Source organism: Castor canadensis, chromosome 2, assembly GCF_047511655.1.
Source record: "Castor canadensis chromosome 2, mCasCan1.hap1v2, whole genome shotgun sequence".
Taxonomy (NCBI): domain Eukaryota; kingdom Metazoa; phylum Chordata; class Mammalia; order Rodentia; family Castoridae; genus Castor; species Castor canadensis.
In genome coordinates, this window is record NC_133387.1 from 20,675,217 (window position 1) to 21,809,833 (window position 1,134,617).

The following is a 1,134,617-nucleotide window of genomic DNA, read 5'->3' on the forward strand; positions in this document are numbered from 1 at the left end:
CTTTCTTATTATTGCTTATGTCTTCAACAAAATTGGAGAAGAGGGCAGAATAGGTTCTGACTGGGAGCGAGGTGGAGGAGAGGGAGAGAATGTGTGTGTGGGGGAATGGCACAAACAATATATGCACATATGAATAAATAAAAAAATAAATGAAGTACAGAAAGCCAAACTTCTAGAAGGCAAATGCCTATTCATAACAGCAATTCTGGAAAAAAAAAAAGCTAAGTCAGCACAGGCCTTGTTTTGTTTTGTTTTGTTTTATTATTCATATGTGCATACAATGCTTGGGTCATTTCTCCGCCCTCCCCCGTCCCCACTCCCTCCCTTACCACCCACTCCATCCCCTCCCTCTCCCCCCAACCCCCTCAATACCCGGCAGAAACTATTTTGCTCTTATCTCTAATTTTGTTGAAGAGAGAGTATAAGCAATAATAGGAAGGAACAAGTGTTTTTGCTAGTTGAGATAAGGATAGCTATACAGGGAGTTGACTCACATTAATTTCCTTTGCGTGTGTGTTAACTTCTAGGTTAATTCTTTTTGATCTAACTTTTTCTCTAGTTCCTGGTCCCCTTTTCTTATTGGCCTCAGTTGCTTTTAAGGTATCTGCTTTAGTTTCTCTGCGCTAAGAGCAGTAAATGTTAGCTTATTTTTTAGGTGTCTTACCTATCCTCAAGCACAGGCCTTATGAGTGCTTTCCAGAGAGGCAACCAAGCAAAAGACACTGAGTTCCTATCTGTAAGGAGAACCTGAGTGACATTTGACAATACACAAGAACTTAGATTTCTGTAACTAATATTATACATGAGTGTTGTATAAATAAAAACCTCTTGCTGGGACAGTGTTTGTCAGGTACTTTGTGCAAGAGTAAGAAAAAAGCTGTGAATTTTTTCTTGAATATAAAAAGAAAATTGTAAGTGTTTAAGAAGTAAGGCTGATTAAAATTATATTTACAGCTCTCCAAGAATCTTTTAGAGATGATCAAATTAATGTGCCTTGGGAGTCTTTCAGAAAAGTAAATACCACTTAAGATAGAAAGGGAGAAGAAATAAAGCAACAAAGCATTGTATAAGCAATGAATAAAAAATGAAGAAATTGATTGTTTATTAAATTATCTAAATTTATATCTAATTATGATCATATTCATAGAAAGCATCTTATACTGATAAAGTATTAGATTTACTATCAAGAAACATGATGTTATCAGACTTTTTTTCAGACCTGAAGAATAAAGAAATTCTTGGGTATTTTTTCCTAACAAGGGAAGTCATTTGGGTTCTAGAATAAACACCCAATGACCCTAGGGATGAGAACAAAACGCAACTTGTCAGTACATTTGGAGTTGGTAATACTGAGGATTTTCATGTTCTAATTAGCCCATTGCTACTCATAGAAAGAAGACAACAACTAAAAGGGCTAGAGATACATTGACCTCATTCCACCAGAGCAAAGAGATCAAAGGATCTGACTACTAGAGAATTCATTCTGCAAGTTCAGAGACAAGGTCTATCTTGTTCTAGTGTATAGAGCGAAGTCTGCTCAGCAAATAACTGCTCCATACTGAAAAGGCAAGTCCATGTCCTATGTATATGGTAGGAATCCAACAAACACAGAATGGGAAGACAGAAGAATGAATGAGTAAATGGGAGGGAGGTAAAGGGAGGGAGGGATAGAGGGAGAAGGAAGAAAGGGAGGGAAGAAAGAAAGGGAGGGAGAGAGGAAGGAAGGAAGGATGGGAGGGAGGGAGGGAGGGAGGGAGGAAGGGAGGGAGCAAGGAAGGAAGGAAGGGAGGGAGGGAGGACCTTCAGCATATGAAGAGGATGCTTGTTAGAGCACAGGCCCTTCCCAGGCTTGCTAAAGTAACATTAACATAATGAACTTATCCACCAATAAACTATCACAAAGACTAGTAATGCTAATCCTTCCATACCTGGCCACGTTTTTCTTAAGGAATCATTCTACTTTTCTCAGATTTATGTCCACTGGGTCTCTCAGCCCTTCATAATTCTCACCTAATCTAGTCTATTACTGGAACTTGGGTACCTCATTCTCCTAAAGTCCTCTATAATAATCATCTAGTTGAACCTTGGTCTGGTTTTGGTTCCAACATTACTCTTGGATTCTGCCTCATACATTAACCTTGATTTTCAAGTTGCAGCCATGAAAAAATCCTATTCAATTGCACAGACTGAATGGGTAACACACTAAGGCTTCTCCAGATAATGATCAGAAAAAAGTGGCATTCATTTCACTATATGAGGAGGCCTCCTAAACCCCCAAACAATTGCCAGCCTCCCTCAAGTCTCTCAAGGCCCCTTCAACCATCACCAGGTTCTTCCCACTGCAAAGATAGGAACTCTTTGACTTGTAACCACTTCTTTACAGTTTTATTATCTAAAATTGCTTCCCTAAATATTATAGTTTAGTATAACCTGATTTTTAGTTGTACCTAAATGGAATCAGTTAGCCTGTCTTGAGTCAGAATTCTTTGATTCAACAGCATGTTGGCAAGATACTCAAAGAGCAAAGTTTGTTCATTTACATTATTATACATACTTCACAGTATCATTAGCAAAATTTTACTTAGCTTCTTGTTAGTGGACATTTGAATTTCCAGTTTAGGACTAGTATGAATAATGCTACTATAAACATTCTTGTACACCTCTTTTGGTGCATATCCCTCTCTTTTCTATTGGGTATATTCTCAGGAATATCTCAGGTGAGCCATTGGATATGTATATGTTTAACTTTAGTAAATAATGTCCAACTTTTTCTAAGGTATACCAATTTAACTTCCCATAAATTTTCTTATAAGAATTGTCATTGTCACATGTTAAAAGCCTGTGTTCATAATTTTACCACTTTTAGTTTATTATTATGGTTATAATTTGCCTTTTCCTGAGGTTGTACATATCTGTTCATATGATGGTTGGCCATATGGATATTATCTTTTGAGGGGGGATTTTATTATGGATTACCTTTTTGTTCTTAATAATTTATGAGTTCTTTATATATTCTGGGTATAAACACTTTGTCAGTTATACTTATTGCTAATATCTTCTGTATATGGTTTGCCTTTTTAACTTTACTACCATTTTGATAAACAGAAGTTCTTAATTTTAACGTACCTCAATGTTTTAAAATTTCCTTAGTAATTAATGCTTTTTGTATTTACATTTAAGAAATCTTTCCCTATCTCATAGTCATGAAAGGATTCTCTTACATTTTATTTAATTTTACATTTTATGTTCTTTTTGTTAGCACATATTAATTGTACAAAGTAATGGGTTTTATTATGATATTTTCATACATGTGTATTTTGACCATATTAACCCATTACAGATCTTATCCCCTTTCCACTTGTCACCTTTCTCTTCCCAAACAGCCTCCCTTCTACTTTCATGTCTATTTAAAAAAAATTTCGATTCTATATATGAGAGAAGGCATGCAACATTTGTCTTTCTAAATCTGGTTTATTTCACTTACATAATGATCTTCATTTAAAAATTTTAAATATATTTAAATTTGTTACTATTATATTGAAATCCAACTCATTTTTATACACTGATGTTGTATCTAACAGCTCTTTCAAATGCATTCATTATTTCCAAACTTTACAGCATTTATTATGCATTATTGCACTGGCTAGCACTGCCGATATAATGCTGGATTTATTTCATTTCATTTCTTTTCCCAATTAGATTAAAAACATACATTTCTTAATCTTCTTTTAGTGCCACTCTACAGATTAAAACATGTGTCCTTGAGTCATCACAGTCTTATAGGTTGATATTATTACATTTACCTACATCCTGGAATTTAGATGCAAGAATTCTAGGACATTTCATTTCCCATCTTTATTTCTTACAACTGTTGTACATACATTTCAATTTATTTAAAATTTCATGTTATACATTTTATGTATATTTAAGGACAGGTTATTATTGCTACATACAGCCAACATGTCTTTAGATTCACTAGCATATTTACCCTCTTACTTATTCTTCATTTTTTCCTGTATTTCTATCCTTCTCTATTTTAGATCATCTTCATTCCATCTAAAAAACAGTCTCTAGTGTTTTCCATTTATATAAGTTCCCTGTTACAAGTTCTCTGTTGCTTTGCCTGGAAATATTTTTAATTTATTTCCCATTTAGAAGAATATTATCCCTGGTACAAAATTCTAGGTTAATGATCTTTTTTTTTTATCACTTTCAAGATATTTTTCTGTCTTCTTGATTCCATGATTTCTTTTAGAAAGTCAGCTATCAACCTAATTGTTATGCCTTGAAAAGTAATCTTCTCCCCTCTGACCATTCTTTGTACTTTTTCCTTTTCCTTTTTTTGTGCAATATGATTTCAAAACAAATGCGTATCTAAGCTGGGTTTTTAAGATTTTTTTCAATCTGTGGCTTTATGACTTTCATCAGATTGTAAAGTTTTAACCATTATCCCTGTAAATCTGTCTTCTGTTCCATTTCTCCTCTTCTTTTTGGATTCACCAACAAGTGTTAGAGCTTCTCATTGCCTGATGTCTCTTTTCCTTTTCACTGCACTTTCTGTCTTGTCTAAGGTGTATTTTTCTTACTAATTTTCCTCACCACTAATCCTATCTTCAGCTGTGTTTAACTGAATATTAATTTCAGTTACTGCCTCCCCCAGGGCTTTATAAATCACATTTAGTTATTTTTTGCCTCCACCTTTTTAATGAAAATTTTATCCTGTATCTTGGATATTTCAAGTCATATCAAATGAATATGTGATATCATATGAATTTGATATCATCAACACTTGGAGGTTTCAAAATGTATGTTTTCTAATACCAACATCTGGAAGCCCTGTAGGCCTATTTCGATTATCTGTCATTCTGTTATTTTTAGCTCATATTTTCCCATGTTCTTACGTGACTTATTATTTTTTATTGTGCAGTTAGTTGACATTGTATTTCCAGAATGGCTTATAGGAATTTTTTTCTGTCAGGTACCAGAAGACATCTTGTTCAAGGGAGAAAGGAGTAATTTCACGAATAAGAGTACTTAAACTATAGTTCCTATAAAGTCTTGAATGCTTGTTGTTCACACCTACTCCAAGCAAGCACAGTTCACTTGATTTCTTCCTTGGAGGACCTCAGACTTCAATACTATTGTCTTAGTTCCACAAGTCTGTTGAAAGTGTCAATTTAGTCCTCAACCATGCCTATCTCAACTGGCAAAGATCCACACAAATAACTGACTTTTCTTACCAGGCTTACCTGTCAGGATCATCTTCCCTTAATTCCTGGTCAGATAACTTACTCTTGTGTTTGTTCTCTGATGCCTTCAACTAAGATTTTTTAAAATTCAGCTTTTCTAATTGTCTTAAGTAGGCCTGCTGTTCATGGAAGCAGAAGTTCAGTAAGCCACTTTCCATGGATCTGAAAGTTCTTGATGTTACAGTGATGTTAATGATTCCTCAAAGAAGAGCTGCTGTTCTTGAACATAAAGGAATACAGCTGAGGGCCTTAATGCCCCATCCCTGCCAATCATCATCACCATAGCAACAACTAACATTTGTTTTATAGTCAAAATTTATAAAGAAGTTTCATATGCGTTTAATACAATGACATTTTAAGATAGCTATTATTATCTCTACTTTGCAGAGCAGGAAATGGTATCCCATGGAGGGTAAGTGATTTTTGTAAGATTACCCAGTAGGTAGCAGGACTATCACACAAGTAAGTGCATTTTTCTTCTTGGGTCAAAGAGTCAATAGTTCAATGGAGGCAGAAATAAGCACAGACCAAAAATGCACATATAAACATATATATAGTCAACTAGTTATGGTATGTGCCATATGTAACTACCAAGGAATTAGACTGGTTTCCATAAGTCACACACAAAACTGGCCTCATTATTTTGTAGTCGCACCTTGACACATGTATACCCAAGGAAAGAGCAGCATATTAGAGGATATATGCTGAAAAGGCCTCTTTACATGGTGAGTTTTGAGGTGGATTTGAGCAGTGGAGGAAGAATGCAATCCTTGATGTGAGTGGGAAATATGTTTCAGAGAAAGAAACAAAAAAAATAGAGATGGGAATTTCTACTTTGTCCATCACTGTCGAAGACTTTCATTATAGTTCTCAAAAGAACATATGAACACATTAAATCAACAGTTAAGACACCAAAAAGCACAAAAGTGCCTGCCACAAAACATAGAGTTTTTGACAGAAGAAGTTCTAATTACTTTCTCCATTCCACTAAAACGTTCCAAAAATGCATGGAAACTTATGTTGAACAAGGAAAATGAGGAAAGTAGCATCTCCTTAGAGTTGCAGAGAGGAATATGTGAGATAGTCTACATGACAGCTCTTTCTAAATTATAAATACTGTGGAAAGGCAATTGATGGTCTCTAACATAACATTGTAAGGTGTCACTGAATTTTCTGTTGTGATCTTAAAAAGTTATATTACTTGTTCTGTGGCATTATATCCACTGTGCAAAAGAGAAATAATCTGTGAGCTCTTCTAAAATTTGATAAATACTTTGAAAGTTTCAAAATAGCATTGACTTCATAATCTTTTGTTTTTTGGTCATGTAATGGGGTTTTGAAATCAGGGCTTTGTGCTTGCTAGACAGGATATCTTCCACTTAAGCCATACCTCCAGTCCTTTTTGCTCTGGTTATTTTGAAAATAGGGTCTTGCTTTTTGCCCAGGCCAGCCTGGACTGTAATCCCCCTGATCCCAGTCTCCCAAGTAACTAGAATTACATGTGTAAACCACCAGTACCCTGCTTGAATTCATAATCTTTAAAAGAAAAATGAGGCACCAAAAATAATCTCAGGTGAATTTGTCCATATATGTGACAATAGCAATTTATGATGACATTTGCACTAATTTCTCAAGTGAATTGCTGGTTCTTGAGGGAATTGATTTGCTTTCCTATGAAACTCCCCTGTTATACCACATTTCCACCTATACCACCAGCACTGAGAGGCAAATGTGCCAGAGCCTTGGGGTTTGTGCCCTGCTGCCATCATGGATCAGTAACTGGCACCTGTTCCCCTCCCCGCTCTGCCACCACCAAGGTGGCCCCTTCTACTTTCACACAGCCTTTTTTTAAATCACACCTTCTCCTCTCTGGGCTTCTCTGTACTGTTCATTAATTTTATAATAAAATGTTAAGAGATGAGAGCATGGTGTCAGTTTTTTTTAGCTGTGTTCTCCCATTACCAACTCCCTATACTTTAGCACCCTTGGCCAGAGCAAAGCTGTCTTTAATAAGACCTGAACGTTTTCTAATAGATAATACTCAGATTGGACATGTTTAAATAAACTGTGAATACCCACTCACTGCAGAAGGATGAAAATCAGTGCTGCATGTCTGTATGTATCACATTACATATCAGGACAACCCCACTGGGGAGTAAGTCAGGTCAGGTTGGCAGGACACACGCAGGCTCAGCATGAAGGAATAAAAGTGGCTAGAATCTTGTGGACTGGAGGTTTGAATTCTGAGTAGCTCATGCTCTCGAGGGTGACTGAAGAATTTGTATTTGAAAGTCTAAGCTCTTAGAAGCATGAGGTGATAACATCTAAGAAGGCCAGGTAAGGGCAGATGAGGAAACTGCAGACTTACTTGGAAAAACCTGAGTCTCAGGTCTGAAGTAACAGAGAGTGATGGGCACCTCATGTTGTGAGGGAGCCTTGCCTGTGCATTTCCACCTGGCACACTAGGTGACAGCAAGATCACAGTAGCAGGAACTAGACAAAAGGTACTAGTAGGAGAGGAGAGGATGTGGAACCACTTATGGCTTGAAATGGACTGCAGGATCTTACAAAAGGAACATGGTGGTTTGGAACCCACAGGCCCTTTTGCACATTTCTAGAATGGTGTATGCCTTAGGATTCCTGAATTTAATACAAACATGGCGTGTGATCCCCATTTTTAATGACTGGTACTTGATATCTCACAAATCCTGGTATGTGGAAATAATTCTAGATTTAATTTCTTTTGGATAAGTAAATATAACTTTCCTGCACTCCAGATCATGGCACCAATTCATATTATTTATAGATGCTTGAAATGCACCTGGTGCTGCTTCTAAGAACCATAATCTGTACCAGGCAGCCCTGCCTTCTTCCCACCTCAGGGGACTGCACAAGCAGTCAAGCAGGGCCAACCTGGGCCAATTAGATTCTCTTGCCTGCAACAATGTGAATTAAAGAGACTTAGGAAAGTTTCTGAGAACAATGGGAACAGAGCCAAGAGGTCATGGAGAATAGGGACCAGAGTTAGTGGGAGGGGAGCCTGGGAGCGATTGGAAGAGGCCTGTCAGTATAGAGAGGGAGGACAACAGAACATACAGGAAATGGAAGCAGAAACATTAAATTTCCTGCACCTAGCAAACCCAACAACTATTATTACTTAAGAGTCAAATGCACAGCTACATCTGTTTGCACCATAGCCTGATGCTTTTCTCACAACTATCTAGTAACCAGTCTGATTCTTTTGACCACTGCCTATGGTTCTGATTTGGCAGATGATGTGATTATTTGCTTAAAACTGCCCATCTTAAGAAAACACAGCAAATACTTAAAAAGCTAAACACTGATCTACCTTTTGATCTAGCAATACCACTCTTGGGGATATATCCAAAAGACTGTGACACAGGTTACTCCAGAGGCACCTGCACACCCATGTTTATTGCGGCACTATTCACAATAGCCAAGTTATGGAAACAGCCAAGATGCCTCATTACTGATGAATGCATTAAGAAAATGTGGTATTTATACACAATGGAATTTTATGCAGCCATGAAGAAGAATGAAATGTTATCATTCACTGGTAAATGGATGGAATTGGAGAACATCATTCTGAGTGAGGTTAGCCTGGCCCAAAAGATCAAAAATCGTATGTTCTCCCTCATATGTGGACATTAGATCAAGGGCAAACACAACAAGGGGATTGGACTTTGAGCACATGATAAAAGCAAGAGCACACAAGGGAGGGGTGAGGATAGGTAAGACACCTAAAAAGCTAGATAGCATTTGTTGCCCTTAACGCAGAGAAACTAAAGCAGATACTTAAAAGCAACTGAGGCCAATAGGAAAAAGGGACCAGGAACTAGAGAAAAGGTGAGATCAAAAAGAATTAACCTAGAAGGTAACACACATGCACAGGAAATTAATGTGAGTCAACTCTCTGTATAGCTGTCCTTATCTCAACCAGCAAAAACACTTGTTCCTTCCTATTATTGCTTATACTCTCTCTTCAACAAAATTAGAGATAAGGGCAAAATAGTTTCTGCCGGGTATTGAGGGGTTGGGGAGGAGAGGGAGGGGGCGGAGTGGGTGGTAAGGGAGGGGGTGGGGGCAGGGGGGAGAACTGACCCAAGCCTTATATGCACATATGAATAATAAAAAAAAAGAAAACACAGCAACAGTTAATAACCAAAACAAAGTTCTGTCAGTTCTGCAACTGCAATTACTTTAGACTCTTTGCATTTCCAGATCATCTCGTAAAAATGATTCCACATGAGCACAATCTAATCTAAATGTGGGCTCCATTTTGCACTCGACACTGTGCATGCTAATTTCTTGCAGTTCCCAGAGAAATTAGCTGGGAGCAAGTTACAGGACCAATTTAAATAGTGCTGTGTTAAAAAACACGGACTCCTTCAATGAACTTGATTTTCAGGCTTAGCCTCCAAATACTCAAAGTTACATCCTGGCTACACCATATTTTCCCTTGAAATACATATTTTACTACATTAATTTCATTGTAGTGTTTTTCTATTCCTGCAAAATATAAGAGTTAAGTGTCAGAGTTTTACTAAGAGTCTGAGGGAAGATATGCAAAAAAATCTTACATTTAATATTCTATTTTTAGAACCAGTATCTATTTTTAGAGATGAGATGAGATGAGATGAGAGAGAAAGAGAAAGAAAGAAAAGAAGCCCTGCCTTCAACCCACACCAAAGAGAGAGAATAGTTTTGGGGGGGCTTATTAGTATTCAAATATAAAAGCCTCCTTTGGCCTGACATTGTATAAAGCTTAGTTGTCTCTTTATCCTCTGTCCCTCCCTTACCACTGGTGTTTTTTTGGCTGAAAGTTTGGCCCATAATTTAACAAAGTAGTTTCTGTTCGTAGAATCCAGGAAATCACCCACATCCACAGCAACAGACTTCTTAGGATGTCCTTCAGATATTAGATGAGATGTAGTAACATCTAGTGGAAAAAACAATAAAATTTAAAACAAAAGGGATAAAAGAGGGTAAGAGAACTTCCTGAGGTGATAGAAATGTTTAATAGCTTTTATTGGTCAAACACAAGAAATTATATAGTCTGTGCATTTTAACTTGAAAATAAAGCAAATAAAAATATATACTAAAATAAAATCATAATTAATATTCATAATAAAGTTATCACATAACACCTAGAAGACATATCCTAGTAGTATACCTAGTATTTAATCAATACAGGTTTATGAATGGAGCAAAAGGATATAAAACATGTCAAAAACAATGGCTTCTAAATGCTTAATTGAAAGAGTTACTTTCCATTTGACAAATTCTTCTAAAAGGCTAAAAGGAAAATCAAACATGCAATGCTAAGAAGAAACTTTGAATAGAATGGAATAAATGAAGTTACTGTTTAGCAGAATTTATTACAAAAAAATCTTTTTTTTTCCATGGTACTGGGGCTTGAATTCAGGGCCTACACCTTGAACCATTCCACCAGTCCTTTTTTGTGATGGGTTTTTTTTGAGATATTGCCTGGGCTGGCTTTGAAACACAATCTTCCTGATCTCTGCCTCCTGGGTAGCCAGGATTACAGGCATGAGCCACCAGCACCTGGCTAAAAAATCTTTAACATATTCTCTTTTTGAATTTTATTACTTTATTTTATTTTAGACAAGGTCTCACTATGTAGTTTAGGCTGTCTGGCCCAAGACTGGCCTTGAACTCACAATCTTCCTGCCTCAGAGTCCCAAGTGCTGGGATTAACAGGCATTTACCACCATGTCTGGCACATATCCTTTATAAAACATAAAGAGAGATCCAGAGATTTAGAATATAAAATATAAATTTCTATTAGTGTTCTTCCATAGAGGACCCAGATATAAAAACATTTAGAGAGATAGGATCATCAACACTTTCAGGAGCACTGCTTTTAAAATGCCTAAATAAATAATTTCCACATGCACCTTAGTCAATATAACTGATTAAACAGATGTGGAAAGCTACCCTAATTCAAAGGCAAAAAAAATTAATGTACAGCAATTTGCTTTATTTTTAATATCTAGCCAGGCTGAAACCAAGAAAGAAAAATTTCTAGGTACAATAAGTGAAATGAAGACTCCAAGTCAGAGGAGAGGGAGTCAATGTCAAGAGGTCAGAGATACCAGGGCTGAGGCTTAGACACCTAGACTGAGAGGGGAGACAGATTACAGTGCCTTTGAGCCTGGCAGGCAAGACCTGGGCTTTTTGATAAGGTGAGAAGGTACAAAAGTGGTATCTGATGTACCACTACTGTTAAACTTAACATGACTTGTGAGGATTACATTCTAATGTTGGAGACAGAGAAATAATACATTAAAAATGTCAGGTTATGAGAAGTGCTATGAAGCTGAGTAAGGGGAAAGAAGATAGCATGGCAGTCAAAATATGTCCTGGGTAAGGTGGTGGTAACTGAACAGAAATTTAAAACATGAAGAAGGAAAGTATTCAATTATCTGGTGGGACTGGGGAGAATGAACATCAAGAGCCAGATGTAAGGACTTTGACTGAGCACAGTGTCACTCGGACTGAGTCTAGAAACACCTATAGGAAATAAGACCTATATCTCTGTGCTGTGTGCTGATATGGAATCTGAACTTGACTTCCTATGAAATTGTACAACAATTGCAAACCAGTAACATAAGATGAAAGTTGTTGCAGAAAAGTGAAAGTATTTACTAATGTTAGGGAGGTCTAAAGCTCTACAACCCAGCACCTGTCTTGAGAGCAGGAAAGAAAGTCAACAGATACAACATATGGTCAAGACATGTATTCAAGGAATTGTATGTAACACAGCAAAGTAATATTGAAGTACCCGTGTTTAGTACTACCAAAGTGACTAAAGGAGACAACTGTGTGTGGAACATTCTTTGTTATATTCATAATAAAAAGTCATGTTTGTTGAGCACCTATTATGTACTGGATGTTGCTCTAGAAGTTGGGGATGCAGCAAAAGACAAAAAGCTCTTGACTTGTGAGGATTATATTCTAATGCTGGAGACAGAGAAATAATGCATTAAAAATGTCAGTGAGAAGTGCTATGAAGCTAGGTAAGGGGACAGAAGATAGCACGGTGGTCAAAAGAAGTCCTGGGTAAGGTGGTGGTATCTAAACAGAAATTTAAAAACATGAAGAAGGAAAGTATTCAAATATCTGGTGGAGATGGGGAGAATGAACATCAAGAGCCAGAAACATGCTTAATGTGACTGTATCACTGCTGAAAACTCACTGTAGCTGAAGAGAGAGAGACAGTAGATTCTGTGATCTAATTCTTACTTTTTAGAAAACACTTGTCCTATTGAACAGAGCATTATGAAAAAGACCATATGAATCTGAACAAATTGAAATGAAACAAAAATTACAAGGCTATATCCACTGAAATAATTTCCATAGAAAAGATCATATATATAAATATATTTACACATACAATCTTTCAAATATAGTTTTGTGGCAGTGTTCTTTTTTCTAGCATTCCAAGACATAAGCCATCTGTACTATGGTGTAAACGAACCAAATCCAACATGATGATACAATGCAACTACAATTCCAAACCACTGCAATGTCTTCATGGTTTCTTGGAAACAAACATTTTGGGTGAAGACAATGTGTTTATATTACTATTAAACTACATTATAATGCTATCACTTTAATAACATCAACTCTTATAATGGTTTCATATAGTTCTTAACCTAGTTTAATGGACTACGATGCAACAATGGACAGTAAAGACACTCTATTGGCCCAAAACATGACACTGATGACTTTTCAATATGAAACTTTTTAAACATTTAAATAAAACCTTGTAAAACATGTACCCACACTACAGTTTATCTCTCTTTGAAAGAACTTAAAAATGGATACTTAGAAAAATAGGCTCTAATTTTTAGACAAAATTCCTCAGATAGCTAGATGGCTTCAGAATCATCTATTTTTCCCCAGTCAAATGAGGCATTTAAAAATATTCAGTGAGCTTTTTTAAACAAATAAGACTATTTATACCTACCGTGATTAAATGTATATATGATATAAACTATAAATTCCTACAAAAGAGTCTCCATTCTGAAATATGAAACCATGAAAAGGGTTTAAAACAAATTAAAACACAATAATATACTACAGAATTTTAAATATTTATTTTTAATAGAATAGTTATACAATTTGTTGTGGAAAATAAAGGGAAAAAATTAGTTCATTACAAAGTGCCATCGCAAAACTGAGGGTACCAAAATAAAACTATTTTCTAACAGAATTGCATCTTAAAAGTCTCGCCTATTTGTGCTTCTAAGAAAGGAATAATAGCAACTAGAAAAATAATAACTTCACATAGCAACCATGATAATTTTCCATAGCAAAATAAGCTTTTACAGTAGAAAGCTTTAAGTCCAAGGAAATGGAGTAATGATATTCATGTTTCTATGGTAAAATGAGTACATTTATTAAACTATTCTAACAATGGAGTGCTATACTCTTCAGTGTCCAATCAAAGGAATAATCAGGTATGCAAACAGAAACAAATTCCACACCAAGAAAAAGGAAAGGATGTGAAAATATAGTCACACACAGAGAAAATGAGGCACAAAAACATTTCTTCCTACAAGACTTCATCCTTTGTAAATGCTTTCAGTAGAACTGAACTGATGGACCAACATTTGGACATTGCATCCAAAATGTTCCAATTAAAACTTATAACAATACCCAGAAATTTTTTCAATGGGTAAGCTTATCACAAAATAGTTGATATGTTGGAGTGAAAAGTTGTTATATAAGATCTGTATTATCTAGAAAAATGGGGAAAGGATAGCAATGACTGGTAAGAAAGGACATAGAAAACTTCAGAAACTTCAATGCACATTTAAAGTTTCCTCTCCATTGACAAATACATTTGAGTAACTGTATTTCTGATGTGACTTCCACTCAACCCCACATTGTCACCTGTACAACTGTGGTGTTTGCTTGCTAAGGGTTTGTCTTTTTTTTACTCAATTGACTCTCTTGTCTCAGCTTCCTAAGTAGCTGGGACTAAAGGTGCCTAACACCATGCCTGGCTAGGATGCATCCTTGAAGAACTTTTTCAAAAACCTTATTTCATTGATCACTTTCTCCAGCAAAGACTTTTTGTTTTTCTTCACTTTTCTTTTCTATTTTTGTTCCTGGAAATTCAGGATTATTAGATATGGGAGTTTTAAAAGCCAGTCTTTGTCTCAACCCATCACAAAGAGAAAACAAAATGTCTACTATCTGGACAAATAACTTGACAGCAATTACTCTTTAACCAATGGAAAACCCAGAATGTACCCAACCTTGATTTTATCAGTGATGAAATAATAACAGTAAAAACAATACATAGCATTTATTGAGCATGTACTATGTGCCAGGTATCATTCCAAGTGTTTGGTATGGGTATCACTAGGAAATTCAGTCACTTTGGAATTGATGCTTTCCTATTCTTGTCCAAGCTGTAGGGCTACCTGTGAACACCTGTTGAAGAACCTCTTATCTTAGGAACAGTATGCCGAACCACCATTTCTTTCTGATATCATTCTGATTTTGTGTGAGCTCCTTAATTCAATTGAGGCTGTTCAAGGTTGTACACGGATTTTCAGAAAAGTCCATTTCATTTATCAAACATTTCTACCTAGTTTGAACATATACATTGTCCTCTTCCAATTCATGATAAAATGCAAAAATTGTTTGCTGCTTACATGGTAATACTAAGTAACATTCATCCAAGCAGGCATTTTTTAGGTGATTTTCAATATGCTAATTCATTTAATCCTTACAGAAACCTTGTGGTAGGTATTATTATTTCCATTTTATACGAGAACTTTGTACCTTGCCTAAATTCACATGGCTAGATTGTAGAGGAACTGTGGTTTCAAAGGATTGTTTTGACATTTAGTGTCATTTGCAATTATGAATTTCTAAGGTTACAATCTTTAAGAGAAGGTCGTCAACTTTTGCTATTGATGACAGTCCTTCCACAATCAGATTTAAGATTAGGGATTTTGCTCTTCTAATATTATTTATCAGTCATCAACACACAAAAGAGAGGGAACTTTTGCTTTCTTCTTTGAATGTATTTGTCAATACAGAAAAGTGGTTTGTAGAATTAGTTTTTCAAACTGAACTAAGCAATTAAATTCATTTATGGACATACTATCTCAATAACACAATTATCTCAAGTGGAATTTGGAGGATCTTTAATGGTAGTAAGATCATTTTCAGGGTTGTCATGGAGCAAAAGGCAAAGGAGCCAGCTAAGTATTTAGTGGCAGAAACACTATCAAGATTGTTTTTGAAATGTTTTTTAAAGCTTTATAGAACCTTAAGCTTTAAGAAATTATTACTATGCAAATGAATTTTGGATATATCTTATCCTGAACCCGAAACTGACAAAAGACACAATTGCCAATCCACAGATCTTCCTCTCAGAGAAGAAATCAGTATAAATGAGGACAGCCCACCCAACCTCACCTGAAGTCAGCCAGAGCATGTAGGTTCCCTGGTGAACAGGCTTCTAAGGACAGGACTATCACAAAGCTCCAGAGTGCTCAGTGAAGGGCATTTCACACTGCAGGTCAAAACTTCATTATGAAATCAATTTAGCCCTATAGAAACTATCACAGTGTGTCTCCCTCCTAAGAGTCGCATACAATGTTTCATTTCCTATGTATGTATGTGTTCACTAAGTCACAATGTTATAAAATGGATTTATAGCTATAAGCTTGGTCAAAAGATGTTTCAAAGCCAGAATATTTCATGTAAGTGCATGCAATATTCTAATCCTACACACTATATTTAATGATACAGACAGCTGGACTCGTCATAGCCAGCAAGCACAGCCAACTGTAATAAATAGATCATAGATCATAAAAGCAAACTTAAATTTCATCCACTCTAAGAAATAACCCAATACATGAGACTTTTCTAAGATTCCCATCATGGGAATTTTGGACAAGGCCTGTTTCTCTGCAAACTACCTCTTGACTCAGAAAGCTCTTCATTATGCCAAACTGAAATAGACCATAAAGCTGCTGCTTTCACATGACAGCTCATCAAAGTGTGTGTGTGTGTGTGTGTGTGTGTGTGTGTGTGTGTGAATTTAATTCTATGTCCTTTTTCTGAATAAACACAGATTCAATGTAGAAAATTTAGAAAATACTACAAAGCATAAGTGAAACAATAAAAATTACTTACAATCTAAGCACCCAGAGCTAACAAATGGAGCCATACCTCCTTAACCCACTTTCTCCTCAATATGTAATGAATATTTTCCTCTTAAGTAAAGATTTTATGACATGATTATAATGATAACACAGTATTTTAGCACATGGCTTTATCATAGCTTATTTTTAAAATTCCATTCAATAGCTAAATTATTTCTAGATTTTATTATAAAAGTTTGATCAGAACATTCTTGCACATAAATGATTTCCTTGTGATAATTGTGGATCTAAATAACCAGATTAAAGGCATGCAAAATTTTAACTGCTGGACAGATATTGGAAAACTGCTCCCCCCGCTCCCACAAAAGGTATGTTAATTTACTATCTCAGTGATGACACAGAAACTATATCCAAATAAGCATTAACCTGTTTGGCTAACTTGGTATCAAAAACAAAGCCTCTTCTGTTTTAACTCATAATGAGGTTAAATACTTTCTGACATATTTATTGGACATTTTTATTTCCTCTTGTGAATTGAACAATTGTGCCTTTCTCTAAATATCTTTTAAGGTCTTTAACTATTTGGAGAAAGCTGTCATGCCTTATGGAACTACTTTCTGTTTATATGAACACTAGGTACCAGGCTTCTTTAAGAAGCTGAAGATGAGCTGGGCGTGGTGGCTCATGCCTGTAATCCTAGCTATTCAGGAGGCAGAGATCAGGAAGATTGTGTTCTGAAGCCAGCTCAGGAAAATAGTTCATGAGACCCTATCTTGAAAAAACCCATTACAAAAAGGCTGGTGGAATGGCTCACGCAATAAGGACAACTGCCTAGCAAGCATGAGGCTCTGAGTTCAAGCCCCTGTGCTGCCAAAAGAAGAAAAAGCTGAAGAAGATAATATGAATATATGACTTTTAAGTGGACAATGCTTTTCCCCCCTAAAGATCACTTTGCTGAGAAATATATCAAATGGAAGCGATATGAACTTTGCTTTTAAATATAGATGGGAAGCAAAAATTTTAAATATTTATATTCTACACTGAAAACTCAAAAATTTTCCTTACATCAAGACAAATCAATAACAGCAGTAAAAACCTCTCTTCAGAGACAAACTGATGATCTTCTTATCAGATCACAAACAAAATGTCCAACTGCACTGAATCTGAGTTATTAAAAACAAAAGCAAAAAACATTTAATACTGTTATCAACTCTAGGGAAAGGGAGCTGGGGCTTCCTCGACACCTAATGGAAAATTTGCTTAGCGCTTCCAATTCAAACTCAAATTAAAATGCAAGTCTAAATACTTCCTAAATGTTGCCAAACAGGAAACCAAGTACATTCCTAAAGAGCTTCACCTAAGTGAGGCATTGACCCTGCTAAAGTGCCCCATACACGGCTCATAGAAGATAAGTAGTTATCCTTATTTTCTTCTTTATAATCTACCCTCTCTCAATTCAATCTACTCAGTGGATTTGACAATCCCTGTACCACTGCTTTATTTTAAGCCCTCACCATCTTGTCCCAACTACTGCCATGGTATGCCAGTCATTCTTCCTGCCTCCTGTATTGCTCTCTTTATCTTTGTTTACTGTACGTCTCCAGAAAGATGTCTTGAAGGTATAAGTCTAACCAACCATTCAGGGGCCCCTGTTGTTACAAGATGGGGTTTTCTAAACTCCTAGCATGGCACAAATCTATACAGGCCTACAACTCTCCTGGCATCGGGGTCCTTAGGAGACACTAGCTGCTCACACCTCTGTGCTTAGGCACATGCTGTTCCCTAAGAAAATTTCCCCTCCCCCATCAGTCCACTGACCAATTCTGCAACCTTGAAGACTCAGCTGAAGGAGGAACTTCTCTTGGAAGTGTTTCCTGGTCCAATTCTCCTATCCCAGCCTGAATTCAGTGACCTTCCTTAGTATTCCATGACAGTCTTGAAGAGTAATTAAATGTCTGTGGGATGCCAAATACAGCACATGCTATGGAGCCTCCAGTTGCCCCAGCTACATGGTGGGTCAGTGAATTTTCTTGTTTGCCCCCTTGATAAAAGAGAGAGCTTCTTGAGGGACCTCCTCATTTCACTATACCTAGCAATGACCATAGTGTCTCGCACATGGGAAATGCTCAATAAGTGCTTGCTGGATGAGTGATTAAATAAACATAAATTATATGTTTTTTAAGTCACCCTATAATTTTTATTCTTGGACATGCCAGATAAATCAGAAGATAATTACTAACATTATAAGGTTATAAGATGGAGTTTGGTTTAGAAAAGGATTCCTGCATCCTGGATTTTTAAAACATCAATTTCCTCTATTGCACTTGAAATGACATTTGATAGTCACAGAGTTTGTGAACACATACCTTTTGTATAGGACTCATTTACATAGGCATTTAGTCATCAGTCACATTTTTAAAATAACAGAATGCCAAACACAGACAGCATGTTGCCATTATTCACAGTACACACTCAATAACATCCTTTTTGTTTGTTTTGGGTGGTACTGGAGGTTGAACTCAGGTCCTCATACTTGCTCTGTGAGTTCTCTATCACTTGAGCCATGCCTCCAGTCCTAATATCTTGTAACTTTTTAAGAGTAGAACCTTGGGGTGGCTGCTTTGTTCACAATTATTCTTTTTTCTGGGAATATAGTCTCCATATGTAGGAACAGGCTTCATGGGTTATGTGGAAAGTTAACCCTGCCCTGGCCAGAGTTGATTGGTTTAAACATGGGTGCCTAATCCAAGCTGGACCAATGAGTTTTTCCTTGGATTTTTTTTTTTAAATCATGGGATCAAGGATGATTCAAATTAATCCCTTTATAGTAGTGAAAGCTGCTAGTGGTAAAATCAGATGTAAACATGAGAACTATTGGTGGCCATGTTCCTTGCCATAAGAGAAACTGACATTCAGTCATTTGTAAGAAGGAAGCCAATGTGGAGAAAGAAACAGAGGAGAATGAAGCCAGGTTCTAGACAAGAGTTCAGAAGACAAGGGTCTTGGAGATGGCAAGCATCCTCAGTGATGTCCTGAGAACCTGCTGCACCCCTGCCCTCCTCATAGTTTGCTTGTGTGAGACAGACACACACACACACCCTTCTAACAGATTCCCATAAATTGGCTCTTGTTGGACTCTGGTCATTTGCCAGCAATATAACAGAATAACATGAATCAATAAATGGAAAACTGGTTCACCTGAATGTTCTCTCCACTAATTCTTTTAACTGATTCAACCAGATGGTTTGGCATAATGAAGGCATGGTCTAATTTACATGAGATTCCTATTCAGATGGAGGAGGAAGATATTCATTTTGAAATACATTTCCAACAAAAGAAAGTTTCAAGCAACATATGCCAATGCAGAACTGAAGCACTGATCACAGTGTCCTGCATGCAAATATGTGTCCTCTTCCCTACAGAAGATCCTCGCAAATTAACTAGGTTGGTAATCTACAGAACAACATGGTTTCCTTTTCCCAAGTTCTTTTTGCTTTGAGTCCCCTTAATAAAGCAAAAGGCCTGAAAATTTTCAAGTCTAGAAGTGAATTTTCAAAAGGAAGGGAGCAAAGCTTAATAGCAATCTGGTCTTGTTCAGTCAGAGTTGGAGACACTCTTCCAGAGTGTCATAATTGTTGGCAGCAACCCACCTGGCTACCTCGTTCTGCCATGGCTCTCTGCTAGGACTGTTCTTTCCACTGCAGTGGTGAGGCACAGAAAAGCAAAAACTGGATGCCTTCTGGGACACCAAAAGTACAGGGAGGCTCTGCCACATGTGGTTGCAGGAGGAAGCCAATGAGTAACCCAGTGCCCTAACCATCTCTTTGCATTCTGTGACAGCACTGCTTCCAGGGCTCATAGACTTTGATGAACTGGTAGCTTGAGAAAGGGCTTACACCTTGGTGCTCTGGCTGCCTCTGGCACGCCGTCTTCCTGTTGGGTTGCCAGGCTCCTCAGCAGACGCCTGATTCTGGGGAGCAGCAGGGTCTCTGTCCTGTGGCATGTCCCTATTTTTCCGGGTCTGTTTTTCTTTGTTTTGCTGCTTGGAAGCAAGTGTCCCTTTGGACAGAGCTCTCTCTGATCTGACTGGTGCTTCTATCACCTTGTGTCTCTTTAACAGGCTTCTGGGTGGCAGCCACGCTCTTCTGTTCTAGGGGTTTCAAAACAACCTCTTTCTTCACAGACCTTCCCTTTTTATGAACCTGTTCCCTTCTCCCTGGGCATCCCATGGGAGCAGAACCACCCTGCAGTGACTTGGCAGGACCCTCTTGGGTGGTTTCATTTATTGGAGATAACCCTTTAGAAATCTCTCTTTTCAAAGATGGTTCCTTATTTGATGCACCTACATTCTGAGCCAGATCATTTTGGGGGAGGTTGGTCTCAGTCTTTTTTCCAGAATGATGTACTTTTCTCCTTTTCTCTTTTTGGGACTGGGAATTGCTAAGCAATGGTTCAGTGTGGGATAGCTCAGAAGTACCCAGCTCATGGGCTTCTTGTCTCTGCTTCTGAGGACTTAGGGAGGGGCTGGGGTTAGGAGGGCCAGACTTACTATGGGATGTCAGCTGCATGGATTTCTCAGCGCTTTCAGGTGGTGCCTTTTTAAAGTGTTCTGGCCCTTTAATCATCTCTCTTTGGATAGGGAAGGGTTTTTTCCTAGCTACCATCTGTTGCATGGACTCTTGGCTGTGTGGTGAGGCCTGCATCTCTGGAATCTTCTTGCTTGAGGAGTGGCCTACTTTGGAAGCTTTCCTTTCCTTTGTAGGCTTTGAATTAGGATGTACCTCCATATTCTGAGGCAGCTGAGGTTCAGTGAAGGGAGTAGGGATGCGAGGGAGATGGACTTTTGGAGCCTCTTCTTCCTGGGATGGGTTGAGGGTGTGCTGAAGGGCTTGTTCCTGGATTGGAGGACTGATCATAGGGAGTTTCACCTCACTGACTTTCTCTTCTGGAACTTGTTGAGGACTGTGGGCCACGTGGGGGTTCAGACTTCGGGTGGGTTTTGAATGAGGAGGGCTGATGGGAGGAAGCTTGCTGGTGTCCCCTTCCTGAGTTGGTAGAGACCTGGGAGATGGATTCAGGGTTTGATCTGAGCTGGTTCCAAAAGCCTCTTCCCTGCTGGGGGAGAGGAGCTTAGGTGTGGGCCTCCTGCTCTGGAGGGGAGCCAGGGTCTGAGGCTGGGGCAGCCTGGTAGGAGCCAGTCTACTTCTAGGCAGGAAAGTCATCCGCTGTTCCCTGTCCTGCATCTGTTTTGTGTTTGTGGCTGAGTCTTGGGGAGGTGGCAATTCTGGGTAAGGAGTACTGACCCTGACAGCTTCTGCTTTGGAGGTTTTCTCCTTTAGAGGTGGCTGAGAACCTCCAGCAAGTTTCTTCTCTGAGTCAGGATAGGGAGGGTCATGATGGGAGCTGTTGGGTGGGGGTTTGGCTGACTCAGTTTCCTCATCCTGGATTTTCTCAAGACTAAGGGAAGTTGGCTCAGTTAGCTGTGGAGGCTCAGAGAGGGGAGGGCCTCCAGAGGCTACCTTTGCCTCCCCTGACTCCTCATCCTGGTCTGACTGAAGGCTGAGGCAGGGTGGGTGACCAGGAGTCTGAGGCGGCCCTTGGGAAGTAGAAGTGGGAGATAACCCCGCTTCATCTGCTTTCACCTCAGGTGACTGGGCCTCCTCTTCAGGAACATCCAGCTTAGTGGCTATTGTGTTTGGAGAAAGATCTGATTGCTGACCATCCTCTTCCTCTATGTTTGGGGATATGTCTTGGGCCTTCTGAGGAACACCAAGTGCTGAAGAGCTGAGCTGCTGCTGAGGCTCTGAATCAAGATGGCTGTTGGGAGAAGGTTCTTTCTTATGGGCCTCATCCTCCTGAGTCAGCTCATGGTTCGGGGAGGGAGCTGGGTTCTGATTTTCAGGGACCTTTGCATGGATCTGCACTCCAGAAAGATGTTCTGTTACCTGGCCATCTGCTTGCAGTTTTGCCAAGCGTCTGGGGGAAGGGACCAGGTGTGCTGGCACACCAGAGGCAGTCTTTTTGCTAGAGGGCACTCCTGCTTTGATATAAAAAGAAGTTAGCTAAAAACACTCTAGAAATTAATCACAAAAATTTTCCTTCCCTTTTGTGATGCACAGACCCTCTTTGAAAAGAATAAAACCACATATAAGAGAACTTAATCTTCCCTTGTCCTTGGGGATATTGAGTATGTACAATTCTCTTATTTAATAGAACTTAGAACAACTTTAGTCAACTGAAAACATAAACTCTAATGAATAAACATAAAGAGGCTTATCCACAGAATCAAGTTCAGGTCTATGGATGGTAAGGAAATTTTTCAAGTGAGTGAGATTATAAATTTTCACCAGTTTAGAGCTCAATGCTCCTTTTGACTGTAGAGACTAGAAGATGGACATCATGCCAGACGAGGTCCTGTCTGTTTGTTTCCTTATTCAGTGGATGTCTCCTTAAAAAAGCTATGACCTCTGTGAACCATCATGTCTGTTTACTGATACATGCTAGGACCATGGAACTCAGCAGGAACTCAGTAAGTAAGAGATGAATGGAAGAAGCTAGAGAAGATGGATCCATTGAGATCGTAAGGCACGTGGTCAGAGAAGCTGCTTCTGATGATCTATGGTCTGAGCTGCTATCCCCACCTCCACCCCATCCCAGATTTCCTGTGAAGTCTACCCTGACTTCAGAAATGGCTCTCAGATGCCGCCAGCAATGTGGCACTGCTTTCTCCAATCACCAAAGGAGCGAGTTCTCAGAATAAATCTGGTCTTCTGGACACAATCACCCCAGCAGGCACTTGCTTATGATTGGAAGCCCTGATATAGTCTGGTAACCTAAATCTCATCTTAACTCCATCCTTATGCACATATGAATAATAAAAGAAAAATGAAAAAAAAAAAAAAAACTCCATCCTAAGGACATGGCTCTGAAATGTGGAGGGGTCAGAGGTGACACACCAGTCTGGAACAGCCTTGAAGAAACTAGTCTCAACTCACTTTGAGGGAGACCTGATACGTAGAGACTGTAAACCTAATAAGACCTCTAAGGTGGACCCAGAGTGGTTCATCCCTGGCAACAAACCATTCCTCTGAAGCAAAATGGCTTGTGCTACCTCTGGGTTCACAGTGAGCCTCCTAGTCTGGCCCTCCTTCACACCTGATCAAATCAGATCTCTCAGGGGGGTGGGAGGGCAAGGGTTTCTAGTAGTATGCACTATTCATCATTTTTATTCTTAGTTTATCATAGGTGTAAAGTAAAACACTAATTTATATAAGAAACAAGTTAAATTAAGATGTAAAATAGTGAACAGATTAAGCAAATTCACAGAGAACAGAAAGTAGATTGGGGTCACCAGGGTTTAGGAGGAGTTATTATTTAATGGGTACAGACATTCTGTTTTGGGTAATAAAAAATTTTGGTTATACAACATTGAGAATGTCAAAATTAATGTCACTGAATTGTATACTTAACACGGATAAAATTGCAAATTATGAATACATATGCACACATGCATAGATACGTAATACATAAACATATGTTTTATCACAATGCAAAAAAGAGAAAAATATAAGAACATTGAAAACAAATGCTAACTAGGTGCAGTGACTCACTTCTGTAATCCCAGTCACTCAGGAGGCAGGGGATCACAGTTTCAGGTCAGCCTGGGCAAAAAAGCTAGTGAGACCCCATCTCAATCAATAAGTTGGGCATGGTGGCAGTGCCTGTGATCCTACCTATGTGGGAGGTCATAGGCAGAAGGATCACAGTCTAAGTCCAGCTCCAGGCAAAAACATGAGACCCTGCCTACAAAGTAAGTAAAAAGCAAAAAAGGGCTGGGGTCATGGTTCAAGTGGTAGACTGCCTTCCTAGCATGCAAGAGGCCCTGAATTCAAACCCCAGTACTACCCCCCGCCCCGAATTTTCCTCTATAATAGTATAAACAGATATACAGAATCTTTCCTCTACTTTCATGAAGTAACAATTCTCATAATTTGGTAAACGATGTCATACCCTTTATTAAAGATAAGGGTGCCATTTATAGGCTAGTAAAATGATCAGTTTTCCTCTGTTTGAACCTCATTAAACATTAGTCTCATTATTATTCTCTATCATTAGTCAGAATTCTGAATAATATAATTTCTTTTATTTTTTTTGTGGTACTGGGGCCTGAACTCATGAACTCAGGGCCTATACCCTGAGCCACTGCACCAGCCCCTTTTTTGTGTGTTAGGTATTTTTGAGATAGGGTGTTGCTAACTATTTGCCCAGGCTGGCTTCAAACTGTGATCCTCCTGATCTCTGCTTTCTAAGTAGGTAGGATTACAGTCATGAGCCGCCAGCACCCGGCTTCATTTCATCTTTATTGCAAGAACCCAGGGCAATACTTAGTTCAGACTTCTAAAAGTTTCATTAAAAGCACTTATATTATACAGAAATAGGTTGTCCAGAGACCAATGGGAGGTAGAGACATTCCTTACACTGAATTGCAAATATGGCGAGTTTTTCCTTACTTTATAGAAACCATATTATTTACTCAGGTTTCTTTTAAGTATTCATGCTTTAGAAAGAAATGTTACCTGAATTACTATTGCAAAAAATAAGATAATTCCATCCCTAAATTGCTATACATTTTTAATTTGTGGCATATCTAAAGATCTCAAGAGCTTATCATCACTCTACTTAAAGATACTATTTTATACATGCATTAAATGAAAATTTAATTTGTTCCCTGGAGAAGGGTTTACATTTCTGGGTAGGCTGATGGATACTGTACTAAGAACTGACAGACCTTAGGCTTACTTTTATCACTCTGTTTCACTCTCATTGTCAAGAGTAGAAATTATCATTGCATTCTCAGTTACAAATTAGCAGCACATAATTACTACAGATAAAGCTTTGTGTCATTACTTCAAATATTTCAGGATTATCTTTAGTTTGCTTTGACACAGGATTACCTCTTTTAGAAAGGCAATGCTGTTGGCCTTAAGATTTCTGTTTGTACTGAGGCTTAAACACATAGATAATCCAATTCAACTGGGAAAAAAATCTCAACTCTAGAAGGCTAGATTCTAATAATGTCCTGTATTACATAGTTTTCTTTCTAAAGTAAAATATAATATTCAAAATCATCTCTCTTCCAATTAATGATTACTGGTTAGACTTAGAATAGAAAAAGCTTTTATATATTAAAATCACAGTTTCACATTTCTAGTCCAGTTTTCTAATTGCTCAGGCTATTCTTTCATAGAACCTTAAATATTTTTTATTTAAATTTCCTCCCTTTGACAGCTCAATTACTTAAAAAATAATTCCACTATACTAAAATTATTGTTTTTCATTTCTAGGGGTCTCATTTATATAAGTAATGTGTTTATGTAAATATACCTAACTGTAGATCTTAAAATCAGAGTACCTAGCTCAGATCAGAGGCAAAGAGGTAAGGTGCCCACCAAGCCTATGATGATGACTGTGCTGGGGCCTGGGACCCTTCTCAGAGAGTCTCAACACTTTTTTTTTTTTTTTTTTTTTTTAGGCAATTATGGTTTGGCTCCATTTTCCTGCACTGAACCCTATAAACATGTGGCCCATGCTCCTTGGCACAGACTTCAGTCTTGAAATTCAAAGAAGCCATTGGTTCAATTTCTGGGGCCATTAGAGATACCATAAAAGCTTATTAATAAAAACTATGCTCATTAGAATTTTTAAAATACTCCCTTGAATAATGTCTGGCTTCTACAATGTCATTTTATGTGCAAGTTTATCCTTGAAGCATCAACTGAAAAAAATTAACTCCCTCCACAAATTAACTATATAAGTAAGATAAAGTATTTGGCTTAAAAGAATACATTCTTTTCCAAAATATTAAACCTGCCAGAAAAGCAAAGGTCTGTTGAAGCCAGTAATTTGATATATTAATTGCAATCCCTCCTATCTACTTCTTCAAACTGGAATCCTATTAGTCAATAACTGGATGGCTCAGTTTCATTTATTAAATGTATTTGAGAATGATAACATTTTTATAAATTCTATAATTCATGCCTTTCATTAAATCAGATAGGCCTAACCTAATTATTCCAAATAAATAAAGTTTTATTATACCCTTTAGAATAGGAATCCACTTTCCTACACACACATTATTTGGTCTATTAATTTGCCAAATGGCAAATGCACCCAGCAGTCACTGTTCCTGATCATTGTAAAATAAACAAACATACAGAACACAGAGATGGAATCCCACTGACTAACAATACAAAAAACACATATTTCTCAGGTACTCAGAACTAGTCAGACTCAGGGGACTGATTTGTGTTTATCTAAACCCACAAGAGACTGATATAGAAGCCAGCATACCAATTTATTAATTTCTGATGGGAGATGGGTCCAGCTCAGTGATCAAAGCAGGGTGTTCTAACATAAGGTACAGCTCCCACAGGGGCGGGTCCACCCAGGGGACCAAATTAAAAGAGCAGAGGTTGCTTGGACAGCAAAGAATTAAAACAAAAGGAGCCAGATTTCCTCAAGAGAAAGTTCTATGACACTCTGGAAGCCTTATTAAGTAGACTTCACCACACTGCTCGATGGTCTTGGCTTTCTAAGGAAGCAATGCCTGATACAGAGGATCAGAGAGGGCTGGATAAATACACTGATGAGCACCTAATTCAACCCCTCCCCCCATTTGTAAAAGGAGCACAGTTCTCCACAATTCCAAACAGATGCCTGCTTTGACAGGCCAAACTTTCTTCAGGTACTTTTCTATTGGGTGGTTATACCCTGGTCACTTCCTCTCCTATGAGACATACATAGAAGGAAATTCTCAGCCATTATCTGTTGACTTTTACTGGTATCACACGGAACTCATTCCAAACTACCAGGGACACCTGACTTGGGAAAAGTGTGCAAAATTGCACAATTAGCTTGAACTCTGGCAAAATCACACTCTGGCCTCCCTTTGTCAGCCAGAATGCAAATGGGCAAACAAAATCGTATTTGGGCAAAGAGTTACAAAGGCTAAATCACAAAGCCTCACAGCATCTACAAAGCAGCATAAGTCTTGGATTAACATTTTGGAATATACGATGTATGATTAGAGTTTCAGTCCATTGAGGGACCTTTTCAAAAAATTCTTATTGTAGTAAAACACATATGATTTAAATTTACCATTTTAACCATTTTTAAGAGTACAGTTCAGTGTCTTAAGTACATTCCCAATGTTGTGCAAGCATCACCACCATTTCCAGAACTTTTTTTATCTTTTCAAATTGTAACTCAGTACCCATTAAACAATAACACTCCATTCTCCCCTTCCCTTCTACTGACCATCACCCTTCTACTTGTCTCCATGAATTTGATTACTGTAAATACCTCATATAAATGCAACTGTACAGTACTTGTCCTTTTCTGACTGGCTTATTTCACTTACCAGAATGTCTTCAAGGTTTATCCATGGTACAGCATGTGTCAGGATTCCCTTCCTTTTTAAGACTGAATAACATTATATTGTATGTATATACCACATTTTCTTTTCCATCCATCTGTCAATGGATTCTTGAGTCCAACCTTTTGGCTGACATGAATAATTCTTCTATGAACATGGGTGTATGACAATCTCTTCAAGATCTTATTTTCAATTGTTTTAGGTATATATCCAGAAGAAGAATTTCTGGGTCATATGGTATTCTATTTTTAAATTTTTTAGGAATTCACATACTATTTTCCATAGCAGCTGTAACATTTCACATTCCTACTAACAGTGCACAAATTTGTAATTTCTCTACAGCCTCAGCACCCCTTCTTTTCTTTATAGTAGTCATCCTAATAGGTTTGAGGTGAAAGGGAGAACCTTTCACATACACCTCAAAATAGATATGTACCAAAATTCTAAGTTAAGGCATTAGAGTTCCTAGATTCCAAGGAGATGTTCTCTTATTTAGACTCCATCATGTCTGCTCATGATCCCTGAGGAGGAGGGGAGCATGAAGTCCACACAGCAGAACAGTAAACTGAGGCTCAGAACAACTCAGCTCCTTCCCAAAGGAGAGTAGGACCAGGACCAGGATCATATGCTCTGCTTAGTGCTCTTTCCACTATACTCTACAGTACAATGTTTTGAGGACTGGCAATTTAGAAGAAAAAGGAAACTCTTGGACTAACAATGAACCTGCTGAGTAGAACACCTCAGTCCCATAATGGCATTTCTGGAAGGCTAGGTTCTGAACCATACGATCAACCCTTATCTATTGCCCACTTCCAATGCACTGCCTAGTGGGTTCACAAAGCACAGGGACCTTGCTTGAGTTCTATTACAGACATGAAGATAAGCAGAGCTACAGGCCCAGAGGGCTGATTCACACAGCTTGTTTATGGAAACAATCACCCCAGAAGAACTACAGGCATTGAAGAGTTAGTGTCAGCTGTAGTCTGGCTGATGAATACCTAAATAACAGATATGTTTCTTCTCCATGAAAAAAAGAATTTGGCACAAAGGAGATTAGATAGTACCTGCAGTTGGAGCCAAACTCTTAGTAGGTTCTTCAGTCAATCCCAGGTATTCTCTAATGAGCTGACTCAGCTTTTGGTAGGCAACATCCAGATCATCTACAGTAAATGAGATAGCACTTTAATGCAAGTGGACCATATCAAAATATAGTCAATGTTCAACTGCTGGTGGTTCTGATTTCGTCACTACATTTAATTTTATGATACTGTGGTAGGTAGGATTCTAAGATGACCCAAATGACACTAGACCTTTGTATTATCTCCACCCCTAAAGTATGCGCTGAACCTGTGGAGGCAATGAGAGATCATGCCTGTGTTTATTACATTATATGTATAAAGCAATTTTTCAGATGTAATTAAGGTTATTAATGAGTTTGAGCTAATCAAAAGGGAGATTCTAGGTGGGTCTACCTAATCGTACAAGTCCCATAAAGGAGCCAGTTTTCTCCAGGTGGTGGAAGTAAAGAAAGTCAGAAACATGAAGGATTGAATGTGCTGTTGCTGGCTAAAAGATGGCAGGCACCACGTGGATAAGACCTGGGAGCAATCTCTAGGAACAAACTTTGGCAGATAGCCAAAAAGGAAACAGGAATGTTAGTTCTACCAAGCCTCAGAAAGTGCATTCTGCCAACAAGAATAAATTTTGGAGCAGAGTTTCCCTGAGTCTTCAGCTGAGTCCAACCAACACCTCAATTTCAGCTTCTTGATACCCTGCGCAAAGCAGCCAGTTATGTTGTTCCAGGCTCCTAACCTAGGAATGACACTGTGAGCTTGTGAATGGGTATTATTTTACCACTAACTGTGATCATTTCTATGCAGTAATAGAAAACCAACATGAATATGCAATGAATTAGCATGTTCAGAGATCAAACACTATTAAGATGAACCATATAAAATTGTTGCTTGCACAGTCCAGATAGTTGAATATAGCACTTTCATATGGCTTAGTTTAATATTCCTCATCTGCTCAGTGTCCCACCAACAAGGTATTCACTGTAATGAGTTTGTTTGTTTTTGTTTTTTGAGGATTCGTCCAGTGACAATTTTATGTAGTACAAAAAACCGCAATTATATAATTATTTTTAATGTAAATGATGGCATACTATATTTATTGTTATGAACCTGGCCTTCTGTAGGAACAGAAGCATAAAGATATAAATATATATCTTTATATATATATATATAATATATATATCTTTATATATGTATATTATATATATATATATATATATATACACTCAGTGTTTGCTCATTCTTTTTTTATGGATGTATGATTTACCATAGTTTTAAAATATATAAAAATTTTCATATTTCAATAAATTCTCCCTCTGACTACTGTTCCAAATAAGTGGCCATTTCTAAGATAGCTTTTGAAAATGTTTGTTTTATAAATATTTTCATGCTTAGACAGTTTTAGTAGTTGAGTTTTTATCTACAGGCAGATTATGATAAAACAATGTTAGTTTCATATGCCTTCCTAAAAATTTAAGTGTGTCTTTCATATTATATATTAAATAACTTTGCTCTCACAATCTCCTCTAAGGAAGAAATTATTGCATGCCCATTTTATGCCAATTTTACTAGTTAAGATCTTAAGGAATAATAAAGACAATATGCTGGTTAGAACAGTGGAAGGTTAGAGCTCATGAACTCTTATCCCTTTTTGTAGCTTTTTGCAATTCACTGTTTTAACAAATAAATCTTTTCCCTATGAATTTTCTTTCCATGACACAAACTTTTAATGCAATGACCTTATACCTCAAAAGTAAAACTTTGCTGAGGGTTACTGACCTGCATTGATTACTGCATCAAAATATCCTGGAAATTTCTGATTAATTTTAACATAAAGGTCCACTCTAGAGACAGCAAATTCAATTTCTGCACGACTGAATAACCCTTTTCTCCGTAAGTATCCCTCATATTTTTCCTTATTCACAGGTACCACCAAGATATATCGTGGCTCAAAATAGGAATATTTCAAACTTCTTACACCCTAGGCATTTAAAGAAAAGATAATAAGTTGGAAACAGATACATGATTTACAAATTGTTTTGGAGACATCTGACAACATAGGTACAATAAGTAGTATTATATTGAAGAATTTATTTTATCTGTAGAATTAGCCACTGTTTTTCTACAAATATTTCAAGGTTGGATTACTTTTCTTTCTTCATCAAATGTTAAATAATCATTGGAAATATTAGAATTCATTCCACCTAGTTTTCCTCTAATTAATCATTCTAATGAATGTGACTATTAAAAAAGAAAATTGCTAAATATAAAAAAAGGTACATTCACAGCTTTATTACTGAAAAGTAGTATCAATTCCATTATTTCAAAAATCTTCCCTAGAATACCAGAAATAAAGCTCTTACCAGGTAGAAAAGTCTCCTTCTACCCCTCTGTCATCACCTTGGGACCCTTCCTATTCCTAAGCCAGGAGCCTGGTCATTGGTTCCAATGACATCTCACATCCTCTATCCAGAGCCAGGAAGGCCAAGCTCATGGAAACCTACTAACCAGGAGATCACAGCATGAAGCAGTGCAAGATACAAGCCTATGAACTTGGAGAGCTTAGTTGTGACCCCAGCTCTCCAGCTCCTAGAGGCTCTGCAAAAATCCCCAAGGCTCTCTGGGTATCAGTTTTCTCATGGGAGGAATGAGCTATTCTAAAGTCTAAAGCCCCTTCCATCTCAATTCTATCATCATTAATTTAACCCAAGTTCAAAATCTTTCTTTTAAAAATTCAGTAAGAAGAAATACAAGCTCTTTTTAAAACAGTTTCTGGAAGAGTCAACCACAAGAGCAGTTTGGAAAAATACTTCAGCTGGAGAGAACCAGGGGCATTATACATGGTTTATAGCTTCAACCTCCTGGAAATGAGTAGGAATAAGCTCTGAAGGAGGAAAAAAGGGAAAACATCACTTAGATAACTGCTGAGCTGAATAAAAGGTAATCACAAAAGAATGGAGTGTTTTCTACACCCAAAAATGCATTAATTTTTGTTTCTGCCTTGCCCAACGTAGAAATTTTTCAGAGCAGGTCTTTTTTGTTTTTAACTAATTAGCATAGAAACAAAGAAGACCCCTTTTAAAGATACAAAATCAATCAACTACAGAAAGGTGAGAATGGAAAGACTATACAGAAAGTTAAAGAGCTGGAGGAAATGTGACCAGTTTTGTTGACCCTAGGGAACACTTAAACCAATACAAGGAGCCAAAAAAAAAGGGACTGCAGTCTTCTACTCTATAAAGTTACAGACCAAAGCACAGGAAGACTGAGAGTCAATAGGAAAGGAATACTAGCCTTGCCTAAGTTTTTCTTTACTATAAGTTTGCTTCAGTTATTTTTATAATTTGTTTTCTTGATTCCAAGTGTTATACTGCTCAGTGAATGTAACTTGAAAAAAAATCAGCCATCTTTAAAGATTTCAAGTATTTAAAAAAGCTGTATGTTTGTAAAACAAGTGAGTAGGAATTTCATGATTTTATGCTGAATCTTAATTTTAGAAAAATGTCTGCATAATCTAATTTCAGAAGATTGTTGGTAAAAGACGTGATGTGTGGCAGAGAGAAAATTCCTGAAATCTGAAAGTCCAAATTGTTGGAAATATATAAATATTGCACCCAATGAGCAACTGCAGTTAAATGACAGCATGGCCCACACATATCCTATGAGGAACTCAGGCCTGCCATTGTCCTGAGGAGACAGACCCTGCAAGAATCAGGCTTTATCTAACATCACTTTCTACAAACAGAGACCACGCTATGAAAAGAAAGAGGATAATTTAGTGAGGAAACAAAAGAAAATGAATCTCGACTGGTAGTTTTACTCATTCTATATGTGCAATTTCCTGTTTTATAACCTAATTTCTGTCACTTAGCTTTTCACATGTTTTATCTCCCCCATATTAAATATACCTCACATTTTTGTATGCATTTCTCTTGTGCCTAGCAGTGTGCTGGCTGCTCACTGTAGCCTGAACCTAACACACACACAAAATTGATCGAATGAAGAACACTTACTTCTATTTCCATATGAATACAGCTTGCTAATCCATCTCTTGCAATACCTTCTACAGTGTCCCTGTTTAATCCATAATTGTGATTACCATAATTAAATGTTAGAATGAATTTCCCCTGGAATTTGAAAAGTACAAAGATTTTCATACAACAGTGACCATAATATAATTTAATATAAGTAGAACAATTTGATATATTTTTACATAATTCCATAACACTTAAAAATATTAGCAACTATGTAATGAAACTTAATATCAAACTGTGATAGAGAAATTTATTCAGAATTCTCAGCTGACCAAAAAAATTAGGTTTTAAAAATAACCTGTTAACAAAATGTTAGAGGAGGGTTTAGGACCAAAGCTTATGGTAGAACAGATCCATTGGGCTTACATACCCACTTCCTGCCAAACTTGGAACACAAACGTTAATTACTGAGAAAGCAAAACTAAGAGCTTGCCCTTTGCCTCTGCATTTTCATCTATGCCAGCATCCTAAGTAGTCCAGAATAGGATCCCACTCCCCAAAGCCTTGCCATGAGTTAAGGGGTAATTCCTGAAGGCTATGAATTACAGGGGCATCCTAAAAGCTTTGAAAAGTATACCCATCCTGTTTTTCCTCATAAATTAACTTTTAATTGAAACGGCCCAAATGTTATTTAGCAGAATGGTTGCCTGCCCTATAGTTATTTGAACTATAAATACTGCCCTACCTCTGTATCATAGAAACTCATTTCCTCCAACAGCTGTACTCCTTTGCCAAAAAAAGAAAAGAAAATGCACCTAAAAACATGCCCCTCAAATTGTCTATGACTTTTTCTTTGACAATATTATGTTTATTAAACCACTAGGTCTCATCTAAACTGGGAGGCTGATGATAGCAGAAGGAATAAAAATGTGGTTGGCCTTGGTTAAGTATGACTTCTCACATGCATGGTTTCAAAATAAATTATGAAGTGAAAAACTTCCAGGGTTGCTTTGCATTCCATCAGAGGGCAGAAGCTTCTTTGAGAACAGCAGCAGGTAAGAGTCTATTGCTGCCCTCCTGGCCCCAGATGTTCTGGAGATATGGGTGACTGTGGGTTAGGTTGTGTGATCTGCTGAGCATTTTCCTGCCCTTGATTCTGTAACATTCTGCCTCCCAAAGAGCAAATGGTACTCCCAAAGCAAGGTAAACAGTTAATGTGCTTCAAAAGATAAAATGAAATTTTTAGGTATGTTGAAAGGTGTCATGTCTTTAGCAGAAGTTGGACAGTGTTATGGAAAAAATGAATCAAGCATCTGCACTACAGTATTAAACTGAGCATTTGTGGTTTTTCCTCTATAGCAGGCTCCTTGGAACAGTATACCCATGGATACCAAGGGTGTGGTATGTTGTGTGTGTGTGTGTGTGTGTGTGTGTGTGTATAGATAGATAGATAGATAGATAGATAGATAGATAGATAGATAGATAGATAGATAGATAGATAAGATAGATAGATAGATAGATAGATAGATAGATAGATAGATAGATAGATAGATAGATAGATAAGATAGATAGATAGATAGATAGATAGATAGATAGATAGATAGATAGATAGATAGATAGATAGATAGATATAGATGTCTGGCTCTCCTTTCCAGTATATATATATATATATATATTATCTTGTACTGTTAGTGATGTTTACTTGGTGTTTATTTTTATGTGTCAGCTTGGAGTATGTTTGGGGGTGAGATTAACATTTCAACTGGTGAACTCTGAGGAAGCACATAGTACTTCACAGTGGTGGTGGGCTTTATCCAATCAGTTGAAAGCCTGTACAGAACAAATAAATGAGTCTGGGCTTTACCCATACCATGGCTCTCCTTGGCCTCCAGGCTGCCCAGTCCACACTGCAGATTTGGGCTTGTCAATCTTGCCAATTTCTGGTTCTAATTCTTTTTCTGCATACACACACACATCCTATTGGTTCTGTTTCTCAGGAGAATTCTGACTAATATTCTGTCACCTTCTTTTTAAAAAATGACTACATATCTAAATTACTTTTTAGATACATATATTTATTTACTAGTATATACAAGCACCTTCTTCTGTGGATCCTAAAAACATTTCTGAAAGGATATGGGGTTGGGAGGAGTCTTGCATCGCACATATATGTATAAAAGAGATTCCATTAAAACGACTTATTAATCACTGAGATGACTCACTCCTCCCCACCTCCACCTAGTTCTGCTGGTCACACTTTCCTTTCCCTGCTACATGTGGATTTCCCAATAAATAGCAAAAGTCATACTTCAAAAGACTCCAGGCCTGCAGTTTCATTTCAACGACAGGGACTTTCTGCAGGAAAACTGACCTGGACATGTGACAGTAAAGAAGGGTCATGTGTCTGCATAGATGTGGGGGAAATGATCTGTAGGTTGGGAAAGGTGTTTGTTGGAGGAGGCATGTAGACGTGGGAGGGTTTGCATGTCTATGTGTTGTCCCTGTCATACCAGGTAGGTGTGACTGTCCACACAGGTGTGTGGATAGAGTATTTCAGGGTGTCTGAGAGGGGCCAAGCTGTCTAGGTGAGTGCTATGTGGAGAATTGTTCTATGTGCAGAGGTCCCAGTGTGTGGATATTATTGGCAAAGCTGACATGTCATAAATTTACAATCTCTAGGTTTATCTCTTATCATGAAACAGCCACACACATTAAAGAAAAGGAGGCCAGAGGCAAAATCCAAGATGAAGAAAATTACATTATATTGAAGTAAAATATGTTAGCAGAACAGTAAAAAGGAGTACTTCTCAAGCACATGAGGATTTTTTTAGAGGAAGTAAAACCATAAGGAGGTTAAATATGGTACAGAAGTGCAGTGATTTCTCAGACTAGGAATTGAACCAAACTGACTTGATTATAGACTTGATAAGGTCTGGAACATCAGAGAAGCCTCTGGCATGTACTGAGAACAGATGAACTGAACTCAGTAAAAACCTCTTATTTCAATGGGAGAAGACTGACATCAATGTTGGCAACTAATTGTCTTTTTAGTATATATTAATTGTACAAAATAACAGGTTTAGTTATGACATTTACATACATGCATGTAATGTACTCTAGGCATATTCACCCCCTTGCTACTCTCTTATCCCCCTCCTAATAGTCCCCTTCCTCTTCCCAAGTTGTCCCCCTACTACTTTCATGTCTTTAAAAAAAATGTAGATTCTGTATATGAGAGAAAAAAAGAAATGTCTAACTTAGCATTTGTTTGCCCTCAACACAGAGAAACTAAAGCAGATACTTTATTTTTTTTTTTTCATTTTTCTTTTATCATTCATATGTGCATATAAGGCTTGGTTCATTTCTCCCCCCTGCCCCCACCCCCTCCCTTACCACCCACTCCATCCCCCTCCATCTCCCCCCCAACCCCCTCAATACCCAGCAGAAACTATTTTGCCCTTATTTCTAATTTTGTTGTAGAGAGAGTATAAGCAATAATAGGAAGGAACAAGGGTTTTTGCTAGTTGAGATAAGGATAGCTATACAGGGCATTGACTCACATTGATTTCCTGTGTATGTGTGTTACCTTCTAGGTTAATTCTTTTTGATCTAACCTTTTCTCTAGTTCCTGGTCCCCTTTTCCTATTGGCCTCAGTTGCTTTTAAGGTATCTGCTTTAGTTTCTCTGCGTTAAGGGCAACAAATGCTAGCTAATTTTTTAGGTGTCTTACCTATCCTCATCCCTCCCTTGTGTGCTCTCGCTTTTATCATGTGCTCAAAGTCCAATCCCCTTGTTGTGTTTGCCCTTGGTCTAATGTCCACATATGAGGGAGAACATATGATTTTTGATCTTTTGGGCCAGGCTAACCTCACTCAGAATGTTCTCCAATTCCATCCATTTACCAGCGAATGTAACACTTCGTTCTTCTTCATGGCTGCATAAAATTCCATTGTGTATAGATACCACATTTTCTTAATCCATTCGTCAGTGTTGGGGCATCGTGGCTGTTTCCATAACTTGGCTATTGTGAATAGTGCCGCAATAAACATGGGTGTGCAGGTGCCTCTGGAGTAACCTGTGTCACAGTCTTTTTGGGTATATCCCCAAGAGTGGTATTGCTGGATCAAATGGTAGATCAGTGTCTAGCTTTTTAAGTAGCCTCCAAATTTTTTTCCAGAGTGGTTGTACTAGTTTACATTCCCACCAACAGTGTAAGAGGGTTCCTTTTTCCCCGCATCCTCGCCAACACCTGTTGTTGGTGGTGTTGCTGATGATGGCTATTCTAACAGGGGTGAGGTGGAATCTTAGCGTGGTTTTAATTTGCATTTCCTTTATTGCTAGAGATGGTGAGCATTTTTTCATGTGTTTTCTGGCCATTTGAATTTCTTCTTTTGAGAAAGTTCTGTTTAGTTCACATGCCCATTTCTTTATTGGTTCATTAGTTTTGGGAGAATTTAGTTCTTTAAGTTCCCTATATATTCTGGTTATCAGTCCTTTGTCTGATGTATAGCTGGCAAATATTTTCTCCCACTCTGTGGGTGTTCTCTTCAGCTTAGAGACCATTTCTTTTGATGAACAGAAGCTTTTTAGCTTTATGAGGTCCCATTTATCTATGCTATCTCTTAGTTGCTGTGCTGCTGGGGTTTCGTTGAGAAAGTTCTTACCTGTACCTACTAACTCCAGAGTATTTCCTACTCTTTCCTGTATCAACTTTAGAGTTTGTGATCTGATATTAAGATCCTTGATCCATTTTGAGTTAATATTGGTATAGGGTGATATACATGGATCTAGTTTCAGTTTTTTGCAGACTGCTAACCAGTTTTCCCAGCAGTTTTTGTTGAAGAGGCTGCTATTTCTCCATCTTTTTAGCTCCTTTGTCAAAGACAAGTTGGTTATAGTTGTGTGGCTTCATATCTGGGTCCTCTATTCTGTTCCACTGGTCTTCATGTCTGTTTTTGTGCCAGTACCATGCTCTTTTTATCGTTATTACTTTGTAATATAGTTTGAAGTCAGGTATCGTGATACCTCCAGCATTGTTCTTTTGACTGAGTATTGCCTTGGCTATTCGTGGCCTCTTGTGTTTCCATATAAATTTAACAGTAGATTTTTCAATCTCTTTAATGAATGTCATTGGAATTTTGATGGGAATTGCATTAAACATGTAGATTACTTTTGGGAGTATCGACATTTTTACTATGTTGATTCTACCAATCCATGAGCATGGGAGATCTCTCCACTTTCTATAGTCTTCCTCAATCTCTTTCTTCAGAAGTGTATAGTTTTCCTTGTAGAGGTCATTCACATCTTTTGTTAGGTTTACACCTAGGTATTTGATTTTTTTTTGAGGTAGACACCTGGGCTGACGCCATAACTTGGCCATTGTGAGTAGTACTATGACAAACATGGGTGTGCAAGTATCTCTATTGCATGCATGCTGACTTTGATTCCATTGAGTATATATCCAGGAGTGGTATTGCTGGGTCATAAGATAGTTCTATTTTTAGTTTTTGAGGACTATCCATATGGATCTCCACAGTAAATGGACTAATTTGTTTTCCACTAACAGTGTATAGGAGGAACTAGCTGTCTTTCAACCTAGAATCCTAAGAGAATGCATCTTAGTAATATGAAGATAACTCCTCAAATCTCTATTAAGGCTTTTGGAAATACGAAATTCCAGAACACTCTTAATAAATCAAACTAAACTGCCAAAATATAGTCCTAGGAGAGAAAAATTATAATGCCTAAGACGTTCCTTTGACAAAGTTACAGAGAAAGTTGCCTTAGGAGTATAGAACTTTCTCATTTTTGTTTCTCTGTGACTACAAGAAAGTCCTAAAATCATGCACCATATATAGAGCTTGTCATTCAAAATTGAGCAAATGGAAACTGAAGCATGTATGTTTAAATGTTCCATGACTATGTACATTAGCAGTATAAGCCAGGTCCATTATTTGGGGGGTAAAGACTGAAAAGGGAAGGAGGAAAAAGAGGAGGGGAGATGTAACTGTAGCAGTATCACTGGCTGGATGGTGACCTTTCAAAGGTAATAACATAGATTGGTCCCTCTCCTGGTCCCTCAGTGGTATAAGATTCACTTGGCAATAGAAAGAATAATAATATAAACAAAAACAAGACCTACGGTGAAGAAAAATTAAGAGGTTTACAGATTTATTAATAGTGATGATATGAGATATTCTCAGCTTAACTGAGATAGATGAGTAGATCTGTACTGACATTAGCATACACTTTCAATGGCTAAAACATAGTAGGGTTGTGAGGATGCCCTTCAAATATGAAGATCAGAAAGGAACAAATAAGTTGTGTTCATGAAAATGAATGACTAGATTATAAGGGGTCCACTAAGTGCAAAACTCAAGTTAAATAAGATTTAGAACAAGCACAAAATTTCCCCTTTTTAAAAATCACCATTTCCTAATATTTCTGACAGAGAATATATACTGCTTGTACAACAAAAATAGAGGAAAACATTCTTACCATGTTTAGCATTTCATCAAAAACCTCTTGAGAGATAAAATGATAATCAACTCGATCCCCTTCTCCAAAGTAAGGTGGTCTTGTGGTGTGACAGGCTCTGAAATCATAAAATAGATAACCTACTCTATTTCTATTAACTTGAAATTCAAAGTGGAAAAGCTTTCAGTATAAAAAAATGTCTAAAAACTGAAATTGATCCACAAACCATAAATCATAAAGTAATATAATTGTGAAAACATTGTGGTTTTGAAGTGCTAGACTTCATTTAATCATTATAGTCTATACGGGTTATATAAAAAATTTGGCTTATCAATATCAAATTTTTACTCACTGTTATTTATCACCTTCTGAATCACCCCCTCTGCCATCACATAGTAATACTTTAAGAAGTATAATGATATTGGTTATTTGTCCAGCTGCTTTCCTATTCTCTGTAATCTATGAGCATTTTCTGCAGGCACAACTCTTCTCCTTCCACCTAGTTGGTCACCTGTTTTTCAGGACTCAATTTAAGTGTCACCCACCCCAATCTTTTTCTGACCTCCTATGGTGCATTATACATCTCTTCATACTCCCATACCTCAGCCTGCATCAATTGCATCTCTATTGTTCTTCAGGGCCCCATCTTTTCTATCACTTGAGGTAGAGACAACTCATTCACCCTGCACTGCGGGCCCATATCAAATTGGACATAAACCTTCCATGGGAATCCATGACTGTAATATTGAGTGGAATTCTCAACCCTACCACAGAAGCCTTTTCTAACCACTTTTCTAGCTTGAAATAGCATTCCTACTCACCACTCCCCCCATTACTCTCCATCACTAGAACTGCCTTCTTTCATAGTTATCTGATTTTCCCAGCTTCCCCAGAAGAACACGTAAGCAGGAATGGAGGACTTTGTCCTGTTCATCTTGTTCACTAGTACAGTCACAATGCCTAGCACATACAGGCCTTCACCAAATATTTGTAAAATCAAAAAAATAAAATGAAGCATGTGAAGCAGATAATAGTTGCTAAGAAATCTACTGTACAGATGACTATAAAAATGACTGTCCAAGCTCACACTGCAGGTTGGTGTCAGTCCCAGAACCAGAATATAGGGGTCTCAACTCCCCAGGACTCTTGATTTTTGCCTTCTCAATGCTCAGTTCTGGGAATGCAAACTAATGTTTAGATTATCCTACAGTTTTAAGATAAATGAGAATAGCTAGGCACTTGAAAAATTATTTTATTTTTTCTCAAAAAAAAAGAGACAGATATTATTTCTTATTTTTATTTTCTAGATGGTGAAACTGAGGCACAGCAATTACATATGTAACTAAATAGAAGGCCAGAATGACTCTAAAGTTAACATTTTTTTAATATCACACTAATTAAGAAGGTAACTTTGCAATCTCAAAAGCCTCTCCATGACCAAGTCAAGGGCATATAAATATTTATAATTCATGTGACTGTTTGCGTTCTAGTATAATCAAGAATTAACTATACTAGGAAATCTTAACATTACATTTAAATTGTATACTCAGGAAAGAGTGTATGTTCTAAGAGAAGACTGTCAAAACACTGACATTTGTTTTGTTGTTGGAATTCACTGGCATTTCTCCCCATGCCTTGGCAGAGACCTGAGGCCCTCTGTCTACTAGTGTACCTGACAGTGAGGAAAGATAACTCTGTGGCCTGGCATCCAGAGCTGCAAACCCTTAGTGCAGTCTTTACACGCTACACTGAATTTACATTTCCCAACAAAGGAATTGAGCAGCAGGGAGTTTTTCAGAATTTCTTAAAAAAAAAGACAAAACAAAGAAGCAATTTGAAGCACGGAGGCCAGTAAACAAAGAAGTGAATCCACTGATGTGGAGAATGCTGATGGCAGACCTGTGACCTCTGTGGAACTTTCTATTAAGAAGGACCAAAGATGACCTGTGGGTTTTCAAATCTGTCATCCAATTTTCACTTACAGAAACGTCTGCTGTGTAGAATGCTGCCCAAATACAAACATCTTGAAAAGGAAATTCTTCACAGTAAAACCAATGCTACACCAAACTTACTTGGGAAAAAATGGTGCCAAATTTTAGACAAATAAATTTGCTTGGGCCACCACTTTCGCTATTCTTCCCCTCCTCTGCTTTAGTTTTTTCATGACTTTAGTATTTACTAATTAATTTACTAGATAAGTCATAGTTTGTAATGGGAGCCATCCTGCCTGTTAGTTTCACTTTACAAACAAAAGGACTGAGATGAAAACTAACCCCAGAATGCTCCTCTGGTTGTAAAGCCTGAGGGTGAGGAGCTTTGACATTCTAACAAGGCTATCATCCAGACTGCTAACAACCCAAGTCCATGGAAAGGAGACCATCAGGAGAGAAATGAATCTGGATGGTCAGGCCAAACAATGGAATTCTAAGATATCCAGGGAAAAGTAATAGGAAGAAAAGATGTCTAAGAAGAGCTAGCAGGTAGATGAGGAAGAGGGGTTTTTTTAAAAGTGTGATTCAAAAGTATTCAGCCACAGAATCTCCAATTCTAGACCAGATGGCCTCAAGAAACAATGGGCTTCTTGTTACTACTTATATTGAGACAGAGGCTTGGCTATGAACATACCTGAATTCAAGAACATTACAACACCTCATACTGTTAGTAAGAGAGCTCTTTCAATGGGTATCCTTGAAAGTCCAGGTATTCCTGGAGCATTTGGTAGGTAAATTAAATTGGTCTTAACACCCAATTTAAATATGTTACTAAATTGATAGACACAATTTAAGGAAATGTGACTACAAGGGATTCAACACATCCTGTGTCTGAGAATTGGATTCCATGAAGCCACTACTCTGCCCACGTTTCTGTAACTGCATGCAACCTAACTCATTTTAACTACATTCTAACTAGTAGTCTCCAGCCTTCCTTCCCAACACGTCCCCAAATGCCCAAAGAGTATGTTTTCTATAACACAACTAGATTCATCCTATTTCCTGATTAAAAATCCTTGTGATCAGATCCCTGTCTATCTTTCCAGTCTTGTCTTTTGCCCATCTCCTTTCATAGTTGAAGCTTAGCCTTTGAGCTTATACTATAATTTGTACTTTCACTTAACGAAACGTGCCTGTTCTCTCCCCTGGGCATGCATCCTTCCAAGCCCCACCTTCCACTTCACTTTTACTTCTATCACAAAGCTCTTTACTTCCTTCATAATGACACCTATCAAGCTATCTTGTCAGATAGGATTTCCTCTTTTAAATTTTATCCTAGATTGATTGCAAGCTGCCAGGAGGCCAAGAGCCATGTCTGTTCATTTCAGTTTTATTACTAGCACATGCTAAGGACCATGCTTAATAAATATTGAGTGAAGGAATAACTGAACCATTCTATAAGCCTGTTACATTTGTATAAATGGGTACATTACGTAAGACTGCACATAGGTTGCTATAGCTCATGCTGTCTTCCGTAGCTAAGTAGCTGTGGTCTTTTATTTCACATGCTGCTAAAAGTAAAATCTATTTTGCAGTCAACATGATGAGAAAGTTGTAAAAATAGAGACTGCTATAAAACAGAGATGTAAAGAAGAATAAAGTTTTACTTTTGAGACTATTCAGATCACTAGAATGGCCTTAAATTTGGAAGAAAAACAGGCATGCTGGAATTGTTTTGTGTTGCCCTCATTATCCAGCACTTTTCCATGAAGTCACTGATTTGTGTGGTAATATAAAGTTAGAAAAAAAAATAGACTTTGAAAGCAGTAAACACATATCTCCAGGCCACCCATAACTAACACAGGTTAAAAAAAGAACATTCACCTATCTAAAAACAACAACAAACAGCAAAATCAAAACCTAAGACTAGAGTAAATCTCAGTCACAGCACTATTTGCTACACAACTGAATTATGTTTCTTATTTATATTTCTTGACATGCAACCTAGCATATGAAAATTTCACTGAATTTCTTGCTTTTGGGTCAATATAATTTAAAAACGAAGGAAAATACCAGGAGAAAATGAAAGAAATAGGGAAAGGAAAAGATTCAAGTAAATAGCAAGGAAACCACCTGTGTAAATCATTGATGTTTTACCACGAGACTGTATTATAGCTGCTTTCATTTAATTAAAAATCAATAAAACTTATGTTGGACACAGAATAAAAGAAAAGGAGATGTAAACAAGAACAGTGACTTGTCCCTGAAGTGTGCTTTGGTTCTAGCTTTGGTTTTAATTAGAAAGTTGCTGCATATATGGTAAAACTATCTAACTTTCTCAGTAGGAAAATTACTAGCTACCTAATGTCCTTTTTAAAAATCCAATGGCATAGTCTTACATCCAGGTCTTGATGGAATTCTTAGAATGATATGCCACTGAGCCAGCCCGGATCTCTGCTGGGGTAGAGATGCATGAGGTAGGTAGATGAATGAGGATGTATTTGGTAGAGGTAGTCAGAAGTGTTTGTCCACTTGCCACTCATTCTAGCCCAGAGGATAAAAGTTATAGTAGCAACACTAATAATAAAAGACAAGTTCATTTTAGGATTTTCTGTTTTGCCATCTCATGTCTGCACACAAAATTTACACATCCCTAATTACCTAGAGTATGAGTTCTCCACTAGATTTTAATTTCATGAAGACAAGGACCTCACCAGTCTTGATCCCACTGTAACCTCATAGACTAGTTAGTACTGGGAGGATCTCCAAAAATATTTATTGAATGAATGAATCCATCCAGTTCTCCATATATGCATCAGGAAAATCATCTATGCTTCTTATCACGGTCATTTCTACTAAACGTTGCATTTATTGCCATTAATTCAATCATCAACTTACTCAACCAGTTAGACATTTAACAAGTACTTATCACACATGCATTAAGCACCTGACCATATGGTGGGCACTGAAAACTCAAGGCTGACAAAACTCCTACTCTCGTGGAGATTCAGACAAGCAGGGAAAACAGACATATAATAAATCAATTGAAGCATGGTGGATAAACATTATAATAAGGAAAATACAGGATTTTGAAAAATGAGTAATTGGAGGGCCTGCCCAGGAAAGAATGCAGGGGCAGATTAGACTAGAATCTTTTAAAAAATCATGTTATTCTTGTTCTGAGGGTATATTGTGACATTTACAAAAGTGCTTACAATAAATCTTAGTCAAATTCACCCCCTCCATCATTCTCCTTTATGCCCCCTCCCCTCATTCTAGTTTCAGCAGGTCTCATTTTTTCCAATTTTATACATGAGTACATAACATTTCCACCACATTTCACCTTCCTTATATCTTCTGTATCTTCCCCTCTCCCATTGTGACACCCCCCACACAGGACCTGTTTTACCTCCATTTTTGAAAAAAGACATTTGTGTATGTTTAAGGTATCTACGCAGAGAGTTTCGCTATGGACTAGAATCTTGATGATAAGTCAATAAAGATCTCCGAGAACACATGGGGCCAAGCATGTGTTGGCAGGAGCATATCACCAAAATAAAATGACCGGAAGACCTACTGTTAGCAACGTAATTACTATCAGAGATGTGAAAGGAGCCAAAGAAAGCCTTGGCTCCCTACGTCACTTTGGTTCACTAAAAGGTTCCACGTGAGCACAATGGTTAACGCTCTTTTCCTTAGTTTGACCCTTCATTCACCGTGTTCAGCTTGATCTTTTCTTTAATGTCAATATACACTTTTATATAATATTTCATGCTACTACTTCATAGTATGATCACAATCATTTATATGTAGATGTATATATGCTGTGAATATAAATAAAAAGAAGACAGGATCAAAATACGCTTGAAATCTGCACTATTATCTAAGATATAAAAAAGTGCACAGACACCATTACTAACAAGGATATATGGGATAGAATGATAGTTCTGGCTATTTTATGAGTTACAGCATGATATTTCTTATCTCCAAAATAAGTGGCCTTAGGAGGCCACTGTTCTGGACTGGCTATTAGATGAGGTAGGTCAGTCTCTACCCTCAAACACCAGCTTCCCCATCTTTATTTTATTATTATTATTGTTGTGCTGGGTGGGGGGTACATTGTAGCATTTACAAAGGTTCTTACAATGTATCAAAATATATCTTACCTGAATTCACTCCTTCCACTGCTCTCTTTCATTCCCCCTCCCCCAATTCCTGGAACAGTTTCAACAGGTATCATTTTTGCATTTACATACATGTGTATCATTATTTGCACCATATTCATCCTCCTACCCCTTTCTCCGTCATCTCCCTTTCCCATCAGTGCCACCCCTATCCCCGCCCTGGGCACAACCTGTTCCACCCTCCCCCTCCCTCCCGTTCTCTGATTTTGTAGAAGAAAAAACATAAAAGATAATAAGAGAAACACCGTGTTTTTGCTAGTTTAAGATAAAGATAGCTACACAGGGAGATTCCTTGTGTTGTTTCCATGCATATGGTGCTCCGCATATGAACATAATGGCACTCTTTATTTTAATGTTAAAACTTTTAATTTTTTTACTTCAGAGTATTTAAACTATGCTAATCAAATTATTCTATAGGGTTTGTGTCCTAGAGTTGTCCAAATGTGGGTTACAATTTTTTATAAATACAAATATTTGTTTAGTTTTATACATGTATACATACATATGTATACATACACATTTTATACACGTACACATTTTACATGTATACATATACACATATATGTGAATATACTTTTTAAATTTTTGTGTCTCCTCAAAAAAATAGTATCTCTAGCAACAAGAAGCCATCACATAGCATGGCAGGGGTAGGAAGTATATTTCTGCACTTGAGAACTGTCTCCCAGGTACACAGTCCAGGCCTAGGTAGGCTGACCAGGGTCTTCCAGGTCATCCCCACACCAGAACGGTCTCCTACCTCAGACCATGGAGGGCTCATAGAAGAGGAGGAAGTATCAATTTTTAAAATAGTAAGAGTCCCAGGGCCTCTCTAGCTAACTTTAGAAACAAAAATATAATTTTAAATATCTAAATAAATGGAACTGGTTAAAATAGTAATTACGCTGTGTGAACATGTAGTATATAACAGTATTAGAAAATAATCTGTACTTATTTTTCTTGCTGTCCTATATATTTTTGTAGTCATATCCTCATCTCACTGATAGACACCACCAATGTAAAAGTAATTCTAAAAGAGAAAAGCATTTTAAAAGACCACAGTTCAATTCTAAATCTGATTCCCAGAAACCTCTAAAAAAAAAAAAAAAAAAAAGTAAATCCAGTGGGATGGTTTCCTAAGGTGGTTTTATCTTTAGTGACCATTCACCAAAATATTTGCTTCAGAAAATTTCCATTGAACTGAGTGCAAACCCGAAGGAAAGGACAGGAAACACTTTTGCTGCCCCTTCTCTATCCTTCCTGCTAAAATGTGCCTACAAAAGGAAGACCTGTCTAGAGACACGGAAGCTCAAGTGCTGCCACCCTGTGTCCCGAGCGGAACTCTGGGAGGGCCACACATCGCAACTCTGTGGTTCATGCTGCCACATCGCATGGCAAGAAAAGGATCCTGCCTTTTAATACCTCTCTGTCCAATCAAAGAGATGAGCGAATGTGGGCTGAGGCCAAGCTAACTTAAACAAAATACAGTGTATACTGCAGTATCATAAACACAGACATAACAAATAATAGCAAAAACCTGAAGACCTTTTATGGAAAGGTGTCTTAATGGCATGGATGTGACGTATTTGTTCTTTTGTTCAGGCAGCAGTCACTGCTATGTGTTTAGTCAGTTTCAAAACAGACAAAATATTTTGTTTCCTCCTATTACTTATTATTTTTTAAGTAGGAGTATACTTTAACAATCATCTTTACTACATTAATTAGGATGCCACAAGAATCAATACTCCTAATTGTTCCAAGAAAAAACAGTCATGTTGATCTGATCTTATCAATCAATGACCTTCAAGGACTAACACTCTCACAGAGCTCTCACAGTCCTTACCAGGGCTTAGTATCTATTGAATATTCAATTTACTTACCACTTTTAGCTCTGCTGTAAAATGTTATTTAAATAAGGTGTTGTAGAGATTAATGAACTTGCTTAAAAATTAACAGCAAACTTAACATATCTGAGAATTTGGTAGAAAGAATTTCCAAGTTCTACATACGAATAAAACAAACTCACCCATATCTGAAGTATGTATTAAACTGTCTGCAGAGGCGGTGGGCAAGTTCTCGTTTCCCACAAGCTTGAGGTCCAGCTAGTACCAACATGGGATAAGGGGCATCCAGACTGGGGAGGGTGCTGAGACACAGAGCAGAGCAAATTACTGTCCTACTCCCATCAGAGGTGCCGTGTATTAATTAGCCACACCCATTAGGTAAAACTTCTGTGTCACAGTCATAATTAACAAGCACTTGTTCTAATGTAGACACTATAGAAGGAAGGCCCTATTTTGCAGAAACAAGTGGATTATAAGATTCCAAAATAATGTTCAAAGCATAAATAATAAACAAGGTAAAATACAAATGTATGTACATTTATCAAGCTTTTTAAAGGAAAACTATGGTAAGACACATTAGTTCTTGATTGACAAAGAATTCACACCAGAATTTATGACAGAAAGAAATGAGTACATGCTGAGTGCTCAACACCCATACCTGCTGAACTAGAACACAGGCATGCAAAGCAAACCACAGGAATGCTGAAATGTACCCGAGCAATTACTATGTTCCAGGCACTGCTCCAGAAGTTTTACCTGTGTTCCCTCATTTGATAACCATTAAAAACGTTTCTGTCTTTGTCCCCACTTAACACATGAAGAAACTGGAGTACAAAAAGGTTAATTAATTTGCTCAAAGGAAAGGAAGACCTGATATATGATTTTAGGCCTGGCTTCCAGATCTGAGGGCTGGACTAAAGAATGAATTTATGGATAAAACCTCTTGCAACACGCTGAGCTGATGTGCCTGAACTCTACTCATGAAACAAATGATAGAAATACAGAATAAAATAAAATATTTTTAAATGCATGGCTGAAGTGTGGATTTAGTGAAGATTGCGTGAAAACTAAGAAATCGCATATTTTTTCAATTTCTCTGACACCCACAGAGAAATAGGAAAAACCTGAAAGCAAAAGCCCGGGGAAAACATGTACAACAAAAGCAGATGAAAAGGTATCTAAAGGAATACAACCCCACAAGTCTACATGGTACTGGGGTCTGTACAGGAGTTAAAATGGAGCACTAGTGTAGCATCTGACAGAACTGAGGACAGGGATTCCCCAAACAGCCACTGGATATTCCCTGGAAGCAGACAGGCTGAAAACATGCATGTACAAGAACCTGTTTGTGCATGTTCGTGGCAACTTTGATAGTGGTGCCCAAAATCTGGAATCAGCCCAGCTGTCCCTCAACAGGTGAGTGGTTAAACAGAAAGTGAGCTAGCCATACTGTGGAATACTGCTCAGCAATAAAAAAGAATAAACTATTGATGCATGCAACAACTTCATTTATTTTCCAGGGAACTATGCTGAGTTGTGGGAGCAATCTCAAAAAGTTATTAATGCATGATTTCATTTACAAAATATTCTTGAAATGACAACATTGAAGAAATGGGGAGAGATTCATGGTTGCCAGGGGTAGAGGACAATGAGAGGGAGGGAGGGCATTTACAAGTGATCCTTGTAATGAAAGTATCCCGTATCTTGCAATGGTGCTGAGATAAACTGACACATATTAAAACTGCACAGAGCTAAGTAGAACTAAAAAGACACAAACTGGTGAGATCTGGTAAGTTGGTGGATTTCCTGGTCAATTTTCTGGTTTTGATGCTCAATTAAAATTATGCAAGATGCCACTATTGGGGTGGGGGAACTGGGTGAAAGATACACAGAATTTCACTGTGCCATGACTTACAACTGCATGTGCATCTACAATTATCTCAAAATAATTTTAGAAAAATAATTACAGAAAAAAATGTGAGAAAGGAACAAATACTGAGAATAGGCAAAGAAGATATTCCTGAAGAAGAAAATTAAAGCAAAAGAACAGGAAAAACTACAGGCTAATTTGAGAAAACTTTCCTGGAAAAAAATATATATATATGTACACATTATACTTAAAATAGGCCAAATACCAAATTACTAGCTTTTAAAAGAATAAGAAAAAAGAGTTCAACTAGAAGAAAAGAATGCTTGACTTACAGGGAAAAACAAATTAAATGGTGGAATTGTGACAATGTCTCATGCCCAAACAATGAAGTATACTGTGTTTAATATACGTAAGAGGAAAAGGTGACACATGAATTTCATATTTAGTAGAAGTTACTTTCAAACATAAAGAGTACAAACTATTATCAACAGGCAAGAATTCAAAGGTTAACAACCCCATAGCTCTTCCTAAGGAATCAACTAGAAAAGAAACTTCATCTCACCAAAATGACCTGAGGCATTGAAATAAGGACTGGTAGCAGGTAATATAGGTGATACATGTGCAGTTGCTCCCTGAATTAAGAGTAAATGAGCATAATGAAAGCTAGCATAGTATGAGATGGCTATTCTTACAATAGAAATATAGTACACTGTTTTTAAAATGAGGTGGTGGATTCCCTTTTGAAATATATAAACAGGCAAATTCATAGAGACAGCAAGTCGAGTAGAGGTTAGCAGGGACTGGGAGCAAGGAGAATGGGGATTTGCTGCTGAATGGGTACAGACTTTCTGTTTCAGATGATAAAACAGATGGTCACAATGGTTACACAACATTGTGAATGTACTAATGTCACTTAAATGTGACACTTAAAATAGCTAGAGTGGCAAATATTATGCCATAAATATTTTACCATAAAAAATGAAGAGGGGTTAAACAGGTAGAGCATTGACAAAAAATGTCTTTAATGCTTTCCAGTGATCATGTTGGTGATGATATTAGCATTAGTATTCTGACCCTCATGGTATGAGATTTTTTTAATGAGCTATTATGGGATTTTATAATTCCATCCTCCTTTGTGCCATTGAGAACCAGGATTTTTGGTTGGAGAAAAAAGAAATATAGATATAATAGGAGGTTAAATAAAAGCATAACTCTAGTCTTGAAATTTAATAATAATGATTACTATGGATTCAGAAGCTATTTAACCCATCTATAAATATAGATAAAACTTTCTAGAATAGATAGATTGCATGGATGTAGTTAGATACAGATAAATGGACAGACTAAATGGATGGATGGATGGACAGACGGACAGAGAAAAGAAGTATGTTCCTAGCATTTTCCAATAAAAGACCTAGAAATAACAACCAACCCAGTAGTAATAAGCATCCCAGTGCCCAGATTGGAACCTGGAAATACCATTTCTCACTAAAATCAAGGCATCTTAGAGAACTGGTTAATTCCAGATTTGGGACAGAATGTGTTTAAGATGTGTCTCGGGAAGTTTGTTGTATCAGAGAGCAAGAAACCTATTAATCAGTCAAGGCCAGTCAAGATTTGGCTGTGTGTTTACCATCATTTGAGAATTTTTAAATGCCTTTGAAATATGGGGCATATTTTTTGTATAGATTGAGTGATGCAAACCGTGCTCCTTCAAGCCCTGACTTTCTTCTAGTCTGAGAAAGGATCGCAATCACTTGCACAGTGAAATCCCATAATGGGTTTTTGATGACTAAGGAAATCTGCTGTGATTTCCCCCTCGAAACACCAAACAAAGTATAGAATATAAGGCTGCTTTTCCAAGTAATAACTGAGGTGAGCAGCAGACCAAACTTATCATTTTGAGGAACATTCTAACTTAACGGAAGGCTATTTGACATACTCAATGTGTGAAATTTTCATTGTTATAAGGGTAATTGGAAGCACTGTTTCAATGGTCCACAAACCCCAAAGTCTATTTTGTGGGTATCATTTCTCTATGCCCAGACTTCAGCACATGTTCTGAAGAAAGGAAAGAGGAAGGAAGTTTAATTTATTAGTATTTTATTAAATAACAATGGAACCCAAAACAAAAAGATTTGACTGTGTCATTTTAATAAAGTATCCCTATAACGCCAGAAAAAGGAACAGTGATTCTCCAATACAATTGGAGAAAATCCAATTCACAAGGCCATGTCAGGATTCCTCTCCTGGAATCTGGCTGCTGGTGCTACCAGAGAACTGTGTGCTGGCCCGGAGTGGGAAAGGGAAGAACTAGGCTGCCTACCAGCTTACTGAACTAGAATCATGAACTTTGCTCCCTCCTGGAACATTTGGGCCTGCTTGCTGTTTGTTCTTGCTTTCCCAACAGCCAGAAGTGACCAAGAAATATATGTTTATCAAATATTGCTACAAATTTCTTTGATACATGTTATTATATAAATATACTTTAAAGCATAAAACAAGTACAAAGAAATACAATGAGGACAAAAATGCCCTTCTTTCAAATCAAATGTGCTTTGCCAGATGTATGCAAATAAATGATAAATCATTTCACCTAGAGGGCTCCCATAAACATATAAAACTATCAGTATCTACATTATTAAGTTATATGTAAAAACCATGTCTTGGGTTGTAAAATAAAACATTTTTGCTCTCTGTGGGAAAGCAACCATGTGAAGAACAGGAGCAAATACCACATGGGAAGAGAAGTCATTTATATCCAAGAGTTTTACAAGTATTTTTAAAACGCCTTTGGATATTGGTAGAATTTCTGCATTATACTTATAGCATAAATGGCCATCTGCTTCAACAGATTGTTTAAAAAGAAATGGGGATACCATGGTAGATCTGTCTTCAAATTTAGAGGTGAGAGACTCTATTCATGTGTTCAGCCAGGCTGGGTGACTCCTCCCTGCTGGGTTGATTGCAGCTCAGTGCAAAGACTATTTCAGGTTTCCCTGAGGCTAGCTGGGCTTCCTTCTAGGGACTCCCTAATAATCTGAATTCACAGAATGCTCTTTGGCAGGAGTATTTAGCATCAGCTCACAGCTAAGAGAAGATTTACAATGAATATAAAGGATCACAATTTTCTGTTAATGAGATTAAGGTGTGTGTTTCTACCCTAAGGCAGAAAGGTTGACAAACTTCATTTTAGATTTCACTATCATTTGGCTCAAGCTAGCCAACATACAAGGGGCCAATGATGACTGAAGATGAATCAGCTCATCATCATGTTTGGGAAAACACTGAGAGAGCAGTACATTCAAGTATGAAACAATCCACCAAATAAAGACTTGGCCACCTTCCCTCAGAGAAGTTGAGAAAGCAGCATTAATCCCTACAAATAGTGAATGAGTCACAAAACAGAGGGCTACAGAAAATGATGAGGTTATTTTCTGCTTGCCCACCCTGAGCTCTACCTGTGGAGTTCTAATAAATACCTGTCAAAGATCCTCTGCGGCTGCATCATGCTGTTGACAACATGGGTCAGGTGATCTTGGGATGCCACAACTTCAGGGGGAGGGTCATATTTATTCACTGCTGAAACCTTTTCCAGAATTAGAAAAGTAAAGGGGGAAATGTTTTGTTTCTGAAAAGAAGATAAGGCTTAGATTTTCTTTAGTGAAATTTTCTAGATGTGCAACCAGATGTACAAAACAATTTAACACATGCCCATGAACCTTTGTATTCAGTCTTCACATCAACTTTAACTCTCCTAAGACTAAACAATGATAATATAAAAAATATTGAGTGGAGTCCTTTGAATTATTTCTTTATATTCCCTAGTTTGGGAATGACAAAAGAAAAAAAATAAAAAACTTCTGAAATCCTTGATTACTGTAAATATAATAAGCATTCCAACTTTTGAGAAGGAATAAAATTAATTGCTCTAGATTCCAAGTAGTTGTTACCAGGGAATTTGTTCTTCATGCCCTCTCACCCAGAATTATTCCCACGACCTCACATTCCACCAAAGCTTTTTTCAGTCTTTCTCCATCTAAGGATAACCTTTTTCTCAAAATGTACAGTTCTCTATCATTGCCAAACTTCCAAAAACATTACCCTCATCTACTGAACCTTTACTTAATATGTGGTTTTAAATTTTATTCCATTTGCAAACCGTTAAAGGAAAAGAGAAATCTACTCTGTGCCTTGGATTTGAGAATAATAGGGAGTACCTATAACTATTTTTAGCCTAGATTGCAAAAAAAAAGGCATTTGTGAAATGGAGTATGTGCCTCTCTACATATTTATACCTGCTTTCATTCCCATCACAAATTTACATCCGATGTAAGAAATCCCTCATTAGTGGAAGTTCTAACACAGCTTTGGTAAGGATGGAGATAGATGCTACCATTCAAAGTCTGGTTACTCTGGAATTGTGTGACCAGATGAATCACTATTTTAAAAGAGCAGAATTAAAGGAATTAAAATACCCAAGTAGTGATGTGAGTATCTTCTGACTATATGCAATGACATTATAATACATTTCTAAAGTAACACAGAGTCATACTCTCCAAATAGGAGTTATCCAAACTGGTAGCCTGCCACAGCTAAGAGGAGGGTTGCCCTGTGTTCCTCACTGCCAAGCTTTCCATTAAACCAGTGCCACACTTGTCACTGCATTTGTTGATGTCCAGCTTTGTAGAGGGTTCAACTGACAGATTCTAAGACAAGGAATTAATGTACCTATTGTTATGCATCTCACTGATTGATTATATTGGGCCTGCAGCAGACAGCATGAGCTCTTGAGTATATTAACCCATAAATACATGAAATTATATAATTACATACCTTTTCTTCCACTTTAATCTTCTTCTGATCTAATTCTGTTAATCTCAGTAGCATAAATATTACGAAGAACCAGTACTCGGATTTTTCCTATTTAAAATATCAAGAGGACTATTTAACTTCCATCTCCTCCCCAAGTCAGCAAGCACCAGCATTCTGCTCTCATAGGTTCAGGCCTTTCTTCTGCTACCTTCTGTTGTCCCCCACCCCCTCATAGGTCTCTGGATTTTCATGTCTCCTTGTATTGTATTTTAAGGCACAGATACAGGCTGTGCCTTAAAATAGCTAAAGTCCTTCAAATGAGTAGATCATGTTAATCTCCCTGTGAAATAAGCAAGGCAGGCAGGATTACCCTGATTTCTAAAGAGAAAAACAACAAAGCTTCAGACCAGAAATTCAAACCCTGTCTTCTAACACCAAAGATTTCCATTACTGGAAATAATGAAAGTTCACCATTCCTTATCATGTTATTATTTATTACTTGTGTTCTTTGTATTAAATTTGTGTCACTCATTATGAATTCCTCTTACAATAACAAAATAAAATTTGCTTATGAAACAAATTCCTTCTTACTCCCTACCATCTGCTATGTTAGGATTATCTGCCTTTTACAAATGTAATTGAGTTTTTGGTTTAAGAAGCTACATCTCTTTGAAGGGCAAAATAATAGTAGATGGTCTTTCATAGCTGAGAATGAACATAAAATAAATAGACAAAGGTATCATTTACTTAGATTCTCAGCACAAAGAAATAAAATGGAAATGCTAATCATCCTGATTTGGTTCATGCTGTATACTACATTCTCACACTCCACCCTGTAAATCTGTACAATTACCATAGACCAATTAAAAGTTTCTCTATGCACTTTCACATGTAGCTGTTTTGGGAGGTTTTGTATATAAATGAGTCAATGTACATGAAAAGACTTGTGATGTTTACTTACCCATTTGCATGAACACTTTCCATGGATCTGAAATTGAGTTGTGATGACCACTTTAAGCACTGCCCCTTACTTTCCTAGAGATATTTTTAAATCATCTGACACTATTCCGACATCTGCACTTATTTTTATTTTGGTTTTTCACTTTTCCAGACATATTCATTAAGTTACACAGAAAAAAAAAGGTACTCAGAAATATATACACAGTTGAGAGAAATATAATGAAGGCCAGATGGACAAGGAGGGAGAAGAGGCCAGGAGAATGAATCTATCAATAGAGGAAAAAAGAGGAACTGAAAATTTTAAGAACCAGAGAGGTTCATAAATCCCAGAAACTAAGAGTCCCTAGGAAAAATATTATTTTGTTCTATAATTATTTTACAACTATGCCAATTTCATGGCTATATCCAAGCAAATTACGTTAGGTATCTAATCTTACACTTTCTTTCCCCTGTTATAAAATAGGAACCATATTCTATCTACACCTGTGGAGTCTTATATTCTCTAATGTGAAAGAACATTGCTCTACAATCTCATTAGTTCCTTTCTGTAATTTTTAGTGTCAGCTGGGATGAGTCATAAATGACCATGCACAGGAGGTAAATGACATTCAATTTTAGCCTTTATTTTTTACTGAGAGTGGTGTGACAGCTTACTAGTCATGAAAGAAGATCTATTTTTTTAAAAGAAAGTTGTTTTAGGTGCTACTTTACTTATCCCTTCTAATTGTTCCCAAAGAGGCAGAGAGTAAAGATAGACTTTATTCACATTTCTAATGTTCTTTATCAAAAGTACCTTGTGAAGAAGAAAAGTTCCAAGACTATCTTATTCCCCTCCCCTCCGGCTCCCCTCTCCTGATGTAAATGACCTCTCACCTGAATTGGATTTCTCAGAAGATTGAGAATTCTAAGGATAGGAAGATTTTCAATGTATTTTATCTCACTCAGCTCAGTGATCTGTTTAATAAAAAAAAAATTATCAAGAGGCAATGCACAAAGACAATAGGAAGCACAATAACGGAGACAATACCATTGGATTCTTAAAATTCAATTTATCTCAAGTTTGCTCTGTTGAATATTCAGTTTTTTAATGAGAATTCCACAAAGCTATGCAGAACACAGGAATTACTACGTGCCTCTTCAATAAATATGAATAGTAAGTTTCCTCCTCTTATCCATGTTCATTTTAAGTAGAAATTATATAGTGTGCAAAGCAAGAGAAATAGTACAGCCACTCCTGTTCTAGCCCTTCACCAACCCCCACAACTTCCCTTCCTAACCCTGCCTCTGCTCCCCTGCTCATGTGTGACTGGCTAAGCCTTCTTAGTGCATGGACATGTGTGGCTATATCACTTTTTCCACAAGAGAGAATTATCTAAAGGAAAGGTGAAAATGAAATTGTACATTGCTTGATAAATGTCCACTGTTTAGCTTTAATTTTTTGCTAAGCCGTACACTGATTTTATACATACTTTTCTGTATAGGTTATATTTCATGATTTTAAAAAGTAAGGGAGAAGAAAGACTGTCTTAATTAAACAAAGGATAGAGCTTGGGTTGCAGTAGGCCTGCATTATCCACCGAACTAAAGAAAGATAGCTTTATTTAAATTTTCTACAATTAGCTAAAATGCAATTTTGTTTCAAGTATAGATGCTGGACTTTTGCAATAAGTTAATAATCACTTTTTCATGTCTACTTTTCCCACATCATTTCTGGATATCAAGTAAAAGCACCTCAACAGCACAGTCACCAAGAACTCCTGAGTTATCTAGCCACGAAACATAGCTAAAATGTAAATTAGTCCCAACGCTATATGCACTCTGTTCAAAGATGTAATATGAACAGTGAACTCCAAAGTTATAATATGCAACCTACACACATTAATCTGGCAATGTTATGCTATTATAAACATCTTTTTCTATAAGATGACTAGACCATCCATTACACTGCTATTTGGATCATCTATAAGAAAAAGAAATCAATTGCTTTAAATTGTGTTATTCAGGAGGGTGAAAAATAAACTTGGTTCATACTGTTCCAACAGAACTTTTGAGAAATGGATCAATTTCTGTCTAGCACACAGCTCTTGTTCTTGGACCTAAGACAAATGTTAAGAGGAAATGTGCTCCTGCATTCATCAGGTCTCACCAACACGGTCTGGCTACATGCACCTGCAGACATTGCTGGTAAGAGTGGAAATTGGCAATTCTTTTTAAAGGGCAATCTGTTGTGTTACATGTACATGAGCTATGAACCAGCAATCCTACTTTAAGAGGTTTACACTAAAGAGATTATCATATTGGCAAAAATTATATATAAAAACGTCAGGCTAACATTATTAGTAAAAGTAAAAAGGTTTTAATTTTTTAAGAACTCCACCATAATGTAAGTCAGTCAAAACATGGCATTATAGTAATTAGGAACACTGTACACTATTTTTAGAAGATAGTGGTATCTGTGGTGATTAACATGGAAATATCTTGATATGTTGTACATACTTTGAACAGAATGACCATGCACAATATACACTTATATTAACACTAAGATGTCACCTCAGAGAAGCAAAAGTTTATTTTGGAGAATAAAATACAAGGGATACAGTTTTCCTCCCAATTCCTTCTAAGGAAAGGATGAGGATGACAGAGGGGAGTTACCATAGGATAGCCTGGTTTCAAGTTCCCACTTCTGGGGAATTAGCAAAGTTCAATAGATACCAGTAGCCTTGCATGCATTCTCCTCTCCTACACAACCTCAACCTGCACCAGACCCCACTCTCATGTCTTCCATCTACAAGGCCACAGACCCAATGTTGTGTATGCAACAGACTTTTACAGAGGTGCAGATATAGTGAAATTCTGCCCAAAATGTTATGTTCTTATAGGAACTTCTGCCATCTGCTACCAAGAATGTCCTACTGGCATCTTCACTAACCTCCTTGACCCCTAGAAGCCACTCTCAACCTCCAGAAGTCTGCTTACTTCTTTTTTGCCATTTCCTTCTTGGCCATGCTCTGTAAGCTTCACTATTCAGACTAAAGGCGCGTGTTCAGGCTTCTTCTTTTAAAAAATTAATATGCATATACTACATATACTACCTCTCCTTAGGAAACTATTTGGAACAATGATAAAAATATTTTCCCACTACTACACATATAAAAATCTGTGCAGAAAAACAGTGTGTTTCAAACTGTGAGGCTCTGTCAATTAGATGACAATAGTGATGACGATCACAGATGCATTACAGAATAAGAATCAAGAGATGAACATTATATTTAAAAAGTGAGCCACAAATCAGCAAGAAAATTACTAGTTAGATTAGTTAATCAATAGGAATTATTTGTCATAATGCTGAGCCCATATAGTGAGTACTCAATAAATATTACTTGTTATCACCATGTTACTATTAGATATTAGGAAAAAAGTAGATTTAAACCTTTCTTTCAACTATACTACAAAATAAACTATGGACTATTATCATTCTCAGGTAAATAGATGGAGCTGGAGAACATTATCTTAAGCGAAGTTAGCCAGGCTCAGAAGGCCAAAACTTGTATGTTCTCCCTCATACAATTTGTTTTAGACCTAAAACAAATGTAATATTATTGGACATGGGTCCCATGCTAAGAGAAGAACACATACATGAGGAATAGGGAAAGGTAGGAAACCCAAAACTTGAAAGTGTTTATGTGTCCACTGTAGAGGAGTTAATATAGTAACCTTGAAACGACAGAGGTCACTATGGAAAGGTGATCGGGAAGTAGTGAAGAGGTCAGGTAGAGATGAACCAATTCGGGTTGTAATACACATATGCATGGAAGCAATGCTAGGAATCTCTCTGTAAAGCTATCCTATCTCAAACTAGCAAAAATGCTCTGTCTTATTACTGCTTGTGTCTTCTCTTCAACAAAATTGGAGAAGGGGGCAGAACAGGTTCTGCCTGGAAGCAAAGGGGCTTAGGGGTAGAGGGACAGGGCGGGGGGCATGGGGAGAAATGACCCAAACAATGTATGCACATATGAATAAATAAATTTTAAAAAAGAGTTGAAGGTAGTAGGATTGGGGAGGCATGGTTCAAGCAGCAGAGTACCTGCTTTGCAAGCACAAAGCCTTGAGTTCAAATCCCAGTCCCACCAAAAAATAAAAGTTGAAGTAGTTAAAAAAAACAAACCCAAAAAAGTTTCATTGAACATCTATCAGATTCAGAGTTGAAAGAGACTTTATAAAGAAATTTTAAATAAAAAAGGAAGATATGAAAGGTAGAAAGATCTCCCATGCTCATGGATTGGCAGAATCAACATAGTAAAAATGGCTATACTACCAGAAGCAATCTACATGTGCAACACAATTCCCATCAAAATCCCAATGCCATTCATCACAGAGATTGAAAATCTATCCTAAAGTTCACTTGGAATCACAAAAGACCAAGATTAGCCAAGGCAATACTGAGCAAAAAGAGCAATGCGGAGTTATCACAATACCTGACTTCAAACTATACTACAAAGCCACAGCAATAAAAAGCAATAAAAACAGCATGGTGTTGGCACAAAAACAGACATGAAGACCAGTGGAACAGAACAGAGGACCTGGATATGAATCCACACAGCTATGCCCACCTAATTTTTGACAAAGGTGCCAAAAACATATGATGGAGAAAAGAGCCTCTTTAACGAACGTTGCTGTGAAAAGTGGTTATCTGCCTGCAGAAAAATGAAACTAGATCCATGCCTATCAGCCTGTACTAGTTTCAACTCAAAGTAGATTAAGGACCTTAATATCAGACCTGAAACCTTGCAGTTAGTACAGAAAAAAGCAGGGAATACACTGGAAGCAACAGGTATAGGCAAGGCCTTCCTCAGTAGAACCCAAGTGGCTCAACAACTAAGAGAAAGGATTGACAAATGGGACTACATGAAATTAAAAAGCTTCTGCACAAAGAAAGAAATGGTCTCTAAATTGAAGAGACTACCCACAGAGTGGGAGAAAAATATTCACTGGCTACACATCAGACAAGGGACTGATAATAAGAATATAAAAGGAGTTCAAAATACTAAACTCCCCAAAGATCAATGAACCAATGAACCAAGTGGGCAACTGAACTAAATAGAACTTTTTCAAAGGAAGAAATCGAAAAGGCCAAAAAACACATGAAAAAATGCTCACCATCCCTGACCATAAAGGAAATGCAAATCAAAACCACACTAAGATTCCACCTCACCCCTGTTAGAATTGCTACCATTAAGAACACCAACAACAACAAATGTTGGCGAGGACATGGGGAAAAAGTAACCCTCAAACACTGCTGGTGGGAATATAAGCTAGCACAACCACTATGGAAAACAATATAGGGGCTTCTTAGAAAACTAAAAATAGACCTGTCATGTGATCCAGCAATACCACTCCTAGGGATATACCTGAAAGAATGTGACTCAGGTTACTACAATGGCACCTGCACACCCATGTTTATTGCAGCACTAGTAACAATAGCCAAGCTATGGAAACAGCCAAGATGCCCCACTACTGATGAATGGATTAAGAAAATGTGGCATTTATACACAATGGGATTTTATTCAGCCATTTCAAAGAAGAATGAAATTTTGTCATTCGCAGGAAAACGGATGGAACTGGAGAACCTCATCTTAAGGGAAGTTAGTCAGGCTCTGAAGGCCAAAAATCACATATTCTCCCTCATATGCAGATTACAGACTTAAAACAAATGCAGTAATATTACTAGACATGGGTCACACACTAAGGGGAGACTGCATATGGGAGGGATAAGGAAAGGGAAGGAAACCTAAAACTTGAATGTGGTTAAAGTGCTCACTGTTTAGTGCTCACTGTATAGGAGCGAATATAGTAATCTTTAACTGGCAAAGACCACTATGGGAAGGGGACTAGGAAATAGTGAAGAGGTCTGGAAGAGATGAATCAATGTGGGCTGTAATACACATGTGCATGGAAACAGTACAAGGTATCTCCCTGTATAGCTATCTTCATCTTAAACTAGCAAAAATGCTATGTTTTCCTTTTTATCTCATATATTTTTTTCTTCAACAAAATCAGAGAATAAGAGGGCAGAACAGGTTCTACCCGGAGGGGTGGGGGAAGGTGGCCAAAACAATGTATACACATGTAAGTAAATGTAAAAATGATAAAATAAAAAGTTTTTTAATGAGAAAAAGATATGAATGAAAATATTCATATACTTTATAAATTATTTTAATATGTATATTAAACATATACTTTAAACATAATGAAAAGCAAAAAAACAACTGTCATAAAATAAATGATAGTTAAGGGTGTGAACAAATAACTCTTTTTTTTTTTTTTGGTGGTTCTGAGGTTTGAACTCAGGGCTTTGCACTTACCAGGCAGGGACTCTACCACTTGAGCTACTCTCTCAGCTCTTTTTGCTTTAGGTACTTTGAGAATAGGGTCTTCATTTATGTCCAGGCTACCCTGGACTGTGATCCTCCTATTTATAGTTCCCATACAGCTGGATGACAGAAGATGATATACCAAGACTCAGGGAGGTCACCTCCAGAAGAAAGAGTGGAGGTTATAATAGAGTTAAGAGTTTGGAGTAAGTTTTAGATGCCACCATGATTTAAAATCTAACATGGACTACATACATAGTGGAAGGTAACAAAGGTCCCCAAATCACCAGCTGACAGTAAACATTTGCAAAGGAAAGAAGGTCAAATGACCACATGTAGATGCTACCATACTTCAACAACTAAAACCAAGTGAGTAATATTGATAAAAGTGCCACCCCTAAAACAATATTCCTAACATCAAATTAATCATAGAGGAAGTAAAAGTTATGCTATGGTTCTTTTATATCATAAATTTTCCATCCCTGATACACAGAATTCTCAATCGTCCTAAAGAAATCTCTTGAGGGACTCTTCGAATGGCTCAAAGGATATTTCAGAGTGCTGTTGGTTGCTCCCCAACCTGCCCAGTGGGGAACCAGGGAATTGTGTTATCATCACAGAATCAATTGTTACCAATGGAGCCCCCCTTTGGGACATGTAGCCACTTTTTTTAGTAGAGTCTTTTTAACATTTGAAAATCATAAACTCCTTTCTTCACTTGTATATAACTCTTTCCTCCTTAAACTTTATCAAATGTTATCTGAATAGTCTCTTGAAATAGTAGGGAACAATCTATTTGTGAGGTGTTTCTAGACCTACACTAGCCATTATGGCAATTAGTAGCCACATGTGCCTAAGTGTAAAATACATACCCAGAGTCAGAAACTCAATCTGAGACAATAGAAGGTAAAATATCTCATTAATAACTGTGGATTGTGTGCTGAACTTACATTATTTTTGGATAGTTTGAGTTAAGTAAAATGTAAAACTAAAGTTAATTTCACCTGTTTCCTTTTTCCTTTTATTGTGGCTACTAGAGAATTCTAAATTGTATCTGTGGCTTGCATCTATGCCTCAAGTTCTATTTCTACGAGAAAGCACTATTCTCAAGCATTATCCTACACCCACTTCTGTAGGGAGGACCACTGTCTTTTCATTTATTGTATTACACTGCAGAGGTTAAGCACATTGATTCTGAGGCAAATCATTCTCTATTTGAATCCTTGTTCTGGGGCAAGTTACTTAGCTTCTCTGTGCCCCAGAGAAAATAGTACATCTATAAAATAGTAATAATAATAGGTCACAACAAGGATTAAATGAAATATGTAAAGTGCCTAGCATATTGTCTGGTGTATAGTTCTCAGAAAACATCTCTCAAATATTTTATGCCTGTAATTCTTATTATCTCCATTGCCATCACTTCTTTTCCTAAGCCCTAAAATGCACTGAGTTGGGATTTAATGAGTATATTCTACCTTTTCAATATCCCCATTATAAGTGTGATAACCATTTTCAGTAGGAAATTTTTTAAAAAATCAGTCTTTGATGGCAATTTCAAGAAAACCACATGAAACAGAGATTTGCTGACTCTGCAAAGACACATAGTACAGGAATCAAAACAAAAGTCACTAGCTAGAATTAACTAACTTGGTAAGTCACTAAAACAACTTAGTAAACAAATCAAGTGAGATGAGAGTAAAGAGTTTTGTCTAAGATTAAAAACTCACTTATTCCCAGATCTTAATGATTGGCTTTTCTTGATTTTTTTTACAATCTAGCAGATGAAACAAGCTTGTTGGAGAAAAGGACATCAGGTAAAACTGACAAGCACCATCACAGCAGGATAGAACAAGGTCGCAGAGAAGCATCACATCTTGCTACAGCTAGCACCAACAGTCTCTTTCAGGTTCTTCCCTACTTTTCCTTTTCCAGAAGAAATAAACACTCAACTGTCTATGAAAATTTTCCCCCAAAAATTGGATAAAGTACTCAACACAAAATAATCTTATAGACCATACTGCACATAGTCAGCTATAGATACTGACTTAATACATCATGATCAGGAACACAGATGATTTACTAAAAATAAAATGTAATGAAGAGTAAAAGTCAATTTTTATATCATTTTTAAGATAAAGCATACACTATATAAATTTTAAAGTAAAGCCAAACATGAAAATTTGAATAAATCTAATCACTAATCCATCAAAGCAGATTGGAAACACAGATTATTATTACCAATAGGATATGAGAATTCACTTTCTATGCCCTTTATCTTTATTTTTTTATAGTTAAATCTTTCCTAGGGTAGCTACATTTTTTTAATTACAGATACAATCATATGTATTCACCATGCACAGCATGATGTTTTGAACTATATCTACACTGTAGGATGCCTAATTCTAGATAATTAACATATGTATTATTTCCTAAAGTTTTATTTTTGTGATGAGAACATTTAAAATCTACCCTCTTAGCATTTTTCAAGAATACACTATATTATTATTAACTTTAAGTAGTATGTTGTACAATAGCTCTCTTGACTTTATCCCTCCCATACAACAAAAGTTTTAAATCCTTTGACCAACATGTCCCCAAGCTCCTTCCCCCAACAATAACCCACTCCTCTCTGAATTGAGGCAAGGGGCAACACTAGCCTGAGGCTCTTATATCCACTTTCCTTGCTCTGACATTCCAGATATGCCTAGTGCCATCTTCCCACAAAAGTGTTGCACGAACACATCTATTTTGTAAAGTTATCCACACACATTTGTAGTTTAATCCTTTAAAACAGTGTAATTAGGAATCACCAAATTTTCAAAAATTATGAATTGTAGTTATGTTAAAATACAGACCTTCTGCAACTATTGCTCTACGAAGTTTACTAGAATAACATTTCTAAGCTGCATTTCATGAGACAGACCTTGGAAAACCAATAATGGGGTAATTGTGCTGACTCTCTAATATGTCCTCTTATTTAGACACTGAAGGCAAGACCTGAAAACACATTACCTTGTTATCCTCGAGGTTGATCATTTCCAGGAGGTCATGATTCTCTAAGCCCTGAAGGCTACTTATCTTATTGTGAGACAGATCCAGGTTCTGCAGGGTTTTCAGATCTTCTAAACCTGTGATCTTCTCAATCTCATTATTGCTCTAAAATGGACAAAATATACTTAATGTTTTAAATCCAATCACAGGAAAAGTTGTAAAGGTAAGTGTTCATTTGGATACTGCCCTACATCTCTTCAAAAAACAAACAAGCCGTTCTTGACTGACTCCATTTTCATCATTCACCTATCTAAACACATACATACATACATACACCAGAAAGAAATCCTTGTTTTTCAACTGGAAGATCAGAACATAACATTTTCATTTAGATTTTAATATTTTATTTTGAAAATGAGTATTCAGATCAGTAGGAAAGACAAAAGCCTTTTTGTGTACCTAAAGCTTAAATAGAAGCATAACTCCATGTTTACCTCTAGAAACATGAGTTTAATACAATGCTTTTACCATCACAATGAACCACTTCAATATTATAATTCCCACCTACACTTTTTTTCCGAAACATTCTAATTATAACCACATTATATCATGAGGGCTGGGATCATCTATAGTCTTGGCACCTCAAATGAACCATGCTCTTGTGCAGTTGCTTCCTCTTATATCTAGGCTGGCCTATAACTTCCTTAACCAAAAAAATATGGCAGAAATGTGCCAGTTTCAAATCTAAGACTTATGTAGGCCAGACAGTTTCTGCTTTTGGGTCTTAGGACCTCTGAAATAACATGTAAGAACTCCAGCTACTCTATTGCACAGAACTTGTAGCGAGACCACCAGGATAAGGAGAAATCACACAAAGAAGTCTGAACTAAATAGAAAATCCAGCCATCCAGTATCCAGCTGAAGGAAGCACCCACCAAATATGCCGGCTGACTGAAGCAAGCCCTACAGAAAAACCATCCATCCAAACCTTGCATGCTTTTTCTCCAAGTTATTACCAGTAGGATGGCTTGCTATACAATGATAGATAACCAAACGAAGTTCTTCAATAATCCACATACAAACATCTTCTCAGATAAGAATAGAATGAAGTTTCCATATTCAAGTGTCCTCTTTCTCAACTTCCACATACCCATAATAACAAGAATGATAACAATAATTTGCATTTTTTGCCTGTTTTTTGACACTTTATCTTTTTACCTCTTAGTCTTGAGGAATAGGAAAGTGTCATAGCAAAATTAAACCTTTAGTTTGAGTTGAGAATTACAATAAAGAATAATTTGAAGTTTTAGCTAATATGTTGCATTCATCCTTAAACTTTCAATATGCATTTAAGAATTGAAACTTTAAACTACAGTATTTGCTTCCATCTACAATATATTTGCCGGTACATTTAATAGTAAGAGCCCATTTTCATCCTATTTTTCATAAAAATTTCACTTCAATAATGAGCCAGATCTTTGTTCATTTAGCATAATTCTATAGCTCCTTAAAACATGTTAATAGAATGTTGATAATCTATAAAGTTAGGTTATAGCAAATGAGGGTTTATTATACCATTCTTTTTATTTTTATGTTTGAAAAGTTCCATAATAAACAGGAAAGAAATATTCATAATCCCGATTGCCAAAGTGACAGATTTTCTTCCGCTCAGAGTTTAAAAAAGGTACAGAAAATATAATAGAGAAGGGGAAGAAAAAAACTACACTAAACATCCTATCCATATCAACTTAATGTATTGAAATACGACCTCAATATCCTATTCAAAAATGCCCACATATCAAATTTATATATAATACACATTTTCCAAAAGAACTTTGAAAATCTTTAGATGTGTTAGATAGATTGTAATTCTTCTTCACAGAGTCTCTGATGACTTTCAAAGTGGTAGATAATATGTGCAGAGTAAAGCATAGAAAAGTTTAATTAGATAGCCTATGGTCGTAAAGAAAAGCAGAACTGAGAAAATTTCAGAACCACAGAATTTCTGAATTGAAAGTCAGCTAGTTAGAGCCTTCATCTAATGCTGAAAAACTGAAGGGTCACTCCGAGATGTGGACATCCAGTTTCTGCATGAATAAGTCCTCCTGCTTGTTTTATAATGATTAGCAGGCAAAACACTTTTAGAGAGAAGCTATTTTCTGAAATAAATGAAACTAGAAACATTCTTAATCTACCAATTTGTGAGGGAAAAAATAAGTGGCTCTTTTTCTGACAAAATGAAGTTTAAAGTTTGGAATACCTTGTCATTACTTGCTAAGAAGTTGGGTGACAGAACAGCCCATTAGTGAACCACATTTCTCCCTTTTTCAACTTTACATTTATTATAAAAGTTGAAGGTCAAAAATTAGCTACTGGTTTGTTCTTCCTACTCTAAATTGTAAAATGAATTCTTTTCAACTGTAACTAAACAACTGTTTTTCTGATTCCAGGAATTAAAAATAAAAGCATTAAAAATTGTTCAAACAAATGTTTATCATTTTATATTATGAATTCTATTGAAATTTGTAAAAGAAAGTTTTTCCTATTCTGAAAAGTATTAAGGAACATAAGTAATAGCATATTATATACTTTCTAGTTCATTTTGAGAGCTTGTTTGGAGGTTCTAGCAGGAGAGCACAGCTACTCCTATACCCTTGACCGAAGACCGGTCCTCCTCTATCAGGGATGGTCGTCCTCTTCAACCGAGCACGCAGCTTTGGGAGGGATGCACACGGAGCTGTGAGGGAGGAAGGGGACAGCCGCCTAGCCAGCCAGATCAGCAGAATCAACCCTGGCGATCAATGGGGTGACAGATGTCGCAGCCAGATCGCCCTCACATCCTCTAGCTCCTTTTGGATGATGGGGGAGGAGTTTGGAAACAATCTACCTAATCTATTTATAGAAAAAAAAGCACTTTATGCTTTTTCTGAAAGGTACTTGAGACACAACTGTCAACCTGGATTACTTATGTAGTTAATAAAACAAACTCAGGATGTAAGTGCTTTGTGTTAATTCTTATTAATAAGTTCAGTTTTTATTCCCTTAAGCACACTTCCATATCTCTTTCCACTTATCATGATCCACTTAAAATTAGTGGGAATGCCAATACAGGCAAGATATGTAGAGAAAAAAAAATAAGTCTCTAACAAACTATGAAATAAATGAATAATATAACAGTCAATAATCCCTTAGATATCATAATTTTTAAATGTGACTTTCTTTTCTAACTTAAAATTTTCAATCCAATTTATCAAATTCATTTTCATTTATGCTTTGCTAACATACCTTGTTAGGCAAAAAACATGAGACCTCAAGTAAACTACTAAACTTTTCCATCCTTGATTTCATGCTAGGTACTAGAATGCCAGTACTCTACACTCAACCTAACTCAAGTTAGAGATGAAGGGTCTTAAGAAAGCACTGAGAGCTCTAAGTTTGGGGAAAGAAAGATTATCTCATAGCCAAATTTTGGTGATCCATGGCTAAATAAGACAAGACTAGTATATTGTATGTGTCAAAAATCTGCAGCTAGCCCAAGATGTCATTTCAAACAATAGTCAAATGCCTTCCTGTGAGGCAGTTCACATAAAATATTAATAAGATATGTCTTGTGGCTTGAAATCTCCCCTGTCCACTCTCTGATGGATGTAAGACAGAACAGCAAAGCTATCTCAGGGTAGACAGGAGGAGGAAAGGAAGAAGAAAAAATTCTGGATATTAAACAAATAAAAAAAAATTACCAACCCTCCGTATTAACATGACATACTATTGTTTTTTAAAATAGAATGCGTATCTTTGGGATTAATATGATCCTGATAATTTTGGTAAATGATCTCTATTTTCACTGAGTCATAGTCACAAGGTGTCACAACAGCACAGGGCTTAAAAACAATGTTTCCCACACGGAAAAAAAAAAACTAAATCAAATTTAACTTTCTGGTTGGAATTATTCATTTAGTCACCGCACCGTTTCTGATTTTCTAGAATGGGAGACTAGTGTGTATTAATACAGGAGGACTGCCAAAGTTCAATGCCTAGAAAACATATTGTGGTTCATTTGAAAACAATAAAGTGTGAACAGCAATAAATACTATGCTTAAATATGTTCAAATGCTATTTTTCACTGATAAAATATTGTAAAATATTTTAAATATCTGTTAAAAGTACATCTTTCTTTTCCAATATAAAAAAGTTAATCTTCTAAAAAAACTGAATTCAGATACCAAATTAGAAGATCATTCTACTTCAGTATAGAATATTGATCATGTACACACAAGCACACACACACACACACACACACACGACATAAAAAGGAACAAACTAGGACAGTAACATTTCATTATGGAATTCAATCTTTATACACTTAAAAAGTCCCAAGTAACAGTAACTCATACATTTACTAAACATCAACCACTACTTCTACAAAGAATAACATTTTATTGGACTCACCAAGCGAAGTATTTTGATTGGTAATGAGTTTAAACCATTAATTGTTGTGATCTTGTTGTTGGCCAAACTAAGGTGTGTTAGATTGCTGCACCTCTCCAGTCCCCTGATTTCTTCTATCTCATTGTCTGTGCATCACAACTATGTTTAAGGAAAATGTTATTGAAAGCATTTTTAAGAACAAAATTAGTGTTGAAGTATCCCTAAAAAAAATCAGTCAATGACTTAAAGACTACATATGCCCAATATAGGATGAACACTAAATCCCAAGATATATTTTTCAAACAGAATATGCCATATTCTATATGAAATTAAAATTTTAAAGGCATAGCTTCTGAGTACACTCAGTAGTGTTTGCATTCACATGTGACTTATTTAATTGATGTGGTAAGAAATATTGCAGACGTTCGGAGCTGCATCCTCAGCGGCACATTTCCCCTCACTTAGTTATCTGTCTATATTGGCTTTTCTTCTCCTTTTAAAATAAATGAGGCTTAAACTCTGCCTTAATGTTTCATCTGTTGATTAAGTTTCTCTACTCATTGGTAAAATTACAGCATTTCATCTTGTGTCCCATCCTTGTAATCACTTAAAACTACAAACTTTAAGTCACCAATTCCACTCAGCTCTCTCTGTCCTCAATCTTTTAACCATTTTCCAGGATTTAAAGTCACTGCCCCAATAAAGCTCAGTTTTGCCTCTCAAGTAGCCTGTGACATCACCATTTCTCAGCCACTCATCATCTTCAGAGCATCCAATCCATCACCAAATGCTGACACTTTTGCTTTAAGACATCTCCTTAGTTATTCCCTTCCTTTTTATTTACTTCTCTGCCAACTTAACTCACCTTTAGCACCAATGTGTACCTCTAATACCTAGTACTTCCTGCCCTTTACACACTGTAGTTGGGTTAATTTTTTTTTCAAAATGTTGACTGGATATAATGCTTCAAATAGAAATTCTTATAGCATGGATTCCAAACCCCTCACTCTGGCATAGAAGGCCCTTCACTGTATCCATTTCATCTCTATTATAATTCAATGAGGATTCTCCATATCTGCCAATCATTATGGAATATACCAAGAACTTGGCAATGTCTATCATAATTATAAACATGTCACAGCAGTTCCATTTCTTCATATTCAGTGTAGACAAACCACGTCTTTCCCAAAGCCCTTTCTGTTCAACTTCTAACCCCAGCTATCTCCTTCCAATTAACCAAAGACCAGAGAATTTTCTAAGAAGGAGAGAAGCAGTCAAAAATATCATATTAATTGTAATTATCCTAAATCTTCTAGTTATGTGACTTCTCTCTGCTCAGATTTTTCATAGGAATAACAAGCTGGCATTAGGTCAAAAGTTAAGTCATCGGAAAAAATAGAAAATGGGGGTGAATGGACTATACCTCACAATTATAAGGCATTCATGTTGTTACTAAATTACAGTCACATGAGTTCAAAGAATCATGTCCTCTATCAATATTGGCCAACAGCAAGAAAACAGAAGACTGAATACTAGGGCTGAATTAGAAAAGAGGTAGGCCAGAGAAAGAATAAAGAAAGTAGAAATGTATATTTCAGAAATGTGTATTTCAGAACTGTTCCAGAAATTCCTAGATTTCTCTCATTGGTTTCAGATTCAATCCATAGGCAGAAGCACAGTTCTGCTTTCCTGCAGGACTTACCTCCAAAGCCAATTTGCATCTGCCAGCCTACTTCCACAGAGCTCTACAGAATAGCCCTACAAATAGACATTAATGCTTACAAGCACCACCCTTTCTGCTTCCATTTTCTTTGGTCCATTAAAATAATTATTCTGAATCTAGAACAAAGACCAGATCTTGGTAGATATGGCTTATAATGTAAGCTGAACATGAAATATAGTAAACGGGAGATTAAACTATCTCACACAGCAATGGCTGAAATAAAATACCCTTGGAGCAGGCACTCTTTGGAAACAAAAACTGAGCCATGAAAACTTCAACTGGCTATTTGTCTTAGTGTTGCAGATAAAGCAGTAATATTTAAGCCCTTTTTCAAGAACACAAGTGTCCCAGTAACTCTACTACAACCAAGAGTGAGATGCTCTGAATCATGGCAGAGTAAACAGATGCTTGTGGGTAGCTGGGTCAGGAAACATTCCCATGGGAAGCAGGCAAGGGTCAGACAGCTAGAAGACAGGAATTCTGACGGGATCAAGAAGTATCAAGAATTGAAAGCTTGTAATGGGCTCGTGGTAATTTTCCCAGACATGTTCCCAGAGTTCCGTCAGTTTCTTCCCAAGCTTTGACTGCTACAACCAGTCATGTTTTCTGAAATAAGTATTAAAAAGGAGAAGGAATATGGATGCCTCACTGTAATCATAGACATGGTTTCTGCAGATTTCACTGCAATCACTCACAGTGCTAGGCAAAAGGTAAGGAATTCACTGAACATTCCTGTTGAGAAGTATGCTCATTTTAGGAAAAAAAAACCTAAAACTGTCTCCTCCCATTTCCCAACTTTCAAGGAATTTCAGGCACTGTAAGCTAATTAGAATCTCAAGTAAAAGGTACAGCTGGTCCTGTGCAGCTATCCACAGGTTAGACATGCTTGTATTCAATTAACCAACCTCAGATTGAGAATAGTCCATTAAAAAATCACATCTGTATTGAACTTTTATAGACATTTTTCTTGTCATTATTCCCTAAATAATACAGCATAATAATGATTTGCATAGCATCTACATTATATTAGGTATTATAAGTAACCTAGAGATGAATTAAAGTATATAGAAATGAATAGTTTATATGCAAATCAATATTACATCAGCGTATTTATATGGTACTTGAGCATCCACAGATTTTGGCATCTGAGGATGTCCTGGAATCAATTCCCCAGGGATACCAAGTAATGACTCACTTTTTACAGTAGCACAACAGCTTTTCTTCCCCAGTCACTCCAAAGCCACATATGTGTCACTGCCAACAACAATAATAGTCAACAAACAGGCCATATAGAGTTGTTAGTTTGTTTTTCAGGAATACCTTTATCTCTCCAATATCCTGTTTTCTTATTCCAAGAACCTTCACAAATGTTATTTGCCCTTTATCCTAACATTATTCTTTCATGTTTTTTCTTAGGTCTTGGGAATTACTGATAAGAAAAAAATACAATCTGATAAATCACTACTACGATGAATTAGCTTTCTGGTTAATCTTCTTAGGTATATTTATAATATTAAAAGATGGCTATCTGGAGAAAGTGACTCAGAGAACTGAAAATCATCATATTGAATTTCAGCTTTAAAGTTTTAGCATTCTGTGAATAAATTTTTTGTGGTGGAATTTCAGAACCTTGTGGAAACTGAGTGAAGGAACTCTGTAGCACTTCGCATTAACTTTACAACTAGGGAAGAAACCTAACAATACATTTTTACATTTTGGCATTGCTGTCAGTAGTCCATAAATGCTTGTCATGAATTATTCACCAGCTCAGTATTTGCTCTTACTCATTTGTCTACAATCATAAAATATGGTTTGGGTGTATAGAAAAAAGTTACTGGGAAATAAGTAGGAAATCCATCACAATTCTTTTAGTGGCGAGAACCACAATGATGGCTTTAATCAAAACCAATCCTGAAAGATCTATATCACCTTACCAGTGAAAAATGGTTTTCACTGTAAGAGTGAATCTCTCCAAGAAATGAACCATGCATATAGTTTAAATGGCTATGTGATAAAAGCAGTAATTACTTGATGAGTTGCCACATGGGAGAAATTAATGGAATTCAGGCGAATAATCTCAGGTCAACCATTTACCAGATAATCTCAGGTTTGTTGTTGACCGTGCCTAGGACCCAGGCTCCTTGTCTATAAAATACACAAAATAACAGCACTAGATGAACTCCAAAATCTTGTCTAGATTTAAAATTCTATGAACCATTTTTTTAAAATTCCACAATTTTATAATCCTGAAATACATTCTAATCAACAAGACATCAATGCTTGTACATAAAGAATAAATTGCATTCTTATATCATAATAATACATTTGCTTAACCTTGACAAAGTTTATCACCTTGAAATTTAGGATGATTCTCAATTAATTATCAGTTATCCACATAAGAAGGGACAAAATAGCCCAATAAAATAAGCTAAAAGATTGACAATTTGTTCTGAGGTATTAATAAAATCTACTATAATTACATTGTTTTACTAGCTTGATTAACTGACCGATTTAAATATCTTCAAAGAAATTAATTCAGAATTTTCAGGTTTTTAATTCTTATATAAAAATTAAGCTTAATATTTGATTCATCATTGGCCTGATTTTATTTATTTTTAAAGTATAATGCAGGGGTTGGGGTGAATGAAGCACAGTTGTATTGCCTAGCATGCATAAGACCTTGGGCTTGATCCCCAGCATGAAAAAAAACATCAGTGTATGTGTGTGTGTGCTGTGTGTATGTGTGTGGTGGGTGTGTGTGTGTGTGTGGTGGGTGTGTAGTGTGTGTGTATGTGTGTGGTGTGTGCATGGTGTGTATGTGTCTGGTGTGTGTGTGGTATGTGTGTGTGGTATGTGTATCTGTGTGTGTGTGTGGTGTGTGTATGTGTGTATATGTGTGGTGTGTATATGCATATGTGTGTATGTGTGTGTGATGTGTATGAGTGTGTTGTGTATATGTGTGGTGTGTATGTGTGTGGTGTGTTTGTGTGTGGTGTGTGTATGTGTGTGTGGTGTGTGTGTATGTGTGTGTGGTGTGTGTGTTTATGTGTGTGTGGTGTGTATGTGTGTGTGGTGTGTGTGTATGTGTGTGGTGTGTGTGTTTATGTGTGTGTGGTGTGTATGTGTGGTGTGTGTGTGTATGTGGTATGTGTGTATGTGTGTGTGGTGTGTGTGTATGTGTGTGGTGTGTGTGTGTGGTGTGTGTGTATGTGGTGTGAATGTAGTGTGTGTGTATGTGTGTGGTGTGTGTGTTTATGTGTGTGTGTATGTGGTGTGTGTGTGTGTGTGTGGTGTGTGTGGTGTGTGTGTGTGGTGTGTGTGTATGTGTGTGGTATATGTGTGTGTTGAGTGTGTGTGGTGTGTGTGTGTGGTGTGTGTGTATGTGTGTGTGGTGTGTGTGTATGTGTGTGTGGTGTGTGTGTATGTGTGGTGTGTGTGTACATGTGTGTGTATGTGTGTTTTGTGTGTGTGTAGTGTGTGTGTATGTGGTGTGTGGTATATGTGTGTGTGTGGTGTGTGTGTATGTGTGTGGTATATGTGTGTTGTGTGTGTGTTGTGTGTGTGTGTGGTGTGTGTGTGGTGTGTGTGTATGTGTGTGGTATATGTGTGTGTTGTGTGTGTGTGTGTGGTGTGTGTGGTGTGTGTGTATGTTGTGTGGTATGTGTGTGTGTGTGGTGTGTGTGTGTGGTGTGTGTGTATGTGTGTGTGTGGTGTGTGTGGTGTGTGTGTATGTGTGTGGTGTGTGTGTGTGGTGTGTGGTATGTGTGTGTGTGTGGTATGTGTATGTGTGTGTGTGGTGTGTGTGTGATGTGTGTGTATGTGTGTGGTGTGTGTGTGTGTGTGGTGTGTGGTATATGTGTGTGTGTGGTGTGTGTATGTGTGTGGGGGGTGTGTGTGTGTGGTGTGTGTATGTGTGTGGGGGGTATGTGTGTGATGTGGGGGGGTGTGTATACATTCTTGAAACTACTCTCACTGCAGCACAAGTAGAACATTGGCAACAACTTAAATCTACCTCTACTGAATCCGTATTGTCCAAGTCTCAGAGATAATTACTATACTGAATTGTCTCTTTCCTCCTCTCTTCCCCCTTTAGCCTAACTATATTTATCAAGATTCATCCTTATTGCTGCATGTAGATATATTTCATTCATTTTCACTACTACACACTATGCTATTGTATAACAATAGCATAGCTTTCTCTTATCAAAGAGCATTTGGGCTGTTTCAATTTTTTTTTTGCCATTATAAGCAACACCATTATGAACATTCATATACAAGCCTCCAGGTATATATATGCTAAACTTTCCATAAGGAGGAATCAAAGTGCTAGGTCATAGTGCATTTAGACATTGACATTTACAAAACAACATAAAATTATTTTGCAATTTTACACCCACAAATTTCATACCCACAAACAACATAAAAAGATACTCTCTTGCTCCCCATGTGCTCCAAAACTTGGTATTTTTAGATTTCTTAAATTCTGTTAATGGATTTGGATATAGTATAGTATATCTCATGTGTTCCTGAGCTCCATTTCTCTGAAGGCAAATGAGACTGACACTTTTTATATGTTTATTGGCCTTTTCTGTAAAGTTTTTTTGCATATCTTTGCCCATTTTCTTATCCAAGAACATAGGATATATTTCTCTTTAATGAAGTCTTCTCTACCTTTTAATAAAGTGTTAGTATGTTCCTCCCACAGGTCTTATTATCTTTAATAAGATTCATGCTTGCTGCTCTTAGAAGTGGTGCCTCTTTTTAAAATTATGTTTTTTAATTTCTTGTTACTGATATAGAAAAATACAACTGGTTTCTGTTTATTGAAGTCATATCCACTCACCTTGTTGAACTCTCAAAACTCTATTATTTCTAGTGGTTTATTGCAAGATCTTTTTTTGTAATCTCATTGCTAAATGTGCCATTTGCAAAGGAAGACTTGTATTTTTTCCTCACCAATTTTTTTTTATTTTACCACTTTTACATTTACTCACATGTGTATACATTGTTTGAACCCCACTTCCCCCACCTCTCCTGCTTCCAGGCAAAACCTATTCTGCCCTCTTGTTCTCCGATTTTGTTGACAAGAAAACATAAGAGATAGTAAGAAAGACATAGCGTTTTTGCTAGTTTGAGATAAAGATAGCTATACAGAGAGATTCCTATCATTGCTTCCATGCACATGTGTATTGCAGCCCTCAATGGTTCATCTCTACCTGACCTCTTCACTACTTCCTGGTCCCCTTCCCATAGTGGCCTCTGCCAGTTTAAGATTACTATCCTGGCTCCTCTACAGTGAGCACATCAACTACATTCAAGTTTTAGGTTTCCTTCCCTTTCCCTATTCCTCCTGTGTATATTCTCCCCTTAGCGTGTGACCCATGTCCAATATTACTGCATTTGTTTTAGGTCTCTAATCCACATTTGAGGGAGAACATGCAATTTTTGGCTTTCTGAGCCTAGCTAACTTCACTAAAGATGATGTTCTCCAGGTCCACCATTTACTCGTGAATGATAAGATTTCATTCTTCTTCATGGCTGAGTAAAATTCCATTGTGTATAAATACCACATTTTCTTAATCTATTCATCAGTAGTGGGGCATCTTGGCTGTTTCCATAACTTGGCTATTGTGACTAGTGCTGCAATAAACATGGGTGTGCAGGTGCCTTTGCAGTAACCTGAGTCGTATTCCTTCAGGTATGTCCCTAGGAGTGGTATTGCTGGATCATATGGCAGATCTATGTTTACTTGTTTTTCATTGTTGTTGTTGTTGTTTTGTGTGTGTGTGGTACCGGGGCTTGAACTCAATGCTTACACCCTGAGCCACTCCACTAGCCCTTTTTATGCTAGGTATTTTTGAGATAGGTTCTCAAACTATTTGCCTGAGCTGGCTTCAAATCGCAATCCCCGGATCTCTGCCTCCTGAATAGCTGGATTAAAGGCTTGAGCCACCGGCACCCAGCTATGTTTAGTTTTTTAAGAAGCCTCCATATTGTTTTCCAAAGTGGTTTAACTAGTTCATATTCCCACCAGCAGTGTACAAAGGTTCCTTTTTCCCTGCATCCTTGACAACATTTGTTGGTGGTGGTGTTCTTGATGATAACTATTCTAATAGGAGTAAGGTGTTAGTGTGGTTTTGATTTGCATTTCCTTTATGGTCAGGGATGATGAGCATTTTTTCATGTGTTTTTTTCTTTTTTTTTTTGCCATTTGGACTTCTTCCTTAGAAAAAGTTCTGTTTAGTTCAGTTGCCCACTTCTTTATTGGTTCATTGATTTTGGGGGAGTTTAGTTTTTTGAGGTCCCTGTATTTTCTGGTTATCAGTCCTTTGTCTGATGTTTAGCTAGCAAATATTTTCTCCCATTCTGTGGGTGGTCTCTTCAATTTAGAGACCATTTCTTTTATTGTGCAGAAGCTTTTTAATTTCATGTAGTCCCATTTGTCAATTCTTTCTCTTAGTTGCTGAGCTGCTGGAGTTCTATTGAGGAAGTCCTTACCTATACTATTGCTTCCAGTGTATTCCCTGTGCTTTCCTGTACTAACAGCAAGATTTTGGGTGTGATATTAAGATCGTTAATCCACTTTGAGTTGGTACTAGTACAGGGTGATAAGCATGGGTCTAGTTTCAGTTTTCTGCAGGCAGATAACCACTTTTCCCCGCAATATTTGTTGAAGAGGCTATCTTTTCTCCGTCATATGTTTTTGGTGCCTTTGTCAGAAATAAGGTGGGCCTGACTGTGTGGATTCATATCTGGGTCCTCTATTGTGTTCCACTGGTCTTCATCTGTTTTCATGCCAGTACCATGCTGTTTTTATTGCTATAGGTCTGTAGTATAGTTTGTAGTAGGGTACTGTGATATCTCCAGCGTTGTTCTTTTTGCTCAGTATTGCCTTGGCTAGTCATGGTCTTTTTTTTTTTTGCTGTACTGAGGCTTGAATTCAGGGCCTTCACCTTGAGCCATTCCACCAGCCCTTTTTTTGTGAAGGGTTTTTTCAAGATAGGGTCTCACAAACTATTTGCCCAGCTGGCTTCAGACCATGATCCTCCTGATCTCTGCCTCCAGAGTAGCTAGGATTATAGGCGTGAGAGACTGGTGCCCAACTATTCACAGTCTTTTGTGTTTCCAAATGAACTTTAGGGTAGATTTTTCAATCTCTGTGATGAATGTCATGGGGATTTTGATGAGAATTGTGTTGACATGTAGATTGCTTTTGGTAGTATAGTCATTTTTACTATGTTGATTCTGCCAATCCATGAGCATGGGAGATCTTTCCACTTTCTATAGTCTTCGATCTCTTTCTTCAGTGGTTTGTAGTTCTCTTTGTAGTCATTTACATCCTTTGTAAAGTTTATTCCTAGGTATTTGATTTTTTTGAGGCTATTGTAAATGGAATCATTTTCCTATATTCTTTCTCAATTTGTTCATTGTTGTCTCCTCACCATTTTTATACCTCTAATTTCTTTGTTGTTTTCTGGTGCTGCCTAACACCTCCAAAGCATGGTGGGTAGAATTCACAATGGTGGGTATCTCTGCCTTGTTCCCTATTTCAAAGGAGAATGCTTACAACATGTCTATAACCTGATAAAGTTACTTTCAAATATTTTTCTAGACATTCTCTATTAAGCAGAAAAAATTCACTATTACTAGTTTTCTGACAGTTTTATTGTGAAAGATTGCTGGATTGCATTAAATTTTATACATCTATTGAGTTTCTGTGTGTAAGAATCACAAAGTTTTCTTTCCTAAATCTGTTAACGTGGTTAATGACATTTCTACATTTTCTAATATCAAATTACCCTTACGTTCCTGAGATAAACCCTACTTGGTTATAGTATTTATCATTTGAATACATTGTCAGATTCAGTAGCTACTATTTTACTCAGGGTTTTTACATTTATATCATGAATCAAATAAGCCTATCATTTTCCTTTCTCTTATATATAAGGTTTTGTTATCAACATAAACTCGTGAATATGCCTCCTATTTTTGTTTGAAAGAATTTGTCCATATTAAAAGATTTGTTCTTAAAAGTTTGGATCTGGGGGGGATTTTGTGGAAAGATTCTTAATTTATTAATTAGTTCATTTTAATTTGTAATGAGTTATTTTTATAGTTACAGGATTACTCAGGATTTTTATTTCCAAATCAGTGTTTTGGTATGCAATATTTTTCTAGAACTTTGTCTATTTCATCTATGTTTGTAAATGCACAAAAGGTTTTAAAACCTTCTTATCTTTTAAAATAATTTTATCCAAGTATTTCAGTCTTTTCAAAAAAATAATCTAGGGCTGGAGGTATGATTCAAGTGAGAGCTTACCTAGCAAGCACAGAACCCTGAGTTGAAACTCTAATACCATGAGAAAAAAAAAAAATCAAAACATACTGAACCTAACCAAAATAATAATAATAATAATAAAATATAATATAGTGCTTCTTTTTTCTCCAAATGAATTCATTTATAATCTTATCAGATGTATTCTTAAATTACAGATGTCCAGAAAAACTTATAAAACTACATTATCTGCATCATGCACAATTTGATATGCTTGAAGAAAACAAAAGAGAAAGGAGGCATATTTAGTACCCTTTAGAAACCAGCCTACTATCTTCTCAAAACTGAGATAGCCATGCTTACTTCATTAATAGCCTACAAAGAGTAGTTTGCTTTGGCTACTTGTCTTTGCATTTTTTTTTAAACACAGGTGAGTTTCACTCTACTTATATGCTCATGCTCTGAATTTCAATTAGCTCTGATGTAATAATTATAGCTCTTTGTACTTCAGTGATAAGATTCAATTGCTACATCTAATGTCAGCTTTTTTAAAAATCTAATTCCTTTCTTCATGATGTTTGACATTTACAAAGTTATGATACTTAATTTTTTACATGAAAAGCTAAATTTATAAAGAAATGCAAACTCTCATGAAAGAAGTATTTCTTAATAGTGTCTCCCATTTTGAGTTCAGAATACTGAGGAGTTTTTCCTTTTGTCAATTCCAGGCAGCATACAGAATATTTTTTTGGAGTCAGGGCTCTTCATGCCAAACTCCATGCTGCTGCAATTTCTGGGTATCCTGAACAACAGGAGGGGGCTCGGAATGCTGAGTCCCTCTGGCAGGCAGGAGTTTAGGAACAGCCGACTTCTAAGCCAGTGCTTCTTAGGCTTAACCTTACACTCAATCATCTGTGCACCTTGCTAAAATGCAGGTTGAGGTTGTTGAGGTCGGAGTAGAACCCAAGAATCTACATTTCTAAGAAGTTTCAGGCTATGCTAACGCTGCTGTTCTTGGTCAGCACTCTTTCGTATGACCTGAGAAGAGGGGATTTCTGAGCCAGATGGCTTCTGAGCAGTCAGAATCTGTCTGCAAATTCAAAACAATGATAGTCGAGCATGAAGTGGAGGTTCCAAGAAAAGATGCTGTAATATGTGGAATTCTGGTCTGTCACTGGAATGTTTCATTTAGATTATTGTCAGATTTCTCTATCAGGCTATAATCAAGACAACTTGTTCATGTCAGGAATCCACCTAAGTCCACTAATTGCTCATTTTCACACACAATTTCTAAAGGGAGTGATGCCATGTTCTCGCATTCCTTTTAAAGAATAAAGGGTTTATCTATGAAATTTGTCTTCAAAAAAATGTGCCTTCTGTAATCTCATCCTTATTACAAACAAGCTGCTGCCACATTCCTGGAATAAGGCACTCAGGGGCAATCAATTCATGCTCTACTCTGCCCCGAAAAATTCTCAGGTGGATAGAAAGATACTTACTGAGAAAGAGAAGACACTGCTCCCTTATTACCCAGAGAGCATCAGTCTCTAGTGTAAAGAGGAGACTCAACCTCATTAAACTCACAGATCTTCAATTAACCCGTTAGGCCCCAGACGTTGGTTACAACTTTAATGGAAGCCTGAATCAGTAAGAGATATATTCCTTAAGTTGGCTGTAAACAAAAGTTGTTTTTGTCTTTAGTGAAAGCATATTTTAAATACTAAAGGGGCTGGAGGTGTGGCTCAGTGATAAAGCACTTGCTAGCTAGCATATGCAAGACCCTACGTTTGACTCCCCCATACCAATAAATAAATAAGAACAATTTGCTTTATTAAATGAAACGGTATGAATTCTATAAAATAAATATTAATTTTCTTCATGATTTTCAAATACTAACTATATATAAATGGGGTACAAGTTTAAGTAAATTTGAAGAAATGTGTTCATTAAACAGAATAACTCTTCTGGTTCTAGAATTAAGAATGAGTTTACAACTAATCGGAATTGTCACTATTGAACCCCCTCCCCCAATAGTGAATATATCCTAATAAAAAATTTATTTTAAAAAAAGAATAAGTTTACATCTACTGGAAGAAGGACTATCTGGCTTGGCGTTCAGGAGGTAAGATGCTCTTGGCAAGCTTTGGCTGCAGCTTTTGGTAAATAAGCTATCTTCTTTCCTCTTTTTGTGACTACCAAGTTTTTGTTATTTGTTTTATTTTGTTTTTTTGAGACAGGGTTTCACTATGTAGCCCATGCTGGCCTCAAACTAGAGCTCCTCCTGCCTTAGCCCTCTAAGTGCTGGGATGGCAGACATGCATACACAATACCTGGCCTGCAACTCTGAATTCTTAATCATTTAAATGAGTCACACATTTCTAGTAAATTGCTTATCTGGTACATATTCTTAAATAATGCTATTAATCAAATCTTCCCCTTAACTTATTCAAAGGATACTGTCCAAAATTAGTTTAGTGAGAGTATTGTATGCCGACAGATCACACATTTCAGAAATTTGGTTGAAGGAAAAATCCACCTTCTGGTGAAAAAAAGAGAACAATATATTATCCATTATTTTTCATTTGGATTCACCACAGTAATTGCTTGCACAAAAAAGAAGATACTTCTGGATGTGGAGTTAGAATTTGTTACTAAAAGTACACTAAGGCTAAAACATGCATCTATCTCCAATCATTTTCTAACCAGAAGCCTGGTCCATCCACATTGAGGGATGCTAAGGAGCACAGCCCTTACTCTAGGCACACAGGGCTATCCCCAAAACCTAAGTGCTTTCACTACCTACAGCTACTCTCTCCTTTTCAGTATTTATTTGAAACTTTCTTGGTCTTCCTCACTTCATTTATTCACGTATCTTATTTCCCTTTTCTTCACCTTTTCTGTTCCTATCTCAATATAGTCTCCCCTGTCACCCCTAACTGCCAGAATAGTCTCTGGCCACACCTTTTCAACTTTATATCCTTTCTCAAAATTGACTCTTTTAGGAAGCATTTTCAGAAACATCTGTTGTTCCTAGTCAAAAATGTGAGAAAAAATGGAAACATTATTTAATAATTTCAATTCATTTACTGGCAAAAGATAAAATTTATTTTAAAAAAAAGGAAAAAAAACCCAAGATGTTTGAAACAATGCATTGATGACTTACAGAGAATGTTGCAATCATAGTCTGCAAAGCTATCAAGCAGTTATATAATAAACACTATTCTTACCTTCTCATGCACTTTAAAATGGTGATTTCACTCCCTCAAATTTACTAAACTAATAGTTTTATATACTAAATACCTAAAAAGCTAGAAACAACTCAAATGGCAAGAGTCAAGTCAATTACAAATATAACAATGGGGCTACAGAACCAGTAAAACACAAGTTGATAAACCATATGAAGAAACAGAAATGTGCAAATAAAATGGTGTCAAGTAAAAAACTCTGAACAGAAATCTGTGTACAAATGGCAGGTATATAAGATACATACTACAAAATAAGTCAGCTAGACATGATGTACATGGAGTTTGACACTTACATTTTCTTTCTTCTATTTAGTAATGATAGACTAAAAATAAACTTACCATATCTGGGCTTTACTTGTAATTGATACTTTTTCATCAATGCCTTTCATTCTAGTACTATAGCATGATATCTATGTAACTACACCTCTGTGAGAGTTATTTGCCAGTACTGTACCTGTGGTGTTTGTTTGTTGAGAAATTTTAAAGGGTTATGACATTGCTCTGACTCCCATTAGAACTCAGAGCTTATAGGAAGAACCCATCAAATCAAATTAATATTTTTCACCTACTGAGGTCACAAGTATTTTAAGAAACACAAAAGGAAGTACAAATCCTAGCACTTTATAAAGGAAATGAGTGCTCTTTCTGGTTGGTGGTATAAGTCTCCCAGATCTCAAATACAAAACAAGTTGATCTTCTCATGAAGCAGGGAAATAGTTTTTCTCAAGCCTGATTTGTAGGAAAGGTATGGGGTTTAGGGTCTCAGACATTAGTTTAATCTTAGTTCTTCTACCTCCCTGCCAAAGTATAAGTAAAATATTTAACCTTTCTATGCTTCAGTATCCCATCTGTACAATGGGACAGTACCAGCTGGCTCACAGCTTTCTTGGGAGGATTAAATAAGATGATGCAATGAAAACACCAGAAGGCCTCAATCAAGCATTCCCTACAGAGTTCTCACAGGATTGAAACACCTCATTAGGGCAGTCTGGCACTTTGCAAGCACTTACTCTAAAGTTAACAATATATTTGCTCTTATTTTTTCAACAAGTTGAAACCTTAAAGAAGGGGTATATGATTTGTGTTTGTTGGTTTGTGGGGTCTTTGAGGAAGGTCACAAGGTAGGGATGATTCTAAGAAACTCCATGGAAGATTTTTCCAGGAGTCATGCTGTTACCATGACTAATTGCCCTGGGGCTCAGAGCAAGATGAACAGGGCAGCAGAGGAAAATCTAAACTGCTCTGCAAATACGAGTCTTGATAACCTTGAGACTTTACAGTCCCTCGCTAAGTACAAATAGGCACTTAATGTGGCTTATTTGGACAAAGGGATAATCACCCTAGGAATAACTAAAACATAAAAAGAGAAAAACACAGGACTGATAAAAATGGAATGATGCGAAACAATAGAAAAAATTAAAGTGTTTCAATGTCAATGTGAAGAACATCAAATTCTTGGTTTCAAATAGATTTTCATATTTGTGCAAGCCTCAGTAGAATAATTTGGATTTAAGTTAACTGGGTTTGTAAAAAAAATAAAAAGATAATAAAAGGTAATGGCAGATGTTCATTTCTTAAAATAACTGTTTAATTAAATATTTGAATCCAACAGAAGGAAAGGAATCATAAACTCTGTGGCAATGGTTCTCAAATTTGTTAGCACATTAGAGTCACCCTGGAGGACATTTACAAGTCCAAAGCCAAGGCCTTACCTTGAACCACTTAAACTAGAGTCTGGCAGTGGGATCCAGACCTCAGAAGTTCTTATAATTCCCCTAGTTGATTCCAATGTACAGAAAATTTGGGAATCACCACTCCATGACCTCTCTACTAAATATGATCCAAGCATTAGCAACCACAACATCTAGCTAGACTAGAAGTCATAGTCTGAAGCTCCCTTCCAAACTGCCAGATCAGAATCTCATTTTCTCAAGAACCACAGGTGATCGGTATATACATGGAAGTAGGTGACATACCACCCTACAGCTAACTGTTCCTCCAAACCACTGTTCACATTTCTGCTTCTGAATTACAAAAGCAAGTGCAGAGAAGAAAAAACAGATCTGAATGTACCATTTTCTTAAAGAGTAAAGACTGGATAAAACAGAGGACAAAGTTTAATCTTTCAGATAAAATTGTTCTGCTATAACAAAAGAAATGCAGTAGTGATTTCTATTTGAATATGAAGAAGAGAACAGAAAGACATTACTTCTTTGAACACTAGGTTTCAGCAAAGCTTCCTAAAAAGACTATTTGATAGACCATCTCCTTTTTCCAAAATAAATGATAAACACTTCCTTTTTATTTCAATTCAAACACTTATACCATTTACCCCATGTCTTATTTTCTCTGAATTCTAATGTGCTATCTTGCTTATTTATTGTACTTTGAAAACCACTTAACATATATAATTAGTATAGTGATAAGGTGTACCTTGAGATTTTTGGGTGGCTTGAAATCAAAAAATGTAGTCAATTTATTTTGAGAAGCATTAAGTTCTAGAAGATAAGGCATGCTACTCACACAAGACAAATCTGGAGGGAAGAACATAGATATAAAACAGGTAAGTCAATTAAACAATTAGAAAAAGTCATTAAAAGCAGGGTACACTACATCACAATATTTTTAAATTATGCCAGTTGCAAGTATATCTTAAATATTCCAGATGAGTCAAATTAATAAAACCAGGAATGTGTGAAATTAAGGAAAACACAGCGTAGAAAACTCTCTGAGCCAATAATATGACTTTCTTCCGCAGGGTGTGCCCACCTATTTCCAGGACAGCAAGTAACCAATGGCTAAGGCCTCTTGCTTGTTCCCACTCATTCTCCCACGATCTACTAATGCCTAAAGGCTTCAAAAATTGCGAGCTTCAGAGTAAAGGATGAGAAACTAAAGCCTTAGATAATCCTCCTGATAATTAGCCTCTAAATGACTGAATTAGGTCTTTTTAGAAGATTGGAAATGCCACAATTAGGGAACTCTCTTTGTTGTAAATTTAATTTTGCTTTAGTGAGATTTAATCCTAAATCTCATTAATTATTTGAAGTGATTTAGATCATTGCTATTATAGTACTTTGACTCTGGATTGGTTCAAAATTACATTTGAATTTTGCATTTTACCATAAGCAAATACCCTGAAATTTGAATAAGTAAAAAACTATGTGCTCATAGAGCCTCAGAATAGAATTACATATAAAACATAGAACTTGCAAAACACTGTTTTGCCTTTCTCTGTAACTTTATAGCTGATGCACTTTGGGGTAGCAGAATGAATGAGGAAAAGAAGAGATCAGGAAGAATTATACAATAAGGGTTACAGCCTTGTCACTACCAATAATTCATTTCTCCACCTGATAATAATAACCACAATAGTGTCTTCCTTTATCTCTCATTCCAAAGCATAGCAGGAGCTATTACAACCCCTCAGAGGATGGGTCCTAATGGGATAATGGAGCTTCTACACCTGAAGCCAAGCAAAATGCTTCTACCTTTCTCTAGGCAGCACAGACACATACAGACAAGACACTCCAGGGCATGCACTCCATGGGCAGCAGGACCCTGGCATGGCGTAGGTGAGGAAGGCAGTGTGAGAGGGCCTCCTGGCATCTTTCTTTCTCAAGGCCCCTGATGCCAGAAAATCCTGAGTGATTTCTATTTTATTTCTCTGAACAAAACCATATCCTAAATGTACATAGTTCTAAGACAGACAATACAATTTTGGCAGAAATTAACAAAGCCAATCAAAGTAGACTCCCTGTGAGAGAAAAAAACCTAAGAAGAAAAGAAAGGCCATATGGTTTATGTCTGTCTCTCCACTTTGAGCTCAGCTGCTGTTTGTCAGAAGTAGTCTCAACTCTATCAACTTCCATTGGGCCCCAGGACCTCTGTTGGAGCCCACCTTTTTGTGAGCAGGCAATGCAAGTACCGTGGATATCTGTCTTAAAGCAGAAGAAGCAACTGGTACTTAGCTAGTACTAGTACCGAGATGGTGAGTATATGTCATACTTTGTAGACAGCCGACATTTTAAAATCACGACAGAAATAATCCCTGGTCTGGGTTGCTAGACTTCTCTGAAAAGTCCAAACTCGGTGCAGTGACCTTTTTGTCCACCAGATGGCAGGAGCACCTCGTGTCTACATCAGAGGTTTTCAGAGTGTGGTCCTGAACCAGCGGATCCAGCCCCACCCAGAAACTTATTCCAAATGAAAATTCTTAGACCCCACTCCAGATCTATTGAATTACAAACTCTGAGGGTGGGGTCCAGTAATCTGTGTTTTAACAGACTCCCTAAGTGATTCTGATGCAAGTTAAATTTGGTCTACATCAGAACATCAACAAGGCTGCCAGAACAAAAAAAAATATACTGTGCCCAACATATAGTAGGCTCTCAAACACCTGATGATTAATAAAACTGATCACATAGGACTAATGAAGAGGGATCCAGAAGAGGGAAGTTTCAACCACAGATTGTGGGCTTGTTGCTCAAGTGGCATGGATGGGAAGCCAAGTCTCTTTCCTTGTTAGTACTAAGCATTGTCAAAGTCTGTCACTATGCTGCAATTTCTTATCCAGTAAACAAAATAAACCCTGGAGGTGGAGAATGGACACAGTGCTCTTGTCAGTAACTCAAGAAAATTCTTTCTGATGCTATGAACATCATAATCTGAGATTTTCTTTAAAATAACCCTGGGGGAGGAAAACAGGGCAGTATAGATGAAACAATATTGTCCATGCACAATTTGCTTTTGAGCCTCAATATTCACTGAATTTATGTACTTGTTTCTCATTTTCTAAAACAGTGTATAAAACTAGAAAAAAAATTAAAGTCTTTAAAAAACAGTAGCATGTTAAGAATTAAAACAGGTTAGAATGCTTCTTAACCATTGAAAGGAGTGAATTTTAATTATTAGAGTTATATGGAGGGGATCAGAAAAGGAAACAGAGACACCATATCAGCAACATTTGTCATTTTTAAAAAGGAAGGTAAAAAAAGTGAGTAGAAAGATAGTCAGTGGAGAAAGCAGGTCAAAATAATGATTTGCTCACTTCTCTAGAAGTCTAATATGCATATTAACATCAAATAAGATCAGAAAATCAGAAATAAGAATCGAGTTTTGAAGAAAATGTGAGGATTGTAGGACTAATTTCATTAAATGTGAATGAGGAATCATAACAAATATATAGAACTAATAAATACACAGAAATAGTAAAAAAATGTATTTATGATTCCTGGTGCTCAAATAATAACAGAAATAGAACTGGAATGTAAATGTAAAAGTAAAATAAAGGATCCATTAGAGGAAAAAAAGACTAATTTATCTTCATAAGATACTTTTTTTTTTGGCAGTACTGGGGTTTTGAACTCAGGGCCTCACACTTGCTAGGCAATGCTTTACCACTTGAGCCACTCCACCAGCCCCTAATTCATCTTCATGAATGAATCATCAAATGTTTAGGAAGTAATGAAGAGCTACTGATCAATTTCTTAAACAAAAAAAAAGCAAACATTCCATATAGTACTTTTCAATTTCATTGAGTGAATCTCAACCACATCATAATATTGCAGGCTTGGACTTTTTTCTTCACTCAATTCATTGGTTTCCCCCACCCACTACCCCGTTTGTTTGGGGGTTTTTTTGGTATGGAAAGTAAAGGATCAGTATGTAAACTGATCTACAAATCACTTATATCAAGTTTGGTATTGTTAAATTATGTTACATAATGAAACACTTAAATTTGGAAATAATTCAGTGATCAATCTACCAGAATACTAATTACATACCTTCAATTTTATTCACTGAAAGATCCAACTTCTGTAGGTGAACATATGTACACAGAATGCTAATGTCGATTAGATCACAACCCTAAGAAAATAAAAGATGAATAACACTTTAACAGGTTAGTACTAAACCTTCTTGCAACATCTGGAAATAACAGTTGATGGAAAGAAATGCAGAATTTCTTTCAAGAGTATAAAAGAAGAGAACAAAAACTGAAGCCTACGCTAACAGGATCTCAAAACAGACTACAGACCCCATCAAAATTAAAAATGCATTCCTTTGAAGAAAATGATAGCTTAGGAAATTAGTGTTGTTAGCAAGAACACATAAAACATGAAAAGGCAAATTAAAGCAGTGTTTGTGAAGACCTTTAGAGCAGGGTTTTATATAAAAAATACATAATAGCAATAAAGACAAAGCTTTTATCTACTAGAAGAAAAAGAAAATGTCTAGAATTTAAATGAAGTTTTAGAGCATTCACACTTAATCAGGAGATCATTAGTAACAATGCTACCTACACTTGCACATGGCTGATTTTCAGAGCTCTTTCATGATAATCTTAGCAGATCAAACACAACTATGAGATCTGTAGGGCAGATTATCCTCAACTCAGAGATGAAGAACACGGAATTACAGAGAGTTATGAAAACAGCCTGAAGTCACTGACCACCTGAATCCTCATCCAAAAATCATTCCAGAAAATTTTGCTTTGAGAGAAGGGAGTTAGGAAGGAATTTGATCCTCTGAACAAAGACTTGCACTACTGAAGCTGTGTTGTGAATTAGAAAAAAGCCAATGAGTGAAGAGTCATTATAAGTAAGTTCTCATATAACGTACTGATGATTATTCAATGATTTCAGCAATGATGAATAACAATAAACAAATACTGAATATCTACTATGTACAAAACAGCATTGTGCTTGGGGTGATGAAATGGAGCTATATCATGCCCTTAAGAAATTTATGACTTTGGTTAGAAAGAAGATATGTACAAAAATAATAAGAGAAAGTAAAATACAACTTGTAACATAAGTAAGATAACAGAGGAAAAAAAGCCACTGAACCAGAAAGTGTATTCAGTAAGATTGGTTATTAAGGCCAAGTCATTCAACATGTAATATCACAAATGTAAGAAGGTCAGTGGCAAAATAAGCTAAAATCCAATCCCTCTGGCTGAAATAAGATTTAAAGATTTACATTTTTTTTTTGGTAGATCAATTTAAGGCACAGTACTACATACATAAGGAGAATATTGATTGAAAGGGACTTGTGTGGGGATGTGTTAGCTTCTGGAATTGTACCATTCCAATGTCTAACACAGTGCAATATGCACAGGGTGCTCCCTGCATGTTACTGCCTGACTGGTTGAGACATCCATAAAATGTTATAAAATGACAAGAACAAAAGAGTATAGCCTTTTGTGCTGACCTTGAAAAACATGCCATGAAGCACAGGTGAAAACAGTTTAACATTCCTTGAATAGTTCACTAATTCAAATCCAAGTCAGACATTCTTTTTTTTTTTTTTTTTTCATTTTTCTTTTATTATTCATATGTGCATACAAGGCTTGGTTTGTTTCTCCCCCCTGCCCCCACCCCCTCCCTTACCACCCACTCCACCCCCTCCCGCTCCCCCCCTCAATACCCAGCAGAAACTATTTTGCCCTTATCTCTAATTTTGTTGTAGAGAGAGTATAAGCAATAATAGGAAGGAACAAGGGGTTTTGCTGGTTGAGATAAGGATAGCTATACAGGGCATTGACTCACATTGATTTCCTGTGCGTGGGTGTTACCTTCTAGGTTAATTCTTTTTAATCTAACCTTTTCTCTAGTTCCTGGTCCCCTTTTCCTATTGGCCTCAGTTGCTTTAAGGTATCTGCTTTAGTTTCTCTGCATTAAGGGCAACAAATGCTAGCTAGTTTTTTAGGTGTCTTACCTATCCTCACCCCTCCCTTGTGTGCTCTCGCTTTTATCATGTGCTCATAGTCCAATCCCCTTGTTGTGTTTGCCCTTGATCTAATGTCCACATATGAGGGAGAACATACGATTTTTGGTCTTTTGAGCCAGGCTAACCTCACTCAGAATGATGTTCTCCAATTCCATCCATTTACCAGCGAATGATAACATTTCGTTCTTCTTCATGGCTGCATAAAATTCCATTGTGTATAGATACCACATTTTCTTAATCCATTCCAAGACAGACATTCTTGCAATGAGCTAGCCAAGTCACGAATGAGGCAAGTCATGGTGTTATAGTAAAATTTCAGTGTGCTTTTTCACTTATGTAACTACATTTACTCTGGGGATCTAGAAGGAATATTTAATGCTTTACAATCTAAGGAAGCAAAAAGAGTTCAGTTACTTTTCTAGAACTACTGGGAAGCAAAAGAAGGTGGACTCTGAGCAGTCTGCTCTTAAGCCTCTTTTATGATAAAATTGGAACCAAGATTTTGTGCTACTCTATGACTAAGATTGAAATCTTGAAAATTGATAAATAACAATAGATTTATTTTTTCTTCAGTGACAGCTAATTTTTGGAAAGTAAAATACAGCTCAAAGCTACTTACTTCTTCACATACTTCAAGGGGAAAGTCAGTACCAATTTATCTTGGATTCAGATATAAATTTTAGTGCTTCTTTCACTGATCAGAGAGAAAATTCTTAAAGGTTTTTGACTGGTTTTACAGAATCAAATTCAACCTCCTGGAAGCAAAGCATTGATTACTATAATATAGACTACAGATGAAGGAAATAGAGTGTGAACAGAATGGAAACAGGAATTTGGGGGGCTGATTACTGTATTAGCCAGTGCTCTCTGAAGTCTAATATTTATATAAAGCTCTCTAGTCACTAGTCTCCATCAAATGCAAGGCCCTGAGGTTTGCTGCCACTACAAAAGTAATGAGTACCAAAGGAAACAGACACAGTCTGGCCAATTCAAGATATAGCCGGCCAATGGTGAACAAGTAATACTCACTGATAAATTTAGGTTGAGGTAGACTTGCTCAGTCCCAGGGCCTGAGCGCCCCAATTTATGGAGTGCCTCAGCCACAGCCTCTTCTCTCAGGACTCCATCAAATTCCTCCTGCAAAACAAAACAAAACAGAGAAGTGAACAAAGAAAGGACTCCCATTAGGAAGTTAATGTTTTTATTGCCACTGATTTTTCAGGTGGCCACTTGTATTAGGTATTCGAAACTGGGTGAACACAGTGGTTACAGAAACATCAGTATTACTTGCAACTGCTACCACTGATTGAATGCTTCTCCATTCCAGGCACCGTGTACAAGCTCTCAATGAATCAACTCATTAATCCTTCTGACAGCCCTGAGGTAGGTATTCTTATCTCCATTTTACAGATGAAGAAACTAAGGCTTAGAGGTTACCCTGCTTAAAACTACATAGACAATATGTGATAGAGTGTAAAGCATGAATGAAAACCCACATGTGTCTGACCTCAGGGCAATTCCACATTCAACTACTTACCCATGTCCAAAGGAAGGCTACATCAAATAAAGGCAATTATTTCTCTAAAACTGGTATTCTTGTTGGAGAAAACAGGCCCTCAGTTTAATTCCTACTGGCTAATTTTGCTAGATTCCTATAATTTACAAGACTTATTAAAAGAATGATAATCATTTCCATAAGGAGGTTGGTTCTTCTTGGTCTATAGATATCCCATGAACCAACAGTAGCCTGACATGCCCTTTCCCTAATAATAACAGACAGAAGACAGTCAGTTTGTACTCTTTCAACTCCACAATGACCAGCACATTAACACTGACATCAGCATGATGGTAGCAAGTACAGTAATCATATCAGTCACCACTGATAAGCATATGAGTCATAATGGCAAAATATTCTCTTTCCAGGACTTCTGTATCAATCCAACACCAGTATTGCAGCTCAGGCCATTGGTACTGAGGATATAAGTAAGTAGGCTGGTGCTACTCTAACAATTTCTTTCCCTAGACAATTTCCACTAGCACAGGGAACATTGTCAGCATGGGGCTAGCACAAAAACTTTGGGCAGACTTGGTTTGAACCTCAGCTCTGCCGTTTTGGATCTGTGACTTTGGGGAGGTAAATTTTTCTCTGAGCCTCATATCTTCATCTATAACTAGGAAATGTTATTTTCTTTGAAGGAGTTCTAGACACACCATTCTAAAATATGCTGCTTTGGTGTACTGATTGCTTTGAACTGAAGACACTTGAAAAACAGCAAATGTAAGGAAAGGCTTTCTCTGAACTCCTTTTATCTACTGAAAGACAGATCCTCCAAAAGGAAATGAATTGTCATAAATCCCCTCCCTGGGAGTTTCATCAACCAGCCAGGTTGACCCTTATCATAGTAGAGAAGAGTGGTTGACTCTACACGCAGACAAACTTTGCCACAAACTATCATCTTTCTAAGACGCTACTTTCCCCTAAGTAGCCTACATCCCTTCCCCCTTTCCCTGTTAACATGGTAAAGCTCTCTAATCTCACTGTTTCATGGGGAGAGGGCGAGTATTCACACATGTAACTTTTTTCCTGCAATGCCGCATGCGTATAATAGTAAAAATTAATAAATATGTATACTTCTTTCCATGTTAATTGCCTGCTTTCAGTTTATTTGACAGACCCTGCTATTAAAGCTGTATAGGTAGAATCTTCCCTCCCTATATTGTCTTTTAGTGTTTTAGAAAGAATAAAAAATAATGTCTATAAAGCTCTTAGCACAACACCAAAGTGCTTCCAATAAGTGAGAGTTACTGTGCTCTGATGATATTAGAAATTCCACATCTGACTGTTTCACTCATTCACACAATCAGCCTGTTCATAGAATAGGAAATATCTTTACTTTTCTAAAGTTAGGAATGGAGGTGGAAGAGCATTCCCTTCCCTTCCAAATTTTCCATCTATACATCTGAAGTTCACTTATGCCACCCAACCCCATTTCCTAGAAATAAGAAGACATTCCATCCTTACTTATAGTGGGCATGCCTGATTTCTAACATAGCTACTGACAGGGAGTCAGGCCACACTGTCAGCATTTTCCCAGATCCCCAAGGCAAGACTCCATACAGCAAGCCCCTCCTGCCTCCCTTGAAGTTCCTGTCATTTGGCAGTATTGTCGCCTTCAAATAAGCAAAGTGAATGAGAACTTTTCAGGCTTCTTCCCACTTAACCAATTGGCAGCAGAACACATTTCCATGTTCTTGAGACTCTTTCTTGCCCTGCCTCCCCACCAGACAGCTCTTCTTTCTTCTCTTACTTTTCTGACCAGTTCTTCCCAGTTTCCTTCCCTGATTCTTCTTCATCTGCTGCCACTGAAATACCTGTACCCTTATGGCTCTGTTCTTGGTCTTCCCCCTTCCCTGTTCTTCCTGGCTGACTTCATAGGCTCCAATGCTAATGATCTCTAGGTTTCCCACGCTGAGACCCCTTTCCTTATTTCCAGGCAAATGGTTTCTATAGCCAATTCCTTAACGCACAGCAACATCTGTCCGTGGTTCCTATCAGAGATAATAACGTAAGACTCTCCTTCCCCTGTCCATGGCATAGGCCTGTCATCCTAGATTAATATTCAATTAGCAACTGTTCCATTCTAAATGTTTTTAAATGTTTATCTTTAGCTTCTTTTCCATTCCCACTGTCACTGTCTTCAATCAGATTCTTTTTACTCCCCTCCTTTAGAAATTGATAGAACCTTTTCACAGTCTTATTTTCCTCCCATCTGACTCTTCCTGGCCATCAGAGCAGCACCTGAAGTCCATGCTCCTGCCCAGCACAGTCTGGCTCCTACCTCGACTGCCTTTTCTGCTCTCACCTGTAACTCCTGAGCAGGAAAGGTTGCCATCTGCCTGCCCATACACCATTCCCCACCTAGACAAGAGCCTACTTCCCATGATCCTCGCAATCAAGGGGTCATCCATATGCATCTCTGTATATATCACTACAAGTGCCGAATTGCTGATTTACTCACATTCTTTGACAGCAGGAACTGTGTATATCCTCAATCTTGTTCTCATCTTCTCCTATCATCAGTGTTGCTATTATTTATTATATCTATAAATTTTTGAGAGCCTCCTCTTTACTAGACACTATATTAAGAACTTTAGTACAATCTCTCATTAAATTTGATGTTCATAACTATCCCATCAGTAGCACATTAAGTTGCTGGCACAGAATGATATTCATGAATCAGATTTGGGGATCAGACAGAGTCAAAGAGTGCTTCCTATACAGCAATCATTCCATAAATTTGTTCAATGAAGTCTAATCAAAATTGCTTAATGAGCTGCAGTTAGCAGATAAAACATGTAAGTTACTATTTGTTTTAGTAACTTTATAGCAATATATTACACTAAGCATTTTACACAGAGGATCTCATTTAATTCTCACAATTCTCCACATTATGGATGCATCGTAGACACGTCAGTCAAGTAAACTGTTCGAGATCTCACAATTAACAGGCAGAACCAAGTCTCAACTACAAATCTTTCATTCCAAAGACAGCGCTTTTAACAATTGGTCTATACTAACTCCCTCAAATTCATTAAGGCTTCTGAAGTTTGAGGCTAACTGCACTGTAGGCACTCAGTAATCATTATGACCATCAAACTCTTAACCAGGCTAAGACATGGAAAATAAATCACTAAACATGAATGTCCAAATTTTTTTAAACTTCTCAGTTTATTCAGCATATTAAAACTTAATACTATGAAAAGCTAAAATATTGTTTAAATAATATTAATATTTTGAATGTGAATGGAAGAAATAATGAACTTTTTCTACACACATCCTACCAGCCAGAAAGGAATCTCTAATTCAAGCCAACCCTTCTATGGTTTGCTAATGGCTTACTGAAGACAGATTAACAATGATACTAATGAACTCCGTAGCCAAAGAGCATGTGTTAATTAGAATAATAACATATACTGGTGGTTCATTTGTGAATTCCTCTGGGTGGAATCTGGTGGAAACCATATAAACATTTCAGAGTTGCAAAAACACTGCTACAGTTTTGTGATAGTCACTGTTAAAAACAGTAAAGTAACTCAACAAATGATGAACAAAATAAGTAGTAACTTTCTATGGCCAACTTTAAGCAAAATTAGAGTGTAGACAAGGAATGAAAAAATGAAGGATGAGGGTGGGAACAAAAGTGGGCTAAATGTTGGAAGTGAACAAAAAACATTAGAAAAGAAGAGGAACCCAAGTATAGGAGAGTGGAAGTAGTTAATAGTAGAAGCAGAGTAACAAAAGATGTTGCAAGTTAGAAAGAGGGGAATAAGGCAGCCAGAAAAGGAGCTTGTGAAAGAAACAGACATAACAAACAGCATATCATGTTTGGCTTCAAGGAAGAAAGGTGACTAGGAAAAGACACAAAGATGCCAAGAGGTAAGGCCAGTGAATACACAGAACAGGGGGATATTAAAACATTTTATTTCCACCTGTTATATCTACTTCTGAAAAAAATTTGAAACAATTTATATTTCTAAGGAAGAGGAAAGGGAAGAGAAAAACCTAATATAAAGGAAACTGTGAGATTAAGACAAATATTGATTCTGAGCTTCCTGGTAGCCAACAAAGAGGAAAACTTAACTGTGTATTGAAAAGGAACAGATCAACTTATGGTTTTGAAAGAAGGTAAACAATGTATTAGAAGCTAAAAGAAGGAAGTGATGCAATGAGAAATGGAAAGGGAATAAGAGGAAAGGACTGCAAAGGAACAGGAAGATAGTAAGTGTGAAAAAGAAGTGGACTTGGGGTGGTGGACTGAGGTTAGAGGAAGTATTGCAGAAAATTGGAAATTCGTATTAATGTGAAAGGTGAAGCCACCATCCCAAGTAGCACAAGTGGGAATGTTGGGAACACTCCTGACATCCTGAAATATTCCTGCAGTGAACTTGCAGTTTGAACATTCTGTTGCTCCCTTCTGGAGTGTGTCTGCGTTGCTTACCTAAGGCATATATGAAACTTAAGTCATTCGGTCTTTGAGGGAACACTTAGATTATTCAAGAGAGTAATTTTCCCCCTGGAAGAAGGAGAATGAAGACAGGTGCTGGGGGATGCCAAAGACAAACTCTGCCTATTGACTATAAGGTAATAATTGTATCAAAATGTAATTTTGAAGACCTTAAGGCCCTAACTCCCATATAAATACACAGATACTTTTCCTAACGATGCTGTGTATCGTTAAGTTAGTGAACCAGAAAGGAGGTATTTGGACATACTAAAGGCAGGAGGTGAAGAAACGCGGCACAGAAATTGGCTGCAAAAAGGGGGCCTCGGAGCCCTCAGGAAGGGGCGCCGGGGCGAGGGTTCACCCTGGGTGGGAGTCCAGTGGGGGAAGGAGGGCCCGGCGAGCCCCCGTTGGGGCAGCAGGGCCAACGGCTGGAACGGGGAAGCCAGGGAGTGAGGGGGAAGGGGAAAGCACACCTCCACGTTCAGCATTTCGGACTCTGAGGACTCTGAGGATTCCAAGTCGCCTCCGTGCGCGTCCCAGTCCTGGTGGCGGTGAATGAGCTGCTGGAGCAGGTAGGAGGAGGCTTTGCTGAAGCTGCCTTTTGCCCTCGGCCCCATGGGACTAGACCAATAGTGACGCTCTTTATCTGAGCGCCACTGCATCGGCTGGGTTGCAGAACGTGGGATGTACAACCCTTTCTGGAGACAAAACATTCTCCATCTCTGGAGACCTTTTTCGGGGGCTGCCATCTTGTTTAGCGGGGTTGCCCAGGAGACTGGCTCCTGGGGAGGTGGCGCCGCAAGGGACATTGGGAGCTGTAGTCCCGCTCCTCCGCGCGTGCTCGCCGTCCGTCGGCGCCGCTGCAGGTGCACGGTGTTGCCTCTCTTTTTTTTGTCTGCTTCTGTGATTTTTCTCTCTTTAGTCAGTGCAGTCGCTTGCTTTGTTCCCACTTGCTTGTCTGTCTCATTTTCATCTCTTTTCTCCATTCCCTTTTCTTTGGCTCCAGCTGTCTTTTTCCCTACCTCGAGGCCCTTCTTGGAGGTTTTTTGCATCCCGCACTTGATCACACGTGCACCTCGCGCCCCGCTTTATTCACTAAGGGATTTTTCCGCAGAGTCGTGCTGTGGAAGGGTTTGATGTCCCTAATGCTGGCTGTCTGAAGGCTAGGAACACTGGAATCTAACGGTGCAGAGCGTGCTGCGAGATAAGGGTGTGCATAAATGACATAGAAGGCATGGCTCCTGTCTGTATGATTTAATTGTGGATAATAAAAAGGAACTACCTGACGACTTCTGAGAGCTAATTTGCAATTAATTTACATTCCTCCCCCTCCCCAATTGATAAGCCTTGTCCTTGGGGAGAAAAACTGGCAATTCGGGGGTGGGGGAAGAGAGGAAGGATGTCAAATTGACACTGTATCTGAAAGCCTCTGAAAAGCTATTAGCATCCCATAAATAATTGTATTAGTCAAGTGACCTGCATTGGTAATTATGTTCATCTTGTTGCATAGGTTTGCTTTACAGTTTTATAAAATACTCTTGCAAGATTACAAAGCATGATTTTATGCTAGTTTGATTTTATGTGACCCAAAACTCCATAGCCTTAAGCTCCTCAAAGTAGACACTCCATAGAAAAGCAGAATGAAAATTACAGTGACTATTATTGCCATAGCAATGACAATAGAAATCCTCACAGAGAAGTCACCCTCATCCTTCTGGCCTTACAGGGCCTTTTCTCCACGCTTCAGTGAGAGCAGTTGCAAATACAAAATGATCTTGTCAATGACTGTCAGGGGAGAAGGAGAAAAACTCCTTATGGACACCATCCATTCACTATTATCTTTCTCAGTGCTTGAGGGACCGTTAAAACTGACATAAAGCTTTCAGAATTACCTTCCTTCATTATCTTGCTAGTCATAAATGTAAAGGCTGCAATGAAAGTATCTCTTTCTGCTAGGCTTGTCTTACTTCTTGTGTGTTTCTTTTTCCAGTAGGTAGAGATTCTTCCAAAAGACTTCTCCCCACCCTCATTCCCATAGGGCCTGGCTCCAACTAAATGGCATTAGGAAGGCTAGACTGCTTGCTGTCTCCCTGCAGAAAGTATAAAAATGTAAACCATGTGTGTGCGTATGCATGTGTGTGTGTGTATGTGTGTGTGTGTGTGTGTGTTGGGGCAGACAAAGAGATCCCAGATTTCTGGGACCATGGAAGTGGAGTGTGGCAGGCAAAGGCTGGGATATGAACTCCCAGCAGATCAGGATCTTCTGTGATAGTTCTCAATCTTTATCACTCGGAAAGGAGAAAATACAGCAGTGGTACCATGACACTCAAGAGTGGCTCTCCTGTGAGGACATCCAAGACAGAAAGTTATGAGGGAAGAACCAAGGGAGTTTTGAGCTTAAGTTAGAAAGAAAGTGCCAACTAACTACCAACTTTGGCTAGTACCGACTCCTCCTCCTAACTTTTCTGTTTGTAACTGGCATCTTCTCCCCATCTGGAGGCAGCCCTCTGATGTAAGACCTTACCTTATTGAGGGTGGGAAGAAAGGCAGGGTGGGCCCTCTGTTGTCTACATTTGAAAAGAGACCTGCTTAGGAATTGAACCCTGGGCAAGGCACAGAATGTGTCCTTTCCCCTCCGTGTACTTGCACAGTGAGATGGCAGCACTTTTTATTTGTTTGTTTGTGGAACACTATAATTTTATAGAATGCCATGAAATGGGGAGGAGGGAAGATAAGCAGTCAAAAGTATCACTGATCTAGTCATAACCATTGAAACACAACCACACTAATGTTTATGAGTAATTACTATGTACCAGGCAACTTTCTAGGTACTTTATATATTTCGGCTCATTTAATCCATACAGGAATCCTATAAGGAAAGACATATTATTATTTTCATATTACAGATGAGAAAAGAGAGAAAGGTCATATTCAGCCCATTGTGTCAGACAGTGACAGGTTTTCCAGCCTACTTCCTTATCAGAACACTGTACTTCTACCAACTCTCTAGTAGAATTTTATGGGGGGGTGGTCCCTTAAATTTGAGATAATTTGATACATTAATTTAATGTCCTTTTATATTTTCTTATCCCTTTCTATGAAGAAGGGATGATTCTTCATAGGAAAAGAAGCTTATCATCTAACAAAAGCCTAGTGGATCTACAGAAGAATTACACAAATAATTTGCTTTCAGTTATCATAAGGGCTAAAAGAGGAAAATACAGGAGTTGGGACGGTATCATCTTGGACGTTGATCCAATATGGCAAGGAGGGATCCTTCAAAATGGCATGCAAAATTTGTGCTTTGTAATGTGTATAAGGGAAGTTGAGAAAAGACAGTACAATAAAAAAGTAATTCATTTATTACCCTTGCAGAAATCAACTGTATTCAGATTATTATTATCATACTTAATTGGACTAACAGGACCTGATACAGTCCAGGCAGGACTTTGAACCAAAGGTTATCTGTTCCAGCAGATATTAAAGATATTTTTGGGGGAGTGCCCCACTAATAGATAACCTGGATCAGATACTGGTACTGAAATCAAAGATAAAAATTGCAGTCTGGGAAAAGATCATCTTCAAAGCTTAGAGACAGGCAGAAAAGTCAAGCCAATGATGAATTTCTGCAAAGGAAGTGCAAGTATCAATTTGTGAATAAAATCTAAGCAAAAGGACTTCATGGGGATTACTGAGAATTTCTAGCTCAGATTACTTTAGCCCACAGAAAACTGGATTCCATCAGGGAAGGCACAAAGACTAAGGATCAAAATGATTAAAAAGTTGAGAAAGGATGGGTTCAAATATTTTGGATGAAAAACTGAGGGCTTAAGGATGTTATACTGGGATACTCAGAAGATCAAAGACCAGGAGGAATTCAGGAAGAAATCACAGGAGTGCACTATGAAACAAGAGCTTAAGAGATACTAGGTTTAGTTTAATAACCAAAGCATTCCAATAGCACTGAATAATGAAAAGGGAAGGAAGCTAGGCATGGTGGTTCATACCTGTAATCTCAGCACTTGGGAGAATGAGGCAGGAATATCATAACAACTTAGAAAGACCCTGTCTCAAAACCTAAATAAATAAATAAAAATTTAAAACAAAAAGAAAAAGAAGAGCAAATGAAAGACAGGGATGGAGTGGGCAAGAAATCCCATCATAGCCCACCCACTTTGGAAATAGCTACATGCTTCATTCAGTTAAGAGCAAGCATGGAACAGTGGTACTTTGCAGTAGAACAAATCATGCAGGCTCTAATGGGACTCCCAGGTCACCATTATCACCAACTGGTTACAACCTAGAAAGCCCTACTGTGTAGAGAGTTTGTTTCAGGCACTGTAGATACAAGAAAGGTTAAAGCCTTCTTGGTCCCTTTAGTATATTTATTCATTTATTTATTTTGTGGTACTGGTGCTTGAACTCAGGGCCTACACCTTGAGCCACTCCACCAGCCCTATTTGAACTCAGGGCCTACACCTTGAGCCACTCCACCAGCCCTATTTTTGTGAAGGGTTTTTTGAGATAGAATCTTGTGGAACTATTTGCCCAGGCTGGCTTTGAACTGTGATCCTCCTGATTTCTGCCTCCTGATTGGCTAGGATTACAGGCGTGAACACCAGTGCCTGGCTCTGTCTTAGTCTGTTTATAAGAGAGATTCACATTATAGTTGGGCAGCAATTGACACTGACAAATAAAATTACTCAAAAGGAGTTGAATTCCTCTTGACTGGTCTGAAGTTGTGTGATGGGCCCTCAAGGAGGAACTAATTGGAGCCCAGATGCAGGCCACCACTTCCCATTTACCATGCTCAGCAGACAGGGCTCACTGATAGACTCAGATGAAGCAATGCCACAGACCAGTCCTCAGGCGAGAGAACATCTGTCCCAAGACAGAGCCACTCTAGAGCTTCGTGGACAGGTGAGAATTGAGGGAGGCCCTCAGGGAGGAGGAGGGGTGGGCATGCTGAAAGGGAAAGTGGCATAGATGAAGGCACAGGGGCTGGCTGGGATGTGCTTCAGGAAATCACTGCAAAGTAACTAGTATGGAAATACAACCTGCTCGTGGGAAGTTGGGGAGAAGGAGGAGGGTGCTGCCTTTCCTAGAAGAAAAGAGACTTGAGTGAGGAAGAGGATGAAATTGCCTCATGTGGCAAAATGTCTAGGCAGAATCTAGGACAGGAGACTTGAAGGAAGGAATGGGTATAGACAGAGGTCCTGACAGCCATGAAAAGAAGGCAGGAACCTTATATCTTAGTTTTGAATGAATTCTGTTATTCACAGATGACAATTCCCCATGAGATTGACAGGAGGCTCTCTTGTCTCTGATACACTGTAAATTTTAGGCAACTTGTACACCTTCCATTTCTACCAGATGGCTGAATTCCCTCAGTCAGCTTTCTCCACTGAGGTCTTCTCTTTCTTGCAGAAAGTGCCCTGTACATAGTAGGTACTTCATAAGCCTGAATGGTGGCTTGACACCTTAGCTTTACTATACTGAATGCATCTGTACCTCACTCATTCCTCCTGACTGAAATGACATCTGAGAGATGAGCTGAGATAAGATAGCAGACATAGTGAAGGACTCCCTAGTCTCTGAAGTCTCCACAACCAGCATTTATAGGTGGTAACAGAGCTTCTTTACAACCAAACTTAATATGTAATTCAAGCTAGTCCTAAGGCCCACCTCAGAAGATTTGGGAAGAGCTAATGGGTACGAGTGTGACATTGGTAGAATCAGTGTGGTAGATTGCAAATACAGCCACCAGTTCTTCTCATTGCTGTATGCACATCCCATGCAAGGGAGCTTCTTCCCCTCAAGAAGAGGTGGAATCTATTTCTTCATCCCTTGAATCACTTAGGGTAACAGAACAGTAACAAATGCGGCACCACCAGAGACGAACATGCTTGGGCACTTTTCTCTTGCTGGTGGGAATGCTATGACCACCTTGTGAAGAAGCTCTGGTCAGCCTATTGGATAATAAGAGACACCGGGTCCAACTTTCTCTATGGTCTTAGCCATCTGCCTGTCATTGCCAGGTATGAATGATGTCAATCTAGGTCATCTAGTACTAGCTGATTTGCCAACCAACCCAAGACTCATGAGGGAGCACAGCAAAGACCAGCTGAGCTGACCCAGGCCAGAAGAGCTGCCTAGGCAATTCAAAGTAGTATGTGATTGTTTTATGTCCCTAAGCTCTGACAGGGTTTTAATGGCAGCAGAAGTTAACTTATACACACAAGATCTGAATTGCCTTTAGTCTTGCCTAGAAATAGATTGAGGTTAGAATCTTTATTTTCTGACTCTCTCTGAGATGACTAGCTTCATGTTAGCCTTTCCTACTGTTAAGTACTGTCTTCCTTAATAAACAAATTTTTGCTGCTATCAAGGTCAAAAGAGAAGCTTCAGATCTTTCCAACAATGCAAGTGTATTAGTAGTCAGGGTTCTCCAGAAACACAGAACCAGTAAGATGTGTATCATACACACATCAGACATATGTGATACACAGACAGATATAATAAAAAATTAGCTTATGCAGTTATGAAGGCCAAGAAATCCATAATCTGTAACTGGCAAGCTGAAGACCCAAGAGAGCAGGAGGTACACTTTCCAAATCGATCTAAAGGTCTGACCAGAGAACTGGTGGTGTAAATTCTAATCCAGGGGCAGAGAAAGATCAAAGTCTCAGCTCCAGCAGTCAGCAGAAGTTCCCTGCTACCCAGTCTTTTTTTTTTTTTTTTCCTATTCAGGCCTTTGATTGATTGAATGAAGTCTTAACATTAAGGAGGGCAATCTGTTTTCTTCAGTCCACCAATATGGACTCTTATCCTGAAACACCCTCATGGACACACTCAGAGTAATATTTCACCAAATATCTGGGCAACCCATGGCCAAGTCAACACATAAAATTAACTATCTTAGCAAGTCTCTAAGTAAATGACACAAAGGAAGTTCCTTGGAATCTATGAAGGGAATAAACGTCACATTCTTTACTAATGCTGTAGCACGCTTCCGGTCCACCAAGTGGGCCTCATGGATGCTCTGCTAGGACACCCTTCCCCATTTCTTGCACCATGTCTGGATAGAATTCCTGCCTTCTTTCAAGTCTGTGATGTTGCAAACCATTAAGAATGTTAAATGGCCTAGGATATACACAGAAACGATGATGGTAGTGGTGATGATGATAATCACGTCAGCATGAAAAGCATAGGTAGATAAAACCTATGCTTTTGAAATTCTTTCCCCTTCATTAAGATTTCAAAGTAGAAGGAGGATGGTATAGAAGGAAATCATGGTCCGAGTCATGCCACAGGGCCTCTGGTGAATCATGGCACACTACATTACCAACATACATTTCTGGAGAATTAAAATCCATAACCATCAGAATAAGACAGAGCCTGGCCTTTGCTCCTCCTTGCCCTTCGATATCCAGGTAAGCAAATTTGTGTTTGAATTATTTATCTGATTTATAAAGAGCCTTGAGATACAAAAATCTCTGTGTATGCATAATATTTTCATTATAAATAACTAGAGGCTTAGGGCAGTTTTCAAAGTTCATTAATTATTAAGGTCCCCTCAAGCAACTCTCTTTCCCATATTTTGATTTTTGTTCCTGACCAAATCAAGCTACTCAAGAGTCCAAGAGTCCATCTTGACTGTGAACTCCTTCAGAAAGTGATTTATGGCTTTTACAAAAACCTTTTGAATAAAAATCATTTTGGAGAAATTTGACTTTAACTCTTTAGGTACTAAGTTGCTCTTAATGCTACACTTTTTTTTAAAAGTGGGATAAAGTATACATAACATATAATTTACCATTTAGCCATCTTCATGTGTGCACGTGCGTAGCGTTAGGAAGTACATTCTCATTTCTGTGCAGCCATCACCAATACCCATCTCCTCAACTTTTTCATCTTCCCAAACTGAAACTCTGTGCTCATTAGCAAATACCTTCCCTTTGCCCTCACTCTAGTTTCTGTCTCTATGAATTTGACTTCTTTAGGTACCTTATGTAAGTGGAATCATCTAATATTTGTCTTTTTGACTGGCTTGTTTCATTTAGCATAACGCCCTTAAAGTTCAATCATATTGTAAGCTGTGTCAGAATTTTCTTCCTTTTAAAGGCTGAATAATTTTCCGTTGCATGAATATATCACATTTTGTTTGTCTGTTAGCCTGTCAATAGATAATTGAACTGCTTCTACCTTTTGGCAGTTGTGAATAACAGTGCTATGATATCGCTTCAAGATTGGCTTTCAATCCTTTGGTGTATATATCCAGAAGTAGAATTGCTAGATCATATATACTTCTACTTTTTGTTTTTGTTTTTTTTTTTTGAGGAACCACCATACAAGTTTTCCATAGAGACTGTGCCATTTTTTGTTCTCAGCAACACTGCACAAGATTTCTGATATTTTCAGATCTCCAGCAACACTTGCTATTTTCTGGTTTTTGATAGTAACCATCCGAATGTGAGGATTATGAAGTTGTATCAAATTGTGGTTTTGACTTAATTTCCCTAATGAGTCTGAGTGCTGGGCATCTTTTCTGTGCTTACTGAACATTTGCGTATCTTCTTTGGAAAAATGTCTATCCAAGTATTTTACCATTTTCAAATTGGGTTTTTTTTAAATTATAGGAGTGTTATATATTTTGTGTACTAACTCCTTGTCAGATTTGTGGTTTGCAAGTACTTTCTCTTATTCCATGGGTTGTATTTTCACTCTGTTGATTGTGACTTTTGAGGCACAGAAGGGTTTTTTAGTTTTTGTTTATTTGTTTGTTTTAGCCCACTTTATTTTTACTTTTATTGCCTGTGCTTTTATTGTGATACAAAAAAATGGCCAAATTCAAGGTCATGAAGCTTTTCTTATTTGTTTTTCAGCTTTACTCCTATGTAAGTAACAAAAATTGTATAGAGTTCAGGCATACGACTTGATGTTTGATGTCAGTATACATTGTGAAATGATCACCACAACCAAGATTACTAATCTATACCCTACCTCAAGTACTTTTCTTCCTTCCTTCCTTCCTTCCTTCCTTCCTTCCTCCCTCCCTCCCTTCCCTTCATTCTCTCCCTCCATCTCTCTTTCCTTCCTCTTCCTCCCTCCCTCCCTTCCTTCTTTTCTTCCTTCCTTTTCCTTTGTGTGTGTGGGGGGGGTATGTGGTATGTATTTGTGTGTGCATGCATGATGAGAACACTTAAGATCTACCCTCTTAGGAAATTTAAATATACAATACAGTATCTCTAAGTATGGGCACCATGCTATATATGGGAACTCATTCATCTTGCCTGAAACTTTGCACCCTCTGACCAACATCCCTCCACTTCTCCCTGACCCAAAGCCTGGGAAAACCAACATTCTACTCTCTGTTGCTAGGAGTCTAAATTTTTAAGAGTCTAGTATGAGATCATGCACTATTTGTCCTCCAGTCTCTGGTTTATTTCTCTTCGTAGTGTTCTCCAGTTTCATTCATGGTATTGCAAATGGCAGGATTTCCTGTCTTTTTTAAAAAACAGTAATATTCATATACATATGTATCATGTTTGCCTTCATCCATTCAACTGTTGATGGGAATCATTCAGGTTATTTCAGTGAACATGGGAGTACAAACATCTCATCAACATCCTTTTTTTTTGTTTCCTTTGAATATATAACCAGAAGTGAAATTGCTGGATCATATGGTAATTTTATTTTTAAATTTTTTTTTTTTTGATGGTACTAGGGTTTAGACTCAGGACCTTGTGCTTGAGCTATACCTCCAGCTCTTTTATTGCCTTAGTTATTTTTTGGATAGTGTCCTGCAGTTTTGTCCAGGCTCAGCCTTGGACAGCAATTCTCCTACCTTTATTTGTTTATTTGTTGAGATAGGGTCTCCCTAACTTTACCCAGGCTGGCCTCAAACATGATCCTCCTAATTGCTGGCTTATTTTTAATTTTTTAAGGAAACTCAATGCAGTTCTCCAATCCCTATCCAAGACTGAACAAGGGGTCCCTTTGCCCCACACCATTGCCAATACTTGTTTCCTGATGAATGATAATGTTGAGTGCCTTTCCACATAACTGTTGACTGTTACGTTCAAATCCTTTGCCCATTTTTTTCATTTAGATTTTTTTGCTATTAAGTCAGATTAATTCCTTATAGGTTTTGGATATTATCCCCTTATCAGATAAAATGGTTTACAAATATTTTCTCCATTTAATCTGTTGATTGTTTCCTTAATGTGTGCAAGCTTTTTAGTTTGCTGCAATGTGTGCAATGCTTTTTAGTTTGCTGCAATGTGGCTTGTCTATCTTTGCTTTTTTTGAGCGGGGAGGCACTGTTCTTTTGTGTTAATCAATCAGAAAATTCATTGCCAAGACCAAAATAAAAAATAATTTCTCCTAATAGTTTTATTGTTCTAGGCTTTTTATTTAATTATTTATGTATTTATTTTTGCTAGACTGGAGTTCTGAACTTAGGCCTTTGCCCTTGCAAAGCAGACTCTCTGCCGCTGAGTAACACCTCCAGTTCATTTTGATCTAGTTATTTTGGAGATGGACTGTTTGTCCAGGCTGGACTTGAACCTCAATCCTCCCAATCTCAGCTTCCCAAGTAGTAGGATTGTAGGCATGAGCCACTGTCACCTGGCTAGTTCCAGGTCTTGTTTAAATCGTAATCCTTTGTGAGTTGATTTTTATATTTGGTGTGAGATAGGGGTCCGTCTGATTTCCTTCTTCTGCACGTGGGAATCCAATACTCCAACATCATTTGTTGAAAAGACACTACTGCTTAAAAAAATGTTTATTTCTCTTGATCCCTCAGTTTCCTGCTGAGGCTTTGTTAGTTCTTTAGCCCTGACCTTACCTCTGTAAAAATAGAGCCTACGTTAAAGTCTCTGCAGAATTCTGGGTAAGCCTAATGTTCCTGCTGGGCCCCTGCCTGATAGGAATGGCCAACAAAAATAATCACAACCACATAAAAGGAGCCAGAGAAAGTAATTAGTCCAGAGATATATTTACCTTGGTACTTGACATCCTGTTTGGAAATTGAAAGTTGAATGAGAAACTCAGGAATCACATCTCTTGCCTCTTTATTTTTTTGCATGAGGGAGGGAGGAGCAAGAGAGAAGAGTAGGGAGGGGTGGGAAATTCTCCTGCTTTTCTTTGTAAAGGCCAAGATTTAAAAGTGAAAAGTTGATATAAAAGACCAACATCCCCTGCTGAGCACTGATTAAAATAGTTTTTGTAAGCAGACTAGTAATGGTTTTATACTACCAGCACTTTAAAGCAATCACAAAGGTTTCTACATCTCTCCAAACAGTAAAGAAATATTGAACTAGAGGATAGTTCAGTGGTACAGCACATGCCTGAGGTCCTGGGTTTAATTCACAGCTAAAAAACAAAAAACAAGAATTTAAGCATTATTTATATCACATAGCCACAGAAATATGTTTACAGTTTGGGCATAAGACGCAAACCCAGGACTGGATTACATTAACCAAATATTTATCATATTGGAAGTTAATGAGAGAGATAACATCAATATCTCTCAATACTCAGACCAGGTCTGCCTCGATTATTGACTTATTTTAGTTTGGAAGGCCCCTCTACCATCTGAATTTGAATTAAATCAGAATCAGAATCTTAAACCATAGGGGTAAATCCTGAGCACACATGGAGTCAGAATTACAGCACTTCCTACACCTGGCAGCTACCCATTGCTAATTCAATCATGAGGTGCTGCTTTCACCCTTAAAACATCCCCATCACCTCCCAACAGCAGCAATTAGCAGTGCAGGGTTAAGTTGAGGCCTGAGATGGAAATAATCAATGCACTATGTGTGGGATATTTTGTAAGACCAACTTATTCCAGGGACAATAACCATCAACAATTTACAAGGTTACATGGCTAATTCCTAATCTTCTGACATCTTCAAGATTACTCATTCTGTAAAAAATTTAAAACCACGTCTGTGGATCATAATTTAAAACATAGATAGGGAGCTCTTCACCCTGACCAATCAGCTCAAATGCACACAAATAATGACTGAAGCTGAAAGAGAGGACTTCTGAATTTGATTCATAGCTCCCCATCCAACCATTTCTCAAAGAAGCTGCCATGTCTTCTTAGATAAATCCTAAACAATATTTTATATTTTCATTATGCGTGTTTTTAAAAATGAAAGTAAAAAGACAAAGTATTTTTCACCCTGGCAATAAACCTGCACGGGCAGAGAATTAGATGTCAGAATCTTTAGTAGCAGCCACATCATTTAGCTGATGAATTAACAGGAACTTGAGGAGAGGAGGTAGGATTTAAAGTTAAAGCTGCATAACAATTAGGTTTTAGTGTCATTAAAATTCCACTTTCAGCTGCTACTAATTTTCTTTTGACCACAAAAGACATTAGTTTTTCTGAGGAAAGAGGAAAGAGATCTATATTGTTTTACAACAGTATCCACCAAAAAGGCTGCGGTAAGAAGTTGTCATTTGAATTGCCTATAGACAGGAATAGATGAACAGAGAGAGAAGATAAGGAAAGACAAGAATGCACTGTGGTTAGAATCTGGACAGCATGAACAAACTCAGCAGTGCTGTTTCCAGTGATAAGAAAACAGATGAGAGAAAGTAACAAGAAAGAACAGAATCTTAGCGTGGTTTTAATTTGCATTTCCTTTATTGCTAGAGATGGTGAATTAAAACCACGCTAAGATTCCACCTCACCCCTGTTAGAATAGCCATCATCAGCAACACCGCCAACAACAGGTGTTGGCGAGGATGCGGGGAAAAAGGAACCCTCTTACACTGTTGGTGGGAATGTAAACTAGTACAACCACTCTGGAAAAAAATTTGGAGGCTACTTAAAAAGCTGGACATCGATCTACCATTTGATCCAGTAATACCACTCTTGGGGATATACCCAAAAGACTGTTACTCCAGAGGCACCTGCACATCCATGTTTATTGCGGCACTATTCACAATAGCCAAGTTATGGAAACAGCCAAGATGCCCCAGCACAGACGAATGGATTAAGAAAATGTGGTATCTATACACAATGGAATTCTATGCAGCCATGAAGAAGAACGAAATGTTATCATTCGCTGGTAAATGGATGGAACTGGAGAACATCATTCTGAGTGAGGTTAGCCTGGCCCAAAAGACCAAAAATCGTATGTTCTCCCTCATATGTGGACATTAGATCAAGGGCAAACACAACAAGTGGATTGGACTATGAGCACATGATAAAAGCGAGAGCACACAAGGGAGGGGTGAGGATAGGTAAGACACCTAAAAAACTAGCTAGCATTTGTTGCTCTTAATGCAGAGAAACTAAAGCAGATACCTTAAAAGCAACTGAGGCCAATAGGAAAAGGGGAACAGGTACTAGAGAAAAGGTTAGATCAAAAAGAATTAATGTAGAAGGTAACACCCACGCACAGGAAATCAATGTGAGTCAATGCCCTGTATAGCTATCCTTATCTCAACCAGCAAAACCCCTTGTTCCTTCCTATTAATGCTTATACTGTCTCTACAACAAAATTAGAGATAAGGGGAAAATAGTTTCTGCTGGGTATTGAGGGGGGGGAGCGGGAGGGGGTGGAGTGGGTGGTAAGGGAGGGGGTGGGGGCAGGGGGGAGAAATGAACCAAGCCTTGTATGCACATATGAATAATAAAAGAAAAAAAAAAAAAGAAAGAAAGAACAGAAGCCTGTGCGATGGGCACATGCCTGTAATCCTAGCACTCAGGAGGCAGACGAAGGAGGATAGCATGTTTGAGGCCTGGGTTACATAGCAAACCCTACCAAAAAAAAAAAAAAGAAAAACTGCAGAAGGTAGTACCCAGGAGGAGAATGCACTGGACCCAATGTGGGCCTGAGTCAGATATTACTCCAAAAAGGGTCAGATGCTTTGGAAGGGAAGGTTGCAGATGTCATGCAAGCCCAAAGTCAAGTCCACTTAACCCCAAATGACAATGTGGCTATATTGGCTTTAAGCCATTATCGAGATATTGGTTTATATTTGGAACTTACTTGGAGATATGATGGGTTTCAGAAAATAATACCCCCAATGTGGCACCTTGGTATAGTGAATGTTTTAAGCTGAAGAGATATGAGCAACCCAAAGAACCAGGAGGTCACTATTACCTGTCCCTACTTCTCCCCTGAAGCAGGTTTTAAAACCTAGGAAGAATTTTCTGTCCTCCACCTAAAGCAGGTCCTAAGACCCTCATTGGAAAGATGCCTTCCCAATACTTGGAGGAAAGGAGCATCAAAGGAGATACCAAGAAGAATCTGAACAGGCCCTTCTTACTCTCCCTAGTTTATCCGCACTAGACCATCCCTTTTTCCCCTCTTACATGACATAGAACTTGGGTTTGTAACACAATTATGCCTTACCCTCTCACCTTCCTTCTCCTCTCCCAAACAACTTCGGGTCTACTGTTCGGGTCATCAGGGCTATCCACACACCTTATTCCTAATTACAGATAATAAATGCAGCAACTAAATACATTTCATTGTTAAGCAGGCCCATTGATATATTAATTGAGAGCAAAAGAGCACGAGCACTTCAATTAAGTGACAAATTATAGAATCTGAGCTATTGGCTGTCATAGTTACAATTCTGAGCTCAGCCATCCAAAAACTGAAGCCTCAAAGATGAGGAGATATCACAGCATGAGGAATATGTGGAAATCCAAAATAAGCATAGGGCCACCACTGCTAAAACTTAAGACCATATTAGAAAACGAGACATTCTTCATAAAGCAAGTCTGGCAAACACACAGCTCCTGGAGAAAAGCAGCAAATCAAAGCAAGCTGAATCAATAAATTTTGAGTCACTATACTAGAATAGAGGAATATGAACTCCCTCTCAAAGAACAAGAGTTAAAAAGAGAGCTGCCGGGAGAGGTTGCGCTAAGAAAGGAATGACTCAGCAAAAAAGATGGCAGCTCCTTAAAAATGAAATGTGGATCACAGCGTCAGCCCTCCCTCGCCTTCCTAATGGCTCCCTGGAGAGTAGCTCTGTTAACTTTGCATCCATCCCTTAAAGACAAGAGGAAACTAAAGTTATGTGACCTCACCACAGCACTAAAAGGGGTCACATTAAGTTGGAAAATGGCAGTCTGTCTTTTCAATTTACATACTAAACAGAAGCTTCTAGATTCCTGGAATTTTCCTTAGGAAGACAAAATAAGTAGGAAGAGGTGCTTAGGCTAACGCGTAGTCTCGTAGGAGAAACCGAGCAGAATCCAGATGTTTCATAAAGATGGGTGGGCGTTGTAATACAATGCAGTGAGTGCTAATAGCGAAGCTAGGGAAAACAGAGGAAGTGGTGACTGGCTAACTGAGCCCTTTCAACCCAATGATTCCATAATCATTGAACAAGTAGAGTGCCAAGACATAGAGATGAGAGAAAGAGCATGCCTGTTTTTCCTTTTCTTGCATCTCCTAATTTTCTAGATGGGCTCAACATGCCTCCTTCCCTCAGTATTTATGAAAAATACCTCATTCTAATAGTTTTATCTGTGGATTCTATGGAATTGCAAATTATTTAATGTGTTTTCCTGATAACAAATCAATCCACTAGCAAAGTGGCCCATAGAGGACTGCCACCATTTCAAACTTAGATGAAGTAAAGGGACTTCACAGGAAGGGCACTTGCTGTATTCCAGGTGTCATGCTGCATTCTTAACATAGTTTCTGGTTCCTAATGGTCACCAGGTGGAAACTATTAAGAAATGGAATTTAGGAAGGTCTGGTGTCTTGCCTACACACATACACTACTATTTGGTGATGCAGCAAAAAAGTTCACATCCTCTGAACTCAAAGCCCATAGTCCTGCCATATTCAGGACATCCCGTTGTTGGGTTTGGAGACCTAAGGCAGATGAGTGCGTATCCCATCCCCCATGGATGGGCAATATCATTCCTACATCCTGAGGAGATGGAGGCATCCTAAAGGAGAGATACAGATGTGCCACAGGGCTGATGATTGTTTCCCCTCCCCCAATAAAGGTGAAAAGCAAACCAGTTTACCTGAGAAAGCCCATGAACCCATGGCCAATGGGAAAAACCCACCTAACCCAGAGTTAGAACGTCCATAAAATCCCCAGCCTTCACCTGAGCAGCGAGCTACCAGCTTCCAGGCTCTGCTGAGCTTCTCTAGCTGTAGCCTTTCCTTTCTCTCTGCTAAATCCTACTTTATACACCGGCTTTGGCTCATCATTCAACTGCCTCACGAGCCAGTTCTCTGGCCTGTGAAGGCAAGGACCCTCGACACCCGCACGTAACACCATGAAAGACTGAAGTCCAATCAAGTACTACTAAAATTTTTTAGAGTGGGAAAGCTGATCTATCATTAGCTTAACAAATAGAATTAAACGCTGAAACACTAGAAACCCAAGCTGGAGCACACCTTGATATTTAACAAACTCACTTCTATTCCTCTCACCTACACTTCACTCCTTCTTCCTAAAAAAAAAGGCTCAACTCCCTTTAGGAACCCCACCTTCCAATGACCCCACCCAGCTACAACCCCTTGATTGATGTCAGCTAATCCAAGTGTCCCATTTCTGGCTACTGATTGGTTTACCATAGTCACATGGCACTTTTCTGGCCACCAATAAGTCTATGCTGGTGGGGCTTCTGGGAACAATTTTCCTGATCTTTTTTAAAGGCAGATTCACAGGAAGAGATAGATGGTCTCTTCTTGGATGGATTGATGACACTTGCGCATAGGGTTCTTCAGACCGTTCCAGCCTCTTTGGGGTCCCAAGACAGGCTGGCAGGAGAGAATGGTGTGGTGACAGGCACAATGTATCCAGGCATGTGTCTTTGGATATGTTGATGAGTTTTCTTATTTGCAATCCTGGGTCTACCCATTGCTGGACTTTCTGTTATACATATGAACCATCTTCTGTTCTGCCAAAGTTACTGGCTGTTAGTTAAAGCCTTGTCATCTATTTACTGTGGCTCTGCTCTTTGTTTTCTTTTCTCTAAAGCAGGGCATGATACCCGCTCTCCAGCTGCCTGGGCTTTATGAGTTCAAAGGGTTTTGAGCTTTGCTGAGGAAACTCAGGAGAAATTACTGAACAATTTCAGGATTGCAAGGCTTCCCTCCTGCAGGGGATTTTCACAAGCAGATTACAGCAGAATCCCCTTGTTCTCTCTGGTTCAGTAGTATGGATTCTAAACTCCTGAAAATCACCAGCCTTCTTAGCTGCATAAAGGGATTGGGGGTCTGTGGGAGGGAGGCTGGGGTTCTGAAAACGGCCCCCTGGACCCAGGCCAAGGACCAGCTTTAGTCTTTCATTATTTCCCTTGGTGGTAACTGTCTTCGGATGTTTCTAATAGTTAAATGGTTACTTAAGCTATTTTTCCTTTTTTTGGTAGAATCCTGAGCATTGTAATAATTTAGAGAGCTTTCTTTGTGAAATGCAGAGCAGTTTCACAGGAAGCCATAGGAAACTTCTCTCCCCCTGTTCCTTTCTAAGATCATACAGGTACCTGTCAACAAAGGGCAGTCATCCTGTGCTCACGCTCTTTACTGTGATAATGGGATAATGCCAGGTCTCAGATTTCTCCTGGATTCTTCCAGGGTCTGTGGACTGCACCCTGCCTGTACTCTTCTCCCAATTTGGCTCCACTTAGTATCCCCTTCCCTCCTCAAGTTCCAGTGTGTTTCTCAGTGGTCTCTGTGTTCTTTGTACTCTTAACCCCTTAAATTTACAGGGCACCCAGACATTTGTCATTCAATTCACTAAATGCTATAGAGTGCCTACTATATGCAAGGCATAGTGGTAAGGATAGTGCAAGATACAAAGCAGAGAAAAAGTCATGTGTCACCCTTAGGTAGCTTGTACGTCAGTACAAGTAAAGTAAGCATAAAGTACAATCCAAGGCTCCATTTTTGACCAGGTGAGGCAGAAAGGGCAGGAGAAACAGGGAAGAATGGGGCAGAAGAGGGTGAGCAGCTCCTGTCACCCCCTTGTCTAGTCTGCAGTGATCTACAGACCAGGTCTCAGGGACCTACTGTCTTTTTTTCCACCACACCCTGTTGATGGTTCCCTTAGCCTCAGTTTGCCCTTTCACTGTAGAGGAGTAAAGTTCTTTTTCTTTACCCATGACTGAGGCCTCTATAACAAAAGACAGATTAACAAGAGAAAAATGTACAGACTTATTTAACAAGTTTTATGTGATATAGGAGCCTTATATGGCTCTAATGGATCTAATGTAATAAACTGAAGGCTCTTACCAAGGCTTGTTGGCTCAGGTTCTTCTCTGTGTCCCTGTGTCTTCAAAGATAAGGGTGTTTGTTTCCTCCAAGTATAGGGAGGGCACCTGTCCAATGAGGGACTTGTTACTTGCTTCAGGGAAGTTGAACAAAATTCTTCCTAGTTTCATGAACTGCTTCAGGAGATAAAGATAGGCGGTCAGTGAGTGGCCTTCCTGCTTCTGTGATTTTTTCAAATTCTTTCAGCCTAAAATATTTAATACACCAGGGTACCATACTTTTTGGTGTGGGGTGGGGGTGAGGGAGGTGGGCATTAGTTAGAATGGGTCCAGCACTTTAAGTTTCTACATAAATGAATGAAAGCCCAAAATAAACAGTAAAACAAAATTAGAGATTTGGCTAATCAGAATCCACCAATTAACCTCTAACTAGGGCCTTTCTACTCTTTACTTCTTTTTTATCAGTACTTGAGTTTGAACTCAGGTCCTCATGCTTGCTAGGCAGGTGCTCTTTCCACCCTAACCAATCAAATACATTTTCCTTGTGTACTTCTGTGTCAGCCTATATGAGCTCCCTGCCCACCTGCTGCAACAAAGTTTGACAAACTCCTTGGTTCTGAGTGCGGCCTGATTCATGAATCATTCTTTGTTCATATAAATTCTGTTATATTTATTTTGTTTTCTCTGGTCAGACGTAGAAAAATAAAGATCACCCATTTAGAAAATGAGGTTTGATAGAACAATAATGTCGCCATTTTGTGAATCAGCCAAAATGGCAGCCCCGCCCTTAAACAAATTCCCTCGCTCTAAGACAGCCCCACCTCTACCAGAGACTACCACGCATGCGCCAACTTCCTTACCCTCCCCCTTCTATAAAAGCCACTGCTCGCCCAGGCTCGGGGCTGCGTCATCTTCCCCACCCCGCCCGGGTCAGCCTGGCAGTTTGGGCCTGCCATTAAACTTTGCTCTATGGACGTGAGACTTTTCTCGTGAGCTTTCTTTGTGAGCGGCGTTTTTCCTAACAAGGTTGAATTCAGTAACTAAAGAACTGCTGTGTACAGATAGTTTAACAAGGACTGACGTCCCCCTGCTCATTCTGTGCTGCCAATAGGTGGCCACCAGTCACATGGGACCATCAAACTCCTGAAACATGGCTAGTACAATTGAGATAAGCTTTAGGTATAAAAAAATACACTCTGGATTTTAAAGACTTCATACCCACAAAAAAATAAATTAAATAATGTGATAATTTAAAACTATGATTGTGTCTTGAAATGGTGCTACTTAGGACAAATTAAGTTAAGTAAGAGCATAGGTAAAATTAATTTCACCTGTTTATTTTTACCTTCATAATGGGGCTATTAGAAAATTTGAAGTTGGACGTGGCTTACATTCTAGTTTCATTGGATAGAACTGAGGTAGTGAGTGGTTTGGGTGAAAAGCCATTGTGTGTGATCTTACTATTGTTCAACTTAACAAGCTTTTGTGACAAGAGATAACTGGAGATATTACTCACATGTACCTGACTTAATAAGTACTTAAGCATAGAAGGAGTTATGGTGGGGTATGAATTAGCCATATTCCTGACCCTTTACTTTTGTTTAACTTAACCAAGGCTTTTCTTACTCAGCTTTAAAGAAATGACTTTCTGGTGCTAAAAGCATTCAAGGTCTGCTCAAGGCTGCTGCTTTTGTCCCTTTCTTCCTGATGCATCAATTAAGAATGCTTTGATGATCTCTGCTTCCTCTATTTCAGAGTGCTCTATGCTCACCCACTAATTAACTCTCCAAAGAAAACCAGGAGCTGCCATCATCTCAAAGTTTCCACTTCCACTTTCTGCTGGAGAGTTACCAGAGGATCACACATTTGAAGTCCTGCTTTTATTTTTATTTTTTGGGTTGAGAGACAAACAAGATCACTCTTTGCATGACCTCATTCTTCCATAGAGAAAGGACTTCTTTTACTAAAAGCAAGGTTCATGTAGTTTTTGCCAGTGACCAGACTTTGCCAGTACTTACACACACACACACACACACACACACACACACACACACACACAATTAAGTAGAACAGCTTGTAAATGGATTAACAGAGTATGTCTCCTCTTGTTTCATTTCATTTGTTTCCTGAAGAGTAGAACTGTTATTTTTTTAGCTGGCTTCAACTATTCACTTCTTTTGTTGAGATGAATGATGTATTTTCTTCCAAGTTCATCTACTTGAAGGAACCACAGACACTTCCAAGTCAGTGTATGCAAAAGGAAGCCCTCAGTTCTGTTCACAGGACCAACCTTCCTCACTAAAGCTATTCATGCACTACTGTCCTTCTGGTCACCAGGCTCAAAACATTGACAGTGTTACAACAGTACCTCTCTCCTTTGCACTTCAACAAACCTCTGCCAGGTCAACATATAATTCTGCCACTTGTTCTCTTCCCTTCTTCACTGTTTTCCTGATCCAGACCTTCTTTGCTTCTTTTTCAGATGAATGCCATAGCTTCTTAGATCGGAGGCTTCTTGTCTCTCATTTCTCCAAGGAGGAGCATCCAAGTTCATCCTCCTGTGCAGGCACTGATCAAGCTGCATCCTAGCATTCAGCCTGGGTCCCTGTGACCTACATCCTCAGCCAGCCACCTTAAAGCATTTAGGCCAAGGTGTATATAAACAGATAAAAACAGGAAACAAGCAAACTCCCCTAGATAAAAAGTCAGATGAAGGTAGGCTAGTAACGGGAAGAAAAAAGCTGCCACGGGAGGATCCACCTCAGCAAAAGGTCACTCTGTGCTGAATTCCTCCTTGTTTCTGCACAGTGCCTTCCTCAGACATCCCCTCTAGTGTTTAGGATTGCAGTTGTAAATTCCTTTTCAATTGTAAATTCCTTTGTAGTAGTAAGTTCCCCAAAAGATAAGGGAGTCTCTTGGCCAGTTCAGACCAGAAAATGGCGCATGTCTGGTCTTGGAAAATGGGTTCTCAATGTGACCTCTCAGGAAAAGCCCTCTACTTGAGACCTTATGAATATTGGTCGCATCTCATACAATTAAAAACCTGGGAATCAACATAAGCACATGCACAGAATGTCCTCATGTTATTAGCAAGATCTTATCAGCTGAACCTGCCGATCACCCTAGCCCCTCTTGCAAGGAGTGCCAAGGACCCAGATTTTCCCGCCATTTTCCCTTACAGCCTATAAATTGCCCCTTGAACAAAAGGTTGGGGCTTCTGTGCCATCTGGCCAGAGCCCACCATTCATTCTCTCTTGCAGTATTTCCTCCTGTCTATACTTTCCTCTCCCTTTCTTTCTTTCTTTCTTTTTTTTTTTAATTGCGTGGGGGGGGGAGACTAGAGTTTGAACGCAGGGCTTCACCCTTGAAAAGATGGCACTCTACTGCTTGAGTCACCCTTCTAGTCTGTTTTATTCTGGTTATTAAGGAGATAGTGTCTTGCAAACTATTTGCCCAAGTTGACCTCGAACCTCAATCCTACTGATCTCCTCCAAAGTAACTAGGATTACAGATGTGAGCCATCAGTACCTGGCTCCTTTCACTTTCTTTTTATTTTATTTTATTTTATTCATATGTGCATACAATGTTTGTGCCATTTCTCCCCCCTTCCCTCACCCCCTCCCTATCCCCCCCCACCCCCTACAACTCCCCCCATCCCCTCGCTACAAGGCAGAAACTATTTTGCCCTTATCTCTAATTTTGTTGAAGAGAGAGTATGAGCAATAATAGGAGGAACCAAGGGGTTTTGCTAGTTGAGATAAGAATAGCTATGCAGGGAGTTGACTCACATTGATTTCCTATGCATGTGTGTTACCTTCTAGGTTAATTCTTCTTGATCTAACCTTTTCTCTAGTTCCTGGTCCCCTTTTCCTATTGGCCTCAGTTGCTTTTAAGGTATCTGCTTTAGTTTCTCTGCGTTAAGGGCAACAAATGGTAGCTAGTTTTTTAGGTGTCTTACCTATCCTCACATCTTCCTTGTGTGCTCTCGCTTTTATCATGTGCTCAAAGTCCAGTCCCTTTGTTGTGTTTGCCCTTGATCTAATGTCCACATATGAGGGAGAACATACGATTTTTGGTCTTTTAGGCCAGGCTAACCTCACTCAGAATGATGTTCTCCAATTCCATCCATTTACCAGCAAATGATAACATTTCGTTCTTCTTCATGGCTGCATAAAATTCCATTGTGTATAGATACCACATTTTCTTAACCCATTCGTCAGTGGTGGGGCATCTTGGCTGTTTCCATAACTTGGCTATTGTGAATAGTGCCACAATAAACATGGGTGTGCAGGTGCCTCTGGAGTAACCTGTGTCACAGTCTTTTGGGTATATCCCCAAGAGTGGTATTGCTGGATCAAATGGTAGATCAATGTCTAGCTTTTTAAGTAGCCTCCAAAATTTTTTCCAGAGTGGTTGTACTAGTCTACATCCCCAACAGTGTAAGAGGGTTCCTTTTTCCCACGCATCCTCCCCAACACCTGTTGTTGGTGGTGTTGCTAATGATGGCTATTCTAACAGGGGTGAGGTGGAATCTTAATGTGGTTTTAATTTGCATTTCCTTTATTGCTAGAGATGCTGAGCATTTTTTCATGTGTTTTTTGGCCATTTGAATTTCTTCTTTTGAGAAAGTTCTGTTTAGTTCACTTGCCCATTTCTTTATTGGTTCATTAGTTTTGGGAGAATTTAGTTTTTGAAGTTCCCTATATATTCTGGTTATCAGTCCTTTGTCTGATGTGTAGCTGGCAAATATTTTCTCCCACTCTGTGGGTGTTCTCTTCAGTTTAGAGACCATTTCTTTTGTTGAGCAGAAGCTTTGTAGTTTTATGAGGTCCCATTTATCTATGCTATCTCTTAGTTGCTGTGCTGCTGGGGTTTCATTGAGAAAGTTCTTACCTATACCTATTAATTACAGAGTATTTCCTACTCTTTCCTGTATCAACTTTAGAGTTTGGGGTCTGATATTAAGATCCTTGATCCATTTTGAGTTAATATTGGTATAGGGTGATATACATGGATCTAGTTTCAGTTTTTTGCAGACTGCTAACCAGTTTTCCCAGCAGTTTTTGTTGAAGAGGCTGCTATTTCTCCATCGTATATTTTTAGCTCCTTTGTCAAAGACAAGTTGGTTATAGTTGTGTGGCTTCATATCTGGGCCCTCTATTCTGTTCCACTGGTCTTCATGTCTGTTTTTGTGCCAGTACCATGCTGTTTTTATTGTTATTGCTTTGTAATATAGTTTGAGGTCAGGTATTGTGATACCTCCTGCATTGTTCTTTTGACTGAGTATTGCCTTGGCTATTCGTGGCCTCTTGTGTTTCCATATAAATTTCACGGTAGATTTTTCAATCTCTTTAATGAATGTCATTGGAATTTTGATGGGAATTGCATTAAACATGTAGATTACTTTTGGGAGTATCGACATTTTTACTATGTTGATTCTACCAATCCATGAGCATGGGAGATCTCTCCACTTTCTATAGTCTTCTTCAATCTCTTTCTTCAGAAGTTTATAGTTTTCCTTGTAGAGGTCTTTCACATCTTTTGTTAGGTTTACACCTAGGTATTTGATTTTTTTTGAGGCTATTGTAAATGGAATTGTTTTCATACATTCTTTTTCAGTTTGCTCATTGTTAGTGTATAGAAATGGTAATGATTTTTCTATGTTGATTTTATATCCTGCTACCTTGCTATAGCTATTGATGATGTCTAGAAGCTTCTGAGTAGAGTTTTTTGGGTCTTTAAGGTATAAGATCATGTCGTCTGCAAATAGGGATATTTTGACAGTTTCTTTACCTATTTGTATTCCTTTTATTCCTTCTTCTTGCCTAATTGCTCTGGCTAGGAATTCCAGTACTATGTTGAATAGGAGTGGAGATAGTGGGCATCCTTGTCTGGTTCCTGATTTTAGAGGGAATGGTTTTAATTTTTCTCCATTAAGTATAATGCTGGCTGTAGGTTTGTCATAGATAGCTTTTATAATGTTGAGGTACTTTCCTTCTTTTCCTAGTTTTCTTAGAGCTTTTATCATGAAATGGTGTTGGATCTTATCAAAGGCTTTTTCTGCATCTATTAAGATGATCAAGTGGTTTTTGTCTTTGCTTCTGTTAATGTGGTTTATTACATTTATTGATTTTCGTATGATGAACCACCCCTGCATTCCTGCGATGAAGCCTACTTGGTCGTGGTGAATAATCTTTTTGATGTTTTGTTGAATTTGGTTTGCCAGTATTTTATTGAGGATTTTTGCATCAGTGTTCATTAAGGAGATTGGACTATAGTTCTCCTTTTTGGAGGTGTCTTTGCCTGGTTTTGGGATAAGTGTAATACTGGCTTCATAACATGTTAGGCAGTTTTCCTTCCCTTTCTATTTCATGGAACAGTTTAAGGAGGGTTGGTATCAGTTCTTCTTTAAAAGTCTGATAGAATTCAGCAGAGAATCCATCAGGTCCTGGACTTTTCTTTTTGGGGAGACTCTTGATTGCTGCTTCAACTTCATTTTGTGTTATAGGTCTATTCAGGTGATTAATATCCTCTTGGTTCAGTTTTGGATGATCACATGTATCTAGAAATCTGTCCATTTCTTTGAGATTTTCAAATTTATTTGAATATAGGTTCTCAAAGTAGTCTCTGATGATTTCCTGGACTTCCATGGTGTTTGTTGTTATCTCCCCTTTTGCATTCCTGATTCTACTAATTTGGGTTTTTCTCTTCTCATTTTAGTCAGGTTTGCCAGGGGTCTGTCAATCTTGTGTATGTTTTCAAAAAACTTTTTGTTTCATAATTCTTTGTATGGTGTTTTTGGTTTCTATTTCATTGATTTCAGGTCTTATTTTTATTATTTCTCTCCCTATTTGTTTTGAGATTTGCTTGTTCTTGTTTTTCTAGGAGTTTGAGATGTATCATTAGGTCATTGATTTGGGATCTTTCAGTCTTTTTAATATATGCACTCATGGCTATAAACTTTCCTCTCAGGACTGCCTTTGCTGTGTCCCATAGGTTCCGGTAGGTTGTGTTTTCATTTTCATTGACTTCCACGAACTTTTTAATTTCCTCTTTTATTTCATCAATGATCCATTGTTCATTAAGCAATGAGTTATTCAGTTTCCAGCTGTTTGCATGTTCTTTGTCTTTACTTTTGTTGTTGAGTTCTAATTTTATTGCATTGTGATCAGATAGTATGCACAGTATAATTTCTATTTTCTTGTATTTGCTGAGGCTTGCTTTGTGCCCTAGGATATGATCTACTTTGGAGAAGGTTCCATGGGCTGCTGAGAAGAATGTGTATTGTGTAGAAGTTGGATGAAATGTTCTGTAGACATCTACTAGGTCCATTTGATCTATTGTGTATTTTAGATCTAGGATTTCTTTATTGATTTTTTTGTTTGGATGACCTATCTATTGATGATATGGGGTGTTAAAGTCTCCCACAACCACTGTGTTGTAGTTAATATATGCTTTTAGGTCCCCTCAGGGTTTGTTTGATAAAATTGGGTGCATTGACATTGGGTGCGTATAGGTTGATAATTGTTATTTCCTTTTGGTCTGTTTCCCCTTTTATTCCTTTCTCTTTCAATAATACTTTACTACTGCTTTGCAATCTGTATCTCTATTCAATTCTTTGTTCAGGCTATGCAGGGACCTGAAACTTCTCGACCAAGGTCTTCTGAAAGACCGCCTTCTAGTGACAAGATGTCTTCCTAGCATTCAAAGCCACTGTTGGTTTGCCACATTATCCCTTCCTACTACTCGTCGTCAACTCTCTTACCAGTAGAGCTGAACTATTAAATGTTCTCAATGTGCTGGTTTGTGCTTAAGGAAGGTAGCACATGCGCGTGGGAGTCTCTGTCAGGGGTGGGGCTGCCGTTGGGGTTGAGGTTGCCTGGAGGAGGCTCCATTTCTCAAGAAGTGAGGCCTGAGGATAAAATGGCTGCCAATTCACAAAATGACGACATTATTACTCTATCAGTATCTACAAGATCCTACTTCCAAATAAGGTCATGTCCTGATGTTTTGGGAATTATGACTTCTACATACAAATTTTGGGAGGACACAGTTGAACCCATAACACCATCCTTTCAGCCAAGCCCAAATGTCATGTAACTTCTGGAAAGATCCCTGACCCTTTCCTCATTTTCCTACCCCAAGCTTGATAAAATCTCTATTTCTCCCTGGATGCCTCGGGCCTGAGTAATTCTTATAACTTTTCCATGCTTTATGACACAAAACACTGGCTTTGCATCTGGTTCACCTATCTGAGTTGGCTCAAGGTACTTTCTGAAGGGAATGTTCACCCTGCCTGCCAGGTCTCTAATTCTCACACCTATGTCTCATCTTCCTTGGAGGATGGAGAACAGAAAGTACAGCTGCTTCAATAAAAGCTCTCCTCGGCCCTAGAACTTTCCATATGTGATGAGGATATGTTCCATCACTCATGGCAATTCTCTGCCATGATAGTTGTCCCCAGAACCAGTACTGCAGTTTTAAAGACAGCCTAAGGATTTTTTCACCTCCAACCCCGAAAGCACAGTGATTGCTATCACTAAAAGCTGAGGCTGTTCCTGACCATCCCGATCCACCCTCCCCTCTCCTTTTCAGGGGCCAGAACAGTTAATCTTCTATTGAAGATGCAGATCTTGATTTCTTTTCAGTTTCCTCAGCTACATTTTGTGGTTTTGATTAGGAGACAGTGCCCTGTGTGCAAGGATTGGGTCGGGTCACACCATTTAATAAAGCTATCATGACTGATGTGAGTGCTACATACAAAAGGCAACAGGAGTCGCACAGCTGTACTCTTTGTGGCATGAAATCATGCAGCTTGCACTTGAGTAGAGACCTTTTTGATGTCACAGGGTGAGGGATTAAGTCATAATTATGTAGATCTAAATTACCTTCTAGCAAACCCACTGGCGGTTCTTCATTAACATCACAGCAGGCTTTAATTCCAGCATAAGACTGATCATCCTTCAGCTGCCTGACATCCAGCCTGCAGAATATGTTTGGAATTAAGCAGGGCCCTTGGTTGAAAAGAACATCAGGTGCTGTCTCTCCACTCTTGTCTCAGGTTTTATGTTGATTAATTTGTGTGAGCCCTCCTTTCACAATGTGTTTGGGATGTGCGTATGCCTGGCCACGCATGTCTGACTTTGCAGCTCTGTGCTCACAGCAAAGGAATCAGAGGATCCAGTAGTTACTGGGATGTTGGATAAAACCAATCATCTGAGTTTTGATCAGAAGGCAGTGCAACTCTAAGCCAGATTTTATTTTCCCAGCAGTATTTATAACTAAGATAGTCAACTGATATTACCATGAACATTTTCTAGGCCTCAAATGACCTTTAAAATTTCAAACCAGAGCTATAACATCTTAGTGCCTCTCCCTAGGAAGGCTGAGGTCGCCAGAAGAAGGGGCTTATGGAAGAAAAGGATCATCTGGTATCTTGGGTGTTTCTATTTCATGTAACGTTGTGGAGGTAGATAGATCCCTGGTCAAAGTGCAAGAACCACTGTTTTGGGTCACCCAGATGCTTGTCTCAGCAAGGATAGCCTGTCAGGTAAAATCAACCCCCTCCATCTTCCATTAGGATGAACCAAGGCTGCCTCCCCTGCAATGCAGAATAAAATAATCTTACATTAGGGATTGGCAAGGCAGCCCTTGTGAACAACAGTGAGTTTTGCACTTGATCATTAAGGAAGGAGCTAGACTCTCACACTTACCTTCTGAGATCCCCTGCCCAAGGACTCTTTTCTATTCATAAGGAGGAACCTTCAGTTTACCTTGAGGTGAGTAATGTAACAAAGCACAGATGAGATGGCAAAGATTGGGACAGCCAGTCTGAGCCAGTAGATGTCTAACCATAATTAGCTAGGGGACTTAAGAATGCACGATTTTCTCACCAGACACATTGACTCAACATCTCTAGATGTTAGGAGTTGGATTTTCTTCTTTGAGTTATCATGAGGCTTGCTATTAATTGCTGCTACTCTCCTAATTCCTCAATGTTGTCTCTGCACTCTGTTTTAAAATTTTTATTATTTTTAAGACCAGGCCTCACTATGCTGTCCAGGCTAGTCTTGAATTTTTGTGCTTAAATGATCCTCCCACCTCAGGGACATAAGCACATGTACCTGCACCCTGGTTTAAAATAATTTTTTTTGGTGGGACTGGAATTTGAACTCAGGGCTTTGCACTTGCAAAACAGGAGCTCTACTACTTGAGTCACACCTACAGTCTATTTTGCTCTGGTTATTTTGGAGATGGGTTCTTATGCACTATTTGTCTGGGCTGGCCTTGAACCACAAACCTCCCTATCTCAGCCTCCCAAGTAGCTAGGATTACAGAAGTAAGCCATTGGCATCCAGCTAAAAATATTTTTAGTCTTAACTTTTTAATGTATGTATTTCATAATTCCAAACACTTTAATTTTTTTCTGGAAAACAGATGGCTTTCCAGAAAAAAACTTGAAACAGAGGTCATCATGTCTGTTGAAAAAAATCTCCTTGACACCAGAGAAGAAAATCACATTCATTATCCATGATCGGTGGCCATCTATATCTAGTGAAAATCTTCAAGTGACAAGCATCAAAACTGCTTTAAAATGGGACCTATTCCATTGTGAGCTGTTCTGCCTACATGCAGTTCTTCCTTGTGTTAAAATTAGCTGTGTGGTAATATTTTCCTATTTAATTATTTCCTTTGATTGTTTTAGAGGATTTTTCCACTTAGCATGCATTAGTTACTATTGCTACATAGCAAATTATTCCAAAACATAGCTGCTTAACAAAAACACAGTTTCTGTGAGATACATAGCTTGTGAAGTTTAGGCATCAAGAGCAAAGGACCTGTGTGGATCTCGTTCAAGGTCTCTCATGAGGTTAAGATTAAGGTAGTGATTGGTGGGGCTTGGTTGAATCTGGAGCACTTCCCATGGTGTGGGAAGGAGGCTTCAGTTCCTTATTGGCTCTTGGCAGGATGCCTTGGCTTCCTGTGCGTCCTCATGACATGGCAACTGGATTTCCCCAGAGTTGTGATCTAAGAGAGAGCAAGGAGGAAACTCAATGCATGTTATGACCTAATCTGGCCATATATTTTCACTTCTGCCATATTCTACTAAGGAGAACAGAGTCACTAACTACAATTCAATGCAAGGGGAAAGAAATTAAACTCCATTTCTTTTGCTTTTTAAAAAGAATTTCAGTCTCATTACTGACAGCCCCTATTTTTGTGAGGTATTATTATGTTTCTCTCCAATTTTGTAGACATGGTTTCCTTTAGATCTTTGAAAATATTTATATTAACAGATTAAAACTTTTTGTATAATAAGCCCAATATGTAGGCTTCCTCTGTGACAATTTCTATTGACTGTTTTTGTTTTCATTTTGCCTGTGCATGGACCATGCTTTCCTGTTTATGTGTCTCAACTTTTTGTTCGTGAAAATTGGAGGTTTATTTCCTAATTTTGAAAGATACGTCAGCGTATCTTTAAACAACACATTGTACACATGTATGAAAAGGTCATAATAAAACTCACTTAAGAATTGCAAGTAACATAAAAAAAGGTGGGACTTAGGGGAGGGGGAAAAGAAAGAGTAATAGAGGGGTTGAAGTACATTTTATGAATGTATAGAAATATTACAGTGAAATTCCTCATATTATACAATTAATATGCCCTAATAAAAAACAAAAACAAAAAAATTACACATAGAATTCATTGGATTGTAGAACACTCACAGGTTGCGCAACTATCACCACCATCTAACGTTTTTATCACCCTAAAAAGAAACCACATCCAGTAGTTGAAAAGTGGACATTTAGCATGATGTAAAGTGCTAATTTTGGAAATTAGATACCTTCTTCCATTCAGGGTCTGTTGTTGCTATTTTGCCGATAGTACTGTTGTTTGCTTAGTAGCTTTTCTAGCCAAATTCTGTAAAATAAATGTTCTCTGTAGTCTCTGCTCAGTTAAGTAATGATGATAATGACTAAGCAGAGGTTTTCTTAAATGCCTTGAACCTACAAGTCCCCAGGTTTTTCCAAGGGGGCATGGTTTGTTGTATGTTGGGGTACACTTTGAATCCTCCAGTTTACAGTCTCCTGCTTGCATTTAAGGTGAGCCAGAGGGAGAGGTTCTCTCTTTGGTCTAATCTGACCATCCTACATGTGCCCATGGCCTTCTAGAAGCCCAGTGATGTGATAGAGCTTTTCAAAATGTCCTGTGAACATCTCCCTACCAACATCTTCCTTTTAAATGTTTGGTCAGGCTCATGTTTGCCCTAACTGGTATCATAGCCTCAGGTAGCCACAATGCTGAAATTTTTCTATTGATTATTGTTGACAAATGCCCTGAGAATGTCTGTCCCTTCCTCCTATCCCCAAAATGCTTTGAATGAAGTCAAATAATAACAACATCCTGTGAGTGGGGCTTTTCCAGGGAACTGCAAGGTAAGTTATGATAGTAACAAATTCTGCTGGATGTGCATTTGGGGGAGCTCTAAACCCAGTCTGCCCCTGCTGTAAGTTCTGCTTATTTTCATGCTAACGTGATCGCAAAACTGCTGGGTTTTGAGGCTACCACAGAGCTGGGGTGAGGGTATGGGAATAAGACAAGTTAAAAAAGGCCACAAAGTTTGTGATTCTTACCAAGATTCAGCAGTTTTCTTGAGTAAAATCGAAGTGCTTAGTTGTGGTTATTTTGGCCAGCATTCTTACTGTTTTTATGAAGGGGTGGATTTTCAGAAGCTTATGACTCTTACATTCTGGAAGTCTCCAAGCTCTGCCTATTGAGAGTTCTCAAAGAATTTGTGGACATAATTTAAAGCCATCACACAGCACCTGTACCCAGAACTGAAATCCAAAGTCTCTCCTCTTAACCTGGCTCAGAGTTGTCCTTAACAGTTACAAAACTTAGCAGTGTAATCAAGGGTGCAAGGTGATCAGGCCTCCACTGAATGCTTTCTGTGTAACTGAACCCATGCTTTTCCAGGACAGCTTGGCCACTCTTTGCCCAGTGGGAAAACCTGTGTCTTCTCCTACCACCTACCAATGTCTTAGACAGCCTACATTCAGAGAAACCTGACCCAGATTCACCCAAAAGCAAGATAACACAAGGGGAGCTCAGGTAACAAACTAAGATCAGAGGACCCACCAGCATCACAAGAGCTTCTCTCTGACCAGCTTTCCCAGTCGCTGCCCAGTACTCTGAGCAGCTCTTTTTGCCTGGATGGTGCCCCATCAATTGGTGGGCACATTCTCACTTTTGTCCCGTTCCTTAAGAACTTTTTGTATGCCCAGGTAAGAGATTTTATGCTGTCTGTAACACTGTCAAGAGACAAGACTCTCTGCTATTGGAAAAAGAAGTGGAAAAGTTTTTATAGTTTCCACAAGAGTCTGTGGGAATTATAAGTTAGGCCTGCACATTTAACTTAGAAGCAGCTGCCTTCAGAACGGTCATTTGTAACTGGCCGCCAAGTGATAATTGATCAGTAGAAATTCCCCTCCCTCGGCTGAGCCACGTTTCCAATAAAGGACTGCTGAGGCCTGACTGATTATATATGTTTTTCACAGTGAAGAACCTTCTCCCTTCTCAGGAAAGCCAGATAGTCTTGGTTTATGTTACACATATGTATTAGTGAGATTATAAGGAATCCTTTTATGTTGCCTATAACAAGCTTTGTTTTCTATGGAGAAAGAGGTGGAGAGAGTTTCACTTTGCAAGACACTTGCAAGGAGGAATTGATCCACATGGTAGAAGAGTAGAAGGAAAGTAACTTGAATGAATAGGCCAGCTCTTACACGCCTGGAAATCTTGAACCAGAGAGTGTGGTAGACTGAAGGTGGCTGCAAATCCATTGGCGTTACTCCTATTGAGAGTTGGATCTATGACTGGTCTGTCCCTTTTTGATTGTCAGAGTATGGCCAAAGTGGTGCTATGTTAATTTTAGGGCTACTCTTTACAAGGACCTGTAGCTTCTGCTTTGGTCTCTTAGAGCCATGATCCATCATCTAAGAAGTCTAATTGCTCCCCTGGAGAAACCAGTTGGAGAGAGAAAGAAAGGGAGGGTGGAGGAAGGAGAGGGAAAAGAGAAGAGAGGAGAGGAGAGGCTTAAGTGGTAGGGGGCATGCCTAGGAAGCTGGAGGCCCTGAGTTTGATCCCTACTATCACAATTAAATTAAATTATATATGATATCATATGGTGATAAAAAGCTATAGAGAAAAATTAAGTAGAGGAGGGGATCAGGTTAGAGGGAGGGGCTGCTGTTTTAAATAGATGGTCAGAGACACATTTAGAGGATGAAATTCAAGCAGAGAGGTGAGAAGTTCCTCAAAGGAGGTGAGGGAGTGATCATGTTTTTAATATTTACTGTATCTCTTCACTTCTCTCCATCTGCTGTGCCATCGCCCTAGTTTCAGCCTCTGCCACCTTTCTCCTGGAGTGTTGGCTAGTCTTCCTGCCACTCACCTTCCAGCTCATTGCCCATCCTTTCCTAAAGTCAAACCTTGATACCCACCTATTGCTTAGAACCATTTAGTATTTGCCCCCAAATTCCTCAAGGCAAAAAACTTAAACTCTTTAATATCTCCTAGAAGCCTCTGTGTCTTTATCCCACCTCATCTCTCCCAAGTCCCCATTTAGTTTTTTCAATAAGCATAGAGCTGAACTTTAAAATATGACTTCCTTAAGGTCTTTTCTTCTCATTCCATAAAGAAAATAAAAGGTCTTATTTTTGCAATTGGTTGTTTTTTATTTGACTTTAAGATGTATTTTAGAGAACCTGGCTCTCTATAAAAGAGTCATTCATTCAGAAAGGGTAGATTTTGTGACAGGATGAAGCTTTCTAATCAGGAAGGTAAGAGCTAATCATGCAGATGAGCGATGCTTGTAGCTTAACTAAGTCAGGGGCTGTGGACATACATTATTAATAAGCTGGTGGCTGGTGGTGTGGCCCTGGCTATTAATAGCAAAAGCTAGATGGACTCAAGTCTTGACGTGATAAGAGTACCAAGTTTTTCACCCTAAGTGAAGGAGCATGTTTGCACAGACATAGGAGTTAGGTGTTTGGGGGGAGGATTTGCACCAAAGCTCTCTAGATTCTAGTTCATGGGATCTCCAGGTCAGGCTTGCCAATTGCCAGTGATTAGAGAGTGAATCAGAGAAACACTGGGCCACTGGGGCAAATCATGGCCTTGTTTCTGGTGGAACTTGCCAGTGTCTTTGTGTTCTGAGTCAAGCTGGGACTGCATCTGGATCCTGCACCCTGGGTCTTGCCTTGCAAATCTGAGTTGTAGTTTCCAAGAGCATGTGGACTGCTCAGTGCAAACCTGGACCCACAATGAGGACAGTGATGTCTAATTGCAGAGATTAGAGGAACTGATGCTGCACCTGAAGGGTGGAAGGACAGCCTAAGCCAGCAGCTTCCTGGGAAAGTCTGTCCTTAAAGACCAGACTCATGAGCATCTTCCAGAACCTACTCTCCATAGGTACCATGGCAGATTTCTCCAGGACTGCCATCTTAACCGGAACAGTACAACACGATTAGTTAATTAGTATAAGAGGGGTTAGAAAGGAATGTGAAATGTGTTTAAGATATGTGATTAGTAAGATTTTGGGGGCCTTGCTACTTTTTGTGAATGAATGAAATTAAAAGTCAGTGAATGAAGGATCACTCCAGGACCCCAACCCCCCCATAATTAACGGAGAGCTCTGTCTTCAGATCTGACTAGAAGGTGGGTCTGATCCTGCTGACAGAATGTATTGTGTTCACCTTGGAGTGAATGTTCCATTAAAGTGCTAGTCAAAGAATGGGAGCACAGTGGGGACATCACCAAGCTCCCAGAGCATGTTGAAAGATGACTTTTGTACTTGCTTCCTAATCAATGTTCTTGTAGACTGCTTACCTTATAGCTTACTACCTGCTAGCAAAATTGTGAATAGAAAGCTTACTCCACCTACCTATTCATATGGTAGAATGCTATGATATTCATTTACCAAAGGAACCTGCCACAGAGATGTCAAATTGCTACAGAAAATCAGCCCTTCCTGGAGGGGTGGGATCTTGGAAATTACTTAGACATTTTTCTTCCCTTTTGAACTCTGGGACAGTGTGTGAACTTCTCTTACTGGGAAGAACTAACTGCATCCGAGAATTGATGACAGTTAATGAGAGCGCCAAACATGAAAAATTCTTAATTTTGTTTTTTCTCTTTTTCCATCCTTCCTTCCTCCCTTCCTTCCTTTCTCCCTCCCTCCCTTCCTTCCTTCCTTCCTTCCTTCCTTCCTTCCTCTTTCCTTCCTTCCTTCCTTCCTCCCTCCCTTCCTCCCTCCCTCCTTCCCTCCCTTCCTTCTGTCCTCCTTCTTTCCTTCCTTCCTTCCTTCCTCCTTCCCTCCCTCCCCCTCCCTCCCTTCCCCCTTCCCCCTTCCTTCCTTCCTTTCTTCGTCCCTTCCCCCTTCCTTCCTTCCTTTCTTCCTCCTTCCCTCCCTCCCTCCCTCCCTTCTCCCTTCCTCCCTCCCTCCCTCCCTTCCCCCTTCCTTCCTTCCTTCCTCCTTCCCTCCCTCCCTCCCTCCCTTCTCCCTTCCTCCCTCCCTCCCTTTCTTCCTTCCCATTTTTTTTTCGGTACTGGGGACTGAAACCAGGGCCTCACAAACGCTAAGCAAATGCTCTACTTCTTGACTCATACTCTCAATCCAAATGTGAGAATTTCTATGATGCCTATGAAAATAGTTTGCTGTATCACAGATGAGTGAGTTGCAGCTCTTTAAGTACCAAAGGCCTAGTACTTTGTGCTTTATTAGTGTCTTACAGCTGGCTGAGTTAACAGTGTTTCACTTTATGTCTCCTCATTTTAAAATGGCAACTTTAGATCTTGTTCAAAACCAGTAACATTTACTTCCACTAGGACATCAGAGAAATACAAGGAAGGAGGTAGAAAAACAAAAAAAGTGGATCTTTCTCACAGTATTTTTATGTTTGATGGAGGGGAACTGGGCTGTCAGAGGCTTAAAAACAGTTCTGAGAAGTGGTACTAAATGCTGTGTAATGGAAAAACCCAAAACAAAAAGGGGCTGGCCCAGTGAGATTATTAGAATTAGACTTTAGGAGCAGAGATGTGTGGCCTCTTGCTGGGTTTTTAAAGCTTTAATAACATTTAATTATTATAGTTTTTTCTATTTATATATTGCATTTCTATAGAAGCTTTCCTAAGAATAGTTAGAAATACTGAACTAAGACTTTCAGAAACACCCTTTGAGTTAAAAATAAAGGACGGAGACAGAGAAAACAAAAGACATAAATAAACTGAGGGCATTTATTTTATTTATTTTAATGTACTGATCTGTTTTGGCTAAGGGATGCCCAAATGGCTGGTAAAACATTTCTGTGCCTGTGTGTGAGGGTGTTTCTGGAAGACATTTGAACCAGTTGACTATGTAAAGAAAACTCACCTGCACCAACGTGGGAGGGCACCATCCAATCTGTTGAGGGCCTTGATAGAACGAAAAGGTAGAGGAAGGATGAATTTTCTCTCTCTCTTTCTCTCTCAGCTGAGCCATCCATCTTCTCCTGCCTTAGACATTGGAGCAGTTCTTGGGCCTTTGTATTCCAGGGCTCAGATTAGAGCGCTCCACCCCATTGACTGGGAGATACACCATTGGCTCTCCTAGTTCTTAGGCCTTCACACTTGGACTGAACCACACCACCAGTTTTTGAGGGTCTTCAGCTTTCAGGTGAAAGATTATGTATAGTCTCAGTCTCCATAATCACAAGTCAAACAGTAAACTCTCTTTTTAATCTCTCTCTCTCTCTCTCTCATGCTCTCTTGTCCTGTCTGTTTTCTACCATGTGATGATTCAACAAGAATACCCTGACCAGATGCCAGCCCTTTGGTTTTGGATTTCCCAGCCTACAGAACTATGAGAAATTAGTTTCTGTTCTTTATAAATTTCCCAGTCTCAGGCATTTTGTTATAGCTACAAAAAGAGATTAAGAAACTTTTCTCTCTTAACAAGTTTTCAGCAGTACACTCTGCCAAACATTTCCAAGTATTCTTTTGCTTTACATTCACACCTTGCTTTATTTTTTTTTTTAAATTGTGAGGGTTAACAAAATGCAACCCTTTATCTCAAGTTCTCCCATCAACTGCTTAGCTCCACATTTTCCTCAAGGTAATGTCACCTCTTGCATTACCTTGTTTTTGCTAACAATGGTCTACTTCCACTATTCCTTTTTCAGCGCTCCATAGGCATTTAGCTTGAAGCACAACATGAGCTTTCACTGGTGTGGTGGCTGTAGTGTTCCCTAGTTGATTCATGTTGATTGCCCTGTTCTTCCATGTGAAGGTCATGTCTGAAGGCATGACCTCTACTCTTCTTATTCTTGCAGCTTAGCAGTGAGACACTTGCTAGGATTCCTTGGCTGTGGTAGCCAAGAGATCTGGATGCTGGTCTTGGCTCAGTCATTACTGAGTCTCCACTCTCATCTCTTGGGTCTCTTCATTTTATTGCACTGACGTTTCATGGTTAGGACAAAAGCTCTTCAAAGTCTGTCTTGCTCTTTGTATCCACAGCAGGGTAAGTTAGTGATATAGTTTGGATTTGAAATATCCTCCAAAGGATATTTCATGTGTTAAAGGCTTGGTCCTCATTTTGTCACTGTTGGAAGATGGTGGAACCCTTCAGAGGTGGGGCCTAATGGAAGAAAGTTAGGTCACTGCCCCCAGTGGAGGGGGGATGAAGGAGATATTGGGATCTCGATGTCTTGCTCTCCCTCTTTGCTTCCTGGACACCATGAGGTGAACAGGTCTCCTTTGCTGTGTGCTCCACCACAATGTATTATGCCACCACAGGCTCAAAGCAACAGACCTACACAACCGTAGACTGAACTCTCTGAAACCATGAGCCAAAATAAATCTTTATTCCTTACAAGTTGATTTATCTTGAGTATTTATTATAATAATGAAAAACTGATAAATAGTTACTGAGAAAGTAATTTATGTGAATCCTTTACCATGAATTAGAATAAAAGGCACCCCTTCCCCTGGCTCCTTACAGAAAGATTATCTGGGGATTGTGCTTGAAGTCTACTCTACTTTCAGGGTTGGATTAACAAACTTCCTGTTTCAGGGTAGAGAAAAAGGAAGAGGGAGAAGGAAAAGGGAAGGAAGGGAGAGAGAAAGCTTGCCTTCTATTGAGGGAACTCTAGATTTAGGCCTAGGGAAAGGAAACTTGATCATCTTAGTGGCAAAAGGAAGAGACTTTGGCCTTTGGATGACAGAAGGAAGAGCTGTCCAACACGGAGTGCTGGATCCCTAAAACTGAGAAAAGAGAATCCATGTAGCTCTACCTGTGCTTGGCTTACAGTGCTCACAGAGGCTGTCTGTGGAGGTTGGACACTAAAGCCTGGAGGTCACAGATTAAGCCTGGGGACACCGAGGGTGCATGAATAGTAATGGCACCTGAGGACAGCACTGTGTCACATGAGGAGCAGGGGTAACAAAATGATCAGGATGCATTGATGACAACATTGTCTTCACCCCAAACTCCCTGACCTGCTTCAGCAGTGGGATATTGCCACTTCCTGGAGAGGAAGCAACAAAAAACTATTGCATTTGGACTTGTTCTGAGAATGGTAAGCAGGAGCTCAGAGCTAAATTTGATTTAGGAAATAAGTGACGTTCTTTCTTCAATTTCATAGAGCATTTTGAGAACCTATTAGAAATCCATGATCTGACATTCTTCTGTATAGGTGGGAAGACTAACAGCAAACTCAGAGCTCAGGCTGAAGGCCATCAGGCCTGTGAAGAGGCCTGTTCCCTACAGGGCACTGAAACCCTTAGAGTTAATGAGATATGCTTGAATACAATGGCAGTCAATGAGATGTAAAGCCCTCACTAACAGATAAAAGGAAGCAAATTTGAGGAACCAGGCATCCAGGACACTGCCCTGTCTGGGGGAGAAAACTCAACTGAGTATGTAACAAAATCAGGACATCTGGTTCCATTCCCATCCAGTGAAGGCTTCAGGTATCCCTACACACAACTAGCTGTCTGGGGTCCCTTGAACCATAACTAGACCTTTCTCATCAAAGTGATGAGAAAGGTCAGGGTGGTTGTCCTTTTAAGCCACTTCAAAGAGCAAGGTGTGTCACTATTGGGCCAAAAGTCCTCAAAGAAACAAACAAGATAATGATAATATTGATTATGTCCATGTAGTGTTTATTACATGCCAGGCAGTGTAGTGAACACTTCATACAGCAATGTTGTTGGGTAGGAACTGTATTATTATTATCCCATGTCCCAGGTGAGGACAGGGAGACTTGGGGAGTTTGATAACTTGAATTTCAAACCACTTTTAAAAGGTGGTGGGGTTCAGGACACACTAACCACAAATCTGGCACCCTGAATTTTCTAAGCTGAAGGATCTGAGAAACAGAACATTCAAGAAGGGCTCTCTGACCTTCCCCACCCTTGTTCCCTAGAGCAGGTCATAATACCTAGTCAGGTGTTTTTGACCTTCTCATGATGTAGGCCACAAGACCAACTGTGAGAGCTGCAGCCCTTACCTGGAAGGGGCTTCCTTAGCTCTGAAGATGAAGGAGGACACAGAGAACAAGAAGAACAAACAGGCACTGCTAAGTTTCCCCGAGTTGACTTACACTTTTGGTTCTACCATTTCTCTACAACTCTCCATTCATCATACTTATTATAATCAAAACAAAAAAAAACAAAATAAAACAAAACAAAGCATTATTTAACTCTTTCTTTGGGTCTTCCTTTCCTAATGAAGGAATGTCATGTAAAATTGAAACAAATATGTACGTTTTCCTGTTGTTAACCTGTCTTTGGTAATATGAACCACAGCCAAGCAAGGTCACATGAGTAGAAGGAAAAGATTCATTTTCCCCCACTTAGAAGGCTAAGGTGGCTTCTGAGCCAAGGTATACCAGTCTCAAATCAAGGCCCTTAACTCCCTGCTCTCCTGGCCTTGCCAGCCTTTGATCCAGGTGTGGGCGTCTCTAGCCCTTAGGAGGTTTGTGTTTCCGAGATTTATATAGCTGTACTGACCACAGGGCTGGGCTCAGGCAGCTGGAAGAGGCAGCTGGGAAAGGCAGGGAGGAGAGTGGGGAATAGCTGCCCCAAATTTGGCACAGAATGGCTTCTTCTAGGCACCACAGAAGAGGGCAGCAGTAATGGAGGAGCCAAACTATCAGAGAATGTCACTTGGAGCTCGGAGCGTGTGAGGTCCCCTTTCTTTGCCACACTAGACAAGAGAGTTTGGCTTAGAATAAAGAACATGAAGAGGAGCGCCTAGCTTGAACTCTTGTTAAGCAGTTGAGCAGGGCAAGGCCACTGCCAGATCTGGGGCAAACTGCTTAACCCAAGCCTTGGTTTCCTCTGTGAAGTGGGGGTGAGTATCTGACATAGGATTACTGGGGGGATTAAATGAAGCGATGTGAAGCATTTAGCACAGCACCTGACACACATTAAGTATTCAAGCAATGGGGTTTGAACTAACATAATAGCAATCATAAAATAAAAACAATAAGGAAACTCAGCTAGTAGTGGTTTTCTGATGTCTCAGTAAATAAATCCTTGCAAAAGAAAACTTGGCCTGGTTTTTGTGTTTGGAGTCAGGTTCCTCTTAGAGTATCTACTGCAGAGTCAGCAGGAATCTGAGGCCACCCTTTTATAAGGGGTCATGTATAATGGGAACTCTGCTCACCTAAACGAGCACTGCTTCATCTTTGTCTGCTATTCTATGCACACACAAACTGTATATTCATTTAAAGATATACACGCGCAGCTTTCTCAGGTCATTGCTTTCTTGGGATACTGGGGTCTCCTGCTGCAGGTGTGTAAATGTCCTGGTGATAGTTTTGATCTCACACACATCCTTGGCCCACGTAGGTTACAGCAACCCTTCCAGTCGCAGGCATTTCATCACACTCGCACCTCCCTACGTTAGCAGAAATGCTTTTCTGGCTTATGTATCCTAGTTTACTTTTAAAGAAATTTCCAACAGCCCCAGTGGCTTTTGCATCTCATTATATTCTTGATAATTAGCTCTCTTGCATTACCCCCCAGCCCAGGTGGAACAGGATTAGTTGTTTTCAGATACAGACCTATGGTGTGTATCTTACTACACCTCTTCAAAATTCCAGGCAGGCCTTCTGCTTCAGCCAAATTAGGACAACCACTTCCAGCTGCGTACAGTTCATTACCACTTGCATTTTAGGAAAAAAAACTCCATTGGATTTCACATCTGGTCATATGTTTATTAATTAAGTACCTCTTATAACAACTGTGTCTAATTAGGACAGAGTTGAGACCTTTGCAGAATCTAGTGATTCTTTATGTTTTCTTGTTCTTGGTACCTCATTACCTTCCCTGCAAATTAGGTCCAATTTGTTTTACATCCCTGCCATATTAAGACAATTGCTCTCAGGTGTGTGTATTTCCACATACACTGCTTTTCAAGCAAAATTTTGTTGATCACGACTTTCCTGATTTCATATCCTGTAGAAGGACAGCCTGTTTTCTGGATTTCTGATCACATTTGCTCTGAAGTGAATCCAACTCCAGCCTCCTGAGTCCTGGGGTTGGATATAGCTCTCCTTTGTTCCTTGTTGGGAAATTTCTGTGCCTTCATCCTGGGTAGGCAATCACAGAGCAAGAATCCTGAATGTAATGGCCTTAGTCCATTCATACAGTGAGGTGGGAATCAATTTGTTCCATCAAGAAATGGCTAAGGGTGAAATGCCAGGCTCTGCTAGCTAGCAGAGGCACAGTGAATAGTGATAGTCTGGAACTTCCAGAACTGGGTAACGCTCAGAGGAGAGCAGCAGGGGGTCAGGCTGAAGATTTCAGTCCTCAATCCTATGTAATGTCTTTCTAAATGAAATGTTAGTCTTAGAGAATTCAGGGGGGAGTATGGACTCCTATAAGAGCAAGATCACAGTGGAAGTTTTATGAAGCCAGTGAAAGTATAAGCTCCATGTCACAGGAACTGTCTCTTTTGCTTTCCATTGCATGAATCCCACATCACCCAAGCTATAACAGGCAATTATATCTTTCTGACTGACTGGATTAATGCATTAGTGGTAAGAAATCATGGATATGACTTGACAGTAAGAATCATCAGGGTTTGGTTGCCAATTTGACTTGTCTGTGTTGAAGCTTTTCTTCCCAAGTTGTTTGAAGCATAGAATAATGATTGTTGGGCTCAGAAAACATTCAGGTAAGAAAGAATATAGTCTTGGAGAGGGGCTGGGACTTCTGTGAGTGAGGTCAGTCAATGGAGGACTCTGATTTCAGGAGGAAGGTCCTAGCAAAGATTCAATGAGACTCAAGCATATAGGCAATAGATGCGTAGGCCCCAGTTTGCTACTAAATTGGAGCTGATATGGACTACACAGAAATAAGCTTGTTTTTCAGAGCCTGGTAGCAAGAATTGTCCTTTTTGGGCAAGAGCAACATGAAGAACATATCCTTGCTTAATCATCAGGGGTGTTATTGACTGTGGGGGGAGAAAGTTCTAGTTGGCAATAAGATTAAAAAAACCCCATTGTGAGGACAGAATAAAAACACTGCACTGGGATGAAAGCCCTGGAAGAAACTATTAATAAGACAGGCTACTTAAATGAGTGCTCCTGGAGTGGAGGGAACAATAGTACCTGAAGAGCAATTTTGCTTATAATTTAAAAGATGTTCTGACAGGTCATAATAAAATAGCTAAAAGTAACATAAAACTGCAGGAGAAACTACTACTTGCAATTCTGAGAACACAATTTGCCAATACATATTGAGAACTGGATCCCATCTGTTAAATTTGTTCTTTTTCAAGGAATTTATTCTAAGGGTGGCTAAGTTGGGAAAGACTCTGCTATTGTAGGTTCTGGTCCCTTGGGCATGGTAGAAAGGAAAGAAGATCTGTTGCACAAGGTTGTTGTGAGGACAAAATGGGATAACCTGTCAAGTACCACAAAGTAGATGACAGAGAAGGGACATAGCTCTCCCTGGACATGGCTATTGCTTGTGCAGCTGTTTTCGAGAACCAGAATGAATGCATAGCCACAAGGCCCTACTTCATGGTCATGTTTATTGTCCATCTCAGGACCCATTCTAGTCCTGTGAGTCCTCTATGACTACTGCTGCAGACAGTATTCCACATGCCATCATTGCTTGGTATTTACAGGGGACATGAATACCAAAGTCAATGGATGCTTAAGTCTCATAGAAAATGGCATACTACTTACCGACAATTTATATTTTAAATCATCTCTGGATTACTTGTAATCCCTTATTCAGTGTAAACATTATGTAAATACATTGTTATACTGTTTTGTTTAGGGGATGAAAGGCAGAAAATCTGTTATGTGTTCAGTATAGGTGCTTTTTTTTGGAGATAGGATGATCTTGTAGCTCAAGCTGGCCTTGAACTCAACATCCTCCTGTCTTAGCCTCTTGAGTGCTAGGATTATAGCACTGACCACCATGTCTGGCCCCAAATGCATTTTTAAAAAATATATTTTGATCCATGTTTGCTTGAATCTGTGGATGTGGAAGCCATGGATATGGAGGCCCGTTTGTTCCTTTGTGTAACAATGAAGAAATGGTGTGCTTTGTTTTCAGTGACCTCCTGGTGAGGCTTACTTTGTTGGCCTTTTTAGCTGTAAGAGCACATTTTAGGGAGTGCTCTTCATGGTAGAACACTAACTGTTGTGGCTACATATCCATGTGTGAGGATGGTGGATCTTACCCTTAGCAGACCCTCATTCTCTTTAGCACTTCTGGTTATGGCTGTGAAAGGCACAAAACCAGACTCATGAAATATCCCTAAAGTAGACCCATACCATGTAGAAATCTTAACTGGATCTCTAATGATAGATGGTTTTGAGGTGGCTGTGCCATCTACATCTGTATCCATTCCACAAGTCATAGAATGTGTCACTGACTATTCTAGACCTTTTGAAGAACAAAGACTGATGTATGAACCTTCAAAGAACTATCTCTTGAATGATGTGGACAAGATCCTTACAGCCCCTCTTCTGTGCAGCACTGACATATTTCAATCCCCTCATTGTCATAAGCAAAACAGGGATGACACTCTCCTAATTGCTTCCCCAAAGTGACTCATTTGCCAAGAGACTGCTGGATCTCTGTATTTCTTGCCATTGTAGACCCACAACCCTTTCCCAAGCCAGGAAAACTATCTTGTGCACTCCCTTGCCCCACCTCTGCCTTTCCTGGCTCACTGTCACCACTCAGGACTCTCCTCCTGGAGTGGACAGGAAGGAAAAGAGAAGGCATCAGATCTAAGCTGGGAGGCCGTGGCCACCACGAGGAGGCTTCCAAACAAAAGTGTTCCACTCTAATGCTCCCACTCTTGCTTCTTGGGTATACTACTTCTAAGGACCTTGTTTAGGGCACTATTTTTTTCCATGGTTGTCTCCTATACACATTCAACTTCTTCCCAGTCAGGCCTCTGAACCACACAGATCTGCAGCATTCCTTCCTCCCAGAAGCCCCTGGAGGGCCACTATGCTGCTTCCTGCTGGATCCTGCACAGCTGCCCCATCATCTGGACTGATTTCTAGCTCAGGTCTCAGTGTGAATTTGTTGGGGATGGGGTTCTAATCTAGTTCCTACACCCTTACATAGTAACAGTGTCCTCTGTATACGTAGCTGCCCCAAGTGTAGTAGCATTTGGCACATGTCAGGCCCCCTGGAAATGTTTGCTGAATAAATAAATGTGAGAAAATAGCATACAATATTTAAGTTTCTCAAAACTTCTTAATTTTCTGTTTTGCTCATCAAGACCAAAGCTGTTACAAACAGGTGTAAAAATTCCGATCATCAAGGCATGCATGGCCTGTGACCGTGAACGGTCCCACTCCTTCTGGCTCTACTTTCCATGTGTGTTCAAGGTATGTCTCAGTCAGTGAACTGCTGCCTCCTGCGACTGTGCATCATGGATAGCAAGAGGACTTGGAGTCTGGGGATAGTGGTGAAGTCTAGTGTACTAGGAACACGTGGGAAGGCAATTAAAAAACAGGCCTAGCTGGTGGCTGCACAGAGGAGAAATATCCTGGCTGTCCCATCTTCCCTGCCTTCAGATGAGCAGACCTGGGCTACTTTCTGAAGTGACAAAGACTTAGGTGCTCATGGAAGGATAAGTGAGTACTTCAGAATCATTTACTCCCATGAAGTTTCAGGCGAGATAGAAATTCTCTAGCCATTATTTACTCATGGACCTTAAAGGGACAAATGAAGCAGAGGGTTGAATCACCTTTCGTGCTCCCATTTTTGTCACTAATTTTATGGCTCTTGGTTTTGATACAGCAGAAATAAAATAAAAAGTTAACCAATCGACCAAAACTTACGTATAAGCTAGTGCACATCAACTCTCCCCAGAGTTGGGATAAAGGACTTTCCCCCCTCAGACCTGAAGAGTTCCTGTTTTGGCAGGGAAATTTGTTCAAAGCTGCAGCCAGGTGAGAAGTCGTTTATTTGATTTTAGCAATAGACTTAGAAAGCAATGCACATACACGTGTTTCACTGGAGTGTAAACTGATAAGGTCAAGTGAGTGAAGATCCTACTGTTTATGTAATAGAACCCTACTACGTAGTTTAAGGAAGGGACTAAAACTTAGCTGTCTGCTTTTCATGCTAGAATTTTATATATGTTGGGCAATAAACAAAACATTAATTAGTCATTCATTTGTTTTCAGTCTCCCCATCCGACCCTAGCCCTCTGGGTAAAAACTGCTCTAAAGCAGTTGTTACACCGAAACATTCTGTACTGCAAACTTCCTTTAAAGTTCATATGAAAAGCCTAAACTACAGAACATAATCTTTACACCTTTTTTTCCACTAAGCATCAGCATAGACAAAAGTAAACCAGCTTGAAGTATACCAAATAACATAGCAAAGAAAGAAGTGCATCTGAGGAAACACCCCACACTGCAGTGGCCCCATTAGACGGTGGTTATTTTCTTGTCCTTGGTGGCTTGCTTGATGGCAGCCTGCTCACAGATGATCTCCTTCAGCCGCTGCAGCCTGGTGTTCTGGGTGGTCTGGTCCCCCACTCCGGTCTGACTGCGGTGCAGCAGGGTCAGGGCATGGATATACTCCAGTTCTGTGTACTTCACACCCTGGTCCACCACCAGGTTCAGGAGCTCATCAGCTGTGTTGTACAGCATCTCATAGTACTGCCTGGGGAAGGAAGAGAAAACCCTGCTCAGTGCCTCCTCCATCAGCAAGTGGCAGCTTAGTGGGAATGAATGTGCTGTTCATGAGTGAATTTGTTTGCTTTCCCATAAACAATTGTTTATCATCTGACAGGCAGGTTTTGTCCCATTCAGTCCCTTGTGCTTTCACTCACTCATTCTTTTATTATTGGAGACTCTGGGAAATATATAGTTTTCTCTTCCATAAAGGATAATAATAGGTGTCTTACCTCAGGGTAATCGGAAGACGTAAGTTAATACATATAAAGTGCTAGAATGGTGATGCTTCGTTAAGATGAGGAGGGTATGGGATAGCCCTTTGTCAGGCAGGGCTTCCAGCAGGGAAATTCTAGATGGAGGGAAGAGCTTGAGCACAGGTGGAGAAGACTGGTCGGTTAGACTGGGGAGTGCCCTGGGAAATCATAGGTGAAGACAGGAGGTAGCACCTGAACATTAGGCTATGACTTTAGGCCTATGTAAGTCAATAAAGGACCTTCCTCCCCTACAGAGTCCACAATTCAGTCATGCTTCTGGAAGATAAACGTGTCAGCAGAACGTAGATCCTGGGAGGGATCAGTTATAATTCTAGTAAAAAAGAGAGACTTTGAGAGCTATTTGTCTGTGAGATCATTGGCTGGGTAGTTGAAAGGAATACCTACAACAGAAACACTCATTAGGATGGATCTTCAAAGCACAGAGAAGATGAAGGTGGGAATCAGGTGGGAGAGAAGGCCACTCCTTGCCAACCCTAAACCCAACATTGCCACTACTGGACTCCCAGGCTGTCATTTGCATATCTCTCAAACACCAGCTTTGAGCCAGCTTTGCCACCCAGTTTGTTAGCAGACAGAAGAACCTTCCCAGACATGCTTCACCTCCTTCTCTTTTTCTGACATGAAGGGAGCTTTGTCAGGATAGAGGGACAGAACTGGGCAGTAGGTTCAGAGCAGCTCTTTGGGGTGAAGGGATGAAAAAAAAATATCCTATGGGAAAATAAAGCCATCCTTTAGGTAAGGAATACATTCTTGGAGCTTTAAAATTCAAGAATATTTTATAATTTGCAGCTGCAAATTATATACTTCTGGAATGTGATCCAGAAGTATTTCGGAGTCTTTCTATAAGGTTGGTTTCTTTTACTATTCTGCTAACCCTACTTTTCTAATTAACATACTGTTTAAAAAAGAGAAGAAATGATAGCCTTTGTGAATATTCTCTACATAATGGCAGGAACGAAAGTGATCATTTTAGATGGATAATTTTATGAATGTCTCCTGGGAGCAAATTGTTCAGCACTGCCATGCCGAGGGTCCTCTTGGGGCTCATTTTCTGTGGTAGTTTCAAGTGAGTGTTCATTTGAGCCTCACAGAACCAGATATTTAGGAACCACTGATCAAGAGTATCCTTGAATATGGACAGATGTACTTCTGAGAGGAGAGGGGAATGAACTAATTTCCAGGGGTCTAGAAGCCCAATATCAGTTGTAGTCAGCTGCATGTTTCACATAAAACCCATGTAAGTTTTGCATCATACTCCTCAATATATCTAACATAACTTAAAAAATATTTTAAAGAAAACTTATGCTGTAGGAAGGTATACCATACTTGTCCTATGATTTCACATATAGCTTCCTCCCTGTCATGGATCCTTGTTTTGAGAAATGAGGCCCTCTATCATCTACTTCTGTTCCCCTTACATGCACAGGTGAGAGAGAAAGCTGTCTATTTAGGAAATTTCCTGAGAATATACATTGTTAAAATTGCTGAGGAACAACACATGTACAAATGTAGATTTACCAAAGGGAGTGAGCATTTGAGGCTCATGATTCTTTCAAAGCTAGAAGGGCCTTGAAAGCTGCAGTTTCTATACTACTGGTTCTCAAACATTGGAGTACCTCACTAAAAATTACCTGAGAAGCTTATGAAAAGTGCAGAGGGCTGAGGCCCCTACTCTAGACACTGTGATTGTCAAAGGTTCTGAGCCAGCTGGGACTCCGAGCCAGAGTCTGTTAGGGAGGGGAGTAGTTATAGAACCATTTAATTTTCTGCAGCCCAAGACCTAAAAGCACAGAAGGAAACAGAAGTAGTTAGTGGCTTGCAGTGCCTTTCACTAAGATTAAACTAAACAAAATTGGGGCTCTTTGCAATATGATATTGGTATTTTCATCATTTATCTTAAGAAGTAACATTGAACTGATCAGCCCAGATAAAATTGGATTTCTTTTGAAAAGTCTGATGAATTGTCTTCAGGGATACTACTTGTTCTCTACAGAGACTGTTGTTCCATCCTGGGAGTGAACAAAACAAAGATGCCTGGATTTCAAGTCCTGGATCTTCCAGTGTGATAAGTGACGAGGGGCATGCCACCTGAGTACTTAATGTTTCAATGTCCCCTGTGCAATGAAGACCTATATAAATCCCAAAATGACACTCTGAAGTGAACTGGGAGACTAAAAGAGTTCTCAAGAGCTTCAGATGAACAATGCGCCAGAATTGCAAAGCTGAGTTATTAAACAAAATTGACAGGTAACTGATGGTGTATTTTCTATAGTTAGGGAAAAAAATTCCTCCATAACCATGATGATATATTAGATCATAAAGGAACATAAATATTTAAAGACAGAATGAAATTCATTTATCTTTCAGAAAGATACCCAGTAGCAAAGACTAATAAATCGACATAGCAATATTTAGACGTAGAGGTGGGCAAAGGGTGCTACAAGATGCCCTAAAGAGAAAGTAGGAGAATGCCCCAAACGATGCAATTAGAACAAGCTGCCATGATAAACAATGACAGACTAAAATGACATCATGTAGCCCAACAGGGATAAATAATTGATCACTGCTTACTGAGGCCCCAGGATAATGAAAGTTTGGTCTTTATCATCAAGCATTAACAGAGCAGCATGGCTGCGAGGGCACCACGGTGTACACTAGATGGCGCAGTGCTGTCTGGTGGTATCAGGGAACACACTTTTGATTTAGACGTTTTCCAGTTTATGACTTGTGGAGTGAGCCTCTTCACAGTCCATATTATTCAATTGCTGGATGTGGACAGAAGATCCCATTCTGAAGATCACCTTGGAGGATGGAGCATTCTGAGGAAGTGGGTGCCTTCCTGAGGTGGTATACCTTTGGGAAGCAGTACCCAAAGTAGCAGAAGTAGAGAAGGCAAGGGGCTGGAGTGATAAACAGTGGTATGATGTCACACTACCTGGCCTTGTGGTCGCAGTCTGTAACATGACAACATTGACACTCTGTTTTGGTGCAAACAGATACTTTTCTATCTTCCTCATGTTTGCTTTATCAACAACTGTTCTTCCAGTGGTGCTGGGGATTGAACCTAAAGCTTCACACATGTGAAGCAAGTTCCCTATTACTGAGCTACACCCCTTACTTCATTTTAATGGCATTGCAGTGGCATTCCTCCCCCCTATTGATTTTTGTCTTCAAATTTTTACACCAGTTAAGGATATGAAGGGCATTTTTGGTAAGGTGGCAGATTTTTAAAAAGTTCTATAAAAATATATTTTTATATATTTTATATAAATATAAATATATATTTTTAAATCTTTCTTTGATTAAAAAGTTCATACATGTATCATATAGACTAGAAGAACCATACAGGAAAAAAAAAGATTACTCATGAAACTCCATCACAGAGGCTACATTTTGACATACTCTTTTATAGTTCTTCTGTCCTACCCCATGAAGTGTTCTAGTCAATTTCTTTCCTGAGGATAGGTTTCTGAAAGCAGAATTAGTCAAGATAAGTGTATTATTTAGGGAATTTGACAACACTGGCAAATTTGCGTTTTGATTTTCAGTGTACGTAGTTGTGTATATATATGTAAACAAACTATTGATTCCTTTCTGTTCTGGGGTATTAGTGCTTTTTCAACCTTTCTTTTTTTTTTTTGGTCTTGAAACATATCATTTAATATAATATAATCATTTTTCCTTTGAGAAATATCCTCCAATTATTTTCAAACAGTCTTTTAAAAATGTTTCCTTTTTATACTATCTTTTTATTATTATTATTCATTTATTCACATGTACATATATTGTTTGGGTCATTTCTCCCTATACTAATCTTTTTTTTTTTCATTTTTCTTTTATTATTCATATGTGCATACAAGGCTTGGTTCATTTCTCCCCCCTGCCCCCACCCCCTCCCTTACCACCCACTCCGCCCCTTCCCTCTCCCCCCCCCCAATACCCAGCAGAGACTATTTTGCCCTTATTTCTAATTTTGTTGTAGACAGAGTATAAGCAATAATAGGAAGGAACAAGGGTTTTTGCTGGTTGAGATAAGGATAGCTATACAGGGCATTGACTCACATTGATTTCCTGTGCGTGGGTGTTACCTTCTAGGTTAATTCTTTTTGATCTAACCTTTTCTCTAGTACCTGGTCCCCTTTTCCTATTGGCCTCAGTTGCTTTAAGGTATCTGCTTTAGTTTCTCTGCGTTAAGGGCAACAAATGCTAGCTAGTTTTTTAGGTGTCTTACCTATCCTCACCCCTCCCTTGTGTGCTCTCGCTTTTATCATGTGCTCATAGTCCAATCCCCTTGTTGTGTTTGCTCTTGATCTAATGTCCACATATGAGGGAGAACATACGATTTTTGGTCTTTTGGGCCAGGCTAACCTCACTCAGAATGATGTTCTCCAATTCCATCCATTTACCAGCGAATGATAACATTTCGTTCTTCTTCATGGCTGCATAAAATTCCATTGTGTATAGATACCACATTTTCTTAATCCATTCATCAGTGGTGGGGCATCTTGGCTGTTTCCATAACTTGGCTATTGTGAATAGTGCCGCAATAAACATGGATGTGCAGGTGCCTCTGGAGTAACAGTCTTTTGGGTATATCCCCAAGAGTGGTATTGCTGGATCAAATGGTAGATCGATGTCTTTCTTTAAGAACTTTCTTTAAGAACTTTCCATAAATTTTCATAGTCAAGAAGCTAGGAGAGTTTTAATCTCTCATCCTTGGTTCCACCTCCCATTTTTGCATATTTAGTGTAGAAGTTACCACTACATCTCCAGGAAGTTACTGCAAATAGTTTCAGTTTTCTTTTCTGAGGACTGAGGAAAGAAAGCTCCATGCATTCCCACCCACGACAACTATCCTTCATATGCCTGTAGGCTTGTCACAACATTTGGGTGTGGGGGAGACAGAAAGGCTCTGACTGGGGAACTGACCAAAGGCCCTGGATAAGCCCTGCAATCTGCCTTCCTTTACTCCAAAGAATTCAGACTCTTAGAATCTGGACTGGAAACCACTTTTAAATAGCCATCATCCCTAGGTATTTGTGGGGACCCATTCCAGTTCCTTGTATAAAATGGCCTAGTATCTGTATGTAGCTACACAGTCCTCCCATATATTTTAAACAATCTCTAGATTACGTATAATACCTGACACAATGTAAATATAATAAAATAGTTATGAAGGGTGGACTGCAGGAGGTCCATGTGTTCCCCAAAGATGTCTATTAGCCGGGGGAGAAATACCCCGTGTCCTTTCCAAGAGACACCTGTTTGTGCCAAAATCTTCATGCTGTAACATACTCCTCCCATTGGCAATAAAAAACTGTAAAACCTGATGTCCAACCCGACTTAGGGGACTACCGGATTCTGGGTCCCCCCGTGTGCCTCTCTGTGTGGCCTTTTCTATGGCTTCTCTGCAAATAAAATTCCTTTGATCTTTGCTTGAGTTCCTGCCTTTGATTTCTATCTAAGCGTGGATCAAGAACCCTCACCACCCGAGAATTCCAGTGCATCATCTGGTTACCATGAAGGGACACTTCTTCACCTGAGGTCGGTACAGGTTACACCAAACTGGAAGGGACTACCTAGGAAGTGGCCGTGATCATACAGTACCCCAATGGAGCCTGCCCTCCAGGAGGGTGCCCCCACCATGGCTTAGCTATGGTGGAACCCTCAGGCTAACTTCTCTCTCTCTCTCTCTCTCTCTCTCTCTCTCTCTCTCTCTCTCTCTCTCTCTCTCATTAAGGAGGGCTTTTCCCTTGGGATGTTGGGGAAAAAGTTCTGAGCTCACTACAGCTGTTAGGCAGGAACCCAAGAGATTGGGGTCTGGCCAGAGGCTTATCCCGGACTGCCAGTGCTACATGAGCAGAGCTGAAACCGCAGTGCACCAGGGCTTTTCTCTCAACTTTTGTTTTTCTTCCTTGTTTTTTCTTTCCTAAGTAGATCAGAAGGAGTTGCTATGCCTTCTGCCCTAGGCAACAGTGGATCTCCTTCTTTCACCGGATTTATATTGAGACTACGCCAGTCCCAACCCAGGAGGTACTCATTGCCCGATTATGTCCCTGGGAGGATCCCTGTCACCTTTGTAATCCCTTCTTGGACTGGACTCATTTGCTCAAAGGCTTGCCTCATCTCCACTTTGTGATATACATTAGACATTTGACAGAACATCCCCTGGCACCAAGCGTGCAAGCTGGGAATTGGGCATTTTCTGGGTTTCTCTGTGAGGCTGTTCCCACAGTGGTCTTCTTCTCCTTCCTTGTTATCAACATAGGCCCATCCCATCCCTCCTGAGGTTAAAGTTCACCAGAGATATCTTCTATGTGGGAACAATGGGGTGCTACAATACAGCCCCAGCCCCACTAGAGTCCTCCCCCTTTGCATGCTGGCCCTTTTGGTTGCTATGGACCCCTTCTGTAAGAGAGTCCTTTTTGAGCTAAAAGCCTTTGCCACTGGAAGTGGATCTGGTACCTCAGTCATAGAACTATAAAAAGAAAATTGATCAGGGTCATGCCAGTACAGTGGCTGCAACCCAGATAGACCCAAATGTCTTCCCACGACCTTAACCATAGGTGGCAATGGCAGGAGTGCATGGGAGAGAGATCTCCTCACCTGGGGCCACCTGGGTAGAAGGAGAAAATTCCTCTTAGGGTGATCAATTTTCCTTGTTTCCCTTTTAGATGGGGAATCAAGCTTCCAGGATCCTGGAAGGATCTCCCCTTGCCCACTTACTAAAACATTGGAAAGATCTATCTTGATCCAGAAAGTCTTCAATAGAAGCAACTCAAGTTTTACTGCACCCAGGCCTGGCCCAAATATCCTCTGGGAGGTCAGGAACAGTGGCCAGAAGTGGGGAGCCTTAACTACAATACCATTCTTCAGTTAGATATGTTCTGTAGAAAGGAGAGAAAGTGGACTGAACTCCCATATGTCCAACTTTTTTTTTTTCCTAAGAGATCACCCAAAGTGACTGAGCAAATGCAGGCTAGATACCCAGACCATGGTGACCCTTTGCAAAAAGCCCCCAGGCTCCCTTGAGGAACCAGAACCCAAAAAACCATCTGATACCCAAGGGCCCCTATAGTGTCAAAGAGGCCCCGTGACAGAAGTCAAAACTCAAGGGGAATCACAGGGGATATATCCCACCCTGAGGAACTTGGTCAATGCTCCCACAGCTCCTCCTCTAGATGTCCCCCAGGACATCTAGACTCACTGGTGAGCTGGTCAGGCCTCACAGCACCACCAGAAACCAAGGCCTCTAATTCCTTCTTACCAAGCAGGGCCCTGACCACTGGCCCCTCCATCAGCAATCCCTTCCAGCCAATACCCCCTTATCCAGACAACTTGTGCCCCTGATATTGTTCCACAGGACTCTACCCCACTAGTTACTTCCCAGAGGGGATAGGGCTCATGTTCCTTTTAGATCAAGTGAGGTTAAGAAAATAAAAAAGGATTTAGGAAGTTATACTGAAAACCCAGATCAGTACATTCAGGCATTTAGGGAAGTCAGTCAAAATTTTGAGCTGAGCTGAAAGATGTAATGATACTACATTACATCTCACATCCCCGGAGAAACAGTGAATACTAGATCAGGCAGTGGCAGCTGGGGACGATTATCACCTAGATAAATGTGGCCCTATGGGCCTATCTTAGATTGGGCCCTCAAAGGAGGAGGGGGAAAGAGGACAGAGACACCGGATACCTAAAGGGAATCCTGATTCCCAATTCCCACAGGGGATCAGGCAGTGCCTAGATCTGATCCTAACTGGGACCCTGAAAGTGACAAGGATGAATGGACCCGTAACCACTTCATCCACTGCATTCTTGAGGGACTAAGAAGGGCCAAAGTGAAACCCCTTAATTACTCCTAAGTCACAGCTTTACATAAAGGACCCCTAGAAAACCCAGTAGCCTTCCTTCAGAGACTTAAGGATGCCCTACAAAAACATACCAACATTGTACCAGAGTCACAGGAGGAGGAAGTCATTCTAAAGGATAAATTCCTCACACAAAAAAAAACTGGTGGCTGAAGGGAGTGGAGATCTGGACCAATTGGTCCATACAGCCACCTCAGTATACTATAGGGACTTAGAAAAAGAAAAAAAGGACCTGGAGAAGGAAAAGAGAAAGGATAAACAGCAGGAAGCTCTGCTCATAGTGCTGAGAGGTTCCCCCAGGGCCCAGTCCAAACCCACGGATATGTTTTCAATGTGGACAGGAAGGCCACCTTAAGAGGGAGAGCCCCTGGAGAAAGCCACCTCTGGGACCCTGCCCCATCTGCTGGGGAAATCATTGGAAGGCACTCTGTCCTTGGTTCCCAAGGGGACTGAGACCAGAGCCTCCCACTCAATGATGGGTCCCACGGTCTCCCATCCAGGCTCCTGTGACCACCTTAAGGCCAATGGCTGTACTTACCATTGAAAAGCACAAGGTCAGCCTCTTTATAGATACTGGAGCCATATTTTTGGCTAGCCCTTTCTCTCCTGGACCCAGGTCCTCCAAGAAAATTACTGTTTGGGGCATATCAGGCCAGCCCCTAGAGCACTATTTCACTCAGCCTCTAGCCTACTCCTGGGGAACTTTCTACTTCTGTCACTCCTTTTTAAATGTCCCGGAAACACCTATACCTCTGCTAGGGCAAGACCTTCTATCTAAATTGGGGGTCCAGTTCCTTTAACCCCCAGGGCAGTACTTTTGCTTGCCCCTGATAGAGGAATAAGGAGACCCCATGGTGTGGACAGATGTACATACTGCAGGACAGGCACAGATGGTGGTCCCAGTCCTAATTCATCTCAAGGACCCCTCTCAGTTTCCACATCAAAAACAATATCCCTTAAGAATGGAAGTTAAGGAGGGGCTAATTCCCATAATCAAAGACTTAAAGAGACAGGGATTGATAATAGAATGCTCTAGCCCATATAATACTATTCTCAGGGTCATGAAGGAACCTAACAAATGGAGTCTAGTCCAAGATCTCAGCCTGATCAATGAGGCCCTAGTGCCTCTCCACCCTATAGTTCCAAATCCCTGTGTGCTTTTAGCCCAAATAGCCCTGGGTACTGCTTACTACTCTGTCCTGGACTTAAAGGATGCCTTCTTTTGCATTCCCTTGCACCCTGAAAGTCAACCAAGCTTTGCCTTTGAGGACCCCACACGAAAGGCTAGACAGGTCACCTGGACTGTCCTCCCTCAGGGATTCAGAGACAGCCCCCACATCTTTGGGTTAGCTCTAACCCAAGACTTGGCCGAGTGGCAATATCCACAAGCTACTCTGCTACAATATGTAGATGACCTCTTGCTCTGTGGACCAAATGAGCTTGCATTTTATGAGCCACTAAATCTTTACTAAACTTCGTAGCAAATAGAGGTTATAAAATCTCTAAAGAAAAAGCCCAATTGTGTCAGTCTAGAGTTACATATTTAGGTCTTGTCCTGGAGAAAGAAATGGGCTCTAGGAGAAATAGAATCTGTCTGATCCTGATGTTTCCTCTACCTAAGACTCTAAAACAATTGAGGGCCTTTTGGAGGGTGACAGTGTAGTGTAGAATTTGGATCCTGGGATATGCAGACCTAGCCAGGCCCTTATATCAGATATTTAAGAAAGTACAGAAGAATCCCCAGCCTTTTATTGAATGGGATGACAAGTTGGAAAGTACATTCCACAAGTTAAAAAGGGGTCTATGACAGCTCCAGCCTTGGGTCTCCAGGTACAGGACAAGTTTCAATTATATATCTATAAGAAGGGAGGACTGGCCCTGGTAGTGGTGACTCAGCTCCAGGGCAGCCACTCCCCAGCCAGGGAGCTAATTAAGTAAGGAATTAGTTTAGGTAGCCAAGGGATGGCCAGGATGTCTTTGGGCACTTGTTGCAGTAAGCCTTCTAACGCCTAAAGTGCAAAAACTTGTCCTCAGCAGGCCCACACAACCTAGGAGGAATTTTAAACTCTAAAGGAGGACTTTGGCTGTCTGACAGCTGTCTACTTAAACACCAGACTCAGCTGCTGGAAGGGAGGGATGGAAATATCTTTAAGGACCTGTCAGAGCGTAAACCCTGTATCCCTTCTACCAAAAATGGGAAGGTGGGGGGGAGGAGGGGGATCCTGAACACTCATGTAAGGAGGTGCTTATGGAAAATCATGCTGCCTGACTTGACGACCAATCCCCTTAGAGGACCCAAATCTAGAATTATACACCGATGGTAGCTCCTTTGTCAAGAATGGTGTCAGACATGCAGGGTTTGCAGTTGCGACAGAATTTGGCACCCTCCAATCAGGCTCTCGTCCTCCTAATATAAGTGTTCAATTGGTAGAATTAGTGGCCCTAACAGGAGCCTTAAAACTGTCAAGAGAACAGAGAGTCAACATCTATGCAGATTCTAAGTATATATTTCTGATCCTGCATGCTCATACAGCCATCAGGAAGGAAAAGGGAATCTTCCATTAAACATGCTCACAACATACTAGCCCTCCTACATGCTATTCTATTGCCTAACGAGGTCTTGGTGATTCATTGCAGAGGTCACAAAAAGGGGAAGATAAGAGAGGAAACAAAGAGGCTGATGAGGCAGCTAAATGGGCAGCCAGGCAGGAATATATAGCTGGCCCTCTTCTCTGGGAAGGGAATCTCCTCTCCATGGAGAGGCCACAATATCAGTAAGAGGAAAGTAAACAAGCCTCAGACCAAGTGTACCAGTTGGATCACCTGGGCTGGTGGTGTCCCCTGAAGGAAAGCTATAGCTCCCTGAGGCATTCCAATGGAAAATCCTTAAGACCCTCCATCAAGTTTATCATTTGGGCTTAGATAATACTTTAGTTTTGGTCAACAAAACATTTGGGGGTACTAAATTAAGGGACACCACCATACAAGTTATACAGGGATGTGAAAAGTGCTAGAGAAATAATCCCAATAGTAAAAGACTCCACACACCGGGGGCACAGAGACAGGGGTCCCATCTAGGGGAAGACTACAATTAGACTTTCCTCATATGCCAGGGGTATCTAAATCAAAAGTACTGTTAGTATGGGTGGACATGTTCACTGGATGGGTAGAGGCCTTTTCTTGCAGTAAAGAACCTGTAGGGAGGTGGGCCGAGTTCTAATCACAGAAATAATCCCTTGCTTCAGTCTTCCCAAAAGCCTTCAAAGTGGTAACAGGCCTGCATTTAAAGCAGAAGTAACTCGGACTCTCTAGAGCAGTAGGCATGTAATACCATCTCCACTATGCCTGGTGTCCCAATCAGCTGGAAAAGTAGAAAAAGTAAATAAACTTTAAAAAAGACACCTGGCTAAATTGGCCCAAGAAACCTACTCTCCCTGGACCAAGCTCCTCCCTATTGCTCTCATAAGGCTCAGAAACACCCCAGGCAAGCAAGGACTGACCCCTTTTGAATCTCTTTATGGCAGGCCCTTCCTAACCAATGACCACCTTCTTGACCAAGAGACAGCTCAGTTAATCTCTAATGTCATTCAACTTGCTAAATTCCAGCAAACTCTCAGAGATCAAACAAGCCACCCCAGGGAGGATATAAAGGGACCTCCTCTCTTTTGCCCCAGTGATCTAGTCTTAATAAAGTCTCCAAATCCAACCTGGAACTTAAACAACCCTCCTTGGGAGGGGCCATATCTAGTCATTCTGTCCACCTCCACAGCAGTGCAAGTGGCTGGCCTGTATTCCTGGATCCATCACTGGAGAATCAAGGGCTGGAATGCCCCTGTGACCATCTCATTTCCATCTCCAGACCCAGAATTAGAGCCTGCCTCCCTCTCGTGTGAATCTTTGGATGGATTAAAAATGCTGTTCAAAAAGAAAACACCTACATGAGCCCTCTTGATCCAAACCTCCAATACCTCCTAATCAGTCTATTCATTTTGTTTGTAATTACTTTGGGAATGGGACTAGCCACTATAGCCCTTTCTAATTCAACTGGAACTCAAAAGGCAGCATTAGCATGTTTCTTTTATTTGCTATTGCTATAGGGCTTGGTCTTCTGGGTATGCTAGTACCCCTATCTGGGAAGAGCTACAGCCCTTCATGGGAAGCCAATGGGTTTTTAAACCTCTCTTGAGCATTTGCCCTCCCAAAATCCCCACTTACAGGATTGCTGGGCATGGGTCTTATTAAATTTTACTCAGGGTCCTTTCCCTTCTTTGATATTCAGGCCAGATAACTTCTCCTATGCCATGGTTCCTCTTACAGGGGTCCCATGGAAGAACCAACCTACTATGTCTCATTCTTGGTTTGGGTTCATTTCTCAGACAAAAATTTGGATATTTAATGTCTCTGTCCCAGACAGCTATATACCAGTTTGTCATTCATCACATAAATTATCAATAAACCAATACTCCAAAGAAAGGACATATTCAACTTCACCACCCTTAAAGGGGACTATCATCTGGCAACCAGCTGATGCTGTATGAATGACTCTAAGGACCTCGCTTTTATGGGTCCCAATGTGTTTAGGGCTAGTGCTTGTAATAGAAGCCTTGTCCACAATCTGACCAAGTTCTCAAACCTCACTGGTAAAAATTCTTATTGTGTATTTGCTACTGGTTATCAAAAGTATATTAACAAAAAATACAAAGGTGTTAAAAAAAAGTGCATAATGCTATCTTGCCATCCCCTGTGCCTCCATCTTTCACCAGCAGTCTTAATGTCTCCATCTACCTGTTTCCAGGAGATACCTCTCAGGCCCAGGCTAACAACACCCAAGTGACTTTATGCCTTGAGGAAGGATATCTCTTTGTGGGAAAGTCATGAAAAAAGGACTGGGTATGGGGACTGCCATGTCTACATCCAAATCATACTTGAGGAAATTGGGCATTTTCTCAACTTATACCCAACCTTGAGCATATCTCTTTTTGGAATAATACCATAATATAACAGACTGAATTTTCCAAATGGACTGGAACGACTTCCCCTAGGGATAAGAGAGGGGTTACACTAATGGTTTTAGGGATAACCGCATTGATTGCAGCCCTAGCTGGAATAAGATATGGAGTGATCACCAACCATGTAACTGCAAAAAACCTGACCAAAGTAGTAGAGGGCACCTCAGACCAGGTTGGCCTTGCCATTAATGTCATGCAAAGATCTTTGTCAGCCCTTGCCTGTCAACCCTTGCCTGGTCATGGACCACTGCCTAGCCCTAGATTTTCTTTTGGCTAAACAAGGAGGGGTGTTTGCCATCACCAATACTTCCTGTTGCATATAGATAAACACTTCAGGAATTGTAGAGGAACATACAGACTACATTCTCCAATGGCTAAGTGGCTCCAGGAACAGTCCCTCAAAACTCAGGTGTCTACCATATGTATGGGATCAAATAAAATCCTGGCACCCCTCTACGACATGTTTCCTACCCTTTCTGGGTCCTATAGTTGCCATTATTCTGTTACTTGTGTTTGGGCCTTGCATTCTAAACTTATTTGTCAAGTTTGTTTCCTCTTGCCTACAATCCATCAAACTACAGATGCTGATGGAAATAGAGGACCTATTATCATGGTCCCCTTGATAACCGTTCTCATGGTCAACCCTGATGCCTTGTGCCTCTTTGTCACTCTTTCAGCAGGAAACAATGAATAGTATTTGTTGTCCCTGTTCCTAATGGCAATTAGGGTGATCATTGAGAGGGGGGACTTGAAGGGTGGACTACAGGAGGTTCACGTGTTCCCCAAAGATGGTGCTTAGGCAGGGGGAGAAACATCTGGTCTCCTTCCCAAGAGACACCTGTTCATGCCAAAATCTTCATGCTGAAACATACTCCTCCCACTGGCAAAAAAAACTATAAAGCCTGATGTCCAACCGACTTAGAGGACTACCGAATTCCAGGTCCCTATGCATGCCTCTCAGTGCAGCCTTTTTTATTTGCTTCTCTGAAGATAAAATTCCTTTGATCCTTGCTTGAGTTTCTTCCTTTGATTTCTATCTAAGCATGGAATAAGGACCCTCATCACCCGAGAATTCCAGTGCACCAGTAATACCATATTGTTTGGGGAATGATGCAAGAAAAAAAATCTGTGCATGTTTAGTATAGATGAAATTTTTTCTTGAATATTTTTGATCCATGGTTGGGTAAATTCATGGAGGCAGAAACCATTGTTGAGGAACCCATGAATAAAGATGGCTAATTGTATCAACCATGACTCATGCCGGGTTTTATAGGCTGTTTTGATTGTAGTAATAGTAATAATAATGTTTTTCCGGTGTGTCAATTTATTTGACCCTTTGAAATAGGTGCTATAATTATCCACATTTTACAGATAAGTGAACTGAGTTATAGAGCATGCATGATTTGTCTTAAGATCTCAAATTTAAGGACTTTGAGTCTTGTACTCACTCCAAAGCCACCATGAAGCAGGTATTTGTAACTGAAAAAAGCAAAAGTACTAATTGCAAAGATTTATATAGCTAATTCATTTTTAGTTACAGTTTTGGAAATATAAATGAAATAAAATACCTATACTAATTCAATTTTCTATCTTCCATTATAATGGAATGAGCCAGTATTATGCCAATTCAAATTCATTTATACAAACTTTGCAGTTATATTTGAGTAAGGGTAGATTTGATCTGGAAGTTCAGTGCTCCAAGCTTAAACGTCAGCATTTAATTCAGGAATTACAGGAAAGATTTTTAGCCTTTTCCTTTTGTCACCTATCTTTTTTTCCTATTTATGTTGGTAATGGATGAGACAACCTTTCTTTTTGACAGTTGGCTGCTGTTCTGATTCATTACTTCCTTGAAGAAGAAGCTATAATCAAGTATTTTCATTGTAAAAACTTTTGTTTCTGAAGGAGGAACTCATACACTGTTGTCAGGTATGTAAAGTAATTAGTACAACCATTGGAAAACACTACAGTGTTATTAAAAATAACACAAACATATGATCCAGCAATTCCATTACTGGGTATGTATCCAAAGGAAATAAAATCCGTTATGATCTGATATCACTAGAACTGAGCTGATGCAGGAAGCATGCCCTTGAACTTCTAAAACTGTGAGCTAAATAAAGCTGTTTTCATAAGTAACTTGCCTCACATAGTTCATTAGTGTAATGAAAAGCTAACAACACCTTCTGCACAGAACCTGAAGGTCATTTTATACAATATTTCTAGTGAGCCTGCATTATGACTACAACTTGTCACATGAAGTCAGGTGTAGAATTTTTCACTTGTGGCACCATATTGGTTTCAGATTTTCAGATTAGGGATGTTCAAGCTGTAGCTGGGCATTTTAAGCACTTTAATAAAATCCAATGGCAAAAAGAGCGACTAGATTATCAGGTGAAACATTGAACTCCTGTTTTCTCTGCCTCCCCGGTGATATATATATATATTTATATATATATAAAATAAGCAGTGGGATGGAAAGAAAGAAGAGAAAAGGGCTGCATTATCCACAAACTGGATAATCATCCCATAAATAACTGAGAGTGGTTATGGCAGAAAGACTTAGAGAAGTAAACACTCAGAGGTCAACTAAACTCATGTTCTGTTTTGGTCTTTCATTTTACCCTAACTAGCTACATGACCTTGGGCAAATGCTGTTGGCCCTTTGGATATTTATTTCTCCTATAAAAACTACAGAGGGTACAGCAGATGCTATTTAAGCACTGGTGGCATTTTTGAATTTTACTAACCTTACAGCATCCCCTGTTTGTTCCTTTAACATTGTGGGTCTTCCAACAGAACCAGCTAATGCTGATTTTCACCAAGCAATGGTAAGCAAATAAATGCATCAGTGATTGATTTGGAAATACTCTGAGCAAGTGTAATCTTAGCTCAGATGTACTTTCCAGACCAATAATAAAATGGAATGGTAATCCTGTGTGTCAGAAGAATAAATTAGTTTATTTAAAAATATAATATAATTGCTTTTATTTGTCTTCCCCTTCAAAGAGCTCAGGATTTATTATGGACATGATCGAAAATTCTAATTTGAAATGAGTTGAAGTTATTTCCATTTCAGGAATCAGAAACTAAAGTAGAGAAAGCTAAATAATTTTCAGAGTGTCAGTGGTAGAATTAGATGAATATTCTTTACTGGGATAGCTTTTAACATTCCTCATAACAGATGGTACAGGTTGTTATTCTGGGCAGGACACTCTAGAAGAAAAGAATGGTCTTTAGAAAAGACCTCATCTACATTCCCTTAGTTGGTGGCAGCAGAAAATCATCCCAGAGGTAGAAATAGCCTGGAAGGGAGTGTGTGCCTTAAGGCTTGCTCAGGCTCCTTGGGTTATCTACTTACTTCTCTTCATGTCACGTGACTCCCCCTCCCCCACCCACACCATCAGTGGCAGTTACCAGGCTGGGGATGTAGCTTAGTGATAGAGCATTTGCCTGCCATGTATGAGTCCCTGAGTTTGATCCCCAGCACCACCAAAAGAAAGCAACAACAACAACAAGGTAGTTATCTATCAATAGCCATGATGCTTCAGCATTTCTTGGGGTATCTCTCCTGGGGAGGCTTTGAAAGTTAAGGTCAGCTGCATTCATCCTCCCAAGGAACACATCTTGACATTTTTGATAGTCAGCATCAGCAAGAGCCTGGCTTTATTTTTCTTCAGAAAATTCAATTGCTCAAAACAAAGAAATTCCTCTGAGAGGAGAAGTCCCTATCTCCACTCCTAGGCTCCCATTACAGTCACTGGGATGGGGAGAAAATGTCTTTCCTTTCCTTAGCTCGTTAACTTTGCCTTCTGTCCACCTTTGGAGTGCACTCTAAATTTATAAATATCTATAGCTGAAATTTCTACTTCAACAACTTAAGGATTCATAAGTCACTCTGTGCTACATCAGATAATTTGGTTTTCTACATCAGGGCTAGAGGACAATCTGCATTTTAAATTCAGTACAATTAAAACTGTGTCTCTTTGGTCTGGCGCTGCCTTTGGTCAAAGCCCATTTGTGTGAATAATTATTCAGTCCATTAGGAAGTCTGCTCAACTCCTTCTCCCATTTTGAAGGTTTTAATAAATATTGATCAGGCACATTTGTGTTTGCACTTGCCAAAGCAATTCTGATGGATTCATCTTCTGATGTTATCAAATAATGAAATATGAAAGAGTGAATAGAATTACCCTCTTGTTCTGTGATTTTTTATTTAGGTCCTTCATTTTACTTTCATAATTGTGTTTGTCTCATACCTCTGTAAATGCTCTTTTGATTATCAAAAGGTGAGCGTGGGTTAAGGAGAGTATTTTGTACTGAATATCAGTTTTGAGTCTTTTCAATTAAAAAAATAGTTTGTCGAATATCACTTTAGGGAGTCTTTTCAAGTTTTGAAAATAATTTATCTATTATCACTAATCAGTGAAAGGATTATGCCCTTTGGTGGACACAAAACTACATATAAAACTCTTATGCTATATATTACCTATATTTCCAAGATTATAAATCTAGAAATAACTGGTGAGGTCTGCTGAATAAAAACAATTCAGAGGCCCTATGGCTTTTTCAGTTTTAAGTAATGAAATGGAATTACTAACTTTTCAATAAATAATGCAAAGTATTTCTTCAAAGGGAAATCTAACATTGTTATTATTATTAATGTTTAGGAAACTCCAATATCATTTAATTGATAATATAACACAGAAAACTTCTTTTATTTATTCTTTAAAAAATATCCAGTCCAGGCCCAGATCCAAGGAATCTTAAGCAGGAGGCAAATATTTTAATCTAAAGTAAAACAAGGCCAGGACTTGCCAGTCTGCCTGCCTGTGCATTTTGCTCCCTATTTTTTGGTACCTGGTAAAGGGTAGAAGAGTTGGGAGGGCCCTAGACAAGGGATAGAAACCAAGTCTTGGCTCCAGTAACAATTAGAGCTATTGATGGGATGGGGACATGAATAGGCTTCTTCACTGATTGATTGATTGTGGAGCTGAGGATTAAAGTCAGGCCCTCTGCATGTTAGGCAAGTTCTTTACTAATGACCTATATGCCCAGCCTGGTTTCTGCATTTGTAATATGGGGATCCTGCTTACCTGAACATCTTTAGGGAGAAAGATCAGTGGGAATAGGCCTACATTACACGGCTTTGTCTGAAAAATACTCTCATTAGAGCATCATGCCAAAGAGGCCAAGTGATGGATTGATTCTAGTAGATGCCAGTTATAGTAGTTCTGTTCTGTGACCATGGACTGCACCCCTGGCCAGCTACCTCACAATTGTGTCAAGACAGGAGCTAGATGAGGTTGATTGGATGGATCATTGCAACCACTATTGCAACATTATCACTGTTGAACTGCTTCACTATCATTTGCCTGACACTCTGAAACCCCAACTTTTGGCCGTGTGATCCTATTTTGTAACCCTAGTACATGTCTCAAAATTGAGGAATTTGGGACAAATGACCACATCTTTTAGGATGGAAGAGGTAGAAAAGAAAAAAAGATTGATAAAGGAACCAAATAAAAAAAAAAAAAAAGAAAAAAAAATCACTGGCTATTTAAAGTGTGAAAGCATATGCAAATCAGCAGGTCCCAATAGCAAACACTTGAGGGTGTATTAACTAAGCCCTTAGGTTATTTATGAAAGAGAGAAAACCTAAATAAACCAAAGCTACAAAATGGGCCACCTGAGACTCAAGGACATGTGACTCAGAATGGATGTCAATTAGAAAACTAATGGAGTAAATAGGAAGGAGCTAATCAAAATATGTACAAAATCCAGCAGGGTTTAATTAAAGACCCAACGACTCTGACAAACGTGATGGATAGCTGTGGGAGCAATGTGAATTTGGTGGAAGAAAAGACCATTGTGTTTGATACATATTTGGATGTCAGTGAACCATTTGATACAGTACCTCTAAAAAATATAACAAGCAAAATGAATTTATTCTGAATGGCTACCCCTGAAAGGACATAGGCTAAAAACCAAACAAAGGGTGATAATAAAGGTAAACCAACAGATTCAGAGGAGAAAGCATCTAGTGAATGCTAAGGACCCTGGCGTTATAACTGATCTCACTTAATACCTTAATTAGTGTGCAGGAAGTTACAGAGAGCAGTAGAAAGGGCAAACATTAGTAAAGGAGGCAGGGCTATGAATAGCATCAAAGAAAGAGAAATAACGTAAAGGACTCCAGAGAATTTAGAATTATGGGAAGCAAATAACAAAAGGAGATTCATCTTAGAAAAATCCAAGTGACTGTGTTTGGAAAATTCTAACCACATGTATTTGGTAGTTGGGAGAAACCTTAGGACAGCAATGGGTGAAATGGTCCATGGGGGTAGGGGGTGTGGGGAAGGGCCACAAGCTAGAGCACTAGCGATGATAATCCCTGTCTTTGTTGTACTTCAGAGACCTTTCTTGCTTTATATACCATTTGAAATAAAATCAGAAAAAAGAATCAAATGGGATTGAAGAGACAGTGGGTCGGGGAAAAATAGAGGAGCAAAAGAGATTGAGTTGAATGTTTGTTCAACTCTCAGTATCAATAAATAAGGTTTTCCCAATCCTCTTATTTAAATACCTGCTCCCCCTTTCAAGCTATTCTTTTACTGGGCTTTAATGTTTTTAGCATTCATTTCCATCTACAAAACTATATATATGTCCAAAATATTTTAATGTATATTTTATATTATATATTTAAATATATGTATACATAAAATTAGAGGCCTAGCTTCATATACTAGTTAAGATCATGGACTCAGTTTCCTATTCAAACCCAGTTTGAATCTCAGTTCTGTTTCCTACTATTTGCATGCTGGGCAATTTATTAATCTTTCTGTGCCTTATTTTCTTCATCTGAGATGGGAAATAGTAATATGGATTGTCACTAAGCTTAAAAGATTAGAAGCAGTGGCTGGATAGAATAAAATTGTATAAGCATTTATTATATAAATAAGTGTAGTGCAGAATACAGGCTCTATGAGAGCTGGGTTAGATTCTCTCATTCATTGCTGTTCGCCCTTGTGAAGAGAGTACCTAGTGGGTGTTGAATAAATGAAAAGGACTGAATGAACTTGAGAGCTGAAGTCTGCAAATTTCATTAAGTGGTGAAGCACAATATAAAAGTCATCTGTGATACTCTGATCCTGGGAGGGGGGAACTATGAATAAAATATTTGATCCATGTAAAATGCAAAGGGGTACCCTGACGTCACTATGAGAAAGACATGTTTGGGATAACTGGTTGCCAATGGAAAAGGGGAAGATATAGCAAGAAGAGATCCATTTTTTTTGCTTATCTGTAATTCTCTTCCACTTCTCATTTTCTGGCAGAGTTCATTTGAGAAGGGAAGTAGTGATATGGCTTGTTACAAAGCTTAAAAGATTAGAAGCAGTGGCCTCATCTTTTGCCTAATGTGTATGATTTTGGAAATTCCTTAACCTATCTTAACTTAATTTTCTTTATTTACACAATAGGATAAATAACATTACATTGCTGGTTAGGATGGAGGATTAGGTCAAATGACACGATAGAACACCTACTATGTAAACGAAGTACAAATAACAGATAACTTTGAATACTGTAGGTTGAGTATCCCTTATCTGAAACCCTTCAGCCCAGAAGTGTTTCAGATTTTGGACTTTGAAACATTTGCATGTAAATAATGAACTATCTTGGAGATAGGACTCAAGTCTAAATACAAAATTATGTTTTATGTATACTTATACACATAGCCTGAAGATAATCTTGTGTAATATTTTAAATAACTAAGTGCACGAAACAAAGTGTATACATTGAATTACCCAACTTGTGGTGTCATGTTGGTGATGAAAAGTTTTGGTCTTTGGAGTATTTTGGATTTTCAAATTAAGTATGCTCAAACTGTTCTATATATTCTTTATAGCCACTGATTATGTATACATTATCTCTTTGAATCTTTTCCACAATTGTATGAGGTACCATGTCCTCTACCCTAAAATGTTGTTGCTGTTTTTAAATTAATCTTTCCTTTTGAGTCAGAAAAAGAGGAATTTCTTTTTTTGTTGTGGTTGTTATTGCTGTGCTACAGATCAAATCCAGGGCCTTGCACAGGCTAGGCAAGCACGTGACCACTTTGCTGTATCTCAGGCAAATCATGTGTTTGTCTTTTCAGAGCCTCCATTTTGACTATAAAAAGGGCCACCAATGACATCCTAGTGATGTCAACACAGTGGCCTTAGTCCTCTTCCTTGATGTTTAACTCAATTCTTTTTGAGCTACATTTTTTAAAGTACTTCTCCTAGCTCCCTTTCACTTCCTTCTTTGATTCCTTTGTTGGTTCTTACTCTTCCCATTGTGAGAATTCCTCTCAGGCAGGTGGTGACCTTGCTTTTAAAACTCTTATCTATGCAAGTGATACTCAGCTTTATCTCTTAAGATCTGGTCTTCATCCATTTCTGCCAGAAGCTTTATCAGGAGGACTCTCTAATTTTTGGATCTGGCTCACTCTCACTCTTCACTCTCTTTCATTCCTTTCTTTTGTTTTTGCAGTACTGGGGTTTGAACTCAGGGCCACTCTACCACCCTTTTTTGTGATAGGCTTTTTCAAGATAGGGTCTGGGGAACTAGTAGCCTGAGCTGGCTTCGAACTGCGATCCTCTTGGTCTCTGCCTCCTGAGTAGCTAGGATTATAGGAATAAGTCACTGGTACCCAGCTCTCTTTCATTTCTTTTGTCTTGATCACTAATGTATCAGGTCTGTCAATGTGACATCTTTCATGTTCATATCTTTTTTGCAATCTCATTATCACAGATTCTAGGCATTTCTCCTTGGACTATTGTAAATTGACTCTTGGCTGTACTCTCTCTTATTCCTCCTAGAACACCCTCCAGTTCTAATTGGATCACATCACTATTATGTATTAAACAACAACAAAAACCTTGTGTGTTCACAGTGCTAACAGGATGAAGTTCAATCTCCCAGCACTGACACTCAAGGTTTTATAAAGATATAGCTTCTATTCCACCTTTTCTTCCACTTCTCCCTGGCTTCAACCTTCCATTCAAGTCTAATGGAACTATTTACTGTACTTAAATAGTACTTAGTACTGTTTGGCTCCAATTATCCAAAGTCTAACTCCTCTTGAATATGGAGGAGGTATCTTCGATAAAGATATTCTGAGCAATTTATTCTTTACTGACGCTTACTGAATGGTTTACCCATTTAAGATACAACATTCAAAATCATCTCTGCTTTTAAAAAATTATTAAGTTTTGAATTGATGATACAATAAAAAAGAAACTAGTGTATTTATTAGCTGTGTGAACCTGTGAAAGTTACTCAAACTTTCTAGGCCTCAGTTTCTTCATTTATAAGATGGACTATTGATAGTACCTAGCCCATAGGGTTGTTAAGAGAATTAAATGAGCTAATATTTATAAGGTGATAAAACTGAGTCTGGCCCCAAATATGTATGATATAAATTTTTGTTAAGTAAGCAAAAGAAAAGGTATAAAAAGTATAAGATACAAAGTCTCTCTCCATCCTTGGTTCTCAGCTACACACCTTGTTTACTTTCCTAGAGCAAGTCACTGCTACTAGGTTTCCAGCATATACTTCCAGACATACTTATATATACATACAACTATTTTTTTAAGTCTGTACACACATGCATATTTAAAGATAAATGATGCTTACATGCTGTTTTGCACCTTGCCCTTTCTGTATAACTATGTATCTTGGAGATGGTTCCATTTCAGTGCATATTGACTTGCCTCATTCTTCTTAATGGCTATAGAGCAGTCAAGTGTATAGATGTGCCATAATATATATTTATTAGCTTCACTCAGATTGCAGGCTCCTTGATGACAAAAGTTATGTCTTATGTTTCTTAGTATCATTCTCAGAACTTATATAGTGACTTTCACAATCCTTTTTAAATCTGTTCACTAGCTCAATGAATATTTAAGCATGAATTATGCACCAGGTGGTACATAGTAGGTACTGCAGATACAGAGATGAGTAAAACATAGGCCCTACTCTCTGGCAGTGCAGTCTGGTGTGAAAGTGGTTATGGTACAGAGGAGATTCCCTAAGATAGTAGAGATGAAGGGTTGTATGCTTCTCAGAGTTGCCAGGGAAGGCTTATTGGACACTGATGAGGCAAGCATGGTGGGGGGTAGGGAGACCTGCAGAACACAGTAAGTGGAATGTGTGAACTGGGTGGGAAAGTAGGAAGATTAGTGTTGGCAATAATGGCGCCGATAGGTTTTGGTTCTTACTGCACCCTTAAGCTTCTGTTTCCCAAGGTCACCTCACGGTCCTGCCTCAAGTCTAGCTTGAATTCTCCTTCTGCCCCAACCTCCAATCAGCATGAACCATAAGATCCTAACCAATCAGATCATGCTGAGTCTCACTGAGGGGTATTTAAGCACCTGCCCTTCTCTCTCTCTCTCTCTCTCTCTCTCTCTCTCTCTCTCAGCTCTCTCCCTCTCCCACCCAGCAATAAAGAATCTCTTGGCCAGATCACTCCTCTCCGTGTGGTCACATTTGGTGCCATGACTCGATCAGGTCTCCCCACTAGGACTCATCCTCCCGATTGCCCTCGCTCACATCCAACACCGGACATTCTTTGGTGAGTCCACCTACCCTTCTTGGGCTCTCCCTTCGGTGTCTCTGGGGTTTAGAGCATTTCCTCTGTTTCGCTATCTCTGGGGCTCAGACAGTAGAGGGGGGTTCCCCTCCCTCTGTTCGGCTTGGGTCTATTTTTGTCATGGGTCTCAGAGACCCCTCATCGAAAAGCCCGGCACCGGGTGACCCACAGCCTGTGGGCCCCAGAGGCCCTACAAGCCACTTGAACGCAGTGATGGACTGCTTCTCATGCACTGTTCTCAGGATATTCGAGCCACGTGGGGACGCCCCGTGATTCCATATATCCTTCCAACCGGCTCCCACCATGGGGGCCACCTCCTCTTTGCCGTCTGACTCCCCTCTGAAATGCCTCCTCAATAATTTAGACACTTTGGATTTGACCCCAAAAATTTGATCCACTTTTGCACTCACATCTGGCCCACTTATCCCTTAGACAACCAAAGTCACTGGCCCCTTTTTGGGTCTTTAGATCCCAACCTTTTACGGGACATATAACTACTGCGAATGATCAGGACGATGGGGAGAGATTCCATTATACCCAAGCTTTTCATACCTCTGTCTAAATCTGGTTCTCTGCACCACTTGCAAGCCAAAACATGTTCTTCAAACCCTCCCTCTGTACTTTCTGTTCCCCTGCGCAGATTCTATTAGCCTGTAAACCAGTTTCTAAATCAGCCAATTCCTCTTCCAAACCTTCTCCTTCCCCATGTAAACAGACTTCTTGCACTGCTTACCATATCTATCTCCTCCTATCTTCCTGAAAAACTTTCCCTGTCATGGAGTTAAGCAAGCCACTACTTGCCAATTCTGGCCTCAAGGTGGTTCCAGGTCTGGGAGAGCTCATGCTCCCTTCCTGGGGGCTGAGACCAAGCCCCAGATTTATTTGGTGACCGGAGAGTGGAGGTTTCGTTTTGTTGAAAGCCTGCCAATACCAGTCAATGGGAGCAACCTGGAGGCACAGTTGATGGCTAATCCCTCAAGCGTGTGTCATGCCTCCAGGCTCTGCCTTCCCCTCCCTTACCTAAGATGTCAGCACACCTTTTCTGCCTCTTCCACAGTCTCACCACATGTCCTTTGTTTCTGTCTGCCTTCTCCTCCCTGGGCTTACTGGGACCCTGCCTCCCATGAAAAACCTGTAGCATGGTACCTTATGACTTAAGTTATTCCAACGAGTTTGCCAGGCCTCTCAGTCTAAAGTAACTTTAAATCAGTTGCTTTACAAAAGCGCTTACAGAAAACTGCAGCTGCCATGCTTATGCTCTAACTCTGCCCCCCCAAGGGGAGGAGGGAAAGCAAACAGGCACACTCGTGCACAGGGATGCTGGCTCCTGGACACAGCAAAAACGCCTGCCATAGCTAAGAGAATCCATAGAGAGGACCCAGCACATCCTGGGCCACCAGCCACACATGGCGATGCCTGCAGCCCGCCGCCACTTCCCCTAGAATAAACACACATAGAGTACACAGGAAGGGGGGAGGGGCGACAGGCCACAGGATCAGGCCTAGGCAGTCAGGGTCATTTGTCCCAGGTGTTTGTGGAGGGAATGGCACCTTGCACAAGTCCTGCTCCTAGCCCCACCTCAGACCTCAGGGCATCAGACCCAGCCCTTGTAAGCCAATTATTAGCTCAAGGTTATAGTTCCAGAAATAACAAAATGGACATTACTGTGGTCTCTAAACTTCTCATTTAGAATTTTTATACCTTTGGTCTCAACATAAATTTTTCCCTCCAAATATTAACACTAGTTGTCCTGTATGGTACTGTTATTGGCCTGAAATGCCCTCTGAATGCCCTTCTCTAACTTTAATGTTTTGTTCTTTCTAGATGGGACCTGCATCTTCCAGTCTTTGGCTGGTAGATGTTGGAAGCTTTGTACTGAGGTCGGCCTCAGTATGCCTTGGGTGACCAAGAGAAGTGGCCTTTACAGGGTTCCTTAAATTACAGTACCATACTCCAATTAGACCTTTTCTATAAAAGTAAAAGTAAACTGAGGTCCCCTATACAAATTTCTACCTTCTAAGCCACTCCAATACTCAGAACCTCTTAACGAGTGCTTCTCTCTTCAACAGGCAATGGTAGGAAGAGGGCAGGTCGTATGTCCCCTTCCAGTTACCAGATCTAAGGGAAATTTAAAAACATCTAAACAGCTGTACTGATGCCCAGACAAATACATTCAAACCTTTATCTCTGTGATCTAAACCTTTCAACTGACACGAAAGGATATTATGCTTCTACTAGACCAGACTCTTATCTCATTAGAAAAGCAATGGGTTCTGGCCCAGGCCACTCAGGTTGGAAATGATTATGTGGCTCAAGCAGTAGAGTGCCACTTTACAAGCATAAAGTCCTGAGTTCAAGCCCAGTACAGCCAAAGTAAAAAATAATAATAATAATATTTGGGGCTGAGGAAGTAGCTCAATGGGAGAATGTCTGGCCAGCATGTGCAAAGCCCTGGGTTCAATTCCTCAGCATTACTAAAAAAATAAAAAATGGTAAAGAAGATAAGTGGCATTAATGTCACTTCAGCCATCTCATAGTGGAAAAACATAGTTTAACCTAGACCAGATCCCTCATTCTTCAAGTGAGGAAACCGAGGCTCAGAACAGTTCAGAGACTTGCTCTCCAGAGTGTCAGGTGTTGATGTAAAATAACAACTTTACTTTACAGCAACAACCATAAAAAAGAAAATCCTCTTACCTTTCTACAGCATCTTAAGGACGCTATCAGAAAGCATACCACAATGGACCCAGAGTCACAGGTGAGAGAGGTTCTCCTCAAAGATAAATTTCTAACAGTCAGCCCCAGATATTTGTAAAAAACTCAGACTGTAGCTGAAGGGAAAAGTCACTGAACCAAGTAATACAGCTAGCCATGTCTGTATTTATAGCTTTGTCTGTATGTCTGGGACCTTCCTAACAGGAGAGACAAAGATAAGCAACACCAGGGCCTGCTCTCAGAGAGGGCCTCACCCGACTGGGGCCTGTATCCTGAACTTGCTAACATGGTGGACAGGAGGGGCACTTCTGCAGAGAATGCTTAAGGGGGGACAGCCCGGGAGACAGCCCCGCCCCCAACCGGGACCCTGCCCTCTGCAAGGGTAACCACTGGAGGTCTAAGTGCCCCCGTCACCAGATGGAAGGCGAGGTGCCTCCTCCTATGGATTGATGGGTCCAAGCCTCCTATCCACACTTCACTTCTTGGCATCAATGTTGAGGAGCCATAATGGCAGAAAAACAAAAGGTCATTTTCCTCTTAGACAATGGAGCCTGTTTCTCTGTTTTACCTTTTTCTCCTGGTCCCTGGTCCTATGACAGAAGTTATCATTAGGGGCAAATCTGGCCAGCCCTTAGAGCGCTAGTTTACCCGGCCTCTGGACTGCTCTTGGGAGACCTCGTCTGTCACTCTTTCCTCATAGTACCTAAAACTTCAGTGTCCCTGCTGGGACAGGATTTACTATCTCAATTAAAAGCTCAAATTCTCCTCCCCCCAAGAAGCCATTTCTGCTGCCCCCTCCTTCAGGAACAAAGAGATTCCACAGTATGGACTGATGAGATGAGTGTAGGGTGAGCCAGGACGGCCCTCCCTATTCAAATAAAACTCACAAATCCCTCACAGTTTCCACACCTAAAACAATATCCCCTCAAGCCTGAGGGAAGATAAGGCCTTATGCCTAACTAGGGCTACTAATTAGTTGCTCCAGCCCCTATAATATAATAAATTTAAAACTCTTATAAAAGTTAATTTTAAAATACAAGTTACAAAGTAAACAACTGGAAAGGATATAGACAGGTAATAAATGTATTTTTTGAGAAGTTAAAGGAAAAAGGAATGGTTTTTGGATGAGAAGGGATTTTGTAAAGCAGGGTTTGTCCTAAAGATTGTTTCAAATAGGAAGGATAAGGACAAACCATCAAAGGGTTTAGTATGTTGTATGAAGGTCTGAGTAAGTTTGAAAAGTGTATAATAAAAGCTTCGGTGTGTGATAAAGTTAAAGTTGAATGTAATCTAAGAGTTGCCTAAAAGATTTTTAGGGTCATGTCAAACTAAAATCAAATCCTTTATGTCTATGAAATAACAAGGTTATCTTAATATTGTTCTGCTCTGAGTAACATCTACAAAAAAACCATTACAGAGAAAGATTTTATCAAAGAAATTATTTGTGTTTTCTGCTGATCTTGTCAAGCTTTAAGTACTACAAAATCAGAGTTCATTTACATATTTGCTTATGTGTCTTAAATGACCATCTTGTAATAGTATTATGTTATACTTTGTCTAAATATGGTACAAACATTTAAAAAGTTAAAAGTGTCAATTTATATAAAATAATGAGCTAAAGCTCTCTTTTATCCAAGAGTGTTACATTTAAATCCTGACAGCCCCTGCCTCCCACAGGTCACCTACCTAGGTGTGGCCTTAAAGGGACAGACTCACTCCCTGAGACATAAATGCATCAACCCAATCTTCCATTTCCCAACCCTCATACCATAAGACAGCTTACAGCTTTTCTGGCAGTTATAGGATTTTGCAGAATTTAGATCCCTAGGTATGTAGTCCCTGAACAGACACCTTTTTATGCTCCTCCTAATAGTCCTATTTGGGTCTTAGATAATGTATGGCCACTCCTTTCTCTTAGAAAAACTTGCCTCCAACAGACTCTGCTCCTCTGTCTGACTACCTGCCTTCTCAGGGAACTTCTCAGAGAGCGTGCAAACCAGATCCTGCCCCACCCTATAACAATTTCTGTTAAACCAGGGCATCTTGTTCTCCAAAAGGATCTTCTACCCTCTCCATTGGGACTTCGATGGACCAGCCCTCATCTGGTCATTCTCATGACACCCACTGCTGTCAAGCTCAATGGATTCCGCCAATGCCCATCCTAATGCCTGTGTTCTTGCTCTCCTATTCTTAAGCTTCCTCCCTTGTGTCATACTGCATGTCTGCTCTTGCTAATCAAAAGTTTAACCAGTTGTACCTCCAGGGATACCAACCTCTCCAAAACGCCAGGATAGTTGGCTGATACCCACCATGCGGAGGTCGGAGGATTGGCTCGAGACTCTTTACGACCTGTGGCTACAAGGGACCTTCATCAACTTCAGGGAAGAGGAAATCTTCATTTTCAGAGCCTGGGTGTACGCCATCATGAGGCTCAGCACCCCAACATTGTTTGCCAACTAACCCTCCCTTCCCCTATGCAGCCCCTTGCCAGCTCAAAGAAGCCAGAGCGAACACAATGACCCCCTTTCTTAACAAACAAAAAAGGGAGGAATGTTGGCAATAATGGCGCCGAAAGGTTTCAGTCCTTACTGCACCCTTAAGCTTCTGTTTCCCAGGGTCATGGTCCTGCCTCAAGTCTAGCTTGAATTCTCCTTCTGCCCTAACCTCCAATCAGCATGAACCATAAGATCCTAACCAATCAGATCATGCCGAGTCTCACTGAGGGGTATTTAAGCACCTGCCCCCCCCCCACCTTGGCTCTCTTCCTCTCCCACCCGGCAATAAAGAATCTCTTGGCCAGATCACTCCTCTCCGTGTGGTCACTTTTGGGGCCTACAAATAGGGTGTTGGGGGCGGGGGAACTATAAATGGTCTCTTCCTCTTTGTAGTGCAAGAGGGCTGTGAAAGGGGGAAGAGGGAAAAGAGGTTAGTAGTTGGGGACAGATAACAGGCCTGTAGATCATCCTAAAGACTTTTGAATTTTCATGAGTAGATGGAAAGGGATGAGCAGGCTGACTTAATTGTTGTTAATCTTTTATTTTGCCTAGGTTATTAAAACAAAAACAATCTTACTACTTGTTATTACCAGGACTTAATAAGTGAAGATATTTTAACATTTCTAAATAGAAAGAAAATTCACAATGAAAAGAGTAAATGTTTCATTTTATGAAAAACTCACAAACTCACTACATTGTCATTTTTTTCCTTAGTCTTCCTATTGATGAGAACTATCTGGCTGCAGCTTCAGAATTTCCTGTAGCAGTGCTGTAGTAGATAGGGGAAGGAAGCTGAAGACAACTGATTTTAGAAAGAAGTCACACATGATGACAGATGTGCTTCAGACAGACTTCTTCAACTGCAGCATGGATGGGGCTGAGGGGCAAGAGAGCTTCAGACTGTTGGACAACCCAGTTTTGCCCCAGATCACTCAACTTCTTTCTTTAATCAGACCCTACCAATCTTCAAGGTTTCCTCACAAGTCTAAGTCCTCAAACTTGGAGTTCAACAAAATCAGCAAAGAGGGAGATGGGTGCTATCACCTCCACAGAGAACAACACATCTAGACTCTCATTTCCAAAATCTTTCATTTAGTCAGTGCTGGCCTGGGACGTTACAACACACACACCTGGCTGCAATGAAGCAGAGGCTGTGAGGAAGTGGAAGGCTTATAGTAAGAACACAGGAATAAGGGGATACTTTCTCAAGAGTACCTTCTATCCCTACTCAATGGTGCTGTTTGAAATGTATGTGAGAGGTACCTAAAATGCATAGAGTATAAATTAGGAGAAGGATCACTATCTCATTTATTCTCTGACAACCACACAATAAAGGTTTGATAACCTTAATTTGGTGAATAAATAGAGTCAGAGAAGAAGGTCACAAAGTCTTCATGTGACTGATGTGAATTCAGAACCTGGTCAGTCTGATTTCGAAGCTCACGCTTCAAGATGTTCTAAAGTCATGAAGGCGTTACACAGCAAGAACACACACTGGGGTCTAATGGAGTGTGAGTCTGGGGAGGTTATCTGGAGGGAAATGAGATAGAGCAGGATAAAATTAACCACAGGAAAATACATCCAAAGAATCAGAAGAAAAAAATATCAGCACCGAGGAAGAGAATAGCAATCTTTAAAAAAAAATGAACTTTTCCATACAAAAAGACTAATACCAAGACTGTTCAACAAGATTGCTCCTAAGTCTATATATATAAAGAAAAGGGCCTTTGATGGGAAAAATTTATATAGCATTTGCATTCTTTTTTTAGAAAGAAAAAGTATCTCATTTGAAAAACCTCTCAGAAAGGGCAACCTTATGAGAGGACGGTCTTTGAGCAGGTTTAATGCCTCTATTTAAATGCTAATGCTAACCTATAGCTCCAGACCACACAAAACTAAAGTTTTTCAAAGACCATAAAGTGAATTTAAAATGAAACCTTAATTTCTCTAGGAAGTGATTTTTTATTTGTGAAGAGGTAGCTAGCCCATGGCATTTCATAACAGGAATACCATTTTGATCAGAGTAAAAACGAGCTGGTGACAAAGCAGATGAGGTGACAGCAGAGACACCTCAGCATCTGGTGTGCAGGGGTTGCCTCTGCCACAGTTTCTTCTCCGTGCATTGGCCACATACCCTACCCTGATGGAGGACAGAAGTTGATGTCTCCCTATAATCTCAAATGTTTCTTGTGATGATCTGTGCTTAAGAGAGTACTGGTGTCTGGAAGGAAAGCAGGAAACAAAAGCAAGAAGGAAACATAAAGGCCTGGGAGCCACTTGGATCAGAATCCTGAGGTCACAAGTGCACTTAAAGGGCTTTTGAGTGTTTTAGTGCAGCTTTATTTCCCCTGGGAACCAACATTAATGAAAGCAGGTCAGGCTGGAGTGCTGGGAAAGATTTACTTCAAGTTGGAACAAGGCAGCGGGGCTTGGGGGGTGTGCACTGCATGTGGATGCACAGGGAAACAAAGGCAGAGTAGTCAGAAAACCAAACAAAACAGGAAACAAAACAGGTGGAGTGATGACTGGGAGGGGATCAGAGGAAGATTCTGGGGTGATTTTAATATTTGATATTTTTATCTCGGTGATGGTTATGAGAATTTATTCTCTCTGTAGAAAGTAATTAACCTGCATACTTAAGATTTATACAGTATACTTATGTATTTTATATTTCAATAAAATCACATTATCCAAGACTGAGTGTATAGCTCAAAGATGGAGCCCTGGTTGGCATGCACGAGGTCATGTTTCAATCCATAGCACCAAACAAAACAAAACAAAACCAAAAAACAACCAGTCAACCCACCAACTAAGTAACCAATCAAAACAAAACAAAGCAAAACAAAAACAGCCCTCACTCCCACAAAACAATAGCGAAATACATAGGGCTGGGGGTATGGCTCAGTGCCCTCGGTTTGATCTCCAGGATCACAAAAAATGACAACAGGAACCCATGTTACCTTCCTCCTCTCTATCCCCCTCAAAAGTGAAAGCAAAAAGAAAAGCAAAAGAGCAGGCTGCAGACCAGGTGTTGGGGTGGGTATCTGGATTTGTATTTTTAACTCAGTCTCATACCCTAACTTTAAGAAATTTTATAAGCTTTAAAAATGTTTTACTAACTGAAAGAAACTACTTGCAAAAGATCACATATTGTATCATTTCATTTATGTGATATATCCAGAACAGACAGAAAGTAATTAGTGGTTGCCTGGGGTGGGGCTGTGTAGAGGAATTGGGGAGTGGTGGCTAATGGATACAGGGTTTCTTTGGAGGGCAATGAAATGTTCACAAATGAGCTGGTGATGATGGCTGTACAACTCTGTGACTACACTAAAAAGCAGTGAAATGCACACTTTAAAAGGGTTAATGTTTATGGTATGTAAATTATAACTCAATAAAGCTATTATAAAAATGCAAATGTTATGAACTAGAACCCCCATTTAAGTATACAGAAGACATTTGTCCATAGGCAATACTGTGTGAGGATTCATCCATTACTCAGGACACTTGCTGCAGCTTTGCATTCCCCTGAGATAATTGCAGAAAAGATTCTCTAAGCTGACAGATAGGAAGATATTTTCACTAAGTGCCCCTGGAATGTACTGAAGCCATTTCTCAGGACTGCATATTTTTGTAGGTTAAGTGATCCCCAGTCTTTTGCATTAAATACTACTTTCAAGAAAAACTTATGACAACTAAAGAATTACCCTTACTAGAAAAAAACAGGTTGGAATTGGGAACAATTCTATGTGTATAACTACAGAATAATAGAAATTGAGCCAAAGGTCCACTAATGATTGGATTGATGTTCATTATTCAGAAGGAATATAATTAAGGGGGAACAATTAGCATTTAACACTTACTATGGCCAGGTTCTTTACAGGTATACTGATTTAATCTACAATAATCTTAGGCTCATAAAGTCTAAACACCTGCCCAGGGTGACCTAGCTGGTTAAAAAAAAACACCATGATTGAATTTTCTCTCTTTTTTTCCTTCAGAATTAAATTCTGACTACCAAACAATATATTTCCCACCCTATCTCCTCCAGATCATTCCAGGAAAATTGCTGAGTAGGGTGGATGAGAGAAGTTTCCAGCCACAATCAAGCTTCAGAGACAGAAGTGTTTACTCATCAGAAGACCCATTGAGATCATTTTGAGGTAGCCCTATAGGAGCTGTAAAGTGCTATGGAAGGTATGTGTGTGGCAAAAACACATTGATGGGAACTGGATGGGGAAGCCAGCAGCTGAGGTGTAGATGACTGCTCAAGTGTGAACTGTGGTGCTACCTTGCTGAGTCACTGGCAATTGTCTGCTGTTTTGCATAGCTGACCTTCAGCTCTTTACTCCTGGTCGGAATGACTGTTGACAGTTGGATTGAGGCTGTACTAGAGAGGAAGGTAGAAGACTGGATGACTTGGGTTCTCAAGAAAAAGTATGCTGATCCCTAATAGGAAAAGGTAGTTATTCAAAAGGCCGCAAAAATACCCTGGAAATCTGAACCTACTTCTTCTCAAACACAGCAGCAGAATGCAGGAGGCAGGACAGAGCAGAAAGGGCTTTTTCCATTTCCTTTACTCTTGCAACCTTCACAATTGTAGTCCCATCATTTCTAGTGCTTTCAAAAACCTAATGAACTTTCTCAGGTACCACTCATGTTCCAGCAGGGATGCCTGTGAAAAGGACATCCCCACTGTAGCCTCTCGATTCCTTCCCCCTGGCTCAGAGGAAATGATACTCTCATGTCCTCCAGATCAGTGGGAAAACACTAAATGAGGGAAAGGTGTGACAAGAAGTCCTTGACCAAACTTTGGTCAGAGCCTTTTTTCCACTAGGCCTTGTCCAGGGACGGGATGCATTATGTGAAGTTATCCATGAGCTGGAAGTAGATTTAGGATTCAACCCAGGTTTCCTGGACTCCAAATTCCTGACCTCATCACTAGACTATGTTCCATCAGGATCAGGCTACCTACAAACCAAGATTAGTCTAAAGTACCTGCCTCAGATTAGGATTAGTGTGTTGGAGGTTCTCAGGGCATGTCAGCGAGTATGGGGAAAAAAGAAGAAAACTAGTAGGAAGCTTCAGTCTGCCCTATTCTATAGTGGAACTGCTCTGGCCCACTTCCAGTCTCCTCCCTCCACACTTCTCAACAAATATTCTAAATTAATAGCCAGAGGAAAGGACTCACCTGCTATCCCCAAAACTCACCACAAACCATAGCACCACTCAATATATATATTAAAGTTTAAAGGAAAAATCTAAGGTGATGCTGGGAGGTGTCAACTATCCCTAACGGGCCAGCAAGGAGCTGCTATGCCTGGGGGTCCCTAAATGTCCCAAGACAGGTGGCTGGGGTGTACCTCCCATTCTAGACTTATATTCCTGTTGAGAATGTAACAGCCTGTTTTACTGGCAAACATTTCTAATGTTGTCAAAGAGAAACATTTCAAATGTGGTGGTGAAACAAACATTGGTTTGTGACCCAAATGTTTCTGCAAATGTTTTCTCAGGCTAGGGGGTGTAAATGTTTACAAACTGTTTGGGCAGAAAAACTGCAGTGATGTGTTTCAGTAATAGCTGCTTGGGGGGAAAAAACTCCCAATGCTACTGCCAAGGGCAGCCAGGAAGCCTGTCCTTTTATATGCCATGTGACAGTGCAGGCAGGACGTGACGTTTCTGATGCTATTCAAGTCCATGCCCTGCCACTAGCTAACTAGTGACCATGATAATGCTATTCAATCCCACTGTACCTCAGTTTCCATACCTGGAGACTAAATGGATTGCTAAAAGAGGTATCAGCTGAAAACCGTCCCAAGCCAGTAGGAGGACTGGGGTGGAGGGAAGGGACAGAATTATCATTTTCCACTTTCTAGGAGACAAAGCTAGGCTTGGTGAGATGGAGGGAAGAGGCCCCAGGTCACACAGCTAATCAGCAGCAGAGCTTTGACTTAAATCTGCATCTTCCAAGCCCAAAGCCTGTAGCCTTCCACTACAACACATGGGCTTTCAACAATTTATCTGCTTCCCTGGCTTCCTTGGGGCCTCTGTACTAAACGACAGTATGCCCAGTCATAGACAGCCCACATTTGTTATTTGTCCTTTCACTTTCATTATTTTTCTAGCATGTATTGTGTCACTCAGTCTGTACTAAAAAAAAAAAAAGTGTGCTTTTGACAAGAGCATTGAGCGCACTGAGAAATGTGGTCCATGCAGCTTTATTTCAGTGTATATTCAATTGAATGTAATAGCAGCTTCATTGTAATAAAAAGCTTTATTGTGCTTTGTAATGAAGACACAAAGCACTTAGCTGAAATCACAGTCTTTCAAACTAATCTGCTTTATACTCTTTCACAGTGATGCAGATACCAGAGAATTCAAAAGTGGTTTCTACAAAAAACTGACTCAGAGAAGCTGATTCTCTGAGTGGGCACCTCAGTTTTGACCATACTTTCTTATCTTTTCTCAGGGTTGGGCCAGGGTTTCTGATCTGTTCTCTTTTCCCATCATGTTTGGCAGGTGCTCCCTGATATTTCTATTCTATTTTACTTGTAAGGACCATTAGACTTCTTAACAAATACTACCATGTATTATGTGATTTCAATCAGGTGTACTACCTACATGTGCAAACTTATCGTGCATGGCAAAACAGAAGACAGCTCAAGGAAAATAGAAGCTAGCACTCAAGGGAGCAGAGGGAAATGAGCTTAAAGCCTTTAAATACAGATCGTTACTGTTGTTGGACTGCACAAAGACACAGGGTAATTAAAAAGCTCTTCAAAGAATGGACTAAGTCCATTAAATCCAGTTAAATAATTTTTTCAGAAATACTGCAAGAGATACTTCTTGCTGTTTCGTTCTCTCACAATGAACTGAAGGAAGAATATCTCATTTTCCAAATGGAACTTTATGGAGTTTTCAATAAGCCCCCTCAGCACTTATCTAAATCTTTAATTAGTTCTATAATATACTGATGATATCAAGCCTAATTAAATTTATATAGATAAGGTGCAATGAAATTCTAACCAAGTGAGCTGGAAAGCATATATTAAATAGTAAATTTAATGGTTCAAGCTGATAACTACAATTTTATATCAAAAAATTAAATTCAATTTACATGTTATATTCAAATTGATTTTGGGTGTGCAAATTATTGGGAAAAATCTCTTAAATATATCAGTAAAATTGCTAATCTTGCCTGTTTAAATATCAGTTATTAATGTCTGCATTTGCACATAAGCTGCACATATTTGCATTTTTACTGTATATAGTAAAAAATTATCTAAACCTTATGCTATTTTAATGAGAATATTAAGTGACTTTTCTTTTAGCTTTGTGCATAAATCAAGGAGGCAAAGAAATGACTATTGGGTCCAAATAAGAAAGAATCAACATTTAATATATAAGGCAAGATGACATATATATTTGCTGACTAAAACAGTTTATGTTCTACTTTGGGAACAGCAATTACAATGGTAAAATTCAGAACCATCTGCAAATATCTGATGCCATAATCACAGGAAGAGGTGAGCATATGCAAATTTGGTGGTATTGAACATCAGTTTGAGGAGGGAAAAGGAGATGTATGGTGATGTTTTATCAGAGGGTGAAGATACACAATTGCTCATTACAAAGAGTAGGCTTGGGAAGCTATATTAAATATTAACCTGATTAGTTAAAGAAAAGGCCCAACCACCTATACCACAAAATGTGATCAATCATAGAACCATTCTGGGGTTCCACAAGTGATTGCCTTCCCCTTAGAAATATTAGCTTTAAACATACTTATATCTTTTTCTTTGCTGACACATACAGATTTTGAAACTATTATAAGGATTACTGAATTTTCATGACCTCAGAGTTAACTATGTATTGGCAAAAATTTATGCAGTGATTTTTCTGTCATTATCATTATATGCTTTCTCCAGACATACCTTTATTACTCTTGGATTCCACTTATTTGAAAATTGTTTTTGAAATGATCAACTATTTAGTAAATAGATATTATAGGGTCATGTGCCTGCATTATGGGGGACACAAGTAATAGGCCAATGATTTCAGAGAACAGAAAAATGAGGGTCAATTGGAGTGGTTGATCACTCCAGAAAAGAGGAAGGAGTGCCATCTGTTTTGGAGGGCTGGGGGTTTAAGAATGTCATCAGGACAGCCAAAACAAAGGCATGGAGGTTGGATTCTATGCCACACGTAAGGAGGAGTGTGAGATCAGTGGGAACAGGAGATTTCAGAAGAAATAATAACAGAAGAAACTAGCCAGTTAAGAAAAGACAGCAACTAGGTGAATTTTTTATTGATGCATAATAGGTATGAGCTAGACAGAATATTTATGAAGATGTCATTCTAAGGATTGAACAAAAATTGGTTTAAAAGAAGTAAGATTTGGGGGTGACTATCTCAATGACATCACAAAGGATGGCTAAAGGGAAGAGAATGAAAGGCATGGACCTCTGCTGAGGGATCACTGCGTTATTACAGATATAGTAGTATGGTAAGAAGAGTGTGACAGGAATGGAACTGAGAGCCATTTAGAGGAAGAAACAGCCAACAAATCTTTGTGTTTAACTGATTATAAGAGGATGACATGACAGAGAGGTGGTAGTAATTTTGTAATATAATATAAAATCTAAGACTGAGGATGGGGAGAGGAACTAAGGTACAGATCTGGCTGATTTTGAGACTGCTTTTACAAAGAAGCAAAACCAAAGTGAATGAACCTGTTTGTCTGCTAGTAATATCTGAAAACTTTGAGGAAGAATTGCTAGGAGCAAATGAGTATAATGAAAGAGCACTGGAGTCAGCAACAATCCGGAACTTCCTCCTGAATGGAGAATGGTGTCACTGTTAGACATGGGGACTTACTTTATGTAAGAAAATGGTGAGCTCTTTTTTATGTAAACTCTTCAATGAAGGAAAGCCTTTGTGTTCTGAGGCTCTATCCCATGGTTTTCCATTCTCTTGGGTTAGCTAAGCAAAATGATACGAATAGCTGGAGAGCAGTGGGCAGTTGTGAATGGAGGACTTGATGGAGGGCAGTGGGAAGGAGAGCATACTATCAGGTAAGGTTCCATCACTCTAGCATTTGTCCTATTGCCTATTCTGATTCCAGCTTTTTGCTCAGAATTCCAAGAATGAGAGAAAATACAGAGGGCCAAAGAGAAAGGATTTAGAATCTCACTGTACCTTTTGAAAATTTGATAAAATAATGGACAATCTTGCCAGAAAAAAATTGACATGTATGTAAACACAGATCTTGATATATAATTTGCAGGTGTTTATGGACCATAAACATAAACATTTACAGTATGTGATGGAAGCTCCATCACATACTATAAATTAGAGTTACATTGTTTACACACTACGCATTATACATATATACATACAAACACACATATGCATGTATTCATATAAAGACTCATCTTTTCTACAGATATAAACTATACTTATGTAAGTACATATTCGCTTCTAATCTATCTTCCTACCTATCTATTATTAAAGCTTCATATAGCACTATCTCACTCACTTCTATATCTGATTAATCAGAGGTTTTGTTCAGACCAGAAGGAAGAGGACAGTGGAGCAACGTCCTGGAAGCAATGTGGATGACTCTTTCCATGTCACAGCAAGCAAAATGAAGGACAATAGAGGAACATGAGGTAGGAAATGGGAAGAAATAGCACTGAGATGAAAATGAGTTAAAAGGCAGAGATTAGGAACTAGATGCAGAATGAGAAGGAAGTAACAGAGAATAAAATTAATGTGTTATAAGAGATTTCTCAAAAAAGATTAATTTACCCACACATATACTTTAGTTCCATACTGTAAGGCATTTAAAGGATATATAAAACAACCTAGAGGCCGACCACCTCTAACACCTGACTGTATGCAGTGGTTCCCAAAGAGCTGACACATAACTACAGATTGCTAGAGTATCAGCACAGCACTTGGGGAAAATATTTGTATTCTGTAATGCTGAGCATATCCTAGGACTAGTAAGAGCTTAACTCTTTTTATGTGGTCACTAGATCTTGGGAGAAATCTCAGGCTGGTGCCTCTCAACATGTTAAGGACCCAAATTTGTGCGTGAAAGTTCAGCAGTGCCAACCTGCCTCGTGTGGATGCATTCAGACAGTCCCCATCTGCCAGGTAGGTGAATTCTCTGCAACCCAGACTACAGCCCCTTAGCTGGTGCTTCTCAGCCCTCCTCAGTACATGTGATGTCTGCCTATAGTGTGGGCCATGCTAGGAAAGGGAAGTCTAAAGGTCCCTGGATCTTGTTCCCATCTTGAGTGTTTAAATATTGACAGTGGAAAGTCAAGTTGCCTATTTCAGCTCCTTGTTATTCATCATGCTAAAGCACTCTCTAGGACTTTAGCTGGTAAGTAGTCAGGTGTTCAGGATTACTATTTCATAATTGGAGTAACAATTTGCGCTTTTGCAAGAACTCTTGGGCTATCACTGGGGAATAAAAACATGCAGAAAGTCACAGGGAGTCCTTAGTTTGTCTTCTTGTGGTATTGTGTTCTGCAAACTGTTTGAACCTAGACTAGCAAATGTTGTTAAGGGCGTCCAGAGAAGAAACTGGAAAGACAACTCTCAAGAAAGCCCCCAAGGAGGGATGGGAATAAACCACCTCTAAATTGTGCCTAAAATGTTCATGGTAAAGCTTATAAAACTACAGAGCTGAATCTACAGAAATGTTGGTCCTGCCTCATGGCACTGGTGAGATGAGAAGTATGGAAAAGCCTAACATCAGGCCTGGTCTCTATCTATACATATTGTGACCAATTGAGATTATATATTTGAACTTCTTTGTGCCTCTCCAACAGGGAAAAATGCTAATGATGATTACTGAATTATAATTCTATAAAATATTTTAACCATCATCTAATACTTTTTGATCATCTGATTTCTTTTTATAATTCAAAGTGTTTCTTTCAGTGAAGAAATAAAATCACCCTGGTCTCTTTCTGTGAGGAAAGCACTCCACTGAAACTCCTTCAATGGAGCTCTGCAGGATCCAGCTCAGGGCAAGGTGGTTGCAGCTTGCAGCCTTTGATGGAGAAACTGTAGTGGGTGGGAACCACTGAGATCTTCTCCCTTTGGTCTCTATCTTTGCTGCTTTTCATCTCTCCTCTTGTTGCTATATTCATGTTTCAGTGAGAGTTAAATTCCTCTGCCTTGCCCCCTAATTTGACTCACTTTTCCATAATATCAGCCTACAATCAAAAATACAAAAATGGGGAAACTAAGAGCTAGATAGCCTCTTGCAAGTTACAATAGGAAGATAAAGGCTGAACAATTACTGACCTCCTCCTTGTGTTTGTACTGTATACTTCTAGCTGCAGTTTTATTTTAATCCTTACAACTTTGCAAAAGTAAAAACAAATCATCTCCATTTTATAGAGGGTAACAAAAGTATTAAAAGTTTAAGAAACTACTGGGTGTTATGTAGCTACTAGCAAGTGGTACAGTTGGAATTCAAACACTTTTGTTTCTGTTTTACTAAGTTGCACAACAAGGAGGTTTTGAGAAGAGACACGGAGTCCTTCTGTCCCAGGGATAGGGATGTAGCTCATGGTAGAACATGAGAACAGGCATGTGGAATGTCCTGGTATCCAGCACCATAATGACAAAATGAAACAAAAAAAAGAGTCCTATACTCTATAGCATCTATATAGCATGCAAATCTGTAGTAAAGAGATGAAGAATCTTTATATAAAACTTTTTTTTTTTTTTTTGGTGGGACTGGGATTTTGAACTCTGGGCTTTGCACTTGCAAAGCAGGTTCTCTATGGCTTGAGCCACACCTCCAATCCATTTTGCTCTAGTTATTTTGGAAAGGAGGTCTTATAAACTGTTTGCCCAGGCTGTCCTTATACCATGATCCTCTCAATCTCAGTCTCCCAAGTAGCTAGGATTATAAACGTGAACCACTGGTGCCCAACATAAAATTGTTTTAATCAAAGAAAAAAAACCATCCATTTAGCAGCCTCTGAGAGTCTTGAAGATCCTAAGTTGATACATTAGCAAGAAAAAATGAAACCCTGTTTCTATATCTGAAGGGAGAATTTATGAACATGAGGCAATGATCGTAGCCTTTTCTTCTGAAGTATGTCTGAAGTTGGCAAGGATCTGAGTTCTTAATGACATCAATGGGCTCCTGAATTAGACAGTTTTCAAGCCATCGTATCTTGGGACTTCACATTGTCTGAGAAAATAATTTTTAAAGAGCAAATTTTTTAGCCAAGCACCTGTTGGCTCAGCTACTGAGGAAGCTGAGGCAGGAGGATAACTTTAGTACAGAGTTTGAGGCTCAGCCTGGGCAACACAGCTGGACTCTATCTAAAAAATAAATAAATAAATAAATAAATAAATATTTTGCAGCACTGAAGTCAAATGTCTCCTAATAGATGAATCTCTTGATGTGAGAGTTATGCTTACCCATACTACTGCTCTCCTTTAGTATTTTATGATTTTAGAGTGTAATTTAAACTAACTATCCAAACTACCATGTTTAATTCAGCTCATCTCCTATCTGCCCCAAGTTTAAGATGAGGTTACTAATTACTTTTTAAAATCTTTTTTCTGTTTTTCTCTATTGTCCATCCTTCCAACCCCCAACCTGGCCCCCTACCTTCTATTTTCTCTCAACTACATTTTCAGTCTTTTTGTGTGAAGGTAAATATTTATGCACTGTCCTGCAAACATAATGGAATCCTCCATGCTTTGTCTGCATGAGGATTCTTGTTAAAAAAAAAAAAGACTTATATCACCATGTGCCCATGCATACTGGTCAGTGCTCTGCCAGGTACTCTAAAATTACATTCCTTTCTCTACTGGTCAGTCACAACCCTCAGGCCTATCAGAGAGGATGCTTCTAGAGGTTTGCTTTGTATGAATTTCCTCTACAGTTTTTTCCCTTGAACATTTCCAATTGACTCTCTTTTCCTACATTACTTGTATTTATCATACTTTAAATTTTTTTTCTCCTAATCTCCCAATCATACTATTTTCACAAATCTTTTTTCCTCCCTAGAGACCTTTCCACAAGAGAACTGTGTCCTAGTACTCCAATTTGGATTGGTTCTTCTTTAAGCCTGCTTCATGGCTATCTTTCCACTGTATTCCTAAGTGTTTTTTAGATACTGACTTTTCTAATGTCTTGGTTTATGTCCTTGCTTTGCTTGAATACATCCTTGCCTAGTTCCCTAGGAGGAAGAACATGAGAAGTGAACTTTCTGAGTCCTTATGCATCTAGAAAGGTCTATCTTGCCCTCAGAATTGATTGATACACTGTATGGATAGATAATTCTAGGTTGAAATCTTTCTTCCTCAGAGCTGTGAAGGCATCAGTTTATTATCTCCTGGCACTCAGTACTATTTGATCACAAGTCTGATGCCAGGTGATTTTTCAAAAATCCTTTCTTGGAGCTTTTCAGTAACTCTTCTTTACTTTTGGCGTTCTGAAAATTCTTTATAAGACTGGTTTAGGTGTGGCTTGTTTTTCATTTATTGCCTTGGTACCAAGTCTTTTAATATGAAGATTGTGGCCTTCATCAGATTTAGAAAAGCATTTCCACTATTCCTCAGTGATTTCCCTTTCCCATCATTTTCTGTTGTGTTTTTCTGAACTTGAATTCATTGGTTACTGGGCCTCTAAGTATAGGCAGGATCATTTTCCTCAAACGCCTCTGCAGTGGGAGTATGTGCTGGGTGGTACAGAAGGCCTCAGCAAGATAGGTTTTTCTTTGGGGGAGCATGTGGGATACCGGTTGTTAGGGAAAGTTCTTTCTCCAGTCCTAGAATTCTAGGGCTCCAACATCCCCACCAGAAGCCTTGATTACCTCTAAATATTTCCTAACATGCTCTTTCAAAAATAAATTCTCCAACATTTGGGAGGGGAGAATGAAACAGTGATATACACTTTCACTAATACTTCTATTTTCAGTTTTTCTTGGTATTTCCTCATTTTTTGAATTGTTGATTGTGAACCTGGAACTTCTCTGAGGTTCTCATGGCACATTCCAGATTGACATTTTTCCTGCTGGTTTATCTATTAATGGTGTCCCATATTCTTCTGGTTTTCCAGAAATCTGTGAACATCTTCTGGTCATTGGTAGGCCATTTTCTATTTGTTATCAGTTGTAGATTTATTCCTTTGTGTTTCTCTGTGATAGTATTTAGGGTCTGCATGTTGTATTTTACATATTATTTGAGATTCACAGGCTTTGTCAAAAGTATTAGAGATGACTCACTAGACACCAGTGGCTCATATCTATAATCCTAGCTACTTGGGAAGCTGAGATTGGGAGGCCAGCCTGGGCAAAAATGTTTGTGAGACCCCATCTCAATAGAAAAAACTGGACATGGTAGCATACGCCTGTCATCCCAGTAATGGTAGAAATCTTAAAACAGGAGGATCTCTGTCCAGGCTGGTTTGAACAAATGAGATACCCTATCTCCAAAATCATCAGAGCAAAAAAGGGCTGGAGGAATGGCTCAAGCAGTAGAGCATCTGCCTAGCAAGTTAAACCCCAGTACTATAATAAAAAAAAAATTAGAGATGAAGCAGGACATTGTCAAATAACCCTCAATATAGGGTACTCATCTCCCCAGTGTCAGGGAGGAGAGAGCACAGTTTACCCTTCCACAGGCACATGCAGAGAAGAAGGTTGTTGAAGCTGTCCTTCATGCTAGACAAAATAGTTTCCCAATTGTTTTCATCTCCAGAAATGAATAAGAAGAGACCTTTTGGAGTGTGCTATGCCAGTCCCTAAGAGTATAGGATTCTTTGAGTCCACAGAACCAGTCTCATTGAAAGCCTACCTGCTTTCACAGGTAGCAAGATGACCACCACAGGCCCTCTGCCACAAGCCAGTCAGCCCAGGCTGGGCTGGTCCCAGCAGGTGTCATTGCTGGGAGGGTGATAATGAGCAGTGGCAGTAAAAGGTGTCAGATGGCTCTGAGCCTGGTAGGGTGACAGCATCTGCACCTTGATGTGGTATGGAGAGGTGCCAGTCAGTCCTATTAGCAGCAGAAAGATGGTGGCAGGGGCAACAGCTTGTATGTGATGGTGTTGACAGCAGCAGTGAGTTCAGGCTGGCAGCTGCCACAAATGCCAGAGAGGCAGACACTGGACAGTGACAGCAGCTACAACCACAGCAGGAAGTGTTGACAGACCTAGGGGGCGATACACAACTAATACTTTAATGTAATGAAAATCACTTTCAATACATAAGATACTGCTTTCTATGTAATATGATTATAAGAAAAGACTTTAATATGCTTAAAGATGCTCTGTCGAGAGGCCTCTTTCTGATGTCAAGGTCGAAAGGGCTTATAAAAAGCCTCTGTCACCATCTCTGTGTCACTGATCTTGAATTTCAACTCTCAGGGAGTTAATTTGCTCCTAGAAAGGCTGCACTACTGGGGCAGTGCTTGTTGTTGTCATCAGTTGGCAATAAGCGTCATAATTTATACTCCCGGATAAGAGGGGTTGCTATAGAGGACAGACGTATAGTATTTTAAATACTGACTTTATAAACTCACTGTTTGTTAAAATAACCACAAATGAGAGATTCAGCAACAAATGAAAATTTACCAAACAAAAATTTTCACCACAAATACAAAACAAATAAATTCAGTTACACTTCTTTAGCTGGTCTGAGCTAAAGAATTCCTTATAGTTGTAAGGGAGTCTTCCATTCATTTTCAGAAAAGTTTCCCTCTTTTTCGAACCCATCCATCCTAATGTCGGAATTGCTATTTCTTCAGTGCTAATTGCAGCAAAGCTCCTTTATTAATGGAAGAAGGTCTTCCAGCTGGATGGACCTGTGTGCCAGACTTTGAACTAGTAATATCTATCTCCACCCTTATAAGAATAATCTACCTTTCCTCTAGCTGGAACTTCCTGAGTCCTAATTAGTTCTGTTATCAACTCGTGATAATAAGAGTATTAATACTAACAGGACTATTAAATGTATTCCTTTACTTTCAGACCCTGTATCTGTCTTTCCTAAACCATAAACATTTTTCCCTTTTTTTAGGGCATGGGGTAGGAGCTCCTTATTACTCTCAATTTTTATTAGTTTTTTAAAAATAACAAATAGATTTATTGAGATATAATTCATATAACTACAACTTACCCATTTAAATCATACAATTCAATGGCTTTTATTTTATTTTTTAATTCAATGGCTTTTAAAGTGCATTTTATTTACAGACATGTGCAGTCATAACCACAGTCGATTTTAGAACATTTTCACTGCCTTAACAAGAAACCCTGCATCCTTTAGCTACCATCATTCTATTCTTATGCAAACATTAACATACGTTCTGTTTGTGCAGGTTTCTCTATTCTGGACTTTCTTATGAATGGAGTCATAGTACACTGTCTTTTTTGATTTGCACCTTTCACTGAGCGTAACGTTTTCAGTTTTTCCATGCATACACACATGTGTCAGTACTTAAATCATATTATGGCCACATAATACAGCTATGCCATGTTTTTAAAGATCTAGTCATCACTGGTGGACATATGGCTTATTTCCACCTTTTGGCTATTGTGAATACTGTTATTCTTGTACATATGTGCACAAGTTTCTCTATGCATATATGCTTTCATTTCTCTTGGGTATATACCTGGGAGTGAATCTTATGAGTTTTCTTAATTCTTTCTCTCTCTTAGTTCTTATCACACTGCACTATTCACATTGTTGTGACTATTGTACCACATTGTAGACAAGTGGAAACCATACCTTTGTCCTTGCCACCCCAAGAATTAAGTGATTAGCTATAACATACCTTTAATAGATAGCTGATGTACAAACAGAATGACTGATCACTCTGTCATAACCACCACAAGCAAGTGGGTTCTTTAGGAACTGCTTCAGACATTGAAATAGTTTAAGTTACATGGTTATGCTTGAGCATGGCTATACTTGTTAAACAAATCAGTTAAGAAGTTTCCAATGGTAGATAGTTTCAAAGATATTAGTGCCTGAGAATGGACTACTTGAAAAGAACCATCAAAGTTCTACAGTGAGGAAGGAGCTTAATGTACAATCAGTGAGGAACACATCAAACAACATGTTTGGGATAATGGGGGCTCATCATCTCTCAACATAAAAAGACTGGATGAAGATCTTGGTCTAGACATGGGTGCTTCTTTTAGGATACTAAGAAAAAACCACCTGTGCATATCCCTCTGATTCCTCCTAACTCTTCAGAGAGACAGCTTGAAGGGACTAATGGTCCTCTCATATCTATACATTAGATTTGGCAATGCAGCTGAGAACAGATTTTCACAGAAGCCAGCGGGCATCCAGATTAGACCAGGGAGAGAGAAAAAAAATTGCAGATTATATGTAAGTGGCCCCAACGCTAAACTTCAGTTCTTTTCTAAAGTGGTTACAGATTTTCCCTTCACCTGGCATTTTAGCAGGGGAGGGATTTCTACCTTATGATCATAAGCTCTGGGGCTCAGTAACAGAGCAGGTAGCACGTGACAAGGTAAGTGGTGACATTCACATTGCAAGCTTGGGCGGTGGCATCATACCCACTGACAGTAACAGAGTCTTAGCCGCCCTCCACACTGGGCCTGAGAGCTCTGTGCTCTGCTAAAGAGTTGACTTGCCACTTCTTCACAGCAGAAAGTCTCCTATGAGCTTCCATTTTCACATGATCACAGTTGTTATATTTTGTTGTGACTTATAATTTAGTAGAATTTACATAGTAATTAACTGTGGTATAGGTTCTACTTTAATTTTCTTAAGAAAAAGATCCAAATTGATGTCGACAGAACAGATATTTATAGCTAAGAGCGAACAGCACAATATCAATATCAAAAGCTAATCAAACTAATATCTGTCTGCATTTGCTAAGCAACAAGGACATGGGCATGTGTAGACAGTGAACAGAAGTCAAAATTATTCCATCGGAAATTTTCTTTTTAAGGAAGTGTCTGCAGAAATACCTACTCCAGTATTAGAGAAAGCAGACAGCATGGTTGGTGCGGTTAACATGACACCCTTGGGAGAGTATCCCTGTCTCCCCAGGTTGCCTGTCACTAGTCTAGAGCATCACTGTTTCTGAGGAGAATGTGAAGAAGAGAGAGAGAGAGAGAGAGAGAGAGAGAGAGAGAGAGAGAGAGAGACAGAGAGAGAGAAACTGACTTGATGGCATTACCTGAAGGTCCTATCTAATAAAGACCTTGTAGGTTTGGATGGTATGATCTAAGTTATCTGAGCCATTAGCTCTGCCCTTCTGCCCTCTATTGCTTTCTCCTTCACCAATTCCATGAAAGTTATAAAGTGAGTTCAGTCAATTCAGGCTGCTTTTCTCCTCTTTCTGCCTACATAGCAACTGACTAAGAAATGGACAGAGCTTATCAAGATCTTTTAGTCTGAAAGACACACATACACACACACACACACACACACACACACAGAAAGAGAGAGAGAGAGAGAGAGAGAGAGAGAGAGGTAGAAGATTAGTTTACTTTCCTTCCTTAACTCATGAGAATGGGGCTAAATTTCATGGAAACCTTTGGCTCCATAGGAGGAACATGAATGTAGGTGACTATTATTTCTGGTAATTTCGACATGTATTGTTAATCAAAGTGACAGAGGACAATAAATGAATCTACGTTTTAAAAAGACTTGTTTTGATAGCAATTACCTTGAAAGTTTTAAACACTAAAACATTCAGGGTTAAAAAATATATTTTTTTCTTGGAACCAACTAAAACTGAAATGATACAGTAGAATATACTATAGTCAACATACTGTCTCTTTTTTGATGGTACTGTCTTTGAATTCAGGTTTTGAACTAGACAGCAAGCACTTTACCAACTTGAACCACAATCTTAGCCCCACCCCCACCCCCTCCTTTTTAGTTTATTTACAGATAAGGCCTCATGCTTATGCTTGAGCTGGTCTCAGATGGAGATCCTCCTATCTCTGCCTCACAGGTAGCTGGAATGACATCCAGCCCCTCAACAAAAAGTCTTGATTTTCTTGAGAGGTCAGAGCAGAAACATGCCAAATTATACTTTGGAACCTTCTCTTTAATAATACTTGGTTTTGGGGAAGGAACTCCTCTGCTTAATGTTTTCCTTCTTTTTAAATCTTATATCTTTCAAAGTACAGATCAAAAACTGCTTCTCCAACATGTTCCTTAATTACTTCAGTGGCTCTGAATAGTGCTCTAACAGTATCTCTAACATTTTCCATAAAAATGTCTTTCTATAAAACAATTGTTTTGAAATGTCTCTTCTTTGATATATCTTAACTCAGTAACTGTTTATTGTTTGTACCACACATTTATTACTTAAACTGCTATTGGGAAGGGCTAGTGGAGTGGCTCAAGTGGTAGGAGTGCTGGCCTAGCAAGCATGAGGCGCTGAATATTCAAACCCCAGTGCTATCAAAAAAACAAAAACAAAAACAAAAAACCCCAAACCAAAAAACTGCTGTTGGGTATAGTGGCTATGTCTTGTTTCTGTTTCTCCAGCACCTGTCCCTCTTTTTTTGGTAAATGAAACTTCCTGACTTCTGGAACATGTTCTATGAGGTCCAGATTGGACATTAGCCTTGACCATGAATGTGGACAGGTAATTTGGATTGTCCCATTAGAATTCTTCATTCCTCTTGGCCACGGTAAGTAGCTCAGACATGGACAGAGTCCATCAGGGGTCCCTCCATGAAATTTGCTCTATACATTTTGGAAGATAGAGGGTCTCTTCCTAAGATTTCCAGGTATGTACATGACACAAACTTGGGCTACTACTTTGCCATCATGGGAAGACAAATAATGTCAAGTATATGCAAATAAATGCAAGAGATGAAGGAAGAAAAAGAATCCTGGATAAAAGTAAGTCTAAAATCAACTACCTCTTGAAAGATAGTTTTGTGGTTCAATACATTTCTTCTTTTTGATTAAATTAGTTTGAATTAGATTTTTGTACCTTGAAACTGAGTCTTCACAAACACATTGGATGTATACTGTATCAGACACTGAGTTAAGTGTATCTAACCTAGAGCCCATCTAAAGATTAGTTCTAACAAACTATCCCTCCTGCTATTCATGGCTTCACTTGGGTTTCTACTATGTTAACCTTGGCTAGCCCTGTGACTTGCTTTAAGGAAGTGGCAGAAGCTAGGCAGTGGCTCACGCCTACAATCCTAGCTACTCAGAAGGCAGACATCAGGAGGACAGAGGCTCAAAGGCAGACCCAGGCAAATAGTTCGAGAGGCCCTATCTTTAAAAAACCCTTCACAAGGGATTGGACTTTGATCACATGATAAAGCAAGAGCACACAAGGGAGGTATGAGGATAGGTAAGACAACTAAAAAACTAGATAGCATTTGTTGCCCTCAACACAGAGAAACTAAAGCAGATACTTTAAAGCAACTGAGGCCAACAGGACAAGGGGACCAGGAACTAGAGAAAAGGTTAGATCAAGAAGAATTAACCTAGAAGGTAACACACATGCACAGGAAATCAATGTGAGTCAACTCTCTGTATAGCTATCCTTATCTCAACTAGCAAAAACCCTTGGTCCTTCCTATTATTGCTTATATTCTCAATTCAACAAAATAAAAGTATCACTAATAATATTAGCAATAATAAAATAACATCAGATAATTATTTTAAACAATTTGTTGTTACTATCTATAGAAAAAAATGAAATGTTATGTCAGAGTTAGATAGATACAAAAACTCCAGATGTCGAAATAAAGGAACATATAGGGATACAGTTAATCAGATATCCTTGCCTATACTGAGATATTGCATTGAATCACCACTGTTTTCAAAGACAAAATACAGAATTTCATAATGCTACAACAATCCTATGTGCAGTAATATCTCTCCTCAATGACAGATAGGTCTCCTACACTCATGGCAAGCATCAGGAACCCCATAATATTACAACGGTAAGTTATAGAAGTGCCAGTCAGTGTGACTTTCTATGCAGAAGAATTATTGCTAACCAACTCTCACTGTTCTTACATTTGGTTCTAAATATAAGTAATAGTCCAAAGAAAGAATAGATTAGAAAAGGAAGCTATTGTTTTAAGAAAGGGCATCTTGGTCTAGGAAATTAAGCAAACTTTTGAAATTAGGACTTAATTCACCCACTGATCAGGAATGGACAAGATAGATTAGGCAGAATAGGAAAATGTAGTATTAATTAGTTGAACTGAAAAATGTAAATCTGTGTAGTTCATATGTCTATGCAACAGGGTGTCTATATATGATAATATATCATGCTATCTAGTGGGTACACCTCAGTGTGCATCCTCCTGGCAAGGAAGGAAATATCTCTCATTGTCCAGTTGAGAAAACAGAGGTAGGTATTATCCAAGCAGCTCTGAACAGGTAGTAGTGGAAGGAAAAGACCCCAGGAAATGAGCTATAGCTGCTATTGAAAACTATATATTTGTGAGGTTGTTGTTTTTTTCTATTTAATTTTTAAAAAGGGGAAAAGAGCAATTATAGATTGTGGCTTGAGGGCCCATAATTTAAACATATGCCATTGATGAGAAGGAGCCTCAAAATGCCCAAGAGCCAATTTTTCCCTCTGTACAACACACAGTAAATATTTAAGTCTCATTAGATAAACTGGCAAATAGCTGATAGCCAATAGCTACCAAACGTAAGTAAGGCAATCAGCTCCCTGGCAGACATATGCTTCTCTTGTTCAAATGTTAGTTACGTGCCATTATCATTTCAATACTTAAGTCCCTGGAGAACTATGAAACCAAGAAATAAAAAAAAGGCAAATTTCTGAAAACTGAAAAATAAAAATTCTTCTATGCTCTATAATTAAAGTTAACAAAAGAAACAGACAGACTGCCACATACGTGGAGCAGAGAGAAGCCGAAGCTTCAAATGACTGATTTGCCACAGCAAGTAATTACTTTATGTTTTTCACAAACATTTGAAACCTATTATTACTTTCACAGCGGCACACATCAACAGAGGACTGTCACCTAAGGGAGAAATGGGGAACTGGGCTGTAATTAATTTCTGGTCAAATATATCATGAAGCCTTTAATGTTGTCAATAAAAGGCTCTAGTCACTAAAAATCCCCAACCTCTCCCTCCCTCCTTCATCCCAATACCACCAAAATGTTTCATCAGCGTCTTTGTGAAACAGATTGCCTACAGGAGAATGAGATGCAGTGCTAATGCCTGCTGAAAAGTTGACGCATTGATCCACTCCTCCCCTGACCGTGTGTATCAAGAGAGAGAAGTCAATCAAGCCCTGGTTTCTCCTACCCTCATTTGATTTTTTTTTCTTACTTGACTCCATTTGCAATTGAGGAAAATAGAAAGTGCACAATTCTTTGGAGGAATTTAAACATGCAAATGCCTGGCAATGGAAATCATTATAGCAGCAACTGAAGCCTGTATCTTTAAAGGTTAGAACACAAAGAGTAAGAGTGCCTCCAGGAAAAAGCGAAATGGCTGATCTGAATAAAACCTTTCCATCAACTGGAAAAGCACAGCACAGCAAAGGAGATGAAGCGCTACAGCAGATGTGACATTTATGGTTTTGAGTACCTACATGTTTATTTTTTGAATTACTGTTCAGAGCCTTCTAAGACCTTTATAGGTCATGCACAACAGTAGCCAGCATCTATCTTTGTCTGTCTGTCGTACTCTTCTGCACATGTGGAATGCTACAGGGATGATCTTGACTGTGAAAGGAAACAGGCCTACATTACTACATTACTTCCCTCCTCATTTGTTTATTCACATGCACATGTGTTAGTTGTTTGGCCAGTAAACAAATATTAAAATGACTATTATGGATCTTGGAAATCTTTACAGTCTCTATAAAATTGGATGTGAGCTAGTTTCCTTTCCTTTCCTTTGAAAATCTTTCCTGTGACAATCTCTTCTAAAAACTAGAAGTGGAGGCACAGGGCTAATCCTCTGAACATCACCTCTGGTACTACATGGGTGAATCAAACTACAAGAGACTCTATGGCTGATGTAGTCAAACTCTTTATTTTATAGGTGAAGAAACATTAGCCAACAGACCTGAAGTGACATGCTCAAGTTTACACACAGATTAAGGGTTAAATTTGTTGATTAGCTACCAACTAGACAAATGAATAAAGATGTTCCTTGAGTTATAATGAAGCTATGTCCTCACAAATCAATTGTAAGTTGAAAATATTGTAAGCTGAAATGCATTTAATATACTTAATCTACAGAACATCATAGTTCACTTAGCCTTCCTAACCTACTTTAAATATGTTCAGAACACTTATATTAGCCTATAGTTGGGCAAAGTCATCTGACACAAAGTCTGTCTTATACGAAAATGTTGCATATGTCATGTAGTTTATTATTAATTGAAAGTGAAAATCAGAATTATTGCAAGGTCCAGATTCAATCCCCAGTGCTGAATTCCGTTGGTTCCCAATACCTTCAGAAAATTGAATTGTTGGCTGGATACCCTTTCTCACCATCATAAAATTGAAAAATATGTCAAACTATTGTAAGTCAGAGACTTTCGGTTCACTCCAATTGACTCTGCCTCAATTTCTACATATGTAAACTGAAAATAATAATGGTGATTACTTTGGAGGCTACTTTTAATGGTAATTCAACTTAATCCAAAAAAGTGCTTTCAGATTATTTTTACTTTCACTGCTTGCAGTAGGGGGGAAAACAAGAAAAAGAAGAAGATTAAGAAGCTGAACCAGAAATGACTTGAATACTGCATGCACCTCAAAGGATGTGAGGTCAGTATTTCAAGAGCATCCATGAGCTACCAGCAGCAGGACTGTCTGGACGCTCATCACACTGCAGATGCTTAGACCCCACCCCCTAGTCAAATTTTTAGGTAGAGTCAAAGAGTTTCCACTTAAAACAGCTCCCCAGGAAATACTTACGCCCTCTTGGCCTCAGGCACCACTTGATCAAACTGCTAAAAAGTACAGGTGTATGTGTTTGAGATTAATACTGGAGTTGCTCAGTGACACAGGTGATCAAGTGCCAGTTCTCATTTGTGGTGTTGAGTTGAGTGGTGGTCTCAGGTGGTAGGTAATTCCTATTACTCTACAACAGGCATTTTTGAGCTCAGCAGAAGACCAACAAGCAGCACAGAGCATCTGATCACTGAGCAACAGTAACACCATGACAGGCCAGGGTGGAAGGAACCTGTAGAGCCCTCTACAAACTCTGACAAAAGTTATTACTACTAGCCATCAGAGCTCAATGGAAATGAAGGTCAGAAAAAAATAAAGGAGAAGAAAATGTTTGAGAGCTAAGAGTCTACTTGAAAAATGAAGTTATTATTTTAACTAAAAAAAGCAGAGATCCAATATTTTCCAAAATGATAACCTTATTTCATGTGATTAAGAGCATTCATGGACTTTGGAGTTGGGGTGACCTAAGTTTGAATCCTGTGTCTATAGTTATATAAACTGGGAGTTTCTATAACTTCACCTCTTTAAACTTTCACTTTTTCTTCTATGAAATGCAATAACAATAGCTGTATATAGAATTTTAATGAATAAGCAAACCAATGGGATAAACAATTTCTTACACTTCTTGTCATGTACTGAGCTCAATTATATACTAACAATAATTACTCTCACATAATGGTATATGTCACCATCAACATATCATCAATGATCATGATTATCAATTAGTTACTAATTTTGGCCTCTAGGACAACTTACAATAAAGTTATTTGTCTTTTAGTCTATAAACTGCAAAAGCAGTTTTAGTCAAAGAGTTATAAGGCTAGGTATAAAAATTATTTCTTGGCAATTTATTTGTATTTAACTAGGGATGCTCTCTGAAACATATATGGAAATCCAAATACTCAAAACATGCTTTGAAGCCCAAATTACATTTATAAATTCTTTAGGTTGTTATGAGCTTATTATAGAAAAAGGAGAGAAAAATGAATAAACTATGAATATCCAGAAAATAAAACACACAAAATACAATCCTGGTAACCAGTCACAAGAACATTGTGACTAAGTGAGGAGGGAGAACAGGCTAATAAAAATGAGAGCAGTAAGCTGGGCACCAGCGGCTCACACCTGTGATCCTAGCTACTCAGGAGGATTGAGGTTTGAAGCTATCCCCTGGCAAATAGTTCATGAGACCCTATCTTGATAATACCCAACACAAAAAAGGGGTGGTGGGCTGGTAGAGCACCTCCCTAACAAGCATGAGGCCCTGAGTTGAAACCCTAGTACTACCTACAGAAAGGAAGCAAGCAAGCAAGCAACAAAATACTAAAAGATGGAAAAAATGAAGAACAATTCAGCACATAATGAGGTATTAATTTCAGAGTATAGCAATTATAAAATAAGAAAAAGGATTATAAAGAGAGAAATGGATATGGGAAAGCACACTAATGAAGGTGAGAGCAAAAGGACACCACACATAGTGCTCCTTGCAGCCATATGGCCTCCCTTGAGCACTCTGGTCTGGTCTTCCTAGATTAGTAAAGAGTGTTAAGCAAAGCAGGAGGCAGGAATGGAGAGAGGTGCTTCCTGTGCACAATGGACGTAGACAAGGCAGGAGGAGCTGGGCAGGAAGGCTGGCAGTGACATAGTTTTTAAGAGGTTGTAGTCTGCGTTTACAACTACTGCAACTGTGCCTGTTTCCTATTTTTAAGCATCCACATTTCAATATTGCATGTCATCTTCCAGGCTCAAGTTTTTCAGTTAAAATTCTAAGATAATCAGTAAATGATCATTCTTGGGCATTATTCACTAAATAGGCTTAATGTCAGTGCAGTGTAAGTCAGTCCTTCCCTGGCAGAAAAACAGCCTTATTGAGTTGGTTAATTTAGTTTCCTAACTATGATGACTACAGAGGTATTACAGTATATATAAATAGCACAATTTGATAAGAGATTTTGGACAAGTCACTTCTGATTTCTGTTTCTTGGGATCTGTACTGGATAACAATAACCCCTGCCATCTATGTTAATCTCTGAATAATTCCAGTTCCAGAAAAAGTGCTACAAAGAAAAGGCTGCCACTATCTGTTACTAATCTTGAGGAGCCCTAAGCTATCCATTGACATTATATATGTACAAAGTATGGTGACACTAATTGAGCACAACCAAAAGAAACCTTATTTAATGAAAGCCTCACACACAAGTTATGTTTACAGGATATCAAACATCAATTACAGACAGGTATTTTTCTGAGAGGCCTATAAGTACTCATTGTTCTAAGGTGCTCTGTGGAGGATATTTAGGCTTGTAAAGCATTCTAACCTGCATTCAAAGAGCCCTAATTAAGCAATTAATTAGAGCTCAATTAGTAGTTACAATGTATGGAACCTACTTTAAGGGTAATAAACATAGAAAAAAGGAGAACAGGAGAAAGTGGTATGGGCAAAAGTGGGGTAGCAAAGTCAAATAAAGGTTTAATTAGAGAGATGTAATAAGATTTAGAAGGCCTTTAAGAAAATTATCTCTGAGATCAAGCTATTCAAATTTTTTACTCTTAAATTTTATGAACAAGCACTTTTCCTTCTACCAGGCAGAAAAAGCTATGTAACAGATCACATTTACTAATTTACTCTGTGACCTAAGAAAGTCATGGCTAGCCTTTTATAATTATTAAAATTCAAGAGATTTATCAGATTTTTTTAGGGGACATCATTATAAGAATTGTTGGCAGCAGACTAATGTCTCTTACAAAATAAATCATAAATCTACACGCTTAATCACCGTGAGTCAAAACTCTAGAGTATTACATACAGGTAAAGCTTGCAAAAGGGGTAGGTTACCCTGTATTGGAATGGCAGGTAAGACTTATGGCAGAATAAAGCAGGGAAAACAATAAACAGCAAAAAAGAATGTGGAAAATATTTTGTTTCTGAGAAAGAAACAAAATGACAAGGCAGTCAAAGGAAATTTTGTTTGAGAGATGGGGGAATCTCATATTTTCAGCTAAATCACTTGGGAGTCTCCTTCAGGAGGAGGAATACTCTTGATTCAGAAGACATGGGGATTCAGATCACCATGATCATCCAGATCAGTCATGTCTGGATGTCTTCGGGTGTTTCCAGTAGGTGGCAGCATGTCATTGCTAATCCCCCTCTATCAAGCTACACCCTGGTCACTCCAAACAGGAAAACTCATAACCTTTCCTGCAGAAAACAAAAGTAATGTTTCCGTGCAATAGGTCTGTAGGAAATAAGGGTATGAAAACAGCTCCCCTAGGAGGAATTCAACATTCTTAACCAGGCCAGAGATCATTCCTGCTTTAGAGAAGGTAGAAGGTCAGGATAAAGCAGGGGTCTGAATTAGTATGTTCAGTTTCTAGGCTGGGTTCCTTACTCAGTCTGTCATCTTGGGGAAGGTGTCTGGATAGTTTACCTCAGAGAGGAGTTGGAGGAGTTAAAATGAGAAAAAAAATTCATTTATTGGGAAGGAATATGTTATGTCATTTTGTGGAAAAAGTAGGATTTCTGTGCAGACAGCAATGGGGCCATATACTCTCTTGGCTTTTATGCACCTTGTCTTATGGGAACCTTCTGGCCCTTGTCCTGTACTATTTCTTCCCCATCTGCTTTAGGAGTTCCTCTTCCTTTTCAGGCCCTTCACTGTTGGGTCTTCCCCAGAGGACTGTTCTCCATCTATATTGGTTATCTTCTCTAAAAGTTTTAAACAACTCCATGGTGATGCTTCACCAAGTCTGTTTGTTCAATTTCAGCCTCCTCTTTAAACTTGCCACTTAAATATACAATTGTGTATTAGACATCTCTACTCAGAAGTTCCATGGGTATTTTACACTCATCACAGCCCCTAATGAGCCTCCCCCTATCAGATATACTTCTCTCTCATAGGCTTATCTTTCTTGATAGTGCTGTGGCCAGTTAGGTACTCATGTCAGACTGAAGGATCAGCTTTGACTTCTCTTTATCTTCTTCTTCACACTTCTCATATTTATCTACTCTCTACCTGATAGCACTGAACTGGTTCAGGCCCTACACATTCTCTTAGCAATTACCTTCTAAATGAGGGTATATAACTGCTAAACTGATCCATTTGGAACACAAATGTCATATATAACTGCTAAACTGATCCATTTGGAGCACAAATATGACCATTTCACTCTTAAGTTTAAAATCCTGCAGTCACCTACAGGATAAAATCCAACTAACTGTATCACCCTACAGATATTTATTGAATGTTTACTATATGCTAAGCACTGGTGTAGGCCCTGGGACTATAGTTTAGAAAAACCCATGCTCCCATTCTATGGGGGGTAGACAGGCAAGTTAAAAACAAGTAAATATAAATACAAAATATATTAGGCATATAAGAAAAAAGTAAACCAGGAAAAGGAGAAAGGTTAGGAAGGTAGACATGTTTTGAAATTGTAGGAGAAAAGGTGGCATTTGTAGCTTACTTTAGGTTAGCCCTGCCTTCCCCATAGGGCTCATCTTTCACCACTCCTTTCTTTCAACTATATTGTCTCTAGTTCCTCTGAACTATATTGTCTGTCTGAAATGGCTCCTTTCCCACTCTGGATAATTCCATTTAGTATTAATATTAAGCATCACCTCCCTCTCCAAATATTTCTTCCTGCTCACCTACTTTTGAAGATGAATCAGGGGAACTCAAAAATGACCAGATATTTCCTTTACAAAAATCTCCCAGTAATATAAGTGTAAAACTTGGGTTATTCATTTATTATGACATATCATTTATGATTTTTAAAGCTCAACTATTTTTAAAGGTCAACATATTGTGATGAAATTTACACACCATACAGTTTGCTCATAAAAAGTATAATTAAAGGTCTTATAGTATATACACAGGGCTGTATAACTGCCCATATAACCTATTTTAGAACATGTTCATATCCCCAAAAGAATGCAGGATTCATTTCTCCATTTCCTCTTAGCACCCAAACTCTGCCATTAATCCATTTTTGTATCTCTATAAATTTGCCTATTTTAGACATTTCATGTAAATGAAATCACATGGTAAGTAGTTTTGTGATTAGTTTCTTAAATTTAAGCTAATGTTTCAAGGTTCATCCATGTTGTGTTATGTATCAGTATCCCATCTTTTTTTATGGCTAAATAATATCCATTGTATGGATTTACTACATTCTGTTCATCTATCATTGATGGACATCTAGGATGTTCCTGCTTTTTGAATAATATTGTTATGACCATTTGGGTATAAATTTTTGTGTACATTCATGCTGTCATTTCTCATGGGTAAATACCTAGGAGCAGAATTACTGGGTCATAGGATAATTATGTTTAACTTTTTGAGGAAATTATAAACTTTTCTAAAGCAACTACACTATTGACCTTCCTACTAGCAACTAATGAGGATTTTAGTTTCTTCACATCCTTGTCAACACTTTTATTGTCTACTTTGTTTTGATTATTGCAGTCCTGGAGGGTATGGCACTCTACACCCTTATTGTACTTTTGATTTGCATTTCCCTAATGACAAATGATGCTGAACATCTTTTCATACTAAAAATGAACTACTTACCTATATATCTTCATTAGATAAATGTCTATTCAAATCTTTTGCCAATTTTTTAAATTAATACTTTATTTTTTAGAATAGTTTTAGATTCACAAAAATTGAGGATCTAGTACAGAGTTCCCATATAATTTACACCATTTCCCTTTTATTAATATCTTACAATAGTACGGTACATTTGTCACAACTAATAAACCAAAATTAAGGGACAATTATAAAGTGCACAGTTTATTCAGGCTTACTTATCTTTTACTGAATGCTCTTTTTCTGTCCCAGGACCCCATCCAGGATACCTAATTACATTTAGTTGTCATGTCTCCTTAGTTCCTCTTGGATGTGATAGCCTCTCCAACTTTCCTTGTGTTTGATGACTTTGACAGAGGAGCATTGGTCTGGCATTTTATAGGACGCTCCTCTATTAGAGTCTTTCTATTGTCCTTCTCATGATTAGATTGGGTTTCTGGGTTTTGGAAAAGATGATAAGAGAGTTAAAGTGCCATTTGCATCACATCACAGCAAAGGTACTTGTTGCCAACAAGACTCACATGTGTTGATGTCAACCTTTTATATATCATACTACAAATACTCAAATTGCATTTTTGTCTGCCCTAATTGAATAAAACCCTACTATAGAATCGAAGTGTGATTAGTTTGTTTGAATTGAAGCTGGTTCCTACTTTAAATAAGTTGTATAGTGAAAAACAGAGGAATTCAAAGTAAAGCATTTTGGACCTCTTGTCAAAGCCTACCAGCCACCAGTTCTCTGTCTTCAGCTAATTTAACCTATCAGTAGCATTTGACAGAGATGAAGACATCCTCCTCTTCAAACATTCCACTGGGCTTCCAGGACTTGATCCTCCTTTTTTTTTTTTTAGGAGCTCTTTTTTTTTTCTTTTATTATTCACATGTGCATACAAGGCTTGGTTCATTTCTCCCCTCTGCCCCCACCCCCTCCCTTACCACCCACTCCACCCCCTCCCTCTCCCCCCCACCCCCTCAATACCCAGCAGAAACTATTTTGCCCTTATTTCTAATTTTGTTGTAGAGAGAGTATAAGCAGTAACAGGAAGGGACAAGGGTTTTTGCTGGTTGAGATAAGGATAGCTATACAGGGTATTGACTCACATTGATTTCCTGTGCATGGGTGTTACCTTCTAGGTTAATTCTTTTTGATTTAACCTTTTCTCTAGTACCTGTTCCCCTTTTCCTATTGGCCTCAGTTGCATTTAAGGTATCTGCTTTAGTTTCTCTGCGTTAAGGGCAACAAATGCTAGCTAATTTTTTAGGTGTCTTACCTATCCTCACCCCTCCCTTGTGTGCTCTCGCTTTTATCATGTGCTCATAGTCTAATCCCATTGTTGTGTTTGCCCTTGATCTAATGTCCACATATGAGGGAGAACATACGATTTTTGGTCTTTTGGGCCAGGCTAACCTCACTCAGAATGATGTTCTCCAATTCCATCCATTTACCAGCAAATGATAACATTTCGTTCTTCTTCACGGCTGCATAAAATTCCATTGTGTATAGATACCACATTTTCTTAATCCATTCGTCAGTGGTGTGGCATCTTGGCTGTTTCCATAACTTGGCTATTGTGAATAGTGCTGCAATAAACATGGATGTGCAGGTGCCTCTGGAGTAACCTGTGTCACAGTCTTTTGGGTATATCCCCAAGAGTGGTATTGCTGGATCAAATGGTAGATCGATGTCTAGCTTTTTAAGTAGCCTCCAAAATTTTTTCCAGAGTGGTTGTACTAGTCTACATCCCCACCAACAGTGTAAGAGGGTTCCTTTTTCCCCGCATCCTCGCCAACACCTGTTGTTGGTGGTGTTGCTGATGATGGCTATTCTAACAGGGGTGAAGTGGAATCTTAGCGTGGTTTTAATTTGCATTTCCTTTATTGCTAGAGATGGTGAGCATTTTTTCATGTGTTTTTTGGCCATTTGAATTTCTTCTTTTGAGAAAGTTCTGTTTAGTTCACTTGCCCATTTCTTTATTGGTTCATTAGTTTTGGGAGAATTTAGTTTTTTAAGTTCCCTATATATTCTGGTTATCAGTCCTTTGTCTGATGTATAGTTGGCAAATATTTTCTCCCACTCTGTGGGTGTTCTCTTCAGTTTAGAGACCATTTCTTTTGATGAACAGAAGCTTTTTAGTTTTATGAGGTCCCATTTATCTATGCTATCTCTTAGTTGCTGGCTGCTGGGGTTTCAATGAGAAAGTTCTTACCTATACCTACTAACTCCAGAGTATTTCCTACTCTTTCCTGTATCAACTTTAGGGTTTGGGGTCTTTGATCCTCCTTAAGTTCTCTTCCTTCTTTGTTGGCTGTGTCATCTCAAATTTCTTGGCTGATTCTTCTTCAACATTCTAGAAGCTGGGTACTGAATGCTCAGACAGCCTCTCTTTTCCCCACCCCTATTGTGTTCTCATCGAGATTTCACTTCTCATCCTTTCTTATGACTTTAAATCCCATATATATGCTGATGATTCCAATATCTCTAGTCCAGGCTTCTCTTCTGAAGTCTAGATTTCTATATTCACTTCTTTCCTCTTTATCTCTATTCAAATCTCTTCACATTGTTTCCACTGCTCTTATCTTGGATTGGATCACCACTACTTTTCACCTAGATTAGTGCCACAATTTCCTAATGGATCCTTTCATTTCTGCTTTTCCCTACAAACTTTCCTCCCCAAATCATCATTTTTCTTTCAACATAGCAGACAGAGTGATTCAGATTATGGCACTCCTCTGCCTCAAACCTCTTAATAGCTTTCTATCTCCCTTAAAGTAAAATACAGTGGAGTTTAAGATCTTAGCTCCTAGAACATCTGACCTATTTTCTTCTCCTTGCTGGCTCCATGTACATTGGTCTTTGAACTGATTTCAAATGTCAAGCATACTCCTTTTTCTGGGTCTCTACCCTCCTGTTATGTTCTTTCTTTAATATCCTTATGGCTTGCTTCAAGTTTCAAGTTTTTCCTCCAATGTCACCATCTCATTAAGGACTTCCATGAATGTTGAAATATCAGATTACCTCCATTATATGCTGGCACTTCCTATCTTCCTGTGCTTAGTTTTTCATCAAAGCATACATCATCACTTGACATAGTATACATTTTACTTATTTATTAGTTTGTATCATTTTTATCTTGACCCACAGCAATGCAAGTTCCATAATGGCAGGACCAATAAGTATTTGTTGAATGAAGAAGGAAGAAAAGGGCGAGGAAGTTTTCTTGTGTTAGAACTGGTCTTCCTGAATCTTAGCTTTCATTTATTTACCTTCCTCAGATTTAAGAACGAGAGACACCAGTCTAAAGAATTCCAAAATGATCTGAAAAAAAATCAAGGCGCAATGAGTCCTTGAAGGAAGAAAGCAGGAAGTAGAGTCTTATGATAGATAAAAGGAAAATGTGAGGCAGCTGTAATGAGAAAGACAGGTAGATAGAAAAGGGCACCTCTGAGAAAAAAGAGAAAACTCTGGATATTCTTTTTGAATAATGGTTTCATTTCAACTATAAAGACTTCCATATATACCTTGGGGACTTCTGAGTTCATTCAGATCTCTTGTTATACTCCAATCACCTGGATTCCTAGGTGGCTTTGGTGACTTACTTTTAGAACCACACACTGCAGCTCAAGTTAAGAAGTTCTGTAACAGAAGGAACTAAAAAACCACACTTAGAAACTCCTTCCACATTTTAGTTAATCTATCATGATTTTCCTGGACAAAGCATCTGTTTGAGTCTGAAAATGAACAATGGGGTCAAAAGGGTCAAAACCACAGAACTTAAGAGATCATTACCATAGAGGAAAGGACTCTAGTAACTGTGATAGTGTTACATTGTTGCCTTGATTCTTTGCTCTCTCAAGATTTATCCTCCTACAGATATTAGTTAAGAGTACAGGTGTATATAAAAGAGGCAAACAACAATGCCACGAGCAGAAGAATCAACACAAATGGAATCACTCTAGAGCCCTCATTTCTTGAGTTCAAAAAGGTATTTTCCACTAGCCAGGAAGGCTATGGAAGTTAAAAAAAAAACAACAAAAAACCCCACAAGCACTATGCAACTTCTTGTTAAAATAAGTTTTCTGACATGTGGCAACTAGTGATTAATTACCATCTTAGAAAATAAGATAACATTCCTATAGAGATTTGCTGGAAATACAGATGCTGTCCATGCTTGATTACACACTGCTTAAGGAATGCTAGGGCTTATTGCTATAGTCTATTATTTCCGGCTATTTTGGTATTGCTGTTAAATTTATTTTATATAGCTTCAATTGTGGTAGAATTGATGGAACGCATTTCACAAAACCTGTCCCTACCAAAAACAAGGGGAAAAAGATAAGGTGATAAAAAGTATGTCTGTGTAAGAGCAAGAGAAAATGAGAAAGAAAGATACTATGAATGGTAGGGATACATGGTTACTTCTTGTAAACTTTCTGCTTTAAGAGAAAGAACTGCAAGGGAGATGCTCTGGGTTTTTTTGTTTGTTTTTTTGTGAGCCTATAAGAAAACTGACCATGTCAGTGGTTAAAACCTTCAGGGCATGAAAAATAAACTAAACTGCCTTTGTCCAAACCCTTCATCAACACCAAAATAAGCCTTGATTTGACACCTATTTATTCATTCATTCATTCAACACACAATAGTGATCACTTATTCTGGTCCAGGCAATGACAAAATTGACAGTTTGTCCTCTTGGAGCTTACCATCTAGCAAGAAGATGGCTTCTGAACCAGGATGAGAAGGGCATAATCCTCCAGTGCTATATGTTTATTCCAGCTACTTCCTTTAATAGTCCATTTAAGAATAATGAGTAATAGAAGAAGTACCTTTCTCAAGTGCTCACATTCAGCTTCTACTTACTTCCTTGGATACAATTCACAAACCCAAGTATGAAGGGAATGACTTGTACATCCTGCAGAAATGCTTCATTGGAATATGGCCCATTGATGCCAACCTCAGCACTTTCTAGTCAGCATTTCACAATTCAGATGACAGGATTTTTTAGTGCAGACAGGCCCCATATGGTCTGCCAAGAACTTTGTTAATTTACTTATTTCAGCTAAATAAAACAAATCATTTAAAAAAGGATGATTGAATTTAGGAATTATATTCCCCAGAGAATTAGTGATGGTTCTTTGTATCCCTCAAGCCCTCATGTTCTTAACTTCCCCTTGTCAATGTTATTATGAATAGACTAATTCAATAATGAGATCGTATCCCATGAGAGCGGCCAAATAAATTCTGCATTCAGTCACACCTGGTTTCCCTAATGTGAGCAAGGAAAGCTTTCCACCAAATTTAGCCTAAAACAGAGACTTTAATGAAAACACACACGCACACGCACATGGTTTCCTGCAAACAGGAGGAAAAAAAACAGGGAGAAAGAAAAGCAGAGGAACACTGTTGCAATGCAACAGAGTAAGAGATTGGGGAAGAAAGATTAAAAATGAACATTTACTGGTCATTTTCAAAACAGAGATTATAACATGTATGTGTTTATAATTGTCAAATTTACATAGTATTTTATAATTGCATTAAATACTTCAAAAATTGTTTTAGTTTTTCATGAACTTCTTCTAAAGGAATCAAAAAATGAAATGAAAAGACACAAAAAGTAACAAATAGACAGGAGCATTCTGTACTATCCAAAACAAATGACTTCCTAGCCAAAAAATCTTTTGGAAAATGAAGATGTTTACGAAATAATCCACCTGGGTATAAAGAGCAACAGAGGATGGGGGGTGGGTACCATACTTATTATCCATCCTCTTCAAAATGATTTAAGCTTCTATTGAAGCACCAAATTTGATTATTGAAGATATAAATGTTGAGATTGAATGACGAGAAAACAAAATAACTCTTAAGACTGAAAAAGTATCTTATATGAAAAACACTAAAACTTGACGTCATCAAACCTAGAAAGGACAGTGATGAGTAGCTATTCACCTCCATGGAGACAAGAGGAGATGGGTTTCAATTGGAACAAAAGTGAACAGGGACAGCATAGGTTCGTGTAAAACTAAGTCCAATACTTGTTGTTTACCATGAGAAAAACAAATAGAAAATACAAATGATATGGTTCCTTTATACCACAGAGTATTGTTCGGGCATTGAAAGTAATGTTTTTAAGAAATATTAATGAATGTTGGAAAAATTATGATTTCAAAGAATACTATTGATATGAGAAAGCAAGAATAAAATTACATGATGTAGCTCCAATTTTGTAAAAAGAGAAATCATATGCAAGTCTCTGTGCAAAAAGTCACATATATAACATGTGCACCAAAAGCCAGTATGAAGTATACCAAACATCCTCACCTCTAGATCAAAGGTTTATAAGCAGGTTTATATTCTTCTTTTTATATTACCTTACATATTTTATGCAAGGAGTGTATTATTTTATACTCAAAAAAGTTATTAAAGCTTTCTAGTAAGAACTTAGGTTTGGCAGTGGGAGAAGCTACCTTTCAAAGGGATGTTAGACTTATAGAATTTTGTAGGATTACATTCCCTATGATCTAAGAACATTTACTGGTCATTTTCTCCTCCCTCCTTCCCTCCCTCCCTCCCTTCTTTCCTCCCTCCCTCCCTTCTTTCCTCCTTCCCTCCCTTCTTTCCTCCTTCCCTCCTTTCTTTCCTCCCTCCCTCCCTTCCTTTTCTTTCAAATAAATTTTTTAAGAAGCAAGAATGCATTTAAAAAGAACCAGCAATGAGCTTTGGTACAGGAAACTGAGCCCAGCATCCCTTTATACCTTGCAAAGTCCAGGTCTGCCTCTCGTGACATGGTGATGTTGGTCAAGTTCTGCTGAAGGACAAAAATGTTCCTACACATTTTCTTGATGCCGGACTCACTGATACGCCTGAAGTACTGAGCACCATTAATAAGGATGCAGGAGATGAGGTGTCCCAGGCCTGAGGGTCAGCACAGCACAGGAGAAGAAAAGAGAAGACAGATTAGTGGCAACTGGCAGAAACTCGCACACAGGACTGCTCTCTTCTAATCCTCCACAAATTTAAATGATCAAAGAAAACATGTCTACTGGTTACATCTGATAAATCTTACAGTAATTTAAGAGTGTTAGTAGTTACAAGTGGGAGGACTTTATTTCTAAAGTATGATTCAGAACAAGGTAAAGTATATAGGTTACTTTTTTCTAAAGTTAGATTTAATCGTAAATATTTTAAATTTAAATTTACTGTAAATTCTAAATAGTAAACATTTCTTCCTTCATTTTTTCTTTATTATTGCAGAGTTGGAAGGACTGTTTTTTTTTCAGAACTGTACTTCCACTCCAACTAGTCACAAGCAGTTTACAATTATTATTTCCTTCTTCTGGAGACAGAGTTCCTTCATGGCAACTACAGCTCAGATCAGAGTACAGGGCACATCTTCAGGTTCACTGTCTTCAAAATGAGTTTCCTCTGAACTGAGATAAAAGTAGGAAGGGTCTAGGAAGATACATTCTCTTGCTTCAGCTACACTCATTCAACATTGCCGCAAGACCACAAACATGTCTGTGCTACTAATTAAAGTGCAGAAAGAGGATTTACTCAAAGAAAAATGAAACACAATCATGGATTGTACATTTAAAGCTATATCACATCACTTATTTATGTTAAAAAATCTACCTAGGTCAAGTTGCGGCATACTTCTCTTGAACCGATAATTACATCAAAATCAGGTATAGCTTTATTTTGCCATGGAATAATGTGGTCTGCCCACACGTAGACAATGAAAACGTGCATCATTTGTAGAGCATAAGAAATAATAACTTGTAACAAATATATTAAAGAAATAAATTTTATCATATGAACAAAATGAATGTTGATACACAGGACTCGGAAGAGCCACAGTCAAGAGCTGTGCTGTGAGGAAAAAGTAACTTGTCAGATGGCCACTGAAACATCAATCTGCAGAGGATTTCAGATGTCTCAAATTCATAGTGCCATCAGGCTATCTAATGCTAATCCTTTCATTGTTTGTAATTTTTGGTGAATATCTCTTACACAATACATCTCTATTCTTATGACTTCATTTTTATAATTTAATGGGAAAATAGGGCTTGGAGGATCCAAATTTGCTGTAATACAACTGTCTCATAAAGCAAGCACTGGCCGTGCAATGACACTTTCTCATCTTCAGTTTGTCATAATCTTTAGATAACGTACCTTCTTAATTGTCCTAAATGATACTGGTTTAATTCTATGTGAGAACACAAATACTTTTAGTACCCAGGTCTATGCTTAAATAAATCAAAATAAGAAAACACAGTTAAAAATCCTAACAGAAGTCTCCTACAGTTTGGATAACTGTCTTCCAAAAGTTTATGTGATGAAAGCTTGCAATACTGGAAAGTGGTAGAACTTTTAGGAGATGGGATGTAGTGGTAGGTTCTTAGGTCATTGTGGATATGCCCTCAAAGAGGATTGTGAGATCCCAGCCTCTTCCTCTTCCTCTTTTGCTTCTTGTTCGTAAGTTGAGCATTTTACTCTGCCACTGGCTACTTACTTGCCATTACTATCCAGCATTCCAGACAGAGGTGTAAATACAATGGGTCTACCCAATCATGGAGTCTCTAAGACAGTGAGCCCAAATAAACCTTTTCTCAGAAGAAAAGAATGATAGAGAGTAAATAATATAGAGATACATACATCTGTAGGAACAAGACACAAAGAAATGCACTGAAAACTGTTGAACAATACAGGATAAGGTGAAAAGGGTAAGGAAGAGTAGTAGAGGAGGTTAGACTGATTTAAAGTACAATATATTTACAAGCAAAATACTAAGAAAAACTCCACTGAACAATGAACAGACACTTAAACAATGCAGGACATGAATGTAAAACAGGTCATGTTAAGGGGAGGGTAATAGCAGGATGGGGAGGACAAATGAAGAGTGAATATGATGGAGGTAATTTCTATACATGTATGAAGAGTGAACACTGAAATCTATTGAAACCTATTGAAGTCAAACCAATTGAGTGGGGGAAGAGGGAGAATAATGGAGGAGATGACCCAAACAAGGGTGCAATAAATGTATATAGGGAAATGTCACAATGAAATTCCCTATATAACTATCATATAAAAATAAAATTATTTAAAAAAAGACAAAAAAGACCGTTTCTTTTTGCAAGTTAATTATCTCACTATTTTATTATAGGGTCAGGTTCCTACAGGTATAATTCAGCCTAGAAAATTATTTGTATGAGACCATATTTTTAAAAAATTTGAAGGCAAATGTCTTTAGATGGTACTGCCTTTCACATCCTTCTTTGCCTATCTGCTCCCTAAGGCAATGGTGGATTTAGCCTTCTGAAAAATTGCTGTTAATCATAGGCTTTGTTCTTTTTAGATGAGAATGCGTGACAGAAAATTTTCCCTTCCAGTGATAATGTTAGCAATGAAAGGTGTTTCGGGGTTCTCATCTCATTGTGTGTTTTCTGTTTTGGAAATGAACTTATCTTGAGTTAATTTGTGTCCAGTCCACATATTTATTTACCCTAGTCTCATGAGTGGCATGTCAGGTAGGCAGCCATCTGCATTGTCTTGGATTAAATCTCCCTATCAACCAGAAGCAGATGGCAGCTATGATCTCTACCTAGACATGCACGGAGAGGCTAGGTATTGTAGCTCTAATCCAAAGAAATTAGCAAATGACTTTTTTTTTTTTAAACAAGTTTTGAAACTTCAATAAACCTTAACCCTTCCTTCTTCCCAGGCTCCCAGAGACAGAAGCAGGGTCTGACCTTCAAAGATGTACTGGAATTTGTGCTGCTGAAGGCTGACGCTCATAGCCTCTTCAATGGCGCTAATGTCCTTGTTGAGCTTGACCACCAGAGGGTCATAATCCATGCTTTCTACATTGGCAACAATGGCATAGTTCCCCTCCTTGGCAAGAGGAATGAGATAGTGGAAACAGTGAACTCTGAAAAAGAGAGATAGGGACAGTGGTTAACAATAAACTTTCCAGTGAAGATAATGATCTTTATAATAGAGCACCAAAATATTTGAAGCAGCAATGGCCTCATAATTTTTGTTTACTCCCCTGCCAACCTATTTTAACCAGAATGTCATCTTAGTTATTATTCAGAACTACTGAGTGATCTGGAGTGAGTGGGCTTCTATGATCTTTGCTTGCTTAATACGTACACTCTTGGTAAGGAATACATGAGTTCTAAAGGCCTTTCAATGCCAGAAGTGTATGCATAGTGTGAAAGCATCATATTTCTGAACAGAATGAAAATGAGAGGTAGAGTTCATATATCCTCAAAATACAGGGTTGGGTGGGAAACTACTGGTTTGGATTCCTAGTTCCAATACTTGCTAGCTATATGACTTTAGGCAAGTCCCTTTATTTCTCTATGATTCAATTTCCTTATCTGTGATATGGGGATGATAAGAGCTACTGATTATCATGTGGAACTACTATATATAAAGTGTATTGCACAGAGCCTGGCACAAAGGAAGTGCACAGTATAAGTGTCGGCTATCATCATTAGTATTACATTTATTACTTAAGGAAATCACTTACTGAACATCTATGAAATTGTTAGACACTGTGCTATCCCTGGGAATATAAGACAGTTTGTACCCTAAAAGACTCCATAGCTTAGTGGAGCAGCCTAAGGAAAAAAATGACCAAAAGAGGACAGCATCTCACACAAAGCCCACGGAAACTGTCCATGGGTGTCAGGAAAGGTGCATGACAGGAGGAGATACTTGAGTCTCAAGAACGCATATGAATGAGTTTGAAGAAGGAGGGCATTTCTGGGTGAAATAGTCTGAGTCGGTTTGGTCATGAATATTTCTTAGGTTCTTTTTGGTTGGTATTAGCATCTGCCAAAAATGTCTGAGGTCAGTGAGGATTGGCTACACTTTCACAGTTCGGGCTGTAGTAAAGGCAAGTTGCAGTCCAAATTCTATTACATGAACAGGCATTTATTTAAAAATAAAAAAAACCAAAACCAAAAAATAAAAACCCTCAAACCAACACTATGCATTGGAAGGCTCAGTTCAGTCTATTTTGTAAGCTCAGTGAAGTCTGAACTCTGTTGCTTTAGGAGATCTTCTGGGATTCACTGGAGTTGACATGAGGTTAATCCAGAGTCAGGGTTCTACTATCCAGAGAGTCAGCACCAGATAACAAGAAATGTTCCTAGAGAAAGGACTGCGAAAGCCTTGAGCATTACCCCCACTGATATACCCACAGGCTTTGCCTACCATCATTCATTCTTTTTTTTTTTCTTTAAAGTCACATTTTGTGGTTAATGATTTACAGTAAAATTTTCTCTTTTTAGTATACAGTCACAATTGCCTATGGCTGTATAACCACCACCGTAATCAAATTATAGAACATGACTATCATCCCCCAAATTCCCCACGTGTCCCTTTGCTGCTGACATCTATTCACTCAATGAGTCTTTGGCAACCCCGGATCTATGCTCTGTACCTATAGTTTTGTCAGATTGTCATATAAATGGAATCATATAGTATATAGCCTTTTGAGTTTGATTCTTTCACTTTTGCATAAAGCCTTTGGGATTCACCTACATTGTTGCTCATTCCTTTTTATTGCTGAGTAGCCTTCCACTGAATGGTAGAAGGTTGATCCATTTATCTACCTACCAGTGGATACTGAGATTACTTCAAACTTAGAAATAATGAATAAGTTATGGATAAAGCTACTTCATATACAGGCTTTTGTGTAAATTTGCAATATCATTTCTCTTGTGTAATGAAGTGGGATTGCTGGATCGCATGGTAAGGGTATGGTGAACTTTGTAAGAAACTGACAAACTGCTGTCCAAAGGAGCTGTGTCATTTTGCTTTCCTACTAGTAATACACAGGAGTTCCAGTTGCTCTGCACCCTTACCAGCAGTGTGCTAGTTAAAAAAAAAAATAGCCATTATCATAGCTGTATTGTGGTTTTAATTTGCTCTTATTTTTATTGATTGATTGATTGCAGTATTAGGGATAAAACTCAGGGCCATGCACTAGCAAGCATTCTATCACTTGAGCCGCATACCCAGTCCTTTTGCTTTTAGTTTCTTTTTCAGAGAGGGTCTCATGCTAACTTTGCCTAGGTTGGCCTCTCAACTTGATCCTCCTGAGTGAACTTGATCCTCCTGAGTAACTGGAATGTCAGACATGTGCCACCGTGGATGGCTAATTTGTATTTTTTTAATGACTAATGTTGAGCATTTTTCACATGCTTATTTTCCATCTATCCATCTTTGGGGACAGAGCAGGTCACATCACTTGCCCAACTTTTAAAAACTGTGTTGTTTGTTTTCTTATTAAGTTTTGAGGGTTCTTTTGTATTCTGGATATAAGCTCATTAGGAAATATAAATTTTAAAAATATATTTTCCTAGTTCTGCATTATCTTTTCACCTTAACAATGTCTTTCAAAGAATGATTTTTAATTTTGATGAAGTTCAGCTTATCATTTTTTTCTCTTATGGATGGTGCTTTTGGCATCATATTTAAGAAAGTTTTTTTTGTTGTTGTTGTGGTACTGGGGTTTGAACTCAAGGTCTTTACCTTGAGCCGCTCCACCAGCCCTTTTTTTGTGAAGGGTTTTTTGAGATAGGGTCTCGTGAACTGTTTGCCCAGGCTGGCTTTGAACTGAGATCCTCCTGATCTCTGTCTCCTGAGTAGCTAGGACTACAGCCATGAGTCACCAGCACCCGGCAAGAGAGTTTTGCCTAAACAAAGTCACAAAACTTTTCTCTAATATTTTCTTCTAGATGTTTTAGGTTTTTTTGTTTGTTTTTGTTTTTTGGTGGAGCTAAGAATCAAACCCAGGGCTTTGTACATGCTAGGCACACATTCTACCACCAAGCTATACCACCATCTTCTATCCATTTTGACATGAGTTTGTATAGGATATATGATATTCTTATAAACTGTTCATTCAAGGGAATCCAAATAGCTTGACTGCTGTTCATTTTCACTGATAAGTGTTCATCTTAAGAGCTGCTAATTACTAATGACTAATTTCACCAATAAAAACTCATTTGAACATTCACGTGCTAATTGGCAAAGGATAGTTTTGATCAAGATGTCGGTAATGGCACTGTTCACAGCCTCCTCTCAAAGGTGACTTCTCTGATATAATAGAAGGCGACCAACCTTGGAGTGGGATTCATTTCTAGGGCAAATGATTGCTGCTGCACAGAAATGAAAATGAGTAGCACTTAGCTGAAGAGAAAGCATCTATGTTAAAGTATTTTAAAAGTAAATTACAGTCAGTATAACCTCAGACAATGGGAGACCATGTGAGTAGGCATGAAGATGGTTCTGAACAATGGTGAGTGGTGGGTTTCTTTCAGCTACACGCAGATTACATGACAAAAGCATGAGGTGACTTGGGAAGATGGGCAGGAGCATGTCATCATAGGCTGTAGAGGCCATCTAAGGAATCTTAGATGCTAGAAGCCATAAGGAATCTTACTAGAAGTTTAAGAAGTAAAATGATATAATCAGACATGAACTTTTGGAAGACTAATTTGGTACAATGTAAGAGTAGAGTGATGGTAGAGAATGGATCCAGCTGCAAATAGAATGGTGAGGAAATTCCTATGCACTGGAGGTAAACGCCTATGAGATCCTAAAGCTAGTGGCAGAGAGGAAGGATAATCACTATTTAGGTATATCTTCCTCTTCCCAAATGATTACAAGTGAAAAGAAATTAAAACAGTCATCAATGAATATCCAATTCAGATAAAAGTTTCACTTTTTTTTTTAAATTCTGGCTTGTTGTTGCTGACCTTAACCTGACTTTGGCATTAAGGTTTTTGCAAACATTGCTGATTGCACAGCAGGATGGTTGATTTTCAAAAACTGCACACTTAGGATCCCAACAGTGACAGGGAGCTGCTGTTGAACCCACATCAAGCCCTCCTGATGGCAAGGGAAATCAGCTGATAAAGGTGACATTTTTGGCATCTTGGACTCAAATGGCAACTTAATTTTCTTCTTCTAAAAGTTCAAATATGAAAAAAAAAAAAAAACCTCAACAAGTTTTAATGGTCTCACCACGTCTTTCATATCTTGGGGATGTCATCTGCCTTATGCCTCAAACTGTATAAAGGGGCTGCCTTGTGGTTGAATGTGACCTACAATAACACAGGTAAAATGTTAAATGCTCTTTGGATGGGTTCTTCAACACAGAACCTGCTGGATATGAGAACATTTTTTTGCTTTGAAATTTAACAATATTAAAGAAAAACAGGGGCTATGGACAGAAGGATATTTTTGGGACTAAGACAAATTTTGGCATTTGAAGTTGTTCTGGATTTCTTTCTGGCTGGTATAATCCATTAATATTTTTATGTGAATTCTGTTGTTTTGTTCTTCTTGTCTCTCTATCTTTCTCTCTTGGCAGTACTAGGGCTTGAACTCAGGGCCTTCCATTTGCTAGGCAGGAGCTCTACCACTTGAGGCACGCAGCCAACTCTTCTGACTTTACTTTTCAGATACGGTCTCATACTTTTGCTCACAGCTGGCCTCGGACCACAGTCCTCTTACCTCTACCTCCCTCTAGATGGGGTCACATGTGTATACCACCATACCTGACTTGGCTTGAGACAGGGTCTTCTAGCTTTTTTTTGCCTGGGCTGACCTCCAACTGCAATCCTCCTATCTCTACCTCCCACATAGCTGAGATTACAAGGACATCCCACTGAGTCTTCATCACACCAGATTTTGGAAACAAGGCCTTAGTTCTAATTCTCTTTCACAGTAGGATGGGAACAAAACAAACTTCAATTAACTATCACAAAGATAATGTTGGTCACACATTCTCTGTACCTCATAGATATGTGCAGTAGACTTCTAAGTGGACCGCTATGTGAAAACACAACCTATAAACCAATTCATTTTTATTAAGAGCAACAGGTTTTGTTTGGGGAACTAGCACTCGGTTTATCTGGATTTGGTTTTAAGTAAGCTAATTCTAAGAATCAATCACATTTTCACTAACCCCCTACTATGCAACAGGAAAGGTTCAGATTCTGGGGTCATTCATAACAAACAAGGCACACTTGGAGGAGCTGGTGGTCTCGTCCACAGCTTGGGTCCCCACATTACTTGCAGTTGTCTCGATCCTAGCACTGTTGACGCTACAGTGTGATGATTAGTTATGAGGTCATTTTGTATCATCCCTGTGTGAGCCCATTGTTAATGTGACAGGACAGGACAACGCATATCAACACTTACAGTATAAGTTACACATGGAGTGAGTCGCTAGTTTTATGAACCAAACTTTAAAAGGAATAAATATCACACAGAATATATTCATAAGAAAGCAATCTGAATGTTAAAATCATGTGAAAATTTAATTTAGAAAAAATAAACATGTTTAATGTTGTCAATCAAAGTCAAGAAAAGGTAATTCTGCATCCAAGAATCTAAAATTCAGTATCTTTTGTTATTCAGTTTGAAATTATGTTTTTCTGTTTTTAGACTAATGTGGAGGAAGATAAGGCAATGGGTATTACAGCACTGTATGGTTCCTTGTAAAGTTAATAAATAATGACTAAAACATGTTCAACATTATAAAAAGAGTATTGCCAAGATGTACAAAAATAAAAAGGACACAACAGAGGTTAAGGGTTTAAAAGATTTTACTTGAAAACGTGTTGAAAATATCCCAGTTGGAATTAACTATACCACAAGTAGGTAATTCTGAATGTAGAACATGTCTCACCACTACACAATCAATAACAAATTCCAGGAGTTGTGAGAGTAATTAATTTGATGATTCCTTGTTTTTCTTTGCAACCCAGGTAAGAGATGTTTCAGAATATTACTAGGTATTTTTTCTCTTCTGCCCTTTGAATTTATCTACTCATAGAAAAATGCCTGATTTATTTTACTACCAGCTTGAAAATAAAGAGAAAACAAATCTAAAAATTAACATAAAACAAATCAGAAAACATATAGCATAGCCTTTATTTCTAGACAGGTTAATGTAAGAAATAAAATCAGTAATAATTCTGAGTAAAACAGATTCCAAACCTGCAATGCTACTTCTTTTGTTCTACTCAGAAGGTGCTTATGAGCAATAAAGAAGTAACTCATTGGGCAAAGTGAAGAAGAATGTAAAAGGCAAGTGACACAAAGAAGTGGCATTAACACACTGGAAAGCTGTCCAGGTTCTAACTGCACTCTCAATATATTCCAAAGATTTAACTATGAACCAAAGTGTGTTTACATGTTTAAAACCTAGGTCTAGTAAAGACTTCAGGTGAAAACAAAATATTCTATCAACTTTAATAATGATAGAAAGTAATACAGAAGAAAATGTATTGCTATACCATGCACTTTGTTACTCTGCTTGTCCTAAAGTTACAGAAGGATATATCCAAATGTCCACTTGACATTGCTATCCAGATGTTTAGTAAGCATCTCAAACTGAACATACCAGAAATGGAGCTCTTGATTTCCACCCCTTTCCTCACCCTTCTTCTCCTACAATGTCTCACCTCAGTTAATGGCCCTGGCTCAGGCCGCAAACTGGTGATTTTCCTTGAGTTCTTTCTCTCACTTCTGCCAGCCCCTATATCCAACCCAATCTGTCAACAAGTTTTGTCTGCTCTATCTTTAGTACATATCCCAAGTCCAACACTTTTCCTACCTCTGCCTCTGTCACTATGATGCTCATAACTGGTCTCAACTGGTCACCCTACTGTCATTCATAATCCTTTCTGTAATCCTTTTCCATATAACAGGCAGAGCAAACTTTTTAAAATGTTAATTAGTTAACATCTCTCCCCTGCTTCTTATGGCTTCCAATGAACCATTAAGAACCTCCCCATGGTTTCTGAATGCACTTAGGAGAAATCTGAACTACTTACTCGTTCTGTAAGACCCTCCAATGTGTAGGTGTCATGATCCCACATTACCAACCTCCAGCCTGTCTCTTGTACCTTATTCTAGTCCTTACCATCTGCCCTGTTCATCAGGCTACAAACACATAAGATTCCTTTCTGTTTCTCAAAACTGCCAAGCTTAATCTTGTCTTAGAACTTTGTGGGTATTACTGTCTCTGTCTGAAACTCTCTTCTCCTAGGTTTTATGTAGATGCCTCTTTCTTGCCACATTTCCTTTGACTATGTAAAAAATAAAAGGTGCTTGGTGGCTCATACCTGCAACCTAGCTCATGAGACCCTGTCTTGAAAACCCCATCACAAAAAAAAGGGCAAGCAGAGTGGCTCAAGTGGTAACAGCAATATCTAACAAGTGTAAGGTCCTAAGTTCAAAGCTCAGTACTGCCAAAAAAAGGATTAAAAATGAAACAAAAAAATCCTGCCCTCCTGCCAAAAATCCAAAACAAAACAAAAAAAAAACTCCCTCCATAAGCCCCATACACCCTGCACTATCTAGTATGTACTGGCTACTAAGCACTTTGAACTGAGACTTGTCCAACTTATGCTATAAATGCAAAATAATACAGATTCTAAAGGCTTAGTACAAAAACACATAAAATATCTCATTAATCATTTTTATGTTAATTACACGTTAAAATGATATACTGCATATACTGGGTTAAATAAATCATATTATTATCATTCATTTTACCTTTTTCCCTCTACTTTTTTCAAATGTGTCTACAGGGTTGGTTAGTCTCAAATGTTTAGGACCAAAAGCTTTTTGGGTTTTGGAATATTTGTATGGACTTTACTGAGTAAAAGCATCCATAATCTGAAAATCCAAAATCTGAAAGGTTCCAAAACCTGAGGAGCATTTTTGAGTTTGGGATTTTTGGGTTAGGGATGCCCAGCTGTACTAGAAAATTTAAAATGATTCCTGTGGTTTCTATTTACAGTTCACCTTATCTTTCTATTGAATAGCACTGATTGGTATGATTGTTATTTTATTGCTTTAGTAGTACTTAACTGAAATTATCTTTCTTATCTAGTAGTTGGAAGACAAAAGACTACCACTAGAAGATAGTTTTATGAGAGCAGGAACCTTGAATGTCATGTTCATTGCTGTATTCCAATTTTTAGAATACTGACTGGCACAAAGAAGGCACTCAATAAATATTTTTTGAATAAATGAATGGACAATTGAAAACTTTCTAGTCTTTCTTCCTCTCATCTTCATCTGTATAATAATAGAGGCTACCAAAGCTAATCAGAGTGTTCCACACTTCAGGGGAAAGACAAAGAGGCCAAGAATATGGCATCTTTGAAATAATTTTTTTGCATTATTGTTTAATTTAATGTTTTCATTTGGGTTTTAAGTTCCTTGAAGGTGGGGATTGTGGTTCTTTCTTCTGTAATTCCCTTCTTGACTTTTTTTACCCAAGTAAAAATATCAGCCAGGTACTGATGGTTCTTGGCTGTAATCCTAGCTATTTGAGAGCTGAGATCAGGATTGTGGTTTGAAGCTAGCTTAGGCAAATAGTTCACAAGATCCCATCTCCAAAATAACGAGAGCAAAATTGACTGGAGGTGTGGGTCAAATTGTAGAGCACCTGCTTTGCAAGTGTGAAGCCCTAAGTTCAAACCCCAGTTCCCTACTTCCCCCTAAAAATCAATGACAACAAAGTCACCATAATTGAAAGCTACATTTTGAGTATTTACTGTGTGGTGGGCATTGTGATAATTATTTGCAATTTTATTTATAACATCTCTGTAAGTTAGGCATTACCATTTCCATTTTTAAGAAGAGGAAACTGAGGTTTTGTAAAGTTAATTAGCTAGCTAGTTGGTATGGGCATTCAAATCCATGTTTTTGTATTTTTTCTTTTTGGTGGCATTGGGGTTTGAACTCAGGGCATCATATTTGCTAGGCAGGCACTCTTACCACTTGAACCACTCCACCAACCTCCAAATCCAGGTGCTTCTGACTTCATTGGCTACACCAACTCTGAATTACCACATTCACAATATAACACGTGCTCAAATTCTTTTACAGTGACTGAATAATGCTAAAAATCATATTCACCATAATAAGGACAACAGCAACAATAAGAACCAAAAATAAGCAGGTGATTTCTGAATCACAGGACACTGACATCACAAATCCTATGCTTGGTTGGGTTATACCTCACTTCCAGGTGCAAAACCAGCAAGCAGCGGTCAGCCATATCCTGGAAGGACTTGGCAAGTTCACTCAGCGTCTGCATAATCTGCTCGGACACTGGAGGCAGGTCCATGTTCACATGGCTCTCTTGAGCAGGAGAAAGCACTGAAGAAGAGAGGAAGACAGAACACCAATTATTTTATTAGCTGTTTATGGTTTTTTGGAACACATATTATTTTGTTGTTCATCTTGTTTTTAGTAATTAGGTTAATGTTAGTGTTGGCAGCATTAGAAATCTAAGATATGCTTGATAATTTTTATACTAGATTAAACATTAAAGTTCAGCTGATTGTCTTGAATCAATTCATTGAATGATTGAAACAGACCCTCACAGCTGGAAGAGCCCTTAACAGCACTGTGGCCTAACTGCGTGGTCTGTACTTGTGTCTCCTGTACATTTTCAAGTGGCTTTTCAGCTTCTGGTTGCACACTCAAACAAATGCTTGTGAAAGGAAACTCAGTACCTTCAGGGGAAGTATATTCTATCTCTGAAACATCTCATCATTTTACAACAAGCCTTTACCTGTCTCCTTAGTTTTTTTTTTTTTTAATTAAAAAATTATTACTTAAAAATTTTTCAGTTTTTTAAATTATATTATTGTTGTACTGGAGTTACACTGTGACATTTACAAAAGTTCTTATGATGTGTTATAGTTGCATCAACCCTCCATCATTCTCCTTTAGCCTTCCTCCTCCCCATTCCCGGAATAGTTTCAACAGGTCTCATTTTCCCACTATCATACATGAGTACATAATATTTCTACTACATTCAGCCTCCTTCATCCTTTCCTTACATTCTCCCCTCTCCCACTGGTACCAGCTCCTAGACATGACCTGTTTCATTATTGCCCAAACATCATTGGTCAAAACACTCTAATTGTTCTGCATCTCCGTTGAAATGGCCCAAGTAAAGTAAATACTCCAGATGTGCTTCATCTGCCTAGAAATATTAATCACTTCCTTTTCTGTAGATGTTCTGATGCTTACACTAAAGACTAAAATCTGAGGATGTGGTGTGTGTATGTAGAGGGGTGGAAGGATGGAAGTGGTAGTAGGCTGCATTCCACCTTAATTCATATATAGCTTGTGGTCACCTATATCCTCTAAAAGATCTTTTTATAAAACTATTAGAGCTACTTTCTATATCTTTTCAAAATAATTTATAAACATTTAAACACTTGAACACTTTCTTTAGGAAAATACTGAACAGCAAAATGTGAACAACATTTGTTCATCTCTAGAGTTCTGTTGTATTTCAACTCCCTACAGTTTTTCAGAGATCACCAATAATAATTTGGCAATCTTGTTCAAAATTTCTCTTAGTCCTCTACATCTCAAATGCTAACTCTGAGTTCTTTCTACCACTTTACATGACCAAGATCTATTTACTAAATTCTCTCTGTCTTAGTTTCCTTCATAAAATGGGGTTAGTAGTACCTATACATCATGAGCTTGAATGGATTAATATATGTAAAATACAATTATTAGCATATGAAATATAGTACTTAATGTTCATATATATCAGAAACATAAGCAATAATTATTATCCTTTGACCTGCTATTTGTCCATGTTAAGCCTTAAGATTAATTATAGCTATAGGATACTTATAAAATAATTCCAGCAATCTTAAAAGCTCAATTTCCAGTTGCCAATATTCTTTGCTTTTCTGTGTGGAAATCCTTCTCTCTATCAGAGAATATAGAGTCATTTGGAAGAAGGGCTTTCTGGACTTAGGGAATATTTGATTTGGTGAGGCATCACTAACGCAGGAGGCAGGTTCACTTACAGGGTAGGGTGTCAACATCTGCCTGTAGCAGTGTATATAGTTATATACTGTCACTGCTGTACCCGTTCCTAGACTTTGAAAGTTCACATAAGGGCCAAGATAGGTAAACCAGATGTATAACCTAGAAGGTTAACTTTTCTTCTGTGGAATCAGACTCTAATAAATTAAAATAATATGGTGTCAACATAAAAAAGTGAATGTTATTCAAGGGAACTGATGCTTAAGGAGGAAAGGAAATGTAGCAGTGTAGATTTAAAATTATTATCAGCCTTAGTATCATCCTAGATTTTCACTAACTCAACTGCTGGAGCCTGGGTGTATGGCATTGTACTCTCCCTCTAATGCTAACATTATTCATGTTGTCTGACCACAGAGAAAGATCCCTACCTTAACAATGTTTCATGTGACAGGCTAGATGAAAGTAACTGTAAGTAACATTCTTAGAATATTTCAAAGCTTTTTAGGGCTTTTAAGTCCCTGGATTCCTTTGCTATGTAATACTAACTGTGGTATGGAGTCATCTATGCATCAACAAGAAGCAGAAATAAGTCTCTGAAATCTTACTCATGGTCTAAGATCCAAACCTATACTAATTGACCAAATTCTGTTAAAGACAATTTTGATTAAAATCCAATAAGAAAACAGAAAAAAAATTTGTCTCCTATTATACGAATATATAATTTCATCATATGGTAATTGATCACTGCCAAATTATAAATGCAAAAACAATCCAAGTAGAGTAAGTCAACAGCAAGTTGCAACTGCCAGGTAAAACTTACAATGAGCAAGGTAAGGGCAGTTTTGAATTGTGAATTTTATTGACTGTGATCTATACCAAAAACATTGGCATGTGATTAAGGCAGCATAGAAATTGTGCCCAGAGTCCACCGAATAGCTGGCTTGTGAATTCCTAAGAGTTTACTGAAATTTACAAAGTTTTCTTAATAAGATGGAATATATTGAGCAAAGAAATGCTGAGCATGGGAAAAACAACATAAAATGATTAGCTTTCTCTTTAATATCAAATGGAGATCTAAGGAAAGGCAATGTTGACAGACTCTGCTTGGGAGAATTCAGTCAAGAAATGAGGTTACTGGATGTACACACACACACACACACACCCCCACACCCACACACATATATGTGCACATCAAGTGCATACATCCTTGTATATTGTATATTTATCTCATGGGCTGTTCCTTTAATTAGTACAGTCCTCAAGTATTGAGTTTTAAAAACATTAATAATTGGACCTAGGGATTTGACTCAAGTGGTAGAGCACTTGCCTAGCAAGCAAAGGTCCTAGGTTTAATACCCAGCACTACAAAAAAAAATTTAAAAAAATTAGCACTTGATCACTTTATTAAGATATACACTGTGAGCACTTTTTCTAATATTGGGGGTAGGTGATATCAGATCATTCATAATATCCTTGGTCCTATTTTGAATATTACATACAAACATGCATCTTTAAGACTCCCAGCTAGCCATTTGTGCCAAGGTAACTGTGGCTTTCTGTACTAAGTTGATTAGTCTATATAGGACGTTGGACCTTGGACTCTGGAGAGTGCACTGCTTTTTTTGGTGAAAGAATAGATATCTCCAATTCCTTTCTTATTTACTTCAGCCTCTGAAAAGTGCGCTGTTTTCAGAGTGCACTGTATTCCTAGTCCTGTTTATAGCTAGAAGTGGCCATGTGTCAGTCAGTCTGGCTAGTGATCCCCTAAGTATCTTCAGTGGCTTCTGGGAAGGTTTTTGTTTTTCCTGATAAAAAGAGAGTTTTAAGGCTGGTGCCCCTCCTTTCTCCCCTGTTCCCTTTTTCCTGACTTGAGTTAAAAAGATGCAGAATCAGAGAGGAAGACTTACTGTTGAACTGCTGATCAATACCAGCAACTGTCTACCATCAGATTTCTTGCTTTATTAGAAAACAAATACATCTTTAAACCACTGGAAATTAAAAAAATAATAACTTGCTGACAAGTTAAGTTCTGTTTTCAGCCTCTGAAGTTTTAAGTTCTAGTATCATATTCTGAGAGTAAAAACTTCTCTTCTTCCACTCTCTCACACCTTTGGTTCCATTAAACCTGCCATTCAACTTTAACTCTGCAATCCCTTCATTTTCTCCTGACAGATTAGGTTCCATTTAAGGGCCTCAGCATGAACTGATCCTGCTGAGCTACTCTTTTACCAGAATCCTCAATTCCCTTAAATCCTTCTCTTATATTATAACTGCCCTAAACCTCCATTTAATACTGGGTCAACTCTACAACTCATCCTTTGACAGGAAAACAAAACAAAATGAAAGTGCAGATTGTTGCCCCAAAAGTTCTGGATTTTAATCCCCCACCTCCATCTCAAAGCTTTTGATGCCACTCAACAGCCCTTTCACTAGTGCTTGATTAGCTCCCAACCGGTTCTCAGTGTGGTTCTGTATTCATGCTACTCTTTTTAGGCCCCTCTGTCTAACCACCTCCCTGTTACTTCTCTCCCAAAGACCTCAGGTTTTAATTCTCTCTCTTCAAGAGAATTGTTGACACTTTCTTTCTCCACAGTCCTACCTTTCATTTCTCTTTAGAGCGCCATAATCTGATTTCTGCCTTTATCTCTTTATTAAAAATTTTTTTAAGATTGATCAATGATATTCAAATCATCAAATCACTGGGTGATTTTCAGTTCTAATCTCATAAAAGCTCTCTGTTACATTTGACATCACTGATCATTTACTTCTTGAAATTATGTCTTTTTTTGGCTTATATAGCATCATACTCTTCTGGTATTTCCTTCACTGAATCCTCTTCCTTCAGTCTACCCACAAATGCTGGTGTTCCCACATGTACAGGAAAGCAATGCAAGTCAACTCCCTGTATAGCTATCCTTATCTCAACTAGCAAAAACCCTTGGTCCTTCCTATTATTGCTTATACTCTCTCTTCAACAAAATCAGAGATAAGGGTGAAATAGTTTCTGCCTGGCAGCAAGGAGGGGTGGAGGGGAGAGGGAGGGGACGGGGCAGGGGGAAAGAGAGAGGGCGGGGGGAAGGGGGGAGAAGTGACCCAAACATTGTATGCACATATGAATAAAAGAAAAAAAAATGCTGATGTTCCTGAGGTCTTTTTTTCCTCTGTTGGTATTCCTTATTTGCTATTATGTTCTGCATGAGCTCATCCATTTTCATTGTTTGTACTTCTGTATAGGAAATGGTGACTCCTAAATTTCATTTGATCAACTGTTTGCAAGATGTCGCCAACTGTACATAACTAAACATGTTTTTGTTCTTTGGCATCTGTTCTTTATTCTGAATTCCCTTCCTACCAGAGACATATTGATTTAGAAATCTAAGCTATACAGGAGTATACTCTTTGATGTTCTCCCTTCCATCAAGGACTAGTTTCTGCCAATTTTATTTACTAAATATTTTCTTAACATTTATTTATTCAATACCTATTGCCACTTTCTTGGTTTAGGCCTCATCTCTTCTATGAACTACTGGCAATAGTCTCCTGACTGGTGTATTAATCTCTTGCCTGACCCTTTTTTTCATTTAATTAAACATAAGTTAGTTAAATAGAGCTGTTTATCTAAAACACAAGTATGATTGTGTTAATTTCTTTTTTATAAATCACATAAATGTTTCCCATTGCCTATATGATCAAGTCCAAGTTCTTTAGCAAGGTTTCCCATGATTTTTTGCAGAGTTGGATATTGAACCCAGAGCTTTGGGCATGCTAGGCAAGAGCTCTACCACTGAGCTTCTCCCCCAGCTCTCCATAACTTTTTGATCTCTGCTAACCTTCCAGTTTTTCTCCATCTCTTGCCACTTTCTTCTTCCTCTTCAACTTGTCCCCTTCTCAAATCCTTGCCCTTTGACACTTATAAAGTAAATTTCCTAATTATATCATGATGTTTCATGATTTGATGTCTGTAATGACTTTTTAAAAAAAAGACATTTGAGGTTTTAATTTTAATAAGGTAGAAAGAGTACAAGTAAAGTGTGTAGAAAATGAAACTGGAGGATAATTATGGGCTGTATTTTCCAAAGATAGTTACACAGCATTTCTATTCTTACATGCTACCCTCTTGTGAAGAATTCCTCTTGCCTTGAATCTGGCTGAATCATAAAATCAATTCAGTTTCATCTTGTTCACTGTGATGACTCTTATTCCTCTTTTAAAACCATGCTTTCAAGGACAGACTCTTCTAGATGTCTCACCCTCACTCTCTTGTAGAGCAGTTATCATATTACATTAACATCATTTGCTTAGCAGTGTGTCTCCCTGCCAGACCATTAATTCATTCATTAATTCATTCAGGGCAAGGCTCATATATAAGCCTTTTCCCATCATCAAAGCAAGCAGAATAACTGGAGGCATTTAAGGAATTCAATGAACGGCTTTTTAAGAAATTGAATTAAGGATTTTAATTGACCAATATAACATGATAAAGAATTCACATAGTAACAGATTGATAAGGTCCAAAAAAAAAAAAAAAAAGGAACAACTTGCCATTTACAACCATACTTTCTCCTTAGTTTCCTCAGTATAATCTAGGGAGAATGGGGGTAGGGGAAATAGTTCAATATAGCTGGTTTCCTGGGCTGTTCAGGAATTTTACAGATACAGAGTTTAATATAATTCTAGTTAATTCACATAGCTCAAATACTTTCCCTATACATGGTGTTGTCTTTCAAAGCCTCAAAAGACAACAAAGGCTTGGGGGCCTCTCTTTTCCATTAACATAAAATCCTTGGCATGTCAAATATCCAGCATCTCTCAAGGAAAGCCAACATACTAACTGTCATGGAAAAGCAATCAGTTGAGGACATTAGAATGTCTCAAGTGGTTCTACATCCTAATATTAACCAGACTGAAATCTGTTTAGTTCTTGAAATTAGTCAAAATTGGACTCATTCAGACCCAGAAGAGCATCTGTTTTCAAGGATGCAGCTGCTACACTTTCAATGGCAGCTTACTGTGACTTCTTCAATGGATTCCTATGAGGATGTCCTTGCGCATCTGCAATATTATCTAAAATTGTTACAATATTCGCTTAGACTGGTATCAGTTGTCAGGAAAGTGATAAACTGAAGAGGGAAAGATAGTTATCACAGCAGGAAAAGAAAGGTTAACCCTGCGAATTCAAACTTTTTGAAGATAGAAAAAGACAGAGAAGAATTATCCCATGAGACTTTCTCATTGGAAACATTTTAGGAGATCAAATTTCGGTATAATAATTATTTCTTAATCCTGTTCTTATTTGTACAGAGGTGACAATGCTATGTGAAGATCTCTGCTGTAACCTGACATAAAATTAATTTCCAATCTTCAGTTTTCCAATTTAGAAAATTGTATTGACAGCATCTTTCTGGCAATGTGTTATTAGATCTTATAAATAATTTTGAAATTCTTTGATGTTACCGGACTGAACACATTTTAAATAATAAAGATAAATGCTGATGAGGCATGTGATCTTAAGAGTGGGAGTGGGAATGAGGGAGAATATGGTGGATGTATTTGTTATTCATGTATGAAAATAGAATAATGAAACCCACTGAAATAGTTCTAAGAAGGGGGGTGATGAGAGAGAACGATGGAGGGGATGAATCTAATTAAGACATATTATAAGCACATATGTGAAAATAACAATACATCCTCCTGTACAATTATTGTATGCTAGTGTAAAAAATAAAGGAGATTCCCCACTCCTATGCCCAAATAGGAGCTCTCTGAATATAGAGTGAACACTTTCTGTGTGGATGTGAGGCAGAGACCTATTTTCTCTTCTGTGGTGCTATTTGGTATTTCAGTAATCATGTGCTACATCTCTTCCTCTATTGATCATAAGACTTTGGACAGTGTAACTTCTCTGTGTCCCATAGAACGTCTCCTCTGAAAGGTTATTTTACTCTAACTACAGACAGAAATGCTCTGGGGAAGAAAGGATATGCCTGTCCCACTTACTACCCAGCTTAGTGTCTCAGATGTTAAATAATATTTATTTGAGAATGTTTGATTACGATCCCTGCATTTTTCCCCTACCCCCCCTAAAAAAGACCAAAGACTAAGCTCTTCTAAAGAACTTGCATTTCATATGAAGGATGCTGCTTAATACCATACTCTTTTCTTGCTACTTCCCAGAGGCATAGAACGTACTCTTTCACTTTCTACTACCTCTAGAACAAATTTCTTAACAACTCTAAGCTCCCTTTCCCTCATATACACAGCTCAAAGAGTTACTGTGTGGGCCAAATGGAGGGATGTGGTTCTTTGCATTGCACTGTGCCTGCCAAGGGCCAAGAGCCATCCTTGGAACTCCAGTAATATACTGCCTCTCTCCTGTGGATTTGGTACATTTCATCTTGCACTTTATTTGCCTACAACATCCCTGGTAGACTCTGAGACCTGTGATAATAAACAGGATAACTTGTTCTTCCCGGCATCTCTCATAGTATACAGCTCCTCTTATACTCAGCAGATTGTCACTAATGCTTGCTGAATTTCACCTTCAAGTTTAAGGACAAATCAGAGTTGTATACTGATTTTCAAAAATCATATCTACAATGCTTTTAACCTAATGTCTTCCAAGTATCTCATTGGTCTGGAACATCATTCTGTTTCAGGGTAGAAACTAAAGCTCCAGAAGACACATGAGCATCTGAAACTGAAGAATTATTGCACATATTAAGCTACACAGAACAAAGGAGACTCATTAAGGCCCATTCTGAAGAGCCAAACAAAAATAAGAGTCAAGTAAAAATGGATAGTCGTTCCATTCCCTTAGGCTACTGCAGGATACAAGGTGGTATGCACTCCATGAAACAAGTTCTGTAGAGACAATAACAACCACTCAATCATAAAATAGTGCTTGATGGTATCAAGTCTGAGCAAGCCCAAGTCCTCCAAGCATGTACCTTTAGGGTCCTGTCCGCATACAGTGCAAAGGAGCACAGACAGATGATTTTATACCTTGGGATTGATAATGCAGACCTCAGTCTCTTTCAGTCCTGGGGAAAACATTAAGATTGACTTTTTTTTCATTATTCCAAATAATCTTCCCAGAGGCTTGGCAAAAACCTCATCACATACTAAAAGGCTTGTGGTGTGGCCAATTCAGCTCTTGGTTGACACTAAAGAGAAATTGGGGGTGGGAGGAGGAACTAATGAACAGTTTGGTCCTTCTGCTAAAAAGCACTATTATTGTGGGGTTGTATTAGATTTCCGTTACTTTATGAGCCTTTTGTGATTATGTAAAACCCCACATCACACAGCATATTAAAGCATTAAATACTTAACCACATATTTTAGGAGAATAAGTGACAGTTTTAAGTTTTAAGAAAATTTTTGAGGCAAAAATATTACATGACAGAGAAATAACATTTGTCTGTGTTCAGAAAGGATCTTTCTAGCTTTATCATTTGTAAATCTTCCAAACAGCCTTAGGGGATGGCTTATTCACTAAGCAAATTAGAAAATTAGGCTCATTTACAAATGGTAAAACTGAACCAAACAGCAATGAAGCATGCTTTCCTACAGGACGGGCAAGCAAGTGCCACAAATGGGGATAGGACTAAAGGAGTGAGTTCAACCTGGCATGGACTCCCTCTTCCATTTAACTTTTCCAGTTGCCTTTTGCAGTCGTGCACTACTCATAAAATTGGTCTTGAAATGGACCAATTATTATTTTTTTAAGGCAGCATTTTACTATATAATCCAGGCTAGCCTGTAACTTTCTATGTAGCCTTGAGATCAGGATCCCCTTACCTCAGTCTCCCTGGGATGAGAATTACAGGTGTGCAACACCAGGCCCAGCTGGTATAACTTCACTTTCATCTTTGTATATTCAGTATATAATGTGGTTCCTGGGACTGGGAAGTACCAAATGAATGGAAGGGGCTCTTTAGAGGCAGGCAGACCTGTGTTCAAATTTTGACATTCTCATGTACCATCTGGATGGCCTTTCTCCACAAAGATTATCCATCTGTGAAAGGAGGTTCACCATACTTCCCTCACAGGATGGAAGTGATTAAATGAGAAGATGCATAGAGGACTGGAAGGGCATTTGACACCTAAGTGTTTACTGCATAGCAATCACCATTCCTACTACTACTATTATTTATTCAGGGAAGCTGCACTGAGTGAATAAAAAAATCCCAGTATCCTCCTCCATCTATACTTTTATGTAGATATTGAAGCAATTAGACTAGCTTTATACACTTGGTGGCAAAACCTGAGAGAAACTGACTGCAGAGGAAAATAACCAAAATCCAAGAAAGTTGGTCACTCTGTTCCTAACTATATGGACAACATGTAGACAGCTGCTTCATCAGGAAGACAGAGCTGTCCCTGACACAAGAACATAGACCATCACTGTGACTAGCTATGTATTCAGCAGGAGCTCCTCTGAAGCATGTTGGAAGTAAGAAATACAGTGAGAATTAACTTTCTGGCCACACAGTGCAGCATTTGCAAGTATGAATCTTGCTGAACAATTTCTCTTCAGTGAGGACAAGTGTGGCTACTTCTCCTGTATACAGTAAAGATAACAGACAAACACTTCTGCTTTAATCTCTGCTGGGTCAGACAGTCCCTGTATTGGTACCATGCACATGTTGACAAATGCCTTGTGAAAGTTAATAATATTTGAGCATATTTCTGTCTCTACACATTAGTAACACATGAGTACTGTTCACACATTCAGTCTAGTTTTGCCATATAATCCCTAGAATAATTAACAGTTCATATAGAATTAGCTTTTGTAAAAACCAAAAAAAAAAAAATACCATTAATATAAAATAGTACTAATCTGTGCTTACAATCTTCATAGAGAAGCAATTATTTATCTATCAGCTGGTTTTATAATTCCAAGATATTGCCTCAAAATTTAAATAACTTTTAAGTGCAAGGATATGAGTGTGCTCATATTGACTGTGAACCAAATTTCCCCATCTATAAGAACATTTTTGTTTGTTTGTGGGTTTGAACTCAGGGCCTTACACTTGCTAGGTAGTTGCTCTACAAATTGAGCCATGCCCCCAACTCTTTTTGCTTTAGTTATTTTTTAGATATGGTCTCACGTTTGCCTAGGGCCAGCCTTGGAGTTGGGACTACAGTTATGGCCTACCATACCAGGTCTTGTTTGTAGAGATGGGATCTAGCTAATCTTTTGCCCAGGCTGGCCTTGAATGGTGATCCTCCTGATCACTGTCTCTAGAGTAGCTGGAATTACTGGTTTGTACCGCCACACCTGGCAACACATCTTTTTGATTGACTACCATTTCTTTGGAATAGCCCTGAAAGCTGTGGTTAAGTTCTGATTCAACTACTTGCTAACTGAATATCCTTGAACAAATCCTTAAACTCATGACTCAGAGGGACAACATTTCAGCCTCAGAGGGTCATTGTAAAGATTCAGTGAAATTAAAAGCATTCAGAACAATAACCACATTAGTAGATGCTCAGCAAATCTAAGTTATTATTGTTAAACCTCCAGGTCAGAAGAGTGAGAATCTTGGACTCATTCTCTTCCTAACCAAAAACCTTGGGAAAAATCTGAGAACTCTGGGTTCAGTCATTCTCAGGGCTAATGGACAGAAAGGAAAGGATACATAGATGCTTTAAGTCACTAATACTGCACAAAATCATATTTTGAACTTAAAATAATGAATTATCAAACTATGAGAACAGTACAGAATTCCAGTACTGTTCAAATCAGAGACATGCAGGAGAAAAAGAGGATTGTGGGAAGCAGGTTAAAATTTACCTTTTCTTCTATGAAGTAGAGAGTGATTTTTCTTCTTAGTTACTAGCTCAGTGGTAGAGATGTCTCCATCGGAGTTATTTTAGGAATTCAAAAGAATATTGAACAAAGCTTTGAAATTGTTCATGTGCTTGGGCCTGCCTCACTCAAGCAGGACCTGAAAGGTCATGAAGGTATTTATATTTTGAATCAGCATTTATTTAGTGATCAATGCCAAAGCCATTATGAGGTGAGAAGAGAAAGAAATCAAATGGCTTGATTCCATGTGGTGTAGGTAAAGCAGTTATGATTATGAGTCTAAATAGCCATTGCTGACACCTATGCAATTTTGATCTGAAATGATAAATATTGTGTTATTTTCATTTGAAGAGACAGAAATTAGGTTATAAGTTATTTTAATATGCACATAAAGACAATGACAAATCAGTCTTCTATTAAGGCTTAAAACAGTTGAATGGGGATTATTTGGAGAAGATGCTTTTTATATGCACTACCACAGGAGTCTTGTTATTTTATTTGCTCTCTTGGAAACATCTTCACCTGCATATTACCCCCAAATTTACTGTAGAATCTGAAGTGGAGAAATTCCTATGCACTTCTTTGTTGTCAATGTGGTTGCCTTTCTGGAAGTATAGAACCATTTTCCAACTTCTTGTTAGCAGGGGTTTGGGTTTGGATTCCACCACTAAAAGCTGTGGAAAAGATGTGTAAGGCATAAAGAATGAGAGACGTCCTTCTCTTGCAGTGGTAGCAAGATGCCTGGGCAGCTGGCAAAGGAGAGGCTTACAGCAGCTTTTAGGAGGACGCCTGCAAACAGCTGCTTCCTCGCTGTAGGTAGGCAAAACTCCGAGTGGCATTTCCTGATTGTCCTGAAAGCCCGCAGCTACTTTCCATGCAATTTCCTTCCTTCCAACTGTTTCCTAAGCCCTTTAAGCAATTTTTAAAACATCCTGTCTTGCCTGAAATATCTAAACTGGCTTTTGTGTTACTCACTGAGCGTGGATGAAAGAATACAACATTCTGCTAGTGACGTATTTGTGAGCTATGGCATATTTGGAGCAGGAAGGAGTGGGATGAGGGGTCACCAGGAATCTCTGGGCTCCTCTTTAGTGGATGCTGTAAGCCCCAAGGCCAGGATTTTTAAAAGGTGCTCTGACAGGTTCCTAACCTCTCAACCTTCATTTTTCTCTACCTTGTTACTTCCCACCTTAATCAGGGAAGCTCCACTTTTATTTGTTATTCAATTAAGATTTGGCAGTCAAATTCTGCTGGAAGACAGCATTCTACTGCTCACAACCAAACCAAACCAAAACAAACCAAAACAAAAAGAACAGGTTTCCATGACCCTCCATTCTCTAGTTGCCAAAGTAGAGATGAAGGTCAAACATTTAAATTAGGGCACAACTCCTATAGGCTGGGTCTGGGTGGCAGGAAAATCTACATGAATATTATTTATTGTAAACACGTGGCTTGTCTCTCCTTTTTCTTTATTATTTTAGTTACATGATCTTCTGGTGTTTTATGTTTTTGTATATTCTGAGTACAAAAGAAATTATGAATTACTCTTATTCTCAAGTAGATTCTGCCTTTCCTTCAAAAATTATTTCACAAAACCATTTTTTCTATTTTTTTTCAGAAAATTGTGTCATGGATTTCTCCACTATTTTCTAAATAAATCTTAGGTTGAGGATGTGCCTTGATGGGCACATAGGTTGATTGCATATCTTGGATATTGTGAATAATGCTCCAGTAAACATGGGTATGTAGGTGTCTCTTCAATACATTGATTTCATTTCCTTTGGATGTCTACCTAGAAATGAGATAGCTGGTTCATGTGGAAGTTCTATTTTCAGCTTTTTGAGGAACCTACATACTGGCTGAATGGATAAGGAAAATGTAGGTAATTGAGTCTATTCTACCATAAAAATGAAATCCTGTCATTTGTAGCAAAATGGATAGAACTTGAGGATATTATATTAAACAAAATAAACCAGACACAGAAAGACAAGTACCATGTGTTTACTCTCATATGCAGAAGCTATAACAGTCTATCTGAATACAGAATAGTGATTACTACAGGATGGGAATGGGGATGTGGGGGTAGAAGGAGGCTGGATAATGAGTACCAAAACACAGTTAGATAGATGAAAAAAGATCCAGTGTTCCACAGCAGTGGGGTTACTAGTTCACAGTAACCTATGACATATTTTATGAAGAGCTCAAAGATCCCAAATAAAAATAAGTGAGATGAAAATACCAGTTACCCTGATTTGCTCAGCACACACTTGTATACATGTATTGATATGTCACACTGTACCCTATAAATATATGTAAGTATTACATATATAATAATATAATACATAATATATAATACATAATAATAAAAGTTGTAGACTTCAGCAAAACATACTTCAAAGCAAGGGCACTCAGTTTGGAGTTGCTTTCAATGATTTTACAAAAGCTTCAGCTTAATACTGAGCATGTCTTCCAAATAAACTCCTTGTTCATGAGCACACTAGGTATGCTGCAACTTCTGGGCTCTATAGTCTATACAGCAGCCCCTTGGCACTGGGTTAAAGGCATGACATTAAGAAGAAATCACTTATTAAAGCAGAAAAGCTTAGTTCTCTTTATTGTCAGGCTCATTTACCAGAAAATTCAGTTTTAAAGAGTTAACATAAAATTTAAAAAAGACTGTTAATAGGCTTGAGTATTCTTTATCCAAGATGCTTGAGACCAGACATTTTTCAATTTCAGATCTTTTCAGATTCTGGAATATTTGTATAAACTTTACCAAATCCCTCTTCTGAAAATCCAAAATTCAAAATGATTCAGAATCTGAAACCACTTAAATATTATATTGTCCATCACTTTGTATATTATAGTGTTGAGTTAGGAATGCTCAACCTGTATTCTTAAATTTTTATATCTTCTGCTGGACTAAGTAGAATTAATTTTCAGAGAAATGATGTGCTGATATTGGTAAACTTTGGTTTGATAGGTTACAAGAACTAAGTTGAAAAATATATTCATGCCTATTTGGATATTAAACATGGATATTTGAGATTGTGGCAATACGTAGTCTCTGATCACTAATTATAAAGGTACAAGCCTAGTGTCTCTATTTACTCCTTGTAAGTTCCACCCAGTCTCTTCCACCCTTGGGCACTTGTGATACTTTTCTGTTCCTCTTGTGAACCCACATTGGCTCCTGGCACTCATCACATTCTTTTCTCTTGGGATTCTTTTTCTTGGGATCATTGTCAAACTTTAGTCTATAGTTTCTAGAATTTCTTCTTTCATTGTTTTGAGAATAAGAATATCTGCTATAATCTTGGGTCCTGACATCTTTCAACTTCAGCAAATTTCCTCAACACTCTCAATAGTTGATCAATTTGAGGTTTATTTTAAAGAAGCCAGATGGCATCCTATACATTCTTCATGAGTATTCTTTTTTTTTAAATTTTATTTATTCATTTTGAAAAAAAAATTATTTTATTCATATGTGCATACAATGTTTGGGTCATTTCTCCCCCTTTCTCCCACCCCCTCGCTACCTGGAAGAAACTATTTTGCCCTTATCTCTAATTTTGTTGTAGAGAGAATATAAGCAATAATAGGAAGGACCAAGGGTTTTTGCTAGTTGAGATAAGGATAGCTATACAGGGCATTTACTCACATTGATTTCCTGTGCATGTATGTTACCTTCTAGGTTAATTCTTCTTGATCTCACCTTTTCTCTAGTTCCTGGTCCCCTTCTCCTATTGGCCTTAGTTGCTTTAAAGTATCTGCTTTAGTTTCTCTGTGTTGAGGGCAACAAATGCTATCTTGTTTTTTAGGTGTCTTAGCTATCCTCATACCTCCCTTGTGTGCTCTTGCTTTATCATATGATCAAAGTCCAATCCCCTTGTTGTGTTTGCCCTTGATCTAATGTCTGCATATGAAGGAGAACATATGGTTTTTGGTCTTTTGGGCCAGGCTAACCTCACTCAGAATGATGTTCTACAATTCCATCCATTTACCAGCCAATGATAACATTTCGTTCTTCTTCATGGCTGCATAAAATTCCATTGTATATAAATACCACATTTTCTTAATCCATTCATCAGTAGTGGGGCATCTTGGCTGTTTCTATAACTTGGCTATTGTGAATAGTGCTGCAATAAACATGGGTGTGCAGGTGCCTCTGGAGTAACCTGTGTCACATTCTTTTGGGTATATCCCCAAGAGTGGTATTGCTGGATCAAATGGTAGATCGATGTCTAGCTTTTTAAGTAGCCTCCAAATTTTTTTCCAGAGTGCTTGTTCTAGTCTACATTCCCATCAGCAGTGTAAGAGGGTTCCTTTTTCCCCGCATCCTTGCCAACACCTGTTGTTAGTGGTGTTGCTAATGATGACTATTCTAACAGGGGTGAGGTAGAATCTTAGTGTGGTTTTAATTTGCATTTCCTTTATGGCTAGAGATGGTGAGCATTTTTTCATGTGTTTTTTGGCCATTTGAATTTCTTCTTTTGAGAAATTTCTGTTTAGTTCACTTGCCCATTTCTTTATTAGTTCATTAATTTTGGGAGAATTTAGTTTTCTAATTTCCCTATATATTCTGGTTATCAGTCCTTTGTCTGATGTGTAGCTGGCAAATATTTTCTCCCACTCTGTGGGTGTTCTCTTCAGTTTAGAGACCATTTCTTTTGTTGAGCAGAAGCTTTTTAGTTTTATCTTCATGAGTATTCTTATCATGACTTGTCCTGTTCCTTGCATTTGAAGAACAGTTCCCTTCCTAAATAAGACAGAAACAAAAGAGAAGTAGAGTGGTATACTTTCTATGAACATTATATTCGTGACTTTCCTAATCAATGGGCTTATCCATTTCATGTGCTCTCTGTACCTCAGCATGGCCACATACTTCATGAGTGAGTCCTAACACCGTACCTATAGATTCCACTTACATTTGTATGCCTACTATGCACTGGTCTGTGATTGCAAGTCTCTCATTTAAGTTTTTAGACATTTTTCTATGTGAGCTCATCAGAGAGTTCTTAGTGTGATAGTTAAAAGAACAGATGGCAAAGGCAGAATGAATAGGTTTGAATTCTGGTTCCACCACTTAAGAGCTCTGTGTACTTGGGTAAGTTATTTCATGTTTCTCTATTTCACTTCCTCAGTATGTAACAACTGATAAAATTACAATGTCTACTTCATGAGTTGTTGTGAGGATAAAATGAGTAGTGTGTGTGTATGTATTTTAGAATACCCTCTATCATAAATCTATTTGCCAATATAATTTGAAAATCCCTATTTTGAATGTCTGAAATCTGAAAGTCTACAAAACCCAAAACTTTTCAAGTCCCAACATGCCACAAATGCAATATTTTATACCTCTTCTAACATGATGGGTTGCAGTCAAAACTCAGGAGCACTAAAAATATCATACAGAATTACCTTCAGGTTATGTAAATAAGGTGTATATGAAACACGAATGAATTTTGTGTTTAAATTTGGGTCCCATTCTTAATATATATATACGTGCAAATATTCCAAAATATGAAAAGTTCTGAAGTCTGAAATACTGCTGGTCTCAAGCCTTTTGGATAAGGGATATTCATCCTGTATTATTTTTGTTAAAATCACTTATCACTTTTTTTGTGTTGCTGGGGATTGAACTAGGGTGTCACACATGCTAGACAAGAGCTATACCTCTACTCCTAACATTACTTACTAGTTCAAAATTTATATTGTATAGTCACCCAACCCTCACCATGAATTATAGTTGGTGAATCCCCAGTATCTACAAGGATTGGTTCCAAGGATACTCCTTGGATACTAAAATCTGTGGATGCTCAAGTCTCTTACATAAAATGGTGAAGTATTTGCACCAAACTTACACAATCCTCCTATAAATTTTAAATAATTTTTAGATTATTTATAATACCTAACATAATATGTTATGTAAATAGTTGTTATGCTGTATTTTTTAGAGAATAATTATGAGGAAAAAATCTCTGCATGTTCAGTTCAGATGCAATTTTTTTTTCTGAATAGCTTTGATCTGGGATTGACTGACACCTGAGGATATGGAGGGCTGACTGTATTCTGTTGTAGCAGCACAAAGCAGACCAGACAAATCCTTCACTAGCTATCCCTCACATGAATGCATCAGGTTGCAACTGATCTCTTTGCCTCAAAATTATTCCTCTTCAATTCATTTTCCCATAGTCTTACTGGAGATATCCTTCCAAAAAATCTCTTATGTCTTGAATCTTTCAATAGTTTACACTATTTTCCAAATAAAATCTCACTGGCCTTTGCCCATGTATGTATAGTTTCACTGGTTGGTGGTCCCCTAGAGTGAGTCCTATGTTCTAGCCCTATGAATACATGAATTATCATGACTCATCATATTTTCTTCCTCTTCATAGCCTTTTCTTTTCTTGTTTTATTTAGTTTGCCCTCTATAATATTAATGTCTATTCTTTCTTTGTTTGACTAATTGTTATTTATCCTTCCAGTCCCAGATCAGAGGGCACCTTCTCCAGTAAGTCTTTTCTGATACTTGATATTCTCCTAAAGACACATTCTTTATATATCCCCCACAATATGTTGTGCTTTCTCCATAGATGGCAAATCACATTATAGTATAACTATGCTCATGTCTGTCTTTCCCTTGACTTACTAACACTCTGCAAGCAGAGGCTGTGTCTTCTTCACCCCTACAGCCTAGCACACAGCTAGTACTATTATTTGTTAAACTAAATTGATCCATAAGTATTTACTGAGTGAATTAATATGGTCCCATAAGATAGTGCTTTACTGATCTAGATTAACCTCTGTTTTAAGTTCCATAGAACTCAAGATTTATGAATCCCCAGCTATGCATATAACCATTGTGTCTATCAGGCTGATTGACTAAGTGTCTGTCTTTGCTCAGTCTGAAGAAGGCAGATAGCAAGGCAACTAGAAAAGGCAGAGAATATGATAGAGGAGTCACAGGTCAAAGGCAAAAATAGAAGCCAAATTTCTTTTTCCAAGTAATACCAATTTCAGCACTTCATATTCTCTGTGACTCAAAGAACACACACAAAATTACAAAAAAATTCTCTAATGTATAGAGTGAAAATCCCCAAGATTTTGCAAATATAGTGTTCACCTAAGAGGTATTTGATTTAAATATAAAGATGTAAACAATACTCCTCTTAAATGCCCTACTCCACTGTTACCACACTTAGAACTTTGTGAAGCAGTTATGATATTTCAAATTGGTTAAAAAGTCATTATAGCTGCCTTTATGTGGTAAGAAAACACCGTCAGTGATAAAGATGAGGAGTCAAGGACTTTCAAGTCCAGAAAGTGGAAATCACATCCAAGAATCACCAACACATGTCTAGAAGAAAATGTATCTTTACTGTGTACTTCCAACGGAGGACTGGTAGGAATTTCTCTGACACCTCAGAAGGTGGAAACTGTATGTGCAGTGGATGGACTAATTGTTTAAAGGTGGGGGACAGAAAGGAAAGTATGGATCCTAAGAAGGAGAAAGAGAAGCAGGTTAAACTCTCATTTTACTTTAATGAGGAGTAATTTGGCTTTCAGATCAATAGTCCACCTCTATAACCGGTTAAGCACAGATACATTTTGAGCTGCAGTTTTTCTCATTTGGAAAGTGGGAATAAAGATACTAGCTTTTTAATTAGCTCTGAAGGTGGTTGTGGTGATTTGCCAATGGATGACTACAGTAAAATGCAGAGGGCAATGGAGGTTTGACTGGGGACACATCAGGAATTCAAAGAGAAAGGGAAGAAAATTTAAAAATTGGACACAATAACTTCGTTTCCTCCAGACCCCAGGACTGCTGGTTTTGAGGAAGAGAATAGGGATGTCCAGTGAAGCTCACAAAGTGATGCAAACTCATTTGAGATGAGCTATGATAAAGAGGCCTGACCATGGTCCCATCAGTTCAGTAAACACTGAGGATGGAGACAGTGCAGACTGCTACTGGTGATAAAGAGCTAGCAAAACACTCGATTAGTTTTTCATCTTGTGAATTAATGTCCTTCATGGCGTGTGTACACTAACCAGTAATGAAGTAATGAATTGTTTCCTTCCAACTGCCTAGGGTACTCTTCACTGACTCTGTGAGAAGGCATAAATTTCACATGGAAATTAGCACTTTTAAGGAGACAATCATTCCTTTAAAGAGAGTTGTTTCTGTTAGTTCCTGTGAAGACCCTGCCCTAAGAAAATTTACCTCTTTATAAATTATCCACTTATCTGTCTGTCTAGTTTGTTTTATGAGTTGAAGAAAAAAGAGGCAAAATAATCCTTCAGTAGAGCTATCAATTAACTGATCAATTGATCCATCCATCTACCCATCTTACATAAGAGCCCAAGCACAAGATGAGAATATATATTTTTTAAAATTCAACAACTCTGAACCCCTACTTACTCTTGTTCTGTAACAATAAAGAAAAATCAATGTCTCCTAGTGGAGTCTTACACATCAACCCAGACGATTAAGTTCTCTCTACTGCCAATGTCTAAACTTTCTCTACCCCTGCAGAACTAGACAGTCAAGCCCCGGCCTGTAATGTTCACATTTCATTTCTCTGGGATGTAGGACCTCTGTATCTTACAAAGGACTGGACAGTCAAGTGAGGTTCCCTTCTCAGCCTTTAACCAGCTTCTCTGTGGGCTCTTCCTCTGGAAGACATATCTTAAAGGCTCAAAAGTGATTTGGGAATCATTTTAAGGTCTGAGAAGTCAGTAGAAGAAGAAAAGGGAGGCTGTTCTGGGGAAGGCTGGTTGGAAACTGGAATCTCCTGGTGATACTGTTTGCTTTATGGCTGATGGTCTTGAACCAGTAAAGAAGAGACTGATAAAATAAAGCTCAAAAGCCTTTGAGAAATATATGTTGTTTCTTCAACTTGTCTGGCTTTCTTTTTTAATATAAAAAGTTATGATTTGGAGATAAAGAACTAGACAAGGAGCCAGGAGGTCTGAGTTCTATGACTGGTTTTTTTTTTTTTTTTGCTGCCTTTTTTAGGAGGGTTGGGATTAATTTTCTTCCTTAAAGATTTATATACTGCCTATTTTCCTAAAAACTCGAAGTTCTTTCTCATATATTACCTCTTATTAGCTTTATGGATTTTAATTAAAAAGATTTCACAGGGGCATACATACATAATAAAAACATTCTCATAAAATATATAAGACAAGTTCCTATTTCTGTACTTAACATTCTTAACATTCATCCCTTTAAGATGAACTACCCCTTGGTTCTCTCCACAATCTTCAATATTTCCTAGGTAACCACATTAAAAATAAAACAAAAACCTCTGCATTGATTTAACTATGTTTAATGCAGATAATGGCCCCACGAGGCTGTAAGCCCCAAAGTGCCCAGGACCATGAATCTATTGTTTACCCTTGAATTCCCCATGAGGAACCCAGTCCTGGGCACAGAGTTGGCTGGCTGACTGAAGAAATACAATGAGTGAAGGAACAATATCCTTTCTTACTAGGTGTCAATTTTATCTTCCTCTCTCCCGTCATGGGATTTCTCATCTTCTTCATTTTGACACTGTAATGTCATGGGTTATTCTCTAAGAATTTAAATATAAATCAATCTTTTCCCTAAATCCTTGATGCTTCAGTTAACCTAGAAGGCTCTGGTGCCCATAACATCTACTATTTTGCCACTTTCCTTTCACTGTGGCCTTGCTTGTCAGAGATATGCCATACTTCCAGCATGTCTTTCACTCTTGGGCTGTCTATAGTCTATAGAGAAATTCCTAAGGTTTCAAAATTCCTGTGTGTCACTGTGGGATACACTTTCTAGTTCATTATATCACAACAGTACATAAGTGAAGATGATGGTTTCATTCTTAGTCAACTATCATTTATTAAACACTTAGTCTCTGAAATATACTGAAAGCATTTACTCTTTTGAAAAAATTTATGAGCAGTTCAAAGTTCTGAGCACTTTAAGCAAGGGTACCTTACCAAACAAAAATAGAAGCCCTACAACAACCTTCTGTGATACCTGACCTGGAAGAGTAACAAGAGGCACAACTGCAGTGAAAGGACAGACAAGGCTACCTGGCCAAGTAGAAGAATGTTGAAAGGTAGGCACAGGCTGCTGTGTACCCTTCACTTGGATCAACTCTTTTTACAGTGCTTGCTATCGTAGCATCTCAAAGGCATCCCTTCATGTACAGCATGTGAAAACATATTGAAATCCTCTTCAGATCACAATACATCTGTTCTAAGAGGCTGAATGGGAGATGCCAGGGGAACATTAACTCAGAATTTCCTAACTTGAGTGCAATTAAAATCTCTGCCACAGTGCAGAATTAATGTAGCCCTTTGCATTTTAAATACACATTCTAATTAAATGACACCCATCTGTAGAATATGAGACTGCATTTTTATTGAGGATTTCAAATGATATAATCTCTTCCTATGAAGCATAAATGGCTTGGTTCATGTTTCCAGAAACCTCAAAAGAATTAGATAGATCTGGCATAAGCACATGTGGTGACGCTCAATTTTGGGTAAATTTAAATGTTTAACTTGCATGATAAGTGTTGTTTGTGTGTAAGATTGAGATTGTATACAAAGAGTGACAGAATGTCTTGAGTTGTGTCTCCACAAAGGCAGCTGGGGAGAAACAGAGGTGGAAGCAGCACTTCTCTGCTCTGGTTATAGTGAGGTTCCTTTTTGAACGAACTTAGCCCAATCTAAGGTGAAGGTACATAATAATAACATAATAATAATGAGCCTAACTAACAAAATACAAACAGGACAGCAACTTGGCAATTTTGGAGAGGCAGGGTCTTGCTGTGTAGCCCAGGCTGGCCTCAAATTCACTATGTAGTCCTGGTTGTCTCAGTCTTGCAATTCTCCTGCCTCAGCCTCCCCTAGAATGACAGGTGTGTACCACCATGCCTGGCTACATAATCAGTTTTGACAGAAAGGTTTTGGGCTTGTATAAAATTTCTCAGGATACACAATTACAGCAGCAAGGAGAAAGCAACTGGCATTTCAGGCTGTCACTTAATATCTTTGCTTGACGTAGTTCCACACTAATTATGTTCTTTAAGACGATAAAGCCCCAGAGAGCAGGAGGTGACTTGGGTTCTATGCCTGACTGAGGCACCACCTGGACATGTACCTTGGGAATGGCAGACATTTTGGCACTCAGCTTTCTCATTCATAAGCTACCAAAGGATAGCAAGTAACTGTTGAGATTGAGGGCCTGGACACTGGAGTTCAACTGCTTTAGCTTTCAGTCCTGCCTCCAGCACGCTCATCTACAATTTCCTCCTCTGAGAAATGACAGCAACACTCCCTCTCTCACAGATTGCTGTAAGGACTAGACAAGATGACGCTAGAGTGCATAGGCAAGAGCTTGCTTCCTACCTGGTTGGTGTGTAGTAAATGCCAGATTCCACTGCAGTCAAGAGTCTGGGCTGGGAGACATGGTGTTCTAGGGGCCAGCCCTGGCTTTGCCACCTACTATCTCATCTCACGGTTTTAGAAAAGTTATTCAATCTTTCAACTTTATTTTTGTCACGTGAAAAAAATTGTGGCAAAATACCTACTGTTTTGTTTCCTATTGCTGCTGTGACAAATTATCATATATTTAGTGGCTTATTATCTTATTGTTCTGGAGATCTCAAGTTAAGCATAGGTCTCACTGGCCTAAAAGTGTCCAAGGTCCTAGTGTGAATCCCTTCCTTTGTCTTTTCTGGCTTCTACAGGCTGTCCACATTCCTCACCTTGTGGCCCTCCTTCCATACTCAAAGCCAACAATGATGAGTTGTGTCTCACATTGCATCATTCTAACCTACTCTTGTCCTCTTCCACTTGTAAGGACTCTTGTTGTTTACACTGGGTTTACCTGCATAATTCAAAATAATCTCCATATTTTAAGGTGAGTTGATTGGCAGTCTTATTTCACCTTTACCTAACATATTCATTGATTTTGGGGAGGAGGGTGTGACATTTTTGAGGGACCATCATTCTGTCTACCATCCTTATCTTACCCTCATAGGGTTGTGAAAATGAGATGATAGTCTAAAGCCCTCTGTAAAGAATCTTGTGTATAATAAATTCTCCATAAACGGCAGCATTCATCATTGGAGCTGACTAGTGGCTAAGGTCTTGCCAAACTTAGAAGTGTTATGATCTTATAATCATATAGCTAAATGTTTTGCTAAGAATTTTATGTTTTGATTAGGAAAAAGAATCCAAGGTCTGACCATTTATCTGTAAACATTTGTCTGTGAATAGCCAGAATATTATAGCAACACAAGATCTGGCTCTCTGGTTGATCTGTTCATGTTACTTTGAGAGAAGTTAAATCTCTTAGATGATTATTCTATCCCTAGGGGGATTTTTCTAAAAAACTATCAAATTGCTTATATGAAATATCTTCACAACAGTGACTTGGTTATAATATTATTTATGGGGAGTACAACATTATATCTCCAAATACTAAACATACATGCATTACTTATCAAATTTTCTCATATATGCATTTTTCTTAATTTATGTATGCACACATGTTATTATGTAGACTCACATTTCTTATTATACTTTTAAAAAACCTAAGTCAAAATCTTAGGGTTCTCCTGTATCTCTTGTAGTAATGCTGATTGGCAGAAACCAATTCCATTTACCCTGTTAGGCACTCTATAGTATAGAGGCATGCTCTAATGGTTTTAGCTCTAATTAGTCCTTTTTTTTGAGACAGAGTCTTACTATGTAGCCCAGGCTGACTGTGAACTTGCTGTCCTTCTGTCTCAGCTTCCCAAATGCTGGAATGCTAGGATTATAGGCATGTACCACCAAGCCTAGCTGCCTAACAATCTTTATGAAATCAGAGAACATATTAGCCAAAAGAATGTGTCCATGACCAAGGGAGAATGTAGAAGAAGTCACCTGGGATCTTATTAATTAATAGATAATACATTATAAATATTATTATGATATTATTAATAGAGAGTAGACCTTTTATCATCTCATCTAATCTAAGCAAATAAATTATTCTGTTCAGATTAAGGCTGGTGATCAATACTAGAAAGGAGGGTAGATTAAATTTAAATTAACTTTTCTATATTAAATTTATCAGGAGAAATTGTGAAAGTCCAAATTGCAAATGATATTTTGAAGGTCCAATTTTCCCTAGTTTTTGGATCTCAGGAGGACTGACTGCAGCTTTGTGGATAACAGGCTCTTCCTTGATTTGGTCCATCAACATATGTTCACCTCATAGTATAAACTATTAATTAGAATTAAGAACCTAAAAGTGAGCACTCAGGACTTTTTACTACTGGAACCACTTTTTACTTTAATCAAAGATTAAAAGATTATGCATATAGATTACAGTCACATAATTTTCATAAGCTTTTTTACTACAAAACAGAATGGTCAGTTTTTTCAGTTGAATTTTTTGTTTTTTTAATCTTTCATAAAGAACTTGCCTATTACATTACTCTTGCAACCTGTGCGAGCTTGTCCTACGAACCTAACTGGGGGCGACGGGAGATGCAGAAAGGACAAAAGACAGAAGACAAATATGCAGAAAGCTGGGTCAGGTGGGCTGGGTGCTTGCTGGGGATACACAACAGCAGCACTTACTTCTTTTCTATTCTTTCCTATTCCTTTACTTCTTTTTGAGTTCCTGTACAAAATCTAAAAACTGCATTACCTTAACTCTCAAAGTATTGGTCCTTAGACTCACACTGTCCCATGTTTTCTTTAGCATAGCTTTCTTAAAGTCTATATCTAGAGTTCTCAGTGCAGAAAGCTGGGATGGAGACACATAACCACTGTCAGCATCAGCAGCAGCCACCTCATCCTCCTTCAGCAAGTCTTTCACATACAGTGGCAAACAAGGTGGAGCAACAGTTCTGGGGGAGGGGTGTGACATTGGACTCTCTGAATGTAAACATCTTAGGAAAAGCAGCTGTGCTGCATTCTGCCCTTGCCCCCTTCTGTGGCCGGGGCTGTGCCAACTCAGCCTGCAGATTATTGGGCATTGCTGTGCTTATGTCAAGTTCTTACAGTCTTCTCATACTCCACTCCCCACACATTACTTTGTGGTTTTCAGTTTTAGTGTTTATTTGTTGGCCTACCACCATGAAAGATGAGGATTTAATTCTGCTTTACATACGTACATTTCCATAACCCTCTCACTAGAGACCTCTTCTAACTTTGGTTAAATCACAATCTCATGTTTACATGGCTATGATAAATTCAAATAACATCTAAAGCTATGTGATGTTCAATAACTTTTCTCCTTACAACACACTTGCTTTTTTTATTATGTTTGTAATAGTCTTATTGGCTGTTTGCTTAGTTTTCTATGTTCTGAGGGGTCATTCAACTCAAGCTCTTCCTGGATTGAACAATTCTTTCAATACATGCAGGTATTCTATCCACATCAGTTTCCTGAGCAAAGCTCTCCTGAGACCTGACATGACGTGTTCCTTCTGGGTTATTTCCTCCTGAGGCAGGTAGCAGGGCTCTTGCAGTGGCATCTCCTGTCCTCACCCTGGGGAGCATTCTTTTTCTGTGAAGATTCTAGAATTTCTATTTCTTGTAGCCCCATGTTTTCCTATTTTTATGTGAAATCTGTCAACTGAATTGATTCTGTGGAAGATGATATGGAAAGATAGACCTCTTGTGTGTCTGAAAATGTCTGTTTTCTTCTCATACCGAATTGGTAGTATGGTTAGATATATAATTCTAGATTGAAAGTATTTTTTCTTAGACTCCTGAAAGCAAAAAATTTCTTTTGCTGTCTAACTTCCTGTATTGTTTCTAGAAAAAAAAATTTTTTTTTGGCAGTTGGATTTTCTCTTTATCCTGAGGGTTCTACAATTTTATAATGACTGCCTTGGTAAGGACATAGGCCTGTTTTTAACCACGTGGGCCTTTCAGTTTGAAAATTAATTTGTTTTCCTTTTTTTTTTTTTTTTTCATTTGAGGAAACTTTCTAATATTTTTGGATGGTCCTAACCCTTTTATTTTATCTTCTTTCTCTTTGTGATTTTATTATTCAGTTGTTTAATATCTTGGGCTGTTCTATAAGGTCTTATTTTGTTTTTCTAAAAAATTTGTCTTTTCGTTCTACTTTTTGGAGTATTTCTTCAGTTTTATGTTCTACCCTTTCTTCTGAGATTTTTATTTCACTTTCTTACTTGATATATCTAAGATTTTTTTCTGAATGTGTTCTTTTCGTACAGTGAACTGTTCTTGTTTCATTGCTGCAATATCTGTTCTTTCTTTAGGGATATTAACTATAATTTTCTTTCAATTTTTTTTCTTCCTAGATAGTAAGTTACTTTTTCTGTTTGTTCTGGTCTCTTTGTTTCATATTAAATGTTTTCTACAAACATCTACTATCTTTGGCTGCTTAATTATATTTAAGAGGTGCTGAATAAAGTTTTGTATCTGGAGATGAGGGACTAATGGACTGTGGTCATCTTTGTAGGTGATCTGATTGGACTATTCTACTGAGGAATATTGATGATGGTGATTTGGGGTCCTTATTTCTCCCTTTCTGGGGCTGATCAGATTGTTCTATTCTCTTGCCTGGAGTTATATACCTAAATGCCAGACAATAAAGAAATGAAGGAAGGCTCTCAACAGTCATTAATGTATACTTGCCAATTTCAAAGTTAGGCATCCCGTTGCTCAGCTATGACTTATGTCCCTGGATCCAAGGAATAGCCATTCTACCAGTTTTAGAGACTAAACCACCAGGTCTTTGTTAAGATTTTGATACAGGCAGTGGCAAAACTAGGTGAAGTGGAGGGAAAAAAATCTGAGGTTACATATCTTATAAAATATATTTTCAACTTGTTTCATGGATGCAATGTCTTTTCTTCTTCTAGGGATATTACCGACATTATTACAATTTTTTTTTTTTAATTCTGAATGATCCCTTTCTCATCTGAGTTTAGCCTCATCTTCATTTTCTCTTTCCATGGCAATTAACCACCCCAATTCATTGCCTTTTGGGTTAAAAAAGAACTTCTGGAACATAACACAAATATTAGTCAGTGAGTAAACATTTGTGCCCAAGTAGAAACTGAAGGTGTGTGAATGAAGACAAGTCAAAGTAGAACATCAGAGTGAACATTTTCAGTAAATATAATCCACATTTAGCAAGGGATAAAACAGGCATAGAACTTAATATATTGCTTCAAATCAGTTAGATGACTAAAATACTATGGAAATTCAAAGGTAATCATACTATTTAATCCTAGGACTAATTCTTAGCAAAAATGAATAGCTGACAAGAGAAGGACCTTCCTGTGCTACAATTGTTACTTAATTGTTACTTAAAATATGAGTGGAAGGAAAGGAATGGTAGTATTTGTGAAATTAAGAAAATTCAATTTTGCAGCCAGTTCTGCAAATGGAAACATGGTAGTGAATATCATGCTCTCAGTGGAAGCATTTTGTTCATTTAATAGAATTAAACACTTGATAAGACATTTTCTGAGTATCTGCTACATTCAAGGAGTTATGCTGTGAACTGGTTTTATTATAGATACTGAGAATCATACTGGCCCTGTGAACATTCAGATAAATGGGAAGCGTCAAGAGGCCCCATGCAGCACACTCAGGTTGGCTGTGATTTCAACCAAGTACGTTTGGTTCACAATCTAAGTTAATATGAAGTATTGAGGAAGAAAAGGAATCTTAGTGCTGACTGATCTGGCATCAGTGGATGGATTGTGAAATAATTCACATGACTACTTCCACATAAGAAGCAGAATATTAAGTGGATTGCAACATGGGTAACTGACCCCTAATGAATTCAAGCTGAATAGCTATTTTCACTATTCTTGTTTCCAAGAACATTACTGGAATACTGTTGACATGTTTCAAAGAGTGCAACTGAAGCTAATAAAAGCTCCCGATAATAAAACCTCTTGTTGTTTCATGATGTTTGTGAAACCTTAAGATATAATCCTTACTAAAGGGTTGATATACACAGGAAATCATGGAATAATCCATTATCCAAATTCAGGATACAGAAAATAACTCATTAACATTCAGGAATCTTGTCTTTCTAATCTAAAATCCAGAATAGCTTGAACTCCTTGGATCCTTGTCAGAAAAATCCCAAATTAGTTTAAATTATGTTTTCCACCAGGAGTTTATTGAAGACTGAAGATTATAGTTATAAAAAATTAAGTACATGGACGTTATGGTAGTTTTAATGTGTATTTATTTTAAAACTTTCAGTATATATGACATTATTGGCTTGTCAGTATTCAGTGAATCAGGGTCACTCAGATATTCAACAGTCTATAATGATTCTGCCTTTCTAAAAGAAAACTATTTATAAGAAATCTAACTGGAAAAATCCCTATGAATAATCCTTTCAATGAGACATGCTACAAGTTAATCTCTAGTGAAGAAAGGAAGAAAAGCTTTGACTTTAGGGAAATACACTTGTTCTGAAAACTTAATTCAGTTAATTCTAAGCTGTGAATATAAAGACCATTTTGAGCATGCCATTGAGGAATACTAAAAAGTGGAATCATTTTAACTGTATGTTTTAGTTTCTATAGTCAAAAAGTCAAGTGCATTAGCAGATCAAAAATACAATGTTCTTTTAAAAGAAGGAGATGTATAGAAAACATGTTCTCTGTATGGGCCAAAGTGACTAACTATAAATAAGTAACACATCTTTCCTGGGATTATTTCCTCACAATTTAACAATGTGATAGAATAAATATGCTCATAATTCTTTGCAGCTTTTTCTACGAGGAGGTAGTTTTTCTCATCTCTTGACTCTTGACTGGCTCTCTGGCTTACATTGACTGATAGGATATGGTTGAACACTTTTGATAAGCTCTAGAACCTGGGCTTAGATATTTGCCTTCTTGGAACTTTACTGAGTCTTCTGCATATTGAAGCAGACCAGGATAAAATACCACACACAGAGAGGAACTCCATTTTCCCAAACGGTGCAGCTCTCAGCTGTGGTGCCAGCTGAACAGTGGCACCTGAGGAGCTCTGACCAGAAAAACTGCCCAGTCATCTAACTGAATTGGAGAAAATATCTCGGTTGTTTGCTTCATAGTAACAGGTAACAGATGACTGAAAGACCAGGATTCTCTACACCCACCAACACCTTCTTTTGTTTGTTTTTTGTTTTGGCCATGGCATGCTTTCTTTGAAATGACCAAAATATATGTGAGAGCTTCCATAGAGGAAGAACTGTTGCTAATTTCTTCCTTTCTGTCTAAAAATTCTTTCTTATTTGAGTCATTTCCATCCTTTACTACTTACTTTAACTTATGTGAAAAGAATGTAGAGGCTAATAAAGTCCTAATTATGTCATATTTTCAAGACAATTCACAGTGCTCATCTATTAACAAAACAAAAACAAGAATACAAAAAAGCTGTGGCAGTGCTGGCCTCATGGTCCCATAACAGCTCCCTTTGGACAGTACCATCCATGGTGATTTCTAAACTCCTGGATTACACATATCCTAATAGCAAATTACTTGTGAACTCAGATCACTTATTGGCATACGTACGTTTAGTTATTGATAAATTATACACATTTATTATATTACTAGTATACACATTTAACATAACCAGAAAAGAAATACATAACAGACAAGTAAAGATGGAACAAATGATGTTCTTAAATGTTTTCCCAATCATGATAGCTTCAGACTGATGTTAACTAATATCTCAAGGCACATACAAACTTAGGGCAAAGTTCATGTTAAGCACTGTAGATAGAAATCCATATTTCAAATAGTATTCTTAACAAGTTCAAGTTCTATTTGCCAATTTTTGGTCAATTGATTAGATTGTTATTACTTCTCAAGTACATTACAATGTGACTGATGAAAAGCCCTACCAGGAGCAAAAGGTCAGTGTTGGTTCTGCCATTTTTTCATTGCTCATTCTTCTTTATATCTTTGATCTGTGGTTTCCCTTTTAAGCCATTAATGCATCATGTGAAGGTGAGTTTTCCCTCAGGATACTGCCCATATAGTGCTTGACATATGGCCTGAATGAGGGGTTCCATGTGATCTTCTATATTAAGTATTCGTGAAACTTATACTGTTTCTGATTGTTTCAGTTTAAAAGAGTATAAATAGATATTCTCATGTTTTCTTCCCATGCCCTAGTGTGGTTTTTTTTTTACCTATTCCCTGAGGGTGTATATAGTTCTCACTGAAAATAGCTTAAGTAGAGAATAGAAGAATAAGCTTAAATTTTAATTGTAAAATTTGAATTTGCTAGAAGTGACGGCAACATCTATGGTTTTTAATGTTTTTTCCTATCTTAAAAGGTGGTAAGGAATAGTGATTCCTGGGAAGACAGCAGAGGGTAGGAGGCATGTACTAACTCTACTACTTAAGACCAGAAAAATGAACCTCACAGGTCATAAATCAGGAAGATTACATGGACTACTATAAAGATGTAGGCATGCATTATCATTATCATTGCTATTATGTAACAAAAATGCTAAACTTTTCTTCAGATGATCAACACAAGTGATCAGGGAGTTGGGAAGTAGTAATGTAAAAGCACAACTTGTCTCAAAATACTAATTTATACAATTTTACTTCTGAGTATATACACAAAAGAATTGAAAGCAAGAATTCAAACAGTAATTGTATACCCCTATTCATGGCAACACTACAGTAGCCAAAAGATGAAAGCAATCTAGGTACCCATTGAAGGATGAATGGAAAAAGAAAAGTTGTATATCCATACAATGGAATATTATACAGCCTTACAAAGAGAGATGTTCTGATACATACCACATCATGTGAAATGAAATAAGCCAGTACTAAAAGGACAAATACTGTACAATTCCACTTGTATAGAATACCAAAAGTAGTCAGATTCACAGAGACAGAGAGTAGAATGATTGCCAGGAGCTGGAAGAAGGAAGGAATGAGTAATCAGTGTTTAATGAGTACAGGGTTTCAGTTTGCAAAGGAAAGAAGAGTTTTGCAGATCGATAATGTTGATGATTATAAAACAATGTGAGTATATTGAAGCTCACTGAACTTACTTTCCATTAAAAATGTTACAATGTTAATTTTAAAAGGATATTAATTTCATTCCTAGCTAATATTCCTAAATTATGAGCAGAATTTTGACTCCCAGAACTTCTGTAGTAGCTAACAGGATCATTTGTTAATCTGGTGGGGTAGGTTCCATTGAAGCTTTGGGATATTTTGATCAGAGCTATTCCATAAGACTACTTCAATACATAAAGAATTTCTCCATGTTAAAAGGCCAGAGAGCTCCAATGCTACTAGAAGCTCTATAATTATATGGTCTGCCATTTTTGTTATAGTCTTTGCTGATACCACAGTACACCAACTTCTTCATTTCCATATGTCCTGATCAATGAAGTCCAAGTTTATGAGAAAGTCATTTCATGAGAGCTGCAGGTTTAACCTTAAGCTTCACTTATGATTCTGAATAAATATAACCTTACCTTGTGTACCAAAGTTCCAAGGCAACATGGATTTTGGAAGGCTCTTAAACTTAAGAGCTCAAAATTGATTTTCAAATACAATATATCAAAGATCCCTTGACAGTGAAATTAAGTTATCAAGTTGAACAGCCCAGCCATTAACAGGGAGGATGTGAGGTAGGGAAAACCAATAGGAGGTGACCTGGGAATTTCCTATCAAATACCACTATGAGCAATGCTGCAAAAGGGGAGTGTCAGAAATAAAATAGGGCTTGGTGGGTTTCCTTATGTTGTCTTCATAGGTGTATATATAGTACACTCCATCCTCTGCACCCTTCAGTATTCTTTTCTTTCACAATGTTTGAAAAAGGGGGGAGGGAGGAAATGGAAATATAATGGAGGGGTAAAATTGTTCAAAGTATACTGAATGCATGCATGGAATTATCACAATGAAATCCTCCCACATTAGTAATACGTGCTGATTCAACTTAAATTTAGAAGGAAATTAAAAAAAGAAATAAAAGGGGGGGGGGAAGAAGGGGGATGGAAATATAATGGAGGGGGTGAACTTGTTCAAAGTACACTGTACACATGTATGGAATTATCACAATGAAATCTCCATGTGTTATTAATGTAGCTAACTCAAAATTAAAACAAAAATTTAAAAATAGCATGGGGATGGCTAAGAATGAGGAAAAGAGCTTTAAAAAGAACCATCAGAAGAAAGAAACTACCATTTATTGTGTTCCCTGTTTGCTAGGCACTGTACTAGGTATTGTGTATACACTGGTTGACTTGATCCTCCAAACATCTCTAGGAGGAATTTAACATATAGATGGCACCTTCAACAGTGTTAAGTACCTTGGTCCAACTTCTCTGTTGAGCCATGCTGTTGCTGAGGAACAGAAATAAAGCAGAAGTGTAATGTTAGATGTTGAATTAGCTTCAAAACTCCCAGGGTAGAGCTGGACCAAGGCAGAGAAGCTCTAGGCTTAGTGATGAAAAGAGAAAGCACCTCTCCCCACTAGTTCTGTAGTAATAGGAGCAGGTGGGAGGAGTTGTGGCTACTGGTGATGCTCCTGGCAGCCATCTGTCTGTCAGTGACCCGTGGTCTGCTTCGTGGAGAGAGGCAGATACAGCAGCATATGCAAAACTCTTGTGGGGGTGTATCTCTAGAACATTTCCAAGATTTCTGTGAAAAGCAAAAAGTCTGCTGGCTTGAAGAAAAGCGTTAATTGGGCTTGTGGTATCATTAAACAAATAATATAATGGTGGAATTTTAGTCATATTCCCTCTTTTAGAAATAGTCATGACAGGAGTTCTGAGCATCTCTTCTCTCTGGGTGTAATTGGCACAAATATTTTTCTTCACAAAGCCAATCCTGAAGGATAGTGCTTATCATTAGTCTATGATAGAAGACTCCAATGTTATTTTTATTTGTTGCTTATAATCTATAAATCTTAAAATTAATATCTTGGTGAAATTTTCTCTTGCATAATCTCTTTTCAGTATTCTGATACCATTACTGAAATGATTACACCCACAAGATCTTGTCACCAAACTTCTTCAACGAAGTTCTATCATTCCCCTAAAAATGTGAGAGAATCTTTTAGACAAGTACACAGCAGAGAGCTCCCAGTGGAGGAAGACATGTGGCCATTTCAGTCTGTTTCCTTGTTCAGGCTGCCTCACTTTAAATCTCCCAAGGATTGACATTATCAAGAGAAGAGACTCATTCTTAGCTAGACAAGACCTTACTATATGAGAGTGCTCAAGACAAAATCTTGAATAAAAGTAAACCTAAAAGTATGTGCTCTAGATTGGGTCCAAAGCTCAGGTAAAGTATATAGAAGTTTTAAAAATAATCCCTCTAGAACCACATGTAGTAAACTCTTTCAGTATGAAAATGGTTAAAATTCTTACTAATAAGCTATAGATAGAAAGAGATGTTGTTTGAACTGGCATCTCTCCCCCAGGTGTCAGGCTAATGACTTTATCATTTTTCTTTCAGGAAATTTTTCATATAAAGACAGTCTATGTTTACAGAAAGATCCACTTACATTGCTTATCACCACCTTGCTGAGGTTCTATAATATAATAATTCTGATAATACCTTCTTGCCTTGTCATCTAATGACATCAGGCTCCATAATACCTGATCTTTGCTATACATTGAATGTTTTTGCAGAATCAGGGTAATCCAAAGAATATGGGATATGCATAACATTGGAAAAATAAAAAGAATGAAAAAGAGGGAAAACCCCAAACGCAATTAAAATGCAGTAGTCCTTCACTGCACGTCCCAACACTAGTTAATACAGACATTTCCAGTAACTAATCTTTAAGTGGTGATTGTTGAAAAAGAAATCAAGTTTGCGTTTCTTAAAAGACAAGAGGGAAGAAAATGACTTGTCATATCTGGTTGGTTTGGAAGTATAAAATCCAATTCTGAAGAAGCAGAGATAAGAAAGTGTGGTGGAAGTGCCCTCAGCTTAGCAAACACTAAATAATGAACAATACAGAGACTGTCCAGCATGATAAAATACTCCATTAGAGGGACTGTTTTTAAATGAGTGATAATTGTGGCACATCCACAGTGAAAGGTTATTGAATTTTTATCTGTAGAAGAAGCTTTTGACAGACTTGCTAAAAAAGTCACCTACAAATAATACCTTCTTTAGATGAATTTGACCAAAGGGGTTTTCCAGCATGTAACATCTTTCTGACATTTACAGAATTTTTGCCTTTCTGAAGAATTGGATCAGATATTTTTGGTTTCTATAAAGGCATTTAGTTTTTTCATCCGTCTTAGAGAAAAGTCCCCATTATTCTTCCTTTCATAACAATTGAATTAAGTTGTTAGTTACAAACCCAGTTGGAGTCTTTACTCCGATTTCCTGTGTGGGGAGCAGGAAATGTTTTTCCCTTTTTTTCCCCCCATTTCTCCCTAGTTCATCCTTTTAGCTAAAATAAATCTTTGCTAAAACTTAAAAAAAAAAAAACAGTCAAATCTACCCAAGATTGAATGACCATTTGCTTAAAGATGTTAGTATACAAAACTAACTGCTATTGGGGCTGGAGGTGTGGCTCAAGAGGTATAGCATCTGCCTAGTAATCTCAAGATTCTGAGTTCAAACTCTAGTATTGCAAAACAGAACAAAACAAAACAAAAACTGATTGTTATTAATAAACAACATTGTGTCTTAATGACCTATATCTGATATATACTTGTTTCTCATAGGAAGAGGGAGGTCTTTTACATTTTTATTGAATAATTCATAATATTTAACGTTTCTGTGGGAAAACAGAGGCTTGGTGTCTGAGGCACACTTTTAACGGGTGACTGTGACTGTGTGTTTTTCTAGGTATTCTGATCTGCAATCAGAATAGTTGTATTTAGTCTAGATTTTGTCACTAACTCCTTTTGACCTTGGGCAAGTGGCCAAACTTCTGTGTTTCATGATGGTACTTTGTAAAACAGAGAGAATAAAGGCTGGCCTGTCAGCTAGAGCTTGAGGCAGGGATAAGCGATTAAGAATAATGACTGTAGAGATCCTTGAAGGTATGAAATGTAATCTAACTGTGGAGCTCCATTATCATCATCAGGGAATCCTTTGGGACTGCTACATGTACACACATTTACGCAGAAGCCCCTTGCTACACTTTCCTGGGGTTGGCAGTCTGGCAAAAGTCCTTATGCACTATTGATGAATAAGTAAGATGTCTGCAAAAGCACACTCAGTTTACATTTAGAACATTTTTTGTAAATTTAATCTTCCCCAGGTTTCTTCTATGAAACCAGCCAGTCCTAAGCTGGCAGAATGGCTCAAGTGGTAAGAGTGCCTTCCGAGCAAGGATGAGGCCCTGAGTTCAAACCCCAGTACTGCCAAAAGAAAAAGAAAAACAAACAAACAAAAAACCCAGCCAGTCCTCCACCCTTAATTGGTTGCCCTATCGGAATTTGTCACTCCTCACCCAGTGCACTTTGCAACATACTAAAGATAACGTCAAAGGTGAAGAAATGAAAAGACACACTGTTTCTTTACTGAGGAGTTCATTGAGTCACAATTTCACACTGGTCTTTGGGCTTACCTCAAGTTTTAAAGCATAGAACTGACTACAGGCTTTCTAGATGAGAGCTGAGATTTCACAGTACAATCTTTCACTGCTCCTCAACATATGACGCTTTCTATTTAGCAGCTAGATTGGTTCCCTCAGGTTTCTTGTTCACGTCATGTAGCCAGAGCAGTCATTCCTTCCCAATGTTATGCAGGGGGCTAAGGCAATTCTGTATTTCCATCTTTTCCTTAGTCTGGCTCTGCAATTTCTCCATGCCATTTGAGAGCCCTCTTTTGCTTTCCAACTTCTTCTGCTTCCTGAATTTCTCAGAGATTTTTATTTCTGTTTATTCTTCCAGCTTCTATTTTATAGCTTTGCTTGCAGATACGATCATTCAGCTGGAAGCTCCCAGTCACCACACTTAAGTATACATGATATTATCATATTTTAATAAAATATTTCCCTTATGGCTACAAGTGTTGGCACTTTCAAAGAAACAGCCACATAATTCTTTATGGGCAGATACTCAGAACTCCATAATTACATTAGGAAGCCCACAGCACTAGCCTTCCCTAGCTCTGCAATTGATAATCACCTCCTAGCATAGCGGGGGTAGGAGGGGAAGGTGCTGCTTTCTAATCAGAACTCAGCACAGGACAAAGAACTCTACAGATGACCAGCAGATTGGCAGAATGTTTGGATCTGGCTGAGCCTGAACAGGAAGGTACTCTGGCTTCTTAGACCTGTGGGCTCTTAGATGTGGGCCACTCTCAGACAGATACATTCTGGTAGACTCAGAAACTGGTAGACTGAGAACCATAATTTGCTACAAATGATTCAGTAGGACAGATGCTAACAAAGTACCCAGACCATCACACAGCTTAAGATAAAAGAGAAGCCTGAAGGGGTAAAAGAAGGTGAAGCCCCAGTATAATGAATGAGAGCTCCAGGGATAAGATTCATATTAGGAAGCCCAGAAAGCTATCATTGAGCACTCACTGTGTGTCAGACTGCCAAGAACAAGTTTACCATCTCATGTAAATGTTACAGGGACCCAGTGCATATACCTCATTATTTCTAGTTACTATGTGAGGGAAACTATTTAGGTGTATCCCTATGGAAATACAATGATTTGCTTAATTTGTCCTCAAGTGTGTCAAATATGTGCTCGGTGCCCCTAGAACAAGAAAGAAGAGTGGAAAAGAGTATGAATTAAGAGATAGACAAAGATGAGTGAGGAGAGGCATGATTTGGGAGTGCTAGGAAGTCACTCGATGAAAAGAAGAAAACAGTGGGACTCTTTAAAAGGGGAGTATCCCTTGGGAGTCAGTGCTTAAACTGTGCTCAAAGCAAAGGAACATGGGGACCCTGTTCAGAGCATGACCCCCTGTTCAGGGGTCAGCCTGAAGCCTGGATGTTAATTGACAGTCATAGGGTACAATGCATCAATGTGGAGGAGACAGAGGGGTCCTTGTCAGTGGTATTGCTTAGAAAAAAGTAGCACCTCTATTTCTAGAAACAATGTAGCTTTATAAGACTCCTAAGGACAATCAGGTGAATGCCCTATAGCAGCTTCAAGTTTTTCTTCATTATGAAAAATTTCAGTGGGTTTATAAATATCAACAGAGTATAATTAAGACTGAAAATGAACAAAATGGAATCATCATGAAATTACCAGTTGGTGTTTTGTTCCTACAAAACATGATTTAGTTGTGAAACTGGGTATAACATAGAAATACATTTGGGCATTATTTTAATGAAAAAGGCTCACCTACAAATACAAGTAGATGTCGATTAGATAAGACAAAAACAAATTCAGAGCTGGACAGCAGGTGGGAAGCTTATGAACAAAATAGTAGTTTAATTTTCCAATCAATGGTAATTTGATTTTCTTTGCAAAAAGCATGACCAATGACAATAAATTTGGAAAGTATCACCAATATAAGAAGAATGATAGGACTGGATTGATAGAATAAGTCAGCTTAAGAAAATGACAGCTACTCATGTATGAAAATGGAAAAATCAGACCTATTGAAACTATTCCAGGAATGGGGGGGGGGAGGGAGACAGAAAGGAGAATAAAGGAGGGTGTGAATTAAACTATGATATATTATAAGAATTTTTGTAACTGTCACAAAGTACTCCCAGTACAATAATATGATAATAAAAGGAAAAAGAGAATAACAGGTACCAAGACCAAAAACTGATGAAGAGACTAGAAGGCCTATCCACAGAACGATGATTAAAGAAACCACATGTGCGGAGGTAGGCTGAGCAGCGCTGAGGAGAAACTGATAACAATCTACAAATATTTGAAGGTTGTAAATACCAAAGTGGGAGAGGAATTATTACACAGAGGTCTAATTAAAAAGAACCAGATGAAATTATGACAAGGCAAACTCTGGCTTAATGGTTTAACAAAAGCAAAGCTGAAACAGGGCAGTCCCCTGTGAGGTCTGACTGGGAAACTTTTATTTTCATTTGTATCAAGGCAGAAAAATAGCATTTTATTTTTTATTTACCTTCAAGGTACAAAAAGTCCAAGACAGTGAGCTTTAGTATGAAGGAATTAAAAATCCATCTTTAGAAAATGTAAAATCATGGTAGGCAATTCATAGGAAAATTTGGTCTGCCACACAATCATGTCCTTGGGAGATGGAGAGGTGGTGGGGGTGGGGGCCGGCCACCTGTGTCTTTTCCACCATTATTCTCAAGGATATAATTGACTGGTAAGCACTTCCATCTTTATCCAAGAGGCTTGGGAATGGCAGCCTTTTATGTTAAGAGAAACACTGATTCCACACTCTCCTCATTTACCAGCTTGAAAAGAGAAAGAGGAGTATTTTTATTTTGAATTGCACTTGGGCAGCAGTTGGGGAACAACTGCTAAGGGGCAGTGGGTTAGTGAGCCGCCTCAGGCATGGACAGCAAGTACAATATGTGTGGCTGGGATGCTTGTCCATAAAATGGGAAATCATGTCAACCCCATGCTTCAGAGAAGAGAAGAACTGGCAAAATATTCCCTAAATATAAAGAGCTACAGAAATTGAGGAAGCAATTTTCATGGACTCTAGTCAGTGGTTCCTAACCCTGGGTGTTTGTCGAAATTGTCTGGTATGATGTTAAAACACAGAGGTGATTTTCATATGAGCCAAGGTTCCGAACTCACTTTGAGAGCTATAGTTTTCAGTTTTATTTGAGTGACTTGGGGTGCAGCCTGAGACTCAGGCCCTACCTTGGAATAATTAAATCAAAATCTCTGGAAGTAGGGCCCGACCCTCCAGCTGATTCCAACTGATGTGCTGCCAAGTTTGAGAACTGCTAACCCAAAAAGGATATAGCTCAGAAAGCAAGTTTAACTTGTAAACAGGTTTAAATTCAATAATTGCACATTAGAATCAGTGAAAATCAGTTTAAAATGATTTTCTCTATTGTTTTTGGCTGTAGTAGGATTTTGAACTCAGAGCCTTGCACTTGCTAGAAAGCTACCTACGCCTCCTGCATAGCTGATATTACAGATGTGAACCACCATTCCTGGTTTGTTCTTTAATATAGGATCTCACTAAGCTTTTTGTCTGGACTTGCCTCATACCTGAATCCTCCTATCTCCACCTCCCAAGTAGCTGGGATTATAGGCATGTGCCACATGGTCCAGCCTCTTGATTATTTTTAGTGAAGAAATCTTAACATGGTTTAGTTTGAAAGTAATATAGTTGTGTGTATTTATTATGAGTTGTTTAGATGGGATTGGTCTTTTCCCTTTAAGACTACCACCTCAGAGAAAAATTTACTTCAAGTATTGTCTTCTCTCATTTTTAAGGTGTTTCCTTTGTTGCTGGCCTATTGTCCAATTGGGTTTCTCTTTTTGCTATTTCAGACTTAATTAGATAAAATTCCCCAGGCCAAAAGAGACCATTATAAGTAAAGCAAGACTGTTCTTTTAGATGGATCACAAAGAAACACAAACAGTGGAAGGAAATGAGGAACCAAAGGCAGGAAATAAGAAAGCAAGCGCTATACTAATTTCCCAGTCACTAGAAGAGCAATTTTAAAGTGACCCCACAGATTTACCGAGCTTGTGGGCCAGGAGGACATTCCCCCATTGACCTATGCTCAAGGTTTTGACCTAGGTTCAAAGTTTTGGACTCTGGGGAGTGGGGAGGGAGTACCTTGCTTGGATGATGACAATTGGTTCTCTTCCTTTCTTCCAGTATAGGGAGGATGTCTCTATTCCTGTAGACTCATTACTAGACTGCATTCTTTATAATGTGGTATGGACAGCTTACAATGGACGGCCAGATCAAGTCTTTCCTCAAGACAGCACTCTTACTTGATCTTTTCTGACAAAGTTCCTCTAAATGGTCTGAGGTCCCCTATGTCCAGGTTTTCATAATCCTCTCATAGGATCTCAACCTGTGGGAAGGTTGTGGGATATGTCTGGCCTCTCCAAGACATTTTAGATGATCCCTAGAGCTCTTTTGTTCCATTCTACTGCTATACATTCCCTGGCCTTCCTCCTTTTTTTCTAACAGTAACTGTCTATGTGGTGTGGTTTCTCCTGTCTATCTTATAGGACTTGTTTGTCACTAGTCATTGTCTGTTTCTGTGGAGACCTTCTCCACATTTAACAGTCCACAAAGGTCTGATGGATCCTCTTCTGACTCTCCAATATGTCTCCTGAGGAATTAAACCTCCCACACTGTGCCTTTACTGCCTAGTCTCCTGAACAGACTTTTCCATTCCGCTCTCTGCCCCAAGAGAAAGTTTTTTGCTCTTCTCAGACATTTTTGTGCTGCTGGTTAAGGTCCAAGTTGATTCATAATTCTCCCATTTGCCTTATCTCACTTTCCATGATATCCTCTAATTTGGGAGGACTTCTTCAATTGGTTCTACCTTTTGGAATCTGGAGGCCCAAACAAAAGAAAAAGGGAAATTTTGTTTGTTCTGTGTTCAGTGTTTATTTTTGTTTGTATGTTGTATATAATATGGCTTTAAGTTTCATCTAAAAGTCCTTTGTAAAAACCTCATGGTTGTGGAAATGCCATTCCCATGACAGGGCCACTGTGCCTCCTCCATTGGCCCAACTCCATAGCTGCCATCTTTGTCATGATGATGCTGGGATAAGAGACATGAGGTCTGTACATCTTGTTACCAGGGAAAATTGTAATTAACCTGTGGCTAACAGATCTAGAGTATTCTAAATTAATACAATTGTGTAGCTGTGTGTATTAGTCTATCAAGCATTGGGCAAAAACTTCTTTCACCCCCAGAATTCTAGAAAACAATTGGATAATTACTTTGGTTGATCTTTCAGGTTTTTTTTTTTTTCAAGTTTTGTATGTGCTTTGGTCTTGGCATGCCCAATTTAAAATTTTTGTGTCTATGTGTGGATACTATAAAGCTAATATGCAAAGACTGTTGCCACGTGCAAAATGGTTATCTTTTCTCAACCAGGTCTAAAATGCTGGCGCTCAGGACTTAACTCTCAGGTGCAAACTAAAGGAAAAACGTGGCTATTTTAAAATCAAAGTGGCAAAAGGGATCTTAAAATGTGGCTGTTTGGATAAAAAGATGCACTAAATTGGCTGTAATTTAAAGGGTCATTTCAAGATTTAATATGATGTAATACTAACACTCAATTCTCTATAATAATAAGGCTATCTTAAATGTTGTTCTGCTCTTAGTAGCATTTGTTAGAAACTGGTTTAAAGAAAAGATTTTTACTTTATACTCCAAAGGAAAAAGCTAAGTTAATGTGTATATGATATCTGTGTAGATGTGATGCTAATTGTTGCTAGATTCCTTATATGTTGAATGTTTTTCCGTACCCCAGTACAGTTTTTTTGTTCCCTTCTAAAATACACAGCTTAGGGAAACACTTTACCAAACTGTTGCCTTCTAAATTAAAATTGTTAATGATGCTAGCCCCTTTGCAGGCTTATGTCTTAATTGCAACAAAGAAAACTTAATGGACTCCACGTAAGTGCAGCCTAGAAGCTACTCCTAAATTTCTTTGTTGCTTAAATTTGGCCAAAAGTGTCTTATTGGCATGGACTCCCACATGACCTGCCTCTTCTAATGTGGAATTAAGTCAGACAAACAGGGACATTTTATTCAGGCAATAAGGAAAGACCTACAGAGACATGTCTCAGTGACATGGAACCATTTAGAGACAAACAGTTTAGAAAACTGTTCAGATGAGGGGAAGTTCTTAGATTCTGAATGGAGTCACTTGTCCAACCTTCCAAAAACAACTAAAGCAGAGAGGTTGAGAAGCATGATTGCCTGATGTCCATGCCTGTCTGCCCATGCCTATCTTCCTTACAACTGGAAAAAAACTTTGCCTTTTCATCACCTGCAATAGCTATAGCTTCAGGAGAAATCCAGATGTGCCTTATTAAACCTTATATTAATGTTTTAGCCAAGTGTGTTTCCTCTTGCCTCTAGGCAAAAAAATATAAATGATACCACTAGAGGTAAGTCTACTAACCTCTGCGGATAGCTCCTCCTCCTTGAACATGACTATGGGTGGTTACAATCTCTAAGGGATCCCAGATGTCCCAGTGACAGATAGCAAGGACTAGAGATGCTGAACTTATGCCTACACACCATTCTAGAATGAACTTGCCAAAGGCTGACTTCAACTTTCCATTCACTGAAAGATTTCAGGGTCTTCTGTCCTTAAATGGAGAATATGAGATAGCAGCTAGCCATGAGCAATGAGGATAGCAAAAGAAAACTAAAATGGAGGATTCTTGAAGGCCTCTGAGAGAAAAACACTTAACATCGCCTGTTAGGATCAAAATAGATCACTAAGGTCATGGGGTATCACAAGATGTTTTTGAATCACCAATTCTAACATGGGTCAACATCAGTTCTTGAAACAATAGATCTTTTACTTAACAAAACAAAGGCCTGGGCATGTAAACCAGACCCTAAGGATCAGGTGGACCCAATAATGGTACACTGTAAATCTGTAGGCCTACCCTAGCCTTATGACCTGGTCCTAGGGAGAGAGTTAATCCTTCAAGCCTCTTTCACCTCAATAAAAACTGGTGCCAGGGTAAAAAAGTTGCCATTCCCATTCCCTCTCTAGAGATGGCCCACTTTTTATCAAAAATGTATTCCTTTCCTAATGAACTTTACTATCACTTTCCCTACCAAAAAAAAAAAAAAAAAATCACCCCCAGAACATCATCAATGATAAATTACAGTGATAACACTCACTGCTGATCGATGAGAATGGTGTTAAACCTTGTAGTTTTCCTTTCCAAAATCCATAAACCCACTCTAATCATGAAAAGACACCAGAAAAACCCATATTAAAGATATTATACAAATAACCAACAGCAGCATTCCTCTACTTGTCAACATCATCCAAAAACAAGGAAAGTCTAGGGAACAGTCACAGACTAGATGAGCCTAAGGAGAAATGGTGGCTAAATACATTGTGATATTCTGTACAGGCTTCTAAGACAGAAAAAGAGCATTAGACAAAAACTAAGAAAACAAACAAAATGTAGACTTCAGTTAATAATAAAACATCAATATTGGCTCATTAGTTGTGACAAGTGCACTATCCTAATGTACAATATTAGCAATAGGGGAAATTGGGCATGAGAGACACAGGAATTCTTTGTACTCTTTTTCAAGAATATTATAAAATTAACTTTTATTTTAAAAAGCTCAATCCTAGGAGATCCATAATGGATACATTAGCATTGTTCCATGAATTGAGGTGTGGTGTTAGAGGTAAGAGTAGCTAGAATCTTTGGCAACTGTAAGGAGAATGCAATGGCTGAGAGAGGATCAATACCACAGTCAAATTTGAAACAAACAAAAAGAGAAACCATAGCCACTAATTATTGGTTGACTTAAAAATTTCTAAAATAACTAAGCAATCAAATAATAAAATAACCAATTGCAAGAGAAGTCATCTAATGTGCAAATTTGTCATTAATATGAAGTTAAGTTCCTGCAATAGTGGGACATTTGTGCTTGACTGTTGTTGGGAGAACTAAAAGATGCTGAACAAATTATATGAATATAGTATTGGACTGTGTAATACAGAAGTTGTTTTATGGGGAAAAAGTCCTATGAGATCCTCTGGGACAAGAGAATTCCAGTGAAAAATGAGTTTAAGAAAACTGTACTATTGCTATAATTACCTGGTTAGTATATTAAAAACTTTAGAAATGTTAGTGTGTAGAATTATATGTAATGCTTATTACCTTAATGTTTTTTAAAAGTTTATTTGATCCCTGAACCTTTTCCTTCTAGCATCTGTAAACATCAATAGAAAAACAACTAGATAATGCTAAGCTTTTAAAACACGCATTTCTGTTAGAAGGTAAATGCAATTTGGAGACTGGACAACTAAAATAGTTATCCATGCTTTGGTGTAACTAGGTAGATATTTCAAGTATGCATAAATGGCTAAGTACATAGACTTGCATCATTTTAAATCTTCATTAATGACTCAGGAGATAATCCACAGCTGTGTCCAATAGAACACTCTGTGACAATGAAAATGTCTTATATTGTCTAAGATTAATGTAGGCGCCACCAAGCATTTGAAAAGTGGCTATTGTAACAGAGGCAATTAATTTCACTTTAAACTTAAATTGCCACACAAGGCCAGTGGTTAGTATATAGGACATGCAATATCTAGACTATATACAGCATAATAAGACAGGAGGAGTTTCTAAGTGGGAAACTAAATTTAGCACAAAATAGAAGGTGACAAATTAGAGAAATGTTTCATTACAGTTCAGATGAAATTCAAAAGATGTGTATGCAATAATTCCATATATATAAGACACAGAAATTCTGGTGAGGCACAAAAAAATGAGGATCAGAATAATTACGGTGAACCGCAGGCATTAGAGTGGCTTGAATATCCTTCTGGAATGGTTTAATAGGAAGATGGCATGAAAACCACCTGCAAGTGACTCTAGTCCTGATCAAGATCATGATAAGGTAAAGAAGAAATTACACTGAGATTTGAGGACTTGCTTCTGTCCCAGTTCAGCATGGCCATGCAGAGTGACCATTCTGAGGCCTTAATTTCCTCATATATAAAATAACTAAGTTGGAGTATGTGATTCCTAAGATCATTAGCAATAATTCTCCTTCAAGAAAGAGATATATTCCTGAAACAATCCCAGGGATGAAAATTATGAGGTTATCTGCTCTGGCAGGCAGAGGGAGCTAGTGGTTTCAGTCTGAGCACAGGCAGGAAAGGACTAAAATATGACGTTTTATTACTTCTTATTATCCATGCATCCATGGGTTCAGCAAGAATTTCAGGGATGAGAATGAGTGAGCAGAGGGTAGACAAGGCTTGGGCCAAAGAAGCCTATTCTCAGGCCCACGTTCAAAAGGTAACAGCCGAATTGCAGTGCGAGAGAGTGTGAGTGAACTTGGGCCTGGGCTGGCTTCCTAATCCTTCTACAACTGGGTGCCTTAACTCAGAGACTGGGACTTTCAGGTCAAATGTCTTTAAATGGGAAGGTATGGGTACAAAGAAATGTTTTTAATACATTAAATCATCTTAAAAAGAAAATATTCCACATTTAATTTCTGAATGGAGCATAACAAAGAAAAATGTTCAGACTAAGGCGAAAGGGGCTTTAATAGGATCATATTACTTCCTCAATAGTAAGGTTGCATAGATACCAAAATACAGTATGTAATCAAAGAAGTTATAGAATCTAATCCTAGAGGTTTTTATAAAATCCAAGGTAGAAATGAAGGCCTCCCAGAGAAAGCAATACAGGCAGAGCAAGCCCTTTAGCTTCTTATTGGGTCTATGTGATCTCTTTTAAAAACAATATGTCCTTATAGAGAAGCATGCATTTACAGCTAACTGATTTTCAACAAAGGTGCTAAGAACACACATTGTAGCAAGGACAATCTTCAAAAACTGGTGCTGGGAAAACTGGGTATCTATATGCAGAAGAATGAAAGTAGACAACTATCTCTCACTAGTTACAAAAATCAACTCTAAATGAATTAAATGCTTAAATATAAAGTTGGGTGTGATGGTATGCACCTGTAATCACAGCTACTTGGGAAGCAGGGATCAGGAGGATCATGGTTCAAGGCCAGCCTGAATCAAAAGTTAGAGATCCTATCTGAACAAATGATCTGGGTGTACAGGTACATTTCTGTAATTTCAGCTATACCAGAGACATAGGTAGGAGGGTCATGGTCCAAGGTCAACACCAGGCAAAAAAATGAGACCCTCTCTGAAAAATAAGTAAATCAAAAAAAGGGCTGGGTGCTGGCTCAAGTGATAGAGCACCTGCCAAACAGGTGAGTACAAAATTCCAATATGGCCAAAAAAAAAAAAAAAAACCTTAAAATATGAAACTAGAAGAAGAAAACATAGGGGCTGGGGATGTTGCTCAGTGGAACAGCACTTATGCAGAAGAAATGCCTCAGGATATTAGAATGGGCAAAGCCCTGAAAGCACAGGAAACAAAAACAAAAACTGACAAGTGGGATTACATTAAACTAAAAAGCTTCTGCACAGCAAAGGAAGTAATCAAGAGTGTAGAGATAAGCTACAAAACGGAAGAAAATCTTTGCAGTCTATACATATAACAAGGAATTAATACACAGAATATATATGGAACTTTAAAAACTCAATAGCTAAAAAACAAATAACCTGATTAAAAAATAAGCAATAGATCTAAATAGATATTTCTTAAAAGAGGACAAGTGGCCACAGATATATGAAAATTACTCAACACCACTAATCATCAAACTCACAGTGAGAATTCACCTCACCCCGTAAGAGTGGCTATCCTCACAAAGACAAAAGCCAGCAAGTACAGATCAGAAGCATGTCTGAACCTGATGATATTTTCTCAGCATCTGGGTCCAGCTACACCTGAAGGCCTTTGATCATCAGTTTTAGGAGTCAATGCTTTCTTTTTATTTCAATCAGCCAGCGATTTACAAGTGAAAGAACCTTAAGGGGAACAGGCTTAGCAAAGATTGAGGTGGATGGAACAGTAAGCAAGGGCTGTCATAGGGCAAAAGTAAGAGCAGTGCCTGTGTAGTCAGGATGAGGAAGAGGAGACCCAGCTGCATAAGGCCATAAAGTGACATTTGGGTAAATACTACAAGAAACAGAAAAATTCCCTTTGAAAATATCATTAATGTTCTGGTCAATGTATGACCAATCATACCCTGCCACTGACATGCCACACTTTCCTCAGGATGACATGAAGTGTTTCAGTGGTGGGAATCCTACCAAACTATCTCAAGAGACATTCTGCCGTGAAACTAACTTTTTGCAAACTTCCTCTAGTCCATTACATCTATAGTTTTAAAGTTTAATGCAACATGACATTTACCATACCAAATAGTTATCAAGATGTGGAACAAGAAATAAGTCTAAATTCTTATACAGAAATTCCCATCTTATTGATCACCATGAGTGCTGGGTAAAAGACCAGCCCTTCCTCATGCTGTCACCTCCAGACATGGTGATGCTTTAGTAGCTGTAATCATTTCATCCACTTTGCAGAAGAATAATAAAGGGCTGTCCCTTACTCCCTTTGTACAGTCACACTGACATGGAGCAACTGAGTAACCCATTAACAGAGAATCCCCCGCTTTGTTCAAATTATAAACATCACTGAGCATCTCTCCTGGGAATTCACAGAACAGGCAAGTGTGGGTGAGCTGGGTTGGCTGTTAGCAAGATAAACCCCGCCTGCTTGATGCTTTATTTTAGAAAAGACACCACAAGTAGTGATTACAGTTCACTGGGGTTTTGCACTGATCATCAAAATGCTGACAGTTATTTAAATCACTCACTGGGTGGAATAATCACCCTGAGAGGGCAGAACTTATTTTACAAAATGGAACTGAGCACATGAGACAGAGTTAACGGGTGTGGTAGAAGAGATCTTTGTCAGAATAACAGAGATGATTAAAGACATGAATTAGACATCATCTCTGCTGGGTACTCTTAGTGACACCAACATAACAGCTAAATTGCACAATTACAAAGTTAAGCATGACTCGAAGAGCATCTTTCTCCTTTCTAAAACAGTTGATGCCAGCGAGGCTGCCTGAATCACTCAGTGGCCTGCTATGGAGGCTACAAACTATCCTGTCGTGTGCAGCCTTGTGAGAATGGACAGAATACAAATTTGGAATGCCACGCCATTTGAAATGAGAGTCTGTGTTATTAAATATCAGACATTGGTGGCCCACCAAGTGAAAGGACCCCAGTAAACATTACTAAGACACCTACCTGTATTTGCAGGAGCCAAAGAAAAAAGAAGTACCTGGCCCCTTTTCAGAGTTGTTCATTTGCAATTAGTAAACAGAAAATTAGCTCTTTCTGACTTTTGTGGAGGGAGGGGGAATGGAGGGTCTGGTATGAAAGGATAATTTTGACAACTGCTTGGGATAGAACTGCTTGCTATTGTGGGATTATAAATTGGAAAGGCCTTTGCAAGCACACCTCCTTAAATTGAGTCTGTCTTTAATAGGTACATACATTTTCTATTCTTAGGGATTTCTGACAGTAAACATGCAATTTTATCACCAAATAAAAATAGTATTTTAAGTAAAATGTATAGGAATAAAAGTATTACAGTCAGGCATGGTGGCTCATGCCTGTAATTCCAGCTACTCCAGAGGTGGAGATTGGGAGAATTGTTTGAGATCAGCCCAGGCAAAAATTAGCAAGACCCTATCTCAACAAATAAGCTGTGTGTGGAGATATGTACCTGTAATACCAGTTGTAAGGGAGGCAAAGGTAGGAAAATAGTGGGCTGAGACCAGCCTGGGCAAAAATACAAGACCCTATCTGAAAAATAACTAAAACCAAAAAGGGGTAGGAGTGGGGCTCAAGTGGCAGAAGGCCCTGAGCTCCCTGAGCTCAAGCTCTAGTGCTGGCAAATATATATATGTATATATACATATATATATATAAATATATATATACACACACACACATATATATATATACATAAATATATCTGTATATGTGTATATATATATTTATATATAAATAAAGTACTTAAAAACCCTTGGGAAAGGGATGTAATTAGCATGAATGAGCATTCACAGGACCTCTTGGACTCTGGCTAGGGGGCCTGTATTTCAGGGAACAATTTACCCCTGCGAATTTCATCAACATGCTGGAATCATGGTTAATTAAGTAATAACTTCTCAAAAGACAGTGATGATAAACAACTCACTCAAGTTCCCAGTCCAAATAACATAAACATTTCCTTGTTAACAATTATCTAGCAGCTAACCCCCGTATGAAATTCAGAGATGACTTTGCTGCTTTCTTCTTCCTACAGACATATTGCTCCTTGTTGTCCTGTTTCCATCTCTCCATTCCTACATCTAAAGCTGACTTTTCCTTTCTTCCTTCTTCACATCAGTTTTTCCTGGCCTCTATTTTAACTACATTGTACATACTCCCGAAGTAATGTTTTGAAAAAGTATTTATTTTATAGTTATTAAAATTTGTTTGCCCTAAAGTTTTCAAATTATTTTTCTCCAAATCACAGGTAGAAAAACAGGTTGCCCATTCCATTCTTTTTTCTTTTCTTTTTTTTTTGGTGGAACTGGGGTTTGCACTAAGGATTGTGCCTAAGCAGATGCTCTACCTTGAGGCACACTTCCAGTCCTCCCATTCCTATTTCATGCTCTACTTCTTACTTTTTTCCCTATAATTGTATCTTTCAGCCACCTCTTTTTCCAGAATAACTGTTGTCCTCATTACCTCTATTTTCTAGCACCATAATCACTTCCATTATTCTCTTTTCAGACTTTTTTATTGGCTCTATATCAAGTTAAAATGAGAATGTAGCTGTGCACTCAAGTCTGAGCTCTGAGACAGTTTCTACCCTTGAGAAGTTGTAAGGAGGGCAAAAAGTATTGCTTTCTGTTCTTGAGACACAGTGGTTCGATCTTACAGGATTTTATGTTTCTAGGGTTTAATATCAAGCCATGTTAACATAAGTCTTTCCTGGCTTCCCACATCTCATGTAGGGGAAATGGAGATTAGTTCCTGCCCCAGAATCATAGCGTAGCAGAGATGCAACACAAACAGCATGCTTACCTGACTCTTCAGGAACTTTCAGACATGTTCCATATGGCTACAGGTGTGTGCACTCACCTTTCAAATGAAAACACTCAGACTTGCTCCTCAGTTGTCCCCCAAATCATTGTCCTACTAGAAACTTACTCTGGGATGTAGAAAGATTGGAGAAAGCTGACTTTGTTCGGCCTGCCAACCATTCCAGGCTTTCATGCATATTGGCCAAGGCTTTGAGGTCACTGACGTCACGGAGGATGTCTTGTGGAGGGATTAGTTTATCACCCAGGTTCCCAATTAGAACCTCAGACTCCTTGCCAAAGGCTGCCCTGAAAAACAAATCAGTAACACATTTCAGTTGTAGCATGGCTAAGAAGGGGCAGGAAACACTTTTTAAGCATGCAGAGAGAATTCCAAGATGGTGGCTAGAGGGAGGAAGAAGAAAGCATGCCTCCTAAAGTAAAATCTTGGAGAGACACTGGAGATACACCTTACAGGAAAAACCACCCAGAAGAGGCAAAACTTTGACACCTCCACACCTCTAGCCTGCACATAGCATCTCCACTTCACGTTAAATGGAGAAACCAGGAGGGCTCCCACACCACCGCCAGATGCCAGTGCCCAGACGGCCTGGGAAGATGCGGACTAAAAGGTGAGCTAAGTGGTATGTGGTACTCCCACAGACAATCCTGGGCCAGATCAGCATAGACCCCTGGACAGAACCCCCACCAAGGGAAAAAAAGAGAAACTGAATAATAAGCAATAACAACAAAAAAGACACGTAGCAAAGAGGGCAGGGCACCTTGAGCGGCGAAGAGTGGGGGAGGGGAATCCCTCACAAGCCAGATGGAGAAGGTAGGAGTGGCAGCACATGCCCAGCAATCAGCAGCAGGAAAGCTTGTAAAAGCAGCGGTGGGAAGAAAACTCCTCAGGAGAGGTGGGGAGACCCACTTCCCACGTGAACTGTAAATAAACATGCAGGCCTGAGAAAGCTGGTGCAGTGTCACTTCCCCCAGTGTGTTTGGAAAGGGGAAAGCTTGTAGCAGTGGCATGGCACCCAGGAGAACTCTGAGTAAACAAAAATCTAGAGAAATATATTCCCATACACATGCAAGAGACCTCCAGAACACCAAACAGACCAGATCAAAATAGAACTACCACACGGCATATCATCATTAAAACAACAAGTACAGAAACTGGGAAAAGAATATTGAAGGCTGTAAGAGAGAAAAAACAAATAACATACAAAGGTAAACCCATCAAAATCACAGCAGACTTCTCAACAGAAACAATAAAAGTAAGAAGAGCTTGGGGTGAGATCTTCTGGGCACTGAATGAAACTAACTTCAACCCCAGGATACTCTACCCAGCAAAACTATCATTCAAAATAGATGGAGCAATAAAAGTCTTCCATGATAAGCAGAAACTAAAACAGTATGTGACCACAAAGCCACCACTACAAAAGATTCTTCAAGGGATTCTGCACACAGAAAGTGAAACCCAACATAACCATGAAAGGGCAGGCAGCACCAAACTACAGGAAAAGAAAAAGCAAGACAGTAGAGAGTAACCTCAACTTAGGTACACACAATCAAACCTTCAAACAACTAAGACAACTAAATGACAGGAATCACCACATACCTATCAGTACTAACACTTAATGTTAATGGACGTAATTCCCCCATCAAAAGGAACCATTTGATGAACTGGATTAAAAAGGAAGATCCAACAATTTGTTGATTACAGGAGACCCATCTCACCGACAGAAAAAAGCATAGGCTTATGATTAAAGGCTGGAAGAAGATTTACCAACACAATGGCCCTCGAAAACAGGCAGGAGTAGCAATACTTATCTCTGACAAAGCAGACTTTAAACCTACATTGATCAAATGAGATAAAGAAGGACATTCCATACTAATAAAAGGGGAAATAGACCAAAAGGAAATAATAATCATCAACCTGTATGCACCCAATGTCAATGCACCCAATTTCATCAAACATACGCTGAAGGACCTAAAAGCATATATTAACACCAACACAGTGGTTGTGGGAGACTTTAACACCCCATTATCATCAATAGATAGGTCATCCAAACAAAAAATCAATAAAGATATCCAAGATCTAAAATATACAATAGATCAAATGGACCTACTTGATGTCTACAGAACATTTCATTCAACTTCTACACAATATACATTCTTCTCAGCAGCCCATGGAACCTTCTCCAAAATAGATCATATCCTAGGGCAAAAAGCAAGCCTCAGCAAATATAAGAAAATAGAAATTATACCATGCATACTATCTGATCACAATGCAGTAAAAGTAGAACTCAACAACAAAAGTAAAAACAAAAAACATGCAAGCAGCTGGAAACTAAATAACTCACTACTTAATGAACAATGGATCATCGATGAAATAAAAGAGGAAATTAAAAAGTTCCTGGAAGTCAATGAAAATGAAAACACAACCTACTGGAACCTATGGGACACAGCAAAGGCAGTCCTGAGAGGAAAGTTTATAGCCATGAGTGCATATATTAAAAAGACTGAAAGATCCCAAATCAATGACCTAATGATACATCTTCAGGGGTTTATAGTTTTTCCTGTAGAGGTCATTCACATCCTTTGTTAAGTTGACTCCTAGGTATTTGCTTTCTTTTAAGGTTACTGTAAATGGAATTGTTTTCATATATTCTTTCTCAGTTGCTCATTATTAGTGTACAGAAATGCTAATGACTCTTTTATGTTGACTTTATATCCTGCTACCTTGCTATAGCTGTTGATGGTGTCTAGGAGCTTCTGAGTAGAGTTTTTTGGGTCTTTAAGTATAGGGTCATATCGTCTGAAAAAGGGATACTTTGACAGTTTCTTTACCTATTTGTATTCCTTTTACTCCTTCTTCTTGCCTAATTGCTCTGGCTAGGAATTCCAGTACTATGCTGAATAGGAGTGGAGATAGTGGGCATCCTTGTCTGGTTCCTGATTTTACAGGGAATGGTTTCAGTTTTTCTTCGTTAAGTATAATGCTGGCTGTAGGTTTGTCATATATAGCTTTTATAAAGTTGAGGTACTTTCCTTCTATTCCTAGTTTTCTTAGAGCTTTTATCATGAAAATGGTGTTGGATCTTATGAAAGGCTTTTTCTGCACCTATTGAGATGATCAAGTGGTTTTTGTCTTTGCTTCTGTTAATGTGGTTTATTACATTTATTGATTTTCATATGTTGAACCACCCCTGCATTTCTGGGATGCACCAAGTAGGTGGAAACCTACTTGGTTGTGGTGAATGATCTTTTTGATGTGTTGTTGAATTCGGTTTGCCATTATTTTATTGAGGAGTTTTGCATCAATGTTCATTAAGGAGATTGGCCTATAGTTCTCCTTTTTCGAGGTGTTTTTGTCTGGTTTTGGGATAAGTATAATACTGGCTTCATAAAATGTGTTAGGCAGTTTTCCTTCCCTTTCTATTTCAGTTTAAGGAGGATTGGTATTAGTTCTTCTTTAAAAGTCTTATAGAATTCAGCAGAGAATCCATCAGGTCCTAGACTTTTCTTTTTGGGGAGACTCTTGATTGCTGCTTTAATTTCATTTTGTGTTATAGATCTATTCAGGTGATTAATTTCCTCTTGGTTCAGTTTTGGATAATCATATGTATCTAGAAATCTGTCCATTTCTTTAAGATTTTCAAATTTATTTGAATATAGGTTCTCGAAGTAGTCTCTGATGATTTCCTGGACTTCCATGGTGTTTGTTGTTATCTCCCCTTTTGCATTCCTGATTCTACTAATTTGGGTTTTTTCTCTCATTTTAGTCAGATTTGCCAGGGGTCTATCAATCTTGTTTATTTTTTCAAAGAACCAACTTTTTGTTTCATTAATTGTTTGTATGGTTTTTTTGGTTTCTATTTCATTGATTTCAGCTCTTACTTTTATTATTTCTCTCCTTCTATTTGTTTTGGGATTTGCTTGTTCTTGTTTTTCTAGGAGTTTGAGATGTATCATTAGGTCAAATACCTAGGTGTAAACCTAACAAAAGATGTGAATGACCTCTACAAGGAAAACTATACACTTCTGAAGAAAGAGATTGAGGAAGACTATAGAAAGTGGAGAGATCTCCCATGCTCATGGATTGGTAGAATCAACATAGTAAAAATGTCTATACTCCCAAAAGTAATCTACATGTTTAATGCAATCCCCATCAAAATTCCAATGACATTCATTAAAGAGATTGAAAAATCTACTGTGAAATTTATATGGAAACACAAAAGGCCACGAATAGCCAAGGCAATACTCAGTCAAAAGAACAATGCTGGAGGTATCACAATACCTGACTTCAAACTATATTACAAAGCAATAACGATAAAAACAGCACGGTACTGGCACAAAACCACACATGAAGTCCAGCGGAACAGAAGCCACACAACTATAATCAACTTGTCTTTGACAAAGGTGCTAAAAATATACGATGGAGAAAAGAGAGCCTCTTTAACAAAAACTACTGGGAAAACTGGTTAGCAATCTGCAAAAAACTGAAACTAGATCCATGTATATCACCCTATACCAATATTAACTCAAAATGGATCACGAATCTTAATATCAGACCCCAAACTCTAAAGTTTGTACAGGAAAGAGTAGGAAATACTCTGGAATTAATAGGTATAGGTAAGAACTTTCTCAATGGAATTCCAGCAGCACAGCAACTAAGAGATAGCACAGATAAATGGGACTTCATAAAACTAAAAAGCTTCTGCTCAACAAAAGAAATGGTCTCTAAACTGAAGAGAACACCACAGAGTGGGAGAAAATATTTGCCAGCTACACATCAGACAAAGGACTGATAACCAGAATATATAGGGAACTTAAAAAACTAAACTCTCCCAGAAATGACCCAAGCATTGTATGAACATATGAATAATAATAATAATAATAAACAAAAACAAAAAACCTAAATTCTCCCAAAATTAATGAACCAATAAAGAAATGGGCAAGTGAACTAAACAGAACTTTCTCAAAAGAAGAAATTCAAATGGCCAAAAAACACATGAAAAAATGCTCACCATCTCTAGCAATAAAGGAAATGCAAATTAAAACCACACTAAGATTCCATCTCACCCCTGTTAGAAAAGCCATCATTAGCAACACCACTAATAACAGGTGTTGGCAAGGATGTGGGGAAAAAGGAACCCTTTTACACTGCTGGTGGGAATGTAAACTAGTACAACCACTCTGGAAAAAAAATTGGAGGCTACTTAAAAAGCTAAACATTGATCTACCATATGATCCAGCAATACCACTCTTGGGGATATACCCAAAAGACTGTGACACAGGTTACTCCAGAGGCACCTGCACACCCATGTTTATTGTGGCTCTATTCACAATAGCCAAGTTATGGAAACAGCCAAGATGCCCCACTACTGGTGAATGGATTAAGAAAATGTGGTATCTATACACAATGGAATTTTATGCAGCTATGAAGAAGAATGAAATGTTATCATTCACTGGTAAATGGATGGAATTGGAGAACATCATTCTGAGTGAGGTTAGCCTGGCCCAAAAGACCAAAAATCGTATGTTCTCCCTCATATGTGGACATTAGATCAAGGGCAAACACAACAAGGGGATTGGACTTTGAGCACATGATAAAAGCGAGAGCACACAAGGGAGATATGAGGATAGGTAAGACGCCTAAAAAACTAGATAGCATTTGTTGCCCTCAACGCAGAGAAACTAAAGCAGATACTTTAAAGCAACTGAGGCCAATAGAAGGGGACCAGGAAGTAGAGAAAAGGTTAGATCAAGAAGAATTAACCTAGAAGGTAACATACATGCATGGAAATCAATGTGAGTGAACTCCCTGTATAGCTATTCTTATTTCAAGTAGCAAAAACCCTTGTTCCTTCCTATTATTGCTTATACTCTCTCTACAACAAAATTAGAGATAAGGGCAAAATAGTTTCTGCTGGGTAGCGAGGGGGTGGGGGGGAGAGGGAGGGCCGGGGGGGGTAAGGTAGGAGGTGGGGGCAGGGGGGTAGAAATGACCCAAACATTGTATGCATATATGAATAAAAATAAATAAATAAATAAATAAAAGCATGCAGAGCACAATGACCGTTATAATCACTATTTCACAGCATACCCCTTTCAAAACTTGCCTGCTTAAAATTATTCTCCTAGGGGAAAGAATACTTGGAAGAAGAACCAAGTAGCCCCAATGGCTGTCCCTCCAGTAGGAGCCAGCATGGGCCTGCACTATATTTAGTAACAGTCTCTGGGGATGGTTTATGCCTCTTCTGTGGGTTATTTCCTTGCTTCTTGTCCAGTTGTGGAAGCTGATGTTCAGCTTAGGAATGGATTATCGTTTATTGTAGCAAAAAATAAAACAGCAAGTGAATGTGTAGCTGGAAAATATTTTAAGATACTCAAAAGCAAAGACTCAGTCTCTTTTAAGAGAAAAGGCTGAAGCTGAGCTGGATGACAGATTTCATTTATACACTTATTCTAGAAAGGGTCTGAGGCAAATAAACTGTAAGCACTAAGGTATTTTTTGGGAAGAGAAACCAAAAACAAATAAACAAACAGTGCTGGGATCCCTGTACTAACTGAAAAAATATAATCAGGTGGGTTTCACACAGAGCCCCTATCTTTAAAATGTTCTGAGGGGTTGACAAATCAAGCTATGTGCAGTTACAAAGCATAGATCTGGAAGGGACTCTAGAGACCACATGCTACAGCCACTGCCGAGATAAGAAATGGAGTTTTGGGAAGTAAACTGCTTTGCATCCATGATGCAAGCGTGGCAAAGCTGGGACCCAGGCTCCCTAATTTTCACAGCTTTTCTTTAAAAAAGAAAGAGGTTGAACATGATGTTAAATGCCTATATTCCTAGCTACCTGGGAAGTAGATAGAAGGATCATGGTTGTAGACTGGCTAGGGCAAAAGCAGGAGATCCTATCTGAAAAACAAAATAAACACAAAAGGACCAGGGGTGTGGCTCAAGTGGTAGAGAGATAGCCTAGCAAGTGTGAGACCTTGAGTTCAAATCCATAGTACTGCCAAGACAAGGAAAGAAAGAAAGAAAGAAAGGAAGGAAGAAGGGAGTGTGAGATTGGGGTGAGGGAGGTAATGAAAAGATAACTGAGAATGGTAGGCAGAAATACCTGCCTTTTCAGGAAAGTTACACATGGCAGATAAACAGAGCTGGGGCTGTAGGAGGTTGAAACAGGCACCTGGAGTTTTCTGTAAGTTCCAAGGCTTTTAGAACTCAAAACCCTTAAGTGAGATGTAAAGGCTTTATTTAAGTAGTATAACCCAAATTAAGTTTTAAGCCAGCATTACCAGTCACAGGGGAAATACAGTCAGAAGGATGTTCAGCTGACATATAGGCACTTAGTACTTAGCACCAGAGATGTTCAGAGTTGACAGAAACTACTACTGCAAATAAAATGCTTCTTAAAAATGTTTATGCTACCAAGTCAGAACTCAAGATTAGCCTTATCTCAACATATATTGTGACTGAGCTACTGATTTGAGTAAGTTGTGGGTCCTGGGAAATAAAGTGCAGTGGACTGAGTACATGAAGCTTGAGTGTGCTGATGATCTTACCTGGGGTCTTGTCAAAGGTCTTGTGGTGGTATCCCAAATTCTGCATTTCTAGCTAGGTTCCAGGTAATGCCCAAGTCATTTTCCTTGAGCAGCAAAGATTAGAGCACAGGCTTCACAAGCAGGAAAATAACCTGGGTTTGAATCCTGAATTTGCCACTTGTTCACTGTGGGATGCTGCTTAACTTCCCTGAGCATTGCTATCTGGGGGCAGTAATACTGACTTTTCAGAAGCAATGTAAGGATTAGATAAGGTGATTTAAAAAACTTTTTATTGGGAAAATTTCACTAATTACTTAAGTAGAGAGAAGAACATAACAGGCCCTCACATAGTTCCACTATCAGAAACTCAAGTTGAATCTTATATCCTCTGCTCACATCTGTATCCCTTTCCCACAGAGTATTTTGAAGCAAATAATTCAGGTGATTATTTTAAGTGTGTAACACAGTGCTTGCACCTTGATAAAACCTTGTAAGTTGCAGTTATTATTATTTTGAAGTCTGTTGAGACAGAGTTATTTAGAGTCAACCCAAGGTATGTGTTGATGAATAAATTTAAATAAGTAAGGGTGAGCAGCATGAAATAGTCTAGAGGGCTAGTCTTACAAATGGAATTTATAGCACCTTAGGATATCTCATTGTATTTCACAGAATCTTCAAGGGGCGAATTTTGTGACAGAAACCACTAGTTGCCTACCCAGTACTCATTATCCCACACCTTCCTGGAAAAAGGACCCTAATATTATTGGGGTCCAGCCATGTGACCAACTTAAAAGCAAAATGAAACAAACACCAAAAACTCACTAAATTTCCCTGCCCCTTTTGCAGATGTGGTAGTATGTAAACTGAAATCAGAATTGCTTATGAGAAAGCTGTCTCCAGTGATCCTAGCTGGCAGCAGCCTCTTTTGCCTTCCCCCAGTCTAGAATGCAGCCATAGCAACTGAGCTACAATAGCTCTTCCCAAACATCAGGTGACCTTGAGAGTGGAAGTCAGTACTGAGAATAATGGAGCCAAAAGATAAAGAGAGCACCAGCACACTGGCGACATCATGGAGCCATAGTGCAATCCCAGACATTATGCTTCTGGGCTACACGTCATAGGAGAGAAAATGAAACCCTCTTTGTTTAAGCCACTGTTATTTCAAGTTTCTGTTACTACCTGCTAAAATGCAATTTCTAACTGACACCATCATCTAATTAGCATAAGTGATATCATCCTCAGAAAACTTTGTCTGAATTTAGATGTCCCTAACATCTAGTTACTGGGAAAAGCAAAACCATGTCTCTTTCATGATTCGAGTTCAGAAGACATCTATAATATCTTCCCTTGGGCTGCTGCTCAGTCAAGTTGTAAATATTTAGTTTTCTTAATCTGCCCTTATAAATCAACTCTTTCAGCCCCTTAATCATCTTTGATAGCCATAATGCAAAAAATGCCTCTGAGCTGGGTAGTTAAAAAGTAACAGGGGAAGCAAACAGCTTTGAAAGCCAGGCTTGGAGCCATTTTTATGCATGTAGGTGTCACCCTGGGTGGAATGTGACAATCAAGACAAACGCATTTATGTAGAAGTCTAATCCTAGCGGGTGGGGATCTGTGGGCCCCAGGCATGTTTGCTGCGTGCTTCCAGCACTGGATGCTGAGCCCACTTCCCTTTGGCTCACTGAGATTTGCTTAACCTCCTCAGACAGGAGAGCAATACACTGAGAAAAACACAAACTGCCTCATGTTGAATTCATAGCAGACATCTCATTTGACAGGAATCCATAATCACCCCCAACAACCTGGATTGAGCACGGAAACCATGACATGGAGACTAACTGATTGACAGCTATAACCATTTCACACACAAAATCATTCCTTTAAGGATTTGTGTGCGCGTGAAAAGAGCTTGGTGGAAGATTTTTTTTTTGTTGCAGTAACCTTAGAGGCATGGCTTTAGCTGCTTGCCTACAGATTTTTTCCCTAAACCCTCCAATTTATTAAATTATAGTATATCCATGCTCTGAAAACTATGGAATCATTAGAAATTATATAGAAGAGAACACTTGCTATCCTAGGAAAATGTTTGGTTTAGCTTTTTTTTAGCCATGATAAACAGTTGAGTAAAATAAACTATTATTAAACTATTTGCACTGCAGGGTAATAATAAGAAAACAATTATATATGAACTGAAAAAAGGTTGGCTTTCTATATATCAAAAATGTCAAATGTGTGATTGGACCATACTTTGTGCTTTCCTGTACTTGCCACATTTTCTTCCAAAGACATGTTTACTTTTTAATTAAAAGAAACACTGAAAAATCCCACTCAAGATGAGAAAACATTCAAATGGCCAGGTTAAGAATTCCAGGATGGAAAACAGGAGGACATGGGTATTTGCTGACACTAAATCCAAACTCAGAGGTAATGGCAGTTGGTCTGAGGCTGGTCTGGAGTTATGGCTGCAGGTTTGGTTTGCTAAAGATGTAGTCACTGTCCCCTGCCAGTATCTCACTGAAGAGCAATGACTACCTACATCTAGGTAGTCATTATTTTCTTGTTCTAGGTCTGGATTTTTATAGCTTTTTATCTTCTCCTTATTACAAAAATACATCATTTAATGAAGAAATTCCATATTTTTGAATGTCACGTACAACAGAATAATCATTTTGAGAAGGTGAAATAATAAAAACTCAGAAGTAATAGGCACTTGGTCATTGCCCAGAGATTAATGACACAACCAGAAACAGAAAGGACTCAACTCAAAACTTGTAGGTTTTGGGTACTGAACCCCATGGAAAGAATCCCATTCATCATCAGCAGATCAAGAGCCCAAACACAAGCCTATGAAAATGAAGAGTGTTAAGCTTCTTAATTTTAACCACACATTTTTGTTAATCTTGAAAGAACCTGATCTGACAAAAATTCATTTAAGAGAATTTTGCCAAGAGTATTAAACCTGTTTAATTTTACCATACAATTATAATCTATAAAGAAGTCTGACAAAAATTCATTTAAGAGAATTTTGCCAAGAGTGTTAAATCTGTTTAACTTAATTTTACCACACAATTATAATCTATAAAGTCTATCTGACAAGAATTCATTTCAGAGAATTTTGCTGAAGATGCACAAAATTGGCTCCCTTTAGTCTTTAGATAATTCTGTTAGACACTGAAAAGGAAAAAAAGTCTGCAATTTCAGCAGACTAAATGAAATTATGAAAGAATCATAAATGGCCTCAAAATGATTGATTTACAGATTTGTGGTAAACCTAATCACATGACAAATACACTCAGACCTATCCCTTTCTCTTTCCCTGTCCTCACCCCCAAATCTTCTATTGCATCCTATTATTGGCCCTGCTCTGGGGTAACAACTCCATGAGCCTCGAAGCCTAGGACATATGCATGAAGAGTGACACAGAGAAGTCTGGAAGGGCAGGCTCAGCTCAAGTGGTGAAGCAGCAGACTGACTCCTCACATCTTGGAGGAGCAGTGCTGTATTCACATGTAACAGGCACTCTGAGCATGGACTTGCCTGAAATATTGCTTGCCTCAAAGATTTCTGTCAGTAGATCTAAACAAAGTCTAATTCACAATCACAGTATCCCACTCAACAATGTTTCTGACTAAGAAACTGATTTTGTAGTAAAAGATGTGAGCAGGGCCCAAACTCTTGGAATTCTCCTTCCCTGTTGAACAGTCATTTCTCCACATGGAACTGGCCCTACAGGGATGAAATGGCTTAGGCAGATTTCAGCTACGGCATCAGCTGGGAAAGGACTTCCAAGTATGGTGTCCTGGGGCACTGTGACCTGAGACCAAAATATAGTGCGAGTTTTTCCTTCTGTTTTTCTCCCTAATAATAAAATGTGAGTTTGGGAACTAAGGATTAAAAGTAGGAATGACTCCTACTCTCATTACTAATACTACTCATGGAAATTTGACAGAAGCTTTTTAATTTGATGTAGTCCCATTTGTAAATTCTTGTTCTTATTTCATGATAATTGGAGTCCTATTCAGAAAATACCTGCCTCTGCCTGGATCTTCTAGTGTTTTCCTGTAAGTTTCAGTTTCAGGTCTTAGACCTTTGATCCATTTTGAATTTAGTTTTGTACAGGATAAGAGATAGGTATCTAAGTTTAGTCTTTTGCATGTAGATAACCAGTTTTTCCAGCACCATTTGTTGAAGAGGCTGTCTTTTCTCCACTGTATGTCCTTGACTCCTTTGTCAAAGATCAGATGTCTTTAGCTGTATGATTTTATTTTTGGTCTCCTATTCTGTTCCATTGGTCTTTGTGTCTGTTTTCGTGCCTGTACCATGCTGTTTTTGTTACTATGTCTTTAGTATCATCTGAAGGCCAGTATTGAGATACCTCCACATTACTCTTTTTGCTCAAGATTGCTTTGGTTATGCTTCCAAATGAATTTTAGGATTTATTTTTTCCCTGTATCTGTGAATTACACTGGGATTTTGATGGGGCTTTCAATGAATCTATAGATTGCTTTTGGTAGTATAGCTATTTTCACGATATTAATTCTGCTAATCCATGAGCATGGGAGGTCTTCCCAACTTCTGGTGTCTTCTTTAATTTCTTCAAGGTTTTATAGCTTTTGTTATAGAGGTCTTTCACCTCTTTAGTTAGATTTATTCCTAGGTTATTTTGATTTTTTAAGGCTACTGTGCATAGAATTGTTTTCCTAATTTATTTCTCAGTCTGTTCATTGTTGGTATATAGAAAAGCTAGTGATTTTTTTGCATGTTAACTTTATATTCTGCTACTTTGCCAAAGATGTTAATCAGATCTAGAGTCTTTTGGTGACGTTTTCAGGGATAATTTGACTTCTTCCTTCCACATTTAAATTCCTTTTATTTCTTCCTCTTACCTGATTGCTTAGCCAAGAATTCCCAGTACTATACTGCATTAAGGGTGGGTACCATTATCTTGTTCCTGATTTTAGAGAAAAGGATTTCAGTTCTTCCCCACTTAATAAGATGTTGCCGATAGGTTTGTCATAGCCTTTATTGTATTGAGATATGTTTCTTCTATTTCTAGTTTCTTCAGAGGTTTTATCATGAAAGGATATTGAAGTTTTTTTATTTTTAAGGATCATTAACAGTACCAGGGAGTTGCATTGTGAAAATTTTATAGATGCATATAGTATTCTTTGAATAAATTCACCCCTTCCATTATATTCCTTTAGCTCCCCTCCCCATTCAAAGGCTTTTCTTGCACCTATTGAGATGATCACGAGATTTTTTGTTCTTGTTTCTGTCACCTATTGATTTGTGTATGTTGAACCATCCTTGCATCCCTATAATGAAACCAACTTGATCATGTTGTATGATCTTTTTTATTTGTTGTTGAATTCAGCTTGCAAGTATTTTATTGAGAATTTTACATCTGTGTTCATTAAAGAAATTATTCTACAATGTTATTTTTTTATTATGTCCTTATCCAGTTTTAAACCATCTTAAAAGGTACAATTCAGTGGTATCAAGTACATTTACAATATTGTGAAACCATCCATTTCCAGAAGCTTTCTACCTCCTCAAACAGAAAACTCTACATCCATTAAACAAACTTTCTATTCCCTCTTCTCCACAGCCCCAGGTAATCACTACTGTACTTTGTGTCTATAAATTTGCCTGTTTTAGATACCTTAGGTAAGTAGAATATGTTTTTGTGTCTGGCTTACTTCACTTAGCATAATGTTTTTGATACTACGTCTTTGCTGTAGTATAGTTCAGAATTTCATTGTTTTGGGGGGACAGGGTCTTTCTATGTAGCTCAGACTGACCTTCAACGCTATCCTCCTGCCTCAGCCTCCTAAGTGTTCGGATTACAAGCATATACCACCATCTCCGGGGTTCATTCCTTTTTTTATGGCTAATAGCCTACTATGTGTACATATCACATTTTATTTATCCATTTATCTGTTGATAGACAATTGGGTTGTTTCCAGCTTAGAGCCTGTGTGAATAATGTTCATAGGAACATTGGTGTACAAGTATCTATTAAAGTTTCTGTTTTAAATTCTTTTTGGTATATACCTGGAGTGGAATTGCTGGATCATATGGTGTTTCTATGTTTAACTTTTGGAGGACCACACAAATTGCTTTCTGTAACCTTTTATATTTCTGTCAACAAAGTACAAGGGATCCAGTTTGTCAACATCCTTGTCAACATTTGCTAATTTCTGTTCTTTGTTTGTCTATTGGTTTTAAGTAACAGTCATCATAACAGGCACAAAGTGGTATTTCCTCTACTATTTTATATGAGCAGCATTGGTAGTGACTAAATTCCAATTTCAGACATTACCAAATAAACAGAATCATATCTAATCTAAACTGGAAAGCTGTGGAGATCCCACACTTGGGATGATTGCAGTGACCGATGAGACTTTTGCATTACAGGGGAAAAGGAGGGAATGTCTTTATATGATGAACAGTTATTTTGTATTAAGCAGAAGCATGAACTTCTAATACATAGGTATGGTGAGAGTGGATGCAGAATAACAAAAGGTGTGAACCCAAAAATTCCTACACTGCTTTGCTCTAAGATTCATAGCCTAATCCTTCTGGGTGTTCTCTGGGTCCTGACAATGAGAGGCCTTAGTGGAAAACTGAAGGGCCAAAGGAAAGGAAAAACCAAGGCATTTATCTTTTTTGTCTAGGAGATGTCTCTAGCAATGGCTCCATCTCCTCCATGCTTCTGGCTCTTATGATGCCCTACCTTCCTTCGGTGTTTTTTCAATAAAATTTTTATTAGGATATATTCATTATACAGGGGGGATTCATAGTAACAATTCTGATTGATTTATTATTGTACATTATTTCCATTGCCCCCATTGCCTCTCCTCCTCAACCTCCTCTCTACCCCACTTAAAGCAATTGCAAGAGGTTTCTTAGTTCTGTTTCATATAGGTATATGAAGTCCATCTACTATATACTGTCACTTTGTTACTAACATGCCTCTCTCCTTGGCATTTCAGCCAAGGACTGGGGTGGTGGTGGTAGTGATAATGGCCTCTACTGTTGGTAATTTGTTCGTAAATCTTAATGTCTCCTGTGTGATGCTCAGGTCCTCATTAACCAGTGTAAACTATTTCCTTCATTCAAATCCCTTTGAGGTAAATACTTGAAGTGGGTTTTTCTTTTCCATGTTAGATGTTGCCTAATATAAGACCTAACAATGATATTGATTATATTTAATGCTATTGAGAATTGATGAAATTCTTTGGCAAGGGGATTAAGGTAGTTCTCCTATATAAGTAGAGAAACTGAAACATGTTAAGGCAACCTGGTAAAAACCACTTAGGCATTATCTGGCAGAGCTTAAACTAATGAAGGTTATAAAAAGGTTAGGTCACCTACCTGATTCCTAATAATACTGACTCATTCTTATGAGATGTAACAATGACACCACTGTTTAGCACTTCTGTTTTTTTTACAACTGCTCAATCTTCAACCCTTTCAAACCTGTCTAATTTGTCTGTGTCAAAAATAATGGGGTAGTAACATTCCGATGGGTTCTCTAATCAGGTTTTCAAAAATTGTTTCTCTAGAATGATTTTCCCTAAACCCTCATAAACAGAAAGTAATAAAACTGTCTGGCTATCTTGATTACAATATTACTTTTTTCTCCTAGAAACTGCTAAAACTCATTTCTGAGTCTATCCTTTAATTATTTCCATGCACATGCATTTCATTACACACTATCATGTGAGTAGCTGTTTTTCCTATTTAATAAGTAATTGCTCCTCTCTAAAAGTTTGTTTGTCTCCTCCTTCATTGATCACAATCAAGGGTTTTTCATTTATATTCTATACCCACTTTTCTTCTACCTTTTAGAAACTCATGATGCCTTAGATTAGCTACCCGAGGCTATGCAGCCCCACAGTGCACAGAGGCAGTCTTGGTTAGGAGCAGGTGAGATCCTCAGTGTGCTCTTTGCAATTGAGTTGTATATGGGAAGACATCAGCAACTCTTCTCCCACATTCTGCTGGAGACTTAAAACAATATAGATTTTTTTTTCTAGTTGAAGGGAAATTGGAGTTTCTGGTTTCTACACATTCAGAGATGACAGCCAGAGAAGTTAACCATGACTGTCATTAAGGTGTGGGTGCGGGGCAGGTACTTCTTGTCCCTTTGTGCCTTTAAGTCATCTTGTTCACTGTGATAGACACAAAACATAGACTTATGAATTTATGATGTTCTATTAAATTCTCATTGGATGCCTATTAAGTTCCACATTTATCCCCAATGCTCAAACTTCTACCCTAAGTAACTAAGAATTGACTTTCTGTCTTTATGAATTTCCTCATTTTGGACATTCATGGATAACTCCTATTTATATTCATAGAATCATGCAATATTTGATCTGTTGTGATTATCTTCTTTTACTTAGCATATTTTTAAGGTACATTCATGTTCAAGAATGTAGCAGTACTTTAAGTTTTTAAATTACCAAATAAGATTACATCATATGGTATACCACATTTATCCAGTTATGGACATTTGGGTAGTTTTCACCTTTTACAATTGCAACAGTGCTGCTATGAACACTTATAAATAGTTTTTGTGGGGGATGGGGAAGGCAGGGTCCTGCTATGTAGCCCAAGCTGCCTTTGAACTCTTAATCTTCCTGCCTTAGCCCTTGAGTGCTGGGATCTCCAGCTGTGAGCCACCTTTGTGTATAAGTTTGTGTATGCATGTATGCTTTCACTTATTTGGGGTATAATATATATCTAGAAGTGGAATTGTTGAAATATATGGTAACTTTATTTTTAGGCTTTTCAGAAAATACCAAAATGTTTCCCAAAGTAACTGGACAATTTTAGATTTCCACTACAGATACACAGAGTTCTAAGTTCTCTTTGTCCTTGATAACACTTGTTATTATCTGCCTTTTAAATTATAATCAGCTAGTGGGTGAAAGTAGTACTGCATTGTGGTTTTCATTTGTACTTTACTGATAATGATATTTTCATGTGCCCATTAACCATTTATATATCTTATATAACTTTCTTAAAGAAATGTCTATTCTGTTTGTTCATTTTTTAATTACTGAGTTATTTATTCTCTAGCAGGTATTTATCAGGAAATTTGTCTTTAACCAGGCCCAATTCTAAATCTTATGGTAAATTCAGAACAACCAAGTAGTTATGCTCAGATTTTAGTTTCTAAATAACAATCCTTAATAAAAGAAACCAGGTTCTTAGCAGAAATGGCTGATTCTATGTTTGGAAAGGAAAAAATACAAGTGGGCTTCAGCTATTTTGTTGTACTAGAAGTGATCAAAGATTAGTGGGGTTATGTCAAAAGAAAATAAGATTCTCCCTGGCTATATCTGAGAATTTGATTCTCTAAAAATGTAAAAGTAATAATGACTTTGTTTTCAGTCATGACGGAGGAGCCGGTATTGAATCAGTTCTCATGCCATGGGCCAAACATAAAACTGGACAGAATAACTAAGTAAATGTTCAGATGTTGAATAGGCAAACAAATGAGCAACAACAAACAAACAAACAAAAAAACTAAGCAATGCCCTTTCTCCCCTCCCCCAAACCCTGACCCTTGGAAGAAGGAAAAAAAATGGAGTAAACAATATCCAGCTTACCATACACTGGCATTAATCTAGAGTATGTGCATACGTGTGTGTGCATATATTCAAATATAGATATAATGCAGAAATTCAATGTGCACATATATTGTATAAAAATATTGGCACCATATATATATAATACATTGTGTATTTTTTGTGTATATACATACAAATATGTATCCTCCTACCTAATAATTATAGATTATATCACTGAACGAGAGAAAAATACACATTCATTATAATTATACCTGGAAGAGTAATCAAGATAGACAATATTTCAAGCATTTTACAAGCATAATACACTTAAAATAGCTGAATTCATTTTAGTGTATCCCTCTGTTTATAAAAAAAAGTATGCTACAAATCAATAACAAAAATCTATCTGGAATATTTCTTAATGTTCGAAATTTAAGCAACATACTTTTAAACAATCTGTGGTTTTATAACAGAAAGAGAAAGTATTTTGAATTAAATGATAATGAAAACACAACATGTCAAAATTTGTGGAATACAACTAACACAGTGATTAGAGACAAATTACAATTCTAAAAACTTTATATCAGAGGAGAAAAAGTGGTTTAGACCAGCTTTTACCTGAAGAAGCTAGGAAAAGAAGAATAAATTAGATGAAAAGCAAGCAGAAAACAAATCAGAGAAATGAGAAACAGCTAAAGAGTAGAAAAAAAATCAGTAAAACCAAAATTGATTTTTTAAACATATTTAATAAAATTGAAAAACTTAGGGGTTTAAAAAGTTGATAAAATCATATTGGTAAGCTTTGGTCTACAGGTAAACTCAGACCTTTTGCCTATTTTTGTAAATTAAGTTTTACTGGATCACAGCTACTCTCATTCATATATGTATTGTCTATGGTTGCTTTCATACTACAACAGTAGAGCTCAGTGTCTGTGAAAGAGACAGTATGGCCCACTAAGCCTAAAATATTTAACTCTGTCACTTTACAGAAAAAGTTGGCCTAAATAAACTGATCCAAAACAAAATTACAAATATTAGAAGTTAAAGAGGGAACACTACCACAGATCCTACAGACATTAGAAGGATAATAAGTAAATATTTTAATTTTGTGTCAGTAATATATATGAAATGAACACAATACTTGAAATACTCAATTTAAAAAATGGATACAAAAAATAATAGGAAATATCAATAGCCATATATATAGTGAAGAAATTGAGATTGTATAAAATAGCATCTCAAAAAGAAAATGCAGGTACTGATGAGTTCACTGTTAAACTCTGTCAAGCATTTAAGGAAGAAACATACATAAACTCTTACAGAAAGTTAAGAACAGAACAAAATGTGGACAAGGATGTGAACAACAAGGACTCTCTTAGTAGTTTCTTATAAGGTTAATTGAATACCAGTCCAATGACCCACCAAATTCACTTCCACATAACTTTCCAAAAGAATAAAAACATATGGAGGCAAAAATATTTTATGAGAATTAATGAGTAACACAGAATCACTAATAGCAATTTTATTTATGAGGAACTGAAACTAAACACAACCCAAATGCCCACTAATAAGAGAATGGAAAGTGAATTGCTACATGTGTGTATGAACTTCTCAAAACTGATTCATGTGAACACTAAGGCCTTTGCATTTCACTGCATTTAAATTATATCTCAGCAAAAAATTATGAGAAAAAAGGTGGTCATGATTATATTAACTGAATTAAAAATGCATGAGAACAACATAATAAATGAGAGAATATGTGTGTGTAAGAGAGAGGCAAAAGAGAGAGAAAGGGTAGGGAGGTGGAGGAAGAGCTGTCTTTTCATATAAGAATGTCAGCTAATAATGTTTTGGAAAACATTTATTAGTGAAAAGTTGTTCAAGAAAAGGGTATCATGCCATAGTTTATTAATTAATAACAAAAGGAAACAAAAGACCTTTACATAGGGGAGATATGGCAATCACTACCTTAACTAAATGGTCAAGCTTGGCTTTGCCAGCAGCAGCAGCACAGCCAGGCTTCAGGTGAGGTGATGCAGTGGGAGATATAAAATATATGTACGTGGTGCTTCTGACAGAAATACTCATGCAGGATAAAATCACAAAGAAACTATTAGAAGAATTCAGACCTCCACTTGATATCTGGCCTAGACTCTTATCCAATGATTCTGTGACATGCAAAACAGAAGGAACTGATGAAACCGTTGTAGATTAGCAGAAACTAGAGAGACATAGTAGAATGTGTGAATTTTGATGAGATCTTGTATTTTAAAAAACCTAGGTGACATTTTGATGGCAAAATTGGGGACATGTGACTATAAACTAAATGTTGAGTAAAGTTTTGAATAATGCTTGATGTTGTTAGGTGTGGTTTAGTGGGCAGAATGATGACCCTATGAAGATTTCCAAATCCTAACTGCAGGAACTGTGACTATGTCACTTTAAATGGAAAAGGAACTTTACAGGTGTAACTAGGTTAAGAATCTTGAGATACGGAGATTGTCCTGGGTTACCTGGGTATACCAAATCTAAATGATATGGTCCTGCACTGTGGTCAGAGAGGGAGATGTGACCATGGAAAAAGGGTCAGAGAGATGCTACATTGTTCACTTTGAAGATGGAGGAGACCTCAGATCAAGGAATGAGGTTAGCCTCTAGAAGACAGAAAAGCAAGGAAATGGATTCTCTGTAAGAACTTCCAGAAAGAAATGCAGCCCTAAAGACATTTGATTTTAATCTAATAAGACTTGTGTTGGGTTCTGACTTAAAGAATAAGATAATGAATCTGTGTTGTTTTAAGCCACAAAGTTTGTGGTACTTTGTTAAGGAAGCAACATAAGACTAATCTATATAATAAGGATATGGATATATAAGAAAGTGTCGTTTGGGAGGGGATGCATGTGGGAGTGTCAAAGAGTGAAGAGTCATTATATTTTCAGCCTACTCTTGGATGCTCTGGCAAGAGGGGATAGGTGTATATATTTGGAGAGAGAGTAGAGTGGGTATGGCAAGTGTGAAGAGCAGATTTAAGTCAGTGTATGATCTATCTATCCATTGCACTATTGTTTCAACTTTTCTGTGGGCTTAAAACTTTTCAAATTTCAGCCAGGAGCTCATGGCTATAATCCCACTACTTTAGGAGGTACAGATTGGGAGGATCTCATTTTGAGGTCACCCTGAGGGAAAACAGTGAGACCACTATCAACCAATAAGCTGGAAGTGGTGGCTTGCACTTGTCACTCCACTATGTAGGGGGTGTAGATATGAGGATCTCAGAACAGGCTGGATCCAGCAAAACCCGAGACCTTATTCAGAAAATACCTAAAGCAAAATGGGTCAAGGGTGTGGCTTGAGTGGCAGAATGACTGCCTAGTAAGGCCAAGGCCCTAAATTTGAACTCCTGTATCGAGAAAAAAGAAATAAAAACAACCCTCCCCCAAAAAACCTTTTTTTAATTAAAAAAAGCAAAAGAGTTTAAGCTTAGGGAAATAAGAAGTGAGAAATGAAAGGATAATTGTTGGGCTCTTCAAAATTAGCATGTCTCCCCCTCTAAGCTAGTTTCTCAGTCAGAAGTCTCCTGGGAATTGCTTCCTAGGTCTCCTTGGCAGTGCTCTGTAAGTTTCTAATGTGTGTTGGGTTTCTTAAAATGAAGTTTTTATATAAGGCATAAAATTACATGTCTGATGAGAAGCTGGATGCCCTCAAATTAAAAACTTGAACACTATTACTAAAGCAATCAGAATTCTGCAAACTGTTTCTTTCCTTCTCATTTCAGATCCAGAGAGAAAAAATATAGAATGACAGTTATGTTTTGACATTTTTAATCCATGAACACATAAATGCACATTTTCTTCTGTCAGTCTTTCTGCCCTTAAACAAGCATTTTGGAGTGGTTTATGTGTTGTGGTCTTTTAGTGAGCACAGACAAAAACTATTGTGCATAATTGAGTCTTTTCTAGGGGAAAAAAGGGCTGGAGTTGGCAAGGCTATGGGCAAAGGTCTTGAGGCAGCAGTCTGCTGAAGGCAGCACTGCCACCACATAGGTTTTCCTTATCTAAAAGAAAGATGCAAAAGCAGATTCCTTATAGAGCTGAGCTGGTGACAAAGCACTAAGGTTCAAATAGCTAGTCTCCAATTAGAGGCCAAGATTTTAATCACAGGTCAATGTAGGTAACTATGTGACAAGTTCAAATGCATTATTATGGGAGATTCATTATGTTGAAAAAGTTCAGTTCCTATTTGACTCAGAGCTGCATCATTTATACGAGAAGAAATTCTTTTAAATTTCTCTATAATTACAGTTTTAACTTAAGCTGCCATTTTCTTCCCTAGCAGCATAATTTTTGCTCTTTTGTCTATATTATTAACAATATATTCAATATTTTAATAGTTAACTTTTTTATTTGTGACTGATTTCCAATTGCTAATGTAAAATTGCAGCTCAGATGTTAGGTAAAAAGCTAAGTATTTGTACTCTATGTATAAAGATTGCTATGTTACTTAAAAGTCTTTAATCGTATAATTAAGCAGAACATGAATGCAGGCATGTGTACAATCAACAAGCATTTAATGAGCAACTGTTGTTGGCCCATTGTATGACTGTCATTCAACACTAGCGTTCTAATGCAGTGATATCGCCTAGGCCCTCTGGGCATTAACACTACCCCTTTGTCATCAGTGTTGAATCCTGATTCAATCTAGAATTTTTTTATGTATTTATTCATATGTGCATACATTGTTTGGGCCAGCTTTCCCTCCTGCCCCACCCCACCCCCTTCTTTTCCCTCCCCCTCACCCCCTCGATCTAGAACTTGATGGTTTCAAAACATATTTCTGCTTTTATGACAATGTTTTTTGAAATCTTTAATTACTATTGAAAAATAGTAATTAATCATCAAAGAATTAACCAATTTTTTTTTATAAAACAGCTTTATAATGGAAGGTTTTCTAGCTGAGACATCAAATGACAAATGTTTCCAAGAACTATGTCATCATGCAAATGTATTAAAACTAGAATCCTACATAGTTACCAAAAATAGTAAAATTATATTCAAAGTTTGACAAAATGGGCAGAACACACTAGGCATACTCAATATACATGGAGTTCTAATCTACTTCAAATTGTAAAAGCAAGGCATCAAAGCACAACTTCACTGGACCTTAAGTATGATGCTAGTTAAAATAAGCAAATACACACATAGTTATTATTTTAAAACAATAGCCTATAAGTTCCAGACTTGAAGATTGTGGCTCACAGATGAAAAGAGAGAGGAAGTGAGAATTGAGGTGACACACAGAGAATTAGTGGCAATGGGACAGGAGCCCCAGGCTTAGTACCAGGGGTTCCTGATACTAAATTTACATTTTGTATGCCCCTTTTTTGATAACAAGTACATTAATATATTGATGTATTCCTGGATAAAGATAATGAGAAGTTCCATGAAAATATATATTGATAACAATAGGTAAAAGGCTAATTGTGAAATAGCACATTATTTAGAGACTGATGGCATTAGCTCAGAGTTACAGTATAGAGTCTCAACTTGGAATGAAGTTGCACTGACATGCTTTTTTTTTTTTTTTAAAGCTAATCTACTCAATTAAACCATGATGTTTCCTTCCTAGATGATGTTAAGCAACACTAGATATGAACAATGAAGTTCAAGTTGTTTCTTAGTTGCTAGGACTTCCAGAGGCACATAGTTTTTCTGTCAAGAGCAACTGTAAGTTATACATTCTTGCAAATACAAGAATACAAGGAATACAAGAATATGTCTTCAGCTTCAAAACATTAGTAGTAGATGATTAAAATAATCAATAATCACTTATTGTAAGTTGGACATAAAATAGTTTGGGTTTTCAACTACAGAGAATGATTATAGGTTTAAAAGCCAAATCTGAAACAGTACTGAAAGCTCCCTCTGAGTGTTCCATCTTATTGATTATTCTGGTTATTTCTCTAATTGTCATACAATTTTCTTTTGAAGAATCTAAATCTGTTCAGAGCAAAGCCACTAAACAATTGATCTTAAGCAAAGGCAACTAAGTATGAGGTATCAAGTCTTCAAGGCAGTTCTCTTAGAATAGAAAGGGAGAAGGGATGAGAATGAGTGGCAGCAGGAGTCTTAGGAGAAAGAGAAGGGAACACTGGTGACAAAGTGAGATACTATAGGGAAGGTTTTGGCTAAACTTGGCAGAAGGTGAAGATGAATTAAAATATTTCTTTCATGGATAAAAATGTTAGAATTAAAGTGTATCTGTAGAGAATTAGTTAACTGGCAATAAACAGTCACAGGGTTTGAGGATAGAATTTTTTTAAAGCAAGTAAAAATTTTAAATGAAAGTAAAGTTACCAATGGTTAAATAACCTATAATGATTAGCAATGACTCCCTGTCCCACTCCTGCCCAGCTTCTATCCTGTGCCCTAGAAAAAAACTACATATGGCATCTTGAAACAATTTATTTCTCTAAATTCTTGCAATTATTATAACCATCTCACTAAATAATCTGTTGAAACTTGATACTTGTTGATGATTTTTGACATTTTATTCTGACCTCTTGCTTGATGAATGGATGAGGATTTAGTTAACTTGTTGCCTTCTCCTTGGCCTCAATTCCATCCACTTCCGTTCCTAGTGTAGTTATACTATGATTTTTTCATTTTTCTACTGGTGTCTTTCTCATATGTTTTCCCTCTAGCAGCTCCATTCCCCACACTATAAAGAATCTGTTCACCTGTGTGACTCTATCCAGACAGGGAGCTTCTATCCCAAGTGGAAAGTAGGGTAACTTGTGTGTTGGGGGTTTCTGGGAGGAGATGCTGAAGGAGCTGATACATGAGCTGAATTGAATCTTGAAAGCTGAGCTGAGTAGGCACAGGAGGGAAGGTGGAATGGTAAGGTCCATCCCAGGAAGGAGGGATGGGCATGGCATAGAGGGAAAAAAGCACAGCAGACTGGGAAAGAAAGACAAACAAGTGGTCTTCATCACCTGGCAGGAAATTTAGCCTGCAGCAGAGGCAGAACTGGGCAGAGCCTGCAGCAGGTATAGGTCCTTGCAGTGGTGCTTCCTGTCTCACCACTTGTCCTCATCCTACTGTCCTACCCAGCTTCCATCATAGGCATCGCACCTACCACCAAGACTGTACAGATAACATTATCAGCCTTAAGGGCTAAGATAGACTAAATTAGAAGGATTTTTCCCCTTTTATTAAGACGCCAACTGAGAGAAAGAGAAACAGTATTAAATGTATAGCTAAATGAAAAATAGTAAAGAATTCCTTAATTAAATTTAAATAAAAATAAAATGTAGAAAACAACAATTTATTGTGCCTTTTGAATGACACCAACAAGTCTCAAATAACTGTCTAGAGAGACTAGTGTTTATGCATCCTGTAGGGGAGATTTTAAATTTGTGGGGTTTTTTTCCCCTTCCTTTACTGCCAATCTTTTGCTAGAGAGACATATCATTTTGACAGAATAACAAAGTGCCTAATTCAATCATCTTGAGCACTAACTGATATGTTTGTATTTGAGACTACAGTTAATACCTTGATTTTTTGGTTTAACTTTGAGATTTAAGTCTGCTCCTCATCCTGACTTGCCTGGCAATGTCCTACACCCATGTATGAACTTCATCTTGTTTAACTGAAGGAGGGAAAAAAAAAATTAAACCATTTTAGTAATGCATTTTCTACTCCTGCACTTATTTAATATATTCATGTTTTCTGATTCATATTTCCTTTTATAATTACATTTTAAAAGTCATATTAAGGATCCAGAGATAGTGAAATAAATGTCTCCATTTTAATGAACATTTTATTCAAGATAGCTGAAATCTTTTTTTCCTGTATCACCTTCTAATTTATCAAAAGATTCTTTAATAGCTGTCGTTAGCTGGGACCTTTTAATAGTGGCTGTTGGGAACCTTTTAAATTTCTAAGTGGAACTTTTTGGGCAATCATTAATGCTCTACTTTATTCATATCATTTCTGTATCTAAATATATTCCTAGCCTTGACAGATTTCTGTTTCTCTTAGAATTGTCTAATCTGAACTTCATGAAGAAACTAAACAGGTATAAAAACCTATGGAAGGAAAAGATAGCACAAACTAGTTAAAGGTAGGACTGAGGACTGCAACTCAGGCCTGTGAGCTACAAAAGGGAAAATGTTATGCATGTAACTTTCAGGGAGGACACTTAAGGCATTTTTTTTTTCTAATTTGAGGCATCCCCATCCTTTATATTGTATGCTTTTCATCTGAAGAATAGCCAATACTTTTGATTTTTAAAATAAGTTTCATCCACTCACATGCTGAAAACTGTTAAACAACACAGGGTAATGGGGGAAAGGGAAAGGAAGTACAGTGGAGGGGGGTTACATTGACTTAAGTACAATGCACACACAGGTATAATAACAAGACAAAATTCCAGTGAGCAATGAATAGACACCTAAACAATGAAAGACAAGAATGAAAAACAGGTCATGCTAAGGGGAAGACACTAATGGGAGGGTAAAAGAAGGATCTAAAGAAGGTGAACATTGTTGATGTACTTTCTATACAAAAATTAGTATAGAATTTTTAAACCTGCTGAAATCACCATGAGAAAGAGACTAAGGTAGAAAGGAGAAAAATGGAGGGGATGAACCAATTCGGGCTATAATGCATATATACATGGGAATGTCATAACGAAACTCCCTGTACAGCTATCTTAAACAAACAAAAATGTCTTTTTAAAAAAAGAATAGAGTACAAGAAGGTATAACAGGTCCTGTCTGGAGGTTGGAAGTAGTGTGTGTGTGTGTGTGTGTGCGTGTATGTGTGTGTGTGCGTGTGCGTATGTGTGCGTGTGTATGTGTGTGCGTGTGTGTGTATGTGTGCGTGTGTGTGTGCGTGTATGTGTGTGTGTGCGTGTGCGCGTGCGCGTGTGCGCGTGTGCATGTGTGTGAAGGATATAAAGGAAGGGTGTGGGAGGTGAATATGGCGGAAATATCATGTACTCATACATGAAAATGGAAAAATGAGACCTGCTGAAACTTTGTAAGATGGGGAGGAAGGGTGAAGAAGAATGATGGAGGGGGTAAATTTAACTAAGACATATTTTAAGCACTTTTGCAAATGTCACAATGTGCCCCCAGTACAATAATATGAGAACAAAAAATCAGATTCATTCTGTTGTGTGCTACAAGAAGATCTTTCTGTATTAATTCTTACTTTTTTCATTAAACATATAATATAGAATCCATAGCAAATAAAAACAAACATTTGATCACAGAAAATAAATAAAAATAGCTAAAAATGTCTTAAGTCTCTATGCCTTATTCAGGACCACATCAGTCTCTATGTAAAAACTACGTAGTTTATTTTATACAGTCTCTAAGTATTTCATTCCCTTGTATCTTCCTTCCCTTTCCAACAATGATTATTTCTATTTTTTCTTTGTTTTGAGTAGGCAAATATATAACTCAAAGGAAAGTAAAATTTTAAAGAACCTATAATCCTGTTTTCAGTACATTATTCCTACTAGATATACCTGGGTAGGTACTATTTAACCACATGTTACGGGCAGGGAGAGAACCTATAAGAATATATTAAATAGAACACAAAGGATACCAAAAATATCAAAAACTAGACTCAAAGTACCTACACGACATTAGCAGGAAATTATTATTTTTTTAATCAGTCAAGAGTATGATGACCAGTGAAAATAAAGGAATAACTCAAAAGTGTAAAAATAAAAATTCCTGATCCATTTTAGGCTGTTTGACCATAGTGTAGTAGCTCTGAGAGCCAGACTATGTGAAAATTCTAACTCTATGTTAAAATTACTTAATGGCTCTGTGAACTTGGACATGTTACTTACTTTCTTTGTACCTCAGTTTCCTCGTTTGTCGAATGGGAATAATAATACTTGGAAAATCATACTGTTGCCATACATTTACAGGCACTGATAACTCTTTGTTAGGATTGTTAAAACAGATTGCACAATTGGTCTAGAGATTTTATTCTTTACCACTCATATCTCTGTTTGCTACAGTTCAAGACTAGTTTGTAGGTTTTCTACACTCTTTGACCTTTATCATCTGAGAACTCTGGTCCTGCCAATCACACAGAATTTTCAAAGCAGGCTCTAAAGAAATGATACTTATTCTTTGAAATTCAGGGGACTCTGAGTGAAATGGGTGACAGGTTTGCGGGGAATTGTTTTAATAACACACATAGCCTCCCTGACTCCTAGAGAACTCCTCCCTGTCTCCTTTACTTCTGCCAAACACCTTCCTCCATTTGTTAATTACATCTCCAGAAAGCAGGGCTGTCTTTTATCAGTGGATACTCACGATCTCAAAAGGATAAATATATACATATATATGACAGGTGCAAAGACAATGGACTAGAGAGCCTGCTTTCAGCTTCTTTGGGAACAAAAGGTATTTGCTATTTTTCTTTTTTCTATTAAAGCCCTGGCTTGACCTACTTTTTCCCTTCTTTTCAAAGCTAAACCTGGAAATAATACATTTTATTTTTTAGTAAAAAACAAGAAAGAGAAAAGGGTCTCGTTCAGTAATGAAGGGAACATAACCTTTATTCAATGCAAAGGGCACTGGATTCTATATTCATCTCTTTGTCAAATAGCCTTCTGAGCTTTAAAAACTAATTATAGTAGGAAAGTGTGACTTTTCAGTCTTTTTGGCTCATACCATGTTCTGTGGTGCTCTAATGTACTACAGCAAGGCACTCCATCAACTCTACCATACCGGAATATCAATGAAGAGCCCCCTCTCCTACTTACATGCTTTCAACTTCTAATCTGGATAAAGAATGTGACAGGTTTAGAGGAAAGAATCAATCACATACAAACAGACCTAAAATTTTATTTCTCTTCTGTTAAAGCAAATATAATTTGTTTTTCAAATGATGTCCATGTGCAAAAACATGGACAAATCTCTCAAGCATAATGTTCAGTAAAAGAAACCAGACACTACAATTAAATTTATGCAAAATTTAAAGACAGGAAAAACTAAATTATGATGACAGAAGTCAAAAAGAGGGTCAATTTGTGGGAATATCTTTTGGGGACACTAGAAAAATTATTTTAGTCTGGGAGATGGCTACATGGGTATAATCATACATAATACCTCACTGAGTTACATAATTAAGATTATACTTTATTTCATGCAGAGTATTCTCAAAAATGAGAAATATTTGTATAATTTGTCTTTTCTTTCAATTTAAGGTGGAAAATTGTGGAATTCAGTTAGAAAGTCAAGAGTAAAGAAAGCCTAGCTCCTCCAATTCAGTATAAGGTGGTACCCAGAGGTCAGCATTCTCTGTTTTGGAATAGAACTAGAAACAGTTTCTTTTAGCTCTAAGCTATTGAAGATAACTAATACATCTGATTAGAAAATCTTTTGGAAGGAGAAAATACAACTAAATAGTTAAGCAATATAAGCTGAAGAACAAGACACACATTCATTTAAAGTAACTTGCAAAGTTGGGAAGAATAAATTATCTTCCTAAATATTTATCAGCAAAAGGACTAATATATTCAAAGAACTCTTAAAACCCAATGAGAAAACACATACCCCAAATAAAAAGGACAAAAGATCTGAACAGATACCTAATCAAAAATATATAGATCAGAATTAAGCATATGAAAAGATCCTCAACATCACATGCTATTAGAGAACTGAAAATTAAAATAATGAAATTTTACCACATACTTATTACAATGGCCAAAATCCAAACTGCTGACCAAACCAAATGCTGGCAAGTATGTTGAGTCAGTGGAGCTCTTATTTATTGCTGGTAATAATCAAAATGATATGGCTACTTTGGAAGATAGTTTGGCCAATTTCTACAAAACTAAGCATACTTTTAACTGTATGAGTCAGTGATCACATTCCTCGGTATTTACTCAAATGAATTGAAAACTGACATCCATGCAAAGACCTACAGCAGATTTATTCACAATTGCCAAAACCTCGAAGCAGTCAAGATATCCTTCAACAGATGAATGGATAAACAAACTATGGTATACCCATAAAATGGAATAAAATAGAAAATTATTCATAGATAAAAGAATGAGCTATAATCACAAAAAAATACAAACAGGAATTTTAAATGTGCGAAAGAAGACAATATGAAAAGGCAAAATACTGGCTGGTTCTAACTATATGGGGGAAAGTAAAAAGATCAGTAGCTTCCTGAGGTTTGGAGGGATGAATAGGAGGAGGGCAGTGAAAACATTACTTTGTATGATACTGAGATGGCAGGTACATTCCTTACATTTCAAATTCATATGTATAAACAAAGAGTGAGCCATAATGTAAACATAATGTAGACCTGAGCTAATAATAACATATTAGTATTAAGTAACAGACATAAAACTGTAACAGACATAAAACACTAATGGAATATAAAAAATTGGGAAAATGGGGTGAGGAGTGATGGATGCTATACTTTTTGTACATTTTTTTTTACAAACCTAAAACTCTTCTTCCCAAATTAAGTCTACTAATTAAAGATGTCTGTGAATAATAAAGAATATAAACATAAATCATGTTTTATGATAAATTACATGTAAACTTTTAAGATCCACTGTTTTGATAAAGTTTAATACCATAGAAAATTTTCATAAAATATTGGTAAGAATATGGCACTATAGGGCATAAATGTAATTAAGTTTATGACTTATTTATCTACAATTGCAATCCACATCTGGGAGAGAGATAGAGATAGAGATAGAGATAGAGATAGAGATAGAGAGAGAGAGAGAGAGAGAGAGAGAGGGAGAGAGAGAGATAGAGAGAAAGAAATGAGTCAATAGTTTTATGATAAACTGAAAATAAAATATTGGCCATTACTTCTTTTATTCCTTTTCTGGTCTTTGCTTTTTTTAAAGTGTTTTTTACTTTATTTTATACCATTTATTCCTTCACTTGGACAAGCAAAATACAACAAGAATGAGCCTAGTTTAATGTGACAAAGTATTGCTATCTTCATTTATCTACTTTAATAGTTCTAAGATGATAGATACTTCACTGTGGCAAGTCAGTCCTGTGAAAATGAGTAGCTTTATCAAATTCCATGGTTAAATAAATAATTTAAATTGTACACAGGTAAATGTTAAGTAACAAAGTTGAAAGAGAGACTTTACTTTTGTCAAAACAAGTAGAAAATGATCAGACAGTACAAACTGCATCAATAAACATGGGCTGCACATTTGTATTTGACAGAAAGTCCAATTAATGATTTTATGGGCTAAAGGACATGTTAAGAACAATTGTGACATGCTTTGTATTAACAGGAACCCTATCTTACTGGCATGTTTGTAGGATAATAGGGTCAATACAGCTTTACTGAAAAAATGAATGAACAAACAAATGAATTATATTTTCTCAGAAGGGAAGAATGGTCTATAACTTAAACTGCCCAGTTTGGCAGTGCTCCAAATTTTGATCTACATCAATTCCTTCCTTCTAATATTTTGAGCTCAAAGCATAGGAAATGAGGTGAGACAGTATGAAAACAAATTTTCAAGTTTAAGTCATTACTATTTGATATTTATAATTGCTAAAATTTCATATAAGAAAGGATTTGTTAATACATGTATGTGTTTTTCCTCTCTTTGTTTAATATAACTTAGAAAATAGACCTTTACCTTATAAAATCTTCTTCCTCTTCTCTTTTGGGCCTCAGTTGTTTGGGCTGAGCCATATTAATCCAGTTTGGTAGTGATTTCAAGAGTCTGCTGATATCGTCATCTTTTGCCCAAGATGCACTAATGACAAGTTTTTCTTCTGACTGGACAATGCCCCTAAAAACAGTCAATAGAAAAGAGACAATTTATAAGTATTCAGGGTTATCCGAGTAGCTCAAGTGATAGAGCACCTGCCTAGTAAGCATGAGGCCCTGAGTTCAAACCCGAGTACTGCCAAAAAAAAAAAAAAAAAAAAACCTAGCGTATAAGTATTTAGTTAGCATTTTTTATCTAGCTTTGCTGCAGAAAAGAGATATTACATCCACCTCTGTTCCTAACATAATCTATTATCTGGGTTGGAAGCAGTGGTATCCATGAACAGGTGACATTACTGGGAAAGATCACTTCTAGATTTCATTTTTCGTTTCTTAATTGTTGAGCAACTGTGAAAGCTGCTAATACTAATTAGTCTCTCTTATCATAGTTAATCCTTTAGGATAAAGAAAAATGTATGGTAGGTTTTGGGGAGAGATTTTTTAAGAAAAATTCAATAAATAAAAAGTAGTATAACCATATTTTAAAAAATGGCACACAAAAGGTGACAAAGTGTTACAAAAGGTTGTTCTCTGGCTTCTTGGTTTAAACCATCAATTAGTTTTGAACTATGGACACCCCTCTATTCAAAGCAAATCTACCATCATAAAGAAATCCTCTGCCCCTGATGTCAGTCAGGAAAAGCCTTTGATTATTGCTAACTCCAGTGGGGTTTGGCGAGTGACCTACAGTTGACAGGCTTCAAGTTCTTTAATACAGCCTACAGGCTCACTATTAACCCTGCTCTTATCAGAATGTAGCTGTAAATTCACCTTAAATGTTCACTTTCAACTTAATTAAAAGCTTCTCTTTCTACTCAACATCTCTGTCACTGTCACAGTTTCATGGTCTAAATATCCTCATCAGCAATACTAGTGACAGAAATGACATTTACTTATGAAGGGAGGTCTAATTAGCTGGATACCTATCTGAAGATGACCAAGGTTCCAGGAGGTTCCCTCTATCACAAGCAGGAATATATTTTGGCTTAAGAGCCATATTGAGATATTTTATACATCTTAAAATAAATATATGAGGTGCACATGCATTATAATAAAAGCTTTTTGATCCAACAGTTTAATGTTTATAGCTAAGAGAAGTTAAAGCTACAAACCTTGACCCATGACAGACTGACTGAAGGTAACACTGCTTCATTCTGTAGTGAGCAATATTGCTTGCTTTTCTTAAAGTAAGTTAGAATAAGTAAGAGAACTATGAGTGATTTCAAAAATTTTTCTAGCTCACTCCAGGCAGACATCTTCTAACAGTAACTGTGGTTAGAGATATAAAATTTTGACTATAGCACCTTTTTCTGTCCATACTTTCAAATTACTCTCTAGTACCTTTTATTTCCTCTTTCCTCTTGCTGTTGCCTTGCATATTTTCTGCAATCTTTATGGATTAATCCAACAACCTAACTTTTGCAAGCTTCCATGCGCACTGCTGGGTGGATCATACAGAATAGTACCACCTCACATTTATGATATCCCATTGCAGATGTGCCCCTGATGCTTTGGGGCATTTTTTAAACATGTCTTTGATCATCGTCCACTCTTTATTTCCCTTAGTGGCTATTTTTTTTAAAACTTTGTTCTTTTTGTCTGTTCTCATGGTTTATCCCTACAGCCTTTCTATTTGACAGAGAGAAGAGGGGATATATTATGTACTTTAAAATATTCTGCCTCTGACAGACATATATTATGGTCTGCTTCATCTTCATTCATTTCTAGGAATTCCTATACTTAGGCTCTTGGGGGTCTCCAATTATCCCCTCTTTACTGTATTTTTATTATTTCTCTGTACAATAGATTCTCCATCTCTCCATGCTAGTTTTTCAAATGATGAATGAATAAATGATTCTCTTCTTTGATCCAGCATTCCTCTCTACCAAAGCTCTTCTCTGTTTTTCAAAGATGCTCACCAAATGATTGCCCTGAGAATCCAGAATTTTCCTGGTTTGACTCAAAGATGGAACAGTCCCTTGGATAAATTCTGATAAAGCCCCCTTTGTCCCTGTCCTGCAGATGTTAAAATGCCAGTCCATATTTGGCATTTCACACCTCTATATGAGGTGTGATACCTTTGCAGGCCTCTCAACTTGATTTGCTTGTGTCTATGGGTTTTAATTCATGGCACCTGGAGAGATCTCTTTCTTTCCTTTGCATTTGGTTTCCTACTTCAAATACTTTTAACTTTATAATTTTTATCTAATCTGTATATGTTGGCAGCAGGGAAAGGGCTGCTTAACTCTGTTTGCTCTACATTTTTGACAGCTAGTTAAAATACAGTCTTAAATCAATTGCCATAGGGTTTTAGAACCAACATTCCAGTGATGTTGCTCCATGAACCTATGGGTGTGATTTTATTCTTCACACTCTATTATGAAGCATCCCATTGGTTTTTTTGGTGGGACTGGTATTGGAACTCAAGGCTTTATACTTACAAAGCAGGTTCTCTACCACTTGAGCCACACCTCCAGCCTGAATCTGATAATTTTGATTGATCTTTTCATGAAATATTATTCCTTTGTTTTCTACGATGTCATTTCCTCTTGGTTTTATTCCTGCCATCCTAACTTCTTTGTTAACCAAACTGATGGCTCTTTTCCTGTGTCCATACCTTAAGTGTTGAGTTCCACAGGACTCTGTATTTCTTACTTGGGCAATCTCATCTTCTTGCCAGACTTGATTTGCCTATATTATGATGATTCCTAAATTCATACCTCCATGGTAACATTTTTTCTAAGTCTTGGACATGCATATCCAATGGTTTCTTGGAGAACTCTACTGGATAGTCCATCAGCATTTCAAATTAAAATAAGCCAGCCAGATGTGATGGTACATGACTGTAATCTCAGCATTTGCAAGTCTGGGGAAGGAGGACTGCATGTTCCAGGTCAGCCTGAACTATATAGTGAGACCCTACCTCAAAAAGCAAAACAAAACAAGCCCCCCAAACTCCAAAAGAAATAAAACAAAAAATTAAAATGAGTTAAAAGGAGTTTATTTTCCATCTCTCACTCCTACTGAATACCCAGTGTCCCCTATTAAAACTATTCTATTACTCAAGTCAGGAACAGAGAGTCATCCTAATCACTCACAGTTACCAGATCCTGCCAATTCCACCTCATTAATATCTTATAAATCTACCATTTCCAGTTCAGGTTCACTGGCATTAACCAATATTTAAGCCCTCATCATTTCTCCTTTGGATTTGGCAATGACTTTGTAAACTGGGCTTCTTGCCTGAAACTACAAGACCATTAGTGCAACTCACATTAGTCAGAAGACTCATATTTCTACAAACACAATCATGTTATTGAACTCTCATCTTAGAACTCTTAGTGACTCTTAATTCCATGTAAGAGTAAGGCTGGTTTTTGCAAGATATGAGCATCTACATTTTCAGCTACACCTCCTGCTATTGCTTTCCTCCTTTGTCTTTGTTCACTACTCCAGGCCACACCTCTGTGCTTGTTGGTTGTACATTCTTATCTATAAGAAGTATTTCAAGATTCTCAAATTGGATATACTGTTACCTGCATCTATGTGTTATAATTGCCTAGAAAGCCTTTTTTTTTCTTATCCTCCTTATTTGCCTTTATTCATCAAGCATTATGTTGGCTCCTTTCTTACCACAGTGGAATCCTCTGTATTAGCATATAATAGTTGTACAGGGGGATACATTGTGATATTTACATATGTGTTTACAATATGTCTTGATTAGATTCACTCCCCCCATTGTTCTCTCTCATTCCCCCTCCTTACTTCATAGAACAAGTTCAACAGATTTCATTATTCTATTTTCATACATAAATAACAAAATACATCCACCATATTCACCCTTTCCTTATGCTCTCCTCTCCTCCACTGGTATCTACCACCAGAAAGCACCTGTTTTACCTTCCTGTTCATTTTTAAAAAGTATATACTTACAATCCAAGAGAGTTTCTCTTTGTTCTCCTTGGCATTTCAGAGCAGTGAATTAACTCCCTGCTACTTACTCTTTCTCTATCACCCTGCTTCCCTATTATTCAATAGCTTACAGTGCATTGTTATATTGTCTTCATACATAGATGAAATGTTTCAATATGAATGGCTATCATCAACACAAACAATAACAAATGGTGGTGAGAATTCTGGGGAAAAAGGAACTCTTATACACTGTTGGTGGGAATGTAAATTAGTGCAACCACTGTGGAAAGCAGTATGGAAGTTCCTCAAAAAACTAAAAATAGAAACATCACAATATCCAGCAATACCACTTCTGGGTATATGCCCAAAGGAATGTGCTCCAGGATATGATAGAGCCACTTGCATACCCATGTTTATTGTAGCACTATTCAAAACAGCCAAGCTTTGGAAAAGCCCAGATGCCCCATAATTGATAGGTGGATTAAGAAAATGTGGCATACATACACAACGGTGTATTATTAAGTCATAAAGAAGAATGAAATTATGTTGTTTGCAGGTAAATGAATTGAACTGGAGAACATCATGTTAAGTGAAGAAAGTGAGACTAAAAGGGTCAAAGGTCACACGTTCTCCTTCATATGTGGCAGACCCATAAGATAAGTGAAGAGAGAGAGAGAGAGAGAGAGAGAGAGAGAGAGAGAGAGAGAGAAAGAGAGAGAGAGAGAGTAGACATGAATGTATTAGTGGTCTGTCTGAGGGGACTATGGGAGGTGGGAGAGGGAAAGAATGTTAGCAAATGAATCCTTTTTTTTGTTTCCTATCACCCTAATACCAGAAGTTTTCACCTTTGACTTCACATTAGAATTACTTGAGAGAGCTCTTTTATAAACTAGATGCCCAGGTGATCCTCAAGATCAAGCAAATGAGAATCTTGGAGTGGAGGGGGCAACAGAATTTTTTAGTTTTCCAGGTGATTCAAAAGTGCACTCAAAGGTAATCACCACTTCCTTACACAAACCACTCTTCTCTTTGGTCCTGCCATGGTTTTTTAAAAAAAAAATTGGGATCCCAAAATGGGTAGGTTCTCTCAGGGTGATGTTGATTTCTTATTTGTTTTTGTGTTCCCAGTGCCTAGTGTAATATCTGGTGTTTGGGAGGTATGTTAAGAACTGAAGTAGAGATAAAAATAAGGCCTCTTCAATAGGAAAAGGGGAACAGGTACTAGAGAAAAGGTTAGTTCAAGAAGAATTAACCTAGGAGGTAACACCCACGCACAGGAAATCAATGTGAGTCAATGCCCTGTATAGCTATCCTTATCTCAACCAGCAAAAACCCTTGTTCCTTCCTATTATTACTTATATTCTCTCTACAACAAAATTAGAAATAAGGGCAAAATAGTTTCTGCTGGGTATTGGGAGGGGGAGAGGGAGGCGGCGGAGTGGGTGGTAAGGGAGGGGGTGGGGGCAGGGGGGAGAAATGACCCAAGTCTTGTATGCACATATGAATAATAAAAGAAAAAGGAAAAAAAATAAGGCCTCTTTAGTTTTAGGACTCTAGATAAGTTATTGACTAAAACAATTTTAACTGGTTCCCTTTACTTCTTTGCACTAAATCACTCAGATGATATACTAAATTTGTTTGATATTCAACCAAATCACAGATCACTCTGTGCCTCTCTGAATTTAATACAAATCAGAATAATAAATAATGAATGCAGTTGTATTCCCCTCTGAACAAAATCAACAGAAAAAACTCTTGACTCAAAAAACAAAAGAAACAAGGAGTGCATGTTGACAAACCTTGCCTTCTATGTCACGTACTCCTAGGTAGTCTATTATTGGAAAGCCTCCTCAAAACCTCACTTTCTCTGTGAAGAATTCATTGACCATAATTCTTTTAGAGCTACATTACAGGTTAAATTCTGTTTCTCAGAGTTAGAAGCCCAAATCCAACTCATTTTCTCAGTATCTAAGTCTGAGCCAGATGTAGTTTTTCTTAGGGTTCCGAGAAGTACTTTGGGCCTGTAAGTGTGAGATGGTATTGTATACTTCATGGGCTATAATTTTCTATTAGTACTTGATGGAATAAAATAAAAAGCAGTTTAGTTGAACACTATGTTAAAGATACCCATATTATTTACTTAGGAATTTTAAAAAAATATTGCCTTGATTCAAAAATTCATTATGCTACTACCTAATATCACAAATCCCATTTTACTAAAAGTTATTAATTCTACTTAATTGAAATGCTGTCTATACACTGCTCTCAACAATAAATACATTAATTCACATTGGAATGAAGATCAATTTCAAAAGTAATTCCAAATATTCTAACTTGAAGTACTGACATCAATTAGAATGCAATTACCCTAAAGGAACAGTTTCATTCAAGAGGAAAAGTTTTCACTCTGACCTCCTCAATTTTAGAAGTCTAGACAACTTATGGTAAAATTGAGTTATTAGTTTTTGGTTTTGTGACAAACAGGATCATGTGGGTTACAAAATTCTAGGACATATTGAAATAGTTGTAAAAGAAGTGCTATATTCCCAACAATTATTCTATAAGAGGAATAGGGTTAATCATACCTACCAGAACTATAATCTACTAATCAATTCACAGCTCAATGGGCACACAGACAGAGTCATCTGTGTAACTATTCGTACTCATTCCCAGGAGGAAGAGGAAAATAGGTGTATCTCCTGAAACAGGTGATGAGGCTGCCATGAAAAGGGTCCACCCTCTAGACACAGCTGAGTGGCTTTCATTCAAAAAACATTTGCTAGTGTCAGCTGGCTCTGATGTGCATTGCTTCCTCACTGGAACAGTTGGGAAGTCAAATGTGCATAGTCTCTGGACACAGCTGGGGGGATGAGTCTTTCATTAGGTAAACAACCAAGGGCAGGTGGGGCTAATGGATTCAACTGTTTGGTGACAGCCAGGGCATGATGTTTACTTTCCCAGACTGCATCTTTCAGACACTTTAAAACCTAGGAACCAAGCTAGACAAATGTACTCTGGACAAGGCTGATCCAAATAAACTACTGTGGTCCAATTTAGACTGTGAATGATTGGGCTTGCAGCAGGCCAACTGCAATGCAATGTCCAGCAGCCAAGTGATAATGACAATTAGGAACATGAAAATTACCATTAGGCTGCTGAAGAAAACAAAACAGAAGTGAAAAATCCCTTAAAATAAGCTGGACAAGAATACATAGGAAAAAAGCAAAGAAACCACAGCTCATCTTTGGCATCACAGCCAGCGCTATGTGACAATTTGTACTTGTACCCAGGAGTCACAACTTAAGAAACACTTGACAACTCCATAGACGATCTATGGGAAATAATTCAAGAGGACCCTAGGGTTTGGAATCCGAGAATTTTCAGAAGGTAACTCTTGGGGATAATTTAATAACAATCATTAAACAGACAAGTTCTCAGAGGAAGTCATAATTGTTTGACATTTAAAAGCCTAAGAGGAAAAGAATTGTACTGTAGCACAGGCAGTGGACCAAAAATTAATATAAAACCTGCCTTAACTGTCAATGTTCAGATTTTTCTTATGATAAGCAAATTTAAATATATTCTGTGTTAGAATATCCTTAAGATCTTTATAAAAATATGTTAGACCAAAGAATTCTCTGTTTAAACCTTGCATGTCTTCCCTTTCTACTTAGAATAGAACTTAAATTCTCTGGTCTCAAGATCTTTCATCAATGGTTCTTAATCCTGGCTGCAAATTAAAACACTTGAGAAGCATTTAAAGAATATACCAATTTCACAATCTGACTAGGTAATAAAGCCCTTGCATAATTCTCGCGTGACCTCACTCACCATTCAGTGTCTTTGCTCAACCTGTTTTATTAAACTAACCTGAATTCATATAAGCTCTAAGGTAGTTCCTATGTTCTATCTGCTGCTTCCTCTGTCTGGAATGTTTTTCCCCACAACTCTGCACGGTCCCTTCTCATCCTTCAGAATCGACCTCCAACATCACATCCTCAAGTGAGGTTTTTTCTGACACTCTCAGCACCCAGAAACTTTTTTGGTTTTTAAAGTCATACCATCATTACTACTGAGAAAATTACTTTGTTATTTTGTTACTTTATTATTTTCATCTCTATTCATTAGAATGTAAAATCTGTGAAGGCAAAAGCTTGCCTAGCTGATTCGTTTCTTTATCCTTAGCCCTCAATAAATAATAGTGCATTTACTTAAAATTTTTTTATTTCTACATTATAAATTGACAAATTATGCCTGTGTATATTTAGAGGGTTCAAGGTGATGCTATGATTTATAAATATGATGTGAAATAATTAAGTCAAGCTAGTGAACATCACAGATACTTATTATTTTGTGGTGAGAAAATTTTGACATTTTCTTAATGATTTTGAAACAAAAACTATTTATTGTATTAACCATATGCACTACATCCCAATGAAAAAAAGCTCTTTTCTCCATCTAATTGAGGCTTTGTATCCTTTACTAACCATCTCATCTCTCCATCTCCCCTTCCTCTAACTGCCTGGTAACCTCCATTCTGTCCTCTGCTTCTTTGAATTTGATGGTTTTAGGTTCCACATGTAAGTGAGGACATGAGGTATTTGTCTTTGTGTGTTATTTCACTTAGCATTGTATTTGTCAATTCCATCCATGTCACAAAAGACAAAATTTCTTTTCAAAAGCTGAACAGCAGCCTCTCATGGTTGCCATCATGTACATTTTCCTTATCCATTTATCTGTTAATGGACACTTGGTTGATTCCATAACTTGGCTATTGTGAACAGTGCTGCAGTGAAAATGGGAGTGCAGACATCTTTTTTGACAAGCTGATTTCCCGTATTTTGGGTAAATATCTAGAAGTGGGATTGCTGGATCATATAGCAATTCTATTTTTAAATTTTTGAGGAACCACCCTTTTGAGTTTTTCATAATGGCTGTACTAATTTACATTCTCCACAATTGTATATATGGGATCTCTTTCCTCTACACCCTCACCAACACTTATTTTTTGTCCTTGTGATTGTTTTTTTCAGCACTGGGGTTTGAACTCAGGGCCTCATGCTTGCTAGGTAGGCACTCTACCACTTGAGCCACTCCACCAGTCCTGTCCTTTAGATAATAACAATTATGACAAATGTAAAGTGCTATTTCATTATGGTTTTATTTTTAATTTCTTTAATAATTAGTCAAATTAAGCTTTTGTTTATTCATGTATCTGTTGGCCACTTGTATGTCTTTGGAGAAATGTCTATTGAGATAGCTTTATTTGTTTTTAATTATAATTGCTTGGTTACTCAGGGTTTTTTATGGTTCTCTATGAATTTTAAGATTGAGTTTCTATTTCTATGAAAAATAACATTGGAATTTTAATAGGAATTGTATTGAATCTGTAGGTCACTTTCTGTAGTGTGAACATTTTCACATCATTTTTTTCATAAACACAGTTCATTATGCTCATTTGTGCCATTTTTCATTTCTTTTATTAAAGTTTTATAGTCTTCTATGTAAAGGTCTATTGTCTCCTTGGTTAAATTTATTCCTAAGTATTTTTTGGTAGCTATTGTAAGTGGGATTGTTTTCTTGATTTCTTTTTCAGAATGTTCATCATTAGTACACAGAAATGTTATTGAGTTATACACGTTGATGTTGTGTCCCACAACTTTACTACATTTTTAAATTAGTCTTAATAGTTTTGGTGGCATCTTTAGGCATATATATGTACATATGTACATATATATGATTGTGTAATGAACAAATAGCAACATTTTACTTCTTCTTTTCCTATTTGAACATCTTTTTCTTTCTTTTGCCCAATTACCTAGCAAGGATTTCCAATACAATGCTGAATAGAAGTGATGACAGCAGGCATCCTTGTCTTATTCTAGATCTTAGCAGAAAGAGTTTCAATTTATCACCTTTGAGTATCATGTTAATTGTGGGATTATAACTGTGGCCCTTAATGTATTAAAAGTATATTCTTCTATATCTCATTTTTTGAGTGCTTTTTTTTTTTTTCATTTTTGGCGGTGCTGGAGTTTGAACTCAAGGCCTCATACTTACTAGCAGGCACTCTACCACTTGAACCACTCTGCTAGCCCTGTTGAGTGTTTTTACCATTAGTGGATGTGCAGTTTTGTCAAGTGCTTTTCTTTTATGCGATGATCATATGGTTTTTGTCCTTCACTTTGTTAATGTGATGTTATCACTTTTTTGATTTGTGAATGTTGATGCATCTTTGCATTCTAGGGATAAATCCCACTTGATCATGGTGAATGGTCCTGTTAATGTGTTGTTGAATTTGATTTGCTAGTATTTTGTTGAGAATTTTCACACCAAGAATATTGGTCCATGTTTTTCTTTTCTTGTGATGTCTGTCTTTAGTACCAGGTAATTCTGACCTCAATTATTGCTAAATAAATAAATAAATAAATAAACAGATTGAATGATGGAATGATACATTTGAAGCACCAAACATGAGGGAAATAACAAAAGGCATAAAATATATTTCTTTGACATAAGGAAATATCAATATCATCTATGAATTATTTTTAAAGTAAATAATAATAAAATAACACCAATAGCAGCAACAATAATCATATTTGCTGGTATTTATTTGGTATTTACCTTGAGCTACCCATTCTTATAAGCACCTTACATATATTAACTTTTTAAAATTGCTGTGCTGGGGATACAGTGTGGCATTTACAAAAGTTCTTGTAATATATCCCCTCCATAGCATGACAATAAATAAAAAAATTAAAAAACAAAAAACCCCCCAAATGTCAAATATATCATACTTGAATTCAACCCCTCCATCATTCTCCTCATATATTAACTCTTGGTACAACAATCCCATGTGGTAAATACTGTCATCATCCCATTTGATAGATGAAATACCCAGATATAGAGGTTAGGGGACTGGTTAACATCAGAGCCTGAACTGGCCTCCTATCTGCTGTTCTGGAGGAGTCTGTGCTCCTTATTCATATACTATCTTCCCAAACCATTTGAAACATTTTCTAGCTTTCTGTTTCTTCTCTAATTTCATTGCCTTTTCCTTACTCAGACAGTAAAGCTCCTCATACACGCATTACAACTTCCCCACTCTGTGGCCCTCACCACATTAGTAACCTTCTGTTTTCTCATCTGTAAGGTAAGGAGAATCCAATTTAGCAGAATTGTTGTGACTGAGTAGATAAGCTAATGACTGTAAAGTCCTCTGCACAGTGACTATATAATTTACTGAGTGTTTATTTCCTCTCTACTCCAGGACCTTTTACTGAGCATCAAGGTTACTGCAATAGACTCCTATCTGATCATACTAGACTGAGTTAGACAGGACAAATGATTGCTATGGAATTTGCAGGACATGTGGTCAGGGGTCAACATGGTCTTGCACTTACCACTTGAGCCATGCCTACTTTGGGTCCATAGTAAAACTACACTTGCCCCAGCCCAACTCTCAGTGGGCCTAATCTAAAGAAGTGTATCTTAAAATTTCTTCTAATAACTCTGAAGTGAACCCACAGTTGAAAAATGTTCTAGAGAGAGAAACACATGCAAGCCAAAAACTGATCAAATAGCATACAAAAATTTAAATTGCAATATAACAGGATAAATACCAGAATAGAATTATACAAAATAAATTAGGGAAGCACATAATAAAAGCTCACTTGCTGAATGTCTTCTACATATTTTATAATGTTCATTTGTATCTCTTCAATATTTAACAAAAGCGAATATATATCAATGTGAGGAGGCAGAGAAACAGTTTTAACGGGAGACCAGAGTTTAAGCTTGTGTGGGGCTCACAGAGGGTTCCTCTGGTATATGACTTTGGCTCTTCTCATGTTTAAAGTTACTTAGGTCAGCAAGGACTATAAGGCAGGCTCAACTTGGCTCTCATTCCTACAGGACAGTAGTCTCTGGTTTCACAGGAAACCTGAAGTGTTTCATGAGCCACCAGGGCCCCTGATGTCTAGTTTCTGCTAATTAGCACAATGGAGACAGAGATATCTTTGAGTGTCACTTTGATAATGTCATCCTCCTCATCAAAACCTGTGGTAGTATTTACCCAATATGGGAAGATTTCAAAACTCCCCTTTCCTCCCTCTTCTTACCCAACCACACTAACCACTTTTTCCCCATACATCACATCCATCCATTATTGCTCTGCTGCTTGCTCATCCTGTTCAGTCTGGCAGGCAGCAATCCCCTCATTCATTCAATAAATACACCCAGGGCCAACAGAGTGCCCAGTTCTCTTGGACCAGACCTGGTTTCTGCCATGAGGTTGAAAGTGTATCCTTTTCTGTTTTTGCAGTGCTGCAGAAGATCCAACCCTGGGCCTTGCACAAGCTAGGCAAGCACTGTACCACTAAGACACATCTTACTTGTTCCAGCATAATTTCTACTTTTTCTATGAAGAAGTGGTAAAAGGTGAGGCCTGAAGATGGTGATGCTTCCCCCCAAAATAATATGCTGTGTCTTATATCAATTTAGCCTGCAAGAGTAGAGGTCTTATTTGTACTCTCTGCAAGGCCCGATATTATTGCATTGTGGGGGGTGGGGGGTGGAGTGGGGGGAAGATCTGTACCAGCCTCTGAAAAAAAGATAATGAACTGATACTAAATTAGAACCGATAAAAACTTCAGAAAACTGATTTCAAATGATTAAATTACTATGTAGAGACACATGAGTTGCTGGTTGTATATCAGAGCAGAGAGGACAAGCAAGGAGAAAGAAGCACTCAGCTTGGAAGTAGCAGAGTAATGGACCAACTGCCTGATTGCTAATGCAGTGCACTGCAGAATTCACAGCTGCATTTTCCTTTAAGCTCTAAGGGGTGTGACTAATTAAGGACAAGACTTTTAGCCCTTATTTCCATTTTAGGAAACTTCTGTATGCAAGTATGCAACATGACATCATTACAGAGTATAATCTTTCTTTCCAGAGTAAGGTGCTCACAGAAAGGTAAGATGCTTCTGACCTTTGCTCAGATTTCCAAACTCCCAAAGACTGCTCAGGCTGTCATGGTAAACTTGGAAGACAAACTAATTCTCAGCAGAGGGCATTGTGAGCCTGTGGATTTGATCACTTCTGAGAATCATGTGGGAGAAAAATCAGATTGCAATGTTTTCCTGCTCCCCTCCTCCTTCCCCAATGTTATATCATTTTGGATCATTTGAATTGTATATGGCTTTCTATTTAAGTCAGTCATTTTGGCAGCAAAACTAGAACATTTCCTGTTTTCCCTCTCACTGTAATCAGGATTTGGCTGTCCAAATTAGGACTGCCCTAATTACTCCTCAGCAGGTGCCAATCCGGGGTGGGCAATAAATGGGAAGAGAGGAAGTAAGGACACTGTATCTTCAGATTCATACAACAAGAAAACATGCTTTCCCTAAAACTGAAAAACCTGATTAAATAACAGGCAACATGCACCATGGGTTACACATTGTGTGTGTGTGTGTGTGAGTGTGTGTGTGCGCGCATGAATGTGCACTGCTGTATAACAAGCATAAAGATGATTTTCTAGTATTACCCATTGATGTATCACAGAATTGCTTTTCCCAACCTGGAGATAAATTCAAACTAGGCCTATAATTCAGCATCCATGGTAGATGAATCACAGATATTCCCATGGATGGGGAATATCTGAGAGTGATTACCAACCAAGAAGTAGACACATTTCCAGAGATTTGCCTAGGGGGTATCAAAGTCGCTCAGTCTCTTGAGGGAAGAAATCAAGACAGTTTTGATGACCACAACTGAGAACCAAACGCAATGGTTCTGTTCCAAAGGAAGTAGTACACAGGTTCCCTGTGAAATATAAATGCAGAGAAGTAACTCCATTCCTACAGGTAGGATAAACCAGTGAACAAAGCTATCCTCATTTCTTCCTAAAACCAATTGCTCCACTTGTGCATTAGATCCCATCCATACCTCCTGCCAAAACAGATCTTCAGTGATTCTTTTCTTCCTACCATTTTTTCTCCCTCCAAAATCTTCTTCAAATACAGATATGCATTTACTCCTCCTATCACACATCGAATAACAAAAAAGCCCTTCATGTGACCTCACTTCTTCAGCTATTATCCCCATTCTCTGCTCTCCCTTGCAGTAAAACTTGCTGAAAAAGTTTTGTCTATAATTAGAATTTCTCAACTTTCATTTTCTTTTTAAAATCCACACCAGCCTTGTTTCACTCCTAATATTCCATAGAAATGGCTCTTATGGGTGAATTCAAGTAGGATATATTTGATACAATGTAAGAGTCTTTGTAAATGCCACAATGTACTCCCACCCAGCACAACAATAAACAAAACAAAACAAAATGGCTCCTGTGATGGTCACAGAAAACCTCCACATTGCTAAATTTAGCACTTGGCCCATGCTCAGGTCTAGTGACAAACTAATGGTAGTATTTCACCAACCTGATCAGCTCTCCCTATCCCTTTACTTGGTTCCACGACATCACATCTTCTTGATTTTCTTTCTACTTCACTGGCTGTTGCTTCTCACTGTTCTTTGTTTTGCCTCATTTTTCAGATTTCTTAAAGTCCATGGTCCTCTTTTGTGCCCTATGTATATTCACTTCCATGGAGATTTCATCAAGTTCCATGGTTTTAAATACTATTTATATACTATGCATATGTTGATGGCCAACAAGTATCTACCTCCAGGCCAGAGTTCTTTCCTATTGATGCATATATCCAAATGCCTACTGCATATCTCCACGTGGATGTCTAATAAACACTCCAAATTTAAATCCTGCTCTATCTGCCCCCAAACCTTCAGTATATTCCATCTCAATAGCTGGCAACTTCAACTTTTCATTGCTCAAAAAAAAAAAATGACTCCTAAGAGTCATTTTTGACACCTTTCTTTCTCTCCTACACTATATTCAATCTGGCAGGGAATTCTGTTGGCTGTCATTTCAAAATACAGTCAGCATTCAGTCAGTGCTCATCATCTCTGCTGTTACCAATGGTGTGAGCTGTTTTCATTTCTCACCAGACTACCATGATAACTCTTAATTGGTCTTCCTGCTTCCATCCTTGTCATTCTACAGCCTATTTCAAATGTTTGTATTTTAAAGTATAACTAAGATCATGCTGTTTCTAGGCACAATTCTTGCAATGGCTCCCTATTTTACTTAGAGTAGCCCTTGACATCCCTGTTTCCTCCTGGCCATCCACAATATTCACTGCCTTGTTTACTTAACTCAACCAGGATGGCTGCCCTGCTGTTTTTGAAAAGTGTCATGTTGAATCTTTCCGTAGGTCCTTGGCTCTCTGCCAGGACACTCTTTTCCTAGATATCTTGTTGAACTCATGCAACTCTATCCAGCCTTTCCACAAACCTCAACTCTACAGGTCCTCCTTGAAATACCCTATTCAATAGCCATCATCAGCAACACCACCAACAACAGGTGTTGGCAAGGATGCGGGGGAAAAAGGAACCCTCTTACACTGTTGGTGGGAATGTAGACTAGTACAACCACTCTGGAAAAAAATTTGGAGGCTACTTAAAAAGCTGGACATCGATCTACCATTTGATCCAGCAATACCACTCTTGGGGATATACCCAAGATGTCCAGAGGCACCTGCACATCCATGTTTATTGCGGCACTATTCACAATAGCCAAGTTATGGAAACAGCCAAGATGCCCCAGCACTGACGAATGGATTAAGAAAATGTGGTATCTATACACAATGGAATTTTATGAAGCCATGAAGAAGAATGAAATGTTATCATTCGCTGGTAAATGGATGGAATTGGAGAACAACATTCTGAGTGAGGTTAGCCTGGCCCAAAAAACCAAAAATTGTATGTTCTCCCTCATATGTGGACATTAGATCAAGGGCAAACACAACAAGGGGATTGGACTATGAGCACATGATAAAAGCGAGAGCACACAAGGGAGGGATAAGGATAGGTAAGACACCTAAAAAACTAGCTAGCATTTGTTGCCCTTAACGCAGAGAAACTAAAGCAGATACCTTAAAGCAACTGAGGCCAATAGGAAAAGGGGAACAGGTACTAGAGAAAAGGTTAGATCAAAAAGAATTAACCTAGAAGGTAACACCCACGCACAGGAAATCAATGTGAGTCAATGCCCTGTATAGCTATCCTTATCTCAACCAGCAAAAACCCTTGTTCCTTCCTATTATTGCTTATACTCTCTCTACCACAAAATTAAAAATAAGGGCAAAATAGTTTCTGCTGGGTATTGAGGGTGGGGGAGAGGGAGGGGGCGGAGTGGGTGGTAAGGGAGGGGGTGTGGGTAGTGGGGAGAAATGAACCAATCCTTGTATGCACATATGAATAATAAAAGAAAAATGAAAAAAAAAAAAATACCCTATTCAAAACTGCAGACTCCTTTTCTCACATTCCTGAGTTATCTACCTTACTCCAGATCTTTTCCCCAGAGTACTATTATCTTCTAAAATTCTTTATAATATGCTTATATATTATTTATTTCTCCCATCCTCAACAGACTGTAAGTCCCACCAAGGAAGATATTTAATCTGTTTCATTCATGACTCCACAAACTCTTGCTTAAATACTCCAAAAACATTTACTGAATGAAAGAAATTCTAGAAATCAAGGAAATGAACTGTTTTAAGAATAGAGTATCAAGTATGTTAACAGTTACTGATATCAAAGAATATTCTGGCAGATATAATAAATTTAGGCAATTTACCTTGGGCTACTGAAATAATTGAAGGCACAGGATCATAGAACTACTTCTGATAATCTTGGGGTCTTCCTGCTAGATAAGGAAAAATGTCTGAGTGCACATTCCTGAGGTTCATAAAAGAAAGGAAGATAAAGAAATGGGGTGAATTTGGAATTATAGGCAAAATTCTGAACAGATTCTTAAAGACATTTTGTGAACAATTAGGAAGTGCTACTCACTAGAAACTAGGAAGATCTCACAAAGAACAAGTCATGTGACTTTGTTCCTTTCCTAACTGACTTAAATGGAAGAAATGGTAAGTTTTTCTCTTGGTTGTCTTGACTTTGCACCCAAGCATAGTTTGAAAGTAGCCTAAGATGAGAATGCTTAAGGAGTGGCTCAGCAGAGCATGGAGAAGTGGGTCCTAAAAGTAAACAAATGGGAGTATGACCACAGCAGGCTTGCACGTGATCATCCTGGGAAGACATGGGGAATAGGTGTCTACATTAAAAGGGTCAACCCTAGGAACACAGCAGCAAGAAAACTTATCGAGCAGATGATGGAAAATAAGGGGTGTTATGAGTAGTGGTAAAGGTAATCATCACCATTGCCATTGTCGTTATCAAAACAGCAGCTATTTTTTTTTTTTTGTAGAACATGCTATTTTGATAAAAAGTTCTAGAAGACTGACATTCAAGGAAAGACTACTAATGTTCCCTTTTGGGGGATAAGGGAGTTAAGGCAGAGAGACTGAGCAAGCTGTTCAAGGTCATATAACTAGTAGGTGGAAAGCTGGAATTCAAACCTAGACTGCAGGGCCTGCTCTTAAGCCAATGCCCAAGTTCCTAGTTAGAAAAAACATTTGAGCCCTGAAGCACTGTGAAATATATACATGTCCCTCTGAAAGGAAGTCTCAAGGGGTGTACCCTCACATTTCTCAACCTAGCCTTATTCTGTTGTACAGTTTTTTTTTTAAATGACATATATAAAGAAACTGAAAGATTACTTCTAAAATCAAGGAAGACATGGATTTGAAGGAATAGCAAAGATTTTTTGATGACAGAATAAAGATTTAAAAATATCTCAATAGACTGAAATGAGGAGTTAAAAATAACATTGCATTTAATGGGTAAATGTGACATCTTCAATTTATGTTTAAAAAGTCATCACAAACAGAAACAATGATGATGATTTCAACCAGTGTTTATTCTTCACATTTTCTTACCCTCTACAGCTAACCAGTAGCCAAGTCTCATAAATGTTACCTCTTTAATGTCCCTTGAGCTGTCTCTTCCCCTCCATTTTCCTTGCATGTCCCCTAACTCAGGCATTTAAACTCTGTCCCCTCTACCTCCTCACTCTTGCTTTTCTAATCTATCTTACACAAAACTCAGAAATCTGCAGTTGGTACTCTCTGCTCACATACCTCATGACTCCCCACTACCTAATTAAAAAAGGCTGAGCGCCTGGAGCCTGACATTCAAGACCCTGCAGTTTGACCCCAGACTTTCTTTAAAAAACCCAGACATTCACTCACTTGTTCTTCCCTTTCCAACTCTTCTCCACCTCCTTGACTGCACTGTGGTTCCTTTCTTCCTCTTCTTAAGCCTCTCTGCCTAAATCTTCCTCATTCCTTAAAGAGTCTGGTTCACATTCTTCCCAAGTCTTTCCTGTCTTCCTGGGGGAGCATGGCACCTTTCCCTGCTATTCTGTTTTCTGGCATAAAGTAATGCTGCAGATAAATATATTCTATTTCTCTGTCCCACATTCCCCTTTCTATCTTTCATCTAGAATATAAATTCCTTAAAGGTGTAATCTGTGACTAATTAATTTCTGATTAACTTCTCCACACACTCACATAGTTCAATAAATATCTGATAAATGTAATGACCTAGCATTTGCTCCTGCATGAGGCAAGTGATGGTGCTGCTGTGATACCCAGAGCACATTTGGAATGCTGGGCCAGGTTTGGGGGATTCCTTTGTAAGATGGATACTGTCAAGCTAATAGGCATTGGAAGCATGACTGGGATTGTTTGAAGACCCAAGCTACATCAGAAACTAGGAATGTTAGTCTATGGAAGAAAAAAAATACTCAATGGACTATGACAGCTATCTTCACAAAACTGAATTTTTTTCATATCCAAAACTGGAATGATTTAGGATCACTAGAAAAAAAAACATAGGCCAATATTACTTCAGAATAAGAAAAACCTTCCATATGGACCCATTCAGCAATGGCCAGCCTGCTTTGTGGAGTCAGTGGTGCTATGGTTTGAATATAGGTAATGTCTCCCACCTCAAAGGCTCATGACTTAAAATCTTGGTCCACAAGTGGCACTATCAGGAGATATTGCAGATCTTTAGGAGGTAGAGCCTGTTGGGTTGTCCTTAGAACACTGGGGATGTGGCATGAAAGGGAATTGTGGGGCCTTGGCCTCATTCTCTCTCTCTCTCTCTCTGTCTGTTAGTTGGTTAATGATGTAAATGGTTTGTTCACCACGTGCTTTTGCCTTAATGTGTCACCCTTACCAGAGGCTCAAAGCAATGAGGCCACCTGATCTTGGACTGGAACCTCCAGAACTATATGCAAAAATAAACTTTTTCTCTGTATAACTTAATTGTCTTCAGTATTTCATTATAGTAACACAAAGCTGATAAACACACAAGGGCTTCCAATTCATTCATGTATTGAAAGGATCAAAAACCATGAGGAATCCCAGCACTTAGTAGGCAGAGGCAGGAGTTTGAGGCACAAGTTTGAGGCCAGACTGGTTTCTAGTGAGACCTTGTCTCAAACAAACAAACAAACAAACAACCCCATAAGGTGCCAAGCTATAGGAATTTGAAAATTTTCTGTTTAAGTAGTTAGAACAATAATATTATAAAAATGACTATCAGTGGGATTTTGATTCTACATTTTCTTTATCTGATTATGGTCAGGTTGTATAACAATTCCACTATAATTATCATTCATCAACATTATTATCCGGTGTCCATAGTCAGACAGAAGAAAGAAGGCATGCTCAACTTTAAAAAAAAAGATTTTAATGAATGTTCAACATAAACATAAAAGTAAATTTAAAGTCTAATGTTATTAAATTAAATTATTTAAAATATTTTTATTATATAACATTTAAATTTTAATATTTAAAATATGTTGTTCAATTCTCATTTGGTAGGTGAGACATTGGCAAAACCACTTTGGAATTTGGTTTTGAAAACTGAAAATACAACACCTATAGCCTAGCAATTTCAGTCTCACACAACCATCCTACACTAGTGGCTTTTACAATTGCTAAATTGTATCTCCTAAAATATGTCCTAAAATAATTTTGAAAAAAACCTGTATTTTCCATCCTACATTTTAAAGTTGACATTTAATTGTTTTCAGTATGAGTTTAAATAGCTGCAAAAGACATGATTTTTGGCATGAGTATTGACACTCTAAAATCATTATTTAAAAATGTATCCAATGGCTAGGGTCAGAAATATCACATGTTCTCAATTACATGCATAATCTAAAAAAATCCAAGACTAGATACAGTGGCTTACACCTGTAATTCTAGCTACTCAGCAGCCAGAGATTGGAAAGATTTTGGTTCTAGGCCAGCCTGGGCAAAATGTAGCCAATAACCCACCTTAAAAAAATGTGGGCATGGTGGGGTGCACCTGTCATTCCAGCTACACAGAAAGCGTAAGTAGGAGGATGGAAGTCTAGACTAGCCTCAGAATTAGAGGGATTTGATACCTCCATTACATATTTGCAATATATATGAAAAAGCTCTTCTTTAACAGTTGGATACTTTCCCTATTTCTCTTTTAAATACTTTACTATATAAATTTTATTTCCTTATTGAATTTTACTCTAATGGAATATACTTTTATGCTTTAAAGTATTTTACTGATTATTCTATTATAATTTTGTGCAGAAAATTTGTATCAATTCAAATATAAAAATATTAATCTGTTTTATGTTGCCACAAAAATAAATTGTAACTTTTCTGAGTTACCATTATAATTATTTAGTACATAACTGATTTTAACAAATATATATGATTTTAAGCTAAAATATTTTTTGATGAATAACCATTGAACACAAAAGCAAAATAATATTAGAAGTGCATCTCAGTGAGAGGGTTGGATTTCTTTTCTTTAATTGACCTATGTGGCTAGGGATAAATACTACTTACTGCAGGAATGAGGGAGGTTAAACATTAATCTATATTGTTTTACCCTAAAGGACTAACCTTTCCAAAACATTGCTTCTTGGCTGCCTTAGAATGACTCATTAGTATACACACTGAAACTTCCGAATCTTATTTTTTAAGACCCTTTATTGGTTGGCACCACTTTTCCTAGGCAACATTATCTTCTACTACCTTCTATCAGGCACTACGTTCCAGTCTAACTTCTTCCTCATGGCCTCCTCCAAATACCAGGCCACTATGTTAGTACCTCCCCTCCACCCTGCAATACCTTCCTTCCACCCCGTAAACATTAGCTATCTAGCACATACTCACCTTCTGCAAAATCATTACAGGATTCAATCACACTTTTCTCTCCTTCTCCTGTTTTTCTTTTTCCCTGATAATCTGTATCATATAGGTAGTACTGTACCCTTAATTATATCCTTAATTATAGGTCACATATAATATAGTATTTTATTATATATTTTATTCTTCTGTAATTATTTCATGTCTTGTCAACCAGATCATAATTTGTTCCTATTATTAGCCTTCTATGAGAAGTACTATGATCTTTTCCACAAGCCTAGAGAGATTTTTGAACCCAGAAAAAGGAAATCAGGGGGCTAACCAACAGTTTTCAAGTTCATAACATTGATTTTTCATTCCCATTGATGCTGAAAACAGGTGGATTGACTTTTTGTGATAGTACAAAGGCTGTAGATCAAATATCAGGAGGAATATATTTGTACAGATGAAAAACAAATACCTTATAGATCAAATTAAGTATTTCAAATGGCTCAGTTTTCAAGATCTTCTCACCCACCAGATAGACTAATCAAGATCTAGAGTTTCCTTGAGGAAGACAACTCTTAGAAATCCAGGTTTCCAGAAAAATCAAGTCTGACACAGCAAAGCCACTAAATGACAATCTCAAGTCTCGTCCCTTTCATTCCCTCGGTCAGTATGACTATGCAAGGACCTAGGAGACTATTTCTGTGACCCATGTTCTCTTCAGGTGCATTGACAAATTCAGGAGTGCTTATTTTCTATAATGTTGGAATTTAGGCAGTGAATCAAAAATACTACCAGGTTTTGCTGTGAGTCTGCTAGCCCTTAAAAGAGCTCTACCTGTAAGCTGCAGAGCAGGTGTCCTTGTATTCCTGGAGTTTCACACACACCATGTTGAGGAACTGATCCGAATATGCACTCAAGTCATGCATCAGGTTCATGAGGTCTTGCACTGTTTTTTCCACAATGATTGTACTCTGGAAATGAACAAAAAAAGAGAGGATACAGAAACTCATGAGAGTTTTTTACTCAAGAAATGTGTGGGATGAGGAAGGACAACTGAAAACATGTAATAAATGAAGACACTTAAGTTTTCCTGAAGAATTTAAAAATACGGACTAAAAACACCAACAAAATAAATTATCTTATACAGTGCTGTACTTCTTAAGACCTAAGCTATTTTCCCTGGAATAACATAGCATAAGGATTTTCAAATTGATCTCATGGAATTCTTGGTATCCACAAGATAGATCTGTGGTTCATTAATTAGTTAATTAACTTATTTATTTATTATGATGCTGGGGATGGAACCCAGGGCCCTGCACATTCTAGACAAGTACTCTGTCCATGAGCTACATCCCCAGCCCCTTCCCCCCTTTTTTTCCCCTGAGATAGGGTCTTTCTATGGAGCCCTGACTGGCCTTGAACTCACTATGAACCCCAGGCTGGCTTTGAACTCATGATCCTCCTGCCACATCCTTCCAAGTGTTGGGATTACAGGTATGCATCACCATGCTCTATAGCTTTTCAGAAGGAAAGAGCATATTCATGAGGAGCCTCACTTATCACATTCAGGGCTCTATTTTGAGAATAGGGACCTATGATAGGCAGTGCAAAAAAAGACAGTCTTCTATGATTTATCTTAAAATTTCAAAACTATCAATCTATTAAGAACAACAGCTAGCATTTGTATTGTATCTTACAACTTGCAGAATGTCTGCACATACACAGCATATGTTGTCTCATTTGAGACTCACATAATAATTATCACCAACATTTACAGGGTTCTTGAAAGTGCAAGGTACAATGCTAAGCACTGTGCTTGTTTTAGCTCATTTAATCCTCTTATGGCCCCTACCTATCAGGTGGATCCTATAATCACCACAGTTAAAAGATGAGTAAAGAGGCTTAGAAAGACGAAGCAAACAAAGCAAAGGCTCCAGGCTTTGCTGTTTTCACTATGCCATTCTGCCTCAGAGCTAGGTCTGAGCCTCCTGCCCAGAGCCCAGTCACTTTCTCATTTGCTCATAGTAGTTCATACTTGTGTTGGTCAACTTTCCATGACTTAAAAAACTTAGATAACCAATTTATAAAGAGAAGATGTATTCTGGCTCACAGTTTAGAAGTTTCAGTTCATAATTGAATGGCTTTCTGTTTTGGGCCTGTGGTGAAGTAGCATATCATGGCAGAAGTGCATGGTGGAACAAAACTGCTTATCTCATGTCTGGGAACAAAGGAGAAAAGGACGGTGGCTGAGGTTCCACGGTCCTTTTCAAGCATATGCCTCTACTGGCCTGAAGACCTCCCATTAGGTCCCCCTCTTCCACCTTCCACAACCACCCAACAGTGCTACTCTGGGGAACACACAGGCATCTGGGGGATATTTCCAATCCAAACTATATTACTACTCAGCAGGGTTCAAATAGACTCGGACATATTTTAAAACTGAATTGAAGAACTATCTAGAGGGAAAAATAATAAGCCCATCTTAAAGCTAGAGGTAGTACTGTACAACAAATCAGTGTTATATCTGAAAAGAGACAACGTATTCAATAAACTCTAAATCTTTGATTTAGAAAAGACTGGGTTGTTTTAACCATTAGTTAATTCCTATTTCAAAAAGGAGTAGAATTTTATTGGAGTAAATATTAATTACATGCTTAGCAGTCTAGAATCCTTCAGTCAACAACTAGTACGCTGAATATTTATTTATATAAAATTACATAGGCTATAGTATAGTTGACCATAAAAGTAAACATTAAAAATATTTTTTTTCAGTCTGACAGTGACCTTGAAAGAATCAAGGATATTTTCTTATGCTTAAATACAGACTATGGCACACAGCATTTTGATTAATTTTTTTTTCTGAAAATAAAGTGAATGGATGAAAGTGCATAGCTTTTCTCAACACAAGGGAGGTTTAGCTTGAATTATGAGTGACATTTGAATGCTTATTCAAGATGATTGGGTTGTAGTGCTTTCTATCTTCTTTCCCTTCTCCTCCCTTTTCTACCTGCAGTAAAATAATTAGGAAAGAAGGAGGGAGCATTATATTCTGTGAGGCAAATCTCTTAGGAAACCAAATTATAGTCTCTACAGAATCCCCACAAGTTCAACTTCCTTTTCTGTATTGATTTTAAGATTAGAGCACTGCAGTTTTACCCTGATCTATAATTCCATTCCTCTGTTTTTGTGTGTGAGTGACAGGAACTGATTCTGCCTGGCTACATGTCCCCACATTAAGAAGAATCTAAAATCCTCATCCTGATTCAGAACACAGGAAATCTTACAATATGTGGACAGCAATTAATGAAGAAATAGTAGAGTTCAGCCATCCTAATAAAGCCTGTTTGAAATCTAAAACATTGCAGAGAGTCTCTGATTATTAGGAGAAAGAGCCTGGTTCCACTCCCGATTACACAATTGATAATCATCTTTGGGGCCTTTGGGTAGCGCCTTCCTTCCTTATGACTCAATTTAGTCCACTAATAACCAAGGATAATTTAATCGCTCCTTTATTGGCCCTCATGACTCATGTATTCAATTTGTGGACTGGTACTGTGCAACTGTTCTCCAACCGCTGCAGTGTGTCTGGTCTTCCAGACTAGACTATCAACTTCTCACGAGGGATCAGCAATCTCCTTTCCTTTTCATTCATCTCCCACCCTACCCATACTCCACTTGTTTGTAATTTCTCAGGATCTTCAGACAGTATGAATAATAAAAATAAACCATATTAAGGAGTGTGGGATATAGACATCTTTGCATTTTGACATCTCTTCAGGTGAAGCTGGTTTGCTCTGTATTTATCGCAGAACTTTCGGGTATCAAGAATGGTGCAGATGGCATTTGGAGGGGGAAGGGATGACTGCAGACATCTCTGCATGTGCTCCAGAGGTTTAGGTTTCTGGTTGAACAGGAAGTACCATCAGGGAATGATTAGAATGGCAATTTTAACGGTTGTGCTCAGCACAGCACCTATGTGATGCTGTATGATTACGTACAATTTTCCAGCTATTTGGTTGGTTTACCTTGTCACAGTAGCACTCGGGATAATCAATCACTACATTCTCTTCAAGGAAAATGACACTGCAGTTTGCAAAATGATGGGAATTTTTACAGAAAAAAACCCTTCCCATTTTTCAAGGATTTGTAACAATTTCCAAATCAGTGGTTCTGACAGATAAATGTTGAAAACATGAAATTTCTAACAAGGTCATTCCTGTTTTTATTACTTTGATCTCTTTAGCATCACAAGTTTGTCAATGCTGAATATAAAGATGTCATACTTACATAGTATGTAAAATCCTGATTTTATTCATCATAATTTCTACTAAGCACATTAAAAATGATTGATATTTGTTTAAAAACAACTCAATTTACATGTCTTGAAATTTATTAGCAGGAAATAAACTCTGGGCATGACATAAAAAGTGAGGGCAAAAATATCCTAGGACAGCTAATTCAATAAATAAAAAACATTGCTATGAAAAGTAAACAATGAAAGCTTTTTTTACAAGGATACAATAGCAATCTAAAGTAAGAAGTAGGTATATATAAGTGCCAGCTCTTTGGTTCTGTACTTAAAAAAAATTTAATGAAGCACTGGGGGTGTAGCTCAGTAGTAGAGCACTTGGCTGTCATATACAAGGCCCAGGTTTGATCCTCTGTACTGCAAAAACAAACAAACAAAGAATGACACCAACAAAAACTAATAATGTAGATGACTGGACCTTTGAGACCTGGTCCATTGTTTGCAAAAATAGGGCTCCACAGTATGATACTAATATTAATATTATAGAAAACTGAATCCAAGCTCAAATAATTTGGAAAATTGTGAGTTAAAGAAAGCTAAAGTGGTTTCTTACTGGAAGGCTTTGAAAACCTTTAATATACTAATGACATTGTGAACCTTAAAAGGAAAAATACAGTATTCAGCTTTTCCCTATCGAAATAAAAATAAAACATTTATGACGGGGGAGTCTGAATGGAGAGATGACGGTGAGGGAATGTGATTGATGTATTTCATGTACATATATGAAATAGAACAATGAAACCTCTTGCAATTGCTTTAAGTGGGGAAGGGAGGGGCTTTCAGTGTGTGTGTGTGTGTGAGATGGTGGGGTGATTTAACCAGTGTACAATGTAAGCCTAGTCTGAATTGTCACAATGAATCCCCCCTGTAGTATGAATATATCCTAATAAAAATGGGAAAAAATAAAACATTTTCCATAGCTCATCTTTTTACATCTACTGAATCAGTGTTTCTAGAACATGGTTTGGGAATGACTCTCCCCAGTTCTTTGGTTATAATGTTGTTGACACTAAAGCCCAATGTCATGTTTGAAACACAAAAATAGCAGTGGCAGGAACAGAGGGAAATCCGTGGTTCTTCCTTCTCTCTCCATACCCTTTCCTACACAGCAAGCCTGGCAAGCTCTGGGCCTGCCTATCTCTCTGGCCTCTGTCCATGTGTAACACTTGTTCCAACCATACTAAGTTAATAGTCATTCCTTGCTCATGCCCTGCCTCTGTGTCTTTATGATTCCTGATCTCTGTGTCTGCAATGCTCTGCCTACCTCATGCCTCTCATCTTTGAAGAGTCAAAACTGGGGATAGCAGTTCTAATTTAAATGCCCATCTTCCCTGCTACTAGAATTCCCTGGCTAAATAATTGCAGCTTTAGTTCTTAATGGGGCATATTAACCACTAGTTTACTTGGCTGTCTCTTCCACTAAACTGTAAACCACCTTCATACCCCCAACACCTAGCTATTTGTCAAGCCACAGGTTCTCTATAAATGCTTGTTAAATGAGTTAATACGCAGCATATTTGGAACACAATGGAAAGTCAGATGTCACATACAATTATAATGGTCAATAGTGGGTCAAAAACCTTACTTGGTAAGGAAGAATCAGATCACAGCTTCCTTGATCCTAAATTATATCTTAATTCCTAAGATTCTAAGGAGCAAACATTTATTATGACTAAAGGTTTTAGGTATTTCTGCAAAAAAGCTAATTTTGATACAATAGTCATTGTATTATTTTCTAGAATGGCAATCCATTACATATATAACTAAGTCCACTAATTTTAAAGTATAAGACATATAAATGAATTCACAATTTAAAAGCAAAAACAAAACCACTTTAATTTGGAGAATACAATCTCTGTATTTAGTTCTTGTGCAGGCATGACTCAGAGATGCTGCAAAAAACCTAGGATTTTGACAAACTCCTTTAGGAAGAATTAGGAAAAAAACATGGTCAGAGAAATCCCATTATTTCAGACACCCCCTCCCCACCACTAGCATGACACACAAACACATGCAGAAAATTGTGGAACAAAGGGGCTTCACAAATGTTTCATGATGACAATAATTGTTCTGTTTACTGGGGCATATTCAATTACAAGTCAAGAAAACTTGTTATGCCATACTGTTCTCCAGTTACCTTCAGCTCTAAGTAGTGGTTGGCGATAAATAATGATAACAACCACAAAAGCAATGATGGCAAGAGCCAAAAGAAAATCTGCTTTCTATTTTTCAGTCTATGTTTTGATTTAGAAGATGTTTATACTGTTCTGAATGAATGGGTCTGTTCCTTTCCTAAGTGAGATGGCAAAAGGCTATGCATCCAGGTGTTTCTGCCTGAAGCACTGCTACCTCTACCTCATCCAAATCATCCTCCATGCTGTAGGCAGAGCAATCTTGCAATCTTCTAAACCATTATAACTGTCACTGAAATGTGTTCTGATGGACATGAGCACTCAAGAACACAAATATTCTTAGCAGTTGGGAAAAAAGCAATTATTATTCTATCAATGGATGTGAGCAAATTAACTGTGATATATTCATACAATGGAATAGTGCAGAGCAATGAAAAAGCAAGCAAGCAAACAAATTACAACAACAAGCAATGCCAACAAAACCAAGCAAAAGTAAACTCTGGTGAGAGAAGCCAGATTAACGGCTTCCCATATTGGGGGTGGGTCCTGATGAGGAAAGAGAGAACCTTCTAGCAGTGGAAATATCCTCCGAGTGGCTGTTGCATGAGTAAAAATGTATGTTTAAATTTTTGCACTTAAGATTTGTGTACTTTACAATTTGAAAGTTAACATCAGAAGGAACAATTAAAGTTAGACATGATCATACCTCTCAACTGCTTAAAATTCCTTAGTGGGCTATGCTCCAAATTCTTCAGATAACCCATAGGCCCTTCATGTCATGGCTTCTGTTTACCTCTCCAGCCTTGTCTCCTACCATTGCCTCTTACCTCTCTAGGATTCAGTTATGTGGGACTCTTCAATTCTTTGCTATCATTGCAAGGCCTTGCTCTGCCTGCAGTGCTCTGTTCCTTATTCTCTTTTCCTGGATTACTTTTTCTCATTTTCTAAATTTCAGATAGAATGTGCTTTCCTCAAGAAGATTCTTCCTAACCTCATGCCAGAATAGGTCTTCCTGTAAAAAAAAAAGCCACCTAAAACATCTTTTATTTCATTGTTATAACATTTTGGATAATTTTAATTGCTTCCCACTGGTCTGTAAGTTCCTGAAAACATTTACATAGGACCTGGCACATAAGAGGCAAAGATCAATTCACCACCTATCAGAGGAAGAAAGAGAATGGACAAAAAAGCAGGTCATTGAAGCTATGCTATGGAGTTTGGTTCCTAAACAAAACCACCTTATATACAAGTTAAAAATCAGAAACAGCTCAAATGTCCATCAACAGAAGAATGGAAAATGAAAATTTGACATTCGTTCAATGAGATACTACAGAACAATGCAAAATAACACATTAGTGATCGTAAGAATTTATATGGATGAACATCACAGACATGATGTTGAATGGAAATAGTTAATAACAAAAGAGTATATACTGTTTGATTCAAGATCAGGCAAAAGTAGCATATGGCAAGAGAAGCCAGAATACTAATTATTTTTACCAGAGGAGGGGGAAGGTATTGACTGGGAAGGGTGTCTGCTTGGTGGCTACATGAGTACATGTTAAAACTCAGTTTTAAACTATTTATGTCCAACTACTGTACAAACAAATAGGCACCCCGCCAGGAACTTCTAAGAACACCATATGAATGTATTTACATATTCTATTATAGTGATTTTTACTTAAATTTATAAGAAGTAAAGATGTATTGTTGGTAATAGTACTACTGACCAGTAGATGAGAGCTGTTCTGGAAGGATCAAAAGGAATTTAACTAATTAGTTAAATACATAATTACTTATTAAATACAAATCTTCTCTGTGCCAAATATTAGCCTAACTGTAGGGGATACAAAGCCAGATAAGACAAGATTCCAATCCTCTAACAGTCTTAGATGAAGAGGCAAATAAGTTTCCAAATAAAGACAATAAAAATATCATCAGTGCTATGATACAGTAGAAGCACAGAAAAAGAGCTAATGGGACTGGAGTGGAAGGCTGGAGAATGGTAAGAAAGAGGAACTTACAACTGAATAAAGTCCTAAAATAAAGATAGTGGTTTGCAGGCTGAAAAAGGATGGAAGAAAAATACTTCAGGTCAATGGAACAGCATGAACATGAAATTGCATGGGATCCAGGGAATTTCAAGTGATTTTCTGTGATGGGGAGAAAGGGTGTGTGTGTGTGTGTGTGTGTGTGTGTGTGTGTGTGTGTGTGTGTGTGTGTGTGTGTGTGTGTGTGTGTGTGTGTGTGTGTGTGTGTGTGTGTGATCAGGAGGGTAGGCTGAGAGAGGCAGTCAGAAGCCAAATCATTTTTGAGTGTATACATAAGCACACACACACACATACACACACTTTGAATACCTCCCTTTTCCAAGAAGAAATTATAACAAATTCAATTTGATGTCACTAATCACTAGATGGCCCACTCCAAGAATAGGAAGATAATTTCAGAAAGCTCCACTGTTCAGAAAAGATGAATATACTTATTTCATAGAGATGGAAAAACATTTGAAGCTCTTTCATCAGGCTAAAAAAGAGTTAGGAAGAATTTATAAGTAGGCTAAAACAAAGAAAATATGAAATCAAAGTATGGACAATCAGAAAAAATGTCCCTTTAAAATTCACATAAGTGATTATAAAGTGTATCTATCCATTAAAAACTTAGAAAGTATATATGATATAAATTATCAATAGTATATTTTTAAACATTTTGGGTAGAGATCATTTATGGTTGAATAAAAATCTTTGCCTAACCTTTGCCTAACATTATCTTATAAGTACAGATAGGGTCTGCCACTTGAACCACACCTCCAGCTCTTTTTGTTTTAGGTTTTTTCCCAGATAGAAGCCCAAGCTTTTCCCCCAGGCTGGCCTACAATCTTGATCCTCCCCATTTCTGCCTCCTGAGTAGCTGGGATTATAGGCAGGAGCCACCATGCCAGACCTACAGCTGGCTCTTTATGAGATTTATTTGGGGTTTGTGATTTCATATTCAAAACAAAACAAAATATCAGGAAAAGGGAAAGGCATCTATACCTGTTGTGCTTAATTAGTTTGTGAGATCTGAGGGGGCAACTTTCCTTCCCTAGCTAATACTAGGTATAATGAAATATTTGTTGACTTAAATACTTCAAATCAATGGAACTCCATGACAAGTTACCAATTCCCTCTCAATATGTAAAGGAACATAGAGACTGTAAAGAAATTAATGAATAGGTGAGCATTAGCACTTTCACATACACACACACACACACACACACACACACACACACACACCCTTCAAAACAACTTTAAGGTTGCTATTCAACAAAATACAAAGGGTTATATGGTAGGAAAGATATGTGTATAATAACAACCACATTAGCAGCTACAGTACTTCTTTCATACCTAGACACATTTTTGGTTAAAAAAAAGTGTTGGTTTATTTTCTGGAATTGATGCTAACTTACTTGCAGTAATATCAATTTGAAAAGGAAACAAGTGATATTCCTAGAGAGATGGAAATATGTACAAAAGCACAATGCAGGGAACAGGAGTAAAAATATGGGGGAACTTGGACTGGGATCTAGAAGATGAGTGAGATTTGGTTATTTATAGAGGTAGAGGCAAAGTATTTTGGGTAAGAGAAAAGGTATAGGCAAAGGCTAGGAACAAGGGATGAGCTTTTGTTCTGTGGCTGGAGGAAGAGTTTCTTATTGAAGAATCTGGGGAGAAGTGTTGACCAGATAGGGCGAACCAGCTCAGGGAAGGCGTGAATGCTGGGCAGGTTGAGGGTCTTCTACACCCGAAAGAGGAGAAAGAGGAGGGCATTACATGAGGCTGTGGAGGAGCTTAGAATCCAAATTCTAGAGCTGAATGCAATCCTTATTATCCAGTCCAATTCTCTAGTTAGAAAACAGAAAAAAAGAGAATCATAACAAATATAAATAATGAGGGGAAGGGCAAAAAACAAAGTTGGTTTATGATATTTCAAAAGCCAAAGTCAAATCCTCTGAGTTTCCTCTGGCCAAAGATGAGGATTAAAATATCAGAAAGAAAAAAAATTATTGAATTTATTATGTTTATTGAAAAACCAATGAAGAAAGAAGCCCAGAAAAAACTCATTTGTCACAATTTGAGGTGACTATTAAATCAAATTCTCCTTTGAAAACCAGTAAAAATCAGTAAAGGGAAAGAATCGAGCATTTGTTCTATCTTTCCAGTAGGAACTATATTTCAGCCTTACTAAATGGAGAAAATTCTACTTTAATGAAGAATTCCAACTAAGAAATGTAGAAGAAATGATCTAAGTAGAAATAATTTTGTGTCCTTTAATAAAGCAACAAATTCAAGTAAAAAGTTATTCATTAGTACTAAAACAAAAAAACGAGACTACAAAAGGAAATAAACTGTCATGTTTAAGTTACACCACAGATTACTTTCTGGTCCCACAAAGAAAATGACTCAATGGAAGAGGGAATGCATGGTCATAAATGTCATCCGGGGACCAATCTCAGCACCAGTAATGTCAGGAAACCAGCTCTTATGGTGGCAGTGAGGAGGGCCTAAAAAGAGTCTTGAAGTCTTGCTAGTCAAAGAGACAGAATTTGAGGTTTTAGAAGACTCAGGCACCTACAGTTTGTGGGACAAAATATTGGAGAAGAGAGAGCTCTGTAAATAGAGAGGAAAAGGGATAGATGGGGGGCGGGAGACAGAGAGATATAATCTCTGTAGATCTTCAGAAGGGTCCCCTCAAATCTTTGAGTGAATACAGATCTGGAGGACTAGTGAAGCAAAGAAGAGAATTACCTGAAAGGAACAGATAGCATAGTGCACATGTCCTGCATCCAAGCAAAATTATGTAGCATGGGAAGATCTGGGAAAATACATAAGAAAGAGGAAAATGAGTTAAGAAGAACAGATCCAGAAATGACACAAGTAACAAATTAGTAGATGGAAGGTTAAAGCTATTATAAATGTGATTCTATGTTCAGAAATACAAAGAAAACATGAACATGACAAGAGAAATGGAAAACATAGCAATAGTAACTACTCAAGATAAAACAGGGGAAAAAAGGATGAAAAAACAGAAGAGAGAGACAGTCAGCTGTGGGATAAAATGAAACTACCTAACATACATGCAACTGGAGTTCCTAAAGTAGCAAAGAAAATATAAGGAGATATAATAGCTGAAAACCGTCCAGCTTTAATGAAAACAACATACCCACAGATCCCAGGTCAGTGAACTTCCAACAGAAGATGACCAAAACAATAGCAAGGCATATTATAACCAAACTGGTGAAAATCAGAGGTAAATAGAAAAATATTTTTAAAAAATCAAGGAAAAGAAAAGAGAGAAAGACATGAGATTTGAAAAGAAAAAAATATGAATTTAGGCCTTTTGAGTCCCAGGTTGATGCTCTGTTTATCAGCCTATAGTATGTCCCTTCCTGGGGCAAATCTTGTTAGATGAAGATGAACTAGTAGACACATTGATAAGGGAGAGCTCACAACAAGTTGGTGACCAAGGCCTAAGCAGAAAACTAGAATATCTTGGACACTGGACAGTGATGGCAGGAAGTAAAGAGGATCCAAGAGAGAAAAAGGAACAGGGACAAAGACAAAAAAGGAAAAGGAAGGAAAAGAACAAAAAAGAAAGCTCTCTGTCTCACCCTGTGAGCTCTCTCTTGCACGTGCTCCCACCATGAGTCCATCTAGCATGTGACACAATCAAGGGGACCTTCAATTATGCTAAGTTGATGCCAGCACTATGTCCTGGCACTAGTATTAATCCTTGAAAAATGGCTCTACTACAGATGGCAGAAATAAATATTTTTTTCTTTTCAGAATAGAAAACACTCTGAAAAGACAGCTAAATTAGCTCCAGAATCAGCAGAAATACAAGAAAAAGTATTCAGTTCAATTTGAACAATGATCCTAGTATCATCATAATCATCCCTTAAAGTAGCAAGGAACATTCTGCTTCAAAGTTCAGTTGAAGCACAATGACAAAAGTGGATTTCTACCAATACAACCTTGTAGTCTAAGAAAAAGATTAATAAAGGCCAGGTGTGGGCTCACACCTATAATCCCAGCTACTTGGGAGGCAAAGATTGGGAGGATCACAGTACAAAGCCACCTTGGGCAAAAAAGTAAGCAAGACCCCATCTCAACAAAAAAAGCTGAGTGAGTTGTATTTACCTGTCATCCCAGCTAACTGTGAAGCATAAAGTAGGATGATTACAGTCCAGGCTGGCCTCAGCAAAAACCAAAAGCAAGACCGAATCTCAAAAACAGCCAAAGCAAAAAGTGCTGCTGGTATGGCTCAGTTAGTAAAGTACCTGCCTAGCAACTAGTTCCCTGAGCTTAAACCCCAGTGTCATAAAAATAGATTAAAAATTCCAAGGTCTATTCTGACATTAAAAGTGAATATTCTCTGAGTTCAAACCCCAGTCACACATACACACACACACACACACACACACACAGAGAATGAGAGAGAGAGAGAGAGAGAGAGTAAATATTCTGTTTCCATCTGAGAGGATGGTGAAGGTGCTGTATGGAAATATGAGGGAGGCCCAGTATAACCATGTTCAGACAAAGAACTCAAACTCACAGCGGAGTAGTTTCAGCTCCTGCTTGCAAAGAAAAGGAGGAGTTAAACAAGTGACTTAGAATATTTAAAAACCTCTGATGTATCACTGAAGAAGCTAAAGAGAACTAAACTAGATCAATAAACTGAATAATTTATTCAGCAAGCTTTCTCCTTTTTTTGCTGAACTTAAGCTAAATTAAAGATATGAAAAATTATTTCACAATGGATGCCATAGTTACAACATGGGCTCAATATTGTGCTATATTATTTGAATTCTAAGAGATTTATTAGCATGGTTTCATTCATGTTGTCACCAATGGCTTCCTTTTTGGGAATCAGTGTGAAATCAGTCTTGATTTCTGTAACAGAAGAAATCCTTCATCATACTGGTGTTTTCTGACATGTGCTGGATCAGCTAGACTGGATAATGAAACAAATTTAGAGATTCTTCTTTAGAATTCTTCCTTCTCATCCACAATCTTAACAGCCAAATGTTGAGAGGAGAAGACAAAGCCAGCAAATTATTTGATAATTTGCATAACACATACCTCATAGTTTCTATGATCATTTCAATGGTCCTTCCCTGTGGGATTATGCAAAGCAGAGATTTTATAACTGGCTTTAGTGTATGAAACAAGCACATGTAATCCTATACTGAAGAAACCTCCAAAAACTTTCTTCTGGTTACACACTGACTGAGAATCTCTACAACTTGTTTCTTTAACTCATGTCTTATAGAACCCTATCCCTAATGTGAGGGGGATTTTCAGGCTATTAGTAAAGTATCAGCAGGATACCCAGATAATCCTTCCTACACTGGACTTTCTTTTCAAGATTTCTACCACCAATGTTTGGAGGCATTCCTTGTGAAGAGTGAGCGGAATACTCCAGGCCCAGTTATGTGAATTCAAGGACCACAGACTTACAAGAACAAAGAAGGGAACTGATGGAATGGAACCTTTATTGATTCCTGTTGACATGGGACACTGATTGATTTCTTGGAAAAGCAAGAGGAGGGAGCCTATGGAAGGGCTCTTTGTACCCCAGCTACTTCTCCTTTTAGTTGAATGTGTTCTGTTTACATTCAATAATCATAAGATTATTTTTCCAGTATATAGGACTTAATATTTGGAGGAGAGTGTGTCATTGATTATGCAGTGGTTCTAGAGTTGGAGAAAATGGCCCTTCCATTCATTACTTCTCTTGAGGCTTCTAGCTGGGATGAATGGTATACTTTGGGACTAATTGGACATGAATTAAAAATATTTTATATTAGAGATAGTATTCCTATTTTTGAGGGTCTTTTCGCACTTACTGAGCTGTTTGCAAGTACACTTGTTCCATATGGAAGAACAAAGCCACACAGACATCACATAAATCTGCTTTATTTGCTATTCTGAGTGTGATGGAAAAAGCTGATCATCTCTTGCTGTTTCTGAGATAACTTAACAAAAGGTATACATTGAGAAGTAGGTACTCTAGCTTTCTCCTTCTGGGTTTAGGTTACCTACTTGGGGGGAGGTAGAGACATTACACTAGTCAGCAGGAATAGAAGGCAAAGCGTAAGAAGTACATAGAGTGTAGACACAGTCTAGAAAGTACATGAACAATAGACCATGATATTTGGAACAATCAAAACATGTCACATGATTTCAACCTTTATTGATACAAGTGAGAAGCCAAGCTAGAGAAGTAAAATTCCAAGTTACATTTTAGTATTTGTTTTTTAGACAATATAAAATAAAAAACATTTCATTATCCTTGTATATTGACATATTTTTTCTTTTGTTGAATAGCATCCAGGTGAGTAGTATATTAGTGGCTGGCTGTAAGTTAGACTTGATTTCTTGGTTAAGTAGACATAAAACTCACTGTAAGATATCTTAATTTTTTCCTTAAGTGGCAATTTGAGGGCTTCTAAATTGTCCTCAAATGTTTTATTTCTTAGGAAATAAAAAAGATTAACCTTGGCCTCTGTTGTTGGTTTACAGTCTTTATATACTTTCTTAGATATTTCATATTTGGAAGCAAAATTCTTCATTAAAATAAAATATGTACTGCATCAGCATTTCTCACTCAAAACAAAACAAAAAGGTAAGAAAGAAGAATTTCAAGGAAGAGGGATAGTGCAAGGGCATCCAACCTTTAAACAATAAACCAACCACTCACAAAATCCTGTAACAAGGAAAGAGGTTGTTGTATACTTTAAAACATTCTCATTCTATTCAAAGGGCCCAATATTATTTTATGCTCTAGGTATCAGATTTTTTTAAAAAAAATCTTTTCATTCTTTTCTTTAACACAACCAAAACAAGCTCTTCTTAAAAGAAAAAAATTAAAACCAAGAAGTAGAATAAAAGTAAAAAGGGCACAAAAGGGAACAAATACAGATGAGCTTAGAGAGAACTAACCCCAAATGGTCTTGATTTACCAAAGTAAAATATCCAACAACCACTATTTCCTTCCTTTTATTTTGGACATAACTACAAATAAAATTTGTTATAATTTAAATGTGAATGTTAAAATGATCCACTGATCTATGTTTCATCTGCTAAGCCATTCAATGTTAATGTGCCAGGCACCATCACTGTGCTCTGCTCTGGGAATATAGGACATGTGCACACACACACACACACACACACACACACACACACACACACACACACTTCCTGCCCTCTTGGGATTTAGAGTTTCAAGGAGATCAATAAACAAAGCAGAAGAAGTTGAAGAAGTGTGTCCTTACAGGTCTTAGTGCTTTATAAACACTAAATGTTATTTAACCATCTATAAAGCAGAAGTGATTATTACCCTGATTTTGCAGTTGAGGAAACTGAAGTACTAAGAGGTAAAGAGTTGTCCAAGGCATACAACTAACAAGGTAATAATTCCAGCCAGAACTTGAATTTGAATAGCTTGAATCCAGAAGCATTTTCTAGTCACTGCTTTTGTTGCTTCTAGTAAAAACACAAAAACAATATGGGACTGGTAATCCAAGGTGCTTGGTGCAGCAAAGTCAAAACAAATAAGGACTGCTTGAAGATGAAGGTTACTACCAGCTATAGACAAAAGTTAGAGTGGTAGAATTGGTAAGACCCAAACCAGGTTTTCAGAAAGCTGTGAAGGGAGTCTGGGGTGAGGAAGACAGGCTTTTGATATATTTGTCAGTAAAAGTAAGATGTGAAGTAACTCAGCAAGTAGATAGGATGGAGTCAGAACAGAAATGAAGACTGGACCTTCTGGGTGATACATAGGACTTTCTGTTTGATCTGGCATCTGGAGCACAGGCCACTCCAATGTTGGCAGCCAAGAGTTCATCCATAGGCAGTTTAAGTTGGCAGTGTTGTCACTTTCCTGAAACTCAGGCTTCTGAATTTACTCACAGCTGATGGAAGGACAGACAAAAGGACACAGGATTGCCATACAGGCTCAGGCTAATATTCTGTCTCTCTTAAAACTTCTTTCTGAAATTGTGTCTTAGCACAATTTTCCATGCCCTACTAACAATATTACCATAACATTTCTAACACTCTTCTTCCTATTCCTGAGAACTGAAAGTACTTTGCAAGTATCTCAGTCAATATCCCAACAGATTGTGAGAAAGTAGAGCAGTCATTATCTTCCCTATTTTACAGCAAGTCTAACACTTAAAGCATTTTCCAGGAAGAAGTATAACACTTACAGGTTTTCAAAGAACACCAGAACATCAAGCTGCCACCAACGGTGGTTGGAATTGCTTTTATTTCTTTACATTACTGAAATTCTTGTATCACTCTGACTAGTTTGTGTCATGTCACAAAGCATCTGTACTCACAGGCACCCCTTTCTTGATGTAGCAACATTTTATATGATTATTTTGTCTTTTTAAACATTACATGTCCTCAGCCATTCCCTTTAGAGCCAACTAAAAACCCCAGAAATTCACAGAGAAGAGCTTTTACTATTCTTCTTGCTAGCCAAGGCAGGATTATTCAGCAGGAGGCTCTGATGACCCATGGTGGGGCAAGATTCATTAGGGAAGAAGTACAAATATATAAATCAACATGTCAAAAGAAGGAAGTTCAGCTGTACCCAGTGGGAGATGCATACTACATACACATTTGTTCCACTCTGTGAAGGCTCACCTGTCTTTGGTGGCTCACACCATATAATAATCAATTATGCTGACAAGTTTCCCTACAAATTGTTTCAGCCTCAGTTACTCATGTACCTCAGAGGTGAGACCTGGAGCCCTCTAAGGAGGAGAATGAGCAGAGAGCTTAGCTTCCAGGAAAATGGAACATATGGAACCGTTTGGGGGAGAGAGCATGCAAGCAAGCATGCAAATATACATGCATGCAAGGGAAAATTTGTTCAAGGGGTAGAGATACAACTTCATACTGGAGTGTGATAACATTCGAGAACTAATGGCTTTTAAAAAGTAGTTTGTGTTTTGCAAAAAACTGGCAGTTGTCAACCCAGCATTCTAGCTCATTCTAGTAATAAATTTGACTGCTCTATGTAACCTTTCCATGTCCAGCAAAATAGAATGCACTGCAGGCAAAAATCAAGTAAGTAGGCAACAGGAGAGCTGGGCTATGAACAAGGTTTTAACACTGACTGACTCTGGGATGTTGAAGAAGTTACTCTCCCGTTCTTCATTTGCCAGGAGTGGGATATTCTTCATGAACCATGATGACATTTCCAGCCTTCCCAGTATAAAACAAACAGGCTTTTGCTCACTTTCCCAAGTTTAGGACATGAGTCATTCATACTTAAGCTTTCCTAGATTTTATTTTATTTATTTTTTACAGAAAAAAAATTTTTTTAAAAAAATTGGTAGGTAACATCATTAATCTTTGACTGACTGAAAATCAATAATTAGTGAGCACATTTTTGTTCTAATTATTATCTAGAAGAGCTACGAAGTATTATAAGGCATGTTTGAATGGAAGTTATCTCAAAATTCTCAAACCACCTTTATGTTTTTTTTCCCCTTTATTCATATGTGCATACAATGATAGGGTCATTAATCCCCCCTTCCCCCTACTCCCTCCTTCTCACCCTCACCCCCTCGCTTCCAAGCAGGAACTGTTTTGCCCTTATCTCTAATTTTGTTGAAGAGTGAGTATAAACATTAATACGGAGGACCAGGGGTTTTTGCTAGTTGAGGTACGGATAGCTATATAGGGAGATTCCTAGCTTTGCTTCCATGTACATATGTGTTACTTTCTAGTGGTGGAGGGGCACTCCCTCACACGAACTGTAAATAAACAAGCTGGCCAGAGAAGACGGGAGTGGCCACCCCCTCCCAGCAACCTTGGAGAGGGAAAGCTTCTAACAGCACCTGTCATGTGGAAAGCTCCACAGGAGTGGGGGGACGGGCACTCCCTCACTCAAACTGCAAATAAACAAGCCAGCCGGAGAAGGCAAGAATGGCACCACCTCCCACAGTGTGCTTAGAGAGGGGAAGGCTTCCAACAGTGGTGAAAGTGTGGCATGCTTCATCGGAGAGTGGGGGAGGGGCACCTCCCCATGTGAACTCTAAATAAAGACTGCAATTGCAAGAGGTGGGTAGGGCTTTAAACTGGAGAAAACAAAAGGGGCATGTGTCCAGGAGAACTCTAAATAAACAAAGCCTGCAGGGATGGGTGAGTGTAAATCTCTGTACTGAGATCTGCAATAAATAAAGCATGCAGCAGCAGATGGCTAACAGTAGGTGGCAGGTGAGTCACAGTCTCACATAGACATTCACAAAGCTGTCTCCAGACTCTTTTTTTTTTTTTCCTCTTCCTTTGATGAGACAATGACAGAACTAGGACTGGATCCTGAAGGACTAACTGAAACTCCCAGTTTATTTCTTTGGATCTGTTTTTTTTTTTGTTGTTGTTGTTGGTTTGTTTGTTCATTTTTGTTTCTTTCCCTTTTTCATTACCTTCTATGCTTTCCCTCTCCTCTCACCCTTCCATATTAGATATCACCATTGTTATTATTACAAGTTAGACAATACTGAGTTACACACAGTATAGGGACAGTAACAACAGCAAGGGCAATGATGGGAAGATGGAAAAAAGAGGGAAACCATTTTCCCTCTAATAATAAATTAGTACAGGAACCAGAGGGAAATGAAGAAAACAGATACCCAGATCCAGATTCCAACAAAACAAAGATAAACTATGCCAAAGAACCCATTGAAGCCCACAACAACCTGGAAGAAGAAATCCTTCAAGTAATCAATGAGAATTTTATAGAGATGATACTGGATATGGTCAACCAAAATGTATAGGAGACACTCAAGAAATTCCAAGACAACAAAAATAGAGATTTTGAAAAAGCACAAGAACAAATAAAAGAAACTATAGAAGCACTGTATAAACACCAAACTGAAACAAAGAACAGGATAAATAAAAAGATAAATGAACTCAGGATGAAAATAGGCAATATTACAGAAGAAGCGACTGAGGATATGGAAAACCTCAGTAAAAAGAACAAAACAGAAATGCAAAACAAAATGGAAGGCCAATCCAGCATACTAGAACAAGTAGAAGACAGAATCTCAGAATTCAAAGATGCCATGGTAATTAAAGGAAAAACCAAAGAACTATTAGTTAAAAAATTCAAGACCTGTGAAAAGAAAATGCAAGAACTTGCTGACTCCATCAAAAGGCCAAACCTGAGAATCATGGGCATTGAAGAAGGAGAAGAGGCACAGCAAAAGGAATGCATAATATATTCAACAAAATAATAACAGAAAATTTCCCAAATCTAGAGAAAACTATTCCCATACAGGGACAGGAAGCCTCCAGAACTCCAAACAGCCTTGACCAAAATAGAACTACCCCATGACACATTATCATTGAAACCAAAAGCACAGATACTAGAGAAAGAATATTGAAGGCTGTGAGAGAGAAAAAACAAATAACATACAAAGGCAAACCCATCAAAATCACAGCAGACTTCTCAACAGAAACATTAAAAGCAAGATGAGCTTGGGGTGAGGTCTTATGGGCACTAAATGAAAATAACTTCAACCTTAGGATACTCTACTCAGCAGAACTATCATTAAAATAGATGGAGCAATAAAATCTTCCATGATAAGCAGAAACTAAAATAATATATGACCACAAAGCCACCACTACAAAAGATTCTTCAAGGGATTCTGCACACAGAAAGTGAAACCCAAAATAACCATGAAAAGACAGGCAGTAACAAACTACAGGAAAAGAAAAAGCAAAAAAGTAGAGAGTAAAATTGATTTAGCTACACACAATCAAACCCTCAAACAACTAAGACAACTAAATGACGGGAATCAACACATACCTATCAATACTAACACTTAATGTTAATGGATTTATTCCCTCATCAAAAGGCACCGTTTGACAAACTGGATTAAAAAGGAAGAACCAACACTTTGTTGCTTACAGGAGACCCATCTCATCGACAGCAATAAGTATAGGTTTAGGATGAAAGGCTGGAAGAAGATTCACCAAGCCAACGGTCCCTGAAAACAGGCAGGAGTATCAATACTTATCTCTGACAAAGCAGACTTCAAACCTACATCGATCAAACGAGATAAAGCAGGACATTCCATACTAATTATCAACCTATATGCACCCAATGTCAATGTACCCAATTTCATCAAACATACCCTGAAAGACCTAAAAGCATATATTAACTCCAACACAGTGGTCGTGGGAGACTTTAACACCCCACTATCATCAATAGATAGGTCATCCAAACAAAAAAATCAATAAAGAAATCCAAGCTCTAAAATACACAATAGATCAAATAGACCTACTTGGTGTCTACAGAACATTTCATCCAACTTCTACACAATATACATTCTTCTCAGCAGCCCACAGAACCTTCTCCAAAACAGATCATATCTTAGGGCACAAAGCAGGCCTCAGCAAATATAAGGAAATGGAAATTCTACCATGCATTCTATCTGATCACAATGCAATAAAACTAGAACCCAACAACAAAAATAAAGACAAAAAACATGCAAACAGCTGGAAACTGAATAACTCATTGCTTAATGAACAATGGGTCATTGATGAAATAAAAGAGGAAATTAAAAGGTTCCTGGAAGTCAATGAAAATGAAAACATAAGCTACTGGAACCTATGGGACACAGCAAAGGCAGTCCTGAGAGGGAAGTTTACAGCCATGAGTGCATATATTAAAAAGACTGAAAGATCTCAAATCAATGACCTAATGATACATCTCAAATGCATAGAAAAACAAGAACAAGCAAATCCCAACACAAATAGAGGAGAGAAATAATAAAAATAAGAACTGAAATCAATGAAATAAAAACCAAAAAAACATAAAAAGAATTAATGAAACAAAAAGTTGGTTCTTTGAAAAAATAAATAAGATTGACAGACCCCTGGCAAACCTGACTAAAATGAGGAGAGAAAAAACCCAAATCAGTAAAATCAGGAATGCAAAAGGGGAGATAACAAAAAACACGATGGAAGTCCAGGAAAACATGTCAGATTACTTTGAGAACATATATTCAAATAAATTTGAAAATCTTGAAGAAATGGATAGATTTCTAGATACTTATGATCATCCAAAACTGACCCAAGAGGACCTGAATAGATCTATAACACAAAATGAAGTTGAAGCAGCAATCAAGAGTCTCCCTAAAAAGAAAAGTCCAGGACCTGATGGATTCTCTGCTGAATTCTATCAGACTTTTAAAGAAGAACTAATACCAATCCTCCTTAAACTGAAATAGAAAGGGAAGGAAAACTGCCTAACACATTTTATGAAGCCAGTATTACACTTATCACAAAACCAGGCAAAGACACCTCGAAAAAGGAGAAGTATAGGCCAAGCTCCTTAATGAACACTGATGCAAAAATCCTCAATAAAATAATGGCAAACTGAATTCAACAACACATCAAAAAGATCATTCACCAGACCAAGTAGGTTTGATCCCAGAAATGCAGGGGTGGCTCAACATACGAAAATCAATAAATATAATACACCACATTAACAGAAGCAAAGACAAAATCCACTTGATCATCTCAATAGATGCAGAAAAAGCCTTTGATAAGATCCAACACCATTTTCATGATAAAAGCGCTAAGAAGACTAGGAATTGAACGAAAGTACCTCAATGTTATAAAAGCTATATATGACAAACCTACAGCCAGTATTATACTTAATGGTCAAAAACTGAAACCATTCCCTCTAAAATCAGGAATGAGACAAGGATGTCCACTATCTCCACTCCTATTCAACATAGTACTGGAATTCCTAGCCAGAGCAATTAGGCAAGAAGAAGGAATAAAAGGAATACAAATAGGTAAAGAAACTGTCAAAATATCCCTATCTGCAGATGATATGATCCTATACTTAAAGACCCAAAAAACTCTACTCAAAAGCTCCTAGACACCAACAACAGCTATAGCAAGGTAGCAGGATATAAAATCAACATAGAAAAATCATTAGCATTTCTGTACACTAATAATGAACAAACTGAGAAAGAATATATGAAAACAATTTTATTTACAATAGCCTTAAAATAAATAAAATACCTAGGAGTCAACTAAACAAAGGATGTGAATGACCTCTACAGGGAAAACTATAAACCCCTGAGGAAGACTATAGAAAGTGGAGAGATTTCCCATGCTCATGGATTGGTAGAATCAACATAGTAAAAATGTCTATACTCCCAAAAGCAATCTACATGTTTAATGCAATTCCCATCAAAATCCCAATCACATTCATCAAAGAGATTGAAAAATCTGCCATTAAATGTATTTGGAAACACAAGAGGCCATGAATAGCCAAGGCAACACTCAGTCAAAAGAACAACGATGAAGGTATCACAATACCCGACTTCAAACTATATTACAAAGCAATAACAATAAAAGCAATGTGGTACTCACACAAAAACCACACATGAAGACCAGTGGAACAGAAGCCACACAACTATAATCAACTTGTCTTTGACAGAGGTGCTAAAAATATACGATGGAGAAAAGAGAGCCTCTTCAACAAAAACTGCTGGGAAAACTGGTTAGCAGTCTGCAAAAAACTGAAACTAGATCCATGTATATCACCCTATACCAAGATTAACTCAAAATGGATCACGAATCTTAATATCAGACCCCAAACTCTAAAGTTTGTACAGGAAATAGTAGGAAATACTCTGGAATTAATAGGTATAGGTAAGAACTTTTTCAATGGAACTCCAGCAGCACAGCAACTAAGAGATAGCACAGATAAATGGGACTTCATAAAACTAAAAAGCTTCTGCTCAACAAAAGAAATGGTCTCTAAACTGAAGAGAACACCCACAGAGTGGGAGAAAATATTTGCCAGGTACACATCAGACAAAGGACTGATAACCAGAATATATCGGGAACTTAAAAAGCTAAATTCTCCCAAAACTAATGAACCAATAAAGAAATGGGCAAGTGAACTAAATAGAAATTTCTCAAAAGAAGAAATTCAAATGGCCAAAAAACACATGAAAAAATGCCCACCATCTCTAGCCATAAAGGAAATGCAAATTAAAACCAAACTAAGATTCCACCTCACCCCTGTTAGAATAGTCATCATTAGCAACACCACTAACAACAGGTGTTGGTGAGGATTCGGGGAAAAAGGAACCATTTTATACTGCTGATGGGAATGCGAACTAGTGCAACCACACTGGCAAAAAATTTGGAGGCTTCTTAAAAATCTAAACATAGATCTACCATATGACCAAGCAATACCACTCTTGGGGATATACCCAAAAGAATGTGACACAGGTTACTTAAGAGGCACTTGCACACCCATGTTTATTACAGCACTATTCACAATAGCCAAGTTATGGAAATAGCCAAGATGCCCCACTACTGACGAATGGATTAAGAAAATGTGGTATTTATACATAATGGAATTTTATGGAGCCATGAAGAAGAATGAAATCTTATCATTCGCAAGTAAATGAACATCATTCAGAATGATGGAGAACATCATTCTGAGTGAGGTTAGCCTGGCCCAAAAGACCAAAAATCGTATGTTCTCTCTCATAGGCAGACATTAAATCAAGGGTAAACACAAGGGATTGGACTTTGATCACATGATAAAGCAAGAACACACAAAGAAGGTATGAGGATAGGTAAGACACCCAAAAAACTAGATGGCATTTATTGCCCTCAATGCAGAGAAACTAATGCAGATACTTTATAGTGACAGAGGCCAATAGGAGAAGGGGACCAGAAACTAGAGACAGGGTTAGTTTGAGAAGAATTAACTTAGAAGGTAACACACATGTACAGGAAAGCAATGCGAGTCAGCTCCCTGTATAGCCATCCTTATCTCAACTAGCAAAAACCCTGGCTCTTCCTATTATTGCTTATACTCTCTCTTCAACAAAGTTAGAGATAAGGGCAAAATAGTTTCTGCCTGGAATCGAGGTGGGTGGGGAAAGGGAGGGAGTGGTAAGGTGGGTGAGTATGGGGAAGAAATGACCCAAACATTGTATGCACATATGAATAAAAGAAAAAAAAATTAGAATTATTGAAGCTTTGATGTATTTCCTTCTAAGACAATCTCTTAACACAGGAAATAACTACACCCCTAGGAAGGATACAGTCAATACTTAGAATGTACAATTGTTTCCAGATTTTTAAGATTTTACCAACCAGAGAAACAGTAGACTGGTATAGATCCAACTTTTTATTTTACTAAGTAAAAATACTTGAGATAAAACAAAACACAAAACACATCATCTACAATATCATTGTTTTCAAAAAATTATGAATGGTTTAGCACCCAAAAATAGGAGAATAATATCAGAAAAAATTGTTGTCAAAGAAAGTAGACTTGAAATCACAGATGTACACACACACACACACACACACACACACACACACACACACCCCACACACATGTATACACACATATTACGTACTTCATTGACCTGGTGAACTGGCCTTTGGGGAGCATGGCTCTAGGAAGAAGGTGTTAGGTATCAATAACAGAGTACATGTTTTATAGATCACTATGATTGGTGAGGACAAAGTTTGAATACTGTGACTGCTCACAACTTTGGGTGGCTAGCATAGCTCTTGCTTTTAAATGAGAAGTTGTCATTATTCCAAACAAGGGCTTCATATTTTGTACAGTATCTAGTGAGAGACTGTAGATGTGTGATGTGCTCATATGATTTAAAAAGTAGGAGAAATAAAATACACAAAGACTCAGCTGTCATGATTTTATCTTTGGGCTGTTAAGTATAAATAAATACAAAATTAGTACAAAATTCAGAAGTATTAAATGAAATTGTTCAACAGCTTTTTAATATGGGTAACTTAGGAGGCACTTTAAGAACATGAACATATAATTTGGAAAGTAAACTCTAATGATTCATAAAATTACCACAGTTCCCACGTAACTGAAAACAATAGAGCCCAGCACAAAATATAGAGATCATTCAAATCATTTTAATGGTTTTTCATTTTTTTCTTTGAAACTCTCTGCTCCTTTATCACCAGGACTTCTTTTTATAAATGAAAAATAGAATGCCCTGCTGCCCATTTTCTTCTTTTATTGTTTCTCTTTTGTTCTAAAAATGAGGGTAAAATTAAGTGCCTAGATCATAGAGATTTCCAGATGGTCAAATGAGTAGTGTGGCTCCTGGGGTTGAGGTTTTCATAGATGTAGACACTCATTTCTCACTCTGCCTCCAGGGCTCTTGTTCAATACACATTTGATTTAGCTTACGATCCTTAAATATGTGACAACCAAATTTCTTCTTTGAATGAAGACCAAAATGGATTTAATTGCTAAAATCAAGTTGGGAATTTTTTATGCAGTTAGGAAAATGTTCCTTTTGTGGTGGGGGGTGTAGCTCAGTGGTAGAATGCTTGCCTAGCATCCACAAGAGCCTGTGTTCAATCCCCACTCCCACCCAAAAAACTATTAAAATGCCCCTTTATTTTCCTACTTACATATATTTGAAAGAATAAATTAAAAGTTCATATTATATATATTTTAATTTTTACAAGTCATTCTGAAATGTAACTATTTTCTCCTTATTTGTCTCCCTTTCTGATGACCACCTTTCCAACTTTATTTCATTCACCCTTCAATCTGAGGCAATTTTGCCTCTTCTTTTATTGTCATGTGCTCTCTTACTACTGCCCATTTGGTCTTGAACTCTTCCACGTAATAAGCCTGTGGGCAAGATAATAATTGTCTTTATTTTATTAGTTAAATATGCACATATTGCTTACTATATGCTAGACATTATTCTAGGTGCTTTTAAAATTAATTCACTTAGGCACCATACTGACTCTGTGTGGTAGATACTATTATTATCTCCACTTCACAGATGATGAAATTGAGTCAAAAACCATTTGGTAAGAGACCCAAGATGACACAACTAGTAAATGGTGGAGTCACACTCCACCATTTAGTCTTAATTATTGAGAAGAAGAACATCAAGGAGGAGGAAGAAGCAATGGGAGGCAGATAGGGAGAAATGAATAACAGATTCATTGGGCATAAAAAGGATGGAGGGAGAGCAGAGAGGAATGGCCATGAAAATCTGGGCCTGATGCTCACTAGAGATGTAGAGTAAAGAAATGTAAGGTAGGAGTGAATACCTTGGAGACAGCGCTTTGCCATCTTGAAGATAAGTGATAACTGGGTTAGCTCAAGGTCACTGGCACAGCTGCTAGGAGTAGAAGAGAAGAACTTAACTGGAGGTAGAATGATGGTGGATATTTGATAAGTGGCTCTCCAGCGAGGTGATGTCCTGTTATATTGTTTGCTGGTTTTAGTGATGTAAATAGTTCTACCGTGGTGGATTTTTCTTTTCATTTTTCTTTTATTATTCACATGTGCATACAAGGCTTGGTTCATTTCTCCCCCCTGCCCACACCCCCTCCCTTACCACCCACTGCCCCCCTCCCTCTCCCCGCCCCTCAATACCCAGCAGAAACTATTTTGCCCTCATTTCTAATTTTGTTGTAGAGAGAGTATAAGCAATAATAGGAAGGAACAAGGGGTTTTGCTGGTTGAGATAAGGAGAGCTATACAGGGCATTGACTCACATTGATTTCCTGTGCGTGGGTGTTACCTTCTAGGTTAATTCTTTTTGATCTAATCTTTTCTCTACTACCTGTTCCCCTTTTCCTATTGGCCTCAGTTGCTTTAAGGTATCTGCTTTAGTTTCTCTGTGTTAAGGGCAAGTAATGCTAGCTAGTTTTTTAGGTGTCTTACCTATCCTCACCCCTTCCTTGTGTGCTCTCACTTTTATCATGTGCTCATAGTCCAATCCCCTTGTTGTGTTTGCCCTTGATCTAATGTCCACATATGAAGGAGAACATACGATTTTTGGTCTTTTGGGCCAGGCTAACCTCACTCAGAATTATGTTTTCCAATTCCATCCATTTACCAGCGAATGATAACATTTCATTCTTCTTCTACCATGGTGGATTTTAAGCAGCCAACATGATGTCACTGGACTTATAGCTGAGAAGTGCACAGCAACACATACAGTGGTACAGTATTGCTGCCAGCAGCCACAAAAGATGCAGAAAGCCTCAAGAGCAAGGATAATAGTAAAGTGTAGTAAAATAACGATTTTTAGTATTTATTACCTTTGTTTCTCATATCATAAAACTTACTTTTATTAATGGCTATGTTTATTAACCAGCTCACAAAAATCTCTGAAAATTTCACAGCCAGCTCTTGGGAGTCTCAGGAATGTAACTACCCAAATATATCAATTCTCAGATAAGTGAAGAGAGAGGGATCTGGAGATTTGATCTTTAACATCTGAAATTTGCCACAGCTAGACAATAAATACAGAAAGAGGGAGACAAAAATGATAGAGCTTATCAAAAGCAGAATACACACTGCAATCTGATGAGTGGAGAAAGAGGTCAAGTGTGAAAGAGGATTTGAGAAAGTAAGTCCAGAGCAGGGCTGACTGTGTTCTCTACCATGCTCTAGCAGGTTGTGAGCAATACACTAAAGAACACGGTTGACACTTGCCACCCACTGTCAGCTCTATAAGTGAGGTCTTGCATCTTACTCCCCTGTTCTGAAGAGACTTTTTACTCAAGGGAAACCATCAGAGGTCAAGGAGGAGTTGAGGATGTTTCATAAAACAACACACTTTAGGTGAGTCGTTATGGTAAACTGTAAAAAGAAAATACAACTGAGGAATTTAATGAAGACAATCTATCCATAAAGCTGAGCAAAGCTCTGATGTAGACAAAAGAAAAAGTCAAATATCACAGGCAACTAGTAACCCAAGGTTTCTCTGAAGTCAAGCACAGAGTCCAGCACAATCATACTCAAGAAGGCTTTTCTAGTAAATGGATTTTCATGATGTCTTTGAAATTCTTATCACTTCAGTGCAAAGAGGTGTGGGGAGGTGTATGTGAGAAAAAAAATCTTTTTTAATGGAAAACATCCTGCCCTTTTTTTATTGCTTAGGATTCTATTTGAAAATGATCTCGCAAAGGAATGCACATTTAAAAATTTTGATATCCAACTCTGTTGGAAATTTTAACTAGGTGTAGCACAACAGAATTTTGTGTAAAAAACACTTATCAAATTCTTCTTGAACTGAAAGATTAAGGAAAGATCCATCTCATTACTCCAAACTGCCAAATAATGGGCTGTTTTGCTAATTAACACTTGAACATATAATTATAACTGGCAACTCTACATAGCAGAGAGCCTTAGGTCAAAAAATCAGCTAGCTTCCAGATCTCAAGTGGCAAACTGTGGTTGAATTAGAAGTAGTGAATACAGTTCTCACTTTTATAATTGCAAAGAGGAAGCACAGCTGTAAGCCTCAAGTTGTCTTTGGTAAAGCCAATACTGAGATTGAGGCCTGTTCGGTTTGATTGAACACTGTGTTTCTGCTACCCTGGGGTCCATGATTTGAGTTCTAAGAATTTCCTGCCATAATGTTTTAGTTTATGATTTAGAAGGGATTCTACCTTCCTGCCATAGATGATGTGATACAACTTGGATATAGGAAAATAGAATAATTAAGTCTAAGAAGAAATTCTACTCAGCTCTTTTACCAGAACAATCATTTAGTGAATACGTCTTAGCATCTATCATTACAGAAGCACAGTGCTAAGGAGATGTGTAAACAGAAAGACTAGGAGACTAACTTTTACTAAATACTTCCTCGATTATGCTTAGCAGGCCACATACTTCCTGTCATTTAGTCCTCAGCTCATTTTACAGGTGAAGACAGGGAGCTATAGAAAAGTTAAGATCAACATCCAAGACAACATAGCTGGAAAGTGGTAAAGCCCAGAGCTGCCCCCAGGCTGCACTACTCAAGGTCTTATTTTTTCCATTATGTCACATTGCAGCTTAAATTACAAATTATCAAATGAAGAGAATGTAATCCAGTTTTAGTCTTGTAGAAGATGAGAGAAACGATGCATACACAGGAGATACATACTGGCCTAGGATGCTCGAGAATATTGTTATAGACAAGTTAGGATATATGCTGGACCTTGAGGGAGCATAAGTAGAAAAGTGAACCTTAACAGCATGAATAAGAAGAAAAGAAGGGGCAGGTATTCCATATTCCTCCCAGACATCTGTTGGGAAAAGGAAGGAAGGGCTCTCTGAATAAAAGTACAGGTAGCAGGAATGATAACTGTATTGAGGGGAGAATTTACTTCTAGGTGAAGAAAGAAGATTGAACATACACATCAATACACACTCTTTCTCTCTGAACCCCACCAGAGAGACAGGAGAGGGCATAAATCTACAAGGGTAAGGAGACCAGGAGGAAGAAAATATCAGTTTGGGAAGCTGGAAAGCAGATTAGGGAAGAAAGTGCCTCTAACAAACTTGAAAAAATGGAATCTTATGACAGTAGTAGGGAAAGCTGAGAAGCAACCTAATCTTTTATTGAATTCAGAACAGTGTCAGGTTCATCTCGACGTGGGGCAATAGGGAAGAAATGGCTAATAAAAGGATTACTTAATGGTCTAAGTATTCAGGCCAGGCGCTGGTGGCTTATGTCGCAATCCTAGCTACTCAGGAGGCAGAGATCAGGAGGATTGTGGTTCGAAGCCAGCCCAGGCAAACAGTTCTGCGAGACCGTATCTCGAAAAATCCTTCACAAAAATAGGGCTGGTGGCATGGCTCTAAGTGAAGGCCCTGAGTTCAATTCCCAGTACTGCAAAAAAAAAAAAAATTTAGATTTCCAGATCTCTTCTCCAGCTGGGCAACCTTCTTCTTCACCATGGCAAAGACATGAAGCTTTCTTCTCTGGAGAGAATAAAATAGAGGGTCTCTGAACTGAGGGAAAGCATGCAAGAAAATGGGCATTACGCGAATTTACGCACATCGGATGCCATGAATTCCCAGCCCTATCCCTTTCCCATTTCTGGTCTTCAGAAAGCAGGTTAGAGAATCTTCTTTAGTGGAGTCTTGTCCAAAAGGGATGACCCAAAGATGTACACATTAGCAGTTTCCCAATTAAATGGCCCAGTCAAATCTTCATGGGCCCATGATCCCAGCCCAAGCCACTGTTATCTGAATAAGTGAAAGCTAAAGAACTCTTAACATCTGAAACACAGAACAGATCTCTTCAAGCCAAACTACAAATAGAACTATTACTAAAGACAACTTAGGAAATTTTGATTTACTTATAAGAAATTTCTTGTTTTTCAACTTCTTTGTCCTTGGCAATTATTTGATTACCAAATTGATGAAATACCCTGAAATTCACAGAGGTTTAAAAGAGAAGGGCATTAATACACATTTTAGACATCCCTTAGAACCATGTAGTCATTGAATAACATGCAGAATGCAGGTCACAAGTTATAATCTTCTTTTAATTAAGTTATTCAATATGCATTTGCTCAGGGTTCTAGTGAAAGGACCTGGTCTCTTTTAAATATGCACATCCAACTCTGAGGCATCTAGAAATTAGTCTTTGGCAGGTTTAGGGAAGTGAGTTGGGCTTCCCACTGTTATCTTACAGGTCATCCTATTTATCATATTTAAGTGAATGTGGCAGGCTAATCTTCGGACAGACTGATAGTGTTCTAACTACTACAGGAAACATGGGAGGAGGGCCCAAAAGTTAGCTTTTCTTTCCCTGCCCCCATGTGAAAGATTAACAAGTCATTGGTTCTCCAGAAAGGAGGAACAGCTTCCTTTAGTATAGGAAGTCTGTGGGAGAGGAAGCTGGGGTGGGGCTTCCCTCAGTGGAAGGGGTAGGGGATTTTGTATATTTGATCGAAAGGGTTAATGCCAACAATGGTAATGACAAGACCACCAAAGACCACCAAACAATCACATGGTTTTAGAATATGTTCAGAGTACATGTAAATTAGAAATCAACATAAAATTTACTTAATCCTTGCAACAATCTTGTGAAGAAGGTATTACTATTGCCATTTTATAAAACAGAAAACTGAGGCCCAGAAACAATAGGCAATGTACCCAAGGCTACACAGCTGCTAAGTGGCACAGTTGGAATCTGAACCTAGGCAGTCTGGCTCCAATCACTCTGTGGGTCCTTGGAGCCTGGGGTTGCTGGGACTGGGGAGTAGTAGCTGCCATAAATGGCTAGATCCACTGTTGCACAGTGCTGCAGACCACTGATGAAGTGTTGTGTGGCTCCCCGGGAGCACAATACTATACTAGGACCAGGACACGGTCCAATGGTTGAGTTTGATTGGTTTGGTGGAGAAATTGCAGGGCACGGCAGAGCCAGATGCTTTCAACTAAACAAAACGGACTTGAGAATGAATCCCCCAGCAAAAGCTAGGATAGACGGAGTCTATTTCAGTAGAGAGAGCAGGCACATTCCCATCTTCATTAGAAGCTGTGTAAGTCTTTCAAGGCTTTAAAACTAAGCTTCAGATGGTAAGTATTTGAGGTGATGGATGCACTAATTAGCTTGATTGTAGTAATCATTTCACATTGTATACATATATGAAATCACTATGTTGTGCACCTTAACTCTATGTAATTTTATTTGTAAATTATACTTCAATAAAGCTAGAAAAAAAAATCACCCTCAAAGCTTCAGAGCACACAGGCTCTCAGATCCAGAGGTGAATCAAAGTCAGTGCTACCTTGGAAGGGGAAAAGTAGATAAAAAATTAAATAGGAGGGTACTTGTCAGGGCTGAGATTTAGTGGGCAAAGGAAGCTGTAACATCTCAGGTTAATCAATCCCCACAATGCAGCCTGTATGACTGACATGCCTGTCTCTAGGAACAGGACAGCCATCCTGCCAGCACGGCCTCTCCAGCTATCATCATCTGCTGTCAGCTTCCTTCATGTTCCACTGTAGCAATGAACAGCATACCTGGGTCTCTCTTCTTTAGTCCCTTGTTGCCAACCATCATTTCTCAACTAGACCTGAGCAGCCAGTCAGTATCTGGAATCTGGTAAGACAAATGCCTTAGAGAAACAATGTATTGTAGGGAGAGAAAAGTTTGGGATTCATCCGTAATTTTGCCAGCTACTTGCTCTGTGGTCATGAGAAATTCCTTAATTTCCCTCAATCTCATATTTAAAGCATTCAATTTGGAGGATTATTGCAGAGATTAAATGAGATTCTATGAAAAACACATTGCTCAATAAGTGGTAATTTTTATTAGTTCCCCCCATTGTAGGTATTGGTTAGATGCAAGTAATTCCCCTGCAAAAATACTAAGAAAGGAATATAACCCAGATTAAGAGAATATGGGCACCAAAATAGATGCCTCCAAGTTCATAATAATAGGCCATCAGTAGAGGTATAATAAGAGAGCAACTAATTTTTTAAAATTTATTAATTTTTTTATTATTCATATGTGCATACAATGCTTGGGTCATTTCTCCCCCTGCCCCCACCCACTCCCTTACCACCCACCCCACCCCTCTCTCTCCCCCCCCACCCCCTCGATATCCGGCAGAAACTATTTTGCCATTATCTCTAATTTTGTTGAAGAGAGAGTATAAGCAATAATAGGAAGGAACAAGGGTTTTTGCTGGTTGAGATAAGGACAGCTATACAGGGAGTTGACTCACATTGATTTCCTGTGCATGTGCGTTACCTTCTAGGTTAATTCTTCTTGATCTAACCTTTTCTCTAGTTCCTGGTCCCTTTTTCCTATTGGCCTCAATAAGAGAGCAACTAATTAAAAACAAACAAATGAACATTTCAGGAGGAATAAATAAAAGTAAACATGGAAATAAAAATAGGAAGATAGTGTGGTGCAATAATGTGTTCAGAATATTAATATAATTTAAAAGAACTGTTGGCACACACTGAACTTGTCATTTTTAAAGTAAATTATACGAGAGAACTCTAGAGGTTTTCTTCACAAACACAAACATCACCACCATGGTTTTCATTGCCAGTGAATTTCTTAATTTTCATTTCTACTGATATGTGGTGCCTTTAAAAAATTTTTTTTGGCAGTTCTGTGGTTTGAAATCAGGGCCTTGACCTTTCTAGGTAGGTGTTTACCAAGTGAATCACACCCTCAACCCTTTTTTGTTTTAGTTATTTTTTCAGATAGAGTCTTACATTTTTTGCCCAGTATCATCTTCCTTTTCGTGCCTCCCACACAGCTGAGATTACATATGTGAACCACCTGGCTTGTTGGTTGAGATAGAGGCTTGCTAACTTTTTGCAAGGGCTGACCTTGAAACATGATCCTCCTGATCTCTGCCTCTTAAGTAGCTAGAATTACAGAAGTATGCCACAACACCTGGCCTGGGTTTCCATTTTTTTTTAAGAGAATGAAAATAAGTTCAGTAAAAATAAAAATCTTAGCAATCACCTTAAATCTTTTGGGCAAATGAAATTAATCAAGATAACTATTTTGTGAAATTTGTTTAAGAAAAAGTAAAGTATTAGATAACAGGAAATATCTTTAAAATTACATGCATAATAATCTTTCAATATTCACTTAATTTTCTCAGGCAAGGATTTCCCAAATAAAATTCCACTTCCTAAAATGTGGTTTAGTTATTGTAAAACAATATTTAATAAAACAAAATCCAGTCTATCCAAACACTTTATATGATTTTTATAATCCTTTCAATGATGATTTTTCTAAAATATATTCACACTTTCCTGTCTTTTATAATGAAATCCATAGATCTTAATGTCATCACAAAATGACATAATGAATTAATGATTTCTTATTATTAAAATTAACCCTTGTATTCAGCAACAAAGTCATGCCTTCAGAGGCTACTGTGGCAGGGAAAGCAGCTTGCACCCTACTGAAATGGTTCCAAATTGTCATGTAGTTTCATAATTTTATATAGTTTCTCTTAGAGGGACCAGTAAGTATTAATGCTTTGAATAAAAAAAATAGCAGTAGCTTCTTATTATTTTCAGTTCCTGAAATTGCTAATATACTGCTTTTTAAGATATGTGAACCAGGGGATGGGGATGAAACTCAATTGTACAGTACTTGCCTGGCATGCATGAGGCCCTGGGTTCAATTTCCAGCACTGGAAAAAAATAATGTAAACCAGAAAATCAGACAGCCAATTTTTTCTAGAATAAGTAGATTTGACAGAGGGCCTGTGGTTGGCTCTTCGTTTCTGACTCTAATTATGAAATGCAGAAGCTCCCGTGGTACTTATACTGATCCGCTTTTGGTACTTATTAATCAATTAAGTACTTTAAGGATATAAAGTACAACAGCATCATTACCTTTTCCAACAACAAATCAGGTATGCAAAAAAAGGTACTATGAAGTCTTTGATGAGTAAGACAGGATTTGTGATACAGATGTATTTTTCATATCCCCGTGTTAAAATTTAAGTTCCCTGAAAGCAAGGCCTGGTCCTGCTTGTTTTTGTATATGTCAGAGCATTGTGTGCCCTGTACATAGTTAGCAGTCAATTATTTATTTTTGAAATCACTATAGGAGCAATAAAGATAAAAGTGACACATAAGGACACACTTCTCCATGAGAACATAGCATGGGGAGACTGACAGTACAACATCAGGATGGGACTGAGAAAGCAGAGAAGAAACCCAGGCACGAGATCAGTGGTCATTCCAGTGTCCTCTGGCCATCAAGTGTTATCAGGGCTTATGGGGACAAACTATCCAAGTCTAGGGTTTCTGCCCTTAATATTCCTGCTCTAAGAAATCTCATCATCTGACCTCACTACTGTGTTTTCACTTCTTACTTTATAAGACTGCTAGATCTATTTTCATGGCATGAAAATCTTTATGCTCCATTTCTGGTGCACATAATTTACTTAGGATATATCTTTCTTGTTCTATAATTATCTATAGTCATCATATCCCTCTGCCTTTTCTAATTTGAGTACAGATGTCTTAAAAGAGAGAGGAAAAGATTTGGCAATTTACTCCCTATCAATATGCCATGGATTGGTATTTGGCAAATTATTACAAAGTAATAGTTACTGGAAAAGTTTGGGGGTTAGTGAAATCACCTAGTGATTTTTATCAATATTTATAAGTTAATGAGAACTCTTATAGCCTTCCTGATCAAGAAGAGGAAGAAGAACACAGAATCAGAGTTAGAAGAGCTGGATACTAGATCCTGATTTACCACTTACTAATTGAGCTGTATTAACTAACTCATGTAGTTTCCTTCTATGTTAAATGGAAGAAATAACTTATCTCACGAGGTGGATATGCACATGATCTACAAAGGCAAGAGGCAGGCTGAAGGTATGACTCAATAAGTAGAGCACCTACTTTGCAAGTGGGATACCCTGAGTTCAAACTCCAGTCCCACCAAAAATAAACAAAGGCAAAAGGTAAAGTGCCATCTAACTATTCATTGATATCATCAATTCCCACATAAATCAGTGAGCCTAATCCAATCAAGTTTCAGAACCTGTGAACAAACAACCACAGTGGCCACACAGTGCTCTGTGCTACTTCATCATAGCTGTTTTTATGAAGCAGTCATTACAGAAGCAGAGACATGGCCAGCAATCATCAGTGCATGAACTGATCATGGTGATGAGTGTAAGCCCTAGGCATGGAGAAAGAATGTCCCAGAACCAACATGAGAAGATATGCTTATCACTGCTGCTAATATCACTCTAAACAGATACAAGCAGAAAACAAATAACTCAAGGGCTGACGACTACCTTTTATGAAATCTGTTTACTCATTTAACTCTCTTTGGTCAGTACATGTTGAATGTCACAACTGTCAGTCACTAGTGCAAAGCTGGGAGGTTGTCCCAAACAAGAAAGCTACTTCAAACTAGATGGCATCCTCTAACACAGGCTTTATTTTCTTAACGTAATGTTTAAATAAAATAAATGAACAAACTCCAAAACAGTTATTTATGTTGACAAATTATCCAGGTTCATGGATTTTTGCAATTACTCAGAGACCCCTGCCTGGTAACCGCTGCTTTAGATGCTTTTTTTTTTTTTTTTTTTTTGGTGGGACTGGGGTTTGATCTCAGGGCCTCACGGTTGCTAGCCAGATGCTCTGTTACCTGAGCCATCTTGCCAGCTCTAGATGCTCATGTTTAAATAGTTTTAGTCATGTATTTTTGCCCTACTACAATTTCTCATCATTAACATAAATTTGTCACATCATCAAATATTAACATATTGAGAAAAATTGGAAAAATGCTTTCCTTACATAATATCCATCTCAGGTTCTGAAAAGGAAATATATATGGTGCTGGGGATATAGCTTGCCTGGCATATGCATGGCTCTGGCTTCAATCCTCAGCACCACATACACAAAAAGATTATATATATAACATGTTAAGTATATTTAACATATAAAAAATACACACTTTTATGAATGTAGGTATGCATGCATGTATTTATCTTTAGCTCAAACAGCAACCTTGACTTCTTGCATATATTCCTAAAAATCTTAGAAACAGCCCTGTATGAGTTTCCCAGTTGGAAGCAATGAATTAGCTTAACTAAAGGTCATTCTTTCTGCTATAATTAGTGCTTCTGTTGGTCAATCAATCAATCAATCAATCCAAGTAATAAAATGCCCTGGGAAATGAACCAAGTAAAGTGGGAAAAAAACGTAAGGGAAACTCATCTGAACTACATGAGCAAGTGTCGGTGTATGCCTGTGCGTTTACTGGAATGTTTCTAAAGGTCCATACATAACCAACTGCTGGCCAAGTGTCCTGCCTCCCAACTTCTATTTGTAATCTGCAGAAGATAATGGGCTTGACCTCAGGCAGAGCTGTGAAAAGATTCCCCCTGACATTTCCAGCTTTGCCTTCTCTACCCTTCTTTACCTTGATATGCAGGGTGCCTGCCCTCCAAATCAATGTTTCTCAAAGTAGGTCCAGTAACCACCTTCATTAGAATCACCCTGGTGCTTATTAAAACTGTACTGCTGATCTTCACTCCAGATCTAGAGAATCAGAATCTGGGGGATGGGCCCCAGGAATTTCCATTTTAAACAAGAGCCACAGGCAATTCTTGTCCCTCATGCTTAAGAACCTCCACTTCTGGCCCTATTGTCTCTTCTCTTCATTTTCTGAAAACCTTTGGGGAACTCTATGACTTACTGTCCACCCTGTCTGAGCCTAAGCAGAGAGTGGCTTTTAAGGGACCTCTCTTCTGGTGCCTCACTTGCCTATTAAGCTTGAGGACAATTGAATTACTTACTTTCAGTTGAGGAGGCTGCTTTGTGAAGGAGACAGAAGTTGAGACAGCAATATTTGGATATTTGGGGATGGGTGAAAGAGCACTGGCAGTAGAGACAAAAGAGTAAGCAAAAAAGCAGGGATGCTCTCAGCATGTAAGAGCAATGGGGAGCAGCTGAGTTTGGCTGAGGTAACTGAATTATTTCTAACTGTATCTAGAGAAACAAACACATGCATGTTTAACTCATATATATTAATGCCATGCCAATTATACAGTTAGGTAGATCATGAACTCATGAATGTAGAGTTGCTTCTAAAAGTTTAAAATATTTTGCATAGGATATTATTATTTCCTGGGTATAAATTAAGGGATTTAAATTTTATGTCTGAAAACTAGAAACAAAAAGAAAAAGAAGTAACATCTATTACACTAGATACTTCACTATTTGATCTTTAGCAATTCACCAACATCTTTCTGAAATATCATTTTCCTTAGTATGAAAACAAAACTAATAGACATTAAGATATTTGATATAAGGGAGGAAAGAGTTCCTTTTCATTGGGTTTGCATGGTTCCTTCTTCCCCTCACAAACTGCCAACTCAATGCATCCCCAGAGTTACCAGAATTGAAGTTTTTCACTGTGAATGGCTCTTTTTAGGAATGAGGAATTGCTGTATCTTTTTGCTTGCTTCCTCAGAACTTCTAGTTTGGTTATCTCTTGGGCTCTATTAGCACAACTGTATAATCTGGGTATAACACTAGGGAGAATGAGGCTTAGGAAAGAAAAGCGAGCTGCTTGACATTAGCCAGTCTGTGTCACCAGCTGTGCCCCTAGCATAGCAACTCCAAGGCATATTTCTGACACAGAATTAACAGCTTAGAGCTGGGCTTCTCTGAAAGGCAAATGGGCATTGGCCTACAGGCTTTGGATGTTTTCAGAGGAGAAAACATACCTGTGGTGCTCTGTTGGGCTTTAGAATTCTAAAAAGCCAGCATTGTATAGGTGGAACCTGCATGAAATTACCAAGATTTGACCTTGTTTGACCAACAAAAGTGGCAATTTCATAGTCTAACAAATACTCTAGATGTGTCCTACCGAGTGTTCTGTGTTCTGGCTCTGCTTTCTATTACACAGTCTTCATCCAGCATCTTATTTTAATCTTCGCAATCTTGTGCACTACAGACACACAAAAAAGGCCATTCTTTCCCAACTTGTAAAAGTCAGAGATGAGCCTCTTATGTTAGACCATTTGGATTGTATGAATTTACTTGCTTAAAAAAAACAACCAACCAATCAACCAAACTGTTCTAACTGATCAAGGATGTCATGAAAGTAGCACTCTAGTCCTTGTCTTCAATATCATTTCCTCCCTGTGCTAATGACTGTAAGCTACTACCCCGTGAATAAACCCATTTAGATTTCCTAATGCCAGCTGCAAGTAGGAAATTCAAGCAAATGGAAAGCCAGGCGCTGCAGCAGTTCCAGTGTGTGTACCCGGATCCAAGAGATGCTCATCCATTAACCAAACAGCAGCACTTTCAAACCCAGCGGGAACCAGTGGCTCCCTGCTGAGAAACAGAAATTAACTTTGTGAGGAGATAATTCCTCTTTAGATGGTTGTCATATTCAGAAAAGCTCTCTGGGTGAGATGGTAGGGATGGAGGGAGGCAAAGCTCCTGACAACAGAGACACACATAAAACAAAAGTTTACAAGGGAGACAGGTGGTGCTGAAGATTGATGCTCTGTCTTGCTACCTCTGGAACATGTGCTTGAAATGTAGCAGGAGCTGTGGTGCCATTTGCCTCTAATGGTTGCTTGGAAAAACTTAAGACTATACAAGCAAGGGCTATAGATTTAACTCAATAAAAAAAAGGTATAGTGAAGGAAGTGGAATCAGGTTTTTGGAAATTAAATTGGTGCTTCTGGGTGAGGTTTTGCAAAGTATGGAGGGAGAGGAATCAAGTATCCAGGGAGTGGGGGCAGAGATGGCAACAGAGAGGTCTGCTGGCCTAGAAGGCTTTCAGAGTTGGAAGCTGAAACACATCCTGGGATTGGACAACAACCTACAAGGTACTGCTCGAAAAAAGATGAAGCATTAAGAGGTGCCTAAGACTGAGACATTATTTCAACTAACTTGAAAGCAACTTAGTACTATGGGTTTAGATTAACTGCCATGGGGTAAAAGTATAGGAAAGCTCTGTTGTTTGTGAATTGAACAGAACATTCAATTTAAAAATCAACATTTCCTGAGCACCTCCATAAATTCAGGCCTCTAACCTCAATGAGTTTGATATGTGTAATCCCAAAAGGTATTCGGGGTATCTTCCTCTGAGCCATTTGGCAAATAAAATGATGTGTTTAGTCCCAGGGTACTAAGGCACTCATCTAAGTAGGTCAGAATTGAGTCATTATTTTATTTCTCTATAGAATTTCTGGTTTTAAGTGAGAACCTATCATGCAATTTGAATCAAAAGCCATCAAGAAGCCCAGAGATACAGAATGGGAACAGCCTGGTGGGTTTCATACCAGTTACACTAATTGGCCATTCCCTACAAATTCCAATTTATAACTATTTTTATAAATACAGATGATATCTATGAGGTATCACAGTGTAAAAGGTGTGGCAGATGATAAAAGTCATACATTAATTAATTCAACCAACTTCTTATGAGCACCACCTACATGTTATGTACTTTATTAGCAGCTGCACATACAGCAAGAAGACTGTGTGTGTCTCTGCAGTCAAGGGTGACTGAGAAGTAAATAGCAATTACAAAAGAGGTAATGTCACACAGCAAATGCCAGTGCCAGGAGTCAGGCCCAGGCAGTGTGCCCCATGTACCTAACTATCATAAAGCTGTCTCACAGCTCACTAAAGCATTGCACATATTTTTTCATTTACAATCACCACAATAATGTAAATCTTTTGTATGTAGTATTTATTTAACCACCCTACTGATACTTTAAGGGTTGAGTTAGCATTCTTTCCATCTCACAGACAAGGAAACTAAGGCTCAAGAAAGTTAGGCTTCCTGTGAAAGGTCATACAGTCAGCGAGGGGGCAGGTCTGAGATCTGATCCCATGTCTAATTACAAAGCCCATGCCTTTTTTAACTACAGGGGCTAGTTTCTTAAATTTAATATTCAGGTAAAGTTTCATTTCACAAAATGCTTTTACATGTCCCAGTCATTTAATCTTCCTGACAGCGCTGTGAGTTAAATATCTCAGATCACAGGTAAGGAAGTTGAAGGTGATAAAGCTAAAGACTTGTTACTAGGTGCCAGATTGAAATCAGTTCTTTTCCCCATTACAGTCTACATAGGTAGATATAGTAATTGTAGGTAATTATTACATTGTGTAATAATTGCTCAGTAGCCTTCTTGAGGGCAAAGGGAAATTTAGAGTAAACGCCTTTGAGTGGCAGTGGGACACAGAGAATTAATTGATTTACTGCCAACTTTCCTATCAGTAGTTTCTTCTGCCCTCTTCCCAAAGGAAAGATTCCACACTATTTTTTTTTCAGAATAATTTGTCATTCTCCATTATGTTAACAGTACTATTACATCATGACTTTGGCACTTAGAGTAAGAAAGTGAATTTGGAGATTTGAAGGTTATAGGCTAAAATAAGGATGCCAAGGTCCTAGAATAAAAGTCATGTATCTTTAAAGGCAGCTGTTTTGGGGGTCTTGACAACTGAGATAAAGACTCAATCCTGTCCACCCAGTAAATGAACATATAGACATTGTTGTTTCTGTAAAGAAATCTTCTAGGGTACCTGCTGTAGGGCAGAATAGCTAAATTTGCAGGTGGAACTAAGTTACATCATTAGAATACTCTAGGAAGGTTGGTGGCTCAGGAGGGTGAGAAAACAGTATAAGGTAGAAGAGGTTTTCCCTACTATATGGCTGGAAAAAGCCATTTGTAAGCAAACGATGGTTCACCCTCTTTGCTGGCAAAAGGAGCTGCTTGGCAGCACCTTAGGATTAGAAGGAGGAGCCATGTACAATCTCATCATGTTAGAGGGCAGCATGGGGCTAACAGTTTCCAACAACGAGAAAGTCATAGGGCTGTTAAGAGAATCATAAGAAGTAGGGATAAATATCCTGCACAAATCTCTAGCTGACGGTCGAGATCATAAGGCATCTTCCTTCTTTAATTAATGCCAACAGGAAAGTTCTTTTTTAAAAACTGGTTTCTAGGGAGTACAGGAAAGGCATAGCGAGAAAGATACACCTAGCAGAAGAAATGGTGAAGAGGGACCACTTGAATGGGGTGATGGGTGGGAGTTAAGAGGGCTCCAAAGTGCCTTGGGGTCCCATACAGCCTCTTGATTTTGCTGATGGCTGTGTTTGTGCTTTAAAAATAAAATATCTGCTGAGTGAATTAAAGGAGTGAACTGAATTCCCGAGGCTCTGATTACCTTTCCCTTTGCCAGTTTTTATCAGCAGCGATCAGTAAGACTGTCAGATTGGATGTAAACTTCCTTCGTCTTGCACTCCTTTTAGCTCCACAGTATGTCAGATGCAGGATTAAAATCTTGTGTGTGTGTGCGCGCGCCTGCTTTTCAACAGTTGAACCCAATTGAGGAGAATGCTAAAGACAAACACCTGGGAAATGGAAGGGACGAGGGTGAGCAAGTACAGGGCGCGAGGGGAGGGGTCCTTCATCTTGGATAACCTTGCCTTCCATCACAGCCTCACTATAAGAGATTAGTGGGCTGAGCGTGGAGAGCAAGTGTAAACTGACGCTTCGCGCGTGTCCTTATGAGAACTCTGCCTGCAGTCAAGAGTGTCTGATGCACTCACTCTTTCTTTGAGCACTGACTCTCTGATGAGGCAGCTGCTCCCTGGCTCCTGGTTAAGGCTGGCTGTTTCCTCAGTGGAACACACGCTACCTCCAGGAGACAAATGGAAACGCAGTCAACATCTTGTACCCACACACATGCCAATAGAAGAATGTACCTGCAAAGGGGGTAAGGCACTAATATGCTGCTCAGTGAACAGGAACTGACAGGTGCTTCATAGGTTTGACATGGCCAGAAGTGGTGGCAAATGTCTCTAGATCAGGATCTCTGTGCCCTGGCATATAAACTAGATCAGGACATCTGAGGACTGGCAACACGTGCAAGCATTTTTTGATACTTAGGTGCCTAAGCCTGATGCTGAGCAACTCAGATACTAGGTCAAGGAATGTCTCCCCATAAAACATGAGTGGAGTTGGTCAAAACAATGAAGAAATCTTGATGGTGGTACTATCAAGAGGAAAAAAGCAGATGGCAATAGAACCCAGCTAGCTACATGAAGCAGGAGCTCTAGCTGGTGAATAAGCACATAGTTACCCTCAGTGTCAAACTAAAGAATGGCATCATTCCATAGAAGCACACAACGACCTTGATTGCCTCAACCGCAGTCAAAGTGAACTTTAACTGGTACTTTTCTGCCATGGGCTAGAACTATTTACTGGGTTCTGAACATTAGGAGCAAAAAGACAAGCAATTGACTAAATCTAGCTTCCGGTAACTTAACCCATCTCCTATTCTGCCAGGTCTTCAAGGAACACTTAAGAGTAGAGATACTTGATTACCTGTTTATAGTCTAGTGTTGTGTTTTCAAAACCTTTGGTCCCTAGATCATTGGCAGAGTAAGCAATAAGCTTGTGGATTCATATAGGCATGGAGTTTAAGGGAGATCAGATGATACTTTATTTCTTACCTTAGACAGAATGCTTCCTTTCTAATTCTATAAGAGTTTTGTTTGCACCCCAAATTCCATTCCAAAGACTGGAATCAGAAAAATGCTGCATATGTTTTACCAAGGAAAAAGAACGTGCTTTATAAACTATTGATTAAATTTCAATAATTTCTTTGGTAAGAAAACTTAGACATGGAAATTTTATCAAAAAGTCATCAAGCATTCACGTAGATGCTATGCTAGTTTTTTTTTCTTATAGGATTAATACATTGAATGGCCTATATGTCTTGAAGTATATTGAGGTAAGAATATAGGGGAGGTAACAATACATGGTATCAAGTGTTAGCAGGTGATAGCTGAAAAGCTATGCACCCCCCCAAAAAAAAAAGCCTGCTCAATGTATTGTTTACAACCTAAAGGACTATCCCTGACAGACGATGGTCCTTGGAAATGACTTGTACAGAAATTTTATTGATAACTTTGAATAAACACATGCTACTTATTTATTACATTTAATAAAGTTAAAAAGCTGAGGATGCTCAACTCCCATCAATTACAAAGTCAGGATTCAATATTAACCTGATAATACGAATTATTAATTTAAGAGCACAAAAATTTTTCACCTGGATTTGACAAATTACTGACTTTGTCAAGATTATCATAAGACAAAAAAAATCTGAGATTTTAAATTGCCAAAAATCAGTATGAATAAGAAATCTTAACAACTGTACATGGTGGCACCTGCCTGTTATCACAGAACTCGAAAGGTAGAGGCAGGGGATTTCAAGCTCAAAGCCAGCCTGGCCATATAAAAAGACTGTGTCTCAAAACACCAAATAGTAATAATAATAATAGTAATTATAAACAATAAACAAACAAATAAATAAATAAAACCAATGGTAACAACCAAAAATCTTGTGCTGGATTCACAATGGTATAATGTAGCAGGATGGTTCATGGAAAGATCAAATCAACTGGAATTACCTTTTAGAAGATTGTTACTCTTTCACTTAAAAATATTTTGATAGCCATCCACTATGCTTAAAATTTATACTTACCTGAGCCTTGGTAACATGGCTATGGCACCGTGAATAAGCTGACTGCTACCTTCTTCTCTGATACCATCTCAAGTTACCCTCCCCTTCTCTTACTTTATCTCTACACAGGCTCTCTTTCTCCTGATGAGACTCATGTCCAACAGTGAACCTGCCCTTTCCCAGTTCCTCTGCCTAGAGAACACTGCCTTCAGATCTTCATTTGCCCCTTGGTTTCTCTGTATCTTTCAGATAGAGTTCAAGGCCTCTGAAGAGGCCTTTCTATACCACTGACCTAAAATAAGCCACCTCCCAAATACTTTTTATGGTACCATCCTGTCTTATTCTCTTCATAGCAGTTTTGACTACAGGAGAAGATTTTGCTTATTTGTGTGTTGCCTGATTTCTCTGGCTTTTCAACTACTGGACTGTAAGCTCCGTGAACTCTATGACCTTGCTCATGAAGCACTCCAGAAGATGTAATTTGGCATACTGATTATTTTGAGATGAGGGCAGTGGAGAAACAAAAGTTTCAGAAAAAACTGTCTGAAGTTGCACTTTCCTCCCTGTAGCAAGCCATAAAAACTCCTTTGAGAAATATGCCTTCCCTGAAAGAAGGCAAGAAGATAACTCTTATCAGCTCAAAGACAGCATCAGAGGAAACAGTGAACAAGGCTTACTCCATTGATTTCTTCCTCTATATTTACCTTCCCCACAATTTACCACCTCTGGAAGCCTAAAGTGCTTTCCTTTGTCTTTTCATTTCTATAAAATTTATTGTCTTCTTTTGAAGATGCAATATAAGTCAGAGTTCGAAGTACCTTTCACTGGGACTTCTCCGTGTGATATGTACTACACATGATAATAAACTTGCATGTTTTTTCTTTCTTGTTCATTTCTCTTTCTTTAGAGGGTTGTGGAAAAATTATATTTTGTCTTTAACACCTGTCTTATTCCCTGCATCTAGACTAGTACTCAAAATAGCACAGTTGTTCCAGAAGTACTTGTTGAATAAAATGTTAAACATTTGTGTTTATAAGATCATAGAAGACTGTGTTTAATTCTAGGTATCTAATTTTGAGAGGGACATTGGACATTATCTAGGCAGGAGTAACCAGGGTAATGAGAATTCTAGAAACGTCCTCATTGGAGGAAAAGTTGAATAAGCTAGGAATACTCAATCTGCAGAAGAGAAGGATAACAGGAAACATGACAGTCGTATTGCAGTAAAGAAAGCAAACTTGTTTTGCCCATATTCCAGATGGCAAAACTAGAAGGAATGGGTAAGTTACAGAGAAACAGATTTTTGGTTCAATTATAAGGAATAACTTTGTTAAAAAAAAGGGAAAGCAGGCCGGCAATAGAGTGGACTGCTTTTTGGAGTGGTAAGTTTTCTGCTAAGGTTTGTATTCAGCAGAGGCTGGGTGGCCATCTGTTGGGAGTGATGTAAAATGTATTTTGACATGGGTGTGTGGGGGCAGGGAAAATACTCTAGATAACCTTTGAGATCTGTCCATTCTAAGCATGATATGATTCTTAAGTCTGCTGACAGATGAATGCAATATTTTCTAAGGAACTCCTTAGAACATTAGGTTCTGTGATACTCTTGTGAAAAAATTTTTGTTTGTGAAATAGTATATACCATATCTCCTTCTGTGATGCTACTGTAAAGAAACCTATTTAACTTTTTTTCCAAACCTGTTTTGATCTTGGAACCAGTTCTCACATGGTTCCCATTAATAATAACCTTTAGACCTGGATCTCATAAAACACATTTTTGGAAATGTTAGCCCATTCTATGAGAAAAGTATTATTTTCTTTTTAGAATGACCTAAGGTATAAAAATACTGGAATTTCTATTTCTACGTATTTCCACATTCTGGTCAGTACCAAAGCTTTAGGCTGATTTATAGTACTCAGAAAAGAATTTTAAATTTTATGCACTTCATAAAGACAAATAATCTATATATCACAGGAACTGGCAATGCTTTGTTGGTTTAAAAAAACACAAGCAGCTCAAAAGAAAGTGACATTCTGCTGAAAAATAGTCCCGAACATATTTACATTAAGAACACGATGCCTATGAATAACTCATATATACTTAGTTGCAAGATATTGACATTAATATTTCATGTGCTGAAATGCTTTGAGATGAACATTCACAGTGTATTGTTAAAGTTGACCAAAAAGAAGAAAATAAAGTGTGACTTTTATAGACACCCTTTTCATTTGTTTTAGGTTGTATTAATTTGGTAAGAATGTGAAAAATTGAACTGATTCATTCAGCTAACAAATACTCAAGTATCTACTGTGTGTTTGGCATTAGAAATGCAATGGTGAGCAAATAAAAATACTTTCCCTGCTGTTAGGACACTCATTATTTAGGTAAGGAGGCAGAGGAATAATCCATTATAATAAATTTTGATAAGAACAGTGATGTACATGTTGGGGCTGGATCCTATTGGCTCTTAAGAATGGAATGAGTATTAGAATTTTAAGACTTCTGTGAGCTGGTTAGTAAAGGGAGCCAATATTTAAAAACTATATCATATAAATATATGGTTAAATACATTTTATTAAACTGTATTATATAAATGTACAATTATAAAACTATATCACATAAGTATGTAACTGAATATACTTTATTACAAGCAATGTTAATATATACTCAAAACATACCACTTCCCACTTATTTTACATTTTCAAACTCTCTATGGTTACTTATGTCTACTGTAGCTAGATGATGGAAATACTGTGTACTACAGACTGGATGCAGTGCTTAAAATTGGCCATGTAGGCGCATTTACACCACAGAAATTGGCAAACACTACAAGTCAGGGCTTGATTTATTAATCCTCTCCCCATTCTATGGTTATAAAATAAAACTGTGATCTGTTAAAGTAAGCAAAGTTCCATTAATTCATGGTTTGCAACATGAAGCGTGGAGTTTGGTTTAATCTAAGCTCTCAAGTGATACCAAGGAAGATGCAATTCACTGGGTAATAGGGAGTTATGTGGCTGGATGTGTGGCAGCAGCTACAAGCTGGAGAGTGACATATATGACATGTGTCTGTTGGGGAGAAAGCCCACCAAACCACATATCAGTGTTTGTGACTTTCTGAGATAACCAGATAACAGATAGTTTGGGATCAGTCTAACCTATAGATGTCTTTGGTCAGGACAAAGGGCAGAGGCTACATTCCTAAGCTGGTTTTCTATCTTTTCTAGTAAGCTCACACTGAGTGTGCAGTACATTTTTAACTCAACAGAGTGTTCCCAGTGGGCCATTTGTTGTATGATGGACTAGGAATAGGATGTGCACGGATCATGTAACTGCAGTTATCGTGAAGGGAAAACAACACAAAGCATATGCCTGTCTACTTAGAATAGGCCTCCATATCATCTTTCTAAATAGGTAACAGGGTTTATTCATTCTGTTTCAAACAAACAGCAATAAAAGCCCATGTTCCCATGATGGAGAGGCTTCTTGTATGTACACATTTCAATTTCAAGATGTGAGTTTGGATTCTCAGGTTTGAGTTAATGAAAGGTTCTTTTAAATAAATAAATCCACATTTGATAGAACATAATCTATTACAAAGTAGAAAAGCAGTGTGATTTTCACATAGATACATAAGATATTTTCAGACAGTATTTTATGAGGGCCTAAAAGGACCTCCCTTCTTTACTCAGAAATCAGTTCCTGATGGAAATTTTAAGATGGTTGTAAAAACTGAATAGAATCTGAGGGAAATCATGAGTGATGCTGTTCTGCCTAGAGAAGCATGGCAGAAAGGGACAGGCAAGTGTGTGGAGAAGAAAGTGAACAGTCAGAAATGAACACATCAAATGGTAGGAACAGATTATCTTGCCACAGTGAACAAGTAGAAGTATTAAACTGATTAAGTAAAATATGTATAAGAAAGTATAAATACTTTGATGTGACCACTGGATTCAAGGATACAGAGATGGGCAACTGAGCAGTTTTCTTGGCATGATTGAGGTGCAGGTGGTAAGTGATCTGTACCTATCTTAAGGAGGTATTAAAAATAACCTTTGTGTGGAAAAGGGATGGGCTTAAAAGGAGGAAAAAAAACTGCACCATAAAAGACCTTGTCCATTGTGGGCACTACATTTCCTATCAACAAATGCTATTTTCTAGTTAAAATGTTTAAAAACCTGGGCATAATGGTAGACCCTGGTGTTCGATACCCGGCCAAGCAGTTGCCATGTGCTTTTACTTTGGGATAAACACCCTTCCCACCTGCAATGGATTGAATGTGTATGCCCCCCCCACCCCCAAACATGCTGAAAATCTATTCTCGAAGGTGAAATTCTAACTTGTAAGGCCTTTGAGAGGTACTTAGGTCATGATGATGTATGGCCTAGGACATTGCTTGCCACCAAAACTGTGAGAAATAAATTTCTATTGCTTCAAGCCAACCAGGTTATTTTATTTTGTTATAGCAGCCTGAATAGACTAAGACAATAACCATGCTTCTACTTTCTACTGCTTTACTTTAAGTGTTCATCTTTTTTAAAAAAAATGTTTTATATGACACATACCCTCACTGCTATGGTTTAAATGTGGTTTGAATGTGTTCCTCAAGGGTTTGTGTGCTGGAAGCTTGGTCCCTAGTGTGGTAATGTTCAGAGGTGGTAGAACACTTAAGAGGTGGAGGCTAGTGAGAGGTAATGTTAATGGAAACATCACTCCTGGAAGAGATTAATGGAGTTCTTGTGGGACTCTATTTAGGTCCTACAAAAACAGGTTGTTATGAAAATGATGAGCTTGGCCCTTACATCTCTCATTTCTTGTCTCATCCTGTGATCTTTTCCATACATGCTCCTATCACTGCGATGCCATCTGCCATGAGGCCCTCACCAGAGACTAAAAAGATGGGACTAAAAGATGGTCCTATCTTAGGCTTGCAGCCCCTAAAGCTCTCAGCTAAAGAAACCTCTTTACACAGAACTCAGCCTTAGGCATTTATGCACATCTAATAAATGTACAGCAATAAATAATCATAAAACAGTCAATGGAACCACAAACCTCGTAAAGAACAATACTTTTCACTATACTAATTCTTCCCTGCTCCAGTCTAACCCTCCCTTCCACCTGAGGAATCTTTTCAGTAATCTTTCGCTATTCTTTATGAATAAACCCCCATATCTTCCCCAGAAATATTTGTTAGATTCACTCAGGCCAAGTACATCATGCACCTTATTGATTTACTTACATTGCTGTGTAAGATTTCATTATAGGTACATATGACATATATACCTATTGCCTTTAGTGTGCCATGCCTCTATACCTTTCTCATTACTTTTTCTTCTACTAGGAGAAAACTCCCACTTTTAAAGATTCAGCTTCCATTAGTATTTCCTTTATATAATCTTTTCTGGATGACTTGCAAAGTAGAATTGTCCACTATAGTCTGAGTTCCCATTGTGTCTTGTATAGATGATGATCATGGTGAAGTAAACACAGATTTGTTAATATGCCTGCTCCTGAACTCAGGGTCTTGCACTTGGGAGGGAGGTGATCTACTACTTGCATCATGCCCCTAGTCCTTTTGTTTTTAGTTTGTTTTTCAGATACAGTCTCATGCTTTTGTCTAGACTGGATATAGACCATGATGCTCCTATCTCCACCTCCTGAGTAGCTAGGATCACAGGTGTACACTACCATGAGTGGCTTGTTTTTGAGATGGGGTCTTATTAACTATTTGCCTGTGTGCTAGCCTTGAACCCAAGTAGCTGTGATTACAGGGAAGAGCCACCATGTTTGACCATATCTACTCCTTTCTAATAAGCAATAGAATTTAGGGCAGGACTCAGGTATTTTTCATCTCTGTTACTCCAGAGTCTTATACTATGCTGCATATTGAGTGTGCCCACAAGACATATGTTGGCTAAAGTACAAAGGGAGACAGACAACTTTTAAGTATAATACTTAAAATTTCAAAGAAACAAAGTACATGTGACCCAGAATAACAGATTAAAAAGGTAAAGCTAGTAAATTAAGCTAAGATTCATAAAACTGGGCTTTAACAGTTCCATAAAGCATGCATCACTATAGGATGCATGTCCTATAATGGACAAGTCCTCTGTGGTTGCTACAGCTTGATAACACTCTTAAGTAAATACCTGCTTCAACTTATTCTTTATAGACTTCTAACTCCTATGACCACTTCCTTATTATTGGTAGACAAACAAATGCTAAACAAGCTTGCCAAGGAAAATACAGTGAAAATGAATTTATTAAGAGCACACATTTTTCACCAGAGCACAATCTTCAAAGCAGTATGCCACACTGTCATTATCTCATTACAGTAATTTCAACAGTTGCTCCTGTTAACTTATTAAAAAACATTTTAAATCACTTTCTTCATTGCAGGCACAACAAACTATCTCATTACCCAAATATGGATCACTGCCAGATGATATGGCAAGGGATGTGAAAAAAGAAACACACATATGCAGCAAAAAGTCAGAGTTCAGAGAAAAGCAAACACAGAACAATATATAACTGAAAACCAGTACTTGTCAAACAGAAGGTGATTTTTCACAATATTGGGACTATTATGACTCAAGAGGGCTAAGACATTATTCCTCTCACCTTACTCCAAGTCCTCGAGAACAGATATCTTATTTTTATTCTTAGTTTTTTTTAATTGTTTTAGTATTCATATGTGCACACAAGGCTTGGGTCATTTCTCCCCCCTGCCCCCACCCCCTCCCTTACCACCCACTCCACCCCCTCCCGCTCCCCCCCTCAATACCCAGCAGAAACTATTTTATCCTTATCTCTAATTTTGTTGTAGAGAGAGTATAAGCAATAATAGGAAGGAATAAGGGGTTTTGCTGGTTGAGATAAGGATAGCTATACAGGGCATTGACTCACATTGATTTCCTGTGCGTGGGTGTTACCTTCTAGGTTAATTCTTTTTGATCTAACCTTTTCTCTAGTTCCTAGTCCCCTTTTCCTATTGGCCTCAGTTGCTTTAAGGTATCTGCTTTAGTTTCTCTGCATTGAGGGCAACAAATGCTAGCTAGTTTTTTAGGTGTCTTACCTATCCTCACCCCTCCCTTGTGTGCTCTCGCTTTTATCATGTGCTCAAAGTCCAATCCCCTTGTTGTGTTTGCCCTTGATCTAATGTCCACATATGAGGGAGAACATACGATTTTTGGTCTTTTGGACCAGGCTAACCTCACTCAGAATGATGTTCTCCAATTCCATCCATTTACCAGCAAATGATAACATTTCGTTCTTCTTCATGGCTGCATAAAATTCCATTGTGTATAGATACCACATTTTCTTAATACATTCATCAGTGGTGGGGCATCTTGGCTGTTTCTATAACTTGGCTATTGTGAATAGTGCCACAAAAACCATGGGTGTGCAGGTGCCTCTGGAGTAACCTGTGTCATAGTCTTTTGGGTATAGCCCCAAGAGAGATATTGCTGAATCAAATGGTAGATCAATGTTTAGCTTATAAGTAGCCTCCAAGTTTTTTCCAGAGTGTTTGTACTAGTTTACATTCCCACCAACAGTGTAAGAGAGATCCTTTTTCCCTGCATCCTAACCAACACCTGTTATTCATGGTGTTGCTAATGATGGCTATTCTAACAGGGGTGAGGTGGAATCTTAGTGTGGTTTTAATTTGCATTTCATTTATTGCTAGAGGTGGTGAGCATTTTTTCATGTGTTTTTTGGCCATTTGAATTTCTTCTTTTGAGAAAGTTCTGTTTGTTCACTTGCCCATTTCTTTATTGGTTCATTAGTTTTGGGAGAATTTAGTTTTTTAAGTTCCCTATATATTCTGGTTATCAGTCCTTTGTCTTATGTATAGCTGGCAAATATTTTCTCCCACTCTGTGGGTGTTCTCTTCAGTTTAGAGACCATTTCTTTTGATGAACAGAAGCTTTTTAGTTTTATGAGGTCCCATTTATCTATGCTATCTCTTAGTTGCTGTGCTGCTGGGGTTCCATTGAGAAAGTTCTTACCTATAACTACTAACTCCAGAGTATTTCCTACTCTTTCCTGTATCAACTTTAGAGTCTGGGGTTTGATATTAAGATCCTTGATCCATTTTGAGTTAATCTTGGTATAGGGTGATATACATGGATCTAGTTTCAGTTTTTTGCAGACTGCTAACCAGTTTTCCCAGCAGTTTTTGTTGAAGAGGCTGCTATTTCTCCATTGTATATTTTTAGCTCCTTTGTCAAAGACAAGTTGGTTATAGTTGTGTGGCTTCATATCTGAGCCCTCTATTCTGTTCCACTGGTCTTCATGTCTGTTTTTGTGCCAGTACCATGCTCTTTTTATCGTTATTACTTTGTAATACAGTTGGAAGTCGGGTATCGTGATACCTCCAGCATTGTTCTTTTGACTGAGTATTGCCTTGGCTATTCATGGCCTCTTGTGTTTCCATATAAATTTCACGGTAGATTTTTCAATCTCTTTAATGAATGTCATTAGAATTTTGATGGGAATTGCATTAAACATGAAGATTACTTTTGGGAGTATAGACATTTTTACTATGTTGATTCTATCAATCCATGAGCATGGGAGATCTCTCCACTTTCTATAGTCTTCCTCAATCTCTTTCTTCAGAAGTGTATAGTTTTCCTTGTAGAGGTCATTCACATCCTTTGTTAGGTTTACACCTAGGTATTTGATTTTTTTTGAGGCTATTGTAAATGGAATTGTTTTCATACATTCTTTTTCAGTTTGCTCATTGTTAGTGTATAGAAATGCCAATGATTTTTCTATGTTGATTTTATATCCTGCTACCTTGCTGTAGCTATTGATGATGTCTAGAAGCTTCTGAGTAGAGAAGCAGATACCTTAAAAGCAACTGAGGCCAATAAGAAAAGGAGACCAGGAACTAGAGAAAAGGTTAGATCAAAAAGAATTAACCTAGAAGGTAACACCCACGCACAGGAAATCAATGTGAGTCAATGCCCTGTATAGCTATCCTTATCTCAACCAGCAAAACCCCTTGTTCCTTCCTATTATTGCTTATAATCTCTCTACAACAAAATTAGAGATAAGGGCAAAACAGTTTCTGCTGGGTATTGAGGGGGGGGGAGCGGGAGGGGGTGGAGTGGGTGGTAAGGGAGGGGGTGGGGGCAGGGGGGAGAAATGAACCAAGCCTTGTATGCACATATGAATAATAAAAGAAAAAAAAAAAAGAAAAAAAAAAGGTATAGGATCATGTCGTCTGCAAATAGGGATATGTTGACAGTTTCTTTACCTATTTGTATTCTTTTTATTCCTTCTTCTTGCCTAATTGCTCTGGCTAGGAATTCCAGTACTATGTTGATTAGGAGTGGAGATAGTGGGCATCCTTGTTTGGTTCCTGATTTTAGAGGGAATGCTTTCAGTTTTTCTCCATTAAGTATAATGCTGGCTGTAGGTTTGTCGTAGATAGCTTTTATAATGTTGAGGTACTTTCCTTCTATTCCTAGTTTTCTTAGAGTTTTTATCATGAAATGATGTTGGATCTTATCAAAGGCTTTTTCTGCATCTATTGAGATGATCAAGTGGTTTTTGTCTTTGCTTCTGTTAATGTGGTTTATTACATTTATTGATTTTCTTATATTGAACTACCCCTGCATCCCTGGGATGAAGCCTACTTGGTCGTGGTGAATAATCTTTTTGATGTGTTGTTGAATTCGGTTTGCCATTATTTTGTTGAGGATTTTTGCATCAATGTTCATTAAGGAGATTGGCCTATAGTTATCCTTTTTGGAGGTGTCTTTGCCTGGTTTTGGGATAAGTGTAATACTGGCTTCATAAAATGTGTTAGGCAGTTTTCCTTCCCTTTCTATTTCGTGGAACAGTTTAAGGAGGGTTGGTATCAGTTCTTCTTTAAAGTTCTGATAGAATTCAGCAGAGAATCCATCAGGTCCTGGACTTTTCTTTTTGGGGAGACTCTTGATTGCTGCTTCAATTTCATTTTGTGTTATAGGTCTATATTCAAATAAATTTGAAAATCTTAAAGAAATGGACAGATTTCTACATACATATGATCATCCAAAACTGAACCAAGAGGAAATTAATCACCTGAATAGATCTATAATAGAACTGATGATTTCCTGGACTTCCATGGTATTTGTTGTTATCTCCCCTTTTGCATTCCTGATTCTACTAATTTGGGTTTTTTCTCTCCTCATTTTAGTCAGGTTTGCCAGGGGTCTGTCGATCTTGTTTATTTTTTCAAAGAACCAACTTTTTGTTTCATTAATTCTTTGTATGTTTTCTTTGGTTTCTATTTCGTTGATTTCAGCTCTTATTTTTATTATTTCTCTCCTTCTATTTGTTTGGGGTTTGCTTGTTCTTGTTTTTCTAGGAGTTTGAGATGTATCATTAGGTCATTTATTTGGGATCTTTCAGTCTTTTTAATATATGCACTCATGGCTATAAACTTTCCTCTCAAGACTGCCTTTGTTGTGTCCCATAGGTTCTGGTAGGTTGTGTTTTCATTTTCATTGACTTCCAGGAACTTTGAAATTTCCTCTTTTATTTCATCAATGATTCATTGTTCATTAAGTAATGAGTTATTTAGTTTCCAGCTGTTTGCATGGTTTTTGTCTTTACTTTTGTTGTTGAGTTCTACTTTTACTGCATTGTGATCAGATGGTATGAATGGTATAATTTGTATTTTCTTATATTTGCTGAGGTTTGCTTTGTGTCCTATGATATGATCTATTTTGGAGAAGGTTCCATGGGCTGCTGAGAAGAATGTATATTGTGTAGAAGTTGGATGAAATGTTCTGTAGACATCAAGTAGGTCCATTTGATCTATTGTATATTTTAGATCTTGGATTTCTTCATTGAGTTTTTGTTTGGATGACCTATCTATTGATGATAATGGGGTGTTAAAGTCTCCCACAACCACTGTGTTGGAATTAATATATGACTTTATGTCTTTCAGGGTATGTTTGATGAAATTGGGTGCGTTGACATTGGGTGCCTACAGGTTGATGATTATTATTTCCTTTTGGTCTATTTCCCCTTTTATTAGTATGGAATGTTCATCTTTATCTCATTTGATCAATGTAGGTTTGAAGTCTACTTTGTCAGAGATAAGTATTGCTACTCTTGCCTGTTTTCGGGGGCCATTGGCTTGGTAAATCTTCTTCCAGCCTTTCATCCTAAGCCTATGCTTTTTTCTGTCGGTGAGATGGGTCTCCTGTAAGCAACAAATTGTTGGATCTTCCTTTTTAATCCATTTCGTCAAGCGGTGCCTTTTGATGGGTGAATTAAGTCCGTTAACATTAAGTGTTAGTACTGATAGGTATGTGGTGATTCCTGTCATTTAGTTGTCTTAGTTGTTTGAAGGTTTCATTGTGTGTACCTAAGTTGAGGTTACTCTCTATTGTCTTGCTTTTTCTTTTCCTGTGGTTTGGTGCTGCCTGTCTTTTCATGGTTAAGTTGGGTTTCACTTTCTGTGTGCAGAATCCCTTGAAGAATCTTTTGTAGTAGTGGCTTTTGGTCCCATATTGTTTTAGTTTCTGCTTATCATGGAAGACTTTTATTCCTCCATCTATTTTGAGTGATAGTTTTGCTGGGTAGAATATCCTGGGGTTGATGTTATTTTCATTCAGTGCCCAGAAGATCTCACCCCATGCTCTTATTGCTTTTAATGTTTCTGTTGAGAAGTCTGCTATGATTTTGATGGGTTTACCTTTGGATTTTATTTGTTTTTTCTCTCTTATAGCCTTCAATATTCTTTCCCTAGTTTCTGAACTTGTTGTTTTAATGATGATATGTCGTGGGATAGTTCTATTTTGATCTGGTCTGTTCAGTGTCCTGGAGGCCTCTCACATCTGTATGGGAATATCTTTCTGTAGATTTGGGAAATTTTCTGTTATTATTTTGTTGAATATATTACGCATTCCCTTCGCTTGCACCTCTTCTCCTTCTTTGATGCCCATGATTCTCAAGTTTGGTCTTATGATGGAGTCAGTGAGTTCTTGCATTTTCTTTTCACAGGTCTTGAGTTGTTTAATTAATAGTTCTTCGGTTTTTCCTTTAATTACCATTTCATCTTCAAGTTCTGAGATTCTGTCTTCTGTTTGTTCTATTCTGCTGGATTGGCCTTCCGTTTTGTTTTGCAGTTGTCTTTTGTTCTTTTATCTGAGGTTTTCCATATGGTGGGTGGTTTCCTCTTTAATGTTGTCTATTTTTGTCCTGAGTTCATTTATCTGTTTATTAATCATGATATCTGTTTCACTTTGGTGTTTGTATAGTCCTTCTATAGTTTCCTTTATTTCTTCTTTTGCTTTTTCTGCTTTTTCAAGTTGTCTATTTTTGTTGTCTTGGAATTTCTTGAGTGTGTCCTGTACATTTTGGTTGACCATATCCAGTATCATCTCTATAAAATTCTCATTGAGTACCTGTTGTATGTCTTCTTTTAAATTATTCTTGTAGGCTTCATTGGGTTCTTTGGCATAGTTTATCTTCATTTTGTTGGAGTCTGGATCTGAGTATCTGTTTTCTTCATTCCCCTTTGGTTCCTGTACTAATTTTTTGCTGTGGGGAAACTGGTTTCCCTGTTTTTTCTGTCTTCCCATCTTTGTCCTTGGTGTTGTTACTGTCCCTGTACTGTGTGCAATTAAGTATTTTCTAGCTTATAATAATAACAATGGTAATATTTAGAATGGAATGGTGAGAGGAGACCGAAAGCAAGAAGTTAAATAAAAGGGAATAACAAATAAACAGACAAGTAGGAAAAAACAAAACAAGGAATCAAACAAAAAGGTTTCAAAGGCATAAACAGGGAGTGTTAGTGTACTAATTGACAGTAAGCTGAACAGGCATTAGAGAGACAGAGAGAGGATTGAAAATAAAAAATAAAAAGAATAAAGATAAGAATAAAAATAAAAAGTAAATGAAAGAAATATATATATATATATATATATATATATATATATATATAAAATAAAACAAAATGAAAAGTAGAAAAAAACCCTCGAAGTTCAAATGCAATGAAGTTTCAGTCTTAATAATTTTGGTGTCCATCTCAGTCTCCAATCCTGGAGATGGTGCCTCAGATGTTGTTCTGTAGTTGTCTCATCAAAGGGGACGCATAAAGTAGAACAAAACTACACTCACACACACACACACACACACACACACACACACACACACAAACCCCAAGTGTCCCAAATTCAATTGCAATACAGTTTCAGTAAGTTTTTCAGCATGCAGGTATAGTTCGGTTGTTTTCTCATCAAAGGTAGGGAGAGAGAAAAAAAAGAAAAAAAAAAAGAGTCTGGAGACAGTTCTGTGAATGGTATCTGTGGCTGTGGCTTGCCTGCCCGCTGCTGTCAGCCTGCTGTTGCTGGCGGCGTTATTTATGCAGATCTCAGGGGTGAGCTTAACACTCTTCTGGCCCTGCAGGCTTTGTTTACTCAGAGTTCTCCTATGCCTGAGCCTCTGCTACAAGCTTTCCCCTTTCCAAGCACACTGGGGGAGGTGACACTGCACCCGCTTTCTCAGGCCTGCGTGTCTGTTTACAGCTTACATGGGAAGTGGGCCTTTCCCCCTCTCCTGTGGAGTTTTCCTCCCACTGCCACTTTTACAAGTTTTTCTGCTCCTGATTACTAGGCAGTGCTGCTGCTCCTGCCAGCCGCCATGTTTGTTTACAGTTCACGTGGGAAATGGGTCTTCCCCCCTCTCCTGTGGAGTTTTCCTCCCTCTGTCACTCTCACAAGCTTTCCCGCTCCTGGTTGCTGGGCGCGCCCCGCCCCCGCTCCCACCAGAGCCTCTCTGGCCCGCCCGGCTTGTTTATTTACAGTTCCGGGAAGGATTCCCTTCCCCCAGTCTTTGGCGCTGAGTGCACCACACCCTCTTTCCCATGTGTCTTTATTGTTCTTATTTCTTATTACTCAGTTTCTCTTTTTTCCCTGGGCAGAGGTCGGTCTGTACAGGGGGCTATGCTGCTCTGGCCCGGGTTGTCTGTGGGAGTACCGAGGTACCGCTAAGCTCACCTTGTCTGCGTCTTCCCAAGCTGTCTGGGTTCGGGCGACTGGCAGCCTGGGGGCCTCCTGGTTTCTCTGTTTAATGTGAAGTGGAGATGCTCTGCACCAGCTGGAGGTGTGGAGGGGTTAGGGTTTTGCCTTTTCTCAGTGATTATGCCTGCAAGGTGTGTCTCCAGCGTCTCTCCAAGATTTCACTATAGGAGGCATGCTTTCTTCTTCCTCCCTCTAGCCACCATCTTGGAGTCTCTCGAGATATCTTATTAATTGACTTAAAATTTTTCTTTTATACTACTTAGGTAGAGTATAAATTAATCTTTACCTGTTCATTCTATATAGATGCTTAACATCGTAAAACCTTATTTAAACATCTAGATGGAAACTTTTAAGTTAAATGAATCATTTCAAACACACTGTCAATCATTTCAAACATAGGATTGGCAAACTACAACCTCCAAGTTAAATCCAGCTACTGCAATTTTTGTAAATAAAGTTTTATTGGAATATATTCATGCTCATTTGTTTACATATACTCTGATTGCCTCTATACTATATGGCCCAGTTATTCAAACAGATAGAGTCACATGGTTCATTTTTACTATTTGGCTCTTTACAGAGAAGTTTGCTGACCCTGGTTCACAGCAGAAGGACTCATCCAGACTGACTGGATCAGAGTGAGCATATTAACAAAACATATGACCAGGGACAGGCACAGTGGCTCATGCCTGTGATCCAGCTTTGTGGAAGATTATGGTGTGAGGACAGCCTCAGGCAAAAAACACAAGACCCTACCTGAAAAATAACTTAAAAAAAAAAAGGCCTGGGGGTGTGTTTAGAGTAGTAGAACACCTGCCTCACAAGCATAAACCTCTAAGTTCAAATACCATGCCTTCTCCAGTGATGAGCATGAATATTAAAAATTTAGAAGCACTTGTCAAAAGAACATAGTGCTGAAGATAAATATGTTCCTCCTCAAACAATCTGGACTAACAACAATTTATTACGAGACAACAGAAAAGAGGATTGCTTGCAAAAAAAAATTTGGAGATCAGTACTGGGGTTTGAACTCAGGGCCTTATACTCATTAAACAAGTGCTCTAGCACTTAAGCCACACCTCCAGACTTGTTTAGTTTAGGTTATTTTTCTCAGAGGGTCTTGTATTTTTGCCCAGCTGGTGTGGACTGTGATCTTCCTCCCTATGACCCCTCCTTATAGCTGGGAAAACAAGTACACACCACCACATGTGGTTTATTGATTGAGATAGAGGTCTCTCTAATTTTTTTGCAGAAATAACCTTGGACCATGATCCTCTCAATCTTTACCTCCTGTATAGATGGTATTATAGGTATAAGCCACCATACCTGGCTTGCAAATAATTTTTTATGAAGATGAAAAAGAGAAAAAAAGGAGGTAAATTGCAAAGTATGGAAAACAGTAATATTGTACATGAAAAGGAGAGATTTTTAGCATTAATTCCTAGCCCTGGAGAATGCAGGGCATGAGCAGCCAATGTCAGCCCAGATGGCCGGATTTTTTTCATAATTTACAAAATTATAATTCATAATCATATAATCATAGTTCATAAAATTATTGAAATCTGGTCTAGGCCCCATATCACTCTCTCTAGTAGAAAAAACAAGTAAATAAGAAACAAATTTGCTGATTTCAATCAAATCCATTTGGTTGTCATATTCATTTCCTTTTTAATACTCCACTTTCCTTGTGTAACAGGAAAATTGTTTTTCTAATAAGGCAAACGGGTTATGATTTGCTCCCTGCAAATAAACATGTTATAAGATCCACTTTAAATTTCTATTTTATCATGTGTTATTTGCGTTTCATTTGTAACAGGCTATCTGCTGTCATTTTTGGTTTACTTTATCCGACACCATAAGGAGCTGACAGAGATGATACTATTTTTTCTTAAAGTTACAAAGCCTGTTCTATCATTGTGCTTGTTTTTCATATATTTAAGTTTTCTAAGTTTTTGAGTCAGCAAGTTAAGGCACAGCCAAAGAGAAAAGAACAATATATGACAAAGCATAAGAACCATTTTATTTTTTTCCTTCTAACCACCGGACAGAGAAATTTAGACTTGTGGAAATCACATGTTAGAATCACAGTCCTCACTAGAAAAATGGCTTTGTGAGCTAGCAAAAAGGATGTCCCACAGTAACTGGGGAAAGCAACTGCTATTTGACAACAACTTTCAGTTGCTTAGACGGTGTTACTTTCTGCCCCAACAGACCCTACTTTAGGCATGTTGGATTTAGCAGTCGATCTGATAAAATAAGGAGTCATTTGTTTAAGTGCTTACAGATTGGGCCATGTTTGAGTTCAGAGATGACAAACTGATTTCTGTTATAGCAGACTTATACCTTTTAACACCACTCACTCTTCCAATTAAATCTGACAAAGAAGAAAAGTGGCTGCTACTTTATTGTTTTTTGGGTGGGGGCTATATCCAAATATTACAGGTAGGAGGACATTATGAAGAGACCCAATGGCCTCGTGTATCAGGCCAAGGAGTTACGCACACTGCCTAGAGTCACATCACAAGATGGGAACAGATCACCACGCTGTACACTTCTAAGAACAGCTGCTTTTTCTTTCTTTCTTTTTAAATCTCTGCTCTTCCTAATTCTTCATCTTGGCCTTGGCACACAGTAGGTTTTCAGAAATGTTTGTTAAGTGGACTTTAGATCCCTGAATTCAGTCCAAAGTTTTTTTTTTCCACTGTGCTATGTTTGTTCATGTTTTAACAATGGATTAATCTTTCTTTTATCATCCAAAAGAATCAGAAGTCACATTTCAAATTATGCTTTTATACAGGTATAATTAAATCTTCAAAAGGTGGGATGGCAAAGAAATTAGAGGCTAGAGTATAACAGACATTTTACAACCTGCGATGCCAACAGCAGGCAGCTCCCACCCTATCCACCCCTTCTTCCCCCACAGTATAATGGCAATTATATTTCAGGGTGAATAATATAATTATCTAAATGAAACCAGGAAGAAAAAAAAAAAGCATATAACATAAAAGGATTAGCTGCTCAAGGACTTGTGGATGGGTAGAAGCAAGAGGATAGAACCAGACTGATAATTTCATAAAGTAGCCATCAATTATTTAAATCACTGTGACTTTTCAGACAGCATTCTGGACAGCAAGGAAAAAAACACTGTAAAAATCTGAAAACCATAAATTAAGAGAGAGATGCTTGTTATTTGGTTTTGGAGTGAAATGTGTTCTGCCTATAGAAAGGAGCAAAAACAAAGGCAAAGTCATCCTAAATAGGAGGTGGTTGAAGATGTTACTTTCTTGAAAGCTTGGCAAAACAAAATGTTTTCCTTATAGTACAAGTGTTGGTGCTGTTAAAATCCTATCTAAACAAACCAAACGGCACATGAAAGGCAACAGGTTTTAGATAATACTGCAGTAGACAAAAAGAGAATAAACCAGAAAGTTAGGGACCTGGATTCTACCACTAGAACTCCATTTAGTAGCTATGTAACCTTGGACAGGGCACTTAATGTGTTAACCCTGACTCTGGTGGTGTAGATGAATTGATGTCTAAGGCCTTAAAAATTCTATTGAAATCAAATCTTTGTATCATAGAGAATACCAATAATAACTGGGAAAAATTCACAATTCAGGTGAATTATACACAATCAGGCTTTCATTAGAGAGAGTCATGATACAGAAATATGTGTCCCATGTATAAGAGTTTGGTTACAACACTGCTTGTCTGTCATTTTTCTACAAATAAGTACATTAGCAAGTGCCTGTATGTCCAGGACTTGAAAGAAATAAGGAGACAGAACTAAAATAAGCCTAAAATTTTTGCTATTACTTAAGTGTCTGCATTTGCTAAGCCAGCTCTAAAGCAATTGGTTATTTCTACCCAGACACAAGGTCTGCAGTTGGGTTAACACTCATGAGGAGAATCTGGTCAATAGTTTCATGAGTCAATTAGCTTGATTTTTCTCTAGATTTAACTAGTTGGGAATGAGTAAAAATAGCTCTCAAGCTAGTTACTTATGATGATTTCTATAAAACTACTATGTTGTCCACAAAAATAGACATTATAAATATATAAGTAATCACATATATTTTAGACTACATGAGCTTTTATATTCATATGTGCTAGATTAAAAAAAAACTAAATAATATCAAATTATAAATTATCTCTAATTTTTCTCATTTGAAGTAAATTTAAAATTTTATTTATATTCCAACATCAAAAAGCTTCTAATCACTGTTAGGCACCTGTGGCTCACATCTGTAATCCTAAACTACTTGGGAAACTGAGACCGGGAGGATCACAGTTCAAGGCTGGTCTGGGCAAATACTTCTTAAGACCCCTTCTTCACTTAGCCAGAGCAAAATAGACTGGAGGCATGGCTCAAATGGAAGAGTATCTGCTTTGCAAACACAAAATCTTAAGTTCAAATCCCAGCCCCACCAAAAAAAAAAAAAAAAGAGGTAGATCACAACTAAAAAGGAGGGCAATGTAGTAATGAATTAGGGTTGGAGATATCAAAACGAATTCATTTTTATAGTTACATATAGAAATAATTATACATACAAGTATATCCAAGGGTTAACATACATACATATATTTCCTTCCTCTGTCAGCTGAAAATGCCTATAAATAATGATACTCAAGTAACAAGAAGCATACCAAGTCCCCAGATTTGTGATCCTAATACTACTTTTCAATAAAAAACAAATAAACAAAAATGGCCACTTTTAAGACAGGGACAGTAAATACATAAGATGAGGGTGGAGTAATCTTGCAGTACCAGTAAGGAAGTGCTTTCAAAAAAAATTATAGTGATGGAGACATAGGAGACATAGAAGCCAAGTGAAAGATGGCCAGAGCTGGAATAGTTCCAGGAACAAAATGAAGTAATACTGAATTACAACTCAAAGATGACCCATGAATCTATAGTGACATAAATAAATGATTGAATATATACAAAAATGGAAAAGAAATGACAAATCTTATATATAAGAACATTCCAAATAAAGTATGCAGATACATCACCCTCAAGTGGATCATATCTTCCTGCTCCTTAAATGTGTGGGTTGTGCAAAGTGGTTTCCCTCCAAGAGTATACTATGTAAAAGGGGAAAGACTAACTTCATAATGGGAAAAACTGACAAACTCTGCCTCAAGCAAGCAAGCAATCAAATTTGACCTCAATAGTGAGAAGTCACATTGCTAATACATACCACGGATGATATTTCAAAACACATAAACCCAGTGAAATCATGAGAAAAACAATAAACAAACACATATTGCAGGATATTCTATAAGACACAACCAGTCTTAAAAAAAGGGAAAGTAGTAAGTTATTATATCCAAGAGATCCTAGATATATATAACAGTTAAATGTAATGTGGTATTCTGGATGGGATCCTAGTACTGAAAAAGGATATTAGGTAAACAAAACCCAAACAGACTAATCAACCAATCAAACAAAATCCATAAACCAACCAAACAAAAAAACCCTTAACACTACCCCCCTCCAAAAAAACCCCCAAAAAGAAACATGAGTAAAGTATGGACTCTGGTTAATAATAATGTATCCATATTGGTTCATGAACTGTAACAAATAAACGGAAAGATGTTAGCAATAGGGAAACTGAGTGTGAACTGTATGGGAACTCTATTATCTTTGCAACTTTTCTGTAAATCAAAACTTTACAAAACTAGAAAGTTTATTTTAAAAACTCAATTATGTATGCTACTTTCCTTGGCAAACAATGTAGGTTTGCTTTCATACAGTCCATCTACCTGTTACCATGTAGTCAGAGAATACCACTTGACATGGTTGTTGGCAATATCTATTTTACGCATTCAATGAACGAATGCCTACTATGTGCCAAAATTTTCTATTGACTCTAAAGCAAAACTTTGACAGGATGAGAGAAAAGGGTATCCTGGTTTGAGAGGCAAGAAATTGACTGACAGTCTGTATCTATTCAGGCAAGCTGCTCACTCTGGTAAAGCTCTGGAAGCCAAGGTCACCAAAGTACTTCTGCGAGTGCCTGATAGGCAGCCTTGACCTTGGAATGACCAAGGGGACAACAAATTCAGAAATGCTTTGTTGAACACAAAGAAGAAAGCAATTAAACTCTTGTGGTTGAAATGGGGCAAAGAAAAGGAGCGTGTCTCCAACGAGGGGAAGTACAGAATGGATCTCATTGAAGTGCAGTTATCTGAATTTGACTCTGTAGCTATTTGCAAGTGAATACTCAGGGTATTCTGGACTCCACAGATATGACCATCCATCATGGGAATAGCTGTAACCACGGAGGGCAAAAAGCAGATAAAAATGAGGAAGAAAAAGGAAGGGAAACCAGAAGCCTACATGAATTTTTCTTCTCAAAAACTATTTCTAATACATGCAATCTAAAAAGGACATAATGACATAGATAACCTGTTAATGAGCCAGCTTGCCAGTTGCCTTTTCTCCAAAGCAGAACTTTAACTGACAGTACTCCTATGTGTCTAAAAAGGTAATAAATGAAAAACGTACAGCTTAATTTTTAAGCAATATGAATGTGTGGTTCCTGTGGATACAGGTGATGACAAACTCCATTCAGTCATGTCCTCTGAGGCACAGAAGAAAAACCTGATGGAGATTTATGAGAGCAATGTTTATTCCGGAAAGTCAGTCTGTTGGGTTTGTTTGGTCAATTATGACAATCAGTCAAAGGAATGATTTCAAATGCTGAGCTCAGCAAAATGTTGCGGGGTAAATCTCATGCAGTTGTGAGGTCACTCTGCAAAGTTTCAGTCCAGAGGCAGCAAAACACTCACAAGAAACTGTCTCCCCATGTATGCTGGATTATTGGATTCTGGTCTTAGCTGTTTCTGTGACTCTGGCTCTCTGTCCTATAGTGTGTCTGTGAACTGCAAAGCCCCTTCTTTCTTAAAGGTACCTTAATTTGAGCACATCGGCTCTCTAATACCTTTCACAACTCGGTATTTCTTCCACTTCAACAGGAAGCTGGTCTGTTCTAAGCTTGAGACTCCCACTCTAGAGTTCTGTGCTCCCTGTTAACCTTATTTCTACTTTCCGTTTGTTCTTTCATTCAATTAGACTACGAGCCCTAATCTCATGAAAACACAATGGTCTCAGCTTTACCCTCCATGTCCCCGTGTATCTTGTGCTCCTCATTAGGGTCACTTTCTTCTTGACTTCTCCATCTCTCCACATTCTACAATGCCCCAGGACCCGCTTCTTGCCTAAGGCATCTCTTAAATCTTTCAGCCCTCAGTGTCCCTTTCCTCAACTCTGATAGCCTCAATCATCTAAATAGCACATTGAGCGCTTCAGTGTAAACTGTCCTTTAGTGTTCTTGGATTTGTAGGTGTGAGGAATACTGATTTCCTAATCAACTGATTCACTACTATATTCCTGAGAAGTGGGAGTCTTGCTTTAAATTCATCCTGTATCCCTATATTACCTTGTCTTGTGATAACACAAAGCAGGTGTTCTATATTAAAAATATTAATTTATTAAATAAATTAAACATTAATCACTTTGTTTTATTAGAATTCTAATAGTGGAAATTACTCAACTAGGCCATGCCAGGTTTTTTTGGTGGGACTGGAGTTTGAACTCACAGTTTGCACTTACAAAGCAGGCACTGTACCTTTTGAGCCACACCTGCAGTCTATTTTGCTCAGATTATTTTTGAAGATGGGGTCTCACAAGCTGGCCTCAAACTGAGGTCCTCCCATTCTCATCTTCCCAAGCAGCTAGCATTGCAGGCATGAGCCACTGGTGCCTGGCCATCCATGCCACTTTGAAAGAGACAATGTATCAGAGTTTTACTTGCCCATCTCTACACCAAGATTAAGTACACACAACTTATAAGTAGTACAGGATCCTTGAAAGCATGAAGAAAAACAGCTGCTTTCCTTGAACGGTTAATCTTAAAGGGCCATTTAACTTTGAAGCTAAGATAGCCTTGTTTCTCTCTCTTCATTTTCTCTCTAAAACATTTTTAAGCTGGAGCTACAACATCCAGACAGGGTGAAAATTACTTAGGATAAGAACCTCAAATGTTCCCTAAGTACAGCAGTTCTCTGTCTATACTCATCTGGCTCCTACCAGTAATCTCACCAGATCAGCAGTTCTGCTGTTCCCAAGAATGATTAACTATCATTTCTTTGGACTGTTGAGCCAGTCTTTTCTCTTTTCCTAGTATCTTTTGATGGGAAGCTCTTCCTCTTCTCTTAACATTTAAGGAAAAGAAATAAACCTGAGGATGCTTTTGTTAGCAAGTAAAGCCAAATATATTTCAGGCAAAGGCAGTTCTCTAAAGATCTGAGTGACAGAGTGTTAATGTGGTTCAGTCCCTGTCAGCAGATCTTTCATAAGTCATTACCTTCTTTCCTGCTTATCCACCAAGGAGTAGGCTGAAGCAAGATCAGAATGGACAGCAGCCAATCAATGTCTCAAAATATTTATCCCAAATGTGTCTGACTCATAGAACAGTCTAGGTGACAACTAAACTGGCCATCAACGGACCTACCTTTACTCATGATAGAAAGTAAATTTGGAATCCTAGTTTAAAACTCTGGGCTTATCCCTATATTGATGTCATTCTCGAATAGCCTTGTGCTCAAAAGAGTTTCTTACCAGCAAGCAAAGCTGGTAAACAAGTGTCACTAACTGTAATTACTTTTCCATTTAGCATTCCCTCATGACTAAAGCCTTCTAGCTTGTTCTTCATAAACTGACCCCACATCCAGATGAAGTTTTGAAAAGTTGCATCTAAATTAAAATCTGTTCCAAGTAAATTCTGTGAGCTGATGGTTTATTGAAGAAAACATTTGGACTAATGATTGACCACAAACACCCCCAAATTTTGAGATAATTAAGGATCCTTATATGATATCTGAGGCTGGCTGTAGATGATTTTCTACAGACAAAGGAAAAAACAATTTCATTTCTAGCCCCTTTCTATTATTCCAAAAGTCTAGCTATTCATACTCCATAGAAGTTAGCTTAAATATAGTTAATGTTTTTTCTCTTCTGGCTTTGCAGAAAGCTACTTATAGAAGTCTTGTTAACCAGAAACTTTGCTAAGAAAATCAGACAGATGAAATCCTATTTCTTTTGCTTTCAGGGATAACACTATAAGATAAAGATATTTATAAAAAGTTGATCATACAATATGCTTGATCTGCCTGTATATAAAAATCATTTCTCACTGGCTTACTTCACAGTCTACTTCATCAACAGTTATGAAGACAAGTTCCTTTATAATATCCTATCAATAAAGGACCTACTTACAAATTGATCACTAGCATGACCTGGCCAATTTCCTATTCTATGACACTATATAAGGGAAACGTCTGGATAAGCACAGTTAGAAAAACCACCATTACCTCACTTAATGGAGTACAGTGTACATTCAAATTCTAAGGCAGATATTAAAACTCTGTGTGCAACACCATGGTAAAGTGCTTAGGTAGTAGTTTGGAATTCAATTCTGGGATAGCTGAATAGGAATTAAAATGCCCAGGTTCAGTTATGTTACAAACAAATAATAGGAAAAAGTTAATTGTAGAATTTTGATGGTGAGTATGTGGGTGTTCGATAGACATTTTTACAGCTTTTTGTTTGTTTGTTTGTAGTATTCAACCTGAACTCAGAGCCTGTACCTTGAGCTACTCCACCAGCCCCGTGATGCGTTTTTTCGAGATAAGGTCTTTCAAGCTATTTGTTTGGGGCTGGCTTCGAACTGCTATCTTCCTAATATTTGCCTCCTCAGTAGCTAGGATTACAGGTGTGAGCCACTGGTGCCTGGCTTTTTTCTAACTTTTATGTATGTTTAAAATATTTTCATGATAAACTTCTGAAAGAAAGTAGTTTCAGAATTGCCAGGTTCTTATGCTGGTTGTCTAGTCATGTATGAAACAAACTGTTGGTAAAAACTAGTGTAGCCTTTCATTTAATTAAAAACATATTCCTGTAGGTGTTTTCTTACCACTAGTCTCTTTATTGCTGAATGAAGTGGTCATGTGGGCACGTGGATCAATAATCACATTAACCGTCGGGAAACATCTCAGTGTAGCAACCTTCCTAAAGCCTGTTGAACACATGATCCAAGTTCCAACTGTAGTCTTATGAGGCATTTTGGGCAAGTGTTGTTTTCATTCTAGACATGAGGAAAAGCTCAGGGAAGGCAAGTGCCTGGACTTGTATCAGGCTTCCAGGAGACCAGATCCATGCTTCCTACGCTTTTCCCACCCTGCCATGATGAAACACAGCAGTAATTACTTTCCAAAATGGCTCTGAAGAATCAAGACAAAAATCTACAAAAATTAAAGGGCATTAAGCCAGTAATGGAATTAACAGTACAAAAAGAACAAGATTTGATAAAATGATCTGAAAACACAGATGAATAAGATCCTGAAAATCCTCTTTAATCATGAAAGATTTAATTTGCTCAGTTGTCTTGCAAGTGAAGGGGTGTGTGTTGAAAGCTATGGTGACAATCTAAACAATCAAAGACAGGAACAAAAACATCTTCTGTCTCTCTGTCTTCCAGGATAATATCTGAAATAGCCACAAGCGGGTGATTATTTGAGGCTCCTACTTGTCACGAAGAGGCTGAAGAACAATACAGCTAGTGAATAAATAAAATAATAAGAGTAAAATTCAAAGAAAATCAAAATTACAAGTGGTTAGTGCTTTAGGTATAGTATTGAAGGATGAAATTAGACCTCAAGACACCTTGGTTCTTAGACCTATTTTAGCACAGTGAGACCATTAATGCCATCTCTCAGAGCTTAGAGGGGGAGGGGGAAATCAATTGATCAGCTCACTTTTCAACTTAATGATTTTCATGATGACTTCCAGCAGACCTTAAATGGAACTAATCTATTTACACTAATAAAAGCTGAATCTGTTCTGTAGCAGAGTGGAACGGCAACAACTGGCCGTGCTGCAAATGCCACACAAATGCAACATTCTTCATATTAACAGAATCTGATCTAATGAAAACAATATGCTCTTGCTGTTAGCCACACTTCTTTGGGAAAACAGAAGAGGTTACTGGCACTGCTTTGGTTTAGCCAGGAAGATAATTGGGTTGGGCAATAGTGTGATTATCTCTAGCAATTATACTGCAAGCAGCTGTGTCCACCAACCTTCAGTAGTGCTTAACTGTAGCTCCAGCAGTTACTCAGCCTATCAAGAACTTTGATTTTGAACCTAGAGGACATCTAGAATTTAGACCATCCTTGACCCCTTCCTGCCAGAGGGTCTTCAAGGGAACTTGAGCATGCTGCATTCTGTGTAACATAGTTCTAGTTGCTTGCTGTAGTGGACTGAATAGTGCCCCTCTCCCCTAGTATTCTATATGGAACTTCACAATATGATCTAGCTTGGAAAACACTGGGATAAAAGCATACAGGATTAGGATGGACCCTAAATCCAAGGAAAGTGTCCTTGGATTTAGGACATTTTCCAGAAAGGGACAAATGGAGGCTCAGGGGAAGAGGCTATATAAACAAGAAGATAGGGACTGAATTATACCACCAGAACCTAGAAGAGACAAGGAAGGGTCCTCTTCTAGAGCCTTTGTGGCAATTGTGGCTTCTGGCCTCCAGAACTGTGACAATGTAAATTTCTGTTGTTTTAAGCTGTTGTAGTAAGTTTGTGCTGACTTGTTTTGGCAGCCCTAGGACACAAATCCACTAGCTTTAATGGTCACAAAATGGTCATGCTGCTAATAAATGATCAGTAGATAAAATTGTAAAAGTGAGAGTTAAGAAGGGGGCAGGTAATATTAGTCAATGCTCAGGTCCATCACATGTGACTTGGGGTAGGAAGGAGAGGGTATGTTTTACAGTTATTATTGTACTTAACAATTAGAGTGTTCCTATGACATAGATTTTATTATACCCATCTCATAGAGGAAGATAGGTACAAAGAAGTTAAGAAATTTGGTCCTGGACACAAAGCTATCAGATGAAATGACTGCAATTTAAATCCATTCATGTTCTATTCCAAGACTTACATACAAAGCTTGGTACAAAGTATCAAAAGAGCACTGTGATGGAATTAAAGCATGCCTCAATTGTACTTTTTTTTATAAAGTCTCTTTCAGGGCAATAACTGATTCTCTGGGATGGGAAGATCCAGGCCAGAGACACTAATTATGACTGCATGCTGGCCTCATTCGAGCATCTTATAAAATGCTGATGCCCAGGCAGGCCCCACTTGTGGCCAAATAATGAGATGCAGGAGTGGCACTTTTAAGAAGATCTTGGGGACTCCAATGAGCAACATTGTTGAGAATCACTGCTCTAAGCTGGCAGGTGGAAGTGGGAAGTGCCGCTGGCTGAGGAGGAGGTGACAGTATGGTGTTTGCAGGCAGACTGTAGCTATTTCACTTCTCAGAAATGACTCCGGCAAATACTCAGGCAGTGAGGAAAATGAAATATGCTTTAAATATTTCAAGACTGCTTATGATTTTTACTTGAACAGCTTATGTTTGTTCCTCCAGTGATGTGGGAATTTGAGCCTGAGCTTTAGGAAAGCTGCTTCTGTCTCACATTGCCCTACATGGGCCAGAAAATATGGGCTCTTCCTTGGGAAAGAACTCAGCAAAATCCAGCAATGTGCTAGACAAGAACGCAGCTTCTGCGGCTGTAGCAAATATTGTTTGTACTATGTTTGGGGCTGCATGATACAAAGTGGAATAATTTTTTCAGCAACTACTGTTGTTCACCACAAAACTAAGAGCTCACAGTGTTAGATTCTGTCTCTTAACCTCTAGTTGGCATGCTGACTTTGTGTTAAGAGGATATTTCTTAAACTTCAGAGTGTATGAGGTCATCTAGATGGTTGGCTAAACCAAAGAGTCCCAGAGTGGGGTGGAGTTCAGGAATCTGTATTTCTCACAGGCTCCCTCCCAGATGATGCTGACATGAGCTTTGTCTTGCCCTGGTCTAGGGCAATGTGTCTCAAACACTAATAAGCAGACAAATCAGCTGATGACAACATACAAATGAAGACTCTGATGTAGAATTCTGATACTTCTGCCCACAGATTGCTCTTTAAGTAGCTAGGGTATAGAATATGCCAGTGGGGGGTAGAAGAGGTAACTTTAGTTGGACCATTACTCACTACCCAATCAGCAGGTTGATAGGTAATGGATAACAACATGAAACATTAATGCCCTCACTCTTCTATTTATTTATTTTTAACATGTAGGCACAAAAGTAGAAATAAATCCCCAAATCAATGCTAACCTAGAAAACTAAAGTAAATCAATGTTCTTTCCCCAGGTCTAAGGAATGAACAATTTGTAGACTGTGGGAGATATACAAGGTCTACCATAATTAACTATTCCACAAACCCCATGTTCAGAATGCTGGACATGGAATTCCAAAATTTCATATCCAGAGGAGGACTCAGGAGTAATGAGGAATTTCTCTTAAGAGATCTTAGTTTAGTTTGAATCCACATGGATTTCCAATACATTAAGACCAATTTTCAAAAACAAGTGATGGCAACAGAGGACTCACAGATATTAAGACCAAGAAGTACATTCAATTCCTACCTTCAAACTAAGAGCATAAGAGGCATAAGAACTATAGCATTATAATTTAAGTGCCATCTAGAATCTCAAATTCAAGATCATGAATTTTATACCATGGGAGGAAAATATGTGCACACATGTTCTTGAACTTGGGTAGCCACCATTCACCCATTCATTCATTTTCATTCACTCATCCATTTGTTAAAATACTGAAAGACTCCTCAATTTTCTAGTTATTCTAGGTACTGTAGATTTAGGAGAGAACCAACTGCAAAAATCATCCAAGCTCTTCTATCTGCTGTAAAGTACTTAGGTGCTGAGGCAAAACAAGTGGCTCTATGCTTTACTTCTCTATGAGGCAGTTTGGGGGAGTAAGGATTTAGAACAGTGCTCTTCTAGCTATGGGAAAATCCCAGATTTCCCCCCAACTTGTTGCATATACATAGTTTTAAGAGATATAATAAAAGTGAATTACTGGAAAAAAAGAAATTTAAAATCCCACAAAAATATGCAAAAGTCCCAATTTTTTATTAGCGTCAACAATGTCAATTTGTTTTAAAAAAAATAGTTTCAATGCTCAGTCTCAAATTCTCTGAGTCTGATAGGATAGTAATACATAGCTTGCAGAAAAGCATCATCTACAGACTACGATTTAAGTAGAACTGGTTGAGAGCACAGACTTCAGGGTAGAATTACTGGGTATGAATTATAGTTTTATTTTTGCTAGACATATGACTATGAGCAAGTTATATAATTTCATAGTTTCTTTACCATAATATGTCACAGAAATTCCTGCCACACAATCAAAGCACGTATAAATCAATACATATAAAGCACTTAGAAGGGTTTCCAGTTTGTATTAAATGCTACTAAATATTAGCTGGCAATCATCATCATTATCTACTATCATGATTGCTATCATCATTATTATTATTTCCATTCTCAGTACTAGTACTATGCTGTATCATTTTGGCCTAACACTTGCAGAGTTATTTCATGTATAAAATGGTGCTTGCACTCACTCCTTCCTACTAACTTCCTGTCTTCCTCTCTGTGGGCTTTGTGATAGAAAGTGAAATTGCCAATACAAATGAATGCTAGCACCCATAGCAATGCCCCCTCAAAACAAATGTCAACACTGCCCAGATGTATTTCAGAGGGGCAAGGACAAAGTGACCTGGAGTTCTCTTCCAGGGTCCACTGCAACTGTCCAGCATTAAACAAATGAAAGCAGCACTAAGACAGCTGTCTTTCCAGGAGCCTGGAGAATTTGGATGGGCTGATGCCAAATGGCACTGGGTGCTGCTGCAGGGGAAAGACACATCCTCCCCTTTCCTCTGTGACTAAATAAGAATGGCAGAGGGAACAGCTGCAAAGGATATCTTTAGACTTCATGTAACCGAACACTTCACTGACCTGCATCTTCACACATACTTCTATTTCTCTAAGCTCCTTTCTTAACATTTGTTTTGGATATTACACTAATATATTTGAGAATTATTTTTTTTTCTTCAGATTAGCCACTTACCAATTAATAGGAGCAAAAATGTCAAGGAGACATAGAAAGAAATTAAAAACACATTGAAACTTGAGCACAGAAATCATGTCAGAAGACAACTTACAATCATTATAAAGCAAAAGGATGTCTTGGGATGAGAAAGGAAAATAACCATGTCTTCACTTGCTTTTTGAGACTCATAATTCTGAGAAAATTAAACAAATTTATTGTCTGCATCCCCAGCACCTTGCATTTCTATAATATAAGATTTTGATGAAAAAAGGGAGGCCATAAAGGAAATGCAAATTAAAACCACGCTAAGATTCCACCTCACCCCTGTTAGAATAGCCATCATCAGCAACACCACCAACAACAGGTGTTGGCGAGGATGCGGGGAAAAAGGAACCCTCTTACACTGTTGGTGGGAATGTAGACTAGTACAACCACTGTGGAAAAAAATTTGGAGGCTACTTAAAAAGCTGGACATCGATCTACCATTTGATCCAGCAATACCACTCTTGGGGATATACCCAAAAGACTGTTACTCCAGAGGCACCTGCACATCCATGTTTATTGCGGCACTATTCACAATAGCCAAGTTATGGAAACAGCCAAGATGCCCCACCACTGACGAATGGATTAAGAAAATGTGGTATCTATACACAATGGAATTTTATGCAGCCATGAAGAAGAACGAAATGTTACATTCGCTGGTAAATGGATGGAATTGGAGAACATCATTCTGAGTGAGGTTAGCCTGGCTCAAAAAACCAAAAATCGTATGTTCTCCCTCATATGTGGACATTAGATCAAGGGCAAACACAACAAGGGGATTGGACTATGAGCACATGATAAAAGCGAGAGCACACAAGGAAGGGGTGAGGATAGGTAAGACACCTAAAAAACTAGCTAGCATTTGTTGCCCTTAACGCAGAGAAACTAAAGCAGATACCTTAAAGCAGCTGAGGCCAATAGGAAAAGGGGAACAGGTACTAGAGAAAAGGTTAGATCAAAAAGAATTAACCTAGAAGGTGACACCCACGCACAGGAGATCAATGTGAGTCAATGCCCTGTATAGCTATCCTTATCTCAACCAGCAAAATCCCTTGTTCCTTCCTATTATTGCTTATACTCTCTCTACAACAAAATTAGAAATAAGGGCAAAATAGTTTCTGCTGGGTATTGAGCGGGGGGAGAGGGAGGGGGCGGAGTGGGTGGTAAGGGAGGGGGTGGGGGCAGGGGGGAGAAATGAACCAAGCCTTGTATGCACATATGAATAATAAAAGAAAAATGAAAAAAAAAAAAAGGAGGCCAATAAAATGGTATTTTAGCTCTGAAAACAAATTTGGAGGTTAATAGCTTGAATGTTTTTTGTCTCAAGATTTATTCACTTACATATAATTATATCTTGATAGGGTCAAAGAGAGAACAGGTAAAGATGTAGTTCTTAGCCTCAGACTGGAGTAATTGATTTAAGGATAACAGGCAGAGTTCTGTGTATAAAATGGCTGGTGACGAGGCTGGAAGTGATCTGACAGGCACATCATAGACTGTTTAGGGGTAAAACTTGGCTGGCAGTGTATGGCCTGACCTGGCCAAGATTGTGGTCAACTAGTTATAAGTTTTAATGTGCCTTTGCTACTCAAGACAAAAATAATCTTGTTTAATAAGCCAAAGTCTCTAGTTCACAGATTCACTTGATAGTGTACTGTTGCCTTTCCCTCCCCTATTAAAATCAGTACACTAAGTATGTTAAAATCGCTCTGTATGGCATATAGCATGACACTTTACGGAAATAAATACTGAATGTTTTTCTGATGGAATAGAGAATAATATGACCAGACAAAGCATAAAAGTAGACAATTGTTTGTCACTATTTTCATTTTTTCCATTCTGACTGCAAGTATTCATGACTCTCAAAATTTATTCACTGTGTACATTCATCTATCCACATATATGTAATAAAGTACTTAGCACTTTCTTACTGCCTGACACTATCCTGTATAATTGGAAGTTACCTTCTTTTGGGAATGGAAAGAAGACAAATAAGTTAGCAAAGGTAGTAAGTATGGTTGCGATAAATATTAAGATAGGAAAAAACAACCCAAAGTACTCAGGCTGGGAGCATAGCTTAGTGGAAGACTATTGGACCATTATGTGCAAAACCCTGGGTTTAATCCCCAGCACCAAAAACCCCAAAAAAGACCCAAAGTGTTAAATAGTGATTAACTAAGTACACTCCTTAGGATTCTGACACAAAGAATATTACATTTAGATGATTCATATGAAAAACATTAATGAGGAGATACATTACAGAGGTATGGACAAGTGTTGAAAGAAGCAACAATGGATGTTGAGGCATCTAGAGACTAGTAATAGCAGAGATCAGAAATCAGAGGGCAGGGAGAAGAAACAGTATCACAGAGCCCAGTGAGAGCCCAGTGAGAACTGGGGCTGTGGAGGAAGTGTCACCTGACATGACCACTGGTTATAAAGGGATGCACTCATGGCCAGGACCAGGATCCAAACTGGGGAAGAAGAGGAGAAGAAAAAACTCAATCTCTTTCTGTTCTCACCCTTCAATCTCCTGTTGGTGCTTCCTATTGACAGAATCTGATCAGAAGCCACCTGGCAAGACAGCCTTGTGATATAGCCCATGGAGATTAGCCTCAGTATCGAAAATGCATGGGGGGCTGGGGAGGTGAAGAGGAAGGGAGGAATGGAAAGAAAACAACAACAACAACAACAACAAACCAGGAACAGGGATCTATTTAGGTGGAATAGTCAGGGAAAACCTCCCAGTGGGAGGTAATACTTCAACTAAGACTCAGAGAGATGGTCCCAGATATGCAGAGTCAATGGAAGAGTAACCAGTAGCAGGAGTGAACATATGCCATTGCCACAACCCCTCCTTTGTGTCCCACACCCAGTAGAGATCCCTCGCAGGAATATATCTAATACAGTTCAAGACAATCCAAATCAGCATCTTTCTAGTGATGGCGCTACTCAATTTTCTCAATTACAGAAAAGTTTTGTAATAATCATAATGATAATAATAGTAATAAAGAACATTTATGACTAGGACACTTCCCTAAGAAAGGTCCAGTACATCTGTGACTTCTAATGTAGACAGAAGACAAAATCAAGGAAGACATATAAAACATAGGTAAAGCCAGGTAACTGAAGTAAATACAACTCTCATTTATGCAGCTTCGAAGAGCTTGAGCCTTCTGTACTTTGAGTATCCTCATATTGCACAATTTATGTAAAAATGTGCTTTTGTGCCCATTGTTCTTTTAAATGAAAAAAGGCTACAAAGATTAAATTATAATATAATAGTCAGTGGATACTCATAATTTAAACTTATGCTAATTTTCCTTTAGTTTTTTTATTTATCTTCAAATCACTAGCTATAACGCATATAAAATATATCTCAAGTCTATTAATTAAAAATATATACTGACACTTTTATTTCCATTGCTCAGAAACCATTTCTTTTTGTAGTTGAAGCAAAATTTCCAATATTAATGAGATCGTTACTTGCATTAAATGATTTGACTTTTAAAAGCCAGTGTACTGTATCAAATTCTCTGTGAGTTAGTCAAGTTATTTACAGTAAATTTGCCCTCAAAAGGTACAGAGGGTTTCCTGCTGGTAATTGAGGTTAGGTAGAGTAACTAATTTCCTTCCTGTTAATCCCTTATGCATTGGGATGCATTTACCAATGGAAAAACAGTTCCTTTTAAGGACAAATTCTGGGCAAATAATAAAAGAGTTGCCTACATGTTAATGAGACTCACCAGCTCCCATATTCAAAGTTAACTTTTTTTTTTTTCCTCAAAGGTCTTAAGGAATTTTCTATTATCCATCTACATTACGCCTAAATTTCCCTAGTGCTTGTTCAGTTTATTTTCTCTTGTTTTGTCCCTGATGAGTATAGAAACAGATGTGAATTCTTTTTTTTTATTAACAACTCTTGCCAAGTCAAGAAAAAATGCTGAGAAAAATAATATGTTCTAGTGTATTATTACCTGCAGAAGAGGCCGCTGCACCCCTAGCACCTTCATGGTGTCTGCATTAGCTAGGATCTTCAAGGGATCAGATGTCTTAGTGACTCCTTCAATCTCCTTGTTGATCTCAGCCAAGACCTGATTGAGGAAGATGTTCTTGATGTACATAGTGAGAAACTCTCGAAGAGGACATTGTTTTGCTGGGCCAAGTCCCAAGGCATGCTCAATCTCCTGAATAAATCTGGAAGACAGAGAAAAGTGGCTGTTAAATACGTAAGAAAAATACATAAATATGACACCACACACAAGCTTCTGTGGGCTTTGCCTATTTCCATGAAGAAAGCAAGGTTATCACCTCATTTACATAAAACTAAAAAAATAAGCTATGTTTCTAATTAAATAGAAGGTGGATAAAATAAACAAATGCATGATTTCTAAACCAGGAGGGAAAAGGAGAGACAAAATTCTTAATTCAAGAAGAAAATAAGAGTAAAAGCAAAGTATGATAAACAGAAAAAATTATGGTGTAAATTAAAGAGCATACCCACACATAGTTTATTTCTCATTGAAACCTTCACAAGTATACATGTAATTGGAGAGAGAACTAGGGAGGGAAGGAGAGACAAAGTGGAGAGAATGATGGATACTCTTTAAATTCATGATGATACTGAGGCCATACAGCAGGGAAGGGAATTGGGCTAATGAAGTAGCTCAAGCAGTAAGAGCACCCACCTAACAAGGGTGAGGCCCTGAGTTCAAACCCTGGTGCTGCCAAAAAAAGGAAAGTGAATGGACGGGAGTTGAATTTCAACTTTATCTGTAATGTTTTATTTTCTTTGATAAAAACACTTAAAAGTGTATATAACAGAATGTTAATAACTGTCAAATCTTAGAGATGCGTGTGGAGATGCCTTTTACATTCTTGCTTGTACTTCTCTTTAGAGGCAGCCCCTACTTTCTGTGGTTTGGTATGCACAAATTTAATTTCCTAAGGTTTAGTTAAATAACATTAGCTTCCCAACAATATTTAAATCCCATAGAATCACAGCATAGTTACCACAGTATAACTGTGAATAATTGCATAAAGTAGAAAGTATGCTTCATGCATTATTGATTAGTGTGTTATGATTAGTGACCAATCACATTACATTGTCCAAGTCTATGGGCAACTGGTCACTGTGCATTGGTTATTCAGTTTATGAACATCTCCCTGTCTCCAAGTGACAAGTCCATGTGACATTTTATAAACATGGGTAACTGAAAGAGGAAACAGGCCAACAAAGACAAAGTGTAGCAGTGAAACTAAACATGATGGTGCTGGGAATGAAATCTGAACTGAATGTAAATAGAGTTATAGAAGGATATGTGACCAAGGGAATTTTGTCACTGGTGCCATTTGAGAGACTTATAGCCAATGGCAAACTTCCCAACAGAAAAGAAGTGGTTGTAACAAAAAGGAGGAAGAGCATGAAGATGGATGGGATGCCAGAGGAAGTGATGCTGGCAACAAATTTTATATTACAGGAACTCTTGGAGATATTTCACAACAATGAAAAAACAAAGGATAAATTGCTGGTAGCTGATCCAAACATAGGAATAAAATAAAATAAAGACAAAAATGAATAATTAATTGTGAAGATATATTTCCAACTTATATAATAGATGATGGCTAGAAATAAAGATAAAAAACACAAACAACTTAGAAAAGTGATCAAAGGACATAACATGGCCTCTAGCCATTTACAGGGTTAGAGGCATGGCTCAACTGCACCTGCCTAGCGAGCATGAAGCCCTGAGTTCAAACCCTAATACTACAAAAAAAAAAAAAAAAAGATAACTTACAGTAAAAGAAACACAATGGCCATTAAACATAAGAAAAAATTCTTAACATCATTCAGAAGGATAATGTAATCTACATTGACATTCCAATTTTTACACCCAGGCAATTGAACAAATTCTAAAAGTTTGAAATCATGCTTTGTTGGCATAAGTGTGGGGAAAGAGGCATTCTTGTATATTACTGATAGGAGTGAAAAACAGCACAATAGTATAATAGGGCAAGTTGCTACTACTACTCAACATTACAAATGCCTTTTCTTTTGATCCACAAATACTACTACTAGGAAATTCTTCTGACAGTTATATCTGAATATAGATAAAATTATCTATGTGCAGAGTTATATAGATCATTTCAGCATTATTTTTCTGACAAAAGACTGGAAACAACCCAACTGAGACCATGTATTAGGAAAATATGAAATAAACTATATTGTATTACAAATTGTACTATGGTGCAGCGCCCGCTATCCTCCAAATATGAAAAGACCCCAGCATATATTGCTAAGTGGAAAAAAAACAACAAGTGCAGGTATTTAGTAGTATTTATTACAGTAATCTCTGTATCAATCCTCATTTGTTTACTTTAGCATAAAGACACCCACCGAAGTCTCATAAAAAAATAGGTACCTATATGAGGCAGGGGTGGAGTCTGGATGGAGAAGTGGGAATGAGATTGTTCAATTATAACTTTTTATAATCATTTGATTGTTAAAAACTGTAATGCATTAGCTACTTGATTAAAATTAAATTAGAAAATTTAAAAATTATCTACACATATCAAATACTATACTTCATAAGTTGCTTTTTAATTAGATCACATTCCTTAAGGTTAGTTGTTTAACTAATATTTTCCTTTATTTAATAAACCAACATATTACATAATCTTGCATATCACTGGTTAAACAGTCCATTAAACCCTAGTGTGCACGTGTGTGTGTGTGTGTGCGCGCACATGTATATGTGTGGTCATCTTCTAAAAGAAAAGTCGTATTAATTTGCTAAAGAGCAAATGCAGTAAAACTGCCTTTACTATTTTTAATATTATAGAATCAATCATCAGCAGTACTTCTCTACTTTCAAAATCCTTGACATTTATTAGAACACAATTTTTACCAGTCAATCTGTTCCTCAGCAGAACGACAGAAGTCTCTAAATTATCCACATTTTCTTTTTTTCTAGTCCTGTATTTATCTCTGGTGTCCCTAAAGCATGAAGCTGTTCCAACCAGCACTGGTAGAGGGGACCCCATCATTTTCAGCTGAGTGATTTCTTTCGAATACAAATCATTTATTCCCTAAAGCATACACATCAGTCTCCAATGACACATCAGGTTGATGTTGTCATCTCTAACTTGAGGGGAACTACCCAACATGTTTCAAATCTGCTTTGAGAGCTGTGAGGGACCTCACTGTGCAGAAAGCACTCACTATGTGGGTGAAAATAAAAGAGAAAAATTAGGGCTACTTTACCAGTCCCTTCTTTTGTCAAAAAAAAAAAAAAAAGGTAGAATGATGATTTCTATGGGCTGGGGGTACTGGGGGATGGTACAGAGATGTTGGTCAAATGATCCAAATTTCAGTTAGACAGGAGGAATAAATTCAAGAGATCTATGTACAACATGGTGACTGCAGTTAATAACGATATTTTTCATACTTAAAAAAAAAAATCACAAAATGTAGATCTTAAGTATTCTTACCACAAAATACAGTGAATATATGAATGGTAAGTATGCATGCTAATTAATTCAATTTAGCCATTCCTTAACATATATGTATTTCAAAATATAATGCTGTATACCATAATTTTATCAATTAAAAATAATAAATAAAATGTCAAAAATGAGAAGTAACTATGTTAAATGAGCAAACTGTCCTTTCTTGGGCAGGAAGAACACAGAAAAAGAGCATTCCTGGTCACTTGGGATGTGAACCTCCCTCATTGCTGCTGTGCAGGGTGGTTGTGAGCAGAATACTCAGAGTGCTCCAGAAGTTGGTTCTGGAATGCACCATGCTGGGGAAGTAACTTAGCCTCTCTTAGTCTCACTTTTCTATACCGTGACATAGTGCAATAATAGTACCTATCTCACAGGATTGTTCTGATGATTAAGTGAGGAAGTAAAAAATTAAGAACTCAAAACAGAGAATGACACACAGTAACTACTAAGTAAATACAGTTATAGCTATTTTTATAACTATTACTATCATTATGTAAACACTGACAGTGTTGGAGATTAGAGGAAATTTGTATGATATACTTTTTTTCACCATGATACTTTACTTACCCTTTAATATCATCCACAGCCATCAATTCAGATCATTAGATTAATATTTTCAATGTTTCAGAAACAAACAGATACAGGAATGACCAAATCCACACATAGCCAGGCACTAAATATAAATTACTCCATGCTGTGTCCTCAGTGTCTAGGACTACTCTGTAACAAGCACACATAAGACTCTCAGGAAATAATATGTTGAATAAAGTATTGAAAAAGTAAATAACACTTAATTTGATCTCAACCCATAGTTCCTGGAACTAGGATGTGACCTATCTGACAATGGCCTCATGCCAAGAATTTGGACCAGAGTTCCAAATAAACAATTAAAAAAGGAAAAGAACAAGAAAAATCACCGCCACAACAAGGGGATTGGACTTTGATCACATGATGAGGTGAGAGCACACATGGAGGTGTGAAGATTAGGTAAGACACCTAAGAAACTAGATGGCATTTGTTGCCCTCAACGCAGAGAAACTAAAGCAGATACTTTGGGGCAACTGAGGCCAATAGGAGAGGGGGACCAGGAACTAGAGAAAAGGTTAGTTCAAGAAGAATTAACTCAGAAGGTAACACACATGCACAGGAAATCAATGCGAGTCAACTCCCTTATCTCAACTAGCAAAAACCCTTGGTCCTTCATATTACTGCTTATACTCTCTCTTCAACAAAATTAGAGATAAGGGCAAAATAGTTTCTGCTGGGTAGTGAGGGGGTGGGGGGGTAAGGGAGGCGGTGGGGGGAAGTGGGGAGGAATGACCTAAACATTGTATGCACATATGAATAAAATAAAAAATTAAAAAAAAAGAAAAATCACTGCTCATTCCTTATCTCCATCACCTTTTTGAATGAGTATTCTCTAGTTTTCTCCATACTCTCACATTGCTTAATTCATGCATATGTTTGTTTTTACTACTTTTTTCCTGCTTTTTCACAGAGCATTAAAAATTTATTCTGTCATGCTAATGAACACACTATTAAACCAAATATTTATTAGTGAACATTCATGCTGCCTCCAGGTTTATTATAGACAACCCTACAGTGAACATCTTCATTTGCTTCTGTTGAGTTATAACCCTAAGTTAAAATATCGCAAGAAGCTCCTCAACATTGTTCATGGCCAGGTCTAAATTCTATTTTCCCCCATATTGCCCAATATGCTGCCTGGGTCCTTCCACCTACTATTTAAAGTGATCTGTTGAATGGGAGGCAGGAGTGAGATAAAAGGGGGTAGAGGAGAATTACCAAAAAATCCATCTTTTCCCCCAACAAACTGCTCATCAGCTCTATGGAAGCAAGAAAACATTGAATTACGAACAGTGAAAAGAATCTCATTAACAAAGGAAATACTTCACTGCAAAGATAAGCTAGAACAGAGATGGAACCCTCTCAGCATGGATATTATCTAATCTCAAGAAGTGCTTACACCCTGGGGATTTCCTAGCTCTGCAAATGATGAGCAGGCAAACACAGAGTCCCGGTACACCCATGCGTGTGGAAAAGGACACAATAAGGATCAAAGGATGTGATCTACATAATGCTGTACAGAGAGTATCTAATTATAGGATTTTAAAGAATGTTATACAGATCAGCCTCCTAAACCTAAGACGATAAGGCAGGATAAATCAAAAATCAAGTAAGAGTGTATACCAATTCTCATCACATTCGGATGTTTAAAGCTTGGATCTTATTTCCTAAATTTTCATATTGCTATTTGTAAATATTTAACCAGAGGTTTTCTTTTCAGATTATCAACTAGAGGGTCTTTAAGAGTATGTACATATGCAATACCTATGTTTTAAAAAAAATATTTACTCTCCCTTGTAGCAAGTTATGTGACCTCTGGAATGCATAAGGGAGCACACACTATCTACATTTCACCCAGTACTTTCAAAAATTTATCTTGATGTGATTTCTACCTAGGGAAATTATAAACTAATTAAAATTTCACTTGAGCCTCCCAAGTCCCTTACATAGCCCTGCCTTCTTAACACAAATTCTATTTGATTATAAAGATCCAGTTTTTTCCATTTCATCTCAATCAGGAATTATGGCTGCTACCAGCTGGAAATAACGTTGAACAAAGAGCACATACACTGTGTTGGAGAAGTTGCAATGGGTACAGTGACATTTATTCATTTGAATGAAGATAGCTGTTTATGGTGGATTTTTAACATAGTATATTCAAAATCCTTACCATGTTTGATTTGTGTGAAAAAAAAAACCCAACAACCTAGAACCCACAATAGAATCCACTCCTAGACATGAGCCTATTCTTTGTACAAAGAAACTGTGACCAGTTTGCTTATGGTAAATGGGGCTTTGGAATCAAACCCAAACAAGGCTTTGCAAAAGGCTGAAACAACTTGGCCTACAGAAAGAAGCCACTCCAACACACACAGCTCTTTTTAGACATATGTGTTACTTATGTGATTCTCTCAGGTATGACATTAAAAGCACAGAGAAAAATGGAAAACAACTTGGGCAAAGAAGGAAAGAATCCTCAGAGGAATTGATTTGAGATATGTTCAACTTACTTGTATTATCTGAGTTGAAAATGATCATTTAGGAATGATTTACAAGGGAGTCATTCAGAAACGGCAGCAACAGGCATATTTAAGACCATAAATCAGTAGAACATGAAAACCGAAGAAAAATCCATAAAGGTTAATGCACTTTGGAGCACATTTTCCTCTTAATTCATGGGGGTAAGCCATTGGCACATCAGGAAGAGGCTCTCCCCCAACAGTCTGTAATTGTTCATGCTGAGTCTAACTACTGCCTGTGCCTTTTGTATATAAGGATTTTCTGGTTAAAAGTGCAAAATAAGATCATCATTGCAGAGCCCAACCATATCCGTGGCCCATGCCTCTAGGAGACAATTTGCTGAACTAATAAAATAAAAAGGGATTTGGGTGCTCTTATTTGTAATGAGTGAAATTCACGCCTAAGACTAGAGGAGAAAAGAAGTAAAAAATCATTAAGTAATGGGAAAAAAGCATATTATCTACAGAATTTGGACTCCGCAGGCTTACAAACAAATTTAACTTTTAAAAGTCTTACCACAAGTACATTGTAAGTGATTTGTGACTACATTTAAGTGTTCCCTCCAGACTAAAAAGCACTTTAGGTAAAATGAAGTAAGCCTCTTTAAAATGACAGCTGTTAAAATTTTTAAGCATATAATTTGGAAATTGAAGTGACTTAAACTTTAACCCTTAATATCAAGCAATCTTTTCCAAATGCATATAAATAGGCTAGGTGTGGTGGTGCACACCTGTAATTCTAGCACTTAGGAGGCTGAAGCAGGAGGATGTGAGCTCCAGATCAGTCTGGGCTACACAGAGAGTTCCAGGGACTACTTAGTGAGACTCTGCCCCTAAAAACAAAACAAAACAAAACAAAAAACAACATCTAAACAAATGGCTAATGATACAAAACTCAAAGACAAAATAACCATATTTTTCTAATTGGTTCAGAATTCTATTTTTCTCCATTCACTTTATCATATAGTAAAACAACCACTTTTGAGTTTTTTTTTTTTAAATGAAAGATGTTTTTTTCTAAGAAAAATGGCAACTTACTATAAGCTATTAATCATTATCACCTGGAACCTTATGCGTGACATATTAAACACACTCTATTTCAGGTACCTCAGTTCAGTTTGGCCTTCAGATATTCTAATGTGAGACTCAGGGGAATCTGGTCAATCTATGCCATGTCAGTAGGAGACGTATTAATAGTTGCCCACTCCTATGGAGCTCTTACCATGTTCTGTTCAAAAAGCTGTATAGGGATCATCTCAAGTAATTTTTACTCTGTGAGGACTGTACTATTACTATCTCCATTTTATAGAGAATGAAACTGGGAACCTGAAAAAAGTATCGGTATTGTTCTTTATACATGCCAGCAATGTTTTAGGTAATCAGCACGCTTGGCTTCATATATTCCTTTCAACACTATCAAGTAAAGTACTTTTTAAACAGACATTTGGAAGAAGAAAAGAATGCACAGAAAGGTAAGTTACTTTCTCAAGGTTGTACAGCTAGCTAGTGGTGGGACAAAACTTTGACTTTGGACAATATGGCTTCAGAGATCATGCTGGTCTTAACCCTACCCTAACATATTCCTTTAAAACCACTACTTTTCCCTTTACTACTGGGGTTAGGACTCTTGAAGTGGGAAGATTAAAGGGGGTTGAGGAGAGGAGTGCAATGAATAGATCTAAGTCCATGCTGAAAACCCTAAAGTGTGTGTTGATGTAGTAGGACTTTGTGTGGTTGGAGATGTAATAATTTTGCTAAATAAAAATACTCTAATATATCAAAGAATGAATTATTTTCCTTGAAATATAGTATATAATATTTCTAGCCCTGACTATTTGCTCCTGGGCTGCATTTTCAATCACCTGTTAGATACTTTCTTCCTGATAATTCAAATTATGTCCAGCATGGAACTGCTCACTGCTGTCCTCCCACTGTTATTTCATTTCTCTCTGTAGTCTCTATTTTTTGAACCATCATCATCCCAGTTACCAGCTAAAGCTTATAACTCATCTTTTACTTTTTCCCCAACTTTGCTAGCTTCATGAAAGAAACTTCCAGACTTAGTGACATTCTTTTTATGTAATCTCTTATATTCACATATGTATTCATTTGTTCACACCTTCATTTATTTAGGCAATATATAGAATGTCTACCACATGCTATGCACTGTTGTAGGTGCTGAAGCATCCACACTGAAAGAATCATGCCCCTGGGTTATCATTCACATAGCATATGATATAATGTCAACTCAATTAGTTCAGTACTGGAGCCCAGAGACACTTTCCCTTGCCTCCATTTCTAATATTCACACCCTGATTTAGGTTCTTATTAAATGAAGTGATGTATCACCTCACGCTGAATGGACAGAACTTAAGGTCATTTATTTCCTGGGCCTTCCTAAAGCAATCTAATTGGTTTTCACACCGTCAATCCTTGTTTCCTTCAAATCATCTGACAGCCACCATACTAATCTCACTAAAGCACAGAATAGAGAACTACTTATAGTTTTGTAAGTGTGTCTTGCTTTCCTTCGCCTCTAAGTCATTGCACATGCTGGACCACTTACCTAGAATACTTTCTTTACCTGTTTCCTGACTGTCATATGCCCCAAAGTCACTAGCTTCGATGCCACCTCTTCCTTCTGTGTATGCTGACTGCCCTTTTCTTATGCTACTATGCTACCTTCACTCATAGAATACTCCTGATGAGGAGACTATACCCTAGTAGTTTTTAAACTTCTTGGAAAGAGGGGAATATAGATGTGTACCTAGTAGTATACAAAAAATGAGTGTAACACTGTCTTCCTTCTACTTATCAGTAAGATTTGCTTTCTAAGTACTCCCTGCATTAAAAAGCACAATAATCCTATGCCTTTTCTCGTCATGTCCATGTGGTCTACTCTAGTGCACCCTGCATTTCCTCAGCTGTGGTATCTGAACTAGAGCAGAAGTTAGAAATATTATCATTTTCATGATAGCCTTCCTTCAAGGATCAATTCAAAGCTAATTTGCTCCCAAGTCTTCCCTGCTCTTTAAAATGCTTTACTTCTTTGCTTCATTTACTTGAAGTATTTTACTTCATTACATCATAGTATTAGTCATTTTTCTACCTATGGTTTTCTCTCTCATAATAGAATCAAACTCCTGTGTTTTATGCATTTTTGAACCACACCTGAAGCACCTACTAGTATACTGAGTACAGTGGTCATAGTTAACAAATACTTTAATAAGTAATATTGAATTATGATTATAACTTAACTTAGACTTAGCCGTTTAAAGGCTAGGACTTTTAAAGGGGATTACAATACATGTATTATTTTAAGGCTATGTTTTAGCAAATAAATATGGTTGGATAAATAATAAAAGAATCAAAGTGGCAGAGAAAAAAGGAAGGTTGAAAATGCATTAGATGATGCCTGCATTATGTTAAATGCATCAAAATGAGGCATTTCGAAGACATGCTATCAGCACATTAAAACCTAGTTCTTCTCTCTAATGTGAAATTCAGTGAATCTTGTCCAATATGAATGCTACCCAGGCATCAGTAATAGAAGTCAAGGACTGGAAGCATTTCATGTGTCAAAACATGACTTGTACACCTGTTGGGATAAAATTACAGAATATATTTGCCAGAAGAGACAGTCAGTTACTTGGTTCTCTGCTCCACTGTTTCACAATAAGATATATTTCATTATATTTAATAACTGAATGCTTTGGAAAGCTCAGTTTGAATTATCTCTAATAAGCCTATTTGGTAGCTAACCTAGTTACTGAACTTAGCTTATTATTATTTCTTATTCCACTCTTATGTTTACTATCAATTGATTAACTGTCAACCTGAATGCAAAGGGCTCTAAGAAAAAAGTACCTGCAAAACAGTGAGTTATCCCTGAGTCATCTATTATGGCATGAGTCATAGATAACAACAATTATGATATAAGCCATCTCCCTCAAACTTTTCTATTTTATCTTCCTTTATTTGCATACTTGATTATTTTAATTCAGCTATGATAATCTTGTTATATCACTGTTGGTTCCTTTTTCTGCTTCCATGTCCACACTTTCCTGGATAATACATATAATTAAGTGTCATGCAACAATTTTCATAGTTATTATTCTATAGTGGCTCAAAGTTCTTTCCAAATTTATTTCCTACAGAGCTCTTTCCTACTTGGAAAAGATGATCACTTTCTAGAGACACTTTTGGCCAAGTATTGAAGTATTTCACACTTAAGAGTTTTAGCATGACAAAATGGGCTGGTGAAACACCAATTTAATATCAAAAGTGAACTAAGCTAAATATCATTACGTCATCCCAGCCCATGTTCTGTTCTTATCATCCTGTGTCCCTTGCAGAGGCATGAGAGAGTCATTTCTTTCACTATAGATAGTTTCATAAGTAGGTCTACTTGTTAGATAGGAATTAAAGACTTTATTATTCCTACTGTTCCATTTTAATCACTTCCATATCCTCTGCAAGGCCAAATCAGAGTTTAAAAGTTCTGCTCATAAATCTGAGATAAAGAAAAGTACAGATTATTACATATGTATATTGAATAAGACAGAAAAAGAATAGTCTTCCTGTCTGGCTGATAACTCGCAGGTGAATATGAATCAATGGTGAAGGCATTAAAATGATAGAATCCACAGCATTTCCAAAGACTAGATCATATAAAAGAATTTCAATTATAATATTATCAATTCCTACAGAGCTGATATTTTTGTTCATGATGATGGCAAATACCTAAAACACACTGCAGATTAAATAGCTGTCCAAGAGTTAATGTCTGCAATCAGGTAACTCTGGTCATTGGCTTACACTCGAGCTGATTGCTGCTACTTACTGCAATTGAATATGGAAGAGACAGAAAAAGTCCATAGATGTAGTTTTAACATTAAAAAGCTATCTCAGGCAATATCTGATTTCATCTGAGAAATATTTCTTGTTTTCAAAGCAATGGAAAAATTTAAGGAATATATGCTTTAATCAAAAGACAAATATGAAAGTACATCTTAATGTGAAAAAAATGTCAAATACTTTGTCTCATATGAAATTTCTGAAAAAATTTCTCAGCTATCATACTGACAACCAGTTCCCTTTGAAATAGTTTTTATTCAGTATGATAAACATAAAATTGTCTATTTTACGAGGTTAACAATGAAAAATATGGCTGCAGGAATGGTAGCCAGAAGCCCCACAGTTAGCTTTGCATTTACCATTTATATATTCAGGTTGTGATTATATAGGATTCATACTTGCATGTAACTTGCTAATAACTTTATGTGTTTTTATGCCATTTCCCACATGCATGTCTTGTTTTAGAAGTGATATAATAATCCCTTGTTGGACAGGAGGTATTTAGGGTATTTTCTCTCTTTCTAATAAAGATGCAGCAACATCCATTTTACTGTTTGTTTTTGACAAATTCTTGCAATATTCATTCAGTTAAGAGCTCAGTAATGATCTACAACCTGATGGTAAACCTCGCAAACACCTAAGTAATTACTTTGTTCAGCTAAAATTAAAATCCGCTAATCAAGAATAATCTGTGGCTTAAGAGATAAGGATGCCAAGTTAGCTAAGAAAAGTGGATGCATGATTATCTCTTATATCTATAGTGTGTGTGTCAGTGTTTACAAAGGACCTTTACATAGTTCACCCTTGTTCTGCTCTGGTGGCTCTTTTGATTGATAATTTTTCCCATTTCACCTATGACAAAGTTGGAGCTGAGACAAATAAGTTACGTGCTGAAGGTCACACTGCCTCAAGCTTGAAGATTGTGTCTTGAACTCCTATTTGTTCTTCTGTACTACATCCTAAAATGTAAAAGTCATTGGACATGTAAATTTAGAAGAAATTAAAATATATAGACACAGATTCATTGAACCTAGAAATAAGGAAAGCCATATTTTCTTAATTAAATTTTAGACTTTTCGTACTCTTAGAACTTCCTGCCATACCACTATATCCCAAATATTTTTTAAAACCTTTGTGAAGTGTGATGACTATAACTTGGTTGGAAAAGTGAGGGGATATAATGCATACAGAAAAATAAGCAACATGGTAAGGTCCTCTACTACTGGTATGTTTATTTCTACACAAAAGGATCCCAGAATGTGTACATGACATGAGTGCCAAAACAAGGCCAGAGGAAGTGTGAAAGAGTTGGAATTATCTGAGTCCAGATTCTTCAGGCCAAGCACAAAATCTGCATCTTTTGCCTCAGTTCAGTTCTGTATTCTCCAATGACAAAAGTGAAAGAGTAATTAGACTATGTGGGTTTCTCTTTAACCTGGTTGGCCATTTTCCCTAACAGCACAATTATCCTGCTAATGAGATTAAATTTGGTTTAACTAGAGGATTATTTCACTGCAGAACCCCCGCTGACTGCTGTTCCCACAGGACCCATAGCTCTGCTGATGCACCCATCTAACATTCATTTGCTTTAATGAAAGCCAGACATAAGAATCAGCCTGGCACAGTAGCGAAAACCACAAGAGCTTTTGTTTATATTGAAAAAGAGTCTCATTTAGTCAATCTGAATCTTCCTAATACCCAGTGAAATATTTATTAATGAGTATCAGCACAGCAAGCCAATGATCCTTATTTGCATTAATTTAAACCATAAATAATTGAAGGTGGATTTCATTCCTTAAGTCATGGTTTTGGAAAAATCCTCAACAGTATGCTGAGTAAAAGAGACCATTAGTGAGATAAAATGTATTAAAAGTTGAGGGTGGTAGGTGTTTTTGCCTACTCTTAGACTACATGCATCATGTCCCAGTAATACATAATTGATTATCCTATTATGTTCACCTCACTAGAGGTGACACAATGAGACACTAGCAATTTTTTCTTATTTCTTTAGGTCAGGATTATAGGGAAACTATAGCAACCTGTGCCATTCATCAGTTTGGATCAAAAATTGGCTGGGAGGAGAGCTGAGTATCCTTTTATCCAGTTAAATGTTTTAACAGAACATTTAGTGTGCTTACCACATATCAAGTATGACTAGATGGTAAGAATAAGGAATGGACAAAACACAGAACCTGGTCTTTGGGAGTTCTGGCTAAAGCCATGCTAAGCCCAAACCATAATTCACACCCTATTTGTGGTCAAGAAATAAAATCAAAGGATTGTAAACAGTATAGGGTAAAGGAGAAAGAGGAAGAAAAGATGGAAAGGGGACTGAAGAGGTTAGGAAGTATCAGCATATTATATGTATTAATGGTAAATTGCTGTGTGTAATTTTTATATACATAATTTTTATATATTATACAATTTCTAATTTTTATAAACATACATTTTATTTTATACACATGCAAGAATGTATTAGATCCTGATATAAAAATAATTCTTACTGTGGGTTGTAGGAGAGAAAAAAATTCCAAAACCCACTGATCCACAGAGAAAAGAACTTAAGAATTACACTCTAGACAGGCTAAGAGCACTAATGACACAGATCATGTGCTAATTTGTTTACATACTCCACCCCCTCCTGGACTCTAGGTTCTCTGAGGTTATGATGTGGGTGAGATTATCACTGTGTTCACCACAGTGCCTAGCATAGTGCATAATAGGTGCTCACTGCATAAAATAATAATTTAAGCTTGCTTTGAAAATAACCATGGTGCAAACCAGCTACTTAGGCCTATGTTTAGTTGAATATCTGTGAAGAAAATATGCATTCACTTGGTCAGTGCTTGTTATCATTTTATGCTTGCATCTCTCTATCAGGAAAATTAGACCTAACTTCCTGTGAGCAAACTCTAATGAATTAATATTCTGGAGTCTTTATCATCAAGAAGTATTCAGAAATTACAAACAATATTGTGGCTAAGACAAATTTGTGTCTCTTAGTAACTGGGTTTGCAGTGGTGTAGGAAGAGGGAAGTAGGTTTGTGGATTATTCATAAAGAGCAAATGTAACATACTCGTCCAACAACAGAACATAAACGTGATGGGGAGGGAAGCTAGTAGATGATGTCTAGCTCACAGTCAACAGGAAATCATTTCCCAAAACGGTTTTCCATGCCTGCCTCATCACCACTCTTGAACAGTAGTGCAAGAATAAGCAGCATTGTTAAGAAAACAGTAATGAATGGAAGGTGAGCTGCCCTCGTGCCCTCTAATCATTTGGGCCCCCATGCCATGTTCAGGTATCTGGTAGTGTGTTGGGGCAGATTGTGGCTCTGGGCCAGTTGCCATGTAAGGATTCTTTTATTTAGTTGGAAAAAGATGGGTTTAATAACTTCAACTATAAAACTGAGCCATTCTATTCCCCAAGATAATTTATGTAAGTTAAAATGCTGGAAGTGAACAAAGCCATGAGATGATCTTAAAGCTTTTAGATCTTTCTCTCAGACTTGAGAAGTTATACAGGCCTGACACTTTGTAGTATTGTTATTAGAGAATAGATGATGCATGCCTGTTAGGTCCCAACACTGGGGGAAAAAGTTATAATTAGATGTCACATTGTCAGCTACTTGGGTTAACTAAACTTTGAAAGCAATGACCAGGGGATCTCCATGAAATGCTTCCATGAATGAAACTTCTTTTTGCCTATAGATCCTAAGATTATTTGAAACAAAAGAGAGAAAACCTTATTATTGAGTACAGAAAATTCAATGCAGGATTATTACTTAATAATGTCTATAACTCAATACTGCCTTATAATGATAAAGAAGAGATATTTTAAAGCAAAACAGGAAATTTTTATTCTTAGAGTTAAAAATCTCTCACTAACAGAATCATAAAGAAAACCTAAGAGATTATTTTAGGTGTTAGTACAGAGAAGGATGGAGTGTCTTTCTTTTTGTTAATTTAATTCTCTAGGAGATGCTGTATAAAAATGCAGATGGAACCATGATAGTGAAAGACTAGGAAATTGAAGAATATACAGAATTTATTTTTTAAATATAGAAAATTTTGTGCATGTACCTATTAAATTTAAATATGATTTTAAGAGAATACAAAAAGGGACAACAACTAGATAATAAAAATTAACATTTCAAGTTTTTTAGTCACTGTCATATTCATTACCTAATTTATTGCCATCAACTTGTAGTGCTATCTTGGGATTTTATCTGGGAATAGAATGTGTTTGACTATAAGTATACGTGGAGAGCAGATTGGATGAATGGATAGATAGATGAAAAATTACATTCTCAAAAGCTATTGCTAGCTGATTTACCAAGTTCTCGGTATTTACCTGGCTCATTTGAATGTACATTTTTTGCTTTAATGAGATCAAACAAGGTGAAAAGGCAATAAAGTTATCTCCAAACAAGTTCCAGCTCAGAGACTGGTCTATAATTCCTTTACACATCCTCTTCTAGATTGTTACAAATGTCTTTGGGCCCGTCTTTTCCATTCCTCCTTCGCTATGCACACTACATTTCACCAGCAGATTATTCTTCATTAAAGATCTCTTTCACACTGATATTCTACTTCTTAAAACCTTTAATGCTTTCTACTTCCATGACATACATTTCAAATACCCTCTCTGGTTTTCAAGGGCCTCCTATGATCTGGTTCCATTATTTCCCATATCTTTGCAAAATGTTTATTTGCTTATTATTCCATGGGAATCCATTCTGGATTATTATTATTATTATTATTTTGCTAATCTTTATTCTACTCATTCAGAGAACACCTCATTTCAGTGAGGTTTTAGAATATCCATCTTTAATAATATACGAAATCAATGATACATGGGCTGAGATGGTCAATGTCAATACTAGGTATTCAGCCTGCCATTCTATTTGATGAGAATATGTCTCAGGGTAAGAAGGGCAGAGACATAAATCTAGCCTCTCTTAGTCACATTCAGCTTCCTGCTATCTTTCATGATGTCAATATCTAGCCACTCTGAGTGTGACTATATGACCTAGTATTTAAAGAAACATATTTTTTTAGAGGAGATGAACTAAATCAGGTTCTAGTACATATACACATGGAAATGTCACAAGAAAACTCCCTGTGTAGCTATCTTGAACAAAATGAAGATATGTATTTTTAATACAGTATAATGTCTAACTTCATAAGGCAAATACTTCTTTTGGAGCTTAACCAAGGGAGGTGGGAAGTAGAAGGAACTCTAGCTGCGTTGTATTTACCATTTTGAAAAACAGTAGTCCATCTTTAAATTGCTAAGTAATTTTTATAGGCAATCATGATGCTATCCGATTTTAATCCAGGTACAAGAGTAGACTCTAACACACATATATGATTGAAGTGCTATGATATAGCCTACCTAAATTCTACCTGTCTTTCAAAAGCTCAAAGGCTTATTGTCTGCAGTCTACATTAATCTCCTTCTCTTCCTTAGTTTTCACAGACCAAGGAATGCAATTACGTGTTTATACCTCATCTTTCACTGTCTTCTGCTATTTCTAAAGTAATTATGTCTCCCCAAATGTATTTTCATTTCTGTGAGTACAGAAATTATGCTTTTATTTTTTTCTATATTGCCAATGGTTTTTATCACAGCCTGCCCTCATATTAGAAATTCAGAGGTACAATCTTTTGAGCAACATAGCATAGAGAAAGGAGCATGGGGTTTTGTGTAAGATGGGTGTAGGCTGGAATCTCAGTTCTCCCAGATATTTAACTGTGGTACTTCCCTGAAGACCCTGAAGACCAAAATGAGGAAACAATACCTGATTTAGAGGTTTATTGTAAGGTTGGAAGTGATACATGTTTTGCAAAAGGGCCTTCTATTCATTTAATACATATAAGTACAGTGTCTCAAGTACAATAGCACTCATTACATAGTAAGTAAACTTTCTAAAAATTTGTTCATTTATTTGTAAATGTGTCCATCCAGTTAGTAAGAGACTATTTGTATTATAAAAGTTATGCCACTACAGAGTCAGTCTCATTAGGAAGGAATTCCTTCAGAAACTTGTAATGACTCAGTTTATTATGATGGAGCTTTTGAGAGCTCACTTGAAGGTTACTAACACTACTGTATGTTTATATATAATTTATACTTTGTAACATCCTTTCATGTATATTATCAATATTCTCTATCTCAAAAATAAGCAATATTGGGGACTATTATCAGGCAAAGGAAGCTGGTAGTAACACTGACAAAAATACAGCATACTTGGGCTTCTGAAAGTGCTAACCCTCTGCCTGATGCTATTCTTTCTCCAATCACAGCATTCACAATCTTATGCAATTTGCATACATATCACCTTAAGATGGTAAGTTAGGGAAGGCTTGACCCCTAAAATATTTCCCTACTCACTTTCTATCTCCTTTCATTGCTTTCTTTTTCTTTATCGTACTTGTCACAATTTGATACCACATATATGGATTTACTTGTTTAGTTACATTCCATCTGCCTCACTAGAATGTAAGCCCCATGGTTGATTCATAACTATATACCTAGATCCTAGGAAAGTGCCTGGCATGCTGCAGGTGCTCTTTAGATACTTGTGTAAATAGCTGATTGCTGGACTTCTGTCTGGTTTTATCCATGAGCTCAAAGGACAAGAAATACCAGGAATTGTAATGAGCAGGGTTATGATTTTCACTCAATCAATTAGTGGATCCATGGAGACCATGTCTTTGCTGTTTCTTTGATATCAGATTCATATGGCCAAAGCTATTTGGGAAATAAAGCTCAGAAGTTAGTTATGCTGTAAAAGCCTCACATTTTGTCCATTTCAAATGCCCTCTAATCTCCAGTGATACCTATGAGCAAAACTAGAATCTGTGAAAGGAAAAAAAGTGGTTATGCAACACTGCTCTAGACCTCATCATCCTTTTTAATTCCTCATTAAGATTGTTGTCTGATAATTATACCTGAAAAGTCAGAAAAGAGTATGAGTCGAATGAGAGTACTTGGGCAGAATAGCTTCAATTTTTTTTTTCTTTTGAATTATCACCAGTAGCACAATCCTGCATGCTCAAATCCTACAGCTTTCAATCTGGCCTCCTGTAAAAAGTAACATATGCTCACGATAAATCTTTAAAATGGCTCTATTAACAGAATGGCTGTGGTGACAGTTTTATAAATGGGCCCCATCTTTATGCAAACTGTGTTTTATTAGATTGCATTATAATGATTTGTAATAAGAATACAGAGATGAATTCTGAGAGATGGAACTCCAAATGTTCCTAAGCTGGTCAGGGGTTTCAAAGCCCATGTATTCTATGTGGAGGACTGTGCGTTCCAGGAACAACAGACATCGTCAGATTAGTTTTGCTACAGTTGTATGCTTCTCTGCCTGCTTTTTTCCAATCAGATAATAACAGTCTAATAACTGGCTTTGTGTCTGTCAATCCAATTACTTCCTATTTGGGATATGCTGACACTCTATTAAATCGGCAGACAGATGGCAGGGTCTTTCATTATGCTCTGACTGAATAATTAGCTTCCCAGGCACATAACCAGGGAAGGAGCTCATCTATGAAATCAGGTGTTTTCCAAATAAAACCAAAGACATAAATCACTAAAAATAATCTTGTTAACCTGATGTTATGTCAATGCCATGTCTGTCATAAGCAAAGCCATCTAGTTCATCCTTTAGTCAACTGAGAAGTTTCCTGGGGATCTTTGATCAGGAGTGTTCGTTCTCTGGCCATATTTCTGTAAGAGCCCTGTCCCACATGTCTATTGTTATCTATCCCAAGAAAAATACAACCTTAATCTGGTATCCAAATGATGTCACCTTGGGAAAGTAAAACAGTTCTTTCATTTGGTCTAATATTGCTAAGAAATTAAAAGAGTAAAATACTGACTAAAATGACCTGCCTATGGAGCTAGCTGAGTGGAATTTAAGTGAAAACTTTTATGACTAAATAACTGGATGTGTAAAGTAAATTAAAATGAAATCACAAGAATTTTAATAAAGTTACCTTATAATTATAAATCCTCATAGGATGCTTACAATACAATTAGGAAATAAGAATTTATAAGGAAGCAACATATGTCTTCTATATTTCCTATTCTATCAACATAATGATCAGCATAAAACTGGTGTTCCATAAACTCTGTGTTAATAAACTTAAGGATATTTGAAAGAAGTTGTTAATAATGGCAATGGCAATTTTAAGAGTAAAAATATGTTGAAATTACTGCCTCAAAATGTAATTAGATTTTACTTCTAAGAACCAGTGTGGTTAACAGAGACACTTTTCCATTCTTCTATCTTCCCTGGGTGGCTTTGTTATAGATCTCTCATCACCATGGTCAAGTTATAGCTAGATATTTGTCATTTCATGTCTTCCTTGGGTTAGGAATGAAAAAGGCAAATTAATATGGAGATAGTATGTTGTCATGGAAAGAATATGGCTTGGGAATTGAAAGACCTACACTCCAACATGGACTATTTATGACTGTGTAATGCTGGGCCTTCGTTTACTCATTAGGTCCTTTGAATTCAGCCTCACAGTCCATGATTCAATATGGGATGCTGACATGATTTGGTCTTTTTCTCAGTTTTCCTAGTTGTTAAGAGTAATTCCTTTCGGGGCCCTAAAAGGAAATTGAATCATCAGTGCTCTCTTATTATGAATATTCACTCCCAAAGGCTGTGAAGACTAATACATCCCAGTGGCAGGGAACAGAGGGTCAATAGACTAAAACAACACTAAAAGGAGGGCGACATTAGTGTGCTGAGTCACCAGAGCAGACAACTTTATAGCTCTTTAATGAGAATTATATTTTTGTGGTTGAGTTAGGCAGAAAAGTCAATCCATTAACCAGGGTTCTCTCTTTCCTAAGTGTCTTCCTTCCTTCCTTACTGAGAATATAGTTTATTCAACAATGGTTATAGATGAACTTGCTTGTGTAATGCCTAATATTTATTTTAAAAAAGGTACTTTGAGTACATTGTTTTTTCAATTTAACATTTAAGAAAGCATGTGCAGCCTGTAGTTGTTTTGAAAAACAGAGTAATTAGACTGGGAGATGCTCCCTCAGTGGGGCCAGAGTGCAGCTACTGAAGAGAGAGTGATCAGTGGCCATCAGTTATGACACATTCAAGCTATTATCAGCAGCCTGGACAGCTTCCAAGGAACTAATATAAAGATGGAAATAACATCTGGGCTGAAAGAATTGAAGCCTGAAAGAACCAAATTGAAGGTAGTATCTTTCAGGTGCTAAATGAAGAGATGGAATAGGCTAGGAAGTTCAAAAACAGGAAAGAGGTGATTTAATTTTGAGATTTCACAAACACTAAAAATTAAGTAAGAACACCAAAGTAGAAGAAACAGGCTTTGCTTAAAGGCTCAGAAAGTAGGCCAGTTAGCTTCAGTGTCACTGGTAAAGTGGACGAGGAGGGCTGCCAGAGGCTTTCTGAAGTAATCCACCATTTAAACCGGCAGAAGGATGCTTTGACTATCTCTAGATTGACAGCAAAAATGAAAAGGTCACATTAATTACTGAAGTTTCTTGAATGTATACAATAGAGTTTCTCTAAAAGTTTTTTTTTCCAGCTAGGTGTGTTAGTGCATGCCTATAATCCCAGCCACTATGGAGGGAGAGGTAGAAAGATTGCAGCTCAATACTCTGGCAAAAGAGCAAGACCATATCTGAAAAACAAACTAAAAGCAAAAAGAATGGGGGTGTGGCTGAAGTGGTAGAGCACTCTGCTAGCAAGGGCCCTTGAATTCAATTCCTAGTACTGACAAAAATAAAAAAATTAAAAACGAAAAAATAAAGAAAGACAAAAGAAAGAAAGGAGTTACTTTTTCAACTAGGAGTCAAGAATATTACAAGCCTCACAAAGGGTTTAACACTGACTGGAAAAATTCCATAATTACTTGATAGCTTCCCTTCATGGCCCTCAAGTCTAACAAAGTACAAAAACTGCCTCTGTTAGAGTCTTTTATTTATTTATTTATTTATTTATTTATTTTCCTTTTTCTTTTATTATTCATATGTGCATACAAGGCTTGGTTCATTTCTCCCCCCTGCCCCCACCCCTGTTAGAGTCTTTTAAAATCACTAGAATTAAAAGCATCAATGAAAATGATAAAAAGAAGAAAAAACTCCCTGCTCAAGCTACTCTTTGAAAATTTTGAGGTCTCATTTCTATTAAATGTTCTTCTTTGCCAACTGAAAACATTGGGATTGCATTCCCAGTAATCAGCTCTTTTCCATAGGTAAAAAACAAGGGAGAAAATGCCTCAAAAGAGCCAAGGAGAAAGTTCCCACTCACCAGCCTTTCTCTCAACGGTCCTGCTGATATTCCCAGGACAAGTAGAACACCCTAGGGAGTTGACTCACCACTTGGTTCTCTCTGCAGGAAGGATCCTCCAAATTCATGCCGACAAAGATGACTATTCTTTTCTATTATTTGATACCTTCTCTTGAAGCACCATAAGTGCAAACTATTTTTATATACTTTTTCCAGAACATCAAAATTGTCTCAGATTTTATAGCCCCACTTTCATTTTGGGGAAAAATGCATATTTCACAAAAGCTCCACTTACTGCTTCATCATGGCATAGTAATTTCGATTTTTGCTCTTTGTGAACAATTTTCTAAAGCAGTTTTCCTATTTTTCATATTTCTAAAAGTGAAAATGACTGAGTTGTAAATAAAGTAACCAACTTATGTAGCAATGTGAAAAGTCCCTTTGGGGCATTTTAAATGACGAAATACTATGGGCTGTTAACTGATCTGATTAAAAGCAAATGTAAAAGATCATCAGTTCTGAAAGGAGTATCCTAAAGCAGGAGAGGAACAAAAGGAATGGTGGCAGATGCCCTCAACCAAGATCCTTACCCTGGGTCTGTGAATTGTCTAATGCTGAGAGTAAAATTACACAGGAACACAGGCAGATATGTGTACATACCCTGTACACATGGTCCACAGAAGCCAACAGAGTCTCAAAACTTCTCTAAACCACAAAACCTCCTTAAAAAGAGTCTTGCCCTCACATGAAAAATAATATTCAATTATGTTTCCAAACTGATGGGGTTTAAGAAAGTAGCTGTAGAGGTAAGTTTTAGTTAGCGCCAAGATATATAATGTCCAATTCTTAGGTAACGGGTCTTATTTCATAAAGATTAAATATCTAAATGGACCTAATCTTTTTTTAGTGCAGGTAGCTTGTGGTGGGAAGATCATGAACCTAATAGCTCTTATCCTATGATATGATATGATCTTATCCTATCATCCTACTGGCTTGAATCTGTATTTTTTTTGGGGGGGGGACTGGGATTTGAACTCAGGGCCTCACACTTGCTAGGCAGGTGCTCTACCATTTGCCACTCCACCAGCCACAACTGGCATGTTTGAAGCAAGAGACACTTAACTTCTCTGGCCTTATTGTATAATTGACCAAAGTAGTTTCCATACCAATAACTTATTTTATTAACTGTCTCTCATGGAGTTTTTGTCTTAAAGTGAATTTTTGCATTTATTAAACAATAATTTATTTCTCTTCTAAGAAAATTAACCCAATTTTATATAACTATCAAAAGGATTTCTAATCAGTTCTTCTTCCATCTATTTATTCAAACAACCAACACATATTAAAAATCATTCTACAGGTGAGGCTGTATTAATGAGAGCTTATGGACACAGAACTGAACTAGGCAGATCAAGCCCCTCTTTCAATATACCATACAGTAAATGCTATATCTTGAAGTCTATCAAAATACAAATACAGCCATTAGTAATTTTGTTGCCATACTAGGATTGCATTTATACTCAAGAATATACTGAAAATAATTTGTGAACTTTATCAACCAACTTCACAGACTTCTAGAAACTGGACACTATGAGGGTGGGTAGTTGCTGAATGATAGCAGCTGCAAGATCCCTTCTACTTCTGCAATGTTAAGATTTCACTGCTCTCAGTGGAGAACGGAAGAACCATAGTTCAATACCAGTCCCTACTATCTAGCCCTAATAAAAATGATACTTCAATGATTAAAAAATTCCACATCACCCATCTACATAAGGGTCTTCTTTCACTGAAACCTAATTATGTCTACAACTAAACAAGATATTTAAACTGATAATTCAATCCATGTAATGTACATCTCCCTCCATGCTTCAGAGAGTTGAGCTTAAATGCCTTTTTTGATTACTAATTATTTTCTAAGTGACTTTAATGCTTGTGAAAGCTATTGAGACCACATGCCTGAGAATGAATGTTCTCTGTTTATTTGACAAGCAGGTTCCACAGAGCCCTCGGCAACATGAGACTCTACCTGCAAATCTCAATCTGTGAGGCTTGTTTTGTGAAAATGAAGAACATTTCTGTCCTCTTATCTTCTTTTCAGTTACTGGCTAGTCGTAAATCTTAAATAGCAAAACAATCTAGCTAGGAATGGGGGATAGACTCCATGAAGAATCCGCCTAATCATTTATTTCAAATGGAATGCATGTGGCCATCCACAAAATACAAATTGTTTGTGATACAGGCTTATAGCTTCCACATATTCTCTCAGTTGTGTAAGTTGTATTGCTTTGGAGCAATCGGAGGTGTTACAGTAATCACCCCCACAGTTCCAGGAAATCGAATCATGTTTTTGCATCATTTGCCTCATCCTACTCAGTGCTTAGCAACAAGTAAGTGCCCCCAATGGGATGGGCAGAGACTCATTAGCAGCTTAAAGCTGTAGGACTATTAAGCAATCTCAGGTGAAGATAGCTCTCAGACTTTTCCAGTGAAAATCAACTCATCAAATTCCTTTTCCATCTACATTCTACTGCTTGCTCTATTGCTCCTAAAAAAGCTTTTTTCTCCTCCAGTTGGGGAAAGTGCAGCTCACCCAGCAACCACTGATTCATTGACCATACTGTGCACCGTGAAGTAGGCTGACTCTTATTTCTGCTGGGAAGATCAGGTTGTTTTAGTTATGTGCTCATTATTTATGAGACTGGAGGCAGCTTTTGACTCCCTCAGGAGCTGCCTAACACTAATGGCATCAGGTTTGCTGCATGAGAATATATATTTCATCTAATTATGTGGTCAACAGACTGGAGATCTCACTATCCAGACAAAGTGGCAAGTCCTTGGACAGTTTAAACAAGATGATCAATATGTTGATTACATCTAAAATGGAGAGTTAGAAACCAAGTGTAATATGGTTGTGATGGTTGAAATGCACAACTTACATGCAAAGTCTATCATTTCTTTTAACAACAGTATATTTTTTGAAACTAAAATTGGACAGGAGAAAGTCTTTATAACCTCATAACCTCATTATAACCTCATAACCAATGCCAAAATAACAATTTACCTTTGAAATGGATAGACTGATTAATAATAAGACTGCAATTATTATAATGTTACACAACTTTGTAAGCAAACACAGTAACTGAGGTATGGAGGGTCATAATGTGATCAAGGTTAGAACTAGTGTCAACCATGGGCTCAGACCTAGAACTTTCAAAGCCTCTAGTCTTCATTCCAATAAAGCACATTGCTTTTGTTTTACCATCAAATGGTAACCTTACACTACTAGTATAATATTAGGAATGTTGCTGGAAACCAACAATTGAACATATCTGCAAAAGCAAATTAGGCACTTTTGTGATTGGGGGGAAGGGGGGAGAAGCAGCATAGAATTGAAAAAACACCAGCAAATTGTATAGTGGGACAAAATGGAGAGCTTGTGTATAGCCTTAATGTTTTTCTCAACCTAGTCTTCCAGAACTTTCCAGATAAAGGATAAACTCCTAAAGACTTTATCACATTTCTATAACAGATGTCGGTCCACAAAACACTCTGATGCCTGCTTTGTTTTTCTCCCTTTCTTTCTTGTCTATAGGCCACAGTAGAGAATTTGACCCTTACTGGGACTGAATTCCATGAGCTACCTTGTGTTTTAACAGGATCACTATGTCTACCATGTAGAGTAAGAATGTAAAGGACAAGAAAAGTAGTAAGAGCATCAGCTATGAGCTACTGCAATAATACTGAGGGCCGATTGTAGCCTGGATTATAAGGGTAGCAGTGGAGATATTGTACAGTAATTAGATTCTCAATACAGTATGAAGGTAGAGCACCTGTGATTTGTTGATGGCCTATTGTGCCTGAGGTATCAAAGAAACAGAGGTATCAAGCATGGCATGAAGTTTTAGTCTAAGCAAGCAGAAGGATGGCACATTTACTGAGATGAGCAAGACAATAGGAAAAACAGTTTTATAGGGAAATTTTATGGAGTTTGTTTTGGATAAATTGAGTTTAAGTTACTGATAAAATAAATATCCAAGTGGAGATATCAGTGAGGGAGGTTTCTTATGAGTCTAGAGTTGAGAGACTGATGCTATATATAAAATTGAGAAACTATTTGTATATAGTTGGTATTTAAAGTCATGAGACTAGGAAGTGAGTCAAATAGAAAAGAGAAGACAGATCCAAAGACTGAGCCTTGAGACAGTACAATTCAAAGGAGATGCCAGCAAAGGAAAAGCAACAGGAAGTGAGAAAGGAAGAACCAATGAAGAACCCAATAATTGTAATGTGTGGAATATATGTGAACTTTATCCAAGTTCTCTTCCCTCCAGAAAATTCCATAGAATATCTTTCATAATGGCTAAGAACACAAGCATTGGAAATAGATATTTAGGTCATGCAACTACTACCTGTGTGACCTTGAATGATTTATATCATCTCCAAGATTGCTACAAATTGAATTGTGTTCCCCTGCTCCAAATTTCTATGTTGAAGTCCAAACTCCCATTGTGATGGCATTAGGAGATGGGGTACTTGGGAGTTATAAGGTTTAGATGGGGTCCTTTAGAAGGAGAAATACCAGGCGATTTGCTGTTGTTCTCTCCCATGACCCCCATAAGAAGACACATCAAGAATTTGTGCAAGCCAGGAAGAATGTTCAGCAAAATCCTGTCATCCTGACACTTTGATCTTACACTTCAGTCTCTAGAACTGTAAAAAAATAAATGTCTGTAGTTTAAGCCACCCAGTTTATGGTATTTTGTTTTAGCAGTTCAAGATGATTTAGCCAAAGATGGATTGTTGAGGGATTAAATGACTTAATCCATAAAAAGTGCTCAATATAAGTACCTGACAGGAAATGCTCAATAAATGTTACTTATCATTATTGCTGTTACTCACAAATCCTTCCTCTTTTATGCCTAATGCACTTTCCATCTATAAACTCATCACTTAGAATTTATTTAGAACCATGAAGAAAGTGTGTCTACTTTAGTGTTTATGCCTTACATTGTCAACTAAAGTATAATATAAGAATTCAGAAACTGGTTCAACTTCCTTATATTTTCCAGAATTCTAGCTCAAGTAGATACTGACTACATATTAGTTGATTAATAAAATTTCACAGGGCAAAAAAAGAACATGGGTCTTTCATCTTTGGATTTTATTTTCTGATTGCCTGCACACTTAGGAGGAAAATTTAATATAAGATATATAAACCACAATTTTCTAATGGCCAGGATGATAAAGACATCACTGTCAGTTCTCACATGGCCTTTTGTTTTGGATGGGGGTAGAAGAAGGAAATAATTGAATAGAGGTCAGCAAAGTAAACTGACAGAGTGCAGACCTTCTATGTAGCCTTAAGTCTGAGGGAGAATGCCTTTCTAGTGTGCCAAACTTCTCAGGTGCTGAAGATATGAGAACTTTCATTATATTTCTGGAATTTTTGTTGGTCTAGAAGACTCCTTGAGCCACTTTTTAATGTATTAAATTCTCCTCTGGGTCCTTCCTCAACTCTAGTATTAGCAACATGGATACTTTCAGGGTGGCATCCTCAGTCCCCTTCTCAGAGAAGGATGCAGAACCCCCAGAAGAATAGGCTCTTTGAAGCCATTTCTCCTGTTGCATGGCCCCATCCTTGCTCCACCTGATTTGCACAGTGGTCAGAGATAGCTGGTCAAAGTGAGAAACCTACAACTTAGGAATAGATGATAACTGGGGCTGATAATAGGAGCACTACAGAAAGGACTTAAGACTCCTCTGGCTGAGGTCCCTAGAGCTGCTCTGGTTTTTGTTCTTCAATATCTTCAATATCTGTGAGAGATTTCAATGTCCTTCCAAAAAATGATCTTTTATATTTAAAAATTTCTTATGGGGGGTGTTATTGATTTCTTTGTCTTTTTTCCCAGAGCTAGGGATTGAATCCAGGCTTCACACATGCTAGATAAACATTCTACCACTGAGCTACATCTCCAGCTCAGTCCATTGTTTTCTTTAATTTATAAACAGAATCAATCTTTGTTGATACATCTGGAATATCAGAAAGTAGTTGGGATGTGAAATAAGAAGACTCTTCAATGTTTCTAAAGGAAAACCAAGAATGTAACACATGTGCCTACTTCTATCTCTTCTTTTCCTCAGTTTGGTGACTGGAAATAATGGCATTTTCAGGTGCTGAGGGTGGAAGGAGTCAGGCAGTTTAGAGAAAGCAAGTAAGTGCTCAGGAAAGAAAGAATACAATGCCACTTTTGTCCAAGTCATCCCAGGTCCTCCCTGTCTTATCACTCCATGTTCCTATTAAACAGTAATCAAAAGATAGAAGTCCCTAATTATGACACAGCATGATAAACTGAACACACAAAGAAAAAAAAATCAGTTGAAAAAATTTCTCAGTTCTATAGAAGTATCAAACAAAAGGGTTAACTGAAAAAGATGACTTGATCTAATGCTTACATTGCATTTTCATATGTAAAATGTAGTATCACAATCGGTAACTGAAAAATGTATAAGCAATAGCAGTAATTCTAGAAATTTCTCAGCCTAATAGGCCTGGGAGACATAATTTCAAGCTATTATTCTGATAAAGGTGGCACTTTCAGGCTGGTCAATACAAGTTCTTATTTGCAGATCCCTCTTTGCTATGTGGCAGTAATCCATAAGCTGCCCGACTAGGACTGGGGAGAAGATAACTTGTGGTACAAGCTAGTGAAGTTAGTTGGCCCTTTTGGAACTGAGCACATGGCCTTGTCTCACTCAGACTGTGCTCCAATTAACTACAATATACTATTCTGTGGGCATGTAGCTTCCTATAACTTCTGGTGGGCTTGGAATAGCACAGCTGTTAGGAGTAAAAACCAGCAGTCAAGCAGTTAACTGCATTTGGGAAAGCAAAAGAATAAATTTTAATGCTTTCTTTTTTTAAAAGTTAGTCTGACTGCAGCTGTGATTCTTGAACAGCTTGTTCTGAACCACATGGCCTTCCAGCCTCCCAATCTTCCCACTATGTTCCATGCTCAACTGGCTTTCAACAGCTTTCCTGAAGCAACTATTCAGCATACTAAACTTGGGATTCTTTAACACCAAGTAACACTTTTCTCTCTTTAATGGGATAATTTAGCCTTCTGACTTTCACAGCAGATGCATTTAAGACTCAGTGATGTCATTTAATTACAGACTCTGAAGAAATCTGAAAGCATCATTATAACTAGCCTCTCTTGTCAGCTCCCTGATGGAGCCTATCAGCAATGCCATACAGAAGAAGAATGGACTCCAGGGAGAAAGAAAGAAGGAAAAAAGGCCCAGGTTAAGGCCTGTGCTCCATCACCTGAATATTGATGTCCAGGGTTCTTCATATATCACCTAGTTAAGAGGAGATAAAACTCAGAAAGGCAAAGACAGAGGGTCCAAATTAGAAGGCAAACGAATGATCAGGTCAACCTATCAAATGAATAATTATCAAGGTGTATTTTCTCAATTAGAGTGATCACATTAAGATATCAAAGGTACATTTTTCTGTTCACTTAATGGTCTCCTGAAGTCTTAGCCACTAGGGTTCAATAACTGCTATGCACTATTACAAGCTTGACCTTTGCCTAGTGAGAGATGATGATGAAGAAAAAAAACATGAGCAAAGGAGACTATGTGTTTTTAAAGTGAGAAAGTGCTTTAAAATAAAAAATGAAGTGGCATAATTGTACTTTTTATTGATTTGAATTATTAACATAATTATCGATAATATTATTGAAAATGGAAGGATGGATAAAATGGATGTTTTTAACTAATGGTACCTATCATGTAAAAGCATAAGGATGGGGGTGTGAAGAATTTATCACATTCATAAGTTGTCCAAAGAAAGCAAACCAAACCACACCAAAAATAAACATGCACTTTATCGCCTACATAAAATTTTGTTTTTATGTCATTAGCTAAGTGCCTGAGCAGTTAAATCACATAAAGGAATTTATCAAAATTTGAAAGCATCATAGTCCCAAATCTGTACTAACTCCTGTTTTTGAGGACATACACTTCTGGTATATTGTAAGTAAAGGAAGAAAGAACTAAACTATTGTTAAGTTTGCCAAAGTTGGAACCTTCCTTTCCAAATCATTTATAATTTTTAAAACTACCTAAAAGCAATGATCCCATTCACTAAACTATCCACATAGTTCACTGAATGCTTACTTTATTACACTACTTCAATGCAACAGAGTTCAAGAACATAAAGATGGACGAATAATTTGGCATGGCGAATGATATGAACATCTGGCTCTCTGCCACTAAGAATCATATATTATTCATTGTTCATAGAAGCAGTTATATCCTTAGTGAACCACAACTATTATGGTGACCAAGGTCATGTTTGATATGATGTCACACATAGCAGTGCTTCAGTGAGCATCAAAGTCCACATGTATACATGACTAGGATACACTCTTCTAACAATCAACCACAACCAGTCCCTGGTCTCTGGATAGGTCTAACTAGAACTGCCTTAGCAGTCTAGATAGCAATGAAACTTAAGGATACAATGAACACAAGAATATTCTTACATCCCCTACTAGGAAGCAGGTAAAAAAGTAAAGTTTTCAAGGGATACAAAGGTTCAAATCCATAGTAGGAGATACAAGTTACAGAATGCTCTTTAAAAAATCATTTATTAAATACTACTATATTAAGCATCAGATGAATTACTATGAGTTTCATAATACTATCATACATTAACAATATCCCCATGTTATAGATAAGGCACAGTGAAGTGTTTTGTCCAAAATCACTAGGTAAATGGATGACATAGTTTGGATTCAAACCCTAGTCTATCTTGATATTGGAGTCTTTCTACTTTTTCATTCTGCTTCTCCCAATGGCTCAGGCTGGTGACCAGAGAAGAATCCATCAGTGGATGACCTTGAGGCCAGAGAACAGGTTTGCAGACTTATTTTGTCTCTCCATGTACTCCATATAATGCCGTTGGTCTTTGATACCAAGTCCTTCTCTCTACATGCATAGATAATGGTAATTATTTATCCAGGTTCTGGGAACATTTAATCTAAGGTGATAGTCATTTCTGGCGTTAATTTAACCAGATTTTCTCTTTAAACGAAAGTGTTTCAGAGGACCCTTTCTAGTGTGATTTGCCCCAGGCTGGCTCTACTTCTACTAAGGATGATGCTGCAGAAGTGGCGCCCATGCTGGGATCATTTTTCTGCTCTTATTTGGAACTTGCCTTTGACAGCTTTCAACTTGCCTGAGCTGAGTCTCATCTGTTCAGGCAGATTATTGCAAAAGAGACTTCTTGCCTAGTGAAATCAACATGCAGGGAGCATCAGGTAATTTCTAATTGAATTTTGTTATCACTTTGATTAATGTTAATGCCCTCAAGCCCCCAAGGACGGATACATTTGTGTGATTTGAAATAATTCAACAATTTTATAAAACCAAGGAAGAATATTTGTTTATTTGTAAGCCTAGAGGCCCAAATATCTAACTAGTATGGATCCTCAAATGATTGCATACCCTCAGAGGTTACATTTATTTTAGTAAACCTACATATGTAGAAACATAATGTTTCCTGATGTAGCATTTTAACAAATAACTAGCAATATCTGGATTGATGACTTCCTCTGAGCTAAGGAAGCTAACATGGTCTTAACAAAAGTTTAAAATATACTTGTTGCAAACAACTCTGCAAATCAAGCAGTCATGACACTAGGGCAGTCTTTTGATATTAGTCTACCTTGGTTGACTGATTAGGTAGAATGTAGATAAGCTAGATTACAATGGAGTGAGTTTTTAAAAACTGATAAATCATGAAATCATGATTAAAATTAAAAGAGGTTGATTCTGACACAACAAAAAAAAATTTTTTGTATGTTCACTCATTAAATGAAAGGAAGCAGCTGGTGAAATTAAAGACAAGTTGGACAATACACCCAAAGGCAAAAAGGATTGTAAGCCAAGAACACACTTGTTGTCTGGGGTTCTGAAGTCCCTACTTCCCCAATGACCCTGATGAGACAGTGCTGTGCCTCTTATGGGAAACTCACGAAGGTGAAGAAGACCCTCTCGCCTGCCAGAGAAATGCAGGAAATTCTCTAGAGACACACTAAGGACTTAGCTCTGATAGAATCAGGGAATTTTAGAAATGGAAAATACCTCTGTTGGGTTTTCCAATTTTTGCATTCTGCAGACAAAGAAACAAACCCAGAAAGACAAAGTGACATTGTCAAGGAAACAGAGCCAGTACATGGCAGAGCAAGATCCCAAGCTCGGGCTTACTAAATCCTGGCTCATTTTTCTTATAACATCATCACAGTAAGGACAAATCATCTTTAGAATTTAGAAACTACAGAAAGCCAGTTTATTTTTATGGTAAATCTAGGAACTCCATGAGATCTGGTATGATTTTGAGTTTAATGGTCACCCCAGGGCACCAACAGAAGAACCATACAACCTACAATCGTCCTAAAAAGTTCTCAGTGTACAAAAGCTTTCTTTCCAAACTGTTTTAAATTCTCTTCAAGTTTTCTTTTGCTTCTTGATTGTGTATTTTGCTTATACAGAAGGACATCTTATTTACAAGTTGGCATTTTTCTTTCCTTCCTTCCTTCCTTCCTTCCTTCCTTCCTTCCTTCCTCCCTCCCTCCCTTTCATCAAATAATGGAAGGAACTCAAATCAATGTATTCCACTGCTGACTCACTGTGCAGTCCCTCATGTTTTTAAAGGTGAATAAAAGGCCATTTGCCCAGTTTTGTGATGAGTCACCATGAGGCACAGCATATAACAACAGCTATCTTCTTTAGTGGATTCGAACTCTGCATTTCAGCAGGCAGAAATTCAACTCTTAGTTTTAAAAGACAAAAACTATGACAAAAACAGGAGTTTCTTCAGCCATGGATGATGTGTTTCTCACAGATCTCCATCAAGAGAATCTGCTGAGGGGAGCAGAACTGATTGTCTGCCTATAGGTCCACATCTTTAGATTCCATGGTCTTATATCAGGTAGATGCTAGGTAGATGCTTCTCCCTAGTAGGTCCTATCTAACTATGTGAGGTTTACCCAGACTGAGCCTTTCCTACCCAATATGGGATTCTTTGACACTACAATATGCCAAAACAAAAAGATGCATAATTTTGAGGAATTATTTGCACAAAAAGAATTGGTAGACTCCTGGTAAATATTGGAAAGTTGTCAAGGCCAAATAAGAGACTGTTATTATTAATATAAAGACAGTTAAAAAAATGTGCAAAAAGTAGCTTGTTTAAATAACAAGCTCTTAATTTAACAGGCTTTGAGAGCTCCCACTCCAACACAAGGAGAAGCTGCTCATACCATTAATGTTAGCAAAACAAAAAAAACCCTCTTACTGATATGGTAATACTGTCACATTGAATGCTAGAAGTGTTACGTTTTTTAGATTCTTAGAAAGCAATGATAGGAAGAAGAAATTCTTTCAAATATGAAGAAAATGATTTATTGGAAAAGGTGTTAACTATGAATGTGAAGGTATTTAGGACAATGCTTGGTGACTAGAAATGAAAATATTCCTAGTGACAAATGTGAGTGACCATTAGTTCTACAGTAATATCACTTGCCAAGCAAACTCCATCCCTGTAGCATCAAACTCCTGCTCTTCTAACCTCCAAGAACATACTACCCTGCTCTCTAGCAAATCATTGGAATAAAGACTCTGACCTAAACATCAAGAAGTTAATACCTCAATTTCCCAAATGATCTAAAGGCCTAGCTGAAAAGTTTCAAGGAGCTATGTTTCTAAGATGAATTCTTCCTCCCTCCCTTTTCTCTACTCTTTGCATTTTATAGTACCATAAATCCACACTTCTCACCCAGCACTGCAGCAAAAAGAGTTAGCATTATTGAGAAAACCATTAAAAAGAAAAAACTTCATTTTTATAGACAAGGGCATTAAATGCACAGTATTTAAACCTTTCACTTATACAATGAAGATGGCAAATAGGTATAAATTTCACAGCATCTAAAAGTAAAACCCTGTGGGTTATCCAAACAAAATCACCTTTCCAATACAAGCCTGCAATGGAAATTTGAACTTCAATGGTAATTTTGTATCCAAGGCACTCACTGATGAACGAATTATACTCATAGAAATCAATCAATAGAATTTGTTTGATTGCTTCATCATCCCTCCATCATATCAAATTTTCTAAGGTGGCAGGAGAGATCACAGGATGTTTGAGGATTGCTTATTGGAAGATACAGAGGAGGCCAAATGCTACCATACCTATTAAGCAATGGAGCTGACCATGAAATATTAATTAATGCTGTAACAATTTACTTAAAAATTTCTGACGCAGCACATGTGAGGCTAAATCAGAAAGGAAACCCTGTTAAAATTTTAGTATAACTAAATGAAAGAAAAAACCCTGACATGACAGGGTTTCATTATAAGCTGAAAGGGATTAGATAAAGCAGTTATTGCTTGGGCATTGTTTCTGCTATGTGATACAATGAAGGGGAAACCAGCTCTGAAAGGTTGGTTAAGCTCTAATGACTTTTGGAATACGTAATGGTGGAAGACAGGAAGTGGTAACAACTGCTGCCTCCCTCTATACCCTAGAAAGAGTGATGAAGCCTGCAGTGAGCCAAGATCTCAGGTAAAGTCCCAGTTAAAATTAAGAAGGGATTCATGAGGAACTTGGTTTCATTAGTTGTCCCTAAGATCAGAATTAAGAGAGAGAGTAGGATGGATGGCAACTTGGGTCAAAACTTTTACTTTAATATTTTGGAGCTTTCTCCTGTCTTAATCATGTCATAATCCTGGCTAAAATGTAAGCATTTTTGGGAGAATGCTTGTGATTCTCATCAATCAAGTATACTTTTGTAAACCTGTCAGAAGTACTATTTTTTAAAAAATAGAAGATATAGAATGAATGCTACTATAGATTGAGGCTGCAAATAGCAAGAGAATTCAGGGAAGATGCAATTTTAGAGAGACTATTACCTGGGCAAGGTACTGTACCATGGCATATATATATATATAATTTCAAATTAGACCATCCCTGATTTCACCAATAATCACAATCATAACACTGCCTTATTCTTTAAAATAAATGTAGTAAGAACGTGAAAACACTTTTCAGTTCTTCAGTAGCAACTTCTCACATGACTCTACAAGAATTATTTTTGCTAAATGCTGTGGTTCAAAGGTCACCATCAGATGTGTACACAGAATTCAGTAAGAAAGTTTTCTAACAATTTCTTTTGAAATATTTGACACACACACATATTCGCTCTCACACAACCCTGCCTCCACCACACACACAACACAAGCAGAGGTCTAGGGTAAAGAAAAAAGGTAGATGCTTTTGAATCAATAGAAATTCTGAAAAATACTATGTTTAGAGAATTTTCATGAATAAAGAATAAGAATCATTAAAGATTCTGATAAAACTTGCTAGGATATAGAAATCTATAATCTTAGCAGAGTAAAATATTAAAAACTATAACAAAAGATATTAATGAAATCTAAAAATATAATCTAAATAATTCTCTTGGACCTCAAGTGGTCCTATATTTAGAACAAAATTAAAGCTTTTTCTTCTTTTTTGTTTTCACTTCAGTTATTTTCCAGAAGGTTAAAGGGGACTTTTTGTTACAGGACAGTTTTATTTCACATTTTTAATATGGTATTGAATTATAGGTAAGTGTTCTTTTTTTTTTTTTTGTCTTTTCTTTTTTGGTGCTGGGATCGAACCCAGGGCCTCACGCATGCTAAGCAAGCGCTGTACCACTGAGCTACATCCCAGCCCAAGTGTTCTTAGGTATAAAAAAATTAGGAGGATATCAGTAAAGCAAGGGACAAATTCATGGCCCATCATCTGCAATAAAGGAACACAGAAAATCATAGTTTGATAAGAACACTCATTTGATGACCCAAATAAATATGTTTCTGAACTTAACTCAAATTATTTGGCATATAAATAGGCTTACTCTGAGCCAAATGCTGGCTCTTGAACATTTGATAACTCTTAAAAAATAATATGTTGATGATTTAATAGGATGCAAATCAAACATGAATTGAATTTTTCATATATATGGACCCAAAAATTACTGAGAATAAATAAATCATGTCCACATTCACAATGGATGCCAATTTGTCATACACATTCTGAAGTCCTTCACTCACAAAGAGGTCAATTAGCCTTCTTTGGTGGTTTGTTTTTCCACATAAAGGAATTGGGCTTGGGGCAACATGTGCCAAATGTCTGGAACAAGAGACAAGATGTTCAATTAGCTCCTGAGAGATGATTGAATAGCAAATTCACTCAGAACTGCAACTAATGTACAAACCATGTCATTGAAGTTAGCAGTCAGAAAAGGAAAAGAGGAGCCTTTAAGGAGTATGCTGCACTGTTGTTTTACTGAGCAACAATATAAAGACAATACCATTTGTAGTCTTATCACCAAAGGGTGCAATTAGAAGATAGTCTGTGGCAATCAATAAAGAGATAGTGGAGAAAGAAACCAAAAAAACCTAAAATTTCTCATCACTAACATATTCTTTAAAGTCATATACTTGCAAATTGAGGGCCTCCCCAACTTTGGTTTTCTAGCCCAGCTATAAATAGATATGTACCTTATTTTTCCTTCTTTGATCTAAGAGTATAGTTTATCAACATAATAAGCAAGAATGCCTGGTGAAGTTAAACCTACTAGATTATGAGCAAAAAGAAGAGAGATGTAATTCCTTCTAGAATGTTGATGTGTGTGTGTGTCTTTTTAAAGGTCCTAAGCCTGATTCTGTATTTCCTAGAAATCTTTTTCTGAAGCCTCAAGAATATCAAATTTCAGTTTTATAGATATCAGAACATCTCAAGTGTTCTAAAGCCATGAGTTAGCAACATTAAGGGTGCCACTTCATATGTATGCACTTGGGACACACACCAGAAGACTGATAAAATGGTCTGTGGGATATAAATATCTTGCAGAAGACATGAATAGGGAGACAGATTTCATATGTATTAGTAAACGTTTAGATGCTTATCCATTTGCCATGGTTTGGAGGAGTGTTCTCCAAAGGTCTGTGTGTTAAAGGTTTGGTTCCTAAGGTGGAGCTATTTGGAAGTACTGTGGACTTTAGGAGGCGAGGCCAACCTTGTGAGTGAGTGGTCCACAAAGGGGATTGTGGACCATAGTCTCTTTCCTTTTCTCTTCACTTCCTGTCTCATTATGTAAGTAGTTAGCTTTACCATGTGCTCCCACCATGATGTGGTGCCTTGTCAGAGCCCCAACGCAAAGGGGGACACTTGACCATGAACTTGAACCTTCAAAACTGTGAACCAAAATAAACATTTTCTCTTTATAAGTTAATTCCTTAGTTATTTTGTTATACTGACAGAAAGCTGCTAATATATTATATGATATACTCCTTTCTAGTATACTAAGTACTAAGAAAAACTATAGGGAGAAAATCTCCCAGAACACATTAGTGTAGGTATGTACATTTTGCTGGATGCATCTACTACATGTTTGGCAAATATACTTAATTTAACCTCCTGGCTACCTTTATTAAGGACAATAAACTATAAAACAAGACTATAAGGACAATGCTACATTATATATCCAAGCTAAAAGCAGTATGTGTGTGCACAACACCCTGTGGGGATTGTTAACTTGACTACTTTGCCAAATGGCCTAAAAGGTGGCTTGCGGTCATTTTCCCACAATATAAGCTTGGGATGTATACCCTTCCAACTCATGTGAAATCCTAACACATGGAGGCTGTGCAATTTATCCATGTTGCTTTCTACTACTCTTAACAGAATGATAAGCATACTGCAATATTAAGAAATCTTGGCATGTGGCATTACTTAGTAAAGAACATAGGAGGGAAATAAAATTTCACATTGTTGACAACACAAACTAAGAAAAAACTCATGTAAATAATCATCTATTTTTTTGAAAAACTGCCACAGTTATAGCTCTATCGAGAGTTAAATCCATTTAAAACCTGGACTCCTATGGGTAAAGGCAGTGCTTCATTCTACTGCCATATATCTGGGTCACTGCTAGAGGCAACAGACTTTAGTCAGGCTAACCGTGTTTTCATCCTTATTTATTCAACTAATAAAGTGATATGTTGAGGGGAGCTGAGTAGAAGATTAGACTCCTTAGGGAAAAATAATCATAACTTTGAATTGACATTGTAAATTCTGTAAGCCACACTGATCTCTGATACTGGTCCAGGGAGGAGCTTCACACTGCCATTTAATTCACCTAAAAACCTCTAATTCACAAAGCCCAGTGGAAACATGAACTCAGAACTAATGTCCATAAGTTAAGGACCACGGACTATAATGTGCACAAAGAGAATAGGAAGTTAGGCTTGAACAAAGTAGATATTTTAAATTGATTTTTTTTCTAAAATATCAAGTTAAGTGTCTTCTAATTTCTATGCCCAATATCCATGGTCAATGTGCCACTGATTATCAGTAATAACTTGAGTTAAACAATGATGGCATGAGTAATAGTAATAACCTCAATGGAAGCTAACATTTATTGAAAGCTCATTATGTGTTGGGTTCTATCTAAAGGATTTTAACATGTATTATCTCATCATTTTTGCTTCTTTTTTTGGTGGTACTAGGATTTGAATACAGGGCTTCAGGCTTTCTAGGCAGGTACTCTTCCACTTGAGCCATGACCTTGGCATGGCTTTATTTTGTTTATAGACAAGAGTCTCACATGTTTTGCCTGGCCTTGGACCATGATATTTCTACCTATGCCTATGTGTAGCTGGGTTTACAGGAATGCACCACCACGCTTGGCTCAACTGCCTAATAAATGCCTGAGAATAGTTCAAGATATAGCTTGGATCTTCAGGGATGTTATTGCCTTATAACCCTAAAGCCTTCCCAACTCTGTCTGGGCTGGTTAGTTATTTGGGTAGAGACTCACACAATGTAGTGGGGACTATGGCTTGATCTACTCTCTGACACTAGTTTATTTTGCACAGGGAATAATCAAATACTATATACCATATCTTTAATGTCAGCTATGTGTTTTGAGGGCATGTATCTTTGATCATGAGATGATCAGATATAAGACACAGTGGCTTAATACAAACCTGGCCCTGTTTTTAGGATAGTAGGTATAAGAAGATAAAGAGCACCACCATAACGTAAACCAAATCTCAAGTGTGTTTAAATATTTATATATATATTTATATATATATATATATTTTGATGGTCCTGGGGTTTGACCTTAGGGCCTTGTGCTTGGTAGACATGTACTCTACACTTGAGCCACACACCCAAATCTTATTGCTTTAGCCATTTTTTAAATAGTTCTTGCATTTATAACTGACTGACCTGGTCTGTGATCCTCCTATTTATGCTTCCAGTGTAGCTGTACATGCAACCACGTCCAGCTTTTATTGGTTGAGATGGAGTCTTGCAAACTTTTTGTCTGGGGTTAGTCTCGAACTATAATCCTCCAACCTACACTTCTTCAGAAGTTAGGATTACACACATGAGCCAAGGTACCTGGTTTCAAATGTGTTTTCTATAGGTAGTGGCCAGCAGGTTTATCTTCAGAGATATCAGCTATTTATGATGTAATCTACTTAGGTCAGAAGGGTTGAGAACAGAGTTCTGGTAGTCTATCTGGGTAGCTTTGTGTACATCTGACTACAGAAAGGCAAAGAAAGAAAAGCCAACACCTTGGGAATTTACATTACCATCTTACTGCTAAGAATTCAACCTCTAACATGTGAGAGTTAATTAGAACCCACAAAAAAGTATCCAGAGACTTTAGCAGCTGTGGAAGCGGCACACTTCAGGATATGATCTGCTCTGGTAAGCAGCAGCTCGCAGGCAGTGACTTTAAAACCCGGCTGTTCTTCCCAATTATGCTTGGAGCTCAAAAGTAAATAAATAAATAAAGCAAAACCTAGCAAACAGACAGAGTAACATGCCCTGCTCCAAATCTGCTGTAATAGGGCTTTTATTTTTCTTTTTGGTCAAGAGGGATTCATAGAAGGGAAGCAGTGGGATGGGGACCAGGAGTCTATACTTTTTTTAAAACAGACTCTCCAGATAATCCTTACTCTGTGAAGTTTGGAATCATTTCCCTAGGGACATCAGTTATAGTATCTTGGGTTGAAAAAGTTTGTATTTCTACACATACCTTGAGTGGAAAAGTCACTAAATTAGTAAATCAGAAATGTAGTGTGTGGCCTGTAAAACAGTACGGTGTTTTAATCAGAAAGGGGCCGAGAACTTTCTTACACACTTTTAAACTAAAGGCACACAGTGGGAAATGCTGGCATAGTGACAAAGGGAATCAGAAGAGAACACAAAAGTACTTGGAGTCTTATAGAAGACTGAAAGTAGCTTTCCCATTTATGCTCATTGCAACTTCATGAGTTATGTATTCTTTGTATTACAATTTTACATATCAAGAAATTCAAGATCAGAAACATCCAGTGATTTGCCCAGAGTCACCCAGGTAGTCAGTGCTCTTAAGGGGGAAGAAAAACAGGTGAGAACTCAGGAGGAGTTACAACTTAGGCCTGCTAAGAGATTAACTGCAAGATCTTAGCAAATTACTTGAGCTCTCTGGGCATCAAATGTCTTTGTAAAGTAAAGCAACTGAACTAAACACTTTCCAAGAACCCTTAAAATTTTCAGTCTGTAATTTTAAGCAGACACAAGCAGAGTTTCTACCTCATGGCTCAGTTTCTTTAAAATTATACTTATTGCCTTGTTATAATGATGTTTGGCAAAAGAGGGCATGAAAAATCTAGATTAAGTGCTATTGCAGGAGCTATCCAGACTTATGGTTTTTATAAACATAGAAGAAATAACTTTAATTAGTGCATGGCAAGTTCTGTTTTAGTGAAGAGAGAGGCCTAATGGCTTGAATTTGGAAGTGTGAAAGACTCTTTATTCTAATGCATATGTTGCAATGACAAGTGGCATAGTCCATGAGACCAGGTGTTAGAGACTGCTGTGTGAGATGTTGCTAAATATTTCCAAGGCTGCAGTAACATCTCTGTCTGTAAAATGCACGCCCAGCATAGCCTGGGATGCAGAGCACATACTAAACAGAAGACGTAAATTTGCAGAGCGGCTGTATAATTGTTGAGCTCGTGCCTCATATATTCATAGTTAATTTTGGCAACTGATTTTAGTTACGGGAAGGGGAAGGATAGGGAGGGGGTGACTTCTCCTGTCCTTCAACTTCCCAGAAATGTATTAGAAATGACAGCCTATGATTGCTGCAGACAGTATCTAATTAACTGTCATTATAAAACACATGTCAGAGCCTGGGGCCTATGAGGGATTTGATGTCTAATTTCTTTCCAGAATAATAAAAGTCTTCTTTGAAACAAGCTGGTGAATGAATTTTGTTGTCTTATTAATCAAGTGATTTCAGTCTGACCCTTTATTTCCCTCCTATACCTCATTCTTTCCTACTGTACCCCTCTTCTCCTAACTATTTTGGAACTCATATTTTAGAAAAGTGATGGATTTAAAACAACTTATCATCTTCTGCCTAGGCAATCTCAATAAAGGGTGACTGCAAAAATATGATATGGAAATGGAAGCTGTTTGTAAAAACTATTAACTCAATAGTGAAACAATTATTCCTAAACAACCACGAAAATTACTTACAAGCCTTATTTTCTCTCATTTTGCCATACCACAGGATTGCAATTCTATTTTCATTCTTATTAATTAGAACAAAGAATTTAATCCTTTTCTCCTTCTATTATGCAAAAACAAGCATGGTTATTAGGGAGCTATCTAGTTTCCAATTAATTTTATTTAGGAATGAGTTTCAGAGGGAGAATCATTACTGATGTCTCTAACTAGGGTGTTAAGATGAAATGGGGCCTGCATCAACATAGAAAGTAAGTAATTTCTGTCAGTTCATTTTGCCATTCACAAAATTACTCATCAGGTTCTCCAAATGGATTCATGACATTCTGCAACTGAACAAGCAACATTAGCAAATGAGGCTGAATGAAATAAGACAAAAGACTGCCAGTTGATAGAAGTTGTGTAAGATCCTGCAAATAGTTCATTCATGGTAATTCCTACCCATGTCACTCTAGAACTGATACAATGCACATCTAGAGTCATTTATGAGTTCCTAAGTATGAGGGCTAAATTCTCTGTCTGCTTACTTTAGTGTAATTGATAATAACCAAAGCGGTATTTTTCAAACTGTGAGTCACAATCATCATGGAAAGGAATGAGACAGAACAGAATAGAAAATATCAGTGTATACTGTATAGTTAAATACATGTACACTGTTGGTTATAGCTCATAATTTTGAAAATGCTTTAACTAAAGCAAAGTAATTGATTAACAGATATTCTTTAAATAAATAGATCATCCCAGAACGAACTAAGCTAGTATAAACTTGTCAGGTACTGAATATCAAACTCTTCTTATTAGACACATTTCCTTCCAGCTTTCTTCCATAGCAGCAATCAGATAGTATGGAACAATCATAGTGCCAAAGGCCTAAAGATAAGCCTCTGACTTTGAGACAATTCAGTTCCAAGTCTGTTGAAGATTTAACTGAGATACAGAATACCGGCAAATACTGAAAGGCTCTATTATATGATTATTGAAATGTACATCAAACTGTAAAATATTATCCAGGAGATTATGGCAGGTAATTATGCTTATTTTTAAAATGCTATGATCTTGACTTCAGAGTCAGAGGTAGTCATTTCCACAACCACCACAATTGAGTAATCTATTTTTGTATTAGATATTTACATCTGCCTATGAAAGTACTAATAAGAAATTTCCACATTGAAAACCAATATGGGTTATATATTAAATTGTCTATAGCACTCTATCTAGAGTCTTAGGTGGAACAGGCCACAGAGTATTTGCCCAGAGGTTGAAAAAAGCACAGACTTTGCAAATGGGGTTACTAAATGAACAACAAAATTCTTCATTTTCCCACAGATTTATCTATTTACCTAAGCAGCATTTAATAATCAATCACTATGAATCAAAGCATCCTGCTAGGAACTGGGGATGTGGAGATGAAGACAGCTGGCTATCTAGTAGGGTGTACAAAGCTATAAGCAAAGTGGTATACTAAATGTTAGAGACTGTGACATGAGAAAACCTGGAAGTTGGCTTCGAGACCTTTTCTTTATTCCTCAAACCCATCTCCTCCTCTCTGTCTTTACTGCCAATGTTTTGGTTCAAGTCTTCATTATTTTTCACCTTGTTTACTCTATAAACTCCCATACTGAAGCGAGAAGGAATCCTCTGAAGCAGAAATGAGATGAGATGACTGCTGTTCTCAAGGCTTTCCCAGTCTGCTCCAGTGCTTGGCTAGAGAAAAACTTAGTACAGCCCTGTGGCTTGAGAGGCTCTCCACAATCTGGTGTCAAGTGGCCTTTCCAGTCCAGTTTTCCATGTATATCTGGCAAGATCTTTGACTTCAGGTCTGCCTAGAGGGCCATCTCCCTTTGGTAAATTCCCCTTTCACTGCCTGAAGCCTCTCTTCTGTGCATCTTTACCACAACCAGCGGAAACGTATCCTTCCTTTCTCTGTACTACTACACTCTGCACATCATGTGGGCCCATACCCTATTTTTATAACTCTGAAGATCAAAGGTATTTCACAGTTCAAAATTCTGATCTTAGAATAGATATGCGAGGTATTTATTATATATTATGTAACCACTCAGAATTTGGAGTAGCCTCTCATAATCAAAGGTGGATGAAAAATTATACTGAGGTACAAATAAAGGTCATATATAGCTTCTTATTAGTTCAGGTCAGATATTAGTGATAAAGTCTTATACTCAAAATAACCTTTCATTTCTTAGAACTCTTTGGAATTGGGAAATTTAAGAGATTATATACAATTATTTTCTTGTATGTTTTCCAAACTAGATGTGACCACCTCAAGGTGAAGAAATATATATATTTTAAACTTCATTGCCAGGTATAACATCTGGCTTATTATAAGCTTAATGACTACTTTATTAAGTCTGTATTGGCTACAATTTACTTTCAATGTTTACAAATAAAACTATCAATAAGCCAATAAGTAGTATCACAAGAGATCAAATTATGGTTTACATGAAGAACTATCATGTGGAAAATCTACTTCAAAAGCTCACAGAAGGAATCAAGAGATGCAGTCTAGCCTGGCATTTAAGAGCACGGGCTCTGGAGACAGGCCTGGACACCAGTCCTGTCAGTTGCAGGATAATTAGCAAGTTGCTTGATTCTGAGCCTTAGTTTACTCTTAGATAAACTGGATATCATCTAGGATCTAGTGGGGTCTATCTAGGGGGAATATTGTGAAGATAACAGGATAATACATGTTAAGTTCTTAGAGCACAAGAAAAAAAAAGTGAACGAATATGACTACAAAATGATTATGAGAACATTGTATATCTGGCAAGATCTGGAAGGACCAAGGAGGTATTCCACATATTTCACAAGACTACATATGATGAGTTCTCCAAGCTTATTGAAGAAATGATCTATTCTTTTTCAATGTTTAACTTGGTTCCTTTCTTGATATCTCATTATGGCAAAGGTGAGAATATTTAAAAATGTAAGAGATAAGGCTAGCAAAACAAAGGCACTTGTTATAGCTACATGGAAAATGATTCTTCTCTGGAAAAAAATATCAGCAAATACAATCAAAGTGTAAGCCTCCCTGTGGTGACTGCTAGTAGTCCTTCCAACCTGGAAGCTAATTCTGAACAAAAAATTGGTTCCTTTGGATATAAAACATTCACGATAAAGGGAGTAAGGGAAAAAGTTTAAAACAGTTTCAAATTTTCTTTGTTATCTAGGAAACAAGGTTGATGTACTGAATTTAGAGATTTTCTTCCTTATTAGAAAATAATAAAGTTTTTCCCAAATAAATCTTTTCTTTCTTAAATAAATGTCACGATTCCCCCATAATATTCTCCATAATTGTTAATACAGGGGATAATAAGAAAAAAATCATTTGATTTTCTACATGGCTCAAGGCACAATGTGTGAAAACAGACCTTAAAATTAGAATAAAAACCAGACACAACCTTAGGACAGAAAGATTTGGTGGATCCAATTTATGTCTGTTCAAAGTCTCTAGGTAAATGGCGCATTAATTGAGAATGAAACTTTCCATTTTAGTCACCTCACCACTGGGTGGGTGAGTGGCAAGTTTAGCTGCTATCAAACACCAAAATTTGGTTGCCTTGACAAACTGTCAATGTTCAAAATAAAACTAACATAGTTTTAAACAACCAGCATACAGGGCCTGAACTAGCCTCTCTACATGCATTCTCACATTTAATTCTCATAATATTTTGTGTTAAACATTAAATGTAAAGATGGGAGTGATGTTCAAAAAGGTTAATGGCCTATATATGGTCACATAGCCTTGCATGTTCTGACTTAACTTTTCATGGCCTCTGATATGACATCAGTTATCCATGCTTCAGTTATCTGCTCTTTATATATATATATATTCATAATACTTACCATTCCATCTAGAAATTATTGACTCTTCTAACTTCTTCACCAGACCATGGGCTTTCAGAGAAGAGAGCTCTCTTTCTTCTACCTTAGTATGTAACAGTCAATCAAAGAGTGCTTAATGAATTGAACTGGACATCTGTCCTACATTCAGGATCAGATCCTAAATTTTAGGAAATTCATTAAAGTTTTCATATAGCTAATAGATCATACTTTCCTATGAACCAGGTACAAATTTTAGTAACAGAGAGTCCCTTTCAAAAACCACTGCAGCATTTCAATTTTACTAATTAAGGTTCATTATCTAACCTTGGTGAAAATTTGAACTTGTAAAGGAGTTTTGATTTTTTTGTTTTTGGTGCCTAAGGATACAGCTGCTGTTGTAGATAGATTTATTCATAACATTTTATATACCCAAGGGATTCTGCCTTAAAGTGTTATTGCTTGCTTTTATCAATTGACACAGAGGGGGTTGTGACAAAAGAAGGGTAAAATATTCTTCCTGAATGGTATTTTTCTTGGTTAAAAACAGCTATAGTGCCTCATGTTGATTACTGAGTTTTCCAACTGACAAGTAGTTACTTCCTTTTCATCCTATTTCATTTCCAACTTCCTAGTTTGCTTTTTCCACTTCAGAGAATCAATGCGCTGAGCAATATCTTTCTTTTTTCCTATCCAGGGTTTCAAAGTCTTCTTCCTTAGTTCTTGATAGCCACAAAGGATTTCATTTATCCAGGTATTCCTTTCCATTCTTGGTAGTCAAGACTCAAATTGTTCAAGTCATTATCAGAGGAAACAGTCCCAGATAGGTCTATGTATATACACAACTCTATGTCCCTTAGGTACTTCTGTATCCTATTAAGCCAAGAATATTGTTTTATAACTATGGGTATCTTAAGGAAGAGACTGTTTACTAGACTCTTTGAAGTGAAGAACTAGTCTTAATTTATATTCATCCCTAGCACTAGCACCATACCTGGGAATATAGTGGACACATATCAGTGTAAATGAATTAAAAATCATTGTTCAATGGATTTTAAGATATGGATCTCAGACTACATGATTTTGCAGAGTGTGACTTAGAAGGGCACAAAAGGACCTATGTTTCTTGGAGAGCAATTGTATCTCCTGTTTCACATTAAGTCTCATATAGCTACATGTAAGATTTCAGTTGAAAATATATTCTACTGCTATAGAAACTTGAAAAACACAATTTAGTATATCCAATATCATCTTTTTCGATAAATTTGTCTCTTGAAATTTATCAGGAGGATATGAGAACAGAAATTCAGCTGTGTGTACATAGTAAGTTTAAAGCATCACATCATATGTATAATTAAAGACTAGCATGAACTAAATCCTTTATATGTGCTATGTCACTTGACCTCTGTAGCCCTATATGGCAATCAGTGATAGCTCCATCTTTTAAATAAGAACTATGAGGCTCAGAAAATTAGCAACTTACTTGAAAAGGAATGTTTGAAATTAATTTCTGTCTGGACCAAAGATCAAATTCTTGAGATACAAAAGAGTTTTTGATATGAATCAGGAAGAGTAAACAGGAAGAATGAGTAGCAAAGTTTCAATTGGACTTTTAAAAGAAAAAGTAGTTTCAAACAAAATAAAGGGAAAAAATAGATGAGAGTCAAGTTTGTTGACAGATGCAAGTATGCATGCAAGAAAGGGGGGTAGTTAGGTGCTGATGGTGGTGAACTCCTACAAATTTCAGCACTTTGGATGCTGAGGCAGGAGGATTGCTAGTTTGAGGCCAGTCTGGGCTACATAGCAAGACCCTATCTCAAAAACAAAACAAAAAGAAAGGTGTAAAGTTATGCGGATAAGAGTTCCCAGTTCAATGGAAAGATTCAACCACATTAGAAATCTGATTTCAACTTTAATGAAAGATTTGCAACCAAGAGAAAGCCTACAAATACACTAAGTATCCAAGTAAGTGATCACAACCCAGGTGATCTGAGCAACCTAACCTTGAATGCTTCAAAGAAGGAATGAGAAGGAAAACTGCACAAGTCTGGTCTTGGAGAATCATTGGGGACTACTCACCCACTCCCTTTGTCTTATAGGGTAGGTGAGAAGGAGGTTTGGACTGGGGTGGGAAGGTTCTCCTCAAAGGGTGAAAATGCATCCTTCAGTAGATGAGCATCAGCTGAGGGTTTGGCATTGCTAACCATTTTACTCTAAAGCTAAGATTTCTAATTTGATGTGAAAACAACTCTGTTATGTTTTATCCAGTCCAAACTTCACTGAGGTATATAAATATTTTTCAACTACTATTCTAATGAAATGTCACTACTATTGTTTTAGGAAGCATATTAAATTGGAATTTAATTTAAATAGAAAGTGAGCTGCTTTCCTTTAAAGAATTACGCTGTTGCCTGTGTTAAGCAAATAATAATTAACACAAGTACATACAGTTATAATTAGCAGGGAATTTAATTAAACAAATATGCCAACATAACCAGATGCATGACAAAGTAATTGTAATATGCCTTGCCAATGTATTCTTTCCCACTTCATAGTTCTTACATAGTAATTATAAAGCTATCTCTCTTTTTTTTCCCTTATAACCACAGAAGTTCTAAATACAAGCCTTCTAAAAGCCATGTTCAAGTAAAAGAAAGCAAATAAATGCAGTCTTACTGAACAAGAAACACTGGACGATGCAATCAATTATGTCAATCAGAACTCCTGGTAAAGTTCAGCTGGTTTTGATTGTTTGGCCCCATCTGAGTATTACCAGACTTTATCCTCACTTCAGTTTCATGGGACTGAATCCCTAACATGGGAGAGACGATGCCATATTTTTAAAAGACCAATTTTATGTAATCACCCAGTAGAAAGAACTTTGTCACTAGAAAATAAAACTAGTCACCTAGAAATCATATGCAAGGTTTAGTCACAAAAGAGAATCTATACTCAATGAAGAAATGCATAAATAACTTGAACAGAGCTATCTCAAAGGAAGAAGTACAAATGGCCAAAAAACACATGAAGAAATGCTCAACATACCAGCCATAAAGGAAATGCAAATCAAAATCACATTAAGATTCTACCTAACTCCTGTTAGAATGGCTATCATCAAGAACACCAACAACAAATGCTGGCGAGGATGCGGGGGCAGGGGAAGGAACACTCATACACTGGTGAGAATGTAAATTAGCACAACCACTATGAAAAACAGTATGGAGGCTCCTCAAAAAACTAAAAATAGAACTGCCATATGATCCAGCAACACCTGAATGAATGTAAGCCAGGTTACAATAAAGGTATCTGTATATCCATATTTATTATGGCAGGAGTATTCACAATAGCCAAACTATGGAAACAGATGCCCTACAACTAATGAATGGATTCAGAAAATTTAGCATTTATATACAATAGAATTTTAGTGAGCCATAAAGGAGAATGAAATTTTGTTGTTTGCAGGTAAATGGAATATCTTAAGTGAAATTAGCCAGGTATAGAAAGACAAAGGTCACATGTTTTCACTTATTATGTCGAAGACAGACCCAATACAAGTACAAATGTTATTGTATATACATATAAATATATACAGAACATGTTTCCAAAAGTGGGACTGTTATAGGAAACTAAGGCAGGAGGAAAAGAAGAAAAAAATTACAGTAGATAATATTGAAATATATCACAGCTTTGTAGGAATAAGATACAACAAAACACACTGAAAACTGTTAGACAATAAATAAATGGTAGGGGGCACAAGGGGGAGGAAAATCAGTGGAGAGGGTTAGACTGATTTAAGCACAATATATATTTACATGTAAAATACCAAGGGAAAATTCCCCATTGAACAATGAACAGACTTAAACTATGAAGGACAGGAATGTAAATCTGGGCATGTTAAAGGGAATGCACTAGTGGGAGGGGAGGGTAAATGAAGAGGGTAAAGGAGGGTGAATATGGTTGATGTACTTTCTATACATATATGAACATGGAACACTGATGCCTAATGAAGTTATTTTAAGAAGGGAAATGAGGTAGGAGAGAAAATAATGGAGGGGATGAACCATACCAGGATAGAATATATGAACTATTGAAATGTTACAACAAAACCCCCAATATAACTGTCATATTCTAATAAAAATGTTAAAAAATAAATGAAAAAGAGACAGGTAAATTACCAAAGGGCGAGAAATATCATTCATAGTAAAGTTTAAAATATGTATTCTTGAGCTGGATGTAGTGTCACATGCCTGTAATCCCAGAACTCAGGAAGATGATGCAGAAGGATCGCAAGGTCAAGGCCAGCTTGGGATACATAGGGAGACCTTGTCTCAAACAAAATAAAACAAAAACGAAGTAAAATACGAATTTTACTTAATGCTAAGGACAGAAAGTGGTAGATTAATTTGCCATTTTCCTAACAGGAAAGACTATAAGGCAAAGAAAAGTGATTAATTCAAAACAGAAAATTTTAATTAGGTCATCTCTAAAATCAGTTCAAGTATAAATTTTAATATCACAATGATATGCCATACAAAGACCTTAAAATGCTATATTCCCTTTATATTTTTATCTTATGTATACAAAAACTATGATGTCTCCCATGATCAAGAACAAAGGATTTGTCCACTGTAGCAGAGCACATCTGGAGATGTACAACTTCCGATTCCTGACTCTGTCATCATTAGAATTATTTCACATACCTTCAAAATAAGAAGATATTTTAGAATCTGATCTACTCTGTATCTTAAAAAAATCAACTACTCTGTCTGGTGTGGTGGTTCAGGTCCATAATTCCAGGTACTCAGAGACAGAGGCAGGAAGATTACAGGTTCTAGAACAGCCAAGGCAAAGTTAGCAAGTCCCTATCTAAAAAACAAAATATAAACAAAAGAGTTGGGGGCATGGCTCAAATGGTAAAGCTTTTGCTTTAGGTCCTGGGTTTGATCACATCTAAACCAATAATTTAATCAAAAGGCAGGTGGGCTATGACCGTATATGTTAGGCTCACTTCCATTTAAATAGAAGTTCTGAAATCGAGAGGAACCCTTACTTAAATCAAAGTGTAAACAATCCGTAAGCAACATGATATACTTATATTAGAGAAAAGAAAAACTTATTTCACAAATAATATAGTAAAGAGAGCAGTAAAAGCCTTCTTTGGTGTAGGACTAGACAGACGTGCTACCTACCATGAAGTAGGACTTACAGGTTATAAAAGTTTCTCACATTGTGGCTGATGGCCACAATTATAGTTAGCTAGTGATTCAGATCTGCATCTCATGATGTTCTAATTGAGACTTGAAAAGGCTAAATGTCCATTCAGGATCACCTAGCTTATAAGGGGTGAGACTAGAGCTCAAACTCAGGCTTTTGGACAGAATTTTCAGTCTTCCCCGCTGCCTTCCAGGTGTCACACAAAGAACAAAGGGGTGTGTACATGTATAATAGACACCTTAAATCTCCAGATTAGCAAAAGCTTCATAAATATTAAGCAACTCCCAGCTAGGTCAGCTAATGACAAAATATCTTATCTGGAAAAGTTACTCAGTATATTTGAAGGTACGAACTATGTCACAATTTCAAGTATTACCTAAAAAGAAAATTAGTATTTTCCTAATTCTCCTACAGGAAATCAGAAATTCTGGAATGAAGAAGTTTTTTAAAGCAAAAGCTTCAAACCAAACAATTTCTATTAGCACATTTGCCTCAGAAAAAATACCACACTCGTGGGCCAAGTCCTCTCAGTCCACAGTTGCTAGAACCCTTCATCAAGAGTCAAGAGATTTTTCTCGAATGTGGAGACGCCATCATGAAACATCCATGAGGCCCCTTATGCTGTAGGAGAGAGGAGGACTTTATATTTGAAATGAACACATAAACTTCTTAGAGCACATCTTCTCTTTTTTAATTTAAGAGATTCAGAAAGATTATTATTTTACCTTATGAAATTTTAGTGTCGTTTATGAAAAAGTCTACCCAGTCTAGGAAATTCTTGACCTCTGTCCAGAATTTGAGAACTACTTAGAAATGTGGGGTGCAGAAGGAAAAATAAAATGAATACTTACCATCATTTAGTCTTGACAATTAAATTGTAAGGGAGTGAGTATTGTCAGAGACAAGGACAAAAGTCACAAAGTGAAGAAATTGTACTGAGACACAGAGAAAACGTTCTACACTTCTTGTAGTTTCCTTTTTCTTTTATTTTTGGCAGTACTGGGGCTTGAACTGAGGGCTTCACACTTGCTAGGCAGGCACTCAAACACACTTCAGTTGTTTTTCAAAGAGTTTTTTTTTTTCTTCCCTTGGACCAGCCTGGACTGTGATCCAGGCTGTGTGTACAGCTGTGTGCACAGCTGGGGTGGCAACTGCACACTGTTATCCCCGATTACTGGTTGAGATGGAGTCTTGCTAACTTTTTGCCCAAGCTGGCTTCAAATCTTGATCTTCCTGATCTTCCCTTCCTGAGTAGCTGGATATACAGGAATGAGCTGCCATGTTTGGCCTCTATATTTTATGGTTACAAAAATTAAAACAAGCTGGACATGGTAGCTCATACCTATAATCTTAGCTTCCAAGGGATGGGGACAATGGGAGGATCATGGACTGAGGTCAGTGTGGGCAAAAAGTTCTCAAGATCCTATCTCAACCAATGGCTGGGCATGGTGAAATGTACAGGTCTTTCCAGCTATACAGGGAAGCACAAATAGAACTGTGGTCCAGGCCAGCCTGGGCATAAAGCGAGACCCCCCCATCTCAGAAATAACCAACACAAAAAGGGATGATGGAGTGGCTCAAGCTCTTTTTGCATATACCTGATTTTAATTTTTAGACTAAGTCATATTTTTGCCAGAAAAATATAGTTGAAAACCAGCAGTTTCATGTTCAATCCTAAGATTTTAACCATCATGATTCTGAAAGTATATTCCTTATATAGTGAAATCTTGAAGCTGTATCACTTATACAGTGATAGAAATCTTGGTTTCCTTGGGACACTGGACATACATACATGAAAATAAGAAGGAAAAAAACCCCACGGAGCTCTGCTTCTTCCCACAACCAAGAACCCAGTAAGATGGCATCATCTAAAATATTTACAGAAGGATGTACTGGGGGCCTGGCTCAAAGGGAAGAGTGCCTTTGAGATGTAGACAGATGTAGACAGAAAAGATCGAGCAGAGACACCTGAGTTCAGTGAGGCAGTAAGAAGCATCCACACTTCTCTTGATGTGCCTTTTCCTCATTCCCTCATTCCTTTTTTCTAAGCCACTTCAGTTAAGTCTCATACCTGGAGGGAGAAGCAACACTTCACTAGCTAAAGCCAGTCCACATTGTCTGTTTGGTTAGTAAAGACAAACTAGGTCCAGGTGAAAGTGTTTGCTTACAATTGGTATTGCTAATAAGGTGAACAAAGATATGGTTAGAGATGAACAAAATCACACAGAGGAGTCACTTACCAGCTATTAACTCAATTAACAAAGTTGATTACACATTAAAAGGCAAATCAAGGGTAAGGTGCCTTGGCTAAAGCCTGTAATCTTAGCTACTTGGAAGGCTCAGAAGGATTGTGGTTTAAGGCCAGACCTAGCTGGGTGGCATTAGCCTGTTATCCCAATTAAACTGAGCATGAAGCATAAATAGGAAGATTTTGGTGTAGGCACTTGGTACAAGCACAAGGTCCTGAGTTCAACTTAGGGTACTCCCCACCCCCCACCCCATCAAAAAAAGCAGATCAAACACTAGTTAAGAAATATGGTAGGATGAAAAGAGCCTTGAATTTCTCTTAATCTTTCAGTTAGCCTGGAGCCACCCCAGTTCAGTAAGGAGAGATAGATAAGAAGAATTCTACATATCTTTCCATTCCTAAATTCTGTGAAGACACTGACAATTAGATAACACCACACACTCTTCCTTATAACTCTGGCAATAGTACATTTTTATCAAGGGACACTCAGAAAATCTTTCAAAGTAGGCTCTTAAGCACCCTTAAACTCTCACATATGCTAGAAAATACAAGGCTTTTTATGAGTTTCATGAGTCTGTTTCACATGCTTTAGAAGAAAAGTGTTATCTAAGCTAATTAAATCATTTTATCTGTGTGGCACTATGCAATTGTTGGGATTTTTCCAAAAATGCTCCTTAGGGTATCTTCTGCTTACAGTGTTTTATTCAAAATTTCAGAGGTAAACATCAACAGAGAATGCTAATCTCCTTTTAAGACTTAATTAGGAAAGGTTACAGTCCCAGTAGATTTATAGTTAATAATAAATTCTTACTTTACTGGTTTGTTTGTTGTCTCACTTATCAGCAAGGCTGAAGATATTCTAGTTTTGGTGCAGGTGTGAATTTGCCATCTTGTTTTTACCATCAGTTGTAAAGCTGGGTATTAAAGAAAACCCAAAAGATGGTATGTATGTTTATTCAGTTAGAATTTTGTCATATCAGATACTACCTGAAATATGACCATTTTCCAGGCTTTGCAAATATTTTGTTTCATAGAATTTTCTGTTGTCAAGATAAAAATCCTTTTAAATCACCCTTGGAGGACATTAAACATGTTGTTTCATGTTATATTTAAACATATACTTTTTTAGGGAAGAAGGTTTTGTAATATAATAGAAACAATAATGAAAACCAGGAAACCTTGGTCCTGGCTTTGCTTCCAGTGCCTTTACTAAAGGAGACACAGAATGGTGCAAAGTCCAGCCAGATGGATAGAAGACAAGTAGTTACTGAAGGAGGAGAGCAAACACACAGGTGCCAGGTACTGAGGTGTGGAGTTATATCAGGTACACAAGGATGGAGATTTTCCCTAGAAGATATCAGGTTCTGAGATTCCAAGGGGACAGCTTTTCAGTGTTTTTATAGCCCACCATCCCCACCCCTTGTTTAGGACTCGAAATTCTACAAGGTATATATTCTTCCATATCCTATCCCTGAAGCCAAAGTAATATTTTCAAAAGTTTCTGTGCTTAAAAGCATTACACATCATATTCAAATATGGTCAATGTAAAAGAAACACTGCACCAAAACACTACTTTCTTCATTACAAACTAAACAAAAATGGATAGGCCTTCTGAATGCCTCTGCTATACATATTCGCTTTGACTTTGTACAATTTGCTGTGTTCACATCAGGAGGACAGTTCTACTGTGGGCTCCCTGAAGAGAGTAGCCTCATTACATAGAACTGGGCATCATCGTAGTGCCCTAAAAGCTGCCTTTACCTCCTGTTGTCTTTATTTGTAAAGGATTTAGACTTGCCCTTACATTTCATCATTGGCCATTCTGGTGCTGACTTGGAGAAGCAAAATTCTAACTCGTACCCTGTTCCTTTTACTTTGTTCTGTATCTCTGCACCCTCTTCTCTTGTGCTAGAGACTGATGCTAGACCAAATTGGAAACAAGGTTGGTCTAACCCCTACCTTTTACTCTTTTACTCTACTCCTTTTTAAACTCTGATCACACACACATACCTTCCCTACCATCCAAGGATAGATGCTCATTCTCTTTCTTTCTTTCCCTCAACTTCCCCCCGAATGTTAGGTCAGCAGGCCCTTCTATCAGAGTGTTGTCACAAAGAAAAAGTGTCAGTAACTAAGTTATTCTAGGCTGTAAGAATCTGATGATAACTTTAAGTGGAGTGGTGGTAAAGATAGGAGTAGACTGCTATGGAGTCACGGTACCAGTGTTTGAATCCTGACTCTGCCAATATCTAACTGTGTAACCATGAAAAGTTATGTATTCCTGTGGAGCCTAAATCTGTTCCTCTATAAGATAAGTATCTTTACTGAGTATTTTCTGTGCCTGAGACACAGAAAATACTCAGTAAAAATACTTACTACATCATTAATGTAGTAGGTAACATCATAATCACCATCTCATCACCATTTATTAGCTTCTTTCATCTGAATTTTAAAAGAACATTGCTCTGAGAAATAATATCTTAATCCAGTATTCCATGGGAGGAAAAAGGATTCTGCGGTCATGTAAATTTGTGCTGGGCTAAATGAAAATAAATGTTCTTTTTATCCTTCTTCCAAAAGGACATCTTAGAATCTTTATGATGTTGGGGTTTTTTTGTTGTTGTATTCTTGTTTTTTGGTGGTACTGGGTTTTGAACCCAAGGCCTCACACTTGTTACACAGGTGCTCTACCACTTGAGCCATGCCTCTAGCCCCAAATCTTTATAATCTTAAGGAGTAATGAACTGCCAATAATGGGATTAGTTGTAATATTGTTCAATCTTATTTCCTAATTTATTTATGGGATTCTTTCCTCTATCTAGAACATGTTTTAACATCTTACAAAATACTAGTATTCTGCAGAACACAATTTGGGGCAAAGTACCTAATGTGGGAGATTTTAATGGTAGAATTTCAGGCACTAAAGATGGGAGGAGGTTTTTGACATGGGGAGCAGTCCCAAACTCCAAAAAAAAAAAAATTCATCATACTTAACACTGTGTGCACTATTAGTATGCTACTGACCCTTCTCCTTACTCCTCACTTCCCCCAGAAATGCCTCAAAACTTCAATATTTATTCCTTAAGCACTTGCAACTGCCAAAGCACTTTAATTCCTAGTTTTCCCTCACAAATCACATAATCTTTATCCTCTTTATAACCTACAGACTGAGGCAAAATATATCCCAGGGAGGAAAAAAAATATATTTTAATAAGGTTATTAAACATTAGACATTAATAAAAACTCGAGTGGACATCAGGCAAGAAAATTAATTATACCCACACATTTTAGAGTATGACTTATAACTGTATACTATTAGAATTGTATGGCATGTGTTGGTTTTACATATATACATTAGATACAGATATATACATATACACATAAATGAAATATGAGTGAGAAAGAACAGATGCGTGGTATCTTTGTATCACTATGACAAAATAGTGATATTTTAGAAATTCTTCAATTTCTAAGGAGGAAAGATTTATTTTGGCTCGTGACTTCAGAGGTTTTAGTTCACAGACTCTTGGCACTATCACTTTAGGCCTAAAGTGAGGCTGAATATCATGGTGAGGAACATGTGGCAGAGAAGGCAGCCAGGAAACAAAAAAGAAAAAGGAAAGAACTAGAGTCCCTACATCCCCTACAAAAGTGCACCCCTGATGATCTAATTTCCTTCTACTAGGTTCTACCAGCTCCTACTAATACCATCAGCTGGGGACCATGTCTTTAACACATGAGACTTTGGGGACACTCAAGAGCTAAATCACAACAACATGTTCACCCTCAATGTCCTCGTGGCATTTTCACATACTATGCTGAGTGTACATGTTGGTTTCTATAACTGCTTCTCCCAAACAGAGAATTCCTTCAGGACCAAAGTCTAGTCTTTAAGTCATCTTTGTAACCCTACTGCCAAGGATAGCATCAGTATTCAGTAAATATCTGTTCAATTTAATGAATAAACTATGCTTGATTGAATTATTTTATATTAATAGCACAGCTTCCTACCTGGGTCACAGTTGCTAGTGGTATCTCTAAAGATGTTTCCTAAATGTTCAGCAATTAGCCATTCTCTTTTGACTAAACAAAAAAATAAAAGCAGCCACTAATGTGATCCTATTTTCATCTCTCTGGATAAGAAAACAGGCTCTGGAGCTACACAGCCTTAATTCACATCCCTGTTTTACCATTTACTTACTGTGATAACTTAGGTAAGCTAAGTATATTTTTAAGACTCAGTTTCCTTATTTGTTTCAAAGGGGAGATAACAATAGTACCTACCTTAATGGATTGTTGGAAGGATGAAATTAGTTACTCAATCTAAAAGGATAAATAATGGTGTGAGCCATCTACATAGCACTCAGTATTTATGAGCAAAAGCAAACTGACTGGGGGTGGGATCAATGAACAGACAAATATTTAGGTAGAAACCAGATCCATAAATGTTTTCCTCAGTCCAGATCTGAGTATTTCAAGAATGTTAGGATAATGTTTTTTTTTTTTAACAGATAATGAAAGATATCCCATTATTGTATTATTGTTCATTTTAAACCACAGTTTAATCCAAATTGAGATTCTATGTTGCTTAAGAGCCTCTTTTAGAGGAACCCATTAAGTAGTTTTGACTCCAAAATCCCTCTGGAAAAGAGCTGTCTTACAGTCTTTCCTTATCTCAACGAGGGCATTTCAAAAGCCAAAACATTCTTATAATGCTCCTTTACACATCTAAATCATAGAGCAAACACAGTCTACATCTTTAAAAAAAAAATGAGCTGCTTCTTGCTTTTTTCCCCCAAAGTAACCCCCATCTTTTAACTCAGTGGAAAAATCCTGAGCCACTTAACCACAGTCATAACTTAGGTTCATCAATTCAGTGATCTTGAATAGATTTAGATCTGAGTTTTAGAAATTATACTTAGTAGCCCTTCTAAGTTCTAGGAAAGAAAGGAAGTTATTATTAATTAAACATGCAATGATTATCTGCTAGCATTAAATTTAAAGTAAAATCAAGATTCATACATCTCCTATACTTAATCAATATGGTTCATTTATGATGGCTAATTATTTTACCACAGTAAGGAATTTTAACAGTGAGAAGGGAAACACATTTACATTAGTCCCTATTCCTCTGACTGCTCCTTCAATGGTCATATTCCCTAAGGTGTCACCCAGTTCTTTACATACTTTGCTCCTACCCAAATACCTATAATTTATACTGTTACCTTTCAACTCTTGAGAACATCAAATGCCCACAAGTTCAAATGAAACTTAACCTTCCTTCCTTCCTTCCTTCCTTTATTCCTTCCTTCCTTTCTTCCTTTCTCTCTCTCCTCTCTCTCTTTTTTTCTTTCTTTCTTTCTTTTTCAGTACTGGGACTTGAATTTAGGGCCTATAACTGGAGCCACTCCACCAGCCCTTTTTTGTGATTTTTTTTTCAAGATAGGGTCTCATGAGCTATTTGGCCAGGCTGGCTTTGAACATTGATCCTCCTGATTTTTGCCTCCTCAGCAGCTAGGATTATAGGCATGAGCTACTGGCACCCAGCAATACTATAGGAATCGCTTCCTGCTCTTACAGTCTTTATTTTGGAGAAAGGCTCTGCCATATACCCAGCTGCTCATTGCAGAATTGGGGGTCAATCTGGCCTTCTCCCTCTCCTTCACCTCCAACAGTCTTTCCAAGATCTGTCCATTCTGATTACAAGACCCCTTATCCTAGTCTTACTCAAATAATCTTAAGACCTACTATCACAGGAGCAGACTATTATAATAAACTATTTTCACTAACTTTGGTTTTGTCTCATTCAAAGTATCTTCTGCAGTAATGACATATTACTGTGGATACACAGAAGATACACAGAAATGAGTAGAATAGGTAATGTAGTTTCTTATTTAATTATATAGTCTCCTCCTCTATTTCCTCTACATTCTTCAAGTTCAAAATCAGATCCAATCATTCTGACTTAACCCCTTCAATTCTCCCCAACTCATGAAGTGTATATTATGAGCTCTATATAAAACAGGCCTTTAGGCTCTAGACTTGGCCCACTTCTCCTGGCCCTCATTCGTGCCTCTAAATTCACTCAGCATGGTAGGCGCAGTCTGCAAATGTATGTGATTCTTCCCAACTGTATGCTTTCTGCATGTTAAATCTGCAGGCTAGGGGTGCATCCTTCCTTGTTTACCTGGAGAAATTCTATCACCTTTTAAGAGTTAACATGCATAGTATAATGTTCACTGAGACTTTCTAGACCTCCCTGACTAGAGATCATTTAATTTTACAACATTAAGTGTACCATGATGTACCTATTGGATATTTACAGATCTCATTTTGTATCTTTTGTTCATTGTTTATATGTAACCTAAGCTCAATCTTGAATTATTTTAGTAAATTCCTTTACTTAAGTATCATCTTGTTAAGTATCTACCCTGTATCATTCTTGGGTGTGCTAGTGATACAAAGGCGAGTAGTTCAAGTCTCTGAGTGAAACCACAGTAAGGTAACAGAACCAAAAAATATATAGATAGCATGGGTCTTGTTTTAGCTTCTTGGTGCTCATATTTCCTATAGATGAAAGATTTCTCTCTATATACATTGAAGCTACATTTATTCTTTTTATAAATAAAGCCCATTCTGAAGATATTAAGATTTTATCTTTAAAAGAGATGGTCTATACAGTAGAGAAAAACATCAAGAATAGTCCACTGGATAGAGATAAAAAGAATGGTATCAAAGTAACCAAATTTCAGCTTGAAAAGGATTGTGAAACTGAAACTAGTAAAACACTTGCAAGATTTGCTAAGGGCAGCAAAGCATGGCTTGTTTTTTTTTTTTTTTTAAGCATCCTCCATGAAATCAACATGTATGTATTTAATTTTGGTGGCTTGACCTCAGGGCTTCACACTTGCTATGCAAGTTCTTTATCACTTGAGCCACACTTCCAACTCTTTTTGCCTTATTTATTTTTCAGGTAGGTTTTCATGCTTTTTATCCTGGTTGGCCTCAGACTGAGATCCTTCTACCTATACCTCTCACATAGCTGGGACGACAGGAATTTGCCACCAGGTCCATTTTGTTTGTTGAGATGGGATCTCACTAACTTTTTGCCCAGGTTGGCCTTAAACCACCATCTTCCCAATCTTCACATCCTGAGTAGCTGGGATTGCAGGCATAAGCTACCAAGGCCGGCTGAAGTTAACATTTATTTGCTGGGCAAAGTTGCTTGGTCCTTGGTCCCTACCTTGCCCTTCCTCCAAAAGAAATGCTTTGATGACTTCTCCTAACTTTAACACTGTACCACTCCTATGGCATGCATTTTCATATTTTAAACACTGATCATCTTTGTAACTATTTGATTACTGTTCACTTTCCATAGCAAGTTGGGGGTTTCATGTGTGCATAGACGATGTGCTCTTGTTATCCTGGTTTTGGCATGGGGTTTGACACAGAGTAAGTGTTCAATATATACCCTCAATGAATGAAGGAAAGATGAGCAAATTCAGAAAACAAACAACACCCCAGAAAGATGAATCTTATCAGTCTCATTTTTTGATGAGAATGCTGAATCTCTGTAATGTAAGCAGCGATGACAATGGTTAGCCAAACTGTTAAGACTCAAGCATCCATGTTCCTTCCTTTTCTTCCAAAAATTAAACTCATAAGTGCTAAAGAAGTGTAAGTGAGTCTCTAGGAAAAGGAAGACTTACAGGAGAAAGACTTTAGAGGTTGATCTCAAATAAATTGGAAAATTCTGAAGATATCATAGCTATTCTAAGTGAAAGGGGTATTATCTAAGAGAACAGCTGCAGGGCTCTTGAAACAAGATAAAATGGGTTGTTAGCTGTAAGTATTTTGCAGTTTTGTTTTAAGACATGTAGAAATCCATGTGACAAAAAGAGCCACAAATAAAGATGTGGTTCTGATGGAAATAAAGAACAGCAGAGAACTCACAAATGTCCACATCGATATGCTGTTATTTATGGAGTCATTTGCTCACTTACATTGTCCACCTAACTTCTGTCTTCCTGATTTAATTCAGTCCATGAAAACCAATTAAATTTGAATGAAAAGGAAACCAAGTAGTTTCTTGGAAGATGTAGCACCCTCTTACATGCTGACGAATCAAATTTGGGTTAGAGGCAATGTAGCAAGGAAATTTCAAACTGTTTTGGGCTCTGTGTTTTCTTAGGTCTTTCCCTTGCTAACCCATCCCACCCCAGATATTTTACTAATTGGAACTCTAGATTTCAAGCAGAAGTCTTAAGCTGTAATTTGGTACATCTGCGTAGAAATGTGACTAGAATATAAAATTGTAATTGTAACATTTGGGAGTGGTGAACATTAGTACAATTATAAATAACTACCAGGGAAATGCTAATAAATGTCACTTTGTCAAGAAAGGAGAAAGACAGGCTCCAATTTCGTGTAAGCAATTAAAGGTGCCATTGTGATCATGAAATAAGCTGGCCTTCCAAATATTTTGATAATCTGTGATGAAACAAGAAACTCCAAAGATTCAGTAAAGTGATATGGGGGATAAGTGCTTTCTACCAAAATAGTCTTCTCCTACCAGGCTAATATACATGTGTGAGCATGACATACAAACAACTTCTGTCCAAGTATTCTAGCTCCTCTTTTAGGAAACTTTGTTTTCTCCAAAAATAGGTATTTTTAAGTTTTGCCATTGAAAGAGTTCAAAACAAGGCCAAAATCCCTTACAAAACAGCTACTCATCTCTGAAATACCACTTTATTTTGATCATAGAATTAAAGCTGGATTTCTGCTAGTATTAAGCATCATATTTCCACATTACATATACAGGTTGAGCACCTCTAGTCCCCTAATCCAAAATCCAAAATGCTGTAAAATCTATTCCTTTTGAGTGTGAATATGATGCTGCAAGTGGAGAATCCCATAGTATGGACTAGATTTAGATGTTGGTTGTCCCAAAGGTTCACATGTTGGTCCTCAGAGTGACAGAGTTGAGGTGGTGTGAACATTTAAGAGGTGGAGACTATTAGGATGTCTTCAGGCAATCTGGGGTGTACTTTTGAAAAGGATTAACATGGGTCTGACTCCTTAGTAGTTCTCCAGAGAGGGTAGTTATTAAAAGAAGCAAGACTGGCCCTTCCACTTCTTTAGCTTCCTGTTTGAGATGTGAGTCCCTACTCCCAAATGCACTCCCACTACTGGAATTCAACATGATGTGACAGCCAAAGATCCTTACCATATCTGAATAGAAGTAGGCACCATGACTTTGAACCTCCATAACTGTGAGCTAAATAAATTCCTTTACTTTATAAAGCTAGCTGCCTCAGGTATTCTGTTATAGTGACAAAAACTAACATAAAATAAAAATTTGATTCATGGACAAAGTTATTAAAATATTAATAAAGTTATCTTCAAGTTATGTGTATAAAGTATATATAAAGCACAAAGGAATTCTGAGTTTAGACTTGGATCCTACCCCTAATATATCTCAGTATGGATATGTAAATACTCCAAAAGCCAACAAAATCTGAAATCCAAAATATTTCTGGTCCCCAGCATTTCAGATAAGGGACAATAAACCTGCATATTGGTTACAGAAGAATGCAGTAAGCTACTAATGGTGCTAAGTCTCCACCCAGGAAATACAGAACAAAACCAAAATAGCCTAAGACCTCTTAAGACACTGGAGTTCAAGGGACACTTTGGGAAAAGTGTTTTAGGCTAGCAATTTTTCAATACTTTTGGATTCTAATAAGCTTGAAATTAAAATATTATTATTATTATTATTATTATTATTATTATTATTGCTTACTATTAAGGGCTAACAGAATCCAGAATCTCAGGGTCTTGGAGGAGAGGGACAATGGGAAGTTGACAGAGAGAAACAGAGGCTATATAATTTGAGTCCCAGGGTAATTCTAATATATACCCCCCAATTCTCTGCTGATGACTAGAAAATCACAACATTAGGCCTTATAGCTTCCCTTCACTTCATATAAATTTCTAACAATTTCATTTTGTTCTTAAAGGCTTATCTGCTTAGTATTCATGATACCAAAATCCACTAGTAAAGAAAAAGTCAACTCCCTTTAGGCAGGCCAACAAGGATGGGCAATAATAAGTTTTAACAATGGCAAGGGTTCATTGTCATCTACTGAATCTCAAGGATCTATAAAAGGAGAAGCAATTTATCTTGGAAAAGAATCAACCATTGGTTTGATGTCAAATACTAGGTCATACCTGATCCAGTTCCATGCTTCAACTAGGGAATATAAGATATAATATTCTTCTGAAGTCTGACAAGATTAGATTTACTTGAGACAGAGATGAACAAGACTTAAAAGACTCAACAATACTCTTAGAGTTCTTCAATCTGATTATGCATAAAACTTCTAAACATAGGTGACTATCCATCAGGACCTAGAGTCATGGATAAAATTATAAAGTAGCACATCTAGGGGAGTATCTCCCTTTTCTATCATATCTTTGGGCTCCACTGAAGAGTCTAGTGCTGAGGGTAGTGATTCTTGAAAGCAAGGTACAAAATCCCCTGAATTTAATTTCCAGTTAATGAAGTTCTCTTAAGTTATTACCATTGTGAGTCATCTTACAGGATAGGAGAGTTTATCTGATATGTATGAAAAGAGATACCTGACAGAAATCCAGCTGTCCTGGTCCTTGAGCCTATTCTGTCACATTGACTTTCAGCTGTCTTATAAAATAACTGAAGCCAAGTACCTTTATGCAGAAAAGGATTAACATAGCAAGCTTAAGGCTGAAATATTAAGAATAGCCTGTTTGCAAGCTATTTAGAAAGTAGGGATTTAGAATGTTGGATTTTGGAGGTGATTTCACCTTTTCCAAACTGGTAAGGATTGATTCACTGTGCCTAACCTTTGTGTGCAAACCCTGTGGTTTATACTGAACATCTGCTTTCTTTCTGGGAGCCTGGAGTTTGGTAAATGCTAGTCAGAGGGTGTCTACATCACCAGCTGACCAATCCTTAACCTTAGGCACTGAATCTCTAACACACACTGTTGCATTTTTGTGACTCTCACATATGAGAGAGAGAGAGAGAGAGAGAGAGAGAGAGAGAGAGAGAGAGAGAGAGAGAAAGAGAGAGAGAAAGAGAGAGAGAAAGAGAGAGAGAGAGAGAGCTAAGGAGGCCTGTACATTGATTCCTTCAGAATTTGCCTGTGCCTTTTATCCCTATCACTCAGTTATGTGAACTTATTATATCACTATAATAAATTTTAGCCATAAATCACAGATACAGTTAAACACTGAGATCCATAAGTCCTTCCAGTGAATCTCTAAATATGGGAATGATGTTAGGGGCCTCAATAAAACTCCTGAATGCCTTCCTAATCTGAGGATTTGTGTGGCTCCTTTCCTTACTGGGGTTCATTCACTGGTAAGCTTCACTTGCTTCCTCTTTAAGTTTGTCCGAGTTTTTTACAACTTCTTAGATTATTGATAAAACACAGTAGTGAAAAAGTCATTAGAGATTTCTAAGATTTGCTATCTCCCTTCAAAACTATACCATTTTTAATGAGCAGAGTTTGAAAAAATTACCTCCGATACATTATATCATCCAAAGTCTTAACTCTGTTAGTGGCAACTTAAGACCAAGTGGAAAGATAGTTCAATAACTGATCAGTATAACAAGCATTTGGGATGGGTTTTGCAGTGTTCCGAGTCATATTATACCACCAGTTCCTAGATCTGCAATTAAGGCTGGCCTAGCACAAAGGGAAGGTTTAAGGCAAATGCTATAGGAAATAGAAAACCTACTGGTCATCCACTCTCTATGACTGTAAAGATGCTTTCTTTTTAGTGAAGAAAAAAGTTAATGAGACATTCTAAATCTGGAAGACCAAATTTTCAATCAGGATGTAGATGCTACAATTATGTGGTGGTGGCTGATAGGCAAGAAAATAATTACTATTCTTCTGAATTGTTGGTTTTTCTTGGTGAGTCATATAGATTTAATACACTGCCTCAGAATAGGAATAGTTACTTATATTAGGGTTAGGGGTGGAGGAGTAGGGAGATACAAAGAAGCTAAGAAGTCAAGTTTACGCTTAGTCTCACCCAAAACAGCTCAAATTACCTTTATTTTGACCATGGTAATTCAACACATGAGGATCAGAAAGGCACATCTTCACCATCATTTTCTTAACATACATCACAAAGTAGGTAAATATCAAAGTCAATTCACAAATTATTTCATTTGATCTTTATAACATACCAATTTCCGTATCTCTGATCTGACTTAAATGATGGTATTACTGATTCACTTGGAATTCTTAATAAAAGTTAAAAATGCCAAATATATTTTCTGTAAGAAAAATATAAGCAGTGATATCAACCACTACCATTATTACCACTGCCATGAGACAACAAAGCCTACACCATTTATTCTACTAAGTGTGCAACTGTCTTTTCCTGACTATATTACTTTCAATAAAAATTGCTTTTGGGTGTATTCACTGCAATGCATTCCAATATTATATATAAATAAATAAATTACAGGTTTTAATATATGGTAAGAATAGTATTTCAGAAAACCATAACACTAGCAACTTGGAGTAAATTTGACCTAAGGGCTCAAAGAAGAGAAGTCTCAGATCTTCAGAACAACAAAATACTATGGGGACATTCCCACACACACCTAGTAATGTCACTTCTGTTGCAGATTTAAAGAGTTAAGTGCTGCTTGAACTGTCATGACACATGAAACATTCACCAGTTGTACTTGTAACCAGGTAATGCCTTTTTTCTGAATCTCTGATTCTCTCTCCTTAATTTATTTTCTTCTTTCCCTCTTGTCTTCTTTGCTTTTGTTTTCTCCAAAGTGTTTCACCGAGACCCTCTTCAGTGAAGAGAAAACTCTGTCCAGACTTATAAGAACTGTGATAGAATTTCTTGCTGTCAGTCTGGCGGTTGAATAAAGAATCATGGTAAAGATGGGGTGCATCTCTGACTTTGAAATTTTCTAGCAGCAGATGAAAAGGTTTCTGCATTCTGTTTGAATCCTCTCTGAGCAAACCTGTGTATATCATTACAATTCTGCTCCATGGGGCTTGCTCTTAAAAAGAAGGACTGAATTATAGAGCTACCAAAGAATCTGATCCACTTCAATACTGAATGCCAAGGCCAAGTTTACTGGAAAGCAAAATCTTTTGACAGAAAAGGAAGTATGCTCCCTTGTAATGGGTCCTGGGCAGAGATGCATCATAAAAAACATACTAAGTAATAACTCTGGTTTTGGGAAAAGTAATACTGAATAAACCACTAAAGCAATGTAAGAGTTCATTAGCCAGGCTGCAATTTTTGGAATTTAACAGTGGGATAATATTTCTTGTCCAATAATGCTGTAAGGTAGAATTTAGCTACAGCATGCCTGAGGCCTTGTAGTTTACTTGGAATTTGAAATAATGCTAACTAAAAAAGAAGAGTGTTAATATGTTTAAAACAAAACACTGGGGAATCAATTTACTCAGGATTTGCCCACATTGATTAAAAACTAAACAGAAAAACATCAAAAAAAATTTAATAAAGGCTATGAGTTGGAAAGGCCAATTCTGAAAAAAAAAAAAAAAAACAAAACCAAGCAAGTAAATACATGAAAAGCAATAATATGTGTTTAGGAAGCCTAGTATGTCTTCAAACAGCCTCCTCCCCCATTATAAAAGTTAGGGATTTTCTGCTAACATCATTGGAAAACACAGAAAAGTAAGAAGTAAACATATTCACTGAACAAATACTTATTGAAAGGAGGATATTCTGTGTCAGACACCTGACATTAGATATGGGATATACAATATTGAAGAAGACCAACATGAAGCCTTTCTCATAAAATCTAATGCTAGAAGGACAGATAGCCAAAACCCAAGTAAAAAGGCCAATAAAACAACCGTATGCTGTAATAAGTATCTCGTATGAAGGAAAAGGCAGTATCAGGAGGGAACAGTGCTAAAATGAACTGTGCACACTATTTTGTTCTATTTAAAAACAGAACTTTAAAAATTATTTTTGCAATGTTTAAATGCTCATTTTAAATACTTGTGATCATATATCACATCATACTCTCTTCCATGCAAAGTTCTCTAATGAATATTTTCTATATCATTATGCATGCTTTATGGACCTAATTTTAATAATTTCTCTTTTCCTTAAATAGGCCAACATTTATCGAACAATGTGTACAAGACATTTTCTATGTGATAGCTCATTTAATCTTCATAACAAGTTCATAAGATAGGTACTTTTATTACCTTCATTTTGTAGACTGAAAAATTAGTAAGTTTACATAATTTACTAAAGATTGTATAGTTAATTTAAAAGTATAACTGTAAAAAGTAGAGAAAGAGAAAAAACATAGCTGAAATGCAAACCAGGCAGTTAAACTCAAATCTAAGCTCTTATTACATAATTACATTATCAAAGTGGCTGCATAATATTTCATCACTCTTACTTTGTAGTTGGTAGGTAAATTTTTATTGGGTAAAAACAGAAACACTAGAGACAAAAAATCTGGAGCAACAAAGGAAGCAATAAATACGGGGGGATAAACAAGTAAATGAAGCTCACCTTGGAGTAACTAAATAAGATGGGTCAAGATAAAAGAGGAAAAATAAGCTTTCAAAAATTAACTCCTTGCCATGGTGGTGCGTGACTGTAATTACAGAGGGTGAGGCAGAAGACTCTCTAGTTATAGGCCAGCCTAGATTGCATGGGGAGATCCTATCTGAAAAACAAACAAACAAAATATCCTCTGGAAAATTTCTAAACATTGCTAATCCATTACTGATTTTCTATTAAGAATAAGGTTTTATAAGTGAAAAACCTAATGCTTATTATTAGAAAATAATCATGAAGGTATCAGTTATAAGCTTCCAAACATTTGGGATCATGGGCAAATTTAGCTATTAGATATGTCCAAGTTTGGTTAGTTTGTGATTCCTTGCCTCAACAAAAAGTTTGCACAGATTCAGAAACCTTCTGAAAGTCTTGTGATAATCTTTTTAAATGATTTGATAAACGTCAGTCAGGACTGTTTTCCTTCATTACAAGTTCTACATAGGTTAGAGATTCACAGATATAAGCTTAACTGGTGGAGGAATAATAACAGACCATTTGTAGTATAAATAAATAACAATAATCCCTACCAAAGCCCTAGTTCTACCTGCGCCTGTTTACCTTACTTTTTGATGCCTATGGGCATCAAGTCAATCTCATTCTTTCAAACCCACATCCTAGCATCTCTATCATTGATTAGATTTTTGAGTTCACTGAGTAAAAACCATTTTCCTCTAAAGGGTCTTTTAAAAAAATCAAGTAAAAATTATAATATGATAAAAGGTTTAAGAGCATGAGCTTTGGGGGTGGGGGGGAGAGTAAAGGGGCGGGGGGGGGGGCAGAGAAATGACCCAAACATTGTATGCACATATGAATAAAAAAAATGTCTAGGCAAAAATAAATAAATAAATAAAAAAGAGCATGAGCTTTGAAATCAGATTGTCCTGGATTTAAATACTAGCTCCATCATTCACTTCCAATAGAGAAATTTAAGAGGGAGGTAATGGAGGCTTGAGGAAGGTGGTGAGAGTTTACTATATTATTTCTGTTATCTAGGCATCCTTTATAATATTTTGGACATATCAGGTGCTTAATAAATATATTCATGTCATATTTCCCAATATCTAAATTTTCACTGTACATTTAACAAGGTCTAATTTTCTTCTACATTTTTTTTGCCTCAAGAAAATATGTGTCTGACAGATGTGTAACAGCTACATATCAGCAGTAAGTGAAATGATTTTGGTACATAATTTGGTTATAAAGTTTACAAAGTGCTTTGAGATGACAGAAATAGCATAAATGAAGACTGTAAATGGACATAAAACATGAAATACCTCTCATCAAACTATTCTTCCCCCTTAGATTTCTCTCTCCCAAACAAGGGATTCCTTTGTGTGTTTTTTTGATTCTTCTACAAGGTAGCCATACCAAACTAACATGTGATAGAAACAAGGTTGCTCTTTTTAGAACACTTAGAGCAAGGTTGCTCTTTTTAGAACACTTAGAGCAACAGGGCACAAAAACAACAAAGTAGCTCAAAAGCAAGGTTAGGCTCATTCACCTAACATGGGTGGCTTGTTTATAAAGGCCCCATAAATGCGCAGTGATCTCTATTAATTATAACCATAAGGAAAACTGGTGAAGTATGGTGCTCAATGGCAGTCATGAGACTTTTTACTTATTTCATGGTTTTGTAAAGGGCAGAGTCTAATTTCTAGGAAGATCCTGATGTACCGGGAGAAAATTCATCTACAGTCTTCCTCTGGAACTTGATTACATGACATGTCATAGTGCTTTTGAGTGGGCTTTTGCCAGTGGTATAGAAACTGATGACATGAAACAGGTACCAACAATGGCACAGCTGCTAATGGGCACATTTAAATCAATGCCTATTCTTTCCCTGCCATCATGAAAAGCCCCTTTTACTGCTCTAAAACAAACACGGCTTAATTTTATTTCCTCCCTGGCTTTGTATAATTTTGACATGTCCTCAGTCAAACACGACCCAGTCCTTCAATCAGGCCCTATTTTTCTGGAGATGGGAAAACAAGAGGAAGCTAAAGTAATTATTGAAAACTCATAAGCAGCAGCTTTAGCCTAATTACCTTGACTTTCCTTTTTAATTTTTCCATCGATTGTCTCCTGCTAATATACAAGTATTGACTGAACTGGTAGAGCCTGGTGCTACTATGATAAGAACAGATGCCATTGGGAAACAGAATGTAATTAGGAGACCCAATATTCTGAGCTTCCTCTTCAGAAGCACATGTGTATAGCAAAGACTTTGCTTTGAGACTGTCTTAAGAATCACCAGCAGCACCTATGCAGCAGCAAGAAGCTTTGTTATCTTTGCTGTCTGTTGTGCCTTTGCCACCAGAGGGCAGCTGGGAAAAGGAAAAACAACTCCTTTTTCTTTGTTCCTCTTTTGATGTTAAAATAGTATGTTTCCCCTATTTTTGAGCACATAATCTATTAGAACTCCCAGGTCAACAACCCCAGGGGGATGGACAACCCTGGAATGAAGTGGCTTCTTTTTGAGCTGCATGTTTCCTTTTAAATGGTGTTGTATTTAAAGACTCAAAAACAAAACAAAACAACAAAAAAAAACCACCTGAGCAATATTGGGTGAGCTTCCTTGAATATTAATGTATCACTGACAATTGTTTTTAAAAGATTCTAACTCCTTTGTCTTGGACAAATATAAAGTTTTCTTGCTGTAGGGTATAAAACTTGCTTTTAAAATACTCATTTCTAAAGTACTTTAAATGCTTTAATTTTTTATAAATCTAAGTTTTCTGAAATATTAACAATACCTTCTATATCAACTATAGATATAGTTGCTATTAAGGTATAGCTCCCAAACACAGTTTAGTAAGGTTATGTGTAAATCAGTTTTAAAGGAGTCAAGATGACCTTGGTAAACCAAAGTATTGTGTTGTGTTCTCTTTTACTTCATCTTTTTGAGTAACTGCTAAGAAATAAATACAGCAGGAGTAGTTAGCAATGCTTAGAGTGACCAGAAATATCTAAAGATGGAGTTCTCAAGGGCTAGCAATAGGACTAGAAACTACAGAATCCAAGAAACATGGGGGACATGGTAGAGGGAATCCAATGGATACAAAGGAAAAAGAAAAAATGAAAGAATTTTTAGGAAAAGAAAGAAAAAGGGGGTTAAAGACTGGCATGCCACTGGAGATGGTACACTGAGCAATAGCAACAGTAGTTAAAGTAGTTTAATCCTTATAGAGCAAGTTATAATAGCAACAAAGGCATAACAACTATAAATGCACTTTTAGGGCATTTAGTGAATGGGTCAATAGATTTCTATTAAAATAACTACATCAGTCCCTGAGGGAATCATTGTAATCAGCTAGCCACAGGCTTGAGTATATCACCAATCCAGATTTGCAAGGTATTGAGAAGGAAAAATCATATTACAATGTGTACAACATCATATAATGTCATAAACATTTATCCATAATATTAATTTGGGTACCTTATATAATATTCAAGATTCAAAAATGAAAGCTGAAAAACATCTTTAGGATTTTAAATTACCTTAGACAATATTCTGGTAGTTCAAGAAATATTTCCTGAGTGCCATTATGTCTCAGACGGTGGAATACAAAAGCAGATATGATAGGCTTTCTTTCTACAAGATCATTGCCTAGTGGAGAGAAATACTCAAATAGTTAAGACTTGATGTAATAGAGACAATAATTATGATAGGAACAAGATGTTAAGTCAGCTAAAGAAAGAAAAAAGGAGAAATCATATTTTTAAGTTATACTGAAGCTAACATAATTGAAAAGACCATCAGGAGAGCAGCAGGGTAGGAGAGGTGGGTAGAGAGGCTGTGTCATGCTCAGGTCAATCCAGGCCTCAAGTAGGGAGAGATAAGCAAGTATTAAGGGCAGAGCAAGAACAGAGGTATGTTTAGAAACATAAGGGAGGATGAGGAGAGAAAGAGGAGGGGGGAAGAGAGAGAAAGAGAGAGCAAGAAAGAGAGAGAGAGAGAGAGAGAGAGAGAGAGAGAGAGAGAGAGAGAGAGAGAGAGAAAGAGACATCTCCTAGGAAGATACTTTAGAAGACACAGGGAAGGATAGGGAAAGATGGAAGAAAAAGGTGACAGTCAACTTTCAGAACCCAGGTGTGGTATCATGGAAAGAGGTCTGAATTTGTTGTCAGATGACATCGTTTAAGTCCTAAGTACTCTTCAGTATGTATGTGACTGTTTTAACTAGGATTATTTCAGCCACAAGTATCAGAGAATGCATTAGAAGCAGTAAATAAGGTTTCAATGTAAGCAACAGAAAACATTCCAGTTATTTTAAGCAGAAAGGACTTAATACAGGAAATCTGATGCTTTAGGAATAGGTGGTGGAGCTGGACCAAAGCTGAATTCCCAGGAATTATTCTAAAATAGCACTAAAAAAGTGACCAAAAGACTTGAGTGTTAGAACGCTATGAAGTGACTTATAACATTGTCATCCAAGAAAACAACCAAGGCAGAAAAATGTCTTTACCCTACTCCCCCTTTCCAAATCTTACACCAAAACATCTGCTAGAAGGAAGCTAATTTGCCCCCTAAACTGCAGTAAGGAAGACCAGGAAACATGGTCACAAAGGCACACTAGGAGGAACTTGGAAAGTTTCCTGAGTGCCAAGTCACTGAATCTATCACAGGCAAGTTACGAATAATTACTTGCATTCATGACAGGAATTCCAAAGGTAGGGCAGTTTCATTAGTAACTCAGTGGTTTTGTGTATCACTGAGGACTCAGGGTCTTTCATATTTTTATTCTTTATCATCAGAGGCTTGTCGCTTCTTGAATGAAAAATGGCTGCCCCAGTTCTACTTAACACATGTACAAATGACGTTGTTGACAGGAACAAATGGGACTATTTCTTGGGTTTTCTTTTTTCATTTTTTTATTATCATATTATTGTTGTACTGGGAGTACATTGTGACATTTACAAAAGCTCTTATGATATATCATAGTTGAATTCACACCCTCCATCATTCTTTATTCCCTCTTTCCCCATTCCTGGAATAGTTACAACAAGTCTCATTTTTCTATTTTCATACATAAGTTCACAATATTCCCACCACATTTAGCCTCCTACATCCTTTCCTTATATCCTCCCCACTCCTACTGGTACTAACCCCCAAACAGGACTTGTTTTATTTTCCTGTTCTCCATTTTCAGGTTATAATACATATATACATGAAAATGTCACAATGAAATACCCTGTCTAGCTATCTTAAACAAACAAAAATGTATTTTTATTAAATGGAACTATTTCTTTGTATTATCTTTTTTCTTTTGTTTTGTTTTGCTTTTTGCAGCTCTGGGGTCTGAACTCAGGGCCTCAGGCTTGCTAGGCAGGTACTCTACCACTTGAGCCACTCTGACAGCCCAAAAGGTGTATTATTTGTTTCTTTTATGAACCTGAGGTTTGAACTCTGGGTTTCATGCAAAGTAGGCACTCTACTGCTTGAGGAATGCCTTCAGTCATGTATTATCTTTTAATCAAAGAAAAACCTTTCCCCTAAGGCCTCAGTAGACTTTCCCTCACACTTGCTGACCAGAACTCCTATCATTTATTCATGTCCTGCACCATCACTGGCACTGGACCCATTGGCTGGGACAAGTCAAGATGCACCCTGAAGGGCAAGAAAACAGTTGTCTCCCTGAGTCTATGAACTTTCAGACAGTACAGCTTCCAGGAGGAAGTGGGATGGGTATAGATGCAAGTAGGCACCAACAGACTCAGTCAAGTTGCTGACTTTTAACTCACAGTGTGTTACTTCTCTCAAGGGTGCTACTCATCTCACAGGGTCGTCACTCATAATGTCTATCATTCAAAAGGGACATCATTATGTCACATGAAGTGCCCTAAGTAAAACCTCTGCTGATAATGTAGAATACACTTATAAATGGAAGTGAGTAAGGAGATTTTGTTTTCAGAAAGTACCATCCTCTCTGAAGTTTTAATTAGAAGGGTAAGCAATAAGTAATTATCAGAGCAAAAGCAATTTTCTGAGATGTGTGTTTTTGAAGCATTTTATAATGTTATCATGAGAAAGAAAAGTTAGACTATATCTGATGAAAGACAACAAACCATGAAACTGCCCAGCAGTGCTGGAATGTTTCAGAGATTGTACATATTTTTTTAAACAAAGACTCTCATTGTGAGCAGTATCACTAAATTGATGAAGGTAGACTATATTTATGAAGCATGTTAACTACTAGCCTAGCAGATAATAATGGACCAATGTGAAATCCAAGGGACAAGGCTCAGTATTAATGTAGACACTAATATCCACATAGGCTCCTCTATACAAAATGTGTGGATAATTGGAAATTTCATGGCCCCAGAGTTTTCAAAGGGTCACATGGTTACTTGTTGCCTACAGTGGTACAACATAATGCATCCAAATTCCTTTGTCAAGTTCTAACATTTTTTAAGTACTATAGCATTTCATTTCATACAATAATGAGGATAGCAAGGATTACTGCCTAGTAATATGCTTTTAGAAGCTTTCTGCTTGCCAAAGTTAATTCACTGAATCAAACTACATTATAGTATGAAGTATTATGATAAGAATTGATGTCAAAAACTGATGATGAAATGTTTTAAAGACATTTTCCATAATATCCTCATTTATTTATTCTTAATATTGCTTATTAGAATCATTTACCCTTAAATACAATGAGGCATACTATAGGATTCTCAGCTTTACAGCAGCATTAACGAAGAGATTATACATGGTGGTTATGTCTACAATTTTGTCATTCAGCTATGATGAGGTTTAGAAAAGTTTTGGTCCAAAGAATATTGCCCTTTTGAATTGATAAAGAATTTATACATACAAAATGCTAATTTGTTATTATGGTAACGTGTAATGTGTAATTGAGCCTGGCTGAACTGCTTTTTCCAGAATCCCCTTCCCCAGGTGTTTTGGGTTAGAATGGGTTATAAGAGACTTATAAGGAAAACAATCTTACAGAGACTGTTTAACCAGATTCTACAATTGACTGAGGTGAAGTCCCTATAACAAATTCCTTACCGTGTATGTGTGTAGGTATGTGTGTGCATGTGTGCACTCGTGTTTACAGTCTTCACGTATCTACTGGTATTATAAATGAGTCATTAATAGTCTCAAATAGATTGACACTGCTGTTTGCTACTGCTGAGAAATTTCATTTCTTTAAGTAGTAGGAAGATAATTTGGATTTAATAATTGAGGGACACACAAAGCATGCAAAGTTAAAAGAATAGAAAAGTTTAATGTTGTCCTTTCAAAAACTGTCTTTGTTGCCCTGAGAAAAAGTACAGTCCTATACTATAGCAGGTATAAAGTAAAAGCAGTGAAGTGAGGAGTATCAGGTCTTAGACCACCCCAAATAATTTGCATTTATATTTACACTTCATAGCTCAAATTGCACTTTTGGATCTCAGGCTGTCATTCAGTCACCATTGGACCAGTTAGTATTGCTGTCTTCCATAGCTACACACAGTCAAAACAATCCATTTATTTTATTAATATCTTCTACATACAAAAAGGAAGACTCTTCAGTCTAGAGCATATTCATTTCAGTTACTGAAAAACAATTTAAATGGAATGAAAGTTACAGGTATGCTGGTTCACATGGCCCCCTAGCTCCTGTGTGCAACATCCCTGGATAAGTAACATAATCTTCAAATTAGAAGAAGCTAATAGTTATAGGATTACTAATAATTATTTCTTTAAAGAATCTTTTAAATCATGTTCTCTGAAAATGATGTTCTTCTCAAAACTCAAAAGAAAAGTCTAAAATTATCAATACAAAATAAGTCATAATGGCTGGAACAACTGAGCTTCTGTGTACATGCAGAGTCTGATAGTTAATCCCAAAGAATACCTTGTAGAAGGCAGCTCGAATAGCAAGAACTTATCATTTGTTGTTCTGTTATCCATACCTTCCACCATAAAGCTCATTCTCCTAAAGGGATCCTCCTTGTCTTTCAAATGTTGCACTAAGCACTGTGCTATTTCCAGCAATGCTAACCACAAAAGTAATGATGCTGCACATTGAATTTTTCCAGCTTTCATGTGTCTGCTGGTATTAAAAATGAGTCATTAACAGTCTCAAGTAGAATGACACTGTTATTTTCTACTGCTGAGAAATTTCACTTCTTTCAAGATAGCAGGAGGACAATTTGAATTTAATAATTGAGGGACACACAAAACATGCAAAGTTAAAAGAATCAAGTAAATGGGTTCAATTTCTAGGTTATTTATTTTATCACTAAACTCAAAGATTGAATGGTATTTTCGGAAAAGTTCCAGGCTGGAAAGATAAGAATATGGCTTACAAGACATTGGGAAATGTCTCAAAAACAAACAAACAAAAAAACCTAAGAAACATCATCTTGATTTTGAATAGTTTCAAGGAAAGATCAATTTGCTACATAAAGTCCTAAGATGTCACATACATCACAATCAGTTACAAAACATTGTCTAATATACCTATAGAATCTGGTTAAATAAGATCCAAGCAACCTTAAGCTAATTTTTCTATGTTGGAATTAGATGTAAAGTAACATAAGAATAATCCACATAGCCAAGAACATTTATGGCAAAAACAAATACCTAAACTTCCTGCCTAAGGTATTATTTATCTAATAAGCCTCATTAGATAAAAGTTTTGAGGCTGGGGAATAACAGCAAGCAGCCCAGCTTAGCTGAAACATGGAGTCTTTGTGGAAGAATGATGGGGATGGATTTAAAACATTGGCAGAGGACTATTTTCAAGTGCCTAGAATTTCATGCTAATTGTTTATATTCAATTACAGTCAATAAGATCTCTAGAAGGTTTTAAAATAGAGCAAAAAGATTGGAGCTGTGCCTGAAAATTAATATGACAGCACTGTGTAGGATACAGTAGCTGGGAAGTTACTGCAATTGTCCACACATAGCCAGAACAAGATTAATGACTGTGGAAATATTAAAAGAACAGCAAATTAAGGAGCAACTCCTAGGATGCAATCCATAGGATTTAGATAATAACTGGTAGTGACAAAAAGGAAGAGAAAACTGAAGATAAATATGCTGCACAGGGCATAGGTGGATAAAAAGACAGAATCTGGAAAAAAAAACAATTCTGGCAGATGATAAGCTCATCTTCGGATATTACTGACAATGGTGTATGTAATTTATTATTATTTATTTATTATTAAATAAATATTATTATTATTAAATAATAATGTCTAGAAGGCAGTTTACAATGAGAACACTGGGTTTGGGACAGAAAGTAGAGTGATACTGCCTAAATATAATGGTAAAGCAAGGAAATGAAATTATTAATCTAGATTAGATAGACTAAAAGACCCACTTAGGCTAATAATTATGCTATGTGCTAAAGAGGTAGCTCAGGGATAGAGTGTGTGCCTAGAATGTGCAAAGCACCAGATTTGATATCAGCATCCAGGAGCACAAAGCAATGCTAATAATAATAATAATAATTAATAACAATAATTTGGGAAGTACAGTAATTTAGGCATAGGAAGTGGGAAAATTAGTCCAAGGGGACAGAGAAAATGAGCAGTCACCAAGGTGGGATAATGAAACGGTGTACCGTTTCATTTGTGAACATTTATGAGTGTAAGGTATAGATTTTCACTTATTTCATATACTAATAAGCTCAGGAGGATAAACATTGGGAAGGAAACATGTTGGATTTAACAAGGAGTTATTACAATGAGCAGCTAGATCAGGGATTCTCAACTCAGTGTCCATATCAGAATTTTCAGGAAAGGGTTTGAGTATGATCAGTGTGGATGCTTATAACAGACTAGTTTAATCAGAAATTGGAGTGATACCCAAACATTAGTAGTTTTAAAAGTAACTCAGCTTCTATTGCTTAGAACCACTGTTCTACACAGAATGCAGAAGCAAGAATATTCAAAAGAAAAAAGATTAGAGTCAATAGGTAGTAATGTAGAAAAAAGCAGCACAATCCCCTCTTTGGACAAACTTGGTGTAGAAAAGAAAGTAGTAGACATGACTGCAATTCATGGAGAGGACTCACATTGACAAGTTTCTTCAGGATATGAAGGGAATGAACATACTCATAGGTAGAAAGTAAAGGGATGAGTATACATAGAAAAAAATAAATGCCTTATGGAAATGAAGAGAGGGTTGGATTGGAGGAGGGAGATAATGGAGTAAGATTCAGAAAAATTTTGGAGAGAATACAATCAAAAGTATAAGTAGAAAGCTTAGCTTGACATGGCAGAAAAAGGAATAAAGGGAGATAAAAGGAAGACAGAGAGTTTTGAGTATAGGAGGGGCATGTGAGGGAAGACTCTTCAGATGGTCACTACTGGCAAATTGATAAATTGGCAAAAACCTGCTGAATTTGGGGACAGAACATATGGTGATATTACCTATTTCTGTTTGGACAGAAAATAGAGTGATATTACCTAAATATAATGGCAAAATAAGTAAATAAGATCATTGATCTAAATAACAGAGTAGAAGCTCCACATGCGTTGTCATGTGCTGCAGATGTAGCTCAGTGGTAGAGCATTTTCCTACCATGTGCAAAGCCCTGGGTTCAATCCCCAGAAGAAGTAGAGGAGGATCGCAATATTTCAAAAGATAAAGAACCTAAGATTCTATTTGACTGAGACAAGTAGACAATTATCTAATGTAAGTAATAAGATTTCTTTATGAGAAAAGATCAGGAAGATGACTGAAGTTTATAGGGAGGACTCAACCTGAGAGCTGTCTCATGTAAACAATATGGCTCAAAGTGAGACACAACTGCTTTACAAAGAAGGAAATGTACTGATTGAATCAAAGTTTCAACTATCATTTACATCAACTCTGAAGAAAGTTAAAGATATGATCAAAGTTTTGAGTTAGGAATGGCTTTAAAATAGATGTCAAACAACAAATGATAAACTTTAAGAAAAGCTGACAATGAAGTGTTAATCAAGATTTGTTAAAACTCAAAAATTTCACAAAGTTGCATGAAACCAATTCAGGAAAATTAGAATGTCTAGGAATTTCTGGGTTTCTGGAAGACATATAGAAATGAAAATAAACTGTGAGAAAATCTTCTAAATATAATTTTCTAATAAATGGAGCCTACGAGAAATAATCAGAGATCATCTAAAGTTTCAGCCTCAGAGCCATGTTGAAAAGAAAAGTGAAGAATTATCATGAGATAAGTGAACTCCAATGATTCCATTTATATTCTGCCAGGTCCTGTTTAAATAAAACGGAAAACCAATTTATGACCCATCACCATCTCCCTGCTTAATGTGATAATGACTGCACAGGCTTAAAAGGTTTAATTTTAAATTCATTCTAGTACTTGGGATGTTCTCATCAATAATTTTAGTTTTTAAGTCACCAACTTTCACCCTGAGCTGTTAACAGAAGCTGTCCCAGCGATACAATGAGGCTCTCCTGTGGATAACAAACAACTTACCTGTACAAATTTGATCTGCCAAAGGCGCTATTGTCTACTGCTTGGTAAATGGTTTGTATAAAAATCCATATACTGAGTTGAGCAGAAATGAAATAAAGTCTAGGCAGTGACAGAATGCCAATTATGGAGTTGGTAAAATAGCTCTTTTAAAAAGTTATTAACTTTGGTACTTTTTTCATTCTAAGAATTTTATTTAAACATCATTATATAACAAGGAAAAGCAATAAGAGGAAGATAGGGAACATGGTATAAATAACGTGTACATTGGCATTTGAAATGCTAGTTCTAATCTTCAGTATGCTTTGACATAATTAACTCTGGTTTCTTATAACATCCCTTTGAATTAGTAAAAACAATCTTTTTACATGCATTGTAAAGCTTAAGTGAAGGAGGCTGAGAAAGGCTAAGAAATATGTGTATAAGCAACTATGAAGATAATGTTGAAGCTAGGATTCAAACTGGGGTCTTACTCAAAAATTCATGGTAGTCCACTGTACAGTGTTTTACATGACTAGAAAAATTGCTGTTTTATCTATTCTCTTTCTCTTCTGTTTGGCAAGTTACATAGTTCCAGAAGTCAATATGGTATTTTCTCATTGTATCCCAGTAATAAATAGATAATCTTCAATTATCACTGATTATATTACAAAGAGCCAAGATTACAGGATATTTTTGTTTTTGTGTCTCCCATAAAAGAAATAAGAGCCATAAAAGAGAGAAAGGGGAGATGGAGAGTTATTATTTAATGGATAAAGAGTTTCAATTTAGGAAGGTGAAAAACTTCTGGAGATGGATGTTGGTTGTATAACAATGTAGATATATTTAATGTCATTGAACTATACAATTAATAGTTAAAATGGTAAATTTGATATTACATACATTTTATCACAATAATAAAATGTAATAAAAATTTTAAGACATAGCAACCTTTGATTGACATATTGTTATCTGACCCACAACAGGGTAAACTCTATATTTGATGGTCTACGTTAAATATACTGTTCTTCTATTTAAATGTAACTCATATTTAAAGTAAAACCTTAATTTTACAAAATCTAAATTCTATTTTCCATTTGAACAACCAGATTCACTTTTTAATGACTATAAAGATTTTTAAGTGAATCTTGTGAAGTCAAATGAAATCTAACAGAGGAAATTAGAAAATTTATGTCTTCCCTAGAGAGCACCTGAAAGGAGTAAAATTCACCATATTAGTGTTTGTATATTAATAAGTTAATCCATACAAAACTGAGGGAAAACACAATGAAACATAATTCTAAAGTGTATAATATTTGATGCTGGTATTTTTGGACACTGCTTTCAAAATGCTTTGGAAGATAAGTTCTACGAGGACAGGACTTTTTTTTTTTTTTTTTTTTTTTTTGCTATTAGCCCAGACTTTAGCAAATAACAGAGGAAGGGAACAAGGGAAGAGGAGGGACAGATGAAGACTAATTACTTTATAAACACATCAAAACAGGCATTCAGAAAAACTTTGGGATCTGCCAAATCCGAAAAAGCTGGATTGTTCACCATATTGAGTTTGATTATATCAAACCATTTTTTTTTTTCCTAGAGCTTTGCTCAGCAGACACAGCAGCATTAATATCATCCTACCAATCCATCATCTGTTTGAAAGGGATAAGGCAAATTGGAACACTTCAGCAAGAAGTCATCATAAACACTTAACTCCAAGACTTCATACTTGGAGACCCTGCATGATCACTTCTATGATTTTACATACTAGGCCTCTGTCTAAGAAGAGAATATGATTTCAAATCAATTTAATAAGATTCCCATATTGTCTCTAATAATTGTTTCCCTGTTTCTAGTCATCTTATTTGTACTATACAAGGCAGTCACTGAGAAACTGCTACAGTTGCCTCTGGGAACTAGAAGGTATTTGCTTTTGTTTGATTTTTTTTTTTTTTTTAGCCTTCTTTGTTTAGTAGTTGTTAGAAGCAGTACCAATATTAGAATAACAGAAAATTAAAGCTATGATGTTATTTGGTCAAATGCCTATGTCTTTTATTCCCTTCACCTAAATTTAAAAAAAGGAATCACAAGTAGCCAAGGATTATTCATCCAAATGCAGCAACATTCAATTTCTAAAGGTCAATTACTTTATATCTTGCTCTAGGAGGTTTCCAGATTAAGGTTTAATTAATCTTATTTCTTTGACCGAGAAGCTAGGATATTTTAGACCTAGTAAAGGAAGTTTGCTTAGTCTTTTGTAGTGAGGGAAGAATCTAGCTCCTGAATTCATAGGAGCATTTAGAAAAGAAGAATCACAAAAGTTGATTGTGACTATTCCAATTCTTTTTAATCTTCATGCTCAAAACAAATATGAAAATTAGAAAAATAATACTACTTAAATAAAATGTGGAGAAAATCTGCAACTAAAAATCAAATATCAGGAAAGCTTGAGAAAAATCTTACTATCCCCTCAAGGACCCAAGAAGATATCCTGTAAATAAGTAGTCCCTTCCAGCCATGCCACATAGCATTTCAATCACAGGCAGCACAATGAGCCTTTTCACTGCTCCCTAATATGTGGGCTAATATGTGCCTCCCCTGGCTAAGTAAGTATTTACCCGGCAGTATATTTTATGTGTTTCTCCCTCTCCTCAGTCTCAGATAATAGTTTGTAAGGCTTGTATATTAGGCCAACATGATGACTCCAAACCCAATGATTAGTGCCGAATAAGCAAAGAGTAATCCTTTAACAATTACACAATACACTTGTACAATTACTGTCTTCTCAAAAATGTAAGACTTTTTATAAGTGGCATAATTATATATTTACTCAATAAAGAGTAATCAAGTTAGCTGTCACTCATCCCCACATTTCTTATTAAAATCTTCCTCAAGTTTTCAGTTTACAACTAAGTTTTTTTATTTGCTGTTTTTAGCTTTCCTTGAAAGTAATTCTAAGGAAAAACAAAGGGTAAAATTCATCAATAGCCAACTTTATGTGAGAACCAAAAAGCTTTAAGGAATAGAACAATTCTCCTGTCATACAAATATTCGAAGGACTATTTTGTTGACAACAGATTAGACTAATTTCATAAGAAACCAAAACTAGAACTGGAGCCAAAAGGTGAGACCAGGAACCAGACAGTTTTATACAAAAGGAACTTTCTCATGGAAATTTTGTTGAAAAATAAAATGAGTTTCCTCAAAAGGGAGAGTTTTGTATCACTAGAGGTCTAAATATTATGATGGACAAAAGGCAAAATAAAGGAATTCCAGAGAAAGATCATGTGTTGGAAGGTGAATGGACTAGAAAAGCAACAGTCTTACCATAATGATTTGTACATAGAAGTGCTTATTTTTTAGCTAACTAATGAAGAAATGGCATAAGGGCCAAAAGCAATGTATAGAACAGAAGGATTTTACATCATGTTATAGTGGAATGTAACATAAGTTATAAATAGCTAGAAGGCAATGGAGCAAGCAAAGCTTTGACTAAATATCAAGACAAATGACCAGCAAATGCAACCATTTTCCAAGTGAAGGACAGAAAAGCCAACTTAAATCTAACAAAGAAAGGTACTCTTTGATTGATTCAATGTGTTCAAAAGGGTTTGAGACAGTCTATAACTGTACATTTTGTAGCTATAGTTCTGAAATAAAAAGCTGTCTTCAGTAAACACTATATGACAACATCAGTGGAAAGACTCAATAAAAATTTTCCTAGTACATACTGTCACAGAAATAATCCTTTCAAGACAACTTCCTAGCAGTTACTTTCAGGAAAAAGCAACTATGCTTCTTGTTGCCCAAGGTTCACAACACCATTAACCAGAGGTTTAGCTTGTAATGTAACTTACCCTTTCTCCACCTGCTGCACAGCCATAATTTTTTCACATAACATTTTAAGGTCTAATGAAAAAGTTATAAATATTGACTTTGGCTGCAGCTCCTTCTCACTCAGTGATGCTCTGTTGATCCATAAGAAAAGCAGCATTTGGGGCAAAGGAAAAATCAGATATTCACATACTACTATCAAATTAATAAACAAAGTAGCAATGATTAAAAAGAAGTTCAAGAGAAATGTAAAATGCAAAAATAAATGCAACTGTAATTAAATTAAAGCATAAAACTTAACGCTTAATACTTTGGGTGTAAATAATTTAAGAACAAGTAGGTGCAAAGGAAAGGGACCTGATAAGAGACATAAAAACATGGATAAGAACAACAATCTTCATAACTCTTTACACAGACTTGTTTATTAAATTATTTATACTGAAAAATTTTACTTTAACCTGACACAGCAAATGCAATAAAGGAACAAAGTTTATGTGACTAACTCATCTAATTCCCATGAAACCTCATTTATCTTAGTTTATAGGTAAAGAAATGAAGCCACCAAGAATGAGTTATTTAGCAAAGTCATACGTAAATGGAAAAAACTGGTATTTAAAAACAGTTCTGTTTATACAATTTGTCATGCTCATATCATCCCATTATAGTGTCATGCATCTGCACATATGGAGGCTAAAATAAGTTAAAATTAATGACTAGAATCAAATGTAGAGTGGGATACACATCAATGGAGCCATGATAAGGGTTTACAGATGGGTTAGAAGAGGTAGATAGAGAAAGAAGAAAGTACTACTACTGGAGGAAAGGCATTTGAATTGGCCCTGAATAGATGGCCAAGATTTCAAAAGGAGAGACAAAATAACATTTCAACCATAAAGGAATCTATACAGAATGAGTATACAGAGAAATGCAAAATTATAAGGCCTGCTAGAGATCAAGAGATACTGAATTTGGGTCACAGTCACATGAAAATGCACATTCCTGGTCAAGGAGTTGGCCATGGGGATCTATTAAAGGTTTCTGAAGAATGTGGAGATTGTGTATTTCAAGTCAACAGAAGTCAGAGCAGTGTGAGCCTAATGATGCACTGACCCTACACATGTACAAGTGCTGACTATGTTCCATGCAGCATCTGATAGGTACTGATGCATCCCTCCTCAGTGTGCTCTCATGTGGTTCCTAGGACATCACTTTGTGGTTTCTTTAACCCTTCCACACAGTCTTCTTGACTGAGCTCTTATTTGTTTTACTTTGCACTGGAGTATACCTCAGACCTCTGTATTGGTTTTAATACTATTATATCTGATAACTACGAAGTATAGATAATATATATATATATCTGCTGCCCAGATTTCTGTCCTCAACTCTAAACTCCTTTTAGATGTTTAACAGACATCTTTTTTTTTATTCAGATATGCATATAATATTTAGGTCATTTCTCCCCCTTACCCCTACTCCCTCCATTTCCTCCCACCTCCTCCCTCTCTCCCCTACCCTCTCACTACCAGGCAGAAACTATTTTCCCCTTATCTCTAACTTTGTTGAAGAGAGAGTATAAGCAATAATAGGAAGTACCAAGGGTTTTTGTTAGTTGAGATAAGGATAGTTATACAGGGAGTTTACTTGCATTGCTTTCCTGTACATATGTGTTACCTTCTAAATTAATTTTTCTCAAACAAACCTTTTCTCTAGTTCCTGGTCCCCTTCTCCTATTGGCCTCTGTTGCTTTAAAGTTTCTAACAGACACCTTAAACTTAGCAAGACAAAACTAAACTCAGTGTCTCCTCCCAAATCTTTTCCAGTCTGAGTCTTTCCCATCTTAGAAAATGGCAACTCATTTAAGCAAATGTGGAGGTCAAACATTTTGAATTTATGTGGGCCCTCTCTTTCACAGTATAAATACAACCTGCCAATAAATCGACCTTTGACATAGCCTGGTTATCATCACCTCTCAACCATATCAGCAGTCAGCAAACTACACTGCAGGGGCCACAAGTAAATAAGGTTTTATTGAAACACAACCATACTAGCTTGTTTACATACTATCAAAGCATACTTGAGTAGATTGAACAGAGATCATATGAGGTATAAAACCTAACATACTTTACTATCTAGTCCATTAAAAAATATTAACCCTTGGTCTATAGTATGACCATTGGTTCCTAATTCTTCTCCCTGCTTTTGTCTCTGCCTTCCTATAAAATAGCCAGTGAAAATGTAAAACTGCACTGTTCAATATGCCATCAGCTACATGTTACTACTTAAATTAAAATGATATTACATTAAATTCAGTTCCTTAGGTTATTTGCCACATTCAAGTGCTCAATAGACATAAATGGCAAGTGACTGCTTTATTGATCATTGCAGGTTTTAGAATATTTCCATCATCACAGAAAAGTCTGTCCTATATTATTTCCTTAAAACCAAAGTCAGATCATTTCCCTCTACTTCTCTAAACACCCCAGGACTTCTTTTTACTCAATGTCAAAGTCTTTACTATGGCCTTTTACATGATGATTTTCCATTCCCAATTCTCACCACTTCTCTGACCTCATCTCCTTTTACTTCTCCTCACTCACTGTGTTCTGATCACACCAATCCCCTCACAGTTCCTCAAAATGCCCAGCATGTGCTTTTTCAGATACTGTGCACTTGGTTCCTCTTTTCAGAAAATCTGCCTCCAAAGATCTTCTTGAATCATTTTCACATTTCCTTTGGCCTCTATTCAAATGTCACCTTCAGAGATCCTTTCTTCTTTCTTTCTTCCTTCTTTCTTTCCTTCCTTCCTTCCTTCCTCCTTTCCTTTCCTTTCTTTCCTTCTCTCTTTATTTCTTTCTTTTTTTTTATGGTTTTTCTGGGTGGGGGTACATTGTGGCACTGACAAAAGTTCTTATATCAAATATATCATACTTGAATTCACCTCCTCCACCATTTTCCTTCATCCCCTCCCCCCAGTCCTGGAATAGTTTCAAAAGGTATCATTTTCCCATTTACATACATGTGTTCACATTATTTACCCCACATTCACCCTTCTTCACCATATCCCCCCACCTCCTCTCCCCTCCCACTGGTACCAATCCTCCACCCCCAGGCAGGACCTGTTCCACCTTCTTGTTCTCCAATTTTGTATAAGGAAAAAATGACATTTTGCTTGTTTAAGATAGCAACACAGGGAGTTTCCTTGTGGCACTTAAATATATATATGTACTATAACCCAGTTTGATTCATCTCTATTTTTCTTCTTTCTACCTTAGTCTTTTTCTTATGGTGGTATCAGCCAGTTTAAAAATTTTACATTCATTCTTGTATAGAGAGTACATCAACCACATTCACCTCCTTAACTTCCTTCTTTTACCTTCCCTCTCTGGTATGTGACCTCCCCTTAGCATGACCTGTTTTTCATGGTATTGCTGTATTTGTATTAGGTCTGTAATCCACATATGAAAGAAAACATGTGGCCTCTGGCCTCTGAACCTGGCTGGCTAGCTTCACTTAAGATGATGTTCTCCAGTTCTATCTACTTACCTGCACAGACAAAATTTCATGCTTCTTTATGGCTTAATAAGATTCCATTGTAAATAAATACCACACTTTGACACCTTTCTTAATTAGCACTTTAGCTTACTTTATTTACATTAATGGCACTTTCTACCAGTCAACCCTTTATTTATGTTTTATGATTCATTAATAAAATAGACACTGATGCTATTATTACCTGTGTTTCCCAATACAGCGTACGTTCCAAAACAGTAGGAATTTTTTCTGTACTGTTCAGTGTTATATCCCCAGGGCCCAGAACAATATCACATACATAGGAGGTATTCCATAAATGTTTGCAAAATGAGTTAAAGAATGAACGAATAGGTAGAAACAACCTGCAAAGGAAGCCCAGACAAAATAAAGTTCTACTTTGAAATGAGTCTCACTGACCTATCTTCTGGACAGGGATTTAGAATTTTGTCTTTTACTTCCACAAAAGCTTGGTTTGACTGAAATTTTCAGTAGACTTGGGAGTAACTGAAAAAAATAAGGGAAGGATTCACAGCTGCTGCAATGGACTCATCTCTGCCACAAGCTATGTAATAAGAAAGGACGTGAGATTTTTGTGATGTTATTCTGTGAAAATTAGATCTTACAAACCAACTCAAGGCCTCAGACAAAATTCATCATTGCTAAGTTCACTTGCTAGGGTTTAGGTGTTAATCTATAATTAATAATCTTTAATTATTAATTAAATTTTTAATCATATGATATCTTTGACTTTCACATAATTTAGATCAGCATGACTAGCAATTACATCTAAGTTTTTTTTTATACAACTCAGGGCTTTGCTTTTAACTTCAAGCAAGTCATGGAAATAACTGCAACAACTTGGTAAATCAAGATAATCCCTCATCAAGTATAAGAGGTACTGTCATACTTTTGCTCTCTGTCAGAGTGGGAGATACTATTTCTTGTTTTATTTATTTATTTATTTATTTAGGTGGACTGGGGTTTGAACTTAGGTCTTTACGCTTGCAAAGTAGGTGCTCTGCTGTTTTAGCCACACCTCCAATTCATTTTTTGTTCTGGATACTTTTGGAGATGGGGGTCTCATGAAATAATTGCTCAGGCTGGCCTCAAACAACAATCCTTTGACTCTTAGTCTTCCAAGCAGCTAGGATTACAGACATGAGTCACCCACGCACTGTGTATGTCTCCTGTTTTTAAAAGTGCTGTTCTATTTTTCCACCCTAGCCAATTCTACCTAAAATTGAATGAAGGAAACAGTAAAGAAGGAAGGATGTAACGAATGCAATTGTTCAAAGTCTAGCAGAAATTTCTACAAGGCCATTCAGCTGGTGCCAACTGAAGCACAGAAGACTTTGATATGGACTTGACCTCTTCTCCCCTCTTGGTTTTCTTTAGAACACTTTATTTTTGCCAAGAACCCCAAAAAGAGCTATTTTAATGAGCAACAGACAAGTAGCATAAATATATTCACTCATCTGATAACTTTCATCTAGAAAATTTAACATATGAATTCCAAAGCAGGTAAATAATTTAAGATTACTAATGTAAATGGAAAAGTAACATTTAACTTATAAATAATATTCATAAAGAAAGGAATTTGTATTCTCTGAAGCATATAAATAAAAGCAAATCTGCAAGATGCTCACTGACCTAGGAAAATGTTAAGAACAGTCTAAATAATATATGCAGAAGAAGAATGCAGACTGACACAAATTTATTTGTCTTCTATTGCATTCATATGGCAATAATCCAATCGGAAGTTGAATTTATGTGGTAAGAACATAACTCAAAGCCTGCTTGTTTAAAATGCAACAGTTTAGGATAGTCTGGAGTGGTGATATTATACACCACTTCACATTTTGAATAATGGGGAAATTTTACATTAACTTTCACAGAAGACACTTAAATTAACATTCTAGTAAAAATTAATGGATTGTTTTCCCTTTCCCAATGACCTTTAAGAGACCCAGAATTAAAGCTGAAGTACCTAACAGTTATCACCTCTGCTTATTGCACCAGTTGTATTACACCAAAGACCTTGGGTTTCAAAATTGTTTCCAAACTGCCTATTGATAGACTCGCATGATTGCTCACAACAAACTTAACAACAGCCAGTTTTCCTTTTCCTATGGAAAGGATATATTGCTCTTCAACTTTTCTCTGTCTGTAGGTTTGTTTGTTTGTTTGTTTGTTTTTGGTGGGACTGGGGTTTGAACTCAGGGCTTCACACTTGCAAAGCAGGCATTCTACCACTTGAGCCACACCTCCAGTCCAGTCTGCAGAATCTTGATTTCTCCTGACAAAGAAATTAAACAATTTTCTCCATTTACAAAGCCTCAGGTTTCCCCCCTGAGGACTATATAAATACAAAAGTAACACGCATTTAATACACTCAGGTAAAGAAGCTGAATATGTGTGGCCAGAAAAACTGGTTTACTCTAGTTTTATGTATCAATGTCTCAAAATCAAAGTTCACTATTTCTAATATTTCACTGCAATGCAAGAATGGCTTTAAGGCATTCAAATCTGAAATAAGATAAGGGATAAGAGTTACTTAGGAAGAAATTATAAAGCCATATTTTCTATATCTTTAGCTTTGACCTGTTCTCTGCAGAACTTATATGCAGTTGCAAACTGTATCAGATGCAGAACCTCATCTATGTGCATGATATAAAAATTGATATATTGAAACTCTACTCTGTTAGAAACTGTGAAGAGTCTGAAATTTTACCTTGCCTAAAAGCTAAAAGGTAGCCTGTACAATTTCATGGATGCTGGCAGAATTAAAAATAAAGCAACACACAAACAAAAAACTCCTGGGACAAAGGACATTCTATTACTCTCAGCATAATAGTAGTCAGAGTACCAGTGTTTCCTTGCACTGGTGTCTGAGACTCAGTTCCCACACAGCCATATGAGGAGGATAGGGTTGTGTACATACTGTATTGCATTACAAGAGAAAATCTGACTGGAGAACCCCAGGTCTTTAAAATGGATATCAAAAGCAAACTTGTCCAATCTTTGCTCTGTGGGGAGATATTGCTTTTATCATGGGAGATAGTACCCAATTATCTTTCTTCCAAGCCTTTTCATTATACAAACCTCCTTGAGAAAATAGTTCACAAAAAAAGGGTAATAAGAGACATGAAGAAACACAAGTGAACCATGGAGAACTATCTCCAAACTCCCTACCATGCAAACCTGCCCAGTGGTTACATATAAAAGAGACACCTGACTTTCTAGAAGGTCATTGAAATTCCTAGTACTTTTGATTGACTACAAAGGTTCAAAAATTTATACCATATTACATCAAGCATCATGTCATACCTGCATTTTTCTTTCATCATATCTTACAATGGCATAGGTCAAAATATGGCCTCTGACAGAATAGCAGTATTACAAACAGCAATGAGACCTCTTGACTTCCAAACATATCTTTATTTCCCTGCCACATCATACTGCCTATGTATTAACAGAAATTTTCTATCATATTAATGGTTCCAATTATCAGTTTCGATTCATGGTTCTTCCCCTAAAGATGTTATATGAAGTCTGAATAAGTAACACTCAAAAAGTATGTCTGATGATGTTTGAAGGTATTCTTCTTTATAATAAGCTCCTAAGAGTATGGAAAACAGTAAACTGCAAGGTGATGCCATTGCTGACAAATGTGCAAAATACAGATGTTTTTATTAATCTTCATGAAAAAATGGAAATGAAGGTCCATGCTTTCCCCATCTTCACCTAAAACCCAGGCTAGCCTATTAATTTAGTGACAGGAATAAGAGTTCTCTGAAGTTCTCCATTTCCCTTAATTGGATAGAGAGAGGAAATGCAAGATCAAGTCCACTAGAAGCAAAAGGAATAGAGACACACCACCATCTAAATATCAAATATCACTTAGCTACATATTTACTTTAGGAAAACTGAAGGTTCCTATTTAATGCTAAGAAGTTTTAGGGCAGTCTCAGTCTCAAGTTTTATCAATCCTTTGTTATAATGGTCATTTTCTATGTCTCCAAGCGGTCTACATTCTGTTTATCTACTATTACAATATTATTGATGCAAAACAAAAACAATGGGCTGCTGTAAGTACTGTCAACACGGTAAGCAAAATATTGTTGTGACTCTGGAATATTCTTTTTCTCTGACATTTTAACAGAAAACTACTGGGGCAGGAGTACAAAATCTAGCACATTGTCAGAATTTCCAGTTTTACAAGTTAAGATACCTCAAATGTAACTATTCCTTTTTCTCTAACATGAATAAGAAAATAAAATACCTCCAAGATAAGATCCTATGGTTGACTATTTTGTACATCACGGCTTTCTTGTATAGGTGGATGTTTCCATATTGGTAGGTGAGTCTTGCTACAATCTCATTGTTATGATGTCTTACAGGCCAACACTCAAGAAACAATTCCTCCCATGAGCTGAATTTGATCACTATCACTCTAAAGTACTTTGTATTATATTTAACATATTATTTACTGGCAAAATAGATGCTATCCACATTTTAACAGATAAGGAAACAAAGGCTCATAGATCTTAGGGTAGCAACCCAAGGTCCAAGGCCAGAACACCATCCCTTCTTAGTGATGTACCGTCTTAAAACCCCATACTTAACCTTATTATGGAAGTAAATTCACTCACTCACTTAAGGAAAGGCCATTATGACAGTGAGCTGGGAACTGGGAATACAATAAACAACAACAATAACAACAAAAAGACCCCAAGAGGATTGACCCAAGAGGTCCATGATCTACTGCAGTAATGGTGGGAGACATATAAGATAATCATACACCACAAGTTACAATTCAGTTATATAAGGGCCAGAATTCTCAACTTTTCTGCAGGCTATCCATCCATCATTTCTTGAGAAACAATTAGTTTCTAGAAATTATTATGGTGGGCAGGTTTGGAAAATGGGAAGCTAAACAAAATATTACCAAATTTTATAGCTTTTGTGGCTTGCTAAGTTAAAAAAAGCTATTTCTTGAAAAGGGTATGCATTGCTTCTGAGTTTCTCCCAATTCATTTAATGAGATGTCACAAAAATCAACTTCAGAGAAATGTCATTTATGTTGTTTGTGTCACTATTCCTTATTAAAAATAATTTCTATTAAATTTAAACTCTTTAGTTTTACAATGCTAAGCCTCAAACCATGCCCAATGAAGAACAACAGCAGATGGACCAAGGTCTGATGCATATTGCAACTAAGGCTATACTAAAGGGAAGGAGTCTGATGGCAGACTGAATGGAGTCAAAGTTCAAACAACTCAAATCTACAGCTCCCTGGAAAATAAATTACTTCCAGTATAAAAGGTCTTCCTGCTTTTTAGTTTCTGTACCATTTAATCAATGTGGAACGACTGCCACCACATTATTCTTCCAAAAAATTCTATTACATGTCAAGGTTTGACATGAAAATCTTCAGGGCTCCAAATGTACTGGAGAATGACTCTATAGTCTTACATTAAGCACCCTTCACATACCTAGTCTTATTCTCCCCAGAATGAGCCATTTCCCAATATAACTGTCCCACCCACCATCCCTGAACATACACACATAGCCATACATATTTTCTCACTGTTCTCTTTCTTAGTTTTCTATTTAGCTAATATTCATAAACATTAACCATGTGCTAAATGTTTATTTATTTATTTATTTTTGGTGGAACTGAGGTTTGAACTCAGGTTCTCATATTTTCTAGGCAGGCGCTCTATCACTTGAGGTACACTGCCAGTCCCTAAATGCCTGTTTAATACTCACATAATCATATGAAGAATAAACTACCTTTATCTCAATTTCATACTTCAGAATATTGACACTTACAGAAGTTAAGGGTCTAAGGTAACATCATCAGTAAGTAGGGAAGCCAGGATTGGAGTTGAGAACTCATGTTCTTGGGTCTTCTCAGAAGAGGAAAATACAATTTCCCATTGTCTGACGGTATCTAGAAACTAAATAGCTGACACTCCTACTTGACTTTTACAAGACAGCTGGGACCCCAAACTGAACAGCTTGCTCCTAACCAGGTTATATATTCTGTAAGTGACAAGGATATCTCCTCATTATTGCCCTATGGAAAGGCAAAATAACAAGGGAACTTAGACCCACACAGCAGATTCAGCAGAGTCCAAAGCCAGCACATTTCTCTGTGGGATTTCAGGAGAATGGGAGAAACTATCTTCTTTTCCCTTGCTGACTTAACCTTCTGTTGGACCAATAAAATCTGTTCCTTAATGTCTGCTGGGTAAACTTGTACAATTAATTTTGAATTAAAGTGCACAATGAATGGTGATTAGATGAAACATGCTAAAGACAACAACCACCACTTATACTACAGTTCTTTTGGCATGCATCTTATCCACTCATATAAATTGAGCTAAAGTCCCATGTCCTCCATGAAGGCATTTCTTATTCTGCTTAGTGAAGAGGGTCCTTTGGCCTCTGAACAAGGTGGACCTTTGAAATACATTATATACCATCATTATTTAAAGCATCTTTTTCATAAACATACACTCTAATTCCAACGAAATTACAAGCTTCTAAAGGATGGAAAAGGGCCATATAATATTTAGTAACTTCAACAGGCCCAGATGCTACTATTCACATTGTAGGCATTTGCTGGTTGTATCTGTTCTTTACAAGGTCACACTTCATCTATGTATGAGAAATATATGAACTCATAGTATACCAAGAACTGTGTTGGACACTGGGATAACAAAATACAGTTTTGGCAAAACAATTTACAGTAAGATCAGTATATGAACAATGCACTGCAATAAAATTATTCAGAAGCATGGGACAGTGTGAAGAGCAGATCATGGAAGACTTGATAGGCAGGTGATGAAGCCGTACTAAAAGGGGGAAATTTTCTACAAATGAGAAAGAGAAATACACCAACTCTGTAGTGGTTAAATGAATAGCATTAATTTAAAAGGAGATGATTTCTATAATTTGTTAAACTATAAAGCTCAGTTAATGCAAAGTTCTTCCACTAGTTGTGAACTTTGAATGATACAGAAGTGAAAAATTTAGTGCTTTCACTCTTTGGTGGCTGCTACCAAAAAGAAGCATAAGAAAAAGCAGTGAAATTTTCAAATGCTGTAATAATTCATCCTTGTCTAGGACTGTTTCCTCCTCCCCCTTGGGTATAGGAGCCAAATATGAGTCTATGGGAAATACTGAAAAATTATTTGAGAATGAATAGTTTTAATTTTACAGTAAAAGAAAAAAAATCGAGTCCTTATTTTTTTGTTTATATCTGAGTTCAAGGATCAGACAGGTGGTATGAATTATGATCAAGTGAAAAAAAATACAAATTTTAAGAATGTTTTCTAGGGCTGGCAGAGTGGCATAGGTAGTAGAGTGCCTCCTACCTAGCAAGTGCAAGGCTGAGTTCAACCCCCAGTACTGCAAAAAACAAATGAATAAAACAACAACCAAAAAAAACCTCAACAAACAAAACAGTAAAAAGGAAAACAAAACAAAAATAACCATCAAGAGAATATTTTCTAAAACTAGTGTAAAAACAAATTAATCCTATAAAATGAATTCTCATAAAATAAGAAGTCTTTAGAAGAAACTCTTCTCTTTCTGCATTTCATGACAGGAGACCAGATCTGTACAAAAAATCATTTTAATTCTTCAAGTCTAATAGATGAGGCCAAATGTGAAAAGGACCCACTTTTTCTATGAAAAGGGGGAGTTTCTCTCCTAGATCATTCTAAAAGAGTGTTTTTTGGGCTGGCGGAATGGCCCAAGCAGTTAACACTGCTTGCCTAATAAGCATGAGGCTCTCAGTTCAAACCCCCTACCAAAAACAAAACAAAACACAAAAAGAACAGTGTTTTTTAATCTCAAATTTTTCTAAACCTGTGTCTGTATATAGGTGCTTTTTTATTCCCAAGACTTTCTCCCACAGAGCTTTATAACAAGCCCTGGTGTTAACTTGTTCAATTTGTTTTCTACACCATGTTAAAAGCTCATTGAGTGCAGCGTCCCATCAACTTTCTCACTTGGCAATGTTCTGCACACAGTAAGTGCTTGATAAATATTTGCTGAATGAACCAGTAAATCATGGAATGCATCTAGAAAAAGAATATTTAACAACTATCATGCTAGAATAAATCTCATTGAAGGAAGTATTGTAACATAGTCTTTGAGAATGACTTTTAAAAAATTATCACATTTTTTTTAGTGTTCTTTTTCTGTCAGCACAAATTAATTCTTCAATGTGATATTTCTATACATGCATTTAATATACTTTAGGCATATTAACTCCTTCTATTATACTTTTTTTTGACAGTACTAAAGTTTGAACTTAGGGCCTATACTTGCTAAGCAGGTGCTCTGTCGCTTGAGCCATATCTCTATCCCTTTTTTACTTTTGTTGTCTTTTTCCAACAGGGTCTCATGTTTTTGCATTTTATGGGTCTCAGATTGTTATCCTCTTTCCTAAGGCGTCTTAAGTAGTTGAGACCAATTTTTAAAATCTTTCTTGCATTTTTTAAAATGTGTTTCATTATGACCTTTTTATATGTATATAATGTACTTTGATTTTTTTTTTTTGAGACTGTGTTATGGTGTGCTACCTATATATTAAAGGAAAAGCTAATTGCTTTGATGATTCTGCATCATCCATAAATGGTTCGGCCCACTTGAAAAAGAACAGTATAGCTATTTGATAGTCACCTTCTGATGAAGAAGTGCACTTTCTGAAGCAAGAATGATAGTATGAGAAGTGAACGGCCTGGTCTTATGAATCCATACTGCATATACCCTATCTTCCCAAATTAAAGAACTAAAGGGACTGACCAGGCACCCTACCTATTTCCTCTTCCTTCTTTCTGATTAACAGTATAAGGAAAACAAAGAAACAAGCAATGTATGGCAAAACAACACAGGAAATGCAGAAGGGGTTTAAAAAAAAAAAAGCTGGCTTTGATTTCAGCAGTTATTTTGAACAGAAAGTCCTAACAAAGGCCTTAACATTAAGAGAAAAACACAAGAGGACAAACAAATCATTCACAAAACAATAATTTTTAAAAACCCTCTATATTTAGCTAAAATATAAGAGTGCTTATGCTATAACACTGAATTATTATAACTCTAACATGTCTTTTAACTTGGACCTCACCCATTGGTTGCATTCCCAATAATTGTCTCTTCCAAAAAAAAAATCATTAGAGGAGATGAAGGATTTGGAGGATTTTGACAATGATCTCTAGGACAGCAGAGAAAGGGGAGAAAGACCAGATCCATTTTTATAGTCTACAGCAGATAAAGAAAGACCTTTTCTAGCTGAGAACGCTGGTTGGTGGCAGCCAGTAAGAAGGGACAATGAAAGCACTACAGTCTCAAAATAACTAGGCTGGATGCCAGAGCCTAGAATACTCAGTACAAGATCACCCTCAGCTCTACTCTGCCTTACAGCTTATCTATTTATGAAATTCAGGAAGGAACTGCTGTCCTTTGGTGGTGATCATGATGATTTTGAAGAAAAGAAAGACAAAGAAGAAACACTAATAGAAGCAGAAGATTTAGAACTACAAGAAAAGTTAAGAGATCAACAGTATAACCTACCCATTGTAATGAAGAGAGAAAGGATGCTCAGAGATGTGGTATCTTTTTTAAGGCTGTCCAGTAATAAAGCAGAAGCTAAAGAATAAACTTATTTACTCCTTTGGAATTCAGTATTGTTTTCATTACATTATGACAGTGATCATGATCTGAATGGAAAAGTGAACTGGATGTGAGTTTTAAAGACTAGGATGTGGATCCTGACTGAGTCTTAGGCAAGTCACCACTAGAGCCTTACATTTCTATGCTGGTAAAATGGGAATGACTTGCTATCTTGCAGAGTTGTTTCCTGAAATAAGAACCAAGAATGTATACTGCATACTTCAGAACAAACATTCACAGTGTTCTCACCCTTAGTATGCCTTTAGCTAGGGAAGGCAGCAGTGAGACAATCTATATAGTCTTATGGAACAATTAGCCAAAAGGTGTGATAGATTTCAGGATGGTAAAACCAGAACATTTGATCCAGCTGCCTGTGATTCACTTGGCTCCTTCCTCCCTCACAGGCAGTCTGTCCTCATATTTTCCTCCCTTAAAACTGCAAGAGAGAGTAAACCTCTCTCTCCCAGCTATAGAACACAAAGCTTTCCTATAATCTGACTGGACCAATTCAAGTTTAGATTCTACCTTATACTAATGACATTACCTAGGGGAATGCCACTTTAACTGGATTAAAGTGGGCTCTACACAATCACTGCAAAGGGAAATAAATGACAATGACTAGACTTGGTTAACCTGGCCTTCCCTCTAGAGTTTGGAAAGTTACACGTCACCTAAATCCCAGAAGCTGCTTTGGGGAGGAGCTTCTATTTAGAAAGAGCTAGGGGAAGTGGATCCAGTATAATAGGTAGTGGTGTCAAGATCAAAGTCCTGTCTGATGATAGGGTTCAATCTTGGTGGAAAACACAATGTTAAGGACAGAATTCTAGATCAGCAACAAAGATGTACTCAATTCTAGTGTATCTGTTATTAAAACCTCTTACTTAAATTCCACACAGCTCTGGTTCCAAAAGCACTTGATTTGCTCCATAATCCCAAGATATGTTTTGGACCTATTGTCTCTCGTTATCTCTGACACCTACCTAAGTGCTTTCACACTACCTTTCCTGCCCAAACTCTGGTTTTATATTGAATCTAAACAAAGCTATAGTTTTGGGAGGACCCAACTATAAAATACACATACAGATTATATGCATTTCTTCCTTGCCAGTGCTGAAATTATTTGGGAAAATGAATAGTTATGTATCTTCTGACTTTGTTCCTTAGTTTTGCTGTTTTCTTAATAAGCATTTTCAATTCTAACCTCATAAGTATTTCAGAATCAGCTGGTGAACATCATACGAGACCTAGAAATGAGCTTTTTTTTTTTCCTATATAAATCTGATCTAATCTAATACTAGTTTTTAAAACTAGTATTACTGGTGATTCCTCTCCTTTTCAGTAGTATATATGCAGAGACTTATACATCCAAAAAAATAAGTCTTCAGTTCCCAAGGTTAATTGTTATAAGTTTAAGTATAAGCACCATTTGGAGATCCAAATGTGGATAATGGTAAATGGTCAAATAAATGAATAAGGTTGAAAGGAGCGAGTGATATATAATTGATCATTGTTATTATTGTATTTCCTGTCACTGATAATTCAGACTTATTCTTAAGCACCAAATTTCTTTACAAAGAAAAACTCAGTTTTATTGATTTATAAAATTTGTAAGTCAAGAAAACAACTAAGCATATGATGTTACTTAGAATACTGGAGAGAACCAGCAGACTTAGATGGTAGGAGACCACACATACTCTCTTCAAGTAGAAGAATGGGTATTGATTGTTGCCATAAATTCTTATCTAACAATTACCTCATCATTTTAGTAAATTATTTATTACTCAAGAAAGAGAGTTCATTTGTATATTACTAAATTTGTAGTTAAAATTCATTACATGTTCTTTAAGTAAATAATTGTCAGCAGCAAGGCAAAGAGGAAAGATGATCATTGATGACAGATATGGCCATCCCAGTGGGTGTAAAGGGATACCTCATTGTGGCACTTTCATCTTTTTTAAATGCTGTAATTTTCAATATTCCCATTTTATGCTGGGCACTCTGAGTATTCTTGAAGTTTGTTATATTCACTTTACCTATGAATCTCAAACAGAGGCTACTTAAGCAAAGAGTCCTTCAGAATATCTTGATATTGAGCACAGAGAGCTCCAAAATGAGCATAAATTAATTTTTTTAAAAAAACAGGGAGTTGCAGTAAGATAGTGGGAGGTATGTTCAATCAAAGAACTATGGGCAGCAGTCAGGAAATGACAACAATAAGAAACACTCAACAATAAAACAGAAATCTTCTCTCCCAGCTATATAATTTCCCAAATGACTGAAAGAGTAAATACTAGGGGATAGCCAGAAAATACATTTGACTTTTCCCCTGTTCTTTGCTAGCTCAGCTCGATGAAGAACACCCAAACAAGCACAAGTTTTACAAATATTTGAGGCCATTATCGTGGTACTGATTATAGGCAGGTACACCCAGGCTGACAGAGTCTGAGTTCCTTGAAATGTAGGAGATCTTACCGGTATCTAGCTGAGTCTATTTTCCCTATAAATACCCATGAATTGCTTAATACCATGTACTTTTATAAGACACTAAAAAGTGATCATCAGTATCTTATCAGTGCATTTCAGTTTGTGCATCCTTCTACAAAAAAAAAATCCATGAAACTCTCTATTTTGAGTTTCACTAAATCATTTTCTCTCTCATTTCAGTCTCAGCATTGCAATCCAGCTCTACAGGTAGCAAATTGAAATGTTAGTGGCCCATTGCAGACAGATTGAATCTAAAAAGAATACGGCAATAAGAAAGAAGCAAGGCATCAATATCATACAGTAAAGCTCTCACCAATGACAGCACTGGTGTAGGGTGAATGATTGAGCATTTGTTAAACTTCTACCATTGTGAAAGTAACCTATTATTTTCCTGGTTGTAAGCTGAAATGCCTCAATCACCGATAGAACAAGTCAGTAAAAAATGATATAGTTCATTTTCTATTGCTGTTGTTCCACGGGGACAGTGTGGCATATGGTACTCCTCACCCCTTGAACTACAATTCATCAATACTGCTTAATTTATCCCTCTCCTCATTCTGTAAAATGTTTGATATACTAGTGAATGGTGCTCATGGATTTTCCTTTTCCTCTCTACTTTTTTTCTGGTTGTTAAAATTAAGCCTGGTAACATGACACGGTTTTCTGATTTAGGATTATTCTATTAAAAAAAAATGAGGTAAACATGTGAAAGCAAAACAAAGAAAAAGAAATTAGTAGCAGCTGCTGTGAAAAATGCTTCTTTGTTTCTCTGACTGTACAATAAACATAGTTGAGGCTATTGGATAGGTCTTATGCAGTAGCATTTCATATCTGCAGCTACCAATTCGTATCCCAACCAATTTCCTTTTCCAAACCATCTCACCACTGAGTGGAATCCCCATAAAAAAATGTGAACTACAAAGCCACATTGACTCAGGTCAATGAACAAGAGGGAAAACACAGTAAGGGGCTTGAATGATTAGGTGCAGAGGGGAATGCAAATCCCCAGGGGCTGCCCCAGTCTGCAGTGGAAGCCCAGACTATCACCTTGGGCTGATGCTTCTCCCCTTATTCCCCAGTGTTCTGTTCCAAGTTCTTTTATTGCTGATAAAAATTGGACAACATTCACAGGCAAAGTACTAAGAATCTGAAAGTAAATGTTCTGCTCATCTACCATTTGATGCTAAGAGGATAATGATGACCAATTTAAGTTGGCATGATAATACTCTTGTAATAACAGCCATCGAAATAATACTAGTCCAGTTAACACAGGTAACATTTTCCATGTGCTAGGCACTCATCTAAGTGCATTTCTCACAAAAATCCCATCAAGCGCTTGGGTTTAGAAGATAGCTCAGTGGTAAAGCACTTGCCCGGCATGTGAGAGATCTGACTTTTGTCTCCAGCACCACACACATACAAAAAAATCCTATCAAGTGAGTTCTTTGGGTATTCTCATTTTAAGTAGGAGTAAAATGAGACAATGAAAGATCATTTGCCCAGAATTTCACAGGTAGTTAGAGATTGGCACTAAGGCAATCTGCCTATAGAGCCACAGGTTTCTCACTGCTACCCAGAAACCTCACACCACTCATAAAGGAAATAAAAACCAGATTATGATAGTGTAAAGTCTATCAGAGGAAATTTTAAAACAACACAAAACATAACATAGGCAATGAACAGACATAATCCCCCAGCCAGCTAGTCTGACCATACCCACATTATGTATGATTTTATGCCCCCTTCTGTTGGACCAGATGTAATCCAAACCTCAATCTGATAAGAAACAAGGTGTCTAAACAACTTGGCAGGTAACAAGTCTAACCTGCTGGGGCAGAGCGTGTAGGCAGACCACTGCTGATAATCAGTTCACAGAACATTTCACTGTAGCTCATAGGTTAACATGTGGAACCTTCTTGCCTCCTCTTTATCTTTTATCCTGTCTTGATGTCACCTCCTATATTCTTTTCCTACACAAAATCTATACATTTCTATAGCATCTCCACCAATGTCAGCCTTGGCAGACACTGCCTGATTATAAGTGACTTTGTGATTTTTATAGACTGTGTGACTAAAGAGGCAACTGCGTGCCAGTCACCCTTCTGAAGACAGTGATCAATGAGGATCTTCCTGTTCTTACTGAGGGGATTACAGAAGTTTGTGCAACCAGATCAGACCAAACAGATCAGATCTAAGTTGGTGTTTTTTGAAGATGCAACCAAATTTAATACTACAAAATGAGTGCTCTGAAAAAAGGAATGGGCTGATGAGCAAACTTACATTTTCTAACATCACTAAATGCTGTCTTCTGGAATGGTATTTTGACAAAGGCTGTACCATGGAGATAGTATAGTTGTGAACTATGGGACTGCGGGGTGAGACAAACTGAGGTTGTTTGTTTTTACTTTTTAGAGCCACTTTATTGAGGTATGACTGACAAAAAGCTGTACAAAGTTAATGTACATACTTGAGTTTAGAGCTAAGTATGTAACTCTTTTTGCTACTCGTAACTGGCTGTGTGATCTTGAACAACTTACTAAGAGTCGATGTCTTCACTTTTTTGTTTTTGTTGTTTTCCTTTTCATTTTTTAAGACAGGGTCACACTATATTGCCCACACTGGTCCCAAACTCCTGGGTTCAAGTGATCCTCTTGCCTCTCCCAAGTAGCTAGGATGATAGACACATGCCACATGTGGATACCTTCATTTGTTTTCTGTTTTACAGAGCTGGAGATTAAACCAGTGCCTCACACATGCCAGGGAAGCACTCTACCACTGAGCTATAGCCTCAAGTTCATATTTAAATAGGAATTAATGATAATGGCATGGATTGGTGTAGTACTCAAATGAGAAAACATATGAAGCACCTAGCAGGTGTGGCATGATAGTACACTCCTATAATCCTATCTGAGCAGGAGGATTGCAAGTTTGAGGCTAGCCTGAGCTAGCCAGCAAGACTTTGTCTCAAAATTTAAAAAAATAAATAAATAAAATAAAGCACCTAGCACAGTACCTGCAATAAAACAGAAATTTCTCTCCTACTAGAATTTTGTACCATCACAGCAGAGAATCTTACTGCTTATCTAGCACATAATAAATGATTGAAAATATTTACTGAATAAATAAATTAATAAACATGCAGTTTGGCCCATTCTAGTTCATTAATTGTCTTTTAATGTCAATTCTACATTTTCAGTGATGTGGAAACAATTCTTTTATTAGGACTTACTGAATCCTTTAAAATCATTAGGTCACTGTCTTAGTCAACTTTATGTTGTATAATATAATACCATAGACTGGGGTATTTATAAAGAGGAGAAACTTATTTCTCACAGTTCTGAAATGTGGTAAGTCCAATATCAAGGTTCAGTTATCAGGTAAGGGCTTTGTTCGTGCATTGCAACATGCTGGAAGGACAAGTAAGCAGGCAGAACACAGTGTGTATATGGGGGGGTATCCTTTTTATCAGAAGCCAACTCCCACAATAAATAACCCTTGATCAAGACATTAATTTATTAATGAGAGTGGTGCTCCCAGGACCTAATCTAATCATTTCTTCAAGGCCCCACCACACAAAACAGTTAAATTGGCAATATATTCCCTTCCTTTTTGGTGCTGGAGATCAAACCCTGGGCTATTAGGTACATGCTAAGCACATACTGTGCCACTGCACTATACTCCAGCCTAAATTTCATCATAAGTTTTGGAGGGGACATTCAAACCATACCAATCCCTGTTTAACTTTTGCCAAACTTAGTAGTACAACTATAACAAGAGCTAATGATGACAAATTCTTCATTTATTTTAGTTTACAACATCATTTATGAAGAATTCCTATTTATCTCTATCATCTACATATTCTTCCCCCTTTTTTGTCTTTTTCTCCTTATAATAAATAGTCATATACTTCTATTTCACCTTGTAATAAGGTCAATACTTCTATGTCCAGTTAGAAGTAGGACTTGAGTCTTGACTTACAGCTCCAAAACTGCTCCAAGTCTGATGGTACTTATCAGGTTCTATGTTGAGGGTTTCAAAACAGCAATTTATAGACAATATAAGACACAAAGCATCATAATAATGCAGGTATTTTATTATTTCATTATCTAAATAACTGCTCACTGTCACTTACGCTAACCAGAATTTTGAAATTCCAAGGCTTCAAAACCATCAGGGGCAAAAATGACAGCAAATGTCTTTCAAAAATGATTTGCAGGGTTGGAGGTAAATCTCAGCGGTGGACTGCTTTTCTAGCATGTACAAGGCCCTGAGTAGGATCCCTAGCACCAAGAAAGAAAGAAAGAAAAGGAGGGAGGAAGGGATGGGTGGGGGAGAGAGAGAGACAGAGAGAGAGAGAGAGAGAGAGAGAGAGAGAGAGAGAGAGAGAGAGAGAGAGAGAGAGGAGGGAGGGAGGGAGGGAAAAGAAAGAAGAAAGAGGAAAAGGAAAGGAATGGAATAAGCATTTAGGGTGCTAGAGATAAAACTAGGCAGATTCCTAGAACCTATTTTAAAATAGGAAACACTAATCTAGTTGGTATTTCATGGTCAAGTTTATTTTTCTTTGTGTCATTTTCTTAACTAATCACAGGTATAAGATACATTCTTTACTTAGCATTCCACCACTTGAGCTATGCCTCCAGCCCTTTTTCTTTAGTTTACTTTTCAGATAGTCTTGTGCTTTTTGCCTGGGGCCCCATACTCAGACCAAGAGCAATTCCTCAACTTCCTGAGTAGCTGGGATTACAGGCCTGAGCTACTATGCATAGCATTAATTCTATACTTTTACCAGTGAAAGCTTCATTGCATAACCTTCAATGGGTCTCCTGGCTTCAATTTTATATTGGCTTTTAAAAAGAAAATATGCAGGAAAAGGGTGTTTACTGTAAACACACAAAAATATTATAAGAAGTCTAGCTTACTGGGATAGAGAAGAGATTGAAAATTCTTGGTATAAAAGCAGCTCCCCTTATTATAGTCTAAATGTCTGCATCTTTCTCCCATTTCCTATGTTGAAGTCCTAATCCCAAATGATAGGGTATTAGAAGGTGAGGGCTTTGGGAGGTGATTAGGTTTAGATGAGGTCATGAATGTGGAACTCCCATGACCTCCATGTAGGGACTGGTGTCCCTACATGAGAAAGGGCGGCAACTAACTAACACTAGTTAGTCCTCTCCACTTCTTGCCTTTCTCTTTCTCTTCCTGGCACTGCCCTATGAGCATTCAGCAAGAAGAAAGCAATTTACAAGCCAGGAAGTGGGCCCTCACCAGAACCATGAACCATGCCTCTGGAACCATAAGAAATAAGTTATCTGCTGTTTAAGTCATTCAGTCTAGGGTATTTTGCAAAAGCATTCTGAGCTGACAAAAACATCCCTTCACACTCTGTCTTCATATTCATATTAATTAGGCAATTACTCAAGCAGTCTGGGACCTTCCCTTGGAGCAGCTTTTCTGGCAGCCTCCACCCTGCCCCAGGATGTGAGTGGAAAAGCCTGCAGGGCTAAGGCAGGCTTCCTACTCCTAAGGTACTACTGCATCCCAGGGCAGGCAGGTTTGTTTTCCCAATCTGAACTTGAAAAATGTTGCTCTGTCAGCAAGCTAAGAAACATAATTGTGAAGTTTTACTGGCAGATATTCTATATGTCCACATATATTGACAAAGCTATCTCATTTTTCTACTATGTGTTTTGCTTTTTCTTTCTATAGCAAAGAAGCAGTATTTACTGGATAGGCTGCCAAATGATGGATGGTTTAATCCTAACTTTATTATTCTCATAATTCCTATGCTCCTTACAGCTGCAGACTGGTCATCATCTACCCTGCTGTCTAATAGTGATTGTCCAATCACACGTGGCTATTACTAAGCATTTCAAGCATGTCTAGTTCAGATTGAGATATACTATAAGAGTGAAATATACATTCAATATTTAGGACTTAAATATGGAAAGAAAGTAAAATATCTTAATTTTTAATTTGATTCCAAGTTCAACTGATAATATTTTGGACATGCTAAATGAAATAAAATATTTATCTGTTTATACTTTTTAAAATGTGGATCATATAAATTCCTATTGGAAATAAAATTATATTTGTACCTTATATTTCTACTGGAAATAGAGTTACATTTGTTTCTCATATTACATTTCTATTGTAGAGGAATGATCTTTGTACTTATTAGTCAACTCAAAGCCTTGTTTAATGTTGACTTGGAGGTTCAGGCGTATACAAAGGTAAATTATAAGTACAAGCATAAGAGGTACTTAAACTGGTTTTGCCGAAAAGCAGTGACTCCTTAGTTGGATTCATGAATTAACTAAAAACAGGAGAAAAGCTTGGCATCCCTGTCTCCACTTTGTATCTATTGTCCTTTACTCTGAGTCATTCTCTTCTGCAGCCACCTTGGAATCAAGAAAGACAGGAATGATCGATAAGATCTTTATGACAAGAGACTGAAACTACCCCTAAGGAACAGCAGAGCCTTGCAGGATAAACCATCCCTCCAAAGGAGGACAATTACCTATAATGATGAGGCTGCACCCTGGAGCAGGACTAATCATCTCTTGGGAACCAGATCATTCCCCTCAAGTGATGACAGCAATAACAATTTCTCTGGAACTCTTGAAGAACAAATACTGAAATAATGGTCAATCAGGCCCTACTGGATCACTGAAATAAGCCTGTGACTGATATTGTTTAAATATGCATAACTTTTCTCCCCTGCCCCCATTTGTCTATTTAAACATACAGTTCATGTCTGTACCCCAAAGATGGCTAAAGATGGGCTGAGAGACCAGTCTGCCTCATCCTATGGAATAAATCTCCTTTCTCTGCCCTCCACCATGCCTCTTTATTTGGTGTATAGGAGTACTTGGCATGTGGAATCCCAGGAGTTTGGGTCTGGGGCCCCAAACTCTGGTCTCACAACTACAGATATATGTATGTGCATATTTCCTCTGCAGTATGCATAAATGATTAATTCAATTTATAAATTCCTATAAAGCAAAAGGAAGGTAGTATGCTGCAAACTGCTTAACTAGTTGTTTTCATTTTAATAATTTAGTTGTATTGAGGCTAATGGAATTTTTAAAAAGGTATACAAATATATAATTCTTCATACAGACAGAGACCTATTAAATATGCATATACATGAGGTGAAAAACTAACATTAATTCAAACAAGGTAGAAGGAAACTCATTCCCAAACTAGCAGGAAGACCAGGTGAGTACTACACTCTTTTTAAATAAGTTCATTTCTAAAGTTATGTACAGTAGCCAGTAGTTAAATGCTCTCTACTAGAAACTATAATTTAACAAACAAAATATTATATCTCAACTTAGATTTTCATACCACAGATGGTGAACTATGCAATCTATCTCTACACAGATCATTTTGGGGTATGTAAGAGCTATTTAGCTAATGGAAGATTTCTAAAGGCTGGAACTACAGTTGCGCTTTAATCATGAAGAAAAGCAATTTGGAAATTAAGACTTTCTAGGTATTTTTAACCTTTTGGTGGAATGCCACTTATAGGTTCCAGGTAATGTTTATTTTCACTGATGTATAACTCTGCATTTTGATTCTCAAATACTTACTTGCTCTCTTCTGTTTACTTCATCAGGCAAGAATATAGGACAATTGCTATTTTAGTAAACATATAAACATGTAAGTAACAGTTATTCCAAAATTCTTGCCTAGGGGGTGTTAAATGTTTACCTCAGAGTTATAGACATTCTTAAAAAATTATAGAATTCCACTTTAGTAACTGACTTTGAAAAAAATTTAGTAGTGATACAACTTTGTTTGCTAAAGAATTTTTTGATCATTTAAAATCATGCAAACCTAAATATGATGAAGTAAGTACATTAGATCCCATGATGTGATGTTAAACATTTATGTTATGTACATAAACATATACAAATATACACACAAAGTATACAAAAATGTTCAACATATACAAAATATATAATGCAACTTTCTAAACTCTTGGGGCCTTAATTTACTCCAAGATAATTTCAAAGGATGATTTTTTAAAAATGTTTGGAATATAAGCAGCATATTTATTAAAAAATTATAAACTCCTAATATTTTATAGATAAAATTTAATTAGCTCTATCAAATCTGGATTGTTTACTAAAAAAACAGTTCATCTATGATCATGCTTTTAATGTATAAACTAAAAACTCAATTGCAAATCATGTTTCTGAAGAGGAAGATAGCCTTGAAACAGGGTTGTAAAACATGGTAAACTGTCAATTAAAAGCTATAACCTTGGACAGAGCTGTGAGGAATTTCCCATTAGAGCCATGCAAAAGTTTGGGACCAAGATGAAACGCACCATGCAGAGATAAGCACCCATTCCTGCCTTCCTTTGTCTCCACTTGTAAATAAACTTTCCAAAGCAGGCCTCCCCCACTGCTCTTATCTAAACCTTAGGTCTCTAACCCACTACTAGCCCTACTTTATGGGAGAGCACATTCCTTGTAACCTGATACCCTGCACTGCCTTTTAAATATCCTGTGAATCCTTTGTTCGGGGCTCAGACACTGGTACACGTCTGGGCCCGCTAGCGTAAAAATTAAAATCTGAGTTCTCCACTCCTCCGAGTGTTGCTTGGTTTCTCCTCTGACAATATTGCCACAACATTTCCAGGCTGGGCATGATGGCATCTCTTTTAGACCCAGCTATTTGGGAGGTGGAGGCAGGAGGATCATGATTGTATAAATTTGAGACTCTTTGGGCAAGACCCCATCTCAAAACAAAACAACAACAATGACAAAATAAAACATGTTTACTGAACTTCCTCTTACATTCCTAACTCAGAATCACTGAATCATAGCCATTCTAAGTATGACCTCCCTTGTCTTTTAGGCGAATGGAAAGGAAAGGAGTCTGGGGAGGGCACAAAGTTTAGTACCCCTTCCCTTTCAAATTCAGACAGCAGGGGACACTTTCATTCTCAAAATTTCTTTTGTGTGGATGTTTTTTTCCTCTACCATATTTAACCAAATTAAGCCATTCCCTACCCACTGTGGGGAAATTATAAAAACTCAAGTGTCCCTTCTAATCATCGCCAGTTTGCACAGTGATGGCATGAATGTGGCCTTGCACTGATGGTCCTGGACATTAAATGGTTCGCTCTTCTTCCAACTAATGCTGTGGATTCCCTTCCAAAACCCACAGTCACTATTAGCGTTCTCAGGTTTCCATCCTAAATTGCAATATAAAGGCTTCTAAATTCCCTCTTGTAATTAAACTTTAATTCATAGTATAAGCCTAAGGGTTGAATTTGATCAGGTTACATTTTCTATCAGATACTGTTAATATTTATTATTAATATTTAATATTAACAGCAATATTTCTTGGACCACATCAGATACCAGAATCTCTATAGACAAAACAATTACCAAGTCAACTTAACTCAGACAAAAAAAAATTTAAGTTTGGAAAAATAAATAAATGTAGATTGCCTACTATTATTTATATACTATGATCTGACATATACATCTTGACCAGGGCCTATTAGCAAAACAATGACTATAGTTGAAGGTTGTATAATTGACCATATGTCTCTCCAGATGTCCCCCTTTCTAATGAATAAATTGAAACAATTTCCTGCAGTTTTGGAATTCATCAAAACTCTTAAAGGCAAATCAGGGACAACTCCAGGAAAAGCACACAACCAGTATCTTTTCAATTTCTTTTGTTAACATACAAAGTCAAGATGACTTTGACATAAAGAACTTGAATCAACATCATCGAAAACAGATTAGTGTAACTTCTCCAATTTTATCTTTTAACCAAAAGGCTCTCAGAAAAAAAGAGTAATTTTAGAGTGGTTAACTTTGAAAAATATTGCATGTTATATCAATCTCTCTGGCACTATGCATTTGGCACTTTAGAGTTGAGAAAAGTCCGGGGCTTGAAAAAAAAATTAACTTTTACTTCAACCAAGTTTGGCTTTTTTTTTTTTTTTCTTTCCCCAAATCTATCTTCCCCTCTATCAGCTATAAATTCAGTTGTATTTCATGAGGGAAATAATGTTGTATAGAACACAGTTTGGCAAATGTTGTTTTACTGAAAAGTATAGAGGACTGAACAAATAAGCATAGCATCAGACTAAATGTAAGGAACAATCTATACGACTTTAGTGAGCTGTTTAGCTCTTCATTTCTCAGTTTTCCAAGAGTCACAATACAGCTCACAACCATATAATGTGAATCAATTGTTTTGGTACATTTTCCATTGCAAGGGTAAAAAATACATTTTGTTCGTTAAATCAAAATCATATATTTAGAGGATATGTAGAATTTCAGATGTTCTTTACATCTATGGGAGCTCTGAGACCTGGTCTTTATGGGAAGCATTTAGTTTAGTTAAGAACACACACACTTAAACTGACCTTTATGGGTTAGTTTACTAGACAAATGCAGCTATCCCCAGCCCAAGGTTTCACTTTCCACAGTTTTAGTTACCAGAAGCCAACTGCAGTCCAAAAACACGAAATGGAAAACTTCAGGAATATAATTCATAAATTTTAAATTGTGCTAATGTGATGAAATCTCATGCTGTCATGCTCTGTCCTACTTAGGATAGGAATCATTCCTTGGTTCAGCAAATCCACGCAGAATGTGAACTCCCCCCCACCCCTCAGTTACTTAGTAGCTATCTTGGTTATTCAACTATCAAGCTATTTCAATGAATATGTTCAAGGAACCCTATTTTACTTAATAATGGCTCCAAAGCACAAGAATAATGATGTTGGCAATTTGGGTATGCCAAAGACAACCCATAAAGTGCCTTGTTTAAATGAAAAGGCAAGGTTTATTATCATAGGTTTGCATACAGAAGGAAACACACAATTCATAGATCTGGTACTGTCCAGTTTCAACCATCCCCTGAGGTTCTTGGAAGGTATCTCCCTAATATAAGGAGGGAGGGGAGCAGTTGTACTGTGTCTAGAAAAGAATGGGGCAGGTTTTAAACATCAACATGCTCTAGCAGCAAAAGGAAAGGGTATTAGCAGCAGAGAGAAGAGTGTAAGAATCTGCAATCATGCTAAGTGTCAACAGATTCCTCTGCCTCATAACAGACACACTGGCCTCTTTAATGTGCATTCAGATTCTTCCTTGTAAATATTTATATCATACCAATCAGTGAGATTCTTTAAATACAGATATGAAATAATAACAGTACTTTCTAAAAGCAATCTCAGGTGAGCACATAGTTTCATAAGAAATTCTGAATGTATATGTAGAATAGCAGAACACAAGCCTCCTTTTATTACTTACTTTTAAAACTTTAATTATTTATTATGGCCCAGTTTTTAATTTCCTCATTAGCAGAACACATCATACATAAATTAACAACCAACTTCTAATCTTTAACATTCTATGCAAAATCTTAGTAGATGGCCTCAAAAACCACAAATACAGACAGACAAATTCTAGCATACCTGACCAAAAAACAAGCCTTAAGAGAGTCAACTTCAAGGTGAATGCAGGTTGCTATCTTTATGTAGTATGTAGTATGAAAATATAAAGTTATATCTTTGTGCATTGTCTTTAAGACTAGTAGTCTGAACTCACAAATGAAGCTATCACTTAAACTATACACAATGATATTTCAAAAGTAATAATTTGGATGAGGTAGTGCACTCATGTAATCCCAGCTACTCAGGGGATGGAGACTGGGAGGATCACTGGTTGAGGTCAGCATAGACAAAAAGTTAACAGGACCTCCATCTCAACAAATAAACAAGGCATGGCGGGCGGTATGAGTCTGTAATCCCAGATACTTGGGAAACACAGGTAGGAGGGTTACAGACAGGCAGAAACTGTGAGACCCTGCCTGAAAAAAAAAACAAACATACATACACACACACACACACACACCTAAAAGCAAGTAGTAGAAACACCAGTACCACCACCACCACCAAAAAAAAAAAAGGGGGGGGGGTGGGGAGAAGGGAGGGGAGGGAGGCAATGGGGAGAAATGACCCAAACAATGTACGTACATGTGAATAAATGAATAATAAAAAATTTAAAAAAAAAAGGAATAGTCTAAAACCTTTTCTCCTATTTGGAGAAGAACATACACAGGGCAGAGAAACAACAAAACATAGCAAGGTTCATTCACATAAAATCAACTTAATCTTTTTATTTCATGGAGTATTTAAGATTTTTTTTTTAAAGAATGATGAACTCATCTTCATTTTTCTTTTTCTTTCTTTTTTTTTTAAAGACAGAACACATATAGTTAGCATGTTAGTAAATCTGTCTTAACATCTTTACTAAGAGCGATGAGTAATTGTTATATCTTTATTCTGGGGATTGAATCAGGGCCTTACACATGCTGAGCACTTGAGTTGTTTTTTCCTTAACAAAGGTTCCATCGAGGGAAAAAAACATGAGTTCTGGAGTTACACAGCTCTGGCTTTCACTGAACTAGGTGTATGAACTTGTGTCAGTTTTTTAACAACTTCTTTCAATGCTCTAAGAAAAAAGAGAGGGGAGTGTAATATTTACCTCACAGAACTATCACATTACAATTGTAAGATAATAATCATCACATCATTACGTTAAGATAAGATAATTTATGTTAATGTACCTACCCTTTTTTTAAGCTTAAAAAGCAACTTAAACTCTCATTTTCTTTCATTTTTTTTAATGAGTGAGAAGAAGGATAAAAATATTAGGACCACAGATATCCATAAAAGATGGACATAAAAGGAGACATACCTTGACTAAGAAGGGACATCATGATCTCTCAACCCCAGAGAACATTAGCATTACTACAGGAGCTTTTAAAAAGCAGCTTTTGCAGATCACAACCCCCACCCTACAGTATGGGAATCTCCAGAAGGGAGCCCAGGACTGGGAACTGTTCTCAGGGTTCCCTAGGTAATTCTGATGCAGCCAATTCCAGCCATGCTTAGGAGAAATTTCCTAAAACAGTAAGCTATCCTAATACAAAGTCAGTGCTCAGTAAATGCTTATTAAATGATAATATAACATATGATTATCATTTGGAATATTATTAAAAAAAAAAAAAAACACCACAGCAACACTAATGATGTCCCAGGAGAAAAACGAACAAATAAGGCATTTTGCCTTCACAGTTTAATCAGGGAAGATGCCACATCAACAAAATAAAATAGTGATAATAGCAAAAAGTAGAGTGGGATTATGATGCTGCTTTAGAACAGCTATAAAAAAATCAATGTTATGTTATTCCAATGTCAACAACAACAACAAAAAAAATCAAAGGACACCGAAACTGAAGTGGAATATCAGTGTCACATTTACGACATCATGCTTTAAATGCTCTTTGATGAGTACTATATTTTATTTTTTTCAGCGGTCTGAGAAGCAGTCTGAAATGTGAGTATACCTGACCTAAATTTTTATGTTAATCGTCACATAATAAAAACTGGGTGCTGGTGGCTGACCAAGTAATTCTAGCTACTTGGGAAGAGACTGGGAAGATCTAGGTTGAAGGCCAGCCTGGGAAAATAGTCCTGAAGACCCCATCTCCAAAATAATTAGAGCAAAATGGGCTGGTGTGGCTCAAAATGGTGGTGTGGCTCAAGCTGTAGTGTCTGTTCTGCAACTGTTAGGTAGCAGTGAGCAATGGGGCTATGTAAAGGAAACCTAAAATGAAGATTCTTCAAAGTCTCTGAGATATTTAAAAACCCCTGTTAGGACATAATAGCCCACCAAAGTCATGTCACAAGATGCTTTTGAGTCAAGTAGGTCAACATCAGTTCCTGAAAGAAAAGATCTTTTACTTAACAAAACAAAGGTCCAAGCCTGTAAGCTATAACCAAGGGGTCAGGTCCAGATGCAGAGTTTAATTTACAGAATTCCAGGGAAGCTGCCTCTCTCAGGAAAAGGTCTAGGCCAGAAGGACCTTGTGTTCCTGGAGCCCTGTGGCACCAGCTTTCTATTATTTGTCTGTCTGTTTGCAGTGCTAGGGATGGAACCCAGGGCATTGTGCAGGCTAGGCAACTGTTCAGACCAGGGTGACTTTTCCTCCTTGCAAGAAAATCACAGGTAAAGATCTTTATTCTGACAAAGAGTCCCTCCTCTGAGTCCTCCTTCTGTCTGGGCTCCTGTGACCTCAGGTCTGTTCTTGGTCCCCTTTGTCCAGTTTTAACAAGAATCCTGCTGGGTCAGCTTAGGAAAAGTCCCTCACCCTTGGTATTTGATCAAATTTTTCACTGCCAACCCTTGATAACTGATTAAATTCTTTATCGCCAGCCTCTATATTTTATTCCTTTAGCCTACATTCAACAATAATCCTATTAAGTTGATTTAGCCAGATTCTTCTTAACCTGTTTGTCTTCTCTTAGTGATTTTGCAACCACAGACAATGCTTCCCACCCTCCATGTCATCCATAGCTATTCATCTCCACTAGTCCTTGTTGCAGCCCAGTCTTTCTTTCCTACTACCAAACTTTATTGTAAGTAGCCTCACTTGAACAAAGTATTCCTACTATGTTTAACAAGTGTCAAGAATAACTCTTTAAAATAATTCCTTCATATCTCTTATTTTTTAGGTTAGTGTTAGATTAGGCTGTAAGGCTGCTAGCCTTTTGTATTCACTAAGTGCTATGGTGGAGAGATGCAGAAGGAGCTGTGTGAATACCAAAGCAGGGGGCTTGAAATAGTCCAAGAAAGGCTTCAGTATGGTCATGAACAATCACTTTTACTAGGATAGCCACTTACCAAGAAATTGCTGGATGTGTTGGCCATTTTCTTGGAGACCAAACCATAATTTCAAGACTGTCTCTTTTCCAAATTATTTGACCTATTGCAACAACTTTTGGGCAGGGCTAGCAGAGGATGAGAAGAACTGGGTTGTACACAAAAAGGAACTATATAGATAAATAGTAGTATAACAACATTTATCTAAGAAATGAAGACACTAGCACAATTTCAGTATGTACACACAGAATGTTGTGATTGCTTGACTCGTGGATAAGACACCACTGGTTAATTCCAAAGGAACTAGTATCCTTTGGTTTCTCAAGTATTCAGAGGGTAGTCCAAACATCAAAACTTCAACACAGGAACCAATGAAGAATCTCTTAACAAAGAAAAATGGGACTAGACCATGGAGCTATGTCTTCAAAAATATTTAGAATGATAGCCAAGCTAAATTACATATGAAGGTTTGAGTTTTCTTTCTTTCCTTTCTTCCTCCTTCTCTCCCTCCCCCTCCCCTTTTTTTTTTTTTTGAGACAGGGTTTCTCTATGTAGCCCAGGCTGGCCTCAAACTTGCCATCCTATGCCTTAGCCTCCTGAGTTGCAGGCTGTAGGTATGCACCATCTAGTGAGAGTTTTACTTTTCTAAGGAAGACAAACTACATTTTTCTTTAATCAATACTGAAAGATAAGCTACTTGTTCAAAAAATATATCCAGGCCATGTTCTTCTGGTTCTAATGCTTCTAAACTACTTGTAAGAGATAATACTAATAACTAATAGGATACTATTTCTTTTTCTTAACAGTCCCAAAGAAGCAATAATTACTACTACACTGTTATTTCTAACGTAAAGTAAAATCACTAATCCACTGGGGCATTAATAAAGACAGCAAGGTATTGTTTTACTGCTGTTACTTTTTTCAGTGCATATTTCATTTTGTAGATTTTCATTCTGTCTAATCAAACATTGGTCAAAGGAAAAATGCAGGTAGATATGCACATAATGTTACAAACATTGTGAGCCTACACAGAGAGCTCTGTTTTCAACCTACTTCACATAAACGCCAGCTGTTTATTGCCTTCTCTTTCCTGGCTCTGATGAAGCTCCTTATACAATTACACAATGACTTCATGACATTTCTATTTTCATTACAGGGTGTCTCAATTATGATTCTAACCCAGAGTTCAATGCCATATAAGCTAATGGTAAATAGTTCCATTTTACATCTATTTTACAATTTTACAAGGACTTGAAGGCAAATATAGATGTCCTCTAATCCTATTTTTAAAAAGAAATAGTTACACATGCCTTTATACACAGTAGGCTAGATTCATGCGCTAGTGCTTTACAATTCAAACCAAATATGTATGTTAAATAAATACCTTTAGTCAGCAGAGTTATTTCTTCAAGTCACATTTCTTGGCAACTGATTAACAGCTAGTTGAGCTAAACTAATAATCAATTGCGTGAATTATTTTTCAGTGCCATATTGAACAATTTAGTGGGGAGAAAGATTAAATACTTGCATTGATATTCAAGTCCTAAGGTATGGGGAACAGTGGTGCTAAAAGGCAACAGGGAGAGGGGCAGATGACTATGTAACAGTTTAGAAACCAAATATACGAAAAAGCCAGAATATCAGAGAAAGCCAAACTTTAAATTTACTATCAGTCCAAAGTAGGTCTATTCCTTGCATATAGACACCAAAACTGTAATAGTCCAGTGAAATGTCAGTTGTGCTGGTCAAAGACATGGAAGTGATACTCTGTTGACTAGACATATGCAGGTACAGATCACATGAGTGTGTAATCACTGAGTACATCTACTTCACACCTAGTGTCTTACGATGGGTTCAACCAGCAGACTTTGTTTTATATCACATTCTAGTCTACCAAAGTGTAGCTAATTGGACCAAGAGTAGATATCCAATGGCAGCCAAGCCAAAGGGTGGCTGGAAGCCAAGATCTCAATCTTACTCTAAAGTAAAATTGAAATTAAGCAATTAACATTAATTAAAAAAAAAAGACAACTTATGGATCACGGTATAGAAAAAAGCTAGAAATGTCCTGATGACTACATTGTATTTTTAAAGGAAACCTTAAAAACCTGAAATGAGAGAAAGTAAACCAACAAGGAAGGGAAAAGCAAACATGAAAGTTAGCCAGATCATTATGGAAGATGTGTACCTTCTGGGTCAGCCTTCATTCAGATTTTGCTGTCTCCTTCTCAGCTTTTCCATGCTTACACAGATGCAGTAACTTTGGCTATTTGAGGTCTTTTGGGCATCCATCTGAACTTAAAGATTGATTTTTCTTTCTCTATGAAGAATGTCATTGCAATTTTGATGGAGATTACATTGAACATGGTTTTAGTAGTATAGCCATTTCCACAACATTCATTCTGCTTATCCATAAGCACTGGATGTCCTTTTGTTTTCTAATGTCTTCACTAATTTCTTTCTTTAGTGATTTATAGTTTTTGTAGTATAGGTCTTTCACTTCCTTCATTAAATTTACTTCTATGTATTTTAATTTTTTGAAGCTATTGTGAATGATATTGTTTTCTGCCTGTCTTTCTCAGGGTGTTCATTGTCTGTGTATAGAAATAAAACTGATTTTTGTATACTGATTTTGTATCCTGCTACTTTGCTGAACATGTCCATGATATCTAAGAGTCTTTTTGTGGACATTTTAGGGTCATTCAGGTATATGATCATGTCATCTACAAACACGATTTTTTGACTTCTTCCTTCCCTATTTGAATTCCTTTTATTTCTTTCTCCTGTAGTATTACTTTAACTCAGAATACTAGTACTAAGTTGCATAAGAGTGGGGAGAGTAGACTCTCATCTCATTACTGATTGTAGAGGAAATGCTTTTGGGTTTTCCCAATTTAGTATGATATTAGCTATAGGTTTGTCATAGATAGCCTTTATAATTTTGAGGTGTTTTCCTTCTATTCCAAGTTTCGTCAGAACTTTTATTGTGAAAGGACATTGAATTTTGTCAAAGGCTTTTTTCTACATCTATTGAGATGATGATGTGATTTTTCCCCTTTAATTATGCTTATGTGTTGTATTACATTTATTGATTTGCATATACTGTACCATCTTTGCATCCCTAGACTAAAACTTACTTGGTTGTGGTGTATATGTTTTTAATGTGCTATTCTGTTAACAAACATTTTATTGAGGATTTGTATCTATGTTTATCAGGGATATTGGATAATAACTTTTTTTTTTTTTTGATGCACCTTTGCCTGGGTTTGGAATTAGGGTAATACTGGAGTTGTAGAATGAATCTGGTAGTATTTCACTCTTGTGTATTTTATGAAAGAGTATGGGGCATGTTGGTGTTAGTTCTTCTTTAAAGGTCTGGTAGAATTCAGCAGTGAATCCATTTAGACCTGAGCTTTTCTTTGTTGGGAGGCTCTTTATAACTATCTCAATCTCATGACTTGTTAGAGATCATTTAAGTGGTTTATGTCCTCTTGTTTCAATTTTGGTAGGTTGTATGTGTCAAGAAATTTATCTTTTTCTTCTTGATTTTCCAGTTTGCTGAAATATAGGTTTTCAAAACATTCCTACACGATCTTCTGAATTTCATTGCTATCTGTTTTAAACATCCTTCTTTATTTCTGATTTTATTTATTTGGGTCTTCTCCATTCTTATTTTGGTTAATTTACCTAAAAGTTTTTGATCTTGTTGATTTTTTCCAAAGAACAAACTTTTAGTTTCATTGATTCATTATGTTGTTCTTTCAGTCTCCAATTCATTTATTTCTGCCCTAATTTTTATGATTTTATTTCTTTCTATCTAGTACTTTGGGGATGGTTTATCCTTGTTTTTCTAAGAGTTCAAGGTGTATCATTAGATTGTTTATTTGAGAATTCAAATTTTCTGATGTGGGCATTCACAGCTATAAACTTCCCTCTTAAGACTGTCTTTGCTGCATCCCACAGCAAAAAAAAAAAAAAAAGATATACAATCTGGTGCTGTAAGATGGAATACTCTATAAATGTCTGTAAAGTCCATTTTGTCCATGGTATTGTTTACTTTTAGGATATCTTTTGAGTTTTTTTGTTTGGTTTGTTTTTGTTTTTTTGGTCTGGATGTTGTGTTTATTAATGAGAGTGAGGTGTTATTGTATTTGGACCTATCTATTCCTTTATGCTCAGAAGTTTTTTTTTTCAAATGAAATTGGGCACAGCAAAAATCAGTGCATATATATTTAGAATCATTACATCTTTTGTTTGATTGTTCTCTTTATTAGTATGTAGTGGTCTTTTTTAAAAATCTCTTCTGACTAAACTGAATTTTGCTCAGCATCTGCTTTGTCAGATCGAGAATAGCTAATCCTGATTGCTTTCCATTTCAGTGTGCTTAGTTACATTTTTCCATCCTTTCACTTTTAGTTTGTGGGAGTCTTTAGTTGTGAGGTATGTTTCTTGTTGAAAATAGATTTTTGGATCTTGCCTTCTTGTCCAATCAGACAGTCTGTGTCTTTTGATTGGAGAGTTAAGTCCATATACATTTAAGGTTATAATTAACAGGTATTTTGATGGCATTTTTTCCAGGTTGGGTCTTGTGTTGATAGTTCTTTACTTTTGGCATGGTTCATCTCCAGGTTTTGCTGGTTTACTGAGTTGATCATGCTTGATACTTTCCTACCTCTCATGGGTTCATCAATTCCCATTTTAAGTTTTATTCTTTCCTGACCTCTCATGTTTGTGATTGCCAAACACTAAATTTTAAATGCAAAAATTTAAATTCATTCCTAGAGGTCTACTTGGTTCCTTTTTGCTTCTGTGTAGTCTTTTATGACAGCATCTCATTATTTTTATCCAAACTATTTTCTAAGTGTTTGAAATATACCCATTTTATATTCTGTAATCAGTAATTTCATTTCTAAAGATATTAGAAACCAGTTGAACCACTTGTTTCCACTGACTATAGCAAAGGTACATATTTATTGTGTATTTCTATACTTTGGGGTTGGTTGTGAACTCATGTTTTCGGAGACTTTTTATCCTTGAGTAGAACCAAAGCCTAAACTCAAGAACTGATTTTGCCAATACAAATTTATTGTTATCAAATTTTGCTTATGAGTGGATTTTTCTTTCTTTTTTAGGGATGGTGTGACACAAAGGATCTGGAATTTTTCTGTTCTAGCCTTTTACAGAAGGGGTAGCCCTTTGAAACTTTAATGCTTTATATGGAGGTTTCAATTCTGAATCCCCTCTGGTACAGGCCGAATCTCTGTCTCCAGTAGTGATGCAGCTGGTAAAACTTAAACCTCAGGCTTACTGAGACTGACAAATGCCCCAAGGCATCTATAGTATCAGTGTCAGTCAGTTCACTGCCCTGGTTCTGAGTTTTCTCTTTATTTTCATCCTCAGGAGACCTCTTATTCTCTAACAAGGTCAACAATACATTTAAAAGGAAGTTTATTACATTTTATCCAGTATTTCGAACTGCTGTGTACTGGAAGGTTTTCCAGACGTTTTAGCTGTGAACCTAGTCAGAAACCAAAGTCCTTTCATTTTCTTTTAATGTGGTTCTTTCTAATATTTTTTTTCTTACCCATTTTCTTTGACCTAGAACCCACACATTGTCAGGTACCACAGGAAAGCTTTTTACCTCATCAAACCAAGTTGAAAAGTCAAGGCAATTTGGTGTTTTTTAATTACAAATTCTTAAAACTGTAAATTAAATAAAAAACTGGTAATTTTGTATTGTAATTTTCTTAGTCCTTCAAAAGATGTGTTTACATGCTGTTTATAATTAAAGCATCAATTATCCATCTTTTGCAGTTATAAGAGCACGTTAAAACTCAAAGAATAAAGCTTGCTAGCATTCTAAATACGTTTAAAAAAACCACGAAGCATATATATTTATATTTCCTTTGTATAATAGTGATGGTATAACATCCTGAGATCCCTTGCCCAGTTCTCACTCTTCACATGTGTGCTAAGTATGTTAAATTAGAGGTGCCTCGAGTACTAGATAAGCAGTACGTGTTACCTTGTTGAACAACAAATCTTTCCTGTAGCAAATATGATTCTATGACTTTCTAAACTATACAGGACAGAAGGTTAAACACATTTAAACTAACTTGATTGCACACTGTGATCATTTGCTCAATATGGTATGCTTACTTTTTATTTTCTAGATATTTTATTTCTTTTTATCTCCTTATAATTTTGAATGTTTCGATGTATTATGAAAATATTTACAAACTTTTCATATTTTGATGTTCATGTTACCTGATTTTTCCCCTTATATTATGAAAGTGACAACTATTTTAACAGAATTGATGAAGTTGCTTTGTTTCCATTCAAGAATGCCTGATTGGAGAAAAAGAGATCAAATGCTACAGAAGGGCCATAAAGCATAGTAGAGGTAGGGCTTTTTGTTATTTTTATTTTTTACTTTTTATTGATTGGCTGGTACTAGGGATTGAACCCCAGGGCCTTGTGCATGCTAGGCAAGAGCTCTACCACTTGACTATGACTCTAGCACTTTTGTTTACATTTTGTTTCCCTGATTTTTCTCAACTGCCCTTGAACTTGAGATCCAACTGCCTCTGCCTCCTGAGTAACAGGTATTATAAGTGCTCCATCTCGGCCCTAGGGGTAGTGCTTTTAAGTTAAGATTTCACTGGAAGTTATTTTCACATATTTTAACTTTAAACAATACCTGTTTATGATTAGCGAAAGGATAACCATCACATATATTTCCATTTGAATCAAAAAATCTACAGATATCAGTTATAATAACTCAGGTAATCAAATTATAATTCAATTCCTTCTTCTATTGTCAGTCTATTTACAGTTTAATACATATGTCAGCTAGGAGCCCCAAGATATGAGCTAACATTGCATATGAAATCAGTACACAGCAAGTTAAATTAACAAGTCAGATGTAGAATAAATGGCAAACTTGGTATTGATCAGTTCTGCCCCAAGCAGAGCAATCAAGGAGAGCTATCTTTGAAAGTAAGCTTGTTGACCCGGAAGAGTGAGAAACAACACACGGTGATTTTACTCCTTCTAATCTGTCTCATAACACTAACAGAATGTGTCAGCTGGAATGAGCCGTGTAATATAAATACACAGGGAAAGAAGGAGAAGGCAAGCCTGCAAAGAAAGACAGGAGTAAAAGAACAGGAGAAATGAAATTCAAGAGTCACAGTGTTTAGAAAATCCAGATGTGAAGGGAAGTCTTTTATGTGGGTCTTCATACTCTCCACCCTATTTCTCAGGATAATAAAGTCTCTATAAAATCAGAAAACCAACTTGTTTAAAAAAAAGCATTTCATGGTGTTCATCAAGGGGGAGGGAATCCACAAATCCCTTTGCCACATTTGGACCAACACCTTTCCTTCAAAAGCATGAGTTGGTGCTTGACAAAAATAACAATGTGCTCTCAGACCCAGAAGGGGCAGCTTTTGAATCATTTTGACTGGTGAAAGGGTCTGATCTTAATTACATCTGGTACACAATTACTGGGCAATGAAATTATGATGTATATGCAAGCCAGGTAGCTCATAAAATTGCTCAGGGTATATCCCTCTTAGATAATATACCACACAATTGTCTCAGTGCAACTTCACTAAACCCTATAGTATGAACCAAATAAAGAGAACTCTCAGAAATAGGGCAAAAGGGTTGGCTTGCATATTATATGAATTTGAACTTTCTTCTCCTTGTCTCAATTATGTCAACTATAAAATGAGGATAACATTGCCTACCTGGTTGGTGGCAAATAGTAAGAATTCAATAAATTAATATGTGTAAATTTCTTAAAACAGTGTTAGATTTATACAATTTCAAAAGTGTTAGCTATTCTAATAGCATTACATTTATTATACACAACAGATTTTTTGATATTATGACTTCTATATTATCATTTATCAAACTTGTAAATTTATATAACCTTTCATTTCAACCATTTTGATATGATATTCTTCCCTGTAGTAAGTGGAAGAGTCTGTGTTACATGTGTGCATTCCAAAATGCGCATCAAATTAAAGGGAAAGTATTAATAGTAGAGCTGCCAGAAGAATAAAAATTCAACAAAATATGACAGGATAATTGTTCTAAAATGGTAACAAAAACTGAGCAAAAATTGAACAAAAATTTGACACAGTAGAAAACTTCATAAAGTTAATCAGATGTGTGTGTGCACACATTGTGTGTGTGTGGTATTGGGAATCAAACCCATCATACGAAGCACCTCAGATTTTTTTTTTTTCATTTTTCTTTTATTATTCATATGTGCATACAAGGCTTGGTTCATTTCTCCCCCCTGCCCCCACCCCCTCCCTTACCACCCACTCCACCCCCTCCCGCTCCCCCCCCCCAATACCCAGCAGAAACTATTTTGCCCTTGTCTCTAATTATGTTGTAGAGAGAGTATAAGCAATAATAGGAAGGAACAAGGGGTTTTGCTGGTTGAGATAAGGATAGCTATACAGGGCATTGACTCACATTGATTTCCTGTGCGTGGGTGTTACCTTCTAGGTTAATTCTTTTTGATCTAATCTTTTCTCTAGTACCTGTTCCCCTTTTCCTATTGGCCTCAGTTGCTTTAAGGTATCTGCTTTAGTTTCTCTGCGTTAAGGACAACAAATGCTAGCTAGTTTTTTAGGTGTCTTACCTATCCTCACACCTCCCTTATGTGCTCTCACTTTCTCATGTGATCAAAGTCCAATCCCCTTGTTGTGTTTGCCCTTGATCTAATGTCCACATATGAGGGAGAACATACGATTTTTGGTCTTTTGGGCCAGGCTAACCTCACTCAGAATGATGTTCTCCAATTCCATCCATTTACCAGCGAATGATAACATTTCGTTCTTCTTCATGGCTGCATAGAATTCCATTGTGTATAGATACCACATTTTCTTAATCCATTTGTCAGTGGTGGGGCATCTTGGCTGTTTCCATAACTTGGCTATTGTGAATAGTGCCGCAATAAACATGGATGAGCACCTCAGATTTTTAAGTATAAAGACAATGCCAACATTCCTATTCTGCACTATTTGTATTATAGTACACAGTACATAGTACATAGTACACAGTACATAGTACATAGTACATAGTACATAGTAGTGGTATGTAATAAGTACATACCACTTATTTAAAAAAAATCATAAACCTGGGTGATAGTTCCCATGTACTAGAGCTCTTTTTTTTTTTCAATGTCATTTTCAAATAATTGTACACTTACAGAAAGGTTATAAAGACAGTATTTTTTTTCCTTTTTCTTTCTTTGGCAATACTAGGGTTTGAACTCAGGGCCAATACTCTACTCCTTGAGCCACACCCCCCGTCCTTTTTTTTTTTTTTTTTTCCAGATAGGGTCTATGTTTATGCCTGGACCACAATCTCTGCCTGCCAAGTAGCTGTGGTTACTGGCCTAAGTCATCTTACCTGGCCAGAGAGTTCTTGAATACCATTCAGCCACTTCCAATCATTTAATAGTGGTACAACGATCAAAAGTGAAAAGTTAATATGGGATATTATTGTTAACTAAACTACAGACTTAACTCTCGTTTCCTCAGCTTTTCACTACTGTTTTCTTTCTGTTCCAGGGTCCAATACTTAAGGCCACATTGAATTCAGTTGTAATGTCTCTTTAGTGTTCCCAAATCCAATCCAGTTCCATTGTCCTTCCTCATTTTTCATGCTTTGGAGGCTTTTGAAATTGGTATGGTATAGTAGAGAGATTTCTTTTCTTACCCATCATTAGGTTCATAGCTAAGGCCCTTATAACAAAGATTAACAAGAGAAAAGCACACAAATGCATTTAAGATAAGTTTTATGTGGAATGGGAGCTTTCAGAAATTAAGACACAAGGGGTACTGCCTGAGGAGGAGGAAATCAGTGTGAGGAGAGGGGGAAAAGGGAGGGTACTAGGGAGTAAAGAGAACTGAAGTACAAGGTGTGTGTGTGTGTGTGTGTGTATAGCAGAACGAAAGCCACCAAATACTGTGTGAAAAAGTGGGAGAAAGATGGGGTCATGGTTCAAATGGTAGAGCATCTGCCTAATTATGAGACCATGAGTTCAAATTCCAGTACCACTGGAAAAAATGTGGGAGAAGAGGAAAAGGGTTAAAGGAATGTAACAGAAGGGGTGAACTTGTTCAAAGTACACTGTATGCATCTACTGAATTATCACAGTGAACCTCCCCCGTATTCATGTATGTTAATAAAAAAGAAGACACAAAGAACAGAGAAATTTGTATATTTTTATGCTAAGTTTGATTAAGAAGTAGAAGCTGTGGAGCAGTATTAATGGACAAAGGGGGTATTATCTAAGAGTAATAAATAAGGAGGGGGTGATTAGCAAGGCCTATTTGCTCAGATTCTTCTGTGTGTGTTATGTATTCAGAGATACGGATGGTCCCTTTTTTCCAGGTATATGGGTGGGGGAGGGGAGTGTCACTCACATGAAGTTCTATGATGGGAAAGTCAGAAGATTCTAGATTTTATGGCCTACTTGAGAAGAGAAGAGTAGAGAAAGTCAGAGTGACCTTCATGCTTCTGTTTTCCAAATGCTGAGGTGCCATATCTGAGTAGTGTGCCTGGAATCCCATCAATATACAGCCCAACTCTAGAGTAAGGAATTAGGTTTTGCCTCCTGGAAGAAGCAGAATCAAAGAAATTGCTTATTTATGCTAGACCCACCACAGTAATTTATAAATACTTTCAGAGTGGTCTTCCCAGGCTATGCAATTATCCAGTTACTCGAAATCAGATTTTATTAAAAGCTATTTTTACACATATCATTTCATTTGACCATCACAAGAAGTGACTAATTAATTAATTTATCGAGATGAAATCTCAGTATTTTGAACAGGCTGGTCTTGACTCATGTCCTCAAGTGAACCTTCTGCCTCACCTTCCGAAGTAAGTGGGATTACCAGCACATCCCACAACACCTTGCTAAATCCTTTACTTTATAAATAAACTATACCTGAAAAAGATAGACTTGGTTCAGTATAAGTAAAAGGTAAAGTAGATGGCAAGTTTCATGCTAGAACTGTAACACTAAATGTCAGTGCTAATTCTTTGCTCAACACCAGCATTGTGGGAGATTTCACTGCCTGCACATTAAATGGGGACATAAATGAGCATGCTCACTTATTCTGAGTAACTCACTTTATTGCAGCAGAATAAATGTGAATTACAGAAAATAAGGAACAGGGCTGGGCTAGGAAGTAATTGTTTGATGCCTGAGCTATGCATAAAATGTCCATTTCCCTTCTAAATCAGGAGGAGTATTTACAGATCCCTTCCTATAAAATAAATTACTCTCTAGACTACCTAATCAGTGCTCCAAAGATGTCTAAATGCAGTGAGTAATAGCTTAGACTCATGCCTCAGATCCAGTCTTTGATGGGCCTATTTTTGTAACTGTTGAGTCATACTTCATTCATTGTAAAAAACTTTCATGCACATCTAGCTAATACCATTCATATTTCAAATTCCAGCATTTTAAATTCTAAAACCACAAAAGTGCCTAGAATATTTTGCAAATTTGTCATAATATTTAGAAAGCTTTTTCACATGTATTTTCCTCATTCACACTTTTCAATTACATAATAAAATAAACAAAAGAAATAAGATTAAAAAGAGTTTATATGGTTTGCCTAAGATCAACTATCTAGTAACCAGAAGAATTAGGACTTGAAACAAGATAGAAATAGATTAGGCTATAAATCTACATTTGCATGAATTAATGTGCATTCACTATTTTTTATTTACATCTGAGTTTGCCTGAACATACTTTGCTATATCAGCTCACTTTCATGAAAAATTCATTCTTAAATGCTCTATAGGAACTGTGGAGACTTTTGAAAAAAATCACATATTTTTCAGATCACAAAACACATGTTCCCTGGATGAAAGCATAGAAAGTATACAAAAGTAGGAGAAAATAACAACCAGAGATAATCACATTTATTATTTGTTAAATTATCTCATAGTAATATTTTACATCATTGAGGTCATATTCATTTGAAGCATATATATTTCTCTGTTAATAAAACCTTTTCATGGACATAATTTTAATATGCCATTAATAAGAATAATAGCAAAAAGTTATATGATACTTATACAAACTATCTAAGTGCTCCATATACATGATCTTATTTAATCTTTACCTCAGCACTAAGGTAAGAATAATTTTTATGCCCATTTTATCAAACAGGGAGCTGACTTTAACTGTATACTATTTGAAAGTATCATAATTTGCATAGCCTTTCCACTCTTTCTTTTTGAGACAAGGTCTTGCCCAGACTGCCCTGAAACTCCTGGGCTCAAGAATCCTCTTGCCTCAGCCTACCAAGTACTGGGACTACAGGTACATACCACTGTGCCTGGCTCTACTATTTCTTGCTATGCAGGACATTTGTAATTTATAAAGCTCTAATGCACATGACAACATGAAATTCTGATTCTGCATGTATAACAATACATAAATGTGTGCTGATTGGCTGGAAGTGTGGATTAAGTGAACTGAGAAGTGAAACAGTCTTTATTAGACACTGCTGAACAAATGGAACCAAACTAAAAGGTAACTAAAAAAACAAGTCTGACTTCATATTTTCAATTGTCCTGGACTGCCTACAGCCATGACCAGGAATTCATTTAACCACATTTTTGCCTGAAGATTAGTCATCTTAGGTGATGTCACCTTCACTCTATAATCATAACATTTGGTGGTATGGTTTACATAAAGGAAATGGTGACATAGAATAGCAAAATTTCTCAAGTATAATCAGTCAATAGATAGCTAGCTAGAACTCAGGGAAGTTACCCTAGTTAACTATAATGGGTCTAGCAAATTATATTTTCCTTTCAATTTTAGAACTATAGAAAGTCTTCTAAAAGTCCTTCAAAATGCTTTGCTGGACTACAGTAGGAAAACTGAAGTTCATACCTGACCATATTGGCTGTAAGCTGAAGTCCAGTGAACACAGAAACTTCTTTCCTACTGCTAGCTTGGAATTATTATGCCAATAAGTAAATGTTTTGTCAAAAATATAGACTTTGCTCACTGGAGCTACAGAGAGACCATTTATTTTTAAATTAAAAAAAAATTCCCCTTGAAGCAAGTTTCCATCATTCACAAAGATATCTGGAGCTGCAATGCCCTTTACCTGCTTTATTTACATGAGAAACACGACAGAAAGAAACTTCAGGCTCTCCACCACCTAATTTCTCTAAGCTACAGCCATTGATTCTTTGTAAGTTTATTTATTCAAAACAACAGCACAAACAATTCTTTTTTCTTGGGTCAGCAGCTTACTGAATTAACATCAATCATCAAAGGAGACATGCCTGAAAGGAAGATGGAAGCCCATTTTCTCAGAGATTGATTTTTTTTAAGCCAAAACACACAGGCATAAGCAGGAGGCTATTTACCATCAAAAAGGTTCAACTTGAAAGTCACAGCCAAACCTGGGCACTCACAGCACTACCCAGTTCCTTGAGATCTTAAATAAAGAAAAAAAAAATTTAAATCACTTAAATTTCTTTTTTTAATGGTCTGTGAGAGTTTTATTACTTCCCTATATAAAAAGCCCACCTAAATAGCATAAGACAAGAAAAGGGGGAGGTTCCAAGGGAGAGAGAAAGAGATCAATGTTGGTGTTTATTATAATGATTTTCTAATGGCTTTCTCTACTCTCTTTACTTCCTTTGATGTGTTTAAAGTGGAAAAAGTTCATCAAAGACCTCTGTGATTAGGGGCTTAAGTGTATTTAAATAACTACCTTTGGCATGTTTGAAAGGCGATTTGCTCCATAGGTCCTAGCAAAATTATTCTTTGAAAACCTTGATTTGCTTCTTACTAGGAATTCAGCTCAATTATTTTTCCTTCCAAGATAGGGGTGGAGAGTTCTTGCTTGAAAATGAAGTCAGAAGGGTCAGTATTCCTGAGACTGCTCTAAGAACTGCAAAAAGTAATTGGTTTACATCCTGTTATGTGGGGCGGGGAGAGTGTGTTTGCTTCCTACAACTTTTCTAGAGATTTATATAAGGTGAGGAATGCATTAGACCAAACATGTATAAAGTGCTGGCTGCTTATTTCAGTAGAATATGCTATAGTTTTTATTTTAGATATTTTTTAAACATTAACCATATTGCTAGATCAAGTTTGGAAAAAATGTGAGATTTTTCAATTTTGGTTAGAAGTGACTAAAGAAAGACCAAAACCTAAAAGGCACATATGCCTGAGTTGGCTGGCAGAAAGGATCTGTGTTATCACTATTTTCTCTCAAATAGAGACAAAATTTATTTCAGTTCAGAATTTGGTATCAAAGCCATCAATCATTCTCTTGTTTAGAATGACACAGGAACATCCATTTGTTCTCCAGATGTAAAACACAGATTTTTTGCCTCTAATTCACAGGGATTATGCTGAGGGAAAAAAAAGGGTACTCCTTAGAAGGGAGAAAATGTACATATTTATCAAATAAACTCAATAAAAAGCACAGAGAACTTTCAACTAATGTAAAGAACAAAACCCACCACTATTTAATATTGAGATAATATAATTTGTAACCGGTCTAAAATTTCATTTCAGCTTACTCTCATTCTTAGAGACAAATTAGAAAACTAATTTGTACTGCACATATTACTACATACTGTTATTTTTTAATACTGTTTTAGCTTCAGAATGTTGTACAGTAAGAAAATGCAAAATCTAGGGGAACAAAGACCTAACTCAAATAATGCCTGGCAACGTCAACTGATTATGAAGTGTTGTAGCTACTATGACATCAATGTTATTCTATGAAGAAAAGGTGGGATTTAAGTAATACTAAAAATAATTCCCAGCCGGCTCTTGGGCATAACAAAGCAGCTCTAGTAAGAGTTCCTTGAACATCAGGTCAAGGGCTCTGCTCTTGCAGCTCTGCAGTGGATCCACAATGAGCAGAAATGTCCAAGGTCACCAGACCACTAACAGCACTGGGGGAGGTAGTAAGTGTTATAATCAGTTATGCAAGGGAGGTCTTTGGGAGAAAGTTAAAAAGCACATTTTGAACAAAGATGGCAAAAGGAATAAAAAAGGCTTTGTAAAATTCTGAAAAATCAAAATTTTCTAAAATTTTCAAAATGACTCACTCGCTTTCAACATGATGGTTCATTCCTAAAAGAAGCATCAGACATATAGGACGGTAGATGAAAACAGTCCTGCTTTTCCAAGGCTGGGCATATTGAAGAAAATATTCCAAGGCAAGAGCCTAAGTTATTAATATGCAATGGGCCTTAATTATTTTTACAAAACAGAAGACCTGACATTGGCTTGAACACACCAAAAATAACCACAAAAAATACAAAAATAAAATACGCAAGTGCAAGAAGTATGAGGAAGAGAGAGAGATAGGAATTGTCAAGAACCAGGTTGGTGACACAATGCGGAGATTTCAAAGTGGGGAGAAAAAAAGGAGAAGGAGACTGGGTGTGTCTAAATTTATGGCCTCAAAAAAAAAATATTTCAAAATAAACATAACCTTGAGAAATTAGTTGTTTTAGTAACAGGGTCAGCATGAGGGAAACAGTTGGAAGTAAATTGCATTAAATTATTTCCTTGTGAATGAATACACAGTGTAATAAGCTGTGAAGAGGGTAATTCCACACTTATATTGTGTTTTGCAAGCAAAGTGGGAAATTGAGAATTACTGAACCTTGCTTAACTACTTATCCAAATGAGTGTTTCAATTAGTTAACTAAGATTTCTCTATGTTTTAGAAAGGAAGTTAGCATGTAAAATAAAGCAATCTATGATTCAGCAAAATGGTCTATCAAATTTGTTACACATGGGATTAAATTTAACTAAAGAATGCTATTTGTAGTTTCAATATACCACACCATTATTTAGGTAAAATCTTTTTCTGAACATATAGTAGCTTTACTTAGATATAATTTACATACCATAAAGTTCAACCTTTTCTTTAAAAACAAATTATCATGAACTTCAATAAACACAGAAGGAAATGGAGATTTACCAAAAATAAACAAAGATGGGCTAGCGGCCTGGCTCAAGTTGAAGACTGCCTATCTAGCAAGCATGAAGCTCTGAGCTCAAGCCCCAGTACTGCAAAATAAAGTGTACGAGTACACTGCTGAACACATTGTAGGACATTCGATAAACATTGTACGTTCTCTCAAATATATTTATCTACCAATGAAAGACACTTAAAATATACAAAATCCTTCAGTTCAAACTAGTAGAATGGAAAAGATTTAAGATTGATTGGTGGTTTGGAGTTAAATAAGGTTGAAATGAACTTTCATTTAGTTTTGTAATTATCAAGGTGCTTAGTATAGTTTTTTGCATATAGTAGAAATTTATGAAATATTTGCAAAACTAAAGAATGAATTGGAAGCTGGACTATATGAACAGAGCAAAAGCCAAAGTAAAAACAAAATGAAACAAAAAAATCCAGAACTGGGCAAGTTTTTGAGACATACCCCTACAATTCCAAATTGAAGCTGAGGAATTTTATTTTCTAGGTTGACAACTTAGATGAGAATCTTTTTCTTTTTATTTGATTTATGCAATATAATGAGAAATTCTAGCACATAATCCTCATGGTGAGGTCAGCATGGCCTTGACAAAGATGGAAGTGTGTAAAGATGAAATCATGGAACAAATCAGCCCAGTAAATCACCTGGATAAGGCACTTTGACCCATGGATTTGATAGAAGCTTTGTGGAATGGAAAAAGATGTGGGATTTGTCACTTGTTCCTAGGAGCAGCAATATATCTTAACTATAATAAAGATGTTAATAACAAGCTTCTAATTCTTTTTTCTACAGAGTAAAAATGAGAGACAAAGGAGATACCAAAAATTACCCAAACAGCTTAATTTCATGCATAAGAAATAAGGAATTTAAATGAAATAGAAAAATTTTATAAGGGTAATCTTATAAGAATAATCTTATAAGGATAAGACAGATATTATCAGTATGAAAAAGAATAAATGTAAGAATAAAGAACCCAAGAATTCCTTATCCTGGGAAATACATCACTTTGCACTCATGAATACACACACACACATACATGCATGTCACACTGAATTTTGTAGCCTAAATAATAATTTTACATCACTTTTTTTGAAAAATGTTCCATAATATATAGAATGGGAACCTCCCGCTGTGAATGAGAGGTCTAAACCACATTCTTTTAAATTAATAGAATAGATGAAAAAATAAGAAAACAAATAGCTCAAGAGTATATTCAGATACCACGTAGGTAAGCTGCTAACTAATTTATTTCCATAATAAACAGGAGAAAGTAAGATTACTTGGGAAAAATGAAGATGGTGATAATTAATAAAATACCTTCTGGTAAGTAAATAAATCACAAAAAACATAGGAACTTCACCTCCATTTTGTACATAACAGATCCTCTCACAAATACTGTGTTCTATCCTGGTTTCTATATCTGAAAAGGGACCATAATCTACTAGAGAAGATATCTACAAAGAAGGGCAACCAAACTAGTTTAAAAGAAGAACTAGTGCTATTTAGTCTAGGCATAAGGCTCTTGTGATTAAAATATTAATGGGTGTCAGAAAGTGATTAAATCTATTCATGTTGCTCTCCAAAATAAGCATAAAAAGGTAAACATTTTAGCACATTCTAAATGTAATTTAGGTGAGATGGGAGATACAAAGGTGATGAGAGAAGTATCCTGTTCTTTTAAGGGTATGCCATCGAGAAAGGAAAGTAAGATATAGAAAATGAGTGCCATCTAGTTTCTAGAACATTGCCTAGTACATAATAGGCATTCAATAAAAAAAATAAATAAATGAATGACTTCAACTCTTGATAGGCATGGCATTTAACACCTGTAATCCCAGCACTCAGGAGGCTGAGATTCTGACCACTCACAAAAGGACCTTGCCTTTCAGAGCAGTATGGGCTTAAAAAAAAAGACTACAACACTCATTCTGCTAATTTGCTTATCTCTTTCTTGACTGAGTTACATCAGCTGCTCTGCCTGACATCTTCCTCTTCAATGCTGCAGGCTCACATAGTAGGCAACCTTGGCAAATACAGAAGACACTTTCATTATTTATGGTATGAGCATAAATAATACAAAAGCAGACATTCACAACTTCCAGATAAGTGAACTAAAAGGTGCTATGGGGAATTCAGAGGCTGAGGATATTAGAAGTAAAAATTATAAGAAAGCAGATTTCATTTTGACCTAATAATTGAAGTTGTCCACAGGAACAAGTTTTGAATTCCTAGCTACTCAAATCAAAACCTGCTTTTTGAAGCCTCTCTTTAGAGCAATGCTTCATACTGTCTTGTACCCCTGACCTGTTATCTGGAGATGCAGTGTTGGTATAATTCATCTGGGCAGGGTCATCAGGAATGCAGTCTTATCTAAATCAAACAATCTCCAAAGTGGAATGTTTGTCCGCACTAGAGGTAGACAACTAGTAAATCAGACCCCATGATCTTCCAGAATGAAGTCAACTCTTCCCTGATACAGAAGTATGACTAATGCTATTTCCACAACAAGCCACCTGGTTTCTAGTTTTCTAAGGTATTTAATATTTCTGTCAATAGAACTATGCAGACAAAATTATTCCTATACTTACATAATGTGAAATACATGTAGACATACCATTCTAGTTAATAATAAATTGTAAGAAGGGAAACAATATTGAGTTGTAGAGAACGATTACTATAAATTCTTCTGAAAACCATAAAATAAAAATTTTAAAATATGTGTTTAGGAGATGTCTCTATATAAAATGAGAACATCATTTGATGCATATATTTGGTGGTAACTTTTTTTTTATCATTTGCTAGTACCAAAACACAGTAATCTAATCACTTGGCTATGACTCTATGACTATTAAAAACAAACCTCCATATTTCCCTCTACCATCCACATCTTTCCATATAAGTGGAAAAGAAAATTTAAGGATATTGAGTTTTAAAGTCCAAAATATAAAAATGCCTTAGCAGAACTCTTACTCACTGCTGGCAGGAATATAAATTTGTACAGTACAATGGAAATCAGTATGGAGGTTCCTCAAAAAATTAAAAGTATAACTCTCATATGACCCAGACATACCACCTCTGGGTATATACCCAAAAGAATAAAAGTCAGCTTACTATAGAGATATCTGTACATACATGTTTATTATGGCACTATTCACAATAGCCAAATTATGAATTTAGACTAGGTTCTCATCGACATGTGAATGGATAAAGAAAATGTGGTATATGTATTCAATAAAGTTTTGCTTGACCATTAAGAAGAATTAAATTATGCCATTTGCTAGAAAATGGATGGAAATGGATAGCATCCTGTTCAGTGAAATAAGGCATTCCAAAAAGACAAGTATCTTATGTTTTCATTTGTGGAAGCTAGGGGGAAACAGAACAAAACAAAACAACAGACGACAAGAAAAAACAAAATAACCAAAGTCATGAAAATAAAAGGGGGACTACTAGGGAGTAAAAGTGGAGGTAAAAGGGGGAGGAGGAGGCAGGGAGACAAACTCTACCAGAGGGGGTGAATATGATCAAAATATATGCATGTATGGAAGTGTCATGAAGAAATCCCCTTTGTACAATTTAATGTACATCAATAAAATGCCTTAGTATAAAAGAAAACATGGAATTTTTTTGTGTATGTATATGCATATATGAATGTACACATACAAATATGTGTACATGTACTGATATAGAGTATATATATATATATATATATATATATTTGTCTCTCCTAATACTTCATTCAACAATTTTCTTTCAAAGAGTTAAAAGAACTTAGGAGCTTGGTAATATTGCAGTTCAAAAACTAAGAGGTCAATAAGAGCCTTGCTTTATTTGTATAAACATTTTCATGGGCTGAAAAATTAAAGCAGAATTGTCAAACCAGTAACATACAGATTAAAACTAGAATGCTGACATATCTGATCTATGAACACACATTTAATTTTCTAAAAAGTTAGTTGGTAATTACACATAAAAATTAAAAACATCTGACTTGTTTTTAAGATTTGTAAGATGTGGGACCATTGGGACTGTATTCTGAATGACAATACTTAGCTGGGCCCTTCTGGTGAATAAAACATGTCATCCAAATGGCATAAGTCTCCATTCATGTTCAAGTCACTCATTTGGGTTATGAATCAGGCTCTTATAAGCATTTAAATTTGTAACTTTTATTTCTAATGAAGCAAATATCAAGTAAAAGCAAAGATAATACAAAAATAACATGAATAACCTTGGAATATAATCAAGCATACATTACTGTATGCAGAGTTTTGAACATTCGTGAATATACTCTCTGTGATTTCACTACGAGAAAGAATAGCCCTATTGACCAATGACCACACACAGGTTCTGGTTTATAGATATTTCATGTATGAATGGCTGACAGGGTCATATTGAAAACTCCAAATGGAATTAAAAATAAGAGGATTTTGAAGCAATTTTCCCCCCAAGTAAAAACAGCTAGGGGTATTCTTGTGAGTGAAGGTAAAAACACTAACCTAACATTTATTTAGCAAAACAAATTAAGTGCTACACAGATTTCAGAATACTTTCTTATTTAAATTGCCAATTTGAAGTTGACATAATCTTCTAAGACATTGCTAATATGATGGAGTCTTCCCCTTCTCTGAGTCTCATTACATGCAGAAGTCAGTAGTAAGCATAATGTTAAGCATTGTAATTCTGCCTTTATTAGATTCAGGTATATAAATGGCATCCCAGTGAGCATGGTGAATTTTGATCATTATTTCTCCACTCAAGTTGCATTCATCTTCCTGCTGAGAGGATCATCACTAAGTTTTACTATAAGCCCAAGGGACCCATTATTTATTATATTACATTTCATGGTGTAGAGTAAATAAATAGCATTAAAGTGCTAAATTCATTCACAGAGATGAACTGTATTCATAAACTGGAGCAGTTCTTTAAATCAAGCCTATGCTGCTAATAGGCCCTTCATAAAAATGCAGAAAACATTCATTGTAATATGGCAGCAATAAAGAGAGGCAGCTGGGTTAACACACAGAAACATTAGAAGGCAAACATTCTGGGCAAGGCATATCAATGCATGTAAGTGAATTATGAGGTTAAACACACAAAAACTCATTTAGTAATATGTCATTTCCATGTAGCTGTGTGGTAAAAGTTCATACTATAAAATAATTCTCTTTGTAGAAGAATTCAAAATAAACTAAGTGTCTGAATGCATGAAGAATCCAGCACCACTGACCCTCCCTAAGATGTGCCTTAATTATCATGCATTTTGCCTTAATTGGATTGTCTTATATTAAAACCCCATTGGGCAGGAGATGTATGTATATTTGTCTTTTGTATTACATATAATCCATTCTCATTTTCATCTCTGGTTTCTAGAGTTTCAAGCAATTGCTTTTCATATAGCTTTTGACTATAAAAGATTTTCTGGCCACCAACCCATTGGGATTTTCTTTTCCCATTCCTCATGCGACTTTTAATCATTCAAGGCAAGTTACAGCTATGCATTTTTTTCCCTGGCAGATTTAAACTCTGGAGAGCTTGAGAGTGACACCAATTCCTTGCCTCCTTTTCACTTCGTTACAGAAAGTCACTATGGGTCTTCAGGGTCAGGCTCCATACTACCCTACCACCTGCTCCTCTTCACATGCTCCTTACAGACATGTGAATTCACATAACTGTGAATTCTTTTAACAGTAGGAATGAGAATGAATTCTCTGCACCAGCTATATTATGAGATGATACAATATAGATAGAAAGAACAAGGAAAATGGCTATCAATTACTTAAAACCATACAAAAATGAGTTACCATAGGAATTATTGCCAATGTATAAAAAAAATGCAAGGAAAGAAGCATACCCGTGTCTTGTTGGTTTTGAGATTCCTTTCCAAGTTAATGCAATAACTCAGAGATCATGGGAAGCAGTATATCAAATATAGTACAGAAGCTAAGGCAGAGCCAGGTGCAGAGAATGAAGTCTGAGGTCTGGACACATAGGAGAAACTCCAAATAAAAACATATCAGGGCATTGTAGAACAAAGCAAGCATGTGTGTAGTTAGACCAAGTAAGAATCTGAGTCAAGGCATACATAGCAACAATGAGTGGACTTTTAAAAATACGGAAATAATGAACAAGGGAGTAATATACCTAACAGAAAGATAAAAGACAACATAATTGATTATGAAAGCTCAAAGTCCAGAATAAGAATTAAAAGGAAAAATGGCGGGGGGGGGGGGACAATGAAAAAAATCACATGTAGGCATCAGAGATTTGGGATAAAATCTGCTTCTTAGCCATACACAGTAATTTGACCCTAAAAGTTGACAGAGGCCAAGTGCATATATGGCTTATATGGCTTCAAGTTTCCTGCCTAGGAACTTTCTTTGTAAGGATTCCTATAAGTAATCTATACCATAAATGCAAAGTATAAGAGAAAGGGGGAGTCTACAGCTAGGCAGATGTGTGGTTCTTTTATCTAAACTGCAGAGATAGAGGTACAGATGCTGTCTTCATGTTGCTCCTATTCAATGTGTCTTGGTAGGTCTGGGAAGGGTAGGGTGTGGTGAGGACGGTGGTGAGCACTAATGAGTAAGAAGTGTTAAGCCCAGTTGGGGTTTTCCAGAAAGGAGCAGTTCTAAGACATCAGTGCATTGACCTTGAGTAAGGGAACACATTTCCTAAAAATAAATTTTTAAGACTAACTGAGTAAGCCATTCATTTGTTCAACATTCTTCATTTTACAAATTATCACAAAGAAACAATTATTTGCTAGGACATGGGATAAGCAGAGGCTACCAAGAGATAAAGTAACTCACTATACAGGAGGATGATGGTCAGCTTAGTACCGTTTACATAGTTCTTCCCTCCCTTTATACACTGTGGTTTCTTGGAAACCACTTGCTTTTCCTATTTTCCTATTTGAATATCCTTTGTTGGTAGCTCTGTATCTGTGTATCTTCCTAATTTCTGCATTTGAGGTCTCAGTATGCACATGTCTTATCTTCTTTACTTAAGCATCTGTCCAAATGGGTTTAATCTACACTAGAATGCAGATAACTTTCAAATTAACATCTGCAGTCTTCCATACTGAGTAATACAGTAACCAATAAGCATGTGTGGCTATCTAAATTTTAATTTACATTAACTAAAATTAAATCAGTCCCTCAATTTTACTAGTACCATTTTAAGTGGTCAGTAGTAACATATGCCTAGTGTCTGTCCTGTGGGATAATGAAGATATAAAGTATTTCTATAATGGCAGAAAGTTCTGTATGACAGTGATAGTCTATTCCTCATTTCCAAATTTTAGATTCATGTATTCCATGAAATACTCAACATGTACACATAACTATGTACTATGTAATAGTCATCCCAAATGTTGATGTCCTCAAACTGAACTCAAAATCTTATTACCCAACTAGCTCTCCTGTAGTCTCTATCACCTCTTGAAATTATATCTCCATTCTTCCTCTTGCTTAGGTGAAAAAGCGTTGAGATATAGCTGGCTTCTCTTTTTCTCACATTCATATTCAGCTCATTGGCAAATCTTCACAATGTATCCATAATACTTCTTCACTTTAACAACCTAGTTCAAGTCATCATCTCTTACCAATTACTGCAATGGCTCCATACACTCTGCTACTACTTTTGCTTCCCTATAATATATTCTTCATAAAGCAGCCAAAGCAATCCTTTGAAAGAATAAAATCAACTATGACACTCCTTTAGTCAAAACTCTCTAATGGATTCCCACCTCAGGATAAAATCCAAAGTCCTTACTGCCATCTAAATATCTATAATTAAATAATCTGACCCCTAGACTCTCTCTGATATCATCTTTGACACATTCCCTTCCTATCTCATTTGAGCTCAGTTTTACTGCTCTAAGGACTTTGGGGCTTTCCATTTCCTTGCCTGGAATGTTTCACTTGCATAAACCTGACATTATGTTATATATTACATATTGTATATATAAAATATTATATCCCTAATTTCACTCGGGTCTTTGCTTGAATACTTGCCCTGAGCACCCTATCTAAAATAGAATCCTACTCCACTCCTCCTTATCTTGTCTATTTTTCTTCATAGTGTTTAACAAATCAGATTTGTTTTTTGTCTGTTTTTCCTATTGGAAAGATTCCTATTGAAAAGATTTTGTTTTTTCCTATTGGAAGTATACTCTAAGTAGACTTAGAGACTTTAAGTTTTTTAATTGCTTGGTATATAATAGGAGTTAAATAAATATTTGCTAAATATAAACAAAAATATATCATTGTGATAAATACGCTACAGATGAATATATTAGAATGTTCTCCAGATCTGTCAACTTAATTAATCTACCAGTTAGTTAGAATTACCTTGATCAGGTAAATCTTGTCCTCAAACATAGAGGTAAAGGTGAACAAATATTCAGGAGAATTTACCAGTTATACCATGGTACATGGTGAGGAAGAAGAAATAGAAGAAGGGAATCTCAGAAGGAAATTCTGGAGGATCCTGCCCCTAACATAAAAGCAAATTATTTTTGTAGGCTGTCCTTCATGGTTCTGTGGCTCTACAAATAGCCTCCAGCCAGACTGCCACTTTGATTTCTTTGCCTGTTTATTAGGATAGCACAACCACAAATGGAATCACACTAAAACAAACCAAGCACATTAGTGGGGCAGCTAGTAAATGCCACAGCTTTGCACACGCATCACATGATTTAGCACTCACAGCAACACTGCCAGCTAGGCAGTACTAACCCCATCAGATAGGCAAGGAAAGAAGTTCATAAAATTGAAGAACTTGTCCAGGGTCTGGAAGCTGGCAAGGCTAGAATTTTAACCCAAACATTGTTCCAAAGACACTGCAACCTGAGATGAGTTGACACAGCCTCTCAGGTTAGGATTCACCTCTGCAATGTAGACACCAACCTCTGAACCAAATGTTTTAAATTCACAAGGAAACCTCTGCCTCACCAGTGGTGTGCAATTTTAATGCTCATCGCTATGTCAATTGTGCATGTGTACTTTCAAAAGCTGTGATCACTAATCTCCAGAAAATCTACAAACATTTCACCAGAAATTTCAGTAAAATAAGCCTTCTAACTTACCACCCAAACCCATATCTACAATACCAAATCAGGTAAAGAAAATATGTGAAAGTAAAATACTTAGATATAAAAATAGAATGGGAGAAACACTCATTTTAAGTTTTCCTCAGAGAGGAGAATGTTCTCTCCTGATGCTTTCAAGAAGGTTTGAGTGAATCACAGGGCCTCTCCAGGCTTTCTTCCCAGAGCTCTAAAGAATTTCACTTTGTATTTCATTCCATCCATCTTCCTCTTTCCAACTATACTCATCTATCCCAAACAAACAGAAATGCATTTTTTGCTAGTTTCTATCTTTTAAATATAAATATGGAGAAGAATTACAGGAAAATAACAAAAAAAAATTTTTTTTTTTTTGGTGGAACTGGGGTTTGAACTCAGGGCTTTGAGCTTGCAAGCAGGCACTCTATGGCTTGAACCACACCTCTAGTCCATTTCACTCTGGTTATTTTGGAGATAGGGTGTCACAAAATATTTCACTGGACTGGCCTTGAACCACAATCCTCCTGATCTCAGCCTCCCAATTAGCTAGGATTACAGGCATGAGTCACCAGCACCTGGCCAACATACTTTCTCATGCATTAAACACAATTTAATTAACATGGTTTTTCATTTGCTGTGGTGTTTAACTATTTAGTTGAGTTCTGAAGTCCAATTTTCCATTAAACTTCTCAGGATTTGTCACTGAGCCACAACAAATTCTGATTCATCAGAAAAGCAGACAGTTTCCTTCCTCCCCCATATGCACACAGGCACCCCATTTAGCTATGGAGTTAGCACTCTTTTCTCTCCCACCTCAACAATGTTTCATGGGGCACTGTGACGTGAGGGTTCAGCCCCGCATTCAGGTAGCCTCATCACCTCCACATCCCAGTTGGGATTCTATACAAGTTTCTCCTCCTCACTGACAGAAACATTGTCATCCCTGTTTCCACCACTGCTCTCTGCAACCACCAGAGATCATTTGGTTTGCTACTCTAGAGAGATGTGTTTCCTCGTGCTGGTAATGGCAATGCACGAGAGAAAGAATGTCCTTTTGTCACAAGAAAGGGAGCTCACAACATATATAGGAAGGGAAGTAAATGGAGTAGGATATTTTGTGAAAGGTAAAAAAAAGGAAGTGAGAACAATGCTGTTTTGCCAAGGAGGAAGGACCCCGAATATTCACTTCTGTCCTCAGACCCCATCACACCTTCTTTCCCATGCCTCACTCATATGACTTAGGCCATATCTTGCTTTTCACATGAGTGACCCCTGAAGACTCTGCTATCACTGCCTTTCTCTCTCTTAGGAAGGAACCTTTGTCCCAGGCATTGGTAATCGTCTTCAGACATGTTGAGGATGATATTCTTATTTTCAAAAATAAAAAGGCCAGACTAGATGACCTGACAGTTTCCGTTTGTCTACCATAGTCTAACATTGCCTGAGTTCTGACCCTATTCCCAAATTTCTGTAGGAAGAAGTGTGCTGTTAGACTCTCAAGTCAAACTATAAATCCTTTTCTAGGACATATGCTTTCATTTTTTTTTAAATCTGAGAAAGTTACACTGAGAGACACTAGGGAAAAACACTATTTTGTGGAGGCTCATACCAAATAACATAGGATTATTTCTAGGAGAAAATGCATTCTGAGTTCCAAACAACTAACTTACAAATGATCCAGAGGTACGGACTATAATGTATTTACAAGTATGAAACTATATTGTTATGATCATATAGAGTACCATATTATAAAAACCCTTTAGAAAACAGGCTATTTGGCAAATGACCATGAATATGACCATGAGATGCCCACAGACTATTCTATGACCCCCCAAGTATATATATTTGATGACAGGATCTCACTATGTAGACCAGGCTGGCATCAAAATCCTTCCTTTTGCTTCTGCATCTTGAGTGCTGGGATTATAGGCATGTGACACCATGCCCACTATAAGTATACATTTTTATTTCACTTACATACTTTTTGGGAACACATTTATGAGAAAAAAATCAAGGCCTTCTTATGACTTACTTTCCATCCATACATTTAATGGTTTTTATTCCCCTGCCTATACTTAGTGCACTTCCCTTGACATAAAAACCCATGCAGAATACAACCCACACAGGGTCCCAATAGTGCATCAGATTTTAACCCTGAGTCACTTTATGAGTGTCAGGGAGCACGGGGGAAGGAGGCCCATCAGTGCCTCAAACACAACATGTTTATTAAGGGTATCTTAAACCTTAGCTGACCAATTCAGATATTTTTGTGAGAAAATAGAAAAATGCATTTGACTGTGCAGGCTATTCCTACTCCATTTGATTTTTAAGGACTATTGATAAAATATTTTTGCCAAATAACTAGATGTTTTGAAGTAGCAAATTTCTGACCAGGTAGCATATGAGACATAGGATAGTACAATGAAAGAGTCAAAAAACTTTGGTTTTTTCAGGGTGTGCTTCCAACTAATTCTATTATCCTAAGTAAATCACAAAGCTTCTCCCTACTGGCCACAAGGTCCATTTGACCTGACTATAGGGGACAGATTGGATGGTTGCTAATTCTTTGTAAACCTTAAGCATAAACATGCCCTGCATTAGATATGACCATGAGCAGAGGGGAGACTGTCCATTTCTCTTCACATGCTGCTACTCAATCTGAAGGGACAAAAGAACAACTGGATGAAATTCTCAACCGCTATTCTAGGAAAGGTGGTTTGATTGCCCAGGGTCTTTTCTAGTGCTGCTGGAGAGGGAATGGTGACAATGGCCATGTCATCAATCCTTTAAGGTATGTTCTGTAGAACAGCAACCCCAAGAAATACTCTTGTGTAATGTGCTTGTTATTCACAGAAAATCAGAAAAAGTGGCATATAGTATTTGCCTGTAGACATTCATGGTGTACTTGTTTCTTAACTGAAAAGTTCTGCAAGATAAAAGAAGGTATCTTAAGCAAACAAAAAGAACATTGTATTTTTTGTTGTTGTTACTAAAAAGGATCTACTATAACAGATTATTATTTTTTTTTAAGTATAAGAACCATTTCTTCTTTGCTTTTCTTTTTCTCTTCTAACAGTCATTTCTTAATTCATCTTTCTGGTCATGGAATGACAATTGATATATGAGAATGTTCAGATTTTTTGTTTAACTGAGTGACTGAGACTGGAAATATGCTAATATTTTCATTACTAGGTGCTGTATAGCAAATGTGAAATGTGTGAAGAAAATGCAAATGTAAACATGAAACATACAACAAGAAAACATTAGCTTTCTATGAGGACAAAAGACTGAATTCAAGGCACTAAGTTCCATGGAATACTTTCCTCAAGCATGAGGTGGGAAAGCTAGAAACCAAATATATTACACAGGCTCATGAAAGTATTATGCTCCACATAGGCTCAATAAGAATTAGCTGATGTTTCCCAGCAGTGTCTATAACTTATTTATCTTTCCACTGATGTTCTCAATGTCTCAATTTCCCTGTCTATAAAAATAAACAAATATTTACTGTAAAATAAAACAGCAATCTATACTCAGTGAGGAGTCAGGAGGCTTAATTTAAGTTTCAGAAGCATTCTGAAAATGGCAAATGATGGATGAGAGTGTCAGTCATCATCACTGTTCACAAATGCTCTTGTGGGAAGCCAGTTAGAAAGACAGCTTGCCAACTCCTCTGTGCTTTCTGCCATGGGAGAGGTGCCCTTTTTAAAGCCCCACACTTCTGAACTTCTTAGAATATGGACAGAAAGATGAACATTGCTAAAGCAATAAAAGTGGATACAGTTAGTTTCTTTACTAAAGAGTTCTTGTATTAATCTGTGACAAATATTTTTGCCTACAAGGTTATATAAATTGTTTTCTAGGAAGTTACAAGATGGTTAAAGAAAGAAAAGAGGGGGGGAGGGAGGGAGGGAGGGAGGGGGAGAGAGAGAGAGAGAGAGAGAGAGAGAGAAGAGAAGAGGAGAGGAGAGGAGAGGAGAGGAGAGGAGAGGAGAGGAGAGGAGAGGAGAGGAGGAGAGGAGAGGAGAGGAGGCAGAAGAGAGAGAAGAGAGAAAACAAAAGAACACATATGTGGTTTGAACACAGAATTGAGGGAGGAGAGAAATCTTTGATTAGGATCTTGACCGTATACCACAGATTCCTAATCCATCACTTTGTAAACTATTTGAAAGCAGGGATTGTGCCAGTTACTCTTATATCTCTAGTGACTGGCATGATGTCTAGAATACATTAGACACTGAGGGAAGACCAAGTGAATTAATACCTATGCCTCAATGTTTATCGAGCAATAATCAGATCTAACCAAAGGCTGATGATAATGTCACCAGTTGTTTGTAAAATGCTTAAGAAAACATTTTTAAATGTTTCTATCCCTATTAGTATAAGCCTTAAAGGCAGGAGAAGGGGGAGGGGGAAGGAAGAAGCCAGCATCTGTACAAGCTACAAAATGTTCACTACCTTAATATATGACACAGATATCAATCTGTACACCAGTCACCACAATCTATTCTGGGGAAAAATCATTGCTTCCAACATAATACACTAAAACAAATTTATAAATGTTAATAAAATTTTTAAAAGGTCAGGCCACTACTTCCTGTAACATATGTCACGGGAACCTAATACATCTCAGTATCAGGTCATTGGCAGGACAGCTACGACATTAAAGGATGGAGAAAATGGAATTTTTTTTCTTTTAAAATTAGTTAAACAGCACATCAGTCTGTTTCCCCTTTGGCTGCCTGGTATGGAGCAAGCACTGTAATAGGGTAAATTTATTGAAACGTACCATTAAATCAATATGGCAGAGCACTCTACTTTATACTGGGCTATAAAAGTCATGCATGTGGGAAAGCTGGGAGGAAATGAATTGGTACAGAAAATAAGAAAAAATGTTTTTGAAAAGCAAATGGATTTCTAGAATTTATAAATTTAGTAGATTAGGCAGCAAAACCAAGGTCTTGACAGTGGCCTTGTAACTCTTTCTTTTTAGGCTAAAATTAGAGACAGGTATCATATTCAAAAATCTAACTTGAAAATGTACAAAAATAGGGGTTGATTCATGCTGGATTATCAGAAATCACTTTGGAAGAAGGAAATAAAAGAAATTTATTAAAAATGCATCATAATAGAGCTTTATATAGTCACACATGGAAATGCTATATTTTCATAGATCATCCAGAGAGATTCAGAGGACAGGAAGGAAATGTTTTGTCAAATAATTCTGCTGTAGAATAAAATGTGTTCTGAATATCGTAGAAACAAACACTGAAAATACAGAATGTGCAGGTCATACTGGAATACTGAACAGATTTTTTGAAAACTCCTCAGTCTCTTCAGAATATTTAATATTTCATGGTCAACTCTTAGAAACTCCAGATTTTATACACACACACACACACACACACACACACACACACACACACACATTAGTTGCCTGAATTTATAGAATATATCAGAAAGATACTTTTGGAGTTCTTAAAATAACTCAGGCTTACAAGAGAAAGGAGTTTTTGACATCAACTAGTCTAATATACACATCAGCATTGTTAATTTAAATGTTAACAGAAGTTTATGAAGCACATTTCTAAGTATACATTTGATCCTCACAAGATACAACAGAAAAAGTTACCTGAGTAACTCATGGTCACCAAGTGAATGTCAAATGGGGAGGGAAGGACACACAAATAAGCTTCTCACTTAAGAACAGGAAAAATGCACAGAAAATGTAAAATCAGTGTGGATTTCAGTGATATGGTATAACTGTCTATAAATAAAAATGAGAAGGAACTAAAAATCAATTTAGTAATTTACATGATAACACATGTTGCAGGAAATGAAACAAATGAACTATATTATTAGCATATATGCTACTAGTAATAATGTACATTTCATTCTTAATACAGGGGAGACCTTCCTCCCCTGTACAATGGTATACATACCTTTTTCAGTCAAGATGCAAGTACTTTCAAAAATTAACAAAAAATTTAAAGGAAAACCAAAAAGATACCATGAAAATCACCTTGGACTTGGCCTACAGGTTGTTTCTTTGCATCTTTGAAGGTGGTTTTATTTTTACTTTTCCTCATTATCATTTTCAAAAAAAAAAAAAAAGGAAAAAATTCCCACCTTGCATGGCAGCTCAGCCTGTAGAGATCCATTTTGTCACAGGCCATTAGTGTTCATCACTACACAGCTAAATGTAGTTATCTGTTCCCTTTTGTGAACTCTGCACAGATTTATCTTCAGCTAATGCAGCAGAGGTGAAGGGAAACTACAAAGGTCTTTGGGTTTATTTGCCTTTATGGGACAGCATTTTGAAGTCATTCTGGTCCAAAGCGACTCTACAGAATTACAGATGGAAATATGTACTTCTCTTGTCTGGCTCTAATAGGCAATGCTTGTTCTCAGACAGGAAGGTCTGGGTATCAGAGGCACCTTTGTTCAGAGGTAGAAAATTGTTATCTTAGGACCATAGCTCAGAGAGATCAGTAGAAAAAACTTTAATTCACAGACAATCACAGAGTACTTTCATACCCTGACTTGACAACTTTAAGTTTGGAAATTTCATTCACTAAACAAACATTAACTGACGGCCTACTAATTTGTCAGGCACCATTCTAAATAGTAGGGAAACAATAGTGCACAAAATACATTCAATCCCTGCCTCTATGGAACTTATATTTTAGAAGAGGGGACAGACAATAAGCTAGATAAATGATCATGTGTATAGATGGTAATAAGGGCAATGTGGGGAGTGGGTGGGGAAGCACAGCATGCTGGAGGATGATGCTATAATTTTCAATAAGTGGCTAGGGAAGGCTTCACTAGAAAGGTAACATTTCAGAACAGCCATAAACATGTTAAGAGAGAGAAAGGATCGTCATGCTGCCTTATGGAAGAAGAGTAACACAAATGTGTAGAGGTTTCAAGGAAAAACCAGTAGACCAGTGTGAGTGGAGGACAGTCACCAACAGAGCTATGGCTAATACACTCAGCACCAACTGGCAGAGCCTTGTTAAATGTTGCAAAAAAAAAAAAAATGCTGTTGAGGAGTTTTTGGCCAAAAAGTTTAGTTGATATGACTTGCATTGTTAAGAGCATTATTGTGGATGAAAGGAAGGGACACAAGAAATAAAGCATGAGAGTCTAATTTAATAGTTAAGAAAGAGATGATGGTGGCTTAGACTGGATGGTACTTAAGAAGGTGGTGAGCAATTGGTAGATTCTGGGTTTTTGGGTTTTTTTTTTTGTTTTGTTTTTTGTGTGTTTTGAGACAGAGTCTTGCTATGTAGTTCAGGCTGGACTTAAACTCGAATACTCCTGCCTCAACCTTTTGAGTGCTGGGATTATAGATGTGCACTACCATACCCAGCACATTCTGGGTAATTGTTGAAAAGCCCATAGGAAATACTGATAGACTGCTTCTGAGTTGTGTAAAAAAGGTTTGATTCCTAGATTCAAGATTGAGCAATTGGAAGGATGGGATTGCCATTTACTGAAATGGGGTAGACTAGTGCAGATCTTAGTTTGGGATATTTTAAACTTGAGATTCCTATATAACAAAGATGTGGGAATGTCAAGTAAACTGGAAGGCATCTAAGATTGGAGTTCAGTAAAGTGGTCTAGGCTAGAGATACAAATTTGGGAGTCAATAGCATGAGATGGTATTCAAAGCCATAACATTGGATGAGAGCACAGGAGAGGTAAGTATATATTTAAAACGAGAAGGTGGTCAATGACTAAACCCAAGACAGGGCCAGTAAATGAGGGAGGAACTCAGGAGCCAGTAAGGAGGAAAACTAGTGTATCACCCTGGAAGTCACATGAAATATGCCTTTCAAGGTGGAGGTGGAGACAAGTCCGATCAAACACGGCAGATAGGTTTAGTAATGGGTCAAAATAACTAGTCATAATGGTGGAGACACTTTTCTGACCAGCAGGAAAAGTGCACAAGAGAGGACATGCAGGAAAGGTCATATTTGCCACACCATTACTTTCACTGTTTCAATTTCCCCATTAGGAAAAAGGAAATTAACAAACTTATCTTTCACACAAGTCATATTTTATGTATGACAATTGAACAAGTCTATTAAATGTTTTGAGTATCTTAGTAAAAAGCACAGAAAATCCTACTGAACAGAACCCACTAATATAATTACCACATCATCCACTGCCATCTTCCTTCTACTTCCTAAAATTTTTCCCCCTTGTACTGGGGTTTGAACTCAGGGGTTCACGCTTCCTAGCCAGGCACTCTACCATTTGAGCCACTCCACCTTTTTTGTTTTTTCAAGATGAGGTCTCACAAATTATTTGTATGTGCTGCCTTTGAACCAAGATCCTCCTGATCTCTGCTTCCTGAGTAGCTAGGATTATATTTGCAATCCACCAGCACTGGCACCTGGCTTAGCAATTTTTTGGGAGGAGTGGTAATGGGGCTTGATTCAGGGCTCGCTCTTGCTAGGTAAACACTCTACCACTTCAGCCATGACCTGAGTTCTTAGCAAATTTTTTTTCTAGGAAAAATATCTGGCATTGTTCTGCTCTTCTCAGTAATGTAGACATCACTTTACAGTTTTTTTCTTTCTGCTATATATGTACTTCACTTATTTTGGAGGGGGGGTAAGGAACAAGAAATTAAATATAGTGCCACACAGAGTTTAATTTGCTGAAAGAAAATTCAGATCTGCTATCCTAGACCAAATTATTCTCTGAAATGATATCCAAGCATAATCAGGCATAATCAGTGAGTAAACTAAACTAATACAAAGCTTCAAGAGGAATGATGTACTGAGATTTGATTTAAGTGCTGTATCCAAGACTGCCTTTGTCAAAGTCTCCAAAGATATATAATCTCTGTAGCCAATAACTTTTTTCATTCTCCTTGACTTCTGAGAGAGCTGGCAGTGGGTAGAGCACCTGCCTAGCAGGTGTGAGAATTTGAGTTCAAACACCAGTACCACCAAAAACAAAACAAAACAAAAAAGCCTACTCCTTGACTCCTCAACAGCTTTTAATACCTCTCTTCTCCACAGTTTTGTATGGATTCCCAAACTGGCTTTCTTTAGATGCCCTTTTCTGTCTCAACACTTCTCACCCTTCTTCATGTGGGCAAGATCTAAGAATAAATTGAGCCCAGCTTCCAACGATGTATATTCAAGACTTAAAAATAGCCTCTATACAGAATACCATAGAAATCAAGAGCTTAGATTTAAAAGATCTGCATTTGAATCTCATTCTACCCATTGCTGGTTATATGTCCCAGGGTGAATTACCAGTGCCAGTTTTCTTACTGTAAAACACGGATATTAATATTACCCAACTGATGGAATTTTTTTTTCTAGATTAAATGAGCAAATCTCTTTAAAAGGGACAACACAAAGATTGGCACATATTAAGCATGCAAAAACTGTTAGTTATCATTATGGCTCCCAGATACAAACAAATTCCTAGCTCTAGCATTTATTTCAAATTTAATTTCAGAGTACTGTCTAATTATTAAGGAGATTGGTGTGACAACATACTTTCTAATGTATGTCAAACATGTTGGACAAGTAGCTCAGTACTTACTTTTAACTAGATATTTTGTATTTAATTTTTAAAACGTAAATTTGTTCATAATCTGTTTTGAAATCTAGATTTGCACTGCCATTAAAATTCTTTTACTTTACCAGCCTACAGGCCCTAATCATATGCAGTTAATGAAATATATCCATCAAGTCAATTTAACAGATGCTGTTTTAAAGCTTAGATTTAAAAGATGTGCATTTGAATCTCATTCTACCCATTGCTGGTTATATGTCCCAGGGTGAGTTACCAGTGCCATTTCATTTGTTTATTTATGTATGCATGCATTTATATTTTTGAGGTGGTGAATTGAACCGAGGGTCTAGTACAAGCTAGTCAAGTGCTCTACCACTGAGATACATTCCTGGGCCCAAATGATATACGTTTTTTTTTTTTTTTTTTGCTTATTTTGTTTCTTTCATTGCAGACAGGCTCTCTCTACATTACTCATGCTGGTCTCAAACTGCTTCAGTCTCCCAAGTAGCTGGGATTAGAAGCACATACTACCATCCTTGGCATTTACCTTTTCTTTGTTGACATTCTATATTCTTCATGGTTATAAAATTTTCACTTTTGTCCAGAGGAAAGTGGGCAGAATACCATGGCTAAGATTTCAAAGACAGTAACTAAAATGTGTAAATTTTCTCCTTCACTGCCCAATGACTGCTAGAGTTTGGATATAAAATGTCCCCAGAAGACCTACTGCTAGGTAGGCTTCATCTCTAGTTTGGTACTGTTGGCAGGACATGGAAGCTTTAAAATGTAGAGAACAGCAGGAGAAAGTAAGGTTACTGAGGAAGGATGTGTCCTTGAAGGAGACACTGTCATCATGGCCGTCTCTTTCCTTTCTTTACTTCCTATGTATCATGAGGTAACAGCTTCACTTACTATAACTCCTTGCCATAGGCCAAAAAGCAACCAACCATGGACTGAAACTTCTAAAACTGTGAGCCTGAGCAAATCTTTCTTCTTTTTAATTGCATCACCTTAGATATTTTGCTACATAATGGAGAGCTAACTCAATGATGTAACACAGTAAGATGTGTATATGGCTCATTGTGATTTTGTATTTACCTCCTGCCACAGGCAACTCTTAAAGTGGTGATTCCTAGAGTCTCATTCTGTAGATCCATAGCTGCTCTGCCAGCAAGTGTCAAGAGACTTCTGAGGAGCACATGTAATATGGGCTCACTTCCCTCACCTCTCTCTCTAGGGTGATGCTACACATCCCTGCTATTTCAGATATCTCAAGTGTCCCTTGAAAATGCCTTGACTGTATTAAATGGTTATGCTGGCAAACAAACAAACTTAAAGCCAGAAAAATGTGACTACAAATCTCCAGTCTATTACATGGTACTATCTTCCATGACCTTGAGTAAATCATTTTTTTCTTTTTCTCACATTGTTGGTTTATAAGAAAATGATTATTTTGAAAATTAAAATAAGGCAAGTCACACAAAGTAGCTGGTACACAGAAAGTGCATAATAAGTAAGTGGCAGTTTTCTAACTCCAGCATGTGTGAGGACTTTGGCAAGTGGTAGTACATCCCTATAAACATCCATCTTTTTATTAAAAAACTATATTCTGCACTCAAGTTAATGAAATATTTAATGGCAGCTCTCCAAAATAAAACTGGCATTGGGCTTCTGCATTAAGTAATTAAACGAGAAGAGAATAATAATAATAAAAGTATTTTTTAAAAACACCTAAATTGTACCCCACTGCTTAGTTGGCTACAGAGTAGATATTCATTATCAAATTTGCAGAATTCTACTAGGTCCATATTCTTTTCCATGATCACCACAAAACAACAACAAAAAGACGCATTAAAGAGTCATACTCCTGTTATCAAGAAACCCTTTACATAATAGGTCAGAATCTTAGAAGAGTACACAACTTCACCCCCTTCTTTCCTTCCCTATTCATCATTCTTTTAAAAAATTATTGTATTTTAAAAAATTGTAGCCAAAACAGGGAGACAGTTGCCTAAGTATGTCTCGATATTTGCCTTCACCTTAAATCATAAATGGCTGGTTTTTCCCTACTCACCATTGCTTGAAAATACTCAGTAAAGAAATGAGTGGAAACAAATCAATCATTTTGTAGTCTATCGATTAAGCCACAGTAAATCAGGGTCACACTCAGTATGCTTTGGGGAAAGGGAAGCAATCAATTCAAGGCTACAAAAAAACAATTAATGAAAACACAGACAGAAATTTCAGTCCTTTTTGTGCCCTGTCATTAACATTCAGGCTGTGAGTCCTGAACATATTTCTCAAAGCCAATAATGATCTATGATTAGGAAAGGAAAAGTGAACTATTAATCACATTAGACTAAAGGGTGGTGGCAGACAGGTGTTAGCTTCTACTTGAGTTTTAGAGAAAAAGATGGTAGTAAGAAAAATTTTGTCTAGTGAGGAAGAGAGTTCACAAAGTCATTTTTTACTTTTCTCTGGAAAAACTGGAAAAATGCAGCCTGCTGAGTACATTGTTCAGTTTCTCCAACCACAGTTAAGCAAACAGGGTTTTTTAGGATTAAAAGTTCCAGAGAACATGTACAATATAAAGAAGAGGAAAGTGACTGCTAACCATTCCTTACTGTATCACCAAATGGGAGGCCAGCAAAATGATGCGATTCTAACAGGTAGCAAACTTGAGTCTATACAGGAGCCTGTGTACATGCTGACTCCTTATGCCTGCCCACAGGTTCTGATTCAATGTAAGACCAATATAAGAAACAAAGAACCAATGATCCTTATTTTTAGTAAGTTCCCATGATGATTTAATGTAGGTGGTTCTTAGAATACAATTTTACAAACGCTGTAAAAGTATAAAACGAAACTAGAATAGCAAAAATTTTTATTAGCATATATTAGCTATACAGGAGGGTTTTATTGTGACATTTTTATGTATGCTTATAATGCATATTAATGTGATTCCCATACTCCATCATGTTCCCTCATCCTCCCTCCTGACCTTATTAGGACAATTTCAACATGCTTCACTGTTCAATTTTTATACACATATACAAAGTACATTGACCATATTCCACCTCTTTCACCATCTCTGTTTACCCTCCCTCTCCCAGTCTCCCACAGACAGGACCTGTTTTATCTTCCTGTCCTTCACTTTTTTAAGTATATATTGATTGTTTGAAGGGGGGGGTTCACCTTGGTATTTCACACATGTATATATTGTACTTTACTCAAGTTTTTCTTCTCTATTGCTTCCTCTTTTATTTAAAAGATAGAAATTCAAATAATAGTACAAAACAAATCATTTCCCATGAGGAACATAGCTAGATGGCAAGGCCCTTACAGCATCCTTAGAATATGTTTGCTTATTGAATGAGAAAATAACCTCACAATTAGCAAACACATGCAAAGATCTGTTACCATACATACTATTTATTGAGTATTTATGTAATCTACAGCAACTCGATGAAATTTGCTGCTGCTTACAGAAGTAGTAGTACCAGTAGTAGTACCACCACCCTCATTAGAAAGACAAAGAAATTGAGATTAGACAACTGGTCCAATGTTACACAGTCAAGAAACAGAGGATCTAAGCCACGGTCCATGCCCTTATTCACTATGGGTAGTAAATGGCTAATTACTAAAGGCATTTTTCCTAAGAGGGGACACCACAGAGCCATTCTGGAGAAACTTGCCCTACAAATGGCATTTTCTCTCATGTATCTTAATCCTTAAAAAAGCCCCTTTGAATTCTCACCAAATCAATAATGGTCAATGGAGGATTTTTTGTTTGTTTTCTTTATTTTAACTGAAATTAAACTAAAACTAAACTAAATTTCTATCTTGTTTTCTAACCAAAGCAAATTATCCCTAACTTTATTTCCATTTTACGTTTTTACAGTCAAAATGTGTTCTAAGAACCACCTGCATGAAAATCAGCATGGGAACTTATTAAAAAATATGAATTATTGGTCTTTTGGTCCTTACATTGGACTTACTTTGAATCAGAATCTTTTTTTCCCCCTATGCAATCCATTTATGATGACTTTGCCACACATCCAATGTTCTAAGTAAACTAGTCTCTCCATGTACCATGCACCCCTGGGTGATTCAACACCCCTCTCTTCCCTCTTTCCATTTCCTGATTAGAATGCTATTCCATGCCCCACCTTTATTGAACATCTGGTTTGACTCCCACCTCCCTCAGGAAGCCTCTTTGGATGATCATCCATCCAAATCTCATCACACACTGCTCTCTAGTATGAATTTTCTATTGTTCACAATGTGCTTCATTGTCATAATACATCTACAGAAGAGAATGAATATAAACTGCTATCTATAGATAGCACTCGAAGAGCTAAGGGGCAATCATGTACTTTTGAGGCTTGGGCACCATGAGCCAGGCAGCAGTAAATTCAGAAGATATTCAGTAGGGAGTCACACCTTTATCTGGGCACAGGGCAGACGTAATTTTTGACTTGAGAGAATTATAAAAGGTCCTAGAAATTCACTGGCAAAGAAGTCATATGGCTGATAATCACTTGCTGCAGTTTCAAACCATATGGGAGAAACAATAAGAGCTAATGCCCAAGCACATTTATCCTGGTAAAATCTAGTGTATCTTAAACTCCTAGAGCCTCACAGACATATATGGACCTCCTACTCTCACTCTGGCTCCTTTCTTTTCTCATTGGGTCTGCACATGCTATGCTCTCAGACAGAAAAGTTCTTCTTTCATCCCTAAGTAATAGTCATCCCCTAGGCCTCTGCCTAGGCATTTCCTATTTTAGGAGAACTTCCCAGGCTCTGAAGGGCAGAGGGAGATTATTCTATGTTCTCCCATTCTCTGGCAGTTAACTGCTTTCTTCCTGATTGCTTATCTCCCCCTCTAGTTTATAAGTACCTTGAAGGCTGGGAGTATCTCTCATGTCTCTATTTTATTCCTATTGTCCAACATAGGATGTAGTACATGACAGATGCTTAGTAAATGGCTGCTGTGTGAACTGGTGAATAAACAAGCACATTAAGTCTTGCCAAAGCCCAAGGTCCCACAGTAGGTTCACTGTGGAGCCAATCTTACATGACTCATTTCATAAGTTGGTATCCCTGTAGCAACAGAAAGTGCCTACAGCAAAAAACATGAGTCAATTAATTCTAAAAGCACAGATCAATGCAGAGCTTTAAAATATGCACAAACAGCCTGCAGTGCTGGTACACACCTGTAATCCCAGCACTCAGGAAAACTGAGTCAGGAAGATTGTGAATTTGAGGCCAGCCTAGTCTACATAGCAAGTTCTAGGACGGGCATATCTACATAGTGAGACCCTGATTTTAAAAAAAACAAACATTAAAAATAAAAACAAAATATGCACAAAGAGGACCCACATCTCTTGGTTTCACATTTTTCTATGTAGTCTCAGTAACCAACTTAATTATCTACCAATACTGAGCCCATATTCAATGAGGCCGGAACCACAGTACTTTCTAAAATAATAGTGCAACTCTCATTAGAAGAGAAGAAACTCAAAGTATACTCCTCAAAATGTTGTCCTTGAGAACTGGAGATAATTTCTATTCATAATTACAACTTATATTGAAACTATAATGAACCCTTTTAGTAAAATACCAGTATCACTGAATTCAATTGTATCTGTCAACGTGAACAAGAAGATTGTCTCAAGCAGGCCATAGGACAGGAGAAATTGCTAATTAAACCATAAAAATGAGTCCAGGACAAAGACAAAAGTTCCCATGTAAACATAACTGCCCATTCCTGACTTCCTTTGTCTATTCTGTAAACAAACTTTCCAAAGCAGACCTCCCCTGCTGCTCCTATCTAAACAGCCCAGCATTGGATCTCTAACCCAGCACTGGCCAACCTATTATAACTAACACATTCCTTGTAACCTGATGCCCTGCACTGCCCTTTAAGAATCCCCTGAATTCACTGTTGGGGGCCCAGAATTTTGAGTGTGAGCACATCTGGGACCACCAGCATAAAATAAAATCTGAGTTCTCCACTTCTCTGAGTGTCACTTGGCTTCTCCTCTGACAATATTTCCACAACAAAGGAAGCTTAAATAGATTTATGAATGTAGGACTTCCAGTGGTCTTTAACATCCATGTTAAAATATTCTGGAGTAAAATTTTGTTATTCAAAATTTACTCTTCAAAGATCTATAACATAACTCTAAGACCTTCTTAATAGTAGCTAAATATGGCAGTTTCTTCTTAGACTGAATATTAATTACAAGTGGAAAGAAACTGATGCCCAGGACTCTCATTTGCTAGGATTAATTCATTATCATTAAGTTAATAAGAAACCAGAAGGGATCAGTAACTATCACCAGGCACTTAGGATGACTTTCTTTTTTCTTAATCATGCCTCAGTTCCCAGAAGAAACATCATTTTACCTTACTAGACTGAGAATAAAAAGACAGGAAATAATATCTGTCACTTCTGATGTTCTCTCTGGTTGTCTGCACATCTTCACAGCATGTGTTAAATTAAATGAATAAGCCTTTCCCACCCCAAGTGCCTTTTGTTATCTGAAATGCTCTTCTGAATTCTTATTTCAAGTCATGACTTAATTCCTAAATGTGCTCACCAAAAGTAAAATTGAGAAAAGTATATAAACCTTAAAAGAAATTACTACAAAGTTATACCATATCAATTAGCACTCACTTAGTTGGTGTTTATCATATAGAAAGTTGGGTCTCAATGAGTTGACTCAATTATTTCAACTGTATTATTTTTAGAAACACTTTCTGCTTAAGGCTAAACAGTTTATTATTATTATTGTTGTTGTTGTGCTGGGTAGGGGTACATTGTGACATTTACAAAAGTTCTTATCATGTATCAGCTACTTGAATTCACCTCCTCAATGCTCTCCCTTATCCCTCCTCACCCCATTTAGAATAGTTTCATTTTTAAACAGGTGGCTGACTGTTTTATTATTATTCTTCTTAAAGGTTCACTATAGTCTTTACTTATAATTAATTTGTTTAACATAAATATGTCTATAATATGTAATTTCAGCAGAGTTCTGCTGCCATTTCATTTTCACTATTATTAATTAAAGAAGGTCAATCCACTTTACTAGAGCTTTTTCTGTGTTTGAGGTAGTTATTATTACATTAGCATTTTCAAAATTCAAAAATAATAATTCTCACTACTCCAATGACATATTCTGAATACTTTATAAGATGAAATTCACTTACTATTTCTCCCAATCTCCTATTCTGTTAATTAATTTTCATAGGCGTAAAAGAAAGCAGTATATTCTATGTATTATTATGCAATGCTCCTAAATTTTATACTTGCCATAAAAACTCTCCATTCCCTCAGTTTGCTCTACCAATAACTAATGCCTTGAAAATGGTGTAAAAAATGTTAATCCAGCTAGCCATCCATTTACCATTTCTATAACAATTACCTCTAATATTGCTGTGCTTCAAATACAATTCTAATTCATTTAGGTATGTTGGCTCATCTCCTAACAATCCCACAAAGCTAATGGTATTATTCCTATTTTATAGAGGAAGAAACTGATGATTACTGAAGTTCAGTGACCACCATGGGAATGGAACTTGGATCAGTTTGACTCCCAAACCTGGATCTCCATAGTATTTCTGCCTTCAGGGCTAATCAGCTCAGCCTTACTCACAACTCTCAGAATACCATACATATTTCTTCATGCAGTACTGATTTTTCTAAATCTTTATTCACAAATGCATAGAACCGGTGTTTTAATGACAGAGACCATCCAGCACACTACTTGATTGAATCTTATTCAGGTAAAACTCTGTATATTAGAAACCCTGTTTTATGAGACACAGAGGAAAGGGAGGGAAGAATACATGAAATCTAGTTAGAAACTCATTTCCCCATGACTACTCCTATTTTTCCCAACTAACTTTCTTAATTGTAGTGAGGCTTTCTTATGTCTACTCATCCTGGACCAACAGAGAGCAAATTCCTCCAGCCCCGAGTTCTCTGCCATCTTGGGCACTCTCTTACTCACATATCATATAAGCATAAAGATAAATAGCTATGGACAAACATAACATAATTCTCAAGTATTTCTAATTTGCTCACATCAAATTCTGCTGGTCAGTTCAGAAACAGGAAAGTGACAACACAGGAGGCTTATAAAGTCAGGCTTACATTCTCTTACCTATCAAAAGGGAGAAAAACTCAACTACACAAAGAAGAAAATTCAGTTATACAGGGAAAGGTATTTGCTGAGATTTGGAGTGTTTATAAAGAGTGAGGGAATGGTTTCAGGGCTGAAGTTCCAGAGAAAAAGATTAGAGAAGGTATTTATCCTGTTAACCTGGCAAAGAGAATTGAAAGTTCTAAAAAATAAATAGATTGTTGTGTTTATACACAAGTGCATAATAGTGCAAAAATAGTATAGTGAGTTCTTCACCTTCAACAATTACCTTTGAGGCACAATTTCATAAATAAATGGGTATGTTGGTATGGGGGGAATTTTAATCTGTGTTAGAAGAATAAGTAGAAAACCATTTTATCATGGTAATTGACTTTTATTATAGTTCATGACAGCTAAGCTACAGCTTTGGATTCCAAATAAATCAAAGTAAGAAAGTATATTTTCAAAGTGAAAATATACTACCTACTTAAAATATAAATATTATTATTGATATTAACAATGACCTCCTTTTATCTCAAGTTTCATTAGAAGGCACTCTCAGGCTCACCACGTAGTACATAGAACAATACTATATAAAGCATTAAAACTATTTTCATGAATAAAAGCAAATATTGTGATGGGAATTTGGAGAATAGACAGAACAGTCAAAACTCCAGAAGGCCAAAGAGGCCACCATAGGCCCTTTGTTTTGGGCCAGCTTTTCCCTTCTCAGCTACCAGGCTGTGTCTATAATTTTCTCTTTCAAATTCTCCTCTATGAACCAGGACTCACTCTTTCCCTGGGAGGTTCCTCCTATTCTTTGTATTCTTGTCTCTTTTCCTTCTTTTATATATAGTTTCCTTTGGCACCCATTTATTTTGGTTTTTTAACAATTGTTAGTTATATTTAGTAAATAAAGCACTATAATCTCTATATTATATTAAAGAGAAATTAAGTAGTTTATGTTTCTTTAAGAATAACAACAATACAAGAAAACTACATTCCATCAATAAATAGACTCCAATTTATTTTTGGATAATCCAAGCAAAAAAAATCTCTCCATCTCACAGTTGTATGTAAAAAGACTATACTTCTGGCTGTGTGCAAAAGTAATTATAATTCATATGTTTTCATGTACTTTTTAAAAACCCCACAGATTTACATCACAAGTATTTATGCTGGTAGCTTTTCATCTACATTGGAATATTTACTGTGGATGTCATAGAGAAAAAGACAGTTCTAAACCATCAACATCACAACCAAATACCTGGGAAAGGAAATCAACCAGGTTTCCTATCTATCCTTAACCTAATAAAGTGAATCGATCGAACAAATAGCATCTGCCTTCTAGAATTTCTGTTGCTTATGGGCAATTATGATAGATGAAAGTCTTTAGAGTAAATTTTAAAAATATCCTATGCAATGAACAAGGAATTTGTATCTTCAAATCATGGTTTAATGCTATGAGGCTAACTCAAACTATATGTGACCCAAAGTCCATTTCTATTAGAGTAAACAATTTTTTTTCTTTATAAGGCAATAATTTTTTAAGACTATTGAGTTGTAAAGTTTTTCTGAAAGTGTCCAAATTCAAACTCAATATGAATCTGTAATGCTAAGAAACTATAGGTGTTTTTTTTAATCTCATTTTGTTTTGATTTTTAATTTTCTGAAGCTATAACATCTTTTTCCTCTAGATTTATTGAAGTTTGGATGAAAAGTTCCTGCTTCAATTCTGAGTTCTGATCTTCTTAGCTCTGATGTCTTCCCTAACCTAGACCCTAATGAGACTAACTTGGTACATATATCATCAACCATCTACATCAAATGCTGAGAGCACATAGGGAGTAAATTTTATTATGCAACACTAATGCCCTCAGTGGGGAGAAATGGAGAAAGCAAATGTGGTATATGACATCTTCTGGTTTTTCTTTATTCTTGCAAGAGGAGTACATTGTATATTTTCAAATCACATTGCATAGTCATAACGATTAAGTCAACAAATAAGCCCCTACCTTTTCTTCTTTCTTTGAAGATATTCAATAAATGTAGATTCTAGACATGAAACTGACTTGTAAGCTCAAGTGAACAACTTCTCTCCTTATAAGATAAATAAAAATATGTTTCCTAGCTTTCCTCTCTAAATTTCTTCCACTGAAGTTATCTTACATATTAGAGATAATCCCCAAAACAGTGAATTCCCAGCAGGTAGGTTAGTGATTATATATTATGATAAGCAAACAACTCTGTATTTGGGCTTCAATACTATATGAGAAGTCAGCCAGGATTATTAGTGTAAGCTCTTAACCTAAGATTCTCTTCCCCATTCTAAGGGATAACTACCACAGTTAGGGATCTTGAAAGAACCACTCCATTGGTTTTAAGTGATACCAATTAGGATTTGTAATTTAGATCTTATGTAATACTTACACTGAAACACATACCATGCAAACTTTAAGATCTTTTTTAAAAGAAAATACCAATTCAAAGATTAAAAAACAAGACAGAATTGCATTGTAGAATGGGAAGAAGCAACTTTAAGTTGCTACCAGTGGGAGGAATGAGTGAGTTTAAAGCTCCAGTTCACAAATTCAATTCTGGCTGCATTTAATATCAAGACTTTTTTCCTCACAGTACCAGAAATACATCACAGAGCCAACATTCTCAAGTGAAAACATACAGTATTTAGACAAGTGGTAATTTCCAGTAATGTTTCCACATAACCATTTCACATGATTGCTGATCATGCTGTGTGAGGGAAATGTCTACATTAGGGAATCCATAAGATTATCAAACTGATAAATATAGGAAAAGTGGTTAAAAAAAGTGTGTTTTAAGCTGATTGAGGGTATTAATAAAGTAAACTTTGGATAGTTTTAGATATTTACATACTTAAAAAAAAGGCAGAAGCCTACAAAATAACTACATCTTAGGAATAAAAATTCTGTCTCTCACTTCTGAAATGCTTAGCTAAAGTTACTTTTTTTTTTTTAACAACAGCGTGCTGTAATGTTAAATAGGCTCCCACTCAGTCACTTTCTCATCAGATATTCAAGGGAACGAGTTCTTAAAAAGTTATTTATTTAGGACCATCCCAACAAAAAGAAAAATACTTAATGAGGTACACTCATTAAACCAAACCCTCCTCCTTTGTCCCATTTCAAGCCACTAGTAGGCAGTCACAGAGATAACTGGAAGGAACTGTCCAGAGATTCCAAGACATGGCATGGTGTTCGAACTAACTTCATTTTTCTCCCTTTCTGTCAAAAGGATTGACAGAAAGTGGTGACTCAAAGAATTAGTGAAGTTTACAAAGAGGAACCAACAGAACCACTCCCAATAGCCACACCATTCCCTTTCTTCTTCAGAAACACAAATGAGCATGGAAGTAGTCAAAGTTAGAAGTAAGCTTTCATGGTAAGAAAGGAGTCAGGCCTCACACATGACAGGGGCTGGCAGAGGATGCTGGGAAACCAGCTTGCAAATATTAAGAATAAATTATACAAAGTTTGTAATATTAGTACTTAAAAAAGAAGAGAGCATATTATCTCAAAAAGTAAGATCAAGAAAATTTCCAACTAACCTTAAAAGCTTTAAATGACTGTTCCTTTATGAGTGGTAAACTAAGGTTTACACATTAACAAAATACTACTACTCACACCTACTGCCTACACCATAGAGAACAATCCTTTCATCTCCCTGTCTCCCTAGTATTAATGACATGAGACAGAAAAGCACAAGTAGATTAAGAAAAAAATTAAAAAATTAAATGGGGCCACAGCTTTTCTTTCATAAATCACTTCTGGCATCATTTCACTACAACTTCAGTTTTTAGCTGTTGCTCAAGCAAAATATTTGATCAACTGTCTCGTATTCGTTTGAGAAAAACATAATCATGAAATGAACAAGTAAATGAATTAAAAATTAATGCTGCTTCTGAATCAAACTGCTGCTCTAATCCTTTACTCAAAAATTTTTAAGTAAATATATAGCTTCATCCCTTCTTACTCAAAGACTAAAGTCTAAAAAATGGACGAGGTAAGTTAGAATTGCCTTCTTTCCCTTTTATGACTCCCACTATCATTCTATTATAAAATAAGGAATAAGAAATACATCATACAATGATAAGACACATGCCTTTAAAAGCAATTCATAAGTGTCATGAACACTAAAATATCTGAGTACAATATTATATTTATCATACGTCATAGAAAAAAAAGAAGGGCCTATAAAAGCAGAAGTCATGTGAGAAATAATGAAACACCACAACATACAGAGAACCGTGTGCTCTCCAGAAAACAATGCCACTAAGTGTATGTTGTTAAGATTCAGTTGCAACATAGGAGACTGTTGAACCTTCTCACTTCACTTCATATCATGAACCAAAACTACTAGGGAAATCACAATATTCTATTCTAAAAATATTTAGGAGTACCTTTCCCACAATAGAGACATCCCAAATTTGTGTGGACAATTTTCTTTTAAATGAATTAAATTTTTATTTTAACAGGCCTAGAAATTTATCATGGTAAATTTATATAATTGAAGTCCTTAAGTTTTAAAAATAATTATATCCAAATCAACCACTTAAACCCTATAGTATTTTGTTCTGAATTGTCTCAACTGTTTTTAGATTCTGAGCTTCTTCAGGCAAAATTAAGAGCAGGAAATAGTGATTAGACTAGAACACCATGAGAAAGTGCTCTGCGGATGAGATATTGATGGCTGGTAATGTCACAGATTCACAGCCGGTCCTATTATATTTTCTCATCTTAATCTTTTAATAGAAAAACATTTAATTCAATAGGATAATTATATTTACAAACTATTTCCAAAAGCATCTTACTGAAATGAGATTTCAGAGTCCAACAATCCAATGAGAGCCATCATGAAAGATCCGTGGACCTGAGAAGCCTCCTATTTTAAGGGTTTTAAATAGATTCTCACATTTGTGATGTACCCTTGGAGGTAAGAGATAGGCTGTAGGTCCTTCTGCCAAGGCTTGATTCCTTATAACTCCATTTACAATAGCATAATCTTGGTCAAGCTACTTCATCTCACTAACTCAGGTTTTTAGTCAGAAAATAAGGATGATAATGGTATGTAACACAGAGTGTTGTTGGCAATACTAAATTAGACAATATACACAAAGTATAACATAGCTGGACACATCATTATGGTTCAAGAATTTCAGTCACTCTCATTATTTATTTGATTGAGACCTGAACAACATACAGCAGATTACAACAGAGATCCAGATTCTACATATATATGATTAATTCCATGCCACATTACTCTAACATTGCTAGAATTCAGAATGTTTGAAAACTATTGTCTATTTTGGACATTATGCAAAATTCAAGCTCTTATTTATTCTCTTTTATATAATCCAACAAGGACCTAAAATGTATGCTCATTACTATTCCTAGCTACAAGTAGGAAACAATATTAATGTTTGAGAAATTCAATGTTTACATGATATCAAACAGTTGATGACAAATTGCATGTGAGCAATGCAAGCAAATTCACTAGACTGTATCAGTAATCTGACTCCGTATGACTTCCACAATGGTTTTCCTAATTTTCCATGATAATGAATATAGACAGTGTTGATACATTAAGGACCATACCTGTTGTTTAAATGTATTTCCTCGTAATTCAGTCATGTTTGTTTGGAAGAGCCTTTGAACCATCTTAGGGGCATTCAAATACCAGGGTTTTTAAAATATGCTAATACATTAAATTATAAAGGAGTTTCCTGATTGCATTAGAATGCATCTATGTTCTCCTCTGTGCAGAGGGTATGTCACTGGCTTTGCCACAACCACATACAAACTTCTGCAGGTCTGCTTTGCTAATTATATTTTGAAGGACAATTGGTTTCTCTCTTGGTGGTTATTTATCATCCACCAAATAGAACAGTACATGAAATATATTTAATATACACATATTTCCTGCAACTCCAAAATGAGTACATATGTGGATAATTCCTAAGAGTGAGTTTGGTGAAGAGTCAAAAATACAAAGAAGAAACTTTTTAAAAACTAGATATATTATAAATATCAAGGCCATTTGGAAAGGCTTACACTTTGCTTTTCAGAGAAGACAGAAGGAAGAGTGCATGAGGTGCAACTAATATTTTAAAGAAACAATATCTAGTCCCCAGTAGAGCAATAAACTACAAAATTCACATAAATGGCCACTAATGTCTCAAAAGTGTTGGTCAAGACTTCCTTCCTCTCCCCAATCCAAACTTTGCATAAATCCTTCTGCAGAAGCTCCAAAGCCTGTAACAAATTCCTCTAACATTTTATATCTATACTGGTTTTTCTTCTAGAAGAAGAAGATATAGGGAAATTAAATTTTTAACAGTCTTTGTGATGTTCAGTAAGGTGGAAGGATGTTTGTAGACTCCAACCCTGACTGACTGGTTGTGGCACCTTTTCTGACACACAACATTAAACAAATGTCTCACATATGAAGTTCCTCTGATACTGTGTTTGAGGGTGGGGAGGAGAGAGGAGGAGAAGTTTCATGTGCTGTCATGGGAAATTAACAGTATACCTTAAGGAGTTTATAGATTATCATCTTAAATCAAATGCAGGCAGCCTGTCAGCAAACATACAGCAGTATGACAAGTGGCTTGTTCCCTCACTTCATCCCCATCTTCCCAATGGCCTGTATGAGAACATGACCTCTTTAAATAACTTCACCCATAAAACACATTTTTAAGGGCATATTTATAATTTATCTGTTTGCATAGCATAAACAATTAAAAAGGGGAACTGGATGTAAATCTCTTTTAGGGAGCAATGGCCAGAAGGTACACAGGCACTTGAAACTGAACCATGATGGGTGTGTGGTCACCTAACAACCAGCCCTGAATGTAAGAACTGTACCAAATTGCTCTTCAAGAAAATATACTTTATCAATTTGCTAGCCAAATAAGTACTGAGAACATAGTGTGTGCTTGACATCATTGAGGTTCTATATATGCATAGCCAATCAAAAACTGGCCCTTACATCTACTTTATGAGGGAGAAACATTTGAGAACACACACATACACAACAATCCTAAGTCTTATAAGGACACAGAAGAAAAGGAAAAGGATCCCTGAGAGAAAAGAAGTATAGGCTGGACAGGATGGTTCATGCTTATAATTCCAGCTACACAGAAGGTGCAGATAGGAAAAATGATATAGGAGCGGCTCAGACAAAAAAGTTAGTAAGACTAAATATAAAAGTATAAGTTGGTTGTGGTGGTACACCCTGTAATCCTAGCTATGTGGGAGTTGTAAGTAGGACAATTATGGTCTGAGGTCAGCTCAGGCAAAAAGTGCAAGATACTACCTGAAAAATAAGTAAAGCAAAAAGGGCTGGGACATGGAAGTCCTAAGTTCAAACCCCATTACCAATGACAAAAAAAAAAAAAAAAAAAAAAGAGTAACAGAGGTTTTAGAAAGTTTTCCAAAAACCATGTTGCTAAGGGACAAGTAGAAATTCACCAGTTGGTCCATGCATGGTGGCTCACAGCTGTAATCCTAGCTACTCTGGAGGCAGAAATTGGAAAGATCAAGGTTTGAGGCCAGTTCAGGCAAAAAGTTCTCAAGTTCCCTATCTCAATCAGTAAAAGCTGGGCATTGGTGGCATAGGCCTTTCATCCCAGCTATGCAGGAAGCCAAACTAGGAGGATCACTGTCCAGGCTGGCATGGGCTTAAACATGAGACTCTACTAAATAAATAGCTAAAAAAAAAAGATCTGAGTGTGTGGCTCAAGTGGTAGAGTGTGTGCCTTGCAAGTGCAAGGCCCTGAGTTCAAAACCCAGGAATGTAAAAGGAGGAGGAGAAGAAATTAATCAGGAGGAGGAAAAGGCCATCAAGTACAAAGTAAAACAAATGAAATAGATAACAGATCATGGTGGCTTATAGAACTTCAAATTATTGAGGATGGGTACATAGATTTTAGGAAGGGAAAGAAATGAGGCTTAAAAGATAGTCCTTCTATGATCTTGTCTTTCTCATTCCCTTAATAAATGAAAAGACTCCAAGGGCCTTGATGTGACAGGAATCACAAAGCTGAGATGGGTTGGATCCCTTCATCACTTTGTGATACATCCAGATAAGTCCCTTCAATAGGCCATCCTTGTATCTGGGCTCTAAACACAGCACAGATTCACAGGATGATGACCTGCCTCCACTACTGTGGACCTCAGACAAAGAAGTGAGTGTTTAAGCCTCATCCATGGAATTAGGCATCATAATACAACTCTATCAAACTGCCTCGTAGGGTTGTTATGAGGACCAAAAAAGATAATGTACTTAGAAGTATTTTGCTATTTAAAGATTAGCTATTCTGTGTTATTATATATGTTATATATATTAAAGAGTATCACAATCATAGTAATAAAATGATTATTTATATTCTGTAGTCACACCCTTTTGATTTTTTTTAAATTATAGAATATGTGCTCATTGTAATGGATTCAGAAAATACAATTAAAACAGAAAATAAAGATCAGAATCCCACATTTATTTCTAAGTATAAATATATTACTACATAAACATATATATGAATTTATACATTTTAACCAAAATTTGATCATGTTATATTCTGTCTTATAGCCAGCTTTTTACTCAATAAATGGAATGCATATGTTCCATTTTAATAAAAATATATCTATCAGGGCAGTATAAATGGTTGGACAATGTTGTATATGTGTAACATAATTTATATAATCAATCTCTAGATAACTATAACTATATAAATGTAGACCTTAGCTAAATATCCATTGTAATTTGTCCATCATTTCAGTGTTTTAATCTCTCCCTTTACTCCTTTTTCTGCTAACTACTTACCTTTTTATTTTGTTTCTTTGCCAGAATCTGTGAACTTGATCAAGGGGTTTCTGAAGGCCCTCCTTTCTTCCATCATATGATTTCATATTTTATTGAGTTTTACTTAATTGTAAAATGACTTACTGTATAAACTTAGTTACAAGAATCATTAGCTCATGTGGCTTACACTATTTATCTAGAGGTTCCACTGCTTTTCCTCTCCACATTCCCCATAACCACCTTCTAAGCAAAAATCTTATGCTTGAATACAATCCAATTATTTGTCTCATCTCTATACATTCCTCCCAAACATCACTAATTACAGATATTACCATTTCCTCATGAAAAGGAGGTTACTATCATATTCTAAGATTTTCATTGGGAGTAGATACAGCCCTTTCAAAATAATAACTGTTTTGCAATCAACAATCTCAAGAAAACGTGTCAAGAGCTATAATAAATGTGCCTAACATATAATAATTGTTTAAAAGGATACAGTGATCACCCCATATCTTATGAGGGTGGGCGGGAGTAAGCTCAAAAAAGCAGGAAGGTAATACATGAGCTGATTCTTGGTGGACAAAATGTCAGTAATGAAGGAAGGCAGATGATTGGTATAGGTGGGTCGAGTTTCATAGAAAGAAAGCAATAGTGATAGTAGCATGGCAGATCCAGGAAAAGAAAGGGCCCATGGGTCTAGAGTGTACAAGGTGAGCATGAGAGCCTATGAATAAGGTCAGAGCCAGGCTTCCTGCTTTACAACAAGCAAGTCGAGTTTCATAGAAAGAAAGCAATAGTGATAGTAGCATGGCAGATCCAGGAAAAGAAAGGGCCCATGGGTCTAGAGTGTACAAGGTGAGCATGAGAGCCTATGAATAAGGTCAGAGCCAGGCTTCCTGCTTTACAACAAGCAATTCAGATTCCATAAACAAAGAGAGGGGAGTTGCACTGGCAGGTATAGAAGATGGAGTAGGTGGGTCCAGGTTTAGAGTAATAGAAACAGTCAGGAATCTGCGAAATTAAAGCAATGTCAAGAGGTACTAAAAGGAGAGGGTGGATTTGAGACATGCATGAGGTAGGCCAGAAGAAATCAGTGACACTGTTTACGTGGGGCATTAGTGATCTGGGTGGACCCCAAGATTATTTTGTTCTGGAGTCAAAATGGGCTGGAGGGAAGCTGAATTAAGGTTAGAGATGGAAGTGCATCTGAAAAAAGGGGAAGAACCCAAAAAGAAATGTGCCTGTATGGAAATAACTTTCTCCTTTATTTTCTACAGGTGAAGGAGAGAAATGGAGGACATTCAGCACTGGTGGAATGATCCACTTCTTTGTCATGGAGTTTCTTTTACACTCAAATTACCACAATAACTTAGTTAGGAACTTGAACTTCATAAAGGCAAGGACAGTACCGGACACATAGAAAGCTCTTGATGATGTATGGGGGTACGGAGGGGGAGGAATGACTGAAAAATAAAATATCAGGAAAAAATAACCAAATTAAAAAATTTCCATAAAATTCAGCTTAGAGTTTACTAAGTTCCACTGAATGTTAGAGTTGCATCTTGCAAATCAACATGCCAATCAAAAACATGTAAAAAAGAAAATATAATAAGTTAGAGCTTATGTAGCAGAGGGATACCCGACTTTCAGAGTAGGATGTTGGTTCCTTTTTATTCTTTAGTAAAATTCTTATTTCAATTTTCTTAAAAGCTTCAAAAGAAGAAAGAAGTGCAGATTTCACTTAGATGCATTTCTGAGCACTGATGTGCCTCTATCAAACCTGTTCCACATATCTAATTTCATTCTAAAGAATAGATTTAGGGGCTGCTTTTCTTACAATTTTCTTTGCTATTCTTATTTCCATTCTTGCACTTTAACATTCTCCCACCACATTTCACACAGACGCAAGAAGCAAAAATGAATAAAACATGCAAACAAGATATCAATGACTTCACTGATGCCAGCAACCTGAGCACACAAGATGCAGAGAGCTTCAGATGCAGCTGACAGTGATCCTAGTGGCCAGCAGGAGAGGTGGGGCTGTGACAAATGTTACTTCACAGAACGCAATGCATTCTAATAACCAAGTAGCTAAAGTGAACACAGTAAATAAATTGCCTCAAGAAAGTACAAAGAGGATGCATATATTTAATAAGCAAGAATGAAAATGCAAGATTCTAAAGATGCAATGAAAGGGCATTCAATGTCCATCAAGTTCATCTTGTACTTTTAAAACTACCCCACTACTTAGCTATGATTTGTTTATTCATTTACTTGAAACAGTTTTAATGGTTCCCTACTATGGGCTGGACCATGTAATTTAAAGTAAATACAAGTAAATTCCCTATGCAGTCTGACTATGGTAAGCCTGTCATTAGGGCCCATAACTGCTCATTGCTTCCTGTGGTATTTTTCTCTTCAATTAATTATTGTCTGATCAGGTGTCTCCCTTCCTCCTTGGACCAAATTTACTCTTTCTAAAAACTAGTTGATATATTAATGTTTACTTAAAAATATTAACTTAAAGTTGCCAACTATCTCTCTTTGAGTATGATGGTCTTATCTGAAATAATGTCATTTTTATTTTTCTTAGTGTTGAAATTTCTTTGCTTTCATTAAATTGGCATGTCAGTTGTCAATTATTTTTCAGTGATAGATCCATAACTCCCAAAGTCTAGGGAACAAAGAATCAATTAATTTTAGCTTCCCTGGCCTTTACTCCAAGGCTGAATGACACTGTCCTTATTCATCATCTTGAGAATCTGACTTCTGGATTCCCCAGCTCATTGCCCTTCTGGACACTGTCCTAGAGCACAACATTTCTTACTAGCCTCAGAGGCTTCTTGGCCATTCAAAATAGGAAAATCACATAATTTCTTGAAGTTTAAATTATATGCAGTTTTGAGGGCCGTAAAGTCCCAAAAGTTAGAATAAATAATAACTGGAAATTGTATTCTTATAGTTGCAAGATTCTTATAGTTGCAAGATTCAGTAACAAACTAACTACTGCTGAAACTCCTAATAATGTACATGACTAACACAGATATCATGTTGCACAAAAGATGTCCGACCCCAAAGAGGACATGATATATGCTTCCATTTATATGACATTCAAACACAGGAAAAACCAAGCTATGGCTGATGACAGAAATCAGAAAAATGGTTACCTCTTTGGGAAGGATATTGATTGACATTATGAACAAGTTTTCTGGGGTATTGAGAGTACTCTGTAAATATTATTAATATGGGTCATGGTTTGGCTTGTGTATACATACATGAATATCCATACAAATATTTAAATATATATTGTAAATATGTATTTAAAATATGTATGTCATATCTCAGTAAGAATGAACAAAATAGATTAGTATTAAAAAACTACAGATTCTGAATTCAGTCTATTTAAGTGTATTTACATATTAAATCACTGAAAGAATGATATACTAGAAAGTTAAGAACATTATACTTTTTTCCCACCATTAACAAATAATTTCTCATTTATTTATATTGTGGTAGCTTATAGGAATAGGCTCTAAAGAATGCTCATTGAATTTAAAAAATAGTAATTGTCAAGTAGTTACTATTCTTCCACAACTCATGAAAACTACTGAAGAACATCAAAAAAAAAAACACCAGCATATATTTCAAGTGCAAAGCAAAAAGATAGGACAGACTCAGCACTTTCAAAATCAAAACCAAATGGAACCACTCGTAGCAAGAAATAAACTTAAGGTGATTCAAAATGAAATCTTTTATGATGCTTCCACAGCTATTCATCTTTATAAATGATTGTTTTCCCATGTGCTGCTTGAATTAAAGAACTTTCCATTCTCACTTATTAAATAACAAAGGCTCATGAAAACATTGTTGCATGAGTGTAAAGCAGGGGGACTGTTTGGGACTGGGAACTAGGAGGAAGAGATGGATAAAAAAGAAGGTGAAGATGGGACAAGTATGATTGAAGTACTTCATACACAGATACGAAAATAGAATAAGGAAAATCATTAAATATTTTTAAAGGATGGAAGGGGATAAGAAGGAGTAATAGAAGGGGTGAATTTGATCAAAGTACATTGTATGAATGCATACAATGAAACCCCATTGTACAATTAATATATGCTGAGAGAGCCAGGCACCAGAGGCTTAGGCTTATAATCCTAGCTACTCAGGAGGATCACAGTTCAAAGCCAACCCAGGGCAAATAGTTCATGAGATCCTATCTCAAAAAACCCTTCACACATACAAAAGGGCTGGTGGAGTAGCTCAAGTTGAAGGCCTGAGTTCAAGCCCCAGTACCACACACATAGTGTGTATATATATATATATATATATATATATATATATATATATATATATGTATATACTGAGAGAGAGGAAGGAAGGAAGGTAAGAAGGAAGGAAGGTAGGAAGGAAGGAAGGATGGAGGGAGGGAGGGAGAGGGAGAGACAAAAGAAAGAAAGAGAGAGGGAGAGAGAGAGAGAAAGAAAGAAAGAAAAAGAAAAAGAAAGAAAAAAGAAAGATGCTTAGTTTTAGGTTTCTTTGTTTTTGTTTTTAACTACAAAAGGAAAAATGAGAAAAAAAATTTGAACATGAAGTAGAAGATATTTTTTCACTCGTAAGACACAGTGCAGTGGTTTGTGTATTGTTTATGCCCCAAGGCCTCATGTATTGGAGACATGGTCTCCAGTGTGTAAATGTGAGAGATGATGGGCCTTTAAGAAGTACAACCTAGTGGGAGGTCACTGGGGGTGCTGTTTAAGAAGGAATTAAGGTAGTTCCCATGGGACTGCTAGTTTCTTAGAGAAAAGCTCATTATAAAAGAACAAGACTGGGCCCTCCCTACTCTCTGGCTTTCTGTATTGCCATATGATCTCTTCCTTCAGCATATGCCCCCACCATTGTGCTGCTGTCTTGCTGAATTTCTCACTAAAGCTGTGCTGATGCTATCATCATGCTCTTGAACCTCCCAGACAATGAGTTAGATAGAACTCTTTTCTTTATATATTATCCAGGCTCAAGTATTTTGTTATAGCCATGCACACTAATGCACACATTAAAAATGTAGGCAATATATTAATGACCAAATATTCAAATGACAAAGAAAATTTTAAAAAGTTGAAAATAATCAAGGAAAAGCCTTGGTATTATACAGGAGGCCTAGTGACAAAATCTGCAAGGCAGAAACAACAGAACAAAATGAATAGATGCATGTGTGGGGGGGGGGGGGGGGGGCGGGGAGGTGATCTGATCTAAAAGGCAAGAGAAATGTAAAAATAATCTTTCAAATTATGCAGAGAAACAAATAATAGTTAATACCCAAAGGAATGTAGGTTATTAAAGGTAGAAACTATATTTTTCCTCTAGGTATGCCTATGTTATTTTTGATACTAAATTATATTATCAATTTAGATTTCAGAATCAGATGTAAATAGGCATCTGCCTGGACATAAATATATTAAACTGAATGCTGAATAAGTATATTTTGGCTATTGCAGTTCAAAGGACAAATACATGTTCAGAATACATAAACAGTAGTACACAGACCAAGTAAACATTTTGCACTGGAAAGATTCTTTTGGACTGTGTTTTATATGTAATATTCCAGTAATGTTATTTTATATTGATATAATTTAATTAATAAAAGTTAAGAAAATCTGCATCTAAAATATTAGTTTAACTCTTGGTCAAAATGATAGCAGCAAAGTCATGATGAGTTCAAATTAATCTGAAGAACAGTTTTACAGTAGAAGAAAGGCAGTTTTCTTTTTCCTTTAAGAGTCACTGAAAGAGTTGAATTATACTCATATGTATCAGTTACTGACACAGGAGAAAAACTGAAAACTGGGAGGCAGGGGAAGGGGAGGGAAGGAAAGGAAGAGAGGGAAAGGAAAGAAAGGTGAAAAGGGAAAGGGAGAGAAGGGTACAGAGAAGAGAGAAGGAAGGAAGGAAGGAAGGAGGGAGGGAACTAAATGGTGGGAGGGGTGAAATTTCTCTAATAATTGCTCCAGATACAGCCATATCTTGAGTTTTCCTCTTTGTTCTTTGTTGGTAAGAAGAAAGTCAATGCTAAAATGAAGCAGAAGTCAACTATAACTGTATAAACCTCCTGATGATAATCACCAGCATTAAAATGCATTAAAATGATATATTAAAAGTAGCCCAAAGGAACAAGTCTGGAAGAAATACATCTATCCAAAGCTGTAACATCGTGCAGCACCTAAGAATGACTTACAGTCATAGACTTAAAGAATACAGAGCCAAAAGTTCATCATCCCACTACCTACAACTTGAATTCAGCTTTGTGTTAAGCATCTCCAGGAAGAATATTGTATACCAATCAAAGTTCCTATTTCTGTTGCCTCATTCATCATAAACTTCTCACCATTTAGTACTAAATCTCATCATTCAGAACCACACCTGTTTAACAAGCAATTAGTTCTAATCCAGACTATGAAGCAACAGAATAAAACTGCTTTACCTCTTTTCAGTGACAGATGTTCATATATTTGAAAATAGATAGAAAATCTTTTGGTCTTCATTAACATTTTCAGTTTTTCTTACCATTTCTCATAAGCAATGACCTACACTTTTTGGCTAACTAGACTGACATATCTTATTTCTTATGACATGTTGAAGTAGACACATATAAGTGGGCTGGAGCCTTGACTGGTTCTCTACTTTATTCAGGAATATCTTAGTTGCAATCAATATTGGGCCATATATCGCGTAACACATTTTGAAAATAACAAGTTTAAAAAAGCTTAGAATGAAAAATTTACTTAATCTCTAAAAGTTAGCACAAAAATTAAAAGCAATTAGCATTTATAATGTAAATTTAAAAGCAGTTACACAAATGTGGGGTTTAGAATCTAAATATACCACCACTCAATACTTCACAGACCTTATAGGTCATACAATCTGAAAACAAAGTAATATTTTTCATAATTCTTATGACAGGGAAAAAACATTGTGTTTCATAAAAATGCAACACGGTGGCCACATTTCCTATGCATGAATAATGTATGATCTACAATGTTATTTGCTAGACTGTCTAATCACCAACATCTTTCAAAATGTCTCTATGAACTTTAGCTCATTAAGAACAAACATGTATCTGTATAAAAATATCACAAACCTGTGAACACACAGAATAATATTCTGCCAAATATCAATGCACACATCAAACTGACATAGATACATCAACTGTCCTACATTTCTCAAAAATAAAAATATGGAAAAGAAATATGGAAGAATTACTTCTACTTTTGACATTCATCTTAATCTAAATATTCAAACTAAATCTGCCTTTTAAAGCAAATCTGCCATATACACAAATGTGTCTAATGATCCAAGCGATACTATACATTTTTTAAATCAAAGCAAAAAAATCAAACAGAAACAGAGTAAAAGCTAAATAAGAAAGATTTTAAAGCAAGATTTCAACTAGAAAGTTTGTATAATCTTGGAAGGACCCCTCGTGATTCATGAAAGAAAAAATAAAGCAAATTTTCTTTATTTAACCACAAGCTTTCAATGTAATAAGAGAAGGAAAACATGAAAGCAAAAAGCATCTCTTTTTCTGATAAAAACTAACTATTCACTAAAAACAAAATATGAGTGTAAGTTATAAAGAGTAGTGGTTTAGGACCACAGCTGCTAAAAAAGTAAATTTCTAAAATCATATTCATAATTCTGTATCATCTCTTACAATAAACACTTCTTAGTGTCTTACAATAGAGGAAAAAGATATTAAAAGAAAGAACATATAGTCACCTTCAATTTTGGTTCCATTTGCATGAATTCAGTTACATATAGTCAACTGCAGGCCAAAAATATTAAATGGAAAATTCAAGAAATAAATCATTCACTGGTTTAAAAAATTTTACCTTACCTTACTATAGTTATTCTATTTTATTATTAGTTATTGTTTTTCAATTACTATGCCCAATTTACAATTTCTTTTGGTGCTAGACATAAAACCCAGCGCCTTGCACATGCTAGGACTATTCCCAATTTATAAATTAAAGTTTATCCTAGGTGTGTCTGTATAGGAAAAAATAATATATAGAAGGTTAAGTACTAGCTGTGATTTCAGTTATCCCCTGAGAGTATTAGAATATACCATTTTTTAAGTTTGAAAAACAGATTAATCTATTTAAGTGTCATTACTAAAGGCAAAATTATTTTCCTTTATATTTTATTTATATCATATAACAAATAAATACTAAGTATTGCTACAACTTATTAATTAAGAAAATATTTATTGTATACCCCATTCATACATGAACATACACATGAACCACTATTCTATTCCTTCAGTATGGAAGTAGTGTTAAGAAAGGATTTAAGAAAGGAAACATAAAGAATGGCAGAAACCCAAGATGTTACAGGAATAGAGCCCTAAAATAATTTTACCAAATTCATTCATTCAATAATATAAGTGAGTGTCAAAAAAAATTAAAAAGAACTTCTGCATTAGATCAGGATTAGACTGATAAATGTAACATATAAGGGATTATCCTGGAATTATTCTTTATAATAAACATTGGTAGATTTCTTGGCAAAGCTTATTACAAAATACAAAAAAAACAAAAACAAAAAAAAGCAGGCCTTCTGAAAAGCAGTCTAGCAGACCACTCATTTCTTTAGGAGAAAATAATAATTTATAATTCAGCTACAACTATTCTTTAAGAACTGTCATATATCTGTAATTCTATACAGGATAAACTCCTAATGACATCCTGATAGACTGATTTCACAATAACATTTGCCCAATATCAATGGATAATGCTTACCAAAGTGTACTATATCAAAAATTACATATTTCAGGGCTAGAGGCATGGCTCAAGAGATAGAACACCTGCCTAGCAAGTGCAAGGCCCTGACTTCAAACCCTAGTACCTGTCATTTATGGGTATATAATGGTTAAGATGGATAGAAGAACATTTTTGCTATAATAATCAGAGTAGTGATAATGATTTTGCCCCTAAAAACAGAGATCTTTGAGTACCACAAGTCCAGTATGAAGATATAATTTTTCCTGGCAGCCAGTGTTGTCTTGGTTGATGAAGAGAAAGCGAGCAAGATGTTACTTATCTCTTTCTAAGAAACAAGATTGACCAGAAAGAAAACAGGAAAAACATTAAATAAGCTAGTAAAAGGGCCAGCAGAGTTCATGGTGAGAGAGCAAATTGAAGTCAGTACATTTATATTCAACATACTACACGATTTCCTACTGATGAGGCTGCACTGGTTATGAGGGCAGTACAAAAATAAACTTGCAAGATTACAAGAATTGAGAACCTTGCAGAATAATTTTATGAGAGGACAGTACAGATGACTGCTGGGAACATATGAAACACTGTAACGGGAATCTGCTCCATAGTTGTTCTCTTTCAATATAGAAAGCCCTCGAGGCTGTAAAGAATGCACTACCAGATGAATAGAAATTATGAAAAGAGCTTTTTAATAAATGAAGTGTACAAAGCATGTGCAAAGTGTCAGGAAGATGAAGGACCAGTGATGCTAGATATAGGGGAAAGAAGCAAAGGAAACATTTCTTCATTCCAGTAATATATAGTCAAGGTTACTAAGAAATACAGCAAAGAAGTGATGACATGCTTAAATCAGTGTACATTTGTGATAAGATCCTTCTAAACTTACTTTTAAGTATGAAAGTAAGTTATAAATAAAAAATAATTTCCATAATCAACCAGAAAAAGAGCTTGGAAAATTGGGATGGGAAAATAATATGAACCACTTAATACAAGTAGGAAAAACATTAAAGAGTAGCAATAGGAGGGTTACTAATAGGTAACAGGATCTTTGATTTCTCCATATTGTCAAACTGGCTTCAAGAGAGGTCATATGGATTTCTATTTTCCCACAATTCTCATGAATTCACTTCCTTTCCAATATCTGTTTTCAGGCTTCGGGGTTTTTGCCATCCATGCAGTATGTTGTGACCAAGCAAGAACCCAGTGAGTACCTTGTAAACAACAGTATAATTTTATCGTTAATTTCCTTAGGACCTCACATGGAATCAGAGGAAAACTGAAGTGAAGGAGCCAAGTTTTGAATCAAGATACCTTGCTGTTGTTTTCATTTTAAATTTTGAATCTGCTATTCCTTCATCTTTCCATTCTCCTCCACTACCTCTGTCATTATGCCATGTTGTCTCTTAAATAAAAAAAATACTAATTTACATTTACTTCAAACTATCAAGCAATAGAAGCAATGAGTATTCCAAAAGATAAAAAAGACAATTTTATTTAAATAATCCCACAAAAATGAGACTAATTGCTTCTAAATGAGCATCCACAACTAGCTTGAGGAAGGGAAAATGCATATTACAAGTATTTAATAAACATTTGTCAAATATGAGTAAATGAGTAAGTAAAGGAAAATGAGAAGCATTTTAAATAATAAAAGCAATAATGAAATATACTATTATGATAATACACTATGATTCTTCTAATTACAAAATTAAATTTCTAAACTTAAGCAGAAATAAAAAACACTCAGAAAATGCTTAAGAATAAAACACTAAAATAAAGAATACTAAAAGACTTTGGTTATTTGAAGTTCTACAAACCCATTATGAGGTTTCAAGTGACCCTCTATAATAGGTTTAAGAAGCAAGATTGTGGGCTGGGTTTGATGGTAGATGTCTGTAATCACAGCTACTCAGGAGGTGAAGATTGGGAGGATCATGGTTAGAGACTAGCCTGAGAAAAAAATTAATGAGCTGGGCACTGATGGCTCACCCTCATATCCTGGCTACTCAGGATGCAGAGATCAAAAGGATCACAGTTTGAGGGAAGCCTGGGCAAACAGTGTGCGAAACCCTACCTCAAAAATACACAACACAAAAAAAGACTGGCAGAGTGGCTCAAGTGGTAGAGTACCTGCCAAGCAAGCATGAGGCTGTGAATTCAAGATCCAATAAAGCTACAAAAAAAGAAGCAATGCCTATGATGGTCACTTGCTTACCAATTAACTTACCATGCAGACTGCATAACATTGCATAATATTCTTATTATTAAAAGATACACAGAGAAAGAATGAATGATAAACCATTTTCTGCAATTCGGACCAATAATAAATTAAAATTCGAAATGAGTAAAAGCACTATCAAAGACTTAAAACAATTCTCTAGTATAGCACCAACAATGTCACACTGAAACAAAAAACTGTCATGAACTAAAATACACTGGTAAGGAAATATTACAATAAACCTCATTGTACAATTTAAAAAAGGACTATAATACATGAAACTCTACCAGGCTTCTATGAGAAATGCATTATGAGTGTGAAATAAATGCTAAGGTATAATTTTCTCCTTGCTACACATTAAAAAAATATTTTACAAGAAAAAACATCTCTTGAATGGTGGTTAGTGACAACACTTCTAAACAGTCTCCATAGGGTTTCTTCTATACTTGGAAAGAAGTGTAACCATAAGGATTTTGTTTATCCAAGCCACAGCATACTGAGCAGAGAATTCTGGCATCAAATCTACATTAGAAGACGTCTATAATGGTTCAGGTATTTTCCTAACAATTAACAACATTAAGTAAAAATCAATTTGTAATTGCAGAAGAGTGGACTCCACACAAATTACCAAAGTAAGTTGACAAATATAAACGGTGTTATGTAATACAGAAATTCCATGTTTATAGTTCACCTATTGTATATGATATACATATATACATAATATCTTGCAACTAAACCAATAGAAAAGTAACCTTAATTCCTTTAATCCTGTGATTCTTAAATTAATTTAGTTGCTGCAAATGTTTATTAAAACAGATTTCTTAAAATTTAATACCATTTCTTTAGAAACTTTTTATTGTAAGAATATCAGATTTTATTTCATGTACTTATGTTTTTACATTTAAAACCAACTGGGGAACATAACCCAGTATAATTCAAAACAATTGCTACCTTAGTAATGAATTTAATTAGTCATAATGGTATCAATTTACTAGGACTTATTTAATAAGATGGGAGGAAAATTCTAGTAAGAACCTGCTTATGTTTTGGAACAGTATACTTTGTATTATCTTTGGCCAATGTTATTCTAAATGCCTCAAATATTGTAGGCGTTATCTCTAAAAGTTAATGTGTTATTTTGAGATATATCTAACTTTTATTTGTTTCTTTATATGAAAATACAGAGAAAGCATAGAATTAATACTATATTAGCTATCTGGATTTTAAAAGTTCCTTTTATAAATTGTGGTCAAAACTATAATTCAAATTTCCCATATTAATCTTTTTTAAGAGTCTGATACAATAATGTTAACTATAATATGCACCTTGCAAGAAGTGTCATTTAGTATAATCCAGTATGGAAAACAGTATTTGAGGTTCCTCTAAAAATTAAAAACAGAACTACCATATGTTCAAGCAATTCCACTACTGGGTATATACCCAAAAGAAATGAAACTGATATGTTAAATAGACATCTGTATTCCCATGTTCCTTGAAGTAAAATTCTTAAGAGTCAAGAAAGGTAAAGAACCTAAGTGCCCATTAACTGATAAATGAATAAAGAAAATGTGGTACATTTACACAATGGAATATTATTCAGCAATATAAAGGATGAAATCCTGACATTTGCAACCTACCTGGAAGTGAAGGTCATTATGTTAAGTGAAATAAGCCAGGCACAGAAAGACAAGCACTGAAGGACTCACTTACATGTGATCTTATAGAAGATGAGAGTAGAATGGTAGTTACTGGAGGCTATGGAGAACTAGGGGAGAGAGAACGATGAGGAAAGGCTGACCAATGAAGAGACAGTTAAGGTTGGTCAGGTGCTACTGCAGAGCAGAATGATGATAGATAATGGTAATGTGCCATGTATTTCTAAAGGCGAGAAAGATTTTACCATAAGGAAATGACAAATGTCTTCAGAGATGGGAACATCTAACCTGACTGTAACAGCACAGTCTACATACATGTGTTCAAAAATCTTACTACCCAGCAATATGAATGATTTTTATGATTTTCTGTTATAAATAAATTAAATAAGCATAACACTGAATTTACCATCTTTACTTTTTCAGAGTGTACAGTATAGGAGTGCAAAGTATTATATGCATGCTGTTTGTAACAGATCTCTAGAAATCTCTCATTGCAAAGCAAAGTTTGTAACCACTGACCAATTGTCCTTTCTCCCTCCCTAGAAAAGCAACCATTTAAAGGTATTTAGGGCTAGAATTTAGGGTTAGAATGGAAGCATCATGCATTCTTATTATCTTACAGTCACAGTATTATAATAACTGAGCATTATAATAAATTTCACTCTGGTCACCATCAAATTATCTTTAATGTATAAAACCATACAATTTGTTATCATTAACTGTCTGTAAGTTGTATTTTTTCAGAGATCTGTCAATTTTCAAAGGATAAGGAGTTACTAGGGCACATGAGTAAGACAGACTGTATAGCAGCAGTTTTATCCTGTAAAGCACGAGAGAATACACATTTTAGGGTTTGTGGGATGTATGGTTTATGCAATTGTAGCAAAAAGGCAGCTACAGGCAGTATGTAAATGCAAACGCATGATTGGGGTCAGTAAAAATGTATTTACAAAAATGGGTGAGGCTAGATTTCTCCAGTGAGCTGTAGTTTGCCCAACAGTGAGACATATCAGAGGGGAAAGGAGGAGAAGGAAAAGAGAGAGAGAGACAGGGGTAAGAAGTAGAAAAGAAAGAAAATAAAATGAACGCATTTAAAAAAATTCTATTCCTGAGAACAGCTAGCTAGCTACTTGTGAGGCTGACATTATCTGTTCTATTAACTAACTTTGATTGTGGGACCCTAGAAAATGAAATGAATTTTTTTCCCCCTTATGACTTGTTTCAATGCTGACTGAACTATTAGCATTCAGTACATCAGCATCAATAATGAAAATGCTGACCTTCAGTAAGTACATCACAGGACTTGATTTACCTTAGTAATGGATGGAATATGATGGTAATGTTTCTGGCTCCAGGTTTGCAGACAAATTTTGTCCCTCCACCTTCAATTAAGTTGTCATCAGGACCACCTTTTCAGAAAAAAGAAAATATGACTTAGCTCAGTAAAATATTTACAAATAAACAAACCAAGCCTATAAACGTGAGTGTTATACTATCATAATGACCATTTTTGAAAAGTTATTTTTAACATCGGCAACGTTATTTTGAATGACTTGGTGACATGGTCCAGGCTTTCTCAATTCAATAAACCATGATGGACTAGAATGTTCACTAGGGAGTGAGAAGGTGGAAGCCCAGAAAGAAGAAAGGGGATGTATAAAGCAATATCCCGATGTTATAACTCAGTTAAGGTTAAAACTTTGAGTTCTAGTCAATAGGGTCAATTATGGACAGTAGGACACATAGGACATTCAGGAGAAGGAAGAAGTGACATACAAAGTTAACCTAGGCTGTAAGATTGGAGAAGAGACTCATATAAACATAACTGACAATAATTAATCATATCTAAGACCCTACTGATTATAAGATACATTACTATTTTATGTGCTACTAGAGGAAAAAACAATCAGCTAACTAAACTATACGTGCTTTCTTCAAATCTTCATTTTTCTGTATTAGAAAGCTTCTTTGGCTTTTCAATAAATAGATATCTACCATAAATCTCTCATGCACATTCAATAAGATAATGTAAGAAAAATACTTCATTAAGGCATTCTTAGAACTAAAATATAATAATCAAAATTTAGTCTTCTGAATGACTGACTCAGAGTTGCCAATGTCTTTTTTTTTTAATTGTTTTATTATTCATATGTGCATACAAGGCTTGGGTCATTTCTCCCCCCTGCCCCCACCCCCTCCCTTACCACACACTCCACCCCCTCGCTCTCCCCCCAACCCCCTCAATACCCAGCAGAAACTATTTTGCCCTTATTTCTAATTTTGTTGTAGAGAGAGTATAGGCAATAATAGGAAGGAACAAGGGTTTTTGCTGGTTGAGATAAGGATAGCTATACAGGGAGTTGACTCACATTAATTTCCTATGTGTATGTGTTACCTTCTACATTAATTCTTTTTGATCTCACCTTTTCTCTAGTTCCTGGTCCCTTTCTCCTATTGGCCTCAGTTGCTTTTAAGGTATCTGCTTTAGTTTCTCTGTGTTAAGAGCAACAAATGCTAGCTAATTTTTTAGGTGTCTTACCTATCCTCACCCCTTCCTTGTGTGCTCTCACTTTTATCATGTGCTCAAAGTCCAATCCCCTTGTTGTGTTTGCCCTTGATCTAATGTCCGCATATGAGGGAGAACATACGATTTTTGGTCTTTCGGGCCAGGCTAACCTCACTCAGAATGATGTTCTCCAATTCCATCCACTTACTGTCGAATGATAACATTTCGTTCTTCTTCATGGCTGCATAAAATTCCAGTGTGTATAGATACCACATTGTCTTAATCCATTCGTCAGTGGTGGGGCATCTTGGCTGTTTCCATAACTTGGCTATTGTGAATAGTGCCGCAATAAACATGGGTGTGCAGGTGCCTCTGGAGTAACCTGTGTCACAGTCTTTTGGGTATATTCCCAAGAGTGGTATTGCTGGATCAAATGGTAGATCAATGTTTAGCTTTTTAAGTAGCCTCCAAATTTTTTTCCAGAGTGGTTGTACTAGTTTACATTCCCACCAACAGTGTAAGAGGGTTCCTTTTTCCCCGCATCCTCGCCAACACCTGTTGTTGGTGGTGTTGCTAATGATGGCTATTCTAACAGGGGTGAGGTGGAATCTTAGTGTGGTTTTAATTTGCATTTCCTTTATTGCTAGAGATGGTGAGCATTTTTTCATGTGTTTTTTAGCCACTTGAATTTCTTCTTTTGAGAAAGTTCTGTTTAGTTCACTTGCCCATTTCTTTATTGGTTCATTAGTTTTGGGAGAATTTAGTTTTTTCAGTTCCCGATATATTCTGGTTATCAGTCCTTTGTCTGATGTGTAGCTGGCAAGTATTTTCTCCCACTCTGTGGGTGTTCTCTTCAGTTTAGAGACCATTTCTTTTGATGAACAGAAGCTTTTTAGTTTTATGAGGTCCCATTTATCCATGCTATCTCTTAGTTGCTGTGCTGCTGGGGTTCCGTTGAGAAAGTTCTTACCTATACCTACTAACTCCAGAGTATTTCCTACTCTTTCCTGTATCAACTTTAGAGTTTGGGGTCTGATATTAAGATCCTTGATCCATTTTGAGTTAATATTGGTATAGGGTGATATACATTGATCTAGTTTCAGTTTTTTGCAGACTGCTAACCAGTTTTCCCAGCAGTTTTTGCTGAAGAGGCTGCTATTTCTCCATCGTATATTTTTAGCTCCTTTGTCAAAGACAAGTTGGTTATAGTTGTGTGGCTGTCTTTTTTTTCTAAACCAGTGTCATCCTGTGTCACTCTAAGGGTGTTTTTTTTTTTAAAGGAATGTTTCATTTTGCATCCGGTATTTTATTCCACATTCTTAATACTTATTCTGCAAAGTATAAACTTGATACTTTCTAGATGCTATCAGAAAGTTTAAACAGGTTTTCCTATATCAAGCAGAGCTCATATTCCTTCCTCAAATGGTCCTTAATTGATTAATTAACTGAAATGTCAAAGGATCATAGTGCAAAGAGTAACCAATCTCACACATCCTAAAGTGGTAACAATACATCATGACTATTTTATGAAGATATACAGCTACTTAGTTGATACTGATTTAACAAAAATCTTAATTTCAGAGATTTTTAGGATGTGAAAAGATGTATAGTAATTTGGATGTTGGGAGAAATGCTTCTACATACACCTCCATGTTCATTTCCACTAAAATGAAATTCAGTTAATGTAATCCATAGTTTCTCAACACTTCTATCCAGTTCAGGGGAAGTGAAGTGATTCCTTTGATTGGCAAACATTGAAAAGAAAAAGTGAGCATGCTTGGCAAGTGCCCTATCCTACTTTGGAAACCAGAAAGCCTGTAGATAGTAAGTGTTGCGTTCATGTTTAGCTATACGACTGGGGATGCATCTCAGGGGTAAACCACTGGCCTAGCATGTACAAAGCTCTAGATTCAATTCCCAGTAAAGAAAAAGACAAAAATATTAGGTATAAAGGTCCTGACTTGTCAGAAAAGAAATAAAGTGTCCCAACACCTTCTATAAGTGGATGAGTAATTCTGCCTACGTTTGATGTTCAATTAGCAAGCCCATTTAACTCTCAAAGTAGGTTATATCTTTCATTCCCACTATTACTGGTATAAAAGTGGTACTTCATTTTCCATCTACATAATGTTATTTCTCAAGAGTTTCAGAACTCTGGCAAGAAAAGATGGATGAGATCTAGTAAATTTCTTCAAAAACCTAGGATTCTACATTTGGAATATTTCATTTCTGTCTTCTAAATTTAAATATCTTTCTGATATAGTTCTTTGCATGATATCAAATAAAATGAAATCTCACTTGATTTATTATCTATCTTAATGGAATCTAAGGAATATTGAAGATAAAAATGTAAAGCTCCAGATAGCCATATCATGGGTCGGGACTTTCCAGAGGCATCAGAGTCTAGACATCTACCATTTGGATCAGTTGTTTCCACCAACTAATCAGAGCATAGTTTTTGTAGCTCAATGTAGAGCATGTGCTCAGCATGAGCAAGGACCTGAGTCTTGCACACAAAAGCGGGGTAGGGAGCAAAACAACCAGAATATTACTCCTTTAATAAGAATCTTCTCAAATTCCAGAATACATATATCATCTTAATCAACAGTTTTCCTTCTAAGATTATAACATCTAATCAGAATTCAATCACCAAGGAGACATATAAGAAGAAATCATGCTATATTCTGCACTCCACAAACAACACAAATATCTCCCAATAAGGTAAATACAAAAAAAATGCATTACTTTACTCAATAGAAGCATATTTTTAAATGATATACATAAGTGGAGATAAATGATTTCCAAGTATTCCAAAGTACAATGATTTTAGGTACTCACTAATTAAATCTAGACATGATCACCTTAGCTCCAGTCAAGCCTGTCTCTTCATGTACAATGAAGGAACTGTATGCATGTCTACTGGTATGGCTTGACCATGCTGGGTTTCCATTTGGGGGGCCCTCTCTCCTTCTACCATTCCTTTAGGCCACAGGTCCAGCCTAAAGCAGTCAAATGCCCTCTACTTAAGTCTGCAATCTATTAACAGTAAGTTTATATAAAAGAACCCACAAGAACCTTAACACAGGTCACTTTTACTATTGTTATATGGTTTTATTCATGGGGAAGGCAGCACTGGGGTTTGAACTCAAGGCCCACTTGGTAGGCAGATGTTCTCTACCACTTGAGACATTCTGCCAGTCTAAGTTATGTGTTATGATTACAGAACTTTTTTTTTCCCAATCTGGGATGTTGCTAGAAAGTAGTTATGCAAGCACACATTTGCTAGGTGTATGAAGGAATAGAGACATACCTGGGAGGAATGTATTTAGAATTAGTTGAGACCATATATGTGAAAGCCTTGTGTAAACTGTCAAAAACCTAACAAATGCAACCAACTTGATCTATCTCCTCAAAGCCTTATAGGCTTAATAAATATTTGTTAGTGACAATGATATAAGGAATAAAGAAAACCAAAAAATAAGACATGATACCAAAAATAAAACACAGGAACCTCTAGAAATGTTAGTGACAGATAGACTTGGCTTTGAAAATAAGGGCATGATGAGAGTGCATGAGGCTAGAAAGTCAGTGATAGTTTCATTTGTTGGAAACCCCTGCTAAGTACAGAAAGATGATGACTGATTCACATCGTGGGGTTAAGCCAAATAAAAAGTGAAGTTTGGGCAGAAATATAAAAAACATGGGCCTCTTCTACTTTAACTCCTAGTCAAAATTCCACCTACTGCAGGAACTTTGTTCACATTTCCAGTCTCATCACCAAATGCCATGCATGTTGCATGTGATGGAGTTTCCACTTTATAGACCAGATGTCTAAGTCTACCTTATTAAATGATAATAATACGAATGTGTTGGACTCTAAATTACAAACCCATGTGTTGGAATCATAATCTCCAATTCAACAGTGTTGGGAAGTGGAGCCTTTGCTATGAGGGCTCTCATGAATGGATTAAGGTCATTATACCAGGAGTGAGATCGTTATAAGAGGCTGAGTTTGAACCCCTTCTTTCTCTTACCCTCTCTTTGAATTCCACCATGGGATGATGCAGCAAAAAGTCCCTCACTGCCCCTTATGCTTGGGCTTCCCAGACTCTAGAATTTCTGTTCATTATAAACTACTGTTTGTGGTATTCTATTGTAGCAGCACAAAATGTACTAACACACAATACTACCAATAAATAGTACCAACCCAGTGAAAATATTCTTCTAAATAAAGCTTTCAGAACTAAAAGTATAGGAATTGGTCAAAGATCAAAAGGCCTGTGAGTCTCTACCCTCTGAGATCAACTCTAGCATTTCAGTATTTGTGTTGAGAAACAGAACTCATTTCTCCTAACATGCCTTCCTACAATCAAGTAGCCTAGGAGCTGCCATCATAAATGTTAGGGACATTTTGCTTGATGCTGAGAAGAGCACAGCCTGGGCCAGAGCAGCTCTCTGCTTCATCCATTATACATACAATCTAATCTTAGCTGTGGAGGATAGGAGATGGGCACCAGAGAAAATGTTGAATGATGATGGATGGTTGGAATGAAAGGGAAACTGTCAGTGATATTACAAGTTGAATATATAGTGAAAAAGTAAAGAAACGCCCAGTCATAGTTCCTGTTTTTAGCAATGAGGAGAATGGTTTGAGAGGCTCTCACTGGCAACAAGCCCCAAGGTCACCTAAAGACTGCAGCATCTTAAGGCTCACAGGCTAATGTTCCTTTAGAATTCACTTACTTTTGAGAAATTAGCTTCTAACTTACTGCTTTCTTGATTCTCTCCATCTAAGATTTGCTGCCATTCATAATGGGTATGGTCATCTTAATAAAACAGAAACAAAAAACCATAGTTTTAGGAAGAAACAGAAACAAATATTCTTATTGAAGTGATCATGGCACAGTGGGAAGCAACAATAGGTTCTGTGTCAGATCCCAGATCTGTTATTTATTAGTAGTGTAGGTGTGAAAAATTATTTAAATTCTCTGAGTCTCACCTTTCCCATTTATAAAGTAAGGATTTCAGTAAACTCTTTTAAAGATTTGTAGTGATTTTGAGTGATATAATATGTACAGATGCATCCAGTACAGAGTTCAACACCAAGTACATCCAAAATAAATGATCGCATGCTTGCTTTAGCAGCACTAAAATTGGAACGATAGAAGATTGGCAAGGCCTCTGTGCAAGAATGATACACAATTCATGAAGCAGTCCATATTTTAAAAAATAAGTAAAGGAAAATAAATGATTGCCTACTTTTCCCTTTAGAATTATCAGATAAGTAAGGATCTCACTGCTCAAGCACATATACACACCCCATCAGTGGAACATAAAGCAGGAAAAAAAGGTCCATATTTTAAAAGTGTCATTCTTGTTACTTTCGGCAACACAATACTAGTCACTATCATTAATGAGACCAACTTTATAACAAATGAATAAAACATGCCTGTGTTATTTCTCTGGTAGGGGCAATATTACTCTGACAGATTTATAAAATCACTGGGAACAGCATGATAGAATGAAACAAGCCTTTCTCTATTTTTAATTATTCAATGAAAAATAATCAATATCAAATGTATGGATGTTAACATTATGAATACCTAGTGCCAAGTACCTAAATGAAAATAGAATAGAATTTGATGGTGATTTTTATTAAACTACAAAAAGTAACATGCTCTACCTGACATTTTTAACGTGTCCTGTATTTAAAATTGGCTTGCAATAGAGGACAGAACTATCGCAAAGGTGGATTCTTTTACACAATATAATTTGCTCCAGAAATATAGAAAAATGCATAGAGTACAAAATATGGAATTCCTAGTTGCATCAACAAATAGGGTCTTTAATTGACTCTGGGGATTCCCTGAATGGTCTAAGAGTTCCCCGAATTCACAGCTGTCACCTCGCCAGAAGGGCTCATTTAGATTAAGTTCTTCAGTTTGTGCTTATTCTTAAACAATACATTATCATTATGACCTACTGCTGCTGCTGTCACCACCACACCTAAACTTCTAATAAGGGTCAATATATGACTCTGGGGTTTGGTGCTAAGTCAAGAAGAAAATAAAAGTAAAACACTTATCCTTACCCTCAAGTGGTTTACTATTACAGCGAAGTGAAGCAAATCAGGATTGGTGATGGGAATGTTTTGCTCAAGGGAGAGCTGATATTGGTCCTGGAAAGAAAAGTCACGCAACTAGCCCCTTTAAGGGACTCAACTCATACCTAGGGTATAATTATTAACAAGGCTGTTTTATTTGTAGATGTATCCCTTGTGCCTGGAATAGTTTCTAGCACATAATAAGCACTTAGTAAATATTTGTTAGAAGAATACATGAATAAACAAATGGGCACAGAAAACTGATAAAAGAGTGTCTTTTCTAGACCAAGTGAATTCTAAATATAAACCACAAAGGGATAAATAGCAGTTGTTTGTTTGTTTGTTTGTTTTAACATAAAATATGCTCAGTGAGGAATCCAAGTTTTGAGAAAAGGCTGAAAAGCTGTATTGATTACAATATTATTGGTGGAAGGCAATTTCTCAAATAGAAATAAACTAGTTATTCCCACCATAAGTCAAGTAAGGGCCTTTGCAAGATTTCACTTCTCAATTGTGTTTTATTCCTTGTTAGCTCTAATGTTGTACTGTAATAAATAAGACAGATGCCAAGTGTTATGCTGGACCTGTACAAAGAAAGTAAAAGAGAGGGAAAGGGACTCATATATTTATCAAACATCTACTAGGAAAGTGCACTATGCTGAATGAGAATATATCTCACTTGAACCTAATAATATCCTGCAATCTTACTATCAGAGAGATGATGAAAAGGAGGCCATGATTGGGGGGGTAAAGAGGTAAAACTGTTCTGCTCAAGTTCACACATGGTAAAGATCAGTATTCAAACTTCAGACTGTCTTCTCCAAGAAAATTTAGAAGTCAACGTGAATCCTATTATTTGTTTATAATCATTGTATGTTCCCGAAAAACTCAGAAGCTGAATAAGTTGATAGAGATGATGGTGATAATAGGAAAATTCCAAAACAGAGAGCACCACACCCTGATTGTGAGTAAGATGACAGAAAATGCATTTTTTTCCATGAATCAGCACTGACATATCAGGTGATCATTTGAGCCAACACACAAGAAGTCTCTGATTAAAAATACAAGTGAAGTGCCAGAGAAACCATATTCTATCTCTACAAAACTATCATGTAGACATGTAACCAGATTCAGGTCACTGGATCCAAGGAACAGAAAGTTCTTGTCTCATTAGAGAAAGAATTTTAGGATGGAACAGAGGAGACAAAACAGCAGCAGGTTTATTAATGCAAAACTAAGTGAGAGCAGAGCAAAAGTGCAATCTCCAAACATAAGGGTGGGCAGGCTCAAGAAGGAGCACTGCATTAGAGGTCCCAAGATTCCACCATTTTATTGGGATCTGTATACATAAGGTGGCAATTCCTAGAAAACTGGGTTAATGTATCATTAACTTCTGGAAACTGAGTTATGTGTCGTCAACTCTTCCCGCATGTTGCCGGGAAGGAGTTCTTGGACTTGGATGGTCAGACACAGGCTGTCATTTTCTACAGGCTGTGAGGGCTGCAGGTCAGCAAGACCTTGCTGAACATGAGTTGTTCCATGAATGTCAGCAGTCCATCATGCGATTCCTTGTCAGTATTGAAGCCAAATCATTTTCAAGTCATCAGGTTTCCTAACTCCTATATCAGGCAGTGTTTCTGGGGAAACACTTTTAGTGGTCCAGTTAATGTGAGAAATCACATAATCCTCTCTAATGCAGTCCCAGCAGCAGGAACAAGACTCTCCTTTTTCCCATCTCTTTTGATTAGTCAGTATGGTTATGATGAGTCTAATCCTATCAGCCTCAAAATGCTGGTGAGGCCTCTCTGCAAGGCCAGAAACATGAAGGCAAGAAGACAAGAAAGGGCTGGAATATTCAAGAAGGAGGCAATTTTGGAGAATTTGTCTGATTTAACCCCAGAACAATTGATGGAAATGTAGTTTTAATGTTACTCCTTTAAACAAACAAACAAACACATACCAACAGACATCCCTTGCTTTGTTTCACTGTCACAGGTCATTTTGACTTTTCTAATCACCTTAATCCCTGGTGCTTATATAATGTTTTACAACTGCCTTCCTTTTATTTATTCATTTACTTATTTATTTTTGGTGGGACTGGGGTTTGAACTCAGGGCTTCACACTTCCAAAGCATCTGCTCTACCACTTGAGTCACACCTCTAGTCCCTTTTGCTCTGGTTACTTTGGAGGTAGGTTCTCACAAACTATTTGCCTGGGCTGGCTTCTTACTGCAATCCTCCTGATCTCAGCCCCTAAAGTAGTTAGGATTACAGGTGTGAGCTACCAGTGCCTTCTATTGTCCAGTGTAATCTTAAAAATTATGAGCATGAATCTTGGGTTAATACTCATGAAATAAAACGATCCCCATTTCTAGCCAACTCAAATATCCATAGTTTAATATGGATGTGGAAGACCTGTGAGTTTTAAAAAAGTGATATTAGTGGGCATTTTTGTTGTCAAGAGTTACAATAAAATATGGATGGCAAACATCATTCGGGTTATCGTTCTTCTCAGAGGCATTGGCAGTCATTGCTAAATGAATCAGAATCCTTTTTGTGCTACACACAGCCAAAATAGTTGTTAGGAATTAAAACTTGACATCCCTATGACAGACAAATACTATACCTCTTGCTCATATTCTTCATCAGCATTCACAAGAATTATAGTGCAATCAAATAAACAAAAATAAAAATGCTCTTGGGCATTTTGTCAGAATGTTTTTATTATATAAAGTGGGGATGGAGTAAAGAAGCAAAGGATTAAGAGTTCATGTAAACTGTAAATTCTTGCATGATTTCCTTAGTGGTGTGGAGGCTTAAGGAGACCAGTGATGAACTAATTAAGCTTTGAAAAGAATAGAAGAAAAGCATTGATGAAGGAATCCTTGTCAATCCTTACATGCTACCAAGAGTTTAGGTGAGATAAAATATCTAGAACTTACAGTATCATCATAAATTTATACAATATTCTAGAGCAGGAGACAAGAGTGGAAAAGAAAGACTCAAAGGCAGAATTAGGATCTATCAGCAGAGTATGGTAGAAGAACAGGGGGGAAAGAAAGGAAGGTTCTCATAAGAGAGAAATTCAGGTGGTTTCTATAGATGGGGAGCCTTGATAAGAACATAGAAGAGGGTGGAAAAGGCTTACCCCCAAAGTAGAGGAAACTGATACCAGGGGATGTCCTTAAGATTAGAGTATTCTGGGCTGGAGCCAGAGGGAGAGAGACTTGAAAGAATGGGAGGTTGAGGTAAGATGTTTGGAATGATACCCTTCCTCCCTTTCCCTGGGGTCACAACCCAGGAGTTCCTCCCCTGAGTTAGACATGGAGAATGGGAAGAGTAAACTTGATACGTGGTATGTAATTAGTCATGCAATGGTAAAGCTTGGGGATGAGAATAAAGTAAAGAAATGAAGAAAATAAAGGAATTCCAAAGCTCTCAGCCCAGATATCCTTTTGGTCCATCCTAGAATCATTCCCAGGTATAAGACATAGTGAAGTGAAAGAGAATATAAATTAGGGATGGCATAATGATGGGTTATTGTGAACAGAGCATATATTACATATTATGGATAAAAAGAACAGTATAGTGTGTATGTGGAGTATCATGTCTATTGAACATGTCCATGTGAGCAGACTATTAAAACACAGACCCATCTGAGTTTTGCTCTAAAACAGACCATTTCTCCTAGATTTTTGGTTAATATTCACGAAATAATTTTTCTGTAATTAAATAAAAAATCATATTCTTTTGAAGTTCTAGGTTTAAATATATTCTAACTAACAAGTAAAATTTATAATAATCTGGTATTTATTTTGGTGTGGTCTTCTTGGCTTAAAAAATAAAAAGGGGAAAAACACAATACAGTTCCTTAATTTATTTTCCCAACAATAAACTAAAAGAAGTTTGGGAGGATGGGATGACATGGGAACAAAGAAAAATTAAGCAACAGATTTTAAGGTTCATAATATCTCACTGTATGCCATCAGTAAAATATGTTCACCTCGAGCTCTTTTATGGGCATAAGTCAAAGAAGGATCCATTAGTAGCAGTACTGAATGTTTCTGTAATGGAGTCAAAAGTGGCATGGTCTATAAAGAGCAAAAATATAAGATACGAGCCAACCACCAAAAGATCCACAGTCACTGCATGCATATTTTTAAATTGTTGATCAATTAGGCACAAGGGAACTTTAACTGACCATCTTTGAGGAACATTCCTGTTTTTGTGACATTATCCTCCAACTCACTTTAAGGCTACATGGGGAGAGTGCATTGATTCTTTCTTCACGTCCACCCTCTAACTACTTTTAATGGTCTTGAATCTATTAAATTAAACACATTTTAATTGTTAATTGGATATTTCTAGCTCAAAGTTGTCATGTGTTTAAGCTGGAGTTCCCTCCTTACTTATCATGTATGGTTTCTTTCACTTAGCATATTTTTCATGTTGTAGCCTATATCAATACTTCCTTGTTGTTTCATGGCTGAATAATATCCCAAGGTACATATATATCACATTTAGTTTATCCAGTATTTATCAACTGATTAATGAGTACTCCATTTTGGGCTATCAGAAATAATGCTGCTATGAACTTTCATATAAATGTTTTTATTTGAAAATATGCTTCCAATTCTCTTCAGCATATGCATTTATGTTCACCTTTTAAGAAACTGCCAGACTGTTTTTCAATGAGGCTGCATCTTAATACTAGCTTTTGTGTATTTTGTTTTACAGTGATAGAAAATTGTTTAACAGAAAATTGGGGGTACAAGGAAGGAGGTAGAAGGGGGAAAATGTTTAGAAAATAGAGGAAATAATAAGTAGTTTGTTCCTCAGAAGAATTCTTCCCTCTAGTGTCCCAATCTATTTCCAGTAGGGGTGGCCCTGTCTATTTCAAAGGATCATTATCACAGGAAGCATTATCAGATACAGCAGAGGGTCCAGAAGGTTTTAGGATCTGGCAATATTTGTGTTTCTGTACTGTTTTAACTAAGTGTCTGTGCCGTTTCATCATCCATAATTAAAATGGACAATAAGGTTTCTCTCCTTCATGTTTTGGATTGCAGATTTTACTGTATGCCTAACAACAACAGAAAGCAAGGAAGTTCCCCAGGCACATTAGTCCATCTCAGTGCTATCCTCACATGTATGTGTGGATAGTGAGAGTCTTCCAGCAGTGGTTTGAAGGTTAGGTGGTAGATTTGTGATGTGGAGAAGCATCAAACTAACAACAGGTTGAGCATGTCAACCTTGTTTTGCCAATGAAATTGTCTACAATGGAGCTCACTGGGAATGAGTAATTTATAAATATACTAGTTCATATAGAAGAAATGCTGCTAAATGCATTTATTGTCTTCATACACAGATGTGCTTAAATCTATATACTTACAAAGTTGGAAAGTATTTTGAAGAGTTAAACATGGCAGGTACAAAATATAATCACCCACAATGAAGGAGGAGAGATGGTGGGCTCTTTAAATTTAGAGTCAAGACACAAGCTACAAAACATGGTGGCATTTAGCTTACTGACAAAGATAATCACTGCTAGCATCTAAACAGAAACAGTATTATGTTATGGTTCATTGGAAGCATCTGGATTACTGAGGCACAGGTGGCTTTAAATAGTTGTACTAGCAAACCCATAGTCACTGTTTAGGTTTAATTAGCATCAGTCAATTTTCTAGGCACTATAGATAGCCACTTTTGTAATACTCTCATGGAATTAAAATCAGTCTTCCAAGTCAGCTAAATGTGAACTATGACAGGATCAACACTCAAAATTATGGGTGGTAGAGGCATTTTTATTTACATATAGAGAATAACACAGGATCGTGCATACCCAATGTTCAGCAAATAATTGATAAAAAATAGCCTGTATTTTACAATCTACACTGTCCACCTAACAGCTCTCTATATTCTTTCTTTTCTTTCTCTCTCTCTCTTTCTCTTCCTCCCCACCGCCCCTCCCTCCGCCCCCATCTCTCTTTCTGCCTCTCTCTATATACTAGAGATTGAACTGACAGCCTCTTTAGCCACACCCACAGACCTTTTATTTTCTTTATAGTTTGATATTAAGCTAGGGTCTCTGGCTTTTGCTTGGGTCAGCCTTGGACCATGATTTTCCTGCCTCTATCACAATGCTATGCTAGTTTTTGAGATAGAATGCTAATACTCTTAAAACAAATGGAGTACTATATTGATAACAACAGGAAATGCTAGACCCTCTTACTTATCTACAATTGAAACAGTGAAAACAATCATAGAAAATATATGCTTTCTATATTTGTCTTTCAATAAATACAGCAAGTTCAAAGCCAACTATCCACCAAAGCAATTTTTCCAATTTTATTTGCTCCACACTTATCTGGTACACTTATATCTTATACTTACCCTCAATATCATTAGTTTACATTTGATTAGTCATGACTTTGTAAAGCACATACCTACAGCTTTAAAAATTTACAATTTATTTCATCCCTAAATTTCACTTCTAGGAATTTACTCTCTACCTCAATAAACTAATAATAATTTAGGAGTCTTTACTTCTGTTTCTGGCATGGCGAGCATGAAATGTTTCTCCCGTTCCCCGTCTACATTTATCCTATCATTCTAAAATCAACATTTGATGATCTTGATAATAATAACAATATAATGTGGCAGAATTTAAGATTTGACAATATGTTCGCATAATGGTAAATTGATCTAAAAAGAAACCATTTAAGATGAAAGCAGAATTGATTAGATAAATGTAAATATGTAAACATGCAAACTTAGGAACATATTTACATACACATAGCTGGCATAATTTACAACCATTAAAATATATAACCTCTGAATAGGTCAAGAAAAACATAAAAGGCAGGAGCCATTATAGCAAGTGATTATTAATTAAAATAATATTGCAAAATAAGCCTTATTGTATCTTAAAAATGCAATATTTGAAGTTTTTGCTGACTTAGTTCTTTTGCCTTGATTCCTGGTTCCATATTTCTCTGTGTGTTTTATAGGTTCATATTCCATAGAAATTGATCTAGAATAATTACCTATGGCCATGTTTGAAAATAGGTTCCATCAGAAAATATGTGCAGGAGTCTATGGTACTCCACCAAAGGGAACTAAACCCCATTTTGAACTAAATTTGCAATTTGAAATTTTCTCGTACCACCCAGAGGATATATATTTTGACAAAAAACCTAGTCATTAATTATATAGGGATTTTCCATTCTTAAGGCCTTTTCTAAAGTGGCCAATGTTTTTACATTCTCACATCAGAAGTGGAAGATTATGGGGAAGGGAAGCTATCTTTGGATGATCCATACAGTTTATGTGGAATGACAGGATGCTTTCTGTTAGAAAATCCCAGTTGCCTAAGTCCTAGGATTTGTTGTTCTCTCTTGCCTTGCAAATTCACTGTGGTTGGGCAAATATCTTTAGTGTGAAAACTGGCTTCCATAGTGTATTCTCTCTCTCTCTCTCTCTCTCTCTCTCTCTCTCTCTCTCTCTCTCTCTCTCTCTCTTCCTCTCCTTTCATTCTACCCTCTCTCCTTCCATCCCTCCTTTACTTCCTCTCTCCCTACTTCCCTCCCTATGTAGACCAGGATGGCCTCAAACTCATTACCCTCCTGCCTCATTCTCTGAAATGCTGGGATTATAGGCATGAACCATTTCAGGGCAATATTTTCTGTAATATCTCTTTGCAGTCCTTATTTTCTTTCCCAGTAATCCTAACTTTCTTGCCAGCTCATCAAAGCAATTTAATGCATTTCAAAGGTTTTATCCTGTATTTTTAGCTTTTTCAGTGGAAAGAACAATCAAGGTACCAGCCATGAAGGTAGAAAGAGAAGTCTCTACACAAGCTATCTTAATAGAATAGTCTATAAGTAATTTCATCTTATAATTCAATTATTCCAGTAGAAGTATTTGTGAATTCTATTAAGATATCCCTATTACTGTGCATTTGTTTTTATTCAATTCTCATAGTAAACCTATGGCAACTATTCTAACCAAGAAAACGATAAATGAATACAGCTGAATATAGTGCTTGTCTTAAATATTATCATAATGAAATGTAATAAACATAATAAAATGTAAGTTAATATATTATACACATAAAATCAGACATTAGGAGAATAGAATTCTTTATCTTTGCTATCAAGTAGTTTATAGCATTAAGTAAGCTACTTAACCTCTTTGAGATAAGGGGAATGAACCAGAGAGTCTGCCCTTTAAAAACCCCTCCAAGTATAAATTTTGGTTTCCTATATTGTAAAACTTCTTGCAGATTATATTCTGCCAGTTGGTTTTGTTTTCATTTTTCTGATGCTGCATACAACAGTAAAGTAGCACTGGTATCAAGTAGAAATTTAGCACTATTATTATAATCATTGAAATATATGTAATAATTATATTGGAATTTTAAATGAGAATGAACTGTAGTTTTGTTTTGAGATATTAGTTATGGGTCTGGAAAAAATAATTGGTATAATTTTTGGCTGATACTTTTGTATAATCAAATCATAATTATTTTATGCTTCCTTTCCATAGAAGTATGGAAAACATCTAAGATTCTGTCAGGATTATCACAAGAATTCCTAAGGCAGAGAAATGAAGTGGGAAAAAGCATGTGTGTCTCAGTAATTTTAAATGAAACACTTTCTCAATTATTCACTCCCAAACAGATATCTGAATTCAAAGCAAGTCACTATAATCATTATGATTTCCCCCCAAAAAAAGCAATTCTGAAGAAAATATATTTAATAGGAAAACAATTACACTGTATTTGGTCATCTGTTGACTGTGTTCAGTCAACATCCTTGTGCATAGGAGTAGGCTTGTGATAAAGTAAACGTAAGTGACAGACATAATTGATGACCTCAAGATGTTCATGTAATGCTTAGGATATAAAAAAGTCATGCCAAAAATTAAAAAAAACTATTATAAAACATAAGAAAAGAATTTTAAAAAGCCAGAACTACTGCTCTCAAGTTTGCAAACCATCTTACATAAACCTAATAAAATCCAATGGAGAAATGGGAACTTATAGTTGTTTGGTAGAGAAAATATGACACTGTCCTTCTATAAAGTGGCCTGATACTTATAAGAAAACAGAATAGCAAAGATAATACATAACATACAATTCCTAATATTAGTATTCAATAAATACTCCATTTGGCTGATCACAAATAGTGACTCAATCACAGAATAAAGGAGCTACTTATCAACATTTTTTAAATACGTCATACAAAATTACTGCTAGAATCTCTTCCTTGGAAAAGTACTTTTCCTTTGTATTTCTTTAAAGATTGGTTATCTGCTTCTTAAACGTTGTTTTTCAAGTCTAAAATATAGACAAGGCTTTTATTAAAATAGAATGCATCTAAGAACTACTTGTCAATTTAGCTCAGGAGGGAGCTGAGATGTGCAGGTGACCAACAAAGACTCTGAAGATACCAGACAAAGCAACATAAGCCTAGAAGTTAATGGTCCATGGAATACAGCTTCAGTGTAAGCATTGTTTTCTTTTTCTCTACAATCAAGCACCACACTAGCAATACAGCTAAGGAGAAACTGGAACAAAAAGACAGCAGGCAGATTAAATTTGAATACATTGGACAAATATTTATTAAGTACCAATAATGTACAGGAACTGACATGGTCTTGGTAATAATAAGAACACTGGCCTTTGGCTGCTCCTGTCTGAAACCTTGGAGTCAACTTCACTCTTCTGTTTTGCATATATGTCTCATTCAATCAACCAGCAAATCTTGTTAGTTTGGACTTCAAAACATAAAAAATCCCAGTGCTTCTCACCACCCCCTTACTGTACTCTTTCAAGCCATCATCATCTCTCTCCTGAATTACTGGTCTCCCTGCTTTCCATCCTTGCCCTCTTTCAGTCCAATCTCAATATAAATGCCAGAATGGTACTCTTGCAATGCAAGGCTAATCTAGCCACTTTCCTCTCCAGAATGCTCCAAATGCTTCCCCTCTCATTTGGAGTAAACACCAAATTCCTTACAATACCTGCCCCCTGTAATTTTCCTCAGTCCAACATCTACTACTCCTTCCCAGTCTCACTCTGCTTGGGTCACAAAGCCTTAGTGAAGTTTGTAAACACATCAGGTATCTGCCTTAGGGTCTCTGTTCATCCTGTTGTCTGTCTCTCACTGCTCTTCCCCCAGAACTATAGGGCTCTCTGTCTTTCCTCCTCCAGTAGCTCCTTCTCAGTAAATCCTTCCCTGACATACAAAATAGAAATAGAATAAAATACAAATAAATCCATTTAAATATTAAATTCAGTCAGTGGAAATTAACTATGCATAGTTTCTATATACCAGCAACTAAATTTTCTGGAAGTTACAGTAATTTGGATATGATGACATAATTCTGTGCAAGAGATGACACAGGGAGTACCTACCAAAATGAAATGTTTGCAAAAGTGCACAACGCAAGCACACACATAAAAAACCTGAAACCAGCCATGTACTAGTGACTCACACCGGTAATCCTAGCTACTCAGGTTAACAGAGATCAGGATTGCAATCGAGGCCAGTGCAGGCAAATCGTTTGGGAGACCCTATCTTGAAAATACCCAAAACAAAAAAAGGACTGGCAGAGTGGCTCAAGTGGTAGAACACCTGCCTAGCAAGCATGAGGCCCTGAGTTCAAACCTCAGTATCCTCCAAAAAAACCTGAAGCCATATATATGTAAGTGTTTAGGCCAGCTTTTTTTTCACAACAATCTATCCTCAGTGTTTCATCCTGTCATTAAACACTCTTTAAGGAAATGAATACTAAAGATGACAAATAATGCAGGGAAAAGACAAACATTCACCATTTAGCAATTCTTATTAGAAAAACTGATGTATGCCAGGCACTATGACAGGTGCTAGGATAGGTGAGGAATTAGCCCCTGACCTCATGGAGTTGACCATATTGTAAATGAGATTATGTACATAGTGCAAATGACATTAACAATCATGTAAATAAATATGTAAATTATCTTTCTTGTTATGCAAGATTAGATCAGAGTGGTAGGAGAAACTCTAGTCCCCCTACCCTACTTAACAATGATCAGTACAATATATATTACTGCCTAATACTTCAAGGCTAAAGAAAAACCCCCCTTTTCATGAAGATGTATTTTTAAAGAGACATAAAGGATGAGTAGGAGTTGGTAGGTAGATTCCAGGAAGGTATGTTCTAGGCAGGGGAGGAACATGGGTACATTTTGTGTGTGTGTGTGTGTGTGTGTGTGTGTGTGTGCCTGTGTGGTACTAGGGATTAAGTCACACTCACCCTCACCCCCCAGCCCTTTCTTTGGTTTTTATTTTGAGAGAGCGTCTCCCTCAATTTGCTTGTGATGGCCTAAGACCATGATATTCCTGCGTCCACCTCCCAAGTAGCTAATAATACAGGTGCCTTCAATCATGCCTCACAAAATTTCACTGGTTTTTCTTTTTTTTTTTGGTTGGGGAGAGAGTACTGGGGACCAAATTCCAGGTCTCACACTTAATAGGCAAGTGTTGTACCACATTAGCTATGCCCCCAGCATAGAAAAAAAAAGTACAATGTGGAAGATGAGTGAAGAAGGAAGAGTGAAAAGATAAGTGAAGAAGGAGAATGAATAAAGAAGGGGAGCAGCAGATCTAGATCACAAGGCCTTTCATTCATATTAAGGAAAACAGTTTTTCATCCTAAATACAGTGGGAAGTTATTAATGATTCACAGCAAGGGAGTTATATGACTTAATGGAAATATAAGAAGATCATGTCTTTAAAGTCTTAGAGTCATCTCTGGCACAATGCTCTCCTTAATTCTTATCCTAACATAATGTCTTGCTTCAGAAGGCCTCGACTAACTGGTACAAAGCAAAGCCTCTGAAATATCTTTCAATTTTCTCCAAGAAGTAGAACAGACCAAGGTAAGGTGACAAAACCTCTGTGCTACTACATTCAAAGCACACCACACTGTTCATTGCTATTTCATTGGTTAATTTCCTTGGGTATTAACTAGCCAACCATTACCACCCCATAATTACCCTTATAATAGTCTTGACTTCCTTGCTCATAATTCAGACCCACTTTTCTGCAGCATCCAAAACTCTTCATGATTATTGCTTGGTTTTCTCCTGTGAACATTTCTCCACCAGGCTCTCCAGTGGGTCTCTGGATTTCCTCTTATGGGCAAGAGAGTTGGCAATAAAGACTGGGTAGAAGTCAAAGCACCTTTCAGACCACTGCATCTCCAGCATTTGAACAATAATCCTGAGAAGTTAAGGTCCATCCCTTTGTGCTGTACCACCCTACATTCTCTTGCTAACATCTATTATTTTTGGCTCCTGATTCGCAGTTTTTTTCTCCTGAATTCTTTCAATATCTAAGTTGATGACTCAATAAATGTTTATGGCCCTTCAAGCACATGTTCCTCTAAGAGTTTTGACACTCCCATCTCAATAACTTCCTTCATTCCACTTTAGCCACTGTGGGAGACACAGAGCAACACCATGCAGAACCTCCTTCAAGGAAGAGGTTGCTTCAGCTGCACTGAGTGCTATCAGCAACTTCAGAGCCAGCCTTGCTGCAGAGACTCCTCTCTGGAGGCTGAACCCTTTTCAGGCAGGCCTAAATTTAGTGAAAGAAAAGACAGCACTATAAATAACATACCAGCTATTTCTACATAATGAAAGACAATTCTGATAGGCAAGATCCACTCTATTAACCCCCAGTCTGTTGGCAAAGGCTCTACAAAGCCTTACTCTTACCTGATTTTTCTCTCTCCCAAATCCTACTTTTCCACCACTGCCTTTCATAGGTGTGACTAACAACAGATAATTAGCACCTTTGTCTCTTTTCTGGTGACTGCTTCTGGAGAATTCCAACCAGAATTGCACAATATCAGCCACTACTCCCTCAACTAGTCCCACTCCACTTCTTATTGCCATCTAGTATTACTCTAACTACAAACTTCCTACTCTCCTCATGCAATTGTCTGTGACTTCCAATCTATTGGGACCTTGCCTTTGTACAATTTCGTCACCTTTTCTATTGTTTACCTTCCTCATTATTTGACCAAGACCCCATGATGCCTATGCCAAGCATGCTCTAGTCAATACCATTAACCTGTTATCATCCAAGACTGGTAACAGCCAGACCTGGTGAAGTCCAGTTACCTGTCTCACTGTATTCACACTCAGACCTTGCTGAAGAGGGTCGGTAAGCACAGTATACCAGTCAACTGAAACAGGCCTGTCAACACTACACTGAAAGGTCACCACATTTCTCTGGATAATTCTCTGTCCCACTGTCTATGACAATTTTATCAGTCTACAACAATTATGTCTACTTCTCTACATTCTCACACCCCAGATCCTATTAATTGCTCCCTCAGTCCTACTTCTTACTTTGCAAAGAAAATAGATGTCAACAACCTGGATGTCATTCACATTCCCATTTCCAGAAAGAAAAAAAAAAAAATCTTACATCTATACCCACTCTAGTCTTCTTGGCAGTTCAAATAAGCTTTTCCCAAACAAAAGATAACTCCTAAGAGGCATAGAACATGTTAAACCTTAAGCCTCTTACTATATATATGAAAAGTCTATCTTCCTTAAAATTATAAAAAAGAAATAAATTGAATCAAACATTAAAGTCTAACAGAAACGCAATATTACTTAATGAGGTATAATCATAGTAATAAGACAAGTAAAAAGAGCCAGATACACTTTTCAAAATTCGTTACTCATTACTTATAAAACTAAAAATAAATTATTTGGAAACTTTAGAATTTTGAGAGGAATGGAAAATCATAATAAAATATTATAAAACGTATTCTCGCTATATACATGAAGAACACATTACATATATATATAAATCTATATATTTATAGCAATATCTATCTGTGTATGTGTCATCTGGTGATCATTATGCATTGAATTCATGTAATATAGACACGTGATTCAGCCTAGAGGAAAGCATCATTGTCCCAAGATATGAATTCCAAGCCCTACAAGCAGTGGGGCTTTAAAACAAAATATTTTATCTTTTAAAAGTTTCTCTAAATTGCTGGGTGCTAGTTGTTCATGCCTGTAATCCTAGCTATTCGAGAGAAGAGATCAGGAGGAGCATGGTTTGAAGCCAGCCCAGGCAATAGTTTGTGAGACCCTATCTCAAAAATACCCAATGCAAAAAAGGGCTGGCAGAGTGGTTCAAGTATTAGAGTGCCTGCTAAGCAAGTATGAGGTCCTAAGTTCAAAATCCCAGAAACACCAAAAAAGAAAAAAAAAAATTCTCTAAGTAGTTCTTTGGTAGATAATCCTTCAGAGAAACAGGCAATATGGTCATAGATCTTTTTTTTTTTCTTTTTTTAAGATAGGGCCTCACTATGTAACTGTGGCTGGTCTCAAACTACTGATCTGCTTGACTCAGCCTCCCAACTTGCAGATATGCCACCACCCCCAGCTGTCATGGTTTTTTTTTTATGGTAAAACTACATTTAAAAATTTACTATCATATACTAATTGTACAAAGGGGATTCATTTGTGATTGGTCATGGTTCTTAATGTTTGTGTGGCCAAAAAAGTATATCAGAATCTTATCTAAATTAAGGATTCTCTACATAGAAAAATATACATACGCATGAAGACAAAATTTTACAAATAATTCCAGAAAGGTACAGATAGCCTCAAGGACAACTGTCCCAGATATAACAGAGTCAGAAACAAATTTAAACACTGTAGTGAAACTTCACACTAAGTACTTTCTCTCGGTGTGTCTGTCTTGGTCGAGATATTAAATGTTTCCAACCTTTATTACCTCATCAATAAGCAGCATAAGACCTCCCTGCTGTCAAGAATTTATTATAAAGAACAAATAAACATGTGTGAAGCTCCTTATAAAACTTTTGTAAAGAACATTATAAATGGAAGTTATTATAATATGGAAACACTGTTGTATGTTTTGCTAATTCCCCTATAAAGAACCTACAAGAGTTGAATCCTCAGTGAAAGAAGGCTTGCTTAATTCTTACAGTTTTATTTTAGGGTTTAAAATTAAGTAGAAGTAATGGAAAATGTTTAATTTACAGCAATGGAGGTGTGGGAAGGAATATGACTACTGCCTTCAGATATGTTAAATACTACCTTACGAAAAAAGGAACTAAAGTTAATGTTCTGGTCCTAGAAGACAGTATTCAAGCTTCAGATAGATAGAAGGAACTAGTTCTGGTGCTCTATAGCACAGTAGGGTAACAATGGTCTATAACATATTCTGATACATTTCAAAATAACCAGAAAAATCCAAATGTTCCAAACACATAGAGAAATGATAAATATTTGAGGATATGGAAATTACAGTTATATGATCATTACACATTAAATATTTGATACATGTATCAAATTATTACATTGTATCCCATACATATATATAACTATGTGCTAATTTAAAAATTTAAAGTTTTAAAAGGCAGATTTGGCTTTATGAAAGCAAAATCTTGCTTAAGACTTGAAGGACATGAAAGAGTATTAACTATTTTAGAAGACAGTTTCTTCCTTATTTTTAGTCCTTTATTTGTTTTTCTAAGAGAGGCTGAATGTCCATCTGTCATGGTATCAAAAAGGAGACTTAAAGCACTGATTGAAAAGTAAGAATCAATTTTAATAGTAAGATTCTGGTATTTCATAAAAATGTCCTGGGATTAAACCCATAAATATTAGCAAGTCAGGGAGGTTTAGAAGTAGTCAACTTTTCTAAAGAATTGACCATTATACTCTGTCACAGTCCTACAGGAATTAAACTTGTAACCCATCTAATTGTATCTAGTTATGTCTAGTTATATCAATAATAAAAACCAATACTGTACAAATTAAAGAGAAGATGATTATAAAACAACATAAACAGTGTAAAAAAAAACACTGAGTACAGACAAACAATTTAGGTCCCTCATTTTATAGTCAGAACATTTTTTATGAACTGTAACCACTGGTGTGTTGGTTAATATTTAATTATCAGATTTCTGAGAGGATCAGGAGCCCTAATTCATATCACTTGCTCATCTCAATAGTATAAATACTCTTTACCATGGCCACTTTCAGGCTACCAAAGTGATGTCATTGAACTGAGAGAGATATGACAATCAGCTTTAGCAACCACACTCGAGCCTTCCCTGGAAACCAGTGAGTTTGTAAATATTCTCCTGATTCTTAGCATACAATTTTATCACCAACCTCTCCCTAAAAATACATTTAGGGCAATGACACCATTTCTTTAATTACAGCAAAATTCTGACCACAGTATAACTTTTAAATTAAATTGGATATTAAATTGCTTAGAAGTTATAAGCATACTGTTTTTCCAACTTCTGTGTTTCTTTTGAAGTCTCCCAAAAATAAATGAATAAAATTGCCAGAAATATAGTAGTTATGTTTAATAATCATTTCTTAATTTTCACTGGATCCATTGAAGTCTTTAATAAGAAACCTAAAGATGTTAGAATATGTTTGAATATTTCATTCTTTTTTTTTTATCCAAAAGCTGAAGGAGAGTAACAAAACTTAACTTCAGGCCCAAACTGAAGACTCCACTCTCCAAATCAAAAGTACTTACATAACCCTACTGGCCCAAGGACTTTTTTGACCTTGCACAGATAACTATCACCACATTTGTGATATTAATTTCTCTTCCATTAAAATTACTCCTTCAAGGTAAACACTGACCTTTAATCATATTCAATTCCTTTTGCTCAGTACAAGGCTGGCAAACAGCACACACTCAGAGCAACAACTTAGGCAAAGCAGAAGGCTAGCAAGCGTGACACTCAGCACACATCGTCTGAAGTGCTAGGGGAAAAATGACCTGCTCAGGGTTGACAGGCAATGGTCTTTGAGGCACCTAACTAAAGGACTCACCTGACATAACATATGCTTACAGCACCTCTCCAAATACACAGCAGGGTGAAGACAAAATATCATAAGTGGACACAAGTTGGTTACAAATTTATTATAATTGGGAAAAAATTTCAATCCCAGTCCCAGAACAAATTACTGTTTGGCCTTACTGGGTTCATGCATCTTATATGTAAATATTTTATTTTTTGTAACAGTTAAGTGTGTTGCCCTCCCCATTCCTAGGGACTGTGATCATCTTTTTAATTTTTTTCCAATTTTTTATTTAATTATTCACATGTGCATACATTGTTTAGGCCATTTTTTCCCCCTGCTCACAGCCCAGTCACTCTCCTCCCTACCCCCTCACTTCCAGGCAGAGCCTGTTGTGCCCTTTTCTCCAATTTTGTTGAAGAGAAGACATAAGCAATCATAAGAAAGACAAGCATTTTTGCTAGTTGAGATAAGGATAGCTGTATAGAAAGATTACTAGCATTGCTTCCACACACAAGTGTGTTACAACCCAAGTTGATCCATCTATACCTGACCCCTTCCCACATTGACATCTGTTGCTTTAAGGTTTCTGTATTAGTTCCTCTGCAGTGGGAACATCAGACACTTTTATGTTTTGGGTTTCCTATCTATCCCCATACCTCCCATATATGCTCTCCCCTTACTATGTGACCCAAGTCCAACAACACTGCTGAATTTGACCTACATCTAAAGACCACACATGAGAGAGAACATATGGTTTTGGTCTTCTGAGCCTGGCTAACCTCACTCAGAATGATGTTCTCGAGTTCCATCCCTTTCCTTGAGAATGATAAGATTTCATTTTTCTTCATGGCTGAGTAAAACTCCATTGTGCATAAATACCACATTTTCTTAATCCATTCGTCAGTGGTAGGACATCTTGGCTACATCCATAACTTGGCTATTGTGAATAGGGCTGCAACAAACATGGGTGTGCAGGTGCCTCTGGAGTAACCTGTGTTGCATTCCTTTGGGTAAATCCCCAGGAGGGGGATTGCTGGATCAGATGGCAGATCTATGTTTAGATTTTTAAGAAGCCTCCATATTTTTTTCCAGAGCAGTTGCACTAGCTTGCATTCCCACCATCAGTGTATGAGGGTTCCTTTCTCCCCACATCCTCACCAATACCTGTTGTTGGTGGTGTTTTTGATGATAGCTATTCTAACAGGGGTGAGGTGGAATCTTAGTGTGGTTTTGATTTGCATTTCCTTTATGGCTAGAGATGGTAGCATATTTTCATGTGTTTGTTGACAATTTGAATTTCTTCTTTTGAGAAAGTTGTTTAGTTCAGTTGCCAATTTCTTTATTTGTTCATTGGGATTTTGGGAGAGTTTAGTTTTTAAAGTTCCCTGTATATTCTGGCTATCACTCCTTTGACTGATGTATAGCTGGCAAATATTTGCTCCCACTCTATGGGTGCCCTCCTCAGCTTAGAGATCATTTCTTTTGTTGTGCAGAAACTTTTTAATTTTATGAAGTCCCATTTGTCCATACTTTCTCTTAGTTGCTGAGCTGCTGGGGTTCAATTGAGGGAGTCCTTGCCTGTACCTATTGCTTCCAGAGTATTCCATGTTTTTTTTTGTAGTAACTTTAGAGTTTCAGGTCTGATATTAAGGTCCTTGATCCATTTTGAGTTGATCCTAGTATAGGGTGATAAACATGGATCTAGTTTCAGTTTTTTGCAGACTGCTAACCATTTTCCCCAGCACCATTTGTTGAAGAGGCTGTCTTTTCTCCATCGTATATTTTTGGTACCTTTGTCAAAGATAAGGTGGGCATAGCTGTGTCAATTCATATCCAGGACCTCTATTCTGTTCCACTGGTATTCATGTTTGTTTTTGCAACAGTACTATGCTGTTTTTATTGCTATGGCTTTGTAATATAGTTTCAAGTCAGGTATTGTGATACCTCCAGCATTGCTCTTTTTGCTGAGTATTGCCTTGGCTATTCACAGTCTCTTGTGTTTCCAAATGAACATTAGGGTAGATTTTTCAATCTCTGTAATGAATGTCATTGGAAACATGTAGATTGCTTTTGGTAGTATAGCTATTTTTACTATGTTGATTCTACCAATCCATGACCATGGAAGATCTCTCCACCTTCTGTAGTCTTCCTCAATCTTTTTCTTCAGGGGCTTGTAGTTCAGCTTATAGAGGTCATTCACATCCTTTGTTAAGTTTACTCCCAGGTACTTAATTTTTTTCTTGAGGCTATTGTAAATGGAATTGTTTCCATTTATTCTTTCTCAGATTGTTTGTTATTGGTGTATAGAAAAGCTTATGATTTTTGTAAGTTGATTTTGTATCCTGCCACCTTGCTGAAGCTGTTTATGGTGTCTAAGAGTTTTGGGGTAGACTTTTTTGGGTCTTTAAGGTATAAGATCATATCGTCTGCAAATAGGTATATTTTGACAGTTTCTTTACCTATCTGTATTCCTATTATTTCTTCTTCTTGCCTAATTGCTCTGTACTATGTTGAATAGAAGTGGGGATAGTGGGCACCCTTGTCTCATTCCTGATTTTAGGGGAAATGGTTTCAGTTTTTCACCATTAAGTATGATGTTGGTTGTAGGTTTGTCATATATACACTTTACAATGTTGAGGTACTTTCCTTCTATTCCTAGTTTTCTTAGAGCTTTTATCATGAAATGGTGTTGGATCTTGTTGAAGGCTTTTTCTGCAAGTGGTTTTGTTCTTTGCTTCTATTAATATGCTATATTACATTTATAGATTTGCATATGTTGAACCACCCCTGAAGCCCGAGGATGAAGCTGATTTGGTCATTGTGAATGATCTTTCTGATGTGTTGCTGGATTTAGTTTGGTATTATTTTATTGAGTATTTTTACATCGATGTTCATTAAGGAGATTGACCTATAGTGCTCCTTTTCGGAGGTGTCTTTGTCTAGTTTTGGGATGAGTGTAATACTGGCTTCCTAAAATGACTTAGGCAGTGTTCCTTCCCTTTCTATTTTGTGGAACAGTATAAATAAGGTTGGTATTAGTTCTTCTTTAAAGGTCTGATAGAATTCTGCAGAGAATCCATCAGGTCCTGGACTTTTCATTTTTGGGAGACTCTGATTGCTGCTTCAATTTCATTTTGTGTTATAGATCTATTCAGGAGATTAATGTCCTTCTGGTTCAATTTAGGATGGTCATAAGTATCTAGAAATCTGTCCATTTCTTCAGGATTTACAAATTTATTAGAATATAGGTTCTCAATGTAGTCTCTGATGATTTCCTGGATTTCCGTGGTGTTTGTTGTTATCTCTCCTTTTGCCTTTCTGATTTTATTGATTAGGGTTTTTTCTCTCCTCATTTTAGTCATGTTTGCCAGGGGTCTGTCAATCTTATTTATTTTTTTCAAAGAACCAGCTTTTTCTTTCATTGATTCATTGTATAGGTTTTTCTGTTTCTATATCATTCATTTCAGCCTTTATTTTTATTATTTCTCTCTGCTGCTTGTTTTGGGTTTTGCTTGTTCTTGTTCATTCTAGGAGTTTGAAATGTAGCATTAGGTCATTGATTTGAGATCTTTCTGTCCTTTTAATATATGCATTCATGGCTATAAACTTTTCTCTTAGGACTGCCTTTGCTGTGTTCCATAGGTACTGGTAGGTTATGTTTTCATTTTCATTAACTTCCAGGAACCTTTTAATTTCCTCTTTTATTTTATCAACGACCCACCAATCATTGAGCAATGTGTTGTTTAGCTTCCAATTGTCTGCATGTTTTTTACTGTTATTTTTGTTGTTGAATTCTAGTTTTAATGCATTGTGATCAGATAGAATGCATGGGATTATTTCTATTTCTTATATTTGCTGAGGCTTGCTTTGTGCCCTAAGATATGATCAATTTTGGAGAAGGTTCTATGGGATGTTGAGAAGAATGTACATTGTGCAGAAGTTGGATGAAATATTCTGTAGACATCAGCTAGGTCCATTTGATCTATGGTGTGATTTAGTTCTAGAATGTCTTTATTGATTTTTTGTTTGGATGATCTATCTATTGGTGATAGGGGGGTATTATATTCTCCCACTATCACTTTGTTGGAGTCTATATATGCTTTTAGGTCCTTCAGAGTATGTATGATGAAACTGGGTGCATTGACATTGGGTGCATATAGGTTGGTAATTGTTATTTCTTTTTGGTGTATTTCCCCTTTTATTAGTATGGAGTGTCCTTCTTAATCTCATTTGATCAATGTATGTTTGAAGTCTACTTTGTCCAAGATAAGTATTGCTACTCCTGTTTTCGTGGGCCTTTGGGTTGGTAAATCTTCTTCCAGCCTTTCACCCTAAGTTAGTGCTTATTTCTGTCGATGAGATGGGTCTCCTGTAAGGAACAGATTGTTGGATCTTCCTTTTTAATCCAGTTTGCCAAACAGTGTCATTTGATGGGGGAGTTAACTGTGTTAACATTCAGTGTTAGTATTGATAGGTATGTGTGATTCCTGTCATTTAGTTGTTTTTGTTGTTTAAGGGTTTGATTGTATGCAGCTGAATCAATGTTACTCTCTACTTTCTTGCCTTTTCTTCTCCTGTGGTTTAGAACTGCCTGTCCTTTCATGGTTTTGATTCCTTTCAGTTTCTGTGTACAGTATTCCTTGAAGAATCTTTTGTAGGGGTGGTTTGGTGGTCATATATTGTTTTAGTTTTTGCTTATTGTGGAAGACTTTATTGCTCCATGTATTTTTAATGATAGTTTTGCTGGGTAGAGTATCCTAGGGTTTAAGTTATTTTCATTCAGTGCCTGGAATACCTCACTCCATGATCTTCTTGCTTTTAAGGTTTCTGTTGAGAAATCTGCTGTGATTTTGATGGGTTTACATTTGTATGTTATTTGCTTTTTATCTCTTACAGCCTTCAATATTTGTTCTCTATTCTCTGTGTTTGTTGTTTTAATGATAATATGTTGTGGGGTAGTTCTACTTTGGTCAAGTCTGTTTGGTGTCCTATACCTGAATGGGCATAGTTTTCTCTATATTTGGGAAATTTTCTGTTATTATTTTGTTGAGTATATTATGAATTCCTTTTGCTTGCACCCTTCTCCTTCTTCAATGCCCATGATTCTCAGGTTTGGTCTTTTGATGGAGTTGGTGAGTTCTTGCATATTCCTTTCACAGGTCTTGAGTTGTCTGACTAATAGCTCTTCAGTTTTTCCTTTAATTTCCATTTCATCTTTAAGTTCTGAGATTCTGTCTTCTGCTTGTTCTAGTCTGCTGGAGTGGCCTTCCATTGTGTTTTGTATTTCTGTTTCATTCTTTTTTCTGAGGTTTTCCATATCATGGGTCACTTCCTCTTTAATATTGTCAATTTTCATCCTTAATTCATTAATTTCTCTATTTATGATGTTCTCTGTTCCACTTTGGTGTTTATTTAGGGCTCCTATGAGTTCATTTATTTGTTTTTGTGTCTTCTCTATTCTTTATTTTTGTTGTCTTGGAATTTCTTGAATACCTCATGTACATTTTGGTTGACCAAGTCTAGTAACATCTCCATGAAATTCTCAGTAATTATTTTCAGGATTTCTTCTTTCAGAATGTTCTTGTGGGCTTCGTTGGGTTCCTTAGCATAGATTATCTTTGTTTTGTTGGAGTCTGGAACTGGGTATCCATTTTCTTCATTTCCCTCTGAATGCTATATTAATTTATTTTGCGGGGAGGATGGTTTCCGTCCCTTTTTCATCTTCCCATTGCTCCACTTGGTGTTGTTTCTGTCCCTGGTCTGTGTATAATTTAGTATTAGCTAACTTACAATAGTAAAACTAACAAAACAAAGAAAGAAAGAAAAAAAAAAAGAATTCAACAGGGAGAGGTGGTAGAAAAACAGGGAACTAAACAAACAAACACATAAAAAAATTCCAGGTTCAGGAACAACAGAATTTCAGACTTACTAGTTCTGGTGTTACTCCTTCAGCATCCAGCCCTGGTACTGGTATTTAAGCAGAAGCTCTGTCTTAGTCTCACCAGGTGGCTGGGGAGACTTGCCAGTATTTTTTCCCTGTCTTTCAGCGGCAGGTGGTTAGTCAGCTCCTCCCTCAGTGAGGTGTGGCTTATCCTCAGGTTCCAGAGATCAGCTCTGTGGTTCACCAGCTGTCCTGCTTTGGAATCGGGTTTCCTCTGTGTTGGTTTACTGGGGGCTTGTTTCTTTGCTGCACCACCTTTCTCTGGGGCAAGGTCAGAGATCTATCAGCTGGCTCCTTGCTGTCAGTGTGTTATGCTGGTTTGCTGATTGTTTTTCAATTTTGTAAAGTCGTTTGACTTTGGATGTTGCTCACTGGCTCAGGAAATGCTCTTTGTGGACAGCTATCTGCCCTATTTCAGGCAGTGGCTTATCACCCGTCACTGTCAGCCCATCTGCCTTTCCAATCTTTGTTTACTGAAAGTTCGCATAGAGATCAGCTCCTTGCCCCTCTCATCTCCTCCAGTGCACTTAGAGCACACCTCCCCCTCTGTGTGTGTTCCCTTTCAGTTCCTCGTTTATTATTCAGGTTTTTTTTGTGGGGTAGGTAGCATCAGTGTGTCCAGGGGGCTATGCTGGTTTATCTCAGGGGTGGCTGTGGGAATACCACATGCTGCTTATTTGCTCACCTGTTGGTCTACTAGATATCTCCCAAGCAGGTTTGGAACTGGCGTCTGGCGACGTGGGAGCTCTCCTGTTTTCTCAGTGTAACGTGGCACGGAGAAGCTTTGTACGGACTGGGAGTTCAGGGTGTAGAAGCCCTGAGTCCTCTTGTGCTTTTTTCTGCCAAGTGTTGGCTCCAGTGTGTCAGCAAGGTTTTTGATTCACGAAGCTCATGCTGTCTGCTTCTGTGCCCTAGTTGCCATCTTGGATCCTCTCTGTGACCATCTTGAAGGCAAACTCTTTTTATTGTCTACTTCAGAAGAATACTTAAATTTCTAATAGCATTCAGGACTTGATGGAAAAAATAAACAAAAAACCATTCTGAGAAGGCATAAAAAGTCCTATAAACTCAAATGGAGTAATCAAACAAATTGTTAACTGGGATATAGTACCTTTGAAGAACACTCATTCTTCTGTTTTTTAAGGGAAAATGTCTTTCAATTCCTACTTTCCATTTGACAAATAAAAGTAAATCCCAAACTCAGATTAAAATGTTTTATATTAAAATAAAACTCAAGAATCTACCTTAAAACAAACTCTCAGAAAAATTCCAAACATCATCAAGTTAAAGCATATTCTGGTAAAAAAGAAAGAAAAAAATTCTATGTCTTATTTAAAACTTTTTAAAGAAAATCTTCCAGTTCTGGAAGAGATAAACCAATTTGGGCTGTAATACACATGAGTATGGAAGCAGTGCTAGGAATCTCTCTGTATAGCTATCCTTATCTCAAACTAGCAAAAACAATATGGCTTACTTATTATCAAATATGTCTTCTCTTCAACAAAACTGGAGATGAGAGAAGAACAGGTTTTGCCTGGAAGTGAGGGGGATAGGAGGAGAGGAGGAGGGTGGGGGGCAGGGGGACAGATGGCCCAAACAATGTATGCACATATGAATAAACAAGTAAACAATAATAAAAAAAATCTTCTAACTCCATTTATAACTTTAAAAAGCCAATAAAGGCTAGGCATCAGTGGCCCAGGGCATAGATAGGTCCTATAAACCTAGCCACTCCAGAGATCAGGAGGATCTCAGTTTGAAGCCAGCCCAGGCAAATAGTTTGAGAGACCCTATCTCAACAATACCCAATACAAAAAGAGCTGGTGGAGTGTCTCAAGTGGTAGAGTGCCTAACTAGCCAGTGGGAGGCCCTGAGTTCAAGCCCTAGCACTACCAAAAAAAAAAAAAAAGCCAACTTAATGGTATCAGTTCTTGCTTACTTTCCCCTACCCCACATCATTACTTGGCAAATATTAAATTCAACCTTCAAACCTTTTTTGTTTTTACTCAAGTCATATGTACTAATTCATTTTATATCAGACTGTTAACGAAATGGAGGACTGTACAGCAAGTAGTAAGCACTAATGCAGATGTGTTTATTATAATAATGTGAATTTCTACTGTTAATGCTTCTTATGAGAAGTTTGTAAAAAACGATTACAGTCTTCTGATCTTTAAAGCACAATAGAGAAGAAATATTAGAGTGGATCAGAGAATGATTTTGGAAATACAAGTTCACTCTGATCTCCTTTATGTAAAACTCCTTGGAGATCTTAACTGCTCCTTTTGGCACCCTATATTTATTTATTTGCAAAATTTCTGAGTTTAATGTTGTGAAATGAAGTTAAATATTATTATGCAGACAATGTTCAGGTACAATGTCCTTCTGATGCTGTCTAATTCATTTTTACTTTCAATACTATCTTGTCTAAGATCCAACACCATATGCATTGAAATAAGTTGTTCTTCAATGTTTCAAAACCTGATTTATTAGTCGTTCACATCCCATCTGCCTCAAAAGACTGCAATGTGCCTTTATTTTCATTGGCTGCCTGAAAGGTTGAAGCCCAATTTTCTTTTACTTTATCATTTGATCAGCTTGTCAAACACATATGTTAAGTTCTCCTTTCAACTACATAAACCACTTAAAATTCATGCACTTTTTTAAGATCAGGCCTGTATAGCGGGAGCTTGATTAATGCATTTGTCATCTTCCATATTTACTAGTGTCTCAAAAGAACTGGTCTAAGAAATTGTCCTTGCTATTGTACACTACACCAAAGCCAGGCTTTAACAATGACACTTACTGAAAGACAGAAAATCAATTATTATAAGCAAACACACATTGTATGATCTACAGCTAGAAAAGGGTGGAAAAATTCTAAGGTCTATAAATAACCATAACAGGGATAATAAGTGACAGAATAAATCTGAGGGCATGGACATTTTTAGGGAGAAGAGAAAGAAAATGGTATGGAAGAGGCAAGAACAAGAAAGACACAAATCACATCTCAATGTAAGACAGAAAACAGCTTTCATTTAAATCAGCAGCAAGAGAAGCAGGCTCTCAAGGATGAGATGGCTTTTGGTTCTAATCACTCCAGAAGTTCAAAGGAACATTCAATATAGATTTTCAGAATATAAGGGATTTACAGTGATGAAGCAGATAAGATCAGGCACTAGAGAGAGGAGGGACTTAGAGACACACAGAACAATATTGGGGATAAGGGGCTTGAACATGCTGGCATAGTTTGGATGTAGGTTGCTTTGCAGTGCCAGGAATCAAACCCAAGGCCTGCTTTGTGCTAGGCAAGCACACTAACATTGAACAACACATCCAGCCTTAGAGTCTGGATGTTGAATATCCTACGAAGGTCCATTGTGAAAAGTTTGGGCTTCAGGGTGGTTCAAGGCAAGGAGGTAGTGGAACCTTCAGGAGGTGGGGGTTAGTGGGAGGTCCTTAGGTCACGGGGGACATGCTCTTGGAGGGAAATGTGGGACCCTTCCCCTCTTCAATATTTTTTTCATTTCTGGACATAAGGTCCTAGACAAATGCTCCCCACCATTGCCATCCAGCATCCCCTAGGCCTAAAAGCAATGGGTCCATCCAATCATGTCCTAGAATCTCTAAAAGAGTGAATCCAAACAAAACATTCCTCTTTATAATTTAATCATTTTAGGTATTTTGTTAGTGAAAGAAAGCTGACTAATGCACATGGTGCTGCCTGGGCTCTTGGTGGTAACTGACATGAATGAGGTGAAGTCATGATGAGATGGAACAGAGTAGAGAGATGAGGCAGGTAGTGTTGTGAGAGATCTTAAGGAGTATGGGGACTGCCAGAAACACACATGGCTCTGGGGCTTTCACTTTCACTCTTGGAAGTGGTATGAAAGCTACCCTCTACAAATAATTTAGGGAGCAATTTTCAATCCTCAGCTTTCTCACTAGATTTAGCAGCATCATTTGACACAATTAACCATTCCCTTCTTAAAACATTTTCTTCACTTAGTTTCCAGGACCCCACACACTTGATTCTCACCGATCCTTCTAGAGTTTTTTTTTATTAATCCCTCCTCATTTTTCTGACCTTTCAGCATTTAAGTGCTCCAGGTTAAATGCTGAACACTATCTCTTCTCCATTTATACTCCACAGAAGATTTCATTTAACGTGTAGGCTTTAAATATCATCTATATGATTATGACTTTTCATTTCATATCTCCAGACCAGGCCTCTCTCCCAAACACAAGACTTACCTGTCCAAGTTTCTATTTACTCAATAGGGAAGACTCTAAAATGCCAAAAGCAAACTCTATCCAAGTAGGTGACAGATGCTTCCATCACCTACTGTTCCTTGTACTAATTCATGCTGCAACATGGATGAACCTTAAAAATATTACATTAACTGGCTGAAACCAGATACAAATACTACATAGTGAATGGTTCCATTGATTCTTAATACCCAGATTAGGCAAATCCATATAGACAGAAAATAGATCGTTTGTTGGCAATAACTAATGGAGGGAAGGATGGGGAGTGACTACTAATGAATACAGGTTTATTTTTGGGGTGAAAAATGTTCTAGTAGTAATGATTGCACAACTCTAGAAGATGGTGAACATTATGGTATCTGAATTTTATCTCAATAAAATTCAAAATAAAAGAAAAATAATCAGAGATTACAGGAACTAAATTCTGTTTACTCTTGTATCTCAAGTATCTAAAATGGCATCTGATGATATGTATTCAGAAAATATCTGCTGAATGATTGACAAATTAGTCCCTAAATCCTTGCATACGTACACACCTACTATTCTGCTGGTCTCTTTTTTTATACAGAAAATCTAACAATGGATGAAAGAAAAAGAGATAAATCCAGAAGCCCATTGTTCTATCCTGAAATCAGTCCCATAAGTTATGTAAATATACAATCAGAGCTCAGTGAGAAGCACCAAGTGATTCAATTCTTTAAGTTCAGAATCCTCTCAAGTTAAAACAATTTTAATTATTTAGGTATTTGTATGACATTTCATTTGAGTTAAAAAGTTACTTTTTGTAGAACAAAACCAGTAAATTCTAAATCAATCCAGCCAGGCATTACAAAACTATGTTGTGTATGGCACAGTGAGAGAAAACAAAAAGTCCAAGATACAGTACCCTAACCTCAAAGGCTTTACAGCCTACATAGGTAGAAAATAAATAATCACATCCTAAAATGTCCAAAGATAATAAACTAGCCAATAAAATATAAAATTATATATAAGTTTAATTTGGTAACAAATGAAAAAACATTACCCAGTAAGTATGTTCTTAATTTCTAAAACCTAGCACATTTTTCAATGTGGAGAAGAGATTACTAAGGAAGCAGTAGAAAATCAGTAATTTCTTTCTTTTAGGCAACTATAACTCTACTATACATCTTAAGACCTAGAGACCCCACCCCCACCCCAACCCACCACTCCCCCAAAACATACATACATACACACACACACACACACACACACACACGCACAAACTCTCATTCTCTGTTTTTCACACACGGATTAAAAGTGCTTATTTTCCATTTCCCACTGGCAGGTAAGACCATTCCTAATAACAAAGTTTCCCAAGTGTGCTGCTGGCCAAGCTGCTCGTGCCAAGGCACAGAATATGCCTTTCAAGAAGGCCCAGCTGAAGCTGAAATATCTGATTCCCTAGACTTCACCCTGCCATATCGAATTCCTCAGCTAGTTTATCGATAATCTCTTTGAAACGGTTTTCTCTCCCATCTTATCATGGCTGCTTTGTTTAGTCTGAAATTAAATCATAGAAGAGTTAGGTTTTAGGAAACATTTCCATTCTAGCTCTGTAGTCACATCAGAAACACTAGACCCCGTGTTAATTTTGTTACAGCTTTTAGTTCTCGCATTTCAATGCAAAATCACTTCCCTCTGAGAATGCCACTGATATTGGCAAGAAAGCACAAGGGGCTGCCACAGGACCCATCGCCAATAACAACCAAGAAACTCAAGCCTCAGCAGACATTAGTAATCACTGGAAAACAGCCAGAACTTTAATCACAATTCTTTCAAAAACAGCCAGGGATTTTGAAATGCTGTTATTCTAGGATATGACCCTAATACAGTGCTTAATCAAAGCCATTACTGGTACAAGAACAACCTGCAGACTTCAATAAAAACCAATTTTATAAGAGTCTGTGTATCAGCATCATGCTGGACACAATTTAGCAAAGCTCCAAAAACTGTACACATAAATACATGCTATAGATATAATTTGTTTATGGTTCCACATACCAAATCTGTGTTTGGGACTGTGTGTATATACAAACACAGACAAACATTCACGCCCACATATATACACACTACATACATACATACATATTTAGGCATGTGGTCACATGACTTAGGTTATGTTGTCAACAAAGTACTGGAAAATGTGAACCTGTAAAACTGGTGGCCAGCTGCATGGTCAGGTGCAGGATCTAGATTGGACTGCCCCCATGCCCCAGACATAGTCTAAAGGCTTTCTTCAAAACAGAAATTTGGGACAGAACATTTTCAGTGCCAAGCCTCGGCTGGCAATAGACACAAGTCCCAGATGTTCAGGAAGCCAGGTGGCTTGACTAAACTCTGCCATCAGCTTTGTTTTTAGGAAATATTCTGGCAAAATTGCAAAGACCAGGATGGTATGACACCTTAAGATACAGCAGCTGCCTCAACTGCTTCTGCGGAAAGAATACTTGAGCTATCCTCTCTTGTCAGAAGAAGAGAGAAGAAAAGAAAGCAACTAGCCTTATCTTGACTTCTCTCCACCCACTTCTCTAGCTTTTCTCTTCTCCCAACCAGGACCAAATTAGGATGTTGTAGTTAGTAGAGCAACATGGAAAGGACAAGAAAGAGAGAAGGTGTACTGAAATGTTTTGTTCAGTTTTATACAAGATTTTCACCAGGGATGTAAATAGAGGAGTGGGCTAGATTTAAAACAATTCAGAGTGATTTATGACCTGTTAGAACTGAAGAGAATGAATTAACTCCTGATTTTTGAAGAATTTATGCCAAGATATGTATGTGTGTGCTCACTCCAAAGATCTCTACAGATTACTTTGTCTCACAAGACTATTTCACCAGATCTTTCCATTACAAAAAGAGGAGAAATTCCTTCTAACTGAAATAACATGGCTATCAGTAAATATCCCAAAGCAATGATACCAGTAAATATCCAAGCTCAGCATTTCAATTAATTAAAATATGAATCTGAGATTTTTCCAACTGAAAGAATTGCCTGAATCACAAAGAAGTGTACAAAAAATGAAATGACTACTTCTCAGTTTTTTTAAAGTTGAAGATAAATAAAGCAAAGTCAGGGCAATATATTCTATATCTGTTAAATTTCCATTTCTTTGACCAAGATGGTTTTTAGGCAATTATTACCAAGATTGGTGATTTATATATTTCCTTGACATAGTTTATGTATAGTTGATCCATCTACAGAGGCTAAGAAAAAAGCTTCTTCATAAATGTCTGTTCCTATCTAGCCAGACAAAACTTCAGAATGTTAACACAATAAGCCAATGATGCTTAAGCTAGAACTCTATACTGGTGCAAGTCAGGGACACATTTCTGTTCAACAACAAGCTACGGTAGACAAAAAAGATGGCAAAGTTGTAAAGCTACTTATTTTCTTCTTGATCAGTCTTAATTTGGGAAGGCTTTTGTTTCTTGAATTATGAATTCTTATAACATAATAGAGATCCATATGTAAATGCTGTATTATTTTCTAGATTATTTTTAAAATTATCTACCATTCTGGAAAACCTGCGACACTCCAGTACTGTAAACCTCCATTTACTGTAAACAATATAGGGTACTGTGAAAGTGTGATGCAAGGATCTGATGAAGGATAGAGTCACATACCCAAGTTGTTCCAGAAATGACCAAGAGTTTATAATCACTAAATTAATATGCTTTCAACTTAAATTAAATTAACAATAACTGAAAATTTTCTGTCTCTCAGTTACATTATCCACATTTCAAGAACTCAATAGCTTCATTTGACTTGTGGCTATCATACTAGGCAGAAAGCCACATACATTAAATTCTGCAGTTTCAAAAACTTTAGACATCATTATACTGATAATGGCACCACTTTCAAAAGGACAAATGGAGATAAACAAAAGGAAAATACTAAGTAATTGATCACCTACACATTAGCATAATTATGCAAGCGATTAGACTGGGAGGTGCAACAGAGACTGTTAATTGTAGCAAATAATCAACCTCCTCTCATTTTTAGTTCAGCAGCTTAGAATTAAGATTATAGTTCTGGCCCTCCCTTGCAATTAGAGCTCTATGTTTTGGCCAGCAGAAGTGCTACATGGTAGCTTCTTGAAACCATATAAAAAGACAGCTAGTTTATATCTTTTCTCTCCTTTCTATTTAGTCCCTTGCATCATCCACTGGCTATAATCTATGGTCATCTTTTTGATCGTGTGATTTCAGTCATAGAATTAGATTACCCAAGAATTTGGGAAAATGAAGCCTTCATTCTGACTTACAAGTAAGGGGAAAATGGCTATTTTGTGGAGGCCATTGTTATTTTAGTTCTTTGCTACTTGTAGGACAACCTAATCCACATGGATGAAGTGGGTGCTCTAGTGACATCAATGCTCATGGCACTATTCACCAAGCTGAATTTAGATAATTTGACTGGCTGGAGGAGGATATTCCATGTACACTAAAGAACACAAACATAACTGAAAATTTGGCCAGATTGCCTACAATTCCTTCCTCTCAAAAGAACCCTGGTTTTGTTCTTTTGAACCACAGTGTGTTTTGTGGTAAGGAGGGTAACCAACGTCCTTGCCAGAGATAGATTTAGATAAGGATTTTACAATTCAGGTTAATGAAATGTGGGACTCTTCTGGTAAAGATTCACTTGTGTTATATGGAGATTCAAAGACACAGGCCTTTTTTGCTCTAGAGCTCTCCAGAGAATGTGACAACTATGAAAGCTGTGAGGCTTTGCACACTGATGACTATCAGGAGCTAAGCTGAAGAGGAAGCCCACACCTGGAAAAGGGAACAGTTAATATAGTAGCAGAGAACCAAAGCTGGAGCTACAAAGCTTGCCCTACTGAGGGATCTAGTAGTTCTTATGGGGGTAGCCAATTTAATGAGAAAAGGGGTGAATTTTCTTAAGATGCATCCTATGATAGTACCAAGCTTCAAAATACAACCAACCAACAATTATAAACAAAGCTGAATTAATGAAAGAGATATATTACATATATATTAATGAAAGAGATATATTACATAAAGAATACTATTTAAAAGCAGGAAAATCTGATCTTATGTAGCTTTACTATTAATTCATTTTTCAAATATGAGCCATTCAAAGCATAATTTTCCTATATTTAAACCAAAGTTACTCTACTTTTATCTTCTTCAAAAATGAAGTAGCACATTAGGAAACATAAAAAAAAAAAACCAGTCAAACTCTACCAAAATTTCTCATAAAACCATGGTATGTTTTCTTTTTTGCAATGTAAAATAACCAAATAGCATTTCTATTGTAGTTAAATGATAAGAAGTCCAAATGAGGTCAAGGACCAGCATTCCCAACAAATGCAGCAGAAAAAAAATGAAACAGATGTAAGATACAAGCAGAAAATTGTAGACATGGAAGACACACAAAGAGAATTTTATAGTAAGAGCAAGCAAGAGCAACACCAATAGTAGTACAGAGGGAAGAATCAAGACTACTGAGACTGATACCTACTAAGCTAGGACTAGACAGGCAGACATAAGTGTCAGAATGTGGGCTTCTAATCCAGGCCTTTTCATCAATTCCTTAGGAAAATCCAAGAATAGTCAGGTTTAGTGAAAAGACAGCAGGGCAAATAGGGAGGAATTTCCTATTATTGTTATAAGTGTTTTAGGATTAGAAAGACTGAAGTTCAAAACACAACTGTCTCTATTTTTGTAGCCCTGCATAAATTTCTTAACCTCTATAAACATCAGTCCTCATATCAGTAAAATGAAATTTATAATAATCATATTTCATAAGGTTAATACAAGGATTAAATGAGATTGCTTGGTAAAATGCCTGGCAGACAGAAAAGGACAGAAACATCTTGACTTTCCTTCTTTCCTTCCTCACTCCTTTTCTTCCTCCCTCCTTCCTTTCCATATGCAGGTATAGACACTCATGCAAACACACACAGAAACACACACACCCAAAAACACAAAAAACATAAATAGTAAAATGATATGGTAATCTAATGAAGAATGCAAAACAAATGTCTGTAGGAAAGATTATAAGAACATCACATGCAATAAAAATAAGTTAATTACAGAAACAAAGGAACCAGAGCAAGTGCAAAAAGCAAGGGAAGGTAGAAAATAGACTTTTGAGGAATGGAATAATTGTACACCATGAGATTTGAGCCCTTTTTCAAGTGGTATCAGTATCATTTGATAAAGACTGATCACATTTTCCTTCTCTTGGCCTCCAGGAAATACTCTTTTCTATGCTCCTGGAAATAAATACACAACCTAATTGGAAATCAGGGGCTTTATCTGTTTTCCTCACTGTTTATACTCTGTGCTGTCTAGTACCTGGTTGCAACTCAATGACATTTGCTGAAAGAAAGGTCTTCAAATGGAAATCTTTGTTTTTCCTTTTAACTTCATCTCTAATAACCAACTTTTTTTCCTTGCACTTAACATCATCTCCTTAATATACAAAATTTACACACCTCTCCTTTTATCATTTTCAGAGAAGCACCATATCCCCTACATCAAATTGGTTCTCCTTTAAGAGTTTTTAACAACTCTTAGGTTTCAAGACACCTCTTCCAGAGCAGGTTGGGGTAATTTTGCCTATTAACTATTAATTTTGTCATATTAACTATTAAAAGAGTTAATATGACTATCATTGATTTGTGGATAATTTCTTATCTACAGTGTCTCAATTTTATCTCTTAGAAGAATATTGTTCATTTTTATTCAGTGTATAGTTAGGTATCACAAACATGTTTTTGATAAGTGCATTTAAAAAATAATAAATTGTACTACAACCTCACATAATCACATAAAATGTAGATTTTGATAATAAATTTAAATGTATTCTCATCTTAATATTTAATCAAAATAAAACACAAAGCTAGTCCATTTTGTTTGCTTAATAAACTAGTTTTGTGTACTATTTTATACAAATGCTATCTAATTTATTATATTTGCTCAAAATATGCTTCCTCCTCTAATTCAGAAAACTACTCTACACAGAATTGTGGAAAAGCAATGAGTAAGAGTTGTGACAACTGAGGAAAGGATTATCTTTTAAAGTCTTTTGATGTATATGGTACTGAAAAGGAATCTAGAATCCAGAGACATTTTTATCATTTAAGAGCTCTCCCCCATAAAGACCCAGTGTAATTATTTGCCATATACATCTGACAATTCAACTTCCTCAGCTATTCTTTTCAATCCAGTTTCCCAGAGACAAACTGATTCCCACTTTATAATCACATACACATTAATGATTCAGGGAACAAGATGGCCTATGGCTTACAGATTTCTAGGTGGATTATCTATCTCAGTTCCAAAGGTATGCTGCTGGGTAAGGATTACTAGAGTTAATTTCAGATGGTAAACTGGAGATACCAAGTACTAATGAAGAAATGTTAGAATTCACAACAAGAATAAAGCAGCATCTCCAATCCTGCCTTGACAAATCTCTCCTTGCCTATATGTGATTCATTCTCTTATTTCACTTGTAAAATTGAAACAAAACACCAACCCAGCAGTACAGTACAGAAGTGATGACAGTTCATAGCACTTTTTTACTCCTGTTTTACAACAAATGAAGACTGAGTAGAATTATTTAGACCAAAAACAAGAGACTTTCTTAATTACACCTTGGTAATATCTATCAACTTAGGGGCTATCTAGATCTTTTAAGGCATCTCCAAATGATCCAGGTATAGACATTCCTGTATGCATTATAGTGGCCAAAAGGAAATTCTTCACAATTAGCCCGTAAGGAACTCAAGTCCAGATCTTGCCATACTTTTCTTTGGTGTAAGCATAACCCTAGAGGAGAATTTCAGAGTTCCAAATGTAAAAAACAGAAAAACTACTTAGCCTTAACTCTAAGTACACTCTCAGGATCACTACATCCACCATTGCCCCATGTATTATCTATTTGTATCTGTCTTGTTGCCACAGCACAGGGCCGATGAAAGTGTGTAAACAGGTTCACAAACCTCTATTCAATCCCTCAAAGCCAACTGTCACCTTTTACAATCCAGACAGGTGCCCACTATGTCTATATGCATTATTTGCAGACTTAAGAGGATGCATTTCTGCAAAGACATGGTTAAACAGGATCTTTAACAAATTCATATTGGCACCTAAGTTCTAGAGATATATATTTTATTCAAATATACAGGATTAAAAATGGCTGGGAACTGGTGGCTCACACCTGTAATCCTACTTAGTTGGAGGCTGAGATCAGGAGGATCGCAGTTAAAGACCATCCTAGGCAAATAGATTGTGAGACACTATCTCCAAAATAACCAGAGCAAAATGGACTAGAGGTATGGCTCAAGCAGTAGAATGCTTGCTTTGCAAGTGTAAAGCCCTAAGTTCAAACCACAGTCCCATCAAGAAAAGAAAAAGAAGATGCAGTGTTGCTAGAAAATATGATGCATTCATATTATGTATTTAATTATTAGCTAAAATAAAGTTATATAAAATAGATTAGAAAGATATAAAAATAAGTATTAGGTCTTCATTTCTCTTTTATTTGGACATCTCATTTTGTATAAATGAATAGAGAATAATGGACAAAAGTAATGTTAATATTTCACAAATAGCAAGTAAATTATTATCCCCTAAATATGCCATAAATACTGAAACAAATAGCATCTTGTTTGTTTTTAGAATGCCATTTGATATTTTTAAAAGGTACAGTGGGGAGGGCCAAGGAGGAAAGGGGGGAAGGAAATCATTCATTTTGTGTATGTGGTATTTAATTTTGTTTTTGAAATGAACTGAGGATCTGGGTCTCATGAATCTAAATGCTGCCACATGGCCCCGTTCCTAATGATTGGTCTGTTATACTATAGTTGGATTTATTTGAACAATTAAATGGCTCATCCAAGACAGAAGGCATTTCTGCCTTCTAGTACATAAAATACAGTTCCCCTTAGGAGATGTATAAAGGGCAAGAAAACAAAGAGGTGTGTCTAACAATGGTAAAAATGTCAAAAACCAGAAAATATCAAATCCCCAAGGGAAAACAACCTCAAAGTATAGTTAGAGCTTAAGCATCACTTTTTTGTGTGTGATAAAATTGTAGTCTACAGATTCTCCTAAGGGGAAAAAATAAAAACAAAAGCAAAACCTACTAGAACTAATCAAGCTGTATTGTTTGGTCAAGGTTTTGTTTTGTTTGTTTTTAAAGTTTAAAAAAAAAAAGCAATAGCAACATCACAGCGTTTATGACATTGTTGACAGAAAGTTTAACTCTTCTCAGGATAACTTTTCTTTGGGAAAAAAGTGAACCACAAATGAGTTTTGCATTCTCTGTTCCTTTTTTCTCAGATTTCAATTTCCTGCTTAGTATGCTGGAAGCTCAAGAAATCTGGAAGACAAATTTAACTGTTAATTACATATTTAAGACATTTGATTTTGTTGATGAGTTCAAACAATGATGAAGAAACTTGGGCGGTTCACTTGATGGTTTTTTGGTCACTGTGACATGCAATACCTTGTAATAAGACACATGTTTCAGTGTCAGCACTGAAACTTCAGTTTTTTCAGGCAATTCCCCTCCCCATCCCTCACCCCTGCCGAGAGCCCAGTTTTTTTTTTTTTTAATGAAACTCAAAGGCACAATCTTCCTCATTCAATATCTCCAAGAGCAAATAACAATACCTAATATTGGCAATTTGTCTTTATTATACTGGTTTTCATTTTCAAGTCATAAGTGTCTGAACTAATAAAAATTAGATGAAAAAGTACTAAATATTTAACTTTCACTGAATTCCACCAACTTCCTATTAGAAATCAAGGTCTTGCCTTTTCCATTATTTCCAGTTATATATTTTGATATTATATCAATCCCCTGTCAGTATAATATATTTCCACTGCAGTAAAAGAACCAATAAAAATTTTCTCTCAACTCAAGGAGCCTATAAAGGAAAGGGCAAAGCTGAGGAAATGTGTACATCTAGATAAACAACAACATGTCAAAGACAGACTACTAAAGGTATGTCTAGTATTTCTGAATTTCTGAAGAGAAAATGTATGAGAAAGGCCTTCCTCATTCAACCATCCTAAAATTCCTACCTTCCCTCTTGATAGTTCATGTCTCCCTTTCTTCCTATTTCTCCTTACCCCATATTATTTAAAAATGGTACATATTTCTTTATCATTTATCTCTTCTTCGAGAACATAAACTCCATGGTTGTGGTGGGTTTTATCCATTTTGTTCACTGCTGTATTTCCACTGTGCAGGGTAGTGCCAAAGCAAATATTTGTTGAATAAATAAAATGAATGAATCAGTTCACTGAAAGGAAGACTGATCAAAAAAGTAACTACTTTGCTACACATTGTACAATTTATCAATTTAACCCACACAGAGCTCATTTTAGAAATATGGAAACTGAAGTTCCGAAAAGTGAGTGGTCTGAGGTTACACAAACAATAGGTAGCTGCCAAAGGAACTGCACAAAGCTTTTACACAATACCAACGGCTTCCTTTTCAATGAAGAAATGAGATGTGAATTGTTGAGTGTGAACATTGAAGAGTGAAGAAAGTAATGGAAAGAGAATAAAGGTAAATGTGAAAATACTGGAGGATTATCTAAAATTTATGCTGATTTCTAATTAAAAAGATAAATTAATTAGACTCCAAGGATCTTGAATGCCAGGACCTGTATTTTTAGAAATAATCAATTTCATACCTTTTTTTTTTAAAACTAATAAAACTCTTCTTGTCATCTGAAAACTTACAGGGAACCCTGATATATTAAATAGAAAAATCTAAAGACAAAGAGATAAGTTGGGAAATAACTGCAACAGATTAAAAACAAAGGTCTGAAAAACAGTGATGAAAGTGAAGGAAGAAAAAAAGGGGCAGATTTGAAAGGAAATGTAAGGAAAAAAAAACAAAAAAGAACTCAGTGACAGATTAGTGAAGATAATTGCCAGAAAGGACTTCCAATTTTAGATCTCAAGAACACTGAGAATGCTGCTACCTTGAGATAACATAATTTAGGAAGAAGGATTTAGAGGAGATGATGAGGAGTATGACTATATGTACGGCCTCCTCTACCCCCAACTTCTGTTACATGCTCAGGTTCCTAATTCTATCCTCAAATCTTTGTTCTTCTTCTTCTTCACTCCCAGAATAATCAATACACTATCATGTTGTCAACTACTATCTGAATAGTAATGATACTGAAATACATGCTTGACCTACACTACTCTCCCTACTTCCAGAATTCACCTGAATGTCTCACGCATTTCAAATTAGACAAGTCCAATCTGAGCTCCTCTTCTTTACGGCCCTGATTCTTTCTCCAAAGTTAGGTTCTCCATCACCCTGCCCCTTCTCCCTGTTCTTTATCCCCTCTCCTTCTCCCACCAAGTCACCATCCTCCCAGATACTGCCTCAGTGCAGTTCAGCCATTATTCATATCAAACTGGAGTAATTACAATAACCTCATCTTTAGCCATTCTGTCTCCAGGCTAGCTTTCCAAATTTGCTCTCAAAACTCTGATCAAAACAATCTTTTGCTTAAAATCCTTCTTCAGTTTTATCATTTCTTCCTCCATTTAAAACCCTTCAAAGGATTATCACTTCCTTCAAGATAATGGTGCTATTCCTTAGTATGATATTCAAGGCCTTTCAAACGTAGGCCTTTGCCCTATCTCTCCCTCCAGTTTCATCTCTTCTTTTTTCCCTCACAGATATACCACTCAATGAGCTATTTATTTGTCTGCCTCTACATGCAACAGGTTTTTTCGCATTATTGAAATTCTATATATAGTAAACCCTTTGCTTAACATTGTCTGCCTTGTATACATAATAAGCCAACTCCTACTCATTCTTTAAGATTTAGCTCAAGGCCACCTTCTTCAGCAACATCTTCCCTGTAACACTCAAGTGCCATTTCTCTAGCTTCCCATGCATTTGAACATTTATATCCAATGCAAGCATCCAAGTCCCTGTACTGGTACCATTATTGCTTTATGTGACTCTCTTCCAGATTAGACCATCATTCTTCAGAGCCCAATGCACAGCAGGCCAGAAATAAACAATGAGTGAATGAATAAAATACTATGCTACATGACAATGTTGTTGGACTTGGGTTGCATGCTAATGGGAGAGCACATACAGGAAGAATGGAGATAGGTAGGAAACCCAAAACTTGAAAGTATTTGATGTCCCCAAGTAGAGGAGCTAATACAGTAACCTTAAAACGACAGAGGTCAAAATGAGAAGGTGACCAGGAAGCAGTGAACAGATCAGATAGAGATGAATCAATTCAGGTTGTAATATACTTGTGTATGGAAGCAATTCTAGGAATCTCTCTGTATAGCTGTCCTTATCTCAACTAGCAAAAACTCTATGCCTTTCTTATTATTGCATATGTCTATCCTTCAATGAAATTGGAGAAAAGGGCAGAACAGGTTCTGCCTGGAAGCAAGGGGGGTGGGGAGGAGAGAGACGGGGCGGGGAGCAGAGGGGAGGAATGGCTCAAACAATGTATGCACATATGAATAAATGAATTAAAAAATACTGTGCTACATGAGAGATTATATGAATGTGGAAAATAGGTTGGAAATGTAAGGCTAGTGTTTTTACAAAAGCTAAAAATGTGGGTAAAAATCAGACCTAACATGAGGACTGAAGAGATATACAGGATCACAAAGAAAAAGGTAAATAAAGAAGCATAGAGGGTCTTGGTAAAGCCATGAAGAACTGAAGGGAAAGGAAAATACTATAAAAGAAAAATAGTCTATCCTGAAATTAGAATAGGGTGATAACTGTATAATTCTGTGAATATAACAATACCTACTGAATTATATAATTTAAATGTGTGACTTACATGGGATGAGAATTATGTCTCAATAAAAACATTAAAGAGAAGGATCCAAGATGGTGATTAGGGTAGGGAACCAGAATTCCTGAGCTCCATGAGTCCAGAAAACACCAAAGAGAGAGTTACACTTGGAAGATACAACATCAACCAGAATTGAACTCTGTGACATCCTGGACCACTAACCCATGGAAAGCTTCCCTATGCCCTGCCACACTGAACTCAGTCCCACAAAGTGTATGCCTTGAAAAGCAGAGTGCTATTTCTCCCAACTGGCTGGTTTCAAAGCTGCCTGCATAAACCTCAGACCTAACTGGTAAGCAAGAAGGACCACATGCAACAACCCTACTTACCCCACCACCTCACCTCCTGGGAACATAATCTAGTGCATCCTCTGAGCAGATTGAACTCCCCAACCTCACCAAAACTGAAAAGCATAAACAGCAAATTATAATTCTAATACCAACACCAGGGGCGAGGTAGAACGCAGAACCTGCCCCAGAGAATGGGGGTGGGAAGGGGCCAAATCATCAGTGAACAAAGTACAAAGGCAGAGAGAATGGAAGTGGCAACAAGCCAACCTTCCAAAATGGGACCATGGTATATTGACAAGCTATTCTCCGAAATAAACACTGGCTTATGGTGAAAGAAGATTTACCAAACCAGTGGCCCCTGAAAACAGGTAGGAGTAGCAATATTTGTATCAGACACAATAGACTTCAAATTTACATTGGTCAAACGAGACAAGGAAGGTCCCTTCATACTAATACATAAAGGGACAATACATGAAAAGGAAGTAACAATTATCAACCTATATGCACCCAATGTTAGTGCACCCAATTTCATCATACACTAAAGGACTTAAAGGCACATATAGAACCTAACACAGTGGTAGTGGGAGACTTTAACACCTCTCTATCACCAATAGATAGGTCATCAAGACAAAAAAATAAACAAAGAATTCCTAGATATAAATGACACAATAGATCAAATGTACCTAACTGATGTCTACAGAATATTTCATCCAGCAACAACACAATATACATTTTTTTCAGCAGCCCATGGAACTTTCTCCAAAATAGATCATATCTTAGGGCACAAAGGAAGCCTCAGCAAACATAAGAAAATTGAAATAAACCCCTGCATTCTATCTGATCACAATGCAATAAAACTAGAACTCAATAACAAAAGCAACAGCAGAAATTACATAAACAATTGGAGGCTGAACAATACATTGCTCAATGATCAGGGGTTACAGAAGAAATAAGAAAGGAAATCAAAAAGTTCCTGGAATTTAATGAAAACACGAACACAACCTTCAGAACCTATGGGACAGAGAAAAGGCAGTTCTAAGAGGAAAGTTTATAGCCATAAGTACATATATGAAAAGCATAGAAATATTTCAAATAAATGACCTAATGCTACATCTCAAACTCCTAGAAAATAAGAACAAGCAAAACCTAAAACAATCAGAAGGAGAGTAATAATAAAAATAAGGGCCGAAGTTAATGAAATAGAGACCAAAAAAAAAAACCCCAAAGAATCAATGAAAGAAAAACCTGCTTCTTTGAAAAAAAAAAAAAAACAAATTGGCAAGCCCCTGCGAAAACTGACTAAAATGAGGAGGGAAAAGACCCAAAATAGTAAAATCAGAAACAAAAAAAGGGGACAAAACAACAAACACCAAGGAAATCCAGGGAATCATCAGAGATTTCGAGAACCTATATTCAAATACATTGCAAAAAAAGAAATGGACAAATTTCTAGATACTTAGGAACATCCAAACTGAACCAAGAGGATAATAACCACCTAAACAGATCTTCAACATGTAATGAAATTGAAGCAGCAATAAAGAGTCTCCCAAAAAAGAAAAGTCCAGGACCTAAAAGATTCTCCACTGAATTCTACCAGACCTTTAAAGAAGAACTAATACCAACATTCCTTAAACTTTTCCATGAAATAGAAAGGGAAGGAATATTGCCTAATGCATTCTATGAAGCCAGTATTATACTCATCCCAAAACTGGACAAGGACATATCTAAAAAAGAGAACAGACCAATCTCCTTAATGAACATTGATGCAAAAATCCTCAATAAAGTAATGGCAACTGAATCCAACAACATAACAGATCATTTACCATGACCAACTGAGCTTCATCCCAGGGATGCAGGGATGGTTCAACACACACAAATCATTAAAAGTAATACAGCACATTAATAGAAGCAAAGACAAAAACCACTTGATCATCTCAATAGACACAGAAAAAACCTTCCGTAAGATTCAACACCATTTCATTATAAAACTTTTAAGGAAACTAGGAATAGAAGGAATGTACCTCAACATCATTTTAAAGGCTATATATGACAAACCTATAGCCAACATCATACTAACTGGAGAAAAACTGAAACCATTTCCCCTAAAGTCAGTAATGAAACAAGGGTGCACACTCTCCCCACTCCTATTTAACATAGTCCTGGAATTCCTAGCCAGAGAAATAAGGCAAAAAGAAGAAATAAAGGTAGTATCAACAGGTAAAGAAGTAGTCAAACTATCCCTATTCACAGATGTCATGATCTTATACCTTAAAGACCCAAAAAACTCCATCCAAAAATTCCTCGACACCACAAACAACTTCAGCAAAGGAGCAGGATACAAAATCCAACTTACAAAACTCAGTAGCCTTTCCGTACACCAACAATGAACAGATTGAGAAAGAATATAGGAAAACAATTCCATTTACAACAGCCTCAAAAAAATCAAATATCTAGGAATAAACTTAACAAAGGAGGTAAACACCCTCTACAAGGAGAACTTTAAACTATTGAAGAAAGAGATCGAAGAAGACTACAGAAGGTGGAAAGATCTCTCATCCTCATGGATTGGAAGAATCAACAAAGTAAAAGTGGCTATACTACCAAAAGCAATCTACAGGTTATCACAATTCCCATCAAAATCCCAATAACATTCATCACAGAGATTGAAAAATCTACCTTAAAGTTAATTTGGAAATACAAAGAATGTGAATAGCCAAGGCAATACTGAGCAAAAAGAGCAATGCTAGAGGTATCACAATACCTGACTTCAAACTATATAATAGACCCATAGCAATAGAAACAGCATGGTACTGGCACAAAAACAGATATGAAGACCAGTGGAACAGAATAGAAGACCCAGATATGAATTCACGCAGCTACACCCACCTAGTTTTTTGACAAAGGTGCCAAAAACATACAATGGAGAAAAGACAGCCTCTTCAATAAATGTTGCTGGGAAGATTGGTTAGCTGCCTGCTGAAAACTGAAACTAGATCCATGTTTCAGTTCCTATATTAGGATCAACTCAAATGGATTAAGGACCTTAACATCAGACCAGAAACCTTGAAGTTAGTACAGGAAAGATCAAGGAATACACTGGAAGCAATAGGTATAGGCAAGGACTTCCTCAGTAGAACTCAAATGGCTCAGCAACTAAGAGAAAAGGATTGACAAACAGGACTTCATAAAATTAAAAAGCTTCTGCACAACAAAAGAAATGGTCTCTAAACCACCCACAGAACAGGACAAAATCTTTGCTAGCTGTGCATCAGACAAAGGACTGATAACTAGAATATACGGGGAGCCCAAAAAACTAAACTCTCCAAAAATCAATTTACCAATAAAGAAGTGGGTAAGTGAACTAAACAGAACTTTTTCAAAGGAAGAAGTCCAAATGGCTCAAAAACTCATGAAAAAATGCTCACCGTCCCCAGCCATAAAGGAGATGCAAATCAAAACCACACTAAGATTCCACAGCACGCCTGTTAGAATTGCTACCATCAAGAACACCACTACCAACAAATGTTGGCAAGGACCCTCAAACACTGCTGGTGGGAATGTAAGCTTGTACAACCACTATGGAAGGCAATATGGAGACTTCGTAAAGATCTAAAAATAGATCTGCCATATGATTCAGCAATACCACTCCTAGGGATATACCTGAAGGAATGTGATTCAGGTTACTACAAAGGCACCTGCACACCCGTGTTTATTGCAGCACTAGCCACAATAGCCAAGCTATGGAAACAGCCAAGATGCCCCACCAGTGACACATGGGTTAAGAAAATGTGGTATTTATACACAATGGAATTTTATTCAACCACAAAGAAGAATGAAATTTTGTCATTCACAGGAAAAAGGATGGGAATGGAGAACATCATGTTAAGCAAAGTTAGTCAGGCTCAGAAGACCAAAAATCGCATGATCTCTCTCATATGCAGATTATAGACCTAAATGCAGTAATACTATTGGACATGGGCCACACACTAAGAGGAGAACGCACACAGGAAGAATAGGAAAAGGGAAGGAAACCTAAAACTTGACTGTAGTTGATATGCTCACGGTATAGGAATGAATTTAGTAATCTTAAACTGGCAAAGGCCACTGTGGGAAGGGGAAAATATGGATATTTCTTGATTTTACACATACTGTTATTTCCTAAAGGATGCAGTTCACTTGCAAAAAGGAAGCTTTCAAAAGCCCACCAACTCTTTTATATTTCATTTGCTTTTTCTTTTTAACATGCGTTTGTTGTTTAGAATTTTTCTGATTACCTTGATAAACGGCAATCGGATCATAGTGATTTGTTTCCATTGTCACTTAAAATGCATTTCCCTGAAGTTTTAATCATTACCCATGTGATCATTATTCATACTTATACAAAATAGCAAGGTTTCTAATCATTCTTGCATCTATAAATAAAATTAAGGAAAACTTCCATTTATAAATCCTTTATTTAAAATTAAAAAATATAGGGATTATGGTTGCATAAGGATATCTAAGATGTAATTACAGTATTGCTATTTGATTAAGTATGTTAAAGCTAAACACCACAAAGCAATCTCCTCCATTTTGTCTTAGATACAGAGGTTTCTAAAACACCTATGGTTCTGAAAGATAGGACTCCTTAACAATAAGGCTATGGAAAATAAAGAACACTGTTTAAAAATGGTGTTCTTAACAACCTAGTGTAGAAGTCTTTGACATGTCAAACTCCACATCTATAAACTAAAGTTTTCACTGGACCATCTCATAGCTTCCACTTAACTTCCAATTTCCATAATTCTAAACCAGTGTTAACAACTCAGAATAGTTAGTGGATATAACAATTTCTGATCCTACATCAAAAGCATCATTAAATAGTGAAGCCATCTTCATGGGCCCACATTTGCCTTAAAGTGAATGTATGGGAATGCATAAGTAAGACATGGCCAGGGTAAGATTTCTTTCAGTCAATTCAGAAGGAAAAAGACCCAGTTATTCCTTCAACATTTCTCCCAAAGGTACATTGTAAACATATTTGGAAATGTGACAATAGAAACCCCTCTGTACAACTAATATATGCTAATAAAATGTTTTTTAAAAAGTTCTTCCCATGTTGTTCATATGTATTCATTTAAGACATCTGTTTTTGATTACTCATGACTTGTGAGTGACTTAGCCACTGCTGGTACCACCAAGATGAAAAACACATGCACCACACAAATGAACACTCCTGAGCATTCCCTAAGTGCAAGTTTCTACAGCAAGAGGCAGTACCTTAAATGAGGGGTTCCAAAAAGGGAGTAATTACATACATTGTGTGTGAGAAGGTGCTGTTAAAAGAGTGACCTCAAGAAGGATTTTAGAGGAATGTGAAACTTACATCTGAGAAAGGACTTAGTGTTCATCAATGTGTAGGAGTTAAAGGAAGAGTGAAGAAGGATTTTCAATTTTACTTTACAAACTGCATTGTTGGAATCTCTACTATAAGAATATGCAGCTTCTATAACTTAAAAAAACTCCACATCAAACAGAAAATAGCAAGTGATGATGAGAATGTAGAGAAATGAGAACCAATGTATACCATTAGTGGGAAAGAAGCACAAGGTCCCTCAAAAAATTAAAACTAGATGTACCATATGATCCAGCAATTCTACTTCTGTGTATGTATCCAAAAGAACTGACAGCAGAGTCTCAAATGAGTATTTAAACACCCATGTTCATAGTAGCAATATTCACAACAGCCAAAAGCTGGAAGCAATCCAAAATACCCATCAGCAGATGAATGAATAAATAAAATACTGCACATACACATAATGGAATATTACATAGACTTAAGAAGAAGGACTTCTCATACATAATACATCATAGATGGACCTTGAAGAAGTTATGCTGAATGAAATAAGTCAGTCACAAAAAAGATAAATGCTGCATGATGCTCCTCATAAAAACAGAAAGAAGAGTACTAGTTGCCAGGGGTTATAGGGAGGGATGAATGGGGAGTTATTGCTAAACGGGTACAGAGTTTGAGTTTCACAAGATATACAGAGTTCTGGAGATTGATGGTGGTAATAGCTGCACAACAATATAAATGAATTTTAAATTACTACACTATACACTTAAAATGGATAAGGTGACTAAAATTTGTGCTGTATTTTACTAAGACTAAAACTTAAAATTCGGGCTGGGGGTGTAGCTCAGTGATAAAGCCCTTCTCTAACATATATAAAACCATGGGTTAAATTACCAGCACTGCATAAACAAACAAACAAACAAACAAACAGGTAGTCAACTGAAGCAACCAAATAATGAAAATGAAACATAATAACGATGAAGACTGCAACTCTAAGAAAAGCATTTTAGTATCAACAGATTTTCACACTCTGTCCACACCTTACTTTATACTGAAAAAGAAGAGTCTTTTCTTATCAAAAGCAATGATGCATTACAAGAATAAACAAATTATTTACACATGTTAGGTACTACATTTTCATTTCAGAGACAAAACGCCAATATATCACACTATATGCGAAAGTATCCTTTCACTGTTAATCAAGTTTAAGTGAAACTATTTATGGATGGCTAGAGACTTCAAACTGAAGTAGCAGTATACCATTAATATTTTAATTGTCCATGAATATTCATGTCCATTTATTTCTTTAAAGGAGATAACTAAATTATTCTAATATGCAAATTTCAGTTCTGATATGACATCTTACCTTCATCTACATTACAAAAAAAAAAAACCTCATGCATTTTTGGCCTATTCATTATATATGCAATCCTAGAGTTTTTCAAGTTAACAAGAGCTATTGAACACAAGCTGAGTTTTCTCAGATGGGACCAAGGTAATTGTGGTGTTGCAAAGTCATTTTGCCCAAGCCATCTCAAAGAGTTATACTTTATTTTTTCATGATTCCCAACTAATTTCAACACAACTCCAACACCTGTTCTTTACTACAAGCCCAAGAGAACAAACAGAATGCAAGGCTATTAAAGATTAGTTCCTTTGCTTTTTCTTTCAATTAGAGTTGGGAAATCCCAACTCTAATACAAAGACTGTTAAGAACTCTGACAACCATACCAACTATTTTAGAAAACTAACAGTGCATTACTTCAATTTTCAATCATAAATACATTTATGCAAGTAAGCTGATAGTTCCCCAAAGTAAAACAACTCTTTCCTGCAGTGGTTTGAATAATCTACTAATTCTAAGAGCTATCAAAACCATGTGCAAGTCATATATATATTAAAGGGTAAAATGGGTTATTATTTCAAGGTAACCATGGTGATAAGAAAAAGAAATTAAATTTTTTCTGATTTGGAGATATAAAAATATATCCTAAAATCAAAACCATGTATGTGACTGGAGAACAAGAGGCTAGATTTGTAGTTGCTACAAAATTAGCAGTCTTGGAATTATATCAAGGTTCAGAGGCACAACGTAAGATTTGTCTTCTTATGTACTGAGGATAGCCAGTAAGTCATAAAAATTCCACTAAGTATATCAGGAGAGGTAAAACTGATATAAAAGGGGAAAGTATGAGCAACAGGTGCATACAGAACCATAAACTTACTTTTCTTTGAATCCGTGTGAATAACCCATTACAAAAGATAAGTATTACAATTATAACAAATAAGACAATAACATAACAGCAATTTCACATATAAACAGATTTTGAAAAATATTTGCATCTACTTATTGGGGGAATTAAAAAGGAGCACCTATACTATTCTGAAAATCCATTACCTCTACCATATTGGCTTGCTTCTGATTAGGAACACTGACTCGCATGATGTCATGTGATAAAGTCTTTGCAAACAAACCAGATGGGTCTATCTTTGTTTCTTTTCTGATTTTAACTTCTTGGAAGTTATAAAAATGCAAATGCAAAAAACCACCAGTTTCACTCATTTAGTGAATAAATATGTATAGAGCATTTTTGCATTTGTGGTTATGAAAAATAAATGTGAACTCTATAATTATTAAAACATGGAGGAAAATATTGATAGTAATTGCTGAATTAGACTGAAAACTGCATACTTTTAATCTTTCACAGGGCAATTCATCCAGACTGAGAATATGATAGGAGGTGGCATGATTAGAAGGAAGAGTAGGGAGCAGGAATGAGAAGATCTAGGTTCTTCTCCAGGCTCTGACTTAAGTTACCACACAATCTTGAACAAATCCCTTAAGTTTGGGGGCCCTCATTTCTCTCTTCTGCAAAGTGAACTAGGTATAATCCAAGAGATTTCCTACTTTATAACAATCATTGGAATAATTTACAGGAACAGCTGTCTTACTAGAAGGGAAAAAATGAAAATGCTTACGATGGTGATCCAAGAGCTTACAAATTGGCATGTTTATAGCTCAAAATTATTTCACAAAAGTTATTAAAGTGAAGAAAAAAACCACAGATTTATAAATTCATTGCATATTTGCTAGCTTTTCAAAAAAGCCTTCTTAATGAAGGCATTAAGTAGAAATGAATAATTAAGGGCATTTTCCTCTTCTAATCTATACTGTCCAAACTTTAACAAAGGCCTGTCCCATTTCCATCATTTGTGTAACTTATTGCTGCTTTTGGTTATGTTTATCATACACTACACTGTGAAAGAGATTGCCCAGTCAAAGTTTTTATGGCTGAAATACAGGAGCCTCTTCTTCCATGTATTAAGAAATAAAAATATATATCTAATTCTGTATACATTATCTTTCACAGTTACACACAGTAAATAACAGACCTGAAAGCAAAAGGAAACAATTAAGTTAATTTAATCTTAGAATCTTTATTGTAAACAGAAATAAATATTCATTATCATCAACATAAGTATTGAGTGTTACAAAAAGCACGTTTTACAATGTTGATATTTAGACAAATGCTGAATTGATAATTACTGCAACTATGGGTATTTTATAGGTCATCCTCTCACTTCTTTTTTCAGGAAAGTGAAATAGAAACATTCATTTGCCCTAAATCTCAAGGAGTTCTATAAAGATTTGCTGTGTACAGAAGGTCCGTCTGGACGCCACAACCTCAGTTACCTCTCCAATAACACCCTGTAGACCAACATCTTCTGTGTCAATGTGGGTAATGACTTTTCATTGATAAGGGCTCAAGGACCCATTTCTCACTGATGATTGTTTATTTTTCTACTGAGCAAGATCAACTTTAGAATAACCCGGGTGGTGACTGTTCTTCCCTTGATAAATCAGCATTATAGTCTGTGATTATTGGGATCCCCTACCTTTGCTCATTTTGATTTTGTTAGCTGTTACTAAGTTGGCAATATAAGAATGCTTTAAATAATTCAAACTCAACTAACAGAAGCCCCCAATAAAACAGGATAAATGACATTTTTATAGTATTTAATAAATAATGGAAATTTGACTGTGATGGAGACAACGAAAGAAATAAGTCAGCCAATCACTTTTCTTAAGGTGTGATCTGCCAATTATCTCAACCAACACAGTTCCTAATATTATCATTCTAAGCCATATGTGTAATTCTCAGGCAAAAACTAAATCTTTTAACAAGTCTGTAAGAACTGTTGGCACCCATTCATGACAGCCTGCACTAACATCTTGAGAATTTTCTTTATTCCAAAAAGCATATAATAAAGGGGGAGGAGAAAAAGTGGGAAAGAACCTAGCCATAAACATGAGCTAGTTATAACTCCAAAATGATAGGAAGATCCAAGCGATTCTTTTTAAATTTGCTAATAGATAATATGAAAAATGCTGGCAGTGCTCCCCACTCACAAGCTGAAGAAGGATGCGGAGGTCCAGAACACTTTCAATATTCCCTGTACCCATCTGTCAGCAACACAGTCACCGAACAGAACAAGCAATTACCAAAGCCCCTTTCAGATATAATCTGTCAAGCACATCTATTCATACTGCCAAAAGAAATCAGAACTAAGGAATGCAAAAACAGACTGGCCTTATGGGACCAAGGAGAGGTTCATTTGAAATGAACCTAGAGGTAAAGAAAGGAAAGGGAAAAATCAGAGCACTGTTATAAGCATACACCAGAATATTTTTAATTGTATACCACTGAAGATCAAGGAATAATGGAGAAGTAAGACTATGATTTATGCCAGTGTTGCTCTATTGCATTTATTACAACATTAAACAATATTTTAAAAAAACACACTGGTATATTCTTTCCCATAATTGGTTATCTTTGGGCAAGGAACATACTGGATTTACTCCCCTACAGTAATTTCATTACCTCATCCTACCACCAAAGTAGAAATTTTAAATCAAGGAAACTTTGCATTCAGCAAATATTTATTAAATGTCTTCAACATCTAAAGCAGTATTGTATATGTGACAGATGAGAATAATTAACAATTAACTAAACACTAGCTTAGTTTCATTTAATTTAGTTTAGTTTTTTAGTAAGCCAGTTTACCATCACTCCACTGGATCAGTCACAATTATGAAACGTAGAATGGCAAGTGCTACTATGGAGTGGAGAGTGGGGAGACTCTTAGTTTAAGGACACTCTTAAGCTTTTAGTACCACTGAGCCCTGAATCCTTATCATGTCCTTGATTGGTCCCAGTTCCCGAGTATTGTGTACATCACAGGCATGTAAAGGGGCTTACTTATGACTTCCTTGCCCTGATCCCTCATCACATTCATCCAATATTTATCTCTGGGTTGTTTAGTTTAAATATTTTGATGACTTACACTTCAATGTGCTGGTCTGGAATTCAAAAACAACAAAAAGGCAATATTCACATCACAGAAAGTTCACAATCAATTTGGGTAATCAATCAGATATGTGCCTATCTACCAGATAGGTACTCTGATAATAGAGCTCTTGTGAAGACAGGGGAAAAGCAACTTATGGAGAGATGTATCACACAGGCTGTGAGAAGTGCTCAGAATAGGATAAATTCTTTCAGCAGCACAAAGTTGAATGCTAATGGACAAAGGCTTTGAAAACTTCCAAGAGCCATTAGAGAAGATTGCTGGAGTGACTGTGGGTTAGACAGTCAACCATTCTAATACACACATGCTTACCAGTTGACCAGATCTTCATTCCCAAACTTCTTAACTCTATTCTCTGTCTCTCATAAGAAAACTGCCACTGATTTCATCTATTGATATATTACACTACTGTTAGGAATAACTTCAGAAGTGTACTTGTTCTTTCAGAGTATATATTCAAAAGCTAACTTACGACAGAGATACTTACGTTGTATAATTAAAATATACTAATAAAAACTTATACAGTAAAGAAAAACCTCCAAAAAAACAAAAAAAGGGGCTGGTGAAGTGGTTTAAGTGGAAGAGCACCTGCCTAGAAAGCATGAAGCCCTGAGTTCTAACACCAGTAGAAAAAAAAAAAAAAAGAACAAAAGGGTTAAAATGGCCACTGCCAAGAAGCATACTTCTTATATAAACTAACATCAGATACTACTTAGAAATAATGTATAATCATATACAATATTAATAACTGCAGCTCATCAGAACTCTTATATAGTAACTAAGGTTAAGAAGTTTAAAAATACAAAATGTTTTAAATATAGTAAATAGTAAATGGGAAAATTATAACATGTAGCCATAGGTGTTTTAAGGGTTCACATGTCTGAAGATTATCTGTTTATAGTAGAAACATATAAAGTCCTCCAACATTACCATAGGAATGTATAACCTGAGAGAGTCTTCAACCAGGCTGCTTAAAGACTACTCTAGGATGTATTACCTCTGACTCCTAATTCTCCAAATGCCCCTTACTGGACCCACCTCTGGTCGTTCTGTCTGGAGAAGCCCAAGTAGGAAGCCATTGCTAATGTCTTACCAGGGAAGGTGTGGAGGAAATGAAACACTGACCTGTCTGTACCACCTTACACTGAACTGTTCCTTTCCCCATTCTTCTAATTAACTCTATAGTCTATCTGGACTGTTGCCCAAATAAGTTATCTATCAATAATTAGTCAATTCACATCTCCAAATCAAAGTTTTACCACTGTAAAAATGGGATTCCTTCCAACTCTAAAATTAAATATAAGGTTTTGAGTATCCTATACATTATAATATATATATAATCCCCCAGATATATTTTTTATTTTTACTTTATGAATCTGATAATTTCAAAGCTAATGTATTAACTATACTCACAATCTAATGGTTCATGCATTACCACAACTGAATATGAGTACATCTATTTATTTGTTTGTTTCAGAAATGGTATAATATGATCCTAGAATCTGGTAAGTGCTTCCTGGTTAGTGGGAGACATCTAGTTCAAAAATTCAAAAATAATGACTATTTCCCAAAAACAGCCCCCATTTTTATAGCAAGGCCTTCATTTTATAAATTGGAAAGTGTCTACTAGCTATTAATGGGAGTACTGTCTTTTTAAGTCAATATAAATTATGTTCATATAACACTATACTTGGTTTGATTACCAAACTAAATATCATTCTTTCAATAGAATGGCACTTAAAAGCTTCCCCAGAATCTCCATAGCTTTTTTTGTATTCATTTATTCATATGTGCATACCTTGTTTGGGCCATTTCTCCCCTCTGCTCCTCCAGCTTCCTCCCTTTCCTCCCCACCCCGCTAGCTTCCAGGCAGAACCTGTTCTGTCCTTTTCTCCAATTTTGTTGAAGAGAAGACATAAGCAATAATAAGAAGGACAAAGCATTTTTGCTAGCTGAGATAAGAATAGCTATACAGAGAGATTCCTAGCATTTCTTCCATGCACAAGTGTGTTACAACCTAAATTGATTAATCTCTACCTGACCTTTTCACTAGTTCCTGATCACTTTCCCATATTGACCTCTGTTACTTTAAGGTTTCTGTATTAGCTCCTCTGCAATGGGGACATCAAATACTTTCATGCTTTGGGTTTCCTACCTATCCCCATACCTCCCGTATGTGCTCTCCCCTTACTATGTGACCCAAGTCCAACAACATTGCTGTATTTGACCTAGATCTAAAGTCCACATATGAGAGGGCATATGATTTTTGGTCTTCTGAGCCTGGTTAACCTCACTCAGAATGATGTTCTCGAGTTCCATCCCTTTCCTTGAGAATAATAAGATTTCATTTTTCTTCATGGCTGAGTAAAACTCCATTGTGTATAAGTACCACAATTTCTTAAGCCATTTGTCAGTAGTGGGGCATCCTGGCTGTTTCCATAACTTGGCTATTGTGAATAGTGCTGCAATAAACATGGGTATGCAGGTGCCTCTGGAGTAACCTGTGTCGCATTCCTTTGGGTATATCCCCAGGAGGGGGATTGCTGGATCAGATGGCAGATCTATGTTTAGATTTTTAAGAAGCCTCCATATTTTTTTCCAGAGCAGTTGCACTAGCTTGCATTCCCACCAGCAACATACAAGGGCTCCTTTTTCCCCACATCCTCACCTACACCTGTTGTTGGTGGTGTTTTTGATGATGGCTATTCTAACAGGGGTGAGGTGGAATCTTAGTGTGGTTTTGATTTGCATTTCCTTTATGGCTAGAGATGGTGAACATTTTTTCACGTGTTTTTTGGCCATTTGAATTTCTTCTTTTGAGAAAGTTCTGTTTAGTTCAGTTGCCCATTTCTTTATTGGTTCATTGATTTTAGGAGAGTTTAGTGTTTTAAGTTCCCTATATATTCTGGTTATCAGTCCTTTTGTCTGATGTGTAGCTGGCAAATACTTTCTCCCACTCTGTGGGTAGCCCATAGCTTTTTAAACCAGTAAAATATCTATCCCAAAGCTTACTATTTAATTTTGCTAAAGTGATTTATGTTATTCTGGAAGGAATTCTTTTTATATAATTTTGCTTATACTCCCTGCATTCTGCCATAGCCTTTTAAATGCTGGAAATATTCCATAAGTGTTTACAAGGTTTATCAGGGTTCTTTAAATTTCTATAGTTCAAAGTAAAATGATTATCCAAATCACATTGATATTTATTATTCTTGATTTGTTGTTAATTTTTATATTGAATAAGCTTTTACTAGTTTTTTCTTAAGCTTATTGATTTTTCAGTTCCAGCCTTCTTTTCCAGGCAAGTTCATGTTTTAGCTTATTCAATCATTCACGGCTATGATTCAGACTGACTATTTGTATTGCAGCAAATTTGGAGGAGAAACTTATAAAGCATTCCATATAAGAAATGGAGTCATTTACGTAAGCTTTAAGGATGCAGAAACAAAAGAATACAGAATAGGGTGTTGTATTTAAGTCCTTCTATGCACAAGTATGACCATTCAAATAATTGTCTGCTTTCCTCAATATTTTCTTTTTACTTACACCTAAAGTATTCCTTAAAGTCTTCATTCACAAACACTACTACCTTTTCCATTGGACTTCTCCATCATTTATTTTCACCCAATGACTCACTAACACTGAAAATCTCCATGTCTTTTTTCCTGGGGAATTTTAGTTATCCATTAACATTCTACTACAGTTTCAATATGTCCTCTCCAAATTTCAGGGGTTGTCTATGTGATGGCATTAGGAAGTGGAGCCTTTAAGAGGTGATTATGGGTGATTATCCCCAGGTTGCTCAATAGGTGAAAGTAAAGAGACACCAGTACTTAGATTAGCATCTCTATAATCAGTTCCAGATTAAACTGCTATTAAAAGTTTAGATAACATACTCTTCTTCTTTTAAATGCCTATTTAAAGGTAACTCATACTGGCCAATTTAATTTTATTTACAAGCATGAATCCCCCCACCACCATCACCACTACACACACACATACGCACACATCACACCACAAGGGCACCATGTTGATTTCAGATATTTCTTAAGCCTCTAGGTAGAGTTACTCAATATACCAGAACATGAAAACCATACATCAAAAAGATACCGGAGTGCAGATAAAAGTCCAGGTTTCCCCAGTCCCTACTTGTGTTACTTAACATCTGTTACTTCAGTTTAATGCATGACATGATTCATCTTTCCAGAAAGGTGGCACAAGAACCAGCTGCATCTGAGTGGGTGCTTACATAAACATGTAGATTCTTGGGTCTTCTTTCCAAACCTGCTGAAAACCTCAAAATCTTTGAGGTTAGAGATCAGAAATCTGCATTTTTTTTTTAACCAAACATCATATGGGGGCACTGAACACTGAGAACTACTATGGAACAGGAGAAATGTGCACAGAAAAAAAGAAAAAAGGAATGAAGCAAGCTGGAAAACTTGATAGCTAATCTCTGCCACCAAATTTACCTTGTATACACATAGAAAAATGACTGCTTTTTATGTTTCACTCTCCTCAGCTACAGAATAATGTAACTGAACTAGAAAGTCATTAACTGCTGAGGCTGTAGGGCCTCAGATTCACAATCCTCAGTCAAAATATACCTGGTGGTCTCTGCTCCCCTTATCTCAAAAGTCAACAGGTTCTAAATGCATTCATCAGCATTCCTTGAGTGCCATCCATTATACATTACATATTGACACTACTAACTTGACTTTTACATAACAAACTTGAATTGTCAAATGTTCCCAAATGATCCACAAATGCCTTTCCTGCCACCTCACAATTGAATTTTAGCAGCTCACAATGTCAACTTCTGTCTTTTCCATTCTTTATTTTGTTAATAACACTAGGTTAATTCATACTTGACTATGGTATGTAATATATATATATTCTATTTTTCAAACAATCAGTATCTTTTCCAGTTGACAATTGACAATAGCTGCCTGCTGGTACTTAACATTATGTCAACTTATACATTTTACCTGACTCTCAAAATTGAAGCAATTCCCTCATCAGTTATGTTCTGTGAGCTCATCTAACATCTTATGGCTCCATGCATTTAAGTCCTGTAGGGTGACTGAGAATTTTGCCTACCTTCATTAGATGTACCAAGTATTATACATTTCCCCACACAATTAAGCTTCTTTACTTTCATCACCTAAGAATTTATTCTGTCACCTTTCTAAGTATCTTAGTCCATCTTGGTACAAAAGCAGTGGTAACTACTTGATATTTTATCACATATTGTTATTATCTTATAAAATTGCTGGGGAACAGAAAAACAAGAGTGTACAAACTAGTGAAAAGCAGAGGACTCATAAACATATTGTGAGTGAAATGGATATAAAATATAGGTGTGCAAAAGAACAGGATCTGTAGCATTTAAACAGTTAAAAATTATTTCTTGATTCTTCCTCAAAAGAAGTTCCAAAGTAAAATCATGAAGTTAGGCTTCTTGTACGAACACCCTCTAAAATTATTGAAAACTGGATTGCTCAAATTAGTTTTCTAAGTCACTTTTATTTGTTCATTTATTTTACTTAGCTAACAAATATCAGAGGGAGCAATCAGCCTTATAAATGTGAATCATATCATCAGTTACTCTATTCACACTAAACACTCTAGATTCTTATAACTCAGACTGCACATATTCTTGCAAATCAATCTTTCAATTAGCATTTCATAAAAGTATTCATAAAACTAAATTGTTTTTAAGATACTTATCACTTAAAATGAGTATGATCTAAATATTTCTTTATTCTGAGTCTTGTTTTTACCTACACACAGAAAAAAGAATTAATCACCCCTTTCTTTGCATTCCCAAACATGTCTAGCATTACAGTTCTTATGCTTTTTATGTGGTATTTGCTTTGGAAATCCTACCCATCCTACTAAGCTATAAGATGTCTCACAAGAGGCCATCTAGCAAACTTCCCTTCACATAAATGGCACTCAAAAAAAACTAGATGAATTAGTGGGGTCACAAATAAAGCAAAGTCAAAGCAGAAGTCAAATGAGTTTCTCCTGCTTTATCCCTAGATAATTTCCAAATGGATTAAATATTTAAATGTAAAAAAAGAAAAAGTACTGAAAGAAATCATGATAAAATTTCTTACATTATATCCTCAGCTGGTGGAAGTCTTTTATAACTATTTCACAAATGTAAGCCATAACGGAAAAATTTATTACATTTAGCAAAATACAAATTAACCATTTCTGCACAGCAAAAAGCATGATAAGGAAAGTCAAAGTGTAAAAGGGGAAAATTACAAAACATCTCTCAAAATGATAAATTCTCTGTTAAGTATCTCTACATGTCAATAAGGGAAAAAAAAAGAATGAAAAAATTGTTCAAAATAGAACAGACAGATAATAAAAAAGGAAATATAAAAATTGCTTAATACAATTAACAGGAATATAAATTCAAACTAAAATAAGACAATTTAAAAAAAATCAGAATTGGAATCTGTCAATAGTACATGTGTTGATGAGAATGTAAAGAATAAAGAACAGTGAACGATGATGCTAGCATGTACACCAAACTACAAATGCACATGCCATTTGACCCACCAATTCCACCACTATCTTACATACAGATGGAAATTTATCTTACATATAGTTTCACACATGTGGGAACGGTCATGTATGCTGTAGCACTGCTTATACTAATGAAGAATTGGAAACCACTTGAATGTCCCTCAATAGGGGACTGGCCATATAAATTATAGTATATCAATAGAAAAAAATACTCTCTAGCTGTATCAGACAATATGAAAACTCCATTGTGTGTAAAATGAAAATAATCAATGTTCAGAACACTGTTTATAAGGTGTTACTATGTACAATAGGAGAAACGAATATATACATCTTTGCTAGTGTGTGCAAAAAAAATTCTCTAAAATGATAAACAAGAAAGTAATACTGTAAGTTGCCTGTGGGAAAAAGGTCTTGCAGACAGGAGTATCAGAGAGATATTTACAATACATTACAATATAAACTTCTATGCTTTTTAAATCTGAAGCATGTGACTGGATCACTATTCAAATCGACTTTTAAAAACAATAGTTTTTTTTTGCAGGGGGACAAGTACTGGGGTTTGAACTCAGCGCTTCGAGCTTGCTAGGCCAGTGTTCTACGCCTTGACCCATTGTTCCGGCTCCCCATCATTATTTTTCCCCCTCTGGTAATTTTAAACAAGGTCTCACGTTTTGCCCAGGACAGACTGGACTGCAATCCTTCTATTTTACATTTCTGACTATCACCATGAAGATAGGCATGTACCCCATGCCCAGCTTTTTTCTACTTAGATGGAATCTCATGAAATTTTTAGCCCCAGCTGGGCTAGAACTATGGTACTGCCAATCTCAGTCTCTCAAGTAGCTAGGATTACAGGCATGAGAACTCCCACCTCCCAGCTCAAAAACAATAAAGGTTTTTAAGGCAGCACAATGTATCAAAATGTTAAAAAGAAAAAAAGAGCAAGTTAAATGACTTCATTCCTACACAAGCACAATTGATCAATGTAAAAATTTATAAAAACTTTTCAGTTTTCTTTGATATTTTCTGATTCTGTGTATATGCTCAGGTTTGTTATTCAAGAAATTCTAAACCTTTAATGTCTCATTGTAGGAACATAATCTTCCAATATAATGAGTTGGCCTATATATAACTATATAATCTTTTAAATATAACTCATTGAAAGTATTGGCCAATTGTAGTCATTTCCAAAAATATGTAGAAGGCACCACTGTAGACTTTAAGGATAAAATAACAGAACAAGAATGGGCCTTGTTCTTGTGCAGCTAATATTCTAACAGACCAAGTAACTAAGTTTAAACCTGTATCTTCCTGTCAACCATGAGTCACTCTGTTTCTCTATCAAAAGCACAACTTGGCTCATGGGATTTGTCAGCAATGTCTTAAGAACTTATCCAGTAAATAGATCATTACAGTCACATTAACCCTTATCCTGTTTTAGTCAGCATTTTAGTGCTTAACGAGTGCTAAGCCCTGCTTTATGTGCACTTTAATACATCATGCTCACAATAACCCTATGAGATGGGTTCTATTATTATTTCCACTACACAGATGAGAAAACTAAGGCTCGGATAAATAACTGCCTAACTTTAAAGCCCATGAAATAACCACTCCCTACACTGCCTTATGTATGACTAATTTCTGGCCTTTGACTTCGAAGGAGATTAAGGTTAAAGCACAGATGAGTTTAAGGTTTGGCCATGGGCCCTTTCACACCAAAGCCCAAAGATAATTCCTGTCACTGAAAAGTTATAAATCTGAAATTTATGAAGATGTGCCAAGATAAAAGTATGTTAAAACAGGGAACCTGTATCTTCATCTCATTTAAGTCAATGCATTTATTTACATGCCTTTACAAATGATATCAAACTCATGTTTCTTATTTTTAAAAGCTATATTACATATCTATAATACCCATTAACTTATTACTATTTAGGGGCTAATTGTACCTATCCTGGGTATATTCTGAATTCCCAGGGAACTTTACAGCATGTACTATAGATTTTTTTGTAAATGATTATTATACACTCTTCAGTTCCATCCACCTGAAGTGATAGAGATTTTCAATGTGTGATCCGGTACACGGAGGTTGAGGCAAAAAGATCATTGAGACCATGAATTCAAGGCCAATCTGAACAATATACTGAGACTCTGTCTCAAAGGAAAAGTGTGATCCTGAACAAGTAACATTAGCTGGTAAGGAACTTATATTCAAACATGCCCTCTGCAGACTAAGTTTCCCCCACTCAGCAAAAATGATGATGATGCTGTGGTGGTGACGATGATGATAATAATGCCAAAACAACACTATGCCAAGTTAACTTTAAATTTTAGATATGTGATGGTTTGTTTATTTGCTTTTAGTATAAGCATGTTTCAAAATTTTGCATGGAACATACTTAAAAATCAGTTGAGTGGGGGGAGGAGATGGTGGCTCAAGCCTATAATCCTAGCTACTCAGGAGGCAGACATTAGGAGGACCACTGTTCAAAGCCAGCCCAGGCAAATAGTTCATGAGACTCTAGCTTGAAAATCCCCAACACAAAGAAGGCTTGCAGAATGGCTCAAGTGGTACAGCTCCCGCCTAGCAAGCATGAGGCCCTGAGTTCAAACCTGTCAAAAAAAAATCAGCTGAAATTCAATCTTAATTGGGCATCCTGTAATGTATCTGACAACTCTATCCCAAAGCAACATAAATCAAGAACACTGAAGTTGGATCCCAGAGAGCTGAATTTTAATAAGTCTTTAAGAAGCTCTGGACACAGCTGAAGAAGCACTGGTATAGGCGGCTCTGTCCTGAGCAATCTCTAACCTAGTCTGGGCTCTAAGTCAAAAATCTTATTCCTTTGAATTCCTGTAATTGTCAACATATTTACTGACCATTACTCTGGTAAGGATTCTCCATGGATTTTCTGTTTTGATGATCATGAACAGCTCTAGGAGGTGACTGCAATTATGGATTACTATCACTTCACAGAGGATAATTTTAAGAATGAAGGAAGTTATGCCCAGGATCTAGCATGTCAACGAGAACTCATCAAGCTTGTGATCTTCACAAACAATCCCACTGGGCATGTTCAATCCTTGGGAGCTAGATTCTTCCTTAATTAGATTATGGTTTCTAGTAACCCCAATTCATTTTGCTATGGTTCTGAAAATGGAAAAACTTCATCCTCGAGCCAGTAATTGGAATTCTAATTCAAATTAAAAGTGATATCCCAACACTATTACCCTTCAACATTACTACTCATTTCTATGAAATTCCCACTTGCCACTTTAGACCTCCGGTTGCATACATTTGGCTAGGGGACACTACAATTCAGGCTGTTGGAAGTAGCCTTGGCCACTTGGCTCACAGGTCTCAAGTTGCAGTCCCAGAACACAATGTAGCTAAGCCTCAAATTGAGACATACTTTCACTCATTAAGAATGAACATTATTTCTCATGTTACACCTCGAAAACCTCACATATTAAAAATATTAAATCTCTAGTGAAAATCTTAGCCTGTCTTCTATTGATCAATCACCAAAATCCAGCATGTTGATTGGGCCTTACCTTCAAACTTATCACTAGAAGTTGGCTTAGACAAGTAAAAGGAAAGGTTTAGTTGGTTTGTTTAAAAGTATGTCATAAAGTGACTAAAGCATCTTTACTATATCTAATTTAATTTCCTACTGAAATAAGTAAAGAGAGGAAAAGGGTAGAATTTTGACTTTGACCTGAAACTAGATAGGCAAAAAAAAAAAAAAAATTGTTGAGCAACTATTCTTTCCATAAAGCTCAATTTGAAGCAAACTCATATGCCAACAAGAATAAAACATCCTTAGCACTTACATTTTCTCTAGCATAACTCCATTCTACAGTATTATGCCCAAAAGAATAACTCAACAGGGAAATTCAGATGGACAAAGTGGTTGATGTTCAAAAAAAAAGAAAAAAACCCCAGTGGTCACGATGTATAATTTAATTCCTGGCAATTTTGTACAAATGAATTTCTATCTTCACCTATTTTGAAACTTATATAAAAAACTATAAACTAGAATGTTTGAATCATTATATGTTAAGACCCTATTTTGCAAGGACTTCATCTAATCTAGGATTCATCTAAATTTCTTCCAACTAACTAAAGCCATCTAGCTTTACCAAACACATTTCAATAAAAACACAGAAAAATCAGATAATATCTCAGAAATCTCCCACTCAAGCAACATGGAACTGGGGTACAGCTGGTACACGTTAAATTCAACTGTTAACAGGTGCTTAAAAAGTCTTTAACAGATAAGCACACTTGTTTTTAAGCTCTTAGAAACAACAACAGCATCTTAATTTTTCGACATAAGCAATTGCACATGACCAGGGCAAAACAGTAGGAAAGAGGAAATAAACTCAGAGAAAAGACGGAAGAGATATTGAGGAGTAAATGTGGAAATCTCACAGCCAGTAACAGCTGCAGGGCAATCAAACTCAGTGTTTTATAGATGTTCATGAGAGAAACCTAGTTTGTCCAACTTTGATTTACTTTTTTAAAAACATATACTTCTTGACACACTTTTTAAATTCAAGATAGTTCAATATTTTAAAAGCCTCATTTTCCTTCCTCTCAACCCAAAGGCTCTTTCAATTTCATATACCATTAAAAATGACCACTAATACCAGAATGTGGCAGAAAAAATTCAAAAGAAAATATATAACACTCAGCCACTGAATGCTGAACACAAATAGCCCTCCTTGGCCTGAAATAGCCATTTTAAATTAAAACATGGCACTGAAGAACCCAAAATGATTTCATCCTCCTTTCACAATCTCATGCTTTCATTCATCACCACAGTCTATCCCAGCAGACCAGTGCATCCCTAATGAGTCTTCCAATTATTAACATTAATTAGGGAAGTACTTGGTTTGGCCACAGGAGGGCTAGCAATACAAAAAAGTCTGACCACTCAGGGACTAAAAATTAAAGGCTCTTATTGATAGGCATGAGGATTACTAAGAACACATTAAAATCACGTTATTTTGGCTTTCAGAAGCAACAAGGTCCCAGAATGACACATGAATGCCATCATGCCTCAGATATATCATTAGAAAGTACAAGACTCAGTGCCTCAATCTTTCTTTCAGTTTAATGCCTTAGTGTAAAAGAATATTTGAGCTGCGTTTATCTGAAACTAATTGCAATTTTTCTCTTTGCACACTTGTGAAAACCGCCACAGTTAAAATAAAGCTAGTATTTTTCTTAGGTAAGAATGAACTCTATTTGTTACGGGTATGCCATAACTGTTGAAGCACTAAGAACTAATAAAAATGACAACTCTGGAAGAGCCAGATGAATGAGATTTAGAGAAGGGCAATGACCAGAAGCACCTGGGCAGCAATGTCAGGGAAGTTGAGGAGCCTGTAATACAGAACCCAAGAATCAGAGCCACACAGTAAGAGTTTGATCCAGAGGTCAGGCGATGGCCCAGTGAGACTTCTCTTCAGAGCAGAAACCAAGTCTGGGCCTAGGCAGGCTGCAGTAGGGCAGAGTTGACTAAAACAGCAAATGAACCCTTTCAGAAGTTCAACTATTTCTTCACAGTAACAAACCAAATAAACACATAGTCGGCACTCTAACAAAATGAGGAATGCCCAGTGAAACTCAATCTTAGAATCAAGCAATAACACTTAAAAATGATGGAAAAAATTAATGATTTTTAGGGCTTCCAGGACTGTTTTCTGCATTGTACAAATGGCAGGAAAATAGGGTGACAGCTTGTTAGAAATCTTTTGGGGAAAAAAAATGAAGAATTTAGTAAGGCACAGAGAAATAGCAGTTAAAGAATTTGTAAGCTTACTTATCTATAATACAAAACTCATCCTGTACAAGCTAAGAGATTTTCAAGGGAGGTATCTGCCTGATTTGCAAAAGCAGATGGTGTCTCCAACCCCACTTTCCACAACAGAGACTCCAAAGCAATATGCTTACTTGTCAACCTTACCTGCATGGAGAAATGATCATGTCACCAGCTGTAATCAGAGCTAATCTAAGAAAGACTTCATTTTACTGACAAGGGGACAAATTGACACATCCCTACCCTCTTGTCTCAAACATGAATATTAAGAACTATCCTAATAGCACCCATCTTTTGATCACAGAGAAAAGCTGAAGAATGTTACAGAATCAATCAGTTACTGAATAAATATCTTCAGATTTTTATTTAAGTAATAATAATAAATAATAAAACCACATGGCTATGTTTCCTGCTACTTACAAGTGAACATGTTCCTTATAAAATGCCAATTTCTTGTATCCCAAACATTTAACCATCATGTGCATAAATGTAAACAGTTACCCTGAATGTCAAGCAGGACTATGGGAAATCTTTATTGCCTTCATTTACTCACCTGTGTTATCTAAATTATCATTCCATAAAGATCTATTTGATTAAGCAGAAATTAGTAGTGGCTATTCAACCGACACTAACATAGCCAGGACAGTCTATGCTAGCATAAAAGAAAGATTTTGAAAAATGGAGAGCATACCATGATTCTGGAAAATAGGTCTCAAAAGAAGAAAGCAAATTTTCCACTTACAAAGTTGTAACTTCAATATATTCCCATCAAAAAACCATGCAAAGTGTAATCAAACTTGACATGCTAATTCTGAATTTCATCTGGAAGAATAAATAAAACCCAATAATATTTTTAAAAGAAAGGAAAAAATGTGGAAAAGTACTTGTTTTATAGTTTTGTAAGCACAATAGAAAAATACGGCAATTTACACAGCACTGAAATGAAACAGGCATGGGTAAACAAGTAAATTATCATTTCTGGAGAGCCCAAAATGAGATCCACGTATCCTTAGCACAGGGGCATCTCAGGAAGGATTAGTGTTTCATCCGCGTGGTTCTGGTCAAGAATGGCATGCTCTTATATGACTTCATTTCTAGGATACAATGAAGGGTATCTGACCCAAACATGAGATTTTTAGACTGGAGACCAAAGAGTCAGTCTCTAACAGAGATGAACGAAAGAGATAAGAAATGGAAAGAATAAAAAGAGAATGAACCTGATGGCATTTGAGTCCCTGGTCATAGTTGTTTCTGAGGCCCAGCCACATTTCTGTTGTGATTTTGAGGAAAATCCCATTTTCCAAAAGAATTACCCTATCGTACTTAAGCTCACTAGGCTGGGTCATTTTCACCTAAAATCAAGAAACACTAATTCTACATCTGGCAAATAGTAAATATTTCAGATTGCTGAAGAAATGGCAGTAGCGGCCAATAAAAGATACCAGGATACTTACTAGAAATCAAGAAAAAAAAAAGTTCAAGTTCTATCTCACATATTCAACATTGATTAAAAACCTAAAAATAAGAATTATATTTTGCCGAGAGGGGTAAATGTTTGTTTTGAAAATTGGGCTGGGGATGTCTTAACTAAACAAAACTTAAAAATCAAGAAGTTATAAGGAGAAAAATAATGACACAAAACATTATACTCTTGCATAATTGATAGTTACTATATAAAGCCTAAAAATAAGCAACAAAGTGGAAGAAAATTTTTTGCCATATTAAAAAGAGGACATCCATAATATCTATCAGAATATACATGTGTATATAAATATATACAAATCAGTAAGAAATACAGGAAAATGGTAAATGGATTTAAAAAAAACCCAGAAGTAGAAATGCAACCAAATGGAAACCAAAGTGCAGGTCTGTTGGCTGAAGCACTCAAGGTCTTGCCCAAGAGGCATTGTGTGACTGCTGTACCTTACCATACACTTCTCTTCTGATGTCCTTTAGCCTTAAACATAGTAAGGAAGCAAATGTGGTGGCCACAAAGAAAGCCTAGAAAATGGCTGGGCACAGAATTTCCTTCTCCTGCCCCCAGGCTTTTCTTGGAGGCAGATAAATCCAAGCTATGAGATAATTTGAAGTATTAGCTCTCAGCTATCTCAGATGATAAGGATTCTATTAAATACAATGTATATCTCTTATCCCTTCAATGAGCATAATTCCAGTCTATGGGGGAGGGGATTATGTACAGCCTTCGTATATAATAAAGAGTAAGAAAAAGACTTAAACAATATACATATATATATATAAAATGCTTATTTGTAATTTTCAAATTTATTGTTCTGAATTAAGAGAGGCGGGCTTAAAAACATTTTCCCATTTCATTAGTCAGAATTGGAGACACTCATCTTGCTAGTGCCTGAGGGATTTCAAGAATTTCAAATATTATTTCTGCACTTAATTAAAGAAATTGATTATTATCATTCCAGACCTAGAAAGTAATTTTTTAAAAAACCATAGTATGTAGCAAATCTTTTCATTTCAAGTTATAGTGGAACTTAGGAAGCCACAATGCTAATACTCTTATTACATTTCCTGCTTACATATTTGCTATGTTTATATTTATAAGTCATTCCAAGACAAAAATGCTTTCACTAAAATAAGAAAGAACCAAAATGTGAGCTAACATTTCCTTTCAGGAAGCATTTTATCACGAATTTTAATGGGTGTATATTTTGTTTTGATCAAGGAATAAAGACCTGATGAATTAACAAACATATGACATAGGTCAGAAATAACATGTGAGGGGAAACAATGAGAATGAGCTAGGGGATTTGGGCAGTTCATATTAGATTATCTTTACTGTTCAGCAACTTCATAAATACTATACATGTTTTATTCACCACACATCTATATCTCCATATCCTGGTAAGTCCCAAGAGTATGGAACTAATAATTCTATTTATTAAGAATAAAATTCTAAGGCCAGGAATGGTGGCTTTCACTATAATCCCAGCTACTTGAAAAGTAGAGATTGGGAGGACTGTGGTTCCAAACCAGGCTGGTTGGTGACACCCCGTCTCAACAAATAAGCTGGTATGGTGGATCATAACTATAATTGCAGCTACAAGGGAGGCACAGGTAGGACGATCACAGTCAAAAGTCTGACTTGAGCAAAAATATGAAATCCTATCTGAAAAGTAACTAAAGGAAAAAATGGCTCAAGTGGTAGAGCAACTGCTTAGAAAGTACAAGGCCCTGAGTTCAAACCTAAGTACCATCAAAACATACCCCCAAAAATCTACTTTTTAAGTTCATGAAAAGTAGAAATGTTGATTTCAAAACTCAAATCATTAACCCCAGACCCATGAAATCCCCAGGCCATTAACAGAAAGCATATGGCAGGTATCATTTAACTGATAGAGAATCTGCATGCAACCTAAACATGCTGTTTGTTTCATCTGGCATGGGAGTGAGGGTGAGAAATGGGAGGTAAGATACAGTAGGAGGGCTACACTTTCTGAGAAAGAACAGCTGCCTTACAACTTGCTCAAACATTCCAAATGAGAGGCTCATTTATGAAGAGCTCGGTGACACCATGATGATGGGGTCATTTAGAAATTCTCTCTCTCTCTCTCTCTCTCACATATATTCCCTTCACATTCACTCACTCATTCATGTACTCACTCACTGAAACAGAAGTAAGCAGAAAGGAGAAAGCCCAGGGCCAGGAACTTGATCCTGTCCTTGACTATTAGGAAAGTCTACTTGTTGGCCTGCCCTTCCATCTTCTCACTCCTATATCATGGTGTGGTGTTCCCCAAGACCAAGTCCTCAGTCCTTGAGTGACCCATTTCTAAGAGTTTTCATGCCTTATCTCCACCAACACCTAAAGAAAAATACTTCATTACTGTCTTATCTCCCTCATGCCCAGCCATAATTCTTCCCAAAGTGGCTAACTCTTACTATAACACTCTGTGTTTAGATCTCCAGTATCAAAGTAGAAAAGCTTATCATACACACTAACACTCACTGTGTCCTCAATGTGGTACCTTACTTTGGTTTCTTTAAAAGTCTGACATGTGCATTCCATTAAATGTAAATTGATACTTGACTTTCTGGACAGCATGAGAGTTATGAATTTAGACAGTGACATCAGGATTGAAGGCTGACGTGACCTATAAGGAGGTAAACACCAAAATCAGGCTACATAGGATGGGAAAAGTAGGGCAAGAAATCTCCTTTTGAAATAGGAATTAACTCTAAATGTGTATGGAAATTCCATTTAGGATAAGAATCAGCAACAGCAAACAGCCAGAAGGGACTATTTGTACTGAAATGCAAGCCATTAACTTGAGCCAAGCTAGCAGGGAACAACTACAGTGGCAACTGCTGGCTGCAGATAATTAGTTTAGAAGCTATTTTACCATGAATATTTTATCATGCAGCACAAAACTCGTTATGGAGAAGAATTAGAGAGTGAGGACGTCTGAAGGCTCTGGAGAGATGATGTGTCAGGTCCCAATAAAGAGCCTTTCAGGAGAAAGCAGGTTTAGTGATCCAGCAAGACTGGATTTCATTAGCGTTACAACAATCCATTAAGAGCACATCTGGTGAGAAGTTAAAGAGTACCGGTGCTGAGTAGTAGTGCAACAACTGAACTGCGTGGGCACCGATGGACAGCAGCAATGAAGTCAGAGAGCATCTCCTAAAATGATTACAATGTGCGATGGGAGGCACACACCCTGTTTCTATACGAAACAACCTAATACACCTGGCAATGTCACAAAAAGCATACCTACTTTACACGCTTACTTATAAAAGGTGAAAATTTCAAAATGTTGAAAATTAAAAATTGTGTTTTGCATTCCATATGAGTGTCAAGCTGGAATTTTTACTTACAATATACAAGACTATAATCCCAGCTACTCAAGAAAGGAAGATAGGGAGGATTGAGGTTCCAGAGCTGTTTAACAAAAAGTTAGTGAGACGCCTGTCTCAATGAACAAGCTGGGCACGATGGTTCACACCTGTAGTACCAGTTACATGGAAGATGTGAGTAGGAGCATAGCAGTGCAAGCATGCCCAGGCAAGCAATACAAGACCTATCTGACAAATAACATAAGAAAAACAAACTTACATATAGAGGGTATGTTATAAAATCCTGGATGAGAGTTTAAGTGTGTTATCTTATTTACTCTTCAGAATACACTGTAAGGTAAGTACCACCATTGTCTTTATTTTATAGATGAAAAAACAGAAAAATATGTTAAAGTAAAAGAGCCTTAAGGCATACAGCTAGAGTAGCAGAGCCAAAATTTAAACCTATGTAGTAGAATACAAAAGTCCATGCTCTGTGTACATTTCAGTTGAATATATGACATCTGGATGTGAGCCCAGATTCACAGAGGAGTAGGGGCAGTTATCCTTGAATTTTATTAAACAAATAAAAATAAACACAGAGGCACATAGACATTACTAAAAAAAAAGGTATAAAATATAAAAAGGACAGCTTCAAAAAGAAAAAAGTTATAGGACAAGGAGACATGAAATGTCTTTTCCAGGAAAATACTTAACTCAGGTTAATGTATCATCATCCTTGGAACCGATACATACTCAGGGACCAGCCACAAAAAAAGGGCATTTAAATATTGCTAGCTTTGCAATCTATTTAGATGCTTCAGTGTAGGTAAAGAGCAGTCAAGTCCAATGCAGTCACTTAGGGTGATGGTTACTCAATAAATATTTGTTCATTGTTATTTAGACAAATTACTTGCCCAAGCCATTCTGCAAAGTGCAAGTTAATCCTTACCACAGGAGAATTATAGGCTAGATTCAATGTTTCCATTAATTTCTAATCCACTGCTTTCCTATATATTGTGTTTCCATTGCACTCTTGGAGGTTTCTCTATACTTAATGACACACTGCTATACCTAAGGGAAGCTAGAAGATGAGAAATTTTAGGATTGTTAATCTATCTTTTGAGTCCACATTTGCTATGTATAATGTACAAAGGACAGACTTATACAAAATTAGTAAGACATAATTCCCTGACCATAATATCTCACAGTGTAGATAGGGAGAGGAATGTATAAATAAAAGATTACAATACAAAATGATGATTGTTAATAAATAAGGAGCTACTGGGAAGGAAAGAAAAGACCTGAAATTGTCAGAGAGGTGAGGTAAGGCGCTATTGATGAAAAAGTAACTTAGGACACTGTAGGATGGCTAGAGCAGCAGGCCAGGGGAGAACTAGGTTCAAGAACAATAATGAGAGGAAAGGACAATGGCCACAAAACCTAACACCTGAAATAAGCTCTGTTATCAGCATTGATTCACTGTGATTTTGTTAAATAAAAAAAGGCAATTTACTTGCATTCCAAAGTACAGACAGGCCAGATAAGCACAGCTACTACCCCAGCACTAGATGAAGGTTGGAGGACCAGCAATAAACCTCACTCTCAAAGATCAATTTATTTTGAAATTGACAAAAAAATTATAACAACAATTCTATTGTAGATGTAGAAAACTAAGAAACTTAGAATGTAAAATAATGGCCTTTCTGTTGACATTGGAATTCTTGAAATTACAAGACTATTAACCAGACTATTGTAACTCAAATCCTATAAACAAGAAAGATTCTAGAGAACAGTATTAAATTGAGAGCGAAAACTTAAAATTTCACCAACCCCCGAGGTATAGTCTATGAAGATTTTCAGGAATAGGCTTGGACTGTAATATTCTGCTCTCCTGTCAATTTATCAGCTAACATGGGATAAAGTATGGCTTAAGATAGAAAAAGTTGATATACAGAAAGCTAAATTTACATAAGGGATAAAAGTGTGAAATTTTCAATATAAAAATTGAATTCTTTAAGATAGCACAGCACTCCATTTCTCTAAACAGCATATTTCCTAAGCAATTTACATAAGATTTATTTAAAATTTTGTTATCTATATATTACAAAATTAGACTCTTTACAGGTCTACATAAAATTCATGTGTCAGGTAAAATACAAATTCAAGCAGTTCAAAATAGATATGAATGAAGCCAGGGGGCTCATTGCTGCATGAGAGATAAAAAGCCAGCACAATTTTAAATTCTCCAAAAGCAAAGTAAAACCTAGGACCACCTCACACTGTGTTGGGAACAAGAGAAAATCAAATTGCATAATAACATTTCTGCTTTGGCCACCCTCTCCCATTTCTAACTCCCATTATCTATTCCATTTCTGTAAAAGAAAAATTTGATGTGGCAAAGGGGAAAAATAAGTAAGGGTCAAAATCATATTTCAGATGGGCACTGAAAGGCATATTGGGTTTTACTGAGTAGAAACACAATGAGGTTGTAAGGGTGAAAGGTTTCTAGGAAGAAATAAGAGTGCATGTGAAGGCATGTTGGTGGCAAGCAGCTTCAGGAATGAAACAGAAGGAAGCAGCATAAAGGAAGATAAGAGCTGTAGAGTAGACAGGTGGCACAGGAAAAAGTCTGGAAAAGGAAAGTGACATATTTAGAACTGTATTTCAGGACTACTCAATGCATTCTATAAAAGCCAGGGATGGAGAATTTATTTAGTAAGACAGGCATAATCCAATCCAACTGTGAAGAAGCCAAAGGTCTGAATTAGGTAGGGAAGTAATAATAATAATAATAATGACATAAATTAGTCATGCTGCAATATACCTTTTACACAACTATTACATTCTTTATTTCCACTATGTTACTTCACATAAGACTCTTATTAAATAAGAAAAATAACAATGCTTATTTTATAGATAAGGAACCAATACCTAAGATTTGTGATTTGCCCAATGTCATAGATCCAGGGTAGTCCCAGAGTACAGCACGTGCTAACCCAATGATAATTGAGAAAAATAAAATAAGCAAATTGAGTAGATGTGAAGGATAAGTTTTGTTCCTTTCTTCGTCTATTAATCCATCAGATACATTTTGGTCAAAGACTTAATAAAAGTTTTTCAAGTGGAGAGTAAACACAACAATAAACAAGCATTAATGGTAAAATACACCTTGATTGGCCAACAGCTTTCAATGTGAAAAAATATGATTGCTTATTATTGAGATAATACAGTGTTCAATACTTTGCACCAGTCACTGTGCCAGGTGCTGTGAACACAGTGGAAGATACATTAACACAGGCTGATGGTGCTGATAATACGGACACGTCCCCTTTTATCACCATTGGAGGATCCATCTCTCTATACTATCCTTATCTCTCCTCTTTTTTTGAACTGACATAAAAACTGTGCCTACTTATGGGATAGATACTATTGTGATGTTTTGATGCACTTATACATATATACTGTATAATATTCAAATCAGAGTAAACATCTGTCTCCTCAAATATTTATCATTTCTTTCTGGTAAAAACATTCAAAATCCTTTCTTTTAGTTTTTTAAAAAGATGGAGTATATTTTCTATAATAACTCAATGTGCAATACAAAACAAGCACTACTTTCTCCTATCCTATTAAAACTTAATACCTGTTAAACAACTTTTTTCCATCCCTCTACTACCTTTATTCTAAGTCACATTGAGTCCCAGCAAAATGGGCCAACAGTCCAATTTGTCTATCATTCTTTGAGGTGACTTTGGTTGAAAAAAATATATCTGGCTTTCAAAGTAATGTAAGCATAAATAATTATGCCTTGATTTCCCTAACATGTTGGATATTAATAAAACACATCCAGGTAAAAGTCTCAAATGTATGCTAGACTATAAGCAAGAAGTATCTTTTTGTTTATACATGACAGCAGTAACACAAACACATCTTCAAATATTTCTGTCCTGTCTATTAAAGCAGCTGCTTTGAAGAGATGCTAAAACACTTACGATGCATTGTAAAACAATACTAGCTGACACATAAACCAATAACTCTGCCTTGAGCTTAAAGAATCATTTTTATGAGTTCTGAAAACCATGGTTCAATAAAGCCATATTTTTTCTTTCCTGATTTTGAAATCAAAGGAGGTACTTAATGATATAAAACAACTTCAATATCATGTAGTCAGAAGTTTTATTGCTTTTTATATTCAATCAAAATGCCAAATGCCATTCACAATACCATTACTCCTGAACCATGAAAACATATTTAAATTCATTACTATTATACTTTTAAAAATATCCAAAATAATATAACTCCATCTTCTCATGAAGACTCAATAAAATAAGAAATTATTTTTCTCTCCACTCGAAAAGACAGATATGGATACAATGCTCCTCACTGCTAATGAGGTGATATAAACACTACCACTATATTACTTCATTTAATAAATTAATTTTTCCTAGATAATCACTGTAATAACAGCAACTCATCCCAAACATCAGCATTTTAACACTGCATATTTCCCTATCCAGGTTTCATATGCTTACCTTTTGAACAAATTTAAATGAATGAAAATCAGCTAGATCACAGGTGGCATAAACCCCAAAAGAAACACCATATGGTGATCCATATGCTTTGGCACTACATCAGCATGTCACAGAATCCTGGAACACAACTTTGGAGCAACTCTCTGTGTCCTAGAACACATTTTAAACCTTGTGCTAACATATCACACACCTAACTACTAAAGACAGTATGAATCGAAATCACAGCAGATACTTTTCTCCTTCCAAAAGAAAAATATATAAACAGAGCAATTTTGAAATATTTAAATTTACCAAAACATTGTTTCCCTATACTCTAGACCTGAAAAATAACATGAAGAAACTTTCCTTAGGAAGAAAAACCTGGAAATTACAACAACAACAAAATCAAATGACAAATCAATGAGTATACAACAGTACAGTTTTTGTGTTGCGATTCTGCAGAACTGGGAATTGAACCCAGAGCCTTATGCTTGCTAGGTAAGCATTCTACCACTTGGGCCATGTCCCCAGTCCAGTTTATACCAGCTGTGTAAATGAAAAGTAGGCATAGTACAGACATTTGACTTTATAACGTGTGACACAGGAATAGACTAATAAATCAGTAAGTATGCTTTGCATTACACTACTCCATATAAAATTATCAGGAAACACCACTCTGATAGGGTAACATATCAGCCAGGGTTTAACCAGTGAGAAAAGAATGTTAAAAAATGTATCACAAGGAAGTGGCTTACAGAATGTGGGTACTCTCTAGACAAGTCAGAAATCACTAGGGTAGGTGGTTAGGAGGGAGGCTCTGACTACTGCAGGAGGGAAGGCTGCTGTCCACAGATGGAATATCTTCAGAGCAGCTGGGCCTCCAGGCTGAAGGCCTTTTGCTGACTGCATGCAGCCCTTTCAAATTACCTGGATCATCTCCACACTTAACTGATGATGGACTTTAATCAGATACACAAAATACCTTCACAGCAACATTGCAATTCATGTTTTATTGAATAACCTAGCAAAGGTGATACATCAAAAGCCCATCATAGGTAATCAAGAGAAAGCTGGCACCATGCCTTCACTTGTAAGGAAAAGGAACGCAACAAAGCATTCTTGCAGTTGCATTTCAGTAAAGGTTGAGTGCTTATGCTTGGGTTTTTTTTAATTCATAAAAAGTATGTGATAAAAGCAAGTATAAAAACCCTATACTAATAATACTATTGGTAGTAATTAAAAACAGCAAGGCTATTATTCTTGAGCAAAAAGCTGGATGCCATTAAATGTTAGACTTGTTCAGAACTGGAGATTTTATAGTCTTAAACTTATAGCGATATTTTTGGAAAAAAGAGGCCTTTTTTCCCAAAAGAAAAATAACTTTGCTATTGTGAATAATGTCTATAAATAAAAAGTCCAATGAAACAAGCCTAAACAGGGTCTGGTATGTGGTACAACTAAACAGAGAACATTCTGCTATGACAGCATTAGAGATTCTTATTTAAGAAAAACCTACTATATGTCTGGCTTTCTTTTTGATCATGGGGTCACAGCAGTACCCATGGAGGCACGGTGCCTGTATTCAGAGAGTTTATTTAGTAAATTTTTGATAATACAGTTATATGGATTAAAGTACAACATCAAAAGAGAATGATTAGTGAACAAAGGACACCTTAGAGAAATGTTCTCCATTGTCGAAAAAGTATATTGCTCTTTGTCTTGTCTCCAGTCAACTTTTTTCAGTAAGATGGAAGAAGTCAAAATACTTATTAAATTTACAAATGTCATGAGACTGGGAAGACAATGAATACAGAATTAGGAGCCAAAAATATCTAGTCTAGAACTCTGCACCCAAGCTAAGATAAAGGAAAACTGAAAGAATAAACATCAGGTTTTACAACATCATAAAAACCTGGGCAAAATCAGAGACCCTATCTCAAAAAACACTGTAAGAAAAAGAGTAGGGGTCATGGTTCAAGTGGTAGTGTTCAACTAGCAAGAGTGAGGCCTCCAAAAAGAATCTTTAATAATGAAAATGGTTCATAAGTGATGAAGAGAATCTGAAATAGGGATCCTGTGTTGAACATAGAAAGGAAGATAAAAATACTGAATATAAAAATTTAAATGATTGTCTAGGAGAAGAGGAAGAAATAAGAGAAAGAGAAGCTATAGTATCCATTAGAAAAAGGAAAGATTCTTACTGGTTGATGAGGAGGTATTGAGTGCTGTCCTGGGCAGGACTTTATATACACATAATCCTCAGAATGAGTCATTGAAAGAGTATTACAAGCCCAAGCCTGTCTTTAGTAGAGGAAACTGAGGTTCACTGACTTTTGAAAATGAAAATGGAGGAGCTAATGTGATTCCTGGAAGAATTTACTTACCTGGAAAACTAACTCTTGAGAGACACTTCATTTCTCAATGATACTAACAAATGAGGCATAGCTATAACTTTTTTTCTCTATAATGCAAGAGTCTTTTACCCAAAACGAATATTTGGCAGAGAAATAGCTAACCTTTTCATCCCTAACAAATTTTCAAATACCAAGTATGTATATATATGCATAAGTATATACGTATTTATGCATAAAGCTACACATATATAGAAAGACAGAAAATATATGTATACATACATATAGAAATCGGTGTTTAGATATATATGAGAGAGGGACCAACTTTTACATTTCTGAAGTAAAGAAAAAAAAAGAAATAAAACAAAAAGGAAGAGTTAACCTAATCATTCAAACCTTCTCTCCATATTATTTCAAGTATAAGATAAAAAGAGTCCTGATGCATGCTGACCAGGAAAAAGGAAAGAAATCTACAAATGGAAACTAACAAGGTTGTTCCCACAGACAATCAGCCCGCACATCAATGTCCTGTTGCTTTAGACAGAGAATGAAAAGTTAATGCTTTAATGCCCTTGATGTGATTAAACCACACATTTGACAACAAAGCATCTAACAACCTTATTAACATGGTCCTGGATATCAAGAATAAAAGACAGGAAAAATACAGGCACTGTTGGAGTTCTGAAATTTCAGGTAAGATATAGAAGGAAAAGGTATTAGACACTGTGAAGTCACCTAATTTAATTTGCTGTGAGTTGCTAAAAATGGGTTCTAATGTCCTTAGTTCTAACTGACAAAGAAAAGACAATTTCAAAACAAAGATATCAGAATCACATGGAGAAGTAAGGAAAATCAATGCCCTACTGGGAAAATAAATGAATGGCAGGAGGTACTATAAAAGTCACTTCAGCAGCAGGAGTTTTGCCAGATTTCAATTTAACTTGAACTTCAAATGATTACACAACTAGAAAGCAGACAGATAAAACAAGAAAGGCATTAGTCTTATATATGGAAGTGATAATCAAGATTTTAAGGTTTATTTTAGATCTGAAAAAAAAACAAAAGCTTGACTATTTGGTAAATTTACTTTGAACATGTGTCATTCCATCTACCTGGGAATAATTTTTAACTAAGTTGCAAGCAAGATGATGAGGAATATCTTTTGTACTATTCAGGAAATATATGCTGAGTTCTTAATACTTTGATTTTCTCAAAGCACCATTATTTGGTTTGATAAAAGCTAGGCAAAAAAAAAAAAAAATATATATATATATATAAAGTATATAATAAGCAAAGATTTCCAAGATGGCAGCTAGAGGGAGGAAGCAGAAAGCGTGTCTCCTAAAGTGAAATCTTGAACAAATGTTGGAGAACACTTGAGAAAAAAGAAAGAAACAGAATTGCAAAACAAAACAGAAGGCCAATCCAGCAGAATAGAATAAACAGAAGACAGAATCACAGAACTCGAAGATGAAATGGTAATTAAAGGAAAAACCAAAAAACTATTACTTAAACAACTCAAGATCTGTGAAAGAAAATGCAAGAACTCACCGACTCTATCAAAAGACCAAACTTGAGAATCATGGGCATCGAAGAAGGAGAAGAGGTGCAAGCAAGGTAATGCGCAATATAGTCAACAAAATAATAACAGAAAATTTCCCAAATCTAGAGAAAGATATTCCCATACAGATGCAAGAGGACTCCAGAACACCAAACAGATGAGATCAAAATAGAACTATCCTATGAAATATATAAGAAAATAGAAATTGTACCGTGCATACTATCTGACCACAATGCAATAAAACTAGAACTCAACAACAAAAGTAAAGACAAAAAACATGCAAACAGCTAGAAACTAAATAACTCATTACTTAATAAACAATGGGTCACTGATGAAATAAAAGAGGAAATTAAAAAGTTCCTGGAAGTCAATGAAAATGAAAACACAACCTGCCGGAACCTATAGAACACAACAAAGGCAGTCCTGAGAGGAAAGTTTATAGCCATGAGTGCATATATTAAAAAGACTGAAAGATCCCAAATCAATGACCTAATGATACATCTCAAACTCCTAGAAAAACAAGAACAAGCAAATTCCAAAACAAATAGAAGGAGAGAAATAATAAAAAATAAGAGCTGAAATCAACGAAATAGAAACCAAAGAAACCATACAAAGAATTAATGAAACAAAAAGTTGGTTCTTTGAAAAAATAAACAAGATCGACAGACCCCTGGCAAACCTGACTAAAATGAGGAGAGAAAAAACCCAAATTAGTAGAATCAGGAATGCAAAAGGGGAGATAACAACAAACACCATGGAAGTCCAAGAAATCATCAGAGACTACTTTGAGAACCTATATTCAAATAAATTTGAAAATCTCAAAGAAATGGACAGATTTCTAGATACAAATGATCATCCAAAACTAAACCAAGAGGAAATTAATCACCTGAATAGATCTATAACACAAAATGAAATTGAAGCAGCAATCAAGAGTCTCCCCAAAAGAAAAGTCCAGGACCTGATGGATTCTCTGCTGAATTCTATCAGACCTTTAAAGAAGAACTGATACCAACCCTCCTTAAACTGTTCCACAAAATGGAACAGGAACAAAAACTGCCTAACACATTTTATGAAGCCAGTATTACACTTATCCCAAAACCAGGCAAAGACACCTCCAAAAAGGAGAACTATAGGCCAATCTCCTTAATGAACATTGATGCAAAAATCCTCAACAAAATAATGGCAAACTGAATTCAACAACACATCAAAAGATTATTCACCACGACCAAGTAGGCTTCATCCCAGGGATGCAGGGGTGGTTCAACGTACGAAAATCAATAAACGTAATACACCACATTAACAGAAGCAAAGACAAAAACCACTTGATCATCTCAATAGATGCAGAAAGAGCCTTTGATAACATCCAACACCATTTCATGATAAAAGCTCTAAGAAAACTAGGAATAGAAGGAAAGTATCTCAACATTATAAAAGCTATATATGACAAACCTACAGCCAGCATTATACTTCACAGAGAAAAACTAAAACCATTCCCTCTAAAATCAGGAACCAGACAAGGATGCCCACTATCTCCACTCCTATTCAACACAGTACTGGAATTCCTAGCCAGAGCAATTAGGCAAGAAGAAGGAATAAAAAGAATACAAACAGGTAAAGAAACTGTCAAAATATCCCTATTTGCAGACGACATGATCTTATACCTTAAAGACCCAAAAAACTACTCAGAAGCTTCTAGACACCATCAATAGCTACAGCAAGGTAGCAGGATATAAAATCAACATAGAAAAATCATTAGCATTTCTATACACTAATAATGAACAAACTGAATATATGAAAACAATTCCATTTACAATAGCCTCAAAAATAATCAAATACCTAGGTATAAACCTAACAAAGATGTAAATGACCTCTACAAGGAAAACTAAAAACTTCTGAGGAAAGATTGAGGAAGACTATAAAAAGTGGAGAGATCTCCCATGCTCATGGATTGGTAGAATGGACATAGTAAAAATGTTTATACTCCAAAAGTAATCTACATGTTTAATGCAATTCCCATCAAAATTCCAATGACATTCATTAAAGAGACTGAAAAATCTACTGTGAAATTTATATGGAAACAAAAGAGACCACGAATAGCCAAGGCAATACTCAGTCAAAAGAACAATGCTGGAGCTATCACGATACCCGACTTCAAACTATATTACAAAGCAATAACAATAAAAACAGCATGGTACTGGCACAAAAACAGACATGAAGACCAGTGGAACAGAATTGAGGACCCAGCTATGAAGCCACACAACTATAACCAACTTGTCTTTGACAAAGGAGCTAAAAATATACGATGGACAAAAAGCAGCCTCTTCAACAAAAACTGCTGGGAAAACTGGTTAGCAGTCTGCAAAAAACTGAAACTAGATCCATGTATATCACCCTATACCAAAATTAACTCAAAATGGATCAAGGATCTTAATATCAGACCCCAAACTCTAAAGTTGATACAGGAAAGAGTAGGAAATACTCTGGAGTTAGTAGGTATAGGTAAGAACTTTCTCAATGAAACCCCAGCAGCACAGCAACTAAGATATAGCATAGATAAATGGGACCTCATAAAACTAAAACGCTTCTGTTCATCAAAAGAAATGGTCTCTAAACTGAAGAGAACACCCACAGAGTGGGAGAAAATATTTGCCAGCTATACATCAGACAAAGGACTGATAACCAGAATATATAGGGAACTTAAAAAACTAAATCCTACCAAAACTAATAAACCAATAAAGAAATGGGCAAGTGAACTAAACACAACTTTCTCAAAAGAAATTCAAATGGCCAAAAAACACATGAAAAAATGCTCACCATCTCTAGCAATAAAGGAAATACAAATTAAAACCACACTAAGATTCCACCACACCCCTGTTAGGACAGCCATCATTAGCAACATCACCAACAACAGGTGTTGGCAAGGATGTGGGGGGAAAAAGGAACCCTCTTACACTGTTGGTGGGAATGTAAACTAGTACAACCACTCTGGAAAAAACTTCGGAGGCTACCTAAAGAGCTAAACATTGATCTACCATTTGATCCAGCAATACCACTCCTGGGGATATACCCAAAAGACTGTGACACAGGTTACTCCTGAGGCACCTGCACACCCATGTTTATTGCGGCAGTATTCACAATAGCCAAGTTATGGAAACAGCCAAGATGCCCCACTACTGACGAATGGATCAAGAAAATGTGGTATCTATACACAATGGAATTTTATGCAGCCATGAAGAAGAACGAAATGTTATCATTCGCAGGTAAATGGATGGAATCGGAGAACATCATTCTGACTGAAGCTAGCCTGGCCCAAAAGACCAAAAATCGTATGTTCTCCCTCATATGTGGACATTAGATCAAGGGCAAACACAACAAGGGGATTGAACTTTGATCACAAGATAAAAGCGAGTGTACATAAGGGAGATATGAGGATAGGTAAGACACCTAAAAAATTAGCTAGCATTTGTTGCCCTCAATGCAGAGATACTAAAGCAGATACCTTAAAAGCAACTGAGGCCAATAGGAAAAGGGGACCAGGAGCTAGAGAAAAGGTGAGATCAAAAAGAATTAACCTAGAAGGTAACACAGATGCACAGGAAATCAATGTGAGTCAACTCCCTGTATAGCTATCCTTATCTTAACTAGCAAAAACCCTTGTTCCTTCCTATTATTGCTTATACTCTCTCTTCAACAAAATTAGAGATAAAGGCAAAATAGTTTCTGCCGGGTAACGATGGGGTGGGGAAGAGAGGGAGGGGGAGGAGTGGGTGGTAAGGGAGGGGGTGGGGGCGGGGGGAGAAATGAATGACCCAAGCATTGTATACACATATGAATAATAAAAAAATAATAATTAAAAAAAAGTATATAATAATCAAAATGTAGCCCCTAGCCTTTACTATTTAACTTCATTCAGAAATTTTCTAAGTAAAGATATTTTTTGGAGAAATAAGATAAACCTAATTCCATTTAAAGGCTAACTAAAGACTTAAGGTCCATTTATCATTTTTAAAATGCCAGCCAGTAGATAAGATTAGTTTCTGTCTCTCACGGCATTGTCAGGATGACTCAATATGACTGCAAAGCAATTTTTATGGCCCTATTTGAACGAATAATAAATATTCCCGTGGAGGCTACTGTCTCAAAAGAATTTGACTGATACAGAGGATAAATGACAAGCCGGTCTCTAGCAGTAGGTTAGTTTCATAATATCACAGTACCATTTTCTAAAGATCTAGAAGAAGCCACTAAAATCATTAAGTCCTAGATAAAGCAGTACAAAAATGAAACAAAGAAACTGAGATTGTTTTGGCTAAAGAAAAGACAGCAATAGGATAACCAAGTAATAGTTATGAAATACTCATATGAGAGCTTATTGTATGAAAGATGGGCATAGCTGCTCAAGGCAATGACTTAAACAGAAATGGTTAGTAATCAGGTAAAATGAGGAAAAGAATTTGCACACAGAATAACCACCAGACACTGACCATGTACATTAACACAACAATGAATATCAACTGGTAACAGCCTGGGTGCAACCCCAGAACTAATTAAATTCACATGGAAATGCAAGGTAATTTAAGATTCAAAAAGATATATATTAAATAGAAAAATTTTAAAAATTGACTTAGTTGAAAAAATTAAGCTATAGAGATACGTTAGGATATTCAATTTATACACAGAGTGAAATTTGGAAGGATTATTTTTAAAAAAAACCTCTGATCACCTTTTTAAATCAACACCAAAGATTATAAAATCCTTTTCCATATCATTCAGGAAATAATTACAAATTCAACTAAGAGTTCAAGGGCAAATTTAAAAAGTTCATGTTTCCCAACATACTCAAACTGCTATGTTGTGGTATAAGTGAGAAGAAGCAAATCATTTCCAAGGCTGTGGTCATCTTATGATTATGATTAGCATATTTCTAGTCTAAACACACTTAACATCATTAATATTTATAACATCTAAGTTTTAATTCTTATTCCATCCAGGATTTTGAAAAGAACAAATCAATTTTTTTTAAATGCACAGAAGAAAAATAAAACTGGTACTGATAATCAAATATAGAATTTAATGTCATCAATTAGATAAATTTTAAGCCATTTCAAATTATTGTGTGAATATATTTAAAATCAGCTTTCTCCAAACGACATGTTTTGGTGTGTTGTTTTCTGTTGTTGTTGTTTCTGTTTAGAGACAAGATCTCACTATGTAGCCCAAGCTAGCCTCAAACTCATTTATCTCCTACCTCAGCCTCCTACATATATCTGAGTGCTGGAATTACAGGCCCTGCCCACCAGGTTCAGCCAATATTATTTCAAAATAAAATTTAAAATAAGTTTTTAAAATGCATTTATACTGTGTAATAAAAAGAGGATTATACTGAAAGCTCTGGAATCTTGAGTCTCCCAGGGAGCAACTACCCACAAAAGGGACTTTGAACCCCTGTCTTACTCAAATAACAGAAAACTAGTATCTTGGAGGAAGCTTCTTGCCTGAAAAACTACTACCAATACTGCCTGGAAATTTTTAATCTCTTACTACTATTCATTCACAAAAGGAAACCCCACATATACTAGTAAGAATTTTCTTTAAAATACAAATACACCTTGGTGGATGACCCATGACTAAAAATAATGTCTGACTTATGGGACAAGTATTTAATGTGGCCCATGTACCATTATTCACAAGTCTTTATTGGCAAAAGCTTTAAAGGTATCAGAGATCTATCCAGAAAGGATGCAAAGTATCCAGCTAATAATGAAGGACATGAAGCATGTAAAAGTAAGCTGAGAGCCATCAAGGTAGGTTCTCAGGCAAGGACAGCTAATCTGTATAGTGCACAATGTTCAAATGTTTGAAAAAAATGGGGGAAGAATTTTCCCATAAGTAAATAGTGACAAATAGGACAGAAATAGTATTCTAGGGCTGGAGTTTTGAGAAAAAAGAAATTCAATGAGAACACTTACATGGTATGTGGTTTACCACAGATTATATAATGACAAAAAAGTAGCCATCAGGAGTAAAATTACAGCTCCTATAAGCAATTGCATTAGTGAAGCAGGTGCTACATAAATGATAACAAGTAATGGCAATAGTAATAACAAAAAAATGCCTTATGTTTATCTAATGCCTTCCTTCTAAAGTGCTCAAAAGTACCAACAGGAAATAGCTAAGACACCTCCCAGGCTTTAGAGGTTACTAGTGCTGATTACTTTCTCTCTCTCTCTCTCTCTCTCTCTCTAACTGTCACAGTCACAAAGCAAGAAGGGATTCTGTGAGATTACCTGGAGTGAATCCATTACCTTTATAGTAGATTTGTGCCTAAGGCATGGCTTCTTAGAACCATGTGGGAAACAGTCTACAAATTCTCTTAGTAAGTTAATGTTAGAAATTCTCAACTACAGGATTCAGAAACATCTTAGAACAATGAACTTCTTCCAAAGACCAGCTAAAAGATCCGGCTATGTCCACTTTGTAGCCTGTAGACAGCTGTCATGTTTATAAAACCATATTACAACTTCCTTTCCTTGTACCTGAAAACCACTATAACACACACACACACACACACACACACACACACACACACACGGAACAACTCCAAAACTTTAAATCATTCAATCTACACTGATATTAAGGGTAGCTTCTACAGAGAATATATGTATATCTGGGAAAAATGGTTTTTTCCTGTTCCTGATTAACAGGTACTAAGAGAACCTGTGTTCACTTAAATCAGCAAAGAATAGTGTGCAACTGAGATCTGGAACTCAGTTAAAAGTCTTGCCAAAAAAAGTTGGTTCCTGTGTTCATAAATTGATGTCAACTTAAAGTTCAGAAGTAACTGCTATGTAAAACAGAAAAAAAAGATAAAATAAAATAGGAGATAAAATAGGAATAAAATACAACAGGAGAGAATGAAGAATGACATTCCCTATTTCCATGTAGGGCAGGACACTTCTGTCCCACTTTTTGTAATCATAAGATGATAAACTGTGTGTGCGTGTGTGTGAGCATAAGTGTAAGTGTACACATGTGTACAAATATGAAAGTGTGGCTTGTTTGTAGCTCAGTGGTATAGAGCTTGCCTAGCATGCACAAGGGCCCTGGGTTTGATCCATGGCACCACAAATACATAAAATCTATATTTATACAAATATATACATATATATGTGTGTGTGTGTGTGTGTGTAGGTGCATGTTTTTGTATGTTATCTGTACAGAAATTAAGGAATAGAGTTTTAAATATACCATATGTATACAGTACATGGATGAAAGATAAGGAAAGAAAATTAAACATTTTTCAGAATAGAACATGATAGAGCAGCATCAGTTTTTATTACAAATATACTAGGTAAAGAATATGAAAAGAAAAAATTACACACACAGAAATTTCAAGAAGGAAAGTTTGAACCTTTCTTCATACATATATTATGTAACCTTAAAGAGAATTTTGATTTCTTTTTTATATTATGAACTTTTTCTACTATAAATTCAGCCATAGAAGAAAAGAAAAAATTCTAGGGTGTTGAATTTTAAAGACAGGGAAGATGTTTGTTAAGCTATGGATAAGGAGAAAGCTCCAATAGCAAACAGCAAGTCAAGAAATGCGATGCTGTACCAGCAGAACAATATGGCATAAATAGGGCTTCTCCTATACAGGGTGGAAAGCAGCAACAGGAAAATTTGAGAACTTACTCTAGTCTGTGATAAGTGGAAGAATGCTCACTTTCTTACATTTCTATCAGAATGGAAAAGGGTTATAGCACAACCTTGGACAAGTTACTCAACCTCTGAACTCAGTTGTCTTATCTCTTAAAATGAAAATATTCTTAAGGCCTCACATATCAATCAGTCACAACAGAGTATATGAAAAAGTAGAGAAAGTTCTTTTAGTTGTTGCTACTAAAGAAAGGAAACATTTATTTATAAATGAACTAAATTAACTAAAATTATGGGCCGTTGTGATTGATACATAAAACTTGGTAAAATTGCATCTTCAGTAATTCACTTAGATGCTCTTTCATGATTTCTCTTGAACACAGATATATGTAAAATATAGGCTATATTTCTACAGATGTTTGGATAAAAATAAACTGAGATGTGCTACACCATTATTCTTTTAGTGGAAAACAACAGTAAAGTTCACATTATACTACTTTCAGAGGATGTGGAGAAAAAAAATCCAACATGGCATTCCGTTAAATCTTCATGATAAGACCACAGTCACTGACCATGGTGGCTGAGTCATGGAGGAACAAAAAAAATGTGACTAGACGAGACACATCTCTCAGCGATGAATAAATAAGAGTGGACTATTGCTATAAATAGTGTAGATTTTTAAAAGATAAAACATAAGACAAGAAGTAAATGGCAGCTACATAAATAGTGTAAAGGAGAAGGATTTGATTTCTTGATACTTTGACACGTTAGTTAAGGACACAGAACAACATGAACCAACAAGGCACACACTATCCTTAAATATATATTCTCTACTTCATCCAAGCATATAGATGAATGAAACAGACTACACTTCTGGGTATTCCTTCCGTCTAAGTATAGCTATGTAAGTTCTAGCCAATAAAATGTTATAGGAAGTCAGGATGCACAGCTTCTGCAATTGGCTCTTTCTGCTGGCTAATATGTAGATCTGATAGCAAAAATTCAAGTTCCCACCTTGAACAAGGAGGAGACCTTAGGATGGAACATGCATACTGTAAAACATAAAGATACAAACTGTTAGGTTCTTCAGGATATCATGGATCAATGCCACTATACCAGCTATTGACTGCCAGACTTTTAATGGAGGACTAAAATTCTACCTTGTTTATACCATTGTTACAATGAACCTGTTATTCACAACCAGACTTATTCATTCAGCCAGAAAGAAGATGTCCTTCAGGGAGTCTGTCAACTTAATAAGAAGAGCTTTGACATGGATTGACAAGAAAAAAAAAATAGGCTCAGACAAGACGGGCAGTATGGGAGACATTGGGTATGATTTAAAAAAAAATAGTACAATGAAAATATTACCAGCAATATTTTGCAGAAAAAGCAGTATCAACAATCCTATTAGACACTAATGACCAATGTGTGCTCAAAACAAACTTTAAAGTAGATAAGGGAATCTCCTAAAAAATCACTAAGACTTTGAGGTTGGAGAGAGAGAGAGAGAGAGAGAGAGAGAGAGATGGGAGAGAAAGAGGGAGAGAGGGACCGTAGGCAGGGAGGGAGGAACATACCTCATTAAAAAAAAGCATTAGAAACAGTATTGCATATAAAGGAGAACATTTACTCTAAGGGACAATGGCAGGTATTTCTCTTAGGATGCCCTGTCTCATCCTCACAATAATCTAACTCATCCCTATTATTAAGGGAAAAATGGAATCATAAAACTAGTAGGTAGAGGAGCAAGAATCCAAATTCAAGTCTTTGCCTCCCACATTCTTTCTACTACCTAATTCTACTGTCTCAAAGTTCTATTTCTGAGCAAAACTCACGAGACTCAGAATAGAAGCAAAGTTAAAAAAAAAAAGAAAAAAACCCAGACTGGCATAAAAGGAAAAAGAACAAATGTGCTAGCACTGACTTAATCTGATCCATAAGAAAAGAAAGAGATGATGTAATATGAACAGGAACCTTGGAAGAAAATTGTTTATTCAGAGTTTATAACAGCAACAAAATGTATGCTAGAAATACTTGAACATGTACACTAGCTTTGGAAGAAAGAAAATGACAACATATTTGGGCAATAAATAAATTATTCCACAGCTAGAGTCTATAAAAGAAAATAACAATCTGTAAGTTTTTTAAATTGTATAATCATATAAAATGATTGATATTGCTTCTAAAAATGCATTAGTTTCCATAAAACAGTAACAGAGTCCTAATTTCCTATACTGCCCTTGATCTGAGTGCAAATCCCACAATTGTCTCTGGGAATACTGATGTACACGTTGGTGTCATCCTTTCTTTCTACAGCACAAAGGTTCACAAGGCTGTGGTCATTTGGGTAGACTGTTATTATTAATGTATAAGAGATCTTTTAAAAAATAAAATACCTTCCACAGTGAGGCACTACAAAAACAGCATGTCAAAAGTCAAGTGAAGCAAAAACACTGAGTTTTATAGTGGGCACCCAACAGGTAGCATTTGAATTTAACACAAAAAACCATTTTCAAAAAATAAAATACAGTTATACCAGGTGTTCACGTACAGGTCCTGCATATGTGTAGGCCATCCCAGCTCCAAATGAGTCAGATGGCTCTTCAATAACTGCCTCATAAGCACAGGAATAGAGATCTGTTGTTACATCCATACAAGTGTCAGTGAGAAGTATGCAACTAGACTATTTGGGATAATGTCAACTTTAAACATCAAATCTGTCCCCTCTCCCCCATACTTTTTTAGCTCAAGTTCCCAAAGATATCTATTATTAATACGCATGAGTCAATGAGACAAAAGGTAAGCATACTGTATATATATGCTGAATTAAAATAACAAGAGAAGCCATCTTCAATGTGTATTTATTTTCTTTCCTTTGTTTCATTCACCCTGATTGACTCTGAACACTGATGTAGCACTGCTTCTTTGTGTGCACGTGTATGCAAGTGTATATACATGTTAATGTGATTCAATACTACTAGGTTAACTGCAGAGAAAACATTTCTCAGCCCTTGATTAAGGCCTGCATTAAACCATCAGACCCCATCACAAGCCTTGCTGATGAGTAGCTATTTGGACACATACAGAGCTGTGATTTCCATCCACTTTACTAATCAGCAAGTTCAGATTTGCTGCTAATGTGACATTGATGAACAGGAATGATGCTAATGTGACAGTGATGAACAAGAATGACAGCTCAGGGTTGATTAAAATTAGCTAAGGTTCTTCAGCTTAGGACAAAATGGAGAGGCTTTGAAAACAATTGCCGCCAAACATGAACCTCAGAAGCAGAAAGGAAATACCAAAAACATAAGTTTACTGATTAGACATGACTTTCACCAAATATATATTTCAATGTGACATCATTTAAAATGTATGTAGCAATTAATCAAATCCTGGACAAAATAAAAAAATGGCAAAGAAAACATGGACACACAGAACCAAAGTGCTGAGTGAAACAAAAAAAAAATGTCAAAAGGTAGATGCTATGGTTTGATTATGAAAATACAGGATACGCTAGAAACAAGCCTAGTACTTATCAGAGCTGAAATAAATTTCTCTGATCCAAGCTGAATAATTTAGGAAAGGTACTCTTATATGCCATGTGTACTACTTCTGTCATTTGCTAGGACTTAGAGTAAGAAATTTTATTGACAGCCTTCAAGACAATGATTATCACCTTCCTTGCCTTCTATTTTCTCACTTCTTACTTCATGCTACTGGGACCAAATCAGAAGCACAGCACATAGGGGGAAACAGAAGAATCACTGAAGGGGGTGATTCTTTTAAGAGTCAAAATGTACTCCTGCCAAGCTCAAAATAGATTTCTATTTTCCAACATGATCTGCATCATTGGTCCACCAAAGTTGTACATAGTACAGTTTCAATAAAAACAAAACAAACAAACAAACAGAAAACCACAATAAGCAAAAACTCCTCGCATATACAGCTGTGGCACTACTTTTCTTTTTCATAAAATACACAACACAGCAAACCTGTACCAAGCAGTTGACTACATAAATAATCCACACTGTACAAACTGCTTGCAGAGCTAGCATAGAGTAGAATACCACATCAATGTTCTTTTTGTAAAAAGCAGAAGTCCATTCATACATTGTGCCTGTTACACTCTAAACAAAATGACCAGACACTCATTGTTAACAGTACTGAATTTGATTTTTAAAGATAGATTTACTCAAAAAAAATTAATCTGTACCAACGAATCACTCAAACACAACAATGCTCTGATGTAGGCCACCATTCTAGCACTCAAGGTCAAGAAGAATTTCAACTGAAGCATTCATATAGATTAAGTTCTACAAAGAATAAATGAGGACAGTATATCCCCCCAAAAGTTACTTTCAAGATTTTAGTAAATTTTAATTCAGGTATTATATTTTAACAATGATATTGACTGAAATATTCTTCTGGTAGACACTAAACAGAAGTAGATAAGGCCTTCTATGGATCCAAAAATCCATAGATAAACCAGACACACTTTACAAGCATTTCTAAAAAGAGGTAACAAAGGAGATAAAAGGACAAGATACGCTGCTCAGAGCTTCTGTAATCAGATACTGAAAGTCACAACACAGGCAAATCTTCAATTACTGTATTCCCAGTAGCAATCATTGACAGGGCAGTTTCTGGGTCATGCTCCATCCATGTAATTTTTATCCTGAAATCTCAGAGAACAGACTACATTTAGAGAAAATCTCTACTTTTAAACTCTAACCATCATAAGTAACCTTACTCCCTTTTAAGTAAATAGCCATTTCTTGTGTGTAATATAATTGTCTAAATTATCCTTTATTAGAATTCCTTCTCAAAAGTAAATTTTCTAAAATTATCTGACTCACCTTTTTGCTGCTAAATGTCAATTACTGAAGAGTACAAACAAATTTATAATGGAGTAAATAATTCTTCCTTTTTTTCCCTCTTCTCCTAATGTTCAAAATCAAACATATTTTCCAAATTTAAGAACAGATGTGGCCACTTGTTCCAAGTTCCCATTTTCTTTTAGGAGAAAAGTATATCACTAGTAGACTTTCCCCAGGACAATGCTTTCATTTTGCTTTTTAACTTCATTTTCTGTCATAAAATGACTACCATAACACAACATATAAAAAATACTCTGCTCTCAAGAAAATAATTTACCACCTTTTGGCCAGAGTGGTCGCTCTGCTATTCTCCATCTAGAAAGGCAGAGCCAACCGATAATCATTTCTTAAGAGTTTTCACTGAAATAAATTATCCCAAATCATGCCACTCTCAGTTCACCCCTCCTTTTACTTTTCCAAACTACTGAATCATGAGGGGTCATAGGCTAATGCATGACAGTGAAAGAGTCAAGTTCAGATTAATGGGAAAAGAAAAGGTTCTTAACACTTTTTAAAGAAACTGAGTTCTCCACATGAAAAAAATACAAAAGTACTTAGTACTTATGGGTCCATGAGGCCTCTAGTCCCCAAAACTAATTTCTAAAAATAATTCAATAGGAAGTTTTTTATTACCCTATCATATTATTAAACTCAGGTCCACTGCAAAGAAGGACAACAATTGAAATCTCATGGACAACTCCAAAAAGTATTAATGTCTCTAATGACTATTTTTCACAGAACGATTTTTTAAATGTCTTTTTTGTTATTAACTTCAGACCCAAAATTGGTAGATCTGATCTTAACACTTATACTGATCTAAAAGAAATGATACTACCACAGACCCTAACTATAGCCAAATCATTTTTTATTATTATAATGTTCTTTTGTCTCCCCTCTACTTTTTACCTACTTGCCAGGATTCAAAAATATACTATAAATTTAGTTAATGAATCTGTAGCTAGAAGCCAGGTCAATTATTTTATAAATCTAAAATGCTAAACATGAAATGATATATATATTACACCAAAACTAATGGTAAAAAAAAATAACTGAAGAAGCATGGACACTCTTCAACATGGATGTTCAGAAGTTGACTTAAAAAAGATCTTGTAACTACATTTACAGTGGACAAAATAAAGATATCATCTCATTTAAAGATAGTATCAACTATATTTTAATAGAATAATTAACAATGGGCACTAACTATACTGTTATGTTAATTAAAACCTATTCCTGGATAGAAACTCAATATTGTCCTTTCCTACAATTTTCCCTGGCTACAGAAAATATGCATGCTAAGAATATGAGTATGTATACCAAGAGGTGTTTATAACTCTGCCCACATGCTCAAAGATTACAGTCTTAGCTAAGTCCTACATCATGAGTCTTGCCAGGATGTCAGAAATGTCAAATATCTTAGAGATGCTTTAAGTAGAAAAAAGGATAAGTGTAAACCTTCCTACTACACTCAAGGTCATGCAGTTAATATGCCAAAGCACAAGAAGTCACTCCCTCCTTCCACACAGATGCACTGGCATGCAAAATGAGTCAGATTTCTTTAGCTCCTTCTGCCTTTGAGAAAGCTATGTGAGTGCAAACTTTTCACTGCCACCACTTTAGCTTTCTTTCTCATTCTCAAAACTCCCAGTTCTTGTATTAATAAAAATGTACACAAAGTCCATTTTCTTAATATTTCTATTTTGCTAATGGAAAAAAGAAAGTGTCCAGATGTTGAAATGATTTACCTCTCTTTTTCAAGGTCACTAGGTCATACCATCCCACCGCAAACTGCTGTTCTATGGCAGCACAACCAAGGTACTGAGAGCCTGGGTACTTAAATCAGATGGTGGTTTTAGCCCCATCTGTATATGTGCAAGCTATGTGACCTTGGACACACTAAATAACTGCTCTAGCCCTCAATTTCCTCATCTGTTCCAACACCTCCAAAAGGATTAAATGAAACAATGAGTGCATGAAGCCAGCACATTATACACTCTCAATACAAGTTAGTGCAGAGGCTGATATTTTCCTCTGTCCAATTATAAAAAAATTCCGACTTGCTATTTCTGACCATCCATGTCTATTTCATTTGCAAAGACTGAATATCTCTCCAAATAGAAAAAATGATGACCTAGATATGAATCTGAATCTCCAGATAAAATTGATATTTTTAACATGATTCCTCTGGTTGTCTTTTTGTTCTGAATAATCATGCCACATAAGAAGACATGATGCCATATGAAAAATAAACAAAGACATCAGAACTTACATAACTCACCAAAAGGTTGTATATGTAGTAGGGAGAGATGATAGAGCAGAAAAGACAAGGTTTGAATCCCTGCTACGCAATTTACTACTTGGGTTTTGAGATCTTTCTGATGTTTCGAGATGATAGAGCAGAAAAGACAAGGTTTGAATCCCTGCTACACAATTTACTATTTGGGTTTTGAGATCTTTCTGATGTTTTCTGACCCATCTGCAGAAAAGGGTTATTATACTTATACTCCATAGATTACTGGTACAATCAAATGAAGTAATATGTGTAGAGCATGTGACATAAAAAAAAAGTCAAAAATAAGCAGCCCAGCACCCATATGCTAAGCTTGATGAACTTAAACTGTATCCCTCTCTCTAACTTTTTATTCCCAATGGATCAGGGATGTCTAAATGATAGGGATTTATTGTGAAAATTTGGTCTTAATATTCTTCTTGTTAAACAAACAAATAACATGTACTAATTAAATGGAGATTTTCTATCTTAAAGCAGAAGGCACAGACTATACCATAAACAATAAAAAAGCCAAAGGGAAAGGAAGGAGGATAAAAAAGGAATAGCTGGTATAAACTGTGTACATCATTCAAAGAGGCAATGGGGCCAGTAGAGTTTTTCAATAAAAGCAAGAGAACACTAGGTGGTAACAAAATGGATACTTTAGATGTGGGGAAGCAAAACATACTTACTACTCTTCAGGATGCCAGGGGAGGCTTGGATAACATCTCCTGTCTTAATGAGCTATACTCTACTCCCAGCTGTTCAGAACAAACAACAGAGTTCACTGCAGCAGAGAATCCATATACAAAAACTCCATGGTCCCTAGAGTTAGAGGTCCAGGGCAAATGCTAAATCATACATCTGTTGATGTTTAGATGTATAAGTGAACAGGGATTTAAGGGAACAAAAAACACATATATATTCAAGACCTTTCTCCTTCTGTGACTGTCAAAATTTACATACATTTTCTCATTTCTTCTCCTTTTGTTCAGGTAAATATGTTGGCTCTGTGTACTTTGAAAAAATCAACTGACTTCATTTTTTTAGAGCAAATTTCACTTTACAAAAAATTAAGTCAACAGTACAGAGTATTAATATACTTGTCACTCTCAGGAATTTATGTATACTAGCTGACTTAAAATAATGAATAGTCACCCAGTATTTTAGTTAGTCAACATATTCTAGGCCAATCAGTTTGATGTTTCTCCTAAGTATCAGTGAATAACTGGTTTATTTCAAATTATTGATTCTATATTATAAGCAAATTCTTAGCCTGGCATAAACATAAAAAGAAGGAATGGTTAACATTTTTAAATGTGATTAACTTATTTAAATGAATTGGAAAGAAAAAGGTTGAGAATTTCTGACAAAAAATGGATTTTTGCATTGGTCTATACCATCTCAAAGAAACAAGAATTTCTCAACAGCCTAGGAAACAGTATTTGTATTGGTTCCTAATTGAAGGGTAAGTCAATTATTGGGAGAAAAGAAAAAAATTCACCAACTATGTTTCTCTTCTTGAAGAAGATATTAAAGATACTGAAGTATTATAGCCTTTTCTGCTAATGTTTAAGGAACTCAGACCTTTATGAGGGGGAAAAGCAAGTATAGTGTCTCTCTTACTCTAGAACAGGAGCCGAAGAAAAACAATGATCAGACAAGCAGAAATACCCTTTTAAAAAGTGCTTCTTAATCTGAGATCCATAGATATAACTAGAGCACATGACTTTAGTTAGGAAAGTATCTTATTTTACTAGCCTCTGTTGAAATTCAGCATTTCCTTTAATTATTATTATAAATAATAACTAAAATATTAACATACCTGTAATTTTGACACCAATAGAAATCACAAATGATTTCATAGCAAACACATCAGCGTTGTGGTAGGTATCAATGAAATTATATATGCTCACAAATACTTTGAAATTATATTATTAGACTTGCCATTATATCTTATTATTTATAATTGTATTTCAATATAGTTGGTGCATTTTGTTCACCTATCATTTTTAATACATTTCCATTATTCTCAAGAGTCAAAAAAGATCCATGGCACAGAACAATGCTTCAGAAAAAAAAAAAAAAAAGATAGGAAGATTACTGCAGTAGTCCCAGAAAATCTATCACAAACCTCATAACAAAAAAGAATTCTCCAAGAAACACATCATATTGTTCTGAAATCTAACAAAAAAGTTATGATGCAACATTATCTTATTAGTCTCACTTGGAAACTACAATAGGCCCTAAAAAAGATTGAGATGGCCTATTTTGTCTTGATAGGAATAATTTCTAGCAATCAGTTTGACCTTAGAAATACAAGCCTACCAGCAATGGCTGTTCTGGGAAAGAAAAAAGCAGCTCAGTGATAATTCAGCAAACACATTATCAGGAGTCACATTTCCCTCAGTCCAAAACTCTACCTAAGGCACCACGGAAGGGACAACATGAGACACCACAAGAACGACAGCACTCACATTATGAAAGCAAGAACGAGCAATACCCTGAGTCGGACAATTCATGTCATCTCACTTTACACTCACAAGATGCCACAGGTCAAAAACTATTTGTACAGAAAGGATGTCAAATTAACTGACAATCAAATAACTTTGAAAAAGACTAACAGAATATTAAAATAATCACAAATAAGGAATTTTATAATTATCGGATATGTTTGGACAGTCCAATCTCTATTCTTAAGAGATATTCTCAAAATAGTGGTTTAAAAGTTTAAAAATGCTAGGGAAGAACTTACTATTGAAAGGAATCTTAAATTAGGATTTGAATACTCCAATTTTCAGCTTCAATCATAACTCTCTGCAAGATGCTTCTAACCACAATCTGGAAAAGCCTGACAGTAAACTATGATCTCCTGTTATATGGATCTCCCCAAACTTTTTTAAAAACAAAATTGTTAATTGTTATATATTTAAAAATTAAAGTATTTAAATCCTTACTGAATTTAACATTTAGAGACTGCTTTAACCGAGCAAGCAAACAAATCATCTGTCACCATTTTATGAGGTTTTGAAGTTTAAACTCTTCTTTCAGGCCTGAATTTTTTCATCTACAGCATCTTAAAAGTGTGTAGCACCTTCAAGCATTGGTACATATGATGCTGTGGCACATTGTATCTATTAGCTGGAATTGAAACAGAGGGTAAATAAACTATTACTACATGGTAGCTTTAGGTTGCTGGCACCAGACAAACACAAAATGATCATTGAGCAAAACACCAATGGTCAAACTAATTCCAAAATGAAGTGTTACTACTACTCTTCAAATCCCTTCAAATGTGCTAGTATCTGAAAAAGAGTTAAAAACAAACTCATTGACCATGGTTTTTATAGGGCCATAGCCAAGATTCTTAGTTGGAGTGGCTCCCTTGCATTCCAGTCACCCATAAAATGAAACCATTTAAAATCATGTATATACAAAGATCTTAGAAATGGAAATTGTTGAGAAAGATTTTTGTGCATTTAAAATGCTCTACAGCTGAAAAAACATCTTTCCCACTTCAAAACAAAGAACTTCCTATTTTCCATGTGCCTCTGTGCTATATGCTATCCCATTTTTAAGAAAAGTCTGAATACACAATTATAATCAGTTGAAAACAAAGATAGTACCACTATAATTGTGCCCAATGAGCCCAAAATATTAAACTTTTATTTTCAAGTATGCCTTTCATTATTCCTTCTTCCAATGTGGTATATATGATAATATATTATTTGTTATTCAGAAGAGGAAGAATTCCATACAAAATAAATGACTTCAATTGCCTTATAAATAAAACATGGATAAATGTCTTGGTAAAATAAATTAAAGGAGCATTTGTATTTGATCATGCCATCATATTACTGTCTTTATCTACAAGCAGAAGAAGCTGTTGATATGTATTTCCTGAAATTCATTATGTATAAAGTCCATAATGGAGAAAAATCACTACTAAGTTATGGTTGAAACACAAACAAATAATACATTTTATGTATCTCAGAGAGACTCAAAAGACATTATAGGAACAAAGCTCAGTAATGATGGTCAATACTTGTAGTTTGGGAGTTTGTATGTTTTGGAGAAGCTTTTACTAGCTTGACTATTTTAAAAATTAGTCTATAAGACATTACTGTAGGTTGCCATTAAACTTCATTTTTACTTCTTAAAATTTACCAAAACAGGACAAGTAATAATTTTGGTGAAATACTGTTACCAACTTTGATTTAATCAACAGGAATCATGAGATAAACTACCTATATTCAGTTTTAAATAAAACTGCATTTGTTCCATTATTATATTGTTAAAATTGCAGATAAAAATGAAACAGATTGGAATAAATCACAAATAATAAATACGTTACATTTTGCCCTGGGGAACTAATTCTAGGTTATCTTTCAGTTTTTCCATTATTGTTGAAAAGCACCGGGGGCAGGATAAAGTTCAAAATCTATAGAAATGAATTTTAACACATAAATATTTTTAGATTTTATAATGCCTTCAAAAGGGCCACTTTTATTGTTAAGGAGAAAGCATTTTAAAATACACAAGAAAAAATGATTTGCAGTGAGAAAACCATGAGAGAAAAATCATTTTTTATGTGCTGTGGCAAACATAAAATCTTAATTATAATTAACATGAAAGATCAGGTAAAAATAAAAATGAAGCAATTTCTAAGAATTTCAACCTTTCAATTAGTATTTACCATAGCAGAAAACAACTCTGAAAGCATGCTGTTAGAATATTGTTAGTAAGTGTACTCAATGCAATATCAGTAAAAACCTGATTCATATATGTCATTTTGAAAATGTATAAACATTGTCATTTCCAGTAGCCAATATTAAACTGGCTCAGTTTACCATTCAAACCATGTAATGTGCTCGTACAAGCCCTGAAGAGTCAACTTCCCATATAGCATCCTTTTCTTTATTTTATACATCATCACCAACAGTAATCACCCTGCATTGGAAGCTTATTTCCCATCATACTAGCGCATTCTGAAATACACACTCAGTTGATTTTAATGGTTAAACAGAGAAAGGCATAAATGAAACTCAAAAACTTCACTCTTTTGCTGAGTTTATTGATAAGAAGGACAGAGAGTAAGTAAAAGAAAAAGAAGGGAAACGAATAGAAAAAATAGCAAGTAAAGAGAAAGGGAGAAGGACAGAGAGGAAGAGCAAGAAAGAGATAAAATGAGACAGGTGAAGGAAGGGTTTCAGAAACTAAAAGGAAAAACTGAAAATGGCAGCATAAATGTTTCCCTGTAATTAATTTATATAAAGTAATAATTTCTGTTATTTGCATTTTATAATGCGACGTCAATAGTTATTGAATTTTTATTGAATATATGTTAAATATATATTTCATTTAAAAATATTTTGTACTAAAAACAATGCATGCTGCATTTGCACAATAAGCTAACTAAGCGCATTTTTTGACTGTTCTCAAATCTACTTCATCACGTGACAAATCCATTTGTCTTCGTTTCAGACTTTGGGAAACAGGGTTTTAGATTCCAATTTGCAATATTCGGATACTTAATAAGTATATTCTATGGGCTAGATTTTTTTCTTTGTCTGGGAAAATACCCAAATTTAAAATGTGTACATACACACACACACACACACACACACACACACACACACACACACAAAATACAAAATACCCCCAGTGTATTAATTTTAAATATAGTGTGAAAAGTTTTACATTTTAATGTAACAATATTAAATTATCCTTCCTTTTCAGAGTTTATTTTTGGTTTTTGTTTGCTTGTTTGTTGTTTTGTTGGCTAGTTGGGTGGGCAGGTGGGTGAATGGTTGACTGGTTGAAGACAGGGTCTCTCTATGTAGCCCGGGCTGGCTTCAAACTTGCTTGCGGCTTTTTGGCCATTGTGAGTCATGCTGTTATGAATGTGGGTATTTGTTAGAGTCCCTGTTTTCTATTTTTCAAGGTTGTATTTTTGAGTGATTTTTTTTCTATATTCCATAGAATTTCCTTAGGATAGACTTAGGTATCTAAGGTATCTATCCTGGGAGATATGGGACATAATAATAACTATCCTGGGAGATTGGGACATAATAGGAGAGAGGACATGAATAATCTTAATTTTTTTTGATACAATGTAGAAGACTGTATTGAAAAGTACAAAATTCCTTACAATTTCTGAATGCATACCATGTTTCACTATGACTTTACAGCGGCTTCCATCAGGAAAGAAAGTCCTCTTTTTTACCCTTCAAATCTCAGTTCAACTACTGGATATCAGTAAATGGATTGAGATCCAAACTTGAAGAGTGCTAGAGTACCAGAGACTTGATCTCATATGAACAAGCCCCAGCTAGCTTCTCGAAGGATGAGAAGTGAAGTGGGGAAGGGCCCCAGACACAGACTAGCCCAGACCATTCTAGAACAGCCAACCCAGCCCAGACTCATTAAGAACAATATTTGGTGTTTTAAGTCACTAAGTTTGGGCTTGTTTATTACACAGTAAAAGCTAATGTGTGTGTGTGTGTGTGTGTGTGTGTGTGTGTATAATATACTATTAAAGACTAGCTTCTAATTTGAGTTCATTCAAGATATGCTTCAGATCATTGTCCTCAAGGTGAGTTGTATGAACATGTCCATTTGTGGGGGGACAGATGGAGGGGGAGAGTAACAATTAATGGGTCCATGATTTCTTTTAAGGATAATAAAAATATTCTAAAATCAATGTAGTAATGGTAATACAACTCTGTGAATATCCTTAAAGTCATTAAATTATACACAAATGAGTGAATTGTATGGCATGTGAATTATATCTCAATGCATCTGTTTTAAGAAAGATAAGTAACATAAGAAAATATACGAAAAAGTTCCTCTGAACCCTTGATGTGCTTAGATATTTGCTGACACTGACTGTAGTTAAAACAGTGACTAGTGAAAGCAGGGGGTGTAGCTCCACGATAGAGCACTCACCTAGAATAAGTGAATCCCTGGGTTTAATCCCCAGCACTGCCTGCCCCCAAATTACAATACAATCATTCCACTATTTTAGCCTGTCCCCCCAAATAGTGATACAATAAAATAATTTCAGCATTTTAAAACCCTACCATTGAGCAATGATTCAATCCAAAGATGTATACATTGTCAACTAACACTGAAGAATATCCAATAAATAAATTTTCTATTCAGATTAGTAAAACCACGGTTACTGACAATAAGGCGCTCCAATAGCATATGTTCACTATTTTATCAAAATCACTATTTTGACAAAGACTATAAATTATAAGAAGAGATGTTATTGGTGAATTTTTTAGATCTGACATAATAGCGTGTCTATTTACAACTGTAAAAACTTGGCTTGATGAAAAACAAAGTGACACTGGAAAACTCAGTGTCTTGTGCTATTGATTGAGTAATTTCAAGAACTGGAAGATATAAAGTTTTGTTTTTTGGGTTTTTTTTTAAATGGTACTGGGATTTGAACTTAGGGCCTCACAGTTGCTAGGCAGGTGCTTTGTCACTTGCGCCACTCTGCCAGCCCAATATAAAGGTTTAACAGCCCATCCAAAGAAAGTACGCCTTGAACCTATTGCTATATACTACATTACTCATTGACATTAACTATTTGCAAAAAGAATTTTAGTCCAGTGTTTTCCATCTCTCAGTATAAGAATTAATACCAATAATAAAATGAGATGTGTACCAAAAAATCCAATATGCTCTGAAGAAATTATTCTTTAAAAATTAATGTCAATATATTAATACCTGGTTTATCAGTCTGACTGAAATGTATTTAGACCAACAAGCACATCAGAGAAACATACCCTTATATGCAGAGGGTATGATTTACCTTAGTATAGTGAACATAAAATTTTGGATAAACAAAATCATCTTGTAGGACCCAGATGTTTTTATTATTGTGTCTAGTTCCTAGCACCAAGTTTAAGCCCTTGGAACTTTACTACTTTATAACTGGCTTAAAAGATAAAAGTTTTCCTTTCTGTACTTTTATATTTTCATTAGTATCCTTTGAAGAACTTTGATGCTTCTTGCTGTTTCTATGGACATTTTCTCAACATACATTCTGGAACCTCTCTTAATAATCTAGATACTGAGCGCTGGGGATGTAGCTCAGTGGTAAAACATGTGCTTAGTAGGCATGACACCCTGAATTAGATCTCTAGCACTACAAAAATAATAATTGTTACTGATAGTAACAATAAATAATTGTTTATTATCTATTATTATTATTAAGATAAGAGGTATCTGATATTGCTCACAAGTAGCAGATTTATCAAAAATTTCATGGAGGAAAAATACTACGTACTTTAAATAGAGCAATATTCCTGAGTTGATTAGAACTAAATTAATCAAATTGATTGATTATGCAATGGCAGAAAAATATTATAATACCATAATGTATATAAAGCAACTACAACAAAATATGGGTATATTAATTGCTCAATAAATTTTATATACCACACTTTGTACATAAATTAATAAGCATGCCAGGGCCCAACACCAGCCACAAATGTGCCAGGAAAACATCACTCGATGGAACACCACTTTTCTCCTCTGCCCAATTACTTACCGTCCAGTAAATTGGAAAGCAAATACAGTTCATGATCAGCAATTTCATGAATCCAGATAATAATCATGAACTGAAAGTACGCAAAAATGGCCTCTCAGGAGACAAGACAGATGCTTGTCTCAAGCCTTATACTCACTCAGGTCTATTTACTTTTATTTTACACAGAACAATAAATTCTTCTACTCAATTCCTATGTATAAAGGAAGGAAGAAGGAAAAGTTTGCTAGAAGAAAGTAAGCTAAAAGCACAGAGAAATGCCCAACAATAAGAAAAAAAGGAAAAGAAAATTAAATTAAAATCAAACCCAAGACACAGCACATGATGCTGGATCACTGGAATTAAGGACAAATGGACTATACCTTAGGACAATATACTGCTAGAGTTCATGCTGTCTACCTGTAATTATCATTAAAAAGTGATATTACGTTAACAGAAATGCATGAAATATCTTAGAAACTTTTTCAAAGAACATAAGTTAAACTTAATGATTTAAAATAACATCAAGTATGAGGCTAAAAGTTGCATATATTTTTATTTTTTAATCCTAACTGTTTCCCTGAAGATGAAAATTATTAACCTTAATGTAATATATTGAGGCTTAGAGTGATTTACCAAAATCATGTGACCAATAAGACAATGCTTAACCACATCATTGAATGATCCAAGTTCAGCCTAACTCTTTAACTTCCTCCCCACTATAGCACCTTCTTAGAGTTTCTTGTGAACTCTGATCTTTTTCCTGTCTTGGAATCCTCACATTTCTCTTTCTTGTCACTATCCCATCTCCCTTTACTTGCCCATCTCCTAGGCTCCTTCAGAGATCTTCCCCAAAGAGGATATCTGACTCTTATAACTAGGCTAAGTCCTGTACTACACATTTTAAAAGCACTCTATATCTTCCTTTCATAGCACTTGCCACAACTTCATACAATTATTTGTAAGGCTGGGGAGAGGATTTACTGAAAATGGCCATGAGTGAACATATAAGTAGTTGACGAATATGTATTAAAACAGGATTGTGGTAATGTTTACAAAACTCAGTCATTTCAATAAAAAGCTCTGAACCATACTCTTAAAATGGGTAGATTTTATGTTATGTTAATTATTCCTCAATAAGTTTATTAAAAACAAAACAGGTATATAAGTCTTCAAAATGCATACTATTTTATCCACAAAAGGAAAAAAAGAAAAAGGTATAAGATGACAGGGATTCAAACATTATTGAGAAATAATTTAGAAATAAACCTAGGTTAGCCCTTTAAAAAGAGAGAGATTGCTACCTGCAATATAAATAGCCAGATTTGATTACAACTAATAGAGAATTCAAAGAGAGCGTTAACAAGACAGAGGTTCATTTCTTTCTCCTATTGAAAGGCGCACAGTTAAGTGCTGGAATGCTGACACTGGGCATCAAAGATCAAGGATCCTTCCTGCTCTACCAACATCACTGCCAAGCTTCCCATTTCAAGCCTCGTAGTCCATCCAGAATGGCTACTGAAATGTCAGACCACATCCAAATTCCAGGGACGTAAGAAGAAGAAGGGTCTAACAGGGAACTTCCCAAGTTAATCAGCCCTTTAGAGAATTTTCTCAGCAATTCCTCTCTAACTACCTCTGCTTAAAGCTCATTGGTCACACCCAACTACAAAGGGCACTGGGAAATGCACTGCTGGAAATATTACCACCTAGAATACAGTCACAGGGATGGGGAGTAAGGTAGAGGAGGAGGTGTGTGAGCCACTAGCAATGTCCACTACACATACTTCAAAATTGCTTAGAACTAAAAATAATCAAAAGAACGTTTGGAATAAAATTCCACACTAATGTACAACCAAACATCTAGCACAAAGATAATATCTTTTGCACAGTATTTTGCTGAATTTACAATTGTGTCATGCCTTATAAGCATTTAAACTCACTATACATTTTCAATAAAATTAGTCTGAAATCTACTGAAATAACAGAACAGAGTTTAGAAACTAGTCCTTTACGTCTTTTTCCTACACATTCTCCCATCTCCAGTTTTATGACTCATGCACAAAAACCCAAATGAGGAAAATTTATGCAAACCCCCAATTACAGAGCCTAGTAATTGTTAATTTGTTACTACAGCTACAGGTTTTATGTCACTTGATGTGAACTTTTCTTTTCAAATTGCTCTGGGCCCAGGGGAAAAGGTGTGAAGTTGATGATCTCTTAATGCACATGCATCATTCCATTAGGTTGGCTATTCTCCAGGGGAAATAAAATAATCCCTAAGCACAATAGCGTTAAAGAGGAAGCAAGAGTAGGTGGTCAAAGGCAACTGGTCTACCCAGATTATCACCATCTTTCTTCATTTAAAGCATGTTCCTTAGACCAGCAGAGCACCATCAAGTAACTTCTTAGAAATGTAGATTCTTATATCTGCAAAGTCAGAAACTCAGATAACAGGGACCAGAAATCAGTTTTAACAAACCCTAAAAGCAATACAATACTGGCTCAGGATATTCTCCGTATTTCATTACTCCTTTCACTAAAATGATGAAATTTCTCAAGGACAAATGAGATAAGAAATGCCACTCTATATAATCAGTTAGGTTCCTTTTTGATCATTGATTAAAAAATAACTATATGTTTGTTGTTTGTTTTTTATTTTAATTAGAGAGGAATTATAATATTCCAATTAACGTTTTAATTAACATTTCATCTGTAGCTGCTAGAAATAGAAAAAACAAAAACAAAACACCCTAACTACTCATGCTAGAATTCTGCCAACCATGATCAGCTCTGGTCACCAGCCAAACAGGAACTCTTCATGGAAGCCCTGAGAATAGAACACAGGAAGGATTCTCAGGCCCCCTACAAGAAATACATGTTAGACAACATACTGAGCTGTGTATTGCTAGACAAGACAGCTATGCCCTACTTACATGGCACATGTGTACTTTATCATGACAGGACATCTCAACAGACTGAGATTCTAATTTCTGTTCTGCTGTGGCATGACCTTCAGCAAGTTATCGAACATCTGTGCTTCCCTTCTGAAAAGTACAGATGATGCTCATTCACATCTGTCCAGAAGGGATATTATAGATTGTCTATAAAACAGACTGATTTTCAAAAAGAAAAGCAGAGTCAACTTGCCGCTTAGTAACTAAAACTTTCAGATGAAATTTTATGTTAGAAAAAAATTCAGACTAGTAAAAAAGCTGCATAAATACTTAAAATAAGGCAGTGTTAATTATCTTATTTATAAATTTTAAAGTTAGAAGTAGGTTCAAAGGACAGTAAGACATCAGAACAGATTATCCAAGGAAACTACAATGTCTACTTACTTTGCAATCCTTTAAAAACATCTACATATTCATGTAAAAGAAATCGTGCCATCAAAAATACTACCACAGCAGAAGCTTTAAAATTATTTTTAGAAAAATAATGTTTTCTCTCAAATAAAATCCATCTATGTATTGTCCTGTGGTGAAAAGTATAACACACTCAGATGCAGGAAAAATAAAGAGTATCTAAAAGTAATTAAAAAGAAGTAAAAATGGGCAGTTTAATAAAAATAGAAAAGGGGTTAGTTTTAGACTCTTAAAAATTAAGCAAAACAACTATTCAAACAAATTTCCAAAAGTAGGCTAAACCTGGCTAGTAATCAACTCCAAATAAGTTGGTAAAATTGAAATTATAACAATGCTTACAATTTTAAGAAATTGTTAATATCAAATGATATCAAGGATGAAAAGAAATGGACATTTTCATAGACTTTCGGTTAGTATAAACTGTTAAAATATTTGGAAGGTATTTTGGAAGTTTATCAAATTTTAAATATTATTACCTTCTTCTAGATACCTACTTTAAAGGCATATTCACAAATGTTAATAAAAATGCTAACTGCATTTTTAAAACAGCCAAATTTTCAATATGTGAACATTTAAACATTAAAAATAAAGATGTTGAGTTTCTGTGATTAAAACTTTCAAGAGAGGACTGGGAATTATGACTAGCAAATTCTTATACCCTTTGTCTTTAAGGTAATACTTATGCCTCTACTTATGCAATATTTGTAATTTTGTTTCTAAGTGTACTAGAGAATGTGTGCGTGTGTGTGTGTGTGTGTGTGTGTGTGTGTGTGTGTGTGTGTGTGTGTAGTTTTAAAACCACTTCACAGATGAATTCACTCCCTACTTCCACAGCAGAACACAATGTTTTAAGGGGTTCAATAACACTGAAGTCCGCACAAACTTCAAACACAAATACATTTCGATTACCTAGACCACTACATGAAGTTTTACATAATTAAGTTGGTAACATTAAGTTGGCAACATTTGAAATTTGAACATGCTTACCAATCAAGCATTAGCAATTTAATTTAATATAAAGTTAATGCATTTTCCATTCCATTTAGATTCTAAAATATAACTTGTCATCCAACTGACAATGTAAGACAACCAAAAAAGCCAACCACTTCTGAAAGTATTTTTGAAAATATTTCTTTAATATGCTTTCCATTTTAAAGAAATTCTAAGGTGTGGCTCAAGTGATAGAGCATCTGCTTGGCAAGTTCAAAGCTCTGAGTTCAAACTCTGCCCTACATTCTCCCCCCCACCCCACCCCAAAAAAAACACGTGCTTTAAGAAGTTCTAGCTGGAGGAAGCCATTCAAAATTATTTATATGTTCTCCTGAAGTTATAAAGAAGAGACTGTCAGATTATCAAGTCCTGAATGCTGCTGATGGACACTGCTGGCACAGTGAGTAAGCAAGAGACTTTAGCAGTAGTTAATGGCAATTAAGTTGAACATGAGCACAAAATCATAGCAATTAAAACTCCCACAGAGGATTGTGGGAAGTCATCCAAGCTGCTAATCATTTATAACATTTTTTACATTATTTAAGGGAATTCAGCTACAGAACATCAAGCTTGTATTATTATATTATCAAGCAATTAGAGAGAAATTGAAAAACACTAATAATCTGCAATACTACCAAATTCTTAGAAGGATCAAAACTAGAATGGGCTCTCTCACTAATTTAGGAGCTCTTGCAATTAGCTGGGCCTCAGAAAAGGTTTATGAAAGAAAGAAATTCTTGGTGTTACATTAGAAAAATGTTCATGGTTCTAATATATTTCACATCATCAGAATAAAACATTTTCATTAAAGAAATGATATCACTGCTAACTAAAGAGTATCACTGGCCATTTTGATAATGGCTGCAAGGGTCATATAATTCTGATTCAGGAGCATGTATGTAAATGCAAAAATGATACCTGTTGAAATTGTTACAGGAATGGGGATAGGAAATGATGAAGGAGAGCAGGGGAGGGGGTGAATTCAAGTATGATAAATTTGATACATTGTAAGAACCTTTGTAAATGCTACAATGAACCTCTAACCAGTACAAAAATAATAAAAAATAGATAAAATTGTAATACTTCTCCAAAAAAAATTAAAAGAAACCTGTTAGTTTGAGCAGATTGGGCTCAGACATAAGGTTACCAAAACTGACAGAAACTTTGGTTATGGTTTCTGAAATCATTAAGACCTCATTTAGGTGAGGTTTTTTTTTTTTTTCTTGGTTGAGATGCTTTTTATTTAACATTTATTTATTTATTCACTTATTTCTTATTGTGCTGGGTGTAGGAACACTGTGGCATTTACAAAAGTTCTTACAATATATCAACTATAGGTGAGTTTTTTTAAAAGTCGATGATGAATGATTTTTACAATAGAAGCTGTGTGTTCATTTGCCTGCCCTTACTCTTTCTTTTCTTTTTTCTCTTTCTCTCCCTTTCTTTCTTTGCTTACTCACTCACTCTAGACACTCCTCCTATCTAATGGCCTATTCTTTTTTCCTTTGATTTATTCTCTTTCATGACTAGTTTTCAGATATTCTTGCCATTTAGTACTAATTTAAGAAGCTCAACTACCCCAAAGTTTCCATGCACCACATGGATGATTCATGTACTTCAATTCCTGACCAAAATCTTTCCCAGTACATTGCTTCTCATTTCACTAGCCTATACTCACCTTCATGCTCACAAACATCTAATTCCATAAATTAGATTGATCATAATCCTAAGGAAATGTGTTTCTTTACTCCTATGCTATTTGTAGTACAGAAGACTATCCTTAGAAAATTAAGTACTTCAATGGGAAATGGAACTAAAAATTTCAGAGGCTCAATAGGAATGTAATTTCCTCCTCAATTTAAAAAATACCTATCTTTATAATCAGTAGGTAAATATCTATATCTATGTATTTATATATATCCATATAAACTATGAGTCTATCATTATTAAAAATCAATTATTTGATAAATATTATTAATTATGGAAAAAAAGCATTTCTTTCCAATCATCCCTAGCACATTCTTAAACGGCCTTCTTACACATCCATCAACCACTATATACAATGAGCACGCAGCAAATCAAACAAAGCTGAAATGTTTCAGGGAGAGCAGCTGACACCATCATTTCACCACTGGGAATTTCACATGATATTGTGGTTATTATCAATTGTGAGCCTCTTAAAGCAAATGAAGTTACTTCATTTAGTAACTGACTGAGCTATTTCAAACTGTAGTTTTTAAAAACTTCATATTAGAGGAAGAAAAATAGCATTGTTTTTCCGTTATACTAAATAATAACCTCTGCTTTCTTTAAAATGATTCTATTTAATTACTATACCTCTCCTGATTAAAATTTTCTCAATTCATATATGTATGTGATTCACATTAAAGAACTAAGGATTTCATTTTATGTGTTCTTTTTTTTTTTTTTAAAGTAACAGTAAAGTTTATTAGGAGAAGAACAGTGTGGAGAAAAGAGAGAGAAGCATTTCCTGTTCCCCATGCAGGAAATGGGAGCAAAGACTCCATTTTATGTGTTCTTAATGAAGTTGTTTTATTGTTTTCTTCTATAGGCAGTAAGACTCAAGTTAGGAACTATATTCATGTATACATTTTTCAATGTATATGTGTGTTTATATGTACACACTAATGAAAACTGGATACCTTCTTCCCACTCCTCCCAAATCTGCAAACACTACTGGATATTTCAGACTCCCCAAAGGCTATACATATCACTATCCTCCTAGCACATACACAAAAAGGCTAAGAATCCTCAGTTTATCTGTTTACACAACCTATGTTATGAACACAGAAGTGCAGAACCATTCCACATCAAAGAAAATTATCTATAAACATAAAATTAGAAATTGTTTCAGCAACTATTTTATTAATCACCAAAAGCATATAATCATCACCATCCCAAAATATAAACATCAACATTGAGGATGATGGCTACAAATCTGACAAGATCAACTTCTGATTGGCAGTTTTTCCTCATCTTTTCCCCAAGATTAATAAGCAGCCAATTTTCATGCAGCCAGTGATAGATATTCTTGATCAACAAAGGAATAGAGATTAAGCAAGAATGACATATAAGGCTAAGAATACAGTGCAACTGAAAGAATGACAGACTTGATCAATGAATCATGTTCCCAAATCAGACATGCTCAAAGAAGAAAAATACAATAAAGAGATCTTTGAGAATATAGATGCCATGTGGTCTTTTTTGTTCATGATTGGCATAGTCTGGAATCTACTTATGAAGCTGTTTGTTTTTTTATAAAACTGCCAAGATTCTAACAAAAGCTCCTTTTTTGTTTAAATAAGAAACCAAGGCTGAGAGAGTATCAGATAAACCAGATTCACATATCCCTACTAGCCAAACTTCAACCCTATTCCCATCCACATCAAGGAGTTCCTGGAATCGATGCCAACAATGTCCCTGGAATCAGACAACCCACAAATAGCACATATTACTGTTGTACTATGTACATTATAGTATTTATAGATGGGGGGAACATCATCATAAGTGCAAATATGAAAACAGAGCAGTGACAAGAAGATTGAGTAACTCAAAAATACTAACAAGGTCTGTTTACTTAAGAATCTTGGAACCTAATGAATAAAGAAGAGACATATATGAGTTTTAATTTGGCAGAATGGGCTAAGACAAAAGAATACATTTCTCAACTGAAAATAGATGTCTAAATTAAGAGGAAAGAGGATGAAAAATATTTTCTAGAACAAATGAATTTTCATTATGTTACATCTCCTTGGGGAACACCAATTACACTAATGACAGAATATACTTTGTTTAGCAGCAGCTTTGGGGCTGCCTTACTTATCTCAGGCATCTAGCTGGACAAATGTCACACATCAATAAGTGGCAATCTATGCCTTCACATAATTCATTATTTAAAATATGTCTCTAGTGATTTAAAATAATTAAAAACACGAACAAAAATGCATAGACTCTAAAACTAGCAAACCACCATTTAGAAAAGAACTTTCCTTTTTTAGTGAAAAATAAATGCTGGCTTCCTTCCAAAACATATAAACATTTTAAATGTTTGTTCAAACACTGAATATCTAAAAGAAATTTATGAGCAAAAGCTTGAATAATAAGTAATAATGAAGGAACAAAAAGTATTGCTGTGCTTCTAACACATTCTCTGAGCAAACATTTACAACAGATATTTTGCATAGCAAATAGGCCACTAAAGAATCAGGCCTTTCAGGTACTTGCATTTTCAGATTTTTTTGTTCTTCTCCTCCTCTGAGTTTTCGATTGCCTGAAGACCAATCTCAAAATCAAAATCAAAACCTTTTTTGTTTTTACATATAATTTCACACTCCCCCAACTCCCTCTTTGCTGTCAAGTGTCTGACCCTAGTTTGATAATCTCATTTTCTGAGAATCAAAAAGCTGGAAATTTAAGCTTCCTAGAGTGTTAATTGCGGCCCTGCTCCATTGCTAATCAAAAAATTGGATGTTTTGCATGAAAATGCTTCTCTAATTAATTCTCAGTCATAAATCGCCTGGTTTTAATAACCCCTCCTTGATTGGATAGCCTTTGAAGAGACAGTGCAGCTAATCTGCTAAGCTAGAAAAAACACACGCAGAGGAAATAATAAGTGGGCTTACAAGGTATGAACTAGACGATTGTATTAATACTGTCAAACCAAAACAACGAATATCCTTTTCAGGGCTTTCATGCCTTACCCTGTACCCAAGTAAAAGAAACCATGAAACTAGGAATCATGAACAAAGGCAACTGTCAAAGAGGTCAATGCATCAAAAATCAAATCTTTTCACCCTCCTTCCATAAAACAGCTATTCATATCATTTTTTAAAAAAAAGTAGCTTCCCTTGACATTTTTTTCCTAGAAACCAGAGATCCAGCAATGTCCACTTGTCACATTGTCTATTTTAATAAGACAAGGTTTGTGCTTCCCCCTTTTCTCCACTTCTGACTGACAATGTATAATCATACATATTTCTAAGAGGTGCTGAACTGAATTTCCATTATCCAAAATGTCAAGATTCATCTTTGTCATCAGAGAACACAGCTGGTCTACACCAGCAGAACTTTGATTAATTCAAATGGAACAAGTCACCTATACATAACTTCATTTTCCCTATACTAAGCCTTGCATTCTGCAAGTTCTAACTCACAACTCATCAGTTTAAGATACCATTTGCTGGCACTCAAAGAAAAATGGAAAGTCTTAATTTGCAGTACAATGCATGAGCTCTGGGGCTACCAATAAAGCAACCATTAGAAATTTTAGCTTTATAACAACAAACACCATGGAAGTCCAGGAAAATATCAGAGACTACTTTGAGAGCCTATATTCAAATAAATTTGAAAATCTTAAAGAAATGGACAGATTTCTAGATACATATGATCATCCAAAACTGAACCAAGAGGAAATTAATCACCTGAATAGACCTATACCACAAAATGAAATTGAAGCAGCAATCAAGAGTCTCCCCAAAAGAAAAGTCCAGGACCTGATGGATTCTCTGCTGAATTCTATCAGACCTTTAAAGAAAAACTGATAGCAACCCTCCTTAAACTGTTCCACAAAATAGAAAGGGAAGGAAAATTGCCGAACACATTTTATGAAGCCAGTATTATACTTATCCCAAAACCAGTCAAAGACACCTCCAAAAAGGAGAACTATAGGCCAATCTCCTTAAGGAACATTGAAGCAAAAATCCTCAACAAAATAATGGCAAACCAAATTCAACAACACATCAAAAAGATTATTCACCACGACGAAGTAGGCTTCATCCCAGGGATGCAGGGGTGGTTCAACATATGAAAATCAATAAATGTAATAAACCACATTAACAGAAGCAAAGACAAAAACCACTTGATCATCTCAATAGATGCAGAAAAAGCCTTTGATAAGATCTACCACCATTTCATGATAAAAGCTCTAAGAAAACTAGGAATAGAAGGAAAGTTCCTCAACATTATAAAAGCTATATATGACACACCTACAGCCAGCATTATACTTCACAGAGAAAAACTAAAACCATTCCCTCTAAAATCAGGAACCAGACAAGGATGCCCACTATCTCCACTCCTATTCAACATAGTACTGGAATTCCTAGCCAGAGCAATTAGGCAAGAAGAAGGAATAAAAGGAATACAAATAGGTAAAGAAACTGTCAAAATATCCCTATTTGCAGACAACATGATCCTATACCTTAAAGACCCAAAAACTCTACTCAGAAGCTTCTAGACATCATCAATAGCTATAGCAAGGTAGCAGGATATAAAATCAACATAGAAAAATCATTAGCATTTCTATACACTAACAATGAGCAAATGGAAAAAGAATGTATGAAAACAATTCCATTTACTATAGCCTCAAAAATAATCAAATACCTAGGTGTAAACCTAACAAAAGATGTGAAAGACCTCTACAAGGAAAACTATACACTTCTGAAGAAAGAGATTGAGGAAGACTATAGAAAGTGGAGAGATCTCCCATGTTCATGGATTGGTAGAATCAACATAGTAAAAATGTTGATACTCCCAAAAGTAATCTACATGTTTCATGCAATTCCCATCAAAATTCCAATGACATTCATTAAAGAGACTGAAAAATCTACTGTTAAATTTATATGGAAGCACAAGAGGCCACGAATAGTCAAGGCAATACTCAGTCAAAAGAACTATGCAGGAGGTATCACAATACCTGACCTCAAACTATATTACAAAGCAATAACAATAAAAACAGCATGGTACTGGCACAAAAACAGATATGAAGACCAATGGAACAGAATAGAGGACCCAGCTATGAAGCCACACAACTATAACCAACTTGTCTTTGACAAAGGAGCTAAAAATATACGATGGAGAAAAAGTAGCCTCTTCAACAAAAACTGCTAGGAAAACTGGTTAGCAGTCTGCAAAAAACTGAAACTACATCCATGTATATCACCCTATATCAAGATTAACTCAAAATGGATCAAGGATCTTAATATCAGACCACAAACTCTAAAGTTGATACAGGAAAGAGTAGGAAATACTCTGGAGTTAGTAGGTATAGGTAAGAACTTTCTCAACGAAACCCCAGCAGCACAGCAACTAAGAAATAGCATAGATAAATGGGACCTCATAAAGCTAAAAAGCTTCTGTTCATCAAAAGAAATGGTCTCTAAACTGAAGAGAACACCCACAGAGTGGGAGAAAATATTTGCCAGCTATACATCAGACAAAGGACTGATAACCAGAATATATAGGGAACTTAAAAAACTAAATTCTCCCAAAACTAATGAACCAATAAAGAAATGGGCAAATGAACTAAACAGAACTTTCTCAAAAGAAGAAATTCAAATGGCCAAAAAACACATGAAAAAATGCTCACCATCTCTAGCAATAAAGGAAATGCAAATTAAAACCACACTAAGATTCCACCTCACCCCTGTTAGAATAGCGATCATTAGCAACACCACCACCAACAGGTGTTGTCGAGGATGTGGGGAAAAAGGAACCCTCTTACACAGTTGGTGGGAATGTAGACTAGTACAACCACTCTGGAAAAAAATTTGGAGGCGACTTAAAAAGCTAGACATTGATCTACCATTTGATCCAGCAATACCACTCTTGGGGATATACCCAAAAGACTGTGACACAGGTTACTCCAGAGGCACTGCACACCCATGTTTATTGTGGCACTATTCACAATAGCCAAGTTATGGAAACAGCCAAGATGCCCCAGCACAGACGAATGGATTAAGAAAATGTGGTATCTATACACATTGGAATTTTATGCAGCCATGAAGAAGAACGAAATGTTATCATTCGCTGGTAAATGGATGGAATTGGAGAACATCATTCTGAGTGAGGTTAGCCTGGTCCAAAAGATCAAAAATCGTATGTTCTCCCTCATATGTGGACATTAGATCAAGGGCAAACACAACAAGGGGATTGGACTATGAGCACATGATAAAAGCTTTAGCACACAAGGTGGGGGGGGTGAGGATAGGTAAGACACCTAAAAAATTAGCTAGCATTTGTTGCCCTCAATGCAGAGATACTAAAGCAGATACCTTAAAAGCAACTGAGGCCAATAGGAGAAGGGGACCAGGAACTAGAGAAAAGGTGAGATCAAAAAGAATTAACCTAGAAGGTAACACACACGCACAGGAAATCAATGTGAGTCAACTCCCTGTATAGCTATCCTTATCTCAACCAGCAAAAACCCTTGTTCCTTCCTATTATTGCTTATATTCTCTCTACAACAAAATTAGAAATAAGGGCAAAATAGTTTCTTCTGGGTATTGAGCGGGGGGGAGGGAGGGAGCAGGGTGGGTGGTAAGGGAGGGGGTGGGGGCAGGGGGGAGAAATTACCCAAGCCTTGTATGCACATATGAATAATAAAAAAAATTCAAATTATTTAGCAGAGGGAAATGCGATTGCTTTTCAAATTAGTAGGGTTCTATGAATGAATGGACAGATGGTGAAATGATGTTATTTGCTTTTGTGAGACATCTATAGGTCTGTTTGTATTAGAAGCCTATTGTAGATATTTTGGTAATGGTTGGTTGATAAGAGAGTGTTTTTAAAGACTAACTCCTAGGGGCAGGGAAAGAGGAAAAAATCACAGAATGGACAAAAGAAACCAGGGTACATTGTATACATTACATGGAAATGTCACAGCCAAACCCCTGTACGATGAATATTTACCAATAAAAACATTAAAAAAATAAAAGAGCAATTTCTAGTCTGGTGCCAACTAGGATTATATGCCTATAATCCTAGTTACTTAGGAGGCTGAGATCAGGAGAAAAAAAAATAAAAAGCATTTCCATACTTCTTAAAAAAAAAAAGAAATTTTAGCTTTAGACAGGACTTTTTCAAGACAAATCCACAGCCTTTCAGAAGATGCTGAAAACAGACAGACATACAATAATGAGTCTTTTAGTAAGCACTATTTTTAACATGTAAATACACACTTATGTGGCTTTCTAATTGACTTATTAGTGATGAAAATGTCCTGTACTTCCTTGATGGTGACATTATTTTCACAGGTGTAAACATCTACCAAACTTATCAACTTGTTTATTTTAAATAAATGTGGCTTACTATATGTAAATTATCCCAATAAAGTAGAAAAATGCACAGCCAATTCAAATGCAAGTTATTTTTGAAGCTTATAAAATAAAACCATTCTGTCATTTATTGGTCCTGTGACTTTGGTCAAATTACTTAACCTCTATGAGTCCTGGTTTTCTTAGCCATAAAAAATGAAATAGTAAGTCTTACCTTGACAAAATGATGAGCATGAAATGATAATTATGTACTCAAAAATGCCATCTCAGTAAATTTTATGCTGTTCTCTCAAATAGTTCCCTTATCTTCCGCCTTAATATAATTTAATTTATGATATATTCATATATCTTGACAAGTATTATGAAGCTACTGAAGAAAGCTCTATTTGAAGAGAAATGACTTAAGTTTCTGTCTAGTTCAGCTACTTGGTTAATGGGTGATAAAAAACTCATTTGTGAAAAGTATGCAAAATTTTATTGTGTGCTTAGTACACTAAGTGCTTAATATGTACAGTAAACCCAACTGACTTAATCCCTGACTGTGTGAAACTTAAAATGATAAGTAATGCATATTTTAAACAAACAACATGAAATATTTAATTGAATAATTATAAGTGCACAAAGAAGGAAGTTAACCCATTCTAAGAAATTTTTTTAAAGTCCCAAGGAAGTAATAATGAAAAGAATAAAATAAGCTACTACATGTGAAGTTTGTTAGAATTCTTAATACACAACAGTGCACTGCCTTCAAGATGACAATTAGTTATCAAGAAGCTAGGAGCAAGATATGCACTGTGACTCAAGCCTGTGATTGTAGCTACTTGGGAGGCTGAGATGGATGGGGGGGATTTCACTGTTCAAGACCAGTCAGGGCACAAAGAACTTTGGAAGACCCTCATTTCTACCAATAGCTGGGTGCAATGGTGCACACCTGTCATCCCAGCTATGCGGAAGCTGAGATTTAGAAGGATCACACTTCCAGGCCACCCTGGGCAAAATAGTTTGCAAGATGCCATCTCAACAGAAAAGTCTGGGCATGGTGGTACCTGTCTATTATCCTAGCTATGGTGGGAAGTATAAATACAAGGATTAAAGTCCAGGCTAGCCTGTGCAAAACGTAAGACCCTATTTCCAAAAAACCAGAGCAAAACGGGCTGGAGGAGTGCTTCAAGTGTTAAAGTGTATGCCCAGCAAGCTGGAAGCCCTGAGTTTAAACCCTAGTATCACAAAAGAGAAAGAGGAGGAGGAAGAAGAAAAGGAGGAGGAAAAGGGAACAAGCCAATTCCAGGCACAAATGGTTTGAAATTCAGAGAGTAGAAGGAACAACCAGGAGATGATGGCAATTAGAACCTTGGTCAAGGCAAGGGACATTTTAAAAAGAAAATATAGATTTTTTTTTTTAAAGAATTACAAAACTTTATTTCTTTAAAAGCACCTTTTTTATAAATTTAAAATCAGGGGAAGTTCTTCTTCCCAACCAAAAGTTCAGATATATGTACAGTATAGCAAGTATTCATTTAAAAAGATCATGTTGAAAGTGATATCCATAGGCATCAGTCCAACTTTTAAGAGGCAGTGAAATTTTCATGCAGACCAAGCACCAGGGTTAGCAAGGTTGCTTTACCATCCACAATTTATAGCTGAATTCCTACTTTAAACAGAAAGGAACAAGATTTTTATGATCCAACCAGGGAGAACTGTGCCTACGTGACATTCCTGGATGGATTCCCATGTATTCAACTTCACGTGACATTGAGCATTTCTGTCCCACTCGCCTTTTGCATTCACAGCTATCATCCTCTTTGCTTTTCATTACAAAGGTTATTGGAGACATTCTCTGAATGCATGACACTGGGATGTGGCCAGTGAAATCTAAATGCACTGGACCAATGTGATTAAACTTTCAATGAGAATAGATAATGGGGACTCATTAAACCTGATGCCACAATAAGTTAGAAGACAAAAGAATTCAAAGAAGTTTGACTCAACAATGATTACAGGGCAGCCATATTCTAGGTAGAGATCATTTGGCTAAGTTGTAGATGATTCACTAAAAGGAATCATCTCTTGCTGACCTGGAGCCAGGACATAGTACATGTTAGAAACAGATCAAAAAGATCACAAATAGCCACCAAAAGCATGAGGAATCCTCGTAGCATGCCAGAGATCTTCCTAATCTCTACAAACCTCAGTCCAAGACATCACAGGAAGAAGGAAATCCTAGTAGATGGGTTTGTAAAACACTTATAAGGCAGCTTCAGTATGATCTGGTGATAGATTACCTGTGAAGTGCAAAGAATCAAGGATGATCTCCAGGTTCTGCAACTGATAAGAAAATGGTGCCATTTCATAAAATCAGGCGCACTGAAAGAAGTTTGGATTGGGTAGTATATTGGTTTTCCAGTGATTTACAGCAAATTGCCATTAACTCATCAGCTTAAAACAACACAATTTGATTACCTCACAATTTCTGTGGTTCAAGAGTCCAGAAATAAATTAACTGGGTCCTATGCTCAGAGTCTCATGCCTAAAAATCAAGGTGAACATGATCTGAGGTCAGGGACCATCTGCCTAGCTCATTCCAGCAGTTATTGGTGAGATTCTGTTCCTTGAGATTGTTGGATTAAGGTCCATGTTTTCCTGCTGGCAGCTGGACTGGGGTCATTGCAAGTCCTTACCACATGGCCCACTTTTCTCACAATAATTACTTCTTCAAAGCTAGGCAAAGAACATCTGCCTACTGTTTCTTGTCTCTTTAAGGGTTCACCTGGTAAGGCCAGGTCCAGATAGGAGAATCTCCCTTTTCATTAATGGAAAGCCAAACCACTAGGTACTTGAATCACATTAGTAAAATCTCTTCACTATTGCCATATAATACACATTAATCATGGGAGTGACAATCTATCATAATCACAGATCCCCTTACACAGGGGGAGGCATTATACAAGGACATGAGCCCTAGTCATTGGAGCCATTATAGAAATGTGCCTTCTTCTGTCAGTAAGGATATCAGTAAGATATATGTGATAAAGACATAATTCAAATAGTAAAGCACTGAGGAAACAATAGCAAAGAGAGATGAAAGGAAATACCATTAACTTCAACCTCAAAAGTGCTGAGAAATTAATACGTAATTTCTAGCAAAAAAACTCACTCAAGAATTCTGGGTAAAAACTATATGTACATAATTGGAACGTCCTCTAGAAGGACACAGGATCACTTAACTATGAGAAGATGTACGGTAAATCAGTGAGTTGTTATGTAGCCTATAAAGTAAATAATTATATCTAGAAATTCCTGTCAGTATGGAGGACAGAAAAAGTAAGAGGGGAGTACATACATAGTCTTTGAAAAAAAATGGACAAGGTAGACTACACACCCAGAACAGTGAAAACATAGGTTAATAAAATCACATGTAAGCTAGAATATAGAACAGTTAAAATTCTCAACATAAATTCTGTTTAATTGTAAAATGCCTGTTAATATCTTTTGAAGTTAAACATATGCCTATCTCATAACTCAGAAACTTCAACTCTAAGTATATCACCTAGAGAAACAAATGTATATGCACAAAACTGTTCATAGTAGAATTATTTACAATAGCCACAAAATGGAAGTAATAAAAATCAGTTAAAATATGAATGCATAAGTTGTTCTATGATCATATAATGGAATACTGCATAATAATGAAAACAAACTGATACACAGAACATGAATAAGTCTCACAAACATTATATCCAATAGAAGAAGCCAGACACATTAGTTTACTATAGAGGTAAAGAACAGGCAAAACCAAGTGAAAGCATTAGAAATTATGATAGTGTTGGGCTTCACAGGTTTGATGGGGATGTGACATGAGAAATCCTACTAGATAGTAGTTACATGGATATATAGATATGCAAAAATTGAGCTGTACATTTATGATAAGTGTACCTTAAATATTTTATTGTTGGAAATATTTGCCTCTATAAAGGGAAATTTAACAAAATGGTGATAATAATATTAATAAAGTAACTGTAAGAAAAAGAACAGAAAGTATTTAGCTCATAGGGACCTAAAGCTCCCATGTTAAACACAATTCTTTTTTATATAACGTGTAGTATTACTTCTACAAGTATTTGCAGCAATTATAAATTTCAAAGCATAGAATACAACAAACATGATCTGAAACTACACAGAAACAATCTAAAATAGAGAAAGGGAGGAAAAAATTACTTAAGATAAGCTAACTGCTCTTCTTGGACCTTCAACTTGGCTAAAAATATTCTGGAAGTGAAGGTAAAAAGAGTACCACACTGACTGATGTGTGAGTGAGAAAGGATTTAAACTTCTCAGGATAAATTACAGCAAATTTTGTATATATTTTAAGGAACCTGTATCTACTGAGTTAATCAAAATAAATAGTTCAGAAAAGATGAGTCAACAACACAATACAGGGTGCTAAAGAATTGGTGTGGCAAAAGATCATGTCTTGAAGTTTTTTAAGTGGTTGATGAGATATTAAGTACAAATGGAATTACTGGTTCACAGAATCTAGAAAGGGTAAAAAAATCATAAATGAGTAAATACCTTGTCCCATCAACAGTCTCACTTCTGCAATCAGGCTATGAGGAACTGTAAAGAATTCATTACTTGCCTCCCAAAACTCAAAAATTTCCCTTTCAGGTTAACTATAAAATTTTTGGAAAACTTCGTTTCAGTCTATGATGGTTAATTTCAATGTGTCAATATGACTGAATTGCCAAAAAGCTGGTAAAATATTATTTCTGAGAATGTCTGTGAGAATGTCTCTGGAAGAGATTAACAACTGAATCCCAAGATTGAGTAAAAATGACCTCCACCACCAATGTATCATCCAAGTAGAATAAAGTAGAATAAAGTCAGATGAAGGATGAATTCATCCTTTCTGCTCAAACTGGCACATCAATGTTCTCCTGCCCATGAAGACTGGCACTCCCAGGTCTCCAACCTTTGACTCCGCCTAGAACTTATGCACCCTCAACCCACCCATGCACTCTGGGGCCTTCACCTCAGACTGGCATTTAGATCACTGATCCCTGTTTCTAAGGCCTGGAACCACACCAGTGGCTTTCCTGAGTCTAATACTTATAGATGGCAGATCATGTGGCTTCTTTATCTCCATAATTTAATGATTAACCACTCATTATAAATCTCTTTCTATATATTTATATAAAAGTTGTGTTTCTATGCAGAACTCTAACAAATACTCCCAGTCTTGGATCTTTTCTTTTTGAGAATTTATGTTGCTTTCTAAAATAATTTCAATTTATTTCCACCATGATACTAATTTGATATGTACAGAAAATGAAGTGACACACAGAGGAGCTAATTTTCACAAAGCCATCTAGGTAGAAAGCCAGACTACGGAAACCACACTCTGAACCTCTAACTAGTCCTTAGACTTTGATTTGAGGGATGGATAGGCAGCAAGTGGCTGAGAATCCAAGAATATGGAGCTGTGGAGAACAATGAGCTTTATAGAAACAATTTAACTTCTTCCTTTCCCATCTGAAAAATACAGTTTAGTGATTTGCATAAATTACAGAGGAAGTTATTAAGAAAGATGCATGGCAGCTTGATTTTAACATTAAAAATAGAGAATACATCTAGAAATTAAAATTAAATAATTCATATGCTTCAAGCAATAAAATGGGTACTAAAATTAATAGATCAACAAAAACTTAGCAAGAATAAAGTAATACTGTAATTTAAAAATAAAAGGAGGAAGCAGGAGGGAAGAAAACCAGTAACTCCAATACTCTGTACTTAGGAAGGTGATGATGGTCATGGGTAATCAAAAACTACGGAAAGCCTTAAACTTGAGGAGGAGATAACAGATTAGATTAGACTAGTGAAATTATATTAGGTAGATTAGCTAGATCTAAGCAAAACTAAAAAATACAATACATATCTTTTAAAAAGCTGGCTTTATCCTTTATCTAACACTCCATAAAAACTACTATTCTTTCTGTATTTCTTTTCTTAACAAATAACATCACTATCTACCAAGTCACCAGATTGGAAAACTGGTAATCAGCCAAAATGTGTATCTCTTACTCAAATCCCACAAAGAATATTATGTCCAACTGATTGCTCCAAATTAGCATTTGGATCTCTTCCCACCTGTCCTAAAAAGCTGGCAAAGCCTTCAAAAAGCTCTCACCTAAAATAGTAATACAACTTGCCTCCTTGCTCCATGCAGACATTAGGACACTTTTTCCTAAAATACAAGTTTGACTGTTACTCTCCTATTTTGACCCCTGAGAGGACCCTGTATCAGTTGTAAAGAAAATCCAAACCTTCCTACTATGTTGTACCAGGTCTTTTGAGAGCTACCTACCTATCTTTCTTGTCTAGGCTCAATCTTCCTCATACACTTTATACTTCAACCACAATGAAATGCATACACGCCCATGAAACTCTCCCACATTTGTGTGTTGATTTACATCTTCTTCTTACTGAAGTGACTTCCCCTCCCTTGGACAGTTGGTTAATTCACCTTCTGGAAATGTTAATGTCTTCTCCTTCATGTTCCCTGAATGCTTAAAAAAATTCACTGGAAGTGGAACATTTGCATGCTATGACTTCCACAGCATACAGGACCCCTCCTTATACAGATGTTCCAAGTAAAAAATAAAGTTGGCCAAAAATAAAGTTGGTCTAGAAATGTTGATTGCATCTTGCTATATCCAGTGTATCAATTGATACACAATGACCCTATGAACTGGGCAGGATTAGTATTATTAACTTCATTTTACAGAGGAGTAATCAAGAGCTTAGAAAGTTATAGTGACTTGTCTATCTTGTAAAAGTGGAATGAGAAACACATTAAACCACAACACTCCCCAAGCTACTGACAGCAATATTCCACATATGAACATTACTAACCAACTGAACAGGGACATGCAAATTAGTTAATTGATGCAAAAATCAGACATTAATGTGCAAACAAACAGGGACTTATTTAAGTTAAGTGGGCATGAATATGCAAATGAACTGGGTGTAATTCAGTAGATGTCATCACAATTCTAGGAACGAACATCCTATATTATGACTATTACAATATTCATGTAATTTCATACATGCTATCATATATTACTGCAATACAGGCTTTTTGAGTTTAAATTTGTGGGGAAGCCAAAACTAACTTGATGCATATTTTCATCCACACCAAAATCCCAAGCTGGAAATCAGATGCAAGCACCCAGAATTCTGCAGTCTCCATACAGAACCAAGCTGCTATCAACACCTGTAGTTCAAGCTGAATATTCCAGTTTTAATCCATTGTACTGTCAAAATATGATCCTTCATGACCTGGCTGTTGCCAGTATGTTCAGCTTCATCTATGAGGCACAGGCTGATAAGACATACTACAATAGTTGCATATAAAACAGTATTTTTCCTATAACAGTATCAATAGAGTTGCAAGGCTATAACACTTGAACATCCTTCAGAAAAGTGAGTATGTAATTACTTTTGGCTTTTGCTCATGTATGACAATGACCTTTATCTTCCTATCATCACCAGTATACCATTGGTTCTTACTGATTCTTAATTTCTCTCCCCACCTCCCATACACACTTCTCTTTTGGCAGTACTGGGGTTTGAACTCAAGACTTCATGCTTACTAGGCAGGTACTTGCTCTACCATGTGAACCATGCACCCAGCCCCAATTCTTAGTCTCTTAATTGGTAGGATGAACACTGGACAATTCCTTTGGTACCCTTTGCATCATTTCTGGTTTCTGAAAATAAAAAATGATAATGAGCAGAAATATATATATACACACAGAAATATAAATATATATGAGCTCCTCACTTAATAGAAAAAGTTACAACTGATTAATGCTTTGAAATTCACATTATGACAGAATAGCATAAGCTCTCACATTACTATTGATTTATCCATGCTATACCCAAGGCCTAAAATGCCTGCCCCTTCTTTCTTTATCTGGAAAGCTTCTTTTCATCCTTTATATCCATGATAAGCCTTCATACATATAGAATGTGGAAGCTTTTCTGCCTTGCCAGCACTTGTATATACATCCCAGTTGTATATATGGATGTATACAACTGTCCTTGTGTGTATGACAGTGCTGTCATCCCTTGATCTGTGCTGAACTAATTAGGCTATGAGTGTTGGTGCATGAAACAGAAAACCAAAATGCAGGAGATTTAACAAAGCAGAACTTATTCCTCTCTCAGATAAAAGACATGGATGGCATAGTAGCTTTGGCCCAGGAATTCAGAGGTATGGTGCAGCACAGTATCAAAAATCCAAGGTACTTCTGTCTTGCAGCTATACCGTCCTTATAGTGCTGCCTCACTTGCATGATCTAAGATGGAAAGCCATCACGTTTCATTCTTAATCTTGTCTTCACACATGCAGGGCTGGAAGAGAAGGAAAGGATGTTTTCTCTCTTTAGAAACATGACCTGAGGCCAGGCACAGAGGCTCAAGCCTATAATCCTATCTACCTACTTGGGAGCTGGAGACCTAGAGGATCATGCCCCAGGTCAGCCAGGGCAAAAAAAAAAAAAGGTCACGAGATCTCATCTCAACCAATGCTGAGTGCACTGGCACACACTTGTCATTCCAACTACATGGGGAAGCAGTAATAGGAGGATGGTGATGATCCATGCCAGCCTAGGCTTAAAGTAAGATCTTATCTCAAAAATAACCATTGCAGTAGATTCCAAGATGGCGGCTAGAGGTAGGAAGCAGAAAGCGAGCCTCCTATAGTGAAATCTTGGAGAGACGCTGGAGACACACTTTGCAGGCATAATCACCGAGAAAAGGCCTAACTTTGACCCCTCCACATCTCCAGCCGGTGCAGAGAATCTCCACTTCACGTTAAACGGAGAACCGAGGAGGCCCCGGGGCCGCCAGTGGCCGGCGCCCATACGGCTTGGGAAGACGCGGACCAGGTGAGCTTCGCGGTACCGCGGTTCCCCCACAGACAAGCCTGGGCCAGAGCAGCATAGCCCCCTGGACAGACTGACCTCCACTCGGGAAAAAAGAGAAACTGAGTACTAAGCAATAAGAACAGTTAAGACACGCTGGAAAGAGGGTGGGGCGCCCTGAGCGCTGAAGATTGGGGGAAGGGAATCCTTCCCGGGACTGTAAATAAACGAGCCGGGCGGACCGGAGAGGCTCTGGCGGGAGCGGGGCGCGCCAGCAACCAGGAGCAGGGACGCTTGTGAGAGGAGGGAAGACCCACTTCCCACGTGAACTGTAAATAAACACGCAGGCCTGACAACGCGGGGCAGTGTCGCCTTTCCCAGTGCTTGGAAAGGGAAAAGCCTGTAGCAGAGGCCCCCCTCCCCCGCACAGGAGAACTCTGAGCAAACAAAGCCTGTGGGACCAGGTGAGCGCTACCTCACCCCAGAGATCTGCATAAATAACGCCGCCAGCTACAGGCTGAGAGCAGCAGGCAGGCGAACCACAGCTGCAGATACCACTCTCAGAACTGCCTCCAGACGCTTTTTTTTCTTTTTCTCCCTACCTTTGATGAGAGAACAACCGAATTACACCTGCAAGCCGAAAAACTTACTGAAACTGTATTGCATTTGAACGGGGGACACTTGGTGGGGCTTTTTTTTTATTTTTTCTTCTGTGTGTGTGTGAGTGTAGTTTTGTTCTACTTTATGCATCCCCTTTGATGAGACAACTACAGAACAACATCTGAGGCACCAACTCCAGGACTGGAGATTAAGACGGACATCCAAATTATTAAGACTGAAATTGCATTGCATATAAACTTGGAAGTTTTTTGGTTTTTTTTTTTTTTTTTTTTTTAATTTCCTATTTTCCATTTTATTTTAATTCATTTTTATAAATAGATATTACTTTCATATACTTATTTTTTATTTTTTTTATCTTTGATTTTCAATCCTCTCTCTGTCTCTCTATTGTCTGTTCAGCTTACTGTCGATTAGTACACTAACACTCCCTGTTTATACCTTTGAAACTCTCTTGTCTGATACCTTGTTCTGCTTTCTCCCTCTTGTCTGTATATTTGTTTTCCCCTTTTCTTTAACTTCTTGCTTTCCATCTCAGCTCACTCTTCCGTTCTCAATATTACCATTGTTATTATTACAAGCTAGAAAATACTTAATTACACACAGTACAGGGACAGTAACAACACCAAGGACAATGACAGGAAGACAGAAAAAACAAGGAAACCAGTATCCCCACAGCAAAAAATTAGTACAGGAACCAGAGGGGAATGAAGAGAACAGAAACTCAGAGCCAGACTCCAACAAAATGAAGATAAACTATGCCAAAGGACCCAATGAAGCCTACAAGAATAATTTAAAAGAAGACATACTACAAGTACTCAATGAGAATTTTATAGAGATGATACTGGATAGGGTCAACCAAAATGTACAGGAGACACTCAAGAAATTCCAAGACAATAAAAATAGAGAATTTGAAAAAGCAAAAGAAGAAATAAAGGAAACCATAGAAGCACTGTATAAACACCAAAGTGAAAGAGAGAACACAATGAATAAATGGATAAATGAACTCAGGACAAAAATAGACAACAATAAAGAAGAAAACAGCCAGGATATGGAAAACCTCAGAAAAAAGAACGAAACAGAACTGCAAAACAAAACGGAAAGCCAATCCAGCAGAATAGAACAAACAGAAGACAGAATCTCAGAACTTGAAGATGAAATGGTAATTAAAGGAAAAACCGAAGAACTATTAATTAAACAACTCAAGACCTGTGAAAAGAAAATGCAAGAACTCACCGACTCCATCAAAAGACCAAACTTGAGAATCATGGGCATCGAAGAAGGAGAAGAGGTGCAAGCGAAGGGAATGCGTAATATATTCAACAAAATAATAATGGAAAATTTCCCAAATCTAGAGAAAGATATTCCCATACAAATGCAAGAGGCCTCCAGGACACCAAACAGACCAGATCAAAATAGAACTACTCCACGACATATCATCATTAAAACAACAAGTTCAGAAACTAAGGAAAGAATATTGAAGGCTGCAAGAGAGAAAAAACAAGTAACATACAAAGGTAAACCCATCAAAATCACAGCAGACTTCTCAACAGAAACATTAAAAGCAAGAAGAGCGTGGGGTGAGATCTTCCGGGCACTGAATGAAAATAACTTCAACCCCAGGATACTCTACCCAGCAAAGCTATCATTCAAAATAGATGGAGCAATAAAAGTCTTCCATGATAAGCAGAAACTAAAACAATATGTGACCACAAAGCCACCATTACAAAAGATTCTGCAAGGGATCCTGCACACAGAAAGTGACACCCAACTTAACCATGAAAAGGCAGGCAGCACCAAACCACAGGATAAGAAAAAGCAAGACAGTAGAGAGTAACATCAAGTTAGGTACACACAATCAAACCTTCAAACAACTAAGATAACTAAATGGCAGGAATCACCACATACCTATCAGTACTAACACTTAATGTCAATGGACTTAATTCACCCATCAAAAGACACCGTTTGACAAAATGGATTAAAAAAGAAGATCCAACAATTTGTTGCTTACAGGAGACTCATCTCACCGACAGAAATAAGCATATGCTTAGGATGAAAGGCTGGAAGAAGATTTACCAAGCCAATGGCCCCCGAAAACAAGCAGGAGTAGCAATACTTATCTCTGACAAAGTAGACTTCAAACCTACATTGATCAAACGAGACAAAGAAGGACATTCCATACTAATAAAAGGGGAAATAGACCAAAAGGAAATAATAATCATCAATCTGTACGCACCCAATGTCAACGCACCCAATTTCATCAAACATACCCTAAAAGACCTAAAAGCATATATAAACGCCAACACAGTGGTTGTGGGAGACTTTAACACTCCATTATCATCAATAGATAGGTCATCCAAACAAAAACTCAATAAAGAAATCCAAGATCTAAAATATGCAATAGATCAAGTGGACCTAGTAGATGTCTATAGAACATTTCATCCAACCTCTACACAATATACATTCTTCTCAGCAGCCCATGGAACCTTCTCCAAAATAGATCATATCCTAGGGCACAAAGCAAGCCTCAGCAAATATAAGAAAATAGAAATAATACCGTGCATACTATCTGACCACAATGCAGTAAAAGTAGAACTCAACAACAAAAGTAAAGACAAAAAACATGCAAACAGCTGGAAACTAAATAACTCATTACTTAATGAAGAATGGATCATCGATGCAATAAAAGAGGAAATTAAAAAGTTCCTAGAAGTCAATGAAAATGAAAACACAACCTACCGGAACCTATGGGACACAGCTAAGGCAGTCTTGAGAGGAAAGTTCATAGCCATGAGTGCATATATTAAAAAGATTGAAAGATCCCAAATCAATGACCTAATGATACATCTCAAACTCCTAGAAAAACAAGAACAAGCAAATCCCAAAACAAATAGAAGGAGAGAAATAATAAAAATAAGAGCTGAAATCAACAAAATAGAAACCAAAAAAACCATACAAAGAATTAATGAAACAAAAAGTTGGTTCTTTGAAAAAATAAACAAGATCGATAGACCCCTGGCAAACCTGACTAAAATGAGGAGAGAAAAAACCCAAATTAGTAGAATCAGGAATGCAAAAGGGGAGATAACAACAAACACCATGGAAATCCAGGAAATCATCAGAGACTACTTTGAGAACCTATATTCAAATAAATTTGAAAATCTAAAAGAAATGGACAGATTTCTAGATACATATGATCATCCAAAACTGAACCAAGAGGAAATTAATCACCTGAATAGACCTATAACACAAAATGAAATTGAAGCCGCAATCAAGAGTCTCCCCAAAAAGAAAAGTCCAGGACCTGATGGATTCTCTGCTGAATTTTATCAGACCTTTAAAGAACAACTGATACCAACCCTCCTTAAACTGTTCCATGAAATAGAAAGGGAAGGAAAACTGCCAAACACATTTTATGAAGCCACTATTACACTTATCCCAAAACCAGGCAAAGACACCTCCAAAAAGGAGAACTATAGGCCAATCTCCTTAATGAACATTGATGCAAAAATCCTCAACAAAATAATGGCAAACCGAATTCAGCAACACATCAAAAAGATTATCCACCACGACCAGGTAGGCTTCATCCCAGGGATGCAGGGGTGGTTCAACATACGAAAATCAATAAACGTAATAAACCACATTAACAGAAGCAAAGACAAAAACCACTTGATCATCTCAATAGACGCAGAAAAAGCCTTTGATAAGATCCAACATCATTTCATGATAAAAGCTCTAAGAAAACTAGGAATAGAAGGAAAGTTCCTCAACATTATAAAAGCTATATATGACAAACCTACAGCCAGCATTATACTTAACGGAGAAAAATTAAAACCGTTCCCTCTAAAATCAGGAACCAGACAAGGATGCCCACTATCTCCACTCCTATTCAACATAGTACTGGAATTCCTAGCCAGAGCAATTAGGCAAGAAGAAGGAATAAAAGGAATACAAATAGGTAAAGAAACTGTCAAAATATCCCTATTTGCAGATGACATGATCCTATACCTTAAAGACCCAAAAAACTCTACTCAGAAGCTTCTAGACATCATCAATAGCTATAGCAAAGTAGCAGGATATAAAATCAACATAGAAAAATCATTAGCATTTCTATACACTAACAATGAGCAAACAGAAAAAGAATGTATGAAAACAATTCCATTTACAATAGCCTCAAAAAAAATCAAATACCTAGGTGTAAACCTAACAAAAGATGTGAAAGACCTCTACAAGGAAAACTATACACTTCTGAAGAAAGAGATTGAGGAAGACTATAGAAAGTGGAGAGATCTCCCATGCTCATGGATTGGTAGAATCAACATAGTAAAAATGTCGATACTCCCCAAAGTAATCTACATGTTTAATGCAATTCCCATCAAAATTCCAATGACATTCATTAAAGAGATTGAAAAATCTACTGTGAAATTTATATGGAAACACAAGAGGCCACGAATAGCCAAGGCAATACTCAGTCAAAAGAACAATGCAGGAGGTATCACAATACCTGACTTCAAACTCTATTACAAAGCAATAACAATAAAAACAGCATGGTACTGGCACAAAAACAGACATGAAGACCAGTGGAACAGAATAGAGGATCCAGATATGAAGCCACACAACTATGAGCAACTTATCTTTGACAAAGGATCTAAAAATATACGATGGAGAAATAGCAGCCTCTTCAACAAAAACTGCTGGGAAAACTGGTTAGCAGTCTGCAAAAAACTGAAACTAGATCCATGTATATCACCCTATACCAAGATTAACTCAAAATGGATCAAGGATCTTAATATCAGACCCCAAACTCTTAAGTTGATACAAGAAAGAGTAGGAAATACTCTGGAGTTAGTAGGTATAGGTAAAAACTTTCTCAATGAAACCCCAGCAGCACAGCAACTAAGAGATAGCATAGATAAATGGGACCTCATAAAACTAAAAAGCTTCTGTTCATCAAAAGAAATGGTCTCTAAACTGAAGAGAACACCCACAGAGTGGGAGAAAATATTTGCCAATTATACATCAGACAAAGGACTGATAACCAGAATATACAGGGAACTTAAAAAACTAAATTCTCCCAAAACTAATGAACCAATAAAGAAATGGGCATGTGAACTAAACAGAACTTTCTCAAAAGAAGAAATTCAAATGGCCAGAAAACACATGAAAAAATGCTCACCATCTCTAGCAATAAAGGAAATGCAAATTAAAACCACACTAAGATTCCACCTCAACCCTGTTAGAATAGCCATCATCAGCAACACCACCAACAACAGGTGTTGGCGAGGATGTGGGGAAAAAGGAACCCTTTTACACTGTTGGTGGGAATGTAGACTAGTACAACCACTCTGGAAAAAAATTTGGAGGCTACTTAAAAAGATGGACATCGATCTACCATTTGATCCAGCAATCCCACTCTTGGGGATATACCCAAAAGACTGTTACTCCAGAGGCACCTGCACATCCATGTTTATTGCGGCACTATTCACAATAGCCAAGTTATGGAAACAGCCAAGATGTCCCAGCACTGACGAATGGATTAAGAAAATGTGGTATCTATACACAATGGAATTTTATGCAGCCATGAAGAAGAACGAAATGTTATCATTCGCTGGTAAATGGATGGAATTGGAGAACATCATTCTGAGTGAGGTTAGCCTGGCTCAAAAGACCAAAAATCGTATGTTCTCCCTCATATGCGGACATTAGATCAAGGGCAAACACAACAAGGGGATTGGACTATGAGCACATGATAAAAGCGAGAGCACACAAGGGAGGGGTGAGGATAGGTAAGACACCTAAAAAACTAGCTAGCATTTGTTGCCCTTAACGCAGAGAAACTAAAGCAGATACCTTAAAGCAACTGAGGCCAATAGGAAAAGGGGACCAGGAACTAGAGAAAAGGTTAGATCAAAAAGAATTAACCTAGAAGGTAACACCCACACACAGGAAATCAATGTGAGTCAATGCCCTGTATAGCTATCCTTATCTCAACCAGCAAAACCCCTTGTTCCTTCCTATTATTGCTTATACTCTCTCTACAACAAAATTAGAGATAAGGGCAAAATAGTTTCTGCTGGGTATTGAGGGGGGGGAGCGGGAGGGGGTGGAGTGGGTGGTAAGGGAGGGGGTGGGGGCAGGGGGGAGAAATGAACCAAGCCTTGTATGCACATATGAATAATAAAAGAAAAATGAAAAAAAAAAAAAAATAACCATTGCAAAAAGGTCTGGTGGGTGTGACTCAAGTGAAAGAGCACATGTCTAGCATGCACAAGACCCCAAGTTCAACTCCTAGTTATACCAAAACAAGCAAACAACAACAAAAGAAAACCATGACCTGAAGTGGCACATTATTACTCACACCCTATTGGTCAGAATAAAATTGCATGTCCATGGTTAGCTACAACCAAAGATTCAAAATGATAATATTTTGAGTGGCCACATATCTAGCTAAAAATCAAGGATTCTATTAACATTGAAGAAAGAGAGAACAATGTAAGGAGGCAAATTGCAGTCTCTGTGATGCATTTATAGTCCCTTTTTTACTTTTGCCCTTCAAAGGCAAAACTTTTCTGTTTCTGTTCATTATTGTATCATGAAGGCCTAGTGAAGGACATAAAACAAGTAAACATATAATAAACTTGAATAAGATCAATAAACAGACAGTTCTAGAAAAAATAAGAAACAATAGCGGAACAGATATCTGATAATCCAGTCAGAAAACAAGGGAGAAGAAAAAGTCGTTAACTCAGGAGGGAACTTGCCAAACATGGAAATTATTTTTCATCAATGAGTTAAGGTATAGTAGTAGTTTAGTGATAGCTCACAGCTTTGCCTTGAGACTGGAGTTTCACTGCAATGGTGCAAGCCAAAAAACCCATCCACTTTCAAAGAAAAAAAAATTTGGTCTAGATTTCTAAATGGGAATATTAAACTACATACATGCTTTTGTCTCTAGAATATTAAAAGCTTTTTAAAATTAACTGTTTGAATGTGTACTTTGTATGAGATGCATAATATACACAAGAATATATAAGATATTTATACATTTTTAAAAGTATAATAAAACAGGTCTTTCTATAACTTAGCTTAAGAAAGAGAAGAGTGTTGCTGTCTTTGAAGCCCCATGTGCTCCTCTGATTATGACCTCCTCCATTTTCTCTACTGTTAATCTTTCTTGAATTTCATATTTATGTTCCTTTATCTTACTTAGTTCTACCTGCATCTGAGCATCATATAAATGGAATTAGATGTTATATGCATTTTTTTATCTGGCTGATTTCAAGATTCAACCAAGTAAATGTATAGTATAATTCACTCATTTTCATCATTAACTACTCTACTGTATGATTCTACTGTAATTTATGTATCCATTCTCTTGTTTATGAGCATTTGAGTAATTTCTAGGGTTTTGCTATTTCAAACAATGCTGCTATGTCAAAAGGTTTGCCTTTCACATTTGAGTTCTCAACCCATTACAAATTTATTTTTCTAAATGATATAAAGTACAAATCTAATTTCTTGGCTAAACAACTGTCTCACCACTTTTATTGATAGTCAGTCATTTTCCTAGCAATGTATAATGTCACATGTCTCCTGCATCAAATTTCTACCTGTGTGGAGATCTTCATCTGAGAATGTTTAGAGATTGCCTTCAGAGACTGTGGGCCTTGGGTGCCTATACTGGGGAGGTAGAAAGAGGGAGTACAGTGAAAGCCTAAGCAGACAAAAGTCTGAACCCCAACTGTACATTGTCAAATAATCTCCACTTTAATCTATTTTCTACACTGAACTGTGAATTCAGACTTAAACAAAAAAAGGGCGTACAAGTAAAAAACAATCTTGAAAAGTACTAGACTGTAAGTTCTAATACACTTGCTAACACTGAAATAACTGTTTTATTTTGTAGACATCACACTAATGCATATTTACATTAATTTCTTCTGGAGTTTGGTAATAGATGACTTCATATGGGTAATTTCTACTTTATGTGAACCTTATTTCAAAAATATAAAATACCTTATAAATTGTGTCTTAGTGAGACAATGATAATCTTGCTATTCACCATTCTCATCAGTTTCTCTTTTTTTCTTTTTTTCTCACTCTCATCAATTTCTAATAAATACTTTATTCACTATATATCACAGATGATTATGGTCTTTTCTATTTTCTAAAACAAAACCTCAGACAGGTTACTCCAGAGGCACCTGCACACCCATTTTATTGCAGCACTATTCACAATAGACAACTTATGGAAACAGCCAAGATGCCCCGCTACTGACAAATGGATTAAGAAAATGTGGTATTTATACACAATGGAATTTTATGCAGCCACGAAGAAGAACGAAATGTTATCATTTGCTGGTAAATGGATGGAATTGGAGAACATCATTCTAAGTGAGGTTAGCCTGGCCCAAAAGACCAAAAATCATATGTTCTCCCTCATATGCAGACATTAGATCAAGGGCAAACACAACAAGGGGATTGGACTTTGATCACATGATAAAGCGAGAGCACACAAGGGAGGGGTGAGGATAGGTAAGACACCTAAAAAATTAGCTAGCATTTGTTGCCCTTAACACAGAGAAACTAAAGCAGATACTTTAAAGCAACTGAGGCCAATAGGAGAAGGGGACAAGGAAGTAGAGAAAAGGTTAGTTCAAGAAGAATTAACTTAGAAGGTAACACACACGCACAGGAAGTTAATGAGTCAACTCCCTGTATAGCTATCCTTATCTCAAGTAGCAAAAACCCTTGTTCCTTCCTATTATTGCTTATACTCTCTCTTCAACAAAATTAGAGATAAGGGCAAAATAGTTTCTGCCAGGTATCGAGGGGGTGGGGGAAAGAGTGAGGGGGCAGGGGGGGCAAAGGAGGGGGTGGGGGAAGGGGGGGAGAAATGACCCAAACATTGTATGCACATATGAATAAAATAAAAATTAAAAAATAAAATAAAATACGGAGATATGAAAAAAAAAAAAGCTCAGCTTGGAATGAGAGGCATTATATAAACTAATAGATTTGCCAAGAACATAATTTCTGTAGTCCTAAAGAAGTTTAAGAAAAGGAGCCAAGATATTATTTTTACCTTATTAAGAAACTAATGTGAACCAAAATAATGAAAAATGAGATGTAAGACTTTTATGAAAATTTTCTGCTGCATGATATTAGAAGTTACTGTTATTTTTTCATATATTTGGTTTAATAAAAACTTTAAAAATGAAGTGTACTGTATAAATAAATGTATTTATATTTCTTTTAAAACTCAAATGCATTATATTTTACTTAACAACATCCTCTCTATTCTCATAACTGTATGAATAAATGAATGAACAGATGAATGAACCAACACAATGGAATTTTTCAAAATGAGATTATATGTCACCAACTGGTTGTGCATGATGACCAAAGATCCTATCTCAAGAGTGAGGTACATCAGCTTCACTAAGTAATGGACTTTGTGATGCTATTTTGTACCCTCATGATCCATTTTCTCATAAAGTTCAGACTCTCCTATGTGGTTTAACTAACAGTGTTTGTTTAAAGTCCTCTGAGTACATAGGATACTGTATCAAGAGTTTTTCAGAAAATAAATCTACTTTGTATGAATTATTTTCACAACTGACAAACATTTATAAATAACATAAATTTCTATATCACATGGATTGAGGGTAACAGGTAGTTACACCTAATAATAAAGTTGGAATAAAATGTTTTTATTTCCTAAGTGATATGAAATAATAAAATTAGTCTGTTCATGACCTGAGGAAAGTATATAACTTGCTACCTCTTAGGAAGAGATGAAGAAATTAGCATTTATAAAAGTTCTATTATAAGTTCATTATAAGCCAAATCTTACATAGAAGTTAAGATCATTCTTTTTAAAAAGTGAGGATATGAATATACAGAGAAAGGAGAACCAATTTTTACACATTATTATAATAAAGTGTAAAACAGAAGAGAAAGCTATGAAAGATTAAGGTTATTTTGAAACAATTATCTGCAATTTTCAGAAGAAAAAATGTACTTCTTTTTATGTTCTCTGCATATTGTTTCATGGTTATTAACAAAGTCATTAAGTAAAATTTAAAAGACTGCAAAGAATTTTCTCATCAAATTTCAGGATATAAAGCTCTACAAGTCCTTCTTATACATAAGGGTATGGGAACAAATTTGTGATGTGAGTATAAAATTGCTGTACTAAACACTATACCTCACTTCAACCAAAATGTGCATCAGTGAACTCTTTCTTTTCATATGTGAAATCTTGCTTTAAATTCTCCATTATAACATGTAAGTAAATGCAAAAACAATACCTGTTAGGACTATACTGGGAATCGGGGTAGGGGGTGTAAGAAAAATGATCTTTTCTATCAAACTATTTATTACCCTCTTAGATTACTTAAAAATTCCTCAGGTCGCCATCTTAGGTGACATGCTTGTTTATTCTGGGTTCCTGTACAACTCCATTGTATATCAAACTGCATGCCCTAACCCATCCCCCAAGCCTTTTAGCTACTCGGGAAAAACTGTGAACCTTTGACCTGGACAAATCCCAGGTGAGGGGCAGGTACAACTGTGTCAGGGATATAAGGAGGAGCCACTGTCAGCCATTTTGTGCTTGTGTGTTGCTTTGTGGGAGTGAGCACATGCTTGTACTCTCTTGATAAAGGGAAAATTGCCTTGTCAAGATTTTCTGTCTTTTGTGTGTCTGTTTTTAGCACCGGAGGGTTATCAATTCCAACAGGGGGATGAAAGAGTGAATTCAAATGTGTGAATTTAAATATGATATATTTGAAACATGGTAGTAACTTTTGCAAATACTCCAATGTACCCCCACACAGCACAATAATAAATAAATAAATAAATAAATGCTCCATTATAGAATAGCTTGCTATTTAAGAGATTAATATTATAAATCCTTTTGTGGAAAGGATAATCAACCCATGGTTAATCTAGCTCAAATATTGTCTTACCTTAAGGCAAGGCTCCTCCAAATAGATTAATTGCATACAATAGCATTAAGTATTCACAACCCCAGTCACCAACAACCCATTAGAGAGGGAAACTCAGAAAATGCAGGTCAGGTCAGTAAAAGAGCCCAGTTTTCCCTGATACCAGTACTTCCATATTTACTACGTAAAGCAAATCCTCTTAGCAAAGTCAATTCTCAAGTGGTTGGAACTTTACAGAATATTTTAATGTCAGAGCTATAGAAATGCCACTCATTAAACTAATGGGAATAAAAATGGTACTTTAAAGGTAATATCACTGAGTACAAACAGGAGTCTAAGTAGCCCCAAGACAAAAAAGAAACTGTAATCAAAACTGAGTACACATTTCTACTTGAATCAATGGCCATTAATGAACTCTATTCATTCATGAGTCTTATTATCCTTAAGGAGGGAAGACAAATCTCAGGACTCCTACTCTGTTTATTAAAGTTTCCACTGGAGTTTTTCAAATAAGTAAGCTTGTGCTTACAAATAAGGATATTATTCCTTCACTATATACATGTATGTGTGTCTACAAGTATATGTAAATGTACGTATAAATATCCCCAGTGTCAGGGCCAAAGTATACATTCTACCACAGAGCTATATGCCAAGCCTCCATCATATACTTTTGAAGAGGCTAGCTCAAGCCACGCATTACACTAGGCACTGATGTGCACCAATGAATGGACTTGCACTCTGGATGGAAGTAAGTATAGAAAATTACCAAGGTAATAAGTAAACAAGACATGAACATATTAAGAAAAGTATTCTGAAAAAAACTTTTTTAAATTTTGTGATAAAGAAATATAGGATGAGAGACAGAATGCTAGAACAGGTCAGGAAACAAGAATTAGACCTGGCAAGAGACACATATACAGAGGCCATCTGTACCCAGGTACTAAGCAAACCTAGGTCTTGGCTGAGTTCTCTGAGCTACAGAGTGTGCACAGAAGAAATCTCAGGACCAAATCCTGAGAGAACAGAGTCTTGAGAAGTCTCAGAAAGAACATGAGAAAGAAAAAGGGAAAACAGCTGCTGAAACATCAAGTGAGATTAAGAGCATACACATAGAGTCTGTCATGATGGAAGGTACTGATGACCTTCTACAGAGTTAACTCAGTGAACTGGAATTGAGAAAATAAAAGAAAGAGAAGTAGATGCAATACTTCTTCATTGATAACTTTTAAAGCACTATTTTCATTTTAAACAATATAGTTTTATTCTAATTATTCACAATTTCCTCCTAAATTAGTCAGAACTGACAATGGCTCTATTTTTCATTTGAGAAAATTGAGGCACAGTTAAACTGATTAACCTACAAACTTATTTTGGTGCTGAGTGGCAGTATTTTTATTTTTTTTTAACCCCTCACAAGATATGCTCAGCAATTATTTTTTTCTCTTGAAGATTCATACATTAAGCCTGAGAAGCTATAAAAAGCTAAATATTCATTAAAACTAACATCTTTCTTCACCTACAACACTGCTGTCCAAGCAGTACAATGATACAGTGGAGAGGCTCAAAACAATAGGAAGTTGATGATTAACGTAGAAACATACACAAGTTAGATTTCCACCTATTATCTCACACACTTTGAAGTAGCACCTTCACCTTCTTAGCCCAATTGCCAACAGCAGACTATATAATGAACCATCTATACCCTAACAGTTAAGTCAATTGACATGGGCTGATAATACCAAAGAAATCTCACTTTTACATACTTTTTCCCCGTCGTGCATTGTTAGACTCAGTAACATTTTTAATTACATGATCAATGAAAAATGTTGCCAAGAACTTCAATTTTATAAAATTTGAGGTTTTTAAATGTTACGTTGATGATTTTTATAGTGAATTTCTTTGCTCTTCCCCTGCAACAGAAGGAAAATTTGACCCCATGAACCAAACCACTAGGAAGTGAAGCCTGTAGCTACATGGCACTAACAGAAGACACACACACACACACACACAAATCTTTGCCAGTCTCATATGATTTGACTGAACTATTCAATTATGCTTTTTCTAGGGTAAGCTGAAATACAGATCTCACTGTGGCCCTTGGACCAGATAGATTAACAAAATAACTAAAAAAAAAAGATAGCCATTTTTAATGGAAGCTAGGTGTGATTTATGCTTTTTGTCCTGCTGAAATTTTAAAAGCATTCATCAGAGAAGCTTTTGCTCCTGAATGAAATACCATCAAACTTTTACAAAATCTAGTTAACTTACCCATTCTCTCACCAAGTATGTGAAGTGACAACTCAATGAAACTATTTTAAATGATTATCATAAACATGATGTGTTTCCTAACTACTTTTTCTCTCTTGTAACCAGTTATTGCTCCTATCCTGCTGAAAATTTTAAAGGCAATTGACTTGTGCTTTAAAGTTTCCATATTTCAATGAACTTGTGAAGAATGGGGAAGTTATATTATAGTGATTCTTCCATTACCCATCCTAACAGAATAAAATTTCCCTGTAACTAAGTTGAATTTAAAAATATTTTCAAGTACATACAGCAGTTTCCTCCTGAGCCAGACAGCTCAAGGACAACTCTTTTACTTAAATATAGGGTAACTGCAGAAAACATAAACATGCATAGCTTCTGCTTCTTAAACTTAAAAACACATCAAAACCTACCAGGCTACTAATGTTAGCAGTAGCACCACCTCCAGTTAGGGCCCTTCCTCCCACCCAAGGTGATCTCTATCCTATTTTATACCTCAACTGACCTCATTCATTCTGTCACTGAATCAACCAGTATTTTTGGAACATTTACTGTACCAGGCACAGTGCAAAGCAAAGGAAATAAAATATGATGTTACTCTGAGAGCTGATAGTTTTATGACAAACTCAAGCAAGTGAACATTGACCCCCAGTACAGCATGGCAAGTACTCAGATAATAATAACAATGTGCTGGAATACACACCAGGAGCCCAACAGCAAGGAAGCTTGTAAGTGACAACTAAATTTAACTTATAAAGTCAAGTCAAATTTAGCCATACAAAGATGACACAAATGACAAAGAGAAGATGTGAAAACTCTGAAACACAACACTAGAAGTATAACTCTGGAGGAAAAAAAATGAAAACATATAATGTTCTCTATGTCAGACACTTGTTTAAGCACTGGTCACAGTTGAACTCCCTTAACTTCCACAACCTCCTCACGGCCTAGACACTGTTATATCTATCCCCATTTAGAGAAAAGGGAGAACAGGCACCTAGATAATGTAACTTACCCAAGGCTAGTGTGCAAGGACTGGTGGGGACCTAGGCAACCTACATTTAAAGATTAGAGACCCCAACTCTACAATGACACACTACACTAACTACCAACAGATCATGGACCATGGGGAAGAACCGAAAATCATTCCACATGGCTATAGCATAAAGTGCTCATTATTCTTACTGTTTAACAAAATGAAGAATATGGTATCAATCATTTATCCTGTTGACTAATAATGCTTGAATATGAGTGAGCGACAGGTTGTATTATTGCCCCATTGATTACATGGTCTACCTTTTCATCTCGAAGTGCCAAATGAAAGGCTTCACCATGGTACAAGATGCTGACAGAGGAGAAGGCTGTGTAGGAACAGGGTTTGGACAGAAACTTCATACTTCCTACTATGCAAACATTCAGTAAGTCTGAAGCCTTGGCTCAAATGGGAGAGTACCTGCCTAGCAAGCACAAAGCTCTGAGTTCAAAACATCAGTACCACTCCTCCAAAAAAAAGTTTATTAATTTTTTTTAAATAAGATGATAAGGATTCAACCTAAAAAAAGGAAGTCAAAGGCTTTACTTCCATTAAAGAAATTTAGAAGACAGATGGAGAAAAATTATGGAGGCAAATTTAAACTATTCCTTAAGCCAACAATAAAAAGAAATACAAATTAGGGCTCTGGACCTAGATGACCTGCTACACCCCCCCCCCCACCAAGTGATAGTTTAAGCGTAATCCCAACTTCCATAACCATCATTTCCTACCTCACTTTGCAGGCCATTCTTCTCTCCTGAGAGGTAGCTTCCCCTACAGCCTGGGTAACTCTTCTCCTTCATTCCCTATCTGACCACAGAATGGGTCACTGCTGCTTTTGTTCCCAATCCTAACTACTCTTACTCCAACAAGAAACTCATATGTACTTTCCTGAATACGTGATAACACTTTACTATTAAATAAAATGTTGGATTTTCCTAATACTCTGGAACATCTAGGTTTTTACTTCTGGTTAATATGCATATGTTAACATGCATATATATATGCAAACTGTGGAACTATTACTATGACACAAATATAAGCAAGCATAGCAGTCTTTAGAAAAAATTAGAGGCTATTAGATTAATAATGAAGGTGAAGGCAGGATGACTGACAATAACTTTCAAATCCAAAAAGACTGACTAGTTATTTCATAGTATTTTGATTTACATCTATGTTAAATGTTTAATTGTGAAGATTAGTCATTACAAAATGCTCCAAATGCCTCCAAGACATCAAACACTTTATTTTTTTAATATAAGTTTTTTATTAGGATATATTCATTATACAGGGGCAGATTCGTAGTGACAATTCCGATTAAACTTATATTGTACATTAGTTACATTACCCCCAGTGTCTCTCCTCCTCAGCCCCCTCCCCATCCCACTTAAAGCAATTGCAAGAGGTTTCTTAGTTCTGTTTCATATAGTTATAAGAAGTCCTTTTACCATATACCATCACCTTAATCTCCTTCCTTCACCCTTCTCCTCCCACTAGAACCCCGTCCCCCCACCCCCATACACACACACTGTACCTACTTTACAATCCTGGTTTTCATTACACATCAAAGACTTTAAAAGTGTTCATACCTATCCCTTATGAAAAAAGCCAGAATTTTAAAATAATTTAAATAATCACTCCCTTTTCTTAATTCCTCTAGTGATTCTAGTGACTTAAGTTGCCAATATTTACTTCTTCATATTGTTACTGGTGTGTGTGTGTGTGTGTGTGTGTGTGTGTGTAGTAATCCCCACGGATAAAAAATCCACCTTTAGATTACTTATAATACCTAATATATTGGTTGTTTTACTACAGTGCTTAGGAAATGGTAACAATAAATTCTATACATGTTCAGTACAGACACAACTACATGCAGAACCATAGAAATGAAGTGACGGTATATATTCATTTCTTTCACAACTGTATCTTAAGGCTTTATCTTCTATTTCTTTGTAACCAACTTGACACTTAGCAGGCCCTCACAAATCTTTCTTAATAGATTACATTTACCATAATTTAACATGTTCCTTTTTGTCACAGAGGAAATTTTACTGGTTTGAAATTTGGAAATTTTTATTGGTTTTGCTTTACATACCATAATTTATTTTCTAAGTATTTTTCTTCTCTAGGTTGAAATTCTTCAGTAACTATACAAGAATCTTGTGTATCAAAATTATGCTGATTAGATCATACTGTTAAAAGGCATACTTCTTCCCTCTAAATAATGATAGCAGTTACTTTTGCCCTTTTCCAAATTCCATTATACCTGTCACATTCCAGAAAGTGTTAAAAATAACAACTAGAACAACAATAACAGTGGCCACCACAGAAGACTGCCATTCTGCTAAACCGTGACTGGACTCATCTGCTATCTAAGCAAGAAGAGCCTGGCCTCATCTCTTTAGTGTGCAATTCCCACCTGAATGGCAGCAAGTGATTAAGACCTATGGCTGGAGCATTAGTTATAGCTGTGTGGCAGCAGATGCTAGGAAATGACAGGAGAAATAGATTACCAAGTCTGTAATTTTTTTTTATCTAGAATGCAGGCAACAAACTTACATGCCATAACTGCTTCAAATCATCCTCCAGAAAATTAATTTTTCAAGAGAAATACAATCACCTACCTTGAAGTTCTCCACTACGACTGTAGAGCTCTCTTCTCTGTTCTCTCAAATAGGCACTCATGCTAATAGCATGGGAGGATGATTCAAACCTGTTATGAAAAGTGAAACACAGGGTAAACAAATGGTTAGAAGGCAGCTACATAGGCGGTGTCTAGCTGTGCATTCCCAAAGTATTCTACTCTGGTCTGTGTAACATTTCCTGATGTAATCATAACATTTTAGCTCTTCCATTAAAGGGTGAGAAACAAGTGTCCAAACATTGACTTAATAACAATGCTCCTGACTAATATTCCCCTAAAACAGTATCTGACTCTTTTGCTTGTTCTCCATCTCAACTATTACAACTCTGACCCATTCCCACTTTCCTTTGCCTTCAGACCAGCATCGTTGTTGGTCTCAGCAATAAGAATATCCATAAAGACATTCTAATTATGCTGTTGTCTAACTCAAAAACCATCAGTGACTGTCAGTTGCTACTATAGACATACCATATTCTCGGAGCAGAACTCCTGCCTTTATATTTCTCCAACTAGAGGTCTAGTACAAAGGGCGTATTAGAAATGATGCCATCAAAGAAATAAGATATCTTTGGTGTCTTCCTAAATATCCCAAAAATATTGTTACCAAATGGCTGCTAGCATTTTTTTTATCTACTATGTACTACAGCATAAAATATTTCAAAAATATCAAACTACAATGTGTTTGTTCACACCTACCTAGGAACTGTTCACAAAGGTCAGATATATGAGAGATAGACTCATGATAAAGAATGGGTCTCTGGCTAGTGGCATAGCTCAAGTGGTAGAGTGCCTGCCTACCAAGCATGAGGCAGTGAGTTCAAGTAAGGAAAAAATTGGGTGAAATTATGGCTATATCAAACAGTAAATCCTTTGATGCTCTGAGAGATTCCATTTCAAACTTAAGGCTTTTTTCAAAAGCAGTTTAACAGGCTGATGAAATGAAGGAGTCCTTCTAAAAATTCTTTTCCCTAAGGGGTAAACAATATAATGAAAGAGCAAGCCTGACAATGGGATAGGTCTCTGGCAACAAGGAAGGATCATGATTATTTCTTAATTATGTCTCCGTTATCCATTTCTTGACAGGGAAGATGAATGCCAAGACAAAGATACATCTGTAAGGGAAATACACGGGTTACTTGATCCTCTCTCTGCACACTACCAAGAACTAAGAGGTAGGAACAGCTGGAAGAAGGCAAAGTATACAGTACTTCAAAAGTGTCATCTGCCAGTTAAGTGCAGAAAAGAAGTCACTGACCTCCCAAAACCATGGTGACAGCTTTTGATCAGAGACTGAAAAGAAAAAAATAAACTCTTGGGCAAAGAATAGAGAGGCACACATTGTACAATAAGAGAGAACTTAAACACAGTTAATTAACCTTGGCTAAGGGCAATTAAAGAGAGTAATAAAGTCCTTCACAGATGTGACAGAAGAGATTACAGCTCTCCAAAAATCTTAATCCTTTATGACTCAATATACTTTTGCTACTAAGGAATCCTTTTTATGTTTGTAACAAGACAGACATTGAGATAATTCTATAGCAAAAGAGGCATTAGCGATTATTCAGTCTCACCACTTTATTTTATAGCCAAAGGTACTGAGGCCTGCCAAGCGGAGAAACCTGCTCAAGCATATGTGGCTCATTAATAATAGAACCAAGATTCAAAGCAGGCAAATCTGCAACCACCTAATTCTGTGTCAAAAAGGTTTTATTACTACCCAGCAGTAATAAATGTGCAATAATTATTTAAATTAATTCATTTCCAATAATTAGTGATTTTTCACAACTTCAAAAGCACTGGCCAAATGTTTGAAAACGTGTATGTGGTCAGAAAAGTTGAAACTTAGTGAAGATGGCTGAGAGCATGAAACCTAAAAACACTGATGCCTATTTTCTGTAATAAATCGATAGCTAGCATGGTAAGTTGAAAGACAAAATAAAGGGAGGAAGCAAGCAATGAAGGGAGGGAGAGAAGGAAGGAGGGAAAAAAGACCCTGATTAGGCAGCATCTGGGACAATCTTAGTTACTGACTCTATCAATCGTCTCCCTCCTTCCTCCTGGATGTTCTGTTTCCTTTCTCCCTCATTACTCAGCTAAGTGCTCAAGAAAAAGGGGAGATTGTCACTAGCAGAAAAGATTAATAAATGAATAATTAATAATTAATTATCAAGGAAAGTATTTAAAGTGGTATAGCTACTTTGGAATACAACTGGACATTGTCTTACAAAGTTAAATACATTCTTATATGACCTGACAATTGAACTTCTAGGTATTTACTCAAACAAAATGAAAAATTATGTTCACACAAAATGCTACATGAGTGTTTATAGCTACTTTATTCATAATTGCCAAAAACTAGAAACAACCAACATGTCATTCAACTGGTGAATGGATAAATAAGCTATGATACATACAAAAGTGCATTATTCAGCAATACAAAGGGATATTTAACAAGTCATAAAAAGAGGTAGAGGACCCTTAAATGCATACTGCTAAGTGAAAGAAGCCAGTCTTACAAGGCTACATACTATACAATTATAACTAAAGGACATTCTGAAACGGGCAAAACTACAGAAAGAGTAAAAAAATCAGTGGTTTCCACAGGTTAGAAAGGAGGATAGGGGATACTAGGTACAGTACAGAAGATATTGAGAATAGTGAAACTATTCTATAGAATACTACAGATACATTATATGTTTCATTTGTCAAAATCCCTTAGAATTATGCAACACAGTGAACCCTGCTATAAATATTATAGCACACTAATATAAGATGTTAATAGGGAAAACTGGGGTGGGTGGGAGCATAAGGGAACTCTGCAATTTTCTGTTCCACTTTTCTGTAAACCTAAAACTGTTATAATAAGCCTATATATTAAAATGTAAAACATTCAATGAAGAGTCACATCCTATTTCCTTAATATCACCCTGTTTATCAGAATAGAACTGATACAAATACCTTGTGATCACAATAGAAAACACTGGTAATTTGTTGGGGATCACAAAGCACAGAGATGGGAAGGTCTAGGCCATTTATAATATAGCAATGAATAAGGAAAAGTCGACATTCACCCTTATTGTAAGATAACAACTGTCCTACAGTTCTGTCTGTTCTGTTTGAGATTTTCTGTTACTTGCAGCCTAAAGTATTTTAACTGATACTGCATCTACTCAGTGAATAAAACTGTTTAGACAGAACTTCATTCTGTAAATAGAATGAACTTCATTCTAGGTGGTCACACACAAAATCTTTTCTACATTAATCACAAAATAAATTAACTGTTGAAACTTTCCTTAATTATGAAGAATACTACCAATACAAATTAAAAACAAACCTCAAAGGCTTCATCTACTGAAAAAGAACTAATTCAAAATACCGGCATGATACTTCTGTTTATACTTACAGATATAACATCTTAAAATAAATATTAACCCTTCAAAAGGGTTACAAAAACTTGCAGTAAGACTGACAGGATTTAAATCCTACTTGAATCACTTGTTAGCTGTGTGACCTTATGTAATTTACTTAATCATGCATATATCAATTTTTATGTGAAGATTTTTGTATTGGTATAAGAGGATTAAAGACAGAATCCTTGCCTGTAAAGTTGCTATCATGAGCAAATGTGATAATCTATGGAAATGGCTTAGTCCCAGCTAGCCCTTAGTAAGGACTCAGTAAATGTTAGCTACTAGTGGTGATGATAAAATTTATTATAATCCAAATTAGATTGTGCTTAACTGAGAATGAGAAACTCAACTATTTGTAGTGCCTGCTACACAGGAACCACAGGAAGTAGTGGTTACTACTTCCAATGTTAACATTGATATTACTATTAGCTGTTACCAAGAGATGCGCACTTTGGGCACATAGTCCGGTGAGGTTAACCGGAAAAGAAGAAAAAAATTCTTCCAGATTATTCCTCTATTAAACATGTAACTACATAAAACAAAATACTACTTAGATGGGGCAATTTGTATAACTTTATTTATAAAGTACTTAGGGCATTTTCAAGGATGACACATTTCATTTCCTTTTATTTTCTATAAAATTCTCCAGGAACACCCAGGGAGTTTAATTTCCCTTAATCTTATATAGAACTCCCCAAAAACAAGTTTTAAAAGTTTTTAATTAAGAGTTATAGATAATCTAAAAACCATATTCCAAAATAGCTACTTCACCTTATAGAAAACAAAAATAAACAAAATTGAATAAATATACTTATTTCCTATAAGTTCCTTCAAATCAATTCAGCCAGAGAAAGTACTTAGCTATCAATGAGTAGAAAGTCATCTTATTTGAATCTAACACTATTTGACACTTTGCTACCTTACAGGTACAATGATACTCACTTGAAAAGCGAATTTTTTGGCCTCTGAGGTTTCTTCTTAGCAAAAAACGCTGCAAACTCTCGTCCAGTACTGGCATAGCTTAGTTGAGCTGATGGTTCAGAGGCCGTACGAGTGTTTTTCATATCCAAGTACTCAGTCAACAGCATCTGTACAATAACAAAAACAGTTTAATTTATATGTCTATAATGTGCTATCATGTGAATCACTCTTTACTTCCATTACAGAGCCATGTAACAAGCCAGCAAGTCAAATATACATATTGATATATACTATATATAGAGAGTGAATTTCTGAATTTTTAAAAAAGTAGTAAGAAGCTTAATGCATATGTTATTACATGCAAGTTTGAGAAATTTCCAAAGTAGAACGAATCCTGCAAATTAGTTCTCAGTACAAAAATGTATAATACAAGAAAAATAAAAAAGGAACAGGGGCAATTTTAACAATAGGCTAACTAGTTGTGATGTATGTTTGCATATATTTGTTTGCTTTATTGTTCTTCTCTTTTATTCTAATACCATTTACCACTAGCTGGAAAGTACTGTTTTAAAATAGGGTAAAGTTTTATTTTGATACTCAAATTGGTAAAAGTGCACTTTAAAATATTTCAAACAACAAATCCTCTATTCCTAAACTGCTTGAAATTGGCTTAAGTTAGGCTAAACCTTCCACTGCCAAGTCTTGACACAAACATGAGATGCCTGGTATTAAAATATAACTAGAGGCTAGGACATAGACTGTGTATTTAGTATACACAAGACCCTGGGTTCAATTCCTATCACCAAAAATAGACAGACAGATAGGTAGAGACAGATGATAGATGATAGATAGATAGACAGACAGATAGATAATAGATACAGACAGATAGATGATAAATGAGATAGAGAAAAAGATAAAACAAATTAAACTAATTAATAACATAACATCATAACATACACAATACCATAACATAAAATCATAACATATAAAAGACCATAACATACAAAGATCATAACATATAAAACACTTTCTGTCCACAAAAATCTGTGGAAGATAATTCTACATTATGGCTCCAAATTACTTCCTGTCTCAGACACTAAATTCATTTCTATTTTTAAGTAGCAGGAATTGAAATTTCTTATTGACCAATAGTTCAAACACAAAGACAAAGTTTATGGATGTTTTAAATTTAACTTTGTAAGGCTTTACTCTATAAAACAAAAGATAAGAAACACAATGACAGAGTTGGAAAGCACTTTGAAATCTATATATCCCACTAATTTGTTGAGAGCCTGGTATGTTGAATGACTCTCAGGAAAAAGCAAAGGTATATAATACCCTAAATAACATACAAACTGGTGTGAATAGGCATCTCTTCTGTTATAATTTTGGCTCTGTAAAAGCAGAGCCAAAAATTTGAGATAATATTGGTTACACTATTCTCGATGAATTTTCCATTTTACCACTTAATCTCTATTTAACATATTGCCTGTGGCTAAATGTGGCCACAGATGCAGAATGTTCTAAAAATAAATATGGAATTTATAGGCTTAGAATGAACACATCTCCTCTTTTATGCTTCTTCATTCATCCAGGTAGCTGCTTATTTAAATTCTCAGATCCACCTAAGCGCTTAACATGGTCAATTCCTTTCAGGAAACTTTCTAGCTTATAAAACCATCTCCTCAACTAAGAAATGTTCCCCAATGACATAGCAGACTGTCTAGTAGCCGTGCTTATAATCTGTGATCCTACCTTCTCAGCTACAGCTGAGATATGCACCAGCAAGAGCACCAATCTCCAATTACTCAATAAAATTCTCTTTCCAGGGATACTTGTCTCTGCTCATCAATGTAAGTGAGGAGCTGCAAATTATTTGGAACACTGAACCTTTGCCATGAGGATAGAAAAATCAAGTCAATCTTCAAAACATAAACTAGATGGCTAGAGAGAAATAGGAGACTCAAAAGAGAAAAATTTAAAGGTTGCAACCTTTCTATGTTTTCCATCATTTTACACATCTCAAATCTAGTCACTGAAAAGGGTTCAGATTATATACCCTTTAGTTTCACAATATCTCTCTAATGTTTTTTTTCCTTATGATAGCTTGAATAGATTTTTGTTCTTTCACTGAGATATCAACAGACAGATGAGTGACATTCATATCACAATTACTGCTTTTGTAGACATCTACTATGTCATGAAAGCACTCCTCCTTACCAATTCTCCTGATTACTAACTTAACATATTCAATGACTTATAGAAAAGCCATACTATAAATGTACTCTTAAAGAGTTAGAGAATTAGACTGATTCTTATGACAGGAACAATAAGGTGGAAAAAAAATTACCTTGAGTTTTCAACATGAACTAAACCTCATCTTCTCTTGGTCAATACTTTGTTTTTGCATATTTGAAATATTGTAAATTTCAATAATCTGCTCTTTGAAAATACAGATGGCCAGGAAATTGTGCTCTAAGTACAGCAAAAGTTTTCTTATTTTTTTACTTTTAGAGCTTTATTTAAAAATTTATAACAAAGGAATATATACATATATATTTTTTCTTTTTTTTAAATCAAGCTGAACCAAAATGCTTATAATTAAGGTGACCATATGCTGGTCACTATAATAAGAAATGTTTGAAGGTCTAAAAGAGAAGAAGGAAAGGCAAAACCAGGGCAAAATACCCTCAAATTATCACAGTGATTCCTGAAATATATACATTAATGAAAGAATATAGCAATGATTTAAAACAAAGACCTCCATTTATAATTACTAAAAATCATCAGATTTTCCCCAATAGAATTGCTAGAGAATGGTATCCTGACAAAGAAAAAAGAGTAAAATTTATTTTTTCCAATACAGCAACATAATATCCCCATTATACAAGGACTAAAATATTCTGCAATAAGGAAACCAAAGGAAAAATAAAGTCATTGTGAAAATGGAATGGCTGTCTGCTTAATTATACTCATTAGCAATGGCAATTTATTATTAAAGCCATTTAGTATGGCCTTGTGAATAGTATACTTTGGTATTCAGAGTTAAAAAAAATAAAAAATTCTGAGAGTACACATGTACTCTTGTACTGCATCAAACACCTGATCAGCAAAGCCAACATCAAAGAGCTCATGTTTTGCTTTTATTTTTTATTCTTTTTCCCCAATGGAAGAGCTTGTCAAAAAGAAATCTCAGTTTTGACTGCTTCCAAAGAATGTTTTTATTTACTTTCAATAAACTATACATTTATTTAATACACAAAATATGCAAGGTATTGTGCTGAATATAAAAACTGGACTCAAAAATACATCCTTCCCTCAATGTACTTATAGAGCACAATGAGAGTACGTATAAAACAAAGAAGAAAATGGAAAGACATCAGGACACAGAAATGGCCAAGAGCACTTATAGTAGAGCAAGATTACTTCTAATTAGGATAATTTTTAAAAAGCTTTAAGATCATGGCACTATCGAAGGGCAAAAGTAGAATCTTAGAATGTGTAAAGGTCCAAAAACGTGGCAGACAGAAGAAGCAGAGAAATATTGCTGGAAAAAGGGCATTTTCTTTCTGTCTGTATCCTGGTGTATTGTATCCTTTGTGCCTCTCAGTCTTCACAACATTTCCCTCAATTCCCAATGAAAGGTACTTAACATACTTCCTGGCACTCAGTAGGTATAAAGTGAACATTAATTGAATCTGAATCAGCACCTGTTATTTCTGAAAATGCCATTTTGAGTGAATTATAAGAATATTTTTATGTGTGTCAATATTCACATATTATAGAAAAGCAACATGAAAGAGTCTTTAGTAAGTAAACTGCTTATTGAAAATGCTGGTTCTTAGCCACTTAATTGAATAAACTGTCTCCAGAGAGTAATTTGGATTTTTTCCAAGATGCATTAACTCTTTCAGGTTATAAGGGTAGCACTTATCTCAGTGGAGCAGAAATTTAATAAATGGTATTCCTCTAATGTGAGTAAATTAATGTACCCCAAAAAGCCTGAAGTTTCACCATGGGTGTTATGGTTATACTTTGGGGAGCTCTTCTGTGAATGTGGAACATCAGTAAATACCTGCCCTTTAGAATAAATTATTTTCAATTTAGGTAACCTACTAGAGAGTACCTACTTTGTTTAAGGTGCTGTGTTAGATGTTGACAGAGTTACAATGAAAAGACATATATAGCCTGAACTAAGAGTCAAGAGAAAAATCAAGTCACTGCAAGATCCAATGCTTGCGAGATCCAGGCTGCTGTTTTGGTTTTTGCAGAGTTGACAGTTAAGATAGATGGAAATCTTCTGGAAGACAGGAATCATGACTTGTTCGCATAGTATTCTCATTCATGTTTATTACCTCAATATAGAATTGCGTATATATAAATTGGAAAATATACATAGATATGAGAACTATGAGCTAGATCAGTCAGAAGCATTTTAAAAATAATTTTCTTATATATGCCATTTTCTCCTTATGTAACTATAGATTCTTAATGTCTGACTTTGACACAAAGTGACCATATTAACAAAAAATCAAAACAATTTTTGCAAGCATCTTTTGAAGATATGCTAATTGGTTCCCTATAACCTCAGTCTTAGTTTCATCCTACTGGTGGAATATTGACATACAGCTAAAAAAGAGGATAAATAACAGTGTCTGTTCCACACACTAGCACATTACACGTCAGATGATGGGAGGATAGAGGCTGCATTCATCATAAGACCAAGAAGTGTCATAAAAAGACCACGGCAAAAAGAACTTTCAAAAGAAGAGGATGGAGATAACAACTGTAAAAGAAGCTACAACTTCAAAGCTGTAGAACCTACCTCTGTTTCCTCATGCATGGGATGGACTACCATATCCATGGACTCTAGTTAGTAACTTCTGGCTGGAGCTAAACTGGTTTTCTAAAATTGATTAAGTTCTACTTAGAGTCACTTTCTTGATCTCATTTCCCATTCTTTTTTGTCCCCCCTTTGGCCCTGGGGTTTGAACTCAGAGCCTCACACTAGGTAGGTGTGCCAACTCCACCACTTGAGCCACACCAGCCTCATTTCCCATTCTTGATAGATGAAAGGAAGAGTTATAGGCTGGAAGAAAAAAAAAGATAATTTCAGATATGATGAAAAACTTTGAGATATTTAGGGAATAGTAAATTAAACAATTTAGTTTAATCAGATGGTAATAATGTAAAGAGAACTAATAGAAACTAACCATAAAGATGTTGATTAGGGCTGTATTGAAGCCATTGAAGGACTTGATCACAGAAATGGTGGCATTGAGCTTAGTCAGGTTACAGGTTGTAGCATGCAATGACATAATGCCAAGGTCACATAGCTGAGGAGTAACAGCTGATTTTAAGCCTGCACTTTCTGTATTTCTCTATTGTTCTCTCGTTTTGTAGTTGTAAAGTAGGGCACATGAATCTCTAATTTAAAGTAGTTGTCCAAGTGGTTCTTATCAGCAAATTTATTTTCCCAGTATTTTAGCACAGACCGAGAAGCAATACATGTATATATCAGAGGATATAAAAGAAAATTCTGAGTCGAAGTGTTTCCTGAGTGTAAAGAATGCTAAAGAATGACAGAGTGGAGGTCATTGGAATTAAGGAGGCTGAATAAGACTGTGTGATGATAGGAATCATTAATATATTGTGCTGGAAAATATGTCTTAACATAGAATAAGATTATATGAATGCAGATTAAATACTAATAGTTTTTGGGGTTTTTTTTATCTTTTATTCATATGCGCATACAATGTTTGGGTCATTTCTCCCCCCTTCCCGCCCCCTCCTTCTCTCCCCCACCCCCTCACTTCTGGGCAGAAACTGTTTTGCCCTTATCTGTAATTTTGTTGAAGAGAGAGTATAAACAATAAGGACCAAGGACCAAGGGTTTTTGCTAGTTGAGATAAGTATAGCTATACAGGGAGATTCCTTGCATTGCTTTTATGTACATATGTGTTACATTCTAAGTTGCTTCTTCTTGAACTGACTTTTTCTCTAGTTTCTGATCCCCTTCTCCTATTGGCCTCTGTTGCTTTAAAGTTTCTGCATTAGTTCATTTGCATTGAGGACATCAAATGCTATCGTGTTTTTTTGTGTTTCTTACCTATCCTCATACCTCCCTGTGTGCTCTCATCTTATCATGTGACCAAAGTTCAGTGCCCTTGCTGTATTTGCCCTTGATCTAAAGTCTACATATGGGGGAAAACACTCGATTATTGGTCTTCTGAGCCTGGCTAACCTCTCTCAGGATGATGTTCTCCAGTTCCATCTATTTACTTGTGAATGATAAGATTTCATTCTTCTTCATGGCTGAGTAGAATTCCATTGTGTATAAATACCACATTTTCTTAATCTATTCGTTAGTAGTGGGGCATCTTGGCTACTTCCATAACTTGGCTATTGTGAATAGCACCGCAATAAACATGGGCATGCAGGTGCCTCTGGAGTAACCTGTGTCACATTCGTTTGGGTATATCCCCAGGAGTGGTATTGCTGGATCAGATGGCAGATCTATGTTTAGATTTTTAAGTAGCCTCCAAATTTTTTTCCAGAGTGGTTATACTAGTTTGCATTCCCACTAGCAGTGTACAAGGGTTCCTTTTTCCCCACATCCTCACCAACACCTGTTGTTGGTAGTGTTTCTAATGATGGCTATTCAATCAGGGGTGAGGTGGAATCTTAGTGTGGTTTTGATTTGCATTTCCTTTATGGCTAGAGATGGTGAGCATTTTTTCATGTTTTTTTGGCCATTTGAATTTCTTCTTTTGAGAAAGTTGTGTTTAGTTCACTTGCCCATTTCTTTATTGGTTCATTAATTTTGGGAGAGTTTAGTTTTTTGAGTTCCTTGTATATTCTGGTTATCAGTCCTTTGTCTGATGTGTAGTTGGTAAATATCTTCTCCCACTCTGTAGGTGGTCTCTTCAGTTTAGAGACCATTTCTTTTGTTGAGCAGAAGTTTTTAGTTTTATGAAGTCCCAATTGTCTACACTTTCTCTTAGTTGCTGAACTGCTGGGTTCTATGGAGGAAGTCCTTGCCTATACCTATTACTTCCAAAGTGTTTCCTACTCTTTTCTGAACCAAGTTTTGAGTTTGGGGTCTGATATTAAGGTCCGTGATCCATTTTGAGTTGATACTAGTACACGGTGACAAACCTGGATCTAGTTTCAGTTTTTTGCAGACTTCTAACCAGTTTTCCCAACAGCTTTTGTTGAAGAGGCTGTCTTTTCTCCATTGTATATTTTTAGTGCCTTTGTCAAAAATAAGTTTGGGTATAGTTGTGTGGATTCATATCCAGGTCTTCTATTCTGTTCCACTGGTCTTCATGTCTCTTTTTGTGCCAGTATCATGCTGTTTTTATTGCTATTGCTTTGTAATATACTTTGAAATTGGTAGTGTGATACCTCCAGCATTGTTCTTTTTGCTGAGTATTGCCTTGGCTATTTGCACACTCTTGTGTTTTCAAATGAATTTTAGGGTAGATTTTTCAATCTCTTTGATGAATGTCATTGGGATTTTGATGGGAATTGCATGGAACATGTAGATTGCTTTTGTAGTATAGACATTTTTACTATGTTGATTCTACCAGTCCATGAGCATGGGAGATCTCTCCACTTTCTATAGTCTTCCTCAGTCTCTTTCTTCAGGGGTTTATAGTTTTCCTTGTAGAGGTCATTCACATCCTTTGTTAAGTTTACTCCTAGGTATTTGATTTCTTTTGAGGCTATTGTAAATGGAATTGTTTTCATATATTCTTTTTCAGTTTGTTCATTATTAGTGTATAGAAAAGCTAATGATTTTTGTATGTTGATTTTATATCCTGCCACTTTGCTATTGCTGTTGATTGTATCTAGGAGTTTTGGGGTAGAGTTTTTTGGGTCTTTAAAGTATAGGATCATAGCATCTGCAAAAAGGGATATTTTGACAATTTCTTTACCTATTTGTATTCCTTTTATTCCCTCTTCTTGCCTAACTGCTCTGGCTAGGAATTCCAGGACTATGTTGAATAGGAGTGGAGATAGTGGGCATCCTTGTCTGGTTCCTGATTTTAGAGGGAATGGTTTCAGTTTTTCTCCGTTAAGTATAATGCTGGCTGTAGGTTTGTCATAGATAGCTTTTACAATGTTGAGGTACTTTCCTTCTATTCCTAGTTTTCTTAGAGCTTTTATCATGAAACGGTGTTGGATCTTATCAAAGGCTTTTTCTGCATCTATTGAGATGATCAAGTGGTTTTTGTCTTTGCTTCTGTTAATGTGCTGTATTACATGTATTGATTTGCACATGTTGAACCACCCCTGCATTCATGAGATGAAGTCAACTTGGTCATGGTGAATGATCTTTTTGATGTGTTGTTGAATTCGGTTTGCCATTATTTTATTGAGTTATTTTGCAATGATGTTCATTAAGGAGAATAGCATATAATTCTCCTTTTTGGAGGTTTCTTTGTCTTTTCTTGGGATGAATGTAATACTGGCTTCATAAAATGTGTTACGCAGTTTTCCTTCCCTTTCTATTTCATGGAACAGTTTAAGGAGAGTTGTTTTTAGTTCTTCTTTAAATGTCTGATAGAATTCAACAGAGAATCCATCAGGTCCTGGACTTTTCTTTTTTGGGAGACTTTATTGCTGCTTCAATTTCATTTTGTGTTATAGATCTATTCAGGTGATTAATGTCCTCTTGGTTCAGTTAAGGATGATCATAAGTATCTAGAAATCTGTCCATTTCTTGAAGATTTTCAAATCTATTAGAAATTAGGTTCTCAAAGTAGTCTCTGATGATTTCCTGGATTTCCATGGTGTTTGTTGTTATCTCCCCTTTTACATTCCTGATTTTACTGATTTGGGTTTTTTCTCTCCTAATTTTAGTCAGGCTTGCCAGAGGTCTCTTAATATTGTGTATTTTTTCAAAGAACCAACTTTTGTTTCAATAATTCTTTGTATGGTTGTTTTTTGTTTGTTTGTTTCTATTTCATTGATTGCAGCTCTTATTTTTATTATTTCTCTCCTTCTGTTAGTTTTGGGATTTGCTTGTTCTTGTTTTTCTAGGAGTTTGAAATGTAGCATTAGGTCATTGATTTGAGATTTTTCTGTCTTTTTAATATATGCAATCATGGCTATGAACTTTCCTCTCAGGACCACCTTTGTTGTGTCCCATAGATTCTAGTAGGTCGTGTTTTCATTTTCATTAACTTCCAGTAACCTTTTAATTTCCTTTTTTATTTCATCGATGACCCATTGATCATTGAGCAATGTGTTGATCAGTTTCCAACTGTTTGCATGTTTTATGCTACTAATAGTTCTTTGGAATGCTGTTAGAAAAACCTGGAGATTGGTAAACACTGTTGGTGGGAAAAGAGGAGAAAGTGGTATGAATAAGTAGAATGAACATCAAAATATATTTGGACAAAATAGGCAGAGAATATGTCAAAGTTGCAGATAGGAATGAGATTACAATTTTGTTTCTCCCTAGCATGTTCTCTTTTTTCATCTTCAATGTTTTAATATGAAAAACAGAAACAGCACACCATCAAAATACATGGAGGAAAAACTGACTGACTTGAAAGGAAAAGTTGAAAGTTCACTCATAATTGGGCATTTCAATTAAAATAACTAACATAACAAGTGAACAGAAAACACTGAAGAATTGAGCAGTACTGTCATGTACCTTGACTAAAACTGTTGTATATGTCACAGTCTATCTATACAGAGTACCTCAGACTTACATAGGATATTTTCCATAAGAGAACACATGCTAGACCATCAAGTAAATCTCAATATATTTAAAATAATTGAAATTAGAGGAAGTACATTTTCTGACCACAATGGGAATTAAACCAAAAATAGGAGAAAATTTTGAAACTCTCCAAATATTTGAAAAGAAAACACCAAACTTGTAAATACATTATGAGTGAAAGAAGAAAGACTAACAACAATCTATCTTTGTACCTTAAGATCTAGAGAAAGTCAAACTCAAAGCAAGGAGAAAATAGGTAATTATGAATGTTAAAATGAAAATCAGAAGAGTAGGAAAAACTAATGAAATAAAAAATTTGTTCTTGGAAAAGATAAAAAAATTGATAAATCTTTAATTAAGCTGTCTATTCAAAAAAGTGAAAAGTCATTTAGAAATACCATAATCATGAATAGCAGAGGAGGAGTCATAATAGACCGTACAAAATATACAACAATTAGAAGAAAAGATTATACACAAGTTTATGCCAGTCAATTAAGAATTTAGATGTAGACAGTTCATAGAAAGACACAAAGTAAGGAAACTAACTCAAGAAGAAACAGAAAATCTGAGTTATCCTGTACAAATCAAAATGTACTTAAAAATTTTTCCTGCACATAGAAAAGCCACACAAATGTTCTATCAAGTGTTTAAAGGTGAGCTAATATTAATACTTTGCTAACACAGAAAATAGAGATGAAGGAACATACTACAACACATTATTATTTTATTATTTTTATTATTATTATTCTAATAACAAAGCCAAACACATCACAGCAATGTCTCTCATGAACATAAATGCAACAATTTTGAATAATGTATCAGCAAATTAAATCTATAAACAAACATTCCAACTGAATTAATTTGGATTTAAAAAGTTATTTGTTGTAATACATTGGATTAATAAATAGGACCAAATTCACATTATCATCTCAATAGATTCAGAAAAGCACTGGACTCTCATTGATGATATGAAAAAAGGAAATTTTCTCAATCAGATAAAAGACATCTATGAAAAACTTGTATTACAAAAGAAGGGATTAGAAAAAATTTACAAGTTGTTTATTTCTAGAAATTACAATTTAGTATTGACTGCAGGTAATTCAAATTGTGGCAAGCACAACAGTGGATAAGAGGGGGAACTGTTGCATTAAAACTGTTGTTTTATGGACAAAGACACTGAGACACACACATGCTGGGTAATTTGCCCAATTACATAGCTAGTGAGTAGCAGAACATGGATCCAAACTCTGGCAGTTGACTCCAGAGTATGGGCTCTTTCCCTGACATGTTCTTCTTGGGCTTTGTTTTTCTTCATTACCGAGTAATGATTTCACTGATAAGGGAAATTTTTGAGTTGACAGAAGTATTCTAAAATGATTATGTTGATTATTAGACCCTGTATGTATTTACTTAAAAATCATCAAAGTACACAATAAAGGGTGAATTTTATGGTACATAAATTGCACCTTTAAGCTGTTTTAAAATGATTATGGGAATTAGATTAAAAAATCAAGGATATATGTCCTCTAGAGTGCTGATAATTTTATATGAGCTTATAGACAAACATTTAGGTAATTTATAAGCTATGGGAATCTAAGCTATACTGAACCTTTTCATATTATGTATTTCAAGATGAATATGAATATGAATATTCTTATACCTTGCAAGGCAGTGTATTCCAGAATACATTTACTGTTCCTAAATAATGTGCATTTCTGATCATTGTTCACGGCATCACAATGCTTTTAGTCCTTCAAAATACAATTTTTTTTATCATTTCTCCCCCCTTCCTACTTCCTCCTCCCTTCCTTCCCCCGCTCCATCCCTTATCCCCCCTTACTCCTCACTACCTGGCAGAAACTATTTTGCCCTTATCTCTAATTTTGCTGAAGAGAGAGTATAAGCAATAATAGGAAGGAACATGGGTTTTTGCTAGTTGAGTTAAGGAGAGCTATACAGGGAGTTAACTCGCATTGATTTCCTGTACATGTGTGTTACCTTCTAAGTTAATTCTACTTGAATTAACCTTTTATCTAGTTCCTGGTCCCCTTCTCCTATGGGCCTCAGTTGCTTTAAAGTATCTGCTTTAGTTTCTCTGCGTGTGAGGACAACAAATGCTAGCTAGTTTTTAATGTCTTACCTATCCTCATACCTCCCTTGTGTGCACTTGCTTTTATCTTGGTTTTTTTTTTTCATTTTGAAGTAAAGGTGATTTTATTCTTTTTTTTCTTTATTCATATGTGCATACAGGGCTTGGGTCATTTCTCCCCCTGCCCCTACCCCTCCCTTACCACCCACTCCGCCCCCTCCCTCTCCCCCTTACCCCGTCAATACCCAGCAGAAACTATTTTGCCCTTATTTCTAAGTTTGTTGTAGAGAGAGTATAAGCCATAATAGGAAGGAACAAGGGTTTTTGCTGTTTGAGATAAGGATAGCTATAGTGTGAGATTCTTCCCATTGCTATCCTGTACATAAGTGTTACTTTCTAAATTAATTTTTCTCGAACTGACGTTTTCTCTAGTTCCTGATCCTCTTCTCCTATTGGCCTCTGTCGCCTTAAAGTTTCTGCATTAGTTTCTCTGCATTGAGGGCAACAAATGCTATCTTGTTTTTTGGGTGTCTTACCTATCCTCACAGCTCCTTTGTGTGCGTCAGTTTATCATGTGATAAAAGTCCAATCCCCTTGTTGTGTTTGCCCTTGATCTAAAGTCCACATATGAGGAAGAACATGTGCTTTTTGGTCTTTTCGGCCAGGCTAACCTCATTCAGAATGATGTTCTCCAATTCCATCCATTTACCAGCAAATGATAACATTTCATTCTTCTTCATGGCTGCATAAAATTCCATTGTGTATAAATACCACATTTTCTTGATCCATTCGCCACTGGTGGGGCATCTTGGCTGTTTCCGTAACCTGGCTATTGTGAATAGTGCCACAATAAACGTGGGTGTGCAGGTGCCTCTGGAGTAATCTGTGTCACAGTCTTTTGGGTATATCCCCAAGAGTGGTATTGCTGGATCAAATGATAGATCAATGTCTAGCTTTGTAAGTAGCCTCCAAATTTTTTTCCAGAGTGGTTGTACTAGTTTACTTTCCAACCAACAGTGTAAGAGGGTTCTTTTTCCCCACATCCTCGACAACACCTGTTGGTGGTGGTGTTTCTAATGATGGCTATTCTAACAGGGGTGAGGTGGAATCTTAGTGTGGTTTTAATTTGCATTTTTTATGGCTAGAGATGGTGAGCATTTTTCATGTGTTTTTTGGCCATTTGAATTTTTTCTTTTGAGAAAGTTCTGTTTAGTTCACTTGCCCATTTTTTATTGGTTCATTAGTTTGGGAGAATTTAGTTTTTTAAGTTCCCTGTATATTCTGGTTATCAGTCTTTTGTCTGATGTATAGCTGGCAAATATTTTCTCCCACTCTGTGGGTGTTCTCTTCAGTTTGGAGACAATTTCTTTTGATGAACAGAAGCTTTTTAGCTTTATGAGGTCCCATTTATCTATGCTATCTCTTAGTTGCTGTGCTGCTGGGGTTTCGTTGAGAAAGTTCTTACCTATACCTACTAACTCCAGAGTATTTCCTACTCTTTCCTGTATCAACTTTAGTTTGGGGTCTGATATTAAGAGCCTTGATCCATTTTGAGTTAGTATTGGTATAGGGTGATATACATGGATCTAGTTTCAGTTTTTTGTAGACTGCTAACCAGTTTTCCCAGCCGTTTTTGTTGAAGAGGCTGCTTTTTCTCCATCATATATTTTTAGCTCCTTTGTCAAAGACAAGTTGGTTATAGTTGTGTGGCTTCATATCTGGGACCTCTATTCTGTTCCAGGGGTCTTCATGTCTGTTTTTGTGCCAGTACCATGTTGTTTTTATTGTTATTGCTTTGTAATATAGTTTGAAGTCAGGTATTGTGATACTGCCAGCATTGTTCTTTTACTGAGTATTGCCTTGGCTATTTGTGGCCTCTTGTGTTCCCATACAAATTTAACGGTAGATTTTTCAATCTCTTTAATGAATGTCATTGGAATTTTGATGGGAATTGCATGAAACATGTAGATTACTTTTGGGAGTATCGACATTTTTACTATGTTGATTCTACCAATCCATGAGCATGGGAGATCTCTCCACTTTCTATAGTCTTCCTCAATCTCTTTCTTCAGAAGTGTATAGTTTTCCTTGTAGAGGTCTTTCACATCTTTTGTTAGGTTTACACCTAGGTATTTGATTTTTTTTTGAGGCTATTGTAAATGGAATTGTTTTCATATATTCTTTTTCAGTTTGTTCATTGTTAGTGTTAGAAATGCTAATGATTTTTCTATGTTGATTTTATATCCTGCTACCTTGCTGTAGCTATTGACGGTGTCTAGAAGCTTCTGAGTAGAGTTTTTTGGGTCTTTAAGGTATAGGATCAAGTCTTCAAATAGGAATATTTTGACAGTTTCTTTACCTATTTGTATTGCTTTTATTCCTTCTTCTTGCCTAATTGCTCTGGCTAGGAATTCCAGTACTATGTTGAATAGGAGTGGAGATAGTGGGCATCCTTGTCTGGTTCCTGATTTTAGAGGGAATGGTTTCAGTTTTTCTCCGTTAAGTATAATGTTGGCTGTAGGTTTGTCATATATAGCTTTTATAATGTTGAGATACTTTCCTTCTATTCCTAGTTTTCTTAGAGCTTTTATCATGAAATGGTGTTGGATGTTATCAAAGGCTCTTTGTGCATCTACTGAGATGATCAAGTGGTTTTTTTCTTTGCTTTTGTTAACGTGGTGTATTACATTTATTGATTTTCGTATGTTGAACCAGCCCTGCATCCCTGGGATGAAGCCTACTTGGTCGTGGTGAATAATCTTTTTGATGTGTTGTTGAATTCTGTTTGCCATTATTTTGTTGAGGATTTTGGCATCAATGTTCATTAAGGAGATTGGCCTATAATTCTCCTTTTTGGAGGAGTCTTTGCCTGGTTTTCAGATAAGTGTAATACTGGCTTCATAAAATATGTTAGGCAGTTTTCCTTCCCTTTCTATTTCGTGGAACAGTTTAAGGAGGGCTGGTTTCAGTTATTCTTTAAAGGTCCAATAGAATTCAGCAGAGAATCCATCAGGTGCTGGACTTTTCTTTTTGTGGAGACTCTTGATTGCTGCTTCAATTTCATTTTGTGTTATAGATCTATACAGGTGATTAATTTCCTCTTGGTTCAGTTTTGGATGATCATATGTATCTAGGAATCTATCCATTTCTTTAAGATTTTCAAATTAATTTGAATATCGGTTCTCTTAGTAGTCTCTGATGATTTCCTGGACTTCCATGGTGTTTGTTGTTATCTTCCCTTTTGCATTCCTGATTCTCCTAACTTGGGTTTTTTCTCTCCTCATTTTAGTCAGGTTTGCCAGGGGTCTGTCGATCTTGTTTATTTTTTCAAAGAACCAATGTTTTGTTTCATTAATTCTTTGTATAGTTTTTCTGGTTTTTATTTTGTTGATTTCAGCTCTTATTTTTATTATTTCTCTCCTTCCATTTGTTTTGGAATTTGCTTGTTCTTGTTTATCTAGGAGTTTGAGATGTATCATTAGGTCATTGATTTGGGATCTTTCAGTCTTTTTAATATATGCACTCATGGCTATAAACTTTCCTCTCAAGACTTCCTTTGTTGTGTCCCATAGGTTTTGGTAGGTTGTGTTTTCATTTTCATTAACTTCCAGGAACTTTTTAATTTCTTCTTTTATTTCATCAATGACCCATTGTTCATTAAGTAATGAGTTATTCAGTTTCCAGCTGTTTGCATGTTTTTTGTCTTTACTTCGGTTGTTGAGTTCTAATTTTGTTGCATTGTGATCAGATAGTATGCACGGTATAATTTCTTTTTTCTTATATTTGTTGAGGCTTTCTTTGTGCCCTAGGATATGATCTATTTTGGAGAAGGTTCCGTGGCCTGCTGAGAAGAATGTATATATTATAATGGAATGTCCTTCTTTATCTCATTTGATCAATGTAGGTTTGAAGTCTGCTTTGTCAGAGATAAGTATTGGTGCTCCTGCCTGTTTTCGGAGGCCATTGGCTTGGTAAATCTTCTTCCAGCCTTTCATTCTAAGCCTATGTTTATTTCTCTTGGTGACATGGGTCTCCTGTAAGCAACAAATTATTGGATCTTCCCTTTTAATCCATTTCATCAAACGGTGCCTTTTGATGGGTGAATTAAGTCCGTTAACATTAAGTGTTAGTACTGATAGGTATGTGGTGATTCCTGTTATTTAATTGTCTTAGTTGTTTGAAGGTTTCATTGTGTGTACCTAAATTGAGGTTACTCTCTACTTTCTTGCTTTTTCTTTTCCTGTGGTTTGGTGCTGCCTGTCCTTTCATGGTTATGTTGGGTTTCACTTTCTGTGTGCAGAATCCCTTGAAGAATCTTTTGTAGTGGTGGCTTTGTGGTCACATATTGTTTTAGTTTCTGCTTATCATAGAAGACTTTTATTGCTCCATCTATTTTGAATGATAGTTTTGCTGGGTAGAGTATCCTGGGGTTGAAGTTATTTTCATTCATTGCCCGGAAGATCTCACTCCACACTCTTCTTGCTTTTAATGTTTCTGTTGAGAAGTCTGCTGTGATTTTGATGGGTTTACCTTAGTATGTTATTTGTTTTTTTCTCTCTTATACCATTCAATATTCTTTTCCTAGTTCTGAACTTGTTTTTATAATGATGATATGTCTTGGGGTTGTTCTATTTTGATGTGGTCTGTTTGGTGTTCTGCAGGCCTCTTATCTGCATGGGAATAGATTTCTCTAGATTTGGGAAATGTTCTGTTATTATTTTGTTGAATATATTACGCATTCACTTTGCTTGCACCTCTTCTCCTTCTTCAGTGCCCATAATTCTCAGGTTTGGTCTTTTGATGGAATCATTGAGTTCTTGCATTTTCTTTTCACAGGTCTTGAGTTGTTTAACGAATAGTTCATCGGTTTTTCCTTTAATTACCACTTCATCTTCAAGTTCTGAGATTTTGTCTTCTGTTTGTTCTATTTTGGTGGATTGGCCTTAAATTTTGTTTTGCATTTCTGTTTCATTCTTTTTTCTGATGTTTTCTACATCCTGAGTCTCTTCCTCTTTAATGTTGTCTATTTTCATTCTGAGTTCATTTATCTCTTTATTAATCATGTTCTTTGTTTCACTTTGGTGTTTATACAGTGCTTCTATGCTTTCTTTTATTTTTTCTTGTGCTTTCTCAAATTCTCTATTTTTGTTCTCTTGGAATTTCTTGAGTGTCTCCTGTACATTTTGATTGACCATATCCAGTATCATCTCTATAAAATTCTCATTGATAACTTGTGGTATTTCTTCTTTCAGATTATTCTTATGGACTTCATTGGGTTCTTTGGCATGGTTTATCATTGTTTTGTTGGAGTCTGGATCTGAGTATCTGTTTTCTTCATTTCCCTCTGGTTCCTGTACTAACTTTTTGCTGTGGGGAAACTGGTTTCCCTGGTTTTTTCTGTCTTGCCATCATTGCCCTTGGTATTGTTATTGTCCCTGTACTGTATGCAATTAAGTATTTTCTAGCTTGTAATAATAACCAATGGTGGTATTTAGAATGGAAAGGTGAAAGGAGAGGGAAGGCAAAGAAGGTAAAGAAAAAGAAAAACAAACAGACAAGTGACAAATCCAAAATAAACAAAGAAAAAGTTTCAAAGATAGAAACAGGAAAGATGTGTACTAATCAACAGTAAGATAAAGAGGCATTAGAGAGACAGGGAGAGTATTGAAAAAAAAATCTCCAAGTTCAAATGCAGTAACATTTCAGTCTTAATAATTTTGGTGTTAGTCCCTCAGCCAGCTATCCTGGAGATGGTGTCTCAGAAGTAGTTCTGTCATTGTCTCATTAAAGGGGAAAAAAACAAAAAACAACCAAACCAAAAAAAAAAAAAAAAACCACCACAAAGTGTCCCAAGTTTAAATGCAATACAGTTTCAGAATGTTTTTCAGCATGCAGGTGTAGTTCGGTTGTTGTCTCATCAAAGGAAGAGAGAAAAAAAAAAGTGTCTGGAGACTGCTTTGTGAATGTTTATCTGAGGCTGCGGCTCACCTGACCGCTATTGTCAGCCAGCTGTTGCTGCAGGCTTCACTTATGCAGATGTTAGGAGTGAGCTTAACACTCACCTAGCCCTGCAGGCTTTGTTTACTTAGAGTTCTCCTGGGCGCCACCACCACTATTACAAGCTTTCCCCTTTCCAAGCACACTGGGGGTGGTGGCGCTACACCTGCCTTCTCAGGCCAGCATATTTATTTACAGCTCACGTGGGAAGTGGGTCTTCCCTGGTTTAAATAAGTTTATAGCAAATATAGAAACTGTACTGTTCAAAAGTGAAGAACTGATAGTTCTGGCATAAAATTTAATTCTTTTTGATTGGTTTTCCTATTTAACTTTATTTTTTCCAAATACTTCTTTATTTTATTTTGACCTCTTATTTAAAAGTAATTTATGCTCATCAAAATTTCACAGTGCAGAAACATATAAAGATTCAAGTATTCTTTAATAGTATAGTTATATGCAATTTATTTTATTGAGTTGTCCCTGTTGATACTTTGCTTCACTATTTTTCTCTTGTCATCTCTCTAAATGTTAACAAGCACTGTCTTGTATAAATAAAGTGCCTAAGAAATGCATTACATGCATCCACCAAAAAGAGAGACCAATTCCATCACTAAGTGGAAGAAAACATTGTGCATGACAGGCAGCATATGACAATAAGATCCTTTCTACTTTCAATTATTTGTCCCCCATTTTGCCCCCACACATCTCAACTTGGAAATTATATTATGTGTCTGCTCCAAAAAATTTAATTCCCCCGCTGCCTCCATGATCCAAGGCAATTACCCAATAACTGAAATGCTTAAGTTTGGAAAAGAGTTGTATGCCTGAATTATTTCTCTCTCTAATAATTACATCTTTTTTAAAATTTAACTCTCAGAAAAGAGTACCACACTCAGTAGAGAATAAATTCAATGAAGTAGGATGATTAGCATGACTCCACATGACATGAGACTGAATGTTTACAAACATGACTTGAGAACAAGGGGGAGGGGGGAGTTGTGCATAACTGTTGTACTTCTGAAAATTGCCACAGCTCCACCTAATTATCCTTGGCACTACTCTACCACTAAGTAACAAGTTCATACCATAAAGCAAGTCATAGAGAGGAAAAAGACAGCATGCTATTTAAATACCAACCATGTTAACGCAGAAGCAATACAGTACAATTCATGTACCCCATGTTCTCTGCTAATTGCTTAAGACATCCTGCTATAGAAAAGACAGCAACAGTAGCCAGACCCCAGTCTTCTTTAAATGCCAGCTCTTAATAACAAACTCCAAAAAGGTTTTAATTGCATTTACCAGAAGCTCATGAACTTTAAAAGCTGTTAATCAGATTTCCATGTAAATGGAATGACGATTAAAGGTTAAGTACAGGGTTCTGGAATTTCAGAAATTGAGAATATATTGCCCTTCACAGGGGAAAAAAATAAAAAACCATCAGCCTTGACAGGAACTAAACATCTTAATTAAACATGCAGAAGTACCATGCTCATTTTTACATGAAGTTCCATTTCCAAATGTCAAAGTTAATCATGCACTTGACTAAAAATGTGCAGTATTCTCTTAGCAAAAGAAGAAATGCCTTAGTATTTTTTTCTGAGACATCTGAAGGTCTCCAAAAATTCCTCTGGTGTCCTCTACACCTGATCCCTGCCTGTGTTTCAAGAAAACCTGAGAATCACAGTGGAATACCGTCTACAGAAAGGTCTTAATTGCTCTCCATCTGAGGAGTAATCTAAAGCCACACATTTTCAATCAATTCTATTTCATATTTATGTGGCTCAGGAGAAACACGAGGTGCTTCCTCCATAAATATGCTGCACCTGTGTCCCTGGAGTGACATGTTGACAAATGAACATGACATCTCCTCAAACTCCAAAAAGAATTTAAGATTCCTCGAAAGAATATATTTGATCAATTATAGTGTCATCACAGTTGAAAGCAAAACCATGTCTTTGGAGTGCACTTCACAAAATCTGTGAAGGCTTGGGTTCTGCAATAGGATAAATGGCAATCCTAAACACCAGAGTCGGGTCCTCATTCCAGCTTGACTATTCACTCTCAGATTCTCCAGTTTAAGGGTGACAGGTACAACAACCACAGAGTGCAATACTGAATGAAATTGCTATGTAGTGCTCTAAATGAAAAAAACTACAGAACTCAAAATCAGAAAATATTTGTAGTATACTATCTAGGCAGTGAAAATAAATAATTATTCTTTAATCCACATAAGCACTTATGAAAAAAATCCCTTCTGAAACCCTACTGTTTACCTCTACACTTCAAATTCTTCCTTCTTCTTCCTAAAAGTCAGAAAAATTCAGTGTTTTCTTAATACAAATTATGTAAAGCACACTTTAAAAAAATACCATGGATTCTTCACATTACTACTGGTGCTACAGCTACTAATGTTATTGGAATTACTTCTAGTAATTGTACTATTTGGATTAAATTTGGGCACAATTTAATCCTAGGACAAAACAAAGCTTAAAAGAAATCTATAAGTGAAAAATATAATATAATGGCTTCATAACTGAGAAGACAGGAAAAAGGAGGAAGCAAGGAAGGGAAGAATTTTTTAATTTTTTTTTGAAATTGTCTTTGCAAAATTATGAGGTCCCTTCTGCAGAGTCTGATTGTCTCTAAAGAAAAATGGGATATGCCAATTTTAAAGGTGTCTCCTTTTCCAAAGAATGGTATCTGGTAGTTTTACATTTGATTCAATCCAACATGTATCAATAAGGCATCAATAAGCAATCCACTGAGAAAATGATCCAACTCAATATGATGAATTTTAAGCCACAGGAAGATGACTATTCTGAGCTACCACACTTGCTTCTTGCTGGAGCCCTGTGGGGACAACAGCAAATAGTAAGGCTGTTTGCTGATCAGGAGTTTTGAGATTAGTGTGCAAGACAAAATTTCTCAGTAGAAATGTGTCATATTCTTTTTGGTATTCCACAAAGAACTTCACACTGAAATAGTGTGTGTGTGTGTTTAATCAATACCAAGTGAATAAATAATACCTCCCACCTTTTTGCTCTGGTTATTTTTGATACAGGGTCTCACTTTTGGCCCAGGCTGGCCTGGATCCTCCTGATCTCAGCCTCCTAAGTAACTAGGATTATAGGCATAAACCACTGGCACCAGACTAGAAATTGCTCTTTTATTTTTTTAATGTTTTTATTAGTAAATATTCATCGTACAGGGGTTTGGCTGTGACATTTCCATGTAATGTATACAATGTACCCTGGTTTCTTTTGTCCATTCTGTGATTTTTCCCTCTTTCCCTGCCTCTAGGAGTTAGTCTTTAAAAACACTCTCTTATCAACCAACCATTACCAAAATATCTACAATAGGCTTCTAATACAAACAGACCTATAGATGTCTCACAAAAGCAAATAACATCATTTCACCATCTGTCCATTCATTCATAGAACCCTACTAATTTGAAAAGCAATCGCATTTCCCTCTGCTAAATAATTTGAATTTTTTTATTATTCATATGTGCATACAAGGCTTGGGTCATTTCTCCCCCCTGCCCCCACCCCCTCCCTCTCCCCCCCACCCCCTCAATACCCAGAAGAAATTATTTTGCCCTTATTTCTAATTTTGTTGTAGAGAGAGTAGAAGCAATAATAGGAAGGAACAAGGGTTTTTGCTGGTTGAGATAAGGATAGCTATACAGGGAGTTGACTCACATTAATTTCCTGTGCGTGTGTGTTACCTTCTAGGTTAATTCTTTTTGATCTCACCTTTTCTCTAGTTCCTAGTCCCCTTCTCCTATTGGCCTCAGTTGCTTTTAAGGTATCTGCTTTAGTTTCTCTGTGTTAAGGGCAACAAATGCTAGCTAATTTTTTAGGTGTCTTCCCTATCCTCACCCCTCCCTTGTGTGCTCTCTCTTTTATCATGTGCTCAAAGTCCAATCCCATTGTTGTGTTTGCCCTTGATCTAATGTCCGCATATAAGGGAGAACATATGATTTTTGGTCTTTTGGGCCAGGCTGACCTCACTCAGAATGATGTTCTCCAATTCCATCCATTTACCAGCGAATGATAACATTTTGTTCTTCTTCATGGCTGCATAAAATTCCATTGCGTATAGATACCACATTTTCTTAATCCATTCATCAGTGGTGGGGCATCTTGGCTGTTTCTATAACTTGGCTATTGTGAATAGTGCCGCAATAAACATAGGTGTGCAGGTGCCTCTGGAGTAACGTGTCACAGTCTTTTGGGTATATCCCCAAGATCCCTCTGCTAAATAAAATTCCATCTCCTTTTATGGCCCAACACAAATATCAACCTTTTGCTAATGTTTCTGTTCACTGAGCAAGCATGTATTGATTATAAGGTACCATGTTAGGTGCTAGAGACACACAGATGAATAAGAGCTTTCAGTGCTCTGAAGTGCTCTTCTATGCCTCTGAATGATAACATTTAGCTTCTATTTTGGCTTATACAAATAACAGCATAGAAAAAATTAATCTTAAAAGTATAACAAGTCTCACATAAAAAGTATATACTCCAAACCCAAAGTACTACCAGATAAGCAGATCCAGCCAATGACTTGGCTCTTCATCTGCTGTCTATATTCCATGGCCTTTTCCTCTCATTCCTTTCATTTGTTTAAACAGTAGTGTTTTCTGTGAACTAGGAATTAACCTAAGCACTTTCATTTGTTACCTTGTTGCTAAGTAGGGTTGACTCTGTTCACCAAACTCCAAATCATGTCCTTCATCCTGGACTCTATGATACCTGATCCACTACTAGCAATGACAGAGCAGCCCAAGGTTCTTGGAAGGCACAACTACCATCAACTTCAAGATAATCCACACCATTCAGAGGAGCTTGTAGAGCTTCATTCACAGAGACTCCTAAGTTTTCTCATACATCAAACATTGATTTGATAGAATAGAATCTGGTGTACTGTTACTAGCCAATCTATTAGAGTAGCTCCATATGAAGTTGCTCTCCCTCCTTAGCACAACTGATAATATGACTTCATGAATATAAACTATGATGGTGTGCTCTGTAAGGCCAAAGAGTTGATAGCCTTACAACTAGTTAATAGTAACATAGTTTCACACTGTGAATATATAATAATTATTGCCTGTTTTGTTGGCCATGGTGCAACTCTTCTTTCTTCCAAACCCCTAACAACCAGAACCCAAACACTTTCTAGCCACACGGTGGCCTCTCTAGAGTCTAGTGACCCACATAAATACAGTGACTCTACAATTCTGTTATAACAAATATAAGCAGAAATTAGAATTGCAAACCAATGTCATATATAGGATAAGAGTGGTTTTCATTTCCTTTGTATTTACTTTCAACCGACAAACAGGCACTTACCAAGAATGTATCTTGATTGATTACAGGATGTAATATATCAAAGATATTCTGGTTTAACCCAAGGTGGAAGGAAACAAACTGCCCACAAAATGTATTCATTATAATTTATATTCTCAGAGGTTAAATCTATTGTAATCAAAAATTCTCAAATTAATAAATAATACATGTTTCTGATTTGGGATACAATGGACAAGATAAGAGGTACACAGCTTATGTCGCATAAAATTCTGTTACTTTGAATGTTTAAAACATCACTAGGACTATAAACATACCACATTTTTAAGTCAAAATAGCAGTAATTTAAAACTAAAAATCTATGGCCTTCCAATCATGCATATCATACATGCAATTTTAAAATTGCAGTCCCATGTATCCATTCAAACAAGCACAACCTTAGTCTTATCCATTGAAACAGGTTCATTTTTATATCTACCACTATAGTTTTCAGATACAAGTATGGAACAGCATTCAAAGAAGCCTAGAACTCAAAAAATATTGAAAAGCTTCTATAAGTAACAAATTTAGAAAATAAAATTATTTTTTCTGTTATGCGAGCCATCATACTTTTAACTGAAAATCACCCATAGTAATCTAGATGGTGGTGTTCTTGAGCTTTGCCATAGATGAGTTGAAAGTTGATAAGAAAATAATACTTAAATAACAAGCACATATTGCTACCCTAGAAATATGTTTTATTCTTAGCAGGAATGGAATTTTATGTTCATAACCTTCAGCCTAACAACAAACCAAAGCAACTGCTCAAAGGAAATGAATATGGTATTAAAGATATAATTTAAAACATGATATAAAACAAAAGGTTCTTTAAGTAGGGAAGAAATTCCCTGTTAGAAATAAGTAAAGGAAAACATTTCTAATCAAGTGGAAAGTGAGTATCTAGAATGTTTTCAGTTGTTACATGTAAATTGGTGTAAAAATATAATGGTAGCCTGTCTCAACTTTTAAGATTTACACTTAAAAGCAGCCTGAATCATAGAATTATCTTGAAATGCCAATGCTGTTAAAAGTAATACTAGTTTGGTCTCAGCCAGGAGGCAATCTAAGAATAAGCATTGTGTTCTATACTCTTCTTTATCACCTGTATTAACTATAGAAGTTGCCCAATCCTGATGACATAGACAAAGCACTTTTATACAGAAAATTATCCTGTTTTCAAAATAAACTCAGGCATTTTACACATAAGATATGACTCATTAATTATACAAAGGTAATATGTTATAAACATGTAATTAGTCAATAATTTCAGAAAAATGACATTATTTTTGGTGGTACTGAGGATTGAACCCAAGGTTTCATACTATCTATAACTTAAGCTACACCCCTTAGTGTGATTTTAAATGTTATTATCAGTAGGTCCTTTCTTTTCCATAAATCATTTTTAAATGCTTTATGAATGTTTGAAAAGTTTTTTGTTCAGGGGGTTATTTTTTATTTGTTTGTTTGGTTTAGGCCAAACTGGAGTTTAAATATAGGGCCTTGCACATGCTATGCCCTGTAGACTACTTGAGCCATGTCTCCAGCCCATCTTGTTTTAGTTTATTTTTCAGGTAGGGTCTCATGCTTTTTGTCCAGGGTTGACCTCAGACCATGATTCTCCTCTCTATATCTACCGCATAGCTGATGCTACAATGTACACCACCATGACCAGCTTGTTTGTTAAGATGGGGGTCTTGCTAACTTTTTGCCCAGACTGGTCTAAAATCATAATCCTCCTGATCTCCACCTCCTGAGTGGCTGGAATATAGACATATTAACACCATGCCTAGACAAGTGTTTAAAATTTTCAATAAGGATTTTCATTTTTTTCAAGATTAAAACTCTATTCAAGAATTGGGGGGGTTCAATGGGAGGATAAGGGGAAATAAAGAAGATGGAGGGGTGAAGAGGATCAAAGTATGTTACTTATACATGTATGGAGACAGCATAAAGAAACCCACCCAAACTTCTATTCTAAAAGGGAGGGTGAGGAAAGAGGTTTAAGAGAATATAATAGAGGGGGTGAACTTGCTCAAAATACAATGTATGCATATATGGAATTTTCAAATGAAACCTCTTTGCACTATTAATGAATTCTAAAAGAATTTTTAAAATTCAAAAAATAGAAAAAGAAAAGTATAAATTCTTTTGATACCTTAATATCAATACAAAGCAAATACAATCCCCACTAGCAAATAAGCATCAGGTTCCACATTATTGATTATCTCCAGGAATTTTAACCATGGGAATTTCTGTTATGAAGTATTCCACATAGAATCAGGCCAACCAATGATATTAAAACCACCGAGCCTTATTGTAGCAAGTAGAAATATATTTCTGCTTTCACATAAAATGACTTCTATTACCTGCTGTATTATTTATAATTCACAGTGATTGTTATATTCTCACAGTCTACTACAGATTTTTGTTAATGATTTATGTTAGGCTCTTTAAAAGCCTTGTTCATATTTATGGTTTACTCTCCTCCCAGAAAAGGTAACAATCCTTCCCATAAATATATATATGTCATGATAAACTTACAGAATGACAGAGGGTAGACACAGGCAAACTTCAAATAATGGACAGGAGATTGGTGAACAACTGGTGAGACCATTATTAAGGCATTTTAATTTGGAAAAAATACAGAATGGACTGTAGAATTGAGCAACTAACCTCACATGACAGAATTTTAGTTAGACATATATTTCAACTGTCCATAAATTACTCATTTGCTCTCAGTAAACATAAAGGTTAGTATTTCACATATGTAACATTGTGTTGGTATTCCGTCACTAACATTAAGAACATGTTTCCACAGGGTACATTTGTTAGAATGCCAGTTGTTGTCAACAATTCATAATGACAGAGAATCAAAACACCTGTTTAAAAACAATTTTTAAGCTATTTTCTTTTTTTAAGTGGTTATAATCAACGAGCATTAGAGATTCAGGATGTAGAGACAAGCAAAGTGCTATAGGTTGGGTGGGGCATGAAAATGGCAGAGGGTGTTGAGGGTGGAATGACTCAACATTTCTACATGCCTAGGTGGTGACATTATTCTAATTTGGTCATCAGCTTTCTCCTTGGACACATCTACTGCTTCTCATTACCCATACAGGACACTTGTTTGTGTTTCTTAGATCCTAAGGTACAAGTTTTCTCACATTTTAACATATCTAAAAAAAAAAGCTGTCTTTGATAAATGAGATAGTTTTTCTTTTTTCTCTTATACCTAGTGTTTTAAAATCAAGGAAATGAGGCATTTGCTAATATTGCTGTTTGTAGGAAACACTTCTAATCAATTTCATTCTTCTTTCCTCCTCTCTGCTTTTTTAATTTCTTGTTTTGTATTTGATTGCTTCTCCTACCCTTCTTTTTTGAGAAAAGGTGGTTTTCATAAAATCATAGTACATCAGGCTAATTATCAGTCACAACTCTCCTCATTGAGCAGTACAAAAAGCTTTAAATGGTAAAAGCAATAACAAAAAGGTAAAAATAATATAAATACAGTTAACACTACTAAACTGTGTACTTTAAAATGATTTAGATCATACATTTTATATTACATGCTTTTTGCCCCAATTAAAAATTTTCTTTTAAAAAGGCCCTAGAAAAGCACAAGTTCTCTGTAATTATTCTGACATAGCAGCTATCTTTTCAATTCAAAATTACTGATCTCTTTCCATCCACTAATTAGTTGTAGGCTCAGAAGTCTACCCTGGCAACACATTAAAAACTAGAGCTATGCTGGAGACATTATTGAAGAAATATCAGCAATGGGGATCCATTTCATTATGTTCCCGGGGTGGCAGTTTAGTTGATAGGCAGCTGCCAACTCCAATCCCCAAAGAAATTCCTAAGATTGTGAGTGTGTGTGTTGCTAAGGATCAAACCCAGGGCTTCACGCACAGTAGGCAAGCATCTACCACTGAGCAACATCCCTAATCCTCCCTGTAACTCTTATCTGGCTCAAGGTGTTTAAATACATCACTCATAAACCCATCATGCAGTGGCTTAGGCCTGTAATTCTCCTTAGTCAGAAGGGAAGGATCAGGAGAACAGCAATTCAAGACCAGCCAATGCAAAAAGTTGGCGAGACCCCCATCTTAACCAATAAGAAGCTGGTCACGGTAGAGTACACCTATCATCTCAGCTACACAAGAAGTGTAAACAGAAGACTATGAGACCCTCTTTGAAAAATAACAAGTGAAAATGGTCAGGGGCATGGTTCAAGTGGTAGAGCAACAGTGTAGCAAGCACAGGCTCCTGAGTTAAAACTCCAAAACTTTCAAAAACAAGGAAAGAAAATTTTAAAAATGTTTTTAAATACTACCTAGAGATGGAGTGGGAAATACATAAATAAAAGAAAAAGTGAGCTTATCAAAATGAATGGAAGAAAAAAAAACCACTGAAACATAAAAAAGAAAAATTTTTTATTAATAAATAAAATATTAGTAAATTACCTGAGTTAATAAACATTTATATTATTCCATGTTAGCCATACACATTTAAGTTTAAAATCCCATTTAAAGCTAATGAACATCAAATTAGAAGAAGATACTGCCCTAAGTTACAAGTTAATAGGCAATCTACAAGTAGAAATGAGACAAGTTAAAATGTTATGATGGTACTTGGCAAGTATACCTATGAATACAAAAGACATAAATACACTTATAATGCCAAAAATCTGGAGCAACACAACCACTGCCAAAATCTTTAATGAATCCCCACATAGTACAAGGTAGATGGAACAGAGGCAAGCCTACACTTACTGGTTTAATGATGCTCTAACAATGGAAAGAAAGTGACCTGTTTACTTGCAAATAGGCACAAGAAGCCTTCCTCACTCTCACACTGTCTGTTCTCCCCCACAGGTAACAAAACTGAGCAGCCATTCAGTACTGAATTGAGAGGTGGCCAGCCCTCCAGTTCATCACCTCATCCAAACACTGCTCCCACATACATTAGAAATGGCACTTGAAACTAAACGATTTACTAAAAAGTAGGAGGGTGCTGACAATGAAGCTCTGACCATCTTTTTTGTAAAAATACTGTGGATAAAGATAAAATATGGAAAATGATTTATTTTATTATTTCATTTTCTTTTCTCTGTGTGTTTGGAAAGTCCATCTGAAGGAAGTAGATTTGCATCATATGGAAAATAGGAACTGCACTAGCAGATATACACATGAAATTGATTTCTAGCAGCAACACTCAGGAAATAGTTTCATTAGCACCCAAATTAATTATTTAATAGGCTAAGAGGCAGTCCTCACATTCCAACAGTGGACAAACAATGGGTCTAAGTGAGTTTGCTCCCATTTGAGAATGAGTAACAAGAAAAAGATTCTTGTGAGGAGGGAAAAATTTCAAAAACGTAGAAACAAAAAATTTTCAGTAAACCATGGTATCCTCAGTAGCATACAAGAACACATGGCCTTTTGTAACAGTAAAAGAACACTTCAAAGAGAAGACAGACTGAAAAAGACAGTAGAATAAGATTAAAAATTAAGAACAGCTGAAAGGAAATAATGGAACAATAAAGGTACCAGGCTAGTAATAATTAATATCACATAAAATAAAGTCAGAGGTGCAAAAAATAAATGTGAGAACTATTCTCCAAGGTAGATTGGAAAAAACAACAACAAACCTTGAAAAGACTAAGAATAGATGATAAATAGGAAGATTTGAGAACAGGGCTTCAATCTAAAAATTAAATAAACTTAGGAAAAACGCCGCTCACAAAGAAAGCTCATGAGAAAAGTCTCACGTCCATAGAGCAAAGTTTAATGGCAGGCCCAAACTGCCAGGCTGGCAGGGGAAAAAATGGTGCAGCCCCGAGCCTGGGCGAGCAGTGGCTTTTATAGAAGGGGGAGGGTAAGGAAGTTGGCGCATGCGTGGTAGTCTCTGGTAGGGGTGGGGCTGTCTTAGACCTGGGAATTTGTTTAAGGGCGGGGCTGCCATTTTGGCCCATTCACAAAATGGCGACATTATTGTTCTTTCATAAATAACTTTTAAAAACAATATATGTACACACAGAAACATATTTTATTGTTTCAGGAGAAAATATCACAAATAAAACAGAAGAATTGCTGTGTTTGGGGGAAACAATGAAATGACATAGAAATATCTATGTCGATATAATTTGTGAGGCAATCCTCTATATCAAAAAAGGGCAGAATAAAGAACTAATAAAAAGAACCAAAATCTGGTTATCTATATGCATTCTATAACATTAAATTATAGAAAACTATGGAAAAATGTTTATAGACTTTTAAAGGAAAAGAATGTGCTCAAAAACAAAATCCTCACATTTAAGTAAGCTCAAAAAACAAGGAACTAGAACTCTAGAAAGGTGTACTAGGTTCCTAGGACTGCAGTAACAAATTACCACATACGAGATGGCTTAAAACAGTAAAGAATTCTCTCATACATCTAGAAATTGGCAGGGCCATGCAATCTTTGAAGGTTCTAGGGAAGGGACTACTCCTTGACTCTTCCTAGCTTCTGGTGGTTGCTAGCAAGCCTTCGCATTCCTTGGTTTCATAGAAGTACTATAATTTTTGCCTCCATCATCATATGAAATTCTTCCTGTGTGTCTTGTTTCTACAACCAAATTTCCATCTTCTTATAAAGATACTAGATTAGACCAGAGTCTACCTTAATCCAGTACAACCCACCTTATTCCAGTATAACCTCACCTTGACCAGATTGTATCTACGAAATACCTCTTTCCATCTATGGCCACATGCACAAGTCTTAAGCAGTTACAACCCAAGGACTCAGAGATCAGTGACACAATTCCACTTGCTATGGGGGTAGGAGGACACTTTTAATACATACTATAGCCTACCAAGGATGAGTAGAAATTAGGATACAAAGGATCAGAGGATTTTCCCAAACCCAGTATTAGTAATGCAACTAGATTGAATACCGTGGGCATAGTGTACAGCCCCAGGGTAAAGTGAAGTCTGGGAATATTCTCCTGATCTGTGTTGACCCATGGTCAATATACCTTCATTAGATCCATAAAACACTAGCAGTGTTACTCTTTCTAACATTTACTATCAATGGCTCAACTATTTTAAATACTCTGAGACAATATAAAATTAAAGGTGCCTTTCTATCTCTAAAATTAGGTAACAGTTACATAAAGTAACATAATCTTTTCTTATTTATTTATTTATTACTTATTCATTTATTTATTTTGCCTAGGAAATTGAGAAATAATTTTTCACACCTTTGAAACTCATACTGAATGAACTGAATCATTAATTTTTTTCTTCTTTTTTTATTGGTGTGCGGGGTTGGGGTACATTGTGGCATTTACAAAAGTTCTTACAAATACATTGTATTTAAATTCGCCCCCTCTACCATTCTCCTTTATTCCCTTCTCCCCCCATTCCTACAACAGTTTCTTATTTATTTATTTATTTATTTATTTATTTTTTATTATTCATATGTGCATACAAGGCTTGGGTCCTTTATCCCCCTGCCCCCACCCCCTCCCTTACTACCCACCCCACCCCCTCCCTCTCCCCCCCACCCCCTCAATACCCAGCAGAAACTATTTTCCCTTATTTCTAATTTTGTTGTAGAGAGAGTAGAAGCAATAATAGGAAGGAACAAGGGTTTTTGCTGGTTGAGATAAGGATAGCTATACAGGGCATTGACTCACATTGATTTCCTGTGCATGTGTGTTACCTTCTAGGTTAATTCTTCTTGAACTAACCTTTTCTCTAGTTCCTGGTCCCCTTTTCCTATTGGCCTCAGTTGCTTTTAAGGTATCTGCTTTAGTTTCTCTGCGTTAAGGGCAACAAATGCTAGCTAGTTTTTTAGGTGTCTTACCTATCCTCACACCTTCCTTGTGTGCTAAAGCTTTTATCATGTGCTCAAAGTCCAATCCCATTGCCTACAACAGTTTCAACAGGTACCATTTTCCATTTACATACATGTGTATACAGTATTTGCACTACATTCACCCACCCATGCCATTTCCCCATCTCCTCCCTCCTCCCACTGGTACCAACCATCCCAGGCAGGACCAGTTCTGCCCTCCTGCTCTCCACTGAATCATTAATTTTTAATTAATTTTTCTCTAATCTGGGTTATATGACTATACCTACATATTAGGTATGCTTAAAAATAATTAGCATACGAATTCAATTTTTAAAAGTAAATAAACATACAAATGAAAGTTAAAAGATCCCTGGAATATAGCATTCTAGATGATTTTTTAAGTTTCTACTTTATACTTTCTATTTTCCATAATATGTATATAACTAACTTTATAAAAAGAAAAATGGCTTATTAAAACAAGTACATGGAATTTTGCATTCCTGATATGTTGACAATTTCATATTTAATGAAGCAAAAATTTGGAGAAGGAAATGTAGTAAAATGGCAATTTCTAAGTGCTGGGAATTGAGAAAATGAAAGAAGTCTGACTGACTGAAACAATGTGTAATACAAAAAGATCAACAATGATGTTTTCTGTATCAGTAAGTTTTTTTTTAAATGATATATTTCTAGAACACATTAGCCAAAATCCACGAAAACACATATAATGATGAAATGCTTATTGACTTGGGCAGAATCACTCAAAAATGAAAACATAAGCTGCCAAAAGCAATCTGAAAACTGTTTTAATACTTGATACCTGGTTAAAAAACAACATAAACCTACCGGAATTTTCCTGTGTCTTCAAAGGGCTAAACAAACACATGTAAATACAACTGTAGCCTAGAAAGAGCACGTGGCAAATAAAGTGTCCAAAGGATGCTTAGAAATTTGTATTGTATTCCTAGTTCTGCTTTCTTTTCTTTTTTTGGTGGTACTGGAGTTTGAACTCAGGACTTCAAACTTGCTAGGCAGGCACTCCACGCTTAGGTCACACCTCCAGCACCTAAAAGTTTGTATTGTAGGTTGAGGCTGAATCCTAGGCTGACTTTCACTACCAGAACTTGAAATTTACTACTTCACAGTGTTACATTTTGAGTCTACAGTCTCAAAATAGTCACCAACAAGAATATGACCCTACTTGTATAAAAAAGTAGCTGCCTTCTCAGTTCCTACTGGGCTCAGTGACTGAGTCCATGGCTTGAGAAATTGTATGTGAGTATGAATCAGCTGTGACACTTTTTAAAATATGAAAAAATAAAACTTAAAAGACTAAAATGAACAAAATCCAAGCACCAATTCTATGTTTATAATTCAATTAAAATACTACATTGCATAATTACTCAAACTTTCTAAAGGCTTAAATTCAATTTCTGTACTTATTTCCTTAAGGTGTGACAATAGTGAACTGACCAGTGCTGGTCTGGGAACCATGCTTTGAATAGCTCTGAGTAATCCAGTCCAGTCAGAAGCCTGCACATAGTCCTAGTTAAAAGTGTACAGATAAGAGAAAAGGTCATTTACATTTTACAGGCAACCCTGCACTAAAAGCTGAGAGTACCCATTCAAAAACACCATCAAATCACCAGAGATAATTTTACAGGACAGAATGGGGGCGGGGGAGGAAGACAAAGGCCAGAATGCTAAAGCCAGATCTAGTTCCCTTTTAAGTAAGAGTTTGGTCCTGCTTCACCAGTCTTAAGGATGGGCAGAGAGAATGCTGATACCAGGGAAGAAATGTGTGATAACTTCAAATGCACAGCCAGTGAAAGAAACCACCACAAGTAAGAAAAAGGCTCTTTTCCAGGAAGAATAAAGAGGCCTCTTTACCAACATCATTAGAAAGTGGCATGGTTGACCTTGGTTGGCTCAGTAATCTCCCAGAGTTGAGGGAACTTGGGAGAAGGCAACATGGTTCAGGGCAGAGCCTCCCAACAACTCTGCACATTAAAATTACTTGCAAAGGTTTTTTTGGGTTTTTTTTGGTTTTTGTTTTAGTTTTGGGGGTAGTAATGGAGTTTGAACTAAAACTTCACATTTCCTAGGCAGGTCCTCTACAACTTTAGTCACACAGCCAGAATTTTTTGCTTTATTTTTCAATAGGCTGTCAAGTTTTTGCCCAAGCTTGCCTCAGACTTGGATCCTCCCATCTCTGCTAACTGCAGCTGGAATTATAGATGTAGGCTCAGCCCTTCTTTTATTTATAAGTATCATTTTACCAACCCTTTAAAGGGTAGGGCCTGAGCATGTTTTCCTTATAGTTTTGTTATTGCTTTGCTTTTGTTTTGTTTTAACTCCCCAAGATGATTCTAATGTGTATACAAGGCTGAGAAGAGTCCTACCAGATAAATTAGAGGCTTGGTTTCTAAGACTAGCCCAACAATTTTTACTTGTACTGCCCTGCGTGAGTCATTCTGTCTTCTGGAGCCCTTCCCAACATAACTTCAAAGAAAGGAAAACAACATCTTTCTACCTCACAGGGGCGTTGGGACCTCAGCTGTGTGTTAACTATAAAACACTTTACACATGTCCCAGCAATCCTTTTCAAATACAATATTTACTAAGAGAGAGAGTTCAGGGACTCTTAATAAATCTGGAGATCAGAAACCTATGACTGCATATGCACACTTGAGTAGATTCTATAATGAGTTTACAAAAATTTCAATTTGTCAGGATATAAGTTGAAAACCTTGAGAAATACTTTCAATCAGGACACATATGGTTCAAAAACATGGAAAAAAATATGCATATACACACAAAAAAATCACATACTTGCCCCCAAAACTCCATTCAATATTTTTAATCTGTTCTATTTTAAAAAAGAATTTTAGGGCTAAGGATGTAACTCAGTGGTAGAGCACTTGCCTAACATGTGGGAGGCCCCAGCACTGGAAGTATAAAATTAAAGGAGGAAGGGGAACTTTTTAAGAACTAATCTCTAGGCAAATATGCAGGAGTAGAAAGAACCTCTCACCCCACATGTTAGTATAAGGACTGATCCAGACCTGTGACTATTAAAATATAATCTATCTAATAAAGACCCCCTAATTTATCAGCCCAGACCTCTCCCCTCGAGCACCAAGCTCAGCATCTCATGTCTCACAGGCATCCCAAACTTAATATGGTCAAAATAGAAATCCCAATTAACATCTCCCTTCTCCCAGCTTTAATGTGGCTCTCTCTTCTCATCATTCAGGACTCAACTCAAAAGTTGTCTCTTCAAAGAGAACTTACTAACCACCCTAATGTAAAGAACATGCTTCCCAAGCAAAACAATGATTTGTTTCCCTACAATGCCGTTTCCCTAATTTTACATTTTTTTCACCAAGAAGAGAATTACATGTGTGTACATGAGTTTATTGTCTCCATCTCCCCACTACAATACAAACTCCATGAAGAATGCAAGACGCTATCTTGTTCGCTGTTTTGGCAGCAACACAAAGAACACCATCTGATACAAAGTCAGTCCTCAGTACATGTTGCTCTCCCACTAGCCAATAATGTGCCCAAATGGAAGTATAAGGAGCGAAAGAGAAAGTCAGGAAAAATGACAGAGCCTGGAAATTTTTAGGCTCTTAGTTGCAACCCTCTGATTTGATACTTCATTTTCTGGCCTCCTTGGTCCACTTTGCTGTCTCTCATTTCAGATCTTACTCCTTTGGAAGACTTTTAATTTGGCTTCTTCTAATAAGGGCAAAATAGTTTCTGCTGGGTATTGAGGGGGGGAGAGGGAGGGGGCGGAGTGGGTGGTAAGGGAGGGGGTGGGGCAGGGGGGAGAAATGAACCAAGCCTTGTATGCACATATGAATAATAAAAGAAAAATGAAAAAAAAAAAAAAACAGCAAAGACTCCATACCACTGCATGGTTTGGACTGGCCCAAAACTGGAAAAAAAAAAAAAAGAGATCTCCATTGCAACTATTCAACTCTGCCACTTTTGTATAAAAACAATGACAATAATATTTAATTAAAGGCCTGGCTATGAAAACATGAAAAAAAAAAAAAAAGAAACCCTCAAAATAGACCATTGGCCCATCACTGCCAATGAGTGAGCTATCCTCCATTTTTATGAGGATTTCATTCTAAGCACACTTTTCTCCAGGTTATCAGAAGACCCAGGTCTTCTGACCCAAGAAATAGAAAGTGCTCATAATTCCCTGAACCACAAAGTCTCTGAAGTCTGTCATTTGTCCTAGGTCTGATTTCTGATTCCATCCAAGGATACCCAGCTGCTCTATGGTGAAGAAAGCAGAGATGAGCCTCCCACACTATGTACTGAACACAAGAGCATTACCAACAGGCTGTGTGTCTACTGTTCATTTTTTTCCATCTCAGGAACTCTCCTACTATGGTCTCCTGGGTCGTCTGTTGAAAAGTACAGCTCAGCTTATAAAACTACTTATTTTCCCCACACCAAGAATAGCCTCCACCACAACATTCATGCCTGAATACATTACCTATGGAAGAAAGCAGCAGTGGCCTACAGGGAAATGAATAGTCTTAAATTTTACTCCACACTTAGCACTCCAGCCCCTCACAAATCCTGGAGCCCCATGGACAGGTACTCAGCATTGCAGAAGACATTATCATTACATTCCTCTTTGGTTAATAGTGCTCACCCTCATCTTTCATAGGTCAACTTTACCAAGCCTTAGTACACGCTTCCGATTGGACTCCCATCATCTCAAAGTCAAATACATTTAAAGCAAATTCATCTCCTCTTCATTACAAATGGTACCACCATTCTTTCAGTTACATAAAACAGATTACTTGGTCATCTTAATCAATTTTTTCCTCTCCCCAGTATCCATCAAATCTTCAAATCCCTCAAATGCTTTTTCCTTTTTGTCAAAATCTTTCTGCTCCCACCTACTACTCCATACTTCACTTTATAATTATCCCCTCTCTCATATATAAAGAATAAACCTCTCATTCTCTAATATGTTCTTTCCTTTGATTCATAAAAAGGTCCAAATACCATGCCAGTGAAGGTCTTCTTGATCCCTTCTCTACCCCCACTAGACTAAGGAATTACTTCCTGATTCCAGAGCACTTCAACCCTGTTTCATCATTAAGCACAGCACTTTATCATTATTCACATGTCAGACTGCCCACTAGTGGAGGCTCTTTGAAGCAGAAAGCCAAGGTTTTACAACTTTAATTCCCATGGTATAATAAATTCCAGTAGTAGTCAGTAGTTGTGAAAAATCATGTGGTCCAAACTTCTTTCATTTCACAGCTTTCTAAGAGCATTCACTAGAGAACTTGGCCAGCAACACCTTCACTCCTCCTCTCTGATCAAGGACTCCCATCTTAGGAATATCACTGATAGATTGTGTTGGTACACACAACACATGTGCACATAAATCCACACAAGGACTTAACAACTTTAGTCAGAATTAGCCCCACTGTACCATCTGTCATCCATTTCCCTGAGAAAGAACATGGAAGGAACATTAGAGGAAGTGATAAAAATGCTTCTTCAAGATGTCAGAAACCCTTGTTCCATAAAATATAAAATTGAAAATAATTAAGTACAATTTCTAGGTCTGCTAGGACCCAACTCCAATAAAATTTTCTTTCACATATGTCCTTCTCTGGTAGTCTAGTTAGTAGATTTACACACACACATTGTACTTCCTTACTTCTATTTCTTTTGGTACTGCTTCCCCAGATCTGACTTACTCATCTGCAAATGCTATTCCTGTCTTAAAACATTTTCCAACAACTTGATGATCTCTCTTTTCCCTTAAGTCCCATGGTACTTACAGTCCATGTCATTTATTTGGCATTCACCACTAGCTGTTAAAGTTACAACTTTTGAAATGGAAGATTTCAGCCAAAATCTCTCCATATACCTCCAGTGGCATCATGAACATTGATGACCAAATGTAGCATGAGAAGTTAATCCCAAGGCTAAAAGTGCTTGAAAAACAGAAGGAAATAAGTGGGAACAAGTGGGAAAAATAATGGAGTGGGAGTTTCATGAACAAGCAGAGTTGGTTCTAGTATTTTTCCCCTGGCTCCCTTAATATGTGTCTTCTCTCCCAGGAAAAATCAGACTCAGTGACACTATGAAGACAAATAAGAAAGCTCTTGTAGTTTTCAGGAACTATGACTTTCTGAAAATTTAAGAAGTAGTTGATTTTACCCACACTAGGTCCTAGCTTGAATGGATAAAGTGAATAATTAGTAAGTGATTAGTCAATCTGATCACTAAACTTATTTTTAAATGAATTTAAATGAACATGAATTAAAAGGGAAAAACTCCAAAACTATAATTCACAAGAAGTATTGTGCTAATCTGAATTTGGTTTCTTGAACTAAGTAGTAAATGGAAGAGTCAATCACTGAATTATAGTACCACTGGTGATGATCTTTATACATTCCACAAGTCAAAAGCGAGGCCCAGGAGAAACATGGGAAGAATATGATGGGCTCAAAGAGTGATATTATTTCCCTGCATTGTAGCTCCTTTTATCACTTAATAAATCCTGACTCTTTCATAAGTACAAGAGTAGTGACACAGCCTTTTTGTCCCAGGTAACCATGCATCAGCAGTCAGAAAGGGACTTTATGTGCTATTATTATCCTCACTAATACAAACACACTCACTTATATGAGTTAGCCCAGTTTACTGAGCTAAGAGTATATATATAGTATTTCATGGATCATATGATATGCATTATTTTATATTTTAACATCTCAGAAATTTGGAAGGGCCTATAAGTAATGACGTATTAAAACTAATAAAATACGATAGATTTCTTCTAAACTTGACATGAATATCTTGAAGGTATAGACCACAACTGAGATTCAAACACTAACTATAGGGAACACACAAGTGATCTAACCTAACTGCCCTCATTTGACAAGCGAAGCACACATGCACACAGAGAGAGAGAGAGAGAGAGAGAGAGAGCTCAAACTTCCTGAGTCTTACATGCTATCAGCACCTAACCAAAACACTAGTGAACCAACTCCCTATCATCCGTAAAAAATAATAAATTTTAAAAGTTGTTGAGTTGAGGAAGACATGAAGGAAAAAAGTCAATAAAGTTCTAAGTACTGCAAGATGTGGGATCACATCCATTTTTTCATTGCTTAATACGTGCCTTGCAGATAGCAAAAATTTTATAAATTAATTTATGAATGAGTGTTCCAGATAAAAAACCCTGACTGTTGTACTGAAGACAAGCAGCCAGGGACCCAGTTAGCAGGCGGTAGCAATGTACAGTGGGATACATGTTAGAAATGAAGGTATCAAAGACCTGTTACAGACCAATTGCATTGGGATGTTTGGGACCCAGGAATCTGGACTTCTAACACTCCAGGTGATTCTCATGGCCATTAAATTTTGAGAATCAAAGTGTATTATGTATTAAATAATAACAACATGCACTGGAAGCAATGGAAAGGAAGAAGCAAATGTCACACATACAAAAAAAAAAAAAGCTTTAAATCTCAATTACATAGGGAGTTAGAAGAAAGAAAAGAAAACCTGGATGGCAAGGGAAAAATGGGAAAGTTAATAATAAACAAATTTAAGAGCCATTTAAAAATAAATGTATAAACATTAAAGAATCAAGAATTCCACTCTGATGAGGCCAAAGATGAAGGATTAATTCCATCAATGTACAAGAGGCCAGGAGTACCAAATGACACATTATTAGGATAATTAAAAGATTAACACACATAGAATTAAAATTCCTCTTGGGGAAAATGATAATGAACAAGAAATACCTAACATAGTTTCACAAATGACTCTTCAATATCTACAGACAAAGATAGATATGAACTAAATCTGGAGAAAGTGGAAAAGTATCTTGTCACAGTCAGCTGAAACTTACATAAAAGAGTCAGAGATAGCAAAGTAATTCATGCTACTCAAGTAAGTCAGACACAGGAAGACAAGCTTTTAAAATTATCATGGAGGGGAGACTAGGAAAAGGAAAATGCTGCTAAAAATGGAGTAGGGTATGGAATTAATGAAGACTAAACTAGCTCAGAAACTGAACTAATTCTTTTTAATTTGTCCTTGACAAGAAAAATGTAGACGACATATTTGTATAATTAAAGAGAATGAAGACTTTGCAAAAATAGTGACTGACAAAAAGCAGATGTGGAACACTTGACAAAATTGAACACATACCAATCAGCAGGCTTGGGTGATGGGAAGCAGAATAATTTACAATCATAGAAATGTCACAGAAAAATGGGGAAACAGAAGATATTAAGTAGAGGGAAAAAATTAATGAAATATCTTATCAATCTTAAAATGGTTACAAACAGAGACTAAAGAAAATTTTGGTGGTGAAACCAGTGACATTTTTCCCATCCAGACTATGAGGCAAGAGGCATTTTTTTTCAGTTTCCAACAACAGTGAAAGTTCAAAACAAACAATCTGTGATCCTGGATAGAACATGACTAAACACAGTGAGATAGAAAGTGAGTGCTACCAAACATCTTCATGTCGTCCAAGCAGAAAACCATACTACAAAGGAGTTGAGAGCCCATTTTTCTCTCATAAATGACATTATGTAGTGGAAAAGGCAATCTGGGTAAACATCTGGTCGGTACTTAAATCATAAACCATAATTAGAATAAAATCCTAAAGACTTACTAACACAAACAGCAAATTTGACAAAAAATTAAAAAAAAAAAAAAAAAAAGCCTCGTACTTGGTAGACAGGATCTCATGTTCAGGCCCAGGTAGCCTGGGCTGCACCCCTCCTATTTAGGCTTCCCAACTAGCTGGAATGAAAGATCTGTATCACCACACCCAGCTTTTTATTGTTTGAAACAGGATCCCATCAAGTTTGCCTGGGCTAGCCTCAAACTACTATCCTCCTGATCTCTACTCCCAAGAAGCTAGGATTACAGGCACGAGCCACAGTATCCAGCTCAGTATTTTCTTTAAGAAGAAATCCTCTAATGTATTTGGAGAACATGAAAAGTTGAAGGGAAACTATAAACAGAAATTTTAAAAAGCACCTTTATTATAAACATTCTATATTCATTGAAGTTTCTCACATATATACATTCTAACATAACCCCATTCATAAACACTCAAATATATTTTTATTAATTCATCCTCAATGTATAAACGGGAAAGATAAACAAATTTATATAAAGGCATATGTTTCCAAGAGGTTGACACTAAGCTAATTGGAAAAGATCATAAGCAAATCTGAAGTAATTAAAGAAACTAAATGTTTCATTTCCTACATGCTAATCTACTAAGCATAGGTAGAGGAAGCTTCATTTCCCAATATTTTGTTGTGCAGACCATAGTTCATTCCATAATACAATAATTAACTATATAGTGATTAAGCCAAATTGAAGGCCACCAACTCGTATATGAGAAAGATAAATGATAGACATAACATCATTTATGTGAGCAATAATAATTCTGGCCCAAAAAGGACTAACTGAAGATCTTCTCAATCAGAGGGCAGAACTCAGGTGGATAGACAGTCAAGTGCTGTTTGAAGCTAAAACAGTGAGAAGGAGTGCAAGGAAGGCCCAAGCCATTGTGGATTTGACCCAGTCAGTTGTACAGATAAAAAGAAAAGAGAATCTTTCAAATACAACAAACCTACAGGGTGTCATGGCATATGCCTATTAATACTAGCACTGAGGAAGCTGAGGCAGGAGAACCTCAAGTTCCAGACCAGCCTGAACTATACAGTAAGACCCTGTTTCAAAAAAAAAAAAAAATGGAAAAGGAGGAAAAAAGAAACAAGCTGATACAAGAGCACCAATCTCTTGAATCAACTGGTAAGAGTGAATTCTGTCCCTAAAAAAGATAATGCAAATATCTTTACACTAGCAGAAGGAATAAAAGATCAACAAAAACAAATTAAAAGGGGGAGAACTCTAACCAAATATTTGACTCAAAAGAAAAAAAATCCCAATATAGCAGTAGGATAACAAAAATGGCAATAACTACATACCTACCCTAGATACTTCTGGAAATTGACAAGATAATCAAACGTTTTCCCAGAAATGGATGTTCATGGACTATCTAAAACTTGAGTGATAAAAATACAAATGGATAGGACTAGGAAAAAGAATTCTGCAATAAAGGTATTTTATTTGAGTGCTATTGTTAGCAGGATAATACCTAATTTATGGTAGCCTGAACCACTCAGAATAATAAGAACTAAAGAACAGGTAAGATAAAAATGGACATCTCCATGGGCAAATTCTACTTATGTTATAAAACCCACAGTTAACAACTCACGCATTTGATGCCAAATCATTTTTCTGGTTACGTCAGAGAAGTAACCACAGACAATTCTAATTATCTTGGTTCTCTGTCTTTACAGCTTAGATCCCAATAACTGAGCAATTGAGAACACAAGAGGAAACTGTCTGAGACAGACACCATAAATAGCTAGATATGATAACCTATAGCCACATAGCACAGGGGAAAAAGACAGATGGCATGAGAAGCATACAAAGTGAGATACAAAGAAATAGGAGTTTGGGGATGGGTCAGGAAGGGGGACACTATACATGCCTCCTTAAGTGATAAGGGACCTCTGACATATCACAATATACTACATAAACGATAATACAGAAATGGTCAACTGAAGCATCACCTACCCAAGTTCAAACTGATATCCTTCAATCATTAAGAAAAGTCTGAATGTACTCAGTATATTGTGACAAAAGGCCCAAATCTGAGAAATGTATCTCACAAAAATTCCCATTAAAAGTGTTAAATTAGAAGCTTTAGTGCTTAAAATATGAGATTTTATTTTCTGGAAAATTAAGCTACACTGAAAATCAAATTCTACAACAGTGCTAAAAATAGGCATTACCAATCTTTTTAAAGAAAATATGATTTAACAGGAGTTTACTTACAGTAAAACAATCAGTATCTATCAGAACAAAGATGGCCATTTAAGACAAAAAAAAAAAACCAGAAAGGATAAAGCTTTAATTATAAAAACAAGGAGCCAGATGAATCTGTCCACTATGACTGACTACAATCCTGAGGTCTATGAAAAAAGCACCTAATTTTAGTCCTCTTACACAAGCCATAAAATGGCTAACAAGCAAGCTCAAAGTGTCTTTGAAGCAACATCAATGGTGCATTGAGTTTCCAATTTTTTCTGCAGTGAATTAAAAGTTAGTAAAAGTTGCAGGCAGTTCTTCTGACTTCTGCAATCCACCTCCACCCTACACTCTAGGAAATAAAAGCATCCCCTACCATCACTTTACAGTGTAGAGAGTTTTCAAAATGACTTGGTGGGGGGAGCTTTGAAGTTCATAATTATAGAAAGAGAAATATACCAAGAATGCCAGAGGGGGGAGCTCAGAGCAAAGGGAAAGACCATGCTCATAATTGGCAGGAAAGGAAAATGCTGCAAACCACTGAGCTTTTTATACAACATACTTTTTTTTCCTTTTTTCAGTATTCTCTTTTAAAGGATGGATTACAATATCCTTTGAAATAAACAAATTTGTTTCATCTTTCTCTTAGGTAGAGGAAAAATAAATAAAAGTGTTGCTGAGGAAAACCAGTTTAAACAATGTCCAGGTGTCTAAAACCTCTCTTTAGGGAGGTCTCTGGCACACAGCCTCCCCTCTCCAATCAGTTTTGTTTGCAAATGACCCTATGCAGTAGGATTGGCATTTAAGGATGCTGGAGCATAGTGAAGGAATTAGCCCAAGACAATCATTATTTTAAAAAGGTGTTTGGCCTCTTCCAGATTCCTTTATATGTTTACTTCTAAAGACAAAATGGAATTTTAATAGGCTCTTTCCAAAATTAAAGAGACTTATCTATGTGTATTCAATGTCCTTTTCTACCACTAAGAAAATACAATTAGTTCATCCAGCAAAAAAGGAGCCACGGAACATTATCTTCTCCTACACCCAAGTACAGGTAGGTTTGCCAGAGATAGCCCCACTGTCAACCAGCAACCTTCTTATTCCAGATCTGGACTACTAGCTTTTAACTCAGCTTTCAATCCTTAAACAGTTTAACCAGTGATAAGTGGCACAAAGCTGGCTCTAAAATAGGTGCTATGAAACAATAAAGTGCTCAAAGAAAAATTTTTAAATCAGCATCTACATTTGTTATCTACTGCCACACAATATGGAGTAATAAGTAACCCACAACTGGGAAGCAGACAAGAAGAACTTCTTGCTCACAGTATGCTGGTTATCTGGGATTCAGAGTTGGGCTTGATACCAAGATACAGATCAGGTCCAGAACCAGTGTTTTTCATCTTCCTTGATTTAGCAGCTACTTAGAAGCATGCTCTTCTAATGACAACTGATAAAAGCACAAAAGGCCAAGTCCAAATAAACAAGTACATTCTAAGCCTTTGCTGGTGGCATATACGCTAACAGTCCATTGCTAATGGCAAGTCACATATCAATGGGACAACAAGGTATATCTCCCATGGAGGTGGGAGAGGAGTGGTGAGGTGGGGTAGGGAACGGATATTTGCTAAACAATAATCTAATCTATTCTTAGAGGCAAGATGCTTGAGAATATTTTTATTTGAGTTTTTTTGGGGGGAAAAGAGGGGAAGTCAGATTTTTTTATTTTTTTCCACACCTATTGTCCTTCTGCTAATAGAATACCAAGGTATTCCATCTTCACTGTATATCTAGGTTAAAAAAAAAGAACTAAGTTTATATAAGCTTGCCCTTTATAGGACCACTAGAAAAATACAAATTAAACAGGAAAAAGAACTATAAAACTGGGATAATATAAATATAAATATTCTACATATTTATTCTTCTAAATATAAGTGGATGAGTTAAGACTTTCTCAGTGCCTCAGAATTCTGCTGACAAATAAAGGGTAGTAAATTACAGTTACAGAGTGATGCTTGGTATACCCTAGTATTTGAGCCCATGTACTTCCTAAATTATCTACCTTATATCAGCATCAACATTATTTTTCCAGTATTAGCTTTGCATAGAAATAACCTGCTAGGCAGCAGAATTACAAAAAAAGATGAGAAGTGGAAAAGATCACACTAATGTTTCCAACTTGTATAATGTAAACAATAGCAATGATATTTAGCAGAAACTGGAAGAGGCAGAAAGCACTTGACAATCAGATTCATAGCAGCTATTAACAAAGTTACAATAAACAAAATTTAAGATAATTTTCAAAGGCTCTGACTATCCCCACATATGTGAGTTAACTTGTCAACCATATAAACCAGTTACATACTATTAGAAACAAGATATGAGATGGAAATAGATTGAAGGGAGGATAAAAATACAAATATGCATAATTTATTATATAATTAATTATATATAATGTGCATAGCATATTTTTATTATATAAACATATATAAATCATAATTATGAGGGAAAATTAACCCCAGGTTCAGAGCTCACTAACAATTATTGAATACCTACTATGTGTCCCACATCTCACCAACTATAAAAACTATGCCATGAGGTAGGAATTATTGCTACCCACATTTTACAAATGAACCTTGGTAAAGTTCTGTGAATTAAACAAGATTACACAAGTGGCCATATAGACAGAATTTGACCATAAATCTTCTAAAGAAAAGCCTGTGGATTTTTTTCCCTCCACTATTATTCCATGCTAACTCCCTAAAAATGCCCTCATTTCTTACCTTAATGAACAGGGTTCTTATATATTCTTCCACTCTCAACTCCCAAAACACGGGAATGGAATAGATCAAAAACATAACTATGAATTTAAGAGATTTAGGATCCTCCCAAGAATGTGCCCAAAAGATATAGACAACTCTTCTTTTTCTTTTTTTTTATTATTGTTGTGCTGAGGGTACAATGTGACATTTACGAAAGTTCTTATAATATATCAGGTGTATGATAAATGAGTCTTCTAAACCTGTTATGTTAGTTAAAACCAGGTATCAAATGCTGGCCAAAGTTATAAAAAAAAAAAAAGTGGAAATCTTGGTACCTTCAAGTGACATCTTAATTTTCTGCTTCCTGGAATGATTTTTAACTAAAGTAATTGAAATGACTGGTTCCCATAAAAACTTATAAAATAAGGCCTTTGTTAAAACAAAGTGAAATATGTGCTCTTTATCCTCAAAGGCTCTACATTTCTACCTATACTCCACAGCTTTTCACAGCAAATCTCAACTTATTATGGATCCAGTCTATAAACCTATCCTTCATGGAACACAACTGCACTGAACATGCAAATATGGCTCTAAGAGCACTGCTTTAGATACAGGGTAGTCTATGCTTACCTTTCCTATGCTGTATTTAATTTCTACATATATTACTCTGGAAGAGGAGGCAAGAGTGATAAAATGGATTCTTCCACAATGGTGATTAGGAAAGAAGAGAATACTAGTTAATAGCAAACTTGCATTAACTTGTCTCACTTTCAGGTAATTAGTTGTGAATTTTTTAAGGCAAGTGACTCACAAGGGAGGGCACAAACTTGTTGATTTCCACAATCTAATAATCTTGGTAGCTATGAAAGTTGTCTATTTATTGATGGGCAACTGTAATTTATCTTCTTTAGGTAAAATACAGTTATTTAAATGTTTTTCTCCTTTGTGAATACTGGACTCAGCAGTAAACATGTAAATGATTTCACAAGAACAAAAACACTCATTAAACGTCAATAAACTCTCAAAGCACAGCTATAAAACTGTCAGAAAATCCAGTACCAGGTCAGCAAAGACCACCAAGCTCAGAAAGAACAGTAAATTCAAGACAATAGTAATAGCAAGAGTTTAGCAAGGAAACCAGAAACACAGTGCTAGTTCTCGTGTTGCCATTGTCTCTGTGTGGCCTTTAGGAAGTCACCTAACTTCTCTAGGTATCATTTTTCTCATTATAAGATAGAAGGGTATGATTCTATTCCTTCATTCAGAAACATTTACCAACCACCTACTTTTTACAGTGCTGACCTGGTAGAGTGGATACAATAGTAGACAAGGTTCCTTACCTCAGAGATCTTCCATTCCAATAGGAAGATGGATCCTTTAGAATCCCTCCAGCTCTAAAACTGTATGAGCTTCCAAGGCTTCAGACAATAACTATTTCCATAATATATGATGTCCAAAAAGGCAAGAAAGAAAGGATATGCTTATTTTTCAACAGCATATCAGTTACAGTTCAAATAATATGCCCAATATGGTGGAAAATAAAATGGTACAACCAACGTGATAAACAGTTTGGCAGTTCCTCAAAGAGTTTAACACAGAGCTACTAAATGGACCCAACAATTCCATTCCTGGGTATAGTGAAGTTGTGAACATATAATCACAGAAAATCTTGTACAAAAAATTTCATAGCAGCTAATTCCTAATAATCAAAAAGTAGAAACAACTCAGATATGTACCAACTGATAGAGATATACAAAATGCCCATACAATGTACTATTATTAAGAAATAAAGAAATGAAGTACCGATACCTGCTGCAAAACAGACGAACATGGAGAACACTATGTTAAGTGAAAGAAGCCAGTCACAAATGCCACATATCATATGATTCCACTTATATGAAGTGTCCAGAATATAAACAAATCCATCAAGACAGAAAGTCAATTGGTGGTTGCCACAGGCTGAGGAAAAGGGAAGGAGAGCAATGAGTGATTGTGAGCACTCACTAATGACCAATTTCCTTTCTGGGTTGATGAACATGTTCTGGAATTAGGAAGTGGTGATGGCTGCACAGCTTTGTTAATACACTAAAAACTGCCAACAGTATCTTCTGAAATGACAAATTTTATTACACATAAATTATAATCTCAATTTTTTAATTAAAAAAATTTTACTTATGGAAAAATTGGTCTTAATATGCAACAGAATTGATTAACTTAGCAAAAGTAAGGAAATGACATATTGAAAAGGAAAGCAGATAGTTTACTAGAAAGTATTTTAAACAATGTTCCAATTTTTATTTCAAAGGAGTTTTATGCTTGGTTCATTATTTTAGGTCCATAGCAAACAGTATTAAAGTTGATTAGAACAATATGAAAAGGCATGTTTCAAACCCTTCATTCTTTAATATTCTGAGACTTCATTGTTTCAGTACCCTTGCACGTACTAAATCAGTACCCTCCCTATTTCTCTTTCACCACTGTCCTTCTGACCCAAACTGGTAATCACCTCAATCCCTACCCTCAAGACATGCTTCTCTTGGTTAATACTTCCCCTGCCCCTTCAGTTTTTCCAAAGCATCAATATTTCTACAATTACTCTCTAGTGAGCTTTTGACTCACTACAAATCAGAAGTTGCAGATATATAACTGTAAGACAACTTTTGATCAGGCATAAAAGGGAAAAGATAAAATACCCAAAACTAAGAATGGTAGGCTGGGTGTAGTGGTACACACCTGCAATCCCAGCTTCTTGGGAGGCAGAAATCAGAGGAATGCAGTTCAAGTCAGGTGGGGCAAAAAATGCTAGAGTGATCCCATCTCAACAAATAAATGAGCATTGTGATATATGTCTGCAATCCCAGTTATGAGGGAAGAATAGGTAGGAAGATCATGGTCTGGGGCTGGCCCAGGCCAAAAAATGTGAGCCCCTATCTGAAAACTAACTAAAAAGCCAAAAGTGCTAGGGGCATGGCTCAAGTGGTAAAGCACCTGCTAGGAAGTATAAGTCCCTGAGTTCAAATCCAAATACCACCTAGATGATAGATAGATAGATAGATAGATAGATAGATAGATAGATAGATATAGATACATACATACATAAATACCTAAGAAAGCTGATGATACTGGCCAGCAATTTTACAACAAGTAACTTTAAATTCTGGTATAACCTAGGTCAGATCCAAACATATACACTAAGCACCAATATGAGTTCACAGAATAAACAGTGGTACAATAAGAAAACATACTGATGCAGAAAATAACTGAAGAAACTTGAAAATTATGTTAACTAGTCTTCAAGTCCCAATAATTGAATCTGTTTCCTGATTTATAAATTCTACAACAGCAAATTTATGAACATTAAGTTCTATGTAACTAGCCAAAGCTGGATAATAAAAGATAACACAGAGTGACTTGTTCCTTCTGAGATTTCTTCTTCTTGATCATTCCAAGGCACATTTGACAGTTGGTAACATGCTTATGGCTACCAGAATAATAAATGACACTTAGATGTCAATAGAGAACAAGGTCAAGAGTGAAGAAGACATAAGCAAATTCTGTGGTTGAGAAATTCAAGGGAGAAAGAACTCCCTGGAGCTCAGTTTGGTTGGCCTTGACCAGAAACTTAACTGTGGTTGAGAAATTTACAATCTACCACATAAGACAACAGAAAGGATGATTGCTCCTCACATCAGACCAAGTGAATAAAACTGGGAATTTTTAAATCAGGACATCCTCTATGCTGAGGTTTAATAATCTGTAGACATACAAACCACTATAAAGTGTGATCCAGCAATTCTAAGAGCTCCTTTGTAAGCTTCCATTAGGCTGGAGGACTTTTACTATGATCCTATCAGTCATAAGTAGAGAAGTTAAATACCCTATTCTAAACTCTTGAAAGCATCACAGACTGAAAGCACATAATTTGCAAACACAAGGTAGTTATGGCTCTCATTTTTTTCTATAGTAAAAAGATTGATTCTTTCCTCAAAATCTACCAATTGATTTTTCTCCTCTTAGGGTTATTGAAAAGTAGTATGATTTCTCTACCTGGAAACCTCAATCTAAAAGTTGGAACAAAAGAACAGAGAATTCCAAAAGTACATTTGTACTGCCCTTACCTTTAATCCCCTGGAAATGCATTAATGTCTAGCCAGCAACCTCTAGAATTCTAATCTCCACACAGTGGAAAAGACTAGTAAAGAGAATCCCTAAAGGCAAGCTATTAACTTACAAAGTTTGGTGGTTCAATGTGCCTGTGCCACCCCTGCATTAGACAGTAGATGATACAAACTCATCCAAGATACAAAATACTTTGCATGCCTTTGAGGATGGATGCTAAAATTTTTCTGGCTCTACCAAAAATTAAAGCTAAAATCCATTACCATTCTATTTTGTGAACAAAAGATGACCAATCAGGTTGTCTAGCATTCCATAACATAAGTTTCCAAATTATTATGTCAAAATGTCAGGGTAGCTGATGAAAATGCTTAGGGGTGAGCTAATTAACTGAGACTTAACATTTGCAGAGCAAACAAATCAAACAGTAACCTAGTAGAGACAAATGTCACCCTACTGAGATAGACTGGAGGTAGATAAATCCAGCCTATGAAGTTGTACACAAAAACAATCACTTCTTATCCCAACTAAGATGTTCCCTAGCCTTTGAAGCCTCTGATATATCATCCAAGTTAATGACCCAAAAGAACTGATTATCTTGAAAAAAATTAAAAGAACTCATCTCTTCACCTCTGATATCCTTCAGGAACATACACACAGATTAGTACCAAGACTGTCACAGCAGGATGCAAAGGTTCCTTTAGAGGATGGGAAGACCTTGGCAGAGTTTAGGACCATCCCTGAAAAATGAACCCAATTACTCTTTGGTGGAAATGGTAGAAACCTATACCATGGATTACACTGTCAATATAAATTGCTCAATTCCCTGTTTTGCCTTAAGAGAAAAGAACTCTGAAGCTCTCAGAATGCTGACATCAAAAGATGTTCATGAAAAAGATCAACAGAAAGTCAATCTGGACAGAACTACTGAGTGCTAATCTTTAATAATAAGAAGCTCTGTGATGCTGATGAGGGCAACATTTGTTTAAGACAGAAAATACTACAGTGAACTGTTCTATTTTTACCATGTATTCACAGATACATTCTTCAAAACTGTCCTTGGCATAGCAAAGACAGACAGGATAACATTTTTCATGATTTCAGCAAAGTATTTGTGTATGAAAGGCAAAAGGAACTAATAGTTACCATGTTACACAAGAAAATTAGCAGAAAATTGTGCCATGTAAATAAACTTGCCATAAACATCTAAACAGATACTATTATTAGCCCACACTTCATGAGCAACAGTTATTTGCATGTAATTAATTTGCTCATTTCTGGAGCCTCAGACAATGTAATATGCTTATCAACTTGGTTTCTAAACAATAAGTGTTTAACTCTTCCTTTCATATTTATAAGAAAATATTTATCTTGCTTCTTCCTGACAGATTCAGAGCCATCTGCAGGCATAACACAGAGAGCTGCGACTGTGGCAATTACAGCCATAACCCCCAACTGAGGCATGATGTCAGTAACTCTGAAGTGAACATGGAATTAGCCAAGGTTGAATTCAGTAAACACCTCTCCTATCTGGGCAGACATGTGTACCAGTGATCCACTCAGTGCCAAAAGCATCATAAGCAAAGACTGAGATCACATCTAGGGAAGAGGGTGCCAATCATCTTCCACACTGAATCATAACTTCTCAATCCTGTCCTCCCTTCAAAAAGTAACTCCCAACCAATTTGCCCCATCCCTTGCAGGTTGCATGGTTACTTAGCTCACTGTCTTTGAAGTCCCTCTCTCTACAGACCTTAACTTCAGTCCATGGCACACATGCCCTTCCCCAAAAGGGTACCCTAACAGTGTCTCCCCATCTTCTGAGCTCTGGCCTTAGGGAAATACCATTGCTTCCTCAAAAGACTTGTTGCCACTGATTTAATTTGAAGTTGTGGGAACTTCCCTAATATTTTCTGTGTGCTGGCGAGTGTCATTACTAGAAACTTTGTCCGTAGAGGATTTTGGTAGTCATTTGCAAGTCATGGATTAAGTTTAGGCATGTCCTACCTATTGATTCTCTTGCCTCTTCAGATAGAGTCAAACTGAGAACATTTTAGGATTATTTATTGACCATCTTCATAGAGCTAAACTGAACATTGAATATACAAGATTCTGAAAGCCTAAAATAAAAGAACATATAAATATTTCTGGCATACTTTTTTATGAGTAATGTTTGAAGGGTACAAGGTTATGTGAATAAATAATAAACATGCATTTATAAACATGCATTTATATTTATGAACTTTAAGTCAAAGGACAGCACTAGGAACAGGGTACATACTGATAAGGCAATCATACAGATCTTACTTTCAGTGAGTTTACAATCTAAGAAAAAAGAAGCTGAAAATGTGTACACGTGCACACATGCATGTACTCACACCTAAACAATTACCAAGTAAGGAAGGTGATATGAAAGTCAGAGAGAGAATGCTATAAGAAAACTATGTTTGGCTTACCTAAGGTAGAGGGAGAGGAAAGATCAAGTGTCTAAGTCAGAATTAGTGTAACCATGTTATGAATTTTCTAGAATTCTCACAAAGAGTACTATTTAGCTCATCCTAGGGTTACTCCAGTAATTCTATTACTTTCTCTAATGTATTTCTCAAATGAGATCATTGTTCCCATCCTTCCTTTTATAATATAAGCATTTCCCACACTTTGTTTAGTAAGATTAGACGTTTGCATATTTTTCTAAAATCCTAACTACAGATTTTTTTCTATTATTAAAAAGAATGAGATTCCCAAGGTTTTGTTTTTTAATATTCCATAAATCCCCAAGGGATTTTTTTTTTAAACCAATGCCCATTTCAACCAGTTCTCTCCAAGTTGAATGTCATTCTGAACTGGGTCATTTTGAAGAGCTGCATGAGTCAGTAAAACAGGTAACCTATATAACCTCCATGTTAAGAAATGTGATTGTACAGCAATGGGATTGGACTTTGAGCACATGATAAAAGTGAGAGCACACAAGGGAGGGGTGAGGATAGGTAAGACACCTAAAAAATTAGCTAGCATTTGTTGCCCTTAACGCAGAGAAACTAAAGCAGATACCTTAAAAGCAACTGAGGCCAACAGGAAAAGGGGACCAGGAACTAGAGAAAAGGTTAGATCAAGAAGAATTAACCTAGAAGGTAACGCACACGCATAGGAAATTAATGTGAGTCAACTCCCTGTATAGCTATCCTTATCTCAACCAGCAAAAACCCTTGTTCCTTCCTATTATTGCTTCTACTCTCTCTACAACAAAATTAGAAATAAGGGAAAATAGTTTCTGCTGGGTATTGAGGGGGTGGGGGGGAGAGGGAGGGGGTGGGGGCAGGGGGGAGAAATGACCCAAGCCTTGTATGCACATATGAATAATAAAATAATAATAAAAAAAAGAAATGTGATTGTAAAATCAGCTCTACACAGTTTAACCGTACTTTCACAAATTTCTATTTAATTTAAGCACTTACTTTATTATGTACTATAAGCAACAGGGAAAACAAAACTCTGATATGAATGTACAATTTTTTTCAGTCTTGCATTTTATTATTTTTTATTAAAGTGCTAGGGGTACATTGTGGCATATAATCCAAGGTATAGGAGTATTCTTTTATACATGATGCAAGCTATAGGGAACATAGTACCTTTAAGCCCAACCTTAAACATGGAGATGTTCAAATCATCTACAGGTAAGGGTGACTTAGTCATCTCAAGATGACTTGCTGAGCAAGTTTAATTTAAAAAAAACCTCAGATCTGAAATTCTGATGTGTTTTGTTTTCAGATTTGCCTACATCATTACAATTCTCTGCACCTACTTTAATAAACAAAGGCCTGTGTGGCTAGACTGTCTGGCCTATTTGCAATGCTCAGAGGCACAGACAAAAGCAACGAGTCCAAAAGCCTGTCAAGATCTTAGCATAAGTCAAGAACAAAAGGGTTCAGTTCTCTGCAAAAAATTTAAAAATTGAAGGACCTTAAGAACAGCTACTGAGCATAGATAAAATCACCTCACATGAACTACAAATAGTACTTACTTCTTTCTTCTACCTAATATTATAGAATATTCTTTTACATGTCCTTCTCCCTCAGTAAATTAAAAATGGATTGGGTAAAAGGATGATATTTCTTTATTTCAGCATCTCTAAAATACCTTTAAAAATATTCAATGACTATGCAATAATGCATTCATTGACTATCATTTCATCAGGTCTCCAGTCAAAAATAACAGAAAACAACTTAAAACAAAAAAGAGGGAATTTATTATACAGACATATATTATATACATATATACACACATATATATTATACTACACAAAGGCAAAAATCAGCCAGAACTAAGAACAAGCAGGAAACAGAAAGCAGACAGGCCCCCAGGAACAAGTCCTTTCTCTCTCCATGAGTTTCCTTTTCTCCACAGATCTGAGTTCCCTGTGTTCTCTGCAAGAAGCTTTTTCTGTAACTCACTCTATGTGGAAGATAACCACAGTGCAGCTTACTTGGTTTGTAATCTCTTTACATTAGATAAGAAAGGACTGAACTGTCCTTCTTTGATCCAAATCCAAATTTCCAAGATGGAGAATCTTTGTGGCCCAATTTGGGTCAGGTATCCATCCCTTCTCTGATGGCCTGTGGTTAGAAAGACACAATCAAGGTACATTCATGACTTTTAGGTACTCACTTCTGTGGGAATGGTGAACTAGGCATTTACCACAAAAGGGGTCCACTAAACATCATATAATGCTTTACAGTTTACCATGAACTTTAGCATCTTTAACTCTTTCAATTTACACATCAACCCTGTAAGAAAGAAATATAGAATTTACATATAACTGATGCCAAAGATAGTTCAACGTCCTTCCCAAGGCTGTTCTGCTATTAGGGGAGAAGGGGAAAAAACCTCAAGTTCACTACTTCCCACCAACCTCCAACACCAAAATGGACCAGTAAAAGAGAACAGAGTAACTTTTTGCAAAAACGTCAGATGAACTCACAGACTCGCTCAGAGAGGTGTCCAACCGCACAACAAAAAGTAAAAAATATTATACTTAATTGATGGAGGGGAGGGGGGAACTGGACACTGATGTGAATACACATCAGTGAATAAGCCTTTATACCGCAAAGCATTATGTTATTCACAAAACAATCCACCTGGCCAATCCAATCTCAAGGAACTTTCTTCTCCCTCTGAATCAAAACCCATCTATCATACTACCTTTGAACATGCAATAATCTGGAAATACAGTTAAAATGTAGATAGATGATTCCCTTTCAGTTCTGTTCGAGATTTGTTTTATACCTTAAAAACTAATTCACAGTGAAACATCAATCAGGTAGCAAAATCCTCTACTGTTGTCTCTCCAAACCTATTACTGAAATCTGTCAATCACAAACACCCTCCTGGAGAGTGGGAGAATTTCAAACTTATTCCTTCAGTGTATCTGTTAACAAACCCCTGATCTGTTCTTTGCCATGAACACTCTATCTTTTTCTTCCTTCTTTTTCCCAGCCCTACTAACTATACATCAGCTCATGTGTTGCTGGTGTCACTATTACAAAAACACCAAAATTCTCATTACATGACCCATGAGATGCTCAAGCTGAAGCCACCTTGCTATTTTCTTGAAATCATTTCTCCCCTTCACTTCTTTAATTCTGCATACATACCCAGCTACTTGAAAGACCACTGTTATTCAGAAAATGTTCCCCCATTTCCTCAGTTATACAAAGGAATTTCCTTCTTGAATTCACTTACACAGGAAGATCAGATTGAATCATTTTATGACTTCAAACATAGTCAAAGATGAACTTTTTCTCAACACTGAAGTCATCTGTCATCTTTAAAATATATTTCCATAAATGTCCATTTGTTACTTTCATTTTTAAATTCTAAAAGTTTACAATGTATGAAGTCTTTCTCTAATCCTATATCCTACATAAGAGTTCATTACAAAATAGCTAACTCATCATTCTCCTATCTGCAAAGAATGTTCACCACCACACTCTTAATTAATCTTATGCTTAACCATATTAACAATAATTCTAAAGAACCTTAGGAGGTGAGTCACGTAATTTACAAATGTTTTAACCAGAGATTCTGTTATAGACCCTTGAAGAGCGAGTTCCCTACCCAAACCCAAGACATTCAATGCAATGACTCTTCTTTTCTCTCCAGCACTTCAACCTGTCCACATTTTAAGATATTCTTCTCACTTATTTCTGGCACATTATTTTCATGAAGGATATGCCTTTAATTCAATAAATTCTTAGCAATACAATATGAAAGTAGTCCTGAGACTGATTATCCAGTGTTCTCTAAAACCAACACACAATGTAGTAAGCAAAAAGAGCAAACTGACCAACATTATGAACCAAGGTATTTTTCCACTCCTTCCTCATTCACATGAGGCAAGAGAAACTGCTTCAATCAACATTAAATTTCTGGGCATTAATGTACCACATCAAAACAAAACAAAAAAACGTGTAGAGTTTGGGATCCTGTAAGGTTGTAGCCTATATCCTAAATACATTACACACTGAGCCAAGAAAGACACCATTATGTATAGTTGTCCCTTTTCCTAAACTTCAGGACATGTCTAATGACATTCTCTTCATGAGACAAGTGAAGCTGATAAAACTGCTCTTTTCTTTCTAAGAGAAGATGAAGGAGAAGTAGAAAAAAAAAGAATTATTTAGGAATTATTTTGAGAACAAATGAAAACATAATTGTTCATTATGTTATGACCTTTATTCACAATAAAAAATTAATTTACTGATTGATGCTGCAGGGTGGGGGCAAATGCAAAAAGTAGAAAAATATAAAGAATTCTAATGTTTCACATGCTTAATCTACAAGTAAAATTTTAATTTTGGTTTTCTTTCAAAGAAGTCAATTATAATGATTCACTCTAAGTGAAATTTTAAATAAGTGTGAGAACACATGAAGCCTAATGATACTGATGAGGTAGACTTGTTGAAGATCACAGCAAATAGTGGGAGATATTATTGATGACATTTGGCATCAATTCCATGAGGACAAAAGCAGAAAAAAAGGTAGTAAACTAGGACACAGATATTCCTCAATTGCCTTTCTGGTAAAAATGCTGTCTAATCTAGCCTGAACTCTTACAGTCACTACATTTATTCTGTTCTTAACTGCAAACTCTATCTTCTTACTCCACAAATGCTCTGATTATAAAACCTTTTTCACCTTGAGTGTTAATAAGTTTCTTAGCTGACATAACATCTTCATATCCCAAGCTTCCCTTTGAATCCTTTCACTGACAAGAAATTCCCTATCTCCTAAAATGGTACATTCTAATATTAGATACCTCTAATTATTGGTTGGTTCTTTATACTGGGAAGGAATCTATTTTACTTCCAAGTCTTTAGCCTGCATTCTGTTTTCTGATAAAACAGAATTTAAAGAACTACTTCCCCATATGGAAACTGTTCAAATCACTCAAAGGAAATTACCAAGTCTTCATCAAATCTTACCTTTGCAGCCCCATGAATCCTTTCTGTATATCCTTATATTACACACCCCATATGCTCAACTTTATTCCCAGCTTCCAAAGCATAATAATCATATAATCACATAGACTCCCACCACTCATCCCTTCTAAGGTACATGAACCCTCAATGTTGCTAGACAATGCATTTAGTCACTTCCCTTTATTGCTTTATTCATCCACAGAATTTCCAAATGCTCTTTACTCCCTGTAATGCTGAACATTCCTACCTCAATCACCTCTAGGACTCCTCTACTCCTCATCACAGCACTGGGGCCCAGACCAAGCATTCCTTTGGTTTCTCTGACACTGTATCATCACTTCTCCTCCTTCCCTGCAAGTAAAGTATCATCTCTCCTTCTTTAAATAATCTCCAGTTACCCCTTCTCTTCATTCCCTTGAGTCCATTGGAACTGTTTTTCAATTACCTCTTCTCAAATGCCTGGTAAGAGAAGAAATATGAGGGAATATTCACATTTATAGATCATGAGTTAGGTATTACTGGGGACATTGTTGCATTTAATCTTTTCATGTTCTTCATGGCTTTCCCACACACAAAATCCCTACATGCTGCATAAAGTGCCTTTTTAAATTAAGCATATTATTGATGCATGCACTATATACAAAGTTCTGCAGTTGGCATGGTACAAAGATGAATAAATAACCCATTATTCCTTCACTCAAAGGATCCTAAGAACTAGAAAGAGAAACATCCATATGTGCAAATTATATGTTTTCAACAAAGGAAGGAAGATATGAATTAAAAAGTAGGCACTCTAAGTTTTAAAATCAGAACTGAACTGCTGTAGTGCCACGTTGAAATTCCAAACTGTTCATATGGATGATGGTCAAGTAGCGTAGCAAGTTTAATGCACTATGCAAAGGTCATAGATCCATCATTCCCTTTGAAGTACTATTCTATTTCTCTCCCTCAGTTCATTGGCAAGCTTACTGATGTGTTGTTCACCACACTCCCTATTTTTCTCATGGACCATATTATTTATTGCATACTGTCTATAATTTGAATTTGAACCATGCTTCTAAAATAAAAATCTAGAAGAATATTAGTGAGTAAATTATCAAATATAAAGTTTTATTGCTTGTATTCAACAACACCACCTTCTCTTTCTACAACATTTGACATTGCTGATAATCCATACTTGGTATCAGTACTAATAAATGATTCTTCAACTTAAAACTTTTTGACCAAATTCTACTATATGTCATATCTCATCAAAATGAAGCACATACCAAAGCATTTATGAGACTTCCATTATGTTTTTATTCTTCCTCAAAAAAATTTTCAGTTCTCACCACAACTATCCATTTTTGGTTAGCTGACTTCATGTGTGTGCACTTCAACACACACACACAAATAGACAATAATATAACAGCTATGTGTCTAGTATTATGACCATAACAAATAGTAATATTTTATATTATTTGCCTTTCTTTTTAAGAAGTGAAATGACACAAGTATAGCTGAAGTCCCACTCTTCTTCTTGTCCCACTTTTTTTTATTCTTGGATTATACATATATGTACTCAGAAATAATACACACCAATGTTTTGTACACTTTAGAAATGTATAGAGTCATGAAAAATATGATCAGCCATCAGGAAAATGCAAATCAAAACCAAAAGAGATACTACTTTATACCCACTATAAAGTTTGTAATAAAAAAATGGACAATAGCAAGTGTCAGCAAGGGTATGGAGAAATGGAACACTCATATGCTGCTGGTGCAAAAATAAACGCAAACAGCCACTTTATAAAACAGATTGGCAACTCCAACATAAAGTTAGCAGTAATACAGGAATTTCAGTCATATGTATATATCCAAGAGAAATGAAAACTTGTGTCTAGACAAAAACGCATACATAAATGTTCACAGCAGCATTATTCACGATAGCTAAAAAGTGAAAACAACTCAAATGTCCATCAACAGATGAATTAATAAATAAAATGTGGTAATCTATACAATGGAATATTATCTGGCAATAAGAAAAAATAAAGTACTGGTACATGCTAAATAATGTAGAGGAATCCTGAAAACATTATCTAACTTAAAGAAGCCATTCACAAAAGACTACAAACTGAATTATTTCATTTATATGAAATGTCTAGAATAGACTAATATACAGAAAAAGAAAGTACAATAGTGGTTGCCTAGGGCTGGATAGGATGGGAGATTTGGGAGGCAGGTTTTGGTGGCTAAGAGGAGCAGGGTTTCCTTGTGGGATAATGAAAAAATTCTAAAATTGTGGAGAAAAATGAACAACCATGAATACATTGAAAGTCACTGAAATTTACACTTTGAATTGGTTAATTATATGATATAAGAATTATACCTCACTAAACTATATATAAACTATACATGTTACATACGTAATTAAATTGCATATGTTACATACTTGTGTGTGTGTGTTGTGTGTGTGTGTGTGTGTTACTGGGGCTTGAACTCAGGGCCTACACCTTAAGCCACTCCACTAGCCCCTTTTTTGGTGCAAGGTATTTTCAAGGTAGGATCTCATGAACTATTTGCCTAGGCTGGCTTCAAACAGACATCCTCCTGATTTCTGCCTCCTGAGTAGCTAGGATTACAGGCAAGAGCCACCAGCGCCCAGCTGTTACGTACTCTTTTACAGTTTATTTTTTTCATTTAATTTCATGTTTCTGAGATTTTTTCCATGTGAATAATGTACAACTAATTTGACTATTCCATTGTACGGTGGAATAAATTGTACTAAATTTATCAATTCCTCTGCTTTTTCCACTTGAAATAGTGCAACAACGGACATTCTTGCTCGTGTCACCTTTTTTTTAATAAGATTGACAATTTTCTAAATTAATACAGAAAAGTAGAATGACTGATATTCAAAATACATACATTTTCAGTTTTACCAAATATTTCCACCTTGCTTGCTAAAAAGATTGTAGTAATTTATTACCATCAGTAATATATGAGTTCCTATTTCTTCTTATCCTTGCCAACACTTTGTGTTATCAAACTTATTAGGTTATACCAATCAATAGGTATAAAATAGAATCTCACCAGGATTTACCTTTCCATTTCCTTATTAGTGAGGCTGAACATCTTTCATAATTGGCCAATCTTCTTCCTATGTAAATTGCCTAGTCACATCCCTTACCTATTTTCTACTGAATCATTTGTCTTAGTCTCATTGATTTGTGTGACATCTTTTAAATTCTGGAAACTTATCTCCAATCACTTTCAAGAGGTACAAATATACTCCTAGTCTATTATCTTTACTCTCGTTTTGTTTTAATGTATTTTATTATAATGAGGATTTTTATGAGAACATTGAAAAATGTCTATTCTTCTGAGACTTGTAATCTTTTTATGTTTTGTTTGCATGACACTTTTCTACCACAATATCATGATAACACGGTCCTTCAGAGTTGTACAGAGTTTGTCTGAGGTGGCCTGGCTTTTTACTCCAAAGATCAGTTAATGTGAGCCATCCCTAGACAGAGCAAGGTAAATCTCTGAAGCAGCTAACAGCTGAAGCCCCGGGCACTAACACCTCCAGTGTGGCCTACAATGCAAACATATCCTATGTCAAATTCTTCAGAGACTCTACTTCCCTTCCAACTAAAACCAAAACCATTAAACAGGGCCCATAGGAAAACTAGATTTACAAAAAGTAACTTACACAATATCCCAGATCCAGCCAAAATGGCAAAGCTGAAAGTCAAGCCTAAATGTGACACCAAAGTCAATGACATTTCTATGACATCACCAGTAAAATGCCAATGATTGTATGGAAGGAGATTCAAGTAAGGGGTGACTAAAGAAAGAGCATCTAAAACGTTTTCCTAAAAGCAGGCTTACCATTTACATCGGTCCCAACAAAATATCACTATTTAACAGAATGAATTAAGAATGTTCCCTAGTAACTCCTGTGAATTTAAGTACTAAGCAACAAGATAAGGATTTGGGTTTTGAAATGATCAAATTACCACTTTCAGCATAATCTTCATTGGAGCTTATAAATTAGAAGAAAAATTCAATGAACTGTGTAAAAGGAAAATCATTAAACTTAACAGAAAGAAGCATTCTGACATGGGGCTTCAGTAGATGGAGCTCTCTTCTATGAGTCAGTGAACCACAGAGCAGGGAAATCTGAAGAGTTGGAAACAGTCACCCAGACAAAGGTTCTAAACATTAGCAGTGATTAAAATGTCTATCACAATTCTCCTAACAACATAAACCCTAGTGAACTGGCCAGATTTCAATCCTGAATAATATTAAAGATAAGCATCACCAATGCCCACAGGACCTTTAAGATAGAGAGGTACATGCCTATAATTCCAACTTCTCAGGAGGTAGAGGCAGGGGGATCAGGAGTTTGGGGCCAGCCCAGGCAAAGTTAGGGAGCTGTTATCTCAAAAGCAAAAGGGCTCAGGGCATGGCTTAAGTGGTAGAGCATGTGCCTAGCAAGCAAAAGACAGTGGGTTCAATCTCTAAAATTTTAATAAGAATCAGGAGTTTATGGAAAACTGTTCTTCAAGATTGCTACTTTTGATCTGATGCTTGCTGTTGCCATATGAATTAGGTTTATGACCAGACCTTGTTTTAACTACTCAGAAGATATCTGATATTACAGATTGGCTTGAAATTAACAAAAAATTATGAGGTTGCAGACTAGGGCTACTATTAGACAAATGCTTAAAAAAGACTTTATGCCTGACTATAGAAAAATAATTCAAATAATGATGGAAATATCTAAATATCCAATTTTATTCAAATAAAAGTATACTGAATCCTCTAAAATGTCACACCATAACATCCTATTTTTTTAATCAGCTAATGCCAGCCCCCAAAACATTGGCCAAAATAAAACAAAAATCTGAGTTCTAAAATCTAAATTCAGTAGACAGAAATCAGAAACTTTATATAATCTAGGAGCTCTCCCAAGGCTTCTGGAATGCCTACTGTAGAGCAAGTACTTTGGCAGCAGACAACAACCTCTCAAAAGTAACATGCCCTATAAACAAGCTTACTGACAGGAGGCTATTATTTAATGATTTACTTTAAGCTTTGGGGTTCTACTACTTCCTTTCAAAGGGCACACTTAAAAATAAATTACATTATTAAAGAGAAGCAAAAACTTGCACCTCAAAAATTGAGAAGCAAAGTTGCTTTGATATGATTTACTTTTTTTCCTTCATTTATTCATATGTGCATACAATGTTTGGGTCATTTTTCTCCTCTACCCCCACCCTCTCCCTCTCCTCCCTACCCTCTCGCTTCCAGGCAGAAACTATTCTGCCCTTATCTCTAATTTTGTTGAAGAAAGAGTATAAACAATAATAAGAAAGACAAAGCATTTTTGCTAGTTGAGATAAGGATAGCTATACAGGGAGATTCCTACCATTACTTCCATGTACAAATGTGTTACATTCTAAGTTGATTCTTCTCAATATGATTCACTTTTAAAAGGAAAAAGAAATTCAGCAGGTAAACACATAGATCCAAGACTTTCAGTATGAACAACACTGCATGAGTTCCATATAAACTGGCATGTCCCACTTGACATTGTGACACAGTTTTCCCTAAAGCTGTGACCTTCAGGGTAAGTCTGTCCAATCATAATTTGCACCTAGAGATGCCTTCACTGGGGTATTTGATGGTGGGATTTTAGTTCAAACGACTTTCTTGAGAATGTCAATATATGTTTAGACAAAATGTAAAGACCAAGAAATTATTCTACTTTTGCCAATGCTGAATTCTGAAAACAATAAATCTACAGACACACAATCTATGATAAGATCCATTTAAAATTCAGCAAGTGTAAGGATGTGCTAAATGTACTGGCAAAGGTAGAGAAATGCACAGGAAATGGGAAATGTCTTTATATTGTATAAATGACTAATAATTTTATTTAATGATAAAAATACTTGAGTTGGTTTCTGATGACATTACAAATAAGTAGAGAATACACTATGGTAGATAAAGTCATTTGAATGAGGATCTATGATCTATAGTTGGTGCAAAGGTGCTTCAACTGCCTTGTATTTGGCTAACACTTTTAATAAACTATTTTAAACTCTTTCTTCTGTATCCAAAAATTACTTTATAAATGTAAGACAAGAAGTTAAACTTTTTTTTTTTTTTACAAAAAAGTGGGTATGAGTTTACAATAATCTACGTACATTCTTTTACTAAATTCCTTTTGAGAAAAACAATGGATATCTTTAGATGGTTGGTCATGATTTTAGTCACAGTTGATGGTCAAAAAATAAGACCAAAGTTAACTAACCTAAAAATATCTGGCCTCTGAAACTTCAGCCTCTTAAGATCATAGTTCTATCCATTGTACTACCTGCCTTAAACTCTAGTAAAATAAGATCTGAGAGATTGACCTAGTACAGTTTAAATGATCTATATGTACTGATTCTAATGTAAATTTAAAAACAATAAACTTTACTACCATTGTTGATGGCCTTTGATGCACTACCCCATCATAATACAAATACGGCAGTAGAGAGATGTCTGATTTTGTACAATGTGAGTGCATATACAGGCATATGCAGAGGGGAAAAACTACACACTCAGATATACATTCCTCAGTCTTAAACTTCACTTGATAACCTTATACACAATTCTAATTTCCCTAGTATAGAGCTTTTCCCTCCAATATGATGCTGTCTTCCCTTCCTCCTCTATTACCTTTTGAGATACAAGTCCTGATAAGAATTCTATGAGCTGCTGCCTTGAAGGCACATTGATGGGCTACTAGCACAGTATTGTGATGCCTGCAGACTAACCATGTGGTGCTCATAAACATAAAACCATTTCAACATTACACTCAGTGGGTATGGGCTCAGCAGGATGGCCTGTCTGAAGACAGGGAAAAAATAAAATGGCAATAAGCAGACAGGTCCAGGTAAACTATAATTTCATTTTTTAACCACCCCCCAACTAAAGAAAAAAAACCAAGCCTACATGCCAAGTGTCTATTTATTTGTAAAATAAAGCTAATAATTCTGAATACTGCCTTAAGAACATCAGAGAGATAGGCTAATTAACAAAAGAACCAGAAAAAATGCAAAATTCTTTAAAAATGCTAACTGACAACAGACTCCCTCTAAACATGATCTTGTAATTTCCAGTTCTTTAATTCAATTCCCCTTCCAAGCCCTGCAAGGCTAACTAACTCAGAGCTAAGAAGAAGAAAGTATTTCCAACACTTACCAAGCTAGCCAATAGGAACATTATTCAGAATACCAGATCCCTGGGGTAATTAAAATATATAGAAAAGAAAGAAGGAACTAATTGAACAACCGCAGCCTGCCAAATGTCTGAATAGGGCCAGTTGTTAATATGTGCCACAGTAAGAAGAGCTGGGCACAAGTCAGGATGAGAATTGCAGAAAGTCACACTCACTGCTCAGAGTTAGTGATCTCCAAAGGTAATAATGAAAACTCTCAGGGAAACAGAAGCAAATCAATTCCTCTGGCCATTTCTGGAAACATTTTGAAGATCAACAAAGAAATTCAGCCTTTAGCACAAATGCTTCTCATCACTGGTGATACTCCACATGATGCTTTGAGAAGACGGGGGTAAAAATCACTGTGCATAACTGCAGTGTGTATCATAGACATTTATATATGGAGCTCTTCTGTCACTGTGCGGTAGGAGCCTTCCATAAGGGGAATGAATTAAAATGAAAGAGTAAACCTAATGCAACTAAAATTCTTGTGATTTTAGTAGACCATCAAAATGGTACTTTTCTTAAGAAAGCCAAAGACTCGATAATGTGGCAATAAAACTTGATCATTCTGTTATTGCATTTTAGCTAAACACTTACAAATTTGCTAGTTTATTGTACAAGTCCCTTATGAGCAATCCAGAGGCAAAGCTATAAGTAAGAATGATGATTTATCTATATACTAACCTACTAGGAGGTTTATCTGATTTTGATTATACTTCTTTTTTTTAATCCAGTGACTCCAAACAGCCCCAACAGAAAAAAAAATTTGTTTATATAAGATGGTCCTAACACAGACTAGTTATACTGGTTCAGAAAGATCTTTCAGTCTTTTAAGTGGTGCATACTGAATACACAAAGGTCCATCGTGCCAGAATCCATGGCTAGTTTCACTATACTTTGAGAATGCATAGAATTCACACATGGTAGCTTGAAAAGAATGTAACAAGTATTTGTAACATTTCAGAAAAAAATAACTTTGATGTCAGACTAATTTGAGTTCAAATCCAAGCTTTGCCACTTAATAAATATTAAAATATGGAGAGAGCCTAACTGCTATTCTTTCATATTTAATTAAACATTACATATTTTCACATGGCTCATGTTCCCTTAAGCCACAGTGCCTTTAACTTTTATGCCCAATCATAGACGTGATTATTTGAATGAGTTTTCCTGCTGTGAATCTGTGAAAAGAAAAAAAAAATCGCTCTGACACTTGTTAAAACATTAAGACTTACTTTAAGATTACTACATTAGAGGAGAGAGATTGGGCTTAATTCCATATACAACAAAGACAGCTAGGGATTTATAGGCAACAAAGAAAGGGACAAGTGTACAGAAAATTGCTAAGAGGAGATACACCAAGGGTCTGGGGATTCTTGCTAAACTAACCTAACAAGATTCTTGCTAAAGTCAGATCAAGGACTTACTCATTAGGATGGGGATGAGGAATTTGATCAGTTATTAAGGGTGATCAGACATCAAGGGTAAGGCTATTCTTGCTAAACTGACATATCAAGTTTCTTGCTAAATCTGGATTTAACATGGATGAACATGGAAGCCCAAGGTCAAGGCCATTCTAAGAGTGCTCACAGGAGTCAAACTGAAGTTTGGTGAAAGAGATTGGACTTTGTCAAACCTAAGAATAAACAAGGCTTAACACAAGCCCTAATCAAGAGTGTGTGAGTCATTGCACACACTATGGAAAAATTTACACTTGGCTGCAATGAACCAATCGCTCTCAAACAGAGGCATTCTAATACTATTACCTTCCATCTATATAGCATACTACATTTATCAGACCACTTACTCATTATTATCAACTGATAGTGACAATATAAATGATTATTGGCCTAAATGAAGACCAAAATGAAGACTTTCTGTACAAGCAGATACAAAAGTAATTTAAAATGAATTATGATAATTGTACTTTATTTATCTGCTGGATATGTTCCAATATTTTTCTTGCCCTAATTTTCATTCTAACTCTAAGTACTTTACTCTTTACATTATATAGAGATAGCAAAGAAATGAAAAGAGGTAAAGAAAAAGAATCAAAAGAAATTTCAAAAATCTATGTCTTTCTTCAATATGTAAATTAAAAACTATAATCCTAAGAAACATTGAGGGTTAAAAGTATGTTTCTAATGTTTTAAAGCAACACACACTCAATAGACAACATAATAGGACATAAGTTAAGTTGCAATAGTCACCAATATTAATCCTTTGAATATTTGCCATAAATTTTTCAAAAGTCTTTTTCTAACTATGCATGAAAACTTGATAAGGTTCCGTAAGATATTTCACAGTTAAACTATGGTTGCAGTATAAAGTGGTTTAAGAAAATAGCAGAGGATATGGAATAAGAGTATACCCTGAGTTCAAGTTTATTTTCACCACTGGGTAACCATGTGACTTTATGCAAATTATTCTCAGCCTCAGTTTCTTCATCCTTAATGTATAAATAAAAGGAGGTAAGAAACACGAAAAGGTTCTATAAGCAAACATTACTACATAAATATCATCTCTAGAAGACCAAAGTAAACTCACAATGAAGATGATTTTGTAAATTATGAACATAGTTTATCCTTTTCTTTTTTCTTTTTTTAGTACTAGGGATTGAACTCAGGGCTTCATGTTTGTCACTTGAACCACACGTCCAGTCTTTTTGCCCTTAGTGTGTTTTTCAGACAAGATCTCATGCTTTTGCTTAGAGCTGGCCTCAGATCACAATCCTTTTACCTGTCTATCCTACTCCTCATAAGAAGTTGGCATTATAGACATGTGTCACCATGCCCAGCTAATACACTATATTTTTAAGATCATGTATTCCAGCACCTAACACAGTATCTGGCTTACAGTGGACCCTCAAATATTTCCTGAGGGAGGTGGACGCATGAATCTTACTAACTCTAAGCTATAATCCAGATACCACCTTGGGATGATATATTCACTTCAAAGGGCAAACAAAACTCATATTTAAAAAACAAAATATCAATATTCATTAGTAATACTTACATAACTTTATTATAATATGAAAAAAGAAACCACAAAAAGGAGAAATGATTTTATTACTTATAATTCCCACAAGCTCTCTATTTGTACTCAAATATTTATTATTGGCATTATGATTACTATTCTAGATCTTTTCCCTCCTTCTTCATATTTAATATAGCTCATTGACTACATACCAACACAAAATTACAAATTTTATTGACATCTGCTGTTTGAACATCATTAAAACTTGACTACTAAATCAAGGTTACATGATTTTTTTTTTTTTTTGCAGTAGTGGGGATTGAACCCAGGACCTCAGCTATGCTACCAGCCCATTGTTTATATGATTTTAATGTAAAGTCTCAGAAACATTGCAAATTCTACCTTAAGCAGAATAAATTATGTAAGTTCTTCCCCATTCAGTCTTTTATCCAGTCAATACTCCTAGGTGCACTAAACATACAAATATGCACGGGATTCAGTCACGGCCCCAAGAAGGTTTCCAGTGAAGCCAAGAACAGGCAATGATAATATATGATGAAAACTGCCAAGTAGGAAAGTGTACAGGGCTTTAGGGTAGTCTACACAGAGGTACCAAATCCCCCTTGAGGGTTCAGAAACTGCCTTCCAGAAAGCTTAATATCAAATCTAAGGAGTAAAAGACAAATGATACTTGCCCAGGGAAGAGAGAGTAAGCAAAAGTATCCTAGATAGAGGGTACAGAGGAGGCAAAAGTTTGGAGGCAAGAGAAAACAGGATGCTACAAGGAATTAAAGTGAGATGTAAAGCTGCCAAGGCCAGACTGGAGGAAGGTCTTATACACCATAACAAGGAGTTTGTACTTAACTTTCAGAGTTTTGCTGTTAAGAAGAGGTTTGTCATTTAGAAAGATGATCCCAGCTGCAATGTGAACAGTAAATGAGAACAGGGCCAGAAAATCAGTGAATAGGATGATAGGGTGCCCTGAAAGCTGCAGCCATGAAGAAAAAAGAGAGAAATAAGAGGATTTTGGAGATGTAAAGGAACAGAACTGTTACATTTCTGTTATTGATATGGGGCTTTTTTACATAAAGCATCTGGAATGGTAATGTTCAGAAGTTACTAAGCTTGAGAATGCAGGTGAGTTAGCACTCAGCACTGAGTGAAGCAAACAGCCACGACTAGATAAATAATGTTGGCACTACCCTAATGGCTAATCACTGTAATAAGCCCAAATTCATTTCTACTACCATTGACAACCCACAGAAAAATTAAGAATTTAAGTTCTGGGTCAAATGTGATACTCAGCCAAGAGTTTCTCCACAAATACAATGGGAAAGTAATTAGGGAAAAGGGATACTGAAGAGGTACAAGTCTTGAACATAACCCTTTAAGGGCCCCCAAACAGGTCTCAAGATCTCAAAGTGACAAACGCTACAGGACAGATGCAAGTTTGCCTGTATGTTTCCTAGGAGTAAAAAGATTTCCCTTCTTGTTCCAAGAAATATTAGGGTCTCGCTTCTCAAAATTTGGTCCAAGCAGCACTGACATCACCTGAGAGCGTAACAGAAATGTAAATCTTCTAGCCCCACCTGAGACATACTGAATAAAATTCTAAATCTGAAGATCCCCAAGTGACTCATATGTTTCTTAAAGCCTGGGAAGCACTAAACGAGGGAACCTATACACAACTCATTCCCTATGGACAAAAGAAAATGCTAACTTCATACCTGATTGAAGGAGTAACTTCACAACACCCTTCAAATTATGCCATTACAAAGTAGTGCACACAGCAATTAGCACAGATCAGAAGTAATGCAAGGGCTGGATACAAGTAGCTCATGCCTATACTCCCAGTTATTTGGGAGGCAGAGATCTAGAAGATACGGGTTTGAGGCCAACCAGGCACTCAAACCCATGAAATCCCATCTGAACAGACAAGCCAGGCACAGTGGAATGGACTTTTGGTACCAGCTATATGGGAGGCATAGGTAGAAAGATCATTGTCAGAGGCTGGACTAGGCAAAAACCAAAAGTGCAAAGACCCTATCTGAAAAATAAAGTAAAAAAGGCATAGGGGTGTGACTCAAGTGGTTAGAGCATGTGCCTAGCAAGCACAAGGCCCTGAATTCAAACCCAAATACCACCACAAAAAAAAAAAAAAGCAACACAGGATTTCTTGCATTCAGTAGACCAGAATACTTAAATTATTAAAACTATGGTTTGGTTTTGTTTTAAATATTCTCTCCAGGAAAAAATTCATTTCCACTACACATTTACTTAGATGAGCAATAGCTAACTTATATACTTTCAACTCATCCCCACTTTTCTAGTTTCCCCAAGGGCTTTGTAAAGCTCTTAATTATATACTAGTCTGAAATGACTATTTCATTAGCTAATTTTCTCCCCACCCCATTTTGTTAGGTAAAAATGTGTCACCAGGGTTCTTACAGAAGGCACAGTCAATGTGTTTTGGGTAGTGAGTTCTCTTAAAAGGTGTAATTAATATTCTAGTTTCAAAATAAATAGCACATCTATTAAAATAATGCATTCAGGAACAGTAATAGGTTGAAGAAGCTAAACTCAAAATTTAGACAAAAACAAAATCATACAGAAACCACTATACATACTACCTAAAATCTTTATTTTTTAAATCCTTCAGTCTGACAATTTATCCTCTAATTATTGATGAACTAAGAATTTCAGGATAAAAAAGTCACTAAGAAGTTAAATACCTGACTGAGTAGAAGAAAGAAGAAAATAGACACCTAAAATCCAGACCATTATTATACAAAAACACTATAAAGAGGCTCAATTTCTCCAGACTATGAAATAAAGAAAACATGTGGAGTACAGCAACAAGAAGCAATACTATATAAAAAGCAGTGATGGATTCCTAGGCACACTCCAGAGTGGTAATAAAAACCACCTCAAACCTTCTAATTAGTTAAAAGAAAATTTGTGTGCTTGCTACACAACTCAGTTAAGAGGTTAGCAACCTGACTTCAACTAGAAATCTCTGGCTTACAAACACTCCTCATGCCACCACTCTAATATTGTTTTGTTTTCTCTGTCCTGTTTTTATCTTCTATATATTTTATTCCCTTCTTCTATTTTGTAGTTCTCTATCTTCTTCATAATCTATTTTCCACAATACCATTAACCTACATACATACATGTGTATGTGTGTATGTATATATATTCATTCTATTCATCCTCTCATTGTCTATTAACCCATCATGTAACACAAAATGGGAGAACAAGACCTCTAGAGGGGGAGTGAAAGGGAAGGAGGGTCGGAGACAAAACTTAAATAGTTGTTATGGCCAAGAAGGGCTAAAACTGGGAGAAAGAGGTAAAAGGAAATTCCTCAAAGAGATCTGGCTTTTGTTTCTTAAATGATAGAGAATAGGAGGGAGGCAGAGAGAGAGAAAGAGAGGGAGGGAGGGAGAGAAGGAAGGGGGCAGGAAGGGAGGCAGGGAGGGAGAGAGGAAAGGGAGGGATTTTGTTAACTCTCAACACATCAGATTATATGCAGAATAACTAAAAAAATTCAAAGTCTCTATCCTCTAGGGCTGGGTCTTCAAGTAGATGCCTATACAAATTTTAGAACCAATCCCAATCCAAAGTGTTATCTCACATCTGAAGTCTCCCCATTTCCATCCCAGTTTGCTCATGTCTTCTGTACCACTAACCTCTGCCCCAACAGCCCCAACTGTCGAGTGTAAACTCAAAATGGATATAAAAATGCTAAGTGCTATGCCTAACACAGTATTATAGGATAGCCGTAAGCTCACTCTAAGTCCTTAGCTGACATTCAAGAGCCTTAGAAATCTGGCCTTAATTTACCTATTAAATTTAAATGGTGACTGTGCATTTACGAGAACCCTGTACTCTGGTGCCCAGAACATGGCATGTGCAAGACACGCCCACCTCCACCAGCCCGTAATTTTTTTCTTCTTATTCCATCTTTGTCCAAACCCTCTATCTCCAGAAGGCAGCTTAGCACTAATCCCACCTCCATCTAAAGCATTTCTGAAAGAACTTCTCTCCCACAATGTCCAGCAGCATATTTTGTCTATACCATTCATGAGTGCATCTCTTCTGTGAATATTCAGTGTTACCTAAACACACAGAGAAATAATTCTGGGAGGTACAGAAATGAGTTTCATGACTGAAACAACATCTGAGCATGAAAACTCATTATGCTCATAATCCAGCTACACTTCTCTTTGTATTTCTAGTGTGTAAGACAGATCTTGCATCCACTTAGACATTCAATGACAGGTGACGAGAGAGCTTGAGAAAGACTGGGAGTATTGCTATCTCCTGACCAAAGTGTTCATTATGTGGGAATGGTGAGTTTGTAAAAATAAGTGGAAAATATACATTTATAATATGTTCACATCTCTGTAAGAATAAAAAAGACAGAACATAGAGAGGTGCAATGGGGAAGATAAGAAAGATCTATAAAACATGATCTGTACAAGGGAAATAAACTCATTTTCCAATATTTGCCTGGCAGCCACCTCAGTAGCTTTAGCACCAGTGGTATGTATCTTCAAGAGCATTTAAGAATGTTTATCTTATGTGGTTTTAAAGCTATTGCCACTTCACCCTTATAATAAGGTATAGTTTGGCTAAAATAAAAATACTAACTCTAAACTGAAAATGGCAACATTTGATGGATAATACTCACATAATTTCTAGGAATACAAGGCACCAGCTTATTTACATGAATAAAGCACTTTGGAAATATAAATGGTGTACAAATTCTAAATGATGATAATGATGGTTATCTATATTCCAACCTTTATAAATGTAATTTAAAAATAATAAGCACTTAAATACCACTTTACATTCCCTAATCAGTTTAGAGGCACTAACTAAACCACAAAACATCTATCAAATATACATAAACATTTCCATTTAGAGAAAATGGAAGTCAAGTCACCAAGTGACCTAAAGGTAATCAATCCATTTCTCCTTGGTTCTTAGAAATTCAGTTGAGAAGTAGAATTTACAGAAACAAAAAAGGGCAACAAAGGGCTGAGAGAATGGCTCAAGTGATAGAGTGCCTGCCTAGCAGGTATGAGACTCAGAATTCAAATCCCAGTACCATCTTTAAAAAAAAAAAACAAAACACAAAGTCAACTTTTGTTCTCATTTTGCTCTTTCTGTAAACCTGGTTTAAAGAAAGATTACAGAGGAGAGTCTGGAAAGAGAATGTTATTAAAAGTGAAGATCTGGCCCCACTGTGTGCTCTAACCTGCACTAAGAGTAAAAGTTCAAACCAACTAAATAAAGCAAATGGAAAGAATGAGCATGAAATAAAGAAAAAGTTTTATGTGCAAATGCAGGTCATCAGAATCCTGGATTGAGGGGCTAGAGATAATGATTCAGTGCCAGAGCACTTTCCTAGCACGTTAGCAGCCCTTGGTTCAATCTCCAGCCCCACATAAAAGGGAAAAAGAAAAGAACCTGGACCAAAAGGAATTGTTTGAAATACCAGAGGAAAGTAAACTAAGAAAAGGTTGATACAGCTCTATTCCATGATAGGGCTGTGTATGCATCTTTGTCCCCACCTTTGTACTGTAATTATGGAACTGGCAAAATTTCATGGATAATATTGGCATAATTTATACAAATGTCAGCTAATTTACATGAATAAGTCACTTGAGAACTAAACTCCATAAATAAAACAGAGTGCAGGCAGAGCTGGAGTTAGAACTGATCTCCAGTTTTATACTAGTTTGCTCTTAGCACAAACTTGACAACCTCTTGGATGTCTTCCTAATTGGTGGAATACTGAGTTGTAAAACATCACAAAAGTCACTTAAAACCATTTTTCTTAAAATCTTCCTATTCAATATTAATAAAGAGAATGAACTTTGAAATCATATCAAGATTCAAAGCCTGGCTCTGCTGCTTACCAATCATATGAGCTTACATGCAATGTCATCATCAAAACACAGGAGTAACAACATAATAGCAACCTCCCAGAAGTGTTGGGAGGGTTGAAGGAAATGATATATTTAAAGCATGGACCAGGGCACATTCAGCATGAGTCTGCATGCTGAAGTTCCTCCAAGTAACACTAGCATTTCCTTACTACAGTCTAGTCTAATGCTGTAGTCCTCCTGCATATCAGAATAAGGAGGAGGGCTTATTAAACATAGACTGCAGAGTTCCATACTCCATAGCTTTCTCAATCAGTAGGTCTGGGATAGGACACTAGAATTTGTATTTCTAACTATCCTAAGAGATAAGGCTGATAGTCTGGGGACCACACTCTGAGGACCCTAGTCTATCTAAAGTCATTCATGATGCCACCATCCATCCTGAGAAGTTTTCATGGTAAGACAAAGAAAAGAATCTCTCCCATAGTCAGAAAAGGCTAACATAAAAAAATTATGTTATGTACATATATCGGGGTTTTTTTTATAGCATATGCTGAGTTGGGAACTAAACAATTCCTAAAGAGTAAAATGTGGTTATCCCCCCCACCATTATCCATATAATGTTAGCACAAGTTTATTGTATATAAATCCCAAGAAATTCACCATCAGATTAAATCCCCACAGAAATGTAGACAGAATGAACAGATGGCTTTTCCCTTTCTATATACTGTAGCATATATGTTTGTCTATTTCATATATAGACAATATAGGTTTTTTCTTGTTTTACTCGAGCAGTAAAACTCTCTGCCTCCAAAGCTGTATAGGACCTAAGTGTGAATCCCTAAGTCCATTCATAACCATGGTTCTGTGATCCTTTACTTACTTGCTCCTTTGATATCATGAAGTCCTCATGCCCTATTTGCATCCTAGTTGGCCAAGGATGAAGAAAGACACAGTAGATTTAAAAAAAAAATACAAGAGAATAATTGAAAAAGTGAGGATATTTTCTCACTCTTCTGGCTATGTCTGTTTTTATTTCAAAAGAAAGAGCAATTGCTTTTCATCTCTTTGACCTCAGACTAATGATCTCAAAAGATGCACATATCAGGATGGTCCTTCATGTGAGTAGGGGGAAATTATAAAAATATTTTATATTAAAAACCCAAACTTTTCTTAATGTACTTTACATATTCCTATTTCAGTTCAGAAAATTTGCATTTACCCTTCCTCAAGAAATATGGCTTTTTTCATCATCTTCAATTGTAATCAGGTAGGCAAAAAAGGGAAAAGTACAATTGCTTGACCAGCAAAAATAATATAAAGATGTGACCATACAAAATTATACTAATTACTACAGACTAGCTACATATCTTGAAATTGAGGCTCTCAGAAGTAATTTACTACAATATACTGAACCAATTCTAGCAATTTTAATTTCATGTTTGTGTAGTTTCTTTTTTCTTTCTCGCCTTTGTAACACTGCTAGTATTTAGAAAGGATACTGACGGGCACTTTGGTAGTGTCTTTTTTTTTTTTTTGTTAAAGCTAGATTATTTGTCATGATTACTTGAAGCTTGAAATAAAAATTTCTTTCTCTTACCAAGTTAGTCCCATTCCATTTGGCAAACATCTTTTTTTGATTCTTGTATCTCTAATGGAGCTGAAAATTAATAGGTTCTTTTTGTTTAATTCTTTGACTATGCAAAAGGATCATCAATGTTGTTAGCATAGCTCTGTACAGTGGGGTCAGGAGCTATAATAAAAGCCTTACATTTCTATAACACCTCACATCTCAGAGGACCATAAAACAATGCACAAACTATACTCAGAGGGAACACACTTCCACAGCATTCACTGCAAGCTGCCCCTCTGGTAAAATGCATGCTGTGATTAACTATCATTTACTACAAAGAATTATATAACTGAAACTCTGATGATTCTAAAAATAGACTTACCACTTAAAGCAGGTAATTGCACACCAAAGATACCACTGAAAGAAGTAGATTTAATTTATAGCAAGTGCATATCACTTATACCAAGATTTATAGGAAAAATTTTCCAATAAAGGTAAGAAAATCAAAATTTTAAATATCTTTTTTCCAAAGGATGAAAGAAAACCTTGGGCAGTTTTATTCTAACTTAACCTATTATTAAATTCTTCACCACTCTTCCAAATCTATTATCATCATGCCCTTGGTGAAAATGATGCTTGCCAATGAGTGAGCATCACGTATGCAGTAATAACACTGCAATAGTCTCCATTATTAATTGTTTCTCTTGCCAACATTATTTCACTCCCCTGATCTGGAAACTTGAGGTAATCTGGCTAACAGTAACCCTTTCCATAGGGAGAATTTAACTATAGAACCACAGTAAGTGAAAGCAGGAGGAACTGGTCACTTAGGAGCATAGCAACCTTCATAGTTTTAAGATTCCCACTGCTATACAACTTTTAAATCTATGAAATTCATCACATTTGTAAGGCATTTAAAATTCAATCTTGTCCTGTTTGGGATACCATAACAAAATACTATAGACTGGGTAGCTTATAAACAACAATTTACTCCATCACAGTTCTGGAGGCTAATAAGCCCAAGATCAAGGCATCAGAAATTCAGTATCTGGTGAAGGCCCATTTCCTGGTTCACAATCTAGCTGTAACTTCATATGGCAGAAGTGTTGAAGGATCTCTCTGTGGCCTCTTTTATAAGGGCACAAATTCTATTCTTCAGGGTTCTTCTCTCAAGGACTAGTCCTCTCAGAAAGGTCCCACCTCCAAATAACTCACACTGGGGGTTAGACCTCAACATATGAATTTTTAAGGGAGATATAAATATTCAGTCTGTAGCAAACCTTAAGTCAACTAATCAGTAGAGAGGTATTGCATTTCTACTACTTATTCATTTAAGAAGTATTCATTAGGTACATATTGCACTTAAAAACTTGTGCCAAATTCTGTGGGTGGAGGGGAAAAGGGGGCACACAATAAACAAACTATGGTCTCATCTCTCAAAAGGCTTAAATATTAGTTCTATAATGAGTTGAAAAATGAAAGTACAAAAGCACTGTGAGAGATTTGTAAAGATGTATAAGAAATGGTCCTCAAGCGGACCTTTAATCTGATTAAAATGCAAAGATGTAGATTCTACAGAGGAAGAAAAAATATAACCATTAGATATGTCAAATAAGTATAGTAATAAAATCAAAAAGTATACCAAGTTCATGAAAGGACATGATGAATGAATGCTTCATAGATAAAACAGAAAGGATTATAGCATACAAGAAAAAGCATTCAGGGATGAAGACAAAGACAAGAGGAAAGATGTAAAATACAGAAGTACTAAAACAGAAGTTCTGGTATAAGAAAGGGTAGAGTTTAGAGGACAGAGAGAAAGACTGATTTAATTGAAATAAGGTCTTTCTATAGGAAGAAGAAAAGAACCCTAGATAAGTAAATTTTGCAGTTTGTGGAGACATCTGAATGTCAAGCTAAGAAAACAATTTAATGGGGGCTGACAGAGTGGCTCAAGTGGCACAGTACCTGCCCTAGCAAGCACAAGGCCCTGAGTTCAAGCTCAGTACTGCCCCCAAAAGGGAAAAAAAGGCAATCTTATCCAACAGACGAGTTTACTACAAGGAAACATGGAATTTGTAATACAACTGAAATTGAGTTTACATTTTCAATTTACTTCTTTGATTATAAAATGATACTACTACAGGCTAACATTGCATTTCAAATAGAGTGGAGTCATTCTACAAAATCAAGGGGAATGGTACCAGGTCAATCCCAGGCAGTAAAGCTCTACTTTAAGCCTATGTCTATCAGCAAAGCATCTAGAATATGCCTGAGTATAGAAAAACAAGAGATGAAATTTCTGTATGATCACAGCAGGTGAAGAGCTCAACAAGGACCCAGAATATGAGAAAAGATAAATGAAAAATGCCTTCAGGGATATTCAGTCTATTTCCCTACTAATACATATTCAGTTTCATCAGGATCAAATGTCCAATGAAATTCAACCCTATTTTCCTGGGGGAACACTCTATGGTCCAGTAGTTCTCAGAGTAGAAATGCACCCTGACATTCCATTTACATTCTGCATTTCTTAATTTCTTTCTGTTGTGCCTACTTATAGTATGATGGAAAGGAAATAATTCCTTTATTAATTTCAAAGATTACTACAAAGTCTCACACCTATGTTTTCCAAGTTTAACACTTGCAGTTGAATTTCCCATCAAAAGCACCTACCTATATAATCTATTGTAAGTTTGTGTCCCTTTTTTAATTATAGCAAGCACTGCCAATGTTGATTGCTTGAGAAAAACAGTTGACCATAAGTAAGTACTTGCTTAATTCTGCTTTGGAGCCCTTTTTTAATGATGTGATGTCTGTGAAAGAGGCTGAGTAACCCCTCTAAGTGCACTGTATTAAACCAATGACAACTATGAGGGTCACAACTCTCAGTGACCAATTTACACTGGCTTATTATGTCAGCAACTCCCTATCTCTGAAAAGGTTAGCATCTCTTTACTGCCATGCTCAATTCCTAAATGAGTTGCTTCCTCTAAAAGCAGCAAACATGCCTCATCTGAAGTCCTTAATCACTGCAGATGTTCCACTTGGGACTCCCACCTGGTTGTCTATCTTCCCTGGGTGCATGTGCCGGGCACTCAAGGCAGACTCCCAGATGCTGCCTCCTGAGGACTAGATGGAAAGTGATGCTCAGCCAGGCTGGATGATGAGACGCTGTTTTGTGCAGCACAGCCAAAAATAGCACTGGCCTTTTTCATTGCCATATCACGCTGCTAACACATATCTAAGTGCTGTCATTCATCACCCCCGTGAGGCTGGCTACCTCGTGCTGAGCTTTCGTCATTTGCTATCACTTAGCAGCAGCCCTTGTCTGCCAACGGAATCGTATCCAAAGCAGTGGATTCTGTTGTTCATTTTATATTTTCAAAACCCTTCAAAACTTTTGGGGAGCTAACCAAAAAAGGTGCATGTCACTCACTTAGGTGAACAATTCCTTGACAACAACAATACTTCTGGAAAACACAGAATGATTTTTAAAAAAGCCTTGGAGTATTTTCCATATAATCTTGCTGAGGATAGAAAAAAGATAAACATGATTTTGAATACATTTTGGCTATAACCTTTCTTCAATAAATCACTGAATTATAGGTATAGATTTGATAGCAAAATTTTATTTTGTCATCCTTCTATAATTAGACAAAAGTATATATAAAACACAGATGATGCAGTTAAACAGATATGATGCAGTTAAACAGTTTAAGAGAGATTTTTGGAATAACATTTTCTTAAAGTCCTTTCAGTTAAGAAAGATTTATTAATGATTATACACAATTTTTGTAGTCTCTGAATACTCAGTGTTCTGATGGATATAAGAGAAAAGGAACAGGAGATGACATTAGGAAACTCTTGGTCCCCACCCTACTAGCTGGTTCTCAGTTGTAATATAGGGTCAGGCTGATGAATACAGGATTCTGAGGCAAATAGAGAGTACTAAGGCTGATATATCAACCCCCAACCCCAACATCTTTTCCTTATGGCTGGCCTCATATAATTTCCATCTTGCTCACTCTGCATCTCCACTTTCTTCCAGGCTCTCTAGCATTTATTTCCTTCCTAAGCTATCAGTATATATCTTCGAACGTTAACACCAGCTTCTGAAAGAAACCTCCCTGTACCTAACTAGCATTGGGTCCTGCTTAAAACTATGCTACCATATCACCTGAATATGATGTCAATCATGAGGAGAAAGGTAAAATGTGGCGTCATCACAAGAAACTCCATTCTCTAGAGACTGTATCTGCTTGTGACAACTATGGGGGTCTGACTGAGTTAATGAACTATTCAAGGAAAGTACTCCTCACTTTGCCAGTATGTTTCTGAGCTGTTCATTTGTATAATTCTGGAATTATCCACAGGCAGATAGATCCCTAAATTTCTATCTCCTGTGCTAACCTCTCTCCTAGTCTCTTGTGTGCAATAAAGCTGTCTATAGCACAATTCTACAGGTATATTCTGCCAAAACCTGAACTTTAACATGCACAAAGCACCATCTCTAGGTCCTAATTCTCAATCACCCAGGTTCAAAACTTCACCCTGACTTATGGCTCCTCATATGTTAAAAATCAATATTAAAAGGTTTTGAAAATTCGTTCCCTATTTTAAATCTCTCTAATCTCTATCCCCTTTCTTTTCACAGCCCTGCCTTTCCTTCTGATTGGCATTGCTCCATCCATTTTTTTCTTACACTGCAATTTATACACTGTTGCCAGGTAAATCATCTTAAAAACATTACTTTCACCCACTACTCTATCAAAAAAAGGATAATATCTATAATATCTACCATCACTGATGAAGTACTCGTTCCCCCAAATCAATTTATATCTGATCAAGCCTCTAGACCCAAGTTACAAGACAACAGTTAACAGCAAATGACACAAAGCAATCAACAAAAGCCAGACTGTCAAAAATTCTGCAAGATAAGTGATCATTTCTTATCAATATGTAAATTTCAAGAGGTAAAAAAAATGAGAGGAAGAGGGAACTTATAGAGTAAAAGACTCCTGAGAAACTTATCAAACTACAACATTTAAACCTTACTTGGATCCTGATTCAAGCAACCTAAGAAAGACATATAATTATAACATTTGACCAGCTAGAAATGTGAACACTGACTAGATATTTGATGATAAAGAAATTTTGGTTTTACGTATGGTTATTTTTTAAAAAGAGTTCTTGTCTTTTAGAGATTAATACTGAAATACAGACAAACAACATAAACTCTAATATTGCGTCAAAAAGGGAGAAGGAGGTAGGAAGGTGAAAGATAAGCAAAATTGGCAATAAACTGAAAACTGGTGAGACTGGATGATGTGGATGGGGATCCATTATACTGTCCTATGTCTGAACATGTTTGAAACATATTCTATCTATATCTAAACATTTTTTTCCATAATGGGAAAAAAAACTACATTGGCAGACTGCTACCTGAAGGAATGAACGCAAACTGCCTATTCCCTTCTCTAAAGATCTCCCTATAACTCAAAATTATTCTTTTTTGTAATACTTTCTAAGAAGATAAACTAACCAAAATATCAAAACAAAAGAACTTCCCTTCTCCCCAGTTCACTACAATTTATTCATATTATACATTTAGTCCTCCCAACCATGCTAAAATGTGCCACATTCCACCTTACCCATGAACTCAACTTACTGTTACTTATCCTTCTAAGTTCATCCTATAACTTCATCCTTCTATGTTCTTCTCCAGCACTTGTGTTTGTACTGAATATTTTTCTATAGGATCATAAACTTCTTTGTATTCTTGGTTTATGTTCTTCTTTCACCTTCCTTCAAGGTTAAAATTATTGGACCAGGTGTGGTGGCTCACATGCCTGTAATTATACCTGCAATTCCAGCTACTTGGGAGGCACAGGTAGGAGTATGGTGGTCTGAGGCCAGCCCAGGCAAAAGTGCAAGACCCCATTTGAAAAATAAAGCAAAAATTAAAAACAAGAAGGGCTGGGGGCATGGATTGAGCAGTAGCACATATGCCCATGCCTAGCAAGTCCAGGGACCTAAGTTCAAAACCCCAGTACCACCAAAATAAAAAGATTAAAATTATTTCTTAAGTTCCTTTTAGAGGAACATGTTAGAAGGAAGAAATTTCTTTTCTCCCCAAGAAACAAATACATGAAAAATTCCCATTAATGTAAATATAGAAAACACATACAAGTAATAAATGGGAGTAGAGGGAGAGAAGCAACTTAGAAAAGTCCTTTCTTAAGAACAGATAATAATTAACATTCTGATATCATTGTTTCCAGTCAAAAAAGTTCTTGGATAAAAGAATGTATGTGTCAATATTCTCAACTATTCATGTCAGAAATAGGAATTACCTCTGTCAGCTGTCTTTGAGTTGCTACAATAAAACAGACCAAAATGTGTAAATGGAGAGATCAGTCATGGCCCAGTTTATTTTTTTCTAACCCCTTTAAAGTGTGTATATATTGAAACTTTTTCCCATCTTCATGGAGTTTCTCCATCCTATCATCATTTGCTATAAGTCATGGTATCATGGAACACACTCTCTCAAATGTGCGATATTGACATATCTTTCAAAATTAAATTAATTTTTTGTAAACTTCTTCCATCCACTAAGACTGTATTTCAAGGTCTTGGCTTTAATATGACCAAAACTAAAACACTTGCTAATCCTAGCTCTGAGTATGCATTAGAATCAGAATTCTAAAACTCAGGCTCTGTAGACATGGACTCCACAGGTAATTGTTGTCTATGCCCCCTGACAGAAAATCATGGTTTTAGAAGAGTTAAAATGACAACATCAAGATTGATCATGACTAGTGTAACAGAATCCAGAAGAACTCACTGACCAGATTATCTATGTTTAAAACACACCAAATAATGAGACTCAATAGGTCATTGGGCACCATTTCTGGCTTCTACAATAGGGCGACTTGCCACCCCTGCCAACTGGGTCCTGCCAACTATTCAGGACATCCAAGAAAATCTCTTTTCGGTATCTCTTTCATCAGTATAACTCATGGAGATTTTATAGGTCAAGACTGGCTGAAATATTAAAATAGAAGTTCTACATCACCTTTCATCTCAGGTCAAAGGCTAAGGACAAAAAATTGTAAATATGCTGCTACTTAACTTCCACTCCAATGTTAAGTTAAGATTTGCAGATACTCTTAATATGATACACACATCAGTAATATCCTTACTTTGTATTTCTAAACCTTTACACTGGAATGAGAATATAACTAGTGGAACTAACATGGTCAAGAGTTGCTCCTACCACCATTAGAATGCAGGCTCAGGGCTGGTAGAGAGGCTCTAATGGTAGAGCACCTGGCTAGCAAGTGTGAGGCCCTGAGTTCAAACCCCAGTATTGCCAAACAAAGTAAAATAGATTCTCTTAAATGTCAAAACATCAAAATTTAAGCCAGAGTAGGGTTGTGAATCAATCATTCAAAATTTTTAAACAAAAGGAAAGGGCAAGCTGAAATCTACAGTTGTTTCTTTGGCTAAAAACATGATTTAAACTCATCATCTCAATTTCTCCATCTCTAAAATGGAGGACAATATAACAAATGGTGACAACAGAAAGATCAAATGGACTAAAAAGATACACGAAATCATTTCAGTGCCTGAGTCTAAACTGACAAAAGTATAAGAATTTTCACCAACTCACTTGAACAAGCAGTTTTATGAAAGACTTGTATTTTCCTAAATATATCTTGAATGGTTATCCCTATGATCAAATTGAAAATTTTTGCTGAACCTGTTAATCATTTAAATATTCTCTAACCAATAAAGAGAAGTCAGCAGGGAAAATTTTTTTAATCTTCATCTTGTGACAATGACCCAGTGACAACAACCTCATGCAAATATTAGACTCTGGAGGAGCTATGAAAGCAAACCCACAGATTCCACAATGGTGTCATGGAATAAGGACAGCTGCAAATTCTTAGCTTCTCTTCCATTCAATGGATTTTATTTCCCCTCCTGCTAGAATCCAAGATCCTCTTTTGACCAGAAAAAAGTAGCAGATATGATACCATGTAATTTCCAAGGCTGGGCCTTTTAGAATGCTCCCTATTGGAAGCTAACAATCATGCTAGCAGTCCAAGTACCCTGAGACCAGCAATGTTGTGGGGTCACATGGAGGAAGAGGCCATGTGAATGAAGACACATAGTGAATGAAGTCTTCTTGCTCCTTCTAACTCCACCCACACTGCAGCTGAAACAGCCAAGTGACTGATCCCAGTCGATGCCATATAAAGTCAAAGCTCCACATTCATGAATTCCCAACATAAAATCATGAGAAAAAGGTGGTTGTCTTAAACCACAAAGTTTCTGAATAATTTTGTATGTAGCAACAGATAATGAAGAACTCAGGCATATGAAATTCCTCTACAATAATAAGAGGTTTAAGAAAAACATATTGAAAACAAAGATTACCAGTTCAAAAAAATATAATTATTGTTGCTCTAAAATCTTCTCTGCTAGACATTAACAATGTCAGTGAGGTCATGGCTGTTGCTTTAATTTCCTTCAAATCATATAGTGAAACCTTTTATACCACACTATATCACCTATTACTATTAATCACCACCACTTACTATGGCCTCTTGGTTCCTAACAACCCTCTTTCTTTTTTTTAAATTCATATGTGCATACAATGTTTGGGCCATTTCTCCCCCCTTCCCCCACTTCCTCTCTTACCCCCCCCGCCCCCTCCCTCTCCCCTCCACCCCCTCGATACCCAGCAGAAACTATTTTGCCGTTATCTCTAATTTTGTTGAAGAGAGAGTATAAGCAATAATAGGAAGGAACAAGGGTTTTTGCTGGTTGAGATAAGGATAGCTATACAGGGCATTGACTCACATTGATTTCCTGTGCATGTGTGTTACCTTCTAGGTTAATTCTTCTTGATCTAACCTTTTCTGTAGTTCCTGGTCCCCTTCTCCTATTGGCCTCAGTTGCTTTAAAGTATCTGCTTTAGTTTCTCTGCAATGAGGGCAACAAATGCTAGCTAGTTTTTTAGGTGTCTTACCTATCCTCATACCTTCCTTGTGTGCTCTCGCTTTATCATGTGATCAAAGTCCAATCACCTTGTTGTGTTTTCCCCTTGATCTAATGTCCGCATATGAGGGAGAACAAACAATTTTTGGTCTTTTGGGCCAGGCTAACCTCACTCAGAATGATGTTCTCCAATTCCATCCATTTACCAGCAAATGATAACATTTCGTTCTTCTTCATGGCTACATAAAATTCCATTGTGTATAGATACCACATTTTCTTAATCCATTCATCAGTGGTGGGGCATCTTGGCTGTTTCCATAACTTGGCTATTGTGAATAGTGCCGCAATAAACATGGGTGTGCAGGTGCCTCTGGAGTAACCTGTGTCACAGTCTTTTTGGTATATCCCCAAGAGTCGTATTGCTGGATCATATGGTAGATCAATGTTTAGCTTTTTAAGTTGCCTCCAAATTTTTTTCCAGAGTGCCTAACAACCCTCTTTCATAGGTTCAGGTATACCAAATCTTGGTAAGCATCAGCAGTACCGGGGGACTCTAATGGGGCACTTAGCTAATTATGGTTCATTCTTTAAAATCCCAAATAAAACTAGGTAAACACTTTGGAGGTACTGGGTTAGAAGGAAGACCTGTTATACCAGCATGTAGTCAGACCCAAGCAGGCCCACCTTAGGCATCTAAGAATTTATAAAGAGAAGACTTGCCATGAGATCTATCTATTCTAGAGTATCCCCTGCCAAACCACCATTTTCCAAAGTTTGGCTTTGATGTTTACATGTACATCAGTCTTCCCTGAGGGTCAGATACCACAGCACTTAGACTCGGGCATTTGTCTCATCTGCACTAGGAGTTAGAACAATCTCCTCAACTGTCCTTCAGTTCCTACTTAAAGAATTAGTAGAAACTTGAAACAACACAGGAAGGGTCTTGTGGCTATAGAATCTGACTCTGATTTATGGGAAGGTTTTTAACTTAACTTTCAAACATTAATTGAACTCTACTTATTGTGCATCATGCTATCTAGCCATTGGTAAGACAGAATAAACATTCTAGAAACAAGCACCTTTCTGGAGACTCAGTGGCCTGGCTGACAGTGTGTCTTTGCTATGCCACCCAAAATGGAGGTCATCAAAAAGATTTAAAGGCTTAGAAATGAAGACCAACTATTTCTGAAAGAATACTCATAAGTTATCTGGCCTGGAATATTGAAAAGGGTAGTTTTACTTTAAGGAAGGGAATCCTCTGCTAACTAAATTACTGAATGCAACAGTATCTAATAATAGCCCAGTTTCAGGCCTAGATTCAAAATAGAAGTGTACATCTCCTTGAAAAGCCTCTCTAGGTCATGATCAGTACCAATAATCTTGTGGTTTTCTTACCTGACAGAAAATGCCAAGTTCTCTCTGCATGAGGTTAATTTTATCACTATTTAAACATTTATGTGGCAGTTAACAAAAGTAAAATGATTTTATAATCTGTCTCTGTAACTCTCTGGAAAAAGAAATCAAGGCACTAAAAAACAAAATGACTGTGCTGGAGTCACTGCTAGTGTAAACAGACTATACTCACTGCTTAACACATCGAGGGGTTACACATTTCACATGACAGTGGCTAAGTGGACACTTTTGTCTTGAAATTTTTCAGAATCATAACATCCAGAGGATGGGTCTGGTCAAAGCAATCCTCTTAATTTTTTTGTTATACAGAATTCAAAAAGAAATGAATACTTTGTGTTTCTACTATACTTCAGCCTTACACACTTGAAAATGTACAGCCACCAGTATGACAGTATGTCACCACATAGGTGACATTTTGGAAGGTGCTTCTGCTGCTGCTCAGAAGGGTAAAAACATGTATTTCTATTATTGCAGTTCTAAAAGAATAAAAAACTGAAAAAAGACTGCAACAGTGTGTGGTCACAGAGCTGACACCAGGAGAAAACTATGACACCTTGTTACTATGATAGCTATAGCCTTGTCTCCTCACTGTTTGTCTTCAGACATAAACATGCTGAGACAAACGATCCTTCCAGCTAAAGGATGGGATCTGCCTGCCAAGAATACCTCAGGTTCCAGTGGAGAAAACTGCTGAAGTCTTCAAAAGAACAAGAAATTATTTTCTTCTCCAAGATTTAATACAAAAGAACATTTCAATTTTTTTAGCAAGAAACACTTTCCATTCAAAGAAACACTGAAATTTGAAATTTAAACAATATATAACTCAGGCTAGCATGGTGGTACATACCTGTAATCCCAGCTACTCAGGAAAGGAAGATTAAAAGGATCTTGGTTCAAGGCCAGCCTGGCAAAAGAAGTTAGAGGACCCCTCCCTCCACCTCAGTTAATAATCCAGAAGTGATGGGTGTACATTTAGTTATCTTAGTTATACAGGAGAAAGATTACAGTCTCAGGCTGGCCTGGACAAAAAGCAAGTACCCACTTGAAAAATAACTAAAGGAAAAAGGCTGAAGGCTTGGCTCAAGAGCACCTCCTTAGAGAGTATGCTCAAACCCCAGTATCACCAAAATTAAAATAAGATAAAATGAACATCTATAATTCCATTCATCATATTATCTCATTTTCTTTCATGCTGCTATATGCTTAGCTACAATTGTCTATTGTTCTCCATTATTTCATACTCCAGGAATAATTGTAACCTAAAGATCATTCCTCCAACAAGGAAATGGAAATGAAATTGACCCTATCTATAAAACTCCACATGGAAACCTAAACCAAAAATCATCTGTCCAAACCCTGCATGTAGGCACACATTAATTATTTCCTAGTCAGGGCTCTCCTGTGTAACTACTTATACAAAATCACTAATACTGAACGCAATTCAAAATTAACACTATCACAGGCTCTCCCTCACTTCACCATGGTGAGCTTTTAGACTATCTTTTGTTCATCTTTATCCCCCAGTACTTAGCAGAGAGTTGGGCCCAATAATTTAATACTAAATCATCACTAGATTATAATGTCCTACTGGAAATGAAGCTGACAGGTCAACTGTATCATTTTACAGATTTTCTGAAACACTCTCAAAAACTTTACAAATTCGTTTCTCACTTCATTGTATTCGTTCATCATCTACCATCAAAGTCTGTCTTGTTTACTTTATTGTTAGGCAACACTTCCAGTAATATAAGCCACAGACTCTCCCTTAGCCTCCAAATAGCTTGTCTGTCTTACTCTGCAACCTTTCCATTCCATTCTTTTCACCATTACCACAATTAATTTTTCATCTATTTCAGTATTTTAAAAAAGCAAAGATCCTCGCACTTCAGCATACTTAAGATTCACGTGAGCCAGGCACAGTGGCTAATACCCATAATCCCAGCTACTCAGAGGCAGAGATTGGGAAGATCACCGTTCAAGTCCAGCCCAGGCAAAAAGTTAATAAGACTTCCATCTCAACAAAAAAGTTGGGTGTAGTGGCAAGTGTCTATCATCCCAGCTACATGGAAAGCATAGTCTGTATAAACTGTGGTCTAGGCCATCCCAGACAAAAACTGAAAGACCATATCTAAAAAATAACTGAAGCAAAAAGAGCTGAGTGTATGGCTCAAATCATAAAACACTGCTTAGCAAGTGTGAGGCCCTGAGTTTAAAACAAAAACAAAAACTCAGTATCAAAAACAAAAAAATTCTGAACATCTGAATGGCTTGTTAAATAGTCTGTGGGGCCCAGCCCCCAGGTTTCTGGTTCAATACATTAATTTGAACTTACTGAACCAGAAATTCTACCTAAATATGTTCCCAACTAATACTGGGACAGATGATCCAGGAAACATACTTTGAGAACCACTGGCCCAAAACAATGATTCTCAAACACAAGATATTTAAAAAATGCATCAGCATCACCTCAGGAGCTAAACAAAATGAAGTATCATCATTATCCACAGTGATTCTCATTCAGAAGAGGCTAAGAGTCAATTCCTAGATAAATCTGAGATGCAGCCTACTTTAGGAACTATCAATCTAAAGTCAAACTACATCCCACCTAGATGACAGAAAGGGCTTTCTATAATCTGCACCCAAATCTGCCTATTCAAGCTTGCTTCTAGTCCATAAAATGAACCTTCAGCTACAAATAAATCCTTCCTTTTCCTATCCCTGAACACCCCGTCCATTCCATTCATTCCCTTTGTGTCATTTAACAATATTATCTCATAAGCCTTCCTACCCATCTGTACTGCCATCCTCTACTTTCTCTACCTCTATGAATTCTCCATGGCCAATTTATCAGCAATCTCAAACATCATTCTTGGTCCTTCTAACTCATCTCATAATGATTATAGTGCACATATTAGTTCAGACATACATCTGTTATTAGATCTCTAGCTTTTTGATGGATATATAGTCCAATAGTCTCATTACTATGTAACCTGAAAGAATTGAAGAAAGTAGAAAAGATAAAAACCTAAAAATAATTTAAAAGCTGCATAATAATTTTTAGTGTGTAGTAATAACAATCTAAAACATTTAGGTGAACTTCTCATTCAAAGATGTTTTATCTCAGACTGATTGCTTTCCTTCTAAGATCAAGAACGAGGCATGGATTCTCTCCCAACACTTTTATTCAATTTCATACTACACCTTCTATTGCTAGTGCAATAAAATTTTTTAGTTAAGGGCATTCCAGTTGGAAAAAAAATCTTTATTCTCAAATATATGGAATAATAAAGATCAGTAAAATAAATAGTTAATAAAAATCAACAGATCTCAATTTATGATTAAGGGTATTCAGCCAAAAGATATTTAAGAAAGAAAAAAAAAAAAGAGCTGAGTGCCAATGGCTCACACCTGTAATCCTTGCTATTCAGGAAGCAGAGATCAGCAGGATGGTGGTTAGAAGCCAGCCCAGGCAAATAGTTCATGAGCCCCTATCTCAAAAATACCCAACACAAAATAAGGTTGGTGGAGTGGTTCAAGTGGTAGAGTGCCTGCCTAGGAAGCATGAGGCTGAGTTCAAACCCCATATATATTTAGGTAGGAAAGTAAATACCTAAGAATAAGAAATAAGTGTAAGTGAAGGAAAATAAGGAAAAAAGGCATTGTCAAAGCTTGAACTCAAACTAATTAAATAAAATGCTATTTCTATGTATTATTAAATCAGTTTTGGTTTTAATGTACTTTACCTGTCAAATAGCTTATGTAACTGTTATCTGTATGCATTAATATGAACTAGCAATAGTTTTGCCAAGTATATAATTTGGGGATTATAAATTACTGACAGGCACACATACAATTGACACCTCTTTAGTATCTCAAGCACATTTTGTCTACTTTGGCTTAAAATGTAAAATTTCCAAGGATCCATATTAGAGAAAACCAGAATTGATCCTTATGGACACATGGATAGATGATAAAAATAAGACATTTCTAGAAAGAATAATACCTATTAGCCCAGGGGTAGGATAAAGTGAGTGGGAAGAAGAAGTGACTACTGATAAAAAGGTTTATTTTTGGTATGATGAAACTATTTCAAAATTATACTGTGGTGTAGGTTGCACAACTCCATAAATACAATGAACATGAGTAAAATCTGTATCTTAAATGGGTGAACATTACAGCATATAAATTATTTCATTAAAGCTTGTTAAAATAACTCATCCCATTAACATGAAGATAGAATCTCTACATCACTCCTTTTAAACTACATATATGAAGCTATAACTCCTCATTTAATAAGCCACAAATACATATTTCTGATCATTTATATATTTCAGCTGTTAATTTCTTAATAATTTTAAGATGTCAGCTGGAGCTGTGGCACAAACAGTAGAGTGCCTGCTTTGCAAGCGCTGAGTTCAAACCCCAGTCCCACAAAAAACAAAAGTTAAAAATTTAAGGTTGCTTAGTTTCTTAGAATTATTTTAGTGTAATATAAGTTTTGTTGTAAAACAAATGTTGAAATTATATACATTTGACAAAGTCTAAGTAAAGGAAGATGTGATATTATTGTTCAGTCACAGTTAATTCATGATGATATTATAAGAGGACATTAATACATTTCAGTATTGTTTTGAATTTAGAAATTCACTTCAAAATACAAATCATAAGCCCTTTCAGAAAATATTTTATAACCTTGCCAGAGTAGGACTGCGTAGTCCATAACACACTTTCCAGGGAATAAGTACTTAGGTTTTAAATGTCATAAGTAATATGATACAATTAATACCATTTGATAATACATATTTTAATAATATTTGATGTATTTAGGTACCATTAGTATTTTTATTAAAATTTCATGTCAAATCTCTTTTCATTCTTATACTTTTAATTTACTTGTATCTTTAAGGTGTGCCTTTTAAATCCAAAATGAGAAACTTGTTTTAGTAGGAGAGGAGTATATTTTTCAAAAATGCCACTGTCATCAAAGGAAAAGTCACAGCAGAAATGCTCAAGTTTAAAGGAAACAAACAAATCCAGTCTGGATTCTCTACTGGAAGAGCAAAAAACCTGCTACACAGAACATTACTGGGCTATAGGACAACACCAAAATATATACAACAGTTTAGATAAATTGCTGTTCATTTTTCAAAAAAAGTTTATGTGGGTACATATACATTGGAAAAAAACTGATATAGAGGTAAAAAGCTAACTATAGCTAGACAAAGAGGTATATGGACACTCTTTGTACTACTCTTACCCTTACCACTTTCCTAAGTGTTTAAAATGACATAAAAATTAAAAAGTAATAAAGCAAAACACACTCTTGAGACTGCATGGTTAGGTCTGTATTTTATTTTTTTTGTCTTTAATCCAGTCTGATCTCTGCTTTTTATCTGGGAGTTTTAATTGTTCATATTTAGTGCAATTATTTACATAGTTGGTATAAGTCTAACACCCTGCTATTTGCAGCTATACATCCTACCTTTGCTTAATTCTTTATATTTTCTTTCTTTCTTGTTCTTTTTTCTTCCTTTCCTGTTTTCCTTTGAGTTAATAAAATACTTATTCAGTGTTCAATTTTATCCCCTCTACTGGCTTTTTAGCTATAAATACTTTTTACTATCTTAATGTTCTAGGGATTAAATTATGCACTCTTTATTTATCATAGTCCACTATAAACATTACACCTTACAAAAATAAGTTTAATTTACCCTACTTGTACCCTTTGTGCAATTATTGTCATACACTCTCCCTCTAAATATATTATAAAACCAACATATATTATTGTTCTGCTTTAAACATAAATAAAGAAAATCCATTAAAGCAAAACAAATAAATTAAAAACAAGAACAGATACTTTACTTTTGCCCACATATTTACATTTCTGGCTCTCTTTATTTTTTCCTGTAGATCTGAGATACCATCTGGTATCATTTCCTTCAGCTTGAAAAACTCTACAACATTTCTTGAAGTGCAGTTCTTGTGGTGACAAAATCAGTTTTAGTTGATTTTAAAATGTCTCTACTTTAACCTTCATTTCAAAGGGTATTTTCAGTTGATAAAAAATCCTAGATTGATAATTTTGGGGGTTTTTCAGCACTTTCAAGATGACATTTATCGATTGCTGGATTACATTGTTTCTGATGAGAAATCAGGGATGATTTTTATCTCTGTTTCCCTATAGACAGCATGTTCTTTTCTTCCTCTATTTTTAAGATTATTCCCCCTTTGGCTTTCACCAAATGATAGCGATGTGTCTAGGAGATGATATTTTCTTTGTGTTAATCCTGCTTGTGATTTGTTAAGCTTCTTGGATCTGTGGGTTTATACTTTTCAACAACTCTGAAAATTTTTTGGCCATCATTTCTTCTGGTTATTTTTCTGCCCTAATCTTTCTGTCCATTCTGCCTCAAACACCTACAATCACATAGTTAGGATTCATTATATTATCCAAGAAGATACCATGGCTTTTTTCTCTTTTCTTTTTGGTCTTTTCTCTCTGTGTGCTTTAGTTTAGGTGGTTTATATTGGTCAGTCTTCAAGTTGACTGACAGTTTCTTCTAGAGTATTCAATTTGCTACTAAATCTGGTAATGTTTTTATTTCAGAGACAAATTTTTGTCAAGTTTAAAAATCCTAATTATGAATCACATTTTCTACTTTTCATAAGTGTAGTAACTGTATGCTAGACATTATGGATCCTGATTGAGAATCTGGGTTATGTTGTCCTACTTCAGAGACAGTTTTATTCTGTCAGACAATGTATTCACAGTGAATCAGGCTGATTCCAGAGGGACTTGGTTTGGAATTTTGTTGTGTGCAAGCTACAGTAAGCTTTCCTGTAATGACCAGAACAGCCATATTCCTAAGGCATGAACTTTCTGAAGTCATAAGGGAAACCATAGCTAGCGACTCAGCATGCTCCTCCCACACTGGCTAGTCTGAACACTTCCCAGTACTATGAAAGTCCTTTCGGAATCTCCATCAGCTCACAGCCCCACAGTAGATGTGTTTTGGTAAGCCTTATGGTGTGCAGTTTCACATCCGACCAAGGACTCAACAGCACTCTGTTTAGAAGTTTCTGGAGCTCCTTCTTCATTCAATTTCCTCCTTTCCAGTATCCTAACCCATAAATTCCAGCTGCCTCTACATGTCTATAAACTCTGATCTGCTTCCTCTGCTAAGAGTCTCCTGCCGCGTTAGACTTCACTTCCCTATGCCAGTCTGGCAAGTACCCACAGAAGGAAGCAAGGAAGAAGGTGGAGCTCACCTCTTGTGTTTCCTACACTCTGCTAACTGTGCTACCTGAGTCCATCCAGTTCTATAGTTAGAAACAGCAAAAAGTAACTTCATCATGACCAGAACCAGAAGTCCCTAATTCTAATATTTTTTAATCATTGTCAAAAATAAAATAAGTTCTATTTCACTGCTTCTTATATCTATATAGAATGGTTTTTTTTCCTATATGGGGAAGGCTAATTTTTTAACGTTTTCATTAGTATATAATAGTTGTACAGGGGATTTTGTTGTGCCATTTCCATATATGTGCACAATGTAGCCTCGTTTGGTACATCCCCTTGCTTAGATGTACCTTGTTTGGTATATCTTCCCTCTTCCCCTTCGTCTAATTATTTTTGAAATAGCAATAAAATATGCTACTTTATCCTTAAAATAAACAGTTAACCTGAAAGGCATATATTATTTCCACATGACAGATTAGCAAACCAAGATATAAAATATTAAATAACCTATCACCAACCCATAAAGATATTTAATTCAATGCACAAATATTCATGAAGCACGTACTATGGACACATGGTAATTGACATATTGGTTAAAAGAACTCCTACAACGTAGCCTCAACCCACATTATTTCTACTGAACCATCAATAAAGCAAATGTACTATACTAAAAAAAGAATTTCTAATGAATGAATAATCAAAAATCAATCATTCAATATATCAGGAACATGCCTATATTCTCAAAAATCACTACAGTTTATATTCATGATTTTTTACTGCAAAGAGTCCTATTTGCCATGCAAGTAATTTCATTCCTATATAGTTACATTTTTCAATTCCCCACATATATTTAATTTTCCTCATATTAACAGATACTACCTAACCAAGTCACTTCTATTTAGCTATGTCAAACTTATTTCAGCTAACTCTTAATTGTATTTCTAATTTTCATCTGGCCAAATCAAATATGTTTTGCTGACACATGGGGAGAAAATATAATATAATTTCTAAATGCCATCTCAGCAGTATCATACCTAACAGTAATATAATTCCCCCAATCTTCAACAAACCAATTGAAGTGATACATTTATATCTTACAGGTTTATTCTCATCTATCAGAATATGTTCTTGACTTATTTAACCCAATATATGCAAAAGTTGTTTGTAAGGAAATAGTCAATAAAATTAAGCTAATTTATGTTTATAGAATAGTGTTTAAGAATATATTAATATCCTTTTTTTTTTTTTTTTTTTTTAGTTTTTTGGGGGTGGGGGTTGTTGAGACAGTCTCACTCTCCAGTCCATGCTGGCCTCAAGCTTTCTTTGTAGCTTAGGATGGCCTGAAATAAGATCTTCTTGCCTAGACCTCCCAACTTATTTATTATCTTAATATGTAACTAATTCTAGTGAAGTAAAGTACATTTTAACAGAAAGCCAGATAGTGTACATCCTTCATTGCTATATATTGAGAATGTTCTTATTTTAAAGCCTGACCAAAAAAAAAAAAAAAAAAAAGTTTGCCAAAAGGCCTTGTAAAGACAGTAAAAGTTAATGACCATATTGCCTTTAAATAAATGGAAGCATTACTTTCTTACCATGTTTATGACTCTTAAGGTAACACTTTAAGTGGTTGGTATTTCTGTTGCTCTAAACTGGGTGTCTTCAGTCAAGACAACAGCCTGTGTAAAAGGCTCTTACCTGCAGCACATCTTGGATCTTCACCCACACATCTGCCATATCATACAATTTGATCTCTTCCTGCTGAGTCACTGGAGTCCCAACAGAGTCCTGCAGGTACCCCAGGACCACAGAATGTGCAGTGGCCACAGCATTGAACTTGTCAAACAGCAGCTCCAACAACTCTAGAAGTAACCTGTGGCAAAACAAATCAACAAATAAATAACATTTACACATATGCATCTATTTGTATAGATGGTTTACACTGACATGAAAGAAAAACATCAAACTCAGGTGAAGTAGCACACTGCAACATAAACAGTACAAATGTCATATTTCAACAGATTTGACTTCGAATAGTTATATGATCTAAGTTAGTTTCTAAAATTTATCTAAGCCTCAGATACTCTGCTATAAAATGGACATGATTTAACACTTTAAAAACCATTTGTAGGGCTAAGGTAGGGTTCAAGGGATAGAGCACTTTGCCTGGCAAGCACAAAGCCTTGAGTTCAAACCCTAGTACCACAAAAAATAAGTAAATAAATAAACAAAATTTAAAAACCGTAAAATCCCTAAAGCAGCAGTAGCAACTCAATGAACACGTGTTTCCTTTTTAACATATTTCAGTGATTATGGCATGACTACTCTGTACTCACATAGGCAGCTTCTCTAAGGAATTCAGGCAATATTTTTCAGACAACATTTCAGATGTTACAAAGAATATGCTCTTCCCTAGCCATAAACAGTGCACTTTGGTAAGGACACTAATCTTTTTAGTCATGGAAAGCTGTGCTTGCTGCCATCCAAATGTATGGCCTAAGGTGCCTGAAAAGAAAATAGATACCTGCCAAGCAATCTGACTCTTACCACAGGGAGCAGCTTAGGCATCCACATAATCTTATTTATCACAGTGAGATATGCTGGGCACATATGATTTCATCAACTTCATATACTCAAGGGCACAAAATGAGGTTTCAAGGCAGCTGGGCCTAGAACAAAAGTTGATTTCCATGTCAGTGTACTTAGCCATCTACCTCTCATTACCATTCTAGAATACAGATGTAGATTTAGGGACAAAACAGAGCTTTTAATCTTGGATACAAAGTAACTGCTCAACCACTGAACTTTATAGCTTTAATTATCACCCAGGCCTAGAGTCAGTTTCTTCCTCCAAACTTGTATAGTATTTTATCCTGCTTTTAAGGAAATTATCACATGTGGCTTACATATGTGGTTCAATAAATGAGTCACATTTATTTATATGCAGATATTTTGCCTCCCTTCTCTCACTAATCTTTCAGGGCAGGCCCTGCATTATACATATGTATATTCAGGAACATTTTTGAACAGTAGTTAGCAAATATTTGCTGAATGAATTTAATGTGTATTTCCATGAATAAGTATAGAAAATCTTGGAATGTGAGCAGTATTGTGTAGTTCCCAGTGCATAGCTACTGAGTAAATTAATAAATCAACCCAGAAGTAGAAAGGAAAAGCAAAAAAGATTTTATTGCCATAAATAAGAGATTACAATTATAATCTCTTCACCTACACAATATTATCTATTCCTATGGCTTCTTTATTCCCAAGTTATTATAATTAATGTGCCAATGTGACAGACTGTAACCACCTTACGGTAAAACCCTAAAAACTATTTGACGTTGTAATCTGGATGAGACAGAATCAACAGAATCTATGTAGTACTCCCAGTCTAGAATACACACCCATAATCTAGAAGTTACACATTTGTAAAAAGGAGCCTTTTGTTGTTGTTGTTTTTTGCAGTGCTGGGTTTGAACTCATGGCCTACACCTTGAGCCATTCCACCAGCACTTTTTAGTGATGGATTTTTTTTTTTTTTTTCAAGATAGGGTCTCACGAACTATTTGCTCAGGCTGGCTTCGAACCACACTCCTCCTGATCTCTGCCTCATGAGCAGCTAGGATTACAGGCATAAGTCACTGGCGCCTGGCTCCCATTTTACCTTTTGAGTGATGTTTTCATTAAACTTTTAAATGTCAGTTCATATTTACACCCACATATACCTAAAAAAAATTTCTTTCTCATCTGTGTTATTAGAGAACTACTCAAATATAAGCACAGGGAGGTACAAAATACAAGATTTGTCTGAGTCTAACAGCTGAAACAGTTAATTCAGTGCTGTGAAATAATCAGTATAAAAGTGGTATCTTATGTACAGTAAATACCAGGCTAAGTAAAGGTTCTACTTAAGATCTATACTACATAATAAGGCAGTGGTTCTGGGATATAAATCTGCAGGTCATATGCATTTTTTCAGTGGTAGATAGCAAAATAAGAAAAATAAAAACAAAGACAAATTTATTTTCTTTTATGTTTTTTGTACTATCTTGGGAGGGAAATTTCAGTTATTTTCTGTCATGATGGCAGTTAGGTTGCCAAACATCCTTACTTGATAAAATTAAATTTTAATGGCCATCTGTTATGCTCAACATTTTTTGAAAGCACATTGATCCATGATATTCAGAAGCCTGGAAGACACTGGGTCTGACGTCCCTGTGGCTTGAAGGTCCAGGCACAGGGCTGTGAGCTAGCGATAGAGCAGAAACACTACAAGTCAAGTGGCTGCTCTAAATGAAGGGCATCTGCTATTAGGATCTCTAGGACCACTGAGCTCCATAGCAGCATGTCTTATCTGTCAGTGAGAGATGAGGGTATCTCCGCAAGCAGGAGCAGTGCTCCATTTAGAAAAGACACCCAGCAGGGAAATGAGGTGTAAGATGAGATTCACAGTATCTATTAACATCATGGAAACAGCAATCTTTGATAAAATGCTGACACAGCGCCAGCTTCAGCTATCTCTGGAGGCTCAAAGCCAAGACAGGCCTGTTCTCATATCATGACCATCATAGCCCCAGGAAAGAGATGGGGAAGGTGTAACAGCATCTAGGAAGAGACCAGCCAGACTTGGAGAGACTCATCACAGGCAGCTCTATCTACTTTGAGCCATCCACCCACTCCAAAGGAAGGGAAGCTCGCTTCTGCCTTTCCATAACACAGTCATGCAATGTTCATAAAACTTGCAGCTACATCAAATTTTAAGAATTTTTGTGTCCCAAATGATGCCATCAAGAGAGTGAAAAGGTAATTCACAAAAAAGGGAGATGAAATTTGCAAATCACAAATGTGATAATGAACTTACACCTGAATATGTAAGAACACTTGTAATAAAAGAGAACCAAATTTAAAAATGGACAAATGCCTGAATATACATTGCTGCAGAAAACATACAAATGGCCAACAAGCAACAAGACGATTGATGTTATTAGCCATCAGTGAAATATAAATCAAAATCAAATGAGATAGTGCTGTGATCCACCAGAATTGTTGTAATCAAAAAGACAAAAAGTGTTGGTAAGGATGTAGAGAAATTGGAACTTTCATACAATGCTAGTAGGAATATAAAATGGGACAGCCACTAAAGAAAAAAGTGTGCCAATTCCTCAAAGCATTTGAACTACCACATTAACCTAGTGATATCATTCTTAGGTATACATTCAAGAGAAATGAAAACATGTGCACAAAAAACTTGTACATAAATGTTCATAGCAGCATTAGCCACTAGAGGCAAATGGTGGAAACCATCCAAAAGTCTGTCAACTGATGACTGAATAAATCAAATATAGTGTATTCATATAACAGAATATTATTTGTTCACAAAAAGGAATAAAACACTGATAGACATTACAATAGGAAAAAAAACTTTGAAAATATTATGCTCAGTAAAAAGAAAAGGTTTAAGAAGATGGCCTAACATATGATTCTAATCATATAATATAGCAGGGTAGGAAAATATACAGAAACAGATGATACATTAGTGGTTACTTGAAATGGAGGGAAATTGACCGATAAAGTGTAAGTGATTTATTTGGCATGGGGGACAAAAATGTTCTGGAGCTAGATACTGGTAGTGATTAAAAAATCCTATGAATATACTTAAAGAAAATACCAAATTATGTATTTTCAATAGGTAATTATATGGCATGTGAATTATACCTCAATATAGCTGTTTTCAAAAAACAGTAGTATGGCTCTGAGTGAGGTCAGTGAGGCACTAACACATCTCCTATGTTGAAGAGGAAATACATAAAACTGAAGGAAGAAACCCAGGGTCTCAAAAGGTAAAGCATCCTAAAAGCTTACTCCTTTTAATTCTTACTATTGGAAAGACATTAGCCTTTCTCCTTTAGTTCATTTGATTTTTGTTTGTTTCTCCTTCTTAAATATGTAGTACATAACAAGTAAAATACTTCCATTCTTTCCCAGCACTGATGCCTTCTAAACTTGTAAATATATTCCTAAACTTGTAAAAACACTTTTGCAAGTGTCTCCTTCTGTAAAGCCAGCGTTAGTACCTCTTCTAGGAGCTTTACACAGCTGCCAGAAAGATCAAATCAAAAAGTGAACAGAATGAGCTGAGGTAAATATAATATTAAAGAAATCAAAGGACTCCAGATTCCTTTGTCTGGTTTTCTGTCTTAAGCAATACTGAAGAGGAAGGTTACCTTTCCTGAGTGGGAGAGAGGGAGGCAACTAGACAGAAAAAAAAAGTATATATATAGAGAAAGAGCTATATACATATATATATATATATATATATATATATATATATATATATATATATATATACTTTTCATATATATATGAAAGTAAAGATAGACATATTAAAGGAGAGATGCTAGGTTTAGATCTGGGCATATTAAGTTTAAGGTGTTATGTCTTTAGGTACTTAAATATGTAAGTCAGGAGTTCAGAAGATAAACTGATACTGGAAATTTTAGAAGTATAAATATTTGAGAAGATACAGTGACTGAGAGATACTATGCAGAGTCACAAAAGCAAATCAGAACCAGAGCCAACACTACCAGAAACAAGCAGCATGAAAGGACAGTTACAAAGCAGCTACAGAGGAAGAAGGAAGCCAGAAAAAATTCTAGAAGACAAAAAGGAAGAAAATTATCAGCAGTGTCGGGGTAAGGGAAAAAGAAATTTACAACTTATAGGTCTCCAAGGACCTGGACAAGAAGGATTTCAATGAAGCATTAGAAGGTGAATTCAGTAGTGAGATATCTAATCAGTGAATGACTAATAAGGAAAAGAAATGAAAGTCAAATACAGGCTTTTCAAAGGCACATGGTTCCTAACCAGCATGTATACTCCTTAAAACAGAAAAGGAAGTAAGAATATGTTCCTATAATGCAGTAGATAATAAAGGAGATTAAAAATCACCCACATAAGTAGGACATAAATCTGCACTAGTCCTACCCAATTAAAACTATCAGAAATAAACTGAAATATGTCATTAATATCCATATACACTCCCCAATGCTTAAAACACAAGACTGGAAAAACCAAATGTTTGCCTTTAGCTGTAGACACACTCAGGATGAACTGAAGACACAAATCCCCACTAAACTCATTCTCCATCCCTCTCCCACCATGAAATATTAAATAAAAAAAGAAGTAAAGCATTACATTGCAGTGAGCTCAGCTGCTTAAATCTAGTTTGAATCAAAGTTTTCACCACTGATCTAAAAGACAATAGAACATGCAAGATCATTAAATTACCTGATGATTCCTTAACTGAATTGAATTAAGAAAGACCTCTTATAGGAACAGGCCTAAGAACTTTGGAGGTTTGAATGTCAATTAACTACAACATCTATCCTTCAGAAAAGAATAATGCATATACACATATAGCCCTTATGAGTCTTTTCTAGAGTCACAAAATAGTATACGATGATATGCAATACAGCACCATGAAAGAAAATGTGAATCCTGGGATTCACAAATGAGTCTAAGTGCCAGTGTAAAGCACTTGCACTAGATCCTACACTTAAATACCAGCTATCTGCTAAATAGCCATAGGACTTCCAATATGTTGTGGGGACTTCTCCAAATCTCAGGTTTCTCCATCACAATTTCCTAATCACAAAGTGACTGTGAAGGTTATATGCAAAAAAATTATGCAAATGCATACTAAAAAAATTAAAGTAACAATAAAGCAACAGTTACCATCTAAAGGAAAAAGAAAGATGAAAGATGTTCCAGATGTTCCGAAGCTTAGCCGCACTTCTGTCTTTCCCACAGTTTGGTTAGTAAAGGCCTGCTTATCCCCCAAGATGTACTATATGATTCTAATAAAAACCCCTCTTCCAGTAAGTTAGTAGAATTTGAGTTTCTGTCACTTATAACCAAAAGAGATTCACAGAATAAGAGCCATCCCTTCATTCTGGTGTATGCTATAGTCCTTCTAAACAAAAAACAGATTATTGCAATGAAGCTGAAGAAGTGACAAAATAGTGGTATGTATAGCCTCCTGGGCCAGAAGGTAAGGAGAGTCCCTACTTTATATTTCTTTGCAGTACACTTCTCTGCCAACACATAGGCTAACATCCAGAATGAAGAAAACAATCAAATTGTGTGGGCAATACATAGACTAAAGATTGATAACCAGAATATACAGGGATTCAAAAAACTAAAGTTCCCAAAAATCAATGAACCAATAAAGAAGTGGGCAACTGAACTAAAAAGAACTTTTTCAAAGGAAGAAATCCAAATGGACAAAAAACACATGAAAAAAATGCTCACCATCTCTGGCCATAAAGGAAATGCAAATCAAAACCACACTAAGGATTCCACCTCACTCCTGGTACAATAGCTATCATCAAGAACACCACCAACAACAAATATTGGCAAGGATACAAGGGAAAAAGGAAGCCTCATATATTGCTGGTGGGAATGTAAGCTAGAACAACCACTTTGAAAAACAATATGGAGACTTCTTAAAAAAACTAAACATAGATCTGCCATATAATCCAAAAATACTACTCCTAGGGATATACCCAAAGGAATGTGACTCAGGTTATTCCAAAGGCACCTGCACACCCATGTTTATTGCAACACTATTCACAATAGCCAAGGTATGGAAACAGCCAAGATGCCCCACACTGACAAATGGATTAGAAAAATGTGGTATTTATAAACAATGGAATTTTATTCAGCCTCAAAGAAAAATGAATTTTTGTCATTCACGAGTAAATGGATGGAACTGGAGAACATAATCTTAAGTGAAGTGAGCCAGGCCCAGAAGGCCAAAAATCACATGTTCTCCCTCATATGCAGATTACAGCCCTAAAACAAATTCAGTGGTATTATTGGACATGGGTCATACACTAAGGGGAGAACGAGCATGGGAGGAATAGGGAAAGGGAAGGAAACCTAAAACTTGGCCGATATGCCCACTGCAGGCAAGCAAATATAGTAATCTTAAACAGGCAGAGGACACTATGGGAAGGTGACCAGAAGTAGTGAAGAGGTCTGGTAGAGATGAACCAATATGGGTTGCAACACACATGTGCACAGAAGCAACACTATGAATCTCTCTGTATAGCTATCTTTATCTCAAACTAGCAAAAATGCTATGCCTTTCTTCTTGTCTCTTATGTTTTCTCTTCAACAAAATGAGGGCAAAACAGGTTCTGCCTGGAAGCAAGGGGGGATGGCCCAAACAATGTTTACACATATGAATAAATGTAAAAACAATTTAAAAAAATGTGTAGGCAACTGAGTTCATTAGTAAAAGAATGAGTAGTGTTGGGAACCAAAAGCCACAGTCTGACAAGGTCACTGTGGCTTAGCAGCATTCCAACAAGGTGGGAACCTGCAGGTGCACCGTGTCTCTATCACGGTGGGAAGGAACGCTAAATGGTTTCCCATGACTGAAAAGTTTATACTTAGTCAAAGATACTGGCAGTAAGAATGCAGGGGGCAAAAACAGAAAGGTTGTAAGTAGGTCAGAGTGTTTTTGATGTTTAAGTCTCTTCCTCTTTTGTATAAGAAAAATAAAAAAATAAAATTTTGCCAGTTGGTCATCAGCCTTCTGGCCCTCTTGATATGTGTCTTGTCTGTTCATTCCTTCCTGAGCCCTTTCGGGTCAAAGACCTCTGCGATCCCGGCAGAACAGTGTAGGATGGAAGTATGAACAGATGTCTAGGATTCAAGATATCAACCCAGGATCTTTCCTCTGCATGGGACAGGCAGTTAATGCTATCATAATGCAGGATATCCCTACAAAAGTAGGCTGAAGTGAGATGATAACAATGATGATGATAACAAAAGAGGACATCAACAATGAGTACACTAATAATAGTCACTCTCTACTAATTACACACAGGTGCTGTTATGGGCCTCATTTGGATTATATTTAATCCTCAGGATGAGCCTTCAAGGAAGATGCTAGTTTTATCCACATTTTATAGATAAGGAAACTGAAGCTCCGAGATAGGAAGAGAAAAAAAGGGCACAATTTTAGAGACCGTCCCTTTTTAAGGGTACTTTAAAAATTAAACAATTTAAGAAGACTTAAATCAGGACTTATAATTCTAGGGACTTTATAATTCTAGGGAAACCAATGCTGCAAAGTGCACCCACAGAACTGTCTAGACTGCCTCTGCCTTCTCACTGCAAATGAAGGTTTTTACCCTAGGTCTTCTACTAAAATGACTCTTGCTGAAGTCCCAGATAATCAATTTGCTTAATTCACTAGATCCTCTTTGGTCTTTAATCAGTTGCTGCAGCACTTGGTTGCACTAGCCACTCTGTCCTTCTTCAAACACTGTCTCCCACTGGCCCACAACTTCAGCTCTCTGTCCACATGTCTGCCTAACTCCTCAGAACCTCTTCTTCAGCCTGTTTTCTTAGGTGTCATGAAACTCTTCCACATGCTTATATTTTCTCCAGGTGAGTTTGTTCATCACAGTGTCCTCATTATCATCTGCAATGACTGCCAAACATATCTCCTGGCAGGGTCACCTCCTAAACCACAGACCTCAAACTTAACTTGACCCACTTCTCTGTGTCTCCCTACATTAGCAAACAACCTTGCTCTAGCAAACAATCCTCAACATGCCCTTCTCCCTCACACCCAAGTATCCACCAAGTCCCCTGACTTCTGCCTCTCAAATACCCTGCTTCACTCCATTGCCATTGTCACCCCAATAGCACTGGTCATATCTTCTCGTCTCAGAATTATTATAACATCTCAAGCTAGTGTCCTTTCCTCCAACCTTGTGTCTTCCCTTCTTTAATGTCAACTCACTGAGGGTAAGAACTGTTTTTGATTTACGACTACATCCTGGTATTTGTCATAATATTTAGCATATGACAGGCAGTAAGTATTTATTGAATGAAGGAATGAAAAATGAACTGCAGCAGAATAGAAAAGCTACAAACCTGATTACAGATAAAAAGTAGTAAAAAAAATTAAGCATTATAGATCAGAATCTACTTTTAGAAGCCCATAATAAAATATATTTCACACAAAACTATGCTCTCAAAATGGCAACCTTATCAACCTAAACATGAGAATATAAGGAAGTATAGTTATAACCTGAAAAAAACATAAATTCAGAACTAATTTTAATAATACTGGAATAAAATCTATTTTAGGTGAAAAAACAGAAAATTGTCAAGATAAAGAAAGCATTTGTTTTTTAAACATACCATATATCCAACTACTGGTAGGTTTTAAAAACAGTCTTCTTATAAATATAAGTAAATCACTATTTATTCTGCCAGATCTACTTACTTCCTACCCATAGCCATCCCTGAGTATCCCACCTTCAAATGCCACCAGAAAATAAAGGTAGAGGCCTAAAAAGAAAATGCTAAGGAGAAATCACTTGCACAGGCAGAATGTATCTATGGTATAAAGCTACATTATCATGCTGTGAAAAATGTTCAATATTTAAGGTGAGATAAGACTATCTGTATCTAAATTTAATATCCAGGGAACCTTGATTTAGTCATTATTCTTGGCCTGCAGCCAAGAAGCTGCCTTGCTTGGTCACGAAGCAAAGGCACACACAGATAGAAAGTCAGTTCTGTTTTACTATTTATCTGCTGAGACCTTAACACCAGGGGTCCACATTTTCCCACTGATGGACAAAGGCAATAACTACAGAATGTTATTTCCCTACGGTTGTGTTTTAAAAGATAAGAAAGTACTGGACTCGAAGTTTATATTTCATATGAAAAATTAAAAGAAATTGATGATCAATATATCCTTTTGTTATAGTTTAAGTTGTTTGTATCTCACATACACACTTTTTAAGAGGCTCAGCTGACATAGTCTCCTTCATTTCAAACAGGACATAGACCCCTTTAATCTTCAAGGTTATTTAAAATGTACTTTCAAGGGACAGAGAAAAGTTTACCATTTTTACTAACAATAAGCTTCATGTAAAAAGAAGTTACTATTTGAAGGGTGATGACTAATTCTTCATCTGCACTATGAAAAGAACAGGAGAAAGTTATTAGCAATATAGAGTGAAACACAGTAAAAATAACAAGAACATTGAACTAGGTCCTGGCTCTACTTGCCCTCCTTGTCAAGTCAGGAGAGATAACCTCAAATGAACTTCTAATTCTATAGTATGGCAAATTAGTGACTAAAATTAGAAAATAAATTCAGGCCTTCTTCCTTTGGATTAAATGTATCAATGGCATTCTTTAAAAGCCTTTCCTCCACTTGGAAAATAGTATTTCATCATTGTGGAACATTAAAAAAATTATCCATAAATCCATTTCCCTGAGATAACAAAAGTAAGATTGTAGGTGCATATTCTCAGTGCTTTGTTATATATTACTCTTAGTATGAGAATGTACATGGCCTCTAGAGAAACTGTTTAGGTAACTACGTTTGAGTCTCTAGTGAGCTAATTAGGATCTATTTACACTGTGGCTGCTGATCCCACTTCTCAACATGTCCAGCTATCTCTGAGAGGCCTGCCATTGATCACAATGGGAGGTATGGACAGGATAATAGATATGTCAGTACATGTTTCCTTTTCCTGAGGAAAACCAAAATCAGATCCAGGAAATGAGTTAGAAATATCATCTTTATATAACCCAGACTGCAAACTTACATGGTAGAAAGAAACTATTTCTAATCTTAATTCCACCACCAACTTTTGTGAACTGTCAAACTACTTCACCTTCCACATTTCCCTGTATAAATCTAGGATTAATAGTAATGCCCCGTCTGTGATGAGGCCAGTGAGGAGACTCACTCAGGTAGCATACCAGATGGTAGACTGCTTTGCAGTCTACAAAACAAAAAAACTCTTTGATGTTTATAATTTTATAAAGAATGTTCTAAAACTTCAACACACATAAAAATCATCAAAACGGGAATGGCAGGGTGGCTCAAATAGTAAGACACATGCCTGGCAAGTGTAAGGCCCTGAGTTAAAACCCCAGTACCATAAAAAAAAATTATACACACACACACGCGCGCGCACACACACACACATTTGTGTGTGTGTGCTCATCAAAAGAGTAGAGTTCCATGGACCTGCACCCAAAAATTCCAATTTAATCAGCCCTATGGAGACAATCTGCTTATCTATCTCTCAAGTAACATTGGTGCTATGTATCCTTAGATCACTTGTGAATAGTGATGAGACTTTTTTAAAAATCACTCATTAAAATATTTTCTTCTTTGCATCTATTTCATATTTATTCATTTGTTAAAATTCTTGGCCACAACCCTAAATCAGTCCACAAACACACAATTAACCCCTATCTTACAAACTCACAGTCCAATCTGATTAGACCATAACAATGGGATGGGTCAAGAACTAGAGCGGCCCAGGTGACATGAGATGCAAATGAAGATGCTTTAGTGGAACCTGACATCACCCCTACACATCACCAAGGAAGAATTTTATTTGCAACAAGTTTGTTCATTTGTTTTTGTAGTGAAATGATCCAGTGTCAGCTTGAACATCAGGACAGTAATAAGAGCACAGAAAATGGCAAGAACTAAAGCAGCTCCCACAATTGGTCAAATAGAGAAGTGACCTTCATGCAGCATAAGGGTAACATCAAAATAAAAGTTGTAACAATCCACGTAATAGACTTTATCTATTATTCCTTTAACTTGTCCTGTCTCTAATTTAAACCTGCTATAATATGTAAAACCAGAGAAATCAAGAGCAGATATTTTAACTTCATCAAGTACAAATAGTTAACAAATGTAATATTCAGTAAGATCTCTTGTCCATTCAACCAAGAGCTCTTTTCAAGAGACCATAAGGACAAATACAATCAAAAAAAATCTGTCCAATGTCATGTTTTCAAATAACTATGAACATTATTGACATTATTAATTCCCCTCAGTTGTTACTGCAATATTGTCAATTAGTTTAAATCTTACTATAAAGTACATATACTTGGAACCTTCCACAGTAAGGAAAGGTACATCTTAGTTAACAATCAGAGTAAGTAGCAAGTCCCGTATGTAAAAAAGTTAATTCCTCTCATATATTTTTAAATATTTCTATAAAGCTGAGGAGGATATATCCTACTTTAACAATAGTGGAATTTCTTCAATATGTCTCTAGTTCATCCTATTCATACCCTTCAATATTTAATAGTTGGGTGTATTTAAAACATGTTCTCATTGATACATGTAATCAAAAATAGAGACTTAATCAAACGGAATCATAATCACTAAAGTTAAATTTACTTGCTTCCCACTTGCTTTGATTCAAATTAACTACTCATCTAATTACATCAAGGCCCTTCCTAATTCCAAGCATGTCCAGGTGCTACATGCAATGCTTGGGAATGGCTATAGGGATCCACAAGGACAGATGCCTGACCTTGCTTTAAAGCTGCTCTTAAATGACTTTTCTGTGAAATAAAATGGCCAATTTCTACCAAGTCCTACATTTCAGACACTTAGGAGGAGAGTAACAAATGTAAAAAGAAGAGATGAAAGGAAATGGTACTTATTTGCAAAAGAAACACATGTCTGACTCCAGGTAGATGTCCACAGGTCTAAAAGAAATCATAAGAAATATTTCATTTATTTTCTTTCCATAAATTTGTACCAGTACAATAAAATTAACCTTGAGGCCTTAGCCTTTAAACTTCCTCACAGATAAAAACCATCTTATAAGAATGTTCTATTACATCAGTATGCCCCCCTACTGAGTTCTGAACTCCAAATTTTTAAAATACTATCAAAGTATATTTTTTTCAAATTTTAGAACAATAATTCAAGGCATTTCTAAAAAAAACTATAGCCTCCATAGGCTGAGAAACCTGGAGGAGTCGATTTTACAAAATAAGGCAAATATGAATCTTGTAAAGAACCATGACTACAAAGTAAGTAAATGATTCAGTATTAGAATTATTCAGAAAGCATGCAGCTAACCCTGACAATCAATTACACAATAGATACAAGGGCTGCAGAAATGAAAGGGGTAACCAGTCCATTACCATATAGTGTTAAAAGTGTCAGATCTGATGAAAAGCATGTGGGTCCTCCTTTAAATGCCAGATGTGTTAAGGACATACAGTAGTCTCCCCTTAGCTGAAGTTTTGCTTTCTGTGATTTCAGTTACCCATTTTTGCTGCCCTAAAATATTAAAAGCAATTTTAAATCCTGTGCCATTTTAAGTACCATGATTAAGTCATCCTTTTGACCAACATAGCTACTCTGTATACTAACTGTTCATTAATCACTTAGAAGCTGTCTCAGTTATCAGATCACTATCAGGCTATGCTTGTGTACAAGTAACCATAACATAGTAGCCTAATGCTAGAACATAATGACTATGTCATACACCTCACTCATCTCATCACATGGGCATTGTACCACCTCACATTACCACAAGAAGGATAAGACATTTTGAGAGAGAAAATGACCACATTCACATAACTTCATTATAGCATACTGTTATAATTATTCTATTTTCTTATTATGTATTGTTGTAAATCTCTTACTGTACCTTTTTTATAAATTAAACTTTATCATTAATAAGTATGTATAGGAAAAAAATATACATACGGTTTATTGTGGTTTTAAGCATCTACTTGAGGGGTCTTGTTATCCCTTGTGGATAAGAGGGTACTACTGTAAGTACAGAAGGTCCCTGACTTAAATGGTTCATTTTTTTTAATCTTTTTTATTTCACAGTGATGTGAAAATGACATACACTTGGTAGAAACCACACTTCAAAATTTGAATTTTGGTCTTTTCCTGGCTATGATGGGGGCACAATGCTCTCTTGTAATGCTGGGCAGTGGGCAAGCCACAGCTTCCAGTCAGCCACATTACCATGAGGACAACAACTGATGCTGTACAGTTTACTGCTTTCCTAAGCTGTGCTGTCCAATATTAACTGAATTTTTGACATATGATATTTTCAATAGCATGAGTTTACCAGCACATAACACTATCATAGTCATACTTAATATCATAGTATTAAGAACGAGACAATGTAAGTAGGACTAAAAGAAAGTGTAGAAATTTTTATTTGTAATCTTGAATGGGTTTGACACAAAATCTAGAAGGTATAAAAGAAAACATTTATTACTCTAGCCTTCTAAAATTAAAAATTCATATCTTTTTGGCCAGAAAGACAAAACAAAATAACCTGGAGAAGTTGTAAAATAAATCCCAAAGAACTAATTTCCCACATATAGAAAGAGGTTCCACAATTTGATAAAACACAAACAACAGATAAATAGACCACTGATAATAAACAATACTTTGAATAATGTATTATTGAAAATGTTAAACATCAAAAAAGTGAAGGCAATAAGATAATGAACCACCCTGAACCCTCCATCTTACTTTAGTAAAGTGTCATTTCATGACTTATTTTAACTATATTTTTACTCACTCTTATTCCAGAATATTTTGAAACAATGTACCTAGATATAACTCAGATATAGCAACAAATTATTTTTAAACAAAGGGGTTTATCCACACTCATAATAAGAAAAATTCAAATGCAAATCATGTTGGAAATAACCGTTTTTACCTCTCAGATTGGCAGAGATTTTTTTTAAAAATTTGCTAACACAATCTGTTGACCAGGGAACATAGGAACCCTTAAACATTTTCCATGACATGAAAAACTGCTATCATGTCTAAGAAAGGCACATTTGGCAACACTCATCAAAATTTAATCAATCACAGGCCAGCAAAAGCTGTAAAATGGCATTTCAAGAATATGGCCACTTTCCTTCTCACATTTGAGAGGTCAATGTCATGCTAACTGCACAACTAGAAGTACAAGCAGTAGCTGTTACCAACTGGATGGAGCTTGACAAGATAACTAGTATAAAACAATAATATAAACTACCTCTTAATGCTCACCTACACAAACTAAATAAGGTACCCATGGTCATACACTTCTGTAGCACACTTCACTTGTCCTCTATAGCTCTTATTACAGTTTGTAATAAGACATTTAAATGAGAGTTCTCTGTGTAATGCCTTCCTTCCCTTTAAATTCTATTACAACACGGACCATGTATGATTTGTTTGGTGTATTAGTCCAGTGTCTGGTCCATGGCAGACATTCACTCTATGTGGAATTCATTCTTTCATCCAACAAATATTTACTATGGATGAGGTAGGTATTCTGCTCAATTCTGAAGTCATGGCACTGAATGAGGCAAACTAGTTCACTCCTCCTTTCTAGGGCCAGTCAAAAAATAACCAGACACACAGAAACATATATACATATCATAAAAAGAAACTTAAAGAGAAATGTCCAATTGGCCTTAGAACAGATTATTACATTCATATTCTCAAGAAACATTTTTCATTTTAAATGATTTCTTCCGGTTAAAATAACTTTAGCCAATTTAATTATTAAATAATGAGTTTATTTTTAATTTTATATTAATTTTAATTTAATATAAGCTAAAAAAGTGGGGTGGGATAAAGCCTGCAGCCTTCTATCCAAATACAACTACTTTTAACATAAATTTTCTTTCTTTCCTGGGTTTTCCGTGAAACTTTCTTCAACATCATGGTGAATACAAAACATATAATTTTCTCTGCTTTCATAGCTGACATTTAATCTCCCTTCTTTATAATAAAGGTCAATGAACACTGCAAAATGGTCTCCTTCCAGAAGGTCGCCCTGGCAGCCATAGCTCCAACTTAGTGTTTTCTCTTCAAGACCAATAGTTTTACCAAAGTGGAGCAGGCCTTCAGCATCTCCCCAATAGGACCACTTTCAAATAGATGGAGTAGTTGCCTTACACATACCAATCATTCTTTTTTTCCCCACATCTTCTCTCTTACTTATTTCACAACTTTGAGAAAAAATTTTCCTTCTATCTTCTCTTATTTGTTAAATATTATGAAACTTCTTCTGGCCTCTTGGATACAAAAGAGAGAGAGAGAGAGAGAATACTCAGGCATAAGATACGTTTGCCATCTGAAGTTGAAGATAGGGCCTGACCTTATGGGGAAATAATAGGTAGCAGGTGTTTCTGCTAGGTTAGCAAGACACATATTACCCTAATGTTTATCAAGCTGATGATGACAATACTTGATGAGTATTTCCCTTTAATAGTATGTACAGGTTTATAGACACCAACAGATTATGAATGAACAGAAAAGATGGTATAGTTCCCCTAAAAATAAATGCCAGCGAGTTTGGGAGATAAAAAATAAAATAACAAGCTGGACACCAATATGATTTGTAAAAATTGGCTGAAGAAGTATTCTGGCCCCAGAAATTCTGTAATTAAAGCAAGAAAGAATTCACTAGTCTGGTTCCTTCTCATATGCAGCAAAACACCACACAGCATTAACTTTCTTTACATACAGACAAATGAAAACGGGCTTGCAATGCATCACAACCAGAATATATGTAAAAAGATGGTGATGAACAATGAAACTTCTAGGAAAGTTACAGGACTGGTCTCTGGCCTCACACTAGCATTTACATACTAATGTTTTGGAATAGGCTATTTCATTGGGGTGAGAGAGAGAAGGCGGAATATGCCTACTGGGGAAGAAGGGTGTATGATTCTTTTTGTCCATGCTCCAACTTTGTTTAAGGAAGACAGATTCATACCTTTAGCCATTAAAATTATTTGAATGGTTAAAAATAACAATAATAGTTGGGTGTGGTGGTGCAAGCCTATAATCTCAGAAAGTGGAGACAGGAAGATTGCTGTGTGAAGCCAGCTCAGGCAAAAGATAAGAAGACCCTATCTGAAAAACAAACTAAAAGCAAAAGAGCTGCAGGTATGGTTCAAGTGGTAGAACGCTTGCCTAGCAAGTTCAAGGTCCTGAGTTCAGTCCACAGTGCCACAATAATAAATGATGACAATAATAATAACATCAAGTATTGTGATTTTACTTCTCTCTGAAATAAATGCCACTAATACCTTACTAAGTAAAGTTTGATGAACACAAAACACCATGCAAACTTCAAGGGATAATTTGATAATATACTTTCTAAACTTTCAATCCTCTGGAAGCAACAATGCTAATCATTTTTGAATGACTGAGATTAAGTTAAGGGAATTAATTCTTGAGGTGTTTTAAAGTATTTGATGACTATCAGAGACTAGCTACTGGAGACTGGCTCAAAATGATCAGTCATTTGGAATCCAGTCCAAGAATTTAATCCTTGATCTCTTAAGGAAGCAGTTCCCCCCAAATGTTTGCTTGCCCTGTGATGTTTTATCTCATAATAAAGGGTTTCAACATCAAATTCTTAGCTCTGAAAGGCCTATAAAATAGGATTATGTTATAGACAAGAAACTGAGGGAAACAGCTTGCTCACTTGTTAGCGTCCAATATATGCTGCCTACAAAAGCCTTTTAAAATACCAACAAAAATTGAAACTTAAAGAGAAAAAAAAAAACCTACTGCTGACTCATTCCTCATAGAAAAACATTTAGTACTTCCTGGGGCAGAGAGCCGAATTTCTATTTCTAGTGCTGTAATTTCCACTCTTGAATTCTGGAAGGGGCAGAGGCAATGGAAGAGGAAGAGGTCAAAATCCTATGAAAGACACAATGTTTTTAAGGGGACTGTAATGAGATCTGCAGAGAAGTTATTGATCTGTGCCCTTTTGCTTTATTTCCAGTATATATTATAGTAATGTTTCTTCCCTGTGAAAGTTCAATATATTCGTCTAGGGACTTGGAGCAACAGGGCAAATAGCAAAGAAGAATTTTCGAGTATTCATTAGTAAGGAGTCAAAAGGTCTTTGCAGAAATCCAGGCAACAGGCAAAGAAAGAACAAAAGCAAAGTTCAACTTAGAACCATTCCCTGGCTTCTCTGAATCATGACATGAGTGATCAAAAGCCTGAAAATTGAGGAAGGCACCAATAATATGTTTATAAATACTTATATTTGTATAGACATGACATATGCATTGTACTTACTAGTGCTACTCTACAATATAACCTCATCTAAAGCAAACAACCCTGTAAGGCAAGTATTATTTTCCATAGATCACAAAGCTAGAAACAAAGTCAGATCTGCTCTCTAAAATCCACACTCATCAACCATTTGCTATGAAACATCCTGTAGAGAAGCAGATAACAGTTTCTTTCACAAACCATAGTACTTTTGAATGGAGTTTACAAGGGAAATATTTTTTGAAGAGTTTAAAGTATAATTCAAATCAATGTTATTAAAGTATATAAAAGAACATGGAAAAAATATAGAATTTTTCCAATTAAAAGTAAGCCTAGAGAAATCTACAGTAAGCTACTATTATTTCTCCCTACATATTTAAATTTCTTTTTTAAAACTTCTAAAGTGCTAAGTAAAAACAGTAGAATTTCCTTAACATCATATTAACAAAATTATGATCTTCGTATATACTCTCACTCCCAGCGGATTGTGGAAAGCTCCGATTTCAAACACCATCAGAGGACATTGAACTACTATGCCCTAAAATTTTATGCCCAAATATCTCCTAGTGTACGATAGTCATAGAGTTAGGATCTGAATACAATTTCCATATTTGCAATCCAAACCTTATTTGTCGTTTTAAGTAGACATAAGAATCCCGGACACTGATTTGCCTATTGGCAAATATCACCATATGTGAAAGAAGAAAGCATTAGACACAGAAAAAAACTATGAGTTGAGAATCAAGTGGACTTGTATTAAGCTCTAAGACCAGCCTGCTGTTCTTTAACTTAGGCTAATTACTAAATCACTGAGCCTCGGTTTTCCTCACTATAAAATGTGAATACTAATAACTAGCTCACAGAATTGTAGTGAGAATTAAATTTATATATGTGTATATATATATATATGTGTATATAAATAAATTAATATATATAAATTGCCTCAAAAACTATTTAGTAGCTAGTACATATCCAATAACTACTACATTCCTTCTTCAATGTATCTGAATATAATCTGAATATAAACAATCTTTATTATAGATATGTCTATATCCATTCATTCAATATATGTGAATAAGTGCAATATGTTTTAAATTTTCTCAACATCAAAACTATACAGGTGAATTATGACTAGTCAAGCTGTTTTTGCCTATCTGAGTTTGTATGGGTTACAGTACACATAGTTCAAGAAAATAACATCAGAGCAGCTGGGTGCATAGCTTAAGTGGTAGAACACCTGCCTGACAAATGTTGAATGCTCTGCATTCAAACTCTAGTACCAAAAAAAAAAAAAAAATCTAAACAAGAAAATATCAGAGCCAGGAGTGGTAATCCCTGGGCTTAAGAGGCAGAAGCAGGTAGACTGTGAGTTCCAATCCAGCCTTGACTACATAATGACTTCAAGGCCAATGTGGGCTACATGGTGAGTGAGTCACTGTCTCAAAATTAAAAAAATTTTAAAAAAAGGAGGAGGAAGAGAGGAGGACAAGGAAGAAAATAACATCAATGGAAGATAAGTTACTTATACTCCATCTAGAAAATGCACAATAAATAGTCAGTAAAAACACTGACTGTATCCCCATCTACCTTGGTTGGTTCTCCACAGTGAAGTTTTCCCCCCTCTGATAGTCACTGTCTGCCACCTGGGTAGTAGACCTCTTCACAATTTGCTTCAGCTCCTGCTCCAATCGCTCTTTGATTGCCTTAACTGTCTCTGGGATCTTCTTCAGTTTGGCCAGCCCCTTGATAAGAATTCCCATGAAAAGGGTGCTGTTCTCCTCTGGATCCATATCCAAGTCCTCCTTGATGTCCTGCAGGTTGATCTCCTTCACTGCAAAATAAAATAAATAATGGTAATAACAGACACAGTTTCCACTGTAAAATTCAAAAACACAGCAGACTAATAAACAGGATCACTGTTTTGATTACTCCCTTAAAGGAATCAGAGATTGCTTTCAGCTAAATTAATTTACATAGCAACTATGCAAGACTCACAAAAAAATAATATTCATCAAATTATACTCACTAGTTAGTTGCAAGACTCAGAAGCAATTAAAAATGAGTAAGTAATCTCCAAGAGAAGTTTTTCATAGATGACTTTGCCACAAGTCCATTGATAATATCATGTGCTTACTTCTTATAAAATGCCATATATGGTGCTGCGGGAGAATCCTAAAGAGCCAGACCCTAGTTTCAAGTGATAAGTAGCAGGAATAAAATATATTATAAACACATGTAGGGCAAAGGGGAATAAGTTTAAATTATAACAAATGCCAAAGGAATGAAGAGAAATAGAGTCAAGACAATATACACAAATACCCATATGGGGGTACACTGATATGATCAGACAGAGACCTTGCTAATAATCCATGGAATTTTTCAGAGAAGTTATGCATTGAAAGTCTCCACAGAGCTTTAGATTAAAGCCTCCATCCAAATCATATGGTTTTATAAAGGAAGAAATTGCCTAAAACAGGGGTTCTTAACCCTTGTGGATAGTTGAAAAGGGATGAGCTGGTGATCTAAGATCGCCATACTTATCTAAAAGCCCAAGCTTTTCCCTCCAAATAGTGCAAAACCTTGTATATGGATTCAGAGTTTCACAACTGCCAAAAGAACCACAGGTTACAACCCTCTGACCTAAAAATAATTCTCTCATTTTACAAATGGTTGGATAAAGAAAGACAAAGCAAAAGTGAGTACAAATGTGCAGATGGAACATAACTGCTAAAATTTTTCCCCATCTTCCCCTGTCCTTCATTTTTCTCTTTGTCCTCTTTTGGGAACAAGACATAAAAGAGTAGGATACTCAAAAACAACCGCAAGTAAATCAGGCATACTGGTACATGCCTGTAACCTAAGCACTAAGGAGGTTAAGGCAGGAGAATTGCAAGCTCATGGGCAGCTAGGGCTACATAGTGACTTTGAGAGCAACCTAGGCTATGTAGTGACACCCTGTCTCAATAAAAAAATTTATTAAAATAAAATGAAAACAAGAAAAATGAGAAAGTGACTTTGCATGCCTAAGGAAAGGTACAGGCACAGAAAATACCTGAGAAAACATTAAATTTATATCCAAGCTGATCCTTGAGACAGTAACAATCTATCACAACATCAATAAAAACAAAAACAGCAAATCCTTATAAAGGAAGAGAGCCTGCTTTCCATAGTCATCAAAATATTAGATTCAAATTTCAAAACAAAAACTTACAAGGTATAGAAAGAAAGAAGAAAATATGACTCACTCAAAGGAAAAAATAGCAACTGTCCCTAAAAAGAGACTTGATAGCAGATCTCTTCAAAGAAGACTATAAAATAACTCTCAAAGATGTTTAAAGAACTAAAAGAAAATAAAATGTGGGGAAAGTCAAGAAAATGATGAACTAACAAAATGGTAAATCAACAAAGAGATAGAAAACATAAAAAGAAGCCAAAAAGAAATTCTGGAGCTGAGTCAGCACCAATGGCTCATGCCTGCAATCCTAGCTACTTGAGAGACTGAGACCTGGAGGATGATGGTTTGAGACCAGCCTGAGCAAATACTTCAGGAGACCCCATATATAAAATAACCACAGCAAAACAGATGGAGATGTAAGTGGTAAGAGTGCCTGCTTTTCAAGTATGAAGCCCTGAGTTCAAATCCCAGTCCCACCAAAAAAAATAAATAAATAAAATGTAAAGAAATTCTGGAACTGGAAAGTGCATTAATTGAAATGAAAAACTCAGTAGAGGGATTCAAAGGCAGAGTTGAGAAGTCAGAAGAAACGATCAGCCAATTTGAAGAAAGGACCATGGACACTATCAAGTCTGAGAAACAAAAATTCAGAAGAATGAAGAAACAAAACATGGGTAGGGCATGGTGCCTCAAGACTGTAATGCTAGATATTCAGGAGGCAGAGATCAGGAAGATCATAGCTCCATGCCAGCTCAGGCAACAGCTGGGCATGCCAATCTACACCTGTCATCCTAGCTATACAGGAAGCATAATTAAGAGGTTTGAGGTCCAGACCAGCTGGGGCACAAAGTGAGACTCTATCTCAAAACTAACTAACTCCAGAAAAAGGCCAGCAGACATGGCTCAAATGGTAGACTTCCTGCCTAGCAAGTGAGGCTTGGGTTCAAACCCTAGTACTGCAAAAAAAAAAACAAAGAAAAAGGAAATGTGAAACAACAAGGAAGAAGCAATTCATTAGATACACAGAGTTTCTCAGTAAGATTATCAACAAATATCTCAACAAAAACTTTAGAGGCCAAAAAGCTAAAGGGCCAGTTCTAGGTGCTCAAAGAAAAAAACTGTCAACCACAAATCTTGTCTGGCAAAACCGTTCTTCAAAAGAACAGAGGAAAAAAAGTGAGGGAGAAATTAAGACATTCCCAGGTAAACAAAAGCTAAGACAGTTCGTTACAACTTGACCTTCCCTGCAAGAAATACTCACAGGAGTGCTAAAGGTTAAAGTAAAAGAAGTAACTAGAAGCTGTATGAAGAAATAAAAATGTCAAATAGGGTAAATACCTGGACAATTATAAAAGTCAATAATTAAATAATAATCAATTTGCAACTATACCTTTTCTTTATATATGGCTTAAGAGTCTAACACATTCTAAAAACACAATGATTAGTCTAAAATCCAGTCCTGTTGTGACTTTACTTTGTAAATTCACATTTTGTTTTTAATACAACTTAAGATGCTAATGCATTTAAAAGAATTATTAGTTTATGATTTGGGGCGTGCAAGAAATAAAGATGCAACTTTATGACATCAACAACCAAAAACACTAGAGATATAACTGTTAAGGGGGCACAGATTTTTGTATGCTCTTGAAGTTAAGCTGATATAAATTTGAGTTAGACTGTTATAACTTCAGCATGTTTAATTCCTATGGTAACCTCAAAGAAATTAGCTATAGAATGTAGAAAAGGGAATTTAAATGTTTCACTACAAAAAAGGAAAGAGAAAATCAACTAAACAAAAGAGAGTAATCCAGTAGTTGAGGGACCAAAAAAAAAAAAACTATGACGCATATAGAAAGCAAATACCAAAATGACAGGAGTCTCTCCTTACCAGCAATTAGTGTAAATGTGAATGGATTAAACTATCCAATCAAAACAGAGATTGACAGAATGGACTTTAAAAAATCACAATCCAGCTACATACTGAATATGAAGGCATAAATAGATCCAAAGGCACAAATAGACTAAAAGCAAAAGAACAGAAAAAGATATTCCATGGAAATAGTAACAAAAAGAGAACAGGACTAGCTATATTAATGTTACACAAAATACATTATTTTGAATAACAAATTTTGAATGAAAAAGTTTGTAAGAGACAAAGAAGGAAGCTTCTAAACAGAAACCCATCCACCACCTAATGACAGGCTATCAAAATATATATAAAGCAAAAAGTGACAGAAAGGAAAAAGAAATAGTCCTACAATAATGGAGATTTCAAATACCCCATTCTCAAAAATGGATGGAACAGCCAGACATAAGAAATAGAGGACTTAAACAACATATAACAAACCAATAAAATAATGGATTCAGCTGTATACCTAGATGACTATGTACCATACCCAGCATGGTGGAGCTTGGCTATAACCCTAGGTATGCAGGAGGAGGCAGGAAGATAGTAAGATCAAGTTCAACATGGGGAAGTTAACAAGACACCATCTCAAAAACAAAATATAAACAAAAATTGCTAGGGCATGGCAGAAACAATACAGTGCCTGCCTAGCACGCTAGAGGCCATGGGGAGGGAGAAAGATAGGGAGGGATTTATGTACTATGACCAAATGGGATTTATTCCTGCAATGCAATCAATGTAATATACCACATTAACAAAATAAAGGGGGAGCACACAAATAAATAAAGGGGGGTCATCAATATTGATGCAGAAAAAGCAGCTATCAAATTTTAACACACTTTCATGATCTAAAAAAAGAAAAAAAAAAGTCAAGAGGACTGGGCTATGGCTCAAGTGCAGACTGCTTGCCTAGAGAACTTGAAGCCCTGAGTTCAATCCCCAGAACCACCAAAAAACAAAGAAAAAAAAAAATCAAGAAACTAGGAAGAGAAGGAAACCACATCAATATAATAAAAGCCATATATGAATAACATTGTTCGTAACCTTAGTGAAATGGGCGAATTCCTAGAAACATAAAACCTACCAACACTAAATCATGAAGAGACAGAAATTCTAAACAGATCAATAATTAAAGATATTAAATCAGCAATCAAAAATCTAACCAAAAAAAAACTCTGAATTTGGTGGCTTCACAGCAAATTCTACCAAACATTTAAAGAACTTAAGTCAATCCTTCTCAAACTTTCCCAAAAAGTTCAAGGAGAAGGAAAACTTCATTCTGTGCAGTCCATACTACCTTGATACCAAATCCAGACAAAGACACTACAAGAAAGCTACAAACATCTCTTCTGAACACCGATGCTCAAATATAATATGTGTAAACCCACATTCATGACAGCATTATTCACAATCACCAAAATTTAGAATCAACTCAAGTGCCCATTGACATCTTAATGAATAAGCAAAATGTGATACATACAGATGAAATATCATTCAGCTTTAAAAAGGTAGGAAATTCTGAACACACACAACATGGATGAATCTTGAACATACTAGGCCAAGTGAAAGTAAGAAATCACAAAAGTCAAATGTTCTATGATTCCACTTACAACGAGGTACTTAAAGTACCTTTTCTTAGGAAAAGGAAGTAGAATATTCATTGCCAGGAGTAGGGGAAGCAGGCCATTGGAATTTATTATTTAATTGGTAGAGAGTTTCAGTTTTATAAGATGAAAAGAGTTATGCAGTGAATGGTGGTGATAGTTGTATATACTATGAATATATTTAATGCCACCAAACTACCATTAAAAATGGTTAAATTTGCAAGTTCAATGTTATGTGTATTTTAATCATAATAGAAATATGTACTTAAATATTAACCACAGGCATTTCAATGACATACATGATACAATGATTTATACAAGTTAATTCATATGAATTAATCCTCTACATATGTATCCATGATGAGTCTTACTAGACTCACTAAGCCCCAAAAACCACAAAGAGAGAGGAGAGGAGCACATAAAGAATGATATTCATGTGGTTTTCCTTATAATGTAGATGGCATTTGATCATATGGTACTTAGTAAGTATACTTTTTCAATACTAGTGAAACTAGCGGTAGAACCAAGAAAGCTTAAGCCTCCAAAGGTGCCAATTCTGAAGGCAGGTATAAAAAAAGTCATTGATATTCCCAAATGTGACATTCTAAGGATAGACATTTCAGTTACTAGTTTTATTTTATGTATGAAGAAGCTAGACACCTCAGGCCACAGAAGTACTCTATCCAACAAAACCCATCCCACAGCAAGGGGGGCAAAGTAGTTAGCAGCTAAGGAGCCATTTGAATTCAACATGTTACAGGGAGGAATGAAGCTAAACTATAAGCAGAGCTCTGGGCAGGAAGAAAAGTAATAGAAATTTAGCTGAGACAAACTGTTCTTCACAAAAGAGCACATATGAGTCATAAACAAAACACATAAAAAGAACCACCTAAACATTACCTGCCATAAAGGTGATTGGTGTAAGGTAAATGTAGCTTTAATCAGTTAAGGATTGAGGTTACATGGCATAAAGCTACTTATACGTGCACTAATATGATAGCCCATAAAAAGCAACAAATAAGCAAGGTATGAATAATAAAATGCCAGAGCCAAAAATGGCACATTTATTTAGAACTTTATCTTTCTGTTTATCTCCTGAAATCTCCTAGAGCATAAACACTGAACAGATCCAATATTAATTAATTTATATTATCTATTTCATGTACATCAGCTGAAAATTAAAAAGCAATTTAAAAGGATAATATAATCAACCATGACTATTCTAATATTCACAAAACCTCAGTGAGGTCAGAGAGCATTAATGGAAGTTTTATGGGAAAAACTTCTACAAAAATAATTTAACTATAGTTCAGTAAGGCTTCACACAAAAATTAAAACAAAATGTACATCTTTCCAAACCACTGAACCTCAGGTCATTCCCTAGTATGTGTATTGCTGTAATTTATACTCAGTGGATCACTTTAAAGTTAGAAACACTTCTTTTCACAATTCTCTTAACTTTTTTTTTCAATCAAATGAAGATTTTTCAAATCTAGTTTTGAAGACTCTTACTGACTGACAGGACATTGTTAAACATTAAAAGACTTTGATATTCTTTAACCCATTATTTCTGTTAAAATACTGTTGGCCTCAAGTGTATCTTATTACAGACATCTCTTTATGTACATATGGTATGAATATATAAGTATGTACACCTAGGCGAATATAAATCATCTTTGTATTTGGGGATAATCATGGAAACAAACTCTCTGGGACTCATAAAATGATTAGCTAGATGATATGGGAGGGCTTTTCAAACGGGAATATCATGTTTCCATTAGCTACAGTTCAAATCTATACATATTTCTGGTTCCATGGCCTATAGCCATTCATATATACACCTATATTATAAACAGCAGATTTTAAAAATAACAGATAGTGCTGAACATGGTGGAACACACCTGTAACACCAGTTACGTGGGAGACTGAGGCAGGAGGATTTTGACTTCCAGGCCATCCTGGGCTACATAGCGAAACACTGCTGCCTCAAAAAATAACAGGTAAAAAAGTGAATAATCCATTCATACAGCTAAATATCTTTTTTTTGTAAAAAAAAAAAAAATGCTTAGCCAGTGAGTACAGAAAGCAATCTGGATCACCAATCCATGGCTGCTTTCTTTCATCACTACATTTGGAAGGACAAGACCAGTAACATATTCTTTAGCTCAAACATATGTCACCAACCTGCAGAAGATAAAAATGTACTTCAACTTATTAATGAACAAGCTATATTATATCAATCATTTCTATTTATGTATATTAATGAAAGTTTGAGACATTAAGTGTTTACTATAGAAACTCATGGCAGATGTCATTTGTTATATTATGCATTGTATACAAATTATGAAAAATTCATATAGGATACATGATTTCAATCTCCATAACTTAAGTTACATGCTGTATTCAAGAACATTTTACCTATATAACGTGAGAATTGTTGCTGGTACTGAACAGAATTCAACATGAAAAGGAGCCGGCCTTTGAAAAAATACTATGCCTAATCAGACCACTAACGTATCAAATAAATTACTTGTCTATAATGCTATCTCAGGGATGAGAATCCAGCTTCAGAATACTGACAAAAGTCTCAAGTAGAAATAATAATAAAGTTACCACTTAAAAATAATTTGTGTTTCTGATCAAAATGGCATTACATGTTCTTGAGATATCCAATCTGCTTAAAACATAACTGTACATAAAATATAATTTAGACAATTAAATCAAAATAGGCTAGCCCAAAATTGAGAGTGACATCCATGAGGACAAGAAATACAACAAGTGGAGCTAAAGTGTGGGTCCAGTGAGCTCAGGTGCAGAAGCAGAGGCAAGGTGGGCGTGGCCAGTATGGGTTAATAGAGACTTCACATGCTCCACTGACCTAGTGAGCCTACAAACCCACGTTCAACGGCAACAAGCCCAGGACAAAAATCAAGCTGCTAGTTGGGCTGGAAGGCTACTGACATCACCAAATCCTTATCCTACATTCTTGTCCCTGTGGAAAGACTTGTCCAACTACAAAACTTAAATACCATTACGTTCACCAGTGAAAAATTATTTCTTACATCTTTTATTCTAATTAATGCACCCACTGGAAACAGATTGAGAGTAGTATCTGATGCACTAGTTGCCTCTGAAGTATAGAATCTTGATTAGGGTCTTTCAAATGTTAACTAACTACTCCTGGGGTGTACATTCCTGATTAAGGTACTTTAAGAAAAGGTTAGTTCATGAAGAATTAACCTAGAAGGTAACACACATGCACAGGAAATTAATGTGAGTCAACTCCCTGTATAGCTATCCTTATCTCAACTAGCAAAAACCCTTGTTCCTTCCTATTATTGCTTATACTCTCTCTTCAACAAAATTAGAGATAAGGGCAAAATAGTTTGTGCCGGATGGCGAGGGGTAAGGGGGGGTAAAGGAGGGGGAGTAAGGGTGGGTGGGCAGGGGGAAGGGGGGAGAAATGACCCAAACATTGTATGCACATATGAATAAAATAAATTTTTTTAAAAAAAGAAATACATGATTTCAATCTCCGTAACTTAAGTTACATGTTTAAAAATGTTAACTAAGCACCCCTAAGGTGCAGACTAAATTACTTTAAAGAAACCTACAGACAATGTAACACCCTTCTCCAGAAAAGATGCTCCTGAAGGCATTGTAACTGCTATCATTGCCATGAACGGGGAGACTGGGAGCCGCAGGATAAGACTATGCAGTGGTAGACAAAACATGGATAACTTCAATTCACGTGCGGACAGGACACCACACTGCAGTGAGTTTTGCAAACCTAAGCAATGTACATTGGTAGGCCAAGAGGGAAATGATGATAAGTTTGCTTTGGGGAGAGGAAGAGTAGATTTTATTAGAACAAAAACAAATAAAACATGCATTATCTTATTTAAAGCATGGATCCTTGAAGGTCAGTGAAGAAGAGGCTACTAAAACAGAACAGGATACCAGGAGGGCCAAGAACAGAGGAATAAACTGGCAGCTTAGAGTGATAATCACTGAAGTACATTAGGCTACAGCAGTGCTTTGTTAATTTTTTTAAGTTCAATTACTCAGGGAGACAGCAGGTTGTAGTGGAAATAACAAGAGTCCAAGTCATACAGTATTAGATTTGACTAGCATTTCTACCACTTTCTCCTGGTATGATTTTCCTCAAGTCACTTAATCTTGCAGAATCTCAACTTCTTCATCTGCAAAATATAGATAATATTATCTACCTCATGGAGTTTTGTATATTAAATGAGGTAATGTGGCATCAAAACTCAAAAAGGAGAACAAAAACGTGTGTTTAAAACTTCCTGCTTTGGGAACTACCAGATTGACAAGGGTGGCTACTTAGTTTTCTAGCTCTCAATGTTTCCTCCAAAAACGATACAAAACAGTAAGGAAGATAAACATAACTTCATAAAGGCCATGTCCTCAAGATAACTGCAAAACAAAGTGCCCAGACTCAAAACACCTATAAATAAAAATATTTTTTTAAATCCACCTAAACCCAGAAAGTGATCTCCTGTACTCCAGCCTGCCCCTGCTCTGTCACAAAGCTTTGTAGTAAGCAAAGGTGGAATGTTAAAAAAAACTGTGATGAAAAGAATTAGTGATGTTAAGGTTGAGCTAAAATCATCAGCATAAAAGGCAGCATCTATCCTGACTTTCAAAACACTGTAAAACTATACAAGCAGATCAAAGAATTCACTATAGGGAAGGGACATAAGAGCAAGATCCAAACTGAAGGAGCAGTTTTTGAAACACACAGCTTCTGGGAGAGAAATAAGACAAAAAGGAAGAAAGAAATGCCCTTTGGTTGTTAGACATTTAAGAAAGAAAGAGAGAAAAAAAGAAGAAAAAATCAAGATCCTACAAAATTCAGAGAACATATAACATTTCCCCACCACAAAACAAAAATCCACAAAAAGCATCTGGACTTTGCTATACTATACTGACAGAAGGGGGAGCCAGTGAGCTAAAATTCTATAAAACATCCCAATACCATAAAAATTAACAGAAAAAAAATGATGAATATATTCATACTGAGGTACTACAAAAAAGTCAGAAAACCAAACACACGTCAATGGAGCTAACTTTCCCCACCAAAAAAAACTAACCAGCAAACTGGAAAGTAACACTCCAGATGGAATTAATATACTAAAATTAGAATTTGGCATTATGAAAAGCAACCTTGTGCCAGAAATTCAAAAACCAAGAGTAGACATGGATGATCAATAGGAAGATGTAAAAAATGACAAAAGTCAGAAAATAAATGGAAGAAAAAAGTTACCTCAGCCATGAAGAAAAAGTTATAAAATACCTATGAGAAAATAGACTTAAAAGAATATTTCTTAGTTAGTATTGAGGAAATGCAGGGAACCAAAACAGAAAACAGAGATTTAAAAAGAGATTTATGAGATCAAAAAGAAAGTAGGGGAAATGGAAAACAAAACAAAGAAAAGTAAGATTATTGGTGTGAGAAAAAAGACAAAAACAAAAAATGTAACAAATAAACTAAAAATGAATATGTAAAATTATAAACCAAGAAAATGTGCCAGATTCAAAAAGTTTTCTGAATCAATAAAATAAAGAGCTCATTGGGTATCTGGAAAATGTATGCAAAATAATCAACTCCAAAAACGTAGATCCTACATAAAACTATTGCCATCTCTAAGATAAACTACATAGCATGACTGACATGATATCACTCATACATATCAATGCAACACTCCTAAGCAAAGTATCTGCAAACATTTATGATTGGTAGGTATTGATTTATTAGACTGCATCATAGATCAAAAATACTGCCAGAATCCTCTCTATCTGAAGAGCTAACATGAGCGAAATCAGAGAGAGAGAGACCAGAGCTGCCATCTTAGTGTGGGGCAGATGACAGGGTAGAGATCAGAAGATCCAGAAATGATCTGAAAAGCCAAAAGAGAGTCTGGGTGCCTCATTCTTTTGAACCACAACCCAAACACAAGACAAGACAAAAGCTGCCTCTCATTCTTTTTTTTTTATTATTGTATTATTACTCATATGTGCATATACAACATTTGGGTCATTTCTCCCCCATGCCCCCACCCCCTCTCTTACCACAAAATCCACACCCTCCCTCTCTCCCACCTCAATACCCAGCAGAAACTATTTTGCTCTTATCTCTAATTTTGTTGAAGAAAGAGTATAAGCAATAATAGGAAGGAACAAGGGTTTTTGCTAGTTGAGATAAGCATAGCTATACAGGGAGTTGACTCACATTAACTTCCTGTGCATGTGTGTTACCTTCTAGGTTAATTCTTTTTGATCTAACCTTTTCTCTAGTTCCTGGTCCCCTTTTCCTATTGGCCTCAGTTGCTTTTAAGGTGTCTGCTTTAGTTTCTCTGCATTAACAGCAACAAATGCTAGCTAATTTTTTAGGTGTCTTACCTATCCTCACCCCTCCCTTGTGTGCTAAAGCTTTTATCATGTGCTCAAAGTCCAATCCCCTTGTTGTGTTTGCCCTTGGTCTAATGTCCACATATGAGGGAGAACATATGATTTTTAGTCTTTTGGGCCAGGCTAACCTCACTCAGAATGATGTTCTTCAATTCCATCCATTTACCAGCGAATGATAACATTTCGTTCTTCTTCATGGCTGCATAAAATTCTATTGTGTACAGATACCACATTTTCTTAATCCATTCATCAGTGGTGGGGCATCTTGGCTGTTTCCATAATTTGGCTATTGTGAATAGTGCTGCAATAAACATGGGTGTGCAGGTGCCTCTGGAGTAACCTGTGTCTTTTGGGTATATCCCCAAGAGTGGTATTGCTGGATCAAATGGTAGATCAATGTTTAGCTTTTTAAGTAGCCTCCAAATTTTTTTCCAGAGTGGTTTTACTAGTTTACATTCCCATCAACAGTATAAGAGGGTTCCTTTTTCCCCACATCCTCGCCAACACCTGTTGTTGGTGGTATTGCTAGTGATGGCTATTCTAACAGGGGTGAGGTGGAATCTTAGTGTGGTTTTAATTTGCATTTCCTTTATTGCTAGAGATGGTGAGCATTTTTTCATGTGTTTTTTGGCCATTTGAATTTCTTCTTTTGAGAAAGTTCTGTTTAGTTCACTTGCCCATTTCTTTATTGGTTCATTAGTTTTGGGAGAATTTAGTTTTTTAAGTTCCCTATATATTCTGGTCATCAGTCCTTTGTCTGATGTGTAGCTGGCAAATATTTTCTCCCACTCTGTGGGTGTTCTCTTCAGTTTAGAGACCATTTCTTTTGATGAACAGAAGCTTTTTAGCTTTATGAGGTCCCATTTATCTATGCTATCTCTTAGTTGCTGTGCTGCTGGGGTTTCGTTGAGAAAGTTCTTACCTATACTTACTAACTCCAGAGTATTTCCTACTCTTTCCTGTATCAACTTTAGAGTTTGGGGTCTGATATTAAGATCCTTGATCCATTTTGAGTTAATTTTGGTATAGGGTGATATACATGGATCTAGTTTCAGTTTTTTGCTGACTGCTAACCAGTTTTCCCAGCAGTTTTTGTTGAAGAGCTGCCTCTCATTCTCGATCAGACTTCCGTCACAAACCCCAGGACTTATAAAGTAGAGGGCACCCACTGAGTTGCTTTCAGTTTAGTAAGTAAAGTTACTCATGGGATCACTGCAAAAACTAAAATGAGGAAATAAATTTAAAAATAGTAGCCTTCGACATCACACTGAGAAAATAACACAGCATGATCAAGAGGGATTTATTCCAAAACTGTTTGGTATTAGAAAATCCACTAGTACAGTGTATTCATTGATTTAAAGATTAACAATAGAAAAAATGGAAAAATATAAAGATAATGCACAACAATATATATAAAATACACCTAAAACATATGATGAATTGTTCAAACTCATTCAATATTTTCACTGTCAATAGCTGGAGAAATGCAAAGTAAACACTGTGATACCATTTTCCACCTATAAGATTAGAAAAATCTTGTGTTGGCAAGGCTGTGGGGAAACAAGTACACTGATACATTGCTGATGGGAATGCAAATTGGCACTATTCTTTTAGAGGAGAATTTGGCAGTACCTCATAAAACTACAGATGGGTAAGGGTCCTTCCCTTAGGCTATATACAAAAAGTAGCTAAAATTGGATCAAAGACCTAAACATAACACCTAAAATTATAAAACTCTTAGAAGAAGAATAGGGGGGAGAGTCTCCGAAAACTGAATTTGACAAGGATTTCCTGGATATGCCACAAAAAGCATAGGTAAACAAGGAAAAATAGTCAAATTGAATTCCATCAAAATTTAAAACTTTAATTGAACCAACGGACAAAATTAACAGAGTGAAAAGGCAACCTATCAAGTGGGAGAAAATACCTGACACTCATATATCTGAAAAAAAAGTTAATAGAATAAAGAACTTGTACACCTTAACAATAAGAAAACAACTCAGCTAAACAATAGGCAAAGAATGTGAATAGTCATGTTTAAAAAGATGATTTACGAATGGCCAAAAAGCACATAAAAATATGTTCAATATCACTAACCACTAGGAAACACAAATCAGACATAAGCTCATACCCAATAGGATGACTACTATCAAAATAAATAAATAAATAAAAAATGTCAAGAGTGAAGAAATTTATACACTATTAGGAATATAAAATGGAACAGCTGATATAAAAACAGTATGGCACTTCTCAAAAAATGAATTATATGATCCAGCAATTCTCCTTCTGTGTCCATATTCAAAAGAACTGAAAGCAAGATCTCAAGGAAGTATTTCTACATCCATGTTCAAATGGATGTAACAGCAGCACTGTTACACTTGCCAAGAGGTAGAAGCAACCCAAGCATCCACTGACAGATAAATGGACAAAAAAAATGCAGTGTATATTCAATGGACTATTATTCAGCCTTGATAGGGAAGCAAATTCTGACACATGCTACAATATGGATATACCTTGAAAATATTAAATTAGTCACAAATGAAAAATACTATGATTCCACTTACATGAAGTATCTAGAGTAGTCAAATTCATAGAGAAAGTATAAGGTTAATTGCCAGGAGTTCAGAGGAAGAGGAAAAGAATTGTTTAATGGGTATAGAGTTTCAGTTTTGCAAGATGAGAAAGTTCTGGAGTCTGGCTGTACAACAATGTAACACAACTAAACTGCAAACTTAGAAATGATTGTAAGGTAAAGTTTATAAGTTTTTTACCACAATAAAAAATTTTTAAATTTAAACTTAAAAAAAATACAGGTTTACCTTGTAATTGATCTATTCTTCTAGAAACTTACTGTAATGATATACTTCCAACAATATATAAATAGATACACAGGTTTTATTTCTTGAAATGGCAAAATACAAAAAATACCCTAAATACCCACATATAAGAGAGTGAATGAATTATGATGAATGAACACAACAGAATACTATGTAAGTATTTTTAAAAAACAATCAAATCTCTATGAACGAATATGAAGTAATTTCAAGGTATAATATAAAGTGAAAACAGAAAAGTTTAATAGTGTATCCTACCTTTCGTGGAAGAAAAAAGGGTTATAGGAAAAGATGGACTTCTCTCCTTGGTTATGCGAAAAAATACAAAAAGGTAAAACAGAAACCAATGAGACTGATTACCAAAAGTGGACAAGTGCAAACATAACAGAAAGGAGACTGTAAGTAGCATAAAAGATGGTGATGGAGAAGTGACACTTGTCTGAATATTTCTCATATAGTTGTGACACTTAGAATATTATATTTCATATGTCCCCCATAATAAAGAAATAATTAAGATCAACAACAGTCAAGGTGAAACCAAATTAAAAAAAAACAAGAACAATGAGCCCAATGTATTGCAGGTAAATAACCACAGAGTGGGCTGGAAAAGTAGATTTCGACAATTTTAACCACATAGTCTAAGCCTATATATAAATAGAACTGTACATAAATATCACACTCAAGTTAATAAATTTGTTTTTCACTGTCAAAAATTGGTTTTCATGGGTTAGCAATTCTGAACTTATTTTATGTGTATATTAGAATTAGTTCAATAAGTAAAAACTGAAAACCTGGTTTCTCACTATTAAAGAAAAGAACTAGAAATAAGGAAAGGAAGAAAGCTAGAATTGCAATGTGTTGATTAGGAATTGATGCTGAACTCATGTTTTACACACGCATACATATATATACTTGTATACCTACAGACAGAAATAAATGATACAGATCTTTAAATATGTATGCTTCTGAACATATGTGTGTGGACACATATATGCATACACATAGTGCATACATTATACATAGACATACATAGATACATCATATATAGATATGTATATACATTTTATATATACCTATGTATATATAGATATATAGCTTTGTCAGTTAAGATGGACTACAGCAGTGACACATCAGTAGAAGTAAGTATAGGCAGAACACAGATCTTGGTGTCAAACTACCATTCTCCAATACAAGTAACTGAAGTTCCTAACAGACATGGATAACTCTAAGGCTAGGGCAGGGAAAATACACGGTGAACCTGAAAGGTCTTCCACTGGAATGTAAAGAAGTATTCCAAAAATGATGGGGGCAGATGGAAGGACCTAGGATCCAAACTTGCAGGAAGTATCAGCAACCAAATTTAGGACAAACTTCAGCAACAAAGTAAATATTGACAGTAATCGATTACAACTCAGAGAACAAAATAAATACCTATGAATTCTTACTAATTTAAATAATGACTACATAAATAAATGAATATAGTAGAAACAACTTTCTATCACTATAGAATTCTAATTAGCACATGAATGCTAGAAAAAGAAAAAAACAATATTCTTATCACCTTATTTTTGCTGCAGGCAAGAATCAGCTTGGAGTATGCACCGCATTTGAAATAACCAAGAAAAGTGATGGTGTATAAAGTTAAAGTATCTCTGTAACACAGTAGATACAAAAACATTAAAGTTAAAAACCCAAAAGAATAAAAATGTAATCTATAGTTTCCCACCCAGGATAAAGTTATATATTCAGTCAAAAACTAGAAGCAAATGTCATACTCAATGGTGACATTTTAGAAGCATTTCCATTAAAGGGAAGACCCACTACTGCCCCTACCACTCCAAGTCATACTTGTTCCCAGCTAGGCAAAAATTAATAAACAAACAAAAAGAAAGAGAAGGGGGTGAGTAACTTTGAAATTTTTAAAGAAACAGAAACAAAACTCTTCTTAACTGTGGACAGTATAATTACTCATCTATGATATTCAGAAAAATATACAAATGTGTTTTTCAAATAGCCTGTTAGAATATTTTAAATAATTCAGCAAAATTTCTAGGTAGAAGATCAATATGAAATATTTTAAACTTGCTAGCAGTATAACAAAATAGAAAATATAACAAAAAATTATTCATAATCACCACAAAAAAAATGAAGAACTCAGAAACACATGTAATAAAACACAAGCAAGACACATGAATCTAAAGAATTAAATGAAAGCCAGACCCTGGTGACTCATGCCTAGCTACAGGGGAGGCTGAGACAAGGATGTGTGGTTCCAGACAAGCCCTGGCAAAAAAAGTTTGCAAGACTCCTGTCTGAATGGAAAAAAACTGGCACATGACTGTTATCCCAGCTACAGCATAAAGTTTAAAATAGAAGGATCCTGTCAAGGCCAACCTGGTGAAAAGTAAGATACAGTCTCCAAAATAACCAGAGCAAAAAGGGCTGGCTGTTTGACACAAGCTGTAGAGTGCTTACCTAGCAAGTGTGAAGCTCTGAGTTCAAACCCCAGTACGATCAAAAACAGATGTAAAACTCAGAGATAAGGGCAAAATAATTTCTGCCGGGTACCAAAGGGGTGGGTGGAAGAAGGAGGGGGTGGGGTGGGTGGTAAAGGGAGGGGGTGGGTGGAGGGGGGAGAAATGACCCAAGCATTGTATGCACATATGAATAAAAAAAAAAGATGTAAATTTTCCCTAATAAATTTAACTAAAATAACAATCAAAATCCAAACATGGTTCTTAATGGAATCTGACATCCTGATTCTAAAATGTACATGGAAGAGAAAAAAGTCATGAATAACCTAGCTAAGTTTGAAGACGACCAAGATGGGAATACTTCCCTTGCTAGGACTCAAAATAAACAATGAAGCTCTAGCTATTAAAACTGTGGTGTAATGCAGAGATGAACAATGATCTAGTGAAATGGGGACTATAAAAACTGACTTAATATAGAAAAATGATAGAAGTGGCAGTAAAAAAAATCAGTGTGACTTTTTTCTGTCAATCTAAATCTATTATAAAATAAAAATTCGACTTAAGATTCTTTTCAAAGTCATTAGGGAAAGACAGACTATCACTAAATGCTAGAATAATTGGTTACATATGAAAACAAAATTTAGTTCTGATGAAATAAATAAAAACACAAATTACAAATACTGTATGAGAACCAAATTCAAACAGCAAATCTATAAAATATTTAGAAAACATATACAAATAGTTTTATGAACTAATACTAGGGAAAGGTTTGTTAAAGGAAAAGAAGTAGAAATTACAAAGGAAATATGAAAACAACATAAAATAAGGCAATCTATACCAATAAAATATTTGAAAGTAATCCCATTTCCAGAAAAATAATTAGCATACACTTATTTCCTTACATATTAATGAAGGAAAGGAAAAACATAGTAATGATCTGGGCTAACAACAGACAATTCACGAAAGAGACTGAAGTGGTCCATATACATGAAAAGTTGCTTACTACCACTCACAACCAGAGAAATGCAAACTAAAACTAAAATAAAACCACAAAGCTTATCAGATTTGCAAAACTCAATTTGCAAAATTTAAACTCTAACAAAACCAACAGAAAGGGCAAATTGAGAAATATAACCTCAGGCATTGCCTGGAGGCCTATAAATCACTTTAAAAAATTATTTAGTAAAAAGAAAGTATTTTGAATATTTTCACCATAAAAGAATGAAAAATGTTGGAGGTGATATGTGTAGCCTGAATTAAGCACTATACAATAACTAAAAATGTATCTAATCATGATATGGTACCCCATTGATATGTATATTTTTAAGTTTTTCTGTATTAGTAAAAGAAAATTAATTTTGTAAAAAGAGCAACTTGGCAGATAGTGTAATGTATAACATTTCTATACATACATACATACATACATATACCCTAAGAGTAGACCTTGCCTACCTTTTGAATATCATGACACATACGGAAAATAAAAGTTCTGATATGATAGCACATCTGGAAAAATAAAAGTGGCTGCACAGGGTTAGAGACAACTGGCCTAGGTAGTCTGACTGCCCCACGGGCAGAAGGGTTCAGTATTTCAGATATATCTATAACTCCCTGCCAAGAGATCATTGATTAGAAAACTCTACTACAGAAATATAAACAAGAATACCATTGCTATAGCATTCATAATAACGAAACACTGGAAACAACTTATACCTTATCTAGTGAAATATTATCTAGTAGTCAAAATCAGCCAACACAGCATCACAGTAACATGAAAAAACGTTTTTGAAAGGAATTTTACAGGATTCCAAGATGGCGGCTAGAGGGAGGAAGCAGAAAGTGAGCCTCCTATAGTGAAATCTTGGAGAGACGCTGGAGACTAAAAATATACGATGGAGAAATAGCGGCCTCTTCAACAAAAACTGCTGGGAAAACTGGTTAGCAGTCTGCAAAAAACTGAAACTAGATCCATGTATATCACCCTATACCAAAATTAACTCAAAATGGATCAAGGACCTTAATATCAGACCCCAAACTCTAAAGTTGATACAGGAAAGAGTAGGAAATACTCTGGAGTTAGTAGGTATAGGTAAGAACTTTCTCAACGAAAACCCAGCAGCACAGCAACTAAGAGATAGCATAGATAAATGGGACCTCATAAAGCTAAAAAGCTTCTGTTCATCAAAAGAAATGGTCTCTAAACTGAAGAGAACACCCACAGAGTGGGAGAAAACATTTGCCAACTATACATCAGACAAAGAACTGATGACCAGAATATATAGGGAACTTAAAAAACTAAATTCTCCCAAAACTAATGAACCAATAAAGAAAGGGGCAAGTGAACTAAACAGAACTTTCTCAAAAGAAGAAATTCAAATGGCCAAAAAACACATGAAAAAATGCTCACCATCTCTAGCCATAAAGGAAATGCAAATTAAAACCACGCTAAGATTCCACCTCACCCCTGTTAGAATAGCCATCATCAGCAACACCAACAACAGCAGGTGTTGGCGAGGATGCGGGGGAAAAAGGAACCCTCTTATACTGTTGATGGGAATGTAAACTAGTACAACCACTCTGGAAAAAAATTTGGAGGCTACTTAAAAAGCTAAACATTGATCTACCATTTGATCCAGCAATACCACTCTTGGGAATATACCCAAAAGACTGTGACACAGGTCACTCCAGGGCACCTGCACACCCATGTTTATTGCGGCACTATTCACAATAGCCAAGTTATGGAAACAGCCAAGATGCCCCACCACTGACGAATGGATTAAGAAAATGTGGTATCTATACACAATGGAATTTTATGCAGCCATGAAGAAGAATGAAATGTTATCATTCGCTGGTAAATGAATGGAATTGGAGAACATCATTCTGAGTGAGGTTAGCCTGGCCCAAAAGACCAAAAATCATATGTTCTCCCTCATATGTGGACATTAGATCAAGGGCAAACACAACAATGGGATTGGACTTTGAGCACATGATAAAAGCGAGAGCACACAAGGGAGGGGTGAGGATAGGTAAGACACTTAAAAAATTAGCTAGCATTTGTTGCCCTTAACACAGAGAAACTAAAGCAGACACCTTAAAAGCAACTGAGGCCAATAGGAAAAGGGGACCAGGAACTAGAGAAAAGGTTAGATCAAAAAGATTTAACCTAGAAGGTAACACACACGCACAGGAAATCAATGTGAGTCAACTCACTGTATAGCTATCCTTATCTCAACCAGCAAAAACCCTTGTTCCTTCCTATTATTGCTTATACTCTCTCTACAACAAAATTAGAAATAAGGACAAAATAATTTCTGGTGGGTATTGAGGGGGTGGGGGGGAGAGGGAGGTGGCGGAGTGGGTGGTAAGGGAGGGGGTGGGGGCAGGGGGGAGAAATGACCCAAGCATTGTATGCACATATGAATAATAAAAGAAAAAAAAATGAAGCCACTCCTCCAGACCAGGATTAATTTTTTCAATTTCTGTGAAAAACAGTGATGGGGGCTACATTGAATCTGCAGAGCATTACATTAGTATACTCCTTTTCACATTAATCCTGCTGGTCCATGCACGTGGAGGTCTTCTATCTTCTAGTGTCTTCTTCAGTTTCTTTCTTCAGTGTTTAATAGTTTTCATTGTAGAGAGCTTTCACTTCCTTAGTTAATTTTATTCCTAGGCATTTTTTTTTAGGCTATTATGAATGGGATGTTTTCCTGATTTCTTTTGTATATAGAAAAGCTACTGATTCTTATATGTTGATTTTGCATCCTGTTATTTTGACAAAAGTGCTTATCAGATCTAAGAACTTGTTGATGGATGCAGTCTTTAGGGTGTTCATATAATCGCAAATAGGAATAATTTGACTTCTTCCTTTCTTACTTATATCCCTTTAATTTCTTTGTCTTATCTTATTGTTCTAACTAAGAATTCATGCACTATATTCAAAAAGAGCTTCTATATTTAAGTATTTACCACCAAAGCATACATATACATAATAAAAGGAAGATACAGCAAAAAGTTACACTTTCAAAATAATAACTGCCTCTGGAGTAGAAGAGAGAGGAAAGGAATAGAGGAAGAATTCATGTACTCCTAAGTGTCTTCAATTATGCCCTACTGAATGAAGGGTAATTTTAGTTTTTTAGTAAAAAGATAATCTGAAATTAACATAGAAAAACATTAAGATTTATTCATCCAGTGTTAAGTATATGGGGTTCTAAATATACTGATTTCTAAAATATAAATAATATAATCTTATTTTGTAATACATATTTATAATAAATACCTGGCCTTGCTTTATTTTTTACATTTACAAATGTATGAACTACTAATTCTAGTTAATATTGTTAATTCTAGTTAATTCTAGTTAATAGTTCTATGCTATTAATAGCATAGTATTAATTTACTATGCTATTTGGCCTCCTTTGTATATATTCTTCAGTTGTACTTACAATCAATCATAGAAATCAATAAAGCCATCTAATAAGAATGCCTGATTAAAATGCCTGACCCAAGGACAGAATTAATTCAAAAAGTGCTATGTTATTTCAGTGAGCCAGATCTCCACTGTTTTATATTTGTGAGTTCTAATTGTAAAAATTTCATCTCTTCTTATATTGGGACACATTGTTCCCACTCCATGTGGAAAGAATTCTTAAAATAAAATATTAGGTCTTAGATAAGATTTTAAGAAATAAAATACACATCAAGAAAAAAGCTTCAAAAGAAAAAAATCCTTCAATTTGTGTTCTCTTTAGTTTTTGTGACTTAACCTACGATGGCACCAAAAAGGAAGCAAGGAGGAAGTCCAGTGTCACTACAGTCACAATCCAGCAATCCCAGCAGGACAGTGACTAAAATGAACAAAGAAGCCATGAATGAAATGCCAGTATACCCTGAGAGTAATTGCTGTGTCAAAACGTTCAAAAGGCAGTTTGTCAAATGAAAGACATACTGGGAATCCACAAGCTTAAGCCAACAGTTTTACTAGACTCACTGGCTTTTTAACATACTTATCCCATCCTTCTACCTAAGTTATCATTGAATTACTACATCTATGACTGGTGCGAATAAGAAGGAAAAGGCTTGCGAAATGCATCCCCTATGAATTTAGAGTGGTAATGGCATGAGGCCAAGGTGCAGCAATGACTATCTCGCTCGAACCTGGACGAATCACTCAACTTCACAGAAGTGGGTTTCCATATTTGTAAAATGATTTTAAACACAATACCTGAATAACTAGAATATAGGTTTTTTCTATGTATTTACTAGCATGGGTTCCCCCTTAAGAAAACTGCATGTTCATATGTTTGTCTATTACTCTATTAGCTGGTTTTATTGATTAGCAGGGGTTCTGTATATATTCTGGATACTTAACCTCTATCAGATAAATGTCCATCTGTCCAGGTTCCTGAACTCTGCTTTCTATCAATTGCCCATGTATCTGCCCAATTCTTTCTGATCCCATTTCTTTCCTTCACTAATATGTAATAGGAAAGCAAAGTGGATGCTAATCATTTTTCTGTTAATGTGTTACTTGCTTCTGCCGGTTTGTACCTTGGCTTTGCATTTTGTAAGTAAATGTTTTATGTTTTTAATTATATGATGTGTACACATACATAGTTCTATATAACTCTTATGATACCTTAAATATATATTCATAGATTTAGTTGTAATGGATATAAATATAATAATCATAATAGCAATGACAATAGCACCTGCCCTAATTACTTCTTAGGACTGTTCCATTGTTATACATAAAATGTATTTTATAAACAATTACTTAGAAACTATGATACTAAATCTCTCCCAGAAAAGTCATTCACAATTCTATTTCTAAATAAGATATCTTGAAAATGACTCATTCACAAGCAATCAAAATTCTCATTTAATTAATAACCTGAAAGTTCTCAGGAATCACCTCCAACCTTAATTTATGGCACCCCAGTGGGAAATCCATTTTACCCAGGGATTCCCTATTGGAACTTATTCTATAAAAGTGTCAATTCTAATGGATTACACATCAATCCTACTGTTTCACAAGACGAGAGGGGAGCTTTAAGAGCCTAACTTTAAGAGCTTTAAGTTCCCTGCTGAAAATGTCTATTACTTTCTAGGCTGACTTGCAGAGCACACCACAAATAGACTCTTAGGACTTACTGTACAATACAAAGAATAAGACAACATTTCTGCTCTTTATTATAGTATATTTCATCATGCTCTCATATGTATTTAGTAGCATTTTATATTACATAATTTACATCTTCCTCATTTGTACAATCTTCAATAATGTTATCTAGATTAATATAATCTTAAAGTCTAGAACTGCAATGACTTCTCTACATAGCTTCAAGAAAGTCAAATTTTCCCCACGTTGTCCTCTAAAGATAACTTAGATTGGAAAAATCAGCAGTGCAGAGTGTGGTAAACAGAAGTCCTAGAACCCAAAGCCTGTGAATAGGTTACTTTACATGGCAAAGGAGACTTTCCAGATTTGATTAAGTTTAAAGACACTGAAGTAAAGATATTGGCCTGAATTATCCAGATGGCTCAATCACAGGAGTTCTTTATAAAGGAAGAAAGCAAATAACAATAATAGAAAGAAAGAAAGAAAGAGAGAGAGAGAGAGATAAAGAAAGAAAGAAAAAAAAAAAGCTTGCAGAGTGACTCAAGTAGCAGAGTGCCTGCCAAGCAAGTGTGAGGCATTGAGTTTAAACCCCAGTGCCACCAAAAATAATTATTAATTAATTAAATGGAGGGACGCATAAAAGGAGGCACATGTTTTTATGTGGACCATGAGCCAAGCAAAGTGGCAGCCTCTAGGAGCTGGAAAAGGCAAGGAAATGGACTCCCTCAAGAACCTCTAGAAAGGAATACAATCCTGCCAGCGCCTTGATTTTGCCCTAATGCGATTTGTGTTAGATTTCTGACCTACAAAACTGTAAGATAATGAATTTATGTTACTTAAGTCACTACAATTGTGTGACTAGAAAAGTAATACACAGAGACTATCTAGATCGTTTCCAGCAAAACAAACTGATTAGAAGAGGTCTAGAACCCAGCTACTGAGTTGAAATGAGTTCTGCTACTTGTCAACTGTATAAGTTTAAGTCAATTATTAACCTCTCTGTGCCTCAGTTTTCTCACCTATAAAATGGAGCTGCTAATAATACCCGTATCAGAAGACTGCTAGGACTAAATGGGTTAATTCATGTAAAGTACTTAAAGCAATACTTCAGCTGGTGGTATGACTCAGGTGGTGGAACACCCCAGTACCACAAAAGAATTCTGCATATATTAGGCAATAAACACATCTTAACCTCTAATATTATTGATTTGAGTCAATAATATTTTAACTATCTTCTTTTTCATTCACTCACAGAAAAAGCATGAGATCAAGTCTCCAAAATTGTCAAGGAAATAAACCCTTCTAAAGAAAAAGGTCTGTACATAGCCCCAAAAGTTTCAGTAATAGTCCCGTCTCCACTTAAACTGGAGTTAAGAGTTGCTCCTAATAATGCCAAAGTCGATGTGTCACCATGACTCCACTAGTGACAATTGCTAGTCCAGAACCTGACAGAAAAGCACCCATGAAAAAGTAAAAGCTGTCTTATTAAAAATAATAGATGCAGCAAAATTAGTTTCCACTTGAATTAGCCATAATTGGCATTTTTTTGCTTTCTTGATATTTATACAGCACTTTCGCTTGCAAAGCCTACCTTATCATTTTCTCATAAACAATTAAAAGTTTTATTTCACTTGGATATTGACTCAGCAACATTTACAGAAATTAATATAAACAGGCTAAGCAGTAACAGCTCACTACAGAAGTGCCAAGATGTAACAACTGGTAATTTCCACAAAAGACAGAGGTAAAATACACATCAAAAATATATTTTTATTTTACAAATCAGCACTCTTATAACAGCTCAGAACTGTATCAGAAATTCAAATGGAAAACAGCACACCACAAACAAAAAAAACTTTTTTTTAACTCCAGGAAGAGGCTTGAATACAAACCTTTGTGAAGTATCATAATAAAAATTAGTGTTTGGAAACACAAAGCCCTGAGTTCAAACCCCAGTCCCAAGAACAACAACAAAAAGCCAAAACATAGTATTTGGGTTGTTTTGTTTACTAATCAGTAGCTAAATAAACTGACAAAAGAAAATTTTATTATAAAATAATTCCTTTCCTTTACTACAGTAAAAGAAATGAACATCAATATTCTAAGCCTAAACAACCCTAAAATACTTTAATTAATGACATTTTAAAGGATAATGAAATATGCCCCAGCAACAACATATTACGAAGTTTGCAAAAGAAATCCTTCAATTAGTTACAGAAAATATATTGATTGAATCTAAATTATTTTTTGTAACTATTCTACTTTTACATTTTTTAAATTCTGTAGAACCATAGATCTAATAAGACTTGTAAGAACTAATTTTTATCTGAAAAGGTGATAACACGTTACTATTTTTTTTTAATGACATTAAGGACTTTGGCTACCATGCAAAAGCACCTGGGAAGCCTAGTACAAGATATCTGATCCTCTTCTCCCCACCCTAAAGCTGCAATGGCAGACAGAGAAACCTTTTGCTGAACTCTGCAAAAGGGTCAAGTTTCAGCGACTCCAGATTTCTTTCGCCTAAATCTTTATATCCAGAATCAGAGAAAGCCTCTGGCCCCCAACCTTATATATAGACCAAAATGGCTCTCCTTTGTCTTATTCACCAGAATGCTAAGTCACCTCAAAGAAGAAACTATTAATTTGTGTGAATATTTCCTCAAAATTACATATATGCACACAAGTATGCAGGTACATTTTGGAAGTGATGAGCCACTGGAAGGAAGATACAAAAGGAGCAAGGTCATAAGATACGAGTCACATACTCAAAAGTCCTCAGAACCGGGAATGAAATGCAATACATGAAACAACTGGGTAGAAGCTCATGGTGGGAACCACAAGGAGACAAAAAGCAAATAAACCCTTGGCCCTTAACTTATTAACCATTAAAAGAATGCTTGCAAAAGCTTGTCATAAAACACCAGATTAGGCCACAGGCCAGAATATTTACAGATTAATCAGTGCTCCTTATGACTAAACCAAGCTACAACTAATGGGGTTAAGACAGCTACACAAAACAAAAACAAGAAGGAACCGTTATGTGGCAGAGGTAGAAGGACATGGACATACCTTAAATAAGCATCTAGCTTCACTAAAGAGATCTTTGACATGATATGCTGGTTTGTTATAATAGTGCCTAATTTACTTTGCAGAAACGTGAAGGTGCTTCTGCTAAACACACTTACTTTTTACTAGAATTTACAAATACCTGATGGTGACTAAAACTGGACAAAAGGCGTGGCATCTCTGTCATCATATTGTATCTATCCCTTTTGCTGCCTCAATCTTCAATTCAGACTCTACTCAGCTCTGCATGTAGATATGTTAGTCATTTGAGAAATGTCCTGTTGAAGTCTGTAATACAGGACTAACTTGGTTACACACACAGTGGAGCTGGTGTATGCTTCTTGCACCCCACCCTTATACTTTCTCGGCAGCAAAAGCACCTAAAGTCAGCCCAGAACAAATCATAAGGCTAGGACTACATGTTCAATAATGACACCAGCAATAGAAAGGCCTCAAAAATTCCTGGGTTAAGTCATTGCCTGTTGTTAGTCTGCAAACTTCAAGGCCAGAATGCTTGCAAGCAAGAAGGAAACCATCTTTAGAAACTGTGCCCATGAACAATGGACAATAAAAAACTTTTAGCCTAGCCCAGAAAAATCAATAAAAGCCTGCTGCTTCCTTTGTTCATGTGAGTAGCCTAGTTACCTCTGGTCAGTTCTAAGTCCCTTTTGCTCTAGTCATGAAATGCCCAAAACAGAGCCTTCCCTGATTGTTCATAATACATGTCTTGGTCTCATTTGACTGTTCCCATGCCATAAGATCCTGCTGTCCAATGTCCAGAGAATCAATAGAAATTATAGCAAAAATAAAGTGCATGCTCACCAAAAAGCAATGAAATGCAAATTTTGAAAACAAACACACTTGTAATCTGCAGGCAGGCCAGGGTTAACTATCAATTTTCAACCTCAATAATGCAACAGGCTCAGCCATAATTTTATATGGCTGTGGAGGTCCCAAAGTGTTCATCACAGGTTCCAAGGAACTTATTGCACGCCCTCCAGCCCCAGCCCCACAGGCTCCCACAGGCCTTTGTGTAGGCTTTGCAGCATTCTAAGTTTAGTGGCTAAAGAATGAAAAACTTACCACTTAAGCTTCCCGCAGAATACTGAGCAGCATCAAGGAATTTGCGTGGAGTAGGGAGGTTTGTAACATCAATCAGAGGACCAGGAGAAGCATCTTTCACATGGGAGCTGAGAACAAAAGGAGCAACAATTACCACTTTCCCAAAACCAGTTCAAGTCCACTAGGTGCCAACTCTCATCACTTTCCTTTTCCTCATGAGTCCTCTACACTGTGACTTCAAACATCTCCCCAGTATATTTCCAATGAAGTGGTGCTTGTCATAGCCAGGGGCTTAAAGATGTGTAAGTATAAAGACATACAAGAATTTAAATTATTTTCTCTTTTCTAATTCAATGCTATGTTTAACACAATTAATATAAGGATACCCTGGACCATCTGGATAACCACTTTATAATGAAGTTATGCCAAGCAATCTCACTACACTCCTTTGTATTTGTAGTAAAGACTATTTTATTAGCCAAAAAAGTACAGATCACACCATGTCATAACTCAGTGACAGTTTAATAGTAACCTTCCCTTAAGCTTATGTTTTTCAAGAGTTACATATTCTGGGGGAATTCACTACTTTTAGTTTTCCTTAAAAGTTTTCCTTTCAGTTTTCATAAATCTCAATAAGTAGACAATCACTTAAAGGAATCTCAAACAGGTTTATTCAGTATTTGATTACCTTTTCCAAAAAAGTCTAACCTCTCATCTTAATGAATTACTTTAAAGTTGCCAAAATAAACACATTGATTTTTCTATGACACAAAAATTACAAATAACAATTTAATTTTCAAGGTAACTTGATTTACCTAGGTAAATCATACCTGCTAGGTATGAGAATTCAGGCAATGCTAAGGCAAATGAAACTTGTTCCCTATGCCTAAGAAACGGGATCATCTAGCCACAATGCATCCACCACAGAAGAGCCAGAAGTCAAGCCATAGTTCTTACTTCCTTCCAGTCCCAAAATACATTATCAGAAATACTAACCACCCCAGGAACTGATTTTCAAGGTGGGTCATAAAGGGAGAGTAAGCAGAGGGGGAGAAGGGAGGAAACCACACCCATGGAAGCAATTCCTCTAAGTAGGGTGGAGGGATGTACACAATGGGAATATCTGCACTTTCCCCTGTAGGAATATGTCTCCACCCCCCTCCAACTGGCTTTTTGGAATCAAAGTGCTCGGTATGTGGGTATTTTATTTTCTTTTACTTTTTTACAATGCTTAGGATCAAACCCCCTGCTAGGCAAGAGCTCTACTACTGAACTATACCCCCAGCACTGTATTTTAAAACTAATTAAAAAAAAAAACATATTCAGAAAACTGTGAAAAACAAGCTTTATTAAAAAGTGAAATTTTCACTTAAGGTAGTATCATTTTATTGAGTGTTACTAACGTGTGACCCATTATCCTAGGCCTTGAAGATAACTATGAGAGTCTCTATTTTTTCACTTATTATGTAAAAAGGGAGATCATTACTCAAACAATGCTTGAGTATCTGCTAGTGGCTGGAACTGTGCTTAGTTCAAAGTATGCAAGTATAACTAAGACATGAGCTTAACCAAACTTACCACAACTCTAACAGTTAGAATCACTCCTAGGCTAGTGTGAAACGTAAGTGAAGATGCAAAAGTAACAAAAATGGTAATTAACAGAAGTTGAATTGGCATAGTTAGCTCCATAACTATTTTCTACCAATATAAAACTTCAACTTTCTACTCACCTAAGCTTATCACAATAGTTTATGTATTCATAAAATAAATTTGATCATGGATTTATCCATTCTTTCATCTTTTATGACTACTTTTGCTTTTCTCTCTCTCTCTTGTTCTCTTGTTTTTTGAGACACAATCTCACTACTTCACCCAGATTGACCTTGAACTCACAATCCTCATGCCTCAGCCTCCAGAGTGCTAGGATTACAGGTGTGTGTCACTACACCTACCTGTCTTCTCATCTTTCTACTCTTAACTACCTCTTTTACATGCATTTTACTCGCTATTGGAAAATCCAACTCCACACACCTTCCTAGTCTCTAAAAATACAGGTCCACAGAGACAGGATAATCACTGAGGTGTGTAATGCCGCTACTGAGTAATTAAGAAAAAGTTCATTTCAACTTTAAATGAAAGGAAATTTAAATAACACATTTTATAAATATTTAAATAACAAAGTAGAGGAGTTATTGGTAAATCAGGATGAATAAAGTTATCAATTAGCAGGAAAATTCAGGCAGAGGGATAGGTAGAGTACTGCCAGACATGCTGAATAATAAAGCAGTATAGTTAGTGCCTATGTGTACATATTGATCTGTATACATGTGAGTATCTGTTAATAGTGCACATTTCTATGAACACAGATGTGAACATGACTCACTTCATACAAAAACCTACAATTTTTTTCTCACTAGTAGCCTAGAAATATATTTCAGTTCAATATAGGCTAATAAATGACTTGCCATTTCAACTTTGAAAAACATAACCTCGTGACTTTATAATCAGAGCCAGAAGGGCCCTCAAACTCCAATAAACTTTTAGAAAGTCAATTTACTGCAAAACTATTTTCATAGATTCATCTCTCTCTCTAAAATTTTCCCTTAGGCCTCAATTTTCTCCTTTGTGAACACTAACCCAAAGGCAAGTAACTCTGGAAATAATTTTTGGTTTTTGGTTTTTTGGCATGCGTGTGTGTGTGTGTGTGTGTGTGCGTGTGTGTGTGTGTGTGTGTTTTGTCATTCTGTTACGGAAGGACTTAGTTTTAAGAGTTCCAGAGAAAGGGGGAGTACTCATTCATTTTAGTGAGCACAAATATGAAGCTCAGCAGAGAGGGAGGTGCTGTGACAGAGTATCACATTTAAATAGCTTGGATCTTAGTTTTCATTTCAAAAGAGACAAAAAGATCTTTTGTCACCATATATTAAGACCTGGAATCTCTCAAAGTATTTTAAAAAATAAAAAATGGACTATTTTCTTAAGTGAATGCACTGAGCTGCTTTACTTTGAAAGAAATATTGATAGGAGTTATTTTTGTTTTAAAATACATATGATTACAAATTTTTACTTTAAATCTATTCAGATACACTCATAGTCAAGAGTTGAAAATGACAGTGACATAAACTAAATCCCCTCTAGCAAAAGATAGTCCTGTCAAAGCCACCAATTGTATATTGTGACTGATATCAGTTTTGCTATGTAGTAATAAATGGTGGAAGACAAGAAAACTATGAAACAAATTAGGCTGTATCAAAAACAAGCAACAACTACTGCCACTACACTCCAAGGACTTTCTGGCCACTAACCAGTAACCCAATAGTTAGGATCTGCTTCTAAATATGTTTGATTTCAAATTTTGAATCCATAAAAACTTTTCTGCACTTTTTTTAAAGGGCTGACAGCTTACTAAACATTTGCTTTTTAATTAGAGCATATTTCTGTTCCCGTCCTTAGTAATAAATAGGTCCAACTATGTTCAAAATTTATAGCTACAGCTTATTTAGTTCATTTCATTGTCAAATCAAAGACTAACAGAGGTGAGTTGAACTTTAAGTTGTAAATCTAGTAACTAATATATTTACCTCTGTAACCAGAACAGCTGGCACAGTACCTGTCAAAGAGCAAATGCTCATAAAAGTTGGTTAAATCAAACCCAGCTGAGAAATATCTGTCAAAGATAATATACCCTGAGTAAGAAATTTTAAGTGAATAATGAAAAGGAAATGGCTTGCATAGTAATTCTATACAGTTCTAAAATCTGGCTGAACATACAGAAAGAATAATGAATGGCTTAGAGGATATAAAAGTAAAAAAGAGTCATGGTTTCAAATGACAGATCAAGGGTGAAGTCATGGTGACAGAAAATAAAGTATAGCTTTTATTAAATTATTCATTAAAAACTTTTAAATCTAAGAATAACAAAAACAAGGAACTGAAAGATTACAGAAAGAAAACAGACATATGTAAACAGAAAAAAAAATTAAAGACAAAACAGTTAGGGAGCAAATAATATAATGGAGTCCAGAACCCTCTTTACACACAAATATGGACACCAAAACCATGATTTTGAAATGGTCTCTTCCTAAGTTGGTGAATGTCTGAGGGTGTCCAAAGAAGCAAGTTCAAAACAACTACTAACCCAGGATGCAAACAATAAGTAAAAAGATTAGCAATTTTTAACAACTTAGTACTGATTTTACATTACTTTATGCAATCATAAAGGTGTAAGTTCTTTTTTGAAAATGTAAGGAAAATAAAAATAATCCATTAACATTGTTTTGGTGAAATGCCTTTAAAAATATTTCAGAAAAAAGTCTGAACATCCATTCCTATACACACATCTTCACAACCACAAACACATAGCAGAAAAGGCACATTATGCTATTTTCAACATTCTTCAGATCACCCTGTGCAGTTTTTAATCCTGATTCTTGTTCCTTCAACAGTATAACCTAAAAACTTTCCCATCTCATTAAAAAAAGTCCTCAAAATCATCAGCAATAATTGTATTATTATTATTAGAGTAATATATGCTCATGGAGCACACACAGAAGTCCTCTCCTGTTCTTCATTACTCATTTCTATTTCCCACAAGTAATGAGTGTTTTGATATTAACCTTCTAGGAATTTTCTATACACATACAAACATTTTTATATATATTATATACATATATATGTATATATATATATGTATATAATATATATACACTTTTATCTTATGTAAACTTATATAAATCATATATATCTTATACATATAAGATATAAATATATATGTACATACATATATACAAGTACATACACAAATATCTATCCATTCAATTCATACATAGTAGTATGTTTTTCGATTTGCTTCCTGGACCCAAAAGTACATCTGAGAAATCTTACCAGCACATAGAGCTCTTTCTCATTGACTTTAAGGTTCAGTATTACATTAAGTGGGTAAATCATAATTTGTTTAACTATACCCCACCTGATAAACATTAATGTTGCATGAGTTTTTTGGTTTTGTTTTCTTTCAGGGGTTGTCTTGTTTTTGAGACAAGTTCTCACTATGTAGGCCAAGCTGGTTTCCAACTTGAGATCCTCCTGCCTCAGCTAGGAATACAGTCATATACCACCAAGTCCAGCTTCATTGTATAACTTTTTAACATTTCAATTAACATCCTATTGTAACATTGCAATGAAAATCCTATTACATATATTTTCATGACCTGGTACTATTTTTGTATGATGTGGACCTAGAAATGGAATACCATAGTAAAACATATGCAAATTTTTATTTTCCAAAAAGGTGTACTGGTTAATCGACCACCAAAAGAAAGCCCTTCATTTCCCCAATTCTGGCAAACACAGCATGCTGTAGATGTCTTTAATTTTAATTATCTCATGACCAAAAGTCATACCTGGTTTTCAAATTTACACTTCTATAATCATGATATTGAATAAGCTTCCTCTGTTTATTGTGCATTTATAGTTCTTAAGTTTATGAAATACTTATTCTTCCTTTTATTATTAGTATTCTAAAGAGTATTTTCATAGTTTAATATTAAAACCTTATATATTTTTCTCAGAGTCTGTTTTGGTTTGGGTTCAACTGTAGACACACTTTCAGTTTTTGAATAAATTATTTAATATGGCTAATTATATTTCTGACATGCTTAGGAAAGCCTCCTTCACACACATTCTCATGTATTTTTTCTAATGCTAACAAAGTTTTATCACATGACTTTTAAATCTAGGTAAAAAATTTTATATATAAAAAAATTCATATTCAAATTTATTTGCTTTAAATCAACAGCCAAATTGACTCAATGCTATTCACTAAATAGCCTTCATCTCCTGGTTAATCTTGACTGCCAACCTGGTTGGATTGAGAAACACCTAGATTAGTAAAACAAACATCTGGGTGTGTCTGTGATGGTGTTTCCAGAGAGATTCAATCATCAGGGCTCTGTCTTAAAGACTGGTTTAATTGATCTACCATATGATCCAGCAATACCACTCTTAAGGATATACCCAAAAGAATGTGACACAGGTTACTCCAGAGGCACCTGCACACCCATGTTTATTGCAGCACTATTAACAATAGCCAACTTATGGAAACAGCCAAGATGTCCCACCACTGACAAATGGATTAAGAAAATGTGGTATCTATACACAATGGAATTTTATGCAGCCATGAAGAAGAATGAAATGTTATCATTCGCTGGTAAATGGATGGAATTGGAGAACATCATTCTGAGTGAGGTTAGCCTGGCCCAAAAGACCAAAAATCATATGTTCTCCCTCATATGCGGACATTAGATCAAGGGCAAACACAACAAGGGGATTGGACTTTGATCACATGATAAAGGGGAGAGCACACAAGGGAGGGGTGAGGATAGGTAAGACACCTAAAAAACTAGATAGCATTTGTTGCCCTCAACACAGAGAAACTAAAGCAGATACTTTAAAGCAACTGAGGCCAATAGGAGAAGGGGACCAGGAAGTAGAGAAAAGGTTAGTTCAAGAAGAATTAACTTAGAAGATAACACACATGCACAGGAAATCAATACAAATCAACTCCCTATATAGCTATCCTTATCTCAACTAGTAAAAACCCTTGGTCCTTCCTATTATTGCTTATACTCTCTCTTCAACAAAATTAGAGATAAGGGCAAAATAGTTTTTGCTGGGTAGCAAGGGGGTAGGGAGGGAGAGGGAGCGGGTGGGGGAGTAAGGGAGGCGGTGGGGAAGGGGGGAGAAATGACCCAAACATTGTATGCACATATGAATAAAAACAAAAAAAGACTGGTTTAATACGTTAATAGATTCAAAATCTGAGTAGATTACTGGGAGATGGTAGAACTGTGGAAGTCAAAGCCTGATTAGAGGAAAAAGGTCACTGAGGGCATGTCATTGGGGGCTATATCTTGCCTTGCCCTCTTCTTGCTGTTCTTCCTGAATGCCAGGAGTTGAACAGCTCTACTCCTCCACCACACACCCTCACCTTGATGGACTGAAACCATGAGCTAAAATAAAAATAAATTTTTCTTTCCCTTAAGTTGGTTTGCTCAGGTATTCGGGCACAGTGATGATAAAACTAACACATCACCCATTCCACCAGTGGCCTGGACTACTATTTAAGAAATGCTAAAGTCCCATGAATCCTGGGGTTGGCTTCTAAACTCTATTTTGTCCCAGAGTGCGATTTTCTGTTTGCATGCCTATAGTGTTTTGATTGAAGTAGCTTTACAGTTTAAATAAGAAAAACCTCCCTCCTTAATTTGTTAAGCAGTTCTTATATATTTATTCTTCCATGTGACCTTCCATGTGAAACTTTTGAGTTTCAAAAACCACTACTAGGATTTTAGTGGTACTGACATCTTTATGATCTTGAACCTTTTTAAGAACATGGACAGTTACATCATTTATTTATTTCATTTCCTCCTTACAATTTTTATTATTTTGTTCATGTAGTCATGTACCTTTATTTTGTCACTTGTACTAGTTGTCTATTTTGTGCTACAAAAATCTGTTCCTTATTATGTATACGCCTTAATGTGACTTCTTTTGTTTTCTTATGCAGTAGAAATTGATCCTTCAGTGTTTGTTTTGAGGACCAACCATCTGAACAGTCTTTGTATTTGGACAGAATCCACATAGCCAGAGTCAAGGCAAAAAGAGGGCCCTACATCCTGCTATGGTAGCTGAAGGAGGCCAGATACGACCCAAGCTGCTCTGCTTACTGGATTCTTCTATCCAGGACTTTGAAACTTTAAGGAGATAAAGGAAAGAAACAGAACATGTAGGAATGTTTACAGGAGAGTTTAAAATCCAGCCATTGTAGGTGTGATGACAGCAATGGTAGCAACCCTCCCAGATCCTTCCTATGGCTTGTCTAAGATTGTTTGCTCAGCTACTTAATCTGCCTGATTCCTAATGGGTTTGAGAACCTGATTAGACAGACTTCCCCTAGATTCTGTGACACACCTGATAACTTTATAATAAATTCCTCTCCTATTTTAATCATCAGAACTGATTTGAGCTATTTGTAATCAAGAACCTTAGCCAATACATCACCCTTTGCCACAGTGTTTTATTTGATTCTGTCTTCTCTTTATTAGATTCTTAAATAATACAGAATCTCTAAATACACATATCTACAGTAATAAAAACAAAATTAAACAATAGTAATAAAAACAAAATTAAACAAACAAAATATATTTTCTCTGTTAAATTCTAAAACAAACCAACTTCTGACTCATCTTAATGAAGAATTTAGCATTCCTTTTATTTCCTGCCTACTCAAATTTCCCAAACTCTACTAACTTAATTTGGGTATATAAATTCCATTTATTATTAGAAAATATTTCTTGACCATGCAGACCTTCTTTTTCAACAATAGTTTTCATCCTATATTTTTAACCTTGTTAAAAAGATGTGTCATATATATATATATATATATATATATATATATACATACACACACATTTACATATTTAATGGTGTTTGGTCCTCACAGTTTTTTTAAGCTACCTGCAGTTTTATTGTTCTCAAGTTATGATTTAATTTATGTCTGAAAAGTTCACCTTTAAGCATTTCTCTTAGGAAATGAAAACACTATGAATTCATTTATGTCTAAGAAAGTCTCCTTGCTGCCTACTTGTACCAATGTCCACTTTTGTAGGTATAGAAACTTTTGGTCCTAACTCCTCTCCATCTAACACTGTTGACCTTGCTCAACTGTCTCCTGGCATTTAGTGCTGAGACTATTCTGGTGAGCCTAATTTTTGCTCCCTTTTATACATCAAAATTAGGGTTAGCTATAAAACAGAAGACCCAAATAGTAGTGATCTGAGTAAAATGATATTCTTTCCTCTCATGTTTGAGACAACCCATCCAGGGGTCAAAAAGAGGTTAGATGTCATCAAAGGGTTTAGAATATGACTTCTATCCTCAAAGTCATCTCACATCTAACACAAATTCATGGCACTAATCCATGTCCCAGATAAAAAAGAGAGGAAGGAGACAAGTGAAGGATAAAAGAATTGTTCTACGAGCTTACTAGGCAGCTTTAAAACTTTTTCCTATGAGTCTTAAAGCAATACTTTTCAAGTACAGGTCTAGCTACATAGAAGAATGGAAAATGAAGCTTTTTGGCTGGGCCTGTGGTCACCAGAATGAAAACAAGGATTGTTATTAAAAATGAAGGGGAGAATGGATTCTGTATAGGCAAATAATATATCACAGCAGAAAACATTATTTTTCTTTCTAGTGCAAATTCTATAGAATTTTTTTTTCTGGTACTAGGATTTGATCTATGCCCCCAGCCCTTTTTTGCTTTAGTTATTTTTCAGAGAGGGTCTCAAGTTTTTACATGGTTCCAACCTCTGAGCTTGATCCTCCCATACCACTTGCTTTGCTGAGATTACACTTGTGCACCACCAGATTCAGCTTATTTGTTGAGATGGGATCTTGCTAACTCTACAATTTGTCTTTAATAAAAATTACCAGGTCTGGGGCATACCTCAAATGGTAGAATCCCTGCCTATCAAGCATGAGGCCTTGAATTCAAACCCAAGGATGGCCGAAAATATATAGAGATTAAGTTGAGGGCATGAGGCCCTTCAATTACCATTAAACCAAAAGCTTTCCAGAATAAGAGGCATTTTTTTAATTTTATCTTGAATTTTTTTAATTTGCAGACCATCTCTCCTCTGTCTGGTCCCCCTCTTTTAAGTAGGTTTCTTTATTTACATTCTGAACCTCTCTGTATTGGTTTTCTCAGGTAGGTGGTAACCAATAGGAATTTATTTTATGATAATTCTGAAAGCTAGAAACCTGAGATCAAGGAGTGGGCAGGGTTATTTCTCCATGCCCCATTGCAGAGTATCTCGACCCTCTGACTTCACACCCTCATCCCTCCAGGCCAGTTTTCTGTTCTTTTTATAAGAATACCAGTCTTACTGTATTAGGACGAACCCTAAAGACCTCATTTTAACTTAATTATATCCTGAAAGATTGTATTTCCAAATGTAGTCATGGTCTGACATAATAGGGATCAGGATTTCAATATGAGAACTTTTACTGGACACAATTCAACTCATAACAGTATCATTTTAGTGCAGTCATATGGAAAACCTAAGATCACTGTATTGATCACTGTTTTCCATCTGTCATACTTATCATCTTTCATCATGTCTTTTTCCTCTTTATGATGAATGAAGTTTCTCTCCATACTGCTGATTCAATTCTCTCTAATACTTTATGTGAAGACAAAAATTTCTTTACTTCATTTTGGTTTTCTTTATTCATGTTCTAGTTCTCTCAGGATCTCCCTCTATTCCATTCTTGTAACTCCCCATTACTATTTCATAAAGTTATATGTTTGCTGAATACAATGACAAAAACTCAGTGATGACCAACAGTAAGCACATATTTGAGTGGCTATCTGACCAAGGCTGGCAGATCTGCTGATCTTGGGATGGTTCCACATGTCTCTCTTCCTCCTCCTGATACCAAAGCCAACACAGCACTGACAGAGGCACAAGAAGGTTCACCTACCATCACAAGCACATTTCAAGCCCACAAAAGCAAACACCCAAACACCAAAGGATAGGAAATGTACTTCTACAATGGAGGGAGAAGGCAAGGTTATTTTGAACATTATCTAATCTAAGTACATCATGTCTCTTCCATCTTTTGAGAAACTTCATGTGTAAGTCTCCTAAATTCTTCTTGTTTACTTTATAAGTTTTTTTCAAATAAATGCTTTTCCTAAAACCTCAAGGTAATGTTCATTTTCCTATAGAAATTTACACAAGACTCACAATCATTTTTGTTTTATTATTTATCCTTGCATGGGAAGAAATCTCACACTCTGCTGAAAGGGTAACTGAATGGGCTCATTCAGACCCAGTCTTGAAGTTAAGTCTCAGGTACACACTGTGGAGCTCAATTCATTTGCCTGGCATAAGTTCTATTTGTGCCCTTATGCTAAAAAGAGATATAAATTCCTCTTTCTCTGCCAGGGTCTCTAACTAAACCGAAGTATTATACACAAAGTTGGCACTCTTTGTTCAAACAGGACAAAACTTGAAAGACTTCATTCCCAGCATACACTGCTTCCAATGCTCCTCTGATACATAACTGGATGAAAAAGCATAAACATGTGTATTTCAGTAGATAGTGTTAAAATCTCCTCTGAAAAGATCTTATGTTTATTTAAGGAAATGTTGGAAGAATACCTGTAACACACAATATCTGGTATATGTTAGTAACCAAAATAATCAACAAATCTTAATATCTAGTCTTACTCCCTGCCAGGTCAACATTAACCTAATGAATTTCTTGAGCCCACCTAGACCCTTAAAGATAAGGTTTGCTACAACCACCCAAAGAATCAAAGAAAAGTGTTTCTCTGAACCTCTCCAGAACTATTCCAGAAGGAATACTGCTTAAAGCTGAACATAACCCTAAGTAATAAAGAATCTTTTAACTTTATTTCACATATCTGTATTTTTTAATTTAGCTGATTTTACTGTCCGATTTGAGGATTTTTTTTCATCTCCCTCTGAGATAAACAAGAGTATCTCTGATACAGTATATAAAAGACCCATAGGAAGTGTTTCTTCTGTAATCTTACAGTTAATGTGCAAAAGATGAAAAAACTTTGATGCCTGCCTCCCAGAACATGGAGTATTTGTTATTATAAAACCATCTACAAGTTTCAGAGACATATTACATTAAAGGAAAAATAAAATCAATTACAGTATCCTGGAAAACAAAGAATATTTCTTCCGATAACTGCCCCCTAAAACACTAGCAAAGAGCCTTTTAACCAACCTCATTTTCCCTTTTTCCTTGTTACGCTGCACAACTCGGTTAGTGGATTTGATGTACAGATGCCTGTGCAGCTCATCTATAAGAACCAAGTGGAGGTTCATCTTCTTGCTGTGAAGCTCCAGCCTGAGATCACTCAATCCTTCTACCTGGAGCAGGGAACCCTCCAAAGACTCTACTGCTGACACCTGAAAAGGAAAACAAAAAGAGGAGCCAATTAAGTACAAATAAATAATCTAGCAATATTATAAATAAGACTATTTAATTAAAGTACCTCACATAGATGTTATGAAAATGTCATAATAAAATATTGTACATTATTTGGTACAATAAAAAAAGAAACAGAGACTATTTTAAGGTACTATCAAAAGGGAGTTTATGAGAACCTGACAAGCATACATTGAACTTTGTAGAGTGTTGTGTAGACAAGCCTCGTCTTGCCCTTAAAGGATTTATCATCTAAGATAGATAAAACTAAAATAAATCATAAAAAAGACAACATGAAGACATGTGAAGCACATCACAAAGCGGCATATGCCATTTACCGCCACACACACTGCTTGTCAAGGGACACATGTAAAGTAACCTCCCAAATTAAATGATTATTTCATTCCTGTTCTTGCAAATCCCACCACAAAGCTGCATATGCCATTTACTTCCACATACACACTGCTCGTCAAAGGACACATGTAAAGTAACCTCCCAAATTAAATGATTATTTCATTCCTGGTCTTGCAAATCCCACGTGCTGATGGTTTGAGTCAACTTTTAATAAAATTTAGCCTTTTAAAACTAAGTCTAAATAAGGATATGAGTGTTTCAATAGCTTATTCTCACAGTAATCATGAGTTGGAGCTTGGTTAGCGTAAGTCATGTGTGTATCTAAATAGAATCGAGCTCTCCTTTCCTATAAGCATACACAGAGTTGGATGCATTTCTTACACGAATATTATGGGTGGAAAATAACAATCATCACCTCTCCTCAGCCTGATCCAGTCTGATAGAAGAAATGAGATTTGAAGGATGAATAGAAGATAAACTACAGAGAAGGAGATACTCCTGGTGTAAAGTGGCTTATGAGATATTAAAAAGAAAAAGGATAGGACGAATCAAATTGGAGTAGGAATGCCTACAATAAATGGAAAAGATGAAGGATTCTGGGAACCTAAAGTGACTAATTGAGGTTCAAACTAATAACTGCAAAAAGAGAAAAAAACATGTATGGTTTGCTCTCATTTATTCATATATATAAAATTATCCTTACGTATGTCTATATATAAAGATCATTTATAATTTTTAAATGAAAAAAGTGAAGAATATACTCTAGGTACTATCTTTTGAGACAAAAAAAATATGATAAAGAAGGGAACACAAGAATGCAAAGGAGAAAAATTAAGAAGAAAGAAGACATGATTATAAACTGAACTTGGAAGGAAAAGACCACACCAGCTCCCTGGGGGGCTGAGATATATGGCCATTTCCTTCTTAGATTATGCTTCTAAATATTCCTACTATGTATAGGCCAAACTATTACTAATAACACTACCTACTTAAGGGTTAAAAACATTAAAAGTAATTATGGATACAAACATGCCTTTAAAAACTAAAGCATTAATCAAAACCATTAAATAGTAAAAACCATGAAACACATTGGTGATCAAAAAGGTTGATCACAAACCTACAGCAATCTAAGGAGTATTCTTGGAATCTGTAGACTGTAAATACAGAAAGCTTTGTACACTCCAAAACTACAGACCAGCCTGAAATGGTAGCAGGGAGAAAAGTACAATGGCTTACCCACAAACACATCACTTGTTTTGTGATATGCTATAATCAAATGTCAGTAGCAAATAAGTTTCCCTAAATTAAGCAAGAAAGAATCCAGGAATGGAAGAGTGACAAGCCCTGGGCAGCTCTGCCCTCTGAAGCCTGCCAGTTCATTTTCATGCTGACTTGTAACTGCCCCTGTGACGACAGCCTCTGGGCTCTGTGAGAGCAGCCAGCAATTCCAAGTGGAAAGGCAGCCTCACAAAATGACCAAACTGTCCCCAAGGAGGAAAAACAACAACAAATTCATTCACACTAACGCCCTAAAAATGGATTTTAACTTAGGTCTGTTGTGAAGAAAAGAGGATGCATTAACCTTCAGTGACATCAAGATCTAGAAAATGAAAAATAATTTGGCAAATCATTGGCCCATCATGTAGCCTTATCCCTTAAGGTAATTAAATCCAGCTGAGCTATTTAAGCTTAAAAACTACCCACTGCACATCACACTTGATTTGTTTGTTGAAATTTGCAAGAATATTTTTAACCCAAAGAGTTCATGTTCTAAATAAAAAATTATATGACAATGTCAAGTTTCAAAGTCATCTAATCAAAATTTTTAAAGATTCAGATAAAGCAATACAGTGCCTAGCACACACTGAGTGTTCATCGGAATTATTTTTAATGGCACTTACTCATTCTATGCACAGAGAAACATCAGAAAGATTTACATGGTGTTTTAATGCAGCATTTTCGGCAAGTGTGCTTTCCTTCATCAAACCATTGTAATCACTTAAATGACAAACTTTCTGAATGTTTCTTTGACCCTAAATATAGTTTAAAAACCTGAAATTTCTCTTGTCTGGTTTTAAGAAGCCTATACTATAAAGTTTATACATACAAGAAGAGTTGGAGAGGCAGCAGTCAACCCAACAGACCATCACCTATGGTGAACTGTTGTGCCACAGGGTATAGTTTCCAAGAATTTACTAAGTCTTTCCAAGTATTTGGGATTTACTATAAGAGAAATTATTAAATAACCTTCTACTTTTAGAAACATACATAACTCAGGCTAAAAAAATTTTTAACATATAAGAACTGATCATCACTTTATAAATTATTTCACTGGACATATCAGTCAGTTTTCCATCACTGGGACAAAAACCTGAGATAAAAAACTTATAAAGAGGAAAAATTTATTTCCGCTCACAGTTTCAGAGGTTCAGTCCATGGTGACTTGACCCTATTGCTTTGAGCCTATGGTAGCACAGTACATAATGGCAGAAGCATGTGGCAGAGGAGATCTGTTCAACTCTGGCAAACAAAGGAATGAGAAAAAAGGGTCCCAGTACATCCTTCAAGGGCACAACCCCTCAATGACTTAATTTCCTTCCATTGGCCCTGCCTCCAAAAGGTTCCACCACCACCCAACTGTACCACATTCTGGCAACTAGGCCTTTAAACATATGATCCTTTGGGGGACATTCAAGATTCAGATCCAAATTTAATGACTGCAGATCACTTTAAAATAACATTCTGATGAAACATTAACAGGAATTAAAGAGATATACCTGGATTAAAGCAGACAGCAACAAAATGGTTTCAAAAGGTTAGCTGCTATAAGAAATTATCAACATTGGGTTCAGGAGTTTGATAATCAACACTGAATAATGTCACAAACATCTATGTTCGTCTGCTTTAAGATGAGGACATAGCAGATGAAAGACCAAACAGACAACATACAGAGAATAGTGAATTGATAAATGCTGACTATGCATCTATTCACCTAACAAACACCATGCATTCATACCCCAAATGATCTTTAATATGAATGAACTCCTAGCATTCTCCAGCATGCTGCACAATTTCTTAAAGTTAGATTACTACATAACGATAAGTCAACTAAATACATTTGAAATTTTTCTTACATGTGTACTTTAAAATAAACTTCGCAGGAAAAAAGATACTACTAGCAAGGATTTTTTCCACAGAATATTCATTACCATCTAACAGAATATTAATATTCTAGTGAACACAGTTGGAAACTGCAGATACTGATAACAACAATCTGGTTTAGAGTTGAAAACAAATATTTCCTCTAGGATTATGAAGATCAGCAAACATTTCCAAAATGTTTTAACATATGATATTGAGCAGGACAGCATGTCTTGGTATTTAGCAATCTATCCATGTAAGAAAACAGAAATTCTGAAAAAATGTTTCTGTAACACAAAAAACAAAGTCAAACAAACATACAGTTAAAAATGTACATAATCAAGAATTCAAAAAGTTTGCTTTGAATGCAGATTTAAGTATCCAACAAAGAAAAATCTTTGTAATTAGGAACTACCATACCCACAAGTTCTTTCCCAAGTTTTATTTCTCACTTTAATTTTAGTATAAAGAATAGGAAATTAACATTTCATAGTTAAGTGCTTGTCTCCAGCCAGTCTTACTCAAGTTTCTAAGTAAAACTGTATAATTTTGTGCTGTCATGAACCAACAGCAACATTATGGGAAAGACTGAAGTTGGCCAATCTCAGCAATTGCTTCATTGAAGAAATGCTATTACAAAACAAAACAAAAAAAGAAAGAAAAAGAAAAAGCTACTGACCTTTTTACTCTTTCTACTCTTTCTATTTGGGGAAGATGAGACTTACAAATTAAATGATATTAGCAACTATTTCTAAAAAGAACTAAAGTTCAAGTTAAAACAAGAAGAAATGTAAGTAAACGACAGACCAACCTAATAACTAAACCATCTGCTAGGTAATGAAAATGCTTATTTTTGGCAACAATGTTCTAGAAGAAAGCAAATGTATTGCCATTATTGAGTCCAAAACAAATATCTCTTGAGGACTCTGATAATTATATGGTTCCAAAATGTTTTAACACTTAATGTTTAACCTATTAAAATAGGTCAGTAAGTCCCTCTTAAGGAAGCATTTTTCTAGTAAGACAACGTAACCATTCTGAAAATGGATGCAGTAATATGTCGTATATATATTAGGCTACTATATAATAAGACAAGTTAAACAAACTTTTTGAGCAGTCTCAATGAAATAAGAACACTAAAAAAAACTTCGGCCATGAACAACAAGAGACATATGCCCTGGGACTTCAGACTTAGTGCCCCACTCACTGGCCTGCTGCCACCTGCCTATGCACTGCTGGATGGCAACTCAGGCCTGGCTTCTCTAGATGGCCCTCTGCCCCCAAGTGTCCAACTTCAGGCTCAGAGAATGCCAGATGGTCACAAGAAGCCTCGAACGTGCCCTGTAAAGCAAAATGGTTCAGACTCATCTCTAAGCAAGCAAGTATTAAAACTGCAGTTTTAGGCCTCAGGCCTAAACTCCAGGGGTTCTACATGTCAGGCCCAGTCACTCACCCCAACAGGCCAAATAAAGAAATGTGTAATAGTAAGGGCAAAGAAAAGAAGTTTATTATACACTATGGGCACATAGTGGGAAGAGGCAAAGCAAGCATTTCAACCCATTTTCAGGGTATACACATGAGCTGTAGGTTTAAATACAGAAAGGATTAGGGAAGGGTGAGAGATATGCATAACTGTTAAATAGTTGCAGTCAGGTTGTGGCCTGGTTGGTCATTATTGCAGCCCTGGTTTTGGGGAAGAGTTCCAGAGAAGTTGTTATCACTGTCATCACCTGAGGGGAGCAATTTGATCAGATAAGCAAGTCGTTGTTGCCTGGAAGGTGCTAGGTTATGAGGAGTCTCTACTCTTCCTTTCCTTGGAAGCAGTGTCCTTTGTCCCTCTTTATAAAGATGTTATCAATCAGTCCTGTCCTTCCTAGATTCCATGGTGGCTATAAGGTGAATGGCTCATAGCAAAGACAGATACAAAACAGTCAGAGATGCGAAGCTTTTCTCCTGCTTTTAGTTAATTTGGGGCTCAAGTAAGAAGTCAGTGCTTTTTAGCAAAAGCAGTTTAAGTTCCTGTTACAGGAAGAGTTTTACCATACATGAACCAAGAATCCCAGATCATTCTCTCACCAAACACTTCTACATAGCTATACTTAATTTGTATAAATTTTGATAATTATCAGAAAGCAACTGGTAAAACAAATGAAGTTTTAAAAACAAGCAAAAAATATAGCATATTTCATGGTTTAATTTGAACTATATGAAAATTTTGTTTTTATAGGTCAAAAATTATTAAATATTGGCTATTTCACATGTTTCAACCTATGAAACTTGTCAGAATCACAATGAAGTCACTTTTGGCAAACCCTAACCAAAAAGAGTCAGGAGGCCAAAAAGGAAGGGACTCTCACCCACACATACTATGATAAAAAACTATTACAAATGACCCTGGAGTTCTGGAAGCCAGGCCCAAACTCATGGGATTCCACAGGTCAGATCCAGCCATTCACCCCTAAATGCCAAATTAAGAGACAGTAATGGTGAAGGGCAGAGAAAGGAGATTGATTTCGTGGCCTGGGACATGCTTTGGGAAGAGACAAAGTAGGTACTCATCCCATCTTTAGCCATCTTTGGGGTACAAACATGAGCTTTAAATAGATAAAGAATTAGAAAGGTATTCAAAGTTAAGCAGTCCTAGTCACAGGTGTGTTGGAGTGGTCGAGTGAGGACTGGTTGACCATTATCTCAGTCCTTGTCTTTCTAGGGTTCCACAGAAGTTGTCATTGCTATCATCACTTGAGGGGAACGATCTGGTTCTAAAGACATTACTCTTGCAAGAGGGTACAGCCTCATCATTATAGGTAACTGTTCTCATTTGGAGAGGGCTGCAGAACAGAATGGCTCAGAGCAAAAGACAACAGGTGAAAATGGAGGCAGAGATACCAAGCTTGTCTCCTTTTTTCAGTTAATTCATGAACCCAAGTAAGGAGTCAGTGCTTTTCAGCAAAACCAGTTGAAGTACCTCTTAAATAAAGACTTTAAAAACCAGAATTTTGCAAAGGCCACAGCAACTTTACACAAAGAATAGTTCTGCACAGATGGCTGCCTAGCAGCTGCTTGTTTAAACCTGAACTGACACTAATGTAGCAGGGTGGAGGGCCAAAAAAATAAATAAATAAACAAGTCTGTGTTCTGATAATGTAACAAGGGCAAGGGGATAGCATAGCAGGGAGACAAAACTTAAATATCTAAAACATTAAGAAGGTTGCATAGCCTTGGGGGAGAAGTAGCCAATAGAGTTACATGTAATCATATATGGGTTAAACCTTGACTTTTGCTTCTGTAACCTGCTTGCAAGGGTATATATGGTGAGACTCCTTTGTCCTCGGGGCTCAGCCTTTGGATGTGAATCCACTGGGCCACTGCCAGCAAGCTAATAAATACTGCTTGCTGAAAAGCCTTGGTGTCCTGTGTCTCTGTATGAGATTCCTGTAACATTTATGGGGGCTTGTCTGGGACTTGGAGGATACAGTGTTTTGGCCTCCCCGGCTCATCAGGACAGCATCCCACCAGGCACCAGCAGACCTGCTGAGCTGATGGAGTGACTCACCTCTCCCAGAGAGCAAGTCTCAATTGCACAGAGGAACCCAGAGAAGGCTCTGGAACCAGTTGGAAGCCCCGCCCATCAGACTGGTAAGAACCTGGATTCAAATTACAGGCCTGCCTTTAGGAGGCAGAAGGGGAGACTGACCCCCTCAAGTAACCCTACCTGGGGTAAAACCGGGTTTCTTAGGTTTAGGGAGCTGGGCAAAAGTGTGTGAGACACCTTCAAGAATTAGCGGGGGTGAGCTTTTCCGGGGAAATAGCCACAACTGAGGTTAAGGGATGGGTAACAAAAATTCAGTACCAAAGAGGGAGACTCACAAACGAGAACAGATGCATCAGCCACCATTCCTAGAATTCCTAAAATTATACCTCTAGGTATAATTTTAAAGTCTTTTTTTTTTTTGAGAGTGCACTCTAATTTTGTGTGTGTTTGTGTCAATTTGTTTAACGCTTTGGGCAAAATTTAATTGCTCCTAGAATTCCACCTTATCTTTTGTGCGCTTAAGATGATATTTTTTTCTGGCATGCTTAATTTATAAAACTTTTGTGTGAATGTGCATGCGTGAGTGTGTGTGTGTGTGTGCGTGTGCGTGTGCGTGTGCGTGTGTGTGTGTGTGTGTGTAATCAGGGTAAGTTAACATAAAAAGATGGAGTTTATAAATGCTTATGTAAGTGACTGAGTTGACTAAAATCCAGTTACATTACAGGTTTTGTAAGGTCACAATTTAATGTACTCATGTTAAACTAAAACTTAATTCTGTAAGCTCATACAACAAGGTTATCTTAAAAATATTAGATGGTTCTTGACAACACTTACCAAAAAACTGTCTTAAAAATGGTTTTTGTTTTGTCAAGATAACTGTCAGGAATTTTTGGTGCTACAGGTTAATCCACAAATTTATCAAGACCACAGAGTTTATTAAAACACAGAGAGGCAAGAGGCAGCTGAGCATAGAGTGCTGCTGCACTGATAGGAGGGTTGAGACAGATTTACTTATGTAAAGCAAAATAAATTTTAAAAAAAAGCCAAAGTGCACCCTCCAGATAGGATAAATTAAAAAAAAAAAAAACAACTCAAAAAGGAGCACTATAATGGAGGTCAAAACCTCCAGTTTTTATTAGCATCAACAGAGTGGAAATATTAGTCCTACTCCTTCCACATGTCGGGTGGAGGGAATTTTTGGCCTGAGATGTCCAGATTGGGCCTGTTATTTTAGGGGGGCTCCTCTGACTACAGGTTGGTGGGATCCTGCTGTATGTCATGAGTCAGTCTGGGATATGATCCCTTATCAACATCTGAGCCATGATTCTTGGCCATTATGTTTCCTAACTCCACATTTACTCCCCATAAATATTTACCTGTGTTCTCTGATGATTTTTGTCAGGGTTTTGACTACTAAGGTAACTGAGTCATATTCATTTAAGAGCTGGTTATGTAAATTTTTCTAGATGACCTCATAGTTAAACAACTGTTGTCTTGGGTGATTCTAATGCAGTTGGTATCCTATATGTGTCTGTGACTGGGCTATTTGGGGTCACTGACACTGCTCCCCACCAACTGATGAGAAAATTTAAAGTTTTACTTCAAGAACAACAACTGAACTAATATGCATATATAACCTCTATAGAGCTGTGATGCTGTTGCTGGTTCCTATATACTATATATACATTTATGTTTTTCAAGTGTATCAAACCTTCTAAAATACAAAATTTAGATAACAAAAACTTAATGGTACAGATATACTGTTCTGTTAAATGCTAAATTCTTCACCAAAATTTTAACCATGGCTCTTCTAAGTTTTTTTCATTACAGTTCTGATCCTTCTGGGGCATATACAATCAAGTCCATAAAAAATGACTCTAATAAGTGCTTATGTGTCAATCAGGTCAGCTTTTTAGATCTCTGCTTTTGTTGGAATTTGTTTTGTATTATCCTTGTCTAGAAGCATACTGTCTAAGAGCCATTCCTTCTAAGCCTCTTTATTGCTTAAATTTGGCCAAAAGGGTCTAGTTGGCACTGACTCTCACCTGAGCTGCTCAATACTTTGCCGACCTAGTGCACTGACATGGAACCAAAACTAAACAAACAAAATCCAAGAAACAACAAATCCTCATGATGAGGGAAAAAATGACCAATCAAGAACAATCTTCAGTCTATGGCCATACCACCCTGAATGTACCCGATTTCGTCTGGTCTTAGAAGCTAAGCAGAGTTGGGCCTGGTTACTACTTGGATGGGAGAAAGATCTTCAGAGGAGACTGCTCAGAGACAAGCAGTTTGGAGACAGTGGGGGAACGCAGTCAAAGTTCAAATGGAGTCACTCATGCCAGACCTCTCAAAATTAACCAAGGCTGAGAACATTGAGAAAGTGGTTCTTATACACTTGTGGCTATCTAGCATTAAAGCCCTTCCAGATACAAACTTGTATTTTTAGACAATGTCTTCTACTTAGAGACAAAATGACTATTTTTACTGGCTCTTAATATGTGCTTTGATACTTAAGGATGGTGGTTTTAACTTTTTTTAAACAACATGTTTTCTTGGACATATATACTGATAGTATATTGTTACCATGGTAATTCTTCTCAGTAAAAAAAAGAAAGAAACCAAAAGATACTGTCTGGGTAAAAGAATAAACTGTCCAACCATAAAAGAATAAACTGTCCAATCATTAAAACCCCATTGGAGGGGCCCTTGTTGCTGTTATCTTATCTGTCCCCACTGCAGTTGAAGTAGCAAAAATAACTCCCTAGATCTACCACAGCTGAGTAAAGCCAGCCTCTCCCAAGGGGGAGTGCATCCCTAACCCAGCCTCACCATGTAAGATCACTTTCCAGAATGCCTGCGCCATTCCGCAGCAGGATCCTGCTTCTCAGGAAGCAACAGGGGACCATGAACAACCAGATAACAACCCTGCTCTAGTCACTCCGGAAGCTGACTAGTCTATATGCACAGAGGAGACTCGAACATGGGGCGCACCCCTGCTCTCCTCTATACACTTGGACTCTTCTTACCTTTGGGTTGGCCCTTGCAAGGTCTCCCCTATATACCAAATGTCATAAAAGAGTCATTGTTGAGATCTCCGCACAGCCATACTTTGTATCATCCACCCACCAACAGGTCAGATGTTTGGCTCATATAGGTTTACAAGGTTGCTGCTAAGTGATACTGAAAGTCCCAGAGTAAAGAAAGCAATACAGACTACATTTGTCATGGAAAGCAGGGCAATAGGTCTTGTCTTGGGAGCATGTTTGATGTTACCCTGCCTGGTTCCCTTGGTATTGTGGTCCATCAGGACCATTATTGAGGCCCTATAGAGAGAAAAACAGCCATCCATGTAATGATGCTATGAAAATACAAGCCCCTAAGTCAAGATGATACTCTTTGACCCTATGTGGGTCCAAGCATCAAAGAGGGGAATAATGTAGCAGGGAGGAGGACCAAAAAAAGAAACAAACAAGTTTAAACAAGTTTGTGTTCTGCTAATGTAGCAGGGGAGAGGAGATGGCATAGCAGGGAGACAAAACTTAAAAATCTAAAACATGAAGAAGGTCAAGTAGCACTGGAGGTGAAGTAGTTACATGTAACTATATATTGGTAAACCTTGCCTTTTGCTTCTGTAACCTGCGTGCAAGGGTATACATGGTAAGATCTCTCTGTTCTCGAGGCTCAGCCTTTGGTTGTGAATTCGCTGAGCAGCCAGCAAGCTAATAAATATTACTTCCTGAAAAACCTTGATGTCCTGTGTCTCTGTTCAAGATTCCGTAATAGCATCACCCTTGTTACTGATCCTTGTAGTCAAGAATAACAGTTTCAAAGCAACTTATAACCTCCTCATTTTACCTTTATAAAACTCTTATCTTCCTTTGCCTCCTTGGATGTCCTCATGGTTTGTGACAGCATGTGTATTCTGATTGTAATCCCATTTATTCCCAAATAAATTCATTGCTTTGGAGAGTCACTCCGTCTTTTGTTATTTTAGGCTGACAAACCTAACAGTTTTAGCATTAGTTGAAAGTCTGGTTGTATCTGGTGAGGCAGGCTAGAAGTAGGAAGGTTTGGGGCTCATATAGGTTGCCTGTGGATAAGCCAGATCACCCTCACCTGGCTGGGAACCACCCATGCCCCTCCCCACTCAGTTCTTTATTGGGTGGGAACCTCTGGGGCCTGCTCTCCCATGGGATAGTGTAGGTTTTAAAGGCACCTGAAAAAAAAGCAGGCTCTCCACCTGTGCCCACCTTGCCCCCTCTTCCTTCTTCCCTTTCCTCACCTGGCAGGACAGGTAACTCCCCTTTTCTCAATAAAGCTATCCTACTTCTCCCCATTCACATGCTCTGCTTGAATTTTTCCATTTGGAGAACAAAAACCAGAATCTTCTGATCACAGATTGCACCAGCGCCATTAACACTGGGACATCACAGTACTCTTGTAGAACACTACAGCCTTTATAGAATTCTGTATATTTAACTGTATCAGATAAATTAGGAACAATTTTATGAATAGACTATAATACTGTATTATATGTAAATGATATAAAGTGTGAGCAAGTGAACCCATGTTCACAAAAATCCCAATTGCTAAAAACAAACTCAGTAACATCATCCACTTAACTTTTGTTTACAGCATGACTAGGGAGGTTACTACAAGGACTAGTCTTCCTACAAAAATATTGGTGGAGGCCGGGTGGTAAAAGGAGGGTAAGACATGCAAGAGAGATTAAAGTGAATCCATTCAAGGCCCAGGGCCACAGTGAAGGTCTGGAGAAGTCCTGGGTGATCTATAGAAAAAACAACCTCAGATCCTAGCTTCACTAGAGAAGACTAAGAAGACCTTTTTTTTGGCTTCCCAAGGTTCAGCTTTGCGAATGTCTGAATGCCTGGGGGCTATTGACAATCTCGTTCTTAAGATAGGCTTCCCAAGATAATAGCTACAACACAGAGCAAGGCCAACTGCCTGGAGCAAGAACACCTTTTTCCCTAGCTCCTCAGTCCATATGCTAATCAACAGTGAGCAAACTGGGCAAAATCAAAAATGCCCATTCTTTTTTTATTTTTTTTTAAATTTACTTTTTTTTCTTTTATTCATATGTGCATACAATGTTTGGGTCATTTCTCCCCCCTTCCCCCTGCCCCCTTCTTCTCCCCCCTCCACCCCCCTCACTACCGGGCAGAAACTATTTTGCCCTTATCTCTGATTTTGTTGAAGAGAGAGTATAAGCAATAGTTGAGATAAGGATAGTTATACAGAGAGGTGACTAGAATTGCTTTCCTGTACATGTGTGTTACCTTCTAAATTAATTCTTCTCGAACTAACCTTTTCTCTAGTTCCTGGTTCCCTTCTCCTATTGAAAAATGCCCATTCTTAAATCAGTCTGATAACATAATATTGATCAGACCCATTCAGGTACCCATCTCCCTCAAGAAACCCAAACCTATAATGCAGACTCAGCATGCTTTCACCATTAAAAACAGGATGCTGTCTACCTCCAGACTCCCTTCATTAAGACCAGGGTTATTGCATCTTTTTATTTAATAAACCTTCATCAGCCCAAATGAAGGGTTGTTATTAGTAGAGCTAACAGCCAAATGATAATGCTCCAGAGAGAGATCAGTGCTTGTTGGTGCATTAACAAAGAGAGGAGAAGGGCTGAGGTCAAGCATGTGTCAATGTAAATGAGGAGATATTAGGTACTAACTGCTTAATGCAATAGACTGCCCAGGAGATAATGGAATTTCCAGGATAAAGCAAATGAGATGAAGTTACTGATAAGTGAACGAAGGGAAGGTGGCCTTGAAAATAAAATGTTTTCAAAGAAAGGTCTTTTACTTGTGAATTTGTTTCTTAAAGTATTTTCAAATTTATCATGCACAATAAAACTTAAAACAGATCAAATGGGAGTTTTAGCTCATCAAAGATCTTACTCCATTACTGTCATGAAAAACAGACTTGCTCTAAAAGCATATTCTTCAGCTTTCTCTTGGATCAACCCCTCTTTTTAATATTTTTCCTATTAAACATTAGGCATGCTACCACAAACAATTCCCATATTTTATTAAAACTGGCTGCCCCTACTTTAGGAGGAAAAAATCAAAAATGCCCATTCTTAAACCAGTCTGATAACATAATATTGATCAGACCCATTCAGGTACCCATCTCCCTCAAGAAACCCAAACCTATAATGCAGACTCTGTGTGCTTTCACCATTAAAAACAGGATGCTGTCTATCTCCAGACTCCCTTCATTAAGACCAGTCTTCTAAGATATTTCATATTTCATTGGGACAGCTTTACAGAATAACAATATCCAAGAGACAAAATGTAAGAACTTCGTATTGTATGAGATCTGTAAAGGCTGGGGTTCCACCTCTATTCTATAGACTAAAAGTGAAGCCCAGAATGATTCTTTTTTCCTAAGCTTTATTTTTCTTCTAAATTCTAAAAGTAACACATGCTAGACACCAAGGTAACTTGAAAGACACAGAAATTCATAAAGGAAAAAGACCATCGATAACCTCACTCATGACATGTAATAATTTATAACAGTCAACCTTGTTTCTTCCAATTATTTTCCATATTTTTAGCAATACTAATCTTAACAATAATATATTTTTTAATTTTTTTTTTCATTTGGCAATATATTGGGAACATCTGCCCATTCCTAAAAGATATGCCTTTAGTGTTTATATACTAGCCCACAATGTGAATATACAAATTATATACATTCTTAGGGGTTCTAAGGGTATTTGTAATACTCATTACAAATCTGCTCCCAACTACTTTCCTGATGAAATTAAACTCTACCTAACACCTTATGAGATAGATAAGAAATGTAAACTGCTCAGAAAAAACTCAGGAAAAAAGCCTTCCTTTTCCAAACCTCATGATCTCTTTAATTCACAGTTCTCATCAATACTCTACAAAGAGAGCATAAAAATCTAGCCTTTGTTAAGGGCAAATGGTGTTTTCAGAAGATCTTGAATCTTGCACTCTGGCATGGAAGAATCCAAGCAGAATGCGTGGGTGTAAATGACATTTATTAAAAGTTAGGGAAAGGGAAATACAAAGGGAGCAGGTGGAGTCTCATGGCAGAGGGAGTGCTTTTCTTTTTCAGGTGCTTTTAAAACCTACACTAACCAATGGGAAGGGCAGACCCACGAGGTTCCCACCCAATAGTGAGCGAATGGGGAGGGACATGGGTGGTTCCCAGTTAGGTGCAGGTGGTCCATGCCATCCTCAGCAACCTACATGAGCCCCAAACTTTTCCAACTTCTAGCTTGCCTCAGTTTCTCCTTCAAGATGTCAGAGACCACCAGAAAAGACATTCTCTTTTAACAAGCATCCCAAAGTCACTTACCCCCATCATCATATTTGTTATTCTGGGATAAGAAAAAGTTACAAAACAACTCTCAAAAGTTGGCAAAGGAGGACTCCTAGAACCATTTCCAGCTCACTCTTAAATCAAGACAATTTCACACACACTCTGCAAGTACCCAAAAGCCATTAGAAATGCTCAGCACTTACACAGCTCTTTACTAACATGAACTCTTAAATCCATAATGGAATGAAAAAGAAATATGACTTTTTCATTTTAAGAGCTAGGGAACAACAAGTAATTAGTATTGGGAGGAATCTCAGAGACAATAGACTTCTTTAACCACCTCCTCCTATTCTGTCATGCTAAGCCAAAGCTACTAATTGGCATTCTCAGAACATCATCAAATTGAGACAGAAGGCTCCTATCAACAGCATGGGTTCATTGCTGCAACTGACACAAATATCAGCAAGTAAAAGCCTATCAAGGAAGTCTATATGTGAGGCTGAAGCCAGAAATATAATGGACGACAGCAAATTATTTGGATACTAATCCTTTTTGAAATTTTGTTAATTTTACAAAGTAACGGGTTTGATAGTGACGTTCAACATGTATGCAAAGTGCTACAATTATATTTCCCTCCACCACCCTCTCTTGTCTCTCCATCTCCAACTGATTCTACACACAGCCCCTAAAAAATAGTCCCCTTTGACAGTCATATCCCTGTTTCTTTGCTATTAGATCTACATTCTGCACATGAGAAAAAAAATGTGCTATTTCTCTGAGTCCAGCTTATCTCACTATCTCACTTAGCCTCCTGAGTAGCTAGGATTACAGGCGTGAGCCACCGGCACCTGACTCCATGCTTCTTTGTGCCTAAATATTGCTCCAGGTGTGGAGTGTTATAGCTAACTAAACATTTTTTTAATGTATTCATTCATTGATGGTCACCTAAGTTGACTCCATAACTAGGATGTTGTGAATAGTGCTTCAGTGAACATGAGTGTCCAGCTATCTCTCATGTATGCTGACTTTGATACATTTGGGTGTATACCCAGGAGTCATAAAGGTAGATCATATGGTAGTTCTATTTTTATTTTTTTGAGGCACCTCTATACTGATTTCCATAGTGGGTAGACTAATCTACACTGCCATTAAGGGTTCCTTTTTCCAAGCTTGGGTATTATTCTTGACTTAAATCACTCATCCTATAGAGTCATGTGTATAAACACATGCCCAAGTGTTTTATCTGACTAAACAACATAAGTACATTAGTAAAGTGGCACCAGACTAGAAATACTTCTCCATATAAACAAGCCCAAGACGCCTGCCTTTTCTTTTTACTGGCACTGAGTAATGGTGATGATGACAATGGTGCCTATAACATTTTATATTTGTATAGTGCCTTATATTTTACAAAGCACTCTTTCCGTATAGTATTTCACTTTGATCCTCATAACCATTCAATAATGTAGACAGAATATTTGGATATCCTCTCTACGGTTAAGGATATCAAAACACATGAGGGAAAAGTGATTTACTACTAAGATCACACCACTGGTGAGTTGTTGAGTAAAGACGAAAATCAAAAACTTCTTACATTTAAATCCATTTCACTTCCACTATGCCATATATACACAGCTCCCATTTGTCAATTAATAAACATGGGCCCCTATTTCAGTCCATGAAAGCCCTGCAATAGGTCAAGTAAGGACCCACATGGAAGAATCAGATCATCAAGATGACAGCTCTGAACAGTCCCAAGTCAGTCCAACCTGGAGAATCATCCAACTAAATTACTGAACTCAGCTCATTTTAATCAAGTAATCAGGCTAAAAAATCAGAATCAAATCCAAATACTTCTCAGCTCTACTCCAAAGCTACAACAGAGGATGGCAACAAAGTACCTTCAAACAATAACATTGCACATGAATGTGAACTCCATGATGTCTGATAATACAAATACTTGTTTTCTATTAGAGGTGGTGTTGAAAGAAGACAAGAATGATGAACCTTGCTCTATTACATAACACAAGATAAATCATATGCCAAGAGTTCCAAATTTGCCTGCATACTGGCATCACCAGGAGACTATCAAAAATTACTGAAGCCAGTGATTCATACCCAGAGATTTTGATTAAATCAATGTGGGATGTGGCCTGGGTTTTAGAATTCTTGAGAAGTCAATTCCAAGATGGCGGCTAGAGGTAGGAAGCAGAAAGCGAGCCTCCTATAGTAAATCTTGGAGAGACGCTGGAGACACACTTTGCAGGCATAATCACTGAGAAAAGGCATAACTTTGACCCCTCCACATCTCCAGCCGGTGCAGAGAATCTCCACCTCACCTTAAACGGAGAAACAAGGAGGGCCCCCGGGGCCGCCAGTGGCCGGCACCCAGACGGCTTGGGAAGACGCGGACAAGGTGAGCTTCCCGGTACTGCGGAACTCCTAAAGACAAGCCTGGGCCAGAGAAGCATAGCCCCCAGGACAGACTGAGCTCTGCCCGGGAAAAAAAAGAGAAACTGAGTAATAAGCAATAAGAACAATTAAGACACACGGGAAAGAGGGTGGGGCACCCTGAGCGCTGAAGACTGGGGGAAGGGAATCCTTCCCAGGACTGTAAATAAACAAGCCAGGAGGGCTGGAGAGCCTCTGGCGGGAGCGGGGCACGCCCAGCAACCAGGAGTGGGAAAGCCTGTGAGAGTGGTGGAGGGAGAAAAACTCCACAGGAGAGGAGGGAAGACCCACTTCCCCGTGAACTGTAAATAAACATGGCGGCCGGCAGGAGCAGCAGCACCGCCCAGTAATCAGGCGCAGGAAACCTTGTGAAAGTGGCATTCAGAGGAAAACTGCACAGGAGAGGGGGGAAGACCCACTGCACAGGAGAGGGGGGAAGACCCACCTCACACATGAACTGTAAATAAACACGCAGGCCTGACAACGCGGGGGCAGTGTCACCTTTCCCTGTACTTGGAAAGGGGAAAGCCTGTAGCAGAGGCTCCAGCACAGGAGAACTCTAAGCAAACAAAGCCTGTGGGACCAGGTGAGTGCTAGCTCACCCCAGAGATCTGCATAAATAACGCCACCAGCTACAGGCTGAGAGCAGCAGGCAGGCAAGCCACAGTTGCAGATACCACTCTCAGAACTGTCTCCAGACTCTTTTTTTCTTTTTCTCCCTACCTTTGATGAGAGAACAACCGAATTACACCTGCAAGCCGAAAAACCCCTTTGATGAGACAACTACAGAACAACATCTGAGGCACCATCTCCAGGACTGGGGACTAGGACAGACACTCAAATTATTAAGACTGAAACTGCATTGCATATAAACTTGGAAGTTTTTTGGGGTTTTCTTGTTTTTTTTTTTTTAATTTTCTATTTTCCATTTTATTTTAATTCATTTTTATATATAGATATTTCTTTCATTTACTTATTTTTTATTTTTTTATCTTTGATTTTCAATCCTCTCTCTGTCTCTCTAATGTCTGTTCAGCTTACTGTCGATTAATACACAAACGTTCCTTGTTTATACCTTTGAAACTTTCTTATCTGAAACCTTGTTCTGCTTTCTCCCTCTTGTCTGTATATTTGTTTTCGCCTTTTCTTTAACTTCTTGCTTTCCATCTCAGCTCACCCTTCGATTCTAAATATTACCATTGTTATTATTACAAGCTAGAAAATACTTAATTGCACACAGTACAGGGACAGTAACAACACCAAAAACAATGACAGGAAGACAGAAAAAACGGAAACCAGTTTCCCCACAGCAAAAAATTAGTACAGGAACCAGAGGGGAATGAAGAGAACAGAAACTCAGATCCAGACTCCAACAAAATGAAGATAAACTATGCCAAAGGACCCAATGAAGCCCACAAGAATAATTTAAAAGAAGACATACTACAGGTACCCAATGAGAATTTTATAGAGATGATACTGGATAGGGTCAACCAAAATGTACAGGAGACACTCAAGAAATTCCAAGACAACAAAAATAGAGAATTTGTAAAAGCAAAAGAAGAAATAAAGGAAACCATAGAAGCACTATATAAACACCAAAGTGAAACAGAGAACACAATGAATAAATGGATGAATGAACTCAGGACAAAAATAGACAACATTAAAGAGGAAACCACCCAGGATATGGAAAACCTCAGAAAAAAGAACGAAACAGAACTGCAAAACAAAATGGAAGGACAATCCAGCAGAATAGAACAAACAGAAGACAGAATCTCAGAACTTGAAGATGAAATGGTAATTAAAGGAAAAACCGAAGAACTATAAATTAAACAACTCAAGACCTGTGAAAAGAAAATGCAAGAACTCACCGACTCCATCAAAGGACCGAACTTGAGAATCATGGGCATCGAAGAAGGAGAAGAGGTGCAAGCGAAGGGAATGCGTAATATATTCAACAAGATAATAACGGAAAATTTCCAAAATCTAGAGAAAGATATTCCCATACAAATGCAAGAGGCCTCCAGGACACCAAACAGACCAGATCAAAATAGAACTACTCCACGACATATCATCATTAAAACAACAAGTTCAGAAACTAAGGAAAGAATATTGAAGGCTGTAAGAGAGAAAAAACAAGTAACATACAAAGGTAAACCCATCAAAATCACAGCAGACTTCTCAACAGAAACATTAAAAGCAAGAAGAGTGTGGGGTGAGATCTTCCGGGCATTGAATGAAAATAACTTCAACCTCAGGATACTCTACCCAGCAAAGCTATCATTCAAAATAGATGGAGCAATAAAAGTCTTCCATGATAAGCAGAAACTAAAACAATATGTGACCACAAAGCCACCATTACAAAAGATTCTGCAAGGGATTCTGCACACAGAAAGTGAAACCCAACGTAACCATGAAAAGGCAGGCAGCACCAAACCACAGGAAAAGAAAAAGCAAGACAGTAGAGAGTACCATCAAGTTAGGTACACACAATCAAACCTTCAAACAACTAAGACAACTAAATGGCAGGAATTAACACATACCTATCAGTACTAACAGTTAATGTTAATGGACTTAATTCACCCATCAAAAGACACCGTTTGACAAAATGGATTAAAAAAGAAGATCCAACAATTTGTTGCTTACAGGAGACTCATCTCACCGAAAGAAATAAGCATAAGCTTAGCATGAAAGGCTGGAAGAAGATTTACCAAGCCAATGGCTCCCGAATACAGGCAAGAGTAGCAATACTAATCCCTGACAAAGTAGACTTCAAACCTACATTGGTCAAACGAGATAAAGAAGGACATTCCATACTAATAAAAGGGGAAATAGACCAAAATGAAATAATAATCATCAATATGTATGCACCCAATGTCAATGCACCCAATTTCATCAAACATACCCTGAAAGACCTAAAAGCATATATAAACGCGAACACATTGGTTGTGGGAGACTTTAAGACCCTATTATCATCAATAGATAGGTCATCCAAACAAAAAATCAATAAAGAAATCCAAGATCTAAAATATGCAATAGATCAAATGGACCTAGTAGATGTCTACAGAACATTTCATCCAACTTCTACACAATATACATTCTTCTCAGCAGCCCATACAACCTTCTCCAAAATAGATCATATCCTAGGGCACAGCAAGCCTCAGCAAATATAAGAAAATAGAAATTATACCGTGCATACTATCTGATCACAATGCAGTAAAAGTAGAACTCAACAAAAAAAGTAAAGACAAAAAACATGCAAGCAGCTGGAAACTAAATAATTCATTACTTAATGAAGAATGGATCATCGATGAAATAAAAGAGAAAATTAAAAAGTTCCTGGAAGTCAATGAAAATGAAAACACAACCTACCGGAACCTATGGGACACAGCTAAGGCAGTCCTGAGAGGAAAGTTTATAGCCATGAGTGCATATATTAAAAAGATTGAAAGATCCCAAATCAATGATCTAATGATACATCTCAAACTCCTAGAAAAACAAGAACAAGCAAATCCCAAAACAAATAGAAGGAGAGAAATAATAAAAATAAGAGCTGAAATCAACGAAATAGAAACCAAAAAAACCATACAAAGAATTAATGAAACAAAAAGTTGGTTCTTTGAAAAAATAAACAAGATCGATAGACCCCTGGCAAACCTGACTAAAATGAGGAGAGAAAAAACCCAAATTAGTAGAATTAGGAATGCAAAAGGGGAGATAACAAGAAACACCATGGAGGTCCAGGAAATCATCAGAGACTACTTTGAGAACCTATATTCAAATAAATTTGAAAATCTAAAAGAAATGGACAGATTTCTAGATACATATGATCATCCAAAACTGAACCAAGAGGAAATTAATCACCTGAATAGACCTATAACACAAAATGAAATTGAAGCAGCAATCAAGAGTCTCCCCAAAAAGAAAAGTCCAGGACCTGATGGATTCTCTGCTGAATTCTATTAGACCTTTAAAGAAGAACTGATACCAACCCTCCTTAAACTGTTCCACGAAATAGAAAGCGAAGGAAAACTGCCAAACACATTTTATGAAGCCAGTATTACACTTATCCCAAAACCAGGCAAAGACTCCTCCAAAAAGGAGAACTATAGGCCAATCTCCTTAATGAACACTGATGCAAAAATCCTCAACAAAATAATGGCAAACCGAATTCAGCAATACATCAAAAAGATTATTCACCATGACCAAGTAGGCTTCATCCCAGGGATGCAGGGGTGGATCAACATATGAAAACCAATAAATGTAATAAACCACATTAACAGAAGCAAAGACAAAAACCACTTGATCATCTCAATAGATGCAGAAAAAGCCTTTGATAAGATCCAACATCATTTCATGATAAAAGCTCTAAGAAAACTAGGAACATTATAAACATTATAAAACATTATAAAAGCTATATATGACAAACCTACAGCCAGCATTATACTTAATGGAGAAAAACTGAAACCATTCCCTCTAAAATCAGGAACCAGACAAGGATGCCCACTATCTCCACTCCTATTCAACATAGTACTGGAATTCCTACCCAGAGCAATTAGGCAAGAAGAAGGAATAAAAGGAATACAAATAGGTAAAGAAACTGTCAAAATATCCCTGTTTGCAGACGACATGATCCTATACCTTAAAGACCCAAAAAACTCTACTCAGAAGCTTCTAGACATCATCAATAGCTATAGCAAGGTAGCAAGATATAAAATCACCATAGAAAAATCATTAGCATTTCTATACACTAACAATGAGCAAACGGAAAAAGAATGTATGAAAACAATTCCATTTACAATAGCCTCAAAAATAATCAAATCCTAGGTGTAAACCTAACAAAAGATGTGAAAGACCTCTACAAGGAAAACTGTACACTTCTGAAGAAAGAGATTGAGGAAGACTATAGAAAGTGGAGAGATCTCCCATGCTCATGGATTGGTAGAATCAACATAGTAAAAATGTCGATACTCCCTAAAGTAATCTACATGTTTAATGCAATTCCCATCAAAATTCCAATGACATTCATTAAAGAGATTGAAAAATCTACTGTTAAATTTATATGGAAGCACAAGAGGCCACGAATAGCCAAGGCAATACTCAGTGAAAAGAACTATGCAGGAGGTATCACAATACCTGACTTCAAACTATATTACAAAGCAATAACAATAAAAACAGCATGGTACTGGCACAAAAACAGACATGAAGACCAGTGGAACAGAATAGAGGACCCAGATATGAAGCCACACAACTATAACCAACTTGTCTTTGACAAAGGAGCTAAAAATATACGATGGAGAAATAGCAGCCCCTTTAACAAAAACTGCTGGGATAACTGGTTAGCAGTCTGCAAAAAGCTGAAACTAGATCCATGTATATCACCCTATACCAAGATTAACTCAAAATGGATCAAGGATCTTAATATCAGACCACAAACTCTAAAGTTGATACAGGAAAGAGTAGGAAATACTCTGGAGTTAGTAGGTATAGGTAAGAACTTTCTCAACGAAAACCCAGCAGCACAGCAACTAAGAGATAGCATAGATAAATGGGACCTCATAAAGCTAAAAAGCTTCTGTTCATCAAAAGAAATGGTCTCTAAACTGAAGAGAACACCCACAGAGTGGGAGAAAATATTTGCCAGCTATACATCAGACAAAGGACTGATAACCAGAATATATAGGGAACTTAAAAAACTAAATTCTCCCAAAACTAATGAACCAATAAAGAAATGGGCAAGTGAACTAAACAGAACTTTCTCAAAAGAAGAAATTCAAATGGCCAAAAAACACAGGAAAAAATGCTCACCATCTCTAGCAATAAAGGAAATGCAAATTAAAACCACACTAAGATTCCACCTCACCATTGTTAGAATAGCCATCATCAGCAACACCACCAACAACAGGTGTTGTCGAGGATGCAGGGAAAAAGGAACCCTCTTACACTGTTGGTGGGAATGTAGACTAGTAGAACCACTCTGGAAAAAAATTTGGAGGCTACTTAAAAAGCTAGACATAGATCTACCATTTGATCCAGCAATACCACTCTTGGAGATATACCCAAAAAGACTGTGACACAGGTTACTCCAGGGCACCTGCACACCCATGTTTATTGCGGCACTATTCACAATAGCCAAGTTATGGAAACAGCCAAGATGCCCCAGCACTGACGAATGGATTAAGAAAATGTGGTATCTATACACAATGGAATTTTATGCAGCCATGAAGAAGAACGAAATGTTATCATTCGCTGGTAAATGGATGGAATTGGAGAACATCATTCTGAGTGAGGTTAGCCTGGCCCAAAAGACCAAAAATCGTATGTTCTCCCTCATATGTGGACATTAGATCAAGGGCAAACACAACAATGGGATTAGACTATGAGCACATGATAAAAGCGAGAGCACACAAGGGAGGGGTGAGGATAGGTAAGACACCTAAAAAACTAGCTAGCATTTGTTGTCCCTAATGCAGAGAAACTAAAGCAGATACCTTAAAAGCAACTGAGACCAATAGGAAAAGGGGAACAGGTACTAGAGAGAAGGTTAGATCAAAAACAATTAAACTAGAAGGTAACACACACAGGAAATTAATGTGTCAACTCTCTGTATAGCCATACTTATCTCAACCAGCAAAAACCCTTGTTCCTTCCTGTTATTGCTTATACTCTCTCTACAACAAAATTAGAAATAAGGGCAAAATAGTTTCTGCTGGGTATTGGGGGGGGGAGGGAGGGGGCGGAGTGGGTGGTAAGGGAGGGGGTGGGGGCAGGGGGGAGAAATGACCCAAGCCTTGTATGCACATATGAATAATAAAAGAAAAAAAAAGAATTCTTGAAAGATCTCCTAATGTGCAGTTTATGAATCACTACCCTATATCCAAGCAAACTGAATGAAAATTACTAAACGTAGTGCAATAAAATAGAATTTCTATTGCCTTTAAAATAAAAGAGATAAATAAGTAGTGGATTAAAAAAAAGCAAAATAAAAATGAAGGAAAACTAATACAATATGCAGGTACCTATCAAGCAATGTGGTTTTTAGAAACCCTACTCTTCAAAAGCAAAAATAAATAATACAAGCTTTGAGCAGCATAAAAAATATTTAGTACAAAGCTCTGCAGTTTTATTCTGTAAGAGAAAAATAAAGCTGCTACAAACGTGCTCAATTAAATTGGCACTCAAAACCTTAGGTTACTCATATAATAACTTTATTTTCATTTTTTCCTACCTTATTTTGAAGATACAGATGTTTGAGGGAATGAGGGGAATACAAATGCAGCTAGAAGCAGCTACAACTGACCACTTTAAAATAGGAAATCATACTATCCCTGCCCCCAATCTTCCTAGCCTGCTTTCTTATTGCATGTTTCCCCTGTTACACATACCATGATATAAAACACTGTTTATTTGTTCACCATCTGTCTTTCTCTATTAGCATATAAATTCCTTCAAGGTGAAGGCCTCCTACACAGGAAACACATACCAACAACAGATGTGATCAACAATGGCATTATCACATTATCACATGTTAATAATTTCTCCAATTATCAAAATATGTGTCAGATTCCTTCTTTATAAATTATTACTATATAATATTGGTCTCAATCTTTCAAGCTTATATTCTACACTGGGAGCAATGGCCATTACATTATTGATCACTGATATATTTTTAATTATGTTGTGGAGAAATCCATATGGAATATTGAAACATTTTTTGCAAAGTCACTGAACCACTTTCAGATTATATCTATAAGCACACTAGATGTCCCAGCTCCTGAGATCCAAAGTGCTTTCACATCAGTAGATTCCCAGAGTAATGAGAAAAAACAAATCAATGAGACCTTGGAAATTCTCAAAGACAAGTAAAAAAGGCTATGTGTTTTGCTCCTTTTTTTCTTACTTATATTTTAACCATTTGATAGTAGATATATGATCACCCCAAGAAGAGAAAGTAAGTTTAATAAATCTGCTAATCTCACAGTTTTAATGGCACAAATAGAAATTACCTGGTAGGTCCACTGGTCCTGCTATCTAAACAGAAAGAATAGTTTAATATTAACTAAAACTATAATCAACACCTTCTATAAACCCTTTTAATTATAATGTCCAGCAAACTAACACATTCAGTTACCTAAGAGTAGAGTTTGCAACAAGTTGAACTCACTAAGTTTACCAAAAAATTATGTTGCTTAAAATTATACCATCAATGAGTCCCCTAAGAATATATACTTGATGTAAGTCAAATAACTAACTTATGCAGATCCGAAATCCCAAAAAACATGGCATAGAAATTTAGATCTTAATCACCATCTCTGCATGTATTAAAACAGACTTGAATTGCTTTCTGAGAAAAATGCTATCTCTACCTGTAGAAGTTCGTTTGACTATAAAGAAAAAGAAGTGGACTAGACATATCTCTGCTGTGACTGACAGCGAGTGCTCCATCCCCGAGATGCCATCTCCCATGCACTGCCACTGAATCTGAGCCTTTAGTGGGTCTGCATTAAAACTGGGTCTGAAGTCCCCCCAATACCACTGGGCCTGCCAATGCCTGAGGCTCTTGACAAACACAGAATTCACCTCAGCAGGGTCTGAGGAACATACACCACACTCACAGCACCACCATTCCCATTACTGGAGTGGCCACAGAATACGCCCCACTGCCACTACTATGTGCACCACACCCACTATAGTATCCCCACTTCACCATGGCCTCTGGAGATAGCAGGTCTCTCCAACTAGATGCCATGCCTACTGCACCTAAAGCCATTAGTTACAGTCAAAGCAGCAATACGGAGACTACACTATGAAGCCCAACTGAAACCAAAGCCAACACAACATACAAAACTGACAAAGAAAGAAATGTAAGTAAAGATTAGATCAGAAATAAATCTTCTTAAGAGAAAAGGTTTTTTCAAAGATAAGTAAAAATCACCAACCCTCTACCTAGACTAGGTGAGAGAGAGAGAGAGACAGAGAGGACTCAAACAAATAAAATTAGAGATGAAAAAGGAAACATTAAAATCAGTACCACAGAAAAACAAAAGATAATAAGGAACTACTATAAACACCTACACCCCAATGAGTTGGAAAATCTTGAAGAAACAGATAGATTTCTATACACATTTAACCTATCAAAATAAACTATGAAAACATTAAAAAGTCTAAATAGACAAATAACAAATAATGTAATTGAGTCAATAATAAAAATTCCAGGAATGGCAGACTATAATGCTAAAGTTTACTAAGCATTTAAGGAAGAACTAACACAAATGATCTTTGGACTATTCCAAAAAAATTGAAAGAGAAAGAATTATTCAAAACTTATTCTACAAGGCTAGAATTACCCTTATATGGAAGCCAAAGCGACCACAACAACAGCAAAAAAAGAAAACTACAGATACTTGAGCACAGATGCAAACATTCTCAAAAAAAATTACCAAATCAAATCTTATAGCACATCAAAAAGATCACTTATCTTTTTTATAGTTTATACTATTTATTACAAATAGGTACACTTATTTATTGTTTTTTTAATTGTTTATACATTTATTCATATGTGTATACATTGTTTGGGCCATCTCTTCCCCTGCTCCTTGCCCTCTCCCCCTCTCCCCCTCTCCCTATCCCGAGATCATTTATCTTGATCCAGTGTGATTCACCTCAGTTCAACACACACAAATCAATAAACTTGATACATCACATCAACAAAATAAAGAACAAAGGTCATATAATTATCTAAATAGGTGTAAAAAAGCATTTAATAAAATTCAATATCCCTTCACAAAAAAAAATTAAGTATAGAAGGAACATTCCTCAACACTTACAAAAGCTGTATTTATAAACAGAGTGGTGATACATGCCTACAGTCCCAACCTGTGGGAGGCTAAGGTAGGAGGACTGAAAGTTTGAGAACAGCCTGGGGTACATATTGAGTTCAAGCCCATCCTAGGCTACAAAGCAAGACCCTGTCACAAAAATTTTTAAATAAATAAATAAGGCTGGTTATGTTAGCTCACACCTGTAATCTCAGCTACTCAGAAGGCAGAGATCTTAACAACTGCAGTTCAAGGTAAGCCTGGGTAAAATGTTAGTGAGACCTCATCTCAACCAGTAAATTGTGCAAGGTGAAGTGCACTGGCCATCCAAGCTATGCAGGATATATAATAGCAGGCTTGCTATCCAGGACAGCCAAAGCAAAAAATATATGAGACCATATTCAAAAAACGACTAAAGCCAAAAGAGCTGGGGGCATGGCTCAAGTGATAGACCACCTCCTTAGCAAATATGAGGCCTGGAATTCAAACCCCAGTCTGCCAAAAAAAAAGAACAAAAAAGTACAAAGAAAGGAAGGAATAGAGGGAGGGATAGAAAGAGGGAGGGAGGGAGGGAGGAAGAAAAGAAGCTTTTCGTCACAAACTCCCAACCAACATCATACTGAATGAAGAAAAGTTGAAAGCTTTTCTTCTAAGATCTGGAATGCACTAGTAGAAGTCTTAATCATAATAATTAGGCAAGAGAAAGAAATAAAAAGGAAGTCAGATTATCCCTGTTTGTAGATGGCATGATTCCATACACATGAAAACCTAAGAAGACTATGACTGATAAATGAATTCAGTTGAAAAAATCAGTAACATTTCATGCACCAATAACAAGATGGCTGAGAAAAAAAATCATGAAAACAATAAATTTAACCAAGAAAGTGAAGGACCTCAACAATGAAAATTTCAAAACTCTGATGAAACAAATTAAAGACACGAAAAAAATGGAAAAAATTTTCCATGTTCATGGTATGAAAGAATTATTATTTGTCCATATTACTCAAAGCAATGTACAGATCAATGCAATCCCTGTCAAGATTCTGATGGTACTTCATGAAACAAACAAAAATCCTCAAACTCATATAGAAGTACAAAAGAACCCAAATAGCTAAAGCTATCTTGGGCAAAAAGGGCAAAGCTAGAGGCATCACACAATCTGACTTCAAAATATACTACAAAAGCTATAGTAGCAATCTTATAGAAACTGTCAACAATTCAAAAAGTAGCAGAACTCAATGCACTAAGATAGAGGTTAAAAGGGTTCATGATAACCTAACACATACACTTAGGAGTAACTCAAAGACAGAAACCAAAGGCTCCAAACACAAAGTAATGATGGAAACATGAATTACCTTGATTTAATCAGTATGCATTATATATATATATATATCACTGTACCTCAAAAATATGTACAATTATGTTGTTAATCAAAAAATCTGAAAAATGTTTAAGGAGATAGAAATGCTAATTGTCCTTATCTGATTATTATACATTTGTACATATATCAAATTATAACAATACAACCCATAAATAACAATTTTTAAAAGAGGCGTGTGGGCTAGTCTTATAGTTAGGTAATATCTAGACTATACAAAGAATTTGAAAAGGAGGCAAAAAAGCTTAACCTATTCCTACTTCAATTCTTTTACTAGCTCAAACTAAGTCCACATCTAGACTGGTTTTTGAGATAATAATGTAGGCATGCGCACCATATCCTTTCCTACATTAACCATTAGAAATTAAATGACATTTCAAAGACCTTACAATGCATACTGTGAATACCTTATGTACGCAGTATAATATCTCACTTAGTCCTTTCAACAACCTTTGTATATCTACAATTTTTAACTCCTAACTTTCAGCAAAGATAAGTGATTGGTCACAACTTCTCCAACTAGTAAGAGTCAAATCTGGGGTTCAAGCATAGGTCCACCCAACCCAAAGTAAGACATGCTGACATTCACATCCCTCAACTTTACCCAGTAACAGCAAAGGGTCTTGTAAACTGAAAATACTACAAAAGTACTTATTTTTATTACAGGATTCTAGAAAACCATCCAATTAAATAGCTGCCTTACTCTCTTTATCCCAGATATGGTCATATTTCCAAAATGTAAGTGAAATAATTCCACCATATCATTCTCTCAGGAAAGTATTCTGGGATTCTCTGGAAAGAAGGCAGCTATATAAATATAAGTTGTTATTATTATAGTTATCATAATATTCCTTATCTGACCATACAGCTATGGATTCTTTTTTAAGAGACCTATAAATAAAGACAAAATGATTAAGACATTCAAAATCTCTACAATCTCAGGAAGGCTTAGAAATGAAAGAATTATTTTAGTCACAAGTCTTGTGACTGTCAGCTAAAGTGCTTCAAAACTACTCACACTAGCTTGGTTTCTACTGATTGAATGCAATTATGAATTGACTTCTATGAGCTACTAAATCAGAACTTGCGTAAGTGGTTTTCAAAGCTCTCTGCAATTTTAATATGATACAGACTTCTACACACAAATTTTTCTTGAAAAAAAAAAGTTTATAAAAATATTAACTACCACAAAATACCTTCCTGGCTAGCTCATGCCACTGGAAAGAAACTGCTATTCTCTTATATTAATAATTCTTCCCAGAATTAATCAGTCATTGTACATTAGAACCAGCAGCTGGAGTGTTTTGAGTGATAATGAAACCTGTAACAAGGCATCTTCAGCCGTCTTTTCAAGACAATAAGGGAATTAAAATTTCAATTTAAATGCAGAGGTTTGAAACACGCTTCACTGGCAAAATTACTTCAATTAATGTGAGTGGAATACAAAGGACAGACTGCAGAAATGTGCTGCAGCAACCAGAAATTATGTCATTAATGTGCTTGCATCAACCCAGCACAATGACTGCAAAGGTCTAATTTAAATCATACATATCACAAAGCTACAGGGTACAATATTAATCATGTCTCTGATTTCAATGTGACAGATACAGGCTTCTTCTTGTTGGATCACTTCTAGCTTTTCTTAAGCCAATAGCAACTGTTTACCCTGAAGAAGGAAACAAAAGGCCAGGCCTATTTTCAGACATTCCCTGTCATGAAGATTTAATTATTTTATTCAATGCTAAGGTTATCACATCAAAAGAAGAAATAAATATCTCACCTAGAAGAAAGCTTATAGCTACTAGACCAGTTTGATGGTGAATCAGGATAGCTAAAGCCAGTCAACACTGATTTATGTACTCTGGGTTTATTAATCTATACTGCATGGGGATCAAATTACCACCTATCTGCATCTGCATCTGCTTTAAAATGAAAATGTAAAATCTTTTGACAAACAAATCTAAGGAAATTAGGGGCAGGGGGAGGGGCTTAAAAGATCAGGTTGTTTTGTCTTTACTTTCCTCTGATATCCTTTAGCAAAGATTTCCATTTGGACCCTTGAGATTGCTTAAGTACATTTTACTTCTCATACCACATAACCATGGAGAAAGAGATGATTATTTTTACATGAAGTCCAGTGAAAGAGCAATTATAGACCCTCCTCTTCACTCTTACATGCAAAAGATCAAGTGAAGAATGTTTCGGACCTTTCAGGCACTTTAAATCCTATCTCCATGATATCTTTGTGGTTGGGATATGTAAATCATTGCTTATTTGAGATTTTCCAACTTTCCAGATCTTCCAAAGCAACTACCTCATCTGTAAAATGGCAATGACATCAGAAACCTACCTCTCATAAAGTTGTTTTGAGAATTAAATGAATTAACAAATACCACCAACTTAAAATGGTTTCAGCATATAGTCAGTATTCAATACATATTAGCTATATTATAATTATTGTTTCACGTAATGTACTACCCAAAAAAGGTTTGAAATGAAAGAAAAACTTTTTACAAACAAACAACAATAACAACAACAACAAAAAAAACCAGCAACCAAAGGAGGAAATACAGACCACAGCTCCTGGGAAAGAAATACCTTTTTCTCAATGTACTGGTATTAAAGTCTTTCACATATCCATTTGGGTGAAGATTTGTGAACTCTGACTATATGATCTACACCATGGGAGTTACAGGGCAGACAAAAACAGTTAAGACACAATCCCTACACTCAATAACTATCATACAAACAAAAGCCCTTGTATTGTAAGAAAAACATGTAGCTTATAAATATATAAAGAAAAGCATAGAGGTATCTGAGACTTTCAGAGAATTCATGACATCTGAGCCAAATCTTAAAGAAAATGTCATCATTTTCCAAAGAGACAAGACTGAGAATCAGTTCAGGGAGATAGTCAGTTAAAAAAGAAAAATCTATCACATCCTTACATACAAGCAATAAGTAAGTAGAAACTGTAATTAATAAAGAGCTACTGTTTTTTAAAAGCCTCAAAAACATGATAACCAGATTAAAGCTAATAATATTTCTAAGGAATATATTCCCAAGAATTATCAAATGACATAAGACATAAATGAAGACCTCAATACATGAGAGGTATCCTGTTTACTTGCAAGAAGACAATGTTACTAATATAGAAATTCTCTTAAATTCAATGAAAAGTCTACCATAGTTTTTGTGGAATTTGACAAGCTAATACTAAAATTACTATGGAATGGTGAAGTTCCAAAAAAGACCATCTTTATTTCCTATCAAGATATAAAGTTATAATTAAAGAGCCATGGTTTTTGTGCAAGTATTGATGAGACCAATTGAACAAAATAAGGAACCTGGGAACAGACCAGTGCATATGTGAAAACTTGGAATGTGACAAATGGCATTACAAATCAGTAGCAAAGGATTCAGTAAACAGTCTGAGCCAACTGGCTACAAAGAAGAAAGATTAAATTAGAACCCTAATTCATACCACACATAAAAATGGACTTTGGTGCATTAGAGAAGAATTTCTTTAAGACATTGGGATGAAAAAAATTTTAGGCAAAACCACATAACAAAATGAACAAGATTGAGACATTTTATTGCATTAAAATGAAAAATTTTTATGACAAAATACATCATAAAGTAAAAAGATAAACTACCAACAGAAAAAAAAATTTGCAATCTAACTAGCAGACAAAGGATTACTACTCAGAATATATAAACTACAAATTGGAAAGAAGAAACAAAACTGCTGGGTATTGTATATTGCACACCAACCCTGTTTTAGAGGCAACTGTTCTTCCTCCCCACCCTACCTCACACCAACCCAACCACATGAGTTTAGTTGGAACTGTTGATCATAGTACCCAAATGACTACATCCAGATCTTGGAATTTTTAGTTAATAAAAAGATTATTTTATCCTATAAAGCAATCTTCTTCAATTTAACCCCAGATTTTTGAATCATAAAAAAAAAGGTTATTTTCTTCTGCAAAACTGAAAAGATGTAGATTCACTACAAGCTATGCCTTTCTCCCCAATACTTAGCCCCCTGGCCTACATGTGGAACAGACCAGCCTATAGGAAAACAGACAGAGAAAACATGTAGGTTGCATTCCACATACACTCCTATCCATGTAGCAGTCACAAATTGAGCAGTTCTTACCTAAGCTAACACTGTAGTTTATATTTTAAATGTCACCCAAAGGTCCATGTATTGAAGCCTTGGTCCTCAGTCTGTGGTGTTATTGGAAGTTGATTGACAGTGGAACCGTAGGAGCCCAATGGAAGGAAGTTAGGCCATTGGGAGGCATGACTTTGAAGGGGATACTATGGCCCCAGCCCCTTCTTGCCTCTCTGTTTTACTTCCTGGCTGCCAGGAGGTGAGCATCCTCTACCACAAGCTCCCATCTTGATATACTACCTCACCACAGGGTCAAAGCAATGGGACTAAGCAACCATGAACTGGAACATCTGAAACTATGTTCCACAATAAACCTTCTTCTCCTTTTAAGTTGATTATCTCAGGTATTTGTTACACTAATGGGAAGCTGACTAACATAGATAACTAGAGTTGAATTTCTATAAATAATGAACTATTTAATGAAGTCTTGAAGAAAAATAAATTAAAAGTGAAGGAGGAGAGAATTCATTATTGATTAGCTTTTGGGTTTTTTTTTTTTTGGAGGGGTGGTAGCATAGGGGTTTGAACTCAAGGCCTCATATTTGATAAGCAGGCACTCTTACCATCTCAGCCACTCTGCCAGCTGTTGATTAGTTTTTAAGTAAATAAATCAGACTTAAGTAATAAAACCACAAACAAAAAACTGCAATCTTAATATGAACATAATTAAATAAACAAACATAAATTCTAACAACTAATTTTAATGTGGCACTTACTTAAAAGCAGATCCAATCCACAATATCATGTTTCAAATAGATATACAGATGCTACACAACATGCAAATGATATCTGTTCTTATGACTAGATATTGATAATTTGATACAAGGATGCATAAACCAACACTAAAACTGAAAAGTAACTTTTTTTGTCAGACAACATTAGTAAAATGTGACTTTGAATAAGATGATGGAAACGACCAATTATTTTGCCACTCCTATTCAAACCTCCTTCCACTATAGAAATTGACCACTGAGCACACTCTTAACCAGGTAATAACAGAGGATAAAATATGGTGGTACTTCTCACCCTTTAGTTATCAAAGGCCTTAAAAACTTCTTATAAGCATAGATAAATGGGACTTCAAAAAACTAAAAAGCTTCTGCTCAATAAAAGTAATGGTCTCTAAGCTGAAGAGAACACCCACAGAGTGGGAGAAAATATTTGCCAGCTACACATCAGACAAAGGACTGATAACCAGAATATATAGGGAACTCAAAAAACTAAATTCTCCCAAAATTAATGAACCAATAAAGAAATGGGCAAGTGAACTAAACAGAACTTTCTCAAAAGAAGAAATTCAAATGGCCAAAAAACACAGGAAAAAATGCTCACCATCTCTAGCCATAAAGGAAATGCAAATCAAAACCACACTAAGATTCCACCTCACCCCTGATAGAATAGCCATCATTAGAAACACCACTAACAACAGGTGTTGGTGAGGATGCGGTGGAAAAAGGAACCCTCTTACACTGTTGGTGGGAATGTAAACTAGTACAACCACTCTGGAAAAAAATTTGGAGGCTACTTAAAAAGCTAAACATTGATCTACCATTTGATCCAGCAATACCACTCTTGGGGATATACCCAAAAGACTGTGACACAGATTACTCCAGAGGCACCTGCACACCCATGTTTATTGCGGCACTATTCACAATAGCCAAATTACGGAAACAACCAAGATGCCCCACTACTGACAAATGGAATAAGAAAATGTGGTATTTATACACAATGGAATTTTATGCAGCCATGAAGAAGAACAAAATGTTATCATTCGCAGGTAAATGGATGGAATTGGAGAACATCATTCTGAGTGAGGTTAGCCTGGCCCAAAAGACCAAAAATCGTATGTTCTCCTTCATATGTGGACATTAGATCAAGGGCAAACACAACAAGGGGACTGGACTTTGATCACATGACAAAGAAGGTATGAGGATAGGTAAGACACCCAAAAAACTAGATAGCATTTGTTGCCCTCAACGCAGAGAAACTAAAGCAGATACTTTAGGGCAACTGAGGACAATAGGAGAGGGGGACCAGGAACTAGAAAAAAGGTTAGTTCAAGAAGAATTAACTTAGAAGGTAACACACATGTACAGGAAATCAATGTATGTCAACTCCCTGTATAGCTATTCTTATCTCAACTAGCAAAAACCCTTGGTCCTTCCTGTTATTGCTTATACTCTCTCTTCAACAAAATTAGAGATAAGGGCAGAATAGTTTCTGCTTGGTAGCGAGGGGTAAGGCGGGGTAAGGGAGGGGGCAGGGGGAAGCGGGGAGAAATGACCCAAACAATATATGCACATATGAATAAAATAAAAATTAAAAAAAAAATTTAAAAACTTCTTATAAAAGACATTTACTAAAACTCTTCTTGGAACTCTGAATGAATTAGAACTAGAATATTTAACATGTGTCTCCACTAATTCCCCTTAGAGGTTTGGAAAAGAAAACAATTAAAATGCACTTTACCTGCTGCTAGTAGCTTCTGTATACAGTCCTCCACCAACTTTGAATGAAATGAAAGTGGGCATGGACGTGTGTAGAACTGGCAGGAAGATAGAATATCTCCCTAAAAGAACCACAGGCCCTAGAAAAGCTGAGATCCTTACAAAGCTAAATCTGTATTTCTGTTCCTTATTCAACACTCACCACCCACTGCAATCTTATAGGAACTGTCACTAATTCAAAAAGTAGCAGAACTCAATGGACTAAGATAGAGGTTAAAAGGGTAAGTTGAGTACTCGTGCTCAACAGAGGTACTTCTAGGATTAGTCTCAAAAAAAAAAACCAAACAATTTCCTTTCTTATCAATTGAAAATAACAAAATAAAAACAATGCAAAGATTCCTTCAAAAAATATGTGGAACACCAACTTTATAAATCTTCAGAAGCTCTGTGTCATGTAGATTTTGTTCATTAAAATGGGATTCATTATCTTCCTCTGAAGCTAAAAAAAAAACACCTCTCATTACCATTTTAACAGGATTTAAGTACTAGTTTCTTTCCATTCTATTTCTTGCCATTTGTTCTAAAAGCAGACAATACATAAGTAATAACCACCTCCCATTTCAAACACTGAAATGAGAAAGAGACCAGTCAGGCTTCACCTGCCAGGATTCAGGAGCCCCGAGAGGGCAGTTCATAATGCTACCTGCATTACAACATCCAGGGAGAACAAAAAAGAGTGGTTTTACATCTCAGCAGAAGTGACCTGTCACACAGGCTTACCAGCATGTCAGTGGCACTGAGATAGTGTTTGCTGGCCATGCACTGTTCCAACTTCTGGGGCACTTGCTTAATGTTCTCGATTTCATCCAGCAGGTTCAGGACATGCTTATGTTCAATTCCTTCAATCCACAGTTTCCGAAGCTCATCCCGTTTGCAGTGCAAAAGCATCTTGCATGAAAGCAGATTCTCTTTCACCTATGATAGAGCAAATTCAAACTTAGGTCAATCTACAGTCTAACCTATAATCTGGTTAGTATTCCTTATTGGTCCTACTGTATGTAACAGTTCCTAATTCCCACTCCCACTTATTCTCCTTGGTTGGTCTGCTTGCAAAATTCTAATCCTGGTCTGGCACTGACTCACTTGGATGTGTCTCTACTTCTCTGTGTCTGTATTTTGTCTCCCGTGAAATGAGAAAACTACTCCCAACATAGCTTTGAGTGAATCTAGAAATAATTACTAAGTATATAAAGCACTCAGAAAACATGAAGCACCACATAAATTAATACATCTAAGAGGAGAATGGTTGATCTGAGAGTCCAAAGCGGTTACTCCTTCACAGTCCTCCTTGAAGATGTCCTACTCAGCAGATAGGCCACTTGGTCCATGCTTGCACCTATGGAACTCCAGCTAATGTTTATAAGGAAGGATCTGAAAACTTTTCTCAACTAATTACAACAAAAAATAACCATGGTTTCAAAAAAGAGTAGGCACACTCAGACACCCAGCAATAATCTCAAAGTAAAAGAACATAATAAGGACTTTTTTCCTATATATTCTGAATAAGAGATATTAAATAAGACAATCTCCAGCATTCCATAGATCTACACAGTATAGTGACTAGAATAGGTATAATAAGAAAAAATAAAAGCAGGAGGGAGAGATGGAGAGGTAGAGGATGGGGAGGGGAATTCACAATACACATGATAAAAGTTTTTATTTTCTACCCTAATTAAAATTTTTTAAATTCTTACAACATGGAAAAATAAAAAGAACCATTACTTTGAATAATTCACAGAACTATTTTCATGGCAAAACCCCTTTGAACAGTGAGAATACACCTAAACAATGAATGACCTGTAAAACAGGTCCTGTTCAGGGCAGGGAATAGTGTGAAGGTAGGGGAAATGGAAAGGATAAAGGAGGGTGATATAGTCAATGTACTTTGTATACATGTATGAAGACAGAACATTGACACCTGTCAAAATCATTTTAAATTGACAAGAGTGGGGGACAAGGGTAAAAGATGATGGGGATGAATCTAACCAAGGTATATTATAAGCTTATGTGGAAATGTCACAATTAAACCCCCATATAGTTAATACATGCTAATAACAATGTTTTAAAAAAAGAAATGCTTTCAGATACTTTTGACAGTCCTAACATATATACATAGTATAATTTAACAAATATAAAGTATATAAACAAGTAAGCTTATAGAGAAGTTGATCAAGATACATAAATTTTCTATATCTCTATTTTTGTAGAATTTCTATTAAGGTGTTTAATGTATAATTTTTCATTTCTCCTTGTCAGTTTTGGACCTCCATGTTGGACAAATTCCATTTCTTTTTGAGATATAAGCTTCATTCTATATTTCTCAATGTTTTTATTATTTCTGCAGTATCTGGTGAACTCTGATGCATTAGCAAATCTATGAACTTACTTCCCTCAGAATGTACTGGGTTTAAGATTGTCTCTTCTGTCAGGGAATCTTATTAATGGAGTAGGTGGCTTGACTGCCTGAACAACCCTGCTGGCAGATGCCATCTTGCTGTCCATCATAACCCCAAGAAGGAGAAACTCCACCTAACATATATTGTTCTTTAAATTAGAGTTTAACATTTGTTTAAAGTTTTGTTTCTGCTTTTGGTTTGAGGTGATATTTATCCATGAAGGCACCTCAATTACACCATTTGATTAGTTTTGAGAAATGAGTACACCTGTATAACCTCCAAACCTGCATCAATAAATGAGGCATCTCCATCACTCTTGAAAGTCTACCATGTTTTTGACAACTGAAAATCTGTATTCTTCTATGCAACCTGGTGTGGTGGTGAACATATCACTGCCACTATACTTCTGGTTAGTTCTGGTAAAGCTAAATTTTCATGCTTTACCCACCATCATGGCAAATATGAAGATAGAATGATAAGATCAGAAGATTTCTTAAGAAAGCTCCTCCATTTCTATGACATCAAGAGAACACCTAAATCGTACATCTATGAAATTCTCCAATGTTTAAAAGGAAAAAAGTCTTGAATAAGAGAACTTTGGAGCAGGGCATAGTGGTGCTCTACTAATAGAGGTGTAGGCAGAAGGATAGCAAGTTCAAGGCCAGCCTAGGCTACATAGAAAGCTTCAGGCCAACCTGAGCTACCTAGTGACTTTGTAATGTCTCTTCATAAGCATGGTAGAATGACTGTTAATTTGGGGAAGGGGTATCATAACCCCTTAAATCTGATGAAGACAGTTCCAGTTATGTCTATTCCTGCAAGCCCACCAAAGTAACATCAAAGAAATTCTCCACAAGCCACAAAACCAAGAAGAGAAAAAAGGGAACTGCAAATGAGAGATGGCAACAAAATGTTGGAAGCTAACAAGAAGATGAGTGGTGGGTAACCAAATGAGCAGATGAGAAAAATCTGAATAACTGGGCCTATAGTCTGGTTTGCTACCACTGAAGGGAAGCACCAAGTGTACGGAAGGCAAGGTGCAGAGGTAAAACTCTCCAGATCAATTTTGAGGTCCAGATCCCCAGCAAGCCACAGAGACAGCCAATTCCCTCCTGCCAGCACTGTCCAAATCTGGACAGACAGGATTAGAAAGAATCTGGACTAAGAAATGCCAGGCAAAGCTGAAGGGACAGGAGGGTGTGAAGCCCCAGACAGTAACAGGAAGATGAAGTAAAGGGGAGTCTATTCATCAGTAGGATCCTCAGCCCCTCTGAGCCCTTAACTTTCTTCAATGATTTGAATCCAGTAACACCAACAACTTGACTTTTAGCCCCGACATAGGAGAGTTATGGGTTTTCCTTTGGGAAAGTAACCAGGTTCAAATGAAAAGACTTAGACAGTGATATTTGAGGTTTCACTGAAGCAACTGCTAAATCCCTGTCCAATCATCACAGATAAGCCCCATAACATGCTGAGCTTCTGATCAATCCCCTCCCTCTGGCAAACAAAGGGTTAGCCTAGGATCACTATTCAAGGACAGTCTGGGGAACCCACAAACAAGCATCAAAAAAAAAAAAAGAAAAGAAAAGGGTACTAGAAGGGGGCAGGGGAACAGAAACTATGCAGGAAACAGAATTTTTAACAAACCAATATTCTTAGGAAAAATAAAGAGAAGCTATTATATCAATGAAACAAGACACAGTGCTATGAAATTTTTTCAGAAAATGGAAAATAATTCTTAGAAATTAAAAAAAAGTAAATTTAAAAATTGAATAGAAAGATTAAAAAAATAACATCCTTGAGGAGCTCTCCAAACAGAAAAACATATACAATAAGAGATAAAAGAAAATAAGGAGACTGATCTAAGAGTCCAGTTGTTGCTAAATAGGAGTTCTAGAGAAGGGGAAATGACAAAAATATACTAGAAAAAAAATCTTATGAAATAAGAAAATATCCGAGAACAAAAGACATCAGTTCTCAGATTGAAAAAATTATAACAAGTGCTCAAGACAATGGAATGAGAAAAAACCCTAGCCAAGGCACATTATCCTGACAAGTAAGAATTTTCAAAGGTAAAGAAACTAAGCCAGGCACAGTAGTACACAACTGTAAGTGAGCACTTGGGAGGCTGAGGCAGGAGGACATGAATTTGAAGACAGCCTGGGCTACTTTAAAGAGACCTGTGGGGGGTGGGGAGAGAGACAAAGACAGAGAGAAGAAAGAGACTGACAGAGACAGAGAAAGGAGAGAGAGAGAATGTACATCTAGAATATTTCAAAAGAAAAAAAACAGAATCTATACAAAGGCTGGTGAATCAAAATGGCATCAGACTTTTCTCAATAGCAATACTAAAAGCTATCAAAGCTTCAAAATTCTGAGAGAGAAATATTTCCCAGAAAAGCTGTCAATCATGAGGAAAGAGTAAAGATATTTTCAGACATACTTATTCTCAAAAAGTCAACATTATGTGTACCATATCTCAGCAAACTTCTAAAGAATGTGCTCCATAAATAAAAGAGAAAAACATAAGAGAAGAAACATGGGATCCAGGAAAGGAGAACTCCAGTATGGAAGGAAGTTGATAGAACTATTGAAACATAACTCTAGGGAAAGAGACAGCAACCCAAGAGAAAAATGTAATTACACTTCATAGCTTAGGTGTAAATATTTATGCAGTTATAATAAGGTAAGAACTTATTATATAAGGAAAACTATCAGCTATAGTCTTTAGAGGAGGAAGATGTGGTAGAGTGGGGGAAAGAGTGGGAGGTGGACTGAATTCTGATCTCCCATAGCTGATAGTTAATACGCAATATCTAAATTAGAAAAGTCAACAAAAATACAGTGCAAGCACACTTTTAGAAACAGAAATACTTGTGGGGAAAAACAAAAACTAGAACAAAGTCAGTGTCTCTGAATAGGGACTGGGAGATGATGAGGTAGGAGATGACTGAGGGTTTTTTTAATCATCATTTGTGGTTTCATTTAACTTTTAAACCTATCTCTTCAGGCTGTTCCTAGATCCCCAGGGAGTTGTTGATCTTTGGGTTAAGAACTTCAGCTATTAAACTCATTTCTTTTGTTGTTGTTGTTGTTGTTTGCCGTATTGGGATTCAAACTCAATGCCTCTCACTTCATAAGCAGCTGTGCTACTACTTGAGCCATACCCCCCAGCCCTATTATGTTTCAGTTATTTTTTGGATAGGGTCTAGCAGTTTTGCCCGAGGCCAGCCTCAACTGCAATCCTTGTACCTATGACCTCTGTATAACTGGAATAAAAGACATGCACCACCACAGGTCTCACTAACTTTTTTCCCAGGCTGGCCTTGAACTGTAATCTTCCCAATCTCTGCCTCCCAAGGAGCTGCAATTACAGGCATGAACCACCATCTCAACATCCATTTTAAACCTTCCTTAAAATCTGTTAGAATTTGGATTCTGGTATTCTACTCATATCACCTTAGTTCTGTATTTCTCAGCTTTTTCCTTTATATGTAGTGGTTACTGTAGAAACAGTTAAATATAAATTTTAAGTCACACAACACTCAATTAGGCTCTTGACAAGGAGAGTGAAGATTAACTTACCAAGTGTCAATAAAGCTTGGCAAACTCCTTTGCAACTGGAAAACAACCATTATGGAATTTCACACTAGCATATATACAATATAATCAGTATATATAATCACTATTTGGAAAGAAAAGTAAAAGCAAGGTAGAATTGGAAGGGGGAAGTACATTGGCATCAGGTTATGTAAAAAGTGAACATAATCAAAATTATTCCCTAAACTGAGAAAACAAAGCTATATACATAAGACTAAAAACTTTTATTACTAAATTTCTCTGAGTCTTTGACTGGTTGATTAGAAAGTCACAGTTATGAAGAAATGTTATTCCAAAACTTGGGAAATGGGGTCAGTCAGCAACAGAAAAGATAAAATATGAAGAATCTCAAAAATACTATGTTTAGCAAAAGAAGATATAATGCATGAAGCTCTATTGACAGAATTCAAATCAACCATTACCTAGAGCAGGATATGAAAGAGAAGTAATTGACTATAAAGAAAAAGAGAAGGCTGAGCATGGCTACAATTGAGGACTCAGGAAGCCAAGGCCAGAGAATTACAAATTCAAGGCAGCCTACGCCAACCTAGGATATGTAGTGAGACCCTGTTTTCCTAAACAGAAAAGAAAAAAGAGGGAACTCTCAAAACATGTGCATGTTATTCTGCATTACCTCCATAAATATGGGGAGTAAAGGCATTATGGAAGAGTAGGAAGGCTCCTGAAAAAAATTTAAGGAGATTCCAAGATGGCGGCTAGAGGGAGGAAGCAGAAAGCAAGCCTCCTATAGTGAAATCCTGGAAAGACGCTGGAGACACACTTTGCAGGCATAATCACTGAGAAGAGGCATAACTTTGACCCCTCCACACCTCCAGCCGGCACAGAGAATCTCCACTTCACGTTAAATGGAGAAACCAGGAGGGCCCCCGGGCCGCCAGTCACCCATGCACAGATGGCTTGGGAAGATGCAGACCAGGTGAGCTTCACAGTACCGCGGTAATCCCACAGACAAGCCTGGGCAAGAGCAGCATAGCCCCCTGGACAGACTGACCTCCACCCGGGAAAAAAAGAGAAACTGAGTAATAAGCAATAAGAACAATTAAGACACGCGGGAAAGAGTGTGGGGCACACTGAGGGCTGAAGATTGGGGGAACGGAATCCTTCCCGGAACTGTAAATAAACAAGCTAGGTGGGCTGGAGAGGCTCTGGTGGGAGCGGGAGCGCACACCCAGCAACCAGGAGAAGGAAAAATTGTGAGAGTGGCAGAAGGAGGAAAACTCCACAGGAGAGGAGGGAAGACCCACTTCCCACGTGAACTGTAAACAAACATGGCGGCTGGCAGGGGCAGCAGCACCGCCCAGTAATCAGGAGCAGGAAAAGCTTGTGAAAGTGGCATTCAGAGGAAAACTGCACAGGAGAGGGGGGAAGACCCACCTCCCACATGAACTGTAAATAAACACGCAGGCCTGAGAACGTGGGTGCAGTGTCACCTTTCCCAGTGTGCTTGGAAAGGGGAAAGCTTGTAGCAGAGGCTCACGCATAGGAGAACTCTGAGTAAACAAAGCCTGCAGGGCCAGGTGAGTGCTACGCTCACACCAGAGATCTGCATAAATAACTCCGCCAGCAACAGCAGGCTGACAGCAGCGGGCAGGCAAGCCACAGCCGCAGATACCATTCGAAGAACTGTCTCCAGACTCTTCTTGTTTCTTTTTCTCCCACCTTTGATGAGAGAACAACCGAATTATACCTGCATGCTGAAAAACTTACTGAAACTGTATTGCATTTGAACTTGGGACACGTGGTGGGGTTTGTGTGTGTGTGTGTGTGTGTGTGTGTGTGTGTGTGTGTGTGTGTAGTTTTGTTCTACTTTATGCATCCCCTTTGATGAGACAACTAGAGAACAACATCTGAGGCACCATCTCCAGGATTGGAAACTAAGATGGACACCCAAATTATTAAGACTGAAACTTCATTGCATTTGAACTTGGAGGTTTTTTGGTTTTTTGGTTACTTGTTTTTTTTTTTTAATTTTCTATTTTTCATTTTATTTTAATTTATTTTTATACAAAAATATTTCTTTCATTTACTTATTTTTTTCATTCTTATCTTTATTTCTTTTATTTTTGACTTTCAATCCTCTGTCTCTCTAATGTCTGTTTAGCTTACTGTCGATTAGTACCCTAACATTCCCTGTTTATACCTTTGAAACTTTCTTGTCTGATTCCTTGCTCTGTTTTCTCCTTCTTGTTTGTGTATTTGTTTTTCCCTTTTCTTTAACTTCTTGCTTTCCATCTAAACCAACCCTTCCATTCCAAATATTACCATTGTTATTATTACAAGCTAGAAAATACTTAAGTGCACACAGTACAGACACAGTAACAACACCAAAAACAATGACAGGAAGACAGAAAAAACAGTGAAACCAGTTTCCCCACAACAAAAAATTAGTACAGGAACCAGAGGGGAATGAAGAGAACAGAAACTCAGAGCCAGACTCCAACAAAATGAAGATAAACTATGCCAAAGGACCCAATGAAGCCCACAAGAATAATTTAAAAGAAGACATACTACAGGTACCCAATGAGAATTTTATAGAGATGATACTGGATAGGGTCAACCAAAATGTACAGGAGACACTCAAGAAATTCCAAGACAATAAAAATAGAGAATTTGTAAAAGCAAAAGAAGAAATAAAGGAAACCATAGAAGCACTGTATAAACACCAAAGTGAAACAGAGAACACAATGAATAAATGGATAAATGAACTCAGGACAAAAATAGACAACATTAAAGAGGAAACCACCCAGGATATGGAAAACCTCAGAAAAAAGAACGAAACAGAACTGCAAAACAAAACGGAAGGCCAATCCAGCAGAATAGAACAAACAGAAGACAGAATCTCAGAACTTGAAGATGAAATGGTAATTAAAGGAAAAACTGAAGAACTATTAATTAAACAACTCAAGACCTGTGAAAAGAAAATGCAAGAACTCACCGAATCCATCAAAAGACCAAACTTGAGAATCATGAGCATCGAAGAAGGAGAAGAGGTGCAAGCGAAGGGAATGCGTAATATATTCAACAAAATAATAACAGAAAATTTCCCAAATCTAGAGAAAGATATTCCCATACAGATGCAAGAGGCCTCCAGGACACCAAACAGACCAGATCAAAATAGAACTACTCCACGACATATCATCATTAAAACAACAAGTTCAGAAACTAAGGAAAGAATATTGAAGGCTGTAAGAGAGAAAAAACAAGTAACATACAAAGGTAAACCCATCAAAATCACAGCAGACTTCTTAACAGAAGCATTAAAAGCAAGAAGAGCATGAGGGGAGATCTTCCGGGCACTGAATGAAAATAACTTCAACCCCAGGATAGTCTACCAAGCAAAACTATCATTCAAAATTGATGGAGCAATAAAAGTCTTCCATGATAAGCAGAAACTAAAACAATATGTGACCACAAAGCCACCATTACAAAAGATTCTGCAAGGGATCCTGCACACAGAAAGTGAAACCCAACTTAACCATGAAAAGACAGGCAGCATCAAACCACAGGAAAAGAAAAAGCAAGACAGTAGAGAGTAACCTCAACTTAGGTACACACAATAAAACCTTCAAACAACTAAGACAACTAAATGACAGGAATCACCACTTACCTATCAGTACAAACGCTTAATGTTAACGGACTTAATTCACCCATCAAAAGGCACCGCTTGATGAAATGGATTAAAAAGGAAGATCCAACAATTTTTTGCTTACAGGATACCCATCTCACTGACAGAAATCAGCATAGGCTTAGGATGAAAGGCTGGAAGAAGATTTACCAAGCCAATGGCCCCCTAAAACAGGCAGGAGTAGCAATACTTATCTCTGACAAAGTAGACTTCAAACCTACATTGATCAAATGAGATAAAGAAGGACATTCCATACTAATAAAAGGGGAAATAGACCAAAAGGAAATAATAATTATCAACCCGTATGCACCCAATGTCAACGCACCCAATTCATCAAACATACCCTGAAAGACCTAAAAGCATAAATGCCAACACAGTGGTTGTGGGAGACTTTAAACTCCATTATCATCAATAGATAGGTCATCCAAACAAAAACTCAATAAAGAAATCCAAGATCTAAAATATGCAATAGATCAAATGGACCTAGTTGATGTCTACAGAACATTTCATCCAACCTCTACACAATATACATTCTTCTCAGCAGCCCATACAACCTTCTCCAAAATAGATCATACCCTAGGGCACAAAGCAAGTCTCAGCTAATATAAGAAAACAGAAATTATACACAATATACACAATTAATAATTAATAAAATAATTAATAAAATTATACACAATGCAGTAAAAGTAGAACTCAACAACAAAAGTAAAGACAAAAAATGTGCAAACAGCTGGAAACTAAATAACTCATTACTTAATGAAGAATGGATCATCGATGAAATAAAAGAGGAAATTAAAAAGTTCCTGGAAGTCAATGAAAATGAAAACACAACCTACCGGAACCTATGGGACACAGCTAAGGCAGTCCTGAGAGGAAAGTTTATAGCCATGAGTGCATATATTAAAAAGACTGAAAGATCCCAAATCAATGACCTAATGATACATCTCAAACTCCTAGAAAAACAAGAACAAGCAAATCCCAAAACAAATAGAAGGAGAGAAATAATAAAAATAAGAGCTGAAATCAATGAAATAGAAACCAAAAAAACCATACAAAGAATTAATGAAACAAAAAGTTGGTTCTTTGAAAAAACAAACAAGATCGACAGACCCCTGGCAAACCTGACTAAAATGAGGAGAGAAAAAACCCAAAATAGTAGAATCAGGAATGCAAAAGGAGAGATAACAACAAATACCATGGAAGTCCAGGAAATCATCAGAGACTACTTTGAGAACCTATAGTCAAATAAATTTGAAAATCTTAAAGAAATGGACAGATTTCTAGATACATATGATCATCCAAAACTGAACCAAGAGGAAATTAATCACCTGAATAGACCTATAACACAAAATGAAATTGAAGCAGCAATCAAGAGTCTCCCCAAAAAGAAAAGTCCAGGACCTGATGGATTCTCTGCTGAATTCTATCAGACCTTTAAAGAAGAACTGATACCAACCCTCCTTAAACTGTTCCACGAAATAGAAAGCGAAGGAAAACTGCCAAACACATTTTATGAAGCCAGTATTACACTTATCCCAAAACCAGACAAAGACTCCTCCAAAAAGGAGAACTATAGGCCAATCTCCTTAATGAACATTGACGCAAAAATCCTCAACAAAATAATGGCAAACCGAATTCAACAACACATCAAAAAGATTATTCACCATGACCAAGTAGGCTTCATCCCAGGGATGCAGGGCTGGTTCAACATACGAAAATCAATAAATGTAATAAACCACATTAACAGAAGCAAAGACAAAAACCACTTGATCATCTCAATAGATGCAGAAAAAGCCTTTGATAAGATCCACCACCATTTCATGATAAAAGCTCTAAGAAAACTAGGAACATTATAAACATTATAAAACATTATAAAAGCTATATATGACAAACCTACAGCCAGCATTATACTTAATGGAGAAAAACTGAAACCATTCCCTCTAAAATCAGGAACCAGACAAGGATGCCCACTATCTCCACTCCTATTCAACATAGTACTGGAATTCCTACCCAGAGCAATTAGGCAAGAAGAAGGAATAAAAGCAATACAAATAGGTAAAGAAACTGTTGAAATATCCCTATTTGCAGATGACATGATCCTATACCTTAAAGACCCAAAAAACTCTACTCAGAAGCTCCTAGACACCATCAGGTAGCAGGATATAAAATCACCATAGAAAAATCATTAGCATTTCTATACACTAACAATGAGCAAACGGAAAAAGAATGTATGAAAACAATTCCATTTACAATAGCCTCAAAAAAAATCAAATACCTAGGTGTAAACCTAACAAAAGATGTGAAAGACCTCTACAAGGAAAACTAGAAAACTATACACTTCTGAAAAAAGAGATTGAGGAAAACTATAGAAAATGGAGAGATCTCCCATGCTCATGGATTGGTAGAATCAACATAGTAAAAATGTCGATACTCCCTAAAGTAATCTACATGTTTAATGCAATTCCCATCAAAATTCCAATGATATTCATTAAAGAGATCGAAAAATCTACCATGAAATTTATATGGAAACACAAGAGGCCACGAATAGCCAAGGCAATACTCAGTCAAAAGAACAATGCAGGAGGTATCACAATTCCTGACTTGAAACTATATTACAAAGCAATAACGATAAAAACAGCATGGTACTGGCACAAAAACAGACATGAAGACCAGTGGAACAGAATAGAGGACCCAGATATGAAGCCACACAACTATAACCAACTTGTCTTTGACAAAGGAGCTAAAAATAAATATGGAGAAATAGCAGCCTCTTCAACAAAAACTGCTGGGAAAACTGGTTAGCAGTCTGCAAAAAGCTGAAACTAGAAGAAATTCAAATGGCCAAAAAACACATGAAAAAATGCTCACTATCTCTAGCAATAAAGGAAATGCAAATTAAAACCACCCTAAGATTCTACCTCACCCCTGTTAGAATAGCCATCATTAGCAACACCACCAACAACAGGTGTTGGCGAGGATGCTGGGGAAAAGAAACCCTCTTACACTGTTGGTGGGAATGTAAACTAGCACAACCACTCTGGAAAAAAAATTTGGAGGCTACTTACAAAGCTAGACATTGATCTACCATTTGATCCAGCAATACCACTCTTGGGGATATACCCAAAAGACGGTGACACAGGTTACTCCAGAGGCACCTGCACACCCATGTTTATTGCGGCACTATTCTCAATAACCAAGTTATGGAAACAGCCAAGATGCCCCACCACCGACGAATGGATTAAGAAAATGTGGTATCTATACACAATGGAATTTTATGCAGCCATGAAGAAGAACGAAATGTTATCCTTCACTGGTAAATGGATGGAATTGGAGAACGTCATTCTGAGTGAGGTTAGCCTGGCCCAAAAGACCAAAAATCGTATGTTCTCCCTCATATGTGGACATTAGATCAAGGGCAAACACAACAATGGGATTGGACTTTGAGCACATGATAAAAGCGAGAGCACACAAGGGAGGGGTGAGGATAGGTAAGACACCTAAAAAACTAGCTAGCATTTGTTGCCCTTAATGCAGAGAAACTAAAGCAGATACCTTAAAAGCAACTGAGGCCAATAGGAAAAGGGGACCAGGAACTAGAGAAAAGGTTAGATCAAAAAGATTTAACCTAGAAGGTAACACACATGCACAGGAAGTCAATGTGAGTCAATGCCCTGTATAGCTATTCTTATCTCAACCAGCAAAAACCCTTGTTCCTTCCTGTTATTGCTTATACTCTCTCTACAACAAAATTAGAAATAAGGGCAAAATAGTTTCTGCTGGGTATTGAGGGGGTAGGGGGAGAGGGAGGGGGCGGAGTGGGTGGTAAGGGAGGGGGTGGGGGCAGGGGGGAGAAATGACCCAAGCCTTGTATGTACATATGAATAATAAAAAAAACATGCCAACAAAAATTTAAATAGTACTACCATTATCCAGCAATCCCACCCCTGGATATACAGATCACATCCAACTTACAATGGTTCAACTTCACGATGGTGCAAAAATGATACACATTCAGTAGAAAACATACTTGCAATCTGGTCATTTCCTCAGCTTGCAATATGCTATATAATACTCTCTGGTGATGCTGCTAGATGGCAGCAGCAAGCACAGCTCCCCAAAGAGCCGCAAGATCACAAGTATAAAAGGAGGATCCTCCACAATGCACTCTTCTGTTAAGATAGGATGTACAGTAGATGGGCTGTATTAAATACATTTGTGATTTATAGCATTTTCAGTGTATGATAGGGGTATTGGGATGAATGCTACCATAAGTCAAGGAACATCTGAATATCCAAAGGAAATGAAATCAATATGTTGAAGAGACAGCTGCACTCCCATGTTCATTGCAGCATTATTCACAATAGCCAAAATACAGAATCAACCTAAAGTGTCCATCAATGGATGAATGGATAAAGAAAATTGTGTGTGTGTGTGTGTGTGTGTGTGTGTGTGTATGCACAAATAGTATTCAGTCTTTAAAAGGAAGGAAATCTTCATATATAACAGCATGGATGAAATGAAACTGGAGGACATGAAATCAGCCAAATACAGAAGACCAAATAATATATAATCTGACTTACACATGAAATTTTAGAAAGTCAAACTCAGAAGAGAATAAAATAATGTTTTCCAGAGGGCAGGACTGGAGAGATGATGGTCAAAGGATACAAAATTTCAGTTAGGTATAAGGAATAAATTCAAGAGATCTACTGTATAGCATGTTGACTATAGTTAATAACAATGTATTGCACACTTGAAAATTCCTAAGAGAAGTTTTAAGTGTTTTTACTACCAAAAAAAAAGGTAAGTTATGTGAAGTAACAAATATTAACTTGATTTAGCCATTCCACAACACATACATATTTCAAAATATCATGTTGCACACCATAAATCTATACAATTTTTATTTGTCAATTAAGAAAATTTAACAATAAAGAATTTTTAATTTCAGAGGAAGAAACAGAGCTATGCCCCAGCATGAATAACATTCACATGTGAGAAAGGCACCAAGCTACACATAAACATCTATTTCCCAAATCCCTAGTTTTATATGATGATAGTATTTTTACTCTTCTATTTTATTCAGAAGAATAATTAAAATTGACAAATTAACATTACTTTCTGCTTCATCCTTAAAGAAATCCACCAAAAAGTCAAGTTGTTCAAATCATGACATCATGTATAGAGGTAACTGTCTTTGCTACCTTGGAGTTTTAGTAACTCCACATTTGCTCCTAATCACCAGCTCAGCAATACCAAGAAATTCAGTTTCAATATACAAGAACTGCAAGTCACTCTAATTAGAGACTGTTTGAAAAAAAGAAAACAATGACAGCAGGGCCCATGAGGCCATTGTGAAAAGCATGAGAGATGCTACAGAAGGCAGAAATTTTTGCAACCCAGCTTTGGGAAAGATAAAGAGATAAGGAAAACTAACTGGAGCTTTTAAATAGCACTGTCTTGGCTTTTGTAAAAGGAGGGGTACACATATACTTAAGAGGGGCTGATGGATACAGGCCCAGAGGAAATGCTCAAAGGCTCTAACCTTTAAGTCAAAAAAGCAGGAAAGTACTGAAGCTGGATCAAGGAGAAATAAACAGGTGGGAAATGCCTCCATAAAGTCTCATAATGTCTGTAATAAAGAACAACAAATGTGCAAGCAGCTTATTGTACCTGTAGATCAAAAAGATCCTGAAAGTATCAGCAAGGAATGGTTACTGAAAATTAACATCAACATTATTCTTAAATTTAAAAGTACAAAATATTGGCAGGGGACAGAGTTGATAGTGAAAGTTAATCTACATGTAAGTGCTGTCACACATATTTGCCTGCCACAAGCATCCAACTGAATTTTTTTCCAAGGAGTTTTATAGAAAGCACCTGAAAACACCACTCATTGTTTTGTTTAAGAGCCCTTTGAAAGTAAAGATCATTTGCAAATTACACTCACACTTTTATTTCCCATTCTTTTTTTCCCTTTAGTTTTTGTTTGTTTATTTTTTGTTTGTTTGTTTTTGTCTTTGTTTTTGTTTTCTGGTACTGGGGCTTGAACTCAGGGCCTTCACCTTGAGCCATTCCACTAGCCCAATTTTTTGTGATAGGGCTAGAGCTGACTTCGAACTGTGATACTCCTGATCTCTACCTCCTGAGTAGCTAGGATTACAGGCGTGAGCCACCGGCACCTAGCTTTGTTTGTTTTTTAGCTGCCATTCTAAGGTCTTAAATTCTCTGAGCCTCAAATCAACCCATTCCAAAGACAGTACCTTTGTGTGAACTGCTGAATCAGGATACAGTACCCAAACATAGAACAGTTGAACTTAATGGAACCATTACCTCATAGTTCTTGTGACCATATTAATGCATTCCAGACTACTATTCAGCTTTTAAATTATGGTATCTCATTACTGCCCACTGTTTAGCATAACCACTTCTAGAAACCTGAGGCTTTCTTCCCCTTCTCATATAAACAGTTAAGAATTTCCATTTCACATTTAGGCTGTAAATAACTTCCTATAAAAACATGGTGTTCTACTATGACATTCTTTATATTAATTAAGGCTATTTCTCATTCTTATTCTACCTTTCAAGGTACACTTTCACATAAAAGCCAAAAGTTATTTTAGGTAAATGTCAAGTAATGAATGTTGCATTACTGAATAATTAAGCCCTAACAACTTCACTTGAATAATCCTGTACAGTTATTTCTAGTTATAAGCAAGAAAAACAGGTTTCAAACCTCAATCTAGTACTAAGACAGCATCCAAAAATGGGGTGAAATGTTGTGTTTGTACAATATCACAACAGAGCCCAGACTGTGTCCTCTCCTCAGCTTACCCTGCTCCTCTATAAGCATTAGACAGATTACTTAGTGTCTCTAAAGAAATCTGTTCTAAGCCAGGTGCCAGTGTCCCATGCCTATAATCCTAACTACTCAGGAGGCAGAGATCAAAAGGCTCATGGTTCGAAGCCAGCCTGAGCAAAGAGTTCACAAGACCCTATCTCAAAAATACCCAACACAAAAAAAAGACTGGCAGTAGAGCACCTGCCTGGCAAACGTGAGGCTCTTGTTCAAACCCCAGAATTGCACAAGAAAAAAAAATCTGTGCTGAGCTCCTCTCACCTATTTACTTCACCCCAGAAGTAAACTCTAACTCTAATACTCTCAAACTCTAATACCAGTGAACATCACCTGCACAGCACAACTCTCCAACTTGTATCAACTCATATTCCTCTATTTCCATGCTGCTGCTACAATAGTCTTATGAAAGGCACTGCCAGGACCTACAGATTCTAAGGTTTCCTACTGTAATAGCATCTCATTTTGACCAATTTTACTCTATATTCAAAAGTCACAGAATCACCCAAGCATTTTGTTTATTATCCACTTTACTTGACCTGATCAATCATACATGGTACTGCATTTGCAAAAATTTTATAATCTAGAAAAAATTTTAAGTAGACTTGACCAATGTAAAAAGTTTGGATGATCTGGGAAGAGAGTGAAATCCATCTTTTAGTTCTTATCCTCAAAGACATAGATTCTAACATATAATATAAATCATTGCATGAAAGTGGTGTCAAAGTAAGAAGCATAAATAGTTCTGTGGCAATTCACGAATATGGGTATCTTTATCTGTCTTGCTCCCCAATCTATTCTACTCAACACCTAGCATGGGCCTTTTAAAATGTTAGTCACATTATGTCATTTCTATGCTCAAAATCTTACAATGGCTTCCCATCCTACTCATAGTTAAAATCAATCCTTCTGATAACATGAAAGACCCCACATGACCAGGCCTTTGTACCACACCTCACAAACTAGCTCTGGAATCTCTCTCCCATTACTCTTCCCACTGCACTTTGCTCCAGCTTCATGGCCTTTTTGCTGCTTCTCCTAACTTCTGAACACGCTGCTTTCTCAGGATCTTTGTGCCTGATATCCCTTCTTTGAGTGTTCTTCCTGACCCTCTTCCTCAACAAATTCCCTGACCAACCTAAAACAGCAAATTCCTACTCTCCCTTCCTTGCTTTTTTTTACATAGTACTTCTTACCATCTTTTTATTCTATTTGCTTATTTATTTGTTTATAGTCTGTCTCTCCTGATTAAAATGTAAACTGGAATGTAAATTCTACATAGACAGGAATTTTTGCCTGCCTTTTTTTTTTCACTTCTGTACTCCAGAGCCTCGAACAATGCTCTAAACACAAGGCAAATAAATGTTCGCGATAGATATGGAGACTAAATTAATGTTGATAAGTATTATCTGTTTGTTTGTCTTTTTGTCTGTTCCCATTCACATGTAAGTTTCATGAGGGCAGGGACAAGTATTTTCCACTTGCATGGAACCAGCACATAAAACAGAACCAGGAATGTAGCCAGCACTCAGCAAATATTTATTGAATGAATTCTCATTACATTCATTTGATAGAGGACAGAAAGAAAATTTTAACTCAGATCTCAGCATTCTCTATACATCTTGCTTGACTCTCACATAATGTAGTTCAATGAGGACTGAATCATCCACATCTTTAATTCTAAATACATATATATATATATATATATATATATATATACCCCTATATTTTGTATATAATCCAATGTGCAATTAAAAAACAAAAATGACAAGGAAAGATTAGTGAGGAAACATCAGTGTTTCCTTGGTGATAAGAAATGGCTTTCATGGTACAAAATTGTCAAATTACGCAAAAAAAACAAATTCACTTTCATTTTTCCCCACCATGTTTCTTTTCCTATTAATCAATTACTAAAGGCTATTTTTGCAAAGAGCTTTCACCCTTTGCTTCTCTTCCTGATATTGAAGCTAATTCATAACACTGAATAATGTGACATTTACTTTCTTAACAAACTGTCTGGTATAATAAAGGTTTCTTTTGTTTGTTTTCTTTTGCTCATAAACCCAGCACACTGAAAATAAGGACGGTAAAAAGACTGTGTCTACTAAAACAAATGTGCAATCCTCAGGATGAAGCCCTCTTTTTCAGAACCAGTACTGGGTGAACATTCTTTGTCTACAGCAAAGATGCTATCAATTCAGAGATGTGGGGAGCAAAGCAGAAATCACTGCTGGTGCTTCCCCTGAGATTAGGACAAAGTCCCTTCAGTCAACCAAACTAATCAGAAAACACAAATACCAAACGGCCTTCACCCTTGCTGTGACTACCTGGGGCAAAGCCAGAAGGTCAGCAGCTTTGTACATTCATTTTCTGACCCCTCTTGAGCTTAGTGTATTGGGTCAAACTAGACTACAGTTTACCTTAAATCTAAAGCAAGTGATCTATAGCTTTACCCAGTTTCACAGAAAAATCCATAGGATGAACTCACCACTTGTAAAAGCTAAGAATTACAGTATTTCTTTCAAAAATGTTCAGTTATTTTTAAAAAGTAAAGAGGTCAGTATATAGCTTCAGAAAAGGTTAAGAGCTTACTGATTTTGGAACTAGACTCTTAAAGGCTGAAACTCATCTATCAATAGTCTTTCTTAAAGTGTAATTTATGTATCTGTTTACAAAATCATAACATAAGGACTCAAGGACAGGAAATAAAACATGTGAGAATGCCATAAGCACAGCCATTACTGGGCAGGTGCAGGCCAGGGAGTCTTCTATCAATCTCAGAGCACAGGACAGTGAATTTCAAGCTGTGGTCTGTGCAGCCCACCATTCTCAAAAGGTGCATGGGAGTAGCTACTGAGTGCTAAAGAGGGGACCAAGCATGTTGCTTTGGACTCCTCACCCCAACACCAAATAAGCAAACAGCTCTGCCTCTCTTAATGTTCAGTGTGTTGGGATTCTACAATACCATAGATTTTGGGGTTTTGTTGTTTTTTTTTTTTAAAGGTAGGGGTGGGGAAGTACCACCTTAAAAATAAATGAAAAATACCAGCAGCAAAGATTTTAGAAGTCAAGGAGACCAGAGTTCAGATTCTAAATTTATTGAGGGACTAGACACAATTATGCTTGCCAAAGAATCAGTATCCACAGGCTAGCAATTATTGCTACTTATAAAGAATAGTACAAAAGGTATTAAAGGAGTGATTCTCAAAATATACAACCAAGACCCACATAACTTTGATGTGACAGCACATAACCTTTTGTGCCTTTTTTGATCAATTCATCCCATTGGCCAAATATAAAAAAAAAACCTTTTACAAACCCACTTTATCCTTTAGGTATTAAAGGCAAGGTAATCAGGAACAACCAAAAGCTTTCCAAGGACTTACAACAAAAGGAGAGGGAAGGGTGGTGAGAGAGAAAGAGACAGAGAGAGAGAGAGAGCGCGCGCCAAGGAAAGAAAGATAAACAGAGACAGAAAAAATTGGGGAAAGGGGGATAAAAAGGAAGAGAAAGAAAGAGTAAAATGAAGAGACACAAAAAGAATCTCCTCCAAAACATGAAAAAAAATCACAAAATAAAAATTGGCACCAGCTCATCACAACTAAAGCATGTGAAATATTTATATTGTAGTTAAATAATCTGTAGGTTAGATTTTCACAACTAAAGCAGGCTAGATTATCTTCACAAAAAAATACCAAGACTGCACAATGATTGCAGAGAAATCTCAACCAACCTCAATGTCGGTTATATACTCAAAGCCAAAATTTCAACCCAGGTGTAGTGGCTCACCCCTATAATCCCAGCTACTAGAAGGCAGAGATTGGGAGGATGTGAGGTTCAAGGCAGCCAAAGCAAAAAGTTACCAGCACCTCATGTCAATGAAAAATCCAGGCATGGTGGCATGCACCTGTCATCCCAGCTATGAGGGAGGCTGTAGATAGAAGGACAACAGTCCAAGACCAACCCTAGGCAAAAACACAAGACCCTATCTAAAGCAAAAAAGGGTTAGAGACATGGCTCAAGTGGAAGAGTGTTTGCCTACAAAGTGCCAGGACATGAGTTAAAAACCCCAGTACTGACATAAATGTATATGGAGGACTGTCTGGGTGGAGGGAATCAGCAGGAGAGAGGATGGAGAAAGAAAAGGATACTGAGGGGTGAAGAGGACGTAAGTATATAGATATGAAGTACTACACATAAACATATATGAAGACAGCATAATGAAACCCACCAAACACTGCTTGCAAAAGGGGGAAGAGGAAGAATGGGAATGAAAATACAATGGAGGGGATGAACTTATTCAAGGTACACTGTACTCATGTTTGGAATGAAATTCCCACATATTATTAATGTATAATAATTCAAAAATAAAATTAATTAATTAAAAAAACAGTACAGCAAAAAACAGCCAACCATTTCAAAAACATAAAAATCCTTGCAATCACTACAGCAAAACATCCACATGCATAAAAACTAATGTATGTACACACTAAATACATGTGTTAGACTGTGATGGATCCTCTAATATAAGAGGCTCTGGAGTCTTAAAAGAGTTCTCCTCTTTGGTTTGGATTCTTTTTAGGGTTCCTCAAGTTGAAATCATCTTCTGAAAAATTTCACTCTAGAGTGAAAAGTAATGGCAAAAGTCAAGGATGAGACATAGAGGAGGGAAGAAGTCAGCCCAGGATGCTCTCTGTGGTCTTCCTCACCCAACCTTTCCAGACACCTACAAAACTCCTAAAATTGCCATTATGAATCATTCGTTAATCACTACCATAGCACCTCTCCAAGCTACAACACCTATATTAATGGAAGATGTCACAATCACCAGCCAGAAAAAAAAGAAGCTTACCTGTTTGATTTTATTTCGGGAGTTAGTGATGCGCTCTGTGATGCTCTGATATGTGCGAATGGCTGTCGTCAATTCTGTGTAGTGCTGCACAATCAATTCATCTAGGTCACGGTCACATTTCTCATAGGCTTCTTCAAGGCGACCCTTCTCATTTTCTCTGTCTTCGACATCATCACTGGTAGAAAGGGTCCTGGTGAAAAGAGAGAATATATCAAGCTGAATAAAACTTAAAAAAGCAAAACACAAAGGAAGGTGACTCAGTCAATATGCTAGCATGTTCATCTTACTGACTAGAAAATGAAGCAAGTTACTAACAAAATATAAAATCACTGTCATAGTCAATTCCAGCAGCCTATCTAAGTGGATTTGTTGGTTGCCTATGCAAGAATCCCATCCATTCACTTGTTCCCTTGACCTTTCAAGTGATTTCAATCAGAAAGGAGGAGGGCATGGACTTTGAGAAAGGTTGGGCAGCTCTCCTTCATTTGTGTGGATCATAACAATTCCTAATAATTCCATTCCTCTTTCAAGAACCAAGTCTAGGCAATGAGACCTAAGGAACTTCTAGTAGTTTTCTTTCAAGAATAGTAGGAAATGTTACCTTTCCTCAAACCATGGATATTGATACACAAAGCTGAGATAATCAAACACTCCAGCCATCTTACAACCATGGGAGGAAAAGTCAAGAGAATGCCAAGCTACTGCAATTATGTCATTGGGTCATGAAAGCAACCAGGCCAGAAACTATCTTACCTCAAGACTTCTTCTTAGAGGAGTTCAAATATATCTGCTGTTTAAGTTACTTTTTTAAACATGTAGCTGCAAGTGTACTAATGAATAGAATTATTCATACACTGAGGAACCACCTTCCACATCTGAATGACCTGAATTTGATACAGGACCCCCAGCAGCCTAGAAATAAGGTCATATTAATTTTAAAATCTGCTACAACACCAATAATCTCAGCTATGCAACAATACAGTCCCTGTATTTGCTGTTCTTCAAACAGTACTAACAAGGTTGATATGAATCAACAATAACCAGCAAATGAGATAAATACACTTATTAAAAAATTTTTCAATAACTTAAGTTTGCTACATGAGCCACAGATCTTTGTTTTCTCTATTAATCTTTCTTGGATTTTTTTTAATTTAGCATTATAATCAGTAACAAAGAAACCTTTTCCTATTATCCGTTGGCTGTGGTAATTTAGAGTTTCATTAAATTCCCTTAGATTTGCCAGCTTATACATTCATCCCAGTTTATTTCATTATCTTTTTTAATTTTGGGGGGTAGTATATTTTAAGCTCTCAATGATGGATATAATCAATTATAAGTCCATCATTAGAACCACTTTCAGAGATGGTCTGTCAGCAAATCAATCACATATCCACTTCTGGATAATTGCTAGCAAAATACTGTACAACAATCTTCTCCAAACTGTCATTCAGAAAAAAGGATCTTAATTCATGAGCCAAGCAATATATAAAACTTCTTTTTCAATTTAGAGGGACATTCAGGAGACCAGTTTTTGAGTTCAATCTAACCTCCAAAATGACTTCTGCAAATAAGTTACGGATACTGAGATCAAGTATCACATGAAATGGGGGTAAGAGAAATGTAATGAAGAAAAAGTCAAAAGTCACAAAGGACTATGTTTTAAACTTAGGAAAACAACATTGCTAGGAACTACAATACTTGAATCAAGAGCTTTACCATGCCAGATCCCATTCCACATCTGTAAACTGGGACCCTAAGCCAGAACAATTCCAAGGTTATTTTCAGGTAGAGAATACCAAACAAATATTTGACACTGAAGTAAATCAAAGTAGGAATTTTAGGGGGGAACTTGATTTCAAAGATAGAGCTACTAAAATTGCTAGCAATATTTGGGTATAGAGTAGTTCAGCATGTCTTTCTGCTGTTTTATGATATATAGCTTTGCTCTTTAAATCTGTAACCTTCCAAGCTGTTAATCTAAAGTAAAACACAATCAGAAAATGCCTTCAATTTATCAGCTGTCCCAAAGGTACCAGATCTTAGATATTTAACTCTATCCTTCCCCCTTATAACAGATTTTCAAACCTACACTGCATCAGTCTGCCATCTTTACAATGCCTTTCATAATTTTCTCTCTCTACTGCCATTTGTGGAAGGAAACATGCCAAACATCTCACATTGTTTACCTTAACTAGTTAGAATTACCATTAGGGAAAATGTCAGGCCCAGAGAGGATACCTTCTCTGGCATCAGCTGTCACTGCAACATATTACTGGATCATTAGGTGTTACTTAGGAAATAGAAAGGGTTACTAAAATGAAGATTAGTGAGTAAATTAAGTCCATAGGGAATCTTTGCTCCTGTTTTCATTTTCTGAGAAAATGTATAAGAAATATCCTGTGCCAGATTTGCCCCACACATCCTCTTGATATAAACTGGGATAAATGACATTTTGTTTTTAGTCAAAAATACTTACATTATGAAACAATAAGTATAAAACCATTAAAGTTTTTTTTTTTAATTAGAGAAAAGGAAGGCAGTATGGATAATAAAAATAATAGCCACTAATATTTAGAGAGGCTTACTAGCTGCCAGGAACCAGCTGTGTTGAGCATTTTATAGAATGTATGTATAATCCCTTTGGAGCAGATCTTGTATTATCTCCCCACCCCCCTTTTTTTATAGTGGAAGCAGCTGAGATTGAAGAGGTTAAACTAATTTGCTCTGCCTCACACAATGAGGGTAAGGGATAGCACAGGGATTTAAAACCCAGGTTGGTCTGTTTACAGATCAAACTTTGAACTACTACACAGTTGTGGGCTCCAGTGTCAAACAGCCTGGTAAGACTCTTGGATACACCATATTTACCACCCATATGAGCTTGGTAATGGCATCTGATCTTGCTCATCTTTAAAAAGGAAGTAAGATACTTCCTTATAAGATTATTGGTAAGAGCAAACAGGGTTTGTATATGATTACTGCCCAACAAATGTTAGTTGTAGTTGTTAGTTATTATTGTAGTAGTGGTGGTGGTGGAGGTGATAGTGGTAGTAGGAGTAATGCAGATTGATTATCTATTATCTGAAATTCTTCAGACCACAAGTGTTTTACATTTTGGATTCTGCCAGATTTCAGATATTATATGCATAAAAATATATAATGAGGAATGACCCAAGTCTAAACATGAAACTTGTGACTCATATACACCTCATACACATAGCCTGAAGATAATTTTATGCAACATTTTTATTAAGTTTGTGCACAAAACAAAGTGGAATTTTCTACTTGTGGCATCATGTTAGCTGCTCAAAAAGTTTGGGATTTTGGAGCATTTTCAGATTTCAGACTTTTAGAGTAGGGATGTTCAACTGCAGCAAAGGGAGTAGGATTTTTCCAAACTAATATGGAATGTACATCCTCTGGAGACAGGTTCAACCCCATTATTCCCAAGTACTGGATCATTTAGAGATTCTAATCTCTCTGATTCCTTAATGTTAAGAATAGTGAAGAGTGAGATTAGATCCTATTTGTAACCTAATACATTAGCCTGACCATAATTTCATAGGTACTGATGGAAGAAACAAAACTCCTATGTCAGAGACTTAGGACTTCATTACTCACAACATAGCATGCAGCATGAGCATCAGCATATTTGTATCAGATCCCTTTGTCCCACATCCTATGCAGATTAGACAGATGGGACCAAATGGATGTTTCTCTCACACATGGAGTTATCAGAGAGGAATCCTGGCATTAGAAACTTTTTATAATAGGCTGGAAACATTCCTGCCCTTTAATAGAAGTGACACACTATATCTTCCAAGGCTCTTTGCTAAGCAAACACTGACAACAGACTAAAACAAATGGTGCTTTGCTCACAAGAACTTTAGAAGCACATCGGACCCAAGGAGAACTGCCTCCCAACCAAAGTGAAACATAAGTCAATGGGTTCTTTCAAGGCTGAATATAGTGTGGTGCCAAGCAATAGTAGGCAGTAAAGATTCATTCCCAAGCTCTTTTTCTTTTCTGCAAAATAAGTCCAGAAATACAATGCCTTAGATGATAAATACCTGCAAAAAGCATGAATGACAGACCATAAAAAAATGAAGCAGCAGGGAAGTCTATGGACAAAATTTTCACACATGCTAGCAAAACCAAGCAAATTTCACTGTGGGGTTATCTTGCTTTAAGCCAGTCACTTGACCTAAAGTGAGAAGAGGATTGAAGAGAACACTTGTCATCTAGCTCACCCCAGAAGCCAGGTCAGGAACCTCTCTTCAGCCATCTGAGCCTCTGTGCCATGCAAAGCTCACAAGCTCACAAAGCAGTCCACAGCAATTCTGAATAGCTCTACTTATTAGAAAGCCTTACAGTATATGTGACGTTGAGCTGAGCACCATTATAAAGTCTTTCAGTAAATTAATATAAAATCAGCCTCTTAATAATTTCTACCCAGTAATCCTAGTTCCATATTTTTTTATAACACAAAATAAGTCTTTTCTCTTTTCCACAATAGATCTCTGTAGAAGAAGGATGCTCAGGAAACAGTTCTTTCTCAAGTTAAACATCTCCAATTTCTTCCACTGTTCCTTCCACATCATGGCTTCCAAGCAACCTACCACCCTTGTTGCTTTCCACAAAAGCCCCCTCAAAACCATAAAATGTACTATGAGCCAAGAATTGTGTGTTTTAAACATAAAAATTCAGTTATCCATGACAACAACCCTATGAAGTAGGTACCATTATTATCCTCTTTCTAGAAATGAAGACATTGAATTGTATGTTCAATTCAATGCAGAGCTAGACCTCAAACCTGGGCAGTCTAACTCCAGAGCAAAATTTCTAACGGCTTCACTACTCTGTCTCTCAAGATGTGCTCAGAACTGAACACAACATACTTCCAAATAGGAAGAGGTTTTAGATCTCACAACATGGACACTATAATTGTAAAAATATGTAAAACTATATCACATTTTTAAAAAGAATCCAAATTTGTTCAAGACTCCTTTGTCAGTAAAGGCTAAGAAATCAGCTTTCTCATATCCTCTAGTTGTGAAATTTTAAAAGTAAACACAGAATTTACATACACCCCTGTCTCCTACATATTAGAGAAGAGAGGTAAAAGTGAGGAACAGAATACAAATTACTGAGGGTCCATAATACAACAGCCAATGCACTGGTTATTTTGCACACAAAATCTAAGATAATCCCAGAAATAGGCTAGTGATTTGTAGACAGTATCATCATCCTTTTACAGGTAAAGAATCCAAAGTGCAGAGAGGTAAAGTAATTTGCACACCTGCACACAGCTAATAATATCAGAGCAGAATGAAAGCTAAGCATACTGGACTCCAAAGCCCATGTTCTTTCTACTACACATACAATGAAATCCTGTCCTTCCTTGCCTTCAGCTGCCAAGCTACAAAACTACACCTTAATCATGTGACAGGTCACATGTAAAGATAACAGCGAATAGCTAGAGCTTTCACTCAGCTTTGTTAGTAGAAACAGTCTTGTTTCTGGACAAAAGGTTTTTTAAAAGTATGAATTAAAAGATATGAGCAAATGGTTTAAAGTTGCTATTCCAAGATGCCTTCAAGTTATTAAACCACTCTTTAGGTTTTTCTCTACTTCTATTTCAAAATGATTATGACTTACAAATTACTGCCAAACTCATGGAGGAACAAAAAAAGGGTAAACGAGATTGCAGTTAAGCTGGACACAGAGACATTTCTGGATCACTAAGAATTTTTCACTAAGACAGCGTTGGTATTTTGCATGATGAATTACATCTCTAAACATGACTAATTAATCCCCAGGAAGGAATTTATTTACCTAATAGGCTAAAAGGGCCACTAAACACGTGTTAAGCTACTATTAATAGCATCATGTAGGAGCAAGTCCGTTACAAGGTTCCACTGGATTCACAAGCCATCAGCTCCAGGCAACTCCTATAAACAAGCATTAAAATCCAGAGTAAGGGTGGGGGGGAGAAAGAGGAGGTTGAGGGGGAGAAATGGCCCAAACAATGTATGCACATATGAGTAAATGAATAAAGGGGAAAAAAATCCAGAGTAAATAAGTGGAGACTGAAAATGGAATTTGTTTCCTTTTTTCATACCAGCTTGTGTATTTCAGTTGGCCGGTCAAATGTTTTGAAAGGAAAATAACCAGTCACCATCACTGGTTCCTTCTATGGAGCAATTTTGTTTTCACTTTGGGCTTAATAAAGTAATGGAGTCCAGACAGGAGAAAGCACATAAAAGTCAGTATCATTCTTTAAAAAGACAAAAGGAAGATCAAATAAAAGAAAAAGCATGCCTATAAAAATAAGGTTAGTCACCAATAGGTGACCCATCACTTAAGAAGAGCAATACTTTCAGTCAAAGACCAACTAAAAGGATCCATGAAGAAAAAAACACAAATCTAGACTACTACCATTAGGCATATATAAGAAAACCTTCTTACTGCCCTCATCAAACACATCAAACAAGAGACATGCAAGTAAACACAAGTTCTAAATACACAAACCCAGACTCTATGGGGCTTTGGAGCGGGCATCTCAGACACTCAAGAGGCTGAGGTGGGAAGACTGTGAATTTGAGGCCAGCTTGGGCTACAAAACAAGACCCTGTCTCAATAACAAAACTTAACAAAGAAAAACAAATAGGGTTCTGCAACTTTTAGCTACCTGACCATGAAGGAGTTACTTGACTTCTCTGTGACTGTTTTTCCCTGGTAAAACAGGCAAAATAATAATAATACTTGCCTCACCAAATGTTTTAAGGATTGGAGAAGTATGTGAATGTGCTGTGCAAAATGTACAATGTGACAGAAGTATTGCTGGATACACTATTAGAATCAACATAAATAATCTATGAATAACCACATTCTTAACCCAAATCCCCTCTATCCTCTCCCCATTCTAAAGTTCCTGAGGATATCTACTGATGAACCGAGATCAGACCTTTTCTCTAGATTCTTACAGTGCCTGGTACATTAAGAGCTTAGCAAAAGCTACACAATGAGCAACAGGGAGATGCAGGATGTGGAGAAGTCAAGGAGGACTGTTCCCTGCCTTAAGAAACAAGTGCCTGAAAACCATCCACACACAAGCCCATTCAAAAATCCAAAGGAAATGAATAGTTGTGGTGGCCCTTAGTTCATTCAACATTTACTAAGCACTTATTATTACCAAGCACAATTCTAAACAACTAGAGATACAGCAGTAAACAAAACCATCAAGCTGACTCAAGGCTCAACCTTTGTTGAGGTAAGCAATAAAGCAAATACAGAAGCATATAACACGTGGAGGCAGAAGATAGATGCTATGGAAAAACAAAGGCAGAAAAGGAAGAGAGGAGTTATGTTAGATAGAGAAGTCTAAGAGGGCCTCTTAGAAGAAGATGGCATTTGAATAGGGCTTACAAGGAAGTGAGAGAGAAAGACAAATGGGTCTCAAGGAGGATGTGTTCACCTGTTCATGGAAAAGGGATGGCGAGGAGGTCAGTGTAGCTTTAGAGACTTAAGGAAGGAGTGACAGTGACAGATGAGGTTAGGGAAGAAAGTGGGAGCCAGACCAGGCAGAACTTTGTGGACATTTACTCTGGATGTTCTTTGAAGCTACTTGGGGGTTAATGCCTGGTTCAAGGGTGATAACTTCTCAGCCAATATTTAGTGGTACAACTGAATAACAATATTTACATTTGTTTCATTTTAATTATATCTCACTTCTTTCCAAAAGAAAAAAATCTGACATGGTTTGCACAAGAATGTAAATTTTTTTAAAAATTAGAGAAAGTGGAGCTAAAGAAATGCAGGAAAGGGGAGATTCCAAGATAGCAACTACAGGGAGGAAGCAGAAATCATGCTTCCTAAAGTAAACCCTTAGAGAGACACTGGAGAAACACTTTGCAGGAAAAACCACCAAGAAGAGGCAAAACTCCGACTCCTCCACACCCCCAGCCCATGCATAGCATCCCCACTCCATGTTAAACAGAGAAACCAGGAGGGCTCCCATGCGGCCAGACACCAATGGAGAGAAGCAGACCACCAGGTGAGCTAAGCAGCATGAGGTACTCCCACAAACAACCCTGGACCAGACCAGCGTAGCTCCCTGGACAGACTGACCCAAACCCATGGAAAAAAGAGAAAAAAAAACACACTCAATAATAAACAACAACAACAAAAAGAGAAACTTAGCAAAGAGGGCGGGGCGTCCTGAACACCGAAGGCGGGGGCGGGGCCCTCCCTCATGGAACTGTAAATAAACAAGCCAGCCGGAGAAGGCAGGTATGGCAGCCCCCGCCCAGCAACCCTGGAGCGGGAAAGCTTGTAAAAGTGGCAGTGTGAGGAAAGCACCACTGGAGAGGGAGGAAGGGACACTTCCCATGTGAACTGTAAATAAACACGCCAGGCTGAGAAAGCAGGTGTAGCGTCACCTCCTCCAGTGTGCTTGGAGAGGGGAAACCATGTAACAGTGGCAGTGGCACTAAGGAAAACTCTAAATAAACAAAGCATGAGGGGCTAGGTGAGTGTTAAGCTCACTCCTGACATCTGCAATCAATAAAGCCTCCAGCAACAGCTGGCTGACAGCAGCAGGCAGGTGAGCCGCAGCCTCAGATAGACATTCACAGAACTGTCTCCAGACCCTTTTTCTTTTTTTTTTCCTCTTCCTTTGATGAGACAACGACATAACTACTTCTGAGACACCATCTCCAGGATTGGAGGCTGAGAAACTAACACCAAAATTATTAAGACTTAAACTCTATTGCATTTGAACTTGGGGATTTTTTTTTATCCTCTCTCTGTCTCTCTAATGCCTGTTTAGCTTACTGTTGATTAGTATGCTCTCTCTCCCTGTTTATTTCTTATGCACTTGTTTTTTTCTTGTTGTTTGTTTGGTTTTTTTAGTTGTTGTTTGTTTCTTTTTCCCCTTATCTTTACCTTCTTTGCTTTCCCTCTCCTTTCACCCTCCCATTCTAGATATCACCATCGTTATTATTACAAGCTAGAAAATACTTAATGGCACACAGTACAGTGACAGTAACAATAGCAAGGGCAATGATGGGAAAAGGGAAAAAATAGGGAAACCAGTTTCCCCCCAGTAATAAACTAGTACAGGAACCAGAGGGAAATGAAGAAAACAGATACTCAGATCCAGACTGCAACCAAATGAAGATAAACTATGCCAAAGAACCCAATGAAGCCCACAAGAATATTCTGAAAGAAGAAATCCTGCAAGTAATCAATGAGAATTTTCTAGAGATAATACTGGATATGGTCAACCAAAATGTACAGGAGACACTCAAGAAATTCCTAGACAACAAAAATAGAGAATTTGGGAAAGCACAAGAACAAATAAAAGAAACTATAGAAGCACTGTATAAACACCAAAGTGAAACACAGAACACGATAAATAAAGAGATAAATAAACTGAGGCAAAAATAGACAATATTAAAGAGGAAGGAACTCAGGATATGGAAAACCTCAGAAAAAAGAAAAAAACAGAAATGCAAAACAAAATGGAAGGCCAATCCAGCAGAATAGAACAAGCAGAAGACAGAATCTCAGAACTCGAAGATGAAATGGTAATTAAAGGAAAAACCGAAGAACTATTAAACAACTCAAGACCTGTGAAACAAATGCAAGAACATACTGACTCCATCAAAAGACCAACCTGAGAATGATGGGCATTTAAGAAGAAAAGTTGCAAGCAAAGGGAAGGTGTAATATATTCACCAAAATAATTACAGAAAATTTCCCAAATCTAGAGAAATCTATGCCCCTTAGGTGCAAGAGGCCTCCAGAACACCAAACAGACCTGACCAAAATAGAACCACCCCACAGCATATTATCATTAAAACAACAAGTACAGAGACTCGAGAAAGAATATTGAAGGCTGTAAGAGAGAAAAAACAAATAACATACAAAAGTAAACCCATTAAAATCACAGCAGACTTCTCAACAGAAACATTAAAAGCAAAAAGAGCCTCGGGTGAGGTCTTACGGACACTGAATGAAAATAACTTCAACCCTAGGATACTCTACCCAAAAACTTTCATTTAAAATACATGGAGCAACAAAAGTCTTCCATGATAAGCAGAAACTAAAACAATATAAAACCACAAAGCCACCACTACAAAAGATTCTTCAAGGGATTCTGCAGACAGAAAGTGAAACCCAACATAACCATGAAAGGGCAGGCAGCACCAAACCACAGGAAAAGAAAAAGCAAGAAAGTAGAGTAACCTCGATTGAGGTACACACAATCAAACCTTCAAACAACTAAGACAAATAAATGACAGGAATCACAACATACCTATCAGTACTAACACTTAATGTTAACGGACTTAATTCACCCATCAAAAGGCACTGTTTGATTGATCTACCATTTGATCCAGCAATACCACTCTTGGGGATATATCCAAAAGACTGTGACACAGGTTACTCCAGAGGCACCTGCACACCCATGTTTATTGCGGCACTGTTCACAATAGCCAAGTTATGGAAACAACCAAGATGCCCCACAACTGACAAATGGATTAAGAAAATGTGGTATCTGTACACAATGGAATTTTATGCAGCCATGAAGAAGAACGAAATGTTATCATTCGCAGGTAAATGGATGGACTGAAGAACATCATTCTGAGTGAGGTTAGCCTGGCCCAAAAGACTAAAAATCCTATGTTCTCCCTCATATACGGACATTAGATCAAGGGCAAACATAATAAGGGGATTGGACTTTGATCACATGATAAAGCGAAAGCACACAAGGGAGGTATGAAGATAGGTAAGACACCTAAAAAACTAGATAGCATTTGTTGCCCTCAACACAGAGAAACTAATGCAGATACTTTAAAGCAACTGAGGCCAATAGGAGAATGGGACCAGGAACTAGAGAAAAGGTTAGTTCAAGAAGAATTAACTTAGAAGGTAACACACATGTACAGGAAAGCAATGCGAGTCAACTCCCTGCATAGCTATCCTTATCTCAACTAGCAAAAACCCTTGGTTCTTCCTATTACTTCTTATACTCTCTCTTCACTAAATTAGAGATAAGGGCAAAATAGTTTCTACCTGGTAGTGAGGGGTTGCGGGGTAAGGGGGGGGACGGGGGGGGTAACTGAAGGGGCTGGGGAAAAGGGGGAAGAAATTACCCAAACATTTGCACATATGAAAAAAATAAAATAAAATAAATGCAGGACAGGGCTGGAGATGTGGCTCAATTGATAGGGTGCCTGCCTAGCAAGTGTGGAGTCCTGAGTTCAAACTCCAGTGCTACCAAAAGAAAGAAAGGGAAAGAGGGGAGGGAGGCAGGGAAGGAAGGAGGAAAGAGAGAGAGAAAGAAAGAAAGAAAGAAAGAGAGAAAAACTGTAGGACAAACAACAGCATAAAAATATGAAGTATAAGGAGGTCACATGGCCAAGCATAGAGTTTATATGAAAAAGCCCCTAAAAGTTTCCATGTAGCCAAGGCTTTAAAAGGGAACATGTAGAATGATAATTCTCATTCTCAAAAAGATAGATTCCAGTCCTCTAGGGAAGACAACTTCACACTAGTCCTAAATTCTAAAAATTACCTTTCACTTAAAACAAGGGAGACATTATACAACATTGTGAGTGATATCCTCAACAATCTTCTGAAAATAAAGTAAATTTTGCATGACCATTAATAAGTCTCTTCAATAATAAAACATTAAAGCTCGATTCAGGCCTAGAGATTGTTAAAGACTCTGAATATACTCCAAATATAAAGTTTTCCAATGATCCATTTTGATCTAAGGATAGGAATTTAAGGAGTTTACAAAACTAAATGGAACAAATTATATTTTATTAATTTCCTTCCCTCAGCAAAACCAACAATTCTTTGAAGAGAGTGTATAGCACATGTGTTGGTGTTAGAGAGCTATGAGAAAAATATTAAATGTTTTAAACTAGAAAACATGCAGTAAGATTGACAACCGATTACAATAAATTAAGAGACTAACCAAGACTCTCGCCTCAACCTCAAAATTACCTGCATGTAGTTAGTAATGGACTATTACTCTTGAAGCAGGTTAGGGTTTTATAACAAAGTAAAACTGGACTGTGCCCCCACAAAAAAAATTGATATGTGAAAAGCGCAACCCTAAAGGTTATCTTTGGAGATAAGGCCTATAAGGGTTAAATAAGGTCAAGAAGGATCCTTATACTGCTGGACTGCTGTCTTTATAAGAAAAGCAAGGGACAAAGAAGCCCTCTTGATACAATCTCAGAGGAATGGCTAGGACAGAATGTAGCAAGAAGGTAATTATCTAGAATCCAAAAAGAATGGCTTCACCAGAAACCCATCCTAATGTTACCTTGATCTAGGACTTCTAGATTCCAAAACTGTAAGAAAGCATATTTCCATCATTTAAACCATTCAATCTTTGGTATTTTGCAATGGTAGCCCAAGCAGAATAATACACCACCTTATAAAACATAGACAATGTTATTTTGGTTGGTTAAATTCAGTCTCTCTCTCTGTCTCTGTCTCTGTCTCTGTCTCTGTCTCTGTCTCTCTCTTTCTCTCTCCCTCCCTTCATTCCCTCCCCCTCTCTCTCACTGTTCACTCTCTTGCTCTCACTTTTTGAAACTGGGTCTCACTACATAGCCCAAGTTGGGCTTGAACTCACGCTTCTCCTGCCTCAGCCTCCCAAGCCAGGATTATAGGCATGCACCACCACACCTAACAAGATAGGTTAGATTCTCAAGGCAAATAATGTCAGTCAGCCTCTGTAGCCATAAACAACACAGATATTCAGCAAATCCAAAACAATTGGCTACCTAATACAGGTAGTATAATTAATCTGCTATAAGAAATATTTAATGAAATACACCTGGAATTTTGGTGCCACCTGCAGAATGATTAGCATCAAGTCATGTTTTCTGTAAACAATTAAAAGCCTTAATTATCTACTAAGGACATTCCATGTTGGCATCCACTGACCTGTCTTCAAGGAATAATAAAGACTAACAAAACAATTAATGGAAATCCCTTAAAGCAACTCAGAAAAACTAATTACAAGTAAGTCTTCACATATCCAAAATCACTTATCAGCAAACAACAGTTCCACAGAGCACAATCTATAGTAAGAATCAAATTTCCATGACCATCCCCATTCAGAAGCATACTCAAATGAACCTAAGAGACCAACTGGATGTCACAGAGTCCCTGCATTTTTTACTGATTAAGCACCTGAGCCTCACCCCCCCCCCACCAATCAGCACTGCTGTCTCTCTAACACATTATCACAAGATAGAAACTAAACATAAACTTGCAACAAATGCTCAAGCATTGACTAGTTTCAGAACCTCACAACAAGAAGGAAAAAAATTAAGTAATTATCTTGTTAATCTTTCCAGAACATAATGTTCCTTTCTGTTATTGATCACAATACAAGAAAAGAAAGTCTTCAGCTGACAAGATTCTTCAAAAGGTGAATCCTGACTGCTTTTAACCAGAAGAGATTTGGTTATGAGATCCATTTGTCCTATTTCAAAATGTGGGTCAGATTTTCTTTTCCTTTAAAATATGAAATAGCCAATAGAAGAAATGCCTAAAAATGACACATACCTATAGTCAGCATGGGAGACTAAAGACAGATCTACAAATGAGTAGAGTGAAAGCACAAACTGCAAAGGAGGAAAAGAGGTTGCTAAGAGTATAAACACTAACTAAAGCTAGGTAACACTTTCAATCTGATTATACTAAGCAGGGCACTTTCTGTATGATGAATAGTCCATACATGCTTCCCGTGAATTATAAAAACAAGAAACCCTCATCAGAATTCTGAGTTTGCAAAAATATCACACATTAAAGAAATGTTCACTATGTAATCCCATAAGAAACAGCTTCACTCAAAGCAGAAGCAGATCAACATTACATTTGAAATCAGATTTTATTACATTCAATTATATATTGTGATTGCTTGCTTCTTAATTATGTCTTCTTGGAGCCCACAAAATACAAGATAATTCCATCCCAACTGATAGCAATTCACAATGACAGGTCCCTGTGAAAAAGTTTTCTGATACATAAGAACATCCCTTTTTTTTTTTCATTTTTCTTTTATTATTCATATGTGCATACAAGGCTTGGTTCATTTCTCCCCCTGCCCCCACCCCCTCCCTTACCACCCACTCCGCCCCCTCCCGCTCCCCCCCCTCAATACCCAGCAGAAACTATTTTGCCCTTATTTCTAATTTTGTTGTAGAGAGAGTATAAGCAATAATAGGAAGGAACAAGGGTTTTTGCTGGTTGAGATAAGGATAGCTATACAGGGCAATTGACTCACATTGATTTCCTGTGCGTGGGTGTTACCTTCTAGGTTAATTCTTTTTGATCTAACCTTTTCTCTAGTACCTGTTCCCCTTTTCCTATTGGCCTCAGTTGCTTTAAGGTATCTGCTTTAGTTTCTCTGCGTTAAGGGCAACAAATGCTAACTAGTTTTTTAGGTGTCTTACCTATCCTCATCCCTCCCTTGTGTGCTCTCACTTTTATCATGTGCTCATAGTCCAATCCCCTTGTTGTGTTTGCCCTTGATCTAATGTCCACATATGAGGGAGAACATACGATTTTTGGTCTTTTGAGCCAGGCTAACCTCACTCAGAATGATGTTCTCCAATTCCATCCATTTACCAGCGAATGATAACATTTCGTTCTTCTTCATGGCTGCATAAAATTCCATTGTGTATAGATACCACATTTTCTTAATCCATTCGTCAGTGCTGGGGCATCTTGGCTGTTTCCATAACTTGGCTATTGTGAATAGACCCGCATTAAACATGGATGTGCAGGTGCCTCTGGAGTAACAGTCTTTTGGGTATATCCCCAAGAGTGGTATTGCTGGATCAAATGGTAGATCTATGCCTAGCTTTTTAAGTAGCCTCCAAATTTTTTTCCAGAGTGGTTGTACTAGTCTACATTCCCACCAACAGTGTAAGAGGGTTCCTTTTTCCCCGCATCCTCACCAACACCTGTTGTTGGTGGTGTTGCTGATGATGGCTATTCTAATAGGGGTGAGGTGGAATCTTAGTGTGGTTTTAATTTGCATTTCCTTTATTGCTAGAGATGGTGAGCATTTTTTCATGTGTTTTCTGGCCATTTGAATTTCTTCTTTTGAGAAAGTTCTGTTTAGTTCACATGCCCATTTCTTTATTGGTTCATTAGTTTTGGGAGAATTTAGTTTTTTAAGTTCCCTATATATTCTGGTCATCAGTTCTTTGTCTGATGTATAGTTGGCAAATATTTTCTCCCACTCTGTGGGTGTTCTCTTCAGTTTAGAGACCATTTCTTTTGATGAACAGAAGCTTTGTAGTTTTATGAGGTCCCATTTATCTATGCTATCTCTTAGTTGCTGTGCTGCTGGGGTTTCATTGAGAAAGTTCTTACCTATACCTACTAACTCCAGAGTATTTCCTACTCTTTCTTGTATCAACTTAAGAGTTTGTGGTCTGATATTAAGATCCTTGATCCATTTTGAGTTAATCTTGGTATAGGGTGATATACATGGATCTAGTTTCAGTTTTTTGCAGACTGCTAACCAGTTTTCCCAGCAGTTTTTGTTGAAGAGGCTGCTATTTCTCCATCGTATATTTTTAGCTCCTTTGTCAAAGATAAGTTGCTCATAGTTGTGTGGCTTCATATCTGGATCCTCTATTCTGTTCCACTGGTCTTCATGTCTGTTTTTGTGCCAGTACCATGCTGTTTTTATTGTTATTGCTTTGTAATATAGTTTGAAGTCAGGTATTGTGATACCTCCTGCATTGTTCTTTTGACTGAGTATTGCCTTGGCTATTCGTGGCCTCTTGTGTTTCCATATAAATTTAACAGTAGATTTTTCAATCTCTTTAATGAATGTCATTGGAATTTTGATGGGAATTGCATTAAACATGTAGATTACTTTAGGGAGTATCGACATTTTTACTATGTTGATTCTACCAATCCATGAGCATGGGAGATCTCTCCACTTTCTATAGTCTTCCTCAATCTCTTTCTTCAGAAGTGTATAGTTTTCCTTGTAGAGGTCTTTCACATCTTTTGTTAGGTTTACACCTAGGTATTTGATTTTGTTTGAGGCTATTGTAAATGGAATTGTTTTCATACATTCTTTTTCCGTTTGCTCATTGTTAGTGTATAGAAATGGTAATGATTTTTCTATGTTGATTTTATATCCTGCTACCTTGCTATAGCTATTGATGATGTCTAGAAGCTTCTGAGTAGAGTTTTTTGGGTCTTTAAGGTATAGGATCATGTCGTCTGCAAATAGGGATATTTTGACAGTTTCTTTACCTATTTGTATTCCTTTTATTCCTTCTTCTTGCCTAATTGCTCTGGGTAGGAATTCCAGTACTATGTTGAATAGGAGTGGAGATAGTGGGCATCCTTGTCTGGTTCCTGATTTTAGAGGGAATGGTTTTAATTTTTCTCCATTAAGTATAATGCTGGCTATAGGTTTGTCATATATAGCTTTTATAATGTTGAGGAACTTTCCTTCTATTCCTAGTTTTCTTAGAGCTTTTATCATGAAATGATGTTGGATCTTATCAAAGGCTTTTTCTGCATCTATTGAGATGATCAAGTGGTTTTTGTCTTTGCTTCTGTTAATGTGGTTTATTACGTTTATTGATTTTCGTATGTTGAACCACCCCTGCATTCCTGGGATGAAGCCTACCTGGTCGTGGTGAATAATCTTTTTGATGTGTTGCTGAATTCGGTTTGCCATTATTTTGTTGAGGATTTTTGCATCAATAAGAACATCCGTTAACAGCACAAAAGGAGTCATACAATATCAAGTGACATTAAACAATTTCTGCCTTAAAATCAATTGAAAGTCACTAGTGTCTTGCTTCAGATAGCACTTACTACTACTACAGTCAACAGGGTCTCTTACTACAGTCAACATATGTATGCACATAGTTTTTCAATATTTCAATTAACTCAGTTAAACAGAACATTTCTGGGGGACAAAAGCTATAAACCTTCTAGCCAAAAAAGACAGCCACTATCTAAAATAAAGTAAAATCATCCCACTGACACAGAAAACTGAGCTGAAGATTGACAAAGGCAACTTAAAATCTCTTCTCTAACCTTAACCAAACTCTACCTCTTTTATCACCTCCATTTTAAGCCCCACATCCTCCTAAAAGCCTTATCCACAGAAATCCTTATCTTCTGTGAAAGTTCCTCAGAAATGATGTTTTACAAGACAGTAATAGGTATTGTGTGATCAAACACATTTTGCTATTCTGGATTACACAAATTGATACAAACATCTGTGAGATGTTAATGTAGTGGGAGTTAACAGCACATAAAGAATATGCCATGCAGTAATTCTGTAATTTGGTAGAGAACCTTACTTCCTACCCTCTTCCCCTTATCATATACATACATAAATTGAAATGCTTTCTTTTTCTTTTATTTATTACTCTTTTATTTTGAGATGCTAGAAATCAAACAAAGGAACTCAAGTCTGCTAGGCAAGCATTGACCTGTATTCCCAGCCCCTACATATACATTTTTATGGAAATTTACAACCATGTAAGGGCATTACGAGACTTGTCAAAAAAATCCAACTTCAACAATTATCAACACATTCCAATCTTGCTTCATCTCTACCACCACTGAATCTAACTCTCCTCCTCAATTACTTTGTTGCAAATCCCAGACATAACTTTTATTAGTATATATTTCATTATATAAGCATACACCTTAAGAATAATGCTTTTTTTTAAAAAACATACCCATAACATCATTATCTCCACTTTTAAGAAATTAACAATTTCAGTTGGCTTTTCTATTTTATTTCCAATTAAATTCTGTTCTAAGGACTACTCAAACTTTATCAAGCTTTTGAATCACCTAATACTCTCGTTAAAATGCAGACTCAGGTCAAGTGGGTCAGGTACTGAAATTGTACATTCCTAGCAAGCTCTCAAGTGATATTTTGAGAATAAGATATTGTCTACATAATATTTAGCACAATGATAGACACAAGTTTTAAATTAAAGTAATTCTTTTGAATTATGTTCTACTCTACCTCTGGCAAGAGCTTTTAAAAAGAACAGAAAAAAGTTCTCATAAGAATCTTGAAATGCTTTTCTTTTTTTACCAGCAGTGTCAAATGTAACACAAAAATTCTCTTTTATTACTTTGTATTAAATTGTGAGTTCCCATGTTTTTCAAGGCTAAATCCCCAAAATATAAAGGGCTAGCTACTACTACAAGGACCAACGTCATAAAGCATTTCAAAGCCTGAAAGCAGTTAACAAAAATACAAGAAGCAGCAAAGTACAAGACTATTGCAAGCATTCAAATGTAAACAAAAACAAAACAAAAAACAACTAAAAAACTCTAAATACTGTGCTGCCCAAAGGAAATCCATGTTAAACCTCAAACCAACAATTTATAGCTCTACTGCAGGTGTTAAATAAACAAAACATAACTATATCTTTAAAGCTAAAGAAACATAAGCATGCATAATAGTTTCAAACATTTCTCAGAAGGAAGAGCTCCTGACAAAGTGCTCAAGGAAGAAAAGGTGCTCAATTGTTTAATACTATACAAAATAAGAAAGACTTGAGAAATCTAGTTTACTTTCATGCCATAACTTCAAATAGCACATGTGACTATCTTCCTCTCAACCATATATGCAACACAAAATAGTACCAAGGAAAGCTACTCTTTAAAGATATCTTTAAAAATATGAAGGATCAATGGACTTCTACTTTGGGCATAGATGGAATAACAGAAAATAAAATACAGCAATTAACAAACAAATGTGGTTTCAAAACACTGGACACTAAGGCTCTTAGTTTGCAAGGCAGTAAAAGAGAGGAAAGAGAGCTATGCAGAGGCCCTGCACACCTGTGGGCTCAGATGAGTTTCTCTAGGCATCAAATGAGTATTGATCAGCACACCTGTGGCAGGTACCCAAGACCAGGAAAAGAATAACCTCAAAGGATTAGAGGGAACCATGATCTAAACTACAAAGGTCTGAGATAATGCCTATTCCAATCTCAGCAACAGAGAAAAGTCTCACAATTCATAGAGCATTGAGTGGAGAACTCTAACGAATTTTGCCAGAACAGTGAGACAAAATTAGCCCTACACTAAGTGCTGTTCTCCTCCTAACCAGTAAAACAGTAGAACAAAACCTGAAAGAACCAAATTGTTTCCAAGTAACTTAACCACATTCCAGAACAAACCTCAATACTTCTTATAGGAACACAAACATATCCAAAAAAATAGAATTATAAAATTTACAATATCTATCATCCAATCAAAAAGCACAAGGCACATAAAGGAAGGGAGAAAAATTAACTGAGGAAACTAACCCAAAAATAACACAGGTAATAAAATTAATAAACAGGGATATTAAAATAGTCATAATACCTGTATGTTATACTTTTAAAAGGTATAGGTAAGATTAAAGATGTAAAAAAAGAGCTTTAGGACATATAAAAAAAGCCTTAAATCAAAGCTCCAGAAATGAAAACTACAGATCTAGTATAAAAATTACATTAGGTCAAGGGTAGGGATATAGTTCAGTGTACAGCACTGTCTATCAAGTGTGAGGCTTAGAGTTCAATTCTCAGCAAAACAAAAAAAATTAGGAAAAAAACTCACATTAGATGGAAGTAACAACAGATTAGGAATAGCAGGAATGAATACTAAACTTAGAAGCATAGCGATTTTATAAACTATGCAAAATAAAACAGCAAGAGAAAAAAGTATGGGAAAAAAAATACTAATGTCACTAGTAAACTTTGGCACAACCTGAACTAGCCTAAAATACTTGAAAGATAAATCTGACCAGAGACATGTAAGACGGAGGCACTGAAATCTACAAAAAACAAAAACAAAAAAAAAACCTGCTGAGAACAATTAAAGAAGAATTAAATGGAGACACATCCCTTTAATGCAGCAGAAGGCTCAATACTGCTAAAATGAAAAATATTCCATATTAGGCTGTACATTCAATGCCAACCAAAATCCTAGCTGGTTTTATTACTGAAATCAACTAGCTCATTCTAAACTTCACATGGAAATGCATCAAACCAGGAAGGGCTTACACTCTCTGTCTTCAAGACTTACAAAAGCAGTAATGAAGACTGTGTGTATATCTTCAACATAGATAAATATGAATGGAACACACTACAGAGTCAAGAAATAGACCCACATATAAAAGGTGAATTAATTTTTGACATGTATGCAAAAGATAAATTCAATGAGGAATAGTCTTTTTAACAAATAGATTTAGAACAATCAAATATCCTAACACAAAAAAAATTGTACTGGAAAAAAAATGACAGGGGAGGAACATTCTAGGATGCTAGAAGCACTGTATATCTTCATCTGGACAGGTAAAAATTCATCAAGTCATATTCTTAAGATTTGCACACTTTTATATATATAAAAGTATAATATGTATTTTACATACATACTACATGGTATGTAGTGTGTGTGTATATACACATATATATATATATATATCACCGCTACGTATTACTATATTTGTGTGTATACCTCAAAAAGGAGGACAAATAAAGTTAGTGTACAGAGTAAAAATCCAATTTCATAAAGAATTATTTTTATTTCTGTCTATCCATTCAACATTTCATACACACACAGACACACACACACACACAAATATTGTAGCAGCAGGGGCAGGGCAAGTGTTAGAATTAGGTTTGCCTAATATCAATGATGGTAACTCACAAAAAATAAAATCTGGAATAGAGTTGGGAGCAGTGGCTTATGTCTGTAATCCTAGTTACCTGGAAGGCAGAGACTGGGAGTTTCAAGAGCAGCCCAGGCAAAAAAAATCTAGAGACCCCCATCTCAGTCTCAATCAATAATAGTTGGGCATGGTGCTGGTCATCCCAGATGCATGGGAAGTGGAGGTTCAAGGGTCACACTGACCTAAACAGAAATACAAGACCCTATTTGAAAAATAACTAAAGCAACAAGGGCTGGGTACATGGCTCAAGTGGTAGAGGTTCTGCCCAGCAGGTGGAAGGCCCCAAGTTCAAACCCTAGTACTGCCAAATAAATTGGAATAATTCTTTCTTTTTACTTTTATCTTCACTATTTTTGTATTTTCATTGTTGACATTCTTTATCATAAGTGGTATTTTTATAACAGAGTGATTTTTGTTTTACACTGGAAGTACAGGAAGTACCAGTGGCTAATCCTGGAGTAAGAGTCTATGAGAAGCTAGGCATCATCGTAAATGCCCTATGATCCCAGCACATGAGACACTGAGACAGAAGCGTCAGTTCAAGGCCAGCTGAGGTTACATAGTAAGCCCCTGTCAAAAAAAGGATAGGGAAAGGAAAGGAAAGGGAAGGGAAGGGAAAATAAGAGGAAAATGAAAAGTGGAGAAGGAATATAGTTAATTTAATACTTGTTCTCTATAATTTTCTGCATATTCTTAATTCTCCCACATAAAACTGTACTTCACTTATATAACTGCATGAGCAATATTAAAATTTCTGTTATGCTAAAAATGTTACCTTTGTTATAATTATGACTATTAAACTTTTGTATGTACAGGACAAGATGTGTAAGAAAAACCTATAAAAGAAAACAGGTAATATTTTGGGAAATGAGATCACTGGACAGTGCTCCTCTTTTATGACAATACTCTTACAAGTTTATACAATATAATTTTTATAAAGAACAAGAAGGTTTATCCACATACCATGGACTCTTTGATTTGCTTGTTTGTAGTCTTTTAATATAATAAATGTTTTAGGGGTGTTATTTTATATTTTTTATAACACACAGCATACATATATTTAAATCTAGCTTTTCTTTAGCTTTAAATAATCAAATAATTGTCATCTTAATTCAGCTTCACAAAGTGTCCTGCTCATAAAGATGACATCTTGACTTGGGCAGGATATTTCTGATAGAAAAATAACATTATATTCTGGTTGCTATCTGGCAAAGTTATTAAAAATCAAGTTTCTAACCAAAGAAGCTAAGATACTAGAAAGGAAGAAATGAACATCTGAGTGCCTCCTCTATGCCAAACCATGCTAGGCAGTTTTATGTACTCTTATCTCATTTAATGTTCCCCCAAACCACAGCAGATCATATTATCATTCCACTTTACAAACAAGAAACTAAGACAGGGTGCAGGGTTTAAGCACCTGATACAAGGTTATGTGAGTAATATGTAAGTTCCTAGCTAACTTTATCAAACTATATACTGTACCTCTCACCAACAAGTGTGACCCTTTTTTTAAATCAATAAGTAATGGTTTAAAAAACTTAACCATATCACCCAATACTAAAACCATATACCTCAAAGTTTTCAAAAATTCCAAATGTAACAATTACCCAAGAGGCTTGAGATCAAGACATGGGTCCCCATGATATTAATTTTGCATGTTCACTGAGAATATGGGAATTTCCCCTCATTTCTACATATGTTGTCAGGTGTGCCAGGACTTCCTAAAAGTCTACAAAGTGTTTAGTCAAGGCATTTTGCAAATTGTAATTTTCAAACAACATTGCATCACTAGTGCCAAGGCTCTGTGGGGTACAAAGTGAGCCATAACCTAAAAACCATGAAATGAGCTCAAATGAAGAGAGGAGATGGTGCTGGACGCAACATGAATACTTAACACAACTTCCAGGATCCACCTCAGACCAGATTGACCAGGTTCCTTTCCTGCCACAAACTGTCATGAACCTCAAAGCTATCTGTTCAAAGCCTTGATCAAAGCCTGGACCCCTTCAACAAACTTCACTTTGAATTAACTAAAGGCTGACCAAATACTCTCTGAGGAGGAAGGAAATTTAACAGGTATCTATAATAAAAGATTTCCTGAGGTTTTGAAATTCTAACATCTGAGAAGACATAAAAGTTGATGAAAATGTGAGCCGCCAACTGCCTTCAACCCTCCTTGACATCTATGGCTGGAACCTGTCTACAAAAGCTCTGCTCCATGGTTTCCATGGTTTCCATTCGGGTGTCCTTAACTCACACCCAAAGTCTGTCTCACCAATTACACTGGCTATTACAGGCCAACTTACAAAGAAGAGGACAACATTTAATTGGGAAGAAAGTCACCTAACAGTAAGTGGTAGTCTCATTTCCCAATTAAAAACCTGACAAAAATCACAAACATAAAATAACATCTCCAAAATGCTTTCTTGCTTATTTCCCACATAGAAAGGTTGTCTCCTCCAACTTCATCAAACAAAAGGTTGAGGATGGGGGTGGGGGGAGCGGGTCATTAGAAAAGAAGGAAAATGCGTGTGTGTGTGTGTGTGTGTGTGTGTGTGTTAAAACTGTCTAGATTGTACATCAACAGATAATTAGGACTCTGTCCACCCAATGAGTTCTGTTTTAAAGGGCTGGTGGCAAAACTTAAACCCAACACCTGTCAGTTAGCAGCAGCCTCCAACAGACTAAATCCCAAGCACCATCTGTTTCCTCATCAAAGCCCTCCTCATAGATCTGAGGACCTCAGTAAAGCCCTGGGAGTATACCCTTTCAAACACCTGATTGTCCTGGAATATTTTTACTCTTTTAAATTGATTACAATTTTTTATGTATGAGTCTCAAGATACTTTAAAAAATGTATCAAACATAATACTTGTACTACAATTACATCATCTTTAAATTATTTTGGCTTTAAAGTGACAGACTAGCATACTAGCAAAATAAAGCCATAGTTTAATTATTTAGTATCATAAGGGGAAATAGTGATAAGATGTGATACTCCTTCCCCTTGTCAACACCTACTCTGCATTTACATTAAACTTTGTCTACCTGTATTTTTTTTAAATCCAATATTAAGAGATGTCTACAACAATAAATGCTATTCCAACTATTAGGAACAGCATTTTAAAGGCAATATAAAATGTTATAATACACAATATAGTATAGAAATGTCACTTTCACATATCTGAGCAAGAGAACTAAAGGAGAACTTTATTATTAAAAAAATTGCTGTGATATAAAAAGTAATAATAAATAAAGCTAGCTGGCTGCTGAGGGATCACGTTTATAATCCTAGCTACTTAGGAGACTGAGACTGGGAGGATCAAGGCTCAAAGCCAGTCCAGGCAAAAAGTTCATGAATCCCCATCTCAACCAATAGCCAGGCATAGTTCACCTGTTATCTGAGCAGTCATCTGAGCTACAGAAGGAAGTGTAAAATAGGAGGACTGCAGTCCAGGCAAAGGAGAAACCCTATCTCAAAAATAATCACAGTAAAGAGGGATAGAGACATGGTTCAAGTCTCCCTAGCTAGCATGCAGCCCTGAGGTCAAACTCAAGTACCACCAAAATAAAAAACTTTTTAAAAGATAAAGCTAAACTGATCCAACTTTTTAAAAAAATGGTGGACTCTATCACTAAGAAGTAACTTAACCTACTTTGTAACAAAATGATAGGCCCATGGAAAGAGAACTGGCATGTACCAGGTACATCTTCATAAGCATATGATGGGTTTTCCTTTGTAACAGTGGTTGCCAAAACAACCAGGCAAGCTACAGTCTTTGAGAGAATTTGTAGGGGAAAGGTTAAGGATAGAATGAGGGGATTAAAATGTACACAAAGAATTAAGAATAACGAATACAATATTGAGAGAAGGGTAACATAAAGGATACAAATTGAACAGATATACAGAGCAGTAACTTCAGAGTGACAGCACAATTTGCTAATAAGAAATATACCTTCCCCTGACCTCAAATCCCAAACACCAAAGTCATATTACTAAGCTCTCATTTACTACCACTGTTCATAAATTTTAAACCACTAGTTAAGTACAAAAGCAAATCTTGAAGAAAACAAGGAGAGTATTGGCAACATTCTCATTCCAAAGCCAAACCGTACCATGACTCAAAGAAAGGTGGAAATACAAACAACACTTCCGCACCGAAAACATCCAGCCTTATGTTCATCTGTAGCCATCTACCCAAGTCTTTACTAAACTTGCCCAGAATGCTACGTCTGGACACTCCCTAATACGGCGCTTGTAACAAAAACTTAAGCTCAATGTGTCATTCCAGTACCCTGAGGTGGTCAAGGATGAGGAAGAAAAAATGAAAAGCAGTAATACACAACAGAAGTCAAAGTAAAAGATGCCTAGACCAAAATCATGGTCATAAAGTGAAGGAAAAATATATGGGCATAAGAGATGGATGGATAACCACAAAATCATATTACACACTAACCAGGAGTAGAACACTCTCCCTGGAGGTAACAAACAAATGGGCACCAAAGGCAATGCATGTCTCTGAACCAGTATTAGTCAAAAAAGCTTTTGGTTGGTTTTCATGCTCTTTTAAAGATAGAACATTTAGGGTAAATTTAACAAACACTGAAGAAAACTGACATTTAACATAAAAGAAATGCAAAAAGTCTAGAGTTAAGAGCACACAGAGGAGAATGGTACTTTTGTACACAGTTGTTACTTTCCCTAACCCTCCCTTCACTTTCATTGGAAGTAACCATTCCTTCTATAACATTCGTGAATTTCTGTAACACTTCATCTGTCTCTTCAAGTCTTATGTCAGACTTTTCATAAACATTTTACCCCAAGTAGAAATATACTCTCCTCAAGGGGAATATCATATCTGACTTGCCTTTACAAAACTCAGGGCATTCACTCACTCACCCAACAAGTATTTATTAAGTGTGTAATAAATGCCAGGCACAATGCTACAAACCACTACTAAATAACTATTGTTTAAGTGAATGCTGATTATAAGGCAGAAAAATATGTTCAAAAAAGAATCCAAATAAAATCATGTATTACAATTCCACGGAGATTTAAGATGGGAAACTACAAATATTCTGGTTGGAATTTTAGTATCATGAGCTATATCTACACTTAATGGTATTATCAAAGCAAGAATGTGATGTGGTAGACACCCATAAGAACAGTGCTTCCTTTACAAGGCCTAACAAGATATTATCTTCATGCAAGAGACTTAATCTCTTACTTGTAAAATAAAATTAATAATGATTTAATAGGCTATTATCTCAAACTATAGTTCCCTAAATAATATCTGTAAAATGGGTCTTTATCAGTCCACGAAAGATAAGTTGTTTTAAGTTTGATATATTCACTCATTCAAGTGCTTACCTAAGTACCAGATACCGTTGGGCCCTGGGTTTTAAAAAGATCATCAGGACTCTGCAAGAGCCCTCCAAAATTTGAGCAGAGCTGGGAAGAAAGAGGTGTCTCATGAAAAATATCAAAGTTGAAATTCAAATGCCAACAACATGAAAACGTGTCATAATGCATTTTATTCAGGTTGCTTTTAGTCATTCCCTGTATTATCTTTACCCAGGCTCAAACTATTTCACTTCTTTAAAAGGATCCTAAAAGGTCCACCACTGCCACTCTTACCCTAATATTTTAGAGGGAGAGAGGAATGCGTATAGGAGAATTTTAAGTTTGTTTCGTTTGGTTTTTAAGGAAGAGACTTGGACAGCAAGGCAGGAAAGGGCAGAACAAAGATGGGAAACAGATGTGTGTCTTCAAACCAACAGTCCTATCAGCGCACTGCAGATTCTTGTCTTGGAGGCTTTGGCCATTCACAGGTGGCGGAAACTGTCCAGAGTTAGACAATCTGGGACACGTGACACGAGTCTCGGACTTCTGGGCCTTACACCAGAGTCCAGGAACCAAGACGCCTTTCTCAATGAGCACTGCTACAGGTAATCAATCAACAAATGTTTTATGAATCAATAAACACACCTTCACCTGGCTTTCTCTACCAAAGCCGAACTGCGTCCTGTAGGGCTCTGAAATCCTATCAAGGGCTCTGCCCCTAAAGAAAATACCGTGAGGCAGGTCTCTTCCCTCTACGCCCAATCCCAGAGAAAAAAGGGGGACAGTACTGTGGCCGAAAAGCGGTTAACTGCTGGAGCCCTGGGGAGGGCCTGGGGGGAGGCAAGGAGGAAAGAGAAGGGTCGGCAGGGTGGAACCCAGCTAACCCTCTGCATTCCAAAGCGTAGGTCAAGCCGCTGCCCCCTGTCCCCTGACCCTACCTCCTGCCTCCCTCACCTGATCACAGAGATGAGCAGCCCCGAAGGGTCTTTGCTTTTGCTGACAGTGCTTCTGTATTTCCCACCAGCTGCTTCTGCCGCCATCTTGGTAGTGGAGGAGCCACTTGACAGACCAAGGCGAACGTAAACTCTGTAGTTCACCCTGCTGGGATATCTACCAATGGGAAAAGAGAAGCCCAGAGGCGCGGAAGTGAAGGATCCAATCACTGAAGGGAGGAGGCGGGACTGAGCGGCCAGTCTCTAGGCCATGGCGCGCGCGTTTGTTCTAAGCAGTCTGGGATTTGTAGTTCTCCTTCCGTCGCTCCTGGACTCACTAAACCAGAAGCAACTTCAAGCGAGGTAATAAGCCTCTTCACTTGTATCTACTCAGATCTTGGTCTTTTTTCAGTTCACTGGCTTTTTTAGTTCAAATGCTGCCAGGCTGTTAGTCAAATTTATATGATGGTGCCAAAATGTATATGCATATAATGGGTTCTATGCCTGATATATATGTGAAGTTTTAAACCAATCAAATGCAAAAATTAATAGAATCAGAAATACTTTTTTTTATGTTTTCATAAACTAAGTATTTCTAGATTCGTATTATGTGTGTGTTCAATTTTTTTTCCGATGTACCTGTTTTCCCAGATAATGAGGGGAAAAAAATAAACACTGGAACATGCAAATGAATATCGATAAAAGACAACAGAACTGAAAAACAAAATTCACCAGATTTCAGATTCCTTTTCTTTCCAACGTAAATAAAATACAGATAATGATAATGCACATTTGTGCTTTATTAACAGATTTACTGGTATAATATTTCCTGCATTTTGATATCTGTTGGCCTAGTCATTAATTGCAAAGACTAAATGAATGAAAAGCCAATATTAGAATACTTATAGAAAGTGGGTAGATTGAAGAACAAGAAGAATAATAAATATTGAGAAAGTAGTAGGGATGTGACTTTTCTTAGTAACAGTAATTTTGGAGAACTTCAGAGATGAATACAAAATAGACTGGCAAGAGGTGCTGGAGATGTAGAGCAATAAGCTCAGAACACAGCTACCTTTGTTAAGTGGACATCAAGCTGACAGAAGTTCATACGGATTTTTGGAAATTATATATGTATATAGATTCAGATATTTCAAAGTGTTCATAGCATTCAATCCAATCATTCCAGGCCTAGAGACTTTGTTCCTAAAGAAATAGAGATATTAATAAAATATTGAAATTGTTGACACAACATAGAGGTGTTAAATAAATTATGGAAAGTTAGCATGAGAAAATTACATACAGCCACTTGAAGTCATAATTTTAACAGTTTCTGATTGAAAGAAAAAATTCATGGTATAAGTGCAAAAAGCAGGCTATAAGTTAAGTAAATCATAGAGAAAAAACAAGGCAGTCAGCCCTAATGGTTAAGAATGCAGGCTGGGGAGAGAGGGAACATATAATCACTTGATGCAGAAAAAAATCTTTTGTCAAAATTCAACATGCTCACATAATAAAAACACTCAGAAAACTAGGAAAAGAAGAGAACTTCTTAAGCATAATAAAATTTTTTTTTCAAACAACCTCCTGTGAACATCAAGTATAACACAAACGGAAAGCATTCCCACTAAGAGCAGGAACCAGATAAGGACACCTACTTTCAATTCTTCTGTTCAATACAGTACTGGAAGTTATCTGTGTCAGTTAAGTGAAGTTGTTTGAGGCACAACAGTGTGGGTAAGTTTTCACTGTTTCTTTACATTCTTCTGTTGTTTCCAAAACTTACACACAGAAACAAACAGAAGTAATTTTTAACAGCAAGAATTACATGAATGCCAAAAATAATAGACTATTTTTTCAAATACTGAAAATGTGATCAAGTGATAACTCAATTAACACATCTAAATTAAATCTTCATTCAAGAAACTGTTTTGAAGCTGTAAAAATTAAGGGGGAAGAGAAAAAGTGATTAAGAAGAGTAAGATATAGATGAGATAAATTTATCAAAGTATATTATATGCATATTATAAATACTACATTGAAACTGCTTTATGCAATTATTTTATGCTAATGAAATTTTGAAAAGAAAGAAACTGTTTTGATTGTTCTTCCTTCACATCCCACCTCAGAAACATTTTGCCAAATACATCTTTCATCTTCACAGAACATGTTTTTACCATTACCCCTGTTCTAGGTGAACTTCCAGAGTAACTCCAAACTGCTACCAGACTGTGAAAAGAATTCTTTTAATTCTATGGAAAGATTGGCAACCTTCAGCACAGGCTCCCAAACTCAACAGGCTACTTGGAACCAACTAATGCTTATGAACCTCTAAGAGACTAATTATACACTCTTCTGGGTGGAGATGCTGACAGGGAAATCAAAGAAAAGAAAATGTAGAAATAACCACAAACCACAACATCTACTAAATGCCTAAAGATAAGTGCATAAATGTCAGAGATGTCTTAATGGGAAATAATCAATGAAGGCTGGGATGATTAGAGACGACTTCAAGGTGAATTATAATCACACTAAATAAAAAATAGAATAGGACATAAGTCCCCAAAGAGGAAAAGAAGGGCATTCTTGATAAGCTAAGAAACAACATGAAAATATGTCCCATGTTCAAGGATATAATTTTCCTGTAATAAATGGTTCATTGACAAGACATGGTATCATAAGGTAAACAGACATATAGAGATCATCTGAGAAAAGACCATGAACCCCATGGCCAGACATTGGATATGTTTGTGCAATCAGGGCAAGAAACAGTATATGTGCAGGTCTTGTTTTATGTTGTCTATTATTTTGTAAAGCAGGACAGAGTGTTTTTTATTATTACAATGGTAAATATACCCAGAGGCTCTTAAAGACACGGGAACATCCAATTAAATTTAAATGCTTTGACCTTTTTGGATGAGCAGCTCTATATAAATCCAGGATATTGATATTCTTATTATTGTAGATAAATGAAATGTGTGAGTAAGGCTAGCTCAGCAGCTGAATGGCCTCCCTGAGATTCATAAAAAACGCCAAGACCTGGGTGTCTACAGAAAACCCAGCACAGACACAAATGTGAAAACAAGTGTTTTGCAACTCAGCCATGGGGATAGTACTCATGAAAAGGGCTATTCATGCCATCAACACAGCCTACTCAGGAAAGTCAGCTCAGCTAAGACATAAAAAATGCACTTTAGGCATGGTTGAATAAATCAAGGCATGGAGTAGAGATTAGAAATTGAAGGGAAAAGTCAATGATATTTTCATCATAGAAAAAGCAACTATCTTATTTTATTCAGGATTTAAATTTTCTGCCAGCTTTCTCAGTTACATTGGTTTAGATAAATCTGAAATAAATGTAAGCTTAGTTTGAAGATATACACATATTGTATTCTGTTTGTAGGGAAAAGTAGAGCACACTAGGCTATATCTCTTCCAAGTTAATTTTATTGGCCATATTCTCAACCATATGCCTGGTTCACACACTGTCTGATAGGAGAATGGTGGGTTAATCTTCATATTGCAGTTAGGTTTCTGAGTGTTTTAGGACATTGGTCAAAAATAGTGTTTTCAAGAGTAAAGAACAAGAACCAAGCATGGTGGCTCATCTGTAATCCCAGCTACTTGGGAGACAGAGATTAGGAAGATAGTAGTTCAAAGCCAGCCTGGACAAAATGTTAGTGAGACCTCATATCACCAAACTAGATGGGCATGGTGGTTCCCATCTGTGATCCCAGCTATGAAAGAGGAATAGGTAGGAAAACTGTGGCTCAAAGCCAGCCCCTTGGGCAAACACTCAAGACCCTACCCAAAAATTAACTAAAGCAAAAAGGGTTGGGGGCATGGCTCAAGTGGTAGAGCTCTTGCCTAGGAAGTACAAAGCCCTGAGTTCAAACCCCAAAACAAAATTTAAAAAAATGTTCAAAGAAGCATGTCCTTTGTTTCTAGGAGTCATAAGCCTATCTGCTGGTAGCAACAATCTCCCAGCTTCTCTCTTGTACTCATCAACAAACACTGGATTATAGACACCTCATGTAGCCAAATACCTTTAAGCATCCTCATCAAACCTGAAATACACCTCCATGGTCTGCCATCCCCACTGGCTTCTTCACCTGTTTTTCCTATTTCATAAATAACTCAAAATTATCTCTCCAATGAGGAGGATGGAGGCTCAAAGGCAGAGCATATGCTTAACAGCCACAAGGCCCTCAGTTTGATTCCAAGCACCACATATAAAAAACAAGAATGTGTTCATTTGAAAAAGAAAGAAATCTACAAAACTAAAAGACAACCTACAGAATGGAGGAATATGTTTGTAAGTCCCATATCTTATAATATTCTAGTATCCAGAAAATGTAAAGAATTGTTGCAGCTCAGCAGTAAAACAATAAACAATTCAATATTTAAGATGAGCAAAAAATCTGAACAGACATTCCTCCAAAGAAAATATACAAATGGTCAATAATCACGTGAAAAGATGCTCACCATCATTAGTCCTCAGGTAAATGCGAATCTAAACCATAATGAGCCATTTTACACTCACTAGATTGCCTTAATTTTTTCTAAAAAAAAGGAAAACAAACTTGAGCGTGTATGTGAGGAAATTGAACCGAGGCACATTAATGGTGGGAATACAAAATAGTGTGACTACTGTGGCTCCTTAAAAAGTTAGTCATAAAATTAGTGTCTAATCTAGCAATTCTACTCTTCAGTAAATACCCAAAAAATTTGACAATGTGTTGTCAACACACATTTGTTGTAGACAAAAGTTCACTGTTCACAAAAGCCAAAAAGAGGAAACAAGCCTACTATCCACCAATGAATAATACATGGATAGACGAAATGTGATCTAGACATACAATGGAACATTATTCAACTATAAAATTGGATGAAGTTTTGATAGGTACTGCAACATGAATGAATCTCAAAAACATTATGGAAAGTTAAAGCAGCCAAACATTAAAGGTCACGTATTGTAAGATTTCTTTTATATGCAATATCAGGAAAAGATAAACCCATAATGACAGAGAGTAGATTAGTGGTTGTCAGGAGCTGAGGAGGAGGATAGTATGCAAAGATTGCTCAGTGGGCACAAGATCTCCTTTTGGAGTGATGAAATGTTCTGAAACTAGATAGTGTTGATGGTGGCATAGCATTGTGAATGTATGAAATGCCAATGAATCTCACTTTCAAATGATTAATTTTATCTTATGAATTTTACATCAAAAATAAATCTGAGTCCTCACTTTAGGATCCATTAAATTATCTTTCGATTGTTCCCTAAGTTCTATCAGTTTGAAGAGCCCAGTGATGCCTCTTTTGGGGGTTTTGGAGGCAATGTTAAGATGGAGTTTTGCAATGTAGCCCAGGCTGACCTCAAACTCACAATAGTCCTGCCATAGCCTCCTGAGTGCAGGATTACAGATGTTTACCATCATTCCCAACAGACACAGCATTTCTTGAATCTGTCCCCTTCTGCACATGGCAATCCTATTGCATTGACCATGTCCTCATTCTCTTCTTTTGACTCCTTCGATCACTTCCCATTTGTTACCTCTTTTTATCCTATCATCCTCATGCCAACATACCCACCATACTGCTTCCTGAGTTATTCTCAAGTGTGAATCTGATCCTTATGCCCCTGCTTTTAAAACTCAAAGGACTCCATTGCCATGGCTTTGTTTTCAAACTGTTCGTTAGATAGATGACCAGTTCCCAACTATTCAGCTTCTTCATTAATTACCCTCAATGTATTCTACTCTCCAGCCATGTTCTGTTGTTCTTATACTTTTCTTCTTCCATGTTTTCACTCGACCTAAAATGTCTGTGTGTGTCAGATTCTACATCTGTGGCTACTTATCTTCAGGGTTGTTGTGAGTCTTAGAGATAATAAGATACCTATGAAGGACTCTTGGGTTCTTTTATAAGAAAAAGTTCCTTTCAATTCTCCTGCTTAAAATTCTGCTTTCTCTTCAAGGCCAAAGGTCAGCAGCTTTCCTGATCACTGGCACACTTGTGTGTGTGTGTGTGTGTGTGTGTACTACACATGCACTACACAATTAAACACCATGGCTCTCTTAATCCTTTGTTAGTAATAGTTAGGATATGATTGTTTATAGAGGATGTGTTTGTTTTCTTTGGTCTTGTTTATTTGTAAACTTGAGCACAAAAACATTGCTATATTCACTTTGATACCCTCAATGCCTCCCACAGAACAGGGCTCCCAGTAAGTACAAGATTTTTTGAATTGAGGCATCCTCTAAACTATTTAATTATACTATAGGGCAAAGACTGAACCTTTCAAAAACACTTGATTTTAAGGAAAATTACACCAGAGAGGCTGATAAAAGTCACCACAGTCATAGAACTAATGATAAGTGATTTAAACACAGCATTTCCTTTTGCAATTTTTAAAAGTCTTTGCCATTTCAACAGATTAATTCAAACTTAAGTTGCCTCTGGGAATAATAACAAAAACAGAAATCATTTTTGATTGGTTTATGGATTATAACTCATTTTGGTACATAAAATTAGGAGGAACATTAAAACAGAATCAGCAACATAATTTCTTACCTGAAATTTCCCATAATGTCTGGAGTAAAAGCCTCTGTTATGTTTAAGTTTTTCACATATGCAAGTAAAACTGTAGAAAATACAAAAAGCCTCATACTCATTCTGTAGAGGCTTATTGCGGAATGAAGCAAATATTCAAAATACAAAAGTCTTTGAATATTTATTTGATGCTTATTTCATTTTTAAGTGGCTCATCAGTGACAAAAGAAAAAACTCTTTGTGCAAATCAGTGAAATCATAAAATTGGTGATTTCAAGATTTCAAGCATTAATGGGTAAGAGATCACACTTCTCATTGCAATGGGTGCTAACTACAACAGCATGAACACCATTCACCTGCAGCTCTCCCAAAGGGATCCTCAACCAACCAGAGAAATAATTTTATTTGTTATGATAATGTTCTGTTGATATGCATAGTTTGGGAAGGTATCACAAAGGTACCCAGTTCACAGATGGATTGACTGTTCTATACAGATTGGTGAATCCATTCTAGATTCATAATATCCAGAATCTCTCTGCTAGCACTGGGCACTCTGCGATGGCTCCCAATGCCCTTTCTATGCAGGACAGACACTGAATAAAGGGAAAGGATGACAGAGAACATGAGAGAATATTAAACAAAAAAAAAAATCAAAAGAACCTGTGAAATCCCAACACCCAAGAGTCAGAGGCAGAATGATAATGATTTTGAGGCCAGGCTGGGTTACATAGTGGGACCCTGCCTGAAAGAAAAGAAAAGGAAAGAAGGAAGAAAGGAAGGAGAAAAGAAAAGAAAAAATGAAATACTAAAAAGGAATTAGAAAGTCCAACAGAGAAGGAAGATTAAAAGCAGTCATGGCAGAAAGAGGTAGAACAGGGCCATTCTCTTGGTGGTCATCACTGTCCAAGTCAGTAATCGTGAAATGTCTACCTCCAATTTTTAAATAAAATTTCTATATGAGAATAATATTTATTACAGAAAAAAACTTAATATTGGAGCAACAAGATGAATAAAATAATTCACAATAATTGCACTATTATTATGGACTATAATGGCTATTCAGACATAGCCATTATAACAAGAAAGAATACGAATATTCTTTCGGACTTCATTTGTGTATAATACATTTTATCTATTGCTTTCTCTATTTTAAACACTGAACAATAAAAATCTGTTTCATATGATCAAAGTACTTTATATGCATGTATGAAAACAGAATAATGAAATCCATTAAAATTGTCAAAAACAAAAAAAGGAGGGGGAACAAAAAAGAGTAATGGAGGGGTGAATATGATCAAAGTACATTATATGCATGCATAGAAATATTACAATGAAACCCTTTTGTGCAATTAATATATGCTAATTAAAATATTTGTTTTAGCAACAAATCTTCTACTAACCAGTAAGCATTTTTTAAACATAACTGAATATTATAGATTTGAACAGATAAAGTAACATTTAACCCACCTTCTACCATTGAACATTGAGTATTTTGCTTTTTTATGGTTGTATAAATAGTACAACAATGAACAATGGGGGAGCAGAGATTATCAGGTTAAATTGTTTCAGTAGATAGCTGAAAAATAGCATCCTTTACAGTACAATTTAATTAGCTCCCCCAAACCAAGTTACCTTTATTAGTGCTGTTTCATAAAAACCATTATGAAAAAAGCCATTGTGTGTGAAGGGAATGATGACACATTAAGACTTATTTACAGTTTATGCATACATTCTCTCTCTCTCTCTCTCTCTCTCTCTCTCTCTCTCTCTCTCTCACACACACACACACACACACACACACACACACACACATGCTTCTTTCCCAACAGAAGTATATGTAATGTACACCAAGGGATGTGTAAAAGACAGTCCTAACACTATTATTTATAATGTCCCCAAGCCAGGCATTACAAGAGAAATGCCCAATAGCAGTTGAATATGGAAACAACACACAATCATGTAATAGCATTAGAGCGATGAAAAAAGAAACCAACTCGAATTCACACAGCATGAGTGAATCCCAAAAATATAAAATGGAACAAAAACACAAGTGAATTTGTACAATTCTATCTGTACAAAATTTAGAAAACAGGTAAATAAGCATAACGTAAGTCAAGAGGAGCACTGGTAATATTTTTTATTACATTAGAAAAGTGAAGTTTACATGGATATTAACTTCGTGATGTATTTTTTTTATTTTGTTCTTTTATATTATATTTTACTGATGTTTCTCATGACAACAATATGTTGCTCTCAAATATATTTTTCACTTCCCTGAATGTGAATATATGCACATTGTATATAGGTATTATATGTCCTTGTAAGAAGCCCATAATATAATAATTTCTATTATTTCATGGGAGAGAACAGGTGGCTAATGGGTAGAAATGTATTTCTTAAATTTTGAAATGTATAAAAATATTATTTGCTTAAAATAATAGTATAAATAAATTATCCCAACAGCATTACCCAGCATAATAGGCACTGTTGTGGCAGAGCTGAATGCTTTCAGCATTCTTGCTTTTGCCTACTGTGTTTCACTTTATCAGTAGTGTCTTGTCCCATGGAGGTCATGGAGCTCACGATATGTTCTGCGGAGGTGATACAGCCTGTTGACTCTCAGCACCTTTGTGAGACATTCTACAGCATTTCACTCTTTCTGTTCGTTCTCCCTCTCCAGCATTCTCAGAACTCTCTTCCAATATTTCATTGGCATTTCCGGTCAAGTTCCTCAGAATTCCTACACACAGGTTAGTCACTATTACACTTCTGAAATTTCATAAAATTATTGTGGAAATCTCATCAAACTCTTGTGTAAATAATTTCTAGGAATCACCACTTTTCACTTGTATGCACTGATAATGCAAAATAGCTGACATTTTTTCACTTTATACATTTATGAAATCTGTATGCTTAATTTTAAAAGTATTACATAAATAAATGCTCGAATATGCATTACAATTCTAAATGAACAGTCACTACCACCTGTTATCTGTTCAGTGCCAACATTTATAAATTAATAAAAATGGTTTTCACCCAGGTACTAAATGTTGTGTTCTTTGTGTGGTAGATGTCTTCTACCTTGGGCAAATGTGATATATGTATATGTAAATACATACAGATGTATATACATGTATATTTATCTGATATATCATATAAATGACATATATACACATGCTGTCCTTAGTTTTAGTAAACATGTTAAAGTGAAATATTATGATTTCTACAGATCATTTTAAAAGTTTTGAAAAAAAATAAGATGCATATAAACAGATGAGGAAAACGTGTCCAAATATTAATAATTGGCAAGTCTAGGGTAAAAATATACAAGTTTTCATTGTTCTGTTCTTTCAAATTCTCTGTGGGATTGAACATTTTTCAAAATAAGGTTTAGAGAGAAAAAATATAAAATATATATTTATTAGGTATATAATACATATATAACAAAGAGCCAGACAGGGGGAGAAAATAAAGGAAATGTGAAAGTAGTGCCCACCCTGTAGAACCACACCAGGAAGTTGGGAACTATTCCAAGCATGATACATGATTACAGTTCGATGTATGACCTGGCTATAGAAATGAAGTGTTTAAACAATGACACTAGAGTCACTGGCATAGAAGGGAAGGGGAGGGGGTTCAACGGTGCTATCCAGAATGTACCTTGTTATATCTCAAAGCAAGATCTTTCGGCATAACTGACAAACAGGAACTAATCTGTCCCACCAATGGGATTAAACAATTCTAGGATTGCAACCATATGGAGTCATGGGTTATGCCAGGGGTACAACAGAAGCTAAAGAAATTGCTGATAGTCATGTGCTCTAAAGCAGACTGAGAAAGAAGCTTTCTTTCTTACTATGCCCCACTTTAATAGTACAGTACATGCACAGATGCATCTGCACTTACAGCAAGAACAGCATGGAGCACTTAAAGAGCATACAAACTAGACCAGAACCGTTCTCTTCAACATAGGGGTTTAGATTTTCTTGCAGGGCATTAGGAGAGATACTTTCCCACATGTTTACTATCAGTACCAGAGAAAAAAATAATGATTTTCCTTACATAGAGTACATTTAGTCCATCCCAACAAATCCTTAAGGCCATTCTCACAAGGTTCTTAAATAAGAGATTTTTCTAAGTGTGTTTACATTGACATACCTGGGCCTGATGAACCCCGTATCACTGTTAAAGCCACATTCTTCTATCCTGAGTAGGTGAACAAAAGGTGATGTGGCCCTCTTTGCACAATCAGACTCCACAGCCTTATCTCTGTCTAGGGTACTATGCTACATTAATGCAAGGAATGCAACAAGCAATTATTCTAGTAGTCCAAAGACTTTATAAAATTGGAAGGTGAGAATGGGCCTGGGAGAAAACAAATAGAATGTGACTAGGAAGCACTTTGTGACTAGCAAAGTGACTTAGGGTTATGTTGAAAGGAAGAATTTTTTAAAAATTTTTTTTATTATTTATTATTCATATGTGCATACAAGGCTTGGGTCATTTCTCCCCCCTTCCCCCACCCCCTCCCTTACCACCCACTCCGCCCCCTCCCTCTCCCCCCCACCCCCTCGATACCCAGCAGAAACTATTTTGCCCTTATCTCTGATTTTGTTGAAGAGAGAGTATAAGCAATAACAGGAAGGAACAAGGGGTTTTGCTGGTTGAGATAAGGATAGCTATACAGGGCATTGACTCACATTGATTTCCTGTGTGTGGGTGTTACCTTCTAGGTTAATTCTTTTTGATCTAACCTTTTCTCTAGTTCCTGGTCCCCTTTTCCTATTGGCCTCAGTTGCTTTTAAGGTATCTGCTTTAGTTTCTCTGCATTAAGGGCAACAAATGCTAGCTAGTTTTTTAGGTGTCTTACCTATCCTCACCCCTCCCTTGTGTGCTCTCACTTTATCATGCGATCAAAGTCCAATCCCTTTGCTGTGTTTGCCCTTGATCTAATGTCTGCATATGAGGGAAAACATACGATTTTTGGTCTTTTGAGCCAGGCTAACCTCACTCAGAATGATGTTCTCCAATTCCATCCATTTACCTGAGAATGATAACATTTCGTTCTTCTTCATGGCTGCATAAAATTCCATTGTGTGTAGATACCACATTTTCTTGATCCATTCGTCAGTAGTGGGGCATCTTGGCTGTTTCCATAACTTGGCTATTGTGAATAGTGCTGCAATAAACATGGGTGTGCAGGTGCCTCGGAGTAACCTGTGTCACAGTCTTTTGGGTATATCCCCAAGAGTGGTATTGCTGGATCATATGGTAGATCAATGTCTAGCTTTTTAAGTAGCCTCCAAATTTTTTTCCAGAGTGGTTGTACTAGTTTACATTCCCACCAACAGTGTAAGAGGGTTCGAAAGGAAGACTTTCTTGACTATAATGCTTATAAGTCACATAAAAATAAGTGACTGTGGGAAGGCACGTGCACACACACACACACATATACACAAAGAGTTTGCACAAAAATATTTAGGCCATGAAAATTCTATTCTCTTGCCAACATAGGAATTGTTCTTCCCACAAAAGGAAGTGCTCCCAGGCTGTCCTCTCCTTTACAGTCATCAGCTCTACCTCCTTCATCCTCCCATATCACTAAAATAATAACACAGACGCACCGGCCTACAGCAAATTTTAAAAGGCCTTAGGCATATCACATTGGTTTTTGCATCAGATTTATTGCTGAATCTCACTGGCTTCTCCTGATCTGTTTTATTGCTGATTTTAATCTTGTTTGTTTTAGGCTTCTGAGCCCCACTGCAAAATACCTAATATACTCTTTGTAGCTAGAGACTGTATAAATAAAATGCATCATATTCCCATTATAACCACACTATATCATCCACATTATGCAGCACCCATAGGTGGCCTATATTTTTAATTATTTCCCCCCCAAACTCTAAATTAATACAATGAATTTAGAAACCCCTCCACCTCTCTTCAGAACAAGTAATTGAATAGTCCATTATGGTAATAAACCAGTTTTCGTTGTAAGTGCTCACTCCCAGAGGGCTTTGCTCTGTGCAGTAAGTCTACAGGCAATAGTTCTGAAAAGGCACTGTATGCTGTGTATGCAGATAATAACAGTTTGTTATTGTGCTTTAGATCTTAAACTACTTTCATTCTAACAAACCCTCCCAGTATTGTATTGCAAAATTACTAAGGGAGCCCCATTTTTCTGGGTAGAAATGCAAGCATGAGAAGGCTTTTCCAGAGCATCCCAACAATTCAGGGATAGAGTAAGAGATAAAGCATGTGGCCAAACAGGGCTGTAGGATTTCCATTTTTAATGTTCTCCTGTCCTGCCCCATCATCTCCATTAAATGCCCTAAGTCCAGGAGAGGTGTAAGAACCTCCATGTCAGGGATTTATGTCGTGTACATCTTAAATCCTTCCAGTGCTTTGCCCATAATGGGCACTCAGTAAGTGATGGATAACTAGACAAGAAATAAAGCAGGCTCCCCTACTTTGACCAGCTGAAGCATAGTTGAGGAACAACAGAAAACAGCCCTACCTCCAAACAATTGTCCAGGGTCCAGATGAAAAGGAGAAGAAAAAACTTTGCCCCAGGTTTATGACAGCAGCCTACAAGTCTGCAGGTATGTACAAACATCAAATGCAATTTTATGGCTGAGGATGTATTTCAGTGACATAGTGCTTACCCAGCATGTATAAGGCCCTGTATTCTATCCCTGCAAAAAACAAAAACAGAACATTCAATGCAATTTTGATGCTAATAAAAAAAAGAATTAGTACAGAGTGGACTAAATTAAGGAACTCAGACTGCCTTGATGAGAATCTTGTTTCTGCCACATATTGGCAAGTAGTGACTTTGGATCAGCTACTTGACCTATCTGTGCCTTAGTTTCTTCATTTGTAAAATGCGGATAAGGACAGTGCTACTTTGGGGCTACCATGAAGATTAAACAGATAAAAAACCAGTTAGAACAGTGTCAGATACAGTATTAGCTTAAAATCTAATACAATTTTTATTAGCTATAAACAGTAGTAGTTATTATGGTTGTTATGAATGCCATGCTAATTATCGCTGTGTAAGACCCAGAACTAGAATTCTGTGTAGGCAGCAATTCTGTGGTAAGGTGGCTGATGAAGAGGGCCTGTCTGAACAGTGCCATCTCCCCCAAGAAGTCAAAGTGGTGAACAATCACTCATAATCCTAGGCTACATGTCAGAAGCCCCCTATGAAAATAAAAGTAATGGTACAGAAGAGGAAGGGATTCACCTTGATCCATTTGCCTGCAAACCTCCAGGTACCAAGCATGGTGGATCCCATCTGTAATCACAGCACTCAGAGACTGAGGCAAGAGGATCATGAGTTCAAGCCCAACCTGGGCTACGTAGCAAGACCCATACTCCACCTCCTAAAAAAACCCCAGTGATTCCGAATTCTACTGGCATATTCCTCTCCTAACTTTGGTAACTTTGTACTGTATGGCCCCATACTTTTTTCCCCATCTGAACTTCTAACTACTTTCCACATTGATCCTGACTCTGGGCCTTCTGTTCATCTAGCTGCTGCTATTAAAGTCTAGTCCAGCTAGAAACAATTCTTCTTCAAGGCATATTTTCTAAGGGAGGCCTTAGCAAATGGTCTGGCTCTGGGAGGTCTGACAGCAAATGCCATAAAGGCCCATTGAGTTTCCCTGTCTATCCCTGCCAACACCTAAAAGGTGTTTTTGTAACAAAAGGATTAATTGCCCATACCACTGTGGGAAATTTATACATAGCAATTTGCAGTTGATCGTCCACATAAACCCAGCTACAGTTGATCTACAGTGTCATTCTCTTCTGCTTCCAATTCCTTCACCTTAAATGGCAGCCTATGCTGTCTGCTCGACATGAAGTGAAGACCTTGTTTCCCAGGGTGCCAGGAAGGCCTAAAGCTTCTTTCTGAATCTTGTTCTCAGCACCAGGCAGTTTGGTGAAGGCAGACAAGTGACTAGTAAATAATTTCTAGAGCATTTGGTAGACCAATTTATCTTCCACAGAAAATCATGCAGATCAACATGACAAAATTTGTGAAAGACATATCTTTCACAGCAAAAGAGAACTGGCAAGAGGTACCTTCTCCAACGCTGCTCATGCTCTGTTTGAGCTGGTGGGAACTACACAGGTGTGTTCACATGTGAAGATCCAGACAACTCACACTGATCAGTGGTGTCCCTTTCTATAGGCGTGTTAGAATTTATGTAAAAGGCTCACTTAATATTAAAGAACATTGAATATGTTAAATTTATATATACTATTTGAAATTTTACAGAAATCTGAATGAACTATTTCCACAAACTAAATATTAGTCAGTTTAAAAGTTACTCAAAATTTGTTAATTCTTTGCAGTGGGATAATAAGGCTTATAAACAGAAGTTGAAAACTTAAGGTAAAATATTCAGTCAGTAGAAAGGAATGAAGCACTAATACATGCTATCATGTGGACATGCTTGCACAACGTTAAGCTGTGTGAAGGGAATCAGACACTTGAGGCCATGTGGTGTATGGCCCCATTTATATGAAACGTCTGCATGGGTAAGTTCATAGAGACAGAAGGCAGATCAGTGGTTGTGCAGGGCTGTGGGGGAAGCAGGGATGGGGAAGGGCAGCTTAATGGCTAATGGAAGTGGAACAATGGAAACGTTTGGGAACTAGACAGAGGTAGCGGTTGCACAATATTATAAATGCACTAAACGCCATTACACTGTCCTCTGAAAAACTTAAGGGAGATTAGATTTAAATTTTAGTAATTAAAGTTTAACATATACCACAGCAATTTTTTAAACCACTGTATAGCCTTGTCTGTACACTGACACCATCCCCAACAGCCCACAAAGCAATTGTACTTTCTTTTGACTTTTAATGGGGACTATGGGAGATATTAATAGGGTCAGGTTCATGGTTGCATGCAGGCATAGAAGTATCCCTCCATATTCTGTGTAAGATGGTTTATCACCTTGGCAAGTCCAATTTCATAGTTCTCCTGAGCAAAATGGAAAATTGGATAAAGCTAATAAAAATGTAATTGATGTAGTCTGGAAAGTTGTCTATTCTTTCCTCTTGCCATGTGGTAAACCTGAATTTGATCCATTTGTGATGGTCTCTTTCAAATCAACTAACTCCCAGGAAGGAGATTCTGCAAACTTGCTGTGATAGATATTATACTCAAAGATAATTGATGGCTAAGCCTTCCTAGGCATATGCTCTGTGGTCCATAAGGAAGAGGATATTAAGTTCACTTTGTGATTTAACTGGAAATGTTGGCTAGTTTGGCTAAAGAAGTGATTTGGGTGATAGTGGGAAGGGCTGAGCATTTCTGGAAGTTAAGGAAGGAAGGAATAAATTATAAAACATATCTACTTGGAAAACTTTGCCCAGAATCTATAGAGTGGGCACTTCACTTCATGTGTAAACTTTGAGTAACTATAGCTAGAAACTAAGACTTATTTGCAACTAATTCACCTCTCTGAACACAAACGAGAGGGCTGTTCCAACAAAGGCCAGCAGCTTCGGCTTCAGTGCCATTTCATTCACTATAGGAAGTTGATGTGAAGCTTAATTAGGTTAGAGAGGCCAGATTTAATAGACAAAAGTACAATGCACCTAATGAAACTTCAACTTAAGATAAAGAGTAATTTTTAGTATAAATAATTTTCATACATTGCATGGGATATACTTAGCATTAAAAAATCTGAAATCCAAACTCAACTAGTCATCCTGTATTTTATCCTAAATTAGGTTTGTGTGTGTGTGTGTGTGTGTGTCTTTAGGAGAAAGAGAAACTGAGGCACAGAGAATACAGCATGGCTTGTCCAGTTTATACAGTCCACCAAGGTGAAACAGGATCATTCTTCATTTATTCTAAGGTGTTGTGAAATTGTGATCTGAAAATGTTGTGTTTTCTTTGTTCTGACTCTTCCCTGTCTTCTTGTACTGCTTCTATCTTTTCTGCTTTATAGCCACACAGATTTCTAGTTAACCTCGTCTGTCCCCATTTTGGCAATCATCCTCGTGGTTTATGTCCTCCCATGAACCTCCCCGTTTTCCTATCCTGCCCCTGAGGTTTAATTTTATTTAGAAATTGTCTCCAAACAAGCAGATAGAAAATGAGAGCTGTCGACTTACTGGAACCCGGACCAGGTAGAGTTAAGGAGGCAGTGGAAACATGAAGCAAGAGAGAAGGTGGGAAATCTGTTTGCTTGTCTCTTTTTGTCACATATCACAGAATATTGGACCTGCTGTGTCTGTGATATTTACTGTAGAAACAGACTTTGCATAAATTGGGTAAGCCACTTGACCTTAAATTTTTTCAATAGTAAATAAAAAATAATCTCAACTTAGAACTGCAGGTAGATTCCAGGGAGAAAAAGATGTGAAAGTATTTCATAAAATGGTAAGCGCTATGACTATGGGAATTATTTTTCCTCTCACAATACTACAACTAATACAGGTTTTGAGCTCTTTAAAGAAACATTGATATATTCTCTCTGCCATCACCCTAACCCCAGCCACTAGTCAGAAGTATTACTATAGTGATAAAAAGCTTAATCAAGGTGTGTCATGGGCCACCTCTAGCATAAATCACCAGGACTTTCCAGTTTCCCTGGATTATTCTTTGGAGAGCAGGTGATCATCAGGCAGAAACAGTGATATATTCTTTTTAAAACTACATTGGAATCTTTAGGAAATTACAACGTTTCAGATGCATGAAAAGAAACATTCTGGACCTAAACACCAGGAAACATCTATCAAAACACAAAAAGAAGTGACAAATTACTTCATAATATGCAGAAAAGTATGCATTTGAATGATCATCTTTAAAGACTTTTTTGAAGGAGAGACTAACACATTTATAGATGCCAAGCAGGAGGATGGGTGACTGACTTATTCTTCTATTAAATCTTCCCAGAAAAAAAGAAATTTTGGGGACTCAAAAGAGGCCTGCAAAGTTTCTTTATCTTACTTGCTTTTGTGGATTTTTTTGCTTTCAACAAAGTACCAACAATTCTGATAGTTACATCCATCATCCATGTTGGATCTCTCCTGCTTTTTGTGGCTTTGTTTTTTAAACATCCTTCTTGTCTAGTTTTTCCATCTCCAAAGAGAGAGACATGTTTTCTAAGTTGTTTGTGTTCTTATAGCCCTTAAATTCCATCCAGTTTAGTAATTCCATGGTATAGTGATTCCCTACCTCTGACAAAAGGGGATGTGCCTCTTGTTGGAGGCCCTCCATGGTCATTTAATACCATTTGTCAGCATGGTGGCCAGCAAAGGATAGCGCACAGGCATGGTGGCCAGCAAAGGATAGCGCACAGGCATGGTGGCCAGCAAAGGATAGCGCACAGGCATGGTGGCCAGCAAAGGATAGCGCACAGGTATGGTGGCCAGCAAAGGATAGCTCTCAGGTTTCTAAGGGAGGAAGGGACATTATGCTCCAGGGACTGGATAAAAATGATCTGTATATGAGGAAAAATTACAGAACATCGATTTCTCTTTAAAAAATGAAAGACCTTAAGCTTTAATATTTAACACATGAATTGACACTAACACCCTCATTTGGTCCATGCAGTTATTTGTCACCAGTCGTATTCTAGGAAGAGTATACTATTCCAAGTATTCTAGGAAGAATGCAGTTCCATAATGGCCTGGATGGATTATGATCCCCACTCACATTCATAGATTTCATAGATTTTCATAGAATTCTCTAATGTTGCAATTTGCATGTAAACAGTTATGTGGTTTTACAGATTTTGTCATTTAGTTTTAATTCAAAAGATGAAGAAGTAGCTTTAAAACATTCCTGTGAAGAGACCATGAATTGGATTAAATTTTAATAATGCAAGCATAGGAAACAAGGAGTTGGCAGTGTTGATACTTTTTCTGTTGGTGTGAGCTCAATTTCAGCAAAGTTATAGGTGAAGACAGTGGAGGTCTCATAGAAGGACCTGTTTTTCTGGCTTCATAAAAAAAAAAAGCTTGTTTCTACTGACAGAAAAAGTTTTATATCACAAATAAATGAAAGAAGATTAATTTTAATGGAATCTGTAGCAAGATTTCTGATTCATATGCTTATTAAAGTTTGAGAAGTACTTGTTGAAGTAACTGTTACGAGAGATCAATTGCATTTGTTTAGGTATCATTTCTGACAAGTTTTACCTGGTGCTCATATTAGTATAACTAAATGACCTTAATTTATACTCTTATTATTAGTAAGATTTTCAATAATTGTACATATTTGTGAATGGCATTAAGTTTTTTGTAAGAAATAAAGTAATGAAAAAGTAAATACATTCAAATTTGAAATGCAAAACTAAGAAATTTATTTTTAAAAAAGCATTGATTTTTTTCCTTTAAAATTATATAACCATATTAGTAGTATATGTACATAATGTAAAACTAACTACAAATATTTTGCACTTGTAAGCTCAAAAATTGTTACGAATAAGTATATACAACTAAAAAAGGTTGACAATCACAGAATGAGAATCAGTGACTTGCTGAAACTGACACAGATAGGCTCGTGAGCACTTGCCTAGTATGTACAAGGTCCTGGGTTCAATTCCCCAGTATTGCAAAAAAAAAGAAGAAGAAAGAGAAGAACGAGGAAGAAGAGGAGGAGGAAGAGTCATAATATAGGCTCGTGAGATGTGACTTAAATTTTCAGAAAAATTTCAAGCTGTTATACATAGCTATTATTAAATTTGTAATTATATAAATATAATTACATAAATTATGCTAGAAACAAAGGTAATAACTATTCAAAGTTTAGCATTTCCTAATTATTTTACTATTATCTATGCTCTTGAGACTCCTTATATCTATTTAATCTGTTTGAGATTATATTAGACATCCATTGCTGCATAACAAATGGACCCAACATTTAACAGCTTAAAGTAGCAAACATTAAATAGTTCATGTAGTTTCTAAGCCAGGAATCTGAAAACAGCTTAGCTGGGTGGCTTTGGCTCAGAGTTTCCCATGAGATTGCAATTGGGCAACACAGACATTTCAAGTGTTGACTGGAGCTAGAGATTTCACTTCCAAGAATATTAACTTGCATGGCTGTTGGCAGAGGCTTTGGTGACTCAATACAATAGTCTACTCACAGCATGGCAGCTAAGTGTTCCCAAAGTAAGTTACCTCAGATAGAAAGAAACCAAGACACAAGCTTTATTATCTTTCCTCATCTAACACTGGAAGATACATACCATCACTTCTGCCATTTTTATTGGTTATGCAAACCAAGTCTGAAACAATGTGAAAGGGACATAAACACTGACTGTGAATACCAGGGGTGGCATCTTAGAGGCTGGCAAGCACAGTTGGAAAAACTGTGTAATAATGTGCTACTCTGCATCTCTTCCCAACTCCACATTTAGTGACATAACATTGTTTGCCTGAATTTGGCCATGGCAGACATATTTATACCACAGAAATCAGAAGATGCACATACACACAAATGCACACAGTATACATAAATAGAAATGTTCTAGGTAGTTCAGTATCTGCCTACTACACTACCGTCTAGACCTGACAGAAGAGTCTACTTTAGGTTTACTCTTAAGAATTGTACCAAAGTACTATCAGAGGAATATTAGGAGGACAGGTGGGTAGGTCAGAAGAATAAGAAATGTACACCTCTGTTCAGTGTTTGTCTTTGGTACTTCAAGTAAACTAGAAGTAGTCCCTGACACAAGTGTGCAAGTGCAAGCAACATATTCTGGAACTTCAGTAAGGGAATACAGAAGTGAGACAGGGAAGAACAAGCAGACAAGAGCAGGGTACATGATTAATGAAACTACCTGTTGGATGACTGAGGCATAATCTCATTGAGAAGCTCTGGTCAGTGGTACAGAACTCACACCTGAACCATCCCAGCCAAGAGTATGGTCATTGCTTAAGAGCTGTTCTCACCAGTACAACAATAATTTTTAAAAAATAAAACATTTTTTTAAAAAGAGCTATTCTCAGGGATCAATAAAAAAATAGCATTAAATGTAAGGCTGCATTTGAATTTATATGAAAAAGGTTGGACAGGGAGAGTCAGAGCCTGCAAGAAAGGTAGTTAGAATTTTGTTCTAAAAATTCCAAATTTTCATTCAAGAATTTTATTCCTCAAACATTGAAAATCAATGTTATCTGGATCAATGTTATGTTTTTAGCTTCTAAAGATTGCTCTTACTGCTATGTGGAAAACAAATTACAAAGGAACAAGAACTGAAACAGTAGAACAAAGAAGAAGAAATTTGAAATTTGCAATTAAGACAAAAGACAGTAGGAGCTTAGGCTAAGATGGTAACAGCAGAAATTGAGAGAAGTGGTATGATCTAAGATATATTTTCAAGGTAGAATGAGCACTATTATAAGTAAGGAGTGAGAGAAAGAAAAATCGATGGTGATTCTTAGACTGTTGACTTGAACCACTGGAAAATGGCAGTGATATTGCTAATTCTGGACAGGCTGGGGAAGCACACATTTGGGGGTAAAAATCAAGAGTTCTGTTTTGAACATTTTATGTTAAAGATGTCAGTTTGTCATACAAGTGAAGCTATTAAGAAGGCAGTTAAAACTATAAATCCAAACTTTAGAGAAGTCTGGCTTCAGGTATAAATTTAGGACTTAATAACATTAATTTAGCTGTCAAATGAGAGATAACATTTAAAGCCAGGAGATCAAACTTCTAGTTTTAATATTGTTGTGGAAGAGATTTCTACCCCAGTGCCAGATAAATTCTGTTTAACATTCCAGAGTAAGTTTCTTCCTCTCTCTACCCTGCTTTCTGCCTCAGAGGGGTTGGTATGTATCTTAGTCTGTTTTGTGTTGCTGTAACAAAATATTCAATGCTTGGTAATTTATAAAGTAAAGAAGTATATTTGGTTCATGGTTTGGGTGATGGGAAGGTCCAAATAGCATGGCACAGGCATCCTGGGTGAAGGTGTCCTGGCTGTATCACAGTATGACAAAGAAGCATAAAAGAAACAAGCCACAGTCAGAAGGGACCAGGGCATGGTATGGTCTGCTCCTAAAAAATGTTGCCCTCACGATCTAATCATCTCTCAGTAATATTCCTCTTGGAGCCTCCACCTTCCTGTTCCAAACCGATTCAATTTCTCCAGAAAATAATCTCTGATCTTATGCACAATCAGAGATTCTACCTCCTAAAGTCTCTACTGCCTTGTTACTATCATATTGGAGTCCAAGCTTCTAGCACATGAACCTTTCAAGCCGAACCACATCCAAACTATAGCAGTCTGCATGTACAAAGCCATCAGTGGTCTCCCTGTCTTCTGGCTCCTGCATGAGTTCCACTCTTGGGGGACCCTGTCCTCCCTCCCAGTATGTGAGAGGAAAGGAGGATGATCAAGAAGGATGACATAGTTCATTGGTTGCCTTCCACTGGAGTTATGTCAATCAAAGTTCATTGCTATTCCCTCCAGATGGCTTCCTCTGCTCAACTCTGTCTCCTGGATCCCAATTACCTCCCCCTATTTTCCCTGAGTAAGTAACAGCTCTTCTGTAGCCCCTGGCACTGTAGTAACCCTTGAGCTTCCCTTCATTCAAGTCATACCTTTGTAAATTGTCCATTTACGGAAATTCCTCAACTCACTCTAAGTTACCATGCCATGGGGTTCCTTTTGAGATCCTTTTTCCTCTTGGAAGTCATCCCAAAACAATAATGAGAACAATGAAGTAAAACACAAAGACCAGCTTGTCATTTATAACCAACACTATATGAAAATGGAAATAGGCGTGGGAAATGATAAATGACTTGATAAAGCTCAGAAAAGCCAACAAGTAGAAGTACCATGTTCTTTGCAAGTCAGGGGAGAAGTGAAGGATAAAAAACAGGAAGATGGTTTAAAATGAGATATAGCAACACCATTGTCTCACCTTGACTTCAAATCCAGGACACTTACTCTCATCTGCTTATACATGAAACGAGAGATTATTTTCTGGAGAAATTGAACCAGAGCATGTCCTGTTTGGAGCAGGAAGATGGAGGCTCCAAGAGAAATATGACTAAGAAATAAAAACAACAATGTGTCAATTTCCTAACAAGTTTGACCCTGTAGGAAAGTTTTTGCAGTGGTATTTTACATTTCTTTGATAATATGAGACTCTTAAGTCTTTGACTATGAATATATTTTTAACTCCAGGTAAAACAAAAATTTGTCCACAAAAATAAATGTAATTATAACATATCAGCCAGATCAGTGGTGAACAATATTTATATATTCATAATATTGAGAATGGATTTATCAAAGTATTATATTGGGAAGAAAACAAAGTATCTCTCAAGCATGTACATACCTTATGGTCCAGCAACTCCTCTTGATGTAATAGATTCTGTAGTGGATCAAAGCTCCAGTACAATAGTGAACAGCTCAGCTAGTGCTTGTTCTGATGTCAGTGAGAATGTTTTTAATGTGCACCTGAGGTTCCATTGTTTGAGCTGAATTAATGGCAGATATCCTTGGTCAAGTACAAGGTGTTTTCATCCTTTACATCTTATTATGAGGTGTTTTTCAAAATGTTAAACAGAAATAGGAGTTGAATTTGAGAAGATTTTTAAAGCATAGATTGGTGTTAATTTTCTTATTTGTTAATGTAGAAAATTATAACTACAATATTCATGGGATTAAATCATAAGGTGTAGGATTACACATTTATTTTATAACAAGTCATATAGGGTATTAGTTTGCATTCATGGTCATTTAATTTTTCTTGTTCAATCCATATCTGTATGACAAGTTGGAAGGCTCCCCATTTTTTTTTATTTCTAGAACAATTTATATAAAGTAAGAATTATCTATTTATTGAAAGTTTGATAGAACTTGCCTATAAGTTGCCTGAGACTAAGCTTTTTAAAGCCTAGATAGTTGATTACATATCAAATTACTTTTATAGATATCAAATTATTCATTTTTCCACTTTTGATGTCTCATTAAGTCAACATGGAAAATTTATATTTTTTGAAAAACCATCCATTTAATATATATTTTCAAATATACTACTATAAAATTTATACAATCTCTTATAGTTTTTAAAACCACTGCTAAAACTTTAGTTCATTCACTGTTTTCCCCTAAGGTTTATTGTCTTTTTTCTCTTTTCTCTTTATAAAGATTGCCAAAATTGTGTTTGCTTTCTTTGTGTTAACATTATTGTTCTTTTAGTAGGAAATGCTCTGGAATTAGTAGGAATAGGTAAGAACTTTCTCAATGGAACCCCAGCAGCACAGCAACTAAGAGATAGCAGATAAATGGAACTTCATAAAACTAAAAAGCTTCTGTTCATCAAAAGAAATGGTCTCTAAACTGCAGAGAACTCCCAGAGTGGGAGAAAATATTTGCCAGCTACACATCAGACAAAGGACTGATGACCAGAATATATAGGGAACTGAAAAAACTAAATTCTGCCAAAACTAATGAACCAATAAAGAAATGGGCAAGTGAACTAAACAGAACTTTCTCAAAAGAAGAAATTCAAATGGCCAAACAACACATGAAAAAACGCTCACCATCTCTAGCCATAAAGGAAATGCAAATTAAAACCACGCTAAGATTCCACCTCACCCCTGTTAGAATAGCCATCATTAGCAACACCACCAACAACAGGTGTTGGCAAGGATGTGGGGAAAAAGGAACCCTCTTACACTGTTGGTGGAAATATAAACTAGTACAACAACTCTGGAAAAAAATTTGGAGGCTACTTTAAAAGCTAAACATTGATCTACCATTTGATCCAGCAATACCACTCTTGGGGATATACCCAAAAGACTGTGACACAGATTACTCCAGAGGCACCTGCACACCCATGTTTATTGCGGCACTATTCACAATAGCCAAGTTATGGAAACAGCCAAGATGCCCCACCACCGACGAATGGATTAAGAAAATGTGGTATCTATACACAATGGAATTTTATGCAACCATGAAGAAGAATGAAATGTTATCATTCGCTGGTAAATGGAAGGAATTGGAGAACATCATTCTGAGTGAGGTTAGCCTGGCCCAAAAGACCAAAAATCATATGTTCTCCCTTATATGGAGACATTAGATCAAGGGCAAACACAACAAGGGGATTGAACTTTGATCACAAGATAAAAGCGAGTGCACACAAGAGAGATGTGAGGATAGGTAAGACACCTAAAAAATTAGCTAGCATTTGTTGCCCTCAACACAGAGAAACTAAAGCAGATACCTTAAAAGCAACTGAGGCCAATAGGAAAAGGGGACCAGGAACTAGAGAAAAGGTTAGATCAAAAAGAATTAACCTAAAAGGTAACACACACGCATAGGAAATTAATGTGAGTCAACTCCCTGTATAGCTATCCTTATCTCAACTAGCAAAAACTTCCTATTATTGCTTATACTCTCTCTTCAACAAAATTAGAGATAAGGGTATCGAGGGGGTGGGGGGAAGAGGGAGGGGGTGGGGTGGGTGGTTAGGGAGGTGGGTGGGGGAGGAGGTTGAGGGAGGGGGGAGAAATGACCCAAGCATTGTATGCACATATGAATAAAAAAAAAAAGGGCCTGGAGGGGGAAAAAATATTATTGTTCTTTTAAAAGATTCATTTTAGTTGATAATGATCAAGTCACTATATTTTCTGTCTCACCAATTTCTACTTTGATTTTTATAAACTTTCCCTTTGCTTTTTTGTTCATGTCCAATGTTCCTTTCTTATTTATTTTTTTAACCCCCTCCCCTCATTTGTGGAATAGTTTCAGCAGGTCTCATTTTTCCATTTACATACATGTGTACATAATATTTCCACAATATTCACCTTCCTACACAATTTCCTTATATCCTCTCCCTTCCCACTGTACTAACCGCCCCCTCCCCCCCCACAGGATGTGTTTTGTTTTCTTATTCTCCTTCTTACAAAAAACATGACATTTTTTGTTTGTTTAATATAGTTATACAAGATGTTTCATTGTAACATTTCCATGTAAATTTATATTATAACCTAAATTGGTTCATCCCCTCTATTTTTCTCTTTTCTACCTTAGTCTCCATTTTACGGTGATTTCAACAGGTTTAAAAATTCTATATTCATGTATAGGAGGTACATCAGCCAAATTCACCTTCTTAACCTCCTTCTTTTACCTTCCCTCTCTAGTATGTGATCTCCCCTTAGCGTGATGTGTTTTCTATAATATTGCTTGTATTTTTATTAGCTCTATATTCCACATATGAGAGAAAACACACAGCCTTTGGCATTCAGAACCTGGTTAACTTCACTCAAGATGATTTTCTTGGGTCAGGCACTGGTGGCTCACACTTAAAATCCCAGCTACTTGGGAGGCAGAGATCAGGAGGATTGTGGTTTGAAGCCAGCCTGGGCAAATAGTTCCCAAGACGCTATCTCAAAAAAATCCAACACCAAAAAAGGGCTGGTAGGGTGGCTGAATATATAGGCCCTGAATTCAAACCCCAGTGCTGAAAAAAAAAAGATGATGTTCTCCATTATATTCATTTACCTGCAAATGACAAAATTTCATTCTTCTGTATAGCTGAATAAAATTCCACTGTATATAAATATCACATTTTCTTAATCCATTCATGAGTAGTGGGCATCTTGGCTGTTTCCATAGACTAACTATTGTGAATAGTGCTGCAGTGAACATGGGTGTTCAGGTGACTGTATTGCAACCTGACTTTTGCAAATAGAGATAGTTTGACTTCTTCCTTTCCTATTTATATTCTTTTATTTCTTTGTCCTGTCTTTTTGCTATGGCTAGGAATTCCTGACTTTAGAGGAAATAGTTTCAGTTTTTTTCCATTAGTAAGCTGTTGGCTGTACGCTTATCACATATAGTCTCTATTATGCTGAGGTACATTCCTTCTATTCCTAGTTTCATCAGCACTTTTATCATGAAAGTATGTTGAATTTTATTGAAGGCAAATGTATTGCTCCTTTTATTAGTATGAAGTGACCTTCTTTGTCTCTTCTGAGTAACTTATCCAATGTAAGTATAGCTACTCTTGCCTGTTTTTAGGGGCCATTAGTTTCATAAATCTTTCCCCACCCTTTCACTCTAAGCCAATGTTTGGTTCTGTCTGTAAGGTGGGTTTCTTGTAAACAATGAATTGTTGGGTCTTCATTTTTAATCCAGTTGGCCCAACTGATGTCTTTTGATGCAGAAGTTGAGGCACTAACATTCAGTGTTAATATTGAGAGGTATGTGGTGATTCCTGCCATTTAGTTGTTTTTGTTGCATCAGGGTTTGTGTGTGGGCAACGAACCCTGTATTACTCTCTAATTACCTGTCGTCTCCTCTCTTGAGATTTAGTAACTCCCATCCTTTCATGGCTGTTTGTTTTTATCTTCTGTGTGTAGAATTCCTTTCAGAATCTTCTGGAGTATTGGTGTAGTGGTCATGTATGTTTTTAGTTTCTGTTTATCATGGAAGGTTTTTATTTTTCCTTCAATTTCGAATGATAGCTTGCTGGGTAGAGTATCCTAGGATTGAAATTGTTTTCTTTCAGTGCTCAAAATACCTCACTCCATGCCCTTCTTGCTTTTAAGGTTTCTGTTGAGAAATCTGCTGTTATTTTGATGAGTTTACGTTTATATGTTATTTGATTTTTCTCTCTTACAGGCTTTAATATTCTTTTTTTATTCTCTGTGCTAGTTGTTTCAACTGTGATATGCTATGGAGAGTTTCTATTTTGGTCATGTCTGTTTGGTGTCCCAGAGGCTTCCTGTACCTGGATGGGCAAAACTTTCTCAAGATTTGGGAAGTGTTCTGTTATTATTTTGTTGAATATGTTACCTATACCTTTGGCTTACACCTCTTCTTCTTCTTCAACGCCCATGATTTGCGGGTTTGGTTTTTTGATAGAGCCGCAGAGTTCTTGCATATTCTCTTTGCAAATTTTCAGTCTTCTGTCTAAATAGTCTTGTTTTTTCTTTAATATCTATTTTGTCTTCGAGCCCTGACATTATGTCTTCCACTTGTTCCACTCTACTGGAGTGGCTATCAACTGTATTTTCTTTTCTTTTCTTTTTTTTGGTGGCATTGGGGTTTGAACTTAGGACCTCATGCATAATAGGCAGGCACTCTTACCACTTGAGCCATTCTGCCAGCCCTTTTCAACTGTATTTTTTATTTGACTCAAGCAACTTTTTGTTTCCAGGGTTTCTGCTTGATTCTTTTCTTTTCTTTTTTTTTGAGACTTCCCGTATCTTTATTAAACTCCTCTTCCATATCCTGTTCTATCTTCTTTATGTCATTTATCTTTTTTTAAAAAAATAATTTCCTTGGTTTCATTTCAGAGTTTGTTGAAATCCTCTTTGAGTTCATTTAGTTGTTTCTGTGTCTTCTCAAGATTTTTATCTGTGTTCTAGTGGGATTCATTGAGCTGTTTTTGTATGTCCTCTTATACCTCATTAAACATTCTTATCATTCTTCTCACATCAGTAACTGGGGATTCACCCCTTCACTTTCCACCAATTTCTCTATTGTGTTATAAGTAGCCGTTTGAGGAGTCATGTTCCCCTGCTTTCTTGTTTTCTCCGTGTTTCTATTGTGAGCTTTGCTCTTGTGTTGTTGATTAGTCAGTTGGGGGTTTTAATCACCTGTTACCTTTCCCTTGACTTACTTTCTATGTTCTGGCAAGTTCAGTTGTTAGCTAAGTTGTTGTAATGTTTCTGTTCACTGACCTGGAGGTATAACTTAGCAGTAACAAATTCACAGATTGAATGCCAAACCAGTTATTTACTTAATATATAAAACCCTTGGCAATAATATCTGAAAACAGTGAGTACTGGGGAGATAAAAGTTGTTTGCATACAGATTGATACTTAGGTAATTAAAATGGTGGAACTAGAAGAGGAGATGAGGAGGGATGGGATGAGGGGGAGAAGAACTATGATGTGTGGGGATTATGGGGTAATAAGGCCCTGAGGTGTGTAAAGGTATAGTTCAGTCATTGTGGGGAGGGTGCTATTGTCAGGCATTACAGAAGGATAGGACAGATGGGGTAATGTGTAAAGTTGGCATAATAGACTACTCAGAGAGTGGTTAGTGTGGACCAGGTAGGGACAGTGGAGAGGAAAGAAGGGGGAGAAGAGAAAGATAAAGAGAAGGAAGGAAGAGAGACAAAAAGAAAAGAGAAAAAAATTAGGGGCAAGAAAAAAGAAATTAGAACAAGAGAAGGCTAAGCAAATTAAAATTTCAACAGAATGGAAAAAAAGGAGATTGGTAACAAAAAATTTTTTTAAATAGAGCTGCAGGTGTGGCTCAAGTGGTAGAGTACCTGTTTTGCAAGCACAAAGCCCTGAGTTCAAACCCCAGTCCCACCAAAAAAAAAATTCATATATATATATATATATATATATATATTCCAAATTTATGGAGAGTAGTGGATTTCCTCCCAGTTCAATGAGTGCTCTGGTGCTCTGCCTTTGATTTCTAATCTGGTGATGTCCTTTCTGACAGGGGCTTTCCCTGTGTCCCTGCCCTTCCTTAAGGTTGATATTCTGGGCTGTGTGGCAATCAGTGTTGCCCCCCTCTACTAGACAGCTTTGGGGGGATCTGCTCATGGTGTTTAAGCCCAGGTTCTTCTTGATGAGGGAGGTGGGACAGTCTGAGTCAGCTTGTTTTTGTGGGCTGGTTCTCCAAAGCAGTCTTGTAAGGAACTGGTATGTGAGCTTGCCAGCCCCTTCTTCCCACAGGGCAAGCCTGGAATTAAGCTTTTTGGTTGACCACTTTTCCCTGGGAAGGCTATTAGTTTCAGCTCACTACCAGTTTCTCCAAGATGGTCAAATATGTCATTTTCCCCAGGCTGCAGCTGGGCCACCCCACTCCCACCAGGCAAGGGTGAAATTTTCCTTCCATTTATTAGGTCACCTCCTTTGTCCAGGAGGAGTACAATTTGTCCACAAGCTGAGCTGGACTATGAGTTTTCCTCCAGCAACTGGTGAAGCAAGCTGACCTGGAGGGGTTGTAATTTCACTCAATGGTACTCTGGAGTCCTCCTTGGTTGGCTCAGGCAGGCAACAGTTAGAGGTTCCATGTCCATGAATTTTGGTGGGTTCAGGATATCCCAAGTGCTTGTATAACTTGTTTTTGCCATTCTTTGTGTTGAGCTTTTGCTCTTTGGAGCGAGAGAAAAAGAAGCCAGCAGGCAGGCTGACAAACTTGGGTTTCCAGGGCTGTTATATGCTCTAAAAATCTAATTTAAAGGTTGGTCATTCTATGTTATGTTCCCCTATGTATTGGTGGTATCTTACTTGGCTAAAAAGCTAGGTTACTTGATCCTTGCTGCCATTTTTAGAAATAAGACTCCCCCCTCCCCCGAAGAACAAGGAGTCACAATTGAAGACACAGAAATGGAGAATTTTCACAGCAAGGCAAAATTTACTTCTGCAGAAGGGTGCATAGGCACATAGGCACAACATGCATGAGGCGCAGACCATAGGTCTGCATTTTTATTCTTGATGCAATGGGGTCCTACCCCCTTTACTTAGATTGGTTGAGTTCAGGTGCACAATCTGCTCATGATTGGCTAATGCTACACTTGGGATTTGGGGGTGGGGTAGGTAGTAATTTCAGCACCAAAATGGAGTTCAGAACCTGGAACTGTAAGCAACTAAGATGGCAACACACTTTGACAGAAAAGACTATTTTCTTAACATTTCTCCCTCTTTAATATTATTTGACTCTATTTTAGCTGTACCCAACAATAATTGATATGATACATGAGTTTGTTTAGTTAGGGTGGTTTCTATCATCCTAAGAATTAGTCCCTGTGTACAGGGTATACCACAACACCCAATTAAATCCATTGCCCCAGATAAAACAATGAGGGATGTTAAGATTGAAGTCACCTCTCCCTTCTATTTTTTAAACCATTGTTCTAGCCAGTTGGTAAGGAGGTCATTTATCCCTGAGTTATTAGCCAGTTGTTTGATAGGGCTATCAGGCCTTGGAGAGCCTTGGTTATGGTCCCATCTGGATCTGTGTTGTTGGGGGTGAATGTGCAACATTCTCCCTCAATCAGGACACATTACCTCCCCCCCTACCCCTTTTTCTGCCAGAATCATTTCTACAGCCATCTGGTTTTCCCATGCCATCTTACTAGTGGGGCCTAGTTGTTCTGCAATTCCCTTCATTGTATCTCTAGTATAATTGACAAATCTCTGTTGGTTATAATAGATATAATTAGTCTAATTTACATTTTTATTAATAGTGAGCCACCAGAATAGTGCTGATTCAAATCCTGCTGCTATTTGAATTTTTGCTTTGAATTTATCAGGGATTCCCCATGGGATCCCAATGGCATCTATGTAGACATGGGTAGGGAAGGTTTGGGTTTGGGAATGCCAGGGTGAAAGGGATAGCCAATTGGACTAAAGTTCAAGTCCCACTCCATTTGACTGGAAGAGTCTCAAATACAGGTTCACCATAATAGCACTAGACATCTTCCCTGGCGACAGTTACAGCAGACTTACTGCTCATTTCTTCAAAGGATCAGCCTTCATTGCACGTGGATGTGTTTCCCAGAAACTCCAGCTCTTTCCCCCCACCTAGAGAAGCAAGAGGCAAAGTTGAGCTTCAAGATGGGGGTCTAATAGACCCAAGCATCTTTAGCGTCTCATGGTCATTAATAACAGGAAATAGTGACAAGGTCCTGCAAGACCCATTGCCCCAGGTTTTCCTTTCTTGGAAGAAGGCAATCATGAATGCACAGCAGCAGGGTCAATGGTCCATCCCAGAGGGAAAGAGACCACTTGGGGTTCTGGTCTTCCTGTCGCACATGTATAGCAATTGGTTTCATTTAAAGTGCAGACAAAATATTTAATCCATTTCAGCCTGGCATTCATTACCCCATAACCAGTTTTAATAGTTATAGTCTGTCTTAGATCTTCAAATTCCACTACAGTTATCCCAGACTGATTATATTAGAACTGTGAGATAGTGCTGGGGACAGGGCATTAGAGGGTGCTGTGGTAGCAGGTTCTTTGAGCAATTCTAGAGAAATGAACCTATGAGGTCAGTGTTCCCAATAAGATTTGCTACTAATCCATAGCGCCTTAAGATGGATGGCTATGTGGTCATAGAATGGGGATCATTGATGTCAGCATTGGAGGAACTGACAATTGGAAGGAGGAGTAACTTTCTTAAGCTGGATTTTGTCCCTTAACTTCTTTCCCCAATTATCCATTCCTCATTACGTGGGGTAGTTGTAGGTTAGTGAGATATATACCCCAGGTGTACTCATCCAGCCTATCATGTCTCATCCAGAACAGGGGGTAACCACCTTCATAACTTCCCCTTTCATAACGAGTGGTGGGGTCTGCATACATATATAGAGTCTCAGCCCTAGTCTGGATATAATGCTATGAAGATCCACACAGGTTATTAAAACGCATGCATCAAATTCAATAGATATAGGGGAGGAGGTCTGAGCAATACTGATAGTAGTCAGTCAGTTTCCAAATGGAAGAGGAATAACAGCCCTATTTCAGTCTCTTTAAAGTTACTTTTGTGTTACCAGGACTTGAAGATATGGTCCCTCCTTCCTCCTTGGGAGCTCGTTTTATTCAGGTGTAGTGGGTCCATCCCTTCTCAACAATATGTACTGCTGTCTTGGTAGTGAGTAACATCTGATAAGGTCCCTCCCAGGATGACTCCAGTTTCTCTCCCCTCCAAGTCTGGATAAGGATGTAATCTCCCAGTTGGTGCAGATGCACTGGAAATTTGAGTGGTGGAGTCTGGGCCAGCAGTCCCTGTTGCCTAAGGAATGATAGCACTGGAGATCAAACACATAATTTTGGAGAAACTGATCTATAAGCAAAGGTTATATTGCAAAAAGTTATAGTATTAACCTCACAATCAAATACAAAGAAACTTCCACCTTTACTGTAAGCAAATGATGTTTCTTGAACTATAGCTCCTTTAAATACCTTTTCTTACAGCTGGGATAAACTTATAGGCCTTAAGGGAAAAGAGGAATACCTCCACAGCCACGAGAGCCTTTTACCCTAAAATAAGTTACATTTGCTTCCCCATAGGAGGCAATAGTCTGCATTGCTTTTTTCTTTTCAAATATAATGTTCTGCCATTTAGTTTCAAAGGCTTATCTAAATTTAAGATTACTAGGGCTGTTAATTTAAATTTTTACATTTAGAGTAAGATTTAGCAAAGCTTTTAGACCTCTTCAAGCTTAGGGAGACAGGGTTAGTGCCCCTGGATAGAATTTTTATTTATTTTTTAATGACCAAGTGTTGGTCACTTTAAATTTTTATAACTTCAGTCCCATAAACTTTTGTATAGCATTTAAATGAAATTTATACATACAGCTCACACATTTTTAGCATGATAAATGTATTAAAATCACTGAAAACACATTTAGTGAGGACTGTTTCCTAAAGGGTCAAAGCCTGAGGAGTTCCACAAGTAGTATTTTGACTTTAGGAAATCCCTTAGGTAACTCTTAAATTACAGTCAACTTAATTACACACATAGACTTTTATAAGCTCCATCTATCATTCATTTTTAAGACTTACTCAGGACCTTTATGTGACATTCTGAACATTCTGATGATTTGTCCTTATTCCTCTTTATTTGGAACAATCTTTAGGACAAACCTTTCTTTACAAAATTCTTTCTCATCCAAAAGCACTCTTTCTCTCTTTAATTTTTTTTGAAACATATACTCAATACCTTTTTATATCCTTTCTCCTTGTGTCGACTTTGTAACTTGTTTTAAAATACCTTTTATAAGGATTTTAAATTTAAATAAAATTGTCTTTTTTAGTTAGCCTTATTTTTCTACACAGACCCATGAAGAAAGGCAGTTTTAAACTGTTTGTCTATAAAAGTAACTTAAAGACACATCCAATTGTGAAAGAGTTGAATGTAAGACAGGATGAAACAGACAAGATTACTGTCCATAAAATAATGCATGTATTTTAGTTAGACTTGGTTGAAATAAAACTTTGAATCCCTGTTTTTTCTAAACAGTAGTGGCAGAAGAGGTGAGGGAGAGAAGAGAACAGAATCAGCAATTCCTTTATATTAACTCTATATTAAGAATCATCTTAAAGTTGTTTGAACACACACATATGCAAAGAAAGTTTTAAATTAGGTATGCCATACATGTCAATTTAAGCATGCATAGATGACCTGGAGTTCCAGAACAATCATAAATGCAAGACTAATAGACATACACACAAAGACACATAAAAACAACTAGAGTGCACTCACAGAAGGACCTTTTAAACCATGTATAAGTAAGAATTTTCCTTAAGGTAGCAACAAGATAAGCTCAGGGCCTTTAATTTTTATGCAAATCACAGCAGATCTCTCTAAACCTCCTGTTTTAATATGTACCATCCCTTCCCCGCTAAAGACCAAAGTGGAATCCAAATTTCCCTGTTAGACAAATTGCAGAGACTCAAAATCAGTTTAAAAGTAACACAAATGGCTCAAAATACCAAAGTTGCAGTTGGAGTCTTTTAAGACCTAATTCTGAGGCATCTTAATGTTAGGTTTGGCCATATATATTTTTTTAATCCTTCCTTTTTAAAATTTTACACATTTGGTAGTAACCTTAGCACAGTAAGCAGTACTCATAAAATCCTAAGGGAGAATCAACAGGACTGCATTTTGTCCTATGCTGTCTCAATTTGCGCCTGGAGAAAAAAGACAGAAAGAAGGAAGCAAAGACAGAAATGGAGCCATGCACATCTGCATCTGTTCCCTTGATTTGGAACAATTAATCTATACCTTTAAGGATGGACATCTCCTTACACCTTAACAAGCATGCTTATCTAAACCTGCAGTGATTTTTATGGAGGTGTCCCATTCTAATCATTGCACCTCCCCAGTCCTTATTGCTGGGTCCTGGACTTCCCCATCCTCTAGGAGGTCCTCTTATTAGGCATATTGAGACACACGACTAGGATCAAAGAGCAGGGTCTTAACTTAAAATGGCCTCTTTTAAGACTTCAGATTTACCCCTAGAGGGTGCTTTTTGAATAACCTCCAATAATAGTTTGCCTGTGCTACAGCAACTTTGTTGTTAATTAAACCTTTTAAAGAAAATTTAGGAAGCCTAGTTTGGGGTGGAAAACTGGCATCCTATATCCTCTTCCAGAAAAAGGATACAGGATGCATGAGTCCACCCTCTTAATTTACACCAAAAATGTTTTTTTAATCAGAATTGTATATCACGCAAGGAAAAGGGATTACATCTCCAATGAAGCAGGTGAAATCTGGCTATTTTAGTAACTATGGAAAGGTAGAATGAATTAGCCCATCAAGAGTTAATTTCAGGGAAGGAGCACTTATAACCATTAAAAAAAATCCAAAAAACCCAAATGCCTTATCAAATCCATAACAGAACCCAAGAAGGGGGCTGTCTTGTTGTCTTTTAGCTAATTATGATTTAGTAATAACCTGGAATACTAAGGTACAGATTTTAAACACATGGGCATTTGTAGGAGGTAAAGAAAAGCTTAGACAGAAAATTGAAATTCCCTCTCTGATCCCTCCAGCCTGTGTGCACATGAGACTGAGGGCATGGGTCCAAAATCCCAACAGTGACCACGTGGTGTCTTGACCAGGAGAGTGAACAGACCAGCCTATGGTTGCCACCTGCAGTAACCTGGACATGACCAACTCCTGGTTTGACATGTTTGTGATGGGGAAAGTGTCCCATCTTGAAAGCAAGACTTAAAGGGGTTAACTTAGTAGAGAGTTTAGACAGATTTAGAAACTTAGAATTAGGTGGAAAACAATTCAGGAGAGGAAACAGCTCCAAACCTCAGCCACTTGCCATTTAGATTATTTTCACCTCCCTTAGAGCTCTTTTCACTTGTGGTGTTCCCCATTCCAGTCTACCTGGTTGGTGAGAATGCCTAGTAGATGCTCAGCCTCCCTAATTTCCTTGAGGTATCACACACACCAACCCACGTGATTCATCCATTTCCGACTGACTCCCTTGCAGGACGATATCCAGTTTGTGGTGCTACTTGGCAATAAGCAGGTCAGTATAAGCCCTGGACTAGGTCTGAACTGCTGTTAACTCGTATGTAGTTGCCTGGATATCTAAGGAACTGTGTTTCAGACCCGTTTCATTCACTGTCACACAACCTCCAAATCCTCCCCCACCACCAAGGAATATTTTGCCAGTTGATGGTGTTTCTTACCTTCCTCGGTCTGTGCATAGAATTTCTTGGTTGCCACGGTGCTTACTAAGGCCTTTTCTCCCTGTGTTGCTGAGACAATTTAGGTCAGGAACGAATTCCAGTCCAAGAGTGTTGGTCACCCAAAACCTGGGGCCACTGCAATGAGGTGGAAGGATTTATCTCCCTCAGGGGAAGGGTTTCTGAGCACTTCTCCTGGATGGAATTATCCTGGATGAGCACCCAAATTGTTAGAAATAAGAGCTGAGAAGATAACTGGGGTCACAATTGAAGACACAGAAATGGAGAATTGTCTTGTCAAGGCAACTTCTAGGTGGCAATGGTCATATGAACTGTGGTCATGAATCCCTTCACAATTGTCATGGATGACTTTGGCCAGAGGGACTAAGAAGTTGGTGGTGCAGGAGGCATTGTTGATGATCTTGAAGGAATTGTCATATTCCTCATGCTTTGTATATCATTGTATTATATTTATTTATAGTTTTTTTTTAATGACAGTACTGGGTTTTGGACTCAGGGCCTCACATTTACTAGGCAGGCACTCTTACTGCTTGAGCCACTCTGCCAGCCCCCTCCTCATGCTTGGTGCCCATCACAAACATGAGTACATCAACAAAAAAGGCAGAGAAAATGGCCCTTTTGGTTCCACCCTTCAAGTGAGCCCCATTCTTCGATATGGTAGTGAAGACCCCTGTCAACTCTACAACATATTCAACACCAGCATCACCATATTTGATGTTGAGAAGATCTTGCTCCTGGAAGCTGGAAATAGTCTTCCCATTGATACCAAGCTTCCTGTTCTCAGTCTTGATTGTGCCGTGGAACTTGAAATGGGTGAATCATACTGAAATATGTGTACCATGTAGTTGAGGTGAATGAAGGGGTCATTGATGGTGACAATACCCACTTTGCTGAATTTGAAAACAGCCCTCATGACCAGGTGCCCAGTACAGCCAAATGCATTCACCCTTGGCTTTCACTGTCATGTCTCAGGGAAGTGGCTGGCACTGCAGGAAAAGATGCAGATGTCTGTCCAGTGTGGAGGAGTAAAGAGTCCCCATCCAAGTTCTTCAATGAGAACATGCAAGTAGGAGGAAGTTAAGCTCCTAGACTTCAGAATCAATAGTAGGTGAGGGGATAGAATCTCCTAGATCATAGTTGTTTCCTCTGTCCAGAATCTACTGAACTATCTCCAAAATTTACTCCACACAGCCAGAATCAGAATACAAAGCCCCCAATGCTTAGTCCCAGGGAGGTTCAAAGAATCACTATCAAGACTTCATCTTCTGGTGTTTAGAATGGCAGCAAGAAAGTGCGACAAGGAGCTGGAGAGAGTGACAGGCTACAGCTCACCAGGCTCTTGCCCTCTCAAGGGCTTAAGGGAATTTCATTCTTGGAAATGTGTACAGAGCCCTTGCCACTGTGTCTCAGATGTGTTCCACCTGCTTATCCTTTGAACTTTAGATTGCATTAGAAGAGCTAACATTTGCTTGTTTGGAAGGAGGCTGAACCTCTTCTTGACCCTTCTCCCTAGCCATTTGAGAAAGGTCTAAGAGTGAGAAGGATTCCTTTTATAAATGGAGCCAGAGCCTCATCCTGCCAACAATATGTTCATCAATCTTTCATTTTCATTAAAAAATACAATTAACAGAGATTGTCAGATTTGGTAAAATTCCTCTGATCTATAATTCTCTAAATTCATAGATTAGTGCAGAAGTTTCTAGCCCATAAAATGGGAAAACAAAGGCAAGGAGTGGATGGGGGGGTGATGGAATCAAACTTACTGAAGATTGTTGGAGGGGGAATTTTAAAACACATGATAGCATAATGAATTGATTGGAAATGCAACCAGCGGGTCTCAAATTGTTTTCCCTCTCTTTCCCTCAATGAATCCTCAGCAACTCAGAATAATCACCTCCTAAGCTTCATCCTTATCCAGTGCAGAATATGAAAGAGAAGATAGATTCTTTATGTTAAAAGCTGAAGAAACACTTTCCCCCACCATCCTCCACTTTAAATCATCTGAATAATCCAAATAATTCCTGCACTTCTTGAGTCCTGAAAAAAAAACTCAAAGTGTCCTTTAAGTAGTTTTTTGAGATATTAAAATGCTATTCCAAATGTGACTCCTTTGGGAAAAACACTATTTGTACACTATAATTTTTATTAGGACTCTTTTACAACTTATAATCTTTACAAACGACTTTCTCATGTAATCTTCCTTAGAAAACAGTTTATTTAAAAAGATAGTTTATAAAAGTTGTAAGTTGCTAAGAAGTTACTAAGGCAAATCATTTATGTGTAAAATAAAGTATTGATCGAATGGTTATAGCTTGGAGTAAGCTCTCATATAAAAGAAAAATAAAATGCAAAGATGTAAAAGCACTCAAGTGAGGAGAGACCTAGAAAGAGAATTAATTACCAAGAGGTTTTTTCTGAAAGGTTGAGATGCCTACCTGATCATACTTTCCTTTTCCTGCCACATGGAAAGAATCAATGATAAGACCTGAAACACAAGAAGCTACTTTAGCAGAAGCTGGGGAAAAGGAGAAGCACTGAAATAATTCCTTAAGTTAAAGTAAGAGTCAGTAGTTGATGCAAGCTATGAAAACAACTTTTCGAGACCAAGGCAGTCTACAAAGCCAAGAACATGACCCATGTGGCATGCTAACCAACTTTCAAATAAGGGTTAAAGAGAAATTCCATGACTTCTTAAAGCTAACTCTTGGAATAATTAACTATGCTACCAACGAAAATGTTTAGAATTCATAGGAATATCCCAAGCCTTTCCCATGTTATACACATTGCATTTGTAGGAAATGAACCGAGTTTTGTCAGACACCAGAGTGTTTTCCAGTTATTGCCCTTGGGCTAGTGCATCTGAAGCAAAGGGACTGCTAGTGCTCACCAACCTTTCCTGCTCACCTGAGCATGCCATTAGACTGTCCCTTCCCAATTTAAAGTTAGGTGTGACCTCTTGCTTGAGTTCAGTTCTGAACATATTATGTCACTGCCATGATAGCCTGTAAAATCCCTCCAAACTTCTCACACACTATATACATTGCATTTTTCAATCTTCCTTCATTTCTTAGCTGGAGACAGGGTTTTTTTTTTTTTCCCAGAAGGACTCCAAGTCCCCCCAGAAGATGACAAAACCATGAAATGTAAGCAGTCTGGACCCATGAATCTCTGTAAGAATGCTGCCAATCATTTGGATAAGGATACGACGAAGAAATGAAACTTCTGTTGTGTTAACCATCTTTTTGCAGGCTATTTATTGTGTTAGTTAGGTTACCTTGTTTGATACGATGCTTATTAAAACTGCAGGTACTTTGTTCCATTCTCAGCTCCACTGAATCAAAAACTCTTGAAACAGGGTTCAAGAGTCCAGATTTCAAAGAAATTCTCCAAGTGATTACGTGTACACTGATGGTTGAGAAGCACTGCCTTTGATTTCTTTAAGAGTTGTTCCATATATATCTAAATGAAACTCTTTCAAGTGTGTTAAATTGAACTGTTCAAAAAGTTTTAAATCTGTGACTATGGCTGGAATAATGAACTTGAAACAATGTTGCTTTCAAATCTACACACATGTTGGTCAGAGTATGCAATAGTTATCAAGCACCCACTATGTGCTTAATAACAATAATCAAGGTGGTCACATTTCCTGCTCCCACAGAGCCATCCACTGGTATTTTTAACTGTAATAAGTTGTGATAAGTGAAAATACCTGGTACTGGGAGCAAATAGAAAAAGATTTAATCCAAGTATGGTAGATTCAGGGAAGACATTTCAACTGAAGGATAAAGAAGGACTAGAAATTAAGCTGATGGGAGGAGGAAATAGGTGAGGTGCATGACACTGGTCAAAGCTGAGAGAGAAAGTGGACCATAATGTTAAGGATGGATGTGATGAGATTTAGGGCTTAAGAACTAAGAGTGGACCAGATCAAAGACAGTAGTGGAGATCAATTTAAGTAATCTGGACAGTACCTTGAGGGCAAAAGGGAGTCATTGAAAAGTTCCAAAAAGGAAATGCTCTTCATTAGATCTGCTTAGAAAAATTACTCTAGCTGTATTGTTTAGAATGCATTAGATGAGCCAAGAGTGGAGGGAATCAGTCAATAGATTTGTTTACGCATGTTGTGAAAACGAATGTTGGATTTCATCAAAACTGAGAAATATGAGCGAATGAAAAGATAAGCTACTCACTAGGAAAAATGTTTGAAAATCACATATCTAAAAAACTTAAATCCAGAATATATAAAGAATTCTCAAAATTCAATAATAAGAAAACAAATAAATTTTTAAAATGTAAAAAGATTTGAGAAGTTACTTCACCAAACAAGATATATAGATGGCAATAATCACACAAAAACAGGCTCAACATCACTCATCATTAGGGAAGTGAAATTAAAATACAATGTGATTTCACCACACACCTAGCAGAGGCTAAAATTAAAAGATCCATTGTACCAATTGTTGGAGAGGATGTGGAGAACTCTCATATATTACATCCACTTCCAGTGGGAATGTAAAAATGGTACAGTTCCTTTGGAAAATTTAGCCACTTGTTTCTTCTGCTCCTCTCTCTCTTCCTCTCTTTCTCTCTCTTTTGATGGTACTGGGGTTTGAACTCAGGACCTCATGCTTGCAAAGCAGGTGCTGTACAACTTCAGCCATACCTCCAGTCCTTTTTCTGAAACAGGGTCTTGCTATGTAGCTCAGGCTGGCCTTGAATTCAAAATCCTCCTGTCTCAGCCTCCAGAATACTGAGATTACAGATGTGTGCTACCATGCCCAGCTTTAATTTAGCTATTTCTTTATTTTTTTTTCATTTTTCTTTTATTATTCATATGTGCATACAAGGCTTGGTTCATTTCTCCCCCCTGCCCCCACCCCCTCCCTTACCACCCGCTCCACCCCCTCCCTCCCCCCCCAATACCCAGCAGAAACTATTTTGCCCTTATTTCTAATTTTGTTGTAGAGAGAGTATAAGCAATAATAGGAAGGAACAAGGGTTTTTGCTGGTTGAGATAAGGATAGCTATACAGGGCATTGACTCACATTGATTTCCTGTGCGTGGGTGTTACCTTCTAGGTTAATTCTTTTTGATCTAACCTTTTCTCTAGTACCTGTTCCCCTTTTCCTATTGGCCTCAGTTGCTTTAAGGTATCTGCTTTTAGCTATTTCTTTAAAAGGTAAACATACACCTATAATATAAGCCAGTCATTGACTCCTAGGTATTTACTGAAGAAAAATACATATGTACATCTATACAAGACTTGTACAGTAATGTATATAGCATATTTGTTTGTAATAGTCTCAAGTTAGAAACAACCCAAATGTCCATCAACTGGTGAATTATTAAACAAATTGTAATATATCCAAGCAAAGGAATATCATTCAGCAACAAAAAGGAATTCACTTGATATATGCAATAACAGATTTCAAAATTATTATGCTCATAAAAAAGTAATAAAAAGTATGCATCATGATTTTATTATGTAAAATTTAGAATATACGAACTAATCTGTAGTTTGGAAAGCTGATTGGTAGTTGAGGACTGGTGGAGGTGGCACAAAAGAAGGAGGCAGCAGGGAACACAAGGAAACTTTGGGGGTGATGGTGTGTTCATTATCTCAATTGTGAGGATAATTTCATGAGTGTGGACAAATGTTAAATTTTTTTCAAAATATATGTACTGAACAAAGCTATTAAAATACCTTAAAAAGTAAAACTATGGTGCTTCTATCCATCAAAACATACCTGCAGAGAATAATAAACCAGAAAAAGCAGCAGAGCAGAATTGAACTTCTAGAAATGAAAACAGGACTTCTGGAAGCTGAAACATAACTGCTATTTAAGACTCATTGGGTAAGTGTAGCATTAAATTGGTCACAGCTGAAGAGTGATTTAGTGAACCAGAAGACAGATCAAAGGTACACATGCATTGGGTTTAGCAACAAGGTTGTTAGAGTTGACCTCAATGACAGCAATTTCAGTGGTGTAGCAGGAAGAAACCAGACTATATTTTAATGAGAAGTTATAATGAGAAATGAGAGAATAAAGTAATGTATTTGACAATCTACCAGATATTTGATAAAAACATAGAGTATGTAGATGGAAAACAGAGAATTGAGATTTGGTTTCTTTTGTAAATATTCAAATCCACAGAAAAGTTTGAGTCATAAGCATCAGTACACCCCTTACCCAGGCTCACCAGATTCATCTCACTACCTAGGTAAGATACAAGATAGACAGCTGAAACTTCTCCTACGCACTTGAGCACATAGCTCCCAAGAACAAGAACTTTCTGGTTTTGATCTAAAACAATCAATATTCGTCATACAATGTATATACTTCTCCAATAAACCTAAAAATCTCCTCCAGCATTATTCCTTCTTTGATTCTGGATCTAGTCAAGGCTCACGTTACATTTGACAGTCCTGTGCTTTTGGTTTCCGGCAATGTTTCTTGCTATTTGTTATGTCATTAAATCTTTCAGAGAGTCTAGGTTACTTATCTATCAGAACACCCATGTTCTGAGGTTATCTGACTGTTTTCCCTGTCATAAGTTTCAGGTCATAAATGTGAAAAAGCATTTAGTGATTCCACATACCTCTGAAAATATTATATTAAGAGGCACAGAATAACGGGCCACCTCATTTTGGGGGATGCCAAGTTTGACCAGCTGGTTACTGCCATAACTGAGGTAGGACATTTTTTGTTTTTGTTTTTAAATCAGAGAAATGTATTAAAGAGTAAGTAAAGCAGGGAGATGATGCTGGAAGAGAAAGCATACTAAATGGAGTGAGATTCTCTAGAGAGGTGAAGGGAATGGACCCAGAACAAAGAAAGAATGATTAGCCTTAAGCACAGGAGAAACATCTCTTCCACTGAGTCAGAAGAGAAGGAAGAAAACCTAGTGCTGACACAGGAAGTTAATAAATTTCATGTGGCCTTTATTTTCTTTGCACAGTAAGAGACAAGGTCACCTGCTGAATGTGGGGGCAATGGTGGGATTGAAGAGTTGGAGACTTGATGGTCTCCAGGGAGGTTGCTGTAGCTGCTAGGGAGAAGAATAGAGGGAAACAGGTAGAGTGCCAAACTGTTGTTGAGGTCTTAGCCGAAGTTGGAGGCCATCAGTGTCCCAGGCACAGATTCAGAGAAGGTGTACAGTGAATTGGCTGCAGATATGATTGGGCTACGTGGTTAGATTAGACACAATCTGACAAGACAGTTAAGGAAAGAGAAGATGAGGGACTGAAGCTACTGTATATAGGGAAAATAGAAAGGTCAGGGAATTAGGTGTCAAAATAGAAAACCAACAGAGGTAGGGGAATAGTTGGAGAACAAATGTCAGGAACAAGAACTTTGAATGAATGAAAGCTTTCAGAAATGGAGAAATTCTGGATAGTGACATGATCTAGGGATATGTCCTTGTAAGTAGATGGCTGGGAAGAAGTAGTAGAGCTATGTACTGGTGCTACAGGAATTGAGAAACCTGCTGCCCAGTGTGCTGGCACCTCCTATGCTCTTGGTGAGTGAAGGATTCAAAAGATTGTAGTTGTTTGTTACCAGCTGATACCAATGTCTCCTATTTGCAGTTTTCCCTATTATAAATGATTCAATACCTGTGGAGAAAACTGTGGTCTTCAACACATAAAATGATCACCAAAAAGATCATAACTAAATATCTTGACCAAAACCCTATATAGGGCTCTAGCTGGTGTGGGCTTTCTTTGTCCTTTCAGGGTGTTTTTAGCCCTGCAGGATATAGGGCTTTTAAAGAAAATCTTATTAGAAAAGTTCCTTTCCTGTGATTGATCTTTCTTAATCCCTCACCTGGCAGCTCTGTGTTAGCACAGTAACCCGAGTTAGCTATGATTGGATGGTCTCGAGAAAATGAGGGCATTGGATTAGATCAGTGAGAGGTTCTGGACCTTTTTTTGATTGTTGGCCTCTTGGGAAATTTGGTGGAAATATGAGTCCTTTTTCCAGGAGAATGAACATTTGCACATACCCACACAGTACTGCATTCGATTTCGAGGTGCCTCACAGACTGTCACTTAATATAACCTGAATTTGATTACTGTGGGTATCATATCAGTTCTATAATATTATGACTATATTATAAAGTCGGTTGGCTTGTTAGCCAAACATTAAAAAAAAAAAAACTTTATTGCAATCTTTCTCTAAACATGTCTCCAAGATCCCTTTTCTGTAATTAGTGAAGTCTAGAGCTGCCAGATGAATTCCCCCGCTGATTGTGACCTGATTTTTGTTTCCTAGAGTGATCCTTCCCTGTTACAGCACCAGAGAGCCTTGTACTGTTCACCCCAACAGATTTTATTTAAAAAGGATCAATCCCTTCAGCTGAAACAGCTGAGCCTGACATCCAGCTTGTTGGTTGGCAACAGCCCAGGCCTGCAGCTGAAGTCAAATAAGGGCCATCAGAGAGACTTGCCATGCAGCCAGAATGACAAGTCAGAGAGAGGGGGCTGTGGCACAGAAGGCAGTGTAGGGACTGATGAGCCAAGGACAGGGCATCTCTGCTGAGCACACCTGTGCTCAAGGTCTCTGGAGTGTCAGAAGTGAAAAACCTTGGAAGAAAACACGGAGTGAAGTGAAGAAAGAAAAAAAAGTCCTCCTCCAAATAAGCAAGCAAGCAACACAACACACATATACACCATTTAAAAAATTATAGCTGGAGATAGCCTTAATATTTTGTTCTTTTTAAATTAAAATCAGCCAGTTTCTGTTAAAAGGTTACTAACAGCTTGTCCCAAGCAGTGATCGGATATCTGTTCTATCCAGAGTCGGCGCAAATACTAATTATTTTAGAAAAGAAGTGGGCTGCATACATTACATTGTTTCCTGCTGCTTTTCCTCGTGTAGAAAAGTTACCTTTACTGGGTTTCTCTCTTTACATGCCTTCTCTTTTTCTATGGAAATTCACCATCTTTCTATCTCTAGTTAAACTCTATCAAATTCCTAAAATGGTAATATAAAAAACTATATGCGGTTTACTTGTTATTTTGATTTTTTCCAATAGTCTATAATCTTGAAGAACCAGTAAAAGATAGCAACAGAATAAGAGTCAGCCACCAGGTAGATTGTAGCCATATCATAAAATGTAGTTTTAACAAAATACTGCAATTGATCCCAAAACAGAGCTCTGAGCACCCTGGAAGCCAAGATTTAAAAAAAAAAGATGATAACTAAAGCAGCCTTAGTCCTCGTTACTTGAGAAATTAATTTAATAGAGTTAAAAGATGTTTTGCTATTATTAAGTTCTAAAATGAATTAATTTTTAATGGAGATATCACTGTGGTGGATTTATCATCTTCGGTTTTATTTGAGATACGGAAACACTTTTATACAAAATCTTCTCAAGTACAAATGCCAAAGGAAGAATGTTATATCATGGATTTGCCAAGATTTCCTCACAGGTAGCACACAGGTTTGTTAGTTGTTAGCTTTTTTACTTAGTGTGGGATAGAATTAGACTACAGGAATACATCTGTATCCATGCCTCTTTGAAATTTTTTCTCAATTATCAGTTGTTGGAGGTGGGCAATTAACAGACAATAAATATCAGAGAAGTTGAGATCTAACATTTAGGTCTTCCACATGGCCAATAGAGTTATGTGCTTCTGGTATCTTGTGCTGAAGCTTTATCATGAAACTAAAGAACTTGAATTATATTCTTGCCTAGACAGAGGATCTTCCTCCATTTGTGCCCTGCGTAGGTTTCAGGTACATAGGCAAACAGTGGCTAACAACTTTGGAAAAGTCAAATACCTCTGATGAGTAATGAAATGAGAAAGCTCATTTGTCTGGAAACTGAAGAACATTGGCTCATAGTGACCATTTTGAATTTGGCACAATTGATCTTAGGCTTTTCCTTTTTTTTTTATTTTATCTTTTTTGTTTTGGCAGTGCTGAGGTTCAAATCCAGGACCTTGGTTGAATTGACCAAAGTAAAGTATACTTCCAGTGGGGATACTTTGAGAAACCTTTTTGGAATTAATAATGAAAGACAGGACTATAAAATAAGTATAGTGTGTGTATGTGTGGGGGGAGGGTGAATGGAGGAGATAAAAGTGAGGGAATATGGTTGACGGGTTTCATGTATGTATACAAAATAGAATGATGAAACCTGTTGCAATTGTTTTAAGTGAGACAGGGAGGGGTTTGTGTGGGTGGTGGGGGGAAGATGGTGGGGTTATCTAACCAATGTACAATGTAAGACTATTCAGAATTGTCACAATGACTCTCCCCTGTACAATTAATATATCCTATAAAAATGGACAACAAAAAACAAATCTAGGGCCTTGAATATGCTAGTCAAGTGCACTATAACTAAACTATACTCCCAGCTCAAGCTCTTCCTTTTGGTAACAATTAGCCAATGGGATTCTGTTCTTTTTTTTTTCATTTATTTATATGTACATACAATGTTTAGGTCATTTCTCCCCCTCCCCCACCCCTCCCTCTCCTCGGGATTATTTTCTTTGTAGAAAGATTACTATAGAGAGTAAGGCTGGGCTGACACAGTGGCTCAGATGGTAGAGCACACGCCTGACAAGTGCGAGGCCCTAAGTTCAAGCACCAGTACCCCAAAAAAACCCAAACAAACAAAACACACATAGAGAGTAAGACTAAGCCATCACCAAAGAAAATGATGCTTGTCTTCCTGTTTGCCATGGGAAGAGAAATGCATCCAGCTATGTAAAAGTTGCACCAGTATATTTGGAATGAGTTTCAGGGAATGGGAAAGGAATTCATTCTAAGAGATTCTGTGCTACTCAAGAGGACACAGGATCATTCGTTTCTTCTTAGGATCCACTAAACAGTGCTGATGACACTAGTGCAGGGTCAGACTTACATTATTCATTTCAGCAAGGACAAAAGGCAACATGGGACAATCTATAAAAAGTGAGAAACTGATAATGTCAGCATAATTGTTAAAGCAAGAGGAAATCTGCATTATAGTTTTCCATATTACTAAAATAACTTCCATTCAAAGTCCACTCAAATAATTAGTCATATGATTTGGTCTTTAAGAAGTAACTCCTTCCTCTGTATCCAGTTATTTCTCCCCTGGGGATTCGATCATCTCGTAAAGCAATGAATAGGCAAAAAGGAGGTCCAAAGAAGACTACAGTCATCATAGCATTTCTTTGAGTTTCAGGATTTAAAAAAACAAATCCAACCAATGCCATGACACAAGAGTGTAATAACAGAACTCCGTGGACCTGACTGCCACACAAACAACAACAAAATATCTAAATCTTCATTTAAGAGCTCTGTGTGTGTGTGTGTGTGTGTGTGTGTGTGAGAGAGAGAGAGAGAGAGAGAGAGAGAGAACAAAAATGTCATTTAAATACATCAACATTCCCTGAAGCATGTTTCCCCGAAGTAAGAATTACTTGTTACTTCCACAGCTATTTCATGTTCAGACAGAATCAAAAGACTTTTCCTTAGCCAAATAAGTTTGGGAATTCACACACTACATCCTGGTTCCTGGTGAGTCGTATGTACATTAATCAAAGCAGAACATCATATTTTGTTCAACTCACAGTTTTCTGAACTTATTTCACCAGAGCATCTTTATATTTCCAAGCAAAAACACCTTCTCAAACACACCAGTAAGTGAAGGGTTAGGCATATTTTGAACAGAGAATTATGCTATTATTCTGTGCGTATGTTACAAATGCACAACTCATTGGTCAAAGACTTTATCTTCAGAACTTTGTCATATTTCACAAAACACAAAATCCTGACAAATTAAAAAAGTTCCTATCCTTTGAAATTTTTCTTATGAGTGCATTTGGTCTCACAAGACTCTGGCTTCCTTCTTGGTATCTATAGGCCCTATTCCTTCTGCATTCATAGCAGAAATTAACCTTGAGATCCAAATATTATAGACAGTTACAGGTGCCTGGAGATAAAACTATAATAGTTTATTGTAAATTTGTAGTTTTTCCTGGTTTGATATAGAATATTTTCTGTAAGTGTGACATGTTCCTGTAATTGGTAACCTTTAAAGTTATTATTTGCTTATTTGCATATGGTGGGTTGTTTTGTAGAGAAAAGACAAGGTAAGAAATGTAACTGTCACTTGACACCAATTCCAGTTTCTATGCAGAATCTTCTACATAGGTTGTCCATTTCATATTCACAATAATCCTATAAAGTGAGTCTTATTTTCCTCTTTGCCAGATTTGATAATTGAGGCTTTCTTTAACAAATGGTATTGGGAAAACTGGATATCCACATGTATAGGACTGAAACAAACTCCCATCTCTCATCTGGTACAAAAATCAATTCAAAGTGGATCACAGACCTTAATGAAAGACCAGAAGCTGTGAAACTAGTAGAGGAAAACACAGGAAAAACACTTGAAGATACAGGCACAGGCAATGACTTTCTGACTATGACTCCATAGCTCAAGAAATAATAGCAAGAATTGACAGATAGGATTGTATCAAATTAAAAAGCTTCTGCACAGCAAAGAAAACAATTACCAGAGTGAAAAGACAGCCTACAGAATGGAGAAAAGCTTGCTCAGCTATTCATCCAACAAAGGATTAACATCCAGAATATATCAAGACTTTAAAAATATTAAAAACCAAAAGAACAAATAACCCAGTCAATCAATGGACAAATGAATTAAACACACTTCTTGAAGGAAGTACAAATGAAGAAATGTTCATCCTTAGCTACAAAGACAATGCGATTCAAAACAACACTGATATTTCATCTCACTCTAGTCAGAATGGCTAGCAACAAGTAACAAAAATCAATAAATACTAGTATATAATAGATGCACAGGTGATATTTACATATGTGCTTACAATATATCTTAGTTAGATTTACCCCCTCCATCATTCTCCCTCATCCTCTTCCCCTCCTTTTAGAACAATTTCAATAGGCTTCATTCTTCTATTTTCATATGTTAATACAGAATACACCCACCATATTCACCCTCATTCACCCTTTCCTTACTAGTATTCACCCCCCCCCCCAGGAAAGACCTGTTTTACCCTCCTATCCATTTTTTAAAGTGTGTATTGATAATCCAAGGAGGTTTTGCTTGGTAATTTAGGCTTTAATCAAGTTAACCCCCATTACTTAGTCTATCTCTATCACCATGCTCCCCTAATACTCAACAGCTTATAGTACACTGCATTATATTATATTCATATAATATTTTATTTATTAAAAATATTTGTTTATTATATTTACAATATTTATTTATTATATTCATATATTTTTCGTTTGCTAACATTTTCTTTCCCTCTCCTGCCTCCTGTAGTCCTCTGAGACGGACCCACTAATACAATCTTGTTCTCTCTCTCTATATATATATGTATATATGTGTGTGTGTGTTTATATATATATATATATATGATTATATGTGTGTTTATATATACATTTAACTTATAGGTCTAGCTTCCACATAAGAGGGAAAATATGTGACCTTTGACTTTTTGAAGTTAGGTTATTTCACTTAGCATGATATTCTCTAGTTCCTTCCATTTACCTGCAAAGAACATAATTTCTTTCATTTTTATGGCTGAATAAAATTCCATTTGTGTATAAATACCACATTTTCTTAATCCATTCATCAGTAGTGGGGCATCTTGGCTGTTTCCAGAGCTTATTTATTGTGAATAGTGCTGCAGTAAACATGGGTGTGCAAGTGGCTCTAATGTATCCTGGAGCACATTCCTTTAGATATATGCCCAGAAGTGATATCGCTGGATCTTATGGTGGTTCTATTTTTAGTTCTCTGAGGGACCTCTGTATTACTTTCCATATCAGTTGCACTAATTTACACTTCCACCAACATTGTATAAGTGTTCCTTTTCCCCCACATCCTTGAGCATTTGCTGTTTGCGTTATTGAAGATAGCCCTTCTGACAGGGGTGAGGTGGAATCTCAAGGTTGCTTTGATTGGCATTTCCTTTATGACCAAGGATGCTGAGCATTTCTTCATTGTTAATTGGGCATTTGTACTTTTTCTTTTGAAAATTGTCTGTTCATTTGCCCATTTATTCAGTGGGGAACCCTTCTATATTGTTGGTAGGAATATAAATTAGTCTAGCCACTATGGAAATTGGTGTGGAGATGTCTCAAAAAGCTAAAAAGAGAACTATCATATGACAAAGCTATATCACTCCTGGGTATACGCTCAAAGAAATCAAAGTCAGCATGCAATATAGACACCTTCACATCCATACTCACTGTGGCAATATTCACAAAATCCAAGTTATCAACCAAGGTGCCCATCAGCAGATAAATAGATAAAGACAATGTGGCATATATACACAATGGATTATTATTCAGCCATAAAGAAGAATGAAAATAGGTCATTTAAAGGAGAATGGATATTAGAAAACTTAATGTTAATTGAAATAAGCCAGGCTCAGAAAGATAAATATTGCTTTTCACTCATATGTAGAATCTAGTTTTTTTTTAAGTTATGAAAGTAGGAGATATGACTCAAGTGGTAGAATGCCTGCTTTGCAAATACAAAGCCCTGAGTTCAAACACCAATTACACCAAAAAAAGGTTATGAAAGTAAAAGGGGGACTATTTGGAAAGAGGAAAAGGACAAGCAAGGGGAGGGAGGAGGGACAAGTGAGGATAATGGGGGAGGTGAATATGGCCAAAATACATTATATACATACATGAAAATGTCATGATGAAACCCATTATTTTGCACAACTAATACATGCTAATAAAAATTGAAGCTCAGAGTCGATAAACATTTCTCCTCAGTGACAGTCACAATGTGAATCCAGGTCTCTCAGGCTCTGATGCCCACACTTTTCTACTATTCGATGGAATGGAGAACACAGGACACTGGAAGAAAGGGGTTAGAAGATGGGTTTGACATTTACTAAATGCATGACCTTAGCCCAGTGTTGCTCAATAAAAATATAATACTGCTGACTGTGTACTTTTTTCTATACTGTGTATTAAACCCAGGATCTCACACATGCTAGGCAAGCATTCTACCACTGAACTATGTGTGTAATTCTAAATTTTCTAGTAGTCACACTTTTAGAGAAGCAGAAGAAATTAATTTAATTATGTTTTATTTAATATATCCAAAATATTATCATCTCAACATGTAATCAATATTTTTAAGTTATTAATAAGATATTTTACATTCTTCTTTTTGTAAGACATCAAAATCCATTGTGAATTTTACACTTGCAGCATATTTGAGTTTGGACTTACCACATTTCAAGTACCCAAAAGCCACATGTGGCTACCATATTGTACTCTTTTGGAAGTTAGAAATCACAATAAGCTGCTCTCAAGGTTGTCTTGGCATTCCAAGAGATAATTTATCTAAAAACATTTTCAAAAAATATAATGAGTATGCTAGGCTAAATAATGCCCCTCCCCCAAGATATCCATACCCTAATCCATTGAACCTATGAATTTATTACCTTATAAGTGAATCTGTTACCTTATAAGGCAGAAGGGCCTTTGAAAATGTGATTAAATTAATGATCTTGAGATAGGAAGAGAGAATATCCTGGATTGTCTGGGTGGGCCTGATGTAATAAGAGGGTCCTCATAAAAGTTTGAGGGTCAGAAAATCAGAGCAGTAGGGGATGTGATGACAGGAACAAGAAGTTAGAGTGATGTGAGAAAGGGATCACGAGCCAACAGTGGGGGCAACATTTAGATGCTAAAAAAAGAAATGGAGACAATTCTTCCCTCAGAGCCTTCAGAAACCATTAGCCTGCAGACCTTCGTTTTAGCTCAGGGACACTGAATTTGAACTTCTGACTTGCAGAGCTATAAGATAGGAAATTCTAAATTCTTGTTCTAGGTTCTTGGGAGTTTTTGGTTTGGATTTTTGTTGGTTCTGGAGTTTGAACTTTGGGTTTCCTGCTTGCTAGGAAGGCAGTCTGCCATCTGAGTCACAACTTCAACCCTTGTTGTAGGTTCTTTGTGTTGGTCTAAGCCACTAAGCAATACAAAACTAATTCAAAAGGCAGTGTAAATGAAATGTATCACTGTTATCACATGTGGATATAAAAGGCCATTTTAGTATTGGTTTGGCAAGAATTAGAGATTAACTCTGGCTGGGTGGGGGGCTCAGGTGTGGGTCTTGGCTATTGCCAAGTAGAAAGATAATTCACCATTTCTGTTTACAATCAGAAATAAGAGGCAGGAGAGCCACCTAGGAAAACTATATTATATTCTATCTCCTTCCTCCCTAGAATAAAAGACATAAAGATACATGTGATAGACTAGTCCTAGTCCTCCAGCCTAAGGCCAGATTATAGAACAGGACATGAGAGTCTCTCAGAGGGAATCTCCATGAAAGGAGACAAAATTTGGTGGCGTAAGCTTTGCAAGAGCAGGATGCCTATTAGAAGAAAGTGCTGGTTTAGGGCAGAACCAATGGGCTAAACTTCTCACTCAGCTTTCCCAGAGCTATGGGACCTCCATGGTGAAATAAACTCAAAGAGCTGGGCCCCTCTGACACTGGGCAGTATGGCCAACTGTCTTGCCTGGCATTCCCTTTGGTCTCATGACATGAGAGCGGATGGAGAATACAGGCCGCAGAATGCCCATTAGATCCCATTGTAGCTGACTGACTGGGTGGCCTCAAGAGTATCTGAATTGTCCTCTTTAAGCTGCTAGTAGTTGTAAGCACTGAAGTGGCCTCCCAGAAGAAAACATGGAGATCTTGAGATTTGACCAGTGTGGGTCAGAGAAATGGTGGTCTTGGGTATTAAAGAAAATGTGAGCAACTTATTTTTGGTCAGAAGCCTGTGGGTTTGGTCATCTGGGCTACTATAGGGAACTTTTCAATCCTACCTCTGCTTCAATTACTAAGAAATGAGCGTGTGTAAGTGCTATGCAGAGAATAGTGTGCCCAGCAAGGTTGAGATTACAAGGTGACCATTCACGGAGGTGCTTACAGTGACACCTTTCCTGGAGAGACTGTTTTTGCCTTATCAAAGAAGAGTCACTTGAGCAGAACACGTGTAAATTTAAAAGAGAGGTCGGCCTTGCATTGCAAGGCTGCTCACAGTCAATACAGCTTGGGCTAAGGCAGGTCTCCCAGGAAAGGGTGGACAAGTTGACTCAGACACAAGACAGCCCTGAAAGGGAAACACATGGGGAGGAAGTGGGAAGGAGCTAGGGGAAGGCCTGACTCTAACACAATTAAAGATTGTGGAAGCACCTTCAACCTGGCTCCCAGGCAGTGGTATGCTGCAAACTGGCTCTCTGGAAGGGCTGTCACCACCAGTATCAACACTCTCTCCAGGAATTAAGCCTTTGGCATTCATTGACAATTTAAGGTAGTAGAATGGACCTCAAGAGAGAGACTCTGGGCTTTCTGCCAATAAGGCTTTTGGAAAGTTTTGCTGTAGGGCAAAAAATAATGGGAAAAGTAAAAGAACTGTGAACATATTTGTACCCTGAGCTTATATACTATCGGTATAAATAATGATTTCCCAAAGTACCAGCATTCAGTACAACATTCAGTCCCCCCATTTCACTCTAGATCAGACATTGCACAGCCTTGTTGTCTAAAACCTCCATGAAGGCAGTCTTAGGAGAAAAGGTTGGAAAATACTCACAGCAAACAGGGCTCCAGACAAGCATCACTGAATTTGTCTGACATTTGCCAAATTCCTACATAAATAACCATTACCTGAATCTCCAGCAGCTGGGAAATAAATAAGATTTAATAGGTTCAGATGGATAAGGTAGCCCAATCTGGCTGACTTTGTTTTGAGAGGAGATGAGATACTCGCCTTGGAGCTGTGAAAGTGTAAATATGTGCTAAACATGACACTGAAAGCCTGTTAGACAAAGTCGGGGCTTCACAGAGGTATGAGGGGAAAGAAATTTCCTTGGTGCACAATTGTAGAACATTTTAACACCCTCTGTCTTTGCAAATGAAATACTGTCATCCTGTAGAGTGTAAATCCTCTATTTCTTTAATATTCAGTTTTATTCAAAGAAAATGATAACACAGTAATCTTAAGAGAGAACTATTACTAGAATAGGTCAGGTTGGAAAAATGAATGGCTCAAGGCTGCTGAAGTTCTTATGAAGGAGACAAAGTGCTACCCAGATGAGGACAAAGACATGCTTCAAGATGGAGGGAAACCTTGGAGCAGCTTGGTAAAAAGAACTGAAAACCTTTTCTGATTGGAAAATGACCGTTTTGGGACTTTCATGCTGCTGACCTGCAGGCTTGGTAGGGTGATAAGTCTTTCTTTGCAGTAGCACTGAGCTCAGCCCAGGACTCCTTGTGCAATTAAGGAAGTTCCATAGGTGCTCATTTACATGAAACAAAGAGAAAAAAGTAACAAGAGGCAGAGAGAAAGATAAGGGGATTGGTGAGAAGGCTTGTAGGAGAGTGGATTTTCCATTTACTTCTTCTAAAGTACCTTCCAGCTGTTTGCTGAATATGAATTGTTAACAATTCAAAGCAGTGTCTGATCTCGGTAGTCAAAAGGAGGGCTTATACTCTTCACCTGTTCCCAGTTACCTGGTTAGGTGGGTGCTTTCCACCCACAGGAGAGTGACTTGTTTCACAGCAAAAATAGCACAAGTCCCTGCTCTTAAATTCTCTGGTGTCCCAAAACTTACAGGATAATAACTGGCTTCATTCTGGGGCCTGGTATGGAGAAGAGGCCGGAACTTGGGAGTGTACCCCATTAGAACCACTCATAACTTAAGTGGTAAGGCCACAAGTTTCAGGAACAAAGAAATGGAACAGTCAGAAAAGATGTGATACCATAGCTGAGTAGTGAATACAGGCTGGTTTGTTCTGGTGATGATGACCAGTATATGGACATAATTCTTTGTTCACTTGTGACATGGTGCAACCAACCCCACCTTTGAATTTTAGCATGCTTGAAACTCTAGATCCCATTCCTCCGTACAACCTGGATGCTATATTTGGTTGGTTGATGGACTGAGACTCATCAATTTCAATATCTCTAGATTATGGCAAAATCATTTAGAAGCTCCTCTGAGTGATGGGCTATTCTTTCTCTCTTCCATCATCTCACAGCATGTCAACAATGTGTTTGCCATAATTAACTAACTTAATGTTAATAGCAAACTTCAGTGATGTATATCGGCCCTCAAACTCACTAAGATGGAGGGGGAAAAAGGCTAATTTTTTTTTCTTGCTTAATACACAATCCCCTGGGGAAATCAAAGGCTAAGGAAATTTTCCAGCAATGAAATTAAAAACTATTCCCTTAGTAGATTAAAATCAAATAATAGGGAACAAGAGTGGCTGCAACTTAACTGTAAGGGACATTTTAGTGTCATGTCAGAACTGATAATGCTGGCAAACATTAGGCCTTCAACAAATGTTGGAAAGCAAGAGTGACAGAGAGAGATAGCTAGAGAGAGAGGGAAGGAGGGACAGGGGCAAGGTGGTGGTGGGGGAGAAAGAGAAATGAGAGGAAGATGCAAAAGAAGGAGGGGGAGACAGGAGTGTGGTTCAAGCAGTAGAGCACCCACTTTGCAAGCATGAAGCCCTAAGTTCAAACCCCAGTCCGGCCAAAGGAAACAAAAAAGAAAAGGAATAGCTGACTTAAGCTAGTTCTGACTTTTGAGACAATGCCAATGAAAAGGAATACTAACATATATGTATATTATTTAAGAATATAAATATAAGAAATATTTAATTGCTTCCAGACACTTCTGACATGTCAATACTTACCCTGACGTGTGATATGTAACTAATGAACCAAGGGATCCTATTAATATGTTATTACAGTGGGGGGAGTCCCCCCATATTACCCTCAGTTATGATAATAAGCATCAATTGAAATTTGGGTAAGGAAGGCTTATCTAAGCCAGTAAAGATAAATCTTACTAAGGGAAGTGTTTTCTTGAAACTCTTGAATTAAAATGAGAAAAGAATGAAACCTCATACTCTCAACTTCTATATGTGTATGTATTTAATTAAAATCAGAATCACAAAGCAATACCTTCATGATTCACAATAGCCAAGATGTAGAAGCAACCTAAATATCCACTGACAGATGAACTGATAAAGAAAATGTGGCATATACACAAAATGGAATACTATTCATCCATAAAAACAGAAGGAAATCCTGCCACATGTGATACAATGGATGAATCTTGAGTACATTATGATAAGTGAAATAAGCTAGGAATAGAAGGAAAAATACTTCATGATTCCATGTACATGAGTAATATAAACTAGTCAGACTCATAGAAGCGTAGAGTGTTAGTTCGTAGGGGCTGAGGGAAGGGGGACATGGAGAGTTGCTGTTAATGGGTATAAATTTCATTTATGCATGATGATTAACTTCTAAGAGATTGGCTGTACAATGCTGTGCCTGTAGTTAATAAAAGAGTGCTGTATACTTCAACATTTGTAAAGAGGATAAATATCATGTTAAGGTTTCCTCCCAAATTAAAAAAAAAAAAAGTAGTGAAAATCAATGCTCACTTAAGAACCATCCTGGAATGAAGCCACAGCGCCCTATTCCACTTGAGAAGCCTGTCTTATGACCCGAGCATAATGTTGACAGGTGATATGACCTGGATGTAGGACATAGGTTCTTTTTTTTTTTTTTGGCAGTACTGTGGTTTGAACTCAGGACCTCATGCTTGCTACTCAGGTGCTATACCACTGTGGCCACACCTCCAGCCCTCCATAGCATTTCAGCTTGGGGATCAGGGTTAGCATTAGCTACACCTTCATCACTCTGCTGAAATTCTAAGTGAAGGATGTGGTCTAATCCACAGATATTAATAAAAACCCAATTAAGTAACAGCCTATTTATGGATGACAGTCTGAAGTTCCTCTTTAACTTTTTGAGGAAGACATTTTGAATGAAAAAACATTTAAAAATGGAAATAAAAAGAAGGGGAAGGCAAGAAGAAGGAAATGATGAAAAAGGCCTTACAAGATAGTCAAAAGTAAAAGAAGTCCCAAGAAATGTCACTGATGAAATGGGTCAGAGCACCCCAACTCAGAAGACTGCTGCCACAACACCAACAGAAACATGTTCCCCATGCCCCGAGAGATGGCAGAGCTCCTGTATCAAAAGAATGAGGTATCAGGTCCAGAGCCATTTGCCTTTCCTACCTCTGATGCTCTTTCCAGCCTCTTCTTCTGCATCCTACAAGCTCTGCCTGCAGGGTCTAGGGACCTAAGCATAAAAACTGGACAAGGTGCAAACATCAGGGCTCATTTAGCTCAGCCAACTTCTAAATACCAAGAAGCTACTGTGTTAATCAGTATTGGTTGCTGAGACAGCAACCTAAGAAAAACAACTTAAAGGAGGAAAGATTTATTTTTTGGCTATGGTGTCAGAGATGGGTTTCATGGTCCCAACGCTTTGGGCCTGAAGTGAAGGGAGGGCTTGGAGGAACAGTTGCTCACCTCAAGGCAGCCAGGAAGCAGAGAGATGAAGGAAAAGGGAGGATCTGTGGACTAGATACACCTTGGGAAGGCACATTCCAGTGACCTACTTCCTCCACCAAGGCCCAGATCTTAGTTTTCAAAATCCATCAGGGATTAATCCATTGGTGAAGTTAGAGCCCTCACGATCCATTCATTTCTCAATAGCGCCACTAGCTGGGGACCAAGCGTTGAACACACAAGCCTTTTGGGGACACTTCATGTCAACACAGGGGTGTCTGTATTTCTTTCTCAACTCAGTCTTTCTCTTGCCAGGCCTGGGTATATCTCTCATTCTTCAATTCTGTATAAGCCAAGTCTCTTTTCTTTCTCTCTTTGATGTTGTAAGGGTTTCTGTTCTATCATGTCTTAGTCTAATAGCTGTGCATTATATTTGAGTATAGCCAGGCACCATGTAGTATGTGTCTATAATCCCGGCTACTAGGGAGGCTGAAGTAGGAGGATGGATTGAACTCAAGCGTTCAAGGACAGTCTGGGTGACATAGCAAGACCCTGTCTCAAGATAAATAAACTTAATATAAGTAAACAAATCAAGATAGTTTTGTTGTTGTGAGTAACAGAAATCTTAATCAAACTGACTTGAGTGCAAAAAGGAACTTACTGATTCTCATAGTGGAAAAGTCCAGAACTTCAGGTATAGCTGGGTGCAGGAGCTTGAACAATGTCACATCATTAGAACTTAGATTTCTTCTTCTTTTTTATTAACATCATTTTCAAGAAGTAGCTGTCCCTATAGGAGCGCCCAGCAGTTTCAGACAGCTATTATCTTTTTATTAATGGCTTGAAATTCCTGCAAGATATTATCTTTCCCAGTTATTCTAGTGAATGTCAAAGGATTGCTTGGCTTGGCTTCCATACCCATCATGGAACCAGTGATAGCCAGCAGAATGGAATATGCTGACTGGCTAGGCTTGGGTCACATGCCAAGTTTTGGAGCTTGGGTGGGTTGGTCAATTCTATTAGAATCACACCAACTAGGAGTAGCATTATGACCAGGAAGGATAAGAGTTCTAGGTAAACAAAATCCATCGATGTTCACTATGTATCACTTCTCTTTTTCTCTTTCTCCACATCTCTGAAAACTCAAGAAGATCCTTTCCTCTACCTCTCAAGTATGACTTCCAAGTTCCAATTGGAAAATGAATTTCTCAGTTACTTATCAATCTAAATGGAGACCCCCTCATTCCCTGCCCTCTCTCATCTCAGAGCTTCTGACCTAAGTGAAAACATTCTCTTCTGCATTTGTTCATTGCTTTCAAGATTTTTACAGATGTTTGGTATCTGCTCATTTAATGTTCTCAAATTCTGATTACTTCTGCTTTCCTCCAAGTTGTATCCCATCATTCTGCACCACTGTGAAGCCTGCTACCATGTCCTTAAGTGATTCCCTTTGCAACATTCTAACAGCATCCTGAAGGGCCTCTCACTTGCTGAACACTGCTGATCTTAACACACAGAAACACTCGGCCACCAGGGCCTGGCTTAAAGGGGAGAGCACTTGCCTAGCAAGCTCAAGGGCCCAAGTTCAATCCCCAGTATTGCAAAAGAAAAAAAAAAAAAAGCCCAACATATGGAAACACAACTAATATGATTACTTGTGAAATGACTGCCCACACAAATAACTTTTTTAAATTCACAGGCTGTTGAGAGATGGAATTTTCATTATAATAGGCAACAGTAAAAAGTTTTAAATTGTGCACATAGACAAATACTGAGAGTTCCAGGGGTCAGCAATTTGATGGTACAGTAAGTGTCCTGAAGGTCATGATAAAAGTCCTGAATTTATGTCCTGGACTTTCTTTCCTTCACAAGTTATGTAATGCTTGAGGTTGCAAGCTTAAATAGCTACAGGAACCTAGCAGAAATGAGAACAGAACTAGATATCAAAGTCTGAGAGGGGTCACAGTACTATAGCATGCTTGACCCTTCTACTGGTGATGTGTAGTAGTGAAGAGCACAGATTCTAGAATCAGACAGTCTTCTTTCTGGAGCCAAAGAGCAGGGTGTTTCCCTCTGTGGGCTTATGTGTAGAGCATATCAGGTTAAACTTCAGACACACTTTAGAAATTGATATGGCTGGTTGCTGAATTGTCTGGTTCACCCACAGTGATAAACGCTAGCAAAGGCTGGGCTCAAAGGTGCTCCAAAGTGATGGGGTTTTGTGTCACGTGTTGTGAGACCTTCTCTTTTTTAAAGAAAAAATGAAATTCAGGCTTGTTCTTCTTAACAGTTTCTGCACTAGTCAGACTTCTGACTATAACAGCTGATTCTGTAAGTAAGTAAAGACAGGCCTGTTCCTGATTTGAAAACTGAACACCCCTCCCCTAAATCCTCACTGGGCCAAACATTTCACAATAAAACTTAGTGAGCCAGGGACAAGAGGATTAACAAACAGGAACATTATGGCCTGCATGGGGAAGGGGCACTGCCAAAGGTGGTGGGGGTGGGGCTCTAGTGACTTTCGAGGAGTAACTGAAAGGGTTCAGTCTTAGCAGTGGACTTGAGGACAGTAATTAAGGTTGTTGAGCTGTAAAACCAAGTGGAAATAATCCTCTCCATCAAGCCTAGACTGTCCACCAAAATGAACTTTTATTGCTGAAGTCAATCCATAACGAATGGATTTTTTCTTTTCGTTCAATTCCCCTTCCATCAGATGCTTTGATTGAAAGGCTTGGTCACACTGCCTGGTTGTTTCAGCATTGTTTCCAAATGGCACTTGTCCCCTAGCAGACAGCACAGTTATGGAGTCTGGGTTTTCTTTCTTTCTCTTTCTTTCTTTCTCTCTCTCTCTCTCTTTCTTTCCTTCCTCCTTCCCTCCCTCCCACTCCTTCCCTCCATCCCCCCTTCCTTTCTTTCTCTTTTGTTTTCCCCCTCCTCCTCCTCCTTCTTCTCACTCTCCTCTCCTCTCTTTCTCTCTCTCTCTCTCTCTCTTCCCTTCTCTCCACCCCCCGAATAGTGCTATACACCTAGTAACTGCTCAATTAATACTTGGCTACTGACACAATTGTCTGCCCTAGCACAGTGAGCGAATGAATGAATTCATTCTTCATGCTCTTTGAATGTTTACATTCTAGAAGACAAAGATGGCAGGAGCAGACCGTTGCAGAGACCACATTGGTCTTCTGGCAGTACACGGTGATACTGTGGTTAATGACATAGGCTCTTAGTTCTGAGGCCAGACACACATGGCTGTGTGATTTCGTACCTCAGTTCTGATACTCTGAAGCTGTGGGACTGGTAGGCAAGTTCCTTAGGACCTGAAACCTTCACATATACTATTTCAATCCTGATGAGTCTGGCTAATTACATGATAAAAGAAAATTTATTGTCATGATGCTGAGTCATTTCAGTTAAACAACACAGTGAAAAGTCTGGGCAGCCCTGGGGAGCCAGTAGAAGGATGTGGTTTTTTGTTTTGTTTTTTACCTTTTTTATTGTGGTAAAATATATATAAAACAAAATTTTGCCATTTTAGTGTATAATCCAGTGGCAAGAGTTACCGCATAACCACTACCACTACCTTTTTCCAAAAGTTTTTCATCACCCTAACCAGAAACTCTGTAACCAATAAGCAGTAATTCTCCATATCCCCTTTCTCCCAACCCTTAGTAGTTTCTAATTTATTTTCTGTCTCTATGAATTTGTCTATTATGATATTTTATGTAATTGGAATTGCATAATATCTGACTTTTTGTGCCTGGCTTACTGCACTTAACATCACAGTTCACCTGTGTTATAGCATCTATCTGAACTTTATCTCTTTTTACAGTTGAATAATATTCCACAGTATGAATATATCACTGTTTATCCATTCATCTGTTGGTGGATGTTGGAGTTTTTCCGCCTTTTGGCAATTGTGAATAATATCATCACAAATATTAGCATATCTGAGTATTTGAGTCTCTGTTTCAATTCTTTTGGATGCATACACAGGAGTAGCATTGCTGGCTCATACCCAAAAAAGTTCTAAATACTCAGTTTCCTCTTTTCTGAAATGGGGATAATCATATCTAATGCAGTGTGCCTATGAGGACAATGCATGTCAAATTCTTTAGAAGTCGTGTTAGCTGTAGTCCTGAGTGGAAAGCAAGATATTTTGCAGGCAAGCACAGCTGTTCTCTGCCTGCCGAGTGTCAAGTACACCCTGCTTTTCTATTACAAAGGAAACCTCTGTTGTAGATTTATAAGTCTTGAATTTATCCAAAGCAATTTTGAACCTACTTCTATTTTCAGCCTATATTGCCTTCAGGGCCAACATGTTCCATTTCTTTACTACCTGCTTTGTCAAGTAGTAATTTCTTGTATTTGTCCTAAAACTACCCCTTTTCAGCTCCTGAGAGAGCCTCTTGGTTCTACCTCAGCAGCTCCTGAGACCGTCACATGGTTCCGCTCACATTTTGGAATTTGAGTGAACGGGAACATTTGTATAGGCTGCAGGCTTTCTTACAGTTTGCATTCTAAATCATGTGCTTCCCTTGCATACTTTCACAGCCAAGCTTATAGACTTTTCAGCTTTATTAAAACCTCAGAATCATTTCTTCACCGTGCCCACATGTGTGGTTGTCCATGACAATGCTGAGTTGCCATGTGGCTCCTTGGGGACTGGCTAAGTGCCATCACTGTCTATACACCTGGCTTCCACACAACTGACTGAAACTCATGCCTCAATAAAATGATAAGCAACTTTACCTACCTTTTGCGTTCCTGTGATCACAAGCCAAAATTTATGAATGCAAGAGTCTAGCAATTCAGAATTTAGTTAACATGCATTTTCTTAAGCTCTTTATTCCTTTTACAACTAAGGGTGTAATTAGAGACATTTGTAAAGAAAATTTTCTATATATACTACTACAGAGATCTGATTCATGCTCTTCCTTGGGCTCCACCAACTGAATATCACATTGACCTGAACCCTGAGAAGTACAATTGTTATGTGAGCCATCCAGGACAGCAGGGCAGCTTCCTCGAATGTAGTCATCCCCCAATTATCCACACAAATGCAGGGGTGCGGTGGTGCAGATAATTCAAAACAGCAAACAATTCAAATGCCATTTCCACTTGGCTTGAGAATATATTATGCAAATTCTGGGCAGCAAATTTACCTTCTTTATTACATTTTGCTTGGATTCATATTAAAAAATTGTTTGCATTCTCTAGGGCTGTGTATCTATCTGTGGGGAGAGGGCTAGAAATGGCATCCTTGAGTTCAAGAGAGCCATGAAACCTTGGCACTTAAAGAAGCCTTAGAAGTCATAATGCAAGCTCCTCCTTCACTTTTTTAAGGGAAAACAACCAAGGCTCAGAAAGGTTATATAGCTTAGGTGAGATCCCAGAGTAAACTGGTGGCAGTCCTGGAACCAGATCCAGGTCTCTAACTCTCTCTTTCTAAAAGGAGAAAAACACTGCTAATTAGAAGCCTGCTTGGGTGCCCTGGCCTTGTCAGGACAATCTTGTTAGTGCCTCTAAAGAGTGACCTGTGTTCTAACTTAGGGAGGCACAGAGCTTCCTCAAGCCTGGGTCAGGAGGTTCCACCTCCCTGTGGACTGACACACCTGTCTCCTCAGAGCCTGGTGGGCTCTGAATCTTCAACTGAGATTTGAGTTGCTTAGCATCCACCATGAGCTCTCAAGAAGGTTCACCTGCACCTGAGTTCTGAGTGAGTGCAGCATGGGGAATTTCCCAGAAGCAAAAACAAAAAAACCCCACTGGGGTTAGTGAATCCGTACCTTTGGGAGTGTGGCATGTGTAGGGTACTAGGCTTCAAATCAGGACACTGGTAACATGGCAATCTGACTGGTAACTTGGGGCCTGCCTGCCAGTGAGTTTAGGTGACCTTGAAATAACAGCTAAAGAGCAAATATGAAGAAGATAGGCCTCCACCTCTGACTCACCTTCCCAAGAAGTATAGCAGTGAGACATTTTCAAGATCAGGCAGCCAGCTGTCATTAGCTCAGGTGTCGCTGAGGAGCTGGGAAAGTGGAGGGGATGGTAACCTTCAGTTCTTACACTATGTATCAACTTTCAGTCTTGCCAGGGGCTATATTGAGGGTCATTATCAGGCAATGGCTTTTTGTAACTGGTAATTCCTTGAGCTTTCCTGTGTGGGCAGGTGTTTCCAGTGTCTTGTGTTCTTGTGGAGAAATTCAGCAGAAGGTGCTGGAGCCCCTGGAGGTGCTCAGAGGCTGGAGTGGCTTTGGAGGATGGGAATGGAGCCCAAACATTAGAAAGTTATTCTGAGCAGGGGTACTAGAAGGGTTGACCTCAAGCTTCCAGGTCTGATAACTTGGATCTATCAGCACCACTCACCTATCCTACATACTCTGATTTTCTGCCAAGAACAATGGCACATATTTATCTTTGAATGCAGAGTAATGTCTGAAACTACTAATGGCTAAAAGGCCTTCCTTTTAATCAGGGACTGATTTCATTAATGCTTGTTAATTCTTTGAGGGCAAAGCCTTTTCTCTGCTGATCGCAACATCCACTCTGAACTGCTGGGGTTATTAATACCAGTAACATAGCAAGCTAGTTGGTTACCAAGTCATACATAACAATATAACTTTAGTTTATGAAATGTTAACACTGATGTAATAGCTTCCATAAGATTTTTATTGAATTCTCATAATAGCCATGGAAAGTAGACTAGAGCATTTTATTACGTTCAGATCTCAGAGTTAAACTGACTTACCACGCACACAGTGGAGTAGAAACATGAAACCGGTTCTCATCATTCTTTTCCAGATTCTATGGCTCTTCCTCCAGATATCTTCAAGGAAAGATTAGATGGCTTGTGAGGAGACAAAGAACCATGACCTCAACCTCAGTGCTCAGCAGGCAGACAGCTCAGTGAGTAGAGGGCACAGCAACTCTTCACTGAACACACGATCCAGGTTGTGCCTGGCACCCAGGCTGAGGAACCCCTCACAGACATGTTCAACATGTTGCTACACAGGGTGATTTGAGGAGCACTAGAAAGAATTCCATATGGAAGTTCTTGAGCCCTTCGAGAGCTCAGACAGAAACCCTGAAAGCAGATACAGTAATCTGCTGTGTCTTTTTACAGGTCCTTCAAGGAATTCTGGAGCACACGGAAGTTCAAGAGCTACTGACTTAGACCAAGGGGTCCACAAACTTTTTTTGGAAAGTACCAGATAGTAAATATTACTGGCTTTGAGAACCACATAGTCTCTGTTAAGATAATTCAACTCTGCCATAATAGTGTGAAAGCAGCTGTGGAGAACATGTAAATGAATGAATGAGGCTGTGTTCCAATAAAACTTTATTTAGATTAATCTGTGTTCAATTAGTTAATGATACTATTGCATACCAATGGGAGAATGCATGTATACCTATAGAATAAACTCCTTCATTAAAATAGAGTTTTCAAAGTGTAATATGTACATAACAATTTTTCAAAGTATAATTTTTCAAGGTAAAATATAACTTTCACTTAATTCATTTAAGAAGACTTTTTAATTTTTATTTTAGGATGACTCAGTTCTAGTCTAAAATACCTAACTTTTCAGTATTATGAAGATACCTAAGTAAGCTGTTTTCTTTTTTCACAAAATTATATTACTTCATATTCTATCAGATAGTTTCTGCTGCATGACAAAGTACCTCAAAGCTTAGTGACTTGAAGTTACAACCATTTATTATTGTTCTTTTTTTTCAATGCTGCTGGGATCAAACCCAGGGTCTTGCATGTGTTAGGCAGGCACTCTACCACTGAGCTATAGCCCCAGCCCTATTATTGCTGTAGATTCTATGCTTTCTACGGTTCAGCTGGATGACTCAGCTCATTTGGGTCACACTTGGCTGATCATGCCTGGGCTTGATAACGTGGTCTGTGTCAGTGTATTAGTTGGACAGTTACTGCTCTGCATGGCCTTATTCACATGTCTGGAAGCTGGCAAGCATTAGCTGGGGTGATGATGGTGACTAGGCCACCTTTCAATCATAGGAACATGCTTGGGCTTGTTCACATGATAGCTGGACAGGGCTCTAAGAGAATTAGTGAAAGGCTCCAAAGCCTCTGGAGACCCGTGCTTACAGCCTGAACAAAGTTATCTCTGCCATATACTGGTGAAAATGCAATTCACAAGGTCTGCTCAGATTCAAATCACAGAGCGCTAGGCTTCTCTTGAGGGAAGGAGGTGGAAAGGCATGTCCCAAAGTAATGTGGAGTCAGGGAGCAGAATAATTACAGCCATTTTCTCAATCTCCTATAGGGATGTTTGTAATGTTTAAGGTTTGACTTTTAGAAAGTTCTGAAAAAAAAAACCCACCAAAAAAAACCCTTATTGATCATGAAGGTAATACAGGCTCCTGCTTGACACTTTGGGTTTTTCTAGCCTATACATTTGAAGGAGAGGTACTATGGGATGTTAATGACATATACCGAGGACAGTGAAAACAAGCCCAAGGAAGTGGGGTTTTTTTTTTTAATCTCATTAAACAATTTGTGAAGCAAAATTATTTTGGAACCATTGTCCATATTCTCTCTCTGTCTCTCTTTTCTCTCTTCTCTCTCTCTCTCTCTGAGATTTAATGTATATAAAATAAAATCCATCATTTTTAGTGTATAATTTATGAGTTTGACAAATGTTAACTGTTCAAACTCAGCGTAATCAAGAAATTGACTTATTCCCTCATCTCTGAAAAATTCCCCTGAGTCCCTTCAGTCAGCCCAGTACTCTACCTTCAGTGCCTGGCAACCACTGCTCTGTTTCCTATCCCTGTCGTTTTGCCTTTTGTAGAAATATCATATAAATAGAAAACAGTCTGTGGCCTTGGCTTCTTTCATTTAATTCATTTAAGATTCATTCGTGATGTGGCATGTATCAGAAGTTTGTTCCCTTTTATTACTGAGTACTTATTCTGTTTGTGTTTTAAATTACTCTTTAGGAAATTAACTTAGAGCAAGTTCAGATGTGGGTTGGCATCATACAAACATTTTCTTTTCTAGTCCAAAGCTTATGGAGTTAGTATAAGAACAGAGTGAAAAGTAAGCCTATGCAGGAAAAAAAATTAACATGCTTGTTACTTTTACAATGAAAACATAACATGCTTGTTACGTTTAACATGCTAGTTACATTAATACATTTCTCTTTCAAGTAGTTTCTTTCCTTTGAAGTTTTCAGTAACTGCTTCTTAAAGCTAAGGATAATTTTAGAGATCACCTAATCTAACATTATTATTTTTAAATAAATGCTTATTTTTTTAAAAAATCAAATTATTGTAGGCAGGTAATTTTAAAATACCAAACAATGCTAAAGACTTTAACATAAATACCAGTGCTCTCCCCCACTACTGACTGACTCTACCTGCTGACCTCTACGTTCAGTGTTTTTGTTTGTCTGTTACTTCTATATTTCTAAATCGTATGTACATATTGATAATGTTTGATTTGGCCATTCTTATGTTTTCTATTGACTTTATATTATGTAATTAAAAACTAGGTCTCCTTTGTTCCCATTTCTTCTCTCTCCAGACTCCTGATGGGGTTACATTATAATTTAAGGTTAAGTTGACATCTGGACTACATTATATTCTAAGGACTGTGCAAAGCTCTGTTCACTGGTGTGCTGAATAATATGTGAGTATTTCCTTTCTTGAGTATCTCTCCCTGGTATTAATGATTGTCTTATATTTTTCATTTCCTGTTTTGTTTGTAAATATCTAACAACCTCTCAATCTAATTTTCCATGCTGTTTTTCATGCTGACCCACTCATCAGATGGGTTCCCTTTTTTTTCTGGAACATTCCATACTCTTGCTCTAATTTGACTGGTTGCTCTCTGGGCTACCTGGTCTTGACCATCATTCCAACAATTCTCTTTATCTTTCGCTCTCATGTTGGATTTCCAATTTCCTGTTCCTCATCTTTTGTTGTTATTGTTTTAATTCTTTTTGTGGAAAACATTCTCTAGTAGCTTCTTGAGGTTGATTAATGAAAGGCAAGTTTTTAGGTTTTTTTTATAGTCCCCTCCATGACTATTTTGTTCTTGCTTTCTCAGATATCCATCAACCAGATGTTGGATCTCTTGGTTTGAACCTCTAATTTTCTAATAGTTTGTCCTGTGGTTTATTTCCATGTCTCTTTGTTATACTCTGGGAGGTATTTCCTAAAACAGCACTTTATTTAAAAAATTAATCTAATAAAAATTAATACTTTTCTCTTTTTTTACCTTCACAGTTGACACTTTGATCAGTTATATGTAGAATATAATTTTCCTTCAAAATTTTGAGGACCTTTCTCCATTATCTTTTAATTTCCAATGATGTCATTAAGAAATCCAATAACATTCTGATCAAAAGATCATTATTTCATACATGACTTAAAAACAAATCTCTAAAACACTTTAGAGTCTTTATTCTGAGGTATTGAAATTTGACAGTGATGTCCTTTGGTGTGGGTCTTTTCATTCTTTGTACTCACATTTTGAGGCACTTTCAATCTAGAGACTCTAGTCCTATACATTTCTTGCATTATTTCTTTGAACATTTCCTCTCTATGACTCTCTTTTTTCTTTCTTTCTCAAATACCCATCAATCAGATATTAGATCTCTTGGTTTGAACCTCTAATTTTGTAATAGTTTCCTGTGGTTTATTTCCATGACTTTTTGTTGTACTCTGGGGGTGGGGGGTGGAGCTCTCTTGTCCCTTTCATGAAAAAGACTAATTTAATAAAAACTAATACTTAATTTTTAAAAGCTCTGTTTCTCTTTTCATTTTCCCATTCTTTTTTCAGTAAGGTAATATTTCATTACTTCTAAGAATATTATTTATACTTATTTTTGAAAAAATAACTTTTTGCTACCTCCCTGACTCTCTTTCTAGCTCATTTTCTCTCTTTCATCTCTCTGTGTTTTTGTGACTTTCACATTGGAAAATTTTTCGTAAATGTCAAATGATCCCTCATTGTCAGTTCATATTTTAAAAGGAATCATTAAAAATCTGATTGGAAATTCTTCCTGTTAGGTTGAGCTTGTTGACTTTGTTGTAGGTTTGTGGAGTATCAACCTGTTTGACTTTCATTGGTGGAATTCATAACTAGCTGTATCTTTAGGCCTATTCTCTAGGATATTCCAGAGAAAAATTCTGCAGTTTACTTTTTTTGAGTAAAGAGTGGTAGGAAAAGGAAGAGGCCACAGCAATGAGGCTGGCACCTTATTGCAGCTGAGTATGCACCAACGTGTGTGGGTCTCCCTGTTCATTTAACACAGAATTTGTTTTTAGCCTGTTGCCTATTATCTGCCTTCTCCTGGGCTGGTATCCCTGACTCTGAAACTACTCTGGTTATGTGTAAGGTAGTCAGCTGCTGCTCAGGATGGTGGGCTGTGGCTCGGAGGAGATTCTCACTCTCCTTATATAAACTTTTAATCAATTCCCCAATTTCAGCCCCTTCTTTAATCTTTGTTTTTGTTATTTAGTGTGTTTTAAAAATCTTATTGTTATAATAATGCAGGTTTCCTCCACTCTCTTACATTATTTAAGCTCATTCATTCATTTTCATATATTTTGATTGTTTACTAATTTCAAAAATTACCATGTTTGTGTTTTGTTTCTCTTGTCATCTTGAAGTTATAAATCTGATTGCATGTTTAAACTTTGATATTCTCAAATTGCCCTCCATAAACTTTGCACCAATTTATATGAAACAATATTAAAAAGTGTCCCTTCCCCATATCGTCACCATCTTAATATATCAGCCTTTAAATCTTAATGAAAAGCAAAGATGGCACAATTTAAACTATTTCTATTGTAAAGGGCACTAAGACCTCATTCATCCTAAATTTAGTCATTCATTAAATGCACATTCTCACACACAACCATTTGTAGATAAGTTACTTTAAGATCCTCTTAGGAAAATATCTCAAAGGGCTCACCTTTCTGACAGTGTCAATAACGTTATATTTATATGTGAGACATTGCACATGAGTGGGCTTGTTCATGTACAATAAAGGGCTCAGGGGAAGTGGAATCTTAAGAACTCTGAATCCTGTGCCATTCTTCCCTAGTTTGCTTTTGTAAAATTTCCTCCCAGGAGGCAGACAGAGGTGATGGAAACGAGGTGGAAGACTTATCTTGAATTATGTTTTCTTCTCAGGTTCCTGACTTCTTAGCTCTCAGACTTACACAGTATGTGTCCTCTAAGCTGTTCAAGGTGTTATATAATCTCTTTGGCAGTGAACATTTCATAAACATCACAACATCCCAGCTGTCAGATACCATGCTAAAGGAAGAAATTTGGCACAGTAGCTTATCCAAATGCATTCACTGAGGGTTATGGAAGGAGATGTTTAAAGGGAAAAATCTGAATAGGAAGTTATCTATTCTCATTTTGAGAAATGTGAGGGGATTAGACTTTCCACTTAATAACCAATTCTCCTCCATTGAGGACCCTCACCTGTCTAGAAGCATAGAGATAAAGTGCCAAAGACACTAATGGAAGGTATACAAGGGGGATTGGCTACATTTCAGCACACCAAGTACATGCAGTTGTGAAAGTACTTTGCTAATGTGTAAGTGGTCTGCTTCTTTCCCCTTTATTGGCATTTAATGGTATCCTTTCTACCTAATTCTTAACTGGGGCTAGCTTATCTTTATGGCTAGATTAAGGAAGAAATTGTAGTCCAGAGGAGAGGCTGAGGAAGTAAATAAAGAAGAATTTCTATTTGGTGTGACAGATTAATTACACAAACACCAAGGCACCATCTCTTACTTTTTTTTTTCTTTTTGAGGCTTCATGACTACATCTTGTCTTCTAAGGGTTATTCTCCTCAAAAATTTAAATAGGTCTTTATTGCTCTAAAAACTTTAAAAGACAAATGAGAAGACTGGTTTCATGTGAAGTTGATTTATGGTTCTGAATCTACTTCAGTACTCATTTCATTGCCCTCATACAAAGGCAAGTGGAAAGAAACCTCCTTGACATCAGATGAGCAATGCAACCACATACTCTGCTAGACTTCTGTAGATGGTGTATAGACAGGAATATCTGCATTACATTTTAGTTTCTATGCATGATTTTTTCATTCCTTAGTGAATACTTAACACCTGTGGGTCTCCAATGCCATAATGTTTTTCTACCTTATTTAAGAGACATCTAGCAATTTCATCAATAAGGGGTTTTGTTGTCACTTGACAAGGGAAAAATACACTGACAGACTAAGCCCACAATTGCTTCTATCAATCAGGCACTTTGGGAAATCAGAAATGACAATTAAACCCACTGCATTAAATAACCCATGGTACTGGGAATTAATCAGAAATCTGGTGTTGTTGAAATAAATTAGTTTTTAATAAATTAGATTTGAGAGTTACTTACAAGCTGTACATTATGGGTTTGTGTGGAGGCGGCTCCTGATTTGCTAGGAAATCCACAGGGGGCATCTGCTGCTTAAGTAGACAGGAAAATATGCCTGTTCCCCTGGAGAGAAGGAAGAGGAGACTACTCAAGTATTTACCAACTTCTCTCCTGCCCAGTCCCACATTGGCCAGACCAGATCTTCATTTTGAGACCCTTCCCTTCTCTGTATTTACTTTGATTCCAACAAAGGAAAAATTTTTTCTACTTGGTCTCTTATGCTCTCCACCTGCTTTTCTTCTTAGATTTAAACTATCTGAAGTTTTAGAGTAAGTTAATTAAAATCTGATGATACCCAATTTCATAATTAATCAATTTAGTTTGGAAGACATTTAATTAATGGTCTACAGTAGGCAGCAAGATCTGGTCCACTAGACCCTAGTAATCAATTAGATTTAATTCAAGGCAATACATCAACTATTTTTGGAGTTCCTACTGTGTGTAAGATGCTATGCAACATAAGTAGTGCAAAATTGCCCAGCTCCATCAAGGCTATTAAGAGTCTTGTAGGGGAAGCTGGATCTGAATGCACAGAAAGGTGTTTTAAGTGCTCAGATGAAGTGACAAATTGCTGTAGGATGCAAAGGAGGGGCAGGAAATTCTAGCTTGGGGAATTTGGAAAGACTTCTCAGACAATCTAGGCATATGGAGTAGACGCTGGAGGATCAACTGAAATACAATTGGTGAGGGAATTGTTAAAGGCATTCCAAGTTGATGGAGCAGTATGAACAAATACTATGATGGAGTCTTGAAAGTATAGGAGTTTTTGAAAATTGTAATTCATTCATTCATTCAATAAATATTAAGTGCCTATTCTCATTTAGCTACTATATAATATAACAAAAGTATAAAGTTGAGGTAAGATATGATAGGAGATAAGGCATGGAAAAAGTTAGACTAGAGTTTGAAGCACCATGAGTTCATATGAAATGGGCAGTTTTGTTTAACATTGCTTTCATAAATGGGATTTCACAGAGTCTATTTTTCTGTTGCTTGATTTTTTTCACTTAATATGTTTTGAAGATACTTCTGTGTACATACCTATAAAACTGTCCCCTTCATTTTTCTTTCTGTATCCTATATATAGAAGATTTACTATTTGCTTACTGATGAGCACTTTCTTTCATGGAAAGACATCAACTCAAATGCCATTTACCATGTGTACAACTGTTTAAAGGAAAATATATTAGAGCCAAGGCTTGATAATAATATTCATCAACCAATCAATATTTGCCAAAGACTCTTTAGAGTCAAGTTAGAAAAGACAGTGTGCTTTCAAACTAAGTAATTGAGAAGAGTTTTTAAAAGTTGAAAGTTAATGAAGCTTAATAAAAGTTTGCAGACATCTAGGCAGGATTTGTGGGATGGACTTACACTGCACAGACTAACAACTACAAGGACCTGTCATTACCCCTAGGCCAGACTGACGAGTAGAGGGGGTGGTTACTGCAACCTGAAATCAGTAGTTGTACAGGGAGAGGCAGCCAATTCATCACTACCAGTTAAGGAGGGATTTGTGACAAAACACACACTTTGACTTCATTCTGCTCCTGCCTGTTTTCTCTCACCTGTGCTTCCTGTTGGTCAAACCATTTAGCAGCTTGAGGCTAGATGATGTCACCCACAGAGCTCAGCCTCCTGGAGCACAAATTAGGATAGAGATGGGAGCTGAGAGAATCTGAAAGTGTAACTAGACCATCTCTAGAACAAGGGCAATTTAGGAGTGGTCAAAATTTTGATAATTCAAACATTATACTAAAAGTTGGGGAGTTTTCATTTAGAATTTCAGAATGAGCAGCACCTGTTGGGGAAGAAATTAAGTATTTTTGAGAACCAGACAGGACTTCTAGAATATTCTACAACATATCTAACCAGTACTCTGAAAAAACCAGAGAGCTTTAAAATCTCTATCTTTATTCTTGACTTTTCTTGTGAGTTTCAGAGTCAGATTTTAGTTGAGGGCTGGGAATCATTTCTATGTCAAAGCTAGTATGTCTCAATCTTGTCTCTCTAAACCTTTCTGTGACCCCAACTCCTCTTAATGGCCCTCCTTTTCCTGCCCTGTAATTTTTCTATTTCTCTTACCTTATTGTATCATTCATTATTTTAAATTTCTTCCTCAACTTAGATTGTTAGATCTTTGAATTCAAGATGAGGATGTCCCTCCTTCTGTAGCTTCTACAATGTCATGCGTAGAGCCTGTTGACCTCCATCTTGGGGAAAAATAGGAACTTTTTTCCTCAAAAGAATATCTATTTCATGAAATTCATCTTAGTTCCTACCTCCTGAGTTATGCCCAAACCATTCAAATTTTCAGCCATTTTCTCACTATAATGTAAGTTATTTGAGGGCAGGGATAATGTTTATTCCTTTTGATTTCCTGCATTCTGAGGAAAGAACTTGACACTCAGTAGGAGTCCAGTGGCTACTGTTTATATTTTGCTCTCATTGTTGATTGTGTCTGGAGCAAACTGTATCTCAGCTTGAGCTTACCAGACAAACCTCAGTGTAAGAACTAAGTTTGGAACTGTTATATTAAAGATGGATTCCTATTGTGTCAGGGCTCCCAACTGGGAAAATTGCTTTCAGTTCAGCCAGCATTTAACTACTTTTTCAGCTGACATGAATATGCAATGAACGAAAAGGCCACCAACAGATTCTCACATGGCTTTGTGATCAGGCATTTATAGACAAAGTATGGACAGACTGGAACTTCAAATGCTGCAGGTATCAAGCAAAAGTACTAAATCATTCTGATTTCATTGAAATGGCTGTTAGACAAGACTGAAAAATACATGATTATAACTAGCCCTCGGTGGGTCTTTTCCACATTCATTGGGAAGAAGTATGGCAGCTCATAAAAAAGAGGAACTTCCTTGCAGGCCAGAGGGTTTAATGAAGAATTAAGGATACTGTAAACTTGTAGCTAAAATAATAGAAAGAAAATTGAATTATTCTTCCCATATTAAGTGCATATATTCCTGCCAAAATGACTTTGCTAACCCACGGAGTGAAACACACTTTGTTTTCACTTGGGTGCACTAAACAAAGCTGTGGGCTCTTCTACGATTGCTTTGAAGGGAACCAAAAACATCAGAATGAAAAAGTACTCTCAACGTATGGTTATATCAGCCCTAAATTGTCTCACAGCTGCTCCTGGCACCATTAGATGGAACACTGGGTAATTTATAGAAATCATTTTTTAACAATTTGATTGTTGGTCTGCTGAATTGATTGGTTGCAGAGACAGATCTTTATTTTTATAATAGCAATAACATCCTTTGCAAATTACTGCTCAATTTATTCCTGATGTTTACATTACCAATCAGCACCTATCAATTTATATTGGAAAAAGATGTTCTTATTTCTTAATTATCTGTTTAATTGTAGGGAGACTAGTGTCCTGTGATGCCCTGATTTGCCACATTAGGGAGCCTGCCAGAGCCAGTGAGATCCTTGTGTTCTGGCTTCTAGAGGGCTCTGTGCAACCTCGTGGTACTAACAACGTTTTCCCTCGTGTACAAGCAGGTACTCTTGTCCTGATGCAAGGCCAGCAGCATGCAGTCTCTTCCACACCCAAAATGAAGTTTCTATAAGCCTGCAGATGGTTTCTCCATGGGCCTACTTCCCTCCTGATCTAATCTCAAGCATCTCTAGTCATCAAGCATCCTGGTTATAACATCTTCTTCCATCAGATCTAACTTGGGCTCTATGAGTCCTTCTAGGGAATGAGTGACCAGAAAGCAAGACTGACAGATTTGTGGCAGCTCATTAAAATAAGCTATAGGTCCCATCTCTTAACAATGGGTTGGTTCTGTTGGCAAAAATGGAAGTTCTAAACATTTAGCCAATTTCCTCTTCACAGCCACAACTACTAAATACACACATAAAGTTATGTATGAGACTATAGATGTCCATGAGAAGGCAACTTCTGTCATTAAGTCTTATTATTCATATTTGACCACTTCTGTTGTGAATTTTTATGTTGTTTTATCATTGTAAAATACATGTAACATTTATCATTTAATTTAGGTGTCTAGTTCTGTAGCATTAAGTACATTGCCATTGTTGTACTATCTTCACCACCTTCCACATCCAGAACTTTTTCATCTTCACAAACTGAAACTCTGTAGCCATTCAAAAATAACTCCCATTTACTCATTCCCCCAGCCCTTGGTAACCACCATTCTACTTCTTGCCTCTAGGATTTTTACTACTTTAGACATTTCATGTAAATAGAATTGCTCAGTATTTGTTCATTTCTGTCTGGCTTTATTTCACCTAGCCTAATCTCCTCAAGGTTCATCCATGTTGTAGCATGAGTCAGAATTTCCTTTGTTTTAAGGCTGAACAATATCCCACTGTATGAATGTACCACATTTTGTTCATCCATCCATCTATTGATGGTCTCTTGGGTTATGTCTACCTTTTGGGGTTTGTGAATAATGTTGCTATGAACATGAGTACAGAAATACCTGTTGGAATCCCTGCTCTCAGCCCTTTTTGTCTTTGACCACTCTTTAGAAATACTGCTCATCCCCTTGACCGTGTAACTCCATCCCAACTTTTATAACTCTGACTCAGTTTCTGCCAGTCTTTCCTTGTCACTACCTGGATTCCACCACCTCTTCTTATCTCCTCCCATCCCTACCCCTAACTTCTGCAACTTCCTTCTTCAGTTCATGGATTCTGATTTATCGCTCATGATTTATTTACTAATTTATTTATTTAGTGCTGGGGACCAAACCCAGGGCTTTGTGCATCTTGGGCAAACACTCTACCAGTGAGCTACAATCTTACCCCAAGCTTCCTTTTTGCCATTTGCCTAGTGCTAGGGAAATCTGCTATTAGAAACTTAGAGGAAGAATACTCCCACAATTTCTTAATGATGTCCATAAACCTAAATAGGCCCCAGTTACAAGCCTTCCCCAGCTGTAAGTAGCAATTCTTGATTTCTACGCAGCAACCTAAGTGAGTACATGAGGCTCTTCCCTGATGTTGAGACTTTGGCTGAAAACAAAGGTTGAACATAAGCACCATGGTCAAAGATCAAACCCAAAAGTGGGACAGTGGCCTTAGTTGCTTTGAAGCCCAGCAGTACTTCAACATAGGAGATAATCTTTGTCCCAAGTCAGATTCAAGTTCAAGTAAAGAAAGCCTTCTCTTCAGCAGGAGAATTGCATGCCTGGGGCAAGAAACCCTTTCAACAATTGTGATCAGAACTTTTCTAAATCACTATTTTTGTTTTGCTGTTCTTTTTATCACAATCATAATTAGTATAGGTGACTTTCATTTGTTGCATGCTTACAATACACAAAGCACATAAAAGTTACTATTAATCAGAACAATCTTTAGAATCAAACTGCCAAGTTCAACTACAGATTTGCCTTTTACTAATGGCTTGAACCTCTCTATCCCTCAGTTTCTTCAAAGAGGGAATAATAATAGTATGGACCTTAGACAGTTGAAACAGTTGAATGAGCTAACCCATAAAAAGCATTTAGCACCATATATAGTACATAGTCAGTGGTTCACAGATGTTAGCTCTAATTATTGCTCCATCTTGAAAATCAGCAAACTAAGACTAAGAAACTTGCCCAAGGCCACATACTCTAGGTCTATTGGTGCTAAGGTTGTAATATTTCTTTAGGAAGTTTATGTGTTTATTCTGTTGTCCACAAAAGAAGAAATAGACTAAGCTGCATTTGGCCTTTTATATAAATTATAAATATGTACCCATTCCAAGATATATTTTATGTTAACTAGCCTACCGCAACTTCAGGTTGCAAAGAGTAGATAACACAGAGTTAAACAAAATTTCTTCCTCTAATTTTTACTGACCCACGGCAAGTGGATATCTGAAAAGCTGATACATTGATAATATCTCCCATGTTCAAACACACAGACGGTGTGGAGATTCCTTATCTCGCCCTCTGCTAAATATCTGTTCTCAACACTCCCAGTCACTGGAAAGCAGACTATTAATCCTTCTTCTATCTCACCACCCTCATCACTCTCCAAAAATTGGAACATGAGAGATAGTGAATGTAGAGGGCAATTCACAGAGCCAGAAATGATCTCCACAGGTATTCTTGGTGCAGAAAGCTGCCCATTCACCAAGAGGAAGGACTGGATGAGTCCTGCTCAAGTGCATTTCAAAGTCATAGCAGCATCAAAACTCTTGTACAAAATGGACCACTTCAAGATTACTTTTAATAGACCTTATTTCATTTTCTAGGGCTTTACTTAAATCAGGAGCAATGTCACTCTCCCTACCATTCCTCTTTTGAATGCCATGACTGTGTTGTGATTGATATCGATTGATTATTTGCAATTGGCATGGTCCATCTGACCAGGTGAAGATAATGGGGAGAGTTTCTGAATGTAGGTAGTTTTAAATTTAAAGCATCATAGTGTTTCAATTGTGGATGGACTTCTGGGCTAGCTGTGAGCTTGTCTTTGAAAGGTAATACCACGTAACATGAAACTATGGAGTGCATACAAACTTCCTTTCAGAAGCGGTAACATTAGTGGAACACACATTTAGATGTGTTATAGAAACTGCTTTTGCAAGAAAACGTGTTGGACTAGAAAGTGAGGCATAAAGTTGTTTTCAATAGTCACTTTTCTGATTCTATAGGACAGAGTGAGTGTGTGTATTGGGGAATAGGGTTGGTAAACATTTTCTATAAAGAAATAGTAAATATTTTAGGGTTAGCAGACCATATGGTCTTTGTCACCAATACCTAACTCTGACTGAGGCAGAAAAACAGTAACAGATAATACATAAATAAATGAGCAATGCCAATAAAACCTAATTTACAAAAATAGTTTGTGGGATGGATTTGGCCTTCAGGCCATAATTTATAGGCCCTGTACTGGGTTTTGTGCTTGGCGTTTCATACACATTGCTTCTGTTGTTCAGATCACTGAACATCAAGCACTCTAATCCACCTGAGTTAAGTTATATGCACACAGATACAGAAAGATTTTTTTTTCTGTGCACCCAGTAAATGAGACAGGCCCCAGACTCTCCCACAACAACAAACAATGTTAGAAGACAAAGGAGAAACATCATCAAAGATGTAAGAGAAAGCATGACCCATGAACATGACAGTATGCAATAAGCCTGCAAGTGAAAAGCCTCAGACAGCCCTTCTCAACATGTGAAAAACCCATGAGCCCTGCTGAAAATCAGTGGATAGCAAAATTTCCCACTGAGATAAATCAAAACAAAGAACTCAGGAATGAACATTCCATGATACAGGGGCTCAGAGTGAGCATAAAACATTTGAATAGAGCACCAAATGTAGAACCTACACCAGATCCCAAGGGACTGTGGAAATTATGTGTGTAGAAATTAAATTGAAAATTATAAATGTGAGCAATGTAAAAACAATACTATAGCTAACAAAATCAAGGCAGAGAGGAAGAAAGATTGGCAGAATCGTGAGTGTTGACATCTAAAATAGAAGCTTAATGACTCTGACCTCTGAATATCTTTTGTATTCTCTTTTTTAGCTTTAGAGGGATCTTTTAGAAATTGCTCCTATTGTAGCGGAAGAAGTTTTTATTATAAGTTCTGTTTCACATCTATTAAAATAAAGTAAAATTAAGTTTAATTCTTTCAATTTAAAATAGTATCTGTAGTATGAAACTTTTTTAAAATTGTATTTCTGCTTATGTTTTCAGTTTCACATTTGTACTTTTCTTTCTTTCTTTTAGTGGTACTGGGGTTTCAACTCAGGGCTTTGCACTTGTTATGGCTTGAGCCATGCTTCCAGCCCACATTTGCACTTTAAAAAGATGCCTTAAGCCATGAAGAAGAACGAAATGTTATCATTCGCTGGTAAATGGATGGAATTGGAGAACATCATTCTGAGTGAGGTTAGCCCGGCCCAAAAGACCAAAAATCGTATGTTCTCCCTCATATGTGGACATTAGATCAAGGGCAAACACAACAAGGGGATTGGACTATGAGCACATGATAAAAGTGAAGAACACAAGGGAGGTGTGAGGATAGGTAAGACACCTAAAAAGCTAGATAGCATTTGTTGCCCTTAACGCAGAGAAACTAAAGCAGGTACCTTAAAAGCAACTGAGGCCAATAGGAAAAGGGGACCAGGTACTAGAGAGAAGGTTAGATCAAAAAGAATTAACCTAGAAGGTAACACCCACGCACAGGAAATCAATGTGAGTCAATGCCCTGTATAGCTATCCTTATCTCAACCAGCAAAAACCCTTGTCCCTTCCTGTTATTGCTTATACTCTCTCTACAACAAAAGTAGAAATAAGGGCAAAATAGTTTCTGCTGGGTATTGAGGGGGGGAGAGGGAGGGGGTGGAGTGGGTGGTAAGGGAGGGGGTGGAGGTAGTGGGGAGAAATGAACCAAGCCTTGTATGCACATATGAATAATAAAAGAAAAAGGAAAAAAAAAAAGATGCCTTAAATAACAAAAAGTTTTTGTTGTGCTAGCCTTAATAAAGGATAAGGAGGAATTTGGCTGTTTTAAAAGGTTTAATAATTTTTACATTTCCATATTAATTATGTTTATACCATGTGCAAGTAAAAATTTTTATAAAATGGTGGTGATTTTTAAAAGGAAAAGAGCAAAAAAAAACAAAGAACCAAAGATGTTGATAGTAGTTAATTTTGGAGATGATACAAGTGACTGGATGCTTCTTTTTGTTTATTTATTTATTGATATAATTTTAAAGAAACCAACATTGGTTTGTAAAAATTATATTATTATATAAGTATAGAAAGAGCATTTTCAAGAAGAAAAGAGTGGTCCACAATGCTAACACTAAAAAGAGGATGGAGATGAGTAGGACAAATATAGCAAAAGACAATTTGAAGCTGACTTTAATGAAAACAATTTCAAGGACTTGATAGAAGCAGAAGCCAGAAATAAATAAGTATAAAATAAATAGGAAGTAAAGAAGTAGAAATCTTGAATTTAGGTGACTTTAGATGGGCTATTAGTCCTCAGAAGTCACGCCTTAGGATAGGTGCTATTTCCACTATTCTTATGGATAAATTGAGGTTTATGCTCCTAAATCAAGGTCACATAGCTAATAATTGCAGAGCGTTTGAATGCAAGTCTTTCTGACTCCCAAGCTATTCTCTTACTACACCATGATTTATGTGAAGTTTTGGTTAGAAGAGAAGATGGAGTGTGTGATTAGAGTAGAGAGGATAGAAGTAAGAAGGATGCTTACTGAGGCACATGTCAGTCCAAAGTCCCCTTTCTTATGAATATTCTATAGCTACAGAAATAGGTGATGATTGTTCTGTGCTTGCTGCATAGTCCGGCCATCCTGGCCATCCTGAATGGACGAGAGTGGACAACCAGAGGACAATTTGGTTAGACTTGGGTAGTATTGGAGTTATGAGATACTAGTACTATTTTTCAGCCAGTCAGTTGAGGAGGAGAATTAAAATGGGCTGAGATGGCCATATTTGTCTATGTACATATGAAGAGACAGAGAACAAGGTCAGGGAGATGAGACTCCATCACAGGGAAAGTAACGTGAAGGTGAGTAGCTATGTGGTGCCAGAGAGAGAAAACAACCAAGTGGGGAAGGAGAGAGGCTGATTTGACTGGGGTGGCTTTTTAGCTCTGGTGCTGACCAGGTGTAGCTGCATAGACCTGGTTGGTTGATCTAATTTGAGTGGGTTTCTGTTACTGCTAAATGTCTCATTTAGGAGGAAGGTAAGAAGTTAGTAATAGCAGGGAAGAGTGATGGAGGTGGGAAAGCTGAAGGGTTACCTGACATCTCCTTGGCATTGGTCCTGCCACTTACCTTTCAGTCACTGGATATGCCAGTTATCCACTGGACAGTTCCAAGCCTAATGAATAAAAAAATCTCCTGAGAAATGCAGCCCTGACCCCAACCCCTTTTCTCACATATCTTCCTTTCTCTCTGCTTGGACCAAGACAACCTTGTAACATGGGTACTTTTGCTTCTTTCCTTTCCTCCTCCTCCTCCTCCTCCTCCTCCTCTTCCTCCTCCTCCTCCTCCTTCTTCTTTTTCTTCTTCTTCTCTCTCTCTCTCTCTCTGTTTTTCTTTTGCTGGGCTGGGGATTGAACTTAGGAACTTGAGTATGTGATCTACCAATTGGCTACATCCTCAGTCCTTGTTTTTTCTTTTTTCTTTTTTTGACACATCTCTCACTATGTAGCTCAGATGGGCTTTAAACTCATTATGAACTCCAGGCTGGTCCTGAAGTCACAATTCTCCTGCCTCTGCCTCCTGAGTGCTGAAATTATAGGCATGTGCCATCATAGCTGGGAGAACAGGAAATTTTAAAAAAGGATATATGAGGAAGCACCTGTAATCTAGAAGAGGCTATTGAACTCTTATAGCCATTCTTGCAATGATCCCTCTTTCTAAGAAGAACCAGTGAGGGTTTCCAGACTGCTGTGAGACTGATATTTTGAGCCATACACCAGTGCTTCTCAGTCTTTGGGGGGCTGGGTGCTCCTTGTTGCTCAGTGAGTTGGGTTTGGAGAACATGAGATTTCTCATGACTCTTTGGTCCCAGTCCTTCAGGGAACAACTGGAATGCTGGTGTCAAACATTTACTTATAGTGAAAGGTCGGCTTAGGGTTTCAAGTCATCCATTCACTCATCAGTCATCATTGTGATTGTTCTGAAGATGTTGGATACATAAATCTATTAATTAGAAAAATGATGATAACAAGATCTTAAGCTTAAACCCCAACTTAATCACTTGGCATTATTCTGAGTTGAGGCAATAGCTACTAATCTAGCCTTGTACACATCAATTGCTTGCTTTTGCTAGCCCAGCACAAAGACTTGAAGAGCCCTTAGGGCATGACCCATCCCACAGTGCATTGGAGACACCTGAAAAAAATTGCGGTATCTTCATCTGCCTCTTCAGATCACAGTGGTTGTAGAGTTCAGTGTCATGGGTGAACTTCAGCTCTCAGATAGAGTGTGACATCAGTGCTGTCCCTTGATGCATTTTACGCCCTCAACCAGCAGTTCCTGCACATGAGATCACATTCTGTGAATAACAAGCATCTGGTATCCAAGCTGATGTGTGCAACTTGGCCAGTGTAGATTTAAATGCTACCACGCATTACAAAGTGCTACATGTCACCCCAGGTTGTGTTCACCTCCATCATGGTTTAGGCTGATGGGATGCAGCATAACGGAATGTGGCAAGCTGGGAATGTATAACGCAGCGTTACGTGTCCTGCCTGCGAGGCAGCGTTCTCAGTGGGAGCTGCCATCACAGCAGAATGCCTCACTCAACCCATCCTGCATCTGTCAGGGGGCCGAGGGGAGCTCGCTCACCTAGGTAATGGGCTCTCTCAACACCTTAGAAATCTCTACTTCATTCTAAGTTGCATTCTATCAGCAACTGCTTTCAAAAACCCAATTCTATCAGCAATTGCTTTCAAAAAATGCAGCCCATCTGCTTCAGAGAAGAGATGAGCCTGGAATTTCGCATTTGTGGTTAGAAATTAGGTGACCTTGAGATCTGGGCATTTACCTTGACTTTTGATGATTCTCATGAGGGCCTCTTCCTACATAGCTTCTGCATGTGTTTGTCAGACTTGTATTATAATTTTTTTTGGCTGTACTGGAGTTTGAACTCAGGGCCTCATGCTTGCTAGGCAGGTACTGTGTACCACTTGAGCCATGCCCTCCTTTTTGCGTTAGTTCTTTTTTAGGTAGGGTCATGCATTTTTGCCTGGGGCCAGCCTCAGACGGTGCTCTTCCTACTTACAACTCCAAATAGCTGGATCACAAACATGTGCTTCCATGTCTGGCTTATTGATTGAAATGGGGTCTCTCTAACTTTTTGCCTGGACTGGCCTCAAACTGTGATCCCCCGATCTCTGCCTCCCATTTAGCTGGGATTACAGGCATGAGCCACCTCGCCCAGCCTGTATTTCACTCTGAATGTGATTAAGTTGCTGATGCTAAATAGCCTACCCAGGGCTGTGATTAGCCTAGAAGTCACCCGTTTTATAAAGTAGAAAATGGTGCCCATTCTGTAAGACTACACATTCTAATAACAGCTAAGTGCTATCCAAGGCAATCTCAGTCTTTGTCACTTGAAAAGATCTCTAGCCACTCTCTCCCTAGGAAGACTACCTCCTTAGTTAGGCTATCCATTTCTTGCCCATTGGCATGTCTCTTGAACATGCCTACCCCATGCAGGACCTTCTTCAGAGAAAACTTGTGCAGAAAATGAAGGGGATGTTTCCAATTCCACACCGTATAGAAAGCCCCTTCCAAGGGCGGGATCAGAAAAGGTTGGTGTGTGTCCACAGCAGTAAAGAGGATGCTATGGACTGGCACAAATACAATGTACTAAACCCTTAGTAATAGATGAGGTGTCAATTACAAATGATTGGCTTTCTCCATTTTAGAAGCAATGTTTTTTTAAAGAAAGATTGAAGGTGCTTAAAATAGAAAATTAAAATCATCTATAATCCTACGACTCAGAGATAATCACGGTATCTTTTTTCCAACTTTCTCTTGAAGGTACTGAGATTTAAACTTGGGTTTGCAGTCTCCAGGCAGGCACTCTACTACTTGAGCCATGAAGCCAACTATTCCAAGTTTTGTAACAGAAATAAACACACATTACAAAAACTCTTGATCTGGGTGCTGGTGGCTTACACCTGTCATTCTAACTACTTGGGAGGCTGAGATCAGGAGGTTTGGGGCCAGCCTAGGGAAACAGTTCATGAGACCTCCATCTCAACCAATAGCTGGTTACAGCGGCATGTGGCTGTCATTGCAGATACTGTAGTATCATGGGCCAGGCTGGCCTGGGCAAAAAGTGAAACCCTATCTTCAAAATAACCAAAGCACAAAAAGGGCTGAAGCAGTAGGTTACCTGCCTAGCAAGCATGAAGCACTGGGATCAAACCTCAGTAACACCAAAAAAAGCTCCCTTGAGATAACGTATGTATAATATATAAATTCATGTTCTTTTTTCTACTTAATATAACATTGGTAACATTTCTTTGTGAATTGCTTTGAATCAACTATTAGCACAAGAACTACTAGGTCAGAGGGGAGTTTGTAAATTAAATGATATATATGGTCAAACTACAGGATTTTGTCTTGCTTTGAAATCTTAGCAATCTCTCAGGGCAGTGTAGAACAATCCATCTTCTTTCCCTGAGACGGATACAGGTTCATTTCAGGAACTAGCACACAGTGGCTGGAAGCCAAAAGTGTCACTTCTGTTTCATTCACTAACTCACTGAGACAGTGAATGTTTCCACTTTCAAGTCTTAGTTTCCATCTCTATGAGATGAACCTGAAAATGACTATCTCCAGGATTTGTAAGATCTTGTCGAGAGGGTACATGGCACCCAAAGGTTCCCAGCCTTCTTCACATTTACTCTTCACTATTTTTGGCTTCCCACAGAAACAATTCATATTAGTTCATTTTCTATTACTATAACAAAGTACTCGAGGCTGTGTAATTATAAAGAAAAGAGGCCTATTTAGCTCACAGTTTTGGAGGTTGAAAGTCCAAACAGCTTAGTGCTGACTTTGGCAAAGATGCCTTCAGCTACATTGCCTCATAGTGGATGGTACCACAATGGTGGGAGAGTGAAGGAGGAAGAGATAACATCACCAGTTGGAAGCCAAAGAGGTAGGGAAGTGGCCAGTCTTGTTCTTTTGTAAGAACCGTCTCCTGAGAACTAACTCAGGGATCCCACAAAAACTAGCTAAATCCCTTTCAAGGGCACATGGCCAAGATCTAAGGACCTCCCACTAGGTCCCATCTCTTAAAGCTCCCACCACCTCAATACCACTACACTAAGGACCAAGCCTCCAACACATGAACCCTTGAGGGACAAGCCACATCCACACCAGAGCACATGTCTTTCTTCTACCAATACACATTCTCTCTACAAACTGGAAAATTTTGTTCTCAGGTGAGTATAGGGTTGGGTGCAGAAGTGAAGGGTGACTAATAGAAGGGAAAGTGCTACAGAAGCCTCATGCTCTACCCCACTTACATTTCCTAAATTAATCCTTAATTCCCCAAAGCTTTTTTGGGGTAAGGTTAGGACTAAAATGTAAGCTTTACCTGGCAACTTGCCCAATACAGTAGCCACCAGTTTCAGGAGACTATTAAATTTTATCTAAATTTTAATTAAAATGGAATACTATTAAAAATTCAGCTCTTCAGTTTCACCAGCCACATTTTAAGTGCTCAATAGCCTGTGTCTATATAGAACATTGACACGATGGAAGGGAGTTCTGTACGCAACATTGCTTAAAATTCATCTTTGATAGAGGAGAATAATGGATATCTCTGGGATTCTGAAGCTTCTGCCAGAACTTGATCAGGGGAGAAATTTCTTTGATGTCTCTTATTTTCTTTTAAAAGCTCATGTGAATTTTTCATGCTATAATATAGTACATACATCTTTGTTGTAATTTAAAAAGTGATTTTAATACCAAACATTGTATACAACTGACAAAGCAGGAAGGTGTTGGATGTATTCCCTGGTTTTTCTTGTGGTAGCTGGAGGATCCCAGCTTTCTGAGCCTTCAGGGTATTGCTTGCCCCTGTCTGTCACCAGTGATGAGCTTTCCTGCCTTGCCAGCCACTGCAAAAGGGAAGGAGCTGTTGGAATGAAGTCATTCATAATTAGGCCCTGAGAGTGATAGATACGCCAGTTTCTTCCAGAAACTTCATGCATACCCAGTGAGGCATTGTGAGGCTCAGGGAACATTTAGGGTAATTTCAGCAGGACTTTGCTATTTTTTTTCTGTGCTGTGACAAACCTGGCTGGCTGAGTAGATGCAGATTGAATTTATTAACCAGATAAGAGATTCCTGGTCCTAAAGATCACTGGGATCCTAGGGGTCTTTCTTAGGATGCTGTGCAAGGGAGATTTCTTCTAATCCAATGCTGAAATTTGGTTGTTCCAAGGCCAGAAGTTTTCCACTTGGAGGAGTTATTAAAACTTTATCTTCAAATTAAATGAGGCTTCAGTAATGATATTGCCTGTAGTCTTCAGTTACTGACTAACTACCATGTGTTGAGCACAGTACTAGACACTGGAAATATAAGGTAAAATAATCATTTCTACCTCCAAGGATATATAACCCATCCTAAGCCCGAGTGGGTTCATTTATAATCTATAGATCCACCTTATTTCTGGTGTGTCAGATTTTTTTTTTCTTAATGATTTGGCTTTTTTTTCCCACCAAAGTACTACTCTCACCTAGCAAAGACTGCATACTGATATCCAACAAAGATGATGCCCAGAATAATATGAAGAAAAACCAAAATTTGTACAAAGCATGGAGGCTGCTTATGTTAGACTTATGTAGTTCTAAAGTGTATGGAGAATCAGATCAAATAACTGTGTATTTCAAATTTGTTTTAGAATCTAAAACAGCACAATTTGTTCTTAGTTCAAACTCCATATTCTGTAGTGAGGTTTATTTTCTCTTTGTGCTCAGGAGAAATGGGATTACCTAATTTCTATTTTTTTTAAAAAAGAAAACTCACAATTTTGAAAATCTTTGTGAATATGCAGACTTCAGATAAGTCAAAATCATTGTTTTTCATTCAACACCCTCTTCCATGCTATTTTCCAACTCAAATCACTCTTGCTAGATTCTGGAATTTCTCCAATTTACCCACACCCATTCTAGGGAAAATATGCTGGACAAAATAAGGTCTGGTGCTATGGTGTTGAATTTACTAAAACTGTACCAAGGCCATCTAATTTCAACTGGCCCATTGGTTTTTCTCTAACCTGGGGCCTAACACCTGTTTTTCAATTATTTTCATTCCTGATAAGATACCTCTATTAAGATTCTCATAGCATCCATCCGTTATAAATATACCATCCATAGGAATTATTATTACAAATATTTGTTTCAATTAATTAGCAATGGCCTTATGATGAAGCCTGACTACATTTTTCTATTGTAACCATGTGGTAGCTCTAGCTCCAGGGTGATGCACAGCCCAGCAACATTCCTTAACGATCCTCTTAATTACACAGTTGGGGGAACCATTCTGTCTAAAAAATCTGCTTCGTAATTACAAAATCACCAGCTCAGCCAGCCGTGTTGACCCATCAATCGCTTGCATTCTACTGTGTCCTTAAAATGTGCGCTGTCTTCTCTCCAAACGACAGGGAAGCTTTGGAAGCTGGTGACTGTGGGTGCAGCTGCTCCTGTAATAAAAATGTCTCTGCCTCTCTCTGCCCAGAGCTGCTCTACTGCTGGGCTTCTTGCATTACCTTCCGCCATCTTTTCCTCTGCAATAGTCTCAGAACCACAAGGGAAGTCATCCCCTCTTTCAAATCCATCAACAAAAAGCTCATTGTGGCAATTTAGCAGAAGCCTGAAAAGGTAATTATAGACTGTCAGGTTGACTGGCCTGCTTCCTTGGATGCAGAAGCCGTTGTTGCAATTGTCACTTAATGTCTTCCCCTCTTACTAAGCAAATTTGCATCATCCAGCTCCAAAATCAATGTGTGTCTTTTTGTTAACATGTGTACTGTGCTGGACAGTGGTGAATCAGGGGCATGCTGGGTTCTTCCATCGTACTGTGAGTTCTGGGGTGCTAGCACCTAGCATAGTGACTAGCCGATAGTACAGGCCTAGTGGATCTTTGTGGATAAGTATAGACAAATAAACAGGCTGGTAAATCCTTAATTTCTTTGCTATGTCACACACACACACACACACACACACACACACATACACACACACACATTGGTCTTGGTTTTTGGTGGTACGGGGGTTTGAACTCATGGCCTCATGCTTGCTAGGCAGGCGCTCTACCACTTGAACCACTCCACCAGCCCCACATATTTATACTCTGAAAATTCCCTCTGGTTAATTCATCTGGACTGCTGTGTATATGAGGGAATCTTGGGCCCCAAGTTACACAGGTTCAGCTTGAGTGTTGGTTAGTGAAGCTCCTTTTCTATATCACGGAGCTTCTGTGTGACCGTGTATTAAGAAGTCTAAGCATCTTGGGTGTGCTATACATGTTTCCCTTATTGAAAGAAGATTGGAAATTCCAGGTGTCCTTCATGAACTGGTATCCCTCGAGCCATGGACATAGTGGATCCTGGGGACTTGTGCCCCACTCATTGCTTCTTATGGAAACTACCCCTTTGCCTTCTATAACAAAGATGAATAGGGAGCTTTTTTTTCATGTGAGATACAGAATTTGACTAGAAAGGGAAGGCTAGGAGTGATAGAAACACCATTCATTGCTGGCAGGATTGCAGAAATGGTACAGTCACTTTGGCTATTTCTTGCAAGGCTCAAAATACCCTCACTCCTGGGTATTTACCCAATTGATTTGAAAACTTATGTTCAAACAGAAACCTGAACATAAGTGTTTATAGCAGTTTTATTCATAAATGTCAAAAACTGGAAACAGCCAAAATGGCTGTCAATAGGTGAATGGGTAAACAAATTGTGGTACATGTATACTCTGGAATATTATTCAGCGATAGCAAGAAATGAGCTATCAAATAAAATACATAAAGGAAAAATACATGAGGGAAACTTAAAATTCACAAGTGAAAAAGTCAGTTAAAAAGGTTACATATTATATGATTCCAATTATATGACATTCTAGAAAGACCAAAACTATACAGCCAGGAAAATGATCAGTGGTTCCTAGGGACTCAGAGGGAGGAGGAAAGATACAAATAAGTAAAACACGGGATTTTAAGGCAGTTAAATCATTCTGTATTTTATTGTAATAGACGCATGACATTATGCATTCATCAAAAGCCATAGAGGTTTACGGCACAGAGTAAAGCTCAATGTATACAAATTTTTAAAACTCAATTAGGAAGTTGAAGGATCCCAGAAGTAAAGGCAGACGATGTGAAGAGAACTCAACTGTATTACCAATGTATGAAACAATATTACTCATGAGTCCAGGCAAAAGGTACTGACCCTAGTAACTGTGAGTGAACAGTTCTGATACTGCTATACCTAAATATTGGATGTGAATGACTAATGAAATGAATTGCAGATGCTGAGAGCCATGTTTGTCTCCACTGGAGATTATCAGTAAGAGGAGGAACCTAGAATGGCTCATATGGAAAGAATTAGAGTTGGAGACATCAGTATGCACTCATGTTTAGCTTAGCAGAGATTCAGATAACTACACATAGAAGTGCAGTTAGATATGGATTAGTATACACAAATGTTTTTCGCTCTTCCAGTCAAGAGAGCCTAAAAGAAACAATACCTCAGTAGCAACAAGCACACTTAATGTCCAAATCTTGGTTTCCAGTATTATTTTCAAATAAAAGGAACCAGGGATCCTTGGACAAGTGACAGATTCTAGAACTAGGGGAAGAATACCCAAGATTAACCTTGCACATCTTGTAATGACATACAGTAAGAAATTACACACACACACACACACACACACACACACACACACACAAAGCAGAAAAATACCAGGAGCTAAGAAAAAAAACTTCCAATGGTCAAAGCTGGAACAATTTGAGCAAAAAGATTGATAAAGTAGTAGTGGATTATAAACCAAAGTTTATAGTCATGAGTCCATACTGAATAAATAAGTGGTGAATAAATTAACAAATAAGAAAGAAAGAAGTAGCAAGGAAGAAATCTGTGCAAAAGAGTTTATGTGGATATTCTGCCCTTGTGGAGGGATACATAATTCCCCACTCCCCAGGTGTGATCTGCATTTGGTAAATTTCTTCCAACAAGCACAATATTGAAAAGGGGGAAAAGAATAACTTTATAATACAAAAACCTGACAGACACTACCTCAGCCAAGTGATCAAGATCAGCTTCAACAGTCACAAATCACATTGATGGTGCAAACTATTGACACTATACGATCAAATGGTACTTTCCTACTGTGGCTTGATTCCCAATAATCCAAAAGAAAGACCAATCCCAGTAGAGGGGCATCCCATAAAAGACATGACCAATATTGCTCAAAACTGTCAAGATTATCCAAAACAAGGAAAGTCTGAGAAACTGTCCCTTCTAAAATGAGCCCAAGGAGACAAGACAACTGGAATGTAATGTGATATCCTGAATGGGATCCTGGACCAGAAAAAGAACACTGGGAAAAAAGTAATAATGTTCCATTATTAAGATGATAATAACAGAAGAAAGTGAGTGCAGTGTACATGGGAATGAAGTGAGAGTTTTAGACCCAGCTGTAGGTGTTGCACATGCCAAATAAACATGTAATGGGGAAAGGAAGAGAAAGGAGGTTTATTACACGGTGTGGGTACACCACAGAAAAAGGCATAGTAAGCACTTAACCCATCTTCTGGGTACAGACATGAGTTTTAGGCTTAAATAGAGAAGAATTTGAGGGGGGGGTAAAAGATATTCATAATTATTAAAAAGTTCTGGCCTGGCTCATCATTATGGAGGGGTTCTGGAAAGCAGCTATCACTATCATCACTTGTAGCAAGCAGTCTGGTCAGAATAAGCAGGTCATTGTTGCCTGGCAGGTGGACTGTCCTGAGAAGGCTCTGCTGCTCCTTTTGCAGAGGTCAGTCTCCTCCATCCCTCCTTGTTTTTGAACAGTCCTATTCATCCTGGATTCCAAGGTGGTTGCAAGGTGAATGCCTCAGAGTAAATACAGGTACAAAATGGAGACAGAAATGCCAAGCTTTTTTCTGCTTTAATTAATTTATGGGCCCAAGTAAAGAGTCAGTGCTTTTCAGCAAAAACTGTTTCTAAGTACCTGTTACAGGGAATCTGTGCTATCTTCATAATTTTTGTTTAACTCTTAAACGCTTCTAAAAAGTAGTCTTCTTAAATAGAAAGGTGGCACATACCTGCAATCCTAGCACTTGGGGGGCTGCGGCAGAGGACTGGGAGTTCAAGACCAGTCTGGGCTACATAGTGAGTTCCAGGCCAGTCCTAGATCCATAAGGAGACCCTACTTCCAGAAATATACATACAGGGGGTTGGTACCAGTAGGAGGGGGAGGATGTGGGGAGAGGGGATGGGAAGGTGAATATGGTGCAAAAACTGTGTACACATGTATTCAAATGGAAAAGTGAGACCTGTTTAAATTATTCCAGGAATGGGGGAAGGGGTGACAAAGGAGAATGATGGAGGGGGTGAATTCAATTATGATATATTGTAAGAACTTTTGTCAATGCCACAATGTACCCCCAGCACAACAATAAAAAAAATTTAAAAAGAAATATACATATATACATTCATCCATATGAAGAAATAAGTTCTGGGGTCATCAGGGCTGGTCCCTTTCTCTCTTGCCCACATTCTGGGAGACTGCCACATCCAGTGAGCTCTTCCTCCTTGCTTCCTTTACCTTTGGTGAGGACAGCAGGATGATGCTGGCTGTACTGTTTGTCCTTCTTGATTCACTCATTGCCCTTTTCTATGCCTCTAGGAGATGACCAGTATGAAGGGGATGAACTGGGTACCAGTTGGCCTATGCTTGTAGCTATTGTCACCCTGGATACTTTACCATCACTTACTGGTTCCTTGCAACAGTTCTCACTCTTTTGTTAAAAGCCCTTTTCATTAAATTCATCCCAATTTATCCACTATGCTGGGCCACTTGTGTCCTGCTCTGATCCTACTGACACAGAGGACTTTAGGACTCTGATGACCACTAGTACTCCTTTCTGCACTTGATCTGAGATACCTTCAACTCCCGCCAGCCTGTAACTCACATTATGCTTGTCTAAGAAAAGTAAGAGAAGCTTGCTCCTGTGGACATTCATTTTTACTCTTTATTTTTTAATTTAATTAATTTTTTTTTGCAGTGCTATGGATTGAACCCAAGGCCTTGCTCAGGCTAAGCAAGGGCTACCACTTGAGCTTTTGTATTTATTTTGTTTTTGAGACAGAGTCTTACTGCCTTTGTCCAGACTGAACTCAAACTTGCAATTCTTCTGCCTCTGCCTCCTGAGTAGCTGGGTTTCAGGTGTGTGCCACCATGCCTGGCTCCATGGACACTCTTGAAGAGCACCCTAACTTCCCCAGTATCTGCAGACCGGGTAGAATCTGGAGAATGAGAGCAGTACTTAATCTCTCAGTGTGTAACAATGAGCAAACGGAAAAAGAATGTATGAAAACAATTCCATTTACAATAGCCTCAAAAAAAATCAAATACCTAGGTGTAAACCTAACAAAAGATGTGAAAGACCTCTACAAGGAAAACTATACACTTCTGAAGAAAGAGATTGAGGAAGACTATAGAAAGTGGAGAGATCTCCCATGCTCATGGATTGGTAGAATCAACATAGTAAAAATGTCTATACTCCCAAAAGTAATCTACATGTTTAATGCAATTCCCATCAAAATTCCAATGACATTCATCAAAGAGATTGAAAAATCTACTGTTAAATTTATATGGAAACACAAGAGGCCACGAATAGCCAAGGCAATACTCAGTCAAAAGAACAATGAAGGAGGTATCACAATACCTGACTTCAAACTATATTACAAAGCAATAATAATAAAAACAGCATGGTACTGGCACAAAAACAGACATGAAGACCAGTGGAACAGAATAGAGGATCCAGATATGAAGCCACACAACTATAAGCAACTTGTCTTTGACAAAGGAGCTAAAAATATACGATGGAGAAATAGCAGCCTCTTCAACAAAAACTGCTGGGAAAACTGGTTAGCAGTCTGCAAAAAACTGAAACTAGATCCATGTATATCACCCTATACCAAGATTAACTCAAAATGGATCAAGGATCTTAATATCAGACCCCAAACTCTTAAGTTGATACAAGAAAGAGTAGGAAATACTCTGGAGTTAGTAGGTATAGGTAAGAACTTTCTCAATGAAACCCCAGCAGCACAGCAACTAAGAGATAGCATAGATAAATGGGACCTCATAAAACTACAAAGCTTCTGTTCATCAAAAGAAATGGTCTCTAAACTGAAGAGAACACCCACAGAGTGGGAGAAAATATTTTCCAACTATACATCAGACAAAGGACTGATAACCAGAATATACAGGGAACTTAAAAAACTAAATTCTCCCAAAACTAATGAACCAATAAAGAAATGGGCACGTGAACTAAACAGAACTTTCTCAAAAGAAGAAATTCAAATGGCCAGAAAACACATGAAAAAATGCTCACCATCTCTAGCAATAAAGGAAATGCAAATTAAAACCACACTAAGATTCCACCTCACCATTGTTAGAATAGCCATCATCAGCAACACCACCAACAACAGGTGTTGTCGAGGATGCAGGGAAAAAGGAACCCTCTTACACTGTTGGTGGGAATGTAGACTAGTAGAACCACTCTGGAAAAAAATTTGGAGGCTACTTAAAAAGCTGGACATCGATCTACCATTTGATCCAGCAATACCACTCTTGGGGATATACCCAAAAGACTGTTACTCCAGAGGCACCTGCACATCCATGTTTATTGCGGCACTATTCACAATAGCCAAGTTATGGAAACAGCCAAGATGCCCCAGCACTGACGAATGGATTAAGAAAATGTGGTATCTATACACAATGGAATTTTATGCAGCCATGAAGAAGAACGAAATGTTATCATTCGCTGGTAAATGGATGGAATTGGAGAACATCATTCTGAGTGAGGTTAGCCTGGCTCAAAAGACCAAAAATCGTATGTTCTCCCTCATATGTGGACATTAGATCAAGGGCAAACACAACAAGGGGATTGGACTTTGAGCACATGATAAAAGCGAGAGCACACAAGGGAGGGGTGAGGATAGGTAAGACACCTAAAAAACTAGCTAGCATTTGTTGCCCTTAATGCAGAGAAACTAAAGCAGATACCTTAAAGCAACTGAGGCCAATAGGAAAAGGGAAACAGGAACTAGAGAAAAGGTTAGATCAAAAAGAATTAACCTAGAAGGTAACACACACGCACAGGAAATCAATGTGAGTCAATGCCCTGTATAGCTATCCTTATCTCAACCAGCAAAACCCCTTGTTCCTTCCTATTATTGCTTATACTCTCTCTACAACAAAATTAGAGACAAGGGCAAAATAGTTTCTGCTGGGTATTGAGGGGGGGAGCGGGAGGGGGTGGAGTGGGTGGTAAGGGAGGGGGTGGGGGCAGGGGGGAGAAATAAACCAAGCCTTGTATGCACATATGAATAATAAAAGAAAAATGAAAAATAAATAAATAAATAAATTAAAAAAAAAATCTCTCAGTGTGAACTAGTGGTGATGGCCATTCTTACCACTAGCCAGGGGCTTCATTTGATAAATGATATATTGCTACAGGCCTACCCCAGTTCCCCCTGCAAGAACTTCTAGCAACAACAAGAATACAGTCATTAGTAAACCTAAAGAAATTTGCAATAACATCATTTTTGTAATCTTTTCCTCTCACTAAGATAGTGATATAACTTCAACAGTGCTAAATGTTTTATAGTAAGTATATATTCATGTGTTACTTTGTAATTAAAAGGCTATAAAAAGATAAAAGTTAAAGTAATATGTATCTTATTATTGAAAAATATTTTAAAATTAAAAGAGAAAATAAAAATGAACAACAATTCTGGAGCAACAAAATGGCATGTTGAAAAAACTTGAAAATTCTCTTTTGAAATACTGGCTCCATCACTTTTTAGCTACAACCTTGCACAAGTCACTTAGCTTCTCTGAGTCTCATTTATCACAGCTATAAAAAAGGGACACCAATACCTCTTGCTGTATTGTGGCAAGAATTAGAGGTAATATAAACAGCCCTTAGCACAATGCCTCATGCAGAGAATATATGAATGAAGACAGATCTGGATTTGGATCTCTGCCTTGTCAGCTACAAGCTGTTTGAAGTGTGGGGAAGTTAGAAAACTTCTAAAATGGGGTTATAAAAAGTGGTGTAACTGTTTCCTAGAATTAAGCGGGCTAATTGATGACAAAGGAGCTTCTTAGTAAAGAGAATAGCACGTAGTTGACCACATTGCATTGAAGCCATTTATGTTCACCATTTTTTTTATATTATCTTTTTTTTTTTTTTAAAGAAAGGGTCTTGCTGTATATCCCAGGCTGGCCTTGGACTCTCTACATAACCCAGGCTAACCTTGAAATTGTGATCCTCCTGCCTCAGCTGCTGAGTGCTGGGATTTTATAGACTGTATCCATCTCTTGTCATTTTTGTACCTATACAACGACAACCATCACCAGAAGAAGGAAATCCGTGCCACTGTGACCCACCAGATCTGATCTTACAGATAGGATATTTGTATATTCAGTAAGACTCCAGGGGTCAAATTGGGCTTATCTGCTTCCCAGTTAAACCTTCAGAGAGGCATTTGTTTAGTCCAAACATGTTAGAATGCAGTAGGCGTAGCTCAGGAGCTTATTGGGCTTTTAGAAGGTTTACTCCTGCAGGGCATGGAGACAGCCACCCTTTCCACCCCTCCCACTCTTACTCTAATAGAGCCTGGAAAGAATAACAGTAGTTGTAGTTTTAAGTGGGGAAAAAACAAAACTGCAGTTTGGTGGAAGTGAGATGGACGAGGGAAAGCAGAGGTGACAGAGGAAGGGTGTTAGGATGGATTGTCCTCATTCATTTCTTTCCAAAGAGCAGGATGGTCTGCCAGGTTTTTATTTATTTAATTTATTTATTTATGCTTGCTTAAGAAAATCATATATTGTTTTCTATGACCCATATACTATTCTAAGCATGTAACAAATACTAAATTTATTACAGACAAACTTGCAAGTACAATCATTTGGTTATGTATAGGCTTCGGAGTTTTAGACCCTTTTTAAAAAAGGTATAGGGATACCTGTGCTTTTCCCTTACTTCTCATTTCAGGGAGTGAATGAGACAACATTTCTGCAACCAAATGCATAGCATTGATTCAGTAATTCTTTCAAGAAAGATTTATTGAGAACCCGTTAAGTCGAGGCAAATGTACACACTGTTTTCTGGAGCTTATATTTTAATGGAAAGTGTCAGACAATAAACAATTACTTAATCATTATTCCAGGCATAGCATTCAGCATGATTAAATTCATCAGATAATTTTGATGGAGAGAGGATGGCAAAAACCCAAGGACCTGGATTTGGTGAAAAGGGGCATATGGGGACACATCAGTTAAAGGAAGACTCCCAGATAGGGCCATCAGAAGTCTGAATGTTTGCTTGGGGTCAGCTCAGTGTCCCTTCCTGAATCTGCTGCAGTTTTGACATCTCTGAGTCACCTCACTTCCCAAGCTAACCATACTTTTCTGGGAGCTCTTAGATGTGCACATGCCCACATAGCCACAAAGCTCCATCTAAGACTCAGGGTAGAGCTGAGCCCAGGGAGCATGCTGCTTCAGAACTTTCTTATCTCTTTATTTTCTGTGGGAACTGTTTCAATAAGACAGAGGGGGATCCAGGGATGATAAATTTTCTTAGGAAAATCATATTAAAGTTCAATTTGTTAAATCAGCTCCCTGATCTTATCGACAGTGGGCAGTTCTAGCAGCAGAACCAGGAGGTGATAAATCCTTTAGGCTGAGTCCGCAGATGGTTATCCTAACAGTGTGGATGAAATCAATGGGGAAGTCATCTAAGGGAATGTACTCCAGGCTTATATAACACAGGCTGGTAATATTGCTTGATCAGATTATAATCGTTATTCTCCCCCTGGTGTGTGTGTGTGTGTGTGTGTGTGTGTGTGTGTGTGTGTGTGTGTGTGTGTGATTTCAATAACAAAGCTTTCAAATGGTTGGAATTTTCCTCTTCTCTTGGTGGGAGCGGCAGAAACACCTGTTACCTGTGCTCTTCTTTTCAACATCCAAATTCAGATGCTTTCCATGCCAAAGTGTTTCCTGGGAATTTTTGGAAACATGGTTTGGAGAGAGGTTTTGTGGTGCTGGCAATAAACATAAACTCCTATGATATAAATGCTTTTCAGATAGCCTTTCAGTCAGAGTAAGACACTCCAGCAGACTGCGTAGCACTAAGTTAGGGAAGCATCTGTCTTTTGGGACACTGCATATGGAGATGGGACATGAGGTTAAGCATGTGAGTATTTTTTAGGAAGCAGTCAAAGGATTGGCATTTGCCCAATAAGTGCAGAGCATTTTGCATGTGCCAGGCATTGTGCTAAACATAGAGGGGAGGCCGCTGGGAGAAGTCTTTCCCTCTCTTACATAGCTCAAGATCTGGGAAAGGGGAGGCCAATCTACCCTTCCTTATTATTGTACAGTACAAAGATCTCTACATTTTTTAATGTAGGAGGAACTATTTCATGGCATGTAGAAATCATGTGAAATGCAGATTTAAATGTTGATAAATAAAGTCTTACTGGAACATAACCTTACGTATGCATTTATGTACTGTTGATGGTTGCTTTTCACTATAATACTGAGGCTGGGTAGATAGATGAGGTTACAGGGCAATTAAAAATAGTTTTAGAATATTTAAAAGGTTAGATTCAAGAATTGAAACAGAACAAAGAAATAAAGGCTGAAGCAGCACGCTTTCTTTCCATTACCCTTCCTTCTCTGTTTAGATGTTAAGAAGCTGCAAACTCTTTGAATGGGTAGAGACAGAAGACATAAGGGTGTGTCTGGCAAATGGAAGTCTTCAGGTAATAAACGCATTGTCTCAATGTTTGGAATCTTAACCAAATGATTAGCAGTGGCTAGACAATATGACCATGAGTATTCCCATAGTTTAAAAAGTATAAAGACCCCAGACAAGAACCCTTTTGAGTCTTCTGAAGCAGGTGATGTTTCTCTTTTCCTTTCCTGTTTTTCCCTATTTTATCCAGTTTTTCTAAAATAAATCCTTGCTAATCATCCACCTTGTGAGAGTCCTTGAAATGCTTTCAATCCCAAGTTCTTGTAAATTGCTTGGAAATTGGGAAGCCAAGGAGCCTACTTCCTCGTTTTCTTTCTCCAGAAACAACAGCAGAATTGAGTAGTTGCAACAGAGACTGTAGGCCTGCAAAGCTTAAATATTTACTCTCTAGCTCTGTAAAGAAGAAGCTTGCCAACCATACTTTAGGGGCACAGATAAGGGAAAGACTCCTTGAGGTACTAGTGAGTAGTAAGTGCAGCCCATATCTTCCTGCCTTTAAAAGTTCAGACAGCAAAGATATTCAGTCATTAGCAAATGTCATTGTGGTACAAACAGGAGGGTATGAAAGAAAGAGAAGGTGGGGGTTTCATGAGAAAACATCAACCAGTGAGAGACACAGGGGAAGTTAATGAGGGGAGACTGAGTTAGGTTTGTTTGTTTAAAGCAGAGCTTGAGTCTAGAGAATTTATTTAGGAGGTGATCTCAAGAACCAGGAGTGAAAGGTGGAAAGAAGGGAACAGGGAGGGAGAAAAGCTGATAAAGGAATGTTATTGGCTGGTTACTGCTGTCAGCAGCCTGAGCTTAATCCTTCTGCAGATCCTCAGAGGAAACATAAAACAAACCTCAGAAATGCTCCTTTCCTCTGCGGGACAGGAGAACTGGGGCATTCACTCTTGCATCTTTTACCCATTGGTTAAGTTCTCATTATTCCTCTGCATTTCCAGGTCACACCTGCAGGTGGCTACTGAGGGCTGTCTAAGGCCACAGAGAAGGCCCAGAGTCAATAAAGCAGAAGAGATCTTAAGCTTGAAGTGGGATGCAGCAACATGCATGGAACCATCCACTGCCGCTGTACTGAAATCAAGTGGATCAAGGAGATGTGGCACTAGGCACCATGACCATCTGCTGCAGAGATGTCCATACAGCTAAGTAGGAGCAGGATTAAGCTTTGGCCCCAGGCTATGGGTTGACACATCCTGCTGCTGGCTGCTCAGATCCCCTGCTGGCCATTGCAGCTCCTGAGGGAGCCTATGCCTCATGCGCTGGACAGAATACGGTTCTGGGAATTGGGAAGTCTTCTTTTCATCTGGGCTTACCCTGGCTTGTCCCTGACTGACCTTGCTAAGCCAGGTATCTTTTCTTATGAGAAAAGCACTGCCCATTCCTAAACCATACATTTGTAATGAGGATTAAACATGATTTGAGCTTTGCAGAAGAACAGAGTGACACATAAATGTGATAGTATTATTACTATTATTTCTGCCAAAGGCCCCTTTTCATTTCTTCTATCTAAAGCTGAAGACTTTTCAGAGAGAGAGAGAGAGAGAGAGAGAGAGAGAAAGAGAGAGAGTTAATCAGCCATCAGCAGCTTGCCAAGAGCTCTGCTCTGTGTGCATTTAGCCCTTCTTGGCAGTGGAAATTTGCCTCTGTGGGGTGGATGCATTTGCTTGGGCCCAGGGTACATCTTGTTACCCACTGAATGTATTGGCATTTTCCCACCTCTTTGTTGGTCATTCTAGCTTCCAGACACCAAGGAGCTGCAGGCATCTATGAATAACTGTAAGAAAGGAAAAAATAAATAAATAAAGCAAATAAGCTTTTGACTAGGATTTTTAAAAAAATAAAATTTAAATGAAAAAGGTATATAGGACTTTTCTGAGCCCAGTGCTACTCTGCTTCTTGAAAAAGAAAAAAGGAATATGTTTGGGTGGCGAATGGCAAACCTCTTCCTGTTACGGACATTGTGCTTTCCAGGCAGCCTGAAAAAGACCCTTACCATATTTCTAAGCAGCAGATTTTTGATCATGTTTGTTATTTGTGCAATATCTGGGGGAGAAAAGGATATGCTATTGCTTTTAAATATATGCCAAATACCTTGCTCTGATAGAAGGTGGTTTTTTTTTTCCTTTGTGTACACATTTAGTTTTATTGTAACAAAGCAACTTGTACACTTTTAACGTTTAAAACTGAGCATCTTTTCCTTTCCAGTGAAAACAAAAAAAGAAAATTTAAAAATAAACAAACAAAATTTCAATAGAGAATGTCAATTCCAAATGAGATCCTACAGGTTCTGCTGATTCTTCCATAGAGTGGCAGGGCTCAAGTCATCATTAGGAAGAGAATTTCATTTTAAAAGTGTCATCTTAAACTGCAAGGATGTCTGTTAAACATCACAATTAAACATGCCAAAGGAGAAGCCATGTTGTCAAAATGCCCACTTAACCCACCCAAACATCTCAAACCCACCCTTTTGCTGACCTTCTATACCCCATTTTTTAAAGTTTTTTTTTCTTTTTTTTAAACAAGAGAAAGTAGACAGGTACATGTTGGTAAATGCTAACTGTCCATATTCACATAGAGACACAGTGTAATTTCTGAGCCCAATATACAGAGAAAGGAAGAAAAAAGCTAGAATTCTATGCACCACTACACAGGGGCCTAGCCCCCTCCAGCTTCCAGCAGAGTGAAGGGAGAAGGTTTTCTTTTTTCCCACAGAGCACGGTGGTGATGTTGATTCCATACAGTTTTTGTTGAGACAGGAAGGGATAAAAACAAATTTAGAACAGAAAGGTGTGGAAATTCTTTTCCCATCGTATTCTGCGCAAGATATTTTCCCCCAAAATAAGTTGAGAACATTGGTGTTGAGAAAAGAGACCTCAAGAACAGAGCGACTGAGCACAAGAAGGGGGGTAAAAAAAAAAGAGAGACAAAAGACTGCAACTTGCTCCCAGGGACTGGAGAAAATTTAAAAAAAAAAGAAAGAAAGAAAAAAAAAAGGTTGGAATCCATCAGTGTTGTATTAGTCATCTTCTCCTTCATCATCCTCTCCTTCCTCCCAAGTGGTTTTTTTATCAAAGGGTGAAATAAACTGGGGAAAGAAGAAAGGAATGGAGAGGGAGAAAGGAGGCAGGTAGGAAGAGAAAGCAGTGAGCCATCTCAAGATGCTGTCTGTAACGTGGGCTGTCAAAGATGAGGCAGGAACAGAGGGAAATGAGAATAATAGGGAATTGTCAACATCTGGAATTCACCACTCATCACACTCTTGGTTCAGTCTATGTAGAAAATATTGTAGAAAGATCTATTTTGCCCAAATCCATTTTCACAGCAGCTAAGAGTGGCCTCAGGTATGACCAATTCCATTTTAGAGATATGAAAAGTGAGTACCTAGTGTGAACTGAAGTGAGAATCCAGAGTTGTCTATCGTGGACTGTAGGTGTGGCTCAAGTAGTAAAGAGCCTGTGTAACAAACTCAAGGCCCTGAGTTCAAATCCCAGTACTGCCAAACAAAACAAAGCAAAATAAAGCCCCAAACCCAGAGGTGTCCATCACTTGGGCCATAATTACTGCAAAATGGTCTGGCTTCTGTCCTTTCTTTAGTACTTCACCCCTCTATCTCCGGTGATATTTCCTTCTTGAAGGAAATTAGGATTTGTACTAAGGTTCTGCCATTTGAAGAAAGAATATAGAAAAGCTCCAACTCCAGAATGAATCCCTAATGTTTCCTTCTTGTTTTAGGCACCAAAGAGCATAAACATTTGCTATTCTTATAGAAAAGCACAGATCAAAGCAAGAGTTAAACCTACAGTTACAGATCTGCCACTTAAAAGATTTTCTCACTATTGCTGTATTTGGAATTTTCAGTAAGCAACATGTCTCATGTCAATTGCACCATCTTTCTTTTATGTTGCCTATTTCTGAGAATTTGACAAGCTAACAAATATGCTACCCCCAGTCACAGAAGCCAGTTTGATATACCTATTTCTCTCTTAATAGGTAAAGGCCCCAAAACAGAGAATAGTGAATGTTTTTTCTTATGTTCTTATCAAAGTCCATGGAGTAGTCAGCATTTGGAGATATAACTTTGGCATTCCCTCTTCTGTTTACTTACTAACTAATATACATAGATCAGTCCTAGGCATACATTATAAGAATATATTTTAATTCCACCTTCTCTTTCTCTCCAAAAGAAGGGAAAGCCTCTCTATAACTTACAGGACCTATAAATGCAGAGTACCGCTTATCCCTATGATAGTTAAGAAATTGCAAACACACCAGAAAATCATAAGGTATAAGAGCCTTAATATGGTGGTAACATACACACAGGCACTCTCTGAATTTCCTCTCCTCTGGATAGGATGGTATTTACTGCATCAGCTACAATTTGAGTGCTAGATGCCAAAGTGACTACTTAGAAATAACAAAACTTAATTTCCAAATTTCAGTTGAGACCCATATTAAATGCAAATAATATAGAACACAGAGAAAAAAAGGGAACCTTGAACTCATTGAAACCAAAATGCCAGAGAGCAGCATTCTTTAATTTTCCCTGCTCAAATTTTCTAACCTCATTAAGAAGACTCTCTGATGACTTGGGAATTAGGGTAAAGACCAATTTAGCTGACCCAAGGGGAACAGACAATGAACAATTGGGCAGGAATGGACTCTAGGTTCAAGGTATTGTGGCCTGGACTCTTTGGCGCACATCCTGACAGCTGACCCATGAGCAGCTGGCTCTTGAAGATAAGCCTCACCTTTTCTGCCACCTCTGTCAACCACACTTGCAAGTCAACACCTGGAGTCTAAGAGTTTTCAGAGGTTGGCCTTTCTAGGAAGCAGTTTTATTAGGGGTTCTCTGAGGATTGACATAAAGGAAAAGAAAGGAGCTTCTGGAAGCAGAATTGGGCAAGGTTGATCTGTGAAGCAGACCTATAGGGGCTGTGAAGATACATTGCTTTCAGTGGAAGCAAGAGGGCCTGCTTTTTAAACATCCCCACTGGATGCAGACTGCCCTGGGAAGGAAGCACGACCTTGGGCAAGGTGGCTCTCTTCAGCAATGTCTAAAGGGAGCTGGCAAGCTGCCAAAAACTCCTAGCAGCTGCTCAGCAATTCCTTCACTGGGTGGTACATCACAACATCCATCATAGGGACACTAAGACAGACACAGATAATTCCTGCAAAAGAACAGAAATCAGATGAGGATGGAGCACCTAGTCATCCAGATTCCATAAGTGCTCACAGTCCTTTCAGACAGTTCTTTGGCAAGAGCTTGCTACACACATCCACTAGTCTGTGGAAGATGCAAGGCTTAAGCTGAAATATGGAAGTCCAAATCTTCTCATTGCTGGGGCCACATAGTCCTGACTGTGATTCACAGGGGATGCCCACTAGCAACAGCTTCAAATGTCAATTTGACAAGGAAAGGAACTGACTCAGAGTAATATGTCCTCACTGTTGCTAAGGAACCCATCCTTACAGAGTTCAGATTGGTTTAACTCAAAGCTGCCCTTGAATGTAGTAAGCAAAAAAGGGCAATTTCACCAAGATTTCAATTATGTTTTGAGATCTGAGTCATGCTGGGTACTGCTCCCCCAGTTACCCTTATCATGATAAGGATGATTCAAAGTTCTAGAGTTAGCAAAATGGATCAAGGACCTTAATATCAGACCCTAAACTCTAAAGTTGATACAGGAAAGAGTAGGAAATACTTTGGAACTAATAGGTATAGGCAAGGAACCCCAGCAGCTCAGCAACTAAGTGATAGCATAGATAAATGGGACTTCATAAAACTAAAAAGCTTCTGTTCATCAAAAGAAATGGTCTCTAAACTGAAGAGATCACCCACAGAGTGGGAGAAAATATTTGCCAGCTAAACATCAGACAAAGGACTAATAACCAGAATATATAGGGAACTTAAAAAACTAAATTCTCCCAAAATTAATGAACCAATAAAGAAATGGGCAAGTGAACTAAACAGAACTTTCTCAAAAGAAGAAATTCAAATGGCCAAAAAACACATGAAAAAATGCCCACCATCTCTAGCAATAAAGGAAATGCAAATTAAAACCACGCTAAGATTCCACCTCACCCCTGTTAGAATAGCCATCATCAGCAACACCACCAACAACAGGTGTTGGCGAGGATGCGGGGTAAAAGGAATCCTCTTACACTGTTGGTGGGAATGCAAACTAGTACAACCACTCTGGAAAAAAATTTGGAGGCTTCTTAAAAACATAGATCTACCATATGATCCAGCAAAGCCCCTCTTGGGAATATACCCAAAAGAATGTGACACAGGTTACTCCAGAGGCACCTGCACACCCATGTTTATTGCAGCACTATTCACAATAGCCAAGTTATGGAAACAGCCAAGATGCCCCACTACTGACGAATGGATCAAGAAAATGTGGTATCTATACACAATGGAATTTTATGCAGCCATGAAGAAGAACGAAACGTTATCATTCGCTGGTAAATGGATGGAATTGGAGAACATCATTCTGAGTGAGGTTAGCCTGGTCCAAAAGACCAAAAATCGTATGTTCTTCCTCATATGTGGACATTAGATCAAGGGCAAACACAACAAGGGGATTGGACTTTGATCACATGATAAAGCAAGAGCACACAAGGGAGGTATGAGGATAGGTAAGACACCTAAAAAACTAGATAACATTTGTTGCCCTCAATGCAGAGAAACTAATGCAGATACTTTAAAGAGACAGAGGCCAGTAGGAGAAGGGGACCAGGAACTAGAGAAAAGGTTAGTTCGAGAAGAATTAACTTAGAAGGTAACACACATGCACAGGAAATCAATGCAAGTCAACTCCCTGTATAGCTATCCTTATCTCAACCAGCAAAAACCCTTGATCCTTCCTATTATTGCTTATACTCTCTCTACAACAAAATTAGAGATAAGGGCAAAATACTTTCTGCCTCATAGCGAGGGGGTGGGGGGGAGAGGGAGGAGGTGGGGGAAGGGAGAAATGACCCAAACATTGCATGCACATATGAATAAAATAAAAGGTTCTAAAGTTAGCTTATTTTCAAGCCTCTACTCACTGTGACTAAATCCAGTAGCAATGCAATGGGTGCTCCAGAAATGGGGATGACCCTAGAAGTGAGAAACAGGTCCATAGAGAGAAATGCTGACTTCTCTTGGGTGCGCATATCCTTTTCCAGCATTTGAGGCTTGAGCTACGGGATGAGACTTAGGATGAGAATGAAATTCTGGTTTCACAGAGTTCCAGGTAGGATGGGTTCAAGTGTGGAGGGCTGACCTGCTATTTTCAGTGATGATCTTTTGAATAGTGAACAACTGAAGAGTTGGGTGCGCTGTTGTAACCAAACCTAGTAAAAGGCTTTATCTGTTGGAATTATCTTGATTTTAGAAGGTTGGTTCCTATATCATATTCCTTTATAGAATTTTCCCACTCATTCTTTCAACAGACATTCCTGTGGACCTACTCTGGACTAGGCATTGCTTTAGAAAATGCAGTTACAAAGAGACTAATACATGAGTCATCCCTTAAAGAAATCGTAGTAGGCTTTGTAGTGGCATTTCCTGGAATCACTGACAACCATGGTGTTGGATGGAGTAAGGTTACATTAAAGTATATTACATTAGAGTGTATTCAAGGACTAGTTTCCCATCCAAATGACCTTGATAACTTGTGAATTCCAGGACTTCATTTGGGGCAAGGTCCCTGTCCTGAGCCTCACACACTTGACAGGGGTCTCAATATCCGTTCTGGCACTTGCGAAAATTCTCCTGTCTGGTGTTGGGCTTTGACAAGAAAGGGCTTCTTGAGCCTTGATACTGCTGTCTTTCCACCTTTAGGAATCTCATCATAGAAACTGCTGTTGATACATCATCCAGTGGGCTAGACTTCCACACACTTATGCCACCCTGGACTAATTCTGAATTTCATATAGCTCTTTGGATTTGGTGACTCCCTCCCTCCTTTTCTCCCGCTTTCCCTCCCTCTTTCCCTCTTTCCCTCCTTCCCTTTATCCTTCCTTCCCTTCATTCCATCCTTTTTCAGTGGGACTAAGACCACTAACTATACTCTCTTGAGGACCACCCAGAACACCAAATTGATAACTCAACCCAGCCCAAACTTACTTTGTGTCTTTCCTCCTTTCATCATAGCCTACAGCTGCAAGTTCAGAATGCTTTCAAGACAAGCCCCAGTTGTGATGACACTGTCCAGATTAGGCGTTCACCAAGGAAGACCCCATTTTTTATGTCATCTATACCATGCCCCTTCCCTTGGACTCCCATCCTGGACTCCTGTGTGTGTATGGGAGGAGGGCAGCCTGAATGCTGCTGCTTTAAGATGTTGGGTGGGACAGTGGTTTCAAACTCGCATGCTCAGCCCAGCCAGCATCCTTTGCCCAGGTCCTCCGGATAATTATTTAGACCAGCTTTAGCCTAGGAGTTAATCTAAGGCTTTAAGGGTAGCAGACTTGGACTCTAATGCCATCTCTGCCTCTTTAATCATGTGACATTGGGCACATTATTTAGCTCTGTAGACCTCAGTTCCCCTAACTGTAAAATAGTGGAGTGTTCCTTGTGCTGAGAGATTTGTCAGTGTATTCAAACGAGATGGTATGTGAAAGTATGGACTTGATGTCTACCAAGAGCTCAAAACATGGCAACTCCAATCATTTTTAATTGTGACGGCTTCTCACTACTTTAAATCTCTCTTAAAACCTGGATTTTCAGTGCTGGTGCTGAGCTGTGACTCAGGAAGGCCTGGAGGAAGAGTATAGGAAACTGTGAAATGGAAGAGCAGCTTGGGGGAGAGGAATTGGGGGTCAGTCAAAACATACCATAGGATGGAATGAGCTTTTTCTTTTCTTGTGTAGTATTCCTTTGTAGGATCTCTCTCCTTTTCATTATGGATACTTTCAAATATACAACGGGGCTACACTAATTGATGAGCTGTACTCATCACCCAGCTCCAGAAATGGTCAATATTTTGTCAACCATGTGAAACTTGCTCTTATTGCCTTAATTTCTGCCATATGTTGATAGGAGACATCGATGCCCATTCTCCTGGCTACAAGAGTGAGTGGTGATGCTACTGAAGACCTCACGGTGCTGCACACCTCCCCAAAGTCCTCCATGAATGCCTTGAAATTCATCACCTCATCATTTCAAGTTCAAGAGACTTCTGACAATGTTGAAATATTCCAATCTGCCACCCCCCCCAGCTTGCTCACAAATCTAACACATAACTATCTAGTTCTTCTCCCCCCAACTCCTGTCACATTATGCAGTATGAAACAATTTGAGATTAAAATGACAAATTAACTGTTAACTGCTAAATATTTAATGTCAAGAAAAAGCTGTTTAAAACCCATAAAAATTCAGGCAATAAATCTAAATACCACAGTGGGGAAATGTTATATTAGCGTAGAATTTTTCAGAACCTTAATATTGTCTTTATATCAGGCGTTTGCCAATTGGAGAATGTGCGGCACATTTACTGCATAAATTTATGAACATGTTCTAGTAACCCCATCCATTTTCTCTGTATTGTTTTCTTCTGGCATTTATAGCAACTTCAGTTTGTCACTGCACGAGGATAAGTGATTCTTAAATGTTTTCTTCCAGCTTTGGCCCTTGTTTAGTGGAGTGCACTTCTGGCTAGTTCACTTTTTTTCTCATCACCCTTGAAAAAGATCTGGTTGATTTTTAATTTTTTTTTAATTTAAATTAAGAATAGACTGGAGAAGAGTAAGAACCCAGGGATGAAAAACCTCTCCCCACCTCTGCCAGCAATTTATCTCAGAATCCAAGTTGCTACTTTTAATTCTACTGAGATTGTTGTGAGAGTAATAATACTTTCCACAAAGCAATTCCTCACAGATAAAGAGGAAGTTGATGAAGTAATAACGAGGTGAAGATGTCTGTGAGTTATGGAATGTCCTTGGATTAAAGTGGTAATAAATGAATATGGATGAAATGAGACCTTCTGGGTCTTGGCTCATTTTATGTTCACTTCCTGGCGTGTTCAATCCCCTTCTTCCTTATATATGGCCATGGGATGCCATATTCGGCTATCACATTGTGCACTGTGCAGCTCCAGGGCTTCATTTGCACAGACCACAGTGTAATTGTCTATCCAGACTCTCACACTCTACCTCTGGGTGGCCTTTCCCGATCTCCCCAATTTTTAGATCTGTGTCCCCTCAGGGGACAGTCAAAGATGCTATCAGAGATGCCTCTTACTCCAATCTTCTTGAAGGACCATGACTCAAAAGGATTCTCACTAGGAAACCCTGAAGACCCTGGATAAGCTGCCCAAGAATGAACCAGGAAGGGGACTTTGGCCCCACAAGCACTAAATCCACTCAGCAATGCTGAGCTACTCATGAAAAATCCCATATCATGGTGGGCTCAGGAGGACTCACTCATTGCCACAGGGAATAAAAATGGGGGCTCAGAATTCTTCTGCTGTAATTCTCTACCTAACAATTGGGCCAAAGCCAGATAGTTGCATTGATTCCAGGTTTGGACATCATTGGGATCTAGGTTTAATTGAACTACAACTAAATCTCACTTTGATTCAAACAAAAGACTGGAGCCTTTCTGTTAGTACTGTTCAGAGTTCTGCCAGCAGGAGTCCTACTGTAGACCATGACCTGCCCACTTGGCCATCCTGTAAGCCCAGCTGGTCTACCTCCCCACCACTGCTTTTGGCTCACTTTCAGGCCTTTTAGGCAGCCCAGGATAAAGCAGCTATACTAATAGCTTGACACTTGTCTTATGTCACCTGTAATAGCTATTGTATATTACTACTTCACCACCATAGTCTGGAAGAAGGGTACAGGTCACATTGATCTTCCCATCCTCTGGGGCCTGCATAGCGATATACACACAGTGGTAGTCAAAGAGCATTTGTTAATAGTGCATATCAAATGAACAGCTTAAGATTTCCTGAAGTAAAAAGGAGCAGAGCTCCAATATCTACTTTTTATTACCTATGTTTGCATGTGTCTGTTTAGTAACCCAAACTATTTTTATGGTGAACATGACAGGACTATGGATTATAGGTTTGTAATTTTTTTCCCTTCTTTCAGAAAAGCTAGGTGATTACCAGGACTATCTCTTTATCCCCCTCTGTAAATTACTTCTAAATATTATCTTGCCACCAACCAATCACTGCCAATGGCCTCTTAGAATTGGCTTCTCCTGCCATACTGTTGACTGTTAATGTGGAAAAAATGTTTGTAAATGTTTAAGGAGAACTAGGCAGAAAACTTAAAGATAAAGTGAAGAAAAGAGAAATTATATTTTGTTGAGCTACTTTCCTCCAGGATGCATATTACTTTATTTAAGCCTTATAACCCTATTTTACAGATGAGAAAACTAAGCCTCTGAGAAGTAAGTAACTATCTAAGATAGAGCAGGTCCTCAAAAGTAGTATTTGATTCAAATCCAGATATATCTGACTTCACTTCATGTGCTTCAGAAGTCTGGTCCAAAAGATAACTCAACAATGAGTTCACTGAAGATCAAGAAATCAGACAAGACAAATGATAGGCACAGACCAACTGACTGGTGATAAGGACAGATAAAGGAAGATCAAATTATTCATATAATCTCTGGTCTTGATTTTCTCCACCAGAAGGGAGAAAACTATCTGCCTAGGGCTTAGCACAGGCCTGGCTCCAAATTTGTGCTTACCTTTTCAAATAAATTTCCAGTCTCTGATGTGAGGCTTTTAGCAATTAGATTTCAGCCACAACAATCAAATATACCTTTATTGATTTTACCTACCATGCTTGCAGAATGTTTTATAAATATGTAATCAGTAAATCTTCCCTTAGGAGGCAATTGAGCAGTGGCTTGGAGCTATATTGTCTAATAAAATAGTCACCAGCCTCATGTAACTATTTAAATTTTAACTAAATAAAATGAAAAATTCAGTTCCTTCATTGCACTAATCATATTTCAAGCTTCAATAGTTACATGTGCAAACCTTAGTCACACCAAAAAAAAAAAAAAGCCACATGTGGTGAGTCACTTCCACATCGGACAAAATAGAGAATATGTTCACCATTGGGTAACACTAGCTTAGAGTATAGGCTTTGGTAAAGACTAGGTCCAAATCCTTGTTCCACCAACCATTCAAGAGTTGTGTAACCATGGAGATGTAATTAACTGCCATTTATAAAACAGAAATAACTGTCTAGGTTATCTATAATATGGAGCCTGAGACAGAGACTAAGAGTGAATACTTTTGGGGAGTGTCATTCCAAGAATAAGAGTAAAGAATGGGGCATGGAATTAGGAAAGGAGGGAGAACCCACATACAAATGTACGTACATTAGAGCTGGCTTCAGCTGGACGTAACTGCTTGATCCTGCGAGACTATTCAAACAGCTTTTTTAATGCAGCCCAGAATCCATCTTCTTAGGAGTGGAGGGGGAAGGGAGACATTTATTTCTTTGTTTCTACTCCCTTTCTTTCCCTGGCGGGGAGTGATTTCGATAGTCTTTCTAAACAGTCTTTGCTTTTATTGTCTTGCCAGGCAGTGGTCACTAAAATTCCTATTTACTACTCACCGAGTACTACTTCCATTGAATCCTCTGGGCCCCGGACATACTCCTCCCTGCTGCAGTTGTATAGTGGTCACTGCTTTTGGTAATCAGTTAACCTTGCTAGTGTAAAAAATTCTTTCTTAATTTCCTTGTCCTTCAGCATGAGGATCCCAAAGTGATCAGGTGATAGTAACAGCTTCAAATTTGATGACCAAGTTCCCTGACATTCATCTATCCACATCCCCCACTACAACCACATATGCTAAAAGTGCACATTTTCTTTTGACTCAATGTATGTACTTCAACCTTGAGCAAAATGTCACAACCCAGCAGAGCATTATGCCTGAGATGGAGTCTTACTTGGAATGACATTCCCCAAGAAAATATTCTGTTAGGCTGAATAACAGGGGATATATATGGTCATTCCAGAGGATTCTGTGATCATGTGTCCATTGTTGCACTTCTCTGCTATAAAAATGGATCTTTTCTTGTAAGACAGTGTTGTACTATGTACCATGCTAAGAGGTCAGGCTCCTGTGACCAATAATGGTGGCTCTTCTGGAGGGACTGTGGGATGAAAAAGCAAGCACATGTATGGAATAAGTATAAATTCTGTTAAGAGAAATTCTTCTCCCTTGAAGGTAAAAGGATCTGATGTAATTAGCCTGTCACCAAGTGTCTGACTCGTATCCTTAAGAAAGAGTGCCATATCAAGGGCTCAAGTTCAGTCCTTGCTTGAGGACAAGTTGGTGAGAGGTAGCTGGTGCTGTTGGACCCATGAGTGGTCTTCATCCCTACTACCATGGCCACTATGTTTAAATTTTTATTATGGCAACACTGGAGTAGCTTAGGAGAGAGGTTGGCTGACATCCATAAGATGAGTCATCCTGTGCATCCACCTTGTTGAAATCCTCCTCTTCAAGGGATCTTCTCTAATGAGCATCAGTGTGAGACACAAAGCTTTGCATGCTTTCTTCTCATTCCCAGAAGTCTATCCTCATGCCTTGTCCTCAGACTTCCTTGTCCCAGATCTTATAGTCTTACTCCTTTCAAGCTGCTACCGATCAGCCAAGACATTCACTGTTGCTCAGGAATCTGTGTTACTCCATTCCTTAAACCACCTTTCCTTCTATTAAAAAAAAAAATGGGATGATTAAGTAGGTTACTGCTCCCTGCTTTGCCTACTAGGAAGATTTCCCTTTAATACTGTACTTTGTAAAATCTGTTTTTTGGTCAGCACCAACATATAATGCAGTACCTCTACCAAGTAGTTGGATGCAAGGCTTCCCTTTGCCCCTGTTCCCAACACACACGTGCCACCACAACAAGGCCATGGATGTGAATCAAGGGAGAGAACTGGAGTAGATGATTTGGGGGAGCAGGCCCAACTGAACATGCTTTACTTGTGTATTCTGGACTTGCTCTGAGATGATCCTATCTGTCTACAGCCATACCACCCTGAAGGCGCCCAATCTCATCTGAGATGATCCTGTCACTATTTGCAATGTGTAGTGGTGTGCTGCTATGTGAATTGACTTTATGACTTGGTGATCTTGGTGACAGTGAACTTACAGTGGTCAGTTTGAGTCTCATAGTCACTTTGTGTCCCAGGTATTAGACTTCTAATTGAGCACACCAGGAAATATTTCTCAAAAGGAGTCATTCTCTGCTTTTGTAGCTCCAGAAAACCACTATAACCCTCACATCGGACTTGTCAGAAACTTCACCAAGCATTTTTATTCACCAAGCATCTTCTGGTGAATAATTGGGTCTATTGGTTATGTGGCCCAAGTGGCAAGGGAGTTTGTCCTACAACCTGGCACCAGTTGCTGAGTTCTGTTTGTGATCTGGATCTGTTAGTCAGTTTTCTATCAATATAACAAAATATATGAGAAATGAAATTATAATGAGAAAACATGTATTTGGGCTCAGAGTTTAGAAGTTTCAGTCTATGATGGATTGGCCTGTTGCTTTGGGCCTGTAGCAAGGCAGTATGACATTGTGGGATAACATGGTAGAGCAAAATTGCTCACCTCATGACTGGGAAGTAAAAAATAAAAAAAGAGGAAGGGTGGGAGTCCCTCCCACAGTCTTCTCTGGAGTGAACCCCCAATAAGGGGGTCCTTCTATTAGGCCTCACCTCTTAAATGTTCCATCACCTCCCTATTAGCACCACCCTGGGGACCCCACTTGAGAATGGATGTCTTTCTGGTCACCTGTTAAAACCAGTTCAAGTATATTACGTGCTGATTCCAAAATCCAAAAAGATTCATCCAGCATTGTACCTCCTTCTTTACTTTGCATGTTTTATTCGGGTATATGATTGTAAGGGGCTCATTGTGACAATTCCAAGTAGGCTTTGATCACTCCACCACCTCCCCCCCACGACTCCCTCCCTGCCCCACTTGAAGCCACTGCAAGAGGTTTCTTTGTTCTGTTTCATATAAGTATATGAAGTCCGTCAACCCTACCCCTCACCTCCATCTCCTTCCTTCACTGTCCTCCCCCCACTAGTACCCCCCAGACACACACTGTAACTATTTTACAGTCCTGTCTTTCACTTTTAATATTTAAGTTGATGTTCAAAGGCTTTTCTCTATGTATCCTTGCTGTGGGTGTACTTTACTTTGGTCCATTCAACCCTTCTATTGCTCTCCCTTACCTTTTTACCTCCCACCCCCATTTTTCAATAGCTTTCAATACATGTCCTTATATCTTCTACCCTCATAGATGTCATGTTTTACAATATTGCTGATGCTCTCTCATTCTCTTTTCCTTTCCCTTCTTTCCCAAGTTCCACAGAGTAGTTCCACTATTACAAACATGTTCTACATATGAGTTTGTATGTGATCGTGTTTCTTTTTGTGTATATGTTTATCTTTTGGATCTATTTTCCACACATGAGAGAAAACATGCAAATTTTATCTTTCTGAGCCTGGTTTACTTCACTTAACATGAGGTCTTCTGATTGCATCTATTTACCTTCAAACCAGATGTTGTCATTATTCCTTATGGCTGAATAAAACTCCATTGTGTATATATACATTTTCTTGAGCCATTCATCAGTTGTAGGGCACCTGAGTTTCCATAGCTTTGCTATTGAGAATAGTGCTGCAATGACATTGGTGTACAGGTGTCTCTCTTGTATTCTGACTCATGTTCCTTTGGGATATGCCCAGGAGGGGTATTACTGGATCATATGCACCTCCTCTTAATAAGAAGTAATTCAAGAGATAAAAACCTGTCCTCTACCTTACAGGTAGATATCTCAGGACATTCCAGGCTCTAGGGCTCTTAAAAATGTCATTGTTAATGACATACTTACAAAGAAACATAGAGGAACTTGTCAAAAGACACCACAGGGGTACAATTAGCAAAACTCAACCTGCATGAAAAATGACCAAGTTTCTTTAATAAATAAGTTGCAAAGAAAAAACTCAGAGAGATTTTAGTTATGTTTTTTTTCTTTTTTTCTGATACTAGGGTTTTGAACTCAAGGCCTCAGAGCTTCACAATTGCTAGGCAAGTGCCTCCAGCCATGTCTTTATTTCTAAATTAAGCAATCTTTAAAAATGTAAACTTACAAATTTAAAAAAATTTAAATGTTAAGAAAATCAAATTTAATCACAAGAATTTTATATAATTTGTTTGACTAAAGACAAAACCAAATTAGTTAAAATCATTATTTAAAAAGTCAAAAAAATAAAATAAAAATGGATACTTATGAAAGAACCAGAAATGTGAAAGATTGACTATTTGATATTTTAAAGACTGACAGGCTCAGGCCTGTAATCCTAGCTACTCTGGAGGCAGAGATAAAGAGTATCATGGTTCAAAGTCAGCCTGGACAAATAGTTTGAGAGACCCTATCTTGAAAATACCCAACACAAAAGAGGGCAGGCCTAAGTGATAGAATGCCTGCCATCAAGCATGAGACACTGAGTTCAAACCCCAGTACAGCCAGAAAGATTAATTAAGTACTTTTAGATGTAATAATTATATGATAGCTATGTTTTTAAAAGTTTTATCTTTCAGAGATACATGAGGAATCTTTGTGAATCTTTATGAATAAATAAATACAGTGTCTGGAATTTGATTTGAAATAATATGGGGGGGAAGGAAGTGAAATTATAGATGAGAAGCATTGGCTATGAGTTGACAATTGTTGAGACTAGGTAATGGATGCATGGTGATTTATTATTCTATTCTGCCTGATTTTCTGTATTTTAAATTTTTCTGTAATAAAAATCTTAACTTTCTTCATTAAAATTTTATTAGTAAATAATTATATTGGTAGAGTTTGCCATCTTAGTTTTTGTACAACTTATCTCCACAATCTGGTTCACTGAGAAGAGCATCCAGGATATTTGCCTTCCTATTCTGACCAGATACTATTAATGTTCTGGTAGGCTGTCAAGACCATCAATCCATGCAGATTCTATCGGGGTAGAAAACAGGACAGTTAATGTAGCCCTGGGGAAAGACAATACATGTATTTCTGTCCCTCTCATGTAAAATCAAATTGATTCTGATTCTCACCATACTGATATGGACGGGGATGAAGACATTTGCCAGAGCAATAACCACATACCAAGAGCTAGAGACTGTGATGATCTGCTCTAGTGAAGACAGGACAGCTGGCATGGCAGCTGCTCTTGGGGCTACCACCTGATTAAGTCTACGATTGTCATGCACCATGATATATCTTGCTTTTGCTGTTGTTTGCAAAAGCCAGGCAGATGAATTCAATGCTAAATTATGGGGACCATGACCTCAGCATCTTTTAAGCCTTTGGTGGGAGCATTAATCTCTGTATGACTGCTTTATTATCTTGACCAGAAGGGCGGGGAAGGAGAGCAGTGACAAGAGCTTCCACATGGTTCTTCATATCATTGAAGCTTTCTATAGGTCAAAAAATGGAGGATTCATCCAAGTCCTGAGTGTATCTATCCGAATGACACTCTTAGGAGCTTTCTATTCCCATCTTTTGCTGCAACATCAGCTGAGAAGCTCAAGGGTACAGAGAACAAGGTGTCTGGCAGGGAAGAAGGGTAGGCATCTGTATGGAGCTGGCTGGAGTCTACAGGACTGGTTGCTGCAGTACTGGCTAGGTAGCTGATAGGTGAAACTGAGGGAATGTGAAGTGGTATACAGGGTGTGTCATATCAGCATGCATATCAAAAGATTGTTGGGAAAATTAAATGAGAAAACCATACAATACTGCATTTCACATTATATAGTGATATACTCAAAAACTGTTAGTACTCTGTCATTATTGTCATCATTATTATTATTGTTATTGTTTTCATTGCCCTGAGGAATAGACTTTTTATTTATAAGTAAGGTGCAGAGAGCTTAGATTATTATGCCACCAACTCACATCATCTCTGGGCTCTTCTTCAAGAATTCATTGCTTGCTTGGCCCCATGAGGCATGTAAGCATAATTAAAACTACAGTAACAAGTACCTTTTTACCTCTCCACCAGGATCTTTGCTGATAATAATAAGCCATTCTTTTTTAGCTACCTTCCCTCTTATTATTAATTTTTTACTTAGTAACCATGCTGCATATTTTTTATTCTTTAAATTCTCTTTTCAGAGGCCTATTGTGATTTCATTATGGCATCTAGATTCCTTGGTATTCCTAATTCTGTATATGATTCCACTCATCAAACTTGCTTTCTTGAAGTACAATGTCCCAATAACTTCCAGATTAGTTAAGAGGGAATACATGAGAGAAATTAAAAACAGTCCATTAAAAAGAAAGCAAAAGTGAAAATGAGAAAAAGAAAAGAACATAGAGAACAATATAACGATGAGGTGTTAAATATAAACCTAAATATATCCATAATTGCTTAATAAAAAAGGACTAATACTTCCAACTAAAATGTAAAGACTTACAACCTAGATTTAAAAGATCAAAGTGCATACTACTTACCAAAATAAAAAAAAAAACCAAATAGAAAATGTGAGGCAATAGAAAGTTGAAAAGCAAAAGGATACAACTTTTGCTTCCAACTGAGATGGGAAAGTATGGGCCAATTACATCCTCCACTTGAAACAAAGAACAGAAACAAACAAAATGTTTGAAACAATTTTGTTTTCATGTCACTGGATGTTAGGCAATGAAGAATGGTGATCCCTGAAAGATAGGAAATAAACATGGTGACTGCCACTGCCCCAACTTATTACCTCAAGAGTTCCCAGGTTGCTCACTCTGGAAAAAAATTTGGAGGCTTCTTAAAAATCTAAACATAGATCTACCATATGATCCAGAAATACCACTCTTGGGGATATGCCCAAAAGAATGTGACTCAGGTTACTCCAGAGGCACCTGCACACCCATGTTTATGGAAGCACTATTCACAATAGCCAAGTTATAGAAACAGCCAAGATGCCCCACTACTGACAAATGGATTAAGAAAATGTGGTATCTATACACAATGGAATTTTATGCAGCCATGAAGAAGAACGAAATGTTATCATTCGCTGGTAAATGGATGGAATTGGAGAACATCATTCTGAGTGAGGTTAGCCTGGCCCAAAAGACCAAACATCGTATGTTCTCCCTCATATGTGGACATTAGATCAAGGGCAAACACAACAAGGGGATTGGACTTTGATCACATGATAAAGCGAGAGCACACAAGGGAGGGGTGAGGATAGGTAAGGCATCCAAAAAACTAGATAGCATTTGTTGCCCTTAATGCAGAGAAATGCAGATACTTTAAAGTAACCGAGGCCAATAGGAGAAGGGGACCAGGAACTAGAGAAAAGGTTAGTTCAAGAGGAATTAACTTAGAAGGTAACACACATGTACAGGAAAGCAATGCAAGTCAACTCCCTGTATAGCTATCCTTATCTCAACAAGCAAAAATCCTTGGGTCTTCCTATTACTGCTTATACTCTCTCTTCAACAAAATTAGAGATAAGGGCAAAATAGTTTCTACCTGGTAGCGAGGGGTTAGGGGGGTAAGTGAGGGGGTGGGGGGTAAGGGGGGAGAAATGACCCAAACATTGTATGCACATATGAATAAAATTTAAAAAAAACAAAAACAAATGCCTAGCAAGCATGAGGCAGCCCTGAGTTCAACCTCAGTACCACAAAAAAAGAAAGTGTGTGTGTGTGTATGTGTGTGTGTGTGTGTGTGTGTGTGTGTGTGTGTGTGTGAAGGCAAAAAATGGAGCACAAAAAAGAGAAAAATGGTAGAAGCTGAGTAGAGAAAATTCCATGCAATAAACTCTCTCCATCCCACTTCTTCAAAAAGAGTTCCCAGGTTGCTAAGGAGGGAGATAGAACCCAAGCAGAGGTCAAGTTCCTGTGTGGAGGAAATGGAACTGAGTCTGGGGAGTTTGCAGGACAAGTACAGTACTAGAAAGGGAAGAAACTGAGAGCTGGAGAGCTCCAAAGGGCACTTGAATATTCAATAGAAGAATGATAATTACAAGCATTGCAGAAATTATCTGAGATTGGAGGCAGAGCCATTTGAACATATGACAGGATGCCAAGTGCTAGTGGCTCATGCCTATAATTCTAGCAGTTGGGACACTGAGATTGAGAAGAGTGTGGTTTGAGGCCAGCCATGGCAAATAGTTTGTGAGATGCTATCTCCAAAATAACCAGAGCAAAATGGACTGGAGGCGTGGCACAAGTGGTAGAGTGCTTGCCAGAGAAGGAGGGAGGAAGAGAGAGTGAGAGAGAGAAGAAAGGAAGGAAGGAAGAAAATATAACAGGAAACAGTACAAGATCTTGTGTAGTACTGGGAATAGTTAGTACTTCTTCTCTCCAGTCAGACTAGAAACTCATTTACAGATAATTAGAGTATTTAGAAGTCTTGCTTCAGCAGTAACAAATAATTAGTGTTAGCCTAAATATTGCTCTGATCCTACCTAACAAAATGTGAAGTACAGCAGAAAGGCTCAAATGGCTCCTATGTAAACTCAACTGCATTCCAGAACAAGAGCTAAAAATATTTACAGGAATACAAAATATCTACCAACTAGTAATATAAAATTAACATTACCTGGCATCTGATTAAAAATTACCAGGCATGAAAAATCATTCTATGAAGCTAGTATTACACTCATCCCAAAGCAGACAAGGACACAACAAAATTACAGGCCAATCTCTTTAATGAACTTAGATGAAAAAATCTTCAATAAAATACGGGCAAATTGAATTTAACAACACATCGAAAAGGTCATATACCATGACTAAGTTGGTTTCGTTCCATGGATGCAGGGATGGTTCAACATACACAAATCATTAAATGTAATATACCACATTAACAGAAGCAAAGACAAAAACCACATGATCATCTCAGTAGATGCAAAAAAGCCTTTGACAAAATTCAACATCCTTTCATGATAAAAGCTCTGATGAAGCTAGGAATAGAAGGACTGTACCTCAACTTAATAAAGTCTATATATGACAAGCCTATAGCCAACATCATAATAAATGGGGGAAAAACTGAAATGATTTCCTCTAAAGTCAAGAAAAAGACAAGGATGCCCACTCTCTTTGCTCTTATTCAACATAGTCTTGGAATTCCTAGCTAGAAATAAAAGGAATTCGAACAGGACAGGAAGAAGTCAAACTATCCATATTTGCAGATGACATGATCTTATACCTAAAAGACCCTGAAAACTTCACAAAAAACTTCTAAACATCATAAACACCTTCAGCAAAGCAGCAGGATACAAAAGCAATTTCCAAAAATCAGTAGCCTTTCTATATACCAACAACGAACAGGCTGAGAAAGAATATAGGAAAACAATTCCACTTACAGTAGCCCCCCAAAAATAAAATACCTAGGAATAAACTTAACAAAGGAAGTGAAAGAACTCTACAATGAAAGAAATCAAAGACTACAGAAGATGGAAAGATCTCCCATGCTCATGAATTGGTAGAATCAATATTGTGAAAATGGCTATATTAACAAAAGCAATCTACATGTACAATGCAATCCCCATCAAAATTCCAATGAAATTCATCACAGAATTGAAAATCAATCCTAAAGTTTATGTGGAAGCACAAAAGACTATGAATAGCCAAGGCAACACTGAGCAAAAAGAGCAACGCTGGTGGTATCACAATACCCAACTTCAAACTGTACTACAGAGCCATGGCAATAAAAACAGCATGGTAATGGCACAAAAACAGACATGAAGACCAGTGGAACACAATATAAGACCAAAAATATGCATCCACACAACTAGGCCCACTGATTTTTGACAAAGGTGCCTAAAACATATGATGGAGAAAAGACAGCTTCTTCAACAAATGTTTCTGGGAAAACTGGGTATCTGCATGCAGAAAACTGAAAGTAGATCCAAGTCTTTCACCCTGTACAAGTATCAACTCAAAGTTGATTAAGAACCTTAATATAAAACCTGAAACTTTGAATCTAGTGCAGGAAAGAACAGGGAATACACTGGAACTAATAGGCATAGGTAAAAACTTCCTAAATAGAACTCAAAGGGCTCAGCAACTATGAGAAAGGATTGACAAATGGGACTACATGAAATGAAAAAGCTTCTGCACAACAAAAGAAATGATCACCAGATTGATGAGGCAGCCCACAGAATGGGGGAAAATCTTTGCCAAGTATACATCTAACAAGGGATTAATAGCCAAAATATACAAAGAGTTCAAAAAACTAAACTTACAAAAAAGCAATGACCCAATGAGAAAATGGGCAAATGAACTGAATAGAGCTTTTTCAAAGGAAGAAGTCCAAATAGCCAAAAAACACATGAAGAAATGCTCAACATCCCTGGTCATAAAGGAAATGCAAATCAAAACCACATTAAGATTTGACCTCATTCTTGTTATTATGGCTATCATCAAGAACACAAGCAATAAATGTTGGTGAGGATGTGAGGGAAAAGGAACCTCATACACTGTTGGTGGAAATGTAAACTAGTTTAGACACTGTGGAAAACAGTATGGAGGCCTCTCAAAAAATTAAAACTAGAACTGCCATATGATCTAGCAATTCCACTCCCAGGAATACACCCAAAGAAATGTAAGTCAGGTCATTTAAGACACCTGCATACCCATGTTTATTGCAGCATTATTCACAATAGCTAAGCTGTGGAAATAGCCAAGATGCCCCACTACTGACAAATGGATTAATAAAATGTGGTATTTATATACAATGAAATTTTATTCAGCCATAAAGAAGAATGAAATTGTGTCATTTGTAGGTAAGTGAATAGAACTGGAGAACACATGTTTTCTCTCATATGTGGAATATAGGCCCAATACAAATATAAGTACTAATGGGAGAGGAAGGGTAAATGAAGGAAGTTAAGGTAAATATGTTGGTGTACTTCCTATACAAGAATGTATGTATAATTTTTAAACCTGTTGAGATTACCATAAGAAGGGGATAAAGATCAAAAGAAATAGAGGAGATGGACCAATTTGGGTTATAATACATATGTAACATGAAAATGTCACAATGAAACACCCTGTATAGCTATCTTATACAAACAAAAATGTCTTTTTTTCAAAAATAGAGATCAGGAAGGTAAAACAGTTCCTGTCTAGGGGCTGGTACTAATGGGAGGGGAGGGGATGTAGGGAAACGGTGTAGAGGGTGAATATGATAGGAATATTACATACTCATGCGTGAAAATGGAAAAATGCGATCTGTTGAAACTGTTCAGTAAATGGGAAAAGGGGGATGGAGAGGGTGAATTCAACTATGCTATATTGTAAGAACTTTTGTAAATGTCACAGTGTACCCCTAGTACAATAATAAAAATGAGTAAAATAAAAAGAATAAGTATTTTTTATGAAATAAAAAAATAAAAATTACCAGGCATGAAAAGAAACTGGAAAATATGATCTGGAAAGAGGAGCAAAATCTATAAATTGAAACTGATAAGTTACTGACAGATAATACAATTAGCAGACAAAAGTAATAAAACAGCTATTATAAATGTGTCCCATGTACTTCAAAAGGTAAGTAGAGATATGAAAGATACTTTTATAAACCAAATTGAACTTCTGGATGTGAAAATTATAATGTGTGAAATTAAAAACATGTTCTATGGGTTAATACAACATATTAGATATTGCAGAAGAAAAGATTAGTGAACTCAAAGACATTGAGTAGAAACTACCCAAAATGAAACAGGAAAAAGCAAATCTACAGTGACAGAAAAAAGCATCAGTGTTTGCATGGGAATTGGTGGGGAATAATGCAGGGAGAGTTAGGGGGAACAGAAAGGGACACAGGAAACTTTTGGGGGTGATGGATATGTTCATTATATTGATTGAGCTGATTGTTTTATGAGTATGTGAATATGTCAATAGTTCTATACTATGTGCTTTAATTATGTATAGTTTATTGTATGTATGACTATACATACATAACAATATGTATGTGTGCTTGCTTAGCAAGTGGGAGGCCCTGAGTTCAAATCCCAGTACTACCAAAAAAAGGCATTATAGAAAAAAAAATCTCCGTTTATTTGGAAATGAAGAAACACACTTCTACATGCACACTTCTAAATAATCTGCGAGTCACAAAGATACCAGAATAGAAATTAGGAGGTATTTTTTAATTGAATAATTTGACTATATGGAGTGTAGTTCAAGCACAATTTAGAAAGAAATTGGTAGCCTTAAAGGATCATATTAGAAAATTACGTAACTGAACCAGGTAGTTTGCTTAAAGTTAGAAAAGTTGAGCAAAATAAACCTGAGTAGAAGAAAATAGAATAAAAGAAGGGAAAGTAATGAAATAACAATAATATACCATAAAATTTCAAACTTTCTTTGAAATTGATCAAGAAAAATAAGCACAAATAAACAGGAGTAAAAAAGGGGGCATAACTACAACTACCACAGGAGCAGATAAGAAGATGTTATAAACAATATTATGCCAAAATATTTTGACATGTAGGAATAATGGACAAATTCTTTTTTGCATAGAAAAATCTATAAACTTCATTTGAAACCTCTATTTCCTTGGTGTAGGCATTCATAGCTATAAACTTTCCTCTTAGCACTGTCTTTGCTATATCCCATAGGTTCTGGGAAGTTGTGTTTTCATTCTCATAGGATTCTAGATTTTTTTTGACTTGCCCCCCCTGAATAATACATTCAACAATGTACATTCAACAATGTATTATTCAGTTTCCATGTGTTTGAATAGTTAATGTAGCTTCTTTAGTTGGTGATTTCTAGATTTATTCCATTGTGATCTGATAGAATACAGGAGGTTATTTCAATTTTCTTAAATTTGTTAAGACTTGTGTTATGTCCTAAAATAGAATCTACTTTGGAGAAATTTCCATAGGCTACCAAGAAGAATAAGTGTTGTGCAGCTGCTGGGTGAAATGTCCTATAGATGCTTAAGTCCATTTGTTCTACAGTGTCATTTCATTTTGAAGTTTCTTTGTTGAGTTTTTGTCTGGATGACCTATCTACTGGTGAGAGTGGAGTATTGAAATCTCCCAATATTATTGTGTTAGGTCTTCCTGTGCTTGGAAGTCCAGTTTGTTTTATGAAATTGGAAGTGCAAGCATTTGGTGTGTATATGTTAACAATTATTATCACTTCTTGATCAGTTGTTCCTTTATTAATAATAGGTAACCTTCTTTGTCTCTTCTGACTTATTTTGGTGGAAGTCTGTTTTATCACATACGCGTACAGCTAGTCCTGCCTGCTTTGGGGGTCCATATGCTTGGAAGATCTTTTTCTATCCTTTCACCTTAAGCCAATGCTTAACTTTGTCAGTGAGATATACTTCTTGTAAACAACAAATGGTCATGTTTTGCTTTTTAATCCAACCTGCCATCCTATGTCTTTTGGTGGAATGGGGTTGTTTTTAAATCTCAAACTTCTAAGATAATAGGCTTTGAAGTCAGGCCTTAAGCTTGCTAAGCAAGCACTATACCACTTGCACCATACCTGCATCCCATTCTGTGCCTTTTGATTGGAGAATTAAAACCATTAACATTGAGTGTTAATATTGAAAGATATGTATTAGTCCTGTATTTTTGTTGTTTTGTGATGTTTACTTCCTTTCTATTCCTCCTTTGCTAATCTACTCATCTAGTGAAATTTATTCTTTACTGTATTTTCCTGGTTATATTTCTCTTCCTTTTCTGTGTACAGTATTCTTTAAGTATCTTCTGCAGTGAAGAAGTTTTCGTGGTCATAAGTTTCCTTAGTTTGTTTATTATGGAAGGTTTTTTATTTCTCCTTCACATATGCAGGATGGCTATATTGTATACACTGATTTAGGTTGATGGTTATTTTCTTTCTGGGCTTGGAATATATCATTCATTCCATGGCCTTCTTTGCTTTTAGAGTTTTTGTTAAAATCTGTTGTTTTTCTGATTAGTTTGCCATTATATGTAACTTGTTGCTTCTCTCTTGCAGCTTTCAATATTCTTTCTTTGTTCTGTATTTTTAGTGTTTTTACTATAATATCTCTAGGTGTGTTTCTTTCCTTATCTTTCCTGTTTGGTGTTCTGAAAGCTTCCTGCACTTTCAGACACTCTCTTTCTCAAGACTGAGAAAGTTTTCTGTAATTGTTTTGTTGAATATGTTACTTATACTTTTAGCTTGTACCTCTTCTTCTTCTACACCCATGCTTCAAAGGTTTGATCTTTTGATGGGTCCCAGAAGTCTTACATGTTCTATTCAAATTTTCTTAGTATTTGTCTTTGACCTAATTCCTCTATTTTATCTTCAATCTCTGATACTCTGTTTTCAACTTGTTCCATTCTATTAATAAGGTTTTCAACTGAACTTTTATTTATTTATTTATTTATTTTATTATTCATATGTGCATACAAGGCTTGGGTCATTTCTCCCCCCTGCCCCCACCCCCTCCCTTACCACCCACTCTTTCCCCTCCCTCTCCCCCCTATCCCCTCAATACCCAGCAGAAACTATTTTGCCCTTATTTCTAATTTTGTTGTAGAGAGAGTATAAGCCATAACAGGAAGGAACAAGGGTTTTTGCTGGTTGAGATAAAGATAGCTATACAGGGAGTTGACTCACATTAATTTCCTGTGCGTGTGTGTTACCTTCTAGGTTCATTCTTTTTGATCTCACCTTTTCTCTAGTTCCTGGTCCCCTTTTCCTATTGGCCTCAGTTGCTTTTAAAGTATCTGCTTTAGTTTCTCTGTGTTAAGGGCAACAAATGCTAGCTAATTTTTTAGGTGTCTTACCTATCCTCACCCCTCCCTTGTGTGCTCTCACTTTTATCATGTGCTCAAAGTCCAATCCTATTGCTGTGTTTGCCCTCAACTGAACTTTTAAAATTTGCATTATTGAGCTCTTCATTTTCAGGATTTTAATTTGATTCTTTTTCAGGATTTCTATCTCTGCTGAATTCCTCTTTCATATCTTGCATTATCTTCCTTATTTCATTCAGCTGCTAATTTGAATAGTCTTTGAGTTCACTTAGCTATTTGTATTCTCTTTGAATTCATTCAGGTGCCTATACATGTCCTCTTTAATTTTGTTGATCATTTTTATCATTATTCCTTTGAGCTCAGTGTTTGAAATTTCATCTGCTTCACTTTCATTCAAGACATTTCTTGTGGAATTGTTGACATTTGGAGGAGACTTGTAGCCTTGTTTTTCATATTACTTGTGTTTTTATGCTAGGATTTATGCAGCTGAGGCCAGTTGTTGGTTGGAAGTTTTAACTGCCTATAGTCTTTCAGTTGAAATTGTCTCAATGTTCAGGTAGGACAGTGTAGTGACCAGGTTGAGGTGCTATTGCTCACGGTACCAGGCCTGATCCTCAGCGCTGCTCAGATTGAAGTAAACTATCTGGCGTCTCTTGTGGAAGGGCCAATTGTCCACTTCTGGGATACTTCCACTATAGAAGTTTCCCTTCTTTATATACTGGGAGGCACTTTGGCCGCAGGGAGCTTTATTGTCCATGGACTCTGCTGGTTTCTGCTTATCCCACATGCCCCCAGTTTGTGTCCCCAGGGGCAGCAAGTGTCCAGAATGGGAGAGACCCTTGAATGCATCAGACACTGGCAGGGTACTGAATTCTGCACTGGCAGGGGAAAAGTTTAGGTATCTATTCATTCTGCCTTCTAGTCTCAATGCTTATATAGACTCTGTTCAGTAATTCATCTCTCTGTGGAGGAGAGTAGGCTGTGGATGTTTCTTGATTCAGAGGGTCTGGGCTCTGGGCCCTCAGTCCTGACTGTCATCAAACACATGCTGAGATGGACTTCCCAGTGGCAGGTTTCAGTGCTTTCAGGCCCTGACTGACAATTTACATCCTTATGGAGGAGGCTGTGGTATCACATGATTCCAGTGGTCTAGTCTCAGGCCTCTGACCTAGTAGTCAACACAGGCAGTCCCTGGAGATCAAATTTTAAGCCTGTCACAGGCTCAGTGCTTTGTTTCTGCTGGAGCCTCATGTAATAGGACTCCCTCCTAGCCAGGGAGCATGGGACCTATTTGATCTCCTGCTGCTTGAACTTCTCTGTGGGACTGTGTCCAATATTCTCCCTTTCCTCCACTATCTCTTGTGGCTGTCTCCATCCAGGTACTGGGCCAGGGTGTTCCAATACTCCTGAGCCATGAGTATTCCCTTTTGGGCCCCCAGAGTATCTCAATCTCAAATAAGAGGCCCTCTTTCAAGACGGTGACTTGCTATCACCCTCTGAGATAAGGAGAGCAACAGAATGTCTTTCTTCACCAAAGCTGGCCTTCTGCACTGGAGCAGTCACTGTCCACAAATTGCTACACTAGGTGTTAGGTTTGTGGGAGGTATGGGCTTATCTTGCATCTACAATTGCTAATCTGTCACCTGGGAATGTCTGACTTTCCTTGTGATGGGTCTTTTGCTATCCACCCCATCCCCAGGGAGCCAGAGATTAGGCTTGGAACTGTTCGCTGCTTCTCCCTGTTACTTCTGTTTCTCTGCATTTTTCAACTGTTCTGCCACCTATTTCATGACTTAGGATGCTCCTCTCTTTCTCTTTTCAGAATATTGTTTCTTCTGTGTTGCATGACTCTTCTTATTCATGGATTCAAAATGGTGGACACTTCTAATTCACCATCTTGCCTACCTGGTACAACAAATTCCTTTTTAAAAAACCCTAACTTTCAAAAGTTAACTGAGATTCTTTGGAAAAAGTCTAGCACTTCCTAAGAGTTAACACAGAGTTACCACATAACCCAGGAACCCCATTCCTAAGTATATTACCTGAGAAAAGTGAAAGCCTATGTTCACAAAAAAATAACCAAATGGTGAAACCAATCCAAATGATCATCAACCAAGGAGTAGCTAAATAATAAATGAAATATTCAGACACTATAAGGAAAGAAATGCTAGTACATGCCACAACAAGGATACTTTGAAAACATTATGCTAAATCAAACATAAAAGGCCACATATTATATAATTCCATTTATAGGAAAGGTCCAGAATAGACAAATCCATAGAGATTAAAATCCAGATTAGTGGTTGCCAGGGTTTGAGTGGAGGAGGAGAATGGGGAGTGTCTGCAAATGGGGGTGGGGTTTCCTTTTGAGATTGATGTAAATGTCCTAAAATTGCATAATGATGATGGATGAATAACCTTATGAATATACTGAAAACCACTAAATTGCATACTTCAAAAGGGTGAATTTTATGCTATGTAAATTAGATTTCAATATTAAAAAGTAGAAAAAAGGATAGCAATTAATAAAATAGCATGTTGAAAAAGCTAACTGTAAAAGAACTTTAAAAAATCATGATGGTCCTAGGAGCATTAAAGAAATTGAATCAAATTAGTGATCAATTTTTTTTTCTCTCATGAAATAGGGAGGTAGAGGCAAAGCGTACAAAGTTTCAGTTATATGAGGTAAAAAAAGAGTAGAGATCTGACGTATAGACTGAGGACTATAGTTAACAATATTGCATTGTATGGTATGTTGGAAATCTACTAAGAGAGAGAACTTTAGATACTTGTAATACACAACCAAAAAAAGGTAGCTCTGTGGATATGGTAATTTTCTTGACTACAGTAATCATTTCTCTACATGCATGTATATCAAAATATATTATATACTTTTTATTATTTATTTATTCATTTATTAATCTATTTAATGCAGTGTCTTGCTATGTAGCTCAGACTGGCCTTGAACTCTTGATCCTACTGTCCCAGCCTTTCAACTGCTAAGAGACCTGGTATGTATTACCACCTTCAGCTCATATTGTACACTTTAAATATACAATAACTTTTTTAAATGACCCTCTTAGAAAGGTCCAGGCCTACATGGACTCTTGGCATTTTACCAAACATTCAGGTATATGAAATGTCTATTACAACTTACAGAGATCTGCAAAAGAGGAAATGTTCACCTCTAATTAATGAGGCTAGCATAATCACACACCAACCTTAAAAGAATGGTAGAAGAAAGGAAATTCACAGGGTGATCTGAGTCATATATGTAGATATAAAAACTTTAAACAAAATCTTGGTCAGTCCAATCTAGCAAATACATAAAAGGACAATACAACATTTCAAATTTGGTTTATTCCATAAAATACAGGCCATTCTCAATGCTGCCCTGATTTTTGCTTTGACACTAGGAAATCTGTACATCAAGTTTTATCTTTACATGTTTTTGTCAGTTACCAGTCCTTGCTTGCTGCAAATTCCAGGAGATAGATAAAAATCTTTTCCCTTATGTCTAGGTTTGGGTTCCCCAAGAACAGGCTGTAGACAAGGACCTAAGTGCAAATAATTTACCTGGTTGGAGATCCCAGGTACACAATCAAACAGGAAGTGGAGGGAAACCTACAAACTTAAAAGAAATTTTTATGAATGAAATAACTCTCATGGGCTTTAGATCTCAATCTGCCATGGACCCTAAGCACTAGTAGAAAGCACATGGCTCAAATTCATTGCACCCAAAGGGCAAGAAAACTGGAGCACTTGTACAGAAATTCCTGGAGGCTGTTCCCCTGTTTTGGAAGTGGGGAGGCATTAATTTCTAGAACTTTCTGGCTCTCAGGCAAAGAAAAGAAGGGTAAGAAGTTGAAAGATGAACAAGTGGGCACTGAACTGGGAAAGTCAATGCAGATGTAGGCAGAGCATCATACTGTGGAAGAGATGGGTGGGGCAGTGTGGTAATGAACAATACACGTGACCCTTTCCAAAGAAATCCCAACTCTTGCCTTCTAAGTCCCTTTTTTCTAAGTCCCTTTTATATATAATAGCTTTCTCCTATATTGCTTAGAGGTGGGAGATGGACCAATGCTGGACACGATGTTCTTTGCAAATCCCTTTACTTGTCCTAAATCCATGGTCTAGCACTGTTGTTAGACTGTAAGGATATTTTGCACCAATAATTGTAAGTTGGGATGTCTAAGGAAAACTCATGGAGAGTAGCATTTGTAAGTTCTATCATAAATCCTATAATTTTTCACCCTTCCCTATTTTCACTTGAGGTAACTTGGGAAAATCTCTATTCTTTGAAAACAAAATCTAATTTACATATATATGCTGGTAAGCAGGGTGTTAATTATAAGATTGAGAAGGAAATCTTTGGAAAGTATTGGAGAATTGGTGATATTTGAGACATATGGCACAAGTTCTTTTATTTCTCAAAGGGTAGAACAAATTTTCATGAAAAAGGAAGTCTTCTAACTGCTGCACTTGATTGTGATCTGTACTGTGTAGAGTATCCATCTGTGCAGCAGCTCTCTGTCTCCGGAAGTCCAAGTCCTACATGTGATCCTCCCACTTACCCAAGTAAGTAGTTCAGATAAACTTTCCATTGCAGGTCCAAAGCCAAAAAGTTGGAGAGATCATTTTCACAATCTGTTCAAGCATCAGCAGACCAGAACAACTGAATCCTCCAGAAATGTTGGGCAAAAACAAGGTTGCCATCTCCAAATGAGAGTGTGCACAATTTGTAACCCAAGTCCTGGTTCTTGGAATTGAACCATTGATTCTTTCCTTGTGATAGCTCTCAGATATTTTCATTTTCCATATGACCTGTATGAACTACAGTCATTCATCACTTAGCAAATAGAATATATTCTACGAAACTCATTGTTAGGCAAGTCCATGATTGTGTGGACATATCAAGTGTACTTACACAGACTCAGATGGTAGGTCACTCAGTGAGGCCTCTCAATGTAATCAATAATCATGGTAAACACAAGATGTATGAGGTTTCTAACAATGTAACACGGCATACTGTTTTACAGTTAAGTAGAACACACTTAAAATAATGGTAGAAAGCATAGTAAAGACACAAACCAGTAACATAGTCATTTAGTATCACTTTCAAGTATTCCCTACTGTACCAAATTGCACGTCCTGTACTTTTATGTGACTGGCAGCAGTGGGTTTGTTTGCAGCAGCATCACCACACACGTGAGTAATGCACTGTCCTACAACATTAGGCTGCCATTATGTCACTAGACGATAGGGATTTTTCAGCTCCATTATAATCTTACTGGAACTGTGTTTTTTACAGCACATAGTTGTACGGACTTCTGGGAGGTTTACTCACTTCCTGAATGTCTCTACCCCTATCTATCTGGTATTTTATATGCACAATAGACCACTTAAAATATCACTTTCATCATTTTATTCTTTTGCTCATTTATCTACTCTGGCTCTAAATTTTTATTAAAGGATGTGTACTGGTTTTTCAAAAGCCTGGCCCTCCTTACCTGTCTGGAATGCTGTCCTAATTGTCAATGTGTTTCCTGTGTTCTCCCTTATCTGGTTTTCTTTCTCACTGCTGGCCAAATTCAGGATGTTTTTCTTGCTCTCACATTGCACATGCTCTAACTGTTCCCTTGCCACACACTCCTGACATATCCAAACGTTACTAAATGAGATTAGATGTGAAGAAGAATCTAATCACTGTCCTGATAGCAGTCAGTTCTCAATGTTGGGCCCAACTCTGCAAGCCTCACTGATTATAATGTGACTGGTCCACCAGTCATGGCTCTCAAGCTCAGAAAGAGGAGGAGGAAACGAAAACTGACTTCAAACTAGTCAACCAGGTCTCCTAAACCACTTGCCCCAAAGCCCTAACTTTCATTCCTCTTTCACTCTGTTTTAATTTTCCTCATATATTTATGAAACTTTGAAATTATTTTATGCATGTACCTATGGCTGTCCATGCCTCCCCCTGGAATGTGAGTTCCACAGAAACTATATGCTGTCTGGTCTCATCCAATACTTCTATCCTTAGCACCTTGCCTGGCACATCCAAAGTGCTCAGGAAAGAGCAGTTGAACAAGTGAAGAAATCTGTTTCATAAAGCCTTCCTCTTTTGAGTCAGCTATCATCAAATTCTTGTTTTCCTGACTGCTAACTCTCACAGAGACTTGGGTTTGATTGGACATATCTAGTGTAGCAGCTTACTGAAATTATTTGTCTCAACTTGTTTTATGTGTGTACTTCATTTCTCTACTTAAACATAGTTCTTGTTGGCAAGAATCAAGGTGTGGAGATGGAGATCACTGGTTTTGGTATAGGACAGAACTACATTTAAATTCCACTTATTAGGTGGGTAATTTTGAATAGATTACTCAACCTTTCTGAGGAAAAAGGAAAGGAACAGCTACTTCCTTAGAGAATTGGTGGGAAGAGTTAATGAGATATTCACGTAGAGTGCTTGTTAGAGTGTCTTAGATATAGTGAATACTCACTAAAGTCAGATAGTTTTAATTTGAAAAATTTATGTTTAGAAAATACAATTCATATTTTTTGTTCATTATAATTCATATATTATTAAATGTGTGTTTTAATAGATATTGTAAGGTATATATTATTACAGTATAGCAAACTGTGTGCCCACCATTCAAAATTAACAACCATTTGTCATTTTTTCAGATCTTTGTTTTATTATTATTGCCTTTTTTTTTTTTAGTGGTACTAGGGTTTGAACTCAGGGCCTCACCCTTACTAGGCAGGCACTCTACTACTTGAGCCACTTCACTAACATTTTTTTTTTGAGACTATGTAGCCTAGTCTGGCCTTGAACTTGAGATTCTCCTGCCAAAGTCTCCCAAGTGTTGGGGTTATAGATGTGCTCTACCATGCTCAGCTCAGACCTTTTAAAATAAAGAAAATAAAACATTAAAGGATAGATAAGTCCCTTTTGACTTTGATATGATTATTTTCACCCAGAAATGCTCCTTGAGCATTTTCCCATCCCTGACGTTCTCCATTCCAGCCCTTTTAGAACAAATGGTGGTGTAGGTGCTCTAGGAATAGTCATTGAACTAAATTGAAGTGATGGTTTATTCACATTGCAAAAATCTGATTTAAAGTAATATGAAGCTTCCTGATTGTCAGAGCCAGGAAATATCTGTAGTATTCTAGATCATGCAGAAAAGATTTTTATCAAGTTTATCAACCCTGTGACAAGGATGGAGAGAAATCCTTTTCCTGCAAGATCTCAGGAAAACAATTTAAAAAAATGCCAAGCAGGGGGGTGGGATCATGTTCCACTCCATTTAGAAAACCTTTGAGAGCAGCATCCAGTCAGCTAATAGGACTTAGAAAGGCTTCCAACTGGGATGATTAAGAAAATGCTGCTGCTCTGTTCAAAGCAATCTTCTTTTGTGAACCACTTTAGGGGTAGAAGGATTCTGACATCAGGCACAGTCTAAAACTCTGGATGCTGGGGTTGCTAACCTGGGTGGCAACACTGAACAGATCCAGGACCAAAGCAGGAGTCAGAAGATCCAAGGCCCAAGTCTAGGGATTGCTAACCAGCTACATAACATGTTGCTTGGCCTCCTCTAGGCTCTGGTTCCTCATCTATCAAATGAATGGATTGGGACATTGATCTCTTGGAATGCTATAAACTTTTAAAATGCTATTTGAAGCATGTTCTGTTTATTCACAATTTAAAATTATATCAGTTCTTAACTTCTGTGTAATAAATTAACCCCATACTTAGTAGCTTAAAGCACCATACATTTGTCACCTCAAAATTTCTGTGACAAATCCAGGCAAGACTTGACTGGGTGTTCTAACTGCTCAAAGGCTGCAATCAAAGTGTTGGAAGAGGCTAAGTCATCTCAAGGCTGGATGGAAGAGGGATCCACCTGCAAGTTCAGCCAGGTGGTCATTGGTAGGCTTTGGATCCTTGCTGGCTATTGACTGGAGGCATCAAGTCCTAATCACATGGGCTTTTTCATGCCATTGCTCCCAACATAGCAGCTGGTTACCCTAAGAAAAGAGAAGAGAGGAGAGGAGGTGAGAGATGGAAGGAGAAGAGAGGTGTAAGAAGAAAAGAGAAGAGAGGGGAAGGAAAGGGAGGAGAGGAGAGGAGAGGAGAGGAGAGGAGAGAAGAGAAATTCCCAAGATGGAAGCCAGTCTTTTATCTAAAATAATCTCAGAAATGACATTCCTTCCCTTCTGCCCTATTCTAATTAAGAGTGAGTGAATAAACACAGCACATGAAATCAAGTGGAGGAAATTACAACAGGGTGTGAATACCAAGAGGTGGGAATCATTGGGACCATTTTAGATGCTTTACTATAAAAGTGGGAATGAAAAGAAAGTTGGATGGAAATACAGGACAAGTTGGAATTTGCCATATGGGGCCTTGGATAGGGTAGGTTGGCCTACCCTAATTTGTTTGAGAGTTTCTTATTATAAGCACTGACAATCTTGCATGCCAAGAAGCTTCCCAGTCCCTGGGATGGTTGGTCACCCTCTGGGTGTGCTAAGTGACAGCTAGTTCTCCTCTCTGGAGCATGCTCTATCAGTATTGAGGAGTACTCTATGGAGAAGGAATTGCCCTTGTCACAGTACTTCACACAGACAAAGCTTATACTACCCATGGGGCAGGGTGTATGTTGAAATGGGACATGCATGACTTCCTGTAATGAGCAGCATGTTCCTCATTTGGCAGCTTGTGCCTTTCCTGGGAAGACCTTCTTGCTGAATTGGTATACAGTTTATTGTGTCATGCAGGGCATTGTTACTAATACCACTTTGGCTGGCACTAGGGCTGGTGGATATTGGCATGTCGTCCTGCAGAAAGGGCACCATGCCATCATGACAGATGGATTCCTGTGCTGGCATGTGGTAGAATCAACAGGTCTTTCAAGTATGAAAGTGATGAGCTAGACAGAGATTTCAGAACTCCTACTGAATCCTATGAGTCTTCAGGATATTCTTTGGGTACTGCTAAGAGCTTCTTCATTTTTTGAGATGAGTTTTCTGAAAACAAAATGAAGTACCAGCATCTTTCTGAAAAGCTGTGCAAAGGAATTTGGCATCAAGAAAAAAAAGTTTTACCCACCTTTGTTTTTTTTCCTCTCTCTTAGTAGCAACAAATGCCCAGGTAGAAGTTCATCTTCTCACCATCAATGTACCTAAGAGGAAGAGAAGGAGAGAAACAAGATCTTCCAAATCTAACTTGACTTTCAATTCCCCCATTTTTGTCTTCTTATGCATGTGTGTGACTAAATTGGGTGTCAAGTTAACAGAAAACTCCTTTGGTAAATCTCCTTTAAGGAACATTTTTTATTTATTTATTTATTTTGCTAAAAACAATACAACATACCTGATACATTATTACATTTTTAAATCAGAGTGTCATCCTCATTCTTCTAGAATGTAATTCAGTTTAGTATTGCCACTGTTATTCTATGAACATTACTTAGAAACCTTGGGAAAACACTTGGTGAAGAGAAATTATACCAAGAACAAAAAAGGGATGAATTTTAGTTCCAATGCTACATTTTCCTTAGAATCAAAAAAGAGCATGGGGAAAGAGGCTAATAAGGCAAGTGGTGTCCTAAACTGAAATGATGGGCTCATATAGTCCCAGAAACTCCATTGACTAGGGGTTGTATCTGTCTTTCCTTTCTTGGGTCGCTATAGGGACAAGAAACAAACAAACAAACAAAGATTACAAATAGAAACTACTAGAAATTGTAAAACTGGGAAGGGACTCACAGAATCTTCAGCCAGGGCAATGCAATTTCATGGGGTCGGGTAATTACCTTCCAATGCCTTCTCATCTAGAATCCCACCATGCAGAGGAAGTAGGGAACGCAGGATTAACCTCCCCACCCCCCTTTACCTATGAGGAAAGGAAAGGATAAAGAGACACCTGCCATGGGTCTGAACTCTTAGCCAGTAATTTTTTTCAAGACAGGGTCTTGCTAGGTAGCCCAGCATGGCCTTGTACTTTTAATCCTCCTGCCTCGGTTGAAGTTGCAGGTATGTATGACCACACCAGCTCCAGTAAGTCTCTTATCCCTGGACCCAAAAGCCTTGAGTAGAACATTACCCTAAGCACAGCTAAACCATTTACAATTAGTTCTAAGTTCCTGATCTGTACTTAAAACCCACTTAAACAACCCCCCTTCACTTAATGTGACAAAGGAGGAAATATTTGCTGTTTCAGTCCTTTTTTAAGGAAGATGGATGCCCAAGAAAGTTCTTTGTGAGGATGCAAATTGAAGAAGCTGACAAAAGCTTTATTTTTTTATTTTATTTATTTTCGGATTACCATTTTTTTTAATTTTATTATTCATATGTGCATACAAGGCTTGGGTCATTTCTCCCCCCTGCCCCCACCCCCTCCCTTACCCCCCCCTCCCTTTTCACCCCACCCCCTCAGTACCCAGCAGAAACTATTTTGCCCTTATTTCTAATTTTGGTGTAGAGAGAGTATAAGCAATAATAGGAAGAACCAAGGGTTTTTGCTGGTTGAGATAAGGATAGCTATACAGGGCATTGACTCACATTGATTTCCTGTGCATGTGTGTTACCTTCTATGTTAATTCTTTTTGATCTAACCTTTTCTCTAGTTCCTGGTCCCCTTTTCCTATTGGCCTCAGTTGATTTTAAGGTATCTGCTTTAGTTTCTCTGCATTAAGGGCAACAAATTCTAGCTAATTTTTTAGGTGTTTTACCTATCCTCACCCCTCCCTTGTGTGCTCTCGCTTTTATCACATGCTCAAAGTCCAATCCCCTTGTTGTGTTTGCCCTTGGTCTAATGTCCACATATGAGGGAGAACATATGATTTTTGGTCTTTTGGGCCAGGCTAACCTCACTCAGAATGATGTTCTCCAATTCCATCCATTTACCAGCAAATGATAACATTTCGTTCTTCTTCATGGCTGCATAAAATTCCATTGTGTATAGATACCACATTTTCTTAATCCATTTGTCAGTGGTGGGGCATCTTGGCTGTTTCCATAACTTGGCTATTGTGAATAGTGCCGCAATAAACATGGATGTGCAGGTGCCTCTGGAGTAACAGTCTTTTGGGTATATCCCCAAGAGTGGTATTGCTGGATCAAATGGTAGATCAATGTCTAGCTTTTTAAGTAGCCTCCAAATTTTTTTCCAGAGTGGTTGTACTAGTTTACATTCCCACCAACAGTGTAAGTGGGTTCCTTTTTCCCCGCATCCTCGCCAACACCTGTTGTTCGTGGTGTTGCTGATGATGGCTATTCTAACAGGGGTGAGGTGGAATCTTAGCATGGTTTTAATTTTGCATTTCCTTTATTGCGAGAGATGGTGAACATTTTTTCATGTGTTTTTTTGGCCACTTGAATTTCTTCTTTTGAGAAAGTTCTGTTTAGTTCACTTGCCCATTTCTTTATTGGTTCATTAGTTTTGGGAGAATTTAGCTTTTTAAGTTCCCTATATATTCTGGTTATCAGTCCTTTGTCTGATGTATAGCTGGCAAATATTTTCTCCCACTCTGTGGGTGTTCTCTTCAGTTTAGAGACCATTTCTTTTGATGAACAGAAGCTTTTTAGTTTTATGAGGTCCCATTTATCTATGCTATCTCTTAGTTGCTGTGCTGCTGGGGTTTCATTGAGAAAGTTCTTACCTATACCTACTAACTCCAGAGTATTTCCTACTCTTTCCTGTATCAACTTTAGAGTTTGGGGTCTGATATTAAGATCCTTGATCCATTTTGAGTTAATCTTGGTATAGGGTGATATACATGGATCTAGTTTCAGTTTTTTGCAGACTGCTAACCAGTTTTCCCAGCAGTTTTTGTTGAAGAGGCTGCTTTTTCTCCATCATATATTTTTAGCTCCTTTGTCAAAGACAAGTTGGTTATCGTTGTGTGGCTTCATATCTGGATCCTCTATTCTGTTCCACTGGTCTTCATGTCTGTTTTTGTGCCAGTACCATGCTGTTTTTATCATTATTGCTTTGTAATATAGTTTGAAGTCAGGTATTGTGATACCTCCTGCATTGTTCTTTTGACTGAGTATTGCCTTGGCTATTCGTGGCTTCCTGTGTTTCCATATAAATTTCACAATAGATTTTTCGATCTCTTTAATGAATGTCATTGGAATTTTGATGGGAATTGCATGAAACATGTAGATTACTTTTGGGAGTATCGACATTTTTACTATGTTGATTCTACCAATCCATGAGCATGGGAGATCTCTCCACTTTCTATAGTCTTCCTCAATCTCTTTCTTCAGAAGTGTATAGTTTTCCTTGTAGAGGTCTTTCACATCTTTTGTTAGGTGTGATTTTTTTTGAGGCCATTGTAAATGGAATTGTTTTCATGTATTCTTTTTCAGTTTGCTCATTATTAGTGTATAGAAATGCTAATGATTTTTCTATGTTGATTTTATATCCTGCTACCTTGCTATAGCTGTTGATGATGTCTAGAAGCTTCTGAGTAGAGTTTTTTGGGTCTTTAAGGTATAGGATCATGTCGTCTGCAAATAGGGATATTTTGATAGTTTCTTTACCTATTTGTATTCCTTTTATTCCTTCTTCTTGCCTAATTGCTCTGGGTAGGAATTCCAGTACTATGTTGAATAGGAGTGAAGATAGTGGGCATCCTTGTCTGGTTCCTGATTTTAGAGGGAATGGTTTCAGTTTTTCTCCGTTAAGTATAATGCTGGCTGTAGGTTTGTCATATATAACTTTTATAATGTTGAGGTACTTTCCTTCTATTCCTAGTTTTCTTAGAGCTTTTCTCATGAAATGGTGTTGGATCTTATCAAAGGCTTTTTCTGCATCTATTGAGATGATCAAGTGGTTTTTGTCTTTGCTTCTGTTAATGTGGTTTATTACGTTTATTGATTTTCATATGTTGAACCACCCCTGCATCCCTGGGATGAAGCCTACTTGGTCGTGGTGAATAATCTTTTTGATGTGTTGTTGAATTCGGTTTGCCATTATTTTGTTGAGGATTTTTGCGTCAATGTTCATTAAGGAGATTGGCCTATAGTTCTCCTTTTTGGAGGTGTCTTTGTCTGGTTTTGGGATAAGTGTAATACTGGCTTCATAAAATGTGTTTGGCAGTTTTCCTTCCCTTTCTATTTCATGGAACAGTTTAAGGAGGGTTGGTATCAATTCTTCTTTAAAGGTCTGATAGAATTCAGCAGCGAATCCATCAGGTCCTGGACTTTTCTTTTAGTGGAGACTCTTGATTGCTGCTTCAATTTCATTTTGTGTTATAGATCTATTCAGGTGATTAATTTCCTCTTAGTTCAGTTTTGGATGATCATATGTATCTAGAAATCTGTCCATTTCATTAAAATTTTCAAATTTATTTGAATAAAGGTTCTCAAAGTAGTCTCTGATGATTTCCTGGATTTCCATGGTGTTTGTTGTTATCTCCCCTTTTGCATTCCTGATTCTACTAATTTGGGTTTTTTCTCTCCTCATTTAGTCAGGTTTGCCAGAGGTCTGTTGATCTTTTTTGTTTTTTCAAAGAACCAACTTTTTGTTTCATTAATTCTTTGTATGGTTTTTTTGGTTTCTATTTCATTGATTTCAGCTCTTATTTTTTATTATTTCTCTCCTTCTATTTGTTTTGGGATTTGCTTGTTCTTGTTTTTCTAGGAGTTTGAGATGTATCATTAGGTCATTGATTTGGGATCTTTCAGTCTTTTTAATATATGCACTCATGGCTATTAACTTTCCTCTCAGGACTGCCTTAGCTGTGTCCCATAGGTTCCGGTAGGTTGTGTTTTCATTTTCATTGACTTCCAGGAACTTTTTAATTTCCTCTTTTATTTCATCGATGATCCATTCTTCATTAAGTAATGAGTTATTTAGTTTCCAGCTGTTTGCATGGTTTTTGTCTTTACTTTTGTTGTTGAGTTCTACTTTTACTGCATTGTGGTCAGATAGTATGCAGGGTATAATTTCTATTTTCTTGTATTTGCTGAGACTTGCTTTGTGCCCTAGTATATGATCTATTTTGGAGAAGGTTCCATGGGCTGCTGAGAAGAATGTATATTGTGTAGAAGTTGGATGAAATGTTCTGTAGATATCTACTAGTTCCATTTGATCTGTTGCATATTTTAGATCTTGGATTTCTTTATTGATTTTTTGTTTGGATGACCTATCTATTGATGATAATGGGGTGTTAAAGTCTCCCACAACCACTGTGTTGGCGTTTATATATGCTTTTACGTCTTTCAGGGTATGTTTGATTAAACTGGGTGCATTGACATTGGGTGCATACAGGTTGATAATTATTATTTCCTTTTGGTCTATTTCCCCTTTTATTAGTATGGAATGTCCTTCTTTATCTCGTTTGATCAATGATGACAAAAGCTTTAAATTGCTGAACTCCGGATCACTACAGAGTCCCCTTATTGGGACAGGACACTGAGTCCTTGTCAGAAATTAGAAGGTTTTTTTGGATTTTTTACCAGATTTTGCCAACTGAACCCACATTAGTACACTCCTCTGTCCTATCACAAGAACTGGCAAGGTTTATATAACTGGACAGCTCTTTTGGGTTCATTATTTTAGATGCTTTTGGTTGTGTTATTTGAGGGAGGGGGAGTGCAGTAAAGTGCCAGAGTAACCTCAAGGGAGCACTAAGAGTGAGAACAATGGCTGCCCACAGAGGAAACCAACCTTGTCACCCTAAGAAGAACTTAAAGCTGCTCTGTGGTTTGAGAATTTGAACACAATCAGAACTGATGTGGCAGTCATACAGGTGCTCAGGCAATGGGGGAATTCATTTATTTATTTCAGAGAATCATTTAGGATAGAGAAGACCCTTGATATTTTGTCTCAGGACTGGACCTAAATAGGACAGCATTATGAAAGTCTGTCTTTGGGCAGTCATTCCTGATTGACCTCAGTTGGAAAGGTGTGTCAAGTGCCCTTCCAATGTGGACAGATAGCATAGGCATCCCTGTGTGAGAACTGAGGTGACCTCTTAGCTACTATTCCTGTGATACACTGGTTGCATGAGAGGAAATGATGAAACTGTCCCCCTACTCATTCAGTTATTTATTTGGCTACCTCTCACCCAGAGTCTACGGAACTAACACATTTGTCACCAAAGCTTAGAAACTCCAGATAGTATTAACCTGCACTTTCAAATCAAGGAAGCTGAATACATTAGCAACAGAAACTTAAAATAACAGTCTTTGCACCAGTCTTTTACCGAGAAAATAACCTGTCGTCATTGATGGCAATTAATCAGTGTGTTATTCTGTGTGGGATTCAGAGATTCCCGTGTTTTCCATGGGCTGGTAGCAAACCACATTTATTCTGAGCACACCATCATTTCTCCACCAATTCCACACCACGGCTAGCCTGAATCTTAAGAGACAAGGTACAGAAAAGAGGACGTGGGCTCAGCACTGGAGGGGCTGTCTTGTTGCTACTTCCTCTCTCACGGCGTGGCACCAGCTTCCGTATCAGAAGGAAAGATGGACTCCCCAAAGCCAGTGAGACATCTGTTCCTACTACAGCTGAACCCTGCGTCCGTTCCCTCTGCTTTTTGACTCATTGCAGGAATCTCATTTTGAACTCATTTCATCTCTCCGGGGAGCAAGCTGATGAAAGACACTCTTAAAATTGTATTTCAGTTCCTTGAACCTATTTAAAGCAGACTGCTGGGAGGTTATTACCATTTCTGTCGTGAAAAGTGGAAACAATGCTAACAATAATAATTTTTTCTTGAGCACTCAAACCCCAAACATTTCTTGACTAAGTATGACATGTACCTTGCATGGAAACGGGCAATTCAGTGCTTTATCTTTGTCTCAAGAAATTTCCAAAATAGCTGGAAACCAAGATGGACTTTAAACTATTTTCTGTAAAGATGGGTGGGACTGAGTAGAGATACCAGTCCAGGGACACAGAAGATCTGGATTCTAGCTTTGACCTTACCACTTGCTCGCTGTAAGAGCAAGGGCTATGATTTCAGTGTTCTTATTGATAGAGTGATAGGTTTATTCTATTTTATTTATCCAAATAACACTGACTGAGCATGCACACACACACACACACACACACACACACACACTTATGTATGTGTCAGGCAGCATCTGGGGGCTAAAGGAACAAAATAATATATATTATACTGCAAGCAGCAGAAATGTCAATAGATAATTACAGTGGTATATGCAAGGTAATACATATAACAGCAATTCATTCTTTCATGTAGTCACCAAGTGTCTACTATGTGCTGTGTACTCCTTAGGTGCCTGCAGTGCCTCAGTGAATAAAATGAACAAAATTTCTTTTCCTTAATGGGTCTTATTCTAGTAGCGAGGAGACAGAAATAAATAAGTAAAAGTAAATTGTAGACCATGTAAGTAAGTGATAAGTTCAAGCACATAAGGCTAATGGCAGGCAGAGTGGACTGAGAATGAAGGGAGGATGGGTTGAAGAAAGCTAAGAATGTGTGTTTGAGGAAAGGCTTGAAGGAAATGATGGAAATGATGCAGCTGATGGCTGGGGAAAGAGGACTCCAGGCAGAGCAGCACAATGCACAAGAGTCAGAGGTGTAAGTGAGGACAGAGAGGTGTGGAGGAAACGTGGGATCCTGGAAGGATATTGGCTCTTAATTCCATGGGAAATGGGGAGCCTGGGAGAGTTCAGAGTGAGGTGGGCCTACTCCGACTTGTGGAGCACATGGCAGTAATATCTGGAAACCCCACACCCCCAAGTTGCTCAGACCATGGACTGAAGCCAGCAAAGTAATTTCCACACTGGAGCTACCTTACTGCATTTCAAACTTTAGAGAGTTACTTCTTACAGTAGGGTAAAGAGTGGGTAGGAGCTTAAAGACTGGAAAGATAAAAGAAGTCTTCTGGACTAGAAGAGTGGCTCAAGTGGTAGAGCACCTGCTTAGCAAGGGTGAGACCCAAAGTTCAAACCCCAGTACTAAAAAAAAAAAAAAGGCTCCTAATAGTATAGGAGAGAAGGGAGGTGAGGCAAACTGAAACTAAAATGGGAGGAAAACCAAATCAAAAGATAACAGAGTCAAAAAGACTGCACTACCAATTGTATTTAGAGAGCAAGGGAGATGGTGGTCACCAGATTTGGATGGGGGAACTGGAAGGATGGCGTCATTCTCTGGGAGAAATCATCCAAGGCTCAGGTGTGGGTAAGGGCCATGGGGTGGGAGATGACCTGTGAGGTGTCATGTGAAGGGACTGTGGATCATCAGGACCGACTGTTCCTAGATAATTGTGATAGACGTTAGGAGTGCTTATGAACACTTATTTGATAAAATAAAAAAACTTTATCATACCCATCCTAGTAGGTATGAAATGGCATTATTTTATTGTTTTGATTTGCATTAATAACTAGTGAGGTTGAATGTCTTTTCATGTATTTCTTGGACATTTATGTATTTTCTTAAGATAAATGTCTATTTAAGTTCTTTGCCCATTTTCAATTCACTTGTATTAATTTTTGTTATTAATCTGCAATGTTCTCTGTATATTTTGGATACTAGGTATATAAGCTGCAAATATTTTCTCCCAGTATGTATGTTGTCTTTTTACTTTCTTTGCATGTGGTTATCTATCCAGTTGTCCCAGTAAGGGGATATTTGTTTATGTATTTATACATCTATGTATGTACGTATGTGTTTACTTAAAGGGATAATGTCTCGTTATGCTGCCTAGGCTGGCCCCAAACTCCCAGAATCAAATGGCCTTTCTCCTTCAGCATTCTGAGTAGCTGGGACTATAGACAGTTGCCACTATGACCAGCACAGTAGAGCAATTTTTAACACTGTGAAAAGCATTCACGATATAATTAGTGGAAAAAGGCATGGCACACAGTATCTAGTATAAAAATGGTCTCATTTTTGTTAAAGATAAATATATGTTTATTTACTAAATATCAACTATTTCTACATGCAGTATTAGCTACATGTTACTTCCTCAGGTAAACTGTTCTTTTGTAGCCCAAGCTAACCTTGAACTTGTGATTCTCCTGCCCTTCCTCAGACTCCCAAGTGCTGGAATTACAGTTGTATACTGCTATACCCAGATCTGAAGCTAAATTTAACATTTGCCTTTTCTGAGAAAGAGCCCACTAACGTAGGTATAGATGAACAATAATAAGAAGGATGTTTATACCTCACACCATGAGACCACACAGATCTATCAGTTAGAACTAATGTTGAAAGTTGCCCATAGGATTTTTGCACTTGTCTTTTATACAACACTCACACACCTGGGTTCCATAGGTCACCTGGCTTTCACTACTGTTCCAAACATATTGTCCCCTTTTTGACTACGCAGAATAATCTCTCATGCCTCAGTCTCTGCCTCCACGTTCACATTCCTCCTCCCAGCTTATTGTTCAACAAGGGGTCTCCTGGTGCCAGCATCCGTTTCCCATTCCTTAGGAACTAAGGTGGTAGTAGATAACAACAGCAATTACAGCTTCTGTATGTGTGACTTTCGGGAAAAAAAAATGCTAGAAAAAAAAATAACCTATATTAACAGTTACTTTCTCTAGGCAATAGGATTACAGGTCATTTTAATTTCCCTACGTTTGCTTATTTGTGTTTTGTTCAATAAACATCTATTGATTTTGAAGTAAGGAAATGTTATTTAAAAATAGATGGCCATGTTAAAACATTGATCAGAAATCTCCCTCTTACTTAAAAACCTACTAAAATATTAAAGAGTAAAGGATTTTTTTTCCAAAAAATTATGAACTCATCAAGGCCAAAAGAATGGAAGACAAAGTGAGAGTAAACATATGTCAAGTCATTTTTAGAAAATGGCAAGGAAGATGGAGGGGGTACCAACCAGTTAGCAGAGAAGGCTACCCCAGTGCCTAGGGGAACAGAATTGCTGGTCTACTCCACAGAGCCTGCAAAGCTCTGAGTGAAAAATAACAATCCTAAGATTCTCTACTTAGTTTAAATTATCAATCAAGTGTGATGATATAATAAAGATATTTTCAGACATGCAACCACTCCAGAAGCAGGTGAGGACAAGAGGAGGACATTGTTAGGAAGACAATGGAGGATCTGCTCCACAAGAAGTTAAAAACCCAAAGAAGGAAGACATGGGATCAAAGACACAGAAGATCTGTCACAAGAGCAGTAAAGGGAATTCATGGATGAAGTGAGTGATTTGTGCAGAAGGACAGAGCTTCCTGAGGTAAATCTCCAAGGGCCCCATTTTGGGGCAGATGTTTTAGTATATGAAAATATGATGAGTGGATATGGGACAGTTGGAGCTACTGATAAAATATAGGAGGCATTGTTTTGGACCAAGCTCTTGCACTGGGCCCTGAGAGACCAGATTGAAATAAAAAATGGAATCACCCTTGCTAAAGTTCCATGTCACCAAATAGAAACTAAGTTGCTACCTGATCTTCCAAGAAATCAAAAGAGAGAATTAACAATTTTCCCAAATAGGCCAGTATCAATTGGCAGGGTGATAAAGTTGCCTCTTTTTAAATCCTTATACAAAAGAAGTAACCTGAAGTAACCTGATGTTAGTCAAGGAGTTATTTTTTCTACTGTCCTTGCCTGATAAAGTCACTTTGAAATGACCAATCAGTCTTTGTTTTTTGTTTTGGCTTTCTTCGGCCCTTTCCACTCTATAAAACCAACCTCTTCTGCCCACTGACTGGAACACTTATCCAATGAAGTGTTGCCTGATTCTGCAATAAAAAATAAAGCCAATTAAGATCTTTAAGCTGTTTTAATTTTGTCCTTTGACACTACTGATAAGAGGTTCCTAGAAAACTTGGTAAATGGGTTACATGAGCATTGTTATATCATAGTGTACTGTGAACTGTTTAGTTCAATAAGAAATGATATTCACATATTAAATGGACCAGTCTTCATTAAGCTCCTACTTTGTGCCTTACTACACTTAAAGTAGTGAATGAAACTGACAAGGTCCTTGCTTTTATAGATGTGGTATTATAGTGTGTTTAGGACATGTCAATTGATGAAACTCTTCATGTTGCTATTTTTTAAACTGGTGTGTACCATATAATTGATGGAATGTCATGCTTTTTTGACATCAATTTCTTTCTTAGTAGCAAATAAAATAATACTCTTGAAGACAATATTAAATTTGATGAAATACAATTATTTATAGGTCATAATAGTCACAATAATATAAAAGTAACTATTGATTGAACCAAAAAGTTATAGTAAACCATGATAGTAGTAGGAGAGAATGACAACAGAGAGGAGGGATAAGTAAACTAAGTTCTCTGCCATTGTGAGGCCTCAGTAAATTATAGTTAAAATCAAAATAACAGTATATGTTATCAAAATTGGTGAGATAAATACAAAGAGAATTAGAAGAAGAGGTGGAAAAGAGTTGGGCAGGGAACTGCTTTTTATTAGTAAAAACCTTTTTTATAGCTCTTTTCTTTTGGGGAGAGGGAAGTACTGGGGTTTGAACTCAGGGCCTCATGCTTGCTAGGCAGGCGCTCTACCTCTTCAGCCACTCCACCAGCCCTATTTTGTGATTTTTTTTTCCGAGAATGGGTCTCATGAACTATTTGCCTGGGCTGGCTTTGAACCTCAATCCTCCTAATCTTTGCCTCCTGAGTACCCAGGATTACAGGTGTAAACCACGAGCATTAAGCCTTCATGCTTCTTTTATTCTTAACCATGTAATATATTTTTTGACTAAAATAAATACTAATTTATTAAAAAATGACTGCATGTCTTAGTTTGTATTTCCTGAAAGCAGAGACCAAGGCAGGGATTTAGGTGTGTAGGCTCTTCAGGAAAACTCTCAAAGGGAGCAAGAGAAGCAGGACAAGGAAGGCGACAAGGTGAGCAAGAATGTGGCTGAGGTAAGTCTACCTTGGCAGATTCCTGGAGCAGCTCTGGGCTGTAAACTGCTCTGAAGAGTTGTTCAGCCTTTAGGCAGTTCTGTATCAGTCTGTGCCTGACTCCTGGATAGAGGTAACTTCCCAGGCATCTCAGGGTGAAGGTGCTTTGTCAACCAAGGACAATTGTCCATGAAGGTCATTTAGGTACCACTCATGGTAAACAGGGTATAGGTGCACTGCCATGTTGTCTGACCCAACATCAAGAGCATCAAACTACCATGCTGTAAATCTCAAGAATGAATGTGTAATCTGTATTGGTTAGGGCTCTTTTGCTTACAAGTGACAGAAAGCCACCTTCAACTATCTAAGGACAAACAAGGTGGGTGAAGGGTTTTATTGACTTACATAATTAAAGATCAGCTTTAGTTACCTCAGGATGCAACAAACTTGGGACCCTTCTAACTTTCCCTCACTGATAGTTTCATTGTGGTGATAATGATGAATCTCATCCCCAAGACACTCCTTCCACTGGTTTAGCATTCCTAATGGAAAGACAGAGCTACTTGGGACTTTGTGACTCAAGCAAAAAAGTCCAGGGAAGTTGTTGACTGGCCCTCTTAGGTCACATGCCTCTCCCTGACTCATCTCCTCCATGCCTGGTGTGGGGAGGAGATAGGATGAGGGCAGAGCATTCTGACTGTGTGGTGTGCAGGGATAACTCAATCCTAACCTCCTGTAAAGGGTTTCCCATAGCAAAGAGGGAATCAATTAGCAGGAGAAAGGGATGTTAAGTGGGCCAAACCCCAATAATCGCACATTGCCATTCATTTTTCTAATTCTCTTTATTCTCCCTATGTCAGACCTTAATTATCAGAGGAGAGGAGATTTCACATCTTTATTCACTGTAGTTCAGGCATGTTATCAACCATTTTAGGCTTGGCTGCCATCTTGAAGAAGTCCAGGGAGTTGCTATTAAGTAATATTTGTGACTCTACTTAGTTTGTCTCAATTCTGTTTTATACTGAGGAAGTCTAGGGAGAGAAAAGGGCTTGTGGAAGGTCAAAGCAGAAGTAAAACATTTTTTGACCTTATGGTAAGACAATACATTTCTTAGCTATGAGGTCCTGAATCAGGATGTAATGGCCTTTTTAGGGTTGAGGTTGTGTGTTCTGTCAACCTCGTTATTGACACATGTTGAGGGAAGCCTGGGGCATGGAGGAATGAAATGTTCCATCCTGATTCCTTCAGCAATTCTAGTGTAGTCAAACAGACCACAGCTTTTTCCCTTTAGCATTAAAACTGTGCTTTAATGAATTCAAGGATGATGTTTCAGAAAAGAACACAAAACCACTTCTTCACAAAGGATTATTTGAATATTTCATTCAAGCGAATATTTCTTAGTACAGAATCCCTAAGCTGCTTTTAGAGAATGAACACTACATCTTAAAATGAAATTATATCCTGATTTCAACTTTAAATACCCACTGGCTTAAAAATCTTCCGTCTTCAAACCATTCTCATTTCAAATCTGGACCTTGTGGGACATGAAGGAAAAAAGTAAAAATTGAGTCGCTGTAAAGTACACTGGGAAAATAGTCAATTCTCAAAGGCAAACTGACAGGGACGAGTCAAATGCTGTGGGATAACAGTTTTAGCCTAGGAAGGCGCTGTAGTTTACTGGAGTAGCATGGACTACAGAAGACTGAATCACAATCCCTGGGGATGCTTATTTAAAAGGTAGATGCCTGGCATTGTACCCCAGACCTAATGAATCACAATTGTGGGGGTGGGGCCAGGTATTTACCTGTTTAGGATGTATCCCAGGTGATTCTGGAGCACATTAATGCTTATATCTGACCACGATCAATAAATAACCACTAGAGGATCTCTACTTTTAGTACATAACCTGCACTTGGCACTTAAATTTTAGGCTGCACTGAAAAGCTCAAAGAATGAAGAAATAGGTAGTGCGATTGTAATGCCATTCTTTATAATATAATCACTCTGTAGAAAGAAGGGCAGAAATACTTAGCATGAGATTAGTATTTTTAAGGAGAATGTGCTATTTGATCAGGAAACACCCAGGTTGCATTTCAAAGGATAAAAGAAATTAAAGAATTCAGGAGAACTCAAAAATATGTTTCTTTGAAGACTAAATTTAAAGTGTTGCTTAAGTGTTCAAATTTTCTGCTAGCCTGCATCAGAAGATTGTGTATGTAACTGTGTTAAGATATTATGGAATAGTTTCATCTCAAAGCAGTGCTAATCAAAGAAACTTTCACAAAGTATTACCTGTCACAGGTGGTACTCCGCTGTATCCCTGCTCAGGTGAGCTCCCATTTGTCTCACAAATGGCTGGTGTGGTTTTAGAAAGTGTGTTTTGTTTGCATTTCATGGAGGCTTATAATTTTGAACTTTGAAATTAATACCCTTTTAAAGTCTGAATTTAGGTAAATTCTAGCTAGCATGAAAAGAGAGCTGGTCAACTTTTATTTCTGATTCTGCCACTTCTGCCTCACTTGGGGAATTTTCTGCCAAGTTTAATTCAGTTGTCAAACCTTGAGTTGCTTGACACCAGGCAAGGCAAAAGGCAACCCTTTTGTGTTACAAGTTAGTCTTCTATCCATACTGTTCTCTGTTCCTTTTTTCCTAAGGGCAAGGAATTTTGAGGTAAGAGGTAGTTCAGTTAAGTGTCTTGGGAATGAATAGAGGGGAAATCAAGTGACTTATTTTTGCTTACTAAATTCAGTTTATGACTAAGGATGCATCTAATTCTGGTGTCATGTTTTGTCTACAAGGTTAACAATATCCACTTTAAAATGACCAACATCTCTTGCTCTTTTTTTTTTGAACTTTTTATTCCTTTTATTTTTGATAATTCTTAAACAGAACATTTTTGTGCCCAAACAGAACATTTTAAAATTAAAACTAATTTAATATTATTTAAGAGAAACTATAGTGCAATAACTTTTAATGAAGAGAGTACTGAGTGTACAAACTCAATCAGATAAAAAATGGAAATTGAGTATTTGCTGATGGTTTTGCTAATGCTAAATTATAGCAAACGCCATTTCAAATTTTTCCCAAACATTTAAATTTTTTAATTATATATATTAATATATATATTATAGTTTGTTTTCAATCTAAGATTTCAAACTTGTCTCTTGCTCTTGAGTCTGGACCACAAGTTCAGTCTTCCTTCTCTTCTAAAGTTACTAGCTGCTCATCACCCTAGCCATCTGTCTCCCAAAATGGAGCCTGTGGCTGCCACAGAAACTTGGAGACTGTTTGCCAGGCATTCTGTTGAAAATTATCTCCATTTTGAAACAAGCAATTACAGGTACATTATCTGTATGCTTAAAAAACAAAAACTTTGTTCTAAAAAAAGAGGAGAAGCTTTGTCTTCTGTTCAAATGAAAAATGATCATCTGAGTGCCATTCTTTCTTAGAAATCTTAGGAAGAATTCCAGGTGTTGCTTAGATTTGGCATTTTCCAATAATTCTAGGAGTTTATGAGCTACAGGTCACCTGATACCTACCAACGTACTGTTTTAAAGTCTCAGGGGAAATTCCCCATCACTGTCCCTTTCTCCAACATCCAGGTGAGGGCCAAGAGCGAGGCTAGGGAGATCAATATGATGTGCCCATTTTATCTTTTTACCTTGAAGTCAAAAGCAACTCTTCTACTTATTTATGACTTGTTTTGTTTATTGTAGACTTTTAGAAATTATAAAATAATACTTACTAAAAATGTTTTCACATACAAAAGTGTACACAGCAAAAAAAAACAAAATCCCTTTTAATTACATCAAATCCCATTCTCCTCTTCAAAAATAACCAGCTTGATAAGCTTGTTTTTCTAGACATTTGTCAATACTTTTTTTTCAAAGCTTTTATTTGTATCAGTGCTTTTTACAAAGCTTGCTGGCTTGAGTAAAGCAGTGGTATTTTTTAATTTTAAGTGAGTGAGAAGTCTAGTAGTCTTTATAAGGCCCCTGAATTCCAGATCTAGAAAAATAATTGTTTCAGTTACTAAGATTGTTGCGACAAAATTACACATAACTTCATGGCTTAAAACATTCATTTTGCTCCAAAATGGTAACTTGAGAAGGGTGCAACCAAGATGGCTCATTTCTGCTCAGCATAGGCTGGACTGGCTCAAGGCTGGAATCATCTGAAGTATCATTCACTCCTGGCTCTGGCTGGTGATGCTACATAGAAGTGGGAACTGTCAGCTGGAACAACATGGTCTCTCTGCAACATAGTAGGTGGGCTACAAAGGTTGGCATCTTGAGAAAGAGAGCCATGAGGAAGCTACGTTGCTTTGCGGTGTTGAACCTCACCCACTCTAGGAAAGCTTTCTACTACTGAGCTACGTCACCAGCCGGTACCTCAGAAGTCATATTGCATCTTTTCTGCTGCACTCCATTCACAGAAGCTGTCACAATGCCCAGGGGCAAGGAGGGGAAATAGAGTCCACCTCTTCACAGGTAGCAGCAGAGTTCAGGAAGAGCACATGTGACTAGAAATGTTAGAAATTTTGCTGTGGCTTTTTTTTTTTTTGAGATAATCTCCTTATATATCTTAGACTGGTCTGGAGCTCAGGATCCTCCTGCCTAAGTCTCCTAAATGCTGGAATTGCAGTTTTGCACCATCACAACTGGTTGTGGCCTTTTTTTTTTTTCCTGTTTTGAGACTACAATTTGCCATTGTCATGATATAAAAAACAGGGCTATAGCTGGGCTCTGATGGTATCTCACACCTGTAATCCTAGCTACTTGGGAGGCTGAGACTGGGAGGATAGCAGTTAGAAGCCAGCCTGGCAAATAGTTAATGAGACCCCCATCTCCAAAATAACAAGACCAAAATGGACTGGAGGCGTGGCTGAATCAGTACAGCACCTATTTTATAAGCACCTGCTTTGCAAGAATGAAGCCCAGAATTCAAACTCCAATCCCACCAAAACAAAAACAAAAACAGGCTGTGCAACAGTTGATCCAATTCTGCTTCTGGTCAGATGGGATCCTAAATCTGGGAGAAGACAGTGACGGGTGGCATAGAGTGAGCACACATCTCATCACCACACCCTCCCTGTCTCTGAAAGGCTGATGAAGAGAGGGCAGAAGAAATGAAGGGTTGAAGGGAGGAGTTGATAGAATTCTTCCTTCTGCTTATTTCCAGCTACAATGACCAATTACTATTCTACCAGGAGAAAGGTGGCATTTGTCACAGACATTTTGTTTGTAATCAAGTGCCTTTTTCCAAACACACTGGCAGTGCAGTCATGGGGATGGTACCAATCCTGAGATTGATAAGGTTTGTCACAGCTCGAGATTAACTATAAATTCCTAATGTGTGCAGGTAAAACATGTCTCCATTTCACTGCAGACAGAGGAAAACACAATGATCTGTGAAAGAAAGAAACAGAGATACTGCCCAAGTGAAATGAGCCTTCATATGTCCCCTTCTTCACCTTGTGTTTTTGTGCCTCTACCTTCAGGTTTCCAACTTTCTGCCTGAGGTTCTCTGATGGCTTCTTTCAGGGATCATTAAAAGTGATTTGTGAGTTGGCAAGGCTTGTGTTTGCCATGCTCAGTTTTCAGTTTACAGCCTGCACCTTAGGAAGGAGTGTCTGGAGGACTGTTTCCTGTACAAGAAATTTTCTACTTTGGGAAGTCTGAGAGGGCTCTGACGGTCCATTGGTGATGGATGATGAAATACGTGAGTAGGAAGATGTGGTTTCTTGGGAATCAGGGTGAGGATGGAGTTGTGGCCCCGGAGGCTGCTGCCCCACCTCCCTCTTGAAGGCTGATCCAAAGTCTAGAGAGCCAAGGAACACAGAGCTTTGAGCAGCCTACATTCCAGGCCCTAGAGAATGCAGCCAATGCTGTATATCGGAGAGTTGCCTCAGATGACCGAGCTGCACAAGAAACCTTTGGCACAGTTCCTTTTTTCATTGCTTGCGCCCCAGTGTCCTCTTGACCTCCCTTTGCCTTTGGGAGATGTTTTCATTTACAAGCAGATAGAACACTTGGACTTTGCAGATGCATAGACTAAATTACCATGCATGTGAATATATGTCAGGCATCAAAGTGCTCTCTCTCCAGATCCCAGCCCTCTCTTTATCCTAGGGGGCACACATTCTGCTTGCCCACTTTCCCAAAGAAGGCCCTGTTCCCAGAATCCTCTAAGGGCAAAGCAAGAATGCCCTCCTGCCCAATCACATTCTCTTTCTCTTTTCTCTTCACAGTTGTCATCCGTGAGAATGTTTGCATAGCACCTCCTTAATCCTCAGAGTGGTTCTTATGTGTGTGTGTATGGGCGGGAGGCTGGGGGCGGGGAAGCTTTATTCTTACAAACAGCAATAAGTCCTGTTGAACTGTGTAGTCCAGTCTCAGGTCAAGGTCTCACAAAAACACTCTAACTACAAAAAAGTAAAGCCTGTCCAATCTATGCTAGTGTGACAGTCAGTTCCATGTGTCAACTTGACTAACCAATAGCACCTGGCTGTTCAAACACTAATCGAAGTGTTGCCATGCAGACGTGGCTAAGATCTACAATCAGTCTACTTTAAGTAAAGGAAATTATCACCTGAGGCCTGGTGATACAACTGGTATCTACTGAGAGAAAATAAAGTAGAATCACTTCTCAGCCCACAGAGACTTTGTTGAATTTTTCCATCACCCTGTCACTTTGTTCTCAAGTCTCTAACACCATTATGCCATACAGCAAAGCCTTGGTTTGGCTCAGCAACCTTCCTTATTTCATATCTCACCCTCTGCTCACAAGAGCTCTCCTCCTCCTCCTCCTCCTCCTCCTCCTCCTCCTCCTCCTCCTCCTCCCCTCTTTCTTTCTCTCCCTTCTGCTTTCTTTCTTAGAGTTATACCAGGTCTCCCTTAGGGAGGGCTACCCATCCTGGTGCTTCTGCCTCCACTGAGCAGTCCTTTCTTTCCAGGTGTGGCAGTGGAGCTGTGGCATGACCAGGTACCCACACACATGGGGCAGGCTGAGGAAAGAGGGTGCTCAGATCTTAGTCATCTTGTCTTCTATTAAACTTCCAAAGTACTTTAAAAAGAATTTTCCTGAAATCTTCCTAACAACTGGTTATCCTTATTCTATTCTCATGAGAAAGACTGGTTAGGTATTGTTCCTGTTTAGAGGTGAGGAGATCCATAATTAGCTAAATTAAAAGCAATATTCAGGGCTGGAGGCATGGCTGAATTAGTAGAGTGCCTGCCTAGCAAGCCTGAGTTCAAATCCCAGCACTGCCAAAAAACAATAAAAGTAATATCCAAGGTCTTATCTTATGTCTCACTTTATTGATGACAAACTTGGGGCTACAACCCAAGATTTCTGACTCCATTAACATACTGGCTCTTTAAAAAAGAATACACTCAGTTCACATTGTTTGTTATTGTAATTAATTTACAAAGACTAGGGATCCAGTATGGACTGAATATAAAGTCAAAAGAGGCACAGTCCCTGTCTTCAGGGAGCTTATGGTTCAAGGAAAGTTGGAATTGTCATCTAATGTAACACCCTTTCTTACCACCGCTGGAGAAAAGGCAGTTTGTGCTGGGCCCTTCCCTAGGTATTATTCTCTGCCTTATTGTCTGTTATCCCTCTTTCCTCATGGGACACTATTGGCAAAAATCAGCTTGCCCCCAATGTAGTAGTTATAGCGACAGCGATTCCATTTATCCTCTCATAGCTGTCCATGAGGAATATGGATGCAGTGTCCAGAGGTATTATGTGCTCCATATGCACAAGCAAGCTGTCACTGTGGTCAGAAGCATTGCTCTGTGCGTTCACAAGGAAGGGCTGAAACCAGCCTTGGAAAAGAAGGAAGTCTAGTAGAAGAGTAACCTGATGGCTGAGAAGGAAGGCTTCCAGACTCCCTTGAGTATTGTGGACGTTCCCATCCTTATTACTGTTGTTCCCACTGTTCCTCTTATTAGTTTGAAACTCATTTAAAAAGATAATTAAAAGCAGAGACTATGTTCAAAAGGATTATATAAGGCAATAAAATGATTGGAAGAAGTATTTAGAAAGACTCAAATTAGATAACAGCAATTATAAAAAATGAGAACAAATTTGAAAGATTAACAATCAAAATAGATATAAAATAGTTTGAAGCAAAAAGTCATAACTAATAGTATAAAGCAAAATTACAACTAATTTAGCTATAAAGTAAATTATAATTAATCATACATTTTGAAGATTAATCACCAAAATGTAGAGATAAACAGTATTAGTTTAAAAAGTATAATTAATTAAAGTATATTGTAGAAATGATGTGTACACCAATATACATCATACCAATAGTAAAATGGACAAACCCCACAAATTTGCATATGGACAAATCCAAATAAAAATGTATATGGAAAATGCTCAATTTCACTAGTAATCAAATAAATGCAAATTCAATTAGAGCTATAATTTTTTACTTATCAAATTGGTAGTGGTCTGAAAAATAATGACCATCAATATAGTAAAGAAACAACCACCACATGTTCCACAGACAAAACTGCAAATTGTTTCAGCATACAGAGGCAGGCAAGACATAAGAGATTGCACAATATGCATTCTCTTTTCCCTGGTAATTTCATTGCTAGAAATGTATTCTAAGTAGACAAGCACAAAATGCAGTGTAAATGATGGTTTTTAAATTAGGGAAAGATTCCTAAGTGCCTAATAGCAAGAAATTTGATAAGTAGATTAAAATTTATCACAAAGGAATACTATACAATCATTAAACACTACAATTGTACAAGAATTTTTAATAACACAAAAGAGAAAAATTATAATATAAGCCAAAAAACTCAGCAGGCTAAAAACAGTGTACACCATATGACCCCATTTATTTTGGAGAAAAAAAGAATCTGTATATATATCTGAATATATTAGCAGGAGTTATTTATGGGTAGTAAGTGTTGTGGGTGATTTTAATTTTCAAACTTTTGTTTATCTAAGATTACTACAATGAACACATGCTATTTTAATGAACAAAGACTACCTAAGAAAGCTTAAGGAAAGTAGGATCGTAGTTTACAAATATTCTAAATTAAGAATTTAAAAATAGACTAAATTTAGGTAATTAAATATCTGAAACATACACAAATAAAATGCAATATGAAGAGATTGCAAATATAATTAATAATGTATTTGAAATCAAGAAGAATAAAACAAGTGATGCCAGAATAATATAAAATCACTATTTATTGAGCTTTTAGCAATTGCCAGATGCCAGGTACTTTAAATATATTACCTACAACCAACATAATAGGATAGTCCTTTATTTGAGTGATTCAATAGATAATAGGGAGAAAAAGCTAGAAACATATGCCATGGGTATTTTAGTCCTTATAGCAACACCTAGAGAGGAGATCCATTCCTCTTGGAGAAGCCCTTTTGTCACAGCTAAGTCTTGGGTAGATGATTCTCCTGCCATGTACCAGGTGTCAAGAAGTAATACATTGAAATGGATCCTCAGACTCCAACTTATTGTATGTCCTTTTTGTCTCTGTTCATCCCTAATGTTTGGTGTCTTGGTACACAGAAGACATTTATTAGTTAGTATGTCTGATGAGGCAGCTTACAGAAAACATGACTCAAGAAGTTTTTTTTGATGGCATTGGTGTTTGAACTTAGGACCTCACACTTGCTAGGCAGGTGTTCTACCACATGACTCAAGTTTATTTGCTCATATAACTTACATTCATGGGAAGACACCGGGGTTCATGTAGGGCTTGATTCAGAGCCAAGTGATAGAACCAGGGCTTTTCTCTCCCAGTTCTTTGCTCTGTCCCCTCTGGTTAGTTCCATTTTCAAGCAAGGATCTTTGGGGCTCAAAACAGGACACCCTAGGCTACATTTTCCTTCCTGAGTAATGGGTGCCTATTGCAGTAGCTTCCTCAGAAGGGTATTTTTCTCTTCTGCAAATGCCAGGATATCTGCTTATAGGCTTAATCCCTGAACCTTCCATTCTTTGCTGGAATTAGGGTGGGGATAATATCTTCAACCTTTATTGATTAGAAAGGAAGAGAGTGAATTTGTGAATAGGAAATTAAAGTATTAATGGTGGGAGAGGATGCAAACAAACATGGAGAGCAAGTAACAATTCTCCATCCCAGCAATTCCTCCATCTTGGAAAGCTGGGGAGATTTCATTGAGTAGGGGAGGACATTTGAGCTGGAGCTGCAAGAAATTTCATGACTTAAAGGCCAGAAGAAAAGCCTTCCTAAATGGAGATACCAGCATGCTAAATGGTTCAGAGGTATGAATGGTACTGGGCTGCCTAGGAGTGGTGAGAAGTTTAGTGAGATGGTAATCATGGGTACATAGAGTTTGGACAAGCCCTTGCCTGGTTAGTAAGCAAGGAACAGAGTGCAGCTACATTTTGTTTAGATGTACAGTTGTCTCTTGGTATCTACTGAGGATTGATTCCAGGATCCCTGCAGATACCGAAATCTGAGGATGCTCAAGTTCTTTACATAAAGTGATGTAGTATTTGCATATAACCTATCCATATCTTTGTGTATATTTTACACCATCTGTAGATCACTCATAATGCCTAATAAAATATTAATGCTATGCAAATAGATGTTATGCTTTATTATTTCAGGAAGAAAAGGTCTGGGCATGTCCAGTATGGTTGCACTTTATTTCATATATTTTTGGTACCTGGTTGATTGGATTCACGGATGTGGAACTGGCAGATACACAGGAACCACTGTATTTACTTGTTGATACCTGGTCCCAGAATCCTGGATGCCTAGGATTGATGTGTATTACCAACTCATGTGGATTACCCTTAAGTCTATTCTAAAACATGCTGTTCAATAGCCAGCTTTAAAAAGAAAAATAGACAGTGGCTCACACCTGTAATCCTAGTTACTCTGAGATTAGGATGACCATGGTTCGAAACCAGTCCAGGCAAATAGTTTGTGAGACCCTATCTCAAAAAAAACCCTTCCCAAAAAAGGGCTGGTGGAGTGGCTCAAGGTCTAGGCCTTGAGTTCAAGCCCCAGTACCACAAAAAAAAAAAAAAAAAGAAAGAAAAGAGCCCTGCTTTATGTTTATGTTTGTCTCCATGGTAGTGGAACTATTCCCATCACAGTTGACTTCAAGCTGTCAAGATCATGTCCATGAATATGAAGTTGGGTGTCACTGGATGTGGGATTGGTCTCATAGGTCAGTGGGAGCTGGCTCCAGCACACTTTTGATTTAAGTTCTATGACATTTTCCTCAATTTGGGTCTGTCTTGGATGCATCTGTCTGACTGTTTCTTCTTTTTTCCATCTTTTGATCTTCTCTTTTCACAGATGAATGACTATATTAAATTTAGAATGTCCTTGCCAATTATGAAGTATTCTGGATCCTAGCTTTTCAGTAGAGGATTCATTCATCCCCCAAGACATGTTCTACCAAGCAAATCTCTCTGTCTCCACTTAATTTTAATTTTTAATTGAACTATTATTTATATCTTACTTATAGGCAAGTGCACAGATCTTAAGTGTACAGATCAGTGATTTTTTTATAGATATATACATTCATGTAATAACCACACTGTTCATGAACAGAACATTTTCAAGATATCAGAGGACTCCATTGTGATCCCTATAGGTCAATTCTACACAAAAAGGTAACCACTTCTCTGACATCTGTTTTTGTAAGTTAATTTTACCCTGTTCTTTCTTTTTCTTCATCTTTTTACCAATATGGTGCTTAAACACAGGGCCTTGTGCGTGCCAGTCAAGTACTCTACTCCTGCACTACACCCCAGACTTTTCTCCATTCTTGAATATTGTGCGAATGGCTTTAGTCAGTGTGTTTTGTTCTGCATCTTCCTTCTTCTTCTTCTTCTTTTTTATTTTTTCAGTACTGGAGCTTGAACTCAGAGCCTTCACCTTGAGCCATACCACCAGCTTTATTTTTGTGAAGGGTTTCTTGAGATAGGGTCTCGTGGAATATTTGTCTGAGCTGGCTTCGAACTGCAATCCTCCTGATCTCTGCTTCCTGAGTAGCTAGGATTACAAGCATGAGCCACTGGTGCCCTGCTTGCTGCATCTTCCTTCTTTTGCTCATCAGTAGGCCTATGATATTTAGCTATGTTGTTAGGTACAGAAATAGTGTATTCTTTTTCTTTCCGGTATAAAATTCCATTGTGTGAATATACCATCATTTATGTAGCCATACTAAAGTTGATGAGCATTTGGGTTATTTCCTACTTGGGGCTCTTGAAGAAAAAAGAGCTTTAACTGATACTCCTACATGTGTCTTTGGTAGACATGAACACTCATTTCTGTTATATGTATCCTCAATGGAATTGCTGGTCATGAGCTAATGTGTGATTAGCTAATGAACTGTGTAAAGCCTCTTATTTTCCCATGGGAGAGGTATACTTATTTATGTATCCCTAGTCACTTCTGTACCAGAGGCCTGCATCACCACCACATAGCTGTGCACTACTACTCACCATCTCCACTTAATAATCATTTTTAACTTGGTTTCAGTGGCTGCTGCCAGGTCCTTTACCTGGCATTGAATCCCTGGAAGGTAGGAGTCATGAGAGCAGTATCCCATGAGAGAAGAACAGGAATTGCTGGCAAAGTACTAGACTGAATAGCTAAAGTTCTGGAATCTTGACAGGCTCTGATGTAACGAAGTTGTGTGGCCTTTGGGTAACTCACTCAACCTCTCTGTGTCTTGGCTCTATCATCTGTGAAATAAAGAGGAGATGAGAAGATTGCCAAAGTTGCTTGCCCTTGAAATCCCATGATCTCTAACACAAGCATACACTGTCCTGTCTCTTGTCCTAGGTTGAAGGTTGGAATCTACTTTGCTTTAGAACATGTGAGCAAAACGAGTCTCTCAGGAGTTGAGATCTCCACAAAGTACCCACCTTGAATACCTCAAATTGGGACAAAAGTGAAGCCAAACAAGCCAACACACCAGGGTGGGGACCAGTTGTGTAGAATGCATACTTGAGGACATTTCTGCACAATTAGCATTCATAATCAGGCATTTCTCTGCCTATTCAACATCACAGAGGAGCTCATATAACTTTGATGCATTTTAAGCATTTGTTATTTGGAAGTAAAGAGGCTAGCAGCTTGCATTTCAGAAATCTCTCAAGTCCCATGACAGGTAGATTTTGTTAAAGGGTTAGGAGAATGTCCCTGTGCTCTCAAGGAAAAATGGCTTGCAAATTCATCAAGGCCAGAGTAGCCATTCAGGAGAGATGACAGATGGAATGTTTGCGCTTGTTTAAGGCACAGAGATGAGAAATGAGTCTCTTCTGACTTGTGTTCTGCTCATCAGAGATGAGCACTCTAAATCCAACACAAAGGAACTCAAAGGGCCTTGGGACCCTTGCAGGGCTTGAATTTGGAAGAGACAGGAGCTTGGCTGGGTTTGCTTCTTACTCTGTGCATACTTCTGTCATCCCTTCTTCTACATCCTCACGTCAACGCTCAATATTTCAGTCACTATATTTTGATGAACATACAGTGAGGAGAAAAGAAATGAGGTGTCATGGAAAAACACATAAAAATGGAAAAAGCAATACAGAAAGATGGCCAGGCAATGACAGAAAGTGGTCTTTTAGAAACCAGCTATCAATTTGATGAGGACTTCCTCTAGAATAAACTTTATGCCAGAGGTACCAAGAAATCTTGGTGCATTGACAAATTATGAACCACGTGCAAAATTTATTTTGGCCATATTGTGTTAAGTGATGTCGTGGTCACCAGGCCCAATTCTGAAACATGGTAGGGCACAGCATATACAATTTATTGTGAATGAGAAGTTAGTAGCACAGGCACTGTTAAGTATAAGCCAAAGAAAGATAGAGGGGTTGCTGTGATATGGGGGACCTCTTCCTGCTGACTTCTAGATGCACAGGCAATATAGCAGCCAGTTCTTCACTAACAATGAGGCACAAGAGGGAGACTGTGATTTGTGCTGTTATTGAAAACACTTTGTTGTATACTGAAAGATACATCTTTACACTGTACTTGTAAATGCCTTCTAATTATTGTTGACTAAAAGCTATTTTGACTTTTTAATCTCTTCAAGTGTGCTGCTCAAAATTCTTGTTCTCAAAATACGTCCTATATACACATGTACAAGCATGCACACACAAATGTATGCACATGCTAAGAACTACTGTTTTAGGGCTTCATTTTTTTTTTTAAATCTCTGAGTGAATTATTTTATTTTATTTTATTTTTTTTTCATTTTTCTTTTATTATTCATATGTGCATACAAGGCTTGGTTCATTTCTCCCCCCTGCCCCCACCCCCTCCCTTACCACCCACTCCACCCCCTCCCGCTCCCCCCCCTCAATACCCAGCAGAAACTATTTTGCCCTTATCTCTAATTTTGTTGTAGAGAGAGTATAAGCAATAATAGGAAGGAACAAGGGGTTTTGCTGGTTGAGATAAGGATAGCTATACAGAACATTGACTCACATTGATTTTCTGTGCATGGGTGTTACCTTCTAGGTTAATTCTTTTTGATCTAACCTTTTCTCTAGTACCTGGTCCCCTTTTCCTATTGGCCTCAGTTGCTTTAAGGTATCTGCTTTAGTTTCTCTGCATTAAGGGCAACAAATGCTAGCTAGTTTTTTAGGTGTCTTACCTATCCTCACCCCTCCCTTGGGTGCTCTCGCTTTTATCATGTGCTCATAGTCCAATCCCCTTGTTGTGTTTGCCCTTGATCTAATGTCCACATATGAGGGAGAACATACGATTTTTGGTCTTTTGGGCCAGGCTAACCTCACTCAGAATGATGTTCTCCAGTTCCATCCATTTACCAGCGAATGATAACATTTCGTTCTTCTTCATGGCTGCATAGAATTCCATTGTGTATAAATACCACATTTTCTTAATCCATTCGTCAGTGCTGGGGCATCTTGGCTGTTTCCATAACTTGGCTATTGTGAATAGTAGGGCTTCATTGTTTTTACATGATTTTATATACAATAATTGATGGAAAATGTCTTAAAAACTGATGTTTTGTTATGGTTTTTCAAATGTGTCTTAGTCCATATTTTCAGAATATGCCTATATTGATTGTACTACACGCCAAGCACTTGTCAGTGATTTAATTGGTTTGCTATAACTATGGCAACTATATGGCCTAGATTTTCTAGGATGATCCTGATTTCAAGGGCTATTTTAATTGTCTCTATAAGTATGCAAATAATGTCAGAGCAATTGCTTCAAATTTTAGCCCAGAAAATATGATTGTTTTATCTATATTCAATTTCAGCACATGTCATAGAATCCAAGTACTCTACTGTGCAGCTGAACTGCTATTCAGAAGAGCCAGGGAGAGGGCTCTTGAGTTGTGATGAACAAGACAATGATTAGCTTTTCTGGCTGGGGACCAGAAATGGTTCTCTCTCCTCTCTGATACCTCAGGTATTGTTCTTTCTGCTTTTATCTCTCCTTTCCCTCCATCTTTTCCTATACTCCTGACTCAATGTGTCAGGGACAGTCAAGTGATATGTGAGGGAATGGCTGAAGAAGCAATTTTACCTTTAACAATTTTTTGTTTAAAATTGGGACTGAAAAACCAGAGTATTTAATGCAAACCTTCTTCCCACCTGAAACTTCTGGAATTCTATTTAAATGATATGAAAGCTTAGGAGAATATTTTTTCAGGGGAAAGGGGTAATTAAGGATTATTGACCTTCCTTCCTTCCTCCCTCTCTTCCTCCCTTCCTTCCTTCCTTTTTTTCTCCTGTCCTTCCTTTCCTTTTTCTTCCTTCCCTTCACTGCCCTCTTTCTTTTTCCTCCTCCTCTTCTTTCTCTTTCTTTCCTCTTCCTCTTTCTCCTGCTCCTTGTCCTTCATCATCCCTCTTTCCCTCCCCCTTCCTTCCTCCAGCATACACTCCAAAGGTTTGATATGGTGAGAAAGTAGAAAATCACACAGCATGAAGAAGTGGAAGGGTAACACTGCTCCATGGTCAAGCTAAGATTTGTTAAGAACCAAGCTACTACTCAGTCCTCAGCTCTGTGTCAATGGACACTGTTGAGATCTGATATTCTTACTAACAGGGTTAATTTTTTAGGTGGAGACTGAAGAAATTATGTTGCATTTTCGTTTTTGGTGTTTGGGTAGACTTATGTAGTTAGGAAGATTCTCTGATAATGCTAGCTGTGCCCCAGAACCTAGGAAAGTTGGTACGTCTGAGCCTCAGGACGATAAGTCTTGATAAGCCAGCCATTATAAAGATAGCAGCTGGCAGGCCTTCAGAATCCTAGACATTCTAGAAGCTTCTGGAGCTGTGACTCTCCACTCTGCCAGTGCTCTGTATCTGTAGGACTAAATTAACTCTTGAGAGTCTGCTTTATGCGTCTCCCTTTTGATAGGCTTATATTTCACTATACAAGTTTTTTTTGTTCCCCTTCTCTTCTCCTCCTCCTGCTCCTCCTGCTCCTTTTTCTCTCTTTGGGGCTAGGGATGGAACCCAGGGCCTTACCCAGGCTAGGGAAATGCTCTACCACTGAGCTACATCCCAGCCTCTCTTTTTCCATTTTTTAAAAATTTTATTATTCATATGTGCATACAAGGCTTGGGTCATTTCTCCCCCTTGCCCCCACCCCCTCCCTTACCACCCACTCCACCCCCTCCCGCTCCCCCCCCTCAATACCCAGCAGACTATTTTGCCCTTATCTCTAATTTTGTTGTAGAGAGAGTAGAAGCAATAATAGGAAGAAACAAGGGTTTTTGCTGGTTGAGATAAGGATAGCTATACAGGGCATTGACTCGCATTGATTTCCTGTGCGTGTGTGTTACCTTCTAGGTTAATTCTTTTTGATCTCACCTTTTCTCTAGTTCCTGGTCCCCTTTTCCTATTGGCCTCAGTTGCTTTTAAGGTATCTGCTTTAGTTTCTCTGCATTAAGGGCAACAAATGCTAGCTAGTTTTTTAGGTGTCTTACCTATCCTCACCCCTCCCTTGTGTGCTCTCGCTTTTATCATGTGCTCAAAGTCCAATCCCCTTGTTGTGTTTGCCCTTGGTCTAATGTCCACATATGAGGGAGAACATACGATTTTTGGTTTTTTGAGCCAGGCTAACCTCACTCAGAATGATGTTCTCCAATTCCATCCATTTACCAGCGAATGATAACATTTCGTTCTTCTTCATGGCTGCATAAAATTCCATTGTGTATAGATACCACATTTTCTTGATCCATTCATCAGTAGTGGGGCATCTTGGCTGTTTCCATAACTTGGCTATTGTGAATAATGCTGCAATAAATATGGGTATGCAGGTGCCTCTGGAGTAACCTGTGTCACATTCTTTTGGGTATATCCCCAAGAGTGGTATTGCTGGATCAAATGGTAGATCAATGTCTAGCTTTTTGAGCAGCCTCCAAATTTTTTTCCAGAGTGGTTGTACTAGTTTACATTCCCACCAACAGTGTAAGAGGGTTCCTTTTTCCCCGCATCCTCGCCAACACCTGTTGTTCGTGGTGTTGCTGATGATGGCTATTCTAACAGGGGTGAGGTGGAATCTTAGTGTGGTTTTAATTTGCATTTTCTTTATTGCTAGAGATGGTGAGCATTTTTTCCTGTGTTTTTTGGCCATTTGAATTTCTTCTTTTGAGAAAGTTCTGTTTGTTCACTTGCCCATTTCTTTATTGGTTCATTAGTTTTGGGAGAATTTAGTTTTTTAAGTTCCCTATATATTCCGGTTATCAGTCCTTTGTTTGATGTATAGCTGGCAAATATTTTCTCCCACTCTGTGGGTGTTCTCTTCAGTTTAGAGACCATTTCTTTTGATGAACAGAAGCTTTTTAGCTTTATGAGGTCCAATTTATCTATGCTATCTCTTAGTTGCTATGCTGCTGGGGTTTCGTTGAGAAAGTTCTTACCTATACCTACTAACTCCAGAGTAGTTCCTACTCTTTCCTGTATCAACTTTAGAGTTTGGGGTCTGATATTAAGATCCTTGGTCCATTTTGAGTTAATCTTGGTATAGGGCGATATACATGGATCTAGTTTCAGTTTTTTGCAGACTGCTAACCAGTTTTCCCAGCAGTTTTTGTTGAAGAGGCTGCTATTTCTCCATCATATATTTTTAGCTCCTTTGTCAAAGACAAGTTGGTTATAGTTGTGTGGCTTCATAGCTGGGTCCTCTATTCTGTTCCACTGGTCTTCATGTCTGTTTTTGTGCCAGTACCATGCTGTTTTTATCGTTATTGCTTTGTAATATAGTTTGAAGTCAGGTATTGTGATACTTCCAGCATTGTTCTTTTGACTGAGTATTGCCTTGGCTATTCGTGGCCTCTTGTGTTTCCATATAAATTTCACGGTAGATTTTTCGATCTCTTTAATGAATGTCATTGGAATTTTGATGGGAATTGCATGAAACATGTAGATTACTTTTGGGAGTATCGACATTTTTTACTATGTTGATTCTACCAATCCATGAGCATGGGAGATCTCTCCACTTTCTATAGTCTTCCTCAATCTCTTTCTTCAGAAGTGTATAGTTTTCCTTGTAGAGGTCTTTCACATCTTTTGTTAGGTTTACACCTAGGTATTTGATTATTTTTGAGGCTATTGTAAATGGAATTGTTTTCATACATTCTTTTTCCGTTTGCTCATTGTTAGTGTATAGAAATGCTAATGATTTTTCTATGTTGATTTTATATCCTGCTACCTTGCTATAGCTATTGATGATGTCTATAGAAGCTTCTGAGTAGAGTTTTTTGGGTCTTTAAGGTATAGGATCATGTCATCTGCAAATAGGGATATTTTGACAGTTTCTTTACCTATTTGTATTCCTTTTATTCCTTCTTCTTGCCTAATTGCTCTGGGTAGGAATTCCAGTACTATGTTGAATAGGAGTGGAGATAGTGGGCATCCTCGTCTGGTTCCTGATTTTAGAGGGAATGGTTTCAGTTTTTCTCTGTTAAGTATAACGCTGGCTGTAGGTTTGTCATATATAGCTTTTATAATGTTGAGGTACTTTCCTTCTATTCCTAGTTTTCTTAGAGCTTTTCTCATGAAATGGTGTTGGATCTTATCAAAGGCTTTTTCTGCATCTATTGAGATGATCAGGTGGTTTTTGTCTTTGCTTCTGTTAATGTGGTTAATTACGTTTATTGATTTTCGTATGTTGATCCACCCCTGCATCCCTGGGATGAAGCCTACTTGGTCGTGGTGAATAATCTTTTTGATGTGTTGTTGAATTCGGTTTGCCATTATTTTGTTGAGGATTTTTGTGTCAATGTTCATTAAGGAGATTGGCCTATAATTCTCCTTTTTGGAGGTGTCTTTGCCTGGTTTTGGGATAAGTGTAATACTGGCTTCATAAAATGTGTTCGGCAGTTTTCCTTCCCTTTCTATTTCGTGGAACAGTTTAAGGAGGGTTGGTATCAGTTCTTCTTTAAAGGTCTGATAGAATTCAGCAGCGAATCCATCAGGTCCTGGACTTTTCTTTTTGTGGAGACTCTTGATTGCTGCTTCAATTTTATTTTGTGTTATAGGTCTATTCAGGTGATTAATTTCCTCTTAGTTCAGTTTTGGATGATCATATGTATCTAGAAATCTGTCCATTTCTTTAAGATTTTCAAATTTATTTGAATATAGGTTCTCAAAGTAGTCTCTGATGATTTCCTGGACTTTCATGGTGTTTGTTGTTATCTCCCCTTTTGCATTCCTGATTCTACTAATTTGGGGTTTTTTTCTCCTCATTTTAGTCAGGTTTGCCAGGGGTCTACCGCTCTTGTTTGTTTTTTCAAAGAACCAACTTTTTGTTTCATTAATTCTTTGTATGGTTTTTTTGGTTTCATTTCGTTGATTTCAGCTCTTATTTTTATTATTTCTCTCCTATTTGTTTTGGGATTTGCTTCTTCTTGTTTTTCTAGGAGTTTGAGATGTATCATTAGGTCATTGATTTGGGATCTTTCAGTCTTTTTAATATATGCACTCATGGCTATAAACTTTCCTCTCAGGACTGCCTTAGCTGTGTCCCATAGGTTCTGGTAGGTTGTGTTTTCATTTTCATTGACTTCCAGGAACTTTTTAATTTTCTCTTTTATTTCATCGATGACCCTTTCTTCATTAAGTAATGAGTTATTTAGTTTCCAGCTGTTTGCATGTTTTTTGTCTTTACTTTTGTTGTTGAGTTCTACTTTTACTGCATTGTGATCAGATAGTATGCAGGGTATAAATTCTATTTTCTTGTATTTGCTGAGACTTGCTTTGTGCCCTAGGATATGATCTATTTTGGAGAAGGTTCCATGGGCTGCTGAGAAGAATGTATATTGTGTAGAAGTTGGATGAAATGTTCTGTAGACATCTACTAGTTCCATTTGATCTATTGCATATTTTAGATCTTGGATTTCTTTATTGATTTTTTGTTTGGATGACCTATCTGTTGATGATAATGGGGTGTTAAAGTCTCCCACAACCACTGTGTTCGCGTTTATATATGCTTTTAGGTCTTTCAGGGTATGTTTGATGAAATTGGGTGCATTGACATTGGGTGCATACAGGTTGATGATTATTATTTCCTTTTGGTCTATTTCCCCTTTTATTAGTATGGAATGTCCTTCTTTATCTTGTTTGATCAATGTAGGTTTGAAGTCTACTTTGTCAGAGGTAAGTATTGCTACTCCTGGCTGTTTTTGCGGGCCATTGGCTTGGTAAATCTTCTTCCAGCCTTTCATTCTAAGCCTATGCTTATTTCTGTCATTGAGATGGGTCTCCTGTAAGCAACAAATTGTTGGATCTTCCTTTTTAATTCACTTTGTCATGCAGTGCCTTTTGATGGGTGAATTAAGTCTGTTAACATTAAGTGTTAGTACTGATAGGTATGTGGTGATTCCTGTCATTTAGTTGTCTTAGTTGTTTGAAGGTTTGATTGTGTGTACCTAAGTTGAGGTTACTCTCTACTGTCTTGCGTTTTCTTCTCCTGTCATTTGCTACTGCCTGTTTTTCATGGTTATGTTGGGTTTCACTTTTTGTGTGCAGAATCCCTTGAAGAATCCTTTGTAGTGGTGGCTTTGTGGTCACATTTTTTTTAGTTTCTGCTTATCATGGAAAACTTTTATTGCTCCCCCTATTTTGAATGATAGTTTTGCTGGGTAGAGTACCTTGGGGTTGAAGTTATTTTCTTTCAGTGCCCGGAAGATCTCACCCCATGCTCTTCTTGCTTTTAATGTTTCTGTTGAGAAGTCTGCTGTGATTTTGATGGGTTTACCTTTGTATGTTACTCGTTTTTTCTCTCTTACAGCATTCAAAATTCTTTCCTTAGTTTCTGAACTTGTTGTTTTAAGGATGATATGTCGTGGAGTAGTTCTATTTTGATCTGGTCTGTTTGGTGTCCTGGAGGCATCTTGCATCTGTATGGGAATATCTTTCTCTAGATTTGGGGAATTTTCCATCATTATTTTGTTGAATATATTATGCATTCCCTTCGCTTGCACCTCTTCTCCGTCTTCGATGCCCATGATTCTCAAGTTTGGTCTTTTGATGGAGTCGGTGAGTTCTTGCATTTTCTTTTCACAGGTCTTGAGTTGTTTAATTAATAGTTCTTTGATTTTTCCTTTACCATTTCATCTTCAAGTTCTGAGATTCTGTCTTTTGTTTGTTCTGTTCTGCTGGATTGGCCTTCTGTTTTGTTTTGCAGTTCTATTTCGTTCTTTTTTCTGAGGTTTTCCATATCCTGGGTGGTTTCCTCTTTAATGTTGTCTATTTTTGTCCTGAGTTCATTTATCTGTTTATTCATCGTGTTCTCTCTTTCACTTTGGTGTTTATACAGTGCTTCTATGGTTTCCTTTATTTCTTCTTTTGCTTTTTTAAATTCTTTATTTTTGTTGTCTTGGTATTTCTTGGTGTGTCCTGTACATTTTGGTTGACCCTATTCAGTATCATCTCTATAAAATTCTCATTGAGTACCTGTAGTATGTCTTCTTTTAAATTATTCTTGTGGGCTTCATTGGGTCCTTTTGCATCGTTTATCTTCATTTTGTTGGAGTCTGGATCTGAGTATCCATTTTCTTCATTCCCCTCTGGTTCCTGTACTAATTTTTTGCTGTGGGGAATCTGGTTTCCCAGTTTTTTCTGTCTTCCCGTCATTGTCTTTGGTGTTGTTACTGTCCCTGTACTGTGTGCAATTAAGTATTTTCTAGCTTGTAATAAAAACAATGGTAATATTTAGAATGGAAGGGTGAGCTGAGATGGAAAGCAAGAAGTTAAAGAAAAGGGAAAAGCAAATACACAGATGAGAAGGAGAAAACAGAACAAGGTATCAGACAAGAAGGTTTCAAAGGTATAAACAGGGAGTGTTAGTGTACTAATTGACAGTAAGCTGAACAGGCATTAGAGAGACAGAGAGAGGATTGAAAATCAATAATAAACAAAATAAAGATAAGAATAAAAATAAAAAATAAGTAAATGAAAGAAATATCTATATATAAAAATGAATTAAAATAAAATGAAAAATAGAAAATTAAAAATAAAAACCAAAAAACCAAAAAACCTCCAAGTTCAAATGCAATGAAGTTTCAGTCTTAATAATTTGGGTGTCTGTCTCAGTCTCCAATCCTGGAGATGGTGCCTCAGCTGTTGTTCTGTAGTTGTCTCATAAAAGGGGACACATAAAGTAGAACAAAACTACACACACACACACACACACACACACACAAAAACCCCACCAAGTGTCCCAAGTTCAAATGCAATATAGTTTCAGTAAGTTTTTCCGCATGCAGGTGTAATTTCGTTGTTCTCTCATCAAAGGTAGGGAGAAAAAGAAAAAGAAAGAGTCTGGAGACAGTTCTGAGAATGGTATCTGCAGCTGTGGCTTGCCTGCCCGCTGCTGTCAGCCTGCTGTTGCTGGGGGTGTTATTTATGCAGATCTCTGGAGTGAACTTAGTACTCACCTGGCCCTGCAGGCTTTGTTTGCTCAGAGTTCTCCTGTGCGGGAGCCTCTGCTTCAGGCTTTCCCCTTTCCAAGCACACTGGGAAGGGTGACACTGCACCCGTGTTCTCAGGCCTGCATGTTTATTTACAGGTCATGTGGGAGGTGGGTCTTCCCCCCTCTCCTGTGCAGTTCTCCTCCCACCGCCACTTTCACAAGCTTTCCTGCTCCTGATTACTGGGCGGTGCTGCTGCTCCTGCCAGCCGCCATGTTTGTTTACAGTTCACGTGAGAAGTGGGTCTGCCCTCCTCTCCTGTGGAGTTTTCCTCCCTCCACCACTCTCACAAGCTTTCTTGCTCCTGGTTGCTGGGTGCGCGCCCCCGCTCCCGCCAGAGCCTCTCCGGCCCACCCAGCTTGTTTATTTACAGTCCCAGGAAGGATTCCCTTCCCCCAGTCTTTGGCGCTCAGTGCGCTCCACCCTCTTTCCCGCATGTCTTTATTGTTCTTATTGCTTGTTACTCAGTTTCTCTTTTTTCCCTGGGTGGAGGTCAGTCTGTCCAGGGGGCTATGCTGCTCTGGCTCAGGCTTGTCTGTGTGAGTACCGAGGTACCACGAAGCTCACCTGGTCCGCGTCTTCCCAAGCCGTCTGTGTGCGGGCGACTGGAGGCCTGGGGGCCCTCCTTGTTTCTCCATTTAAAGTGAAGTGGAGATTCTTTGTGCTGCCTGGAGGTGTGGAGGGGTCAAAGTTATGCCTCTTCTCAGTGATTATGCCTGCAGGGTGTGTCTCCAGCATCTCTCCAAGATTTCACTATAGGAGGCTTGCTTTCTGCTTCCTCTCTCTGGCTGCCATCTTGGAGTCTCTCCTCTTTTTCAATTTTGAAACACATATTTCTGCTGGCAGAGTGACTGATGTGGGAAAATCACCTCCCTAGCAAGTGTGAGGCCCTGAGTTCAAACTCCAGTGCCACCAAAAAACCCCCAAACAAGCCCTATTTCAAACTTAACTGGTTAATAAATAATTATCTGACATGTTTGATAACCATACATTATTTAATAGCTTTATTGATATGCAATTTATGTACCATAATCTTCATTCAAGTGCACAATTCAGTAAGTTTTAGTATAGTTATAGAGTTTTGCAACCATTACCAGGATCTAATTTTAGGAGATATTTGTCACCCCCTCCAATGAAACTTTGCACCAATTAGAAATGAATCACCATCTCACCCCCTCCCTCCAAGATCTGTTTCTATAGATTTGCCCATTCTTCCCATTTCATCTGAATGGAAATATACAATGAATCTTTTTTTTTGTCTTGATTTTCATTTCACATAATGTTTTATTCAGTAACACAATGTTGAAATTCATCTTTATTGTAGCATATGTAAACACTTTGCTCCTTTTCATTGACTGGCCATATTCCTTTGTCTGGAAATACTGCCTTATCTTTATCCATTTATTAATCAATTAACATTTGAGATGTTTTTAATGCTATTACAAATGGAATTGTTTAATAAAATATTTCATCTTTGGCTTGCTAATTGCTGGCATATATAACTACAATTGAGATTTTTACTTCAGTCTTATATCCTGCAACCTTGAATTTGGATAATAGTTTTAACGGTTCTTTAATAGATTTCTTGAATTTTCTATTTATAAGATAATGTCAAATGTGAATAGAGATAGTTTTACTTTTTCTCTTCCAATCTGGATTGTCTTTTTTTTTTTTTTGGCATGTCTGGGATTTGAATTCAGGGTCCTGTGTTTTCTCTACCAGTTGAGCCAAGCCCCAGACCTTTTTATAGCTTATTTTTCAGGTATATCCTTGCACTTTTGCCTGGGGCTGAACTTGGTATGCCATCCTCCTACCTTCACCTCTTGAGTAGCTGAGATTACAGCCATGTGTCACCATGCCCTGGATCTGGATGACTTATTTTTCTTAAAGTTTCTTTTTCCACTTATCTTTAGTCTTCTATAGTGATTCATGGTTCAGTCCCCATGCTATCTCTTTTTCTTTCTTTTTGTATGCTATGAATTTCAAGTTCAAATTTGAGAAAGTGATGGCAGAAATAAAGAAAAGGGAGAAAGAGTCAATCTGAATCGTTCAAGTTTAGCTATTATGTTAGTTTGGACAAAGCTTTGCACTTTAGCTCGTAGTCCTATGGCTAGTAAATGCTGCCTTTGGTTTAAATGACTATTAATAACAACTATTAATAATCAATTGCCACAGAAAAAGGAAGGCCACTGGTTCTGGGTGGCTCAGGAAGGGGTGGCTCATGACTGGTCTTGAAATTGACATGGACAGTTAATGTTGTTATAGTAGGCATTTTTCCAAGAATATGATATATATTTTAAATTTAGAAGGCTTCCTCATAATTTTATTGATTGAAATGAATTAGGAATTCCAAAGCATTTTTAGATTGTCTGCCTGATAAGACCGCTTATGTGTTCTGGTATCATAAAAAATATAGCCACCTACTTCCTTCTCATGCTTAACCTTCATTATCTTTAATACATTTGGTTGAAAGCACAGATTTAGTATTCTAAGGAGGTAAATATATTCAAGATAATGAATGGTCTTTTAATCTCTCTGCTCCCTCCAAGAAATGTCTTCTTTATTTTGCTATGCATTTCCTGAACATCTGTTGTATGTAGAACCTCCAATACATACTACGTATTGTGTAAAAAGCAAGGGTGTGTTTATGGATAGGGAGGTCCTAATTAAATGATATACAATCCCTGGATATGCTAGTTCCCTGTAGAATAACTATTTAAACATATTATATACTCAAGAATCAGTACAAAGTAGCATGTATTCTTAAAAACTTCAAAGTAACACAGTACAATCAGAAGTACATATGTTGAAAAGAACAACATGAGATGTAATCCAGGCTGTGGTATTGACCAAGCCTTGAGATGAAAAGACATAGTGTATGCTTTGAGGATTCTTATAGTAATGGATCAGCACATAGCCAAAGCTCAAAAATATAACTGTACTGCTGTGGATCCCTTGCCATGGTATGCTGTGGTCCACTGCTTTTAATGTAGAAAGGGACTAACTGAAAAAAGTATCATTTCTTTTTTGGTGCTGGAGGTGGTATCCAGGGCCTTGCAGATGCTACCCTTGAACTACATCTGCAGCCCTATTCACCTAATTTCTAAAGGAAATAGCA

The 1,134,617-nt window shown here is 37.0% G+C and overlaps 2 protein-coding genes and 4 pseudogenes across 4 annotated transcripts; 2 read left to right on the forward strand and 4 right to left on the reverse strand.

Annotated features, from left to right (window-relative positions):
* Positions 1-12,183: 12,183 nt before the first annotated feature.
* Positions 12,184-96,511, reverse strand: Lrguk (leucine rich repeats and guanylate kinase domain containing). Its single transcript, XM_074062774.1, is given in 17 exon segments — positions 12,184-20,484; positions 20,486-22,463; positions 28,925-29,020; positions 30,713-30,914; positions 32,947-33,060; positions 39,406-39,502; positions 47,523-47,642; positions 52,693-52,799; positions 54,047-54,133; positions 55,859-55,939; positions 64,369-64,512; positions 68,797-68,921; positions 81,231-81,312; positions 84,452-84,552; positions 87,805-87,886; positions 90,779-90,886; positions 96,228-96,511. Coding segments are annotated over 17 exon segments (3,966 nt in total). The 5' UTR covers positions 96,504-96,511; the 3' UTR covers positions 12,184-20,318.
* A 40,891-nt stretch (positions 96,512-137,402) lies between these two features.
* On the reverse strand, positions 137,403-964,023 carry Exoc4 (exocyst complex component 4). Of its 3 annotated transcripts, XM_074062797.1 has the most exons (19): positions 963,872-964,023; positions 936,807-936,996; positions 916,177-916,371; positions 880,557-880,741; positions 868,752-868,858; positions 841,635-841,878; positions 821,828-822,002; positions 728,515-728,660; positions 724,143-724,231; positions 577,091-577,187; positions 481,091-481,201; positions 398,451-398,670; positions 321,865-322,001; positions 299,817-299,972; positions 269,144-269,322; positions 218,801-218,942; positions 209,486-209,664; positions 206,492-206,651; positions 137,403-141,173 (listed from the first exon to the last, which is right to left on the reverse strand). In XM_074062797.1, the coding sequence occupies exons 1-19, from the start codon at positions 963,955-963,957 to the stop codon at positions 140,936-140,938; spliced, it is 3,036 nt and encodes a 1,011-aa protein (XP_073918898.1). In that variant the 5' UTR covers positions 963,958-964,023; the 3' UTR covers positions 137,403-140,935. The 3 variants fall into 3 exon arrangements, with proteins under 3 accessions (XP_073918898.1, XP_073918904.1, XP_020024914.2); XM_074062803.1 differs by lacking the exon at positions 481,091-481,201; XM_020169325.2 differs by lacking the exons at positions 137,403-141,173; positions 206,492-206,651; positions 209,486-209,664; ... (4 more) ...; positions 398,451-398,670; positions 481,091-481,201 and adding an exon at positions 520,765-524,982.
* LOC109690149 (origin recognition complex subunit 2 pseudogene) lies at positions 332,709-335,111 on the forward strand (annotated as a pseudogene).
* Positions 583,418-583,509, forward strand: LOC141421050 (U6 spliceosomal RNA; annotated as a pseudogene).
* Positions 917,644-919,582, reverse strand: LOC141416824 (alpha-ketoglutarate dehydrogenase component 4 pseudogene; annotated as a pseudogene).
* A 35,863-nt stretch (positions 964,024-999,886) lies between the features above and the next one.
* LOC109701791 (glyceraldehyde-3-phosphate dehydrogenase-like) lies at positions 999,887-1,000,511 on the reverse strand (annotated as a pseudogene).
* Positions 1,000,512-1,134,617: the final 134,106 nt, after the last annotated feature.

What these genes read in the sequence shown, in the direction of transcription:
- Exoc4 (XM_074062797.1), bottom strand. Translation starts at nt 963,957, where the DNA reads ATGGCGGCAGAAGCAGCTGGTGGGAAATACAGAAGCACTGTCAGCAAA. An exon ending in TTCTGCGGGAAGCTTAAGTG is followed by an intron (nt 841,879 to 868,751) that starts GTAAGTTTTTCA and finishes TTTATTTTGCAG; the next exon opens with TGAAGGAGATCAACCTGCAG. An exon ending in CCAAAAAATTCGCTTTTCAA is followed by an intron (nt 724,232 to 728,514) that starts GTGAGTATCATT and finishes TTTTCATAACAG; the next exon opens with GTTTGAATCATCCTCCCATG.